The sequence below is a fragment of the Lepus europaeus genome, chromosome 1, assembly GCF_033115175.1.
Source record: "Lepus europaeus isolate LE1 chromosome 1, mLepTim1.pri, whole genome shotgun sequence".
In the NCBI taxonomy this organism is placed as follows: Eukaryota; Metazoa; Chordata; class Mammalia; order Lagomorpha; family Leporidae; genus Lepus; species Lepus europaeus.
This window is the reverse complement of record NC_084827.1, coordinates 77,433,309-78,586,741: the sequence shown is the minus strand read 5'-3', so window position 1 is coordinate 78,586,741 and position 1,153,433 is coordinate 77,433,309. Positions and strand designations below refer to the sequence as shown.

The window sequence follows — 1,153,433 nt, the reverse complement described above, 5'->3', positions numbered from 1 at the left end:
TTAATCATGCCTGGAATGAGTTTTGAAAGCCTGCTTGTAGAACAAAGGCCACTTATCTAAAGAACAAAGATTACCTGCATTGCTACGGTTATTTTCTTCCTAAATTTTTAAGCCGCTTGTTATCTGTGCATGTTGACCCATAGAATACTTGCTTACAAGACTAATACCAACAGCCTAATATAGCAACCATCCTTGGTACTTTGTTTCTCATTTTTATTAACTGGGAAAATAAAAATTAATAGCTCATGTAAGTTAATAATCCAATACTGACCTCTGGTGTGTAATAATGAAATTGCTTGCTGGATGAAGTAGTGGACACTTGGGAGAAAGTTTTCTAATTTTTTTTTATTTTTATTTATTTTTTATTTTTATTTTTTGACAGGCAGAGTGGACAATGTGGGAACATCTTTTTCCAAGCAAAGAAGTTTCATAAAAAAAAAATAATAACCAATGTGGACATTGGGAAATGTAAAACCAACTGGAGGGAATTCCTCTGTTATTTCCTTGTGTGGATAAGAAAGAGGAAAGGCCAGCGCCACAGTTCAATAGGCTAATCCTCCACCTGCAGCGCTGGCACACTGGGTTCTAGTCCCGGTCGGGGCGCCGGATTTGGTCCCGGTTACTCCTCTTCCAGGCCAGCTCTCTGCTATGGCCCGGGAAGGCAGTGGAGGATGGCCCAAGTGCTTGGGCCCTGCACCCACATGGGAGACCAGGAGAAGCTCCTGGCTCCTGGCTTCAGATCAGTGTGGTGCCCCAGTTGCAGCGTGCCGGCTGCAACGGCCACTGGGGGGTGAACCAATGGAAAAGGAGGACCTTTCTCTCTCTCTCTCTCACTGTTCACTCTGCCTGTCAAGAAAAAAAAAAAAAAAGAGAGAGAGAGAGAGAGAAAGAGGAAAAAAACAAAACAAAACAAAACAAAAAAAAAACACCACCAGCAGAGCAGCCCATCAGTGATGTTTTTACCCAGCTGAGTCAGCTGTTAAGCCACTGTAAATGATGGATTGAGAAAAGACCTACTCTCTGTCACTCCTCACTTCACTCCATATGAACTAGATTTTAAAAGTGTGTTGTGAATTTCTCCGTGTACCCTCCTTGGGTGTTATATATGTATTAATTGCCTGCTACTCCCCAGAAGGACTCTCTACTTATTTCAGAAACAAACCCCCAAATTTCCTTTTTTGAGTCTTCTTTGGTGTTCTTCAATATCCTGTAAAGTTATCCTTTATGCCTCGGGCATACTTCCTCTATAATTCAAAAGTCTAACATATGTTAGAGCGGTTCTTATTTTAGGTTCCTCATCCTGGTTCCTATTTTCAGTACGTGCCCTTCCCTCACACTCTATACTCAAGCACAGTTATCTACCTAGCGGTAGTACCCTCAGTTTGTCTCTTAGTAGAGCTAATGTGGATTGCATAGCTGGGGTTGCAGGTAAGTCAATCTTTTTGTAGATGAGGTGTATATCATGCAGATTGAGGCACCAACAGCCACTCGTGACTCCTCTGCTGGTCTACTGCCCTCTGTTAGCAGTGAAGTTCCTAGGACTTTAGAAACTCCCTTGCTGGGAGGTATCAATGGGCCAGTTGTCAGTGGACCCAGGTTTGAATTTAATTGATAGCGCTTCCACTATCACGCAACTCAGTCTAACTCCTGACTGCTAGACTTCTATTTCCTAATTTGTAAAAGAGGTGACTAGGCTATAATCTCTAACATCCTCGGTGGGACCTGTTGTGTAATTCTACAACTCTACAAATGTGCATTTAGGGAACCATTTAGAATGCTGATCCCCATTTCCTGTAGTACTCTTTCAGTTCCTTTTTCTCCCATCTTGTAGTTTGTTTAGGTGTTGATATTGTGTACTTCCCATGTATATTGAACCATTGTACTGACCACACTCTCCTGGATATGTTTGCCTGTCTCTTTTCCTTCATCTGCCAAGCTCTTACAAGCTAACTATTGAAGAAGTGAAAAAAAGAATAAATATCTCCTTTTCACCCTGTAAGTCTGCACCTGCCACTTCCTTAGAAGCTCCTGGGCACTGGAAGCATTGGAGTGAGTCTCAACCTTTTGTCCTGAATCCACAAACCAGATACTAGGAAAGAACTGTTGACTTCACTTTCTACTGTCAAATCTGTGAATGTGTTTTCTTCTGAATTCTTTCTCACTCGTGCCTTTCCACCAACATTTAACCTCGTAAAGCCATGCATCTCTTCAAAGCAAAGATGCAGAAACACAGAATATGTGCTTGTTGGAAATAAACCAGGAATTCTCTGAAACAATACATAAAGAGGACAGTTTGTTATAATGTAAACATGATCAGATATACATGTATGTAGGTTTCCACAACAGTGATATAAAAGTCTGGGCAGATTTTTATATAATTTACGTTGTAGAGCAGAAACAAGGATAACTTCTCATATCCTCAGGAAACCAGTGGTTAAATTTGATGAGAGTTACTTTGTAAAAGATTCTTGGGTTAATTTTAGAGGAATTTGTTTATAAGTCCAAGGTTCATGGGGGTGGCACTATGGCTTATCTATTTAAAAAGCTGAGAGAGAGAGAGGGAAAGGGAGAGGGAGAGGGAGAGGGAGAGGGAGAGGGAGAGGGAGAGGGAGAGGGAGAGGGAGAGGGAGAGGGAGAGAGGTCTTGCATCTGCTGGTTTACTCCCCAAATGGCCACAAAGGCCAGGGCTTGACCAGTCCAAAGCCAGGAGTTTCATCCACGTGGATGCAGGGCTCAAGCTCTTGAGCCATCCTCCTCTTCTTTCCTAGACACATTAGTAGGGAGCTGGATCAGAAGTGGAGCAGCTGGGACTCCAACTGGGACCCATATGGGATGTTGGTGCTGCAGACAGTGGCTTAACCTATGTCACAATGCTTGCCCAACAAATAATATTTTTTTGGAAACAGCTTACAACCCTTTAGTAAACATAGCAAATGGCACTTCACTGAATAGGATGCCAAAATGGCCAATAAACTTATGAAAAGTTCTCAACTTAATGAATAATCAGGCAATTTTAAAACAAAATAAAACCAACATGAGATTTTTCTGTTTCTTTTCTCATGCCTTCTCTTTTCTTCTTTCCTTCATTTCTCTTTGCTGTTTGAACTAGTCAAAGTTAAAATCACTTCTGGAACAGAATAAGAGTGGTGGATGGTGGTACCGAGCAAGTTGTGGAAGTCTAAACAGGGAGGCAGAGCATCCACCTAGGAAGACAGAAAGACAACAGGTGTGTTTTGAGCCAAGAGCTATGTAAGGGCTCCCATGCACGCAGGAAGCCCCACATGCAATGTCAGAATCAGGGTGACTACAGCATACAGATAGAAATATTTTCCAGTAACTGCAGTCTGAGTCCAAGAGGCTAGAGGGAAGAAGGCACCCATGCAGGGCCGTGGCACAGGGTGGGGTCTGTAAAAAGAAAGAGGGGATAAAAACAGTGTCCATGTTTGTCCAGGTTGGTGTGGGATTTCAGAGTCCAAGCACATGGAGGGCATCTCTTTAGGAGGACTGCAAGGTGCCAGGTACTATGGCCAAGCAACAGAAGGAATCCACCCAGAAATGGTGATAGTCCATCGAGGGATTTTCAGAGCCCAGATAAGTTGAAGAGGTTATCAGCATGGAGGGGTGGTGGCTTGACTCAAGTATCAGGGCCTAAAGAGAGGATGCTAAGCATCTCTTAATCCAGAAAAAGGGAGAAGTGTGTCTCTGTCACTGGGTGCTGACCTCTGGAGGGGATTAGAGGCTAAAGATGGCAACCAAGAATGAAGATGGCAAGCATTCGTTATTGGAACAGAGTAGATGGGTTGGGGTGGGGCAGTGCAGCATTGAATGGGGGCTAGGATTTCATGATAGCAGTGTATTAATAACAGTACAGTCAATGCTCATCATTGTTGTAGATATGCAGAAGTCCTTGTGAGAAATTCACCTCTTGGGGATGGTGCAGTGGTAGAGGGGGTTAAGCTGCTGCTTGGGAGGCTGGCATCACTTAGCAAAGTACCAGTTCCTGTTTTGAACATTGCTGCTCTGCTTCTGATTCAGCTCCCTGATAATGTGCATGGGAAAGCAGCAGCAGATGGCCCAAGTCCTTGGGACCCTGTCACCCATGTGGGGAGACCTGGTTGGAGTGCCAGGTTTTGGCCTGTGCCAAACCTGCCTGTTGCCACCATTTGGGGAGTGTACCAGAGGATGGAAGGTTCTCTCTCTCTCTCTCTCTCTCTCTCTCTCTCATCTGTGTGTGTTACTCAGTCTTTCAAATAAAAAAAGAAATATTAAAAAAAGAAATAAACCCCAAAGTATTCAAAGGTGATTCCCCATCAGGCCAGCAACTTACTCTCAAATGGCTCGAGAGGAGATTTCAGTACTTGAAAATAAAATAAACTTTTAAAAATGTTGTGCTGTGGTGTAGCAGGTTAAGCCACTGCCTGCCATGCCAGCATCCCATATGGGTGCCAGTTCAAGACCCAGTTGTTCTACTTCTGATCCAGCTCTCTGCTAATCCACCTGGGAGGTCACCAGAAAATGACCCAAGTACCTGGGTCCCTGCACTCATGGGTGGGACCTGGAAGAAGCTCCCAGCTCCTGGCTTCAGCCTGGCCCAGCCCTAGCCATTGCTCCATTTTGGGGTTGGACCAGCAGATGGAACACCTCTCTTTCTTTCTGTAACTCTGCCTTTTATTTAAAATAAATAAACTGTAAAAAAAAGGATGAACTGATAAACTGGTCTATTTCTACATGGGATACTATAGAATAATGAATAAAATGCTTAATTGTTATGTAAAATAATGTAGATTAATATCACAATTTACCAAGGGAGATTCAATTTACACAAAACTTAATAGTCAGGCAAAACCAGTCTTTTTGTATGTTCTTTTTTTTTCCAATGAGAAACTAGGATAATAGTAGTCTTTAGGAAAGAAGGAACAAATGCTTGGCATTGCATAAGAAACAGTAATACTTGTGGTTTAAATGTTCTTTCCCAACTTAATTGATAACCAAATAGCTGTATTACTTTGTACAAATTTAGCAAGCTTAAAATGTCTTTATATGTGCATAGGTGATATTTCAATAAAATTGGTTTTAAATTTTTATAAACGTACACACATATGCTCATATGCACATATACACTCAAAATTTATATCAGCTTTTTGGTATTTTAAAAGATATTTAACAATGCTCAGTGGCTAGTGAGCCACTGAGTTTTATTCTGTTATTTCAGTATTTCTCATTTTCCCAATTTATATTTTGATGATTCCTGTAAGTGGATATTGTGAGGCATGAATTTAATTTTCATGTTATTTTATTTTCCCTTCACATTATGCATATTTTATTTCTTTAAATATATTTTGAGATTGTAACCAACTGAGATGGATCTTCTAGATTATTAATTCAATACAAAGGCGTAGGATATTCATGCATAGATTAATATGTAGTTACTTTAAAAATGAGACAAATATTGGTCTTTCAATGTATAGATGCTATCAAGGTGAACATCAAGGTATGTATTTTAACATTTCTTTTATTTGAAAGGTACAGTTACAGAGAGGAAGAGAGAGAGATTTTCCATTAATGATTCCCTCCCCAAATGACCACAACAGCTAGGGTTGGATCAGGCCAAAGCCAGGAGGCAGGAACTCCATCTGGATCTCCCACATGGGTAGCAGGGGCACAAGTCCATACTTTCTGCTTCTCCAGGCAAACAGCAGAGAGCTGGATCAGAATGTAGCAGCCAGAACTCAGGACTCAAACTAGTGCTTGTGTGGGATACTCCCATTGTAGGAGGTCGCTTAGCTCATGGCACCACAATGCCGGCCCCTGTGGTCTATTTTTAAAATGAAAAATGATATAATGTATAAAAACTGCTCTGTGTGTATGTGTTAAAAAAGAGTGCAGAAAATTTATTTCCAGAAACATGTTTTATTACAGGTAACTCTTTTGTTGATTGTAACTGAATTGTGACTTAAATTATGAAGTCAATTTTTCTACCTAAGAAATCTTCCAGGAATGAAAGCTACCAAATTTCCTCTAACACCTCATCAGTGTCATAAAACACCAACCTTTGCTTTCATTTGCTCAGCTATCCATTTTATCTTATATAATTCTTCATAGTTATAGGCCATAGTCACAGCTCTAGTAATTGTCTTTAAACAATAAAAACTAAGAAAGAAAAAAAAATTCATATCATTTGCCATCATTTTCTCCAGAGGTCAGAATCTCACTAATAAGCTATCTTGCCTTTTGGTCTTTGTATTAGCTGGAACAAAGTCAAATATTCATTTCTAAATCAATCTCAAGCAGAAAGGGAGTCACAACAACACATATATTTGTCAACTTTGGCTGCAATAATGCTTAAGAAACAGGGCAATAAGTCAATGACCTATAAAAGCAAGTATTTGTTTCTTGCACATCAGTTACAGGAATTTGGGTATATTCCTGGGTCCTTCATTCTTGGACCCCGTTTGAAGGACAGAGACTACATGCATATATTATTTTCACAATGCTGGATAGGAATATGAGAAACATAATCACATGATTGGGTAAAACAACCACAAAACCAAGTCCAACATCAATGAAACAGGGAAATGTTCTTTCCTCTTGTTGAACCATGTCGAGGATAGGGAGCAAACAACGAATTACAAACAAATAATAAAAATCCACCATTTGGTTTGTTCATTATTCAGATTGGACAGATCCCAGATTGGGATAATTTGTATTCTGTGAACTTATGAAAAAATCAAACATGACCAATATGTGATTATCATAAACTAAGGAAATAATGGATTTTGAACCTTGAGTAGATGACCAATAATATCAGACTTGGTTTATATTAATTTTTTTAACTTTTATATAATGAATATAAATTTCCAAAGTACAGCTTATGGATTACAATGGCTCCCCCCATAACTTCTCTCCCAACCACAACCATGCCCTCTCCCGCTCCCTCTCCCCTTCCATTCACATCAAGATTTATTTTCAATTCTCTTCATATACAGAAGATCAATTTAGCATATATTTTTTTTTTTTAATTTTTTTTTTTTTTTTTTTTTGACAGGCAGAGTGGACAGTGAGAGAGAGACAGAGAGAAAGGTCTTCCTTTGCCGTTGGTTCACCCTCCAATGGCCGCCGCGGTAGCGCGCTGCGGCCGGCGCACCGCGCTGTTCCGATGGCAGGAGCCAGGTACTTATCCTGGTCTCCCATGGGGTGCAGAGCCCAAACACTTGGGCCATCCTCCACTGCACTCCCTGGCCACAGCAGAGGGCTGGCCTGGAAGAGGGGCAACCGGGACAGGATCGGTGCCCCGACCGGGACTAGAACCCGGTGTGCCGGCGCCGCAAGGCGGAGGATTAGCCTGTTGAGCCACGGCGCCGGCAATTTAGCATATATTAAGTAAAGCTTTCAACAGTTTGCACCCACACAAAAATACAAAGTGTAAAATATTGTCTGAGTACTAGTTATAGCATTAAATCACAATGTACAGCTCATTAAGGACAGAGATCCTACATGAGGAGTAAGTGCACAGTGACTCCTGTTGTTGACTTAACAAATTGACACTCTTGTTTATGGCGTCAGTAATCACCCTAGGCTCTTGTCATGAGTTGCCAAGGCTATGGATGCCTTTTGAGTTCGCTGACTCTGATCATATTTAGACAAGGTCATAGTCAAAGTAGAAGTTCTCTCCTCCCTTCAGAGAAAGGTACCTCCTACTTTGATGACCTGTTCTTTCCATTGGGATCTCACTTACGGAGATCTTTCATTTAGGTCATTTTTTTTTTTTTTGCCAGAGTGTCTTGGCTTTCCATGCCTAAAATACTCTCATGGGCTCTTCAGCCAGATCTGAATGCCTTAAGGGCTGATTCTGAGGCCAGAGTGCTGTTTAGGACATCTACCATTCTATGAGTCTGCTGTGTAATCCCTCTTCCCATGTTGGATCATTCTCTCCTTTTTTTATTCTATCGGTTAGTATTTGCAGACACTAATCTTGTTTATGTGATCCCTTTGACTCTTAGTCCTATCATTATGATCAATTGTGAACAGAAATTGATTACTTGGACTAGTGAGATGGCATTGGTACATGACACCTTGAAACTTACAAGTTTTTTCTTACTGGTAAAATATACCAACTTGGAAAAACGACTCAAATGTTAAAGAAAATAGCTCTGATTTATTTACTGGCTAAATCTTTCAAAAGAGATTTATTACCCTCCTGAAATTATTCTCCCTTATTTCAGGAAAGCTGAAAGTCATCTCTATGAAGTATTAACTTCACATTGTATCAGACTATTTCCTGATATCACAGGTGAAGAACTACCAACTGTGTAGTTGTGGAATAGAAATATTTATACTGTTTTAATTCTGCCCCATTCACTAGCACAGACTGTTTCCTGATGTTACTGCCATGGGCAAGTGATGCAGGAAGAGAAACATTGCTGATCTGTGAAATTGGACAATATATTATATCTGTCTTGGTATTTAAACTACAGTAAGTACCAAGTTTAATTGGGTTTATGAAATGACATCTTGTTCAGGGCAAGGATCAGTGTGGAAAAGAAGCTATAATGGATGTTCAATTAAATGCCTAAGTTAAAGCTAAATTACTACACACACGTCACTAATTTCAGAACTACGACTCTGTAATAAATCACAAATTGACCTCTTTGAGAAAAATATAGGAAATACCTGGTGTGACATTTTATGGTATTAATTTTAAAAGCTTAATCTGATTTTTTTCCAATTGTAAGTCCACAAAACTTCACTAGGAACTGTTATTTCTCAATATTTCTTGACATTTTTTCTTAATACTGAGTTAATGGATGTCTGCAAATATAATATTATGGAAAATGCAAGAGCTTGTCTAATGTTAATATCTGAATCTTAGGGCTTGGTTATCATAGCACACATTTTACCTTTCTCTGAAGGGAGGAGAGAACGTCCACTTTGATTATGGCCTTGTCTAAATAAGGTCGGAGTTTGTGGATTCAAGAGGCTTCCATAGCCTTGGCAGCTCATGACAAGAGCCTAGGTTGGTTACTGACATCAAAAATAAGAGCATTAATTGTTAAATCAACAACAGGAGTCACTGTGCACTTGCTCCCCATGTACAACCTCTGTCCTTAATGAGTTGTACTATGAGAATTAATGGTAAAACTTGTCTTCAAATAGTAGTTTATACTTTGTGTATCTGTGTGGGTGCAAACTATTGAAATCTTTACTTAGTTGAGTTGATCTGTATATAAAGATAATTAAAAATGAATCTTGATGAAGAATGGGATGGAAGAGGAAGTTAGGAGGTGGGATGGTTTGGGGGTGGGAAGGTGGGTATGGGGGAAAGAACCACTATAATCTAAAAGTTGTACTTTTGAAATTTATATTTATTAAATAAAAGCTTTCTATTAAAAAAATTTATTTATTTATTTGTTTGTTCGAAAGGCAGAGCGACAGTGAGAGAAAGAAGGAGAGACAGAGAGATCTTCTATCTTCTGGTTCACCCCTCAAATGGCCACAATGCCCAGAGATGTGCCAGTCCAAAGGCAGGAGCTAGGAACTTCTTCCAGATCTCCCAAATGGGTGCAGGGGCCCAGCTACCTGAGCTGTCTTCCACAGCTTTCTCAGGCACAGCAGATTGGAAGTGGAGGCAGCCAGGATTTAATCCTGTGCCCACGTGGGATGCTGGCACAGCAGGCAGCAGTTTTACCTACCAAGCCACAGCGCCAGCCCCTACCCCTGTAGCACATCTGAAGACACAAAGGTCACCTTCTCTGATTACCTGGAAGCTGTAGATATGCAAATACAGACCTCATGGCCTGTGGAAGTGCCCTACCAGGTCCAGTTTTCATAAAGAAATTTAAACAGCCATCTTCATTTGTAGAACAGACTGTGCACTCCTGGAATCTATGACTAATGAGCCACTTCTCAGAGAATTGCCTTTTCTAAATAAACAAGGTCTTTTGCACTGACCCAGGAATCTGAGTTGTAGCTGAAAGACTAATTGTGCCAATTCTAAAATGGGCACATCTACAATAATATGAAAGAATATTCTCTCCATCTCCAAAGTCAGATGCTCATTCAGATGACATCCAATTTATTTATCTGGCATATGTTTAATGTTTTCACTTTGCATTGTAAAGGAACAGAAAAACTCGACCTTTTAAGAGGTGAAATAGAAAAATCAGGTTTTTTTTTTACTCTCTCGTCAATATATATATATAAAAACTCCTTTATAAATGAATTCCAAAACTGAATTTCCCTCTTGGTAATTTGATTTGAAAGAAAATTAGAAGAAATCATTATAAGCAGAATGCTTTCAATTAAGACATAATTAATTAAATGTGCTATTCCAGAATACATTTGGATGTACAATTAGATGGCTGTTTATACTGAATATCTAATTTTACACCTAAATTGCCAGCCCCTCTCCTGGTCTTGAGCTATGTACTCACAAGTGGCAACAAGGCTGGCCTTACCTCAGGTGGACAAGAGTTCCGTGCAGCGATTCTGTGAACATGTCAGAGAATCTGTCTATACGCAGGTCAAAGGCAACAGGCATGAAGGGACTTCTAATTTTAACCAGAATTTTGTTTGATGTTAAATAAGTGATATTAAATCCTCTTTTGTATTTTTGCAATTAGTAACTCTTTTGTATTCATCTCTGAAGAAAAGCCAATAATCAAAATGTTAAATGTCTAGGGAAGTTATAGGATTTTGAATACTTTACTCAGGAATTATTTAATACTTAATTTCTAATTTTCTTTAAGTTATAGATACAAATGTCTGAGACTCATATTTTGCTATTGGTGTTTGTGGGTTAAATATATTCTCAAAGTAACCACAACAGTTTAATTTTATTGTTGCAGAGGTAGAAGAGTTGATTTAGCAAGTTTGTAGCTATGTGTTCATGTTGTTCTAAAATATGAAGGAATTCATTCATATAAGTAAGACAATTTACAGCTTTAGAGATTGGCTGCAGTCAATATTTCCCTTCTATGTGCAAGGTTGTTTTAGGTTTTCTAAATACTTGAAAAATTTGTAAAGCGATTTCAAGGATTCTAAAAAGTGTGTGGTTATTCATGAATGTGAGAAGCTTTTGTTGACTGCCTGCCATGTGCCAGAAGATGCACAGGTGTTCTCATGTGTTGTGTCTACAGCTGTCAGTCCTCAGCCAGTAACCTCTCAACTGCAATGCTGAGGCCAGAAATCCCCGAGGCAGCACACTGTTGTGTGAGTGCTGATGCACAGAGCATGATGGGAAAGCCCCTTGCCTGAGTTAGTTCCCCAGTCTGAACTACACCTGTTAGCATTTTAGCCCATTGAGTCAGCCCAATGTACATCAGAGGACACAGCAGTCACCTTTTGATTCCTGAAGTTTTACTATTAGTGAGTATGCTACCTAGTTTTCTTCAAGAATTGTGGATACTCTGTGTCAAAGGTAAAATAGGAGGCTAAAGCATATGCGGAAAAACAGATTCAATAAAGAGATTGTCAGTGATAAAATCCATTTCCTATTGCGAAAAACAGTGGCACACACTGAATAAGTTATAAAGAATAGTTTTTATTTTGCTCCATGATTCTGGTTCAAAGTGAAGGGGGCATCACATTGCCAGAGGTAGTAAGAGACTTTGCTGACCCACTCAAGATAACCCATTTATTTGACACTCTCAAGATAACCCATTTGCCTTTTAATCTATTCATGAGCACAGAGCCCTAATTACTCCTCCAAGTCCTACATGGTCCTACCTCATAATACTTCATAATGGGTATGAAATTTCAATGGGGATTTTGAAGTAGATAAGCCACAGCAACACCCCAGATGACTTAGGGATGGCTCGGTTTTCTTTTTCTAGTGCAATTCTCTGATCCAGTGTGCTATGACATTTCAAAGTTAACTGAAGCAAGAGAACTACTGGGGAAATTAGGTAATGAGAGCTCATTGTTAGCAATCTTTAACTAGGGAGCCCCAAAACATGATTCTCAACTTTGACTATTCCTTGGAAACACCTGGGAAATTTTTTAAAAATTTGATGCCTGGGCTCCAGATTATGCTGATTTAATAAAATTATTTACTTACTTATTTTCATTTTGCTTAAAAGGCAGAGCATCAAAAACAAAGAAACTGACAGCAAGATTTTCCACCTGCTGGTTTACTCCCCAAACGCCTACCAAGGGAGCATAAAACTCAATCTGGATCTCCAATATGGGTGACGGTGGCTCAAAAACTTAAGCCATCATCTGCTGCTTTTCAGGGTGTGCATTAGTAGGAATCTGGATTAGAAGCAGAAGAACCAGGACTCGAATACAAGCAGTCTGATATAGGATGCAGGCATCCCAAGCAGCAACTTAACTGCTATGCCAAATGCCCATCCCTATTCTGACACATTAATCACGGTTAACAGCCACTGCTCCAAAGAGTTCATACAATCAAATGAATGTTTGCCAAGTGCCCACAATATTTAGGAAGACCCAACACAGAGCAAAAGTGTAGGAAGCACAGTAACTTCCTGCTTCACCATTCAATTCCAACTCCACGAATTTTCTTACTTTCAGCACCCACCTTTCCCTCAAGCAACCTGTGCAGGAGCTCTTAGGTGAGCAACTGTTCATTGGCCATGTGAGGGCTGTGGTAAAGAGTAGAAAGTTTGAGACAGCAGAAAATCCTAATTTTAGTACAGAGGTACAAAGAAAAGCAGGTAGAGAAGTGATCCAAGGTCCTAGTAATTGGGCAGCTTTGCAGTGATACATTTGATACTCTGTAAAGATACACAGAAATAGATAAGACTAAAGGACAGAATATTACACGAGTTTTCTCAGCACCATATGCAATATTACAGAAAGCAGCCGGGGCCGGCGCCGCAGCTCACTAGGCTAATCCTCCGCCTGCGGTGCCAGCACCTCGGTTTCTAGTCCCGGTTGGTCCTCTTCCAGTCCAGCTCTCTGCTGTGGCCTGAGAAGGCAGTGGAAGATGGCCCAAGTGCTTGGGCCCTGCACCCGCATGGGAGACCAGGAGGAAGCACCTGGCTCCTGGCTTTGGATCAGCACAGCATGCTGGCCGTAGTGGCCATTTGGGGGGGTGAACCAACGGAAGGAAGACCTTTCTGTCTGTCTCTCTCACTGTCTAACTCTGCCTGTCAAAAAAAAAAAAAAAAAAAAAAGAAAGAAAGCAGCCAGGTCACTGAAGTAGATAGAATCACACAACCAAGGTGAGACAAGACAGGAAAAACAAGCACGAGATAAAGAATATGTAAACTGTGCTTATTTTTGAAGAATCAGTTCCCTCTAACTGCCCATGAGCCTGAAATCTCAACTTCATCTTTGTGTCTTTACAGGTCTCTTCCTGTGACATCTTGGGAAGAAGGGGTGTCGGGTTCCACCTAGAAGGTATTGGCTGAAATACTACCTAGGACGCTGCTCTGGGCAAATGCTTGTCAAATTTGAATACATGGTTAGCAACCCTGACATCCCTGTTTTAATACAAACTGCTGGGCCTCACCCCACACTTTCTGCTTCATCAGGTCTGAGCTGGGGCTTAATAATTTGCAGGTCTAGCAAACTGCCAGGTGATACTGATATTGCCGGCTACAGACCACACTTGGAATCATTACCTCAAGGTGTGGACAATGAAATCAGATATCAGCAATCTATCCTTAATGAGACTGCTGGAGGTGTTGCACTAGCAACTCTTTCACCATTATAATGATAAACATAAGAATCCTGTGAGTAAAATATTTTAAAAGAAAAATGTAGTTCAGCCCAGAATGTCTGAGAAGGATACATAATTCAGCAGTCCTGAGGAGGAAGAGGAAAGAGAGGATTAACAATAATGGAAAGACCGTGGGCCTCTGGGACAGGGGTAGCACCTGGATCTGAGATGATTAGGGAGCACCTGAATATTTGAGCCTAAAAGCAAAGCTCAAAGTTTGAAAGCCTAGCAAGTAGAGGGCAATGGTATTCATGCTAATTAAGCACTGAAAACTACATTTTCCTATTGGGCTGAAATGTGTGCAAGAGGTTTGTACATTGGCTCCCTTGTTTCTGATCATAAATCTTTAATAGATCCAGAAAGGGTCTGATGGTGTCAAGGGGACGATGAGTGGGGATTCCTTCTAAGTCTCTGTGGTTAATCAGTTTTAGCTGGTTACGACCAGTTAGACCATAACATTTAAATTTGCTGTTTCCTATACAAGTGCTACTGCAAATGAAAAATCTCCTTTTGATAAAAAAGAAAACCCAGAAGAGGCAATGAGAGTTATGTCTCAAAAGCAATGCTGGAACAGAAATTGACAAAGGATTGAGCAGAGCCCCCTGGCCTGGGAGATTTGTGATATAAGAAGTATTCTGAAATTAGAGATAGTGAGACCCTTGGGGGAATTGTTGATCACATCAGACTGACTTCAAGTGAAAGAAAATGCTGTGTGTCTAAAAGGAGAAATAAAGATATTTCTTCTGTGCAGAATTTAAAACCTGTGACTTCACTTGAAGGCATTGGTGTAGGTGATGACTTCTTGAATAAAACCCCAAAGCACAAGCAACAACAGCAAAACTAGACAAATGGGATTATGCCAAACTCAGAAACTGCACATCAAAGGAAACAGAGTGAAAAAATATCTGACACAATGGGAAAAATATTTGCAGGCTACTTATCCAACAAAGCATCAAAATTCAGAATATATCAGCAACTCAAAAAAACTCAACAACAAAAAACAACAGGACAGTTAAGAAATGGGCAAAAGACCTGAATGACAGTTCTCAAAAGAAGAAATACAAATGGCAAGCATTTATATGAAAAATGCTTAATATCACTAGCCATCAGGGAAATGCAAATCAAAGCCCAGAGATATCAGTCACCCCTGTCAGAATGGCTATTTCCCAAAAGACAGAGAGCAACAAATGCTAGCAAGGATGTGGAGAAGTGAGAATTTTTATACACTCTTGGTGGGCATGTTAATTAGTTTACCCAGTATGGAAATGTCTTTGAAAACTAGAAATAGTGTTGTTATATGATCAGCAATCTCACTACTGGGTATAAACCCAAAAGACATGAACATATTGTATCAAAAAGATACCTGCACCATTATATTTATAGCAGCACTGTTCACAGCAGCCAAAATGTGAGTAATTCAATATATCAATCATCAGATGGATAAAGAAAATACACACACACACACACACACACAGAGAGAGGAATATTATTCAGCTGTAAAGAAGGGTGAACTTCTATAAATTGCATCAAAATGATTGCAGCAGGGGACATCATGGTGAAGAAAATAAGACACAGAAAAAACAATTATCACATGTTCTCAATGTGGGAGTTTTTTTTAAATCAATGAAAAAGAAGAAAATACCTGCGTGTATCAGTTTTGCTGGAAATAGTATTCGTCAAACTTTATTTAAATTTTTTTGTCAAATAAATTGTGAAGAATCATATATTGTAGTTTGAATGATTTTGTGACTTTTAAGATAGTGAAGTGGAACATCTTTTCATTTGATTATTATTTATAAGTCTTGCCTCTTTTCCTATTTTCCTGCTGAACTCTGGTCTTTTTACTTTGTTGAACTCTATTTAGTGAAACCAATGAGACTTCAACTATAATGTAAATTAAAAATATGTAATCTCAAAAAAAAAAAAAAACCCAAACAAACAAAAACCTCTTCAGGTCTGTAGTTCTGCACCGGTGTGTTTGATTAAACAAGTTCCCAACTGTTGAGCATGCGCAACATCAGAGATGACACAGCCAATCAGAATCATTCCTAGCATGAGGGCAATCACTTGATGTTTTGCAGGTGCTGGGAGTCAGTTCTGAAGCTGCTTCATTTTCTTCAGGTCTGATCCTCCAGGCAGCAAGGAGTCCCGTCACCTCCCTGGTGCTCCGGCATCCTGAGATACCTCTGTCCTCTTGTGTGAGATCCTGTTATTCTTGTGACCTTGCACTCGCAATAACCGTCCTCACGTGAGTTACACCTTACCAAATGTTTCCAGGATTCTGGGCCTTTGGTTTTCTTCATATTCTTGGTTTATTTTTCAATTATATCTATTGCTTTTGAAAGTATACATTTGAAGATATTACGTAAATTAATCCTTCTTTCATTTTTTCTCAAAATATTTTGTTTCCTAGTCTGAATTTTGTCCTTTACAATTGTTTCCTATGTTTCTGGTACACAGTAACCCACTTGCTTGTGCACATTCTTCTTGTACCCAGTTGTTCGTATTCTCGGTTTGGATTTGGTTTTGGATTATGTTTTTTTTTATGTAATAATGTTACCCATGCATATTGAGAGTTTGTTGCTTGCTTAAAAGTTGAGGCTTATATGTAAATTGCCAGTTAGTTGTCTAATTTTCCTGCCTACACCTGCAGTAAAATGTTGACTAGAGAAGGTGAGATGAGGTAGCCTCACCTGTCTACTCAGGAAAGAAATTTTTTAATGTTCTGTGTTAATTATGCTGTATTTTATGGGCTCATTGTGGACCATCCAGCTAAATTATAATAAGGAAATTGATTTTTCACTAGTCTGCTAACAGCTTGTTTTTATGGCTAGATGCTGAATTTTATTAAATGTTTTTTTAACACTTAATCCAAAAATCAAAATAAAAGATGTGACTATAGGTTGGCAGGTATAATCACACACACAAAAATGATGGTTGTATCCCAAGTGAGTGGTGGATTTCAATGTAGCTAGAAAGGATAAATATTTGGGACCAGTGTTGTGGTGTAGGGGTTAAGCTGCTGACTGCAACACCAGCATTCCATATGGGTACCGGTTCATCTCCTGGCTGGTCCACTTCAGATCCAGCTCCCTGCAAATGTCCTGGGAAAGCAGCAGAAGATGGCCCAGGTGCTTGGGTGTGTGCTGACCACCTGGGGGACCCAGATGAAGCTCTAGCCTCTTGACTTTGGCCTTGGCCCAGCCCTGGCTGTTGCAGCCACTTGGGGTGTAACCCAGGGATGGAAGATGTGTCTCTCCTTCTCTATCTGTAACTCTGCCTTTCAAATAAATAAATCTCCAAAAAATAAGTACATGGAACTATGTTCAAGAAATTTTTGAGACACCTGATGTGATTTTTTACTTTTACATGTGCACCTGAAAGTGCACACACACAGTTATCCAGGAATTTTTCCACCTATATTCTTTTTTTTTTTTTTTTGACAGGCAGAGTTAGAGAAAGAGTCAGAGTTATAGACAGTGAGAAAGACAGATAGAAAGGTCTTCCTTCCATTGACTCACTCCCCAAATGGCCACTACGGCTGGCGCCGCGCTGATCCGAAGCCAGGAGCCAGGTGCTTCCTCCTAGCCTCCCGTGCGTGCAGGACCCAAGCACTTGGGCCATCCTCCACTGCCCTCCCGGGCCACAGCAGAGAGCTGGACTGGAAGAGGAGCAACCGGGACTAGTACCCGGAGCCCCAATCAGGACTAGAACCCAGGGTGCTGGCACTGCAGGCAGAGGATTAGCCAAGTGAGCCATGGCATCGGCCTCTACCTATATTCTATATGACTGTATAGAGGAACTCCATGGTTGAAGTTTCCAGGTCCTCAGATTCAGCTAACCACAGGTTGAAAATATTTTTAAAAACTGTGTTTGTACTGTTTGTACTGAACATGCATAGAATTTTTCTTGTTTTCATTCACTGAACAGTAAGTACATTGTATTCACAAAGCGTCTACATTTTGTTAGTATTGTAAACAATGCAGTGGGTTTAGCTGCAGTTTACACAGCCAGTATTGGGTATCTGCCGGTTTGAGTCCAGGTTGCTCCACTTCCAATGCTGCTAATGTGCTTGGAAAAGCAGTGGAAAATGGTTCAAACACTTGGGTCTCTGCCATCCACATGAGTGACCCAGATGGAGTTCCTGGCTCCTGGCTGTGGTCTGGTCCAGCCTCCAGGGTTAATGACATTTGGGGAGTGAACAAACTGATGGAGGATCTCTCTATCTGACTCTCTCTGTGTCACTCTGCCTTTCAGATAAGTAAGTCTTTAATAATGTGGAGGTGAGGAAAGTATAGAGGAGGAGGTTTATAGGTTATAGGTATATACTATTCCATTTAATATAAAGATTGCACAACTTTTGAACAACTATCCCCAGGGCATTCTGGAACTTAGCTCCAACAGGTATCAAGAGATGACTATATATATTTTTCCAACTTTATTCAATATTATATCCAGACTGTATGATTTTACCTGATTCCAAATTTTACAAACTATCTCAAAGGACCATCAAAAAATTCAAAGAAAGGGTAAAGGTAAGGGATCCTTTGGAGACACAGCATTTTTTAAACTTAGAAAAATTCTGGTGCATTTGATAAAGGAAACGATCTTTAGTAATTCTGAGCCTCCATATTTAAGCCATTATGAAATGTTTACAGGTATGCAAATACAGGAAAAAATGGGACCCAAAGATTCCATAGGCATCCAATATATATGAACTATGTAATCAAGGCCAGTAGCATTTCCCACAGGCAGTTCTGCAAGGTTAGCCTACATACCAAAGCCAATTTACCATGGAAATTTTTTAACTTAACGGAATTAATTTCTAGAGAAATTAAACAGTTTAAGATAACCAAATACTTTTCTATAAACTGAAAAATACAATGTGTTTTCATGAATTGCAAAAAAATAAGACAGAGTAGCCACTTCTAGTTGTGATGATAATAGTTTTATTACCTGTTAGACTCACAGGGGCCTCCTTGCTGATCCCTCTCTTGGGTTTTGAAAAAGGTTTCCGTGAGAAACACTGCATGAGGATGTGAGTGATTGTTCTACATCCTAAAGAGATTTATTTGAAAGTCAGTGTTACACAGAGAGAGGGAAAGATAGAGATCTTATATCTACTGGTTCATTCCCCAGATGGCTACAATGATCGGTGCTGGGCCAGGCCAAAGCCACAGCTTCTTCCAGGTCTCCCTGATGGGTGGCAGGGGCCCAAACACTTAGGCTGTCTTCCACTGCTTTTTCCAGGCCATTTGCAGGGAGCCGTATCAAAAGTAAAACAGCTGGGATGTGAACTGGTACAAATGTGGGAGCTGCTTTACCCACTACACCACAAAGGCCAGCCCAATATGTTGACTTTCTAGAAGGTGTCATGGTACAGACAGGGGTGGTCAAGACCTCCCTACCCACACAGCACAATAAAATCCCTTCTCTGCTGTTGTGGGCAATCATCTCACTTCTCCTTCATCCTTCATAGGCTCACTTGATTAACCTGTCAATAGTGTCCTGTTCCATTCAACTGTTTAGAAACTCTTACCATTTTGATCTCTTTAAATGGAGGCTTTGGGCACACAGATGCAAATGATAAAAAAGAAAGGAAGTCAACATATTTATACATATATACATTTATTGCACATTAAAAATGGTAAAATGGTAAACATTTTAAGTTACTCTGGGAAACAGTAAATAATGGTGGTCCACTTGTATTTTCTTCCAGAAATCTCTCCAGTTTGAGAGTACTATGTAATTATTTTCTTATTGAAATACATTATCGATCATCTATTACTTTGAATATATACTGAAGTATCTTTTCTACCACATTGATTGTTTGCCCTGTATTATATACATACAATATTGAATTAATGCTATAATTAGTACTGAAACAGTATTTTTACACCTTGTGTTTCTGTGTGGGTGCAAATTGTTGAAATCTTAGTATATACTGAATCGATCTTCTGTATATAAAGATAATTGAAAATTAAAAAAAAACCCTTGGTTTTAAATTGGAAATTGCATAGAAAATTAATCAACTGTTAAAAAAATACCATGTAGGATCTCTGTCCTTAATGTGCTATACATTGTGATTTAATGCTATAACTAGTACTCCAACAGTATTTTTCACTTGGTGTTGCTATGTGAGGGCAAACTGTTGAAATCTTTACTTAATATATACTAAACTGATCTTCTGTATATAAAGAGAATTGAAAATGAATCTTGATGTGAATGGAAGGGGAGAGGGAGCGAGAAAGGGAAGGGTTGCGGGTGGGAGGGAAGTTATGGTGGGGAGAAGCCATTGTAATTCATTAGCTGTACTTTGGAAATTTATATTCATTAAATAAAAGTTTTAAAAAAAAGATTTACTCATTTGAAGGGCAATGTTACACAGAGAGAGAGGAGGAGAGACAGAGGCCTGCTGGCTCAGTTCCTATATAGCTGCAATAGCTGGGGCTGGGGCTGGCCAAAGCCAGGAGCTAGGAGTTTGTTTTGGTTCTCCTACATGCAGGCAGGGGCCCAAGCACTCGGGCCATCTTCCACTGCTTTCCCATGTGCATTAGCAGGGAGCTGGATCTGAAGTGAAGCAGCCTGGAGAAGACCTGGTGCCCATAAAGGATGCAGACTATACATGCGGAGGCTTTAAACCCTGCTCTGCCAGAGTGCTGGTCCCTTACAATTTTCTAGTACCTGAGAAGTCATCATTTTTTTCTTGTCTAATCTTTGGTACTGATAACTGTTTTTAATATAACCCTTAAAATTGTTTCCTCTAACTAGAAAAGGCAATTGAGTTTTTGATTAAAACTTTATTAAATGTATACATTAATTGAGGTAAATAATAAATGTCATGAAACAGATTTCTCCACAGAGATTGTGCATTTTCTCCTCTTTGTTTAGATTTTGTTATATCTTTCAAGGTAATCTCATAATTTTCTTCATAAAGAATAGTGACTCTTGAACTCTAAAATACCTGAGAAATATTTACACGCTTTAAAAAATGCTGATGTCTGGGGTTCACACCCAGAAATTATTGTTTGTCCTAGGTACAATCTGAGAATCAGGACTTTTCAAACTCCAATATAATTTTATTATAAAGTCCAGCTTGAAAATGATACAGATCCTGTGTCACTTATGATAAATGTATCCTTAAGTATTTTACAGTTTTTTTCTTGGGTCCTTTTCCAATAATACGTGCTTAGTCACCTTTCAGATCTCTTCTACTGCATTTGATCTATCTATGTTTCACATTTTTAAAAAGTTTTTATTTACTTGAAAGAGTTACACACAGAGAGGAGAGGCAGAGAGAGAGGTCTTTCATTTGATAGTTGACTCCCCCATTGGCCGCAATGGCTGGAGCTGAGCTGATCCAAAGCCAGGAGCCAGGAGCTTCTTCCGGGTCTACCACCGGAAGTTGTAGGATTTGGGCCATCTTCTGCTGCTTTCCCAGGCCATAGCAGAGAGCTGGATCAGAATAGGAGCAGCTGGGACTAGAACCGGTGCCCATATGGGATGGCGGCACTTCAGGCCAGGGTGTTAACCCCCTGCGCCACTGCACCGGCCCCTCACATTTCTTGATTGGCAATTGGTGCTTTCTTAGAAATTCATTTATTCTATGTTTTAAACTTTCTTTTTGCAGAATTCTATATCCATTTGTGCATGTGTATGTCTCTGTGTTTTGCTCCAGGTCTCCCACAAGGGTAGCAGGGGCCCAAGTACTAGAACTGTTTTCTACTGCCTTCCAACGTACATTAGCATGAAACTGGATCCCAGATGTAGAATAGATAGGACTCAAACTGGCACATCAATATGGAATGTGTTGCTAGCAGTGGCTTAACCTGCTGTGCAACAACCTTGGCCCCAACTGGCATATATTCTGAATGTTCCTCTCTCCTGCTGCTGGTCCTAATTTTCAGTGTCATTTCACTGGAATTCATTTCTGTGTTGACTGATGTACAAGAGCACAACACAAAGAGATTTTGTTTCTTTAGGCTGCTTTGTCAGGCTTGCCAAGGTACCTGGAGGAAACCCCTTGGATTTTTAGATTTCAAGCACTCTCTGATGCAAATGCATGAAAATCCTCCACTTACACATTCAGCTCCTTCACTTTTGAGAGCTCAGGAAATCTTGTGCCTAGTAGAAGACCCATGTTGCCATTCTCTGTCTGATCAGAGCTTTGAGAGCCACCTTGATAGGATACTTTGTTAGTTGTCATCTCTGGTCTGTGGCATGATTTTCTTGTGCTCTGGTGCTTTGTCTACCCACAGAGGGGAAATCTTGCCTCTGTACTCTCTGTTGAAGCCTGAATGAAGCCATTAGTGACTTCTGCCCTGTTTTTTACAGTCCCCAAAGCTACTTGGCTCAGCTGAGCCACACGCTTTCAAGCTAGAATGAGGACACTAGTCATATTTTGGATATTATGCCCTCTCCAGGGTAGGGTAAGAATCCCTATGGATCATCCTCCACAGCACTTCATTGAATGTCACAACTTGTTTATCACAAGCGAATATTTAGCCTCATCCTTCCCTTATCTATTGTGTCCAAACTCACTCCACAGATATTCTCCCCAAATTTATAGGTATCTCTAGTAGGCTTCTCGGACTTTGCATCCTCAACTGAGTAGGTAATCTAGTATTTAAGGAAAGAAAGAAAACAGATTCAGTTATGCAAGAGATATATTTAAGAAATATGCTTAGTGTGCATTATACTGCATAAATTTAAGACTTCAAAAAATTTTTATTGTTGATGAAAAATCAGTGTCCCATGGGAGAATATTTTATATTTCCACATATTGAAGAGACATGATGAGGTTAATTGGGTAGCTCACTTAAATGCATATAGTACTGCCTTTGCTTTTTGGGTAGCTTATGACTGATATTAGATGGTTGAAACAATTATATGTAAGCTATGTTTTGGGACTTGCAAGATTTCTCATCTGGTGTTGGATTTCTTGTTTCTAAAGTTTATTTGCTAGAGGTGTGGAGCGGGGAGAGACAGATTTCCTATCTGCTAGATCACTCCCCAAATGTTCACAGCGCCTGTGGCAGGACAGTACTAAAGCCAGGAGCCAGGAATTTAATCCAGGCCTTAGACATGTCAGGGACCCCACCAGTGGAGCCATTACCTGCTGCCTTATTATGCATTACCAGGAAGCTACAAATCAAACTAGGCACTTTGATATGGGATGCTGGCTTCCTAACTAGAGGCTTAACCACTATACCAAATGCGTACCCTGGTATTAGATTTCTTGATGGAATTTGAATACCCTGAGCCAAGTACCAATAAGAACCAGAATTAAAAATGAAGTAGCAGTCAGGCTGTAAAGTATTCTTTTATCTAATATTTCTGCCCTGGCGTACAGACAAGTGGAATTTTACCTCTTAGACAACTCAAGAAATCAAAAGGAACAGCCACCTATTTTGTGAGACTTGGATTCATGTGTCTGAAAAACTGGATCACATTTTTAGTGGAGAGGGTAACTGGATCTCAAATAAGGAATGGCTTCTCCCAGGTCTTTAAAATCTAGTGTCTTTGCCTCTGCTCTGTCTAGACTCGCATACAGCATGCCCTTCTACTTATTTCCCTATATTACAAACCACTTGGAGGCAAAACCCAGAATTTTGAAGCTTCTTTGCCATTGTTTTGGGGAGTCCCATTTGTGCTGTCTTTACGGATTACCCTTCTTCATTTGCATATCCCATGTTGACCTCAGTTTCTAGAAACATTTCTAACTGAGGTAAAATAGGGACCTAGGGAGTCTTGAAACTTTTGATGTAATTAATACTTCATACCACCAGATGGAGGCTCAGGTTTATTTTCTATGTGTTAGACTGTAAAGGAAAGTAAATTTGGCTTATTGCTGCCCCAACCCCACCATTGTTAAGCTAGCTCATAACTATTTCTTAAAATCTTTCCAATGAAACACTGATTGCCATACATAGAGATGACATTGGACTTCATGCATGAAGCTCATTGCTAACTACATGACTACTTATATTCTAAAATTTTTATACTTTCTGGGTAAAGTCATCATACAGAAAGATGTGATTTCTCTTAAAAAGATTGAACTATTTGGGATTTAAAATCAAAACTGCTTTAATTGTCAAATGGTAAAAATGATTTTTCATAAACTTCTAACAGGATTCTTCATCAATGTATAAATAAAATGTGGCTTATACTTGTATAAACAATGGAAAATTATTATACAAAAGGATCATATTCTATCATTTGCAGCAAGATAGCTCAAACTGAAGTACATTACAATAAGTGAAACAAATTGGACACAAAAAGACAAATAGTGCCTATTCTTACATGCGGCAGCTAAGAAAGAAGTAAATTGGAGTATAAAATAGTGAATACTAGAGGTTGAAAAGATAGGAAGAGGGGTATAAAGGGAAATTGAACAGTGGACACCAAAATACAGTTAGAAAGATGGAATAAGTTCCAGTGATTCACAGCCAGTGAGGTGACTAAAGTGCATGGTAATCAATTACATAGTTCGGGAAGAGCTGGAAGAGAAACTCCAAACAAAGTAATAAAGAAATGGTTGGGCTGGCGCTGTGGTGTAGGATTTAAAGCCACCACTGCATCCTATGTGGGCACTGGTTTGAGTCTCAGCTGTTCCACTTCCAATCCAGTTCCTAGTAATGAACCTGAGAAAGTAGCAGCAGAAGATGGCCTTAGTGCTGTGCCCCTGCACCCGTGTGTGGGGGAAAAAAAAAAAAAACAAAAACGCTGTTCTTCAACAGTAGATACAAGGGCTGTAAATAATCATCGAAGCTCAAAATGTCAGTGTTGCTCATGTGCGTTATAATGTTTGTACTCTTAGTTACCACAGATCAGGAAAAATATACTTTTCTTTTTTGGGACTGGCTTATTTTACTAAGTATAATGGTTTCCAGTTGCATCCATTTTATTATGAAAAACAGGATTTCATTTTTTTTTTTTTTTTACAGCTGGGTATTATGCCATGGTGTGTATATACCACATTTTTTGTTTTTTAATCTAAAACCTCTTATTTAAGGAATACAAAATAAGTGCATTTCATATATAAAACTTAAGAAACAGTGATTTCTCCCACCCCACTTTCCCTCCCGCTTGCACTCCCACCCTTCTTCCTCATCACTCTCCTATTCCCATTCTTTTTTAACAAAGATCTATTTTCAATTAACTTTATACACATAAGAATAACCCTACAGTAAAAGTTCAACAAATAGCATGGAAAAAAAAGACCTTTACCTCAACAGTTGAGACAAAGGCTGTTCAAAGTCATTGCATCTTAAAGTGTCAACTTGACTTGCATAGATTTCCTTTTAGGTATTCTATTAGTTACCATAGATCAAGGAGAACATATGATATTTGTCTTTCTGGGTCTGGCTTATTTCACTAAGTGTGATGGTTTCCAGTTGCATTCATTTTGTTAAAGACAGGACTTCATAATTTTTATGGCTGAATAGTATTCTATGATGTATAGATAGATACCATAGTATCTTTATCCAGCCATCAAGTTATGGACATCTGGGATGATTTCATATCTTATCTATTATGAATTGAGCTGCAATAAACATGGGAGTACTAATTACTTTGTATATGCTGATTTCATTTCATCGGGTGAATTCCCAGGAGTGTGATGGCTGGATCGTAGGATCTTTTTTCAGCTTTCAAAGGAATCTCCGTATTCTACAATGACAGTACCAGTTTTCATTCCCACCAACAGTAGATTAGGGTACTTTTTACCCCACATCCTCACTCCATAAGCTTTTAAAAATCAACATTTTTAAAGATTTACTTTATTTGAATGACAGAGTCAGAGGTAGAGACAGAGATCCATATGCTGGTTGACTCCCCAAGTGGCTGCAATGTCTGGTGTTTAACCAATTCAAATCCAGGAGCCAAGGGCTTATTCTGGGTCTCCCACATGGGTGCAGGGACACAAGGACTTCAGTCATCCTCTGCTGCTTTACAAGGCACATTACCAGGGAGCTGGATTGGAAGGAAAGTAGCCAGGACTCAAACCAGCATGCATATGGGGTGCCAGTGCTGTAGGCTGGGGCTTCAACCCTCTGTGTCACAGCAATGGTCCTGCTCCATAGGTTTTGATATGTTGTGTTTTTATTTTCTTTGGATTTTTCTGTGACCCCTCCCCCCCCTTTTTTTTTCCTTTTTGATTTTTCTATGACCCACTGTTCTTTCGGGAACATGTTGTTCAGTTTCCATATGTCTGTATATTTTCTAGTTTTTCTTAATTTACAGTTTTATTTCATTTTTAGAAGAGATACATAATATTTTTTATTTTGTTGAGACATGTTTTGTGACCTAGTATGCAATACATCCTACAGAATGTTCCGTGCACCAATGAAAAGAGTGTGAATGTGTATTCTGCAGCTCTGGGGTGAAATGTTCCATAGATATCTATTAAGTCCACGTGGTCCTTAGTATAGATTATATAAAGTTTATTTTTTATTTTGGATCCGATTGTTGTCTCCTATTATAACTAATCCCATTCTTAAGGGACCTGGTCACCTCCCAAAGACCTACCATCTAACACTATCACTTTCCAGGTTGGTAATCAATATGAATTTGAGAGTGGGGACACACATCCAGTCCACAGCAACAGTGAACACTTTTGTCTTTCCATGCAGATGCCCTGAATACCTTTAACTCTCTCAACCTCTGACAGCTGCTTTGTGCTTTGCTTCTGAGGGCCTGCACCTGGGACTCTCTCTGAGGCTCTCTTCAGAGAGCTGGGTATTACAGGGAATTTAAGCCTTCCAGGAAGCTCTTAGGCAATGATTGGTCTGAGTTTCTGGAAGTCCACAGTTCCCTGTCCTTAAGGTAGATGGGACTGAAGCTGCGCTTGTTCTAAAATCACAGTCTTACCTAGCTTCATTCTCTTTTCCTCCTCTACTTTTCTCTTCATCTTTGCTGTTTCTCTCTGAGATGCCTTTCTTAAAAAAATTCAACATGAGTACTCTTATGATGAGCAGCTTGATGATATAAGATAAACATAAAGAGCTTTACAATAAAATAACTGCTTCTATGGGTTTATATTGCATAGCCCTTTATGGTGTAGACTTTGTGCAGATTTCATCTTAAACTAACAACAGTCTCATATGCTCAGAAATATTTGGGTAAGGTGATAGGAGAATGACTGACGCTGGGAACATCAATAGATATTATGACCGCATTTCTACCCACATGTTATGGGGCTGAAAGGAATGAGTGCAATCAGCCCTCAATATCTATCCATATGCAAAGGTTCTGATACTGTGTATTTAATTAGCCTTGAATTGAACTTATTCACAAAAATCCATCTAATAAACACGTACAGGATTTTTCTTATTGTTCATTAATATACAGTCTAGCTTTTATATTTGATTAGTTATATATGATCTGGTGAACATTTTAAGTTTATGAGAACATGTATATATGTGACATGAAAATACTGTGTCATTTTATAATCAGAACTTGAAAATCCACACATGCATAGGGATGTGTGTGGATCCTCAAAACCAGGACCCATGGATATCATAGGACAATAGTACTGCATGTTGAGTAGGTAATAAGGGACCAACGCAACAAAGAACAAAGTTGGAAATCTGCTTTATATATAAACTGACTGTAGTGCCAGAGCTCTGTTTTATGTATAAATTTGGAATGCAATACCAGAAAGTATCTCTATCACAGGTTTTCTCCAAGAGCCTCAGATGTCATAGGAACTTATTAATTGAGGGTACAGATTTTTCTGGGAGAACTGAGGCAAGGGAGCTTAGATGAATCTGGAAAAATCCAGAGAAGGGAGGAAGAGTTCTGCAATCAGGAAAAAATTAGCTGTTACAAATTATTGAGTTATGATAGAAGAAATGGAGAGGAATTTGCTTTTGATTATCTGCAACTTTCCTTATACTTGCAATTATCAAGTACAATATAAAATGTCTTATATGACACTGAAAAATATCATGAGATAATATTAACAAAGGATTCAAAAACCTTATTGTGAGGCATCTTAGAAAAGTTTGTGGAAAATGTCTATTCGGAAAAAAACATGCCTGGATTTTGAAATTTTCTTACACCAAATTTAACTTGAGCTAGCTTTGTGTAATTTCTGGATAAGGCAAAGTTTGAAATACCAGAAAGGAAAAAGGTACCAGCCTGAAAATGGCCTCTGTCAAACAAGCATGAATTCTTAATGAAGAAGGAATAACAAATTGATAGTGAAGCTTGAGTAGAAAAATACTGACATCATTGGCGTTTTACAAAAAGCTTATGCAGACAGTGCCCCTAAATAGTGATTTACAAGCAGATAATCATTTAAAGAAGTAGTGAAGGGGTAGGCGCTCTGTTGCAGTGAGTTAAAGCCGCCACCTGCAGTGCCAGCATCCCATATGGGCACCCATTTGAGTCCTAGCTGCACTACTTCTGATCCAGCTCTCTGCTATGGCCTGGGAAAGCAGTAGAAGATGGCCCAAGTCCTTGGGCCTCTGCATCTGTGTGGGAGACCCAGAAGAAGCTCCTGGCTCCTGACTTTGGATCGGCACAGCTCCAGGAATTGCAGCCATTTGGGGAGTGAACCAGTGGATGGGAGACCTCTCTCTCTCTCTCTCTCTCTCTCTCTCTCTCTCTCTCTCTCTCTGCAACTCTCCTTTCAAATAAGTATTTTTTTAAAAAGTAGTGAAATTTTGAACATGAAACCCATGGTGAAAGACTATCCACATCCATTTGATAGCAGAAATTAATCTTGCTAATGCCTTCCTGGAAGAGGAACTCATTAACACCAGAACCACAGCCAACATAATAGATTTTAATTAATTCATATTGGTTTATATAATTCTGACTAAAAAATGCAAGTGGGGAAATTTTTTTGCATGCTCAGTGCCAAAACTCTTGTGACCAGATCAGCTGCAGATAGTGTAGGTTTAGGGAAACTTTAAACAAGTGGGATCAAGATCTTGAAGCATTTCAAAGAACTGCAATAGGAAATGAAACATGATTTTCCCAGTATGATCCTAAAAATAAAACACAATCAAAGCAATGGCTAACAGGAAGTGGAAGTGGAAGTGGCCCAATAAAAACAAAAGCAGACCAACTTATCAAGATCAAAGGTAACAGTTTGTTGGAGTGCTCAAGATGCTTTGCTTGTTGGCTTTCTAGAAGCCAAAGAACACAGAATCTGCTTGTTGCAGTGTTCTGAGGGTTAGCCAGAGATTTAGCAGAGGAAAAACCTGGGACAGCTTCACCAGAGAAACCTTCTCCCCCAGGGCAATTTTGTTAGCGTTTTGATGGGAAATCAAAATTTGGCTGCGACCAACTTCCTTTGGCTTCCTAACCTTAGAAAACCTTTAAAAGGACACCCATTTTTCTTCTGCGAACTTTTAAAAGACTGCATGGAGATGGTTAAAATCCCAGGACCCTCACTTCTTTTGGAATGCATTAAATGGCTGGTGTCATTGCCTACAAAAGTGTCTTAAAATTGATGGAGTTTATCTTAAATAAATAAATTTTATATTTTAATTCCATTTTCCCACAAACTGAAGTTTCCTGGTATTATTTGGTATAATTTATATTGACACACAGAAAAGATGCAAAGTGATTTATACTGTTACAAATATCATGAGTTAATTTTCACTCATTGATGGTCTGGACATTTTTCTTAAGTATTCTGAATTTTTACAATTTGACTAAAATAAATCTTGAGGCAATTTGGAGGTGTGTGCTTAGATACTCCTAGGTCTAAAATGCTAACATCCTGAAGGTGTACTTCATTTCTGATCTAGGAATAATTAATTCTACCTAAAACCTCTGAGCCTACTTTTAAACAGCTCACATCGTTCAATGCTCGACTTTCCCATTTTCTTGTACACATTCATCTTCCTTTGAATGCCTGCCACGTCTTTGTCTTGGGATAGCTCAAGTTTATTTCCAGTAGTTTTCCTCGCATTCACATGAAAAAATGCACATCTGCTGATGCTGTGTGTGTTCTCCTACCTCGCTGAGAGTAGGTTAGCATTTTCTTGATGATTTATGGAAAGTAAATGTAGCTTCCCAGGGCTATTCACCCCATGTAAATTTCTAATGATCCCAAATGCGAGGGTATGGGTGACAATGATGACTTGGTAGAAAGCCAGCTGCTCTTTTCATTTGAGCAATAGTTTGATATTATTCAACTCACTAAGTGAGCCTATTTGTTTCAACATCTGTTGACTTTGTCTACCCCTCAAAGGGTGAAAAGCAAAATGATAAAAATAAAAGTTCCTCTTTGTATTCTGTGTCTGGAAACCTTTCGGCAGCACTCTTTGCTAGGTGGTAGACACCTTATCCATTATTAGAATCAGGTTTTTTGATACTGGAAAGAATCTAATAGATCTTGATTGCTACACACCTGCTGTGTGGAGCAGTTTTAGAATCATTAACCACTTTGTATCGAATATCAAAATTGAGGCTCAAGTACAGTTAGTTTACCAATGACCACAAATCTCACTGAGTGAGAATTTGAGTGTCTTTCTTTTCCCACACAGATGGAACTGGAAGAGCTCAAAAGCTTACAGAATTTATGGTCTAACAAATGACATGAGTCACCAAATAAGTCTATTGTTGGGCTTCTATGTTTGCATATTTACTTTCAGTTACAACATTCAAGCAAGCGACTTGCTTCAAGCCAGAGGACAGGGCTCCTTCTGCAGGCTCAGTGGACTCGGGGAACCTGCTAGTTCAAGTTCCTCAAGGGCATCAGCTCCAAGGTTCTGATTGCACATCTCAAAGTTCCCTTTCTGTCCTTACCAAGGTCCTCAGTAGGTCCTGGGCCTGGTCTTCAATACGCTGTTCTCTGAGTGTAGGAGAAGAGTCTGTCCAAAAGCCATCAAGGAGTTTTCTGACTTTCTTACCATGCCAGAAGTTGACAAACTAGATCCTGTGCTTTTCTCTGCTTAACTCACTAAGGAACCTGTACTCGGTCTTTGTAGTTTGCATTTACCTGCTCCATTCAAAACCCAAAGAGAATTGCACAATCCAGCATGCCCATCCTTTCAGAATGCCACCTGTATTAGTTTCCTAGGCCTTCCGTGGAGCTCACTTGGGTAGCTTAAAACACCAGAACGACTTTGACTCACAAGTCTGGAATGTAGGAGTCCAATATTGAAGTATCAGCAGGTTTGGGTCAGAGGAAGGTGAGGAAGAATGTATTCTGTGCCTTCCCCTAGCTTCTGCCAGCCTCAGGTGGTGCTTAGCTTAGAGATGTTGTCTTCTGTGTATCTTCAAACCACATTTCCCCTATGTATATATCTCTGGGCCTAAATCTCCCCTTCTCATAAGAAAAATAATCATGTTGGATTGGGGCCACCTTCATGAACTCCTTTGTGCTTGGTCATCTGCAAAGGCCCCATTTCCAAGGAACATCATCACAGATTCTGGTAGTTAGGTTTGCGACATCTTTTGGAAGTTACTTCAGTGGGTAACATCATCCTAGTCACTACAGGTAGAATGGTTGGTGCATGCAAAGCTCTGCTTCTGCAAGGTCCAGGTATGTCAGACTCACAGGGCTCTGCCACCATCTATTATAGGAGGACCCACCCCTTCACTTCTGATACTAAATGTCTCAGGTGAGCTATGCGGAAGCAGACCCACTTATTAAGGGCTGAGAGATGCCAACTAAGGGAGGAGGGCTCATGGATTTTGCTTTTTTCTTTTTCCCCAGAAACTTTTTATTTCAGAACACAAACCTCATGCATTTCATAAATACAACTTTAGGACAATAGTGATTCTCCCCATCCTATCCACCGTCCCACCCACACTCCCACCCTATTCCTCCTCCCTCTCCTATCCCCATTCCTATTTTTAGTAAGATCTCTTTTCCATGAACTTTGTACACACATGATTAACTCTATATAAAGAAAAGAGTTGAGGGGCCGGTGCCGTGACACACTATGTTAATCCCATATGGGTACCGGTTTTAGTCCCGGTTGCTCCTCTTCCAGTCCAGCTCTCTGCTGTGGCCCGGGAGGGCAGTGGAAGATGGCCTGAGTCCTTGGGCCCTGCACCCACATGGGAGACCAGGGGGAAGCACCTGGCTCCTGGCTTTGGATCCACGTAGCTCCAGCTGTAACGGCCATTTTGGGGGTGAACTAATGGAAAGAAAACCTTTTTCTCTGTCTCTCTCTCACTGACTATAACTCTGTCAAATAAACAAAATATTTTTTTTAAAAAAAGTTAACCAAATAGTATGAAAAAAAAAAAACTTGGTCAACAGTTGAGATAAGGGCTGTTCAAAGTTACTGCATCTCACAGTGTTAATTTCACTTCTGTATATTACCTTTTAGGGCTCTATTAGTTACCACAAATCAAGGAGAACATATGGTGTTTGTCACTTTGGGACTGGCTTATTTCACTTCTTTCCAGTTGCATCTGTTTTGGTGTAAAAGACAGGACTTCATTATTTTTTTACTGCTGTGTAGTATTCCAAGGTGTACATATCCCATAATTTCTTTATCCTGTCTTCAGTTAACAGACATTTGGGTTGATTCCATGTCTATTGTGAATTGAGCTGCAATAAACATGGGGGAATGGATAACTCTTTCATATGCTGATTTCATTTTCCTTGGGTAAATTCCCAGGAGTGGGATGGCTGGGTCATATGGTAGATCTATATTCAGAGTTCAGATATTAGCTCCATACTGTCTTCCACAGTGGCTGTACCAGTTTATATTCTCATCAACAATGCATTAGGGTACTTCTTCCCTATATTCCTGACATTATTTATTTGTTGATTTGTATGTGAAAGCCATTCTAACGGGGTAGGGTGAAACCTCTTTGTGGTTTTGATTTGCATTTCCCTCACAGCTAGTGATCCTGAATATTTTATCATGTGTCTGTTGGCCATTTGGGTTTCTTCTTATTGCCTGTTTCTCTGGTGTCTTTTCCAAGAACTCTTTGCCTATGCAATGTCTTCAGGATTTCCCCAATGTTCTCTAATAATGTGATGATATTGGATTGTAGATTTAGGTCTTTGATCCTTTTTGAGTGGATTTTTGTGTAAGGGGTAAGGTAGATGTCTTCATACTTCTGCATGTGGAGATCCAGTTTTCCCAGCACCATTTGTTGAAGAGACTGTCCTTGCTCCAGGGATTGATTTTAGCTTCTTTTTCAAAAATAAATTGGTTGTAGATGCATGGGTTGATTTGTGGAGTTTGTATTCTGTATCATTGGTCTATGCATCTGTTTTTGTGGGCACATGTTTTGACACATCACCAGCCTTGCCTTACTCTTTGGGAGCTATAGACCATAAACTATTCGAATTTACCCCACTTGGAGACCAGCAAGTCAGGCCTTCAGACTCAAAACCGACTGTACTGGTCAGTTGCTTCCACAGAGAGACATGAGCTACCAGGCACGGCAGGCTCTTTATCCATGGGGATGAGAGGCTTGAGGCCAGTCCTCTACTGAAGGTCACAGGGCAAGTGATTTGGAAGAAAGCACAGAGGAACTACTGGATCTCCAAGAAAGCTCATCTTCAATTTTCAAAACCCCTTTTAACCCAAGATGCTGTGGCTAAATAGTCAAAGGTAGGAGAAACATTTCCCACAGATAGCAATGCTGATGGTAGTTTGTCTAAGCAACTTTGTAAATGATGATTGTGTACTGGTGTTTGATAAAAATGAATCATACTCAGACACACACACAGAGATGAACAAAGATCTCCTGTCTCCCTGTCTACTCCCCAAATGCTCAAAACAGCATGGGCTCAGCCAAGCCAAAGACCAAAGCCAGCAACTGAGTCTGGCACTCTCCCTTGCTCTCTCTCTCTCTCTCCCCTTCAAATAAAGTAAATGAGTAAATAAATGTTAAGACACAGGTTTACTTTGGGACATTGAAGGACCAAGGGGATCACAAATGCTTTGAGATGGGATGCACCATGTTCTGTAGGCAGAACATAGAAGCCATTGGATGGGAGGAAGGGACCAGGCAGATGTCATTCTTCGTTCAATAGCAATTGCAGTGAAAAATTAGGTATAGAAACTTCCAGAAGCAGCCCTGCAAGGCCAACAGAACAGCACAGCTGCAGTGGGTCCTGACTGAGACCCTGTTTTTGAGATTTCTCTCAAACTTTCAGAGACAAATAAATGAGAAATGGCTTTGGTGAGTACTGTAGACCTCACAGGAACAGAGCTACAGGTACATGCAGGGAAGCTAATGCTTATTATCTTGAATGTGTCATGCTTCCTCTTTTTAATTTACATGGGAGTTGTGATCCTTTGTTAGAAAATTATTTCCTTTCTCAATAGTGTAGAAATATTCATAGAGCTCTTTAGAAAGATTGACCAGATGGGCTGGCGCCGTGGCTTAACAGGCTAATCCTCCGCCTTGCGGCACCGGCACACCGGGTTCTAGTCCCGGTTGGGGCGCCGGATTCTATCCCGGTTGCCCCTCTTCCAGGCCAGCTCTCTGCTATGTCCCGGGAAGGCAGTGGAGGATGGCCCAAGTCCTTGGGCCCTGCACCCACATGGGAGACCAGGAGAAGTGCCTGGCTTCTGGCTTCAGATGGGCACAATGCGCCGGCCGCAGCGGCCATTGGAGGGTGAACCAATGGCAAAAAGGAAGACCTTTCTCTCTGTCTCTCTCTCTCACTATCTACTCTGCCTGTCAAAAAAAAAAAAAAAAAAAAGATTGACCAGATGGAAGTTGATGTAAAGACAAAGAATATGTTGAAAAGGTAATGAAAAGTAGTCTGAAAGGGACAGAAAGAAGAAGGAATTTGCATGGTTTAGAAGCCAAATTCCAAGCCAAGGTGTGGGGCTACTTCAAAAAGTTCATTCGAGAAAGTGGAATTTCAGGGGGCTAGCACTGGGGCATAGCAGGTAAAGCTGTCGCCTGCAGTGCCAGCATCCCATATAGGCACCAGTTCAAGACCTAGCTGCTCCACTTATGATTAAGCTGTCTGCTAGAGCCTGGGAAAACAGTAGAAGATAGTCCAAGTCCTTGGGCCCCTGCACCCATGCGGGAGACCCGGAGGAAGCTCCTGGCTTCAGATTGGCCCCGCTCAGGTGGTTTTGGACATTTGGGGAGTGAACTACCAGATGGAAGACCTCTCTCTGCCTTTGCCTCCACTTCTCTGTAACTCCGCCTTTCAAATAAATAAGTAAATAAATAAATAAATCTTTAAATATGCATTTTACAGGCACTTTTTGAAGTATTCATGTATACAGGGAAAATATTACTTAAGTATGCTCTTTAAAAGTACAGTAAGCAGCAGGAAGGCCTCCTAAATGAAGTACCTTAATATAGAATCCTTTAAAAATGATTTATTTATTTGAAAATCAGTTTTATAGAGGAGAGACAGATTTTGCATCTACTGGTTCACTCCCCAGATGGCCCGAGCAGCCAGTTAACCAGGTTTTCCACATTGGCCGCAGGGGCCCAAGTACTTGCGCCATCCTCCACTGTTTTCCCAGACCATTAGCAGGGGCTGGGTGTAACCCATTTTTCACCAACACCATTTATGACACTACTTAGACCAATTGCCACTGGCGTTGTGCCTGTGGGAAATGTGCCTCCTGTCTCTGACCATGCAGCCACGGTGTATCTGGTTACAGTTTGTGACCACTGAAGAGGAGCTTTCTTGCAGACCTACTCAGGGTGAGGCTGTAACCCTGATGGGCACTTCCCCAATGTGTATTGAGGATTTCTCTAAGCTGTTGAAATGATGCCTATAGTGCTTTTTTATTTTTTATTTTTTTGAACACGTAGTAGAAATTTAACACCACCAAAGTCAAATATAATACACTCCAAGATGGAATGGTGAATCCACGGAGCAAGATTAGGTAATAACTGGGCTATGCCTCCTGATACCTTTACCAGGCTTGCTGGAGACTTTATCTGCTTGGGTGAGCGCGCCCTCTCGTGACCAGAGTGCATCGGCTCGGTAACAGCCTTAGGATAACTAGAAGTTGCACAAGAGCTGGCTGCCTGCTTTGTGGAAACTTCTGATGATGCCAGCGGCAAGGGCTCTTTCCTCTCTCTTCACACTCCAGCTGTCAGGGAAGTAAACGTTAAATTAGAGCGTAAGCCACATTGTGGGTTTCTATAGGCTATTTTACTCAGAGGACAGATTTCATTCCAATTTGACTAAGTAACTAAATACTTGGAATTAGAGTGTTACCCTGGACTTTGCTTCCAAAGCTGAACATAGCTTTCCTGGGACCATAACCTGAGCCTCACTTCAGGATAAGGACATCCCCTGGTCTCTGTCTCCAAGGAGAGAGCTCACTCCAGTCTGTGCCTTTCATCGCCTCTAAGAAGGTGTCCACCAAGTGTCCACGTGTGGAGAGTTCATCCTGCCTCCAGCTATTCAAGCCTTTCCGGTGAGGCGCAGTTACCCTGGGACACAGCTGCCCCCTAGAGGATGTATGTGTTCCGCGGTGGCTTTGCATTCAGTTAGGCAATGCGAGTAGTATTTATACTAAGGGTGCCAGGATCTCACGTTTGGTAGCCAGGCAGCCCCAGCCCCTCAGTGAGCTAGACCCTACTGGGAACTTGGCAGGGCAAAGCAGGGCTGTTCTGCATCAGTTTTTTGCGTAGACCAGAGAAGGCTGTTTTGTGCACACATCTTGCCACAGGAGCACATATGTGTTAGGAATTGCTGACAGTATGATAAATATAGATTGTACAGGGGAATGGGCCAGGATGGCAGACCAGTAGCAATAATTCCAGGAACATCCCCATTACTTGGTCCCACCCCTCATACTATCAGCCAGGTATGGAGAGTTTGGACTTGAGAACTCTGGAGCACTGGGACCACTATTGCGAATTCCTGTAATTTTGTTGTTGTCTGAGCATCTGTTTTGGGTATCGATTGGACGTTGTCCTACCAGAAGCAGTGCTCAGTCCCTCTTGACACAGTCTCTAGTTGTCCACCTTCCCCTTGGTTCTTCGTTGTAGTCCATCTAGATATGATCCTTACAGACCCAGCTTCTGGTGCCCAGCTTACCTGTAGGTAAGATACAGCCTACTGCACTGCACTACTAAACCCCACACTGACATGGATGGCACAGATAGGGCACAGCGACCCCTTCTCAGTGACCCAGGAAACTGGCCCAGCTTGCTCTTTCCCCACCAGTCAGAACCCCACCAAGGTGAGACCTGGGCCCCATGGATACCTCAGCCCACAGGTCCCTCGCTATGTCCCTTGGTCCCTCTTTGCCAGTGTGTTTTCTTGTCCTGCTTGGTTCCCTCCTCCCTGCTGGCCTTGGGAGGTGTGCTTCCCTCTTCTGAGAACTGCAGGTAATAAGATGGGATTTTAAAAAGCTCATGGACAATGGAGACTAAAGATTGGTTTATTTGGTGTCAAAATTTTAAAACCATGCATAGTATTTTGTTCATTTTTTTATTAAATTTTAAAGAAACACAAGGGTAGCCTATGATGTTTCAATACATATATGCATTATGGAATGAGAAATCAGGGCAAATATGTCTAACTCTTCAAACATTGAGCACTCCCTCATCGTAAAAACATCCCAAATCCTATCTTCCAATTTGTCTTAGAAATTTATGGTACCTTAACACTATAGATGTATAGTCACCCTACTGAGCACTGGACATCAAGACTTTGTAAATTTCTAGCTGTAATTTACTGCCTGTTAACCTCCTTTCCCATTCCATCCATCTCCCTTCACTCCACAGCATCTGGTTAGCACCAGTATACTTTCAACTCGTACATAATTGCCTTTCCTTGGTTTTTAGACTCCACATATGAATGAGATAATCTGATACTTGTCTTTCTGTGCTTGGTTTATTTCACTCAACGACTTCCAGTTGAAGGCATGTTGCCGTGACTGCCAAGGTCTTGCCATGGTACACAGTCTCTGTGAACTTTCTGAAGTTGCATGTGCACTGCATCTGTTATTGTGTATTTTGTGTGTGTGCTTCCTCCTCTGCCTTGCCTGATCACACACCTGGACCTCATAGCTTCTAGATGAGGGTTCTCATAGAGAGTGGCTGTCTGGGTGGGAAGAAATTGGACTTGGGTCAGACAAGAGGCACAAGGGTATCTGCCAATACAAGCAAGTTTCCAGTGAGAGGGACACTGGCCACATGTTGGACACTTAACCATTAAGCCATCCCTGGGGATGAAGTGCCCTAGGAAAGGCCCGTGTTAAGCATCTAGGACCCATTCCCCGGAGTTCCACCCCTGCAAGGCCACAGTTTATGGCTGCTCTAATCAGAAACGAAGACCAAATTAGACAGAAAATAGCAAGTGCAGGGGTTGCCTGCCATTTTCTCCCTGACCTGCCTCTGTGCTTTCCCTCTCCTCCCGGTAGGCAGCACCTTTGGGTCACCCCTGCAAAGGAAAGGCAGGTGCAGGAAAGAGCTGGGTAGAAAATCGGGGCCCGCTGCTGCTCATTTTTCACCCTCATTTGCATTTAGCCTGCAACTTTGCATCACACTCTATACTTATTAATTATTACTTAGAAATTTTGCACCTGAAAATATTGTGAACAATTTGATTTCCATTTGTCAGTCACATTAGGAGTCTCTTAAAATATATTTATTCATATCTGGCAACCATACAGGAAAGCGTGTGGTAAAGCTATGCCTATGGGTATTCAATGCCAGAGATAATTACTGTATTTCATTTCAACTTCAGTCCATGGCACAGGTCCTCTCCTGAAGGTGCATGTACAAAAATGATTATGTCCAATAGGCCCATAAGCATTAGAGTCCCTTCTTGTCACTACGACAGAGTATCACATTCTGTTCTCCCTCCAGAATTTTATAATTACTGTGGCTGAGAGAAAAATCAAATAATGGTAAATTTGCCAAATCAAAATCTTTGAAAACTTCACAGGTAAGATTGACCCCAAGACTTTTTTTTTTATAATGGTTCTTGTCATGGATTTAAAGAATTAGCTAAGGACTTGCTGTTTGAATATAAAATTATGCTATTCTCAAAGATCTTTCTATGATTAAATTTTATAATCATGTTATAACTTAGTTGTTTTAAAGACTTATTTATTTGAAAGTCAACATGAGGTAGGGAGGGGGGAGGGAGTCTTCTAGCCACTGGTTCACTCTCCAGTTGGCCAGGACAACTGAAGCTGCACTGATCCAAAGCCAGGAGCCAGGAGCTTCTTCTGCATCTCCCATGCAGTTGCAGGGGCCAAAGGACTTGGGCCATCCTCTACTGCTTTCCCAGGCCATAGCAGAGAGCTGGATCAGAAGTAGAGCAGCCCGAACTTGAACTGGCACCTATATGGGATGCCAGCTCTGCAGGCAGTGGCTTTACCTGCTATGCCACAGCACCAGCCCCTCTAATTTAGTTTTATTACCTGATATATATGTACATGATATATTTAATATGAATTTTCCCTACTCCATTTCCATGTTAAATTCTTAAGTGGTCTCACTAAAGGAAGTTTGAAAGTCCAACACATGGGGCTGGCACTGTGGAGCAATGGGATAAAACCCTGGCCTAAAGCTCCAGCATCCCATATGGGCACTGGTACTAGTCCTGGCTGCTCCTCTTCTGATCCAGCTCTATGCTATGGCCTGGGAAAGCAGTAGAAGATGGCCCAAATGCTTGGGCCCTGCACCCACATGGAAGACCTGGAAGAAGCTCCTGGCTCCTGGATTCGGATCGGTGCAGCTCCGGCCATTGCGGCCCTCTGGAGAATGAACCACTGGATAGAAAACCTCTCTGTCTCTACTTCTTTCTATAACTCTATCTTTCAACTAAAGAAAATCTTTTTTAAAAGATTTTATTTATTTGAGGGGTAGAGTTACAGAAAGTGAAACGAGAGCAGAGAGAAGGATCTTCTATCCGTGGTTCACTCCCCAGATGCCTGCAACAGCTGGAGCTGTGCTGATCTGAAGCCTGGAGCTTCTTCCCAGTCTCCCATGTGGATGCAGAGACTCAAGGACTTAGGCCATCTTGTACTGCTTTCCCAGGCCATAGCAGAGAGCTGGAATGGAAGAGGACAAGCTGGAACTAGAATTGGCACCCATATGGGATGCTGGCACTGCAGGCAGAGGATTAACCTGCACCACCATTCCGGCCCCCAATAAAATAAATTTTTAAAAAAAATGTCCAACACACATGAAGGGAACACGTCACTGAATTATCATTGTCAAAGTCATAAAGCACTTTTATTGAGCATTTACTAAGTACCAACCTTTGTGCTAAATGCTTTCCATTTGTTCTTTGATTTATTTCTCACACTACTCCCTGAGCAGGAATGGTGCCATGCTTGTTTTGTGAGTGGGGCACAGGCTGACTAATTGGGTCTGACTCCACATCTTGCCACCTTACTCCTCACCCTTTGCCACCTTGTGTGTTCCGTGTGAGTGGTGTGTTGACTGATGGACTTGGGCTCATGCCTTTGTTTTGCTTCTACACAGTTATATGCTCTCCTGTTTGTCTCCTACATAAACTTCACTTATCCATCCTGATTAGCCTTGTTTTCCAGAATATTGAGAGTTCTGTAAGTATACATTCTAGATGATTTTGTCCAGTGTCATAGTCTGAAATATTATCAAAAACTGGCTATTTCCAAATTAGCCATCCTATGTTGACCTCTGTCTTCTCTTTTAGGGTACTTAATAGGCATCCTGAACCCAACCTGTCCAAACAAAAATCCTGATTCCTTTCTGCCCAGATGGATGCTTCCCCTCACATGCAATTTGGCAGCAATATTGTCTTCAGCCAACCAGTTTTTCAGGTCTGATTCAGGAGCCAAACTGGATTGCCTGTGTCTCACACACCTGATACCTGTTCAGCTGCAGAAACTTTCAGCAGCATCTTCACGACCATCTACATCAAGTTCTACCCTCTGTTATAGCTACTATGCCAGCACATACTCTTCTTATTACTGCCGTAACTTGGGACTCATCTCCCTGATTCCACTGGTGTTTTTCACCACCCCAACCCCAGGCTACTTCTCAGAAAGGTTTTTTTCAGAAACATGTATCAGACCACACCATTTCTTGTTGAAATTCTACCATGGATTGCCATTCCATGTAAAATCATCAGCCACACCTGCCAGGCCCTGGGTGACCCTGGCCATGCTCATCGGCCAACTGTGTCACCTGGCACTTTTCTTGGGTCTAGCATGCTGTCTTACAGCCTCTGACCAACTAACTATTCATTTTTCGCTTGATAATGCTAAGGGGCTTTCAACATTTCTTCCACTACTGAGTCTTCTCTTGAGCTGAGATACTCCCCACCACCATCAGACTGTTATTCTGTATTGAATAGTGCCCCCCCCATAAGGCCTGTATCACAAACTAACACCACGCTGTATCTTTGCTGCTTGTTTACTGTCTTTTTTTTTTTTCCATTGGCATCGAAGCTCCTTAAGGGTATAAATTTTTGACTGTTTTGTTCATCCTTGTATCTTCTCTAAAAGAATGCATGATTTACAGTAGGTTGTAGTAAGAAGTATTGAATTAAAATTGTTTTTGAAGTCCTTTTCTAAAATCAGCTTTTACAGTCTCTGTTTTCTTGCATTATGTTGAGCACAGTTGCCTTTTCTCTAAGATTCACAACATTGATGGGAAATTCTAGTCATGCTACTCCATGAAAGCTACAAATATATATGGATCAGGATGCTAAGAGCATAGGAGGCTGAGCTGAAGACAGTCTTGGCCCTCAGGTTGAGCACCAATGTAGCAGCCAAGTGATAAAGGCTTCACTACCTTTTGTTAAGCTGTGATTATATTGCTCAGTCTATTTTTTTTTTTTTTGGAAACCCTTACATCCTATTTATAAAAAAGTTTCTTTCATTGGTGTTTCCTCCCCCTTATTCCTGTTAAATGCTTTTTTACATGTCAAGATGCAATTAAATTTTTACCCCCATCAGCACTTATACTTAGATATTTTCCCTTCTCTTTCACTATATAGCTGATTATATACACTTTTCCTATGGAATTTACTAGACTAATGCAAAAAAAGTGCCATATTGTTGCAGTTTGTCTACTGGCTGCCCTTGGTGGGATACAAGCAGAAAAATAGCTACTTGTTTTATCCTCCAAAATTAAAATTCAGGTTATTGTATCTTTTTTCCTCACTTGGAGGTTAGTTTGAGGAGATCAGAGGTTTTTTTTGTTTGTTTGTTTGTTTGTTTTGGTTTTTGTTATGTGTCTCATTTTCAGGTAAAAAAAATGGAGCTTTGGCTGAAGCTATTTTTAAAATATATTTCAAAATTTCATGGGTCTAATAGTCAAGATAGTTTTGTAGAATGAAGTTTAAAGATTCACATTAACAAATCTCAAAACATAAGACAAATCTAAACTAAAACAATATGGCATTAAAATCTGCATGGCAAAATAGAATAATACAATGGAACATAGCCTAGAGATAGATTTTCCAATATATAAAGGTACTTCAGAAAGTTTGTGGAAAATTGAATAAGATGTTATTTAGCTGCAATAAAAAAACTCTGAAATCCATAAAAATCGGGGTCTCCAAAAAGTTCATGGAAAAGAATATGAAAAACTGTTAATGGATTTCCCAAATTTTTGCAACCAAAACATAACTTTTAATTTTGCTTCATTTAAAGATTTATTTACTTATTTGAAGTCAGAGCCAGAGAGAGAGAGAGATTTTCTATTTGCTGGTTCATTCCCCAGATGGACCCAATGGCCAGTGCTAGGCCAGACCGAAGCTAGAAGCTTCATCTTGGTCTCCCATGTTGGTGCAGGGGGCCAAACACTTGGCTGGTCTTCTGCTGCTTTTCCCTGGCCACCAGCAGGGAGTTAGATCAGGAGTGGAGCACCCAGGACACAAAGCAGCACCCATGTGGAATGCTGACTTTCCAGGCAGCAGCTTTATCTGAGAGATCACAATGCCCACCCCATAATTTCATTTCTTAGAAACTTTTAAAGACATCTTCAGAGGCACCTGATTGTTGACAAAGGCAGCACTTTGTTTCAATGCATAGAGGGGTCCTTACAATAAAGCGTACAAGAACAATTTGATATCTGTGAGGGAAAGTTTATTTCAGCCTCCCCTGACAGCCACACACAAAGTAGCTTGTGATTTGCAAAAACAGATCAACTGGATCTGAGACCTCAGTTGCCTCTTGAAGACATCACAGGAAATTATTTTTGTGAGCTCGATATAGGTCAAGAATTTCTTAATCGAGGTCTTCTGTGTCTCCATATGAATTTCAGCATCATTTTTTCCAGATCTGAGAAGAATGTCTTCAGTATCTTGATTGGTATTGCATTGAATGTATAAATTGCTTTTGGGAGAATGGACATTTTGATGACATTGATTCTTCCAATCCATGAGCATGGAAGATTTCTCCATTTTTTGGTATCCTCTTCTATTTCTTTCTGTAAGGTTTTGTAGTTTTCATCGTAGAGATCTTTAACGTCTTTGGTTAAGTTTATTCCAAGGTATTTGATTGTTTTTGTAGCTATTGTGAATGGGATTGATCTTAGAAGTTCTTCCTCAGCTGTGGCATTGCCTGTGTATACAAAGGCTGTTGATTTTTGTGCATTGATTTTATATCCTGCTACTTTGCCAAACTCTTCAATGAGTTCCAGCAGTCTCTTAGTAGAGTTCTTTGGGTCCGCTAAGTAAAGAATCATATCATCTGCAAAGAGGGATAGTTTGAGTTCTTCCTTCCTGATTTGTATCCCTTTAATTTCTTTTTCTTGCCTAATACCTCTGGCCAAAACTTCCAGAACTATATTGAATAGCAGTGGTGAGAGTGGGCATCCCTGTCTGGTACCAGATCTCAGCGGAAATGCTTCCAACTTTTCCCCATTCAATAGGATGTTGGCCGTGGGTTTTTCATATATTGCTTCGATTGTATTGAGGAATGTTCCTTCCATACCCAGTTTGCTTATGGTTTTCATCATGAAAGGGTGTTGTATTTTATCAAATGCTTTCTCTGCATGTATTGAGAGAATCATATGGTTTTTCTTCTGCAGCCTGTTAATGTAGTGTATTACGTTGATTGTTTTGTGAATGTTGAACCATCCCTGCATACCAGGGATAAATCCCACTTGGTCTGGGTGGATGATCTTTCTGATGTGTTGTTGCATTCTATTGGCCAGAATTTTATTGAGTATTTTTGCATCTATGTTCATCAGGGATATTGGTCTGTAATTCTATTTCAATGTTGCATCTTTTTCTGGCTTAGGAATTAAGGTGATGGTGGCTTCATAGAAAGAATTTGGGAGCAAAGACAACTAGCCAATATTGAAAAATTATGTATTCTGGATCGGGACTGTGGCATAGTGGCCTGTAGCACTGGCATCACATAGGATGTGTTCCTTGTCCAAGGCAAATTCTTATCAAAAGACTGAGTACCTGAGACCAACATTCCCAAAACTGATAATGTTAGCTATTACTTTCTTTGATCCAGCAGTTGCACTCTGAGGCAATTTGTTAGGGAGAAACATGAACAAGACCTCTCCAAAAACTTCATGAAATTATGAGATATGAAAAATTGTGCATGGATTTCAAAATTTTTTGCACCAAAATAAACTTATCTTTTAATTCCATTTTCTATTAACTTTTCTATTTAGATTTGTTTATTTGAAAAATGGAGCTGCAGAGGCAGAGGCACCCAGAGAGGTCTTCCATCTGCTGCTTCTCTCCCAAGATGGCAGCAACCACTAGAGCTGGACCAATCCAAAACCAGGAACCTGGAGCTTCCTCCAGGTCTCCCACATAGGGGCCCAAGGACTTGGGCCATCTTCTACTGTTTTCCCACATCATAGCAGAGAGCTGGAGCAGAAGTGGAACAGCCGGTACTTGAACCAAGGCTCATATGGGATGCCGGCACCGCAGTCAGTGGCTTAATCACATAAGACCATAGTGCTGGTCCCTCCATTAACTTTTTTATGAACCATCATACAAATAAGTTTGTGGGAGCTTAATTTCTTTTTTTTTTAATTTATTTATTTGAAGGTCAGAGTTACACGGAGAGAAGGAGAGGCAGAGAGAGAGAGACAGAGAGACACACACACACAGAGACACACACACAGAGAGACACACACACAGAGAGACAGACAGACAGAGACAGACAGACACAGAGAGGTCTTCCATCTGCTGGTTCACTCCCCAATTGGTCAAAACAGCCGGAGCTGTGCCGATCCGAAGCCAGGAGCCTGAACCTTCTTCAGGGTCTCCCACGTGGGTGCAGGGTCCCAAGGACTTGGGCCATCTTCCACTGCTTTCCCTGGCCATAGCAGAGAGCTAGATCAGAGGAGAAGCAGCCGGGACTCAAACTGGCACCCATATGGGATGCAGACACTGAAGGTGGTGGCTTTACCCGCTGCACACAGCACCAGCCCCAGAAGATTAATTTCTGACAGTGAAAACATAAAAACAACCCACCCATCAATAGTGGAATGGATTAAAACAAGGATACATGCCTTCATTGAATATATATATGGCAATGAAAACATTGCCACACAACCACCTGATAACACTCATACATAATATTGAGGGAAAGAAGCGAGAAACACAAGCTTTTATAATGTATTACTCATTTTATGTGAATTTGAAGATTGATGTTGGGATAGTGACTGTTCATTCAGAAGATCTGGCTGCTGCTCACACATGAAGAAGTAGTTAAAAAGACATCTAACTGTACACTGAGAATTCTTCTCTTTGCATAATGCATGTTTTCAAAGGAAACAAAAAATGCATTATATTTCAATATGGAACTTTATCCCCAACTTTATCCCTTTTACTCATAGGCTTGATCTGAAATTCTTCCCACTGGTATAGAGGTAGGGAGAGTCATGGGCAGATTTCTGTTCTCTTCCTGTGTTTTCATTCGCAATTGCTCAGTCATTGTGCCGCTTTAAGTGTCAGACATAGTGAGAGGATTTGCAAAAATGGTCAAATCTTTATGGCCTGGGGCTTGTGTGGCCAATTTCCAAATTCCACCCCTTTAATTCTTGGGATGTTGGTTTGTGTGGACTGCCCTGCACCACACTGAGACTTTTTGGGAGAAGAGTGCCCCCTGGCAGGACACTTGCTGTGCAACCTGCACTAATGGCTCTAAGTCACCTTGCCCAGGCCATCAGCCTTCCGAGGTTTTATCTTAAGACATTGTCAATACCTCCCATGAAATGAACTCATACATGGAAATCCCACTCCTCTATCTTTCTAAACTCTAGAAGTGCAGACTTCTCCCATTGTAAGCGTATTTCAAATTGTTCATGGAAAAGTGCAATTAAGAGATGTTTACCAGGATGTAAAACTACTTTAAATCCATGCTCAACTTCTTCATAATGTGCATTTTCATGGAATTTTTCAAGACTTCTGGTATGTACATCAGTATATCAGTGTGTATTCAATGCATGTATTTTTGCACCCACATAATCTTTTATTCCACTTTCTATGAGCTTTTTCAAGTATCCTATAGATTCCATATCTGCAGTGCAATATACAATTCTTCAGCCACTTTCATTCACAGGGGATTTCTGGAAAGAGTAAGCAGTGGTTCTTATTTCTTCAGGCTCCAGGGCTTCGCACCAAGCTCCTTAAGCTGTTCTCTGAATGTAGGTTTCGCTCACCTTGAGGTGTTCGTAGCAGGATGTGAGAGAAAGGGAAGGAGCATAATGGCCAACGATTCTCTTTGAGGGAAACCTCAACCATCACTTAACGCCTGTTGTCCTTACTGTTGAATGTCAAAATATCAGACACGATTGATGAAAATGCTCTCAATGTCCTCTTACACAACATGTTCTAATCATTTCCTTTTCTTAAAATTACTTCTTCCTCTACCTCCTACTTTACCCTCGTGTTGAGAATGGAGAGTGGAATGTATTTATAACCAAAGTGCCTAGCTCAGACTTAACATGGCTTGATAGTTAACCAGTTTTGCTGAAAAATATGAGAATTACATAAGTTTCTGAATAATGTGCAAGCCTTGTAAACTAACTGTGATAGATTTGTTTAGTTATGCTACAATAGCAAGTTAAAGTCTTAGGCCTTTGTATTTGAAGTCTCTCATTTCTTGCTCCTGCTGTACGTGCCCTGCAAGGGGGTTTTACACATCATAGTGACCTTAGAGTTCCAGGCTGAGGGAAGCTCTGACTCCACATGTTTCCATGACCATAGACATAGGAAAAAGGAAAAATGTGAAGGACATATTTGGCCTTCAAGATTCTGCCTTGGAGACATTTGTCAATTTCCTGCACATTTGGTAGATCGAAGCAAGTTGTGAGCTGAGGACAGGTATTAGGAGACAGAGCTCTAATCCTCTTTTAGAGGAACAATGAATATTTGTGAATAATAAATCAAACTATTACAATGCCATGTTTTACAAACCAGAATTAACCAGTGTTTATATTTGCTTCTCGTGCTTTTCTTAAATTTATGAAATAATGATAGTATTAAATATCTATGGATTCATATATTCTAGCCACTGTGCTAAACATTCATATACATTAATTCTCAGAAAAAGCTATGAGGTTAGTAGAAATATGATCTGAATTTTAAAATGAGGGACTAGAAGCTTAGGGCAGTTAGGTAATTTACCCAGAACCACACAACTGGTGAAGAGGTATTCAAGCTCAACCTATCTGGCTATAGAGTCTGTACCCTTCATTCTATCTATCTGAAACACACTATATAATTACTATCTATAATAATATATAGCACCTGATTATATGTACATACAAATATATATATATATATATGTGTGTGAAATACACACCTTTTAAATTTATAGTATGTATGTAATTGCCTGGATTTCTGTCTTCATCTGGATCCTACCTTGTCCCAGTGTTATGAACTTGGTTCATGAACTTTCAACCTTAACATTTTCATAGTAAAAGCAACTATAAAAACATTACATTGTTTCTTATTTAAATTACATACTTGTCACTTGCTTCTCTGACTCAACATTGTACTTTTGAACTGTATTCTTGTCATGGACACAGAGCTGGTTAATTTCTCTTCAATTCTGTTGGCTCATTATTATCCTGTCACACGGCATAAGCGCTGGATCATATCCTTGATTTCACAAGTATCTAAGGGCCAAGAAATTTGTTATTACTGCACTAAATATCTATTAAACTACTAAAGAGATTTGACAAATGCCGAGAATGATGTATTTTCTGGTTTCTTTCTGTTTTATCAATGGCAGCATCAAGAGGAAAGAATTTTAGAGCAAGAGAGAACTGAGTATTATAAAGTTGAGGTATTATTACTTACTCTAACTTGAAAAAACAAAAAACTTGAAAATCCACATAGCACAGTGAATTTAGCCATTTGAAAGATACCTCATATCATGATACTCCAAAGACATCATGAAGACTAAATCCCTGAGTACATAGACAAGAATGTCAAGGATTCAAAAATATGCTGTTTTTTCAACAAATGTTTGAGTTTAAAATAGTGATCAATTCAAGCCTTCCTGTTTGAAAACAGATGATTACAATGAACTTTCAAAGGCACAATCAAATATATCTAAAATATCGTACACTAAAAGGTTTTTTATTTTTGACAGCTAGAGTTAGTGAGAGGGAGAGACAGAGAGAAAGGTCTTCCTTCTGTTGGTTCACCCCCAAAATGGCTGCCACAGCCGGAGCTACCCTGATCCAAAGCCAGGAGCCAGGTGCTTCTTCCTGGTCTCCCATGCGGGTGCAGGGCCCAAGCACTTGGGCCATCCTCCACTGCTTTCCTAGGCCATAGCAGAGAGCTGGACTGGAAGAGGAGCAACTGGGACTAGAACCCAGCGCCCATATGGGATGCCGGCAGCACAGGCAGAGGATTAACCAAGTGAGTCACGGCGCCAGCCCCTTACACTAAAAGTTTGAGACAGGACAATAAATACTTTGAGATTTATGTTTTCTTTTATAAAATAAGCAGTAAAACGTTTGTTCTTGACATGGAAACATTTGGCTTATTGAGACATATTTAGATTTGACATTTTTAAATGTCCTATTTAAATGAACTGATTTTAATTTGTTCAACTACATCACACATGTTTTACTGGTAAGTCAAAACCAATCAGATTTCTCATTCAGTTCCCATTGGTGATAAAGCATCTTTTGATGTGTAGAGGCTGCAGAAAATGGTAGTAGACTCATTGATAAGTATTTACTACATTTTCCCGACATATATTGCTAAAACAGTCTGCCTAATTAATGCAAACATTATTCCTTGGAAATACTGTTTTTCTTATTTTCATCTTACTATTCGGTAAAGAACCTCCTTATCTTTTGCAAAGAAAGTTGTTTCCTATGCCAACATATAGAAGGAAATTTCACTTCTAGCAATTTTTTAATAGAAAGCTTTTATTTAATAAATATAACTTTCACTGGTACAACTTTTGGATTATAGCGGTTCTTCCCCCCATACCTGCCCTCTCACCCCCAAATCATCCCATCTCCTACTCCCTCTCCCATCCCATTCTTCATTAAGATTCATTTTTAATTATCTTTATATACAGAAGAGCAACTCTATACTAAGTAAAGATTTCAACAGTTTGTATCCACACAGACACACAAAGGACAAAGTACTGTTTGAAGACTAGTTTTACATAGTAAACACATTAAGGACAGAGATCCTACATAAGGAATACGTACACAGTGACTCCTGTTGTTGATTTAACAATTGATGCTCTTATTTATGAAGTCAGTGATCACCCAAGGCTCCTGTCATGAGTTGCCAAGGCTATGGAAGCCTCTTGAGTTCACAAACACTGACCTTATTTTGGCTTTCCATGTTTGAAATGCTCTCATGGGATTTTTAGCCAGATTTGAATGCCTTAAGGGCCGATTCTGAGGTCAGAGTTCTGTTTAGGGCATTTGTTATTCTGTGAGTCTGCTAAGTGTCCTGCTTCCCATGTTGGATCATTCTCTTTAATTTTATCCTTTTTAATTCTATCAATTATTATTAACAGACACTTGGTCTTATTTATGTGGTCACTTTATTTTTTTTTATTTTATTAAACTTTTATTTAATGAATATAAATTTCCAAAGTATAGCTTATGGGTTACAATGGCTTCCCCCCTCCCATAACTTCCCTCCCGCCCGCAACCCTCCCCTTTCCCGCTCCCTTTCCCCTTCCATTCATGTAAAGATTCATTTTCAATTCTCTTTGTATACAGAAGATCAGTTTAGTATATATTAGGTAAAGATTTCAACATTTTGCCCATATAGCAACATAAAGTGAAAAAACTACCATTGGATTACTAATTATAGCATTAAATAGCAATGTACAGCACATTAAAGACAGAGATCCTACATAATTTTTTTTTCAAATTAATTAATTTTCTATGCCATTTCCATTTTAACACCAGGTTGTTTTTTTTCATTTCCAATTCTCTTTATATACGGAAGATCAATTCAGTATATAATTAGTAAAGACCTCATCAGTTTGTGCCCACACAGAAACGCAAAGTATAAAAATACTGTTTCAGTACTAGTTATAGCATCACTTGGCTTTAGACGACACATTAGGGACAGATCCCACATGGGGTGTAAGTACACAGTGACTCCTGTTGCTGATTTAACAATTTGACACTCCTGTTCATGGCGTCAGCAATCTCCCTAGGCTCTAGTCATGAGTTGCCAGGGCTATGGAAGCCTTTAGAGTTCGCTGACTTTGATCTTATTCCGATAGGGTCATAGTCAAAGTGGAAGTTCTCTCCTCCCTTCGGAGAAGGGTACCTCCTTCTTTGATGGCCCCGTTCTTTCCACTGGGATCTCACTCACAGAGATCATTCATTTAGGTCTTTTTTTTTTTTTCCATGATATCTTGGCTTTCCATGCCTGCTATACTCTCATGGGCTCTTCAGCCAGATCTGAATGCCTTGAGGGCTGATTCTGAGGCCAGAGTGTTGTTTAGGACATCTGCCATCCTATGAGTCTGCTGTGTATCCCACTTCCCATGTTGGATCATTCTCTCCCTTTTTGATTTTATCAGTTAGTATTAGCAGACACTAGTTTTGTTTGTGTGATCTCTTTGACTCTTAGACCTATCAGAGCTATCAATTGTGAGCTGAAATTGATTACTTGGACTAGTGCGATGGCATTGGTACATGCCATCTTGATGGGATTGTGTTGGAATCCCCTGGCACATTTCTAACTCCACCATTTGCGGCCAGTCCGATTGAGCATGTTCCAAATTGTTCATCTCCTCCCTCTCTTTTTCCACTCTTAGATTTAGCAGGGATCACTTTTCAGTTAAAATTTAAACACCTAAGAATAATTGTGTGTTACTTACTGAGTTCAACCAATAGTACTAGAACAACAACAACAACAAATACTAAAAAGGATAAAGTATTACATTGTACATCTAAAGTCAGGACAGGAGCTGATCAGTTCATTGTTGCTTATAGTGTCCATTTCACTTAACAGGTTTCCCCTTTGGGGCTCAGTTGTCACCGATCAGGGAAAACAAATGATATTTTTCTCTTTGGGACTGGCTTAATTCACTCAGCATGATGTTTTCCAGATTGCTCCATCTTGTTGCAAATGACTGGGTTTCGTTGTTTCTTACTGCTGTATAGTATTCTATGGAGTACATGTCCCATAATTTCTTTATCCAGTCTACTGTTGATGGGCATTTGGGTTGGTTCCAGGTCTTAGCTATTGTGAATTGAGCTGCAATAAATATTAATGTGCAGATGGCTTTTTTATTTGCCAAATTAATTTCCTTTGGGTAAATTCCAAGGAGTGGGATGGCTGGGTTGTATGGTAGGGTTATGTTCAGGTTTCTGAGGAATCTCCAGACAAACTTCCATAGCACAGTTAACCCTATCTTATGATCAGGTATGAACTTAAACTTATCACTTTAACTAGTAAGATGGCATTGGTACATGCCAACTAAATGGGATTTGGAATTCCATGGCAAGTTTTCGGCCTCAACCTCAGGGGTAAGTCTGAAGGAATGTTTGCCAAACTGTATGTCTCCTCCATCCTCTATTCCCACACTTACTTTTAACAGGGATCAATTTTCAATTGGATTTAAACACCTAAGAAAAATTCTGTGTTAAGTAAAAAGTTCAACCAATGGTATTAAGTAGAAAAATAAAATATTTAAAAGAAGAAAATAGTTAGCTGTTCCTTGACAGGACAAGGGCTAATCAAGTAAGTCATTGCTTCTCATAGTGTCAGTTTCATGTCTATAAGTTTCCTTTTAGGTGTTAGCTGTCACAGGTCAGGGAGAACATATATTTGTCCCTTTGGTACTGGCTTATTTCACTGAGCATGATATTTTCCAGATTCCTCCATTTTGTTGAAAATGACCAGATTTCATTTTTTTTTACCTGTGTAGTATTTTATAGAGTACATATCCCATAATTTCTTTATCCAGTCTTCTGCTGATGAGTATTTAGGTTGATTCCAAGTCTTAGCTATTGTGATTTGAGCTTCAGTAAACATGGAGGTGCAGATAGCTCTTTTATTTGCCAATTTAATTTCCCTTGGGTAAATTCCAAGGAAGGGGATAGCTGGGTCATATGGTAAGGCTATATTCAGATTTCTGAGGTGTCTCCAAACTGTCTTCCATAGTGGCTTTACCAGTTTGCATTCCCACCAACAGTGGATTAGTGTACCTTTTGCCCCACATCCTCACCAGCATCTGTTGTTAGTTGATTTCTGTAAGTAAGCCATTCTAACTGGGATGAGGTGAAACCACATGGTGGTTTTGATTTGCATTTCCCTGATGGCTAGTGATCCTGAACATTTTTTCATGTGTTTGGATTTCGTCTTTTGCAAAATGTCAGTTTAGGTCCTTGGCCTGTCTCTTAAATGGGTTTGTTTTTGTTGTATAAGATTGCTTTAACTATGCCTCCATATGAGTTTCAGCATTTTTTTCCAGAACTGAGAAGAATATCTTTGATAATTTGGTATCGCATTGACTCCGTAAATTGTTTTTGGAAGAATGGACATTTTGATGATATTGATTCTTCCAATCTATGAGCATGGAAGATTTTTCCATTTTTTGGTATCCTCTTCTATTTCTTTAAAGTTTTGTAATTCTCATCATAGAGATCTTTGACATTCTTGGTTAAGTTTATTCCAAGGTATTTGATTGTTTTTGTAGCTATTGTGAATGGGATTGATCTTAGCAGTTCTTTCTCAGCCATGGCATTGTCTGTGTATATAAAGGCTGTTGATTTTTGTGCTACTTTTCCAAACTCTTCTATGAGTTCCAATAGTCTCTTAGTGTAGTTCTTTGGATCCCCTAAAAAAAGAATCATATTGTCTACAAAGAGTTATAGTTTGACTTCTTCCTTCCTAATTTGTATCCCTTTAATTTTTTTTTTTTTTTTTTTTTTTTGCTCTGGCTAAAACTTTCAGTACTGTATTGAATAGCAATGGTGACAGTTGGGCATCCCTGTCTGGTACCAGATCCCAGTGGGAATGCTTCCAACTTTTCCCCATTCACTATGATGCTGGCCATGGGTTTGTCATAAATTGCCTTGATCATGTTGAATAATGTTCCTTCTATATACAATTTGCTTAAAGTTTTCATCATGAAAGGGTGTTGTGTTTTATCGAATGCTTTCTCTTCATCTATTGATATAATCATATGGTTTTACATTGCAGTTTGTTAATGTGGTGTATTGCATCTGATTGATTTGCAAATGTTGAACCATCATTGTATACCAGGGATAAATCCCACTTGGTCATGGTGGATGAACTTTCTGATATATTGTTGGATTCTATTGTCTAGAATTTTACTGAGGATTTTTGCGTCTATGTTCATCAGGGAAATTGGTCTGTAATTCTCTATCAATACTGCATCTTTTTCATGTTTAGGAATTGAGGTGATGCTGGCTTCATAAAAGAATTTGGGAGTATTCTCTCTTTCATTTATTTTGAATAGCTTGAGAAGAATTGGGTTGGTTCTTATTTAAATGTCTGATGGAATTCAGCAGTGAATCCCTCTGGTCCTGGGCTTTTCTTTGTTGGGAGGGCCTTTTATTACTGTTTTGCTTTCTGTCTTGGTTGTGGGTCTGGTTAGGTATTCTATGTCTTCATGGTTCAATTTAGGTAGGTTGTATGTATGCAGGAATCTATTTCTGCTAGATTTCCCATTTTGTTGGCATACAACTCTGTAGTAATTTCTGCTGACTTTTTATTTCTGTGGTATCTGTTGTTACATTCCCTTTTTCACCTCTAATTTTATTGACTTGGGTCTTTACTTTTTTTAGTTGGGTCAATGGTGTGTCAATTTTGTTTATTTTTTCAAAAAACCAGCTCTCCGTTTGGCTGATCTTTTGTAATATTTTTTTTTTATTCAATCCTGTTGATTTCTTGTCTGATTTTAATTATTTCTCTTCTCCTACTAGTTTTGGGTTTGGTTTGCTGTAGTTTTTCTAGATCCTTGAGATGCATTGAGAACTCATTTATTTGATGCCATTTCAATTTCTTGATGTAGGCACCTATTGCTATAAACTTTTTTCTTAACACTGCTTTTGCTGTATCCCATAAGTTTTGATGTGTTGTTATCTTCATTTGCTTCTGGAAAGTTTTTGGTTTCTTTTGATTTCTTCTATGACCCACTGTTCATTCAGGAGCATGTTGTTCAGTCTCAATTTGTTTGCATATGCTCTAGAGATTCCTGAGTTGCTGATTTCTAGCTTCATTCCATTGTGGCTTGAGAAGATGCATGGTATGATTTCATTTTTTTTTTAATTTGTTGAGACTTGCTTTACTACCTAGTATGTGGTCAATCCTAGAGAAAGTTCATGCACTGATGAGAAAAATGTGTATTTTGCAACTGTAGTATTAAAAAGTTCTGTAGATATCTGTTAGGTCCATTTGGTCTATAGTGTCAATTAAATCTGCTGTTTCCTTGTTGATTTTGTCTGGTTGATCTGTCTATTGTTGAAAGTGGAGTATTGAAATTCCCTAATACTGTTGTATTGGAGTCTAAGACTCCCTTTAAATCCTTAACATTTCTTTTAAATAGCCAGGTGCCCTGTAATTAGGTGAATATTTGTTTATAATAGTTACATCTTCCTGTTGAAATGACCCCTTAATCATTATATAGTGCCCTTCTTTGTCTCTTTTAACAGTTTTTGAGTTAAAATTCAGAGCTTATATGTATATAGATATAGATATCAATCTTGACTGGAAATATTTATTTTGTAAATGGTTATAAAATTTTTTCTCTTTTTCTTGGTATCTGCACCTCTTTATTTCTTTTTTTAAAAACTTTATTTAATGAATATAAATTTCCAAAGTACAGCTAATGGATTACAATGGCTTCCCCCCCCCATAACTTCCCTCCCACCCGCAACCCTCCCCTTTCCCGTTCCTCTCCCCTTCCATTCACATCAAGATTCATTTTCAATTCTCTTTATATACAAAAGATCAGTTTAGTATATACTGAGTAAAGATTTCAACAGTTTGCACCCACATAGTAACACAAAGTGAAAAATACTGTTGGAGTACTAGTTATACCATTAAATCATAATGTACAGCACATTAAGGACAGAGATCCTACATGATATTTTTTAAAAATTGATTAATTTTCTATGCAATTTCCAATTTAAAACCAAGGTTTTTTTTTTTCATTTTCAATTATCTTTATATATGGAAGATCGATTCAGTGTATACTAAGTAAAGATTTCATCAGTTTACACCCACACAGAAACACAAGGTATAAAAATACTGTCTGAGTACTAGTTATAGCATTACTTCACATTAGACAATACATTAAGGACAGATCTCATATGAGATGTAAGTACACAGTGACTCCTGTTGCTGACTTAACAATTTGACACTCTTGTTTATGGCGGCAGTAATCACCCTAGGCTCTAGTCATGAGTTGCCAAGGCTATGGAAGTCTTTAGGGTTCGCTGACTTCAATCTTATTCCAACAGGGTCATAGTCAAAGTGGAAGTTCTCTCTTCCCTTCAGAGAAAGGTGTCTCCTTCTTTGATGGCCCCTTCTTTCCACTGGGATCTCACTCGCAGAGATCTTTCATTTAGGTCTTTTTTTTTTTTTTTCTTTCCAGAGTGTCTTGGCTTTCCATGCCTACAATACTCTCATGGGCTCTTCAGCCAGATCTGAATGCCTTAAGGGCTGATTCTGAGGCCAGAGTGCTATTTAGGGCATCTGCCATTCTATGGTTCTGCTGTGTATCCTGCTTCCCATGTTGGATCGTTCTCTCCCTTTTTGATTCTATCAGTTAGTATTAGCAGACAATAGTTTTGATAAACTTTTTTTCTTTGAATTAATGACAATTTTCTATTTTGGAACAAGAATAGAACAAGTTATAAATAGTATTTCATTAAACCTAAAATCTACTAAATATAACCACTCCTCAGCCTCTTTCTTCTTTTTATTAGAGAAGTTAAAGCACGCATATGAAATGCTATTGTTTTTCCCTAACCTGTATAATATGAACTGGATTGATTATATTTTCTTTGTTATTCATAGACTATTCTATGTATTAAAATGTGTAGATTCATTTTTCATGTAAATAATGGATTCAAAATTTAATCAAACCCTTTTTGTCTTCTATAATGATTATTTTCATCACATATACTGATAGAATGAAAAAATGACGAATTGTTCTTGAAGTTTTAGAATATTCTGGTTGATCATGTTTTAGATTCATTCTAGAATCATTCTGAATTAATTTTCTAATAATTATACCTGGGAATTTCATAAAGTTTCTGGAAAATAGGGTTAAAAGTTTATTTTAGTGCATAAAACCTTTTATGTGAAAGCAGGCATGGATATGCAAATAACATGTAACTTGAAATTCCAGATAAATATCACAAAATGGGAAAATAAGGTTATATTGTTATATAGGAGTATAATTCAATAAAGATTAATTTTATAAATATTATATTTATATATTTCAAATTTCCCATTATTAGATAAAGCATGTGGTATTTCTCTTTCTGTGGCTGGCTTATTTCAATTCATATAATCTACATTTCTGTTCATTTTGTTGTAAATGCCAGAATCTTTCTATTTTGGGAGGGTTAATTTTCCATTGTGTTCATCTCACACATTTTTTCACCTGCATATATCTACATTAAATTCTATATCTTTGCTACTGTAAATAGTACTGCAATAAACATGGACATAGGTATCATTTTCAAATGCTGACTTCATTTCCTTTGGATAGATTCCTAGAAATAGGATATCTGGGTCATATGCTAGATCTCTTTTTTTGTTTTTTGGAGAACTTCCAAAGTGTTCTCCGTAGTGGTTGACCAATTTGCATTCTCATCATCAGTGTATTAGGGTTCCCTTGTCTCCATAGCCTCACCAGCAGTTGTTGATTTTTTGACTGATGGATATTAGCCATTCTAACTAGAGTGTGATTATATTACATTGTGGTTTTTATTTACATGTCCCTGGTGGCTAGAGGTCCTCAGCATTTTTTCACGTTTTTTATGTCTCAAGTGGATTGTTCTGTTGCTGCATATTTTTCTTAATATTTTGAATATTCATCCTTTATCAGATGCATGGTCATAGTTTGCAAATATTTTCTCCCATTTTGTAGGTTGTCTCTTCACTCTGTTGATTGTTTGCTATGTGGAAGCTTTGTTTTGATAAAATTTCATTTGTCAGTTTTTGCTTTTAGTGCCTGCTTTTGATATGTAAAAAGTTGTTGCCTATGAAAATGTCTTGGAAGATTTCCCTATATTTTTCTGTAGTAGTTTCATATCTTATATTTATATTTTTTTTATTTGACAGGTAGAGTTATAGACAGTGAGAAAGAGAGACAGAGAAAGGTCTTCCTTCTGTTGGTTCACTCCCCAAATGGCTGCTACGGCCAGCTCGCTGTGCCGATCGGAAGCCAGGAGCCAGGTGCTTCCTCCTGGTCTCCCATGCGGGTGCAGGGCCCAAGCACTTGGGCCATCCTCCACTGCTTTCCCAGGCCACAGCAGAGAGCTGGACTGGAAGAGGAGCAACCAGGACTAGAACTCAGCACCCATATGGGATGCCAGCATCACAAGGCAGAGGATTAACCAAGTGAGCCACGGCGCTGGCCCATATTTAGATCTTTGATCCACTTGGAGTTGATTTTTTTTTTGACAGGCAGAGTGGACAGAGAGAGAGACAGAGAGAAAGGTCTTCCTTTTTGCCGTTGGTTCACCCTCCAATGGCCGCTGCGGCCAGTGCATCTCGCTGATCCGATGGCAGGAGCCAGGTGCTTCTCCTGGTCTCCCATGTGGTGCAGGGCCCAAGGACTTGGGCCATCCTCCACTGCACTCCCTGGCCACAGCAGAGAGCTGGCTTGGAAGAGGGGCAACTGGGACAGAATCCGGAGGCCCAACTGGGACCAGAACTTGGTGTGCTAGCGCCGCAAGGCAGAGGATTAGCCTATTGAGCCAGGGCACCGGCTAGAGTTGATTTTTAAAATAAGGTGAAAGATAGTGGTCTTGTTTCAAATTTCCATATATGGAAATTCAGTTTCTCCAGCATAATTTATTGAGACTATCTTTCTAGGGACTGTTTTTAGCACAATCAATGTAAGATAGAAATGAGTTCCCTAGCTGATATTCTTTTTTTTTTTTTTTTTTTTTGGACAGGCAGAGTTAGAGACAAAGAGAAAGGTCTTCCTTCCGTTGGTTCACCCCCCAAATGGCTGCTACTGCCGGTGTGCTGCGCCAATCCAAAGCCAGGAGCCAGGTGCCTCCTCCTGTATTCTGTATTCCAACAAAGGAGAAAAACTGAAAAGGTTAATGCTTATTTCTCATCTCAACATTTTCCTCTGCATTTCGTGGCATTAGATTCTTCCAGGAATTCACTGCTCTTTGATTTCACCCTTGGTGTCCTAACTCTTGGTCGTTACTCCCTTATTCTAATCACCTGTACTATGTTTTACAAAGATTGCATAAAACTTCTAGCATTTGAATTCCCCTCTATCTGTTTCCAATGTGGTATAAACATTTTGCTATGGATTTAGGAAGCCTGGGAAGATAGGAAAAAAGTCAAATGTACAAAACCAATTAAAGTATATATTGAAGTATGTCAGTTAATTTAGACCATTTAATTACATCAATCTTTTAATGAATTGACTATATAATCACTGGAGGTGTTTAAAGACAAGATTAAGGATAAACCATACTATTAACAACATGTGATGCAATCTTGTGCAAACCATTTAATTGATCTTGGCTTTGGTCTTTTCACCTGAAATAGGAAATAAAAATGGTTCATCCCTAAAGTTCCTTTCACTTTTTTCATGACCATGATTTTAATAATGCATTTAATTGAATTGTTTTACTAAGATTTACTAAGATTGCATTCACCACTGTGTAAGGATTTAACCCTCACATGGATATAAAAATCTATTTCTAAAAAGAAGGCAAATGTCATTGCCTTTGCATTTTGAGTGGACTGCAGGAGTAATAAACAACTCATGTGTACCCATGTTGTTTATCTGTCACATGATAATTATTGACTTATAGTACTTGATGCTGTAAATATTTTAAGGACCATTTCTTTTTAATGTTCTTAATGAGAAATGTTTTGCTCCATTACTCAGCATGTAGTACTAATGACTTACTCTCAGCTTGTTGCCAGTCAGCTCCTGCATTTACTTCCAGAGCACTTAGGATGGCAAAAGTCATCTTTGGGATCATTATAAAGATATGAAGGTCAATAAAGGTTATGTTAACAAGTTCCTTGATCTATAATTCTTCAATAAAGTATTTAATCTGTATCTGGTAAGAAGGGGAGTGCCTGTTTGGAAGCTCTAGTTCACTAGGGAAATGACAAACCACTCCACTACCCATAAAAGGGAGACAGTTATTAGCTCATTCATTGCTGAATGCATTAATAAGTCATGCAAAATTATCAGGTACATGAAATGGTCTTTGGATTTGCATACAGGATGATATTAACTGTTAACTTAATTGATCAGTGAATTTATTCAATCATGTTAGTTATCCAATATTCAGAGTTTGATTTCTTTATTATTTAAAAGATGGTAAGTTTATTATTTATTTAAAACTTTCTGAGCTCATGCGCATAGCAACTATACCTTTTTTGTTTTCAGTCTTTTTAATTGATTTAATATATTACAAATTACATGCATTTCCTATATACAGATTTAGGAAAACAGTAAAAATCCCAACCTTCTTCCTTCTCTCTCTCCCCTTCTCACTCATACTTTTTAGAAAAATCAATTTTCAGATTACTTTATACTCATAAAACTAACTCTACACTAAGAGAAGAGTTCAACAAATCATATGAAGAAAAAAAAAGACTTTCTCAACAGAGGAGACATGGGCTATAAAAAAATCATCCAATCTCAAAATGTCAATTTCAATCCTATATGTTATATTTTAGATACTCTATTAATTACCACAGATCAGGGAAAATATATGGTGTATGTCTTTTTAGGACTGGAGTATTTTCCTAAGTATAATGGTTTCCAATTACATCTATTTTGTTGCAAAATACAGGATTTCATTTTTTTTAACCACTGAGTAGTATCCCATAGTGCATATATACCATAATTTATTGATTCAGTCATCAGTTGATGGACATCTGAGTGAACAGAGCAGCAATTAACATGGGGGTACAGGTAAATTTTTAATATGCTCATTTTATTTGGGTAAATTATGAGGAATGGAATCACTTGGTTATATGGTATGTCTATTTTCAGCTTTCCAAAGTACCTCCACACTGTCTTCCACAATGGCTGCATCAGTTTATAGTCCTACCAACAGTGGATTAGGGTACTTTTTCCCCACATTCTTCCCCGAATTTATTGTTAGTTGAAAGCCATTTTGTATGAGAGCCATTCTAAGTGGGGTGAGGTGAAACTGCATTATGGTTTTGATTTGCATTTCCCTGATGGTTACTGAACATTTTTTTATGTGACTGTTGGCCACTTGAATTTCCTCTTTTGAAAAATATCTGTAGTCCTTTACCTATATCTTGACTGGATTGTTTTGTTGTTGTTGAGTTTCTTGAGCTTTTTATATATTCTGGATTTAATGTGCTATCATTTGCAAAGGTTGCAAATATTTTCTCCTATTCTGAGGGTTGCCTCTTCACTTTGCTGAGTGTTTCCTTTGCAGTGTGGAAGCTTCTTAGCTTGAAGTAATCCCATTTGTCAATTTTGGTTTTGATTACCTATGCTTCTCAAGTCTTTCTCAAGAAGTCTTTGTCTATGCCAATGTCTTGCAGACTTTCCCCAATGTTCTGTAGTAATTTAATGGTATCAGAACATAGATTTATGTCCTTGATCTATTTTGAGGGGATTTTTGTGTAAGGTGTAAGGTAGGGTCCTTGTTTCACACTTCACTTCTGTGAAGATCCAGTATTTCAAGCGCCATTTGTTGAAGAGGCTATCCCTGCACCAGGGATTGATTTCTCCTCATTTGTCAAAGATAAATTGGAGATGTATGGATTGATTACTGGAGTTTCTACTCTGTTCTATTGATCTAAATATCTGTTTTTGTACCAGCACCAGGATGTTTTGATTATAACTGCTTTGTAGTATGTCTTGAAATCAGGTATTGTGATGCCCCTAGCTTTGTTTTTCTCTTTATGACTGCTTTTGCTATTCATGATCTCTATGTGTATCCATACGGATTTTAGAATCTTTTTCTAGATCTGAGGTGAATGGCATTGGTATTTTGATTGGGATTGAATTAAATATGTAAATTGTTTAGGCTAATGTATACATTTTGATTTCAATATCTCAATTTTATGTGAGGATTTTTCATTCATGTCATTCCTTTTACTTGTGCATTTGCTTCTCATTGCTTCTGAGTAATCCTTTGATCAATCTTTTGAATTCCATTTTGGGCTTTCATCAATCTCCTCTTCACATTCTAATGTTGCAGTGTTGCTATGTTCCTTTGGGGAGGGGTATTTTGTCTTCATTTTTCTTGTTTCTTGAATCTCTGTGTTTTAGTAAAAAATTTTGTTTTTTTCCTATGATGGCTTTTATCTTTGAACTAAACCTCTGTGGCTTAGTGGAGTGTGTGCTCTTTCAGTGAATACCAAGAGGTGTACACTGGCTGTGGCCAAGGAGCTCTGGTCAGTGCTTCAGGGTACAGGGAGTATCCAAGGTGACATCCAAGTTAGGCATGGTATATTCCCTTTTTAGCAGAAAGGAGGGTATAATCACACCCTCCCCTGCTCTCTTCTGAGGTGATCAGTGCCCAAGTGTTATTCTACATGGGTGTAATATTCATCTATGCTGCTGTATGAAACACACAAAGGACCTGTGCAGTCCTCAGTGTAAGCGCAGATCCATTGCAGTTACCTACATCAGGCAATCAGGGAGCTCTGAATCCACTCAGAATTATTGTCCTGAGACCCAGCTATACCCAGGCCCCTCAGTTAGTCACAGAATTCATACAGTCTCAGCACACAAGGCTCCTGCAGTCATAGGGTGTAGAGGATCTGCTCTGCCCCATTAGCCTGTCCCATCCACAGAGAGGAATAGATGTTCCCAGAGCCAGCTGCCTGTGGGTACTTCTCCGAGGTTGTTTGAGCCCCAGAACCTGTATTATGTCCAGAGGCTGGGGGCACCTCATAGCACCTTGTCAATCCTCCTAGCCTGGTTCAAAGTCAGTGGATTTTTCCCTCTGATGAAATCCCCTGGGTCACACTAGTGACCCAATGCATAAGAGCCACTAGCCACAGCCCCTGTTTGTTTCACAAGGTGCCTTCTCCCTGCCAGTTGCTGGGTACCTGCTAACGCTGCTGACAAGATGCTGTCTTGTACGAGCTAATTGCTGGTTGAGCAGACAAGATCTGCCGCAGTTGCTACTTATGTCCAAAATGGCACCCTCCCTCTCTCAGCTGGTTGCCTTGCACCATTGTAGTGGGGATGGGGAAAGATAAATGTGCTCCTTTTAGTCCACTAGTTTAACAGATACCCTATCCCCCTTAGGGCTGCAGGCTAGACTCAGGCCAAGCTCTCCCTCCAGCTATATCACCAGTGGCAAAGGCTGTTGGAGTCTGATCTCACCTCACTCTCCAAAGCTGGCACTATGTCTGGCTCTCAGCTCCTGGGGTCATGCATTGTGTCCACACCTGTGCTGCACATCAGCACCTTCCACACAGATCCAAGGCATCCCTCTCCCTTCTGTAGAATTTCCACTGCAGTTTTCTAACTCTTCCCTGAGGATGTAATTGCTCTACTTTTTTTGTTTGTTTGTTTGTTTTACTATTTTCCCCTAGCCTATAGAGCAGTATGCCCTCTCCCTATCTGCCAACATGTTAATAACCCGATAACCAAAGAGTTTATGGTTTCTATAGTACTTGAAATACATTTGACTATTAGAAAGGATCATAGGTGTTACTTGGAGCACACATTCCACCAATGCAATGGATCATTTTAAAACATCAGTTATAGAAGCAATATGGTTTATGTTAAATATGTTTTATTATATCTATTATTACCATAGGTATTTCTGTGAACAACTTTTTTAAAAATTAGACTCACTAATTTCCTCTTGGCTCTGCCATTTGCTCCTAAATTTTTCACCCACACCCTCATCACCAATCTCTTCCTCCACTTCTATACCTGTAAAAAGAAGTTTTCTTTCATTTATACATCAGTCATCTGGTAAGCCAGTTGCTATATGTAATAATATGCAGAATATGGTATGGTGTGTATGTGTAGGTGTTAGAGCCCATAGTAAGATACTAGAATAAAATATTAAAGTATAAATTAAAGTATGATTAATGTATAAATGACTATAGCTTTCAGAAAATAACAAGGACAAATGAATTACTTATTCCAATATATGGTCAGAGTTTCACATCTTTGAATGCAAATTTGGGAACTTATTTTATGTACAACTACCTTATATGTGTATGACCCTTCTTAAACACCTATCCAAGCAATTTTAACATTTTGTACTTATACAGTATTTAAATATGGAAAATGGCCTTATATCATTATAATACTTAATAGAATAATATTTAGAAACCATGATAATAAAGTGCTATATTAATAGTACTTTTAATGCATACTATTATTTTGAGCTCACATTTAAATATCAGGAGGCTACAATTCCTCCAAGTGACTCATTAAAAACCATAGAATTAGTGAGAAGAACTAGAATTAAGACCCTGTTCTCCAATGTGTAACCCTCTGCTAAGTATCAGCCATAGGAACAAAACTGTCTATTTTTATGATTTATTTATTTGAAAGAGTTACAGAGGGAGAGAGAAATTTTATCTGCTGGACCACTTCCCAAAAGGCCTTAATGGCCAGGAGTTTCATTCAGGTCTCTGGGTGGCAGGGGCCCAAGTTCTTGGGCTATCCTCATCTGACTTCCCAGGCATGTTAGAAGGGAACTGAATTGGAAGCAGAGCAGCTGAGACTGAAATGGTTGCCCATATGGGATGCTGGTATTGCACCACAATGCCAGCCCCAAAGCACTGGTTTTGCATAGGGAAGTATTTAGTATCTTTTTAAGTGTATAGCACTCAAGTGTTTAGTATCTTTTAAAGTGTGAAGCTAACCAAGACAAATGGCAAACAGCTGCAAAAGCGAAATGAACATTTAGGGAGGAGGACTTCATGTAGCTGCTTATTTAAAATAAGGATCTTCCTAAAATGTTTTTTAAGGATATATTTATTTGAAAGGCAGAGTTACAGGGGTGGAAGGTGAGGAGAGATAGATTGATCTTCCATCTGCTGGTTCACTCCCTAAGTGGCCACAAAGGCCAGAGCTGAGTAGGTCCGAAATCAGGAGCCAGCAGCTTCTTCTGGGTCTCCCATGTGAGTGCAGAGGCCCAAGCACTTGGACCATTCTCCGTTGCTCTCCCAGGCACATTAGCAGGGAGCTAGATCAGAGGTAGAGCAGTCAGGACTCAAACTGTCACCCATATGGGTTGCTGGTGCTGAGGCTTTACCTGCTATGCTGCAGCACTGGCCCCATTAAAATGGTTTAATTGACACTGAAGCAACAATAATATAGTGATAAGAATAGGTTATTTCAATTTTAGATCTGAATAATTTTTGAAATATTTGTAAGAAACAAAAGTACTTATATAAATGGTTCCGTGAAGAAGTATTAGCTATTCCACATTCTGTATTTTAGTGTTCTTTGGACTTTAGCCTGGCAGTTGAGTCTACTCTAAATAAACTTTAAAACCTGCTGTAAGATAAATACCAAGAAGCATCAAAGAACATTTGGACTTCATAACTCTGAAAATATTATATTGACTTATTTTGGGAGTGAGTGATATCAGGTGAACACACACTATCCTGAAACATTATTAATCAATGAGGAAAGTGCCAGTAAGCCCGTTAGTCCTGGGATATTTTGCTATTGTAAACTCTTCATCAAATTTTTTTTTCTGTTAATAAGTGCAAATGACTCAGAAGACTTTTCAGAATTTTATATAGTTAAGCATGGAACATTTGCTTAGAACCTCAGAAACAAAGGTGCTTAAGCCCTTCTTTCTTAAATGGATTTAACAACATACAGAATTCACATTGTGAAGGCTTAATTATTGTCATTTCTTTTTCTTAATTTTTTTTATTTATTTGACAGAGCTAGACAGTGAGAGAGACAGAGAGAAAGGTCTTCCTTCCATTGGTTCACCCCCCAAAATGGCCGCTATGGCCGGCACTGGGCCTATCCGAAGCCAGGAGCCAGGTGCTTCCTCACTGTATGTAACTCTAACTCTCAAATAAAATTAAAAAAAAATCTTAAAAAAAATCTGAGAACAGCAGTTTCATTCATGGGAGATACCAAATAATAAATAACTTATTGCCTTTACTGTTCATATGTTTCTAACTCTAAAAGCAGGGTGGGAAGAAGATGGAGCTGGTTGTGGTAGAGAAGAAAGGACTTCTGAGCCCTCATAAATATGATAAAATACATGGGAGTATGTGGTATAATATTCCTGCACCATAGGATGCTTAATGCAAATCACATTTTCAAGTACTCTAAGTGCTTAATTTTATGAAAATAATAAGTATACTCTTCCCTGAAAAACAGAAAATAAACTGTGGTTATAATTTTTCTTTATCCACAATCTACTAAGTAATTTTTTGATAGTTGAATGATAACTTACATTTCTGTTGACAGCAGAACAACATCCATATTGGAAAACAGAATTTTTACTGCATAATGACATACTTATTTGGTGTCATTGCACAATGATCAATAATGCTTGCTCAAGATCTATCAGCCTTATATTTATGAGTTAAAGAAAAATTAATATCAATTCAAGTTTCCTTTTATGTCTTACAATCATAATTTGATTATATACTCATAAATTGGTACTAATCCTCTTTCTTCCTCTGTGAGATTAATATGGCCTTTTAAATAAGAAGTCGTCTTATGAAAAACAGTATTTAAATTTAAAGAAAAAGACTAAACCAACGTGTTGATCATCTGTGAGGTGCCATAAGTTGATGAACTAGAGAGAGCATGTCAGTCTGAGGCACAGAAATGGACTTTTGCTTATATGAAATTCCTGGTGCATGTCATAACACAATCCCATGCACACATGGATTTAGTTGCTTTTCTCCACAAGAGTTGGATAAGATTTGAACTGCAAGTAAATGAAAACTCGAATACAAAAATCCAAATGAATCTGAGTGTGTTTTTCTTTTTTTTTTTTTTTCATTTTCTCTTTTATTTTTTTTTTGACTTTTATTTAATGAATATAAATTTCCAGTGTACAGCTTATGGATTACAATGGCTTCCCCCTCCCATAACTTCCCTCCCACCCGCAACCCTCCCCTCTCCCACTCCCTCTCGCCTTCCATTCACATCAAGATTCATTTTCAATTCTCTTTATATACAGAAGATCAATTTAGTATAAAGATTTCAACAGTTTGCACCCACATAGAAACACAAAGTGAAACATACTGTTTGAGTACTAGTTATAGCATTCAATCACAATGTACAGCACATTAAGGACAGAGATCCCACATGAGGAGCAAGTGCACAGTGGCTCCTGTTGTTGACCCAACAAATTGACACTCTAGTTTATGGCGCCAGTAACCACCCTAGGCTGTCATCATGAGTTGCCAAGGCTATGGAAGCCTTCCAAGTTTGCCGACTCTGATCATATTTAGACAAGGTCATAAAAGACAGAGTGAGGATAGTAACCAATGATCCTAAGAGTGGCATTTACCAGGTTTGAACAATTTTACAGCACTACGTGGGGAAGAGGACCATCAGTACACACAGGTTGGGAGTAGAGCCATTGGTGGTAGAGTAGAGGTTATGATTACAAAGGAATGAGGCCCAAGTGTGCTAGACAGGGTCTAGAACAAAGGACAGAGTCATTATTAGAGGAGCTAAGAAAGGTGCTGTCTAAGCTACAATTAAGTTTTCTGATTGAGAGGCAAATAGAACCTGATAGAAGGGGCTTGATAATAATCTGGTGGGCTTTAGGCCTTGTAAGTTAAGAGGCCCAGACCTATCTATCTCTTCACATGGGGTATATCCTAAGGGAGGTGTGAACCTCCTAGGGGAAGGCACTCTGTTGACTTTCATTACTTGGCTGGTCTGGGAGGAGAGCTGGCCAGGTAAAGGCAGGTGGCATCTCTAACAAGAAATTGACAGTTCTGGCTGCAATGTTGCTGACCCTGCTTGGCTGAACCCTCAGCTGCAGGGGTCACTTTGGAAGCTGGGCTGAGTGAAGGGCCTTTCAACTTACAGCCAATAAGATCTGTGGCTCTGACCTGGGCATCCTTCGACTCCAGGGCAGGTCCATTTCCAGTGATCCAACTCTTGGCAGAGCTGCCAGGGCTCTTCACAAGCTGACTTCTGCTGAAGCCCAGGCTTATCACTTTGAAAGCCACTGCAGTGGACTGGCCTGTTGGGTCTCCTTGAGGGCAGATCACTGTACAGATCAGCCATGAACAGGCCTGCCACCCATTGCTTCTGATGCCTAGCTTTCTTTCCCTCCTGGTTTGTGTTCAAGCAGACCAGAGGATGCAAGTCAAGGGAGTGCCCAAGTCCCATCTCTAATCTTCGGTGGCCTGAACTACAAGTCTATAGTCACAGGCATGTTCTGTAGTAGTTTTTCTAAGGTAGACAATGCCCATGAGGAAAATTATCTTCTCACTTTAAAACTTTCTTTCCCTTTGGTCTGAAAGAGAGGTTTTTTCTACTTACTGTATACTTCACTGATGGCGAAGTAAATCTAGATATGAGATTATTATTTAAGTTCTTATTTTGGCTATGCTATTACAGAAAAATGTTAGTCATCTCTTTTATAAGGTGTAAAGATTATATTGTGTGTCCTACAGATTCCTTCATAATAGAATTAGTTTCCTACCTTGAGGAGAATAGAGAAATGAAAGAACAAGTTGGGCTTAGAATAGAGAAATGAGGGAGCAAGTCCTAGATCGCTTGCTGACAATAGCAATATTACATGAATACTTAGCACACAGTTTCAACCATTAGATAACAACTTAAGCAAACATTTACCAGAAGGTGCAATGCCTTCTATAAATTTTAAGAATCATGTATTTGGAAACACCTCTTAAATATCTAACATGGTGTAGTTTGTTTAACCAGTAAACTTAAGCACAACCATCTAAAATGTTTTTAGTTTCTTTCTACCAACACGTTTAAAACATATGATACACAGATTCAGGTCACACAAATTAAAATGTATCTTTGATTGATTTTAGCAGCTTAAATTTATGGACAATCTTATCTATAAGCCAATTAAAATAAAACTCTTAATAAAATTTCCCCATGTGGACATACAATATGTACACACATATAACATAGCATAGTAGACCAATATAGCAATTTTAATAATAGCTTTTAAAATCTTTAGCTCTTTGTAGATTGCCAATTGATTTGAATTGCTTTTTGTTTTTAGTAACCTCAGTTAACCATACTTTCTCTCAGTTGGTACTGTTAATACATTATTGGCTTCATCTGTTTACAGATCCATCCCAAAATACTGAATACAATAGAATTGGTTGGAAAAAGTCCATAGGAACCTATAGGAGGACAGCTAAACACAGAACCAACAACACTTTAGTTTTATGAACAGCAAATCATATATAACTGTGGATGACAAAAGACTTTAAGTCACCATGTTTAAAATTATAAACTCATCAACCAACAAGAGGCACTTGCTTACTTCACAGTATTTTTGAAAGCACCTGTAGGATTTTACAAGTATTTAACCCTTTAGGCCTCTGGGCCTTTCTCATTAAGATAACTATCATGTCTAGTAACACAAGATCATTAGACTTTTTAATTCTCAAATATTTGTATTAATAGCATTTTCCATTATAGAAACTTAAAGTCTGGTACCACGTCACATCTTGACAGTCCTTCTAATATAATCCAAATAGCCTGATTAGTTGGTGTCTCTATAAGATGAGAGACATAGGTCCTTCGATTTTTTTCAGTTGGGCCCAAACTGGAAAAACCAAAGTCCAAGATTTACTGGAAATTTTAGAGTCCAGATTGTTTGGAACTTTGATTTTTTGAATGCCTGTCAAAAATGCCAAGAAGGTTCAAAATCCAAAATATCTGGTTGAAATAAGATTCCTTAAAATCATGACATAACATAGACCAAATTTGATCATTGTTACAAGGTGATTATTCAAATCTTTGAAAATAAGCACATATTTAAATAACCCATAGCTCTTAATAAAAATTCAGCTGTTTTTGAACAATTAGAATTTAACAGACATCAAGAGAACATAATAGATTACTTTAACACATTGATTTAACAGAGCATCAGAGTTTAATTCTATGTCAAAGAGAAATTGAGCTTCCTGTGATCTTTTGCTGTGAGGTTTCCTTCCTTTACCTTTCATATTGATGACCATGTTTCTGTGTAACACATCTTTAAGCATCTTTTGCAGGGCAGGATGAGTGGCAACAAATTCTTTCAATTTCTGTTTACTATGAAAAGTCTTAATTTCACCTTCATTCACAAATGAGAGCTTTGTAGGATACAATATTCTGGGCTGGCAGTTTTTCTCTCTTAGTACCTGGGCTATGTCTCGCCATTCCCTTCTAGCTTGTAGGGTTTCTGATGAGAAGTCTGCTGTGAGTCTAATTGGAGGTCCTCTGAGAGTAATCTGATGTTTCTCTGTTGCACCTTTTAGAATCTTTTCTTTATGTTTCACTGTGGTGAGTTTGATTACAACATGTCATGGTGAGGATTTCTTTTGGTCATGTTTATTAGGGGTTCTATAAGCTTCCTGTACTAAGATGCCTCTGTCCTTCTCCAAACCTGGGAAATTTTCTGCTAGTATCTCACTGAAAATGCCTTTTAACCCTTTCTCCCACTCTATGCCTTCAGGAACTCCTAGAACCCGAATGTGGGGTTTTTTAATAGTATCCTGTAGATTCCCGACAATATTTTTTAGATTTCTAATTTCTTCTTCTTTTCTTTGGTTTGCCTGTTTCCTTTCCTGTTCTCTGTCTTCTAAGTCTGATATTCTCTCTTCTGCTTCACGCATTCTGTTTTTAAGGCTCTCTAATGTGTTTGTCATTTGATCTATTGAATTCTTCATTTCATTATGATTTCTCATCACTATCACAGTTTCTTGTTCCACTAGTTGTTTCATTTCATTTTGATTCCTCCTTAATATTTCATTTTCACGAGAGAGATTTTCTATCTTGTCCATTAATGATTTCTGTAGTTCAAGAATTTGTTTTTGAGAACTTCTTAATGTTCTTATCAATTTTTTGAGATCTGCTTCTTGCATTTCTTCGATATCATCTTCATAATCTTGAATTGGGGTGTCTTTTTCATTTGGGGGCATCATAGTGTCTTTCTTGTTCTTGTTACCTCGGTTTTTGCTTTTGTTGTTTGGCATGTTGGAGATACTTGGTTTCTTCACTGTGGTGTTTTTTCTTGTTACACTATGGCTCTATATTAAGTGGACTGTCTGCTTTCAGTGGAGCCTTAGAGGCTTGAGATGAGTGTGGCCTGAGAGCTGTGTTTGGTTCCTCAGGGTTGAGGGTGTGTCAAAGATGATACTCTCAGGTTAGGCGTGGTAAATCAATCAATCTTTCTCTCTCTCTTTCTCTCTCTCTCTCTTCAAAAGGGAAGTAATTCCACACAGCTGAACGTAATTAGAGGTGGTTAGGCAAATGATATACCCACAGGAGCCAGAGATCAGAAGCTCTTTCCCAAGGACCACACAGGGAATCTGTGCTGCCCTCAGTGTGGGCTCCAATTCTCCTGCAGTCTCCCACTGGGTTGCCAAGTTAGATGCTAATCTCCTGTTATTTCACCCCTCCCCCCAGAGTCAGGTGTTTCTGCTAGGCTCAGGGCTGGTGCAAACTTAAGGTCACCCTGCTTATGACGTATGTCCAAAATGGTGCCTGCTCTTTGTCTTGCTAGCCTTTGAGGAGTGAGCGGAGAGAAACTCGTGTCCGTATCGGTCACTTTTTTTTTTTCCTCTCTCTCTTCTAGTTAGCCTGGTGAACTCTTCCCCACGGAGTTTCAAGCCTTGTTCCCTCTAGTCTCCTCTTTCCGCTTGCCCGCTGGTGTCTCAGGCTATTGAGGTTCGGCTCACCTCGCGTTCCAGTGCTGGTGTGTTGAGTCTGCCGCTGGTGTCCCAAACTTGGGCTCCCACGCTCTCCACGCAGGTCCACTGTGAATCACTAGTTCCGGAAGTGTTTCCTCTGCTGTTTCTTCCCCTACTCTTCCTTGACCCTGCAGTATCTCCACTTTTATTAACCTGTGTCTTCCCGAACTATCAGTGTGCTCCCTTCCTATTCCGCCATCTTGCCGCTCTCTCCCTGAGTGTGTTTTTCTTAAACAAACAAAAACATGAGGAAATCAACTTCTGGGAGGCAGTGCTGTGACACAGCAGGTTAAGCCATGGCCTGCAGTGCTGGCATCCCATATGAGTGCTGATTCAAGTCGGGCTGCTCTGCTTGCAATCTAACTACTGCTAATGCACCTGGGAAAGCACTGGAGGAAGGACCAAGTCCTTGAGCCCCTGCACCCATGTGGGAGATATGGAGGAGACTTCTGGCTCCTGGCGTCAGCCTGGTCTTTGTGGCCATTTGGAGAGTAAACCAGCAGCTGGGAGATCTCTGTGTCTCTCCTTCTCTGTAACTCTGCCTTTCAAACACATAAAATCAATCTTAAAGTAACTGCTGGTGCTTGTTTAACTACTTATTAAGGATAAAATCTTCAATTTTTTTGCCTTTCCTTCATCACTACCAGCCTGTGATTTGGGAAATCTACCCAAGCAAAGATATTCTGTCTCCATTCAATGCCAGAGTGAAAAGCGAGCAAACTGAGCCACATAGCCTACAATTTTTCAGGAAATCCAAAGTGTTTTTGTTTTAACTGCCAGGCTCCAATATAGGTATGTTAGCTGCAGGGAATCATGGCAAAGGGGACAGTGAGACTTTCCAGCCTGCCAGTGTAGAGGTGAATAAAAGACAGGGAACTTGATAATAAGTGTTGGGTTTGCAGATTCACAATATCTGCCATTAATGTTGAGTCTCAAACTTTATTGAACAAAAAATGCCAAAGAAGCTACCTGCTATAAGATTCTATAGACTGCCAATTCAGAGAAATAGTAGTTTGAATTAACAGTGTACCTTTAATGAGCATGATTGATTATATCTCTAGTACATACATTGGCTGAATTTATGACATTATCTATGTATCCATTACTTAGAAGTTTTTCCCTTCAATCAAATGATGCATTCTCAGTGAGCTCTTCTATGGCTACTCTGATTCAAAGAATAAAACTCTCCTGCTTAAAAAAAAATCTGTTGCTTCATTTTCTCCTACAGCAATTTTTACTAACTATATGTTTTATATATTTATCATTTTAAATGTTTGTCTCTTACAGTAGGAAATAAGAAAAATTAAGAAAAAGATGGGAGAAATTCCTTTTTCTCCATGTCTACTGTACACCTGGTACAGTGCCCATTGTATTGTCAGTAACCAATAAACACATGTTACAGAAACAAGTGAAAGGATGTCACTACTGAGTTCAGAGGGGGGAATTTTTTCATTACCCAATAGATTCATGTAAGCTAGGACTTTTTTTTTTGACAGGCAGAGTGGATAGTGAGAGAGAGAGAGACAGAGAGAAAGGTCTTCCTTTTGCTGATGGTTCACCCTCCAATGGCCGCCACAGCTGGTGCACTGTGGCAGGCGTACTGCGCTGATCTGATGGCAGGAGCCAGGTGCTTCTCCTGATCTCCCATGGGGTGCAGGACCCAAGCACTTGGGCCATCCTCCACTGCACTCCCGGGCCATAGCAGAGAGCTGGCCTGGAAGAGGGGCAGCCGGGACAGAATCTAGTGCCCCAACTGGGACTAGAACCCGGTGTGCTGGCGCTGCAGGTGGAGGATTAGCCTGTTGAGCTAATAAGATAAATAAGATTTGGTTGATTGATTGAAACAGAGAGAAGCAGTCTTGGAGGAGATACAGAGGGAGATCTTCCATCTGCTTATTTGCTCCTCAAAAGATTGTAATGACCCTGTTCAGGCCAGGCCAAAGCCAAGAGCCAAGCTTATGGACAGAGATGCGCATGCACTTGGGCCATCCTCTGGCACTTTCCCAGGTACATTAGCAGAGAGCTGGATCAGAAGTGGAGCAGCCTGGACTCAAAACCATGCCCATGTGGGATGTCAGCTCTGCAAGCAGTAGCTTAACCTGCTAGGCTACATTACTGGCCCCCAAACTAGTACTTTAATTCCATATTAATTGTTAAAAATGAAGTATAATTATTCATTTACTGCCATTACAGCATAAAATTGATCAAGCCAAGCTCATTATCTGATATCTTGCTACAGTCATGATAGCAGTGACTGATGCTCTTGAATACAAGTAGATTTCCTTTTTCAATAGAAGTTATGGAAAGTTCCTGTTGAACTCTTCATGATTCTAGGAAAACAAGGTTTTTTTTTGTTTTTTGCTTTTTTGTTCTGCTCAGTGAGGATTTACACTTTGAATAGGAAGAAAGATAATTTGATGTTGTTTGGATACATATGTTGAAAAAGATGTACATAAAACACAATTTATCAGAAATGTAGACTATTGTATAGAGCAAAATTAAAGTTCCTCTGACAATAGGTTTATGTGTATGTGCTTAACTTTTCAAAGCCCTGGGAAACTGTTCCCCTTTATAAGTTGTGTATTTCTAAGTACATTCATGCATGCCTCTATTATACCACTAATTCCAGACCTATATTTCCCAGGAACTCTAGTTGAAGGTAGGGACTGTGTTTATTATGCCATTTGGTTAAAAATAATTTTGTTAAATACCAGCACTCTGGCCTCAGAATCAGCCCTTAAGGCATTTGGATCCAGCTGAAAAGCTCAAGAGAGTATTTCAGGCATGGAAAGCCAAGACACTCTGGGAAAAAAATGACCTAAATGAAAGATCTCTGAGTGAGATCCCAGTGGAAAGAAGGGGCCATCAAAGAAGGAGGTACCTTTCTCTGAGGGAGGAGAGAACTTCCACTTTGACTATGACCTTGTCTAAATATGATCAGAGTCGGCGAACTCAAAAGGCATCCATAGCCTTGGCAACTCATGACAAGAGCCTCGGGGGATTACTGATGCCACAAACAAGAGTGTCAATTTGTTAAGTCAATAACAGGAATCACTGTGCACTTACTCCTCATGTAGGATCTCTGTACTTAATGTGCTGTACATTGTGATTTAATGCTATAACTAGTACTTAAACAGTATTTTTTACTTTGTGTTTCTGTGTGGGTGCAAACTGTTAATCTTTACTTTATATACAGAAGATCAATTTAGCATATATTAAGAGAATTGAAAATGAATCTTGATGTGAATAGAAGAGGAGAAGGAGCAGGAGAGGGGAGGGTTGCAGGTGGAAGGGAAGTTATGGGGGTGGAAAGCCATTGTAATCCATAAGCTGTACTTTGGAAATTTATATTCATTAAATAAAAGTTTAAAAAATTGTTAAATACAAGCAGTCTCCAACTTACGATGGATCCACTTAATATTTTAACTTCACGACCATGAGAGAAAGTAATATTAATTCAGGATAAACTGTACTCTGAATTTTGAATGTTTTTCTTTTCCCTGATAAGTGATGGGTTGTATGAGCCTTTTACACACTGTCAGGCAGCAGCAACAAACTGAAGCACCCAGTGAGTCAGTCCACCAAGAGGGTAGTTAAAGGCCAGGCTAGGAGCACAGCAGGTTAAGCCATGGCTTGCGATGCTGGTATCCCATATCACTTCCCATCCTATTTCCTACTAACGTGTCTTGGAAGACAGCAGAATATAGCCCAAGTACTTAGGCTGCTGCCAACCCTGTGGGAGAGCAAGATGACATTCCTGGCTTCTGGATTCAACCAGGGCCAGACCTGATAATTTTGAACCAGTGGATGCAGTGATGATGGATGCAGTGAACCAGTGGATGAACAATTCTTTCTCTCTCTCTCTTTTTCTCTCTCCCTTTCTGTCACTCATTCCCTTCCTTTAGATTAATGCTTTTTAAAAACAGATAAACAGTTGATACACTATATTGCTTGTATTGCTAATACTCATATTTCTAAAGGATAATGTACAATAGGTTAAGTGCATTAAATGCATGTTAATGTATTTTACAATTATGATTGATTTAATGAGATATTACCCTATTGTAAGTTAATGTGTGTGTGTCTGTGTGTCTGTGTGTCTGTGTGTGTGTGTGGGTGGGTGGGTGTGGGTGTGAGAGGGAGAGGGAAAGAAGTTCCAAAGAGGGGCTATTAATTGATTATTTCTTGGGCTATCGTGCAAATCTGACATTAAGAAAGCCAAATAAACATACTTAACTAAAAACTATAGATATAAATGTTATGAAATGTATTACCTATTCCAGTTTGTCAGTCACTAGATCTTTTGTTGAAGATCTAAAAAGGCGCCGGCGCCGCAGCTCAACAGGCTAATCATCCGCCTTGCAGCGCCGGCCCACTGGGTTCTAGTCCTGGTCGGGGCACTGGATTCTGTCCCAGTTGCCCCTCTTCCAGGCCAGCTCTCTGCTATGGCCTGGGAGTGCAGTGGAGGATGGCCCAAGTGCTTGGGCCCTGCACCCCATAGGAGACCAGGAGAAGCACCTGGCTCCTGCCATCGGATCAGTGCGGTGCGCCGGCCGCAGAGCGCTGGCCACGGCGGCCATTGGAGGGTGAACCAACGGCAAAGGAAGACCTTTCTCTCTGTCTCTCTCTCTCTCTGTCCACTCTGCCTGTCAAAAAATAAAATAAATAAATAAATAAATAAATAAATAAAAGGCTTAGCACAACATCAGGTAATTGGGATACTTTTTTTTTTTGATACTGCATATTCTTTATGCCTCCAAGAAACAGTTTTTGATATAACTTGACAAATGGACCATGTCCCCTGCCAAGAACTCAGAGGCCTATCTGCTCGTATACTAATGTGCTTCTTGGCTGGAAATGCTTTCATTTCTTAGTTCTAAATTTTATCTCATTTTGTTAATATTCCTGGTGTTTAATTGCATAATTCAGGAATGCCAGATTTAGTAACAACCTCAGATTTCAAGAAGATATAATTTCAAAGTCATTTTTAAGAACTCCTCAACTCAGTAGCCCAAGGATTTTCATCATAAAGATCAGAAAAACAACATACAATAGGTCAATATGTGGAAACAAGCTACTATGAAAAAGTATCAGCAGTTACAAAACAACTCTCACAGAATCAAATGTAATATTTTCCAAGAGATTGTCAGAAAGGAATGAAAATAATAGGCTTGAGAATTCTATCCCTAGATATGCTTGCAAAGTAGACTATTGGCTGGCTGGAAATTGATTACCAATGGGTTCCCACCACTCACTGATAAGAATAGCTCAATATGCCTCAACTGTTTGTGCAAACAGTGAGAGTGTTATTGAACATCTGCTTTCCTCCTGGAGTTTGGGAATCTTTGTTATATAGAGAATATCACATGATTAGCTGCCAATAAAAAACCCCAGGCATTACAGCAGGCACTGTGGTGTGTAGGTTAAGCTGTGATCTGCAGTGCTGGCATCCCATATGGGAGCTGGTTCTAGTCCTGGCTGTTCCATTTCTGATCCAGCTGTCTGCTAAGGCAACTGCGATAGCAGTGGAAAATGGCCTAAGATGGCCCCTGCACCTATGGGAGACCTTGAAGAAGCTCCTGGCTCCTGGTTTTGGCCTGGCCCAGCCTTGGCCATTTTGGCCATTTGAGGAGTGAACCAGTGTAAGGAAGACCTCTCCCTATCTCTCCAACTCTCTGTAATTCTGACTTTCAAATAAATCTTAAAACAAAAACCCTGGGCACTGATGTCTCTATGAGCTTTCTTGGTAGATGTGTTCATACTTATCACTATAAATATAAAACACTTCTTATGTGTATTGTAACTTACAAAATCTAATGTTTCCATGTTTAATCATGTATACATGTAGATGCATTTTTGTTTCAGTTTCATGAAATTACATAATTCCTTTGAATATCCATTAAATAAATTTGAAGATTTCAATCTTATATACTTTTTTAAACTTAATCTACTTTATCTGTATTAACTAGCTTATTACCAGGGGAATTAAGTACGTCCTGTATAGTTAAAATAACAAAAAGACTATTGAAAACTTACTCCTGGTTTTAGTTTCCAGACTTCAGGCCATGTACTTGTTTCCCTTGCTGATTTTGATCTGAGTCCTCTCATTGTAAGAAATTATAGCTGTGATTATGACTATGAAAATATCCTGGCTGGTGCCTTGGCTCACTAGGCTAATCCTCCGCCTGCAGCGCCAGCACCCCAGGTTCTAGTCCTGGTTGAGGCGCCGGTTCTATCCCGGTTGCTCCTCTTCCAGTCCAGCTCTCTGCTGTGGCCCGGAAAGGCAGTGGAGGATGGCCCAGGTCCTTGGGCCCTGCACATGCATGGGAGAACAGGAGGAAGCACCTGGCTCCTGGCTTTGGATTGGCGCAGCGCGCCGGCCATAGAGGCCATTTGAGGGGTGAACCAATGGAAGGAAGACCTTTCTCTCTGTCTTTCTCTCTCTCTAACTCTGCCTGTTAAAAAAATTTTTTTGCTAGTATTCTTTTGCTTGTGCTTTTTTATAAAAGTAATAGTTTAAATTTTCTCATAGAAAGAAAAAACACTAAAATATGCATCCCCCCAACACAAATTTCATCATTAAAACTTGATGAAGCTTTTTCATGAATCCACTAATCATCTCAAATATCAACTGCTTACTGCTGTTAGCTTTTTGGAAATAAAGCTAGTAGCACATTGCTGGATTTTTTGGAGACATGCCATTGAAAAGATTTTAATGATGTGTCACAACAGTGGCCTCCAAGGTCAGGTTTATGCTTACTTTCAAAATTTTTTCAGTGACAACAGTCTGCTCCCTGGGTCAGATAACTGATTAAAGTAAGTTTTCCCTTCTGGCCTATGTGTCTAGCAGGTTGCCACCAACTGAATTTCTATCATAATGAAACCCAAGGGTTTATATAAAACCCATGTGATAATGTCCTCTTAAACACATATTGGGCAACTTTTTAAAGATAGTGCTAAGCTTTGGAGACTAGTGTTCTGTTGATGGCCAGATACTTGACTCCATAGGCTCTTGCCAATGCAGTCTCCCTATGCCAGCTATTAAAAAGGTGTAGAATTCTTCCACTAGAGACATTAGAACTATCAGCATGATGATAACCTCCAATGAGTAATGGTACAGAAAGTATACGGTAATATTGTTTCATATATTAAGGGGTCCTAATATACTGTTGTGTGTTCAAATCTACAGTACTATCCAGATAGACAGAAAATGGCTGGTATTTCACAATTTGGATTTATGGGAACTGATTTCAAGGGTGTACTTAGGGCTGTTGTATTTGACACGTAAAGAACATGAAAACTCTTTGTAGTACAGTTCTAATACAGCCACTTAAGCCAAGTTTAGCCCCCAAGGACAGTAGATTGCCTTGAGGGCAGATCATCTGAAAAGAGGAAACAAGCCGAGGAGGGAAGCTCAGGGGTATCCAGCCTAGATGATGGGCTCTACTCACACATAGATTTGACCCTGAGCAACATATTGATGGACAATCTGTGGAATATAAGAAAATGTATGTTTCTATAATATGGATTAGCACAAATCAATTAATAAAATCAAAATGCCAGACAATGATTTATGTGTATTTGAGCTTACAGACACATGCTGTAGATCTTAACATTGAAACTATAAAGAGAAATACAAGGAACTTATATACATATCAGCTTTAGTTTCATGAAATAACTTTGTTTACTTTGAGCCAATGTACAACAAAACCAGGGAGATAAAGATAAAGACCAAGGCTAGCGCTTTCACAGTCACTTAGTTGTAAAGACTTTCATTTATTAAGTCTTAGTGTCACCATCACCACCCCAGAGATGGATGGTTAGAAATAGGACTTCAGTTTCACTATAGTTACTTATAAATGTTACATATAGCTTATTAAACACATCCAACTCCATGTATATATTTAGCCAACAATGTAGATTCAGCATTTTTAAAGTATTTATCAACAGATTATTTTATAAAGGCATTCTTATAGGATATTTTCTAGGCATCCTTCATTATGTAAATCAACTTAATGCTATTTTATCTAATTTGTTTGAGAGAGCAAGAGGAAGAGATTATACCGAGCTCCAAAGCAGTTTTAGCTATTGCTTAATCTTTGTCTCCTGTGGGAAATTGCATCTATTGTGAATTTTTACTATGTTTCAGGTAGGATTCAAGAATAAGAAAACTTAAGTATAAGCTGTGATCGGTCCCCCAAGAGTTCATATGTTGGGAACTTAGCCCTAGTGTGGAAATGTTAAGAGGTGATGAGATCTCCAGAAGGTGGATTTAATGAGAGTTTTAAGATTGGCCTTCCCTGCTGACCAGCTCCCTGTCCCCCATGGGATCCCTCCCTCTTCTACATGCTCCTGCCCTTTTGATGTCATACATCATGAGGTCCTCACCAGACCTCAGCCAAGGCTGGCACCATGAGCTTGAACTTCTAGAACTGTGAGCAAAATAAACTGTGCTGACCTTGGGTATTTCATTACAGTAATAAAAAACAGGTGAACAAATGATAGCTACATTAAAATTTCAACATGGTAGTGATTGAAATATAAAAGCTGATTTTTTTTTTTGATAGGCAGAGTTAAACAGTGAAAGAGAGAGAAAGGTCTTCCTTTTTCTGTTGGTTCACCCCCCAAGTGGCTGCTACGGCCAGCACGTTGCTGCCGGCGCATTGCACTGATCTGAAGCCAGGAGCCAGATGTTTCCTCCTGGTCTCCCATGCAGGTGCAGGGCCCAAGGACCTGGGCCATCCTCCACTGCACTCATGGACCACAGCAGAGAGCTGGACTGGAATAGGAACAACCAGGACAGAATCCGACGCACCAACCAGGACTAGAACCCTGAGTGCTGAAGAGTGCGATTGACTTAATATGAGGTTATTGAATTAATTGCTGCAAGCCCATGTATTTAGCTAGGATTACATCCAGAGGCCTGGATGTGTCATCTATATCCATACTGGTTTGGGCTGGCTATTGTTCAGTTTGGTATAAATACTGTGGGAATGGTTCTGTGTCTTGTGGTTTGTTGAGACTTCCTGGACCTTCGGAGGGATTCCAGCAAGTTCTCTATGTAAATTGATACATAGGGTTGTGTCTAGAGAACACTATGAATGCCCTAATTCCCCAGAGTCTCTCTGCCTAACAACACAATACATTTGCTAACTGTTTCTCTGCCAGACCTCATTTCCACTCTTCTTCCACCCCAACAGTTAATTGGAAGTATAGACTTCTCTGACACTTGATGAAGAATCGAAATAATCGTAGACTCTGTCATATAAAAACTGAGGTTGAGGAATGTTAACGTGAGTTTTAATATTTTGGTGTTTAAAATTAGTATTCAACTTTACCAACAGATATTTTCCCTTAACCATTTGAGTTCCCCTCACAATGTTTATTTTTTATTTTTCAGCTAATATTTAAATCAAAATGAGAGCAGTCTGCAGTCTGTTTTTTTTAAATTAATGATTGATTAACCCAAGCAGATAATATCTTCCAGCCCATGATTCCCACTTACAGTCTTGGTGAAGTAATTCTCCTAAGCACACTAAACTGAATGCATAAAGTTAACATATTTAGTTTTAAAATACAAGAAACCTTACCACTCCAATAAATAAATGAACAAGTCTGTAATCTGAGTTCCCATAAATACTCCAGTTTACAAACATAGTCATATTTTCTCATAGCTGAAAAAAATCACAGAACTAATACATCAAATTATTTAACATTACAAGCATCTTAAATATATATAAAATTTTCAAAATTATTTTTAAAAGGTCTATTTATTTGAAATGCAGATTTAAAGTGAGTAAAAGTGATAAATCTTCCACCTGCTGGTTCACTTCCCAAATGGTTACACCAACCAGGGCTGGGCCAGGCCAAAACTAGTAGACAGGAGCTTCCTCCACATTTCCCATGTGGGTGCAGGGGCCCAAGGGCTTGGGCCATCTTCTGCTTTTTCAGGCACATTATAGCAGGAAGCTAGATTGAAAGTGGAGCAACTGGGACTCAAACCAGTACCCACATGGGATGCTGCCCTCACAAGTGGCAGCTTAGCCCACAATGCCACAAAGCCGACACTGATTTTTCAAAACTTAATGTGACATATTAATGCTCTGGGTTTACTTAACTATTAGATATACAAATATTTCTTTGCCTGCCAGGTGCTCCAGAAAGTTTAAAAGAAATAATCCCATTTAAGTCTTCTCAATTATGTCTTCCTTGGCTGCTGCTTTTAAGACACTAGGCTTTTTTTTTTTTTTTTTTTTTGACAGAGTTACAGGCAATGATCGAGAAAGCGACAGAGAGAAAGGTCTTCCTTCCGTTGGTTCACCCTCCAAATGGCCACTACAGTCAGAACTGTGCCAATCCAAAGCCAGAAGCCAGGCATTCCTCCTGGTTTCCCATGCGGGTGCAGGGGCCCAAGCACCTGGGCCATCCTCCACTGCTCTCCTGGGCCACAGCAGAGAGCTGGACTGGAAGAGAAGCAACTGGGACTAGAACCCGGCACCCATATGGGATGCTGGTGCCACAGGCGGAAGACTAACCAAGTGAGCCACAGCACTAGCCCCAAGACACTAGTTTTAACTGAGGTCATATCATGGTGCTTATCAGTTTGAACTTGAATTAGGGCCATGATTTCTACCAGAAGTATTTTCACTGTCTGTCTGAGGGTCACAGTGTCAGGGTAAACTAAAGTCTATGCTTTTAACCTGGAATTTGGTTTTATATTCTCCAACCCTCATGAATCATCCCTAACCTTGTCCAAATATTAATGGTGATTGGGGCAAACATATTTTGTCCCCAGTCACAGGTTCTTGAATTTTCAATTTAATATCTGTCTCATTAGCAATAGTTCTTTTGTCATTGTAATGATGGCCTGTGGATTCTAACAGCACTTTCATGCTTTTCTTATTCTGCTCTTGATTGGAAATAATTGTGAAGACTCATAATCTTGCTGAATAAAATACTTGAATTATTTTTTGAATGAGACTAAAGAGGACATAATATCCATTTGATATAGTTCCATAATACATTCATTTAGTATTTTGATTCAATATGAATCACTTTGACACTAAATAAGCAATTACTCTCATATACTCAAATATCTGTAAATAAAGAGTGACAAAATATGGACAAGAACAAATTGTTGCTGTTTGAGATACATGAATAGAGACTGTTGTGGAGGGACCAGAAAAGACATCTGCCCTTTCTCTTCTCCTTTCTTCCCTCCTTCTATCCCTCCCTCCTGCTATATCTCACCCTTCCTTCCTATTTCTCACCCTTAAACTTCCTTGCTCCTCCCACGGATACTTATCAGATCCATCCAATTTAATAGCTAACTGCAGTGTCACAAAAGCACTTATTTCTTCCTAGTGAATATTACTTTTTACACATTATTGCCAAGCAATCAATATAGCTAGTTTATTTTTACTGCAAAGAAATGTGATTGGTGTTTTAACTCCTTGTATTTCTTTCAAGGGAGGAAATGTAGAACCATGGTAGTATATAATAATTTTTGTTGATGAGGATCAAAGAAATATATGTTAACATAAATTTCATAAATAAATAGATACATATATATACCTGCATCAGAAAATTTACCCAATAAGATTTTTTTCCTATTCATTTTTAAGGAATTTATTAGTACATTAGATTTGCAGGCTTACAGCTACTTATGATAATTAGTACAACACAATTCTCATCAATTCTCATACTAATATGGCATTAGAACACAGTCAATGTAGCTTATAGGTATAATTCTTTTAAATTTTTAAATTTTTTAATTTTTTTTAAAACTTTTATTTAATGAATATAAATTTCCAAAGTACAGCTTATGGATTACAATGGCTTCCCCCCCCATAACTTCCCTCCCACCCACAACCCTCCCCTTTCCCGTTCCTCTCCCCTTCCATTCACATCAAGATTCATTTTCAATTCTCTTTATATACAGAAGATCAGTTTAGTATATATTAAGTAAAGATTTCAACAGTTTGCCCCCATATAGCAACACAAAGTGAAAAAATACTGTTGGAGTACTAGTTATAGCAATAAATAACAGTGTACAGCACATTAGAGAAAGAGATCCTACATGATATATTTTTTATGAATTAATTTTCTATGCAGTTTCCAATTTAAAACCAAGTTTTTTTTTTCATTGTCAATTATCTTTATATACAGAAGATCGATTCATTATATACTAAGTAAAGATTTCATCAGTTTGCACCCACACAGAAACACAAAGTGTAAAAATACTGTTTTAGTACTAGTTATAGCATCACTTCACATTGGACAACACATTAAGGACAGATCCCACATGAGATGTAAGTACACAGTGACTCCTGTTGTTGACTTAACAATTTGACACTCTTGTTTATGGCGTCAGTAATCTCCCTAGGCTCTAGTCATGGGCTGCCAAGGCTATGGAAGCCTTTAGGTTCACCGACTTTGATCTTATTCCGACAGGGTCATAGTCAAAGTGGAAGTTCTGTCCTCCCTTCAGAGAAAGGTGTCTCCTTCTTTGATGGCCCCATTCTTTCCACTGGGATCTCACTCGCAGAGATCTTTCATTTAGGACTTTTTTTTTTTCTTTCCAGAGTGTCGTGGCTTTCCATGCCTAAAATAATCTCATAGGCTCTTCAGCCAGATCTGAATGCCTTAAGGGCTGATTCTGAGGCCAGAGTGCTATTTAGGACATCTGCCATTCTATGAGTCTGCTGTGTATCCTGCTTCCCATGTTGGATCGTTCTCTCCCTTTTTGATTCTATCAGTTAGTATTAGCAGACACTAGTCTTGTTTGTGTGTTCCCTTTGACTCTTAGACCTATCAGAGTCATCAATTGTGAACTGAAATTGATCACTTGGACTAGTGAGATGGCATTGGTACATGCCCCCTTGATGGGATTGTATTGGAATTCCCTGGCACATTTCTAACTCCACCATTTGGGGCAAGTCTGATTGTGCATGTCCCAAATTGTACATCTCCTCCCTCTCTTTTTCCCACTCTTATATTTAACAGGGATCACTTTTCAGTTAAAATTTAAACACCTAAGAATAATTGTGTGTTAATTACAGAGTTCAACCACTAATACTAGAACTACAACAACAACAACAAAAAATACTAAAAAGGATAAAGTATTACATTGTACATCAACAGTCAGGACAAGAGTTGATCAGGTAATTGTTTCTTATAGTGTCTATTTCACTCCAACAGGTATCCCCTTTGATGCTCAGTTAGTTGTCACTGATCAGGGAAAACAAATGATATTTGTCTCTTTGGGACTGGCTTAATTTACTCAGCATGATGTTTTCCAGATTCCTCCATCTTGTCGCAAATGACTGGGTTTCATTGTTTTTTTTTTACTGCTGTATAGTATTCTATGGAGTACATGTCCCATAATTTCTTTATCCAGTCTACTGTTGATGGGCATTTGGGTTGGATCCAGGTCTTAGCTATTGTGAATTGAGCTGCAATAAACATTAATGTGCAGATGGCTTTTTTGTTTGCCAAATTAATTTCCTTTGGGTAAATTCCAAGGAGTGGGATGGCTGGGTTGTATGGTAGGGTTATATTCAGGTTTCTGAGGAATCTCCAGACTGACTTCCATAGTGGCTTAATCAGTTTGCATTCCCACCAACAGTGGGTTAGTGTCCCTTTTTCCCCACATCCTCTCCAGCATCTTTTGTTGGTAGATTTCTGAATGTGAGCCATTATAACCGGGGTGAGGTGAAACCTCATTGTGGTTTTGATTTGCATTTCTAATAGCTAGTGATCTTGAACATTTTTTCAAGTGTCTGTTGGCCATTTGGATTTCCTCTTTCAAAAAATGTCTCTTGAGGTCCTTGGCCCATCTCTTAAGTGGGTTGTTTGTTTTGTTGTTGTGGAGTTTCTTGATTTCTTTGTAGATTCTGGTTATCAACCCTTTATCTGTAGTATAGTTTGCAAATATTTTTTCCCATTCTGTGGGTTGCCTCTTCACTTGCCTGACTGTTTCTTTTGAAGTACAGAAACTTCTCAATTTGATGCAATCCCAAATGTTAATTTTGGTGTTTACTGCCTGTGCTTCTGGGGTCTTTTCAAAGAAGTCTTTGCCTATACCTATATCTTGCAGGGTTTCTCCAATGTTCTCTAATAATTTGATGGTTTCGGGTTGTACATTTAAGTCTTTAATCCGTGTTGAGTGAATTTTTGTGTAAGGTGAAAGGTATGGGTCTTGCTTCAAGCTTCTGGATGTGGAAATCCAATTTCCTCAGCACTATTTATTGAATAGGCTGTCCTTATTCCAGGGATTGGTTTTGGATCTTTGGTCAAATATAAGTTGGCTATAGATGTTTGGATTGATTTCTGGTGTTTCTATTCTGTTCCATTGGTCTATCCATCTGTTTCTGTACCAGTACCATGCTGTTTTGATTACAACTGCCCTGTAGTATGTCCTGAAGTCTGGTATTATGATGGCTCTGGCTTCGTTTTTGTTGTACAAGATTGCTTTAGCTATTCAACGTCTCCTGTGTCTCCGTATAAATTTCAGCATCATTTTTTCCAGATCTGAGAAGAATGTCTTTGGTATCTTGATTGGTATTGCATTGAATGTATAAATTGCTTTTGGGAGAATAGACATTTTGATGATATTGATTCCTCCAATCCATGAGCATGGAAGATTTCTCCATTTTTTGGTATCCTCTTCTATTTCTTTCTGTAACGCTTTGTAGTTTTCATCGTAGAGATCTTTAAAGTCCTTGGTTAAGTTTATTCCAAGGTATTTGATTGTTTTTGTAGCTATTGTGAATGGGATTGATCTTAGAAGTTCTTCCTCAGCTGTGACATTGCCTGTGTATACAAAGGCTGTTTTTTTGTGCATTGATTTTATATCCTGCTACTTTGCCAAACTCTTCTATGAGTTCCAATAGTCTCTCAGTAGAGTTCTTTGGGTCCCCAAAATAAAGAATTATATCATCTGCAAAGAGGGACAGTTTGAGTTCTTCCTTCCCAATTTGTATCCCTTTAATTTCTTTTTCTTGCCTAACAGCTCTGGCTAAAACTTCCAGAATTATATTGAAGAGCAGTGGTGAGAGTGGGCATCCCTGTCTGGTACCAGATCTCAGTGGAAATGCTTCCAACTTTTCCCCATTCAATAGGATGCTGGCAATGGGTTTTTCATAAATTGCTTTGATTGTATTGAGGAATGTTCCTTCCATACCCAGTTTGCTTACGTTTTCACCATGAAAGGATGTTGAATTTCATCAAATGCTTTCTCTGCATCTATTGAGAGAATCATGTTTTTTTTCTGCAGTTTGTTAATGTTGTGTATCACATGATTGATTTGCATACATTGAACCATCCCTGCATACCAGGGATAAATCCCACTTGGTCTGGGTGGATGATCTTTCTGATGTGTTGTTGCATTCTATTGGCCAGAATTGTATTGAGGATTTTTGCATCTATGTTCATCAGGGATATTGGTCTGTAATTCTCTTTCAAAGCTGCATCTTTTTCTGGCTTAGGAATTAAGGTGATGCTGGTTTCATAGAAAGAATTTGGGAGGATTCCCTCTTTTTCGATTGTTCTGAATAGTTTGAGAAGAATTGGAGTTAGTTCCTTAAATGTGTGGTAGAATTCAGCAGTGAATCCATCTGGCCCTGGGCTTTTCTTTGTTGGGATGGCCTTTTATTACTGTTTCAATTTCTTTCTCAGTTATGGGCCTGTTTAGGTTTTCTATATCTGCCTGGCTCAATTTAGGTAGGTTTTATGTGTCCAGGAATCTATCCATTTCTGATAGATTTCCCTGTTTGCTGGCATACAAGTCCTTGTAGTAATTTCTGATGATTCTTTTTATTTCTGTGGTGTCTGTTGTTACGTGGTTTTATTTATTTGGGTCTTTTCTCCTCTTTTTTTAGTTAGTTGGGCCAATGGGGTGTCAATTTTCTTTATTTTTTCAAAAAACCAGCTCCTCGTTGGGCTGAATTTTTTAAAATTTTTTTTATTCAATCCTGTTGATTTCTTCCCTGATTTTAATTATTTCTCTTCTCCTACTGGGTTTGGGTTTCATTTGCTGAAGATTTTCTAGATCCTTGAGATGACTTGAAAGCTCATCTATTTGGTGCCTTTCCAATTTCTTGATGTAGGCACCTATTGATATAAACTTTCCTCTTAACAATGCTATTGTTGTATCCCATAGGTTTTGGTATGTTGTGCTTTTATCCTCATTTACTTCCAGAAAATTTTTGATTTCTCTTTTAATTTCTTCTATGACCCATTGTTCATCCAGGAACATGTTGTTCAATCTCCATGTGTTTGCATACTCTCTAGGGATTCCCGAGTTGCTAATTTCCAATTTCATTCCTTTGTGGTCTGAAAAGCTGCATGGTATGATTCTAATTCTTTTGAATTTGCTGAGACTTGCTTTATGGCCTAGTATGTGGTCAATCCTAGAGAAGGTTCCATGTACTGCTGAGAAGAATGTAAATGCTTTCTGTGTAGGATGAAAAGTTCTATAGATATCTGTTAGATCCATTTGGGCTATAGTGTCATTTAAATCTACTATCTCCTTGTTGATCTTCTATCCTGAAGATCTATTTCTGAGAGTGGAGTATTGAAGTCCCCCAGTACTATTGTATTGGGGTGTAAGTCTCCCTTTAAGTCCCTTAACAAGTCTTTTAAATAAGCTGGTGCCCTGTAATTAGGTGCATATACATTGATAATCGTTATATCTTCCTGTTGAATGGATCCCTTAATCATTAAATAGTGCCCCTCTTTGTCTCTCCTAACAGTTTTTGTGGTAAAGTTTATGTTGTCCAATATTAAGATGGCTAGGCCCTCTCTTTTTTCATTTCTGTTGGCATGGTATATCTTTTACCATCCTTTCACTTTCAGTCTCTATGCATCATTGTTGGAAAGATGTGTTTCTTGTAATCAGCAAAAAGATGGGTTTTGTTCCTTAACCCAATCAGCCAGTTGGTGTCTTAAACTGGACAGTTCAGGCTATTAACGTTCAATGTGACTATTGATAAGTAGTAACTTTGCCCTGTCATTTGCCAAAGATATTTTCTAATATCTGGTTTGAGATTCCTGTGATCTTTTGCTGTGAGGTTTCCTTCCTTTACCTTCTTTCATATTGGTGACTGTGTTTCTGTGTGTAACACATCTTTAAGCATCTTTTGCAGGGCTGGATGAGTGGCAACAAATTCTTTCAATTCCTGTTTGCTGTGAAAGGTCTTTATTTCACCTTCATTCACAAATGAGAGCTTTGCAGGATATAATATTCTGGGCTGGCAGCTTTTCTCTCTTAGTACCCGGGCTATATCTTGCCATTCCCTCCTCGCTTGTCGGGTTTCTGTTGAGAAGTCAGCTGTGAGTCTAATTGGAGATCCTCTGAGAGTAATCTGATGTTTCTCTCTTGCAAGTTTTAGGATCGTTTCTTTCTGTTTCATCGTGGTGAGTTTGATTACGACGTGTCGTGGTGAGGATCTCTTTTGGTCATGTTTATTAGTGGTTCTATGAGCTTCCTGTACTAGGATGCCTCTGTCCTTCTCCAAACCTGGGAAATTTTCTGCTAGTATCTCACTGAAAATGCCTTCTAACCCTTTCTCCCTCTCCATGCCTTCAGGAACTCCTAGAACCCGAATGTTGTGTTTTTTATAATATCCTGTAGATTCCCGACAATATTTTTTAGGTTTCTGATTTCCTCTTCTTTTCTTTGGTTTGACTGTTTCATTTCCTGTTCTCTGTCTTCTAAGTGTGATATTCTCTCTTCTGCTTCACCCATTCTGTTTTTAAGGCTCTCTAATGTGTTTGTCATTTGATCTATTGAGTTCTTCATTTCATTATTGTTTCTTATCACTATCACAGTTTCATGTTCTACTAGTTCTTTCATTTCATTTTGATTCCTCCTTAATATTTCATTTTCACGGGAGAGATTTTCTATCTTGTCCATTAATGATTTCTGTAGTTCAAGAATTTGTTTTTTAGAACTTCTTAATGTTCTTATCAACTTTTTGAGATCCACTTCTTGCATTTCCTCTATCTCTTCATCTTCATAATCTTGAATTGGTGTGTCCTGTTCATTTGGGGGCATCATAGTGACTTCCTTGCTCTTGTGACCTCGGTTTCTGCATTTGTTGTTTGGCAATTTGGAGATAATTTATTGTTTTTTTTTTTTTTGCTGTGATGTTTTTTTTCTCGTTATACTATGCCTCTAGATTAAGTGGGCTGTCTGCTTTGATGGATCCTTATAGGCTGTGATGGGTGTGGCCAGAGAGCTCTGTTTGATTCTTCGGGTTTAAGGGTGTGCCAAAGGCGACTCACCCAGATTGTTCTCTCTCTTGCTCGCTCTCTTTTTTTTTTTTTCTTTTTCTTTTTCTTTTTGACTCGGTTGGGAAGTAATTCCACACAGCTGAGTGGAATTGAGAGTAGTTGAAATCTGGCCTCTGTGGGTATTCGTTTGATCTACCCCTGGGACCACACAAAGAGTTTATGCAGCCCTCAATGTGTTCTCAAATTTCTCCACAGTCTCTCACTGGGTTGCCCAAGTTCTCTTGCCCCCCCCCCTCGGATTTTCACAGTCTGAAATCGTTAGCTCCACCTACTTTCACTAGATTCTAACCTCCTGTTATTTCTCCCGACCAGAGTCAAGTTTTTCTGCTTGGCTACTCACGGTTGCCGCTTTACATATATAAAATGGCGCCTGCTCTTTGTCTTGCTCGGCTTTGTGAGGTGAGTGGAGAGAGAGGCTAGTGTCTGTGCCGGTTCCCCTTATTTATTCGTTTTTTTTTTCTCTCCTCCAGTCAGCCTGGTGAACTTTCCCCAGTGGGGCCTCAGGCCTCGTTCTGCCTTTCCCCGCCAATGTCTCGGGTTTCTGAGGTTGTTTTCTTACCTCCCCTTTCTGTGCTGGCGAGATTCTGTGGCTCGGCTCCTGCAGCTTAGCTTCATCCACATGGTGGGCTCCCCGTAAGTCCTCTGTGTCACATCAACTAGATCCAGAAGCGTTTCCTCTGCAGTTTTTTTCTTGAGTCTTTTCCTGAGGCTACAGTAACTGCACTTTTATTAAACTATCTTTTTCGGACTATTGGTGTGCACCCTCACTATCCGCCATCTTGGCTCCGCCCCCTATTTTTATTTTTTTGACAGGCAGAGTGGACAGTGAGAGAGACAGAAACTTCTTCCTTTGCCATTGGTTCACCCTCCAATGGCTGCTGCGGCCAACGCGCTGTGGCTGGCACACCGCACTGATCTGATGGCAGGAGTCAGGTGCTTCTCCTGGTCTCCCGTAGGGTGCAGGGCTCAAGCACTTGGGCCATCCTCCACTGCCCTCCCTGGCCACAGCAGAGAGCTGGCCTGGAAGAGGGGCAACCGGGACAGAATCCGGAGGCCCGACGGGACTAGAACCCAGCGTGCCGGCACCACAAGGCAGAGGATTAGCCTATTGAGCCGTGGTGCAGGCTTATAGATATAATTCTAAGAATGTAATGATTCTTCCCTCCTTCCCTTCTTCCCTTTTTCTTGAAAGATTTGGGGATAACATCTTAATTTATATTATAGTCAAATACATAATCTTCTACTATATAAAGAGGTCAACAAGTAGAAAGTAATAAATGGGAATATAGGCAAGAGCTGTAAACTACAATAAAATGAAAAGATGGTCATTTCACTCGTATAAAGTAAATTTTAAAATAATCTCAGATTATCAAGACTATAGTAACATTTTTAACCATTGGGTTAACAGAGATATAAAGCAAAATTTGACAAAACTATTTGCAGCAATGCTGATACACAAAGGCATTTCTTTTGTTTTTTAAATTTGTTTTTCAATGTTAACTCCCATAAATAAGGGAGAACATTTAATATTTACCTTTCTATGTCTGGGCAATTTCACTCAACATGAGGTCCCACAGTTATATCCATTCTGATGCGAATAGTACAGTTGCATTCATTTTCTATAACTGAATAATCCACTATATGTAAAATAAATTATATATATATATACATATATATATATATATATATTATACCACATTTCCTTTATCCATTCATCTGATGATGGAAACTGTAGCGGATGCCATATTTTGACTATTGTGAATAGTGCTCCTATACATGGTGGTGTAAGTATCTCTGCAACAATGTGTTCATGTCTTTTGGGGATATACTCAGTAGACGGGTTGCTGGATCCTATGGCAGGTGTATTTCCAGTTTTTAAAGACATGTTCATAGTATTTTGCACAGTGACTGCAGTAATTAACATTACCAGCATCCGTGTATATGCGTTTCCCTTTCTCTGCATCCTACTAAGCATTTGCCAAACCCTGTCTTTTGGTTAATGGCCATTCTGACCGGGTTGAAGTGATATCTCTTTGTGTGTGTGTGTTTTTAAAATTTATTTATTTTATTTGAAAAGCAGGTTTACAGAGATACAGAAGACAAGACAGATCTTCTGTCCTCTGGTTCAATCCCCAGATGACCTCAATGGCCAGGGTTGGGCCAGGTGCTACTTCCAGGTCTCCTACATGGGCCATCTTCTACTGCCTTCCCAGGCACATTAGCAGAGAGCTGGATCAGAAGTGAACCGGGGAAAATATGGGATGCTGGCACTGTGTGCAGAGGCTTAATGAGCTGCAGCACAACATCAGGCCTCATTCTTTTTTAAAAAGATTTTATTTATTTATTTGAAAGGCAGAGTTACAGATGCAGAGAGAGGTCTTCTATGTGCTGCTTCTCTCCCTAAATGGCTTCAACAGCTGAAACTGGGCTGATCTGAAGCCAGGACCTCAAACTTCTTCCAGGTCTCCCACATGGGTGCAGGGGCCCAAGGACATGGGCCATCTTCCACTGCTTTCCCAGTCCATCAGCAAGAAGCTGGATCAGAAGCAGAGCAGCCAGGACTCAAACCAGTGCCCATTTGGGATGCTGTGCACTTGTGCCACTGGTTGGGGCCTAACCCACTATGCCACAGTGTCAGCTCTCATTTGTATTCTTTTGAGAACTGTCTACCAAAAGTTCTTTGCCCATTTCTGAACTGGATTGATTTGTTTTTCAGTTGCTGATGTACTTTGGATATTCCTTGTGAGATAGGTAGCCTGCAAACATTTTTCCCATCCTGTCAGATATTGCTTCGCTCTATCAGTTATATCCTTTGCTATGCAGAAACTTCTGAGTTTGATATAATCCCATGTGTCTAGTTTTGCTTTTGTTGCCTGTGCTTTGAGGGTCTTATTGAAGCCATCACCTATACCAATACCTTGAAGTGTTACCCCTGTGTTTCCTCTCAGCAACTTGCTAGTCATACAGACTCAGTAAACCATGTATTTTTTCTCAGTGCAGATTTGCAAGAGATTCAGCAAATTTGGAAATATTTGGCTTACAAACATTAAAACCATAGTTCCTTAAACCCATATCGTTTCCACAAAAAGGAAAATGTGATAGAATATGTAACAGATATATTCACATTTGGGCTTGCCCTAATGGTTTCTGAAAAGTATACTGAAACAGATTTTGATTCATTTGTATGCTGCCATTTAACTTATGGCTGTGGGAAAAGTGGAAGGAGAAAATAAAAATATACTATGGAAGAACATCTACAGTCTAAAATAGTCTTGTAAAAACCTCCTTTCATTGGGACAGGTGCAGTGGCATAGCAGATTAAGCTGCTGTCTGCAGTACCAGCATCCTATATGGGTGCCAGTTCAAGCCTGGCTTCTCCACTTCTGCTCCATCTCCCTGCTTATGCACCTGGGAAAGCAGCAGCAGATGACCCAAATACTTGGCCCCTGTGCCCATGTAGGAGACCTGGAAGAACCTCCTGGCTCCCGCCTGGGGGACAAGCCCAGCTCCAGCCCTTGTTCTCTCTCTCTCTCTCTCTTCTTTAACCCCTGCCCCCTTAACTCTGCCTTTCAAATAAATAAATAAATCCTAAAAAAATTTCCTCCCTTTAATTATAGCTAAGGTAACTTTACCATAGTAATATTAACTCAATTCTAAGCAAAATAAGATAATTTTGGTTAATGTTATTTTGAAAAATAGCCAATCAGCCAAATCTAGAGAACTAGTGAACATGTCATGGTTGCAAATCATTAAGATTGAAAATATTCTTGTTTAAACTACAGTATGTTAGGAAGTAACATTTTCAGGAGCACATGTGATATTAACATAATTTAAAAAACCTTACAACTTACATACTTTATTAAAACAGATAATTTGTGAGAAAGCCAAGGGTATACACATCCCCTTATATACACATAATGAATAATGTCTTTTTATTTATGCATAAAGATTTATTTACTTGAAACTCAGAGGGAGAGACAGATCTTTCATCCACTGGTTCACTTTCCTGATGACTGGAATGATCAGGGCTGGACCAGGCCTAAACCAGGAGCTAGGAGCTTCATCCCAGACTTCATATGGGTGACAGGGGCACAAACACTGAGCCATCTTTTACTTTTCCCAAGCAATTAGTAGGGAGATGGAGCATAGATGGGGCAGCTGTCATACAAACTGGCACCCAAAGCAAATGATGGTGTCATAGGCAATGGTTTTACCCATTATGCCACAATACCAGCCCTGCTTAGAATATTTTTTTACCCATAAACCTTTTACTTATGGTATATAAATTCATAAATATAACTTTAGGAACATAGTGATTCTAGTCATCCTACCTGCATTCTCAACTTTCTTCCTCCTCCCTCTCCTATTCTCATTCTTATTTCTTACTAAGATCTATTTTCAATTAACTATATACACATAAATTCAAGAGTTCAAACAAACAATATGTTAAAAAAAAAACTTTCTCAGCAGTTGAGACAAGCCCTTCAAAGTCATCAGATCTCAAAGTGTCAATTTCACTTCAATAGATTACCTTTGGGGTGCTCTATTAGTTACCACAGACAAGCGAGAACATACAGTATTTGTTCTTTTGGAACTGGCTTATTTCACTAAGTATAATTGTTTCTAGTTGCATCCATTTTGTTGTAAACAATGGTATTTCATTTTTTTTTACTACTGTGTAGTAGTCTATAGTTTATATATCCCATGATTTACTTATCCAGTCTTCAGATGATGGACATTTGGGTTGATTCCATATGTTAGCTATTGTGAATTGAGCTTCAGTAGACATGAGGGTACAGATAACTTTTCAACATGCTGATTTCATTTCCCTTGGGTAAATTCCAGGAGTGGGATGGCTGGGTCATATGGTAAGTCTATATTCAGATTTCTGAGTTATCTCCATATTGTCTTCCACAATGGCTAGACCAGTTTACATTCCCACTAACAGGTGGTTAGAGTACATTTTCCACGCATCCTTGCCAGAATTTGTTGTTTATTGATTTATGTATGAAAGCCATTCTAACTGTGGTGAGGTAAAGCCTCATTGTGGTTTTGATTTGCATTTCCCTGATGGCTAGTGATCCTGAGCATTTTTTCATGTGTCTGTTGGCCATTTGGATTTCCTCTAAGAATATTTAAGTTAATCCAGATGTGGTTTCAAAGAATGAGTCACATTGGATTAATGAATTAGAATAGTTACTATTTATTCAAAAAGTTAAATGTTCTGAAAATAATTGTGTAGATATGTTTACTTTTAAAATCAGAAGATACAAAGAATATTAATCACATTACTTAGCCCAATTGCACATAAATAACTAATACTGTTACCCATTTGGAGTAGATATCTGCAGGTATTTTTTTTCCTATGAGCATGGAAAGTGAGGAATCCAAGGCAGTTGTAGGGTTTTAGAATGTGGGAGAAAGAAGATAACTGGTTGTGGATGATGAATTGATACTCTCTGATGTTATGATAACTAGATTTTATGTGTCTCAATTAATTTGACCCTCAGATAATTTCTTTAAATGCAAATCCTCTTAGAGTTGGACTGCAGGGATTTCTGCAGTTATTTAGTTTACAGTAATATATTTATTCTATTCTAAATCATATTGCTAAAATATTTTAGTGTCAAAAATGTTACTCCACTAAACACAGAGATCAGTAGGTACAAAAAAATAGAAAGACCACTGTCTCTCAGGAGTATAGACAAAGGCTATAATGAGTAATCAGTGAATTCACTGGCATATATTACATTTTTTTATATAAGCTACCACAAATCAGAGAAAACATATTTGTCTTTTTGGGTACTGGTCATTTCACCTAGCATACTAGTCTCCAGCTGATCTATTTTTGTTGCAAAAGATAGGATTTCATTCTTTTTTATGGCTCAGTAGTATATCATCATGTACTTTCATCTTTAGTCATCATTTGATGTGCATCCGGATTGATTTCATAACTTATGTATCGTAAATTAAACTTCTCTAAACACGAGGCCCAGGTAACTCTTTTATATGCTGATTTCATTTCTTCTAAGCAAATTCCCAAGGTTGTGATAATTTGCTCAAATTATAAATCAGATTTCAGAAGACTCTCCATACTGTCTTCAATAACTGCTGTACCATTTAAGTTTCTCACCAATAGCAGATTATGATACTTTTTCTCCACATCCTCACCAGTATTTGTGGTTCTCTGAGTTCCAAATGATAGCAATTCCTTTTTATTCCCCAATGTTTTTATTTATACAAAGTGAACAAATTTCATGTATTTCATATATAGGATTTAGAAGCACAGTGATACTTCCAAACCTATCCTCTCTCTCACCCATGCCCCCACCCTCTCTCCTCTTTCCTTCCTTTCTTTTTCTTTTGATTTTTGCAATGATCTGTTTATTGTATATTCATAAGATTTAGCCTACACTAAGTACAGAATTCAACAAATAGAAGAAAAAACTGTTCCTCAATAGTAGAGACAAGGGCTACAAACAATCATCAAATATCAATCAATTTGGCTCATATACGTTATTTTTTGTACTCCATTAGTTTCCAAAGATCAGGGACACCATATGTTATTTGTCTGGGACTGGCATATTTCACTAATTATAGTGGTTTCTGGTTGTATTCACTTTGTTGTAAAAGACACAATTTCGTTCTTTTTTTTTCTTTTATAATTGAGTAGTATTCCATGCCATATAAATACCATATTTTCTTTATTCAATCATCAGTTAATGAACAGCTAGGTTGATTCCGGATCTTAGCTATTGTGAATTGAGCTGTAGTAAACATGGGGGTACAGATAACTATTTTGTGTACTGATTTCACTTCATTTGGGTAAATTCTCAGGAATGGGATAGATGAGTTAGATGGTAGATTTATTTTCAGATTTCTCAGGAATCTCCATACCACCTTCTATGATGGCTATACTAGATTACATTTACACCAACAGTACATTAGGGTACTTTCTACCCACATCCTCACCAGCATTTATTGTTTTTTGATATCTGCATGATAGCTTTTCTAACTGGTGTGAGGTGAAACCTCATTGTGGCTTTGATTGGTATTTCCCTGATGATTAGTCATCCTGAGCATATTCTCAAGTGTCTGTTTTCCATTTGGATTTCCTCTTTTGAAAAATGCCTGTTCAAGACCTTTGCTCATTTCTTAACTAGACTGTTTGTTTTGTTGTTGTTGAATATCTTGAGCTCTTAAGATTATGAATATTAACATTTTATCAGTTTCATAGTTGCAAGTATTTTCTCCCATTCTTGTGGTTGCCTCTTTGTTGGGTGTTTTCTTTGCAATGCAGAAGGCTTTTATCTTGATGTAATCTCATTTGTCTATTTTTGCTTTGATTGTATTTACTTCTGGGGTCTTTTTCAAGAAGTCTTTGCCTATGGCAATGTCTTTCATAGTTTCTCTGATCTCCTCTAGAACTTTGATGGTATCAGTTTGTAGATTGAGATCCTTGATCCATTTTGAGTTGATTTTTGTTTAAGTGTTAGGTAGAGATCCTGTGTGATGTTTTTGCATGTGGAGAGCCAATATTTCCAGAAACATTTGTTGAAGAGACTATCCTATCTCCAGGGATTGTTTCTTTGTCAAAGATTGGTTGTGGATACATGGATTGATTTCAGGAAATTCTATTCTGCTCCATTGATCTGTGTGTCAATTCTTTTATCAGCACCAGGCTGTTTTGATTATAATTTCTCAGTAGTATTTCTTGAAGCCTGGTGTTGTAATATTTCTGGCTTTGATTTGTTGTATAAGATTGATTTAGTCTCTTATATTTCCATATGAATTTTAGTGTATTTCTTTATAGATCTGAGAATGTCATTGGTGTGTTGATTAGGATCACAATTAATCTATCTGTAAATTGCTTTAGATACTATGGATATTTTGATAATACAATCTACAGATGTGGAATTTTTTTTTCCATTTTTTGGTATCTTCTTCCATTTCTTTCTTTAATGTTCTGTGATTTTAAATTAACAGGTCTTTCACCCCATTGATTAAATGTACTCCAAGGTATTGCAGCTAATTTTATTCAGATTACTCTTAAAAGTTCTTCTCAGCAGTGACATTATTGTGTATACAGAGGCTATTGATTTTTGTGTGTTAATTTTATATCCTGCAACTTTACTAAACTCTCTAATGAATTCAAAATGTTATTGTAGTCTTTTTGTTCCCTTTTATAAAGATTCATGTCATCTGTAAGTAGGGATGATTTGATTTTCTTAGTTTTAACTTGTATTTCTTTGATTTATTTTTCAAATGCTTTTTATTCAGTTTGTTAATATGGTGTATCAAATTTATTGATTTCAGTATGTTGAATCATTCCTGCACATCAGGGATAAGCCCTACTAGATATCTTTCTGATGTGTTGTTGGATTTCATTAGATAGTATTTTGTTGAGGAGTTTGGCATGCATGTTCACCAGTGATATTTGTCTATAGCTCTCTTACTTTGTTGTATCTTTTTTCTGGTTTTGGAACTAAGGTGATGCTGGACTCATAGAAGGGTTTTGATAGGTTTCTCTCCATTTCAATTATTTTGAATACTTTTAGAAGAATTGGAATTTGGCCTTCCTCAAAGGTTAGGTAGAATTCAGCTGTGAAGCCATTCAGTACTGGACATTTTTTGTTGTTGTTGTTGGGAAGGTCTTTAATACTGATTTAACCTCCATCTTGGTTATTGGTCTGTACAGGTTTTCTATATCTTCACGACTCAATTTTGCTAAATTGTATTTGTGTAGGATTCTATCCATTCCTTCTAGATTTTCCAATTTGTTAGCATATAACTGTTTGTAGTAACTCCTGATGATTCTTTTTATTTCTGTGGTAAATATTGTTACATTTCCTTTTACTTCTCTGATTTTATTCATCTGGGTCTTCTCCATTTTTTTTTTTGTTTGTTTAATAGGTCCAATGCTGTATCAATTTTATTTTTTAAACTCTCAATTTGCTTTATATTTTGTTTCAATTTTGCTTATTTCTTATATTTTTCTTTCCTCCTATTTTGGGGGCTTTTTTTTGGTAGGGTCTTGATGTATTTGTAAATTATTTATTTTGCATCTTTCCAATTCACAGGTGCTAATTGCTAAAATCTTCTCTGTTAACATTGCATTTGCCGTATCTTGTAAGTTTTGATATGTTGTATTATCATCTTCATTCATTTCTAGAAATTTTTTGATTTCCCCTTTTGATTTCTTCTATGACCCACTGTTCATTCAGGAGCATTTTGTTCAGTCTCTAAGTATTTGTATATGTTCTAGAGATTCTTCAATGGTTAATTACCAGCTTCATTCCATTGTGGTCAGAAAGGATGCATGGCATGATTTCAGTTTTTTTGAGTTTACTGATATTTACTTTATTGGCCTAGCATATTGTCTACCCTAGAGAAAATTCCATCTACTAATGGAAGGAATTTGTATTCTTCAACTGTGTGATGAAATGTTCTATAGATATTAGGTCCATTTGGCCCACAGTTTGTATTAGATCCATTGTTTTCTGTTGATTTTCTCTTTACTTGGTCTGTCCATTGATGAAAGTGAGGTATTGAAGTCACCCAATATGATTGTGTAAGAGTGTATGTCTCCCTTTAGATACATTAACAATAGTTTTAAATAGCCAGGCACCCTGGTATTTGTAGCATATATGTTTAGTCATATTTTTTGTTGAATTGATCCCTGAACCATTGCATAATGTCCTTCTTGGTCTCTTAAGTTCTTGTGTTAAAGTCTATTTATCTGATATTAGGATGACTATGGTTATTCATTTTTGGTTTCTTTTAGCATGGAATATCTTTCCATACTTTGACTTTCAGTCTATGTGTATCTTTGTTAGTTAGGTTTATTTCTTGTGGGCAGCAAATAGATGGGTCTTGCTTTTTAATCTATTTACCCAGTCTGTATCTTTCAATTGGAGAATTAAGGCCATTTACATTCAAGGTTATTATTGATAAGTAATGATTTGGTCCATTTTTCCATACATATTCTCATTGTTTCCTTTGGATTTTCTTTGTATTTTTACTAGACTTTCTGCCTCCACATTCTTTGCTATAGTTAAAGAAAACTATCTTTAAAGACAACTATCTTTCTGTGTTGCTCTGTGCAACAGATCCTTAAAAATCATTTATAAGGTTGCAAAGTGGTGGCGAATTTTTCAATTTCCCTTGTTTTGGAAGGTCTTCATTTCTCCTTCATTTATAAATGAGAGAATTTCAGAGTACAGTGTTCTAGGATTACAGTTTCTTTCTTTTAGGACTTGGTCTATGTCTGTGCATTCTCTCATAGCCTATAGGGTTTCTGATGAGAAATCAGCTGTTAGTCTAATTGGGATCCTCTGAACATAATCTGGCACTTTTCTCATGCATATTGTGTAATCTTTTGTGTTTTACCGTTGAAAGTTTTACTGTTGAAAGCAAAATGTGCTGTGGCGATGATATCTTCTGATCATATCTATTAGGAGTTTTGTGTTTTCTGTATTTGGATGTCACTTTCTCAAATTGGAAGTTTTCTGCTTTCATTTCACTAAATAGGTTTTTATTTTTTGACAGGCAGAGTTAGAGAGAAAGGTCTTCCTGCCCTTGGTTACCCCCCAAATGGCCGCTACTGCAGGCGCATTGTGCCAATCTGAAGCTGGGAGTCAGGTGCCTCTCCTGGTTTCCCATGAGGGTGCAGGGCCCAAGCACTTGGGCCATCCTCCACTGCCTTCCCAGGACACAGCAGAGAGCTGAACTGGAAGAGGAGCAATCAGGACAGAACCGGTGCCCAAACTGGGAATAGAACCCAGGGTGCTGGTGCCACAGGTGGAGGATTAGCCTAGTGAGCCAAGGCGCTGGCCTAAATAGGTTTTCTAATCCATTCTCCCTCCATATCTCCAGGAATTCCTAAGGCATGTATGTTTATCATTTCATAGTATCCCATAAAACTCAAACACTATTTTCAGTTTTTCTATTTTTAATTTTTTTTATTTCCAAGGATTTTCCTTTTAGCTCAGATATTCTTTCCTCTGCAACCCCAAGTCTATTATTGAGGCTTTCCATTATATATTCTATTTGACATAATGAATTCTTCATTTCTAATATTTGTTTGATTTCTGTTCAATATCTGTATCTTCCAGCAGAATTTTTCATTCATATCATGTATAGATTTCTTCATCTCATGAAATTTGTTTCTCTGTGTTTCTCTGTAATTTTGTTATATTTTGAATTCATTTTAAGGCATTTCATCATCAATTTCTTTGTCTTTACATTACAATATTGAAGTGGTGTTGTTCCTTTGGGGGAGTGATATTGTCTTCCTTGTTCTTGTTTCTTGCATGACTATGCTTATTTTTAGGCATTTGTGATTTTTCTCTTCTGATGGGCTTTATCTCTGAGCTATGTCCCTCTGACTTTGTGAAATGTCTGCTCCTTCAGTCAATACCCAGACGTGTGTACTACCCAGAGCAAGGAGCTCTGTTTAGTGCTCAAGGGTAGGGCAAGAATCCAGGCTGACACATAAGTTGACCATGGTTTATCTCCTCTATTGTCAGCAAGTGGGGGAGGAATGACAATAGGCATAATCACAACTTCAACTCCTTTCTTCTAAGGTAATCAATACCTGGGGTTAGCACACAATGGGTACACTCCCATCCATGCTGGTACATGAAAAACACAAAAAGAGTCGGCAGTTGTCAGTGTGAGTATGGAGCCTTGGTATAGACTCATCTCAGGCATTCCTGTATCTCTGAGCCTCTGGCACCAAAGTGATTGCTCAGAGACCCAGGCATACCCCACACCTATTGTGCATTCACAGAATTCCCATAGTCACAGTGCACAAGTTTCCCATAGCCACAGGTGCCAAGTATTCCATCCCAACTCTGTGAGACTTCCTCATTCACAGAGAGAGCAGAGATTTTCCCAGAGCTAGCTGCCTGTGAGTACTCCACCTTTGCAGTTCGAACCCTAGAGCTTGTGACAGGATGAGAGGAAGGGAGTACCTCATAGTCCAACATGGGTGCCCAACCCCATCAACCCTCTCAGCCAGACTCAGAGTCAGTGGGAACATGGATTTTTCCCTCCGGTAAATGCCCCTGGTCATATGTGTGTGTGAGCTGCTGCAGCCTCTACTGGTATCATGACGGCACCTTCTCCCTGCCAATTGCCAGGCACCCTTGCTCTCAGAAGATGGATGGACAATGGCTATTTTAACTGGGTGAGATAAACCCTCATTGTCATTTTCATTTGCATTTCCACTGTAGCTAGTGATCCTGGGCATTTTTCATGTGTCTATTGGTCATTTTCATTTGATTTTTTGAAAAATGCCTGTTGACAACCTTTGCCCTTTTCTTCACTGCATTGTTTATTTTGTTGTGGTTGACTTTCTTGAATTACTTATATATTCTGGATATGTATCCTTTATCAGTTTCATAGTTTGCAAATGTTTTCTGCCATTCTGTCAATTTCCTGTTCACTTTGTTGACAGTTTCCTTTGCTGTGTAGAAGCTTCTTAGGTCGATACAATTACATTTATATATTTTTGCCTTTATTACCTATGCTTCTGGGGTCTTATCCAGGAAGTCTTTGCCTAGTCCAATGTCTTGCAGTGTCTCCCCTATGTTTTCGTATAGGAATTTGATGGTTTCAGGTCTAAGGTTTACATCGTTGACCCACTATGAGCTTATTTTTGTAATGGTTATGATGAAGGGATCTTGTTCATAATTCTGCATGTGGATGTCCAATTTTCCCATCACCATTTGTTGAAGAGACTGTCCTTTCTCCAGGGTGTGATTTTAGCTCTCTGTCACAGATTAGTTGGTTATAATTGTATAGATTAAATTCAGGGTGTTTTGTTCTGTTCCATTGGTTCAAGTAACAGTTGGTTTTAAATAGTGCTATAGTGGTTTTTGAAATCTGGTATTGTGATGTCTCTAGTTTTGTTTTTTTATTTGTTTGATTCAGCTACTCGGGGTTTCCTGTGTTTGTATATGAATTTTAGGAATATTTTTCCAAGATCTTTGAAGAATGTGTAATTTTGATTGATCACATTGAATCTGTAAATTGCTTTGATAGTATGGATATTTTGGTGAAATTGATTTTTCCAATCCATGAACATGGAAGATTTTTCCCTTTTTTATGTCTTCTTCTATTTCATTCTTTAGTGCTTTGCTGTATTCCTTGTACAGGTCTTTCACATCCTTGGCTAAATTTATCCCAAATTATTTACATTTTTTGTACCTCTTGTTAATGGGACTGATGTTACAAGTTCTTTCTCAGACATGTCACATTGGTGTACAGAAATGGTATTGATTTTTGTGTTGATTTAATATTTTGCAACTTTGCCAAACTCTCATGAGGTCCAATTGTTTTAGTGGAGTCTTTGGTTCCTCTTCATATAAGATCAGGACTTCTGCAAACAGGGATAATATGATTTTCTGCTTTCTAATTTGTATCCATTTGATTTATTTTTCTTGTTAAATCACCTGGCTAAAATTTCTATAAATATAGTGAAAAGTAATGGTGAGAATAGGCATCATGGTCTGATTCTGATATTAGTGCAAATGCTCCCAAATTTTGCCCATTCAGTGTGAGGTTTTCTGTAGGTGTGTAATAATTTGCCATGATTTGTTATTTTGTTGAGATATGTTCCTTCTATACCCATAAAGTTTTCTTTATTTTATCATGAAAGAATGTTGTAGTTGATGAAATGCTTTTGTGCATCCATTGAGAAAATCATGTTTTTATCCCATTTATTGATCTAAGTTGAACCGTCTCAGCATCCTTGGGATGAATCTCAGTGGGTCCAAGTGGATGATATTTTGGATGTGTTGTTGGATTTGATTAGCTAGTATTTTGTTAAGGATTTTTGCACCTTTGTTTATCAGAGGTATTGGTCTACACTTCCCCTTTGTCGTATCTTGTTCTCATTTTGGAATTTGGGTGATTCTGGTCTCAAAGCAGGAGTTTGGGAGGTTTACCTCCCTTTAAATTGTTTTGAATAGTTTAAGAAGAATTGGTATTAATTCTTCTTTAAAGGTTTGGTAGAACTCAGAAGTGAAGCCACTCAGTACTGAGCTTTCCTTTATTGGGAGGGTCTTTATTACTAATTCAGTTTCCATCCTAGTTGTTGGTGTATTCAGGTTTTCTGTTTTGTGCCTCAGTTTGGTAAATTATGTCCAGAAATCTATCCATTTCTTCTAGATTTTTCAATTTGTTGACATATAGCTATTTGTAGTAATGAGCGATGATTCTTTTATTTGTGTGGTATCAGTTATACTATTTCATTTTCCACCTCTTGTTTTATTAAGTTGTCTTCCCTCCTCTTAGTTAATTGGATTATCAATGTTGTTTACTTTTCCAAAAACCAGTCAATTTTGCTTATTTATTCTCTATTTTCATGAATTATTTCTTCCTAATAATTTTGGGTTTGCTCTGTTCTTGTTTTTCTGGATCCTGGAGATGCATTGTTAGATCATTTATTTGATACTTTTTAATTTCTTGATGTAGGTACTGATTGCTATAAATAATTCTCTTAACACTGCTTTTGTTGAATCCCACAGGTTGGTTTGTTTACAATTTTTTAATTTATATAGGTGAATAAGGTTCATGTATTTCATATATAGAGATTTGGGAGCATAGTGATATACTTCCACCCCTGCCCTCCCTCCTCCTCCCTTATTTATGTTTACAATCACACACTGTATTTTATAATGTAAGCCTAAACCCCCACTAAGTAATTCAATTAGTAAGAAGAAAAACCTTTCCTCAACAGTAGAGACAAGGGCTACAAACAAATCAGAAAATGGCAATTTGGCTTACATACATTACTTTTTTGTAATTTATTAGTTACCACATATTGGGGAAAACATGACATTTTTCTTTTTGGGACTAGTTTATTTCACCAATATAATTGCTTCCAGTTACATCAGTTTTGTTGTCAAAGACACAATTTCATTCTTTTTTTGATTGATAGTATTCCACAATGTGTATATGCCACATTTTCTTTATTCAATCATCAGTTGATGGACATTTGGGTTGATTTCATACCTTAGCTATTGTAAGTTAAGCTGCAGTAAACATGGGGTTACAGATAACTATTACATGTGCTGATTTCTCTTCATTTGAGTAAAGTCTCAGAAGTGGGATGGCTAGCTCAGATGGTGGATCTAATTTCAGACTTCTGAGGAATCTCCATACTGTCCTCCACAGTGGCTATACTTGTTTGCATTCCCAGCAGTGGATTAGGATACCTTTATCCCCACATTCTCACCAGCATTTATTGATTGATTGATTGATGGCAGCCTTTCTAACTGGTATGAGGTGAAACCTCATGGTGGTTTTTGATTTGCATTTCCCTGATGGTTTGTCATCCTGAGCATTTTCTCAAGTGTCTGTTGGCCATTTGGATTCCCTCTTTTGAAAAATGCCTGTTCAAGACCTTTGTCAATTTCTTAACTGGATTGTTTTTGTTGTTGAGAGTCTTGAGCTCTTTAGATTGTGGATATTAATCCTTTATCAGTTTCATAATTGTAAATATTTTTTCCATTCTTTTGGTTGCCTTTTTAATTTGTCATGTGTTTTCTTTGCAATGCAGAAGGCTTTTAGCTTGATGTAATCCCATTTGTCTATTTTTGCTTTGATAGCAGGTGCTTCTGAGGTCTTTTCCAAGAAGTCTTCTCAGAGTTTCTCTGATGTTCTCCTCTAGAAATTTGATGGTACCAGTTTGTAGATTTAGATCCTTAATCCATTTTGAGTTGATTTTTGTGTAAGGTGTTAGGGGTCTTGTTTCATACATTTGCACACAGAATGCATCCCACAAATTTTGATATGATGCCTTGTATTTTCATTTTTTCAAAGAATTTCCATTTTTATTTCTTCTATGACCCATTGTTCATTCAGGATCATATTGTTCAGTCTCCATGTGTTTGTTTTCTAGAATTTCTTACATTGTTAATTTCTAACTTCATTGCATTGTGGTCAGAAAAGATATAGTATGATTTCAATGTTTTGAATTTCTTGAGGTTTATTTTAAGGCCTACTACATGGTCCTTCCTAGAGAATATTACATGCTGATGAGCAGAATGTGTATTCTGTAGCTGTGGGATGAAATGTTTTGTAGCTATCAATTAGATACATTTGGTCAATAGTGCAGATTAGCTCTTGTTTCTTTGTTGATTTTTTTTTGTTTAGTTGATCTTTCCATTGATTAAAGTTGGGTTGGGTGTTGAAGTCCCCCTTTAGTATTATTTTGGTACCTATATCTCTCTTTAGATATTAACATTTCTTGTGTAAAATGAGTCTCTAGTATTGCTACATATGTATTTATTATAGTCACATCTTCATATTGAATTAACCCGTTAATCTTTACATAATGACCTTCTTTGTTAGAAATTTTTTTTGGTAAAAACTATTTTGATACAAGATAGCTACTCCTGTTCTTTTATTTCCATTTGCATGGAATGTCTTTTTCCATTCTTTCATTTTGGATCTGAATTTATCTTTGTTGGTGAAGAGTGTTTATTGTAGGCATCATACTAATTCTTTGGTTTTTAAATTTTATTTATTGGAAAAGCAGAGTTCCGGTGTGGGGGAGACAGATTTACAGAGAGATCTTTGATCTGTTGGTTCATTTCCCAGATGATCTCTATGGCCAGGGCTTGCCAGGCTGAAGCCAGGAGCTTCTTCCAGGTCTACTACATGGATGAAGGGGCCCACGTGTGGCAGCCAAGATTTAAACCACTGTCAATATGGGATGCCAGTATTTAGGCAGCCTAATAAGTCAGTATGTACATTTTAATAAAGGTTATTATTGCTAAGTGATGTCTTGGTCCTCCCATTTTCCCCTAAATATTCTGAATTTTTGTGCTGGATCTCATTTGCACTTTTACTAGTAGGTTTTCTGCACTCGTGTTCTCTCATGATGCTGGCAATCTTTCAGTGTACAGCACATCATTAAGTATCATTTATAAGGATCATTTATAAGTTTTTGACTATATGTCTCTATTCTCTAAGCCTGCAGGGTTTCTGAGTAGAAAATTGTCAATTAGAAATTCTTTAAAGGTCCTCTGTGTTTAACCTCTGGCATATTTTGGGATATTTTCTCTATGCTTTAATGTGTTATGAAGAGCTTTTCTGATAATGCCTATTTGGTGTTCTATGCACTTTGATATTGGATGTCCATATCTTTCTTAAATTGGGGAAAATTTCTGCTACTATTTCACTGAATGTTTTCTAAGACACTCTTTTTTTTCATTTTTTTTTCCCGGAACTCCTATGACAAATATATTTGGGAATTTGATCCTTTCCCATGGATACTGAATGCTGTTTTCACTTTTGTTTTTTGTGCAACTGAGATATTTCAAAAGACTCATCTTCTAACTCATATTATTCAGCCTGAGTGTATCATTAAGTCTTTCCATTTTGACTTATTGAATTCCTCATTTCTAATATTTCAGTTTGACTTTTCCTTAATATCTCTATCTCCCTGCAGAATTTCTCATCCTTTTCAGGTGCTGATTTCCTTACTTCATCTAACTGCTTCTCTGTTTTGGGGTAATCTTATAATCATGCTTTTGAATATCTTTTTGGGCATTTTGTCAATTTCTATCTTCAGTCTAATATTGATATACTTGGGTTCCTTTTGGGGAGTCATTTCTTCTTCCTTGGGCATGTTGATTTTTTATGTATATGGGAAATTGCTTGGTTTCTCCTCTGAAGACTTTATACTTGGGGAAGTGTCTCTGTGGCTTGGTAGAATGCCTGCTGTTTATAGAGGTGTGTGACTGGTGGGGCCAGGAAGCTCTGGCCAGTGTTTATGGGTGGGACAAGCATTCAGAGTGACTCTTGTTTGATGTGGTAGATCTCTATTATCAGGAGGAGGGGATGATCATGCTGGCTGGTGTGTGTACCTCCTCAACCTTCTTTCTGCCAAAGTGAACCAACTGATTCACCTTAGGGTGAGCTCACAGTGCGTGAGCACACTACACATAGCATCTGTGAGCACTATGACCTCCCTGAGGTCTCTCCTCAGTGCTTAGAGTTCTGAGATTCCCAGTTACCTTGCTCTGGGAGTATGGCATTTACCCCACCAGTTGTTGGGCACTTTAGTGAGGATAGCAGAGGGAAGCTGCATGGCCTCCCTTTAGGGAGGTAAGTGGAAACTCTGCCCACTATCAGTTCTCCGGGATAGACTCAAGGGTGATCAGAGTTCTCCCTCAGACAAAATCCACCAATGGCATGCAGACCTCTGTAGCCTCCACTCATATTGCTCTGGGAAAATGGCTTTTCCCTCTACCAGCTGCTGAGTACTTTGGTGGAATGAGGGGAAGAAAGCAGCATGGCCTCCCTTCACACTGCTAATTAGATGCCTTGCCCTGTCCCAGCTTTCCAGACTGGGCTCAACATCAGTGGGGACCATGAGGTTCTCCCCCAGACAAAATCACCAGTGGTATAGTGGCCACTGCAGCCTCATTTTACCTTGCTCTGGGAAAATGCCATCTTCCCACCAGCTGCTGCCATGAGAGTTGCTGGAAGCATATTGCTAGTTGATATGTGTTTGTATGCTGGCCTTGTTGTCCATGGAGTCCCTGTGCTGTTTTATGGAAAATTTCTCTCCACGTCCACCAAGAATGTGGTCCCTCTTTTCTCTGGTATCTTCCCTTGGTTAAAATTAGTGTGCCTTTTCCCTATGCCTCATGATGGATCTCTAAAATTTCATTTTTTTCCAATTTCATTGCTTATTAATGTGATTGTACAGTAACTCAAAATTTTGATTTTGAAATGTGTACATTGTTAAATCAAGCTAATTAACGTACTCATTGCCTCACATGACTTACTTGCAGTGAGAACACTTAAAAATGTACTTTCAGCAATTTATAGATGTGCAATACATTTTACTAATAGTCACCAGGCTGTACAGTAGAGCTCTTCAACCTGTTAGCTTTTAAAAGCAAAGTAGGATGTATTCAAGTTGGAAACCTCCTTCCAGAGTGGCGGAGAGGTTTCCAGGAAAGGAAGATCCAAAGGGCTGGTGGTAATGAGGTTTTTAAGCACAATCTTGGGGGTGAAGCTGGCAATCAATACAAGGTGGGGACAAACCCAACAAAAGACCTGACTTACAAGCATTTATCCTGTCTGGCTTGCTTGTAATAAAAACAAAACAAAAATATCCAGAAGTGTGGGACAGGTAAAAGTTGCTTTCACAATAATCTTAGCTCAGGAGGATGGAATCACAACTCCCTTGCTATTCTCATGGTAAATTTGGGGATTCCTAAGGAAGGAGGGTGGGTACTTTTGATTTTGCTGAAGATCACCTTTTGGGGGGGAAAGCAAGCACTTTTCAATTTCAAATTTCCACCTGGAGATCACCCTGATCCCTATTAAACCATCTGACTCCTCACATCCCCCCACCCCGAGAAGAACAGACCCTAACTTCTGTTAGGGGAACTGGACTATGACCATTCAGGTTACTTCATGCTGAAGGGGCATCATTGGGGAAACAGCAGCAAAGTTTTCTGCGGTCCATCTAAGGGTCCCCGGCAGAATGCAGGTTTCCACAGAGGCGTCTTCTGAAGTACCACTTTGAGTTTGATGGCTTTCTAGTTGTTTAAGCCTGGATAACACAAAGCATATGATATAATATATATGGTACTAGCAAGAGTGAAACAAAGATGATACATATTGGTGCTAGAAAGTACAATAACTAAGATAGCCACTTTCAAAGAAATTTCCCAAGAAATCTTGTCACCATATGTATTTTATTTACTTCTTCATGCAGCCTGTCCATCTCCCTTTGAACTAGATTTGAATTACCAGTTAGATTAAAACAATGTATTCCTGGCAATTGATCATATCTTACTTGCATTTTTAGTCATAAGTTATCAATGGCAGCATGATTTGCAGAACTCTTTATTGAACCTGGCTCAGATCACCATTGAGATATGTTAAGGCAGTAACAATAGTGTTAGCTGTCTTTTCTAATATACAAGCCAATTCACGGATCTCTTTGTGCGCTTGTGCAACTAGTCCAGTAATTAGTATAATGAAAGCAGTTGCCGTGGGAGCCTCAGTTAAAGTGCACTGCATTAGAGTCTCATCACAGTCTGCAGGTATCTATCGGCTGTCACAAGAGATGAAAAGGGGGTACTACTCAACTCACAGAGCAAAGGCCAGAATATGACTTAGGAATTGTGAAGAGAAATGTTACTACAAACTAGACCCCAGCCATTGGCATTGTCACATCATTGAAGTAGTCTACATGAGTTAGATCACAAGAGACACAGTCATTAGATATAGTAAAGCAATGGCATATAGTTTGGTGGTGAGTCCTTAGCTATAAGCAAAGAAGATACATTTTGGTTAGTTATCTTTGAGAAGTATTTGAGGGATGTGCCTAGACCTACAAATTCTGTTGTAATAGTTCCATTGGTGAGGCTCCTTCATACATACAAAAGTATGTTTGGTTTAGCATGTTAGAAGCTAGATGAGCCCACAAGTTCCCAGTAGGTGTGAAAGAATCTGCTTTGGAAAGGACAGTTGCATGTTTACCTGTCATTAACTCACTGCCTGTGAATCCTGGGGCATTTTAGATGATCTACCTGTTATCAATAGCACTCAAGGTTGAGTGTGGGGTCCTTTATCATGACTGTGTCAGAGGTGGTTAGTAGGGCATTCAAGATAAAGACTGTAGTCGGGTTTTCATGAGTGGCATAGTGGAGACAGGAAACACAGAGGTCATCAGGAGCTGAGTTGAATTGTCTGAACTAAGAAATTACCTATCTGAAGGTGGAGATTTTATAAACAGCAGCCTGAGTCCTTGAGTGGCTTCACACGAGTAATTGTCTTCTTTGCCAGTGTTAGACCCAAAGTTGCCTTCTGCAGTTGAGTCTGTTGGGGCTTCAGAAGTCCAGACCTTTACTCTGGTGTGATGGACCCAGGCCTCGTGGCCTGAGACCTTTACTGCAGAGGGAGTGGACTAACGTACAGTGAAAGGGGCCCCCCAGACTCAGAGTGAGGGAGAGCGGCTGGGGAGGGTTTTTATTAATGCTAAATCTCTAGGATTGAATTCAGGAATTCCTATAGTCCTGGGCAGTTCTTCAGGTAATTGCTGAAGAGCTTGTAGGAATTTAGCCAACTCAGTTGGCTGACAGTTTCTTGGTCTGTCACTAGGTCATTAGTAAGAAATATCTCCCATATAATTTCAAAAGGGCTTAGGCCTAAATCTTAGAGTGTTCTTAATGTGCATTAAAACTATACAACCTGTTCTTTAACATCTCCCTAATAACAACCCACTCTCCAGTCCCTGGGACTACCACTATTCTACTATTTGCTTCTATGAGGTTATTTTGAGGTTCCAAATAAGTGAGATCATGAAATATTTGTCTTTATACTTCTTGCTTATTTGACTTAGATAGTCCTTCATGTTCATCCATAAAGTTAGAAATGAAATGATTTCCCCTTTACAAGGTTTAATAATTTATATTTGAATTCATTAGATTCTAAAATCAAGCAAATTTTCCATAGATTTTAGCCTCACTTGTATATGCCACATTTTTAGCCATTCATACTTATTTACATTGCTTCCCTATCTTGGCTACTGTGACTAATGCTGCAATCAATAGAGGTTGCAGATATGTCTAACATACTGATTTAATGTCCTTTAGATATTTACAGAGATGGGATTGCTGGATCATATGATACTCCTATTTTTAAACTTTTTGAAAGATTTCTATAAACTCCCACCTCCTACCAAGCCTACTCTGATCACTATGAAATATGGTAGCCTATGCCACTCCATTCCTTGTACACTCTACTTACTGTACTTTTTCCTTACAAAATGTCTTATCTAAGATATAGTATATACTACTTATTATTTTACAAGGTTTGCTTATATTTTCATACTCCATCTAAAATGTAATTTATTATTTGGGAACAGAAGCCTTGTCTAAATTCTCACTGTTAGATAATAACCCAAAACAGATTCCACTTAATTTCAACTACTGTTAAAATATTTTTAAATCTCTGAACAAGCTAGTGCAATTTTAATCAATGTTCTGTCCATGATTTCACTAGTCAATGGCTATTGTCTATTATGTCAGAACAAATGCTTGAAAAGATTATTCAAATTATTTTTTATGAACTCAATGGAAAAATGTATAGATTTGATTACATTCAACTGAACTGTCCTTTGGGGGATTTTATTTCAAATATTTCATGGATAGCAATGAGAATTCATACAGCCATCCTATTAAACAGAGGCAATTACCTAAGTTCCCAATGCAGTCAGTGCCTGTGAATGTGCATTTGTGACACTACTAGGTTTTATATTTGAAGTGGTGCTCATACATTTTTGAAGACTTAAAAGCCACTGAGTTGCACATAAAGTGTGAAACCATTACTCGTAATACCAGCATATTTTCATCATAAAAGAAACCTTATAACCATTAGTATTCTCCATTCCTTTCTTCCCCCAGTTAATCTACTTTCTATATTGTGAGAGTTAATCCACCATCTATATTGATTGCACATTTTCAGCATTCATACAAATTGAATCTTATAATGAATGTTCTTTTGTGTCTGACTCATTTTATCTAGCACAATGTTTTCAAGATTCATAAAATTGTTTTGTACTTCATCAACAATACAATCTTTTAACCTGATTTCTAATCACATAACAATTCATACATTTAAGGTCTAAAATTAATGACTGTACCAAATACCTGCCTTTAAGATTCCATGTGAGATTCCCAAATGCCGTATCAGAGTGCTTGTATTCAAGTTCCAGCTTCATTCCAGATCCCAGCTTCCTAATAATGCACATCATGGGAGGCAGCAGGCGATGGCAATTGAGTCCTTGCCATTCTCATAGGAGGCCTGGGTTGAGTGCCTGGCTCCTAGACATTTAGAGAGTGAACCAGTAGATGAGAAATCTCTGCTGCCTCTCTGCCTCACAATAAAATGAAAAAAAGTTTAAAAGTCAACTTAAAAAATGTATTCAGACTTCAGTATAAGCACAATAACTTCTAGAAAATTATCCCAAAAGAGATTGTCCTCCTTGGCCCAAAATACATAATCTTCCATCATTGCTATTTCTTCCCTTAACAACCACTAATGTACTTTTTGGTCTCTTGATTTGCATATTTTAGACATATCAATGAAAGAAACCAAATGATATGTCATCATTTTTGGTCTCTTTCACTGAGCTTGTTAGTACCATATCTTTCATGGCAGATGTCAGTGATTCATCCTCCCTATTACCAAGTAATATCCCATTGTCTGCAAATACCCCATTCTATCAATTCATCAGTTCATACACATTTGTGTTGTTACCACCTTGGGTTATCATGTATAATGCTGCTATGAAACATTCATGTGCAAATATTTGTGTGGATACGTGCTTTCATTTTCCTTAGCAGTATAGAAGGGTACTTCAGTTTATGGAAAAAATGGATAAAATAATTTTGGTACAAGAGAATCCATGCAGTTTTTTCCTATAATATGCATTTTCTGTGAAATTTTTGAAGCAACTCTACACCTACTACTGGGGTTATTAAGTCACATGGAAAATTTTTATTCATCAAATTGTTAAATGTAAGTTTCAAAGTCATCGGAACCATTTTACTTTTCCATGAGTAATGGATAAGTATTTCAATTTTTCCTCATCAACACTTGTCATTCTCTGCTTTTAGCTATAGGTTTATACTGTTAAATCATTGCAATTTTTATTTTCATCAAGGATATTGAACATTTATATTTATGCTTCTAAGGCCACTCATGTATTTTCATTAAAGAAATTTATGTGATTTTTTGTCCTGTTAGAAAAATTGGTATATATAGGTCTTTATTGTTCATTTATATTTTGGCACTAGACATTTTCAAATATTCTTGGAAAACATTATTCCATTCTACTTGATAGTGTCTGTCTTCATCAGCCAGGGCTCCTATAACATAAGATAAACATCTGCTGTTTAAGCCACTTATTTCTGAGTCCTAGGGGCTGTGAAGCCCAACAGGAAGCTGGTACATCGAGTTTTTAATGAGGACCCTATTTATTGTATGGCAGAAGGCCATCTTCTCACTCAGAGGAGGAAGAGATTCAGTATAAGTGCATTAATATCGTCATGATCTTAAACTCAATACACAGTAGAAAAAGGATTTTAATATAAATATGGTGGCATGTACACAAACATTCAATCTGTTTTGAAGCACAATATTAAATTTTATGAGAAGGCCACCTTTATTTCTAACTTGCTTATGATTTGGGTTACATATTTAAGAAATTGTCTAATTCAAGGTCATTTCTTTTGCATGTGGAATCTGTCTATCACTATTATAATTCCCTGTTAGGGTTGTTTGGGCACTGCGGTTGAAAACAATTGGCCATATATGTGTGGGTCTATTTCTATACAGTCATATCTGCTACATTCGTTGATATATCTGTCCTTACCTGGATACCACGTTATCTGCTTGTCATATCTTTGTAGTTAGTTGTGAAAAATGTGAAGTAAGCCCTACATTATTTTTTTAAAATTGCTTTGACTATTCTGGCTCTTTCAGTTTTAGGATCAGATCATCAATTTCTACTAAGAAGTCAGCAAGAATATTGATAAGGCTTACACTGAATCCATAGGTCAGTTTGTGAAATATTGTCATCTTAATGATTTCCAAACCTGCAAATCCATAATCAAGCTTTTACATTTATCTGAGTTATCTTTAACTTATTTTAATGTTTATTCCTTTCAGAGTATAGCTCTTGTCCTTTTTATTACATTTCTACCAGCTTAATTTTCAGATTGTTTATTGGTAGTGCTGTAGATATATTAGGATATTGATCCTAAAGTTTAGCAGTTTAATTTGATATTGTAAGTGATACCTGATAATGGTAATAAGTGACTATGCTACTGGTTGTATGTGTTCACTATACTTTGTATTGTTTTAGAGTGCAGTACTTATAGAAGTATGAAATAGCATGCCATGTTATACCAATAACAGCCTCATATCTTGTGTATACTTCGCTGGATTGTGTAACTTCTGATGCTAGAGTTAATCTCATGGTGTTTGGACTATCATGGCTCTAGAAACAATACACCATATCACAAATGCATATATGTGTGATAGAGCCTAGGTTTGAATAAGTTTGCACAACACAAAGTATGTTTCTTAAAATATACCCCCCATTTTTAGGGGCTGAGTATGCATTTGTCTTTGTCTAGAGCCTCCTGTACACTGTCCCATACAACTGGTAAGAGGAGACATCTTAGTTTTCCCCTAAAATCAAGAAATTTACCAAGTCTTTCAGCCTTGAATATGTGCACATGATGCTAACTGGATTATTCAGATGCCCATTATACTGAAAGGTTGAGTGTGTTGTACTATGAAAAGGAATTGGATATATGATTTATCCACTGTCAGTGATTTCTTTTGTTTGAGCATACTACAAACACCTATCATATCATCTTAACCCATCTAAGTTATAGATTCAAAATTAAATATGCAATGCTTTCCATGAATGATTTTTACTGGTTTCCTCAATTTCTTGGGTGGACAGTTTTATCAACTAGTAACTAGGTATTCTCAAAGAATACCTGAGAAAAATATTTGCAGTATTTATGGTTTGTACCTTTTCCACCCAAGAGCTTGATATTGAAAGGAAAACTGATAAGAATGTAAAATCAGTTCATAGATTTTTAACTGAATTCCTTGAAAACATTTCTATTATATTGCTTTCTAATTGTCTGAGGGAGCAATGTGATTTCAATCTAATTTTCTTTCATTTTATGTAGCTTGTTGTCTGAGGCCCAGCGGTTCTTAATTTTTAGAATCCAATAATCGGCCGGCACCGCAGCTCAATAGGCTAAACCTCCACCTGCGGCGCCAGGGCACCGGATTCTGTCCCGGTTGCCCCTTTTCCAGGTCAGCTCTCTGCTGTGGCCCGGGAGTACAGTGGAGGATGGCCCAAGTGCTTGGGCCCTGCACCCCATGGGAGACCAGGAGAAGCACCTGGCTCCTGCCTTCGGATCAGCGAGGTGCGGCGGCCATTGGAGGGTGAACCAACAGCAAAAAGACCTTTCTCTCTCACTGTCCACTCTGCTTGTCAAAAAAAAAAATCCAATAATCAAATTAGGAAAGCCCAGAAGATGACTTCAGATCTATTTGGCAACTCTTCCTGAACTAGGGCTTTAAGTAGTGGTTTAGCTTCTTTCTTGTTTAGAGACTTCAACTATACAGATATTAGTTCTTCTTTGCCCCCCCTTTATCACTTTTACTTGACTGTTTGCTATTTTTAATCTCTTTTTCTTCAAGATTGTAGCATTTATGCTTAAATTAAACTGGCTCTCGCACACGATCTACCTCATTACCTCGAATCTTGAAAGTTTTCTCCCCCAAAATTGACTCTGCTGATTAACTTTCTAGCCCTCTTCCTTTGAATTTCAGTAGTCAGAATTCTGTCATAACAGGTGTCATCATTCCCCATGTTTGCTTACTTAGTGTATCCCTTGTCATATGAACTATGCTGTTCTATAGGAACCTAATGAATTGCCTATCATTGATTACAGTTCATAGAAAACTTGCAGCAAATACAGGACTCTATATAACAAACTTTAACAGCTTGGCATGCTTATCTGCCCACTCCAATGTAACTTGAAGTATACTGTATTTTCTGTCAATGTACATTTAGGGAGACTTTAAAAAATACAGGTTAACTATAAAAATGACAAGATTCAAAATTTTTCATGAGGAATTTTTAAATCAATAAGACTTAGTTGTTTGTATGGTATTTATAACGAATTCTGAACTTGTGGAGACTAATGGGGCAGTATTTTTAACAATATGTAGAACCATATAGACAGTGCTTTAAGAAATGTTTTATTGTCATGATATGACCAAACTTCAGAAATAGCTTGTACAATTGATATACTTAGTGCCTTGGCCCATCAGGATTATAAAGTTTCAAAGAAAAAGACAGTAAATTACGCTATTCAGGGGAAATTTTTCTGTTGCAATGATTTTTTGCTATTTATTTTTTCTAAGTTCTATTTGGTTGAATAGATAAGTCATACTTTTGACCCTTCACAGTCTGCCCCTTTCATTTGTTTCTGCCACTCAAATCTTCTGAAAAAAGTATTCCATTCAATGGTTCACTCCCCAAATGGCTGCAATGACCGGAGCTGGGCTGCTCCAAAGCTAGGAACTTCCCCTGGGTCTACCATGCAAATACAGGGGCCCCAGCTATGGCAGAGAGCTAGAGCAGCTGAGACACAAACCAACACCCATATGGGATGCTGGCACTGCAAGCGGCAGCACCTCCCCACCCCATCATTTTATAAGATGTTCACATCTTTAAATATTGGCTAGTGCATCTTTAGTTATATAAATACCATGACAATCTTGGAGTAAATTATATTTATGATGTGGTAAGCATTACCCTTTCAACAGAAATTAAGTATCCATAATTCAAGAAATATGAATGAAAAATAGATGCTTTAGAGATTGGTACTGCTAATAGTGATCATTTTATTTCCCTTTATCATTACAGGAACAATGTAACTATTTTGAATTTTGTGTAAAAGAAGGTAGTAACCTACGATTTTGAAGTATATAACACCTGTTAAATCTATCAAATTAGCATGAACCTATACAAAGTATTTCAACTTCATCATGCTCTCTGGTGAGGCTTAATGTTGTTGGAGTCCGTGTGTTCTTGGTTATAAAGTACATTCGATCTTTATGCTTGCTGAAACACTAAGATTTAGGGCAGGCTTCTGGTACTGTGGTTAAGTTGCTCCTTTAAATGCCTGCATCTCATTGCAGAGTACCTGGTGCAAGTCTGTTTCCTCCACTTCCTGTGCAGCTTCTTACTAATGTGCATCATGGGAGACTTACTGGGTCCCAGTCCAGCCTGGCTACTGCAGCCCTTTGAGGAGTGAACCAACAGAAGAACTCTATCTGCCTTTCAAATAAATAAGTCATATATATAATAAATGATTTATATAATAAAGTCACTTATATATATAAAATATATATAAAATATATATAAAATATAGGTTTATATAAAATATAGGTTTCAGTTCAAGAAATGAGAAAGCTAGTTGCAGATGACCAAAGCAATAGTGCGTTCATGTCCACTTAAGTATAACATGATTGGAAAAATTATTTAATTCCAGGCCTCCCATTTTTTTTTTACATTTAACCCATTAGTTTCTAACCCTAAAAATGTGATTACCAACTTAATAAACCTGTAAATTTAGAGTAATCTATCATTATCAAGACACAAGTAACACATTTCATACTGTAGAAGTACATTTGTAAATGTTGAAAAATATCTAGAAAGTAAAAACCAGATCAACAGAATATATGTATAATATAAACATACTGAAATACTATGGTTTTTAAATAAGCACAAATGCATTAAATTTGTTATCTAAAAAAAGTTACAATCAATGTTATGATATCTATAAATATTTTTGTAATCAAATATTCCAAAAAGAATGGACTTCAAGTTTTTCCACTAACACAAACTTCCTTTTCATTCCAGTTTTTCAGAAACTTTTTGAAGTTCCTGGGATATGTATATACCTATATGTAAACATTTTATGTGCAATTATACATATACATGTATCATAAAAATAGGATTTGGGGGGGCTATGGTTTAGATATGGTCTGAGGATCCCCAAAGGATCCATTGTCATAGAAGCCCTGCACACTATTGGGAAGTAGCATCTAGTGAGTGGTTCTTAGGTAAGGGTATGAGGCATTTGTTTGGCCACTCTAGTATTTCTGAGAGTACTATATATAAGAAGCAAACCTGACCCTATTCTTTCTGTGCTCCTGGATCAAGATAAATCACTTGCTTGTTCCACCATCCACCACTTGCCACGAGGTCCACCCAGAACCAAAGTGAGTAGGCACCATGCCCTTGAACCCTCAAAGCTGGGAGCTGGTAAACCTCCTTTTCTTCCCAGCTAGCCCCATCCAATGTATTTTGTTATGACAATAAAAACTAATATAGGTATTTACCAGGAGATTAATTGCCAATATTATGATGTTTGACATCTTCAAAAAACCTTTCTGGCTGCCTCCTTCAAAGGTTAGGCAGTTCTTAAACATAGCAAAGGGTTCAGTTTGGATTATGCCTTTGACTTTTAAATTACCTGTACAAAAAGCAATCCCCTCTCTAGCTTTGATATGCCCCAAGAGCACATAGAACAGGAGATGAGTCAGGAGACTTATTTTGTATCTATTGAAAAAAATGTATTTTCTCAATCTTATTTAATACTCATGCTTGAGCTCAATAGCACCATTAGCATTCTAGAATCTCTACAGCTGATTTTGATGCCTCCCATCAAATGTTTGTGTCCCCTCAAAAAGATTGCAAGTATAGAAGGAGCATACTTGAACAGGATTGTCTATACAGGACAAATACACAGCCATACTGAATGGGCAGACCTAACAGCACCTCCTCTAAGATGTTGAACAAAATTAGAATTTAAGTTCTCCGTGTTCCTATTAAATTCTGGATGGGAAGGTTTAGCCACAGCAGTTAGACAAGGAAACAAAATAAAGGCACAGGAAATGAAGATTCCCAAGAACTCACCATGAAGCCATGTGGACACAAACTTTGCTTTCCTGGTCAAACATTCTGAGAAATAATTCAAAATAGCATATAGTTGTTCTCACTGTCTAGTTTGTGATGTTAGTAAAATATTTTCATTTTTTTGTGTTGATCACACTTAGTAGGGTTTTTACTCCATGTTCTCTTTAATAAAACCAATGTGAATTAAATGTTAAGTAATTCCAACCTTGCTATCTAGCATACACCATCCTAACAAATAGCCCAGCTTAGGTTAAATGCCCTGTGACAGAACTTCAGTTGGCTTAAATATCTTCTGAAGAACTCCTGTTGCAGCCATTCCTGTCACACTATTAACTCATTGGCAACTAAAATGTTTACCTGTCCTTATTTCTCCAATATAGCGCTGTCAGCCACACAATAAAATGTATAATTTTTACTCAAAAAAGGAAAGAAGTCTAACTACAGCTGCTATCTGCACAAGACTATACAGAGAAACAGACTCCAAAAGACTTTTAGACTTGATACATAAATCTAGTAACATTGCAGGGTAAAAAAAAAAAAATCAAGACTTAAAAATAGGTAGCATTTTATATGCCAATAAACTCAAATCACAAGAGAAACTTCATTTATAAAAGCTACAAGACTAAGGATGAAATGACCTCTACAATGAAATTATACTGTTGAGACAAATTGAAGGGGCTAGCACTGTAGTGTAGAAAGTTAAGCTTGCAGTGCTGGCATTGCATATGAGAGCATGGATTTGAGGCCCAGCTAATCCAATCTGGGTCCCTACTTACACATCTGTGAAAGCAGCAGCAGATGGACCAAGTATTTGGGCCCCTACTACTCGTGGTGGAGGTGTGTATCAAGTTCCAGAGGCACCTGGCTGACTCCTGGCTACTGGCCATCTCTACCTTTCAAATAACATAAATCCTAAAATTCACATGGAAGTGCAAAAGAGCCTGAGCAGCCAAAGCAATCTTGAATGACAAGAACAAAGCTGTAGATATGTCTTGAGGTCTGGTATTGTGATAACAGTGCTGTTGGAACCAAAACCATATAGCACAGGCATAAAAATAGACACATAGACCGAAGGAACAGAGCTATAGGTCCTGAGGGGAGGCAGGGGGCAAGAGATAGAGGTTTGGTGCCTTCCCTTCAAACCTGAACAATGCAGAAGATGAGGTGGGGAACAGCATAAGGTGTGAAACTATTTAGGTCTCTTTTAAAGAATGCAGGCATTAGGGATAAGTTCAGGGACTACAAAGGATGTAGGGGTAAATTGTAAATTCCAGGCAATGTGCTTATTCCATTAGTCCTGACAGATAGGGAGAAGCTTGGAAGAGAATACAAAACTGTGGATGACAGAAGACTTTATATATAAGACATGCTTAAAATCTTAAAACTGATTAACCAACAAGAAGAGGCACCTCTTTACTCCCTAAAGCATTTTAGAAAGCACCAGTAAGATTTTATAAAATCATTCATCCCTTTTAGGCCTCTAGGCCTTTTTCATTAAGATTACTATCATTTCTGATAGCAAGCTCATTAGACTTTTGTATCAGCATTTTATATTATCATAACTTAAAATTTAGCATAGTTCACATCTTGACAGTACCTGTAATATAATCCAAATAGCCTAATTAGTTGATGTCTCCCCAAGATAAGAGATATAATATCCTTTGACATTTCTGGGGCCCAACTGGAAATGTCAAAGTCCAAAGAATTTGGAACTTTGGATTTTTGAATGCCTTTCAAAGATGTCAGGAAGGCTTAAAATATCTGGTAGAAATAGGCTCCCCTAGCATCATCACTTAATATAGAAAAGATTTGATAGTGTTATAAAGCAGTCACTCAAATGTTTTAGAGTATACAAATAAACCATAACTCTTAAAGAAAAAAGGATTTTAATTATATCAAACCTGGCTGGCGCCGTGGCTTAACAGGCTAATCCTCCGAGGGGCACTGGATTCTATCCCAATTGCCCCTCTTCCAGGCCAGCTCTCTGCTATGGCCCGGGAAGGCAGTGGAGGATGGCCCAAGTCCTTGGGCCCTGCACCCGCGTGGGAGACCAGGAGAAGCACCTGGCTCCTGCCTTCGGATCAGCGTGGTGTGCAGGCCACAGTGGCCATTGGAGGGTGAACCAACGGCAAAGGAAGACCTTTGTCTCTGTCTCACTATCCACTCTGCCTGTCAAATAAAAAATAATAATAATAATCAGACCTGAGGAGAGTCAGAACTCCAAGATTACCCAATAGGATACAAAGTCGTTCTCTTTGATAAATGAAAACCTTGAATATAAGAGTTAGTACATGGAATCATCCCAAAACTTGGAGAAATATTAACAGAGTTAGAACTAGGGAAGAGAAGAGAACTTCCTCGAACTGGCTAGGAAACTGACAAAGATTGATCAATTAAGAACAGGAAATGCTCTTGTTTTAAAAAACAGGTTTCAGAGATTAAGACTGTTTTCAAATACTTCTGATTTCCTTGATTTACATTTTGAAATGATCCTTAAAAGACCTCCAAATTAAGATTTTCTAAATAAAAAACAGATTTTCAACCTTAATTTTAAACAGTCTTACATTATTTTTCATATGGACAGTTTATATAAACATTTGTTAACAAACCCTAATGTTTTATTCTTAGAATATGAGGTGCTTAGAGTAGTAAAGTTCACATCTAGATACATCCATCTCATTTACCTTTATCCAATTTACATTTAGCAATTACACACAGCTAACTTACAATGCTAATGTTATTTATCTGAACTAAGGTCAAAGTTATATTTATATAGAATTTGTCTTTTTATAAAACTAGTTAGAAATCAGGGGTGTTAACCAGACAGCAAAATCCACTTTAGGGGGCTACAAGAACTGATTGCACTTTGCTATTTCAGCTGGATCTATTAAACCAAGTTACAAAGCATCTTCCTAGATGCAAAAAGACATTCCTGTAAACCCAATGTCCAGTTACAGCTGAACCAAATTTTCATGCAGGAGATTGAAGAGATGTCTTTGGAAAGTAAAAAAATTTAAATTGAATTTCTTTCCCAAACACCTTAGGCCAACGAGATCTAGGCAACAGTCAGCTACTTGGAACTGTCTCTTGAACACATGTTCAGGCAGCTGCAAGACAGTTCCCACTGGAGATCGTTCACCATGTTAGGTTTAATGGGGGGGCATCCTTCAGAGCAGATGGGCATGCCCCTTGGAGAGATTCTGAAGGAGTAGAATCAAAGGTGACAGAATGAAGGACAATTATGGATAAATAGTGGGTGAGCCTCGGTCTCCATGAAATACTGGCCAAGAGATTTTAGCTGCCACTAGACAAGGGAAGAAGAGAAGGAAGGTAGGCATGGAGCATCCTTGGGAGTGAAGTTGCTGAGGACTCATTTTTTCTTTTTTTTTGCTAGTTTTGTCAAATCTATTAAAGGAAATTGCTGGAACTGCGGTTTTATCTTTGTGCAAGAGAATTTAGACAGGAGACAGTAGCAGTGTGAGATGCAGCTCCATTATGTAGGTATTAGGATTTTAGGGTTGGAAAAGGAGGGGATATGGATAAAGTAGAAAAGACTGGGGCAGGGGGGAGAATGAGGGGTGGAAAAGAGTTGAGCTGAGGCTGCCCTGACATGGGGTAGGGGTGTTGAACAAGCAGAGTTCGTTTTTAAGTTGCTTGTTGGGGGAGATAGGAAGTGCCACACAGACTGATAAAGTGGGGTGAAGATGTGAGAAAGACTCCTTGGTGAAGTTTGCAAACTGCCAAGACAATGTACTGTAATGCCCCAGGTCTGGGGGGAGAGGAGTGACTTTGAGAGCAGTAAACATTCTACTAGCCTTTACAGTATCTTTCTGGGCTTAGAGGGAGAGAACGCAGGATGGAGGAAGGGTCACAGAGAAGAGAGGTGGTTTTGGCTGCTGCTGAAGGGAAGGAGTAGAGAAGAGCTAGACAGGGGGACAGGGTGAGGAGAGGGTCGTGTTCCATAGGAAGCAGCAGCCCTGAGGGAAGAGGATGAGTGTAGGAAGGGGAAGTCCTGGGTTCAAGAGGAGGCTCTGAGCCTTTCTTCTGCCCTAGGGCTTGGAATGAGGAAAGTGACCTCTAAGGAGGACAAAAAGCATCTTATGTTGAATCCGTAATTCCAAATGTGGTAATAAGATGGGGTTTTGGAGGGGTAACAGGTTTAGAAGAGTTGATGAGAGAGGATTCATGAGATTAAAGCTCTTATAAGATCAGAAGAGTCAACAGAATGTCTTTTACTGTGTGAGGACGCAAGAAATAGGCATCCACCTGCTATCAAGGAAGAGGTAAGTCACCAAGTACTTAAACTTTCCATCCGCTGGAACTGTGAGAAATACAAATAATTGTATGCTGATTAAGCCAGTCATTCTATGGCATTATGACAGAGCAGCTAGAGTTAAGACACTGCCTTTCGTTTTCTGTGCAGCTACTATTTGATGGGACCTATGCTAGTACTGGGTGAAAAACTGCTGATCAGACAGGCATTTCATGCTGCACACATGAAGCTCATTGACTAGGAAAGGTTGATTTATGCTGTGCCAATAAAACGGCCTTGAAATAACAATTGCTTATAAAATAGACAACAATGAGAGGGTCAGCTCTAAGACACAAAGGAAAGCAGCAACCCTATGGGGATTGTTCTCTTCCAGAGAGATGTCAGCAGACTAAGTGAAAACTTGCAAAAACTGGCAAGGCTTCTTGAAGTCTCCTCTTTTTCACCAGGCATGAAAACCATGGTTCTCCCTGTGATCAATTATATCCCACATGGTTTGTAGTTTGCTCAGCTCATCCTCTGAATTATCTTTGTCTCTCTCTTGACTCTGACCTGGCAGTTTCTTTTACTTGGGCATTCATTGATTATTTGCAAAAGAAACTCAAGTTGAGAGCTATCCAACTCTCTACTCTTCAATATTCAGTTTCATATGTTTAGTCAATGAGGACGATTCTTGGATTAAATTTTCAAACATAAATCATTATGTTGATTAACTTTCCTCATATCCAGTGGAAATTACATCCATGTAAGGTCCTCCAGGCTGATATTTAGAATTCCTGAAGAGTAGTTATTGGCTGCTTCTTATGGGCATCATTTGAATTTCAAATCTAGCAATGTCTCAGTACAAATAAAAAATAAAGACTTACAAAATATAATGATGACCTACCTATTATCTTCTTTATCACAGGGAATAATGGGACAGCTGAAAATTATTTCAGCCTCATGACAAAAAGGAATCATTTTATGGTTTCTAATTACATGAGCAATAGCAGACATGTGCATTCTTCCTGAAATATTCTAGCTTTTATAGAGCTTTAGGCTTGCCATTTTTAAACACATTTCTATTATGTTTGCATAGTTAAGTGCACCTCATTTTGCATTCTATTGCCTGTGACATTTACATGACAAAGGCAAAGACAGACACAACCGGAATGGCAGAGCTGTAGAGTCCCAAACTCAGGCCATTGAAAAAGCACAAGCTACCACCAAATAGGCAGTAGAATTGGTCATCCATCATTCTGCCTTGATCCTTTGTCCTACTCTTATATCACTTACCTTTAGGATGTGGCCTAAAGGGAGGGTATTAGCCAGAGAAGTAAAAATTCTATACTTCTTAGGTTTCTTCTGTTTGGGATTCAGGTCAGCATAAGAGTGCTGCTTCATCTATAGCCACAGTTATTTGGGGGATCCCCTCTCTAACTGTAGTCGTTATAGGTTCTGGCAGCCACTTAACCACCCTCGCTCTGCTTCATTCTATCATACTTCATGCTTGGTTTTTTTCTTGCTGGTTCCATTAAATATGCCTCTGGTTTTCTGTATGTTTCCTTCATTAAACTCACGCAGTGCCTTTGGTTTCCTGTCTCTGAGGCACCATGTGCTACACAAGTTTTCAAATAAAGATATGAGAATATATTTGCTAACTGGCAACTGTATTCCAAATCTTTTTTTTTAAAGTTTAAAAAAATTTTTTTTGAACTTTTTTTTGACAGGCAGAGTGGATAGAGAGAGAGAGACAGAAAGGTCTTCCTTTTTGCCGTTGGTTCACCCTCCAATGGCCGCTGTGGCTGGCGCATTGCGCTGATCCGAAGCCAGGAGCTAGGTGCTTCTCCTGGTCTCCCATGTGGGTGCAGGGCCCAAGGACTTGGGCCATCCTCCACTGCCTTCCTGGGCCACAGCAGAGAGCTGGCCTGGAAGAGAGGCAACTGGGATAGAATCCGGCGCCCCGACTGGGACTAGAACCCAGTGTGCCAGCGCCGCAAGGCGGAGGATTAGCCTGGTAATCCACGGCGCCGGCCCCAAGTCATTTCTAGATTTGACCTGTGTGTGCCAAGAGCTGAGGCTGAGGGCAGTCTAACTCTGCCCTTTGATTCCTTGAGCCTGTTAGGACTCCATACCCACTGAAAGGAGCCAGGTACTCACCTACTTACTTGGGGTTTTAGTAGCTTGGGATGATGTATTTTGAGGCTTTTTGAAAAACCCAAGGGATTTTGCTATGTTTTCCTTTAAGAACAGTACTCTCCTTTATCAAATGGCATGATGAATAAATGAATATATTATTGCAGAAGATTCAAATGATATAAAGCACACAGAGTAGAACCTAAAGAGCTCTCTTGGTTACTTTCCAACTCTGTCCTAGACTCCAACAATTATTTGTTGACAACTAGCTAGGCCTCTGAGTCCCCGATACTTAATTATATACTATGTATATAGTTATATAAACATGTAACAATGAACAGTCTTACGTGCTTTGCTTTAATCATATGCAGGTTGTCTTACAAAAAGGTGATGTAATATATAATAATTTGTATTACTATATGTATAAAATTATCCTGAGCACAAACTGTTGAGAGGAAATGGTTCAAAGTCTACACGAACTTAATTATTACCTTGTAACCAGGCAGGACATATTCAGATGCTACATCAGTGGTTCTATTTCATCTGAAGAGATTATGATCGACTAATTGATAGACTATATGGGTGAAATGGTCATGTTTCCATTCAATTATTGTTTACAGCCATTGTTTATATTCCCACTAAACAAAGGTCTTTTTGCTTTCTACTTGCTAAACTTATTTGAAGTGTTTTTACTGTAATATAAACTCACAATATGTTATCTCAAAAACTAACAAACAGGTCGAAGGATGTAAAGTGGGAAGGAGCAAGGGAAATTTAAAAAGACATATTTCCTTACATGTCTATTCTTCCTATACATGCTTTGGAGCTCTTTCCACATCTGTACGCATTATCATTTGCTGCATAATACTCTATAATATTCAAAAAATAATTCTCATACATGTGTATTATAAAATTTTCTTTGAAAGTAGATTCCCAAGCCACAAAATATTTGTAATAATTGACAGGTACTATCAAACTGCCCTAGCCATTAATCTACTTTCTATCTTTATATACTTGCCTATTTCACATATTTAATATTAATGGAATTTTTTGTGACAGGCTTTTTTCAGCTAGCTTAACTGTTCCAATACTCATGTTTAGCACATGTTCCTACTTTATTCTTTATTGCTCATCAATAGTCCATTGTATGGATGTACTACATTTTGTTTTTCAGTCAATGGCTAGTTAGGTAGTTGATTTTGGCTATTGTAATACTATTATGAACATCCAAGTGTAAGATTGTGTGTGAATATGTGCTTTCATTTATCTTGGGCATATACAAGTGGAATTTCTGGGTCATACAGTAATGACAATGTAACATTGAGGGAATTTGAATAATTAGTTGGAATTGTATTGCTGACATTTTCTGTATATTTCAATCTAAGGTGGAAACATTTTATGAACAAAAGGACTTATCAAGAAATATTATAGTTGTGTTCAAATAGGTTAGCTCTTCCAATAATATTCATAGGAAATCAGAAATTTAGAAATAAAAATCATGTTTTAAATCATTTCTATTTAGATTATGGTCTAGATTGAATGATTAGAAATATTACATCTTATAAATCATATAGATATGTTATCTTACGTTTAAGAAAATGAGTAATTGTTTTTTCAAATATGAAAGAATTCAGGGTAGAAGCTGGGTCTTTATATGATTTATATTACCAAATCCACATATTTTAGTCATGAGTCACATTTTATATTGTATACTTGCTGGCATTTTCTTGGGAGTAACATGACCAAAACCAATAATCATGTCTAGTGGATAAGACATGGTTTATAATGCATATTTTTTCAATAAAGCTTTACCTGTTTGATGTAGATACAATATGTATAACATTTTGATAGAATGATTTTGATTTGAAATCTTAGCTTACATATATGTAAAAAATATCATCCATATAATACAATTCCTATACGCTAAGCACCAGGATAAGCACATTATAATTTTTGTTCTTTTCACAAGTATATGAACTTTAAGAGAACAAAACCATACCCAAACCAAAGAAGACAATAACCATTAAGAACTGTTGATAGGAATGAGGAGAGCGGCAAGATGGCGGAATAGGAAGAGAGCACACTGATAGTCCAGGAAGAGACAGTTTAATAAAAGTGGAGAGATACTGCAGGTTCAAGGAAGAGTAGGGGATGAAACAGCAGAGGAAACTCTTCTGGAACTAGTGATTCACAGTGAACCTGCATGGAAAACATGGGAGCCCATGGTTCGGGACACCAGCAGCAGAATCAACACCAGCGCTGGAATGCAAGCTGAGCAGAACCTCAATAGCCCGAGACACCAACGGGAAAGTGGGAAGAGGAGACTAGAGGGAACGAGGCTTGAAACCCCATGGGGAAAAAAGTTCACCAGGCTAACTAGAAGAGAGAGAGAGAAAAAAAAGTGACCGATATGGACACGAGTTTCTTTCTCTCCGCTCACCTCTCAAAGGCAAGCAAGACAAAGAGCAGGTGCCATTTTGGACATACGTCATAAACAGGGCAACCTCAGTTCTGCACCCACCCTCAGCCAAGCAGAAAAACCTATCTCTGAGGGGAGTGAAATAACAGGAGACTATGAAAAAAAAGATGGTGGGGGAGAGAACTCACAGAATTCACATGAGTACTCTCCAGAGATGCTACAATTTGGTAACCTTGGCAACCCAGTGGGACACTGCAGGAGAATTTGAGCACACACTAAGGGCAGCACAGATTCCCTGTGTGGTCCTTGGAAAAGAGCTTTCTGTCTCTGGCTCCTGTGGGTGTATCATTTGCCTGCTAACTACCTTCAATACTGCTCAGCTGTGTGGAATTACTTCTCTTCTGAATCAAAAAGAGAAAAAGAAAAAAAGAATTACCACGCCTAACCTGGGAGTGTCACCTTTGGCACACCCCTAACCCTGAGGAACCAAACAGAGCTCTCAGGCCACACCCATTCATCTCAAGCCTCTAAGGCTCCATCAAAAGCAGACAGTCCACTTAATCTAGACTCATAGTATAACAAGAAAAAAACCAGTGAGGGAAAAAGAATATCTCCACAATGGCAAGTAACAAACAAAAACAAGGAAAACATTATGACACCCCCAAATGAACAAGACACCCAAAGCCAAGATTATGAAGATGATGAGATGCAAGAAATGCAAGACAAGGATTTAAAAAAATTTATGATAACAATTAGAAGTTTTCAAAAACAAATGGTTGAGGTACGGAATTCCTTACTGGAGGATAGAGAATATCCTTCAAGAAAATGAAATCTTAAGGAGGAATCTAAATTAAACACAAAAACTAGAACAGGAGAGTGATATAGTGAAGAGAAATCAAAATGAAATGAAGAACTCAATAGATCAAATGACAAACACATTAGAGAGCCTTAAAAACAGAATGGGCGAAACAGAAGAGAATATTGGACTTAGAAGACAGACACAGGAAAGTATACAGTCAGACCAAAGAAAAGAGGAAATTAGAAATCTAAAAAATATTGTTGGAATCTACAGGATACTATGAAACAACAATTAATCCAACATTTGGATTCTAGGAGTTCCTGAAGGCATAGAGAGGGAGAAAGGATTAGAAGCCTCTTTAGTGAGATACTTGCAGAGAACTTCCCAGGTCTGGAGAAGGACAAAAACATCCTAACAGGAAGCTCATAGAACCCCTAATAAATATGACCGAAAAAGATCCTCACCACGACACGTTGTAATCAAACTCACCACAGTGAAACATAAAGATTCTAAAATGTGCAAGAGAGAAATGTCAGATTACTCTCAGAGGACCTCCAATTAGACTCACAGCTGACTTCTCATCAGAAACCCTACAAGCTAGAAGGGAATGGCGAGAAATAGCCCAGGTACCAAGAGAGAAAAACTGCCAGCCCAGAATATTATATCCTGCAAAGCACTCATCTGTGAATGAAGGTGAAACAAAGACCTTTCACAGCAAACAGGAATTGAAAGAATTTGTCACCACTTGTCCAGCCCTGCAAAAGATGCTTAAAGATGTGTTACACACAGAAACACAGAAACATGGTCATCAATATGAAAGAAGGTAAAGGAAGGAAACCTCACAGCAAAAGATCACAGGAAGTTCAGAGCATATATTAGAAAATATCTTTGGCAAATGGCAGGGCAAAGTTACTCCTTATCAATAGTCACATTGAATGCTAATGGCCTGAACTGTCCAGTTAAAAGACACAGATTGGCTGAAAGGATTAAGGAACAAAGCCCATCTTTTTGCTGCTTACAGGAAACACATCTTTCCAACAAGATGCATACAGACTAAAAGTGAAACGCAGGTAAAAGATATACCATGCCAACAGAAATAAGAGCGGGCATAGCCATCTTAATATCAGACAACATAAAGTTTAACACAAACTGTTGAGAGACAAAGAGGGGCACTATATAATGATTAAGGGATCCATTCAACAGGAAGATATAATGATTATCAATGTATATGCACCTAATCACAGGGCACCGATTTAAAAGATTTGTTAAGGGACTTAAAGAGAGACTTAGACCCCAGTACAATAGTACTGGGGGACTTCAATACTCTACTCTCAGACATAGACAGATCAACAGGACAGAAGATCAACAAGGAGACAGTAGATTTAAATGACACTATAGCCCAAATGGACCTAACAGATATCTACAGAACTTTTCAACCTACACATAAAGCATTTACATTCTTCTCAGCAGTACATGGAACCTTCTCTAGGATTGACCACATACTAGGCCAAAAAGCAAGTCTCAGCAAATTCAAAAGAATTAGAATCATACCATGCAGCTTCTCAGACTACAAAGGAATGAAGTTGGAAGTCAGCAACTCAGGAATCCCTATAGAGTATGCAAACACATGGAGATTGAACAACATGATCCTGAATGAACAATGGGTCATAGAAGAAATTAAAAGAGAAATAAAAAATTTTCTGGAAGTAAATGAGGATAACAGTACAACATACCAAAACTTATGAGATATGGCAAAAGCAGTGTTAAGAGGAAAGTATATATCAGTAGTTGCCTACATCAAGAAATTGGAAAGGCACCAAATAGATGAGCTTTCAATTCATCTCAAGGATCTAGAAAATCTGCAGCAAACCAGACCCAAAGCTAGTAGGAGAAGAGAAATAATTAAAATCAAAGAAGAAATCAACAGGATTGAATCCAAAAGAACATTACAAAAAATCAGCAAAATGTGGAGGTGTCTTTTTTAAAAATAAATTGACACCCCATTGGCCCAACTAACTAAAAAAAGAGAAAACACTCAAGTCAGTACAATCAGATGAAAGGAAACGTAACAACAGATACCAGAGAAATAAAAAGAATCAGAAAATACTACAGGGACTTGTATGCCAGCAAACAGGGAAACCTATCTAATGGACAGATTCTTGGACACATACAACCTAGCTAAATTAAGCCAGGAAGACATAGAAAACCTAAACAGACCCATAACTGAGACAGAAATTGAAACAGTCATAAAGGCCCTCCCAACAAAGCCCAGGACCAGATGAATTCAAAGAATTCTACAAGACATTTAAAGAAGAACTAACTCCAATTCTTCTCAAACTATTCAGAATAATCGAAAAAGAGGGAATCCTCCCAAATTCTTTCTATGAAGCCAGCATCACCTTAACTCCTAAGCCAGAAAAAGATGCAGCATTGAAAGAGAATTACAGACCAATATTTCTGATGAACATAGATGCAAAAATCCTCAATAAAGTTCTGGCCAATAGAATGCAACAACACATCAGAAAGATCATCCACCCAACCAAGTGGGATTTATCCCTGGTATGCAGGGATGGTTCAATGTTCACAAATCAATGGGATACACCACATTAACAGACTGCAGATGAAAAAAACATGATTCAATAGATGAAGAGAAAGCATTTCATAAAATACAACACCCTTTCATGATGAAAACCATAAGCAAACTGGGTATGGAAGGAACATTCCTCAATACAATCAAAGCAATATATGAAAAACCCACGGCCAACATCCTATTGAATGGGGAAAAGTTGGAAGCATTTCCACCGAGATCTGGTACCAGACGGGAATGCCCACTCTCACCACTACTATTCAATATAGTTCTTGAAATTTTAGCTAGAGCCATTAGGCAGGAAAAAGAAATCAAAGGGATACAAATTGGGAAGGAAGAACTCAAACTATCCCTCTTTGCAGATGATATGATTCTTTATTTAGGGGGCCCAAAGAACTCTAAGAGACTATTAGAACTCATCGAAGAGTTTGGCAAAGTAGCAGGATATAAAAATCATATAAAAATCATATAAAACATCATGCTGAGTGAATTAAGCCAGTCCCAAAGAGAAAAATATCATTTGTTTTCCCTGATCGGCGACAACTGAGCACCAAAGGGGAAACCTGTTGAAGTGAAATGGACACTATAAGAAACAATGACCTGATCAGCTCTTCTCCTGACTCTAGATGTACAATGTAATACTTTATCCTTTTTAGTATTTTTGTTGTTGTTGTTCTAGTACTAGTGGTTGAACTCTGTAATTAACACACAATTATTCTTAGGTGTTTAAATTTTAACTGAAAAGTGATCCCAGTTAAATATAAGAGTGGGAAAAAGAGGGAGGAGATGTACAATTTGGGACATGCTCAATCGGACTTGCCCCAAATGGTGGAGTTAGAAATGTGCCAGGGGGTTCCAATACAATCCCATCAAGGGGGCATGTACCAATGCCATCTCACTAGTCCAAGTGATCATCTTCAGTTCACAATTGATCATACTGACAGGTCTAAGTCAAAGGGATCACACAAACAAGAGTAGTGTCTGCCAATACTACCTGATCGAATCAAAAAGGGAGAGAACAATCCAACATGGGAAGCAGGAGACACAGCAGACCCACAGAATGGCAGATGTCCTAAACAGCACTCTGGCCTCAGAATCAGCCCTTAAGGCATTAGGATCTGGCTGAAGAGCCCATGAGAGTACTTTAGGCATGGAAAGCCAAGACACTCTGGGAAAAAAAAAAGACCTAACTGAAAGATCTCTGCGAGTGAGATCCCAGTGGAAAGAACAGGCCATCAAAGAAGGAGGTACCTTTCTCTGAAGGCAGGAGAGAACTTCCACTTTGACTATGACCCTGTTGGAATAAGATCTAAGTCGGTGAACCCTAAAGGCTTCCATAGCCTCAGGAACTCATGACTAGAGCCTAGGGAGATTACTGATGCCATAAACAAGAGTGTCAAATTGCTAAGTAAACAACAGGAGTCACTGTGTACTTACATCCCATGTGGGATCTGTCCTTAATGTGTTGTCAAATGTCAAGTAATGCTATAACTAGTACTCAAACAGTATTTTACACTTTGTGTTTCTGTGTGGGTGCAAACTAAGGAAATCTTTATATAAAGAAGATAAATTCAGTATATACTAAGATAATTGAAAATGAATCTTGATGTGAATGGAATGGGAGAGGGAGTGGGAGATGGGAGGGGTGCGAGTGGTAGGGAAATTATGGGGGGGGGGAAGCCATTGTAATCCATAAACCGTATTTTGTTTTTTTTACTCTTATTTAGTAAATATAAATTTCCAAAAAACTGTTGGTAGGAATGCACACTGGTAAAGCCACTATGGAAGACAGTTTGTAGATAGCTCAGAAATCTGATTATAGTCCTACCATATGACCCAGCCATGCCACTCTTTGCAAATTACCTAAGGGAAATTAAATCAGCAAATAAAAGTTATCTGCACATCTACGTTTATTGTAGCTCAATTCACAATAGCTAAGACATGGAATCAACCTAGAAGCCCATCAACAGAAGACTGGATAAAGAAATTATGAGATATGTACTCTATAGAATACTACATAGCAGTAAAACTAAAAATAAATCTGGCCATTTGCAACAAAATGGAAAAGTCTGGAAAACATCCTACTAAGTGAAATAAGCAAGTCCCAAAGGGACAAATGTCATATGTTTTCCCTGATCTGTGGTAACTGAGCACCTAAAAGGAAACCTGTAGAAGTGAAATTGACACTACAAGAAGTAATGACTTGAATAAGCCCTTGTCCTGTCAAGGAACAGCTTACTATTTTTACTATTTTCTTTTTCTACTTCATACCATTGGTTGAACTCAATACAGATTTACTCTTAGGTGTTTAAATCTAATTGAAAATTGATCCCTATTCAAATGAGAGGGGGGATAAGAATGAACAGATGTGCAGTTTGGCACACATTCCCTCGGACTTACCCCTGAGGGTAAAGCTAAAAACTTGCCACAGGACTCCAAATCCCAATAAGCTGGCAGGTGCCAATGCCATATTACTAGTTAAAGTGATCAGTTTAAGTTTATAACTGATCATTAAGATAGGATTAAGTGTCAAAGGGACCACATAAATAAGACCAGAGTCTGAAATAAAAAAGGAGAGACTGATGCAACATGGGATGCAGGCCACACAGCAGGCTCATAGAATGACAAATGCCCTAAAGAGCACTCTGGCCTCAGAATAGGCCCTTAAGGCATTCAGATCAGGCTCAAAAGCCCATGGGCATATCTTAGGCATGGAAAGCCAAGACATTGTAGCAAAAAAATGACCTACATGAAAGATCTGCGATCCCAGCGGAAAGAACGGGCCATCAAATAAGGAGGTACCTTTTTCTAAAGGGAGGAGAGAACTTCCACTTTCATTATGGCCCTAAGTAATGTCAGTTTGTGGACTCAAGAGACTTCCATAGCCTTGGCAGCTCATGACAAGAGCCTCATTGATGTCATAAATGTCAATTGTTAGATCAACAGGTGTCACGGCACTTACTCCACATGTAGGATCTGACTTAATGAGTTGCACTATGCAAATTAATGGTAAAACTAGTCTTTCAACAGTACTTTATTTTTGTGTATCTGTGGGTATAAACTGTTGAAATTTTTATGTAGTATAGAGTTGATCTTCTGTAAATAGTTAAAAATGAATCTTAATGAAGAGTGGTATGGGAGAGAGTAGGTGGGAGAGTGGGTATAGGGGGAAGAACCATTATAATCCAAAAGCTGTACCTATGAAAGTTATATTTATTAAATAAAAGCTTTCTGGAAAAAGATGCCCACAGCCATGAAGAATGGAACAAAGCATAAGAAATAAGGGCAACTCTGTACCATGTAGATGAATATCTGCCCTGGTGACTGAGGATTTGAAAGTTATCTTTCAAGTATCTGCTATCTTACCCCCTTTGTCACACTTCAACAGCAAATCTAGAACTACTAAGACCCCTAAAAATTAACTTGCGCGTCTACAGATGGCCAAGCATGTTTTAATGAGAATGTCCTTTAACACCCTGAAGTTTCCTCATGAAATCCCAATAACCAAAATAAGTAGGGTCTCTAACAAGTTTGCTGGGCCATCTAGACTGAGTTGTTAATGAAGGGTCAAAGACAATTACAGATTTCTAATTAACTACTTAATTACTATGAATTATTAAATCTCCTAGGTTGGGTAACTGTTACTTAGTTTTGTTGATAAAAACATACATTTCTCGGGGCTGGTGCTGTGACTCACTTGGTTAATCCTCCACCTGTGGTGCCAGCATCCCATATGGGCACTGGGTTCTAGTCCCAGTTGCTCCTCTTCCAGTCCAGCTCTCTGCTGTGGCCTGGGAGGGCAGTGGAGGATGGCCTAAGTTCTTGGGCACCTGCACCCACATGGGAGACCAGGAGGAAGCACCTGGCTCCTGGCTTCGGACTGGCATAGCTCCGGCCGTAGTGCCCGTTTGGGGGGTGAACCAACAGAAGGAAGACCTGTCTCTCTCTCTCTCTAACTCTGCCTTTCAAAAAAAATACATTCTCTTCAGCCTCTTATTCTTTTAGTGTAATTAACCATTTCCTTATATCACGGACCTTTTTAATAGGCATTTAGTTATTAATACTATGCTCTTATTTTCAATCATCTGAAAACAATGACTTTAGCAGCAACAGCTCCTTAACTTAGACCTGTGTCCCTGTAAATTATGCACTATTTCATCATATGACTTTGAGACTAATGTAACCTGTTTCTTACATAGAGGGGAAATCATCTGAAACTCTGATCAGGAAAGGCGAAGCGTTAGCCATGGTTTTGAGACACATTCTGGGCCTTGTGTGTTAAGTATATTTATCTTCATCATCACCTCCTCAATATAGGTGAGAAGTCTACCATAATGACATAATCGGGTTTCACTTCCAACCTAGGCCAGTTAAAGAGAAAACATTAAGAACCCACTTCACAATGATCTTTTTTTTATCATACTTATTCACAGCTGCTTCACACAAGACCCTTGACCCTGTTTTTCTTAGTGCAGAAAGACAATTTTAATTTAATAGATCAATGGAGAAAGGTTTGTCATAACATATCACTTGTAATAGAAAATATATAGTACTCCTCTTACTCCATCCTTGAGATCAGAGAAACAGCTCATTGACTCACTTTTTCCTAAATGGTTACTTTGAATAATTACTGCATCTACTTGCTCACCTGTTTATTATTTAATAGGCCTAAAATCACCTGGATGATCTAATTCAAAACAATGTACAAATAACAGTTCCTGGCCCATTCTGGATACCCCTGAGAATATCCCACTTACAGTTCAAATGTACCTCTCTAGGGGTCACTGTGTGTCTCTTCAGAGATGGATAGAGATGACTGACATCTGGAAAGGAGGCAAAGAATGTATCTGAGGGAAACATTAGTTGAATTGTTAGTGTAGTGGGCTAAGCTGCCATCTGAGATCCTGGCTTCCCCCATTTAAAGTTCCAGCTGCTCCATTTGAGCTCCCTGCCAGTGTGCCTGGGAAAGCAGAGAAGACAACCAAAGAGCTTGGGCCCCTGTACCCACGAAGAGACACAGAAGCAGCTTCTGACTCCTGGCTTCATTCTGGCCCAGCTCTGGTCACTGAGGCCATCCAGGCAGTGAACCAGCAAATGGAAAATCTGTGTCCTCTCTAACTCTGCCTTTCAGATGTTTCTGTTGGTTTTAAACATATCCTTAGGATTTGTTTTTATATGTATGTATATTGTGGTGTTCAACAGCATTGGGGTTCAAAGGGGTTAGTAACGCATGGCTGGCATCATTACTACCCTCAGGAGTAGTATAAAACGATCACTCTCCAATCTATGTAAACTCATTCCAGCCAGTTGACTTCTTTAGGTTTCACTAGCTACGAATTTCACCTTGGAGTGTGGTCCAGTACTTTAAGTAAATATGCATATATATATATATATATATGTCCTAGATCACTTTCCATTTATTAGGCACTAAATATTACTAACTAGTCTAATTCATCAGGGTTTGAAACACTAGCTTACCCCTGTTTAAAAGCTAATCTGTAGCCAATTTCAGTTTCCAAAAAGTTCTCAAGGGGGCAGAATCAAATCATGAAAGGTTCTTAAGTATATCCAAGGCATTCCCTAGGCAAAGCTCACTAATTCCAATATAGTGTGGGAATGTGGCCTTAGCCATCGCCTAACTCAACAGGGTCATAGCTCTTGTAACAGAGTTAGCACATTGGCCCTGGCATTTATTCTGAGCTGAGGATTGCTCAAATATAAAACCCTACAGCTCTCTCTGGGAGGTGCTTGGCATATTTCCAATGATGACACAACCATCTTTCTGAAAAACACCTGTGCACACACTGCCATGGACTTAGTGCCCCACCTATGACCACCTCCCCACCAAGTCAGCCTCAGCCATGTGACTTCAGGATAGAAGGCAGCTCTGTCAAGCTGCCCATGTAGTGACCCTGCTGAAGTTCCTGGAATATGCTGAACATTGAGTTAAGCTTGTACAAACCTGAGATGTGCAATTTTTGCATCAGGTTCTAGGTGTGCAAGTTCTCATAACAGGTCTTCATCGCCTGAGTTTCACTGAGACAAGCAGCGGAGCTGAGTCCACAGCCACGGTAGCCTTTGTGTTGGAAGGGTTGGCAGAAACCCAGCAAGGACTGGTTAAACCTTTCTGTCTGTTCTGGGAAGTCCTAGAGGGAAGTGGTCTGTGTTCTGATCCTGCTGGAAGAATATAAAAGACCATAGGGATAAGAATAGGACTTTGCTGGTACCGTGGCTCACTTGATCAATCTTTCATCTGCGGCACCAGCATCCCATATAGGAGCAGGGTTCTTGTCCCGTTGCGCCTCTTCCAGTCCAGCTCTCTGCTGTGGCCCGGGAAGGTAGTGGAGGATGGCCCAAGTCCTTGGGTCCCTGTACCCGCATGGGGGGCAGGAGGAAACACCTGGCTCCTGGCTTCGGACTGGCGTAGCTCTGGCTGTAGCGGCCATTTGGGGGGTGAACCAACAGAAGGAAGACCTTTCTCTTTCTCTAACTCTGTCAGGTAAAAAAAAATAGAACTTTGGGTTTTAGCATTTTTTACATTTTTAATGTGTAAAATAGGCTTGTACACCTTGTTTCTATACTGAAGTAGTTCATGCATGACTGAAGTTTTATACAATACTACATTATTGAATACTGCAAATTCAGAAAATGTTACAAGAATGATAAGAATATTTTCACAGGAGATGAAGCATTTTAAGTTATTACTGCAGCAAGATTATAGGGAACACATAGATTTAACCCACTAGAGGGTAAACTTTGTTCTAGTGCCTGCAGTACATTGGTTACATGTAATTCATAGCCAGTGAGACTATTAAGTGATTATATGTGTGTCACAGTTGGAGGGAGGCTGGGTCCAGGTGCTCATCTCTAATGCAGGAAGGAATTCAAGGGTGAGATGTAGGTAGTGGTCAACGGAAAAGCAAGATTTATTTACAGGTAAAGATGAAGTACATAGTCAAGGAGTGTAGACATGCTCAAGAAATATCAGCACTCAACAAGGTGGGGGTCCTTGCCTCTGTATGATCTAGTGGGATGGAGGGGTCGTATCTGAGGTGGGAGTTGATTGAATATTCAAGAGAGGTGGAGTTTGAAGTGGAGCTTCACTAATGCCTATTTTCTTGCAGTTCTGTAGAAATCTAAGAAGGTGCATCATGGGAGTGGGAGTGTCAGTCCTGGCAGTTTATCACAATGACTTTATAATTATCTAAAGGGCATGGCAGCCATGTTAGCTATTATCAGCCAGCATTAGTTCTAAGCAGTGAAGCCACAAAAGCTGTGGTTTCCTACTGCATTGAAAAGGGTTGGTTTGGGCAGTATACTTGGGGTCGTAGCATAGGCAAGGTTGCAGGGAGACAATGGCAACCTCAGCTCCTCTTGGTCACCTACCTCAATGCCTATATCCATACCAATGCCTATATGTGCTAGCTTTAGGGAACCAGTCAAAATCACCATTTTTATGTATAGTATACTATACTATACAGGTATTATATGTTGTTATATACTATATAGTTCGAGACATAGGTACACATGTTCCAGAAAATGAAAAAGGCATAAATGATTTTCTGTATATTGTTGAAATGCATCTGTATTTCAAGGTAGGTGACTGAGCCAATTCTATATCTATTTGTGTAAGGCACATGTAACCTTCATTCACCCACATCAGATGAGGAAGCACACAGTAAGACATGTTTTGTTTTCTATTTTTATGCAGACAATCTTATCACTGGCAGTTAACCCAGTGAGACTAGACAGTCTTTTCCTTGTTTCCCTGCAACTAGCACAGTGTTCAGTTTCTCTTTAAAGAAAGAATGGAAAAAATCTATCTTTGCAGAATTGTTCCTTCTGACAACCTGAAATCCTAATGTATGTCACAGGCTCTGCTAACTGCTCTTTGGGGACTATTATTTAAGCCTTACACCAATACGAGGAAGAAGCTATTATGTTCGTTTTTAAGGATAAAGAAACAGCTTACAAATGCTAACTAAGAGACTCAACTTCTCACACTTAAGGATAAATCTAGGATTTAAACTTAATTCTGGCTGAATCTATGCTCCAGTTTGCTATCACATGCAGCTTCCAACAAATGAAGGTAGAATCTAAGAGGTGTACCTACTGGGCAGTCTTATCCTGACAGCCAACTAGACCCAGGTATACTCTGGGACTATTAGTGCCATGGTCAGCTCTGTCATGGGCTTAGCATAGGCATTATCTTGGAGAGGCTAGAGATTGTGTTTGTGGGTATGATATTATATTTAAAAGCAAATCTATTCATCACTTTGTTTCATTTTCTCCCTAAAATTCTCATCCCATTAGCCCATGCCAAAGCCAAGTTTCCTAAGTGGTGAGTTAGGGAGTATCTAGTTCTGCTTTTGATTTTAACTATTGGACATTTGGGATCATTATCCTAGGCCTCTTTGTCTCCTCTGCTACACAAAAGACCAGATGGAATACATGCATGCAGAACAGGTGTACAAGAAGTGTACGTGTATATATGGAGGGTGGGATGGAAAGTTGATATGCATTTTGATATAATTTAGAAACAAAGCGTAAATACCAAAAACTAATAACTAGTATCCAAAGAAAAAATATCCACCTAGAAATGGTATCTCCTGCTATTAATTACGTTGCCACTAGATGGGAGCATAGTGTAAGTAAAGACAATCTATTCCTTTCACCTTTACACCTTTTGCTCCACAAGAAGATGCTTTCTTGATAGCCATCTCAGGAAGAAGGGAAGCAAAGCATTTCACGTTAACACAGTGAGCTGAGTGGGTGAGGACATTTTACTCGATTCAGGACTATGGGTTCCTAGAAAGAGCGTCTTACCTCCTGTAGTTCTACTTGTGAGATCCTGGCAGGTTGCTTAACGAAGTTCTCACTCTCCACATGTGATGAGTATGAATATTAAGCTCATACTGATGTTATAAAAAATGAGGTACTATAAAGACCTAGGATATAACAGACCATTATTTTTTCCCTTGCTTAGGAGACAAATGTAGTCATGTATTGCTTACAAAGGGGTATGTTTTGAGACATGTGTCACTGGGCACTATCAGGCAATTTTGTCATATGCACATCATAGTGTCACCTTATACAAGCTATGACAGGTAAAATGTCACAGGTGATAGGATCTTGCAGAATCAGCATCCTTGATGGGAACACTGTTGTACAGTGCATCACAGAATCTACAGGTATGCTGGGAACTACATGAAGAGTTTGAAAAGTAAGGAGAGAGGATTTTCTTTGTTTTGCATCAGTTTGGCTTTCAGTTTCCAAAACCTATTATCATAGAGTCTCTCCATATTGTAGAACATGCTTGTGTTCCACCCATGTCTCTAATACAGATTTCTATGAGGTCTGCAATGTTGCACAAACCCTCACAGCCTTGACCTAGGTAGATCACAATAGAGTTCAGGGCTCACCATCCCTTCTTTTCAAAAACTTATCTGCTTTATTTTATTTGAAAGGCATAGAGAGTTATTACATCCTCTGGTTCACTACCCTAAATGCCCACAACAGTGAGGGCTATGCCAGGTTGAAGCCAGAAAGCATGAATTCCATCCAGGTCTGCTGTATGGGTGGCTTCATTGCTGCCTCCCAGGCTGCACACTAGTAGGAAACTAGATAAGCACAGTACTCAGGACTGAAACCAGGCACTTAGGAGATGCAGGCATCCTGAGGGGCAGCTGCAGCCGCTGTGCTGAAGGCCCATCCCTTTCCCTTCTTATACCTGAAGGCAGGCTGGGCTTCTGTTTGTGGGTGTACAGGCTTGCCCAGAGGCCAGAACTGGATACTAGAGAGCACCAAATGGCGGGCCTCTCCCCAAATATACAGCCACCCAGGACCTGTGCATGTGGCTGTAGATGCAAAGGATCTTTGCAGATCTTCATTAAGTTAAGGATCCCAAGATGAGATCATCCTAGATTACACAGGTGGGCCCAAATCAAAGGACTAGTATCCTTAGAAAGGTCAAGGGTCACTAGAAACAGAGGAGAAAGCCATGTGAACAGAAGGCAGAGGTGGGAGGGATGCACTCATAAAACAAGGAATACCTTAAACCACCAGGATCTGGAAGAGACACAAAAGGCCCTTCTCCCTAAGACGCATGGGAAGTCAGACTTACAGCATGAAAATCCATGCCCCCAAATTTCCTGTTTCTAGAGATTCTATCCTGAGTCAATATATTCCCTGTGGACTCTTTATGAATAAAAATACAAAAGATGGCTTGGGAAAGAGAGCTTACTTTAGAGAATACATGTTTCACATTACAGCCTCTGTAAATGGCTGTCTTGGATCTGTAGCAAAGCACTAGAGACTTGAAAGCAATTCTGAAGAGGTGCAGGGAACTGCCTCCCAGAGACCAGCTTGACTTACAGGGCAACCCATTTGGCTTTGGGCCCCAGACTGCCTCTTCCTTTGATGGTCCTCAATGACAGAATCCAAGGTTTGGAGAAATTGTTAGCATAGCCGTTAGACCCTTCTGAGAAGTCCTCACTGTGGCTTCATTACAGCCGGTCCCTTGCCATGTGATGGACCCCTTCTAGGTCTTGATGCAGGTACTCACACTCTAGCTTCCTTACCCCAATGGCTGCTACACCCTTTTCCAAAGACCCTGAAGGCTTTTTTCTCTAGATCTAAGCCATCTCTTGTGTATTTAAATACATGATCAATGTGAATTTTCCTAGGCTCCATGATGGTGGAAATATGGGGTCCTCTGCAGCACTGCCTGGAGCCACCATACTCTGCATGAGGAATTTGATCATTCTGAACTCAAACATAGCTTCCCTGGGCTTCTTTAGTAGTGTGTTAGCTTGCTTATTAAATGCTTACATAAATGAATTGTGGGTCTTACACATGCATCCTTTTCCTGCACCCAGCAAACCCTAGGGGAAGCCAGGACTCGGATCTGCAGCACCTTAATAGCACTCTAAGACGGTGGAGTAGTGAACATCAGTCCATAAAAGGCAGGCCATAAAAACAGAATCACAGCACTGGAGGTACACACATGGGAGAAAGGACTTGGAAAGGGGTTGGTAGTAAAACTTAAGCATTGCACCAAGCGTGAGAATGACAGTCATATAGAAGCCAGAAACGGGATTCCCATTTCTGTTTTGTGGCCTGGGAAAAGATAGTTTGTGAATCAGTTTTAGAAAGTGTAAAATTGGGATTATTACACCTGTGACAAAGAGTTAGCATGAGAATGCAGGAAAATAGCATGTTTCCTCATTTAAAGGGATGCCTAAGTTGTAAATATGCTTTTAAATCCTGGAATCTGGTGGGATGGGCTTTGGGATGGGACACAGCACTCAAGACACAGGGACGTCTCAGGAAGTGAGAAAACTCTGGAATCCCAAGTTTTGTGTTGATGAGCACATATACACATGTATATATGTGTATGGCTGGAAATACGATGTGGAACACATCAGGGTGTGAGGAAGTGTTTTGAACACTCCTGAAGATAAGGAGCGCCTTATCTGGTCTATATACTTTGGACCCCAGGGTTGTACATTTGACTCTTCTGTATGATTTTGTTTGGGTTGGTTCAGCCCACCTATTTCTCTGACAAGATAGAGGAAGAATCATTCACAAAAAAAATTACATGTTTCAGTAGCAAAGACAGACTGAGAGCAAACACTCTCATCCACTGGCTCACTCCCCAAATGTCCACAATGGCCGAGGCTGGGCCTGGAAAAAGCCAAAAGCATGGAACTCTGTCCAAATCTCCCTCAAAGATATTAGGTATCCAATTATCTGAGCCGTCATCCCTGCCACACAGGGTCCACATTAGCAGGAAGCTGGAGTCAGGAGCTGGAGCTGAGAATCAGGCCCAGGAACTCAAAGATGGGACACAGGCATCTTCAGTGAAGATATTACTTGCTAGGTTACATGCCTACCCCAATTACTATGCATTTGCATTGAAAAGGTACTTTATGGAAAAGGATGAACTTCTTCAAAATGAAAATTATGTACAGTTTAATAAAGAGGCAATGTGAGAATCATTTTATAGTAAACTAAAAGGTGCAAATGACACATTCTGTGTTTATTCTGCTTACTAATTTCTGGTGAAATCCATGGTTGTTTGGAAATAACTTATGATTTGGCTCAGAATGCCTTCCTACTTTGTCCTCTGAATGGAACGTGTTAACTTCCTTTGAGGGATCAGAACCCTTCCCAGATTTAGGTCACTGACACTTCAGCTTTAGGTCATAAAGCCCCAGCCAGGCTTTTCCAAGGAAGATTTCCTCCTATCCTGCAGCCTGCCCATGGGCACTCTGTTGTCTGTGCATTATAAATGGGCCATGCTTGGGTCTGTGCCCTTGTCTGGCTTGGCCGTACACATTTGCTCTGTGTGCTGCCCAGTTGACTCCTTGTTCTTCTCCAAGCCATGGCATTTTTCTTTCCCCATTTGGCAGACAAAGAGGACCTTTCCAATTAGGTCATAGCTAAATATTGATTCTCCATTAAACGGAAACATAACTACCATTTCATTCCCTGTGTAACACCATTAAACATCCTTGCTGGCTCTAGCAGTCCAAGTTTTATGACTTGCTCTTTCTCACTGGGGGCCTCTAGGTGCTAACGCTCCCGGACAATGCCAGGCGAGGGTTCACCAGGCCAGATGACCACACCCTGGGGGCGAGTTCATCATTTAAGCCTGTTCTATAGGAGCCATCCTATATAAATCTTTCTTGGGAGTTTATCCATAGCTGGACTAAAGAGAGAATTGATGAGCGTGGGACGCTGGAAAAGGGGTTAACACGTTAAAGATCCAAGTAGAGACAAACATTTTGACATTGCAACCCTGGATGTTAAATGCAGCAGGGATCATGGTAAATTCTTGCTGGGAAGGTGGGACTCCTGCTGCAGCCCCTGCATAGCAGAGAATTGTTTGTAAACAGCGCTAGCGTGAAGGGTCAATCTCCACAGCAGCCAGGGCGGCCAGCACCGCCTCCAGCGCTGCCCATGCTGGCCTCCTTCCCTTCCCTGTCAGCTTCACATCCACCGACAGTTTCAGCCAACACAGGTAATGGGGAGGCAGCTTTTAGCTTAATATAAGGAAGACTTTTTCTAACAGAGCTGTCCAAAAATAGAATGAACTTTCTCCATAAGCAGCCATTCTCACCCGGAGCAATTCAGGACTTCCAGCCAAGACTTAATAACCTTCTGTAAGGTAATTGGAGAGAGGACTGAAACAATGTAACTGAGAAGATAGGCTTTGAAATAAAAAGAGACTGAACTTCAAAGGCTCTCTAAATAGAAGCTTTATTTGGAGCAGAGTGGTGGTTTCTGGAGCAGGAAGTCCTAGTTTCCCCGCGCCAGGTCTGCCACTTCCCAGCTGTGTAATTCTGGCATGGCCTCCCAGATCTCCTGGCCTTGGTGATCTCGTCTATAGAATGGGGACAACGGTAGTTGTCACAAATACCATCGTCAGGGAGGACTGAGGGAATCAATGTACTAGCGCCCTCAGAACACAACCTTGCATCCAGTAACCACTCACTTAATAACTGTTAATCCTTAACCCCCTCATCCTCTGTCACAGTAAATTACATCATGGGTTCCTTTGAAAATAAATTTAAGTATTATATTTAACATGGTCCTTGATATAATGTTTTGAGCTCTGTGATAAAGATTCCTTATTAACCTGAGGTTCTGTGATTGGCTCAATTTTCCCAGCATGCTCCCTGGAGACAGATACCTATAGTGTATACTTGTTGGGGGGAAGGGTGTTGCCATTAACTTAGTGATTGGGGGAGGGAGATAAAGGGGAATGGAAGAGGAAGAGACAGTAGACTAGTTCAAGCTTATTAAATCTAGGTGAAAACAAACCGTTGAATTAGACAACTAAAAAAAGCAGTTGGAGGGAGAGTTCATTTCCAACTCAAATGAGTTGGGAAACTGAGATGAGGAGGAAGTGGGATGGAAGAGGTTTAGAGGGAAGTGGAGAGGGAGAACCTGCAGCTTACAAATCCCATTCCCAGTCTTCCATGAGAACACATGGGCACTTTGGTAACAAAAGATACTGAAAAAGAATACTGCATTGACATCATATTCTTCCTGATAGGTAATGTATTTGTTCATCTTCCTCATCCTTTTATTTTTATTAAGTTTGAAAAATCTGCATTTTTCAGGTAGGACAGAAACTGATTCTAAAATCCCTATAATTTAGCTAAAATAAAAACTATAAATTTCTTCCAGTCTAGTCACCTGCACTGAACTGTCAGTATCAAGAAACATGTGAATTACTTTTCTCTGAATAGTATTTTTAGATGGTATGTCTTGACATTGAAGACTCAAATACATTGCTAAAATGCAACTTCTAAGTTCTCTCTTCTATTCTGGTATTACAATGTTAGAATACCAAGTATGGCTCTCATTTAGTTTCCCAACTTCTGTCAGTTGTAATTGAGCTCTTTAACTCCATTTACTTTACTTTTCCAGTTAAACTAGTTATACCTTGAATTAATACACTAATTATCTTCCTGCAGTGACTCCACAGAAGGTACCATAGAGGCAGAAGATCTCTTCCCAGAGGACTGGCACTGTGGTGTAGGAAGGTAAAGCCACCGTCTGCAGTGCCGGCATCTCATATGGGCGCTGGTTCGAGTCTCTGCTACTCGACTTCTGATCCAGCTCTCTGCTATGGCCTGTGAGAGCAGTAGAGGATGGCCCAAGTGCTTGGGCCCCTGCACCTGAGTGGGAGTCCTGGAGGAAGTTCCTGGCTTCAGATCGGCACAGCTCCGGCTGTTGCAGCCACTTGGGGAGTGAACCAGTGGATGAAAGTCCTCTGTCTTTCTCTGTAACCCTTTCAAATAAATAAATCTTGAAAAAAAAAAAAATCCTAGTCTTCCAGGTTCAAGTGGACAAAGAATAAAATTAAAAACATCGCGGCGGCCATTGGAGGGTGAACCAACGGCAAAAGGAAGACCTTTCTCTCTGTCTCTCTCACTGTCCACTCTGCCTGTCAAAAATAAAAAAAAAAAAAACACATCTAAAAATAGCACAAGCAGCTGGTTATAAGGTGGGTACCATCTGTTGTTTGGGTCTCAGACAATGCTGGTGAGATAATAGGGGTTTTCCTTCTTAAAGGGTGCTGCTGGCCAAAGCAAAAGCTGGCTCAGATTTCTGTGCCCTGTGGCAATGGGCAGGGTAATCATACAGTCTCTTTCCCCATCTGCGGAACTACCACCATGAGGCCTCCTCCATTGGAGACTACAACTAATTCAATATGTGCATAGTGAAAATAGTAACCAACTGTGCCCTTGTTACTTTATCACTGACATGCAATGCGGCTAGAGCTAAAGGGATAAGTAGAATTTAGAGACACTCAAGATTTTGAAATCTGAGTATGCATGACATGTTTAGGAGAAAAGTGTAAATAACAAAAGTTCCATGCAAACAGCGGCAAGAGGAGATGGAGAACTTTAGAAAAAAATGTGTGCAGTCCAGAAGGGAGGGACTTCAATTCGAAATTAGGAGATCTCTCAAAATATAAGCAAGGTGAATCTTTGTTGTTGCTATCATTGTTTGGGTACCCTCATAAACATGTTCATATAAAAATTAGATATTAGTGATTATTTTAATTTGTATTTGAAAGACAGCTCTTCCATCTACTGGACTGCAATAGCTGGGGCTAGGCTAGGCCAAAGTCAAGAGTCCACAACTTAATCTAGGTCTCCCACATGGAAGGCAGAGACCCAGTTACTAGAACTGTCACCTGCTAACTCCAAGGGTTTATTAAAAGGGAGCTGGATAGGAAGTGAAGGCAGGATTTGAACCAAAGAAGTCCTATACAGATATGAATGTTGCAAGCAGGATCTTAACTGCTGCATGAAGTGCCTACCCTGAATACTTATTTTAAATGAGGAAGTCACAACATATTACACATTTCTTCAAACTGATGTTTTAAAGCATTTCAAAATTCAGGAAGATAGCATAATATCACAATATGTCTGTGAACCACAAAGAATATATACCATTAAATCAAATTACAATTTATTGTTGACTAAAATTCCTGTTATATGGATACAAAATAGTTCCACTACACCATCTTCTGACCTAAGAAGGTATATGCAAAAGGACAAATCAAAGCAGAAAATAGGCAAGTCTGAAACAATTTGAGTTACTATATTTTACAGTAAAAACATATGTCAACACCATACTAGGGATCCCGTCAGTGAGTAGACCTCACCCTCAAATCCGATTGGCTTCGACAGATCCTCCTCTGCTTATAGACAGAGAAAAGCAGTGGACTTAGTCCTCAGGGCTATTGTTTTCTGAAGATGAATCTAGTTTGGTTGTAGCTAGAAAAGCAGTTGCATGTGGGGAGACCAACACTTCAAAATTAAGAAAGCAAGAGGCATCAGAGGAGGGGCTACGTTTACTGGATGACTTACACAGCATGAGCAGTGACAAAGAGGTGGCCATGTTGGCAGGGATGTTGTGCTCATGGGACTGAGAAAATACTCTTTTGGAGGCCATAGCAAGAAGATAGTGATTGTCTGAAAGAAATCTGCCCATGTCCTATTAGCCACGGCCTTCAGGGGATAAGTACATCAAGTGGTTGGGAAAGGGTAATGTCCCCTTTCCAGCCTGAATGACCATACTGTACATGCAGCAAGAATAACCCCAATGCTTAGGATAATTATAAATCATGAAGCGATTTGGATCTTCCTACCCATAGTAGCCAGAATTTAGGGATGCTGAGTGAGCATCCAAAATCAGAGGTAGCTGAGCAATGCCACGTAAATTCATACAAATAGAGATATCTGGCCAAACCCACCATGATCATACTAAGACACAGAAGAGAAGCAATAGTGGGGTTAGGGGGGCAGGGTTTGTATATACATATTCCCCGTCTTCTACAGGAAACAGGATTCAACCCACAATCATACTTGATACCCATCACCCTAAGTAATGATTCTAACTCCAACTGCAAATGTACTTTCTCATTTAACCATCATATTCTCTAAGGGACAAGCATTTTAATTTTACTTCCAAATTGAGCTATTATACTCCAAGTTTAGCTACCTTGTCTATGTGGCTATGCAGCAGCATTAATGATAGGTGACTTACTGTAAGTAGTTTAACTATGTTGCCACGAATACATCACTACAATCCAGAAGGTGCATGCTGTCATTATCTTCATTTCACGGGGCAGGCACCTGAGGCATGATGAAGTTGGAAGTCACAGCTTGTAGGAGGTGAGGCTGGGATTTGAATCATGGCAATAGGATTCCAGACATGTTATATTCAATATACACTGTTCTGCCCCAAAATCTCAAACTACAAATTGGATTCCACAGCATTCTGCCACATTCCCACCTCCCAGCAGAGAAAGGAGCATTCTATCCTACATATCAATAGGAAAATAGGGACAAAAAGACATTTAGAAGGTGGGTGATAAATCCATTTTTGGCAATGCAAAATAGAAATTTGTGAATACCCCTGAGAAGGGTCATCCAGGGATCTGTCATAGAAATGTAAATTTAAGAGTCAGCCAGCAGAAGCTAGTAGAGCTATGAGAATCTGTTCATGTTCAATTATGTAATTAAAGTAATGATAACTTCAAGTCATCTAGTACTTTATGGTTTTCAAAATACTTTCTTATATTTCACCACCTGTATATTTAAACCAAAGTAATGCTGAACCTGATGCTGAATGTAAAACTTTCTTGTGCTGTTACTCGAGATAAAAGATCAAGAAAACATAGCAGTCAGAAAAGAGGCATTTGCTGAACTCACATTCTATGCCAAGAAATGTACAAGATGTTTATGTAATTGTCTCACTTAGCAACAAATGTGTTAAAATAAACTGCATCATCACTTCACAGATAAGGAAATGAAGGCTCAGAGGTTATCTGAAAAGGCCAATAGAGCACAATCAACAAGTGTTTGGGCAATGTTCTCCCAGTCTATCTACAGAGCCCATTCCATTAATGGCACAGCACACATCATTCGCAGGGTCTTCCCAGTGTGCTTGGTCCTTTTCCATCATCCAGCATAGAATTCTGTCCCAGTACATTTCCAATAGGCCTGAATAATAGTGTCAAGTTTTATCTTTGAAAAAAAGTCATTCACGCATTCAAACATGAATATGGTGAAGATCACAAAAGCTCTGACAACCGAGCTCCTATTACCAAACTCCTCCTCCTGCTTCAGACACAGTTCATAGATTGCAGTTACTATGCATATGAACAGCCTTTGTTCTAGAGTTACACTTGATCCCCATCAATGTTCTTATTCTACATTTACCAAGCTTTCTTAATTAACACCTTTTCTCTGCCTTGTCTACCTCCCCTATATTTTCACCACCTGCCTCTAGGACATCTGTTGCCTAGGACACATTGATTTGGACACCAACACTTGCCATGTCCCCTAGGAGCTAGTTGCCAGATGACCAAACCTGGTTGTTTGCCACTTTTGCTAAGAGATTTGGGAGTCAGGAAGGTCATTAAAATAAGCACAATAGCACCCTCGATCTAAACAGGAGATCCACTTGATCTCCACTCTGAGCAAACTTAAGATCACATTAAGATACATTGCTGCTTCTCAAAGCATCTAGAAAAATGGGCGGCATACATGGGCAGTAACTAGGTTGGGATGAGCTTTGGTTTAGAGCCCGTACTTATTCCTAATTCAACACATAAGCCCAGACCCTGTATTTTAAAATATTTGAGGCTCATTTTCCATTTATAAAATTGAAGGAATAATATCTACCTAAGGGTTCTTACATGAATTAATGGATGTGAAACATTTTTTACCTATTGAGCACTCAATGAGGCTGCTGCTACTATTAAATACTTTTATTACTTAGAGTTGCAGGCTTAAGATTTTGGAAGATTTATCAGCCTGTTCAAAATGCCACTGCAGTTTCCTGGGAATCATTTATGATATAGACTTGTTCCCAAACTGTGCTGCATATTGGAACCACCTGGGGAACTCTTCCAAATTCAAATACACATCCACCCTACATGACTCAGGATGTGGGGGAGTGGCAGCCTTATTTCTCAACATCTCTCCAGGGGATTCCAAAATGCAGAAAATTGAGAACCACTGGTAGCATTGTCTTCAGTTTTTCCAACTCTTATGTCAAAATCTCATCTCTTCATGACCATCCCACTGCCCTACAGGGAAGAGCAGGAACTCCAGGTTCTGCCCTCTTCCAGGTCTGGTCTTCCTCTCCTTGGTACACAGACAACACCATCGGAAATTCTGATGAAAACCTCTTCAGTTAGATGGCAGTGACAGAAAAGTGTGGGTTACTAAGGAGGGCCAAGTAGGAGGCTGTAGGGGTCACAGGTTCAGAAAAGACTAAGGAGTAGAGATTTTTAGGCTCCAAACTGATAAGCACAGTTACTCGAATCTTTGTTGATCCTTGTCCAGATCAGAGTCCTTTCCCTAACTCCAGGTTGACCTTACGCCCACTTTGCTGCAGCTTCTGGACCAATATAGAATTCTTAGGAAAAGGGCTAAGCTTTTCAACCCAAGCTCACAGCTATGCCCCTTTTAAGGAATTAATAAATAGGTGAAAAAGATGCCAGAGAGCTGGTAACTCATTTACAAGCTTTCCTTTCCCCTGGTGCCAGCCGCTGCCTCAAAGTTGGGTAAGATTGAGGCTAACCCTCAGTGAACTATGCCTCAAGAAATACCAGAGGCTTGACTTGTAATTCAAGAGGCTGTTGAGGCTGACACTGGGACACCCTGTACTTTAGCACTGACTCACAATCCCTGTTCTTCTCCAGCATCCTGTGCTCTCAAATATGTAGCACCACTTGACCCTTCTGCTTTTTGGGGAAATATGCTGGAAACAAAGGAGCAGAAAGTCAAAGTGCTGCAGAAGCCCGATGCTGGCCTTCAGGAATTCACACTTGTCTGAAATCCAGCCCTCTGAAAGCCACAGAAGCTTCAGAGTAGCCACTGTGGGGTGGTTAGCCAGACCCTTCCTGGACTACAACTCACATTTCCTTTCACGATTCTGCCAGAAACAAAGATGCTCTATCCAGGCTATTCCATAACTACTAGTATAGAGCAAGATGAAAAGTGCTACCATCTAATAATGCCTTTAACATTTTACTGTGTGGTCAGCATACGAGTGATCTGCCCAGATCTTTGGCATGATGCTTGACCTAGACGCACTCTGTGGCATCACAGCTCCTCTACTCACTAGCTACATGATTTTGACCCATTAAAATTATAATTATTTATTATTATTTGAAAGGCAGAGAGGGATTTCCCATCCACAGGTTCACTCCCCTAAAATGCTTCCAACAGCTCTAACTGGGCCAGGAGCTGGGGCTCCAGTCTTCTCATGTGGGAAGTACAGACCCAACTACTTGAGCCATCACTCGCTGCCACCCAGGGTACACATTAGCAGCAAATATAAATTGACAGCAGAGTTGGGACTCAAACCTGGGCACTCTAGTATGGTACATGGACATCCCAAGAGGCACCAGTTTTTAATTTAATTAGTATTTTAATGGTGGAGTTACAGAAAGGGAGAGGCAGAGAAGTTTCCCATCTGTTGGTTCATTCCTCAAATGACCACAACAGCCAGGAGCTGTTGGAAGCAGGAGCCAAGAGCTTCATCCAGGTCTCCCATGTGGATGCAGAGGTACAACCCCTTGAGCCACCTTCCACTGCTTTCTCAGGCCATAAGCAGAGAGCTGGATTGGAAGAGCAGCATCCAGGACATGAACTGTCACATATATGGAGTCTGATGTTAAAAGCTTAACCCACTGCACCACAGCACCACTCCCCATGAGTGGAATCTTTACTATATTGTCAAATGGCTGCCTACACATTAACATTTTAGTGTATTTGAGAACACTTATTCATGTATTTGGCAACTCCATACTAGAAATGGTTCAGAGCTCCGAGCTCCAAAGGAGAAGGAATAGAAGCTTTTATAAGGTGGATGAAGGAACATAGTGAAGAAAGTATTTGATTGAAATTCAACCAAATGAGAAGCTTTCCTTGGCCTGTCCCTGAGGGACAGTCAAGGCAATCTCACTAATGCCTAGTTGCCTGCCTGTGACTGGCTGAGCTCAAGTTTAATTTTCTTTTGAATTCTTAAGGTTTGGCTTGCTCACCTAGGAACCCAAGGGCACTAGAGCCACCTCAGTCTAATTGCCTCTCATTAAGTCCACAAGGCATTGCTTGTTTGTGCATCAGCTTACACTCTAAAATGGAATAAACCTGTGATTATAGAATACATGTGAAGTCCTTATCATAGTCACTGATGAAGAACAAGTGTCTTCCACTTATTACACCAATGTTCCTAATTACCTTCCAGTTGTCATCCCCTCTGGCAACAATTGACATGTTGACTATAGGTTTTTATTCAACTTTTTCTCTTATGCACAGTTTTCTCTCATCTCGCCCCTTTCCCATGTTCCTATAGACCTTTCTATTTCCCCTTGTCCACTACACTCCTTCTCACTGGCGTGTTCACAGCTAACTTTCTCCTGATCTCTTTGTGTTCCCTTTGAGCAATTTCAGTTTGCTCCTGTGGCTTTGTCTCTCATGCCTGAATGGATGCCTCAAAGCCTCTATGCCCACCCTCAGAGAAGTCTTGACATCTGGACTTTGGTTGGAACTTCATTGGTGGAATTGTTGATCAGCTTTGACAGACTGCTTTTTCTGTTTGGCCTTTGCCCCTCGCTGGCTCAACGATGCACATGAGTTTTCCCTCATGCAGGTTTGCTTTATATGGTTTCAATTTCCTGTAGTCAAATTGTTAAATGGAAAATCCCAGAAGCAAAATGTTTCTATTTTAAATTATGCACACAATTTAAAATTGTGTGTCCAATTTATTCTCAATAGTGTGAGGAAATCTGGTACTGTTCTCCATCTCAGGACATGAATTATTTCTTTGTCCAGCAGATCCACATCATCAACACCACCCATCCATCAGTTACTGAGTAGTTGTCTCACTTATCAGACTGGCTATTACAGTATCACACTGAATGTGCACAAGTAGCAGTTATTTTACTTAACAATGGCTTCAAAGCTCAAGAGTGAGGCTGGTAATTCAGATATGCCAAAAAGAACCCCTAATGTGCTACCTTTATGGGAAAGTTAAAGTTCTGAACTACAAGAAGGAAACTGTATTCCGAGGCTGCTATGATCTATAGTGTAGTAAGGAAGAGCATAGCCAGCGCGCTCCCGCCCAGTCGCACTTTGGCGCAGGAGACCAAGTGGCCTGGGGTGTCCAGACCCTGGTGCCCGGCCCAGTTTGGCCAGGCCGAGGATCCGCGCGCTCGGAGAGGCGTCGCACCGTCGGGTGTAGCGCGCGCCATGGCCGGCTGCTGCGGTGTGTCCACGTAGGAGGAGGAGTCCCAGCGCATCAGCACCGAGATTGAGCGGCAGCTTCGTCGGGACCGGAAGGACGCACGCAGGAAGCTCAAGCTGCTATTGCTGGCTCAAATCTTCCCTGCACTGCGAAGCCGAAGCCGCCTGTCACTCCACTGCCCATTTTCAAATGCTTAAGGCTTTCCCACACAGCTGCCCATTGTTTTAAGGACTCGGAGCAGGAGATGGGGAGAAGCATCTCCCTGGACTGAGGGCAGCACAGCCCTGTAGCCTAAAACTGCATGGGCATCCAGCAGGCCCTCGCTAAGCCCATCCCATCAACCTCTTTATTGTGAAATGGCCCAGTACTGCCAGAAGGCCCTTCCTTGCTCAGTCTATTCCCTCTGAACTTGGCTGACTGCTTTGTTCACTTGTTCTGTCTTGTAGGAAAAATATCGTGTAGCAAGATGTTTTGAGGGGGAAATCACATTATAATTTCATTGCAATATTTTAGTTATAAGTTAACAAAATGGGGCAGTTATAAGTTAGTTTATTTTAGATATGTACATCCACAAAGAAGTCTAGAATAAATCAGGTGTGGTATAGTCTTTGGTTTCCAACATCCAACAGGGGTCTCAGAACATAAGAGCACTTTAACTAGTTCATTGGAGCAGATGGGGTTGGGGGGCTTTGACTAGAAAGACAAATTTTGGCAGAAGAAAAACTGAAGTGCAAGGCATGGTGTTTCATGATGCCTATTTTTTCCACAAATATTTTGAGGGTCCCCTCGTATGTGTAGATTAGAGGTTTTTCCACCAATAGACATCTTTTAATACCATTTTCCCACAGACTCTTTGAGGGACTCTCATAATTCAAGTGAATGCAGAAGAAACTACTGGAATTAAGGTACTGAATTTCTCCATGTTTGTTTTTCTAAGAAAATAGATACTATTAATAGTTCTTAGTTTATGGAGTAATTATAAGGATTACATTGATTTTTTTTCCCCACATAAAAATGCCTGATACAGTATGCTCTATGTGACAGATACTTCAATGGTTCTTTTTGAGCTCTTTAGACCAACATGTCCAAAATCCATACTTTGGGCCAACATTGTGATGCAGTAGGTTAAGATGCCACTGTTACAATGGCATCCCATATTAGAGTACAAGTTCAAGTCCCAGATACTCTGCTTTCGATTCAGTTCCCTGCTAATATGCCTATAAAGGCAGCTGAAGGAGGGAGTAAGATTGCAGAATAGGGATGGAGGTTACTGCTCCAACCTAGAAGACAGTTTAAAAAAAGAATAGTATCTCAGGGAAGAGTTAGGGTTAAAACGGCAGAGCAAACTCCACACAAATTAGAGGGACATTGTGGACCTACGAGGAGGGTATGAACACACAACTCAGGACCCCAGCGTGTGAAAACCTCAGCACCAGCTCTAGAGCCAGATGAGACTAGCCTGTAGGAGCCCAAGACATAAATGATGAAGCATCACGCAGAGCCTGGTGGGAATCTGGGTTGGAGCACTGTGGGAGAGTGTAAATGCCCAATTAGAGGAGGAGAAAAGGGGGGCACATTTCTCTCCCCGAATACCCTGCTCTAGCATCTTGTAACAAGTTCAGAGAGGCCAGGTGCCATTTTGGACATAAGTAACAGCTGTGCCACCCCATATCCACATACTCAGGTGAGCAGAAATGCCCATGTCTGGCTGGGAGAACTGACAGGGGGCTGGGTGCTCCTGACTATGGGAGGCTTGTGTGCCAGGACTGTGAAAACACTGTGGCTGAGTGGGAGGGTTCAGGGTGTGGCTGCAAATTTGACAAATCACTGTGGAAGGCTCCAAGATCAGGGTTTCCCGATTCTCAGGTGAGGGTCACTGCTGTGGAATCTGTGCTTACACCGAGGACTGCACAGATCCTTTGTGTGGTTCCTGTGGCAGCACAGATGAATATTATACCCAGTGGGGCTGGTGCCCAGGCATTGGTCTCCTTTGAGCAGAAAGCTGAGTGTGAGACTATGCCAACAGAGGAGAACAGACCTCTCCTCCGATTTTCTTTTAGAAGACTTACCACACCCAACCTACCCTTGAGCACTGACCAGAGCTCCCTGGCTACACTCACCACACACCTCTAGGGATTCAGTGACCAAGTGGACACTCCACTAATACAGAGGCATATTCCAAAGATAAAAGTCATCTCAGGAAGAAAAAGAAACCAATGAGTATCTCCACAAATGAAATGCCAAATAATAAATGCAGGAATTCAAGAAACAAGAATAAGGAAGGAAATATGTCCCCAAAAGACCACAACACTTCAATACTAAAGTGTGAAGATGAAGGAATTGAAGAAATGACAAATGGAATTAAAAATTGATCATAGGATTACTTTAAGTAATCAGAAGCAAGTCCAGGAACTAATGAAATCTGGACATTGAAGAAAATTTCTCCCATGAAATCGAGATCTTAGGAGAAATCAAAATGAAATCTTGGAAATGAAATCAATAGAATAAAAAGTGCAGTGGGAAGCCTTAACAGACTTGAAGCAGAAAAAAGAATCCGACTTAAAAGACAAAGCTCAAGAAATTACAGTCAGACAAAAACAAGAAATTATAAAAGTAAAAAGCACTGTTGGAGATCTACAGAATACTATCATAAGACCCAACATATAGGTTTTAGGAGTCCACAAAGTGGAAATATAAAGGATACAAAAGTCTTTAGTGAAATAACAGAAGACTTCCCTAAATTCGGGAAAGAAAGGGACATCCAGGTTAGGAGGCACATAGAACTCCTAAAGACATGACCAGAAATGACGGCCAACACTACACATTGTAGTCAAACTCTCCACAGTAACAAATATTCTAAAATGTGCATGAGAGAAATGCCAGGATTACTTTAGAGGATGTCCAATTAGACTCACAGCTGACTTTTCCTCAGAAACCCTAAAGGCTGAAAGGTAATGCAGAGATGGAGTTAATTCTTTAAAAAACAAAACAAAAAAACCTGCCAACACAATATTTTACCCTGCAAAGCTCTCATTTATGAAAGAAGAGCAAATAAAAACTTTCCATAGCCAATAGAAATGTAAAGAGTTTGTCCCCATTCAGCCTTAAGATGCTTAAGGATGTGCTACACACAGAAACACAGAAAGATAGCCATAATTATGAAAGAATGACAAGGCAGAAAACATGCCAGTAAATGTACAAAAGAAATCCAAAGTAAAAAAATAGGAGTACTTACAGTAAAATGGCAGGGCAAAGTTGTTACTTATCAGCAGACTCCTTGAACGTAGATGGCTTCAACTCTTCAGTTAAGACTGGCTGAATGGATTTAAAAACAACCCATCTACTTGCTGCCTACAAGTAATACATCTCACCAACAAAGATGCATGAAGACTGAAAGTCAAAGGATGGAAAAATATATTCCATACCAACAGAAACCAAGAGATAGATGGTGTAGCCATCCTAATATCAGACAAAATAGACTAACACAAAAATGTTGAGACAAAGGAGGACACTAAGTAATGATTAAAGGACTATAATAAATGTAAATACATGTATAAATGTATACACACCTAATTACAGGGTACCTGGCTATTTTAAAGTAATGTTAAAGGATCTAAAGGGGGATATAGACTGAAATATAGGGGACCTCAATACCCTTTTCAGCAATGTTCAACCAGACAGAAAAAATTAGCAAGGAATCAGCAGAGTTAATAGAACTATAGACCAAATGGACCTAACAGGTATCTATAGGACTTTCTAACCTACAGATGCATAGTACATATTCACCAGTGCACAGAACTTTCTCTAGATTGACCACATGCTATGCCATAAAGCAAGTCTGATAAAGAAAAAAAGCTGGAAATCAACAAGAATATCTAGAACATATGCCCACACATGGAAACAAAAACAGGCTCTTAATGAACAGTGGGTGACAGAAGTGAGAAAATAAATTTCTGGAAACAAATGAAGATGACAATATACAACATATTGCAACTTATGGGATAGAGCAAAACCAGTGGATGGAAGACCTCTCTATCTCTGTAACTCTGTCCAATAAATGAAATAAATTTTAAAGACTTAATATGCTGTTACTGACTTTCTCTCCAGCCACGTAAGTTAGGTCTTCCAGTTACCTTTCATTGTATCCTGGGGTACCCACATATTGAAATCACTACCTGTGGTTTGCCACCTCTATCCTTACTGTAAGTTCTCACCCTACTTTTACCTCCTCTTGAAAAAATCCTGCCTACCACCTTCTGCCATCTACTGAAGACTAATACTTCTAAAAGATCTTGTCTTCAATACAATTCAGATAACTTAAGTCTATTTTATGATACTTAATACACAATGATTTGTGTTAGTATTTGGACATGCTAAACATCTGTAGTGATAAACGTTTACATATATATACACAATTTAAGGACCAAAGTGACAACCTCCCTATAGAACAGTGATGCTCCTTATATCTTTACAAACTTTTAAAAATTTATATATTTGAGAGGCAGAAGGAAAGGTAGAGCTCTCATCTGCTGGTTCATTCTCCAGATGACCACAATGATCAGAGGCTGAAGCCAGGACCCAGGAACTTAATAAATGTCTCCCATGTGCACTTTAGCATGAAAGTGGAATCAGGAGCAGAGCTGTGATTCAACTCAGGCACTCCAACATGGGATACCAGCATCCCACCTGGGGACTTAACCACTAGGTCAAATGCCCTCACCTCCTTAATTGTTAAATCCTTTAAGAATTAACTATTGGCATTCATCATTTTATGTTCCAACAGCATGTATTGCTTGGCTTGTAGTATTTAATAAATGTGTGGTAAAATAGGACTTTGATTTTTCAACCAGACTTAGATTTTCTTAGTGTTAACCAGAAGAATCAAAGTTTATTCAGCCAAACTGAGGATTTAAATCCACAAACTGCCTATCCATTTTCTGAGTTGGCCGTTTTAAAACTGTTTAATTACAGGTTTTATAGTTTTCTTACAGAGTACATGTATTATGTCAGATTTTTAAAATAAATCTAGTGCTCGCTTCAGCAGCAAATATACTTTTAAAAAAGAAAACTACAGATATGTGTGGTTACCAATCATGTTGAAAACCGAGTAATAGCTCATTGAAAAATCAAACAATGCCTGGTAATAGCCGACAAACTTGATCATTGATTGTACAGGTACATTGCAATCATAGCCTCCCTCATTCCTTGAATTCATGTCACCCATAGGTAGGGAGAGGCAAACAATGGTGTTATGAATGGCTCCTCCTGCAATGGCTCTAAGGTGTAAAGCTCACTCCTTATGGTACAGTGTATGTTTCTTGACTCAGGACTGAGGTTTCCTTGGTCATGACTGAAGTTTGGTGAAAGGTTCTGTTACCATGGAAGCAGCTGCTGGCATCATCCCAGCCTCCTGGCTGACCTAGAGACCATGGCATCATATGAAAATGAGAATGGCCCACAGGAATTCCCAGGGCTTTCAAAACAAAGGATTCCTTGGTTTTCAAAGAAGGCACAAGGCAATGATTACTGAATGCAAACTTCAGTGACAGCCTTTCTGTTATTCTGACTCATCTTGGATGCATCTTACAAGTCTGAATGACTGGCAAGTACTCTGAAATGAGTTTTTCTTAGCTTCACATACTGAATAGTCCTGATGTTTTCATTTGATTGAGTTTGGTTCTCCAATTGTCCTGCAGCAATTTTCTCTGGGAAGTGGGCCTCCTTCAGTAGCCAGCCTCCCTTCATAAAAACCAACTGAATTCTACATGTGGACCACTGAAGACACAAGTTCTTGACTGTTTCACTAGCCTTTATAATCAAGTATCTCAAATCTGATTGAGTACTTCAGTAGAAATCTTCATCTTCATCTTATGTAAAAGAAGTCCTGTCAACAGGTTGTAAAACTTCTGGATGGAATGTCAAAGCAATCTAGACGTTAGATATAAGCCATACATCCTCCAATATTTGCCCTTTTTCTCCCTTCAAGATGCTTCGTATCCTTTACGATTTTAAATTGTTTTCTCTTTGGAATGATTTACTGTGGTTGAAAATAGGATTGAGCAAAGAAGTAAAGGTATTTACCCCCATGTTATACCAGCTTTTGTTTTTTTTCTGAACAAATCCAAGAGGACACAAAGTAACTTAAAAGAATATTTCTATTTCTAACTGGGAGTAACATGAAAAACAAACTAAAAACTAAGAAAAAACTGTATGACTCAGGGGACCACAGAGGGTGGCAAACAATGATCCTTGAGAGACCGTAAACATACATGAGGAGGCCTAGGAGAATCCCAACGTATTGAATGATGTGTGTTCAGGCAAAATTGTAGGGAAGATTTGTCAGAAATCCAGGGTTCTCCAAAGAAACAGAATATTACAGATAGAAACGTATCTGTTGAGAGGATTAACTTGTTATGGAAAATGGCTATGAATACAGAAACCAAGAAGTTCTTTCCCTGCCATTTGCAAGTCAAAGAACATGGGAAGCTGGTGGTATAGATGGTTTCATTCGTCTGAATTCAAATGCCCGAGAACCAAGGATAAACAATGACGTAAACCTCACTCCACATTTGAGGGCCTGAGAACCAGAATGTCTGTTGGTATAGGAGCTCCAGTCCAAAGGATCAATACGTAGGAGCTCTGGTGTCAGAAGGCAGGAACAGAGAGATCCCAGGTCAAGAAAGTACAACCCTACCTTTCCCTCAACCCTTCTGTTCCTTTGGGGATTCAATGGATTGTGTAACTTTCACCCACATTGGGGAGGATGCTCTTTACTCAGTTTACCAATTCAGTGCTCATCTCTTCTGAAAACACCTTCACAGAAATAAAAGAAATAACTTTTGCCAACTATATGGCCATCCTTATCTCAACTGACATAAAATTAGGCATATTGGCAGGGGGCAGGGGAAACTAAACTAACTTTGGGTTTCCCGAGTTGGCGAGACCAAGTTCAGAGGTAGGGAAGGCCAGGGTAACTACAACTTATGGGAAAAGAATACTAGGCTAGAACTTTATCAAGAGAAAGACAACTGCAAACATTTTCAGAAGGCTTCTTTGGGCCTTTCGCCGAGTACTGAGCAGTGCGTGTATTTGAATAAGCTGCAAAGAGGGAGCAAAGAACTGTGAGAAAGCAGCATGAAAAAATAATCAAGGCTAACACTTGGCCAGGAATAGTAACCGTTTTTACCAAATAGAATGGAAGTATATCCTTTATCAAGTGAAGTCTTCAAAAGTATACTATCTTGGAAGTAGTAAAAATTCAGTTACCCATAAAGGCTATTTGAAATAATTTTTAAAAGTCAACTCTCAAAAGGATAAAACAAATGACTTCCAATGTTCCAAATTATTTTTTAAAAATTAAAAAACAGCACTCAATATAAAATTCACAGTATCTTGCATCTCATCAGAAATCAGCCATGAGATGAGAATTTGGCTTAGTTACTAAGATGTCAGTTCAGACACCTGAATCCCATAGTTGAGAGCAGCAATTGGACCCCCAAATCCATCTCTCATTACTTATTCTAATTTCTTGCCAATGTGGACCCGGGCAGGTAGCTCTGATGCTTGAAGTACTTGGGTTCTTGACACTCACGAAAAGACCTAGAAAGAGATCCTGGTTGCCATATAGTTGGCAAAATTTATTTCTTAGGCCGGAGCCATGGCTCAACAGGCTAATCCTCCACCTTGAGGCGCCGGCACACTGGGTTCTAGTCCTGGTCGGGGCACTGGATTCTGTCCCGGTTACCCGTCTTCTAGGCCAGCTCTCTGTTATGGCCCGGGAGTGCAGTGGAGGATGGCCCAAGTCCTTGGGCCCTGCACCCCATGGGAGACCAGGAGAAGCACCTGGCTCCCGGCTTCGGATCAGCGTGACGCGCTGGCCACAGTGCGCCGGCTGCGGCGGCCATTGGAGGGTGAACCAACGGCAAAGGAAGACCTTTCTCTGTCTCACTGTCTACTGTCAAAAATTTAAAAAAAAAAAAAGTTATTTCTTGAATTTCTGTGAAGGTGTTTCCAGAAAAGATGAGCACTGAATTGGTTCACAGCTTTGACTGTGGTCCCACTCTAGCTGTTGTGGGCAGTTATAGAAATGAACCAGTGGATGGGAGAAGGGTTTGTCTCCCTCCCTATTTCCTCCATCCTTCCTTCCATGTCTCTGTATGTTTCTATGCCTCTCCAATTTTAAGATCACTAGCTATGAAAGCAGGAAAATATGACCCATAAAGAACAGAAAGTCACTCCACAGAAGTATGCTGTTCTCTTTCAGATGGGGAACCATCCCTCATTATCACGTATTCTCAAAAACTGATCACAGTCGGACATTTTGATTTAAAGACAGAATGGCTAATTTCTCTTTGTAACACCACCTGGTAACAATATAAATTAGTTGACCAGGAAGCCTGGTCAGAAAAATGGGAACTTTAAATTATAACACCATTTAACAGCTAGATCAATTCTGCTGTAGGCATAGTAAATGTACAGAAGTCCCTTATGTACAGGCCTTTATGGCACAAAGACAAAATTGTGAGTTCTGCAGCTGTACTCAGCTATGCTAACCTTACTTAATCTACCACCAAGAGCTCACTGTGAGGCAAGAATCAAAACTTCTGCCATAGATTAGTGTCCCTATGAACACCCAAAGTCCCTCTACCCTCCATCTTCTGACAAGTTGCTTTCCATTGCTTGGGGAAATCAGACCTCATTCACAAACACAGATGCCACTGCAATACACCTCCCTTCCAGGAGACAGTTGAACCAAAGGGCCCATCAGAACATGAGACCCCTTTACAAAGCAAGGCTTAAATTACATTAAAAACAAAGATGAGAAACTTCATGGAGGATGCTATTAAATGGTTAGAGGGATATGTAAGTTAACTAGGAAGTTTAGACTTACCTGAGGGACACCACTGTGGCAAAGTGGGTTAAGCCCCAGCCTACAATGCTGGCTACTCCGTATGAGAGCCAGTTTGAGTCCCAGCTGCTCCACTGCCAATCCAGATCCTTGCTAATGTGCCTGGGCAAGTAGCAGAAGATGGCCCAAGAAGTTAGATCCCTGCCACCCATGTGGGAGACCCAAGTTCCAGACTTCTAGCAATGACCTGGACCACCCATAGCTTCTGCAGCCATTTGGGAGAGAGAACCAGTGATGGAAGATCTTTGTCTCCCTAATTCTACATTTCAAGTAAATAAAGTAAATCTTAAGAAGCTAGACTCACTTGAAAGGATACAGTTTTCTTTCTAAGCACTGTGCTAACTCACAGGGAAAGACAGCATCAAAACATGCCTGCCACTATGGATTTCAAGTTCAGATACTCAAAAGTTTAAGAATTTTGGGAGGACTGAGCATATCCTTGGCTGACATCCTAAAGCCTGTTTCCAAGATCTAGTTTAAGAGTAGGATGAAGATCCAGCGAGACAGAAAAAGCAAGGGAAGGATAGGTGACAGGCCTGGCTGAAAGCTAATTTATGCTGTGATCTGCTATCAAAAAGACCCAACAAGGCCAATTCACTGTCAGACAGCATCTGTTGTTGATCTGAAAAGCTAGGGTATTGGGCAAGCAGCTATTGCCACAGCAGTTGGCCTCTTGGGAAGTCATGCCAGCTCTGCCCAAAGCCAGACCACTAGAATCAGAACTGTCCCAAGAATCAGAAGACTCCTAGGTCTGAAGTGCAAAGTCTATTGGCCCTAAGCCAGAAGAGCCCTTTACTCCGACTCCCAAGCTGATCATTGTTATTGATAGGACAGAGCCCAGGGTCATTGTTGACATAGGCCAGAAGAGGTAAAAAGGCCAAAGAAGGCCACGTTGGATATAGGATGTCAGGTGGGCATTTGGCTGAGTGGGGAAGATGCCAGTTAAGATGCCCGAGTACAAGGATTCCAGTCCTAGCTTGACTCCCAGTTCCCAGCTTCCTGCAGGCATGTGAAGACTCAACTATTTGGGTCCTTGCTACCTGGACTGAGTTCTGGCTCTCAGTTTCAGCCTGGCTTAGCCCCAAACACTGAGGGCATTTGAGAGGGAACCAGTGTATGGAATTCTCCCTGCAGCATCCCCTGCTCCTATTTTAAATAAAAACACCTTACAAAGTGAATTTGAAGCTATCCTTCCCAGCAGAAACTTCAGGTTCATTGTTAGAAGGGTAAAGTAAGAATGTTTGTAAAATAATAATTTGAGCATTTATTTAAACTAAGTATCATGTTTTACTTGAAATATACTTACATATACCACGAATCAAAAAGCAATGGAGTTCCCATCATAGCTAAAATTAAAAAATAACTTTGCAATGAATTGAACCTATGATTGCCAATACAGATATGAATGCCTAAGACTTAAGCACAGTTTTTCTCCAGCAAAGGAGAAACAAGATTTTCCTACTGATTGCCCCCGCCCCCCAACCTGTGCATCTTAACAAGAAACCTGAAACCCACCTTGCCATGTTTAGAAACTGTGGATTTGAAAGAACTGTTTGTTATCAGCACTTCAAGTTGGATTTTTGATTCGTTTGCTTTTGTTTATTTTAAAATAAAAACAAGATGTCAAAGTTTCAGGGAATGTTCACTCAGATCAAGAATCCAATTACTGGGCTGGCGCTGTGGTGCAGCGGGTTAATGCCTGGCCTGAAGCACCGGCATCTGATATGTGTGCCGGTTCTAGCCCCTGCCACTCCACTTCTGATCCAGCTCTCTGCTATAGCCTGGGATAGCAGTAGAAAATGGCCCGAGTCCTTGGGCCCCTGAACCCATGTGGGAGACCCAGAAGAAGCTCCTGACTCCTGGCTTTGGATGGTTGCATCTCTGGCTGTTGCAGCCAATTGGGGAGTGAACCAGTGGATGGAAGACCTCTTTCTCCTCTGTGTAACTCTGATTTTCTAATAAATAAAATCTTTTAAAGAAAGAAAATTAAAGCCCAACTGGACACTTGAGGTAACAACCAGCTTGACATAGAAGCACCAAAATTGACACAAAAGCCAACAGATAAGCAGCAAAAACACAGAAGTAATTCATTTACAAAGAAATTTTCATTCCTATTTACGAAGAGATTTGAAAAGCTATTTAACTTCATTGCAAAAAAAAAATACTGGAAAAGAGAATATTTAAGGTACAAAGAAGTTACTTGAACTGAAATAGAGTTTATAAAAAAAGTAAATCATATAGAACCTAGAGCCAATAGAATGAAACCTTATGACTTCAACAGTTCATTTAAACTATATTTAGCTTCCAAATAATTGAGTTAAAACAGAACAAAAGTTAGAAATATCAAGTTAGAAGATCTGTACTTAGTAAGAATCCTATCACTATGATTTAAAAGCTTAAAGAATTCCAATCAGACTAGGGAACATACGTTGAAAAACCTGAAGAAAAATTACTGGAACTCTAAAGAAAAAAAGCATTCTTTCCTGGAAGTATGAATGACATGAGACTGACACCTACCACACCCTAATGAAAGCTCAGAGCACTGAGGATAAAAAGAGCCTTAGATTTACCCAAGAAAATAAGATGTAAAAATACCAATTAGTACAGGCACAATAACTTTTTTTTTTTTAAAGATCGAGAGGTAGAGTTACAGACAGTGAGAGGAAGAGACAAAAAGGTCTTCCTTCCATCAGTTTACTCCCCAGATGGCCGCAATGGCCAGAGCTGCGCTCATCTGAAGCCAGGAGCTTCTTCTGGGTCTCCCACGTGGGTGCAGGGACCCAAGCACTTGGGCCATTTTCTACTGCTTTCCCAGGCCATAACAGAGAGCTGGATTGGAAGAACAGCAGCCAGGACTAGAACCAGCGGCCATATGGGATGCTGGCACCACAAGCCGAGGACTAACCTACTTTGCCATGGTACCAGCCCCACAATAACTAAATTTGTAAAAAGCTTTTCATCAGAACCATTGATGGAGTGTGTATGTGGAAGGACAGATGAAGCCGCTACTTGGGCTGCCAATGTGAGTCCTGGTTACTCTGCTTCTGATCCAGCTCCTTACTGGTAAACAGAAGCAGCTGAGGATGGTCCCAGTACTTGATTGTAATCATCTATGTGAAGACCCAGATGGAGTTCCTGGCTTTAGCCTGACCTATGATCAGATGTAGCCATATGGGGTGCAAACCAGTAGTTGGGAGATCTGTTTCTTTCTCTCCCTCCCCTCTGTTACTCTGCCTTTCTAGAAATTCATTTTTTTTGAAATTACTGAAGGCAGGACAGTAGCTTAAAGTCATGGAAAAAGTGGTTTGAACCCTACCTATCAAGCCTTTATCAATCAAAATAGACTCAGCAACGCTGAAGTAACCATTGACCCTATTTGACCCCTGTGGGTGGGCTGAGGCTCTGTCTCACTTGGTTTTCACCCCTGAATCCAGCTAACTTTTGGGCGTGGATGTCCTAGAAGTAGAGGCAAAGAGTACCAGGAAGAATGACGGAAAGGTTAAAGTGGCCCTGTTTGTCAAATACTAGGACTTAAATGCGCAGGACTTCATTATTGTCATGAAGAAAACAGTTTCCTAATCAAGTAAATAGATATTTAGAAACCTTCAGAACAGCTGTATAAGAAGGGGATGCTAAAAATACAAAACATAGTAAAATTAAGTTATGCTTTACAAAGTGATAAGGAAATCCAAAGATGATTGACATTCTGGGAGCATCCCCTCTTCATCAGCATGTTTTACCTGATACTGAATTGTATTATTTATGTGGATTAAAACACATGGTTCTAAGAAGAGTGGTATTTGGATAAGTATAAATGCTATTTATTGGCATTCCAGTTTTTAGAATCTTAAACTACTGAGTTATCTGAATGACTTAGTTTTATACCATCAATTTCACAAGTCTTGACATAGCAGGAAACAGGATAGGAAGTAGAGTTAATTTGCAATAGATGACACTTTTTCTCTACCGAGGACCAATTGGATATGTCTATCATTCACAGAACATACAAAATTATCAATTTAAAAATTAGTCCACTAAAAAGATAGCCTGCTATTGATTTATTGAATTTTGGGTTCTTCCTGTGATTGTCTTGGCATGATCAAAATCAAATTTTGTAGACTTTATGCAGTCTGTGGACCAGACATTCCCTACCCCTGATTTAGAGATGAATTTCCTTCTTGTTTTTAGTTTAAAATTGATGGAATAAAAATATTGGCTCCGACACAATACTCCCCCACTCCTACGCGTGTTTTTCTGCAACTTCAATTATCCATGGTCAACCGTGATCCAAAACCTTTAAATGGAAGAATTCCAAGTATAAACAATCCACAAGTTGTACACCATTCTAAAACGCATGATGTAATTTCATACAACCCAGGAGAATGATCCTTTGTTCAGGGTATGCAGACTGTACTGTTGCATTTTCCTTTGGTATCTCCTCAAGATTAGGGCTATCCATTGTAGACCAGATTTGACTTATTATGCCATAGGTACATATTTACTTTCATTCTCAATTTTGGAATATTTTATTGATTCTTTAAGGTTCCCTATAATGTAAATAAAAGACAATGCCCTCACCATTATATATACACCCAGTGGATATTAAAAACCCTATACAATGTATATTTTTCCTACACAAATTCACATATGCTAGGGGCTGGTCCTGAGACCCAATCATACAAGTTGCTACCAGAGCCTGCAAGGAGCTTACAGACTGTCAGGAAGGCGGCCACTCAGGACATTGTGATAGCTTCCTGGTCACAGCTAAGTGAATATGTTGGTCCATATAGATAGTTTCCCAAACTAGCCAAATTGAGCAAGAGGCACCCAAACTGAGAGATGTTGGAGTTGCTCTTGAGTGGACAGAAACTGGTAGCAAAAATAAAGAATGAAGTGCAGTTTTCCGGGCAGAAGTACAAGTCACAGAGGCATAATACTAGATGAGGATTCCAGGTAGCAAGTAGTTTGTGTGCCTAATGGAGAAACATCACGGAAACTGGAGAGGACCGAGAGTTGGAATTAGCTCTGTTGCAGCAGAGTATTCCGGAGCTACTGCTTCTTGAAATAACTGTATCCTACAGCCCAGAGAAAGGTTTGCAAAAGAAGTTGCATAGGGAACACTATTTGAAAAGCGGAGTGACAGTGAGAGAAAGAGATCTTCCATCTGCTGGCTCATTGTATCATGACAGCCAGTGGCAGGCCAACTCAAAACCTTGATCCAGGAACTCCACCCCAGGTCATCATTGTGGGTTGCAGGGGCCCAAGTACTCAGGCTATCTTCCACTGCTTTTCAGGTGCAGCAGCAGGAAGCAGTCAGAAGCACAGAAGCTGGTACTTATTCCTGGGATATGGGATGCTAGAGTCACAGGCAGTAGCTTAACCTGCTAAATTACAATGCCAACTGCTACTCAAGCTTTCCTAGGACACATATTCAGTCTTACTGATGTTGCCTTCATACTTCCAAGACTATAGTTTGAATAAGGTTTTGTGCTGTAACTCATACACACATTTAAACCCCACCAACCTTAAATTAACAGCACTAAGAAAGTAGAAACATAATCCAGTCATAGCATCTTGCTAGCAGGTGGGCAAAGTAGGAGGTCTATGGGCCATTGAGGTTGTGCCCTTGTAATTGTTGTCAAAGGCAGGTAAGCTGTTCTCCCTGCTTGCTGGCTCACCATATGATTCTCTACATATGTTCTGCCACTGGCATCCGCTAGCCTCATGACAGTTGTCCTATCAGGGGGGCTGCTAGCCTTGGAATGTGACCCTCCAAAACCATGAGCCGAAATAAACCTTCCTCCTCATATGTAGTGTTTTTCATCGTAATGACAAAGCTAACTAATAAACTGTACCACACATTTTTCTCTTAAGTGTCTACATTCCAGGAGGAAGAGATTGTACATTTCCCGTACACTAAATATGTTTGGTACATTAGAAGTTGAGGAACACATTTAATAACACAACATGATAGATTTGTGGGAGTCTGCTGCTTAAGATCTGAACAAAATGGATAAACAGTATCATTATGTAGATGTATTTATTTCTTCCCCATGAATTTTTGCACATCTGACCATAGAATTTTTCCCTTGTTGAGGTTGCTGAAATTGACTAATATAAATGAAGTGCTACAATATTTTCTTATTTGTCACTCAAGACATTCTTTAACTTCAAAATGGAAACGCTTTCATCAGAGTATACCTACATCTCAAAGAATATCACCATAAAAATGTTAAAGATTTTTTATTCTCTTCCCAGTCCAGACTGCCAAAGTACTGTGGCATTTTTAGCTAAGTCTATGTTCTCATTTTCCAATGAGGGCTTCATTTGTCTTCTAAATTCTTGGCTATGCATCAGACACCTCATTAAGGCCTTTATTTATTAGAATGGAGGAAATAGCACACATTACAGAAGCAACGCTGGGAGTTGCTATCAAAAAAAACTTGAATGACTTCAGAATAAGGAATACTAGTTAGCAAGATGCACTGTAGTAAAATAAGGAAAGTTATAAAATCCTGGAAAATATACAGCCAAATTATTTTGTATACCATCAGAAGAGAACTACAGGAAAATTAGCAGCTCTCTAAATATGATTCAATGAATTGTTTAAGATGAGAAAACATAAAAGTGATAAAGTAACTTATGTTTAATCACTTTTCTTATTGTAATAGAGACTTTTGGTTATTATGTACAATCTTTCTCCAATCCCATATATGCATCAGGCACATATTAATGGCTCAACTAAATGCCGGTTGAACAGAATTGAACCAGTGGTCCATCAATTAACACATACCTCAGGAAACCCAAGTCAGAATTACTTTAATAACCGATACCACCTTTGTGCTCTTTAAGTGAGCTTTGCATCAACATCTGCTGCCGTTTTTCAATGCCACATTGTGCATTGTGCTCACCCGATTTCCTAAGTTGAACTATAGTGTGGCTCTGACCATGTCCAACATTACCTGTGCCATCTCATTTTTCTCTGAAGAGGTAAATGCTACACAAGGAAACTATTTCAACTTCTGGCCCTGCAAGCCTCGCAACTCCGTCTTTTAATACATCAATTCTGCCTGGCACTTTAAGTTTTATTTGAAAGTGATAGAAGAGGAAGACAATGATAGAGTGGCAGGTGGAGTCAAGGGGATGATGAGACATCTTTCATCCCCTGGTTCACTCCCCAAATAGCTGCCTAGCCATGGCTAGGCCAGTCCAAAGCCAGAAGTCTAGAATCACAACTGGGTCTCCCAGGTGGGTGTCAGGGATTCAAGTACTTGAGCCATCATCTGCTGCTTTGCAGAACGCCTATTAACAGGAAGCTAGAATAGAAGACAACCGGGAATTGAATGCAAGCACTCTGAAATAGGATGGGAGACTTAAGCAGCAGTTAAACTCACTGCACAACCGTGCCCATCAATGCTGGCTCTTAAAGCACAGTCCTTTCTCCAGTCTAAGGCCAATCTTCCATCTGGTACTCTGGATCCCTCGTCAGAACTCTCATCATTTGGATTATATATTTTAAAAATTTATTTGAAAGTTAGAGTTACAGAGAGGCAGAGACTGAAAGAGACATCTTCCATCCACTGGTTCATTCCCTAAATGGCCACAAAGGCTGGAGCTGGCCTATTGGAAGCCAGGAGCTTCTTCCTGGTCTCCCATACGGGTGCAGGGGCCCATGGACATGGAACATCCTCTGCTGCTTTCCCAAGCACATTAGCAGGGAGCCAGAACTGAATAGAGCCTCAGGCTCCAGCACTGCAGGTGGCAGCTTTACTTGCTACAGCACAGAAACAGCCCCTATATTCTTTCAGAATGTCAACTTTCTTTATGCACACTAGTTTCACTATGTTTCAGCCTTTGTTTATAAACAAAATCAAAGCGATGTTAATCCCACTTTTAATTCCACTTTCACTCCTATCTATATTCCCTGTGCTCTTCTTCCTTAATCCTTCTTAAAGGATTTTCTACAATGCCTTCTGTTTAATGTTTGCCTATTCCTTGACCCACTGCAACTTAGCTTACCCTACCCTGAATGAAATTTCCTTCTATACTATTAAATAAATGCTTTGGTTTTCGCCAGCTTCAATTCTCATAACCAGTGTTTCACACTTGGACATTATACAGAAAAGTCTAAATAAAGCAGATAAAATGCTTACCCTTAGAAGGTCTGCTTCCAAGGTTGATTCTTGGCTGGCATCTGCAAACTTGGATTTGGGGATGGCCCCACAAATTCTCAAATCCGATCAGAAAAAAAAATGGCTTTGGAAAGATACCTGTACTCCCACATTAATTGCAGCACTATTAACAATAGCTGAGGGGCTGGCCCTGTGGCATAGGAGCAAGGCCTCCACCTAAAGTGCCAGCATCCCGTATGAGTGCCAGGACTGTTCCACTTTTGATCCAGCTCTCTGCTATGGCCTGGGAAAGCAGTGGAAGATGATCCAAGTCCTTGGGCCACTGCACCTGCATGGGAACCCAGAAGAAACTCCTGGCTTTGGATTCGCAGAGCTCTGGCTGTTGCAGCCATCTGGGGATTGAACCAGCAGATGTAAGACGTCTCTAACTCTGCCTTTCAAACAAATATTAAAAAGAGAGCCGAGAAATGAAAGCAAGCCAAATGTCCAACAATGAATGGATACAATGATTATATACATACAATGAAATTATTCAATCTTAAAAACAGTCTTCCTTTAGAGACAATATGGATGAATCTAGAGGATATGACTATGCCTTCTTGATGTATCTAAAGTAGTAGAGTTCAAGAACAGAAATTTAACCCAGTGGTTAAGCTGCCCATGTCCCATACCACAGTACCTGGGATGAACTGGCTCTACCTCCCTAACTCCAGCTTCCTGCAATGTGGAAACTGGGAGGCAGTGGTGATGCCTCAAGTAATAAAGTTCCTGCTAACCCTGTGTGAGAACTATTTGCATCCAACTTCTGGCTCTTGCCAAACCAACTGTTTAACATTTCAGGGAACCACCTAGGTGATGGGAGCCACCTTACAAATAAAAACTAAAATAAACTTAGAGAAACAGAATGGAATGATGGTTACCAGGGCCTGAAGGAGAAATGGGGAGTTGTTCAGTTGGCTAACAGTTAACAGTTATGCAAGATGAATTCGTTCCAGAGATCTGATGCACTAGAGTTCCTATAGGCAACAATATTGTACTATGCACTTAAATATTTAAGATGGTAGCTACCAACAATCATACGAAAATAAAATGACCATAAGGAAGTTTTGATAGGTGATAGCTATGTCTACTACCGATTAAACTGGTGGCTTTTAAGATGTATGAAAAAGTTCAAACTTAGAGTCCTATACATTTAGTATGTAAAGGCTTTATTATATATCGATGGTATCTCAATAAAGCTATTTAAAAATAAAATCATGGTTAAGTATACCTAAACATCCTGTTCAAGTAATGCATCTTATTTTGAAGATTTTATTTCCTTACAGAGAGTCCAGAATTTTCCCACATGCCAGCATTCAGTGGCTAGTTTAACAAGCTCCCAGTATGCACTGTGGACACTTGTAATAGTCCTTCTAGGCAACATTTCCCATATATTGTCACAGCATGTTGCTGAGAGCATCAAATGTGTCCTGTGTGACTGCTCCTCAAAGATGACACTGGGAAGCTTACACCTGCTTTTTCTGGATTTTACCCTTCTGCCTCCACCCTTGAGTGACTGTTTTATATGATTCTGAATAACCATAGGATAGGGAAGGATAAGTACAACTATATGCTGGGTCCTAGGAGTGCTCTTACAGAATCATTGAAACTGGGAGTGGTATTGGGGACCCTAGCACAAACACCTAAAAACTCTCCCCCATGACCATACATTTCCCTGGTTCTCTTCCTGCCTTGCTCTTATTTTTGCAGATGAATTTTTTAAAAAGTCTCTGAACTTGAACATTCAGCTATACTTGCTATACTCATACTTGGATTTCACCATTTTTTGCATCAAAATAAAATCTAATTTTCCATGAACTTTCTGAAACTCTTACATGATTTACTTTAGTGATATCTAACTCTGCAGTGTTGTAATAGTTTCCATGCCAAGGAATTACAGCAGTTGTTACTTCTATCCAGATCTTTCTTCTGAGTTCCATAATTTCATATTCAGTTAAACATCTCTACTTCAGTGTTTCATAAAATTTCCAGTACTACCCTTTTGCTTCCTTACTTCAAATCTTTGCTCCACAAAGCAGACCAATCCTATCCGTGTCAGCTTCCAAGCCCTCTTCAGATTTGAATGCTTCTTTCTACCACTCAATATTTTTTTAAAGGGCTTATTTTATTTGAAAGAGTTACAGAGAGGTAGAGAGAAGTCAGTCTTCTATCTATTGTTCTACTCACCAAATGGCCACAATGGCCGGAGCTGCACTGATCCGAAGCCAGGAGCCAGGAGCTTCCTCCAGGTCTCCCACATGGGTGCAGGGGCCCAAGGACTAGGGCCATCCTCTACTGCTATCCCAGGACACAGCAGAGAGCAGAAGAAGGGACAGCTGGGACTAGAACCGGCACTCATATGGGATGCCGACACCACAGGTAGAGGATTAATCTACTGTGCACGGCCCCGGCCCCTTTCTTCTAATCCATGAACACCGATTTTTTCATGTGTAATCACGATCCTAGCATACTTATGTTCCCATTTCTATTCTCCACCTCTACTCTTGTAGATGGAATTGAGTCTGCTTGAATTGGAATGTTGAATCCCTAACCAGTGTAACTGAACTTGGAGATATAACTTTTTAATGAGGCAATTAAAGTTAAATAAGGTCTCAAAGACAAAGTTCTGATAAGACTGGAGTCCTTAGAAGAACAGAAGAGGGACACAAGCGATGTCTCCATTTCATTGTGCACACAAAGACAGGCCATGTGAAGAATCTAAGATGGCCAACTGTTCACCACAGATAGAGACCTCCCTGGGACCCAATCCTTCTGGCACCATCATCTTGGAAATTACAGGCTCCAGGACTGTGAGAAAGTAAATGTCAGTCCTAACAGTCACTCAGGCTATGTTCTCTTATGAGACTGAGAATACAGTAAATCTGCTCTCTATAGCAATTAGAATACTTTATAAAACATGTTTATTAAGGTTTATACACAAAAGAGATGTCAATGGACTTTTTAGCTGGGATTTGGAGGAAACTTTCACTATAATAGCAATTGAAACCTACAACATGCAGGTTCATGTTCTAGGGGTCAGGGTACTCTGAACATTCAGCATCTTACTGTTGAAGCCCATCAGCTGATGTCTGAGCTATTCACATTGCCTATGAAGCCCTGGCATGACCTGGTCAGCTTTCAACCTCACCTTGAGACACTCTTCAGCTTTTCCTGCAATCACTACAGCTGTGCTGATTTTCTCAAACACCAAGACATTGTTCATCCTCAGGCCTTCACATACTGTTCTTCTGCCTAGAATCTTCTGTTCCTACTCATTAACTGCCTGCCATGTTAGCCTCTTTTTAACAATGTAACTTTTACTTGCTCAAAAAAACCTCTCAGATCACCTTCTGCAGGTAGGTTAACTGCTTTCACCCTACTTGACTTTATGAAGGCAGCTCCCTTCACTCTGTTAAGGGATGACAGACACACTTGTTCAACTTCCAGTCTTCTACTGTCTAAACTTCATAGACAGGACCTATGTCTATTTTGTAATAAGAAAATTCGCAATAGTATCTAACATAATAAAAACCAAATATTTGTTAAACAGTGGATAGTAGGTGGATGAGTGTATGGATGGCTATCTCAAGCAAACTTCACACACAGTCTACATTTCTTTCAACAATATGTAAGTTTCTCTGGCTGCTGGTGACCAATTCTAACAATAACGAGTGAATGACTATGGGGGCAGAGCCAAGATGGTGGAATAGTGAGGGCACGCACTGATAGTCCAGGAAAAGATAGTTTATTAAAAGTGGAGTTACTGTAGTCTCAGGAAAAGGCTCAGGGAAAAATTAGAGGAAACTCTTCCAGATCTAGTGGATGTGACACGGAGGACCTGTGGGGAGAGCAAGGACACCCACGGCACGGAAGCCCAGCTGCAGAGTCTGTGTGCCAATGCTGGAAGGGGAGGTGAGACAAAAACCTCGGTAACTGGAGACATTGGTGGGGAAAGACAGAAAGAGCCTAGAGGGAACAAGGCTTGAAGCCCCACTGGGGAAAGGTCACCTGGCTGACTGGAGGAGAGAAAAAAAACGAATAAATAAGGAGAACTGGCACGGACACTAGCCTCTCTCTCCACTCATCTTACAAAGCCAAGCAAGAGAAATAGCAGGCACCATTTCGGACATATGTAAAGTGGCGCCCACCATCAGGCAAGCAGAAAAACCTGACTCTGGTAGGGAGAAATAACAGGAGGTTAGGACCAAGTGAAAGTGTGGAGCTAACGAACTGAGACTGTGAAAATCTGAGGAGGGGCGAGAACTCACCGAGTACACAAACTCGGTACCTTGGCAACCCGGTGAGAGACTGCAGAGAAATTTGAGATTACACTAAGGGCTGCATAAACCCTTTGTGTGATCCCTGGGGTAGAGAAGATGAATACCCACAGGGGCCAGATTTCATACATCAACTGCCCTCAATTCCACTCAGCTGTGTGGCATTACAAGCCTTCTGAGTCAAAAGAGGGCATGCATGAGCCAGAGAGAGAACAACCTGGGTGAGTCACCTTTGGCACACCCGTAACCCTGAAGAACCAAACAGAGCTCTCTGGCCACACCCATCACAAGCCTCTAAGGATCCATCAAAAGCAGACAGTCTACTTAATCTAGAGTCATAGTATAAAAAGAAAAAACACCACAGCAAGGAAACCAAAGAATATCTCCACAATGCCAGAAACCAAGGTAACAAGAACATGGAAGACACTATGATGCCCCCAAATGAAAAAGACACCCCAATTCAAGATTATGAAGATGATGAGATAGAATAAATGCAAGAAGCGGATCTCAAAAAATAAGAACATTAAGAAGTTCTCAAAAACAAATTCTTGAACTACAGAAATCCTTAATGGACAAGATACAAAATCTCTCTCGTGAAAATGAAATATTGAGGAATCAAAATGAAATGAAGCAACTAGAACATGAAACCTATAGCGACGAGAAATCACAAGAGAATTCAGTAGATCAAATGACAAACACATTAGAGAGCCTTAAAAACAGAATGGGTGAAGCAGAAGAGAGAATATCGGACTTAGAAGACAGAACAGGAAAATATACAGTCAAAACAGAGAAAAGAGGAAATTAGAAATCTAAAAAAACATTGTTGGGAATCTATAGGATACTATTAAGAACCCAACATTCGGGTTCTAGCAGTTCCTGAAGGCATGGAGAGGGAGAAAGGATTAGAAGGCCTTTTTAGTGAGATACTAGCAGAGAACTTCCCGGGTTTGGAGAAGGAGACATACTGGTACAGGAAGCTCATAGAACCCCTAGTAAACATGACCAAAAGAGATCCTCACCATGACACGTTGTAATCAAACTCACTACAGCAAAACAGAAAAGATCCTAAAATGTGCAAGAGAAATGTCAGATTACTCTCAGAGGATCACCAATTAGACTCGTAGCTGACTTCTCATCAGAAACCCTACAATCTGGGAGGGAATGGTGAGATATAGCCCAGGTGCTAAGAGAAAAACTGCCAGCCCATTATATTATATCCTACAAAACTCTCATTTGTGAATGAAGGTGAAATAAAGACCTTTCGTAGCAAACAGAAATTGAAAGAATTTGTCACCACTCGTCCTGCCCTGCAAAAAAATGCTTAAAGATGTGCTACACACAGAAACACAGAAACACGGTCATCAGTATGAAAGAAGGTAAAGGAAGAAAACCTACTAGTAAAATATCATAGGAAGCTCAAGTCATATACTAGAAAATATCTTTGGGAAAATGGCAGGCCAAAGTCCCTACTTATCAATAGTCACATTGAACGTTAATGGACACAATTCTACAGTTAAAAGGCACAGACTGGCTGAATAGATTAAGGAACAAAACACATCTATTTGCTGCTTACGAGAAACACATCTTTCCAACAAAGATGCACGCAGACTGAAAGTGAAAGGCTGGAAAAAGATATTCCATGCCAAAAGGAACCAAAAAAAAAAAAAAAGCAGGTGTAGCCATATTAATATCAGACAACAAACTTTAATACAAAAACTGTTGAGAGACAAACAGGGACACTATATAATGATTAAGGGTTCAATTCAACAGGAAGATGTAACTATTATAAATGTATATGCACCTAATTACAGGGCACCAGCTTATTTAAAAGACTTGTTAAGGGACTTAAAGGGAGACTTAGACCCCAATAGTACTGAGGGACTTCAATACTCCACTCTCAGAAATAGACAGATCAACAGGACAGAAGATTAACAAGGAGACAGTAGATTTAATCGACACTATTGCCCAAATGGATCTAACGGATATCTACAGAACTTTCAATCCTACATTTAAAGATTTTATATTATTCTCAGCAGTACATGGAACCTTCTCTAGGATTGACCACACTCTAGGCCATAAAGCAAGTCTCAGCAAATTCAAAAGAATTAATCATACCATGCAGCTTCTCAGACCACAAAGGAATGAAGTTGGAAATTAGCAACTCGGGAATCCCTAGAGCATATGCAAACACATGGAAATTGAACAACATGATCCTGAATGAACAATGGGTCATAGAAGAAATCAGAAGAAGTCAAAAACTTTCTGGAAGTAAATGAGGATAGCAAAACATACCAAAATTTATGGGATACAGCAAAAGCAGTGTTAAGAGGAAAGTTTATATCAATAGGTGCCTATATCAAGAAATTGGAAAGGCACCAAATAGATGAGCTTTCAGTTCAACTCAAGGATCTAGAAAATCTGTAGCAAACCAAACCCAAACCCAGTAGAAGAGAAATGATTAAAATCAGAGAAGAAATCAACAGGATTGAAGCCAAAAAAAATTACAAAAAAAAAAAAAATCAGCCAAACAAGGAGCTGGTTTTTTGAAAAAAAAAAAAATAAACAAAATTGACACCCCATTGGCCCAACTAAAAAAAGAAAAGACCCAAATCAATAAAATCAGATGAAAATGGAAACGTATCAACAGACACCACAGAAATAAAAAGAATCAGAAGTTACTACAAGGGCTTGTATGCCACCAAACAGGGAAATCTATCAGAAATGGACAGATTCTTGGACACGTACAATCTACCTAAATTGAACCCATAACTGACACAAAAATTGAAACAGTCATAAAGGCCCTCCCAATGAAGAAAAGCCCAGGACCAGATGGATTCACTGCTGAATTCTACCGGACATTTAGAGAAGAACTAACTCCAATTCTTCTCAAACTATTCAGAACAATCGAAAAAGAGGGAATCCTCCCAAATTCTTTCTATGAAGCCAGCATCACATTAATCCCTAAGACTGACAAAGATGCAGCATTGAAAGAGAATTACAGACCAATATCCCTGATGAACATAGATGCAAAAATCCTCAATGAAATTCTGGCCAATAGAGTACAAATCAGAAAAGTCATCCACCCAGACCAAGTGGGATTTTTCCCTGGTATGCAGGGATGGTTCAATGTTCACAAATCAATGTGATACACCACATTAACAGACTGCAGAAGAAAAACCCATATGATTCTCTCAATAGATGCAGAGAAAGCATTTGATAAAATACAACACCCTTTCATGATGAAAACCCTAAGCAAACTGGGTATGGAAGGAACATTCCTCAATACCATCAAAGCAATTTATGAAAAACCCACGGCCAACATCCTATTGAATGGGGAAAAGTTGGAAGCATTTCCACTGAGATCTGGTACCAGACAGGGATGCCCACTCTCACCACTGCTATTCAATATAGTTTTGGAAGTATTAGCCAGAGCCATCAGGCAAGGAAGAGAAATTAAAGGGATACAAATTGGGAAGGAAGAAGTCAAACTATTCCTCTTTGCAGATGATATGATTCTTTATTTAGGGGACCCAAAGAACTCTACTAAGAGACTATTGGAACTCATACAAGAGTTTGGCAACGTAGCAGGATATAAAAATCAATGCACAAAAATCAATAGCCTTTGTATACACTGGCAATGCCATGGCTGAAAAAGAACTTCTAAGATCTATCCCATTCACAATAGCTACAAAAACAAATACCTTGGAATAAACTTAACCATGGACATTAAAAAGATCTCTATGATGAAAATTACAAAATCATGAAGAAATAGAAGAGGATACCAAAAAAAAAAAAAAAAGAAAAAAAAAAAAAGGAGAAATCTTCCATGCTCATGGATTGGAAGCATCAACATCAAAATGTCCATTCTCCCAAAAGCAATTTACAGATTCAATGCAATACCAATCAACATATCAAAGGCATTCTTCTCAGATGCAGAAAAAAATGATGCTGAAATTCATATGGAAACACAGGAGACCTCGAATAGATAAAGCAATCCTGTACAACAAAAACAAAGCCGGAGGCATCACAATACCAGATTTCAGGACTTACTACAGGGTAGTTGTAATCAAAAGAGCATGGTACTGGTACAGAAACAGATGGATAGACCAATGGAACAGAACAGAAACACCAGAAATCAACCCAAACATCAACATCCAACTTATATTTGATCAAGGATCTAAAACCAATTCCTGGAGCAAGGACAGTCTATTCAATAAATGGTGCTGGGAAAACTGGATTTCCACATGCTAAATCATGAAGCAAGACCCCTACCTTACACCTTACACAAAAATCCACTCAACATGGATTAAAGACCTAAGTCAGTGACCCGACACCGTCAAATTATTAGAGAGCATTGGAGAAACCCTGCAAGAAATTGGCACCGGCAAAGACTTCCTGGAGAGACCCTGGAGGCGCAGGAAGTCAAAGCCAATACTATTGGAATTGAATCAAATTGAGAAGTTTCTGTACTGCAAAAGAAACAGGAGTGAAGAGGCAACCTACAGAATGGGAAAAATATTTGCAAACTATACTACAGATAAAGGGTTAATAAACAGAACCTACAAAGAGATCAAGAAACTCCACAACATCAAAACAAACCACTTAAGAGATGGGCCAAGGACCTCAATTGACATTTTTCAAAAGAAGAAATCCAAATGGCCAACAGACACATTAAAAAAAAGGTTCAAGATCACTAGCAATCAGGGAAATGCAAATCAAAACCACAATGAGGTTCCACCTCACCCCATTGAGAATGGCTCACATTCAGAAATCCACCACCAACAGATGCTGGCGAGGATGTGGGGGAAAAGGGACACTAACCCACTGCTGGTGGGAATGCAATCTGGTTAAGCCACTATGGAAGTCAGTCTGGAGATTCCTCAGAAACCTGAATATAACCCTACCATACAACCCAGCCATCTCACTCCTTGCCAATTTAATTTCCTTTGGGTAAATTCCAAACAAAGAAGCGGTCTGCACCTTAATGTTTATTGCAGCTCAATTCACAATAGCTAAGACCTGGGATCAACCTAAATGCCCATCAACAGTAGACTGGATAAAGAAATCATGGGATATGTACTCTATAGATTACTATACAGCAGTCAAAAACAGTGAAATCCAGTCATTTGCAACAAGATGGAGGAATCTGGAAAACATTATGCTGAGTGAAATAAGCCAGTCCCAAAGGGACAAGTATATGTTCTCCCTGATCAGTGACAACTAACCGAGCACCAAAAAGGAAACCTGTTGAAGTGAAATGGACACTATGAGAAACGGTGACTTGATCAGCCCTTGCCCTGACTGTTGATGAACAACTTAATACGTTATCCCTCTTAGTATTTTTTTGTTTGTTTGTTCTAGTTAATACTATTGGTTGAATTCTGTAGTTAACAGTTATTCTTAAGTGTTGAAACTTAACTGAAATTTATCCCTGTTAAATATAAGAGTGGGAATACGAGAGGGAGGAGATGTACAATTTGGGACATGCTCAAGCTGACTTGCCCCAAACGGTAGAGTTAGAAACATACCAGGGGATTCCAATTCGAACCCATCAAGGTGGCATGTACCAATGCCATCACACTAGTCCATGTGATCAATTTCTGTTCACAATTGATCACACTGATAGGTGTAAGAGTTAAAGGGATCACACAAACAAGAGTTGTGTCTGCAAATACTAACTGATAGAATCAAAAAGGGAGAGAACGATCCAACATGGGAAGCGAGATACACAGCAGACTCAGAATGGCAGATGTCCTAAACAGCACTCTGGCCTCAGAATGAACCCTTTAGGCATTCGGATCTGGCTGAAGAGCCCAGGAGAGTATTTTAGGCATGGAAAGCCAAGATACCATGGAAAAGAAAAAAAGAAGAAGACCTAAATGAAAGATCTCTGGGAGTGAGATCCCAGTGGAAAGAACGGGCCATCAAAGAAGGATGTACCTTTCTCTGAAGGGAGGAGAGAACTTCCACTTTGTCTAAGACCTTGTCTAAATATGATCAGAATTGGTGAACTCAAAAGGCACCCATAGCCTTGGCAACTCATGACAAGAGCCTGGGGTGATAACGAATTGACACTCTTGTTTATGGCATCAGTAACGTCAACAATAGGAGTCACTGTGCACTTACTCCTCATGTAAGATCTCTATCCTTAATGTGCTGTACATTGTGATTTAATGCTATAACTAGTACTCCAACAGTATGTTTCACTTTGTGTTTCTATGTGGGTGCAAACTGTTGAAATCTTTACTTAATATATGCTAAACTGATCTTCTGTATGTAAAAGAGAATTGAAAATCAATCTTGATGTGAATGGAAGGGAAGAGGGAGTGGGAAAGGGGAGTGTTGCAGGTAGGAGGGAAATTATGGGGGGGAGCCATTATAATCCATAAGCTGTACTTTGGAAATTTATATTCATTAAATAAAGTTAAAAAGAACAAGTGAGAAGATCTTGGAGCTAGAAGTGGACTCTAAGAAAACACTGACAAGATCTTAGTCACATTAATTGATGGCATAATTTTGAGCACCTGCTCAGGCCAGCGCCATCTTCCTCCAGTCTACTTACCCTCCCCCCATAATGGACATTTTGTGTTCTCCCAACGTCAATGTTCATGTTCTCTTGCCTTGTACACACACACACACACACACACATACTCTTGCTGCCCAAAACCCTCTGTACAACTCCTTTCACTTGAATAATTCTATTATCCCCATGCTTTGGGCTTAAACACCAGTTTTTAAAGTCAGGCTTCCTGCTGTAATTTCCATTAGCTCCCCCAAACCTCCCTATTGTAACTCTTTCATCACATTGTCATTACTTGCATCACTATTCATTAGAATAGTGCCTTGGGGACATTATAGACCAATTTGTGCACCTCTATAGCTTTCAAAGCTAGCACAGTGACTAACAAAAAATACTGCAGGATCAGATTGTCATTCTCTATGATAGCAAATGTAAGATCCAAACTGTGGATCAATCATCTATGAACTAATGGTTTGACAGTTGTCACATTGAGCCAACTGTAGAACTTAGAGCTTAAAAAATTTTACTTTAAAAATGTCTTAATGTTTTGTGACAAAGGCAAATTTTATGTCAAGATACTATACTTCCTATCCTTCATTCAAACCTTCCCAGTGCGAATAGTTTTACTTCATAGACTGATCTTGCTAGCAGCCAGGAGATTTTATGTACGCTTATATGAACACACAATGTGATGATCCTCACTTTGCTAAGTGCCTTTAATTTATTGGCTCCTTATATAGGATTTAAGTTAGCCCAGTGCTTTCTTGAGAAATCACTTCTGCAAGCTCAATGTTTAGATATGTTTGCAGTATAAAATAAGACTGGTGTCTACCCCAATCCAAGAGTAAGTATCATGATAGTAAACTAAGACATGCATTGCATCTCTGAGGCTAACAGAAAGCAACATTCAGGAAATGTGTGCTTGGGGAGGGGGAGCTTTCTGAATGTGCTGCCAAATATGGCCTCAGCAAACCACCAACTGCCTCAAATTCTCAGTCTCTGGCAGAGTGATCTGGAATCAAGATGCCATGATCCTCAGCCACTCGCTTGTTTGCACTCCTGAGAGCTAAGGCCAGTGTGGTCTTCCTTCACCAGGAGATCTCCACTCCACTAACAAGTTTAATACATTTCTTTTTGCTGAGTCACTCCTTATGGCAGCAAGATTCTGGCCTTGGCCAGGCCAGAAACCAAAACCATCAGCCAGGATCTTTTTCCAGTTCTCACATTAGTAGTAGGTGGCCAAGAATTTGGACCATCTTCCGCTGTCTTCCTAGGCCATTAGCAGAGAAATGGATCAGAAGCAGGGCAGCCAGGACACGAACTGGTACCCATATGGGATGCCAACATTGCAGGCAGTCGCCCAACCTGCTATGGACACAAAACCTGCTTCTAGTGGTTTATTTTTTAAACAATCCCAAGTTAGAAGTAACCCCCCGCTTCAAATGATGTCTGCCTTTTGGACAAACTACAGTTGTTCAGTAAGACAGATATAATTGGTCAGATGTAGCATGTGCATCCTTTCCTATAGCCTGATGGAAATAGATTAGGAAGATAATTCTCTGGAGGGAATGAGGGAGACCAACAATGAGTAACCTACAAGAATACCAAGACAGCAATGAGCTTAGCCAATAAGTAGTAGCCAAATGGCTACCTTCCTTGTGTCAAAGTTTCCTCTTTATACTTCCCAACTAATAGCTTTATTGACATAAAGTATCATCAGTTAACAGACAAACTACTTGAATACATTGAGGCTGCTATCCATCATTAGGGCAATGGCTTCCTCCAGGTTTTAGTTATTGACTTGGCACTTCTTTTTTCCTCTTTATCATCTCAACCAGGCTTTGTTATGGTATCTGGGGTAATTTCACATCTGAGAAAACTACTTCAAAAAAGAAGTCAAGCTCTGTCATTACAGAAAGTTGCATCACACAGCCATTAAGCCCCAGCAGTCCTGGACAAGTGCCACTCCCTACAAGTCTCAAGATACTGCCAAGGATCTAGTCACCTGCTCTTGACTAGGTATTCTGCTGTGTGGCACCTGCCTTGTCAAATCACTTTGTCATGAGCTCGAGAATATCTCTGAATCCAGAATCAGACAAAGTATAGCATTCATCCTCCAAAGCCAGTGGTCCAAGATACCTAAAGATGACCTAAGTCTGATGTCACTGTCAAATGTCAAGTCAGAAAAACAAGGTGGTTGAGAGAACTTCTCAGAGCATGATTTGCGCCATGATAATTGCTTAACTAGGGATTCCTTAGAATATATCCCCATTGGTAAGCAACACATGGCTACACACGTTGGATTTGTTAACTCTTAATAATTCTTTCAGTTAGAAATCCTAAGAGAAAATGAATAGAGTTTTAGGGAGGAGTAAAACTTCCATTATTAAAATTCTACTAAAACTCAGAGCTTGATTTTTAGGTAGCAAGTAAGGAAGGGAGCTTACTGCTCTAGTCTAGAGGAAGATAGTTAAAAAGTTGGAAAGAATGCAATCTCAAGGAATAGTTATGCAGGAAACTGCAGTGTATACTCCAGTTAGAGAGATGCTACAGATCCATGTGGAGGTTGTAGATAAGCAGCATGAACAAGGACACAACACAGGACCCCAGTAGCCTAGAGCCTCAGCTGCAGCAGCCCAACCCACTGGCAGTAGATATGCAGAGAGCCTGGCATGAGTACTTCTTGGAGCCCTGTGGGGGACAGTGTAACTGCCAATCTAGAGGAAAATAAGGAACAAGTATCTCCGACCACCTGACAACAGCATCCTGTAGCTAGCTAAGAGAGGGTGGGCACCATTTTGGACATACAGAAGAGCTGCACAAGCTTTTATCCATGGGCATCTTCTCTCAGCTGATTGCTGGGCACAAGTCTGGCCGAGAGAATTGACAGAGGGCTGGGTGCCTGCCCCTAGCCTCCTAGCACATCACAGGCTCTGGTACTTCATCCGGGCGGTCTAAGCCCTAGACAACTGGCTCTGGGAACTTCTCAGCCTCTCAGACAGGATGGCATTTCAGGGAAGAGTAGATCCTTGGCACTTTATTACTTTGTGATCCTTGTGTGCTGGGACTGTGGAAACACTATGGCTATGTGGGAAAGGCACAGTGTGTGACTCGATCTCTGGGTAGTCACTGTGGGTGGCTCCACAGAAACAGGGCCCCGTATGTTCAGGACTCCCCGATTGCCTGGGGAGGGTGATTGCCACAGGATCCATGCTCACAATGACAACTGCACGGATACTTGCCCGACCCGGGAGCACTGACCAGAACTCCCTGGCCATACCAGCACACACTCCTGGGTATTCATTCATAGAGGAGTCATTCTACTAAGCCTCAGAGGTATAATTCAAAGATAAAAACCATCAGAGGGGGAAAAAAAAAGGACAAGCAAGTATCTCCACAAATGCCTAAAAATAAGTGCAAAAATTCAAGAGTAAGGAGGACAACCTGACATTCTCAAAGGAACACAGTAACACTTCAATACTAGAATGTGAAGATGAATTCAATTTCCTGCATTTAGTCAATCTCTTCAAGAAATTAATTATAGGATTACTTATAACTTCTAAGAAGAAAATACATGAATTAAAGAGATCTATGATATGAAAATTTTTCCCTGGAAATTGAGATTTTATAGGATAAATCAAAATGAGATTTTAGAACAATTCAATAGATGCAATAAAAATGTGGTTGAAAGCCGAAACAGGCTCAGTGAGGCAGAAGACAGGATAATTGTGAGTTCGAAGACAAATCTCTTGAAATTTTATAGTCAGACCAAAAAAAAAAATTAAAAATCCAACATCCAAGTCTTAGGAGTTCCTGAATGCTTGGAAAGAGAATGGATTAGAAGGTTTTTTCAGTGCAGTGATTATAGAAAACTTCCCCAATTTGGAGAAGGAAAGGGACATCCAATACAGGAAGCACACAGAACTCCTAGTAAACATGACTAGAAAAGATCTTCATGACACATTGTAGTCAAACTTTCCAGTGAAAAGATTCTAAAATGTGCATGAGATAAATCCAAGATTACTTTCCAAGGATCTCCAATTAGACTCACAGCTCATCAGAAACCCTACAAGCAAGAAGAGAATGGCAAGTGTTAAGCGGAAAAAAGCTGTCAACCCAGAATACTGTACCCTGCAAAGCTCTCATTTATGAATGAAGGTGAAAATAAAGACTTTCCTTAAACAAATTCAAAGAGTCTGTCACCGCTCATTCAGCTATACCGAAGATGCATAAGGATATGCTACACACAGTAACACAGAAACATGGTCATCAATATGAAAGAAGGTAAAGGCAGAAAAGCTCCCAGAAGTACAAAGGAAACCCAAAGTTTATTTACAAAAAAATGACAGAGCCAAGTCATTACTTATCGATAGTCACCTTGAATGTAAATAGTCTCAACTCTCCAGTTAAAAGACAGACTGGCTGAAAGCATTTAAGGATACACATACACACACACACACACGAAACCCATCTTTTTGCTGCCTACAAGAAACACTTCTCACTAAAGATACATGCAGACTCAAAGTCAAAGGATGGAAAAAGATATTCCATGCTAACAGAAACCTAGAAAGAGTTGGTGGGACCACCCTCATATTTGTCAAAATAGATTTTATGATATGACCTTGTCTAAATAAGATTGGAGTTGGCAAACTCAAAAGGCTTCCATAGCCTTGGCAACTCATGACAGGAGTGTAGGGCGATTACTTACGCTATAAACAAGAGTGTCAATTGTTAAGTCAACAACAGGAGTCACTGTGCACTTACTCCTCATGTAGGATCTGTACTAAATGTGCTGTACATTGTGATTTAATGCTATAACTAGTACTGTAACAGTATTTTACACTTTGTGTTTCTGTGTGGGTGCAAACTGTTGAAAGCTTTACTTTATATATTGAAGATCAATTTAGCATACATTAAGAGAATTGAAAATGAATCTCGATATGAGTGGAAGGGGAGAGGGAGCGGGGGAGAAGCCATTGTAATCCATAAGCTGTACTTTGGAAACTTATATTCGTTAAATAAAAGTGAAAAAAAAAAGAAATGGGGAAAGAACTTGAATAGGCATTTTACAAAAAAAGAAAATCTTAATGGCCAACACACACATGCAAATATGCTCAGGATCGCTAGCTATCAGCTAAATGAAGATCAAAGCCTCAATGAGGTTTCACCTCACCCTCATTAGAATGACTTTCATACAGCAATCAAGAAACAAATGCTGGTGAGGATGTGGTGGGGGGAAAGCACCCTAACCCACTGTTGGGAGTGTAAACTCATAGTCACTGTGGAAAACAATATGGAGATACCTCAGAAATCTGATTATAGATCCAGCCATCCTACTCCTGGTCACTTACCCAAAGGAAATGAAATCAGCATATTAGAGTTATCTGTACCTCATGTTCATTGCAGCTCAGTTCACAACAGCTAAGATAGGGAATCAACCTAGATGTCTGTAACTGAAGTGTGGATAAAGAGAATATGGGATATATACTACAGAATACAGCACAGCAGCAAAAATTAAAATGAAATCCCTGTTTGCAACAAAATAGATGCAACTGGACAACACTTGGTGAAATATGCCAGTCCCCAGAACATTAATACCATATGTTCTCTCTGATCTGCAGTAACTAAATACCTCAAGTGTAAGCTACAGAAGTGAAGTTGACACTTTTGAGATGCTATAAATGCAATGACTTTGACCAGCCCTTGTCTCGACTGTTTAACTCTATACTAAGAGAAAACTGTTCATCTTACATGTACAACGTTAATTGAAAATAGATCTTAGGGGAAAATAAGAAAGGGAACAGAAGAGGGAAGAGGAAGAAGGATGGGAGTCTGTGGAAGAGGGAGAGTATGGTGAGAAGATTGAATATGTTATTAAAGTTCTAATTATGAAATTCATTAAGTGTGCATATTTTTAAGAGACATTTATTTGAAAGGTAGAGAGAGAGGTCTTCCATTTGTTGGTTCACTCCACAAATGGCTGCAATGGCAGGAACTGAGCCAATTCGAAGCGAGGAGCCTGGAGCCTCCTCTGGGACTCTCCTATGGGGTTAGTTGCACAAGAACATGGGCCATTTTTTACTGCTTTCCCAGGTTATTGCAAAGAGCTGGATCAAAGAGGAACAGCTGGGACTTGAACCGGTGCCCCATGGGTTGCTTACACCATAGGCAGCAGCTTTACTGGCTATGCCACAGCCACAGCCACAGCCCCTAGGTTTGTAGATCTTAAATAAAAGGTTTTTAGGTTAAAAACAGAATAAGACTTTTATGAAGATTTTCTAAAACCTTGCTCATAGAATTCTACATCTATATAAAAGCTCACTAGATTGCTATGTTCCTCTATTCAATTACATGTGCTCCATCATTACTTGCTTGTGAAAACTCTAAAATTACCAAGCACACATTTAATTAAGCACCTTTCTAGTTATTTAGAATGAAGTTGTGAAAGTTCCAAGAGTGAAAGTCAGTCATTTGAGACTAATAGCAAAATCTATAATAGACCCACCTGTTCCAAATTGGCAGAATAAGATGAATGTCCAGAGTATTAAATATTCTGTGGATCATCTTCCACTTTATTGTTTTTGCAAAATGGCTTTTGAGTCATCATTAATGCTTTTGGTAATTAATGAACACCAGATGGAATATGAAAGATTGGGCCACATTCATCAGGGGGTGTTTTCCCAGAGTTAAATAGGCAGAGCTTAGAAAGTTTCACTTCCCTTAAAGAAGGGCCTTACATCCATTTCTGTGTATGTTATAGGAAGCCTGGATGATAGCTTGGCTTCTGTGATACCCTCATGAGAGTCACTTTTTTTTTTTAAAATAAACATAAAAGACTTGTCTAAAAGGTAAAGAGATTATCTGCACATGCCTCCAACATGTGGAGCTAGGTCAACCCAAAGCCAGGAACTCCATTTAGGTCTCCACAGGGGTGGCAGGAAATCAAGTACTTGGACCATCAATCAGTGACTTCTAGATATGTTAGCAGCAAGCTGGATCAGAAGCAGAGTAGCCAGGACTTGAATCCAGCACTCTAATAGGAGATGTGGATATCTCAAATCTGGTTTAACCCTCTATACCTTCAAATGTGGTTTAACCCTCTATACCACAACACCTGCCATGTCATCCATTTGAATTGATTAAATATCCTTGATTTTGCCTCAAAATTTCACATTTTTCTTCTCCAGGTAGCCAAATAATTTGGGGAATCTATAAAATGGTTTGGGTGGGGGGAAGAGGAGGAATAAACCTACCCATACTATTCCATGTGTGAAGTTAATGAAACTAAGTCAGACATTGCTCCACGGCTCTCTGCTTGGGATGTCAGGAATACATTCCTGCCTGAAGTACACTGCTGGGATTAGAACTTCCATAACTTAACAGATGTTTTGAGGTCCCCCAAGTTCTAGAAGAACAGGGAACCAAGGGCATAACCCAGGGAACTTACTTAGTGAAGATAAGAGGATGTGGGTTTAGGGAAGATGACGACATGACTGTGTTCCGAGTTAGAACAATGTAAAGAGTATTTAGAATTTACCAAAGGCCAAAGTACAACTAAAGCTTTGAGAACTCAAAGAGCATGGAATCAACTTAGTTGGTAGGATAATTTGAGAAGTTTCTATAGAAAGACTCAACTGAGAAGCAATAGAAGAGGATGGCTATAATCCAGGGGAGCCCCCCCAAAGTGTGAGTAGCACAACTGTGTACAGAAAGCTCACTCAATTATACTCCACATCTTGATTTTGTGCCTTCCTTAAATTGGTCAGCAAGTGGGGAATAGGGATTCTGCAATGTTAGGAAATGTCTATGAACCCTCCAATTCCTACATTGAAATCCTAACCTCAGATGATGGTGTGAAGAAATGGTGCCATTGAGAGGTAAATAATCATGAAAGTAGAGCTCTCTTGAATGAAATTGGTGTCCTTGTAAATGGTACCCTTGAGTGTTCACTCACCTCCTCCACAATGAGAGGATGCAGCAAGAACCTGGTCAGCTATTCATCAGGAATTGGGCCCCCACTGGACATTCAACCCCCAGTACTTGATCTTGGGCTTTCAAGCCTCCAGAAATGAAAATAAAAGTTTGCTGCTCAAACCCTGTTGTGTGTGGGATTGTTAAAGCAGCCCAAACTAACTCTTAAAAGTTAGAAGCTAAAAGCTTAACATTTGAAACCAAGCATATATAGAGTCAACTCCTTAACTTAGTACTACATTTGCTGTCAAATCTGGGCTACCATCATGGAGTCCCTGTTAACTGAATTTCAATTACTTGCTACCTCTGCCCTTTTATATACCTATTTGATAAGTGTTAAAGGCCCACCTAAATAGTCTAAGTCTTACTGCTATGTTCTGTAATAGTTGCTGTTATTTCACATGGATAATCTCATTTTGTATCAAACAGTAGGTTCCTCCAGTCAGCACTGTGACAGTTCTGTTTACTCATAGCTTGGACCCAGTAACAAGGACTTGTTTGAATTGGAACACATTTAAAACCTATATTAAAAATAACTCAACTGAAACCAAGTAAAGGAAACTCATTGTTCAAACACCTTTCAGAGTTACAGTGTCAAACCCGAGTAAAGAATTCTGACCCAGAGGCCAGCATTGTAGTACAGCAGGTTAAACTTCTATGCAATGCTAGCATCCCATATGAGCACAGGTTCAAGTAACAGCTGCTCCACTTCTTATACTGCTTCTTGCTAATGCACCTGGGAAGGCAGTGCAAGATGGTCTAAGTGCTTGGGCCTCTGCCACTCATGTGGGAGATCTGAATGAAGTTCTCCACTTCAGTGGCCCAGCCCCAGCTATTGTGGCAATCAGCAGAGTAAACCAGCAGATGGAAGATTGGTCTGTCTTTTCCCTCTGTAACCATATTTCCAATAAGTCAACTATAAAATAAAAATTCTGACCCAATCAAATGCTTTTTCATCACCACTTTCTTTGGGGGGTGGAGCATTGGAGGGTGAACCAATGGCAAAAGGAAGACCTTTCTCTGTCTCTCTCTCTCACTGTCCACTCTACCTGTCAAAAAAAAAAAAAAAAAGTAGAAGTTGGTAAACTAGAGTTTCTCTGTGAAGAACTTTTAACCCATTTTGTTATGGGCAAATAGCTTTGGATTTTCTAACCACTGCCTTCAGCTCTTTGATTCTTTCTGATCAGCAAGAAGAGCTAATGTCATTTCAGTAAGGCATTCTAATTCACTCTACTGTGAGGCCATTTTTCTGTCTCCTCTACCAGTTAGGGAAAAACTTTGTTGCTAAGTAGCAGTGGGGAAAGGTCTAGCTAGAACTCAAGACTTCAAAAACCTGCCTGTCCCTTCCAGCCACAGGTCACTTAGCATTTCCCCCACAGTAAGAGAAGATAGAAAAAGTCAGACCACCCCCCTCCAAAAATTAAAAAAAAAAAGCACTAGAGAAGTCTCTGGCAAAGCTTTTATTGCCTGGCCACCACTCCAAACCACAAAGTATACGACAGTTGTCAGTAAACACACATGGGTGTGAACCCCTGAAAATGCAGTGATGGAACTTCTAAACCTGATAGCTAAGATTAGCCTCAAGGACTTGAATGGAACAGCACAAATTGAGGATGGGGTAGAAGCTGTTCCTGAATTTGTATTTATGAAGTGCATGTGTGTATGCCTTAAATAAAGGGGTTTCTGGGGAAGCCTAATGGAAACAGCAACAGTAGAAACTTGTGCTTTTGCTGTGAGATTTATAATCAGATATTCCAGGGGCCCTGAACCAAGTAGCAGAGCCTTAATCTTAAAGGAATGTGGTTGACTAACCAACTATTCTTAGATTTGGAAACTCCAAAAGAAAATCATTACTTGATTTTCAAATTTGTTTCAGAACTGCAAGACTTCTCTCCTAGGCTAGGGAATCATCAGAATTGCCAAAAAATATTTTCACATTTGTCTTTTCAGATGCACTCACAGGGTTGCATTTCTCGACAGTGCCAATTTAATAGAGTCCATTCATATAGGTGTGAAAATACTAGGCTTTATTGTTTGACTATCTTGGGGGAAAATTGATACATTATTTGACAAAGGAAACTAGAAATAAGTTTAGGCTTATGCCATTTTGAAAGCTATTTCTTCAATTTATCTATGATTTTCTTATTTTGCCCGAGCTAAAATGATTCCTGAAACCAAGTGTTAAACTTACTAGGTCCCTTACATATGCCAATTATTAAATAATTTTCTACTGATCTATATATTAATGTGCTTATATCTATTTGCATGTATTTCTATACACAAATTTCCTATTTTTAGAACTTTAATTAGATTTAAAGACATTCTAAATTAACATTGAATCTTACTACCTAGAAATGTATCTTAAGTACATATTAGGCATATTTAACATCGATGGAAACATGGTTAGATGCATTCTTTGAGGTAGTAGACCTGTAACTATCAACTCAGTTCAGTAATTTTTGTCCCTTCTGCATCTCACAGTAGTCAAGGACATACTGCTTTTAATGCCCTATTAAAATACTGCAGAGTGCCTAATTTCCTGGGATGAACATTTAGATTTTCTCATGATGTTTAACATGGCACTTATTTCAAATCACTGAATTAATGATGTGATGAAGATTTAAGCACACTTGGTTTACTCCAGCTTTGTTGATGTAGTTCTGCTACTATCATTACTCAGCTTTTTAAGACTCTGCCATAAAACTTGGAAATTTTTCCTACTATCATTTAATATACAACCTTCAAAGGGAATGTACCTTCTCCCTTATATGTAAATTTTAGCATTGATCTGATACAACTCACTCCAAGTCACCGTTAATGTATTTTCCCAAACTTTGAATGTCATTGTACGAAGGATATTCAAGATGTTCAAGGAAAATTTCCATTAGGCTAAAATTATGCATGTATTTCAAATTATCTTTCCATCAAGATAATTCCACTGTTCCATGAATATTTTCAAGTAGCATCAAGCACTTACAGTCGATGCAACTTCGTTGTTGTAACTCAGGTTGAAAGGTGTGAGGCGCTGAGACACAAAATTTAGGGGCTATTTTCTCTCAGGGTCCACACTGTATTTAGTGTGACCCTCAGAACAAGTGCCTCTTAAATTTCACTCTAGCAGCTTCACTTACAGCTCCAGTCCCCAATTTCATATTGTGATCTGTGCTCTTTGCCAATCAATGGTTGGCCACACTTGAACCGAGTCTTGAACTGGGTCTAGACAACACTTTGTCTAGCATGACTCAGCCTCTTATTACTATTTCTGTTGTAATAAACACAGGCAACCTGTACATCTGACTAGATGTGTAAGCTGTTGGAATGAATCAAAGACACAACAGTGAATTTAATACCGTAACACCAACTTCACAGTGACTAGAATAAAGAAAGATCACAGCAAATTAACCGAAAGTATTTGGGATTCAGGGACATGCTTTGACATCTCAACGAGGGTTTCACTGCTTATAATTATGGATATGCAGTTATTCAAACTGTATTAGGTGGCCAGTGCTGTGGTGCAATGGGTTAAAGCCCTGGCCTGAAGCGCTGGCATCCCATTTGGGTGATGGTTCTAGTCCTGGCTGCTCCTCTTCCAATCCAGCTCTCTGCTATGGCCTGGGAAAGCAGTGGAAGATGGCCCAAGTCCTTGGGTCTCTGCGCCAATGTGGGAGACCTGGAGGAGTTTCTTGGCTCCTGGCTTCAGATTAGCACAGCTCCGGCCGTTGTCGCCATCTGGGGAGTGAACAAGCAGATGGAGGACCTCTCTCTCTCTCTCTCTCTCTCTGTACCTCTCTAATTGTCTCCCAAAATCTTTTTTTTTTAAATATCAGAACAAATTGTGCAGGACAGTATTTTAACTGCAGTAGATTTGAAAAGACCAGAAGGAAGGTCATCACCTTATGAAACTGGACACCATCTCTTCAAAGACTGGATTCTATAAACCCAACATAGCTGTCACTCTACTCTGTAGCACATCATTTAGTAAACACCCACCCTGTTCAAGATATTTTTCAAGGTATCCTGCATCTTATCTTAATGGTAATTATCACAGTAATGTGTATTAAAAACATAAAAATATTTGAAAAATAGCCAGAGAGAGAAATTCCATTAGCTGGCTTACTCCCCAAATGCCTACATCAGGAACTCCATTCTAATCTCCCATGAGGATGGCAGGAACTCAAGCACTTGAGACATCATCTGCTACTTCCTAGGTGTTTAAGCAGGCAGCTAGATCAGAAGTGGAATAGCCGAGTCTTGAATTGGCACTCAAGATATAATGTGCACATCCTAAGTGGTGGCTTAACTGGCTATACCACAATGTCTGTACCAGCAATTTGATGTATAGAAATTACTGAGCATCACTGATTAAAGGGACTGCTAGTCTCCAAGAAGTCAATACTTATCAAACCTGGATTTTCTGATGTTCATTGAAAATGAATACTTTTGGAATGTCAGATTTAGAAATACTTACTGTAATTAAGAAACTGGGATGATACTCTATAGTGTGATTAGTCTTAAGATTTTACTAACAGTTAAGCATCTCATCCCAAGACCAGATTGATCATCTCTCACTATTGGATATCTTGTCACTGAATTTCCCAGAAAAAAAACACTAATCTGCACTGCATTACACATGTTTTAACAGACTCAAGCAGAATCATTGTTTCAATGCAGTATACAGAATTACTAATTAGCTTTCCCCAGTGATTCTATTAGTTTACAAGTAATTCTCCCTGCCGACTTTTAGGGAAATAAACCAGTTCAACTAGAAGTGAAAACAATGTTGCAAGCAACCAAAATGATTAAAGTTTCTCCATTTTACACCATGAGTCATCAATAAGCAAACATTTGCCATTCCTATATTTGAGAAGTTGCTCTATCTTGAGTCTACAGGAGGTAACAAGCAGCTATTCCCTTTAAGAAAAAATATGTCTAGTCCCATAGTATCAAGAGGATTTTAGCTGGATTTGTTTTCTCATTTAGAAAATAAGTGATTCCATCTACTCTGATTGTGTTTACCCGAGGATTGTATGGTGCTATATGGAGGATGACACTGACAGTTGTTATAACTTCTGACATGTGAGAAATCATCTTTTCACTTTTTGAAAATGACTTAATTTATTTGAAATGCAGAGACATAGTCTCTCACGCAGACAGCCAGCCAGCCAGAGCGAGCGTGCAAGTGTTTGAGAGAGAGCCTCAGAGTGAGGGCCAGAGAGCTAGACGCAAGAGCGTGTGTGAGCGCCAGAGTGCGCATGCGACAGCGAGAGCCAGAACCAGCGCGCCAGCACCAGAGCGCGAGTGAAAATAAGAGCGCGCAAGAGTGAAAGAGCACGAAAGAGAGAGCGCGAGTTAAGAGAGCGCGCGAAACGGGAGACAGCCAGAGAAAGAGCCAGAGAGACAGCAAGAGCACCAGAGCGCCAAGAGCCAGAGAGCATCAGGGAGAGTGCCAGAGCCCGACGAAGAGCCCAACAGAGAGCCAGAGACCGACTGACAGAGAGCGAGCCAGAGAGCCAGCCAGCCAGAGAGAGTCATCTTCCATCTACTGGTTTACTTCTCAAATGGCCAAAATGACCATGGTTGGACTACATGCAGTTAGCCCGACTGCTGGCAGGTGGCAGGACCCTCAAGTATATTAATCCCCACCCCCCACCTTCTGCCAATCAGGTAAACTGCTCCCGGGTGTGGCCCAGGTCCACCTGGGAAGCTACCCTGGCTATGTGACCTTCAAGCTGATTGGAGAAGCATATTGGCACCAGTGTCGGTTCTGTCCTATAGTGTTCCCCTTATTTACATCCCTTCTCCCTGCCCTTTAGAAGTGTATGTAGCTGTGAATAAAGTCGGACATGTTCACCCAAACTTCTCTGGTGCTTCTTGAGGGAACAACACTATCACCCTGCTGTCCTCAACAGTGAGGCCTTGCAGGACAAGCCACACCACCTTGCACTGCTTTTCCAGGTGCATTAGCAGGGAGCTGGACAGAAAGCAGAGATGCCGGAACTGTAACTGGTGCTTTTAAGGGATGACAGTGTCACAGCAGCTTAACCAGCTGCACCATAATGCCTGCCCCAATTTCAGTATTTAAGGTTCTTCATTGAGTAGTCATGAAATCTTATAATACCTTTTTTGCCAGAGCTTTTCTGGTGACAAGCAGCAGAAATCCAAGTCAAATGGCTCAAGCAAAAAGGTGATTTATTAAGCAGACTCCTAACTATCGGAAATGCAGTGTGAGCTGGCTACAGACACAGGCAAACCTAGAGGCAAATCAGTGTCATCAGTGTAAACCTTACTCTCTCCAGCCCAGAGATTGACAAATTGTCCCATCCTGGTTCAGTTCTCTAGCAATTTCTCAAGTCATATTAGCAAAACAGCTGCCATCAATTCCTGGCTTATGACTGTATCTCATCTGTTCCAAATAAAGGAACTTTATACTTTCACTTGAGTACGAAGAATGAGTTCAACTTGACCACTGTAGTCCTATGACCAGCCATGAACAAAAAAAAAATTAGGTATCCAATTAATCAGATCTATGTTCTATAGCCTTGCACAGTGCCAAAACAGGAGAAATTCTGCTTGAAGCAACTGCAAGCAATTCTGCTTACATTTGGAGAGGGGTGGTTTCCCAGGAAAAATAAATCAAATTTTCAGAAATTCAAGAGTGGGATAAGCATAAAGTTACTAAATGAAATACACACACATAAAGTTGATTTTCAGATAGTAACATTTAAAATATATTCCAAATACTGAAAATAGTATAAATACCCTGTGCAAAATTTGCGGAGATACGACAAAGTATCCTGCTCATCAGTTCAAATCTAAAGTAGTGCAATCTATTTTTCTGGGCTACACCTGGCAACCCTAAATGTGCCAAACAGCCTAAATCCACTAGAGATGCTTTTGTTTATGTTTTGCCCATGACAATGGTACGGCCCAAAGGAATTTCATGATGAACCCCAAATCTCACCCATATTGTATATTTTAAAAGGAGATAAACTCATGGCCATCTGACTCACTCTCCTGCGCATTTCATGCCTACCCTTCCTCATCCCAGACCCGTGGAAGAGGCCTCATGTGCACCCTGGGAACCAAGGAGCAATCTACACTTAGTTGTGCTCAGCTAAAGTCAATTGAGTTGACTTCCTGACTCATCGCCATCAGCTGTAACACAATCACCCAACTTCTGCAGCTTCACATTACTTTAAGAACTGAAAGTATTCTGTAATCGTACCTGCACAGAGATGTTCCCTTCTGGTTTACCTGACCCATGGAGAGATGCAATCCAAGACTAAAGGAAAGATCAGGCAAGGGACTTAGAAAAATGATGCCGAGTTTTATCTCCATCCTACACAGCTTATCAATAAAGAAGTGAAGGGGGTTTGGTAGTGTGTGAATCCAGACTGTACAGTGACAAAAACTGACGACCAAGGTCCCATGGAACAACAGGGCTTTAAAAACCTCAGAGGATTCGAGTCTCATTTTATTGATGTGAGGAACAGGAGAGTAACAACATCTTAAGAATTCCTGTTTATCTTTGTTATTTCAGGAAAAAATCTGCAACTTTTCCATTGCATTTCCTGATACAGTGAATGCTAATGCTTTTTAATCACCTCACAAAGGCAAAAGCAAATGAGTCTATTAGGGTTAAATGAACCTTCTATTTTAATTACACATCTTCTCACTGTGCTTATAACCTTCTCGCTGAAGACAAACTACAGAGGACAAAGACACTGAGAGCATGTGCCGAAACCCATCAGCTTGCGCGGATGGATTAACCCCTATCACTTAAGTATACATCAGTCTAGGCGAGACCAGAACAGCCACTCAGACCAGAGGCAAAGCCATGACTCAAGCACTGGATTCGATTAGTCAGTGGTTATGTTATGTTCAGCACATGCACCACTGTGCCTATGGATTAACCATGGCCATTACAGCTTAACGTTTTCAGTAACTTAGCCAACCATTGGTACTAGCATATTTAAAACTTGGAATAATTACATAATATACCTTATCACCACCCTCATATCCATTCAGCTTCAAAATCATCGCCACTAACCACTGTACCATAGGGCCTCTCCAGACAGCAAAACCAATGTAAAATCGAGGTCTGAAAATTCTACTTTAAGAACACTTGAAAGCACATCCATGGACTCATGGGCTACTCACCTAACCAGTTTCAGCAGGAGACTGTTGTGCTTTGACAGCCGAGGTCCAAAAGCATTAGGGTGTAAGATTCAGTAATTCCAGGGAAAAAAAATCGCCTGAAAATCCAGTTCGGGGAGGCATGAACTTTACTTTCGCGAGTGACTGAAAAGGCCGGTCAGCAGTAACCCACACTGCCCTGCGACAGTACACAGCCGGTTAAATAGTAAATGAGCGCAATTGGTTCCACATGGCTCTCACCATCAGCCACACACAGCAGCTGCACCGGGGTTACCTTCAGCCTCCCCACCAGATTCCACTTAAGCGGCTCGCCCTGTGGGAATGCTCTTTTTCACGGGGGAGGGCAGCGTTGTGAGCCTTCCCTACAACCTCGAAGCTTCCTTTCAGGAAAAAAATCACCTCAGGCTTAACATCCTCCAAGGTAACCTGCCAAAACCGTGAGGCACGCTGCTCTTCCCTGCTCTCTGACTCAGGGCTCCTGTCGCGGTGCCCGACACCAAACGTCCTTCCCTGCTCGGTATCCAACAACCGTGTCGAATCTGCTCCGGCCTGGAATGGGCCCCGCAATTGCCACTGTGCGGTGATTCTCACGTGACCCTGAGGAGACCAGCTGAGGGCAAGGAGGCCTGATCCTCTCTACTCCCTGTGTCTTGGAATTTCAGCCGTACTGCTCCTCTCTGAATGATCCAGCAGCCAGTCACCTTCTAAAAGCACTGCTCTTCAGTATGCAATTAAGGAAATGTCAGTACATATGCTTTGGCAATAAGACCCATATAAAGGCTACTGTTCATTTTGTTTGATGGCCCACAATTCTCAACCTGTCCACCTAAGCCCTTCTCCTTGGTAAAGTAAATAACACCACCACGACTCAGCTGTTCAGTCTACAAATCCAGAAACATTGGCCAAGTAACAGATGATCTATGGGGCTTACAATCATAAGAAACAATCAGTATACTAAGCTGATCTTCTGTATATGAAGATAATTAAAAATGAATCTGAATGAAGAATGAGATGGGAGAGGGAGTAGGAGATGGGATGGTTTGTGGGTGGGAGGGTGGTTATTGGAGGAAAAAATGCTATAATCCAAAAGTTGTACTTTCTAAATGTATATTTATTAAATAAAAGTTTTTTAAAAAGGGAAGAAACAGTCAAACCCCATAAATCTACTTGAGGACCCCACTCGCTGTTAACTCATGTTTTGTGCATGGTGCTACCACTCAGATCAGCTGTGAGCACTTGAGCAAGGACTGGGTAGAGACACTCTCAACTCAGTCAAGTTAGTCTAGTATGTGGAAGTCCCAGCCCCCAGTGACAAGTGCAGGAAATTATACAAGGAGATATTTTTCATGCTTCAAATAATACCCTTACATGTTATGCCATTTTATGTACAAAGTCAACCCCAACAATGTGGACAAAAGAAAAAGCACCGAGCCAGAAACCAAATACCAGGGGCCTTGTTATAATATTGGCTGTTGTTAGGGTAGGGTTTTTTCCTTTGAAAGGCATTTAATGCCTTTAAGTTTGTTTACTGGAAGGTAGGAAACATCCAGTGTTCTATCTGGACTACTAGTATGATCCCATGTAATTCAGGGCAAGAGGAATCTTTTTCCCAGAAGCAGAGGAGTACTTTCTAACAATCATATTTAGTGTCCTCATTTGAAACTAGTTAAAACTGTTTGCGGATGTTTCTTTGCCAACATACACTCTGCAGACAGGGAGGTGTGCTGGGTTAACTCTTAAGCAGTAGTGCCTATTGAGCACTTTGCTCTCAAAACCTTGCTAGCACCTGTTCTAGTCTTGAAAGGAACACTTTAGACATTCCTGCCCCATCTTTGCAGGAAAGACAGCTAAAGCTCAGTGAGGTCTGTGACTTCTCTGAGGATAAAAAACTGATTACAGGAGGCAACAATGTGTAACTGTAACCAGTCAGACTGCCTCTGTTCATAGGCATTATCAAAAGATACAATTACAACAAATTGATAGAAATACTTGGCTTTTATCTGACATTCATGTATTGGGACAGCCTCTATCCTATTTTATAGAATGTAATCTACTGGATAATGGCAGAACAGGAACAAGGAAACATAGGGAAAAGAAATCCTGATTGGTTAATATGAAGTCTCTTTTCTATAAAGGTTAAAACAGAGGGGGCTTCCTTACTGCACTGACTGAGGTAGACTGGATTGTCCTGTTTTCAGAAAAAAAAAAAAAAATGTCTGCGTTGGGACTTTTGCTGCCTTAAAGTTTCACTTTGAATATGTTGCATTTATCATGAAAGACTCTATTTTGGTTTGGCTTAGTCTGTTGTGGCCCAGTATAATCACTCAGTCCAAAATCACAATCTCACATAATTTCGGTTCAACAGCTTCCTAGCCAACTGTTTCTCATGAAAAAGTCACCATAATGGCTCTTGCCCGTGTTGTCCTACTGCAGCCTGTGTCTCCTGACCAGGCCTGGGGTGTCCTTGCATGGTCCTGTATGGTCCAGCTTGCCCCTCCCCTGGGGAATTATGGATAGACATCACCTTTGCAATGGCAGTCTCTGCTGCTCTGTTGGCCTCTCCATATGTGAATAACAACAAATCTCCTCTTTAAAATATTTGGAAATTTATAGAACCCAAGTCCTTCTTTTTGGTAGAATTGAAATGGTAATGGTTACCTTCATCATCATACTGATCACACATAAATATGTGAGGATGGAGCGTGCAGGGCTTGGGCATGCCAGAAAGCAATACCAGAGAGCAGTGTCAAAATGATTTTCATGTAATTAGCATACTCAAGAGACAGGTTGCTTCCAGAGGGTGTGGCCAAATTCAGCTTGCCTCTGTAACTCAGTGCTGGCAGAGTGGGCACTCAAATGTGCTGGTTAAGTTTCCAGTAAATCGAGAACCTTATTCTTCTCAGAGACCCCTGTGACTAACATTAAATACCTAATTAAGCCAAGCTGTTTTCAGGATCAGAACAATGCATTATCAGCACCTTTGTAGAACGGTTGAGCAAAATCATTAGTTTTGGTTATACATGTTTTTAACTTGTTTCTTTTCTATGCAAATACATATATGAATATAATATAAATTCACACCAATAAAAGTGAGAAAATCACAAGGAAAATTCTTGAATGTGTACTTTTAATTTTGCTGTACAAATTCTTAAGAGTCGGAAGTTTTGCATATATCCTATGCCCAAAAAAAAGTGCATTCTTTTTAAAATGCTGTCAATAATAAATGTTCTTTCCCCAGAACATGATGTCTATAGGGACAAACAAATGACATATTAGGTGGAAACAGCAGGCATCCTCAATAAGCAGAGTTATTCTAAAATCTTAAATTTTTTATTCTAATTGTGAATTCCAGAGGAATGTCATTACAAGTAGTTCTGGGGATGGAAGCAGAGCCGCTCTTAGGGTGGCTCTGGACTCCAGTTACAATTAGAGAGTAATGAGATGTTCTGCGCTTTTGCCCCATATGTGCAGGCTTTGATCTGCCTCCAACATGGCTTTCTTTGGCTGTGTTGGGAAATGTTACCCAATGCTCCAAGGAGGGAACATTGGTGTTAAGAGCAAACACTATCATTTCTGGCAATAATTTCTTGGAATCTAAAGTTCTCTATAGTAATTCCAAAATTTATGGCAGCTATGGGAGAACAGGATGCAAGAGAGAAGAACTGTAGTGCTGAAGGAGTTTTCCAGATACGAGGAGGGCCGTTTCTGAAAGACCAGGTGATTACAAAGTAATGGACACAAAATTGCCCGGGGAGCACCACTTGTCTTTAATCTGACCTCTCATGGCCCATCTGGGTTGAAGCCCACTGGTTTAAGAAGCAAATTCAGTGCCCTTTTACAGATCGTAGAAGCTTGCCTTTTTTCTTAATGGTTGGTTTGTCTCATCTTTTGTACTGAAAAACGTATCCCTTATTTCAGGTATTAACAAAGGAAATAGCAAAGTTAGAATATCTGTGACATGTGCCTTCTTAATAATTGAGGATTTCTATGTCTTCTTTAAACCTACTGGTGTTATGTGGCCCAAATTGCTCCTATTTTTCCAACATGAACTAATTATTAATGTTGACCTTAAAAAATCCACAAATATTTTTAACATCATTATTGTGTGCCTACTGTGTGCTGGTCTCTGTGTGAAGTTTGCTATACTCATTGCTAGGGTACTTCAAACAGTTCATGGAAAAGTGGTTTTAGTAGATCATTTATTTGGATGCAAAAATTTTGAAACCCATGCTTACCTGTTTTCACAATACACATTTTGCCTAACCTTTTTTGAAGTCTACACCTTACAAAAATTCTTCAAGTTGTACATCTCTTTTTACAGATGAGAAAACCAAGACTTAGAAGTTAGATAGAACAGCAAGTGCATCAGATATAAGTAGTGGTTTATGAATCCTACAGCCCATACATTTTGCTACTAGTATACTTTTCTTTCTTTCTTTCTTTCTTTCTTTCTTTTTTTTTTTTTTTTTTTTTTTTGACAGGCAGAGTGGACAGTGAGAGAGAGAGAGAAAGAGGGACAGAGAGAAAAGTCTTCCTTTGCCGTTGGTTCACTCTTCAATGGCCGCTGCAGCCGGCGCGCTGTGGCTGGTGCACCGTGCTGATCCTAAGGCAGGAGCCAGGTGCTTAGCCTGGTCTCCCATGCGGGTGCGGGGCCCAAGCACCTGGGCCATCCTCCACTGCACTCCCAGGCCACAGCAGAGAGCTGGAATGGAAGAGGGGCAACTGGGACAGAATCCAGTGCCCCGACCAGGACTAGAACCCAGTGTGCCGGCGCTGCAAGGCAGAGGATTAGCCTATTGAGCCACGGCACCAGCCCACTTTTCTTTCTTTCTTTTTTTTTTAAAGATTTTTTTTTTTGGACAGGCAGAGTGGACAGTGAGAGAGAGAGACACAGAGAGAGGTCTTCCTTTGCCGTTGGTTCACCCTCCAGTGGCCACTGCGGCCTGCGCATCACGCTGATCCGAAGCCAGGAGCCAGGTGCTTCTCCTGGTCTCCCATGCGGGTGCAGGACCCAAGGACTTGGGCCATCCTCCACTGCCTTCCCGGGCCATAGCAGAGAGCTGGCTTGGAAGAGGGGCAACCGGGATAGAATCCGGTGCCCCAACTGGGACTAGAACCCGGTGTGCCGGCATCACAAGGCGGAGGATTAGCCTGTTAAGCCACAGCGCCGGCCCCACTTTTATTTCTAATTGCTCTCATTTTAAATGAATCCCTGAGATTCTGGAAAAAAAAAAAAAGTATCAAGGAGCAAACATTTAGCCTGTTAAGATACTGATCAGAATGCATGCCTACATCATACTACTTGGGTTCAATGCCTGACTCTAGCTTCCTGCCAGTGCAGACCCTGGCTCAAACACCTGGGCTCCTGCCACCCATGTGGAGATCTGGATTGAGTCCCTAGCTTGTGGCTCTGCTCCTGGGCCAGCCCTGGCTTTGTCATTCATGTGGGTCATGAACTAGTCAATGAGAGCCTCATCCCTCTGTTTGCCTCTCAAATAAATACAAATTATTTTTTTAATTTTGAAATTGAACATAGTTTTGAATTGAATTGAATTTCATTTGAATTGAAATAGTTTTGAAATTGAACATAGAAATTCACACTCTATCTGTCCTTGGGTACATTAAGAAACCAGAGGAAAAAATAAAAAGGCTTTCTTTTTTGGTTGTTTCAAATCAAGATGAGCCCACAGCATTTCTGAGAAAAGCTGATCTTTTCAACCTTGCTGGCCTCAAATTAAACATCTAACTTTAAGCTGTCTCCTTTCCTGTGAAAACATCTCTACTCAACTGTAAGAACCAGGCTCCCTCCTGATGTTGCAGCCCCCAACGCTGAGCTAGGAAGGCAGATGTTCTGTGATTTCATGAAGGCCTGAGCTTAGTATATGCTTTTGATGAGGCATTTAATTTGGGGTTTAGCATGCTTTCATGCAGCAGGCACTGCCTGGCTGTTGTTAACGCCTGAGGCCAAGGCCTTTAATCATGGGATGCTTGTTCTGTCTCGCTAAGGTGACTGCTCCAGCTTAGCATATAAAACACTAGAAACATCACACAGAAAGCTGCGAGGAAGTCAGTGAACAAGCACAGGACACACAATCTAACAAGTTCAGTGACAGTCCCCCTTTAAGCCTTAGCCTAAGGTTCAACTGCAAAAGGCCAGGGAGGAAAAGTCCACCTCCCTCTACTTCATTCCAGTCCCAGAGGATCAATAGGTGGTCAGCTCTTTGATGAGCTCCTTTCTTCAGCAGCCTACATTAACCAACTGCCACTGGGGTATATTTTATTTTTAAAAAGAAAAATATTTCTGTTAGAGATATATTTTTAAATCAGGGTTTTACAACCCCTCCCCACCATCTGATCCCAACATATTACAGCTGAGGAGTTGGCTATATTTCAGAACGCGTGCCCCTCCATGACCACAGCTGTAGAGCAGCCACTAACAGGCTCTACCGTACAGATTTAACATGAGGGTTTCACTTGCTAAAGACTTAGCTCCCCTTGTCACCCTATTATTTTTGCTGTTATTTATAGGTATTACAAAAAGATGAGCTTGGTGTAGGAAACAGAAAAGAGAATGATGGCAAATTGCAAAACAGAAGGAACCATTTTTCTAACAAAGCTTTGGTACAGTTCCAACAAAATGAAGCCAAGTCTCAGTAGACCTTGAAACAACACTGTCCCCACATCTCCTGTTATCCATGAGTGACATCAAAATGCCAGGGCACAGACTTATCTCTGTCCTAAAAGGCTCTGAGATGTGCTCGGGGTGGAGTCACAGCTGAGAAATGTAGGGTAAAATGAGTACGGTTGAGGCATATCCCTCAGCTGACACCAAGTAGCTTCTATCTGTTTCAAGTAGGCTAACTAAATTCATTCCAAACAATTTTCTTACTTTCTTGGAAATTTACAAACACAAAAAATACAAAAGAAAACATAGGATACGTTATGTTTCCTATTTCAAGTTAATCACTATTAAATTTCAGTACAACTTTGGGCCATTTTGTTTTTCCTCTAAACATTACTCAACATTACTCAATGATTTCATAAAATTAAAAAAATACTTTTACAGGATATTAAAAAATTCAAAGGGCCTATTAAAAGATACTCAACAGCCTATGCCATCAGAGAATTCTAGATTACAGCAATAAAGAGATACTGGGGCCAGTGCTGTGACATAATGAGTTAGGCCGCTGCCTGCAATTCTGGCATCCCACATAGGTGCCAATTCGAGTCTGAGCTGTTCCGATTCTGATCCAGCTCCCTGCTAATGCACCTGGGAAAGCAGTACAAGATGGCCTACATCCTTGGGCCCCTGCACCAGCATGGGAGACCTGGAAAAAACTCCTGCCTCCTGGCTTTTGATCGTAACCTAATTGCTATGTGATGGAATGAAGAGATGGGGCACTGGGAAGTGAGTGAGTCATGATGTTGGAGCCCTCATGGATGAGTTCAGCACCTTTAGAGAACCGACCTCAGAGAACTGCTTCAGCCTCTCCACAACAGAAGACACAGAGATTGTACCACCTATGAAACAGAAAGTGAGGCCTCTCCAGATATCAACTCTGCCAGTACCTTGATCCTGAGTGTCCCAGTCATCAGAACTGTGAAAAATACCAGTGTTGGATATTTTGTTATGATCAACTCAACTAACATTCATGTCATTACACATTATGTCAAAACTCACAGCATGCTCAACTCCAAGAAGGAGGCATAATGAATCTATGGACTTCTGATAATAAATAAATAAATAAATAAATAAAATCATTTAAAAACCATTTTGAAAAAAAGCATGAAAGTGGAGAAATCTTTTTAAGAAAGAAATGTAATTCTCAATTCCCATAACATAGCTGTTATTCACAGGATTGAATGTTATTTTCTAGATGTCCAGAGATCAATGGGTCTATAAACAGATGGATGATGATAAACAGATGTAAACATTTGTATAAAAATAATTTATAGGGGCCAGCACTGAGGCGTAGCAGGTAAGACTGGACCTGCAGTGCTAGCATCCCATATGGGTACCGGTTCTAGTCCCGGCTGCTCCACTTCCAATCCAGCTCTCTACTACAGCCTGGGAAAGCAGTGTAAGATAGCTCAAGTCCTTGGGCCCCTGCACTCATGTGGGAAACCTGAAGGAAGCTCCTGGCTCCTGGCTTCAGATTGACACAGCTCTAGCCATTGCAACCACTTGGGGAGTGGACCAGCTGATAGAAGGTCTCTCTCTCTCTGCCTCTGCCTCTCTGTAACTCTGCCTTTAAAATAAATAATCTTTTGAAAAAATTTAAGTATATGCTATGCTAAAAAAGGTCAATTTTAATTTTACTTGAAGCCAAAAAATTGAAAAATGGAAGCAAAGTTGTAAGACTTTGAACCCCATACTTTCATCACTAAAAGAATTATTCTGTCCTCAAAGAGTTGTATTATGAGAGTTAACTATAAAACTACTTTTCAAACAGTTTTTTTTGTGTGTATGCCTGAGTGTGTAAACTTTTGAAACCTCTACTTAGTACAGAGTTGATCTTTTGTGTACAAATTTAATTGAAAATGAATCTTAATGGACAATGGCACTGTCAAGCAGAGAGAAGGAGGAGGGGTTAGAGTGTGGGTGGGAGGGCAGGTATGCTGGGAAGAACAACTATATTCTTAAAGTTGTACTTGTGAAATTTGTATTCTTTAAAAAATAAATAAAAAAAATATTTCTTGTGGTGGATGTTTGGCACAGTATTTAAGACACCCTTTGAGATGCTAACTTGCCATATTAGAGTGTCAGGGTTCAAATTCCAGCTCTACTACTCTTCATTCCAACTTCTTGCTGATATGTATCTTGGAAGGTAGCTGATGATACTTAAAGCAGTCGGGTTCTTCATACCCATATGGGAGAACTGTATTGAGTTTCTAGCTTCTGGTTTGCCTGGCCCATCCTAAAATCTTGCTGGGAGTGAACCAACAGATGAGAGACCTTGCTGTCTCTCTGCCTTTCAAAATAAAATTTTAAAATGAATTTTAAAAATAAAGAACAATTGTTTCTTTCAAAAATCTTTTAAAAATAAGTAAACAAGTAATTTCCCTTGTCCAAAGCCAAAAAGAAAATCTAGGATTTCTTTAATTAAACAAATAAAGAATAACCCTGGATGGAACCTGTGATAGGGATGAATTTGTACCTCAAAACTCTTCTTATATCAAGATGAATAAAGTTATAAAGATGAAAACATTTATAGCAAATTCAATATAATAATGAGAAAATGGAAGTAACCTTATGTTCCCAGAGAAGCAGCTATGTAAACAATAGTGGTTGTCAATGATGTGATACTGAAACTTTAAAAATTCTGTTTAAGTGGTTTTAAATGACATACAGAACACCGTAATACGAGGTCCTGACCAACTGTTGGGTCTACACAACAATCTGATAGACAGTCTGTGGGATTCACCATTTTATCCCTAGGACTACTATAGTTTCTTGGGCAAGCTAATACGTTGAATGTATCAATAAATGCTAGGATGAATCTGCCTGCTCTCCTAAGGGAGAAGGGGATAATGCTATAGACACTCAAGTGCAACCAGTTTCCAGACACCAGTCCAATTACTGGCATGCATCTCAAAGATACCACTAACTAGGAAACTACACAAATAAAAATGTTTTTCTCCAAATCTAATGTGAAGTTTTTATGTCTTCATAATGAATTCAAGTATTTTAAAGATTTCAGAAGTAATGTTGAAATATTGAAAATCGACAAAGTTCTGAGCAGCCACATTCTTCTTTTTCACTCAGTTCCTAATTACTATGAATTTTGACAAGTAGTTCACACGTTAAAAAAAAAAAAATCTATATTGGGCATTTCACAGGTGCCCCTGATCTTTTAATCATCTCAGCACTGTCAGCTGTGTTAGCACAGTACCGGGAGGGTGGGCCACAGCCAATGAGGATTGCAAGAGCCGAAGCTTCCTCCTTTCAAGCCAGAGTTCCTGTGTCTTTTCAAAGCTCAACTGAAATTTAATAAAAGAGAAAGTTTTTGTTAAGCTAAAGAATCTTAGAAACCAAAAAGTTTGAGACATTTCACATTCAGAGGAGTCAAGGGACAGCAACTTTGAAGTCAAGGAATGTTTAGGATTTTGAATACCCATTTGCAAATTTTAAAAGGACTTACTCTGCAGATGTTTGTGTAAGATTACAAAAAGGGAGAACCCTCTGACACTTTTTGCTTCTCAGCATTTTATAGTTTATTCATCGAATCCTCACAATTTTATGAGTTGTCTGATTTTTCTCAAGAAGGTAATAACTCATGAGAGAGAGATTACTCATTCATCCAGTAAACAATTGTAGAGCTACTTTGTTGGATACATATTGTGGTTAAGCAGATAAATGACTAAGTCCAGTAAATAAAATTCTAACTATCAGGCAAAGATACACAGTGTGAGCCCTACTCATTCTGTACAGTAAAATAAAATTTAACAAAATATTCATGTTTTTTCAACTGAAATAGTATTGCGGACCCATCTTTTTAATTGTGGAAGCAGAAAAATATAATGAAGGAGGAAACACGCTATTATATGGAAATATTTTACCTACTTCTAGAATGTTGAGGGGCAGGACAGCAGAGAGTAGGTTAAGGGCATGAATCCTGGAGATCAACCACCTATGTTACACAAACTTGGTAAAATTTATTTCACTCCATATCCCTCTGTTTCATCATCCTGAAATTAAGCATTAATAGAGCTTAAAGGGTTCTGAACACTACACTAAATGAAGATATCTGAAGGACTTATATTGGTACCTAGACCCATAAGGCAGTATATTAAAGTTAATGAACAAATTTCAGTAGGCCTTAAAATCTCATTTTCCATGAACTTTTGGAATTTATTATTGTTAATGGTATGCAATTTCATACATTAAACAGATTGTGAACAAAACACATAGTACTATCACAGTAATGTAAAAATTGTATGTATTCATATATGTTTAAAACACAAAGAGAACTATTTCTGAATTACATATATTGAATGTTAAAAATAGTTAACCCTTGAGTGAAGAGTAGGAATATGGGAGATTCTTTTTAGTGAAGTATTTCAGACAGTTGGGAGCTAGAGTGAGAAGCAAAGAAAACAAATGTATTTAATATTAATGTGTCAGCTTATTACCATGATCCTAGTTCTGAGTTAAGATTCTAAACGGACTCAAGGCTGAATATAAGCTTATCATCCATCAATAAATCATGCCATTACAATAACTGACTAAAAGAATAGTGTAATATCAGATCAAATATTAATTATATCATAGATAATGAGTCTTAGCACCACACTAATGAATTTGCACTCTTTTCAAGCTGTTCCAAAGATATATGAAAACTGCCAATTTGTGTGTGTGTGGCTTTCCAGTTGTCCCAGAGTTACCCCTCCCTCAGTGAACTGTTTTAGCATTCTTGGTGAAAATCATTTGACCATAGACTCCTGGGCTCATTTTCTAGACTCTCAGTTATATTGCATTGATCCATGTAGCTGTCTATCCTTTTGCCAGTCCCATACTGTCTTGATTATTCAAGCTTTTTAGTAAGTTTGGAAATGAGAAGAGCAAGTTGTCATACTTTGTTTCTCTTTTCAAGACTTTTTGGCTACACTGAGTCCCTTGCCATTCCATGTGAATATTAGAATCAGCTTGACAATTTCTGAAAGAAATCATCTGGTATTCTGACAGAGATTACCTTTAATCTCTAGATTGATTTGGAAAATTTTGCCTTGAATGTCTTGCTAGAAAGCCATTACTATTTTATTCTGAACTATATTTTTAAGGAAGTGTGTAAAGAAAACAGCCTTGGAAGATAGTGTTTCCTTCCACAGCAAAGAGCAAGAATTACTATTAAACATAAAGAAAATAACATCTCCCTCTGCAGCAAAGGACAAGCCTGCTTAATACTTACTATAAAATACTAGGATTCTAAGCACAGAATTTCGTTCTTGTAACATATCCCACAGAATTTACCAGTGTTTTCTGGCCCTCTTGACAATATTAAGTCGCTCATCCATAGTCATGGAATATTTTTTCTCTTGCGTTTTCCTTTTAATGGTGTTTTGTAATTTTCAAAGTATGCACTTTGAGCTGGCGCTGCGGCTCACTAGGCTAATCCTCTGCCTGCTGTGCTGACACCCCAGGTTCTAGTCCCAGCTGGGGCGCCGGTTCTGTCCCGGTTGCTCCTCTTCCAGTCCAGCTCTCTGCTGTGGCCTGGTAAGGCAGTGGAGGATGGCTCAAGTGCTGGGGCCCTGCACCCGCATGGGAGACCAGGAGGAAGACCTGGCTCCTGGTTTCGGATTGGCGCAGCGCACCAGCCGTAGCAGCCATTTGAGGGGTGAACCAACAGAAGGAAGACCTTTCTCTCTGTCTGACTCTCTCTCACTGTCTAACTCTGCCTGTTTTAGAAAAATAAATAAATAAATAAATAAAGTATGCACTTTGCACTGTTTTATTAAGTTAATTACTAGGTATTTTATTCGTCTTGATATGATTGTGAGTGAAATTGGTTTTTAAAGGTTTTTTTTTAATTTTTCAATGCAAAAATATAGAGATGCAATTTTTTTGGTATTGACCTTGTGTCTTGGAAACTTGCTATGTTCATTTATTAGCTCTGATAGATTTTAGTGATATATACATAATTTATATACACAATTATGTCACCTGAAAACAGTTTTCTCCTCTTCCTTTCCAACCTGGTTGCTATTCATTTATTGATTCGTTTTACCAACTGAAACTCCAGTGAAACATTGAGAAGAGGTGGTGAGAATGGATATTCTTGTCTGGTTTCTGATCATGAGTTAAAAAGCTAGTCCTTCACCTTTCAGTATAATGTTAGATACACATTTTTCCCAGATGTCTGTTATCTGAGAAAGTTCCCTTCAATTCCTAATTTTCTGAGTGTGATCCTCAAGTGGGATTAGATTTCCACTTCATTGAGATGATCTTATTGTTTTTGTTTGTGGTTTTTTCTGTTGATATGGCATACCACATAAATGGATTTCACATGTTGATCCATTTTGGCACTTCTCATAAATACCTATAAAGAACTGTGTCTGACTCCATCATAATGTTTTCAAAATCCATCTGTTTTTCTGTTGATTTTATATCATTAAGCCAAGAACTATTTCTAGATTATAAGGAATAAACTCATTTTAACACAAAAGTTATTAAATAGGTCATGTGAAATTAAGTTTTTAAAAGTCCCACCTCGGTGAGAAGACCTGTGGGAAGCTCCTGGTTCCTGGCTTGGGATCAGCGCAACTCCAGCAGTTGCAGCTAATTGGGGAGTGAACAAGTGGATAGAAGACCTCTCTCTCTCTCTCTCTCTCTCTCTGCCTTTCTGCCTTTCCTTCTCTCTGTGTGTAACTCTGACTTTCAATAGTTGAACAGTTGGCCAATTCATGTGCCAGTATATAATTAAGCATCCAGTCTATGCTGAGTGTTGTGATATACATGGGAACTGATATCTACCACTTCCAAGATTAATCTTATTCATCATTCCAGAAACTATATTAGCTGCTTATGTCTAATGTTTCACCTGATCCTATTGTCAAGAACTGAAGATTCTGGGATTTTATTTCACTTTCAACTTAGCTTGGTACAGTTGCATAGATGCTAATAGACTAAATGAGACTCCTGGTTCACAAAAAAAAAAAAAAATGGACTAATAGTAATAGCAGTAGCTAGCGTATCAATAGTCTTTACAATGTGATTCCTGATCCCAGTTTTCATAAGACTGCATGAAGAGGGCCAGAAGGTACTTGCACATGCTATGGGCTATGTTACAGGGAAGGAACTATGGGTTTAGAATTCTAATATTTCATAATAAACAAGAACCAGATTGCTGCTACACTATGGGGGAAGTTGTTATCTTTGTCACATTTGATAAGAATTCTGTTCGTTGGTCTAGAAGAAAACATTATCTCTAACTTCCAAGGCTGTTCTCTATTCACACATCCTTAAAAATATAGTTCAGAATAAAAGGCAGTAGCTGCTTCCCGGCATGACATACAATAATATGAGATCCTAGAAGTACTGCCTACTAATAGTATCTGTTCCTCAATTATATGCTCTGTGCTCTTTTGAACTTTCCCATGAGTATGTCATTATGTTGGCCATCCTCATCAGTCTGAATAATATGACTTGAGGCAAAACCATCAATTCATTTCATATATCACTTAATTAATACTGTTATCATCAAGCCTACAGGAAGCAAGAGGTAGCCAATCTACAGTATTGTACATTCTCCCCAGCTGGAAACTACCTGCTAATTAAATGCCATCAGCCATCATGGTCTACTCCAGAAATCTAGGCGATTTTCTAAATTTCTGCTTTGGCCTTTCCACTTCGTTAAAAACTTTAATCCTGGTATAATAATTGGTATTAATGATTACAGACTGTACCATGTCTCACAAGGAGAAAATCTAGGAAATTATGTCATTCATTACAACTCTTGCAGTTGAATTATGGATGATCTGAATGTATTCCAGAACTGAAATAGTGTTATTGATCTTCACTTCAGCTAAGTTACTAACACATTTCAAACTGGATGAGCACCTGCCGACAGAGTATGCATAAATAATGAGTCGTTTGTCTCTCCAAAAATCTCCCAAGAAACTAAGAGTGGCCAAATTTTGTGGAGATTTCTACACTTATATGAAGGCTCTATGAATTACTTGTTTTCTTCAATCCTTGGAGGTCAGCATGTTTTCAAAAGGAAGAAGGTAAGAGGCAAATGTAATGAAACCATTGGTAATAATGGTCACTTATAATTGTTGGTGTTCTCCATTAGCACTTACATGGATGAGGCCTATAAGTAGATAGGGCTTTTAATGTACTCTCTTGTATGACCAGGAGACATTATGGTGTCTAATTCAGTTAAGATAATTGCTTTGGAAGACTTGGTTGAGGGTAGTCAGCCTATCTTTCCCTATTTGTCTATTGAACAAGGACTAAATGAATGGAATGTGGCATATGGCAAACCTCCAGTTGTACTGACAGATATTACATATCCGTATAGGAGATGATTTTTTCCAAATGATTTCTCAATAAAGTTAAGGAGGGTGGGGCTCAAATCATGATCACCAATATCTGGTGAGATATGGCCAATGAAATCTTCAGCTAAATTTAAAGTGCTTACAACATTTAGATAGAGCATAAGCTTTTTCCTTGCAAAAGCAGAATCAGGGGACAATTCTGTAACATAGAGATGATTATTGTGGCTCCTGCAATAATCTTTTCCCTCCCTGTATCTGAGGCTTTTTCCTTCCTAGTAAGAGGATGTTCACCACCACTACAGAATAGGTGGGCCTCATGTTAGCAACTGTAACTGCACCTTTCTTTTACAGTCACCTCCTGCTCACACCTAGACTTTTCATTTAAAAAGCTAGTTATGAGAGAAACAAGGGGGGTTTTTAAAAAATTACTGCAACTTATTATGTTCCCCAATTTAGCCTGAGTGGGCTCCTGTGAGGGGATTCAGTGAACAATAGAGTTAACCACAGTATCATTATCCTGTGACCAGAGACCATGCTGACCCAAGAAGAAAAGCTGATTGAGCATAAATTAAGTGTATATCCTTTGATCTTCCTTTTGGCTATCCAAAGAGTATACAGATCCAGATGCTCTGGGTTTGTCATTAGCGGAAAGTAATGAACTTTGTGCCCGGATATGTTCAGAGGGAATACTGGATTTTCAAATTAGTTCCATGAAACTTCTTTGTTCCACTTCTTTGATATTGATTATATCACCCAAGAAGTAGCCATGAGGACATGATCTTTCTCTGAGTACAGCAGTGTTTAGCACCTAGACTGCTGTATGTTGGTGTGGAACCAGAAGGAAGTGAGAAACATAGAATCAAAAATCATTTGAGGCAATTTTTGAGGAGGCTATCGTAATGTATGTGCAATAATATCTGTTGACTTTGGATGAACAGAGAATGGAAATTCATCACATACATTGGTAGTCAACAAATTATTACACAATTTTTATGACTAAAAGCACTTATGAGACTGAAAATGGTCTGAAAGTCCAAACACATGACATGAATTAGCTTCAAGGGCCTCACAGCAACAGAAAACTATATTGAAAAAAATGTGAATAGCAGGGAAGCATCACTATTAGCTCTGAGAGGGGATCAAAGTTTTTTCTAGTCAATCTACAAGAGTGGGTGAAAGCTATGCTCTAAAAATTTCATCTCCCAGGCTACAAGAAAAATGGACTAACTTTTATCATGGTTTGCAAGTTGGGAAAGGCAAACCATGTCAAAAAAGAGCCTTTTCTCGTGTGCCTAGCCTATGCTGGTGGATGTATCACCTTTTCAGGTGTGTTCAACTCTGCAAAGGTAATAATATGAACAGTGTGAGCTTTAACAGTCGGTGTCATTGAGAATTGTCCCTTACCATGGGCATTACATGAGCAACCATGGTAACTCAATTAACATGCCTAATTTGTTTTCACGGTTTGTGCCTTCAAAGTGAGTTGCCTTAATTTGCCAGTCTGTAGTATATCAAGTGGCAGACCAAAGAGATAGGCCATGGGCAGGAGATCATCGGCCAGTTACAATATTGGAAGTTTGATCAAAGAGATTATTACTCACTAAACAGAGCAAACAAATCCATTCTGGTTCTGCATAGTTGGTGCTGAGGTTGAACAGATACAGCAGTGCAGGGGGCACTGCTGGGATTCTTCCTGGCTGTGCTACCACTGCACTAGGCCCAGTCAATACACTGAGCGGACAGTCAAATCAGCAGATTTGCTTCATGTAGTAGAATAGAAATTCCATCAAAGGGATTGTTTCCAGGTTTAATCTAAAGCCAACATGCTATCTCTGGTCAGTTCAGACATACCAGTACCATTTGATGGTTGACTTGAGGAACTTTCCATATTCTGTTGGCCACCAAGTCTCAATTACCCTTGCCACAATGGGAATATCAGGCTGGAGAATAATAAGGCTAACATGAATCCAGTGTTCAGTTTCAACAAGAACTCAATTGCAATCTAATAGCTGTTATACAAAAGGAATATGCCCACTAGCCATGTCAAAGTGGTAGCAAGTCCAAAACCCAAAGGGGTTCCTTCATTTGGAAGTTGCCAGTCTTTGCTAGGGGATCCAATCAACATAATCATCAGCCACAGATTTACAGTAGTCATTAGAGAAATTCAACTAAGTCAAATTCAAAAGAAACCAGATCTCAGCACATTGTGGCCAATATGGTGGCATTCAGGGATAAAAAGAAAAATCTTTAACACAATAAATGAAAGGAAGCTACATTACATGAGGGATAGTCGTGATGATATCCCATTTATCATCAGAAACAAAAGGATTGATACAATTCCAAGATGGAGGATTAGGGAATGACATGTTTCACTAAGCTAGGCTAGGATAAACAGTTTTTTTTTTTTTTTTTTAAAAGTATATGAAGTGCACTCTCAGGGGAGAATTGGAGAGAAAACTGTACCAGAAATCCTACAAGAGGAAGAAGAATGCTGTGGACCTGTGTGGTGGGTGCGGACGCACAGTATGAACACAAACACAAGCACAGCTGCTGCAACTCAGAGCCTGAGTGGGCGGCAACTTGGGGATGGAGGTGAGACCAGATTGTGTAACTCATGGTGATACAGCCAGAGGTAGAGTATGGTGTGAGTCTGGATTGGAACCCTGGGGGCTGTGGTTGCTAGCAGATGCCTGCAGACCCAGTAGAAGTAGAGGAGGCATGTTTATCTTACCCCAACTTCCCCACAACAGTGCCTGCTGCCCAGCTAAGAAGGGGTGGGAATCCTTTCAGGTTTGGTGGGAGCTGAGGAAGACTATGTACATGCACAGAGAAACTGGCTGAGATAGGACACCATCTTCTCAGCACTACTGGCAGCAGTGGCAGGGAGAGAGCAACATTCAACCAGTGGCTCTTGTGTACACAAATGACCCAGAGATTCTAGAGGAGGGAACAATCTGCAGTCCCTACTGACTTTGACCCTCTTGTAAGGCAGATATTGAGGCATCTGCAGTTTCCCAGGAATAAGATACTATAAAGGAATCAAATATAGTTAATTGTATTTGATTTCCTTCCTCTTTTTTTAAATCATTTTGTCTCAGTTACTGATAAATGGGTTCTAAAATGGGCAGAGAGCTCCCAACTAAGGAACTAAATTCTAAGAAATAACCATAACTGAGGTTTCTCATGAGAGAAGAGAAACTGAGTTCATACCAATTTTGTTTAGAAAGTTCATTCTCTTATTTGTGAGCTAAATTACCACTACCAATACTATCAAAATGCCCTTGTCTATATCCCTGTGGAAGAGTGGCCTTTCTACTTTCCACTTGTTTCACACTATATTTAGTAGCGTATTAAGCCTGTGATCATAAAGTAAATTGAAAGTATATTATTGCAAAAATTAAAAGAAAAGAAAGAAGGAGGATGGAGGGAGGGGTATATCATTACACTGTTTGAATTGTATCTCTGAAATACATGAAATCTGTTCTATTTATGTTAACAAAAGATGAAAAATGCTCATATGGCTTTTCCTCCTTCCCAATCTTACTAATTCCTGCATGTGGTTTTGTATGCAATGGGAAAGCTTATCTTGCTGACAGAGCAAAACTCCAGATAAAAAATTTACTTACAATACAAAGAAGTACAGCATATTTGCCATCTCAGCTCTCCATACAGCTATACAGAGAAGTCATATTGTTTGTGATGATCTGGAGTCAATTCCACACATACGTACTCAAATTCAGTATCTCTAACTTGTGAAAAAAAAAAAAAAACAAGATCTAACATCAAAACTGCATTGGTTTTTCCATGAAATGAAAATGCTCATCCCACAATCACTCATTGAGTAGGACAGCCTGCTGTGATCACTACCTTTCTCCCCCCTTAAGTCTCATGGGGATGTTTCCTGAACAGATTTTTTCTTTGATGTCAATGGATAACTATGTTTAGATTGGCTTTATGAGATTATGGCAGCACATGCAATAGCCTTGTGCAGAAAAATAACTCTGCAAAGAAGACATTAATAAACCAAATAAATCCCAACTGTCCTGGGGAGATAAGATATAAAGAAATGAGCAGAAGGTGGAATGTAGATTAAACAAGAGCCATTAAGTACACAAAAGACGATTATAGGAAGGAAGCTACTTACTACTCTCCATTTGAATGAAATCTTAGACATTGATGTATTGATTTACTAAGGCAAACATTGCAGGTTGATTATTCTGAAAGCTCATAAGTCTAAAAATATAGATTGCATTATAAACCCAGTGAGAGTGCAACATGGAAATTCTACAAGTTTCTTCTCTTTTCAGTACTGCTGGGGAGTCCTCAGCCAAAATACAGAGACTTTATCTTTGATGGTAGATATATAATATCTTAGAAAGTAAATTTAATTCCTAAAGTTTAAAAAGTACAGTCTTGGGTGAAATACCTTTTACTTTGGACTAGTTCCTGATTTTGTTTGTTGGACTACTGTTTTGTATGGTTTTGTGTTCGTGAGGACAGAATGAAGCCTCACTATGACTGTACAGTGCTACAGATTCTATTACAAATTCATCAGGGCATGTGGCTTCTTACCTGATCATCCACTCTGGGCAGCTGCATCTTGACTCTGCTTTCCTTAGGTGGTTTCTCCTCATCCTGAAACAAAACATGGACAGCTCTTTAATCGGGAAATCTTTGAGAGGACATGTAACAACCTCTAATGCAGGTCTGTGATGTTGGATGTTTACCTGCAGCTCTTATTACTGTGGAGTTGATGGCAGCCTCTGAGCAGTGGGATGGAGGCTAGTGCTGACCATCCCTGAGCTAACCTGCTTGCTGAGCTCCATGGTCTGCTTTGGGTCCAGTGGCTTACTGTGTTTTTTCCTTTACTCATGAGAATGCATTTTGCAGATGCCTTCCACAGGAGCTGTATTTATTCCTTGGACTTTGCTCAATGATGGCTTCCTGCTTTTCACAGGATCCTAAGTAACTGCGGGGTCCTGCAAGCCTCGGGCTGAGCTCTCTGTGATCCGTGTGCCCTCTGTGAGTTCAGAATTAACCCAGTTGCTGTGGAGATAGCAAGGGCATTTCAAAACTTCTTCTGTGAGAAAAACCACTTTCTCCCCAGAGGCTTCATAAAAAACGCACTGCTGTAGGGCCTAGGTCAAGGCAATGTGATCATTCACCATCCTGAGATTCTTTTTGGGCTAGAGATAAGTTAGAGCTCTAGCTATCCTTCCATACAGTCTCACTCCCAGCAAGTTCTTCTATACACATTGACATCTGTTAATAAACATAAACAAAACAACCACAAACCATTTTCAGTAATATTGATTAAGTCTGTGGCCTCTGTCCATTTCCTTCTTCCAATATCACTTTACATGATCATAATCCTACAAGCACTATTCTAGAAGCAACATATTTCTAGAAGCACTATTCACTGAATGCCATAATTGGAGCACATGTTATAATTCTCAGGTGATTGTGATAGTTAATTTTATTCATTGTGGGTACCAACATATTTGGTCAAATGTTATTCTACATGTTTCTATGAGGGCATTTTTGTATGACTTTAATATTTAAATTGACAGAATGGGTAAAGCAGATTACATCCCCTAATGTAAGTGGGTTTCATGCATTTACTTGAAAGCCTGAATAGAACAAAAAGCTTACTTCTCCTGAAAGAGGATAATTCCTCTTATCTGTCTCTAGACTGGACACTGATATCTGATATTTTTTTCCTTCCTTAGAACTTGAAGTGAACTGAAGTACAGGCTGTTTTGTGTACCTGGCCTACCAATTGCTGGCCTCTGCAGTTTTTAGCTCTTTAATCTCAGCAGTCAACTCCTTGTGATAATTTTCTCTCTCTCTCTCTCACTCAACACACACACACTTACACACACACACACTTACACACACACACACCCTATTTGGTCTCACTCTATGTCTTTGGGGAACATGGATTCACATAATAGTGAAACACAGATCTCATTTCAGAACCTAAATCTAAAGCAGCATTGTGTAAGAGTGAGCCTACTGGGTTTGCTGATTTGTAGAAAGTTATCAGAGTGGGACATGTTGCCAGGAATGACAGCTCCCATCCACACCCTCTGAAACCCTGCTCAGTTTGTTGATCATCCAATACATTCATTATTAAGATCTCTAATGTTGGCTGGGGATACAGAGAGCTCAATCCTGTGGTATGTCCCTAGGCAATAATTTGTACATTTTTACTAACTTCCCCTAAGTTGTACAAGTAGATTAAAAATAACACACACACGTATTTTAAGTTGATTACAGAAAATGCAATGGAATGAGCTCCTTACCATAACTACCTGTACAGCAAAACCCTTCTACATTAGCGAGTAACTTGCCTTCCACAGCAGTAACTTGAGACCGTCCTTCCCCCTTCTTCTCTGTCCTTTGGTATGGGGCTATCCAAACAATAAAGCATTTCACACTTTGTGCAAGACCAAATCTTCAGATTCAGGCTCTATTTAATCATTTCAAAAGCATTTAGACACAGTGTCTTAATGTGACACTTTTTTTTTTTTTTTGATAGGCAGAGTTAGACAGTGAGAGAGAGAGACAGAGAGAAAGGTCTTCCTTTTTCCATTGGTTCACCCCCAAATGGCCGCTACGGCCAGTGCGCTGCGCCAATCCAAAGCCAGGAGCCAGGTGCTTCTCCTGGTTTCCCATGGGGTGCAGGGCCCAAGCAGTTGGGCCATCCTCCACTGCACTCCTGGGCGACAGCAGAGAGCTGGACTGGAAGAAGAGCAACTGGGATAGAATCCGGCACCCCGACCGGGACTAGAACCCGGTGTGCAGGCGCCGCAGGTGAAGGATTAGCCAATTGAGCCACGGCGCTGGCGAGTGTGACACATTCTTACAGGCTAGTACTCAGAGAATCTTTAGTTCCTAAGCTTTCCTGAAAATACACCATTCCATTACCCAAATATAAATGCATCTTGTGACATTTCATGGGAGCAAATCTCATGGCTTCTGGGTTCTTTTGTATATATGAATTCACAGACACAGAGCAGACATTCTCTGTATGTTATCCCAGGTTCTCAGCTGGATGGCTCTTTCCTTAAAATGAGTAGTAATGCTAGACACTCTCCTTCATACGCAAGCATGTATCTTTGAGAAAGGAAATAACAAAGTTACAAATGTTTAAAAATACTATAGATCGTGGGACTCCTGTTCACTACTCCTGTGAAACCATGGCATGTAAATGAGTTCTTCATGGGTCTGAAGACCCTCTTCAGGAATAGCCTTTGTGTTTCAACACGCCATTGCTGGCTCCTTTCAGCCTAGCAATGCCATCAAGACATTTAGCTTGATTATCATTCACCATGAACTAGGAGTATCAGCATATATCTTCAAACGCAGCAGCCCATTTAAGTTCCAAATAGACGAAAGTTCTTGTTTCAAGCTAAAGACCATATCCTCATGACCTAACCTGTGTGTGTGTGCTCTGGAGAAAGAGCAGGTTCCCCCTCCTAGCTCCTCCTGAAGTCAGGTCAGGCACTCAGAGAAGTGTCTACCCCTTGGTGAGTGTTAAGGACATAATAACAGTAGACTTCTTCTTCTTTTTTTTTTACAGGCAGAGTGGACAGTGAGAGAGAGAGACAGAGAGAGAAAGGTCTTCCTTTGCCTTTGGTTCATCCTCCAATGGCCGCCGCGGCCAGTGTGCTGCGGCTGGCGCACCGTGCTAATCCGAAGGCAGGAGCCAGGTGCTTCTCCTGGTCTCCCATGCAGGTGCAGGGCCCAAGCACTTGGGCCATCCTCCACTGCACTCCCGGGCCATAGCAGAGAGCTGGCCTGGAAGAGGGGCAACCGGGACTAGAATCCAGCGCCCATATGGGATGCTGGCACCGCAGGCAGAGGATTAACCAAGTGAGCCATGGCACTGGCCCCTGCAAAGAATTGTTTTTATAACTCCCTCTTACCTGGCTAACTAGCCAAAACAGTGGCCTACTTACTTGACTGAATCACCTTTATTTGATACAGTTTAGCAGTCTGTTTCATTGAAAACAAGTAGCATGAAGGTAATAAACTAAGTGAGACCAGTTAATTTGTTAAAAATCTCCTGGCAAACCTCTGTGGCCTAACTGGATCGATAACTAAAGCACTTTCTAGATTTGATGAGGCAACCAGTAGGAGAAGAAACCTAATGATTCTATTAGCCACTTGATTCTCATTTCTCCTTTCCCTCTTCAAAGTGCTCCTGGAAGTTCTTGCCAATCTAGAAAGAGGCTTATCAGGGCCAGGATTGCCAGACAGTTTCATTTTACAAGTTTCAGTTTTGCTCCATGGGTCTGAATGTCAGAAGGCGTGGAAGAAAAAGTGGTCTTTAGCAGATAAAGCATCATGATGCATGACTTTCAGGAGGGGAGGAAGAGGGCATAGTAGGTGCTTCTGAGGGTAAAAGGGGACAAACAAGAGTGGAGACAAAGAAGGCAATAATGTGGATCAGCTGTGTTACCCCAGTAACCCAAAATAGATGAGGCTGACTGGTCTGTACAGATCGGAGCTTCTACACTGGCATGTGGGAGTAGATGGGTGCAGTGCCTGTTTAATAATCAGACCAGTAGCTGCCTGTGGTCTGAGATAAGGAAATACAAATGCAACAGGGTTCAACTGGGGAGAATAAGGCACCATGTCTGCACCTGACAAGCTCTAATTGTCCTGTGGGGCCAGGAGAGGCTCAGCCTTCTAAGGAATGCACTGCTAAAAATACCAAGCAGAAACCTCAGGCCTTGCAGGCAATGCTCTTCCATTTAATGGAGCACTCAGCCTTGCAGCGGTCAGGCTGTGTAAAGTGACTGGGAAGGAGGAGCTGAATGAATGGGCATGTAACAGGCTGAACTTCCAGGTCAGCATTTAGCAAGGCATCGTTGAGACTGGATTTTTCCCCCTAAAGAACTACTGGCCATCACTAAGAAGAGAGTTCGAACACAGACTCAGAATCAGAATCTCACTTTGATAGCCACTATGTGACCCTGAGTGTGTGAGACTTGAGCCTGGATCAAGGTGCAACTATTTTAAATTAGGCCTCCATCTTGTAACTTGGGCCTGACCAGGCCCTGAACCCTAAGCCATAAGCTCCTAAAAGTAAATAAATGAACTCCCCTTGCGACAAACTCTCCTAGCAATAGCTGATTAGCAGATAACAGAGAAACACCTAGAGTTCCTGGTGTCTTCTCAGGGCAGATAAGGTCATTGATAGCTACCCAAGACCCTGCAGTTCGGCACGTACACCCCAGCAGCTCGGACCCTATGCTTCAGCCAATCAATTTAAAAGGCATCAAACCCAAAGCCATCCAACCACCTTTACTAGGTCCATTCCCGCCACTGGATGCACTAATCAGTTCTAAGAGATGTCCTTTGAATTTCCCGCGGGATGAGATGATTTGCTAAATGGTACCATGATGTATAGAATGTCTCTGAAAACCCTATAAAAACCCTGTTAACTGAAGGGTTGGGGCTCTCAATTCAGACCCGCTGCATCGGTGTTGATTGAGAGTCCAGGCCCGGACATATAATAAAACTCTTGTGTGCTTTACAGTGGTATCGGCTACTTGGTGGTCTTTGGGGACAACTGAACTGGGCATAACAAGTGTTTCCCTTAACTTCCCTGTGCCTTCACTTGCTCAGTGTGCTCAGTTAATACAAGCAGGGGAGTAGTACCGTTGTGAGGTATACAGCAGATGATGGGCATGAAGAGTTCATACCAGTGCTTGGCACAGGGTGATGCTCAGGATTCCCATGGCTTCCTCACCCTGGCATGGCTTGTGGCAAACAAAATGCCTTCAGACGTCTGTGCTTTCTCTTGACAAGGGGTTATGCAATGTGGTGCTGTCCCTTCATGTGTTCCTTATACATGAGGGGTTTGGGTGGTGCCAAGAGGTCAAGCTGACAAACAGACCTCTGGGAACGGCCTAACCAGAGGGGAATGACAGGCAGCTACATAGATTAGGAAGTTACTGCTGTTTTTGTCTTCTTTTCTTTCCATATTTAACTGAAGAAGCAAAGCTTCCTAAAGTCCACTCTTGGCATTTTCATGACATGCCTTTAGTTGGTTCCAGGTATCACAACAGGATAGCTTGGTGGTGCTGGCTTTTTCCAGAAAACCACAGTTAAATTGCTTTTATAGAAAAGAAGCCAACCAACTTATATTGCTAAACTATCTCAGATGTTGAATGAGGTCAACACCTTCTTCTAAGTTATGGAAGGATCAGCCTTCCACCAAGAGTTTACATCACTGTATCTGTCCAATTCACTTTCTTGACCATTTTTCTTTCCATCCCAGGGTTGGTGAACTGTTTCATTTGGGTTGAGGCCCCTGTTTTATATTCATTTAGCTACCTTGTGGCATTTTTATGTCAAGGCAATCATATTTGCTGTCATGAAAAAAACGAGGTAATAAACCATGAATTATTCTTAAAACCCAGTCAAAGATTTTGAAGTTATAAACAAGTAATAAAATAATTTCAGGCACTGTTTTTTCTCTACCAAATTTAACCTAAAGAGAATATTTTGTGGCAAGATAAATTTATTACACAAATCATTGTAGATAAAATGAATGGCTATTAGAATTTTCATTTACTTTACTTTCAAATTGTAAGAGAATTTGAGGTAGAAAGTATATGGAAAATCTCCAATATCAAGTTTACTGTGGAATTAAAGAATACATTTTAAAGTGAACAACCACTTTCAATACCTCGCATCATTATTAGTATAAGCATAGATATAGGGAAAGCTGCCTTAAATATGGTATGAAATAATATTTTTTAAAGATTTATTAATTTGAAAGGCAGATATATATATAGAGAAAAATCTTCCATCTGCTGGTTCACTCCACAGATGGCCACAATGGTCAGAGCTGTGCTGATCTGAAGCCAGGAGCCAGGAACTTCCCCCAGGTCTCCCATGTGGATGCAGAGGCCCAAGGACTTAGGCCATCTTCTGCTTCCCCAGGCCATAGCAGAGAGCTGGATCAGAAGTGGAGTAGCCAGGACTCAAAGCAATGCCCATATGGGATGTGAGCACTGCAGGCACTGCAGGCACTACACCACAGCTCTGGCCCCAAAATAAAAATTTTGAACTCATATATATGTACACACATTGACATTTTATACCAGCAACTAAAATGTCATGTTTGGAAATCATTGCAATTAAATATAATCCAAGATGACTTTTTCCTTTTCTTTTATTGGATGTGCTCTTATTCATCTTGTAACAAAAGCTCTCTCTAAAGAACACTGACATATACAGTATATGTATTTATATAATAAATCCACACACATGTATAGCCAGCTTACTGAGTTTATTATTCATTGTTTTCCAATAAACTGCCAAAATGTCTCCTCTTTATATTTTCTAAAAATTTCAGTAACTCTAGCATTTAGGTGGAGTGAAGGAGAGGAAGGGAGACAGGGAAGGAGAGAGAGAACAGATTTTTATCACTGTGATATATACCTTGTCATGCAGAAAATGGAAACACAGAAAAAAGAAGTGTGTAGGAAGAAAAAGTGATAGCATTGGGAAAAGAAAAAGTAGAGAAGAAGGAAAGTAATGAAGTACTTAAACAAATCAAAAATTAGGAACAGCAGCTAAAAAAGAAAGAGCAGAACCTTTAGTTTCTCAATTATCCATAAGTAAGAGGCTCAGCAATAGGGACACTATCTTTGCTGAAGAATGAGTGAAAAAGAAGAGAATGAAATGTCTGCTGCTTCTCCCGTGATGGAAGTGATAATGGGGAAATTAAATCTTACCAACCTTCTGCTCTTTCAGCTAAAAAAGCAGAAATCTTTCCCAAAAATAGTTTTGAAAAATCATCACCTCGTGTACTCTACCTCCTAAAGCACACATAATTCATCTCCTTTTTATTTATTTATTTTTCCCTGTGGTCTTGTAACTGTTAAGGATTGAATTTGTCTGCCTGACTGCCTGTAACTTAAACAAATTGAGGATTTATAGTCCACTCACACAATGGGAGGGCTTGAGGCAGGCACACACAGGCACTGGTCCTGATGCTCAGACACCCAAGTCCGCGTTTGTCTGGCTCTCATGGCTTTTCATGAATGGTCTTCAGATAGCTGCTACAGTACTAGATTTTTCACTCAGAGCAGAGATAGTAGGAAGAATGGACTCGGCAATGGCAAAGAAGACATGAATCGGTGCCGATTTCATTTAAAGGAGTATTTTCAGGAAGCTCTGTCAACGACTTCTCCTTGTACTCTGATGGCCAGATTTACAGCATTTATTTGAATGAAAGACAAGGTCACCTGGTTTTGTTTGTTTGTTTGTTTGCTTTTAGCTGAGCTATTTGTTGCTGTTCACAAGTTATATCAATTAAAGGGGAGATTGAGTATGGAAACACAGAAAAAAAGCCTATTTTAGATCACATACATGACGTTTACTGAAGTTATAATAACAGATGAGACTGTCATTATTATGGTTTCACTTATGATATAAAAGCGCTACAATTAAAAGTAAATACTTAGGCCTTATAAAAATAATTGATGGTAGAAATATGGCAAAAAGAGGAAGTCCTGGACCCTCCTACATCCAATAAACACAGCAAATAATCAACAATAATCTATGGACAAATTCCCTGTGTGAGAACTTAGAAACCACTTGAGAGGCTTCTGTAGGGAAATTCAAGACACCCTTATGTCAAAATCCCTACCCTGATCACACACCATATTACCAGAAGGAAACCCTTTGGCCTCTACATTCTTCTTGGGGATAATGAATTAGACCACACAACTAATGTGCCAGCTTGACTGGGTGCTTCCCAGTGGGCTGCCTTCTCCTTTGCTTGACTCAAACTGGGAACCAGAATATTCTAGCAACCTGGGGTCCAATGAGAACAAGAGAGTCATTGGTTTTAGCATGTAACTCATTCCCATACTTTACCCTGTCTCCAGCTATATGATGAGTGGTCATGGAAAAAAAAAATCCAGACATTAGTTTTTTTTTTTTTCTCTGAGATTTATTTAGTTAGTTAGTTAGTTAGTTTTAGATTTTATTTATTTATTTGAGAGGTAGAGTTACAGACAGTGAGAAGGAGAGACAGAGAGAAAGGTCTTCCTTCTGTTGGTTCACTCCCCAGATGGCTGGAGCTGCGCTGATCCGAAGCTAGGAGTCATGAGCTTCTTCCAGGTCTCCCACAGGGGTGCAGGGGCCCAAGGACTTGGGCCATCTTCTACTGCTATTCCAGGACATAGCAGAGAGCTGGATTGGAAGAAAGGCAGCCAGGACTAGAACTGGCACCCATATGGGATGCTGATTCCACAGGAGGAGGATTGACCTACTGCATCACAGAGCCAGCCCTTATTTATTTATTTTGATTTATTTATTTAATTTGAGAGGCAGAGTTACAGACAGAGAGAGGAAGAAATAGAGAAAGAGGTCTTCCATCTACTGGTTCACTCCCCAAATGGCCGCATTGGCCAGAGCTGAGCCAACCTGAAGCCAGGAGCCAGGAGCTTCTTCCGGGTCTCCCATATGGGTACAGGGACCCAAGCACTTGAGCCACCTTCCACTCCTTTCCCAGGTCATAAGCAGAGAGCTGGATTGCAAGAGGGGCAGCCAGGACATAAGCTAGTGCCATAGGCAGAGGTCAAACGTACTATGCACAGCACTGGCCTCTGGTGAGTGCCTTCTGATAAAGCTGATTTATGAAGACTGGGACAGGTGGCTTGTTTGTCTAGTGCATAGACAGCAGCATAGAAAGAGAAGGAAGAATCAGAGAAACAGAAAATAAGTCTCTAGAAACTACCACTGATGAAATGGACATATATGTTACCTAACAGAGAATTCAAAACTAAGTTATAAAGGTGCTAACAGAGATCAAGAGTGCAAGGCATGAACAAAATAAGTATTTCAACAAATATAAAATGCAATAGAGTATCAAATCATAGACCTGAGGAATATAATCATGGAACTGAAAATTTTATTCTAGAAGGGTTTAAAAGTAAGAGTATATCAAACAGAAATAAGGATCAGTGAACTTGAAGGTAGGCCATTGGGGATGATTCAATCAGAGAAACAAATGAGAAAAAGAGGGCAGAGCCAAGATGGTGGATAGTGAGGACGTGCGCCGATAGTTTGGGAAAATAAAATTTCATAAAAGTGGAATTACTGTAACCTCAGGAAAAGACTCAAGAAAAAAACTGCAGAGGAAATGCTTCCAGATCTACTGGATGTGACACAGAGGACCTACAGGGAGCCCACCGCGTGGAAACCCAACCGTGGGAGCCGAACCACAGAATCTCGCCAGCGCGGGAATGAACAGAAGGTAAGACAAAGACTTCAGAAAACCGAGACATTGGTGGGGAAAGGCAGAGGCCTCTCTCTTCACAGCAAAACAAAGAGCAGGTGCCATTTTACATATGTAAAGTGCCGCCAACGAGTACACAAACTCAGTAACTTTGGAACTTTGGTGAAACTTGAGAATATATGGAGGGCTGCATAAACTCTTTGTGTGGTCCCAGGGGTAGATCAAACGAATACTCACAGAGGCCAGATTTCAACTACCCTCAATTCCACTCACCTGTGCCAAATTACTTCCCAACTGATTCAAAAAGAGAGAGAGAGAGAGAGAGAGAGATCCAGCAAGGGAGAGAACAATCTGGGTAAGTCACTTTTTGCACAGCCTTAAACCTGAAAAATCAAGCAGAGCTCTCTGGCCACACCCATCACAGCCTCTAAGGATCCATCAAAGCAGACAGCCCACTTAGAGGCATAGTATAACGAGAAAAAAAACACCACAGCCAAAAAAAAAAAAAAAAACACATAAATTATCTCCAAGATGCCAAACAACAAACGTAGAAGCCGAGGTAACAAGAGCAAGGAAGACACTATGATGCCCCCAAATGAACAAAATACCCCAATCCAAGATTATAAAGATGAAGAGATAGAGCAAATGCAAGAAGAAGATCTCAAAAAATTGATAAGAACATTAAGAAGTTCTGAAAAACAAATTCTTGAACTACAGAAATCCTTAATAGACAAGATACAAAATCTCTCTCATGAAAATGAAATATTAAGGAGGAATCAAAATGAAATGAAACAACTAGTAGAACATGAAACTGTGATAGTGACAAAAAACGACAATGAAATGAAGAACTCAATAGATCAAATGACAAACACATTAGAGAGCCTTAAAAACAGAATGGGTGAAGCAGAAGAGAGAATATCGGAATTAGAAGACAGAGAACAGGAAAGGAAACAATCAAATCAAAGAAAAGAAGAAGAAATCAGAAATCTAAAAAATACTGTCAGGAATCTACAGGATATGATTAAAAAACCCAACATTCGGGTTCTAGGAGTTCCTGAAGGCATGGAGAGGGAGAAAGGATTAGAAGGCCTTTTTAGTGAGATACTAGCAGAAAATTTCCCAGGTTTGGAGAAGGACAGAGACATCCTAGCACAGGAAGCTCATAGAACCCCTAATAAACATGACCAAAAGAGATCCTCACCACGACACGTCGTAATCAAACTCACCACAGTGAAACACAAAGAAAAGATCGTAAAATGTGCAAGAGAGAAATGTCAGACCACTCTCAGAGGATCTCCAATTAGACTCACAGCTGACTTCTCTTCAGAAACCCTACAAGCTAGGAGAGAATGGCAAGACATAGCCCAGGTACTAAGAGAGAAAAACTGCCAGCCCAGAATATTATATCCTGCAAAGCTCTCATTTATGAATGAAGGTGAAATAAAGACCTTTCACAGCAAACAGAAATTGAAAGAATATGTCGCCACTCGTCCAGCCCTGCAAAAGATGCTTAAAGATGTGTTACATACAGAAACACAGAAACACGGTCACCAATATGAAAGAAGATAAAGGAAGGAAACCTCACAGCAAAAGATCACAGGAATCTCAAACCATATATTAGAAAATATCTTTGGCAAATGGCAGGCAAAGTTACTCCTTCTCAATAGTCACATTGAATGTTAATGGCTTGAACTGTCCAGTTAAAAGACACTGATTGGCTGATTGGGTTAAGGAAAAAAACCCATCTTTTTTTTTTTTTTTTTTTTTTTGACAGGCAGAGTGGATAGTGAGAGAGACAGAGAGAAAGGTCTTCCTTTTGCCATTGGTTCACCCTCCAATGGCCGCTGCGGCCGGCGCATCTCGCTGATGCGATGCCAGGAGCCAGGTGCTTCTCCTGGTCTCTCACGCGGGTGCAGGGCCCAAGGACTTGGGCCATCCTCCACTGCCTTCCCCGGCCATAGCAGAGAATTGGCCTGGAAGAGGGGCAACCGGAATAGAATCCAGCGCCCTAACTGGGACTAGAACCCGGTGTGCCGGCGCCGCAAGGCGGAGGATTAGCCTGTTAAGCCACGGCGCCGGCCAAAACCCATCTTTTTGCTGCTTACAAGAAACTCATCTTTCCAACAATGATCCATACAGGCTGAAAGTGTAAGGCTGGAAAAAGGTATACCATGCCAACAGAAATTTAAAAAAGAGCGGGCGTAGCCATCTTAATATCGGACAACATAAACTTTACCACAAAAACTGTTAGAGGAGACAAAGAGGGGTACTATTTAATGATCAAGGGATCCATTCAACAGGAAGATATAACGATTATCAATGTATATGCACCTAATTACAGGGCACCAGCTTATTTAAAAGACTTGTTAAGGGACTTAAAGGGAGACTTACACACCAGTACAATAGTACTGGGGGACTTCAATACTCCACTCTCAGAGATAGACAGATCAACAGGACAGAAGATCAACAAGGATCAACAAGCAGATTTAAATGACACTATAGCCCAAATGGATCTAACAGATATCTACAGAACATTTCATCCTACATCTAAGGACTTTACATTCTTCTCAGCAGTACATGGAACCTTCTCTAGGATTGACCACATACTAGGCCATAAAGCAAGTCTCAGCAAATTCAAAAGAATTAGAATCATACTATGCAGCTTCTCAGATCATAAAGGAATGAAATTGGAAATTAGCAACTCGGGAATCCCTAGAGCACGTGCAAACACATGGAGATTGAACAACATGCTCCTGAATGAACAATGGGTCATAGAAGAAATTAAAAGAGAAATCAAATATTTTCTGGAAGTAAATGAGGATAAAAGCACAACATACCAAAACCTATGGGATACAACAAAAGCAGTGTTAAGAGGAAAGTTTATATCAATAGGTGCCTGCATCAAGAAATTGGAAAGGCACCAAATAGATGAGCTTGCAAGTCATCTCAAGGATCTAGAAAATCTGCAGCAAACCAAACCCAAACCCAGTAGGAGAAGAGAAATAATTAAAATCAAAGAAGACATCAAGAGGATTGGATCCAAAAAAACATTACAAAAAATCAGCCAAACGAGGAGCTGGGTTTTTGAAAAAATAAACAAAATTGACACTCCATTGGCCCGACTAACTAAAAAAAGAAGAGAAAAGACCCAAATCAATAGGATCAGAGATGAAAAGGGAAACGTAACAACAGACACCACAGAAATAAAAAGAATCATCAGAAATTACTACTAGGACATTTATGCCAGCAAATAGGGAAATCTATCAGAAATGGACAGATTCTTGGACACATACAACCTACCTAAATTGAGCCAGGAAGACATAGAAAACCTAAACAGACCCATAACTGACACAGAAATTGAAACAGTAATAAAGGCCCTCCCAACAAAGAAAAGCCCAGGGCCAGATGGATTCACTGCTGAGTTCTACCAGACATTTAGAGAAGAACTAACTCCAATTCTTCTCAAACTATTCAGAGCAATCGAAAAAGAGGGAATCCTCCCAAATTCTTTCTATGAAGCCAGCATCACATTAATCCCTAAGCTGGAAAAAGATGCAGCATTGAAAGAGAATTACAGACCAATATCCCTGATGAACATAGATGCAAAAATACTCAATAAAATTCTGGCCAATAGAATGCAACAACACATCAGAAAGATCATCCAACCAGACCAAGTGGGATTTATCCCTGGTATGCAAGGATGGTTCAACATTCGCAAAACAATCAACGTAATACACTACATTAACAGACTGCAGAAGAAAAACCATATGATTCTCTCAATAGATACAGAGAAAGCATTTGATAAAATACAACACCCTTTTATGATGAAAACCCTAAGCAAACTGGGTATGGAAGGAACATTCCTCAATACAATCAAAGCAATATATGAAAAGCCCACGGCCAACATCCTATTGAATGGGGAAAAGTTGGAAGCATTTCCGCTGAGATCTGATACCAGACAGGGATGCCCACTCTCACCACTGCTCTTCAATATAGTTCTGGAAGTTTTGGCCAGAGCTATTAGGCAAGAAAAAGAAATTAAAGGGATACAAATCGGGAAGGAAGAACTCAAATTATCCCTCTTTGCAGATGATATGATTCTTTATTTAGGGGACCCAAAGAACTCTACTAAGAGACTGCTGGAACTCATCGAAGAGTTTGGCAAAGTAGCAGGATATAAAATCAATGCACCAAAATCAACAGCCTTTGTATACACAGGCAATGCCATGGCAGAGGAAGAACTTCTAAGATCAATCCAATTCACAATAGCTACAAAAACAATCAAATACCTTGGAATAAACTTAACCAAAGACGTTAAAGATCTCTACGATGAAAACTACAAAACCTTACAGAAAGAAATAGAAGTGGATACCAAAAAATGGAGAAGTCTTCCATGCTCATGGATTGGAAGAATCAATGTCATCAAAATGTCTATTCTCCCAAAAGCAATTTATACATTCAATGCAATACCAATCAGGATACCAAAGACATTCTTCTCAGATCTGGAAAAAATGATGCTGAAATTCATATGGAGACACAGAAGACCTTGAATAGCCAAAGCAATCTTGTACAACAAAAACAAAGCCGGAGGCATCACAATACCAGATTTCAGGACATACTACAGGGCAGTTGTTATCAAAACAGCATGGTACTGGTACAGAAACAGATGGATAGACCAATGGAACAGAATAGAAACACCAGAAATCAATCCTAACATCTACAGCCAACTTATATTTGACCAAAGATCCAAATCCAATCCCTGGAATAAGGACAGTCTATTCAATAAATGGTGCTGGGAAAATTGGATTTCCATGTGCCGAAGCGGGAAGCAAGACCCATACCTATCACCTTATACAAAAATTCACTCAACATGGATTAAAGACTTAAATCTACGACCTGAAACCATCAAATTATTAGAGAGCATTGGAGAAACCCTGCAAGATATAGGCACAGGCAAAGACTTCTTGGAAAAGACCCCAGGAGCAGAGGCAGTCAAAACCAAAATTAACATTTGGCATTGCATCAAATTGAGAAGTTTCTGTACTTCAAAAGAAACAGTCAGGAAAGTGAAGAGGCAACCCACAGAATGGGAAAAAATATTTGCAAACTATACTACAGATAAAGGGTTGATAACCAGAATCTACAAAGAAATCAAGAAACTCCACAACAACAAAACAAACAACCCACTTAAGAGATGGGCCAAGGACCTCAATAGACATTTTTCGAAAGAAGAAATCCAAATGGCCAACAGACACATGAAAAAATGTTCAAGATCACTAGCAATCAGAGAAATGCAAATCAAAACTACAATGAGGTTCCACCTCACCCCGGTGAGTATGGCTCACATTCAGAAATCTACTAACTACAGATGCTGGAGAGGATGTGGGGAAAAAGGGACACTAACCCACTGTTGGTGGGAATGCAAACTGGTTAAGCCACTATGGAAGTCAGTCTGGAGATTCCTCAGAAACCTGCACATAACCCTACCATACAACCCAGCCATCCCACTCCTTGGAATTTACCCAAAGGAAATTAATTTGGCAAACAAAAAAGCCATCTGCACCTTAATGTTTATTGCAGCTCAATTCACAATAGCTAAGACCTGCCTGGAGCCAACCCAAATGCCCATCAACAGTAAACTGGATAAAGAAATTATGGGACATGTACTCCATAGAATACTATACAGCAGTAAGGAACAATGAAACCCAGTCATTTGCAACAAGATGGAGGAATCTGGAAAACATCATGCTGAGAGAATTAAGCCAGTCCCAAAGAGACAAATATCATTTGTTTTCCCTGATCGGTGACAACTGAGCACCAAAGGGGATACCTGTTGAAGTGAAATGGACACTATAAGAAACAATGACCTGGTCAGCTCTTGTCCTGACTCTAGATGTACAATGTAATACTTTATCCTTTTTAGTATTTGTTGTTGTTGTTGTTGTTGTTGTTCTAGTACTAGTGGTTGAACTCTGTAATTAACACACAATTACTCTTAGGTGTTTAAATTTTAACTGAAAGGTGATCCCTGTTAAATTTAAGAGTGGAAAAAGAGGGAGGAGATGTACAATTTGGGACATGCACAGTCAGACTTGTCGCAAATGGTGGAGTTAAAAATATGCCAGGGGATTCCAATACAATCCCATCAAGGTGGCATGTACCAATGCCATCTCACTAGTCCAAGTGATCAATTTCAGTTCACATTCGATGGCTCTGATAGGTCTAAGAGTCAAAGGGATCACACAAACAAGACAAGTGTCTGCTAATACTAACTGATAGAATCAAAAAGGGAGAGAAAGATCCAACATGGGAAGTGGGATACACAGCAGACTCATAGAATGGCAGACGTCCTAAACAACACTCTGGCCTCAGAATCAGCCCTTAAGGCATTCGGATCTGGCTGAAGAGCCCATGAGAGTATTGTAGGCATGGAAAGCCAAGATACCATGGAAAAGAAAAAAAGAAGAAGACCTAAATGAAAGATCTCTGGGAGTGAGATCCCAGTGGAAAGAATGGGCCATCAAAGAAGGAGGTACCTTTCTCTGAAGGGAGGAGAGAACTTCCACTTTGACTATGACCCTATCGGAATAAGATCAAAGTCAGCGAACTCTAAAGGCTTCCATAGCCCTGGCAACTCATGACTAGAGCCTAGGGAGATTACTGATGCCATGAACAGGAGTTTCAAATTGTTAAGTCAGCAACAGGAGTCACTGTGTACTTACATCCCATGTGGGATCTGTCCCTAATGTGTTGTCTAATGTGCAGTGATGCTATAACTAGTACTGAAACAGTATTTTTATACTTTGTGTTTCTGCGTGGGTACAAACTGATGAGATCTTTACTAATTATATACTGAATCGATCTTCTGTATATAAAGATAATTGGAAATGAAAAAAAAAAAAACCTGGTGTTAAATTGGAAATGGCATAGAAAATTAATTAATTTTAAAAATATATATATTATGTAAGATCTCTGTCTTTAATGTACTGTACACTCTTATTTAATGCTATAACTAGTACTCCAACAGTATTTTTTTTCACTTTGTGTTACCATATGGGGGCAAACTGTTGAAATCGTTACCTAATATATACTAAACTGATCTTCTGTATATAAAGAGAATTGAAAATGAATCATGATGTGATGGGAAGGGGAGAGGGAGCGGGAAAGGGGAGGGTTGTGGGTGGGAGGGAAATTTTGGGAGGGGGAAGCCATTGTAACCCATAAGCTGTACTTTGGAAATTTATATTCATTAAATAAAAAAAAAGAAAAAAAGTTTCTGCATAGGAATGAAAACAATTAACATTGTTGAAAAACAACCTACATATTGGAATGATTTGCAAATTGTGTATCTCATAAAGAGGTAATTTTGAAAAGATATAAAGAACACTTAGAACTCAATAGCACTCCCCCTCAAAAATTTAAAATGTGCTGAAGACTTGAATAGATCTTTCTACAGACATACAAATAACTACCAAATATACGAAAAGATGCTTCTGCTATCACTAGGGAAACATGAATCAAAACTATAATGTGACATTGCTTTATTTGTGTTAGGATGTCTATTATCAAAAGGAAAAAAAAAGAAAGACAAGTAGTGTTGGAAAGGGTGTGGAGACTGGAATCTGCGTACTTTGTTGGTGGGAATGCAGCTACTAATAAAAGTAGTATGGAAGTTCCACAAAAGATAAACAGATGTACATATTCTAGCAATTTCTCCTTCATGTGTTTACCTAAAATCATTGAAATAAGGGTTTAAAAAAAATTTTTTTTTTATTTTTTGACAGGCAGAATTAGGCAGTGAGAGAGACAGAGTGAAAGATCTTCCTTCTGTTGGTTTACCCCCCAAATGGCCGCTACAGCTGGCGTGCTGTGCTGATCCGAAGCCGGGAGCCAGGTGTTTCTTCCTGGTCTCCCATGTGGGTGCAGGGCCCAAGCACTTGGGCCATCCTCCACTACCTTCCCAGGCCACAGCAGAGAGCTGGGATGGAAGAGGAGTAACCGGGATAGAATCCAGTGCCCCAACCGAAACTAGAACCCGGGGTGCCAGCGCCACAGGCAGAGGATTATCCTAGTGAGCTGCGGCGTCAGCCAAAATACAGGTTTTAAAGTTATTCACATTTTCATCTTCATTGTGGTACTATTCACAAGAGCCAAGTCTTGGAAACAACCTAAATGTCCATGAACAGATGAATGAATACAAAAAATGTGGCATACACATACAAGCATAGGTAATAAGTGGACATAGTAGTCAGCCTTAAAAAAAAAGGACATTCTAAAATAGACAACAACATGGATGAAATTGAAGGGCCTTATTCCAAATGAAATAAATAAATGAGTCACAAGATGAAGAATACTACGTACCCTGTAGGAGCACCTAAAATAGGCCAATTCATAGGAACTAAGAGTGGAATGGAAATTGCCAAGGCCTATAGGAAAGGAGGCGTGGGGAATTGATAATCAACAGGCATCAAGTCTTAGATATGCAAGATGAATTGTCTCTAGAGCTCTGCTATACAACATTATATCTTTAGTAAAAAATGAACATATTTTACACTTAAAAGTTATTAAGGGATTAGATTAAATTGACCTACCACAATAAAATTAAAACTTTAAAAATTAACCTCATTGTTTGTTTCTGTTATTGATTTTTCAAAAAAATTTTACCTCCCACGTGTAATGGAGAACATGTTGTATGTGTCTTTCTCTCACTTATTTCACTTAACATGATGTCTTCCATTTCTAACTATTTTGATGCAAATAATGGAATTTCACTGTAATGTAAATTAAAAATATGCTATATCAAGAAACAAAATGTTATGATTTATAAATCAAACATTAATCTCAGATATTAACTGAATGTTTACTAATGATTATTTTTTCTTGAGAGTCAGAGAGAGTGAGAAAGAGACTGAGAAAGCATACTCCTATTCCCTCCTTCACCTCCCAAATGCCCTCAACTGCACCAAAGCTGAGAAGTCAACCCAGGTCTCCCACGTGAGTGGCAGGAATGCAACCATTTGAACCACCAGTGCTAATTCCTAGGGTCTGCCTTAGCAGGAAGCTGGCATCAGTACCAGAGCTGGGTATCAAATCCAGGCATTCCGCAGAGGGCCACAACAGCCAGGGTTAGGCCAAGCAGAAACACGGAGCCAGGAGCTTTATCTGGGTCTCCCACATGGGTGCAGGGGCCCAAGCACTTGGGCCATCCTCTGCTGATTTTCCCAGGTCAATAGCAGGGAGCTGAATTGGAAGTGGAGCAGCCAGAAGATGAACTGGCACCATATGGGCTGCCAGAGTTGCAGGCAGCAGCTTTACCTACTATGCCACAATGCCAGCCCCTAAACAGATCTTAACTCCAAGACCAAATACCTGTACCTATTTTTCTTTTAATATACTCAGAATAGTCACAAGGAAAATGAAGAATAGGCTTAAATAGATAGAAATGGATGCATTATCTCCATAATTAAAATCAGTGTGAACAAAAGTTATGAAGGTAATTATAACAATGTCACACTATCCACAAATCTCTGTGAACACTGAGGAATTATTTATTATCAGAACTTGTTATTTTTAAAAATAATGAGAACAATAAGGTTTGGCAATTTATATATTCAAGATTAGTGTGGCTCTAGGGCCAGCACTGTGCCATATAGGTGCCAATTCAAGTCCCAGCTGCTCCACTGCCGATACAGCTTTCTGCTGTGGCTTGGAAAGCGGTGAAGGATGGCCCAAGTTCTTGACCCAGAAGAAGTTCCCGGCACCTGCCTTCAGATTGGTGTGGCTCTGGCTATTGCGGCTAATTGGAAAGTGAACCAGTGGATGGGAAATATCTCTCTCTCTCTCTGCCTCTCCTTCTCTCTGTGTGTAACTCTGACTTTCAAATAAATGATTAGTTTGGTTGCATAAAAAAGAAAAAAAAATAACAATGAGATAAAAACAGAAAATAGTCCAGGCTCAGATGATGATTTGATTAATTACAAAACCACCTAACTAGTAGTTTTCAACTCAGATATCTTCACTCTAGGGGCCGGTCTATGGCTTAGCAGGCTAAGCTTCCACCTGCATCACCAGCATCATATGGGCCCAGTTCCTGTCCCAGCTGCTCCTCCTCCAATCCAGCTCTCTGCTTACAGCCTGGGAAAGCAGCAGAAGGTGTTCAAGTGATTGAGCTCCTGCACCCACATAGGAGACCTGGAAGAAGCTTCTGGCTCCTGGCTTCAGATTGCCTCAGCTCCAGCCATTGCGGCCATTTGGGGAGTGAACCAGTGGAAGGAGACCTTTGTCTCTCTCCCTCTCTCTGTCTATAACTCTACCTCTGAAATAAATAAATAAAATATTTAAAACTAAATTCACTCATTGCTTGCATTTTCAAGGTTGCTTCATGGACAAAGATAGCTTCTGGAATCTATACTATCTTTTTTTTTTTAAGTAAGTTAATTTTATTTTTTTATACTATCTTATCTTCAAGTTGGGCAATAAGCATATAGAAGATTCAACGACACAGAGGCTGTGTAATTGAGACAATTCCCATTCAACCACTTTTCAGGAAAAGCCACCGAGCTCTTCTGCAAATATCGAGTTGACAGTGAAGTTCTCCCATGCCCACACCTTCCTGAAAGGAAGGGTTGTAAAACAGCTGGCAGCTAATCGCATCATCTCTCAATACAAAAATTTTGTACTATGTTTGCGGAAGTAAAGCGGTTATTGGAGGGCAATGAGCAGCACTTCCCATTGAAGATAAAATGATTCTGCCTTCAGGGGTAAGCAGTAAGCCTCCATAAATAGGGTGGGCCAGGCTGATGCTTGGGATGCCTGCATCCATATCAGTGTTTGGTCCAAGTCCTGGCTATTCTGCTTCCAGTTGAGCTTCCTGTTAATGCACTTGGGAAAGCAGAGAATGATAGCCTAAGTGGTTGAGTCCTTGCCACCCACATGGCTGGTGGAGTTCTGGGCTACTGGGTTTAGCCTGGTTCAGTCTTGAGTTTTGCAGGCATTTGTGGAGTGAACCAGAGGTGGAAGCTAGCTTTCGCTCTCTTGCTCTCTCTCTCTCATTCTCTCTGCTTTTCAAAAACAAAAACAAACAAAAAAAAACTTTATAGGGAAATAGCCTCAACCCAACTAACCATTAGGAAGAGCAGTTTTATAATATATATAACACGACAATAATAAGAAAAGCAAAAATATTTCAGTTACTGTAACCTATGTTCCTTTGCAGCCTCTGCTTTTCACTTACACTGACATTCAGGTAAAGCTTAGCATTTGGTAACCTCCTCCCACAACTGCAAACATCTGACCTTTAAAGATCAACTGAGTGATGAAGGCGTCCATGAGGCTTTCTTCAGGAATGGGATGATGACGTTGAATACAGTACAGGGCATGTCCATGTCCGGCACTTCCAACCACAAAGGCCTCCTGCAGAGGTGTTCTCCCTCAGGTCACCACAGCTTTCCCCCTCTCTAAGCCCTTCTTTGGAACTTTGTGGTGCTTTTCTGGTCAGGTCACACCTTCACTAAGATTCCTAAAACTTCTTATCCACCACAACACCAAGAGCAAGCCCAGGGATCCCCCAGTTGAAGACCATGAAATGTCTCTTAATTATTTGCATTCATATTGAACAAATATTAAATGTTTTCTAATAGACATAACTTTGGGATTCTCAGAAGGGAAAAAGTGCCTGTTAAGGATTGTTGCTAGGCTCCAGGCATTTGCACTTCCTTGTAATGTAGGATATGAACTCCTCACAGACAAAATCTTGTTCTGCTTGGTTAACAGTGCCTGCTACCAGCATCAGTGAGAAACATCAGAAGCAGGCTCACCTTTATTTCTGATGGAGCCCAACCTATCTTGTCTTCAGTTAGGTCTTATCTCCTTAGTGGCTTCTTTCGACAAAAGCTACTCTGTAATCTTTAGTGCTCACATTTTCCAAACTGCTTTTATAATGAACATTAGAAACAGAATTTGTCCGATGCTTTTTGGCAACAGTAGCAGAAACTGTGCTCCCCCAAGGCTAATAGAAATAGTTGCCATTTACTATACCACCCTGTGTGCCAAGCATGGTGCTTTTGCTTTCAGACATAATTTCATTTCAGCCCGTTTGTACACAGACCTTTGCTTTGATATGTTAGTGACAGCCTTGCTAAAGTGTTTGGAGGCAGAAAGGGGCCTCATGTATCTTGATTAAAACTGTGTATTATTTTAACTATTACATAACAAAGCCACAAATCATGTTTCATAAATTGCACAGATCATTTTTCTGCTTTTGACAGTTTTCTTACATTTTTGATGATTACAATATTTTCTGCCTGCAAATCTCTGGCCAGCACCTTTGAGGTTAAGACAAAGGCACCTGCCTCTAGCTTTGGTAACTGTGCCATGCATACCTTATTTAAGGTAATTATCGTATCTGTTAATTATTGCTGAAGAACCTGAAGCTTACAGGCTCTCAGCAACTTGCCCAGGAAGCAGGAAAGGATTTAGAGGTAGCTGTGATCAACCACAAAGCCTATTCTTCAAGTCGTGATATTTAGCCTTTCAGGTTCTTAGTATTAGAAGAGGTGTTCCCAATAAAGGAAAAAATGAAACTCTTCTGGGTCAAGCCTGGAATGACCACATTTATCATTTAAAAATGTTTCCTAGTTTAATGTTTAATGATGATAGGCTCGCCCCCACACACACACTCACACAGACACACACTAAAACAAAACAACAGCTCTAATTTATGACATCTTTGCCGATTTCTGTGGCATAAATACCCACTCCATGGCTGATTTCTCACACCAAAGTGATGGCAGTGAAGTGTGATTGGCAAGAGATATGAGCAAAAGGCTCTCATTAGCCGGTGTGAGTGACTGACTCCAGGATAATTAGTAGGAATGTCAGTGCTCTGTATTAGCAATTAATTATGCAGTTAATCAATTTGTGACTTCAATGAGGCTATTTGTGGTATGAGAAGGACTTGGTCTTTTCAGCCAGGATGATCAGAATGAAATCCCAGCCCTACTGCTAAATAGCTCCCATTACATGTGTAGTGGACAACTTTTTGAGCCTCATATACCTGCCTTAAATCTTAAATGGAGAAAACTGCACTTATCTTATGTGATCTGGTGAATATTTAATGAAATAACACAGGGGGCCGGCGCCATGACTCACTTGGTTAATCCTCTGCCTGCGGCACTGGCATCCCATATGGGCACTGCTTCTAGTTCTGGTTGCTCCTCTTCCAGTCCAGCTCTTTGCTGTGACCCAGGAGGGCAGTGGAGGATGGTCCAAGTGCTTGGGCCCTGCACCCGCATGGGAGACCAGGAGAAGCACCTGGCTCCTGGCTTCGGATCAGCACGATGCGCTGGCCGCAGCGGCCATTGGAGGGTGAACCAACGGCAAAAAGGAAGACCTTTCTCTCTGTCTCTGTCTCTCACTATCCACTCTGTCAAAAAGAAAAAAAAATGATTTGAGGACATTTGGTAGCCTTTAAGAAAAAGAAGCAGGAAAGATTGGTGCTTGACCAAGTTGTTAAGATGCTGGTTAAAATACCTGCATCCCAGAGACTGGCACTGTGGCACAGTGGGTTAAGCTACCATCTGGAATCCCATATACTGGTTCGAGTCCCCGCTGGTCTGCTTCCAATCCAACTCCCTGCCAATGGTGCCTGGGACAGCAACAAAAGATGAGTCAAGTGCTTGAGTCCCTACCTGGGTGGGGTTCTGACTCCTGGGTTAAGCCTGGCCCAGCCCTAGCTATTGCAGTCATTGGAGGGGGCGGAGCAGGGTTGAACCAGTGGATGGAGATTTCTCTCCCCCTCTCTCTCATTTTTGCTATCTGTGTGTATCAGTGTGTGTATATGTGTGTGTATGTGTGTGTCCCCTCTCTCTGTCACTCTGCCTTTCAAATGAATAAAATTAGTCTAAAAATATAGATGCTTGCATCCCCTTTTGGAGGACTTGGTTTCTATATTCACTTCTAGCACCTGACTCCAATTTCCTGCAATAGAGACCCTGGGAGCAAGAATGATGGCTCAAGTAGTTGGGTATCTGCCACCTGAATTGGAGATTGGAGATGTGGATTGAGTTCTTGGCTCCCAACATCTTTCTGGTACAAACATAGCCATTTGGGGAGTAAACCAGCTGTTGGGAGGTCTCTCTCTCTCTCTCTCTCTCTCTGTCTCTCTTTCAAAATTCAGTAAAATTTTTAAAAAGGAAAGGAAAGGGTAAAAGTCTGAGAATTTTTTTCCTATACAAGTTTCCTTACCAGGATGGAGTTGCCTTATCAAAAAATGTCTACATAAATTCATACATTTTTTGACAGGCAGAGTGGACACTGAGAGAGAGACAGAAAGAAAGGTCCTCCTTTTTCATTGGTTCACCCCCTAATGGCTGCTGCAGCTGGTGCGCTGCGGCTGGCATACTGCGCTGATCTGAAGCCAGGAGCCAGGTGCTTCTCCTGGTCTCCCAGGTGGGTGCAGGGTCCAAGCACTTGTGCCATCCTCCACTGCCTCCCCGGGCCACAGCAGAGAGCTGGACTAGAAGAGGAGCGACCAGGGACAGAATCCGGCGCCTTGACTGGGACTAGAACCCGGTGTGCCAGCGCCACAGGTTGAGGATTAACCTATTGAGCCGTGGAACCGGCCAAATTCATACATTTTTAAAAATGACCAACTTGAAACATCTAGAAAGGTCTACTGATTCAGTCATATAGATGAACTTCCTAGAAATCCCATTGCAATGTCTTTGTAATTTGGTGTAGCTTTGCTGTCTGAGGTAATATAAAAGAACTCTGCTTTTGAAGGATTCCTATGGTCTTTTTAAATAGAGCTTAATGGGTGGAGAAGGTGAAGAACACCAGTAAAGATGTACAGGTGGAAGGAAACCACACGAGGTATAGTCTCCAAGGTTTGGCACTGACTACATGAAGGCAGTTATCTGGAAGATTACAAGTGCCTTTGAACACAGCAGCCAAGTTGCTCAAAGCAGCTGGTGCCTAGAAAAAAAGAAACTTTCCTTCAGAAAGAAGACCAGAGCTAACAATCATTGAGAAATCATTACTGAAACCAGAAAGTAAATGGAATGATAGAAAGAATAAATTCTGAAGAAGACAATGATTCTGTCTCAGTGCCTTGGCTGATAGTGACGTGGAAGGAATGGGAAGAAAAAGAAAAGCTGATGGAAGTGACAGAGAAAAGGAAGTCATGATGGAAAAATAAGATGGGGAGCTAGTGCCGTGTCCAGGGAAACAGAGACGAGAGTTATGGGCAGTGGAGCACCCAAGTCATGATTCCGGAACAGTCCCTGGGCCTCATTCACTCTCTTACAAAGCAAAGAGGGTCTGAGGAGACAGCAGAAGAGCACAGTGAGTTATGTGCAGCTCTGAGGAATGCCCTGAACTGTAAGATGCAGAATAGGATCAGCCATGTAGAATTCAGACAGCAAAGCTACTCTGAATTACAATGAAATTGCCATGGGATTTTCGGGAAGTTTCTCTGTAGGACTGGATCAATAGGCCTTTCTGGATTTTTAAAGTTGGTCACTATTAGCAGAAATGCCTGGATTTATGTAGGCATATCTTGATAAGGTAACTTCCATTGATGTAAGAAAACTTGTATAGTTTATCAATAATGGTGTGACTGACACTTAGAACTAGATTTTTGAAGTGAGGATGCCCTGTGAATTCTAGGATATGTAGCAGCATCTCTAACTTCTACCTGCTATATTCTGATAACACACATCTCCACTTGTGACAGTTAAAAATATCCGGTCACCAAGTCCCTTTGGAGATGACTATCACCCACTTCCTCTTGCAATGAAAATCACTGCTGGAGTTTCATAGTAATCCAAATAAGGCGGTGTTGGTATTTTTGTTTGGTTTTGTTTTGTTTTTCTTACACAAGGGGAAAGATATGATAGGCAATGAAGTTCCTAGAGTAATAAAATTGTAGTTACCAGATTTGTGACATAAAAATGCCATATCTATAGATACATAAGAACATGCAATATATTTGCAGAAGAGAGGGAGAGTAAGTTATGTTTTCAAGTACCTAACAAGTAGAAGAGGCTGAAGTTATAAAACCAAAAAATAAATTAACCATTATATGTCAACCGATATGCCAGAGGGTAGTATTTTCATTTAGTGGCAAATACAATTAAACAGACATTCAGTTTGAAGCAAATAAAATCCTCCATATATCTGGTGGCATCTTTACACTGATATAAATTGCAGCAAGAAGCAATTTGTATAAATCAGTATTATTCCAGAGAGAGATATACAGACCAAGCAAATGTAATGTGACAGATGTTATAAACATTGTCATTATGGTTTTTCATTGCAATTCAAACAGTTCATAGACTGCCTCCACTGGCTGCATTAGCTAGGGGCTTGGAGCTTTTCCTGTCAGGAGACAACAGCTTTGTCACGCAGCCAATTTTGTCACTCAGGTGCACTTTCTGATTTTCACACAGATGAGACAGGCTTTATGGCACGGTACAAAAAATACATTCTTTGGATTAGGAATAAACTACGAATCTATCCTACATCACAAATTAAGACAAAACAAGGAAGAAATATAAAGAACACTTGGTCAGTATCTAAAATCAATAGATACCTATGCAAAATAATAATGAATTTTATACTTTTATATGAATGAACAAAATGCACAATAAGGGACCATGGCAGTGGTTTGAATATAAAGTCCAAATTCTCACAGGCAGAGGCTGTAATGACTGTCTTGTGGCAGAAGTTGGCAATTTCTTTTTATTCCCTCACATATAATGGAAGATGTTGGGTGGAATTTAGCTATCTGTATGTGTAAGGCTCCAAGGCTATTTTACAAGAAATATTATTTCCCCTTAAGGCTGCTCTTAAAATAGGTATATCGTGCTATCTATTGGGAGTGCACTGCCTACTTATTCTTAATAGCAAAATATAGGCAATTTTGAGATCCAGATAAGAATAGTAAGTCTTAAGCATATTATACCAATGATTTTTATTTATATGATCTTTAATATAAATATATATACACAAGTATATGTGTAGGTGTACATGTATAAAAGATGATAATCCAGCAACAACAAGGATCACTACTTTGAGGGGGAGTCATCTGGCCAATAGTCAAAGCACCACTTGTGATGCCTGCATCCTATATTTGAATGCTTAGGTTCAAGTCCAGTTCCACTTCTGATTTTACCTTCCTCCTTTATGCACCCTGGGAGGCAACAAGTTATAACTCAAGGACTTGCATTCCTGACACCATGTATGAGTCCCAGATTAAGTTCTGGATTCCTGGCTTTGACTTGGTCCAACCTTGGCTGTTGAAGGTATTTGGGTTGTGAACCAGAGGAATGAAAGATCCCTCTTTGTATCTCAGCCTTTCAAATGAATGATAACAGATAAATCTTCTAAATACTTGATGTATAATCTTTTGTTTATATATATATATATTATTTTTATGTATTTGAAAAGGAGAGCTACAAAGAGAGACACAGAGACAGAAAAAGAGAACTTCTATTCCACTGGTTTGTTCCTCAAATGTCCACAACAGCCAGGGGTTGGGTAGGCTGAAGCCAAAAGGCTAGAATTGCATCTGGGTCTCCCATGTAAGTGTCAAGGACCCAAGCACTTGAGTCATCACCTTCTATATCCCAGGGTACATATTAGCAGAAAGCTGGGTTGGGTCTTGAATTTACACCCTCTGATATGGGAAATGAAAGAGAGACAGAGACACTGTGAAGGTACTTATCTAAGTCAAGGAAGGATACCACAAGGAAATCATATCTACCAACATGTTGATCTGGTACTTCAAGCTTCCATAATTGTAAGAAAATAAGTTTCCATTGCTTAAAACCACTCATTTTGTGTTGTGGTATTTTCTTCTTGCAACTCTTGCAAATAAATACAACAGAGAAAGTTGCCTTTGGAGTTCCCCAAATCTATATGTTCATTTCTACCATCTTATAGTTACAAGAACATAGAGACTTTGGAAAAAAATGTATCTACAAGTATCTTCAAAACTCCCTACAAACACATGTCCCTATCCATAAATGAGAATTTAATAAGACTTGCTATTCTTTTCTGTTAGTGAACAAAGTTTGGGTGACTATCATCTTGGCCATTGCTTCACATTGATATTTGTTTAAAAATCTGCCACAGCTGCTGCTGCCTTGTAGTGCTAGTGTGGAAAATTCAGTGCTGTGATGATGGTCTAGATGACAGTTTTATGGAAAACAATGGTGTTGTTACCCCTAGCCTTGAAGTAGTTGCTACATGAAGATTTCAAAGCAACAGGAGAAAAGTCTCTAACCACATGCACTTTGTTTTCTATTGAGAAAAGAAAATACTACATAAATGATCTTATAATTACAATGAAGGCATTTTCACATAACTGTCATCATCTTACCAATTCTTGGCACTTGTAGAAGATTTCTCTGAAGGACCAAGTGTAAGGTAAAGGTCAATGTGAAGAGTAGGGTAGGACAGGAGGTCAACAAATGCAACACGGTGCTTGGAAACCACTCCTTGTATCTGGTGAAAATGAAAACAAACACAAAAAACAATCTACCTTGTAATGCTTGCATGTGATGAATTTTAAATAATAAAAAATAGTGAAGCAAGTGACCTTGATGTGATCATTTAGCATGTATATTAACAGTAATTGAGCAGTAAGTGAAGTGGATTCAATTGGGTGTGTGAGAATATTTCATTGGAGCTGCTGCTTATGTTGGGTCTGTTACTTGAAATGCATGCTAGTAGGAAGAAGCACAGTATTTGAATGGGACTGGCGAATATATTCGAAATATGTTAATCTGACTTTATATAGGCTTCTCCATTGGCCCAGGAATGAACGAGATTGTCTCTTAATTTGTTCCAGCCTGAATAGTCAGATGCCTGAAGAATTACAGCTCCTGAGAATCATTCTTGGCAAACCTGAGAGATGCCAGAGTTGAGGCTGCTTACACCTAACTCCACTGTCACATGCCAAGTCTGCAGAATGAAGGTGAAAGAGGAGTTTCCTCTGCTACGCTCCTTGCCTTAGGAAGTACTTAAACAAAAGGACTGTTTTTACTTGACTTGCATAGAGACACAGACATACACACACACACACACACACACAGAGAGAGAGAGAGAGAGAGAGAGAGATTGAGAGAGACAGAATGCTCCTATCTGCTGGTTCACTCACCGAATACCCACAATGGCACGACTGCCAGACTGAAGCTTGGAGCTTGGAGCTCAATTCTTGTCTCCACATTAGGAGACAGGGACCCGCCTACTTTGAGCTGTCATTGCTGCATCCCAGAGTCTACGCTGGCAAGAAGTTGGAATCAGAAGTCAGAGCTGGGAATCAAACTGAGGCACTCCAATATGCACTTACTTTAGTAAATATGCATTTACATTAAGTGACATCTTAATTTCTAGGGCAAACATGGATCCCCTGGAATTATATTCTTAACGATGGATCAGCAAAACTATTAAGTGTATTCCCAGTTCACGTTATTATTAGAGAACGATTTCTGCTTACTTTTTTCTTCTTTTTTTTCTCTTTGTTTTCTTTTTCTTTTCTTTTTTTTTTCTTTTCTGTTACAAACCCATGTGTCGAGGGCTGACTTTTTTTTTTTTTTTTTTTTTTTTTGACAGGCAGAGTTAGACAGTGAGAGAGAGACAGAAAGAAAGGTCTTCCTTCCGTTGCTTCACCACCACCCCCCAATGGCTGCTGTGGCAGGCGCCAGGAACCAGATGCTTCCTCCTGGTCTCCCATGCGGGTGCAGGGCCCAAGCACTTTGGGCCATCCTCCACTGCCTTCCTGGGCCACAGCAGAGATCTGTACTGGAAGAGGAGCAACCGGGACAGAATCTGGTGCTCCAACTGGGACTAGAACCTGGAGTACCGGCAACGCAGGCAGCGGATTAGCCTAGTGAGCCAAGGCGCCAGCCGAGGGCTGAGGGCTGACTTTCAATAGATCCCAGCCAGGGAGCTGCTCTGCTACAAAGGAAACCTGAAACCCGACTCAGAAACAGGTCATCTAGGAATGGTTTAGCTCCAGGTTTCCCAAGAACGAGTGGTGCCTGACCGGTGAGAGGGCTGCCCCCTTTCTGGCCGCGCCCCGTTTCCCAGGACGAAGGGCTCTCCGCACCGGAACCTGGTCCCAACGCGCGCCACCCAGGCGAACGCGAGGCGCAGGCCGCTGGTGCGGACAGCGTCTGCTTACTTTCAAAATCATTTCCAAGTCAAAGTAGCCCTTGAAAGTCTTAAACAGCTGGTGCCTCAGCCACAATCTATTGTAACCCAGCCTGATAATTTCAGCAAATGAGTCTTAAATGCAAATGGACCAACAATGATTTTAGACTATAATTTATTTCAAAGACACTTATTATTTTTTACCCTAGAGCTGCTAAAATTACTTAAATTAGTAAAATAGGAATGCCTTTGAAAATGAAAACTAAGTAATCAGGGATGGCCATCAAAATACCCTCAGGTAATCAGTGGATTTTTAAAGTAAAGATAATTGGTGAAATCAGGTTTTTTTAAATCTATATCAGTATTGAGTACTTGATAATGACTATAGCGAAGATTTGAACACTCTCGGGTACAAAGTTTTGATGTGCCCAACTTTTACTATCACTTACTCTTCATTCAATCCCCAGTGATATTAATAATTATTATTATAATAAATCTGATGTTTCTGGGCCACTATCTCATCACAGCCTTCAGTAACATATTAATTGAGCACTGGCTACATATTAGACATGCATCAGGTACCAACGAGGTACAATGGGTAAGACAAAAGTGAACAAAAGAGAGACATGTTTTTCTACAAGAGCAATACCATTAGTGGAAGAGAAAGTTTCATTAATAAATATAAATACCAATTCTTAACTTAAAGTGCTAAAAGCAAATATTCAGCAGTGCCAACAAACCAGAGGTTTGGTCTTAGATGGTCATGAAATAAGGAAAATGTAGAAAAATTTTGTCTAAACATATTTAATTGAGATAGAAATTTGGCTTAGGAGAGTAGAGTACTGCTTGGGTGGCATATCCCATATCAGAGAGTCTTTGTTCAAGTCTAGCTTCACTTCTGAATCCAGCTTACTGCTAATGCACCCAGTGGAAGGTAGCATGTCATGGGTCAAGTAGTTGAATTCCTGCTCCTCATGGGAAAGATCTGGATTGAGATCTTAGGCCTCTGTGTTGGCCTGGCACATCCCTGACTGGCCTAGGCATTTGGGAAGTTAACATGTGGATGAGAGACCTCTGTACTATTGTCTCCCAAATAAATAAAATAAAAATAAATAATCTATAGAAACTAAAACAAATATAATTAACTGAAGGAAATAAATTTAATTCTAAAATGAAGTTCCTTCTTGATATTTTGAGGTGAAGATCATACTTTTATTGTATTAAAAGATAGTGATACAGATGGGGAGGTAGGAAATTTTATGATGGATGAAGATTCTTTGTCACTTAATGGACAAGAAAATCTAAATATCTAAGATACACTGATTTTAGAGCCAATGAGGAACTAACTCAATATGTGAACATTTTGAATGTTTAAGCAAGTCTTCACGAAGGAGGTAACTTTGAGGTTGGCCGGGCTAGAATGATCTACACAGCTTTCTCTCTGATTTTGTTCTCTGCTGCACACAATTAATAACCAGCATATTGTAGATAAAAGAACAGACCTCAAGTGGATTGTTCTAGTCACAATAATATTTAAATAATATTGAAATATTTGTGCAAATCAAGAGATTTAACTCTCACACATATTACGTTAGTGAATAATCTGTTGAAATATATACAAATCAAATCATGGAAAAGCATAAACCCTAAATATAAGAATTCATGGATTTCCTCTAGAACTTAAAGGCAGAAATGTAATCACAGCTGGACCCTAACAAAAATAATGTAACTAGAGGCATGGTCACACTACTGCTTCTAAGTTCACATGTTACAGTTTAAGTTACCACAATTCTATATTCCCAAGAACTCATCTTTACTACACATAAAGCATTTATCTCTGCTCCATGTATTTATGAGAAATGGCACTCACACATCAGACACTATTTTAAAAGCAGTGCTATATTCATATTGCATTATTTAGTTGTATTGTATTAGTAGTACTGTATGTATTACTCAATCTACAAAGTTATTCAATTTGTTGGCATAGAGGTGCTTGTAATAATTCCTAATTATCCTTTGTTTTTCTGTGTTATCAGGTATAAGATCCCTTGTTTTATTAATTTAGATCATCTCTCCCCCTCTACTTTTTTTCATTAGATTGGTCAAAGGTTTATGGATTTTGTTTATTTTTTTCAGAAAACAGTACTTTATTTCACTGATCTTTTGTATGATTTTATTTATTTTGTTTATTTCTTCTCTGATTTTTATTATTTCTTCCTTCCTACTAATTTAGGGTTTGGTTTTTATTTTTCTAGGTCCTTGAGATGCCTTATAAGACCATTTATTTGATAGCTTTCTCATTTTTTTTATGTTGGTGCTTATTGCTAAAGAATTTCCTTTTACCATTGCTTTTGCTGTATCTCATAAATTTTGATATTTTATATTTTAAAACATCCTGGAACTGGCATAAAAATTGATATGTAGACCAGTGGAACAGAATACACACCCCAGAAATAAATCAACACATCTATAACCAATTCATCTTTGACAAACAAGCTTAAATCATGTCCTGGAGAAAGGACAGACTTTCCAACAAATGGTGTTGGTTTCCGCAAGCAGAAGTTAGGAAAGACCTCTATCTTACACTCTATGCAAAAATCAATTTACAGTGAGTCACAGATCTAAATCTAATACCTGAAACTATCATTTCATTAAAGAAAAGCATAGAAGAAACACTACAAGACATTGGACAAGGCAATGACTTCTTCGATATGACCCTGGAAGCAAAGACAATGAAATAAAATATAGAGAAATAGGATTACATCAAGCTAAGAAGCTTCTGTACAGCAAAGCAAGCACTCAACAAAGTGAAGAGGCAACAAAAAGAATTACAGTAAATATTTGCAAACTGTACATCTGATAAAAGAATAATATCCAGAATATATAAGTCTCAAGAAACTCAACAACAACAAAACAAACCATCCAGTTAAGAAATGGGCTAAGGAAATGAACAGGCATTTTTCAAGATAACACACAAAAGGAGATTCAGGATCTCTAGCCATCAGGGAAATGCAAATAAAAACCATAACATGGTTTCATTTCATCCAAAACCCCCCAAAAAATTAGTACACACTGGTGAGGATGTAGGGACAAAAAGATAGCCTAAGATGCTGTTGGTGGGAATGTAAACTAGGACAACCATTATGAAAGATAGTATGGAGATACCTCAAAAGTCTGAAAATAGATCTACCACAGGACCTACCTATTCTGCTCCTGGGAATGTATCCAAGGGAAATTAAATCAGAGTATGAAAGAGTTACCTATACTCCCATGTTTACAGCAGCTTAACTCACAATAGCTAAAATATGGAATCAACCTAGATGTCCACCAACTGATTACTGGATAAGGAAGATATAGGATATATACATAATAGAAGATTGTTCAGCCCTAAGACAGAATCAAATATCGAGCTTTCCAATAAAAATGGATGCAACTGGAGAACATTATGCTCAGTAAAACAAGCCAGGTCCAAAAAGACAAATAGCATGTTTTCTCTGATTTGTTGTAGTTAATACTAGAATATAAAAAGTGTGTGACTATCATATCATTCAGTATATAGTTATAAATAGTGCTTCACTGAATCACACCATGTAAATGACAACATATTCTTATTCCATACATTAAAGTAAAAAAATGGGGGATAGTGAGGATTATTGGGGTACTAGTAATGCTTTGTAGTTAATTTGGGTGTTTGTTTTGAGAGTGATCAGATAACAAAATATCCATTTATTTGTACACTTAGTTATATTTCTTGGTATGTATACTATATTTCAACAAAATGTTTAAAAATCTACCAAGCTATTCAGTAATAAGGTATTATAATTATCATCTTTAGCTTATAGATGAGCTAAACTGCAGTAAGGTTAAGATCCTTGCTCAAAAGGATACAACATTTAGGAAGAAGGCCTTATAGGTAAACTCATGGAATCTGGCTTTAGAACCAAAGCTTTATCATACATCACTCCTTGACTTTCAGGTCTATGGGCCAAATTTTAGTTCATATAAAAGCAAGATCACAGTGAACTGGAGAGAGTATAAAAAAACCCAAAAGCTCTACAGTTTTAGCCACTGAAATATGCCATCACCCAGCTGGCAAAGAGGGTTTTATTTTTCCCAAGAGTCAGAAATTGAAATGTAATATTTATAATATGCAATTAGGATCTGTGCTCAGATGCATCATGTTATTAAACATGCTCACATTTTTATGAACCTATACAAATATTAACTGACAGTGAGAAAATACTCAGGATTAAAATAAGGGTAAGATAATTATCATGATGATGAATTCTTTCCCACACAGATCACAATATCTTATAATTTTTAATAACAAAGCCTAAGGAGGAGAACCACTTAAGAGATTATAGTATGCTTATTTTAATAATATTGCTGTTTTTGAAAAAAATTTGCTTGGCTATATGCTTTTTGTACACCTGTTATAAATATGAACTCATCCTAAGTATCACTGTAAAAAAATAATATTCAAAATGATCTGGGACTGTGACAGCTAACTGAGCACCTAAAAGGAAACATGTAAAAGTGAAATGGACACTATGAGAAACAGTGACTTCATCAGCCCTTGTTCTGACTGTGGAGAAACAACTTACTATTTTATTCCTTTTAGTATTTTTTGTTCTACATAATACTATTAGGTGAACTCTTTAATTAACACACAATTATTCTTAGGCATTTAAATTTAACTGAAAACTGATCCCTGTTAAATATAAGAGTGGGAATAAGAGAAGGATGAGATGTGCATTTCGGCACATGCTCACTCGGACTTAACCTTAACGGTAGAGCTAGAAACGTGCCGGGGATTCCAATTCAATCCCATCAAGGTGGCATGTACCAATGCCATCTCACTAGTCAAAGTGATCAGTTTCAGTTCATAATTGATCATAATGATAGGATTAAGAGTCAAAGGGATCACATAAACAAGACTAGTGTCTGCTAATACTAACTGATAGAATTTAAAAGGGAGAGAACGATCCAACATGGGAAGTGGGATACACAGCAGACCCATAGAATGGCAGATGTCCTAAACAGCACTCTGGCCTCAGAATCAGCCCTTAAGGCATTCAGATCTGGCTAAAGAGCCCATGAGAGTATTTTAGGCATGGAAAGCCAAGACACTCTGGAAAAAAAAATGACCTAAATAAAAGATCTCTGTGAGTGAAATCCCAGTGGAAAGAACGGGCCATCAAAGAAGGAGGTACCTTTCTCTGAAGGGAGGAGAGAACTTCCACTTTGACTAGGGCCTTGTCTAAATAAGATCAGAGTTGGTGAACTCAAGAGGCTCCCATAGCCTTGGCAGCTCATGATAAGAGCCTCGGGTGATTACTGACGTCATGAATAAGAATGCTAATCGTTAAATCAACAACGGGAGTCACTGTGCACCTGCTCCTCATGTAGGATCTCTGTCCTTAATGTGTTGTACCATGTGAATAAATGCTATAACTAGTACTCAAACAGTACTTTATACTTTGTGTATCTGTGTCGGTGCAATCTGTTGAAATCTTTACTTAGTATATACTAAGTTGATCTTCTGTATATAAAGATAATTGAAAATCAATCTTGATGAAGAATCAGATGGGAGAGGGATTGGGAGATGGGATGGTTGCAGGTGGGAGGGAGGTTATGGGGGGAAAGCTGCTATAATTCAAAAGCTACACTTTGGAAATTTATATTTATTAAATAAAAGTTGGAAAATATGATCTAGGAAAATATAAATTGTTTTAAAATACAAATATATGTTCATGCAAAGATGTTGGCAGCATATTACTCTGATAAAGGAAAGAAATCTTAAAGAGTTGAGTTGGCCATGAGAAAATTATGATCTATCACAGTGTTTTGAATGAAAACCTGAAGATAAGTATATGATAAGCCAAGCATTTAAAGGTAGATTTTTGTAAATCTATATTATACAATATGGCTATGCATTTATATGTAAGGCAGAGTTACTGGAAAATAGTTGCAAAAAAAAGAGAAAGAAGAATATGGTGTTCAAGAAGATAAAAATCAAGATTAGAAAAGTCAAGGGTAAGAATTCTAATTACAGAAGTATATCTTTTAGGTTTTGAGGTGATTTTTTTTATTGAGAAGTTTAGCTGTAGCAGAACTGAAAATAAAATTCAACTGGTATCAGTAGATAAATGTTTTAATGCTAAATATGAAACACTTCTATCCTGAAAACAATGTTTTAGTAGATAGACTAAAAGATCTGAATAAATTTACATAGTATGAAACGTATACATAATAGTGTATGAGAGTTCAGCTTGTACCACACTCTTATCAACATCTGATACTGCCTTTTACATTTTACATATTCTTTTAATTTTAGCCATTTGGCACATGTGCAGTGCATTTTATTATGGTTTCAACTGTATTGGTCCATAATAATTATCATATATTCCAGATACATAATATATACACATATATAAAATGTATAAAATTTCTATACACATGAGGGGACTTCAGAAAGTACATAGAAAAGTTACATGGTCTTTTTGTTCCATTTTTCCAAGCACCTTTTGAAGTCATCCACACATACACACATACACACACACACACACACACATACAGAGTGTAACTTCCTCTCCTGCTTCTTGCTTTACCTTTTCCCTCTGTGATGGTACCTTTTGATGAACAGATATTTTAAATTTTGATGTAGTTCATCCATCAATCTTTTATTTCATGGTTTATGTTTTTATGTCTAGCATAAGAAATCTTTGCCAACACCAAGCTTATAAAGATACTGTAACATATTTCCTTCCAGAAGTTTTATTGCTTTATTTAATCACATTTAGATTTACAGTCCTTCTGGAATTGATTTTTGCATATGGTGTGAGGAATATGTCAAGATTAAATACTTTTCTATATGGATATCCAATTGACTCAGCATCAATTATTGAAAAGACCATTCTTTCCACATTGTATTACAGAGTCTTCTTTGACATAAATCAAGTGACCATATTTGTGCAGTCCTTTTTTTTGATTCTCAGTTCTGTCCCTTTTGATTTATTAATCTATCCTATAGCAATAACACAAGATTTAATTGGTACAACTTTATATAAAGTTTTGTTATATGGTAATAAAATGCCTCCAACTTTATTTTTCTTCTACAGATTTGTTTCATTTATTCTTAGCCTATTGTGTTTTATATGTATTTTTAAATGCTTATGAATGTATTTATGTACACTCATACTCTGGGATTTCCTTTTATTTAATAAATCAATTTGGAGATAATTAGCACCTTTACTTTTTTGAGTATTGCAATTCATAAAGCTTCATTCACTTTAGAAGGCTGTTTTTTTATTTCTTTTTTTTTATTAAACTTTTATTTAATGAATATAAATTTCCGAAGTATAGCTTATGGGTTACAATGGCTTCCCCCCTCCCATAACTTCCCTCCCGCCCACAACCCTCCCCTTTCCCGCTCCCTTTCCCCTTCCATTCATGTAAAGATTCATTTTCAATTCTCTTTGTATACAGAAGATCAGTTTAGTATATATTAGGTAAAGATTTCAACATTTTGCCCATATAGCAACATCAAGTGAAAAAACTACCATTGGATTACTAATTATAGCATTACATAGCAATGTACAGCACATTAAAGACAGAGATCCTACATAATTTTTTTTTAATTAATTAATTTTCTATGCCATTTCCATTTTAACACCAGGTTGTTGTTTTTTGTTTTTTCATTTCCAATTCTCTTTATATACAGAAGATCACTTCAGTATATAATTAGTAAAGACCTCATCAGTTTGTGCCCACACAGAAACGCAAAGTATAAAAATCCTGTTTCAGTACTAGTTATAGCATCACTTGGCTTTAGATGACACATTAGGGACAGATCCCACATGGGGTGTAAGTACACAGTGACTCCTGTTGCTGATTTAACAATTTGACACTCCTGTTCATGGCATCAGTAATCTCCCTAGGCTCTAGTCATGAGTTGCCAGGGCTATGGAAGCCTTTAGAGTTCGCTGACTTTGATCTTATTCCGATAGGGTCATAGTCAAAGTGGAAGATCTCTCCTCCCTTCGGAGAAGGGTGCCTCCTTCTTTGATGGCCCCGTTCTTTCCACTGGGATCTCACTCACCGAGATCATTCATTTAGGTCTTTTTTTTTTTTTCCATGATATCTTGGCTTTTCATGCCTGCTATACTCTCATGGGCTCTTCCGCCAGATCTGAATGCCTTGAGGGCTGATTCTGAGGCCAGAGTGTTGTTTAGGACATCTGCCATCCTATGAGTCTGCTGTGTATCCCACTTCCCATGTTGGATCTTTCTCTCCCTTTTTGATTCTATCAGTTAGTATTAGCAGATACTTGTCTTGTTTGTGTGATCTCTTTGACTCTTAGACCTATCAGAGCTATCAATTGTGAGCTGAAATTGATCACTTGGACTAGTGAGATGGCATTGGTACATGCCATCTTGATGGGATTGTGTTGGAATCCCCTGGCACATTTCTAACTCCACCATTTGCGGCCAGTCCGATTGAGCATGTTCCAAATTGTTCATCTCCTCCCTCTCTTTTTCCACTCTTAGATTTAACAGGGATCACTTTTCAGTTAAAATTTAAACACCTGAGAATAATTGTGTGTTAATTACTGAGTTCAACCAATAGTACTAGAACAACAACAACAACAACAAATACTAAAAAGGATAAAGTATTACATTGTACATCTAAAGTCAGGACAGGAGCTGATCAGTTCATTGTTGCTTATAGTGTCCATTTCACTTAACAGGTTTCCCCTTTGGCGCTCAGTTGTCACCGATCAGGGAAAACAAATGATATTTTTCTCTTTGGGACTGGCTTAATTCACTCAGCATGATGTTTTCCAGATTGCTCCATCTTGTTGCAAATGACTGGGTTTCGTTGTTTCTTACTGCTGTATAGTATTCTATGGAGTACATGTCCCATAATTTCTTTATCCAGTCTACTGTTGATGGGCATTTGGGTTGGTTCCAGGTCTTAGCTATTGTGAATTGAGCTGCAATAAACATTAATGTGCAGATGGCTTTTTTATTTGCCAAATTCATTTCCTTTGGGTAAATTCCAAGGAGTGGGATGGCTGGGTTGTATGGTAGGGTTATGTGCAGGTTTCTGAGGAATCTCCAGACTGACTTCCATAGTGGCCTAACCAGTTTGCATTCCCACCAACAGTGGGTTAGTGTCCCTTTTTCCCCACAGACAAAAGGCAGAGAGAAGTTGGGGTTTTTACTACTGCAAATAACTGAGAGGGATACTAACCAAGTCTCCACTGAGGAGTTTGAATGACTAAGCAATAGTTTTCCAAAATTAAAGATAGGTTGGAAAATGGAGAAGTTGCACAACCTGTCTTTCACCAGAACCCAAATCAACTACCAGTTACATTACAGATCAAAGCCCCTAGATGCATAACATAGGACAAGGTTCTTCTTTTGTAGAATAACTTATCCACTTACGTCTCTACTGCTATTTTAACCCTAAAGAACAGCACATAGCAAAATATTAGAAGACACGCAAAGTACATCAGGCATTGTGGTGCAGTGAGTTTAGTCACTGCATGGGATGCATGCACTCCATATCTCGGTGCCAGTTCAAGTCATAGCTATAGCATTTCTGATCCAGCTCCCCACTAATGTTCCTGATGTGCCTGGAAAGCAGCACAGATTCAAGTACCTGAGTCCCAGCCATCCTCATGAGAGATCCAGATAGGTGGCTTCTTTGGCTTTGTCCAGCTCTGGCTATTGCGGTCCTTTCAGGGAGTCAATCAGTAGATAGAAGACTCTCTCTCTCTCTCTCTCTCTCTCTCTCCTTCCCTCCTACTCTCCTCCCTCCCTCCCAGCAGACCCCCCCATCTATCATGCCATTTTCAAAATACTTAATTAAAAGACAAAATATGCAAAGTAGCATGACAACATGACTCATAAAATCAAATCACAAGAAGCATATCTATAGGTAACAAAAATACAGAAATTAGTAGACAAAACATTTAAAAACAAGTAATTTAGAGGAAGAAATAAATACAATAATATAAAGATGAATATTTTCAGAGGAAAACAAAGGATGAAAACTGGAAACTCTAGAACTGAATATTGTCATATTTAGAGTAATTCATTTGATTGGCTTAACAGTAGACTGAACACAGAAGGACAAAAGGTAATTAACTTCAAATAAGGTCATGTGAAATTTGAAAGGTCATTTGTAAAATAGAGGGGAAAATGTATAATAATTTAAGAATCAAGAATTAGAGTTTATTAGGAAAATGTCAAATATTCTTTTTTTCACTTATTAAACTTTTATTTAATGAATATAAATTTCCAAAGTACAGCTTATGGATTACAATGGCTTCCCCCTCCCAAAACTTCCCTCCCACCCGCAACCCTCCCCTTTCCCGCTCCCTCTCCCCTTCCGTTCACATCAAGATTCATTTTCAATTCTCTTTATATACAGAAGATTAGTTTAGTATATATTAGGTAACGATTTCAACAGTATGCCTCCATACAGCAACAGAAAATGAAAAAAATACTGTTAGAGTACTAGTTATAGCATTAAATAACAGTGTACAGCACATTAAAGACAGAGATCCTACATAATTTTTTTTAAAAAAATTAATTAATTTTCTATGCCATTTCCAATTTAACACCAGGGTTTTTTTTTTTTTCATTTCCAATTATCTTTATATACAGAAGACCGATTCAGTATATAATTAGTAAAGATTTCATCAGTTTGTACCCACACAGAAACACAAAGTATAAAAAATACTGTTTCAGTACTAGTTATAGCATCACTGCACATTAGACAACTCATTAAGGACAGATCCCACATGAGATATAAGTACACAGTGACTCCTGTTGCTGACTTAACAATTTGACACTCTTGTTTATGGCGTCAATAATCTCCCTAGGCTCTAGTCATGAGTTGCCAGGGCTATGGAAGCCTTTAGAGTTCGCTGACTTTGATCTTATTCCGATAGGGTCATAGTCAAAGTGGAAGTTCTCTCCTCCCTTCAGAGAAAGGTACCTCCTTCTTTGATGGCGCCATTCTTTCCACTGGGATCTCACTCACAGCGATCTTTCATTTACGTCTTCTTCTTTTTTTTTTTCTTTTCCATGGTATCTTGGCTTTCCATGCCTACAATACTCTCATGGGCTCTTCAGCCAGATCCGAATGCCTTAAGGGCTGATTCTGAGGCCAGAGTGTTGTTTAGGACATCTGCCGTTCTATGAGTCTGCTGTGTCTCCCTCTTCCCATGTTGGATCGTTCTCTCCCTTTTTGATTCTATCAGTTAGTATTAGCAGACACTAGTCTTGTTTGTGTGATCCTTTTGAGTCTTAGACCTGTCAGAGCCATAGATTGTGAACTGAAATTGATCACTTGGACTAGTGAGATGGCATTGGTACATGCCACCTTGATGGGATTGTATTGGAATCCCCTGGCACATTTCTAACTCCACCATTTGGGGCAAGTCCGATTGAGCATGTCCCAAATTGTGCATCTCCTCCCTCTCTTTTTCCACTCTTAAATTTAGCATGGATCACTTTTCAGTTAAAATTTAAACACCTAAGAATAATTGTGTGTTAATTACAGAGTTCAACCACTAGTACTAGAACAACAACAACAAGATGTCAAATATTCTAACATAAGTATAGTAATAAGTAATTGGAAAATAAAATTAGGAAGTGCCATCCATAGAAGCAGCAAAAATGGCATAAAATATGAGGATACTTCAAAACATTCATGAGAAAATGGAATTAAAAACAAGCAGATGGTGGCACAAAATTTTTGAAACCCATGCTTATATTTTTCATAATATGCACATTCCTTGAACTTTCTGAAGGGTTCTCATACTTAATAATTTTAAAGAACCATGTGTAAGACATCTAGATTGAAAATTGCTGAAATAAATTAATTCTATAAATGCAGAACAATATTATTCTCATAGATTGGAAGTCTCCTGAAATTAATCTATAGGTTTATAGCCATACCATTGCAAATGCTATCATGTTTTTCAGTGTTAGACCTGGAAAAGTTTATTCTGTAATTTATATGGAAAGACAGAGGAAGAAGAGTCAAAGTAATTCTTAAAACACAATGATAAAGATAAAAGACTCAGGATATGTCAAGACTTAGAAAAATACTATAATAATTAACCATTGAGATATTAACATAGATATATATATCAATGGACTCTAAAAAAGTGTAGAAATAGATACTTATATACAATTACTTGATAGTGACAGTCAGCAATACAGTTTAATGGGGTAAAGAATAGTTTTAATTTTAAAATGCAAATGTTTCTGGAGAAATTAAATTAAAAAAATCAAAAACTTCTGTAAAAATCCATTAACATTGACCACCTCCCTTATCCCTTACACCAAAATTAATTCAAAATACATCAAAAACCAAAATGTAAAGGCTAAAACTTTAAAGCTTTTAGAAGGAAGCAGACAAATCCCTGGTGTAGCAAATGTTTCTTAATTAGGACAAAAAGAGCACTAATCATTAAAAAATGTTGAAAAATTAAACTTAAAGTTAAAATACTCTGCATACTAAAAGATAAGTAAGAAAGTGAAAAGACAAGTTATACATTTGGAAAATATGTTCACAAACCATGTATCTGACAAAAAATCTATACACTGAAACATGCGAGAAATCACACATGTCAGTAGTAAAATGGCAACTTCATTATTTTCAATTAGCAAAAGATTTGGACAAACACTTCAGAAAAGTGAGTAATCCATATAAACAATAAGCATATGAGAAAGGTTCTACGTGTCCATGGCTAAAGCAAATTATATCCATATGAGATTCAAACCCAACCAAACCAAAACAACAAAATGATACATATCAGACCAACTAGTATTTAAAAAAAAAAAAAAGATGATGAAAAATCAACTACTGGTGAGTATGTAGAGCAACTGGAAGCTAAAATAAAGCTAAATATGTTGACCATACAGACCAACATTTCCACTCAACATATGACTGTGCATGTCTTTACTGAGCTATAAGGTGTCTAGCTGATTCAGGAATTAGTGTCATTTGGTGCTCCATCTTGGTTCTGTTAGTAGCAGGACTTGCACTCAACAATAGTGATAGGTTGTTTCCCCCTGCCCTAGAAATCTTTAATTTAAGGAATACAAACTTCATACATTTCATAATCACAACTTTAGGAACATGGTGATTCTTCCCATCGTGCCTGCCCTCCTACTCACTCTCCCACCCCTTTTCCTCCTCCCTCTCCTATTCTCATTTTTACTTTTCCCTAAGATCTATTTCCAATTAACTTTATACACATGATTATCTCTATGCTAAGTAAAAAGTTCAACAAATACTATTAAAAAAATTGTTCCTCAACAGTTGAGACAAGGACTGTTCAAAGTCATTATTTCTCAAAGTATCAATTTTACTTCTACAGACTGCCTTTTAGGTGACAGGTTGTTAAGCATTTGTGAGGACATTCCAGCTACATATAGCCTCCATTCCTGTCATGAGGCCCTTGTTTCACAGGTGCCTATCAAACAAATATAGTGAATTTGGGGAAAGAAGCAGGCTGCCATCAGAAAAAGAATCTTGTGTATCTAATTACTAAGTATTCAAAGCAATAGATATACTTCGGTTAGCATTTATGTGGAACACAAATATCTTTATACTCTGTGCCAAAATATTCATCAAACTACTTTATTATTGGACTTTATTGTCACCAGTGTTGGTGTTTTTAAATCATTGGCTAAGCAGCTAGCATATAAGCATTACCTATGAACAGCTGTTGATATTTTAGCACAGTCTCCATCTCATGTAAAATAAGCAACAAACCCTTTGAGAAGATACCCCTTTACTACCACCTTTCTCTTTTCTCCCTTTTCAGCCCATGTGAGATTGTTGAGCACATTCATTTATCATTCAAATGTGTCCTGATTCCTTTACCATTACCTGTTTTTAGGATATTTTCCATGAAGCTGTGAATGACATGAGTAAGATTGCAAAGCATTAGGAGTAGACACAGAAACTTGAACCACTCTGTAGAGCTCACCCATGTATCCTGAACCTGTTAGTGCTGGACTGCCCGTTATTTTCACGTTATATGGCAGTAGCTGCTGAAAGTGTTCTAATTTTACAATTTGATAAATTATATAATGCCAAGACTCTCAAACACAGTTTAAATCCCATAGATGCTTGGTGTTCCATATTCATGAATTTATAGAACTTAGAGTACTTGTCAGAGGAAAAAGGACCAATTCCGAAATCCTCCAGGTCTGCACTACGGATCTTCCTTTGGTGGTTTCTGGAGGTGTCATTCAACATCTCTGGATCTCAAATATTTCTGAAACAGGTAGGTCAATGCAGCACACATTGTAGCCTGTACTTGCTGCACACATGTTTTTGATCCAAAACCCCCCTCAAAGTCATGAGCCCTGCAGATGATCCAATAAATACCTTTAAATACCTTGAAATGACAAGTCCTGATTAAGTTATAATTATCCCCAAAGTTATAGATTACTGCTACTGGAAGTCTTTTTTCATTGATGAGCAGGGGATAATAAGGCAGCTTGTTTTTTTCGTTTTATGAATGTTACCTCAATAGGCGCAAAACAATGGAGCCAGAAACTTCACCAATGTGGCAGGCCTTTGAATTTTTATGGGTGTTTGCAGCTCACCCTGGGTACACATTTGTGGACCACAGTTGATTTTTAATTTATCTATTACTGGACCTCCATTAGTCTCCATTTTGACTTAAGAATCATGTTAATATTTTCAGAACCTAGGTATTAGCATCAGTTAATTCCAGTACCTAGCTATGTCCATAAGGTATTGTGTTTCCATTTATGTAGTGCAAACACATCACAGAAAATGACCACAGGTACCTCTGGGGCAGGTTTGCACATCATGGAATATGACCACAGGCACCTCTGGGGCAGGATTGAGCCATGATTTATTGCATACTACACAGCTCACACTGTGATAGCTCCTTCTCTGCTGAAGCCAAAGGTCAGCTGAGACCTGAGTATTGTGTAAAAGGTCACAATGCTTTAGTGTAGTGAGCCAGGTCTGTATTACCTGACCTCGACGTTTTCTTTCTGTAGCAAAACAATATCTTGGTAAACTTTCCACCTGCTTCATTTCCAGGGAACTTGGGATCAATTAACACTCACTACTGATATTACTATGAGAAAAAAATGTTCTGATTGTCATTCTGTTCCAAGAATTTTTATTGAATCTCTGTCTAATTTTAGTCATTTACATTTATATGTTGCAACCTGACCCTTCTCATATAGGATATTACCATTCTCATTTTTTTTTTAAAAAAAGGAAACACAGTTCCAGTACAGCATCCTCTACTATCAACTCAGATCTAAAGAAGTCATGTAGCTACCACAGAACCTACTACGGGAGCTAGGGCTATTTGGCTAATGAATTTCCCAATGCCTTGGTGAAGGCAATTGTCTTCTGAGTCTTTTTTGAGGCCCATGTTAATGCATGAGTGAACAGATTCAAAGAACTCCCATTCCAACACTGCCATCCCCTGGGTCCTTGGTCCTACTTTCTGGAGCACACCAAGTTCCTATGCAGTCTAGACTTAAACTAGCCAACTTCAGTGTAATTCATATGACTCCTAGATGCTCAAGGTAACATAGTAAGTCATGAATCCTATGAGATTCATGCAAACTGGGCTCATTAAAGTCTTAAAATTTCCTTCTACATTTAGTCCTGTGGATTTCATGCACATGGAAGTTCCACAGACTCTTGCCAAAACAAATATAGTGAGTGGCTTCACTTTCTGGACCAAGTCTTATACCCCTGTGATCAAATTCTTTTTATGAGCCCACATAAAGTATCAGTGGCAGTGGGGCCTGAAGAACACTGGCATCTCCTATGATGCAACGTGCTAAAGGGAGGTCAGTCTCCGCAAGGAGGGGAAGAAGAGGCACTGTTGTTGGCAGAGTTCCAAGGGTATTTGTTGTTTAAAGTTCACAGAATTCACTAAGTCTCATGGATCAATGGAACAGAATAGAGAGCCCAGAAATTAATCCATGTACATACAGCCAACTAATTTTTGACAAAAAGTGCCCAGACCAGACGTTAGTGTAAGGATAATCTCATCAATAAATTATTCTGGCAAAACTGCATGGAAGAATGAAATTAGATCCATACCTTTCACCATATACAAAAATCAACTCAATATAGATCAAATTAAAACCTGAGGTTTTAAACCTCATTTTTTTTTTTTTTAGCGGGAGGTAAAATAGCAAGGTTTATTAGGGAAGGGACATCTGTAAGGACGGATGGGCACCTCTCCAGACAGAGCCTGAGAGACTGGGGAGGAGGAAGGAGCGAGATTACATGTTGAGTGGAGATTACACCTGACCAGGCCAGGCGGGTGGCTCAGCAGAGACGCAGAGGGCTGAGCGCACAGTCCAGTTGAGGCTGGGGGTTTTTAAGGAGTTGGGTCTGGCTTCCCCACCTCTGCTCCTCTTGGAACAAAGGGCTTTTTGGATGTAAATAGAAAAACTTCTCTTGAAGGTCTGACACAAAGGATTTTATGGATGCAAATGTTATCAGACAGGAGGAAGGGAGCAGGGTGTTAAACCTCAATTTAAAACCTGAGCCTGAAGTTACTGCAAGAAAATGAAGGGTGAACACTCCAAGACTTTGGTATAGGTGATGGCTTCTTGGACAAGACTCCCCAAATGACAGGCAACAAAAGTAAAACTAAACAAATACTATAATATAAAATTCAGAATATTCTGCACAGCAAAGAAGACAAGAGACTGAAGAGACATCCAACAGAATGGGAAAAAATATTTGTAAGCTAGCTATCCATCAAAGAATTAATGTCCATAAAATATCAGCGACTCAAAAAATTCAACAACAACAACAACAAAACAAAAACCAATCCAGTTGAGAAATGGGCAAAAGACTTCAATAGATAGTGCTCAAAAGAAGAAATACAAATAACCAATTAAGTACATACAAATTAAAACTACAACTACGATGAGATATCTCACTCCTATCAGAATGGCTATTATCAAAAAGAGAGTAACATGATAATGAGGATGTGGACAAAGGGGAACATTTATACACTGTTGGTGGGAATGTAAATTAGTACAGCCACTGTGGAAAATAGTATGGAGATTTCTTAAAAACTAGAAATAGACTTGCCATATGATCCAGCAAACACACTACTGGGTATATGCCCAAAAGACATGAACACATTGTACCAGAGATACCTCTGCCACCGTGTTTTATAGCAGCACTGTTCACATTAGCCAAAATATGGAATCAACCAACGTGTCTATCATCAGATGAATGGAAAAAGAAAATTATAATACATATTCTATAAATAGGAATATTACTCAGCTATAAAAAAATTATATTCTGCCATTTAATTTACACTGAAATGGATGAAACTAGATGATATCAGGTTGAGTGAAATAAGCCAGACACAGAAAGATAAATATTGCTTGTTCTCTCTTCCTTATATGTGGAAGCTAAAATCAAAAGTAAAAAAAAATTCCTTTCTCTTGAGCAAGCCAGATAGGATAAAGGATTGTAAATCAGGCCTTTTTATGGGTTTTGTCTCTGCCTTGTAGCTGAATATCAATCTGATACAGTTTTTTTTTTTTTTTTCTGTTCAAAATTGTACTTAAAAACCCCAGTGCTACAAGGTTCTTTGGGTTTTTTCCTTTCATGGAAACCCCCCTCCATGCTGCTCTGGCTGGGGACCTTTGACTCTAATCAATCTTTTTAATCTCTAAAAAAAAGTTACAATCAAAGTGTGATGTTTTCCCTGGGTGTGTTAAATAAACTTATTTTATTTGGGGAAAAAAGAGTTAATTGTGTCTGTTTAAATTCCCTGCCCCCAAATCTCAGGGTTTTCACTTCTAGGCTGATAGCTTTATCTTAGTATAAGATTCCTGCAATCCTAGCTTGGGCTTAGATCACAACTAAGATTGCTCTGAAGCACCAGCCGTGATACAGGTATTCTGTTTTCACCCACGTTCTGAGTTGACAATCAAAGACTTCAATTTTTCCTTTTTGTTGTGATCTCCTATACTATTATAATCACTTTTGTCACCACAGCAATGAAGGATCCTAAGTGATCTCCCAATGTTTATCTCCTTATTTGCATCCCATGACGTTCCATCGCCAGTGTAATTCTGAGTAATTGTGAATCCATTACCCACCATCAGTCACTAGTGCAAGAAAGCCATCTGTACTCTCCTTAAGCATATGAGCAATGCAGAACTGGAGTCCCATTTCCTGGGGTCATGCCATTATTTTATCACTCAGAGCTTGAAAAGGAAAGAAGTGGCTTTGGGGTGATTGACCTGAATTTAGTAAAAGTATTTTTAAATAAATGAGAGGGAATAAGGGGAACCAAAAGTCATAAAAAAATCATTCTTTTGCCTAAAGGAGAAAAGAAAGGAAGAATCAATTACCGGAACCCAGAGGCACAATCTCTAGCGGGAAGTCACTTGATAGAAGCTGTGGCCTCCAGTAGAGGGAACGACCTAATCCTTAGTCACCTGCGGGGAAGCCGCTGGCTAACTGTTGTCTTTTTTGCTCTCTGCTCCCCCGTCAGTGATTCTCCTTGGCAGATGCCTGCCATAATCTAGAATTTAAGGGAGTCCATGGGTGAAGTTCCTACACTCACTCTTCTAGTGTTGGTGGAGAAGACTTGAGATGGGTTCAGGGGGAGAACAGAAAATAGAAAAATATACTAAACTCTCTTATCAATTTTAATAGTCTATCAATTCTTTTGGATTGTCTATTAAGATACCTTTTATCTAGAAATAATTTTAATATAGTTTTTCCCCTGATTTTACAATCTTTATAATTCCTCTCTCTCAGTTTATTGGACTGGTTAGCACTCCATACATGATACTGAAAACAAATGATGACATTGGAAATTATCATTATGTCTTTTATTCAAAGTGAAATTTTAAATATTATATTATGGTGTTTCAAAAGTGCTATAAGTTTTTATAAAAATATTTCATGAGGATTATTAGTTATCTAGTGTTACATAACAAGTTGCTTTAAAAATTAGTGATTTGGGGGGCAGGCATTTAGCCTTGTGTTAAGATGCCATTGTCCCATATCAGAGTGCCTAGGTCTGGTGATGGGCTCCACTGCTTGATTCTAATTTCCAGCCAGTGTAGATCCTGGTAGGCAGTGGTGATGACTTAAGTAGCCAGACCTCTGCCATTCACATAGGAGATCAGGTATCCATTTGTATCCCTGGCAATTTTGGACGTTTGGGGACTGAACCAGTGGGTGAAAACATTATCTATCTATCTATCATCTGTCATCTATCTATAAATCATCTACCTGTTTCTATCTATATCTGTTTCTCAAATAAAAAAATACAAGAAAATTAGTGGCTTGAAACAACAGTAAACAGTAACAGTCCACATTCTCTGGGCCATGAAACTGGGAGGGCTTTAGGTACATGATTGTGGTTTGTGTCTCTCATTAAGGTGTAGTAATAATATCAGCCAGGGCTGTAGTCACAAGGAACTGGAACACTGTGACTGGCAAGTTGACACTGGTGGTTGGAGGGAGGCTTCAGATCCTTTCCATACGGAGCTCTCCACAGGGTTGCTTGCTTCCTTCACAATGGTAGCTGAGTTCCCTCAAAGTGAGCAAAGCAGTGATGGCAAAGCAGATGCCAAAATGCTGTCATGACAGTTTTGACAGTCACATGTTGTTATTTCCTAATATCTTATTGGCTATGGAGCTCAGCCCAATAGAATGCAAAAGGTGTTATTTTTCACTCAGTCTCAACACTAGGCCCAATCAACCAGACCAAACCAGATTGTGACCCCTTTGTGCTAGGAGGCGGTGATCAAACTGATCACAAGTTTAAAACAGAAACGTGGAGATTTACGGTAACCATTCCAACGTGGCCAAGTCAACCTGAGCCAGTAGGATAAGGAAAACTCCTCTACTTTAAACCTATTAGATAGTAACTTTGAAACAAACAATCCACTTTTTGTTCCTTAGTTCTGTTTTCTTCACCCTTTCTTTGCCTATAAAACATACCTTGTGCTCAGCAGAGCAACTTCCTGTTCACAAATGGAATGCTACTTGACTCAGGATTCACGAATAAATGCTAACTAGAGGGGTCTGCGCCGTGGCTCACTTGGTTAATCCTCCAAATGCGGTGCCGGCATTCCATATGGGTGCCAGGTTCTAGTCCTGGTTGCTCCTCTCCCAGTGCAGCTCTCTGCTGTGGCCCGGGAAGGCAGTGGAGGATGCCCAAGTGCTTGGGCCCTTGCACCTGGTTCACTTGGTTAATCCTCCAAATGCGGTGCCGGCAATCCATATGGGTGCCAGGTTCTAGTCCTGGTTGCTCCTCTCCCAGTCCAGCTCTCTGCTGTGGCCCGGGAAGGCAGTGGAGGATGCCCAAGTGCTTGGGCCCTTGCACCTGGCTCACTTGGTTAATCCTCCACATGTGGTGCTGGCATTCCATATGGGTGCCGGGTTCTAGTCCTGGTTGTTCCTCTCCCAGTCCAGCTCTCTGCTGTGGCCCGGGAAGGCAGTGGAGGATGCCCAAGTGTTTGGGCCCTTGCACCTGGCTCCCGGCTTCAGATCGGCGCAGCGCAGGCCGTGGCGGCCATTTGGGGGTGAACCAAGGGAGGGAAGACCTTTCTCTTTCTCTTTCTCACTGTCTAATTCTACCTGTCAAATAAAAGTAAATAAATAAATAAATAAAGTAGTAATTAAAAAAAATGCTAACTAGATCTTTAAACTCAGTCTGTTTTGAAATTTTGCTCTTTAATAGAAGGAATTGTATAAGTACATATACCAGGAGATGGGGGATCATTATGGGCTATTTTAGATGCTAACTTCCATATCTAGCTAATATTTTTCTTCTATTCCTCATATTTTTTCAATTAATATCATTATACAAAATTGTTCCAATTTATCAAGTTGTTTTTCAGTATTTATTGAGATGATCACAAGATTTAATTGTTTTAATCTGCTAATGTGTTTAATTACTTTGATTACCTAATGATAAACCAACCTTATATTCTTGGGTATATTTGCATAGCCACTATATCTTTTGCTAGATTAAGTTTGTCAATATTTTCTTTGGTATTGCCTTACTGATTAGATATTAATCCTTTCTTGTGGTATTAGCATTTTGCTAGCCTGATTGAATGAGTTGGAACATGCCACCTCTTCTACAATTCTATGTTAAAGTTGGTGAATATGCAGAATTGTTTGTTGATTACTTGTTAGAGATTATTCTCAAAGCCATCTGGGCAAGTCATTTCTTGTGTATGCAGATATTTAATTTGTTTAATATTAAGAAGTATGTTTAGCTTTTTAATTTCTTCTTATTTTTCCTCTGAATTTTAGGTAGCTGTCACTTTTATTCTTATAAAGTTGATCACATTATTCCCATATTATCTCATTCTCTATACCATACAATATAATCCTTTTTTTATTTAAAATACTCTCTTATTCATAATTTCTATTTTTCTCTTGATCAGTCTTTCCAGAATATTATGTGTTTTGCAGGACTTTCAAACCAAACTTTGATTTTTTTGATTCTTTATTTTTTCTCCTAATTTTCCATTCTGTGTAATGTTTTAATTGTTTTTGTAATTTACTTATAATTTATGATCATATGTTATCTATGATTAAGTAAATGTATATTCTTTAATTGTTTGTTGTAGTCTCCCATAACTGAGAGTTCCAAAGTTGTATTTACAATTTTATTTATGTAGGTGACAATTTCTGAAAAAACGTATGTTAATCTTCCACTGTAATAATGAATTTTGTAATTTCTCCTTGTAGTTCAGCCAGCTTTAAATTGATATTTGAGGCTATAGTAAAATAGTCTAGTTAATGATACAGTTCTACATATACTTAAACTTTCATTTTTATATAAAAACTTTTTTATGTATACAGTCAATAAACGTGAAGGGGGAGAATGGTATCTTCAAACATGAAAAACCTCAAACATTTCTACTTCCACATAGTCTTCTAAGGAAATGATTGGAGGATGCTTTTCCAGTAAAATAATAGAGTAATCTTATAATAGGAAGTCAATCTTATAATAGGAAGTCATGGGATCTAAAAATAACAGAACCCCAAAGGCAAACAGTACAGGAAAGTCCTAGAGTGAGATCTACATAAAAAAGACTGAAAGTATGTGTGATCTGGATGGAGTAAGAAAATGAAGAAAGCTGAGAGTTTGATAAGTGGGTAAGAGAAAATTCAGAACACATAATCTAAGTTCATGAGGCTGAAGGAAATTAGGCTAAATTAAGACATGTAATAATACAAAGAAAAAAGTATCTAGATACTCCAATGGAATAAAATCAGATGAAAAACAATCTTACCAAATATGAACTCAAATGAAAAGCATATTTTTAAAGCAATTAATGAAAGAAAGAAACCTACTGGATTAGTGAAGAAAATATAATCCAACATGATACTGGGCCAATGAGAGTACAATATTTGTTTAATCAGTGTAGTTGTTTGTTCCCACCTACATTCATGTTGAACATGATCCTCCTTGAGAGATATTAAGCGGAGGGTCCTAGTAGATCTTTTAATTGGTCATTGGGTTACATGGAGAGTGGGTCTATTGAAAAAATTCATCTCTGTCTCCTATGAACCTCCTTTACCAGGTAATGTTCTGCACAGCCTTGGGTCTTAGCAAAGTATCCACCAGCAAGGAGGTCCTCATCAGATGTGATCCCTTGATCTTTGACCTCCCCCCATAAAATAAAACTTTATTCTTTATAAATTACTCAGCTTGTGGTAGTTAGTTACAGTAACAGAAAATGAACTAAGATCACTAATAAATATTACTGTGGCATATACATGAAGGAAGTGGAGAGAGATTATTAATTATAAAATATAAGCATGGGGCTGACGCTGTGGCGTAGCAGGTAAAGCTGCCACCTGCAGTGCCAGAATCACATATGGGCGCCAGTTCAATTCCCGGCTGCTCCACTTCTGATGCAGTTCTCTGCTATGGCCTGAGAAAGCAGTAGAAGATGGCCCAAGTACTTGGGCCCCTGCACCCGTGTGGGAGACCAGGAAGTAGCTCCTGACACCTGGCTTCAGATTGGAACAGCTCCAGCCGCTGCAGCCAATCAGGGGGTGAACCAGCGGATAGAGGACCTCTTGTGCCCTCTACATCTCCTTCTCTTTCTGTGTAACTCTTTCAAATAAATAAATAAATCTTTAAAAAAAAAACCATAAACAGTCAAAGATAATTGAAAATATAGAGGTTTGTACATGTTTTTACATTTACAATACAGATAATATCTAAAGTAACATAAATATGAAAAATTGGGAAGAAATTAAATACTCATCATTTATGTCATGAAAGCAATCACTATTTGCTAAAGATAAGAAAACAATAAATATGGGCAGCATTGTGGTACAGTGAGTGAAGCAGGCATTTTTGATGCCAATGTCCTATACTGAAGTGCTGGTCCAAGTCCCAGCTGTCTTGCTTCTGATCCAGTTCTCTGCTAATGTGCCTAGGAAAGCAGAGGATGATGACCCAAATATGTGGATCCCTGACATGCATATGGGAGACCTTGATGGAATTCTTAGTTCTTGGCTTCATCCTGGTGCAGCCTTGTCTGTTGTAGTCATATAGAGAATGAAACCGTGGATGGAAGATTCTCATTCTCTCTCTCTTTCTCTCTCTCTAATAAATAAATCTTTTAAAAAGCCAATAAATTTAGATAGAAGTATATTTTCTGAAGGTATGGAGTCAAATATTACCTATGTAAAGCTGATAAAACTACTCAAGAAAATGCATGTGTTCACAGTCTGATGTCACATCTCACATCGAATAGGACTTAACTCACCATCCTGTAAATAAAACTGAGTTACTTTGGAGCTTCACTGCATCCATGTGTTTTATCTCTAAGATGCACATTCTTGTCATGAACCTTTCTCTTCAAAAAAAGACTTAAATGGTCTGCCTGGATATTCGTTGTGGAGGAACCAGCAAGGTCATACTTTTCTTATGAGAAGTGTATGTTGACAATTCCAACTCAAAATGTTTGATGGATATCTGGGTGATGCATGCAAATGCTAGAATGAAAATGAACAACTAAGGAGAAAAAAAAAGAAACCTCAATATTTGGGACTTGGAACAATAATCAGATGAAAGACAAGTCTGAAGTTAGTGAACACATTCTAGAATGACTTTCTGAGACCCAGAGAGCTTTGATGAATTGCTTACGGGGCAGCCATTGCTTGCTGATTTTATTGAGTAGGCATAAAAGTATAGCAATAATTGGGGAATGCTAGTTTTTGTCTCTTGACCTATCAGCCCATGCTTTGATATTGTGAAGAATGGGGACAGAGTTTGAAAGTAGTTTTCAGCTCATATGGAAAAGCTAATTCTTTATGGTAATGTTAATCTATCAACCAAGGCTTGGCAGAGCTGTGAAAGCCCAGAGCCAGGGAATGCAATTGTACTGTATTGGGAATCAGCAACACGATACAATATTTGCTAGAAGCTATATTTTTGTGACATTAGGGCAGATAAGTTTATTGCTAAGAGTAAGATCTCTTATTTTAAAAAATGTATCATTGTTACAGGTCACTTCATATCATCTAGCAATACACAATCCTGCACTATTGCTCTTGAATTTCATTCCAGTGAGTGTCTTCCTTAAAAATAACCACATCAATATATCCTTTGCTCTTCAAACCCCTAGGAATAGTGTGCTTTAATTAACATATACAATACACAAATATCTGCTTATCTAGGTTTTCTACATGAAAGAGATTGAAATTTTTCCACTGAAGAAGTGAAATCAAGACACTCAGGGGTTGGGTGTGGATATATTAGCATTTCAGAGGCTCAAGTGTCATAACTGGTTTAACTAAACAAAGCTATAATGTATGTTTCAGAAAACTACCACGAAGGAAAATCAATTCTGTATTTGAACTGAATTCAAATAAATTCAGTACTGTGTATCTGTACTCTACATATCCCTGCTAGGAGTGAGTCTACAAATTATTTGCAATGGAAGTCTTACTTAAACTTGTTTACAGACAACCACAAATTTGCCATTGCTCTTAAACTGCAAGGTCTTAGAGATTTATGGAAATATTGTATGTGTGTGCTCAAAAGTAACTAACATTGACCTTTTATTTTTTCTTATTTCTGTGAAGCTGTATTATCAAAATTTGAAGCTTTAATTTTTACTTTATTCATTGTCTTTGGAACATAGAATAAGTGAACTGTAACTGGTATATAAATTGTACTACCAGAAAAATCAATGGCAATGAGGAAAGCACATCAAATATTGTGATGCGTACCCTCAGTGTTTATATAAATTGATAGAAGATTGTTCTTTAAGAAAAATCTATGTGCTAGGCATTGGCCTAGTGGTTAATGCACCAGTTAATGTGCCTACATCCTGTATCAGAGTGCCTGGGTTCGAGTCACAGCTCTGTTCCCAATTCCAGTTCACTGACAACGCACACAGACTCTGTGAGGCAGCAGGTGATGGCTCAAATGTTTGGGTCTCTGCCACCCAAAATGGAGACATGGATTGCATCCCTAGCTTCTGACATTTTCCTGACTGAAGGCATTTGAGGAATGAAGTAGCAATTGGGAGTTCTATCTCTGTTTCTTTATCTGTCTCACTCTACCTGTCAAGTGAAAAGAGGAGAAAAAAGACAAGAAAAGAAATGAAATAAAATCTGGGAAGTTAAGAAATTGAGATTACTGCCAGCTCTCTGCTATGGCCCGGGAAGGCAGTGGAGGATGGCCCAAGTCCTTGGGCCCTGCACCCGCATGGGAGACCAGGAGAAGCACCTGGCTCCTGGCTTCGGATCAGTGCGATGCGCTGGCTGCAGCAGCCATTGGAGGGTGAACCAATGGCAAAAAGGAAGACCTTTCTCTCTGTCTCTCTCTCTCTCACTATTCACTCTGCCTGTCAAAAAAAGAAGAAGAAGAAGAAGAAGAAGAAGAAGAAGAAGAAGAAGAAGAAGAAGAAGAAGAAGAAGAAATTGAGATTACTATGAGGTATTTAAAAACTTATTTTGTATCTTTTTTAAATCTTAGAGTGAGGCAAGATGCTGGTGTATAATATTTGCAATATTCAAAAGGCACAATAAAGAAGATGAGAAAATTAAGATCTTGTACTTACAATTATTTTCAGTGTAATGAACAGTATCAACAAAATATAATTTTGAGTGAAAAATAAATGTGTAGGACCTGAATTTTATTTCTCAAAGTGTTTGTTTATTTGGTGCTCTGGCTTCAGAATGCCATCTTATTCCTCATTTAAACGTAAAATATAAAATAATTCTCTTAGAAGATTTTGAAAAAGAGGAGTTCCAAACTGTCAAACAAACAGTACAGGTGATCAGGGCATCTGCATTATAAAGCCCCTGTTGGAAGCACTCCCATAGAAAAACTTGTGAATTGACAACTTCCATTGAGGTGTGACTGAGTGCTGGGCAGTTCTGTGGCCTCAGTGAGGACTGCAATAATTTCTTACGTTTCTTATCCTTTTGTGTATTGGATCAATACACAAAAATGGGGGGACTTGAAACTCTTCACTAGTTTTCTGATGCTCTCTAGAGTCAGGCTGTCTTCCCCTTCTGTCTTTCTCCTATTGACAAAGTTTTAAGCTGCCCGACTATCTTCTCCATCCCCCTGGAGCTGATTATCTGTATTGTCTTGTCTGGTTATTCTGTCAAGGCAAGAAGCAGTAGACATGCAGAGGAACTACAGTCTTACTCAGCTAAGTGGAAGAATGAGAATGCTAACTCTTAGGATTCTTCAGTGGTCCCGAAATCAAGTCCCTCTACAGTGTTTTTGATGATACTATATTCTTTAAGAACATGGTCTCCTACAGTTTCTCAGTTTCCCTTCCTTAGCTTAAAGTTTCTTTGCAAATCGACCTCTTATTAAAACCATCACAAAATTGAGGGACTGATTATTTATTTTTGTTCTCCATAGATACTACCAGATCTTAATTTCTCACTGTCTCTCAGGTTCCTCCCTGTGGCTTAAAGTTTTTTGCCCTGATTTTGTGATTGCAAAAGAAACTCTTACTAAAATGTATTCACTAAATTGAGGGCGTGTTGGAACTGACTAGTCCCACAGGGTTCTTGAACACACGATTTATGAGATCATTTGCTCCCCCTATAGATAATATTTTGAAGTTCAGTCTTGTATTAAAGGCTTTCTTCAGGTTCCCCAGAACCTAAGCAAGAAGGAACTACCTTCTGGCTGACTGAAGACCCTTCTGTCATCATCAAAATTCCCAAAAGCACACACTATTACTGACCACTCAAAGGAGGGTCACCGGCTCTGAAAACCTACCAGGGAATTGTACAAGAACTGAACATGCTTCACAACCCCAACTTCAGTCCATAAGAAAATTTCTCCCTAGCCTGGGAATGAAGAAGTAGCTTCCTGGCTCATTGCTCTGTACTTTGCATCACCTTCTTTCCTCCAACACCTTCATGTCAGGGATCAGCTTGCTGCCTATTGGGCAAGCGGACCCAGGTTTTGGGAGTTCTGTGACAGCCCCTGCATGGAGCATGTACATATCATCACTTGACATTATGAAAAAAAATTGCAAGAAAATTTTAATTTGCATTGTGATATGCAGTCATTCTTGGCCTTTGTTGGACTATAAGATTGCAGGCTACAGCCTATTTTTTGGTTAAAAAAGATTAATCCCCTAACCTTTTTTTTAAATGATGCAACTATTATTATTCCATAAGAGGCTCACTCTATTTTAATTTTTTAAATTTATTCATTTTCATTGATTTTTATGACAGAAGACGAGATCAGGAGAAACAGATATCTTTCATCTACTGGTTCATTCCCCAAATGCCTGCAGCTTCCAGTGTTAGGCAAGGCTGAAGCTAAAATCCAGGAACCTCATCTGGATCTCCAACTTGGGTGCAAGGATTCAAGTATTTGAGCCTTCTGCTTACTTGGAGCATTAGCAGAAAGCTGGATCAGAGGTAGAGGCAAGACCCAATCCCAGGCACTCTCATAAGGGATGTGTGTATCCCAATGGACAGCTTAACGAACTGCACCCAAATGCCCACCCCTGTAGGCTTATTCTAGTTCATCTGTTACAATTAACTGATAAAATCAGCTTCCTGAGTACATCTCTCATAAAATGGCGGTAATACTTTATTTCTTGCCTAATGTAGTGAGCTGGAATATATTGACTCTGGGGTTGTCTCAGATCTTCTCGTTAGTCTTGAAATTAGTTCCCCTGAGGAAATGCAAACAAACCACACACACAGACATATGCATGGGCACATATATATATATATATATATACACACACACACACACATATAAATATTTATAGTACACAGGTATACATATAGATGTTTATGTAACCTCAGATCTTTTACAATCATGCATAAAACTTTCATAGATTAATTTGTATGGAAACAATTTTAAATTCTTTTAATTTATGATGCACTTATTAGTAGTAGGTTGTCTCTCTATGGTTTATTTTCATTCCTTCAATTCCTCTGCAGCTTTGTGCCAACTCCTATTGGCTGTTCCAGCTGCATGTTTCCCTGTTATGTTTCTGTCATATGACAATATGGTTATGCTAAAAAGGTGTTAGTAAGAGTGTATGGACAAAGAGCCTAGTAAAAGAGAACCAGGGGGGAGGAAATATGTTACTCCATTTTGAAGAACCCCCTGGTAAAATAAAACCTGTACAAAATATATTTATCAAGGGTGAGTGCACTCTCTTTTCTCGCTTAGACACACACACACACACACAGCCCTTTGACTGTTCTCTGTGTGCTATTACATATGTAGCAAATCAATAATGCTTGATAGAGAGACATTTGGAGATTTGAGAAATAAATTGAAGCTGTATTTTTAGGACCCAAAACAAACAAACAAAAACTGAGGCTTTTGCAGTAATTCATCCCTGAAATGAAAAACATGTTCATGGAAAATTGACGTGGGTATCTAAAACCCTCACGTACTCGCGGCCATGCGCAAACACAATTCTGATTCTCTGTGTAACAAAGGTCTCTTTGGGATTACCACCAGATTTTAAATTTATGAGGGTAACACAACAAATCGTAGCATCTGTCAGACATGACATGAACGACTAGTTTGAGGTAGTTCATATTTCAACATTAGATCACACTACATTTCTTACAATGATGTCACATCTTTATGCGGCCAGGTTTTCATTGATTGTTGTAATAAAAATGAATAGTGCAAAAAAATCAATACTGAATAGAAAATGAGAGAGGCAGCAGTCATCTGATTCCAAGGTTTGAGAAGGAAGGGAAGCACACATCCACTTATTCTAGTGGACTACCTTTATGGTTATTTAAAAATGAAATTAAAATGTTATTTTCTTTTAATTTAATGTATTGTTTTCTCAGACTAAACTCTTAAGAAATAAATTCTGAAATTGTTTGCATTCCATTGCTTTATGAATAGAATGGTTAGATATTGCTTTTGTTGAGTGCTATTGAAAAATAATTGAATATTCCAATAAGGGTTCCTGTGATCCAAGGAATTTTAGAAACCTGTGAATCACAGTTTTTTAGTTTAACACCATGGAACAGCGTGAGTCTATTGACTTTTCTTTGAGAATGATCAAGAAAGGCCAAGGGACACTCTAGGAAGTTGTTTGAGGGCATGCATACACAAGTATGTATGAGTCCCAAACTCCGTGGCTGTTTCTCGGATCCCCAGTTTCTATCTGCCAATGAATTGAGGTGGGGTTTTCTTAATTAGGTAGGTGAGTATCATGTACTGTTTTCACAATTCCCATTTCTGCAATAAGATTGATGAAGCTTCCCCATGGTAGACACAGGATTCAAAACTCTTTAGCAGAGAGACTCCCAGGAATTTGGTTCTGATGAGCCCAATCATTAAGGAGGTGTACATAAATCATCATTTCGTGTTACTTCACAAAGACACTGAGGTATCGCAGTTTGCCATCTCATTCTTCAAATAACCCCAAAATGTGAAACTTATCCTCATCATGGTCCTCACCCCAAGGAATGAGAAATTTATCCTGAATCTCTGAAGCAGATATGTCCAGGCCATTTCACGGTTACCTTTCCCTCCATTCCTGCAAAAAAGCCTTCACTCAGGTATGCAGCTCCGGTTTTCATGTCTTCCAAAGTCCTTCCTTAGTTTGCTGTACATTCATTTACATCATTCCTTACTGCTCATATGCAGTTTTCCTCTAGTTTGTAAACTTATGAAAAAGAAGAATATTCTCAGGAAACCTTTGTCAAATTAAATTATCCTAATGAGACTCATAGTCTTAGGAGTATTTATGTATTTAATGATTCATTTCTCTTTTGGAAAACAGATATCATTAATAATTTATGATTGTTGCCTGTGTAATACATCTTAATTTATAGGATGCATAGAAAAGGTTACTAATCCAAGAGCATGCTAGGGTAAATGGATTAGGACATGACTGAGGCTGTCTGGATTTGGCCACTCTCACTGTGAACAGGAATCAGTATTTCAACATGCCTGAAATCCACTTCTGTACTCCAGCATAGAGACTGGTAAGCTGATTTTTTTTTATTAGTTACACCAACATCTGTGTATAAATTTCTTGGAAGAAAATTTACATAACTATTATGACAAATGTAATATATAAAGCTTTCAGAGTTCCCATAAAATCTCTGTCCCAAAATCATTGAGCTTGCTGTGTAATGTTATTAACAATAGCAGGGGAGGGTGTTGTGGTGCAGTGAGTTAAGCTGCAGCTTAGGAGACTTGCATCCCATATCAGAGTAAGTGTGAAGTAGTCCCACCTGAATTCCAATCCAGCTTCTTGCTAACACACCTAGGAGGCAGCAGATGATACTCCAAGTCCTTGAGCCCCTGCCACTCATGTGGAAGACCTGGTTGGAGACCCTGGCTCATGATTTTGGTCTGGCCCAGCTCTGGCTGTTGTGGGTATTTGGAAAGTCAATCAGTGGATGGAAGATCTGGCCCTTGCTGTCATTAAGCATTTCAAATAAATACAACTTAAAACAGCAGCAACAACAACAACTGTGCAAAGCTTTCCAATGAAGGCATTTATCTGATGCTTCTGTCCACAGGAAAATCTCCTGAAGAGTCACTGAATGGTCTTTTGAAGATTTCATTTCCATAAGCATTATCATTTATGGAGTATTTTATGGGCTAAGATCTGTAGCCCAGTGAATGGTCTTGATTAACACAGGGGAAAGTGTGTAGAAAGTAAAGGAACCAAAGTAGCCTAGATCACATCACATCATCCCACTGTTCAAAACACCCCTAAAGCTTTTAATAACACTTAGAATAAAACACAAATTCCTCACCATTGAATTGTTTATTGTTTATTTTTCTAACTTCATTCAACCACTCTAAAAATATTAAGTAGCTACCATATTCCAAACATTTGATGATACAATTGTCAATAAAAATTAAGAGCCTTACCCTGATGGTGTTAACATCTTCATGTGAGGAGAAGATAGACAATTAACCATCAAGTACATATGTAGGATAAATGGGGTATCATAGGCAATTGAGCTGTGACAAAGGAAAATTGAGGGAGGTTATAGGTGACTGAGAGTATCAGCAGCAGCCCGGTCAGCATTTTTTCTCCAGAAGGCCAGACAACGTTTTAGCCTTTGGAAGCTGTGGCATCTATGCAGCCACTACTCAACTGCCTTAGCAGTCCAAAGGCAACCCTAGACAATGCATTAATGAATGGGTGTAATTGTGCTTTAATAAAATGTTATTTATAAAACAGCAGGTCTGCTGTGGGTCAGAGTTAGCAATTTGAGACTCTTCAGTTGCAGTATTGAATCTTCACTAGGGACTGTGCCATTGAGAGAGTAGCTTTGAGGAAAGACTTGAAGCACACGTCATATTATGCACCCTGTGTTTCACATTGCTGTTTTTCCACTTGTCTTCATCATGCTTATTACAAGCTTGCTCTTTACCTTGGTCCTTTGTATTCGGGGGCTCCCCTTCTACCTGAAATATTCTACCCTGTGTTATTGGGCATTCCCTTCATACAGTTCTCAAACAAAATGTCATCCAATCAAATGAGCCTTTTTCAAGGACATTTTCCAACAACCCTGTCCAAAGCAGCATATGCTACTCAGAGTACTCTGTCCCGTTGTCCTTTCTGGTTCTGATCCTGGATTAGAGTTACCAGCATGTGAGCATGTTTTCTCTGTGTTTGCAAACTGTTTTTACCTCTCCCAGTGAGCAGATAAGTTGCATGCAGGCAGTGAATTAGTTCCTTTTTACGTGTCCAGTATAAACATAACATCTGGAGTAGTAACAGGTAAGAGATTCACTAAACATTTGCTAAACCAATGAGAGTGGATGTCATTTGTAAACAATGAAGCCAACATTCAGTCCCAGCAAACTGTTGCTGTGAAAGAGTGAGATATTTGTTACCAGATCTACATTTTTAAGAGAAGCTAAACATTTGCATATTTTTGTGAAATGTCTCAACTTTAAATCAATGTGACTAACTCAAAAATATAAAAACTATGTATGTCAAGCTAACTGTTTCGGTGATCTAGTTGTGTGCTCTAAGTTTTCATGGATGAAGCAGTATGTGTTTCTGAAGCTGTTTCCTCTATGTGCAGGATGAACTGTGACATAGATAGCTTATTAATGTCAAAATGGCTTGTTAGTAATAGTATTGGGTCATGAATGCGTTTCTTTTATCTTCCTTCCTTATTCTTGGCCTGTGGTAGGAGCAGGTATTTGGTGCAATGGCTCACTCACATTGCCACCTGGGATGCCTTTATGCCATATTGGAGTGCCTCATTCAAGTCAGGCTATTCTGCTTTCGATCCAGTTTCTGGTAATGTGCACTGTGAGAGGCAGTGGTGGTCTCAAGTATTTTGTTCCCTGCTTCTGGGTTGCACCTGGCCCATCTCTAGCTGTTGCAGGTGTTTGGGGCATGAACCAACAGACAGATCTCTGTCTGTCTCTCTGTCTTCCAAATAAATAAAAAAAGTCTTAAAAATGACTACACATATTTAAACCTTTCCCTACTGGCAATTCACTCTTCTAAGAGACAGGCTTTATGCATACAGTCTTCATGCATAAACTTTTTTTTTTTTTTTGACAGGCAGTTAGTGAGAGAGAGAGAGAGAGAGAGACAGAGAGAAAGGTCTTCTTTTTCCGTTGGTTCACCCCTCAAGTGGCTGCTACGGCCGGCGTGCTGTGCCGATCGGAAGCCAGGAGCCAGGTGCTTCCTCCTGGTCTCCCATGAAGGTGCAGGGCCCTAGGACCTGGGCCATCCTCCACTGCACTCCAGAGCCACAGCAGAGAGCTGGACTGGAAGAGGAGCAACCGGGATAGAATCCAGCACCCCAACCGGGACTAGAACCCGGGGTGCTGGCACCGCAGGAGGAGGATTAGCCTAGTGAACCATGGCGCCAGCCCTCATGCATAAACTTTTAGCACCTGTATCAGCTTTTGGAATTTTTAAAAATTTATCTTTACTTGCCTTTGCTCTGGAGGGATGAAGTTTCCAAATCTTTGGATCTGTGTGACATAATTTTCAAAGCAAAATTTGTAAGGGAGTATATTTCATTGATTCAAAGTGTGCCTCTGAGCACTGTGCCTAATTTATTGTAGATGTTTGACAAATATTTATTGGACAATGAATGAATGAAATCAATATTAATTATATTTGGAAAATGGATGTAACTGAAATTAAAAATATTTTGAGTGTCCATGTATTATCTGAGAAACATTTTACTCAAGCCATGAATGTTAAAATCTAATTTATTATACAAATTCAATATATGAATAAACGTTCAATCTGTAATAAATGAAAAAACTGCATGTCCTAAGGGTTTCAATTCTGAATGTGTTATATGAGTAACTGTAGATAACATTTACTGCAATTTTGATATGTGGTGAATATGAAGTATTTTACATTTTGTATTAATGTCTACCTTAAGAGAGAAATAATTTTTTATTATTTCTATTTTGTGCACCAAACAACTGAGGCACAGAAAAACTTATATCCCTTGCCTGGGTTCAGACAGGCAGGCCGTAAAGGGCATGGCCAGGATTTGATCTCCCAAGCTGGCTATTGTGAACTACTGTGAGAACTATTGAAGCTTTAGCTAAAGTGAACTGATAAAAACTTCACAAAACAAACAAATGAACAAAAAGAAGGAAAAACTAAGAGTTGTTTCCTTCATCACATTATTATTTTTAAGATGTATTTATTTGTTTGAAAGGCAGAGTGATATAGACAGGGAGAAAGAGATCTTACATCTGCTGATTCACACCCCAAATGGCTGCAACAGCTGGGACTGGATCAGGTGAATACAGGAGCTAGGAGCTCCACTGAGGTCTTCCATGTGGGTTCAGGGACACAAGGACTTGGGCCATCTTCTGCTGCTTCATTAGGAACAACATAAGCAGGATGGATAAGGAGCAGAGCAGCCAGGACTCAAATCAGCACTCTGATATGGAATACTAGCATCACAGGTGGTGGTTTAACCCAAGTATCAGAACACCAGTCCTTAGCCACACTGAAATAAGGTATTCTATTTTCTTTATTTTCTTTTTCCTTTAGAAACCTAGTGCTGTTGGACAAAAGCTATTAATTGAAGGGCTCACTTAACTATTCAATAGTTAACAGAGGTCACAGTGTAGACAAAGACATCCCACATCCTGCCAGTTGTATCCCATTTCTAATGTTCCTGATTTCTCACTCTCAGGTTGTTTGCATGTCAGTGTTTGCATTATTACACAGGCTTAGGGTTGTTCGAATATTATCTGAGCTGTAAATATTTTTTGAAAGATTTTCCACATCATTGTGATTGGTTTTATTTCATAGTACACGTGAGAATCGTTGAGAATCCAAGCTTCCCATTCTGTGTCAGTGACTTCAGCTGTCGAGCTCAAAACAGTAAAATATGAAAATGGATATTAGAACTGCTTTTGTCAAAACATGGGCATTCAGAAGAACATAAATGTAGAACAGCCAACATTGCATTCTCTTGAGCACTTTATTTGTTATAAATACAAGTCAATACCACAAGATGGCGCCTTCTTACTTTCAACACCTATGATTACAAACAATTATCTTCATAAAATGGTCTTAACTTTTTAATGTGTTGTTTTAGATAATATTGAAACCTTATAAAAGCAAGACTTGCTACAAACAGGATTGGTGTTCTATGTATATTAAATGAGGTCAGATAATTAAATTCAAAAAAATGTATAAATATTCAGATAAGAAAATTGAAATTACAAAAGCAGAGTTTGTTATCATTAAACTGAATAAGAACTGTGTGGGGTTAATGCTATATCTACACAGCTAAGATTCTGTTAAAATACGGTTTTGGTAATCAAATAATCTACCCCATTCTCCAATATAAGCATCTACCTCATTTGCACACCCTAACAATCAGTACACACTTCATTCAAAAACCCTTAGCTTTCACACCATCCAGCAGTTATGCACACTCCATTATCTTCAACAGAAGCAACCCACATAGTGCCATCACTCCCTGACTACAAAACAAAATAGAATATTTAAAGGTAAAAACTCAGAGAATTTCTGAAATGGTAACCCATTCACTTTGTGTTCATGAAAATAGGCAATCCAATTTGAAAGTCTTTGAACCAATGTAAACTCTAGAAAACTCAGTGTTGAAGCATGGGAAGAATAAAGACTTTGCACTAATATAGTGCATAACGATGCAATGTTACACTCCTCATTTACAGTAAATGCCTTGATTGGACTTCCTCTGGATTGTCATTATGCTGCTGAAGATCAAGTTTACTCAAGTCTGTGGGAATTCCATCATGTCTTCGTCCTCCCATTTCCAAACAGGAAGAGAAGGATTTTCAGGTCCCTTGGGAAAACCAAAAAAATAAAACACTCACACCCACAAACAACTTGAAAACAAAATGGCAGACTTAAAAATTCTTGACTCCATGTCCAAATGAAGTTGAGGCAATATTACTTTTGCAATATTTGTATTCTGCCCAATATATCACATCATGAGATTCCTCAAAAAACTGAGAAGTCTGAGAGCTACAAAAGAGAAAGCAGTTAAGGCAGTTGATGTCTACATTTGGATTTCTTTTTCAGATTACATGTCTAAGTCTCCATCGTAGGCTAAGGTCAGAGGCTTCTGTTGGGGAGGTGTGCTTTGATGTGGTTTTGGCTTCTTGCTGCAAAGGGAAAAGAATTCCTCAGATACACAATATACAGAGAGCTCTGTTTCATTTGCCAAGGACAAGTTTGAGGTACAAAAATGTAAGTGGTACATGACAAGATTCATTGAGCTGGACATTTTTTTTTTCAGCATTGTATACTTTAACCCTCTGTTTAGGAGACGTCATAATTTTCTCAAACTCTGAAGAATGGTTTGGTGGAACCATGGCACATGGTAGAAGGATTATTTTCCTTTTTCTTCTTGTTTATGCACAGTAACGTGGACATCTGCTGCACACTAATTCCGAAACCACTGTGACCTCTGCATCACAGATGTTTAGCAGCGTAAGCAGCTGGAGCAGCCAAGCTCCCGCGCCTCCCCCTGGTGTTGTTTTTGAGTAAACACGCTTCTGCTCTTGTCTGAACCCTGACATTTAGCTGCCAACTCACTAGCATCTGTCAGGAAAATTGCAGCAGTTCTACTCCATGCACAGCTCTCCTCACGTGGTCTCTGCTTTACCAGAGGTCAACTGCTGTATCAGGTATGGGAGCGTGCTTTTCCTTCTCACACACAGAGAAGCCGAAATGGAGTAACATTTCCAAATTTCACAAGGACACGCCAGAGCTGGGGCAAACGCCCTGCATTGCACTTCTTGTTTCTTAGTTACAGGTGCCTCTCAATTTATGTTAATAAACATGTATAGCTGCGGTTTTTCTACCTTTTCCTTGCTGAAGCCTTTATTTAGGGGAAGATTAAGCCTGTGATTGTAAGTAAATTAAAAATATGTTTATTGCAAAAAATAAGAAAGGAAAGAGGAGGCAGGGAGTGAGGGAAGAAGGGAAACATCACTATTTTCTTAGAATTGTCCCTATGAACTACAGGAAATCTGTTCTATATATATGAATAGAAAGTAAATAAATAAATACTGCTTGAAGTCTGCCTTGCAAGCCCCAACCCCCACCATACTCGCTGCTCCATTCTCAGTGCTTCCTTCTGCTTGGCCCTGCTCTCTGAAGAACCCAGCCCTCCTTGGGTTGTCTTCCCCAGCAGGGAACCATCTCTTTTGCTGTCTCCAAATGTCTATGCTATATATGTACATATAATTTATATATTTATATATTTATAAATTTATAAATTTATTTATATACTGTTTATAAAATAGTAGCAGCTATTACTTACTGGATACACACTAAATTTCAAGTTCTATGATGAACAGTTCATATCAAAGCTCTCAGCACATCCCAGAAGAACCCTGAAAGGGAGGCATTGGGATTGCTACTGCTGTTCAGAGAAAGACTGAAGTGGTCAGTGGCCTTTCTGTGGGTCACTGAATGATATGGGGCAAATCTTGGACTCACAGGACATCTCACACACAGACTGAGCCTTTAACTGCTTCACTATATTCTCCTTATCTCAGTGCCAGTCATGGGTAGCAATGCACTTTTTGTCCACATTTGGATTTTTATATGCTGAGTTAATTTATATTTAAAAGAAGCATTTTAATATGTACCATTCAGTGGCACTTCTTACAGTCACAATGTTGTATACCATCATCATTAGCTAAGTCAAGGTCATTTTCTTTGCCTCAAAGGCAGTGCTGTACCCATAAAAGAGTCTTTCTCCCTGTGTGCCTCTTCCCTGACAGCCAATAAGCAATTATTACCTCTATTGAGTTGTGTACTCTAGGTATATTAAGTAAATGCATCATACTACAGGCAAGACTTTTATGTCTCACTTTTCTCACTTACAGGCTAGAGCAATGAGCTTTATGTTGTATGAATTTTACTACAATTAAAACTTTTTGATAACATTAAAATAGTTGTAGTAAGAACCTCCTCAATTAAAATGCTCAAGGTCTAATTTAAGAAGCAAAAGTACAGGTGTTTTGGTTTGATCTTTGAAGCAAACCAAAACAGCTAATGACTAAAGAGATAAAAATAATTTCCAAAAAAATCACACATCGTTTCCGTGACCCATACACCAGCTCCTGGCATCAATGGGTGTTCGTGGAAGATTTGCTGAGTGCTGACCATGGCTAAGCAACTTCAAGCCAGAAAAGCAGAGTAGAAGCACAAACACGATTTAAGTCCTCTGCAAAGAAAACTTCAGCCTCCAATTTCCAGTTCTCAAAGGGGGAGAATTCATAATCTACTGACTAATATCCCATTTAAAGTCATTCATTTTGTTCTGTACATGTATTCTAGTGGCTCCATTTGTATTACTGGGCATAGGCTGTAACATAAACAATGATTCCAGCTTGAAACAGAGCCTGAAGCATGCCAACCTACAGTATAAACAAATCAGGTCAAGAGTTTGGGACAATGTGCAAGTGACAACTTGCATATCCACCCTAGTGGTGTTCTTCTGACCTGCCAGGAAATGCATTTGAAATAACAATAGGGGTTTCCTCTTCCCAGCTCTCCTGTTGTCTTTGTTTGAGGAAGATGGTGGCATCGGACAGGGAACAGAGAGGAAGAAATATTGGTGCTTCTAAACAAAGTGTTTGGCAATCCACCTTTAACTGGCATCTACTGTGGGCTACCAGGCAAGCAGAAGTGAGAGATCCAGGCCAGAGGCGTGGGGAGGGAGAACAGAGATGGCTGGATCTTCAGAAGGTGACAGCATTGCCAGGCAGACATCTCAGCTTGGTCAGCCTCTGTGAACTAGGCCTGGAAAATTCTGGTCCAAGTATATATGTAATCAGTTTTTCCCAGTTTCCACGGATGGAGCTGTGAACACCATGTCTATCTCTGCAAAGAAAAGGGAGCTCCTTACGTGTAGACCTTCAACCCCTGAAGGCACTTTGTGGTGTTATGGGCGTGCGTCATGGTGATTAAGACCTTATTTTTATGCATGTTTTCATATTATGTAACACCTCAACTGATAGGTACTGAAGTCACAGTTACAAATGTGAGACATGAGAAATCTGATAGCATTAAAGGAAATCAACATCCTCTCCAATGTTAATCTCTGAACCACCAAATATGATGGTGCTTTGCTGGATAGCTATGGCTTTACAAAGCTTCCTGGCTGCTGAAAAACAGCTAGACACCCAATAAGAGGAGCTGGGGACACAGCTGCCTGCAAGCCAAGACAACAAGTGGGAAACTGGTCTTTAGTGTCGTCAGCTCCCTTCCCATTTATGGAAATAATGTTTTTTTAAGAAACACATTTCTTTTTTTTTTTAATCCTTTTCCTCTTAATTCTGGTCTCAGGCTGGGCATGATAACCTTGCTCATTCACACTGAACCAGAATTCACAAGGGCCTGGCACATTGGCCACCACCCCCACCAGTCATCCTGTGCCCAATGGACATCTCTCTTCCATCACACTCTTCTCTCCTGTTGAGCTGCAGTGTAGCTCATTACTTTTCCTAATAGAGCACCTGTGACGACAACCACTGCTTGTAGAGCTGGCACAGCGATAAAACCATTTCGCAGTCCTGGCTGTGAGAGATCACTGGCTGACACATTTCAGAGTGGCCTTTTCCAGGGTCGTTTGCATTGTAGCAAAGGATGAAAAATACACGAAGCCAGAAAATTGAGCTCGTTGTGGATTGACAGGAAGTTGCTGTTCTGCGCACCCTTGAATTCAAGCCACAAGGGCACAACCCTAGGCCAGTGAAGATTAAATATTTTGATGAAAGCAGCAAAATGCCATTAATTCTGGCAGCTTCCTGTGAGAGGTAAGCCTCTAGAAGTGGGGCAGAACTCTCAAACTTGGAAAGAGAACTCCATTACCCAGCTGTGCTAGCAAAGGCAGGATGGATATAGTTATTCAGAGTAATTTCCAGGCACTTTGTGCAGGCTAACTACATGCTCACCCAGTGGTCATCCTCACTAAACTACCTCAATGATATTTATTGCCAGGGGAGCTGGGGGGCACCAGTACTATTTCTAAAGCTGAAAACACTAATGGCAGATGTTCAAATGGTTGTATCTCAGAGAAACAGACCATAAGAAGACTATTTTTCTATATTTTCTCAACAGCATCTCCTAGGTTTATTATGAATCACTTTCATCCAAAGTATCCTCCTAAGACCTGACATGACATAGCAGCTCTTTTGTCCTAAGTCTTTTATTTTGGAGAAAATATAGAATTCTCGGAAGTGCTATCTTCTAAATCCCTGAAGGCTATTTAACAGAATAAGATGCTGTGAAAATATCTCCTTGGGTTTCTTTAAGCAGTTCACATGTAGCAGTAAATAGTGTGTGTTTTGATATCTACAGGTCTGTTTTCAGGTCTGCAGCTTACTTAACCCATAAAAAAGGAAGCTCTACAAAAGGGAAAGCTGTAGACCTTACACTGGATCTAAGCAGTTTTTACCATTACTCAAGGGAAAAAGACTAGAAACGTAGAAAGACCAGTAGAAGAAGCATGTACTCTGAGGTTAGGCAAACCTGCAGTGGATTCTACATGGTTGGTGACCTTAGAAAAGCTATTTCATTTTCAGAAGATCAACTTCTTGTTCTCTAAAATGAGGATGATGGGGCAGGTACTTGGCCAGTAGCTAAGATGCCCACCTCCCATTTCTGAGTGCTTGGGTTCAAATCCAAGGTCTGCTTAATTCCAGTTTCCTGCTAATTCATATCATGGGACACAGCAGGTGGTGGCTCAGTCAGGTCCCTACTACCCACATATAAGACCCCAATTGAGTTCTTGGTCTCTAGCTTTTTCAAAGCAGCCAAGCTTCGGTTGTTGTGGGCATTTGGGGAGTGAACCAACAGATGGGGAATGAACAAACAGATGGGAACTAGCAGACCTACCCCACCTTCCCCTCACCTTCTGCCTATGCAAAGAAAAAAAAGAATCCATGAGGATGATAGAAGCAACACCTCAGCTTATTATGATTCAAAAAGGCAACATATGTAATGTTTGACAATAAGCATTAGATTTTTTCCTAGACATTTTTCTAGAAACCATGAATAATAAATCACTTGCCATTAATCTATTCAATGATTTCTCTACTTATTCATTTGCTCAGTAAATATTCATCGAATTTGTACCTTTAAAAAATCAACAAGAGTCATCATCTTCCCCCTCCCCAGAAGTCCTTGGGGTTTGGGAGAAAGATGCATATACAAATAACTACAACACCAACATAAAGTAAATGCCACAGTAAATGGACTTGTTGTACCAGATTGTTCAACAAGGAAAATGTTGATATTTGAATTATACTGGGAAGAACTAGTAGAATTTCAATAATTAGAGGGGAAAAGTTCACAAATGGGATATAGGTAATAAACCATGGAAGAAGACTCCTTCATAACCCCAAAGACTCTAATATAAGATGATTACTGCCAAAAATTATCCCACAAAAGAATATCTAGTCTTATGTTCAAACACTATAAAATATTTTTATATTATTAAGGGCCACCTTTATTGTACAAAATGCTGTTTTAAGAAATAGAGACCATAAATATACACACAGAGCAAATAAAACAGTCTGCAAATAAGTACTTAGGTATTACAATAAAATTTCAGAAACAGGAGCAAAAGCAGACCCAAAGCAATGCTGTTTTCTCAAACAACTTGAGTGGAAATGAATATTGTGAATGCGAAAAACTGACCTTGGCTATGGAAAGAGAGACTGAAGCAGTGACAAGATGACTGATGAAAGATAAATGCAAATGTTCAATAAAACCATGTTACAAACATGAAATGAGATGTAAATAATATTGTATAATGAAATATTAATCTATAATATAGATTATTGATGGAGCTGTATAATTAAGCAAATCAATTAAATATTAGAGTAGAAAATTTAATATTTCCTCTAAATCAAAAGGTTTACTGTGGCAGGCATTTGTTCTACTGGTTAAAACACTGCTTGGAATGCCTATAACCCATACTGGAGTCCCTGGGTTCAAGCCCCAGCTCTGCTCTCAATTCCAGCTTGCGCCAGTGCAAGTCCCTTCCACACATGTTGGAGACCCAGATTGAGTTGCTGTCTCCTACTTTTGGTCATGCACAACCCTTCCCCTTGCAGGCATTTGAACAGTGAACCAGTGTGTAGGAGCTCTCTGCCTGCCAGTCTGTCTCTCACTCTTATTTTATTTACTAAATTTAAAAAAAAAAAAAACTTCATTAATTTTATTTTCTTTTGGGTTTCTTACTTTGCTTGATGAAAAAAACAGGAAAGTTTAAATATATGAGCCTAAACAATACACTAGATTTGTCCAAGGTGCAGGGAATTTGTAAAAGTTGAAATTTAAAGAATAGTTGGGATTCTCATTGTGGAAGAATTTAGTTATCCAGGAGATGACTGGTTTTGCTGCCAGTGAGAAAGCGCCACTTATGTGTGAATAGGAGAGGGGCTAAGTTTTAGGAGGACTTATCTCACTTTAGAAGGCCATAGGGAGCATTTGTAACAGGCAATGATGGAGTTACTGCGGTACTCCCAAAGGAGAATTATTGAGGACAGCATGGGGCATGGAAAAAATAAATGCATATGGGAAACAATGTGCATATATATATATATATTCATGTAATTTAGTCACTAAAAATATGAGAAAATTCCATTGATATTTATATTTTAAACTTTTTTTAGAAAATTATATTTGTTATTAGAATTCAGTGATGTATCTAATAAATCCCCAGAGTCTAGAGTCAAAAATAAATATCTGTTAAAGCAATGTGCTAAAGTTAACACATTTTTAGATAGAAGGACATGGAGAAATACAGCTTATGTATTACTACATGTTAAGTTTTAGTCTGTTATATATTCAAGGAAAGAGGAAACCTCAGGTCTAACTTGAGGATGTGGTTCAGTTCCACCAGAATTAATAGAAGCCTTTACAGACCAATAAACTGATTATGTGGGATTGGCCCATTGCTTTGAGAGTAGTTTCCTATCTGCTAATCCTTCATATCCTCTGTTATAATTTCAGATCTTTTCACGTTTATCTAATCTTTTCTGGTGGTGAAAACTTCCTGTCACCTTGAACTTCATCCAAAACCTCTGACTTCACATTTATTCATTATGATTCAGTATAGTCAATACTTGTAAAACTTACCAATTTTAACATTAAAAAATCACTTGATAATTGAAGATACTTCTGTTTGCTACAAAACTATGAGAATGTTAGATGGCTTGAATTTCAATTTATATTAATTAAATTTATATCCCTGTAGGTGGCAGAAATGATTAATCTTATTTTCTTCACCAAATTTCACCGATCAGGAGAAAAGATTTAGAAGTCTGTGAAGTCCTGGAACTAGAACGTTGATGCTAAATATGCAGAAGCTGGATTTAAACAAGATTAAAATTTGGGTAAAAAGTCTCAAGGAAATAGTTTATGAGACAGATGTAGTTTATGAGACTGATGATAAATATAAGGATCTTTATGTGGAGAAAAAACGTGAAAAATTTAAAAATGCTTTGAAAACACTGCTTAGGCAGCTAGTAAAATATTCTTAACAGAGAACCACATTCAAATATATTTACTTGTATCTGCTTTCAAGAGCTCCTCATCAACTGAAATACACACTCTACAATAAGTTATCATTTTCTGAGGACACTAATGTTTCAAGAACGAGTCACATACAAAAGGGGGCTCCAAGAATGATCAGTCAAATTTTCTCTCACCACTGGTCAGTGTAAATACACACCTGGCTCTATTATTTAAAACATACCAGCAAATTGTTTGAACCAATTAGTTTAACCAAACTGATCAAAACAGTGAGTCTAAGAACACAATGAGTTTTCTAAATGTCCTTAGGCTTGGTTGCCATGGGAATTATGTTGGGAGTTTATAACATCCAGATGACTTGGACACACGTAAGGCTAATTACATCCAAATCTCTGGGGTTGAGGTATAAGCAGCAGTTTTCAGTATGTGCCAATAGGCAGTCAATTCCTGATCTAAATGAATAAAAAACTTAGAAGGTCCTGATTAAATGACTTTCCTTTTATATCTTGAAAACCAAGCAGAAGAGTGCTATTTCCAATGGGACGATAAAGATAATAATGTCCTGTTCCAACTCTTCAACCATTTCTATTGGGGATTATTTGTGTTCTCTATTATAATGGCCAATGATTCTGGTTTATGTGTTATGTTAGTTAACAGGTCACCCACAAAAATATGGAGTATAAAATTTGCACTAGTTGGTACTTACCAAATAAGATAGGACGTAAATACCAGGAAAATCATGATAAGAAAACCACCACCTGAAACGCCATAAACCCACATTTTTACTCGGCCATCTGTTTGAAACAGAGATAACATAACAAGATTAGCATATAAAAGTCTCCATCATTTCTCTGTGTGTGTGTATGTCTGTGTGTGTGTGTGTGTGTGTCTGTGTGAGAGAGAGAGAGAGAGAGGGAGAGGGAAAGAGAGAGAGAGAGAGGGAGAGAGAGAGAGAGGCTAAGAACCCAAAGATAAACACTAGTTTTGGACTTGACATAAACACCAACTGTAGCCAACTATGCACTGCACTGTAGAAGCTAGCACTGTTCTAACACACTCTAATTTGCTAGGTATAATTAGGAACTGACAGGTTCACTCTTGGAACATAATAAAAATATGGGTCCAGTATACTAGAAATATTATCTATGAAAAAAAACAATTTAAAAACTGTATTACTTGGTACTACTTTTTATGGATCTTTGCAGATATAAACAGCTTGCATTACTCTGTCTGATTTTTAGTAAATTAACCCTCAAAAATTAGGTTCTAACTGAATGGGACTAAAGTGTTTATTTTGCTGAATGTTTTATTTTTCACCTGAATCCCGTACATGCATAATCATAAGCATAAACGGACATACCCATGTGTGACAGCTATCAAATGTAAAAAAATTTAAAAAAACAAACAAGGGCAGACATTTAGTGCAGCAGTGAAATCGCCTCTTGGAACGCCTGTATCATATGTTGAAGTGATGGGTTTGAACCCTGGCACTGGATACAACTTCCCAAAGATAATGCATATCTTGAGAGGCAACAGATGAAAGGTGAGGTACTTGTGTCCCTACCACCCACTTGGGAGACCTGGATAGAGTTCTGCGCTCATGGCTTTGCCCTGGCCCACCCATAACTATTATGGGCATTTGGAGAATGAAACAGTGTATGTCTGTCTGTCTCTCTGATGTTCTCTATCTGTCTTTTGAATAACTAAAATTAAATGACTACATAGGCAAAAATGCAAAATACAAAAGAGTTAAATTTTATCACAATACCAAATAAACTCTCACAATCACAATCAAATCAATTAGCTGGCAATCTTGAATTTATTTGAAGGTGTTTATGGTTTTATACATGTAAAATGAAAACATTATAAAATATTTTTCACAACATAAAAAAGAACAAAAGAAGTTAGGGTTAAAACCAGATCTGCATGGATTTTAACTCTACATGCAAAGAAAACAACTATAATCATCTTTATGTCTTTTAACCCTGCATACAAGCAAAACTATATTATGATCTTTTCTAGTAGGTTTGCTTTCTAAATAAGGTTGGGTGAACACAACAAAAAAATGACCAAAGGAGTTGACCAATTGCCTAATTAATATAAAATTATGGCAACAAGTGTTAAAAAACACATTACTTTGAATTTGAGATCTACTAAAATTATGAAAAATAGATCAATCAATAGTCAAACCTACTGTGTGACTTCTATGTAAGACATAGAATGATACTTCAAAGAGTCCATGGAAAAATGAATAAAAAAGTAAATTTATGGGGCCGGCGCTGTGGCATAGTGGGTAAAGCTGATGCCTGCAGTGCCGGCAACCCATATAGACGCCGGTTTGAGACCCAGCTGCTTCACTTCCCATCCAGCTCTCTGCCATGGCCTGGAAAAGCAGTAGAAGATGGCCCAAGCCCTTGGGTCCCTGCATCTTCATGGGAGACCTGGAAAAAACTCCTGGCTCCTGGCTTTGGATCGACGCAACTCCGGCCCTTGCGGCCAATTGGGGAGTGAACCAGAGGATGGAAGACCTCTCTCTCTCTGCCTCTCCTTCACTCTCTGTGTAACTCTGACTTTCAAATAAAAAATAAATCTTTAAAGGAAAGTAAATTTATTTTTATGTAAAAAATTTAATTGGAAATCAATGCATACGAGGGGTTTCTAAAAAGTTCACGAAAATATGTATTATGAAAAACATGCCTAGGTTTCAAAATACTTTTGAACCAAGATATAAAATTGTAAATTCTGGCCAGCGCCGAGGCTCACTAGGCTAATCCTCCGCCTTGCGGCTCCAGCACACCGAGTTCTAGTCCCGGTCGGGGCACTGGATTCTGTTCCAGTTGCCCCTCTTCCAGGCCAGCTCTCTGCTGTGGCCAGGGAGTGCAGTGGAGGGTGGCCCAAGTGCTTGGGCCCTGCACCCCATGGGAGACCAGGAGAAGCACCTGGCTCCTTCCTTTGGATCAGCATGGTACGCCAGACGCAGCGCGCCAGCTGTGGCAGCCATTGGAGGGTGAACCAACGGCAAAGGAAGACCTTTCTCTCTCTCTCTCTCTCTCTTACTTTCCACTCTGCCTGTTAAAAAAAAAAAAAAAAAAAAAAAAAAAAAAAAAAAAAAAAAAAAAAAAAACCTGTAAATTCTATTTTTCCAAGTATTTTTTGAAATAAACCTCATATGATAGGAATTGTAACAGTTTTTGTCAGTTGCTCTATTTTATGAGAGTATATAGCTAACTAAGCCTAGAACTGGACTGACAAAGGTAATGCCTTAGCGTCCCAAAGAAATTACATTTCTTTTTGAAAGAAACACGGAGATTCATTACATTGCATAAATATAATTAATCGCAGGTCCAAAATATACAAATCAGCAGCTATCCTAAAATCTTCAATACATCAAAATGTATTATAAACAACAGTTGTTTTGAATAAAATCACAATTACTTTCAATTATGTTGTGACTACCTATTATAATTTCTGCTTATAGGGCACTTTCAAACCTCAATCAGATTTTAGAATGAAGTTCAATATGGTAATGATATTTTTCTATGGTTATAAAACTTTTAACAAAGCTTTGATTCTGATCTCTTTGAAATACTAATGATGAAATCATCTATTCTGAGTGAGAATGCTCCTTGTATCTCATTACCTACAAAACCTTATGGAATGGATGTATTGAGAGGAGCTACTGCTTTCAACTCCCCAGTTCAGAGGCACAATGTGGTTTGTAACCTTTATGTCAAGTTACTTTAAAAGAATACTTTTTATGGCCGGCGCCATGGCTCAACAGGCTAATCCTCTGCCTGTGGCACACCGGGTTCTAGTCCCGGCTGGGGTGCCGGATTCTGTCCCAGTTGCCCCTCTTCCAGGCCAGCTCTCTGCTATGGCCCAGGAGTGCAGTGGAGGATGGCCCAAGTGCTTGGGCCCTGCACCTGCATGGGAGACCAGAAGAAGCACCTGGCTTCTGCCTTCGGATCAGTGCGGTGGGCCTGCCACAGCAGCCATTGGAGGGTGAATCAATGGCAAAAGGAAGACCTTTCTCTCTGTCTCTCTCTCTCTCTCACTGTCCACTCTGCCTGTCAAAAAAAATACTTTTTATAACAACATAATATATAGATAAAAATTTAATAAAAAAGATATGTAGTGGAAACTAAGTCTTCCCACCACAATTTCTTAAGTTTTCTCTCCAGGAGCTATTACTGTTACCATTCCTTGTGAATCGTCCCAGTTTTTCTCTGCATATGTAAGCATTTGAGGACATAATATCCTCTTAAAGATACAAGTGGTATATACCCTGCACTTTGTTTTGTACATTTTCTTTCACTAAACAATATATGTATGGGTTTGTGCTGTGGTTTGGAAGTTAGTTGGGGTGTCCCCAAATGCCCATGTGTAAGGGCTTGGTCCCCATGGTGTGCTTTTGGGAGGTGATGGGGAGATGGAGTGTAGTGGGAAGTTCTTAGGTCTTTGGAGGGGTAACGTAGCAAGGTAGTTCACATCCGACCTCTTGCATTCTGAAAAAGCGTTGTCATGAAATGCTCTTTGGCCCTGGGCCTACCCACTCTCTGTGCTTCCTTACTATGTGATCTTCTCCCCATGGGCTCTGCCATTGCCACTGCCCCCTCACCAGGGACAATCTAAGGCATTTCATTAAGGTGACAAATAGTTGACTAATACAGTTGGAAATATTACCACGTTGGTTCATAAAAGCAACATCTACCTCTTTTTAGTGTGACCCCAGTATCCACATGATACCACCGCACAGTTGTACTATATTTTTGCTTTTCTATCATTCTGCTTATGAGCATTTAGGTTGTTCTTGCTCATTTGCTTTAGTAAGCAATCATGTAATGAATAAAAGTCACACACTCCTTTTAGTATAGGTGTTTACATCTGCATGATAAATTCTTAAAAGAGAGAAAAATTTAGAGAAACATTTTAAGTTGAATGTGTGAGAGATAAATATGAGAATAGCCTCACTGAGAGCTTGATCCCATTTATAATCTCAACATGAGAGCCTAGTGAAAGTTACAAACTCTCTCCAAGACTAAATATCTATTTATATGCATGCTTATATACAGCCATATGGACGTATATACAATATTGTATATATCAATATACATGTGTACATACATAGATATTCCTGAGTATATCCACAGTTACAGACACACACACACAGCTTATGTATATACAATATTGTATATATCAATATACATATGTGTACATACATAGATATTCCTGAGTATATCTACAGTTACAGACACACACACACAGTTTATGTATATACAATATTGTATATATCAATATACATATGTGTACATACATAGATATTCCTGAGTATATCCACAGTTACAGACACACACACACAGTTTATGTTGCTGGTTGTTTACTTAAAGGTTAAGCACCCGACTTGCAGACTTGATGACTCATTGTCCATACTTTGTTTCTGAGAGTGGGTTTACAGGTAAACTTGGCTACATTTCATATCACATTGCCCCTCAACTTTAAATTTACTTCTTTAGTCATAAATGCATGAAATGCTTTAAAACAGATTTGGCATTCCCAGATGTATGGGGAATCAAAGTTGAATAAGCTGTAGTGGTCATTCTTAAAATATTGTGGAAACTACAGCAACATATCATTCTTTTTTTTTTTTTTTTTTTTTTTTTTACAGGCAGAGTGGACAGTGAGAGAGAGAGACAGAGAGAAAGGCCTTCCTTTGCCGTTGGTTCACCCTCCAATGGCCGCCACGGCTGGCACGCTGCGGCCGGCATACCGCGCTGATCCGAAGGCAGGAGCCAGGTGCCCCTCCTGGTCTCCCATGGGGTGCAGGGCCCAAGCACTTGGGCCATCCTCCACTGCACTCCCTGGCCACAGCAGAGAGCTGGCCTGGAAGAGGGGCAACTGGGACAGGATTGGTGCCCCGACCGGGACTAGAACCTGGTGTGCCGGCGCCGCAAGGCGGAGGATTAGCCTATTGAGCCACGGCGCCGGCGCAACATATCATTCTTAAACATTAGTTTGACAAAGATATAAACAAAGTTTATAGTTTTAATGACCTGTGATTATGTTAAAATCTGCAAAAGAGTTAAATGGTCATATTTTCTTTTTTTAAAAAATATTTTTTTTAAGATTTATTTATTTATTTGAAAGTTAGAGTTACACAGAGAGAGGAGAGGCAGAGAGAGAAGGAGAGAGAAAGCGAGAGGTCTTCCATCCATTGGTTCACTCCCCAATTGGCCACAACGGCCAGAGCTGCACTGAGCCGAAGCCAGGAGAAGGGAGTTTCTTCTGTGTCTCCCACGTGGGTGCACTTGGGCCATCTCCTACTGGTTTCCCAGGCCATAGCAGAGAACTGGATGGGAAGTTGATCAGCCGGGACTCGAACCAGAGCCTATATGGAATGCTGGCACTGCAGGCAGCGGCTTTATCTGCTACACCACAGTGCCGGCACCAAAATGGCCATATTTTCATGTGATTATTGTTTCTAGCCCTTGCCTATATTTCCAATGAACTAGGGTCTTTTTAATTTTTGTTGAGCTCCTTATTTGAATTGGAACATTAAACCTTTGACTATAATGTAAATTAAAAATAATATCTCAAAAATTAGAAATAAACAAAGAAAGAACAAGAGAGGGGGGCAAGAGAAAGGGGGAGAGAGGAAGGGAGGGAAGAAGTGGGAGAGGGATGAAATGTCATCATATTCTTAGACTTGTATCTATAAACTATATGGAATCTGTTCTCTTTGTATTAATATTATATGAACATGAGAATTGAGGAGCATTGTGTTATAGTAATTATCATGCTTTTGCTAAGTCCTTAAGTCCTTAAAATAAATAAATAAAATAAATAATAAATAAAATTAGTTAAAAAAGAAATACATATTTTTTTAATTTGACAGATAAGATTCAGCAGTGAGTGAGAGAGACAGAGAGAAAGGTCTTCCTTCTGTTGGTTCACCCCCTAAATGGCTGCTACGGCTGGAGCTACACCAATCCGAAGCCAGGAGCCAGGTGCTTCCTCCTGTCTCCCATGTGGGTGCAGGGCCCAACACTTGGGCCATCCTCCACTGCCTTCCCAGGCCACAGCAGAGAGCTGGACTGGAAGAGGAGCAGCCGGGACTAGAACCAGGTGCCCATATGGGATGCTGGCACCGCAGGCGGAGGATTAACCAAGTGAGCCACGGCACCCACCCCAGGAAATAAATCTTTTAAAATTTTGGTTGAAGAGTGTAAATCCTCTGCCTCCTATTAGGTCCCAGGCATGATGCACCTGCGCTTTGTTCTATGCTTCATTTAAACACACCACCAAGTACTGGTGTGGGCATGACCTAGGATGTGCAAGGAAAGTTCCCAGGGTATTTGACTGGACTTTGCTTGTGTCTTCCCTCTCTTGCTCTCCATGTTATGTTGCCTTGTTCAGTCATTCACAGCTTTTTGTCTCCTAGAAGAGGTAAATAGGGTAGGCACAGATAAGAGATTCTTGTCACTCCATTTCACACTTCACAAACCAAAACAGCACTCCTGCCTCAGAATCAACCCTTGGGACATTTGGATCTGGCTAAAAGGTCCATGAGAGTCTCACAGGCATGGAAAGCCATGACACGGTGGCAAAAAACAATCTAAATGAAAGACCCTGGTGAACAAGACCCCAGCAGAAGGAACAGGCCATCAAGGAGAGAGGTGCCTTTCTCTGAAGGGAGGAAGGAACCTCCACTGTGACACGGCCTTGACTGAACAAGTTCAGAGTCGGTGAACTCAAGGGGCTTCCATAGCCTAGACAGCTCAGAGCAAGAGCCTCGGGTGATTGCTGACGTCATAAATAAGAGTGCCAATTGTTAAATCAACAACAGGAGTCACTGGGTACATGCTCCCCATGTAGGATCTCTGTCCTTAATGTGTTTTACTATGAAACGTAAAAACACTACTAGTCGAACAATACCCTATACCTTGTGCGGTTGTGTGAGTGCAGCCTGTTGAAATCCTTGCTTAGTGTATACTAAGTTGATCTTCAGTATATGAAGGTAATTGAAAATGAAACTCGATAAAGGGCGGGATGGGAAAGGGAGAGGGGAGGGCCACGGGAGGGAGGGAGGTTGGGGGGGGGGAGCCACAACAATACAAAAGTTGCACTTTGTAAATTCACATTTATGAAATAAAAAAAAAAAAAAAACAGAAAGCAAGCTCCAGAGGAATGTCGAAGCCTTGCTGACCTACCTTTAAAGTCTTCCTCTGTCACTTACTAGCAGTGTGTTCTGGGAAAAATTAAGTTTGCTATGCAGATTTCAGTTTCCTAGTCTTGCAACTGTGACTAAGGATATCTCATTAGTTTCCAGAAAAGGAATGAGGTGATTCAAGCCACGCCACAAGCCAGCGTAGAACCACAGGGTATACAGAAAGCAGTCAGTAAGTGCTCAATCCTGTCCTTCATAAATACCATTTTTAGAACACTATAATCCTGATACTTAACCTGAGCAAATATCCACAGCAACCCTGCAGGGCAGGTGTCATTAAACTGACTTTATAGAGGACAAAACTGAGCTGCAGGGAAGTTATGAAAATTAGAGCTAATCACAAAACAGGTAGCTTGTAGTCCATGCTGCCAGTAAGTTCCATCTGCTTTTGAAATCAGTGATCTTCACCATTTCACCGCTGTTTCTCAAGTGAGACAGGCTCTCTGGACATTTCCTGTAAGTTCCTGACTTTCCATTCTGGGGTTACTTTTATCTTCAATTATATATGAGATTCAGTTACAAAAGCAGACTCCTTTATAGAGGTGACTCACAGGTGAAGGATATTTGCAATGACCATATCTTGTGCAACTCATCATTTCTGAGACGAAGGTTCACAGAACTCTCTTGAACCGTCACGAAAACATTTTATACATACAGCATATCATGCATCACACAACACAGAATTTGAGAGAACCTGACTTAGACCATGTTGCCTAATTCTGCTCAATTTTCTTCTTCCCATCTTTTTCTCATGAGTAGTGAAGTGGTCAGACTATGAAGCACCCTACTTTGAAAAATCGGCATTTCTTATTCACGACAAAAACGCACCTGAATCAAGTGGCTGAAGAGACCATCCTTTAAAAATATCATGTATTTTGGAATTCACAGGTCTGTTTCTCCCAGAAAGGTTTTTCACATCAGCTTTTTTATCCTCTGAGCCTGGTACTTTCATACAGTAATCCAAGAAACCATTTGATCTCATTATCTCTGTATAGCCCTTCTCACAACCACAGACTCCACCCTGCAGCATAGAAAATATTTTTAAGATTATACAGTGAGTTGTGCAGATAAATAAAGAAATCATTTAAACGGTGAACTCACTTCATATTTGCACGATATGCCATAGCAATTTAGGGTTTTCAGCAGCTGACTTTCCAATGAGATGAAAATCAAATACATAGTTCCTTTCTGAATTCCAAAGTCAGCATTAAATAACTTGTCAGGTTTTTCTAATATGTTTACAATTCTGACACCTTCCAAATATGAAATGATGGTTCTTTGTGAAGAGAGTACATTCACTTTGCTCTCTCCTCTCTTTTGGAGATGTTGATAGCATTTAATCAAATTATCTTCCACTCTTCCCCAAGTTGTTACAGAGTCCTGGCCACTTACACAAGCCTGCCCTTTCTACTGAGAAGTAGAGCATCAGATACCACACTGTGTTCTTTGCATTACCTGCTCCTAAGAACAGTCATTACCCTGACTGTGGAGTGTCTCTAACACCAATGGAAAGGCTCACCAATGACCACAAACTTGTCCAAACAAGCTGTCTGCCTGTAGGCATGATTCTTTGCACAAGGAAGGCAGCCCAAGGAGAGAATGAGAGTCCACCAGAGGCACACATAGTCAAGAGAAGGATGCCACCTATATAACTTACTCCTTCCGTATAATGACTCAGGTGCCATACCACACCATAAGCATAGTTGGCATGGAGACAATGTGTCCTTCATGTTTGGGGATTCCTGAACATTTTCTACTACAGAGAATGTCTCCAAGAAGCTATGATAAAAGTCCACTCAGGAACTGAGCCTGAAAATAATTTATTTTTCCAGCAAACATACAGATAATAGGGAAGAATAGAAAGAAAATAAATGATATTAGGAATACCAGGGCAAGCATTTGACTTAGCAGTTGAAATGACAGTTGAGACATCCATGGCCTCCTACACTGGGGTTTCACATTTGGTTCCATCTCCAGCTTCCTTCCAATGCAGGTACCAGGATGTAGCAGTGGTTCAAAAATAGTTGGGTTCCAGTCACCCAGGTGTGAGAGCTGGATGGAGTTCCTGAATTGCAGTTTATCCTGCTCTAGCCCTGACCTTTGTAGCATTTGATGAGTAGATTGGAGCTATCTCCCTTGTTTCTTTATCTGCCCCTCAAATCAATCAATACAAATTTGCTTTTTTTTTTTTTATTTCACAGGTAGATTTATAGACAGTGAGAGAGAGATAGAGAGAAAAGTCTTCCTTCCATTGGTTCACTCCCCAAATGGCTGCTACAGCTAGAACTATGCTGATCTGAAGCCAGGATCCAGGTGCCTCCTCCTGGTCTCCCATGCCAGTGCAGGGCCCAAGTACTTGGGCCATCCTCCACTGCCTTCCTAGGCCACAGCAGAGAGCTGGACTCAAAGAGGAGCAACCAGGACTAGAACCCGGTGCCCTTTTGGGATGCTGGCGCCAAAGGCGGAGGATTAACCAAGTGAGCCATGGTGCTGGCCCCAATCAATACAAATTTGTAAAAGACAAAATTATGCATCCTCGTGTCTTTGATATCATATATCATGGCTTATTTGAAACTATTTATCTGGCATTTCTGAACAGATCCTGGTCTCATATAACCACTCTTGCCAGTCCTCATCAACCAGCCAACTCTACTGTTATTATACTTAGGTTATTAATTGTTGAACACATGCCACTGAGGAGTAACAAAAAACAAGAGTAAACAAGCATAACTGCTTCCTAAAAATGAAAAAGTTAAGAAAAGCATGTTATAATACCTGCACAGAGTTTATTACTGATTGCCATCACATATTAAAGACAATGACTGTAGTGTTTTTGTTGATTTTAGTGGAAGGTATCATCTGGTATTGAATTGAGAAATGTAATTAAGAAAATGTGCTCAGTTATTAAAGCCATCTGTTCAAGATGCATCTCTATTGTTGAGAGTAAAGCTTTAACCAATCACTCAAATATGTCATGGGTTCAAGAAAAAATAATTTACATTTAATGAAAGAGCCCATCAGACAATTGGTGAAAAGCTATAACTTCTATTTTGGAAACATTCTTAGCCCAAATGAAGCTATTCCCTATATAGTTTCTTTCTATTCTCTTCTGCAAGTTTAACCAATGTGTTTTCAATAGTAAAGGATTAACACACCTTAAAGTGGAAGAGTCATAAATTAAGATTCAGTGCTTCAGTCATTTTTTAATCAAAACATTTTTCAAATATGTACACTAAAAGAAGAAACCTAGTTCTTCAAGAAGTATACACAATTTTAAATTTTAAAATATTTTTATTTTATTTTTAAAATATTTATTTATTTATTTGAAAAGCAGAGTCACAGAGAGACAGGCAGAGACAGAGCAAGATCTTTCATCCACTAGTTCACTCCCCAAAGGGCCCCAACAGCTAAGGCTGGGCCAGGTCAAAGTCAGGAGTCAGGAGCTTCATCTGGGTCTTCCACAAGGGTGTAGGGGCCAAAGCACTTGGGCCATCTTCTGCAGCTTTCCTATATGCATTAGCAGTGAGCTGGATCAGAAGTGGAGCAGGTGCAACACAAACAGGTACCAGATGAGATGCCATAGTCACAGGCAGTGGCTTAATCTGCTACATCACAGCATAAGTCCTCAATATTAAAAAAAAATAATATAAAGGCAGAGTGACGGAGAGCAAGGGACAGAAAGAGAAACAGAGAATGATCCTCCACCTGCTTGTTCATTCCCCAAATGTTTGCAACCGCCAGGGTTAGGCCAGGCCAAAGCCAGGAGTCAGAACTCCATCTAAGGGTACCCCGTGGGTGCCAGGAACTTGGGTACTTTTCAGTCACGCTCTGCATCCCAGGCACATTAGCAGGAATCTGGAAGCTGGATCAGAAACACAGAGTAGCCAAGACTTGAAACAGGCACTCCAACAAAAAAATGTAGGCATCCCAGCAGCAGCTTAATCTATTGCTCCAAAACAGCTTCCTTATGTAAGCTATTTTTGTTTTTTAGATGGGATTTATAGGAGGACAAGGAAGAATAAGATTTTTGCTTAACTGCCTAGCTGCAGTTACATGCTCAACTTATTTTAAATGAACTAAAAACTTGCTCACACTGTAGTAATCCTAATGTAATAAATTTCACAATATAGCTATAGCAAATACAAATAACATTTATAATATCTTTCAAAATTGTTTAGGTGTATGAAAGGCTAAGAAGAGAAGACATAAATCAATCCAGAACACATATTGGCAAACAGAGCTAATATAAATTAGGTATCTGAAAGCAACGTTTGGGTTTGGACAGATTTCTAGAAAAAAGAGTGCTTTCCTTAACACATGGCCCTGTACTGCGCTTGCTCCTGGATGTGCCTCTAGATGGTATCGTGGGCTCATGGATCTGCTGTAGACGAAGTGTAACTCAGTCATCACGGTACTTGGGGAAGGTTCGAGTGTATGACTCACCTGTGTACAGTAGGAGAAAGGTTTTCTGCAGGCTGGAATACACTGCCGAATAGCAGCAGGGCGCGCCTGCGGGGAGCAGCCTCCTGCAAAGGAAATCCCAGCATCGTTTACAGATTTCTCTAGGGTATACATTTTACACTTGGGGGAGGGGTATACTTTCCTTCTGGCACCAGCCACTTGGTAACAATATTCTTTTTTAAAAAAAAATCCACTGGTCTCCTCCGTGTTCTAGTCTCACTTTACCGATTATCCCAGGATGTGTTGTTTGACCTGTGAGGATGTTTCCAGTAGAGTTTTCATACCTGTCTACTGGCAATGGGAGTCTATTGTGTGGCTAAGCTTGAGGGCACAGTCTGTGCGTGGCAGCACCAGCAGAAGAACTGATGACATCTTAGTGTTAACTTCAGGGGCAGACAAGAATTACATGGTAATCAAGACGTATTGAAAAACAGTTCAGGTGCAGACAACATATCTGCTTACTAATCAGTTCCTGGAGCTACAATATAAAGTGCTTTGATAACCTTTGCCAGCCAACCAGAATACACACACACACACACACACAGAGTCACATACAGATCCCCACACATAATCTTAAGAGCAAATGCAAAAAGCTGTAGGTGGAGTAATTGAAAATCAGACACAGCACTTGTAGGCACTCAGAAAATATTTCTGAGCAAATGAATAGGATAATTAATGTCTATAATCTGAAAATTATCTCCATACCAGTCTTGTCTTTGTGGATTTAAGGTAGCAAAGGAGATAAGGGGAAAGCCCAGGGATAATTAGACTAAGAAGTTGATTTATTATTCAAGAGCAGTATTTAAACTGTTATATAATAGCAATTGCATTTGTAAGTTCTTGACTTTGAATTACTGTAACTGTCAGGCATTTGAAGCTTATGATTATGGAGCCAGCTAGACTCTTTGGGCACAAAGGACCTACATAGGACTTATATGTTCCCTGAGGTGTAGGACCTATATTTTCCCTGAGAATGAGGTAGCTAAATTCTCATTGTGGCTGAAAAATAAAACAAAAATAAGAAAAGCAGAAGTTACAGGTCAGAGCTAGCAGCTAGATGTGAAATTGATAATTTCGGTGTTGGTGGCAATAGCCACATGGTCCTGCTGAGTCCGGTTGCTAACAGTTGTGTTTGGGAGTGTGGGCTTCCACTCTTTAAACCAGTCGTCAGAATTCCTCAGCAGGAGGAGATCTCTTGGGAATTAAGAAGAAAATAGTGCAGTGCACACAAGCTATAGAAGTCTTTTTTTCTAACTTTAAGAATGTGATTAAGCTCCAGGAATCTTTAAGAGGTGACCCGGGCAGCCTGAGCTTAGTTGTCAGACAGCCACGTGCTGTACAGTGTGCTGGAGGAACTCCACACCCAGACTTGAGCAGCACACCCTTCCTTGGCATGTCCACTCTCAGCACCCTGCAGAGTGTGAGACTTTCTGCGTCTCCAGCTAGGTTGACTTGGAGTACATTTAGCTTTAATGACAACAGCATGGACAAGTAGCGAAAAATAAATTACTGTATGGATAAACTATGGATTAGGAGGAATATCAATGATGCAAGAATAGGAAAACAAGAAAAAATAGGAGCTGATAATTCATCCGTCTGTTCTCACATGCTCCCAGAACTGTGTACGCTGTTCGTCAGCTGCAATACGAAGTAAAACCAATGACAATTTAATTTTCTATGATAATAAAGAATTAAATTCCTTAAAATTATTGAGAATACCATTTGTACCATCAAACTGTATTCAGTGTCACCAAGGAAAAACCTTTTCTTCTGTCTATATTTTTATATTAACTAATAACCAGGGTTTAGTGAAATATTTCAAATCTAAATTTTCCTGGCCATGAAAACAAGCATCTACAATTTATAACAATATTATATGTTTGTATCATCAATTCATATAATATTTAAATTTTGACTTTATCAACCCTTTTAATTCCAACCTCTAAGTGTGGTTGTTAGTGTGATATATAAGCAGACTAGTGTAGGATTGGAGGCTGTGATATGTCTTCAAGATTTTTTTACTGAGAATGTGCATGATGAAAACTTTTTGAGAGCATTATTTTAAATTTACAACTTTCTGCCTTTGTCTTGGGTGATGACATTTAAGGATATTTTATTATATTTTAGGGATTTTCTTTAGGTCATCTAATATATTATGGTGCTTCAAATAAAACTATTTGATTTCTCAGATGCGAAGGTCTAATGGAAATTTGCCCTGAAGATCATCTAAGCGACCAGCTCAGTGATCCTTTGCCTATAACTTTTAAGTTAGTTCTTCTCACAAACACTCAGAGATATTTTCGAAGTGCCCACATGTATCTTAGGCAGGAATACCTGTGACATTTATGCCATCCGAACGCTGGCACCATACAGTTCGTTCGTTATTGTTCCAAAGACTTGTTTTCCATGTGTAGTGATAGCATTTGCCTCCTGCAGGTAAATATAACATCAGTTCTATTATATCTTGTTGAAAATAGAACAAACATTAATCAATCAAGGCAAAAGGAATGAAAGGTGTACTTGGTACCTGTACAAGGGCGTGTTTCTAGAACTTGTTGGGGACAGCTGTCTTGATTCTCCAAAGACTGAATTATAAAAGTCCTTGACCTAGTTTGGCGACCTGTAGTCTCAAAGCTTCTTCCATCGATGCAGGCCAATTCACACTTGCTCCACTCTGACCATTCAGTTAAATGGCAGTCTCCTGGATGGTCGTGCAGGACAGGACAGGACAGGACGAAGGTGAGAGAATGAAAATGGCACTTGGCAACATTTATACAGATGGGGCTCATGCAGAGCATTTTGGTAATAGGGTAGTGATATGGGCAGGTTGTGGTTTTACGCAGGTACTACACAGTCTATTTTGATCAATTTCCCAATTGGAAAGTACTTAAAATGATGAAGCAAGTTGCAGTTAATTTAGTTTAACAAGAGGATCTCAAAAACTGGATTGCCATCACTCTGTTTCCCATCATATTTTTCCTATCCAGAGAATACTATGTGTCAGCTGGTGATAATAAAAAAAAAAAATTTAAGGGAGATGTAAAGATGTAAAGATTATAGGAACTGAGTTTGCAAAGATGAGTATAACATCATAAAATGGATGTTCATAGAAACCAGATAAAGCAGAGTAAGTAGGTCACTGAAATGAAATATCGACTTAACCTAAAGGGTATTTGATTTAATACTCACATATTTGTGTGTATACACACACACTTACTTATTACATATTGTGTCATAAAGAAATATTAAGCCACCATAAACTTATATCATACATCTGAGTTTTGTTATCAATTTTTTTTAAATATTTATTTTTATTTATTTGAAAGACAGAGCTACAGAGAGAGATAGAGACACAGAGAGAGGTCTTCCATTCTCTGGTTCTCTCCCTAGATGGCTGCAACGGCTGGACCTGAGCCGATCCAAAGCAGGAGCAGGAGCTTCTTTAAGGTCTCCCATGTGGGTGCAGGGGCCCAAAGACTTCGGCCACCTTTCACTGCTTACCCAGGCCATAGCAGGGAGCTGGATCGGAAGAGGAGCAGCTGGGACTAGAACTGGCACCCATACGGTATGCCAGCATTTCAGGCTAAGGCTTTAACCCGCTGTACCACAGCACCTGCCCCTCTTATCAATATTAAAATAAGCTCTGGCCAGCACCACGCTCACTAGGCTAATCCTCTGCCTGCGGCGCCGGTACTACGGGTTCTAGTCTCGGTTGGGGCGCCGGTCCTGTCCTGGTTGCTCCTCTTCCAGTCCAGCTCTCTGCTGTGGCCTGGGAAGGCAGTTGGAGGATGGCCCAAGTGCTTGGGTCCTGCACCGCATGAGAGAACAGGAGAAAGAACCTGGCTCCTGGCTTCAGATGGGCACAGCGCCTGCCGTGGCGGCCATTTAGGGGGTGAACCAATGGAAGGAAGACCTTTCTCTCTGTCTCTCTCTCTCACTAACTCTACCTATCAAAAAAAAAAAAAAAAAAAAAAACCAAAAACCTCATACATCTTAGGTCCCTAATAGTGACCTTCACATTTACACAGACCTTTACTGGCTAGAAAATTCTTTTGCAAATCTATAGCCTCATCTGTTCTCCACTATATTACCCAGGATTTATCTTCTCAGGGACTCCATCCATATTCTTGGAATGCTGGCCAACATGATAGCATTGGGCTAGCAATTACTACCACATTTTCCAGTGGAGGAAACCATTGCTCAAGGGGACTTGACTAATCTGCCCCAGGTAAAACACAGTGAACTGACAACGATAAGTGTTTAACTCCACTCTTGAAGTTCCGAATCTAGCACTTTCCCATCCTCTCTTGCCAACTTTGTCTCCATTAAAGTTCTAAATTCCAAATTGATAAAAAGAACAAAAAATAAAGTTAAACCAAAAATTTCCATTTTGATGAAAGAGATTCTCCAGAAAACTAACAGTAAAAATAAATAAACAAAAAGATCACCAGGAAAGAGGCTCTTAATTCTTAGAATTGCATACCTGGGCAAGGCACAGAACACAGCTGCTTCAGCAGGCTGGTTTGAAAGGGTATTTCTCCACACAGCACGTCCTCTACACGTGTAGCCCTGTGAGAGACTGAACCATTGTGGACCACGCAAGAATAGCCACGGACCTGGACTCCTTCCCCACAATCTCCACCCTGTGAGAAGAAAGGACAATTTCAGAATTACCCAAAAAATGAACAACTCAAAGTTTTGGCTCCAGCCACCATTTGCCTAAGAAAACCCTAGCTGAATTTCTTGGCAGCTTCCCTCTCTTGGGAGTTCTCTCTCCATTGTTAACAGTAAAGCATCACAGAGTAACACTTCTGGAGCTTATAGAGAAGCTGAAATAGAAATGCAAATGTATGCCACCAAATTTCTGTAGTCAGAATAGGAGAATTCACTTTGGAACTCAGCCAGGATTGACTAAAAAATAAAACAATACTTAATTTGTCTAGGTGTGTGTGATAAAATGGCCTAATCCATAATCACACCCCAAGAGAACATGTACAGCCACAGGGCACACATTTCTCTTTTATTTTTCTGATTTTTCTTTTGTACAGAAATCAGTGCTTTCTCAGATGGATTATGCTGGGGTTTCCAGTAAAACACTGTTTTTCTCTAGTACCATGAAAACTTGTTTTCCCAGCATGCCTTCTGTGCTGAATAATGTTCTTTGAAGATTATTTCACACCAATGCCACTCAGATGTTTTAAGCAATTAGAAAAATTGTGTGCAATGTTTCATGAAACAGAAGCTTAGAGTTGGAAGACTCATAGTGGTTTGCTGCCCCAGCCATCTGCCTGATGAAAGGTTTTGTACCATAAGATTTCTGGCAGACACTCAAGAGATGAGCATCTTCTCAGTTTTATTCAGGTGCTTATACTTAAAAAATCTGACACTGGGTATTTGGATAATTTCAATGGATAGCTCTGTTTTCATGCAGATCCCCTAGAAACCATAGCACAAGGTAAAACTTTCCAGGTTAGGTTGGCAAGGGTGAGAGTCTGAGAGAACTGAAACATTGAGAGAAAAGAGCAGCAAACAGAAGGTAGTGTGTTTCCAAGCTGGCCTCCACTTCACAAATCATCACAACTAAGTCTCAGTGACCAACACCTTCCAGAAAGCTCCTGTAGTATCACCACACCTCAGCAGCTTCCATGAGAAGAGAGGAAGGGGCAGGGGAGAGATTCAAATGGCAATATCTCCTTGGATCCAATTCTCATTGATAAACTATTGATTTTAGGAAGTATTAATTCCTGTGAACTTTCAAGTTGTGTTAATTAGCTTCCACTAATCCAGAAGTGAATGATAGGACTAGTTTTCTAGCTATTGTTACTGCTGCAGAAAGGGAGAAGGGAGAGGAGGAGAGATCTTATCCTAGGGGGCTTGGACCTGCAAGCTTCCCAGTCTGAATTTCTGTTGCTACAGTCATGCTACAACCCATTACTGGGTATTAATCTGGCAACTCTTAAAATGGAAAATGGGCTTAATCTCCTTACCCGTTCCCCTCTGCAGGACCCAGAAGATGTATTGCCTGGACCCTGAAGCTGATTTGGTTCTCACAGAGACTGGAATACAGGATACAGGAATCACAATAATGTTCCAGGACGAGGATCAGGTGGGTCCACAAACTAATGAGCCAGCCTGGCAGCAGTCAAACCAAGGCTCAGTGGCAATAGCTGATAGGCAACATGGGAAGTCCTGGCTAGGCTGTTAGGAGGTCAGAGTGGCATGCAATGGATGCTGAGAAAGATTTTTGGCATAGGAAGTTGTGAATCAAAGATACACAATAATTCCCTGTCCCAATTACTCTTGTTTTTGTTACTTGTTCAGTTCAGTTACCTGTGGTTTGAAAATATTAAGAAACAATATTCCAGAAACAAACAATTCATAAATTTTAAATTAAGCACTATTTCAAAAAGCATGATGAACTCCAACACCATCTGGCTCAATGCTGTCTAGGATGCCCCTTTGTGTGGTCCATCAATGCTGTTCACACCATTCATCCATTAGTCACTTACTTGCTGTCTTGACTACCAGACCAACTGTCAAGGCATTGTAGCACTTGTGTTATTTTATTTAATAGTGGCCCCAAAGAACAAGAATGATGGTGCTTGCAATTTCACTACACTATATTTTTGTAATTGTTCTACTTTGTTATTAGTTATCATTAATATCTTACAGAGCAAATTTATAAATTAAGCTTTATCACAGGTAGGTATGTATAGGGAAAAACATAGGCTATATAGGGCTCAGTGTTTTCTGTGGTTTTTACATCCATTAGGGATCCTGGAATGTAGATAAGGGAGGTCTACTATACTAGCCAAAAAGGCCAAGTACAACTTGGACTCCTCCTAATTGTATCAACTTAAAGTGTAAAGAATCTGAGAAGGCACATAAAGTTGGAGCATCATGCCCTCCTTTAGAGATGCCTTAACAAAAATTATGACTTGTTTATCGAAGATGATTTCTTAGTCTGCTATAACAAGATACCTTAGATTGTATAACTTTTAAACAAAGGAAACTTACTGCTTACAAGTTTGGAGGCAAAGTCCAGGTTTGGTGCCTGATAAAGGCCTGTTCCTCCGAGCTGGCGCCTTCCAGACATCCTCACATGGTCAAAGGGAAAAACAAGCTCCCTCTTTTAATAAGGGCCTGAATTCCATTCATAAGGTCAGAGCTCTCATGACCTAATTGTCCCCGTGGCCCCAAGTCTCACTTTTATCACACTTTCAACATAGGAAGTTAGAAGGGGCTCAAACACTTAGGCCACAACAAATGGCAGTTTCCACACTTGACCTCATAGTTGTTCTAATCATTTCTATGGCAGTTTTAAAACACTTTTTCTCAAAAACACCATAATTTTAAACCTAAATAAAAATTTTTAGAGGTAAATGGGGGTTCAAAACCAATTCAAAGTGGGTTCATTCAAAATAAATGTTTTATACTCTGACCTCAGAATCAACCCTTAAGGCTTCCTGGTCGGGCTGAAAGGCCTGTGAGAGCATTTCAGGCATGGAAAGACAAGACTCTGTGACAAAAAAATATCCTACATGGAGGATCTCTGTGAGACCTCAGAGGAAAGAAAGGGTCATCAAAGAAGGATACACTCTTCTCTGAAGGGAGGAGAGAACTTTCACTTTGCTCATGGCCGTGTTCAAATACCAATGGAGTCTATGTTCACTAAAGGCTTCCATAGCTTTGGCCCCCCATGACAAAAGTCTCGTATGATCATTGACATCATAAAAAAAGAGTGTTAATTGTTAAAGGAACAACAGTAGTCACTGTGACTTGCTCCCCATGTAGGACCTCTGTCTCTAATGAATTGTAATATGAGAATCGACTGCAAATTTTCTGCCCAAACTGTATTCTATATGTTGTATGTGTGTGTGGGGGGTGCAAATTGTTGAAGTCTATGCTTAGCATGGAGTTGGATCTCTGTATATAAAGTCAAACTAAAAATGAACCATAATGAAGAAGCAGATGGGAGAGTGAGAGGGAGGTGGGATGGGAGCTGGGGGGAGGGGGTATGGAGGAAAGAACCACTATATTCCTAAAGTTTTATTTATGAAAAATGCATTCATTAAATAAAATTTAAAGCAAAACAAAACAAAAAACAAAAAAAGCAAATGTTTTAGTAAATGTTTGCTCCTTAAAGTGGAAAATCAGGTGTAAAATAAATTTATTTTGGGGGAGGGGAGTTATTTTTAAATTGACAATTCAAGATACTGATCCATTGCAGAAGTATCTAGGTGTATGTTTCCCTACAAGGAATCAGATTCTGGGTACTTGGAAAGAAGAGTCTGTAGATTTCACAGCATTATGAAATTTTAAAATACTGATATCTGGAAACTTGGGCAACAGAAGATACAATTGAAATGTAGAGCTTTGTTTGGCATTCCATGAAACAGAATGTGAACAAATGACAGGAAGTGAGCCTACCCCTGGGATTACTTTAAAAACTAAAGTACACAACGATATGCTGATAGTATGTGCCTTGGGATCAGTCTATATTCAACCTTAATCCCTATACCTTTGACAACAATAGCAACAATTTGAAGAGAAATGAGCATCAGAATCATAATTTCATTCATAAAGCAAGCAAGCACTCATCTACTGTTAGGAGATTTATACACCAAAGCCCAAAAATAGAATTAAGTTACTTAGAGAAACATTATAAACTGCCAAGGATTCTCTCACCAACTGTCCACGGTCCAAATCATTAATGGATGTTTTATAGTCACTGAATTGGCAGCTCTTCCTGATGTGAATAGGCAGATGGGGTTAATAATTATCATCATAATATTTTTAAAGTGATAATAGCAACCATCACTTATTGGGCTCTTAGTTTATGTCAGGCACTGTGTTAAACATTTTATATGATTTATTCCCTATGAATAAATACAGCAAAATAGGTAGAGTCAGGCTGCCATATTCATAGGTTTCTAATCTGATTTCAAGCAACTACAAACCAAAAAGATTTGAAAATAGAATGTGCCTGTACTGATCATGTATAACTTTTTTCTTGTCATTATTTCCTAAAGAATAACAACTATTTATATAGCATTTCCACTGAATTAGGTATTATAAAGTTATGTAGAGAGATGATTTAAAGTAAAGGTGATTTAAAGGACAAAGCAGATTATATGTAAATATGAGAGTACTGACTGTAAAACATTCATGGAGAAAATGGCATTAAAAAGTGAGTTTATTTTGTTGCAAAATTTTTGAAATCCACATATAGATTTTTCATTACATGAATTTTCATTAACATTTTAAAGACCCCACCTACTGTACCATTTTACATCAGAGACTCAAGCATCTGTGCTCTTTGGTTATCTGTAGTGGTGGAGACAGGGGTCGTTCTGGAAATAATGGATTGCTACACCTTAGTGCAGATAAGAAACAAATGCTTGGAGAGTTGAAGGAATGGTCCAAAATGCAGAGTTAGGAATTGGCAGAATGATAATTAAAATTTTTGGCTGTCAGACTCCAGAGTATGAGATCCTGGAGCAGATTTATCAGCATATGTGTGGGTGAAGGCAGCTGAAGAAAGTGAGAAGAACTGGTGAGTTAAACAGTAAAAAAAAAAAAAAAATGATTATCTGAGGACAAATAGTTCCTCTTCCTACTCTCTCTCCACATAATGTAGTGGCAGAATTTACACATCCACTGTGCCATAGACAAGTTTCTCCAATGATGCTTGGATACTCTGAGACGGCAGGTGGTCACCTATGGATCATCCCCAGCCTCGGTGAATGATCCCCAACCTGCTGGGGCACACCAGGACATGGAGAAGCAGACAGAAGCCAGAGGGAGAAGCTCTTCTACCTTTGTGTACAAAGGCCCACGTGAAACTTCAAAAACCCAGCTTCCATAAAACCAGAAGAAGAAAAGTTAAGTGAAAGGATACTGTGTTGCGTCTCTGACAGAGGACTGACAAAATATTTAGGCTGCAGGAAAAGTCAGAATGCAGCTAGAACTCAGGAAGAACTAAGCAGCTGCCATCATGATTCCCTTTCTCTTTTTCTGCTTTTCTTAGCATCATCTTCTTTGTGCTTTGTTACATCTGAGTGACTATATTTATTTATTTATATTTTAAAGATTTATTTACTTATTTGAAAGGCAGAGCTACAGAGAGGCAGAGGCAGAAAGAGAGAGAGAAATCTTCTATCCACTGGTTCACTCCCCAGATGGCTGCAACAGCCGGAGCTGCACCAATCAGAAGCCAGGAGTCAGGAGCTTCTTCCAGGTCTCCCATGTAGGTGTAGGAGCCCAAGGACTTGAGCCATCTTCCACTGCCTTCCCAAGCCATAGCAGAGAGCTAGATCAGAAGAGGAGCAGCTAGGACTTGAACCGGCACCCATATGGGATGCCAGCACTGCAGGTGGCAGCTTTACCTGCAGTGCCACAGTGCTGGCCCCATGACTTTATTTTTTAAAAATTATTTATTTATTTGAAAGGCAGCACAACATAGAGAGAAGGCTATACAGAGAGAGAGAGAGAGAGAGAGAGAGAGAGAGAGAGAGGGAGGGAGGGAGAGATCTGTTGGTTCACTCTCCAAATGGCTGCAACAGCCAGATCTGGGCCAGACTGAAGCCAGGAGCCAGGAGCCAGGAATTCCATCCTGGTCTGCCATATGGGCAGCAAGATCCCAAATACTTGGCACCTTCCATTGCCTTCCCAGTTGCATTAACAGGAAGCTGGATCAGAAGCAGAACAGCAAGGACTTGAACCAGCACTTGGGAAAGGGATGTTGGCATTAGAGGTGGTGACTTAATCTGCTGTGCCACAACGGTGGCCCCTGGGTGATTAACTATAAATACAAAGTGGGAAAACACAGCAACTAAGAATTCATGATTATAGTATCTTTGAAAAAAAAATATTTATTCACTCGTTAGAGGGCGAGAGAACAAGCAAGTGACCTGCCATCCACTGATTCAATCCTCAAATGCTTGTAATGGCTGGGGCTAGGCCATGAGGAAGCTGGGAGGCAGGAACTCAATCCAGGTTGCCTGTTTGAGTGGCAGAAATCCAATCTCTGATGCCTCCCCGGACATGTACTTGCAGGATATAATCAGGAATAGAGCTGGCTACTGGTGTGGGATGTTGACATCTTAAGTGGCATCTCAGCTGCTATGTCAAATGCCCAGCCCTGATGACAGTATCTTCGGACACTTCAAATTCATCAGAAAACCACTAGCTCTGTTTGGGTAAGTACCCAGTCTGGAAATTATAGGCTAGTTTTTGATGACTCTGCCTGGATTAGATCTAAATCCAGAATTACTTCCTGACCAGAAGTCTTCTACCCCCATCTCAAAATCTAGAGAGCTCTGAAATTTCTTGAAGCAAAAGCTAATCACCCGGGCCGGTGCTATGGCATAGCGGACAAAGCCATCGCCTGCAGGGCCGGCATCCCATCGAATTCCAGCTGCTCCACTTCCAGTTCAGCTCTCTGCTATGGCCTGGGAAAGCAGTAGAAGATGGCCCAAGTCCTGAGAATGGTCACAACCCTAATTCTTGTCCCTGTGATCCATATTCCTGAGACAACTTGGCAGTCTTGTCTATTTACCAAACAGGAAGTGCAAGAGAACAAATACTGTTCTGTAGTCATTTTACGCCTGGTGGACATACAGTGGACTTTCTCAGTCCTCTGTTCCTCTATCCATCTCTCCATTCACTCTCATTGCATTCTTCTAATTTACTCCCCTCCACCCAGCTCCTTTCCCTGCAGTGCCTTCCTGAATTCTTCCAGCTTTTTCTTTATTCTCTGTTAAAATTATTGCAATTATAAGAAGAACCTTTCCTTCTATTTTCTTAATGGTAAATGACTCTAAGCAGCCCTTAAAAATTGCTGAAGACTTAGGAAAGAAAATGTTACACTGGCAGACAAAATATTAATATTTGAAGCTGCTAGTCTACTACTGAATGAGTTAATTAGCATGGTTACCTTATTTTCTATAAAAAAGAGAATGAACAAATGTAGCACACATTTTGGTTCCTCTGGGTCCTATTAAAATATATGGGCATTTAACTTCTGCAAGATAATAATGCTGTATGACAATGTCATCTTGATAGGAACGCTAACATTTCTGTGAGAACACTCTACAGATTTCTTAACGCACAATCAAAATTATTGTTACCTAATTAAAATATGCTTTGGAACATGAACTGAAGGGTAAGCTAATAAAAGAAGAAAATAGGGGAAAATCAATGTGCTTTTTTCCTGAGCAAGAAGCCAGAAAATGCAGTAAAGGATCTTTGCTGATGAAGCAAAAGCTCGAGGTATGTGATATATTATGATGTTTCTAAGCATTTATATTTCAGGCCAATAAAAAGTAATCACTGAGGAAAATGTAGTAACCTTGGTTCATGTAATAATGTTAAAATATAACTTTCAGACATTTTTGGTTTCCTGACCATACACAAGAATTTGTCTAAGCCTAAAAGTGCTTCTCTAAGAAATGCAATGTAAAGAAAGCTGAACATTTGCACAACATCAGGGTTTTGCCTAATTAAATAATACTTGATATTCCCAACAAGTCAAGAAAATAATAGAGAATTCTTGAGGATGCCAAAGAGCTAGAAAGTCCCATGAACTGTTCTACTATAATTAGTGCCTAACGAATGGCTATTTATTTTCGTTGCAAATGTCACTCGCATGAAGTTTAGTCACTCAATTGTATTTTCCCATGTTCTTCATTGTATTAAAAGTACATGGTGCCAGACCCCTGGTGAAATTTATTCCATCAGCACATAGGCTTGACCAGATAACTGCTTTGGACACACCAAAAAGCATTTCTCTAAGTGTCGTTGTATGACCTACCTCCAATTTGCATGCAGACCAGTTGCCAAGGACCCAGCTGTAGCAGGGGGTCACTGGGCAGGCTTTCTGCTGGGTAAGCTCTGTGGGGCATGGCCGTCCTTCTCCTTGGGTTGGCATAATGATAAATCGAGTCCGGCTCATTCGACCTAAAATGATAAGGGAGGTGTCAGCTTTTCCGTTAGCATTTGGCTTGGAAAGGGAATTGAAGGGCAGGGTGTTGCCTCACACATGCTAAGTCTTCATTACTACACACTGAATCTGCCCTGTCCCACTTTGGCTTTTCCCTGCCATTTTAATTTAGATTTCTACAGAGACACGAGTTATCTATGTAGGCTAAAAGGATATGAAATTGTCTGTTTTCTAGGTCCAACTTGTAAATCTAAACATTGTGTTGTTGCAAGTAGACTGATGGTGTGAACTTTAGCATAATGTTAATACATAGCATTCTTTCCTTAGTGGAGGGTTAAGCTTATGATTACAAATAAACTGAAAAGCATGTCATTGTAAAAATTTTAAAAGAGAATAAGAAACGAAGGAAGGGGGAGGTTGGCAATATGGTGGGAGAGAGGGTAGGATGGGACATATCTGTATATATGAAATACACGAAATTTGTTCACCATATATACACTCAAAACATAATATTAATATGTTGAAAAATATTTGTTTACCAGGCTGTAGTATTAGCAAAGCATCTAACTTTGTGCTAGATACAGTAATGGCATCATCAAAGGTATCTTCTGCCATCCCAGAATTTGTATTTTAGGTAAGCATCATAAATATTAAACCTTGGGGCTGGCAATGCAGCTGAACTGCTAAAGCCACTGCCTGAAAGTCTGGCATCCCTTGTGGGTTTCCAGTTTGAGACTTGGCTGCTCCACTTCTGATCCAGCACCATGCTAATACACCTTGTAAAGCAGCGGAGGATGGCCCGAGTCCTTGGGCCCCTGTACCCACGTGGGAGAATTAGCTGAAGCTCCTGGCTCCTGGCTTTGGACTGGACCAACTTCAGCTCTTGCAGCCTTTTGGTGACTGAACCAGCAGATGGAAGATTTCTCTCTTTCTCTCTCTCCCCATCTCTTTCTCCCTCATCCCCTCCTTCCCTCTCTATCTCTGTCTCCCTTTCTCTCTAGAGACTGTCTTTCAAATAAATAAATAAATAAATCTTTAAAAACTAAATATTAAACATTGTATTTTAGAGTAGGATTACAAATATCCAAGAAAAATAGTTTCATCTCTTTTGTCTGCTGAGTCCCATATTAGTAAGATAAGAACCGTACACATAATCTAAATGACCCTAAAAAAATTCCCTAGGAAGGTGACACCCCAAGGTTCCAATAATGATCGAGTTCTTTGTTCACTGAGCACAAATAGCTATTGGCTTGTGTGAAGGAACCATGGTGCTTGAAAAGCGATGTTCAAATACTAATATTCCATGCCACAACTGGGTCACAAGAATGGTTGATGGAAGAGCATGGCTCCCCATAATCTTATTCCCACCCCCAGGCATTAGGTTATAAGTTCATAAGTGGATAGTGCAACTCTCTTTCTCTCTCCTCTCCCCCCTCCACCTTCCCTCCCTCTTTCCTCCCTCTCTCCTGTCTCCCTTGCCCTCTCTCCTCCCCACATTCTCTTGCCCTAACTCTTTGTTACTGAAGGTACTAAGTACATTTAACTACTGTTGGTTATTGGATAGGAAACCCTGCCATTGTTGTCATTCAGTCAACTGTGCATGTGATCAACGTTAAGGGGGACACAGAAGGCTTCAGGGGAGCAGGTAATGGAGCAGCAGCCCATTCTGAGAAGGACTTAGAGACCATTCTCGGGAACAGCTGAACACAATGCAGACATCTGAAGACATATTAGCCCAACATGATGTGCAGAGAGAGGGTGCCGTGTGGAAGAACGAGAAGGTGAAGAGACCATGAGATTGAAGGGAGTGTGACATGTCTGAGGCCCTGACAGAAGTCAGTGTGGCTGGAAGCAGAGTGAGGCAGAGAAGAGCTTGAAACATCACTGTGAAAGCTACAAAATGCAGGGCTTTTAGTTGATGTCAAAGATTTTACATCTATGGCAGTACTTCACAAAGTTCATGGGAAATAAAACTAAAAGGTGTTTATTTTGGTGCAAAATAGTTGGAAATCATGTACATGAGTAGATTTAAAAAAAAAAACCATAGAAGCGTGTATTAAGAAAAATCATGCATGCATTTCAAAATGTCTTTGCAACTAAATACTTATCTTTTAATTAAATTTTTCCATAAACTTTTTGAAAACTCTTGTATATTCAAAGAGAAATAGAAAACAAATGATAGCATCACATTAAAAAACTCACTGAAAGTCCCAGACAGAAATAGTTGTCATTTGCCCTCAGGGGAAGTAAGGGTAATACCCAGCACCAGAACTTTTGCTGTTTACCAGAATACTCTCACTGATTGGATGATAAACTAATTATCTCTGGAAAAAAAAAAAAACAATAACACAAATAAAACTGGGAAGTTCTTTTTTTTTTTTTTTTTCTTTGACAGGCAGAGTGGACAGTGAGAGAGAGAGAGACAGAGAGAAAGGTCTTCCTTTTTGCCGTTGGTTCACCCTCCAATGGCCGCCACGGCTGGTGCGCTGTGGCCGGCGCACCGCACTGATCCAAAGCCAGGAGCCAGGTGCTTCCCCTGGTATCCCATGGGGTGCAGGGCCCAAGGACTTGGGCCATCTTCCACTGCTCTTCCGGGCCATAGCAGAGAGCAGGCCTGGAAGAGGGGCAACCGGGACAGAATCCAGCACCCCAACCGGGACTAGAACCCAGTGTGCCGGCACTGCAGACTGAGGATTAGCCTATTGAGCCGTGGCGCTGGCCAACTGGGAAGTTCTAATTGCTGGGTTCTAAATTCCTTGAGGTTTGAGTTTCTGTTCCTAGCACAATACTTCATACGCATTTAGCACCAAACTATTTATGCATATTATCATAAATCATCTACATGATTCATATTATCTGAACATACTGCAAAATGACATCAACATCTATTAAGATAATACTAATACTGCCATTCACTTGGTAATGTTCTACATACTTTATACTGCCTCATTTTTATCTATTTATTTATTTGAAAGGCAGAGTGACAGAGAGAGAGAGTGAGAAGGAGAGAGGATGAGAGAGAAAGAAAGAGAGACAGACAGAGAGAGAGATCGATCTTCCATTCTTTGGTTCTTTTCTCAAGTGCCCACAACTGCTAGGATTAGGCCAGGTTGAAGCTAGGAGCCAGGAACTCCATCCTGCACTCCTACTTGTCTGTCAGGAACTCAAATATTTTAGTCAGCATCTGCTGCCTCTCAGGTACATTCATAGCAAGTTGGATCAGAAGCAAAGTAGTAGAGCCTTTAATGCAGGTATCCCAAGTGGTGACTTAATCTGCATTAATTACATTGAAACACAGAAGCAAGAGAACAAGCAAGCTACCCAGCTGTGCCTTTTACAGGAGACATCAAAGAAACTTTCATTGTGGTAAAATTTGTGTCAATGATAATGTGGGTTTGGTAAAGGGCAGAATCTACCCAATCTCACATCCCAGGGCATTGGGCTCCTGTGGTGGGGGGAGGGGAGTGTATTATGCATTTGAATAGATGTTCTCAGCATCCCTCAAATCAAAGCACTCCAGGTTGGAATTCATTCATAAAAATGTTTTCCTTGCTTGATGAACAAATTTGGCTCAATATTTGTTTTAGAATTATTACCTATTTGAAAGGCAGAGTTACAGAGACTGGGAGAGAGGGAGGGAGGGAGGGAGGAGAGGAAAGAGAGAAGGAGGGGGAGGGAGAGGGAGGAGAGGAAGGGAGAGAGAGAGAAAGAGAGAGAGAGAGAAAGAGAGAGAGAGAGAGAGAGAGAGAGAGAGAGAGATCTTCCATTTGCTGATTCATACCCTAGAGGGCCTCAATTGCCAGAGTTTGGCCAGGCTGAAGCCAGGAGCAAGGAGCTTCCAATGGGCCTCCCACCTAGATGTCAGGGGCCCAAACAATTGGGCCATCTTCTGCTGCTTTCCCAAACACATTAGCAGGGAACTGGATCAGAAGTGGAGCTTCCAGGACAAGAACTGGTGCCCATATATGTTGTCAGTGTAACACGCAGCAGATTTACACATTATACCACAACATCAGCCCCTGGCTCAAAATTCTACATTAATTCTTGCTTAAATACTCTCTAGTTTTATAATAATTTCTTAGATTTATTCTCTTGACCTAAATACCTATTATCCTAATGTCATTATAACTTCATTATGTTCAATCCATGTTTGTGAAAATAATGATGATGTGGTGTCGCCTTTATCACAGCCAACGAGGCTGTATTCTGCTATAATCAAATAACTTCTAGTTTGTTCTTAGATTGATGGCATGCTGATGGTCAGTACTTTAGAATTATTTTATTTACTTCCATTAAAATGACGGATAGTTTCTGCTGGACATAGAGGTGGAAGAAATCTAATTAATTCAACAGGGAAAAATGATGCTATTAATTTTTGAAATAATGAAGCCTTAAGACAATTCATGGGAAGCCTAGCTATATGATTTCTGTGTTTTGCTATCCAAACAAAAAGATAAAATCTTCAAGCAATTCCTATTACAACCATGAATATTTTTAAAAGCCAAGGCATATATATAGAAAATATATATTTTAATATCATTGTTTTTAATTGATTTTATATGATGTCGACAAAATATATTGTTAACAAAGACAAGAACGTGAAAAAGAAAATTAATGAAACTTTCGGTGAGTTTCTTTCATTTTAGATTAAGTCAGGGAAATTCTGTTTATATAAAATAAATCACCAGAGAAAACAGTCTTCAAATTATATAATCTCACAAATTGGGAAGCTATGAATAAAAAAACAGCAATATAGAATGCAAATGCTATCAACAGAAGAAATGTTTCTTTCCACAATGGTGATTAAATATTACGTGGGATTCTGAAGCTTGGACTAGATGAAGTATTCAAAGAAGCAACTACTTTTCATCAATGATTTTTCTGATACAGACCCCAAGTAACAGGATCTTGAATAAATTGTTTTAGGGTAGTGAATTTTGATAGGAGAGGGAAAGAAGTGAAGGATACGGCCAAAGACACTTAAAATTATGATGTGTGGGATAATGATGTGTGAGTACCAGATAAGATGTTTCTTGGGATTCCCATATACTGTGTCAGAGCTCTAGTTTTAAATCCTGGCTTCTGGTTCCAGTTTCCTGTTAAAACCCCCTGGGCAATATCAAATGACAGCTGAAGCACTTTGGTCGCAGTCACCCATGTGGGAGACACAGCTTGAGTCTCAGTCTGGCCCAGACCTAGCTGTTGCTAGCATCTGGGAAATGAACCAATAGAGGGAAGATCTGTCTGTCTGTCTCTTTGTTTCAAATGCATAAAAATTTCAATAAATACATATATTAGCATAATTGACTAGAGTTTCCAAAAATACAATAAATTTGTGATGTAGATGGGATATGAGAAGAAGAGAATTTAAAAATAGCTGATGTGTGGTGAAAGGAACCAGGACTTGGCATTGAAAGTTTGTAGTTGGAAATGGTTCTCTCAAATTAACAGCTAGAAAAATGATGTGACTGATGAGAGTAATTTAATTCCTCTGAGAATGAATTCTCTCTTCTGTAAAATAAAGCCATGAATATAGAAGGTCCTTTTTACCTGAGCATAATTCATGTCAGGGAAAATACCACTAAAAAGTGAATCTATTCTATGTGGGAATTAAATTATTTTAAATAAATAACAAAAATATTTAAATGAGATTTTTGGAACAAAAACATCTATAGGTGTACTTATTTAATTGAATGTCAACTGCCATACAGATTAAAATTACAACTATGCATTCATTATTGGGTCAAAGAATAATAAATCATTATTGACATTTCTTAAATACTTTTATGATTACATTATTAAATATCCATTGTTTCATGTCTGACTTTCACTGCTAGATCATAAAATATTTGAGTTTTGAGTCACTTTCTGTCAAGTTTCCTATGAGTTTCCTGAAGTCTCTGGTGTGAAGGTCTCCCCATTTTGTATACCCTTTCTTGTGGGTTCACATCCCATTTGCAGCTAGAGATCAACCAGCCAATCTGCAACAACATAGTGTTAATGGAAAGAACTTGCTGGATGAGGTGTGGTTTCCTAAGTGATGTTCCCCATGACTATTTTGATGGGTTTTATTTCTTATGGGGATCCAGACAAAAAATTCTGAGATGAGAACTACATAATACACATGCCATATGTTATATGAATTTTTTTAAAAAGTGTAAAAAGCACCCTATAGCAAAGTACTTAAAATACAGTGAACACTTGTCAATTTTTTTTCTATTTTTAAACTTTTAATCTTTTTGTGTTTTTTATAAAGAGTGGACATTTATTTCTTACAGTTTTGGAGACTGGGAAGTCCAAGACCAAGGCCTGGCATTTGGTTTGATGCTGGGCTTTTTTTGTACCCTCATATGGTAGAAAGCAAAAGAGCAAGCTAGCAAGTTGGCAGGATGCTGCTTGGAGCTCTTTTATAAGGGCCTTTATCTCACTGATGAAGAACCAGCTCTCATGGCCCAATCACTTCTTAAAGGCCCTCCCTTTAAGTACTATCACATTGGCGAAGCCTGAATTTTGAGGGAGACCCACTCAAACAATAAGGGGCTAAGACAGCAAACTACATTCAAAAAATTATTCACTTAAAATAAGCTCATTTTCTTTATTACAAGATATTGCCGTATACATCTGTTATTTAATCTCAGATGACCCTTTTTTAAACTTTTATTTAATAAATATAAATTGCCAAAGTACAACTTTTGGATTACAGTGGCTTTTTCCCCCCCATAACTTCCCTCCCACCAGCAACCCTCCCATCTCCGGATCCCTCTCCCATCCCATTCACATCAAGATTCATTTTCAATTCTCTTTATATACAGAAGATCAATTTAGTATACACCAAGTAAAGATTTCAACAGTTTGCACCCACACAGAAACACAAAGTGTAAAGTACTGTTTGAGTACTAGTTTTACAATTGATTCACATAGTACAACACATTAAGAACAGAGATCCTACATAGGGAGAAAGTGCACAGTGACTCCTGTTGTTGATTTAACAATTAGCATTCTTATTTATGGCATCAGTAATCACCCGAGGCTCTTGTCATGAGTTGCCAAGGCTATGGAAGCATTTTGAGTTCAACAGCTCTGATCTTATTTAGACAAAGCCATTGTCAAATTGGAAGTTCTCTCCTCCCTTCAGAGAAAGGTACCTCCTTCTTTGATGGCCCGTTCTTTCCGCTGGGATCTCACTGACAGAGATCTTTCATCTAGGTCATTTTTTTTCTTTTTTTGCCAGAATGTCTTGGCTTCCCGTGCCTGAAATACTCTCATGGGCTTTTTAGCCAGATCTGAATGTTTTAAGTGCTGATTCTGAGGCCAGAGTGCTGTTTAGGACACCTGCCATTCTATGAGTCTGCTGTCTGTCACGCTTCCCAAGCTTCTCCTTTTTAATTCTATCAGTTAGTATTAGCAGAAACTAGTTTTGTTTATGTGATCCCTTTGACTATTAATCCTATCATTATGATCAATTATGAACTGAAACTGATTACTTTGACTAGTGAGATGGCATTGGTACATGCCACCTTGATGGGACTGAATTGGAGTCCCCAGGCACGTGTCTAACTCTACTGTTTGGGGCAAGTCCGATTGAGCATGTGCCAAACTGTACATCTCCTCCCTCTCTTATTTCCAATTATATTTAACAGGGTTCACTTTTCAGTTAAATTTAAACACCTAAGAATAATTGTGTGTTCATTAAAGAGTTCAACAAATAGTATTAAGCAGATAAATGTAATCAGAATCCACTGCTCTGAGATCCACAGAATTACCATAGAGAAGGTATTAGTTCGTTAATATTACTCATTCTTTAGCTTTAAAAATATATAAAGTACATATAAATGTATCTCTCTCTCTCTCTCTCTCTCTCTCTCTCTCTCTCTCTCTATATATATATATATATATATATATATATATATATATATAAAGTGTATGAATACAGGTAGTAAGTGTACTGCAAAGGGTAGATCCGCACACAGTTCCCAAACTTGTTCAGGTGACCTAAAAAATAGGCACAGCATCTGATGCCTGTGACATGAACCCAGTGAAATCCCTGAGAAGCATGTGCTTTTGGAGGAAGGCAAACCTTTGTTCCCATTGCTCTGACTGTGTGATTTTGCAAACACACAAGCAAAAAAGCAAAATGAACCACTTCTCTGAGCTGCAGTTTATCATGTATTAAATGAGAACAATGTGCCCAAAGAACAGCCGGAGTTTGGGGTTTTGTTGAAGTAATTTATTTGGTATGGTATAAGGAGCAGGCACAGAGGGAGTGGCACTCTCGGGGGAAGGAGAATGAAGAAAGCAGGATAAGAAACTTAAAATAACCGAGCAAAAACAGGCTGCATGAGAGCACATCACCTCTGTCATCTGTATGTTATATCAGAGCACACGGGACTCTCAGTAGGAAAGGGAACACTTGAAAGTGGTAACATTTAATTCGGACTTGATCTTCTTTTTTGTTTTTGCCAACATCAGGAAAGATCACCACCAACTTGAGTCTAGCAATATTTTATGCTTTCCTGTATGATGTTCAAGTTGGCCAACCTCTTTGTAGATGTTACATTCTGTATGACCATTCCCTGCCAATGATTGCACATATTTTGGAAATTAAACTCTTACTTTTTTAAAAAACATTCCCATATGGAAACCAAACCAGTAATATTTAAGTTTGAAAAACATGTTAAATGTTGAGAGTAACTTCACGTACTGCTGTTATGGCTTTGGCATATGTACATTTTATAGTAATGTTCATGCAAATTGCTTGGATATTTTATTTAATAAGCTTTTTGTTTGTAGTTAAATAGGTATCTTCTTTAATGCTCCCCCTATTATTCTTATATTTCTTTTTCAATTATTGCCTACATAAATGTTTTTGTGTTTTTTGCAATTTGTCCAGAGTTATCATAAACATAATTTTTAGTTAATTCAATGGCTATGTGTCAAGGCAAGATAATAATCATAAGGCTTTATATAGATATGACATTTAAAATTATTTACAACCTATATGATACATGATAAGGGAGTCCTTATCATGGCATATTCTTTCCTGAGTCCCCACAGTTGAAAATTCTGTAAATGACATGGTGGTTGGCTACTTGGATTATAAGTATGCAACTATTGCATACCCCATTTCTTTTTCTAAATAGAAATATACATTGTCATATTTCTGGCAAGTTTTCAGGTTTTTTAAATGCTTAGAACTTTCCACATTCCCTTTGTCATTAGAGCCTCAGCGTGAAGTCTGACTGCTGCTGAGCTCAGTTGGAATGTGAACTGGTGTGATATGTTTTAAATGTATATGTGAATACCAGTATTGGCCTCTGTCAGTTTTCATTTGTGCTTTTGTTTATAAAATTTGCATGCCATCTCACTGTTTTCTCGGATGGTCTTGCTGTGCAATCTTTTTCCTTTCATTGGAAATAATTATTGCTAATTTAAGAGTGAGCTCATTGTCATTGTTGCTTTTAATGAGGTCCCATCATACCCTCAGGGAGGAGAGGGACAGGCTCAGAGAAGAGAGAATTGCTAGCAAATAGAAAATTTACTATAATCTGGGTGTTTATTAAATTGGAGTCGTACATTGTAGGGAGTGCACAAACAGAGAAAAGTCAACCTCTCTTCCTTCATCTCACTGGTATTGCCCATTAGCATATTGTATGTATTTACCATTGAATTCAAGTTCCCAATGTATGTCTAATCCCATATCTTAGGCTTTTCTTGAGAAACATAAACCTAAGCAACAGAGGTCCAGGGTCCAGAGATTGTCCAAAGAAGTTCTTTTTTTTTTTTTTTTTTTTTTTGACAGGCAGAGTGGACAGTGAGAGAGAGAGACAAAGAGAAAGGTCTTCCTTTGCCATTGGTTCACCCTCCAATGGCCGCTGTGGCCGGCACGCTGTGGCTGGTGCATCGCACTGATCCGAAGCCAGGAGCCAGGTACTTCTCCTGGTCTCCCATGGGGTGCAGGGCCCAAGCACTTGGGCCATCCTCCACTGCATTCCCAGGCCATAGCAGAGAGCTGGCCTGGAAGAGGGGCAACCAGGACAGAATCCGGCACCCCGACCAGGACTAGAATCTGGTGTGCCGGCGCCGCAAGGTGGAGGATTAGGCTGTTGAGCCACGGCGCCGGCCCAAAGAAGTTCTTTCCACTCTCATTCTGGAAGCTTGAGGATCTCATCAACAGCAAGCTCTCTGCATACTCTGGCATACATCAAGTCTATGTGGAATATAAAGGATGTTGTGGGTTGGGGCTGGCCTGAATAATTATGTCTTTCACACTTCTATACATTCAATAGAATAAGCCCAGCATAATACATGAGGAAACAGACAGCATGCTTTATACAGAGGTACTCTAAAAATGTTAGTGGCGAACTGACTAAGAAGGTAAAGTTTATTTAATTATTTATTTATTTTTTGGTATACAACATTTTGAAATCCCTGCAGGTTTTTCTTTTTTAAGATTTATTTATTTATTTGAAAGTCAGAAGTACAGAGAGAGAGAGGAGAGGCAGAGAGAGGGAGGTCTTCCATCCAATGGTTCACTCACCAGATGGCCACAACTGCCGGAGCTGTGCTGATCTAAAGCCAGGAGCCAAGAGCTTCTTCCAGGTCTCCCATGCTGGTGCAGGGGCCCAAGGATTTGAGCCATCTTCTACTGCTTTCCCAGGCCATAGCACAGAGCTGGATTGGAAGAGGAGCAGCTGGGACTAGAACCAGCGCCCATAAGGGATGCCAGCACTTCAGGCCAGGGCGTTAACCCAGGGCCCCACAGCACTGGCCCCTGCAGTTTTCATAATATGTCATGTTAATGAATGTTTTGAATACTCCCAATTTACTCATTACAGGCTTACTTCAGGGTCAGTTTGGTAACTGATATGAAATCATGTTATAAGATTAAAAGTTAAAGGACTCTGGCCTCAGAATCAGCCCTTAAGACTTTCGGATCTGGCTAAAAAGCCCATGAGAGTATTTCAAGCACAGGAAGCCAAGACATTCTGGCAAAAAAAGAAAAAAAATGACCTAGATGAAAGATCTCTGCCAGTGAGATCCCAGTGGAAAGAATGGGCCATCAAAGAAGGAGGTACCTTTCTCTGAAGGGAGGAGAGAACTTCCAATTTGACTAGGGCCTTGTCTAAATAAGATCAGAGCTGTTGAACTCAAAATGCTTCCATAGCCTTGGCAACTCATGACAAGAGCCTCGGGTGATTACTGATGCCATAAATAAGAATGCTAATTGTTAAATCAACAACAGGAGTCACTGTGCACTTTCTCCCTATGTAGGATCTCTGTTCTTAATGTGTTGTACTATGTGAATCAATTGTAAAACTAGTACTCAAACAGTACTTTACACTTTGTGTTTCTGTGTGGGTGCAAACTGTTGAAATCTTTACTTGGTGTATACTAAATTGATCTTCTGTATATAAAGAGAATTGAAAATGAATCTTGATGTGAATGGGATGGGAGAGGGATCCGGAGATGGGAGGGTTGCTGGTGGGAGGGAAGTTATGGGGGGGAAAAGCCACTGTAATCCAAAAGTTGTACTTTGGCAATTTATATTTATTAAATAAAAGTTAAAAAAAATGCTCAGTGAACTTCATGCAGCTCTTTATGTTGAATAACTATTAAAATAGTTGAAACTGGACTTTTCACTTTTGTTAATATCATCTAAATATAATTTGTATTTATTTTAAGTGCAACACTTTTTTTTAGATTGACTTCTTTATTCATTTGAGAGGCAGAGTTATAGACAGAGGGAGAGACACAGAAAGAGAGAGAGAGGGAGAGAAGGAGAGGGAAAGTCTTCCATCTTCTGGTTCATTCTTCAAATGGCCGCAATGACCAGGTCTGGGCCAATCTGAAGCCAGGAGCCAAGAGCTTCTTCTGGGTCTCCCATGTTGGTGCAAGGCCACAAGTGCTTGGGTCATGCTCCTCTGCTTTCCCAGGCCATTAGCGAGGAGCTGGATCAGATGTGGAGCACCAAGACTCAAACTTGTGCCAATATAGGATGTTGGTACTGCAGGCAGAGGCTTAACTTACTATGCCACAGCACCAGCCCTGGAACATTTGTTCTAAACATTTACCCTAGATTTGAGAACAAGTTACGGTCCATTATAGCAGAATTGAGAACAACCATAGTCCTGACTAGTATAAAAACAGCTCTTCAAGGGTGGATGTTGAGGTATGGTGGGTTATGCTGCTATTTGGAATGACTGTATCGCACAGCTGAGTGCCTGGGATTGAGTCCCTCTCTTGCTTCCAATTCTGATTCAGCTTTTTGCTAATGCACTTGGGAGGTAGCGGAGATGGCTCAAGTACAGATTCTCTGCCACTTATGTGGGAGAATAGAATAGAGTTCCTAGTTTTCCTTGGCCCAGTTGTGGCCATTTGAGGAGTGAACAGAGGATGGATGAAATCTCCGTGTGTGGGCGGGGGGAGGGGAAGGGGGAGACTCTACCTTTCATGTGATATTGCTATTGTCAGCAAGCGATCTAGGACTTGCTCCCTCATTTCTCTATTCTAAGCCCAACTTGTTCTTTCATTTCTCTATTCTCTTCAAGGTAGGAAACTAATTCTATTATAAAGGAATCTGTAGGACGCACAATTTAATCTTTAGACCTTATAGAAGAGATGGCTAACATTTTTCTGTAATAGCATAGCCAAAATAAGAACTTAAATAATAATCTCATAGCTAGATTCACTTTGCCATCACTGAAGTATACAGTAAGTAGAAAAAACCTCCCTTTCAGACCAAAGGGAAAGAAAGTTTTAAAGTGAGAATATAATTTTCCTCATGGGCATTGTCTACCTTAGAAAAACTACTACAGAACATGCCTGTGACTATAGACTTGTAGTTCAGGCCACCGAAGATTAGAGATGGGACACGGGCACTCCCTTGACTTGCATCCTCTGATCTGCTTTAACACAAACTAGGAGGAAAAGAAAGCTCGGCATCAGAAGCAATGGGTGGCAGGCCTATTAATGGCTGATCTGTACAGTGATCTGCCCTCAAGGAGACCCAACAGGCCAGTCCACTGCAGTGGCTTTCAATGTGGTAAGCCTGGGCTTCAGCAGAAGTCAGCTTGTGAAGAGCCCTAGCAGCTCTGCCAAGAGTTGGATCACTGGAAATGGACCTGCCCTGGAGTCGAAGGATACCCAGGTCAGAGCCACAGATCTTATTGGCTCTAAGCTGAAAAGCCCTTCACTCAGCCCAACTTCCAAAGTGACCACTGCAGCTGAGGGGATGGTCAAGTAGGGTCAGCAACATTGCAGGCAGAACTGTAAATTTCTTGTTAGAGATGCCCCCTGCCGTTACCTGGCCAGCTCTCCTCCCAGGCCAGCCAAGTAATGAAAGTCAACAGAGTGCCTTCCCCTAGGAGGTTCACACCTCCCTTAGGATATACCCCATGGGAAGAGATAGATAGGTCTGGGCCTCTGAATTTACAAGGCCTAAAGCCCACCAGATTATTATCAAGCCCCTTCTATCAGGTTCTATTTGCCTCTCAATCAGAAAACTTAATTGTAGCTTAGACAGCACCTTTCTTAGCTCCTCTAATAATGACTCTGTCCTTTGTTCTAGGCCCTGTCTAGTGCACTTGGGCCTCATTCCTTTGTAATCATAACCTCTACTCTACCACCAATGGCTCTACTCCCAACCTGTGTGTACTGATGGTCCTCTTCCCCACTTAATGCTGTATACTTGTTCAAACCTGGTAAATGCCACTCTTAGGATCATTGGTTACTATCCTCACTCTGTCTTTTATGACCTTGTCTAAATATGATCAGAGTCGGCAAACTTGGAAGGCTTCCATAGCCTTGGCAACTCATGACGACAGCCTACGGTGGTTACTGGCGCCATAAACTAGAGTGTCAATTTGTTGGGTCAACAACAGGAGCCACTGTGCACTTGCTCCTCATGTGGGATCTCTGTCCTTAATGTGCTGTACATTTTGATTGAATGCTATAACTAGTACTCCAACAGTATGTTTCACTTTGTGTTTCTATGTGGGTGCAAACTGTTGAAATCTTTATACTTAATTGATCTTCTGTATATAAAGAGAATTGAAAATGAATCTTGATGCAAATGGAAGGGGAGAGGGAGCGGGAGAGGGGAGGGTTGCGGGTGGGAGGGAAGTTATGGGAGGGGGAAGCCATTGTAATCCATAAGCTGTACACTGGAAATTTATATTCATTAAATAAAAGTTAAAAAAAAGAATAAAAAAAATTTTAAAAAATGAATTTATTCACATTAATATATACAGTTCTTCAGCCTATGTTTGCCATTGTCAGAGATGAGGAAGATGTGGTGATGCTACTTTGTCAGAGCTACAGTTCATGGGTCTCTCCTATGCAGGGTTCTCCAGCTTATCTGAAAAGTGCTTCAGGTACCCAGAGAGAACATTCCATGTAGGCAAGATGGGATTCCATCCATTTGTCCGAGTAAAACAGACTCTGTTAAAAGCCAGGGTCATCTCTCTGGAAAAGAGGCCAGTAACTTAAGCAAGCAACAAGACAACAGCTACAGAGGCCAAAAGGGATTGTTGTATCATAGTAAGTACACTAGGTCTTTTAAAGGCAGGAGACTACATAACTTTAGCATTACTTGGATATAAAGAACCCCAGACTTTACGTGGATAGACTGCATACATGTCTTTGAACTGCTTACCCCAGTTTTATTCTCAATGTTTATATTTCAGTCTCCTTACAGATTAACTTGATGGAACACTGTGAATATCTACATACAGAAGAAATATCCCCAAATAGGAGGCACATAAGACACATCATGAGAAGTTTGATTTTGGCAAACTTGAATCTACTACTATGCCCATCTTTTCAGGGAAAAAAAATCAATTCAAACATTCCTTATGTATAAGATTGGGAGCTATATTCCTAAATAATGGACTAGCTATAATATAACATTATTGATTTTGAAACAAGTATATATATATTTAAGAGACTTAAAATTCAGAGGGACTTCTTAGCATATCAATATATTTCACTATTCTTTGTGTTCCAACCTAAGATACATTTTCTCTACTTTTTCTTAAATTATAAATCTATAAATTATAAAAATATGTATAAATTGATTTGTGTCATCCAGCCTAGGGCCATGTAGGTGACTATGGAATGCCCGATGCACAGAGGCCTAACAGAACACATAGGAACTCTGAAGACAACCAGGCATGTGTTCAAATATTTCCTTCACAACCAACTAGTTATGTGATCTTGCATAGGTGACTTATTTGTCTATCACCTTACCTATAAAATAAGGCCTACACTTCACAGTGCTATGGTGAAGAGTTAGTAACATACTCCTGGCATCAGTAACTGGACCTTGGCCAAGAGATATTAAAAAGCGAACACTACTGTTTCATCATTTTATAGAACAAAAATAGCACAAGTGAATTCAGCAAAGGATAAGTGAGCAGCTCAGAGTCCTGCAACTATCACTGCAAAAGTTAACTCTGAAATTCAGAGCTTATATGATATTCTCTAGTCTATGATTCTGTCCATTCTTCTAGCTTGCTTCTTGTTATCTTGCCATTGGAATGAATTGCTTGATAACAAATAGATTTGAATTGCTATAATTATCAGACTATGCCAGTCAAACATACTACACTGATGAGATTTTAAGCAGATGCCAAAGATAAAAATTACTGGCTTTCCCTTGAAGTTTAAAGAAAAAAATCTTTAAACCACAAAGTTGTTGTGCTTTCAAGTTAATACAAAATTATTTGTTTCATTATGGGATACAGTTGACAGAAAAATTTCATGTCATCTGGGAAAAACAAGAGGTAAACTGGATTCTACAGTATTGAAAAATATTATAAACTTATATAGATTGAATTAAAATATATAAAATCAGAAAATCATAGCCTAAAATTAATATCATTCCTAGAGTGGTATGAGTTAAATAATAATTAGGAATAATTCATGATATGCTAAATTTAGGAAGTTCTACATTCCACTGAACTGATGAAAATTCAATAGACAAAGAGCTTGACTAATCCAAATATAAGCTTTTCTATTATAAGCTTTGATCTTTGAAATCTATCCTCAAAGATCCCTTAGTGAAAGCTTAGAATCAGTCTCTCTAACCAGAAATAGATTGAATTCAAACTGTTCTGACCTTGAAATCTTTAACACAATTAGAAAGTATATGCCAAGCTTCACGTGTGTATTGAAGAGTCAATCCAGATACTTGGAAAATAAAGTAGTTCATTCAAATTTGCCCTGAGATCAATGTCATTCTGTGGGGTTGTTGGCTAAGTGTGGATCACAGGACACTTTCAGAACATTCAGCACATTATGTTGTGCTGAACAACCCAGTGATTTCACAAACAGAGATGATGAAGTGAACTTCGGCCTGTGATAAGGAAGTCTGCCTGTGACAAGGAAGAACAGTGGATGCTGAAGACTGACTCCCAGGTATCTCACTTGCCTACTTTCAATTGACCTTCTCTTCTTGGAGTCTCTGTCCCATTGCCATTGTCAATGGAGAAAAGGAATCTTCTCATCAAAAGGCAGCTGCTGGTGCACTGTGTGAGAAGAGCTGAGCCACAGATGCTCTCCAAGGATGATCTGCAATCTTATCAGTTCCATAATTCAGGCTCTTTTTTTTAAATTTTTTTTTTGACAGGCAGAGTGGATAGTGAGAGAGAGACAGAGAGAAAGGTCTTCCTTTGCCTTTGGTTCACCTTCCAATGGCCGCCGCGGCCGGCGCATCGCACTGGAAGAGGGGCAACCGGGATAGAATCCGGTGCCCCAACCGGGACTAGAACCCGGTGTGCCGGCGCCGCAAGGCGGAGGATTAGCTTGTTAAGCCACGGCGCCGGCCATAATTCAGGCTCTTTTAAGAAAGGAGTCTACCTGTCCCATACATTTCCGCTTTTGGTTACTGCTGGTAGTTTATTGTTTTCAAGTTGTGTGATATGAGGATGACGTATGGAATTTCTTTACTTTGTAAATATGACTATATACACCAGGGTGTATGGTCAGAGAATGATGCAGTAGACCAGAACCACTGGAAGACTAGATTGAGGGAGGGCTCTGGGGGTAGTCAGGTATAATATGATAGACCTGTAAAGGCTACCACAACACAGTCCTGAGGGATGTACTTAAAAACCCAAAGATCATGATGGGCCAGTATTGTGGCACAATGAGTTAAGCTGTCACTTACAATGCCAGCAGCCCATATTGGAGTGCCAGTTTGAGTCCCAGCTAATCCAGCTACAGCTCTCTGCTAATGTGCCTGCAAAAGCAGCAGATGATGGCCCAGGTACTTGGGTTCCTGCCACCATGTGCAAGACCCAGCTGAAGTGCCTGGCTCCTGGCTTTGACCTGGCAAAGCCAGGTTGTGAGCATTTGGGGAATAAACTTGCAGACAAAAGATGTTTCTTTCTCTCTCTATCTCTACCTCCCCTCTTCCCTCCCTCTTCCCTTCCACTTTGACTATGACCTTGTCTAAATAAGATCAGAGGTGGCAAACTCAAAATGCTTCCATAGCCTTGGCAACTCATGACAAGAGCCTCTGGTGATTACTGATGCCATAAACAAGAGTGCCAATTTGTTGGGTCAACAACAGGAGTCACTGTGTACTTTCTCCTTATGTAGGATCTCTGTCCTTAATGTGTTGTTCATTGTGAATTAATGCTATAATTAATATTCAAACTGTATTTTATACTTTGTGTTTCTGTGTGGGTGTAAACTGATGAAATCTTTACTTAATATATACTAAATTGATCTTCTGTATATAAAGAGAATTGAAAATGAATCTTGATGTGAATGGAATGGGAGCAGGAGTGGGAGATTGGAGGGTTGCCGGTGGGAGGGAAGTTATGGGGGGGAAAAGCCATTGTAATCCATAAACAGTACTTTGGAAATTGATATTTACTAAATAAAAGTTAAAAAAAAAAAGAAATCAACACAGAGTAAATGCTGACAAGGATGTTGGAAAAAGGTACCATAACACATATTGGTAGGAATGTAAATTAGAACAGCCGTTGTGGAAGACAGTACAGAGATTCCTTAGAAAGCTGAAAGTAGATCTATCATATGACACAGCCATGCCACACTTGGGAATTTACCCAAAAGAAATGAAATCAGCATATGGAATATTTATCTATATCTCCATACTTAAGCAAGCTCAATTCACAATAGCTAAGATATGGAATCAAGCAAGATGTCCATCAACTGATGACTGGATAAAGAAAATGTGGTAAGGGGCCAGTGCTGTGGCGCAGTGGGTTATGGCCTGGCCTGAAATGCTGGCATCCCATATGGGCACCGGTTCAGGTCCTGGCTGCTCCACTTCTGATCCAGCTCTCTGCTATGGCCTGGGAAAGCAGTTCAAGATGGTCCAAGTCCTTGGGCCCCTGCACCCGCGTGGGAGACCTGGAAGAAGCTCCTGGCAGTTCTGGTCATTGTGATCAATTGGGAAGTGAACCATGGGATGGAATACCTATCCCTCTCTCTCTCTCTCTCTCTTTGTGCCTCTCCTCTCCCTGGGTAACTCTGACTTTCAAATAAATAAATAAATAAATCTTTTTTTAAAAAAAAGAAAATGTGGTATGCATACACCATAGAATACTAATTAGATATAAAAAGTGTGGAATCCTGTCTTTTGCAACAAAATGGATGTAACTGGAAATCAATATGCTTAATGAAATAAGCCACTCAAAAAAGACAAATATCATAAATTTTCCCTGATCTGTGGTAACTACAAAAAAGGTAATGCACATGAGCAAAATTTACATTTTGAGATTTGATTATTGTTCATTGCTCCTGTCTCTACTGTTGAGGAACAGTGTTTTGTTTTTTTTTTTTCTTTTTCTTCTTACTCTTTGTTGAGTTCTTTTATTTATTTATTTTTTAAAGATTCACTTTATTAACTTGAATGACAGAGATACAGAGAGAGAAAATGAGAGGCAGAGACAGAGCTCTTCCAACTGCTGGTTCACTCCCAAAAAGGCCACAACTATTTGGCTGGGCCAGGTCAAAGCCAGGAGCCAGTAGCTTCTTCTGGGTGCTTCTTCTAGGTCTCCCACGTGGGTACAGGGGCCCAAGGTCTTGGGCCATACTCTATTGCTTTCTTAGGCACATTAACAAGCAGCTAGATCAGAAGTGCAGAAGCTGGGACTTGAACTGGTGCCCATATGGGATGCTGGTGCTTCAAAGCCATGGTTTTAACCGACTGCACCACAGCGGCAGCTCTGATGCGTTCTTTATTTAGTGGAAGTGTAAGCTTATGAATACAAAATAAACTGAAAGTATGTGATTATAAAAATTAAAAGGAAGAATAAGAAAGGAAGAGGGAAAGAGGGTAGGAGCATGGCAGGAGAGAGAGTAGGGTGGGAAGTATCAGTTTGCTCCTAAATCTGTATATATGAAATACATGAAATTTGTTTATGTATTGAACATATATTTCCATGCCTAAAAAATTGTTAAATAAAAATATTTAAAATGAGGAAGTAATAAGAAGAAATAATAAGAACAGAGCTAAACAGAAGAAATTACAACATTGTAGATCTGAAACCATAGGAGTGAGACGGAAAGAAGCAGAAGAGTCAGAATTTGGTGATTAATTAATTATGGAGAATAAAAAAGAATCATAGAAGCAATGTAATAATAATGTCAATAAAATAACTGTGACTTATTAATTGCATGCTAGAACATAAAGTCTAGTGGGCAGGATTTTGGTCTATATATTTAAATACTCAGCCCTAAGTTTCTAAAACTGTGTCTGACACATAGTAGGTACTCAATACATATTTCTTGGATGATAAAAAAGAGTGTTTCCACCACCTTGTCATTCAATTTTAACATAATATCACCTCCTTAGCAGCTCTTCTTCCCAAGAATTTCATTCTCTTACAAGATACTCATAATTGCCCATGATACATTCAGTTTTACTTTTAGCTAGAATTTAATGTTTGTTATTCTTTTATTCATGTGCTTGTTGATTTGTTTTATTTTTCAGCTTTGTCCTTACCTCCCAGCTTTTCACAAAATACTACTTTTTGGAAGCTATGGGACTGATTTGCCTGATATTTTATCTTTTGCATGTACAATACCGTTTCAGCACCTGGATAAATGTGTGATACTTAGAAAGCATTCAGTGAGTATTTGTGAAAGTATGAATTCATTTATGATATAGTACTGCCTTCAAGAATGGAACCCAAAATAGTAGGGTCACCATATAATTTATTTTCCACCCTGCCACTTTTGACAATGAAAGAAGACACTTTTAGATGCCAGGATAATAGTCATAAATTTTATAAATATTTGTCAAATGAAAAAAGGAACATCTGAATGCATGCACATTGGATATCAGGATCATACAATCTTTTTCAAATGCCATTATTGTATCTAATAGGTCATAAGATTAAGATATTTAAAGGGAAAGAAAGGACTCCCAATAAGTTAAACTACTAGATTCTTAAAAACTAGCTAGACGTGGTTTATAAGGAGTGTCGTATTTACATGCCAGTGGATGCTACTTAGATCATGTCCAGTGCTTTATGAATATTGGTTTTTCCAGCTTTTCTCTGTGTCTGGGTTCACTAAGACTTTTCTTATGAAATATTTGTTTTCTCTAGGGATTAGAGAAAGGTCATTTTTCGCTTAGGATCTAATTGCCTATATTCCTCCAATAGTGGGATTCAGATCTGGGAGGGGATTTTGTTTGTTACTCATAGTCAAAAGTTTCTGATGAGTCCACAGCACTAACAAAACTGCTTGGAAAATTAAAATGATAATCTTCTGATGTGGGGTATTATCTCTAAGGTGTTGTGTTGGAATAGCATGAAGTTCTGCTTTGTTTCAGTGATTTGGCACAGTGGCAGAATTTGGACTTCCACACAAAAGTAATAAAGAAACAAGTGAAGGGGAAGATGGCAGAATAGGGTTGGAGCTTACTTCTCTAGTCTAGGGGAGGATAGTTAAGAAATAATGGAGAGAGTACAATCTCAGGGAAACATTAGGGAGAAAACAGCAGCGGAAACTCCATGCAAACTGAAGGGATACTATGGACCCATGTGGAGGGTGTAGAAGTGCACAGCTCAGGATCCCAGAAGCTGAGAGCCTCAGCACCAGCTTTGGAGCAAGGTGAAACCAGATTGCAGCAGCTCAAGCCACTGGTGATAAATCTATGGGAAGAGCCTGGCGTGGGCCCATGGGGGACAGTGTACTTGCCAACCTAGAGGGAAAAAAGGTGGGCACATTTCACTCTCCCTGACCCCCTGTCACTGGCATCCTGTAAGTAGCCAAGAGGGGGAGGTCCCATTTTGGATAAACATGATAGTTCTCATCAGAAACCCTGCAGGCTAGGAGAGAATGGGGAGATACAGTCCAAATTTTAAGAGAAAAAAAATCAACCCAGTATAGTGTACCTTGCAAAGTTTTCATTTATGTGTGAAAATGAAATAAAGGCTTTCCATAACAAAGAAACTGAAAGAATTTGTCACCACCCGTCCAGCCTTACAAAAGATGCTTAAGGATGTACTTCACACAGAAACAGGAACATTACTATGAAAGAAGGTAAAGGCAGAAAATATCCCAGTGAAAGTACAAAGGAGCTCCAGAGTAAACAATAGGAGTATTTATGGGAAAATGTCAGCATCAAATAGTTACTTATCAACAGTCACCTTGAATGGAAATTGTCTCAACTGTCCAGTTAAAGGATATAGACTGCTGAATGGATTAAAACATACACTCATCTAATTGCTGCCTACAAGAAACACAACACACCAACAAAGACACATGAATACCAAATGTAAATGGTTGGAAAAGATATTCTATGCTAGCATAAACCAAAAAAGAACTGGTATAGCCATCCTAATATCAGACAAAATAGACTTTAACAGAAAAACTGTTAAAAGAGACAAATTAGGGCACTAGGCAATGATTAAGGGATCAATTCAACAGGAAGATGTGACTAATAAATGTATATGCACGTAATTACAGGGCACTTAGCTTATTAAAAGAAATGTTAATGGATCTAAAGGGGGACATACACTTCCACACAATAGTATTGGGGGACTTCAATACACCAGTTTCAGCATTGGACAGATCAACCAGACTGAAAATCCGAAAGGAAATGACAGAATTAATTGACACTATAGAGTAAATAGACCTAACAGATATACACAGAACTTTTCATTCTACAGATGCAGAATACACATTCTTCTCACAGTTCAGGGAACTTTCTCTAGCACTGATTACCTGCTAGGCCATAAAGCAAGTTTCAGCAAATTCAAAAAACTTCGAAACCATACCATGCATCTTCTCTGACAACAATGGAATGAAGCTTGAAATCAACAGCTCAAAAATCTCTAGGACACATGTATCCACATGGAGACTGAACAAAATGTGCCTGTATGAACAGTCGGTCATTGAAGAAATTGAGCGAGAAATAAAAAAAAAAAAACCTCTGGAAACAAACAACACTATATCATATCAAACTTATAGAATACAGCAAAAGCAGTGTAAAGAGAAAAGTATATAGCAATTGGTGCCTACATTAAGGAATTGCAAAGGCCCCAAGTAAATGAACTATTAATGCATCTCAATGACCTAGGAAAACAACAGCAAAATGAAACCCAAAACTAGTAGGAGAAAATAAATAATTAAAATTAGAGAATCAATGAAACTGAAACAAAAAACCGCAAAATATCAGTGGAAAAAAAAGCTGTTTTTTGAAAAAAATAAAGAAAATTGACACATCATTGGCTCAACTAACCCCCCAAAAAGAGGGAGAGATACAAATCAATAAAATTAGAGATAAAAAGGAAATGTAACAACAGACATCACAGAGATAAAAAGGGTCATCAGAAATTACTACAAAGAGTTGTATGTCAACATATTGGGAAACCTAGAAGAAAAGGATAGATTCCTTGACACAATCTAATTAAATTGAGCCAAGAAGGCAGAGAAAACCTAAAAAGATCCATAAACAAGATGGAAATTGAATGCCAACAAAAAGAAGCCCAGAACTGGATGGCTTCACTGCTGAATTCTACAAGCCGATTAAAGAACTAACTCCAATTCTTCTCAAGCTATTCAAAACAACTGAAAGAGAGGGAGTCCTCCCAAATTCTTTCTATGAATCCAGGATCATCTTGTCTGATGTCTCAATAGATTCAGAGAAAGCATTTGATAAAATATAACATTCTTTCATGATGAAAACTTTAAGCAAATTGGGTATAGAAGACTATTTCTCAAAACAATAAAGGTAATTTATGACAAACCCACAGGCAGCATTCTATTGAATGGGGAAAAGTTGGAAGCATTCCCACTGAGCTCCAGAACCAGACGAGGATGCCCACTCTCACCACTGCTATATAGTTCTGGAAGTTTTAGCCAGAGCCATTAGGCAAGAAAAAGAAATCAATGGGAAACAAATTGAGAAGGAAGTCAAACTATCTCTATTTGCAGATGACACAATTCTATATATAGGAGATAAAAAAGACTCCACTAAGAGACTATTGGAACTCATAGAAGAGTTTGGTAAAGTGGAAGGATATAAAATCAATACACAAAAATCAAAAGCCTTTGTATCAGAGAGAATGCCATGGCTGAGAAAGAAATTTTAAGATCAGTCCCATTCACAATAGCTCCAAAAAAATCAAATCCTTGGAATAAACTTAACAAAAGAAATCAAAGAGCACTATGAGAATTAAAAAAAAAAGAAAGAAAGAAGTAGAAGACACAAAAATGGAAAACTCTTCCATGTTCATGGATTGGAAGAATCAATATTAAAATGTCCATACTACCAAAAGTACTGTACACATTCAATGTGATACCAGTCAAAATACCAAGAACATTCTCAGATATGGAAAAAATGATGCTGAAATTCATATGGAAACACAGGAGACCCCGAATTGCTAAAGCAATCTTACACAACAAAAACAAAGCCAGAGGCATCACAATACTAGATTTCAAGACATACTACAGGGCTGTTATAATCCCAACAGGCTGGTACTGATACAAAAACAGATGGACAGACCAATGAAACAGGATTGAAACACTAGAAATCAATCCATTAATCTATAACCAACTTATATTTGACAAAGGAGCTAAATTCAATCCATGGAGCAAGGACCATCTCCTCAACAAATGGTGCTAGGAATACTGGATCTCCACATGCAGAAATCTGAAGCAAAACTCCTGCCTTATACCTTATACAAAAATCCACTCAAAATGGATTAAAGACCCAATTCTATGGGAGCCAATACCATCAAATAATTAGAGAACACTAGGGAACCCTGCAATACATTGGTATAGGCAAAGAGTTCTTGTAAAAGACCCCAAAGGCATGGGCAATCGAAGTCAATATGGACAAATGGAATTAGATCAAAATGAGTAGCTCCTGCACTGCAAAAGAAACAGCCAGCAAAGTGAAGGGGCAACTGACAGAATGTCCTCACTCGGAGGACAGTATGAAGTTACCTCAGAAATCTGAATTTACCCAAGGTAAGTGTAATCAGAATATGAAAGAATTATGTAGACCCCCGTGTTTATTGCAGCTCAATTCACAACAGCTAAGATAAGGGATCAACCCAAACTCCAGTCACTGTGTAATACTAAATGGCAGTAAAAAAAAAAATGTATATTGTCATTTGCAACAAAATTAATGCAATTAGAAAACATAGTACTTAGTGAAATAAGCCATTCCCAAAAGGATAAATACCATATCTTCTCCCTGATCTGTGATAACAGAGCACCTAGAAGGTAATCTATGGAAATGAAATTAACACCTTGAGATACAAAGATTTTGAACAGCCCTCGTCTTAAGTGTTGAAAAGCAGTTTTTTTCCATACAATTTGTTTAACTCTTTTCTTAGTATAGAGTTAATCACAGTGTATAAAGTTAATTGAAAATAGATCTAGCCGGCGCCACGGCTCTCTAGGCTAATCCTCTGCCTGCGGCACTGGTACTCCAGGTTCTAGTCCCAGCTGGGGCGCCGGATTCTGTCTCGGTTGCTCCTCTTCCAGTCCAGCTCTCTGCTGTGGCCAGGGAGAGCAGTGGAGGATGGCCTAAGTGCTTGGGCACCTGCACCTACATGGGAGACCAGGAAGAAACACCTGGCTCCTGGCTTCTGATCGGCACAGCTCCGGCAGTGGCGGCCATTTGGGGAGTGAACCAATGGAAGGAAGACCTTTCTCTCTGTCTCTCTCTCTCACTGTCTGTAACTCTACCTGTCAAATAAATAAATAAAAATCTTTTTTTAAAAAAAAGAAAAAAGAAAATAAATCTTAGTAAAAAATTACAATGGGAATAAGAGAGTGAGGAGGAAGAGGGGTGGGAGAGTGGGTATGCTGGAAAGAATGATTATATTCCTAAAGTTTTATTTATGAAATTCATGAGGTTTGTATTCCTCAAATAAAAGGTATCTGGGGAAAAAAAAAAAAAACTAGTGAAGGGGTCATTTTAACACAAACTCAGTATTTGTTTATCCACAATATAAGACTATAGAACACATTTGTATATGGGGCAATTATAAAAGACAGCTTTAATAAAAATCATAAGCAAACATAAAAAATGGTAATAAACAGATTTTCTGTCTCCTTGACAGAATAACTTCTTTGTTGATGGGCTCTAGGAACTTAATTATCTATGTAGAGAGGGAAAAGCGAGGAGCAAGAGCCGGCTGACTTTGAGCTCACAGCCTAGCCTGTAAGCTCTTTTCCTTTGAACTTTCCCCTGATAGTCCAGAACCACCTGGACAGCAGCAAATATTAGCTGAAATTCTTGCAATTCGGTAAGTACTGTGTTCATCAGAACTGGGGAGATGCACCCATGAGCAATTTTACAAGGGTTGCTGACTCCGTAGGAAGACAGATATTGTAATTAATTTAATTTATGTGTGATACAAGTCATAGGAGTCAGTAGAGGGGTAAACGTAGATGTTCTATGTAAGGAAAAATGCCAAGGTAGAATGAAGCATGATGCAATCAAGGGTGTGACTAGTACTGGTACTAGCTGGATCCCCCAGGGCAATAGAGGGTAATGGATATGGAGGGGCAGAAAGATTTTGAACTGGTAGATGAGGGTGACTGAGTGTATAGAAGAATCTTTAAAAGACCTTTGGAAGTCTGATAATCCTGTACACTCCAGATAGTTACAGAGATAGAATTGGAAATTAATATACACTACATGTCCAGGATGGCTCAATCCTAATGCCCTGTATCCTCCCATATTTTTATATCATTGACTTCTCAAACAAAAAATGAAGTCTTCAGCATGTGCATGAATTTTAATTTATAGATAACACCATGAGACTCGGAAAGATTAACTTTTACTTGATTAAATAACTGAAATTTGAACTCAAATTTATCCATCCATAGAGTGACAACTCCACTGGCATATATATCACACCACCTCTCAGAATAGACGAGGAACTATAGGTCAATCACTGAACTACAAGTCCTAAGATCTACCATTTACTTTTCTGAGGTTCATTGCTTTTATGTGTGCAGGATATGGCACATTATTAATAGATTTTGGATTCCTATGTTTTCCTTGTGAGCCATGCTTTTGCACAAGTAGGTGTCAATTTCCTATAGTCACATATTCCTAAATACACTTCCTGGCTACTACTTTTAGCTCTGCCCTCACTAGGCTTTTATGGGTGAATTCACAGATGAGCCTCTTTTCCATGTGCAGCCCTGCTTAGTTCTTCAAATAATTTTGATTAAGACTAAGAATTATTGGGCCCAACACTGTGGCGCAGCGGATTAACTCCCTGGCCTCAAGTACCGGCATCCCATATGGATGCTGGTTCAAGACCTGGCTGTTCCACTTTTGATCCAGATCTCTGCTATGGCCTAAAAGCAGTAGAAGATGGCCCAAATCCTTGGGCTTCTGCACCCACAAGGGAGACCCGGAAGAAACTCCTGGCTCCTGGCTTCTGATCAGCCAGCTCTGGCTGTTGCAGCCAATTGGGGAGTGAACCATCAGATGGAAGACCTTTCTCTCTCTCTCTGTGCCTCTCCTTTCTCTGTGTAACTCTGACATTCAAATAAATAAATAAATTTTTCTTTAAAAAAAGACCAAGAATTATCAGTGACCTCAGTGGACTCATTTGTGGGTAACTTAAAAACGAGTTCATACTCCTCTGGTCCAGTCTTGGGATTTCTAGAAAACTATTTCCAGGTCATTAGGTCCAGGTCTTTGTAACCCCTTTGACTATCTGAGTATTCCCATCTCCCTTGCTAATTGCCTACTCATATTCTATTATTTTGCACTAGGCTTATACACCAAATTCATGCCATTTATCTGGTGATAAACTGTAACTCTCTTTCAGATCACAGTTCTATCCTAACCAGCTCTAAGGCTTCCTGCTATGGTCTTATTGCTCTCCTTTAGACACATGTCTTGGTTCTTACTTGAGCCTTGCATTTGTCTGGAGTATCCACTGACTTTTGCATTCCTTGCTCCTGTGCATTTCTTCCCCAGTGGGATCCTGGGATCTTGTGGAAGTAACTGCTATCCGTTCACCAAAATGCCGTACTTCCTTTCCCACATCCTGTAACACTGTTGTAGAATAGTGGCCACCAAGAAATTAGACTTCCTTTCCTGCCACCTTGTACTGAGTTGGAGACATGGGAATAGATTTTGTCTAACAGAATGTATATGGGATAGGTGGATAGGTCCCACTTCCCACTCAGTCCATAGAAAAGCAAACATCTACAGAGGCAGCTGATTTCATCGTGCAGAGAAACTTAGTGATTCTAAAGTGTCAGATCTTCATCAGCCAGGGACCTCCATCGAATTTGAAGCAGAAACTATTCCCATCTTGACATGAATGAAAAACCCGTCTTTATACTACGTTCAGCCACTGTGCTTTGGGGACTTACTGTTAAAGTAGCTAGCATTACTTATATAAACATAGTCTCCGAATCACCAACATATTTTTTTAACCTGTTGGCTTATGGCCTTCTGAATAAACAGTTGCTCAGGCTCAGCAGCTCCTTTGAGTCCACAGTTGTTTTCAGGTCAGTCCTGGTCCTGCAGTCTCTGCTTACCTCTGCCTTTTTTCCCCTCCAGGTCAGTGTCTCGTTACTTTCAGTTGGCTACAGTGACTTATGCTATCCATGTATGAACCCGCTGGCACATTTAAAAAGGAATCTATTTACATAGAACAAACAGAAGGAACCCAAATACCTTCTTGGCCACAGGTCTGTGAACACTCTGTCCAAGCCGTCCACCCAGTTAGCTGGCAGTTAACCACACATTCCACCATGCAGGGAAGGCTCATCCTTTGAGGCTTCTCCAAATTACGCTGCAAATGGAAATGTAATCATATCACTATCAAATGAAATCATTATCCTTTGATTGGAAAGACTGCCCTTTACTCTACAATAATAACCTTGCCACATTTTGGTGGGTAAAATTTATAATTTCTTATATAAATCGATGGCAAACAATCATTGTCCTTACCTCACATGCAAAAAATTGTCAGCCCAAATTTCTTTTCATAAATTGTCAACCTTTAGAATAGACCTGTCATTAAGGTGTTTGGAAAACAAGTCACCTGCCTGAACCCTGTCCTGTTGCTCAGGTACCAAGGAACCAGGAAACCACCTCAGGGCCAACTGCATGCCTGCTGTGCTCCTAGAGAAGCCAGACATACAGAAAAAGCTCAAATCTATGATCTGGCTGAGCCAAGAAGTGAATAGCATAGGCATGAAAATAAAATCAATCATTTGAAGTGTATAAACAAAAGCAATGGGAATAAAAACACACTGGTCTTCATTTTGGGACGAGTTGACAATACATTATATTTTCCTCTTGTTCTCTGAAATGAGCATGTAGACAAAAGACAAATTCTCTAATGGTCAAGATGGAAGAGATCCTAGTGAAAGAGTAAGTCAGCTAAGAGTCAAACAGAATAATGAAATAATGTGTTATGGGAGTCACACTATAGGTATACTTAATTAGGGAAACTTTGGCATTCACAAGTGTTAAATATTAGCAGTATATCTACAACAATCAAAAATAAATGATTACAGTCTGCTGACTTGCCAAGTGGGTAAAATACTAATGACCACAATGGGATTTGTGATCTACATTTGATATGACCGTTCAGCTAGATTAACACTTTCATCACTTTTCTAGATCTCAGAAGAATGCCCTGGGTATTATTTTAAGACTTTTAAAACTGATACTCTTTATTTTTTAAAAGATATATTTATTTATTTGAAAGGTAGAGCCAGAGAGAGAGAGAGAGAGAGAGAGAGAGAGAGAGAGAGAAGACAAAGTCTTCCATCTGCTGGTATACTCCCCAAATGGCCGCAACGGGCAGAGTTGTGCTCATCCGAAGCCAGGAGCCAGGAGCTTCTTTTGGGTTTCCCACGGGGGTGTGGGGGTCCAAGGACTCAGGTCATTTACTGCTTTCCCAGGCCATAGCAGAGAGCTGGATCAGCAATGGAGCAGCTCAGACTTGAACTGGCACCCATATGGGATGCCAGCACTGCAGGCGGTGGCTTTACAGCAATCCCAAAATTGATACTCTTTAAATATGTGCTGGGCATATGCCAGGCAGAAACAGAGAAACTGATTTTCCATTAATGCATAATTTATATATTTGCTCATATCAGAGTAAAAGATTTACTATACACACTAAATATTTTTGGAGTTGTTCTTTCATATTTTTTGAATTTTTAAATTAATTTTAAGAGGAATTTGCTAATACATTAGATTCTCAAAGTCACAGAAAATGCATAATTACTAAAACACAATTCTCATCAAGTTTCACATTAATATGATATTAATACAAAGAGAACAAATGCCAGGTAGTTCATAGATATAATTTCCTATCTCCCTCCCTTTCTTACTTTCTTTCTTACTTTCTAAAGAGAAGGAAAGAAAGATGGAGTTATTCTTGACTGGTGATTAACTTTTTCCTGAGACAGACAACTTCTAAATGAAATCAGCATACAAAAGAGTCATCTGTAATTCCATGTTAAAGCAGTTCAACTCACAACAGCTAAGATAGGAATTCAACTCAGATGTCCATTAACTGATGATTGTATGTGTGTGTGTATATATATATATATATATATATATATATATATATATATATATACTACTCAGCCGTAAAAAATATGAGATCCTTTCTTGGGCAACAAAATACATGCAACCACAGACCATTACACTTAGTGAAATAAGCCAGTTCTAACAAGACAAATATCATATGTTTCCTCTGATTTGTGGTAATATACAGAGTACAAAAATGTAATGTATATGAATTATATTGATTTTTTGAGCTTTGATTAATTTTTACAGCCCTTGTCTATACTTCTGAGGAACAGTGGTTTTTCCGTTTACTACCTGTTGAATTTTTTATTTAGTGGTGGGTTAAGTTTGTGATTATAAAGTACACTGAAAATATGATGTCATAAAAATTAAAAGGAAAACTAAAAAGGAAAGGAGAAGGGAATGTGGGAAAAAGAGAGGAAGGGTAAGGTGAGAAGTATCATTATGCTCTTAAAACTGTATATATGAAATACATGAAATTTTCTCCTTTTTAAAAATAAAAAAGTTAAAAAAAGTAAAAATGTAATGTTAAAATGTGAAATCACTTAGCAGGCAGCACTCTGCTCTGTATTAGGCAGTTTCAAAATTTCACCAAATGAGACATCAGATTTCATATGGTTTGGTCCAGCGTTGGCATCCTAGTGGGTTACTCTACTGTTGGTCTAGAAAGCATGTTGAAACAAAAATAAGGGTTGAGACAGGGTAGGTGAGGAAGGTTTTGTTTTAATTTTCATTTATGTATTTCACCTATGTATGGAGAAATGAGACCAGAATTCATTTTGCTGGTTTGTTCAAGAATTTTCTGTGGAAATCTGGGTTAACTGGCCCTACATTTCCAATCAATTCTAAAAATAATTTCAGAGGTTCTTTCACTGCCACATTTTGTTTTTAATTTACACCTTGGGAAGGAAACGTGAACTTCTTTACAACAGGTTTACAAAAGCTTTCACCAAACTCCATATAACTTATCATGGGGAAAAAAAGAGAGGGCAGTAAGGTCACAAAAATTTGTAACTCACTAATTTGAAACTTGGTAGGGAGGCATTTTAACATACATTTAGAAGAAAAGTACAATTATTCTATTTATTCAACGATAATTTGTCAAGCAAGTTAGCAGAGTGTCAGTCCATCTCATATGGGATAAATCACATGTCCAATGAAAAAGTCATACTGCCATCTAAATAGCCAACTCATCAATGTTTGCAGTTTACTGGCAAGCAAGTGCATTTATATAAGTTGTTGGAAGTTGGAGAAACACGCTTTTTTAATGAACTCTTGTCCCAACAGGAAAATGGCCCTTCCCAGTCATTTTGATCAAATTTAAATAAGGTCCAGCAGGAGTCCATTTTATGCTATTTGAATCTACAGATCTAGGCTAAGATGAGAAGAAACCAGAGTCTCCATGGAACTTCATGGAGGCTGCAGATGCACAAGAACAACAACACCCGGGGTGTGACATCCCAGTATCAACAAGTTACCTGCTCACACTGGTCCATGTCCACCGTCTTGCCGTCACTGCGCACACAGCTTAGCAGGCGGGTCCTGACGCCTTGACCGCAGGTCGCGTTTTCACTCAGCTGGCACGTGCTCCACTCTGCAGGCAGAGAATCATACACAACGTTTCAAAAATAATGCCCAGGCAAGCAAAATACAACCAATCTTTGGTTATCTCCATTGCTACAGAAGGAGAGGCCACATATTATGTGGAAACTTTTTTTGAAGTGGTTCTGGAAAGCATCAGTCAATTCTATTGCAAAACAGCAAACAAAGAAAAAACTCAATAGACAAAGGAGCACGAGTAACCTGCCCTCATTTGCTTTCTAGAAGTAAAAAAAAACAAATGATTTGTTAGAAAACATCTCATAGCTGGCTGGGGTAGGTGAGAAAAGGCACTAACTAGAATGGTAAATGAAAGTAGCTTTGAATCAGCCACTTCTAAGGGATGATTGAGAGAGAAACTATGCATAGAAGATGTCAGCTGCTATGGTCTGATATTGCAATCCTAACTGGCAAGGTGGTGGTATTAGGAGGTGGGGCTTTGGGGTAGCAATTAGGATAGGTTCTGAGAGTGGATCTCTCCCGAATGTGGTTTACGGCATTGTAAAAGTGGCTTAATTACTCCTTCCAGCACTCGAGGACACAGTAAGAGGGTGCCTTCTGTGAGGACTGGGTCCTCAGCAGGTGTGCTGGTACCTCGATCTTAGACTTCCCAACCTTCCTCTGTCATTTTTAAAATTTTTATTTTAATTTTTAATTAATTTTAAGATTCAACGTGATTTATGGATACAGTTCTAAGAACATAATTATATTCCCCTCTTCCCCCCTTCTCTCGCTCCCTCTTTCTCTTTCTCACCCTTTTTCTTTCTCCCTTTTGTTCTTTTTTTTCTCTTTAGCTTTTGAGATAACATATTTTAAAATTACATTAAAGTAAAAAGGGTTAAAACTTCACCAAATAAGAAGTTTTAACAAGTAAAAAGCAAAAAAGTGGGAATATAGACAGCAACTAGAAACAATAACTGAATGGAAAAATGACCACTTCACACATATACAGTACAATTTAAAGTAATCATAGATCATTAAAACTAGAGTAGTATAACATTCTTAACCACTGGTCTGACATAGATATAAAACAGTTTTACAAAACTATATTTGTAGTGATAGTGATACACACAGACTCTAGAACTGCGAGAAATAAATTTCTATTGATTATGAACTATACATTCTAAGGTAATTTGTTATAGCAGCTGAAATGGACTGACACTAGCCTCTGATATAAAATTCAATATTTTCAAGCAATAAATCCAGTCATCTAACCATTCGGTACATTTGATAGAGGGCAGCTAAAATAAGTGACCCTGTCAGGAAGGAGGAAAATACATATAGAATTGTACAAGCTGATACAGAAACTCTCATTTTTTCAAGTTGTTCCGTAATGAGAAAAAGTTTTATAGGCTTGGCTCCTCATACTACACACTAGACAATGGATAGTTGGGATAAATTATCTTATAATTGATTTGATTCTTAAAATCTTATTGTTGGTGTTGGTAGACAGGAAGATACTGATTATGTATGATGGCACCTCAAAAAGTTCATGGAGAGATGGGCACTTGGTGTAGCAGTTAAGATGCCAGGAGGACATGTACATCTCATATCAGAGTATCTGGGTCCAAATCTTAGCTCATCTCCTAATTCTTGCTACCTGTTAATGTGTACCCTGCAAGGCAGCAGATGGTGGTTCAGGTAGTTGGGTCTGTGATACCCATGTGGGAGATCCAGCTCTCGCGTGTGCTCTCTGTCTTTCTCTCTCTGTTTCTTTCTCTCCTTCTTAAATAAAAAATTTTAAAAAGTTAACAGGAAATGTGTATTATGAAAGAACTATGCATAGATTGCAATTATTTAGTATCAAAATAAAGCTTTTTTTCTTTTTTTAAGAAAAAAAGGTTTACTTATTTGAAATGGTGAGTCAGGGAGAAAGGGGATGAGGGAGACAGGGATTTAGGGAGAGAGGGAGAAAGGGAAGGAAAGAGGGTCAGAGAGAGGCAGAGAGGTAGAGGGAGGGAGAAGGAGGAAGAGAGAGGAAGGGAGGGAGGGAGGAAGAGGGAGAGAGAAATATTTCATCGTTCACTCCTAAATGCCTGCCACCACAGCCAGGTCTAGGTCAGGCCAAAGCCAGGTGACAGGAACTCTGTCTGATTCTTACATATGTGTTGCAGAAAACCAAGTATCTGAGCCAGAATCTGCTGCCTACCATGCATATTTGCAAGAGTCTTGGGAAGTGGCTGAATAGATAAGCCAATGTGATTCCCAGAGCCTCTCAAAAATCACTGAAGGCTCAAGCCTACCATTCTTCCTTTTAGAGAAAGTGCACCATGGGTTCAAATTTCTGAAATAATCAACGCTGTGGAAGAGCCAAACTTTCTGACAGTCTAATCACATTTTCCTCTCACTGCTAACATCCTTCACAACTTACTTTTGTTGTTTCAGTTTATCATGGCTCAATTCCACATTATTCTGAAACTCTGCCAAATTGCTGTAAGCATCTTTGCCTACAGAGATTCCAGGTGGCCTTGCTGAATCTACATGAAAGACTGGGCATTTCTTTTCAGAAAGGACACTGGAAATACCAAGTCTTCAGCCTTTCACATCATTCACTCACACATTCGGCCTCTCTGTCCCAAGAGTGAAACACACAAAGATCTGGACATTCATCAGTGCTCAAGGGGCACAGTAAGGTCGTGGATTTCAACTGTACCTGTTAGATTGTACTGGAACTGGAAGCAATTCTCATTAAGGAGGCAGGGTTGGACCTGTGAGTCTTCAGCACAAGTCCTTGAATTCGGAGAGGGTCTCAGCAGATGACGGGTTCTTCTCTGTGTCGCGTGGGGGTCACATGACTAAGAAAACAAAAGAGCCAACACTTAGTCCCATAGCTACATGGTAGAGAATACACAATTATATGTTTAAAGTTATAAATATACATTTATATTTATATATTATATTTATATGTATTTATACATATATAAAAGTCCACAGAGAATGACTTGAGATCGTTAAAATATGATTTGCTGTGCTTTGTTCCCCCGACAACTTTGTTGAGCTGCATTATTTTGAAGACTGATTTTGAAGCCCCTTGTTGTAAGTAGGCACATGGAGACAATTTTTGATCAATTAAACTCACTCTGTACTCTTAAATAGGCTGCTACAAAGTTGATCAATACTTTAAATGTTTAAACAAATGAAAAACTATTGATATAAGTTATAATTGCAGTTTTTCAACAAATACCATTAAATATGTGGACAACACACAATTCCAGATGCCAACATCTTAAGATGCCCATATGCTCTTAAACCACAGGAGAAATAAAAGTCTCTGTATTCAGAACACTAAATCACTATTTGTATATCTGAAAGGACTCATTTATTTTATTTCCTTTACCTACTCAAATAACATAGTAAGAACACAATCAGTACACTGAATCTTGGCTAAGAATCAAAATGACGATGCTGGATGGTACTGAAATATGCACGAAAATATTCCATTCTCATAAATTTTAGAAGTTTAGCCCATCGAAACACATGTGCTATCCATGTGATTTAATACTTGGATAATCTGTCAATACTTGTAAAGTAATTTTACATTCAATTGTATCAAATTATCTCTAGATAATCATGATGGGTCAACAAAATCAAGCAATTATTCTTAATTATCTGCACATGAGTCCCATGCTAGATGTTTACCAATAATTTATTACTATTTTTAGCGAGTTAATTTGAATGTTTGCTCTAATTAGTAGGAATAATCACCTAGTGACTCATCAATAAAATAAAATGAGGCAATCTGGGTGCATACTCCTAAGTACTGTTATCCTGAATTTATATTTTATAAACTAGTCAATTGATGCCTAAAACAAGTGAATATGTGTGAGGCCCTGTATATACCTGCTTAATCTAAGTTTTCAAACAAAGATTAAAAAAAATACACAAAATCAAAGGAATATGTACTTTGAACAATCCTCTTACATACTCTCCCTTATTTGTCTGCACCTAGGTCAGAAAGGGATAAGGGTATAATCTGATGTAATTTAATAATTTCCTCCCTTAGAGCTTATGTTCTGTCTTTAAGTCTGCTGGGCATGGCTTCTCAATACCCTTTTGAACCTAATTCATCATTCATGCCTTGTAGAGTTTAGTAACTTGGAGGAAGCAATGTACTGAAAACCCAGCACTTAAACTCCTTCTCCTACAAATTCATTATCTATAGAAATAGATGAAGAGGAGAGCATAAGGTAACTGAAGTCCACAAACATAATCCAACCTAACCAGGCCATGTTTTCAAAGTGCACCTTATCAAAATTGGCCCAGGATTGCTAATGAGTGATAGATGACGGTTTCTCCTTATCTGTGTGAATTAACTGGTACAGGAAGTTCAACAATCATCTTTCTTCTTATTTCCTTCTATTGGTTATTTATTGGAAGTTCACAGAACAATGAATTGGCCACAAGGAAGACGGGGAGGGAGTATTGGATAAGAAAAAAAAGAAAGGAAAGCACAATTATAACTGGGTTATTTCTTTATTTGATCAAAACTCCTCAAACAAAACCTGGGTATCTTTTTCTCTAGAATATTTATATAAACATATATTATTAATGTCCTAACTATAGAAGTGAGAAAATGATGTGTGGATAACAAACCCAAAGTCAATCAATTTTGGACCATTTTCATGATGAAGATCAAGGTTATGTAGCTCAGGATTTGCTGGAGAAGGAGATGACCAATGCGAACAGGTTATTCTCTTGTACTTTTTTTATGAGAGTAGCCTTTCTAGTTGAGTACCTTGCTAAGTCTGCACTTCCATTAAAGATCAGTCCGTCCTTACAATAGCATGGCTCATCATCCTTTGTTCTCCCTAGCAGCAAGGCCTCTTGCCTGACCTGAATATTTGGATTCAGTCTTCAAAATGAGATCAAATCTCGCCTCTGAGAACCTCCACTGACTATTTCAGATCCATGATAAATGTTCACCTCTCTTAGTGAACATTTGCACTGCACATGTCCACATATTGATGTATATGCATTCTTTTCCAAGGGCTACTTGGAGAGACCATATCTTTTTTTTTTAATTTAGTAAATACAAATTTCCAAAGTACAGTTTATGGATTACAATGTCTCCCCCCTCCATAATTTCCCTCCAACTTGCACCCCTCCTATCTCCCACTCCCTCTCCCATTCCATTCACATCAAGATTCATTTTCAATTATCTTTATATACAGAAGATCGATTTAGTATATATTAAGTAAAGATTTCAACAGTTTGCACCCACACAGAAACACAAAGTATAAAATACGGTTTCAGTACTAGTTACAGCATTACTTTACATTGGACAACACATTAAGGACAGATCCCACATGAGAAGTAAGTACACAGTGACTCCTGTTGTTTACTTAACAATTTGACACTCTTGTTTATGGTGTCAGTAATCTCCCTAGGCTCTACTCATGAGTTGCCGAGGCTATGGAAGCCTTTTGAGTTCGCCGATTTCGATTTTATTCTGACAGGGTTTTGTTCCTTAACCCAATCAGCCAATCGGTGTCTTTTAACTGGACAGTTCAGGCCATTAATGTGACTATTGATAAGTAGTAACTTTGCCCTGCCATTTGCCAAAGATATTTTCTAATATATGCTTTGAAATCCCTGTGATCTTTTGCTGTGAGGTTTCCTTCCTTTACTTTCTTTCATATTGATGACCATGTTTCTGTGTTTCTGTGTGTAACACATCTTTAAGCATCTTTTGCAGGGCAGGATGAGTGGCAACAAATTCTTTCAGTTTCTGTTTGCTATGAAAAGTCTTTATTTCACCTTCATTCACAAATAAGAGCTTTGCAGGATATAATATTCTGGGCTGGCAGTTTTTCTCTCTTAGTACCTGGGCTATGTCTCGCCATTCCCTTCTAGCTTGTAGGGTTTCTGATGAGAAGTCTGCTGTGAGTCTAATTGGAGATCCTCTAAGAGTAATCTGACGTTTCTCTCTTGCACATTTTAGGATCTTTTCTTTGTGTTTCACTGTGGTGAGTTTGATTACAACATGTCGTGGTGAGGATCTCTTTTGGTCATGTTTATTAGGGGTTCTATGAGCTTCCTGTACTAAGATGCCTCTGTCCTTCTCCAAACCTGGGAAATTTTCTGCTAGTATCTCACTGAAAATGCCTTCTAATCCTTTCTCCCTCTCCATGCCTTCAGGAACTCCTAGAACTCGAATGTTGGGTTTTTTAATAGTATCCTGTAGATTCCCGACAATATTTTTTAGATTTCTAATTTCTTCTTCTTTTGTTTGGTTTGCCTGTTTCCTTTCCTGTTCTCTGTCTTCTAAGTCCGATATTCTCTCTTTTGCTTCACCCATTCTGTTTTTAAGGCTCTCTAATGTGTTTGTCATTTGATCTATTGAGTTCTTCATTTCATTATGATTTCTCGTCACTATCTCAGTTTCTTGTTCCACTAGTTGTTTCATTTCATTTTGATTCCTCCTTAATATTTCATTTTCACGAGAGAGATTTTCTATCTTTTCCATTAAGGATTTCTGTAGTTTAAGAATTTGTTTTTGAGAACTTCTTAATGTTCTTATCAATTTTTTGAGATCCACTTCTTGCATTTCTTCTATCTCATCATCTTCATAATCTTGCATTGGGGTGTCTTTTTCATTTGGGGGCGTCATAGTGTCTTCCTTGTTCTTGTTAGCTTGGTGTTTGCGTTTGTTGTTTGGCATGTTGGAGATATTTGGTTTCTTCACTGTGGTGTTTTTTCTTGTTACACTATGGCTCTATATTAAGTGGACTGTCTGCTTTTGGTGGAGCCTTAGAGGCTTGAGATGAGTGTGGACTGAGAGCTGTGTTTGGTTCCTCAGGTCTGAGGGTGTGTCAAAGATGACACTCCCAGGTTAGGCGTGGTAAATCTCTCTCTCTTTTTTTTTTTTTGATTCAAAAGGGAAGTAATTCCGCACAGCTGAACATAATTGTAGTTAGCAGGTGAATGATAAACCCACAGGAGCCAGAGATTGGAAGCTCTTTCCCAAGGACCACACAGGGAATCTGTGCTGCCCTCAGTGTGGGCTCAAATTCTCCTGCAGTCTCCCACTGGGTTGCCAGTGTTACCAAATTGAGTGTCTCTAGAGAGTACTCACGTGAATTCTGTGAGTTCTCTCCCCCACCGTCTCTTTTTTCACAGTCTCAGTTCATTAGCACCACACATTCATCAGGTCCTAATCTCCTGTTATTTCACCCCTCCCAGAGTCAGGTTTTTCTGCTAGGCTGAGGGCTGGTGTAGACCTGAGGTCGCCCTGCTTATGACGTATGTCCAAAATGGCGCCTGCTCTTTGTCTTGCTTGCCTTTGAGAGGTGAGCGGAGAGAGAGAAACTCGTGTCTGTATTGGTCACTTTTTTTTGTCCTCTCTCTTCTAGTTAGCCTGGTGAACTTTTTGCCACGGGGTTTCAAGTCTTGTTCCCTCTAGTCTCCTCTTTCTGCTTGCCCGCCGGTGTCTTGGGCTATTGAGGTTCGGCTCACCTTGCGTTCCAGCGCTGGTGTGTTGATTCTGCTGCTGGTGTCTCAAACTGTGGGCTCCCACAATCTCCACACAGGTCCACTGTGAATCACTAGTTCTGGAAGAGTTTCCTCTGCTGTTTCTTCCCCTACTGTTCCTTGAACCTGCAGTATCTCCACTTTTATTAAACTGTCTCTTCCCAGACTATCAGTGTGCTCCCTTCCTATTCCGCCATCTTGCCACTCTCCGAGAGACCATATCTTAATTTTCTTGGACATCCAGAACCTTCTACTGTGTCTGGCACAGAGCATGCAAATAATAAATGCAATGCAATAGAGTAATTTGGTTATTCCTGAGCAGGAAGACTGGATTTTTATAAACTGCCATAGCAGACAAATGGTCAACCCTGAATTAGGATGATGTTTCCTGAATGTGAGGATTTCCCAAAATAATTCAACCTCTAATTCTCATTCATTTCCTATAAAATCTTGATGGCATTCCTCAGAATATTATAATTCATTATTAAATCAATAAAACCTTTCAATAAATGAGTAATAATTTACTCACATAAAAGATAATACTTTAGCTATTTTAAATAAACTCAAATGAGCATAATTTGATTTTTTTCTCATTAACAGCAACTTTAAAAATCACAGTTGCATGAAATCTGAGAAAAATCCAGAAATTTGTGGATTTAAATCCCTAAGCAAAGTTTGTGTCTAGAGATAATCTTCAAGGCCTAGGCTAGTCAGCTCTCATCAGATACAGAAGCTCGGGGCCTTTATTCTGTTACAGGGTTGATCTGACCCTCTCTGAGATGAATTTTCCCATACTGGATCTATTAGCCTTATTGTCAGCAGCTCTTCTGTCTCTCTCTGCATCTTTGATGAGGTAAAATGTATATCTATTCCACGAACTTCATTTTTCTTATTTAGTAAAACAGAGTAAAGAGTTCACAAGAAAACCACTGCGATGCTTCATAAGAAGTTGTTTTATTTTGTTTTTTACAGGCAGAGTGGAAAGTGAGAGAGAGAGAGACAGAGAGAAAGGTCTTCCTTCTCCATTGGTTCACCCCACAATGGCCTCTGCAGCCGGCGCACCACACTGATCCAAAGCCAAGAGCCAGGTGCTTCTCCTGGTCTCCCATGCGGGTGCAGGGCCCAAGCACTTAGGCCATCTTCCACTGCACTCCTGGGCCACAGCAGAGAGCTGGACTAGAAGAGGGGCACTGGGACAGAATCTGGCGCCCTGATCAGGACTAGAACCTGGTGTGCTGGTGCCGCAGGCAGAGGATTAGCCTAGTGAGCTGTGGCGCCGGCCCATAAGAAGTTTTTAAAAGAAATTAAGTGCTGATTCTCAAAGGTTAGGAAAGAGTGACAAAACCTCTGGGGGAAAACACCTGGTGTTGCAGGATTGTTTCTCGTGCCTCAGATGTTTAAAAAACTCAGATTCTGAGGAGGTGGTTATAGAAGTAAAAAAAAAAAAAAAACCACTTTGTGCATCACAATGTAACAATACACAGAAGGGCTGGCATTGTGGTGCACAGGACTAAGCCACCACCTGCTTCATGGGCATCCAGATGGGAGCACCTGTGTCCCAGCTGATCTGCTTCTGATCAATTTCCCAGCTAATGTACCTGGGAAAACAGTGGAAGACAGCTCAAATGCTTGGGCTTTGTTCCCCAGTGTGGAAGACAGGGATGGGGTTCCTATGCCTGGCCCCTGGTTGTGACCTGGCTAACATCTGGTCATTGTGGCTATTTGAGGAGTGGACCAGTTGACTGAAGATTTCCTTCTGCTTCTCTCCCTCTTTGTTACTCTGCCTTTCAAATAAATAATCTTTTAGAAAAGCCACATAGACAATATGCTCGGTGCAACCAAGTGACAAGTTATCCGCACAAGTCCCAGTTATGAGAGGCAGGAACCAATGACAGAAGCTGTTAGAGGGCCTGTATGATATCAGCAATTGACAGGGAACAAAGGAAGGTAGAAATGGGGTAGCTGACTGCCCCGAGATCACCAAAATGGAAAATGACAGCTGAGATTTGGTTTTGCACACTCCGAACGCAGGTGGATATAGGGGTTCATGGAGTGGTCTTGGGAACTCACATTGCAGGGATCTAGTCAGCTCTCAACATCAACAAGGCAGAGTGCCCTTGCCAGGCAACCCCCTCCTTGGTTCCACTAAAGGGAAAACAGGTGACAAGGATTTCCAACCTAAGCAAATCAGGGAAAACAGCAATGAAATGAAGGAGCAAGTTAGCAAGAAGTGGAAGGAAAAGAGAACAAGTGAATATCACAAAGAACACTGCTTTACTTTTGAGGCTTCAAAAGAAACAAAGCCATGAGATAACATTTGGAAAAAAAATAGTTCACAAAAGCTGATTTAAATCAAGGCAAAATCAAAGAAAAATTTAAAATAAGGAAAAAGAGGAGAAAGGGCAGAATAATATCCCCATAAAGAAAAAAGCAATACAGAAAGACAGGCCTTGCAAAGCAGAAGAAAACTAATATTTTGAAGGAGTTAAAATCATTGTAAAGTGATAAAAGATACAAAACATGCATAAGAATTAGAGAAGCTCAGAAATTAGGTAATAGAACTTAGTAAATAATTAGAATGTTATTTCAGAAATGAAAGTGAGGGGCCGGCACTGTGGCGTAGCAGGTGAGGCCGCTGCCTGCAGTGCTGGCAGCTTCACTTCCAATCCAGCGCTATCTGGGATAGCAGTGGAGGATGGCCCAAGTCCTTGGGCCTCTGCACCTGCGTGGGAGACCTGGAGGAAGCTCCTGGCTCCTGGCTTCGGATCGGTGCAGCTCCAGCCGTTGTGGCCAACTGGGGAGTAAACCAGCGGATGGATGGCCGGCACCGCAGTGGTCGGGGCGCTGGATTCTGTCCCCGTTGCCCCTCTTCCAGGCTAGCTCTCTGCTATGGCCCAGGAGTGCAGTGGAGGATAGCCCAAGTGCTTGGGCCCTGCACCTGCATGGGAGACCAGGAGAAGCACCTGGCTCCTGGCTTTGGATCAGCACGGTGCGCCGGCCTCAGCAGCCATTGGAGGGTGAACCAACGGCAAAGGAAGACCTCTCTCTCTCTCTCTCTCTCTCTCTCCCTCTCTCCCTCTCTCTCTCTCCCTCCCTCCCTCTCTGCCTTCTCTATCTGCGTAACTCTTTCAAGTAAAATAAAATTTTGAAAAAAATGAAAGTGAAATTGGACAAAATACCAGAATAAAAATGTAATAATATCCTGAGAGAAACAAGAAATTGAAAGGGAAATTGGAAACTAAAATCTGAAATTAAAAAAGATAGTAAAAGAATTTCAGACAACTGGTAAGTAGAGAAGTGAGGCACAATGGACGCCACATGCGTATAATAGGATTTCACAAAAAAGCAAACCAAAGCACTTAATTAAGAAACTTAAGAAAAATTCAAGGAAACTTTCCAGTGAGAACATAACTTGAAACAACCTAGTGAGAGGGCACATTAGTGACCAGTGTTGTGGTGCAGGTTAAGCTACCACCTGCCATGCCAACATCCAATATGGCCACCAGTTTGCATCCCAGTTAGTACTAGCCACTCCACTTCTGATCCAACTCCCTGCTAATGTGCCAGGGAAAGCAGCAGAAGATGATACAAATACTTTGGTCATTGCACCACATGGGAGACCTAGATGGAGTTCTGGGCTCCTGGCTCTGTCCTGGCACAGGCCTGGCCATTGCGGCCATTTGGGACCCAGTAGATGGAAGATGAGAAGATGTCAATGTCTCTCTCGCTCTCATTTTCTCTCTCTCTCTCTCTGTAACTCTGCTTTCTAGTTAAATAAACAAATCTTTTAAAATGGCACATTACATTCACCAATACTGACATACATTCTAGTAAACTTTTTAAATAAATTATTTATTAATATAATAGGAAAGGTAAAGAAATAGATTTTTCCATCCTCTTGTTCACTCCCCAAATGCCTGCAATAGCCAGACCAGCAGAACCCAATCCAGGTCTCCCACATGGGTGTCACTGACTACTCGAGTCATCATCTGCTGTGTCCCATGGTGCATATTAGCAGGTAGCTGGATAAGAAGCAGAGCTGGACTTAAAACCAAGCATTCTCGTATGAGATTTGATCATACCATGCGGCATATTACCCACTATATAAGACACCTGCTGCAGCCTAGTATAATTTTTTATCTGTAAAGAAATAGAATAAATTTGAGTATTTAGTCAAGAATAACAAATGGTATAAAAAGAAAATAAAATCAGATTTATTGCCATAAGATTTTTTAAACCATTTATTTATTTATTATTTATTTGAAAGACTAAGCAACAGAGAAGGGAATGAGGGGTTCAGGGAGGAAGGGGGAGATAGAGAAATCTTCGGTCTGTTGGTTCACTCCTCAAATGACTACAATAACCTGGAATTAATCAGGCCAAAGTTAGGACTTTGCGACTCCATCTGAGTCTCCCACATGGATTACAGAGACCCATGTATGTGGTCCATCATCTGCTGTTTTCCTAGGCCCCTTAGTATGAGAGTTGTATTGGGAGTGGAACAACCAGGGCTTAAATAAAGTGTAATGATATGGGATGTCTGCATCACAGGCAGCAGCTTAACCAACTGTGCCATAATTTCAGGCTCTGTGATTAGACTTGTTGACAGGAAATTTTAGGCCAGAAAAAAGGTAGAGCAATAATGAATACATACAAAGAAAAAAAAATGATCCAAGGATATTGCATCCAGCAAATCTAACTTTCAATGGTAAAGACCATACATAAACTGCTACTAACAGGCAAGAACTCACAGTAGAGTCTCAGAAATTTATTGGTGACTGAGTCTTAGACATCCAAAATTACTAGGAAGGCATCCTCCCTGAAAATAGCATTAAAAATTTGCAATGAGCCAATTTCACAAGTAGCATTTATGTAAGGACTAAATGTCCTAAAGATGCAGATAACACACATTTGTAAAACAAATGGGAGGGGCCGACGCTGTGGCGCAGCGGGTTAACACCCTGGCCTGAAACGCCGCCATCTCATATGGATGCCGGTTCGAGACCTGGCTGCTCCATTTCAGATTCAGCTCTCTGCTATGGCCTGGGAAAGCAGTAGAGGATGGCCCAAGTCCTTGGGCTCCTGTACCCACGTGGGAGACCGGTAGGAAGCTCCTGGCTCCTGGCTTCAGCGCAGCTCTGGCTGTTGCAGCCAATTGGGGAGTAAACCAGTGGATGGAAGACCTCTCTCTGTGCCTCTCCTCTCTCTGTGTAACTCTTTCAAATAAATAAATAAATAAATCTTTTTAAAAAATGGGAAACCTTACATAAAAATTATTAATTTTTTAAGTACCGATGTTGGTGGTAGCATAGATATTGTTATTTGAGAATGTTTTCTCTGTTATGTGGAACGAAGTAAATGTTTAATTATGATATATTCCTTTTTTATTGTGCCCAGAGTCTTTGATAAGGCAGGAGTGAGATATGCATGTATAGTTAGCTGCAGCCACCTAAGGTAACTGAGTTCTGACAAACAGCAGGTCAAGTAGGAGGCCATGTGTGACACTTACACTCCAACCCTAAACCCCACATATCCTTCTCCACACTCTTCCCTCTCTTTGGGGAGCGGGACAGCAACATCCAGAATGACTCTGGGAGCCGACGCTGTGGCGTAGTGGGTAAAGTTGCTGCCTATCATGTTGGCATCCCATATGGGTGCTGGTTCAAGTCCCAGCTGGAACATCACTCTCCCTCTCCCTCTCCTCTCCTCTCCACCCCTCCCCTCCCCTCTCTTCTCCTCTGCTCTCCTTCCGTCTCTCTCTGCCTCTCTCTGTATCTCTGTAACTCTTACTTTCCAATAAATAAATAAATCTAAAAAAAAAGCCCCAGAATGACTCTGGCACTCCTGCTTGAAGATGGCAGGCCCACCACTGGCCTGGGCTCCACCATGACTGTGTGGAGCAGGGTCCTTTGCTCACTAGAACTGTCTATAGGTGACTGATAAAATTAGAGCACAGCTGACACTTCACAGTGTGGAGCTGTTTTTACAAATTATCTGTAACTTCTACATTGTACGTTGTGACTGCAACACATTTTGGATTACATATTTAAAAGACATTATGCAAATGTGAGTCTTTGAAAATGATGAAGTTATTAATCTATTATCTACATGAATCACTTGGAGTTCCTGAGAGCGCCTCTGTTAACGTTTTCAATCGCTTTAAACAAATAGCATTTGAGGATACATTAAATGGGAGACACTGCACCAATGAATAAAACATCATCTCAGGGAGGATTTTTCCTTTATAGTCTGGATTTGCAAGAGATCATACCTTGTTTCCCTCAAAGGCTCATGATTACATTTTAGAAGAACATATTAGGGACTTAAAAGAAAGGAGAGATATTGCATCCATCCTCCTTACAAAGGAAAAGCACTCACTGAATTTGCTTTGAGGCAATTAAGTTTAACTTACTAATTTCACACAGATTGCAAGGTAAGGTAACAGATTAGTTTAGATCATTCAAGAAAGGGTTACTTCAAACTCCAAGCCATTACCTATCATTGAGTTGTGAAAACAATATTAATACTTAATAATTTATAGTGCTTACTAAGTGTCAATCACCAGCTAATGTTCTTTTTTTAAAATTTTTATTTATTGGAAAGAGTTACAGAGAGAGGTAGAAACAGAGTGAAGTCTTCCATCTGATGGTACACTCCCCAGATGGCCGCAATGGCGGGAGCTGTGCCTATCTGAAGCCAAGAGCCAGGAGCTTCTTCTGGGTCTCCCACATGGGGACAGCGGCCCAAGGACCTGGGCCATCTTCTAATGCTTTCTCAGGCCATGGCAGAGAGCTGGATCGGAAGAGGAGCAACCAGGTCTCGAACTGGTGCCCATATGGGATGCCAGCACTTCAGGCCAGGGCTTTAACCCACTGTGCCACAGCGCTGGCCCCATAACTAATGTTCTTTAGATTACTTCAGCTACCTAACTGCCTTATGAGTTAAGAAACATTGTTATTCCCTGTTACTGATGGCACAGAGAGGTTAAGCAATTTCCAGACCAAACAGCCAGAAAAGGACAAGATCCCACCTCCATTAGTCTTATATGCATCCAGGTTTTTAACTAAACATCTCTGTTTTCAATGTAGTGGGTTAAAAACTGTAATTTTGGCAGGCGCCGCGGCTCAGTAGGCTAATCCTCCGCCTTGCGGCGCCGGCACACCGGGTTCTAGCCCCGGTCAGGGCACCGATCCTGCCCCGGTTGCCCCTCTTCCAGGCCAGCTCTCTGCTGTGGCCAGGGAGTGCAGTGGAGGATGGCCCAGGTCCTTGGGCCCTGCACCCCATGGGAGACCAGGATAAGCACCTGGCTCCTGCCATGGGAACAGCACGGTGTGCCGGCCGCAGTGCGCCTACCGCGGCGGCCATTGGAGGGTGAACCAACGGCAAAAAGGAAGACCTTTCTCTCTGTCTCCCTCTACTGTCCACTCTGCCTGTCAAAAATAAATAAATAAATAAATAAAACCTGTAATTTTAAAACTAATAGAGCATAGCATAAAAATATCTGTTACATATTTAGAATAAAATTTCATAAAATTTTGATTTGTGTTCTATATAAACATGTGCATAAAATACACACATATATATTTATATAACTTCTATAAGTAAACAATGATGTGTGTGTTTTGTTGTTATATAAACCATGTTTCTTATAGTAGCTCATGGTCAAATATATGTGTAAGTCACAAATCTAATAAGAACTTACCAAATAATTTCTATTAAATAGACTTTAGTGATCATTTTTACAAAATCATTTTCATTATGCTTTTTGTTTGACAAGCATAAGCTATAATTTCTTAAATGGATAGGTGTTCAATGTTGTTTTACTGTAGAGTAAAAATTACTTTCTTCTTTAAATACTAGCATTCACTTCAGAATTAATAAATTATCAAATTAAGTTTTTACCTGAAAAACCTCACCCTTATTCTCAATTACATGGCATCAAAACAAAAAATATGATTCTTAAGTGTAAACCTCTAAGATAAATTAATTTCTTAAGTATATCCTTCCTGTGTGACATGGGTATGGGGGAAGATTGGTGTTGCCATCCTATCTACATAAAGTTAACCAGAGAAGTGTCTGAATTAATGTCTCATGCACTGGAAAGTCATATTGAATATAGAGCAGTCCCTGAATTATGTTGGCTTGACTTACAATTTTATTTTTTTGTGTGTGTTACAATGGTGTGAAAGCAATACGCATTCCACAGAAACAGTACTTTGAATTTTGATCCCTCCCCAGGTTAGCAAGATGCAGTACAATACTCTCTTTTGATGCTGGGTAGCAGCAGTGAACGGTAGCTCCCAGTTAGCCATGAAATCATGACGGGGAAACAACAGCCCACAGTGTCCTGAGGTACTAAGCTGTGTTGTTCAGGAGATTCAGTTTATTAATGAATTTTGACTGATGATATTTTCAAGTTATGATGAACTTACTTGGCTAGAACCACATATTTAGTCAAGGATCATCTGTGTTCCCTTTCCCAGCACTCTCTGAGATAGAATATGACGCAGAGTCTAGACTCAAAAACTTCTGTCGATCATCTAGGCCTGGGCTAATATATGTCAATATTGTCCATCATTTTAAGTAAAACCAGAGGAAGAACTGCAGCAGTCAGGGCCCAGAAAGCATTCTAGCATTTATATTTTAACTTCTCTCTTCTCATCAGCTGAGCTTCTATGTCTTAGCTGTCTCTTCCATGGACACTCAGAATATCTTACCAGTCATTCTCCAAGTGTGGTCCTAGGACTGGAAGCACCAACAACATGTGGGAACTGGTTACAAACACAAATCACCGGGTCCCATCCCAGACCCACAGAATCAAAAACTCTGGGGACGATCAAAAACAAAAATCAAGCCCAGGGGTTGGATTCAGTAATCTGTGTTTTAATGATTCCTGCAGGTGATTCTAGTTGGAAAACGACTGCCTTCAAATCCCTGTTCCTGAAATGTATATGTATAATACCAAACTCCTGATTTCCCCATTGCCAGCATTCTCCTGTAGTCTTTCCTGTCGCTGTTAATAGCAACTCCAATGATCTGGATGCTCCGGTAAGAAATTCTGGAGCCATCTTCAAATGCTTGATTTTTTTAACACCAAACCATGAGCAAATCTTTTCTGTTACAATGCACGAGCCACTATTTCTCATCATTTGTACCATTCTTACTCTTGTCAAAGTCACTATGAATCTTTACTCACAATACATAATTAATCCCATAACTGATTCAGACCTCCCCATTCTACTGATGATCTTGAACTCCTTTTAAAATAATGCAAATACATTTAATGTATTCATTTTGTATAAATAAAATATTTAACAAATAATGCAAATCAGATCATGTAACTTCCCACCTCCATAACTTTAAATGATTTACCAACTTACTGAGAATAAAAGTTTTTCTGTCTACAAAGTCCTATGCAAATAGGTCCAGTACTACCTCTGAAGGCTCATGGTCCATGGGTCAGCTACTTACACATTCTGCCCCAGTCAGAACTCTGGCCTCCTTGATGTTATTGGAGAATTCCAAGAATTCTCTTCCCTCGAGCTTTTGCTACTGCTTTATTTCTTCTACCTGCAATGTTTTTCTTCCTGTACCTGCAGGATCTGCTTTTCAGGTCATTGCTCAAATTCTCTCCTATTTGCAAAGACTTTCTTTGATCATGCTATATAAAAAATACCAGCAAGCCTTCCATGTCATCCCTATCCTCCTACACATTTTTCTTTTCTATATAATTTATCACTGATTATGCTATTATATTAAGCTAGTGCTTTGTGGTATGTTTTGTTTATTTTTAATGATAAATTTTCCCTTTAGTAAGATGTAGGCTCCATGAGGACTAGGTCTTGTTTTTTGAGATTCCAAGTACTTGGAACATGCCTACACCAAAAAATATTTGATAAATAGATTTCAAAAGATAGTATGTCAATGAACGACAGCCCAGATTTGCAAGCACCCTCTATTCTTTCCATTCTTTCAAAAGAACTTTGGAGCACTTGATGGGTTTAATTAGGTTAATGAATGTAAGCATTTTGAGTTCCTGGGAGTTTAGGATTTCAGAAGTATAGCATTCTGTTTATTATTAGTGCCTTTTGCCCAGGTAAAAACATAGCACACAACAAAGGACTATATACCATGACATTATAGTAAGACTGATTAGAAATAAAAATAATGGGGGCCTGTACTGTGGCCTACAAGGTTAGGCATCTACACACAGTGCTTACATCCCATATGGGAACCTGTTCATGTCTGCACTGTTCCACTTTAGATCCAGCTCCCTGCTAATGTGCCTGGGAAAGCAGTGGAAGATTACCTGGGTACTTGGGCCCCTGCAACTTTGTGGGAGACCTGGAAGAAGCTCCTGGCTTGTGCCTTCAGTCTGGCCATTTGGGGCCATTTGGGGCCATTTGGGGAATGGAATAGAGGATAGAAGATCTCTTCTTTTTTTTTTTTTTTTTTTTTGACAGGCAGAGTAGATAGTGAGAGAAAGACAGAGAGAAAGGTCTTCCTTTTTGCCGTTGGTTCACCCTCCAATGGCCGCTGCGGCCAGCTCATCGCGCTGATCCGAAGCCAGGAGCCAGGTGCTTCTCCTGGTCTCCCATGCGGGTGCAGGGCCCAAGCACTTGGGCCATCCTCCACTGCCTTCCCGGGCCATAGCAGAGAGCTGGCCTGGAAGAGGGGCAACTGGGACAGAATCCAGCTCCCCAACCGGGACTAGAACCCGGTGTGCCGGCGCCGCAAGGTGGAGGATTAGCCTGTTAAGCCACGGCGCCGGCCAAGAAGATCTCTCTTCTAAACTCCTCTCTCTCCCTCTCCTTCTCCTTCACTCTGTATCTTTGCCTTTCAAATAAATCAATAAATAAATCTTTAAAAAATAAAAATAATGTAAATTAAGTAATTGGTCAATCAGGAAGAGCAGAAGTTTGGAATCTTAGTTCCTGTTGTGATGGGGTGCCTCTTCCATCTCTAAATACTTCAGATTTGGTGGTAGTGTTAAGGGAGTTCCTACAAAACAAATAAATTCATGTGTAAAAAATAAGCCTTTAAAACTTCTTTTTAGGAAGATAAAATGGATAATAATAATGGAGACTCACACTGCATCCTGGATGCTGTCCTATCTTCAAAATAGTAGCCACAGGAAACATTTTAGAGTACCATCACATGCGTAGGGATGTGCTGAAGGCGCATGTAATCTCACAAAATTCTTCAACCTCCCAATAAGCTAGGTATACTTACTTTTTTTCTATAGATGATAAAATTGTAGCTCAAAGAGTGAACAGCTTTATATTAGATACTCAATTCAAGGCTTGAATCTGTAAAGGCTAATTTACTCCTCGATATATTCAACTCCTATAATTTTAGTGCTCTTTTGGAATACACTGAGGTAGCACCAGTGGGGAAAATGGTACATCAAAAAGCAGTATTGTGATCGCTTTTATGAAAACTTCTACATATTTAATCTGGAAAGCATCTAATGTGAACAAGAGTAATTAGAGATGGAGAGGGAGAATAGAAATAATACAATAAGCTAGGCCAGAAAGCAAGAAAGATCAGGTTAAAGAATGGGAGAGTAAAGATAGGGATAGAACAATAAATGAGATCTTTGAGAAGGCTGCCATTCATAAAAGGTACTCACATTCTAAGGGCCTGGATTGTCATATTTAGAGAGCTCACTGGAAGAAGTGACAGATACATGACTCAGTATAATGGGACCAAGAAGAGCACATATAGAAGCTATGATACCATCAAGATGACATAACGCTCCTATTGAGGTTTTGCTGGTCTTTTGCTAAGAGGATGATGCATGAACATCAGATTTGTGCTTAGCTGTTTGGGTAAATATGTTATAAAGGCCAGGGATATCCTCACATGGTCTTCAAGGGTTGGTATTTTTTGACACAAAGGAGTTGTGAAGGCATGAATTTACCACACAATCTTAGAACAGATGACTGATATGCCATAGCCCATCACATAACTTGAGGTGTTCACCTGTGTAGGTCACTGTTGGAGGCTGGAAATACAGAAAGAAGAATCACTCACATACAGACCAAAATACTGGCCTGCTATTTTCAAAGATGTCAAAGGCATCTGACATTGGGAGAAAGACTGAGCAAATTAAAGATATGGCAGGAGGAGCCATTAAATGCAATACAGTTTGTAATCTCAGGACTACAAATACTGTAAAGAATATCAATATGGCCACTGAGAACATAAGAATATGGCGAGATCAGCTATCCATATCATTTCAATGTTATATCACCTGAATTTCTTAACTATGCAATGATTATGTCAGAGAATATCTCAACATTTAAAGTACAAAAAATTATCAATATTTAGGGGTAAAAGGAATGATGCCTGCAACAGATGTTGAACTGTGTGTATGTGCGTGCACATGTGTATGTGTTTGTATGTATGGGTGTTCTATGTAGAGATAGAGATAGAGACAGAGATAGAAGTAGAGAGAACAAAGCATATGTGATAAAGTTAAAAACTGGCATAAAAATTGTATCTAAGTGTGTTTAGAAATATTTTTTCAGTAAGAATCATAAATGGCACTGGAACACTATTGGAGACACTAGTGAATATCATAAGTGAAGCATACTCTTAACTAATATGTGCCACTCAGAAGGCCTTTGAGTGGTAGTAGTTATGAGAATTGAGGATGCCCAACACCACCTGAATTCCACTCATTTCACCTCTCTGCTCCTCCTCTTTCCTCTTTCCTGTCTTCCTCCACTCCCTCCTTCTTCCCAAGTTATGCTTATTTCCCTTTGTATTCTCTAACACCAACCACAAAGTCAAGCCTAAGTAGCCAATGAATTCTGGCCTGTGATGGGTCCCAGAATGCTGTTTGGAATGCAAATCCCAGGACAAAAATAGGGGTCTCTGGCAGCAGTTCTAGGAGTTTTGGATCTCCCTCTAGACTCCAACAAGGTAAAAGGGGTCCACTTCTGAAATATCTGGTATAATAATGGTGACCCTCCATTTCTTCTTCCCACCATACACTAAACGAGAAGGGCCAGATAATGCACCCAGAAAGTGTCCCTTCTTTACCTTTCCCCTTCCACCAAAAAACACTGGGCCCTTCTTCTCGGAATAATTTCATTGTCAGCTAGACATAATCACTTGGTCTGATTGTGGAAGAACTGTCACTCCGTTGTATACACGGAGATGACAAGATAGAGGCCCCCAACAGGGACTCTGTATGATCCATTCTTTCTGGTCACGACATTGCTCTGGGCTGTCACTCACACAGGATCTTCTCATTACCATATACTTAACCCAGTGCTCTGTCTTCTTTTTCCCCTCCTTCCTAATCAGTTCTCTGGTCACTTTGCCTAACCTATCCTTAGTCATCTCTCGGATTTGAGATGAATATTCTCTCCCTGAGAACTCCATTGAGCCTCTCAGAAATTAGGAAATACTCCAACATACGATGTCTTGAAACTGTTTCTTTCTTTTAATTTCTGCTCTGTAGAAATAGATTTGGAATTTTCTGTGTTCCTTATTAGACTCAGGTTTCTTTATGACTGTGCATCATTGTAGCTCCAACATGTAACTAAATAACTCACATCTAGGGTATGCCGGTTGTATACAGAATATTTATATCTTAGTTTTGTACTTATGTGCCAGACACGGTGCTATATTATTAAATATATTCATCCTCACATTACTTCTCTGCTGTACATTGTTATTCCAAATTTCCTGTCTTACTGAAGTTAAATAACCTGACAAAAGTGCCCCTGCGCAGGTGCCTGTATATGAAAGGGACAGAGGAGGAAAGAGAATGTAATACGTTTGGGCTGCTTCTAAATCTCACATTTAAGGACTGCTGTGATGTAACAGATTAAGTTGCCAGTTGTTACGCCGGCATCCCATATCAAAGTGCCATTTAGGAAGTGAACCAGCAGATAGAACATCTCATTCTCTACCTGTTGTTCTCTCTCTCTCTGTCATCCTCACTTTTGATTATATAAAAAATAAACAAATAAGTCTCACATTATAATAATACTTATATTTAAATAGAAGGCAAAAATACCATAGGATTTATATCTGTAATTTCAGATTATCATTCTGGGGCCAGCACTGAGGTGTAGCAGGTAAAGCCGGCTTCCCATATGGGCACTGGTTCAAGTCCTGGCTGCTCCTCTTCCAATCCATCTCTCTGCTATGACCTGGAATAGCAGTAGAAGATGGCCCAAGTGCTTGAGCCCCTGCACCTGCGTGGGAGACCCAGAAGAAACTCCTGGCTTCTGGCTTCGGATCGGCGCAGCTCTGGCCGTTGCGGCCAACTGGGGAGTAAACCAGTGGATGGAAGACTTCTCTCTCTCTCTCTCTGCCTCTCCTTCTCTCTCTATGTAACTCTGACTTTCAAGTAAATAAATAAATCTTTAAAAAAAAGAATTTTCATTCTTTTACAACCATATAATCAATGTGATAATTTAAATTTTTAATGATCCTACTGGTAAATATAGATAACTAAGGAATACTATTGAGATCATCTAATGGCAAAATATATTACATCATGCTTTAAGAAGCCATCACTCACTAAAATTATTCATAAATATTTTCATGGTAATTTGTATATATTAACACATAAAAGGAAAATGTCTTAATATTCAGAGATAAAAACACCACTTTGAAAAATTGAAGTGTGTAAAAACATCAAAGAGATGCCTGTGTCATTTATGACTTAACACAACATGCCATTTTATGAAGAGGTTCCCTGGCAACTGATGCTGTGAACTCCATGGTGGTAAATGCATTTTCACAATCTTTGGCCATACTTCCAACTCCTCAGAATGCTGTAATGGACTTGCAGGATAACCTTCATGTACTCTAAATGCATGTTTAAAATTCTAAGTGAAAATCTGGCCTTTTCTTCTTGAACATGAAACCTACATTTGAGAGGGAATCAAAATCACAAGTGAAGTGGAATATAGATCACACACCGCAGTTCAAAGCTGGTAACACACAGAAGTTTGATATTAAAGTTTTAATAACAGCCATCCTAATAAAATGTCATTGGCAGTGAGGACATATCTTACATAGATCACAGAGAGGAACTGAGTCACTTTAAAGAATCAAATCTTATATTGTCACTATTTTCAAAGATCGCACACTCTTCAACCTTCTTAAGGAAAACTTTGTATTTACTTTCATAGAGCTTTGAGAAATTAGAAATATTTATGATAAGTGAATTGGGGTTCTGAATTTTGTTTCTACATTTCAATATTGCTAATTTACGATGCATGTGTAATGATAAGCAAACAATATTTGATATTATAAAAAGTTATTATAATGCTTGTATAAACTAGTAAATTGATCTTCAAAGAGCATCAGTAGTCTGTCACATAGCATAACAAATACAACAGAGACCAGAATTTGATATGCTCTTTACTTCTTGTATGTCAATTACTGCATGAAATATTATCTCTACATGCTTGTTATATGAATATTAATGCAATAGCGAGAAGAATAATTTACTATTACTCATATTATAACAGTGCCTAACGAATCTTGTCTCTAAATTTTATGGGTGACTAAAATCTTCCAAGTATACTCTTCAATGATCCGAATGTTCCTATGTCAGAACTATCCTATAAAGAAAATTTGAAATGTAAAGAATCTATTTTTAACACAGTAAGATTATCAAAGAGGCATTAGCAGAAGTCCATTTCCTTAAAAAGTCACTGCCTGTAGAAATAAAAGTTACTTCTCCATTTCTTTGATCACACATTTGCTATATTTGAAAATAATTCACAACAATGTGAAGATAATGAAGTGAAATTACCTTGAAAGCACCTTGAAGAACAAAAAGCACTCTTCACATACAAAGTGGTACTGTCCATGTTGCACTTGTAGGGTACTCAGAGGAGGGGAGGAACTGCTGCTGGACTATACCAGGAGACAGCAATTCAGCAAAGCTTCATCTGAATGGAAACCAAGAGCCATCCAGTTCCACCTCATCTCCACTAGTACAAAGGTTGGGACCAAGTCACTCAAGTACCACAAGAAACAAATTGAAACTTGTTGGAGCACACAACGGATGACAAGCAGACCTTAGAGTGTGAGGTGGCATGCATGAGGAAGGCGGATGCTGGCTGCAGTTGAATCTTCGGAGATGGAAGACCCAGATCTGTGGCACAAGCGAGAGCTCCCCATTGCAAGGATTTTCTGCTCCTTATTGACGTAGCCCCAGAAATAAACAGTATTTTGAAGGTTAATTTGGATTGAAGTCCCACAAGAAGGTTAGTATGTTCTCTTAGCCTGGAGGCCCAAGCAACCAGAAAAAGATGAATGAATTCAATAGAGGTTAATGTAGGAGGGAATAGGCCACTGTACATATAGATCCTAAAGTGTAGATATTGGAGGTAACATTTCAGCACCCTCTATTAAATAAGCAGAACACATTTTCATCAGATTAAAATGACTTGCTACATTCTCACTGATTGGATGAAGCTGAAAGCTTGTGCATGCTGGCTTTTGAATTACAGTCAATTTCAAATTCTGACCCTGCAACCCCAAGTATTGTGAGTTTGATTAGCTAATTCACTTCTGTATCCTTTACCTTCCTTACAAGTAAAAAGAACCTAATAATGCTGTACTGTGTGTATTAAATAAGATACTACATACAAAATGCCTAGAATGGAGAAATACTGTTTGTATTTTACAATTCCCTCTATCTAGAAGATAGCTTTTAAGGATACATACTGATCTATACAATTGTATGTTGTTCCCAAAGCTGTATGCCCAGTTTGCTCTGGTATGTCTTAAGTTCTAATAAAATCAAACTGACAGGAATGGGTGCAGACAAAATGTGCCTGAATTACTTTCTATAATACATACACACACTCTTGTATGGGGTGGGAGATATGCTGCTTTTATGTATGGGAAGGGGATGGAAGGATGGAGAAAAGGAAGAGAATGGTTTAGAAGAGAGGACAAAGGAAGCTAGAAGCCAAAGGCATTGGAAAATTGTCACTCCCTGCCTACAGTCCCAAGCCTAGAGTGAATTCCCAAGTCATCCCAAAAGGATACTTTGGTAGAGAAAAGGGAAAAGGATACTTGAATGATGAACCAACTACATGCACTGAGAGTCATTCCATATGCTTTTAGTTGACTCTTTCTTGCTCTACAGTAATTCATAGTTTCTATTAAAAAGTAAAGCTTTATAAAAACATTCAAAATGAATTTATTTTAGCAAGATGTTTGTCACTCTCACAAAAGAAGAGAGGGAAAAAGAAAAGAAAAACCTCTCAGGTTGTCTTTACAGGGCTAGAAATCGCTGAATTATGAGTTGCACAGATATTTACAAGCTTGGCCTAGATAGAGTATACTAATCTATAAATGCTATTCCCGTGATGCATGGCACAGCTGCTGTAACACACTAACAATATCAGGAAATGTACTTAATTTATTCTCAGGGATGTACATTTACATTATTCACAACAAGCCATTTATAGGGAAATGTGCAGCCTTTAAACTAAAGTGAATGCTTCTCTAGCGGGTTTGGAACAATAACAACTGTTTGATAAATGCTTGTATCCTAACTTACTGTATAAGCCAAACCAATGTAAATGCTCACCAGCAACCATGTAATCACTTTATTTTATGAATTAGCAAATAGTTTAGAAATCATACCAGGATATGTGGACTGGGATCTAAATGATAGAGAACCAGAATAATAAAGAACCTACTTTTCTAGCTAAATTTTGCAGTAGCATAAAAAAGAAAGTCATATTTTATTCCTGATCCAAATTCCAGATTTGTCCAATGCAAATGTCTGATATATTTCTAGGTTCTGAGGATCTTTCATTATATTGGCTGCTTCAGGAAAATAAACCACGCAGCAGGTGCCCAAAGCATCGGTCTAATCTGCAGTATACCCGCAGCAGTGCAAAAACAATGTGTTCTGGCTTTTGTGGGCTTCATATTGGAAAGATACATATGTACTCAGTAAGGAGAGTGGGATGATGACAAAAGAAGAAAGAAAGGAAGTCAATTGGGCAAATAGGAAGAGGGATGAAAGAATGAAGGAATGGGAGAAGTAGGAGGTAGGCAAGGGAGCCCCTAGCAGAATCACTAGGGGCTTTTATTTACTCTACATTTTTCTGTCTAGGAACTCTATAAGGAATACTTTTAAATAAATATGTTATGGATATGCAAAGTGAAGACTACCTCTCCATATAGAAGAATTGGCTTCTAGTTTCCTCAAGTGTTTGATAGAAATAAGGTATCACTTGGTCAGTGGCCAAGAGACAGAGAACCTAAGAGGGGGTTTCAAATTTGATTTTAAATAAACTTTTTTTAAAGTACCCTCATTGTCAAAGCAACTGGAAGCATGCCCAAGAACAGAAGGTATGAGATTAGTGAAATGTATCACATTTCAAATACATATTAGAATTCCATTTCCAGCTGAGTTTTAGCAAAATGGAATTAAAATCTAACAGTCAATATTTTGCCAAGAAACAATATAGCCCCAATCAATTAAACAATAACCAACAAAGTTGTATAACCTATGCAATATTCCCTAAGGAAACTGCAATGCATACTGTATTATCTTTTTGTGCCAGTTCTTCCCATGACTCCCAGATACAGTTCCATTGTACAGATAAGACACAGAAAATAATACTCTTTTTTAAAAAAAGTTTTTTCTTCCTATTTTGCCCACTGGACACTCCTGCATTAGGAAATGACTCCGACGGCTAGCTCACATGTATGGACAGTGCATGCATTTTAAACAGAAATAAACCAGTTTCCAAGCACTAAAAGATCATACCCTCTGATCTGATGGGCATTGGAGACTTCTATGGCCTAAGATTGTTTGAAAGCCAAGGAATCATAGCCCAGTTATTCGGGTGTCTCATAATATAATCAGTAATTCCATCATTATAAATCTCATTGCATCCAGCAATGCTTTTTTATGTTTGATTCAATGGTTCATAAAAACATTAACTTGGCTTATCAATCACAATAACGCAAGCATATGAACCTCCATTCTGACCACACATTCTTAGAGCCTGGGCTATCATAAATGCTGGTTTAAAACCAGCTCTTTTTGGAAAAATACCAAACAAAAGGGTCTTAGATATTTATGAAACTGATGGGCAAATACTATTGTATCCTTATATTCCATAGTGATATGTATTCTCTAGCATCTCCTCAATTTACACATACTCATTTTGTTTCATTATCATATTTCAAACCTGTAAAAATAATTTAAGATATACAATAACAATGGATAAAATGTGCTGATCAGGCCGGCGCCGCGGCTCACTAGGCTAATCCTCCGCCTTGTGGTGCCGGCACACCGGGTTCTAGTCCCGGTTGGGGCACCGATCCTGTCCCGGTTGCCCCTCTTCCAGGCCAGCTCTCTGCTGTGGCCAGGGAGTGCAGTGGAGGACAGCCCAAGTGTTTGGGCCCTGCACCCCATGGGAGACCAGGATAAGCACCTGGCTCCTGCTATCGGATCAGCGCGGTGCGCCGGCCACAGCACGCCTACCGCGGCGGCCATTGGAGGGTGAACCAACGGCAAAAGGAAGACCTTTCTCTCTGTCTCTCTCTCACTGTCCACTCTGCCTGTCAAAAAATAAAATAAAATAAAATTTTTTAAAAATGTGCTGATCAATCCATTCTTGGACTGGACAATGGAACATAACCATATGGAACTGACAATACTAAAAAAGAAGGAGAAGAGGGAGAAAAAAGAGTGAGAAGAAAGAAAAGAAGATAAAGAATTCTCTTCATAGGAGGGTCTCAACACAATTCATACACTAAATTTGTACATGCTATGATGAATTTAATTTGACTCATTTTATTTCATGATAAGTTAAATACAAGGGGACACAACGTATAACTGATATATGATCAGAATATACTTAACCACAAGGACATGATTTTGGTTTCAGAAGCCTTATCTGCTATTTTGAGCAATCAGAAATTGAATATAATTAAACCAATATCATCAATAGAAGTTTTTAAGAAGAGAGATATATTTATGAAAAAACTATACATACAAAGTTCTCAAAATCATTTTGTACCAAAATAAATTTATCTTTTGATTACATTTTCCCACAAACTTTCAAAATATTCTCATAGATCTCTATACAGATATGTTTTTAAAATAAGATTCCTCACAAATAAGAACAAATAAGAACATAATTTTCTAATATTTAAAAAGTGAAAGTTGAGTATTTTCGAAACCAACTCAACATGGTAAATTTCAAATTAAACTTTATTGGATTCTTATTTGAAGAAATTTTCAGCTAAAAAAAAGTTGATCTGGAATGTACAACCAAGACCACTGAACTGTTAAGAACCTCAAAGCATTCTTACATGTTACCCTACCTCCATCTTTTTGAGATAGAGTTTATTTATTGTTTGTTATAGCACATCTGTTTCAGGGCTGCCTAGTTTGCCATGTATTATTAATATGTTGGGAAGCATATCAGGACTTGTGAAATCCTCAACAACAATATACTGACCTTACTCGCCATGAGCACATATGGCACTGAAAGGCAAAATCTCTGACAGACTAAAAAATAAAAGAAGCAGATACAGGATTTTCATCCCTTCTTCTAGGAAATATTGTCACTTTGAAATAGACAGAGAAATGTAGTAAACACAGCAAAGAGAAGGACTTGAATTTTTGATATATGAGGGAGTTTTAAAAAATTCATGGAAATGAAGTTAAAAGATCAGTTTATTTTTTGCAAAAATTTTTAAAATCCATGCATAATTTTTTCATTATACACAATTTTTATGAATTTTTGAGGACCCCATGTAGGCATATATCTCAGATTTTCAAATAACAGAAAATGAATTATCTTTTAATTATTTTTATCTCTAATTTTTAATTAAAGATGGAAGACCACATACTAATGCTTCCAAAATTGCCACTAACGTGACATTAGAGGAATTAAAATAAGAGTAAGGACATTTATTTCTAACAGTGTGCAAATAACAGCAATAAACAACAATGATGTAACAGTATTAAAATTGGGGAAGCTCAAAAATTCTTATGACGACTCACTTAGAGAAGAATTGAGAATACTGAATCCCAAACCAGTAATGGAAAACTGGAACACGATTTGGACCATAAATCTTGAAAAGATTAAGAATTTGAATATCATCTGAGAAACATCTAATTAATGTGGTGAAAGTGTTGTTCAAAACTGGAATATGAATCAAAAGTATGTTAAACTTCCTGTTTAAGTTAGAGTTCTCCAGAGAAAAAGAGCAATGATGCAAGTGTGGGTATGTATATATTTATAGGCATTAGTTTGTTTGTTTCTTATAAGGGTTGGTTTCATATGAGACTGACAGCTTCTGAGGTCAGCAGGCAGCAAGCTGGAGACCCAGCAAAGCTGATGGTATAGTTGCAGTCTACAGCCATGCTGGTTTGAGAGTCAGAGAAACTGTGCGGGTCTGAGTACAAAGGCACACAAGAGTGACATCCTAGCTCAAGGCAACCAGGATGACTTTCCTATTATTCTTGGGAAGACCAGCCTATTTGTTCTGTTCTGGCCTAATGTGATGGGGCCAAATCACATTAGGGAGGACCATCTGCTTTACTCAGTCTACTGATTCAAATGTCAATCTCATCCAGAAATATTCTCACAGACACACTCCGAATAATGCTGGACCAAATGTTTGAGTACCCTATAAGCCAGTCAAGTTGACCAATAAGATATATCATTACACCTTCATACAGAGACAACCCCTGCTCACTTGGTATAGCCAAATGCCTACCTCAATTTCAGCGGACAACTGGAATTGTAGTACTAGGAAAGGTAAAGCAGAGAATTTCTGCACTAGACACAACTGGGCATGGTGTTACCACTTCAAAAACAAAGGGTTCCAGGGGCCCCCGCTGTGGCACAGTAGGTTAAAGCCCTGACATAAAGCACCGGCATCCCATATGGCTGCCGGTTCAAGACCCGGCTGCTCCACTTCCGATTCAGCTCTGCTGTGGCCTGGGAGGACAGTGGAGGATGGTCCAAGTCCCTGAGTCCCTGAACCCGCATGGGAGACCCGGAAGGGGCTCTTGGCTCCTGGCTCCTGGCTTCGGATCAGCACAGCTCCAGCCGTTGCAGACAACTGAGGAGTGAACCAGCGGATAGAAGACCTTTCTCTCTCTCTCTCTCTCTCTCTGCCTCTCTTCTCTTTGTGTAACTCTGACTTTCAAATAAATAAAATCTTTAAACAACAACAACAAAAAAAAAAGCCGGCGCCGCGGCTCACTAGGCTAATCCTCCACCTTGCGGCGCCGGCACACCAGGTTCTAGTCCCGGTCGGGGCACCGATCCTGTCCCGGTTGCCCCTCTTCCAGGCCAGCTCTCTGCTGTGGCCAGGGAGTGCAGTGGAGGATGGCCCAAGTGCTTGGGCCCTGCACCCCATGGGAGACCAGGAGAAGCACTTGGCTCCTGCCATTGGATCAGCGCGGTGCGCCGGCCGCAGCGCGCCTACCGCGGCGGCCATTGGAGGGTGAACCAAGGGGAAAGGAAGACCTTTCTCTCTGTCTCTCTCTCTCACTGTCCACTCTGCCTGTCAAAAAGTAAAAAAAAAAAAAAAAAAAAAAAAAAGGGTTCCAATGGAAGACTGCCCTTGTATTAAATATTGAGATTTTCTGCCATTTCCTCCATTTGTTCTCATAAGATTGTCCACCAGTACTATCCAAATAGTAATATTTGAGGACTAAAATCATACAGCATCCTTAAAATATTTAGTATAGCAGTTTTTAAAATTCAAATTCTATTATCTCTGTTTTTTATGATTCTACATTTATTGACTGCTTTTCTTCTTCGTATGGGTCACATTTGTTACTAATTAGATATGATGTATAATACACAACAATGTCCATATTATAGGGATGAAGCTGAAAGACTTTTCACAATGTGGAAATACTGCAAAATCAGACCAGAGTTCAAGAAACAAAATTTAACTAGGAAGGAAGGAAGGGAGGGATGAATGAAGAAAGGGAATTAGGATGACAAGAAGGAAGAAAGAAAACCATTTCCAGAGTTATGCATGTCCTATCATGCCCTCACATTGATTATCTACACCAGATACTATGAAAGCTATTACATCATTGGATCTTGGAGAGTTTTGTTTGCATTTGAATGAATTGAAGTTTGTTTTGGGAGGTAGTGATGTTATTTGTGAACCTGTTTGAGCCTTTGGATTTTGTCTTTAAATCTCACTGGGAAAGCTCTGGAGCATTCTGAACACTGAGGCTAATGTATCCCTCCTTTTAAGGCAAAAGCCATGTAGGGTAGTCATCAGATTGCTTTAGCACTTGAAGAGTCTGCCTGGAGTAAAATTGTCTTCTAGATGATATTGGCTATGTTATGCTATGTAATGTATATATCATGCAGCTCCCCAAAAGTCACTCTGCCTGAACTCCATGTATGTGAGTGCAAACAAGTATTTAATTAAGGAGACTCATACAGATACCTAAATTTATTTCTTTATTTGCTTCTTTTCTTCAAATTTCAGTTTCCTCTACCTTTTGGATTCCGATCCTCGATCCATATCAGGGTCTCACTGGAATCTCATTCCTTGCTTCATCATCTCTATTGTACCTTCATTCAGAAAGTTTATCTCATTCAGTTTTCTTCCCTAAAAGTGATCCGACTCCTGTGATATGTGCTGGCCAAGGTCCTAAAATGTTGAGTTATGTAATTTTGCCATTTTATAAGCTTTTTACAATGAGAGCATAAATCCAATTCAATTATATATTTTCCCACTGGTAGCAGTGAAAATTCCTGTCCTCTCCAATTCTCTCTCTTTAAAAAAAGGCATTTATTTGAAAGGCTGAGTGAGAGGGGGAACAAGGGATGGAGGGAGGGAGAGACAAAGTGAGAGAACTCCCATCTACTGGTTTACTCCCCATGTGGCTGCAGTGACCAGGAGCCTGGAACTCCATCTGGAATTCCCAATTAGGTGGCATGGACCCAAGCACTTGGGCCATTTTTCACTTCTTTCTCAGTCACATTAGCATGGAGTTGGATTGGAAGCCCGGTAGCCTGCCTTCGAACTGGAGCTCTGATATTGGATACTGGTGTTGATAGCACAGGCTTAACTCACTGTACCACAATGCCAGCCACTCTATATTTCTCTTTGAATTATCTTTATAGTATTACTTGCATGAGAGGTGTAAAAAAGTATTGTGCTTAGGTTTAGCTGCTGTGATTAGTCATTATTTCTTAGGAAGCTTTACAAAGTATTTATGGAAGAAATAGTATGAAATGTGTGATTTCTTCAAGGTGTGCTTTCAGAAGAAGGGGAGGTAACTGAGGGAGTAGAAATCTGCTGAAGTGAGGTGACCAATGTGCAGGGCTTATTTTGTTATTTTTTAAAAAAACACGTATTTATCTGAAAAGTAAAATGAGAGCAGCAATGAGCAAGAGATACAGAGAGAGAAATCTTTCTCTAGTTCACGCCCCAAATGGCTGCAACAACCAAACAGTGTAATATGAGACCTATGTCATGGCACAACAGATTAAGCTGCTGCTTGCAATAAAATGCCAGCATCCCATTTCGGAGGGCCAGTAGGAGTCCCAACTAGTCCACTTCCAGGTCAGCTCCCTGCTAACGTGCCTGGAAAAGCAGTGGAAGACAGACCAAGCACTTGAGTCCCTGCCACCCATATGAGACATCTGGATGGAGTTTCTGGTTCCTGCCCTCAGCCTGTCCCAGATCTGACCACTGTGGCCATTCAGGGAATGAACCAGCAGGTGGATAATCTCTGAAACTGATTCTCCCTCTTTCTCTGTCACTGTACCTTTGAAATAAAGAAATCATGAACAATATTTAACTATAAAATAGAGATAAGGTAGACATAAAAAGGGAAACAGGGAGAAAAGGAAATAAAGGGGAAAAGGGAAGAAAAAGCAGAGAGAGTTGAGAGCAATAGAACCTTATTTTATTTTTAATTTTTATTAATATAAAGAGAATGGATTTCATGCATTTTATAGGTACAATTCTGAGATTAGAACCTTATTTTATACTTCAAATCAATGATATTGAGACTCAAATAATTCAGACCATGTAAGAAAGAATTATCTCAAGCATATTAAGTTCCAAAAACTTCAGTAACTCAGGCTGCTTTTATCAAATTGTCATTTGCTGTGCTGTTGCATGAAATTAAGCACCCTAGTCTAGCAGAGGCTCATGTGTTTCTGGAAACCAGAATGGCTATAAGTGATATTAAATCTCATTGTATAGGGGGAAAAATATTCCACAAGCCCTGGAATAATTAATTATCATCTTCTGATAAGACTCAATATCAATTTAGCAGAGGCAATCAGAATTTGTGGTCCAAATTATAAGAAACTATCATCATTGTCTTCCTCCGACTATTGTCTATGAACCAAAGAAAAGCACTGAGTAGCTTAAGGGTCTGGACCACTAGGATGTCCTCCAGAGACAAATGCAGCATTGTCACATGATCATTAAAGTCTGTTAGGAGAGATTGAGGGAGTACTTGAAGCTGAGCGCTAGCACTAAATGTTGGGGTAAATTGCTTCTTTGAAACACAACCTGCAGAGGTGCCGAGGTGATGAAAATGTTGAGTCATCAGTGATAACATATCACTGCTCACATCCTTTCCCAAAAATAACAGCGCAGTCCCATGAAAAAGGGTAATTTTCTTAACCTCAAATTCTTAATTATAGATAATTTGTCAGAAAGCTGGCATGCTTTTCTTTCTCTTTAAAAGCAGTGTATTTGCCTGTGAGAATAATGGCAGTGTTCTGCACAGTTCTCCCAGGTGTATCCTGCACACATAGAGAGTCAGAGAAAGGATGAAATACAGAAATAAAGTACATTTTGGAAGCACAATATTGAGACTATGACTGAGTAGATTGCAGTTTCATATAAGCCCTTTGTAGTTTCTTTGCAAAGTGTTCCTTTGTGATCCTTCTTCAGAGGGTGACCTGGTGACAATACAAAGATTTGAGTCATTGTTTGATCATGAGCTTTTGTTTGGACCACTGTTTAATGATCTCCAATTTTCACTGTCTGAGGGTGATGCCTGCTACAGTTCTAGCCATCCCTTGAGGAATTGAGCTGGAGGAGAATCAATTCAAGTTCAAATAGGTTTGCTAACCTAAGTCACCTTTTTGAGGAGGGTTTCTAAAGTCTTGCTTCTGCAAACTATGCATCAGTTTGGAAATTTATCTCCAAGACCCTCTTTGTTTTGTCCATCAATATTATTGTTTAAAAAACTCTGTTGGCAATCCTACAAGGAGACCCATAGAACAAAAAGTCAGTATTATACAATGGAAAACTTCTATAAGAATGGTAGCATAAATGAAGACAACTATATATTCATTCAGATACGTCAGGGATGCACAGGTTTAAATGTTCTAAAATATTTGAATCCAGTAACTTTGAAATGTCTCTTGAAGAATAAATGATTCTATGAATATCAAATAGCATAACTTTGAAATGTATAGTACCAGAATAAAAACTGGGGGCTAAGGAATGGGCATTTGGCCTACTGTGTAAAGCGTCAGGATGCCCTCATCTCATCTAAGCGTGACCCAGGGGTTTGAGTTGAGCTCTGCTCCCAATTCCAGCTTCCTGCTAATGCAGACTCTTGGAGGCGGCAGTGATGATAAAACAATTCAGTCCCTTCCACCCACTTTGGAGATAGAGATTGAGTACACAGCTCCCAGCAGCAGCCCGGCCCAATCCTGTCCATTGCAGTCACTTGCAGAATGAAATAGCAGATGAGAGCTCTCTCTCTCTCCCTATCTTAGCTTGTCAAATAAAAAGTTAAATATATTGGAAAATATTTAAGATATCAGGCAATAAATAATGAATTTTTAAAATGGGTATATACATTTATGTACATGTATATAAATATATGCCTTTATGTATATATTTATACACAGAAACACTTTTCAAAAGTAAACACTATTGGGAAAGTTTTTTACATATAATTCTATAAGTTTTTCAAATTAAAGCATTCTAGAAAAGCAAGCATGTTGAAAAAAATAATGATAGGTGTATGTGTTATGGGAACAAGAAAAAAAGAACATGAAATAAATAAAACACATGGTTTTCCATTTTCTTCAAATTACTCTTTGAATTGGGTTTGTTTTGCTTGATTCATTTACAGTCTCTAGTTCTTCTCAATAAGGCTTCAAATGATCCCAGCACAATTTTCAATGCTATTGTCTTGTTTGCTCTTCTGTCTGGTTTACAATGGGCAGCTGCTGTGAGGTCAGTAACCCGTTCATTTAGTTAGCTGTCTATTGACTTAATTTGAGGGACTACTATTAAACTAGACATAAGTTGTTTTTCAGTAAAGGAAGCTACATTATATTTCTGTAAGATCAAATAGTAACATATTGCTCAAGGGAAGGGGGAGGGATATTTCCAGTACAGCCTAGAGAATGTTCTGTTACCTGTCCCTTGAGTTTCCAACAACACTGTGAATAATGGGTGTAAGCCTTTGGCGTCCATTGCTTCCTCACCCTCTTACTCTTTCCTATCCTCCTCTGCTTCCCTAGATTGCTGTGGTAAGTAATATTCTGTGGTATTCACTTTATACAGCTTGTTTCTAGTTCTTACACAGTATGGGAAAATAGTTGTCATTGTTCCTATTTTCTGATAGGATCCTGTAACATGAGAGTATAAAGAACTTGCCACAATCAGACATAAAGATATATTCAACTTACATATATGTTTGGCTCTGAAGGGCCAAGGCAGGCGAAACCAAACAAATACCACAGTGAATTAATTCTATTAACAAATGTTATATTGCCGACCATCAAAGAATAACCTAGTACAATAATGGTAACTAGAATCCTTAAATCGGTACAGAGGTTGATTATGAAATAGCCGTGTCCTTTTTCTGAGGAAATGCATATTGGAGTGCTATTAAACACCAGGCACAATGATTCAGTTTGATTAAATTCCTGTGATACTGGGGCATTATGATAGGACCTTGTAATATATTAAAATTATGTGGTGTATGTAGATATGGGGACAGTAATCAGGTATGAGCCTGATTGACATTCTTTTTCCCGTGCCATCTGAGGGAGGAAATGGCCATTGCAGTCTGGCAGACCTAACTAAGCAAGGACGAGGGCTCTGCCATCACAGCCCAGTGTTATTGTGAAACTACACAGAGCTTCCAGCACAGCACCGGTTACACAAGACATGCTCAGGGGAAGTGGACACTGTTGTCATAGCTGTTATTCCTATTATGTATCAGCAGTTGAAGGAGTACCCGTCTCAATTCACCCTGAGCAGTAACTCTGTCATCTTCCAGACACAGAAAGAAGGTTAAAATATTTCCTTTTATCTTCAATTTCTAAGCCTTTCAACAATAGCATGATTGTATTTGGAAAGACAAACCCTACAGAAAATAGAAACTCCAAAGAACCAAAAGCAGAATGCTGCTGACCCATCACCACCCTATGCAATTTGCTCTTCCAAGAAACATTTGAGTCCAGTGGCCAGGTACTTTTGACTTAAGAGGGCAACATTTTCATGGCAAAATAATTACATTTGAATAGGATTTACTGAGAGTAAATCAGAAAATAAGTGAGGAGGAGCCTGACAACCATGTGTTATTAAAATTCTTCAGTTTGCTAATCCTCGTACAGGTTGATTAATAAACTGTGCTTTCTAACGTGTGAATACATGTATTCACTCATCAAGTCATCATATACACTGCTAAAACAACTTGCTTTGCTCTTAAATACTGTGCTTTAAAGAAAGGGAAGTACTGAGTCTCACTCTAATTGTAACTCTTCTAAAATCATTGAGTTAAGAATAAAAGACCAAAGGCTCTGGCTTCATCAGACAGAGTGAGGATCATTCGCGGTGCATCACCTGTGAAGTGTGGAATTCTGTGTAGTTTCCTCAGCTGAACAAAGGACTCACAATAATACCTGAGCGGAAGTGCGCCAAGTGTGCTAATTTTCATTATATTCAAGTTACACAGGAAATAAACAACCTAGTACTACAAGCATCCCATAACTGTAGGTTACTTTTTACTCTTCATTTTAATATTGTGTTGTCCTCTGAGCAACTCAACAAATATATAAAAGAAAAACAGTAACAGGGAAATCTCTTTCAAGAACAGTATTACAGAAATATCATCAGAGGTTAGATCATAATACTTAATAAAAATCAATAATCAAAAACCTCCAATGTAGGATATGAAGTGATTTCAAAAGTATGTTCCATTTCCATAACCTTTCCACAAAGTATCACTAGGGCAGCTGAAATCAAGATATACTAATTCTTGGGGCCAGCGCCATGGCTCACTTGGCTAATCCTCTGCCTGTGGTGCCAGCATCCCACATGGGTGCCAGGTTCTAGTCCCGGTTGCCCCTCTTCCAGTCCAGCTCTCTCCTGTGGCCCAGGAGGGCAGTGGAGGATGGCCTAAGTACTTGGGCCCCTGCACCCACATGGGAAACCAGGAAGAAGCACCCGGCTCCTGGCTGTGGATCGGCCCAGCGCTGGCCATGGCAGCCATTTGGGGGGTGAACCAATGGAAGGAAGACCTTTCTCTCTGTTTCTCTCTCTCTCACTGTCTATAACTCTACCTGTCAAATAAATAAATTTTAAAAAAGATATACTAATTCTTTGCTCCCTAATGTTTGAATCCATATAATATGTTTCTAATCAACGTTTTCTATTTTCCATCTTTATGGAGATATATAAGTTTAAAATATTACAATTTACTTTTAAGGACTGATAAGTTGAATTAGGCTACTGGAATATTTATCTTAACATTCTCATGCTGTGAGTCCATTTTTTTAGTGAAGAAAAATATAGTAAGTTCTTTATCGCTTTGTCAATTTGGGAAGAAGTAGAAACATAGTAAAACCACCTCTTCTTTTGGAAAACATTAAAAGGCAAAAAATGATTGCCACATATACAGAATAAACTATACATGTGGAGGTGAGATTCTAAGACACGATTGATTCTGCCAGGATGAAAATGGAACAGAACCAAGAGATTATAATGAGAATCATTTTCGTACTAAAGACCCCTTTAACAATGAGTGCTCAGCCAATCCCTAGTGTGATCATTACAGGCTCATTTTCCTCAATCCTGTCCTACAATAAAGGCTTAGGAGAAGCACAAGCATTTTAAAATGCTCACTTTGCTTACAGAAAATTCTTTATCTTTTCTCTCACTCTCTGGCTTTCTCAAGAGAGTTATTTCCCATGGAACAAGGAGAACAGTTTGGAGAGCAGAGCTGTTAACGTTTCGAGGACAGAGTGAAGCAGGCACTAGAGAATGAGAGTGTTGACAGCAGAAGAGAAGTTACCTTTGGGCACTTGCTCCACGCCCCCCACTCAGACATGACGCATTCACTGGGACACAAGAGAGAACAGGGCTGGGTGTCGGCGGGAATTTCATCCTGATCGCACAGGCTGCTATCCACTGTCCCACCTTCAGTATCTGCAGTATTCACACACCTGTAAGACAAGACCTCAGATAGCTAGCTTGCTTACATCAGTGGAGAGGAAATAAAACAGTCACAATTTCCACAGTTACTGAACTCCCAAAGACAGTAAATTTAAAATAAGAGCAGCAGAGAAGCTAGGGACAAAAAGAAACTCTCTTCTTCAGCCAGTGGGCCTTTAGAGTGATAACCCACTACACAGAACCCTTACTCAGCAGACCAAAAACAAACAAAACAGACTACAGACATCTGTAATACTTGAAGAACTCCCAGTATCTCTTCTCAGTTCCAGCACTGAGTGAATCTTCTTTTTATTGTAACAAATCTTGAAGACTCTCCTTTGAATAAACCCTTCCCCTTGTAATAGCTTGAGGCTCTATATTTCCCATGATTCTCTTAACATTTCCTAAACTTTTTTTCCAAACTTTCCTCCTCTCTGCACTCCCCATCGCCAACACACGATCATACAAAAAAACAACTGAATTTATGATTCTTTCAGGTAGTCTTTGCACTTAAGTAAGGCATTTCACTACTTATCAGAAACCAAAGGGTAAAGAGCACTCTGCATGCATGCACACACTACAGCTGCTCAGATTAACCTGTGCTAGGCTTTGGGAGACATGCACCTGCTGCTGAGATACATAATAATGGTCCAGTTAAGAATGATGGAGATTCAATCAAATTAAAGCCCAGGTGCACATAACTAAAAACCTGCACCGCTCCCCCGCCCCCCATGAATGGATTAAGTTAAATATTTGGAAAATACCGAGAGTTTTCAAGAAGGGAGTCAGAGTGACTTTTCAGACTCTGGTGTTTGGAGCATTAGCTGCATTGAAAACTGGTTGGCAGTGTCTGATAAGGCTCATTCATACACCATGTCACCTAAAAACTCCACTACTATTTACAAAGAAATGGTTTAAAATGTGCACCAAATATATATTTGCCTTTTGGGGACTGGTTTATTTCACTAAGCATAATGGTTTCCAGTTGCATCCATTTTGCCGCAAAAGATAGGATTTCATTCTCTTTTGTGGCTGGGTAGTATCATGTGTTTTCTCTGATAATGGCAGTTAATGTAGAATGCAAAAAAATTTTGAGTAATGAAACGGATATCTTGTGTTATGATTGTTGTTTTTAGCCCTTGTTTATACCCCCGTGGAACTGTGGCTTTCCTACTTTTTACTTGTTGAATACTATGGTTAATGGTGAATTAAGCCTCTGATTATAGAGTACATTGAAATTATGTATATGCAAAAATTAAAGAAAACAAAAAAAAGGAAGCAGGAGGATTGACGGAGGGAGGGGAAAGGATGGAAGTATGTTTATCTTCTTCGAAATGCACCTATGAAATACATGAAATCTGTTCTCTGTATATTACCAAAATTTTCAAAAAAAGTGCACCAAAACAAAACTGCCCCCAAAAGACTGAAAATGCTTATAGCAGCACTATTCTTAATCAAACAGGAAATAGTCTAAGTGTTCAGCAAAAGTACTATAGACAAATATACATTATTTTAAAAGCCATAAAGTGACAAGAAAATATGAACTATGATAGAGCATGTGTGACATAAACATAATGTTGCACAAAATACATAGACACAAAAGAGTACATTCTGTTTTACTCTATTCATTTAACATTAAAAGCAGGCAATACCAATCTATGACTTCAGAAGTAACAATAGTGGTCACCCCTGGGAAAAGGGGCTGAGGCAGTCTTGGTAATGTTTTGGTTCTAAATTCTTGACCCCTGGGCCTGGTTATCTAAGTGGGATTGCACTGTGTAATTTCATCAGAGGCATCTCTATGGTGTGGGCACTCCTCTGTCTTAATATTACACCTCAATTAGAAATTTATTTTAAAATTAGTTTTTCAACACTAGTTAATAAAGACAGGCTATGTGCAAGTCTCTTTTGCTAGGTGTTAGGGTACAAAGTTATTATTTATTACTAATGAATGATTCATATAGTGAATATTCTTGAAGGCTTAAAATGTATCAAGTCTGCCTTGCCTGGGTGCTATGATACAAAATTGAAAAACCGACCAACCAACCAGGCATGACCCTTATTGTTATGAGTGTTTTGTTCTTGTGAAAACAATAGTGAAGATAAAAATGACAATGATGTTTAGATCAATGGTGTCCTTTGATGATCTACTAATTTCAAATAGAATATATAGGTTAAGGAAGACATATTTTAAGAGCAGTGTGCTTGAGAGCTTTTAGAGAGTTTTTAGTGATCCCCATATCATGCTATTTCAATGGATTACCTTATACCTTAGGAGTTTCTTTTATACATATACCAAAACTAGAAAACAGGGACAGACATATGGTGTGCTGGATAGGATACTTCTTGGGATGCCCATAGTCCATATATGAGTACATGAGTCTGAGTCCTACTTCTATTTCCAATTTCAGCTTTCTGCTATTATGCACCCTGGGAACTAGCAGGCCATGGCTCAATTAGTTGGCTGTCTGTCACCCAAGTGGGAGACCCTGACTGATTTCCCAACTCCTAGATTTGGCTTGGCCCAACTCTGGCTGCTGCAGGCATTTGGGGAGTGAACCAGTGGGTAGGAGATCTCTCTCTGTCTCTATCTCTTTACCTTTTAAATAAAAGTCAATAAAATATAACAAAAATAATAAACAAAATTTAAAAAGAAAACACAAACTTCACAGAAAACCTTCAAAGGTTCCTATCACATTATAAAAAAAATAACCTTTATAATAAATTAAATGAAAAATAACTAAAATAACCTTTATAATCGGCTAATGAAAAACAAGTCACTGCATTGAGGGAGTTAGCAGGGAACAGTACATAGAGAGTAATACCTTCTAATCTATGGAAAGCTGTAGACTTTCATACCCATGGGATGGCTGACATGTCTATTCCCAGACACATTGAATACTGGAATTTGCTTTCACTTCTGCCTGTACACTCTTAGCTGATGTCCTGTTATTATTTTGCTAAGAACGGGTATGATTTCTTGTTAATGATGTACACTGAACATAAACATTAGTCTCTGTTCACTATCAATATACCACAAAAGCAATATTAAAGAAACTTGTTACCATACAACAATAATGTGGATGGAAGGCATTACTCTAGAAAGACAAAGAACATGGGAGAGGATGCCTGTAGCAAATGGAACATAAATGTACATGCATGTGTTAACCACACTCATCAACTTGAGGAAGCTGAATATTAAGTGGTCAAGGGACAATAACAAAAATAGCTCCATTTACACCACAGAATAGATACAACATTCTGGAATTTGTAGCACCAAGTATCTCCGAAAACGTGGATGAAAATGAGGCCAAAAATACTGAGCACTTATCAATAGTGTGTTCAAGGAGTTCTTAGGCCCTCAGATCCTCTCCCTAAATCAACACATCTAAGTGACTATCACACCTGCTCTTACAGGTAGTTGAAGGTTTATCATCTGGAGAGGGTTACAGAAGGGTCTGTGGTTTAGAGAACACACAGTATACTTAAGTATGGTGACATCATAATGAAAACGTGAGTTAAATAAAAGTTTACACACTGAAAAATAATAAAATCTGGTAGCTTAAACAATCTATTCTGTTACAATTTGGTAGAATAAAAATCCAAAATGGGTCTCACTGGGCTAACATTAAGGTGACAGGTGTCAGCAGAGCTACATTCCCAGGTGAGAATCTTTTCTTGCTATTTTCAGGTTCTAGAGGCCACTCCTATTCCTTGGGTGAATCCTTTCCTACACTTTCAATGCCGGCAGCATTGCTTCTCTCCATGCCTTGCCACTGTAGTCACATCTTCCTCTCTTTCTCATCTCCTCTTCCAATCTTACCAGCTACCCAGTTAGCACAGGAAAATCTTACATTAATCACATCTGCTAAGTTTCTTTTGCAATGTAAAGTTACCCATTTACAGATTCTAGAGTTTAGGACATAGACATCCACTACAAGGGACTTCTTTCAGGTTCCCAGAATACTGCTGTTAGAATTACTTGTTTCACATGATTCTCACATACCAAGGGTACAGACTTGAAAAGTAGAGTAGTCCCAGATGAACACTAGTCATCTTCTACATATCTCACATCACCAATTTCCTTGCCCATCTACCTTCATAGGACACTTCATTTCTACTGCAGTTCACTGCTAAACTAATCCAAAGCATTGTCCATATTGGCTATCTCCACTCCTTTTCCTCCCCTTCCCCACATTTTATTACCTCTTGGACTCAATTTAATGGTGTTTTATTACCATTCCAGAAAAATCCTTTATCAAGATTATCAACTGACACCCCATAGTCAAACTCTATGGTCAGTTCTTATCTCAGGAACACCAGAAGCATTTGAAAGGATTACTTTTATCTTGAAAAACTCTCTCTCTCTCTCTCTTGTTTGTTTTCTCATTTGCCTTACTCCTAAGTTTACTGACTTTTTCAAAGTCTCCTTTTAGTATCTTTCTCTTTGCTCTAATTTGTGAGTACCAGAGTTCTCTAGGGATCAATTTCCTATGCAGATAAAGAAAATATATAAGCTGATGATATCCAAATATATATTGTCAATCTCCCCTGAACTTCAGACTGCAATATTTAAATTGGAATGCTAATATCTCAAATCAAGCATGTTCAAGAGCTAACTTGTAATTTTCTCTCAAATATTTTTCTATTATTTCCTAACTCAACAAATAACATCTCCACCAGTGCTCAGGCCATCAAAACTAACAAACATCTTTGATGCCTCTGTTTCTCCCTTCTCTGTGATTACCTTAGCAACAGATCAACAGATATTTTGGCATTTACCTTCAACATATGTTTCAAATTTCAAACTCTTATAACTTTACTTTTATTAAATGCAGTCCAACCATCCACTTCTTTCATTTAGAATCCTGCAATGACTTCAAACATGCATCCCTGCTCCTGTTATACCTCAAAGTACCTTCTCTAAATCAGACAGTAAAGTCCTTTCAAAATATCAGCAGTAACATGGCATTCCTTCTACCTCCAACTTAAATCTTTCATAGCTTCTCATTGCAGTTAGAAAACAGTATAAAACAATATCCTAAGCTTTTACTATTCTTCTTTAACTTTTATTTAATGAATATAAATTTCCAAAGTACAGCTTAAAGATTACAGTGGCTTCCCCCCCATAACTTCCCTCCCACTCACAACCCTCTCCTTTCCCGCTCCCTCTCCCCTTCCATTCACATCAAGATTCATTTTCAATTCTCTTTATGTACAGAAGATCAGTTTAATATATATTAAGTAAATGTTTCAACAGTTTGCCCTCACATAGCAACACCAAGTGAAAAATACTGTTTAAGTACTAGTTATAGCATTAAATCACAATGTACAGCACATTAAGGACAGAGATCCTACATGAAGAGTAAGTGCACAGTGACTCCTGTTGTTGACTTAACGAATTGACACTCTTGTTTATGGCATCAGTAATCACCCTAGGCTCTTGTCATGAGTTGCCAAGGCTATGGAAGCCTTTTGAGTTCGCTGACTCTGATCATATTTAGACAAGGTCATAGTCAAAGTGGAAGTTCTCTCCTCCCTTCAGAGAAAGGTACCTCCTTCTTTGATGACCTGTTCTTTCTGCTGGGATCTCACTCGCAGAGATCTTTCATTTAGGTCACTTTTTTTTTTTTTTTTTGTCAGAATGTCTTGGCTTTCCATGCCTGAAATACTCTCATGGCCTTTTCAGCTGGATCCGTATGCCTTCAGAGCTGATTCTGAGGCCAGAGTGCTATTTAGGACATCTGCCATTCTATGAGTCTGTTGTGTATCTCGCTTCCCATGTTGGATCATTCTCTCCCTTTATTATTTTATCGGTTAGTATTTGCAGACACTAGTCTTGTTTATGTGATCCCTTTGACTCTTGGTTCTATCATTATGATCAATTGTGAACAGAAATTGATCACTTTGACTAGTGAGATGGCATTGGTACATGCCACCTTGATGGGATTGAATTGAAATCCCCTGGTATGTTTCTAACTAAGCTTTTACTATTAGAACACAAAACATGATTTGAATTACTGGTACTAGCCAAATGGGACATTTTTCATTCTTTCGACAAGCCAAAATGATTCCTTCTTTGGCTACTGTCTCCCCCTGGAATTCTCACTTTTTTCAGATTTCTGCTCAAATATTTTTCCAAACTCTTCAAAATAGTACCCCATATCACTCCAACCCAATTTTATTTTTCTCCTTTGTCATTTCATAGCAAAGACATTCTATTATGTTAATAGGTTTATTTTTTTCTCTGCTGTTTCATTGTAATTTTTTGGAGGAAAAAAACCCTTTTTGTTCACTATTTTATCTCCTGTGCCTAGAATGGTGTATGATACATAGAAGGCAAATATTCCTCAATAATTTTTTTCAAAGATTTATTTTATTTATAAGAAGTACAGAGTTACAGAGAGAAGGAGAGAGAGAGAGAGAGAGAGAGAGAGAGAGAGAGAGAAACAGGGAGAGAGAGAGAGACAGAGAGACAGAGAGAGTCAAAGACTGAGACTGAAGTCTTATATCTCCTGAGTCACTCCCCAAATATGGCCAGGTATGGGCCAGGCTGAAGCCAGGAGCCAAGAGCTTTATCTGGGTTTCCTATGTGGGTGGGGTGCAGAGGTCCAAGGTGCATTAGCAGGGAACTAGATTGGAAGTGGAGCAGCCGGAACTGGACCTGGCACCCTTACTGGATGCCGGTGTTGCAAGCAGCAGTTAACCCATTACGTCACAACATCAGCCCCTCATCGTTAGTTTTTCAATTCCCAAATGATTGTACTCATAGATGAGTCATGAAGAGCCTTCCAATCCAGAGGTTTTAAGAAAGAGAACAGAGAAGCTGTTTTATTCACTAATACTTGGGAATGCAAAGTGCCTAGGAGCTCTGTTTTACACATTTAGAAGTAGCCATGCACATAGAGCATGTTACTGAGTATGCATCAGTCTGCCGTGGCTGCTATAACAAAATACCACAGACCACGTGGCTTCAAAAACAAACACTAACTTTCTCCCTGGTCTGTAGGCTAGCAGTCTAAGATCAAGGTGTCGGCATAGTTGATTCTTCCAAGACCATCTTCCTTTATTTCTAAGTGGCTGACTTCTCACCAAGCCTTCACATGATTTTTCCTCTGTGTGTATCTATGTCCAAATCTCCTCTTCTGAGAAAGGCAGCACTCTGATTGGATTGGGACCCATGCCAATGATCTCATTTTACCTCAGCTTCTCCAAATATAGTGACATTCTGAGGTGCTTGAAGTAAGAATGTCAACACATGTATTTTGGAGGTAACACAATTCAACCCATTATAGACTAGCATTTGCTAGTTCCTTTTTTAATTGTATCAGATTCTGTGGGGTTTTGTTGAAAGGATATGGCTGAGAGATTCAGCTGAAATTACGCTTTTTCAAGTGCATAGTAGTCAATGAATCTGTCACAATTCTTTTGGTAGCAATGTGTTCTTTTAAAACTATTAATTTTGTCCTGATTTTCCTTTAACACTATTAAGAGGCCAGAATCAGATAAGACAAAGAGCCACCAGCTCATTTACATATTAATTTATAAGCTAAGCTTGTCAGTCATTTTTCAAAATCATGAGATTAAGATACAGAAAACAGAGGATTTCTTTAAGAAGATTTATCTATATATCTATCTCTATCTATTAATTTATTTGAAATTGATAATGACACAGAAAGAAGGAGAAACACAGAGTGGGAGATATTCTACCTGTTCATTTACTCCCCTAATGTCCATAACAGCCAGGGCTATGCCAAGCTGAAGTCTAGAGCCAGGAACTCCATCGTGGTCTTCTACATGGGTAGCATGAACCAAAAAGTACATGGGTGATCACCTGCTGCCTCTCAGTGGGTCTTTAGTTAGAAGTTGGACTGAAAGCAATGGAGATTAGACTCCAATCAGGCACCCTAATATAGGTTGCAGACATCCTAAGCAATGGCTTAACCCACTATGCCACCATGCCCAAACCAGATTTTTTTTTAAAAAAGAAGCAAACTCTCCATATTTGCAACAGCTTGAATGCAAGGGTCCCCAGGGGAAAAGGTAATGGGGAAAGGGAAAGAAAAACTGTCCTTACTTCCTGAATCCAGTCATTTGCTTGGGTTGGTGATGACAAGCACCTTTATGACTTTGTTGGCAGACATCTCTTCCTACATGCCTGCCAGTGATTTCAACATTGAAATATTAAAAAATTATGGGTATATACATAGTTACTGAATAAAATAAATCTCACTTATGTTGAATCATGATCAATGCACATAAATAGTCTGTGCTTTGGCAACTTTCTTCAACCTAGTAATTAACTCAATGGGGAGCTATCTGGCACAATGTTTTTAACAATATAGATCCTTATTTAATTTTTTAAAAAGCTATTGAAAGGCAGAGAGAGACACAGAGAAAGATCTTCCAACCTCTGGTTCACTATCCAAATGCCTACAACCATCAGGACTGGGCCCAGCTAAAGTCAAAAGCCAAGAACTCGATTTAGGCCTCACATGTGGATAGCAGGGACCCATCACCTGCTACCTCCCAGGAAGGACAATAGCAGGAAGTTGGAGCAGACAGTAAAGCCAGGACTCAAACCTAGGTCCTTTAATATTGGATGTGGGCATCCCAAGCAGTGGCTTAACTGCTAATGCCAAATGCCTGCCCCTGTATTCTTGCAATTGAATAGCTGACTCTACTGTGTTTTATTCCTTATTGTACATACTAATAATTGGGCATCAATATCTTAACTTTTGCTCGTTCAATCTCTAACAGTTATTACCAATACCCTTAGATGGTGATAAAATTTTGTTTTTTTTTTTCACAAATCATTTGTAAATAGATCTCTTGACAAATTTAAGCCATGAGTTGCCTTTGATTTTTATTGCTGTATGCATATTAACAAAGCAAAAGCTTTATAAGTGTTCTCTCATTAATAACATTATTCATTAATTTTTTCAGAGATATGTTCTTTTTATATTCAAATGTATAGGTACTATTCGTAGATATCTTTGAATGCTAGCTGCCAAGGTTATTAGTGGGAGTTAAATTGGAGCTTTTCAATGTAGTGACATCATGATACTGTCCTCAACTATACTAACCAGTGTGCAAAAAAGAGAACAGGCAACACATTCAAAATCTTCTAATCTATTAACAGTGACAGTCATGAGTCAGTGGAAGGACCAGGGTGCAGGAAATGGTAAGGATTATAGCTGTGTTGCAGAAGGATTTGCACTAAGTACATGCAGGTCATGGTACACAGGCATCCACAGAAGCTTCAAAGATAAAAAAAAATCCAGAGCTTTTGTGATGAAAATCAGCATCCTTGATAAGCAATTGTTTGTTTTTATTCAAGAAGTCTAAGTTCTACTGCCCCCCTCCCCCAGACCTCTCCATTTTCACACACCTGATTTTCCTAGATTGTGTTCCTCCTCCACAGCGCAGGGATCTCAGCTCACTGTTGATTTTGCATGGAGACCAGTGTTCTACAACCCAGGAATACTGATTGCACTCACTGTAACATGGGACTGCCTCGTGCACCTGTCAAGAATGGGAAAGGAAAAAAAAATTATATGGAACTATCTATGTTATAGAAAAATAGCCTACCTTTTAGTAATGCCTAATGAACATAAGCTGGGAAGCTGCACTTTGGCCCAAGAAGCCAAATTACATTCCAAAAAAACAAGATATATTTGGCTTCTCTGAATTTATTGACTTGCCTAAAGAAGCATACAGAGGAAATCAACTAAAATACAAAGGTGTAACTTCACAGAAGAGAACAAAGGACAGTCATTTCCTAGCACTGTGAATAGGAATTCCATTATCATTTCATTTCCTCAAAGAGCTCACACAGCCTCTATTAGGTGGCCAGCTCTCAATTATATGGTATACTGTATTCTCAGATGTACTTTAACATGTCAATTGAAACAAATGTATATAAGGAAAATTTACTCTTGATAAGGGGTTCTTAGAATGCATAAGAAAAGTGGTATTATTTGTACAGGAAATTTCTTCTTATGCCCCCAAATGATCAATGCTAACAGGCAATCACCTAGCCTCTTGGGCACTGTGGCTTCATACAAATTTAGCTATTTGTAAGATGTTTACAGAGCATAGCTAAGACAGAAACACACACAAACACACACAAATACACACACTATAAGAAAAAATACTGCTATTCACTGTTAGTGGCTTGGCATAATTACTACGGATATTTACTGTTTTATCATAAAAACAGTGAGTGTAATAAAATAACTCTTAAGTTACTTCCTTTGCATTTGCTCATGGTGACTTTTTCCCTGAAATTGTGTCCCAATGGGCAGCCAAATGAGGTTTGTCTGACTCTTTGAAACTGCATCTAAAAGGCATTGCTTCCCTATTTGAAGCACAGAGGTCTTTCCAGGAAATTACAAGGTGACTACTTCATTGCCCCCCAGAACACAAAGAGGGCTCTAGTACAGGCATGTTGATGAAGAGTGCCGCAACCTATTCTCAGTATAGCAATTAATGCTTTTTCTCTTAAATAAGATTTTGCCAGTCCTTTCCTCCTCTTGCTTTTCTAATTTCAGGAAATTGTAAATGATGACTAGGCAGTGCTACCCAAACACACCACTGTTTGTAAGTTTCCCCACTAAATGCAAGGGAAAGCACTGTGTAATGGGATAATCAGAAAACAAAATTGGAGCACTGTCAGCATGTTAGCTGGAAATCAAATGAGAAAAGGTGATTTGTGAGACTACTTTGCAGGAATCACAAGTAAGGTCAGAAACTATTTTTAACCACAGGGTTCTGTTTGGCTCTCTCACATGGAGTTCACAAAGAGAAGAGAAATCACAAAGTAATGAATCCATGAGGCTGAATCAAAGGAGAAGGGAAAATAGAGCTGGAAATGAGTGTGAGGAAAGTAAGGAGTTAAGTAATAAAAGAATCACATTTCATGCAGTGAATGCTGACAAGAATGGAGTGAAAGGGTCAGAAGCAGTTCCTACATTAGAATAAGGAGGTGATAACTAGTAACTGAGAAAAGTATGTAAAAAAAAATCCTGATCGAATACTTAGTGATAGGAGAAGAATCTGTAAAACTGAGAAGGCATGAGCCCAAGCGAACAGGTGCCAGGAACCCAAGCTGGTGATGGCCGAGGGTTCAGCTGACCCACAGCTACCATGAAAATGATGCTCTCACTGAACTTAAGGATTTATTCTATAAGATCTTCAAGTGTATCAGCGTACATAAAGTTAAAAGAAGCTTTTTGGTTTTCATATGGGATACAAGAAGGCATCTGCCAAATTACTTCATGTAAACAGAGGGTGGATAAAAAATAAGATTTCCCCCCACATTTCATGAATGAATTGATGAGCAAATAGAAGGGTTATCTTACCAGAATGGACCAATTTATTTTTTAAATTTTCAATATTCAGTAAAGCTTATGATTCTATGCTACCTTCCACATAAAGCCCCAAGGTCAGACTGAAAATGAAAAATCACTTAGTTGTATGCAACTAAAATGAATATATTTGACCACCTGATCACATATTGCTGTACTACTTTTCTTCATCATGTTCCAATGATGTGCAGCTGTTGCAAAGTCCCAGGAGAACCTACTAAATGTTAGGGGACAGATTCATATAGGAAGATGTCAAGCCAGCTTCTTGATTAACAGCATAGAGAACAGTGCCACTTATTGTGGATTTCTGGGGAAGAAAACACACTCCACAAACTCATCATTGTGACTTTCAGTTTCTTTTTTTTTTTTTTTAAATTTACTTATTTATTTGAAAGGCAGAGTTACAGAGAGAGGGAGGGGGAGAGAGAGAGAGAGGTTTTCCATCTGCTGGTTCACTCCTTAAATGGTTACAGTGGTCAGGCTGAGCCAGGAGCCAGGAGCTTCTCCTGGGTCTCCCACAACAATGCAGGGGTCCAAGCACTTGGGCCACCCTCTGCTGCTTTTCCAGGTGCATTAGCATTGAGCTGGATGGGAAATGGAGCAGCCAGGACTCTCACAAGCGCCCAGAAGGGATGCCAGTACTGCAGGCAGTGGCTTTACCTGCTAAGCCATAGCGCTGGCTCTCAATTAATTTCTTATCCTCTCCTTGCTTTAGATCTTATTCTCCTTATACACCTAATAATCATGTATACTTTTACCTTAAATAATACTGGAAGAATATGCTTAGAGAAGCATACCAGGTTCTTGCCACACTTAAATATGATTCTGCTCCTAATCAAAGTCGGGTCTGATTAAACATCTACTCGAAATAACTTACCGGTCTTAGGGAAGGAGCTCTGTTCACAACATCTACAGTTCATGAGATATAGATGAGGCTCTTAATAAGTATTTGGTGAATTAAAATTAATTTCTGTAGGGACCCATGTTGCTAAACGGCTCCCATATAATTCTCTAGAGAAAACAGGCCCACTCAATAGAACAAGTAAGGGGTATTTTACAAAGTAAAAAGGAAAATAAGAGGGAAGAAAATGAAAACCTTTTCTTTGCACTATTGAACTTGGGTAGAGAATAGCAAATCACAATAACATAAAAAGGCTCTGCTTGCTGATTTTGTAGGAAGGCAAGTCTATCCCTTAAGAACAGTGAGAACTGTTTCCTTAAAGCCCTTGTCCACCAGGCCAGGAATTTTATCGAGAATATCAAAAATACTCTCAAAAGGCAAAAAAGCAGCAAGGCACGAAAGCATAAAAATTAACTACCCAGGTGCCAATTTCTTCTCCTGTCAGTCTTTTATGTTCCAGCTATTTCATATTGCTGTTTAGTTGGTACTTATTATATTATTATAGTTTTATAATGGAAATGTGTTATAGCATGGACTGTATCAGGGAATCATATGAAAATGTTCTGAAGGAGAGAAATGAGCCATGGGAAAATTAAATGAAAATCATTTCTAAATGGCACAAATTAGGAAGAAAATTACAGGGTTTAATAGGGCCATGGATGCTAAAAAATGCCACAAAAATGTAAATCCTCTGAGAAAGGTAACATTTCATTCTCCTGGTACTGCATTCTATTTATTACTTTTTCATTGGGGAATTGTGTTTTTATACTTTTGCCAGTTCCAGAATCATATCACAAACTAATTCATTGAGTCTGTCCTCGAATATTTGTTAAATAAGCCTCTCCACTCACGTAATTCATCAATTTAATTAAGCACTGCTTTCTGATCGGCTTCTCCAGCTGCAGACTGACTTCCCAGGCATAATGTTGGAAGCAGAGTCTCACTAGGGCTCAGTGATTGTTATTATTGCAAATCAAAGTCCCTAGGGCTCATGGGCTCAGATAAAATAAATCCATACAAGGATGACCACAAAGCAACAAAAACAAAGAACTCTCACAGTTTCTGATTTTCAGTACCAATAAATCTTTGCCTCGGTGAACCTGCCAGTCAAGACCCAGAGACAAGTTTTCAGGCATGAGACCTCCATGGTGGGCATAGTCACGACTCTGTAAAACTTGGAAATCAGTTGGGAACCCATCCAGGAAGGAGACCCTGGCAAGGCAGAGGCAGGGTCTGTCCAATGGCAATGTAAGAAGAAACAGTCTCCAGAAGTGGTAAGATTAACAAAACACTTCGAGCTCCTGTCTCCAAAAACAAGTTTGTAGCCTACGTTGTACTAATTTGCATCTGAGCAGGTCCAGCATGTTCACCCCTCAATTCAAATAACTTCCCTTTAGCCTTCCTCTATGTCCATACTCTCATTCTTTATCCATGGCTCACAATTTCCCTCCAGAGAACTTTCCAGGACTGCACTCTTCCTCAGCTTACCAAATTCTGTCTCACAATGTCTTTTTTTTTTTTTTTAGAGAGAGGTCCATTAAAAAAAAAAAAAGATCTATTTATTTATTTATTTATTTAAAAGGCAGAGTTACAGAGAAGCAGATGTGGGGTGGGGGAGGGAGAGAGAGAGAGTCTCCATCTGCTGGTTCATTCCCCAATTGGCACACGCTCACTTGGACTTACTCCTAATGGTTGAGCTAGAAATGTGCCATGATCTTTACTTATAGATAAAAATAACTAAAACTGGAGATGCTAATGGGTGAGCTGAAGTTCAAACTGAGATTATCTGAGAATCCCACTCTGGGGATGCCAGTGATGCATGGACTCTGTTTAGCTTGATCAAGCATATTACCATAACTCTTCAAGGATGAGGGAAATGCTAATAAAGTCAGCTCACCACATCTGCAGGTTCTGCATTTCATATGGGCAGGCAGATAGGATTAAATTAATTAGATTTGTGTGCTGGAGACCACGCCCCCCCCCCCTTTGCCCCTGAGTGACCTTATGCCCCCTACATGATTCTACCTGTATATGATCAGACTACATAACCACTCTCGTTTTGGGAGCAAATAAAAGGAACGGGTTCCAGGGCCTCCCTGTTTTGCCCCCGAGCTATTTTGTGGTCATTCCTGCCCACCTTCGTAGCTCCAACCTGTGAGCTCTTACAGATGGGCCCTGATTTGCTCTCTGCTTGGTTTGGAAGTTCACCTTTCTGGACCTCCTCTTCTTTATTTATTTATTTATTTATTTAAATTTTTGACAGGCAGAGTGGACAGTAGAGAGAGAGACAGAGAGAAAGGTCTTCCTTTTTGCCGTTGGTTCACCCTCCAATGGCCGCCGCGGTAGGCGCGCTGCGGCCGGCGCACCGCGCTGTTCCGATGGCAGGAGCCAGGTGCTTATCCTGGTCTCCCATGGGGTGCAGGGCCCAAGAACTTGGGCCATCCTCCACTGCACTCCCTGGCCACAGCAGAGAGCTGGCCTGGAAGCTCCTCTTCTTTAAATAAAGCCCTTATGTTCCTGTGCGTTTCTCTTATTCTCTAAATAAATGTTAAACCTTACCATGGAACCTGCTTCATTTGAGCCTCTATTTAGAATTCTTGTCTAAATTGATGGCAAGGGCCCTTGATATATTAATTTTAAGATAATTAATAATTTTAAAATATGCTCCCAGATATCACATGCACAGATTCAATCAAATGTGGGTCAAAAATATGGCCAAAACATTTGTTTCTGTCCTGAATTTGTAGACTTTTCTTGTCATTCTTCTCAAAACTATTTCAGATAACTATTTAAATCACATTTATATTGTGCTATGTATTATAAATAATGTTGAGATGATTTAAAGTATGTATAAGATACACATAGATAATACTTAACTATTATGCTATTTTATTTAAGAGATTTTTGCATCTGCAGATTTTGATAAGCCTAGAGTATTTTGTAAGCGATCCCTTTCAAAAATCTAGGGAGAACTGCAGTCCTACTTTCCATAATAAAGGAAACAACAAACAGAATTTTTAGTGTTGCCATTAGTTAGATGATGCCAGTTTCTTTATGGAGAAAGAGATGTTGCACACGCCATTTGTCTTAGCCTTTGAGGTTGAAGATTTCTCTGACAATTTCAAAGAGTCCAAACGTCTCAGCAGACTTCCCAGTTTGCAGCAAGGGCAGGTCTGTGTCTTTGGATGGCTGCAATTCTTTGTGTGAAGATGTTGTGTAAAAAAATCCACAAATGGTTTTAAATTGGTACCTCAGAATAACTGCCATGTCTGTCTTTTTGTGCTATGGGTCACTCAAGGGAGCAAAAGTGGAGCCTGGTTTTTCTGGCGCTCCTGCATCCAGGGACTCAGGGAATTTGGTAGCTGTCAACTTGAGTTCAGATGTACAAGTCTGAGGCCCTGGCTGCCTTCTGTTACCAGGTGTTTTCACACCAGCTTCTTTGCTGCATAGCAACTGCAAAGATGTCCTCAGAATGCCCTGAGCTTCCCATCACTCCTAGCTGGCTAAGAATCATCATCAGTTTTATTTATTTATTTTCAAATTTATTTATTTATTTGAAAGGCAGAGTTACAGAGAGAGAGGAAGAGAGACAGTGAGAGAGAAAGAGATCTTCCATCTGTTGGTTCATTCCCCAAATGGCCACAACAGCAGGAATTAGTCCAGGCTCAAGCCATGAACCTATAGATTTTTCCTGGTCTCACAAGTGGGTTCAGGGACCGAAGCTTTTTGGCTGTCTTTTGCTGCTTCCCCAGGTGCATAGCAGGGAGCTGGATTGGAAGTGGAGAGGCCGGGACTCGAACCAGAGCCCATATGAGATGTCTGCATCACAGGGAGCAGCATTACCTGCTATGGGACAACACCAGCCCCACCTCATCAGTTTTAAATATGTATTTTTTATTTTCAATTGTGACATCAAAAATCATCAAATGAACCTAATTAACATGGAATAAGCTTTATTCACACAATTTACTGACAAATAAAATTTGAATTTTAAAACCAATAGGAAATGTATTCAAATAGTAGCTATGGCAGCTGTATTCCCCAGTTCCTAGAAAGTGTGGTTTCTAAACTGGATTACCTATCTGAGGACTGCAGCATTACTGCAAGGGGTCCATGAGTGCATTAACATGCCAAAGCATTGTTTGTCGTCTCAATGAGTAGCCTCATCTAAGGATGTTGCCATCACCTCTTCTTGTCCAATGCATGTAACACTATTGTGATTAATGACATTTTAATTTCATTTTGAAAGCAGTACTGAATTTGAATTAGCTGATGTCTCGTTAGGGATTTTCCTAATCCAGGATGCCAAAGAGCACAAGGTCCTCATATAAGGAACTCATGGAAATGCTGTATTGACATATGAAGAAGGGAAGACCTCTACTCATAGAGAGACTCTGCCTGAAAATAATATGGCTGTGATATTATTTTGATAAAACACATGCTTGAAAAACCACGCCTTCTTCTGAAAGTGAATAGTAAAGAATATTTTTTACTAAGAAGTTCTAAACTCTGGACCTTCTACTTACCATTTTCTGATTCTTTTCATTTCTGATGGTCCATAGCACTTAACACTTTCACTCTGAGCTGAATGTCACTGATGAGATTTTATGTATGGAGTCCTCAAAATCAAAGTCAACAGCAACACTAGTAAAACCATCTGTCATAGACATATCCCTCCCCATTTGATTACTGAGGCTGAATAAACACAGCCCTGAGCTATACATGTACTTTCCCCACTCCTCCCATGCTCCCTGCCTCCTCTAAAGATATCACACACAGTGTCCTATGCATTCCCCATCACAGAGGATATTTCAGAGAGGTAAAGTACAAAGCCCTCATCTAAAAGACCATGGGTAAACTCAGTTATTGGTGCTGATATAGTTTATATTATTTATTAATAATAAATTTTTGCAAAAATTGTTTGAAATTCATGCAGATAAAATGCATTTCATGTTTAGACTTGGGTGCAAATCCTGCAAAATTTTTAAAAAATCCAAAATTAACAATGTTTCTGATCCTAAATGTTTCTCATAAGTGATACTTTAGCTGTAAAACTATATTTCCACCTATAGCAGAATTATATCAGTGTATGTCATCTAAATGATGATAAAATTAAACCATGTCCTTAATGCCAACTACATAATAAGAATAAGGAGAAGTCAGTCACTATTATTATTGGCGTGCAAATCCTAAACATTTCATGACATTCTACAGGGAAATCACTAATACACATATGTGCACACAGGTGTGAGCCTGGATCATACTCCCTCTGTGTCTGGTATGCTTCGTGGAGCTGAGAGAGCATACTGAAATAGGCAACCTGAGTCATGTTGAACTGTAAAGCCCACATTCTGCAACACATACTAGGAAAACAATCACAACAAATGCATGCCAGCATTTGAGCTGCATTCTCCAAAAGTCTGGGAGATGCCTCCCACTGTCACATCAAGAAAGTAGATGAGATTTTGGGGTTTGTTTAAAGCAAGCCAGGGACTCTAGCTATGATGGCCTTTCTGATTTTCACAGCACAGTTATCAGTTACACACAAGTGAAAAAAGCAATACCATGCCAGTTATGACTGATAGTTTCAGAAAATACTGGAAGAACTGAATCCACAGCTCTTCAGACGAGGTTAGGGAACCTTGAGGACATTGTGGTAAGTGAAATATGCCAACACCAGAAGGAAAAGTGCAACAAGATTCTACTTACATGAAGAATCTAAAATAGTCAAATTCACAGAGACAAAGAAGAGACTCAGTGGTTACCAGGGGCTGAAGTAGAGAGAAAAAGGGAAGTTGCTTATCAATGTGTATAAAATTTCATTTATATAAGAGGAGTATGTTCCAGAGATCTGCTGCACAATATTGTGCCTATAGATGATAATATTATACTGTAATATTATATTATAATTTATTATATTATAAACTTTGAAATAGATTTCATTTGAGTGTTCTTACCATAATAAATTTTCTTAAGAAAATTAAACAGAGTTTATTTGTGTCAGAAGAGGTTAGACTGTGCCATGGAAATCTGATCAGAGGAGGAATTTTTCTGACCTTGTGTAGATACCGTGTAGAATTGTGTGCAACTGTCGGCAGAGAGAGAGTGAGTGGGAGATTCAGTCAGTCCATCACTGAGTATGGATTCCACGCTGGGACCATCAGAAATCAGATGAGAAAAGGAAAGATTCTTTCTCCGCTGCAATGCAAAAAGTGTCTAAAGAGAGACTACTCTGCATTCCGGATGGTAGCAAAGGTTTTATGTTATTACATAAGGTGGGATAATACAGAGATTCATTAACAGATCTTAGATCTCAGCTTTCAGAAACTAAAGTAAATCATTGAGTATTTGGTACTCTTTGGGGTTTATCAAAAGAAGAGAATGAGTCGAAACCTTAGGTGTTCAACTCTTTGTTATGTAAGAAATGAAACTTTGGGGTAAAGCCTTTACTTTTCTGTAGGTTTTTGTTGGGAGAGAGAAGTGTGTAACTCCTTCTTTACCTCAGTGGTTATCATCCTCCAGGATATGCCCCACTGTCTCCTGTCTCCACATGTGTAAGAAACCTAGGAAGCATCTCCAGCAGGTCAATATTATTTAGATTATAAAAATGTGCAAAGCATCAGAGTCATTTAAGGGACACCCTGTTTAGGCAGAGAAATCCCATCCTAGTATTGCTGGATTACCAAATAGAAACAGACAAGGCTGTGTAGCTCCAGTCAGGATTAATATAATGTGAAGTGTTTTAGAAGGGAAATTTGTCAAACAATCAAGCATAAAAACCAACACCAAAATATAATTTTCATGAACTGTGCACAAGGGCCACGGTGCATGGGGAATGAAGTCGGAGAGTACAGCAAGCTGGGGGATGCAATGAGGTGGAATGTTGTCTGTAGACCATTGGGGCCACTGAGGCTTCTGAGGTTTATACCAAGATATTCCAGGTAAAATTTGGAAAGGTCATCCTGAAATGTCACATCTTGAATGTGAGGGAAGCAAGAGTGAGGGAAAAGGCTGAAAGAGGAGGAAGTTGCCATGGTCTCAGTATGAGATTATGGCTTTGGAATAATGGTCATCACAGTTGCTGCTTTCACAAAATCTCTACTACATTACAAAGAAGAGGCATCAAAACTGCACAGCTGAAGTGGAACGTTGGTGGTCATTTTTTGAATCATTTAAGATGCATAGATTCTAGAATTTAGACACAAAAACTGCCACAGACAAAATCATGAGGAAAAGCACAAGGCATCAACATTCCACCTGCCCTGAATCCCAGGGAGTACTGTTGATGAGAAGAGCAGCAGAAATTCTTGGATGTTTGCCAAGAAAATGTCTTCAAAATATATTTACTATCTATGTCAGTTTACTTGGGATAAATCAGGTGCCACGAGTGACCCAAAAAGCAATCTGGCCTTTAAAGGTTTTGCTCAGAACTTACCAGTATTCACAGTAAGCAAGCACAAAACTAGACATGGCTGGAATTCCAGGAGTACCTCCAAAAGGAAGGTTCATCATTGGTAAGAAATGCTTTTCATATCTTCCTTATAATGCAATAAGAGCTCGGGGCCCACCCTGTTACAGTCTTGTAATAATTACCACAAACAAAACTTTTATATTCTGAAATGCATCAGAGCTCTTTTCTCTCATTTAGGTCGCAGTCCACCAGAAACACAAAGAGAATGGTCAAAAGAAAGAGCCACCAAAAATGGCCTTTTACTGATTAGAAAGACTAATGTAAAAGAGGGGAAATAAAGGAACTGTGGACCATAAACACCATCCCTCATTTGGCTTATTTCTAAGTGTTCTCACTACCATAATACAGAGTGAGAAAAGAATCACTGTATCTTTTCATCCAAGAGAAAAATGTATACATTTTTATTTCATTGTAGTTTAGGGAAAAAGACAAAAATGAAAATAATTATTATAAAATAGACTTAAGGAGACATTCTCTGCAGGTGCTATGTATTAGAAACATACACACACACATGCACACACACAAAGTAGGCGCTTTTTCTAAAAGAGTATAAAGGTATGAGGAAGCAATTTTAGGCCATATTGTGCTCTTATATGCTAAAAAAATAAGGCCAGGTACTGCACAACATGGCTTTGTAAAATATCAAATGTTAGTGTGAATTCTCCCATTACAAACCTGATATGTCTGGAATAAAGTTAAAGTGGAACACAGAGCCAGAAGTGGTGCTTTATAAGCAGGGATGGCACAGCCTGACCTTTGCAGAAATGAGAGGCAAGACTGAGTGGATAATGGAATCCCTGCCAGTCACTTACATGGTGATAAATTGGGATCTTGGCTCCGATTTCCAGCCTAATTTCATCAGCTGGAGACATTTATTAAAGACTAATTGAAAGCTGCTGCTTTATGGAATAAAGAGTATTTTGTTGCAAACATTCTTCCTCTGAGGCAGACAGTGAGGAAGTGGGAAAGATTGAATGAGAACTTTTTGGCTTTTCACAAAGTAAAAACAGAAGATGATTGCTGAAGAAAAATGATAATTTAAGGCCAGCTTGTACCTGACCTCCATTTTAGTAAACTTTATTTAGTTGACCAAGAGAAAGACATCCAATGGAAAAGGAGAAGCCACTTCTAACAAGATCAAATATTACTACATGTAACCTAAACAATCAAAGTCTTAAAGTGTGTTACAGAAACATTAACTCATTTATGTAAAGTAGACAAGTTTCTACAAACTTGGCCTTAATAATAATTTGAATCAGTAATATACATATATGTGTGCAACCAATAATAGACTTTCTGGGCTATTTACTGAGAACAAAGAATTTCAGAAATTTGGGGAAAGTAGGCATCTGGGATGCCTAATTATGGTGTCCGTGTCCCATATCAGAGCACCTGGGTCCAGTTCCTGATTCTGGCTCCTAACTCCAGCTTCCTGCTATTGCAGAACGTGGGAGGCAGTGATAATGGCTCAAGAGGTTGGGTTTCTCCCACCGTGTTGGGGACCTGGATTGAGATTTGTCCCTTTATCCTGATTCAGCCATGGTTGCTGAGGGCACTGGCAGAGTGAACCAGCCAGTGGATGGGGAATCTCTTTGTCCATCTGTCATTTTGTCTCTCAAATAAGTAATTAATATTTTTTTTTAAAAAAGAGGAAAAGAAGAATTCACAAAGCCCCTTCAAAAAGTATTTAAAAAATCACATAATAAAAAAAAATAGTGCATACATGGGAAAATTTTTGCATCAAAATAAAGTTATATTTGCATTTCTATTTTCCATTAACAATTTGAAATCCCTTATATTTTTTGGAAAAAAAAAATCTCCCACCCTACCAAAAAGAAATGAAGGAAGGGAAGAAGGAAGGTAGAAAAGAAGAGAAGGAGAGAGAAAGAGAGAGAGAAGCAAAGAAAAAAGGGACAGGAAAGAGGCAGGGAGAAAGCAAGGACAGACTGCAAACTCTTGTCCCAGGTTTATGCTTTGTGCTCAACAGGTACCTACTGATGTAAATAATCAATGAATGAATACAGAAATACTCTGAAAAATGCTTCCTGAAGACATATTAGACCCAACCATGATGCTGGTATCACCTGAAGCTAAAAGTTCTGCCCTCTTTTGTTATTAATATTATATGAATTTCTAGCACTCTGTATCAATAATTCAAATCTAATTACTCATAACTGTGATATAGTCCCTGGATTTGAGCAGTTCTAGAAAGTAGAAGTCCAAATAAATTCAGTCTTTCTTATGTTTATTAGATTTATATGAACTCAAAATTGTCCCATTTATGAATTCATTTCTGATTCATCTGAACAGAGATAATAGAACTTGGACAACATTACCCTTTGCTATCCCACTTAAGGATGCCTTGAATTAGTTAAGAAAAATATAAGCTTCTCAAAGGATTGGCCCTCCCCCCCGCACCTCCTCTGAAGGCAGACAGTAGACAGTCATGCCTAAATAGGGCAGTCCCTGCTGGTGTGAGGGAACCAGGCTCTCAGTGATGTGGGACCACATCTCACATATTCCTTATGTTGCATAAGGACATAAAGTGGACTCAAGAAAAGCTCATCATAAATGCATGTTCGCTGAACTCCAGGAAATAGAGACTTCTAGATATGAGGTGACAACTCACTGGGGGGTATCTGTTCAAATATTCCTTCTTGGCAGGAAATACACTACTTTAGATTGATGAAGTGGCATCTGTAGAGCAATTTAGGAGATGAGCAGTACCAAGTAGTTTACTTGTATTGGATTCCTGTCCTTCATTATTGGATTCCTTGGTTGGGTCCTATTAGATTGATAATGTGTTCCTCTTCAGGGGTGGCTTCATTTAAGTGATGGGTGGAGTGATCCTTTATACAGTGTGAAATATTATATGTGGTCTGGTGAACAAAGAAGTATGAAGGAAGCTGAGAGAAAGGGGTTTTGTTTCAGTTTCCGCCATTGATTTTCTGGCAGCTACTTCTGGGACTCTTAGGGTCTAGTTTTTCTCTTCATAACCCAACATTAATTCTTATCATTTTCAGGAGAAGTATACAAATAGTTTATGAATTTTAGAAACATTGAAAGATTTTATTATAAAAGTAAAGTTTGCTTTGAGCAATGTTAGCATTGAGGCATGAAGTTGAAGAAATTCCAGGGCTGGGGTTAAACTATGTGATCATTCATTTCAACTGTTTAATTTTCTTCATCAAAAATATACTTGTATTTTTATATAGACTAATCTAATAAATCTGGTAAACAGGCTAACATTGCTCCTCCAAGTCCTGGGAGAGGTGACTGAAAGAAACGCACACACACATACACACACATGCCTTAAAGTTTTATGCTTCCTCAATTTTCCATGGCACCTGGTGTAATAGTGAGAGTAAGAGAAGTCCAGTCAGTAACAGCTAAGACAGTAAAGACTCCTTAGACATCCTCAACATAACACTCTTATTTCTCATAAATATAAGTGGGGATATTTCCAATTCCATAATTATATTCATTTTTTATATTTCTATAGTGTATTAAATGGAAGAAAGGAAAAGTCTAATTTTATAGCTGGGAATATAAAAGTTGCCCTGTGCTGAAAAAAATATTAAAACCAAAACACTAATTATTTAAGGGTCATTTACTATATACAAGATAGAGTATTAGGTATTGATGAGGAATGTATGAACATCACACAAAAAATTACTCCCCATTAAAGGTAAATACCTGATAACAAGAGTTGCCGATTATACAGTTTCAACATTTGAAGCTAGCTCTCTTGTACTTCTTTATTTACTTATACATTAACTCAGCAGACTAATGCTCTACTAAGTAAAACTCAGAATTTCCTTGACACTGGATAAATACAGATGACATGATCCTTTTCTCTTGTGTAAGCATTGGCATATAATAGCCCATCAGTCAAATTTGCCCTACTGCCTATTTATTTTTTAAAATGAGATATAGCTCACATATCATGAAACTCTTTCCAAGTGTAAAATTTTATGCTTTTAAGTATTTATCTATACAGGTGACAAATGGATGGGGAGAGATAGATGGAGCAAGAGCAAACTAGTGAGCACCTATCCATTGGTTCTCTCATCAAATCCAAGCAATAGCCAGAAGGGCAAAGTTGGAAGCCAGGAACCCAATCCAGGTCTTCCACAAGGGTGGCAGGAAACCAACTACTTGAGTCATCATCTTTGTTTCCCAGGGTCTACAGTAGCAGGAAGCTGGAATCAGGAGGCAGAGCTGGGAACTGAACCCTGGGACTCAGATGTGGGACTCAGTCTTAACTGCTAGGTCAAATGCACATCCCTTGGTGATTTTAAAATATGAGTATATACACAAAATTATTTAACTGTAACCACTATCTTCAACTCCACATTTTGTCATTCTAAAAAGAATAACCATACTTGTTAGTGTTAGCGGTTATTGCCCATTCTCCTCCCTCTGCCCCTTTCAACCAATCACTGATCTACTTTCTTCCTCTATGGATTTGCCTATTATGGGCATTTCATAGAAACAGAATCATATCACATGTGGCCTTTTGTCTTTGGTTACTTTTACTTAATATAACATTGTTAAGGCTCATTCATGTTATAGCATGAATACAAGCTTCATTCTTTTTCATGGTTAAATACTACTAAACTGTATGCATGTAGTATATTTTGTTTATCCACTCTTGATTGACATTAGAGCTATTTGTGCCTTCCAGTTCTAATGAGTGATGCTGTTATGATAAGCATAAGCCAAGTTTTTGCATGGACATGTATTACCAATACACTTGGTTAGATGAATACCCTGAAGTGGATTTGCTGTGTTATGTGGACACTCTATGCTTATCTTTTTGAGGAACATCCAAACACTGTGACAAAGTAACTAACATTTGCATCAGCACCAACTAAGCATGATGTTTGTTTACAATCACGCTCCATCTTCACCCATACTTACTATTGTCTTCCTTTTTGACTGTAGGCATTGTAGTGGGTATGAAGTAGTATCTCAATTTGGTTCTTATATTTATTAATGACTAACCATTTGCATGTGAGCATATTTTTCATGTATTTGTTGGCTATTTGTGTATGTTTCCATGTCTTGTGCCCATTTATTAACTCAGTTATTTGTCTAATAGTTTAGTTGTGAGAGTTCTTTACAGATACTAAATACTAAACTCTTTTCAGATAATTGTTTGCAACTATTTTCTACCATTCTTTGATCTGTCTTCTCATTTTACCGATGGTATCATTTAAATTACAGAAGACTTTTATTTTGATGAAGTCAAATCTAACTCTTCTCTTTGGTTACTTGAGCTTTAGGTGTCACTGCATAATCTAAAATCATAAAGATTTAAAACCATATTTTCTTCTAAGAGTTTTATAATTTTGGTCTTTGATCCATTCTTAGCTCGTGTCTTTATATGACCTGAGGGAATGGTGCAAACTCATTCTTTGTATATGGATATGCACTCATCCAAGCACTGCTGTTTGAAAAGACAATTCTTTCTTCATTGAATTTCTTGGCACCTGTGTTAGGCTGAACAATAGTCTCACAAAGAGACCTACATCCTTGTCCTTGGGACCTGTGAATATCACTTTACATAGCAAAAGGGACTTTCCAGATATGCATAAGGATCTTTTATTACAGAGAGTATCAAAGGTTCTCCTGGTAACCCAGATGTCCTTATAAAAGGACCACAAACTATCAGATACAGGAGAAGGTGATGTGAAAATGAAGCAGAGATTAGAGGGATGTGGCTATGGATACTAGAATCCTTAGCAACTAGAAAAGACAATGGGTGGATTCTTCTCTGGAGCCTCCAGAAGAAAAAAAAAAAGCTGGTCAACACCTTAACTATTTATTTTGGACTCTCCATACCCAGAATAATAAGAACAATTCATATTATTTTAACCCACAAAATTGGTGATAATTTGTTACAGTAGCAGTAAGAAACTAATAAAGCATCATTATTAAAAATTAATTGATCATAAACGTATTCATTTATTTTCAGGCTTTCAGTACTATTGTATTGTGCTGTAGGCCTATTCTGATGTTGAAGTGTTAATAAAATAGTTTTTAAGAATCCTCTATGTGTATGTCCACAGGGTGGCCTTGTCAGTGAAGATTGATGACAGAGATGTACAGTTCCCTTGGGAGAATCGGCCCTTCTCCCCAGAGAAAGTGTGCTGTTGATAAAACAATTTTTGCCTGCATGTTCTCTGTCAGAAGCTGGCAGTTTCAACAAAGACCACCAGAACCAAGTTACATACAGACAAACATAAATAATTTTTAAAATGTCACTTTGATGTGAAAGTAGCATTCAAGTTCCCCCCAATTTCATGAAAGTTGGAATCTCATCTGCGAGGAGGACATGTCTTGTTGGAACTTTCCCAGCTGAACCCCAAATGCTGTGTTCAATATTCCCCAGCACTTCTCTTGGAGAGTTATTACTATCCCATATGGAGATGTAACTATCTCTTTAAGCCTTTCTTTGTTGTTTTTTATTGATAAATTGTTGTTTAATTTCTTTTCATGAAACATCTTTATTGTGTTGGAATTCAAACTTTTAAATTTATGGCCATATCATGTAACGCTCTGACATTATAGATGTCTGTAAAACATAGGTTTGGTTATTGTAGCTTTTTATTAAGTATTGAAATTAGAAGCATAAGTCTTCCAGCTTTGTTCTTCTTTTTTCCAGATTGTTTTGGCTATTCTATTTCCCTTGCATATTTAGTTTGATTTCAGTCTTTTGAAAGTTATTGTTATATGTCCATATGATCTATCCTGGATCTATTTTATAATAATTATTTTCATTTTTGTCTTTTTCCCTAAACTACAATGAAATAAAAATGTATACATTTTTCTCTTGGATGAAAAGATACAGTGATTCTTTTCTCACTCTGTATTATGGTAGTGCACAGTGCAATACAAAAGACTGTTTATTTTATTACTGTTGGGGGTGAGTTCTGTACTTGTGCAGTTACATGTTTCTGATATTCTGATGATCCTTTATTGAAACATTTTCATTTATATTTATCAATTAGCTGGGCATTCCACTGTGCCAGTGTTGATGTCATCAACACTGTCACAAGGGTGGCAGCCTTCAACACTGCAGCCCACAGACTAGGCAGTCTCCAAGATCTCCCTAATGGTTCCATAGAGTTCTTTATCTAAGAAATGGTGTTACACCTGTTGGGCAATGTTGACAATCTCATCAAAGTGATATATCCACTGTGCTGGTTGTTCTGTTTCTTGATAGTTTCTTGAGGGCTTTCAAAATGAGGATAGAAGCTGGAGCTACTACCTCAATCTGGGTCTGTTCTAAATGGTTAACTGTAATTTTCAGACCCTTACAGTCAACAGTTGCCTTTGTATGTCATCACCAACCTTTTTGAGAAATAGGCTTGGGTTGATTTTGGGGACCAAAGGCAGACCAACCTCCTCACCAGGGTGGTGATGATTTTGTTGGGGTCCAACTTAAGCAGTGGGATAGAGGTGGCTGGTGTTAGATGAACTTGGATTTGGGATGATTGGAGTAAACATTGCACCTTGGCCTCCTGGATGCTGAAAGCAGAAAGGGCTGTGGTTAGCTTTAGCTTTACTGGTGCTTTTTATGTAGATTTCAATTACTGTCTAGTGTCTTTGCTTTTCAGCCTGAAGGATTCCCTTTTGTAATTAGTGTAGGTCCATCAGCTAGTAATGCATTCTGTCAGTTTTAGTTTATTTGGAAGTTTGTTAATCTCATCTTCATTGCTGAAGAATGATTTAGATGAATACAGAACTTCTGGTTCATGGTCTTTCTGCACCTTGAGTATGTCTTGTGACTGCCTTCTGGCCTCCATGATTTCAGCTGTTAATCCAGATAATGATGGTTAATTGTACACAATAAGTCACTCCTCTTGGTTGGATTCAAGGTGCTTCCTTTGTGTTGGCTTTGACAGTTTTTATTATGATGTATGTAGATGCATACTTCTCTGAGTTTATCCTACCTAGAGATCAATCAGATAGGAGCCTGGAGTCTTGTTAGGACTTTCCTGAGAGTATACCAAGCCCCATATGTGTACATGCGCTTTTAATTCCATGAATATCCAGAACTTTTCCTTTTCTAAGATTTATTTCATTTCTTTGAAAAAAAAACACACACATACACACACACACACAGAGAGAGAGAGAGAGAGAGAGAGAAAGAGAGAGAAGAGAATGAGAATGAGAATCTATCTGCTGGTTCACTCCCCAGATGGCTGCAATGGCCAGGAAGCTTCATCTGGGCCTCCCATGTGAGTGCAGCATCCAATTACCCGGGCTATCTTCCGCTGCTTTCCCAGGAGCATGAGCAGGGGGCTGGATTGAAAGTGGAGCAGCAGAGACTTGAACTGGAGCCCATATGCAATACCAGCATAGCATATAGCGGTTTAATCCATTGCGCCATAATGCTGACCCCACCCAGAGCTTTTCAAACACCCTACAGACATCATCTTATCTAGTTTTTCCTTATAAACTATTTATTACCTTATGGCTTACCCCAACTGCTAGCTACAGTCCCAGGTAGTAGCAAAGTGAATGATTGCTTTAGTTTAATATCCCCAAAAGAGAAGTTGTTCAGAATGGACCAGTCTGTGTCTACTGAAAGATACTCTGAAAGTGAAATCTTCCAAGGATCCATTTGAAATTTCAAATGACAATTCTTTAAGAATTGGTCCCTGAAGGAGCTCCACTCCTTTCCTGCTCTTTCCAGTGGTTTCCAGACAGATATGTTATTGTTGCTGCTGTTTAGCTGTAATTGTAAGCAGCAACTCTCATTGCTACCCTAGAGGTGGGGCTTGATATCTGGAAACAGGGTGAGTTAAAATATAATAGCGCTTTCTGTCCTGTGAGCATTTGATTAATTTCCAGATTGCCAAGAAACTTGATTTTGACACGTTTTGGCAGTGTTTTTATTGCTTTCATGCAGAAAATCATTTGGGAAGATCTTTCCACCACCATTTTTGTTGACTTTGCCTGTTTCTAGAAATCAAATTTTATTGAGTCACAGCCATGATCATTCATGTATATTTTGTGGACAGCTGCTTTTGTGATCCTCTAGCATAGATGAGCAGTTGTTGACAAGTTTTTACTGCCTGCAGGTCATATTTACTCTACCTTGCAGCTTTAGCTATACTGAAATTTTTAAGTTTTTATTTTTTAATATTATGTGGTCAACTGCTTGAAAAAATTTCAAATGTGTGCTATTTTAGAATAAAGTCAAATAAGAATAACAGGTAGTAATCAATAGGATGAGGTGTTAGTTATGCAGAAAGTAATGTCATGAATTAGGAGTAAAATGCCCACCTTGTTGAAACTAAAAACAGAATGACATTAAATCAACATAAGGGGCCGGCGCCGTGGCTCAGTAGGCTAATCCTCCGCCTTGCGGCGCCGGCACACCGGGTTCTAGTCCCGGTCGGGGCACCGATCCTGTCCCGGTTGCCCCTCTTCCAGGCCAGCTCTCTGCTGTGGCCAGGGAGTGCAGTGGAGGATGGCCCAAGTCCTTGGGCCCTGCACCCCATGGGAGACCAGGATAAGCACCTGGCTCCTGCCATCGGATCAGCGCGGTGCGCCGGCCGCAGCATGCTACCGCGGCGGCCATTGGAGGGTGAACCAACGGCAAAAAACGAAGACCTTTATCTTTGTCTCTCTCTCACTGTCCACTCTGCCTGTCAAAAAAAAAAAAAAAATCAACATAAGGACACATTTTGGGTCCATAACTGAAAACAATTCAGTGAGTTGCATGTTTTATGTAGTATGTTACACAGCCCGCCCATGAAGGGTTATTATTCCTACTCAGAAAATTGAAGTTTCTATAGGGCGTTAAGTATTTGTCTTCACAAAGCACTGTAACAGTCTTGGAAGTTAAATATGAGAATATGAAATATATAGAAATGTTGGGAAATTCATTCCTCTACCTAAAGAAATGGGAGCTAGTCTTACGAATGTCATGCCATGATTTTATATACTCTATGACCAGGAATAGCCAACTTGAGCATTTAGATGAAACTTAGACACAACAGAAGGCATGATACCATAAAATTCTTGCATCAAAGTCTGCTACCCAGATACCAATCACCAGAAGGTATAGAGTAGTTCTTGAATTGTATATCTTAAACCCTCCCCAATACATAGGACCCAAATTACCAAGCCTTTTAATTTTCCCTTCTCAGTCTTTATAAAATATTGCACATGAAGAAAGTCTGGATTCTCCCGTGACTGACAAACTCACTTAAGCTGCACTTAGCCCTTGGCCACTAAGGCATCATAAACATCATTCCAGTTTACTACACATGTAGTCTCTGAAAACATTACTAATGTTTTTATTCCTTATATGACCAACAATATTTCAAACAAGAGTTTGGGTGGACAGAAATAGCATGGATTTATTAAAAACTATAAAAGTAAAGAACATGAGATTTATAAGCAGTATTGATGGCATCTTGAAAGTAGCTTAATGCTTTTAAAAATGAAAAAGCAATTGAGAAAGAGCAAGTGACAGCAAGAGCAAGGAAGAGAGAGCTCATCAATTTTCTGAATGCTATTTGCTAAGAATGTGGTGATCCTACAATCAGCATCTGCATAGGAAACCATGTATGGAATTCTCAACACTGTTTGTAATTATATTGGCCACGCACCATGCTATCTAATTCATTCTGAAAGTATAGAGCAGTCTTTTCAGAGCCTAGCATATTCTGTGGATTCTAAAAACTCAAAGCATTGTTTTCTTCCTATCATAAAATAAGCCAGGAATGGCAAATTTAAGCAGATACAAATCAATGTTCTGGGTTTCTGAAATGTCATTTTGCTCAAGTAAAGGAATTCATTCAACGGCAACATATAAGATGCTGCCTTTCCTATGGGAGGATTTTTTTCTTTTACGTGTGAACAATGTTTTGATCAGGATTTACAAGGGAAAAAAAAGCTGATTTGTGAAGGAAAACATCAAAGCTTCTTTCCACTAAATGAAAACAGTAGAGATCAAAACAGATTGCAACACCAACCTGAGCCTTTGTAGAAGTCCATGTTAGCAGTGCGTGATAAGCAAAAAGGAAAGAAAATTATATATGCATTAGTTGAGCTGCTATTATAATGCAAAACTGAAAAAAGCTGAAATTCTTTCCCCTGGTTATGTAAAATTAGTGGCTATATTGCAGCTAGAATTTCATTGTTACCCTCCCAGTTCTTAAGTGAAGTAACCCCTCTAAGTAGAAATCAAACGTGATTGTGTGGGAATGGAGGCTACACAGATCTTGGAAGGTTGGGCAGACTGTTTTCCAGCTGTTCTCTGGCAATAAGAATTGATTCCTAAGTTCATGGGCTTAAGGGGACAAAATAAATCTCTGAAGCTTAAGTCAGACTCCCTAAGAAGTACCATAGTCATAGCTATCAATCACGGCAAATGACCTAAGAAACATTTGTGAAGGATACAGAACACATATATCTGATGAACTCTTAAAATGTGGTCTATGACACTTGTTCCTACTGACCCATCTCTGGTACCATTTATGTTTCTTTTTCCATAACCTTACCACAACTTTAATTATGAACTTAACTTGAGTGACAGTTTACTTACTGTCATCTATAAAACTAGACTACATGCTCCTGGAGGGCAAAGCTGGTGTCATTTTTTATTTCCATCTTTGCATTCTTAGTACTTAATCAATGTATGGATTGGAGTAGATATTTCAAAAATGTATGTGGAAATAAGAATGAACATAGTTCCAAGACAATGTAAATTATAAATATTTGAAAAATTATAACCCAAATCCAAAACTCATTTTAATGTGAATCTGAGTTTTACCCTTTTATATAATAATTCATAAATCTTAACATAATAACATTTACAAAGTTAGGTGGGTCAATTAAATATCTATATACCTAGCACCCTTGAATGCTAAACATATTTGTATCAATACATCATCATTACCTTGTGTAAATAATGGTTTTTTACAACCAGAAGCCTTTGAGCCCACAGGGTTTCAGACATTTAGCAGGGAAGCAGACTTATGATTTCAAAAATGTTTTTAAAATTGATCAGTTTTCATTTATAAATTATATAAGCTAATAAAAATGAGGACACTTTTGGCTTTAGATAGAAGTATACAAACATTAAAAATATTTACGGGTAAGAACTCAGGAGAATTCCTGACACTAGTGAAATGTCTGCTTCATGGTATCTCAAAAATATAATTAACTCGAAGTTAAGTGATCAATGAACATTTTTCACATAATTATTTGATTGCATATTTAGGACCACATTTATGGAAATTATTTATGTACTATCTTACAATTATTATCAAATATCAATGACAGCTTTCCTATGGATTAAAATGTAAATCAATGATCATGGAGACTTGGATGTATCATTTGCTTCCCTTCCATTTTTGTAAGGCATCTCTGCTTTTTGGCCTGTCCACAACTTAGAGTTGGGAGGGATCCAGCAATGCAGCTCCTTAGAGTAAAGGTTATTGGAAAAATTTGTTTACTGAATTGTTGTTGGAAATATGTGTGGGGTAAAAAAAAAAGTGCCCTTTTTATGCTAAAAGTCAAGACTTCTGTCACTGAATAATAATGGGTAACTTCTTTGATATGTATAAATTTCCACAAGGCCTACAATGGGTGGCAGGCCTATTAATGGCTGATCTGTACAGTGATCTGCCCTCAAGGAGACCCAACAGGCCAGTCCACTGCAGTGGCTTTCAATGTGGTAAGCCTGGGCTTCAGCAGAAATCAGCTTGTGAAGAGCCCTGGCAGCTCTGCCAAGAGTTGGATCACTGGAAATGGACCTGCCCTGGAGTCGAAGGATGCCCAGGTCAGAGCCACAGATCTTATTGGCTCCAAGCTGAAAAGCCCTTCACTCAGCCCAACTTCCAAAGTGACCACTGCAGCTGAGGGGACAGCCAAGTAGGGTCAGCAACATTGCAGGCAGAACTGTAAATTTCTGTTAGAGATGCCCCCTGCCTTTACCTGGCCAGCTCTCCTCCCAGGCCAGCCAAGTAATGAAAGTCAACAGAGTGCCTTCCCCTAGGAGGTTCATACCTCCCTTAGGATATACCCCAAGTGAAGAGATAGATAGGTCTGGGCCTCTTAACTTACAAGGCCTAAAGCCCAACATATTATTTTCAAGCCCCTTCTATCAGGTTCTACTTGCCTCTCAATCAGAAAACTTAATTGTAGCTTAGACAGCACCTTTCTTAGCTCCTCTAATAATGACTCTGTCCTTTGTTCTAGACCCTGTCTAGTGCACTTGGGCCTCATTCCTTTGTAATCATAACCTCTACTCTACCACCAATGGCTCTACTCCCAACCTGTGTGTACTGATGGTCCTCTTCCCCACTTAATGCTGTTTAATTGTTCAGACCTGGTTAATGCCTCTCTTAGGATCATTGGTTACTATCCTTACCCTGTCTTTTATGACCTTGTCTAAATATGATCAGAGTCGGCAAACTTGGAAGGCTTCCATAGCCTTGGCAACTCATGATGACAGCCTAGGGTGGTTACTGGCACCATAAACTAGAGTGTCAATTTGTTGGGTTAACAACAGGAGTCACTGTGCACTTGCTCCTCATGTGGGATCTCTGTCCATAATGTGCTGTACATTTTGATTTAATGCTATAACTAGTTCTCAAACAGTATGTTTCACTTTGTGTTGCTATGTGGGTGCAAACTGTTGAAATCTTTATACTAAATTGATCTGTATATAAAGAGAATTGAAAATGAATCTTGATGTGAATGGAAGGGGAGAGGGAGCAGGAGAGGGGAGGGTTGTGGGTGGGAGGGAAGTTATGGGAGGGGGAAGCCATTGTAATCCATAAGCTGTACACTGGAAATTTATATTCATTAAATAAAAGTTAAAAAATAAATAAATAAATAAATCAAAATTACCTGTTTTTCATTCTTCTAGATGCATACTAAAGAGGTTTTCTAAGTCAGTAATAATCATACTAAATATGGGAATTTGAATATATCCTGACAAACTAAGAAGTTTTCCTGAAATTACATCTATTATTTTTCCTTTCTGTCTTGTTTTAAAATTTAGTATCATTTAATCTCTGTTTAAAACATAATTTCTGGGCTAGGTTCATCCTATATTGTTCTTGGCCAAAATTCTTTCAGATGTTTCAACTACTTTTACCGTTATATATGGTCTTAATCATTTTCCTTGACTTTAATCAAACTTCTTTTAGCTATTTCAACTGTGAAATATTGCTCTTATGACATCTTTAAAGTTCCTAATTTTTCCATAGGGCCAACTCCCTTTCCACATGTTGAAATATTGCTCTTTCTTTAAATCTCAGTTCATATCTTAATCTCTTACCCTAGGTTTCCCTGCATCTATAAGTATCCAGTAAGCCTGGACTCCAGGGACTCAAGATGATGCCACAGATTTGACTTTGGCACACATGTGTTAACATACTATATGGAATCTGAGTCTGTTTGGAGACTAGGATCCACAGCACTGCCTTCATCAGCAAGCTCATGCCAATTCTCTCTCCTCCCTGAAACCCTGTGGGGTGCCCGTTATCCCTGCGGTTCTTGTACTGGTGGCCCACTGATCCCGAAGTGACCCAATCCTTGCCTATTTCTCTAAAATTGTCTCTGAAATTCCCTTTGTGCCTTAACCTCTCCATCCACATTATCCTACTACTTTTCACCCTACCAATCAAGTACCTGCCTCTGAGCCTTCTCTCCCTCTAGAATATTCTTTCTGCCGGCCATCCTTCCTGGCTATGCTCTGATGGCACCATCTCAGGGAATTCTTCTCTAATCATTCTATCCTCTTACCCTGCTTCCTTTTCTTCACATTACCCATCTTTATCTGCAACTAATCATTTACATTTTTACTTCTTAGTCATCATTTTCCTTCATTAGAATACAAGCATCATCAAAGTAGTAGGTTTGACTGTCTTCTTAGTCGTATCCCTGCAAATGGTAGGTAGAATATTCTAAATAATTGTTTATTATATAAATAATTACCTTTTTATGTGTTAGCCACACAGTTTAATGTCTTAAGACTATGAGGATTGATAACTACTAAATAAGAAAATTTGGTCAAAAGATACTTGAAGCTATATTATACTACATGGAGTCTGTGTGATCATTGCACTTAAAAAACTGGATTAGGTGTTCAAATTCTATTTTCATTCAAAATGATTTATTCATTACCTGAAATTAAACATCACTGACAGTTAATATAAATGGTAATTAAGGTAGCTCTGGAGATATGAGCACCATTTTTTTTCCATGTGTATTCTAATGCACATCTCCTTTGCACTTCTACAAATAATGAGTTTTTAGCCAAGTGTATTAACATGAATGGATAGAAATGGTATAGACTTACATAAGTAATGAGTGCTTCTCTAGGGAAACATCAATCCAAAATAATAACTATAAGCAAAAATGAGCAGATGTGTTTTTAATTTATGTATTAAAAATTTCTATAGTATTCCCTGTATTCACAGCTTATAAAAGCACCAGATATTATCAAGTTAAGTAAAAATGATAAATACTTGAAATCTGTCAGAATAAATGGATAAATATCAGACTTTTAATAAGCATATAATTGAAGAGGATATCAATAGGTAAAATCAAATTTCAACTCCAGGAGAATATACAAAGTGAATATGTCCATTATTATATAGCTTTTATATAAAATTATTCTATATGATCATAAAAATATACTTTCCAGTTTCTTGTTTTAGAACTACACTATGATGTGCTAGTGATAAATATTTTCTCTATATATGTGCCTGTTTCCACATATCAAAATTTGGAGGAGAGCAAAATATGAAGTTCAGAAATGTTCCTTATAATTTAAACATTTGAGTTTATTGCATGCATGGAAGAACAAATTAGGTATTACACGCATTTGACAATTAAAGCAACGGAGACATTTAACAACACAGACACAAGTCAAGTATATTTCCTCTTTCCTTAAAATATGCTGTATTTTTCTGTCTCCTTAGAGATCAAATGAGAAAAAAACAGAATGCAAGGCTCAGGAATCTCATAAATAAAATCTTTCTTGAGTGCAAACTCTAGTTAGTCGCAAAATGCTATCCTATGCTCACAATGACATAAAAGAGATTGCTACACACTATTTAACAGCTACCAAAACTCTAAAAAATAGATGCACTGCTGTTAGTAACCTGGTTCTCATTAATCCTGTTAAACCCTCCATAAATAGGTAAGAAGACAGAAAAAGAGATGACTATTTCTATTTGATGGCACAGAAACTAAAGCTGGAGGATAAATCTGGAATGAAGGCAAAAGGAGAAGTGGAAGGATTATGAAACTAATGTCTTTTAAGCACTGTGGGAAATCAAAGCTGAAATAAAATAAGCTCCTTTCCCAACACATTAGTACTTTTATACTGTGCGAGTTTTTTGTGTGTAAATACACACCTGTGAGCATGAGCAGAGTTGCTTAATATTGAATGTTCTTTCAGGATATTAGCATAAACAAGAGCACTATTACAGAGAGAAAATTCTTAAGATGCAGTCACCAAATTAAGTATTTAGTTCAAGTTTATATTGTGCTCCCATGTAATAAGAGAAGGAACAATTCAATCAGGCAAACAAACATGAGCAGAGGTAAACTGCTGGTTCTTAGAGTCCTTTTAATCTATGCAACTCGCTGAAATCTCAATAATCTAGAAGGCCCAGACAGTGGCAGTTCAGGCTCAGTGTTCACACATTACACCTACATTAAGACAAGTGTAACTATTTATTTAGGAAATCATTATTTCCTTCTTTTGCAGAGAGCTATCTACATAAAATTTATAGTATACTGCTATTACACAGGTGTAATTCACTAACCAAAAGTTTAGGTTAGGGTTAGGGTGGAACAAGATTCTTACATGCATGTTATGGAGAAGTGGAAAATTCCTGATTTGGACAACTGAGTTAGGAGTAATTACTTCTGAAGAATTTAATGTAGCATTAGGGAGTCATTTTTACCCAAAGACAATTTGGAGATTTAAATTCTATGAAATATCACAGCTAGAGAGGTAGCAGGTAACAGGTCAATTACTGGAATCCCTGCCACCCAAATCAGAGACTCAGATTGAGTTCCTGGCTTCTGGCTTTGGCCTTGGCCTGGCCTGGCTGCTGTAGGCATTTGGGGATTCAACTAGTAGATGGGAATCTTTCTCTGCCTTTCAAAGTAATAAAATACATTTAGAAAAACAAAATATATTTTGTGTTCGCTAATATTTCTAAGCTACATTCAAGAAATTGCTATTTCATAATGTCCACCTATATCGTTATGTATTTATAAATAAATAATATTAAAACTCAGATCAACATATAGATATAGGTAAGATATAGATGTAAGAGTATTTCAACAATCTGTGGAAAATTGAGTGAAAAGCTAAGTTTACTTTGTTGTAAAACGGTTTTGAAATCTGCACATTTCTTTTATATATGTTTTCCATGTACCTTTTTTTTAAGACTTATTTGAAAGTCATACAATTATAGAGAGAAAGAGAAGGGGAGAGACAAAGGTCCTCAATCCATTGCTCCACTAACCAAATAGCCACAAAGGACAGGGTTGGGCCAGGCTGAAGCCAGAAACCAGGAGCTTCTTCTGGGTCTCTGTTGTGGGTACAGGGGCCCAAGCACTTGGGCTTCCCTCTGTTGCTTTCCCAGGGATATTAGCACAGAACTGGAACTTATGTAGAGCACCAGGATGCAAACTGGCTCCCATATGGGAATGCCATGCTGGCAGCGCCTTTACCCACTATGCCACAGCACCAGCTTTTCCATGAACTCTTTAAAGACCCGTTGTGTGTGTATGTGTGTGTGTGTACATAAACCTATATTTGCATATGTATACATATATATGTATACATACACATAGTTATGCATTGCTTAACTATGGGAATAAATTCTGAGAAATGTATGATTAGGTGATTCTGTGTGTGTATTTGTACATCATAAAAAACACACAAATTAAGATAGTATAAGTCAATTATTCATCATGGTCTCTTGATGCAGTCAAGAGACTCAATGAACATAAGATATTTGAGACTAATTACCGGTGTAACACAGCATTTTTTTAAAAAGATTTATTAATTTATTTAAAAGGCAGAGTTACAGAGAGCAAAGGCAAAGAGACAGAGAGAGGTCTTCCATCTGCTGGTTCACTCCCTAGATGGTCTCAACAGCTGGAGTTGTGCCATACTATAGCCAAGAGCCATGAGTTTACTCTGGGTTTCTCACATGGGTGCAGGGGCCCAAGGACTTGGGCCATTATCTACTGCCTTCCCAGGTCATATCAGAGAGCTGGATTGGAAGTGGAACAGCCGGAACTTGAACCAGCACCCATATGGGATGGTGGCACTGCAGGCAGTGGCTTTATATGCTACACCACAGCGCTGGCCCCAGCACATTGTTTTACAGTAAAGATTTTTTAAAATAGGAGTACACTCTAAAATAATAATAAAAAGTATAGTACAGTAAATACATAATCATCTAACAGTCATTTATTATCACTATCAAGTATTATGTTCTGCACATAATTGAGCATGCTAATCTTTTATATGACTAGCAATACAGTAGGTTTGTTTACATCAGCATCACCACAAACACAAGGAACACATTGTGTTCCAATGTTAGGACAGCTAAATGTGATGAGGTGACAATTTTGTTATACTCTTATGAGACAACCATCCTATATATTGTCATTTTACAAAATTCATTTCTAAGTGAGGGTACTTCAACAATTTTATGAAAAAAAAAGGAATAAAAATGAATTTATTTTGTTGTGAAATACCTTGAAATCCATGCAGGGTCATTTCATTTATGCATTTACCAATAACCTTCTGAAGACTCCTAGTGTGTGTGTGTGTGTGTGTATCAATTAGTTCAACTTACATAATCTGAGTGAAAAGTTAAAGTAAAGCAAACTGTCTATTCAACGGGTGCTAAAGCCATTGTGCCTAGATCAGCTCAGACAAGAACAGATAAGATATTCAATTATCTCTTCAATGAATTATAACATGAGATAAAACACGGCTTGACCAGTCCATCCCTGAAGTCAAAGCACAATCCAAGTGATGGCTTCCAGGAGACTGAAATGATCCAGTCAAATCAAAACCAGAATGCAAAGGTCATGGCAACTGCTTTTGGAATGCTCAAGACCTGTTGCTGGCTCGGCTTTTAATTCCAGCTTCCTGCTAATGTGTACCCTGGGACACAGCAGTTGGTAGCTCAAGTATTCTACCACCCACGTGGAAGAGTGGGATTGAATTATGGGCTCCTGGCTTTGGCTATTGCATGCATTTGAGGAATGAACCAGCAGATCGAAGATTCTCTTGCTCTCTCCCTTTCTGTGTATGCATTTGTCTGGTTTTTCCCTCTGACTGCCTTTCAAATAAACACAAATTTTACACATTTTTTATATTCTAAATTATGCATTATTTAAAAAACACAAGCATGATCATAAAACCCTGCAGATAATATTAGAGACAGTGCAAGAAAGAGAAACAAAGATAAAAGCATAAAGCCAAATGTACTCAGTACCTTGAGACAAACTCTGTGAGACCCAAACAGCACATTTTGTCTCAATTCCATGGCCAGATAGTTTAATTGTTTGTAGTAAATGGTTTAATTTCTGGCACTCCAGTAAGAAAATCTTATCTCAAATGTGTTAATTTCCCCCCAAGGGCTATGATCCCATCAAATTAAAACTAAATTTAATGTGTTTATGGGAATTTAGCAACTTAAAAAATACACAGAAAAAGAAAATTTTTAAATAATTATTTTTTCTCAATATAAATGTTTTACCTTTTCCATAATGAGATTACCTTCAGTGTTTTCAAAGATTAGTAATAATAAACATCAAAGTATTTCTCTTTTAGGAGCCAAGTCAATATCTATGTATATTTAGAAAAACATTATGCATAGGCACTCTGTATGCAGAATACCAAGAATAAATTTTTTGACCAAGATGGCTCAGTGACACCTCAATATGCAGATTCAAATTGGTCCTAAAAGTTTGGGAGCTGTGGCACAGCAGGTTAAGCCACTGCTTGGGACTCCTGCAACTTGTATTGGAGGGCAGGGATAGAGTTGTGCCTGGACTTCTAATCCAGCATTCTGATAATGAGCACCCCAGGAGGTAGCAGATTAGGATCAACTACTTGCATCCTTGCCACCAACATGGAAGACCCAGATGAAGTTCCTTGGTTCCTGGCTTCTGCCTGGCCCAACCTGGGCTGTTGTGGGCATTTGGGAAGCAGACCAGCAGACAGAAGATCTCTCTCCTTATGTCTCTCTCTGCCTTTGAAGTAATGTTTTAAAATGGTCTTAGTAATGTAAGGCTCATTCATTCATTCACTAAACATTTATTGATTTCCCATTGAGTTCTCAGTGTTATGTTAAGCAATTAACTTGATAAATCAGAACTCTTCACTTCTTTAAGATTCAACTCCAAAAAAAAAAACAATTCCGATGAGCTCTTCCATTCAAGAATACCTTGCACTGTCAAATATACTCTACATATTTTACAGAAATCTAATCATCTGCATTTGGTTATGAGCCCTGGATTTGGTCTCATTCCTCCTCCAGGAAAGCAGTACTTGAAATTCTGAGAGCAGAATGCTACAATACACCCAGAGTCTCTCTGTCACCCTACCAAGAATTAAAACACTGCTAAATGGAATATGAGGTACTAGGTAGGGGTACAAAGTACATGAATATTAGGTGAAATGCTCATAGGGATGTCTTTGTCTTAAGTTCACCTTTAGCCTTTGCAATTAAGTACAGGTATAAAAAAACTGAATCCATAAATAATTAGACCTGAAATTAACTAACTACAGGTGTAACTGGTCAGTTGTATCCTCCCCAAGGAGCCTTTGGCTAATTATGCCAATTATTAGATAATTACATGTATAATTATATTAATTTCCATGCAATTTTATTGCTCAAAAGGATTCTAGCACAGAAAATAGAATATGAACTTAAGCTTTCGTAAAAATTTCATTGAGAGGGCTGCTTGCTGCTTGCTGGGTTTCAAGGGCTTAAGAACTGAATTTCACATGAACAGTTCTCAGCTTGGATGCCTGCTTCTATACTCAATCATCATTTATTTGAATCATGCCCATACTTTGTCCAAAAAAGGGATGTATGTGGCAAGGGCATCTTTTTTAAGAGTACTGTCTTGAGTTCATTATTGTCTAAAGGTCATCTTTAATTGTAGGTAACATGATACTCTGATAACACTGCTTTACTGAACTCAGAGCCCTGGCAATGTAATTTTATACAGTTGAGTGCTATGCTTCAGAGGACAGCGAGATGTGTACTTTAAGGTCAGGCAGTTTTGCTTTGGGAGACAATGCACACTGTGAGAATGAATCTTCTCACTGTGATTTTGCTTTATTTTTTCATTGTGTAAACAATGGATTTTCAACCTTTTGAGACAACATGCAACAATTAGAGGATGCAGCCTGTAAAAATGCCTTGTACTGGTAGAAAATCTATCACAAAATGGAATTTTCGGATGCTTAAAAACTGGTAAATGGAGCTGTCTTTTCTCCGGCTGGTTGTATATCAAATTCAAGGCTCAGTGATGCCTGCATCCCTCTGTGCCCTGATTTCGGTAGCTCAGCTCTTGCCAGGTTTTTTTAGAATGAAGCCCCATCACTTACTGCAATTCCAGTAATTCACATTTGCTTTAGTATATTTCGTGCTTCACAGAACTCAATTTGCTCTTTGTAGGCCTTCCAGCATTCTGTGTCTACATCCTAGGCCCTATGACTTGAAAGCGTCCCCTTGAAAATTCCATGTGTGTTAGGAGGAGGGCCCTTTAAGAAAGGCAAAGCCATGAGTACTCCCCAAGGCTTCCTGCAGTGTTGGTTCTCTTGCCTCTACCTCTGCCTCTGCTTCTGCCACCTGACTGTACTGCATTCCTTCCTTCTGGAGGATAGGATCCTTACCACACCATGAAACCTGCCAGCACCTTCAGCTTAGACTTTCCAGCCTCTTGAACAGTTACAAAATGTATGGTTTTTATCAATTACCCAGTCTGTAATATTCTGTTAGAGCTGCATCAAATGGACTAAGACACTCTCCTTAGTGTTGTTGCTTTGGATCTCCAAATTTTGCTTGTAGAAGCATGCCATGATGATTCTTGTCTTAACCGAATGCTAAAACAGCACAGTTATCCAAGCAAGCCAATGACCAAGCTGACTTGAAGCTCTCCCTTGTTATCCCTGTAAGGGTCATTTTACAAATTCAGGAAGTATTATTCCTATTGTAGTTGAGTCGCAGACAACGCTGTGTATTCCAGAAACACTGTTGAGGCTTCACTATAGGTAGTGTATCTTGTCATTCAGAAACATAGTGGGCCTGGCAGACCATTTAGCTCTAACAATACCCCCAGAAATACCTCACAAGTGATTTAATAGGTTAGATTGCAGCATCTTTGTAGCCAAAGGAAAGGTTGTAAATCCATGAAATATTCAATTTTATAAAGATCTGTACTCAAATATATTTGTGAGACATTCCAATATATGACTTCTAGGATAAAAGAAACAGGTTTAAATTAGTTCAAATTCATATATTTCAAGCTTATTTTAGAATCAGATTTTTGGGAAGCAGAATATCTGAAAGGCTTTATACGAGGTACAGAACATGCTCTAGGAAACAGCCTTCACAGGTGCCAATTGTAAACACAGCTTGCTCCAGCTGGATCTCCAAAGTTTCACTATCAATTATTTTTTTATTTTTTATTTTTTTGACAGGCAGAGTGGATAGTGAGAGAGAGAGAGACAGAGAGAAAGATCTTCCTTTGCCGTAGGTTCACCCTCCAATGGCCGTCGCGGCCAGCGCGCAGCAGCCAACGCACCGCGCTGATCCAAAGGCAGGAGCCAGGTACTTATCCTGGTCTCCCATGGGGTGCAGGGCCCAAGCACGTGGGCCATCCTCCACTGCACTCCCGGGCCACAGCAGAGAGCTGGCCTGGAAGAAGGGCAACCAGGACAGAATCTGGCGCCCCGACCAGGACTAGAACCCGGTGTGCCGGCGCCACTAGGCAGAGGATTAGCCTGTTGAGCCACGGCGCTGGCCAAACTATCAATTATTTAATCAACAATTAACTATTACCAAGCATTGAGAGTGTACGCACATCTCCATACAGGACTAATGAACAGAAGCAGGGTGCTTATTGTCTTCTTTACACCTTCCTAGCTCTTAAATTTTAATGTTTCCAAATATATTACAGAACATAATATACTGCTTAGAGTAACTGTCAAATAAAAATTAATATTTAGAAGGATCAAGAAAAAAGTGGCTACTTTCCACGTAATTTTTCCCCAACTCTATATAAGAGATACTTTCCCTTGGGCTGGCGCTGTGGCACAGTGGGTTAACGTCCTAGCTTGAAACGCCAGCATCCCATATGGTTGCCGGTTCAAGACCCAGCTGCTCCACTTCTGATCCAGCTCTCTTGCTGTGGCCTGGGAAAGCAGTAGAAGATGGCCCAAGTCTTTAGGCCCCTGCACGGCATGGGAGTCCCGGAAGAAGCTCCTGGCTCCTGGCCTCAGATCGGCACAGCTCCAGCCATTGCAGCCATCTGGGGAGTGAACCATCAGATGAAAGACCTCTCCCTCTCTCTCTGCCTCTCCTCTCTCTGTGTAAGTTTCAAATAAATAAATAAATCTTAAAAAAGAGAGAGAGAGAGAGAGAGAGAGAGAGAGAGACACTTTCCCCACATTTAATGTTAATTGGATTATCATCCACTTGGTATTCAACTATAGTATGTGGTAGGATACTGTAAGCACCATTATGTAGTTAGGTGGTCACACTGCAAACCCACATGTCTCTTCTCTCATCTCAACCACAGCAGGAAAACTGAGTATAATATTTGAATAGTTTGATTATTCTTGTGATATTTTAACCATATTCTTCTTGTTCAAACTTTCAATGCAAATTCCTATTTTCTGAAGATTCCTATGGCCTATCAGAACATAAGTGCACTTTAGACAACCTCTCCTTTTTTAAATTCTCAAGAGAATGCTAAATTACTTAAAATATGCAATGTCTGTAAATATTCTATATTAAACTTGCCATTGCTAATACTTGCTTATACTTCTCCTTCAAGGCTTAACCCTTATCTCATGCTTTTGTGAGGCTTCCCCTACACATGTTGGAGCTAGTCAGTCTCTATGTTTTTGCACAATCACTAGTCTGTTAGTAAATTCAGGTATTATGCTTTAAAATTAATTTTATGTGATAAACCTAATTCCCCAACAGCATTGGCAATCCCTACTTCGTTTGCATGTCAGTGTATATCCAATGTCTATTATAATGAACAATTAATTATTTCATTCACTCATTTATTCAGGCTACATTTATACAGTACCTCATTCAATAATAATGCTACCATCTAGATTGCTCACTGTACTGTAGGGAATTTAGGGAGGAGAGACATTGATCATCAGGTAAAACAAACCATTCATGAAACAAAAGTATCTTAGAAAGGAAAAGGACAGCCGGCGCCGTGGCTCACTAGGCTAATCCTCTGCCTAGCGGCGCCGGCACACGGGGTTCTAGTCCCGGTCGGGGCACCGATCCTGTCCCGGTTGCCCCTCTTCCAGGCCAGCTCTCTGCTGTGACCAGGGAGTGCAGTGGAGGATGGCCCAAGTGCTTGGGCCCTGCACCCCATGGGAGACCAGGAGAAGCACCTGGCTCCTGCCATCGGATCAGCGCGGTGCGCCGGATGCAGCGCGTTACCGCGGCGGCCAATGGAGGGTGAACCAACGGCAAAAGGAAGACCTTTCTCTCTGTCTCTCTCTCTCTCACTGTCCACTCTGCCTGTCAAAAAAAAAAAAAAAAAAAAAGAAAAGAAAAGAAAGGAAAAGGACCATCTTAATGACAGTGGGATAATTCTGGAAGATTTAATGTAATTTCTATCAGTAGCAGTAAGTAGGATTTTGCTAAAAGTGAAGAGATATTTCAAGTTAAAATAAACACATTTATGTTATTGCTAAAGAGAATTGTGTGCTCCAAGAATGTGAGGAAATTTTGGTGTAGCTCAATGGTACGTGGTAGAAAAATAGTACATCCGACCCTGGAAACTGCCAGACTGTGTGCAATACATGTACTGGACCAATTAGTGTTATCTGTGTCCTATGCTCCAGGTCTAAAACACGGGCACATAACTCAGAAGTTTCTACGGATTATAGTGCATTGGGTCTACAGTGGAGTCTGAGAATTTGTACTTTTAACATCTTTGATGATTCAGATATAAGTTGTACTCAAATGAAATGGCATCTCTATGCAACAGGAGACCTAAGGAGGTTTTTCAATAGGCAATGTGGGGCATAGATTATACTGATGAGAGTTGTCAGCCTACTGATAGGAAATTTTGGCCCTAGACCAGGCAAAAGATGTGAGTTTCACTGATGACAGCCAACTTTGTTTATTTATTGGTTTATTTACTATTCTTTGATAAAACAAGACTGTACCTCAGCGATCTATAAGTAAACAGCATGAGTTTGACTCATAATATAGGAGCCTTGTTTTAAAACATATTGTCCTACTTAAGCCTCATAAAAATACTGTGATGTAGTCACTACTAGCTCTATGTAATAGATGAGAAAATCAATCCCAGAAACTTGAAATGATGTGCTCGGTGCTACACAGTGTATTTCTGACTGGAATGTTCAATGAAATGTAAGTTTATCTAATTCCTTTTCCTTCACAGTACCACCTTTCCAAATTGCTAGGATGTCATTTCCCAGATATGTAATGACATAGACACCTGTTTGCTCACAAAAAAAGTTGAATGTGAACTTCACATTACTGAAGGCTAAAAATGCAGGGGTCCAATCACTGTGTGTCAAGACTCTTTCTATTGCAAATGGAAAAACCCAAGCCCTACTGGCTTAAGTAGAAGGGGAATTTAATGATCCTTGTGGATGAGAAATTCCTGGTAGACTCTAGGACATTCAATTTATTCGGGGAGGCAAAAAACTGACGCTAGAAATCACTTTCTCCCTATCTTTTTATTGCCTTCTTTGTGTTGTCTCCATATTCAGTCACTTATTCTGGTAACACAGACTGCTCCAGGGCATTGGCCTATTGGTTAAAATGCCAAGTTTAGATGCCCATATCCCATATTAGTTACATGGGGCTATAGCCTTGGCTTCAATTCTATTTCTCTGAAAGACAGAGTTTTATTTTTCTTTGTTAAGGAATCACTGCAGTCCTTATTGGATCAGAAGTCCATCCCTGACGCAATTGCTATACCCAGGGAAACTCAATGCTCCATTTGTCCTGTGGGAACCTAATATTTACCTGTGAATCCAGCATGGAGTCAACACCACCCAAAATTCACAGACTATAAGGAGATAAATGATTTTCTTAGATAAACTGTGACTCATGACAAACATATAAAAAAGAGGAGCTCCAACTGGAGACTGGAAGAAGCAATACTAACAAAGATAGATCATGTCCAGGTAACACAACAACAAAAACAAGAAAACAAAATAAAGCAACAAATCTTGAGTTTTTATCATGATGTCAGAGTTAATTAAACTCAATGATGATTCAGCTAATACTTTTCTAAATTTATTTATTTCTTTAGGACATACCACCACCCAGATGAAACTTAATTTTAATGAGGAGTCTGTTTTTAGATGGTTTCTAATGGATATGCTCATGTGCATGGGGGCACACACACACATGCACACACAAACAAATACATCACAGTAATGTCTGCAAGATTCTTTTCTGGATGCAGATTAAATCTACTCCACTCCTAATATCTTGTAAACAACTGCCTGAATTCTGTTACTTCAAAAGTACCCATTATTCAATCAAATCTAAAAACTATTTTTAAAATATTTTTATTCGTTTATTTTTAAATATTTTATTTATTTGTTTGAGAGGTAGAGTTACAGAGAGAGGGAGAGACAGAGAGAAAGGTCTTCCATCTACTGGCTGTGATGGCCGTGCTGAGCCGATCCGAAGGTAGGAGCCAGGAGTCTCTTCTGAGTCTCCCACATGGGTGCAGGGGCCCAAGCACCTGGGCTATCTTCTACTGCTTTCCCAGGCCATTGCAGAGAGCTGGATCAGAAGAGGAGTGGCTGGGACTCAAACCAGCACCCATATGGAGTAGGTAGATATTAGCCTACTATACCACAGAGCAGGCCCAAAGTATTATTTTTTAACTTTAATTTTTATGTACCCAGAATCACAATCATTCTTCAGCCCAATACATTCATTCTTTCAGTCCTTTAATCTGTACTTGCTTCCAGCATTTCGTATATTTTTATTATTTTTCCAAAATCATGCGTGAATCTAAGACAGGAAGAGGGTTTCGCTGACTCATCTCTGCAAGGTGTCTGTCAAGTAACAAATCTTCCCAGGCAGACGAATCAATTAATTCACAAGCTTTTACTGGGATTCCACTCCCGGATGAGGTTCCCCGGTCCCAAGAGAGCGGGGCTGGGGGAAGTCGCGCGTCAGAGGTTGGGAGGGTTCCTTTTATAGATACAGGGGATGGGGGTTAAAGGTTGAGGCGCGTCTGATCCTCATTGGTTGACCTTTAGGCTCCCGTGGGGACCTTGACAAGGACTTTTCCCCGGAAGTGCGGGTAGGGACACTCCATTCCCGGAAGTGTAGGCCTTCCCTCCTTGCAGATCCCAAAGCTACCAATCTCTTTTCTGGTTTGCTACAGATTGGATAAGCAGGACAAAATTCCAGCAGGACAAAACAAATTTTTATGGTTGGTGATATTTGTATTTTCTTAGCTGTGTATGTTAATTTTCAACCTACTAAATCTTCAAAGCACAGTTCACAGCCCTAAGACTTCTCTCTTCAGGGCCAATAACCTGTTGTTTATCATAGTGTCTCACAATGAAAAATTACTAATACCATAATCATAAAATTAATTACACAGGTAAAAATTAATTAAACTTAAAAAATGGGTTTACTTCTCCATTCACCAAAAGTTCATTTGGTTACAGTTATGAACTCATAGTACCTAGCACAGTATCTTGCAAACACTAACGAATGATAACTGAATATATTAGATTTTCAAAAAGTTGCAGTGAATGCAGAGGTTAGGAAAGGGATGCATCTGGGACTGGTGCTGTGGGGTAATGGTAAAGCCACCACCTGCACTGCTGTCATCCCCTAGGGGCAATGGTTCAAGTCCCAGCTGCTCCACTTCTGATCCAGCTCTCTGCTGATGGCTTGGACAAGGTTCCAGAGGATTCCCCAACTGCTTGTGGCCCTGTACCTGTGTGGAAAACCTGGAAGAAGCTGCTGGCTCCTGGTTTGGGCCTGGCCCAGCCCTTGATATTGTGGCCATTTGGGGAGTAAACCAGAGGATGTCTCCTTCTCTCCCTCTCTCTCGGTAATTCTGACATCCAGATAAATAAATAAATCTTAAGAAAAGGAAGGAGGGTCCCAGTGCCATGGCTCACTTGGTTAATCCTCCACCTGCAGCGCCAGCATCCTATATGGGTGCCAGGTTCTAGTCCCGGTTGCTCCTCTTCCAGTCCAGCTCTCTGTTGTGGCCTGGGAGGGCAGTGGAAGATGGCCTATAGTCCTTCGGCCCTGCCACCTGCATGGGAGACCAGGAGGAAGCACCTGACTCCTGGCTTCAGACAGCATAGCTCCAGCCGTAGTGGCCATTTGGGGGGTGAACCAACGGAAGGAAGACTCTCTCTCTCTCTCTCTCTCTCTCTCTCACTGTCTAACTGTATCTGTCAAATAAAAAATTATAAAAAAAAGAAAAGGAAGGAAGGAAGGAGAGAGAGAGAAAGGGAGGGAGGGAGGGAGGGAGGAAGGAAGGAAGGAAGGGAGGAAGGGAGGAAGGAAGGGAGGAAGGAAGGAAAGAAAGACATCCAGGAGCCAGGTGTCCTATTTGAGCCTGCAAGGCACAGGGTAGTAAGGGACCCTGTGTCTCCCTTTCTCTGATGGTTGTTAGTTTAGTGAAACCAAGAGGAGGGGGGAAAGCGAGGCAAAGAAACAAACAAAAAAACTGCCAGTATGGGAGGGTCTGGTTAGGTGAAATACCTGGGACTGAAGTGTCATACTTGGGAACAAGCCCAGGCACAAAAGAGAGTTATTGACAAGGGAGGGAGAGGATTGGCTGGCATACCCACTGTGGCAGGAGCTAGGTAGAGCTGGCTTTCATGAGACTGCAAAAACAGGACGAAGGACTATATGAAGAGCTAGGAACACAGGTTACATAAACACTTACCCAGCCCCTCTGCCTTGTGAAACACTTAAAACTGTTAGGACTCACCTGCAGCTCTGTGCTCTCCTGCTTTCTTCCTATACTTGCTATACTTTCTGACTATAATATTTCCACTTCCAAGCATGGCACATTATGAAATATTAGAATTAATGATATTTAAATGAATTAAATCACACTATTATATTTGCAAAGTATGGCCCACATTGATCAACACAACAAATTGCAAACGTGAAATACTACTTAAGCTGCCTAATGGCAGCATATATTAAAACGTATCCCTGAGTGGCAGTTACACATTTCAAGAGAAGAGAGAATAAAGCATGGCTGGGAAATGCATAAATAAGTATGAGCAACGAGTTCTTGGGAAACAGCTCAGTTAAATGGATGCCCTACAGACCCGGTAACAAGCTGCCTGCCAAAGCAAGGACGTGTGCTGCTAACCAGGAGCTGACAGCTGCTACCTGCACTTCCACCTGGGGGAGTGGTTCTCCCTCGAGATGTTCACAGAGTAAACTGGGGTGGGTGGGGTAAGGAGAGGAAATGGTAGAAATTTGTTTGGCTTTTATTTTCTTGGCAGCAGCCGCACCATCCTTTGTGAATACACTGCTCATGGAAATACAACATTCACACATACCGCCTCTGCTGTTAACCCTGACGCCTTAACTAAACAACAAACACTTGCTAAGTACAAACTATTGAGCCAAGTATATGGGGAAAGTGAAACAAATGCAAACCATCTAAGGAAAAGGACACACCAACAAGGAGTGCGTAAGACATGGAGCTCTGACGTAGGGTCTCCCATCTACCTGTCAGCATATATGACAGAGCGTGAACCATAAAACGCAAACAATGCTGCCCATATGCAAGTGAATATAAATCCCAGAGCCAATGAACAACTGAATGGCTGGAATCCACCAATCACAAAAGACATCAAATAATCAGAGGGAGGAATGAATGATGAGCTAGACAGGTATAGCTCCACAAAATGTCCCTCCTAAGATGATGGCTTGCTCAAGTTAAGAAAACCCTTGGGAGCTTGGAAGTCTCCCCTCAGACCACTGCTCATCAATTTTCTGACCTTATGCAAACTTAAGACCTTTTTCCATAACTCACTATATATAAAACAGAATCAAAGTTTGGTGAGCACTAGGATGGTTTCTTGTTCAACACTTAATAGGTCCAAGATGACCCTGCAGCGTAAACAGGAATGCAGCAATCCCTATTAAAATCGCAGATGTTTCTGTTTCAGACTGTGGGGAGGAGCTGATGAGGCACCTTGTACTCCAAAATAGCGTAGACCCAAAAATAGCAATGAGCAGGAAAAAAGGAAGAAGAAACAGTGAGCTCTAACAAGCAGAGGGCTCCATGCTCTGCCAGCCAAGCAGCAAGTTCCACTGGCCCACAGCAGGGATGGCAAGGAGGCAGTTGCACATGAGAAACTTCCTTATGAGATGGAAAATGTCCCTTCGGCGAACTGCAAAGCCTCCTGGGCTGTCTTGGGATTTTCCTGTGGCTTATTGAATACCATATTAGTACCTCAAGGTATTCTGTTAAAATGAGGTTTTGATGCCAAATCTTTTGACATTTTGACAGGCTACAAAATTCAAAGCAGCAGGACTTTGCTTTGTTGCAGCTGCCTGGGTTTCAATAAGGTAAGCACATTCACTGAGTATTCTGGAAACAGAACTGGTTAAAATCCAGAAATTGATTGGTAGAGAACTCTAATGGAAAGAATTCATGAAAAACTATCTTTACATAACGTTAAATCCTCTCAATGTATATGTTAACCATGAGTCATAGACTGAGAACCTTTGTGTCCAGAATATGCTATATGGGTGCTTTTCTATCATGGCTTTACATTTAGAATCCTATAATGATGTTTCAATGAAATGAAGAGGCCTGAGATTCACGCCAGAGCTCAAAGAAATGAGTTTCCCCTAGAGATATAAAAGTAGGAATTGAAGAATGAGGCCCCAGGCTGATCAAAACAGAACTGTGGTGTAACCATGACTAGCTTAGACCCATCTTGATTAACTCAGTGGAGCTGGGCACTAAACACATTTGGGTTCTATAAGACAGAAAAGGAGAGGGAAGAATGACTATTGGGAAAGAATGACTATCTGGGCAGGCCCCAGACTATATATCTATATCTATATCTATATCTATATCTATATCTATATCTATATATGTAAGTATTTCAAATCATTCTTAAAGGTTTTAAGAATAAAGGGGGAAAATTACCAGAGCAGAGTTCTTTTGTTTTTTTTTTTAAAGTGATAGCATTTATTATGTCAGTTCTTCCAATACTCTTCCTAAGTTGTATGAATACACAAAAGTAACTGAAAATGTCTCAGGAAAATATGGGATTGGATTAAAAAATGCTTAAGCTTCTTTGTGCCTCTAAAAGTCCATTATTCAAAATACTATGGGAGGGTAAACAGTGTGGCACAGCAGGTTAAGCTGCTGCTTAAGGGGCCAGCACCTCACGCTGAGTGCCAGTTCGAGTCACAGTTACTTTGCTTGTGATCCAGCTCCCTGTTAATGCAACCTGAAAGTTGTGGATGATGACCCAATTGCTGTGCTCCTGCTTCACATGTGGGAGACCCAGATAGAGTTCCAGGATCCTGATTCAGCATGGCCCAGCCCTGGCTGTTGCAAGCATCTGAGGACTAAACCAGCAGATGGAAGAATGATTTCTCTCTCTGTCACTCTGCCTTTGGATGAAAATAAATAAACATTTTAAAAAGACACTGTGAAAAATCCCAAGTATGAGATGAAATAGAAGTTTCTGGCCTTTGAAAATATGATAATCCTATGGAAATTTATCAAGAACATCTGAGACAGCTGAAAGCATATAAGAAAGGAAAAAGTTATGTGGCAAACACTGAATTTTGAATTAATGATTATTAACAGAATAACACATGCAACCTATAATCAGAGCACTGAATATTTATATAGCCTGTTTGTACAGCTGAGAATCTAAAGTAATATTTATACCATCACATCGGTCTAAGAAAAGTACAACATACCTTATAGTATTTTCAGATTGTGGTATTTACAGTGTCAACAGTAATCCTCAAGCATATCCATTCAAAACACACAATTCTGCATTGCAGTCACTATGTGCGAACTCCTCCACATGCATTAGGGATATTTAAAGATGAATGAGATGCAATCCTTGCCATCAGACACATAAACAACTAGTTTGAATGCAATCACCCAGCACAAATGGTGGTAACTGGCAGAGTGTTACACGCAGAAATGATCTATCTGGCGTAAGTGTTTATTGTGTCATAACATGCAATTCCTAAGTGCTCCACGCTGCTCTGCAGAGAGATTTCTAATCAAAATCTGCTTTGCTTTCATTTAAGTAGAAGGTAGATTTGCTTTAAAAACTTTGCCCTCATGAAGCTGAATTTATAACAGTGTCAGTGAAGCACTGTAGACTGCGAATCCAGAGTGAAAAGAGGGACAAGCAAGGCTTCTCACAGCTGAGAAATCCCACAGTTGCCTCATCCTTATTCTGCCCTCTCCATTTACATAAAAGAAGGAACAGAAACAAAATCATACAGAATGACCACTTTCTTTCCCTCACCAGCACATCATTCAACAAATATCCGTCAAGACTTCTTTTGTGGCAAGAAATATGCTAAACACAAAGAAGAAAGACAGGTGCACAGAGCGGCTGCAACTCTGTAGAATTTCCAGGTTGTTATTCTAAGTTTTAGATGAATGAACTGAGACACGTTAATTGACTTGCTCATGTTACAAAAGAACAAGCCAAAGTGAGGAATTAAGCTTGTCTTCTAAAGCTCTGTGACATTTACATATGTAAATACACATTGACATATGCAGGGCACAGATGTCCACATGGGACCCTGGCAGTGCTCTCAAGACTACACACACAGAAAAACATCTAAAAGGTCACCCAGGGGCATCTTGTTTAATGCACCAACAGGGGTTTATCTGAGTTGACCCAAATCTCAGAAAAGGTTGACCCAGCTCTCAAGAGCTTTAGGCTGAGTTCAGAAGAAAGCGAGATTTGCGTCCATTTAGGAGTTTTTCCCCATTTATAAAGTTCAGGGCCAACCAACACTTCTCAGGCTTTTCCTTCATGTCATCTTCACAGGGAGAGATTCGAGTACTTGGTGTCTTGTGCTTGAAAAAAAAGCAGAACATGGAGTGAGGCTACGCAGCAGCTCAGGGGCGCACGGTGGAAGAGTCTGCCCTGTCACGTTGACTGTCTGCCCTGTGACTGACAGTCCCTCTGATGCTCTGCCCTGTGACACAATGGCCATATGGTAAGAAGCACTCAGGATCTATGGGGAGCCAGGCTGTCAGAGAAATCTCCAGAGCTAGGCAGATGCCAGCATCCCCTCCACCGTCCCTGATCTACCAGAAGTGGTCCTGCCAGCTGGCATGTCCATTTCTTTCAACCACATTCTGATTAATAGAAAACAAACAGAACACTAACAATTCTATTCCTCTGGGTCAGCGCAGGACTGCCAGCAAGAACTGATTTAATGGGCACGAGAAGGAGTCCAAAGAGAAGACAAAGAGGAATTCGGGAGAGTGTGAGCTTTACTTCTTCTGGACCTCTTTCTCCTAGCCAAGGGTGTGCTGTACTCTGTATAGTCTCATTTATAAACTGCTGTACCCAGTATAAGCATCTTGATGACAGTGATGGTCTCTTTGACTTAGAAGACACTGTTTATGGGGCTGGCGCTGTGGTATAATGGGCTAAGACTCCACTTGTAGCACCAGCATCCCATATGGGCACAGTTTGTGTCCCAGCTCTTTCTCTGCTGATCCAGGTCTCTGCTATGGCTTGGGAAAACAGTAGAAAATGGCCCAAGCAGGGGCCAGTGCTGTGGCATAGCAGGCAAAGCTGTCGCCTGTAGTGCCAGGATCCCACATGGGGGTCGGTTCGAGGCCTAGCTGCTCCACTTCCAATCCAGCTCTCTGCTATGGCCTGGGAAAGCACTAGAAGATGGCCCAAGTGCTTGGGCCTCTAACTGGTGTGGGAGACAGGGAAGAAGCTCCTGGCTCCTGGCTTCAGATCAGCTTGGCTCCAGCCATTGCAGCCATTTGGGGAGTAAACCAGCAGATAGATCTCTCTTGTTCTCTTTGCCTCTGCCTCTCTATAACTCTGCCTTTTAAATAAAAGGGAAGGGGAAGAGGAAGGAGAAGGGAGGAGAAGGGAAAGAGATGGAAAGAAAAGAAAATGGCCCAAGCCCTTGGGCCCCTGCACCCACGTGGGAGACCAGGAAGAAGCTCTTGGCTTTAGATTGGCTCAGCCTCAGCTGTTGCGGCCATTTGGGGAGTGAACCAGAGGATGGAAGACCTTTCTCTCTGTCTCTCCCACTCTCTGTAACTCTACCTCTCAAATAATAGGATCTTAAAAATAGACACTGTTTATTTCCAAATTTTAAATGTGCCAAGTGTGATTTCATAGTTAGAATAAAATCCACTGAACATTTTCGTAACATAATAAGTACATAAGTCATAAAATTAAATAATAAGGATATGTGAGCATAACCCTAACCCAGGTCAGAGAAATTGATTGGAAATGGCTGGGAGGTGGGGAAGGGGGTGGCAAGTACTTTACTTCTTTCTGACCAGAGTTCATCCACATCCGCTCACTAAACACATCTTTCAAGCAACTTTAAGAATCTGTTAAAAGTCCAAATGCCGATACTTTTTAAGCTCTAATCATGATTCATCCAGCATATTAAATTATGAAATGTAATTTGTAGAAATTTCATCACCCTCTAGCATTATGAAAGCAGTAATATATAATTGCAATTTAATATAAGGTATTGCTATGTTTATTGGTTTTCCAGTGCATGTACATGGGTATTCTAAAAAGTTAATGGAAAATGAGATTAAAAGATAAGTTTATTATGGTACAAAAAAATTTGAAATCCATGCATAGCTTTTTCATAATGCACATTGCTATGAGGTCTTTGAAGCCCCCCTCATAGTAAGCCACAAGGATGTTAAAATCAAATATCTCATTCCAGGAGCAGGTGTTGTGGTACAGTGGGTTAAGGGTGCTGCTTGGGATGCCTGCCTCCATTATTGATGTGCTGGTTTGAGTCCCAGCCCCTTCTTCTGTTCAAGCTTCCTGCAAACATGCTTAGGAAGGTGGCAGATGGTGACCCAAGTACTTGGGTTCCTGCCACCCATACTGAAAATGGATGGAGTTTCTAGTTCCTAGCTTTGGTCTGTTGTGGCCTTGGCTGTATGTGAGAATTTGGGGAGTGAATCAGCATATGGAAGACAAACCTTTCCACTTCCCTCCTCCTCATCCACTCCCTGACACTCTGACTTTCAGATTAATAAATATGAATAAACCAAACTTTTTTAAAAAGTAGTTCATCCCAAAGAACATCATGGGAAGGGCTGGAAAAAAAAATCAAGCAATAAATGAGCTTATTATTCTTCTAAGTACTCTGCTATGTTAGTACCTATTTAAGAAATTCTGGGCATAAAATATATCTAATCACAGGCATTATCTCTTATATGTTTAGTGCTTTTAACAGAAAATGGAGAATCAGTTTTAGTTCTGGTTTAAGCTACTCTCACCTGAGCAGAGAAACCAGTTCATTTACACCTAATTTTCTCTTCTGTCAAAAGGAGATGTTTTAAATACATTTACAATGGTTATCATTACACATAGAGAATGCTTATCCTAGTGCCTAACAGAGAGTTGGCATTCAATAAAAATTTGATTCAATTCATTATACAAGTCTCATAATCACCATCATTTAATGAAACAGAAAATAAAGCTAGGCGAAGTCTTCATAGAATTAACTAATCCAAGATTTACTTGTTTCTCCAGAGAAGAAGACCCCTCTCTGCTAGTGAATGTCATTGAACCAATTAGTGAGAAAAATAAAAACAGGAATGCATGCTAATTCTAAGTCTAGAGTACACTACCCAACCATTAAATGATATAAAATGTTCTAAGGTTATTAATGGCACTGGACAGTGTCAGAAATGGGAAGGTTCTATCTTTGAACATCTTACAATTTCCCTGTGACAGTGCTCCCCATCATCTGGTTAGCTCTGCTGTCAGTGTGTATTTATTTATTTTCCTATTTTTGAAAGGCTTACAGACACAGAGATACAGATAGAGAGAGATCTTCCATCTGCTGGGTCACCTCTCAAATACCTGCTAAAGCCTGGGCTGGGTGAGGCCAAAGTCCAAAGCCTAGAAATCAATTTGGATCTCCCACGTGGGTGTTAGGAACTCAAGTACTTGAGCCATCATTCACTGCCTCTTAGAGTGTGCGTTAGCAGAAAGCTGGAATCAGAAGTAGAGTCAGGACTTCGAACCCTGGCATTTCAATATGAGATATAGGTGTTCCAGTGGCATCTTAACTGCTGTATCAAACACCCTTCCTAGTTCTCTTTTAACGTCAGAAAAGAAACAGCAGGTGCCAGCACTGTAGTTTAGTGAGTAAAGCCACCACCTATGATGCCAGTATCCTATATGGATTCTAATTCATGTCCCAGCTGCTCCATTTCTGATTCAGGTCCCTGATAATGGCCTAGGAAAAGCAGCAGAGGATGGCTCAAGTGTTTGGGAGACCTGAATGAAGCTCCTGGCTCCTGGTATGGACTTAGCCCACCCTGGCCATTTTGGCCATCTGGGGAATGAACCAGTAGATGGAATATCTGTATCTCCCTTCTCTCTCTCTCCCTTCTCTCTGTAACTCTGACTTTCAAAATAAATAAATATTTTAAAATATATTAAAAATAAGCAATAGGTATTGAATATATTTGATCTTCATGCTAATACTCACTCATTCTTTGAGATACTTCTTTTAAAGTCACAGTGATCAAGCAAATCTATGTTCTTATATTTTAAATATCTATCAAGTGATTATAAAAAGGGTTTGAAAAAATACTAAGGCCTAGTATATGAAAATAGGACCATTAATAGTCATGCTTTATGACAGATGATTTATTTTTTGTTTCCTCTTAATATGTTAGACTTTTTTGGAGACTGATTCATTTATTTATTAGCGAACAGATTTTATCTATTTCTTATATACCGTTTTAAGAACATAGACGTTGAACTACTAGGCCTCAGCCACAAATGTGGCCTTCTGTAGCCACCTTCATGTTTCTAAGGCTGCACACTACAATTTGCAGTCTTCCTTGTTAGCATGTTTCTGGCTATATTCTCCTAATGAGATGTGCTCATGTCAAAGTGGACATCCATAAGGAGTCGGGCACTTGGCCAGTGGTGGATCCTCCTGAACTGGAAGAAGCCGTAGCAGCAAGATCCTTGGTTCTGCCAAACAAGCATTTAGGAATCAGCGGTCAGCAGTTTATCCCACAAAGAGAATAGCACTGCTGCTCCTGGCACACGCCAGGGCTCTGCCGGTGATGAAGATATTTGTTCCAACCACGGCAGTGAGAATAATTTTATGGGTATTGGCCCAGAGATAGTGGCTACCTCCTGACAGCTGGATAATGTCCACTTCACGCTTTTCTTCTCTAGCTTTTCCAACACCTTCACAAAGGTCCTATAATAAATACTTCTTTGATTGAAATACTGAAATTGGTATTGATTTCTTGACTAGACAATGACTGATAGGCACATTTAATTATCACAAATAACTCCTCAGTCAGATATTCTTATCTGTGCTTTATAGATAAGAAACACAGAAAAGTAATTCTTAGAAAAGTTAAGTGACTTGACCAGGTAATCTGATTAACAAAGAGAAATGTTAGTATTAGAATTATCACTCTATGGAACTCAGAAACCCTTATTATTAATGTTAAGAACTATCTATATAAGCATACTTATGAGATTTTTAAATGTATTTTTTCTAAATTAGAAATTATACATGGCAAATTTTAGGCATCTGGAAAAATGCAGGAAACAAACACTGTCTTTGATGTTTCCAAATGAATTAAGCATCATTCTTACCATTTCCTATATCTTTTGATTGATATTCAATATGGTACACATCAAATATACCATGATATTTATATCAAATATTTATATTAATGTAAACAGATGGTGCAAGGTCACTCTTGAGGCATCCATTAATTTTCAGTACATGTCTACTGCAAAAATGCTGTTAATAATGAAAAGAGATAGTCACAGAAAGGGTGAGAAAAGAAGTACACAGAGGGAGAGCAACTGTATTACCACTTCAAGACATGTAAATTTATGTCATACAAAGGTGGATATAACAGTACAAAGTACATGTGTCTGGCACAATTATAGTCCGCTGTCAGATCCTCTGGATATGGCCTGTTTCTTGATTCTCAGGTTTCGTTCACAGAGACTCCCAGCCTGGCATTGCTACCTCTCCGTACTCTGCAGATTTTCGGGCTCCTCCTAAAATTAAGTGTTGAATTTCAGAAAGGCCCTCACCCTGATTGCCTCAGGATCTGTTTTCTAGGGTATTCCAAGTAATACTGAAGGCAAAGAAAATCAAACTGAATGAAATGTTCACATATTTTAGTTATTTTTGGTTGGATTTATACTAGAAGATTTTTGTTACTTTTAACGTGACTGTTTAATAAGTCATTAAAAATTGAGATTATCAATACACATAATATATTTGTTCCTAGTCTATAATATTTGGATCATATTTTTCCTACCATCAATTATTGCAGGAGTTTATGTTCGCTTTGAAAAAGTACCATTGGCCATACCTAGATTTACACATTCCTAAATTCCGCTCTCTCCAACTCCTCCCCTTCCTAACAACATTTCCTGACTACAGCTGTGTCACAGAATGGTCAGCAATTCACAAAACGCCCTTGCAGATATGTCACGTGAGGCCAGCATGGTGGCAGGGTGAGCCCCCACTGCGACATCAGCTTCCCTATGGGTGCCAGTTCATGTCCTTACTGCTTCACTTCTGATTCAACTGCTTGCTAATGGCCTGGGAAATTAGCAGAAGATGCCCAAATGTTCGAGCCCTTGCTTCCCTCATAGGTGACCTAGATGGAGTTCCAGGCTCCTGGCTTTGGCCTGGCCCAGCCATAGCTGTTGTGGTCATTTCGATGGATGATGTCTGTCTCTGTCTGTCTGTCTGTCTGTCTCTCTCCCTTCCATAACTCTTTCAAATCAATTTTTTTTTTAAGCTATGTCTTGCTTGGGGCTCCTTCTGGAGAATTCCACAGGAGTCTCAAAAAGAGTCACGGATCACTGCTTACCTGAAAAGAGATGAACTGTGGAAACACAGTAAAACATTGAGTTAAGAAGTTACCACTAGCCACAAAATAAAAGTTAAGTGGAGTTATAAGTCAGGAGCTGAGGCAATGCCTAATGGCTGTGAGGGAGACACTCCTAATCACACCAAGCAGACATCTCTGGTCAGTCAGATAACAGTGCACTATGGGCAATACCCTCCTACCCACGCTGACTGGACAGTTCAAACATAAGTAAGGCGGGAACAGTATTGACTGGACCGTTCAAACATAAGTACGAACCAATAAAAATTGCACGAGGTGTATGATGGCAAATTGGAGGACTGCCAAAAAATGAGGATAAAAGGGGAGCCCTGGCGCTGCTCTCCATCCTTTCAGGGATCATGGCCTGGTGCGTGTAAACCACTGGAAGCGGAAGAAGGAAGCGTGGAGCTGAGCCGAGCTGTCACTGAAGACATCCTGACCCATTCCTGACCTGTTCCAGCCACAGCTCTCGGAGCTGCACCTGTTCCTGAGCGGCCTTAGCTGCATGAGCTGTCCTGTTCCGGTCTTGTTCCTGTCTAATAAAAGTTGCTGTAACACTTTCGGCCTTGCAGCTGAGTAAAGGGCCCAGTGTGTGTGAACCTCTGGATCCCCACACAACCGGAGCTGAAGAGGCAGCCCGCTACTCTGCATGGAAAAGGTAGCAGCACAAGCCGACCTGCAGAGCTGTCCCTGAGCTGTAATACCACACTGTGTGAGTGTGAGTGTGTGTGTGTGTGTGTGTGGCCCAGTGCGAGTGAACCTCTGGATCTCCTCGCACTTGGAGTCGAAGAGCCAGCCCGCTAGCTTTTGCTATGCGGCACAAGGCGACGACGGGATCGAGAGGCCATCTGGAGCTGCTGCATTGCTGTCCTGCCATCCTGTCTGACCAGCCAAGATGCCGTCTCACCGCTCTGCCTGGAGTCCTTATCAGCCTACTGCCAGACCTGACCACAAAGCTGGACCAGGCCTCTCAGCAGGGGACCTCTCCAACTTCTCACCTGGCCGTCCACCTGGGAACTTTGAGCCTACTGCCCAGAGTGATAACCTTCCCACGACTTTCTGCCTGTAAGTGACTGGTCTGAGTTCCACCCCTACTGGGACATTGAACTCTGGACACTGGACACTCCCTGCAGGAGAAACACATTCATGACAGTGATGCGAGCCTAGATATATAGCAAACCAATGCTGTGTATTGGATCTTTCGCTGTCCTTGTATTGTTCATTGTGATAGTACTTAAGATTATTTTAATAGTGTTTGCTGTGACTTGTGGTATAATAATATCGATTTCCTGGCAGATAAGTGATATTGTTAAGATTGGGTAGATGTATTAAGTGGTTAAGTAGTTAAATAGTTAAGTGGTTAAGTTAAGAAGTAGTTAAGTAGTTAAGAGGTTAAGTTAAATAAGTAGTTAAGTAAGTAGTTAAGAAGTTAAGTAGTTAAATAGTTAAGTCACATTAAATAGTAGTGTTAAGCTTATTGATAAATGTATTAAATAGTATAGATTGTGGCAGGTGCCACGGCTCAATAGGCTAATCCTCTGCCTGTGGCGCCGGCACACTGGGTTCTGGTCCTGGTCAGGGCGCCGGATTCTGTCCTGGTCGCTCATCTTCCAGTCCAGCTCTCTGCTGTGGCCCAGGAGGGCAGAGGAGGATGGCCCAAGTGCTTGGGCCCTGCACCCGCATGGGAGACTAGGAGAAGCTCCTGGCTCCTGGCTTCAGATCAGCATGGTGCACTGGCCACAGCGCGCTGGCTGCAGTGGCCATTGGAGAGTGAACCAATGGTAAAGGAAGACCTTTCTCTCTGTCTCTCTCTCTCACTGTCCACTCTTCCTGTCAAAAAAAAAAAAAAAGTATAGATTGATAAGTATATTGATACTGATAAGTGTATTGACCCCAATGAGCATGCTGATGAGTAGTGTGATATAAAACCCCTGGTGTGTCCCCAGTGTGTGAAGAATACAATTGGAAAAGGCAGTCTTGTGTCCTTGTGTTCCTTTCTTCCCCATGACTGACAAGTCATACCTCGCACTTGCTACTGTTGAGCTAAGTGACAGTAGGCACTCGCGACACTCCTATATCCCATATTAGAGGTTTTTGTACTTTGGATTCAGTTTCCTGTTAATGCATCCTGGGATGCAACAGATTATGGGTTAAGTCCCTGTCATTCACCTGAGAGACCCAAATGGAGTTTCTGGCTCCTAGCTTTGGCCTGGTCCAGCCTTGGCTCTTGCAGGCCTTTGGGGGATGACCCAGCAGATGGAGGATCTCTGTTTATATCTTTCACTGTGGTTCTGCCTTTCAAATAAATTTTAAAAAGAATAAACATTAAAATAGATATACCTTATCCCCCCAAAATTCATGACCGCATCACATTACGCAGAATCTAAGTGTAACCTGCTGCATATTATTCACTGGTTCACTTTTCTAAGAGTGTAGGATTAATTAGAGAAATAAATAGCATTGTTTAAAATCTGGCTTAAAGAGCCTTGCGTTCTTTAATGTGATGAAGCTTAAGGCAGACAGTGGAGAACCTCAGCACACATTCAAAGGCTTTCAGTGGTGGTGACTGGACATTTTTCTTTTCTCTTTTTCTCAGTATAAGTCAGTCAATGTCAGAAGGTGAACACAGTACTTGAGAACCTTTGATATTATCGTAAGTTTTCCTCTTTAATGGAGACAGATGAGGAACCGCACTTAGTCACTAACCCGGATTGCTCGGATTTGAATCCAGACTCTGTCATTGAGCAGCTAGGTGACATTGGGAGAGTCATTTATCAGAGCTGTACTTAGTTTTTTTGTTCTGGAAAATGAGAACATTAACAATAGTGCCTTATAAGGGTGCCATGGAGATAAAATGAATTTCCACATATAAATAATTCACAATTGTGCCTCCATAAGTTATTCTTTATATATGTGACATCTTTTATCATAGGCTTTTAAGGCCCTTTAAAGTACCTAATAATCATCAAAAGAAAGTTAGAAAAATGCTGATTCCATGAATGATTTTAAATGATTTATGAAAACACTTGAAAGGAATGAATTTGATTTTTAATAACATCATGGTGAGAAATCTGGGTGACTATGCTCTGTAGAAAACAAGTTTAAAACTGGTCAAAATTATTGAAAATAATCATTTTAGCACTTCAAAAAATGACTTGAGGTAGACAATGACTTGAGAATTGCTTATTTATGAAGCACAGCTAATTCACCAGATAGAGAAATGGTTTTGTAGCCCTATTTCTGAGATGCTGCCATTACTCCAGCTCAAGTGGACAAATCTCTTAGCTTTATACTTGGTGCTTGCAAACACCATGCAGGGCATGTGGCAAAACAGTAAGAAATTCAAATGGGATAATTGAAAGTGAGGGGGAATTAGAAAGCCTGAAATAATATACTTTCCATATATCCTTAAACTCCTCTGCAGGTGGGGCACAGCGAATTTTAATTATCTAAGGGTAATTGAAAGCCTAGGGAGAATTAAGGGTTTACTGTGACTTTGAACCATTTATCAACCAACACACAGCTCAGGTGGCAGACCATGCAAGCCTTACTGGATTGGGTATGTGCATATAACCTTCACATATGTCACTGGCTGACAATGGTGCTCTGTAGGGAGTCAGACACAGAATGGACACAGTCAGGACTATACACTGCAGAGCAGACAGATTCTGAAGCTTAAGTCCAAGAAATTTAATTGCCTAGTAAAACAAAAAAATGCAACAACTCTCAGTAGAAAAAAATGAAACTAACAAAAGTAACTGCAATAAATCATCTCCGTGGGCCAACTCCTCACAAAATAAATGGCCCAGTCATGCAAAAAAAAAAAAAAAAAAAAAGGACGTTATTAAGGCACAGGGCAAAAAGTCTATATAATGTTACTAGAAGTGAATTTAACAGATTTCAAAATAGCTGTTTTAAATATTCTCAAACTTAAGCAAAATATACCCAAATTACTGAAGAAAAATATATTAAACATAGTTTTTTTCATTTGGCAGGCAGAGTTTTAGAGAGAAAGACGTCTTCTACATGCTGGTTCACTCCCCATATAGCCACAATGGCTAGGGCTAGGCCAGGCTGAAGCCAAGAGCCAGGAGCTTCTTCTGGGTCTCCCACATGGATGCAAGGGCCCAAGCACCTGGGCCATCTTCTACTGCTTTTCCAGGTATGTTAGCAGGGAGCTGAATTGGAAGTGGTGCAGAAAGGACTTGAACCAGTTCCCACATGAGATGCCAGTATAGCAGGTGGTGGCTTAACCCACTGTAACACCCTGCTGGCCCCCTAAATAATTTCAGAACGATGAAAGAATCAATAAATTTAGGAGAAATCAGTATCTAATCCAAAAGGGGGGATGTTTAAATAAATGAACAGAGGCTTGTGGTATGCTATTAAAAATTCCAACATCATGTGATCAGAGTCCCAGATGATAAAAAAGGAAAAGTAGAAGAAAAATACTTTAACAAATAATGGACAAAAAAAATCCCAAGCTGGTGAAAAATATTAACTTATGACAGAAGCTCAACAAACCCCAAATAACATAAATACACAAGTGACTGTACCTAGGAAAACAAGAGTTTAAATCCTGATAACCAAGAGGAAAGAAGAAATCTTGAGATCAGCAAGAGGAAAGTGACACTTTACAATTATAGGCAGAATTCTCCTCAGAAACAAGGGAGTCAGAGGGGCTATCACAGTGACTTTCCAACCAGTAACAGAAAACAAATAAATAAACAAAGACTTTCATATCCAGCAAAATCATTCCTCTCGCCCTGTGCTCAGCAGGTTAACACCCTGGCCTGAAGCTCTGGCATTCCATTAGAGGCCTGTTCTAGTCCCAGCTGCTTCTCTTCCCATCCAGCTCTCAGCTGTGGCCTGGAATAACAGTAGAAGATGGCACAAGTCCTTGGGCCCCAGCACCTGCGTGGGAGACCCAGAAGAAGCTCCTGGCTCCTGGCTTTGGATAGGTGCAGCTCCAGCCGTTGCAGCCAGTTGGGGAATGAACCAGAGGATGGAAGACCTCTCTCTGCCTTTCCTCTCTCTGTGTGTAATTCTGACTTTCAAATAAATAAATAAATCTTAAAAAAAATCATTTCTTAAACTTGAAGGTGATATAAAACCCTTTCCAAATAAAGAAAAACAAAAATAATTGTTGCTAGGAAAATAAAATATAAATGCACTATAAAAAAACTATAAAATGCACTAAAAGAATTCTTTTAGACTGAAGGAAAATAACACAAAATGATACCTTATCTGCAATAGAAGAGATGGAAAGCACAAGAAATGATAAACATTGGTAAATGCATAACACACACACAAGCTATGGATTTCTCTTTGTTAAACTTTTTGAAGACCTAGAATTGTGTAAGGGAAATTACATGGTATTATAACACTTAGAATGCATAAGGATATGATAGACATGGCAACACGCAAAGCAGAGGAATAGTTAAACTCCTATAAAGTGTCTTCATTTTATCAGAAATCAGAACTATTTACATTAGATTACCATAAATTAACACTGTATATTGTAATCCCTAAGCACTTAAAAAATAAAGCAATATAGTTAAAAAATAGAGAGGGTGAAATGGCTATTAATATGCATGGGGAAGATTGAAAGGAAGAATAGAGATAAAAAACAAATGAGAGAAACAGAAAACTGCAGAAATTCCGTATGTGAATTTAACCACACACGGATTAACAGGCAGTAAGGTCAGTCCTGGTGGGACCGAGGAAAAGGGGAAGCTTGTCTAAGGGGTGAAAACGCTTGTGCTTTCGTAAGAAGAAAACATGAACCCATTCCTTGGGAGTTCCAGTTTTATCACTGGAATAGCAAGGTAGTTTTCAGTTTACCATAAAAACAGAAAGAGGATCCCACCCTTCTGATGGCTTTTTTGTCTTATTAGGAGCAAGCTAGATAGGACAGACAAGATTACAAATTTGGGCTTTTTGTTTTTTTAAATGTGTAAAAGCAAGATTTATTAGAGTCTGAGACCTCCAGCCAGAGTGAATTTAATGCGAATTCATTAAATACACCAAACAGCAGATATTCTTCTGACTATATTAAAAAAAAAAAAATCCCAACTGCATAATACATAATACTGAAAACACAACTCCAGTTCAAAGACATAATTAGGTTGAAAATAAATAGATGAAAACAATTAAAGGAACCAAACAATAAAGAGAGTTCAAATAGGTATAGTAACATCATACGAAACAGACTTAGAGAAGAAATATTACCAGAGAAATGGATTTCCTATCTAACCATAAAAGTACAAGCCATTGCCAAAGAAGTGATTACAGAGGGACATGCAGGAAATTTCTGAGGTAATGGAAGAATTCTGAACCTTCATTTGTCAAAATTCTTCACATTGTAATCTTAGAATGGTTGAATTTTCCTGTACATAAATAAAGCCTTGCAAAATAAATAGCACAAACAAAGAAAACATTCAGACAGAAAGACACCCATAAACTATACAAGGGCTGTCACAGGGTATGCAGGGCCCTGGAGCCGTAAGCAATTTGAGTCCCTCCAAATCAGTGCATTGGTATTCTGGTAGCCTGGTCTCCTGTGATCTTGTAAAGGTAACTGCTGCTTTGGTCCAGGATAATGAGTCACTTGCCAGACTGTCCTTTAGGAGCCAAGACTTGCCCTTGGTTTACCTAGCTGATCTTAGTAGTCATGGTTACTGAATTTCTTGGGAGTGCTGGTTAACTCTACATAGAACAGGTGGTGGGAGAGTACCTAACGTAGAAAACAAGGCAGAGCCATACTAAGTTCCAGCTGCATGTCCAGGCTCAAGACTGGCTATGCTGGATCATTCCAGATACAGAATAGTTTCTATCTAGAAGGACATTCTCAAATGTAAGGCTGCTTGGGAAGGGACAGAGCCCCACTTACCCTAGTCTAAAAGCAGTAGTCAAATTAAACTCATGCATTTAAAGACTTTTCGACTAATCCAGTTTAAAGTGGCATATTGCCTTTTTTGACATTTTGTTGAATACGGTATGCATATCAAGAAATGTACCTAAGTATACAAGTGAGGTATTTTTAGTTGCCTGATCATGCTCATAACCAACACCTACATCATTTTTTTTATTATTATTATTTGACAGGTAGAGTTATAGACAGTGAGAGAGACAGAGATTTTCCTTCCGTTGGTTCACTCCTCAAATGGCCACCACTGCTGGCTCACTGCGGTGATCCGAAGCCAGGAGCCAGGTACTTCCTCCTGGTCTCCCATGCGGGTGCAGGGCCCAAGCACTTGGGCTATTTCCACTGCCCTCCCGGGCCACAGCAGAGAGCTGGACTGGAAGAGGAGCAACTGGGACTAGAACACAGCGCCCATATGGGATGCCGGCGCCGCAGGTGGAGGATTAACCAAGTGAGCCATGGTGCCGGCCCCCACCAACACCTACATTAAGAACAAAGTCTTACTAGTACCCCAGAGTAAAACAAGTGCAATCTAAACTCAGTTTAGCTTAACTTGCTTTTTTTCAACTAATACTTTAGGGTGTCCAATGCAGCCAACACAGCAATTACTGTATGCCAGTCACTGCTTAGTTGTTTCGCAAATATTGACTTATTTCAATATTACAGCAACTTTGTGAGGTAGATACTATTGTGTTTCTCACATTTTAAAGATGAGGAGACTGATGCACAGAGAAGTTAAGTAACTTGCCTATGTTTACACAGCCACTTCGTAGAGACGAGATTATCTCAGGGAGCTGGTTGTTAACCATTACACTCCCTAAGTTAAAGCCTATATCTGCCTAAAATTCTCTGATTGGGTAATTTTGTTTGCCCAAATTATTGTATATATCCATCTCACACAACATAAGTGAAAATGAAGAAGGAAGGAAGGAATGGAGGAAGAGAGGATGGAAGGGTAAAAGAAAGGAAGGAAGAAATTGGTCTGAGCATAGCAACAAGGATTCCAGCTTGGAAATTAATCTCCTTTTTGAAGGGTAATTATAACCTCACAAGGAGCTTTATTCCCATGTATTACCCAATTCAGGCCATTTTTAAAGTTACAAGAGAGGGAGTAAAGATTGATGACTTCATGCGGTGCGGCCACCTGCTTGCGGTGGCAGAACTAGTGACAACAATTCTGAAGCTGAGTGTGGCTGAGCTTATTCCATCGCATCTCATTCCAAAACTTGCAAATCACCAAACTTCAAAGTTGGGGGAATTTTTTTCAGAGAGAGAAGGACAGTGGACTTTCTGGTACAACCTACAGTCTGAAGAATCCCAGGACCAGACTGCATGGTTGCATTTGCACTCCCTGGGGCGGGCAACCCTGCCTTTGTAGGAGGTGGCTCTATTTTCAGCATTTGGAAGAGCAGCCTGCAGGGAGGACTGTGCCTTTCTCCCATGGGAGGGGACCCATTTGTACTTTCCTCTCCCACTGCTGCCTGTTACTGTAAGACTACATTTGACAAACAGGTCAGATTTGTAGGAATGAGGACATTCTATTCCTAGAAGGGTTATCTTCCATTCAAGGATTAAACTCTGTACCGCACTGCCCTCACAAATATCTCCAAGCACCTGGAGTCTGCCAGTTGAGCTTGTATTGTTACACTGAAGTCAACACTTCTTTCTTGAGAAAACAGTAATCATGCAATTGTTGTTTCTTGCAGTCCTTTGGAGAAGAGTGCTCTGCTGAGTTTCACCTTAGTCGAAATTTACTGTGCAAGACTCCTTTCTGATTCAAATAGTTTTACTATTAGTTGCCAACAGAGACCAGGAGCTGGGTTGTTGGTAATAGCTTCCAAAACATTCCAAGACTATAAGGGCTCAGTCCATTGACACCACTCCATGTTTTCATCATGAAACTTGAAAGCCCCATAGAAAAGAGAATGTGAAAGAGAAGGATGTCCACTCCGAAGCACTTTGCAAGGTAAATGATAATGGCTAAGTCTGTTTGTGAGGTTTTTTTGAACCTCCCTCCTGAGTACATATGTAAGCTTTTCCATATCCGTTTTGCTTTCCACAAAACAACATTTGAGAGTCCTAATTATGGAATCAAAGTCAGGTAGATTCAAGGTACTTAGAGAAATCAAAGGGTTATTTTAACTGGCAGCTATTCATATATATATTATATATGATATATATCATATATAATATATATAATACATTATATATATAATATTCAAGCTTTTTTTAAAAAAATTTAGGAACAATAAAAATTATAATAGGAAGAAAGAAAATGCCCATTCTGGCTGCAAAATAGTTTTTGCAAAGGCATAACAAATCTCTAGAGGAAATCCCCTTAGGTGTAAATGATGATGCTAGGGCTTTTCAAACAGATACCAACCAATCCAGAGTCCACATCCCATCAGCCCAGAACCAGGTATAAGACAACTGAAGACAGCTCCGATGCCAATTATTCAAGATAGCCAATTTTAATCTCATTCATTCTGCCTAACCCATTCCTTCCCTGAGAAACTACATTAAAAGTCCTTGCCACAGTTCTCCCCACTCTGTGCTTCCTGTCAATTCTGGTGCTATCCCATAGCTATAGGCATCCTTCCTCTTGGGAACTGGGAGTATACAATACATAATTCAGTGGTAGTCATCTCCTGATTCTCTGGCCTTATAATACCTCCAAGTTTTTATTAATACACTATATTTGCAAACACTGGCTATTTGTCACTCAAGGCCATCATGCTTTGTACATTATCCAGCAAAGCTGATCACAGATTATTGGTCCAGGGATGGTCATGTGACACACAGCACTCATCCTTAAACAGGGCAGTGGGCAGTGGCCCATGAGTTGGGCAAGAACAAAAGTTCAGTGAATGAAGAATAACGGATCTACAAAACATGGATTAACAGCTCAGTGCTCCTGTCATTGCATTCCGAACTGTGGTCCTTAGACCAGGGGCATAAGGTGTTCCTGAAGCTTGATAACAATAGATTCTTAGGTCTTTCCCTACACTGAATGAATCATAATCTGCCTTTTAATAAAAATCCCAAGTGATCCTTATGCTCATGGTTACTTGTCATGAATTCAGCTCTTTCACTGCATGTGCAGCAGGAGGCCACACTTCTCATTGGCTGCTCCCAGCTGACAACTGACTGCAGCAGAGATGCAACAGGGCCTCCTGTCAGTACATGCGGCTTGGGCAAGCGTGTTTCAAGGGCTCTCCAGTGCCCTCATTGGCTTTTCTAAGATCTTTGTGCCATTCTTCCCCCTTTCCCTCTTTTCCTCACTGGAGATTAGACCTACATCAAGGTACAGGGCATCTCCCAGCACTGTTGTGTTTTCTCTCACTTGCATTTCCCTGAACACTTTGCTTATACCTTTAATCCTGACTTGCAGTCTGCCTATTGGATGACCTGGGTTAATAACACACAGCTCAACACAATTTTAAGGAGTAGTCTTTCCGATCTGCAGAAACTATAATGCTGATCCAAACAATGAAACTTGCTTGGGTTTCCATTACATGGTCAAGGGTATAGATGTATGCAGATATTTTGTGTCCCCAGCAAAGCATTAGTCTCATAAACCCCTGATGAATTTGTAATGTAAGACTATCAGGTAGGTAAGGGATCCAAGAGGACTACAGAGAAAAAACAAACAGTGGACAATCTTCTACCTTCTATAGGAATCTAAGTTTTCTTTGGTTAAGCTGTATTCATCTCTTATCAAGAGTCAATAGTTACCTTAGGTGACAATTGTAATAAGTCTCCTTGTTTAAAGGATAGGCATTTGAACTGTTGTTGCTGTTTTGGGCACATTTACAAAGAAAATTTGTCAGCCTACATGGATTAGTTGGGAAAGAACCCAACACCAGTCCTCGCAATAGCACAAAAAGACTTGAGGGAGAAGGAGTAGGCTTTAGTGTAGATGCAATAATGACTCCCATTTTCCCCCAAATACACAGGGAAATGAATTTTCATATTACATTGCCTTCTATGTATGACATAAATACTGTTCATGAACTTCTGCAGTGCTCCAAGAATGTTCCTGATTCATCAACCTACATGACCCATGGAGTCACAGATACTGTGTGGGGCTGAGACTGACCAGGAGTGATCTTCAGAGTAAAGGGAATTTAATGGAAATGTTATGTTCATCACCATAAAGGTGAAAATTATCACACAGGGCAAATCTTCCACAGGACCCCATTTGCTCTTTTCTATTCTTGTGAGTATCATTTCCACTTAAGAGAGGAGGGATCTAGAGGTCACAGATGTCTATACATAACTTGAATTGAAAAGTATGCATCAAAAAATAGGCAATCTAGAATGTGAAGGCTGGTCTGTCTTGTACTCACTCCTGTGTTATTTTTTTTTAACTTTTATTTAATGAATATAAATTTCCAGTGTACAGCTTATGGATTACAATGGCTTCCCCCTCCCATAACTTCCCTCCCACCTGCAACCCTCCCCTCTCCCGCTCCCTCTCCCCTTCCATTCACATCAAGATTCATTTTCAATTCTCTTTATATACAGAAGATCAATTTAGTATATATTAAGTAAAGATTTCAACAGTTTGCACCCACATAGAAACACAAAGTGAAACATACTGTTTGAGTACTAGTTATAGCATTAAATCACAATGTACAGCACATTAAGGACAGAGATCCCACATGAGGAGCTAGTGCACAGTGACTCCTGTGTTATTTTTATAACTGTACAACTGCATCACATTGTTCTTCCCAAGAGAAATATGTAAATATGAAATTATAGGGTCAACATGTACAGCAAAGTAAGATTTTCAGCATAGGTTCACTTGTCTCTGTCCTCCCACACATAGCATGGTGATCGGCATGGTGTAGGGGAACAAGTGTTAAATGAATTTTGAACCATGCCCTAAGTGGCTGAAAAGACATAATGAAGGTTTTTCTAGAGGAGTGGGTTGTATACATTGGAGTAAGAAAAATGTCCAGTGTTTTAACTGGTATTCTAGTTTCACAAGTGTATACATTTGTTACAACTCAGTGACACTTAGAATTGCATTTTGCTTTATAAAAGCAAATGTCAGTAGAGTTGATTTACAGAAGTTAAACAAAACTGCCCGAAGGTTAAAACAATGGTATGCTTGGTCATAGTTTTTTTTTGTTGTTGTTGTTGTTGTTTTCAAGCAGAGTTAGACAGTGAGAGAGAGAGACAGAGAGAAAGGTCTTCCTTCCGTTGGTTCACCCCCGCAATGGCCGCTACTGGCCGGTGCATGCCAATCCGAAGCCAGGAGACAGGTGCTTCCTCCTGGTCTCCCATGCGGGTGCAGGACCCAAGCACTTGGGCTATCCTCCACTGCCTTCCTGGGCCACAGCAGAGATCTGGACTGGAAGAGGAGCAACCAGGACAGAATCCGGCGCCCCGACCAGGACTAAAACCCGGGGTGCTGGCACTTCAGGTGGAGGATTAGCCTACTGAGCCGCGGCACTGGCCCAGTCATAGCTTATAATATATGTCCCTATGAATGCTCTGTAAACAGCAATGATAGAACAAAAGTTTTCCTTTAAAACATGTATTTTCCATGCTGCTTCTTTGGAAATATTTTGGTTGCTGCCAGCCTCCCATTATATAAGTAATATACAAAATATGTAATATATGACATATAATACACAAAAATGTATCTTAAAAGTTAAACAGGAAAGAATTTTTTTCACACCTATATTATATCCTATATATGAGTAAATACACCTTGCATTACTATCTGTGATAGCTTAGGAATATAATTAATATATCAACATGAAAATAAACATGTGACGATCCATAGAGTCAGAGATGCTGTATGAGTCTGATATTGAACAGAAGTGATCTTTAAATAGAGGATGAGGCTCGAATGTTGAGGAACAGTTTTTTTTCATACTATTTGTTTAACACTTTGCTTTAGTGTAGGGTTAATCTTATGAACATACAGTTAATTGAAAATAGATCTTTATAGAATTGAAAATGAATCTTGATGAGAGTGGAAGGGGAGAGGGAGCGGGAAAGGGGAGGGTTGTGGGTGGGAGGGAAGTTATGGGGGGGGGGGGAAGCCATTGTAATCCATAAGCTGTACTTTGGAAGTTTACATTCATTAAATAAAAGTTAGAAAAAAAAACAAAAAAAAATGACAAATAAAAAAAAAAGAAAGAAAATAGATCTTTGTAAAAATTAAAAATGAGAGGAGGGTTGCAGGTGGGAGGGAAGTTATGGGAGGAAAAAGCCACTGTAATCCATAAGCTGTACTTTGGAAATTTATATTTGTTAAATAAAAGTTTAAAAAATGTGAAAAAATTTAAAAATGGGAATAGGAGAGGGAAAAGGAAGAAGGGTTGGAGTGTGGGCAGGAGAGTAGGGTGGAAAGTATCACTACGCTCCTAAATTTGCATATACAAAATGCACGAAGTTTATATCCCTTAAATAAAAGGTTTCTAGGAAAAAAGTTTGAGGACAAAGTATATTCTACACTGGATTAATCAAAATGAGGAGTGTCTCAAGGATTAAAAGTTCCAACTCATTTAAATTTATCCAGCTAATAATTACTTCAGCCAGGATGAAAATTTGAGGTCCCCAGAATCAATTGGTTTCAGCATATTTTAGCTCGGATCCATAAGAAAGGTAGCTTGGTTCTAACCCATTTACTTACGTAGCACCAATGCTCAACTTCTGCAAGAAACTGGGATGTATCCACATTGCCCTGAGGTTTCATTAATGGAATCCATATACTCCACTTCAAATGTCAGAGCTGTTTGTAACATTTTCCTCATTCTCTTTTTGTTATTCTTCCCTGCCTCTACCTCTCCCTATTTCCCTTCTTTATACACACATGTCTAAGTGTGTGTGTATGCATACATACCATATATATGGTATATATGTATACCAAAAACGCATATATACATAGACATATATATGTGTGTGTGCGTGTCTGCATGTATCTTTCTATCATTAAGGGTTTATGTTGCATATGACTTAGTATCTGATTTAGTAAGAGAATTGCTGTTCAAGATCATTATGATGAAAGAATATTAATGTTGGAAGAACAATAAATCCAAACACTCTATCCTCAAAACACAGAATCTGACTTTATTACCATTGGTTTTATTATCTATTTTCGGGTTATGCTTTTTCCCTGTGCATCATTTATTGGATTATGAGTTTCTTATATTCAGGTTTAGGTTAAGTACTGAGAGCAGACAAATCAACACTTTTAGCGTTTGCACTGATCATCGGCGCCTATTAATCCTTTCCTGCTTAAATTGCTCAATTCATTAGCCAGACCACAACCACCAAGCACTTCCAGTAGCGTTCAGGGGAAGCTCAACCTCCTTCATTGGATGTAGCTGTGGTCACAATTAAGGGTTGAATTTAACTTAACTCTGCTTTTTGGCAGCTGCAGAGATGTTAATTTCCTTGCTAAGCCACATTTAGAGGAGTAAATCATAGGCAATTTTCTTCAGGAAATCTTGAACTAAATGCAAGTTATTAAGTGATTCCTATAAGTACATTGATATTGGTAATGCATCAATGATCCCTCTGAGGGAGGGGTTGTGCCTTCTCCTTCCTTCTGTTTAAAAGCAATTTTCCTATCTTTGCAGCAATCTGCAGAGACTTCAGTGGATATGAGCAAAACTAAAATGAATGGAGGGATGGATTCATTTTCATGATATGTAAAACTGAAAGTCAATAAAAAGTTTGGAGATTTTAAATTTGATTTCTTTAATGCCTTTACCAAAATTACTGATTATTTAAAAGGTGGATGAAAAACATTTCAATATAGTTTTAAAATGATCCTAATATTAGGAATGTATAAATTGAGCTTTCCATACATATTGGGCTTGCATTCATGGCAGGAGATACACCATATTTTACTGAAAGAGGCAATCTTGCTTGATTATGAGATTTTCTTTTTTTTATTTATTTGAGAGGCTGACTTACAGACAGTGAGAGGGAGAGACAGAGAGAAAGGTCTTCCATCTGGTGGTTCACTCCCTAAATGGCTGCAAGGGCCAGAGCTGAGCTGATCAGAAGCCAGGAGCCAGGAGCTTCCTCCAAGTCTTCCATGCGGGTGCAAGGGCCCTTGGGTCATCTTCCACTGCTTTCCCAGCCCACAGCAGAAAGCTGGAGGGAAGAGGAGCAGCTAGGACCAGAACCGGTGCCCATATGGGATGCTGATGCCTCAGGTGGAGGATTAACCTACTGTACCACAGTGCAGACCCCATGGAATTCTTTTCTCAACATTTGATTATTATTCAATGTTTATTAAAGAGATACATTTCATGTGTCAATGGAATCTAATGCCAAAAAGGAGTGGCTGTAGTGCTGAGATAAAGCAAGAAACTTGTGAAAGACTGTCCCTTTAAACTATACACATCTCAATTCATGGTTTCATGTTTCAAATGTTAACTGCACTTGCCATGCAGTTGATTTCCCCCTGTGTGAGGCACTGGGATGTTTAATTTTACAAATCTAACCAAAGCAGATTATTTTAATCCTATTTTTTTCTTTATGATATAAAACCCACAATATTTGAAAGATGCTAAGACTAAAGTTACAACAGATGCTTTCAACAATACATTCTTGTGCAATCACCAAGTTCTAGGCTCTGTGCAAGGACGCAGCAAAGCAGTGAATGATGACCCTAGTGGATATATGACATGAAATTAGGAGGTGTGCAACACTACTTACAGGCCCCCCAAATATTTTAAATGTATAAAAACAAAACAGAATCTACTGATGAGTGGTTATGGGATGCAGAATCATTTTTTTAAATATTCTCACATAGGTTTTCAGAAACACATATCAGTATGTCAGTTGTATCGATTTTTTTAAAAAACTACCTTCAGAGCATGCTAAATGGTTCTCAGGGTTGCATATGTTATAACTGATAAAGCTGGGAAGAAAACACAAGTGTGCCTGACCTATACCTTGGATCTTTCTAACTTGCCTCAGTTGTTGGCATGCAACTGTTAAAGAACAAACTGTGGCATGTGTTAAATTGAAATGAAGATTTGGCCATCAGCCTGTGTATGCGTATCTCAAATGTCTGGATCTTAGCCACTGAATGGAAAAGACATGTCTCTGGATGATCCAAATAATTGGTTTAATTTGCATTTCCTAAGGCAGGGCTAAACTTAGATTCAGTTTATACTTAGCTCCTGATGTTGTTATGATAGTCCATCTTATACAGTCAGATGGGTTTCATTATTCAATTCTTTAAGATTTCAGAGTGGATATTTCAATTAGGCCAGGAGTTTACTAGTGATGGCTTTATAATGGAAAGGGAGAACTTTTAATTAGAGTGACAATTCTTTTCTACATTCATTGCTTAAACAGTGGATGTTCTCAAATATACTAAATTATCAGGAATTAGATGCTGTTCTGTGTGAGTCCCTTTATAATCTGTATTTTATCTATTTAATTTATTGATGATACAAAGAGATGAGAGAGAGATTGATTTCCTACCTAATGGTTCACTCCAGAAACCTACAAACGCTCCTTATGGCCAGGGCTGGTCTGAGACCAAGCTGGAAGCCAGGAACTTAATCCATGTCTCTGACATGGGTGACAGGAACCCAATTACTTGAGCCACTACCACTGCCTGCAAGGGTTTGCATTAGCAGGAAGCCATGATCAGGAGCCAAAGTCAGGGAATGAGCGCTGGTACTCCAATAGGGCAAGCACCAATCTTAACTGCTGTCTTAACTACTAGGTAAAAACTCCACTCCTTGTATTCTTCAAGACTGTGGAGCATTAAAAAAAACAGAGTTATAAATAAGAGTGTCAATTGTTAAATCAACAACAGGAGTCACTGTGCACCTACTCCCCATGTAGGACCTCTGTCCTTAATGTGTTGTACTATGAAAATTAACAGTAAAACCAATCTTCAAACAGTACTTTATACTTTGTGTGTGTGTGTGTGTGGGTGCAACTATATACTTGGTATAGAGTTAATCTTCTGTATATAAAGACAATTAAAAATAAATCTTAATGAAAAATGGGATGGGAAAGGGAGTGGGAGATGGGATGGTTTGCGGGTGGGAGGGTGGTTACGGGGGGAGAACTGCTATAATCCAAAAGTTGTATCTTTGAAATTTATATTTATTAAATAAAAGTTTTCTATTAAAAAACAGCATTATATGTAAAACAATATTAGTTTACTCCTTTCAAGTTGAACACGTGGCCGGCGCCGTGGCTTAACAGGCTAATCTTCCACCTTGCGGCGCCGGCACACCGGGTTCTAGTCCCGGTTGGGGAGCTGGATTCTATCCTGGTTGCCCCTCTTCCAGTCCAGCTCTCTGCTATGGCCCAGGAGTGCAGTGGAGGATGGCCCAAGTCCTTGGGCCCTGCACCCGCATGGGAGACCAGGAGAAACACCTGGCTCCTGGCTTTGGATCAGCACAATGCGCTGGCCGCAGCGGCCATTGGAGGGTGAACCAATGGCAAAAAGGAAGACCCTTCTCTCTGTTTCTCTCTCTCACTATCCACTCTGCCTGTCCAAAAAAAAAGTTGAACACGTGTGACTTATCAGAGTGCCAGGTCAAGCGCTGGTTGCTCTGCTTGCAATCTAGATTCCTGCTAATATGCCTGAGTAGGCAGAAGATGGTCCAACTATTTAGGGTCCCTGACACCCGTATAGGAGACTGGATGAAGTTCCTGGTTCCTGGCTTTGGACTGGCCCAATGTCAGTTGTTGTGGTCATCTGGGGAGTGAACCGGCATATGGAAGATATTCTCTGTATCCCCCTCTCTCTGTCTCTCTTCTTTTTGGATGAATGAATGATTAAAAAAAGGCCTTCAAAAAATGGGAGCCAGTGAAGGAGCCATGAAACCTTCTTGCTGTTTATTAACACTTTTATTTCATCAGAATAATTTTGGTCAACAGACTTCAGCAGGTGGAAGGAAAAATCCTGTTATTCTGAATATTTTTTAAGGAGTAAAAATATTTTCTCCACATGCCAGATGAAATTCTTCACTGAAAAATAATCAATATTGTTGATATTGTATCATAGAAAGCATGCATGCAAAACTGGGATGCATGCTAGTAGATGCAACCTCAAAACAAGGTAGAGGAAATTTGTCTAAAATCATCATGGTGAATAGTACAGATTTCAGGGAACACCAGCTGCCAACAAGTTAAAAAATTAAGGGGACAGAGCTGTATGTAGCAGGTGAAGCCACCACCTGCAGTGCTGACATCCCATATGGATGCTGCTTTGAGTCCCAGCTGCTCCATTTCCGATCCAGCTCTCTGCTATGGCCTAGGAAAGCAGTGGAAGATGGCCCAAGTCCTTGGGCCCCTGCATCCATGTGAGAGACCCAAAAGAATCTCCTAGCTCCTGGCTTCTAATCAACTGAGCTCCAGACATGGTGGCTATTTGGGGAGTGAACCAGCAGATGGAAGAATTCTCTCTGTCTATGCCTCTGTATAGCTCTTCCTTTCAAATAAATAAATAAATCAAAAAGAAAAGTTAAGTACACAAAAAATGGCTTTAGAACCTAATATTCTGGCAGGCTCTGTGGCTCACTTGGCTAATCCTCCACCTGTGGTGCCAGCACCCCGGGTTCCAGTCCCAGTTGCTCCTCTTCCAGTCCAGCTCTCTGCTGTGGCCCAGGAGGGCAGTGGAGGATGGCCCAAATGCTTGGGCCCTGCACCCATATGGGAGACCAGGAGGAAGCACCTGACTCCTGGCTTTGGATTGGTGCATCGTGCCAGCCGCAGCGCACCGGCCATAGCGGCCATTTGGCGGGGGGGAGGGTGAACCAGCGGAAAGGAAGACCTTTCTCTCTGACTCTCTCTCACTGTCTAACTCTGCTTGTCAAAAAAAAAAAAAAAAAAAAAAATACCTAGTATTCTTTTTCCAGGTGGTGTTCAAAGAAAAACTAATTATATTAAAAGCTATTTTTACAATCAGTGTTAATCAAAAGACCTTTTTTTTTATTAAAAGTGTTCTAGTTTAACATTCTTTTTTTTTAAAAAAAAATATGTACTTTTATTTGAAAGAGTTACATAGAAAGGGACAGAGAGAGAAAGAGAGATCTTCCATTTGATGGTTCACTCCCTAGATGGCCACAATGGGCAGTCTAAGCCCAAAGCCAGGAGCCAGGAGCTTCATCCATGTCTCCTATGTGGGTGGCAGGGACCAAGGACTTGGGCCATCCTCTGCTGCTTTCCCTAGGGCATTATCAGAGAGCCAGATGGGAAGAGGAGCAGCCAGCACAGGAACTGGTGACCCTGTGGGATGCCTGCATTGCAGGCAGTGGCTTACCTTGCTGCATCACAATACTGGCCCTAAGCGTTGCCAACACTATATTTGCAGCAATACTAAAATATTTAGGCACTTTTATTTTTTAATAAGCAGAAAAAGAGAGTGGGGATGTGTGAGTGTGCCTGTAGTTTCATTCATAAGAACCTAAAAAAAAGCTTCGAAAATGTTTTGGAAGTCTTTACCTCTGTTATCCTTTGGAGAAGATTTTGCCTGAATTATAATTTATTAATCTTGTTTTAGATTACAAACCCTTGAGGACCAAATGATTATTCTCTATAGAAATAAAGGTTGAACATACAAATAGTCACATAAAATTTTGTTTCCCATTGTAGACAATTTGCTGACCCCAGGGGAAGCCAGAGGCTGGAAGATGGGAACTCCTCAAGGGTAAACTCTCTGCATATTAATTTCTATATCTCTAAGGTTAGGCACATATTAGGCACTCAGAAATCTGTGAATGAATCCAAAATTATCTTTATGAGAAAAATTAATGAGAAGTCACAACTCTATGAAAAAAAATTAAACTCATTTTGTAAATTGCTACTACTCGTAGTATTTACAATATAATGATAATCTTCCAAGTACATGAGTTTATCTTATAAATAAATGGATCAGGGTAATGCTGGCAAAAGAGATCGAATATCACCCACGATTTTTAAGCAGATTAGTTGAGGGAGAGAAATGATTGATGCAATGGTAATTGTAACTGGTAATAACTCGTAACTCAACATATAAAAGAAATTTGCTTATAATAAAAGTTGTTTTTTTTTTTTTATACACACACACACACATGCAAGTGTAAAAAAACACAAATCAAAGAGATAGAAAATAAGCCTACTGGTGGGAGAGGACACAATTTTGTTGAGATTCCTGATGAACATGTCTAGATTAAAGTTGATCTTTTAAAATATGCATGTGCTGGATTAGCTTTAGTGGAAAGTACATCAATTTGATTGTCAGAAGACCAGTTCCATGCCAAATCTGTCACTGATAGGAGACTTCAGGCAAGTCCCCAGAGAGTGCTCACTGTGGGATCCAAACATCAGTTGCAAATTGAAAACACTCATTCACTGAGTTTCAATGTCTTTGGTAGCTTTAAAATTTAAATTTTCTAGTTGGCAGAATCTCAAAAGATGGCTGAAACTATAATTCACCAAGTTCAAATTTTTTCTCTCTTAAATTTGTATCAATGATTTGGGGCACATAAAAATCTTTAAAAAAGGAGTAAAAAAGACAAAACTTAAACCTCAAATAATTGACTCCAAATAGAAATTTGATTCACTAGAAAGAAAATTATTTTTTATTTATTACTGGAAACCATATACTTAGTGAAATAAACCAGTACCAAAAAGACAGATACCATGTGTTTTCCCTGATCTGTGGTAACTACTGAGTTCCTAAAATGTAACGTGTAAAAGTGAAATTGACATTTTGAGATTCGATGATCATTTATAGCATTCTTCTCTACTGCTGAGGTACAGTGCTTTTTTTTTTTACACTATTTGTTGAACTCTTTACATAATGTAGGGTTACTCTTATGAGTAGTAAGTAAATTGAGGAACAGATCTTTGTAAAAATTAAGAGTAGGAATAGGAGAGGGAGGAAGAAGTGTGGGAGTGTGGGTTGGAGGGAGGGTAGGGTGGGAAGTATCACTATATTCCTAAATCTGTACATATAAAATACATGAAATTTGTGTATCATAAATAAAATTTAAAAAAAGAAGAAAGAAAGAACTCCCTTCTGCTAATTCAATCCCTATCCAAATGCACATGTAATCCAGGATTGGGGCAGAGAATACTAAATAATAAAAATCAAAATTGGCTAAAATACCCTTATGAATATATGAAACTTAGCCTGTGCTAAGGATTCTTCCCATTATATAGACAGACAGACATGGAATCACTAGGTGCACTATTGTAAGTGATCCATGATAGAGGCAACTCCAGCACTGAATCTAAATGCAAGAAAGCACTCAATGTGATTGGGATGAACACGGTAATCAGGGCAGCATTCTTGGAGGAGGTCACTCAAAATAAGGATATTAAACTAGACATAATAGGGGCCGGCCCTGTGGTGTAGTCGGTAAAGCCAATGACTGCAGTGCTGGCATCCCCTATGGGCCCCACTTTGAGTCCCAGCTGCTCCACCACCAATCTAGCTCTCTGAAATGGCCTGCAAAAGCAGTGGAAGATGGCCCAAGTCACTGGGCTCCTACACCCACATGGAAGACCCAGAAGAAGCTCTCGGCTCCTGGCATTGAATTGGCTCAGCTCCAGCCATTGCGGCCATCTGGGAAGTGAACCAGCGGATGGAAAACCTCTCTCTCCTCTGTCTCTCTGTAGAAATAAATAAATATTTTTTTTTTAAAGTACACATAAGAGATACAAGGGTAGAAGGAAGGGAAATGGATTGGCTGGACAAGATGAAAGTGTTTTTAAACAAAGTGAACTGCTTGTGGGAAAGAAAGGAGTTTCGAACAATTCTGCAAGACCAGAAAGGGTGTCTGCAGAAGCAAAGCACCAGATCATAAGAGGTCATGGTTACAAATGCAAGCAAGCTAAACCTTGTTTTGATGCAATAAACAACAGCTAACAAAAGGTATTATGGAAGAAAATTACAGCTTAAGACATTAAAAATATAAGATGATGAAAACATTAAGGAAGAGGTAGTTTCCATGGTCAAGTGATACTTAATAAATGGCTCCTAAGGAGAATGAGATGATTATTTTGTTTCTCCCTGCTCGCCCTGTGGCTTTTTTTTTTTTTTTTTTTTTTTTTGGACAGGCAGCGTGGACAGTGAGAGAGAGAGACAGACAGAAAGGTCTTCCTTTGCCGTTGGTTCACCCTCCAATAGCCGCCACGGCTGGCATGCTGTGGCTGGCACACCACGCTGATCCGAAGGCAGGAGCCAGGTGCTTCTCCTGGTCTCCCATGGGGTGCAGGGCCCAAGCACTTGGGCCATCCTCCACTGCACTCCCGGGCCACAGCAGAGAGCTGGCCTGGAAGAGGGGCAACCGGGACAGAATCCGGTGCCCCGACCGGGACTAGAACCCGGTGTGCCGGCGCCACAAGGCGCAGGATTAGCCTAGTGAGCCGCGGCGCCAGCCCTATTTCTCCCTGCTAACCCATGTCCCTTATCAAGCCAGGGAAATAAGAAGACAGAATATATTCTCTACGTATTACATGATCACAAGTTCATTTATAATAAGGGTACAAGGTATAACTAACTGCAATGCTCTTTTTTTGTACTTGGTTCATAGAAATAAGGAAGCATAAGAAAAATGGGAAATATCAATTGATTTTATTTTTAAAATGAGTAAATTCCAAGGAATATTTTACAATTGCTTCAGCCTCCTCTATCTTATGAATCTCCATTTGAAGTGATTAGGTATGAAAATTATGATATAAAGAGCACAGTCATAAGACAGTATTGCATTTATTTCATTCAGCATATCATGCTCTATTTAATAAGGCCATGAAGTAGACTAATGAATTTTAAGCTTTTTTTAATAGCAAAAATTAAATTAGTGACTTTACATTAACCACAGATTTAAGTTTTTAATAATGAATGCTCTCTCTCTCCATGCATCTTGATTAATCAAGAGGGAGGAAGACTAATTTCTCTTGGGAAAAGGATATGCTATTGTTCAATTTATTTACTACTAAAATATCATATTTAAAAATTGCATACATCAAATTAAATTACTAAGCAGATGATTCTATAAAAAATGAGGGACATACTACGAAATGTAAAGATTTAAGCATTAACAGTGTCATTTTCTGAAGGAGGCAGAGGGCAAGACCCTCACTGGTGGTTCCAATTTCTCGGTGGTGTGTGACTATCACTCCCTTTAAACTGCATCTGATTGAAATGAAGGAGTAGGAAGTTAAAAAAAAGGTAGTAGGAGCAGAGAAAACACACTTCCACTAGGCTACCATTTTCTCATGTACATTTTAGAAGATGTCAGACTTTAAATGTTGTCAGCATCCTGGCTCACTTTCATGTGGTTTTGTCTCTCTCCAATCCACAAACCAAAGTAGAATTGGACTCAGGAGGTGACCTTTACCACCAACCATTCTTTTCTTTGAAGATTTTGACGGACTTTCCTTACTGTGAAAGCTGTTAGCCTTGGGTGCCCTCTCTGATCCTCTTGTTCAAGTGGGAGAGGTGGCAATAGCAGGAAGAAAGCAAGAGCAAGGAGTGCTTAGCACAACAAAGACAAGACACAGCTGCCTGCTGGGGTACTAGCCTCAGGATGTTGTCTGATTACAATGTTAATCTCTTGCTGATTTGGAATCTGCATGCTTGTAACCAAAATAATAAAACCCACTCTCCAAATGGTTAGAGAAAGTAATTCTTAAAACTGTAAAGAAAAGGCTTCCTCTGTATCTGGCACCCATCTTCTTATAAATCTGTTTTCCTTGTAAAACAAGGGAAATTCAAAGAATATCATGAATGAAATCTAAGAACAATATTAAAAAACTACTGTCCAAAAATCCGTTCCTTAATTTACTTCCACAATACTTGAAATAATCCCTGTGTTATGAGTTGTGAATTAATGACAGATATTATATTGGGAACTTTAGATATATAATTTAATTCTGGCCTGATTCCTGGAATTGTAGGTTTTTACAGAGATGGAAACTGAGGAACAAATTGGGCAAAGAATGATGATCCAGCTCTTGACTCCAAAGCTCAAGCTTCAGCCAATAAGCCTTTTTCCCTTCTTTTTATAATCATTGAATTATAAACTTCTCTTCATCAAGGAAAACTGTCCTGGGCAGCTTAAAATACCAGGTAACCATTTCCCCACTTGGATTATAGTGTGACTTGCTGCAATTCAGATGACTTCTTCCCCAGGTAGGTCTAGCTGATGAAAGAGTAAGAATGCGGGTTTGATAAATCTAAATAGGAGAGGGATGGTAAGAGGCAAATTCATACAATAAGTACTTAGCAGAGAATGACGTTGCAGTTGGGAAAATAAATGTGAGATGGAAAGAAAAAAATTTTAAAAAATGTAGGTATTTATGATTCACAATGTGGTATTTTGATCCATAAATACATTATGAAATGATTACCATTCTAAATGATGTTGCAAATCATTCCTAATGATATCAAGATTCTATATCCTTTCATATATCATAATTAGGAGGTACCAAATACAATAATAAAAAATAAGAAACATTTATTGAATGTTATTCTATGTTAGGTTATTTGCTAAATATTTTATTTATTTTTCTAATTTGGTAGAAATTCAAAAGGAATCAAAAATAAAAACAGTAAGAGTATGAAATTCTAACATTCACTTTCAATTCTTCCCTGACTCAGCAGACTAATAATAATTATGTCTGTGGAGGTTTTGATAATATATTATTATATTTGTTCAAGTAGATATCCTTATAACTCTACATCCTAAATCTAAATACATCATTTTGCTGTTAGCTAGCTCTACCTAACTGGGGTTGGAATCTGTTCTGAAAGTGAGCCAATGAAGTCTCATTAACCTTTGTTTGCAGGACTGGGTATGCACTTGTATCCTGATGAAGCAGAAAAAAGAATTCAGGTTTAAATGAAAAACTGTAAAGAATGAATATAATTTGAGCTAATCAAGAAATTGCTCTTGTCTTCCTTATTGTGATGCAAAGATTAGTTCAAACCATGACAGATTAGAAGTTCTACTCCAAAAACAAAAAAGGATCAGAGGAAGAAAAAATTAGAACAGCTTTACTTTTTGCAAAGATAAAACACATCACTGATTGCTTAATAAAATCAGGTATAATCATGACATGTAGAATACTAAAAACAATTTAAAAACTGATAGCAATGTACATCAATTTTCTGGTAAGAATTTAACTCATTACTTTAAGAGTTTTCCCCCAGCTTGTCACTCTTAAATGACCTTTATTTCAATAGACCCCAAAAATACAGAAGAAAAAAGTTTCTTTAAAGGAAACTGGAATATAATTTCAACCACTGTACTCTCAAGTCATGGCTTGAAGTTGTGGCCAACTTAGCAAACTGGTTTCCAGCAGCACATGATGAAGAAGCTTACCAACAGCTAAGCCTTCTTGTCAATGCTATACCAAGACCTGTTGTTAGGAAACTGGGGCAGTTTTAGCCAGGTGGCCACATGGCCCAGCTACCTGAGCCAGGCTCCACCCCCATCCTAATGGGATTTGCTGCTCCTGCTTCCCTGCCCGACCTCGGGTAAAGTTTTAAAAGGACCTGTTCCTGAGCACTTGGCTCTCTTGGCTCTCCTCTCCTCCTTTCCTCCTCTCTTCTCCGCTCTATCTTCTCTCCTCACTAGCTCTTCTCCTCTGGCTCTCTCTCTTATACTTTCTCTCTCTTTCCCTTCACCGCCCCTTCACTCCAGTCTGTTGGGTGTTCCCCAATAAACCCTTTTCCTTACTCCGGTGTTTGGTGTATTTTGCAATGGCTACCATTAATATATAACACCTGTGGCCAGCGCCGCAGCTCAATTGGCTAATCCTCCACCTTGCGGCGCTGGCACACTGGTTTCTAGTCCTGGTCGGGGCGCCTGATTCTGTCCTGGTTGCCCCTCTTCCAGGCCAGCTCTCTGCTATGGCATGAGAGTGCAGTGGAGGATGGCCCAAGTGCTTGGGCCCTCACCCCATGGGAGACCAGGAGAAGCACCTGGCTCCTGCCTTCGGATCAGCGTGGTGTGCTGGCTGCAGCACGCCAGCTGCGGCGGCCATTGGAGGGTGAACCAACGGCACTCTCTGTCTCTCTCTCTCACTGTCCACTCTGCCTGTCAAAAAAATAAAAATTAAAAAATTAAAATATATAACACCTGTATCCTCTTGATGGCAAAATAATGATCAGGTAGTTAAAAATATTGAGAGGGGGCAGGTGTTGTGGTATAGAAGGTTAAGCTGTGACTTGAGATACCAAAATCCCCTATCACAGTAGCTAAGTTCAAGTCCTGATGCTGCTTCCAATACAGCTTCCAACTAATGCAACTAGGAAGCAGCAAATTATGGCTTAAGTACTTGGTTTCCTTCCACTCATGCAGGAGACCTCGATGGAATCTCTGGGTTCAGGGTTTGGCCTAGCCCAGCCCCAGATTTTGCAGGCATTTGGGGAGTGAACTACATAATGGAAGATAGATCTCTCTCTCTCTCTCTCTCTCTCCTCTCCCCTCCCTCCATCTCTCTTTTGGCCATTCTATATTTTAAATAAATAAATATATCTTTTAAAAATATGAGAATAGGTAGATTCGAGGATGGCATAATAGTGAAATGGTGGTCTACTCTAGATGAATGGATTAAAAAACAAGATCCATCTATTTATTGCCTATGAGAAACACACATCACCAAAAATGATGCACACAGATTGAAAGTGAAAGGATGTAAAAAGATATTCCTTGCTAATTTTATATTTTATGCTTTATGCAAAAAAAGCAGGTATAGCCATCATAATATCAGACAAAATAGACTTCAACACAAAAACTGTTAAAAGAGACAAAAAATAGACAAAAGTAGGGCACTATGTGGTGATTAAGGGATCAATTCAACAGGAAGATGTGCTAATAATAAATGTATGTGTTCTCAATTACAGGGCTATTTATAAGATATGTTCATGGGTCTAAAGGGAGACATATACTCCAATAGAATAGTAATGGGAGACTTCAATACCTCACTTACACCAATGGACATCAACCAGAAAAAAAAAAAAAAAAAAGAAAGAAACAACAGAGCTAATCAACATATGGACTAAATGTACTGAATTATATCTACAGAACTTTTCATCCCACAGTTGCAGAATACACATTCTTCTCATCAGTGGATGGAACTTTCTTTAGTATACAACACATGTTAGGCCATAAAACAAGTCTCAGTAAATTTGAAAATTTGAAATCATAGCATGCATCTTCTCTGGCCACAATGGAATGAAGCTGGACATCAAAAACTCAAGAATCTCTAGAACATGTGCAAATACATGGAAACTGAACAACATGCTCCTGAATAAACAATGGGCCATAATGAAATCAAAAGAGTAATCAAAAATTTCTAGAAATAAATGAAGACAACAATACAACATATCTAAACTTATGGGATACAGCAAAAGCAGTGTTAATAGGGAAGTTTATAGCAAGTGGTGCCTACATCAAGAAATTGGAAAGGTACCAAATAAATGGGCTATCAGTACAGCTCAAGGACCTAGAAAAACAATGAATCAAACTCAAATTAGTATAAGAAATAATTAAAATTAGAGAAGAAATTAACAAAATTATAACAAAAAATACAAAAGATCAGTTATAAGAGCTGCTTTTTGGAAAGAAAAAAAAAACTGATACACAATTGACCCAACTAATCAAAAAAGGAGGGAGAAGACCAAAATAATTAAAATCAGAGTTGAAAAAAGAAATATAACAACAGATATCACAGAAATAAAAAGAATAATCAGGAATTACTACAAAGAGCTATATGCCAACAAACTGGAACACTTAGACGAAATGGATAGGGGCCGGCCCTATGGCACAGTGGGTTAACACCCTGGCCTGAAGCGTCAGCATCCTATATGGGCATCAGTTCATGTCCTGGCTGCTCCTCTTCCAATCCAGCTTTCTGCTGTGGCCTGAGAAAGCGAGAAGATGGCCCAAGACTTTGGGCCTCTGTACCCACATGGGAGACCGGGAAGAAGCACCTGGCCCCTGGCTTCAGATTGGCACAGTTCTGGCAGTTGTGGCCATTGGGGATTGAACTAACAGATGGAAGACCTTTCTCTCTCTGTTTCTCCCTCTCACTGTTTGTAAGTCTACTTCCTCAAATAAATAAATAAAATATTTAAAAAAAGAAGAAGAAATGGATAGATTCCTAGATATGGACACATTCAATCTACCAAAGTTGAGTCACAAAGAAATAGAACACCTAAACAGACCAATAACCAAGACAGGGCATCACCTTATTTCCTAAGTTAAAAAGACACAACAGAGAAAGAGAACTATAGACCAATTTCCCTGATGAACATAGATGCAAAAATCCTCAATAAAATATTAGCTGACTGAATCAAATGCATCATTCACCAAGACCAAGTGGAATTTATCCAGCTATGCAGGCATGGTTCAAAATTTGCAAATCAATTAACAAAATGCAGAACAAAAATATATGATTATTTCAATAGATGCAGAGAAAAATAGAAGCAAATACAACATCCTTTCATGATGAAAACATTAAGCAAATTGGGTATAGAAGGAACATTCCTCAAAGTAGTCAAAGCAAATTATGACAAACTCATGCCAGCATTTTATTGAATAAAGAAAAGTTGGGAATATTTCCACTAGGATCTTGTACAAGACCAGGATACCCACTCTTACCGTTACTATTAAATATAGTCTTGGAAGGTTTAGCAAGAGCCATTAGGCAAGAAAAGGAAATCAATGGGGTACAAATTGGTAAGGAAGAAGTCAAACTACCCCTATTTGCTGATGAAATGATTCTACATAAAGGGGATCCAAAAGACTCCATTGAGAGACTATCGGAACTCATAAAAGAATTAGGTAAAGTGGCAGGATAGAAAATTAACATACAAGATCAATAGCTTTGGTATACACAGATAATGCCATGGCTGAGAGAGAACTTAAAAGATCAATCCCATTCACAATAGCTACAAAAATCTTAAATACCTTAAAATAAATTTAATCAAGCATGTCAAAGATCTCTACAATGAAAATTACAAAACACTAAAGAAAGAAATAGAACAAGACACAAAAAAATGGAAAAATCTTCCATGTTCATGGGTGGGAACAATCCATATCAACATATTGTCCATACCACTGAAAGCATTTTACAAATGCAATGTGATCCCAATCAGAATATGAATGACATTCTTCTCAATCTAGAAAAAAAAATGCTAAAATTCATCTGGAAACAAAACAGATCCTTGATAGCTAAAGCAATATTATAGAACAAAAACAAAGCTGGAGACATCACAATAACAGGTTTCAAGACCCAGTACATTGGCCGCCACCTTGGCTCACTTGGCTAATCCTCTGTCTGCGGTGCTGGCACCCCAGGTTCTAGTCCTGGTTGGGGCGCTGGATTCTGATTGCTCCTCTTCCAGTTCAGCTCTCTGCTGTGACCCAGGAAGGCAGTGGAGGATGGCCCAAGTGCTTGGCTCCCTGCACCAGCATGGGAGACCAGGAGGAAGTGCCTGGCTCCTGGCATCGGATTGGCGCAGCGCGCTGGCCGCAGCTTGCCGACTGTAGCGGCCATTTGGGAGGTGAACCAACAGGAAGGAAGACCTTTCTCTCTGTCTCTCTCACTGTCTAACTCTGCCTGTCAAAAAAAAAAAAAAAAAAGAAAAGAAAAGAAAAAAAGAAAAAGAAAAAGAAAGAAAGAAAGAAAGAAAAACCCCACTACGTGGCAATTATAGTCAAAACTGCCTGGTACTGGCACAAAAAGAAATGTGTAAACCAACGACAGAAGAGAAACTCTAAAAATAAGTCCATGAATCTACAACCAACTTATCTTTGACAAAGGAGCTATATTCAATCCCTGGAGCAAGGACAGTCTCTTCAACAAATGTGAAGATTGGAATTCCACATGCAGAAGTATGAAACAAGACCTCTACCTTACACCTTATACAAAAATCAACTCAAAATGGATCAAGGATTTAAATCTATAAGCTGATACCATCAAATTACTAGAGAGCATTGAGGAAACTCTTCAAGATATTGGCATAGACAAAAACTTCTTAAAAACACCCCCAAGCACAGACAATCAAAGCCAAAATTAAGAAATAAGTTTACACCAAGCTGAGAAACTTCTGTACTGCAAAAGAAACACTCAGCATAGTGAAGAGGCAACTGAGAATGGAAGAAAAGATTTTGCAAACTATGCAACTGGTAAAGCATTAATATTCAGGATCTATAAAAACCTCATGAAACTCAACAACAAAATGAACACTATGTTCAGAAATGGGCAAGGGACTCGAACAGGCATTTTTTCCAAAGAGAAAATTCAAATGGCATGTGGACACATGAAAGAATGTTCAGGATCACTAGCCATTGGGGAATGCAAATCAAAACCGCACTGAGGTTTCACCTCACCCCAGTTAGAATGCCTCTCACATAGAAATCAACAAACCACAAAAGCTTGTTAGTACATGAGGAAAAAGCTTAGAAGCTCAATGACTTAAGAGCATGTTGTGAAGTGATCTGTACCCCCATGTTTATTGCAGCTTAATTCACAACAGCTAAGATATGGAATCAACCCAGATGTCTATCACCTGAAGACTGGATAAAGAAATTATGCTACATATACATTATGGAATACTACACAGTGGTAAAAATAATGAAGTACCATCCTTTTCAACAACTGGAAAAATTACTTAGTGAAATAAGTCAGTCCTAAAAAGACAAATACCATATGTTCTTCCTGATACGTGACAACTAATACAGTACCTAAAAAGTAACCAATAGGAGTGAAATTGACACTTTAAGATGCAATGATTGTGCTATCAAATCTACTAACAGTTGAAATATTTTGCCTTTTTAGTTGTACCTCGTTTGGTCCTGTATTAAGCATTTTGCTGTGCTTCAGATCTAAATATCTAGCTACTGATTGGAAATCTGCAGCTAAATACCTTAAGGAACTTCAAACTGGGCAGATATAAATCTAATCACATCACCCTCAAGGTGTTCTTTATCCACTGACAGTATAGTATCCACCAGCCACCTAAGCATGAAAAATGATTCTTCCTTAGCTCTGTCTGCCTCACATTCCAATCCATCAACACTTCCTGTAAATTCTGTCTCTGAAGGGCTATAACCAGTCATATGGGACAATGCCCTGATACCTGCTTTCAAAAGGTTTGTGGGCATCTTTGCTTTCTCCTGTGCAGGAGGCCTTTCTTCCATTTTTTTCTTTGTTAGAGTCATCCAGAAGGTTTGGCCCAGTTATTTCCTCATTAATTCTTCAATGAAACCTTCCCTAACTTCACTGACCAGAATTAAATGTCCTCACCAGGGCACTTTTGAACATTCATCTATAATAAAATAAAATAAAAAGACAATAGCTAGAATTCAATATAGTGTCTTCAGGGTAAAGGTGAGACTATGGTCACTTCTGAATGAATTACTCCTGACACACTGTCCAACACTGTCAGTGAATATTAAATGATTCAGATCGAAGTAGGGGCTTCTGCCTCTTCAAATAAATGTAAGAATTTTGGAGACAAGTTCCCTTCAGTTTTATAAAATCCTACATCTATGACTTAAGAGCTATGCAACTTTAGGCAATTACATAAGTCACCCCTCCCTGAAAATCACTTTTCTTTCCTTTTTTTTGACAGGTAGAGTTAGAGACAGTGAGAGAGAGTCAGAGAGAAAGGTCTTCCTTCTGTTGGTTCACTCCCCTAATGGCCACCACGGCCAGCATTGCACTGATCCAAAGCCAGGAGCCAGGCGCTTCCTCCTGGTCTCTCATGCAGGTGCAGGGACCCAAGCACTTGGGCCATCCTCCACTGCCCTCCTGGGCCACAGCAGAGGCTGGACTGCAAGAGGAGCAACTAGGAATAGTACCCGGTGCCCCAACCGGGACTAGAACCTGGAGTGCCGCCGCTGCAGGCAGAGGATTAGCCAAGTGAGCCATGGTGCCAGCCAATCACTTTTCTTATCTAGACAAAAGCATGATAGTACTATCTTCCTCATAGGGTAATCTAAGAATTAAAGCAGATAACACAGGATAAAATTTTGGTCAGTAGTTTGAACTCTTGGTAGTTAATACTATAATTCCCTCAAACAGTACAGAACACAAAAATAAATGATAATTTGGGGCAGCAGAGAGCCAAGGATGATTGAGGAGTTTGGATCCCCATTCATTTTGTTGGAGACATATCTTAGATACAAGAGGTACAGCTTTTGTCCAGGACTTCCGTCATTTAATAACATCATTTCCCCCTTATTAACTTCTGCTAGAAACCATAACACCTTGCAACGCTTTTATGATCTAGGAATCTGAAGAGCAATTCATCTATAATTCAGAGAATACAGGCTATGTTGAGCAAACAAATCTATCACACCCTTCTTGCCTTTCTCTAACACTTGTCTGCTCTTTTCCCTGACACAATTCCAGGTGAGAAGTTGGACACTGATTAGGGTAGAAAAGGTGGTTCTGAGGAGCACAAGGTGGAAAGAGAAAAGCAGTAATAATAATAATCGCTAGGCGCTGGGTGAGCAAAAAGGATGGTTATTCTTTGGTGGCTGTGGAGCATTTTGAAGGGTGAGTGGCCGCTCATATTTACAAATTCTGTAGGCATACCCATGCTCAGGACTTCCTTTCATGAGTTAATTTCAAATTATGTTCCATGTAACTTCTGTGATTACTCAATAAAGTTTTATAAGTCAAAGAAGTTCAAGAAATATAACATACCATATTTACCTAGCCACTTGAAGATATACCTGTATAATAGTATACTCAATGTTTTATATAATTCTATAGTAATAAACAAATTCAATTCTGTTCAAGTCCAATTCCGTTCAAATCAGATTTGAGAATTTTTGCAATGACCTTAATGCTTTGAATATTAATGAACTTCTTGATGAACATACAAAACATAGTTGGAAAGCTAGACTACATTAATAAGTAATCAAAAGTTTTATTAACTTGAAGATTACATGTGGCTAAGCTCTTACAGAATAGCATTCCACCAACACAAAAGAACTGCATCATTCAGATTTATAGGCATTATTCCAGAGGCCACTTGGCCGTGTGGAGGGACAAGTAGGTTTATTATTTCACTGATGTGATATAGCGCTTTTAAAAGCTTTCCTACTCCAGATATTCTTAGAAAACTATTTATTGGGGAGGAGGGGACTGGGCAACAGAAAGCTAGAGCTCACAGAAAAAAATCCAATTCACTGTTTTTGTAAATAAAGTTTTATTGAAACATAGCTATGTCAATTTGTTGACTTACTGTTCATGGCTCCTTTTGTGATATAATAACAAAGCTAAGTAGTCATGACAAACATCACATAACCTGCAGGACCTAATTATTTCGTATCTGATCCTTTAGAGAAGCAGCTTGCTGACCTTGATTTGTAGGGTAATTTTTAAATAAATCAGCTGATAACTTTATGAAGTAATATTAGAGAATATATTATCTACCATAACCCAATTTTGAATGTGTCTACCTTATCCAAAACCAGGACAGAAGCTAAAAACAATCATAAATACAACACTGCAACCTCAAAACCTGATATTTTGTTATGAGCTGCAAATTCCTGGCATGCAGAAAGACTTGGGGTTTTGACAAATAACTAAGTTAGGGCATATGTCTCCATCTGTTTTATGCTTCTATAACAAAATATCTGAGGCTTGATGATTTATAAAAAACAAAAATGTGTTTTGCATAGTTTTAGATGCAGGGAAGTATAAGATCAAGGTACAATAGGCCGAGTGTCTGATGAGAGGTACTGCACTGCCAGGATAATGTGTATGATGCTGCCTCTTCCAGGGAGGACAAATGCTCTGTCCTCACAAGTTAGAAATGACAAAGAGTAACCACCCCTCCCAAATCCCATGATGCAACATTAATTATATCCATGAAAGCTTCACAATCATGGCCTAATCACCATGGAAAAGGCTCCAACTTTTAATGATGTTGCATTGGAGATTAAGTTCCAACATGAATTTTGGAGGGGGCATTTAAACCACACACATAGTATTTATAGGAGAAGTTAATTTTAAAAATTTTGAGGGACTGGCATGGTGGTATAGTGGGTTAAGCCACTGCTGCAATGCCAGCATTTCATATGGGAACTAGTTTGTGTCCTGGCTGCTCCACTACCAATCCACCTCCCTGCTAATGACCTGAGAAAAGCAGTGGAAGACAGCCCAAATATTTGAGACTCTGCACCCATGTAGGAGACCTGGAAGAAACTCCTGGCTCTTGGCTTCAGCCTGGCCCAGCCCTGGCAGTTGTAGCCATCTGGGGAATGAATAAACAGGAGATGGATTCGATTCTCTCTCTCTCTCTCTCTCTCTCTCTCTATATATATATATATATATATATATATGTATGTATATATATCTTCAAAAACTTTTGATTTGATTTTCAAAGCTTTACAAAGTTGTATTTATATAAAAAAACCCTAGAGATTTCCATAACCCTTCATATAGTTAAAATTTTAATCTTGTTAATTATTAATATGCTTAAATTTAGCCTCTTACATACACTAATGAAAAATCTCTATTTCAGTTATAATTAATTGGGTGATTCTTGAAACATGCAATTTAGTGTAATCAAAAGCGAAAATTCTCATCTTTTCTCAATAAAGATAGAACTTCAATGAAATTGCTCAAAATGCAGAACACTCTACATGTAAATTTAATAAAGCAAGCTAATACTTATAGCGAGCTCTATAAATTGGATTACAGATTTTGATAAGACCTACATGGGTATCTTGACACATCTTAAGTTGAAATTTTAAAATAGCATAAAAATCTTTAAATAAATACAAATATCTGTAACATGGCCAAAGACATTATGTAAACATTAAAATGACAGCCATGATTTTGAATTCTGATGAAAGTACGGGCTGAGTATTTTCCTTGTAGAATGGATAATACTGGTTTACTACATACAGTGTTCTTATCTCAAATGTTAAAAGGCATTGCACAGCTACTTTAAGAGTGCTAAGTCCCAAGACCCCAATATTTCAGGAATATTGAAGAACATGTGAATGAAGACTCCAGTATGACTGTTTATTAGAAATATACATTGGGAGCAAATGACATCACTCAAGCACATTAAGGGCTTTGACTTTCTGAGGACAGTCTGTTTCTTTCTGGTGGGCCATGAAAAGAATCCTTAGTCTTAGGGAAACTTGCATATGGACAGAATTACAAGAGTTAAGAGAATAAGTGAGTAGAAATGGAATATAAGCTTATTTAGAATCACTTATTAGCATTATACTAATGGCTGTCATGAAGAGTTATGTTATAGATTGGGGTGTGTAATTTTGTGCATTTAAAAATATAATGTAGGAAAAGCACTTGCGAAACTTTGTTTTATATCTTTGTCATTCCAATGGTTAAGAATGTTATAATTCTATAGTTTAATGATTTGTGATTTTTTTTGAAATTTACTGTATATGGGTTAAATGGTCATTTTTCCATTCCATTGTTATTTATAGCCATTACCTATATTCCCACTAGAGTCTTTTTGATTTTTGCTTGTTAAACTTCTTATTTGCTGGAGCACTAAGCCTTTCTACTGTACTGTAAATTTAAAATAGGTTATCACAAAAACTAGAGTCAGCCTGCTATTCATGTACAAGGTCAGGCACCTCTGCTTCCATGTTGGCATCTGCCTTACTTCAATTGTAAAAGCACAGTTGGGTGAACGGCTGTTTTTTCCTATTCAAACCACATGGCCTACTCTTGCTTGTAAAATCACTGGCATGTTGCTGGACCCTGATAATTCAGAACTTCTTCATTCGCCTGAGTCTCCAGAGTCTCTCCAATCTAAAGCTGATGAAGCTATCACTATACTACAAGCCAACCAAGCTAAAGAGGCTGCCTAGAAAGCAATGGACAGTGCCCCTGGTGTTCCAATTGTTTCGAATTAATCAGGGACCATGAAAAGAAACACATGCATCACCAAAGAAAAATATCAAACATTGAAAACTTAAATATTATGGAAAAACTGCAAAATAGAAAACAAATTTAAAAAGGAAAAGAAACTTTGAACCTTATGTAATGAGTAAATGCCAAAGCTGGCAAGCATATTGCTAGTCCTAGATTACAGATTGATTTTAAAACAACAAAAAAGCACAAAAATAGTAAAATATACAAATAATTGAGGGGCCGGCGCCATGGCTCAATTGGTTAATCCTCCACCTGAGGTGCTGGCATCCCTTATGGGCGCCGGATTCTAGTCCCGGTTGCTCCTCTTCCAGTCCAGGTCTCTGCTGTGGCCCGGGAAGGCACTGGAGGATGGCCCAAGTGCTTGGGCTCCTACACCTACATGGGAGACCAGGAAGAAGCACCTGGCTCCCGGCTTCAGATCAGCGCAGTGCTGGCTGTAGCAGCCATTTGGGGAGTGAACCAACGGAAGGAAGACCTTTCTCTCTATCTCTCTCACTGTTTATAACCCTATCTGTCAAATAAAAAAATAAATAAAAAATTGAATGTTTCATAGACCCTGGAAAGAAGAATTTTCAGAAAAGTATAAAAATTTAAAGCATTCTATTTTTTTTGATTTTGTAATCTTTGCTGTGCAATAGCTCAGAATCTCAGCTCTCTTCAATGACAGAAGCAAAGAAATGTAATTAAGATTATGAAATTCTTGCTTTAATAAAAATTCCTTGGATAGTGAAAAGGAGGAAGGAAGGAAGAGAGGGAAGGAGGAAGGAAGGAATGAAGGGACAAAGGAAAGAGGGAAGGAAGGCAGGAGAGAAGGAGAGAGTGAATATCATTATATTCTTAGAATTGCAACTATGACCTGCATTGAAACTGCTAAACACTAATAAAAATTTTTAAAAATACAAAAAGTTTGCAAGGCTGAAAAAGTATGTAACAGAGGTACCATCAATGATGAGACTGCTGGGATTCTGAGAGCTTAATCTTCCTGGAGATTCCAAAAATAAATCCATGACTAAGAATTTTAAGACACAAGTGCTGAACTTCAAACCTAGGCCCTTTTAACTTTGCCCTAAGACCATGATGGAGAAGCTCACTGCCTGGTGCAGATGAATACAAGGACTAAGGAAGGATAGTTAGTTAGTTCAGACCTGTGGATCAAAACACAGACATCTCAGGTGACAGTCCAGATTTTAAAAAAACTAGCACAAAGGTAATCAGGGGAAATAAACAAACATTTCCTGTCAAATATCTGGCACTCCCATACTTCCCAGTTAAGCTCAATTAACTACACGGCCTGTATCTTGGGAGGCTGGGTAAATAAAGTGCCATTTGGTGAAGTTAGGAAATACAGTAGAAAGAGGCAGACAACTAAAACCTCAAACCATGCCATTTGCTTCCTCCATATCTGAAGACTTCAATGTGAATAGGAATAGGCAGAAAAGAATCCGAGACGAAGGCTGATCAGTGGCACACAAAGTTTTTAGAAAGCTGAAGCTAACATAAAATTGAGGTGCATTTTTAGAGCAGTCTTTATATAAAAGAATTATAAGTGGCATGGCAAATATGTACAAACACATGGAGTTCAACTTCAGTAGAAAGGATTTTAGTAATGATTGAAAAGTAGCTTTCTGTAAATGAAGATCATATGAATTGCAGTCTCAGTACTCTATACTTTGTGTGTCTGTGTGCGTGCAAACTGTTGAAATCTTTACTTAGTAAATACTAAGTACATCTGTATTTAAAGATAATTGAAAATGAATCTTGATGAAGAATGGGATGGGAGAGAGAGTGGGAGATGGGATGGTTGCGGGTGGGAGTGAGGTTATGAGGGGGAAAAACCAGTATAATGCAAAAACTGTACTTTGGAAATTTATATTTATTAAATAAGAGTTAAAAAAAAAAAGAATTGCAGTCTTGACCAAAGGGATTAGGTAGGCTTTTAAACAAATACACTAAAGTTGTTTTAATAATGGATTTATTATACTAAAGAGTTAATATAAAAAGAAAAATCAGTTTCATTTCCTTTACTTCCCCTTCCTTGCAGGAGATTCTACACTTGTTCTTTTAAAATAGTAGTCTTCACAGGGTGATTTGTGAACATCTGGGGGATGAGACACTTTCAGAGGATCTATAGTTCAAAACTATTTTCATAATAAAAAGATGTCATTGGCTATTTCAAAATTTTTATTCTCATGACATTTCTACTGATGGTGCAAAAGCAATGCAGGGCATACTGCTTATACCTAAACTGACTCAAGAAGAGAAAACTATGATGGGAGTTGAAATTTGCTTCACCACCACATACTTGACACATCTGTATAACAATTTCCTCGACTTCTTCTAAAGTGAGCATTAAAGCAGTTTGCTGCACATTGAAGTCTGATGGATCTCTTGAGATAAGACACTCATAGGACAGACTTGCACACTCAACTAGCTTCTTTGACCACATAACATTATTTCACTTAAAAGAATAAAATAGGGGCCAACATTGGGGCACAGCAGGTTAAGCCACCACCTGAGATGCTAACATTCCATTTGGGCACTTGTTCAAGTCCTAGATGCTTCATTTTCAATCCAGTTCCCTGCTAATGTGCCTGGAAGAGCAATGCAGGATGGCCCATGTGCTTAGTTAGGCCCCTGCACCCACATGGGAGACCTGAATGTAGCTCCTGCCACTTGGCTTAAGCCTGGCCCAGCATTGGCCATCATGGCCATTTGGGGAGTGAACCAGTGGATGGAAGATCTCTCTTTCTTTATCTCTCTAACTCTGTCTTTCAAATAAATAAAACAAATAATTAAAAAAAGAAGAATATAGGGGCCAACATTGTAGCATGGAGTAAAGCCATTGTCTGTTACTCCAGCACTACATGTGGGCATTAATTCTTGTCCTGACTATTCCGCTTCTGATCCAGCTCCCTGTTAATGGAAAAGTAGAGAAAAGCTGTAGAAAATGGCCCAAGTGCTTGGATGACTGCATTCCCCTGAAAGACCCGGAAGAAGCTCCTGGCTTTGACCTGGCCCAGCTCTGGCCACTGTGGCCATCTGGGGATTGAATCAGAGGATGGAAAATTCTCTCTCTCTCTGTAACTCTTTTAAATAATGAAAGAAATCAAGAAATCTTTAAAAAAGAATATATAGAACAGCTGTGGTAATATATGTACATATTTAGCTAGCAATTTCTCTGAAAATGAATGAAATAAGTCTGGCACTTCAAGGAAAACAACAAAAAAAATAGTATTTATTTGCAATGCAAAAAATTTAAGCTTTCAAGTAAAATTCCAGTTTTGAAAAGCTTCTACCTGCCACCATCAGCTTGGAAGCTCTCTAGGACTTAATTTTTTTCTGATTATATCAGAGATGATAAATAAGAATTCTTGACACTTTATAGTAAAATATATTAACATTTCAGCAAAATTTTGAGGGCAAATATTTTCCAAATAACCAAAACATGATGTTAGAAAAGAATGTATAGATTAAAGATATATTCAAAGTGGTAAATAGCCCAGAGAATTTTAAAGTGAGTGAGTATGAAAGCTTCACTGTTATTGCAACTAAACTTTAGAAAACTATCATTTGTCAAGTTATGAAGCAGTATCAAAGACTACCTAAAGCTCTCTAAGGAGGTCTAGGAAAAATTGTATTATAAAAGAGAAAATGCAGAAGCAGATTTGAGAACTTAAGCTATCTTCTGGGAAGTCAGAAGTATCACAAAAATCTGCAAAGAGTAGCTGGCACCGTGGCATAGCTTATCTGCTATGGTAAGATACCTTACATCCCATATAGGTCTCAGCTGCTCCACTTTCAATCCAGCTCTCTGCTGTGGCCTGGGAAAGCAGTGAAAGATGGCCCAAATCATTGGGCCCCTGCATCTGCATGGGAGACCCAGAAGAAGCTCCTGGCTTCAAATTGGCCCAGCTCTGGCCATTGTGACCATATGGGGAGTAAACCAGCGGATGGAAGACCTCTTTCTCTCTGCTTCTGCCTCTACCTCTCTGTAACTCTGCCTTTCAAATAAAATAGATAAATCTTTAAAAAAATTGCAAAAATAAAAACACTGCTACTTTTTAAAACTTTTTTTTTGCCTTACAAAGTTGGATTACATAAAATTATTAGCATGTAGGGAATTTAATTTTAATTATTTAAAATAAGTTAATAAACATTTTTAAATTTCTCATTTTTTTTTTGACAGGCAGAGTTAGATAATGAGAGAGAGAGAGACAGAGAGAAAGGTCTTCCCTCTGTTGGTTCACCCCCCAAATGGCCGCTATGGCTGGCGCGCTGTGGCTAAATTTCTCATTTAAACTAGATTATAGTAAACATGGGTAGATATAAGCCATATAAATAAAACTTCTTTGAAACCTTAATTTTTAAGAATCCAAGGGCTCCTAAAAGAAGAAACATTGAGAACACTGCTTAAAGGGTACTTTCCTAAAAGGCATTCAGATGAAATCTTTCTAATTTATTTCCTATTTCTTCTGGAATAATTTAGTAAGTAGTCCATAAATCTCACAACCTGGCATTAAGACAAGCAATTAATATACATGAGAAGCCATTAAGCTCCATACACACAGGAGGATGCACACAGCACTACAATGTGGACAGGAGGAAGACAACTACGCAGAGGCCTTTGTACTCAAACACAGGCAGAGTCCTCGGATGCTACATAAATGAATAAAATGATCCTCATTTGCGAATTAAGTCCTTTTTTCCCCCCTGAAATTCTCTATAGTATTTTTTTTTATGTTATGTTAGCATTTTATAGATTTGGGGCCTAAGAATAATACTTTCGCCGGCGCTGTGGCTCAACAGGCTAATCCTCCGCCTTGCGGCACCGGCACCCAGGATTCTAGTCCCTGTCGGGGCGCCAGATTCTGTCCCGGTTGCCCCTCTTCCAGGCCAGCTCTCTGCTATGGCCTGGGAGTGCAGTGGAGGATGGCCCAAATGCTTGGGCCCTGCACCCCATAGGAGACCAGGAGAAGCACCTGGCTCCTGCCTTTGGATCAGCGCAGTGCACTGGCCGCGGCAGCCATTGGAGGGTGAACCAATGGCAAAGGAAGACCTTTCTCTCTGTCTCTCTCTCTCACTGTCCACTCTGCCTGTCCAAAAAAAAAAATAATAATAATAATAATAATACTTTCATTTTAAAGCTACCATAAGAAAACAACAGTACAAGTCTTGGATGAATGGTCTCTGACAAAGCAATCCTGTCTGGCGCTCCTCCAGCTCAGCGTCTTTCTAGGGGTGAACCATCTGTGGAGCCAAAGGGGTGTGCCTGCTTCCCGACGCCTTCCAGGATCTGTTAGACACACTTCATGAATGCTAGACTCCAGACTTGCCTGACAAATGGATTTGAGCTGCCCCTACATCTGTGTAAGCGTCTTCCCTAGACAGACTGCACCCTCTCTCCATGGAAGTATCACTGCACCTGAGAGGGGCGAAGGACTGCTTTCTTTTGCTTGGGTTCAGACCTGCACAAGTAGGGTGTCTGGCAGAGAAGGTCACAGAAACAATGGGGCACAAACCGCAGGCTTCTGACTTCCTCTCACAGCACCACCTACCATCCGAGAATATCAGGGTTCCCAAATTTGAACTTAGCATTCTGGGGTGTTATCAGAGAAGAATGATACAATGTATCTTTTAAAAGAGTTTGTTAAGTGGGTTTATAACTCAATTCCTGAAGCATATGAAGTATGGGTATCTGAAATTTCTCCCCCGATCACAATATTGCAGGACGAAACTACAGGGAAGCCTCAGTGGAAAGGGAAGAAAGGTGGCTATCATAAAGCTCTAAAGAGAACTGGCATTCATAGATTTTGCTAATATTTGCTAGACATTCTGATTTTTGAGGGAATATTGAAATCCAAATTTTAATGAAAAAATTCCTAATTTTAAAATCTTGACAACTAATTAAGAAAAATAGCATCTGGTCTCAAACATTGAAATCAAAATATTAACATCTGGTCCCAAACACAGTCCAAAAAATGTACTCTGTATCCTAGAGCAGGTCTAGGTCCTCTCAATTATAATTATCTGGGCTTAGGGAAAGTTTGTAACATCAAGGAGTTTCCAAAGCCCTTCTCCCAGTTTCCTGCACAGCAACACAATTAGTAATGATGTCATCATTAACAACTACCTGTTATTACACACCAGGCATTATATTAAGACTACTGAACACATTAGTTCAATACAATTCATACTCTCAATCTGTTTTTTTTTTTTCATTTATGAGAAATCCCTGGCACTCAAGCATCAGTTTTCACATGGTCCTCTTTGTAGTTAATTCTCATCAAGAAATCTGATTATGCTTCTGCTGAGCAACTTGACTATAGTAAGTACAAAGGATGTATATGTGAGTTAGAATAATTTACCTGTTCTGTGGAAGGAGTAGATCATAGCCAAGTTGAAGTGAAGTGAGTTAATCTGGTTCCCTTATTGATTCCAGACTTGTAATTCAGTAATAGGTTCTCAGCAAATGAAATTTGAACCCATCTGGGCATTGTGCATATTGGGCATGCTCTTTTGCTTCTATGCCAATAAAGTGTCAGCTCTTCTTTATGACTTCTTTTATAACCTTTCCGTAACTACTTCACATGCTCTTCTAGATGGGCTATAAAGTAGTTAATCAGAATAAATTAAAATTTGTACTTGGTGCTAAAATGTAGATTAATTATATGTTTTCTCCCAATCCTAACCATTTGAAACATCTGGTATATATATTTTAGTGCTTCACTCACCCTAATGGTGATAATTTTATCAAGTTGTTAAAACTATTTCTCACTTTCCTATCACAGTAGTCCAAAGGAAGCAGCTAATGTCTCAGCATCAAAACATCTCTAACAAACTCATTAGAGAAAAAAAACTTGTTCTCTTTGTTTCCTCATAAAGCAAAATAGAATAGAACGTAATCATCTGCCCACTGCCAACCCAGCAACGAAACTCTGGCCTTGCTAGGAAGAAAGTTCAACGTTTTCAGAATCAAGGGCATTAAGTACAGAAAATTAATCTTTGCACTGCCAAGTTCTATACTTTTGAATATCATTTTCCCCCAGCTGTGACAGTTTCTTTTGTAACATCTGTTGGAGAGGAGAAAGGATGCATAACAATTGTACTTAAGCACCACAATATTTTTTTGCTAATTAAAGGCAAAGAAGTACAGGGAATCCATGACTTGTAAATGCTACGAATTATGTAAAAACTGAAAATGTTCATAACTTACTTTTAATTAAGTAATAAGACAGAACAGATTTTTCAGTAGTTCTGAATAATGTGCATTTCAAATGACAGGCAATAAGTCATGCTAAGAGGATCATATATTGAGTTCACGATGCTCATATTTCACTTTTATATCACTGATTTCTCCCTTAGCTCTTGACTCTCCCTGCCATGTCACTAACTTGACCAATTTTTTCCCCAGAATTATTCACCATTTTACTCAATTATCTTTTCTCTGGACTTGATTAAACTTGTCATTTATTCCATATTTATACAAACATGGCCTCCAATAACTACATGGAAACCAACATTTTTTAAATAGAAAAAGTATACAGTTAGCAATTCAGTGGTCAGCAAAATTCCCCATTCTTTTTTTACCAAAAAGGAAGAATAAACCACACCAATATGTCAAAATGCATGAATTGAACTTTCCAATTCTTATTCTGTATCCCAGAGCTTGATTCTGCATTTCTAGGTTCTATCTCTGACAGATATACAGAGGTTAATGTAAACACCAAAAAGAAGTCATATGGGGAATAAATACAAGACTAAAAATAAAATATCTAAATTCACATGCCAACTCTATTCTCCAGTGACTCATAATTTACTCGCCATAAAGAATGTACTATGTCAAAACTTCATATGTTCCACCAACACACAAAGTCCATTTGCCTTTAAGTGTTTTCTTTTTCTTATCTTTTGTTATTGTTAGGAGGGCACACGGACTTTCACTGAAATGGTTGTGAGTTCCTGCCCTTGGGAGAACTACGATGGCAACTGAAGATAAGATATCCACCATCTAATAGCCTCGAATTTCGAGAAACAGTCAGGACAGGCATATGAAATATAGACCAATGTCAGCAGTTAATTACAAGGGCATGCGTACATTAAATTGAGCTTTTATGTACTTGATATGCCACTCTTTTGCATTTTCTAAAATTTTACCTTCACTTATTCTGAAAGTGTCATACCTCAGGGTTTTTTTTATTTTTAAAGTAACTATGTATCTAAACCTAAATATATATATATATATATATATATATATATATCTCCATAAATGAAAAAATTCCACTTGGATTTCTTTTACATAAATATGGTTTCTTTCAACATTTCCATACAAAATAACATATAGGTCCACTTACTACTGCCATCTGCTATAATGTGCTTGACTAAAGGATGTTGCATCTTTTAAATAGTATATAGAAAGTTTAACTTAGACTGGAATATTCTGGAGGATCAATCACTTCCTTCATTAGTATTTTGCATACTCACTCATAGTGCAAAGTATCAGCTTGCTTTGAAATCATTGACAAATAACCCAAAGCGGTATTGCATGACTAGAGATAGCAAGGAAAACCAAAGGAGAAAAATGTGGTGTATGAATGCATTGCTTCATTGATTTGAAGTTTGCTTATTTATCACAGAATGAAGCATTGGGAGGTTGATTAGCACTTGCCAACAAAGGAAGAGACATGGAAGAGCCCTGGTCCAGGCAAATCACAGCTTCACAGGAGAAGTCTTCACTAACACAAAAGAGACTTTTCCTATTTGATTATCAACATCACTTCATTTTTCCATCTCAGGGTAAGGCTCAAAATGCTAGTTAAAACTAATTAGACCATTATCAAAAAGAGACTAAAGTCAAGAACATATCCAATTCAGTTCACTCCTCAATATGCATTCCTCCCTGAAGCATTAGTCTGTGAGGGAGCTCCTGGAGAGGATATTCCTTAACATCTCAGGGTGGCCACTAGTTTCTAAGCATCTGCAGACTGGCAGCTCTGCCAGCATTTGGGAGCTTGTCACAATCACAGTCTACACCCTTGCCCCACTGATTGACTCAATTAGAGCCTGCATTTCAGCCACTTTCTCGCATGCACATGATCATTTAAGAAGCACTGCCTAACCACACTAGTATATCCCAAATGCATTCCAAGTGCGAGCAAGACAGTACTGTCATCACCTCATAGTTCCTGGAGTCTCAGAGCCTTTGATGCTGCCATCAATAGCTATGAATGTGTATCCCACTTTGTCATAAAAATATAGATTTCCCTAAGTGCCATGAAGTTGAAAAACTACAAAATTGGAAAGTATTTGTTTGAGCCAATCAAGTTCTTCCTTAGACTTTTTTTTTTTTTTTTCCCAGTGATCAGTTTAGGAAAAGGCATAAAATCCAACGTCAGTCAATGAAGTAGGAGGAAATATGTTCTGGGAAAGGCTGGAAAATTATTTTTTAGTCATTGCTGCTTCAAGAAGCCATACCAGGACCGAGTTAGGTCCTGTAAGCTCTTTTTGACTCTGTTAAATAGTTCTAAATTATGTGAACCCTTATGTTCAAGGTTTTTTATTTCTGGTTTATTCGACAACAAGAGATCTAGAATTCATGTTCTGCCAAAGTAATCTATTGTGTACTCTACTGTCTCTGTTAAGTTCAGATTGATGAAAAGCATTGTTAAGTATTATGATCAGATCTGGTTTAAAAGTGTAAAAATCACCCTGACTAATGAATGGCTATCATTTCAGGATGTTAAGGAATTCTATTTTGACCAGGTACTCTTAAGTTCTCTTGGCACCTTTAACAGACTTTCTGAAAATCAAAGTTCTAAATTATCCGGACTTTTGACATCCCCAGAGGGCCCCTGGAGATGTCAAAAGAGATATCTCTCATCTTGCAGAGATAATAACCAATCGGCTGTTTAGATTAAAAGTGGTGCCAATATGTGAACTGATGCTAAGCTATAAACGTGTTTCTTTCTAGCTGCTCCAGTCTCTGGCTCAGAAGCCAGATCCTTTAAAAAGGGACCGACGAAGTCTCCGTCCAGCTAACGCTGAACAACCAGGCATTGCTAGTTCAAATGTATTGCTAGTTTAAATGTGGATCAAACGGGAGGTCTAGCCAAAAGGGAGAAAGTGTTCCAAAAGAGACTTAGAGACGATGGGAGATGGTTATGCGGCAGGTGCTAGAGTACCAGGTTCCAGGAGCCCAAGAAAACTCTAGTGTCCACAGGCTACACGGTGAAAGCCCGGAAGCCCAAAAACTTATGGGTTACACGGTAAGACTAGTTAAACCCGGAAACCCAGGCCCATAGCCCACTGGCTACACGGTAAATAATCCGGAAGCCAAAGGATGGCAGAGACGTCTGCCACAATTTCTCCTCTAAGTCAGGCTATGCAGTAAGCACTGGTTAAACCGCCAGTTAAATTTGAAAGCCCAGGACTCAGTTGCCTCACTTCTCCTCTTTTCTCTTCCAGAAGGGAAATTACTACAGTTCTGCAGGACTCTCCACTGTGATGTACGGTTTGATCCCCAGACCTTATGTAAGGAATGGTTGACCTTCTCTGTAATAATGCCTGGCCAAACAGCATAGCCAAAATAAGAGGTTAAACTATAAAATAATGTGACAGCTAGATCAATTTTTCAGTGTACACGGTAAATGGGCAGAACTCCCCTTTTAAACCAAATTGAGGGATAAATAGAAAGTTGTACTGATGACCTCAAAGTATGCAAGCAGGTCACCACAGTTGATCTTACCTAAAAGGTCATAGTTCTCCTCATGGGCATGGTCTTAACTCGCAGAAAAATACTAAGTGTCAGAATTTGCCCATGACCGTAGTTTTTTTTAGCTCACCCTGATATTAAAGAAATCAGGGTTGGGTTGAGCACCCCCTTGACTGACAGAGGCTGCCTCCTTGGTCTACTTTATTAGAGACCAGGAGAACAAGGAGCAAGCTAGCAGCAGGAGCGATATAAGGATAGGCAACAGGCCAATCAATGGCTTTCTGCACGGTGATCTGCCGTCAAGGAGACCCAGCAAGGCCAGTGCACCCCAAGCAGCACCTGTTGCTGATATAAGGAGCCAGGGCATTGGGCAAGCAGCTGTCGTGACAGAAACTGCCTTCTGTCAGCTCTGCCAAGAGCATGGTCACTGGACACGGAACTGCCCTGGGTGTCGAAGGACTCCTGGTTCAGAACCGCAGGCCTTGTGGCCCCGAGCTAAAAAGCCTTTAGCTCTGCCCAGCCTCTGCCCAGCTTCTAGCTCCAGCCACTGCTATTGAGGGGATGGCCTAGGGTCAGTGAAACGCAAGTTGCCTATTTCTACCAGCCTCCTATTAAAGCTCTCCTCCTAGTCCAGCCAGGTAATGCAAGTCAACAGGGTGCCTCCCTTAAAGGAGATTCGCATCTCTTGCAATTCTCTTCCAGCACCCCCTGGATAGGTCTGGGCCTCACACACCCAGCCAGGCCTTAAACGTCTATCCAATAGTATTAAGCTTAGAGAAAGTCCTCCCTGCCAGTTCCTAAAAACAGGGCTTTTTTAGTAACAGCTAACTCACTCAGATAGTCCTGCACCTATTTGGACAGGTCCTCACTGAGGACTTAAAGGGCCTATCTCTTGAGGGGGGTGCACAATAATCCATAATGTAGATGATTAAATGTAAATGATTTGTAGTCTGTCTCCTTTCCCAGTCTGAGACTCTAGTCTAGAGTCTTAACTTCCTAGCAAAACTAGCTACTAGGTATCTGGAGGAAAACAAAGCATTGCTAGTCCATTAGAGTGTTAATTATTTAACCCTTATCCTCTCCCCTGGGGAGAGAAAACCAGCCCCAGAGAGGATATGGGCCATGCAGCAAATTCCTACTTCTGCAAACTTCAGGCAGTCCCAGCTTTTCTCTATCAGGTTACAGGTTCCTAGATACAGGGAAACAGCACAGTTCCTAAACCAGGCTCTTGACAGGCAGCCAAAGCAGAGCCCCCTATTTTGTGGGAAAGAGCAAACCACAGCCTTTGCTCAGCTAAAGGATGCTATGATAAAGCCCCTGTGCTAGGACTGCCAAGCCCAGAGAAACCCTCCCAGCTGTACATCACTGGGAGGCAGGGAGTCACCTTAGGAGGGTTAACTCAGGATCTGGGACCTGTTAAGCAACCAGTGGGCTACTTTTCTAAAACCTTAGACATGGTTACACAAGGATGGCCTCAGTGCCTAAAGACAATGGCAGCAGCTGCCTTGCTGACAGAGGAGGTATCTAGAATTACACTGGGGCAAGATATCGCCCTTTATACCTCACATCAAATAAATTCTCTATTAGAGCAAAAGGACTCTCACTGGCTCACAGATAGTAGAATACTAAAATATCAGGTCCTCCTTCTAGAAAACCCCCAGGTAAAAATAAGGCATTGCTCTACACTAAACCCAGTTACTTTAATGCCAGTTCCAGGGGAAAGTGGTCCCCTCCACTCCTGTACTGAGACTATAGATCAAGTCTATAGTCTTGATCTATGCCAGCAGAAGGGACCTAAAAGCCCCCTGACTAATGCAGATGAGGTTTGGTTCACAGACAGAAACAGTTTTGTCAGACAGGACCTGCTTCTTAGGGTATGCAACAGTTACAGCATGGCACGTTATTGAAATGTGCTCTGCCCCCAGGAACTTTTGCTCAGCTAGCAGAACTAATTGCCTTAACCAGAGCTCTAGATCACACAAGGGATTTTTAAGGCATCTTCACTCTGCATGGAGACCTTAGTCTTCTGGTAAGGTAGGAAGAGCCAACCAGGCTCTATGGAAAACATCAAGTATAGAAATGTGTGCTTGGTAAGAAAGGTTCAGAAGGAAAGAGTGTTGTTGGTAAGAAGGGTTAAAAAGGAAAGAGCTTTTTATATAAGGAAAGGACATGGTTTGTAAGAATGACTTTATCCTGATGGCTAGTTTACTTTAGACTGGAATGGAAATGGTGAAATGTTTAAAGTAAGTTGAAGAGGGTGTGTGGAAGTCACAAAAGGTTATAAGAAAAAGAAGTATTAAACATGCTAACTGCTGCTCCAGGGGGTATCTGTGCCATGCTCCAGGAAGAATGTTGTTTCTGGGTCAGACTGGACAGGTACAAACCCAAATTTGTACTTTTCCTGGACAATTCCAAACAGCTCCAGGACCAGGCCAAGCAGGGCTGGGATTTCTGGCCTAACATCTGGTCATGGAAATCTTGGCTATTTCCTCTCCTTGGCCCAATAACTTCTGTAATCTTGCTGCTTCTCTTTGGACCGTGTGTTTTTAATGCCCTTGTTCGTTTCGTCTCTAGCAGACTAAGAGCTGTTGAACTCCAAATGGTCGTCAGACAAGGCTTCCAGCCCATCCCACTGGACGACCTGAGCAGCCCCCTGGACCGAGCAGCACAGTCTTTCCAAGGCTACTGTCACACACCATAAGACAGATAGCAAGAGGAAATACCCAAATCTCCCTCGACTGCCCACATGTCAGCTTTGAAGAAGTTACAGAAGACGGAACTTCATCCATAATCCCAAAAAGAATTTTAGGTATTACCTCTTGAGGGGGGAATGTTAGGTAGGAAGTCAGTTATGAGCTTATGTGTGTGTGACAGGCCTAAACAGAAGACATCTATATGCATCTGCATCTCAAAGTCATCCTAACAATGTTTCAGGGGAAGCCCAGATTTCACATCCTGCCTGCCCTGCCCCCTTTTACCTGATAACCTGCCAGGTGGAGGCCCTCACCCCTCCTGCTTCCTGCCTGATAAATCTTCCACAATCTCCCAGGTGCAGCCCAGTATCTGCATCTCAAACACCCTGCTCCCTTCCTCAGGTCTGATAACATTTGCATCCATAAAGTCCTTTGTTTCAGACCTTCAAGAGAAGTTTTTCTATTTACATCCAAAAAGCCCTTTGTTCCAAGAGGAGCAGAGGTGGGGAAGCAAGACCCATCTCCTTAAAATCCCCAGCCTCAACTGGACTGCGCGCTCAGCTCTCTGCATCTTTGCTGAGTTGCCCGCCTGGCCTGGCCTGGCCTGGCCAGGTGTACTCTCCACTCACCCATGCAGCCCCCCCCCCCCCCAGTCTGAGGGACTGGGCACTCTCTCTCAGGTCCTGTCTGGAGAGGTGCCCATCCGTCCTTACAGATGTTCCTTCTTAAGAAACCTTGCTATTTTACCTCCCACAAAAAAAAAAAAAAAAAAAAAAAAAAAAGCCATACCAGAAATAGCTAAAGAACCTGAGGATGAAACCGACACTGAAGACAATACAGAAAACCTACAGAAACTATTCTTGATGGCATTGCTGAACCAATCCATATGGGAACCTACAATATCATTGAACTTTTTTTTTTAAGGATTTACTTATTTATTTGAAAGGCCCAGTGACAGAGATAGTGGAAGATACTAATAAACAGACCTTCCATCAGTTGGTTCATTCTCCAAATTACCAGGAAGCAAGAACTCCATTCTGGTCTCTCACATGGGGACCAAGCATACAGGCCATGTTCTGTTGATTTCCCAGGCACATTAGCAAAGAGATGATTGGAAGTGGAGAGGTCTGACTATCAGCCAGAGCTTTGATTTTGGATGCTAGCATCAGAGGCAGAGACTTACCTGCTGCACCACAACACAGGTGACACCACTGGACTTCTTGTCATAAAAGATAATGATTTTTCTTGTTGTCTAAGCCAGATTGGGTTGAGATTTCTGATAGTTTCAAATAATCTTGACACAGAAGAGGAAGGGGTATTTTATTGATGAAGTCCAAATTGGTTCCACATACTTCTGAAAAATGTAATGCAGTTCTGGTGCCATCATCACCTAGAGCAGTATTATATATATATTTAACCTATTCAACCACCTATTCAAGTTTCCAGGAGTGCAAGCTCCCAATGGAAACTCTTGGACAGTGGAGTTCAAATGAGCTTTGTCATGATCTTCTCTTGACACAGTAAATCAATAAGTAGTGGCTGAATGAATGAAAGAAGGAATGAATAATGGCACAAGTACAGTGAAATAAAGTTGCCTTCCAAAACACTTACACTTACCTTAAATCCTCTTCTCTTTTTGAAAACAACAAAGACTCATTCATAAATTATTGTCAAGAACTCCCCATCAACAACATACATTATTTTACCTATGTATGAAATACTTTTCTATGTCTCCTTCTAATGTTCTTAATTGTATAGCACTGGAATACAAATAAAATATTTAATAATGCAAAATAAAATATATTTAAGATCATATCATACCACCTCAAATCATGGACCATAGGATAACTTTTATTTTAGTTTCCCACATAGTCTCTCTCTCTCTCTCTCTCTCTCTCTCTCTCTCACACACACACACACATCTGACAGGTAAGTCCCCTCCCTACTTCAGAAATAGGCAGTTGGAAGCCATATGGTAGGAGCCACAGCTTCAGTTAAACCATTTCCCCAAAGAAAGTTTTAGCTTATGGTTAAAGCTACTCAACATTAGTAGTTCAGAGAGAATCATTTTCTGAAGAAGATACTGCAGGATGAAGTTAGAATATTCCTTCTTTGTTTCTTATGAAAGCAAGGATTAAGCAGTATACATTCAAGTCAATGGTTTCCTACTTCATTTGTGTTCATTTGGATGGAAAAAGTGCTCGAGGAGGGAAGGAACAGTAATGGACTGAAAGTCAGGATCCCTGTTCCAGTAGGTAATCAGCCATCAGGTTATGTCCCTGTACCTCATTAATGACAAGATGGAGTTGCATTCAACAGCAATGCTCAATCCTGACTGTGCATGAGACTCACCTGGGGTCTTAAAGGGTACAGATAGTTGGACTCTTCAACATACATTTTGTTATACTCGAAAGGGGGGCAGAGATGCAAATCTTTTTAAGTGAATTTCATGTGCAGCCATGATTTAGAATCAATTGATTACATATTTTCAAGTTTCTTCCCAACTGGAATTGTCCATTATTTTAGTATTTAGTTGTCTTCTTTAACTTCTCAGTCATATTCAATGAGACTCTCTCTCTCTCCCTCTCTCTCTCTCTCTCTCTCTCTCTCTCTGTCTCTCTCTCACTTTTTCAATGCATAGGGCATGTTGTCTAAGGTCATCACATTCCAGGACCACCTTCTTCTGCCTCTTATTTATAGCTGCGCAATTTGAGCCAAATAAAATTATACTTGATAGCTGAGATAGAGAAAAAAAGTCCATATACAACACAGTACCTAACGGCAAAAGGGAGAATAGAGAGTTGCACTGAAGCCTTTTGTATGTCCTTATTTGTATCTCATGACCTGGGGTATGCTTTGGTCTCTACATTCTGATGTATTCTTTCCCATCAGCTTAATCCACCATCCATGAAGGGCATGGAATCAGCTTCAAGAGTGATCACATGTCAGATTATACAGCCAGATTATAAATCTACTTTCCTCCAGATGCAAGCAACTTAGAATACACATCTCATGGACCACTGGGCTACAGGAAAACATATTTTTATTAGAAAAGACACACATTTCTGGTTTCTATGTGAATAGTACAGACAATACACTACCCCATTTAAAAATGGGCAACTCTGGGGCCAGCGGTGTGGCTCACTTGGTTAATCCTCTGCCTGCGGTGCCGACATCCCATATGGGCTCCGGGTTCTAGTCTCAGTTGCTCCTCTTTCAGTCCAGTTCTCTGCTGTAGCCTGGGAGGGCAGTTGGAGGATGGCCCAAGTGCTTGGGCTCCTGTACCCACATGGGAGACCAGGAAGAAGCGCCTGGCTCCTGGCTTTGGATAGGCACAGTTCCGGCCATGGCGGTCATTTGGGGAGTGAACCAATGGAAGGAAGACCTTTCTCTCTGTCTCTCTCTCTCTCTCACTGTCTATGATTCTACCTGTCAAATAAAAATAAAATGGACAACTCCAATGCTTCTAGATACTTTCAATCATACAGTGATAAAGCTAGTAGCAACTTTTTCACTGTTCTCTGGCCAAATTCCAAATGTCAGCACCTGTATTTCTATATCTAAGGACTTTTACCAGAACAAGAGAAGACTGCTTAGTCTTGAGTGCATAGACCTCACATGCCCTCAAGTAATGACTTTACAAACTTTTCTTTTCTTTTTATTTATTTGACAGATAGAGTTAGACAGAGAGAGAGAGACAGAGACAGAGAGAAAGGTCTTCCTTCCGTTGGTTCACCCCCTAAATGGCTGCCATGGCTGGAACTGTGCCGATCCAAAGGCAGGAGCCAGGTACTCCCTCCTGGTCTCCCATGCAGGTGCTGGAGCCTAAGCACTTGGGCCATTTCCACTGCCTTCCTGGGCCACAGCAGAGAGCTGGACCAGAAGAGGAGCAACCGGGACTAGAACCCGGAGCCCATATGGGATGCCAGCGCCACAGACGGAGGATTAACCAAGTGAGCCACGGCACCAGCCCCTCTACAAACTTTTCTTATGAACATCTCAGCTCCCTGTCCTTTCAGTGAGGATCAAGAGTTACCCACAGGCTTAGCCTTTGGTGGCCACCTCAGTAATTGGCTTAACAACATGCCTTTTGTTGGCTTCTCCCTACAATGTTTCTTACGCACCTTCCTAATCATGTTCACTGTACTTCAGAATAAAATTCTCATTTCTGAATCTTGTTTCTTGCTCTGCTTCTTTGAGAATCCAGCATAAGATAACACTGTCTGCAGCTTTGAAAAGGCTCATCAGAACTGGACAGAGAATATGTTTTTGGAGTGTGATAGCCAAAAATTAACCCCCCCCCACAAAAAAAGAGGAAATAAAAAATATAGGAAAAGAATAGCCAAAGAAGGATAAATGAAAGGGGCGTCCACAGGAGGGGGTTAGGCAAGAGGTTAAGTAAAGTAGTTGGTCAGATAAAACCCATTGCAAGTTGAATTAGAGCAAAGATTTAAAACACAAAAATACATAGATGCAAATATCAAATGTCCCTTTAAGTGAACAAAGTATAAAATTTTGGACCAACTGTAACTTCCGCATAGTTGTATCTCTTTGCTACAAAAACAGAGAAAAGCATCAGTTACTTCACTCTGGGTATCACAATTGCCTCCCTGGTTTATGACAGAATCCCTGCTGTTCCCTTAATTGACATAGAGTGCACTGGAGAGTCGCTTTAATTCAAACGTCTTCCCTATTATTTTCTGGTAAACTGATTGAGCTTCTGCTTTAAGGGTGCCAGGACTGCTGCCCATGACTGCGGAAAGCTGTGGACAGTCCTTCTATTGACTGAGAGTGTCCTTTAGAAGATGAGCTTCCCACTTGCTTTCAACATAGGTGATAAGCACATTATGCCTTTTCTTATCATCCAGGAAAAAGAGATGTCTCATCAGAAAAGGAAGCAACAACTTCAGTCCGCATAGGGCAGTTTATATGTAAATGACAGTGGAGCATGGTTTTATTTCAGTGTGGAAAGAACTTGATGAGTAGTTCTCGCAGAAAGGGCAATAGAGTAAATCCAAATATCTAATTTCATGGGACAATGTTTGGTAGCCTGTAAAGTAAATTGAAAGACAATTTCTGTTGGAACTTGCAACCATATTTGACATCAATCAGTTGATTTATACAATCAGTCTGTGAATGTGAAACTCTCACTCTTTATGAAAAAGCCCGAGCAAGGCTGATGAACAGACAGGGAGACAAAGTGCCCGCACTTCTTTCTGAATTCTGAATGCCTCTAGGCTCAGAGGAGTGTAGTTGGGGCCAAATAATAAAATGACCTATAAACTATACCATGTAGTTTGCGCTTCATCTGGAAAGTATCAAGAAACTTTGAAAGATTTTTAAGAACAATCTGATTTGGGATGTGAAAACTTCATTAAAACTGCTAGGTCAAGACATATAAGAAGGCAGGGAAGTGTATCAGCCAACAGAGAAACAAATGGGGATGCTGATGCCTGTTTTAGAGAGATGTGAGCATAGCCTGGCCAGGAGGTAGCACTCACGGCATTCTTTCTGTTTCCAAAGAGTTTCATGATAGCAGCAGGCAACAGTCACTGATTTGCTGTGAGAGACAAGGCACTAATATAAACATTCAATGTACCCATACAGCTTTTACCCTCTTTACATCATGTCAGGTCATATTTCAAGCCATCATCTAGAATTATACCTTATCTGTTTTTAGGAAGACCTGTGACAGCGTAAGAGATAAAATGAAATCTCAATTCTGATGAAGTCAAATATAAGCATATCCTATGACTGACTTTTAGGGATGTACTGGACAGAAATGCATACAAATCTGTACCAAAAAACATGGACAAGGATTGTCAGAGCAGTGTTATTTGTAACAGTCCCAAAATGGACAACACAGATACCCATTAATAATAAAAAGGATACAACATAGTATATTATATGAGACTGAACCCCTACAATGTAAGGGCAGGACACAGACTCTCAAATGCCTCCCTTAGTCCAATGTGCCCTTGCTTGTCCTCTCCCTTAGTCCAATGTGCCCTTGCTTGTCCTTTATCAAAGGAATTCACTAATATGAGGGAATAATGCAGCTGATCTGACAAGGTTCTGATCACTGGATTTCAAGGAGTCATTTGCTTCTCAAATACATAAGAAAGTGGATGGCCAGAACTGGCCTGGAATGATTTGTATAGAGGAATTCCCAGTCTGGGCGGAATGTAACTATCACTAGTGCATAACCCCCAGACCATCTGGTATCTACCAGGCCATCATGAATGCCCTAAAGAACACAGCATCACTGACCAAAGGAAGGTCGCAAGCACCACTGACCAAACCAAAACTTGGACACAAACTGATCATGTACCTCTCAGCCCCAAATTTAATCTGTAAGAAACTTCACACCTAACTCCTCATGGAAAAAATACATAATGCAGAATTCCATGTGTATAAAGTATTTTTAATGATAAAAGCAATCAATAGTGTTGCAGATGTAACAGTTCTATTTGGTAAGAGAAAGGTTGGACTGAGAAGTCTGTCCACAAAGGGGGCATCTAAGATGTTGATGACATATTAGTTCCTGACATCATTAGTGACTGGGTGGAAAAGTTTATTTATTTTTTTAGATTTATTTATTTACTTGAAAGTTAGAGTTACAGAGAAAGAGGAAAAGACAGAGAGATAGAAATCTTCCATCTGCAGGTTCATTACCCAAATAGTAACAACAGCCATGGCTCAGACAGGCTGAGGCCAAGAACAAGGAGCTTCATCCAAGTCTCCCAAGCAGGTGCCAGGGGCCTAAGCACTCTGCTGTCTTCCCAGGCTATTAGCATGGCGCTGCATCAGAAATGGCACAGTTGGGACACAAACGATACCCATCTGGGATGCCAGTGTTGCAGATGACTTAATCTACTGTGCCACAATGCCAGTCCTTGGAAAGTTCATTGTGTGAAATATCAGAGTTTGCCTTGAATGATTTGTGTACTCTCCCATATACACCCTATAATAAACTGTGTATATAAAAAGGTCAAAAAAACACAAATTAATAGAGACTGTTAATAATCCTGTAAAAGTTTTATTCCTCGTTGTCATTAGAAAAAAATACAAATAAGATTTACTTTAGAAATAAAATAAATCAAACCTCTCATATAGGAAGCAATGACAGCAGCTTTCAGTACACATCCAAGCTAAGTCCTTACCACTAATATATCTGACTCCAAATGCTCTAATAGCTAAGTGGAAAATGAAGAACAATTTGTATAACTTACTTCTAAAAGGCAATATGGCATAAGTGAAAGTAAACTGAATCAAAAATAAATTATGTACCAGACATCAAGGAAAAATGATGGCACATAATATTTATCACTATATGCCAAGCAATGATATAAAAAGTTCATCTTTCTAGTCAATTTCTCTTATTCAATCTTCTTTTAAAAAAGATTTATTTATTTATTTGAAAGGCAGAGTTACAGAGAGGCAGACACAGAGAAAGCGAGAGAGGTCTTCCATCCACTGTTCACTCCCCAAATGGACACAACAGCTGAAGCTGGGCTGATCAGAAGCCAGGAGCTAGGAGCTTCCTCGGGGTCTCCCACATGGGTGCAGGGGCCCAAAGACTTGGGCCATCTTCTACTGCTATCCCAGGCCACAGTTGAGAGCTGGATGGGAAGAGGAGCAGCCAGGTCTCCAACTGGCACCCATATGGGATGCTGGCACTGCAAGCAGTGGCTTTTATCCACTGTTCCACAGCACTGGCTCCTCATTTAATTTTATTGCGTGCTCACAGTAGGCTTATGAGGTAGATATCACAATTTTACCAATCAAAGCCATCATCAAGTTTCAACTCAGAGAGGTTCAATTTGACCCCAGATCTAATTAAGTGTTAACTCTTTCTATACACTGGTGAGTGACAATGGAAAAGGTATTACATTCCGCTACACCTTAGTTTTCTTTGCTGTGGAGCTTTGAATACAGTACCATGGAAATAGTAATGCTTACTTTCATCTCTTGAATTATGGGCTAAGACAATTGTAAAGAAAACATTTTCCAGGTTGGAATTAAACAGAAGTGGTGGGCTCAGTGAACAAGAATCTCAACCCTGGTAGTATCCATAGTCTGCTTGATTAGAAGAACCAAACGAACACACGTCAAGATCCACTCTAACTGCACTAAGCCACAGTGTCCAGAGCAGAGGCCTGTAAAACTGTTTTTATAGCAATCTCCTCATCATCTTAGTGATTTTTCTATTGTTTATGAGACAATAAATTACAAAATTCAAAAGACTAGGATATGCTTAAATCATGAGCCAATAAATGCTGTTTTGTGGGGACCTGCGATAGGAATGAGGTCACTTGTTTTTGGGTTATTTAACTCAATACTGAAATAAAAGTTGAACAAAAATCTAAAAACCCAGATAGTTACTCTGCCATTTAGAACCTTACTTTCCAGTAGGTCTTAAGAAAATTCATATTTTCTTTGCAATTTTTTTAGAAGGTACAGCTCTCCCATCAGTTTAGGTTTAATTTTCTAACAAGTATGCTTAGTGTAACAAATTCATACTCATAGTTAAAATCATATTCTTTCAGTGTTTGAGCTGCCCATTCTATATTTAAAGCTACTTAATAAATGGTCAGAAAACATTTAAGGGGCTGGCCTTGTGGCACAGCAGGTTGAGTCTATGATGCTGGTCTCCCATGTGAGTACCAATTACAGCCCTGGCTTCTCTGCCTCTGATTCAGTTCCTTGCTAATGCACTTGGGAAAACAGTGAAAGATGACCCAAGAAGTTGGGCCTGTGACATCCATGAGACAGACCCGGACAGAGTTCCAGGCACCTGGCTATGACCGTTGCAGACATTTGGGGAGTGAACCAGAGGATGGAACATCTCTTTCTTTGTCTCTCCATCCTTCCTTTTTTTGTTACTCTGAATTTCAAATAAACAAAAATTTTTTTAAAAAAGAAAATTTTTGAAAAGCAAGTTCTGTTAATTTTTTTAGCAAAGTACTTAGAACTTCCACTTTGCTTATGGCCTTGTCTAAATACTAACAGAGATTGTGGATTCAAAAGGCTTCTATAGCCTAGGCAGCTTATGTCAAGAGCCTCGAGCAGTCACTGATGTCATACATAAGAGTGTTAATTGTTAAATAAACAACAGGAGTCACTGTGCACTAACTTCCCATGTAGGAAATCTGTCCTCGATGAGTTGTATTATGAGCGTTAACTGTGATACTTGTTCTCAAACAGTTTTTTTTTTTTTTTGGTGTATGTGCGTGTGTGTGCAAAAGTTTGAAATCTTTACTTAGAGTTGGTCTTCTATGTACAAAGTTAATTGAAAATGAATCTTAATGGAGAATGGGACTGGGAAGGGGAGAAGGAAGAGGAGGAGAAGGTAAGGAGAGTGTGGGTGGGAGGGCAGGTATGGTGGGAAGAATAACTATATTCCTAAAGTTGTATTTATGAAATTTATATTCCTTAAAAATTAATTAATTAATTTAAAAATAGTTACAATATTTTAGGGCTTTTGGAGGGAAGGGTTATAGAGAAATGAGCTGTGGGAAGAAAATGAACAAATATCAAAGAGAAAATTTGCCAGATTTACAATTTTACACCTGACTTCAGGCAATCCTGAAACCTTGCCTCAGGGGTATTTGCCAAGTCTGCCTAGTGAAGAACATTCTAGAAGTAGACAGAAACATTTTGAATAACAAATAAAGATGTTTGGATGCATGCAGAGTAGCAACATCCAGTGTTAAAAGATCCTAATAAAGTGTCAGTTCCAGTGCACAACAAACAGGAAAACTGCCTCTCCTAAGTGACTCTGAAAGATCTCAAGAATAATGATCAAAGCTTCTTCTAAAGATTTTAACAAGCCTCAGGGCTCTTGGTTGAGAGGGTCAAGAATAGGGGCCATGTGAGTTAATGATGGAGAAGAGGAAACTCTTGAGAAGCGGCAGCCATTGTGTTTAGAGCTGGGCAAAAGCAGAAGCACTGAGTCCGCTCTGTGCTCCACTCAGCTCAATCAGTGAGTGCAATGCTACACTTAGGGAGCACAGATTTGGAACTGTCAAGCAGCATGAAGGAAACAAATGGAAGCACACCAGCCCGCAAAGGCCATTCCAGGTTGTCCCTTGGAAGGTGCAGTGTACCTGGAGTTTGCGTAATTACTATGTTGCCGAGAGAAGAAATGTTTTGGGAGTATCTGCCTCCATTAAGTCCTCCAAATAACCCTAAGGAACAAATCACCCAGTCACCCTTCATTCTATGACAGGTGATATATCATTCTTAACACAAGTTCTTACCTGTAGTACAGCCACCAACTATGCCTTCACATGCAAGAACAGTACACCTGAATGTAACTTAATCATAGGTCATTTTGGGCCTTTTTATATATCCATCTCTTGCTCGAGTTACAGTCTGGTGTTCCCATCAAAATACTAAGGCCAAAGTGAGCAGAGATCTTATGGGCATGATTTTGTTGGGCAGGATTAGTGGGAGTTGGGCTGGCTGAAAAAGAAGCCAGATGCCAAAACTGGTTACATCAAATTAAACCTTAAGTGTGGAGATATTTTTCTTGGTAAACAAATTATCCCACAGAAGGACAGCTAGGTTATTCCTGCATGTTAACATGATGCTAACAGTTAATGAAGCATAAGCTAGCTCCCCACAGAAAACTGTCCTCACCTGAAAGTCTCTTCTAAGGAAGAGATGATGTTAAAATGTTAAGAAATCTCTGACCTTAATGTGCTGTACATTGTGATTTAAAGCTATAACTAGTACTCAAACAGTATTTTTCACTTTGTGTTACTATGTGGGTGCAAACTGTTGAAATCTTTACATAATATATGCTAAACTGATCTTCTGTATAAAAGGGAATTGAAAATGAATCTTGATGTGAATGGAAGGGGAGACGGAGTGGTTGTGGGTGGGAGGGAAGTTATGGGTGGGGGGGAAGCCATTGTAATCCATAAGCTGTACTTTGGAAATTTATATTCATTAAATAAAAGTTAAAAAAATGAAAGCATTCTTAAAGACACTACCACCCTGCTATGAAAAGCAAAATGCATTACACTCATCATTTTGAAATTCCGATCACCTCTTTTTGAGGGGAAGATATGGCAAATGTTTCTAGAGGACACATTTATGCAATTTATGCACCGTCATTCAGTTGCAAACAAAATCACTGCACCTATAAAAATGTATTTAGAGAACAAATGTTTTATGTGGGGAGATACACAACGGAATATTACTCAGCCATTCAAAGGGTGGAATCCTGTTATTTGTGGAAAAATAAATATAACTGGAGGTCATTAAATAAAATGAGCCAGGCACAGAAAGGCTAATATCAAATGTTCCCCCTCATATGTGGAAACTAAAAAGTTTATCTCAAAGGAGAAGCCAGTAGAGTAGTGATTACTAGAAGCTGGGAAGTGTGGAAAGAGTGGGTACAGAGCAGGGGTTGGATAATGGGTACCAAAATACTGTGAAGTAAGAGGAATAATGTTCTGCATAGTAGCATAACTACGGTTTATAACCGTTAGTATATATTTTATAAGGAACTGCAAGACAGGAGACCAACAGTTCCAAACACAAAGAAATGATAAGGAGATAGAAATGCTAATTATCCTAATCTAATCATGCCACACTCGTTACACTCATGAAATTTATGATTATTATTTGTCAATACCACTCACCCAGAAAGAATGAGGCATCCAATGAATGTAATATGACAACCCACAAGATAGTGTAGTAGAACTGGAATGGGTTACAAAAGTAAAAAGACAGTCTTTACCCTTAAGAATTCCTTATGTTTTAAAGAGAATCAAAAGAGGAAAATTAGCACATGCAGGTAAATTAACATTTACATAAATATTCACCCAAGAAAGCCCAATGTTTTATGAATAGTATGGTAGACTAATCTTGATCATAATGTATCTTCCTCATGCTCAGGTACTAAAGACGTGTCTTTTTTAATGCTCTAATGTGCTTGCTTAAAAAAAAAACAAAACAAAACAAAACCAAAAAAACCCCCTCTTACTTATTGGTGAATAGGCAATAATATATTCCTCCCCCTCAAAAAAAATGGAAATGAACTGAAACCAAAGACTAGTTGAAAAGGAGACAGCTAAGTTCAAATCAGTAGTAAAACTAAACCTTACAAGAGTTTCATTGGCTTTACTGCTGTACCATATTTCTGATTTAGAGAAACAAACAGCATTACCTTATGAAGGAGAATTGCCATAAATTACAGAAGCTGAGGAATATTTCCTAAATTATGAAAAGCCCTGACAGCCCAATTTATTGTAAGATGGATTAAGAAAATATGAATCATTTCAAACAAAACTCTATAAAGAAAATTACACACACATACACACACACGTGGGATTCTACTATATATAAGAAGTAGTATATAATAAAGTCACCACAAGATTTTCCCCACAAATCTACTTACAGGAGCAAGTGTGCTTGCTTTGGAAACTTCTTTTTAAATTTAGGAGTTTTGACAACAGTATTTTCCCTTGCCATTTACAGATTTAGTAGTAAGAGGGAGGGTTATTAATTATTGCCCTGATCAATTAACTTATGTCAAGACATAAAGTATGTGTAGAGACAAAGGAGCCCTGTACACTGCTGGTGGGAATGTAAATAAATGCAGCCATTATGGAAAAACCATATGGAGGTTCTACAAAAAACTAAGAATAAAGTTATCATGTGATCCAGCAATTCTACTTCTGGATACATACTCCAAAGACTCGAAATCAGAATGTGGAAGGATACTGAACTCCCACGTTCTGCACAGCACTATTTACAACAGCCACAGTATGAACTCAATCTTAGTGTATATAGAAGATGAATGAATAAATAAAATGTGATGTATAAACACAATGGGAAACTATCTAACCTTAAAGAAGATAGAAATTCGGGAATTTGTGACAATACAGATGTCACTGGAAAGCGTTATGCTAAGTGAAATAAGGCTGGGACAGAAATTGAAATGTCACATGTTCTCATATGTGGAATTTAAAACAACTGACCATTCAAACAGAGAGTAGATGTTGTCTATCAGAAGATGAGAGGTAATGGGAACAGGGAAATGATGGTCAAAAGCTATAAAGCCTCAGGAGAAATGATTTCTTTTTAAAACCATAATCTATTGCACAGCATAATGAAAACAGTTAATAATACTATACCATATATTTCAAAGGTGTAGAGTAAATTTCAGATGCTCTCACTACTAAATAAGTATTTTGAGGTGATGTGCATGTTAATCAATTTGATTTAATTATTTGATATTGTAATCATAAGTCATGTCATTTTGTACCCCAAAAATGAAATCAGTTGTTTTTTTATAAAAATAAATTTTAAAAAGATATAGAGCATGGATTGGGGTCAAGTTTTTTGATTCAAGTTTAATTTAGCCACATGCATGTTAGCTATCTGACACATTTTTATTTTAGATTAGTGCCATACTAAATTCCATTTCTAATCAAACTCAGGATTCATTTCTGAGCATCACAAAAAATCAATTTTTATCAAGCTAGAATTCCCTTCTTGAACACAAAAATTAGAAACACCCCCTCCATACAGGCTTGCCTTCAATTAATTTTCACTTATTGAATGTATCTAAATCATTCAAGAACTTGGACTTAATTTCAAGCTTGTACCACTTCTCCAGGTTATAAACGTGATATCCCAATTAAATGTTTGGAACAAGACTTCTCTAAGTCATAACAGACATACAAGTGCTACGGCATTATTCACACTTTGAACCATTATACATTGGTTTCCTCTATACATTTGCCTTCATAAACTGAATGTCACCTTAAGGTCTTTGCCTAGATAATGTTCTTTTCATCCCTTGGTAATTTCCTAGTTCATAAAATTAGCATATTAAAATTAGCATGTAGCACTACAGTAAAAAGTAATTAGTTTTCACCGGTGGTTTTGAGGAAGATATGAGAATTACCATAAATTATTTGAACTGTAAGTGCTCAGTAGGTCTTTTCCATTATTAACACCAGGGAAATCCCCTAGGGATGGTCGAGCAGTCTGAAAACCTTTCCCCTAAAGCCCTCCTCCTGCCCACAAACCTGCACCCTTCATTTCTTGGAAAAGCTGATCCCCGCAGCCTATGCCTGCTTTGATGGCCTCCCTCTTCTTTTCATTAATCACATCTTGCTCTTCTCTTCACCAGACTCCTGCACTTGTGAGGCTTTTTCATAGCCTTTATCTTGATTGTATCATCCTGTGCTTTGTTTTCCCCAACGGGTTTCTCTCTTTTTTAAGGGAAGAAACTATGATCATTATTTTACCACATGACCTTCAAAGCTAAGGCTAGCACAGGAACTAAGCCTTGTCTTAGAACCCGATCATTTTTCATCTCAGTGAGTTTTATAAAAACTGGGGGAAAAAGTGGCTAGAGATACTGTTCTCAAACTCACATATGATATTTAAGTCCAAAAAAAAATTTCACACACTATTCAAACTAATTAAGAACAGATACACATGATTCCCCACTTGTCAGACAGCCTGTATGGTGTCTAATCAAAAAGAAAGTAAGAGAGGAGAAACTAATGGAATAGAATTAGTAATAGCTACATTTGCAGCTATTTGGTTAGAGGTTTCCAAATCACAAAGGTTTTACATCTCCACCTGAGACAAATTTCATCTTTACATGAATTAAGAACTTTTAGGTATCATCTTGTGCTCCATAAATTCAACTGATTAAAAAAAAAACCTGATATTTCAGTCCTAATCTAATAATCTGCATTCACTCATAGGATAAATAAATCCTTTATTATAATTCTTAACTAAATTTTAGACTTATTATATGAGTAAACAAAGTGAACTTTATTAGACATCTACATGAAATATATCTACTAGAGTTTTATTTATGAAAACATCTTTGACTTCAGGAAAAACAGTTGGAGAAATAGTCAAGAGACAATGAGAGTTTTGGAAGAATTGGTTAGATTGAGAATGAAAAATTCAGGACAGAGTCAGGTGAAATAAAAAATAAAACACCATTTCTGGCGTTGACAGAAAAGAGCACTAATTATGTCATAAATAACTTATATTCTCCCAATTGTATTACTATTACTTTCATAAATATGTAAATTCCATAATATCAGATTATAAGTCAATATCATCTAAAAATCAGATTTAAATTTGTAGATATTATCACAGCTAAGGATACCAGGATATTCTCAATGGTACTAGCAAGTGGGTAACTTCTTCTATTATTAATTATAAAATTTTATTTTCTGTCCTCTTTAACCCTCTTTGGACCTTACAGTAACATTTCATGAGCTACCTGTTAAAGAAAATGGCTTCAATTTCAACAGAAAATAATAATGGGTACAGCTGTAGTCTTTGTTTTTTGCTTCAAGCACTTTACCTGATTCTTGAGATCTAGTCTAGGACATGGTCGACCTCCATTATAAGGTTTCTCTTTCAGCCATTTGGATCGAATTCTCACTCCAATCCCACAGGATGAACTGCAGGAGCCCCAGCTAGACCAATCGCTTAACTTGCAATCAAATGGGCAGGGAACGACACACTCTTCTTGAATATAACCTGAAAGGAAAAAGATTTGAGAAGGGAGGGAAGACTGACGAACAGAGACTGATCAAATACACTTTCATTTCCATTACCACAGATCATGGTTTTCAACAATACTGCTACAGCAGCTTCAAGAATTTTTACTGCAGATAAAAAGGTCCAAGATTTAAGATACAAATAAATAACCTCAGCATTTAATTAAACTTGTGCCCTTCTGTTTACTGCATATACAAGTATGAGATGGAAGAAACAGGAAAAAGTACACAGTTGGTTTCACTTTCTGAAAAGGAGAATAGATGCAGTACAGGACTGAAGAAGGCACCACGTCCCCTCGTTGGGGTTGTGTTCCCCGTTCTACAGTTCCTGCAGTTCACATCTGCAACAGGGAATATAATAGAGTTAATACTTTATTTTTAAGGTTTATTTATTTATTTGAAAGGCATTACAAACAAGAAGAGGCAGAGAGAGAGAGAGAGAGAGAGGTCTTCCATCTGCTGGTTCCCTCCCCAAATCATTGCAACTGCCAATGACTGCCCCAGTGGAGTGGGCAGGAGATGGGCCCATCCAAAGCCAGGAGCCTGGAGCTTCTTCTGGGTGTCCCATGTGGATGCAGGGGCCAAGGACTTGGGCCATCTTCCACTGCTTTCCCAGGCCACAGCAGAGAGCTGGATAGTAAGTGGGGCAGCCAGGGCTCAAACTGGTGCCTACATGGGTTACTGGTACTGCAGGCAGTGGCTTTATCCGCTACACCACAGCACCAGCTCCTAGAGATAATATTTCTTCTAGGTCTGTGACCTGCATGGCTTTCACTAAGAAACATATTGATTCTCGCTTCCATTTAGTGTGGCTTGGTGGAGGAAATAGGAGGCCAGAAAGTGAATCACAAATTACAAAGATCAGGATATTATTGAAAGAAAAAATAGAGGAATAGTAAAAGAGTTGGCAATGGGAAACTGCACTGGAATCATGAGATAATGTGTTGAAATACAGCTCCAAAAGTTTTAGCTCTACATGACATTGCTCCTGTCCTTAGCCAATTTTTTTTTGTAAGGTTTCTTTCTTTATTTTGAAAGTCAGAGTTGCAGAGAGAGGGAGAGACAGAGAGAGAGAAAATCTTCCGTCCTCTGGTTACTCTCCAGATGGCTGCAGTGGGCAGTACTGGGATAGGCTAAGCCAGCTGCTTTGAACTCATCCAAGTTTCCCACTAGGTAGAACGGGCTCAAACACCTGGGCCATCTTCTGTTGTTTTTCCTGGGCTGTTACCAGGGAGCTGGATCAGAAGTGGAGCAGCTGAACATGAGCCAGAGCCCATATGGGATGCCAGCATGAAAGCTGGTGGCTTTTCCTGCTATATACAACACCAGCCCCAAGCCTATTTCTTAATATAATATTTCCCTGTATAATTTCAGTCTTTTAACTACTAGCTCTCTTGGGGCCAGCATTGTAGCACACTAGGTTGAGCCATATTTTGCAATGCTGACACCCTATATGAGTGCTAGTTTCAGAACTGGCTGCTCCACTTCTGATCCAGCTCCCTACTAATACATTTGAGAAAGCAGTGGAAAATGACCCAAGTACTTGGGCTCCTGCCACCCACATGGGAGATCCAGGAGGAGTTCCACACTCCTGGCTTTGGCGTGGCCCAGGACTGGCCTCTGTGGCCATTTGGGGATTGAACTAGCAGATGGAAGATTTCTCTCTCTCTCGCTGCAACTCTTCCTTTCAAATAAATGAATAATTTTTTAAAAAATTAATTACTACCTCTATGATAACTACAATAAATATCTCCAAGACTGATGTTCCTACTGAACTCTATACTACCTACTTAAAAACTATACTTGGATACCAAATTACCCCAAATTCACAAGATATCCATTTCTTCTAAAATATTCTAAGTCTCTTACATTCCTCACCTCAAGTAACTGCAACAGCATTTCATTACTGCACCCTGCTATACATGCATGTATAATCTCTTCTTTTTGAGTGTGGGTAGGCATTGTGAATGTGACAGGATGCCATTTTGGTAATCAGGTTATGGACAATGGCGAAAGTGAAGGGAACATAACAAATATAGTTAGTGTGTCAAATAAATGGATTAGTTTCTTTTTTTAAACATTTGTTTTATTTAGTTGAAAAACAGAGTTAGAGAGACAGAGACAGAGAGAAAGAGAGATTTTCCATTTGCTGTTTCACTCCCCAAATGACTACAGTGGCCAGAGCTGAGCCTATCCAAAGCAAGGAGCCAGGAGGTTCCTCCAGGTTTCCAACATGAGGGCAGGGGCCCAAGGACTTGGGCCATCATCTGCTGCTTTCCCAGGCCATAGCAGGGATCTGGATACACAGTGGAGCAGCGGGATGCTGGTGCTCAAGCCTGGGGCTTTAACCCACTCCACCACAATGCTAGCACCAAATTGATTAGTTTCAATGAAACAAAAAGGAGATCATTCTGGTGAGCCTGACAATCAGGTGAAAGGTCCATAAAAGTGGTACTGAGCCTTTTTAGAATCTTTAATTGGAAATTGAACTCTATACTTATAAGACAATGAATTTTACACACCAGAAATGGTATAAAAATTATGAATTACAAGGAAGATTGCAATATGAAATGGCCATAAATCACAGCTAAAATGGCCAAGCATTTTCTCTTTTCAGTTTATTAATGCTAGCTTAAATTTTGTCAAAGAAACAAATACTAGGTTTTAGGAGAATTCTAGGACCTTCGGTTAATTGAATTTCACAGCATAGTGTCCCAAATAAGGGAAAATAAGACAACTTCCCCCCACACACAAACCAAGTATAGCACATGGTAATTTCACTCTTGGAACTTTGCTTCAACCTCCTTCATAACAATTTTCAACAAATCCAAAGCAAAGGAGAATGGATCCAGAAGAGACAACAGAATAGGTGGTCCTCACAGAGAGGGAGAAAGATGATTCAGTTATGTGTGGTCAGGTAGCACCTCCAGGGCTCTTGTGAGTCCAGCTCAAGGCCAGAATCTGGAGCATCCCCTGTGTAAGCACAAACATGAAAGTCAAACTTGCTAACCCACACCCCAACTTAGGAATCTGACAAGTGCTTAAGTCAACAAGAAACTGAGACGGATCAAATAAGAAAGTAAAGAGACACTGACTAGGGTATTTTATCTTTTGGGTACCACATGAAGGCACACAACCCAGGTCAGAGCAGGAAAGATAATCAGGGTGCCACTGTAAAATGATGGAGAACAAGGGAAATTTCTCCCAGTTTCTCTAGAAATATCCTCTCCTGAAGATGTGAGATGAGAACTTCTGTTGGAAAGTTTCACTTCTCTCCTCATCTCTGTAACAATGAACTTTACAGCAGGTTCCCGTATAGGGTTCTATTTGTGGACAGATCGTCCTGCCATGCTATGAAATACAAATAAAGGGACCATGTGGTAGAGAATTAGGAGCAGCCACCAGGACTTGAGGGCAGCCACTGGGTGTCAGCCAGCAAGAAACAGGGACCTCAGTTCTCCAACTGCCTGGGAATGAATTCTGCCAAAGCTCAGAGGATGCCCAGAAGAGCTTTCCACAGTCAACCCTCTGCTGAGACCTCAGCCTTGGCCCACACCTGGATTATAGTCCTGCTATTTCTTCAGAGAATCTAGAAAAGCCGTGCCTGGACTCTTCACCCATGGAAGCTATAATACAATAAAGGTGGTTTTGGGCTGCAAAGGCTGTGGTGATTTATTGTGCAATGATTAACAACTAATAATTATCCAACATAAAAAAATCTCAATTCATCATAGATGCCCTCATCATTCTACATATGCATTAATACATTTCATAAATTCTTACATTGCAAAACCATAAATATGCCCCTTCACTTACAATTCTCTTGTCAGTCCCCTGTTTGGGAGCTCACCATATCTCACTCAGAATAATGCAATGTTCTCTCTACTGGTGTTTCTTTCTAATTATTCTCTTTGGTATCTATTAATCACTCTGAGTAAAATATTCTTTTCTAAAATACATGATAATTACATTACCCCTTTGTATAAAAATTTTACTAATGCCCCACTGCCTTGCAAATAAAATACCAACCAGCCCATTTTGCAAAACAAAAATCAAATTAATGATGAAAGTTCTAAGCAATGGCTGTAGACCGTGGCTGTAAAGTATAACTGCATTGCTGGACACAGATCATAAACTAATTAAGCCAGAATCTCAGAGGATGGGACCCTGACATCATTAGTTTGTAAAGAAACTCAGGTGATCCTAATGTACAATCTGGGCTGAGAACTACCTCCCTAATTTGTTTTTGCTTCCTTTTCCTGTATCTGAAATTATACCTACACAGACTAATTCACCTTCTCCAATAATAGGTATGCTTTTATTCTTTCAGAATAAGTCATTTTCCTAACCAATTGATGTCCCTGATTCGATACTGTAACTATTCTCTGACCAATATAGTTGAACTCCTTGTCCTAGTGCCCTTCTGCCATGCCACACTGTCAAAACATCAGCCCTGCATGAGACGAAATGTTCTCCTTCTCTCTGCTTAAACAGGACTACGGGAAGTAAATGAAGAAATCACTTATACCACACCGGCAATACTTTAGTGCATAGTTTCCATCTTCAACCATGTTCTCTCCCAGCCTGGCCATTCCTCTGTGCTTTCTTCTAATTCTCTTTCTGCATACCAGCTCCTTCAAACCTGCTCCACCTGCTTTTACACTCTTAAGATCTCAGTGCTTTCTCAATCAGAAAAATAGAAAGCAATGCATGAAGAGTCTTTCAGTTTCCTAGGAATATATTTGTGTGCATCCCCATTATTTTTCTTCTTATTTTATATTTAAATTGAAAAGGTACAGATAAAACCTTTATAAGGCAACCTCTTCACCTCTATCTGATACATTTCCAACTCTTTTCCAGGCTCTTTTCAAGTCTTCTCTTCTTGACATTCTCTCCCTCTCCCTGTCTCCCTCTCTCTCCCCCTCTCTCTGTCTTCCTCTCCCTCTCTCCTCTCTCTCTCTCTCTCCCTCTCTCCTTCTCTCTCTCTCTCCCTCTCTCTTCCTCTCTCCCCCTCTCCCTCTCTTCCTTTCTCCCTTCCTCTCTCTCTCTCCCTCTCCCCTTTACATTAATATTAGTGTACCTTTAAATTTCACAAATAATATTCATTGATAAGAATGCAGCAAATCCAGATCTTCTCAGAGTGGAAAAAATTGCTCTAATTGAGACTACTGAAAGACTAACTCTCTCTTGTTTAATTCTATAGCCATTGTGAAGGCACTCCGAGCTCCAGTTCAGTGCACAATAATAAAAGCTAAATAAAGGGCTACAGAAAATTCACAAGCCTTACTTAATATTACAGAGAAACTGAGTCACAAAATTATTTTATTTTTTGCTCACTGAAAAGAAGACTAGAAATTCAGAAATTCATGGCATGGGCATGCTTTAAATAGGAAAATCTGAAATCCAGAAGATGTAATATAAACAAACTTTACATATTTGAGCATCTATAGATGTTCTATTTTTAAAGAGATTTTGAAGTAGATGTTCTTTTAATCAAATGAGAGTTTAAATCATTTTCATTTATATTTGCATATTTAAGGATTTTAATTAGCAAGCCTCTAGCACTACATTTTTTCTCTTTCCACATGATAAGAAATAAACCCAAGGGATCCCTATGAACGCCAAGGTTATAAACTCAACGAGTATAAAATAATTTTGAAATTCAGCAGGACTAAGCAATAGAGATGCTTATTTTTCAGAGAAATTATTTTCATGCTAGTGTATACCCCAAAGGAAAGTCCATAGTGAGGAATATTAATAATTGCATATTCTTATACCTATCTCATAATTGAAAGGATTAGTTTTACCCACATACTTAATACTAACAGCTTTGGGGAGCTGAAATTTGACTGTCTACCTGGTTAACCTGTCATGAGATTTCCAGTTGCTAATTACAGAAACCTCACTAATGTTTTAGAAACTCCTTTCCATCAAACAGACCACAAAATAGCTGTTCCCATCTGGAAAACACTTCACTGGTACATTCATAAATCTAAACCCAACTGCTATGGAAAAAGCATTTTTTCTATCAAAAATTATTTCACACTGCATTTTATATGAGGAAAACACGGCTGTGTCATCACGTTACCTGGCACAGAGATGCTTTAGTGTTCTATTTTAGTTATCTGAGCACATAGGAAATTAGGTATGAAGTAGCCATGACAGAATTATCAGTGCAGCATATATGCAAAAAGGTAATTTTGTTAACTATAGACATTGCACATAATCAGTGCTCTAAATTAACTTATTATAGAAGAAGATGGACTGAATATGATCATTAGTGGTGACTGCATCCATGTTATGAGCAAAGGTATTTATTTAAAGACACACCAACTCTAGCTGAAGCCCAGGGCTCTATGGTAAAATGTCTTTTCAATCTGTATTACTAGTTCTCAAACGCTCACCTCCTTAGCTTAGCAAATGGATAAAGCTTTCTGCATAGATGATCCTATTAAAAAACTACTTCCCAGAATATTACCTCTGTGCTTTTCCTTCTCCATTATTCAGGCAGTAATTTTAATTTTTCCCAATATAAGATTTCATTTCGAAATTTGTAGAAGATGCAGATGCTGATCATATTAAACCTGAGAAAACAACCTAATTTACTAATATTATCCTACAGTGTAAAGTCTCAGGGAACATCTTTTGGACAGTCCATTTACTGCCATTGTACCTAAATGATGAAATTGCAGTACCAAAAATAAAACAGGGAAACATTTTTAAAAAATACTGAACAAGATCTGGGAAAATCTTGTGAGATAAAATGATAGCATATGTTCATTTTGCAATATTTAGAGTTCTATGATTTTAATTTATACATTGTAATAATTCTAGAAGGCATTTGTCAGTATACAAAGAACCTTCAGAATGTTCCTGGGAAATGTGTATGATGAGGAAAAACTACATGGATTCCCAAAACCGTTTGCACCAAGATAAATTATTTTTAAGACATATTTATGTCTTATTCATTTGAAATGCATAAAGACAGACACAGGGATATTTTCTATAATCTGTTTCACTCTCCAAATGCCCACCAGAGCCAGGGCATGGCCCAGCTGATGCAAGATCCGAGCACTCAGTCTGGGTCTTCCACGTGAGTAGCAGGATACAACTAGTTGAAATTTCCCCTGCTGTCTCACAGGGCATGCACTAGCAGTAATTTGGAATTGGAAGCGGAGGTGGGACTCAAACTCAGGGTGGCACCCCAAGCAGTGTCTTCACCAGAGCCAAACATCCTCCTATAAATTGATCTTTTTTTTAAAGATTTCATTTATTTGAAAGGCAGAGTGACTGAGAGAGTCTGAAATAGACTGAAAAAGAAATACAGAGATCCTTCATCTGTTGGGTCACAGTGACCTGGGCTGGGCCAGGACAAAGCCAGGAACCAGGAACTCTATAATCAGGTCTCCCACATGGGTAGGTGAGAGCAGGTATTCAGGTCATCACTGCTTTCTCTGGTTCGTTAGCAGGGAGCTAGATCAGAAGCACAGCTGTCAGGATTCAAACTGGCACTCGTCTAAAGGGCAGCATTACAAGTATCAGCTTAACTCTCTGTGCCATGATGTCAACCCCACTTATATTTTACTTTTATTTTCCATAAATCTTTTGAATACTCCAATTTTTTAGTGAAAATATACTATACTTAATAGTATGCAATATAGTATGCAATGACTTAAATCAGATTGTTTTAAAGATATATTTGTTTGGGAAAGAAGGGAAAAATTAGCAGACTTTTTTTTAAAGATTTATTTATTTTATTTGAAAGAGTTACACAGAGAGAGGAGAGAGAGAGAAAGAGAGAGGTCCCCTATCCGCTGGTTCACTCTCCACTGCAAGAGGCCAGGAGCCTCTTCCGGGTCTCCACGTGGGTACAGGGGCACAAGGACCTGGGACATCCTCTACTGCTTTCCCAGGCCACAGCAGAGAGCCAGAGAGGAAGTGGAGCAGCCAGGTCTCAAACGGGCGCCCACAGGTGATGCTGGCACCTCAGGCCAGGGCATTAACCTGCTGCGCCACAGTGCCGGCCCCCAGCAGACATTTTTTACATTATCCAAAAAAAGACAATTTGAGATGTTAGATCAATACTTTGCCATTGTTATTAAAGGAATAACTGATGGTGTAAATCCTTTATTTAAAATCTCAATCCATTAGTGTGTGAAAATGTAGATAAACCAATAGTATTGCCCACTTACTTTAAAGAATTTACATCTTGGCCTGGGAACACCATCATGGATAGTAATTGCCAATGATGGTTTTAAGGGTCAGTGTTGTGGCTCAGCAGTTAAGCCACCCCTTAGAACACCATCACCCGTATTGGAGTGCTTGGTTTCCAGTCCTGCCTCTGCTTCTGATCAAGCTTGGTGCTAATGCACACCTTGGGAGGCAGCAGGTGATGACTCAGGTACTTGGGTCCTTGTCAGCCTCATGGGAGACCCAGATGGAATGCAAGCCTCCTGGCTTCCATCTGGGCCAACTTCAGCTGTTTGGGCCATTTGGAAAGTAAACCTGTAGATTAAAGTGCTCCCATCCCTCCTCACGTCCCCGCCAGGGTTTCTCTGCTTGTCCCTCTGCATTTCCAATAAATGAATGATAAATTTTTAAAAGGTGGTTTCAATCATGTTTGTGTCTCAGAAGAAATGAAGAGGGAAGAGTTAAAAAGTATCTAAATTATTGCTATCTCTTCTTTTTTAAATTTTGAATTATTAAAAGGAAGATAATTGAAAATGATATTGTCTAGTAAATATTTTACATTATATAAAAGTCATCAATGCAGATAATATAATATTAGATATCATAAAATGATGCTAATGTATTGAAAGTAACAAGGAATTCTCTTTGGATATGTAACCTCATAAGCTATCAGAAAAATACTTGATTTAGAAGTTACACAGTTCAAATAATGCATTGAAAAATAAAAAGCTTTATTGGATTACTGAAAGCTCAAATCTTTTGTAGAGCAATGACATTGAATTTTATTGTATCTCTAAGAAAAACAGTCATTTAATTGTCTTTCAGCTTCCTTAATCAAAAACATAATTCATGGGGCTGGGGTTGTGGTGTAGTAAATTACGCTGCACCTCACATCAGAGTGATGTTTGGGTCCTGGCTGCCCCTTTCTGATCCAGCTCTATACTAATGTGCCTGGGAAGGTTGCAGAAAAGGTCCAAGTGCCCAGATCCCTGCCACCCATGTGGGAGACAAGAATGCAGTCCCAGGCTCTGGCCTTTGGCCTATCCCAGATATGTGACCATTTGAGGAATAACCAATGGATTTCTCTCTCTCTCTCTCTCTCTCTCTCTCTCTCTCTCTGTCTCTCCCTATCAGACAAATAAATCTTAAAAAAACCAAAATTCACTGCTACACTTACTTTAGATGTAAATGAGTCGTTCAAGTTCACCTAGGACAAAAGCTTCTTTTTACAGACTTAACAGAAGTAGGCAGGGAACTTGGGCGAGACTTGATGGAGACAGTCAGCTTCCATTAAGCAGGAAAAAAAAATCATTATTATCATTATTATGGCCTCAGAATACTGTCCTTTTTTTTTTTTTTTTTTGACAAGCAGAGTGGACAGTGAGAGAGAGAGACAGAGTGAAAGGTCTTCCTTTGCCGTTGGTTCACCCTCCAATGGCCGCCACGGTTGGCGCGCTGCGGCCGGCGCACCGCGCTGATCCGAAACCAGGAGCCAAGTGCTTATCCTGATCTCCCATGGGATGCAGGGCCCAAGCACTTGGGCCATCCTCCACTGCACTCCCAGGCCACAGCAGAGAGCTGGCCTGGAAGAGGGGCAACTGGGACAGGATCGGTGCCCCGACCGGGACTAGAACCCGGTGTGCCGGCGCCACAAGGCGGAGGATTAGCCTAGTGAGCCGCGGCGCTGGCCAGAATACTGTCTTTAGTGCTGGATAACAAGGTAGAGAATGAACCCTTCCCTTGAAGTCATTCATATTTTGGAATTTATCAGTCAACAGTCTGATATATAATCAAATACTTAGGTTTTACCACACACACACACACACACACATTTTTAATTTGAGGTATTATGAATAGATTTTGACTTCAATTTTCTAGGACATTCTAGTGAAAATAGATCTTTTAAACTGGTTTGAGGAATTTAATCAAGATGGTACCTCCAGTTGTTCGCATAGACACTTTTGTTTTTTTACTTTTATTTAAAGAATATAAATTTCCAAAGTACAGCTTATGGATTACAATGGCTTCCCCCCGACCTGCCCATAACTTCCCTCCCACCCACAACCCTCCCCTCTCCCAAATCCTCTCCTCTTCCATTCACATCAAGATTCATTTTCAATTCTCTTTATATACAGAAGATCAGTTTATAATATATATATTAAATAAAGATTTCAACAGTTTGCACCCACACAGAAACACAAAGTGTAAAGTACTGTTTGAGTACTAGTTATAGCATTAAATCACAATGTACAGCACATTAAGGACAGAGATCCTACATGAGGAGTAAGTACACAGTGACTACTGTTGTTGACTTAACAAATTGACACTCTTGTTTATGGCATCAGTAATCTCCCTAGGCTCTTGTCATGAGTTGCCAAGGTTATGGAAGCCTTTTGAGTTCGCCAACTCTGATCATATTTAGACAAGGTCATAGTCAAAGTGGAAGTTCTCTCCTCCCTTCCTCCCTTCGGAGAAAGGTACCTCCTTCTTTGATGGCCCGTTCTTTCTAGTGGGATCTCACTTGCAGAGATCTTTCATTTAGGTCATTTTTTTTTTCCCAGAGTGTCTTGGCTTTCCATGCCTAAAATACTCTCATGGGCTCTTCAGCCAGATCTGAATGCCTTAAGGGCTGTTTTTGAGGCCAGAGTGCTGTTTAGGACATCTGCCATTCTATGAGTCTGCTGTGTATCCTGCTTCCCATGTTGGATCGTTCTCTCCCTTTTTTTTTTTATTCTATCAGTTAGTATTTTCAGAAACTAGTCTTGTTTATGTGATCCCTTTGATTCTTAGTCCTATCATTATGGTCAATTGTGAACAGACACTTGTCTTGTTTGTGTGATCCCTTTGATTCTTAGACCTATCAGAGCCATCGGTTGTGAACTGAAATTGATCACTTGGACTAGTGAGATGGCATTGGTACATGCCACCTTGATGGGATTGAATTGGAATCCCCTGGTATGTTTCTAACTCTACCATTTGGGGCAAGTCCGATTGAGCATGTCCCAAATTGTACATCTCTTCCCTCTCTTATTCCCACTCTTATATTTAACAGGCATCACTTTTCAGTTAAGTTTCAACACTTAAGAATAACTGTGTATTAATTACAAACTTCAACCTTAACTACCTTGTGCAAGTTCCTCCAGGCAGACTAAAGAGATGCTCAGTTAGGACTATACATACGCAGGTGGCTTCTCTCCTTACTGCAAGTAGTATTGTTAAAACTAAAGTACCTGAAGCTTTAACTCATAATAAACTTAATATCTGTAACCTGCAAAGACACATATATTATTAACAAGTCAATATTACCAAATATTAGAAGAGAGGCTTCAATGGTCTATATGAGTTCCTTTCCTCAAATCTTACACTAGGAGAATTTCATCTTAAACTATACCACACACCATGTGCTTTACATTGCCTTTAAGGTTTCTGAGAGATGATCTTCAAGTTTGTCTTGTATTCATCTATGTATTCCCCAAATATTTCAGGTTCCATTCTTGGACATATGGTTAAATGTACTGGCCTGCTGCTTTAAGTTAGGTGTGACTTTTATAATTTGCTTTATCCAATGATGTGTGTCACCTCTATATAGGAGATTTAAGAGCTGAAGCACGATCTGTCATACATTTTTTTCTTGTTTTTTAAAATTTTATTTTTATTTATTTATCTGAGAGGTAGAGTTACAGACAGAAGAGGGAAAGACAGAGACAAAGATCTTCCATCCACTGGTTCACTCCCAAATGGTTACAACGGCCAGAGCTGAGCTAATGTGAAGCCAGGGGCCAGGAGCTTCTCCCAGGTCCCTCATGTGGGTGTAGGGGCCCCAGCACTTGGACCATCTTCCACTGCTTTCCCAGGCCATGGCAGAGAGCTGGATCAGAAGAAGACACAAACTGGAGCATCATGGGATGCTGGCACTGCAGGCGGAGGCTTAGCCTACTACACCACAGTGCAGGCCCCACACCTTTTCTTTATGTATGCTACAAAGGCCAGCAATGTTCCAGATATTAGCTGCTCCTCAGCCAATGTCTAGAGGGAAGATGACCTTGAGCAGAGCCTCCAGGTGACACAAGATGGACATGGATTGTGAGTGCTTCTCAACCATTGAGGTTTTTATCTGTTCTGTTTGTTCCTATCACCTATCCCCTTGATGGATCAACCTTGGCATAGCAAATGGTGTCTTCAGAGGTGAACTAACAAGCGCCATGGAGCAAATATTTAGACTATTTTGAGAATGAATACAGTGTCCTGAGAAAATAAAGTTAAGCTGTATCAGCAGTTAGCAGATTCTGAACAGAATGAACAGCACAATCAAATGAGAATGTGACTTTGTAAAAGTGGAGCCTCTGTATATATTTCAGGAACATTTATAATTTATTATTTTTTAAAAAAGCACGGGCAATATGGATTATAAGTCAAGGTCTAACCTTCTGTGATCTTGGATAAAATATTAAATCTCAATAGTTGTTTCCTCAAACAAAAGTAAGAATGGAGCAACACTTTTCCTTTCTAACTCTCAATAATGCCATAAGGGTCAAAAAATATAATAAGTAGAATTTTGTGGGAAAATATTAGCATACAATATAAATGACATACTAATATTTTAATGCAACTGAAATCTATATAGCAAAGTAAAAATGTTCTTTCCTTATCATGTTTTGGGGGCTAGTGATTGATAGAGAATATAATTCTGTAAAGATATTTCAACATAAAAATTATAGGGTAATAATTTTCAAATTTGGTTTCCACTCCAGATCATTTCCATGTAAATTTAAGGCTAGGATAACATTGACAAAAAGAGATTCTGTACTGGGGCAATAAATCGATTGTTCCTTGAGTCCATCTCCATCTTTCCAAGTCTGCTGCCACTGGTCAGACTAGGCACTCATTTTCTCCTCCTTGGACTATTAGAGTGGCCCCTTAACTGGACAATGGGTCTTCTGTTTCTGTCTTCTAATTCATTCCACGTCTCATCATTTACCATAAAAATATCTCCCATAGTAAAACTCTGTGTCATGACCTCACAAAAATAAATAACCATCACAGTAAGGCAGATTTTTGATAAACTGTTGGGAATTTATAAGGCAATCCAGGCAGGGGAGAGACCACAAATTAAATGAGGAAGACAGGAATTAACCCCAAATGGTCATAAGTAAACAGGGAAAATCTTCCATACAAAGGTATACGTTTGAAAAGCAAGACAAATTTGGCTAGGCTAGTATGGGGCCACACTGGGAGGTCATGCTGGAATGCTTAGATAAATGAGTAAGAATTCTTTTTTTTTTTATTATTATTTTTGACAGGCAGAGTGGACAGTGAGAGAGAGAGAGACAGAGAGAAAGGTCTTCCTTTTGCCGTTGGTTCACCCTCCAATGGCCGCCGCGGCCGGCGCACCGCGCTGATCCGATGGCAGGAGCCAGGTGCTTCTCCTGGTCTCCCATGGGGTGCAGGGCCCAAGCACTTGGGCCATCCTCCACTGCACTCCCGGGCCATAGCAGAGAGCTGGCCTGGAAGAGGGGCAACCGGGACAGGATCGGTGCCCCGACCGGGACTAGAACCCGGTGTGCCGGCGCCGCTAGGCAGAGGATTAGCCTATTGAGCCATGGCACTGGCTCGAATTCTGATAGTAATGTGGGTATGCTACTGGAGTGAAGAAGAGATAGCCTCGGATAAGGGCCCTTGATGAAGAGACTACTGGAAAACTCAGAAGTGAAATGACAATTGCCTCGGTTTTTTACTTTTAAAAGACCACAAAGCTGATAAAAATAGATATGCAGGTTGCTGAAGAGCAAGACAATAAAAGGATGATACAATACTACTAATGTTCAGCTAGTTTTGACATAGATGCATAAATAATATGCCATGTAAATGAAAATTACTATCTTCAAATTTACCAGTGAATCTGCTCTTTCAATGGAACTTCATTCCCTAATTAAGCTGGGTCTAATAGAGCACTCTCCAGTCTATGAGTACACAGATGCCTCCATGTATCCCATCAGATTCAGAAATATACATGCTGAGAACAAATGTGTTTCTGTTATTTTTTTCTTCATCTCTTGAATCTCTAAGGGAACTCTGACTTGAATCTAACCATTTTGTTAGGCCAAAAGGATGGATTTATCCCTGGGCTTATTTATATATTTTATACATTTTAAAAAATTTTAAAAATATTATATATTACATGAATGTGCTATTTATTTTATTTATATACACATTGCTTATTTGTTGGTGAATTTATATATTTATTTATTTGCAGGCTAAGAGTTAAAAACTGGGACTTGCATATGAAAAGAAGATTTTAACTTCTCATAAACATGCAGACAATCTGGGAATGCCTGGATTCTTCCAGCATCGCAACAGTCAGCTGGAACTGAAGGGCTGGGCCTCTTCTAATGAACTGTGCCCCTCAACTCAGGACCTTTGTGATTAAAACAATGACAAAGGCAACTCCTAAGTCCAATATGAAAGCCAATAACACTGGGGCTGCTGTTACTGTAGGAAACGGTAGAAGATACAGAAACCCACTTGTCAGGCTCAGCTTGCTGCTAATATGAGGGATCTGGAAATCTCCATCTGGTCTGTGGTCTCCAGGAGAAACCAGACTCTATGCTAGCAGCCAGTGTTGGAACAGGTGTGAGGGCTCTGAAGATTATAAGAGAGTACTTCAAACAGTTTATGGAAAATCAAATTTAAAGTTTTTATTTTTATTTTTTTACCTTTTAATTCTACGTTCCATGAACTTTATGAAGTTCCCAGGTATAATGATGTATTCTTAAAGAAAACAAAGTTATGAATGTCAATTCAGGTCTAATGATTTGCAAGAGGATCTAGCAACTGAAAGTTCCTGAAGCTTAAGCCTAACTAGATGAAATGAATTCTGCTGCATCAGTATCCCACATGTTGCTGCACCAGCATTTAAACACAATTGCTATAGGAGACAAGAGACATCAGGAAAACCTCTAATGGTAGAAACATCCAGAACGAGGTGGTTGTACACATTTTTCGTTCACAGTCAAGATCCTGCAAAGAGCTCAGTAGCACAGAAGAAAGTTTATAGCGTGATAAGATGTGCACACAACAATGAACTTCAGAGATGAGAGTCATTTTTTAATACGTTGGCCTGTTGGGACATCCAGCCAATGATTTGTATTCATGAACAGTGAAATAAGTTGCTATAAACTTTGAATTATGGGTTACATGATGAGGAAAATCTACCTCCAAAAGTTTGGTTTGGCCAAAGAATGGCATCTTTCAGTGAGCTAGCACAGAAATCAATGCAGTGGAATGAATTCACAGTACATTAACTCCTTGCAAGTTACTGTAAAAACCTTTACACTTTTGCCAAGGTGTAAAATTAAATATGAGTCCTACTCTTGATTTATACAGCAAGCTGGTAATTATGAATTTGTTTCACTTATTAATATATTTATTTCCTAATGCATTGTGTATTATCTAATCAAGAGATTTACATGTAGGCTTTTCTTTAATCAATAAACATTTTATGACTTTATTTAATAACATTTAATGAAATACCTGATAGTGGAAGAAAATAAGCTGAGAATTTAAATTTATTTATTTAAAATTTGATTAACTGTATTCTCAAATATTCAAATAACCAGTGATCTTCTAATTAGGAGTGTCAGGAGAGTAAGGAGAGAGAGCTTTTTAAGCCAGAAAAAGTCCCAAGAGCAACCAGAAATGTTTTGCTGAAGACAGAAAGAGAGTTTATTTATTAGGGCACTCATAACAAATTAGCAGCTTAAAACAAAAAAAATAGTAGTTTCAAACAGGGAAAAATTATTCTCTCATAGGTTTCTTATAATGTGCTGTGAATTCATTCTGGTGCATTCCAGAAACCTGAAATTAAAGTGTTGGCAGGGCTGTGCTCCCTCTGAGGCTTACTTGAGAAAATTTTTGCCTTTCCCAATTACTGGTGGTTTCTGTTGATCCTTGGCTTGTGACAACCACTTTCCTCGTTCATCATACAGCCACCTACTTTTCTGTGTTTCTCCGCCTCCACCTTGCTTTCTCTTTTTCCCCTTCTCCCATATCTCCGTTAAGGACACCCTAAACCCAGAATGATCTTGTCTCAAATTCCCTAACTTAATACATCTGCAAAAATGTATTTGCAAATAGGGTTCCATGTACATGCACTGGAATTTAGGACTTAAATATATCTTTGAGGGGTGCATAATTCAATCTACTATGAAAATTACAAGGAGGACAATGTGAATACCTGGTTAAGAACAAAGCTTATGACCTCAAGCTGATGTAGGCCTATATCCCATAGCCCACTTCAACATAAACTGCCTAAGTTCTTTAAGCTTTAACTAAATCATCAATAACAGTGGTTGAAAAGGTATGGCCTGCAGGTCAAGTCCTGCTTCTGCCTGTTTCTGTATATATAGTTTGTTGGGACAGAGCCACACCCAATTAAGACCCTGTCTATAGTGGCTCTCATATAGCCATGGGAGAGGTGACTAGTCGTGACAACAATAGATATCTTTGGATATTCATAGAAAATGATTGCAATCTCTGACCCAAGAAATGGGGACAAAAAAAGTACTTATTGCATAGAATTAGTATGAGTACCATTGAGAGCACCAACCAGGGCTAGATGCAATAAACACCCAATAAGAGATAATCAGATGTCTCTGTTAGAGATGATAATGCCATATTGGAAAATAGGATGGGCTTAGATATTGGAAAGACAAGTCCAAAATCAACCATATAACTAATTACTAGTGGCATTAATTTGTGCCTGTCGTAGAACTTGTTTCCATGCTTCAATTTTCTCACCTGTAAAATGGAGATAATTATTATGCCTTCAGTGAACTGCTCTGTAGATCAGAGGGTCTGGAGCAAGAGGTTAGGCTTTGCCATTACTGTTATTATTCTCCAACAAAGAGAATGTAACATTCAGTGTATGAGATGGGAGAAGGAAATAGGAGCACAGTTCCAGCTTGAAAAAATCTAATGCAGAAAAAAGATTCAACACCTAGTTATCTTAAGAAAGAGGTTTTTTTCTTCAAGGCTAAAACTTTTCTTCAAGGCAGGGGAAAGCAGAGTGCCTATGTGAATCTTTTGCTATTTGTTGATCAAGTAGAGCAGGAAATGATTAACATTTGGTAGACAGCAATCAATTCTTCCATGTTAATTAAAGCAGGGTTATTGAAAATATCGAACAGAGCCTGAAGGCCACTATGGGTGGGGATATGGCCACAAGATCTTAAGAAAATCATGTACATTGAACTCAGTATCATCCCTCCAACTCTGAGCAATGATACTCCTCTTACTGTGTTCCCTGAAGTCCAAGTTCTTTGAAGTGACTCACAGTAACTCTCATAATTTGTTTCTTCACTGTCTGTCCATTACTTTAAAGGTCCACAAAATTCTGTAATTCCAAAATGCTCAAATGTGGTAATAATTCTACAAAGTAGAGAGAGAATTCAGAAAGTGTTTAACATGGCTGCCCAATGTTCTTTACAATCTTAGCTTTATAGGATCCCTATACAATCATCATTTCCGTAGAGATAAATGTTAGGCAGGAATGGCACAGGCAAGACCACTTCCTTGTGTTGACTGTCTAAGCAGATCCTGTCTGCAATGGTTGGGGGTTAGGGCAATGTGATTAGAAAGGGTTTACATTTGATACGGTTTTTTAAAATTTTATTTTATTTTATTTATTTATTTTTTGACAGGCAGAGTGGACAATGAGAGAGAGAGACAAAGAGAAAGGTCTTCTTTTTTCCGTTGGTTCACCCCGCAGTGGCCGCTGTGGCTGGCGCACCGCGCTGATCCGAAGCCAGGAGCCAGGTGCTTCTCCTGGTCTCCCATGCGGGTGCAGGGCCCAAGCACTTGGGCCATCCTCCACTGCACTCCTGGGCCATAGCAGAGAGCTGGCCTGGAAGAGGGGCAACCAGGACAGAATCTGGTGCCCCGACCGGGACTATAACCCGGTGTGCCGGCGCCACAAGTGGAGGATTAACCTATTGAGCTGCGGCACCGGCCTAAAAATTTATTTTATTGTACTTGAAAGAGTTACAGAGAGAGAGAAAGAGAAGATCTTCCATCCTCTGGTTCATTCCCCAGAAAGCCGCAACAGCCAGGGCTAACCCAGGCAGAAGCCAAGTGCCAGCAGCTTGCTCCAGGTCTCACACATGGGTAGCTGGGACCCAAGCACTTGGGCCATCTTTTCTTTTCCCAGGCACAAGGGAAAGGATCAGAAGGGCTGGATCAGGAGTGTAGCAGCTACGACATGAACTGGCATCCGCATAGGATGCCAGCATCACAGGTGACAAAGCTTTACCCGTTATATGAGAACGCTGGTCCCTGACATGGTTTTTTTTTAAGCTGTCAAATTAAGACTTTAGGAGGATAAGGCCATAGCTGTATATAGCAGAAGTATAGATCTGGTTCAAGAAAGTGCTGAATTATTTCACCAAGGGCTTGAATGCAATTTGTATTCATCCTTCCAAGTCTAAAAAGATGATTCATGAAAAAAAAAAAAAAAAAGAAGATGAGATAAAATTTTCAAGTCTTTTCATTCAAGAAAATTGAGACAGTACAAAATTATGGTATTTTAGAGAACAAATTATTTTTTGCTCTGTAGTTGTTGGAAATAACCAAGTGAAACCAATCCAAAAAATTATGCAAAATTCAGGAAAAATGTATAAGCCACAGAAGTAAAAATCTGGCTCTGAATTGGATTTCATATATGAGACTCAAAATCTGAGTGTTTCTCAACAGTATAATTTGAAACAGAGATAGAAATAGAAAGGAAAAAGAGGAAACAGTTGTAGGAAGAAAACATTCTTATCAGCCCAAAGCTGTCCAATATTAACATTTTGGTATACATCTCCTTTTTGCTACTGTTCTTGATTTAATGTTGTTTGTTTTTAAATTGCATTCATACTGTCTTACTAATTATCCAGTGATCATACCACAGTTGAAGAAGGTCTACAGGACTACTCATAGCAGTTCATATATAGGACTACTCATAATATCTGTGTGGCCAAGAGCTGAATGAAACCTGTATAATTCATCGCCAGTGGAATGAATTGCAAAATACTGACTGCGCAAAAAAAGATAGAATACCATGTAATGTCCCCCAAAGAATAAACTAATTTACACACAGCAGAATTTATAAAGGCAGTCACTATATTGATAAAGAGGCAGGTTCTGAAACCAAATTACATGAGAAAACAAGCCCTGATCTTCCTGGTTGGACAACTTTCTGCAAACTACTTCACCTCTCTTTCCTTGATATTCTAATCTGTAACACAGGAATAATATCAAATGGATCTTATTAATAATTAAATTAGTAAATAAAGAGAGCATCTACAGAAAAGTATAGAATATTGTAAATGCTCATTAAATGTTGCTGTTATTTATCAGAAAAAATATGGACATATGAATGAATTTCAAAAAGTTCATGGAAAGTTGGATTAAAGGATATCTGCTTATGTGCAAAATTTTTAGAAATCCATGCATAGATTACTTTTAAAAGATTTATTTACATATCTGGAAGTCAGAGTTACAGAGAGAGAAAGAGAGACAAAGTGAGATCTTCCATCTGTTGTTTCACTCCCCAGATGGCCAGTATGGCCAGGTTGGGCCAGGCCTGAGACAGGAGCCAGGAGATTAATCCGGCTTTCCCACGTGGATGCAGGGGTCCGAGTACTTGGGCCATCTTCCTCTGCTTTTCCCAGACCATTAGCAGGGAGCTGGATTAGAAGTGGAGCAGTCAGGAGTTAAGCTGGTACTCATAGAGGCAGCAGCTTTATGTGCTATGCCACAATGCCAGCCACACCCCCACTCATAGATTTTTTTCATATGTGTTTCCATGAACTTTTTGCAGATCCACCATATATGATTAATGTAAATTAAGCCACTAACTAAACAATTATATATACCTATATTTATTTATATCTATATAGCAGAACTACACATACACTGGTATAAACAGTTGCAGAGTAGATTGGAAGGTTATAAATTAAACATGAGGACAAATCGGATTGGGGGTACAGAGTGAATGGGGAAATTTAGTGAAATGGGGAAACTGAATTTAAAATAAAGGGAAGAGGTGCAGGTGCTAGAGATGAGTATATGCAGCAATTCAGATACACTCTGAGTGAATTTTACATGTGAGACACAGAAAGGTTATAGAAACTGCGTAGGTGATGGAAAGCCAGGCTGTCAAGCAAAAACCGGGAGACCAAGAGACACAGAGTCAGGAAAAACGGAATGCTACAGGCTGAGTTGTAAGTAGAGGGCAGAACCGGGAGACATCATGCATGTTTCTTCTGAGACAGAAAGGTTTCCCTGTCACGTATCCCACCATGCGTCCAGCCACCGGCCTCAAAAAGGCTGCGGGGCCGGCACCATGGCTCACTTGGTTAATCTTCCATCTGCGGCGCCGGCATCCCATATGGGCACCGAGTTGTAGTCCTGGTTGCTCCTCTTCCAGTCCAGCTCTCTGGTGTGGCCCAGTAGGGCAGTGGAGGATGGACCAAGTGCTTGGGCCCTGCACCCCAGCGGAGTCCAGGAGGAGGCACCTGGCTCCTGGCTTCGGATTGGCACAGCTCTGGCCGTGGCAGACATTTTGGGAGTGAACCAATACAAGGAAGACCTTTCTCTCTGTCTCTCCCTCTGTCTATAATTCTACCTGTAAAAAAAGAAAAACCAAAAAACAAAAAAACTGAGGTTGCTTCACTGTGTCCTCATTCTCTGAAATTGAAAGCAGCCTAATAATACATCAGGTTGATGAGCTACTCCACAGAAAACACTGACCAGGAATATGATAAAGCCCTTTAGTTCTTCAGACATAAAACATAAGGACACAGAGAAGTATTATAATGACCTTCAAGATAACTATTGTCATTTTTCTCCTGCTCAGATCCCTAAAGCAGGTATTGAGTGAGGTCACCATTCAAAAAACAGTAGTCATCCCTCCATAAAGGATTAAGAACCTAGAAATCTATCCATAGTGAACAGATTTTTCCTTTATCCTGATTCCTTAACCTGCAAGTGTAACATCCATGTACACAGCATTTACACTGTTTTAAGACGTTTTAAGTCATAAAGAGATGATTTAAAGTACATTGCAAGATGTGCACACGTAAAATGTAAATTCCATGCAATATTATATATTTTGAGCATCTACACATGTTGGCATACACAGTGGATTCTGGAATACATCTCCCATAGACACGCAGGGAGGACTATGCATGATTATACCTGTTTCCATTATTATCGGAACAACAATCTGGAAAGATTTTACATATTTGAATTTGACAAATTTTCAAGACTGGGCTGGGTGAGGTCTGAGGCTTTATTCCTAGTAAATAGATATTATCCTCTAAAATAAGCAAAACCCAGGAGTGTCCAGCAAATTGTGCCTGCTCAAAGAGCTCACCTTCCTGAAGCGTAGCTCCAATAAGCAAGGAAATGCCTTCAAAACGTGCCAAATGAATCATATGCTGCTTATTTTGAATGTTGTAGGTGGGAAGGAAGATAACTGATGAGAAATCTGGAGCATGGCTCTTGAGATGCTATAATCTTAGACAGAAGGATAAGAAGCTTGGGGAGAAACAGGTGTTCAGTATTAACATGTTCCTATTTTTATCTAGGATCCTTTGAGAAAGAAAAAGGAAGAAGGGCTTTGAAAATAAATTATTTCAGTGCAGATCATACTGAATATTTCAGTTAAGTTTTTTTTTAGGGGAACAGATATAATGGGCTTCTTGGTAAATGGTTAAGTACATTTTAAAGGGAGAAAAAATGTTTTGTAGCTAACATGCACTATATCACTTTTAGTCAAACTCAAAGACGTGAGAGGACAAAAGGACAGGTGAAAGTATGAAACTGAGAACAACACCTAAACTAAGAAAGAGAAGGTTCAAATCATACTAAGAATATAGGGTATGGGGCCAACGCTGTGGCACAATGGGTTAACACTCCGGCCTGAAGTGCCGGCATCCCATATGGGCACTGGTTCGAGGCCTGGCTGCTCCACTTCTGATCCAACTCTCTGCTATGGCCTGGGAAAGCAGTAGAAGATGGCCCAAGTACTTGGGCCCCTGCACCCAAGTGGGAGACCTGGAAGAAGCTCCTGGCTCCTGGCTTCAGATGGGCGCAGTTCAGGCAGTTGCAGCCAACTGAGGAATGAACCATCAGTTGGAAGACCTCTCTCTCTCTCTGCCTCTCCTCTCTCTGTGTAACTCTGACTTTCAAATAAATAAATGAATCTTTTAAAAAAAGAATATAGGGTACAAATTAAGGAACAACAACTGTAGTCATCATTATCAGAAGATCAATGGACAAAATGCAGAAAAATAACACCATGAAGCAAATATAGAAATCAAATCAGTGTAGGAAATATATTCTGCAGTATATGCCTACCTTGTTAGATAGGCCTATTGAGTAGCATTACCACCTGAAATAAATATGAGCAGGTAAAAGTTTCATTGTCCTTGAATATAGTGTAACTTGGCCTGATGATGGGTCTAGCCGGAAGGCTATGCCACAGGAGAGTAACACACATTATGGTGTCTGATAATGACAAAAATCTATAAACATACTATTAAAGAACTTGTGTATATTTTAATAAATGGATACTAGGTGTCAGCATGGCTCACTTAGATCAGTTTAGAGCTAATTCCTGTCTGATGGATTTATCAGGCTGATAAAGAAGATGATGCCTTAGGCAGAAACGAATCTGACAAAAAACTCCCCTGTTACCCCAATAAGCAACTCTAAGTACCCGGACACATTTGTGTAGCTACTCATATGATGTAGATTAATGGATCAGCACTATCTTTAGAGACATCCCTTTGCAACTGAACACTGCGGGGGAAATGTTTTGTCCTATTTTATTCAACATTTTTATTAACAACTTGGATAAAGACACAGCTTGCTTTCCAAATTTTTGGGATAATCTAAAGCCAAGTAACAGCTAATCTGTTGGAAGTCACAGTTAAGATGCAGAGGCTGTTAACATGTTGAAATAATGAGATGCAACTCAGGATATGAAAGAGATGGCAGGTAAAAGCACAGATCTGCCTTACGGTACACAAAGGGCACCTAAAAATCTATATTCAGATAAAAATTTTATAGCAATTCCTCAAAAGCAAACTTCAGTGTATTTTTTATTGCAAAGAAAAATTGCATCAATAGTCACTATAGAAATTAAATTATGCATTTTATGCGTTTTAATGTAATGTCATCTACCAAGAAGTATTTAAGATGGTTTACAAGGAAAAACATTCACAAAGAGTATTAAAATGTTCCAAACAAGTCAGAAAATATAATATTGCAAACTGTAAACTCTTACTTATTAAAAAGATGCTATTCAAGCACCTACTCTGATTGAAAGAGTGTGTTTTTGTGTATTAAAATTTCAGTGAGCATCCTTCCCATTACTATATCAACGTACCCTGTTCCTTTTCCTAATAATACTAAGAGCATTTTGAAATGTTTCCAAACAGCAAAACACCCTTTCTTCCTTCTAAGACTCAGATTAAACGCCCCCTTCTCCTGATAGACTATTTCTGAAACAATTCCAGCATTAATCACTGTCTTAAAAACAGTTCATCTGGCTGGCACTGCGGCTCAATAGGCTAATCCTCCGCCTTGCAGCGCCGGCACACCGGGTTCTAGTCCCGGTCGGGGCACCGGTTTCTGTCCCGGTTGCCCCTCTTCCAGTCCAGCTGTCTGCTGTGGCCAGGGAGTGCAGTGGAGGATGGCCCAAGTGCTTGGGTCCTGCACCCGCATGGGAGACCAGGAGAAGCACCTGGCTCCTGGCTTCAGATCAGCGCGATGCGCTGGCCACAGCGTGCTGGCCGCAGCGGCCATTAGAGGGTGAACCAACAGCAAAAAGGAAGACCTTTCTCTCTGTCTCGCTCTCTCTCTCACTATCCACTCTGCCTGTCAAAAAAAAAAATAATTAAAAAAAAAAGGAAGACCTTTCTCTCTGTCTCTCTCTCTCTCACTGTCCACTCTGCCTGTCCAAAAAAAAAACAAAAAACAAAACAAAAAAAAAACCAGTTCATCCAATTTTCTCTTCTGGTAAGTTCCATGCTTAATTAATTTTATTGGTTTAGAAGTCTATTCCTATTATAATAGGTTCTTCATAAAAACCTCCAAATGAGTCAAAGTCTGCTGCTGTTTAAATATATTTTAAGAATAAATAATAAATAAGCAGACTTAAAAAAAGTCTCTAGTGCCAAAATTTCTGATATGTGTGAATCTATGTATGTGTGTATATGTTTACATGCACATGTATTATAACAGACATGCCATATATATTGTGTATTTAACTATTTTTGAATTATTTATTCAAAATTACTTATTCTAATTAGATCTTAAATTTTGACAGCTTCACTGAGATAGAGTTCACACACAGTTCAAATGCAAAATTATATGTAAAATTTTATGTTTCTTAGTATATTCACAGATACACCCATTACCACAAGCAATCTTAGAAAATTTTTGTCACTCCCAAAAGAAAACCCAAATCCGTTAGTAGTTCCTCATCATTCTGCCTCAGCTCTCTCTCTTCCCAGTATTAGACCACTACTAATCTATTTTATACTCCTATAGCTTACTCTTCTGGACATTTCATGGAAACAGAACCTTACATTACATGGTCTCATGCGACTTTTTTACTTAGTATAATGATGTCAAGATAAATCTATAGATATATGATAGCAGGAATCAATATGTCATTCTTTTACTTGCCAAATAATATTACATTGTATTACATATGTGCTATATTTTACTTATCCATTTGGGTGTTGATCAGAGTTGTGTTGTCCTGAGTTTCTTCAGAGATGTAGCTCAACATTCATGTACATACTTTTTATGGATGCTTAATTTCTCTTAAACATGTATTTCATTCTTCTTAGTCATTTACTAACTCTATGAGGAGGCTTTTGAGGAACTGCAAAAAGTTTCCCAAGCAGTAACATCATTTGCCTCTCCACAAGCAATGTATAAGGGTGAAAATTCCCTTACATTCTTGCCAACATTTATTTTTGCCATTTTAACTACAGCTATCTTAGCATCTATGCAATGGTATCTCATGGTTTTGGTTTGTATTTCCTTAAAATCTAATGGTGTTGAGTATTTTTTCATGTTTATTGGCCTTCTATCTATTGTCTCTGGAGATAAGTCAATTTAAATATTGTGATCATTCTGAGGTGGGTTATTTGAATTTTTGTTGTTGATAGGAAGGTTTCTTTTCTAAAACATTTCTTTCTTTGAAAGGTACAGGGAGAGAGACAAATATGTTTCATCTACTGGTTCATCTCCCAAATGTCTATAAAAGCAGAGGCTGGGACAGGCTCAAGTCAGGAGCCAGGAACTCCATCCAAGTCTCTCGCATGGGTAACAGGGTTTCAGGTACATGAATCATTATCTGCAGCTTCCCAGGCACATTATCAGGGAGCTGGACTGGAAGGAGAGTTGCCAAGACTGGAACTGGCATTCTGATATGGAATACAGACATTCTAAGAACTGTCTTAATCCACTACACCACAGTCCCCACCCTGACATCAGGTTTCTTAATATGTTCCGGATACAAATGTTGTTTAAGGCATGTCATTTGCAAATATTTTCTTCTGTTCTATCAGTTGTCTAGGTTTTTGGTGGTGTCCTTCACGGCACATAAATCTTCAATTTTGACAAAGTCTCATCTTTTTTCACTTGTTGCTAGTGCTTTATATGTCGAATAAAAGATCATTTTATCTAGCCTGATTCATAATGGTTACTCCTAGGCTTTTTGTCTGCAGTTTTCTAGGTTTGTCTTTATCGGAGGCAGAAAGAATATCCAATAAGAAAGGAAGATTGATGTGTGCCACGGAAGGAGATGCTCTGCTTCTTTGAAGACACAGGAAGTGGCCAGGACCCAAGAGATGCAAGGTATGCCTCAGCAGAACTCAGAGAAATTCAGAAAAAAAGCTTCTTTTCGGAAGCACTTGAGGAAACGTGGCCTGATTACACCTTCATTTTGAACCAGTGAAACTAATTCTGGCAATCTGACCTTTAGAACTGTGAACAAATAAATATGTGTTGCTTTAAGTCATCAAGTTTGCTGTGTTATTAGTAGCCACAGGGTATTAACACACATAGGCACATTGAAGTCATTCACACAGAACACAATTTAGATTGTGTGCTTTAACAGTTATTGAGTATACATGATATCCTGGCACTTGGCCATGTGCTAAGGATGATAGAATGATGGAGCGGACATGGTTACTCCTTTAAGGAGCACACAGTCTTCTGACGTGATGGACTAGGAATGAGGCAAGTAAGTGGAAGTGCTAGGGTCGGTGCCGCACAGATTGCTAAGGGGCATGAGACAGATATGTTCAGCTTCTCATAAGTTCTAGCGGTTGGGGAAAGGTTGCCTTACAGGACTGGCTGGGACTTTTTAGAAAGTGTGACATTTCTGATGGACGTCCAGAGGGTATTAGGAGTCAACTAGAGAATTAGGAAGCACAGGGGAAAGCTAAAGTTACATCAGGAGGGCAGTGTATCGGTTCAGATGGTAAAAGCCTCCTAGAAGTGAATGTTACATATTGTGGTAAGAAAGAACCCCCAAACTGCTAGAGTTCAGTAGGGAGGACACAGGATGAGCCTTCAGGGTCTAGGTCACGAAGGGCTTAGCATCCCATGCTAAGGGGTCTGAGCAGTGAATTACCATTGAAGGTTTAAAATCCACGAGAATGATAATCAGATTGGCTTTTGGAGACTATTCCTTTCATTACAATTTTGAGAAGGGTGGTAGGAGAAAGGACTGAGAAACGCTAGTGGATGGGCAACCACTGCTGCAAATCTTTAAGAAAGGCACAAGGGGCCGGTGCCATGGCTCATTTGGCTAATCTTCCACCTACGGTGCCAGCATCCCATATAGGTGCCGATTCTAGTCCAGTTGCTTCTCTTGCAATCCAGCTCTCTGCTATGGCCCGGGAGGGCAGTGGAGGATGGCCCAAGTGCTTGGGCTCCTGCACCCACATGGGAGACCGGGAGGGAGCACCTGGCTCCTGGCTTCGGATCAGCGTAGCTCCGGGCGTGACAGCCATTTGGGGGGGTGAACAAACGGAAGGAAGACCTTTCTCTCTGTTTCTCTCTCTCACTGTCTATAACTCTACCTGTCAAATAAAAAATTAAAAAAAAAAAAAGAAAGGCACAAACAGGGATGGAGAAAGATGGATACAGAGACAGACTTCTAAAGAAACAAATTTATATGAGTTGTATATCAACAGAAGCAACATCTAAATGGGAAAAACACAGAAACATATTCTTCATCTTGTCAGACTTAAATCTCTTTGGCCCAGGTTCTATTATCTTCCTTAAGTGGTATTTGAAGAGTCTTTCAATGTCTCAGGAAATATAAATTTGTTGAAGTTTTAGGAAACAGGTCTTTTGACTAAAATTGCAGATGACTAAATTGCCTTGTATTTTTTCTGCAAGAGAGGGTAGGGTATAATTCTTTTGTTTCTGTACAGCAAAGCAGAGGGCAGAGAGCTTGTCTGGTAGGACTTTATAAAATGCTATTTTTATCATCTTGCTTAATAAAGATGGAACTTTCAGTCTTTAAGCATGTTCCCCCAGCCTAGCCAAAATAAATCTGTGCATTATGATGTTTTAATACAAATATTTCAATTATATAAAGTTAAACACACACTCAGTTCCAATATAAACTTTCTCAATGTATTAACATTTAAATTCACATTTTCCAGTGGTAAGTATTCAAATAATATTATTATACAAGTATTCAAATAATCTGATTACTTAAATAATTGAAGGACTCTTTATATATTATTATTATAATTATTTTGCTTTGCTATCTGTACCTCCTTATATGTGACAGCAAATTAATGAAATTATAACAAGTTAAGTTGAAAGTGTTTGGTTTCTGAGTAAAACACTAATGTAGATAACTGTCTATCAAAATCAATCATAATTTACCTGGAATCAGATATAAAATATATATCCACTTTATCATTTGATGAATTAAAATTTCTTTATATGGTGATCAGTGGATCACTTTGAAAACTGTGGGTTTTTTTTTCTTCTTTCAAAAACATTCCTTGTTTATTGAAAGGAATGCAATTTAATTTCCTCTCAACCCAAACATATATTAAAGGCAAAATAGAGGCCGGCGCCGTGGCTCAACAGGTTAATCTTCCGCCTTGCGGCGCCAGCACACTGGGTTCTAGTCCCAGTCCAGGCGCCGGATTCTGTCCCAGTTGCCCCTCTTCCAGGCCAGCTCTCTGCTATGGCCTGGGAGTACAGTGGAGGATGGCCCAAGTGCTTGGGCCCTGCACCCCATGGGAGACCAGGACAGGCACCTGGCTCCTGCCATGGGATCGGCGCGGTGCGCCGGCTGCAGCGCACCAGCCGCAGCGGCCATTGGAGGGTGAACCAATGGCAAAAGGAAGACCTTTCTCTCTGTCTCTCTCTCTCACTGTCCACTCTGCCTGTCAAAAAAAAAAAAAAAAAGGCAAAATAGAGCCATGTTTTCCTGTTTGGTCATGTATTTCACTGATGACTTCTCTATGGATATACTTTTGTTACAGCTCTTCTACCAGGAAGGACTGTACACACACACACATACACACACACAGACCCAAGAACTTTTATACAGGCAAATATGTTGCCTCTTATTTAAACCAATCTTTTCATGCATATCCTAAGGCAACATATACTGAGAAACTATGAGGGACAAGACCCTGTGTTAAGCATTGAGGATGGAGAAATGAACACGATTTAGTTGTCATTTTCGATGAGCTCTCGGTTTAAGAATAGGAATAGAAATCTACATGGAGGATTTTTTTAAAAAAAATAAAGCTAAATGTAGGCAGCACCCGATTTCATCCCAAAGAATATGGGGGTCTCAGGAGATGAGGGGAAAGACCACCCTGGGCAGACTATGTACATATTCACCAGCATTCTGGAGGGTCCTGCTAATTATCTGCAAAGCAGAGATCAGGAAAGATGGAAGTTAGGTCAACAGCATGGTGTTATTTGTACTTTACTGTGATTGTTGATTGCTCTTGGCATGATAGCTATCACATAGATAATTGACAACAGAGCACTAGACATCTATTATAAGGGCAGTAGTAAGAACCAGAAAAGGGGAAGATTGAGAGATATTTAGAAGGTAAAATCATTGACACCTGGTGATGTAGTCCTGCCTTCAAAAATGTGTTTTGAATGCCTGCTACTTTCAGGCAGTATTCCAGGTGCTGTGGATATAGCAGGTAAAAAGCTGACATAAGGTAAAAATAAAAACCTCATTACCACTTTCTTGGAACATCACCATTTATTGGATGGATTGTGACAATAAGCAATAACTTTAGAAAAGTAAACGTATAACATGTAAGTTGGTGATTAAGTGCTATGAAAAAAAAAAGACATGGAAGAGGAATGGGAGATGATGAAATGGACTGGTCTGATATGAGGGGATACTGAACAGACTGGAATGAGGCATGAAAACACCACTAGGGAGTGGGACCAATATAGCATGGAAGGAGAAGGAATGCTTTTAGGTTTGGTTTTTGAAGAAAAGAAAACACTGGAGATAAGAGGCACAGTTGGAGGAACTCTCCTCTAATATCTTAATTTTGACATATATTATATTGTGGTCCAAATTGGAAAGTCCTGACCAACATTTGGCCCATTGTCATGGATGGGAAATAAGTCTTGCACTTTGACATTAGGCAGTGGTAGCAGTCATTAGGAACCAACAATGGCTGACAGGACATAGGCATACACCCCATTTTATAAAGTTTCTCTTTTTCCCCACAGTGATGTCTGCAAAGCCAAACAAACACTGTTGTGATTTCCTGTGGATTGAATCATTTGTGTGTGGAAACCATTAGAGTGGATCATTCACAACATGCTGTGTTGTGCTCCTGCAGCCAAGTGTACGGCGGGGAGTATGTAGGAAATCTTAGCAAAAAGAAGCATCTTCCTCAGGAGGAAGTTTCCCTGATGTCATCTTGGAAATGCAGATGGACCTCAACATTCAAGTAAGAGCTGACAAGGGTAAGGCATTTAGTGTTATCAGGAGAACCAGACTGGGTCATGAGTCTGCTTCCAGTTTGTCCATGATGAAAATAGGACTGTTATTATGAAGTGTCTTCAAAAAGTTCAGGGAAAATGCATACTATGAGAAAACTATGAATGGATTTCCATTATTTTTTACACCAAAATAAACATCTTTTAGTTTTGTTTTTCCATGAACATAGCATTTTGAAGTGTGTGTGTGTGTGTGTGTATGTGTGAGAGAGAGAGAAAGAAAGAGAGAGAGAGAGAGAGAGAGAGAGAGAGAGAGGGAGAAAGGGCTCCTCCTACCCCTTACATCCAAGCCACAGAGATTCCTTTGTTTATGCCATAGCATCTTGCCTAGCCTCCGTGCTCTGGATATCCCACAACTGAAATTGCCTTGTTATGGACTTTTACATGCTGCCTTCTTCTCAATCTTTACCCCTCAGATGTATGTCACTTCAGTGGGGATTTACCCTAAGTCTATCTAAAGATTTTCTATTAAGCATCCTTGGAGCTAATCAAGACTTGACATTCTTTTTGTTCATTTATTTTCTTTCTAACCTCACTGTATAATCAACTTCATGAGTTTTTGACTTCCCCATAACTGTACAAACAAAATCACAGATGACAGGTACATAGCAGATATTCATTGCATAGGTTTTGATAAAATAAAAGAAAAAATAGACCAATAAATACATCAAAATTGAAAAAATATGGTGATTAAAGATACCTAGCTTTGGCTTCCTTAAAACAGGTCAGTTATTTGCTTTGATTATATTTAATGTTTTCTGAAGTAAATTGCTTAAAACAATAATATAGACTAACCTACGAAGCAGGTCTAGAACAATGATGGCATTAATTAAAAAAATCATTAAACTTTAAATTACATTCATAGAATATTACATGCAGAACTTATAAAGATGAGCTAGCATACTAGCAACAAAGAACTACCATTTTTCTAACTTTTACATTAGAACTGAACTCAATTTGCTATTTCTTTTCCTATTGACAAAGCTTATTAGTACCAATCTTGATGACTAAGACCAAAATTTATCCATTCATCTTGAAGGTTTTTCACATATTAATTCTTTCCACAATCTTCTGTAAGATTCTTAGTTTTTAACTTTTTATAAAGATATAGGAGCCAGCATTTGTCACAGTGGTTAAGACACTGGTCAGGATGCCTGGCATCCCACTTTGGAGCACCTGGGTTCAATATTTATTTCTGGCTGATGACTCCAGCTTCCTGCTAATGCAGGCCCTAGGAGGCAGCTGTGATGGCTCAATTATTTGGGTTCTTTACACTCATATGAAACACTGGATTGAAATTCAGCCTTCCAGCCTTAGCCTTGGCCTTGGTCCAGCCTCTTTAGCAAGTAAACCAGCAGATGGGCCCTCTCTTACTCTGTCCCTCAATCTCTTTCATAGCTTTCTCTTCATGTCTGCATGCCTTTCCCCACCCCACCTCTCTGTCTCATATATTCATGAGCTACTCTCGATCCCTGCTTCTGGTTGACGTCTGTGCCCTGGGAGGCAGCAATGATGGCTCAAGTGCCTCCTATGTGAAAGATCTGGATTAAGTTCTTGGCTCCGGGCTTTGACCTTGCACAGCTAGGGCACTGCAAGCATTTTGGGGAGTGAGTCAGAGGATGGAAAATCTCTGTCTCTTTCTCTCAAATAAAATAAATTAAAAAACAAAAGCAGCACACGCATTTTAGAATGTAGTTAAAAAATGAAGCAGGAAATTCATAATCTCCATTAAAAAATAGGTTGTAGCCTGTTCCACCAGCTTTCTTTTTTTTTTAAAGATTTATTTATTTATTTGAAAGAGTTACCCAGAGAGAGGAGAGGCAGAGAGAGAGAGAGAGAGAGGTCTTCCATCCGATGGTTCACTCCCCAGATGGCCACAATGGCCGGAGCTGTACCAATCCAAAGCCAGGAGCTTCTTCCAGATCTCCCACGCAGGTGCAGGGGCCCAAGGACTTGGGCCATCTTCCAGTGCTTTCCCAGGCGATAGCAGAGAGCTGGATCGGAAGTGGAACAGCTGGGTCTCGAACCAGTGTGCATATGGGATGCTGGCACTTCAGGCCAGGGTGTTAATCTGCTGTGCAACAGTGCTGCTGGCCCCTCCACCAGTTTTCATTCAGCTATATTTAAGCTTCATTTCTATCTCCATTCATCCATATCTTTCTTTTTATTATTTTTTATTTCATAAATGTGAATTTACAAAGTGCAACTTTGGTATTGTTGTGGCTTCCCCCCTCCCCAACCTCCCTCCCTCCCGTGGCCCTCCCCTCTCCCTCTCCCATCCCACCCTTTATCGAGTTTCATTTTCAATTACCTTCATATACTGAAGATCAAATTAGTATATACTAAGCAAGGATTTCAACAGACTGTATTCACACAACCGCACAAGGTATAGGGTATTGTTCGACTAGTAGTGTTTTTAGGTTTCATAGTAAAACACATTAAGGACAGAGATCCTACGTGGGGAGCATGTACCCAGTGCATATCTTTCCAATTCTTCCACCAAGATTTTAGAAAGATAGTCATCTCTCCAAATAATGGCTTAGAAGCCTCTGCCAGATTTTTTCCTTTCATTTCTACTGTCTGTTTTGGTGTACTTTTACCACATATTGAAAAACATTCAAAATCAACTTTTTCATTAGTGTTCTATCAACTACTTTAGAAGAAATTTAAGGGCAGATGCCTTCTGCATATTTCATCAGGGTACCAAACAACACTGTAAAATATTTCATTTGGATTGGATTTTGGCCCCTTGGTAAAGTGAGTAACTGTGCTAACCATCAGTAAGTAAGTGGCCAACAAGCAAAGATGAAGTATAGAGCAAACGAATCAAAGATCCAAAATAATCATAGTCCAGGTCATCACTGAGCTATGAATGTGTGCATTAATTATGTTGATATTCATTGAGAGATGTGTTAATGAAAACAATTATTAAATTAAAAATCCACTAATTATAGGCCTTGACAAATCTCCTGAGCTTCGTGTCAGCATTCTCATCATTTATTTCACATCCAACTCCTTACCAGAGCTGTTGCAGTGGGAGGGATCAACAGGTCTTCCATTTTTATCAGAGCACACTACTGCTCGAAAGCGCACACCTTTCCCACATTCTTTGCTGTCTCCTTGTACCCGCAGTCCTCGCTGAGGCTCCATTCTGGCTTCTGGAAGAATGCAATCTGACCAATTTCCATGAGGTTGGGATATAAACACATCACAAGGACAGAGTTCCGTTTCCTCAAGCGGGTACAGTTCAGCATCCCGGCATTTCTCCTTCTTTCTGCTTTTTCCTGTGCCAACAAGAGACACTGATGTATTAATTTGGTATGTGTCATTTTATTAAAAGCCACTCACACATTTGCACTTACAAATTTTCCTTTTTTCACTTTTTTTAAAAAAAGTCTTATTTATTTACTTGAGAGGCAGAGTTACAGAGAGGGAGAGACACAGAGAGAGGTCTTTCATCTGCTGGTTTACTCCCCAGATGGCTCCAATAGGCAGAGCTGAGCAGATCTGATCTGAAGCCACGAACTTCTTTCAGGTCTTTCATATGGGTGCAGAGGCTCAAGCACTTGGGCTCTCCTTTATTGCTCTCCCAGGCTATCAGCAGAAAGTTGGATCTGAAGTAGAACAGCCAGGACAGGAAGCGGCACCCATATGGGATGCCGTTGCTGCAAGTGGATGCTTAACCTACTATACCACAGTGTTAGCGTCTCACTTTTTTTTTAAACGTGGAAGTAAATCCTAAATGGAAGTAAATCTTGTGAAGTTCAAACTAACTTGGAAAGAAATGGTTTTATGTGGATATTGTAAGAAAATCCTTAGAAAGTATTTTGTATAGTAGCTAAACAAGAAAATCTTGTCAAAATTATTTAATATTAATTTTCATGTACTTTGTTGTTAAAACTGACTACCTTGTCTACATTATCCTTGAAGCTAATGGTTGCCAAGGAAACCAATGAAAGGGTATACATAAAAACTCCTTCCCCTTTTCCTCATGTAACTTTGTTTCTTAAAGAGTTTATTTAGCCAAGAAGCAAGCTGTTCTCCCTTCCAGTGGCCCTAGAGTGAGGGTATGAGTCTTTGGCATGTGATGGACAAAGCTGAATTCATTCTGGCTCCTGCTATTAAGCAGCTCACAGTTCACAAGTGATGGACACAAACCATAAATTGAAATGAATGATCAAATAACGTCAACTAATGAAATCAGAGAAAAAGCTTTGACTACTATTTTTAGAGACTCTTTTAACTTAAGTATTCTAGAGTACTATTTATCTTACCAATTGCCTTTCAGGGACCTTTTAGCTGTGACCCCAACTTTAAGTAATGATGCAGTATCACTTCTCACAGCTGTGAATACTCAATAACATATTTAGTTGATTCTAGCCTTTGATTTGAGCCAACTTTTTTGCAAGCACACTTCTTTGAGATTATCAAATATTTTCCTATAATGTAATTCTACCTTTTGTTTCCTCATTACTGAATCATTAGCTGCTCATCGCTTGTTATAAAAATACAGGCAGCCTTATTGGTCTTTCTAGTCTTTGTGGCTGTTTTGGAAACACCTAATGCCAGCTGATGCCTGGTTATTTTCTCAATGTCAGATGTTTGCATCATACGCCAATTCTACAATTTTCTGCCATGATGCTTAGGGCTGCAAGAAGTAGGAAGCATCCCTGAAGGACCTGACATTGATGAGACCATAGCTTCAGACGCATCATTGTCACTTGGAGAGGATGCATTCATCTGCCAATACCATTAAAAACACTTAAAATGAGTTTGAGAAGCACACCACTCAGCATGACCATGAGAATTTGCTGTGGAGACATACATCTATCAGTGGGTAGTGATTGGTTCCTTCCTATCAACATTCTTCTCTTCCCAAACTCTCATAATCTAACGTTGAAACTTCCTGTCTATTTGTTCAATTTCTGCTCTCTTCTCAACTCACTTAATCCTGGATTCTGAGTCTTCCTATTTCTGTGATAAATCAACAGTAACAAGGGAAAAAGCCCTAGAATAGCTCTTACTTATTCAGACACGATCAAGTAGTGATAGTTTAGTGTGCTGACTACACTCTCATTTGTAAAATATCTTAAGTCCTATCATGCTCTATCTTTTCATCCCTCAGCTCCCTTGCCCCATGTCCCCATCATCCCTCAGGGCACAGTGCATCTATTTATTTGGTGAATGCTTTTCATCCTTTGGTTCTCTCTTAACTGCTGGAGCTCCTATGTTGTACTGTCTTCTGATCCAACAACTTTACCTAATTGATGAGTTAAATTACTACATATCATTTTTAAATTTCAAATTATTATCTTTATCCAAGATTTCTTTATGAAGCACCTAGGCCACACACTGGGTTCTGCACCTAAAGAACTCATTGAGTTCACTGTGGCAAAACCCAAACTAATACATTCTTCCCCCTATAATCTTTTTTTTTCTGTATATTTCCCAATTCTACCAACATGACCGACCCAAAAATTGGAATGCTATACTTAAATCATTCTAATGGAACATTTACATCTGATTAACGACCAAGAGTAATCAACTCAAATGCTTAAATATGTCTTGAATCAGTCCACTGTATTAAATTCTAACTGATACACCTACAAATCACACTTTAATAACTACTATAGCTTCCTGCAAGGTCTTGTTGCTACTGTACCTCACTCTTTTCGATCTTTTTCACTTACTGTAGTCAGAGATGGCTATCTAAGAGGTAAATGTGACAGCATCACTCTTGGTAGTCATCCATGCCCCATCACAGTTAACAGAATGAAGCCCAGACTCCTTATCATGGTTGTCAAGGCCTCAAAGGAACTGAGCCCTCTAGCATCCACCTTCTGCTTACACTGCACCACTCTACCTCCAGCACAATACACTCCGGTTCTACTGAGCACCTTCCAGTTCCTGGAAATTACTCACTTGGCTTTATGAAGTGTCAGTCCAGAAATTTCCATCAATTCTATCCTCCCCTTTTACTTTAAAGACTACTTGTTCTTCAGATTCAAAGTAACAGACTTCTTCCTCAAGAAATCTGTTCTTGGACACACTCTGCAACTCAGCTTAGAAGGAGAGGCTCTTTTAAACTGATATCTTGTGTAGGCAAAATAATAACCCTTCAAGGACATCCACATTTTAATACTTGAAACCTTCAATATGTTACAATATTTTGCAAAATAGACTTCGCAGACGTGACCAAAAGTATGGCCCTTGAGAGGTAGAGATAATTGTGGATTATCTGTTTAGATTCAACTAATCATAAGGCTCCTTAAGCTCAGGGAACTCTTCCGGGCTGAGTAGAGGATCTCAGGGAATTTAACTACAGAATACTGACCAGAGAGGTGCAATGTTACTGGCTTTGAAGATAGAGGAAGGGAGGAAGACCCTAAAGCAAAGAATGTTGGCAGCCTCTATGAGTTTGAAAACCAAAGGAAACAAACTGTCCCTGGAGTCTCAAGGAAGGAAGGAAGCCCTGTCAACATCTTGTCTTTAGCTCTCTGAAAGCCATGTCAGATTTCAGACTTATAAAACTGTAAAATAATAAATTTGTTATTTTAAGCTAGTTGTATGGTGATTTGTAATACATCTATAAGAAACAAATGCAGCACCCAATACAACAGCTACTATAGTAGATGCTATATTGTAATTGTCTGGAATTATCTATAGCAAAAATCTTGCCACATCAGCAATCATACTATAAACTGTTAAATTAGAATCATGTCTATCCATTCCCATGTGACAATGCTTAGGCATAAGACTTGTACATGGTAACCAATGAGAAAAGGAATTTGTAAAAAAAAAAAAAGGAGATACAGAAGAAAAATAAAAAAAATAAAGGATGGAATGAAGGAAAGAAAGGAGGAGGAGGAAAGGAGAGAGGAGAGGAGAAAGAGGTGAAGTGGGAGGGAAATGCAGGAAGAGTCTGGGATAAAAAGAAAGAAAATATTCATTTAAAAGAACCAGAACAAATACTTTATGCAAATACTTGTGTCTACATTTGTGAGAGTCTTCTTAATTACATGGCAGCACTGTTTGAACGAGGATTACAAGTTACTTACTGCAGAAACACTTCTCACAATAAGAAGCAAGCAATCATCAGCCTTTTATTGGGACTACATTATCATCAAAATTAGTAGCAATCTTTGGATTTCAAAACATCTAGTACTAAAAATTCAATTCCTAGTATAGGTCTAAAGACATTTTCCTCTTTAAATTAGAGTGTGTACTAATTATCTAGCTGTTTTAACATAAACCTACGTGTGTGTGTGTGTGTGTATAAAAATTTCAAGTTTACAAATAGGCAGATCTGGAATAAGCTGGACCCAGAAAGACACAAACCGCATAGCTCTCTTATATGTGGGAACTAACATTTTAAAAACAAACAAAAAATAAAAAAGAAAGAAATGTCTAAGTCTGTAAGCATTGCTGCAAATATAGTTTTGTAAAACTCATATATACCTTTGTCAAACCAATGGCTAAGAATGTTATACTACTACAGTTTTAATGATCTGTGATCACTTTAAAATTTATTGTATATGGGTTAGATGGTCATTTTTCCATTCAATTATGTTTATAATTTTTGTCTGTATTCCTACTAAACTAGGGTCTTTTTTCATTTTTACTTGTTAAAATTCCTATTTAGTGAAGTATTAAGCCTTTTTACCATAATGTAAATTTAAAATAGGTTGTCTCATAAACAAAAAAAGAAAAAAGAAAGAAAGCAAGGAAGCAAGGTAGGAGGAAGAGAGAGGAAGGGAAGGTGGAAGGGGAAGGGAACATCATTATGTTCTTAGAATTGTATGTGCAAATCACATTGAATTTGTTAAAAACTAATTAAAAATTAAAATTAAAAAAGGGGCAGACTTTTCTACCAAATGGCAGCCTTTCTGCATAATTAATTGAATATTTATAGTACTGTAAAAACACCTGCTTTAGTCACCACTCAGCCTACAACATCAGTCAAGAGAAGGTACAACAGTACAACACATGGTATACCCCCAAATAGTGAATTAAAGTTTCTGCTAAAAGAGAAAAATATACTCTAGAAGGCCCCATATTCAATCTCTCTCTCTCTCTCTCTCTCTCTCTCTCTCTCTCAATTCTGTGTGTATATGTGTGTGTGTGTGTGTTGGTGTGTGAAAGAGAGAAAGAATCACTTTGCTTTGGGGCCTGAATCCACGGCTTTTACTACTATTCATGCTTGAGGTTTTTTTTTCATTTGCTACCAAATTACAGAAGAGATATCAAAATACAAGTATTGATTTCACAACAAAAATAAACCCTGAAAAATATCAATATTTCAATTAACTGCTAGTTTTTCTTTCAACAGTGATACTAAATGATTCCTTTGAATGATTTCTTTAACTACTGTATTCCCATGAAAACACACAAAGATCAATTAGGCACAAAAAATCGCCTAAGATAGGAATTTCAAAAAGAAATTTTAGTCTTTTAGTATTAGAATTCTTAAGGTAGAGTATTCAAAAGAGTTTAACTATTTTTCAATATTTATATAAAAAGAGTGTATTATAAGTAAAACTCAAATTCATTGAAGTTTTAACACTTCAGAACACAAACCATGCTGGTTGTAAAATGAATAAATATCCTAGAATATTCCATATTTTTCATTATCCTTTTGCACCTGCAAAATATCATTAGCAAACCAGGAGAAAGAAAAGAATTGGCTTCAAATTAAGCTGATGTTTCCTTTAAAGCAAATTCTCTCTCAACTCAAAGATACAAAGATTTGTTCGGATAACGGCTTCTGGCACATTATCTATCTATCTGTCCATCTATCCATGCATCTATCTATACATATGTATTTTTTTTACAAAGTTTCACCACATTGGCCTTTGAACTTGGAGTTAAAAGGACATGCATAAGTTCCACAAGCTCTTTAAACTCTGTTCATATGCACACGTATTTGTGGAAGAGAGAGTGTTATCTTATTTGATGTTTCTATTTGTGATTATACATTTCTGCTAACTACACTTATAATTGAGCTCCCAGTTTGTGTGGATGAATGCTGTGAAGGGCTCTAGTCAATAAAATTAATCCAGGATAGTGAGTTAAACCCAAAATATGATCAGGTAAATAATGCATTCAAAGAGGCCTTGAAACCCAGAGAACCAGCACTTGAACTATTCAAGTCAACAAATGGCCTTCTATGCCTAATTCTTCAATGTCAACACCAATTTTATTATATCAATGATTACTGTGACATTTTTAGCTTAGTATTCTATTCCCTGAATTATGTTTTCTACATATACAAGTAAACATTCATTTAAGAGAAGTTGTAGTAGATTTTTCCAGAAAAGTAGTAAAGGAAACTAGTCTATCAATTATTTGTATATTGAAGGCAAAGATTTCTCTAGGACTTCAATTAAATTATCTGTTATTTTGAATTCTAATACTTTTTTTCAGAATCAAACAGAATCAATAATTAATAACATACCACTGAAATAGAATATATACATAAGTGTATACGCAATTATATACATGTAATGGATGTTTGCCTTACACTGATAAACTTTTATCATGTCCAACTGCCCACAAGGCAGTGGCAATAATATGGATTAGATCCGCCTTTGATATTCTTTCCAAATCAATGATTACTTTCAATCTTGCTGAGATCTTGGCCTGATAAAACACCAGAGACTTTGCCATTAACTACACGAAAGAAGCTGATGAACAAAGTGCATTTTATGACTACAGAGATTATAAATTAAACAGAGAAGAACTTTTTAACCATAAAATGGCTCATGTCTTTCCTTCATTTTCCAAGTTTTAACTTAAGTGTTGGAATAAGGCCATAAGCCCTGGGCATTTGAGGTTTCTGGTTATCCCTGCCTTCTTTCAAGAGCTCAGTTCCACCTCACATGTATATTGTTCCCCACCCCAGCCCCTGCATTCTTCCCCAGGTTTGGAAACCAGTGGGTCAAACCTGAAGAACCAGTATGGAGAAGCTCACCTCTGCCTGCTGCTCCCCCTCACTCCTAACCCACCTAAGATATAAAAGGGCCCAGCCTGTGGGGTGGAGTCCTCTTCCAAGTGTTCAGTCTATGACCATGATGGCAGTTCGTTGACTTATGTGGATTTATTTTCTCTGAATAAATTCAGTCTGGCTGCGAGTTCGTATTCTGCACCCCTTTTCCTGATATCTTGGTGCCCCATGTGAGGAGGCACAGATCTGTACTCTTTTCTTTACATCAAGGGCATATGATGTGCAAGGCAATGCACTAGTTATTGAGCATATGTATTGGGGAATGTGGGTAGAGGGAGAGACTTGACTCAAATTCCAGATTTTGGAGCTTATATTCTACCTACCAGATTCAGGCATGTGTAGCTGTTTGTAGCTAACGAATGACAGGTGCATCCTACCTGTGAGCTGTCGACGCCTACTTTGTGTGGCTTCGCAATTCAGGGAGCAGGGTGTAAACTTGGACCAAACAGTGAACGTGCAGTCTTCTCGACACGGGACGGTACATTCTTGGACAAGGGCAGGCATGCCATGTGTCTGCTTGAGGCATTTTGTCATTTCTGCAGGCTGGTTATCATCAGAGATGCATGAAACAGCTAAAAAAAACAAAACAAAAAAGGTACAAACTCTTTTTGTTATTATTTTGATGAAATCAGTCAGTTTCTAGTTCTTTGACAAAATAGCAGAACTCTCCTGTGTTTGAAAATTTGGTTTTTATTTTGATCGGATGTGGTGTTCTAAACAGCTAACCTTATTGCTCCCTGGAAATTATATTTTTATTGTTACCATTGGAGGAATTTGAGGATTTAATTTGGTTTCATTATTAATCCAAAACCTACATTGACAGCAATCAAAATAACGTCCAGTAGTTTAATTGCACTTCCTGCTTATGAGTATCTGATCTCTAGAGATGATATAAAACTACAAAGAGGCCGGCGCCGCGGCTCACTAGGCTAATCCTCCGCCTTGCGGCGCCGACACACCGGGTTCTAGTCCCAGTCGGGGCACCGATCCTGTCCCGGTTGCCCCTCTTCCAGGCCAGCTCTCTGCTGTGGCCAGGGAGTGCAGTGGAGGATGGCCCAAGTTCTTGGGCCCTGCAACCCATGGGAGACCAGGATAAGCACCTGGCTCCTGCCATCAGAACAGCGCGGTGCACCGGCCGCAGCGCGCTACCGCGGCGGCCATTGGAGGGTGAACCAACGGCAAAAAGGAAGACCTTTCTCTCTATCTCTCTCTCTCACTGTCCACTCTGCCTGTCAAAAATTAAAAAAAAAAAAACAAAAAAAAAAACTACAAAGAGAATCTACAAAAGTAGGCAAGATGAGGACAAAGTAAAAAGAACCTAAGTACCTAAAGAAATCTTACAGACTCTTCCTAAATTTGACAGTTTTTACTTGTTTACATAACACTTATGGAAGTACTTCTGTGTTTGCATTACAATCAATATTTAAAAAGAAATGTTCCATATCTATAAACTCTTTTGTCCTTCTTACTTTTTAAGGATCAATTAACTTTTTGAAATGATTTTGTTCATAAGGACAGGCATAATCCATCCAGGTAATTTCTGTTAGAAATATCCTGAGGGTTCTATAAGTTTTCAAGGTTTCTCTCACACACATTTTCTGCTGGGATATCTGTAATCATATCATAAAATATCTAATAATATCAAGGTTAAACATTTATGAATTTTGTCTTATTTATGCACTAGCTCTTGAGGATATGTATTTATTTATCAATGCCATTTATTTTATTTGATTATGAGTATATGATACTTTGGTACATTTTTTAATTCTCCTTGATTTCTTACAAACTCTCTAAGTTGCATCTCCATATTTTCTGGACCAACGTGTCTCAACCTAGGTACTACTGAAATGTTAGATAGGACAATTTTTGTGAGTGTGTCAGTGAGTCTTAGATATGTTAGGATAATTAATGGCATCGCTGACCTCTTACCCATATATGCCAGAAGTATGCACACCTTCATTGGTGTGACAAGAAAAAAAATGTTTCCAAATATTACAAAATATCCCTTGAAAAAAAGTCACACCCATTGAGAATCATTCTTTTAACTGATTCCTAACTTGATGTCTAAGAAAACACACAGACTTCCCTGCATCACTGCAGATCTCTGTATTTGCAACTGTGGGCAAGCATTACAGGAATATTTTTGCCTTCAAGCATTCTGTGGGACTCTGAGCCTGCATATTGACACCCATATTTGGCATGATTCCACTGGACTTGGTGTGTGTTAATAGATATTTGATGAGTTTATTATCCTAAAGTAACCTGTTTAGGATTATTTTTATTTCAATTCTTTAACATTCACCTTGTGACAAGAAATAAAATGAACATAGTAGAGGATGAGTATTAAGAACTTCTCACAGAAACCCCTTCAATACAGGCAAAGTGCACATGACATCTCCCTTTTGTTGCCCATTCTTCTTATATTCTGTATTTATTTCTTTATTTTGAGAACAGTGGAGAACAAGTGTATCTAAATAGCATAAATCTACCTTTTTTTTAGAAAATTCAGAGCTAAGGGATTAGCTAAGATGACAATGTGCACACACACAATACTTTCTAGTTTGTATATCTGCTCTGTGACAGGTGGAGCTATTCATCCATTTTGATTATTTATATATATATATTTTAAATCAACATCCTAGGAATGAAATCTATCACAAATCAAGCCAACATCACTTGCATTTTCTTTGTTGGGAATATTGCAGCCATTTGTGATTGAATACAGCAAACTGCATTATCTTAAGTAGGGTGCAAGAAAACGTTATTTGAATTGCATGTTTAGATAACTAATTTGGAGTCAATTTAGAGAACTTTTATCTTGCCAAGTATTTTTCCCCAAGATAACAGTGCAGTAAATAACATGTAATGGAATTATAAATACTTGTATAAAAGCATTACTCTTTCAAATTTAAACTTCTAAATATATACAGATGTATTTCAATAACAAATTACTTTTAAAATATTGCACTCATTTTCCATAATTTCTTTTGAATAAGTTTACAATTTGAAAGCTATGAAAACAAACAAGAAAATCAATGATAATCTTGAAGTTCTACAAACTCTCTAAATTAGAATAGATTTACAAAATCCATATTTGGCTTTTATGAATTAATGAAAGAAGCATAAGAAATTAAGAAAGAATATCTAGAGCACATGGTGGAATTCCCAGATATTATATCCAAATGGCAATCACTGCAAGTTACCACTGTATGGGGCTGGGGCTGTGGTGCAGTGGGTTAATCCTCAGCATGTGGCACCAGCATCCCACATGGGCGCTGGTTCTAAGTCCTGGCTGCTTCACTTTGATCCAGCTCTCCGCTATGTCCTGGAAAAGTAGTGGAAGATGGCCCAATTCATTGGGCCCCTACACCTGCGTGGGAGACTGGGAAGAAGCTCCTGGCTCCTGGCTTCAGATGGGTGCTGCTCCAGCAGTTGCAGCCATTTGGAGAGTGAACCAGTGGATGGAAGATCGTCCTCTCTACCTCTGCCTCTCACTGTCTGTAATTCTATTTCTCAAATAAATAAAATATTAAAAAAAATTCCAACTGTAAACATTGGTAATTACACAAACGAAAATATATCATATTAAAATGGGTATAATAAATAGCCGGCACTGTGGCACAGCGGGTTAACGCCTGGCCTGAAGTGCTGGCATCCCATATGCGCGCCAGTTCGAGACCTGGCTGCTCCACTTCTGATCCAGCTTTCTTTCTGCTATGGCCTGGGAAAGCAGTAAGAAGATGGCCCAGGTCCTTGGGCCGCTGCACCCAAGTGGGAGACCTGGAAGAAGCTCCTGGCTCCTGGCTCCTGGCTTTGGATCGCCACAGCTCTGGCTGTTGTGCCCAACTGGGGAGTGAACCAGAAGATGGAAGTCCTCTCTCTCTCTCTCTCTCTCTACTTCTGCTTCTCCTCTCTATGTGTAACTCTGACTTTCAAATAAATAAATAAATCTTTATTAAAATAAAATAAAATGGGTATAATACAATCACCTGTAACAGACTACTGAGAATTCTTAAAACAATGTTTTATATATGCTATGATTTACTAAATGTTCTCAGCCATATTATTGTTATTATTATTTCATTTTAAATGAAAGTTGATAATGATTCAAGCAAGTATGCACATGCACATTCTACTCCCATGATACATTTGTTCCTGGCCAACCTCAGTATCTGAAAGGAAAATCTTGGTTAAATTTTCACCTGATTCTGATGTTACATTTATAATCATTATTAGTCAACCAATAGATCAGATATGAACTAAACACATTCACTGCATTAACAAGCTGTGTAGAGCAAAAATCTATCAGTCCTGTACAAGGTGTTACAGTAGCATAATCTAGTAGAGACTTTCAAGGTCTCTCCAGGACACAGAATGAATGAAGAGTTGAAACATAAAATTTTATGACACTCGTAGTTGCCTGAGGATCACAGTACAACTATTGGTAATCCAAGGTTGAACAGCAACTAAAAAACTATGGGCTGTGCTCTCATTGGTTTAGAAAGGGAATTATGGCTTTTCAGATTCTTCAAGTTCAAGATTTTTTACTTCTTTTCACCTGTGAAAAGAAGAACTAGAAATGATAACATGAACAAATTAAATGAAATAATTTCTTTCTTGGAAGTGGTCTAGTATAAACGGAATCGTTTCTTTACTAAATATTTATTGAACAAGTGTGTATTGAGCTCTGCTAGAAGGTAGACAAATAAAGAAGAAAGAGCAAAGTATAAGGCTGCAGGACTGGAAAGTCATCAGAGGGAATAAAATATACAAAGAAAATTAAAACAGATTTTTTTATAGTAAATGTGGAGCAGAGTAGACAGGGGTATAGCACATTCCAGGGGTACCTTCCACTGAAGAACTCATGAGTGAAATATATTTTTCAATATGTTAGTTATACATAGTCTAGAATAGTTTTGTGACCAACATTAAAGGAATATGATCTCTTTCAATCAGAGAATCCTTGAGGAATAAAGCCAATGGAGTTGTATATACTGATAAAGTTATAGGCTTTCGTATCAAATAGAACTAAAGGTGATTCCCCATTCTTCACTATTACCTTGGAAAAATTATATACACGCTATTAAGATTCAAATAATCCATCCATAAAGTTGGACTAATAATATATACACTACCTGATAAATTGATGCAGAAATGCTTAGCACAAAACTAAGCACTTGGTGTGTTAACACATGAGCTCTGAGAGCTATGCATTATTATCGTGAATAAAGGCCTTTGGACATGCATGAAGTGGCATAAAGGAAGAGTCTATCATCCAGCTGTCTTTGTTATTGGCTCAGAATTTTCCATTCTTGCTCCCTCCCTTCTCCAAAGCCTCTGAACTCTAAGAAGTATGACTAGAATCTTCCTTGACTTACAAGATTGAGGTCAGTGGCCTCTTCCAAAACTGCCCAGTCCTCCCAAGGACACTGTCATAATATTTTCAGATTCTACTTCGCGTTCTTTACCGTGTCTATGAAGGTAAGGCTTATATGTAATCACATAAGATCATAACTCAAGGAAAAATCAGAAACTCAAGTCAAAGGTCTCTAAGGAATTCTTTCCAAAAGCACCAAGATCAAGATCCTTAACAATGATAAATAAAGAGTTTCAAGAGAGGGGAGTGAATATTCACACAAAAGAATGCCGGCCACATGGGCATCCTCACACCTCACTCCACCACTTAACCTAGCTGATGGGGCAGCAGAAACGGGGACTCTGCGTATCTCAGCTAAAGCTGGATTACTGACAGTTTCAGTATCAAAGAAAATTGAGGAGCATACTGCAAAGGATTTTGGACTACTAGAACAATTTAGACTTCATTACTGATCAGAAGACGGATAACTATAAACAGAAAAAAATAGCTTGTGCCCTAGGGTCAGGATAAATCCTATTAAGGTTGCTTTCTCTACCTCCACAGTGGCTCAGACATGAAAACTTGCTTTCATATCTGGACCATTATTATGTAGACCTGCCTTAACTGACCTAACTAAAACTTGTCCACCCATTCACCTACCCACTCATTTCACACAAAAAATATATATAAGAAACTAAGAACTACAAAAAAGTACTGTGTATATGCAGATACACATACACATAAAAATAATCTGTCTTCCAGGAGGGCACAGGAATGGCAGTGACAAGGAGGTAGAGAGAGATGGGAGTATAATAATGTAATTTTCCTAGTGGTGATAATCCAGGAAAACCTGGCTTAAGAGGGAGAAAGTAGTTACTTTACTCTGAAAAGAAAGGTGTAACGTGCAGGCAGGAAAAAATCAGCTCTTATACAGAACTTCCCTGGCAGACAGCCCTGCTTAGTTGAACTCTAAGTCCCGGATCCTTTGGATCATAGCAAATCACTTGTAATCCACAATTTGGAGAAAAGATTTCCCTTTTGGTGCTTTGAAGTGTTTCAAGTACTGTACTATATTAGTAGGAAAGATTTATCCATTAGGAAAGTGAGAGAACATTTATTTCTAACCCTTCCTGTCCTATATTTCTACCTGGACTGAACTGTCTGAGAGAAGTGACAATGCAATTCTTAATTATAATTTCATTTGTAAAACTTGGGATATTGTTGTTTTTTGCTAAAGGAAAATGGTGCTCCTAGGTAAAATTATGGCAAATAGCTCTAGGAGGGTCTCATTACTGGAAATTGTTTGAGTTAGCCATCTTCAGCTCTGGGCTGGAAGCTCTCAGAGCAGCTGCCAGGAGCAGCCGGGTATTCTTGTTAGAGAATGATGGACAAGCAGGTGCTTGAATCAAGCCACTCAGCAGCAGTCACCTGCCAAGTGGGTTATCTGAAACCCTTCAATAATCTTCTTGATGCCTGCCTGAGGTCACCTTTGCCTGCTTATACTACATAGCAAGGAACATATCATGCAGGATTAGTTCAGCTACTTCCTTTTTCTCTTAATTCCTATGCAGGTGAGCCTGGGAAGAAAGGTGCTGAAAGGGGAGGGTGGCACAGGAGAGGAGTTACTAATTGCTTCCCTTGTTATTTGATTCCTTTTCATTCTAGCAGCCTGAAAATGAATGCCCTGACATGAAATGTAAAATTATCTGCGAATTTAACAAAAGAAACAAAGCAGAATTCTGTGTCTCATAGTGAACTTTGTTAAAAGAACTACTGTTAAAATGGGGTGGTCAGGCAGCCCTCTTTGGCTTCAATGATGATTATTCACCATAAATACATGGCTATCACCTCTAAACTCTGACAGTCAGACATGTTGTGATAACTGTCTCTTCTTTAAAATTAGGATATGAAGAGGGCAGGAACTATTGGCCTTATAACAAATGATAATGTTCTCCCTGGGAGAACAAAGAAGGAAGGGGCCTGCCATGTCACATCTGCCCCTGCTCATCACCCTCACCAAGGACACCCACACCACATCCTTGAATTTGCGCTGACCAGAGTTCAGCTCTAATCATGAAAAGAGTAAAAAGAATTTCATTCAAGAGGACGTGATTTGCAGGAAATAGAGATGCTGAAAAACTATAAGGTTTGCTGTCCTGCGAGAGTGGGCTGTGTTGGGGACCAGTGTCTTTGTACAGGTTAAGCAACTGCTTGCAATGCCATCATCCCATATCAGAGCACAGGTTTGAGTCCAGGTTGCTCTGTTTCCGATCCAGCTTCCTGCTAATGCACCTGGGAAGGCAGTGCATGATGGGGCTTTGCTGTACTTGGCCCCTGACACCCACACAGTAGAACAAGACCGAGTTCTAGGCTCCCTCTTGGTTTCAGCGTGGCCCAGAACTGGATCCTGAGGGTATTTGGGTACTTGAAGAACGAACCCATGGATAGAGAATCTCTCTCTCTCTTTTTCTCTTTCTCTCTGTCTGTCTGTCACTGTACTTTTTTTTTTTTTTTTTTTTTGGACAGACAGAGTTAGACAGAGACAGAGACAGAGAAAAAGGTCTTCCTTCCTTTGGTTCACCCCCCAAATGGCTGCTACGGCTAGTGTGCAGCACGGATTTGAAGCCAGGAGCCAGGTGCTTCCTTCTGGTCTCCCATGCTGGTGCAGGGCCCAAGCATTTGGGCCATCCTTCACTGCCTTCCCGGGCCACAGCAGATTGCTGGACTGGAAGAGGAGCAACCGGGACAAGAAATAAATATACAAGTTTTTTTTTTTTTTTAAAGAGTGGGCTGCCACATTTCAGATGTATAGCACAATCTTTCAGCATAGCAAGGAGCTAAGAGGGTGGGAAGCGATTGCCCATTTCCAGAAACACTCATAGCATGTGTTCGATCTGTCAGGCCTACACTGGTACTCCAGGACACACAGATTGGAAAAAAAATGGCAATAAGATTTTACAAGACTAAGGGTACTTCGAGAGCACAGCACTGGGGCCTCAGGCATTGGGCAGTCAGAGGAATCTTTCTGGAAGGAACAACACATGAATTGTGAGTAGCACATGTCCAGTGAAAACAGCATGAGCGAGCTAGAGGCTTGTAACACTGGGGCACCTGTGCGGAGGAACAAGCAGTGTGATGGGCTTGCACTGGTTTTCTGCTCTTGCTACTTGTTACAGTAAGGCCTTTTTCTTTCTCTTCGCCAGGGATTATAACCTTCTTCTTCTTCTTTTTTTTTTTTTTTTTTTTTTTTTTTGGTAAGTCTACTTTATTTTCTATTTGTGCTATTTATTCTGTATTTCTTTTTCCTACCACTTTTGCTTTCTTTTTTATTTTCTTAAAGATTTATTTTTATTTATTTGAAAGACAGAGTTACAGAGAATGTAGAAACACAGAAAAAAGAGGTCTTCCATCTGCTGGTTCACTCCCCAAATGACCGCAATGGCCAGAGCTCATTGATCCAAAGCCAGGAGCCAGGAGCTTCTTCTGGGTCTCCCATGTGGGTACAAGGGCACAAAGACTTGGGCTATCTTCTACTGCTTTCCCAGGCCATAGCAGGGAGCTAGATCAGAAGTGGAACAGCCAGGAATCCAACCAGAGCCCACAGGGGATGCTAGCACTATAGGCTGGGACTTTACCCAGTGTGCCAAAGTGCAGGCCTCTGATTTCTAACACTTCTAACACTACCTGTGTGGTGAGGTCGCTAATTGAATGACTATGCTTGGCTACCCTCAAGTGTGGGGGCAAGGGTTAGAACACAAGAGGACATCGCAACCGCAAGTTCAAAGAATAAAAAGTTAGAACTGAAATTTTAAAATGTGTAATAAATCATTCTTATGTCAGCAGTCAAAAACAATGAAATCTGGTCATTTGCAACAAAATGAAGGAATCTGGAAAACATCATGCTGAGTGAATTAAGCCAGTCCCAAAGAGACAAATATCATTTGTTTTCCCTGATCAGTGACAACTAACTGAGCACTTAAAGGGGAAACCTGTGGAAGTGAAATGGGCACTATGAGAAACAGTGACTTGATCAGCCCTTGTCCGGACTGTTGATGTACAATTTAATACTTTATCTCTTTTAGTATTTTTTTTTGTTGTTCTAGTTAATACTATTGGTTGAACTTTGTAATTAACACACAATTATTCTTAGGTGTTTAAATGTAACTGAAAAGTGATCTCTGTTAAATATAAGAGTGGGAATAAGAGAGGGAAGAGATGTACAATTTGGGACATGCTCAATCGGACTTGCCCCAAATGGTGGAGTTAGAAATGTGCCCAGGGATTCCAATCCAATCCCATCAAGGTGGCATGTACCAATGCCATCTCACTAGTCCAAGTGATCAATTTCAGTTCACAATTGATCATACTGATAGGTCTAAGAGTCAAAGGGGTCACACAAACAAGACTAGTGTCTGCTAATACTAACTGATAGAATAAAAAGGGAGAGAACGATCCATCATGGGAAGCAGGATACACAGCAGACTCATAGAATGGCAGATGTCCTAAACAGCACTCTGGCCTCAGAATCAGCCCTTAAGGCATTCAGATCTGGCTGAAAAGCCCATGAGAGAGAGTATTTTAGGCATGGAAAGCCAAGACACTCTGGGAAAAAAAAAAAAAAAACTAAATGAAAGATCTCTAAGAAAGAATGGGCCATCAAAGAAGGAGGTACCTTTCTCTGAAGGGAGGAGAGAACTTCCACTTTGACTATGTCTCAACATATAAATATTCTTAATGACTTAAAAAGCCAGGTTGGGCAACTCTGACATTCAGGGTGGATTTTGGCACCAGGGATCTCATGCCTGCCACCTACCCTTTTCACACCCAGCCAGGTTTACTGCCGCAGGACAGGGGCCTTCTTAGACATGAGCAGGCACTACAGTCAGCCTCCTGATGCTTAGTTCACAAACTGGTTAGCCCTGGTCCACTTCTTGGGCCAGGGCATACACAAAGAAGAATGAGTTTCCCTCAGAGGACAGGCACAGAGAAAAGGCCATGGATAGAGATTCCAAGATACTGATAACTGGGAAGTAGGTAGAGAGGAGACAGCATGGAGGAACATATCCACTGTTGGGGCTCTTATCCACATTGAAGACCCAACATGGGTGGGAAGGATCACAGCTGGTGGAAGCTCAGAGCAGGCCCCAAAGGAATCAAGGTCATCCCACAGCTCCTCTTGGCAAGGATAATTCAGGGAAAATCTACCACTTGTTGATTTTATTTTAAAAGGGAGTGAGACATAGAGGCAGAGAGCCAGAGGCAAAGAGACAGAGAAGTCTTCCATCCACTGCTTTACTCCCTAAATGCCAGAATACAATCAAGGTCTCCCACATGGGTGTCAGGAATCCAAGCATTTGAGCTGTCATCTGCTGCCACCCACTGTTCCTATCAGCAGGAAACTGGATTGCAAGTGAACCCAAACAGGAAGGAAGCAGTTCAATATGCAATGCAGACACAACTAGTAGTGTTTTGATTTCTGTGCCAAACACCCACCCCCACTGTAATTATTTCATTATGGACTGACACAGTCTTCCTGAAGAGCTCCATTCTTGCTAGGCAATCAGGAAAGGTAAAACTGTTAATTAGTGCTATCTGAGTTCTGACCATTTTAATTCATTTTCCCTCTCTTTCAACTAGCTCTTTGCAAGTAAATGAAGAGTGTCTGTTTTGGCTATCTCTGCTTCTCCTCCCAGGATGGCATCTGGTCTGTGGAAGCCCACAGGGGCCTTGGAGTTGCTTGCAGCTTTTTAAGAAGCTATCACCTGGTGTGGCTTACCCTAGTGACACCCATAGTTAGAGTCTAAGTCTGAAGTGCTTATGATCAATTTCAGCTCAGGCTGGTGGGGAAATATCCTCCTCAAGTTGACAAGGTTGTACTCCATCTCCATGGCTGCCAAGACCATGTGATGAGTGGCCTCAAACTAGGATAGACTCTCCTGAGCCAGCTATACGTCCCTTGGGCAGGGCATGAGGCAAGTCTGGAAATGCTCTCCAGTTTAGGAAACTCGGGAGCTCCTGGGGAGGCAAGATGGCCCCTCTTCTTCCTAGTCAGATGCTATAGTTGGAATATGCTGTGGCTCCTGAACTCACACAGATGTTTAAACTCCAAAGTCTTATGATAATGGTACTAACTGTGTGGCAATGCAATCCAGTTACAGTGTGTAGAGCTAGGGTCTTTGGGAAGTGATTAGATTGTGTTGGTCCATTAGAATGGAGCCCCCATGATTAAATCCTGGTGCCTTTAAAGGAATCCATATATACATAGACATAGGCAGGCACAACCACAGATGTAGATGAGCACTCTCCTTATCTCATAAACTGTGAGGTTCTGCCAGCAAGAGGCCATCACCAGAGCCTGAATAAATAGGCTCTCTCTAGTTTTGGACTTGAATCTTTTTTCTTTATAGAGTCATTTGCCTCAAGTACTTCATTAGAGTGATGAAAAGTGACTATAGTCAGTGCCAGCTGTGGGCTGTCCTCTGCTGGGCCCATGCCACACTGAAGTGTAGCCCCCTAGGTGTCTTTGCCCAGAGTTATAAACAGGACATGTAGCACACATTCTTTTTTTTAATATATATATTTCCACTTTGGTTAAAAGGCAGAAACAGAAGTAGAGAAAAAGAGAAAGAAAGGAAGGGAGGTAGTGGAAGGGGAGGGTAGGGGAGGGAGGGAAGGAAGGAGAGAGAGAGGGGGAGAGAGAGAGAGAGAGAGAGAGAGAGAGAGGGAGAGGGAGAGGGAGAGGGAGAGGGAGAGGGAGAGGGAGAAGGAGAAGGAGAAGGAGAGAATGAATGAATATTTTCTATCTACTGGTTCACTTCCCAAATTCCCACAATAGCTAGGGCTGGATGAGTCAGGCCAAAGCCAGCAGTGCATAATTCAATCCAGGTCTCCCACATGAGCCACCACCTGGAGCCCTCCAGGATGAACATTAGCAGAAAACTAAATTGGAAGCAGAGTTGGGACTTGAAGCAGGCAGTCTCATATGAGATGCAAGCTCAGCCCTGAGCATTAAGCCTTTAGCACTTCTGCTTAATCAAACACCACCTCTAGAACACTCTGAAGTCAAGGAAAGTCAGGCTATGGCACATGTGCTTTCTGCTCTGTTTCTACATCCTTCAATCTCTTCTCATCACTCACCCCTGGTGGGACACTTTTCAGAGACTTCCCCTGAAAAACATCCCTCTCTCTTCTGAACTGTTATTTAGCCTATTCTTTTCCTTGAAGTCACAATGATGCACAAGATGCAGAGGACAGTCTGATTGAATTAGGAATATAAACTACGAAGTATTTTAAAAACCAGAAGTCCCCTATATGTATGCTTTACCACTAGATGCTCCCAGGAGAACTGAGCCTGTGACTGGCTCATGTACAGACTTGTCTTCTAGTAAGTGGCAGGGACTCATTAACTTCAACTTAGTAGAAAGGCTGGATTCTTTGAACCTCACCATGGAGTAAAAGGCAGGGACTATTGGGCTACCTGCCTGGAGGGAGAAGTTGAGTGTCAGGTGCTAAAGCACTTAGATGCTCTGCTGGACAGCTCCACACTACTGGTATTTTAATATAAGGAAAGCTCTGTGCAATTTTTTTTTAATGCCAGTTAGCTTCCTGTTACCAGTGTACCAGATAGCTCATAGATTTCACAGCAAAAATATGAGAACTCTTAACAGTTCTGTGGGTCATAAATCTAAAATCAGTGACAACAGGGCTGGTGCTCCTGGAGGTTCTAGGGAAGAATTTGTGCCCTTGCTCTGTCTAGCTTCCAGAGACTGCCTACATCCCTTGCTCATCACTCCTTCCTCCATCTTCAAATTCAGTGGCATATTCACATCTCTGTCCTTTGCTTTCCATAATACACCAAATGTCATAATTTTATTTGGACTATTGTGATCAAAGTTTACTTGAATAACCCAGGATAGTCACTTCAACACCCATCTTGAGAGGACGAGGGAGAGGGAGAGCGAGAGCACGTGCACAAGTACACTCCCATTTGCTGGTTTACGTCCCAAATGCCCTCAGCCACCAGGGCTGGACAGGGACAAATCCAGGAGCCTGGAACAAATCAGGCTCTCCCACATGGGTGGCAGGACCCCAGGTTCTGAACTATTACCACTGCTTTCAGGGTCTGCATTATCAGGAGTGTGGACTTGGGAAAAGAAGCAGGACTGCAATCCAGTCCTCTGATAGGGGAGGTGAGCGTCCCGAGAAGTGCTTGTAATTGCTTGGAAAATGCCTGCCCATCAAGATTTTTAATTTATTAAGAAAGTTTCATTTCTTTGAAAAGTTCACGGAAAACATGAAATACTGTGAATGCATTTAAAAATATTTCTGCATCAAAATACATTTACTTTGAATTTGATTTTTGCACAAAGGTTTTGAAGTCCTCTTGCATTTGATCTCTCCCTGTGCAGAGCACAGTGTGTGGGAGCACAGTATTTGGAGGCCCCATTCTTCAAAAGTACTGTTTGAGTAAAGTATGCATCAAATTACATGCTGGCTGACACATATGCAACTTTTGAGTGGGAACAGCATGTGTTGTGCAAATTGAATTAAACAATAAACCCATAATTGCTTGTTAGGGTGCTTTAATTGACTCATAAGTACCATATGTGAAGCTGCGTGGCTGCAGGAGCCCAATTATAAGCTTGCTTGTGGAAAGATACAACTCATTTTGCTTGCTGGAAACATATTCCCCAATTATTGTTGCCCTCTCAGAAAAGAATGACTTCCAAATACATAAGAAATGCTTAGTAAGCTAATAAGTATACTTAGTCCTTAGGTAACCATGAAGCACTTCATTTAAGTTCTAATTCATGATCAAAATTGTAGTTGAAAAATTCCCCTTCTCTTTCTCCCAAGGCATTTGCTGAAACCTCAAGCCCTCTGTGTTTCCAACTAACCAAAGAAGTGTACACAGATAATGCTTTTGGCTTTGATGCTTTTGACCCTACTCTAAAAACTACAGACAAAATAAACCTCTCAGAAAAAAAAATCACAAAATAAAATGACAAATGATTCACAAATTACATATATAGAATAAGAATAGCTGATACACCTGCAGGCCACAGAGGAGGAGGGGTGGAGATTTTCAACTACAGCTGCTGACCTGGAGTTGTCAATCCTGGAAGGTGTTGCTAGGAATTGTGTTCAAGTTCCCAAGCAACGTTGAAAGGAATGCAACCTGGACCATTGCTGGGTTTTGGAAAATGGTTAATGGGAATGGGAATCACCAAAGACCCAAGTTAACTTCCTAGTTAGGTCAGGAAATCGGGAGCTTCCTGACAAACAGATTGAAGACCACCAAAACCTGAATGGTGGAGGAGGAGTAGGGAATCCTAAATGCACAAATGGAAAAAAAAAATTGTCTTTTTCTAAGACAAAATGTGGCCCAAGGATGATGTTTACCCGCCAAATGGTCTTGGACCCTAACAGTCTCCATAAGCCATAAAGAAGCCACCCAAAATAAACAAGTCCCCAAAATAACTTGCTTATTTGAAAGACTTGTAAACCACTCCCTGCCCTAAATCTAGATGAAAAGAACAATCACCATGAACAGAAAGAGAAGATATGCTTCCAAACTCAGCTCCAAACTTAGTTTTATAACCATTCTTTCTTATATTCTTCTTTTATAACAATTCTTTCAGATTGCATCTCTAAGTCTTTCCTCTTGTGGCAGAAGATTCAAGCTGATCCTGAAAAAACCTATTATACATGCATGTACATCTTCACATTCAGCAAGACATTAAGCAGCAATCATTTTAAATTAAGACATGACAGTGAATATGAAGGAACTAGCATTGAAACTTTTATTTTAATAGAGCACTGCTTCCCTTTCTGGTTTTACAATACTTTAGAGTAGCTCCATTTATCTCAGTGGACTGTCTTCCATTAAAAATAACTCAATGGGGAACAGTTGCTAATGAGGATGCTGTTTCTTTTGGGGGTGATGAAAATGTTGTGAAATTGTGTAGTCGTGACGGTCGCACACTCTGTGGATAAACTTAAAACCACCAAATTGTACAAATTGTGGACTTTGTCTCTACAAAACTGCTGCATTATGAATCTTAAATAAACAGATATAACTTTAGAAAACTAACTCAGACCTCAAGTAATAAAATCATGTCAATTTAGATGCCACATTTCTAGAAATCCTGGGAATAAAAAGCATTTTTTTTTTAGCAAGTAAAGTGTTCTCCAAAAATTATGCTCAAAATCATTTGGATTAACTCTTAGAGTAGGCCCATAAATGAGAGATTAATAGTTTGTCATTAACATGATTATTTTTCCATGCTTCTGACCTACAAAGTTTTATTATTAAATCTTTTCATCAATTAAAGAAAAATGAAGACATTCACTTAGACTTTCTGTGGTGTCATATTACTACACTAGAATTCTACCGAACACTTTTTCTAGGATACAATGAGTTGAACCAGGACATGTAACAGTTATATAAACAGAATGTTTGCTTTAGGAGGACTCATAATCTACATACCCAACATCTACTATGTAGGAAAAAAAAACAATAAATCTCTAAAGATCTAAAAAATCAACTGGCTTCAAAGGTATTCAGAATAACTAAGTACTGAGTGCCATATAGACAATTTCTTACCATATTATAAAAATCTGTTAGGTAAGAAATCAGTTATATGTTGAAAGCTTTACTTAATATATGCTAAATTGATCTTCTGTATATAAAGATAATTGAAAATGAATCTTGATGTGAATGGAAGTGGAGAGGGAGCGGGAGAGGGGAGGGTTGCGGGTGGGAGGGAAGTTATGTGGGGGAAAAGCCATTGTAATCCATAAGCTGTACTTTGGAAATTTATATTCATTAAATAAAAGTTTAAAAAAAAGAAATCAGTAATAAAACTATGTTCTTTCCTTCTTTCTACACCACAGCTTCATTAGAGGAGTAAACCAATGAAGGTATTTCCAAGTCACTTTTCTCATAGTCACTAAAAAGACATCAGATCAGATTCCTACAGAAATGTCTCCTACAGTAAATTCTGTCTTATACTGAATAAAGTCCTCAATTCAAATTCTATGAAGGTTTTTGGCATTCCTTTATATATGTGGTAGCGGGGGAAAATCATACCCACTTCATTCTATAGACTATTGCCTATAACTATGCAATATGCTAGAAGCATTATGCACCTCAAATCCCTATTTTATGTATATGTACAAGAGAAATGCATATTTGGCAGGTATGAAAGAATAAAAATGCTAATTCACACACTGCATTATGGAAGGTGATTTATTCCATTTTTGAAGGAATATGGCAGTATTTACATAAGTTTCCCTTGTATCTCTGCAAACAGCTGTTGTGCAACTAACTTCCAAATCAAAAGAAAAAAATGGGCTTGGTAATTTTTAACAGTTGCTCTGGGTTTGACAGATGGATGGCGCTTTAGTCACCTGCTGCACTTCACATAAAGGCACAGGGACAAGTTGGGCCAAATCACTGCAGCAAGTAATTATGCACTTTAAAAGATGTGCTTATTCTTGGAGCACGAGTGCTAAGACTCTTAAAAAGCCTGTGTACAACTGAAATCCTAACTGTGTCTGCCATGAAATCAGCTATCTGGATAATGAATGCTGTATCATTTGTCAGGGAGCTAAACTTTGCATCATCTAATCATTCTAGTAAAACTAAGTAACAAATGAGATGTGAAACTCGGATTTAGAGATGATGAGGTGTTCTCTATTGAAAAACAACTGCAAAGACCCAAGATATTAATTATCCCGTTGCTACACAGAAGCAATAAATCAGCACAAGATCCGCATTTATTTTGCCCACTAACCAAAGTATGCTGCCTTGTAGATCTTGCTACTTAAAACATCTTGGAAGGAACTTTCCTTTCACTATAAATGATTTCCTCTTTGTGGATCACTGTACTCCCTATAAGTACTCAGGCTTTCTACAGAATCATAATCACCTTCATTACAAGATGCTGTCTATTATGTACAAAGCTGATGTCATATCAAGAAGGCATTTGTGTTCGTTTTGTTCGGTTTCCTCTTCCATGGTCTCTGCCAAGGTGCGGCTGAAATTATGTTTATTCATCTGCATATCCTTTTTGGTCCCTCTGGAGATGATGCATTTGCTGTATCCCCTATGAAAGGCAAATTGGCTCCACACTAATTCTGCTATATAATCTCAAACTTAATGAAACCGCTAAGTAAAAGTCTGAGTGGTGGTAGGTTCAGAGGATCATATTGTAGTCCTTATGGACTATATATACTCAGCAGTCACACAACTTAGTGTCTTGCACAAGAGTCTTTAATGAAGAACAACTAACTTCATAGAATATGTAGATGGATTCCCGAAAAGTTGTATGAAAGAAATGAATCCACTTTAATGCAATAGGAAAGCCTGCTATTGAAGGGCTTTTCATGCAATAGAATGGTATTTAAACGCAGAAATTCACTTTTCAATGCAAACAACTAACACTGTGCTCATTTGAAATTGAAATTGCTTCTGGTGGCATATATATTTATCAGAATCAATAGATTTTTTATTTCCTGTATGATTTTTTTACCCACTAAAATTAGATGAGTTACAACTAAAACAGCCTTCAAATGTGTCACTATTTACACATTCTTTGTCAGAAACTTGATTGATTTTTTCTACCTTTAAGCATTGAAAAAATGACTAGTGTAATTTACAATATTCAATCCAGCCACCTGACTATTTGCAGGTAGTACTAGCCACCTGTAGGATTCAAATTAGCACAGTTAGTTGGGCCTGGAAACAATTGCTCTGTTAATTCATTGTTTGGCACATTTGCTTCAAGCCTTTACAGACCCACATGGAACTTGATTTTTAGACAAAGTTTCATGTCAATGACCATTACCCAAGCACAACCTGCGGAGGCAATATTGCCGCCCAGAAAGCTGAGTATGGCTTTAGTTTTGTGATGGCTACATGACACACTGGGCTAAAGTCAGTGATACTGGAATATATTTAAATACAAAATGAAGGGGTTCAACCAGGCTGATCTGGGTTCTTTTCAGCTCTAATACTCCAGGCTACATTACAGGTACAAACATGTGCAGTTCATTTTATGTATATTGCTGCAATCTATGGTTCTACTGAGAATTTATTTTATTTATTTATTTATTTTTTATTTTTGACAGGCAGAGTGGACAGTAGAGAGAGACAGAGAGAAAGGTCTTCCTTTTTGCCGTTGGTTCACCCTCCAATGGCCGCCGTGGTAGGCGCGCTGCGGCCGGCGCACCGTGCTGTTCCGATGGCAGGAGCCAGGTGCTTCTCCTGGTCTCCCATGGGGTGCAGGGCCCAAGCACTTGGGCCATCCTCCACTGCACTCCCTGGCCACAGCAGAGAGCTGGCCTGGAAGAGGGGCAACCGGGACAGGATCGGTTCCCTGACCGGGACTAGAACCCGGTGTGCCGGCACCGCAAGGTGGAGGATTAGCCTATTGAGCCGCGGTGCCGGCCTCTACTGAGAATTTATAAGATTAGTAAACCAGCTGGTACTAAAGCAACCATTTATGTGTAATTATTTTATTTTTGTATCATTTAAAAACATGTTGAAAAGCGAAAGTATACTGATACACAACAGAAAAAGTTCTACAATTCCAGTTAAGATACATTTATATCTTAATTATAAAGGTGTTTTCATAACTAATTAAATTAGTTGGCCTTCCAGGACAACTAAATTGGGCAGAGTGTAAATTTGAATATACAATAATTCTTTAAAAATTCATGGCAAATGCATATTATGAAAAATCTATGCATGGATTAAATATTTTGGTACTAAAATTGACCTTTCCTGTAATTCCACTTTTTCCATGAACTTCCTGAAATCTCACTGTACTTCTACTTCCTTTTAAAAATTTCACTCTGGGACCAGTGCTATGGCATAGTGGATAAAGACACTGTCTGTGAAGCCAGCATCCCATATGGGTGCCAGTTCATGTCCCCGCTATCCCACTTCCAATCTAGCTCCCTGCTAATGCACCTGGGAAAGCAGCGAAAGATGGCACAAATGCTTAGGGCTTTGTAACCACATGGGAGACCTGGAAGAAGCTCTAAGCTCCTTGGCTTCAGCCAGGCACCGCCTTGGCTATTGCAGCCATTTGGGAAGTAAACCAGTGGATGGAAGATATCTCTCTGTCTCTCCCTCTCTCTCTCTGTAACTCTGACTTTCAAATAAATAAAAAATAAATCTTAAAAAAATTTCACTACAACTTCGTAAGTCCTTAACACAGTAAGGATAAAAATAATGGAAAAAAGAGAATAAATGTCATGATTTTTAGAAGCTGTAAATTAATGGAAAAGATGTAAAGGATTGAAAAAATAAAAAAAAAGATAAAAACAGCAAAGGGCAAAGGGAAGTCTAAATCATATCTCAGAATCTCTAGAAGCAGAGTTGAATGAGGGAAAGATATATGCTTAGTAAACCAGAAATACCTCACAGTGTGCTGACAAAACAGACAGATCCCTGGTTCTCTCTCTCTCTTCCCTCCCTCCCTTCCTCCTCCCTCCTCCTTCTCTCTTTCTCTTTCACTCACTCCCTATCTCCTGCCTCCCTGCTTTGTAGTGCTAATAGGTTGACTTCCCCTATCTCTGTGCTGCAGATTAAAAAGTATATACTAGAAGCTGCCTGGGCTGAGGGCCAAAGGCATAGTTGAAAGGATTGCTAGACCACAGTCATACTGAATGCTAAGACCCCTCACCTCCTCCCTTAACTCAGCACCCAGAACCCTGACAGCCAGATCTTTTTCCTCAGTCCACCAATTTAGGTCTTCTCTGAGACATCCAAGTATTTAAAATAGCAATGTCCCCACTATATTTACAAGAGAATTTTCCAATAGGGCAACCCAACAAGATCACCCTACTCTTAAACTAACACAGGCAGTCAAATTAGCCTTGGAGAGGACAATGCTGGCATAAAAATAAGTTGGGTTAAATCAAAATATTTGAAGTAGGAGAAAATTATGAAAAGATTATTAATAAAACCATTATTTTTTTTAAAAAAAGAGATCTCACCAGGATACCAGCATGAAATACTCTGAAAACAGACTACTTACCAAACAAATTTTAGAATTTAGGTAATTTCTAAGATGGCAGAATAGGGGAAAGGCATACAGCTTTAGACTAGAGGATAAAAGTAAAAAAAAAAAAAAGTGGAATAAGTACATTCTCAGGGGAGAGTTAGAAAGAAAACCGCAGTGGAAATTCTATGGAAGGAAACGTGATACCATGGATTAGTGTGGAAGGTGTGGATGCACAGCAAGAGGCATGGACACAACACATGACCCCAGCAGCCAAGAACTGGAGGAAGTGCCAGCTTTGGAGAGTGAGAGGAGGTCAGATTGCAGCAGCCCATGCCACTGGTGATAAAGCTGGAAGGAGAGCCTGGCCAACTACACTGACTTTGACTCTGGCCTAGAGCTCTAAGGCAGAGAGGCTACCTGCTAACACAGCAAATAAGGGGACACATTTCTCCCTCAACCCCACAACAGATCCGGCAACCAGCTGAGAGAGGGTGGATGCTGTTTTGGACATAAGCAGCAGCTCTTGTGCACACTTGTGATTGATACAAGAATTTTGCCAGAGGAAAAAATCCATGTTCCCCACTGACTTTGAGTCAGTCTATGAGGATTGACAAGAAATTGGGCACCCACAGAGGGCTGTGATGTGCCCCTAGCCTCTCAACATATCACAGGTCCTGGGGGCAAAACCACCTAGGCAGAGCCCTCACGGGCGGCTGGCTCTGGGAATGTCTCTGCCTCTCTGTGGACAGGACAGGCTAGTGGGGCAGAGAGGACCTTCTGAAACCCCTGAGTATGGGAGCTCTGTGTGCTGAGACTGTGGGGACTCTGTGACTGCATGTGAGGGTGTGGGGTATACCCGGGTCTCTGGTGAAAACATTGTGTGTGACTCCACAAGCACACAGCTCCCTGATTGTCTGGGGTGGGTCAGTGCAGCAGGATCAGTGCTCCTAGTGAGGACTGCAAAGTTCCTTTGTGAGATTCATGTGACTGTCACACCCACTGTGGGCTAACACCCAGGCATTGGTGACACCCGAAGAGAAGAGGTGAGGATATGATTACACCAGCAGAGGTGATCAAACCCTCCTTCCTGCTAACAAGAGGAGACCTACTGCACTCAACCTGGGGATCACCCTGGGTACTTGCTCCACCCTGGAGCACCGGCCAGAGCTCTCTGCCCCCAGATATTCACTGAAGGAGCATAAACTTCACTAGGCCACAGAAGCATAGCTCAAATATAAAAGGCATCAGAGTAAAAATAGAAAAAATATTTCCACAAATGCCTAAAAACAAATGCAGAAATTCTAGAAACAAAAATAAGGAACAACATGATACCCCTCCCCAAATGGAACACAACAACACTCCAATATTAAAATGTGAAGATGAAGAGATTGATGAAATGCCTGAAACAGAATTCAAAAGATTAACCACACAGCAAATCCACATGTTAGAGCAATGCATGCATAACATGGATGAATTTTTTCCTATGAAATTGAGATTCAGAAAAGAAATCAAACTGAAATATCAGAAATGAAGATTACACCAGATCACTTTCAGAGGATCTCCAGTTAGACTCACAGCTGACTTCTCATCAGAAACCCTACAGGCTAGGAGAGAATGAGAGACAAAATCCAAATCTTAACAGACAAAATCCACAAACCCAGAATACTGTACCCTGCAAAGCTATCATTTATGAATGTAGGTGGAAAAATATCTTCCATAATGAACAGAAATTAAAGAGCTTGTCACTACTCATCCAGCTTTACAAAAGATGTTTAAGGATATGCTATACTCAGAAACACAGAAAGAGTGTCATCATTATGAAAGAATGTGAAGGCAGAAAATCTCCAAATAAACACATAAAGAAAATCCAAAGCAAACAAAAGGAATATTTATGGAAAAACTGTTGGGCCTTGTTGTTACTTATCAATAGTAACCTTGAATGTTAACATTCTAAATTCTCCAATTAAAATATATAGGCTGGCTGAGTGGAATAAAAACTAGACCCATCTATTTGTTGCCTACAAGAAATATACTTCATGAACAAAAATATATACAGATGGAAAGTGAAAGGATGGAAAAAGATATTCCATGGTAACAGAAAGCAAAGATGAGTAGGCATCCTAATACTGGACAAAATAGACTTGAACACAGAAACTGTTAAAAGAAAAAGAAGGGCACTATGTAATGATCAAGGGATTGATTCAAAAGGAAGATGTGATTATAATAAATATATATGTACCCAATGCCAGGGCACCTAGCTATTTAAAACAGATGTTAATGGATCTAAAGGGAGACATAGACTCCATAAAATAGTAATGGGGGACTTCAACATCCCACCTTCATCAATGGACAGATCAACGAGGCAGAAAAGAAACAAGGAAACAACAGAGCTAGATAACCATATGGACAAAATGGACCTAACTGATATCTACAGAACCTTACATCCCACAATTGCAGAATATACCTTTTTTGTCATCAGAACATGATACATTCAATAGGAGAATAGATTGTCATCAGAACATGATACATTCAATAGAAGAAGCATTCAACATGAGAAAATATTTGCAAACTATGAAACTGAAAAGGATTAACGTCCAGAATCTATAATGAGATCAAAACTCAACAACCATAACACAACAACCCAGTTTAGAAATGAGCAAAGGGTCTGACAAGAAATGGTCAAAGGATCTAGCATTTTTTTTTCTTTCTTTTTTGCAAGCATCAGGAATGACTTCTTATTTTAAAAATTAATTTAAATTTGAAAAGTTAAAAGATGCCAGCGTATAAGCTGACTATGACAGATTGCCAAAGAGAAAAACCTGTGAGTTGCAATATCAAGCTAAAGAAATCTCCTAGAACATAATTAAGATTTTTAAAATGGGACATAGAAGCTAAGAGATGCAGAATATAAATGGGACTTTACTAGAATTAAAAACTTCAGCTCTTCAAAAGACACTGTTAAGAGTATGAAAATACAAACCTAAACTTGAAGAACATCTTCACAAAACATGTGGGATCTGTCCTTAATGTGTTGTCTAATGTGCAGTGATGCTATAACTAGTACTGAAACAGTATTTTTACACTTTGTGTTTCTGTGTGGGTACAAACTGATGAGATCTTTACTAATTATATACTGAATCAATCTTCTGTATATAAAGATAATTGGAAATGAAAAAAAACACCTGGTGTTAAATTGGAAATTGCATAGAAAATTAATTAATTTTTTAAAAAAATATTATGTAGGATCTCTGTCTTTAATGTGCTGTACACTCTTATTTAATGCTATAACTAGTACTCCAACAGTATTTTTTTTCACTTTGTGTTGCTATATGGGGGCAAACTGTTGAAATCTTTACCTAATATATACTAAACTGATCTTCTGTATATAAAGAGAATTGAAAATGAATCTTGATGTGAATGGAAGGGGAGAGGGAGCGGGAAAGGGAAGGGTTGCGGGTGGGAGGGAAGTTATGGGAGGGGGGAAGCCATTGTAACCCATAAGCTGTACTTTAGAAATTTATATTCATTAAATAAAAGTTTAATAAATGAAAAAAAAAAAGACTTGTATCCGTGGAACTGGTGTTGTGGTGTGGTGGTGGGTAAAGTCAAAACCTGCAGGGCCAGCATCCCATGTGGGTGTCAGTTTGAATCCTGGTTGCTCCACTTTATTTTATTTTATTTAACAAAGCTTTTATTTAATGAATACAAATTTCATAAGTACAGCCTTAGGAATATAGCGGTTCTTCCCACCCCCACTCCAGTCCCACCTCCTACTTCCTCTCCCACCCCTTTTTAAGATTAGTTTTTAATTAACTTTATATACAGAAGACAAACTCTATACTAAGTAAAGATTTCCACAATTTGCATCCACCCCCCACCACACACACACAAAGTATAAATTACTATTTGAAAATAAGCTTTACGTTAATTCTCATATTACAACTCATTAAGCACAGAAGTCCTACATGGAGAGTAAGTGCACAGTGACTCCTGTTGTCAATTTATGACAACAAGGCATTTTTCAAAAGAGGAGATTCATATGGCCAACAGACACATGAAAAGATGCTCAGGATCACTAACCATCAGGGAAATGCAAAACAAACAAACAAACAAACAAAAACCACAATGAGTCTTCATTTCACCCCAGTTAGAGTGGCACTTTTACAGAAGTCACAAACAATAAATGCTTGCAAGGATGTGGGGGAAAAGGTACACTAATGCACCGTTTGAGGGAATGTCAACTAGTATAGTCATTGAAGTATGGAGATAGCTCAGAAATCTGAAAATCGATCTTCCATATGACCCAGAAATTCCACTCCTGGGAATTTGCCCCCCCCAAAAAAAATGAAATCAGCAGATCAAAGAGTTATCTGTACTCCCATCATTGCAGCTGAATTCACAATAGCTAAGATATTGGAATCAAACCAGATGTCTATCAACTGAAGACTAGAGAAAGAAATTATGGGTATATATATATATATATATATATATATATATATACACATTATGGAATACTACTCAGTAATAAACCTAATGAAATCCTGTCTTTTGCAACAAAATGGATGCAACTGGAAATCATTATACATAGTGAAATAAGCCAGTCCCAACAAGACAAAAGTTCCGTATATTTTCCCTGATCTGTGGTAACTAATAGAGTAACTAAGATATAATGTATAGGCTTCAAATTGACATTTTGAGCTTCAATGATTGATTCCTGCCCTTGTCTCTGTTGTTGAGGAATAGTGTTTTTTCTTCATACTATGTGTTGAACTCTCCACTTTGTGTAGCTTTAATCTTGGGAATATAACATGAACTACAAATAGATCTTTGTAAAAATTAAGAGTGGGAATAGAACAGGTAGGAAGAAGTACGGGTAGGTTGACAGGAGGAGGGTAGAGTGGGAAGTATCACTATGTTACTAAATATATAAATATGAAATACATGAAATGTGTATAATTTAAATAAAATTGAAAAAAGAAAAAAGAAATTAAATCACAATCAATAACAAATGAAAAACTCAATGATAGGTTCATCAGATTAGATTAATATTTGAGAAGTAGAGCACAAGTAGAAATTGGTAGGAAAAAATAAAACCCATTAATGTCTAAAATCTGAATTATAGAAATTATTGAACTAGAGAAGAAAAACATGCAAGGGAACAAATCATTAAAAATATATCAAGGAAATTTCAAGAATGTACATGGTAAAATGAAATCATGGAATATCTATGGACCCATATAAGACTATATCTTAATTCAATTTCATAACAATGTAGGTATAGATTTCAAAGCTTCTGATTTTTGTAGCCCAGCTCAAATATAGAAGGAACTTATGTGTGGACTTCTGAAGAAAAATTGTGTTCAGCATAGAATTTTATGCCTCACCAAATTATCATTCAAGTGTGAGAACAGAATGAAAACATTTTCAGAAAATCCTGGCTCTATTATTTGGACATCATGTATGTCCTGCATGCTTCATGTTTTCAAATTTAGTAGCCATCATGAGATATTGGGAGGAGGGTGGATCCTTAATCAAACTGTGGTATTTAGAGGTAGGTTTTTGGGAAAGTGATTAGGAATAGATAAAGTCATCAGGGGGAGCCCTCTTGTTTGAATTCTGGTGGCTTCAGAAGAAGAGACCTGAAGAACCACATATACTTCCTGTCTCTTGCCACATGCTGTCCTGCACACCAGATGAAGCCTTTCAATTTTGGCCCTTCAGAGCTAACCTGCAAAACAAACCACATTTTCTTTAGAAAGTTACTCAGCTGCAGGTATTTAATTTTGCTAATGCAACTTGGGCTGATTTACATGGTTGTGGAAATTTTATCTCTATACTCTTTTTTTAAAAGATTTATTTTATTTATTTGAAAGACAGAGTTACAGAGAGAGGTAGAGACACAGAGAAAGATCTTCCATCTGCTGGTTCACTCCCAGTCGGCCACAACAGCCAGAGCTGCACTGATCTGAAGCCAGGAGCCAGGAGCTTCTTCCAGGCCTCCCATGAGGGTGCAGGGGCCCAAGGACTTGGGCCATCTTCCACTGCTTTCCCAGGCCATAGCAGAGAGCTGGATCAGAAGAGGAGCAGCCGGAACTAAAACTGGCGCCTATATGGGATGCCAGCGCTTCAGGCCAGGGCTTTAACCCACTGCACCACAACACCAGCCCCAACCTCCATATGCTTTCTTAGGAAACTACAAATGCAATAACTTCATGGAGAGGATACCATAAACCAGGAAAGAAGGAGACAGAATGGGAAGAGAGGATATGTTGAGGGGAAACCTCAGGATGATAAATATGCACTAAATATAGAAACTGACTCCTAAAGAAATAGGGCAGGACAGCCTCTGGCAATTTTTAGAAATATGCAACTGATGGGTCAGATGATCTTGAGAAAACATATACTCAGTCAACGTAGAGCATGTTTGCTTGTTTTTAGGGGCTGTGCAATGAAACAAGAAAAAAGCTAAATTACTACATGAAGTCCAATATAATAAAACATTACTATCATAGCTTACTTACACATTGTAATTGTTTTAAAAATACTTACTCATGCTAATTAAACAGTGAGCATATTGATTTAATAAAATGATAATACAATGGGGAAGTTGAAAAAGAATACATAGCAAGGGCAAGTAGGCCAACAGCTAAATCCTTATTATTCACAAAGGGGATGCAAAAATATTAATAAATCTGAAAGTATAAAAAAATGGCAAAACATTTTTTGAGGTACAGTACTAAAAACAACACACTCAGCTAAAATAATTGAAAGTTGTTGTGGCTGAAAAGGGACAGAAGGAGCCAAACATCAGAGAATTATTTTAATTTTTCACTGTTGTTATAGAATAATTTGATTCTTTAAATTATAGACACATTCACTTCCGATAAAAATAACTGAAATCACAGTGGGTGGGTGAGCAAATAAAGCAGATCAAATCTAACATCTTTAAAATATTTTCACAAATCTATAAAATAGTGTTTCAAATTGAGCACACAACATAATAGACTATGTATCATAAATGCATTCTTTATAGGAGAAAGGCTTTCCAATTTGCCACCTTTTGCCAATAAAACATAATGAAACATGAGTTCCTACATCAGTCCTCCAGGTACTCTACCTAATTATTTCTTATTTCTTAACAAAACTGACAAAACCAAAAACGGCAGATTTTTTTTCTTGCAATTTTTTGAGAATAACAGGGCTACTATCTATTTATTCATTTCATTTATTAATGGCTTGCAATGGCCCAGGTGCTCTATTACATGTTACAAAGCAAAAACACACAAAAAAGGAACCCAGTTCCTGGCTCTTGACAGCTCAAGTGATTAGTTGGGAAGGAGGTTATTAGATGGATGATAGAATTTATTTTTAGCCTCCTGAAGGAGAAATTAGACCAGGACGCAGGGACAATTCTGTTGATAACAAAGGTCAAAATGATGAAGATGGAATGCAATGGTTATTTGCTCATAATGAGAGAGGAACTAGCTAGAAACGCCAGGGTCTGCAGAAGAGTCACTGATGCTGAACTGTATGGAAAGGCACAAGCAGTGGGTTACATAGTACCTTTCCATTCTCTCTCCTCTCTGACCATTCTGCCCCACCAGGACACTCAGCCCTCAAAGAGTATCCTTTGTTTATCATTGTTTTTTTGATTTAAATTTAACACTCTGTTTTTCTCATCCATTCTTACATTAATATGATGCTAATACAAAGAGGACAGATTCCATGTGTTTCATAGACACAATTCTACAAATGAAGAAAACATTATAGTTCAGAAATCATACTATCTCAGATTTCATTTCCATGTTCCTCTTTCTCCATTTCTATGAGAAGAGCATTAATTTCTGTACCCCTTTGATTTTATAAATCACAAGGAAACAATCCTGTGCAGATTTAAAGCAGTAGGCATGAATTCTACTATTGAGGGCATTTCTATTCCTCCAAGCTGCTGCCTGCTAAATCAAATAATGCCAGAAAGCAATTTGAAGGACTGCTGATGGCAATTAACAAACCCAAGCCAAAATAATCTCATTTTACTTTCAGCCAAGATAAACTCATTAGTGACTGCGAGTTCTCTGCTTCCTTCCAAAACTGTGTAACCTTGTGGGAAAAGGAGATGCAAGTCTGCAATATTGTCTAAGTTTGTTTCAAAATAAAAAAAACAACAACAACAACAACAACAACACAGGACAGTGGCAAGTTTGAATCAAAACAACTAAGTAAATAGCTGGTAGCATAGATGTGGACCTCTAAAGATATTCTTTGTTTCAATGTATTTTAGATATCATAACACTGAAATCTCACAGTAGTATGTTTACTTGGAAAAGTTGAACTCATTGTTCAAATTTACACACACAAAGACTCAGCAACTGATATCAAAATGAGACCCTAGTCCAGGACATTCCAAACAGAGTTCTAAGAGTACCTTACTTAAATAAGATAGAAGACTCAGAAAACTGCAAGATGGCAACCTTTTAGTGTTCAGGATTGCAAATGCAAGAAACATAGTGAACACATATTCTGACTGGGGACAATTGGGAATTAAGTATAAGGATAAAGCCAAAACTCAACACACAATTTTCTATCCTAGGAGTGGAGGATGAAAATTACTGTTCTTTTAAATTTATTTACCAAATTATGAATGGTTAGACTGCATTTGTTTTTTTGTTTTGTTTTGTTTTGTTTTGTTTTTTGTTTTTTGTTTTTTGTTTTTTTTTTTTTTTTGACAAGCAGAGTTAGACAGTGACAGAGAGAGACAGAGAAAGGTCCTCCTTCTGTTGGTTCACCCCTCAAATGGCCACTATGGCCGGTGCTGTGCTGATTCGAAGCCAGGAGCCAGGTGCTTCCTCCTAGTCTCCCAAGCGGGTGGAGGGCCCAAGCACTTGAGCCATCCTCCACTGCCTTCCCGGGCCACAGCAGATTGCTGGACTGGAAGAGGAGCAACCAGGACAGAATTCGGCGCCCCAACTGGGACAAGAACCCAGGGTGCCGGCGCCACAGGCAGAGGATTAGCCTATTGAGCCGCGGGGCCGGCCATACTCTGTTCTTTAACATTGAAATTCTCTTTTTTTATTTTTTTAAAAATTTTTTGACAGGTAGAGTTAGACAGTGAGAGAGAGAGACAGAGAAAAAGGTCTTCCTTTGGTTCACCCCCCAAACGGCTGCTATGGCCGGTGCTGCACTGATCCGAAGCAGGAGCCAAGTGCTTCCTCCTGGTCTCCCATGTGAGTGCAGGGCCCAAGCACTTGGGCCATCCTCTACTGCTTTCCTGGGCCACAGCAGAGAGCTGGACTGGAAGAGGAACAACTGGGACAGAAGCCGGGGTTCCAGCGCTGCAGGTGGAGGATTAGCCAAGTGAGCCACAGCTCCAGCCATACATGTTTTCTTTAACATTGAAATTCTCTTGGGTCTATAATCTCCAATTCTGATTTTCTAAATTAGCACAATTAGAATTTGTCTGGAAAGGGATCCAAATACTTGAATATTAAATCACTGAAAAGAAGAGTTTAGGTCAAAGCAAAGTGAGTTGATACGTGATCTTTAAAAACAATTAAATTGAAGCTACCAGAGAAAAGCCAGAATTAATTGAGCTAATATGCTTCTTAGCAATGACATAATTTTTGTAAAGCTAGGAGAAATTGAAGTATTTGAATAAATGCCTAATATATATATTTTAATTTATTTTTTAACTTTTATTTAATGAATATAAATTTCCAATGTACAGCTTATGGATTACAATGGTTTCCCCCTCCCATAACTTCCCTCCCACCCGCAACCCTCCCCTCTCCCGCTCCCTCTCCCCTTCCATTCACATCAAGATTCATTTTCAATTTTCTTTATATACAGAAGATCAATTTAGTATATATTAAGTAAAGATTTCAACAGTTTGCACCCACATAGAAACACAAAGTGAAACATACTGTTTGAGTACTAGTTATAGCATTAAGTCACAATGAACAGCACATTAAGGACAGAGATCCCACATGAGGAGCAAGTGCACAGTGACTCCTGTTGTTGATTTAACAATTGACATTCTAGTTTATGGCGCCAATAACCACCCTAGGCTCTTATCATGAGTTGCCAAGGCTATGGAAGCCTTCCAAGTTCACCAACTCTGATCATATTTAGACAAGGTCATAAAAGACAGGGTGAGGATAGTAACCAATGATCCTAAGAGTGGCATTAACCATGTCTGAACAATTATACAGCATTAAGTGGGGAAGAGGACCATCAGTACACACAGGTTGAGAGTAGAGCCATTGGAGGTAGAGTAGAGGTTATGATTACAAAGGAATGAGGCCCAAGTGCACTAGACAGGGTCTAGAACAAAGGACAGAGTCATTATTAGAGGAGCTAAGAAAGGTGCTGTCTAAGCTACAATGAAGTTTTCTGATTGAGAGGCAAATAGAACCTGATAGAAGGGGCTTGATAATAATCTGTTGGGCTTTAGGCCTTGTAAGTTAAGAGGCCCAGACCTATCTATCTCTTCACATGGGGTACATCCTAAGGGAGGTGTGAACCTCCTAGGGGAAGGCACTCTGTTGACTTTCATTACTTAGCTGGCCTGGGAGGAGAGCTGGCCAGGTAAAGGCAGGTGGCATCTCTAACAAGAAATTTACAGTTCTGTCTTCAATGTTGCTGATCCTATGTGGCCGTCCCCTCAGCTGCAGGGGTCACTTTGGAAGCTGGGCTGAGTGAAGGGCTTTTCAGCTTAAAGCCAGTAAGATCTGTGGCTCTGACCTGGGCATCCTTCGACTCCAGGGCAAAATGCCTAATATATTGACTCACATTTTTAAGAGAAAAAAAAGGGGGGAGACAAAGAAAAATAGCTTAGACTCTTGTTAAGAAATTTCAAATAGATCTTAGTAAAAAAAAAAAAAAACGGAAATAGGAGAGGGAGGAGGAAGAATGTTGGGAGGGCAGATATGAGGGCAAGTAGGGTGGGAGGAATCACTATGTTCCTAAATTTGTATTGATGAAATGCATTTAGTTTGTATACCTTAAGTAAAAGGCTTCTGGGTTAAAAAAAAAAGAATTGTATTTATGAACTATATTCAATCTGCTAAAACTAATTCATAATTAAAATAAAAAAGCATTTTTTAAATTTTCACACTAAAATTTTATGAGTTTTTTAAAAAAAGATTTATTTTTATTTTCATAGTTAGAAATCGAGTGATAGACAAAGGTCTTCCATCTGCTGGTTCACTTCCCAGATAGCAACAACAGTCAGCTCTGGGCCAAGGCAAAGCCAGGAGCCAGTGGCTTCATTTGGTTCTCCCACTTAAGCCATCTTCTGCTCCTTTTCCCAGTCCATTATAAGAGAGCTGAGTTTGAAGTGGAGCAGCCAGGATACAAACCAGCACCCATACGGGATGCCAGCAGCTTCACCCGTTATACCACAACACTGACTCCAAAGTTTTAAGACCTTTTGAACCAAAAGTTTTAGGTTTAGTTTTTGAGAGGCAGTGAGGAAGGAGTGAGCAAGACAAAGAGAAAACTTCGATTTGATAGTTTACTCAACAAATGCCTGCAAAAACTAGAGTTGGGCCACACCATAGCCAAGAGTGAGGGACTCAATCCAAGTCTTTCACGTGTGTAGCAGGGATCCAACTACTTGAGCCATTACCAGTTGCCTCCCCAGTCTGTGACAGCAGGATACTGGAATCTAGAGTTGGAGCTGGGACTCAAACCCGGGTATGTACTCCACCATGGGCTGTAGGCCTCTTACCTGCTAGGCCAGATACTTGCTGCTGGGTTAATTTATAGATTTTTTTGGCATACCCTAAGTCTATCTTTCTTTAATTTTAGAAGGCAGTTCCTTTTTCTTCTAATAACAAAGACAGGAAAACGTAGGCCCACATTCTTTGCATAATCTTCATATACAGGAAGGATTTATTCTTCCTTGGCCAACCTCATTCAGGAAAATGGCCCTAACTCCTTGAGAGACTTCACTATAAAATCCACCCCTCAAGATATTTTCAGGAAGACAGACTTGAATGCATTATGTTAGATTTGAAAGTATCCCCCAAATTCATCTGTAGAAGCCTTAATTTCCAATGTCATGCTATTTGGAGATTGGATCCTTGGGATTCAATTAAGGTTTTGAGGAGGGAGCTCTCCTGAGGGGATTATAATGTTGTAAGAATCAGAGCTCTCCTATGAATCAGAATGTTGAAACTAAATTGTAATTCTGTCCTTTGACACCTGTCTGGTTTTCTACTGCACAGAAAAATTAATGGATATATTTGTTAGCTACCTCACCAGTATACAACAGGAGCAAAGAATCTGGCTACCTAAAACATCAAGACCAGAAAAGTTTTTCAAGCTATAAGAAAAAATATTGCCATTCACTTTAAATTTTACCTATCTGCCCAGATGGATTAATTGTGAAATAGACACACTAGTAACTTTCAAGATAAAAATAACTTTGGAAGTAAAGGAACAGACTGTAAAAAATCCTCACATTGTTTTCCCAGAAGTATTTCTAAGAATATATTTGTAGGGGTGGGTGTTCAGCACAGTGGTTAAGCTGCTGCTTAGGATGCCTGCAGCCAATACTTCAGTGTCTGGTTTATGTCCTGGCTCCTCTACTTAAAATCCAGCTCATTCTGGAAGGCAGCAGTTGGTGGCTCACATTCTTGACTCTCTGCCATTCATGTGGGAAACACAAATGGAGTTCTTGGATCTTGGCTTCAGCCTGGAGCAGATAGTGAACCAGCAAATAGAAGATATTACTCTGTCTATCTCTTTCTCCTTCTCCCTCCCTTTCCAACAAAATAAAGACATTTTTAAAAATTAAAAACATTTTTGAAAACAATGCCTAGTTTCTAAAATGTTCATCAGAGACAGAGAGTAAAAGAGAGAGCTTCCCCCTTTGGTTCACTCCCCACATGCCTGAAATGTCCACGCCTGGGCAAAAGCCGTAGCTGGGAGCCAGGAACTCAATCGGGGTCTCCCACATGCGTGGCAGAGAACAAACCACTTGAGCCATTATCTTTCGTCACCCACGGTCTGCGCTGGCAGGAAGCTAGGCTCAGGAGACAGAGGCGAGTACTGAACCCAGGTACTCTGATGTGGGATAACAGCTAGGTTAAATATAAACATTATAACTGCTAGGGTAAACACTCACCCCTATTTCTGTTAATATCAATGTCAGAAAGAATGTAATAAATTTTTGGAAGGGAAACAGTATTGGAAATTACAGCAAACAGAAAAACAGAAAAAGGAAAATATGGAAATGATATATTTTAGTATTATATGAGAGAAATGAGTCAATCCACCAAATGCCTGAATTTTAATCTAATTATAAGTCCCCAAGATGTACTAAAGAATTTTATTGCAATTAATATTCTAAATTTCCATTTTCATCCTCTTCTGTGTGCTGTATTTCTCCTTAGTAGATATTATTGATATGCAAAAAAAGGTGAGAAAAACTAAGCTATTGATATGCTTTCTTTCTTCCCTGGCAAATTTTCAAAGATCTGAAAAGGGCAAATGATCAAAGGATATTACCTACGTAATAGGAACTTGAACCCTTCTCACTACATGAGTACATCAGCAAAAATGCAATCTATCATTTGTGATACACATGATAATTTACCCAGAAATGTCCCTATTTTTCACTTGGTCTCTTTCCAAACTCTGTGTACCTATGAGTGGCAAGGATTTACTTCTTTTTAAGAGGAGAGGAAATTGAGGTTTAAAAATGCTAAACTTCTTGTCCAACAGTTGCTAGCCAAGAATTCTCTTTTTCTTGTAGCCTCTTGATCCCATATCTCACAGGTTAAGGGTAAATGTTTCTGAGGACATTGTTACATTCATTAACAAAGTTCATAGACTTCCAGTTACCATTGTTTGCCAAGTTAGTTTTTAGTATTGATTACCTATGCTTTAAAAAATGTAGGAGTTGCCAATTTAATGTGGCCCATTTAGATACAATTTAACTCCACTTTTCCTTATTACTTGATTTTTCATTAAAATTCGTATGTAACAAGTGAATCTCTTATTCATTGATTCACTCAGTTCAATAAAGATAATTTTAATATTGACTGCTTAGGGAGCTTGCATATGTTTATGATTGTAGAGGTGGAATTTGTGGAAAAGATAAAAGATGTTAGTGTGGTACAAACCTCATCATCTAGGGGCTGATGTTGTGGCACAGTGAGTCAGCTGCTGCTTGTGACGTTGGCATCCCAAACTGGAATGCTGGTTGAAGTCCAGGATGCTTTGCTTGCAATCTAGCTTCCTGTTAATATTTCTGGGAAGGCGATAGATGATGGCCCAACTAATTAGGCTTCTGACACCTACATGGGAGACCATGTAGGTTATGGCTCCTGAATTCTGACTTCAGCCTGGCCCATCTCTGACTGTTGTTGCAGTCATTTGGGGAGTGAACCAGCAGATGGAAGAATCTCTCTCTCTCTCTCTTACTCTTTCAGATAAAAAATAATCTTAAAAAAACTCGCCATCTAGACAAGACCTCATTGGAGATTGAGAAAGAGACAACATACACAACTAAATAGAGTACCCAATATGTGAAGTATTACCCTACAACTAACTCATGGTGCTCAGGAGGGGACTAAACATTACAGTAGTCTACAGATGTTCATTCTGCAAAATTCAGGTCAGGATCAAATGCAGATCAGGCAAAAAGCCAGGGACTTGTCTGCAGGATCATGCTGTTTCTGTTCTACTACCCTCCTCCAGAGAGGCTACCCTGAACCCACCTTTTTGTCTTCTTTGGTACGGTCATGGTTTAACTTCACTATGACCATGCTGGACTTCGTCTCTTCTTCCTTTCCTCCCATTCTCTGACACTGCGTCCCTTTTGGTTTAGTTTAGTTCTCATATCATTTTTTTCAGATAAAGCTATTTTGTACATGTCCTGGTGTTGATTCTCACCGGGCCTTCTTTTAAAATGCAACTTGGTCCACTGCCCACCCGTGGCTAACTTGACCTCCAAGCTGAGCAGAGGCTGAAATGCTCCCAACTGCAGTTCCTTCCCAGGGCCAGGAATGATGGTTCTGATTTTACCTGACAACAAGAAGAGAAAGGATACCCAAAGGAGGACTGCCTTGGTTCATAGTCCTCACTGGAACAAAATCAAATGTTTGTAAGGAAATAAGGCTATAAAGGTACATGCACATGAAACTGTACTTGGTCTTGAATGCCTTATTAAGGGCATCTATCTCTAGGGGTCGTGAGAATCTGTGGTATTTATTTCTCAGCAGAAGAATACATACTCTAGGATTTATGATAAATGTCCTTAAGTAAAGCATGCTTTGAAAATAGTTGTAGGCAACAAGAGAGCCTGCAAATCCTTACAATCACAACCAGGAATACTAACAGAAATCATTTAAGGGAGTGATAACTGGGAAACTAAAGTTCCTGGAATCATGGTTAAAAGTTACCTCCTGAAACAAGTACTTACTAGGCACCTTCTAAATGTGAGATGCTGTGTTTGGCACAGAAGGGAATCCAAAGCATTATATGCTGTCTGATTTTTGCACACTATTCAATTGCTTTTTTTTTAAATTTCCATGCGGTGACAACTGGCACCCACACTAGGATGCATGTAGTAACTGAAGTTACCAGTCGGGTTGCTTATCTGACAGACTTCCACAGAATGTGTCCCCTTTATTTCCTGGGATGCTATCTTACATAATTCAAGAACAGGTTGGAATCGCTTAAATTGTTTTGTCAAGTGAATTTGACATTTTCATAGCCAGTTTCAAACAAACATTTTTCTTGTATTCTGAATAGCTGTAATAAATTTACATCTAATTCATCTGTCTTTGAATTAAATCAGCCCTTAATCATAACCAAAAACGCTCTGTAGATGCTATTACATGAGATCGAAAGGTTAGCTGTATTTTCAATCAATTAATAAGCAAGAAGAGAAACAAATGTTTCTCATTAGACGCTTGGGCAGCAATTAAATATATATAAATATCTATTACATATATATTAGATACATTTTAAGATATATAAGCATCTTTTTATATAATATAAATCAATCTCTTTCCATATCTATACATTTTTGGGGGGAATATATCCATGAGGAAATGTGAGTAGGTATCTTAGAATTTCTTTTAGAAAAGTAAAAATGTTGGAGAGTCTTGTATCCTGCAAAAGAAACTCATCTTGCCTGGTTTCAGATATTTGAAAGAAGCAGCATCTTGAAATTGATGCCCGAGGGCACAAGTGTTCACTAAAGGGATAAAAAGAAAAAAAGAAGAAAATCCTCATTAAAGAAGGGAAAATGTCAGAGAAAGGCACAAGAGAGTAAGTGGAGAAATGTTTTCACTCTGAACAAATGACAAGATTAAAATGTACATTTAGAAGGCCACCATTTGAACTCTGGAAAAGCTCACTATGCATTTGAAATTTTCTAACAGATGTAAGAGTAAGCTACAGAATAAATTATCATTGTTCATTGTTACTGTTTCTAAGGTTATGATAACTGGCATGTTTTGATTTCATTGTTACTATTAGTTGTTTCAAACTATTCTTCTGTGGTTCAGTATCTTGGACTTTGAGAAGGGCAGAGGTACAGATCCTGTATTAGCACTCAAAAGGAAGATTCAAGTTGAACTATCCATGTTTTCCAATTTTTTTTTTCCATGGGGCTGGCACTGTAGCACAGTAGGCTAAGCCTCTGCCATCCCATATGGGCACTGGTTCATGACTCAGTTGCTCCATTGAGCTTTCTGCTGATCCAGCTTTCTGCTCTGGCCTGGGAAAACAGTGGAAATGGCCCAAGTGTTTGGGCCCCTGCACCCACATGGGAGACCCGGAAGAAGCTCCTGGCTTCAGATTGGCTTAATTCTGGTTGTTGTGGTCATTTGGGAAGTAAAACAGCAGATGGAAGACCTTTCTCTCTGTCTCCCTCTGTCTGCAACTCTACCTCTCAAATAAATAAATAAAAATCTTTAATAAAAAGTATTTTTCCAAAGAGCAACTCTTTTCAGTGAATTCATTTAAAATGTGCCTAGATGGCTACAAAACTGGCCAACTTGTAATGACAAGAAATGAAAACATCAAGCATATTCAACAACTGTGAAGATATTGAGGGTCCTACATTTGGTACACGGCTTCTAAGATCATAGCTTAGCACTTACTATAATCCTTTAAATGATATACTGTAGTTTTTAAGTGATATAATGTAATCTTTTGTTTGTAATCAGACAGTAAAGCTCAGACAAATCTATTCTTCAAAAACAAAGAACTAGCAAATGGAGGTTCCTATCCATGGATCTATGGCCACCAAACTTCATAGCCTTTGGTCAATGCAATACAGTTAATTGCTTCTAAAAAATACTCAAAAATGTTTAATTGCATTATCACCCTTTTTTTTTTCTTTAAACATATTCTCTCTAAGGTTGACTTCTCTTGGAATCCACAAAAGTCATTTCCTATTTATTTACTAAATTGTTGATTTAGTCAATCATATACACACAACGTTGTTACGTATTTTTGAAAGACAAAGTGGATGGCCAGCACTGTGGCTCAATAGGCTAATCCTCTACCTGTGGCGTGGGCACACTGGGTTCTAGTCCTGGTCCGGGCGCCGGATTCTGTCCTGGTTGCTCCTCTTCCAGTCCAGCTCTCTGCTGTGGCCTGGGAGTGCAGTGGAGGATGGCCCAAGTCTTTGGGCCCTGCACCTGCATGGGAGACCAGGAGAAATACCTGGCTCCTGGCTTCAGATAAGCACAGTGCGCCAGCCACAGTGCACCAGTGGCAGCAGCCATTGGGGGGTGAACCAACGGAAAAGGAAGACCTTTCTCTCTGTCTCTCTCTCTCTCACTGTCCACTCTGCCTGTCAGAAAGGAAGGAAGGAAGGAAGGAAGGAAGGAAGGAAGGAAGGAAGGAAGGAAGGAAGGAAGGAAGGAAGAAAGAAAGAAAGAAAGAAAGAAAGAAAGAAAGAAAGAAAGAGAGAGAGAGTGGTACAGAGAGAGACAGAGATACAGAATCATTATGACCTATTGAAGTGACAGTCTACTCAGGTGGCTTTCTGGGCTTAAAACCATGCTAGAGCAGCTTTGTCATTCAGGCTCCAAAGTGGATATTCTCAGACAGTTTCAGGCCAGCTCTCTGCTATGGCCCAGGAGTGCAGTGGAGGATGGCCCAAGTGCTTGGGCCCTGCACCCCATGGGAGACCAGGAGAAGCATCTGGCTCCTGCCTTCAGATCAGCGCGGTGCGCCGACTGCAGCGCGCTGGCCGTAGCAGCCATTGGAGGGTGAACCAATAGCAAAGGAAGACCTTTCTCTCTGTCTCTCTCTCTCTCTCACTGTCCACTCTGCCTGTCAAAAAAAAAAGTTTTAAGGGGGAAAGTCGTCTGTTTTAAAATATTTATTTATTTATTGCAAGTGCAGAATATATAGAGAAATAGAGTGAGAGATTGTAGGGAAGAGACAGAGAAAGATGGGCAGGGAGAGATCTTCCATCCAGTGCAGGTTTACTCCCCAGATGACCACAACATCTTTAGGGTTGGGCCAGGCAGAAATTAGGAGCCAGAGATTCCAGCTGGGGCTCCCATGTGGGTCCCAACCATTTGGGCTATTATTTGCTGCTTTCTCAGGTGCATTAGCAGGAATTTGGATTGGAAATGAAGCAGCTAGGACTTGAACTGGCACCTGGCATTGAATGCTAGTATCACAAGCATTAGTTTAACTCCCTATGCCAAAATGACAACTCCACATGTCTCATTTTTAAGGTATCTATCTTAAGAGAGAAGAGGTACAAAAATTCTAATATATGAGTTGCTGGACTATGAATCCATTCTAAAGGGGCATAAGTATAAGCCCTGAGATATGTATTTATATGAGAAATAAAATAACTGAGCATGAAGATATGCAACTTTGGTAAAGCACCATTTTGTACTTTTATCCCAAATTCCCACTAGCAAGTAAGTTCCTGTCTTCCCACACTGAAACTCATGGCCCAGTGATACTGCAGGGCCACTCAGCACACAACTTCAACAGCAGCGCCCTGCATTGAGGAGAAGCAGTGGCTGTGGTGGACTTCATGGATGCCTGCTTTCCCGATTAGATGAATGTAACGGACGACCATGACTATGGCTCGCAGAAAAGAATACCATTTTATGGAGAAGGAAAAAGAAGCAAAGAAAGATTAATTCACTTTCTAAATCCAACTAAGCTGTTATATGGCAGAGCTAGGACTCAAGGCCAGGCAGTCTGGCTCCAGGGCCCTAGTTCTGAATCCCTCATGACACTGCCTTTCAGGGAGATAGATTAATTAGAAAAGTAAATGGTGTGCTTATTGTGTCTCTTAGGAAAGCCCATGCTGATTTTGAAAGCACTCATTAACTAGGGATTGCCTACTATTGTGTCTTTTTTTTTTTTTGACAGGCAGAGTGGACAGTGAGAGAGAGACAGAGAGAAAGGTCTTCCTTTGCCGTTGGTTCACCCTCCAATGGCCACCGCGGTAGGCGTGCTGCGTCCGGCGCACCGCACTGATCCGATGGCAGGAGCCAGGTGCTTCTCCTGGTCTCCCATGGGGTGCAGGGCCCAAGCACTTGGGCCATCCTCCACTGCACTCCCTGGCCACAGCAGAGAGCTGGCCTGGAAGAGGGGCAACCTGGACAGGATCGGTGCCCCGACCGGGACTAGAACCCGGTGTGCCAGCGCCGCTAGGCGGAGGATTAGCCTATTGAGCTGCGACGCCGGCCTTACTATTGTGTCTTAATCTTAACCATATTCTGCCCGTTACCCAGATTTATGCAAACATGTAGATTTTTTTATTTTTCTTGACAGTGAATTGACATTTTTGAGATTTTTTGTTATGTACTAAGATACCTGTAGAGAATTTACAGGTGTTACAATGCATCTTCACAAAAGAAATCCTTTGTTCTTATTGAAATATTCCTACATATAAGTGTAGCATTTATTTCTTCATAAAATAAAAATCAATTATATGATATTACCTACTTTGTAACACAACTTCGATGGGTTATTCAACCCTTCCCACTTTGTGGTATTTAAGTGGCCATCCACATTTCAATGTTGAGTTGATGTTGACTGGTTTATTTCTATCGCTATAGCTCCTGCAAAAATAAAAACCTACATAGGGATACACAGCTCTTAAAAAGCTTTAAAGTTTGTGGTTCTTTTTGAAAAATCATAAATATTTGAAGTTTGAAATTCATTCAGAATTACTCTTTTAACAAGCCATCAAAACCCTGAACCATTCCAAATAAAGCTATTAAAGATACTCACAGCCATTACCTACTACATTTTGTTTTTATTTGGTTGTTTACTTTGCCATTTCCTTGCTCAGCTGCTGCAGACCCTTGTTTTTATTTTTGTTTAACAGTTATTTTCAATCTTTCATAACATCTGCTTGAAGACACACTGTTAATTTTGGGCAAAATGAAAATGCATTCAGAATATTCTCTTTTGATAAGATGATCAAGACTTAGAAAAAAATGACTGCTCAGATGCCCAGAGGGACCTACAATCCAAACTTCAATCAAAACAGGACTGAGTTTATGGACTGTTTTTAAAATAAAAATAGTCCTACCCTGATTGTAAATTTTATCACCACAGAAAAATATGTAAGACTGCTCTAAATTTTATAATAAAAATACATAACCATAAAAGCAACTGTACAATCCAAAGTAATGAATGTATATTCCCAACTGTTAACTTGAGCTTACTTTCTACATGCCAGGTGTAATCTACGGATACTCACAGGGAAAATTATATTATTAATATTATAATATTAGTATATTATTAGTAAACAATATATAATATTATTATAATATATAATGTAATAATCATAATATAAGTTTCTTATTAAATATAACATGCTATTATTAAATTTCTTAGGAAAGGATTTAAATAGATGAGTATTAAAGAAAAATCTATCAATTTTGTCAGTCTATGGATATAATTCTAAGTTTCTGTTCTTTTGAAGAGTATACCTATAGAGAATTTAGTCAGTTATCTTTCCTCTTGAACTTTCAGTAAGTAAAGTAGTAGATGTTGCACATTTATCAGAATTATAGTATATAAAGAACATTTTTCTGACTGCATTAATAATATTCATGAATTGACTATCCAAGATTATGAGGCAATTGAGGATGCAAAGCAAATAAGTTACCATTATAATCCTTACGACACCCTTAAAGAAGGAAAATACATGTATAAACATATAACTGCAATAATGAAATAACCTATTGATATAGATATGTACATTGTTACCAAAAGCAGAAGGAAGAGAAATACCAGTTCTGCCTGGAGAGCCAGTCATTTACTTACAGAAGGGTTAATGTAAGACAGGGAAGGATCAGATATCAGACCCAGCTGGGCGGCTAGACACTTTAAGTCATAGGGCTCTAACATTGACTTTCTCTAAATAAAGTGTGACATACAGGTTGACCTAAATGTACTCTTTATTTGCTTATAACTACAGCTTGCCAATTTTTCCAAAGCTTCCTTTAATTCTTTCCCAATCACACCTGGAATCTGTTGAAGTTTGTAAAGATTAGCAAAATATTCTGAAAGGCTTGTGTGGTTGAAGTTTCATCATACTTCACAGAACATGTATAACACAGTTCTTTTCTTAGATATTAACCTGGAAGTTCTTATAAAGAAAAACAAAAAGACTAAATCCACAAGAATTCTCAAATCTCAAGGACTTAGAATGCTAGACATGAAAAGAAACAAATTAATTCTACTAAGAACTCTAAAATGTCTGGACTAATGAACCCTCACTGCTTTTTCACTTTCTTATCTTTTAGAAAAATCCATATCAGTCATTGCCCCAGGATGTCATACAGATTCCACTGAGGTTGTAGGACACTTCAGGTTGTAAGGAAAACACATAGGTTTGGCTAGGGCAGTGAAAGTTGCAGAGGGAAGAGGGGATATTGTCCATCACTCTACAATAGCCTCATGGAGAGTTCAGACAAGGCTTAACCATCATTCAGAAGTGGGCAGCAATGGAACTGTTACAACAATACCTCAGGCCAGTGACACATTTTGCTAAACCTTCACACTGTGCTCTTTTTCTCCTTTAATTGTCAATTCTATCACCCATTTTTCTTACAATTCAGGTTTTCTTATTTCTTACTTCTACTTACTTCTGATTTTCTCACAACACTATCCTTCTGTCTTTCCAAAAATGAGAATCTGCTTGAGTCTATTAGTCACCGGCTAATACAGAACACCCCAATGAGGCAGAATTCCAGAGCTAGACCAATTAATAGGTGCCTGGTCTCCTAAAATTAATTTTGAATAAAATACTGACTAAATCAATATTTATACTACATTCCAGGGAACACTAACTCCAAAAGATGCTAAGCAGGGTTCATTCAGTCATGAAAAGAGCTAGACAAAATGCACACCAAATCTATATATTAAAAACTCCTGATAAAGAGACTGTGGAACATGGCAGAAGAGTGTATAACCATATTTACTAGAGCCACACTAGGAGAAAGAAAGAAAGAAAGAAAGAAAGAAAGAAAGAAAGAAAGAAAGGAAGGAAGGAAGGAAGGAAGGAAGGAAGGAAGGAAGGAAGGAAGGAAGGAAAAGAAACAGAACAGAACACAGAACACGTTTCCAGGGGTATGACTGAAAGATTCAGTGGAGAAGTGATAAGACAACAGACTCTGTGGGACAGAGAGGATATGTGGCACAGCCAGCTGCCTGCCCAGAGTCACCATCTTCTCAAGCAAAGGCAGGAAAAAAATTATAGAATGCCTTGCCATACCCAGCTTTAGCAGAGAAAGAATTTCACAGTCACCCACTGATTTTTACTGCAGCCGGGGGGGCTGACTGGGGTATGAGTAAGGGCTTGACTCTGAGGAGGGGAGCCTCATTGCCTCCCTCCCTTGCCCTACCCCCTGACAGAGCACTGGACTAAGCTATGCAAAGTCATGCAGTAGATACCTGTACTGCTGCTACCAGAATCAATCAGACCCAGAGTCAGGCAAGCTTGCAGGGCAGAAAACATTTGCCCTGCATCCTGAAACTGTGGGAGCTCTGTGGTATTAGTTGTGCTCACTCTGGCTGTATGATCCAGGTTTGGGGGGTTCCCCCTTAGCTTCTCAGGGCTAACATGACCAGCAGGCCATTAAACTCTATTCCTACCCTGGGAGATCTGGGTAATGACCCCACAGTACCCAATAACATCGTTACTGTAACAATAAGCTCTAACTTACTCAATCCCACTGGGTACTACCCAGTAGATCTAGGGAAGAACTTACTTGCATCCACCTCCATGGACTCATACTTACCACAGCAAAATCTCCTGGATATATTTAGTCTCCTTTTAGGACTGGAACATGGTTCAGTTCACATCTCTGAGTCCTAGAACTAGAGCTGTTGGTGTTATAAGCCGCAACAATTCGCAATTTTCTAGAAAGACCTCAGAAAGTGTCCAACCACATCACACAGTCCTATAAGCACAATTCATGTTGCAAGTCCCAGCATTACTCAGTCTTGCCAGTGGTACAAAGGGGCAGCCTCCTTAGTCCACTTCTACACCAACACAAAGCCCTGGCTAACACAATTCTCAAGGTGACCAAAAGCAAACACTGTAGACTAAAGATACACATACTAGGACACCCATGTTCATGTCAAAGTCACACTTCTAACTTACAAATGGCAGAAGACTAAATTATAGACACACTTATAGACACAACTGACATTGATTAAAGCAAAAAACAGCACTCAGAGACTACACTTTTGGGTTCAACTAGAAGCAAAGACAAAGCAACAGGCCAACTGATACCTTCCATTCCATCTAAACCATAAACTCCTTTCCAAGAGAAACTATTCCATATGGATGAACAGATGATTGCATTAAATGTCTAGGTATCAACATAGGGACACAGGAGATATGAAGATGCAAGGTAGCATGACACTTACAAAGTACATGACAGTTCTCCAGCATTATATCCTGAACTGAAGAACATTTATCAAATGTCATAAATAGAATTCAAAATAATGATAATAAGGAAATTCAGTGCAATGCAAGGGAGTACAAATACAAAGATTAAACAGATGAGTAGAGGCCGGCACTGTGGTATAGCGGGTAAAGCCACCACCTGCAGTGCCGGCATCCCATATGGGTGCTGGTTTGAGTCCAGGCTGTTCCACTTCTGATCCATCTCTCTGCTATGGCCTGGGAAAACAGCAGAAGATGGCCCAAGTCTTTGGGTCCCTGCACCCATGTGGGAAATCTGGAAGAAGCTCTTGGCTCCTGGCTTCGGATCAGTGCAGCTCCGGCCATTGCAGCTAATTGGGGAGTGAACCAGCGGATTCTCTCTCTCCTTCGCCACCCCCATCCCCGCCTCTCTGTGTAACTCTGACTTTCAAATAAATAAATAAATATTTAAAAAAAAAGAGATGAGTAAATCAATGTGTGATATGAATGAAAATACTACTAAGGAGATCATTAAGAAAAACCAAATAGAAATTTGGGGTGAAATCTTCAATCAATGAAATAAAAAATGCAATTGACAGTTTCATCAGAATAGACCAAGTGGAGTAAAGAATTTCTGAGCTCAAGGATAAAACTTGTAAAACAAATTAATCAGAGAAAAAGAGATAGAAACTAAAAGCAATGAAGAAAATCTCTGTGAAATATGGGATACCAATAAACAACTAAATATTCATGTTATAAGTATTCCTGAAGGAGAAGAGAAAGAGAAAGACATTGAGAACCTGATTAATGAATTAATAGGCAAAAAGTTCCCAGGTCTTAAAGAAACCTGGACATCAATATACAGGAAGCTCAAAGGACCTCAAGCAGACTCAACCAAAAGAGATAATCTCCAAGGTATAGTTTAGTGAAATTGTCCAAAGTAAAGGACAAGGAGAGAATCCAAAAGACAGGGGAAAGTATCAAGTTCCATATAAAGGAAAATCAATTAGATTAACATCAGACTTCCTAGCAGAAATCCTACAGGACAGAAGAGAGTGAGATGGCATATGCAAGGTCTTAGAAGAAAAAAAATAACAAACTTCCAACCAAGAAAATTATATCAAGTGAAGCTATCAATTAAAAGTGAATGAGAGGCCAGCACTTGGTTCAGCAGGTTAAGCTGCCCTCTGCCTTGCTATCATCCTATACAGGCACCATTTCAAGCCCCAATAGCTCCAGTTCCAATCCCAGCTCTCTGCAAATGTGCTAGGAATGTAGCTGAAGATGGCCCAAGTGCTTGGGCCCTTTCATCCTCAGAAGGCACCCTGAGGCCGGAGCTGTGGCTTAACAGGCTAATCCTCCGCCTTGCAGCGCCGGCACACCAGGTTCTAGTCCTGGTCGGGGCGCCGGATTCTATCCCAGTTGCCCCTCTTCCAGGCCAGCTCTCTGCTATGGCCCGGGAAGGCAGTGGAGGATGGCCCAAGTGCTTGGGCCCTGCACCCACATGGGAGACCAGGAGAAGCACCTGGCTCCTGGCTTCGGATCAGCGTGATGCGCCGGCCGCAGCGGCCATTGGAGGGTGAACCAACAGAAAACTAAGACCTTTCTCTCTGTCTCTCTCTCTCACTATCCACTCTGCCTGTCAAAAAAAAAAAAAAAAGAAGGCACCCTGAAGCAGCTTCTGCTTCTGGCTCCCGGCTTTGCCCTGGCCCAGCCCTGGTCATCGTGGTCTTTTGGGGATTGAACGAGCACATGGAAGCTCTCACTCCTCTATCTGTTTCTCCCTCTCTCGTTCTAACTGTAACTTTCAAATAAATATACAAATCATTTAAAAAAAAGTGAATGAGAAATAAGGTGTTTTCACCACCACTATACCAGCCTTACAAGTCATTCTCAAGAGATATCTGCATTAGATATAAACACCATGAAAACTTACGGCATCAACAAATTCACCAACAGAGCAGGTACAATCAGTATCCAATAAAAAATAACAGGCGTTAGCTCCTATTTATCAATACTATCTATCAATACTAACCTTGAAGGTAAATGGATTAAATCCTCAAACCAAAAGACTTAGGTTGGCTGAATGGATTAAAAAACCAACAGGAAACTCACTTCACAAACAAAAATACACACAGACTGTAAGCAAAGCACTGGAAAAAGATATAACAGGAAAAATGGAAACCAAAATGAGCATGGATAGCTATCCTCATATCAGATAAAACAGGCTTTAAATCAAAAACTGTAAAAAGAGACAAAGAAGATCATTATATTTTGATGGAAGGTTCTTTTCAACAAGAAGACATAATGGTCATAAATGTATATATACCCAACAAAAGACCACCCAGATACATACAACAAATACTAGTGGGCCTAAAGGGGGAGGTAGACTCCAATACAATAACAGTGGGTGACTTTAACATCCTCCTATCATCAATGTATAGAACAACCAGACAGAAAAATCAATAAAGATATTTGGAGTTGAAACATACTATGAAGTAAACGGACTTAACATATGTTGAGATTTCACTCAATAGCTACAGAATACACATTCTTCTCATTAGCACATGGAACACTTTTCTAGGAAAGACCACATATTGGGCCACGAATCAAGTATCAGTAAATTTAAAATATTGAAATCATACCATGCATCTTCTCAGACCACAAAGAAATAAAACTAGAAATCAACAACAAGAACAACAGAACACACAAAAATACATGGAAATTAAAATCATGATGATCAATTAAAATAAATTGATAAATGGTAAATAAATGATAAAGTAAAATCATGAATGATCAATTGAAGAAATTAAAGAAGAAATAAAAAAACTTTCTTGAAATAAAAGAAAATGAAAATAGACTATCAAAACATGTGATACAGCGAACACAGTATCACAAGGGGAATTTATTGCATTAAGTTCTTACAATAAGAAAAAAAAAGGAGAAATGTCTCAGTAAAAGATATAATGTTGCATCTCAAAGACTTAGAAAAACAAGAAGAAACAATCTAAAAAAGCAGGCACTGATAAATAATAAGGACTGGAGTAGAAATAAATGAAATTCAGACTGTAAAAATACTATAAAAGTTCAACAAAACAAAAGCTAGTTTCTTTTATTGTGAAGAGAAATAAAATAGACAAACTTTTATCCAGAAAAACAGAGCAAAATTGAGGAAAAATTCAAATAAATGCAATTAGAGATAAAAAAGAAGTTACAAGGAACATCACTGAAATACTGTGGGGAATCCCACAGGAGTCCCAAAGATGAGTCAAGGATCATCGCTTACCCAACAACTAATAGGAGGTGGACCATGGAGAAATTCATGGTCGTCCCAGATGTGTTACAGAGCACCGCTAACCACAAACACACTAAAATAAGAATAGGGGTTACTTACGCTAAGCTAGGAGCTGATGACATCACTTATGGTAAGTTTAGTGTTTGCCAAGAAAAACATCTCATCAGAGTGAACAGACGCTTCTGGACAGTCTGATAATGTGTATGCTATGGACAATAACCTCAAGTGTCCCCAATAACAGCACGGTGATTGATAGCACCAGATGCAGCTTATAACAAGAATCCCTAACTGCTGAAGACATTTCTCCTCAGATCTGGAACAAGACAAGTATGCCCACTTTCACCACTCTTATTCAATATAGTACTGGAAGCATTAGCAAGAACAATTAAAGAGGAGAAAGAAATAAAGGGTGTCAAAATTGGAAAAGAAAAGTCAAAATATCCATGTTTGCAGATGATATGTTGTTCATGGACAACCTAAACACTACAATAAAAAAGCTGTTAGAACTGATACACCAATTCAGTGAAGTTGCAGATTACAAAATAAACACCAAAAAGTAGCTTTTTTATACACTCATAATGAATTCACTGAAAGGAAAATCAAGAAAAAAAATCTCTTTTACAATAGCCACAAAAAAATCAAATATTTAGGAATAAATTTAACCAAAGAAATGAAAGATCTCTACAATGAAAATTAGAAAACACTGATGAAAGAAATCAGCAAGGGCACACAAAAAATGGAAAGATACTCCAATTAGAGCAGATCAGTAGATGGCGGAATAGGAAGGGAGAGACATTTTAATAAAAGTGGAGATACTGCAGGTTCAAGGAAGAGTAGGGGAAGAAACAGCAGAGGAAACTCTTCCGGAACTAGTGATTCACCGTGGACCTGCGTGGAGAGCGTGGGAGCCCAAGTTCGGGACACCAGCAGCAGAATCAACACACCAGCGCTGGAACGCGATGTGAGCCGAACCTCAATAGCACGAGACACCGGTGGGAAATCGGAATGAGGAGACTAGAAGGAACGAGGCTTGAAACCCCGTGGGGAAAAGTTCACCAGGCTAACTAGGAGAGAGAGAGAGAGAGAGAAAGTGACCGATACGGACACGAGTTTCTCTCTCTCCGCTCACCTCTCAAAGGCGAGCAAGACAAAGAGCAGGCGCCATTTTGGACATATGTCATAATCAGGGTGACCTCAGGGCTGCACCGGCCTTGAGCCTAGCAGAAAAACCTGGCTCTAGGGGTGTGTGTGTGAAATAACAGGAGATTAGGATCTAATGAATGTGTGGTGCTAATGAACTGAGACTGAGAAAAAAGAGACGGTGGGGGAGAGAACTCACGGAATTCACGTGAGTACTCTCCAGAGAGGCTACAATTCGGTAACACTGGCAACCCAGTGGGAGACTGCAGGACAATTTGAGCCCACACTGAGGGCAGCACAGATTCCTTGTGTAGTCCTTGGGAAAGAGCTTCTGATCTCTGGCTCCTGTGGGTATATCATTTGCCTGCTAATTACCTCCAATTCCATTCAGCTGTGCAGAATTACGTCTCTTTTGAATAAGAAAGAAAGAAAGAAAGAAAGAAAGAAAGAAAGAAAGAAAGAAAGAAAGAAAGAAAGAAAGAAAGAAAGAAAGAAAGAAAAAAAGAAAGAAAGAAATAGATTTATCACGCCTAACCTGGGAGTGTCAACTTTGGCACACCCTCAACCCTGAGGAACCAAACAGAGCTCTCAGGCCAAACCCATCTCAAGCCTCTAAGGCTCCACGGAAAGCAGACAGTACACTTAACCTAGAGCCATAGTATAACAAGAAAAAACACCACAGTGAAGAAATCAAAGAATATCTCCAATATGCCAAACAACAAATGCAAAAACCGAGGTAACAAGAACAAGGAAGACACTATGACGCCCCCAAATGAAAAAGACACCCCAATTCAAGATTATAAAGATGATGAGATAGAAGAAATGCAAGAAGCGGATCTCAAAAAAACTGATAAGAACATTAAGAAGTTCTCAAAAACAAATTCTTGAACTACAGAAATCCTTAATGGACAAGATAGAAAATCTCTCTCAAGAAAATGAAATATTAAGGAGGAATCAAAATGAAATGAAACAACTAGTAGAACAAGAAAATGTGTTAGTGACGAGAAATCATAATGAAATGAAGAATTCAATAGATCAAATGACAAATACATTAGAGAGCCTTAAAAACAGAATGGGTGAAGCAGAAGAGAGAATATCGGACTTGGAAGACAAAGCACAGGAAAGTATACAGTCAAACCAAAGAAAAGAAGAGGAAATTAGAAATCTAAAAAATATTGTTGGGAATCTACAGGATACTATTAAAAAACCCAACATTCGGGTTCTAGGAGTTCCTGAAGGCATGGAGAGAAAGTATTAGAAGGCCTTTTTAGTGAGATACTTGCAGAGAAATTCCCGGGTCTGGAGAAGGCCAGAGACATCCTAGTACAGGAAGCTCATAGAACCCCTAGTAAACATGACCAAAAGAGATCCTCACCATGACATGTTGTAATCAAACTTACCACAGTGAAACATAAAGAAAAGATTCTAAAATGTGCAAGAGAGAAACGCCAGGTTACTCTCAGAGGATCTCCAATTAGACTCACAGCTGACTTCTCAACAGAAACCCTACAAGTTAGAAGGGAATGGCGAGACATAGCCCAGGTATTAAGAGAGAAAAACTGCCAGCCCAGAATATTATATCCTGCAAAGCTCTCATTTGTGAATGAAGGTGAAATTAAGACTTTTCATAGCAAACAGGAATTGAAAGAATTTGTTGCCACTTGTCCTGCCCTGCAAAAGATGCTTAAAGATGTGTTACACACAGAAACACAGAAACATGGTCATCAATATGAAAGAAGGTAGAGGAAGGAACCTCACACACAGCAAAAGATCACAGGAAGCTCAATTTCTCTTTGACATAGAATTAAACTCTGATGCTCTGTTAAAGCAATGTGTCAAAGTAATCTATTATGTTCTCTTGATGTCTGTTAAATTCTAATTGTTCAAAAATAGCTGAATTTTTATTAAGAGCTATGGGTTATTTAAATTTGTGCTTATTTTCAAAGATTTGAATAATCACCTTGTAACAATGATCAAATTAGGTCTATGTTATGTCATGATTTTAAGGAATCTTATTTCAAGCAGATATTTTGGATTTTGAGCCTTCTTGGCATTCTTGACAGGCATTCAAAAAATCAAAGTTTAAAACAATCTGGACTCTAAAATTTCCAGTAAATCTTGGACTTTGGTTTTTCCACTTTGGGTCCAACTGAAAAAATGGAAGGACCTATGTCTCTCATCATATAGAGACACCAGCTAATCGGACTATTTGGATTATATTAGAAGTACTGTCAAGATGTGTTGTGGTACTAAATTTTAAGTTTCTATAATGGAAAATGCTATTAATACAAATGTTTGAGAATTAAAAAGTCTAATGATCTTGTGTTACTAGACATGATAGTTATCTTAATGAGAAAGCACCAGAGGCCTAAAGGGTTAAATACGTGTAAAATCCTACAGGTGCTTTCAAAAATACTGTGAAGTAAGCAAGTGCCTCTTGTTGGTTGATGAGTTTATAATTTTAAACATGGCAACTTAAAGTCTTTTGTCATCCACAGTTATACATGATTTGCTGCTCATAAAACTAAAGCATTGTTGGTTCTATGTTTAGCTGTCCTCCTATAGGTTCCTATGGCCTTTTTCCAGCCACTTCTATTGTATTCAGTACTTTGGGATGGCTCTGTAAACAGATGAAGCCAATAATGTATTAAGAGTACCAACTGAGAGAAAGTATGGTTAACTGCGGTTACTAAAAACAAAAAGCAATTCAAATCAATTGGCAATCTACAAAAAGAGTTAAAGATTTTAAAAGCTATTATTAAAATTGCTATATTGGTCTACTATGCTATGTTATATGTGTGTACATATTGTATGTCCACATGGGAAAATTTTATTAAGAATTTTATTTTAATTGGCCTATAGATAAGATTGTCTATAAATTTAAGCTGCTAAAATCAATCAAAGATACATTTTAATTCATGTGACCTGAATCTGTGTATCATATGTTTTAAACTTGTTGGTAGAAAGAAACTAAAATCATTTTAAATGGTTGTGCTTAAGTTTACTGGTTAAACAAACTACACCATGTTAGATATTTAAGAGGTGTTTCCAAATACAGGAATCTTAAAATTTATGGAAGGCATTGGAACTTCTGGTAAATGTTTTCTTAAGTTGTTATCTAATGGTTGAAACGGTTTGCTAAGTATTCATGTGATATTGCTATTATCAGCAAGGATCTAGGACTTGCTCCCTCATTTCTCTATTCTAAGCCCAACTTGTTCTTCCATTTCTCTATTCTCGTCAAGGTAGGAAACTAATTCTATTATGAAGGAATCTGTAGGACGCACAATTTAATCTTTAGACCTTATAAAAGAGATGGCTAACTTTTTTCTGTAATAGCATAGCCAAAATAAGAGCTTAAATTATAATCTCATAGCTAGATTTACTTCGCCATCAGCGAAGTAAACAGTAAGTAGAAAAATCCTCCCTTTCAGACCAAAGGGAAAGAAAGTTTTAAAGTGAGAATATAATTTTCCTCATGGGCATTGTCTACCTTAGAAAAACTACTACAGAACATGCCTGTGACTATAGACTTGTAGTTTAGGCCACCGAAGATTAGAGATGGGACTTGGGCACTCCCTTGACTTGCATCCTCTGGTCTGCTTGAACACAAACCAGGAGGAAAAGAAAGCTCGGCATCAGAAGCATTGGGTGGCAGGCCGATTAATCGCTGTTATGTACAGTGATCTGCCCTCAAGGAGACTCAACAGGCCAGTCCACTGCAGTGGCTTTCAATGTGGTAAGCCTGGGCTTCAGCAGAAGTCAGCTTGTGAAGAGCCCTGGCAGCTCTGCCAACAGTTGGATCACTGGAAATGGACCTGCCCTGGAGTCGAAGGATGCCCAGGTCAGAGCTACAGATCTTATTGGCTCTAAGCTGAAAAGCCCTTCACTCAGGCCATCTTCCAAAGTGACCACTGCAGCTGAGGGGATGGTCAAGTAGGGTCAGCAACATTGCAGGCAGAACTGTAAATTTCTTGTTAGAGATGCCACTTGCCTTTACCTGGCCAACTCTCCTCCCAGGCCAGCTAAGTAATGAAAGTCAACAGGGTGCCTTCTCCAGGAGGTTCACACCTCCTTTAGGATGTACCCCATGTGAAGAGATAGATAGTTCTGGGTCTCTTAACTTACAAGGGCTAAAGCCCAACAGATTACTACAAGGCCCCTTCTGTCAGGTTCTATTTGCCTCTCAATCAGAAAACTTAATTGTAGCTTAGACAGCACCTTTCTTAGCTCCTCTAATAATGACTCTGTCCTTTGTTCTAGACCCTGTCTAGCACACTTGGGCCTCATTCCTTTGTAATCATAACCTCTACTGTACCAACAATGGCTCTACTCCCAACCTGTGTGAACTGATGGTCCTCTTCCCCACTTTATGCTGTATAATTGTTCAGACCTGGTTAATGCCACTCTTAGGATCATTGGTTACTATCCTCACCCTGTCTTTTATGACCTTGTCTAAATATGATCAGAGTCGGCAAACTTGGTAGGCTTCCATAGCCTTGGCAACTCATGACGGGAGCCTAGGGTGGTTACTGGTGCCATAAACTAGAGTGTCAATTTGTTGGGTCAACAACAGGAGTCACTGCGCACTTGCTCCTCATGTGGGATCTCTGTCCTTAATGTGCTGTACATTTTGATTTAATGCTATAACTAGTACTCAAACAGTATGTTTCACTTTGTGTTTCTATGTGGGTGCAAACTGTTGAAATCTTTATTTAATATATACTAAATTGATCTTCTGTATATAAAGAGAATTGAAAATGAATCTTGATGCAAATGGAAGGAGAGAGAGAGCGGGAGAGGGGAGGGTTGCGGGTGGGAGGGAAATTATGGAAGGGGGAAGCCATTGTAATCCATAAGCTGTACATTGGAAATTTATATTCATTAAATAAAAGTAAAAAAGGAACCTATAAAAAAAAGAAAGAAAGATATTCCTTGCTCCTGAATTAGAAGAATCAATAATTTTATAATGTCCACACACAGGGGCTCGTGCTGTTGCATAGCAGGTAAAACCGCTGCCTGTAGTGTCGGCATCCCACATGAGTGCCATTTCAAATACCAGGTGCTCTATTTATGATCCACCTCTCTATTGTGGCCTAAGAAAGCAGTAGAAATGGCCCAAGTGCTTGGGCCCCTGCACCCACGTGGCAGACCTGGAAGAAGCTCCTGGCTCCCAATATCAGCTATATGCCGCTCTAGCCTTTGAGGTCATTTATGGAGTGAACCAGCAGATGCAAGACCTCTCTATCTCTCCCTTTCTGCCTCTGCCTCTTTGTAACTCTGGCTTTCAAATAAATAAATAAATAAAATCATTAGAATGTCCATACTACTTAAAGTAATCTACAGATTCAAACCCTCTTAAAATACCAGTGATATTTTTTACCACATTTGAAAAATGAATTCTAAAAGTCATGTGAAATCACATGTTTCAGAATATCCAGAGCGATCATGAAGGGTGAAAAAAATCAAACTGGTGCATCACATTATCAGACTTCAAAGTATACTACAAAGTTATAGTAGTTAAAACAGCATGATACTGGCATAAAAACCCTCACATCAGTCAATGGAACAGAAGAGAGCCCAGAAATGAATCCACATTAATACAGCCAACTGATTTCTGACAGAAGTATCCAGAGTAAGTACACTGGAGTAAGGATAATCTCTTCAACAAATAATGCTGGATGTATATATGTGGAAGAATGAAATTAGATAGATACCTTTCACCATATACAAAAATTAAATCATAGTGCATCAAAGAACTAAATTTAAAACCTTAGACTATGAAGTTGCTGGAAGAAGACACAGGGGAAACACTCCAAGACTTTAATGTAGGTGACAACTTCTTGGGTAAAACCCCCAAAGCACATGCAACAAACAAGTGGGATTACCCCAAACTGAAAAGCTTCTGCAATGCAAAGGAAACACTCAAGTGAAGAGACATCCAACAGAATGGAAAAAAAAATTGCAAGTTACATATCTGAAAAAGGATTAATATTCAGAATGGATTAGTAACTTCGAAAAACCTCAACAACAAACAATTCCATTAAGAAATGAGCAAAGAACCTGAACAGATAGTTCTCAGAAGAATAAATACAAAAGACCAGTATCACTAGCCATCAGGGAAAGGCACAACCCCTGCCAAAATGGCTACAATCCAGAAGACAGAGGATGCAGAGAAGGGAGAATGCTGTGTACAGATGGTGGGTATGGAAGTTAGTGTAGCTACTGTGAAAAATAGCATGGAGATTTCTTGAAAAACTAGAAATAGAAATGCCATATGACCCAGCAATCTCAATTCTGGGTATACCCAAAAGTCATGAACACATTGTACCAAAGAGATACCTGCACCATCATGTTCATAGCAGTACTGTTCACAATTGCGTAAATACTAAATCAACAAAAGTGTCCATCATCAGTTAAATGGATAAAGAAAATGTAGCATACATGCACAATGGGATATTATTCAGCTACAAAAAAGATTGGAATTGTACCATTTGTAACAAAATGCACCCAGTTTGGAAGGCCTCATGTTGAGGAAAATAAGAAATAAGCTGGACACAGCAAGACAAACATTGCATGTTCTCCCTTACTGTGAGAGGTAAAACTTAAAAATTAAAAAACAAAGAAAATGAAAACAAAAAAGAAATGCCTGTGTGGATCAGCATAGTTGCAAATACAATTTTGTCAAAGTTTGTTTTACACCTTTGTCAATCGAATACTTAAGAATGTTACACTACTAAAGCTTTAAAATTCATTGTATATGGATTAAGTGGTCATGTTCTCATTTATTATTGTTACAGCCCTCACTTATATTCTTGCTAAGCTAGGTTTTTTTACATACTGAACTCTTTATTTGGTGGAGTTTTAAGCCTTTGAGTATAACGTAAATAAAAAATATCCTATCTCAAAAATGAAAGGGGGGAGAGAGGGAGGGAGGGAAGATGGGAGTGTCGTTATATTCTTAGAATTATATTTATGAACCACTTCAATCTGTTAAGGACTAAAAAACCTAATTAATTAATTTAAATATCAAAAGAATTCATAATACATATTTCTGTATTAAAGTCTGTAAAATTTTCAAGGGAAAAAGACCACCTATTTAATGCTAACAAAGGATTTATTTTAAAGGTTGGAATTTTTTTCAAGTAATTTTTCTCCTACTGATTCTTTCTTAACTATTGTTTGCAAAGAGCTTCTACAGTTGTTTGTTGTTGTTGTTTTTAGATCTGTTTATATTTATTTGCAATTCAGAGTGAGAGGGAGAGAAGGAAACAGAAGGAGACAGAGTTCTTCCATTTGCAGGCTCACTCCCCACATACCATAAGAACTAGGGCTACATTAGGCCAAAACCAGGTATCAAAGACTCAATCCAGGTCTTCCAAGTGGATAGCAGGAATCCAAATACTTCTGTCTCTCAGATGTGCATTAGCAGAAGCCAGATTACAAGTGCAGATTAGCTGAAACTTGAACCAGGCATTCCAATATTGGATGCAGGCTCCCAAGTGGTGGCTTACATCTCTTCACCTCAATGCTCACCCCTCCAGCTGGTTTCAATCAGACCACTGCTTTCTGGGCCACTCTGTATGAAGTGCCAGGGACACATGATACTTAGGGAGTAATTTTCCCATGGGAACCACTGGCGAGCATCTCCCTCTGAAGAGGGCTGCAGTCAGGGCAGAAAATCTGAGTTCCATAGGTACTCCAGGTAAGCCCTATAAAACATCAGACAACAGCTTAAAAAAAAAGTCTGATGAAAGAGGTTTTACTAATGCCACGAGGACTGAGTTGCTCAACAAATGAGCCAGATTGGGTTACTGAAGGCCCAACAGAGATTGAAATGACGGAGATGTTTTATAGGCAGAGGAGAGCACATTGTTGTCCCTCCTTAAACAGAGACACAATAGGTCATGTGGAATTTCAGAAGTCACACCAGTTTGTCCCTTCTCAGCCATTTGTCCATTAACTTCCACTAGGATCGTGCAGGCAGAGAGAAGACGAAGGTTGAGTAGGATCTCGATTTTTGTCTTGTTCAGCGTGCAGACTTCATCCCTCCTTTATAATTAGGTAAAGTGTTGCTGTGAGGATTGAATAAATAATATAACCATGGGGGCTTTATTGTTTTGGGGAAGATTAAAAGGAAGCCACCAAGATTAGTAAAAGGCCATCCTTACACAAAATTTGCAGTTGGCAAAACATCTCCAAGATTTCCCCATTCCTAGTTGTTTTAGACACAGCTGAGTCCTCTGTCTGGCTCTCCTGCACTCAATATCTTCATGCTGTGAGCTACTTGGTGTCCCATGCTGGTGACCTCATACATGTTTATCCATCTCTCAAACTCCATCAAAACTCATCCATCCATTGCCTCATTCTATCAGAACTCTGTTTCCTATTTAGTTGGAAATTACCCCTTTTAGAAAAATCTACTACAGTGATAACCTACTCTACCGATTCATACACAGTTGGGTAGTTTTTGATTTTACCAACAGATAAATTGAAGCTATAGTGGCCATGACTTCTCTAAAATCAAAAAGGCTGTATGTGTCCTGCTGAAAATACAGGAATTCATTGATGGTGATAAAAAATTCAAAAGTATGACTTTAGTGTTACATGTTAAGCAGAATGTGCATATTACTTGCACAAGTTATTAAATAATGCATAAAACTCGTACCGTGCCATACCGCTTGAACTTTAAATGTTGGAGTTGCTCAGGGCCTGGTGTTAAGCCTTCATCTCATCTCACTAGACATCCTCCCTCTTTTTTAGACTGATGGCTCTCATCCATTCCCAGGGATTTAATTACCATCACCAATGACCAACGAATATGCCACCCAATCTTTTCCATGTGCCTCCAGTAAAATTGCCTTCAAGTAGCCTAAATAATTCTGATAGGCTATGTTTTCCAGGCTTTTCAAATTGACATATCCAAAGTTTAATTTATGGTCTTTGCATTCTGCTCTACTTTTATGGTGAACTACTAAATAGGCAGCATCATGTCAGTGCTGTTGTAACCTAGAAACCTGGGCTTTGTCTTGGCTTCTCTGCTTTTCAATCCAAAAAATCCAACTAATCCTCAGTAGTCTATTTTTCAAACATCTCTCCAGTACATCATTTTCTCCTCCTTTTCACTGGCATTTGGATAAGCCCTAATATTATCTTTTCTCAATTATGAAAATAACCTCTGGGGCTGGCATTGCAGAATGGTAGATTAAGCCTCCACCTGCAGTACCAGCATCCCATATTTGCACTGGATCAATTCCTGGCTGTTCCACTTCCAAGCCAGCTCTCTGATAACAGCCTGGGAAAGCCGTAGGAGATGGCCCAAGTACTTGGGCCCCTGCACTCATGTGGGAGCCATGGAAGAAGCTCCTGGCTCCTGGGTTCTAATCAGCCCAGTTCCAGCCATTATGGCCATGTGGGTAGTGAAACAGTGGATGGAAGACCTCTCTGTAACTCTGCCTCTCAAATAAGTAAATAACTTTTTTTTAAAGAAAATAACCTTTTCTCCATCCTCAACCTCCCTACTCACCTCTCCTCAATTCATTCTTTACATTTTTGCTAGAGTGATATCTTTATAACATAATCCATATCATGCCACCTTTCAACTTAACACACTGCAACAGGTCTGTTATTTTTATCATAAAAATCTAAATATACTAACATGGCCTGTGAACTCCTACAAAGGATCCCCATTTTTCTCTAATTATTTGTGTACCTTTACTTTATGCCACTGACTCTGTACATCATTGGCTATAATTTAGCCATAATACTTCTATTTCAATAATGCCAATGTACCAAACATCTTCCTTATGGTTAGATATACACCTAGTACTCCCTATATTGCAAATACCCTTTTTCCTCTATTTGACAAAAAAAATCCAGTCTTGGTTTAAATTATATTTCCTGAAGAAAATAGCAAAGAATTTCTTCACTATCTTGCATTCATTCATTTACTGTGTCCTTTTCCCTGAAATATCAGAAAAATAATTGATCATTTTATTTTTTAGACTTATTTACTTACATTAAAAACCAGAGTTAGAGAGAGAGTTGTTTGATTTGCTAGTTTACACCCCCAGATGGCCACAGTGGCCAGTGATGGGCCAGGCCAAATCCAGGAGCCAGAACCAGGAGCCAGGAACTTTATCCGGGTCTCCCATCTGGGTGGCAAAGGTCCGAACACTTGGGCCATCCATCATCTGTTGCTTTTCCCTGGTGATTAATAGGGAGCTGGATTGGAAGTGGAGTAGCCAAGATATGAACTGGCACCCATTTAGGATGCTGACATTGTGGATGGCCATTTTATCTATTACACCAATACATGGGCTCCAGTAACTGATTAATTTTACAAATATCTGTCAGTAGCTAATTTTAGAAAAGACCCATAAGTGTAGTATTGCAAATACTTTGTTCTCCTTTCTACTCCTAGTACCTTGGTAGCTAACAGGCGATCAAATAGTACCTATTTTGAACAAATTAATGAGAATTATCTAATAGTTGGAACCTCTTTTAATGATACTTGACAGCAGTATTACTGTAGTGTAGCCACTAACTATGTGCTCTAATATAGAAGGATGAGAAACTTATGCTAGCAAATCATGATGAACCATTGGCACACATTATGATTTACCTGGTATTTATTAAAAAAACAGATTATCTTTAAAGGGCATTTTCCTCTTAATCTCTGGTGGTCTTCTTGATGTTATGACTTAAGCATATTATATTGTCACTAGCTGATCACTGAGGAAAATTTTAGAAAAGTATAGGCTCATTTAAAAAATGAGAGAGAGAGAATAGAAATTTTAAATAGCTATCACAAGTAACCACCTAGGTATTCAAGAGTCAAAGAAAAATGGTCTCAGTAAAATGTTGAACACAGCAGGCAACAGCAGTAGCCTGCTTTGAAACTGTACTGGAAACAGTTTGCAATAGCTATAAGTGGGTCAGGCAGCTTTGCCCTCCTGGCGTAAGTTTTAAGGTAATTGAAAGGTTCATGAATTAAAGATAGACTTTTCTAAAATATTACACATCTATAGCTATCACCTGGCACATTATTTAACAAATTGCTGAGGATTTTTATGAACTTTGCACATGCCAGACATGATTCTTACAAACAGCACAGGGGTACTGTTTCTCAGCTGGCTTTAATCAGTTGAAATAGAATGCAATCAGCATCACAAATTAATAATATTCCTTTTCATGATCATTTTATTCCACAGTGAAGTGACAAATGGGTAAAAATGCTGTTAAAATCACAAAATAATGTTCCATATGGAACTTAAGTTAGTTTCACTTGAAGATGCCCGAGATTGCTTATACATGATTTCCCAAAGCAATAAGCTTGAATGAATGCTACTAAAGTCATTTTCCATTTGGATCACAGAGTCAGATAAAGGGTTTTTCCATAGGAGAAAATAGATCATCAGTCTTATTTAACTTTATTCAAGTGTGTGGAATTAGTTATACACACACAAACACACATCTGCATGTGCACATTTTATATTAAGGAATTCACCATTTTAAACTCTCAGAAAATATGATTTCACAACTGTTTTATGAAAATCTGATGTCTTAAAACTTTCATATTTATTGTCTTTTAAGACCTTAAAAAATAAAGAATAATATCTCATCATCCAGGGACATGCTATCTACATGCAAAAATTACCAATTAAGATGATAAGAATAGTAAATGCTAGATTTAGATTTCAACGCCATGACCTTGATTTCAATTTAAACTTTTGTGTCCTAAAATCAAACCTCCACAGTAAAACTAAAAATGAAAAAAAAAAAAAAAACTTGAAATTCTCAGAGATAGGATAAGGAATTATTCTATATAGCTTATGAAATACCACTACTATTTCAGAGAGACACTTTGATTTAATGTGCATTGGCAGACAATTCAAAAATTATGACTGAATCCTTATGTGACACACATACCCGCTACCAAACTTGAATTACTCATTTGTTTATCTCATAAAGCATGGGCTGGTGCAACATAAGGACATTTCTAGCACACTCCATGGAGACATAATCTGTAACTGTTTAAAATGATAAAAGGCTAACAAAATGGATTGAACACCGCATAGTGAGGGCATATGATTAAGAACACTCAGAAAATCAAAAACCCACAGAAAATGCCAAATAAGCGTGAATGTGAACATCTGGCCTTGTGGATATGGATACTCTCACTAGGCATTCAGTGATAAACAATTGCATTTAAGTTATTAAATCATGCTTGGCTTTTGACACCACCTTGTGTAACCTGACTCAACAGAGTCATTTGATGGCATTTTTAATCAGAACTGTTACTGAATGTCTACATCAATTAGATATCCATGAAATTTTGCATTTGGTTCTTTCATAATGTCTTTACAATGATGCATTTAAGATGGGTCAAATACCCCCATACGGACTGTTCCACATGGTTGAATTAACACAAACAAGATGATTAATGGTCTAATTTATTTGTAGTTACTGTGAAACCCTAGTATAAATGCATTCTAGTATTGCTACATTTCTTCAAAATGAAGCCCAAATTAGATTTAGGGTGTAGAACAATAGAATTCCATAATTTCTTCCTGTGATTTTTACGATTTTCTCTAATTCATGTCCTTTACAGATGGATATCTAAGCATTATAATCCTACAAGTGTAACATTAAGGACTATTTTTATGAAAACAACTTTTATTAAGTGACTGTAAGTTTTATAACTATTTTAAAACTGTTTTATAAGCCCAGTCTCAATCATAAAGACCAAGTTCAAGGGCTTTTACTAATGAAGAAACTAAGGAATAAGAAAACTGGTTCAAATTCACACAACTAGACCGTGGCCAAGCCAAGAGGGGAACATACACTCAGTGTTCCTTCTCTTTTGTCCTAATACTCCTCCTCTTTTTCTTTTCTAAACTGAATAGCAACACATTTAAACAAGTATAGTGAAAAGGAGCCACCCTCCTCCAGGGCTCTACACCATCAGTTTAACTTAAACTATTACTCTGTTTTGAAGTCATGTCTTTCATAAGCATATGGCAATATACTTATCCTGACATTGCATTCTTCATTGATGGAACACTGAAGACTTTCCACTATGATCCCATTTTACTCATACCCGACTTGCAGAAATCTTCCATTTCTTCAACCACTGACCTTCATTTCTTTTTCCTCCTAGCTCAGTTGCTACCCCCTGCAGTTTTACATTGTCCAAGGTGATAAATGTTTACATTTTGCTACTAATTTTTGTTCTCTAAGCAGTGGTTGAACATTCTTTTTTTTTTCTCTGTAGGATAGACAGTCTTTTAGACTTTTTGGAAAATTAGAAGGATGTGGAGAAATTGGAACGCATGTGCCTGTATGGTGGCAATGCAAAATAGTGCAATAGGTAGGACTGTGTAGAGGTTCAAAGAAAGTTAAAAATAGAACTACTGTATGACCGCTTCTGGGTATTTATACGAAAGAATTTAAAATCTGATCTTGAAGGGGTATTTGTGCAACTGTATTTGCTGCAGCATTATTCACAATAGTCAAGAGGTAGAAGCAAAATAAATTCCCTTCAACTTGTACATAGCTAAAGAAAGTAATGAAATATTACTCAGCCTAATCACAGAAGGAAATCTGGTAATATTTTAGAAAATAGATGAATTTTGGGGCTCCTTTGCTAAATGAAATAAACCAATCGCACAAACAATTACTGCATGGTTCCACTTAGGTGTCTAAAGTAGTCAAACTCTTAGACATATCAGGACTGTAGTAGGGGAAAGGAGGTCTATTCCATGGATGTACAGTGTCAGTTTTGCAAGATTAAAAAGTTATTGAGGGGGCCGGTGCCGTGGCATAGCAGGTAAAGCCACTGTCTACAGTGCTGGCATCCTATATGGGCACCGGTTCGAGTCCCGGCTGCTCCACTTCCTATCCAGCTCTCTGCTGTGGCCTGGGAAAGCAGTAGAAGATGGCCCAAGCCCTTGGGCTCATGCACCTACATGGGAGATCCAGAAGAAGCTCCTGGCTTCTGGCTTTGGATCAGCACAGCTCCAGCTGTTGCGGCCATCTGGGGAATGGGCCAGCAGATGGAAGACCTCTCTCTCTCTGCCTCTTCTCTCTCTTTGTAACTCTTTCAAGTAAATAAATAAATCTTAAAAAAAAAAAAAAGTTACCGAGATTTGTCGTCTAACAATGTGCATCTAGTTAACATTACTCTATGTGCCTTTTAAAATGGTTAAGATGGTAATTTTTTTTTTTTTGACAGGCAGAGTTAGACAGTGAGAGAGAGAGAGAGAGACAGAGAGAAAGGTCTTCCTTTTTCTGTTGGTTCACCCCCCAAGTAGCTGCTATGGCTGGCGCGCTGCACTGATCCGAATCCAGGAACCAGGTGCTTTCTCCTGGTCTCCCATGCAGGTGCAGGGCCCAAGGACCTGGGCCATCCCCATTACACTCCCAGGCCACAGCAGAGAGCTGGACTGGAAGAGGAACAACCAGGACAGAATCCGGCACCCCAACCGGGACTATAACCCGGGGTGCCGGCGCTGCAGGTGGAGGATTAGCCTAGTGAGCTGCGGCGCCGGCCTTAAGATGATAAATTTTATGAGTTTCATTTCCCACCATGAAGGCTCATAAAGTAAGAGTAGTGAAGGTACCTGAAGACACAGGAGGCTGAGAAGCAGCCACAGCACCACAACTTTCTAAACAAAAATAACAGGGCAGGTTACCTATCTCATACCTGCCAGCACACCAAGCAGCTCACACTTCATCAAGATGAAGTGAAGGTGTTTACTAAATTAAATATAGGAGAGAAACTCAAAATACTTAGGGAAAGTGTATTTTAACCTTTAATTCCCATTTAGATTTCAAATTCTTGTTTAGATTTCTTTTCCTATACCATTTCTTGTTTCTGTGACTTTCCATGTCTTCCATCTAGTAGTTGCTTGTATACTAAACTTATTTCCTAATCTCACATAGTACCTATTCCATGGAATCACTACATGTGCCCTTATTCCTTCTCCTCTAATATAGACTAGGTCTGATGTTCAGCTATTTACCTTTCTCTAATTATTTTTTCTTTGCTCACAGTCACTACTTCTTGAATCTTGCGTTCACTTCCACATCCCACCTCCTCTCATTTTGATTGAACACATCCTCTAGTAGCACTCTTTCTTTTTTCTCTTTCTATTAATATAAAGAGAACAGATTTCCTATGTTTCAGATATGATTCTATGAAGGTAACCATACATCCCTCCCTGCCCCCTTCCATCTCCCCTCCTTCATTTTTTTCACTTACTTTTTGCAATAACATACTCAAGTATTTCATTTAATTTTTTCTTCTTTCTGAAGCATACCCTCCCATCCTTACAGACAGGTCTATGTCTTGAAAGCTTTGCTTATTTCCATATGTCCAAATTTTTAAAAGCTTTTATCTTCCTCATGTGTAAGATAGTGTAGTTTTGCCACAATATTCTAAGTTGTCAGTTATTTTCTCTTATCTCTCTGAGGGTACTGTTCCATTATCTTTGTGCAACCAGAAAATCAATACCAAATCTGTTCTACCTTTAGTATGCTTCCTCATTTAACTCCTTTTCTTTGAAGTGGATTCTTTTGTTCGTCAAGTTTTCTTCCTTGCTTTGGTGATACCAGATCTTCTTAAATGTTGGATGGCTAATAATTATTTGTACCTGTTTATAGTCAAAATTTGCTATTAGACTGCTATTAGATATGTACTAAGTGTGGAGTTAGGGAAGGGCATAGGCACTTTCAGTTTGTAGTCAAACCTGTTTTCAGACATGGGGAGATGCTGGGTAGCTGAACATGTAACCAAAAATGATCTCAGGGTCAGTCCCTGCATAGGGTATTCCCTATTCCACTAGGGTATCACCAACTTAACTTTTCCTTGTAATCTACCAAACACCAGGCTCCCTCTGCTAACCAAACAGCATACCCTTATCACTGGTGCTCAACCCAGGTTCCAGTAGACAGGATGTACAGGGGCCAGACCATTTATGTCTGTTGTGTCAATGGTAACTACTCATCATTCTATTTGTCCTTAAATCCACCCTTTCCAGGCAGGGTGCACCCTTGCCTTTGTGGTAGTTCATTCCTACTCAGTACTGAGAGAAAGATGGTCCTTCTCAAATTGTGATGTTTTCTCCCCACGAAGGAAGCGGTACCGGCTGTGACATTAATGGCCTCTCCTCATTCATTCCTCTCTTGGCAAGGAGGAAACTGATTGGGGTACTGGGAATGATGTAACCATCCATAATGCAGCAGCTTCCTTTTCCTCTCATTAAAAGTAGGCCTGCGTGTGGAATCATGAAGTCTCTGCTCAGCCACATTATGAATGTGACGCAGGCAGCGACTATCTCTCTAACTGTGGGAAGGTCTGTGTCAGTCTGGTGTTGTGATGCTCATCGGGGAAATCTCACTTGCCCTCAGATGTAAGGGATTTCTGGTCTACCAATGTCTGAAGATATTATCAAAGAAGGAAGTTATGCATTAAATTATCTTTTCTGTCATTTCTAATGATGAATGTGTAGAAATTCTGTACCATAGCATGTGCTTAGCCTGACGTCTGGAATAAGCTCTCTTCTAAAACAAATACATACATTCTCTAGAGATTCTCAGCTGGGGTTAACAGTGCTCCCCTTGGTAAAATTTAAAAATTGGAAGCAGGGCTCTTGGGTATCAACTCACTGGTAGTTTCTGAGGACAAAGAGTCAAAGTATCTGTATAACATAGGGCATTCATGCATAGCAACAAGTCATCTTTCTCTAAATACCAGTAATTTTATGTTGAGAAGCCCTGTTCAGGCTCATTGTGACTTTAACACATTTTCCTTGACTTGCTTCTAAAACCTTTAAACCATTCATACATGAGTTTTCAGATACATTTCCTCTTAAGGTTGCATTTTTTAAAGCCAAGTCTAAAAGTTCCTTAAATTATATGTAATATGGAGACTACGTCTGAGATTTGACTCTATCTAATTAAAACAAAGTATTGAAAGTAAAAGCTCATTTCAAGATGAAATATCCTTGAAAGGGAAGAGATTTTCAGTTTACTGGTTATAAATCACAATGGTATTTCCATATGATGTGTGTCTCCTACATACCCAAGAACAAGAAAATTTCCACATCTAAACAATCTTATGAGGCAGTGATTAGAAGTTCACACCAGAGAAAAGAAAATTGGGGGTCGGCACATTAGACAACATGACAAGCATCATCCGGGTAGTAAATAAAGAGGCTGGGAATGAATCACAGGTCAATCTGGTTATTAAAAACAAATAAAACAGGTAAAAGCCCATTCTCTTTCCTCAACTCAATGTTTCTTCTATACATTGTTAGACAAAATGGCAATAAAGAAGTTTCTAAAAAGACATATTGGGAGTTGGGGGCTGTGTTGTGCTGCAGCAGGTTAAGCCATGGCCTGCAATGCCAGCACCCAATATGGATGCTCGTTCGTGTCCCAGCTACTCCACTTCTGATCCAGCTCCCTGCTAAATATGCCTGGGAAAACAGGCCCATGTGTTTGGGCCCCTGCCACTCACAGGGGGATCTGGAAGAAGCTCCTGACTGCTGACTTCTGCCTGGCTCAGCCCTGGTAATTGTGGTTATTTGGGGTCTAATCCAGCTAATAGAAGATTTCTCTCTCTCTCCCTCTCTCTCCCCCCTCCCGCTCTTTGTAACTTCGCCTTTCAGATAAATTAAAAAATATTTAAAAAGACAGACAGATGTATGGGTAGAAAAGGAAGATGCATGTCTGAAGCCCAAGCATGGTAGTGAAAAAAAAAATAGCAGCAATCCTTTTTCTGTTTGTCCCATATCTCACCCAATCATCTAAAAGAAGGGCTTAGAGTTGCTTCCTCACAGGGTTGGACCCTTGCCTAGGCTCACTTCAAGTTAATCGCATAAGTTCTCTTCTCCATTAACCTTATTGGAAGACCAATTTATCAACAATGACTTTATTATCAATTCACCAAAAACCTAAAATTATAAGTGATATACAATTCCTTTTACTATAATAATGATTCAACTTGGAATCTGAGATCCATTTAACCCCAGTTCCCAAGCCATCCCTTCAAACTACTGTGCTTTTCACTCTGCCTCATTCGTTCTCACATTCCCAAGTATGATTGGAAAGAATTTCTCTTAATATTCTATTACTTCCTCACCACTAGAACTCAGTCAAGCATTAAAGAACTTGTGCTCATTTGCTCTTCCCTAGTTATTTTTGCATCTACCACAAATGCACCCGCTCCAGTGCTTTCTGGATGCACGGGATGCTTGCCACCTGACAGGAACGGTTGTGTTGATGTGACTGAGCAGAAGGGCTGCTTTTCTAATGGCAAAAGACCCTGACTGATGACACAGCTCTTGGAAGAAAAGTACCAGGGATCAGATGTCTTTCATTTCCCATCAAAAGATATTTATTCAGAAAAAAATTGTACTTTATTAATTTTTTATTTCAAAAGTTCAAAAAGTTCTTTATGCTACAGAAAAAAAAAACGAATATCATTTCCTCGAGAGTGGGAGTCATTTGTCTTTTATATATGGTATTTAATGAGCACAGGCAAGAAGCCAGTTATAAGTTACAGAAAAGACAACTGTCAGTTGCCAAGGGACTTTAACAGAATTTTTAAAGATCAATTGACTTCCACAATCATGAGCTTTATCTCTCCTGCCTTGCTATCTCCAACCATCAACAGAAGTTTTCATGATGTGCAGCAAACACAGAAGTCTTTTAACTGACTGAAGAATGAGCTATTGATGTGTTAGATCCAAAACTTTCTCTACAACATTCAATACCACAAGGTAAACAGCATTATGGTTTCAATGAAGCAACATTAATTATCACATGAAATTAATATTGTTCATTAGAATATACACTCATAGGTTTTTTGAAGTTTTTCTTGTATTTAACTTGTATAACTTTCTATTTCAAAAGCATAGTAAATTAAAAAATATTTTCCTAGTTGTATGTATGTACATTATAAGACCACTAAAATTCCGTAGTGGCTTTACCAGTTTACATTCCCACCAACAGTGGATTAGTGTCCATTTTTCCCCACATCCTCGCCATGATCTGTTGTTGGTAGATTTCTGTATGTGAGCCATTCTCACCGGGGTGAGGTGAAACCTCATTGTGGCTTTGATTTGAATTTCCCTGATGGCTAGTGATCCTGAACATTTTTTCATGTGTCTGTTGGCCATTTGGATTTCCTCTTTTGAAAAATGTCTATTGAGGTCCTTGGCGCATCTCTTAAGTGGGTTGTTTGTTTTGTTGTTGGGGAGTTTCTTGATCTCTTTGTAGATTCTGGTTATTAATCCTTTACATGTTGCATAGTTTGCAAATATTTTTTCCCATTCTGTCGGTTGCCTCTTCACTTTCCTGACTGTTTCTTTTGCAGTACAGAAACTTCTCAAGTTCATGCAAACCCAATTGTTAATTTTGGCTTTGACTGCCTGTGTTTCTGGGGTTTTTTCCTTGAAGTCTTTGCCTGTGCTTATATCTTGCAGGGTTTCTCCAATGTTTTCTAATAAATTGATGGTGTTGGGTCATAGATTCAGATCTTTAATGCATGTTGAGTGAATTTTTGTGTAAGGTGTAAGGTAGGGTCTTGCTTCATGCTTCTGCATGTGGAAATCCAGTTTTCCCAGCATCATTTATTGAATAGACTGTCCTTGCTCCAGGAATTGGTTTTAGATCCTTGATCAAATATAAGTTGGCTGTAGATGTTTGGAATGATTTCTGGAATTTCTATTCTGTTCCATTGGTCTATCAATCTGTTTCTGTACCAGTACCATGCTGTTTTGGTTACAATTGCCCTGTAGTATGTCCTGAAATCTGGTATTGAGATGCCTGTGGCTTTGTTTTTGTTGTACAGGATTGCTTTAGCTATTTGAGGTCTAATGTGCCTCTATATGAATTTCAGCATCATTTTTTTTTCCAGATCTGAGAAGAATATCTTTGGTATTTTGATTGGTATCACATTGAATCTATAAATTGCATTTGGGAGAATGGACATTTTGATGATATTGATTCTTCCAATCCATGAGCATGGAAGATTTTTCCATTTTTTGATATCCTCTTCTATTTCTTTCTTTAAGATTTTGTAATTCTCATCATAGAGATCTTTAACGTCCTTGGTTAAGTTTATTCCAAGATATTTGATTGTTTTTGTATCTATTGTAAAAGGGATTGATCTTAGCAGTTCTTTCTTAGCCATGGCACTGCCTGTGTATACAAAGGCTGTTGATTTTTGTGCATTGATTTTATATCCTGCTATTCTGCCAAATTCTTCTGTGAGTTCCAATAGTCTCTTAGTAGAGTTCTTTGGATGCCCTAAATAAAGAATCATATCATCTGCAAAGAGGGATAGTTTAAGTTCTTCCTTCCCAATTTGTATCCCTTTAATTTCTTATTCTTGCCTAATGGCTCTGGCTAAAACTTCCAGAACCATATTGAATAGCAGGTGTGAGAGTGGGCATCCCTGTCTGGTAGCAGATCTCACTGGAAATGCTTCCAACTTTTCCCCATTCAACAGGATGCTGGCCATGGGTTTTTCATAAATTGCTTTGATTGTATTGAGGAATCTTCCTTCTATACCCAGTTTGCTTAGAGTTTTCATCATGAAAGGGTGTTGAATTTTATTGAATGCTTTCTCTGCATCTATTGAGATAATCATATGGTTTTTCTTCTGCAGTTTTTTAATGTGGTGTATCACATTGATTGATTTGTGAACATTGAACCATCCCTGCATACTGGGGATAAATTCCACTTGGTCTGGGTGGATGATCTTTCTGATGTGTTGTTGTATTCTATTGACGAGAATTTTATTGAGGATTTTTGTATCTATGTTCATCAGGGATATTGGTCTGTAATTCTCTTTCAATGCTGCATCTTTTTCCAGCTTAGGGATTAATGTGATGCTGGCTTCATAGAAAGAATTTGAGAGGATTCCCTCTTTTTCGATTGTTCTGAATAGTTTGAGAAGAATTGGAGTTATTTCTTCTTTAAATGTGTGGTAGAATTCAGCAGTGAATCCATCCAGTCCTAGACTTTTCTTTGTTGGGAGGGTCTTTATTACTGTTTTACTTTCTGTCGCAGTTATGGGTCTGTTTAGGTTTTCTATGTCTTCATTGTTCAGTTTAGATACGTTGCATGTGTCTAGGAATCTATCCATTTCTGATAGATTTCCCTGTTTGCTGGTGTGTAACTCTTTGTAGTAATTTCTGATGATTCTTTTTATTTCTGTGGTGTCTGTTGATACATTACCTTTTTCATCTCTGAGTTTATTGATTTGGATCTTTTCTTTTTTAGTTAGTTGGGCCAATGTGTGTCCATTTTGTTTATTTTTTCAGAAAACCAGCTCCTCGTTTGGCTTATCTTTTGTAATGTTGTTTTGGATTCAATTATGTTTATTTTTTTCCTAATTTTAATTATTTCTCTTCTACTAGTTTTGGGTCTCGTTTGCTGCAGTTTTTCTAGATCCTTGAGATGCATTGAAAGCTCATTTATTTGATGCCTTTTCAATTTCTTGATGTAGGCACCTATTGCTATAAACTTTCCTCTTAACATTGATTTTGCTGTATCCCATAAGTTTTGATATCTTGTGTTCTTATCCTCATTTACTTCCAGAAAGTTTTTGATTTCTCTTTTGATTTCTTCTATGGCCCAGTGTTCATTTAGGAGCATGTTGTTCAGTCTCCATGTGTTTGTGTATGCTCTAGGGATTCCTTAGTTGCTAATTTCTTGCTTCATTCCACTGTGGTCTGAGAAGCTGCATGGTATGATTCTAATTCTTTTGAATTTGCTGAGACTTGCTTTATGGCCTAGTATATGGTCATTCCTAGAGCAGGTTCCATGTACTGTTGAGAAGAATGTAAATTCTTTAAGTGTAGGATGGAAAGTTCTGTAAATATCTGTTAGATCCATTTGGGCTATAGTGTCGATGAAATCTGCTGTTTCCCTGTTGATCTTCTATCCTGTTGATCTATTTCTGAAAGTGGAGTACTGAAGTCCCCCAATGTTACTGTATTGGAGTCTAAGTCTCCCTTTAATTCCCTTAACATATCTTTTAGATAAACCAGTGCCCTATAATTAGGTGTGTATACATTTATAATAGTTACATCTTCCTGTTGAATTGATCCCTTAATCATTATATAGTGCCCCTTTTTGTCTCTCTTAACAGTTTTTGTGTTAAAGTTTATACTTTGTCTGATATTAAGATGGCTATGCCAGCTCTTTTTTCATTTCTGTTGGCATAGAATATCTTTTTCCAACCTTTAACTTTCAGTCTTTGTTAGAAAGATGTATTTCTTTTAAAGAGCAAATAGATGGGTTTTGTTCCTTAATCCATTCAGCCAGTCTGTGTCCTTTAACTGGAGAGTTGAGGCCATTAGCAAGCCACTATGAGAGTCAGTTTGAAGATTCCTCAGTAACCTGAATATAACCCTACCATACAACCTAGCCATCCCACTCCTTGGAATTTACCCAAAGGAAATTAAATTGGCAAACAAAAGAGCTATCTGTGCCTCAATGTTTATTGCAGCTCAATTCACAATAGCTAAGACCTGGAACCAACCCAAATGCCCATCAACAGTAGACTGGATAAAGAAATTATGGGACATGTACTCTACAGAATATTATACAGCAGTAAAAAAAAAAAAAGAAATCCGGTCATTTGCAACAAAATGGAGGAATCTGGAAAACATCATGCTGAATGAAATAAGGCAGTCCCAAAGGGAGAAATATCATATGTTCTCCCTGATCGGTGACAACTAACAGAGCACCAAAAAGGAAACCCGTTGAAGTGAAATGGACACTATGAGAAACAATGACTTGATCAGCCCTTGTCCTGACTGTCGAGGTTCAACTTAATACTTTATCTCTTTTAGTATTTTTTTGTTCTACTTAATACTATTGGTTGAACTCTGTAATTAACACACAATTATTCTTAGGTGTTTAAATTTAACTGAAAAGTGATCCCTGTTAAATATAAGAGTGGGAATAAGAAAGGGAAGAGATGTACAGCTCAGCACATGCTCACTTGGACTTACCCCTAATGGTGGAGATAGAAATGTGCCAGGGGATTCCAATTCAATCCCATCAAGATGGCATGTACAAGGCCATCTCACTAATCAAAGTGATCTGTTTCAGTTCATAACTGATCATAATGATAGGACTAAGAGTCAAAGGGATCACATAAACAAGACTAGTGTCTGCTAATACTAACTGACAAAATTAAAAAGGAGAGAGTGATCCAACACAGGAAGCGGGATATACAGCAGACTCATATAATGGCAGATGTCCTAAACAGCACTCTGGCCCCAGAATGAACCCTTAAGGCATTCAGATCTGGCTGAAGAGCCCATGAGAGTATTTTAGGCATGGAAAGCCAAGACACTCTGGAAAAAAAAAAAAAAAAAGACCTAAATGAAAGATCTCTGTGAGTGAGATCCCAGCAGAAAGTATGGGCCATCAAAGAAGGAGGTACCTTTCTCTGAAGGGAAGAGAGTACTTCCACTTTGACTATGACCTTGTCTAAATAAGATCGGAGTTGGTGAACTCAAGAGGCTTCCATAGCCTTGGCAACTCATGACAACAGCCTGAGGTGATTACTGACACCATAAACAAGAGTGTCAATTGTTAAGTCAACAATAGGAATCACTGTGCAGTTACTCCCCATGTAGGATTTCTGTCCTTAATGTGTTGTACGATGTGAATTAATGCTATAACTAGTACTCAAACAGTACTTTACACTTTGTGTTTCTGTGTGGGTGCAAACTGATGAAATCTTTACTTAGTATATACTAAATTGGTCTTCTGTGTATAAAGATAATTGAAAATGAATCTTGATGTGAATGGGAGAGGGAGCAGGAGATGGGAGGGTTGCAGGTGGGAGGGAGGTTTTGGGTGGGAAAAAGCCACTGTAACCCAAAGCTGTACCTTTGAACTTTATATTTATTAAATAAAAGTTATAAAAAAACACTAAAATTAAGGCAATTTACTTCAGCACTAAGCATTATGTAATATTGTGTCTTTCCAAGGTGACATCATCTATTTCTTTCCTCCTTGTGATACTTTCCTCTATTGAGAGTAGGAGGTCAGGCCCCCCACCTCCCTACTTTGAATCCACTGTGTGTTGTTAGTCTGAGCAACAGAATTTGGCAGAAAAATGATGCATTGTACAGGAGGCTTGGTCATCAGGAGCTTTGTGGCTACTATGTAGGTCCCTTCAAGTACTTGCCATGGAAGTAGCTTCCTACCTGTGAAACATTGACTATTCTGAGGTGGATCTGGCCTGAGGATTCCTAACTCGATATTTGGAGGCACTATATGTGGGAAGAAATACCTGACCTAGACCCCTCTCCCCCATCTATTATGATAATTCTAATCCAGGTTTCAAATACGTAACTAAAGAAGAAGCCTTCAGTTCAGCTCTAGAGCAACTATTTGAGGGTTACCAAGGGAGAATCATCAAGCTCAGACATCAAATCCCCAGAGGAATGAGAATTAACAATACCACGCTGTTCTTTGAAAATGTTTATTTACTCATTTGTAAAGCAGTGCAAGAGAGAGAGAGTGAGAGTGAGAGAGAGAGAGAGAGAGAGTGAGAGAGAGAGAGACACTATTTGCTAGTTTACTTCCCATATGCCCACAATAGCTGTGGCTACTTGAGGCCCAGGCCAGGAGCTAGGAACTCCATACAAGTATTTCACATGTGTGGTAGTGACTCCGGACTTGAGCCATCTGCTGCCTTCCAGGTTGCACATTAGCAGGAAGCTGGATTGGCAGCATAGGCCAAGGCAGAACTCAATCTCAGGCATCCCAATGTGGAATGTGGGCATCCCAGTGATGTAGCAACCTACTATACCATACCATGTATGCCAATATAGGGTTGTTTCAAGTCTCTAGGTTGTGAGGTTGTTACACAGCATTAAATGACTACAACAATGTCAGCAGGAATGTATCATTTTCCTCTTAAATAATTGGCCAAGGTGGTTTGAGTCCTAGTTGCTCCACTTCTGACCAGCTCCCTGATAAGGGTTTAGGAAAATCAGTGAAAACAGCCCAAATATTTGGGCCCCTACCACCCACAATACCCATCCCTGGCCAATGTGGCCATCTGGGAGTGAACCAATAGATATGATCTGTCTCTCTCTGTTTCCCTCTCCCTGCCTCCTTCCCTCTGTAACTCTGACTTCCAAAATAATAATAATAACAAAAAAAAAACCTTCAAGATTTCCAAGATGGCTGAATAGAGTGCGATGTACTGCTTTAGAGAAGAGTAAAATAGCAGAAAAACACAGAAAAAAGTGTATTCCCAGGGGAGAGTTAGACAGAAATTTGCAATGGAAACTCTACAGAAGGAAGAGGGGCACTGTGGACCAGCAAGCAAGGTGTGGACACACAACAATGTGGACATCACACATGGCATAAGCACCAAAGAGCTGTAGGATACTCCAGCTTTGGACAGCAAGATGAGTGGGGGCTGTGGCAGCCCGTGCTTCTGATGAAACTGCCAGAGGGAGAGCCTTGTGGACTACATTGTCTTGGAGCCAGGCATGAAGCCCCAATGGGTGGCAGGCTACTCCCCTAATCCAGTGAAAGAAAAGCACATTTCTTTCCCCCCATAACCCCAGAAGGACCTAGAAACTTGCAGGGAGAAGGCTCCATTTTAACATCACTAGCAGCTCTTACAACTCTTGTGTGTAAGTGTGATGCAGGGATTTTACAAAAGGGAAAAAAAAATCTACATTCTCCACCTACTTTGAGTGGTTGGCTTGGTTGACAGGGGGTTGGGCACCCTAGTAGGACTATTTAGTGTTCCCAGGCTCTCAACATATCACAGGCTCCAGAACTCAAACTGCTAAGGCAGAGCACCCACTAATGGTGAATTCTGGGAACCTCTCTGCTCTCTCCATATACTGTACAGGCTAGTATGGCAGAGCAGATCCTCTGCACCCCATGTCTGTGAAAGCCTTATAAGCTGTGACTGTGGAAATTCTTTGAACAATAGGGTGCAGGGTGTAGCTGGGTCAGTGGACAATCACTGTGTTTGGTGCCAGAGGCTCAGAGCTCCCGGATTGCCTGGGATGGGTCATCTCACAGGGATCAGTGTTCACACTAAGGACTGCAAAGATCCTCTGTGTGGTTCATGCAGCAGAGTAGGTGAGTTTTGTACCCAATGTGGGCTAACGCTGGGCATTGATCACCTTGGAAGAGAGAAGTGAGGGTGTTATTATGCCAGCAGAGGTGATTATGCCCTCCCTCTGCTGATAATAGATATCTATGATTCTGGACTCAGGTGTCAGTTTGGATACTTGCCCCACACTGGAGCATGGATCAGAGTTCCATGGCCACATGCGGTTCACAACTCTGGATATTCACTAAAAGAGCAGCAACCCATTTAAGCCACAGACAAAAGCTCAAAGACAAAATCCATCAGAGGAAATAAAAAACAACAAGTATTTCCACAAATGCCTAAATATAAACATAGAAATTCACCAAACAAGAATAAGAAAGACAACAGAAATTTCCCAAAAGAACACAACACTTCAAGTATTAGAATATGAAGATGAAGATATTGATGAAATGCCTAAAAAAGAATTCAAAAGAATGATCACAGGATTAATAAGAAGCAATCAGAAGAAAATCTCTGAGTTAAAGAAATCCATACATGACATGGAGGAAAAACTTTCCCATGAGATTGAGAATGAGATTTTGAAGAGAAAGAAAAAACAAAATGTTAGAAATGAAGAATTCAATATGTCCAATAAATTATACAGTGGAAAGCCTTAACAACAGACTTGATGGGGCAGAAGATAGAATGTTCAAACTAGAAAACAAATCTTTGGAAATGTCTCAGATAAAAAAAAGAAGAAATTAGAAAAATTAATAACAATCTCTGAGATTTAAGGGAGACTATCAAACAACCCAACACATTCATATTATGAATTCCTGAAGGTGTGCAAAGAAAGAATGGATTAGAAGGACTATTCAAGGAAATAATTACAGAAATCACCCCAATTTGGAGATAGAAACATATGTCCAAGTACATGAGGCACATAGAAGTCTAATAGATCTGACCAGAAAAATTTTGCTCACAGTACATTGTAGTCAAACTATCAACAGTAAGACATAAAGAAAAGATTCTGAAATATACATGAGAGAAACAACAGATTACTTTCAGAGGATCTCCACTTAGACTCACAACTGATTTCTCATCAGACATCCTATAGGCTAGGGAAGGATGGAGAGACAAACTGGAAATAATAAGAGAAAAAAAACTCAACCCAGAACACTGTACCCTGCAGTTCTCATTTATGAATAAAGGTGAAATAAAGATCTTCCTTAACAAACAGAAATTAAAGAATTTGTCATCATTCATTCAGCCTTACAAAAGATGCTTAAGGATGTGCTACACATAGAAACACAGAAAGATAGTCATCATTATGAAAGAATTTGAAGGCAGAAGATTTCCAAGTAAAAGTACAAAGGAAATCCAAAGCAAACAATAGGAATATTTATGGAAAAATGGTAGAACTCAGTCATTACTTATCAATAGTAACCTCAAATGTAAATGATCTAAATTATCCAGTGAAAGATACAGGATGGTTGAATGGACTAAAAAACAACACCCATCTATTTGCTGCCTACAAAAAACACACCTAACCAACAAAGATACACACAGTCTGAAAGGGAAAGGATGTGAAAAGATATTCCATGCTAATGGACAGCAAAATTGAATAGTTCTAGGTATCCTAATATGAAACAAAATAGACTTTAACACAAAAACTGTTAAGACAAAAAAAGGGTACGGTGTAATGATTAAGGAATTAACTAAACAGAAAAAGGTGACTATATTAAATATATATGTACTAAATGTCAAGACTCCTGGCTATTTAAAAGAAATGTTGCTGGATCTAAAGGGAGACATAGACTCCAATACAATAGCAATAGGGGTCTTTAACCCCACACTTTCATCAATGCAGAGATTGACTAAGCAGAAAATTGAAAAAGAAAGACCAGAAATAATCTACACTATGGATCTAAGCAACAGAACCTTGTATTCCCCAATGGCAGAATAATTTTCATTTGAATTTTCTCTAAGATAGACCATATGCTAGACAACTCTTAGCAAATTAAAAAAAAAATCAAAATCATCTAGTGTAACTTTTCTGTCACAATGGAATGAAGCTGGAAATTAACAACTTAAATATCCCTAGAAAATATGCAAACACATGGAGACTGAACAACATGCTCTTGAATGAATTGTGGATCATGAAGAAATCAAAAAAAATTCTGGAAGCAGATGAAAATGACAATGCAACATATCAAAACTTATGGGATACAGCAAAAGCAGTGCTTAAAAGGAAGATTATAGCAATTGGTACCTACATCAAGAAATTGGAAAGGCACCAAATAAATAAGATGTCAACAGATCTCAAATACCTAGAAAACATAACAAACCAAACCCAAAATAAGTAAAAGGAAATAAATAAATACTTAGAGAATAAGCAAAATTGGAACAAAAATATGAAAGATCAGTGAAATGAAGAGCCGATTTTGTGAAAAAAAAATAAAGAAAATTGATACACCATTGGCCAACTAACCAATAAAAAGAGGGAAAAGACACAAATCAATAAAACCAGAGATGAAAAAGGAAATGTAACAACAGATACCACAGAAATAAAAAGAACCATAAGGAATGATTATATAGCACTATATGCCAACAAATTGGAAAATCTAGAAGAAATGTATAGATTGTTGGACATATACAGTCTACTAAAATTGAGTCATGCAGACAAAGTCAACCTAAACAGACCAATAATCAAGATGGAGATTGATTCAGTAATAAAGTCCCTCTCAACAAAGAAAAGCCCAGGACCACTGGGTTCACTGCTGAATTCTACCAGACATTTAAAGAAGAATTAACTCCGATTCTTCTCAAGATATTCAAGACAACTGAAAGGGAGAGAATACCTGCAACTCTTTCTATGAGGCCAGCATCATCACAATTCCTAAACCAGAATAAAAAAAAATAGATAAAGAGAATTTTAGACCAATCTCTCTGATGAACATAGATGCAAAAATCCTCTGGAAAATACTAGCTAATCACATCTAAGAATACATCTGGAAGTTCATTCACCCAGACCTAGTGGGATTTATCCCTAGTATGCAGGGATGTTCAGCATTCACAAATCAAGAAATGTGGTATATCACGTTAACAAGTTAAACAATAGAAAACACATAAATATCTCAATAGATGCAGAGAAAGCATGTGGCAAAATGAAACATTCTTTCATGATGAAAACCTTAAGAAAATTGGGGATAGGAGGAACATTCCTTAAGATTATCAAGGCAATTTATGACAAACTCACAGCCAACATCTTACTGAATTGAGAAAATTTGGAAGCATACCCCAAAAGATATATAACAAGACAAAGGCACTCATTCTCAACATTGCTATTCAATATAGTCCTGGAAATTTTAGCCAGAGCCTTTAGCTAAGAAAAAAAGATCACAGGGATACGAATTGGCAAGGAGGAAGTAAAACTAACTCTATCTGCAAATGACATAATTCCATATAGGGGGGAACCAGAGGACTCCACCAAGAGGCTTTGGAATCCATAAAAGAGTTTGGTAAAGTGGCAGTATATAAAATTAACACAAAAATGCAATAGCCTTTCTATACAAGACAATGACATCGGGCCGGCACCATGGCTCAACGTACTAAACATGCTAATCCTCCACCTAGTGGCGCTGGCACACCGGGTTCTAGTCCCGGTCGGGGTGCCGGATTTTGCCCCGGTTGCCCCTCTTCCAGTCCAGCTCTCTGCTGTGGCCTGGGAGTGCAGTGGAGGATGGCCCAAGTGCTTGGGCCCTGCATCCCACGGGAGACCAGGAGAAGCACCTGGCTCCTGCCTTGGGATCAGCGCAGTACGCCAGTGGAGGGTGAACCAACGGCAAAAGGAAGACCTTTCTCTCTGTCTCTCTCTCTCACTGTCTACTCTGCCTGTCAAAAAATTAAAAATAAAAAAAAAAGACAATGACATGGCTAAGAAAGAACTTGCAAGATAAATCCCACTCAAAATAGCTACAAAAAGAACATAATACCTTGAAATAAATTTAACCAAGGAGGTCTTTATGATGAAAATTACAAAAATAAACAAATAAAAACAAAGTATGTTATCACAAAAATTAAAGGAAAAAAGAAAAGAAGAAAAGGGAAAGGAGGAAGGGAGGGAGGGGGAAAGTCTCAGTATATTATTGAGCCATATCTTTGAAATTCATCAGGCCGGTGCTGCAGCTCACTTGGCTAATCCTCTGCCTGCGGCGCTGGCACACCAGGTTCTAGTCCCGGTTGGGGCACCGGATTCTGTTCCGGTTGCTCCTCTTCCAGTCCAGCTCTCTCCTGTGGCCCAGGAAGGCAGTGGAGGATGGCCCAAGTCCTTGGGCCCTGCACCTGCATGGGAGACCTGCATTGGATTAAGCTCCATGCACCTGGCTCCTGGCTTCAGATTGGCGCAGCGTGCTGGCCGCAGCACGCCATCCGTAGCGGCCATTTCGGGGGTGAACCCATGGAAAGAAGACCTTTCTCTCTGTCTCTCTCTCTCTCACTGTCTAACTCTACCTGTCAAAAAAAATTCATAAAATCTGTTCTTTTTAAATTAATAAATAAAAAAATTTAAAGATCAGAGAACTTTTATTCTGATGCTTTTTCATGTTAATGTGACATTTATACAAACAGAACAGACACAATGTAGTTCTTAGATATAATTCTAAGAATATAATGATATTCCCTTCCTTTCCCTCCTTCCCTCCCTCCCTCACTCCCTCCTTCCTTTTCTTCCTTTCTTCCATTCATCCTTTTTTTTCAACTCACCATTCATTGCATACTCTGCTTAATAACACACAACTTCACCTTCAAGGACTAACAAGATAAACCACATGTATAAAAACAATTTCACGGAAACTTGTAGGAGAGAATAGTCATCTGGCAATGAGAGAAGATGGCACTAGAATTTGGAATGGATTATTTTACATAAACATAGATGTGGAAGCTTGAAAATGCAGCCAAACTAATGAACTCTTACTTTGTATAATAAACTGCACCCCTTCGTCATGCCCTCACTTCTCCTGATGGCCTCTAGTTCTGCTTTTGTCAGTTTATACTTGTACCTCTCAAGTCCCCTGCTTCTAAAACTCTTCATCACATGATCTGGGAGAATGCTGTAGCACACCTGTTCCAAGTGTGAAAGTCCAGCAATTTTACTCATTAAAATTCATACTAAAAATGGATACTTACATAATCTTAAGTTATTTGTTGTAACAGCATAAATATTTAAAACTTAAATGTGTGACAACAAGAAACTATTGGATAATTTTAAATCCATCTATAAGAAGAAATTGTCAACCTTCTTTTTTAATTTTTGAGATAGCATATCTTAAATTTACATTACAGTCAAGGGCCCAGGAACTTTTACACTTGTAATGCTGAAATTAAAAATTCAAAAAATATGCTAAAAGTTAATATGTAGGTCAAGGTTGATAAACTGTTGTGTGGACTTCTCTCCAAGAACACAATCTTGTAACTTAGATGCCTGTCCAATGTCGAACCACACTTCAGTGCTGTAGATCTTCATGTCTCAGTACAGCGGGTAAGGCCTTGTAAAGAATTGCTGCTATTGCAATTGATCTGGTGACAGTTCTGAACATGTAATTTTTTTTTTTTTTGGTCTGCTCTGATATGCCACCCATTCTGGAGGTAGAGGATGAGAAGGAAGGAGGTTTAAGGTCTCATGCACATGAGGATATTTGTCCATCACACTGATACTGCACAGTCCTGCCCTACTATTCATAGTTGGCTGAGCCAGGAGTTGAAAGGATGAAAACTAAACTTCTGTGGGTTGAAGTCGTTTCAGACAGATGCTTTCATCCAGTTTCAACACAACTCAGAATATAATAGTTAGGTAAGAGAAATCACCAGATTTTCCTGCATCAACACTACGTATTGCAGCACTGGCAGGTTGCTAATTTTCTTAAGATCAGACATAAATACTAAACTATAAATAGCTCCCAAATATGTAATATCAATATCACCTTGAATATTTTGATGATCTAATCTTCATGATTAACTGCTCTTCTGATGGCTTAGCATTGATCACAGAGAACATTCTTCTTCTACTGTCTCAAGAAAACAACCCTTAACTTTTAACTTTAATCAATAAAATTTTATACTTCTGCAATTAGCAAGCATCTGCTTTTTTGAAAATTAGCAGATAATTTTATTAATTTAATAATAAAGGATATTAAATAGTATTTATCTAGACTTCACAAGTGAAATATCTCATCACTAAAATGAAGCCATGACATAATTAAACATAGAAATAGGATAAATTGGGGCCAGTGTTGTGGTGCAGCAGGTTAAGCTCCATCTGCAATGCTGGCAGCCCATATGGGTGCCCGCTGAAGTCCCAGCTGCTGCTCTTTGGATTCAACTCCATGCTAATGCTCCTGGGAAAACACCGGAGAATGGCTCAGGAGCTTGGATCCCTGCACCTGCACGAAGACCGGGATGAAGCTCCTGGCTTCTGACTTCCAGCTGGCCCAGCCACGGTCATGGCAGACATTTGGGGAGTGAACTTGTGGACGGAATACATTTCTCTCTCTCTCTCTCTCTCTCTCTCTCTCTCTCTCTCTCTCTCTCTCTCTCTCTCTTCCCCTCCCTCCCTCCCTCCATTCCTCTCCCTCTCCCAGCCTTCTCCCTCTCTTCCTCCTCTCTCTGTAACTCTTTCAAATAAATACATAAATCTTTCAAAAATAAGGTGATAAAATACTAAAATCTAAAGAAAGAAAATAAAGAAAAATCACTTATTTCAAACCTGGGAGCATAGTATTCTTCACTTAGAACCTAAGAAACTTTCCACCTGAACATGCTATAGCCAGAATCTTAATCACTATTCTCTGTGCAAGGAAAATGCCTAAAATCAATATTCTGTTTTTCTTACACTGCTGCTATCTTTGAAACCAGCATTTGATCTATTTACTCAAAGTGCACAGAAGGACAATCACAACAACTCAAAATCACTGTACTACCCCTTCTGTTTTTACACTGGTTCCAATCCATCTAACGACTGTAATGCAGGCCAAACATTATTTTTCTCCCCAAACCAACATTATCACCAAGTGTTGCAGATTTATTTAGATTTTGCAAACATGGGCTATTAATTTTGGCAAGGAATTTCTATGTGGATGAGTAAAAAACTCCTTCCAAGAACAAGGAATAAAAGAAAGATTAAAAACAATCTTCTCCACGCACAGGTTGCTAATCTGTTCTATCTTTTCTTTAACATCCCTTCATGGAATCAGCAGAAAGAGGAAGATCATATACTCCTTACAGAACCCCTGAGGAACACTCTGCTCCCTGAGTGCTTCTAACTAACATTTCAGTCACTTTATCAGTGAGCACTCAAAAATCCCAACAGTAGGCAAATGCTGGCTTAAAAAGTATGAAGACGTAGTTTCTAACTCAATAAATAGAACATTCTTAAAGTTTATATACACAATTAACTCAATTTGAATATCTAAGTAACAAGTGTATTTTGCTATGGAAAAAAAAATGTTCCCGGAATAGGTTAGAGATCTAGTTAACCAAACTCTAATCACACTTATCTGTCCTTCTAAATAGAATCCATATAGGGGCAATACCTTAGAATGCCAGGTCTTCCCTATAGTTCTGATTGGCTTATAAATGGTACTGACTTTTGGGGGCAGAAGCCACAAGGGTATGAATTGGGGTAATGAAGAGGAGCAGAAATATTTTGAGTTATGTTAGGATAAAGGTTCAGGGGGAATTCGGTGCAAGATATGAGAAGGGGACCGGAAGGACTGAAGACCTGGGATGTGGAATCAGGGTGTGGACAACAAGACATGCAGCGCTTATTCACTCCTGTCTTATCACTGCCTTTTTCTCTTCCCATCTATCTCCCAACTCCTATGGAGCTGTTGTGGGCTGGGGTGAACTGAAGAGGGAAAGAAAGAAGAATGATAACAAGACCCTCTCCAACGATTCTCCTCTCTTTCATATATATATATATATATATATATACACACACACACACACACACACACACACATATATATATATTGCTAATAGAATTAATACAGAAAAACAATGATCTTGAACTGGGGTCAGCAAACTATACTCTGCAGGTCAAATCTGGCTTGTTGTATTTAAATATTGAGTCACAACCCCTTCCTCATATGTCTACGTATTATTTAGAATGTGATCGTTTGCAGAAAAAGCTTGCAGACTCTTGCTTTAGAACCATGCTGATCATACTAACAGAGAGAGCATTCACATCCAGCTTTCTTTTGCTTACCTCACCCCATCATCATTGTGCACTTTTTACTTTTCCTACCATGATGCTGAGGCATTAAGATGATGTAATAGGAGGAGCTAATAGAGAAGCATTCTAAGCACTGATTCAAAACACAGAACAAAGGACAGAGGGGGAAGATAAGGTACCTGGGAAATCAGAAAGAAATGGAGTACTGCTAGCTATCTAAGGAAAGGCAGCATTCTCACAAAAGAGCAAATAAAGACTCCCTTAGACTCTCTTGCTTGCTCTCTTTTCTACAGTCTTTTATGCTACAAAATGTTGTCTTGCATCTGCTGACATTTTTTAAAAAAATCCAGATGGAATTTATTTTCTCAACCAGGTAATAATTTCTTCACATGCTAGAACTGCAGATATGCATCACATAATAATGACTTAGTCAATGGTGGACCACATATGGGTCATATGTCATGTAATCCCATAAGATTATAATGGAGCTGAAAAAAATCCAATTGTCTAGTGATGTTATACCCACCAAAATGTAGTACAATGCATTACTCATGTGCTTGTGTTGTTACTGATATAGACAAAGCTGTGCTGCCAGTCCTGTAAAAGACTGGCACATGTAATCATGTAGAATATATAATACTTGATAATGATGACTATGTTAATGGTTTGTGTATTTATTATAATGTACTTATTATTTTACATTGTATTCATTATACTTCAAAAAAGTTGATAATCAACCAGTATGCTGTGTTTCACCCGTAACAGCCTCATACAACTCATGTCTGACCTAAACCATCTAGGCTCATATAAGTACATTCTATGGTGTTCATACAATGACAAAATTGCCTCATTTCACATAATGAAGAAAGATATAGCTGCATATATCTTATATGTATTCCATGATATCTGGCTCAGTTTAGGCAAATGTTAAGCAGCATAATTAAAGACTGATGGATGAATTAGGTGTAGAAACTCATATAAACACAGGTACACAGAAGTAAGAAAATACAAAATTTAATTTAGTTGGGTAAGTATCCCTGAGCATTCTAAGAATGTAATCAGGATGACTTTTTACAAATTTTCTTAAAATTTTTCTGAATTCCAAAAAATTTCAACTGACAAATACACATATTTTATTAATTTTTTCAAATTCATTATAGTACACTATTTTATGAGAAGGCTGAAACTGCATCTTTGTGTGTTGTCATGGAATACTGGCTCTCTGCTACGTGCTTGTTATACCATGACTCATGATGAAGAGAAGACACTGTGGAGGCATTCCAAAAAGAAATAATGCTCAATTACTCATCCCTGATGGCTCTTAAGAGCTGCAAAGAAACATTCCCCCAATAAGATACTGCTTTCTTAGCATCATACTAAATGTACATGCATTTGGCTTGCTTGCCATAAATCATCCTGAAAGGAAATTAGAATGTTGATTAAGGCAATATAAACATGAGTTAAATATCATAATAATGATATAACAATTTTATTAACAGATATTTTGAAATTTAATCTTTATATTCACAATATATTAGACATTGCTAACCCTGTTGGAAGCTGAATCTATAAAAGGTTATGAAATTTGACCAAGGTTACAGAGGTAATTACCAAGGATGATAAGATTGGAATTCCAATTGGTCTGACACTAAAACAGATTTCATTTCTTCTATTTTCTACTTCCCTCTCAGATTGGAAATTTATTTATTAATATATGCACAAAACAGAGTTCCTAAGAGTTACATTAGATACTGTGAAATTAGCAATAGGGACAAAATATAAGTTTATAATGTGGTTACTATGTAGTTAAGATGTTCTAATTACAGTAATTAAAGAGTAGATATTAACCAACTAACTACATAAGTTCCTATAAGGGGAATCACAGGAACAATAGCAGCTTGGGGAGCAGAAAAGTTGCCCATACCAAAGAATATTGCCAGTGAAGAGTGAAAGATGCAAAAGGCCCGATGCTGGAGACCAATGTGTGTTCTAGGGACTAAAGACAGATTGGTATGGCTTCACTGAGGGAAAACATGGATTCCCTGACCTGGAAAGAACACAGATGCGTACGACCTCGAAAATTCATGTAGGAATTTTCCCATTCTCCTATGAGTAAAAAAAAGAAAAAGAAAAAAATCATTGAAGGGTTTCAGGCAAGCAAATGATATCAATTGATGTCTGCATTTAAAGATTGTTTGGGCTGCAAAGTGGAGAACAGACTAAAAAGCCAGTTTGAATCATGGTGGTAGGTGGTGAAGATGAAGCCAAGTTGAGAGTCCTCAGAAGGCAAATATGTCAGAACCTGGTTCTGGACTGGAGATGAAGGGGTTCAGATGGCCAGGATGATTCTAAGCTCCCCATGTTCATTATTCTACCTCTCTACTTCCATGAATATTTCCTCTATCAGATAGAACTGCCCAAAATGGCTCCCTACAACTTACAGTGAATTGATGTACATGATTTCCTTAATTCTTGAGTACCTATAATTAGATACAACACAATCATTCAACACACTGCTGCTCGCTGGAACTTTCTACGTTACAAGGATTTAGGAAAATATGGTACAGAATAGTAAAATAAGTCAAGCATTACTGGCCAAAATCCCAGCCTGCTAATGTCCATCTGCAAACAAAGGAACATTACCTGTTCCTGGGATACATTCTGTTGCCACTAGCTCCTTGCTTGTATTTTAAGTTGAAAATAAAGTGATTTTGGGTTTGTTGGCTTGTCATAGTAAAATAAAACTAAGGGGATAATTATCAGTGACTTATTTGACATTCAAATGTTTTAAAGTGAATTTCTGAAGTATTCTTTATGTAATTCAATATAAATAAGCCTGAAAGTAAGAGAAAAATTGTTAGCCTATTGCTACTAGAAATGGGTGACCAAATTTGCTCATGAATGCTTTTAATCTAATTTTAGTAGCTAAACTAACCTTCTGGGGTAAAAGGAATTCAGTGAAGAAATTAGCTGTTTTTTTCATACTTATTTTTCAAATGATATATCATAATTATAAAATAATTTTCATGTTTATATAAGAGAAAATGTCAAACCTTATGGCGTCATATCTCCTTGGTAAGAAGTGAAAATGTCAATTATTTGTAGATCTCTGATTAGAAAACCAAAATCTTATCAATAAGGGAGAGAGAGATTGCAATAGTTTTACAATTTTTTGTCTCACTATTGTTTTGAAAATTCATTCAACTTAGGGAAAAACTGTCAACTTGTACTACCTGCCTTTTGAAATATCAGCATATCTTTCACAAAACACACCTTTGGGAGAACTTGGAAACTCCAAAGGCCATATCTGCAGACTTTGACAGCATTTTTTAAAACAAACAAACAAACAAACAAATAAATGACACTGTTTAGCTATTGTGCTAACAAAAAGTATATTACTGTGATAAGAAATGATAATTTCGTTTTTCTAAGAATTTTGAAATTGTTTCCTGACCTCTTTTTAAAGTTTTTATCAGTATAAAGAAAACATATTTTATATATTGCATAGATACAATTCTAAGAAGATAACCATGATGCCTTCCCTTCCTCCTTTAATTTTCACAATTACATAATTTTAGTTCACTCTATAATCACAGGCTTAAGGTTCTACTAACCATAGTATTCAACAGGTAAAAAATAGACCACAGTTCCACTGAATATAAAAAAGGGCTAAAAACAACAATCAAATCACAAGATGTCCATTTCTTTTTTATACATTTTTTTTCTATTCTGTGTTAACTACTATATATCAGAGAAAATCTATTATATTTGTCTTTTGGGGACAGGTTTATTCCACTAAGCATAATGGTTTCCAGTTGCATCCATTTTGCTACAAAAAAAAAAAGGACTGGATAAAGAAAAGGAGGAATGTATACTCTATGGAAGACCACTCAGCCATAAAAAAGAATGAAATCCTATCATTTGCATGATATATTTTTACTACACATAGCTTACACATTCCAAAGTCAGAACTACTTAAGATTATGTTGTAAAAATAATTATCTCACTCATTTTTTATACATTTACCTGTGAGAAGCTTTTTAATAAGTAATAACTGAGGCAGAAAAGTAGAGGAGAAAGGGAGAGAGATATGGAGTACAAAGGCGTAATGAAGTATAAAAGAAAGGGAGAGGGCAGGAGGATAGAGGAGCTGGAGGAGAGAGAAGGTACAGAAGAAGAGAAAATAATGAGAAATGAGAGAAGAGTGAATAGGAGGAAGAGGGGTAACATGCCATTGGAAATAAATCAGTCAGAAGTTGGATTAACTAATCATGGTAGCACTATTACTGTTTCCCCACTCCCTGGTATCATAAGTAAAAGCCACTATAGTAAGGTACCTCTATTATAAACAGTGACAAATCAAAGCTAGCCACTCATACCTTGAATACACAGAATGGTTGGTCTGAGCCAATGCACTTAGGTAAGATAAATCAGATCCACAGTGAACAGCAGACATCAGTGAATGACATGAATGACCCAGGCTTGAAAGTGGCCTGGCCTTGCCAGATATCCCTTAACTCCACTGCCCCAGCTGCTTTAACACAGGCCTGCTCTTTAAGTCAGGGAATTCAGTAGAAGAATATGCAAATATTGCAAAAAGCACATTCAGCTCTCATGCAGAGACGACAAATAACTACTCATCACTAAAGGAAGAATGACTTAGTCAAATAGAAATAAAACCATTACATATGTGGATAAATGTGTTTTCCAGAAAAGCATCAATAAGCTCAAGTGTTCTAGCATTGAGCCAAAGAGAGACTTTATACATTTATTATTTTCACACTTAACCATTTGTCACAAAACACATTTAAGCATGTCTGATGTGCCTATGAAATTGTTTTTCCATTTCATAGTCTTAGAAAGTCTTGCATTTTCAAAGAAATAGGACACATATAGACATATAGGTTAACAGATTGACAAATAGCCTTTTAAATGAGTATTTTTAGCTGCATTTATCAGGGGAAGAAGTGCATTTCTCTGGCATTTTATATGGATTTGTGCAGGTATACTTGTTATTTTGTAAGGACTCAAGTCATTTTCACTTGTATATATCCAATTTTGTCAATTGCATTTTAAGTTTCTAGAGAATGTTCACTCTAGTGTCTTCTATTTATTTCAATATCTACAAACGACTCTGTATTTGATTGGCCACAAATCAGTATGTTGTATTAACTAATGCTTTACTTACTAAGATGGACAATAAGAGGTAATTGACACATATGGGTAGAGGTGGATTCCATATATATATATATGTGTGTGTGTGTGTGTGTGTGTGTGTGTGTTTGCACACATGTTCCCTCTTTCATTCAGCATATCACTTTTAGATACATAAAACGGACTTGTTTAACCTACTATGATGCCTCTTTAATTAAGTTAAATTGCATTCAGATAAAGTTTTCATTTTTTGTATGTCTATAATAATATAAAATTATAGGCATGAGGCTGATATTGTGGTACATCTAGTTAAGTCACCACTCATGACGCTGATTTTCGACATCAGATTATGGGTTCGAGTCCTGGTTCCTCCACGTCTGATCCAGCTCCCTGTTAACGAGCTTGGGAAAGCAGCAGATGATGCCCCAAGTACTTTGGTTCTTGCCACCCACATAGACTCAGATAGAGTTACTGGTCCTGGCTTTGACCTTGGTCAGTCCTGGCCATTTTGTGAATGAATCAGTGGATGGGATGGAAGATTCTCATTCATTTTCTCTCTCACACACAATCTCTTTCTCTCCCTCGCTCCCACCCTCCTTCTCTGTCACTCTCACTCTGCCTTTTGAATAAATATATGTTTCTTAAAAATATGCAGGGAGCCTCAGTAAGGATGAGAGAACAAACAACAGATAGAAAGAAGTTAATGTATGCTCAGCATTATTTACATGCCAGGCAAATACCCAGGCATGTTCATGTGTTCTTATATCACTGGTTTTTATGCATTATTTCTTTGGGTCTCTGGCCCTCCTTTCTAATATCAAATGCCTCAATTGAGGCTAAGCCCATCACCAAAGCCAGAGGTTTGATGGGTCTAAAACTAATACTCCATAAAATATTCACTGGATTAAGAACTCATACCAAAGCCCATCAATGCCTGAGATTTCCTGGTTAATTAGATCAGTTCTGGAACGGGGTAGTGTCCATTTCAGGTCAATGATACACAAGGGGAGATTTTTGAGGACTTCCAGGAAGAAATGCTCCCTCACACTCAAGGGAGGGAACTGAGAAGGTATGTCTCTCCTCCTTTGGAAGTTTGCTATGTGAAATCCAGGGAAGGAAGGTGGTACAGGACATGACCAACAGAATCAGAAAATAAATGAGGGAGATACACAGTCTTGACTTCTGCATGGCAGAATGGTTTGAAGAGGGTTATTAATTATTTGTAGACAGAGGAATTTTCGAAATATGTTTATGTTGTCTCATTTAATCCCATGAAATGTGTGAAGACATATTCCCATTTTACAGCTATTGAACTTACCTAACATGTATTGAATGCAAGGTACAGTATTGTGTGTGTGTGTGTGTATCTTATTTAGCTTTCAAGACAACTGTCCCAGGATGTGAATAGTCTTGTCACTACACAGAGCAGATAAATAATTCTATCATTGTCAGGAAATGAATATATCTAAGAGTGCAGGTCTGGTGAACCCCACCACTAGTTTGTCTCTGATGTATCAGTTTGTTGAGCAAACACATTTTCAAGCTGCTGTCAAGAACACTGCTTGTTCTTTTCCAGGGGAAGCAAAAAATGGCAAATTTGAAAAGCTATGGTGGAAACGCAAGCCCAAGTGGAGGTCAACTGCTCGCATGCACTTTGGTTCAGTGTTTTCCTTTTTGCTGCCCCAGATGTGCAGCATCTGTACCAGGATTTTTAAAAAGAGGAAGTGTGGAAAAGAGCTAGAATTCACTGATGATTTCTTAATAATCCGCAGCCACCTGTCCAGTGACTTCTTTCTTCAGTAATAACATCTTCAGTAGACATACCACTTAATGCCAATGTCTTTGGCAAAACTATAGGCCACATTCTAAAAGAAACCATTGAATTTGAGAAAATCTGTCAAATCATATCATGGAAACCAAACAGCCAGTTGAACGCAATAATGTATGAAATGTAGTTTCCTGACCTCTATTCACAAGGGAGAGACTCACACTGATCAATTTGGACTCAAAGTCTTAGGCTTTTTTCCTCCTAGGAGAAAGCACTATGGAAAAGAGTCAGAAATATGGAGTTTTGATTTTGTTCAGCCTCATAATATTAATTTGTCTTTTTAGTCCTTATTTTTAACTTTTAGCTTTCCTATTATTTGATGCATATTTCACATGGTTTATATACAATATAATTTTAGCTTTTATTTCACTATAGAAATATTTTCATATACACTTTCCACCCATAAAATTTGCCTTTATGAAATCAAAGTGAGAAAGCAATCATTCTAAACAGTGTATCTGTTAATAACTATGTCATTTATATCCTCTTAACTATAATAATTTTGATGGTATGAACTAGAGTTTTTGGTTACCTCACATGTGCCTAGTAAAATTCAAAGCAATGAAAGAATGGGTTTTAAGATACATAATATTTTCTTATTGAATGAAATAAACATAACAAATATTGTGACTGATTACATGTTTCTTATTAGGAATATTAATTTGGGCATTTTAGATATTACCATGCCTACATAACCATTTTGGAAGAGCTCTAGTTTCATTAATCTATTTTTTTATCTGTAAATGGAACATATATTTATGGAGTGCCAACTATGTGCCCAACTACACTAGAGTCCATGGCTACATATGATGAAGGGCTTGGTCTCTAGTTCAAGGTAGTTAGTATACTGAGAAGTAATCAACACTTACAAAATAGAGTGACAATGAAATGAAAATTGCACTGTGTGTTAATGTCTCCATTGAACCTGTCACTTTTACCCCTGCAACTCATTACAGCTGGAAGTGATTTGACAGGAGGGGAAAAGATCATCAATGTCTCAAATGATGAAGACTTTTTTGTGGACCCTCATTGCTATGAACCTCAGAGGGCGATATATTTTCCTATTTAAAATTCACTTTCAACATGATTATGACTTAGGGAAAACATAGAAATAAATGAAAGGTATTGCTGCTGACAATAATGTGGTGTTTTGTATTAAAGAGTCAGTGCATTTATTCTTGTCAAATAGAATCTCATTCATCTTCCTAAATTTTCTCATATAAAATCATGAATATTCGGCTGTGAAATTTATGGAATTAATATCTTTCAAAATTACCAATTCACTGCAGTTTATTGCCAGTTTGGCTTGGAGACAAATTTGTCATCAGGTTTCCAGTCAAATTCATTCACATAAGTGAGAGACTAAACACTTACTGAATCCCTAGCACTTAATCAAAACAGCCTCCTCCGCTCACTCATAGCTAATCAGTGTCAGAGAAAAGGTTCAAGGCCAGACCTGTGGGCAGTCAAAATGCTCTCAAAGCCACAGGTCCTCCCTGCAAACTCAGTGAAGAGTACAGGCTGTCATTCATGCTTTTGACTGAAAATAAAAGAGAGTTACCTATGATACCTCAGTGGAGAATGGGCAAGTGGTGTAAGGCTATTTTGTAAGTCAATAAGGGGGAAGGAGCTCATAGGGATAAAAGAGGAGACATTGCACACCAAGCTTCTAGTGAGAGAAAGGCATGAGTCTTCATGCCAGCCAGAAGACCAGTCTACTGGTTCCTTTGCCCAAGGGCCGAATGGTGCCTCTCTCATGACACCTCTGCCTGTATCTTCATACTTGTCCTGGTACACTCTCCATCAACTGTGCTGGTTTTTGCCCTTTCACTTTGTAGACTCTTAAATTATATGATTTTACCTCACTTTTTTTTTATTCAAAATTTCAGACTGAACAAGAATCCATCACTGTCTCTTTGAATTCACTATCATCACATTTCTTGAGCTTCTACTGTGCTAATTGTTGGTTGGTTTGAGCCAGAAGGCTTGCCCAGGAGTTTGGAATGTGCAACCAAACAGCAACAATTGTAGCTATGTAAGGGCTGTCTTTTCAACAGGAGCTTTGGAATGACCTCCCTTTAAAAAAATCATGCAACTATCAGATGATATAATTTATGATATAATGATAGAAATAATGAAATACCCTCTGCTTAAACTAGATTTTTCTGAACTTATAAGGAAACTGGTGAGGCTCTGTGACAAACAGATGCCCCTAGTCTGGAAACTGAATGGATCAGAGGGGATTCTCAGGTGCCTATTACACCCTGCCCAAATTGCTCACCACTATAACTAAGGTTATGGTTAGCCAATGTATGACCCAATCTCAACTCAAGGCTGATTTCACATTAGGGACAGCTTTAGTCACAAATTTGTCAACTAACATTTACAGAAACAGACTAAATGGGCTTGAGTCCTGGTTTCACACTTTGAAGTGTGGACCTGGTGAAATTAATTTCTTATAGGTACACTCTCCTCATTCATCAAATGGGTATAACGATGCTATCCACCTCACAGAATTTCTTAGGATTAAATACAACAACCAGGGCAATGCTGTAGCACAGCTGGTTAAGTGGCAGCCTACAGTGCAGGCATCCCATGTGAACTCTGGTTCAAGTTTCAGCTGCTCCACTTCCCATCCAGCTCATGATAGTACACCCAGGAAAGCAGTCAGCCATTTGGGAGGCTTGGATGGAGTTCCTGGCTCATGGCTTTGGCCTGGTCCAGCCCCAGCCTTTGTGGCTATTTGGGCAATGAAACAGTGGGTGGAAGATCTGTGTTTCTCTCTCTCCCTCTCTGCCACTCTGCCTCTGTCATTTCCTCTCTGCCACTCTGCCTTTCAAATACATAAAATAAATTTTAAAAACAAATAATTAAGTAAATAAGACAATCCACACAGATAAGTAAGAACAAAGCCTGAAATGGAGTTGTCCCAAACTGCCATGTTGGTCTCCCTGTTAAGTGTCTACTCCTATAATTTCACTCTAATCATCATGTTGTCTCTGCTGGGAGATTGTTATTATCTGTCTTTGAGAACGAAGGTGGGAGATATGGGACCAGAATTAAAGTTTTCACGGGAACTTTCATTCCAGTGATTTGCAACTTTATAAAAGCTTCCACTCAAAGTAGAGATTAGAGGTTAAATTATGATCCCACACCAGGGAGGAAAAGGGAGCTGAGTTTTGGAATGAACAAATGACTTTTTAAGGTTTCAAAATTATATTCCCACAGTGGTATTAACACTTGACAACCGTAATGCTCTACAACCTTAAAACCCCGCTTAATTCAACATATGAGGAGTAATGGCAGTGCAAAAGCAGCCACAATGCAGAGTCTTGGAGTGCATAAAAAGCATCTGCTTCCCCATAATGTTTCAATGAATCATTATGACAAACAGAAATAAAGCCAATGCATCTCACCATATAGCTGATGCTGCTTTTCTGCTCACAAGGCACAGAAGTTAATTATTATGAACAGATGTGCTTAGATTGGACGTGAATTTATACTCCATGAAATTCAGCATGGACTAAAACAACACAATATGGTTACTATATTTGTATTTCTTCGGTGGTTGTTAAAATGGATGCACTGGTTACCGTCATAGAGTGCTCACTGGAAGGCCGTTGAGAGCCTCACTTTACTTTTGCCAACAGCTACACATACATTTCAGCCCAGGAAAATCCATTTTACATGTTGAGATCACCACATTGCCTCACTTCTTCAGAAACCTGTGGATGGGTTAGCTCCTCTGTTGAGGTGCCAGATGAACAGGGCTAGGATTGTGGGTACTTTTCCTAACTAGGGAATTTAACTTTATTTGATATTATGGTAAGGTATATTTTCATCCTTTCTGAATTATGTGACCAGATAAGAATACACAGACTCGTTAGCACAAATACAGTCTGCAGTAGCTCAGAGTACAAAGGCATCGTCTTCATGAACAAGGCACAGAAAGTAAATGAATATTAATTAATTTAAAAGATACCTATTGGGGCCTGCACTCTGGCACAGTAGGTTAATCTTCTGCCTGTGGCACTGGCATCCAATATGGAAGCCAGATCTAATCCTGGCTGCTCCTCTTCAGATCCAACTCTCTGCTATGGCCTGGAAAGCAGTGGAAGATTGTTCAAGTGCTTGTGCTCCTGCACTCACATGGGACACCTGAAAGAAGCTCCTGGCTTCAGATCGGCACAGCTCCGGCCGTTGCAGCCATTTAGGGAATGAACTACTAGATGGAGGACCTCTCTCTCTGTCTTGCCTTCTCACTGTAACTCTACCTCTCAAATGAATAAATAATTTTTTTAAAAAAGATACCTATTTTAAATTTATCCAGTATAGTAAATGAGTTAGCCACTCTTTAGGTTTATAGTATTCAAAAATGAGTAAGAAGTGTTTCTGCTCTCTACTGTGAAGCACATACCCTGTAAGAAACCAAATGCTATAAACAATAGCATATGTTCACTCTTAAAATAAAAAGAATAATTTCATAAAAATAATGAACATAATAGGATGATGAAAAATCTGTATGAGAAATAAATATGGTCTAAATTCTTTGAGATGACTTTTATAACTACTCTCACTGCTAGCTTATGGTATAGATATTATTATCATTACTATTTTAAAGATGAAAAAGTTCACGTGTAATGAAATTAAGTACTTTGTCTAGGGCATACCCAACTGCAAAGTCAAAAAGCCTCTATGTGATCCCTGGAGAAGAAAGGGAGTAATTTAGTGTTGGAATTAGGGAAGGGCCTAATTTCACAGAGAAAGGGCCATCTGATCTGGACTTTGAGGTTGAGTCAGATTTTATCAGGCAAAGAAGACGGAGAAGGGCATTCAAGGTAAAGAAATATATGGCCCAAAACCAGAGCAGAAAGGAATTAATAAAGACTTTTTAATTTGAACATACTTCCTTCCAGCAAACCTTTGTAAGCACTTTTTGACGGTTGGTGGGTTCAGAGTATAGCCTACGGACAAGAAATGAATAAAATTTATTCCTTCACTTAAATACAGAAAATAGAATCTTGGTCTGTAGCTATCATTACAACCTTGACATTATTCTGTACATTATAGTAATTTACTAATGGCCCAAATCAACAGAGATTAACCCAAAATTAATGAAATTTTATGAAGGAAACATTGTGCTGATTTTATTTTCTTAAGACTGATTTAAGTCTAATTTCAAAATGGTTATGCTTTCCAATAAGCTGGGATGATTATTTTCAAAGAAAAAGTTGCAAAATTTTTCTATAATACATATTACATAGTAGGCAGAAAAACAGTTAACATTGTGTTATATAATAAAATTCATTAAAACACAAACTAAATATACACATAAAATTAGAAAATATGAACTGAGCTAAAATGTGACATAATTATGATATCTTTATACATATGGAAGGTAATTTCCTACATATCAGCATTATAAGAAGAAAAATAAGGGAGAGCCTCTATGAGTTAGGAATTATATTCAACTCTTAAAAACAGAAATCCAACTATAGTGGCTTAAACAAATGAAATTTTCTATCACATTTATTATTCCTGATAAAGCAAATCCAGGGATAAGTTCTCCAAGGCAGATTGAGCACCTCCTACAGGCTCATTCCGTCTTTCTGCTCTGTAGTCCTTGAAGCAGGCTGTCTCTTTTCAGGAGCATAAACTGGCAGCTGCAGCCCCGGCAGTCTCATCCATGAACCTGGCAAATCAAGGCAGCCTCACTTAAAAATATTTCCCAAAGCTCTACCCAATAACTTTGGGTTGTAACTAATTCACCTCTGTCTTCAAGGAAATCTGGGAAACAACTCTTCAGTTAAGCATCCCTAATAAAGTTTCTGTTATAAGGGGGAAAGGTCAAAATTAAGATTGTGCAGGCGACTAGAAGCTTCCAACACTATGTTAACAAATCAGTTGAGCAGCTCTTATGAGAAAACAGCCGCAAGAGCCATGATAGTGTCTTTGTAGTTCTTTGCACATTAGAAAGTGCTTTGGTAGTCTATGTAATATTGAACATGGGATGATAAAAACAACAATAGCTCAGATGAAAGGGGCATTGGACATAAATTATGTCACACGAAAGTGTCACATTTCCAGTTCCTGAGGGATTACCAGCAAGAAGTTATTCTTTCTGCCAGGTGATGATGACAGACATAGATTGGACTGCAAGGCCACATTCAGTGTCACATGAAGAGAGCCAGCACCCTGTAGAACATACTGAAGGCAAGAAAATCAACAGATCAATACTTGGTTCCATAAGCTATTGACAGGTGCATTGTGAACACGTGGACTAAGAGGAAGGCAAGCTAGCATCTGACTGCAGAGATGAGGTGGACAACATGGTGCAGATCTCATAAGATGAGACACCAGACCATATGAGCGCCTGAAGATATGGAAGAAGAGCAGAAAACAGAGCAAGGAACTTCTGATACCACACAGGTATTGTGTGTGTGTGTGTGTTTTTTTTTTTTCCAGTGTGGGCAATTTTATTTATTCATTTCACGTTTGTACAAATGAAAACATATTGAAGTTACAGGAGGAAAAAAAATCTAAAAATCATAAAAGAATCCTTTTATGATAGCACCAGCCAAAGGAAAAATGCAAGAGACATTTGGGTCAGTTGGAGCCCAGGAAGGAAGCTGAGCAGCAAGGGAGCTACCCATAGGCTTCTCTGCCTTCTTGAACTTATTGCTGAACAGATCTTGACATAGAAAAGTGCCACCCACAACGCACAGCATCTAAGAAGGCTTTGACTACTGATGAAATTTAATTACATAATTTGGAGAGAGTGAGAGCAAGAGATTCCTAAGATATTTGAAAATCACCTCCAAGGAAACAACACAGCTGTAAGCATTTGAAAAGCATTTGGCGATGACAGTAATTGCTCATCTGTCCTTCTCACAATATAGCCTAGAAATGTTTCTTAGCAGCAACAAATCACCCAAGGAGAAATTAAGCACCCGCTACATCCCTGGCCCGGTATTTCCAGTAGTCCAATATTAAAGGGAAGCATGACAGGCTGTGTCTCTGTCCTCACAGAATTTCAGACCATGTTGTAAAGCCAACATATATTGACAGGAAAAAAGGCACAGGGGGACAGGCAGAGACCATGGCTGAAAACAAAGACATTGGACCCAACACACCAGACCACCAGGAGGTACACACTGTATCCACTAAAAGGGCTGAAAGCATGAGCTGGAACCCTGTAACATTGCTTGAGGGGTACAGCAAGAACCACTTGGGAGACCTGCTGGGCAGTTACTGATCCAGCTAAATGTAGGTCACATTTTGACCCAGCAAGTCCACTCTGATACACAAAAGAAGTAAAAATATTTGCCTATAAAAAGACAGGTATGATGATGGTTATAATGTCCTTACTCCTAGTATTTATTTTTTTTTCTGGTTTTGTTCTTCTATTTTTTTTTCAATTTTTATTAAACTTTTATTTAATGAATATAAATTTCCAAAGTATAGCTTATGGGTTACAATGGCTTCCCCCCTCCCATAACTTCCCTCCCGCCCGCAACCCTCCCCCCTCCCGCTCCCTTTCCCCTTCCATTCATGTAAAGATTCATTTTCAATTCTCTTTGTATACAGAAGATCAATTTAGTATATACTAGGTAAAGATTTCAACATTTTGCCCATATAGCAACATCAAGTGAAAAAACTACCATTGGATTACTAATTATAGCATTAAATAGCAATGTACAGCACATTAAAGACAGAGATCCTACATAATTTTTTTTTTCAAAATAATTAATTTTCTATGCCATTTCCATTTTAACACCAGGTTGTTTTGTTTTTTTTTTCATTTCCAATTCTCTTTATATACAGAAGATCACTTCAGTATATAATTAGCAAAGACCTCATCAGTCTGCGCCCACACAGAAACGCAAAGTATAAAAATACTGTTTCAGTACCAGTCATAGCATCACTTGGCTTTAGACGACACATTAGGGACAGATCCCACATGGGGTATAAGTACACAGTGACTCCTGTTGCTGACTTAACAATTTGACACTCCTGTTCATGGCGTCAGTCATCTCCCTAGGCTCTAGTCATGAGTTGCCAGGGCTATGGAAGCCTTTAGAGTTCGCTGACTTTGGTCTTATTCCGATAGGGTCATAGTCAAAGTGGAGGTTCTCTCCTCCCTTCGGAGAAGGGTACCTCCTTCTTTGATGGCCCCGTTCTTTCCACTGGGATCTCACTCACAGATATCATTCATTTAGGTCTTTTTTTTTTTTCCATGATATCTTGGCTTTCCATGCCTGCTATACTCTCATGGGCTCTTCAGCCAGATCTGAATGCCTTGAGGGCTGATTCTGAGGCTGGAGTGTTGTTTAGGACATCTGCCATCCTATGAGTCTGCTGTGTATCCCACTTCCCATGTTGGATCTTTCTCTCCCTTTTTGATTCTATCAGTTAGTATTAGCAGACACCTGTCTTGTTTGTGTGATCTCTTTGACTCTTAGACCTATCAGAGCTATCAATTGTGAGCTGAAATTGATCACTTGGACCAGTGCGATGGCATTGGTACATGCCATCTTGATGGGATTGTGTTGGAATCCCCTGCACATTTCTAACTCCACCATTTGCGGCCAGTCCGATTGAGCATGTTCCAAATTGTTCATCTCCTCCCTCTCTTTTTCCACTCTTAGATTTAACAGGGATCACTTTTCAGTCAAAATTTAAACACCTGAGAATAATTGTGTGTTAATTACTGAGTTCAACCAATAGTACTAGAACAACAACAACAACAACAAATACTAAAAAGGATAAAGTATTACATTGTACATCTAAAGTCAGGACAGGAGCTGATCAGTTCATTGTTGCTTATAGTGTCCATTTCACTTAACAGGTTTCCCCTTTGGCGCTCAGTTGTCATCGATCAGGGAAAACAAATGATATTTTTCTCTTTGGGACTGGCTTAATTCACTCAGCATGATGTTTTCCAGATTGCTCCATCTTGTTGCAAATGACCGGGTTTCATTGTTTCTTACTGCTGTATAGTATTCTATGGAGTACATGTCCCATAATTTCTTTATCCAGTCTACTGTTGATGGGCATTTGGGTTGGTTCCAGGTCTTAGCTATTGTGAATTGAGCTGCAATAAACATTAATGTGCAGATGGCTTTTTTATTTGCCAAATTAAATTCCTTTGGGTAAATTCCAAGGAGTGGGATGGCTGGGTTGTATGGTAGGGTTATGTTCAGGTTTCTGAGGAATCTCCAGACAGACTTCCATAGTGGCTTAACCAGTTTGCATTCCCACCAACAGTGGGTTAGTGTCCCTTTTTCCCCACATCCTCTCCAGCATCTGTTGTTGGTAGATTTCTGAATGTGAGCTATTCTCACCGGGGTGAGATGGAACCTCATTGTGGTTTTGATTTGCATTTCTCTGATTGCTAGTGATCTTGAACATTTTTTCATGTGTCTGTTGGCCATTTGGGTTTCCTCTTTCGAAAAATGTCTATTGAGGTCCTTGGCCCATCTCTTAAGTGGGTTGTTTGTTTTGTTGTTGTGGATTTTCTTGATTTCTTTGTAGATTCTGGTTATCAATCCTTTATCTGTAGTATAGTTTGCGAATATTTTTTCCCATTCTGTTGGTTGCCTCTTCACTTTCCTGACTGTTTCTTTTGAAGTACAGAAACTTCTCAATTTGATGCAATCCCAAATGTTAATTTTGGTTTTGACTGCCTGTGCTGTTGGAGTATTTTCCAGGAAGTCTTTGCCTGTGCCTATATCTTGCAGGGTTTCTCCAATGCTCTCTAATAATTTGATGGTTTCGGGTCGTAGATTTAAGTCTTTAATCCATGTTGAGTGAATCTTTGTGTAAGGTGATAGGTATGGGTCTTGCTTCAAGCTTCTGCATGTGGAAATCCAATTTTTCCAGCACCATTTATTGAATAGACTGTCCTTATTCCAGGGATTAGATTTGGATCTTTGGTCAAATATAAGTTGGCTGTAGATGTTTGGATTGATTTCTGGTGTTTCTATTCTGTTCCATTGGTCAATCCATCTGTTTCTGTACCAGTACCATGCTGTTTTGATAACAACTGCCCTGTAGTATGTCCTAAAATCAGGTATTGTGATGCCTCCGGCTTTGTTTTTGTTGTACAGGATTGCTTTGGCTATTCGAGGTCTTCTGTGTCTCCATATGAATTTCAGCATCATTTTTTCTAGATCTGAGAAGAAGGTCTTCGGGATCTTGATGGGTATTGCATTGAATGTATAAATTGCTTTTGGGAGGATAGACATTTTGATGATATTGATTCTTCCAATCCATGAGCATGGAAGATTTCTCCATTTTTTGGTATCCTCTTCTATTTCTTTCTGTAAGGTTTTGTAGTTTTCATCGTAGAGATCTTTAACGTCTTTGGTTAAGTTTATTCCAAGGTATTTGATTGTTTTTGTAGCTATTGTGAATGGGATTGATTTTAGAAGTTCTTCCTCAGCCGTGGCATTGCCTGTGTATACAAAGGCTGTTGATTTTTGTGCATTGATTTTATATCCTGCTACTTTGCCAAACTCTTCGATGAGTTCCAGCAGTCTCTTAGTAGAGTTCTTTGGGTCCCCTAAATAAAGAATCATATCATCTGCAAAGAGGGATAGTTTGAGTTCGTCCTTCCCGATTTGTATCCCTTTAATTTCTTTTTCTTGCCTAATAGCTCTGGCCAAAACTTCCAGAACTATATTGAATAGCAGTGGTGAGAGAGGGCATCCCTGTCTGGTACCAGATTTCAGTGGAAATGCTTCCAACTTTTCCCCATTCAATAGGATGTTGGCCGTGGGTTTTTCATATATTGCTTTGATTGTATTAAGGAATGTTCCTTCCATACCCAGTTTGCTTAGAGTTTTCATCATGAAAGGGTGTTGTATTTTATCAAATGCTTTCTCTGCGTCTATTGAGAGAATCATACGGTTTTTCTTCTGTAGTCTGTTAATGTAGTGTATTACGTTGATTGTTTTGCGAATGTTGAACCATCCCTGCATACCGGGGATGAATCCCACTTGGTCTGGGTGGATGATCTTTCTGATGTGTTGTTGCATTCTATTGGCCAGAATTTTATTGAGAATTTTTGCATCTATGTTCATCAGGGATATTGGTCTGTAATTCTCTTTCAATGTTGCGTCTCTTTCTGGCTTAGGAATTAAAGTGATGGTGGCTTCATAGAAAGAATTTGGGAGGATTCCCTCTTTTTCGATTGCTCTGAATAGTTTGAGAAGAATTGGAGTTAGTTCTTCTCTAAATGTCTGGTAGAACTCAGCAGTGAATCCATCTGGCTCTGGGCTTTTCTTTGTTGGGAGGGCCTTTATTACTGTTTCAATTTCTGTGTCAGTTATTGGTCTGTTTAGGTTTTCTATGTCTTCCTGGCTCAATTTAGGGAGGTTGTATGTGTCCAAGAATCTGTCCATTTCTGATAGATTTCCCTGTTTGCTGGCATACAAGTCCTTGTAGTAATTTCTGATGATTCTTTTTATTTCTGTGGCGTCTGTTGTTACGTTTCCCATTTCATCTCTGATCCTATTGATTTGGGTCTTTTCTCTTCTTTTTTTAGTTAGTTGGGCCAATGGGGTGTCAATTTTGTTTATTTTTCAAAAAACCAGCTCCTCGTTTGGCTGATTTTTTGTAATGTTTTTTTGGATTCGATCCTGTTGATTTCTTCTCTGATTTTAATTATTTCTCTTCTCCTACTGGGTTTGGGTTTGGTTTGCTGCAGATTTTCTAGATCCTTGAGATGACTTGAAAGCTCATCTATTTGGTGCCTTTCCAATTTCTTGATGTAGGCACCTATTGATATAAACTTTCCTCTTAACACTGCTTTTGTTGTATCCCATAGGTTTTGGTATGTTGTGCTGTTATCCTCATTTACTTCCAGAAAATTTTTGATTTCTCTTTTAATTTCTTCTATGACCCATTGTTCATTCAGGACCATGTTGTTCAATCTCCATGTGTTTACACGTGCTCTAGGGATTCCTGAGTTGCCAATTTCCAATTTCATTCCTTTGTGGTCTGAGAAGCTGCATGGTATGATTCTAATTCTTTTGAATTTGCTGAGACTTGCTTTATGGCCTAGTATGTGGTCAATCCTAGAGAGGGTTCCATGTACTGCTGAGAAGAATGTAAAGTCCTTAGATGTAGGATGAAATGTTCTGTAGATGTCTGTTAGGTCCATTTGGGCTATAGTGTCATTTAAATCTACTGTCTCCTTGTTGATCTTCTGTCCTGTTGATCTGTCTATCTCTGAGAGTGGAGTATTGAAGTCCCCCAGTACTACTGTATTGGGGTCTAAGTCTCCCTTTAAGTCCCTTAACAAGTCTTTTAAATAAGCCGGTGCCCTGTAATTAGGTGCATATACGTTGATAATCGTTATATCTTCCTGTTGAATGGATCCCTTAATCATTATATAGTGCCCCTCTTTGTCTCTCCTAACAGTTTTTGTGGTAAAGTTTATGTTGTCCGATATTAAGATGGCTACGCCCGCACTCTTTTCATTTCTGTTGGCGTGGTATATCTTTTTCCAGCCTTTCACTCTCAGCTTGTATGGATCATTGTTGGATAGATGGGTTTCTTGTAAGCAGCAAAAGGATGGGTTTTGTTCCTTAATCCAATCAGCCAATCGGTGTCTTTTAACTGGACAGTTCAAGCCATTAACATTCAATGTCACTATTGAGAAGGAGTAACTTTGCCCTGCCATTTGCCAAAGATATTTTCTAATATCTGGTTTGAGATTCCTGTGATCTTTTGCTTTGAGGTTTCCTTCCTTTACCTTCTTTCATATTGGTGACCGTGTTTCTGTGTTTCTGTATGTAAGACATCTTTAAGCATCTTTTGCAGGGCTGGACGAGTGGCGACAAATTCTTTCAATTTCTGTTTGCTGTGAAAGGTCTTAATTTCACCTTCATTCACAAATGAGAGCTTTGCAGGATATAATATTCTGGGCTGGCAGTTTTTCTCTCTTAGTACCTGGGCTATATCTCGCCATTCTCTCCTGGCTTGTAGGGTTTCTGATGAGAAATCAGCTGTAAGTCTAATTGGAGATCCTCTGAGAGTAATCTGGTGTTTCTCTCTTGAACATTTTAGGATCTTTTCTTTGTGTTTCACTGTGGTGAGTTTGATTACGACATGTCGTGGTGAGGATCTCTTTTGATCATGTTTATTAGGGGTTCTCTGAGCTTCCTGTACTAGGATGTCTCTGTCCTTCTCCAAACTTGGGAAATTTTCTGCTAGTATCTCACTAAAAAGGCCTTCTAATCCTTTCTCCCTTTCCATGCCTTCAGGAACTCCTAGAACCCGAATGTTGGGTTTTTTAATAGTATCCTGTAGATTCCTGACAGTATTTTTTTATATTTCTGATTTCTTCTTCTTTTCTTTGATTTGACTGTTTCCTTTCCTGTTCTCTGTCTTCTAATTCCGATATTCTCTCTTCTGCTTCATCCATTCTGTTTTTAAGGCTCTCTAATGTGTTTGTCATTTGATCTATTGAGTTCTTCATTTCATTGAGGTTTTTTTTCACTATCGCAGTTTCCTGTTCCACTAGTTGTTTCATTTCATTTTGATTCCTCCTTAATATTTCATTTTCACGGGAGAGATTTTCTATCTTGTCCATTAAGGATTTCTGTAGTTCAAGAATTTGTTTTTGAGAACTTCTTAATGTTCTTATGAATTTTTTGAAATCTGCTTCTTGCATTTGCTCTATCTCTTCATCTTCATAATCTTGCATTGGCGTGTCTTGTTCACTTGGGGGCGTCATAGTGCCTTCCTTGTTCTTGGTACCTCCGCTTCTATGTTTCTTGCTTGGCATGTTAGAGATAATTTGTGGTGTTTTTGTTTTTGTTTTTTTTCTCTCGTTATACTATGCCTCTAAGTGAGCTGTCTGTTTTGTTGGAGCCTTAGCGGCTGTGATGGGTGTGGCCAGAGAGCTATGCTTGTTTCTTGAGGTTTAAGGCTGTGTAAAGAGCGACTCTCCCAGATTATTTGCTCCTTGCTGGGACGCTCTCTCTCTCTCTCTCTCTCTCTCTTTTTTTTTTTTTTGACTCAGTTGGGAGTGGAGTTGAGGGTAGTTGAAATCTAGCCTCTGTGAGTATTCGTTTGATCTACCCCTGGGACCATACACAGAGTTTATGCAGCCCTCAATGTGTTCTCCAGTTTCGCTAAAGATACTGAGTTTGGCTGAGCTTTACATATGTAAAATCGCGGTGCTCTTTGTTTTGCTTGGTGAGTGAAGGGAGAGGCCTCTGTTCCCCCTCCCCCCAATGGCTCGGACTTCTCAGGTCTTTGTCTTTCTTACCCTCCTCCATTCCCGCGCTGGTGAGATTCTGTGGCTCTGGCTCCTCTCCCGCCGCTGCCGCTCGGCTCGTCTCGGTTGGTTTTCCACGCGGTGGGTTCCCTGTAAGTCCTCTGTGTCTCATCCACAAGATCCGGAAGCGTTTCCTCTGCAGTTTTTTTCTTGAGTCTTTTCCTGAGGCTACAGTAATTCCACTTTTATGAAAGTTTATTTTCCCAAACTAAGGCACACGTCCTCACTATCCGCCATCTTGGCTCCGCCCCCCGGTATTGTGTTTTTGCAAGTACGATAGTGAGGAGTTAACACCTAGCTCTACTCTGTGCGCTTCACAGACATGCACATATGTAGTATAGTCACTTACATCTCCCTTCCAATTATCTCTGTCTTCAAAAAGCCCCGAATTGAATACTGCATTCTTCATTGAGTTGCAGAGGGTATACAGAAATACAGTGTAAGTGGTATTACACTCTGAGCAGATTTTGGTTCAGAAATAGAAAGACAACTAAGCAATTTTCATGACAAAGTTATTTGAAAAGTCATCTCTAGATAGGGTACATATTGCACCTTTCCACTGTGATGCAATCAGTCTGCATAACCTCCTTTGAGAGGAGCTATTCCTTTTCTAAAGATGCCTCTGGAGGACAGACGTTAAAATGTTAAGATCAGGTCACATGGTTACTATGTATAGAGATAAAATTCAAAGTCGGGTAATAAAACTGCAAATCGTTTGGTGTTTCCGCAGTAAGTGTAGATCGATGTGAAGAATGTTGGATCATGGCTATCCAACATTATTATTGAATGACGTGTATGACCCTTGTCCTCTGCATCAGAACCATCATTTTTCCTTGGGGAGGGGCTGCTTTTACCCCACTCTCAGGAAAATGTTCTTGGAGAAAGATCGGCCCACATTATACCTCCCAGGGTGTATACCAGACTTAAGCCATGCCAGTGACCCTACTGATGGGTCCCAAATCAGGACATCAAGCTTCTCTTCAGACACTTTTGTAACCTTTGGAAAGGAAAGAGTTATCATGTTGTGCTCGTTAAGCCTGGAGCTGGACACACTTGCTCATCCCCAGTGCTGGCCAGAGAATGAAGTCAAATTCACAAGGAAGTCTAGCCAAAAAGAAAACTCAGGCCTTGACAACATCATTTGAGTCCTCAGACTGACTTACGCTTGAAGCCAAATCTAGACCGCTTATTTTTCAATGATGTGAGACACTAAGATCCCTCTTTTGATAATCAGCATAATTTGAGCCCGATTTTCTTTACCATATGAACACACTCTTGACTAATAAAGCTTATTCACATAAGATAAAAAGTATGATATTACTATACAATGCAATTAATGCTAAGTAAGAATTCAATCAGAGAAAAAACAGCACTTATATTTATGGAACTCAAGATTTATTAGCTAGTAAACTTTAATCTGGTAGAACTGGGGATTTTTGCCCTACCTCTGGGGATGTATTTGTGGATAAAGTATAAGAGCAATTGACTAGAATATTCTAGAGACTTTATATTCTTTTTGCACTGACATCATTTTATATTAAAATAAGTGACCAAATTACCATATTTTACTGGGCATTTCTAAGTGTTCACTAATTGCAAAACATACAGTCATACCATATCATTTTAGAAGTTTATGAGAAGTTGGTTCACTGCACAGCAAAATATACAAGATCTGAGCACCTAGCATTCTCAAAGAATATACTATCTTTGTACCTGATGGAAGTTAATTTCTTATAGAAGTCTTGAGAAAATAAAAATAGATCAGAAAAGTATAACATAGAAGAGTCCCATTCTACTGGTAAAAAGAAAAACTGATCAATAATCCACAAAAATAACAGAATAGAAAAAAAATCAAGATATACACAAAAATAATCAACATCACCTTGAAAAATACAAATACATTTAATAGGTCCATAAACAAATCAAGAAGATAAATATCTAACTGGGAACATATTTGCAAAATATGTAATTTTTTTAATTTCTATAGTATATCAAATAACTCAAGCTAAATAAAGATTGACAGAAATAATTAAAAATAGACAAAAAACTTGAGAAGCAATGCTTGAAAAGGAATATATTTGACTAAAAATTAGCAATCAGAGATACAAATACTGAAAGGAGAAGCATCAATTATATATTCCTGATAGATAAATATTAAAAATACTGACTAGCCCTAGTATTAAAGCACTGAAAAGCCAGACAGTCTATGCTATTGACAAAATGATATCATGCAGTGTGTTTCTATATGTCAATTCAGAAAAATCTTGTAAATAAAACCTGAAAGATACATGCTCTCTGCCAGAGCAAACCTACTCTCAGGATGAGGTCCTAAAGTTAATGGTGGACAGCACTGTAGTTATGAGACATTTCCAATGGAGTCACAGCTTCATTTCATTCACTAATAAATTAGTTACCATATAACATGGAACATTCCCATTATTTGTCACTTTGCACCAATAATAAAAGAACTCTCAGAAATGTCTGATAACTATCGAGAATGAAAAAGTAAGCATCTGTCTGTCGAAATACGTATTCTAAGACCTCTGGAATGTTGTTAACTAAAATGCAAACAAGCAATGGTTTTCTTAGGTTTGTAAAATTTCAGATAATTTTTACTATAACACCTTCTCACAGAATTATTTGTAACAACTGAATTGTTTTCAAAAGTATGTAATTCACAATACATTATATGTTTTATGGGTAACAGAAGGGAGATGCTTGAATATAGCAACCATAAAGCAATGAGAAGAAGAGGGAAGCATTATTTACCCTGTGTGATCAGTATACATAGTATGCATATACATAACTATCATACTGTACCAAATAAATATGTACAACTAGAATAATAAAAAATGTTTTAAAAAATAAATTGTTGTTTTGGAAGCCAGGAAATTATATAAGTATACAAAACCTGCACAGGAAATAATTGCTTGCTTGATACGAGTAACTTGACAGCTATGTGTTAATGTGTGCAAATGGACAACTATTTGTAATGACTCTGAATGAAGTCTAAAGCAGGCTTACTTAAATGTTTCCTATTATGTGTAATCATTTTCCATCACTTACAAAGCCCCAAACAACTTCAAAGCCTAGAATTGTTTCCACTAGATCTCTTACAGATGAAAGAAGAGTAAGCAGAAAACAAGCTGGTCTGGAACCTGAGAAGGAAGCTCAGAGCCAGGAAAAATGATCACACTCTTTAAAACATGTTTATTTGTATTTATTGGAAAGGCAGAGTGACAGGGGGTGAAGACTGAGATAGAGATAGAGATGGAGATGGAGATGGAGATGGAGATGGAGATGGAGAAGAGACTGAGGGGGAGGGGGAGGGGGAGAGGGAGAGGGGGGAGAGAGAGAGAGAGATGGGGAGGGGGATAGGGAGAGGTGAAGGGAGGGAGAAAGGAAGGGGGGAGGGAGGGATAGGGATAGGGATAGGGATAGGGATAGGGATAGGGATAGGGATAGGGATCATTCTTCCATCTACTGGTTAATTGCCCAAATACAACAATCAGAAGCCTGATACTCCACCAGGTGAACAAAAGGGTGGCAGGGACTCAATTACAATTGTAATTGTAATTGTACAATTAGCCATCACCTGCTACCTCCCACGATGCACATTACAGGAAGCTCATTCACAAACCAGGTATCCAGGACTCAGACCAGGCACTCTGATATGGGATACAGATATCTCAAGTGGAGTCTTAACGTGCTAAGCCACAATGCCCACCTGATCATATACTTTTTAAGCTGATGCCTGCTCTCTTATTCCTGGTGATCTTTTCTGCTTGGAACTCAAGTATAGTAGAACCATGGCTGAAACCATGGGGTTTAGGAATGAGCTTGTGAGTGCAAGTGGCCATGTGTACAATGTTTTGGGGTCCACTGGAGCATGAGCTAGAGATTAAAATTCAACTAAATGCCTGGAATAAAGGATATAACGGGCATCCTTAATTCATCCTTCCAAAGTGTATCACATACATTTGTATGATGAGGCAGCCTAGGTGGAGTGATATAGAACCTGTAGGATAGGTAATTATTGTCCTCTTTGCATCCCTGCCTCTCAGAGGAATTCTTACTTCCTGTCATGTGGTGACAGCTCCTATGTGTGAACTCAATTCTCAGAGTTTCCAGAAAGGGACAGCCCTATTGACAAGCTATTGTCATCAAAAACAAGAATAGTAGCCCTCAAATACAAGCTCATCTTAAAATTTATTCTGTAAGGATTATAACTTACAACCATACAATACAAATCCAACTTATACAATGTCCACACTGAACATAGAATAGAAAATGATTACCAGTGGTGTATGACCATTATTAACAATATTTTGTCCTTTCATGAAAATGTCTACAAGGCTTCTCAAAAGATGAAGCCCGATGGCAGTTTTCGGGAATCATTTTTCATTTGATTTTGCCATTTGCACACTCCAATAAATAATGTTCAAATTTATCCAAAGCATTCCATCACAATCCTAATGTATGCATTTTCATATGGTAAATGAATATCCTCTTTGGTCTGAGAATGAAATGGAAACTGATATGGATTTAGCAGTTTCTCCTATTCCTGGGTTATCATCATATCTTCATAGAAAGTTTGCATTTTCTTTTGTTCTTTCTCTGACTGTGATCATCTAATCTCCCTCCAAGAATGAGGGTTGTGGGAGGTACCCTGACGGAAGGTGGTCTGTGGTAGGAGGGCTGAAGGAGCCTGCACACACCTGCTGGTAAGATCCGCATTAAATGTGTTGGTAAGGTCAAAGGCCAATGTCATCTGCTTGCTTACTAGTAAGTAAGGTAGTAGAAGGCAAGGGTCTGCACACATTGTTAAACCTCAAGGATCCGATGGTCCCAGATGAATTCTTCCCTTTTAGGGATGTGCCTGCTGTGTACAGCTGCTGGGGTTGCAACTAGTGCTTATGGGTTCCATCCTTCTTGAAATACCCTCTTCCTAGTTGCCTGCCCTGAGGATGGCAAGCTTCAGCATCAAATGCAGAGCCAACAGCCTTGCACACACTGACTAAACATAACTTCCACAACTATGTGAGCAAGTCACTGTAACAGATTCATCTTTCACACTGGTTCTGTTCCTAGTTGATCTCAACTGATACAATGAGAACCTGAATGCCATAAGATTTTTGACTTGCCACATGTGGGAAAATTATTTTGAAGCCAGAATTCTGTACTCAAATTGTCATTTCACAAGATAAAAGCATATTTGAACACATAAGATTTCAGAAGATAGATCACCTCAGGACTCCTAAATATAACCCAGGCAAAATTAAATACAAAGCCAAGAAAAATGAACTAGAATTAAGTGTAAATTCAAGTTACATAATCATGAAGCAAGTCTAGAAAGCCCCGTGGATACATGTTCAGAAAGACAACACTCACACTTAGGCAGATTTTATCAGCAAAATCCAGAAACTATGATTATGATAGATAGTTGCTAAGAAAAGTACTTAGCTCATCCAAGGTTTGCATATCTTTATAATTTTTGTTAGTCTTTGAGAAGTTATAAAATGTAGGCACAGTCTATGTCATTACAGAGCTGCTGATTTAAAAAAAGTCCATTGTTACTTTAAAAAAGGAAAAAATACAATTACCTTCTGTCTAACAAAAAAGCAAACAAACAAACAAACAAAAAACTGTGGGAAAAGAAAAAAGGTGGTACATGGTTCATAGATGAAATAACAAAATGTGGTTTGATATGAACAGTTAACAGGACATCACAGAGTTTTCTGGAAAAACAATATATATATACCAGTGACAAAAATTTAGAGGTATAAGGTAGTTTGTTGAGAATATAAAGCCATGCATTACTTATAGCTTTATTTAATTTACACTGTATATTGAGTACAATAACTAATGTATGATGCAGTTTTCTAAAAAGCTCTTTTGTCATTTATAGAAATTTTGCCTTCAAATCAACCTTTCTCTATTATCATCTCTAAGACTAGATATATATCTGAAAATCTATTTTCAGATATCTATCAGATATTTAAAATATCTATCAGATATTTTCAGCACAATGAGGCAGGAGCTGTGTCTACATTATCAGTGATGCCATCTTCACTATCTATAATCATGCCCAGCACACAGTCAGTGCTACCTAGACACTTCTTGAATTAGTGAATTCAAAAATTCAAGAGAATACAATATGGTGTTTGGACATCAGTGATACATTCTGACTTTTAGCAGACAGCTCGTAAAGTGCTATTAATAAAAATAAACTTATGACTATTAAGAATAAACAATTAAAATATAAATCACAGAAACTTTATAATGTATCTCTCAATTTTTACTTGATAAATAATGCATTTGATTAATCCTTGATGACCAATTAATTTTATTTTTGAAAAACATATATAGTATTTGAAGTTCAATAACCCCCCATATACATTTCTGTTTCTTTGCAGTCTATAAAATCAATGTAAATAAAATATTTTAAAATAAAATTGACAATATTTATTTATGAGGAGTTGAGGAAAATATGTTTTATTCACATGGTATTTTTTTTTAAATTTCCAAATCTTTTCATGTATCAATTTTTATAATCAGAACAAATGCTTAAATACAATAAGGGACTTCAACATGTATATTGTTAATAATAAATAAAATTGTAAAGGTCATATACATTAGGAGCCTCTTTTTTATTTATTTGCATGCATTTAATAAACATAACTTTAGGAACATAGTGATTCTTCCCCCAGTACCCACCCTTCCACCCACTCTCCTACCCCTTTTCCTCTTACCTTTCCTGTTCTCAGTCTTATTTTTCACCAAGACCTATTTTCATTTAACTTTATATATAGAAGATTAACTCCATTCTAGATAAAGAGTTCAATGCTTTCTATGAGAAAAAAAAAAAAAAAGGAAAAACAAAAACTTTCCTCAACACTCCAAACAAGGGCTGCTCAAAGTCACTACATCTCGAAGGTAATTTTACTTTTTTTGTTTTTAGAAACTTAATTATCTTTAAGAAGAACCCAAGGATGATACATCTTTTTGTGAGCTCATAGACATAACTATAACTTATGAGGCACAAGAATATCCTCTACTTAATACACAAAATGAAATAATTCTTTGAGTACGAGTTTTACTATTAAGTCTCATAAGACAACTCTTTGAGGACAGAGGTCCTGCTTGGGAAATTAGTGCACAGTGACTCCTGTTGTTTATTTAGCAATTAACACTCTTAAGTATGACATCAGTGATCATCCAAGAGGAGCCCCTATTTTAAAAGTACCCCTCTGGGTGGACATCTTCACTTATGTTGTTGGGGAGACACACACCAATGTACATTTGAGTTCACTCGGGAAGTTGAGATTGTAGGTGGAAGAGTTAAGGGGAAAGGTGCATTTACTATATTTTTCTTTTCTTTTTTAATAGTTATAATTTTATTTTTAATACAGACTTTTTTCAATAAAACCCATCCATCTCTTGCCTTTAAGAACATCCTTCCTAATGGATATTCCTATTTTTATTCTCTCTTCTTTTCGCATCATGTGTACCTCTCTGAATGGAACTGGTCCCATCAGTTATTATTTTTCTAATATTAGAAACAAAGCCCCACATGAACAAAAAGCATGAACTAGACCCCACCTCCACCCCCACAGATTCTCCCCACCTGCTTCGCTCCCTTCACATTCAAACAGGTCACAATGGCTTGTCTTTTTTATTGTTATTATTATTATTATTTCCCAAGGTACTGTCTGTGATTCTCATGAACCCATTGCAATGCTCTCAGCCTTTACTCAGTTGTTCTTGTCAAAGACACCAACCATATCGAAGTGGCTACATCCTATGGGAAATTCTCCAGCTGTTTTTTTCATCCTTTAGCAAGATCAGGCAAGTTAGTGGTTTCCTCTTTCCTAGAAACATTTTCTTCTCATGGTGCCCAGATCCCCACACTCTCCTGGTTTTCTTCCTATGCCACTGGCTTCTCCTCAATGCCTGTTGCTCATTCTTTTTCAATTCTTCAATCTTTTAGCCTTGGCTCCATAGTTGGACTCTTCTCTAGGTACTTGAAAACCCTCAGTGATCTCTTTCGGTCTCCTGGTTTAAATATCAACTGTGAGCTAATGTCTCTCAAAATTTCATCTCCAGTTATTCCAGGACAATCTCTCTCATAATATTTGCCCATCCCACTAACCCTACTCTCAAATCATATTCAAAACCTAACCATTTCTTACCCCTAAGGATAATGGTAGCACTCTAGTCCACATCACCACCATCACACCTCTGAAGTGTTCTGGTAGCTTGTTTGGTGTCCTTGCTTAGAGTCTCCCACTGAAGGGCTATTATCCACTTAATAGTTGTGTAAATGGGGTCTGATCTGTGTAAAGCCATCCACAGCTGCTCATGCCACTTGGAGTAAAAACTCAAAGTCCTCACAAGCCTCTACAAAATTTTCTTTCTCTCCTCTACCTTGCTGGTCTCATCTCTCTTTTCTCCTCCTATGGGCATTTGCACAAGCTTCCATATCTTCTTCTATTCCTTGAATGCAACAGGCTCTTTACTGAGTACCTACATATTTCCCAGACATCAGCATCATTTATTACCCCATCTTCAAATCTTTATTCAAATGGCACTTTCTTAGCCAGAGCTTCTCTGATCAACATGATTAATATTGAACAACTATGCTCACCCTATTCTTGCCTTCCCCACTCCCCTTTTCTGATTCATCTTTGTCCATAGCACTCAGCACCATCAGCATCATGTACCATTCACTTATTTTGTTGATAATCTACTTCTCTCCACCTCAATATAAATTACAGGAGCTAAAGAATCATTGCTTTATAAGTGTATTTCAGTATCTTGAACTGGTGTTTATGATATAGTAGGTGCTCATTTAATATATGTTAAATTGATTAATACATCAGTGAAGAAATAATAAAACAATCATGCCAGAAAGACCCAGGAGCAGATATTGGATACTGAGGAGTTCTGACAATAAGGAAGAGAAAAGCTGGAGCAGAAGTCCAAGAGGAAGGGAAAGAAGAAGGGAGGAAAGTATGGTTATCTCCTCTTATACCTGTGAAATTTATAAAATCTATTGATTTTATATTCATAAAAATAAAAAATGGAATTTGGGTGTGGTTACATTAAAGCCCCCATGAACATCAATGTGTCAACAGGGATACTGTGCTGGGTGGACTGATTTTTTTTCAAGAAGCCTATGGGAAGGTTTTTATATTACTTTATGGAATCCAACACAATGTTACAAATTCTATTTTAAAATAATCTTGAAATCCTTTTGTTAGTGATAAGATTTGCAATAAAGAACTTCAAACCTAGCATAGGCACATACACTTCATTACCTACCTCCTCATCCCCATGGTTCTAGAGCTTTAGTCTCTGTGGGATCCTTGCTGTCTCTGCTCTCACTGCGCCAGCTTGTGTTCTATGCTCCCCAGTCACTCTGGAACCTCTCTCAGTTCTCCTCCCATACATGCTCATTCAGCCACTGTCTTCATTTTCTCACATTCTACTACCAAATCAATGACTCGTCTCCTCATGATCATCAGCACCAATGCTTTTCTTTAGCTGATGGCACTTTTTCAGTTTTCTAGCCTGTGCCTTCTGTTAGAGTAAACCCAACTTCTCATGAATTCTTACAGAAAGTCCATCTCCTGATTTTCAGGCAGAATCAATTACGTGTAGGAGACAACTTATTTCCCCTATTCCAGAGAGATCTGGTGATACATTTTAAAATTTTCATTTTTCACATGGTTATGTCTGAATGCACAATGGAAAACACAAACAGAAACTTAACCTAGACTCATTTGTGTTACTAAAATAGCAGAAGAATCAAATGTTGTATAAGATAATATTATCATTCAAAGGAAGGAGGGAGGAAAGAGGGAGAGGAAAAATGGAGGGAGGATGGAAGAAGGAAGGCAGACAGGCTTCAAAATTTTCATAACCTTTTGTAAATTACAAAATAACTGCCCCAGCTTCAGTTCTTCATTATAGCTGATTAAATGATATTTCTATAATAAGTATGGATGTTTTAGTAGGAATAAATTAACTTTTTTCTTTCTTTTGATTTAGAAGCTTGCAGGGGGCAGGGGCAAGTAGGAATAAGAAGCAATTAAAATAGCATTAAGTTTATAAATGCTAAGTATAATGAAATTCCTTCTTGATTTCCCTTAGCGCATGAAATGTAGAGGAACAATGCCATCCATGAAACAGACTTTTCAGAAATCATAATCAACCTTTATCTTTTCTATTCAGTCTATAAAGTAGATAACATATTTTCATCAAGCACATAATATGGAGACACAACAATGTTCCCGTAAAGAGTACTGTTAAATACTTTACTGCCCAATTGAGAGAACAGCTATAAAAGATTACATAAAATAACATGTGTTATAGGTTTAAAAAGGTTTGCCAAAAACACAAGTCTACATAGAGAGAAACTTTAAAAATCCTGTCTTTCACTTGCACCAAATCAATTTCCTACACTGAATAGAGAAAAACCCATAATACAATAGCAGCTATTCAAAGTAAAAAATGTGAATAATGTTTAACATCCAGGTAAGCCTAAAAGTTTAAATATTTTTGAAAGAGTGATAACAGTATATTGCTCTTTTTCAATAAAACATGTTCCTTCCAATCTTCCTATTTTTTTTATAAGAGCTTGATAGCCACATTCAATTTTTTTGTTATTTTCTAACTTTGCTCTCTGAGATTTTGTGATCTTAAAGACCTGAGGACAGCCTTTCAATAACAAAATAAAATCAATAGTACATCAAATATTTATTCATGTTTAAATAAGGACTACACCAAATTAGTTTAGTAAAATGGCCATAGGGAACTAGGCACTTTGGGCAGAGTCCAAGAGAATGAAAGAAGGAGGAAACAACATTCGATAGCAACTTCAAGGTTATGCAGTGAGTCATATGGAACATCGTTTTAAATATATAAATTGCATGTCCATGGATCACTACTGAGTGATCAATATGCTCTGTTTTTAGATATCTGAGTATTTCTTGCCTGTAATTTGTAAGTTTTAAGAGTTCTGAAATCTGCCCAAGCTGTACTCGGTACGTTTACCTTTTCTTTTTTTTTTATTATTATTATTATTTTTATTTTTGACAGGCAGAGTGGACAGTGAGAGATAGAGAGAGATAGAGAGAAAGGTCTTTCTATTGCCATTGGTTCACCCTCCAGTGGCCGCTACGGTTGGCACGCTGCGGCTGGCGCACCGTGCTGATCCGATGGCAGGAGCCAGGTGCTTCTCCTGGTCTCCCATGGGGTGCAGGGCCCAAGGACTCGGGCCATCCTCCACTGCACTCCCTGGCCACAGCAGAGAGCTGGCCTGGAAGAGGGGCAACCGGGACAGGATCGGTGCCCCGACCGGGACTAGAACCTGGTGTGCCGGCGCCGCAAGGCGGAGGATTAGCCGGCCAGTAGGTTTACCTTTTCTAAAAGGTCTGGGGAAGACCGGGTAAAGGATGGCAGGGCAGTGAGGATCATCCTATTATCAAATATGTCCTGAGATACTCTCCAACCCTTACTTCCATCATTTTGGAAAAGACAACAAATACAAGTATTGCACAAAATCAAATATTAAAACACACAAAATTTTTTAAAAAAATAGATCAATGAAGACAAGCTACAAAAAAGAAAAAGCAATAAACTACTAAAGTCAGTTCTGTCAATTATAGGAAACTCAGTTTTAAGAGGTGATTTTGGTTGAGAAGAAACTAAGTGTTAGAAAGGAACAACCGATGAGCAAGGTAGCTAAAACTTCCAGGAGTTTCTAGTCTCCACATCCTGCCCTCACAGACACCGTCACACAAAGCAGATGGAGGGTCATGTGATTAGACCTTAATGCTATACTCTACCTTTTTTTTTTTTTTTTTTTTTTTTTTGGACAGGCAGAGTGGACAGTGAGAGAGGGAGAGACAGAGAGAAAGGTCTTCCTTTGCCGTTAGTTCACCCTCCAGTGGCCGCCACGGTTGGCGCGCTGCGGCTGGCGCACCGCGCTGATCCAATGGCAGGAGCCAGGTGCTTCTCCTGGTCTCCCATGGGGTGCAGGGCCCAAGGACTCGGGCCATCCTCCACTGCACTCCCTGGCCACAGCAGAGAGCTGGCCTGGGAGAGGGGCAACCGGGACAGGATCGGTGCCCCGACCGGGACTAGAACCTGGTGTGCCGGCGCCGCAAGGCGGAGGATTAGCCTAGTGAGCCGTGGCGCCGGCCTATACTCTACCTTTCAACTCTACCCAATTACTGCTTGCAGTGACAATGATAAGTGAGTTGGACAGGTTCCTCATGGATCTACAATTTATCCGGCTCTACACGTGCAGAGTATTTAGTTGTAGAAACTGATATTACCATTCAATTTTAGTATTGGCTTAATGAACCAATATTAAAAATGAATTGCACAAAATTGTTGAAAATCCTATCTGGCATTATGAGTTTCAAGTCTGTCATAATTACATCATTCTCAGCCCTCACATCTGAAAGAAAGAAGGAATGCTTTCTACAGTATTCCTGGTAATTAGTACCCAGCTTGAATAGCCCTGCTAATGACCGGGGCCTTATTAACTCACATGTTAGCCTCTCACATTGATACCTCTGTTTTATGGAAAGTTCTGGCAGAGTTTTGGTATTAGATTGTGTTCCTCTAAATAGGAAAGTAACGCCAGATAACACAGAGAGAACATAAAACTGAAATGTATATAAGCAAAACTGACATTCTGAGCTTTTATTATTGTTTATAGCCCTTGTCCAGACTCCCAAGGAACAGTGCTTTACTACTTGTTGAATTCTTTATTTAGTGGAGGGTTAAGCTTGTAAAGTAAGTATAAAGTACATCATTGTAAAATTTAAAAGAAAAATAAGAAAGGATGCAGTAGAGAGAGAGGGAGGGTTGGGTGAAAAGTATTATATTCTCTCTTTTTTTAAAAGATTTTTATTTATTTATTTGAAAGGCAGAGCTACAGAGAAGCAGAGGTAGAGGCATAAAGAGAGAGAGGGAAAGAGTGGGAGAGAGAGGGAGAGAGAGGGAGAGAGAAAGAGAAGGAGAGGGAGAGAGGGAGAAAGAGAGAGGGAGAGAGGGAGAGAGTGTCTTCCATCCAATGGTTCACTCCCCAGAAGGCCCCAATGGCCAGAGCTGCACTGATCTGAAGGCAGGAGCCAGGAGCTTCTTCTGGGTCTCCCATGTGGCTGCAGGGGCCCAAGGGCTTGGGCCATCTTCTACTGCTTTCCCAGGCCGTAGCAGAGAGCTGGATGGAATGTGGAGCAGTCGGGACTAGAACCGGTGCCCATATAGGATGCCATCACTGCAGACGGTGGCTTTACCCACTAAGCTACAGTGCTAGGCCCTCATTATATTCTTAAAACTGTATTTATTTAATGAAGTTTGCTTCCTATATATAATTTTAAAAATCAAAAACATAAAGTTCTAGGGTTCTATTGTGTAGTAGGGTAACTGCAGATAATGTTAATATACTGTATATTTCTCCATTTAAGAACCTAGAAGACAGGATGTTTGATGCTTTCACTGTAAATAAATGTCAAATACTTGAAAGACAAAATGTATTCATGTAATAAAATATCATGTAATACCCCATAAGTATACATAAAAAAAGAAATAAGGGAAAGTAAATAAGATAACCCGTAAGCATATGAATGGCCCCATGAAGGGGCCGATGCTGTGGTACAGGAAGTTAATGCCCTGGCCTGCAGCACTGGGATCCCATACAGGCACAGATTAAGTCCTGGATGCTCCACTTCTGATCCAGTTCCCTGCTAAAGCACCTGGGAAAGCAGAAGATGACCCAGGTGCTTGAACCCGTGCACCCACATGGAAGACCCAGAAGAAGCTCCTGGCTGCTGGCTTTGGATCGGCTCAGCTCAGCTGCTACAGTCATTTGGGGAGTGAATCAGCTGATGGAATACCTCTCTCTCTCTCTCCCTCCCTCTCTCTCTCTCTCACTCTCCTTCTCTCTGTAACTCTATCATTCAAATAAATGAAATAAATCTTTTAAAAATAAGCCAGCAAAAACTCTACTTGAGAACTATACAAATTTGAAAACAACATATACCAGGAAATCCTTCATGGTCTTGGAGTTTATGAGTCAAAAATAAAGAAGCTTGTGATATGAAATATGTGAAAGCAAAGGGGATTTATTGGCTCAAATTCATTTTTTTTTTCACAGAGAATCTTGATCCAACTACAATAGAAGGAAAATGGATATTTGACTTTTGATCTTCTGGGTTAACCTGTTTTGCTATTACTTGGTGATAATCATAAAATACATACCATAAAAATTCCTCTGTTGGTGGAGAGATCAGATCATACAAGACTTGAATTTACAAAACTTAATCTATCTCAATCAAAAGAAGATAAAATACTTTGGGATCTCACGTATGAATGAAAACAAATTGTTCAGCATTTAAAGAAATATAAACAGGAAAATTCCACTAACTAAAAAAGACCTAATTTTGGTAGGACAAGATGTTGTCTTTCAGACAGATATGTTGTACTCTGTTTGACATATAGTAAAGTTCAAAATTCCTACAGGAATCACAGAGAGAGAGCTAGTCCAAAACAAACAAACAAACAAACAAAGAGCATTTTGTGTTATATAAATTTTAGAGGAAGAGCATAAAAATCTGTTACTCTAGTAACATACATAAACTACTTAAAACAAAAAATGAATGCTTTCTTAATTGGCAAGGTAAGCTGCTTACTTGCACTGTTTCCTTAGCATCTGTTGCTGTGACATTGCCAAGTGCTGTGCTGCATTGATTTCAGTGAGACAACCCCAAGGAAATGGAGCCCAAGAAACTATGTCTGAGATGTATGAGAAAAGGTCAGCACTATCACTGGGGACAGATGAAGGGAATGAATCGTGAAAGTAGTTGGTTAATAATGATTCAATATCAGTATATGTATAGGCACCTATATGAATTGTATGATTGAAACTTTCCATGGTGGAAACTAAGAAAAAAAAAAAAGCAACATCAATTAAAATTCTATGTATACAAGCAAACATAAGCCTCAAGGACTGGTGGTCCTGATATTCACTGAGTGCCTGGTATGTGCTAGATGTTATGTGTGGGGTATGCAAAGATGAACCAAACAACTTTCCTAACAGAGATTTTAAAGGCCAATGGGAGAGACAGGTAAATGAGCCAAAAACAACACAATACTAAATGAGCCTGAAAACTGAAACATGGAAGAACAGAAAAACTTTTATCCTGCAAAGACCATCATGAATTTTGGAGCACAGAAAGAGAGAAATTTTGGGGAAAGTTATGTATGAAGGTGAATTAGGTATTGGCAGGGCCAGGTGATATAAGAAATGAAAGTAGGGGTCAGATAATCAATCGCCCATATTTCAAGTTTTAGAACTGCACAGGGATGGACTAAAATATTAAACACATTGTGACATACTCAGATATGTCAGGCATAGCCTTGGAGAATGATTGTCCTGATGAGACGATGAAGTTTTGAACTAAATTCACAGCAATGAGAAGAGGAAAAGAGGTTTAGGATAGATTTTGGAGGGCCTCAGGGGATCATTAGTGAAGAACTGGGAAATTACCAAATTTCCCATAGATCTGGTTTTAGGGAATCTGGAAGTAAAAAGTCAGGAATAGTAATGTGTATCCATTAAGAGTAAAATTGCAAACAAGAGATTCAATTCCGGTTAGCTCGGCCAAAAAGATATGGGAGTATGAGAGAGAAAAGAGAAAGAGACAGAATATGAGGCATTTCATAGAACTTGAGGAACAATGAGTACATCAAGGACAAAAACCAGGGCAATTTTGGATCTGGGTAGCAAGGAGATTTGACTAAAAGCATCCTGTCGACTCACTGAACTTAATCAAATTCCAGGAACCTGAGATCTTAAGAGCTGACTGGGAAATCATGCTGTGTACTCATTGACACAAGCAGGACAAACATTTGATTCATGGTGCCACTAACAAAGAAGAAAACTCACTACTCAGACTGAGTTACTGGTAAAGACAGGGAGTAGTTGTGGAAAGAATTTAAACTAAACAACAAAATAACTGAAGAGCAACTAAGCTACCCTTAGAAAAACCCAAGTAGAGTGAGGTCATGATGGAGAAATGGCCTACAGTAACTAGAGATAATGGGATTAGAACATTGCTATTGGGAGTTAGAGAAGGGGTGGAGGTTCTTTAGTCTAACAAATGTGGGTAATTAGCATTTGGAAATGGCCAAAGAGAGAAAAATAAAAGTAGTAGATTATCACAAAATCATTGGGAACAAAATTATTTTTCTGGTATTATAAGGAAAGACTGTGTTGATTGTATATTGGATTGCTACAATAATACCAATAAAAATCAACCTTAGCAGGCTCTAAAATACAAACACAGAATAAATAGTGGAATATAATAACACCATATACATCACTGCAAAACCTAGACTTCTAAGTTTGCTGATAAGAATGCACAGTACTCAGCTGTTTAGGCTACACAGTGTTTCAGAATCTAATTCTGAGTATGCAGTTCTGCAGCTGTCATATTTCCATTCACCATCCAATTCTAAATTCTAAAGTGCCTCTGATCCACATGTTGAAACAAATTATTCCTTAGAAAGTGTTCAGCACCACTCAGATTAAAATGCATTGGTAATTAATTTACAGCTATACACACAGTTAACCAATTAATGTATGTTATTAACAACAAGAGCAAGTTGCAAGAAATATTAATTGTATGGGAAGCAATATGAGTACTTCTGCAAATGGAAACTGTTTTGTGTTGTTTTGTTTTCCAAATGAGATCTGTTCATTATGAGAAAGCGGAGCTAATGTTCCACTTCTGGTTCCAGAAGCTGGATTTCTCAGCCTTGTTCAATACTGATACCCAGAATCCTGAAGAGTGACACCTTCCGCTCCCCAGCTGTGACTATCAGAAACACCTCAGGATGTTAGCAAGTGTCTCCTGGGGTGCTGTAACCCACTCCTGGTTGAGCAGCACTGCCCTTAGGGCAAGGGAAGTAACACCTCTGGCCAACTCTGTTACAGGCTAGGAACAAAATCCTCTCACTCTCGGGTGGACTCACTCATTGGCATCTGAGAAGGTATTTAAGTTTAGTCCATGATCCCTGCAGCAGAGATTGTTTGGTCTTTTGTCGCCACCTCATTTTTCTCTCACTAGAATAAACATTTAAGGCAATTTATAAAATAAACACACTGTAAGCTGATACAGCCTCTACTCCTGGATATTAAACTCTCCTTAGCACCCTTCCTCATGATTTCAGGTAAGCACAGAAAACATGTTTATGATAGTGATTTTAATGTAGTGTATTTTCTGATCTTGACTCCAAATAAAATCATACATGTATTGCATGTATTTTTGTTCATTGTATTTTTGTGAAGGCTCTGAATTCCCTTTGCTGGCAAATAGATTACTATTTATTGGGCAAACTTTATTAAGAAACAATGTATTATGTAATATAGGGATATTTGTGAGCCCTAAGGATTTAAAGATGAATAAAGTACATTTTCTACATCTTGAGAGCTGAAAAATCTAATAAGAGAATATTTAAGATATAATATAACAGCAAAATATAAAGTATAAGTAGGGAGTATACATTGAGATATGCTTAAATGAAACTGGGAGAATGGAAATATTTGCAGAAGTAGGTAAGATCTGAGAAGGGACTATGATACAATTCCAACATGTGGAGGAAGGAAAGACTTGCTAGTTGAAAAAGCCCACAGTTCCTGAGGAGTTTTATAGATTGTGGGTAGTACCTACTCAATGATTAGTCAGTGAGGGTCTCTGTGAGGCCAAACTCAGAGAAGTGGACTATGCATTTAAAAAGCATCTGGGGCAGATGGTGATGACTGAATGGAAAAGAATGGAAATAGAATGGAAAATTCTGGAACCCATGAGTGAGATAATGATATGAGTGAGACTTCACAGGTGGCTTTAGCTTCAAAATTTAGGGTGGACACGTAAGAAATTCACTTGAGAAGGGGGAGTGATTAGAGGTTCCTACAATACCCAAGTGGTTGTTAAAGTTCTAGAAGAGATGGATGATTCTGTGGAGGTCTTACAAAGACAGATGTGATGGGATTTAAATGTGGACTCTGTTAAGGAATTCATGGGTGGTGATGCAACTCCTTAACGATAAAACTCAGAAAGAAAAGTCCAATTGTTGGTGGTAGAAAAATGATTATTCTTGCATACATAAGCATTTGTATATTTATGTTTCCACATTTTTGGTTAATTATGGCAACTTTTATGTCAGTGTTGTCCCATCCTCACTCGTCTACAACCACTTAGTCCTCTCAGTTCAATGCTATTAAGGGAATAAGTATTTAGCCTATAGGTTAAGAGGTTCACATCCCACTTTGGAATACCACAGTTCAAGCTGAATTGAGGGATGCCAAGCTCTGTCTCTGGGCATCAGCTTCCTGCCAATGTAGGCATTGGGAGGTTGCAGTTATAGTGCAAGTTAGAGTCCCAGACACCCCCATGAGAGACCTGGATTGCAATCCTTGATCTTGATTCTGTACCTGTCCTATCCTCAGCTCCAGCCATTCTGGACATTTGGGGAGTGAATAAGTAGATGAAATATTCATTCATTCACTCATACTCATTCATATTCATTCATTCATTTTCTTTCTTTCTCTCTCTCTCCTTCCTTTCCTCTGTCCTCAAATGAATAAAATGTTAGCTATTAAGTCCCACAGATATTTTTTTCCTAAAAAATGTTGCTATGTGTATTTTTTTCAAATTACTTCCCAATGTCACAACTCTAGTATAGGCTTTCCAAAACTTTCCTGGCATAATTACAAAGTCTCCATGAACCCCAAAGCTTCCCACTTGCAGCTCCTATTTTTCATATCCTGCTATGAAGCAAATCATCTTACGTACTTACTGAGTTTAATTGACTCTAGCAGGTTTTAATTTGCATTCCCCATACACCTAGGTTAAAAGATTGTTTTGTTATTGTTTTTCCCACCATGTGAATACTTCATAACATGGTTGGCTGGAAAAGGGCCTGTTTTTGTTTTCAACTTTTGTTTCTGTTTGAACTAAGAAGTGATGGAATGAAGTTTTGATGCTCTGCTCCTCAAGGTAAGTACTGGCTTCTTGCTCTCTTGCTGCCACCTGGAAGTAGTGTATTGTAAACAAAAATGCACAAACTCTCTCCTTATGACACAATACTGAAATAGTGCCTAGGCTAAATAGAAATGAATATCACAACCTTAGTAATTTGAATGCTAAGGGAAGCCAGTAGATACACATTTATTTGAAGAGAGGGAATGTAGGTTCAGTATAATCCCATTATATTTACACAGTTCGCAATAGACTTTGAAATTCATATTAGCATCACTGAAGGGAAGATAGTTCTGTAATTGGGAACTGTGTACCTAGAAGAGAAATTTCTTAACAATAGTCTTGCAAATGACTAGATTCATCAATTAAAAAAAAAAAAAAAAGAACACTATCTCCTACCATCTCCACCATCAACATAGATTTCATCAGTGAAATACCTGCTCTGGATGTGAGTAAGGTCGACTGCAGAAAAGGGTACTCTGTTCTTTGAATCACAGATACTATGTTGAAATGGAGAGGCTTTCACAAAACAACATCTCTAACTTTACATTGTGTGATTAAAGCATTGTGCCTTAGGCTGCTCATTTCCTTTAATATTTATTTTTAATTTATCACCAATTCTTAAAAATGTGCATAATCTACCTGCAGCAAGCATGAAATCCAGAGATAAGCCGACCATGACACATGGCAAGAAAATGAAAAATGCTTCCCAGAATCATTACACTTACATTAAAATGCAGTCTTTGCTCTGAATCCAGTACTTTACTTTAGAAAGCAATGCCTCCAGTGTTATAAAACCCATCCCTTTATTATAATCTGAGAACACTTTAGAGAGTTGCCCTATGCTGTCAATTGAATTTTCACATTCTAACCCTATTTCCATTATTTTCATAGCTTACATAATTATAATATTTAGGAGAAATGTTTTTAAAGTCGCTTATAATTTTTAAAATACATTATTTTGGTATCTGGAGACAATTAACAAATTGATGAAGTATTTCATGCCCTCCAATCTCTTCTGGTATTGATGTCAGAAATGGAGTTAGATGTTTTCCCAAGGTGATATTTACTACAAATAATATTGGGGTCAGATCACTTTTCTCTATGAGGTGAACAGTTATTAAAAGTGATCTCTAGCCGGCGCCGCGGCTCACTAGGCTAATCATCCGCCTAGCGGCGCCGGCACACCGGGTTCCAGTCCTGGTCGGGGTGCCTATCCTGTCCCGGTTACCCCTCTTCCAGGCCAGCTCTCTGCTGTGGCCAGGGAGTGCAGTGGAGGATGGTCCAAGTGCTTGGACCCTGCACCCCATGGGAGACCAGGAGAAGCACCTGGCTCCTGCCATCGGAACGGCGCGGTGCACCGGCCGCAGCGCGCCTACCACGGCGGCCATTGGAGGGTGAACCAACGGCAAAAAAGGAAGACCTTTTTCTCTGTCTCCCTCTACTGTCCACTCTGCCTGTCAAAAAATAAATAAATAAATAAAATAAATAAATAAAAGTGATCTCACAAAAGTTATTGTAAATAGTGTGTTTTCAAAATATTTTCTTGTTGCATAGATCAGAAATGCAATATATTGATTTGGGAAGTAGGGTCATGTCTTCCTTTCTTGAAATTCAAAGGGAAGACACTGCCCAATGGCTTTACTCATCTAAGAAAGTTGCATCTGTGGATATGGTCCTTGGATAGGTTACAGTTGCTCCCCATTCCTTACTGGGGATGTCCACATCCAAGTTTTCTAAGCAGAACCACCTCTATCCTACCTTCTTTTGTTGTTGTTTAAAAATAAAAACTATGATCATATTGGTTTATGGCTATTAGTCAAAGTTAAGACCTGTATATTTATTTTCCTACTGAGAAGACTTTTTAGTTGTGCTCTATGTATGGAATATGACAGAGAATAAATCTGTGCAAGTATAATATTACATGACTGTGGATATCTGTCTGGAGAATAAAAGTCCAATGATTACTATGTATTCTCTTCATATCTTAAAATAAAAGGATACTTGACACCAGGAATAAGAACATGATTAGATGATTGGCAGGTTCTATCTATCAATCAATGTATTTATCTATATATCTGGGAGATACATGGATAAGGTAAGCGGGGGGGAAGGAGAGAGAGAGAGGTTGGCCTTCTCTATTGGGGCGCTCTCCCAATGCCTCCAATGGCCCAAGTTGGGCCAAGGTGAAGCCAGGGTTTCAACTACCTGAGCCATCATGGCTGCCTACCAGAAACTACATTAGCAGGAAACTGGAATCAAGAGTGGTGCTGCAACTCAAACGCAGGTGCTCCAATGTGGGATCCAGGAGTCCCAACTTGCAGCTTAACCATAAGTCCAAACATCTACCTCTGATGGACTGTTTTCAAATTTTTATTGACGTAGCACTATGACTTCCTTATTTCTCAGGGTTTGTTTTTGCTGTCTTTCTAAGTGTTTTCTAAACAAAAGTTTTCTGTTGAGCTAATGCTAGGTTAGCATATTTATCTCTCTTTTCTCAACTAAGACAATGCAATTTGGGAAGAATTATTTTAATTCAGAAAATTAGAATACTCAGATGTACAACACAAACAGTTTTCTCTGGACATAGGTCATGTAACTTAATTTACTTGTTTTGTATCTGGATATATATTGATATAATTCATACAGTGTTGGAAAATTGCATAAACCAATCTTTAAAGATTAAATCATATATGTAAAGTCTTATAAATTAGATTATGAAAAGTGTTTGAAAAAAATCATGCCTTGCTTAATGGCAGACACATACAAGCGTATGTATTTTATAGGAATTTTCACTTTTGAATACCAGGCATTATTGCTATACTATTGACTTTAAGCAGCACTTTTCTTTAACTTCTTTTTACTAATTTTTAACTCCATACCTTTTTTAAAAATAAATAAATAAATAAAGGTAGCCCAGATCTTATTCAAGAGGGATTCTTTTCTTAGTTTTTTCTTTTTTAATGGAAAAGAACCTTTATTCTAAAAGATTCCTTGAATGCAAAGAAAGATAGATTCCAACAAAACTATTGTGTAATAAGACTGCCTCTCACTGTGACAAAAACTAATTAAGAAAGAACAAAAAGATTTGACAGAGATTAGACACCTGCCTCCTTTGGTCCACAAAAACATTATTTAGTGGAAATAAACCAGAAAAGAATGCAGGTACTTCAAAGAAGTCATGGGTATCTTGAACAAGACAATTTCGATCTCCATATCCACTCTGTAGCCATTACAGTGCCATAGATGTCAAGTCTGTTTGCTGATAGAATTCACTCACAAGCTGGTGAAGGAGAAGAAGGTAGTGTCTGGAAGGATAACACTGCAAAGCCCATTAAGCCAGTTTTAAAGCAGTCATTGTATACAGCAAAATAAGAATCAGCCCAGGGACAAAGCCGTTCTCCAAGGAATGCCAACATCTTTTCTTTTTCTCTTTATTTTTTGTTCTTCACTCTTACCCCTTAAAGGGCAGTCGTTAAAGTGTATTAGAACATTTAAGTTTCCTCCTTTTATGTTCCATGTAGAAGCTGAACTATCATTCTGTATATGGGTTAGGAACAAGACTCTGAGCAGAAAGAACATGAAGCACCCCTTGAACCATGAGTCTACTAGGACAATGGAACCCCGAATGCCTGACTCCTCAGAACTACGGCTATAATCCTAGTCTTCTTCTTTTTTAATTTTTTTCTTTCTTTTTCATTAGAAGAGTTTTCCAGAACTGTATTCTTAATTGTGAACCTATTAAACAAATCATCAATGTAACAGCAATGAACTAAAATAAGGAGATATTCCTGTTTCTAATGGTAAAAACACTTAAAAGTTTTAAAAGTTTCTTTTAAATGAAAAAGTTGCAAACACTGGACAACAGACGGCTTTTAATATATTGATGAAGAAGTCCAAAGACAGGCACTTACAGAGCCCCAAACAAATGAAAGCAGCAGACCCTGCAAAGCAAGCAGGAAACGCAACTTTAAACCTGAGGGTTTCTTACAAATCTTGGACACTGACATCTTCATAATGCATATGTGAGGCTGGGAGAAGACCAGCCATGGAGATGCTTATCAGAGCCCCACAATGACTAAAAGATTAGCCCACAGTGTTTAAGGGGGAACTACACAGAAATAAACTTACCAAGCAAAAGGTCTTCGCAAAGCCACTTGCAGTTCTACAATTTAGTACTGCATAGCAAGAGGAAAGGATCCCTCATGAGACTTTATAACCCCAGGCTGGCCTCCCCGTGACTTTACTGTCTGAGCTTAAGCTCCTTTAAACCCTCACAGAGGAAATTGAAGACTTTCCAGGTTGATAAAGCCTCCATTGGAGTGGACAAAACAAGCACAGAGAAACCCTTTCTCAGGCAACTGAAATATAGTTCCCAAAGCATTCTCATGGATAACATTCTGCAAGGGAATAGAGACCTTCATGAAATAACAGAGTAATAAAAATACTATACTTTCTTCTTCAAACTTCCTAATGTACTCCCACACACTTGTGTCTGAAAGCAGCAAAATGTTTGTTCTATCAGGAACTGGAGGCCACAAAATGAAAACTACATACCATAAGGTCCACATTCCCTCCAGAGATTTAGGGGTAGATCTGATCTCTAATCTTCCAGCTTCCATTGGAGCCGGACATTCCTTGACTTCCAGGTGCATCATTTAACAGTCTCTGCCTTCTTCTATATCTTGTAAGGACATTCATCATTGGATTTAGGAACCACCGGAAGAACAAAGATGATCTCACCTTGAGACTTTCTAATTAATTACATTTACAGAGCCACACACCCAAGTTATATGGATCAGGATATGGACATATGTTTTTGGAGTCCAATCTCTGGAATATGCACAGATAAAGGCTGTGTATGTGAAAACTAGCAAGAAAGGCTGACAGAAGAAATCTTTCCACACAGAAGAAAACAGGTTAGTTCTTTTTTCCCCTCTTTCTTCCTTCTCTGGACTATCTTTCCTTTCAGGGTCTAGTCTATACAGTTCTTTGTAGTGTATTCACTGATATAATCACTTACAACATTAAATAAATCATCCTCTTAACAAATTTTTCGGGCAGGTATTTGGCTTAGCAATGAAGTGGCTAGGTGAGATGCTGACATCCCATACTGGAGTGCCTGGATTTGAGTCCAAGCTCCAGTTCCCAGTCCCAGTTTCCTTCCAGTGTGCACCAAGGAAGGCATCAGGTGATATCTCAGGCTGTTAGTCCCTACCACTCACGTGGGAGTCAGGGATTCACTTCCCAACCCTCCGTTTTGGCCTGGGCTTGCTGTGGCTGTTGGTGGCATTTGGGGGGTGAACCAGGGAATGAGAGTCTCTGTCCATTTGTTTTTTAGGTCTATTTATTTATTTGAGAGTCAGAGTTACACAGAGAGGAGAGGCAGAGAGAAAGAGAGGTCTTCCATGTGCTGTTTCACTCCCCAGTAGGCCACAACGACCAGAGCTCAGCTGATCTGAAGCCAGGAGCTTCTTCCAGGTCTCCCACATGGGTGCAGGGGCCTAAGGACTTGGGCCATCTTCTACTGCTTTCCCAGGCCATAGCAGAGAGCTGGATCGGCGCCCATATGGGATGCCAGCACTGCAGATGCCAGCTTTACGTGCTATGCCACAACGCCAGTCCCTCTGCCCATTTTTTACTTCTCAAATAACACAATTTTTTAAATTTACAAGCTGTTTAATTTTAAAAATATTTTTAGCGAAGTAACAAATAAGGATATTGCAAACATTTAATAGAAAATGGAACTAGAGATAAGTTTATTTTGAGGCAAAAATAATTTTAAAATTACACTCATTTTTGTGACATGCCTTTTATACAATGTTTTTGAAGACACATACACAGCACTTAAATATGTGTACTAATAAAAAAGATACGGTTTGTGTTCACTCAATTATTTTTGGAATTTTATAGTTTTTGGGTGTGTGTATACTTCATTTCTAAAAAACACACATATGGGCCAATCAACCCATTGCTTAATGTTAGACATTTTCTACTGATGCCTTTTCTATTGATATCTTGCCTCTATTCTGCTTGTACCAGCATTATAGTCACAGTCAGGGCAACATGTGGGGCAAACAACAGATCCCTTGCATCCTGTAACTATGGGAGTTTTGGAGATTTCTCCTCCAAGCTCATGTACTCTATGTGAGCCAGGTGGGTTTGCCTTAGCTTCTGGGAGCTAACACCAGAAACAGCCCATTAAAAAAAAAAATCTGCCCCTAGTCTGGGAGATCTGGGTAATGATTCCACTATACCTTACAACATCAGGATTATAACAATTCAACCTAAATTTCTCTGTGACACTGGAATCTACTAGATGGGCATAGGGAAGAACCTACCTGCATCCCACCCCTCCAGAGTAAAATCTTATGTATACCTTGTAGTCACCCTGTAGGATTATTAAAGGGTTCAGTTTACATCTTCTAGTCCTAGGACTAGGACTGTTGGTATTATAAGCCAAAGTACCAATTGGACTCTCCTAGCAGGACCAGAGGAAGAGGCCATCCATATCACACAGTCCTGGTACCACAGCAATTGGTGCCACAAGCTCCAGCATCACTCAGGCTTGTCAGAGGACAAGGGGGCAGCTACCCATGTCTTTCATAGCATCAAGAAAAAGGCCCTGGTTAACACATTTGCCAGGGAGACTGACACTGAACTCTCTATGGACCAAACACACACACATCCAAAGAAACTCTTACTTATATCAAAACCACATCTTTATACCTATGAATAGCAGCAAACTAGATCACTGTGTCACTTATAGACACAGCTAACAATGATTAAAACAAATCAGCCAGAAGCTATACTCCTGGGCTTACCTAGAACCACAGCCAAAGGAACAAGTGAAGTGATATCTTGCATTTAAGAGAAACCATATAGTCTTTTAAAATAAAACCTACTCCAAAAAGAAGAAGGGATAAATACATCAGATGGACAGATGTCAAAGTAGGGATCCAAGAAAAATGAAGAAACAAGGAAGCATGACACCCACAAAATAACACAATAATACTCTAGAATTAGATTCTGAACTGAAGAAAATCTACAAAATGATGACAGATAAAGAATGCAAAATAATGATTGTAAGGAAACTCAATGAGATACAAGAGAGTGCAGATAGACAGATTAAAGAAATAAGGAAATCAATGAGTGACATGAATAAACATATTACCAAGGAGATAGAACTCATTAAGAAGAACCAAACAGAAATTTTGGAGATGAAACCTTCAATCAGTGAAATAAAAAATATATATGAGAGCTGTAACAGCAGAATAGATCAAGTGGAGGAAAGAATTTCTGATCTCAAGGGCAAGAATTTTGGAATTACCTAGTCAGACAAAAATAAAGAGAAAAGAATTTAAAAAGAATGAAGAAAAAGTCTATGCATAGTATGGGATATGGTAAGTGACCAAATATTGATATATAGGTATTCCTGAAGAAGAAAAGGCAAAAGGCATTGAGAACCTGCTAAACAAAATAATAGTTGAAAATTTGCTAGGTCTTGAAAGAGACATGGACATCCAAATACAAGAAGGTCTAAAACCCCAAGCAGACTCAACCCAAAGAAAGGTCTTTTCCAAAGCATATTATAGTAAACTGACAAAAGTTAAAGATTAGAAGAAAGTCTTTAAGATAGTAAGAGAAAAGCATCAAGTTACATATAAAGGAAAATCAATTAGAAACATCAGACTTCAGCAGAAACCCTATGGCCAAAGAGAGTGGGATGATAGATTCAAGGTCTTAATGAAAAAAACTCCCAACCGAAGTCAGTGTGGAGATTCTTCATAAACCTGAATATAACCCTACCATACAACCCAGCCATCCCACTTCTTGGAATTTACCCAAAGAAAATTAAATTGGCAAACAAAAAAGCCGTCTGCACCTCAATGTTTATTGCAGCTCAATTCACAATAGCTAAGACCTGGAACCAACCCAAATACCCATCAACAGTAGACTGGATAAAGAAATTATGGGACATGTACTCTATAGAATACTATACAGCAGTCAAAAACAATGAAATCCGGTCATCTGCAACAAGATGGAGAAATCTGGAAAACATCATGCTGAGTGAATTAAGCCAGTCCCAAAGAGACAAATATCATTTGTTTTCCCTGATCGGCGACAACTAACTGAGCACCAAAGGGGAAACCTGTGGAAGTGAAATGGGCACTATGAGAAACAGTGACTTGATCAGCTCTTGTCCTGACTGTTGATGTACAATGTAAATCTTTATCCATTTTAGTATTTTTTTTGTTCTAGTACTATTGGTTGAACTCTGTAATTAACACACAATTATTCTTAGGTGTTTAAATTTTAACTGAAAAGTGATCCCTGTTAAATATAAGAGTGGGAAAGAGAGGGGGAGAAGATGTACAATTTGGAACATGCTCAATCGGACTTGCCCCAAATGGTGGAGATAGAAACGTGCCAGGGGATTCCAATACAATCCCATCAAGGTGGCATCTACCAATGCCATCTCACTAGTCCAAGTGATCAATTTCAGTTCACAATTGATCACACTGATAGGTCTAAGAGTCAAAGGGATCACACAAACAAGACTAGTGTCTGCTAATACTAACTGATAGAACCAAAAAGGGAGAGAACAATCCAACATGGGAAGTGGGATACACAGCAGACTCATAGAATGGCAGGTGTCCTAAATAGCACTGTGGCCTCAGAATCAGCCCTTAAGGCATTTGGATCTGGCTGAAGAGCCCACGAGAGTATTTTAGGCATGGAAAGCCAAGACACTCTGGGAAAAAAAAAAATAAAAATAAGACCTAAATGAAAGATCTCTGCAAGTGAGATCCCAGTGGAAAGAATGGGGCCATCAAACAAGGAGGTACCTTTCTCTGAAGGGAAGAGAGAACTTCCACTTTGACTATGTCCCTGTTGGAATAAGATCGAAGTCGGCAAACCCTAATGGCTTCCATAGCCTTGGCAACTCATGACTACCTAGGGAGATTACTGATGCCATAAACAAGAGTGTCAAATTGTTAAATCAACAACAGGAGTCACTGTGTACTTACATCTCATGTGGGATCTGTCCTTAATGTGTTGTCCAATGTGAAGTGATGCTATAACTAGTACTGAAACAGTATTTTTACACCTTGTGTTTCTGTGTGGGTGCAAACTGATGAAATCCTTAGTATATACAGAATCGATCTTCTGTATATAAAGATAATTGAAAATGAAAAAAAAAAAACCTGGTGTTAAATTGGAAATGGCATAGAAAATTAATCAATTCTTAAAAAAAAAAAAAAAAGATCTGTCCTTAATGTGCTGTACATTGTGATTTAATGCTATAACTAGTACTCAAACAGTATTTTTTCACTTTGTGTTGCTAGGTGGGGGCAAACTGTTGAAATCTTTACTTAATATATACTAAACTGATCTTCTGTATATAAAGAGAACTGAAAATGAATCTTGATGTGAATGGAAGGGGAGAAGGAGCGGGAAAGGGGAGGGTTGCAGGTGGGAGGGAAGTTATGGTGAGGGGGAAACCATTGTAATCCATAAGCTGTACTTTGGAAATTTATATTCATTATATAAAAGTTAAAAAAAAAGAAAAAAGAAAAAAACTCCCAACCAAGAATGTTATATCCAGTGAAACTATCCTTTAAAAGTGAAGGAGAGCCGGCGCCGTGGCTCAATAGGCTAATCCTCTGCCTTGCGGTGCTGGCACACCAGGTTCTAGTCCCGGTCGGGACGCCAGATTCTGTTCTGGTTGCCCCTCTTCCAGGCCAGCTCTCTGCTGTGGCCCATGAGTGCAGTGGAGGATGGCCCAAGTGCTTGGGCCCTGCACCCGCATGGGAGACCAGGAGAAGCACCTGGCTCCTGGCTTCGGATCAGTGCGATGCTGATCTCTCACTATCCACTCTGCCTGTCAAAAATAAAAATAAAAATAAATAAATAAAAAATAAATAAAAATAAAAGTGAAGGAGAAATAAAGTATTTTCCAGATAAGCAAAAACTGGGCAAGTCCACTACCACATCAGCTTTATAAGAAATTCTGAAAGGAGTCCTGTCTTAAAGGTAACCATGAAACACAGATCATCACCAAGTTATCTAACTGAGTAGCTAGAACCATTATCCAATCAACAAATGGCAGGTCTTAGTTTATCTATCAATGGTGACCTTGAATGTAAATGAATTAAATACACCAACCAAAAGAGTTAGGATGGCTGAATGGATTTAAAAAAAAAATGACTCCACTACATTCTGCTTACAAGAAACTCACTTCACAAACAAAAGACATACAGACTGCAAGTGAAGGGCTCAAAAAAGTTATACCAGGCAAACGGAAACCAAAAGCAAGCAGGCATATCTATCCTGATATCAGAAAAATCAGACTTTAAATACAAAAAAAAAAAAAAAAAACCTGTAAAAAGAGATAAAGAGATAAATATATTGGCTGGCACCATGGCTCACTAGGCTAATCCTCTGCCTGCGGTGCCGGCACCTTGGGTTCTAGTCCCGGTTGGGGTGCCGTATTCTGTCCCGGTTACTCCTCTTCCAGTCCAGCTCTTTGCTGTGGCCCAGGAAAGCAGTGGAGGTGGGCCAAGTGCTTGAGCCCTGCACCCACATAGGAGACCAGGAGAAGGTACCTGGCTCCTGGCTTCGGATCGGCCGTGGCGGCCATTTGGGGGGTGAACCAACAGAAGGCAGACCTTTCTCTCTGTCTCTCTCTCTCTCTCACTGTCTAACTCTGCCTGTCAAAAAAAAAAAAAAAAAAAGAGAGAGAGAGAGAGAGAGATAAATATATTTTGATAAAAGGTTAAACTCAGGAAGAAGACATAACAATCATAAATATATTTGCATCCAACACAAGACCATCCAGATATATACAGCAAACACTAGTGGACCTAAAGGGAGAGGTAGACTCCAATATGATATTGTGTGTGATTTCAACACCTCTCTCTCATTAATGTACAGATCACCCAGACAGCAAATCAATAAAGTACATTGGAGTTGAAATGTACTTCTGAGCAAATGGACTAAACATATGTTTATAGGGCATTTCACTAAACAGCTACAGAATACACATTCTTCTCATCAGTACATAGAACATTTTTCTAGGACAGATCACATAGTAAGCCACAAATCAAGTCTCAGTAAATTTAAAAATATTGAAATTATACTTTGCATCTTCTCAAATCACAAAGAAATAAAACTAGAAATCAACAAGAATAAAAATAACATGCACAAATACATGGAAACTTATTTATATCAGGTGTTTATTAAACATCATGTTACTGAATGATCAACTGAAAAAATTAAAAAGTAAATAAAAAACTTTCATGAAATAAACGAAAATAAAAACACAACATATGAAAACTTTTGGGATACAGTAACAGGAGTATTACAAGGGAAGTTTATAGTGTTAAATGCTTACATTCAAAAAAAGGAGAAATGTCTAACATTAATGATATAGTGATGGATCTTGGAGACAGAAAAACAAGAATCCAAGGCCAAAATCATCAGGAGGTTATAAATTAGGATCAGAGTAGAAATAAATGAAATTGAAATAAAAATACAAAAGAACAAAAAACCAAAAGTTGGTTTTTGCAGAAGATAAACAAAATAGTTAACCATAAGACAGTCTAACAAAGAAAAAAAAGAGAAAATACTCAAAGAAATAAAATTAGAGACGAAAAAGGTAACATCAGAACCAATACCATTGAAATACAAAGGAGCATAAGAAACTCCTATGAAGAACTATATGTTAATAAACTGGAAAACCTCAAAGAAATGGATAAATTCTTTCATATAACCTACAGAGATTAAATCAAGAAGATATGGACAATCTAAACAGACCATGACAAGCAATGAGATTAAAGCAGTAATCAAGTCTTTCATAAAGGAAAAGGACAGGACCTGATGGCTTTCCTACTGAATTCTACAGAACTTTCAAAGAGGAAGTAAATTTAATACTCCTCAAACTATTCCAAAATATTGAACTGGAAGGAACTGCATCAAATTCTTTTTATGAGGCCAACATTACTTGGATACCAAAATCAAAGACACAATATAAAAAGAAAACTATAGGCCTATATCCTTAATGAACTTAGGTACAAAGATTCTCCACAAGACACTAGCAAATCTAATCTAAAATCATATCAAAAAGATCATACATCTCAATCAAGTGAGATTTATCCAAGAAGTGCAAGGGTGGTTAAATATTTGCAAATCAATAAAAATCATAAATCACATCAATAGAATAAAGAACAAAAATTTTATGGTCATCTCAACAGATGCAGAGAAAGCATTTGATAAGATTCATCACCCTTTTATGATAAAAATCTTCCAGAAATTAGGTATAATAGAAACATTCCTCTAAATTATGAAGGTGATATATCAAAACCAACAGCCAATATTATAATAAAAGGGGAAAAATGGAAAGTATTTACCTTCAGATTTGGAACAAAACAAAGATGTCCATTTTCACCAATCTTATTCAATTATAGTACTGGAAGATTTAGCAGAAGCAATTAGAGAGGTGAAAGAAATAAAGGGCATCAAAACAGGAAAAGAGGAAATCAAATTATCCATGTTTGCAGATGGCATAATGTACATGGAAAATCCTAAACACTCCACAAAAAAACTGTTAGAACTGGTAAAGCAATTCAGTAAAAGTTGCAGGTATCAAAATAAACATACAAAACAATAATTATTTTGTATGCTAATGGAAAACTCAAAGAAAGAGAAATCAAGGAAGGAATCCCATTCATAACAGCCACAAAAAAATCAAATATTTATAAATAAATGTAACCAAAGTAAGGAAAGATCTCTACAACAAAAATTTTTAAAAATCATTATGATTCAACTTTAGGAATGTATCGTTGTATTTCCTTCTACTTTCCAATGTTCATGTTGCAAAGTCCTATGATATTCTTATTTGAACCCTCTATATAGGAGATATACTATTCATTTTTCTAGAAGATTTAGGATGGTACCCTCACCCCAGTGTGAAATTTCACAATGATATGCCTTAATGTGAGTCAACCATTTTGACCTCTTACAACCCAGGGATTTATAACCTTCCATATTAGGAACTTCTTTACATTCCTTCTTGGATGGTACTCCTCCTTTATGTTCTGTTTTGTCTTATATCAACACTTGGCAGTTTGCAACTCAAATTTCTATACTGATTGTTTATCTCCCTCCAACTCTTTGCTTTCTTTCATACTAGACGTTTTACTAATATCAAGTGATTCACAGTTATCCACTGATATAATACTAAAGGACTAACAAGTGTATTGGTTTGCATTTGAATAGTGGCATGTTGTCTGATGAGCTATATAGCAAGAATATCAAACATTTTAGCTTTTATATTGTTGAACCCTAAATTTTATTATTTGTTAGACATTTTGTCTTTAGCAAAAAATGGCCCAATTTCTTGCCTGGGCACAAGGTGGGGAAGGGTGATAAAAGCTGAGCAGCCAGCATGCAGAAACTCATGGAAGAAGGAAACTGAGAGTCTCATAATCCCATAAACTGACTTTCCTGTGATCATTCGAACTTTGGTCTTGCCTTTCTTCTATACCCACTCCTGCCTAGTATCTGAAGAGCACAACCCTGCCAATTCTGTATTTCCAGAGAATAAACAGCCAGACTCCTACAAAAATAGGAAATGGTAGGAACCTGACTTTGCAGAGTGAAAGATAAGCAACTGGAGAAGATGGGCTCACAATTCTTTATCCAGACTTTAAAAAGCTCTTGTTTTGTATCCCCTTCCACCAACACAACCACAACCTTTCATACTTCTTTTTGCAGTATGTGCTGTTTTTCTGGACTTATCCAGAAAAATCAGTTTATTTCTCTTCAGCATCCACAAATTTAAACCTGCCAACATGTAGGCATAATCCTGTTTCACAACATACTTTACCATATCAACATTCACTTTCTAAATCCATGTACTGTAATTGAGGTTTCAGATGGCTCCTAATTTACTTGAAGCTAAGCATATTGTGCTCATTGGAAATGATTCTTTAAAGGGCTCATTGAAACACATTTGGTGATAATGTTTTATTCCCTCCTGTTTGCCTTCATGGTTTGGAAGTAATTTTAGAATAAATGTGGGTGAATAAATATTTTTCCTTCATTCTCTTAAAATTGTTGAATCATCCTGCTACTTAAAAATTGCAAATTGTCCACGAAACAAACATCATGAATTCCCTAATATTGGCTGTCTAATTTAGGGAAAACTCAAGGAGGTTACTTGCTTACTCTACCAGAGTATCTTGGATCCAGCTAGAAATCCATTCAAATTGGAATTCAAAGTAGAATCCTCCAAGGATAAGTGAAATAATTTGCCTTTTATGTGATAGAATTCTACATCATTTAAAAGCAACATTTCTTCAAAGTTTACTAAATAGTTTTTTAATGAGAACCGACCATTACGATACTCTACTAATGCCCAGGTCATATTTAGAGTTAAATTGTTCACTGTACACAGGTGACTTCTTCAAAGGGCTTAATTCCTAAGGTATATCTGAATATTTTAAAACAATTTGTGCAGCATAATATATGCAAAAGTCAGATAATTAAAGATCACATTTTTACAAAAATTTTGTGATGTATGAAAGTAAAATGTTTTAAGGAAGTAATTCTTGTAATTTATACAAAGTCTCTATAAAGCCTCATGGTAGTCCTAAGTAAAACTATTTGGACAGTCAAATTCATCTTTAAGTGTTTTGATAGGGATATAATTGCCAAAGTATGACCTATTCAACAGGAAGAGAAATTTAAGTATCTTCTAAAATAACACCAATTATAAAACCAATAAATGCAATTGGTATCCAAATGTCTTATTCTGCTACACATATTCCTTTAGAGAAAGGGTTTTATTTTAAGAATAAATCATGTCCTTGTCAAGCTTTGTATCTTTGGCACTTAGATTATGAATGAAAAAGAAAACTGAATAGTTTGTTGGTTTTCTAATTGCTTTTCAGAGATTTGTCACATTTCTAGATCTTCTGATATCCAGAAGCCTATTACCAATGTCTTCTAAAATTTTTCTTTCTAAAATTTCTATGACTGTAGAACAATTATGTATATCTTAATCATTAAGATTAGTTAATTCATTCAGTTATCTTTTCATTTATATATTAGCACGTAAAAAAGTGCAAACCTATACTTCTGGATCTTATTCCTGCCACATCCTCCCTTGCTTTGCTGACATCCAACATGATTTTGGAACATCATCATTGGGTTGTGCTATGACTGAGAACAGATATTTGCATACACTGCTTTAGTTCGTAAGTGCACTAACTGGTCATAAATAAAAGATGACCTCGCGCCTTGCGGCGCCGGCACACCGGGTTCTAGTCCCGGTTGGGGCACCGATCCTGTCCCGGCTGCCCCTCTTCCAGGCCAGCTCTCTGCTGTGGCTAGGGAGTGCAGTGGAGGATGGCCCAAGTCCTTGGGTCCTGCACCCCATGGGAGACCAGGATAAGCACCTGGCTCCTGCCATCGGAACAGCGCGGTGCGCCGGCCGCAGCGCGCTACCGCGGCAGCCATTGGAGGGTGAACCAACGGCAAAAGGAAGACGTTTCTCTCTGTCTCTCTCTCTCTCTCACTGTCCACTCTGCCTGTCAAAAAAAAAAAAAAAAAAAAAAAAAAAGATGACCTCGAACGATCCACATTAACTAATGCCAAACAAACTTAAACATTGATATAAGTAACTCAACTCAATAATATCACAACCTACTGAAATAAAAAAAGCAACACATGAGAAAAGAAACATGATGTAAATTTCATCTGAATAGAAAGGTTATTTACATATTCCCTTACCTCTTGTTTGCAGCCCCTTTCCACACGCTTCACTGGTGCCTGTTATACCCTGTCTGACAGACGCCGGCACTAAGATGCAGGGGCTCCATTTCTGTGGCTTCCATCTAAGATCATAAACAACAGAGAAACAGAATTTCATGATAACAAACACACAAAGGAAACACTTGAAATGGATGAATTTAAAAATTCAAAACATAAATATAGTAAAAATTCAAAATATAAATATAGTAAACATAAATATAGACTTGAAACCAATGTAATAAAATTAAACTTTGGTAAGCAGTAGGGAAGACAGAAATCTATTCCACCTGGAGAGAGAGAGGGAGAGGCTGAGACTCTCCCTCTCTCTCTCTCTCTCTCTCTCTCATGCACACACATGCATACATACATACAACACTAAAATGGTAAGGGGATTTAGTTCTATGCTTCAGCTATGACACTCACTGAGATTTCTTTTTCTTTTTCTTTTTTTTTTATTTGACAGAGTTAGTGAGAGAAAGACAGAGAGAAAGGTCTTCCTTCCATTGGATCACCCTCCCAAATGGCCGCTACGGCTGGCACACTGCGCCGATCCAAAACCAGGAGTCAAGTGCTTCCTCCTGGTTTCCCATGCAGATGCAGGCACCCAAGCACTTGGGCCATCCTCCACTGCCTTCCCAGGCCACAGTAGAGAGCTGGACTGGAAGAGGAGCAGCCAGACTAGAACCCGACGCCCATATGGGATGCTGGCGCCGCAGGCGGAGGATTAGCCAAGTGAGCCACGGTGCCAGCCCCCCCACCCCTTTTTTTTTTTTTAAAGCATTGATTTATTTATTTGAAAGACAGAGTTGCAGAGAGAGAGAGAGAGAGAGAGAGAGAGGGAAATCTTCCACTGCTAGTTCACACCTCAAATGTTTTTAATGGTCTGGGGAGGGACAGGCTGAAAACAGGAGCCTGGAACTCCATATGAGACTCCCACATGGGTGGCAGGAGCCCACATAGTTGGGCCATCTCCAGTTGCTGTCCCAGGTGCATTAGCAGGGAATTGGATCAGAAGCACAGCAGCCAGGGCTTAAATAGACACTCAAATGTGATGTCAGCACTGCAGGCGGTGACTTAATCTGCTGAGCCACAAAGCTATCCCCATTCGATTTCTTAAATGGAGGTTACATAAGCTTGCATGGCAAATTAAGACAAAATAATTAAACTTCTTTAGCTTGCTACCTAGACTGAAAAGAAAGGAAGGAATTTCTAAACTCCCTTGTGAAGCTCTCAGTTTGGGGCTGATAAACCTGGATTTAGAGAGGTTAAATGACATGTTGGAAATTGTATAGGTCAGGACAGGCCAGCTCTGTGTCTGAAGACTCCGGATGCTAAGCTCTGGACTCTGGGGTGTCCTTATTGCCAACTCTATACGGGGAAAATTGTTTCTATGGCATCATCCCTTTAACCTACTAATGTGATGCCTTGGGAGATACTTGACCTTACTGCTTAAAATTCAAAAAAGTTTTACTAAGAAAGAGAAGGTGTTTTTATTTGTTTTGTTTTTACTTGTTAAATTTCTCATTTGATGAAGCATTGAAATTTTTTACTATAATGTGAATTTAAAATATATTATCTCAAAAACTAAAAACAGAAAGAAAAGGAGAAGGAAGGAGAGGGGAAGGGAAGAAGGCAGCATCATATTTTTAGAATTATATCTATAAACTGTGTTGAATCTGTTAAAAACTCACTAAAAATTTAAAAACCAAAAATAGTAATAATAAATAAATAAGATTGACCATGCTGCCAACTTGGACCCATTTTAAACTAACACATCAAGGAATATGAAACAATGATACAATTCATACAAAGTGGATCTGATTTCTGGGGAAGGTGGCAGGGGGTCAATAATGGAAATTAGCTCCAGCCTGCATGGATAATTACCATATAACATGAGAGAAAAGAGAGTGGCCAAGGGAATGGAAGAGGCCTTGGAGGGTTTCTGAGATTTTATCTAATGATAATAGCCCTGGCATCAGAAAAATGTCTCCTAATATTTGATTTGGCTAATTTTTCACTTGGTTACTTTTCTTGAGAGCTCTTTGGCTAGTTCAGAAGCTTCAATATTTATACGCAGCACCAAAGGATGAATACTGACAGTGTTTCCACACTGGCCCTGCGGTTAATGAAGAAAAACAGGTAGTCTGCGCATGTTCCCAGTGTTTATTTACAAATTAGCCGTCAGATAGAAACAATGGGAATAAAGAATGATAAAATCAATAGTAATTTAGACTTCTCCAATGGTACCCTTAAATTTTACCTAAAAGGAACAGTCTTCTCTAAAAAACAAAAGAGCTTGTATTTTCCTGAAAGAATTAGCCCCTGAATCACACAGCTTTAAGGTACAGTTTTTCAAATAATCAGGAGAAACACTAGACATTTTTGCTAAAGGCAGTTTTGTGTATGCCAACAAAATTATTAATAATGGAATATAAACTTGTTCTTAATTATTGATCAAAGGGTTTAGCTTGGGGACAAGAGAATAAAGGCAAGCTAATTTCTGTGTATGTGCATGTATGTGCGCGTTTTGTGAGTGTGTGTTCATATATGTGTACTAGGGTACTTTAAAAAGTTTGCAAAAAAGTGCACATTGGAAAAAGGACTTCTGTTACAAAAAAATGATGCTGATATAATTGGATATCCACATGCAGAAAAAATCAAACTAGATATCTCTTCTTGGGTACAAAATCAACAAAAAACGTGAAAGAAAATAAGATGTGAAACATTGTATCCAACAAAAGAAAACACAGGAGACATTTCAGGACATTAGAACTGGCAACAATTTTTATGATCAGACTGCAAAAGCACAGGGACACAGAAGCAAAATAGGCAAATAGGTTCTCATCAAACAGTTTCTCTATAGTGCAGGAAACAATCCACAGAATGAAAAGACAACCTACAGAATGGTAGCAAATGTTTGCAAGTTATACATTTGACAAGGTGTTAATAACCAGAACATATAAGAAACTCAAACATCAATAGGAAATAAACAAATATTTCAATTAAAATAGGCAATATACTTAAACAGACATTTCTCAAGGAAAAACACAAATGGGCAACAGGTATCTGAAAAGATGCTCAATCTCACTAATCATCAGGAAAATGCAAATAAAAACCATAATGAGATATTCCCTAATTCTAGGTAGATTAGCTATCATCAAACAACAAAGGTTAACAAACTCTGTTGAGGATATGGAGAAAAGAGAAATTTTTCACACTATCGGAAGGAATACAAGTTATGATAACATTGTACAAAACAGTAAGGAGATTCCTCCAAAATTGAACAAAGAACTACCACATGATTTGGGAACCCCACTACTGAGTATATATCCAAGGAAAATGAATCAGTCTGTAAAAGCGGTATCTGCATCTTAATGTTCATTGCAGACCCTTTCATGAGAGCTGGGAAAGAGAAACAACTTAAGTTTCCACCAACTGATAAACTGATGAAGCAAATGTCTTACAACTGAAATAAGAGGATAAAATCTTGTCATCTGCAGCAACATGAATGAGACTGGGGGTCATCATGTCAAGTGAAATAAGCCAAAACCATAAAATCATGTATCACATGATATCACTAGTATGTGGCATCTAAAACAACAGGTGATCTTAACTGCTGATGTGAAGTGTAGAATGATGCTTACAGAAGCTGGGGAGAATGGGGGAGAGAGAGAGAAGTGTGGCATGGGGCAAGGTGAGTAATGACTACTAAGTTATAGTTACATAGGAGTAAGTCATTGTGATGGTCTATTACAAACTAAGGTAACTACAAATAATAGTAATGTACTCAGTATTTCTCGAAAAAAATCAAACTAGAAGAAATTTGAATGTTTTCACAATAAAGGAATGTTAAATATTTGATGAAAGAGACATAGTTACTGTGATTGGAAAACACATAATATAAATGTGTGTAGAAACATAACAAGATATCCCATAAACGTGTAATTTTTACATGTTTGTTAAAGATAATTTTTTAAAAATGTTTGTGAAAAAATAAATTAAAAGGGGCCAGCATTGTGGCATAATGGATTAAGTCACCTCCTGCAGTGCTGACATTCCATAACCAGCACTGGCTTCAAATCCTGACTGCTCCACTTCCAATCTAGGCTCCTTGCTAATGTGCCTGGGAAAGCTGCATAAGGTGGCTTAAGTTCTTGGGTCCCTGCACCCACATAGGAGACCTGGATGAAGCTCCTGTCTACTTACTCAAGGCTGGCCAAATTGCAGCCATTTAGGGAGTGAATCAGAAGATGGAAGATCTCTTTTTCTATCTTTCCCACTCTCTAACTCTGTCCTTCAAATAAATAAAATATTCTTTAAAAATGAATTAAAAGATAAGCTTATTTAGGTGCAAGAAAAGTTTCTCATAATGAATATTCACCATGAACTTTTATATATACATATCACATGTATACATATTTTCGAAAACTTTTTGCACCAAAATAATATTTTAAAAGATTTATTTATTTATTTGAAAGTCAGAATTACACAGAGAGAGGAGAGGCAGAGAGAGAGAGAGAGAGAGAGAGAGAGAGGTCTTCCATCTGCTGGTTCACTCCTCAGTTGACCACAATGGCCGAAGCTGCGCTATCTGAAGCCAGGAGCCAGGAGCTTCTTCCAGCTCTTCCACGCAGGTGCAGGGAACCAAGGACTCTAGGAAGTAGAGCAGCCAGGACTCAAACGGGCGCCCAAATGGGATGCTGGTACTGTAGGTGGCAGCTTTACCTGATACGCCACAGCACCATCTCCATAATCTTAGTTTTTAATTAACTGTTTTTACAAACATTTTGAAGTACTCATATGTATATATATTTATGAAACTCCCATCCCTAACTGGTAAAGACTTCATCCTGAATCTCTTTGGATCATGATTCTGAATGTTGACTGCCTGGGTGGCAGAAGTCCAGCAGCTCACGTACAGTGGAATTTATTTGTTTACTTTCTCTGTTAATTAGACTTTCATATCCTTTACTCCTTTTTAAAAACATTCAAGTTACCTGGAGAAAAACACTAATGCATTAGAATATATGCCATATTAAATCTTATTACTTTTCACTTAACGAACATATCTCAAATGAAGGAAAATAGGGTACTACTTATAATAAGGTCTAATGAAAATTTTAAAAATAACTAATTACCGATATATAGGGCACAAAGAGACATCTTCACATTCTCTCTCTTCAAACAAGGTATCTGGGCACTCTTGGCCTCCATTGGCTGCTTCTTGGATGATAATTCTGTATCGAGACTGTTTTATTGTAGCATTTCCTGAAGTAAAAGAAAAATGTTGATGCAGATCAAAAGTCAGAAAGCAATTGTAAAAATGAGGGGTAAAGTAAGTACACGTAGAAGACAACCTGAGAAATGGGTACAAGAGGAGGAAGGAGCAGGACTTAATGGTCAACTTCACTTTTGTGAGACAGACACACTGAATCCATTAATGGTGATTCCAAATATATATGTTCTAATATGCAAAGATCCTTTCTTACTGTCTAATGTGTTTTAAATGGATTAGAAACCACATTTTCAATGGCATGATCCGATGGCCCCAAATTCCCTCTTTAACCTCCAAATAACAGCTGAGGACCCTCGAGTTTTATTATTAGCAATTCATTTGCTCGAGTATGGCACTTCTCTGTAGGATACCTAATTATTTTAAAACTCTTATTTATTTATTTATTTAAAAGTTGGAGATACAGAGAAAGAGACAGACATGCAGAAACAGAGACAGACATAGAGTGTTTCTATCCACTGGTTCACTTACCAAAGGTCTGCAACAGCTTTGATTGGGCCAAGCTGAAGCCAAAGGTCAGATTCAATTCATGTCTCCCTAACTGCACTGGTGGGAAACTAGAGTCCAGAGTCAGAGCCAGGAATTTAAACCAGGCATGCTGATGTGGGATGGAGGTACCTGAACTACTAGACCAAAAGCTTGCTCCACAGACTTCTTTTTGTACCTATTTACTTATGGCTATTTGTCTACAAGATTAATTACATCACAAAACATTATAACCAACATTCATGTAACTAGAATTTATGGAAGGGGCACTAAAGTTAGAAAAGAATAAATTCTTGTTTACTTCATGGTTTGGTTGGGGAGTAGAAGTATTAATTGGCATCTCAATAAAAAGGGCAATGGATGTTCACTTTAATTTGCTGAAGCATTCATTTCACAATCTATAGATGTCTTTTTAATCAAAAATGGCTTTAAAATCCATTATTATCAATTACTGTTATACTGTTTAGCAACTATTTCAAATACTATATGCAAGATATACTGTACACTCATTATGCAGACAAAATATCTAATCTACAGAACTATTGATTAAGCAGGATTGGTGTAGATACCTACACAATTATTTACAAGATATTGTAAAGTGTGAGTAGTCCATGAAGAAGTATTTGTTCTGTACAGAATAAATAAAATTCATTTTCCCTCTCTGGAAACCATAGGTATCCCATGGATGAGGAAGATTTATTCTGGGTCTTGAAGTCAGAATACTATATGTTTATATATGATATATACTGAAATTATTTCAGAACAGTTTGAGGAGGAGTTTGAGAAAAGGCACTGAGCCACAAGAGCACAAAGAATTAACACAGAAAAATACGTCATGAAGAGTTGCATGCACGCACATGGGGATGCTAGGGCAGGAAACAGCAGTTATAAAGAAGGGAAGGAAGGGAAAGTACAGGAGAAAATGGAATCCATTAGTATAATTGTTGACAGGTAATGGACCCAACTATATGTTAAGAGATTTTTAGAAGGCCAGTAAACCAAATAAGAAAAACCAAAGAAGATAAAGGAGGATTTGTTGAAATAATATATGTATATTTTAATCATTAATTAATACAAGATAATTTACAAGGAGAAGTAAATGACCCACAACCCAACTCTCCTACTTCTTGTCTTCCTCCCCAGATAGAGCATTTAGAACTGTTTTCAGGATTTAGTTCTTTTGTGGTTAGCTTCCCATCTATAAATAATATGCTTATGTTATTACTTCTTGATTAGTGAAATTTAGACAAAACTTACTGACATTTTGCTATAATTGATGAGAAATTAGTATGTACTATTTTTTAATTTTTTATGATTTCATGGTTATTTTATGCCTCTATGAATTGCTTAAAGCATTTAAATAACCCATTTTTTTTCCAGCACATAGTCCTCACTTTGTCCTTTACCAGATGAGCCACGCTGACTCTTCAGAGTCCTCTTGGGTAGATGAGTTTTCTTCTACCGACACCACTTTAGTTAGTGACAATGAATTAGCTTGTTCAACTTCCTCTTCTATCATTTTGAATTAAATTTTAAAAAGTAAGAGAGACCAACACGTTTATACCTTTCATAACCTTGACCTGGCAGTGAATGAGATGCATTGAATCTTTTCCATTTGCTCCCTGGATCCTACTTTTTTTTTTTTTTTTTTTTACAGGCAGAGTGGACAGTGAGAGAGAGAGAGACAGAGAGAAAGGTCTTCCTTTGCCGTTGGTTCACACTCCAATGGCCGCCGCGGTAGCGCGCTGCGGCCGGCGCACCGCGCTGTTCCGATGGCAGGAGCCAGGTGCTTCTCCTGGTCTCCCATGGGGTGCAGAGCCCAAACACTTGGGCCATCCTCCACTGCACTCCCTGGCCACAGCAGAGAGCTGGCCTGGAAGAGGGGCAACCGGGACAGAATTCGGTGCCCCGACCGGGACTAGGATCCTCCTTTTGTACTTCTTTAACCTGCTCTATACTCAGGGAACTAGCCAGAGAAGGGCTGCGTCGGCAGGTAGTTTTTCCCATGGACATTTGATTAATTTTGGACAACAGGGGAATGGAGCACACAACGAAAGCAAAAAGTGTAGTGAAGTGGTCATGGTATTTGTTGGCTCCCTAGCTCTATCAAAGCTATAGTTCCTACAGCTATTTACTTGATAAATACTTATGCCTTTTATAATAAATATCTTCTCTCCAATTAATTCCAAATACAAGTTACTCTGAAAATTACTGGTTATCTTAGAATGTACATACAAACGTGGGTTTACGTGTCTACATATTTTGTCCAAATATGATCTTAGGAGACTGTAAATAAACATGGTGTTGTGGCGTAGTGGGTAAAGGCACTGCCTGTAGTGCTGGCATCCCATACAAGGGTTGATTTCAGTCCAGCTGTTCCACTTCTGAGCTAGCTCTCCGCTATGACCCGGAAAAGCAGTAGAAGATGGCCCAAGTGCTTGGGCCCCTGCACCCACATGGGAGACCCAGAAGAAGATCCTGGCTCCTAGCTTCAAATAGGCACTGCTCCAGCTGCTGCAGCCATCTGGGGAGTGAAACAGTGGATGGAAGACCTCTCTCTCTCTCCCCACCCCCTCTTTCTGCCTCTCTTTAACTCTGCCTTTCAAATAAATAAATCTTCAAAAAACAAACATTGAAGACAACAGAAAAAAAAATAAAAGAAATGCTTTCATCTCATATTGAAAGAGAAACTCGCAAAGGGAATAGGCTTAGAGCATGGTCCTCTGTACACACACACACATTCACTCGCACACACACACAGGGCTACTCTTTTAGTGTGAGTTCTTGTCGAACAATTCCTAGTTTAAGAAAAATTGTTGCACTGGTTTTCATGACCTTCCTATGCTCAGGCACAGGTTGGGAAGGATGGACTGTGTAGTAACAACAGACATTTAGAATAAAGATAAGATTTTCCAGAGAGGAAATGATTGTCACTGCACAGAAATGAAGAAAAATGTGACTGTCTTTAGAGGGAATTAAGTGAAGATCTTGAGATAGGGAAACAACAATAGAATGTGTGAGCCAGCTATTAAGAGATGTGTGTGTGTGTATGTGTGCTTCTTCCTTCCTTGAACTGTAGTATGGTCATATGCACTTTCAAAGGATGTTTAATCTCCCTACAATGTACATACCTCAAATTACAGTAAAATCTGTGGCAAAATTTGTCAGGCACATCGGATTTGATGTAGGTGAGCAGAGGCAAACTCAAAAGTAAGCAGCGTGTACACACCAGGTGTGTGTACTTCCTTCATCCTTACTTTGATGCCAGCATGAAGGTAGTGGTTTTGTACTGAGGGGAGGAAAAATAATTCCATATATCCAAACAGGAACTAACAACAAAAGAGCTGGATGCCTGAGGCAGCCCCCATATCATAGCTTGAACCAGGCAAGAGAAGATGAGCAAAAGGCCAAGTGGAGATTCAGGCTATCAAACAAAACCTCCCTTTACCAATGGATAAACACCAGAAAATGATTTCTGGAAAGTAAATGGAGGGAGAGGAAAAACCCATTTGGATTATGTTTGTGCAAAGCATATAAAGATTCCAGGAATTATCACCTTAATTTATGTGATGGTCCCTTCAGAATATTTTATGTGCTATCCTACCTTATTATTATAACACCTTATAAAGTTGGTATTATTATGATTCCCATTTTACAGATAATAAAATGTAAAGAAGAAGTAAATAATCTATACAACCCTGACTGACCGACTAAAGTGAAGAGAAAGGGTGGGGAATTCCAGGGGGAGGAAAATACAGCACAGTTCCTCTGTTGTTCTAAAGGGATCCTCTTCCTTTCTAAGTAATTTGTGGATAGCACCCTTTCGCAGATGGCTTCAGTGTCAATAAAAACACACTCTTGTAGCACTTTGTAAATGATGTCTGTAACTTCATTAGGTCTATGGAAATTAACAATAAACTAAACTGCTTGTTTGCAAACATAAATAATTGCTAAAGCAGCAATATGACTAATAAACAACTACTTTAAATTCAGTTTTTATCTAGGCATATTTTGTCATCACTAAGTCATCAGGTATAATTAAACATAGTTATTAATTACAGTTAGAAGAAGTAGCATTTAGAAGAGATATTGATTTAAAGATCAAGACCTGTATTTAACATAGAAAATACATGAGTAGATTGTAAATATTGTAGGATATGTGTAGTTCTTTGTGAAAATCTTTATTTATCTTACCTAAAAATATTATAGTGGGGTTGGTGTTGTGGTACACCACTTGCTACCATTTCAAGGCACTGGTTCAAGTCCCACCTGCTCTGCTTCTGACTCAGCTTCTTGCTAATGCGTCTGGAAAGGCAGTGGAAGATGACCCAAGTGTTTGGATCCCTGTTCTCTATGTGAGAGAGCAGAATGGAATTCCTGGTTGCTGACTTTGGCCTGATCAGACTTGAATGTTGAAGCCACTTGGGAAAGGAAACGGTGGATACAAAAATTGATAGATGGATCTCTCTCTCTCTCTCTCTCTCTCTCTGTGTGTGTGTGTGTGTGTGTATGTGACATTCTGACTCTTCTCTCCCTCTTTGTGTCACCATGCCTTTCAAATAAATAAATAAATCTTTTACTTTTTAAAAAAGAAAGGTGGTGGCAAAGGTGAAAAATAAGTACACCAACAGTACTTGTGTGTGATTTGCAGTAAACAGTAGCTCATCACACTGAATTGAGTGTCAGCCCTAATACAAGAGTTATTCAACCAATGATTTGAAATAATAAATTGAACTCTCTAAGCTTCAAACTGATGCAATTATGAGAGTAGGGCAAAGGGAAATGTGTGGTAGCATATCAGTGAACACAGGTACTGACTGATGCAGATACAGAAGGAGATGGACACATGGCCAGCAGGTGCTCCTAGGCAACTGAATGAGCACAGTAGATGCTAGAGGACTATGGATCAGCAACATGTGGCAGTTATTGCAATTCCAATCTGCAGAATACTGCCCAGAAATTTCCCACTGTGTCTTAAACATCCCCACTACTGATCAGACCTCAGTGACCCCCCCCACCATGCCTCACGGCATCAATATCCCTCAGCCTCATCTCCTTTCCAAATCTTGGTGCTATCCCTGGTTCTTTCCTTCCTCCTCCCTACTCATTCATTCAGTTCACCATTAAAAGAAACAAAATTAGAAATCTGCTGGCCATTTATTTGTAATGGATCCTGGAGCAAATGCATGACACCACAGGCACCTTAATATCTTTATTACATCAATACACATTACCGGGGTTGGATTACAACCCTAGTAGCTATTAGACTTCTAGCAATTCCTCTAACTTTCCTAAGTATCAGGTACCTTGAATAAAAAACTCCAAGCTTCCAGTTGTTATGAATGCTGCTCAGATTACAAGGGATAATTTTTTTTTGCATTTTTAAGCGTTTTATATACATCTGTAAGTGTACATATGATGAATTTTCTGTACATGGATTAAGTAGCTATTTAAGGCTAACATTAAGGACTTTAAAGCTTATTGTTATTACCGATTTCAGGGAAATTGTTCTAACATAATTTAAGTCCATGGAAGAGAGAAAGGGAGAAAAACTAAACATAAGAGAAGAAAAGTTGCAATAGTGGCCTCTCCTCTAATTTAACATTAGAAACATAAATTGACAAGAGTCTTCTATTCAGAGCTGAGTCTCATCCATATTCTATGCATGTAGGAGTAGATGCTGAGTGCCTTACAATCTTCCCATGTTACCAGTAAAGTAAATTCTAATTGCAAGGCCATTGGTACTCAAAATCACTTTCTCATATTTTTGAAGAGGAATAGACAGTGTGATAAAATGTGCTGATTGCTCAGGGAAGTCCTCGTTAATGTCTGCTGTGCTGACTTTAATAGCCTCTCCATTCACTTTCAAAAGTGTCTCAGTTTGTATGAAAAATTATATGGTTATCAAAACAAAGACCGTGACCTTCTTGCAAATGTAAGAAACAAGTGCATTTTGTTTCTTAACATATTGCAGGATTGTGTTTCAAACATATGGAAAAGGTAGATTGTACTGCCATTCTTAAGATTACCTATTCAATCTAATTTCTGGACCTTTTGATTTATTGCCACAGATTTCTACTTGAAATAGCAGTTCATGCACCTAGAGACAACATGTGTGCCAAGTACACTTGCTTATGAATCCTTAAATTAAAAATTAAAGAGAAAAAACGAATATAGGACTTATTTCAAAATAATTGGAGCTACTTTAGCATGTTATTATAATAGAAACATCACAAATAGATACAACGTAACTGCAGACAACTGGCATTTAATCAAAGTGGAGTATTAATATGAGGGGAAAACAACTTGCACTTTGCTCATTAGGAAGTCTGTTTCTAAGTCACTGCTACAGACAAACAAGATCTTGGTATGATGTTTGGTAGCCCTAGGTCTTTGAATTTTAACATCCTCCCCTCCCACAAAGTTATTATCTTATACTAACTAATTATGCCCAAGAGAACACTAGAAACTAGTTTCTTCATACACACTGTTGAGAGTCAAACAGACTCGATTTTCTTTTTAGGACAGGCGCAAAACCAGGGATTCACCACCAGCCCAACCGTCTCCCACTTAAATTTGGAGAAATAGATACTGTGACTCTGAATTCTAAGAAGGAACCATTAACCACATACAGTGTTGTCATCATTGATAAATATTTATCAGGTGTCTGCTCTATAGAGCCAACTCACCTAGGTACTGTGTGTTATACGGAAATGTACATACATGCATTATTAAATCTCCCCAGTGCAGCAGAAGCAAAACTTGACGGATGGATAATAATGAAAAAATTCTCCATGGTTTTATAAGCTTTCAGATATAGTAATATAAACTTTGTGTTTATTATCCAAAGGCCATCAATCCAGTATATTCTTTCTCTGTTCGAGGAGAAATAGAGGCTTAAGTGGAGAAAAATGCAATTCTCCAGAAAAAGCATGAGTAGGAAGCTTTTATATACTTTCTTCCTATTCATCTTGGTGTTCCACATATAGAGCTGATACATCAAAGGCAACCTCCTCCCCCAGAACTCCCTCCTAGCCTAAACCTTGAAACACTTCAAAATGAACACCGAGCTAAAGACAATATCTGTATATGGATGGAATTAAGCAAAATTACAAAGATTTCCTGCTAAACTTTCCAAGAATGCTGAAAATAGGCTCCAGGATATCCATGTATTTCTTTCATTTTAAATGTTGCCTGAAAATATGTATTCTATATCCTTACATTTTGATAATCATCATTCATTTTGCAACAGAAGCCAAATTCAATGGATCTGGCAATGGACAAGACCTCAAAGGCTCTGATTTCTAATCCCAGCTCATTACCAAATTGCTTTATGACCTTGAGCAATGCACTTAACCTTTCAGAGCTTCGATTTTCTTACTTGTCCTGTGTGGGTAGTAACACTGCAGAACCAATTCACAGGACAGCTGTTAGGAATGCCTAATTAAATGGAAGTTAAAGCATTCTCAGTTAAATATCAGTGAATATATATCAGTGAACTCAAAATTCTTTATATATGCAAGCCTTTAACATCTTTAACAAAGACTTCAGAGGGAGGATTTCACTTTATCTTTGCATAAACTATCCAGGATAAGAGTTCAGGCAAATAAACATTTTTTACTTATAGCAAGCACTGTATGTTAACAGAAGCCTGCACAAATAGTTCTAAACTTCCAAGGTCTTTCTCCAATTTCCTCTACTTTCCATCCTCCACTACTGCTGCTCTTACAAGATCTCTGATTCAATGTGTTAATCTTTTTTTTTTTTTTAGATTTTTATTTATTTATTTGACAGGTAGAGTTACAGACAGTGAGAGACAGAGACAGAGAGAGGTCTTCCTTCCGTTGGTTCACTCCCCAAATGGATGCTACAGCCGGAATTGCACAGGTCTGAAGCCAGGAGCCAGGTGCTTCCTCCCGATCTCCCATGCGGGTGCTGGGTTCCAAGCACTTGGGCCATCCTCCACTGCCCTCCTGGGCCAAAGCAGAGAGCTGCACTGCAAGAGGAGCAACCAGGACTGGAATCAGTGCCCATATAGGATGCTGGCACCGCAGGTGGAGGATTAACCTAGTGTGCCATGGCGCTGGCCTCTCAATGTGTTAATCTTATCAAATAGTGACTCTCTGTGGGTCTCATCATTCTCCTCACTGTCACAACTGAAGTCACACACATCTGATTTTATTGTCTACTCCACTCATTGTCTGCAACCCTAACTGCACATCAGAATTTTATTTTATTTATGTATTTAATTTTATTTAAAGGGCAGACAGAGTGAGAGAGCTCTCATCTATATTTTTTACTTCAAATGCCCACAACAGCCTGGGCTGGACCAGACTGAAGCCAACTGCTAACGCTCAATCTGGGTATTCCACATGGGTCTCAGGGACACAAACACTTAAGCTGTATCACCTGCTGCCTCCCATGGTGCACATTAGCAGGAAACTGGAACTGAAATGAAGCCAGGACACAAAACCTACACAGGGTGACCAAAGAGGTATCTTTACTACTATGCCAAATGTTGCCACTCGGAGGTTGCTTTTACAAACTCCTAATACCCAAGCCAATTAAATCAGACTCTCTAGTGAGTGTGGCTCAAGTATTAGTATGATTTTTTTTTAAATCCCTAGGGCAGAGAGCCACTGATTTTGCACAATTAAGGCAGTGTTTCTTATTCTTCCAATATGTATGACAGGAAAAAGATCATACAGCATGCTTAACCAAGCAACAGAAAACAAATGAGCACTAGCTAAATCACTACTGCTCTCAATACATTTAAAACATGCAACTTGCCCTCTAGCTAAGAATATCATAATGGGTATAATTGGTAATGTGGACTGTCATTGAGGAGGGTTAACAACATCATTTATAATGATGAGTTGCATTTGTCTTTTCTGGCCAATGTGTGCTGATGTGACAGGGATTTATTTTTTCCACATCCTGACCCCTTCTTGTTTTAGTAGATGAAATATCTAGTGGCTGTCTGTCACAGGGCTCCCTACTGTGCTGTGATCCATCCACATTAAGATTGAAGTACATCAGGCCCTGTGCTGTGGCACAGTGGGTTCAAGCCGCTGCCTGCAGTGCCAGCATCCTATATGGGTGCCAGTTTGAGTCCTCTGGCTGCTCCACTTCCAATCCAGCTCTCTGCTATGGCCTGGGAGCAGTAAAAGATGACCCAAGTCATTGGGCCCCTATACCCCACATGGGAGATCCAGAAGAAGATCCTGGCTTCAGATAGTCACAGCTCTAGCCATCGCAACCATTTGGGAACTGAACCAGTGAATGGAAGATCTCTCTTTCTCTGTCTGTCTACCTCTCTCTGTAACTCTGTCAAATAAATAAAATAAATCTTTTTAAAAATATTGAAGCACATTAAAACACTATATTATACTGTATACAGACAGGTTGGAGAGCGAGCACAAACATCAATTAAGACATAAGGTTTAGCTGTCATCATTACCAGGCATGAACTGTATAAAAATACTCTTTTTATAAAATATTTTATTTATTTATTCGAAAAGTAGATTACAGTGAGAGGGAGAGACAGAGAGAGATGTATTCCTTCAGCTGGTTCACTCCCCAAATGGCCACAACAGCTGTGGCACTATCCAAAGCCAGGAGCCAAGAGCTTCCTCCCGGTCTCCCAAGCAGGTGCAGGGGCTCAAGTGTCTGAGCCATCTTCCACTGCTTTCCCAGGCCACAGCAGAGAGCTGGATCAGAACAGGAGCAGCAGGAACTAGAACCAGCTTCCATAGGGATGCTGGCGCCACCGGTGGAGGATTAACCTACTGTGCCACGGCACTGGCCCCACAAATACTTTTTAATTACCATTTTTATGCATAAGGTATATGTTTTTGCCTCTCTTCATAATTTATGCCATCTCAACAAAGTCACTAGCTTTTAAAAACTGCTTTTGTGGCTTAATGTTGATCTTACAAAATAACTTTTCAGAATCAGTGGATCTGGAATCCTAGATCTGTGATCTTGGGAAAATCAATTTTCCCCAGGTCCTTGGGGAAAAATAACAGTACCTTATGGAACTCTGAAGAAAGAGCAGGCATAGGTTAAGCACCACTAATCCAAAAGTTCAAAAACCAAAGGATTACAAAATCTGAACTTTCTGATATCCAGCATGATAACACAAGTTGCAAATTTGAAACTATCAGACTTTATTCCATGAAAAATTATTTAAAATATTGTATAAAATTACTTTCAGACTATATGGATACCACATATATGGAAATTTTATGGTTTCCTTCATTTTTTCTTTTACAATTAAAAATTATTTCAGAATCCTTTTAAACTTGGAAAAAATGTGAGAGAGTAATACAAACAGTTCTTGTATATCCCTATTACTAAGATTTCATATTAGTTTATTTGTCATAATTATCGAACTACTCGTAGCTTCCTCTACTTTCTTTTTATCTAAATTCCTTTAGGACTTCCACACATCCCAGCCTTCCAGCCTCCCCAGCCTCCAGTAGTCATCATTCAATGTTCAGATTGAGTCTTTTTTTGTTTTTTAATTTTAGCTTCTACATTAAGGGAGATCATGTGGTATTTGTCTTTCTGTGTCTGGTTTATTTCATTCAACATGCTGTCCTTCAGTTACACCTATTTTGCTGCAAATGACAGGATTTAGTTCTTTTTTCATAGTTGACTAGTGCTCCATTAGGTATATGTACATATTCTTTATCCATTTGTCTGGTGATCAACTAGGTTGATTACACTTAAGTATCATTCTAAAGATTGCATTATATATATGAAAACATTTCAAAACATAAAAACAAACAAACAAATCCCCTTAAATCTGAAATGTTTCTGGCTCCCAGCATTTTGGTTAAGAGACACTGAACTTCAGGCCGGCACTGCGGCTCACTAGGCTAATCCTCCATCTGTGGCGCTGGCACAATGGGTTCTAGTCCCGGTTGGTGCTCCAGATTCTGTCCTGGTTGCCCCTCTTCCAGGCCAGCTCTCTGCTGTGGCCCGGGAGTGCAGAGGAGGATGGCCCAAGTGCTTGGGCCCTGCACCCACATGGGAAACCAGGAGGAAGCAACTGGCTCCTGGCTTCGGGTCAGCATAACCCGCCGGCCGTAGCGGCCATTTGATGGGGGTGAACCAATAGAAGGAAGACCTTTCTCCCTGTCTCTCTCTCACTAACACTGCCTGTTAGAAAAAAAAAAAAAAAGAGAGAGAGAGAGAGAGAGGCAACTTCAATGTAACATAAAGTAATTAGTTCAGCATTTGGCATCTACGTAAATGTGACAACGTTTGCTAGTATAGGTTAGTATGGGAATGGGTAACTTTTTTCTCCCTTTTTATCTATCCAACTCCTCAACTTCCTTTGAGATTGGGCAGGGTCACTTCTTGTAAGAAATCCTTTCCACCACGCTTCATCAGCTGGCCCCTTCCCACGGTCCTTGGCCTCTACAGAGCATGTTACATCCCATTGTTTTCTTGCCTCTGCTCTCCAACAGTGTACTTCTCCAGATCTTATAGTGGGGCTTAAACTTCACAGGCATTGAGTAACGAAATGATGTTTGAATGCATAAAAGGATGAATGGATGGAAATTATGACTGAATGAATCTATAGCCAACTATATTTTATTTCTCGTTTTGGGAGATCCAGGGATTTGTTTTTAACAATAGAACAAACTACATGTCTGGAGAAATCCTCCTGACACAAGGAAACTGGAATTTTGGAGATTATTTTTAATTCATTTTAGAATTTGTATCTTTATAACTTTGGAAATTTCCAAACATAGCAAATGAACACAACGTACGTGTCTGCCAGCCTTGATAGCTCTCAGTACCTGGCCACACTTGTTTCTTTCATACTCCCACACACTCACAGACACCCAAATTATTTCAACGAATACTCAGGAAATCCTATCATTTAAAAAGATGAAAATATTTTAGTATAGATTCATTTATGATAAGGGCTCTTTTTAAAGCACAGCCATAGTTACAATATGATAATATCATAGCAACATATCATACACTTAAATATCTGCTCTACCAAAACACAAATAATTATCTAATTGGGTTACATTGTAACTCAAATAATTATCTATTTGGGTTACAATCAGATGTCATGCCCTATAGGTTCCTCTCCCTTTTCTTTTTGCTTCTGTTGAGATTCAGAATATTTTATTGGTTTTATAAATGCATAGCTGAAAAGGCAAGGGGATAAGGAAAATCTTGAAGCACTGGCACTTGGCAAAATTTCTCTGTCACTGGTAATGACAGCCTGGTTTATAATGTGTGTGCTAAATCAGGAAACAAGAAACAAAAACTGGTCAAAATACAGGGGAGAATCTGAACACAGCCACTGTCACCTCTCCCCATATCACACACACATGCCTAAACATTGAATTCCTTGGCAGAAGGACTAGGAGAAATAAACTAGAAAAGTAGGAATACTTTTTTGTATAGGCCTTGACTCTAGGAGGAACAGAAAAACAGACATCACCCAGTTTGAATGTTTTTTTTTTTTTTATTCCTCCTGGAACAGAAAAACTGGATGACAATATATTTTGGGAATCATAATTCTATTTGGAAGAAGAAAAGGAGAGATGAAAACTGTTTATAAAGTAACTCTGAGTGATTCTGGGTGAAGAATATTTAAGTCACTTAAGGCAAGGATACTGTTCTAAAAATTAATAACACAGCAGAAATAAGAGAAAAAAATAAATTCTTGCCCTAAAAACCTTACATTCTCCACGAGGGAAAACGACAATTTGGAAATCAATAACTTAGAGCAGGAGTAGTGGTGCAGCAGGTAAGTCATTGCTTGGGACTACCACATCCCGTATCAGAGCACTGGCTCAAGTCTCAGCTACTCTGTGCTTCCAATCCAGCTTCCTGCTAACCTGCCTGGGAGGTAGCATATGACCCAAATACTTGTTTTCCTGTCACCCAAGTGGGAGACGCAGAGGGAGTTCCTGGCTCCTGGCTTTGGCCGGGCCCACTCCTGACTGTTGTGGGCAACTGAAGAGTGAGTCAGTAGATAGAAAGCCTCTGCCTCGCTCTCACTCTGGCTTTCAAATAAATCAATAAATCTTGAAAAAAAAAATAAACCAATTATGTTTAGTGTTTCACTTGCAAATTAAATGCTGTGCAAAAAAACAGTAGCAGTGGGGCCAGCTTTGTGGCATACCCCATAAAACCTCTCCCTGCAATGCCAGCATCCCCTGTGGGCACCAGCTCAAGTTTCAGCTGCTCCACCTCCAATCCAGTTCCCTCTTGGTGGCCTGGGAAGGGCAGTGGAGGGTGACCCAGGTGCTTGGGTCCCTATCTCCAATGTGGGAGACCTGGAAGAAGCTCCTAGCTCCTGGTTTTGTCCTGGCCCAGCCCCGGCTCTTGCAGCCAGCTGGGGAGTGAACCAGTAGATGGAAGATCTCTCTCTCTCCCTCTCTCTCTCTCTCTCTCTCACTCTCTCCCTAACTCTGATTTTCAAATAAATAAATCTTAACAAAAAATACAGTAGCAAGGAGTGCTGCTAGCGCTAGGAAACATGTGCCTGAGTGTCCGTGTTTATGAGTGTGTGTGCCTGCATGCACATGTGTTGGCATGTGTATTTGTGTACATGTGTGTGTTTGCATGCATGTGTATGTGTATTTGAATGCATGTGTGTATAAATGTGTGCACAGCTGGGAAGGCAGTATTGCAACTTTAAATTTTAATAGCTTCAATGAGAAGAGAATACAAGGGTGACTTCAAAAAGTTTGTGGAAAAATCAAATCAATGCACTTTTTCCATGGACTTACTGAAGACCTCTCCTTACTTCAACAAGAACTTAAAGGAGGTAGGAGTTCACCCGTGCAATATCCAGGGAAAGAAAAGTCCAGGCAGAGCCAATAGTACATACAAATACACAAAGACCTGTGATTAAATTCCAGCCAAAACACTCATTAGAGTGAGGAAAATAAGAGGTCAATTTTCCCACCTGGGAAAAGAAATTGGATTCCAACCTAATACCATGTATGGATATGAGTTATTAAAGACTTGGATGTAATAATTTAAGAAGACAAGGACTGGACAATAACTATAGTTTTTTGATAGGATAAGGTATCTTAAAATACAGAGATGAAAACCATAAAAGTTGATAAAAGTGAATTCCATTCACTAAATAACAGGCATCACCCTGAATAATGTTTGTACTACATGTAATAAAAAATGTTTACTCTGGGCAATACAATCCTCAAAACGGGAAGTCCCACACACCAGATAATTACCAGGTGCCTTGCCTGAGTCAATTCAATCCTCAGAAAGCTCTAATGCAGAGTCTTGTCATTTCCATTTTTCATGAATGTACAGAGAGGTCTGCACTCTATCCAATGGCCCAGTAAGTGAGAGAGGATTTGAAACCCAAGCAGTCTGGGTCCATACTGTGTGCTCTGGACTGCTCTGCTTTGTTGCCTGAAACCAAACCGTAACTTTCTCATCCTGTTCACCCTGATCCTCGGATGTTCTCAACCAAGTGCTAGAACTGTCATCAGGTAAGATATCCTGGATTAAAGTGTCATTCACCAGACCTGGCAACTCTTCCCAGGAATCAAAACTGAAAGTCAGCTAGGATCCCTGTTCCTAGAGCAAGTTGACAAGGGCTCAGCTAGATCCTGACCATGTGACCTAGGCAGCCTCATGGATGTGTAGCAGCAGTCTTGACATTCTTAACAAAGTTGGAACAAGAAACTCACATTTTCGTTGTGCACAGGCCCATGCAAAAAAATGTCACTGGTCCTGAGAAGAACATATGGGGATGTGGGAAGGAGTGAGCTCCTCTGGGTCATTGGGACCACTTTTCTCCTTGGAAGAAGACACTCAGGAGAGATGTCTGAGTAGAGTTTGCCAGCACTGGAGTTCTGACTGCTGCTTATTGTTGTTTCTCTTTTAGCACTTAAATCCCTTGAGCAGGAGAAACTGTTTACACAAATGTCCAGTTATGTGAACTCTGCAGGATGGGTGAGAAACCCAATACTCTCAGGGTCGTGAAGACACATCATGAAACAACACTGAATCCTGGCAATTCATATGCTTGCCAAAGATTCAGTTTTCTATTCAGAAAACACAGATTCTCTGGGTTTCTCGACAACATAATGGATTGGCTTCCTAATTGTCTCCCTAGTTTCCAGTGTTGTCTCATCTCATTATTTTCAGTGCTATTTTTTCTAAACACAAATGCTATTTTATCATGATGATTTTTTTAAGATTTATTTATTTATTTGAAAGGCAGAATTACAGAGAAGCAGAGGCAAAGAGAGAGAGAGAGAGTTTTCTTCCATCCACTGGCTCACTCCTCAGATGGCCCAATGGTTGGAGATGAGCCAATCTGAAGCCAGGAGCCAGGTGCTTCTTCCTGATCTCCCATGTGGGTTCGGGGTCCAAGCACTTTGGCCATCTTCTACTGCTTTCTCAGGTCATAACAGAGAGCTGGATTGGAAGCGAAGCATCTAGGAGTCGAACCGGTGCACATATAGGATGATGGCACTGCAGATGGCAGCTTTACCTGCTACGCCACAGTGCCGGCCCCAGGCTGATTTTTAAATTTTAAACTCTTCTACTACAATTGCTGATTATGTCCAAACTCTCTTCCTGACCTAGCTCCTGCGTATCTTTCTATTTCTTATTTCTCCTCCATATGGATTATGTACCTCCAGCGTCAGGAGTTGCCCCTAACTTATTCACTGACAACATATTCAGGACACCAAGCTTCTGCAAACATTCCCTCAGCTGCCAGCTATAGGTTAATGCCTACTTCAGATTTGTTTGGCAAATCCTGATCTACCCAATCTCCCCTTCTCTTCCAACCATTTAGTTAGAAGAAGACCCATTCCTTTCTGGCTCCCAAATTCCCTGTGCTTTTTTATGTTATAGGAAACATACATTTACAAGTCTGAAATGCTTTCTCATTTTAGTTTTCTTAGTTGGTATAAAACGTGGTATATACTGAGTGCCATAAAAAGGTTCTTGAATAAATGATATATCTATCCACTTGTTATCATGCATTCACTGAAGTTAAGAACTTCCTTTGTGGTAGCTTCTATTCCACATTACAGCAGTGAATCAGACACACTGTTTACATTTGAGGCAGGATAATGGTAAATGTGAGGTGAAAAATAAGATAGATTAGTACCAAGAATGTGAAGAGGGACAAAGAAATTTTTAAGTAAGGTAAGGCGTGGGGCAAGCATTGCAGGGCAATGGGTTAAGCCAACACTTGTGCTGCTGGCCTCCCATTTCAGAATGCTGATTGGAGTTCTGGTTGCTCTGTTTCTGATCCAGGTCCTTGTTAATGCACCTGGGGAGGCAACAGAAGATGGCCCAAGTAATTGCACCTCTGCCATCCATGAGGGAGACCAGGATGGAGTTACTGGCTCCTGGTTTCAACTTGGTAAACACCTGGCAGTTGCAGCCATTTAGGATGTGAACCAATAGATGGAAGCTCTCCCTCCCACCACCCTCCCCTGACTCTGCCTTTCAAATAAATGAATAAATAAATCTTAAAAATATGAGCTAGAGAAAGGATCTCTGAGGTCATGACACTTGAACTGAAAGTATAGTGCTGACCAAAAAGAACCCCTGCAAAGGGCTAAGAGAATAGCTTTCCAGGGAGAAGAAGCAGCAGGTGAAAGTCTGAATGAGAGAGAACATGTTTGGGCCAAAAGGAAGTCAATAGTGCTAGCATGAAGCAAAGGAGGCAGGGAAAGGTAGGACACAGGTCTCCAAACCACAGAGCACCAGACAGACAGCAAGGGGGGCCCTTCCTGAATACTAGATACACGTATCCACTGCCCTCCTTGTCTCTGGACTCTACTCCACCTCCCTCACCTTCTCTCTGTGAAGGCTGAGTGGCATCTAAAGCATGACTTTTGGAAAAAGAAAAGGACATACCTGGCTGCAACTCCTCTCTTCTCTTTTCTGGGATATACCTGCTCAAAAGACAGACATATCCTGCTCTGCTCTCAGCTGCGCTCACTTGGGAGATTTTTTTAGCTGTCCAGAATGTGCTGCAACCAGGCAGGGAAGGCCACCTAATTCTGGTTTGAGACTCTACTGATACTTTGATCTCCCCCTGCTTTGACAAACTCAGTTATTTCTGATTTTCAGCAGAGGGAAAGATGTGTGGGGACAGACATGAAGTCAAAGTTTAAGACTATATATGGCTTTTTTGGTCAAACATAATATTACTTCATGTTCTACAAAGTGTAACGACGTATATTTACTAAACTGCTATTATCGTTCTGCTATTAAAAACCCTGTCCATAAACATACACACACACACACACACTTCCAAGTACTGTCTATTTATAAAATTCTTGTTTGTGGCTTGAGCTGGAGTACTCATGGATCCTACAACTTAGGGATGACAACACGCAGGATGAAAGACAAGAAAGGAATTATTACACCTGAACAGCTATTGCTGGGCTAACCTCCTCACCTGGGGAAAGAGAACCCCAGGAAGTGAGTTGTCTTAAAGGTGTCATGTGTTCTATATATGTTACATGTTCTATATATGCTACAAATTTACAAACTGAATCTCCACGAGATTAAATTTTGAAACACATATCTCAGAAGTGCTAACACCAAAGACCACCACAAGTCTGTTGGGTTCTGTAGGTCGAAGGCAAGCTCCTTACACTGCATAGGAACACGGTAGAGAGATGGAGCTCAAGACAGAATACACTTAACTGCTAAACAGAATACAATAGAGCATCCATTCAAACAGCACTGTGGAATTCAGTAAAGGGAGAAGATATTGTTGCAAGTTAGAAATAAACAAACTTCCAATAGAACTTGTCATCATGTTCAGGTGATCCCTATTCCTACTTTGCTTACTTTTATTATTTATAAGGTCATAAATAATGTTTTGATAAGCATTTTAGGTATCAGCAAATTAAATTTAACTTGGAAATATCTCAGATGGCAGAGACTCTATCATTCCCAGCCTACTTATTTTTGGATATTCTTTATCATTGAAAACATGTCATTCAGTCAGTCAATCAGAACTATCTGTATGTAGCAACTTAATTTTGAAGCTACTTCAAGAGATTGGCAGAATATCCAGTGCTGACATTTCTGGTAGGGGACTCTTTAAAGTTATGTGTGTAAACCTCGAGCAATCTTCACTTTGAGCATGAATTTAATAAGTTCTTGTTTTGTTAAAATACATTAATTATTTGCTATTCATATAAACCTGCAGTTTCAAATTAACATATTAACACCCCAGTGTTTAACTCCACATCTAACTCCAGGCCTTGTTTTAGTAAAACAAATTAAACAGTTTATAAATCTTCCAGCATATTAGCTAATCCAGTGAGTTAAAAACCTCCAGAAATCACACGTGCATTTAGCATCATAATAAAATTGGACCAAAGCCAAGAAAGTGAAAAATAATTAATTTCTTCTTTAATTGCAGATTATTTAATAAGCTTAAAGTAACACCACAGCTAAATCAAAATTAGTTTATTATAGTTCTTCATAGGAAGCACAAGTACACAGAAAAATCTAAAAAAAAAAAAAAAACCTCCTAATTAAAACTGCTACTTTGGTTTCTAAAAGGCAACTAATTTACTTCTAAAGACAAATAAGGATCGCACTGTATTGTCTGTAGAGGATTCCAGAAATATGAGAATAAAACAAGCCAAAACTAAAATCATTTAAAAAAGAAAGCAGGGCTGGCACCGCAGCTCACTAGGCTAATCCTCCGCCTTGCGGCGCCAGCACACTGGGTTCTAGTCCCGGTCAGGGCACCAGATTCTGTCCCGGTTGCCCCTCTTCCAGGCCAGCTCTCTGCTATGGCCCGGGAGTGCAGTGGAGGATGGCCCAAGTGCTTGGGCCCTGCACCCCATGGGAGACCAGGAGAAGTACCTGGCTCCTGCCATTTGATCAGCGCGGTGCGCCAGTCGTAGCACGCCGGCCGCGGCGGCCATTGGAGGGTGAACCAATGGCAAAAGGAAGACCTTTCTCTCTGTCTCTCTCTCTCTCTCTCTCACTATCCACTCTGCCTGTCAAAAAAAAAAAAAAAAAAAAAGAAGAAAGAGCATTCACATGCAATGAAACATATTTTGCCACAGTCAGTGCTAACAATAAATCATTTTGAATATCCACGTGTGCCATTATTTATGGTAATGTAACTTGGCTACCAAATGAAGGAAATTAATAGTGCTTTAAAGTCACTATCAGATGCAAACTAAGGAGGCACAACATGGAGTTTCAGTGGTAAAGGACGAAACTCCATGCATCAAAGCTGCATTGCATCTTTCCCTTGATTTTCTATTTAGTTTTTGTTTGGTGTGTCAGTTTACTCTATAGAACAACCTGGACCACACTGTGTTATGATGCACTATTGATAGACATCACAGCTGAAGCTGTTAAATAAAAATTCAAGTACATGGAGACTGTAATTTGGCTTGAAGTAAAATATCTGGCCCAGGCCACGCTCATAGTGAGTGATTTGTCTCTCCTCCTAATTCCTATTCCGTGTGAAGGTGTTACCCTACTTTATTTATATTCTCTGGAGTTTCAGTTCACTTTTGTGTATTTCTAACTAATTTACAACAGCTCTCTTCCCCAACAGAACTGTGAAGGGAAAAGAGGGTGGTTTTTGCATTGGAAACACCAGTCTCCACTATAGCACTGGAAACACCAGTCTCCTCTATAGCACTGGAAACACCAGTCTCCACTATAGCATTGGAAACACCAGTCTCCTCTGTAGCTCAGCATTCAGATGGACAAGTGAAGACATCAGTCTCAGTTCCCTGTGAAGGGCTGAGCTTGAGGACTTTGTAGAGTTCCCACTACCTGCCTGAAGAACCAGTACAAAAGTACAAACTAGCCCAACTGATTCTCTTTCTTTCTTTTTTTTTAAAATTTTTTATTTGACAGGTAGAGTTATAGACAGTGAGAGAGAGAGACAGAGAGAAAGGTCTTCCTTCCGTTGGTTCACTCCCCATATGGCCGCCACGGCCGGCACTGCACCGATCCGAAGCCAGGAGCCAGGTGTTTCTCCTGGTCTCCCACGCAGATGCAGGGCCAAAGCACTTGGGCCATCCTCCACTGCCCTCCCATGCCACAGCAGAGAGCTGGACTGGAAGAGGAGCAACGGGGACTTGAACCTGGTGCCCATATAGGATGCCAGCGCCGCAGGTGGAGGTTTAACCAAGTGCACCAGCCCCCTGATTCTCTTTCTTTGTAAGCTGAATAAAGAGTCCAAAAAGAAATGTCTATCCATGATGAATTATTGGGTCTAAAAGTTCAGTAGAGGGGAGAGGGCAGTCATTCTGGGACTGTGTTCCTGCTGGTGCTGAGTGCAGAGAAGTAGAAACAAAGGAAACGCATTGGCCTGAGAGATAAAGGAAGAAGCTTTATCCACTTTCTGTTCCTGTAACCCCTAAACGGATCTTGTTTTTCTTATTTTTGGACATCTGTAAGAATCCCGTTATAACTTAACAATAGCTAATAGTGCTTAAAGACTTTTGATTCTTAAAAACCAAACTAACTTGATTACAACAATCTAGGAACTCATCAAACATTTCTTCAGTGATCTATGGGCTGATGATTAAATGTTTCTCTAACAGTAGTTTTTAATATTTTTTATTATTATTTTTGAAAGATAGTGAAAGAAAGAGAGAAAGGTCTTCCTTCCATTGGTTCACCACCAAAATAGCTGCTACGGCCAGAGCTACGCCGATCCAAAGCCAGGAGCCAGGTGCTTCCTCCTGGTCTCCCATGCAGGTGCAGGGCCCAAGCACTTGGGGCATACTCCACTGCCCTCCCGGGCCACAGCAGAGAGCTGGACTGGAAGAGGAGCAACTGGGACTAGAACCTGGTGCCCATATGGGATGCAGGTGCTGCAGGCAGAGGATTGACCAAGTGAGCCATGGCACTGGCCCCTCTAACAGTAGTTTTTAAATGCTGGTGTGTCTCAGAATCACTAAGGAAGTTCATGTGAAATGCAGATTTCGAGGCCCAAGTTCCAACTTAAAAGTCAAAGTCTCTTAGAGTGGTAACAAGCATGGTATGCAGCTTGAGCTGAAGGAGGCACAGCACTGAATTTCAGTTATTCTAAATTTCACCCTTGCATCATCGAGGTTACTTAAAGATTCCATATGTATGTAATTTTGCATTTCAACCTAAGCCTGATTGGATTTATACAATGTACACCTATAATGAAACATCACATAGAACCCCATAAGTATATAACTTTTGTATGCCCAGTAAAGTGTTTTCAAAAATAAAAATTCAAAAACATTGCTTAAAAAATGCCATGATCCTGTTTTGTATTTCCTGCAACCATAAAGCTCACAGCGGTAACCATTATGTAAATGGGTGACCTCGGTCCTGGCAGATGTTGAGATAGCACATGTGAATATAAATTCTGCTCTATAACATGCAAAAACTGCACCACAGGTACAAGGCTTCAAATCCTTGACTGGCTAATCAGCAGGCCAGATCAGCTGTGATTATGGACATGGGAAGTAACCGGTCATGCAATGAAAAGAAGAATCTAGAGTCTGGATTCCAATGTTGTTGTGATCCTAAAATAGTGTGGGTAACCTCAGAGAAGTGACATCATGTTTCCAAGGTTCCTCATTTGTCATTCATATAATATTAGACTCACCTTTGGTGAGTCAATGTAGCACATAAAGAAATATCTATCAGATGATACCAGGACTCCACGTCCTATAAATGCATATCAATCTCTGTTCCAGAAGGAGAGGGAGTGCCAGGGATTAGTGGATAGGAAGGCGTCTGGACTGAAAATATTTGCCTTATCAGATGTTTCTTGGATTAGCATTTGATTGAAGAATGGTTTACACCATGTAAGGGATTTCTTGTTCTAACTCAAGTGTTTCTGCATATGGTCATGGGACTCTGGTGGAGTGTTTTTGATTTGTTTTGTTTTCTACCAAATCAGATAACATCTTATACTGTGTTTCAATAGAACTGTCAGGACATACCATAATTTAATGGAAAATGAACAGGAAGAAAGAAGTTAAAACACTGTTTTATTGCAAATTTTATCCATTAAGTTGTTCACCTGTAAGAACTGGGAGAAGGTGCCTTTTATAAATTTTATCTATAGAACTCTTCCATTTGGTATGTGGATGACGGAGAACTGTAATCTCTTCAAATGCAAGTGTTTGTCATTCTTCCCATTAAATCATCGGGAATATTTATTGAGCATGGGGACCATGTAGTGATTCATGGACTTTAAATTATAGACTAAAGGGAGCAGGTCATACCCAGTGGCACCTGCAAAAACAAAGGCGCCTACCAGCACTCTGTTTTGGGGCTGGATGTTGAGGAGATGAACTTTGAAAGGTGAGTTTGCAAGTCCCCTTATCTCTGCGCTCTCATATCTCCATGCCTCTATGTTAACTGGTGTCATGGGAACTGACAGGCCCACCTGCTAGGCTAGTTGTGCACAAGTCTTTTGCGTAATGATTTCGCTCTGGGCCAGTTTTGTCAGTAAGTCTATAGAAGCTACTGGATTACATGACTAAGTGAATCTGCTTGTGGAAGGATGTGGACGTGCATATGCAGTGGATGCCGCAGTGTGTGGATGTGAGATGTATGTGCTTACGTGAAGCTGTATGTAGATGTCTCTATGCATGTGTTCGACCTGCCATCATGGACTGAGAGGGGGATATCACCTGTGGCCCCACTGCCATCCAGAGAAAGTGGCTGTTCCTTGTGCATTTCTCTTGCTACTGTGAGTAGAGCATATATAAATCCACAAATGGCTCCAAGTTGTTCTCTGACCTGGGGGAATCTGGATCTGCCTGTCCTGAGCCCCAGACCTCATGCTTACACTGGACTTGGAGACAAATACATGAGCTATACCTGTTATTTTATTAAATTTTAATAAACAAGCTTTGGGAAAGGTGGCACTCTATGAAATCTAGAGAGGAGATCACTGAGATTAGGGTTAAGTCAGGTCATCCAGGAAAAAAAAGATGTTAGATGGCTTTCTGGGTCAGTGCTCCAGGCTCAAAGCCTTAACTACTTTCATGATATGGGAATACGTTAGCACTCCATTGTCTACTGCCCAGGGAGACTAAGGTATGGCTGGGCCTCTAGAGAGGAGGGGGAATGCAAGGATTAAGTCAAGTGCTAGGATTGAGGAGGTACCTAGGTCTTGTATGCACTTACTGGGTGAAATTCTGAAGTCTCTGACAGGTTACTTTTAAACTCTGATATTCGGAATGACTTAATTGTCCTGGATCAGCTGAACATTTTGTTAATGCCATGGATTCATTTTTTTAAAAATGATTTACTTATTTATTTATCTGAAAGGCAGAATAACATAAGGTGGGGGGTGACAGAGGGAGGGACAGAGATCTCCCACTCACTGGTTCACTCCTCAAGCACCCACAGCAGCTGAGGCTGGGCCAGGCTGAACCTTGGATCCAGGAACTCCATCCGTCCTCCCAGATGGATGGCAGAATCCCTGAAGTACTTTGGTGATCATGCGCTGCCTCCTGGGTGCAATAGCCAGCAGCTGGGTAGTGGGTGCTGGTGGAACACAATACTAGGCATCCTAATATGAGATGAGGGCATTCCAAGCAGTGACTTACCCCACAACGCCACAGTGCCTACCCTATGGTTTCATTTATATACAGGAAAAATTTAAGAATTAGAACTGGGCAGGCATCATGGCATAGCACGTTGTTATTGCCTGTAACACCAGCATCACCATTTTGAATCCCGGCTGCTTCACTTCCAAATCCAGCTCCCTTGCTGATGTGCTTGGGAAAGCAGTGGAAGATGCCCGAGGCCTACGGACCCTACACTAACATGGGAGACCCAAATGGAGTTATGGCCGATTGGGAAGTGAACCACGAGTGTGTACTCACTCTCACTCTCTCTCACTCCCTGACTCTCCCTGTCTCTATCACTAAATTATATAAATTTTCGACTAAATGAAATAAATATTTTTAAAAAGAACTGATTGGATGAAAGATGTGGAGTTCATGTATTCATTTATTTGACAATAATCACTGAATGTTCATGTATGCTAAGCACTGAAATTTCATTAATGGACTTAAAGACTCCTGCACCCTAGAGTTTTTAGTCTGTCCTGGTAAAATACACACATGAAGATAAATGCTGTGATAGCAACATACAGAGGACTTGATCCTACAAGACACCAACATAATCAAGTCCCCTGATATTCTAGGAACTTTCATTGTGATCATCTAACAACAACAACAACAAGAATAGGCTTTATATTTGACATTATTCCATAGGTCTTATTTGCATTACCCACACAGTAAGTTCAGGGAACTTGAAACACTACAAATTTGAAATGATTTGTGTGATAAATGTAGGATTTGGACCCAAGAAATCTAACTTAAGAAACCATGCTCTTAATCATTTTGTCGTATTACCAATGAGTTTTCAAAAACATTACTGACAGTTTTTGATATTGAATGTTCTGATCAAAACTCCAGGTGGGTTAACACTGAAGGAAAAGGATACCAACAAATGAGATTCCCCACCAGCTTCCAGCAGCAATCTGCCCTTAGCCTTCCTGTTACCATGGCACTACTAAGCAGCTCACTGCTTAGAAATCAAAGTTAAAGGAATTCCCTCAGTCTTTAATTACGGAATCTGACTAATAATTAATTATTAGCTCCATGATTTCTAGGAATTTTTAGAAAAATTACTTTGATTATGCTGCATTTTATCTTCCAGTCTAACAACGTTAACTTCTCCATATTTTTCCTGCCCATGAAATAGTAAATACAGCTGAGAATTATTTTAGTTAGAAGGAGGAATAACTGATAATGTCAGAAAGGGGAATAACTGAAAATGTAAATAAGAACATCTATGAGCTGATAATCATTTTGTGTAACGATCACTGCACCAGAGTACATTGCATCAGTCATTAATATTTTATATTAACATTGTATTAGTTTATGTATAGCTGGAAATTTCACATACTAATTAAATATTAAAAACATAAGGTGAACCACTTGGTCAATTTATTGCACTGGGTTTAATTAACTTGCTTAATCACTTGGTTAATTTATTACAGGGACTTAAAAACTACAGAAGCCAGAACAGGGCCACAGTTGATAGAACTTTGGTTTGCACAGAAGAATGTGGAACTATCATTAATCCTTTAAGGACAGACTCAGGTGAGGAGGAATAAGAACACAAGAAGTATGGTTGGCTACTAGCTAGAAGCTGTTTGTGAATACCTGGGAGTCTCAAGAATTTAACGCAGGAACTATCAGAACCAAGCTCATCCTTCACTAAGGCACAAATCACTGCCAGTACTCTTAGTCCACTGGGACCTGCTTGTTTTCCTAAATGTTTAAAATGGATTTGATTTGGCAGTCACAAAATCCAGTGATTCCCTGGTCATAGCACAGTCTTTTAAATCTTTATGTGTGAGAGTAGAATCCAGATATCAGTATTTTTAGAAATCTCCAGAAGATTTCCATTGTACAGCCAAGTTTGAAGACCACAGATATAAACTTTTCTGAACTTTGATGGCCAAACCTAAAACCACATTTGCACAAAACCAATCTCCTCTGTCCTTATTAGTCAAGGTTACCATGTGTTCAGGCCCTTCCACTTCTGGAAACGTTTCTTGATCTCCCAGTTTAAGTTAAACTGATTTTTGTCACTCTACCTCCACACCATCTAGGTCCCCATGTACTAGTCTACCCATAATATATCCTTCTCACTCAGAAATTTCTAATGAATGCCCCTCCAATCCCACCACCACCACCACAGCTATGCCTGAATGTTTATAGAGAGTTGTAACGCTAGGCCCCATTGGGTCTACTTAATCAGAAACTGCATTTAATAAAATCCCCAGGCAACTTGTATGCATATTCAGGCTTCAGAAGTAGTGTCCAAGAGCACCATTTCCTGAAGTAGCTGTTGAAAGACATCTCAAGGACAGAAAACCCACTGCCTAGATTCGGAGCCACAACTTTCTATTTTTTATGGGACATTTGTAGATTCGAAAACTTCTTGAGTGACAGCTATTTGGTCAATACTATGCTGGATCAAGCAGCAAAGATGACAGAATTGATCTCTGCATTTGAGGACTTAACAGCCTAGTAGGGACAATATTAACAAGGAAAGATAAATACGGTATGCCCTTAAAGGGGATATGTAGGAATGCTGTAGGGTGGCTTACTTAATGGGATGCACAGGGGGCTGTCTCATGTGAAAGGGGAGATAAAGATGCATTCCTTGGGAAAAGCAGGTCTGTGGAGATGCACTGGCTGAACCCAGGAAGGAAGGTGTTGAACAGCCTCACGCACAGAAAGGGCAATGGCCCTTAACAACTACAAAGACTTTTGCCTATTGGACAATGTGTGCCAGGCAATGGTTTAAGTACTTTTCTTATAGACAGGTATGATCATTAACCTCATTGTAAAATTAAAGAAACTGAGGCAGAAAGAAAATAATAGATCTTTCACAGAACAATCCTAGCCATCTGGCTTCAGCATTATGCCCTTATACTCCAAGCTATACTCTTGAACTTGGAAAAAAAAAAAACACATTCAAGCAGCTGAGAGAAGGGCCATGTGTCCAGAGTTAAAGCAGCATTTGTTCATGGTCTATGCTCTTTATTCATCAGAACTGTGGAGAAGGGACCACTATTGAGTAGCTGGGGCTTCTTATAACTGCAAATTTATGCAACCCATCCCATAGGCATCAAATTAGAATTTCTAGCCATGAAGTTGGAAAACAGTATTTTAATAACATGTCTATGCAGTTCTGATGCAATGAAGTTTGAGAATGTAGGTTTAGAAGTACAATATCCTCCATAATTTTCCCCTCTTGTAATGCCTATTAATTAATGCATGGTTATTTAATAATATCTTGGTCCCAGGGTATAAAATAAACATGGGGGTTGATAGGATTGAAGTGGAAAGCTGGAAGAAATCTGCAAATTGAATCTTTGCTCCCCCAGGTCCCCCAGCTATGGGATTGTGAAAAGAATTATCTAGGCTTGAAAAGTTGGAGGCAAGAGAGACCACAGAGGCTTATAACTATTTTCATTATAATGCCAATCATTCAAACAATTAATTGAATCTCCAGAAATTTGAGTAAAATTTGAAGTTTCTTGAAGAGTAATTATTTTATATGCCCTGAGATTCTTCACTCTTAGCCAATGCTAGGAGGAGACACTTGGACAGCAGAGAAACTTTTCTTGAATGTAGAATACATGGAATGGCAGTGGCTGAACTAATGTCTCATCCTCAGAGTACGCAGGCTCAGAAAAATTCATCTGCTTCCTTAAGTATCAGGAGACTTTGAAGGCTCCAATATCAAGTTTTGGCTTCCATTGTTTTTAATTCAGTATTTTCCTTATTTATAATCATTCAACAGGGGTATTATGCTATTCTCTTATGAAGAAACTAAAAGAAATAGCTAAACTTCAATAAAATTCCATCATAGATCATATTATCCCCTTGCATTTTTCCAACGTTTATATTTGAGATCCTGAATTTTTTTCAGGTGCATTATGATTAACATTTCAAAAGTCAGCCGCCTAGATACCGACTTTGAAAGTTTCAGACTAGAGACAGAAACTTGTATTTTCCAGTCTGTCTGGAAACAACATTCCACTGGCTATCCAACAAACTGCTCATCTAGTTCATTCACTTTGGATCTCTGTCTATGAAAAATGTTTTGGAGAGTTTCTGGAAGACTGTTGTTTCCACTGCTCAAAAGAAAATATAAATATCCCATTGTACTTCCAAAGATCTCTATTATTCAATATAATTATTGTGTTTCCAAACAAGCAAAATTCCTTGGAGACAACTATATTATTATGAGACAAAGGATCATTAAGGGGATGAAATGAGACAGGTATAAAACTTTATACAGGTGCCTCACAAATGCAGTACAAGACATTGATGATAATAATCTACAACAGCTGTCATTATCCTTTTGCTGACCTCTAAGAAATGCTTTGGACAACTGTCAGATCTAGGTCAATGTTGGCCATAGTTTTCATGGTACTCTCATGGAGCAATGCTAGAGTTTTGAGTCAACAATCATTTGGAAGATCTTAAATGAATCGGGCTCAAATTTTTGTTTTAATTTTTTTAACTTGATATTCTTATTATTTTTGAGATAACATTTTAATTAATTATAACCTAAGGCTTAATGCTGCATTAAATTAACAGTCAACAAATTTTCTAGGGAAAAGTACTAGTACTATAAATTTTTGGCAGGTTTTGTCTGGAATCACATACTCCCATCTGCCCTCTTCTAAGAGGCTGGTGCACATCAGAGTGAGAGCCACAGCCTATTTGTGAGGACGTGATCTCTAAGAGAGGAGCGAGAATGAGCAGAGGAGACTCAGTCTACTCTGGGTTTTAAAACTAGCGTTCTTTCTGTGCTGCCTTTTCTGTGTTTCTCTTTCCTCACCATGGCAGTGCAATGATATCCAAGGCTGGTGTACAAGACGAGGAGAAAAGAATTGATTTATTAACTCCAAATTTGGAGGCACCATTACAGCTTTAAGATTAAGAATATTGTACCTCCTTTACATCGAGTAGTCTATTAGGGAATTGCAATAGGCACTGGGGAAATGATTCTCTGTTTAGAACAGGTCTTTTCCCCAGAGCTTAGTGTAATTCTCTAATGAACCAGTCCATGTGAAAGAGGTAAAATACTCATAGTCCTAAAGCTGTAATTGTGGCTCCAAATCTAGAGTTAATGCAGCCTTGTCTGTTCATTTAGGTATTAAGTATCCTAGTAACAACCTTAGGTGCATTTTCTACACACTTAGGTATATAAAGCTTCGCCATTGTGCATTTAAAAGTATAAATCCTTTGTTGCCAGTTTCTATAGTCATTTAGCACTCTAGTGTATCTGCTTTTGTCTCCTTACACGTATGTTTTCATAAGCAATGTAAGCATGGTACTTAAACTTTATATCCTCATGAAAGTGCCTGGAATCAGGCTCCAAGGATACTGGGGCCACACAGAAACTGCGATGGTGATGATTCTCTCTGAGAAATCTTGTTGGAGAAGATACCCAAAATGCCACAGTAAGTTTGGTAGAAGGTGAGTTTTCCTGCAGTATCTAACACTGAAATTATGAAATATAAGACCTAATATGTCTTCTTTTTAAGTTAGGATGCATCTGGAAACACGAAATTCCAATTACAAACTTTTACCAACTTTGTATCCAGGATGACATGCAAATGGAAAAGAAGAACTCTTACATTTCTAGCAGTGAGAAAACAGAGAGTTAGGAGAGAAAGCACTGGAAAATTGTATCCACCCACCTGATTGGCACAGCTTCGGGCAGGGTGTCCACTCGCTGAACGCAGTCACAATACAGTCTTTTTTGCATGGGAGAAAACAGGGGCGCACAGTTTCAGGGCGAGTAGAGTCTGGGCATCTGGAATGTGAACAGACCCCTACATAAATGCTTCCTTAAGTGTACATGGTTTATCATATACCTATAGGATGTTATATAGCAGGAAACATTAAATATTGAGGCCCTCATCTTTCTTTTATAGAGTGGGGAAGACAGATCCAGGGAGGTGAAGCTACTTGACAAGGTGCTCACAGCCAAAGCAGATTTAATCTTTCTTGATGTAGAAACAAAATACTTTTGCTTAGATCATGAAAAAACACTCCCTAGAACTAATGGGACAAGTGCCAGTCAAGTGTCGCACCATCAATACCAATTCAAATTAACAGCTGATGTTTTCCAGTAGGAACAAATCTGGCACTCTTTTAAAAATACTTTATTCAGAGAAATACATGAGCAAATTAATGTCCTGTAAAAGAAAGAGGAAAATACAAAGCAATATATGGATAGAATGGGAAACAAAAATCATCAAAGGCCACTGGAAATAGCAAGCTATTTATTTATTGACTGACTGATTGCCTGATTTGACTGTGGCAGAATAAGAGATATCTTTCTACTGGTTCACTACCAAATAGCCACAACAACCAGAACCAAGCCAGATGAAAGGATCACAGAATTCCATCTGGGTTTCCCACATTGGTGGCAGAGAACCAAATACTTAGTCTATCTTCCACTGCTTTCCCAGGCTCATTAGCAGGAAGCTGGACTACCAGTACTTGAGCTGGAACTTCAATATGAGATGCAGGCATTGCATGTGGCAGCTTAACCAGTTGTGCCACAATGGCAGTCCTGCACCTAGTATTTAGTTCCCTGAATCAGTTGTCTTCTGGAATTACATATTTCCTATTCTTTGACCTTCTTTCACATGTACCAGATACTTAATTGTAGCAAATCTGTGTATTAACAGAGTTCTAGAATAAGGGCAGTTCAAAAGCTTCCCAGAAAAGTAGAATAAAATGATAATTTTATTTAGGTGATGACTTTTTGAAATTTATGTATATGAGGATCCTCAAAAGTCCGTGAAAAATCATGTTATAAAAAAAACTGTCTGGATTTCAAATACTTTATGTCAAAATAAATATAACTTTTAATTGTACTTTCCATGAACTTTTTGAAGTAGGCTTCTATTTAAATAAGTACCAGATATCTCTACAGAATGTGAAATTGATGAGTTGGAGTTAGCAAGATATGACAAATTGAAAACAATGTATACTAACAACATTCACAAGAAAAACATATCAATTATGTCATTTTGCTGATGATTAATTAAATGCCCAGGCTCTGGAATACAGTAATATAGTCAATGGATTTATAATCACTTAGAAGGACTTAAGATTCAGAAAACAGTATACAATTGTTTTTTATGACCACAGAGAGCTACAAACAACATTTACTATCTTCAAAAACAATAATATTTGTATTTAGTATTTAAATTTATATTCTGTAAGTTTCTTAAGAAGAACAGAAATGCAGAGTATACAAAGCTTAATGGCATGATCTCTGTACCAAATAGCCAGTGCTCATATAATTGCATTACTTAAATTCATTCTTAAGAGCGGTGAAAGGCATTCTAATCTTCCTTTTCAGATAGTGAAATGAGGTGTTGAAATAATATATGAAAAATGGTAAGGGGTCCACTGCTGTAGTGCATTAGTTTAAGCCTCTACCTCCAGTGCAGGTATCCCATATTGGCACCATTTCAAGTCCTGGCTGCTGCACTTCTTGTCCAGCTCCCTACTAATGTTCCTGGGAAAAAAGTGGAAGATGGCTCAAGGGCTTGGGTCCCTGCATCCATGTGGGAGACCTGGAAGAAACTCCTGGCCTCTGACTATGGATTGGCACAGATACAGCTGTTGTAGCCATTTGGGGAGTGAGCCAGTGGGTGGAAGACCTCTCTCCATCTTTCCCTCTCTCTGTCTGTAACTCTGCCTCTCAAAAAAATTATATCTTTAAAAAACTGTAGAGCTAAATCATTATTTATCAATAATAACGTTGGATATAAATGGCCTAAATTATCCAGTTAAAAAATACAGGCTGGCTGGATGGATTAAAAAACAAGACCCATCTATTTGCTACCTACAGGAAACATACCCCATCAACAAATATAAACACAGACTGAAAATGAAAGGATAGAAAAAATATCCCATGATAATGGAAAGCAAAAATTTTCAGGTGTAGCCATCCTAATATTAGACCAAATAGACTTTAACATAAAATCTGTTAAAAGAGACCAAGAAGAACATTATGTAATAAGAGATCAATTCAATAGTAAGATGTAGCTATAATAAATATATATGCACCCAACACTAAGGCACCTGGTTATTTAAAACAAATGTTAATGGATATGAAGAGTGACAAAAACTCCAATACAATAGTAATGGGAAATATCAATACTCTACTTTCATCAGTGGACAGATCAAATCAGGCAGAAAAATCAACAAAGAAACAACAGAATCAATCTTAACTATGGACTAAATGGACTTAATTGAAATTTACAGATCATTTCATGCCACAGTTAAAAATACACTTTTTTAAATCAGTGCAAGGACTTTTCTCTAGGATAGAACTCATATAGGAGGCCATAAAGTCAGTTTCAGCAAACTCAAAAATATTGAATTCATATCATGTATCTTTTTTGAACACATAGAAAAAAGCTGAGAATTAATAACTTAAGAATTTCCATAAAAAAGAAAACACATGGAGACTGAACAATATGCTTTTACTGAACAGTGGTCATAGAAGAGATCAAAAGGGGAACCAAAAATTTCCTGCAATGAATGAATATGATAATACAACATATCAAAACTTATGGGATACAGCAAAAGCAGTATTAATAAGGAAATTTATGGTAATTAGTGCCTACATCAAGAAATTGGAAATGCATCAAATAAATGAGCTTTCAATGCATCTCAAATACCTAGCAAAATAATAACAAACCAAACTTAAAATTAATTTGAGTAAAGAAATAATTAAAATTAGAGAAGAAATAAAATAGAAACAAATACAAAAGGTAAGCAAAATTAAGCGCTATTTTTGAAACAATAAACAAAATTGATATACCAGTGGCCAAAATAACAAAAATAAAAAAGAGGGGGAGGCCAAAATCAATAATATAAGAGATGAAAAAGGAGATGTTAACAATGGATACCACAGAAATAAAAAAGAACCAACAGGTATTATAGCAAAGAGCAATATGCCAACAAATTAGAAGATATACAAGAAATAGGCAGATTCCTGGACACTTACAATTTACCAAAATTGAGTCATGAAGACATAGAACACCTAAGCAGACAAATAACCAAAATGGAGACTGAATCAGTAACAAAAATTGTCTAAACAAAGGAAAAACAGCATGGATGGCTGCCCTGCTGACTTCTAACAGTCATTTAAAGAACAAATTACTATTCTTCTCAAGATATTAAAAAAATGAAGTCACCATTACTTTAAATCAAACCAGAAAAAAGACACAGCAAAGAGATAAAACTACAGATCAATATCCTTGATGAACATAGAAAATATTAGCTAATTAAATCCAACAACACATCAGAAAGATCATTCACCTGGAACAAGAATGATTTATCCCTAGCATGCAGGGATGGCTCAACATACATAAATCAATAAATTTGATTTGAAAATTTGAAAAATTTGAATTTGAAATAAATTCAACCAAGGAGGTAAAAGAGCTCTGCAAAGAACACCACATTAACAAACTGGAGAATAAAAATCATATAATTATCTCAATAGATGCAGAGAAATCATTCAATAAAATACAACATCCTTTCAGGATAAAACTCTTAAGCAAATTGAGTTTAGAAGGAACATTTCTCAACATAATTACAGCAATATACAACAAACCCACAGCCAGCATCATACTGAATAGGGAAAAGTCAGAAGTACTTCCATTAAGATCTAGAACCAGACAGGATGCCCATTTTCACTACTGCTCTTCAATACAGTACTGGAAGCACTAGCCAGAGCCATTAGGCAATAGAAAAAAATTAAAGTGATACAAATTAGCAAGGAGGGAGTCCAATTATCCCTATTTGCAGATGACATGATTCTAGATATTGGGGAACCAAAAGATTCCACTAAGAGACTACTGGGACTCATGAGAGGATTTGGTAAAGTTTCAGGTTATAAAATCAACACACAAAAATCAATATCCTTTGTTATATAGACAATGCCATGGCTGATAAAGAACTTCTAATATCTGTCCCATTTGCAAATATGACAATAAATTTAGATATCTTGAAAAATACCATGAAGGTAAAAGTGCTATACAATTAAAATTTTAAAAATATTAAATAAAGAAATACTAGAAGACACCAAAAAATGGAAAATCTTCCAAGATCATGTATTGGAAGAATTAGTATCATTATTATGTCCATACTACCCAAATCAATTTATAGATTCAATGTGATACCAATTAAAACACCAATGACATTCTTCTCAGATCTAGAAAAAAATGATCAAAATTCATGTGGAAACATAAGAGACCCCAAATAGCTATAGCAGTATCATACAATAAAACAAAGCCAGAGACATCATAATACCAGATTTCAAAACATACTAAGGGGCAGTTATAATCAAAATAGCCAGGTGCTAGCAAAACATAGACATGTAGACCAATGGAACAGATAGAAACTGAAGAAATCAATCCATACATCTACAACCAACTCATCTTTGACAAAGGAGCTGAAATCAACCCTGAAGAAAGGATAGTATCTGCAACAAATGGCATTAGAAAAATTGAATCTCCAAGAGCAGAGGTATGAAACAAGATTTCTACCTTGCACTGTAGAGAAAAAAAATTGACTCAAAATGGATCAAGGATGTAAATCTACATCCTGATACCATCAAAATACTAGAGAGCACTGGGGAAACTCTATAAGACACTGGCATAGGGAACGACTTCTTAGAAAAGACCCTAGAAGAATGACAGAAGCATAGGCTATCAAAGCAAAATAGACAAATGGGATTGCATAAAGCTAAGAAGCTTCTATACTACAAAGGAAACACTCAACAAAGTGAGGCGGAAACTGACAGAAAGGGAGAATATTTGTAAACTATGAAACTGATAAAGGAGGATCAACATCCAAAATCTATAAAAAACTGAAAACTCAACAACACAACAAATAATCCAGTTAAAAATGGGCAAAGATTTGAAGAGGCATTTTACAAAAGAGGAAAATCAAATGTCCAACAGACACAGGAAAAAACGCTCAGGATCGCTAGCCATCAGGGAAATAAAAACCACAACGAGGTTTGACGAGAATGGCTCTCATACAGAAATCAAAAAAAACAATAAATGCTGGTGAGGATGTGGTGGTAGGGGAAGTACCCTTATCCACTATTGGTAGGAATGTAAACTAATAGATCCCTTATGGAAGACAGTAAGGTGATACTTCAGAAATCTGAAAATAGATCTACCATATGACCCAGCCATGTTTTTCCTGATCTGTGGTAACTAACCGAGTACCAAAAATGTAATGTATATGACTGAAATTGACATTTTGAGATATGATTATTGTTTTCAGCCCTTGTCTCTACTGTTGAGGAACCGTGTTTTTCTTTCTTCTTTTTATATTGAAATTTTTACTTAGTGGAGGGTTGTTTATTGTTATAAAATAAATGAAAGTATGTCATTGTAAAAATTAAAAGAAAAAAATAAGAAAGGAAGGAGGAGGGTGGCTGGGAATATGGGTGGCTTGGAGGGGAGAGTGGAAAGTATCACTATTCTCCCAAATCTGTATATATGAAACACATGAAATTCTTTCTCCTTAGATAAATAAAAGTGAAAAGAAAAAAAGAAAAAAAAGTTCTAAAAATTACATAGAAATCAATTTCTTCCCATTTAACAAATACATGGTGGTCTTCTAACCATAAAATATTTTTATATTCCATGAGTTGTTTTATCTTGGGTTTTTGAGCCAAATTATTATTTCAATAAAAGTATGTTACACGAAAAATAGAAATAATGTGTACTGGATCCAAAGCTACATGGAAAAACACAGCACTTGAAGAAAATTATGACAATGGAAAACCAGTCTAGCACTTTTAAGTTGACAATTATTTGACTTCCAGTTAGAGAGCACACAGAAAATGGAGAAGATAAAAATAAGGAAAGAAAGGATTAAAATGTCATGGAGCCAAAAAAGGGATGACAATCCAGGGTGAAGATTTCTCTATGCATATATAATATATTTAATATGCAAATGCAAGTATTGTCCAAATTTCAAACACAAAGAAACAGCAGGAGAAAAAATTAATAATGGCCATGACCAAAAGGAACTAGGTCATCTAAGAGTAAAAAGTCCAAGGGATATCAGACCCCATAAACACAGATAATTTTAAAAATGAAGGTATTTCAGAGTATGTAAGTCTAGCAATAATATATAGACAAAGCATGGAAGACTAATTTTGTTTTGGAAAGACTGCCCCAAATCTCATTCTTGCCACAGTAAATTAAAGATGTGGCAGACAGGGACTTGGAGATAAATGGGAAAAGGAAGAGAGTAGAGCTTGGATGCCCTCATCCCTCAGAACAAGTGCTCACAGAATCAATCTCAACAAAAGAGAAATAAGGAATGAGGTTTTACACTGGATGCCTTTCCCCTCAATTCATTTATCAAACCCTTTGTCCCCAATTATTGGCATTAGGAAATGAAAACTTTGGGAGGTGAGTTGGCCATGAGAGTGCAACCATTGTGAATGAGATTGGTGTCCTTATAAAAAGAGTCAGCAGAAACTGTGCCTCCTCTTTGGTCTCTAATGTGTGCAGACACAATGAGAAGACGGCCCTCTACAAACCTGAAAGAGGGCTCTCGGGAGAACTTGACCACAATGCCACCTGATCTTACTCTATAGCCTCCAAACCTGTGAACATTAAACTCTTGTTGGTTAAGCAACCCAGCTTCTGGTGATTTTTTAATGACAGCCTGAACAGACTAAGAGAAAAAGTCTAGAAATTTTGACCAAGTGGCAGAATTCCACATAATGGGCGTAGTCACAGAGGTGTTGCTTGAATGAGCTGAGGTCCATTGCTTTCATAGGGGTGAATCTAGGGAGGAACATTTTAAGCAAATAAATGAAAAGAGACCTGAATGATAGGTAGAAAATATATCATCTGGAGTTTAGAGGCAGACATCATAAAAAAAGAAGGATGAAAATATACATTACATTTGTTTATATAAACACAAAGACATACTGGAGGTAGATAATATACCTAATAATGTGCTATAAGTGGTAGGACAGAATGAAAGAAGTGATGGATGGGAGCAGGGGTGGCACTAGGCTTCCTCATTACTCACCTCTTACAGTGTTATGAATAGCACGCTATGCCAATCCACGCTCAACAGAGGTAGAGGGAGAGAGAGAGACAGAAAACAGCATAGTGGAGTAAGAGATGCTTGGAATGTGTAGCTTTCCATTCTCAGTCCATCTATTTTATTTTATTTTCACTATGGAGCATGAAATACTTTGAGAAAAGTAAAATGGAAAACATAAATACTCATAGAAAATTGCTCAATAAATACTTTTCTTAATTTTTTTTTAACTTAGTTGAAAGGCATGGCAACACAGATAAAGATAGAGAACTTCCATCTGCTGGTTCATTCCCCAAAGTGCAGCAACAGCCAGAATTTGGCCAGGCCAAAGCCAGGAGCCCATAATGCCATCCAGGTCTCCAACATGGGTGGCAGCAGCCCAAATGCTTGAGCCATTATCTGCTGCCTCCAAGGGTATTCACAAGCAGAAAGCTGTATACGAAGTAGAGAAGGTAGGACTCAAATTGGCACTCCAATATGGGATGCAGTCATCCCAAACAAAGGCTTAACCCACTGCCTCACAATAACACCCTGTCAATAAACTACATATTATTGCTACATTATTATTAATCATCTGAATATGGACATATACAAACACAAGCTGTCTACCAAATAGATAGATTTGATTAGCATAACAATAGAAAGAATATTTATGGGAAAGCAGTGTATTTTAAACAAGCTACTCTGGTAATGAAAATATATTATTAGAGATAGCAAGAACAAACAAAAAACTAAAGTCATCCCCAAGTCCTTTATTCATACTCTGAGATCTACTAGAATAAATTGAACTGTCATCTATCCTGAGCCCTGTCCAGCCCTTCCTGGAATATGACTGGAAGTGGAAGCACCACTTGAATAACTTGTATGCTTGGCAGGCCATCGGGGACCCCACAATGATCTACCCCACACTCCCTCATACATTCACAAAATAGCCTAGAAACAGTCAGAGTACTAGACTTCAATCTTTCTAGAGAGGGTTTCTTCTATAGCAAGGATCTCCTCATGTCAGTTAGCAGTGCCTGTTACTTTTTCTAGGGAATTGTTTATGACCTGCTTTACTGACCCACTGTTTGTATGGGTCACAGAACCAAGTTCCATAGAATAATGCCCAGTCTCCCAAGCATGGCCCCAATTCTCACTCCTCTTCTATTACATCCACAAGGGAGAAGGAGTATCATCCCTTATTGGCAAGGGTCAAGGTTAGGTTATGGTGCTTTTATGGAAGTAATGACATGAAGATCTTCCAGGAAATACAGATGACTGCTGGCCTGATCAAGGACATACCTGTCTTGCCAGTGAAGCTGTCTTGGTGCTCTTTCTTCTGCCAGGAAGGCTTATCGCCCCGAAAAAGATCAAGTTCCTTTTCAGAATCATCAGCATATTTTTAATATCCATAAATTCCCTCCTAGTTTTCAAAAATATCATCCTTGAACTACTAACAACTTCTCCTCCTCCTCCAGCAATAGTAAAGTATATTTTCTCCATCACTTCAGCCACAAAAGGATTTTGACATCTTTCTTGCAGTCTGTAGTGTGCATACGTGTGAATACATATGTGTACACACATGCAAATGTCATACACACATCAATTAGAGTTTTCTGATTGTCGAATTTCCCATCTTTAAACTGCTAGAACTTAGCACAGTGCCAATGTTTGGTAATAGTAGGGGAATGTCCTATTAGTACTGATGCTATTAAAGGCTGAAAACAGATTACCCCTCCCCCTTCCCCTGGGGGATATTAAGTTAATTGCTCCAGCCATTTCCAAAGCAAGGAAACATTTGAATTTATTTTTTAGTTGATAAAAAAGCTATGCCCCGGCCAGTGCAGTGGCTCACTAGGCTAATCCTCCGCCTGCAGCACCGGTACTCTGGGTTCTAGTCCCAGCTGGGGCGCCGGGTTCTAGTCTAGGTTGGTCCTCTTGCAGTCCAGCTCTCCACTGTGGCCTGGGAAGGCAGTGGAGGATGGCCCAAGTCCTTGGGCCCTGCACCTGCATGGGAGACCAGGAGGAAGCCTCTGGCTCCTGGCTTCAGATTGGTGCAGTGTGCTGCCCGTGGTGGTCATTTTGGGGGTGAACCAATGGAAGGAAGACCTTTCTCTCTGACTTTCTCTCTCACTGTCTAACTCTGCCTGTCAAAAAAAAAAAAAAAAAAAAAGCTATGCCCCTCCTTGTCGTACTTCTTGTCATAATTTATACTTCCTACTGTAATGGAAACACTGTGATTCTGGATTGGCAGTGTTCTCAACCAAAGGCAAATTTAATACATTTCAGTCAATATATTTTCCTGGACTTGCACTGGAATTTTCTATACCCATTGTCTCTTGGTCACCCAGGAGGCTTCAATCCTTATGAGCATTATAATGAAATGCATCATACTGAGCTACAAAGACCTTCTGTTTTTCAGCTATGCCTACACATTCAAGATGCAGACACAGAATGCTCAATCTGCTTGATCAATCACCTGACCAGGAACTAATCTAGTCATTTTATTCAGCTAGATGAAGCAAACTTGCCAACATTTTCTATATTAAATGTTTAAACGGAGCTATTTATTATTATATCTCAAAAAACTTCCAGGTATTTTCACATTAAAAGGAGAAAGTACCTTATCAGGAACCTAAGTAGGTTTTGAGTTGTGTGTTTTTAAACCTTATTATTATTTTCTTGTACATTGTCACTGAAAGAAAGTATTGAATAATGAAATAAAACCAAACAACACTGGAGAAATGCCGTAACAAGCTCTCACTTCAGGTTTAGCTGTGCCCTGCCTAGTTCTCATTTTCTGATATGATCAGTTCTATTACTCACACAATGGTAGCATTCTCTCCCATACAGTTACATGGAAACCAGAGCACCAACTGAGGGATGCAAGAATTGTAGGGTACTCTATGCCTCCTGAGTACAGGTGGGATCGAAATAAAACACAGTTTTTAGTCTATTCATTCCACGGGGACACACTTCTTCCTCTCTACCCGGAGGCTACTCTGGCGTTAGATATAGCCTTTTTCCTTCTTCTTTCTAACCCCATTTCCAGACCCAGGGGTTTCACAAGTGACAGGGAATCTATTTCCACTGTAATGTCTTTCACATGCAAATTAGCAATAAATAAATAAATAAAAAAGGCAGAGCAAAGGATGCATTCTATGGCTGACAATCACACTGGGTGCTTTACTGGATACTAGATATTATTTTCTTGGCTCAATTAATCTCATTAACCTCAAGAATTTTAATTAACTTTACTATCATCAATGCAGGTTGTACATGTTTAGCAGGATTGTTTGGAGATACAGTAAGAATTAAAACTCGGTTGTTAAGTCGCCAGTCCCAGTAAGAGTACAAAAAGTAATTAACAATATCTGTGTGTATGTGTGTGTGTGTGTGTGTGTGAGAACAGCTGTGCAACTGATGTTTCTGTATCAGTAAAATGCAGCAAAACTGGAAGTTAGTCACTGTAATAATATTTTAAATCACATTTATGTACGTTTTCAAATAAACCCATGTTAATTTATGAATTATGGTTTAAACTGCAAACTACTAACCCTGTGGGATTTCTTTCCTTTTTTTTTTTGCCAAAAAACATCTTTAAATTAACATTTGGGTAAACTGATGTGTTCAGAGGCATTCATGAATTCAAAGTAATTGTAAAATATGAAAGGAAATAGGGATATTTTAACACATAGCTCAATTTTTCCTGTCCAAGTATCCCTTTAAAGTGTCACAATAATTTATTCAGAGGTGTCAGTCTCAATCCTAATGCCGCTTTGCTAAGAAATAAACAAATTTCATTTCTGTCAAGTGGATTTTTCCCACAATATTCAGAGTGGGAAAATTCTAAAGACAGAATATTAGATTTCAGACATGCTAATCTTCCCATCATTACAAAGGAAAAAAAGTTTTCTTGCCTTTTATGTAGAGTTTACACCAACATCCATACCTAAGGAAAGTTTATATTAAGCCTGTTTCATGCTATTCTTAAATAGTTGGAAACTTAGGTCATAAAAATAAACATCATCAAGGTCTCAATGCATTTCAGATAAAAGAAGTTCTCATGGATGCATAATACCCTTATAAGGATTTTTAGGATTTCATGATGACCTCTTTGCACTCAATTATCACTTGAACCAAGTGATAGAAAAGTGATTACTGTCCAAGTTTGTCCATGACTCAATTTATCCATTGATCCAATCAACTCATGTGTTGCTATGACCACAGAGAAGTTGAAATAAGAATGAGACACAAGTAGATCTTCCTAAAAGCATCACAAGCAAGGTAGAGTTAGATGCTACAAGAGAAATATTTAAGAGTTCATGAGAGCAGTTCATGTATGTGTGACTTGCTCATTACTCTTCACAACTGTCCACTTACTAAAAATTTATTGTAGTAGATAAAACATTTTTTTGTTGAAACAAGGGATAAATATAAGCTTCTCTTGATTTTCTACTTTTCATATTCAATCCTAGTCACATATGTTCCATTCATTCATACATTCCAGATATGTTTACAGGAAACAAATAGTATGCGAGAAACTGTGAGGCTGGCACTGTGGCACAGTGGGTTTAAAGCCATTGTATGAAGCGCCAGCATCCCATATGGGCACTGGTTCTAGTCCCAGATGCTCCTCTTTTGGTCCAGTTCTCTGGTATGGCCTGAGATAGCAGTGGAAGATGGCCCAAGTCCTTGGGCCCCTGCACCCACATGAGAGACCCAGAAGAAGCTCCTGGCTCCTGGCTATGGATCGGCGCAACTCTGGCCACTGCAGCCATCTGGGGAGTGAACCAGCAGATGGAAGACCTCTCTCTGTCTCTATCTCTCTCTGTAACTCTATCTTTCAAATAAATAAATAAGTCTTAAAAAAAAAACAGTATGCCAGACACTGTGCTAAAGATTGGGATTTTGACAGTCAATAACACCCGGGCCCAGAGATATGAAAGCCACACATAGGGATAGAATGAAGCAAAGTGTCCCTGGCCACGCTTCACTTCTTTTTTTAATTTTTTTTTATTTAGTAAATATAAATTTCCAAAGTACAGTTTATGGATTACAAGGGCTTCCCCCCCCCCATAATTTCCCTCCCACTCGCACCCCTCCCATCTCCTGCTCCCTCTCCCATTCCATTCACATCAAGATTCATTTTCAATTATCTTTAATTACAGAAGATGGATTCTGTATATATTAAGTAAAGATTGCATCAGTTTGCACCCACACAGAAACACAAAGTGTAAAATACTGTTTCAGTACTAGTTATAGCATTACTTCACATTGGACAACGCATTAAGGACAGATCCCACATGAGATGTAAGTGCACAGTGACTCCTGTTGTTGACTTAACAATTTGACACTCTTGTTTATGGCGTAAATCTCCCTAGGCTCTAGTCTGAGTTGCCAAGGCAATGGAAGCCTTTTGAGTTCGCTGACTTTGATCTTATTCCGACAGGGTCATAGTCAAAGTGGACGTTCTCTCCTCCCTTCAGAGAAAGGTACCTCCTTCTTTGATGGTCCCATTCTTTCCACTGGGATCTTTCATTTAGGTCTTCTTCTTTTTTTTTTTTTCCAGAGTGTCTTGGCTTTCCATGCCTAAAATACTCTCATGGGCTCTTCAGCCAGATCCAAATGCCTTAAGCGCTGATTCTGAGGCCACAGTGCTATTTAGGACATCTGCCATTCTATGAGTCTGCTGTGTATCCCACTTCCCATGTTGGATCGTTCTCTCCCTTTTTGGTTCTATCAGTTAGTATTAGCAGACACTAGTTTTGTTTGTGTGCTCCCTTTGACTCTTAAATCTATCAGTGTGATCAATTGTGAACTGAAATTGATCACTTGGACTAGTGAGATGGCATTGGTACATGCCACCTTGATGGGATTGAATTGGAATTGGAATCCCCTGGCACATTTCTAACTCCACCATTTGGGGCAAGTCCGATTGAGCATGTCCCAAATTGTACATCTCCTCCTTCTCTCTTTCCCACTCTTATACTTAACAGGGATCACTTTTCAGTTTTCAGTTAATTTAAACACCTAAGAATAATTGTGTGTTAATTACAGAGTTCAACCAATAGTACTAGAACAAAACAAAACAAAACAAAAATACTAAAATGGATAAAGTATTACATTGTACATCAACAATCAGGACAAGAGCTGATCAAGTCACTGTTTCTCATAGTGCCCATTTCACTTCAACAGGTTTCCCCTTTGGGGCTCAGTTAGTTGTCACCAATCAGGGAAAACAAATGATATTTGTCCCTTTGGGACTGGCTTAATTCAATCAGCATAATGTTTTCCAAATTACTCCATCTTGTTGCAAATGACTGGATTTCATTTTTTTTGACTGCTATATAGTATTCTATAGAGTACGTGTCCCATAATTTCTTTATCCAGTCTACTGTTGATGGACATTTGGGTTGGTTCCAGGTCTTAGCTATTGTGAACTGAGCTGCAATAAACATTAATGTGCAGACAGCTTTTTTGTTTGCCAATTTAATTTCCTTTGGGTAAATTCCAAGGAGTGGTATGGCTGAGTTGTATGATAGGGTTATATTCAGGTTTCTGAGGAATCTCCAGACTGACTTCCATAGTGGCTTAACCAGTTTGCATTCTCACCAACAGTGGGCTAGTTTCCCTTTTTCCCCCACATCCTCTCCAGCATCTATTGTTGGTAGATTTCTGAATGTGAGCCATTCTCACCGGGGTGAGGTGAAACCTCATTGTGGTTTTTATTTGCATTTCCCTGATTGCTAGTGATCTTGAACATTTTTTCATGTGTCTGTTGGCCATTGGGATTTCCTCTTTGGAAAAATGTCTATTTAGGTCCTTGGCCCATCTCTTAAGTGGGTTGTTTGTTTTGATGTTGTGGAGTTTCTTGATTTCTTTGTAGATTCTGGTTATCAATCCTTTATCTGTTGCATAGTTTGCAAATATTTTTTCCCATTCTGTTGGTTGCCTCTTCACTCTCCTGACTGTTTCTTTTGCAGTACAGAAACTTCTCAATTTGATGCAAACACAATAGTTAATTTTGGCTTTGTCTTCCTGTGCCTCCAGGGTCTTTTCCAGGAAGTCTTTGCCTGTACCTATATATTGCAGGGTTACTCCAATGCTCTCTCTAATAATTTGATGGTGTCAGGTCATAGATTTAAGTCTTTAATCCATGTTGAGTATATTTTTGTGTAAGGTGTAAGGTAGGGGTCTTGCTTCATGCTTCTGCACGTGGAAATCCAGTTTTCCCAGCACCATTTATTGAATAGACTGTCCTTACTCCAGGGATTGGTTTTAGATCCTTGATCAAATATAAGTTGGCTGTAGATGTTTGGATTGATTTCTGGTGTTTCTATTCTGTTCCATTGGTCTATCCATCTGTTTCTGTACCAGTATCATGCTGTTTTGATAACAACTGCCCTGTAGTATGTCCTGAAATCTGGTATTGAGATGCCTCTGGCTTTGTTTTTGTTGTACAAGATTGCTATAGCTATTTGAGGTCTCCTGTGTCTCCATATGAATTTCAGCATCATTTTTTCAAGATCTGAGAAGAATGTCTTCGGTATTTTGATTGGTATTGCATTGAATCTGTAAATTGCTTTTGGGAGAATGGACATTTTGATGATATTGATTCTTCCAATCCATAAGCATGGAAAATTTTTCCATTTTTTGGTATCCTCTTCTATTTCTTTCTTCAAGGTTTTGTAATTTTCATCGTAGAGATCTTTAACATCCTTGGTTAAATTTATTCCAAGGTATTTGATTGTTTTTTAGCTATTGTGAATGGGATTGATCTTAGAAGTTCTTCCTCAGCCGTGGCATTGCCTGTGTATACAAAGGCTGTTGATTTTTGTGCATTGATTTTATATCCTGCTTTGCTGCCAAATTCTTCTGTGAGTTCAATAGTTTCTTAGTAGAGTTCTTTGGATGCCCTAAGTAAAGAATCATATCATCTGCAAAGAGGGATAGTTTGAATTCTTCCTTCCCAATTTGTATCCCTTTAATTTCTTTTTCTTGCCTAGTAGCTCTGGCTAAAACTTCCAGAACTATATTGAATAGCAGTGGTGAGAGTGGGCATCCCTGTCTGGTACCAGATCTCAGTGGAAATGCTTCTAACTTTTCCCCATTCACTAGAATGTTGGTCGTGGGTTTTTCATAAATTGCTTTGATTGTATTGAGGAATGTTCCTTTCATGCCCAGTTTTCTTAGAGTTTTCATCATGAAAGGGTGTTGTATTTTATCAAATGCTTTCTCTGTGTTTATTGAGATAATCATTTGGTTTTTCTTCTGCAGTCTGTTAATATTGTGTTTCACGTTGATTGTTTTGCCAACACTGGACCATCCCTGCATATGCTTCACTTCTGAGTCATAGTTATCTTCATGTGTATTTGCTCGGTCATGTGCTCATCAGACACTGCAATGCTTCTGGCATAAGCAGTGCATTTTCATTAACTGAGCTTCTGCACCTTCCTTAACACACAGCCAAAAAGGACTCCACGGCAGTGTAGAAGAACCCCAGAACCCTTCACTAGGGTGTCATACATGAAATTATTTGAGCATATGAATTCTCTTTGACAGAAACACAAATTGGACTAACTGAGGCAGATGAGCAAGCAAATCCATTTGCCTGTGTCGACAAAAAGAGGCAGACTTTCTTTAAGCATCATGGGACTAGGGCCAGATGCTCCCATCATTCATTCTGCCTCTGTTTCTTTCTCAGCACCCTTTTCACTTTCATATCCTCCTTTCTCCACCAAGCCTGGCTCTGGTTCTGGCAATGCTCATTTCCTTTGCTTAGAGTAGAAAGGAGAGAGCACTTTGTTTCCCTAGCTTTTAAATTTTGGGGGAATACTGTCTAGCTTTTAGGAACAGATCAAAGCATTCACCAGCTAAAGCTGATAATCTATCACCCCTTTGATGGGGCTGAGATCTCTAAATGTGGCCACTGAGCAATCTCCATATACTGAAAAAGTCCCTATATTTTCTTCTTTGTGAGCCTTCCCTCATGGACGCAAGTGACAGTCATGTCTACTATTTGGTATAGAGTTGAAACTCTTATTGCTAACCTCTTTCTCCTGCATCACTTGCAATTGTTCTTAACACTTTTTTGCTCTTGTGTAATAGTCCCAGTCCAAATTTTCCACTGCGTTTTGAATAATTCACATCTCTACATACAGATTATGTCATGCATCAGATTATATCCTACATGAGGATGTAAAGTAGTCTATCAAAATGGCTAGACAATCATCTGGAAATATGTGCGAAGTCAAAAGAGTAAGACACAGCCTTATCAAACTGCAGTAGCCAACTTCATCTTGACCTAGTCCCTATGTGATGTGAAAAGAGTCAAAACTTCAAGATCAGCTCTAGAAAACTTATCTGAGTATTCAGATCCAATAGTTTTGGACATAATTTATTTTTATCCATTAGTTAATATACATATTATAACTGTCTTAGTACTATGCATTGTAACTGTGATGATCTTTGAGGTATAGGTTTTAGTCTTTAAGAGCATAATACAAAAATCACAAAACCATCATTCTACTGTAGCACAGAAATAGGCATACTTGTTGCTTGATAAATGCTTTTTTTTTAACTTTTATTTAATGAATATAAATTTCCAGTGTACAGCTTATGGATTACAATGGCTTCCCCCTCCCATAACTTCCCTCCCACCCACAACCCTCCCCTCTCCCGCTCCCTCTCCCCTTCCATTTGCATCAAGATTCATTTTCAATTCTCTTTATATACAGAAGATCAATTTAGTATAAAGATTTCAACAGTTTGCACCCACATAGAAACACAAAGTGAAACATACTGTTTGAGTACTAGTTATAGCATTAAATCAAAATGTACAGTACATTAAGGACAGAGATCCCGCATGAGGAGCAACTGCACAGTGGCTCCTGTTGTTGACCCAACAAATTGACACTCTAGTTTATGGCGCCAGTAACCATCCTAGGCTGTCGTCATGAGTTGCCAAGGCTATGGAAGCCTTCCAAGTTTACCGACTCTGATCATATTTAGACAAGGTCATAAAAGACAGAGTGAGGATAGTAACCAAGGATCCTAAGAGTGGCATTTACCAGGTTTGAACAATTATACAGCATTAAGTGGGGAAGAGGACCATCAGTACACACAGGTTGGGAGTAGAGCCATTGGTGGTAGAGTAGAGGTTATGATTACAAAGGAATGAGGCCCAAGTGCACTAGACAGGGTCTAGAACAAAGGACAGAGTCATTATTAGAGGAGCTAAGAAAGGTGCTATCTAAGCTACAATTAAGTTTTCTGATTGAGAGGCAAATAGAACCTGATAGAAGGGGCTTGATAATAATCTGTTGGGCTTTAGGCCGTGTAAGTTAAGAGGCCCAGACCTATCTATCTCTTCACATGGGGTATATCCTAAGGGAGGTGTGAACCTCCTAGGGGAAGGCACTCTGTTGACTTTCATTACTTGGCTGGCCTGGGAGGAGAGATAAATGCTTTCAAATAAAATTTTCCACTATGCAATAATTACAAGCACTTTGAGGAACAGAGTGATAATACCTTTTGTTCATCACTTGTCCAACATGACTCTTGACACAGAAGACCTTCCGCATCTGAATGCCCACACCACACGTAGCTTCTCCATTCCAGCCAATGGTTGCATTCAGGGCAGTTACCAATGTGTTTTCAGAACAAGGGCCCCAGGGCATTGTCTCCCAGTGAAGTTGCATACAGGAATGGTCATGACATAAACGATGTTCTTGGAGGGCTTGACTAGGAGGGCATGGTTTTCCACCTGCAAAGTTAGAATAAAAGAGAATACACTGCTGTTGCTGTTATTACTGCTTTTGCTGTTTTTGCTGCTTCAACAGTCTAGAAAGACGGTCTTGTTGATACAGTCTTACAAAAGCCTGAGCCTCCACATTCTCATTCTGAGGACGGGGAATTTTGTCCAGAGGAAAAAAAAAAATCTGAGGACTACATATTGCAATCTTCTCTTCTAAATAACAAGCATTCATCCATCTCAATTAGACCATAAGATTAATTGGCTCTACTGTGCACCTCTAGGACAGGTATCTATGGGACAAATTCCAGAGAAATTTGCTTTCTTTAATAATACTCACCATACATGAAATAATCCATTAGAATAGCTCATGACCTTGAAGTGGTTTTAGGTTGAACATAGATGCACACACACACACATACACACCCTAGACATAGTCTCCCTTTCCTAAGTGTGGCATTGTTTTTCTTAGAAAGCCACACTACAATAGATATCCTCTAGCAAGCATGCATTTTACTGCAATTTGAGAAACCTAGAAATATCTGTGAAAGTTTGGCAGAAGAGAGCACATCCTTAAATTCTGAAATCACATTTGACAATGTACTATCCACTGGCAGAGAGACCAGAGAGATGTGTATCCTTACATTCTCGGGAAAGTCAGACAATCAAATTTCATTACTGTCTTCTCGTTCACATTTTTATATCCATGTTGTAAGTAGTATGCATCTGAAGTATTGATCCTTTCCTACTCTGCCACACTGTAATGTTTTATTCAGTGGGCTAAATGCCTAAGATTTGTGACCTTGGTTTAGTTATTCTTGTTTTCTTTTTCACATTAAGTAGTACTGTCATTTTTTTTTCCTTCCAAAAATGTAAAACATAAGAGAGGGCAGCACATGCACTTTAAGATTATGAAAATCTTCATTTATCTTGAACCTGGCCCCATTTCTCAGGAGCACGAAACAGAATCTTGTTTTAGAAGGAGTTCCTCACAGCCAGTGAGTACTCTAAGTCACTGTTCGAACAGCGTTGGTAGCACATAAAGCCAGAGGAGGGCATGACAGCACTGATGCATGTGTCTGAGAATAAAGACCATCGTTATAAATGGTAGGAACAACTGCTCCTATAATTTGTTCTGATGTCACTGTTCACATTCCCATGGCACTTTTTAGCTTTTTGAGTCATTTTCACAGCTTTCATGTTCCCTCCCTGCCCCCAGCATGTTAGCATGACAGAAAGAAAACCAGGGCATATGGCTCAGGTAGCTCACCAATGGGGGTCCCAGTGGAGATGCCATATCTCCTGGCATCTAATTTGGGTCTCATCTTATCAGAAGTATCCAATTATATTCCCAATCACATCATCTGTTGAAACTGGAGTACTTCAACCAAACTTTGTTTACTTGTATGCGAAGTAGAATACAAAATTAAATCCAACTGATGGTCATGGCCCATTCTAAATCATAGACTAAATCATTTCATGCATATATGAACCCATGACTGAGGAACTACAGAATTAAAGAGGGAAAATGTATGCATGGATATGTAGCTCCTAATCTCGAGATATCTATCACATACATACTACTATTGCTACGAAACAAACTTCTCAAGACCTATTGAGAAACATAACAATGGAATTACTAGAAAATAAAAAGGAATGCCCCTGTGTAACAATATTACTACAAATATAGTTTTGTCAAACTTTATTTTATATTTTTTAAACAAATTGTTAAGAATGATATAATACGATACTTTCAATTGAATCTGATTATTTTAAAATTTACTTTATATGAGTGAAATTGACAACTCTCCCTTTGATTACTGATTATAGCCCTTGTCTATATTGCTGCTGAATCATGGTCTTTTTACTTGTTTACCCCTTAATGTAATGGAGCATTAAACCTTTGACTACGATGTAAAATAAAAAATTTATATTAAGGAAATAAAAAAAGAGAGATGAAACCCCTTCTACTACTTACCCTCTCCAGCCAATGCCAGGATGGTTCTTGACCTCATCTGTTTCCCATCTGAGTTTTTATTTGAGCAAGACTGGGAACAGGATGACCACACTGTCCACTCACTCACCACACAGTCCATTCGGCAGGGAATGTTGCAGGTCATTCGCTCAGGAGGAGGGGGTGCTGGGCAGAGACTCCCTGGAACATCTTCTCCTGCAATCAACCAGATCAAGACAGATGCTGAGTAATGCCTACTGCAGGCCAGTCCAAGGAGCACTGTAGTTCATTCCATCCTCTATCATTTCAGTTGACTTCAGTCAAAATACTTCACCTCATATCTAAAGCAATAAGCTACAGAAGTGATGTTTTTCCCCAGTAATTCATAATATGTCAAGAAAAAAATGCCTAGAGATAATTTGGCATTTAGAAAGGCAGATACCATAAAAAAATGCCCATTTGTCATCCTTCATAGGAACAGCTCTGGCTTCTTTTAGGAATAATTTAGCCATGGATGGCTGGAGATAACTATGATTGACATGTTATTGACAACCATGTTGAATAAGTACATACTTTTCTTCAAAACGAAGGTCAGGCCTGAAAAACGAAAATCTATGTTGAACAGTCTAGTCAATCCGATAAAGAAAAAAAATTAGCATTCAAATTTGCTTTTGGGTGCTTTCACTTCCAAATATTTAAAGTGTTGAAGCTCAGTTATCATACAAGGACTTTGTCCTCTTTGTGCCTAATGGTAAGTAATTCAAAATCAAAATGGAAATTAACCTGTGGCTAAAATTATGTAATGCACTAACCCAGAAGTTGAAAGTCAATTTGAAGTTTGTCCTTACACATTTACTATTCCCCCTCTGAATGACATACTGAACTGATAAGCCAAAAATAACTATACTAAAAAATTTGCTACAGGAACCTGCAATGTGGTGCAGCAGGTTAAGCTACCAGTTGCAATACCAGCATCCCATATCAGAGGGCCAATCCTAGTCCCAGCTGCTCTACTCCCCAACCAGCTCCCTGCTAAAGTGACTGCAAAAGCAGTGGACAATGGAATGAGTACTTGTAGGAGTCGTGGATAAAGTTCCAGGCGCCTGGGTTCAACCTGGCCCAAGCCCAGGCAGTGTACCCATATGGGGAGTGAACAAGGGATGGAAGATACATCCCCCTCACCTCTCTCTCTCTCTCTTTTTCTTTCTCTTTGTATCACTCTGGGCTTCAAATAAATCAATAAATATTTTTTAAAAAGCAAAAAGTGGTTAAAAACCATAGTACAACAACACACCAATTATCAAGGATTCCCAATTTCACTACTGATGCAGTGTCTTTCTGTTAATGCTATTTACATCCTTCTGATATATCATAATACACTTTTTTTCTGAAGTTATAAGATAATGGGGATAGTGTTTTATAATTAACAGCTACTAACAGGAGCATTTCTATGCTTTGTTTTCTGTATCTCAAAGGAACAAATGATTTCCAAAAACCTATTCCAGGTTACTTACTTACTACTATAATTTAAATATTTCTCTTTATAAGTAATAATTTAATTCTTGCTATTCTTCCACTCACAGTCTTCTCATAAAAGCAGAGGACACAGAGAATAGAGACACCATTTATTGTTTGAAATAACAACATAAAACGTGCAATGGCAGCTATAAGAGAGAGGCCGTTTTGTCTGAGTGACTTTATGGCTTCGGAATTCTCCTGCCATGATCTGACACAAAAAAATAACTGCAGGAGGGACTGGTGTTCACGGAGTACCTGCTTTGTGCCAGGCACTGTGTTTTGCACATATTACTCAGCTTAACCTGTGGCAGGTGTCACTCCTGTCATCTCACAGATAAGGAATCTGACACCTGCAGAGGAAAATTCGCTCCTGGCCACACAGGCCTAAGCTGGAAATCAATGCAAACTGAGTCCAGAATTTCTGCTTTTACTACTGACCACAGGGTGTCTAATTCCAGGGATATGGGGATTCTTTTTGTGAGAAAGTAAGTAAAAGTAGCCGACAGTGAGCAAGGCTGCCTGAAGGAGATGATAGTGTAGTGCTAATAATCACATTCATATTTATAAATGAGGCCAGGCTCATTGCCCTTGAGGTACAAATAAAACTTTTCAAGCATATTATGAGAAGTAATAGAGATTCTAGCAGATAATCAAGCTGAAAGACTACTTCCAATCATTCTCTTTTCAGTCTCAATCTATTTTTAGTTCGTGCCCACACTCACTGTGCACACAAAGATACACGGGCATATGCATGCACACATGTGCAAACACAGACACCTCAACAGAGCCAAGGGTTGGCCCTTTTTCAAGTCTAAACACAGGCAGCCCCCACCCTGGGAATGATCAAACTACATCTAATCAAAATTGAATTTCCATATTTATGAATATTATTAGCGTAATGTTTACACAAAATAATTTAAAGCAATGTCTTACAAAGAACATTTTGAGAAGTAAGAGATACTCATAAAAGTATTAACAAAAAATAAAATCAGGAGAGAGTTGAAAACTATTGGGATAAAAAGAGACAGGAACTCCTAGGTCTCCCCAATGGGTAAGAGGGCCATTGTCTGCTCTCTCCCGGGTATGAATTAGCAGGAAGCTGGATCAGAGGCAGAAGTGGGACTTGATGCCAGACTCTCTGATGTGGCAATCAGGCATCCCATGTAGTGTCTTAACTCTCTGTACCACAATACCTGCCCTTAAAAACGCTTGATTAAATTTTGTAGGGAGGGCCGGCGCCGTGGCTTACCAGGCTAATCTTCCACCTTGCGGCACCGGCACACCGGGTTCTAGTCCCTGTTGGGGCGCCGGATTCTATCCCGGTTGCCCCTCTTCCAGGCCAGCTCTCTGCTATGGCCCGGGAGTGCAGTGGAGGACGGCCCAAGTCCTTGGGCCCTGCACTCGCATGGGAGACCAGGAGAAGCACCTGCCTCCTGGCTTCGGATCAGCGAGAAGCGCTGGCCGCAGCGGCCATTGGAGGGTGAACCAACGGCAAAAAGGAAGACCTTTCTCTCTGTCTCTCTCTCTCACTATCCACTCTGCCTGTCAATATATATATATATATATATATATATATACATATATATATATATAAAGCTTATATATATATATGTATATATATATATATATATATATAAAGCTTAAATTTTGTAGGGTACTATGCAATATTTCAACACATATTTACAATGCAAACTCATCAATCAAGGTAATAAGCAAGTCCATTACTTTATATTTCTTTTATGTTGGGAATCTACCGGTTCCTGGCTTCTTTTTTTGCACAGTATTTAATACATTATCATGAATGACAATTGTCCTGCTGTACTGTGGAACCACAGATCCCAATTTTTCAGTCTGTGTTTGATGCCTTTATTCAGAATCCCTCTATTCTCCCTCCCCACCCTTCCCAGCCTTTAGCGATCATTCATTCCATCATTTGTGAGGAGCATCTCACCTTCAGCAATGGCTATTTCTATAAATATACTTTAAGTAAACCTTTTCCTAGATAATTATAAAGGCATCAAGGCTATTAGATGAGCATGTACTACTTGTACATCCAAGATACACAGTGAGGTAAAAGTAGGTGAGGTTACCATTGTTTACCTCCCTGGAGTTCAGGATTCATAACAGAGATGAGATATGCATAGAAATAGAACCAAGTTTAGAAGTAAATGTCAAGTTGCCAAAGGGCAATTCAATCAGAAACTACTGTAGCAGTTCAGGGAAGAGGAGGATCTCTTGAGAAACAGCACAACCTTCAACACCAGCAAAGAGGAAAACTGAACATTGGTGGCAATGAGCAAGAGTACTTCAAGCAATAAAAGTGCCAACAAAAGTGTAGAGGAGGCAAACACAAGGTATTTAGCAGACAGTTAATAATGAAGCTGCATCAAAAGAAGAACAATCGAAGGTTGTAAGAGTTATTTGAGGAGCCCGCGCTGTGGCATAGCGGGTAAGGCTGCCACTTGCAGTGCCGGCATCCCATATGGGCATCAGTACAAGTCCCAGCTGCTCCACTTCCACTCTGAATTTTAATTAAATAAATAAATCTTTTTTTTAAAAAAAAGAGTTATTTGACATCAAATTCTGAGTGATCTAGACAAGACACAGATATTTTTTCTCTATATTTCTCCCTTCCTTAATTTCCAGTTGCTCTGGCCTCCCCTGACCTAATTTAATATCTTCACCAGCCATCAAACAGGCAGTGCCCTCAGTATTCAGTTCAGGTGCTTGAATCCTTTTTAAAACCTGAGCTTCCTATTCACTGAGATACCTACTTCCTCACTGCAGTTAAATGCCAATGCTCTCATCAACGTTTTTGATAGCTTGTCTATACAGGCTAATACAGATTTGTGAGCAAACAGATCTGGATTTGTTTAAGGAAGTTAAACTATGTCATAAGCAATCTCTACAATTCTTGCATAAGCTAGTAGATAGATAAGTATTCTTTTTAAAAAGATTCATTTATTTATTTCAAAAGCAGAGTTACAAAGAGAGAAGAGAGGCAGAGAAAGAGATTTTCCATACGCTGGTCCACTCCCCAAATGGCTGCATGTCCAGGGCTGGGCTAGGCTGCAGCCAGGAGCCAGGAGTTACCTCTGGCACCACCATCCTCCACTGCCTTCTGAGGTGCATTAGCTGGGAGCTGAATGGAAGTACAGCAGCCACGACTTGAACAGGCGCCCTTATGGGATGACGAGATGCTGGCATTGCAGGAGGAGGCTTAACCTTCTACACCACAGAGCCAGCCCCTATATAAGTATTCCTGCCAAAGAAAGGCAACACAATGGGATCCGGCCATGGCGTGTCGTAGCCACACATGGTGAAGTGTTTTAATCCTAGCCACCAACACTCACCCTCTGGAGGATATCAGGTAACTTCGTTGAGCCTCAGTTATCTCATTTTTTTTTTTTTTTTGGACAGGCAGAGTGGATAGTGAGAGAGAGAGAGAGAGACAGAGAGAAAGGTCTTCCTTTTTGCCGTTGGTTCACCCTCCAATGGCCGCCGCAGCCGGCGCACCACGCTGATCCAATGGCAGGAGCCAGGTGCTTCTCCTGGTCTCCCATGGGGTGCAGGGCCCAAGGACTTGGGCCGTCCTCCACTGCACTCCCGGGCCATAGCAGAGAGCTGGACTGGAAGAGGAGCAACCAGGACAGAATCCGGTGCCACAACCGGGATTAGACCCCGGTGTGCCAGCACCGCAAGGCGGAGGATTAGCCTGTTAAGCCACGGCGCTGGCCCAGTTATCTCATTTTTAATCATGCAATAACAACATTTACTCTTCAGGGATAGTCTTAGGATTAGGTATCATTTATGCAACATGTGTGTCAAGGCATGTAACATATGGTGAGCTCTAAATATACAGAAAACTTAAAAATACATTGTTTGCAAAGATGTCTACCTATCACAAAAAAACCTAGGATCTTCTTCGTCTGAAAAGTTCTAGGTATTTATTTCATAATAATGGAAAGTTCTTGCTTTACCATTCATATTTGTGTGCAAAAATATAAAGGATATTTATACTAATTCAGATCACTTTATTGAAATGATTAGCTAAAAGCATTTAAGAGACAAAAATAATCACTTGCCTCTGAACAACCTGATCTGCCCCTTTACATCGGTATAATTGTCTTCCCATTGTAAGGGAAAACCTATCTCAAAGGAGGAACAGTTATGCTTTCCTGTTTCATTTTCTGGAAAAGATCAATGAAACCAACCGAAATCTCCAGCAAGCCTGGAAAATAAAGCAGCACACAGGACAGAGGCTCAGCCATTAAAAGCGATTTTCACAAGCTCTGATAATCTAATGTGATCATAAAACAGAATATATTTAAGAGGGAAATTGAATTCATCTCTCAAGAAGACTTTATGAAATTACTCTCAGACCTCACCAGCCTCCCTGGGATCAATAATGACAAACCTTGTTCTTTCCCCATGGAGTAGACTTATTTAAAGTAGTAGTGACTCATGGAATACGCGATATGGTGCTGCGTTGACCTCATTGCTTAGTGTTTTGTTAAAAAGTTCTGTTGATAAAATTCACAAAACATTAACCCATCTCAACAGTTAAACAGCATTTAGCACACTCACAATGAAGCCTATATCCTTTTATCTCTTCCCATCAATACATGGAAACTACTCATTTACAGTCTACATCTATGGATCTATCCATTCTGAATATTTCATATAACCTGAAGCACATACTCTGAGTTTTTGTGTCTGGTTTCTTTCCGTTGCATAATGTTTTGGAAACTCATCCACATTTTCGCATGTTTTAGTACTTCATCCCATTTTATTAGATAACTTTCCATTATATGTGTATATTCCCAAAATTTGCTTGTTCATTCGTCTGCTGATGGACATGTGGTATGTTTTCAGGTTTTCAATATTGTGAACAGTGCTGCTATGATCACATAGGTATATGTACTTATTAAAGTAGCTGTTTTCAATGCTTTGGGGCTTATACTAACATAGAATTCTCGAGTCATATTCATCACTTGATTTTGTTTGCATGTGGATCTGGGGACTGTGGCACATTAGCCAGATTACTAGGCCCTGTAAACAACGCACATTAATGTTCAAATGCCTGCACATTAGCGACCAAAACTAAAAAGCATTTAAACAAGAGATCCTTGAATGTATGAATATACATATGATTTTTTTTTTTTTGACAGGCAGAGTTAGACAGTGAGAGAGAGAGAGAGAGAGACAGAGAGAAAGGTCTTCCTTCTGTTGGTTCACTCCCCAAATGGCCGCCGTGGCCAGCACTGCGCCAATCCGAAGCCAGGAGCCAGGTGCTTCCTCCTGGTCTCCCATGCGAGTGCAGGGCCCAAGCACTTAGGCCATCCTCCACTGCCTTCCTGGGCCACAGCAGAGAGCTGGAGTGGAAGAGGAGCAACCAGGACAGAATCTGGTGCTCCAACAGGGACTAGAACCCGGGGTGCCGTCGCCACAGGCAGAATTATTAGCCTAGTGAGCTCTGGTGCCCGCCTACATATGATTCTTAAACATCGTTCCTTTTTGGTTCAAATATATATGCTACCTAAGCTATAAATAGATCACAGCCAACTCTCTATGACTACTGGCTAAGAAACCACACAAATATAACCCTGATAGGATTATCAGAGTTTGGGTTTTATGCTTTTTATATCAAACTATTTGTTGTGTTCTGTTATAGTCTTTGCTTTGTGAAATTTAAGGAGCTAGAATTTGATATTATAAGCCACCAACTATTCTATCAACAATGCACAACCAACATAGTGGATATCTGTTGGATTCTGACTCTATAACACTAGTGTCCAAAAGGGAAAACAAAAAGAAAAAGTACAGATATGGACATAAAAAATAAAAAAAATCAGAATCCACATACCCATAAATCTATAGTATGATTAGAAAGGTGGACCAACAATTTTTAATTACACAAACTTCAAACTGCCTTACTCTTCCAAAAATAATTCACACTGGGAACTTTATTGTTAGTTGCTCTGGTATACTATTATGCTATCTGTAGAAAATAATAAAACAGTCATCAAAAATACTATACATGTCATAAAATTTTATGTCCTATTTAAACCTCAGAAAAGAATGTCAATACATTTTGATTAAATGCTTGCCAACAGCTGAATAAGATATCAACTGACAGTACACAGCAAATTTAGTGGAATTCACATGCATTTAATCCCATTTTTTAAATCTAAATATTATCTGCTCAAAAGAAAGTTGCCCCTGGCCACTTGTGGACTAATAAGCAAGGAAATGTTTATATTACAGACTAATAAAACAAAACAAAAGCTTAGGACAAAACAGAAGCTATTTGCAACATCTTAATAAAGCCAGCAACATAATTAATATTTCTACTTGCTAATTTTACAATAGAAAGCTTATATAATTTATACATATAGAAAAGAAAATAAATTTGATGTTAAGCATTATAATATTAATAACAACATCAAAACTGCAATAAAATAACAATGCCATGCGATCATTTGGGAAACATAGAGTGAACCAGACTCTAGCCAACCATATTAAATGTATTTTTATTGAATATTCTTGTGAATATCATTAGTTTGGCACTATTACTTTGCCAGAGACACTAGAGAGTTTTAAAAATTTGTTCAATATTTTTACTTACACAGACAGGTATTATCTGAGCTGAGACTGGAAAACGGGTTTGAAGATGTTATAAGCTGTATTTTCATCCAGCAGGTTGTAATGCTTTCCAGTTTGAATCTTATATATGTCTTTCTATTTACATTCTTTGAATTCTAAGCCATGAAGAAGGGATTTCACACAATTATTAATACTTTATCCGTAAATTCAACATTACAGGAAGTAAGCTCAAAGGACTGGGTACCACAATTGTCTGGAAATTGCACAAAGAAATCGAGTGGAATCTAGCTGGTTTTGGTTATGGATTGCCCATATCCCGTCTTTATGCCCAGTACTTCCAGAGAGACCTAAAGCTGTATTCCTTAGAGAGTTATGGGACAGATGCAGTGATCTACATTAAGGCTCTGTCCACAGAATCCATAGAAAGATTGCCTGTGTATAACAAGGCTGCCCGGAAGCATTACAACACCAACCTTGAAGCCGACGACTGGTGTGTCCCCAGCCGAGAGAGAGCCAAAGGACATGACAACATTCCGCAGTGCCTAGATGCGCTGGGGACAAACTGGTTTTTGTGTTAAATTTGGAAGGGATGGCATTCAGAACTACATTATACCAAATACTTCACATGTTGTTCTTGCAGTTAACTCTTTGGGTAGGACAAATGGAAGCTGAGTTCCACTTGTGCCTGGTAAACCTCCCAAAGGATGAATCTGTACCTGCCTTACACTTTCGCAGTCAATGGGATATAATTTTAAACACCTGTAGTTTTGGTCAGTTTTTTCTTTCCGTAGACTTCAGAAGTGTGCATGTCTGGGTTTCTATAGGAAGCTATGTGCGTTTTTTTTTTTTAAATAATTTTAATTTATGTTTGCTAGAAGCATTTTATAAATGCTGAGTATAGTTGTATAGTTATATCTTTCTGTGATTTGGAGGTATTCCTGCTATCCTTTATTGAGTAGTGACAACTGAAATAAGATGGTGACCAACTAAAAACATACCATATAAACCTAGGACCAGCTACCTTTCACTGCCTACATGCATTGCTTAGCTCTGAAATTAATTTATAATCTTAATTTTTTTTTTGTAAAAGATTGTGATGACTAGTTCCCTGTGGATTTAAGCCAAGATCATGGGGAATCTTTTTCAATGTGCTGGTGATCAATGCAAGGGAAAAATTTTATATTAAACATGAACTGGCACTTGCTAAAATTATAGAGAAGAAATTGAAGACAGAGCAGTGAATCCTGGAAACTGACCTAATCAGTTGACTGTTGGTGATTGCCTGGGTAGCTTTTAAGAAGTTTTTCCTGCTGCAGACTTGTTGGATCAGAAATTAGTGGGCAGGAGCCCAGAGATCTGTTTTTAAAACACGTCCTAGGTGAGTTAGATGCTAGTTTGGTTATGATACTACTTCTGTAGAGTGAATAGTGATGACATTGTAGTTGCCAGAGTAACAGCGATCTTTATGGTGGTTTCTGCCTATTTCAAAGTCAGATTTCTGGACTCCAGGAGAGAGAAACTGAGTCTAGGCCTGGTGCAACTAGAAGCATGATTAGAGACAGAACAGAGTGATTGTAAGAAAAGAGGTAACCAGAGTCAGAATTATAAATGCATTAAGTATTGACAAAGAATGCCTATTTTCTAAAATCCAATTTTTTTTTCTTTAACCAGGGGAAAGTCAACCTAGATTTATGACAATCCTTTGCATCCATGTGGTAATTTTAGTTTACAAATACTTTGATATATCATAGTCGCTCTGTTGGTCTTCAAGGCAGCTGGCAGGTGCACCACCCTCATTTTCACACGGAGCCTGCCCCAAAGTTGCATAGGATTAGAGCGAGAGCCGAAAGTAGGAGACTGTGTTGTTAGTTGTACCTTATCTTTTTTTAAGGCGATAGATACCTTGAAAATAAATTTTAAAGTAAAAATCTAAACATTTAAAGAACAGCACGCCACTTAAATGGGAGAACTGTATTTATCTGGAAAATGACATTGAGTTGAAACACTTTCTTTTGATCACACAAGGTTAACAATTTTTAAGTATAAAAGCTTTATACTTGGTTATTGTGGTAACGGACAGACAATTACATGCAAAGTATTCTGGTATACCTTTTACCAGTTGGTATCAAGCCATCTGAGCTACCTGAGAGGTTTTTCAAGATTCTTAGCTGTTTTGAGCACCAGGATTAATATGATGCAGTGTGGATATAAAATGTTTCAAAGGACAGAAAGTGGACACTCACTAATTTTTAGAACCTGAGTAATGTGCCAACATTTTTAACAAAGTGATAGAAAGAATATTCTGTGCTATACTTAAGTACTGGCTGGCTTTTGATGTCTTCATACTTAAAAGTGATCACTTTCTTGCACTGTGAAATTTTTACATGAAGATATTAAAGGGGACGTTAAAAAAATTTTAAAAAAATTAAAAAAAAGAAATCGGGTGGAATCTAGCAATGATTTTTTTAACTTTTATTTCATAAGTATAAATTTCCAAAGTACAGCTTTTGGATTACAGTGACTTTTTCCCCCCTATAACTTCCCTCTCACCAGCAACCCTCCCATCTCCCATTCCCTCTCCCATTCCATTCGCATCAAGATTCATTTTCAATTATCTTTATATACAGAAGATCAATTTAGTATATATTAAGTAAAGATTTCAACAGTTTGCGCCCACACTGAAACACAAAGTGTAAAGTACTGTTTGAGTACTAGTTATAGCATTTATTCACATTGTACAACACATTAAGGACAGAGATCCTACATGGGGAGTAAGTGCACAGTGACTCCTGTTGTTGACTTAACAATTGACACTCTTGTTTATGGCATCTGTAATCACCCTAGGCTCTTGTCATGAGCTTCCAAGGCTATGGAAGCCTCTTGAGTTCACCAACTCCAATCTTATTTAGACAAGGTCATAGTCAAAGTGGAAGTTCTCTCCTCCCTTCAGAGAAAGGTACCTCCTTTGATGGCCCATTCTTTCCGCTGGGATCTCACTCACAGAGATCTTTCATTTAGGTGTTGTTGTTGTTGTGTTTTTTTGTTTTTTTGTTTTTTTGTTTTTTTTTTACCAGAGTGTCTTGGCTTCCCATGCCTAAAATACTCTCATGGGCTCTTCAGCCAGATCTGAATGTCCTTATGGGTTGATTCTAAGGCCAGAGTGCTGTTTAGGACTTCTAGCAATGATTTTCAAAAATAAAAATATAAGCAGATGAAGCAGAGTGAAGAGACAGAAGGAACAGACAGAATTCAAAGACAAATAAGAAAAGTAAAGTAGGAAAAATCAGGAAAATAGTACAATAGATGAGGAGATAATGACATGGGTACAGGCAAAAATATAATACTGATACATGTTTGCTCATAAAATGAAACACAACCAAATACTAATCTCTAAGAAAAGAAAGAGAACATAAGGACAAAAGCTAGAATGAGCAGGGGAAGAAAGTCCAAGAGAAACTCTAAACAGAAAATACTTCCTGTAAGAAATAATAACAGCTGAGGGGCCAGTGCTGTGGCACAACGAGTTAACACCCAGGCCTGAACTGCTGGCATCCCATATGGGCGCCAGTTCGAGACCTGGCTGCTCCACTTCCCATCCAACTCTCTGCTATTGCCTGGGAAAGCAGTAGAATATGGCCCAGGTCCTTGGACCCCTGCACCCGCGTGGGACACCTGGAAGAAGCACCTGGCTCCTGGCTTTGGATTGGCGCAGCTCCAGCCATTGCAGCCAACTGGGGAGTGAATCAGCAGATGGAAGACCTCTCTCTCTTTCTCTCTCAGCCTCTTCTCTCTCTGTGTAACTCTGACTTTCAAATAAATAAATAAATCTTTTAAAAAAAATAACAACAGTTGGCCGGCGCCATGGCTCAACAGGCTAATCCTCCGCCTTGCGGCGCCGGCACACCGGGTTCTAGTCCCGGTCGGGGCACCGATCCTGTCCCGGTTGCCCCTCTTCCAGGCCAGCTCTCTGCTGTGGCCAGGGAGTGCAGTGGAGGATGGCCCAAGTGTTTGGGCCCTGCACCCCATGGGAGACCAGGAGAAGCACCTGGCTCCTGCCATCAGAACAGCGCGGTGCGCCGGCCGCAGCGCGCTACCGTGGCGGCCATTAGAGGGTGAACCAACGGCAAAGGAAGACCTTTCTCTCTGTCTCTCTCTCTCTCTCTCACTGTCCACTCTGCCTGTCAAAAATAAAAAAAAATAAAAAAAAATAACAACAGCTGAAAAAAGGAAAACGATATTTCTAAGAGAACAGATTTTACTAAGGCCAGGAGCTAGCTGCAATTGTATCTGCTGGGCAGGTAAGCTCTTTGTTACAGATGCTGTTCAATGGAGCAGCTACACCCTGTGCTGATCCTATATGTACCTAGCACAATCTGGTAGTATTTGTAACATAAGAAACTCATTTAACCCTCAGAACACTAATAACAGCAAATACATACATAGTATTTAATAGAGTTAATTACTGCTCCCAGTGAGTCAATTAAATTAAACTTCACAATGATCCTCTGAGACTCTTACTATAATCCCTTTGTAGGTAAAGACATTGAGTCCTGGATGAGTAAAGCAACGTCTGCACAAGCAAACATAAGTAAGAGCAGAGCTTTACTTGGACCTGGGGAACCTAGTCCTAGAGCCTGTTCTTCACCACAATGCCTTATTGTTGCGCTTGTCTTCTATTCTCTCTCTAGGTAATTTATTTACTTATGTACATAGGCTCAACCTGTAGAAAGCCAGTCAGCTCTAAGCTTATGAAACCTGTATATGTGAATATTGTACTAAGGACTTCTAAATGCGACAAATGTGAAAGAGCAGAAGCAGACTGATTTACAGGCAAACAGGTGCTCAAAAAATGCGCAGAAAAGTTCATAAAATGAATGTCTTATTTCCTTGAAATGTCTTATTTCCTTGGGTCCAGGCATATGTACAAGAGGGGACCTTTTTAAAAGATATATTATATTTATTTTAAAGGAAGAATAATGGGGTGGGGGTGGCATATATAGAGAAAAGAAGAGATCTTCAATCTACTGGTTCATTCCTCAAATGTCCACAACTGCTGGATCTGGTCCAGACTGAAACCAGGAGCCTGGAACTCCATTTGGGCTGCCACATGGATTGAAGGGGCCCACATATTTGAGCCATCTTCCAGTACTTTCCCAGGCACATCAGCAGGAAGCTGGATCAGACGCAGAGCAGCTAGGACTTGAACCAGCACTCAGAAATGGGATGCTAGCATCACAGGTAGAGGCTTATCCACCGCATCACAGCACTGTGTAAAATGTTTCCACAAGTACTCATATGACTTACTTGTGGGGAAAGTAACATTTTTTTTTTCCTGAAAATGATATCAACTTACCCACAAGCCTAAATAGGAGCAAGTGAGAGTGAGGTTAAGAAGGTATCCATTTGAAGTGCCTTTGTCACATGTGATAAATCTTTTTACAGTCAATTCAGTCTCAGATTTCTTTTTCTTTTTTTTTAATTTATTGACAGGCAGAGTGGACAGTGAGAGAGAGAGACAGAGAGAAAGGTCTTCCTTTTTGCCGTTGGTTCACCCTCCAATGGCCGCCGCGGTTGCCGTGCTGCAGCCGGCGCACCGCGCTGATCCGATGGCAGGAGCCAGGTGCTTCTCCTGATCTCCCGTGGGGTGCAAGGCCCAAGCACTTGGGCCATCCTCCACTGCACTCCCTGGCCACAGCAGAGAGCTGGCCTGGAAGAGAGGCAACCGAGACAGAATCCGGTGCCCTGACCGGTACTGGAACCCGGTGTGCCGGCGCCGCAAGGCGGAGGATTAGCCTAGTGAGCCGCGGCGCCGGCTCAGTCTCAGATTTCTAATGTTTCTCCCCTCCCTCCTTTTTTGCTCCTGGTGGCAGCCAAGTATCCAAGAGACATGTATGTATCAATGTTTCATACTCTTCTGTGAATTTTGTTAGTTCCCAGATTGAGTCATTTTCATTAGGCACAGCCTCTGGAATGCATGTGCATCTACAGCGAATTTCTAGGATCCCTGTCACGAGTTCTCATTTCCTGGTCCACATATTTTATATTCACCTAAACCTGACTCTAACAAAGTTCCAGTTTCCCAGGAAATCAAAATCTGTGCATCCGACACTGGGGCATGTGAGGGTTTGGAGACCAACGCTGTGTCATCCGTAAGCCTGGGGATGTGGCTACGTGGGTGGGGAGGAGTTAGCTCAACTCCACTCTAGATCAAAATGCATAGGGTCATTTCCTCTGCTCCACCTTCCTGTTTATCTGTCTGAAATTCCCAAGCTTTTCGCTTCCTCTGCACAATATTCCATCTGCAGAATGAGAGGGAGGCCACAGACTCAGGTATCTGTTGTCTTCTGCTCATCTTCCCCAGGTTCCTCCTTCTGATCTAGGAAATCGGCCAATGCAGATGCTGGTTTGTGCACACACAGCACATTCCAAGTACTTTGGCTTTCTGTTTTGATGTTTGAAGGGAGCTACTTGGAATCTACAAAACACTTTCCACACATAAGCCTAGCTTTTGCAAAAAGAGCCAGATTTTCTCTGAAACAAACTTCATGATTCCATGTTTTGGCACTGAATTTTCTGTTGTGTTTGCAGTTTGCTAACCCTAACTTTCTGGGCACAGTGGGTACCTCTGCAATAAAGAGGAAAAGCAGGGGTCTAGTACAATAAGGCACAGAAAAGCTTGTTGATTATATCTCAAAATACGATCTGATGGGGCCGGGGTTGTAACACAGCAGGTTAAGCTGCCACCTGCAATACCAGCATCCCACATCAGAGCACTGGTTCTAGTCCCAGCTGCTCTGCTTCTAACCTCTGCTAAGGCACTTGGGAGAGCATCAGATGATAACCTAAGCACTTGGAGCCCCGTCACCCATGTGGGAAATCAGGATGGAGTTCCATGCTCCTGGCTTCTGCCTGGCCCAATCACAACTGCTGCAGCCATTTCAAGAGTGAACAGCTGGATGAAAGATCCCTCCCACTACTTCCCTCCTCGTGTGTATGTGTGTCTCCCTCTCTCTCTGTAAATTAGCCTTTCAACTAAATAAAAAAAAAATCTTTGCAAATAAATGCCATCTGATGAAAATGCTTAATGCAGTAACCTTGTTTCTCATGAGGGTTTTATACAGAGATCCTGCATGATTTTAAAAAATGAATCAAGAACAGTAATCATGGAGAAAATTAGTAATTGTTATAATGTAGAAAGTGCTTCTTCTAAAGGGAAATTATCGAACAAATAAACAGTGCATAATTATCTAAAGCACATTTGATGAGAAGCTGTCACATCTGGATTTGCAATCTTTGACATCCACCAAATGTATGACCTTGGAAGATGCTAAGCTCCTTTTGGCTCCAGATGCCTGCACAGAATTGGATGGGCATAGGATCATCCCTGATTATATTATTGGGTCTGGTGATGGATCAGAAGCTAATGTAAAATAATTATTAGGAAATTCCAAAATACCATTTATATATGGCTTTTTTATTCTTGGTGAAGATGGGGATAAAGGACATTCCAAATAGAAAAATGATTTAGGCCAAAGACATTATCTCCTTTCTCCAATTCAATTTTATCTTAGATAGAAAAGTATAAATGAGACTGAAATTATTATAAGTCAGAAATAATATCACTCATTTCATCTAGGTAGCCAGTCAGTTAACAACGCAGAATAGGGTTTGGACAAACTTGAATATGAGGTACACCTTTAGAAAATACTTCAAGTTCCTTTAATTTTTTCTTAAATAACTGAAAAAATACTTTTAAGTTAGACAGCTAAGTCATTAGAATAAACTGACAACATATCAGTAAGGAACAATCATTTCTCTCTGTGATTAACCTTCAGAAATGTATTTTTTATGCTTGTACATGGTAAATACATCTTAATTGATTTAATTACCTCACTATAATTGCACAATTAAGATGTTTTCAATTTCTCGGCAATAAACAGCATGACAATACTATTTCTGACCATACTGTTGATCACTTTCCCAAGAAAAATTTTCTATAAATACAAAAACAAAGTCAAGGGGTATGAACCCCAGTAAGGTTCTTGTAAGAAAAAGTTACCTATTTGTTTTCCCCATTATTTACCATCTCCTATAGTTTTTAAGCGAACATACAATAAAACTCCCTTCGTGTTGTACAGTTCTAAGTTTTGGCCAAGGCATCATCTTGTAAACACCACAGAAACTGTGACACAGCACTATTCTATCACTGCCTCTGTACTTGTCCTTTGTATTCAGCTCCTCCCCCAAGTCCTAACCCTTGGTGATCATTGATCTGTTTTCTGTCCCTACAGAACTGCTTTATACTCAGAATGTCATATAAATAAAATTTCACAGTCTTTATCTTTTTATGCCTTACTTTTTTTCACCCAGCAATGTGCACTGGGAGGCACATTCATATTGCTGCACCTATCAAAAATTCATTCTTTTTTTGTCACTGAGTAGTCCTGCCTTGCACAGATGTAGCACATTTTGTTTGTCCATTCCCTTGCTGAAGGACATTTGGGTTGCATCCAGGTTTTGATGATTATGAGTAAAGCTGCTAAACAGGATTTTGTGTAAATATAAACATTCATTTATCTCGGGTAAATAATTAAGGGTGGGATTGTTGAGTCATATGGTAAATGAAGAAGGAAACCGTCAAGCTGTTTCCCCATTGTCTCCCCTATGTGCCTTGTACGATTTTACCTTCCCATGAGCAATGCACCAGGGTTCTAATTGTTGTGCACTTTTACAAGCACTTGGTATGGCCAGCTTTTTTTGTTATTTATTTTTCATCATTTTTTACAGGTGTGTAGTGATATTACACTGCAATGTTAATTTGCATTTTCCTAATGATTAATGATGTGATGTCTCTTTTCATGCACTTATTTGCCATCTAAATGTTTTCTGTGGGGGTGAAGGGTCATTTCAAAACCTTCACTTAGTTTTCAGTTGGGATGTTCACTTTCTTATTAATATTTAAGAGTTCTTATATACTCTTCATGGAAATTCATTGTCAGACATGCATTCTAGCAGCCTGACTTTCCATTTTCTTAACAATATCTTCTACATAACAAAAGTTTTAATTTTGCGAAGATCCAATTTCTTAACTTTTCCTCTATGTATTATGCTTCAGTGTAATATGCAGTTTTCTTTTACAAAAACTGAAATTTTAGGAAGCAACAGAAAACACTTATTTTTCTGCTGGGAGTGTTGGAAAGGAAAGGAAAAGTGAGTTGAAGCTTACACAGCAGACCCTAGAACTTTTGTATTTCAAATGGAGTAAATTCTTAAATGTGTGACTCTAGTGAATATGTAACACTAACACTAGTTTTTCAAATAGGATACCAATGTTTTCAGTGGCAAATATTTACTGATGTTAACTGAAAGGGCAGAATAATAGCAACCTGACATGCATGATCAATGAAAATTACTATCTGGCTCAAACACCATTCATAAAGTATAATATACTCTAATGTCCAATGTATGACAATGAGGCTTGTCCTTTACAACACTGGACCAAACATCTGGTACATTTGGCACACAATAGGTCTCAATGAATTCTGGATGAAGGAAAAATGACAAGTAAAGGAAATTATGTAGAGACTGCTTAAGCTATAAACTAACATGTTTTCATAGTATAGATGCTCCTTAAATTATGATGGGGCCACTTCCCAATGAAATCCTTGCAATTCAAAAATGTAATAAAATCTAAAACGTATTTACTGTCCCTACCAGACATGACAGTTTAACAACAGAGCATACTCGCTGGGTCACGGGTGTGGGAAGAGGAACATCTGGCGATGCACCACGTAACTTTTGCAAAACCATTTGGTCTGGCCCCACCAAGAAAACCATAGGCGGGACTCAAAACACAATAAATCTGTAGAAGCTAATTTTTCAACTGATAATTTTGTATGGCATGTAAATGATGTTTTAATATCCAAATGGTCCTTGGCAAAAAAAAAAAAAAAAAAAAAAAAAAAGATTCCATAATCTTTGCTCACTCTCCAAAATGTGTCTGAGTACTTCACTGCTGCTGCTCAGCATCATGAGAGAGTTCCATACCGCATAGCACCAGCCCAGGAAAAGACCAACATTCAAAGTACAAAGTGCAGGCCGGCGCCATGGCTTAACAGGCTAATCCTCCGCCTGCGGCACCGGCACACCACACCAGGTTCTAGTCCCGGTTGGGGCGCCGGATTCTGTCCCGGTTGCCCCTCTTCCAGGCCAGCACTCTGCTATGGCCCGGGAGTGCAGTGGAGGATGGCCCAAGTGCTTGGGCCCTGCACCCCATGGGAGACCAGGAGAAGCACCTGGCTCCTGCCTTCGGATCAGCCCGGTGCGCCGGCCGCGGCGGCCATTGGAGGGTGAACCAATGGCAAAGGAAGACCTTTCTCTCTGTCTCTGTCCCTCTCACTATCCACTCTGCCTGTCAAAAAAAAAAAAAAAAAATCAAAATACAAAGTGTGATTTCTACAGTATGTATATCACTCTCACATCATCATGAAGTTGAAAAATTGTGCAAACTATAATATAAGGGGACCATCTATGTTCACCTACTCCTATAGATTTCTAGCCCCAAAGTGTTTTTTAAGTTAAAAATGATTATATTTTAATGTCTGGTACCACTACCACAGGGCAGTTTGCGTAATGTAATGAGAAGAAAAATACAAAGCGAAAGCAGATAAAAGACCTCAGGAATGTATATTTAGCTGACGCTACACTGCATTCATCAGTAGCTGCACTGTTTGCAAACTGTGCCTATGACAGTCCTGAATAAGAAGAGTTTCCTGATTAAGATGCAGTTACTTTTCTGAGTAAGGATCATCATTCCTTCTGTGGCAGATTTTTGTAGTTACTCTAATGTCTTTGGGATGACTGTGTCAAAGCAACCTACAAGTTTCCTGACAAACTCCTCATTTTATCTCCTGCTAAGAACTGTCATCCATTATTTTGCTGTTTTTAGCACCTTCAGCTACAATATGCACCACTTCCACCACCATATCCATAACCACCAGCATAAAGGACTTCCCAAGCTTCTTCCACCAAAACTGCCCCCTTCCAGGAGTCCATAATTTGACTGCTGTTGTTCACTATAATTTCCAGATTCACTGTAGTCCCTACCACCACCATAGTTACCTCCACTATTTCCTCCCTCATTGTCACAATCATATCCTCTCCTCCAGCAAACCTAGACCTGATGTTCCCCATCCTGGTGGACTACCACCAAAGCCTCCTCTGTTACCGTCACCAGGACCACAACCATGATTGCCAACATCACCTCGAAAATGAATATATCTATGATTGCCTCCTCCATAACTTCCCCTGCTGCCACCAGCTCCACCATAACAGTCTCTTCTTCCACCAAAGATCTCAACACAGCCAAAATTACCTCCGAGACCTCCAAAGGCTCCTCCCTGACCCACAAAGTTGCCAGATCCACTTCCCCGGCTTCTTTGTGGTCCAGCAGCAGACTGTTATCTCGTTTAGAAAGGGCCTTTTTCACTTCACAACTATGTCCATTACTATTTGGTGTTTCTGAGCAAATTTTATCAACTGTATCACGATCATCACAAGTTACAAAAGCAAATCTTCTCAATTTCCTCCACCCTGTCTTCCTGAACTTCTAGGGTTTCAGTCTTGCCATTCTTCTTAGCATAGTTTCTCAAATTATATTCTTCCTTCTCTTCTTTAACACCACCACAAACAGTGACCTTCACTGTCAGAGGGGCACCGGCTTTACCAAATCTGCTCCAGAAACAGCTCTCTGTGGTTCCAAAACATATCCACTGACTTTGTGTCATGGAGCACACATTGCTGAATTCACCTCTTCAACACAAGTTACAAAACCCAAGTCCCTGGGACCTTCACTTCAGTCGGGGTGGGGGTGGGTTGCCTCATTACCACACAGTCTGTAAGTGTGCCCCATTCCTCACAATGTTCTCTCAAACTATCACCTGTAGTTTCAAAGCTCAGATCACCAATAAACAGTGTCCTCAACTGCTCCGGTTCCTTTGGACCATGGCCCTCTGCCTCTCAGTGATGGTGGTGATGGCAACAGCCAGGCTGGGGATGACTGGGCAGCAGTTTTACCTCCATTTTGAGACCATATTTGCCTCTTCCAACTCAATGTCTCTAACGCCTTTCAGGTTCAATGTCTATATTCCCAATGTTAACGGAGCGGTACTACAGTGTAATGGATCCTGGAATCAGACTGCACGACTTCAATCCTGCCTCTGTCACATTTGCTTATACTTCCCTGTGCCTCAGTGTCCCCATCTGTACTATGAAGACTTTCATTCCACACAAACATCTAACAATACTTGAGGAAGAAATATATAAGAACTGAAGATATTAAAGCAAGCAAGTGAGCTTGGTTCATGCAATACTTGCAGGATAACCAACAGTATGTTTTGGGGCCGGCACTGTGCCACAGTGGGTTAATGCCCTGGCCTGAAGCACCGGCATCCCATATGGGTGCCGGTTTGAGACCCGGCTGCTCCACTTCTGATCCAGCTCTCTGCTATGGCCTGAGAAAGCAGTAGAAGATGGCCCAAGTCCTTGGGCTCCTGCACCCTCATGGGAGACCCAAAAGAAGCTCCTGTCTCCTGGCTTCAGATCGGCACAGCTCTGGCCATTGCAGCCAATTGGGGAGTGAACTGTTGGATGGAAGACCTCTTTCTCTCTCTCTCTGCCTCTCCTTTCTCTGTGTAACTCTGACTATCAAATGAGTAAATAAATCTTAAAAAAAAAAGTATGTTTCTCTTTAAAAAGCAGTACTGATGTCTTTCCCCATGTCTAATCCCTTGGCTACCAATCTGTTCCTATTGAATTCTGCAGAACACAGTAGGGGTCTAATGAGTCCTTTTGGACTATGTTGAAGAAAGTAACAAAAATCAACCACACTAAATTGAAAGTCTGTGATGCTGAAATGGGACAGCATTGTGCTATATGATTTTCTCATCAAAATGTTACAAACAAGTTAAGACCCTAAAATGTTGATTGCATCTCATTTTCGCAGTCTCTTTCACATACTTTGTACAGATAGAAGATTAAAAGTATTTAGACCAGAGAACATGTAAACCAGTACCCAGAATATGTTTATTTCATTGTGAATCAGAGCTTTACTTCAAAACAGAAAAGAGATAGTTTTTAAAAGCTTATTTTCTATTGAAGCTAGACAAATGTAAAAATCAAATTTTCAAATGAAATTTAGGCAAATAATATTGAAGAATGTGAGGGATAATAAAAGAATAAACACTGAAGGCATAATTTTAATTTTTTTACAGCAAATAATTTTATAATCAATGAAGATAGTATTTCAAATGTTAGACTAAATTGTTAACATGTATGTAACTATATAGCTCATTTACATAGTCCAAATCACTATAAGGGGAAGCAAAAATAAGGTACACTTTGTTTTATTTATTTATTTTTTTTAACTTTTATTTAATGAATATAAATTTCCAATGTACAGCTTATGGATTACAATGGCTTCCCCCTCCCACCCGCAACCCTCCCCTCTCCCGCTCCCTCTCCCCTTCCATTCGCATCAAGATTCATTTTCAATTCTCTTTATATACAGAAGATCAATTTAGTATACATTAAGTAAAGATTTCAACAGTTTGTACCCACATAGAAACACAAAGTGAAACATACTGTTTGAGTACTAGTTATAGCATTAAATCACAATGCACAGCACATTAAGGACAGAGATCCCACATGAGAAGCAAGTGCACAGTGACTCCTGTTGTTGACCCAACAAATTGACACTCTAGTTTATGGATCCAGTAACCATCCTAGGCTGTCGTCATGAGTTTCCAAGGCTATGGAAGCCTTCCCAGTTCACCGACTCTGATCATATTTAGACAAGGTCATAAAAGACAGAGTGAGGATAGTAACCAATGATCCTAAGAGTGGCATTTACCAGGTTTGAACAATTATACAGCATTAAGTGGGGAAGAGGACCATCGGTACACACAGGTTGGGAGTAGAGCCATTGGTGGTAGAGTAGAGGTTATGATTACAAAGGAATGAGGCCCAAGTGCACTAAACAGGGTCTAGAACAAAGGACAGAGTCATTATTAGAGGAGCTAAGAAAGGTGCTATCTAAGCTACAATTAAGTTTTCTGATTGAGAGGCAAATAGAACCTGACAGAAGGGGTTTGATAATAATCTGGTGGGCTTTAGGCCTTGTAAGTTAAGAGGCCCAGACCTATCTATCTCTTCACATGGGGTATATCCTAAGGGAGGTGTGAACCTCCTAGGGGAAGGCACTCTGTTGACTTTCATTACTTGGCTGGCCTGGGAGGAGAGCTGGCCAGGTAAAGGCAGGGGGCATCTCTAACAAGAAATTTACAGTTCTGCCTGCAATGTTGCTGACCCTACTTGACCATCCCCTCAGCTGCAGTGGTCACTTTGGAATTTGGGCTGAGTGAAGGGCTTTTCAGCTTAGAGTCAATAAGATCTGTAGCTCTGACCTGGGCATCTTTCGACTCCAGGGCAGGTCCATTTCCAGTGATCCAACTCTTGGCAGAGCTGCCGGGGCTCTTCACAAGCTGACTTCTGCTGAAGCCCAGGCTTACCACATTGAAAGCCACTGCAGTGGACTGGCTTGTTGGGTCTCCTTGAGGGCAGATCACTGTACAGATCAGCCATTAATAGGCCTGCCACCCATTGCTTCTGATGCCGAGCTTTCTTTTCCTCCTGGTTTGTGTTCAAGCAGACCAGAGGATGCAAGTCAAGGGAGTGCCCAAGTCCTATCTCTAAGCTTTGGTAGCCTGAACTACAAGTCTATAGTCACAGGAATGTTCTGTAGTAGTTTTTCTAAGATAGACAATGCCCATGAGGAAAATTATATTCTCACTTTAAAACTTTCTTTCCCTTTGGTCTGAAAGGGAGGTTTTTTCTACTTACTGTTTACTTCGCTGATGGCAAAGTAAATCTAGCTATGAGATTATTATTTAAGCTCTTATTTTGGCTATGCTATTACAGAAAAATGTTAGCCATCTCTTTTATAAGGTCTAAAGATTAAATTGTGCGTCCTACAGATTCCTTTATAATAGAATTAGTTTCCTACCTTGAAGAGAATAGAGAAATGAAAGAACAAGTTGGGCTTAGAATAGAGAAATGAGGGAGCAAGTCCTAGATCGCTTGCTGACAATAGCAATATCACATGAATACTTAGCAAATAGTTTCAACCATTAGATAACAACTTAAGAAAACATTTACCTTAAGGTCAAATGCCTTCCATAAATTTTAAGATTCCTGTATTTGGAAACACCTCTTAAATATCTAATATGGTGTAGTTTGTTTAACCAGTAAACTTAAGCACAACCATCTAAAATGTTTTTAGTTTCTTTCTACCAACAAGTATAAAACATATGATGCAGAGATTCAGATCACACGAACTAAAATGTATCTTTGATTAATTTTAGCAGCTTAAATTTATGGACAATCTTATCTATAAGCCAATTAAAATAAAACTCTTACTGAAATTTTCCCATGTGGACATACAATATGTACACACATATAACATAATAGACCAATATAGCAATTTTAATAATGGCTTTTAAAATCTTTAACTCTTTTTGTAGATTGCCAATTGATTTGAATGGCTTTTTGTTTTTAGTAACCTCAGTTAACCATACTTTCTCTCACTTGGTACTATTAATACATTATTGGCTTCATCTGTTTACAGAGCCATCCCAAAGTACTGAATACAATAGAAGTGGCTGGAAAAAGTCCATAGGAACCTATAGGAGGACAGATAAACACAGAACCAACAACGCTTTAGTTTTATGAGCAGCAAATCATATATAACTGTCGATGACAAAAGACTTTAAGTTGCCATGTTTAAAATTATAAACTCATCAACCAACAAGAGGCACTTGCTTACTTCACAGTATTTTTGAAAGCACCTGTAGGATTTTACAAGTATTTAACCCTTTAGGCCTCTGGGGCTTTCTCATTAAGATAACTATCATGTCTAGTAACACTAGATCTTTAGACTTTTTAATTCTCAAATATTTGTATTAATAGCATTTTCCATAATAGAAACTTAAAATTTAGTAGCACGTCACATCTTGACAGTACTTCTAATATAATCCAAATAGCCTGATTAGTTGGTATCTCTATAAGATGAGAGACATAGGTCCTTCGATTTTTTTCAGTTGGGCCCAAACTGGAAAAACCAAAGTCCAAGATTTACTGGAAATTTTAGAGACCAGATTGTTTGAAACTTTGATTTTTTCAATGCCTGTCAAGAATGCCAAGAAGGCTCAAAATCCAAAATATCTGGTTGAAATAAGATTCCTTAAAATCATGACATAACATAGACCAAATTTGATCATTGTTACAAGGTGATTATTCAAGTCTTTGAAAATAAGCACATAGTTAAATAACCCATAGCTCTTAATAAAAATTCAGCTGTTTTTGAACAATTAGAATTTAACAGACATCAAGAGAACATAATAGATTACTTTAACACATTGTTTTAACAGAGAATCAGATTTTAATTCTATGTCAAAGAGAAACTGAGCTTCCTGTGATCTTTTGCTGTGAGGTTTCCTTCCTCTACCTTCTTTCATATTGATGACCGTGTTTCTGTGTTTCTGTGTGTAACACATCTTTAAGCATCTTTTGCAGGGCAGGACGAGTGGCAACAAATTCTTTCAGTTTCTGTTTGCTATGAAAAGTCTTTATTTCACCTTCATTCACAAATGAGAGCTTTGCAGGATATAGTATTCTGGGCTGGCAGTTTTTCTCTCTTAGTACCTGGGCTATGTCTCGCCATTCCCTTTTAGCATGTAGGGTTTCTGATGAGAAGTCTGCTGTGAGTCTAATTGGAGATCCTCTAAGAGTAATCTGACGTTTCTCTCTTGCACCTTTTAGGATCTTTTCTTTATGTTTCACTGTGGTGAGTTTGATTACAACATGTCGTAGTGAGGATCTCTTTTGGTCATGTTTATTAGGGGTTCTATAAGCTTCCTGTACTAAGATGCCTCTGTCCTCCAAACCTGGGAAATTTTCTGCTAGTATCTCACTGAAAATGCCTTCTAATCCTTTCTCCCTCTCCATGCCTTCAGGAACTCCCAGAACCCGAATGTTGGGTTTTTTAATAGTATCCTGTAGATTCCTGACAATATTTTTTAGATTTCTAATTTCCTCTTCTTTTCTTTGGTTTGCCTGTTTCCTTTCCTGTTCTCTGTCTTCTAATTCCGATATTCTCTCTTCTGCTTCACCCATTCTGTTTTTAAGGCTCTCTAATGTGTTTGTCATTTGATCTATTGAATTCTTCATTTCATTATGATTTCTTGTCACTATCACAGTTTCTTGTTGCACTAGTTGTTTCATTTCATTTTGATTCCTCCTTATTATTTCATTTTCACGAGAGAGATTTTCTATCTTGTCCTTTAAGGATTTCTGTAGTTCAAGAATTTGTTTTTGAGAACTTCTTAATGTTCTTATCAATTTTTTGAGATCCGCTTCTTGCATTTCTTCTATCTCATCATCTTCATAATCTTGAATTGGGGTGTCTTTTTCATTTGGGGGTGTCATAGTGTCTTCCTTGTTCTTGTTACCTCAGTTTTTGTGTTTGTTGTTTGGCATGTTGGAGATATTTGGTTTCTTCACTGTGTTGTTTTTTCTTGTTACACTATGGCTCTATATTAAGTGGACTGTCTGCTTTAAGTGGAGCCTTAGAGGCTTGAGATGAGTGTGGCCTGAAAGCTCTGTTTGGTTCCTCAGGGTTGAGGGTGTGCCAAAGGTGACACTCCTAGGTTAGGTGTGGTAAATCTCTCTTTCATTCTTTTTTTTTTTTTTTTTTGATTCAAAAGGGAACATATAGCTGAACGTAATTGGAGGTAGTTGACAGGCAAATGATATACCCACAGGAGCTAGAGATCAGAAACTCTTTCCCAAGGACCACACAGGGAATCTCTGCTGCCCTCAGTGTGGGCTCCAATTCTCCTGCAGTCTCCCACTGGGTTGTCAAGTTAGATCCTAATCTCCTGTTATTTCACCCCCCCAGAGTCAGGTTTTTCTGCTAGGCTCAGGGCTGGTGCAGACCTGAGGTCACCCTGCTTATGACGTATGTCCAAAATGGCGCCTGCTCTTTGTCTTGTTTGCCTTTGAGGGGTGAGCGGAGAGAGAGAAACTGGTGTCCGCATTGGTCACTTTTTTTTTCCCTCTCTCTCTTCTAGTTAGCCTGGTGAACTTTTCCCCATGGAGTTTCAAGCCTCATTCCCTCTAGTCTCCTCTTTCCGCTTTCCCGCTGGTGTCTCGGGCTATTTAGGTTCGGCTCAAAAGGTACAATTTTTTAAGATTAATTTATTTGAAAGTCTGAGTTACACAGAGATGGAGAGGCAGAGAGAGGTCTTCCATCTGCTGGTTCACTCCCCAGTTGGCCACAACAGCCAGAGCTGTGCTGAAGCCAGGAGCCAGGAGCTTCCTCCGGATACCCCAATGCCTTAGGGCATCAAGCACTTGGGCCATCTTCCACTGCCTTCCCAGGCCATAGCAGAGCTGGATCAGAAGTGGAGCAGCCAGGACTCAAACTGGCGCACAAGTGGGATGCTGGCACTGCAGGAGGCAGCCTTACCCGCTACACCGCAGTGCCGGCTCCAGGCATAAACTTGAAAGTACTGATTGAAGCCAACTAGCTATTATTTGGAAATTTGTGAAAATAAAAAAAAAGTTTTCAGCTAAATTAAATACATGGATGGTATAAGGTCCACGAATACATAGATTTCTACTATAATATTTTTATATAGTATAACTCACCAGTATTGTCTTAGCACTAATAGTGGTGCTTTTTTGATTTAATGAATTATAAAGTAGAATAAAGTATTTCTTTCTTTTCCAAACTGATCAACTAGTTATTAAAATAATTCAAGTTGTTATTATAATAACTTAAGTTGTTATTACAATAACTCAAGTTGTTATTACAACTCAAAAACTGCTACTTTCTAACCAATCTCAGGTAATTCAAGAAAAATTTCATGTCTTTAACATAAGAAGTTTGTAAAATATAAATAAGTGCTAAGATATCTCCAAATATAATTAATAAGCTTAAGTAAACATTCAGAAATCCAAACATCGCTTTATATATTTGCCAAATTGTACTCAACACTTCAGAACATTAATGGTGGCATTTAATTCAAGCCATAAGCTCTGTGCAATAAAAGATGAAAAATAGAGACATTTGAAATTGATACAGTCTTTTTCTCCTGAATTGAGACAAAAACAACATGTTCTTATATCATGAAATAAGTACTATTTTATTGGATGTCTGCTTTACTTAAGAGGTCAAATTCTGAATTAATTCATTAATACTTATGTTGACACTTACTGCCTGTGAGGCATGGTTTCTTTGCAAGCAATTTAAGGGCATCAGGGATTTCTGATCATTTATCTTCTTCTAAATGGCCCACTCTTATAAGAATAATTTTCTAATCTTTCTAGGCAGTTAAACTCACACTTAACAGGTTATTTGTACATAGATACTTCTTCCTGAGACATAAAAAATGGAGGCAAATATCTGCTCAACAAATTTAAGGTTGTACATTGCTTAAGTCCTTCTTCTACTATATTATATACTTGGTCAGAGAATAATTTGTCTTAAGTATTTCTGAATTGCCAGTGCCTAGAATAGTAATTTATTCATAGTAAATACTCAATAAATATTAATTAAATTGATAATGAATGGCTGAACAGATGTTTCAGCATCAGAGAGGTTTCTGGCATCCACAAAGGTAGCACCACCAGCAGAAACTTTAAGCTACTTCTAAATATACCAATATCAAATTATCTGATCAAGGTCCTGCTACTATGTGTATTGTTGAAAACACTGGTTTAGAAGTAGACAGATCTGGGATCTGGATCCTAACCTTTCCTTACATACTGTTGTCTCTGGGTAACTTATTTTCTCTCTCCAAATATTGGTTTCCTCATACTAACATGTGCATGATTTCCATTCACACATCATAGGAGTTACATCATGATTAAATGAGGTAAGATTAAAGTAACAAAAGGCAGAGGAAGAAAAGGCAGATTCCTGAGCTTGGTGGATATCTACATGAGGTCACGTCTGTAAGCCAACTGATACATCAGATGCTCAGGCTGCCAATGCCGGTGTTTGTATTTTGGGGCATGCTCAAAGAGTTCCATCCGAATTACCTCCTTCCAGAGCTTTGGGGCAAGCATCTGTTTCTAACCTACAAGTAACCATATAAAGTTTACCATGAGGCAATGACTGAAATTCCTATAATTTCATTTATATGAAATCTCACCAACATGGAAAGAAAAATCTTTTCTGTTTCCCTCATCTACCACTTTACCTAAAATCTAGTCTGCCAAAAGTAATTTTGGTCTACTATTTCAAATCAACATGCAGGAACAGAAGGAGAGCATACCGATACATTTGCCTTAAAATAGAGAATACTTCATTGTTAGCAAAAGCACTACTTTTTTCTCTCACTTAGGAAATATTCTTCAATTTTCTTGACTACTCAGTTATTATAAAGGGAGAGAATAACCTGAAAGCTGCTATTGGCAGAAGGTTTTGCATTGCACAAAGAAGTAAGTATGTAAACAGAGAAAAATATTAAGACTTTCAGTGTTAATCTATATTTCAAAACCCAAGCATATCTTGACAAACTTTCAAATGCAGAATGCATGAAATTCATAAAATATATATGAGCATGATTACATTACTGTTTCTAATTTATTCCTCCCTTCAACAAAATATTCCACCTTTGAATTGTTATTTATTATGCCTTTTATTCCACTAAGTATGCAGGCAGAAAATACAATAAAGTTCTGCTAATTTCATAAAATATTGAAACACTGACACCTCAAATAGAATTGCACTATCTTTATGTACTTCAGGGCCTATCTCGCACTTTAATCTAAAACCTATTTAAGGAATGCATAATTTTCTAGCCTCTTATTCATAGAAATTACCTTCAATATCTTAGAAGAGAAACATTCAAAATTCAGAAAAACCATTCCCACTTGTTCAAAAGTAGTCAAAGAGGTAATTCACAAAGATTAAGAGATTAAAGAAGACAATACCTGTGGCACAACCCTTCTAGACTGTGTCTCCTGCCCTCTTGCCAGCTGTATAAATGAGGTCAAGCAGTCTTGCAAGAAAACACACTACTTCTTTATAGAAATCTGTATTAGGTCCTCGTTTTGAAACTTCTCACTATGTCCTTCCCCCCCCTCCCCAGTCAGCAGAACGCCTCACTTGCTGAATGCAGATAGAGCTCTACAGGCCAATCTGCACTGTACTCTATATTCCAGAAGGCAAGCTTTATGTATTCATTTTTTTCAATTGATTGCTCCTCTTATAGGGACTCTATTGCTATAGTTTCATAAATCACATAATTTGTTGTGAAATTTGCAGCTTTTGTAGAAAAGGATGAAAAATTTCTGTTAAAATGCTTGTACCTCTCTTTATCTTCTATGCAAGGTATGATTGTTAAGATTCACCTATTTAGTACATGCCATGCTAGAGATACTCACTAGAGCTCATACTCTTATTTTAGTAGCTCCACTTTCATTTGTTCTGTGGCATCTGGTATCAGTAACTTTATGTTCTAATCACAGGTTAGATGGAAAACAGAGGACCATCCAGGTAAAAGTGCGCAAATAGGCATAGTGAAATGGATAATTGCTTTTTTTTTAAAGAATTATTTATTTATTTGGAAGGCAGAGACACAGAGAGAGAAGGAGAGAGACAGAGAGAGATCTTTCATTTGCCGGTTCACTCCCCAAATGGTCACTATGGCTGGGGCCAGGCCAGGCCAAAGCCAGGGTCTCCCATGTGGGTGTAGGGGCCCAAGAACCTGGGTCATCCTCCGCTGCTTTCCCAGGCACACCAACAGGGAGCTGGATCTGAAGAAGAGCAGCCTGGACTTGAACTGGTGCCATATGGGATGCCGGCACTGCAGACAGAGGCTTAACCTTCTTTGCCACAGTGCTGATCCCTAGGGATAATTGCTTCTTATTTCCCAGAAAGAACACCACCATATATGGCAAAGCATAAATGTTGCCATTAACATATAAAATCCATGAGCTGAAGTTATTAGCTAGGATCAGAGCTTTAAACATATTAGTTTATTTCTTATCTTCCCATATGAAACATGCTGACATGCAAATTCTATCTCATAAAAATTATTATCGTTATTACATGAAGAATCTAGATTTTAATACAAAAACATTAAAACACTTATCAAAGCACTTTGGTTTTTAATGTGAGATCAATGCTAATATTCTTCCTCATTTTTCTTTCTGTTATGCTAACCTGATCTCTTACACATTCTAGGAAGGAAAAATTATTGTTATATTAAAAACAAAGATTTAGGTCAGTCTCTAAAAGGAATGTATACAACATAATGTGTAGATGTATTCTTATACGTATATCTGATATATATATATTACATATGTAATATATATATATACATCTGTATCAGTAGCTATGCAAAAAAATATGTTCTTGGTGATGTGATATGTATACATCATGTGTTTAATTAACATACTTTGTATTGTTGGTAAATCTAAACAAATAAAAGTGGCAGAGGTATAGAGTTTGAATTTAGTCTTTCGTCCAGTGCTTCTTTATTTTTATTTTCTCATTTGAAAAGGAACCTTTTGTGTGTTTTTTTAGAAGATAAATATGCAATTGTTTAATTTTGAACAGCACTGTGTTGAATTCTATAGATCCTATTTTTGAAAATGCTGATCCCTGGATACTGAAACTATAAACAAGGGCTGGTACTGTAGTGCAATGGGTTAAGCTGTTGCCCACAATATCAGCATCCCATATTGGTGCCAATTCGATTACCAGTTACACCACTTCTGATCCAGCTCCACGCTAGAGTGCAGCAGAAGATGACCCAAGTATTTGGGCCCCTGCCACCCTTAAGGGAGACCCGGCTGAAAGCTCCTGGCTCCTGGCTTCAGCCAAGCCCTGGCTATTGTGGCCATTTGGGGAGTGAATCAGCTGAAAGAAGATCATATTCTCTTGCTTTCTCTGTAACTCTGCCTTTCAAACAAATAAAATAAATCTTCTAAAAAAAATTATCAGAACTGGGATTCATGATGTCAGAATATTAAGCTACAGTAAAACAAAATGAGTAGAATCCAAAGTTTTGAAGTGGATAGAATCACATCATTGTAAGGTTACCTGAATGGCTGGGGTAAGGCTGAGCAGCTCACTGGGTGGCCAGGGCTTGCTCTGTAACAAGATCTAGTAGCCAACTATCATTCTTCAGTGACCATTGTCTACTTTCCTATAACCGAGGATGGAATTTCAATTCCAGGTCTTAAGGCTGGCTGAAATCTCAAAGACTCGGAAAAGGATTTCAAAATGCATTCATTAGGGGCAGGGATTTGCCACCGTAGTTAAGGTGCACCTTGGGATGCCACATCCATGTCAGAGTGCCTGGTTTAAGTCCACTGCTGATCCAGCTTCTGGCTAATGTGGTACTAATCAGAACCTGATGCCACTAAGTTTCCTCCTGATTACCAGACAGATGTGCAAAACCATGTAGTATTGTGCTGTTACTAACACATTCTCATTAACTTAAAAATAAAACAAAAATTGGGGCAGGCATTTGGAAGCAGTTTTGACAATGCTTAAGGTATCCCTGCATCCTGAATCAGAGCCTAGCATTTGAGTTCCAGCTCCAAATCTTATTTAGCTTCCTGCCAATATACACCATATGAAGATTCAAGTATCTGGGTCAACAACTCCCCTGTGGGAGACCCAGATAAGTTCTGGGCTCCTGGCTTTGGTGTGGCCCACTCCTGGCTGTTGGGGGCATTAGAGGAGTGGACTAGTAAATAGAACTTTCTTTTTATGCCTCTCTGCCTTTCAAATAAAATGAATTTCTTTATATAAATAGATTAATTTACTAATTACAATAGATTCAGTGGTATCTGGCTTGGTAGCAAAGATTGATAGAGAATACTGGGAAATAAGAGGTCGACTCTCAGGGCTTGTGTTGTGGCACAGGGGATTAAAATTCTTCAACTCTGATGCCAGTGTCTCATATGAACACAGGTTCAAGTACTGACTGCTTCCCTTATGATCTGGTTCCCTGCTAATGTGCCTGGGAAAGCCAGGGGAGATAGCCCAGGTGCTTGGGTTCCTGCACCCACATGGGAGACCCAGATGGACTTCCAGACCTCTGGCTTTGCCCTGGCCAAGCCCAGGGTACTGAAGTCATTTGAGAAGTGAACCAGTAGATGGGAGATATCTGTCTCTCTCTCTGTCTCTCTCTCCCCCTCTCTCCCTCGCTCTGTAACTCTTTCAAATAGATTTTAAAAAGTGCTAAAAAAAAAAGAAGTAAAGTCTCTACCTTATCATTTAGATTTTTAAAAAAATTTTATTTATTTATTTGAGAGGCAGAGACACAGACAGAGAGGGAGAGACAGAAAGAGAGGTCTTCCATCTGCTGGGTCACTCTCCAAATGGCTGCAACAGCTGGAGATGGGCAGATCTGAAGCCAGGAGCCAGGAGCTTTTTCGGAGTCTCCCACATGGGTGCAAGGGCCCAAACACTTGGGCCATCTTCTACTGCTTTCCCAGCCATCAGCAGAGAGCTGGATTGGAAGAGGAGCAGCCAGGAGAACTGGTGCCCATATGGGTTGCTGGTGCCACAGGCAGAGGTTTAACCTAGTACACCATAGCACTGGCCCCTGGATTTTTTTTTACTATCAATAAATATATAAATATAATATAAAATTATACATGACTTTTATATTTAAATTATATATACTATTTAGAGCTACTAAAATGTTATAATAATATGTAGGATATATACAACTCAGTATTATCTTAATTTGACACAATATTTTATTACACATGTACTATAAATCTCAGAGTTAACTTAATACTAGTATTAAATATACTACAATGTATAATATATTGTAGTGTAGCATATAGAAGTAATCCAGTGTGTATTTATTAAACAGACTTCGTGTAACACATATAATAGTCTGTTACATGTAATGAACTGCTAATAGTAAAATATGCAAGTGGAGAAAGGAAGTGGGTACTATATAATACCAGATATATTAATGATGTGTCAGATATGTATTAACCTATCTATCTTTCCATCACCAGAATATAAATTTTAAAAGTAGAGAAAATTTTGAGGCCAAAGCACAGCTCTGTACCCCCAATATACTAATACCCTTCAGACTCCTCCAAGTTCAGGCTTTCGAATAAACATCATCCCTGATAGTGGTTTCTGTACCTTTTTATTCTTCAATGTACAAACATGGCATTTATAACCATTTTACCCAGACAAATGCCAGCAGTGCATGCCAGAATTGAACTACATTCCTATGCATGAACTTTTCTCTGGTATCAACTCTAAAGGTACTCTTCCAGCCCTTATTTTAGTTGATGAACTATGAATTTGCACCATTTGCTCTTCTTTCCTAGCTTTCTCATTGCAGCACCTTGGTTTTGTCCTTGGAGCCGTCTTCAAGACTCAGGAAATGTTTTTATATATGAAGCACACTCAGTACTCATCTCAAAAATGCTTATGTTCATGACTGACAATGGATTGCCTTAAGCAATGAAACTTTTGAGCCATAAGTCACAGGTCGAAAGTGACAACCTTTGTATCCTCAAGATAAAGTTTTCCCAGAATGAAGTCTACTTCAAGCCTTTTATATTCCCATATCAGCTTTATCAGCTTTCAATACCTTCCACTTTGAAAGCCACTTGGTTTCAATACAGACCATGGTTTAATTTGCTTTAAAAATGTTCCACTGGGGCCAGCACTGTGGTGAAGCTGGTAAAGCCACCGCCTAAAGTGCCAGCATCCCATATGGGCACTGGTTTAAGTCCACGCTGCTCCACTTCTGATCCAGCTTTTTGCTGTGCCTTGGGAAAGCAGTGGAAGATGGTCCAAGTCCTTGGGCCTCTGCACCTATGTGGGAGACCTGGAAGAAGCTCCTGGCTCCTGACTTCAGATCCGCACAGCTCAGGCCATTGCAGCCATCTGGGGAGTGAACCAGGGGATGGAATACCTCTCTCTCTCTTTCTCTGCCTCAGCCTCTCTGTAACTCTGCCTTTCAAATAAAATAAATCTTTAAAAAAATGTTCCATATCTTACTCATCTTAGAAACATTTTTTTTTTTTGACAGGCAGAGTGGATAGTGAGAGAGACAGAAACAGGATAGTGAGAGAGACAGAAACAGAGAGAAAGGTCTTCCTTTGCCGTTGGTTCACCCTCCAATGGCCGCTGCAGCCGGCACACCGCGCTGATCCAAAGGCAGGAGCCAGGTGCTTCTCCTGGTCTCCCATGTGGTGCAGGGCCCAAGGACTTGGGCCGTCCTCCACTGCACTCCCGGGCCATAGCAGAGAGCTGGCATGGAAGAGGGGCGACCAGGACAGAATCTGGCGCCCCGACCGGGACTATAACCCAGTGTGCCGGCGCCTCTAGGCGGAGGATTAGACTATTGAGCCACGGTGCTGACCTAAAACATTTTTAATTGCCCAGTTTGATAAAACTCTTGACAATCAAATTAGGCCTTGACAAATTTTAAGACATTCTGAAATCTCACCAATAATGGTAACATGTTTTCTTTTAAAGATTTTCATAGTTTTGAAAGAATAGCTGATTCTGTACTGTTGAAGAGGGCACTGAAATGCACGTGGAGACAAGGGCTTTGAGAGTAAAATGAATAAAGTTATCACAAAATAAAGAAAAAAAAAGTGCTACGTGCCCAAAACAAAAAAGGTGAAAATTGACCAAAATCAAAGAACAGGGAGTCCAGGATAACCTACTTTTTCCAAAATGTAGCATTTTAAGGATATTTAACAAAATAAACATTTAAGGAAATTAAATATATAATAAAACTGTTCTTGGCAAGAGCATGCTAGAGGACACTGTAAGGTCAAGTGTGGTTTTACACATACATGAATGTTCTTCGAATGTTACAACTCTTCCTTTATTAGGGCCAGCATGAGATTCTGCTCCTCTTTTTCTCATCATGATTTGTATCTTCACTCCCAACACTGAACCTGGCACAAAGCACGCATCTGATAAATATCTGTTGAATTCTTATATTTTTCTTTTGATAACCTAATAACAAGAAGATATTCATGTATATGCTATGAAAGACAATTTCAAGTAATCATAACTAACAATAAAATAACAAAAGACAAACTTGCAGAACACATATGTGTTTACCAAGCAACTTCACAATCCATGAAGCTATGCCTTAATGTAGAAATTATTTGTGAACTGCATACTAAAATTTCAGCTAAATTATTAAGATACAATGTAAAATATGTAGATTAAAAATGAAAACAAAAATGTATGTGTTTTCTAAATAATTCAATGATTCCTTTTTCACATAAAAATCATATTTAATGAGAAAACCTTGAGTTTGAGAGATTGCAAAAGCACAAATATTGCAAATCAATGTGTGTGTGTGTGTGTATAGCAGAAACAATCTGTGTGATGTAATAAACAGGCAATCTATGTTAATAGTTTTGAATGAGCTCTGTCACATAGCTCAATATCAATCTTTTTGGACAAATTATTTAAAGAATTAAAACACAGAGTACTCTTTCTAATGGCCAGTATCTATTTCTGTTTAAGTAAATATCACCTCTTGAGCGACCAGCACTTGGGTTCACTGTGACACCTCTGTAATATTGAAGGCCAGGAATATATATTCCAATAGTACCCTGTCAATGAATATTCACTTTAACAAGCTGTTACACCCCAGGAATAAAAGCTAAAAAGCATAACTAATAAAGAATAATTAATGTACTATGATCAACAGGATCAAAGTTTGGAGGAAACAACTATATTATGAATAAGTTCCCCTTTTTCTCTAAATGAATTATTCTAACAACCCTTCAGAATCAATAAAAAATAGATAGGGAGTTCAAAAGACATATGACATCTACAATTCCAATATATCTAGAGGGCTAAATTCCATCTTCTGAAATAACTTTCTTTAACTTTAACTAGAATATAATCTCATTAAGTGACATAATGCAAAAGTGAACATAAAAGTTGTGCAAGAGAAACGTTAAACACTTTCAGAAAGAATTAATGTTTATTGCTGTAGTCTTTGATACCCTCTCATCTCCACTTAAATGCAATTTAAATGTATTACAATACATCAAAGCAAGTCAGCACAGTAATTTCTTTTTTTTTTTTTTTTTGGGATTAAAATTTTTTTTTATTTTTTTTTTATTTTTTTTTAAACTTTTATTTAATGAATATAAATTTCCAGTGTACAGCTTATGGATTACAATGGCTCCCCCCCCCCATAACTTCCCTCCCACCCGCAACCCTCCCCTCTCCCGCTCCCTCTCCCCTTCCATTTGCATCAAGATTCATTTTCAATTCTCTTTATATACAGAAGATCAATTTAGTAGAAAGATTTCAACAGTTTGCACCCACATAGAAACACAAAATGAAACATACTGTTGGAGTACTAGTTATAGCATTAAATCACAATGTACAGCACATTAAGGACAGAGATCCCACATGAGGAGCAAGTGCACAGTGGCTCCTGTTGTTGACCCAACAAATTGACACTCTATGGCGCCAGTAACCATCCTAGGCTGTCGTCATGAGTTGCCAAGGCTATGGAAGCCTTCCAAGTTTGCCGACTCTGATCATATTTAGACAAGGTCATAAAAGACAGAGTGAGGATAGTAACCAATGATCCTAAGAGTGGCATTTACCAGGTTTGAACAAGTAATTTCTTATAAAATCCTCCCACACAAAGTTTATAAAGATTTGACAATGACTTATAGGTACTTTACAAAGAAATTTATCCTCAAATGTTTTGAAGGTTTCAACTTGAAAAGGAGAGGCTCCTATGTGACTGTAAGAGAAAATTCTGTAAATCAGCCTCAATAGATGATTTTAAATGAATGCATATATTTTAACATCATTTTTGTAGAGTACTTCTTTTCCTGATATGTCTCTCAACCACTTATGCAATTTTTCCAACTACCTGTGACAGAATGTTTAATATTGTATGCCTATATGCTTGGGCATGATCTACTTATGTTTATAATTACTTAGAAAAAATAGCTACTTAAATGCTAGAAAGCAAAAGCTCAACGCACTATGAAAAAGCTAGATGATGCGGCTTCAATGAGAAGGAAATTAATAACATGCTGTGTTAATCTTCTCAGAGTCCCATAATAAAATTCCCCAGATTGGGTGGCTTAAGCAACAGAAGTGCATTTCCTCACTGTTCTGGAAGCGGGAAGACCAGGCTCAGAATGTCCCTCTAAGCAGGTCTGGTTTCTACGGAGGCTTCTACCCTTTGTTTGCTAGTGATCACCTTCCTGTTATGTACCCATTGGTATGTCTCTGTGCACATGCCTTGTTCTTGGCTCTTGGTCTGTACAAACCTCTCTCTCCTCTCTCTCTCTCTATAATTCTGCATTTCAAATAAATAAATAAATCTTTAAAAAAAGAATTACTAATACTAACTGATAGAATCAAAAAGGGAGAGAAAGATCCAACATGGGAAGTGGGATACACAGCAGACTCATAGGATGGCAGATGTCCTAGACAACACTCTGGCCTCAGAATCGGCCCTCAGGGCATTCAGATCTGGCTGAAGAGCCCATGAGAGTATAGCAGGCATGGAAAGCCAAGATATCATGGAAAAAAAAAAAAAAAGACCTAAATGAATGATCTCTGTGAGGGAGATCCCAGTGGAAAGAACGGGGCCATCAAAGAAGGAGGTACCCTTCTCCGAAGGGAGGAGAGAACCTCCACTTTGACTATGACCCTATCGGAATAAGATCAAAGTCGGCGAACTCTAAAGGCTTCCATAGCCCTGGCAACTCATGACTAGAGCCTAGGGAGATTACTGACGCCATGAACAGGAGTGTCAAATTGTTAAATCAGCAACAGGAGTCACTGTGTACTTACACCCCATGTGGGATCTGTCCCTAATGTGTCGTCTAAAGCCAAGTGATGCTATGACTGGTACTGAAACGGTATTTTTATACTTTGCGTTTCTGTGTGGGCGCAGACTGATGAGGTCTTTGCTAATTATATACTGAAGTGATCTTCTGTATGTAAAGAGAATTGGAAATGAAAAAAAAAAAAACAACCTGGTGTTAAAATGGAAATGGCATAGAAAATTAATTAATTTGAAAAAAAAAATTCTGTAGGATCTCTGTCTTTAATGTGCTGTACATTGCTATTTAATGCTATAATTAGTAATCCAATGGTAGTTTTTTCACTTGATGTTGCTATATGGGCAAAAAGTTGAAATCTTTACCTAATATGTACTAAACTGATCTTCTGTGTACAAAGAGAATTGAAAATGAATCTTTACATGAATGGAAGGGGAGAGGGAGCGGGAGGGGGGAGGGTGGCGGGCGGGAGGGAAGTTGTGGGAGGGGGGAAGCCATTGTAACCCATAAGCTGTGCTTTGGAAATTTATATTCATTAAATAAAAGTTTAATTAAAAAAAAAAAGAATTACTACAAACAGCTATATGTCAACAAATTGGAAAATCTAGAAGAAGTGTGTACATTCTTGAATACATACACATCTACCAAAATTGAGTCATGAAGACAAAGAAAACCTAAAAAAGAGCAATAACCTAGATGTAAATAGAATCAGTAATACCAACCCTCCTAACAAAGTAAAACTCAGGGCTAGATTGCTTCACTGCTGAATTCAAATGAATTTTTAAAGAAGAATTAATTCCAATTCTCCTAAAACTGTTCAAAATAATGGAAAATGGGAGAATCCTTCAGTAAGGCCAGCATCGACTTAATTCCAAAACCAGAAAAAGATAACACAAAGAAAAGAACTATGGACCAATATCACTGATGATAAAAATCCTCAAGAAAACACTAGCTAACTAAATCCAACAACAGATCAGAAAGATCATCCATCCCTGCACCAAGTAGGATTTAGCCCTAGTATGCAGGGATAGTTCAACATACACAAATCAATAAATGTGATACATTACATTACCAAAATGATGAATAAAAACCCTATGATCATTCAAAATATGCAGAGAAAGCATTTAATAAGTATAACATATTTTTGTGATCAAAACCTTAAGTAAATTGGGTATAGAAGGAAAATTCCTTAACACACTCAAAGCAACATATGACAAATCCACAGCCAGCATGGGGAAAAGTTGGAAGCATTTTCAATAAGATCCAGAACCAGACAAGAATGCCCACTCTCACCACTGCTATGCAATATATTTCTGGAAGTTTTAGCAACAGCCTTTAGGCAAGAAAAAGAAATCAAAGGGATACAAATTGGAAAAGAGGAGTCAAACTATCCCTCTTTGCAGATAATGCAATATTACATAAAGGGGAATAAAAATACTCCACTCAGACTATTAGAGTTCATAACAGAATTTGGAAAGGTTGCAGGGTATAAATCAACACAGAAAACTCAACATCGTCTGTATACACAGACAATGCTATGGCTGAGAAAGAATTTGTAATGTAAGTACCATTCACAATATCTAAAAAATGTAAATGCCTTGGAATAAATTTAACTAAGGATATGAAAGATCTCTGCAATAAAAATCACAAAACATTTAACAATTTGACACTCTTGTTTATGTCTTCCATAGCCTTGGCAACTCATAACTAGAGCCTAGGGAGATTACTGATGCCATAAACAAGAGTGTCAAATTGTTAAATCAACAACAGGAGTCACTGTGTATTTATGTCTCATGTGGGATCTGTCCTTTATGTGTTGTCCAATGTGAAGTGATGCTATAAGTAGTACTGAAACAGTATTTTTACACCTTGTGTTTCTGTGTGGGTGCAAACTGATTAAATCTTTACTTAGTATATACTGAATCAATCTTCTGTATATAAAGATAATTGAAAATGAAAAAAAAAACTTGGTGTTAAATTGGAAATTGCATAGAAAATTAATCATTTTTTTAAAAAAATATTATGTAGGATCTCTGTCTTTAATGTGCTGTACACTGTTATTAAATGCTATAACTAGTACTCCAACTGTATTTTTTCACTTTGTGTTGCTATGTGGGGGCAAACTGTTGAAATCTTTACTTAATTTATACTAAACTGATCTTCTGTATATAAAGAGAATTGAAAATGAATCTTGATGTGAATGGAAGGGGAGAGGGAGCGGGAAAGGGGAGGGTTGTGGGTGGGAGGGAAGTTATGGGGGGGGGGAAGCCACTGTAATCCATAAGCTGTACTTTGGAAACTTATATTCATTAAATAAAAGTAAAAAAAAATCACAAAACATTAAAAAAGAAATAGAAGGTGGCATAAAAAAATGGAAGAAACTTACAGGTTTGTGGATTGAAAGAATAATTATCACCAAAATGCTCATAGTACCCAAAGCAATTTATAAATCAAAGTGATCCTCCCCAAAAATACCAAGGACATTCTCCTCAGATCTACAAAAAACAATGCTAAAATTCATAAGGAGACAAAAGAGACCCTGAATAGCTAAAGCAATTTTTTTTTATTTTTTAAAGATTTTATTTATTTATTTGAGAGGTAGAGTTACAGACAGTGAGAGGGAGAAACAGAGAGAAAGGTCTTCCTTCCGTTGGTTCACTCCCCAGATGGCTGCAACAGCCAGAGTTGGGCCGTTCCGAAGCCAGGAGCTAGGAGCTTCTTCCTGGTCTTCCATATGGGTTTAGGGGCCCAAGCACTTGGGCTATCTTCTACTGCTTTCCCAGGCCATCAGCAGAGAGCTGGATTGAAATTGGAGCAGCCAGCACTAGAACCGGGATGGGATGCCAGCACTGCAGACGGAGGATTAACCTACTGTGCCACGGTGCCGGTCCCGAAGCTAAAGCTATTTTTAAACAACAAAAATAAAGATGGAGGCATCACAATACCAGATATCAAGACATACTCAGAGACATTGTCATCAAAACTGTCTGGTATTGCCACAAAAATAGACATGTAGGCTCATAGTACATAATAGAAAATCCAGAAATTAATCCATGAAGCTACAACCAACTAATCTTTGACAAACAAGCTAAAATAAATCCCTGGAGGAAGGAAAGTCTCTTCAATAAACAGTGCTGTTAGAATTGAATTTATGTATGAAGTATAAAACAAGTGTACCTTATACTAAAATCAACTGCAAATGCATCAGAGATCTAAATACATCACATGATACCATCAAATTATTAGAAGAAAGCTCTATAATACATGGGCACAGGCAAAAACTTCTTGGATAAGACACCAGAAACATAGGTCATAAAAGAAAAACCTGACAAATGGGATCACAACAAGCTAAACTGCAAAGGAAAACACTGAACAAAGCAAAGTAGCTGATGGAATAGAAGAAAGTATCTGTAAACTATGTAACCAATATAGGATTAATATCCAGAATTTATAAAGATATTAAGAAACTCACAACAAACAAACAATCCAGTTAAGAAATGAGCAAAAGACATGGGCATTTTTCAAAGAGTGAAATGCTAATGGCAAACAGATATATGAAAAAATGCTCAGGGTCACTAGTCATCAGGGAAATGCAAATCAAAACCACAATGAGGTTTACCTCACCACAGTTAGAATAATTATCATCCAGAAGTCAAAAAAATAAAAAAAAAATGCTTGTGCGTATGTGGAGAAAAAGGTACCCTCATACCTTTGTTTGAGTGAATGTAAACTAGTACAACCATTATGGAAGATAGTATGGAGATCCCTCAGAAATGTGAAAATATATCTACCTTATGACTCAGCCATCCCACTCCTGGGAATTTACCCAAACCAAATGAAATCAGCATATCAAAGAGCTATCTGTACTCCCATGTTTATTGCAGCTCAACTCACAGTCACTAAGATGTGAATCAACCCTGATGTCCATCACTGATGACTGGACAAGGAAAATATGGTATCGGTACACTATGGAATACTATTCAGTCATAAAATGAATTAAGTCCTGTATTTTGCAAAAAAAAAAAAAAAAATTAGACACAATTGGAAACCATTATGCTTAGTGAAATAAGCCATTCCCCAAAATTCAAGTATCTTACATTTTCTTTGGTATGTAGTAGTTAATCTAGAACACAAAGAAGTATATGAAGGAAACCAACATCATGAAACTTGATTGTCAGGTTTAGCCCTTGTTTATACTACTGTGGCACTGTGGTCTTCCTTTTTTTTTAACTTGTTGAGTTAGTGGCAAACTAAGCCTGTGATTGGGGAGTGTATTGAAATTATGTTTTTGCAAAAATTTAGAAAAGAAAGGAAGGAAGGAGGGAGATTGAGAGTTGGGAAGAGAGGAAAGTATGGCTGTCTTCTTGGAACTATACTTATGAAATGCATGAGGTCTGTTCTGTTTAGACAAATTTTTTAAAAGAGACTGTCAAAGGATATTATAAAAATAAGTCTTTTATATTACAAAAAATAAAAACAAAAAAGAGAAACAGAAAAAGCCATGTTGATTTTAAAATTGTGTGTGTTGGGGGTTTGGATATTTGCTGTAAATATAAGCTGCTTTCTCTTCGGTATAAGCACAGATTGGTATTGTCAATTTACTCTAGTAATATAAAGAAATAAGTTAGTAGGCAGGATTAATATGTAGAAATACGCTGACAACAATCTACCACTGACATTATTCTTATTCTTAGCACAATGATAAATAATGTATTAGAAGAGCAAGTATTGTCTGAATTAATGCAAAGTATTATAAAATAAATGTACAGCTATTGTAGAACCATTTCTCTGGGATTTAAGATGTACATCATGTTAAAAGTGAAAAATATTTAAATTCAAAGATATGGCTCTCCAGGACCCTAGAATTTAAAATATGGAGCCATTTTTTTCAGTCTGCCTTTTAGTGGGAAGGAAAAAATTTCTAAAGTGGAAGGTGATGTTCAAAGTCATCTAAAATGATAAGCTTATAGAAGTATCACATTTCTTTAACTCAGTGAAAACAAAGACAAAATGACTGGTCTCCACCGTAACTGAAACAAAGAAACAAAAACTACATAATTAAATTAAAAGAGTGAGTCTAACCCTAATATTATTAATTTCTTCACACTATCTCCAGTAAGTGTTCTTTTGTTACTTGAACTTCTTCAGTGGCAATAAACTTAGATCTAATTATGCTGCCTGAAAGAACATCTTATAAATTCCATTGATTCATCATAGAATAATCTTTGAAATTCTCTAGATTCCCTTTGGGACCACACAGAACAAGTTTTAAAAAATGTTCTACATGACAGTTTCTGAAATACATGATGACAACTTTTCCAATAAGCAAGAATCTTGTTAAAAACCTAAGTTTTTCCCTCATCATTGACACTCTATTAAAACTGGCATTAAAAAAAAATGATATCCTGCTGCCTTCCTTCCACTGGAATGTAAGCAATGGCAGGATCTGGCCTGGGTTTACCCAGAGTCCACAAAGAGAAGGATCAAAGCTTTGTTCATTCACTTGGATGTACCCTAACCCGGTCTGTCACACAATAATCAGGTTTATATGCAGTTCTAGTACCTATGATGATGAATGTTTTTGGTATGCATTATTCCTTGACACCTTGTTCCTTGATTCCAACTTTTATTGTTTCACATTAAAATGACAATGTTTTAGTAATTTTCATTGCATAAAAATTACATTGTTCTTTAGCGATCTTTGCTTTTCAATAGGTTATTACTTGATCTATTAAAAATGATATATATTGGGGCCAGCGCTGTGGTACAGCAGGTTAACGCCCTGGCCTGAAGCGCCGGCATCCCATATGGGTGCCGGTTCAAGGCCTGGCTGCTCCCACTTCCGATCCAGCTTTCTGCTATGGCCTGGGAAAGCAGTAGAAGATGGCCCACGTCTTTGGGCCCCTGCACCCACATGGGAGACCCAGAAGAAGCTCCTGGCTCCTGGCTTCAGATTGGCGCAGCTCCGGCTGTTGTGGCCAATTGGGGAGTGAACCAGCGGATGGAAGACCTCTCTTTCTCTCTGCCTCTTCTCTCTGTGTAACTCTTTCAAATTAATAAATAATTTTTTAAAAAATGATACATATTACAATTAAGTATAATTTAAGATATTTAGTTGACCTGATTTCTTGATGAATATCATGTAAGTAGTGTACCTATACACAGTCACATATACATTAAGTCAATAAATTTGCATAAATATATATTATACATGTGTTTGTATGTGAAAATATCTCAATTCTGAAATGGTGTCCTTAAACAAAATCAATAACTTTATAATGTCAGCTAGAATTTCTCAAAACGTCTTAGCCTCTAATCTCAGATCTCAAACACACATAAACAACTGAACAGCAGATAAACTTATATGCAAATGATCCTCAACAAAAATTCATAACTTACAATGTAGCAAAGACAACAGGGAAATCTGAAGATAATAACATAAGGGAAAGTAAGAGACACTATGGTCTGCCTAAACAGAACTGGACATTCCAACTGGAAGCCACATAAAAGAGGTTAAACTCAGCTTTTCTCTCTTGTCCCTTCATTAGGAGTTTCATACATTCATTTCTTCATTTCTTAATTTAGAGGAACATTTAAATAACCTGTAGAATTTTCTTCTTTTTATTAATTTTTATTTATTTGAAAAGCACTCCTGGAATTTACCCAAAAGAAATGAAATCAGCATATGAAAGAGTTATCTGTGCCGCCATGATTATAGGAATTCTAAGATATGGAAGTAACCCAGACGTCCTCCCACAAATAAAGAAAATGCACATACACATGACAGAATGCTACTCAGACAAAAAAGAATAAAATATTGTGTTTTGTAACAAAATTATGGTTTGTTAAATAAAGCAGTACCAAAAATACAAATATATGTTTTCTTTGATTTGTATCTAACACATAGAATACAAAACATGTATGAGTGAAATTGCTATCTTAAGAGTTGATTATTTTTCATAGCCTTTGTCTATATTCCTGTGGAACAGCTGCCTTTCTATTTCCTAAAAAATAGGAAGCCACTAATATTAGAAGTGAATTTTTATTGGATAGTGATAAAAAATTAACTAACTCAGACTAAAAATATTAATAAAAGGTTAATAAGGAAAAAGAAAAAAGTTAAAGTTGTACAATGAACACCATTGTACCTTTGTTAATATTTCACCTATCTGTATCTGTATTTATCAATATCTGTCTAATGTATTATCTATTCATCTTTCCATTATCCATCTATCTAGCTATCATCTTGTTATCCAGTTATCATCTACATAATTATTTTGCCAAACCATTTGAAAGTATGTTATGGATCTTATGATACATGACCCTTAAGTATGTCAGCATGTGAACATACAAGTCAAGATACTATCTTATAAAATCAAAAGTGAGCCAGCACTGTGGCTTAACAGGCTAATCCTCCACCTTGCAGCGCCGGCACACCGGGTTCTAGTCCCGGTTGGGGCGGCGGATTCTATCCCGGTTGCCCCTCTTCCAGGCCAGCTCTCTGCTATGGCCCAGGAAGGCAATGGAGGATGGCCCAAGTGCTTGGGCCCTGCACTCGCATGGAAGACCAGGAGAAGCACCTGGCTCCTGGCTTCGGATCAGCGAGATGCACCGGCTGCAGTGGCCATTGGAGGGTGAACCAACGGCAAAAAGGAAGACCCTTCTCTCTGTCTCTCTCTCTCATTGTCCACTCTGCCTGTCAAAAAAATAATAATAATAAAATAAAATAAAATAAAAAGTGCCCATGATTTAATCAGTATTATTTAAGAAACGTCATTTATCAATATTTAAAATTAAATTATCTCTAAATTTTAGAGTAATTTTCAATTTTTAAATTTTTCTACACTCTTCTCAGTCGCCTTTTAAGATTTTTCTCTTAATTGTTGATTTTCAGCAATTGCATCATAATGTGATGCTATTTGGTTGTGTTTCTATGTTTTCTGATTTGACCCTATTGGGTCTGTGGACTTACATGTTTCATAAAATTGAAAATATTTTCAGCAATTATTTATTTAAAGTGTCTCTCTCTCTCTCTCTCTCTCTCTCTCTCTCTCTCTCCACACACACACAGAAACACACACACAGAGTACATAATATATACATTACTGCTTGTATAGGGTCACAGGGCTCTGGGGGACACATTGAGAAGGAGGGTTAAGCTTGTGATTATAAAGAAAATTGCAAGTTTATCCTTGTAAAATATAAAAGAAAAACAAGAAGGAAGAGAGGATTGGAGTGAGGGAGGTTGGTTGGTTAGGATGGGAAGCAATACGAAAAGCATGAATGTGAAAACAAGAATGCTACAATGCTGAGTTGATGAAACTGATAAGGAGCCACCTATCACCAAGATTATGAGATGCTGACATTATGAAGAATGCTGATACCAGGGCATGTGTTGTCGATTAAGCTGCTGCTTGTAACACCTGATCCCTTATTGGAGGTCCTGTTGAAGTCACAGCTGTTCTGCTTTTAATCCAACATCCTGGTACAGTGCCTAGAAAGGCAGAAGATGGTGATCCACATACTTGGGTCACTGCTACCCATTTTGAAGACCCTAATGGTGCACCTGACCTCTGCCTTCAGCCTGCTCCAGCCCTACCACTGTGGGCATTTGGGGAGTGAATCAATGGATGGGAGATTTTTCTCTATCTCACTCCCCATCACTCTGCCTTTCAAAGACATGAACCCTTTTTTATCTTATTAATAAATGAATGCTAATACCCTGAGAAAAAAAGGAAAAGAAAATAGAAAGGCATAAAGATAGAGACAAACAGATCTTCCTTCCACTGGCTCACCCAGCGAATACCTGCAACAACAGGTCTGGGTCAGGCTGAAACCAAGAGCCCAAAATTCAACACAGATTTCCAATATGGGTGGCAGGGATGCAGCTATTCAGCCATCTCCTGCTTGGTGATGCACTGACAGGGAGCTCAAATTGAAAGCAGAGCCCAGCCTCAACTCAGGCACTCCATGAGATGCAGGCATTCCTAGTGGCACCTGAACCACATGCAGGAAGCCAACATTTGTGGGGTTTTTGTTTTTAATAAAAATGTTATTCTAAATGAACATGTTTGGCAATTTACCTATTTAAATATTTGTTTGTAAGTCAGAGTTACAGATAGAAAATTGAGGGAAAGAAAAAGGAAGAGAGGGAGGGAGGGGAAGAAAGAGACAGAGACAGACAGACTCTTCCATCTACTGGTTCACTCCCCAGATGGTTACAATGTCCAGTGCTGGGCCAGGCCAAAGCCAGGTGCCAGGAGCTTCATCCAAATTTCCCTCATGCATGCAAGGGCCCAAACAATTGAGCCATTTTTCACTGCTTTCTCAGACAGATTAGCAGAGGGTTAGATTAGAAACAGAGCAGCCAGGACTCTAATCAGTGCTCACAGGGGATTCTGGCATTGCAGGCAGCAGCTTTACCCACTATACCACAATGCCTACCCACAGATTGGCAGTTTATTTCCATGGTGTCCATCCCAAGTCGTCTTCTAACAGCCCATCTTTCGCAGAGAAATGCCAAGACACAAAACAGTATACCTCTTGTCCATCATTCCATTCCAATTATCATCATATTACCAAACTGAGAAACATTTAATGTTAATTCTCTTGTAGTTGTAAACTGTTCTTTTAGATTGTCTTTGGTAATAGTTTCACATACTGATGTTTCTCAGTGAGCTATTTGCAAACTCACTCCTAACAAAAGAAAACTGACCTCTGAGGGAGCATGCTATATAATACCATTATGTCTCCAAGTTCTCGAGATTGCAGAATTCACGCAAAGATGTGCATGGGATGACAAAATTTTTAGGTTCATGTTCAATGTTTTAGTTTAATAAGCAGTAATCCAAATTGAGAAATAAGAATTCTATTTCTAGTAATTCAAAGATGGTACTTTTTCACTCTCTCTATTCTTGATAAGTTTTAATGCTCCCAATGACATTATCAGCCATTTCTTTTCTCAAATGCATTAACCAATCCTCATAGCTATAACTTAAAGTTTTAGGATTAACAAAACATTCAAAATTATTTTTCCTTATCTCTCAATGAAAAAGATGGAGTATCTAGTAAGATGCTAGAATCAGAAGCATGACCAAGGTCTAGGTCACCCATAAATAAATTAAGAAGTAAATAAAATTAGTTGCTTATTTTCTATTCTAGCATTGAGAAATACAGAAATATAATTCATCAGGTTTTTAATTAGCTGTTTTAACTCATTTACATCCAAGCTAATGGCATAAACGCTAATGCAAATATTATGGCCTTATCTAGGATAAAATGTATCAATAAGCAGCTTTATTTGAGGCATTTGAAATCCCAATAAATCAATAGGAGAGTTGTTGTTCTACTTACAACTTTGTATCCTGGGCCATGGAATACTTTGTCTAAGAATTAGAAACAATTCTGATTTCTCTTTGCAGACAATCAAGTAAACATAGAAAAACCATCAAGTAAAATAGAAATACAATCAAGTAAACATAGGAAAAAAATGGGTGAATTCTCAATTTAACCAAAATTCATATCACATCTTCTTGGGGCTACTAGCTTAAAAACAGCAACAATTCCACAGAAAACAACTAAAAAAGCCAAATAAAACACTATCTATCCATCTGTTTGTCCATTCACTTACTTAATACTTGTTATATATTTATCTATCTATCTATATGCTACCTGCCAGTCCGTCCATCCATCCATCTATCCAAAGCCATAGGAAAACTGCTGAGTAAAGCAGGAATCTAGAAGTCAAGATTTCAAAGAAATCAAATTGCAGTATTAACCACAATCTGCTGCTTCTCTGTCTTTACTGACTTTTCCTATTCTTCACGTGAATCTGGGCCAAACTCATGGAGCCACAAAGTTAAGAAACCATATGAAGACTCTATGCAGTTCCTAGGGCTGCTATAACAAATAACTAAAAACCTGGTGCTTAAAACTAGAGAAACCTACTCTGGTGTTCTGAGGCTGGAGGGCTGAAACCGAGATGTCGACATGCCTGTGCTCCCTACTGAGGTTTCAGGCAAGAATCTGTCCTACGCCTCTTCCAGCTTCTGTTGGCCTTTGGCATTCCCTGACTTGGTGTCACACCCTTGCTCTGATTCTGTTTGCATCACCTTCGCTTCTCTTTATCTTCTCCTCTGTCTTCTCTTTTATAAGGATACTGGGATGGCCATTAGGATCAATCCAAGGTTTATTTGCTTATTGCAAGGCTTTGACTGCATCACACCTACAAATAATCTTTTTCTCCAAATAAATAACATTGCCGGGCTCCTCAAAACTGATACAAATATCTTCAGGGAAATATTTTTTCAGTATACCACAACATTCAAAGATGATAATGAAATCATGCATAAGCTCACTAAAAATGTTGTCATCATTAAGCTAAGTTGTAATAAGCTTACTACATGAAAATGAAGAATTTCTCTCCAAAAAAGTGTTGTAAATGTAAAATTACAAAATATACAATGGGGGAAATATGTGAAGCAAAGAATCCAAATCCAGAATGTGTAAAGAACCAAATACTGCTATAGATCCACAAGAAAAAGCAGAGAGACCATCAGCAAAGTGAGTAAATATTCGAGCAGCAGCACCAGAGGACATATACAAAAGGCTGAATAGGTAGGAAAAGGGCTCACTCACTTTAGTTATCAGGAAAAAGCAAATTAAACCACGGATGAGAGACTGCAAATCACTTACCTGAGGAGCTAAAAAGAAAAGCCCAGAATAACCTAGGAGTTAATGCACCCCTTGAGATACCCACAGCCTATGTTACAATGCCAAAATGTAAGTTCCAATTCTGCTTTTGATGCATGCCTCCTAATAATGTACACTACAAGGAAGCAGCAAGTAATGTCTCAAACAGTTGGGTTCCTGCCAATCAGATGGGAGATCTGGATTGAGTCCCCAGCTTCCACCCTTGGGCTGGTCCAGCCATGCCTTTTGTAGGCGTCTGTAGAATAAACCAGTGGACAGGAGCTCTGTCTCTTTCTCTCTCACAAATAAATAAAATTTATAAAAACTTTTAATTTTTTTAAAAACCACTTACAAGACCAGGACAGAGAAGTGTGTGTAGCACGTGGTACTCTCATTCACTGTCACTGTGGTCTTAACTGATAAAGCCACTTTGGAGAATTGAGTGGCAGCTTCTACTTGAACTGAACATATGTATACTTATTGAGTAATACAGTAATTCAACACTACAGATTAATTTGGGTTTTGTATTTTATATGTATATATTTTGTATGTTGACATAATAATTCTATGTATTTATGGGATAAAATCGAATGTTTTATTATTTGTTACACTGTTGGTAGGAATGTAAATTAGTATAAACATTGAGCAAAACAGTATGGGGGTTCTTCAAAAACTCAAAGTAGAACTGCCTTGAGATCTAGCAACCTAACTTCTGCATATTTAGATACATAAAAATTGAAATCATTGTGTCACAGAGTTAGCTACATTCCCATGTTCCTTACAGCATTATTCACAGTAACAAAGATATGAAAGATACCCACAAGTCTAATAATGACCCAGTGGATAAGGAAAATGTCACACACACACACACACACACACACATACACACACATAGAATACTATACAGTCTTTTTTTTTTATTTTTTTATTTTTTGACAGGCAGAGTGGACAGTGAGAGAGAGAGAGAGACAAAGAGATAGGTCTTCCTTTGCTGTTGGTTCACCCTCCAATGGCCGCTGCGGCTGCCGCACCACGCTGACCCGAAGGCAGGAGCCAGGTGCTTCTCCTGGTCTCCCAAGGGATGCAGGGCCCAAGCACTTGGGCCATCCTCCACTGCACTCCCGGACCACAGCAGAGAGCTGGCCTGGAAGAGGGGCAACCGGGACAGAATCCGGCGCCCCAACCGGGACTAGAACCTGGTGTGCCAGCGCCGCAAGGAGGAGGATTAGCCCATTGAGCCGTGGCACCAGCCTCTATACAGTCTTAAAAAGAAGGAAATTCTGTCATTCTCATTGAGAATTAAATGCAATAAAGACCATAAAATTAAACTGATAACTCTACTATAGTCAAATGATGGAATGTTGCTTAGTCCTGACAAAGAATGAATGGCACATATATTCATCACTAATATTCACCACAGATGAATCTCAGAAAAACAACTGTGTGAGAAAATGGGTTTTATAATACATAAAGCTCCCAAACAGGAGAACTAGGTTAAGATGCCGGAAGTCACACTAGTGCTTGGAAGGTTTGTATAAACGCAACAGCACATAGGGAGAAATTTGAAGGAGTGAGAAATGTTGAATTTTATGAGAATTAGATACATGTGTGCTCACATTTTAAAGATTCATTCAGCGAATACATTATGCCAACATCTGCAAGTATTTTATGCTACATAAAACTCTCTTTAAAAATAAACAGGATAAATTCATTTTAAAAATTAGTTCTTGGCAAACCGAAAAGAAATCAAAACGTGAAGATTGGTTTGAAACAACTTAACCATCAGTTTAAAGTATTTACAGGGATTTCATTTGTATAATTTTGCAATAAACTAGGTTCAAAAAGAGATTTAAATATAAGTTGAAGATATCTTGCTCTCAGTGTTACAACAGGCAGAACTCACACATCCTACTCCCACTGTGTTGGGAACATGGCAAATAGACAGGAATAGACAAGCAGAACAGGGCACTTCTCTGTCCTTGAATAATTTATAGTCTTCACAGAAATATGTATATATATATATATGTTATATATATTCATATATATATTTGAAATATATGTGGGAGAATGCATTGATATAGATTTAAAGATCAGAGTGAAAGAAAAAAATCGCGAAAGTCTGCAAAATATGAAAGCTTCAATGCCCCTTGTTGAGTAAAAAAAACAATGTAATTATCTGAACATTCTACAAAAGACTAGTCAGATTCTGAGGCTATTTCTTCCCAAATTTCAGTTGTGTCCCAAGAAAGATTGGCCACCAACATTGTTTTCTCACTAATCATTCTAGCCACCTGGACTTTGGCAAATATTTGACATTAACTCCATATTTTTCATTTTTCTACTAAAAATCACTTTCAAGTAAACTTCAAAAGTGAAAGTCAAGAACCAGTACTTGCATACTTTCCTAGTTAAGAACACTGAATAATTTTAAAGGTATGTAATAGGAAAATAAAATCCGAACAACTTCTCAAAAGCATGTATGCATTATGGTATACCCATCAAAATTATTTTAGAGATATTTATCATAGTCTTATTTTTTCCCTACAGGAAAGAAGGATGGGAATTAGTTTGTACAATAATTTCAGTATGAACAACACCACAACCAAGTATCCTTGGAATCTGCTAAAAGGAGTAAGTTAAAATGACTACAATCTAGAACATATGTGAATGTATATTTACATGTACATGTGAAAAGATTTTAAAATATCAAATAGAATACCCATGCTGTTTCAATTATTGGAACTGTAAAGAGAAGGAAGATTTGAGAAGGGCACTTTATTTTACATAAATACTTAACTTATTCACAATGTACATAAATTTCTATATTATATACTTCCATATTTATAAGACTAGGAATATAATATCTTATTTAAATACATTTTCTAAAAAAGAAGAATGAAAATAAAATCAAAAGAAAAGCATTGTTCTTAAAACATCTTGTCTTAAAAAATGTTCACTAGTCAATGAAGAGCTAGAGATGGAAATTTATTTAATACAAGTCACTCAAAGGATCAGAAGGCAAAATCATTATTTATACAACTACACTGCAGAACACACATAAGGACTGTACTAGGGATGCTGTGTCCTTTAGCTCTGCCCCCTATTTTCATACTGTGTAACTCAGCCATGCCCTACCTTCATGGCAAAGGGCCTTAATGACATCCATTACTCATCAATTTTATATAAATAATGCAGACCCAGGAACTTAAAATATCTCTACTCAAAGGTCTTAGGGTAAACTATGACAATATCTCAAAAGTGTCATAATACTCAAATAGGAAGGATCAAATAATAATAATAGTAAGGTAACTTAAATTCCTGGTCTGAAAAAAAAAACACCAAAAATATTTTCACATGTAACTGATTACTTCCTAATTTACCCTGGAATAAAGGGCTGTGTTCAAAAATACCACCATCTGGCATGTACCAATGCCATCTCACCAGCCCAGGTGATCAATTTCAGTTCACAACTGATCACACTGAAAGGCCTAAGAGTCAAAGGAATCACACAAACAAGATTAATGTCTGCTAATACTAACTGATAAAAAAAAAAAGGGTGGGGGAGAGAAGGATCCAACATGGGAAGCAGGATACACAGCAGACTCATAGAATGACAGATGTCCTAAATAACACTCTGGCCTCAGAATCAGCCCTTAAGGCAATTGGATCTGGCTGAAGAGCCTATGAGAGTATTTTAGGCATGGAAAGCCAAGACACGCTGGGGAAAAAAAAAAAGATGAAGAAGAAGAAGAAGACCTAAATGAAGGATCTCAGCAAGTGTGATCCCAGTGGAAAGAACGGGGCCATCAAAGTAGGAGGTTACTTTCTCTGAAGGGAGGAGAGAACTTCCACTTTGACTATGGCCTTGTCGGAATAGGATCGAAGTCGACGAACCCTAAAGGCTTCCATAGCCTCGGCAACTCATGGCTAGAGCCTAGGGAGATTACTGATGCCATAAACAAGAGTGTTAAATTGTTAAATCAACATCAGGAGTCACTGTGTACTTGCGTTCCATGTGGGACCTGTCTTCAATAGGTTGTCAAAGGTGAAGTAATGATATAGCCAGTACTGAAACAGTATTTTTACACTTTGTGGTTATGTGTGGGTGCAAACTGATGAAATCTTTGCTTAGTATATACTGAAGCGATCTTCTGTATATAAAGATAATTGAAAATGAAAAAAAAAAAAAACCCTTGGTTTTAAATTGGAAATTACATAGAAAAATAATCAATCTTTTTTTAAAAAAATATCTTGCAGAATCTTGGTCATTAATGTGATGTACACTGCTGTTTAATGCTGTAACTAGTACTCCAACAGTATTTTCTCACTTTGTGTTTCTATGTGGGTGCAAACTGTTGAAATCTATATATATACTAAACTGATTTTCTATACATAAAGAGAATTGAAAATGAATCTTGATGGGAATGGAAGAGGAGAGCAAGTGGGAGGGGGGAGGGTTGCGGGTGGGGGGAAGTTTTGGGGGGGGAAGCCTTTGTAATCCATGAGCTGTACTTTGGAAATTTATATTCACTAAATAAAAAAATAAATAAATAAAGTTAAAGCCAAATCAAAAAAAAAAAAACAAATTAAAGAAAATAAACATTTAAGAATATTCTAAAAAAAAAATACCAGCATCTAACAAGAATTCAGAGTAATGAGAAGTTAATTAGGATACATACACAAGAGGGAAAGGGGGAGTAAGCATGAGCACTCCCACCCTCAGTCTTTTTCTAAACATACTTTTACCACTCAAAAAACATATACGGGGACAGGAATTTAGCGCAGAGGTTAAGATGTTGCTTGGGACACCTGTATCCCATATTCACGTGGCTTCGTTCAAATCCTGGCTATACTCCATTTTCCCTCCTCCACTGCAGATGATGGTTCAAGTATAAGTACCTGTCACCCACATGGTATACCAGGATTGAGTTCCTGGTTCCTGGGTTCAGCCTAGCCCAGTTCCAATTGCTATAGGGATTTGGGGAGTCAATCAAAGGAAGAAAGGAAAATCTCAATCTCTCTCTTTCTCCGTGCTGTTCAACTAAATTAAAAATAAATAAGCTTTATTTTTTTAATTTTAAAATTTAATAACTTTAACATGTTGCTATATTCATTTAAATTTAGACATTATAAACATATACAAATATATTATTTCTCCTTGAGAACAGAGCTATAAATAATGATGGACTCAGGACAATGATTATGGGGGAAGAAGGTATATTATCATGTATATAATATGATTCAGTGAAGAAATATTTATAACTATATACCAACTGATATGACATTTATGTTCTCTATACATTCTACAAATAAGAAAAAAACATGTTATGTGTGTCTTTGTGTGGCTCATTTCACTTAGCATAGTGACTTCCAGTTGCATCCAGTTTGTTGCAATGTCAAGGTTTCATTCTTTTTTATGGCTGAATAATATTATATTGTGCATAAATACATTTACTTCATCCAGTCACCTATGTTGATTCTATATCTTTGGTTTTATCAATTGACCTGCTATGAACACATGAGTTCAGGTATCTCTTTCATATGCTGATTTCTTTTTCTTTGGTATATTCTCAGGAGTGGGATGGCTGGATGTTATGGTTAATCTACTTGTGCTTTTTTGAGTAATGGCCATACTGTTTTCCATCATGACTGCATCAACTTGCATTCACATCAACTGTGTATTATGGCATGCTTTTCTCCATATTCTTGCCAGCATTTTTTAAAATTTTTTGAATAATAGCTATACTAAAAGGGGTAAGGTGATACCTCACTGTGGATTTTGTTTGCATTGCCCTGATGGCTGGTGATTCTGAGCGTTTTTTTTTTTTTAATCTGTCTGTTGGCCATTTGTATCTCATTCTTTGAAATGTCTAACATTGGGGCTGGTGATATGGCATAGAAGGTTAAACCTCCACCTGTAATGCAGGCATCTCATATAGGCGCTAGTTTGTGTGCTAGCTGCTCCCCTTCTAATCCAGCTCCCTGCTAATGTGCCTGGGAAAGCAGCATAAGACAGCCCAAGTACTTGGGCCCCTGCATTCACATGGAAGACCCAGAAGCAGCTCCTGGCTTCTGCTTGGCCCAGCTTCAAACATTTGGGTCATTTAGGGAGAGAACTAGCAGAGAAAGAGATCTCTTTTGCTCTTTTCCCTTCTCTCTCTCTCTCTTCTTCTCTCTAATATCTCTGCCTTTCAAATAAATAAATAAACCTTTTAAAAAAGAAAAAATGTCCAAAATCAACACACAAAAATCAATAACACACACAAAAACTTGGAAAAATCTTCTGTGTTCATGGATTAGAATAATTTATATCATCAAAATGTTCATACTACCCAATGCAGTTTCAAGATTCGATGCAATCCCCGTCAAAACAGCAAGGACAATCTTCTCATATCTAGGGGGAAAAATCTACAACTCACATGGAAATATTAAAAACCCTGAATAGTCAAATAATCTGAAACTATAAAAACAAAGCTGGAGGTACCACAATACCAGATTTCAAGATATACTGCAAGGCTATTATAATCAAAATAGCCTGGTACTGGCATAAAAATAGACATGCAGATCAATGAAACAGAATAGAAACCCAGAGATTAGCCCACACACCTACAACCAACATATCTTTGACAAATGAGCTAAAACCACTCTCTGGAGAAAGAACAATCTTTGCAAAAAATGGTTTTGGGAAAGTTGGATTTCCACATGCAGAAATGTGAAACAAGACACTTAACCTTACACCTTATATATAAAAAAAAAAAGCAATCAAAAATGGATTAAAGATCTAAACTTTAGACCTGAGATCATCAAACTACTAGAGGAAAACACAATTCAAGACTTGGTCTAGGCAAAAACTTCCTGAGTAATACCCCAAAAGCATATGCAATATAAGCAAAAACCAGACAAATATGATTATATCAAGCTGAGAAGCTGCTGCACAATAAAGGAATCAATTAACAAAGTGAACAGGCAACAAACAGAGTGAAAGAAAATATTTGCAAACTATAAATCTGATAAAGGTTTAATATCCAGAATAAATAAGCATTTTTTAAAACACATTATATAATGGAGGGGGAACAGTCTGATCTTCTTTCAGATGGTTGAAAACTAGCAGCTAAAATCCTGAGTCTCTTTTCCTCAGAAGGTTAGAAGGCTGAAAGTAGTAGCACAAGTGTCTTCCAAGCATAGCTTCTAAGCTGGGAAGGAATTGTGGAGGGAAATGTGAACTGAAGTGAAGTGTTTTTCCATTTGATTAAGATTTTAACCAAACATAAGTGATTCATCTGTAAGTTTCTTGATCTACCTTTTAGAGGGTTAGATATAATGTTGCATGTTATACCACAGAAAAATAAAGATAAAATAATGTTCTCATAGCCCTCTTTCCAAACTGAGGAGGGAGGCAGGTAGTAGAGAGAGGACAAAAGGAACTCAGTAATCTTATTGATCTCTGTACCCATAACACCACTAAAGAATTTTTGATAAATGACTTTATAGACTCATTAGTATTTCCAATTATTTTTTTCCCTTTCAGTTCAGGAGTAATGAAAGTTGGATCTAAGTAAATGAAGAGCCAGCAGGCAGAAAGGTGGACTTGAAATAGAGTCACAAAGGATGTATTTGCTAATCCTTGAAAATAAACACTGAATTCAAAGCCCTCTCACCAACACATATTGTGCAAATGCATACTTATGCCATAAGTGCATATTGAATAGGAGATAGCCCAGGTCATTTGACTGAACTGGGATTCAATTGGCCATCAGTGACCCTGATGATAATGTCTTATTAGCATAATAGACATTTCTTTGGCTCACTGAAATCATGAAGCTTCTGCTTTCACAAGCAATGTGTACTAAATTTTCTGAGTAAACGACTCATATCTTAAGATGATCAGAACAAAATATTGATGATATTTCAGATTCCTAAACATTTTAGGACTCAAGAACTGATTCTTATTGCCCCTCCAATGAGCATATTTCTGAGGTGCTAATTATTCTGCATGCTTCTCCCATTCATCTTCAAACAAATTACAACTTACTTTGGCATATATAAACCTTCTGATTTCAACACACCAACTTCTCTCTTTGAACTATTTCTCCAGCTGAATACTTTTTAACTGACACATCTGTTGGTGGTGACTTAGTCAGGTCATCTAGATTAATCTTTATTTTGTTTTTTGAAAAAATAATTAACATGATCTCAGATTTACAAGAAGGTTTCAGTAGTAAAACAAAATATCCATGGAGACATTCAACAAGATTGTCTGAAGTTTACATTTTATTGTTCATTAACCTAGGTTATTCATGCATCTCCTCCAGCCTTTTCCTCCCTTCCTTGCTCTCTTGTGTTATGTAAGTAATAAAAAGTAAAATAGGAAACAGTACAATCATCTCATTTGTAGACATTCTTCAGATTTTCTCAATCATACAAATCATGCCCTCTCTAGCAAACCATAAATCATGCATAGTACCTTGTAACCAGTTGTCAGGGCTTCTTTTCTTAAATCTCAAAGAGTCCCTCAGTCTTTCTGGGTATTTAAGGCTAACATATTTCAGGCCAGTACTCATATGGCACACTAGGATTGCAAGCAGTGGCTTAACCTGCTATGCCACAACACTGGTTCTTGATGTTTGATTATTAGTTATAGGTCTCTAATTCTTCCCTCTGTAACATTACCGTCCTATCCACTGTAATTAAAACATATCTTGTGGCCATATTTCTTCAGACTTAAACACATTCTTCCTCTTCAAACTTCCATCCATTACTGTCAACATCCACTGATGATTCTTACCTGATAATTATTATTGATGATGGCTGCAGATAGCTATCTCTAACTGACTTCCTACTTCAGGCTATTGCTTTCCCTTCTCCCAATTTATTTATTCATTCATTTACTCAAGAAGATGTATACTTTCCTTCATTGATTCCAATAGTTAAATAGTAAATATTTGAAACTCAAATTGTCCAAGATTTGGTCAATGGGAAACCTTTAATGTTTATCCCTCATCATTTTGCTGTATCTTCACCATTTTTCAAATATTCTCTTAAGTTTTGGAAGAAGTATACATCAAACTCATTTTAAACTGTTTCTTTTTTCTTAAAGATTTGTTTATTTGAAAAGAAGAGGCAGAGAGAGAGATAGAGAGAAAGAGAGAAATAGAGAGAGAAAGAGAGAGAAAGAGAGAAAGAGAGAGGGGTCTTCAATCCGCAGTTCACTCCCCAGTTAGCTGCAAGGGCTGGAGCTGGGCCAATCTGAAGCCAGGACCCAGGAGCCTCCTCGGAGTCAAACAAGGACTTGGGCCATCTTCCCCTGCTTTCCCAGGCCACAGCAGAGAGCTGGATTGAAACTGGACAGCCAGGATTCGAACTGGTGCCCATATGAGATGCCAGCACTGCAGACAGTGGCTCTAACTTATCCTTTTCCTAATCCATACCTGGAAGCAGCTTACTTGCCAAGGAGGCCAGGGTCATTTCAGTGGTGAATGACATTTAGAAACCAGTACCTCTGCATTAGTGTGGCCCAGCAGGTTAAGCTACTGTTTGTGATGTCAGCATCCCATATCAGAACGCTGGTTCAAGTCCCACACACTTTACTTCCAACCCAGCTCCCTAATCATGCACATGATAAGGTAGCAAAAGAAATCTCCAGTAGCTGGGTCTTTGCCACCCACATGGGAGACCCAGATGGATTTCCATGCTCCTGCCTTTAGTGTGGCCCATACCCAGAAGTTTGGGACCTTTGGGGAGTGAACCAGGGAATGAAAGACTTCTCTCTCTTTCTCACTCTCAACACCACTTCTCACCCTGCCTCATCGAAAACTAAAGGACCAATCACTGGGCTCTAAGGGAGCTTCATGCTTCTCAGCATTTTCAGGAAGTGCAAAATTGGAAAACAGACTCACACTTACACATATATAGATGTGTATGCAGACATAAGCACATACATACATACATACACCTCATTATGCAGTTTTGTTTTTTCAATTTTTTACTTATCTAAAAATGTCTAAATAATTTATTTTTATTTTATGTGAAAGGCAGTGACATATACTTAGATATTCCTCCTGCTGTTTTAATCCCCAGATGCCTACATGCAAAAGCTAGGGTTGGGCCAGGCTGAAGCCAGAAGCCAGGAACTCAATCTGGGTCTCCCGTACAGGTGTCAGGGACCCAAGTACTTGAGCCATCACCTAGTGCCTCTCAAGGTATGCATTCACTGCAAGCAGATCAAAAGCAGAGCCAGGACCCAAACAGAGGCATTAAAATATGTGAGGTGAGTGTTTCAAGTGTCATCTTCAGTGTTGCGACAAACTCACCTCCTAGGTTTTCTATCAAGGGATTATTATTATTATTACCAGTTATTATTATTATTTAGAAGAGTTTTAGATTTACAGGTAAATGAGAAAATATTAAGAGTTCCCAGGTACTCCATAACCAATTTCCTTATCTTATGCTGGTTTGGCATATTTGAACCCAGACTAACCCACTATTGTTAAATAATGACCGTATTTTCTCCAGATTTCCTTAGATATTTCCCAATGATTTTTCTGATTCATGATCCTATCCATGTTACTACATTACATTTATTCATTGTGCCTCCTTATGCTTCTCTTTGTTAAAACAGTTCTTAGATTTTCTGTGGAGTTCTAGGCAGCTGTGTTATAAACTATCCTCCAGTTTGGATATATCTGATATTTTCTTCATAGTTGACAGAGGTTATGGATTTTAGGGAAGATGACAGAGGTAATATGTCCTGCTCATCACTTCACATCAAATGCATACACAGTAGAGATGATCTGTTATTGTTGTCGGTAACCATGATCATTTATCTGAGGTAGCATTTGTCAGATTTCTCCACTGTAAAACTATTTTTGTCCCCCTTCCCAAACTCCAGAAGAAAGTCAGTATGTGCATCCCAGGCTTAAGGGATGGGAAGTTATATTCTACCACCCTGAGGCCAGAGTAATTAAGCAAACTATTTGTAATTCTTCTGCACAGGAGATTTGTCTATGTTCTCTTCTTATTTATTTATATACTTAATCACTTATTTATATTAGTATGAACACATCAGTATTTGTTTAATGTTGTTGTTAATAATTCATACTATTTGATGTATTTATTGCTCAAATCACCTTGGTCATGGATAGCCTTTTCGTTGAGCTTCTGTATCTCTATAACATACCCACAACAGACATAGGTTTGTGTGTGTGTGTATGTACGTATGTAAGAGAACATTTAGCACCTCCTTATTTTTTTCTGCATTACCAGTTGAACTGGGATGATCTAGGATGATCCTATATTCAGAGGTTTCAAAACTTCTTTGTAAAAATGGAATCCATCTTTAAATATAAAAATATAAAATTTATTTCTCAACATAAGCTCTCTCAAGTTCAAGACACTTTTATAGGTATTGGCACATCATTTAGTAGTCCCTAAAGAACTAAGGGTCTTGGAAATTTAATCATTCAATTACTTTTTTAAGGTTATTAACTGAAGGAACATGGGTGCCCTTTAAAGAACTGCTAAGATTTAGAAACAAAAAAGTCAACAGGAGACAAATCAACTGCAAGGTGGTTATCCAATTATTTACCATGGAAACTCTCTCAAAAGTGTCCTTTTTGAAGATAAAAAGGGGACAGAAGAATTGCCCTGGTGGCAAAGGACACTCTGGTAAATATTTCCTGGGCATATTTCTGCAAAACCTTTGGCTAATGTTAACAAAACACTCTCCTAATAAGCAGATGCTATCATTCTCTGGCCTTCCAGAAAGCCAACGGGCAAAATGCCTTGAATGTCCAAAGAAACTGTTGCCGTGACAAGTGCTGTGTATCAGTCAGTTTTTTGCGATCATGAGACCTCTTCTAATTCCATTCCGTTGACTGTGCTGTGTCTTCAGGCTGTACAAAAAAAGTCATGTTTCACATCCTCTTATAATTCCTTGAAGAAACACATCAGAATCTTAATCCGCTTTTTTAAGAATTTCCATTGAAAACCCCGCATTTGTCTTCAGATGATCCGTGTACAACAGTTAGTTATCCACTGAGCGGAAAGCTTGCTCTACTTTATTTTTTCAATCAGAAATATGTAAGCAAAGACAACTGAATTGGCTATGTCATTGGCCTTTATTTCTGCTGTTAATCATGGACCCTCTTTAATTAGGTCACAAACAAGATAGATTTTTTTTTCTCTCAAATTGATGTGAATGGTCTATCGCTGTTGGTTGTATCTTTTTATTTATTTATTTATTTTTCTATTTTTAATTTTTTGACAGGCAGAGTGGACAGTGAGAGAGAGAGACAGAGAGAAAGGTCTTCCTTTGCCATTGGTTCACCCTCCAATGGCCGCCGCGGCAGGCGCACCACGCTGATCCAAAGCCAGGAGCCAGGTGCTTCTCCTGGTCTCCCATGGGGTACAGGGCCCAAGCACTTGGGCCATCCTCCACTGCACTCCCAGGCCACAGCAGAGAGCTGGGCTGGAAGAGGGGCAACCAGGACAGAATCTGGTGCCCCAACCGGGACTAGAACCCGGTGTGCTGGTGCTGCAAGGCGGAGGATTAGCCTATTGAACCGCAGCGGCGGCCATGGGTTGTATCTTAACATCATCCAGTCTCTTAAACTGTCCAGTTGTAAACTGCTATTTTCCTAGGGTATTGTTCTCTTAAACTCTTTATAAAACACCCACGAGTTCTTCTATGCTAAGATCCTACACAATTAAATATAAATTTTCCCAATGACTTTACCCTTAATTTTGGTTTCCTGCAGTTTTAATATAAAATGCCTACACAGTTGTTTCCTTTTTTGATGTTGTTATTGTTTTTCATTTAATTGATTTTGGAGTTTATGCCAAAATATTCTTGAGTCCCCTACACTGCTCCATTTTTTTTTTTTTTTTTTTTTTACTTTACACACACACACCCAAAGACGAGTTCCTCATTGTCAGGCTAGTCCACACTCTGTCTTTAGAAATCAAAAATTATTATTTATTATCCTTACCAATCTATTGCTTCTTTTTTTTTCTACTTCTGCTATCTCAATTATGTGGATATTATGCCTTTTGAAATTGCTCAAATGTTCATGATTTTTCAGTACTGTTTTTTATTTTTCTCATTTCATTTTTTGGAATTTTCTATCGATCTGTTTTTAAGTTATATGATTTTTTCCTTGTCTGTGTTCAGTCTACCAACAGATCCATCAAAGGGCTCATTCTTCATTTCTGTTGTGGTGACTTTTTTTATACAACACCTTCTTTTCATTCTCTCTTTCATTATTCTTCTGTACTTGCATGCTGCCATCTTCCACTAGAGTCCTTAAAGTTTTAATCACTGTTATTTTAAATTGCTTAGTAATTCCAGTGTCTGTGTCATAGCTGAGTCTAGTTCTAACAGATGATAGCTTTTACTCTTCAGAGTGTGGGGTTTATTTTTGCTTTTGCCATGCCTTGTAATCTGACATTAATCTATATAAGATGGACTGTTTTAATTTTGGCTGTATAAACACAAAGGATTCAGACTCTTCTAGTGTCCTGGTTTTGGTCTCCCTTCTTGGGTTTCCCTATGGACTCTCTTCTTCAAAAAGACAGTCTGTGTCCACTGTTATAATATAGGAGCCCAGTGGGTTTATTCGTGAGGTCTGAGGGGGAAAAGAGTGTTCTATAATCTTATTATTAAATTTCGGTCTCTAAGAGGTCTTGTGTTTTGGGGCTGTAATATGCAACCACAACCCCTGACTCATATGCACTCTTCTCTGGTTTTAGCATTCTCAGTCTCTCTCCTTAAAGCCCTGACCTCTGTCAAAAACACGTTATGTTCACTTCTTCCATTAAGGTGAACAAGGGGACTGCAGTAGGGAGGAGTTCTTTCTATATGATTGGGTGGCAATGTCAGAATTAAACTCTGCTTAAGCATTTTTCTCATGGAACGGAAGCTTTGTGATGGGGACGACATGGAACATTTCACAACTGTTACTCTTCTTCACCTGCCAGGACCAGGCTAGGTCCTGGATGTCCAGGGATGTCTTCAGATCTTCACCATGAACTTAAAGGGAAATACCATAAGGTTCACACACACACACACACACACAAAGACAAGTCCCTCATTGTCAGGCTAGTCCACACTCTGTCTTTAGAAATCAAAAATTGGCCGGCGCTGCGGCTCACTAGGCTAATCCTCCGCCTTGTGGCACGGGCACACCGAGTTCTAGTCCCGGTCGGGGCACCAATCCCGTCCCGGTTGCCCCTCTTCCAGGCCAGCTCTCTGCTGTGGCCAGGGAGTGCAGTGGAGGATGGCCCAAGTCCTTGGGCCCTGCACCCCATGGGAGACCAGGAGAAGCACCTAGCTCCTGCCATCGGATCAGCGCGGTGCACCGGCAGCAGCGCGCTACCACGGTGGCCATTGGAGGGTGAACCAACGGCAAAAGGAAGACCTTTCTCTCTCTCTCTCTCTCACTGTCCACTCTGCCTGTCAAAAAAAAAAAATCAAAAATTATTATTTATGTATCCTTACCAATCTATTGCTTCAGTAGCTTCTGCCAAATGTATATAGATCTCAGTTGTGTATTTACCCTTCCTCCTGGTGTCAGAATGACAGTTTGATCTAAGACCTCAGTTCTCTGACAGGTCCATGAAAATTCATTCATTTCCAGTTTTTCTAGCTTTTTTGTTGTTGCTGTTGTTATAAATATAGGAGTTAAGGCTCCCAGGATCTTGACATGTTGGCAATAAAGCCAGAATTCTCTGTATGCATTTTTACTCGCCTATCTATCAGCAAGATTTCACAGATATTGTCAGTCTTAACCTAAAACCACACAGTTCATTCCGTGCTTTCCCCATTGTATATATATTTTTTCCAAACAGTGAAAAACTTGGCTCACAGAATGAATAAAAAGTATTTCAGAACAGTTGACCCATGACTCAGCAAAGAAGACTTATTAGAGAATCAGAATTTAGTATTTCTTCAAAGTTGGTTTGTTTATTTACATTTTGCTTACAAGAATACCATCCAAATACTTATGAAAAGTTATTTTGTTGAGTTCCTAACCCCCTACTACATTATCAATAGGTTTATTCATTTCAAATGCAGCTCACTTCATTTATTTTTGCTTTTGCTTTAACAGCCACACTACCATTCTGTTTGAAAACGTGAAACACTAGCAGCATCCTAAAAATCTAGCTTATAAAGTGGTACATACAGAAATTGATCATTCTCTAATTATGATCCCCACTCTCACCCCAGATCCATTTATCCTTTGCACTGAATTCCTATTGGCAAACTGTTGATATCCAATTTTAGTAATGTGTTAAGCCACCACTTAGGATACCAGCATCTCATCATATAGTGCCAGTTCAAATCCCGGTTATCTGCTTCCAATCTACTAAAGTACCTGAGAATGAGCAGATGGTGGCACATGTACTTAAGTTTTTGCCACCCACATGAGAGACTCAGAGGGGTTCTAGCCTCCTGGTTGCAGTCTGGCCCAAATCCAGCTATTGCAGTCATTCAGGGAGTGAATTGGCTAATGTAAGACTGACCTCCCCTTTGCTCTTTGTCTCTCTCTCTCTCTCTCCATCACTCTGCCTTTCAAACAAAAAAAAATAAGTCTTTAATAACATACTAATTTCTGTGTTTTCTTGCCATGTTTCTTAATATTTCTGTTACAAAAAGTAGTATAGTATAGTAACTTTTTTGCATTTTATACTTTTTGTTGAAAAATATTTCCTGAACATCCATCTGTGTGAGTTCATAGGGTCTTCCTCATTCCTTCTGCACAGCTGTAAATCACTTCATTGTGCAGATGCATCATAATTTGCCCAACAACTATCCTACAAGGGAGCATTCCATTGCCAATATTTGAAAATCACCAACAATGACACAATGAATAATGTGCTTATGTTCTTCTGTACTGTACAGAATCCCTCTTCTGAGAAAACATCTGTAAGTGGGGATGCCATACCAAATTGTAAAAGCACATACAGTTTCCATTGGATTTTTCAAAATTTCACTTCATAAGGGCCAGGATTCATATTTATTTCAATCATCAATGTGCAGGAATGCTGGCTTCTGTACAGTTTTCCTTCTTTATATAGTACAGGGATCAACTTTTTGATGCAAAATTAATAATGGTAAGGATTGTAATCTGAAAATGTTTTAAAAAATTGATACACCTCCATGTGTCTGAAAAAACTGAATCAGATAATTTCCTAGGGAAACACAGTTTAGCAATTTTAACTCAATCAGAAATAGATGATGTCAATAGATCACTTTTCTTAGCAGAAACAGAGAAAATGACCATGGAACCACATCCCAACACCAGGCCTAAACCGCTTCACAGAAGAATTCTGCCAAACCTTCAAAGACCAGACAGCTCCATGTTCTATAAACCTTCACAAAATAGAGCACTGACAAGTAAGCCTAATAAAGACTATTGAAAAAAATATGAAAAATATGTTCAAATGTTAATGGAAACATTCTGAATACAGTAGTTCCTACTTATCCTCAGGGGATTTGATGAACAACCTCTGTGGGTAGGACACAGAACCCTATACACTCATATACACTATGTTTTCTCTAATATATTCATACTGATGGTAACATTTAATCTGTAAACTAAGCACATTAAGAGATTAAAAACAATTTACACTATATCTCAGAATCCTCAGCATGTGATTATTCTTCTTTCCTTCTTAAATTGAGAATTTTCACCTTTTCTCTTAAAGGGAGTATTTTTCTGTTGCTAGTGTCACTATGCTTTCACTTGTGGCCATTGTTAAGTAGAAGAGTTACTTAGGCCGGCGCCGTGGCTCAACAGGCTAATCCTCCGCCTTGCGGCGCCGGCACACCGGGTTCTAGTCCCGGTCGGGGCACCGATCCTGTCCCGGTTGCCCCTCTTCCAGGCCAGCTCTCTGCTGTGGCCAGGGAGTGCAGTGGAGGATGGCCCAAGTCCTTGGGCCCTGCACCCCATGGGAGACCAGGAGAAGCACCTGGCTCCTGCCATCGGATCAGCGCGGTGCGCCGGCCGCAGCGCGCTACCGCGGCGGCCATTAGAGGGTGAACCAACGGCAAAGGAAGACCTTTCTCTCTGTCTCTCTCTCTCTCACTGTCCACTCTGCCTGTCAAAAAAAGAAAAAAAAAAAAGAAAAGAGTTACTTGAACACAAGCACTGTGCATCCCCAAGAGCTGATGTGATAGCCAAGACTGCAGCTAAGTGACAAACGAGTAGATAGTCAACTGGCCAAAGGGACGATTCACATCCTGGGTGAGATGGACTGGGGAGGTACTAGAGTTCCTCATGCTGCCCAGAACTGCTCACAACTTAAAACTTAAGAACTGTTTAATTCTGAAACTTCCCATTTAATATTTTTAGACCATATTTGACCACGGTAACTGAACGAACCCATGGGAAGCAAAATCACATTTATGCGAAGACTGCTGTATAGTATCAGTAAATAGAATTTACCCCCATATCAAGAATATCACACATCATGGCTAGGGAAACAAGGTTCGACCAGTATCAAGAAATTCATATATTTAATGTACAGTATTAATAATATAAACAGAAAATATAATTCTGTCAACATATTTTGAAAAAGCATATGCCAAAATTTTACATGCATTCCTACTTTTAAAAAATACAAAAAAAGGCATCAATGAATAGGCTATTATAATATATATATATATATATAACTTAGTCATAAAGCCAGAATTGTTCCTAATGAGGAAATATTAAAAGTGTCTCCTCTAAAATTATGTAAAGGCAAAATTTCCCATTGTTTCTACCACTATTAAACATATGCCACCCAATGTATTTAGAAAACAGAAATTAATTATCCAAATGAAAATTGAATAAGAAGTAGAACAAATTTTTATGTAGAGGATATGATTGTAGACCACAAAACCCCTAGAGAATCTATGATAAAATTAACTCAAATAATAAAAGAATCCCATAAATTAGAAAACTATAAAATTTATGTAAGAAATGAGTATTATTTATTTGAACAAACAGTAACTAATTAAAGAATACAAGGAGAGAAAATATCATTTACAATAGCAAGGAAAGGATAAAATATTCAGAAATAATTTTAATAAGAAATGTATAAAACCTAATTAAGAAAAATACATCCAAATAGTTCTGAAGACAGAAAGATTGATTTGAATATAGGTAAAGATACTCTCGCCTTTTTGTAGGAAGAATCCATACAATGGAGATGGGAATGCTTCCAAAGTTAATAATCTAATACATCCGAATAAAAACACTAACACACTTCTTCCTCCACATAGAGTGTGTATATCACATGGAGTGGTATCCTCCCAGGACAGTCTACTCAGATTGTCCTGAACTTTAATTTATTGCCCAAAAGGGAGTGTCCTAAACTGAATGATTTCAGTATTTTCACACACAAAGTGGTATTTTTCTTCCTTGTAGCATTTATGCTACTTTAAGATCTGCTGCTGGGGCTGGTGCTCTGGCATAGCAGGTAAAGCTGCCACCTGAGGCACCGGCATCCCTTATGGGTGCCAGTTTGATCTACTTCTGACCCAGCTCCCGTCTACTGTGCCTGGGGAGGCAGCTGAGAATGGCCCAAGTGCTTGGGCACTTGTACCCACATGGAGATCTCGGAAAACTCCTGACTACTGTCTTCAGACCAGCCCAGCTCTGGCTGTTGCAGCCATTTGAGGAGTAACCAGGGGCTAGAAGATCTCTCTCTCTCTCTCTCTCTCCAAATATATAATTCTGCCTTTCAAATAAATAAAACTTTTTTAAAAAAAATCTACTGGTAGGTCCTATTCTCTCTTTCCTAGAGCACAAATCGATCCCACAAATCCCAGCTACCCTGGCAACTCCAAAAGCAGAAGTGTAGGAGATGGCTCACTGTATCAGTGTTTACTTTTCTACTTAATGCAATCAGAAGTTGAGTCTTTTAGGTATGCTAAGTTTGTGGGGGGTTGTGCAGATCGATTTGTCTATGTCACATTTCTTTTTATTTTCCTTTTTTATGGAGAAGTTGGGGCTATCAACTAATAGAGCACCCAAAAGGTAATCTATAGAAGTGAAATTGACACTTTTGAGATGCAATGACTTTGAACAGCCTTGTCTTGACTGTTAAGAAACAGCTTTTAGATTTTTTTCATACTATTTGTTGAACTATTTACCTAGTACAGAGTTAATCTTATATGTATAAAGTTAATTTAAAAATAGGTCTTATTAAAAATAAGAATGGAAATAGGAGAGTGAAGAGGAAGAAGGCTGGGAGTAGGGGTGGGAGGGTGGGTAGGATAGGAAGAATCACTATGTTCCTAAAGTTGTATTTATGAAATGCATGAAATTTGTACACCTTAAATAAAAGATCTCTGGGAAGAAAATTTGGATGGCCAGAATTGCCTTTGCTATCTCTCATCTAATCTTTATATGAACCTTGTAATAGGAGACCACTAGAACAACTTCCAGATGACAAAAATAAGGCTAAAATTTCTCTTGTAAATAGTTTCACTTGGCATCATTTGATGTCAAATTGATGCTTCCAGACACACAGGTTAGAAGTTTTGTGTGCATCCCCTACCATCATGGGTTCTGGATTTTATATCCAAGTTTATAGGATAAACATTGCAACAACACATTCTTCGTTCTGTAGGCATCACCTCTGCTAATTGAAAGGCCAGTCATGTGGCCAGCTTTGTGGCATAGTAGGTTAAGCTACCAGCTCTGACATCAGCCTCCCATATGGGTGCAAGTTTGCATCTTGGCTGTCCCACTTCCAACCCAGCTCTCTGCCAATGTGCCTGAGAAAGCAACAGAAGACGACCCAAGTACTGGAGTCCCTGCACCCATATGGGAGTCCTGGATGAGGCTGCTGGCTTCAGCATGGCCCAGCCCAGGCAGCTGTGACCATCTAGGGATGAATCAGAGGATGAAAGGTCTCTCTCTTTGTCTAGCCTCCTCTCTCTGTAACTCTGCCTTCCAAATAAATATTTTTTTTTTAAAAAAAAGGCCAGTCACATGCTTACCACTAGGAATGTCACCAAGATGGGACACAAAAGATGTTAAAAGTGACTTTGGCCATTCTTTTCCTTTAAAATCTTAGTTTATTATTTAAAATGGCCCCTTATCAATTAGATTTGTCCTGCCACTTTTGTTTCTATCTTCACAGTGCTCTCAAAAATAACACACACTCACAACCTAGCTAACACACAAACACGAATGTACAGGGATGCTTGAATGTGTATGTGCACACACACACAAGTGTGATATTCCATATCTTTAACCATAGGTGTAGCACAGCAATTATCAAATTGCTAGATTGTAGCCAGGTCTAATAAGTCCTGGGAAAGGAGCTGGCTAGATTTTGGAAGAGTACTGGAAGCAGATGGGTGAGTGAACATTTACCAATCTATGATAAATTATTTCATTATTTCTATAATTAGTGCATGTCCTCTGAATATTAGCCACAGAAACACACAAACACAACCATACCCCATACATACTCACACACATACATATACACACAAGCTTTCCTTTTTAGCATATCAGAAAGTATATCAAGATAAAATTACAGATACCATGTCAAATAATTTAGCATACTTTAGAAATTTCACTTTACATTTTGTATGACTCTTTATTCATAGTTCTAGGTTTCCCAAAGGTGAAGTATAAACAAGGAAACAAATTCCCCCTCATGTAAACTAGCTATTATTGTGCATATATACATATAAATGTATATACATATACACATATAAAGCAGGAATAATAGTACGTAATCATGCAGTTATGGTAGGAAGTGTAAAGCTGGTATATAAATGATTGGAGTTCATTTTTTAAAACACTATTTCCTATTTATGTGGAAACTGGAAATACTCACTCTTCTATAACAATGCCCATTGCTTTCCTGTCTCCAAGCTTTGCTCTCTCAATTCTTTCCATCCCTCACCCCTCTTCTTCAGTGTACAAATCACACCTATGATTTGAGTTTTATTTCAAATACTGCTTATCAGAGTGCTCCCCCACCCTCAATCACTCTAGGTAGAGAAAATATTTATGATTGATCACAAATATTACTTTACTCTTTTCCCTGTTAGGTTCTTTGTTTATAGCACTTCTGAACACATCTCATTCACTTCTTACACTATAAATTTCTTAGAGTGCCATTTACGTATCTTCCTATATCCCAACACATATACTAATGCATTATCTTGTTAAGATCATGATGTGCATTAGCTTATAATTTACTAAAGACTGGTGATCAAGCTAGAACAAGAGGCTTTTCCTACTTGGTTCCTTTGTCTCACTCTACAGCTGGTTTCCAACTTCTTTCAGTGTCTCTATGAACAGCAGCCCCTCTCACAAGACTCATAAAATCTCTCCACAATCCGGTAACTTGATTAATCCTTGTGCCACAACACAACCATAGTTAAATATCTGGAACATTACACATTACACATTACACATTACACTCTTTTGTGATTATTTGTGTGTGCATGTATGCATGTGTATATGCATGTATGCATACACTCCTGCACATTCATGTCCATGTATAGGCTGGGTTGTACATGAATCTGTGATAACTCATTTTGAAAAGAATGTGAATATGCAAAAGTGGCCAGACAAATCTGATTAGTCCATAAAACACAAATGGTAACACCAGTAATTTCTCTTCTAACAGTTCTTCCTAAAAATGCATAAAGATTTCAGTTATGAACACATGCATGTTAGCACTAGGTGCAGTGGCTTAAAAAAAAAGTGGAATATCTCCAAAGGTCTGGCAAAAGGTGAATTTCTGAAATAAGTCAAGGTGCACATGCCCTATGACAGACAATGAAGCCATGAACAAACAATAGATAAGTGTGTAAATGATATGCAAAATGCTTTTAATCAAATGGCAGTGTTGATGCTTAATTCAGATCTGCATCATGGGAACTATGTAAGACTGGGCTCAGGCTGCAGTGGAAGATTTGAGGACCCTCAGACAAATGGGGGTCAGAGAGAGCTTCCTTGAGGAGACAACCTGGAAGTTGAGACGAGTGACTAAGGGCAGGTGAGCGGGCAGCACAAGGGCTGCAGTGCAGAGCCTGCTCCAGCCAGATGAGTCAGTGTGAGGTGAAGGGCCCTAGGCAGGAGGAAAATAAGTTCAGGGAACTGCTACTAAATAAAACACCCAGAAACCTGGTAAGAAAACCAGCAGAATAGAGCAAACACTGACTTCCCTACTCTCATGCTAGGCTGTGTCAAGGTAGAGAGAAAAGCCCTATCCAATCCCAAGCCCCACATTTAGTTCCCATCCACACCTTCAGGTTGTAGCAAGGGAACAAGTGAACATAAGCAATAATTAGGGAATCTACATAAACTTTCAAAAACAATATTGCCCACAAGATCTTCATAAACTTCAAGAAAACCACATTTTCTTTTAATTCCACTTTTTCCATGAACTGGATGTGTCCCTATAAACAGATTATAAAATGAGCACAGTGACATCATGCAATAGCAAACTTTCAAGGACAGGATGAAGTCAAGAAAGGAATCATGAATCCTACCATGAGTGGACAGGAAGTGTTTTGTTGGATAAATACTTGGGGAAGAGAAGGAGGACAACAGTGTCTGTGCCTGTCCACTGGCTTGAGCTGCTCAGGAAGAGTGATGTCCCCTTCAGGGTTTATCCTCAGCACCTCTGCAGAGTGAGCAGACCCTGCCAGAGGCCCTTGATGAGACACACGTCCCCTGAGCCCCTTTTGTGAGGGCAAAGGCACACTGCAGTGGGCAGCTGGGCTTGGAGGCTACCTGTCAGCAGGAGGGTGGCTGTGAAACTGCAGCATCTCTCAGCCCTGGCTGTGGCCCATGAGAAGTGGTCTACCCTAAGGAGACATCTAGCACTCTGCGGCAGGCAAGCAGCCACCAGGCTGTCAGTGGGCAGCCTCCTCCCAGACCAGGAGTGACAGCTGATGGGGGCGTGTCCTATCAACTCCCACATGAAGGAACAGCTACAATCCCCTAAAAATCCTGAAACATACATACACACACACACACACACAGGGATGTGATTAGGTGGCATAGCAAACTGCAGTCCATTGCTTCTCTGTATACAGTGGTAGGAATCCATATGTGCTTCACTCAGCTTCTGGGGATTCTTGCCCACACTCAGCACTGAAGTTGTCACTCTGACCCACATTAGCCCATGAAGGAGCATGCAGCGTAAATACCAAGGCCACAGACACCTGAGGATACTTTTTGTATTAACCATCACTAAGTGACTGGTGTGTCCCAAATTCACAATTCACATTACATGTATATTGCCTCATGAATTCCTCATCTCAAGTCACCAGAGTTTATGAAATCGCTTCCTTCCTGTAGCCCATGGGAAATACCTGAATCAATAATAAAGAGCAGAAATCCCTTTGTCAGTCAAACCCGGAAGTCTATAGCAAGCGGAACCTCCGGAGACTTACCTATGCTCCTCCAGTCCTACTAATCAATCATTTACCCCACAGGCAAGCTTGATTTCTGCAAATGGATGACCTTAGGCAAGTCACTGAAGATGTTTAAGGAAACAACTAGATAATGGATAAAATATTCTTGGATAACAGGAACTTCCTGGTTCATTGAATCCTTACAAGAAGCCAGGCATAGAAGGCAATTTAGAATTACTGATATTGTTTCTATTTTCAAGGAGCTTATTCCAGAAGAAAGAAGTTCAATTTAAAACACGCAGATGGGCAATTTAGTGTGAGGCTGTGTAGTAACAACCATAGCTGGAATAGAAAATAGAGAAAGGAACAGTCAGTTAGGGCAGCATGGCCAGAGTGGGCTCCACCTGCAATAGCAAGCAGTAAGGAAGGGAGTGAAGAGACGAAGTCAGTGAGAAGAATCCTGAAGATCCCATGGATGGAGCAGACTTGAGCCTGACCTCTGGAGGGTATAGACCATGGATGATGGTGGCTTTGTAGCCTCCTGTATAGTGAGCCCGCATGCACCTTAGCTTAAACATGATGGGGTTGACAAGCAGAGGTGGGAGCTGGGGACTGTGCTATAGGCCTATTTACAGAAAGGCTGTTGATTTTGGGGGGTTTTAAACATTCTGATCTTTTACCCCATAGGTTCTTAGCAGCAAGTAAGAAAATTCTTCAGCAGGGTGAAACCAGCTTCCTGTTAAGAATTTTAGATACTTCCTTCTGGTGAAAAGGCGCTTCCTCCCCTCTTCCCCGTGTCTCACACAACCACAGGGAGACTGCAGGAGAGGAAGGGGAGACTAACCATGGTGCAGACAAAGAGGAGGCAGCAGATGTGATGGGACCCAGCTGTCAAAGAAGAGAATGAGTTAAAGACAAACAGTGGCTAATGTGGTGGTGTTAGTCTTGGGAGAATGCTATATGTCTAAACCAGGACGTTCTGAGGTCAGAAAGGGGTAGCATTGATTATTACAGCAAGACAGTGGGATGGAACTGGGATCTCTAATCAAACCAGGTGAGGTATCATTCTAGGTAAAGCTCTTTGGGGTAGGGTTGGGGGGGGGGGGTGGCAGTATTGTGGCATAGCAGGTAAAGCTGCTGCCTGTGACTCCAGCATCCCATACAGGCACCGGTCCAAGTCCTGGCTGCTCCACTTCCAATCCAGGTCCCCGCTAATGTGCTTGGGAAAGCAGCAGAAGATGGCCCAAGGACTTGGGCCCCTGAACCCAAGTGGGAGACCTGAATGAAGTTCCTGGCTCCTGGCTTCAGTATGACCCAGCACTGCAACTGCAGTCATTTGCGGACTGAAATAGTAGGTGGAAATCAATCAATCAATCAATCAATCAATCTCTCGCTCTCTCGTTCTCTATTTCTTTCTCTCTGTAATTTTCCTTCAAATAAATAAAATAAATCTTAAAGAACTCTTCCTCCATCTTGACAATGAAAATTTTAGTACAATATTATGATGTTTGTCACAAGTGCCTGGGATACTTAATAGCATCACTTTAAATTTTTAAAATACCTATCTCTGCCTCCAAATCATTGTAGAACAGAACAGAAAGGTTGTTCTCAAGGACTCTAGATCATTGAGAAACACTTGGTCAATTGCAAAAGTTAGATGACAGAAACGTCCAAAATGTTATCCCCAGATACTGTTCTACAAAGTGTTAGCATGCATATTACAAAGTATTCAATGCACAATTTTAGAAACAGAGCAAACACAATTAAACATGCTTCTTTTTTATTATTTATTTTCATTTTATTTGAAAGGCACGGAGACAGAGACAGAAACAGTAAGATCTTCTACCTGCTGCTTCATTTCCCAAATGTCCACAACAGACTATGCTGAGCCAGGCAGAAACCAGAAGCTGGGAATGCAATAAGAAACTCCTATGTGGTGACAGGGCCCCAATCCAAGAACTTGAGCAGTCACCTGCTGCCACTCAGGATGTGCATTATCAGGAAGTTGGCATCAGAAAGGGAGCCAGGACTTGAACCCAGGACCTCTGATAAAGAATGCAAGCAGCCCAAGCAGCATCTTTACCATTACACCAATTGCCTTCCCCAATTAAGCAGATTTCCTTATGTTCTTCTTTGAGCTCTTTCTGTGCTAATGTGCACCATGAGTTTCCATAAGGGAGATAAATTATTCATCATTGTCTACTTTTATTTAACCAGAGAATCTATTTTTCCAAGTTATTCATTATGAAACCCTGGAACTAATGTCCCATGGAACATGATTTAGGAAATGCTCTGTTAAATAGATGGGTTAGATGATTTCCAGATGTAATATCTATTCACAAAGCTCCAATTCATAAAAACAGAAACATCAGGGGTAGCAGTACTCTGAAAAACGAAATATCCATTTGCTGATAGAGAGTGGTAGAAAGAGTACTTGACAACCTGCAAGGTGACTGGATTCTGGTCTCAGTGTGACTTATTTTTGAAAAATCAAACCGCTTTGAATCACAACAATGTAACAGGACTGAATTAAATGCCTAGAGTCTTTCAACTCTTAAATGTTAAGATTCCTAAATTGCGATTAGGAATAGTGGTTTGCTATTACTTTAACTCTTCAAACACATACTGAGTCCCTAATCTTGTCAGGTACTGTGCTACAGTTCAGGGATGCAGAATGAACAAAGGACCCTATCTTTTAGTGTCCACAATGGTATCTTTATGATTTGGTGATTCCTAATGGTAAGATTGTTTTTCAAATGTGTATTAAAATCTAATCTCAGTAATATGTGTGTGTGGAAGAGAGAGAGAAAGAGAGAGAGAGAGAAGTTGGCAGGGCATGTGGGTAGGTAAATATTTGAAAGAAAATAAAATACAATTACAATGAATTAACCAAATTAAGAAAATTAAACTATATATAGAACCACACAACTAAAGAAATACTGGTTGAATGAACATTCCACTCCAATCAATGCAAAATATTATCTAGCCACTCAAGGTAATGCAAAATAAACAATAACTTCTTGGGCTACAGCTTTGATTCCCTTTCTCAGGATTCTCCTACCTTTTCTGGGGTGGTAATAATGCTGACAGCGACTCCAGCATTCTTTTCAGGTCTCCTAAAACATATCTCAAAATCTGCAGTTTCTAGCTTCTTATAAACAGAGGGATCAGGAATACGTCTTCCTAAATCATGCCCCTTCTTATGAACTGGTCAATACATTAATCGAAGAGTACTAACATTGCTTCATTATAGAACTTGAGCCAAAAGATAGTAATTTAGAATTCAAAATAGTCCTTCTCTAAACCATAAAAAGAAAGTGCTGCTCCTGAGCTCTGCCTCACACTGGAACATCACAGTCTATTTCACGGGTCATGGTGCGGAGCACACAACTCTCGGGTTGTTCCTTCCGGACATTCAGTCGCACTCTGGTTGGTTCACGTGCCCAACATTCACTTTGCCCTGCAGAATCCATGCTTCAATTCTCCAGTACCTGCCACTATCTTCACAATGTAGTTCCTAAGAGAACAGCGTCAAAGGTTTGCCAATGATTCCAGCTACTCAGACATGAAACAGACTTCAAATATTATCTCTTAAAGAAAGAACAGAAAGCAAACATAGGGAGGCATGACTATTCTCTCTTTAGCCAGTCATTTAAGCTACCTGGCTTTTCTGAACTGAGCTTTTATTTAAAGGTTACAAAGATAAAACTTTATGCTCAACCCTGTGGCTAGAAAGTCCCTACATATTTTCATTTTAATAAATATAGAAATAAACACATACATGTTTATTTCATTGTAAGAAGGTTGCTGTTTTCTAGGTAGGTATCTGCCATTTCTAGGTGTCCATTTTTTTTATTAAACTTTTATTTAATGAATATAAATTTCCAAAGTATAGCTTATGGGTTACAATGGCTTCCCCCCTCCCATAACTTCCCTCCCGCCCGCAACCCTCCCCTTTCCCGCTCCCTTTCCCCTTCCATTCATGTAAAGATTCATTTTCAATTCTCTTTATATACAGAAGATCAGTTTAGTATATATTAGGTAAAGTTTTCAACATTTTGCCCATATAGCAATATAAAGTGAAAAAACTACCATTGGATTACTAATTATAGCATTAAATAGCAATGTACAGCACATTAAAGACAGAGATCCTACATAATTTTTTTTCAAATTAATTAATTTTCTATGCCATTTCTAGGTGTCCATTTTTGAGAGATAAAACATCTGACCAAACATGTCACTTTTGTCCTCCATAATAACCTTCTCCATAATAATCGTGGAAACATAGGAGCAAACAGGAGAGTGACAAAACCAAACCAAACAAAGAACCAAAAGTTGCTTATCTGTGCTGGTAACTATGATCAACTCTTGCCAATAATTTCATTTTGGGACAATGGAATGAAACTACATATCCCTAAACATTTCTCAATACTTCCGAATTTCAAATTAATTTTGGCCTATGTATCCCTTAAGAATAGGTTTCTACACCATGGGGAGTGCATTATGTTTCCCTTCGTTTGGATACCTGGCTCTCTTTCCTTCTCTTCTCTAGGACACTAATCTACACAATCAGACTTTTCAAAGCAGCTAGACACAGATATACACACACACAGAGACACAAACAGATATAGATAATGTATAAACACAGATCAATCCAGAGATGTAGACTTTGTCAAATTTTCTTTTAGGATACATGAAATATTTAAATATTAAATAATTTTAAATGGATATTATTTATTAGGGATGGTCTGAAGTTCATATTTCTTTTTATTTTATTTTTTTTTAATTTATTTGACAGATAGAGTTAAATAGTGAGAGAAACAGAGAGAAAGGTCTTCCTTCTGTTAGTTCACCCCCCAAAGGGCCACCACAGCCGGAGCTACGCCGATTCGAAGCCAGGAGCCAGGTACCACCTCCTGGTCTCCCATCCGGGTGCAGAGCCCCAAGCACTTGGGCCATCCTCCACTGCCTTCCTGGGCCACAGCAGAGAGCTGGACTGGAAGAGGAGCAACTGGGACTAGAACCCGGTGCCCATATGTGATGCCAGCGCTGAAGGCGGAGGATTAACCAAGTGAGCCATGGTGCCGGCCCCTGAAGTTCATATTTCTATACAGAATGCAAGAATGCAGTATCTATGACTTTGTAAGCAAACTTTTTCAGGGTATTGACAGCATAATTGCTTGCCTAGTGACTTCAGAAAAGTCACATAACCTCTCATCTTCAATATTTTCTGTTGTAAATACAGGAGAACTAACTGCTAGGGTTTGAATTGGTTCCCTCCAAAATTCATCATCTAAACTTAATAGATAATGGGATAGTATTCAAATGGGGGCTTTTAAGAAGTGATTAGGTCATGAGAGTTCCCACCTCATGAATGGTCTTAAGACCCTGATAAAAATGGCTTTGGCTCAAGAATTCAATTTTCTGCTCCCTTTTCACTCTTCTGCTTATGAGGACACAGCCCGGGTCTCTGTTGCAGGAAGCAACAACAAGGCACCCTCTTCGAAGTGGGTCCATTGCCAAATAACAAACCTCTGGATCACACAGTCTCCAGAGTGATGGGAACCACCAATCCTGACTACCATGCATGGCTGCTGTGAGGAATAAAACAGAATAACATAAGTGAAAATCAGTGTTTTGAAAATGTGAAGTAGTATGTAAACAGAAGGTCCCATTATCTTTTATCAAAATCATGAGAAAACACAAGTATTTTTCATTTTTATTGCACACCATAAACAAATTTGAACTCTAAAAATGAAATCAGCCCAAAGTAAAATGTTAGGGATGACAATGAGTCATTTTTCACAACAAGAAATTGATTTTTCCGTAGATGCTCTTTCCTGTTGTATGTAAAGGCCTGTATCCATCAATGCCTAGGTCCTCTGTTTTGACACTGGATGTAATTATAGATGATCTCATAGTGCCTTAGCTCATGATACCATCAGAGCCCGAGGCCACTAAGTTTCCTCCCTATTTCCAGAGAGATGTGCCAAAATATATAGTAAGTTGTACTGCTACTAAGGCATTTTTATTAATTAATTTAAAACATAAAGGTCAGGGCAGGCATTTGGTACAACAGTTAAGAAGCTGTGTAGGACACTTGCAGCCTATTTTGGAGGGTCTGGTTCCATTCCAGGTTCCACTTTCAATCCAGCTTCCTGCCAAAGCACACCCCAGGAAGGCAGCAGATTATGACTCAAGTACTTGGGCCCCTGCTACTCACATAGGAGACTCAGAAGATATTCTGGGCTCCTGGTTTCAGATTGCCAAATCCTGGCTATATCAGGCATTTTGGAGAGTGACCAGAAGATGAGAACAAGTGTATTCTCTCTCTCCTTTTCAAGTAGATTTTATAAGTATATAAAATTTTAAAAATTAAATTCATTTAAAAATGTGATCTAGGTTTAAGTTGGCAGTATACTTCCACCTTCAATTTCAAAAGTTCTATTTACAATTATGATTTGTAGGCGATGTTTACAAATCTCTAAATTGACTGAAGGTTACCAGCCACTCTCCTCTTTCAGACAACAGCAATTTCTGAATGTTTGAAGTAGTTGGCAACTATTCTATCTCCATTATGACTTGGTATTATTTTATTTAATCTTATAGACAAGCCATATTGTAAGAATGTTTATTTCTGTTTTTTCGTTATTGAACTATAGTTTTGCAGGATGTTAAAATTGGAGACCTGAATAATGTAAGGAAACTTTATACTATTTTGTTTATATTTTTGAGGTTTTAAAAATCATTTATTTATTTATTTGAGAAGCAGATATTCAGATATAGCACAGCAGAGAGGGAAGCCTTCTATCTTCTGGTCCATTCCCTAAATGCCTGCAACAGACAAGCATGGACCAGGCTGAAGCCCAAAGCCAGGAACTCCATCCATGTCTCCCATGTGGGTGGCAGGGACCCAGCTATTCAAGTCAGCACTGCTGCCTCCCAAGGTGCTCATTAGCATAAAGCTGCAATGGAGTGCAGACCTGGTGTGCAAACTCAGGCACTCTCATATGAGATGGGAGCATCTCAAGCAAGAGCTTAACTACTGTTAAGTTATAATTTTTACATACTGAACACATATGGCAAAATATTAACATTGGCTAAGTCTATATGTGTTTATTGAACTCTTCCTTATACTTTCTGTGTTATTTGAAGTGTTTTATAATAAAAGAATTGTTTAGACTTACAGAAGAGCATCTTTACAATCATGAGATTAAAAACTATACCTCTGAGACATTAGTCATTTGCTTAAAATCACTCATAATTCCCATTAATTTCTATCATTAATTCATTTTTATTAAATAATAAGTATTCATTATATTTACACACAATAAAGGATAATTACTACAAATATCTCAGATGCAACAGTAACCACAGGCCAGACACTGTCTTAAGAACATGACAGCACAAAGGGATCACATAAATAAGACCAAGTGTCTGCTAATAACAAAACAGAATTGAAAAGGAGAGAATGATCCAACATGGGAAGCAGGCCACATGGCAGACTCATAGAATGACAAATGCCCTAAACAGCACTCTGGCCTCAGAATCAGCCCTTAAGGCTGACTAAAAAATCAATGAGAGCATTTCAAACATGGAAAGCCAAGACACTGTAGCAAGAAAAAAAAAAAAAACAACTCTGTATGAAGGATCTCAGTGAGTGAGATCTAAGTGGAAAGAAGGGACCATTAAAGAAGGAGGTACCTTTTTCTGAAAGGAGGGGAGAACTCCACTTTGATTATGGCCTTGTCTAAATAATGTCTGAGTTTGTGAACCCAAAAGGCTTCCATAGCCTAGGCAGCTCATGACAAGTGCCTCGGCTGATCACTGACGTCATAAATAAGAGTGTCAATTGTTAAATCAGTAACAGGAGTCACTGTGCACTTGCTACCCATGTAGGATTTCTGTCCTTAATGAGTTGTATTATGAGAATTAATGGTAAAACAAGTCTTCAAACAGTACTTTATACTTTGTGTGTCTGTGTGGGTGCAAACTGTTGAAATCTTTACTTAGTATAGAGTTGAACTTCTGTATATAAAGATAATTACAAATGAATCTTAATTAATGGGATGGGAGAGGGAGTAGGAGGTGGGATGGGAGTGGGAGTGGGAGGGCAGGTATGGGGGGAAAGAACTCCTGTATTCCAAAATTTGAACGTATGAAATTTATATTTATTAAATAAAAGCTTTCTTTAAAAAAAAGAATGTGACAGCAGACTTATGATAATAGGTCTCATTCTAATTTGTTTCCTGTGAAAGCCACAATGCTATGGAGATCATTACCCTGCTCATTTTCATATGTATACACAAGAGGTGACATAAAGAAGATATGGAGAAAAAGATGACATTCAAATGGTAGGAAAAAGGCAGAACTAAGAAAGATACACAAAAGGAATCCACAAGAGAGGCAGCATAGGAATGAAGTTGGCAGTACAAATGTCAGGTGCATTCAACCCAAGCTGGCCATATCATTAGGAGATGGGCAAGGATACTTGATCTAAAGGTGACTAATGCTTCTCCCAGGACCTTCATGTAAGATATTGATACATCCAGCTTAAAAACCCTAACCCCATATCTTTGAGAAAATGACAATGGAATTCATGGGGAAGAAACTTACAACCTCACACACTACAGGCAGCTAACATCACAGCAGTAAACAATCTTGCAAGGATAACCATAGAGGTTGTTGATATTATAGTCCCCAGGCACACAACTATCTCTGATCTGACCAAATCCAGGGAAATACTGCCAAACATCAGACTAACATTGTTTATCTCAGTTTTATTTATGAGTCTGCCATAAATATCAGATGGAAATGATATTGTGATTGTGCCTTCTGCCAAGTTCCTAAAGCACAGGCTCCTATGTGCCTCACTAAGCAAACACCTACATGCCTTAAAAGTCTCCCAAAAACAAAGTCACACTTCACCTCTCATATCTCTCTCTTATGCCTCCAGGACACTTTATGAAGAAAGAAATTGTATTTATCACTCAAGATGGTGACTGACCCTCCAGGATAAGATGAGTTTCTGTTTCTTTGAGGTCTCAAATTCTAAACTACAGCATGAACTTAGGTTAGCTATTAACCACAGGACATTCAAAATATGCTGCAAATTCCCTAATCTTGGTTTTCACTTAGTGTTAAAATTAATCATTTAATTAAATAAAACCCATCCTGGATAACCCAGGATAAATCTCAGGATATCTCCTTGCCCATTTCTTTCTTTCAGGAGCAATATCCCTCCTCCTGGGGACAACTGAAAGTATGTGGGGCCATGTTGTCTGACATAATGATTAGGAGACAGGAGTGGAAACCCATAAAGGAAAACCAAAGATGTTAAATATCCTCAACTGCAGGAAAATCAACACTACAGAACTGTCCTGTTCAAAATGGCAATAGATAGTCCCCCAAACCACCCTCTCTTATAAAACAGTGAAGAGATTCCCACTAATAGTAACCCTTTGAGTTGGTCTCTAGCCTCCCTGAAAAATCCTTCAATAACATTGAGTTCACCGCTCATCATGGCTGCACAGATGCAATGGAATGTCAGTAAGGGGCTTTCAACAAGTTTGTAGGAAGGGCTGAAGTTGCAGCATTTGTGACACCAGAATACCATATGGGTAACTGGTTCAAGTTTTGGCTGCTCCACTTCTAGTGCAGTTCCCTGTTAATGAACAAGAGAAAGAAGCAGAATATGGCCCAAGTTCTTGGGCCTCTGCACTCATGGGGGACATCTGTATGGAGTTTCAGGCTCCTGGCTATATCCTGGCCCAGTCCTGGCCACTGCAGCCATTTGGGGAGTTAACCAGCAGATGGAAGATTGATTTCCCTGTCTCTGTCCCTGTCCCTGTCCCTCTCTCCTTCCACAGCTTTGACATTCTAATAAATGAATAAATCATTTAAATTTAAAATCCATGCAGACAAGGGGTCTTTAAAAAGTTCCTGAGAATATGTATTATGAAAAGTGCATGAATTTCCAAAAAAAAAATCTGTACCAAATTAAACATTTTAATTATATTTTCCAGAATTTCTTGAAATACCATCAAATTATCATATTAAGGTAGCATTTGTCATCTTTCAAATACTACCTGATTGCATTCTAGAACAACTCAGACTGTTTCCCCAGGTCAGTGAATAATTATTTATTTTAAGGAGTTAATGTCTAATATAAAGAGCCACTTTTTATACAGAATTGTGCTTGTGTTTTAGCACATTCCCTCCAGCATCACAATGATGGTGGTATTTGCAGTTCCGCTATCATTGCCTTCTTGAACACCTCTATCATGAAATATGAAAAACTGTTGGTCCCAAAATATCTACCTACCATGTTCTTTGTGATTTTGCATCTCTTTTTCCCCCACAGGGAATTTGCTTCCCTCAATACTTGCAATCTCATCTACTGAATAAATTCTATACTATTTAGCTTTCTGAACACAATCAAGATTAAACAGCAGTTGCCAGGGAAAACCAGATAACTAAGAACTCTAACTTGAATATACTTTGTGTCAGAAAGAACCATGTGGGGACCTAAGGTTTTATTGTACTGGGAGATCTCTCTCTTCCTCTTAGCACATTCTAGGAAAGACAGAAGAAATGTACTTAGTGACCAATTACAAAGAGGTTTCATGTGTCTATACCAGTAAGCTGGTATAATTTCCCTTAGTGCGCCACTGGAGAAAGTGAATCATGGAGTAATCCTGATTTAAAAAAAATACTAAATTAACAAATGAAAGTTATTATATGACTCTAAGACAAGGCTATGCAAATGCTGTTGCTACATGTAATTTTCATTTGCTGATACTGATAAATAAGCATTCGTTTGGGCTCCTTGGAGTAGATTTCAAACTTCTGCTGTAAGAAATTATTAGGTAGGTAATTAACAGGCTATCAATAGTACTGGTCTAAATTTTCTTCATAGTAAAATTGGAATAATAATAATTCCTAATTCAGCTGTTGTGCGCATCTACAGTACTAACTCTTGAATTCTATAAACACGTATTTAGTTTATCTTAACATAACAGAGAACCCTGGCATCACACCAAGAATAAAATGATGAATGAGTCAAGGACCCTGCCTTTGGAAGCTAAGAGTCAGATGGGAGAATCAGACAAGGGAGCAGGTAATTTCAACATAATGTAGTAAAGACACTGGTAACTGAATCACAAGGCCTTATGAGAACATAAAAGATGTGCACACTTTCAATTAAGGGAGATTTTGCAGTAGCTGATAGAAACACTCATTGAAGCTGACGTTAACAAGGAAATGTATTGCCTTATATTAATAGTTGGTGTTCAGACAGTTGATTCCAGGGTTCAACAATGCCCTCCAGCCCCTTGTCTTTGCATCTCTGCCCTACTTGTAGGCAGTACACCTCAACCGGAAGCCACACAATCTGCTAATCACGAGCTGGATAACAGCAGCCACAAAAGCTGCATGCTCCCTTATTCGGGTCCTTCTTTGCATGTCTTGCTTGCCCACACATTTATGTACCAATCAGTCTTACAGGAAATGGAATTATCACAAGCAGCTGGGACAAATAATCTGGGTCAGGCAGTAAGTATATTACTCACTTGAGATTCCTGACCTGAATTAAAGAGTTTGTATGGGAGTGGAAAAGTGGATTCCTGAAAGATACTAATCCAAGATTTTAAAGAGTGGGTAAGAATGACCCAAAGGAAGGAGAACAGCATAAGCTTCTCAGGCAGGGAACAACAGGATTGTGACTAAGAAGGCAAATTATCACAGAGGTAACAGAGGCAAGGGCAGCATTTATTGTGAGCTAGGGATCTTTCAGATGCTTGTCATTGATCACAATAGCACTATTTTAGCACAGTGTTCAGATATCCTTAAATCAACTTTTAACACTTTTTCCCCTTTAGTTCATGTTTTCTTGAAATAGAAAACATGTTTTCTAAAACATATTTTCATGTTTTCTTTAAGAATAAAATATTGAATTCTATCTCTTAGACATCTTTTCAAAGAACAGTATATTTGGGCATACCAGACAATTCAGTAAGCACAAATAAACTGTGTAAAGTGTTACAAATAGTGAATCCTTAATTTTAATTCATGTATTAGTAATGGTATTGGTATAGTAGTCCACCCTCTCTCAACTTATGCAAGGTTTCACTTCCCATAGTTACCTACAGTCAGCTTCAGTCTAAAATATTAAATGAGAGACAATGAGAGAGACAGAGGGAGGGAACATGCTCCCATTTGCTAGTTTACTCCCAAACTGCCTGCAGTGGCCAAGGCTGGGTGGAAACTAAAGCTGGGAATAGGACACAATCCAGGTCTCCCACGTGGGTAGAGGAACCCAATCATTTGAGCCAACACTGCTGTCCCCAAGGTCCTGCATTAGCAAGAATTTGGAGTCAGGAGCCAGAGCTGGAAATTTAAGCCAGAGCCTCTGATGTAGGATGGAACAATCTTGGTGTCTTAACTGCTGGTTTAAATGCCCATCCCAAAAATATTCAGTGAAAAATTACAGAAATAAAAAAATGCATACATTTGAAATTGTGTGACATTTTGAGCAGCACGGTAAAATGTCACACAGCACCTCTCCATCCCAACAAGGGAATAAATTATCATTGTCCAATATATCCACTTTGAGTATACTGCCCAACTGTTAGACAGTTACCAGCTCTCTTGATTATGGGATCAACTTGACTAGGCTTCTAGTCAAGTACCCCTTATGTAGAAGCCTCTTTAACACAAGGCCTATGTTGCTCACCTCATTTCATCTCACCCCATAGGCATCGTATCATCACAAGGGGAGGGTGAGTACAACACAACAAGGTATTTTGAGAGATTGAAAGACCACATTCACGTACCTTCATGACTTTTATTACAGTGTATTCTTCTCAATGTTTTATTTTGTTATTTTTATAATTTATTTTTCATCTACTTGAAGTAGGGGTAATGAGAAATTGATCTTCCATTCTTTTCATTCATTCCCCAAATGGTGACAAACAGTCAGGGTTATTCTAAGCTAAATCCAGGAGCCCAGAATTACATCAAGGTTCTCCCATATTGGGGCAAGAGCCCAAGTACTTGAGCCATCATGTGCTGCCTCAAGGACACATAGGCAGTAAGCTGGACGGGAAGTGAAGCAGCCAGGGCTCAACCCTGTGGCCACTTAGTCCACTGTGCCACAATGATCACCCCTTATCATTACTAATTGTTCTTAATCACTTTACTCCCTGTTTTGGTTGAAAAATAAAAATTGTTCATAAGAGTCACCATGTAATGTTTTTATACATGTAAACGCTGTTTCATTTATATCAATAAACATTTTTTAAAAGTGTTAATAGCCAAAGGTCATTTTAAAATACATTTCAGAAAGAGAAAAATTGTATCCCTGTGACTAAGGTTATAATTAGTCCCTGATACTAACACTATGGTAGAATATACAATAGGATAGGCTAATTTAGGAAGTGGGAACTAGAGACAAAAGTAACCAGCTCACAATAATTCCCACAGAAAGGCTGGGCTGACCATTTAATCATATGCAGTACTTTTGAAGAATCAGTACAAACTACAACTCACTCTGCTTCCTGAATCACATGGAATGGGAACCAAAGTTGATGGTCTAATAAGGAATTCAGAGGGGATAGAAAAAGAATACAGCCTCCCTGTGAGAGACTCAGGTACACCCTGGCATCAATTTGCTCCAACCTATTTTCAAATAGTAAACCATGGAAAAATCACAGGACATTTATTCTTATTGTAAAATACCGGTCGAATAGTGATAGGAACACAGTCATTTATTTAGGCACCTCAGTAAAAGAAAAAAAAAAAAAAGATGAAAGCTATCTTGAGATGTCTAGGTATGTAACAGAATGGAAAAAGGAAGTAATTCAAAATATAATACTTCTTTATCAACAGACACCATACAGTAAATACATTTAAACCTGCATTGCAGTTCCTCTCTCCTTAGCATTTAAATTGAGTCGCCAGTCTCTATCCACTCCCCACCTGCCAGCCACATGTGGATGGGGATACTTTGATTACAAGGAGTCTCAATTTTTCTCCTTTGGATCCCTTCATAGCCAAACATTATTTGAATTTCATCTTTAATTTTGCTGCAAATGAAAGAGAATGAGGAACTTGGCTATAGGAATTCTCAAATTTAATCTCCTTTGCAGTCTGATTCCTGTAGTGTGAATAGCACAGCCTGATCTTATTGGCTCTTTCAACTGCAATGTCAGGTTCATTTCAAAATTTAATACAACATATTTGTCATCACCGCACTTCCTTCAGTCAAGGCACTGATACCAAACTGCTACCAGTTGGTGGTCTGAAAAAGATAGCTTTCTGAAAATGAAAACTCTCTCCTCTAAGTCTAAATAACTCATCTCCAAAATTACGTATCTTCTGTTTTTGTAAGAGAACACTATTGCTTTCCACGATTTGTTCTTTTAGTAATCCATCTAGGTAACAATAGAGAAATAAAGGAATATTTACTCACTGCTTGCTTCTGGAAAGACAGTAATATATTTCATGGATTTCAAGAATAATATCCACAACAGGAAATAAGAAACAGATTAAAATCGATAGTATTGTAACTTATGACTAAATATAAGACATGTCTTGCACTGCTCCAGCCTACAGCTGCTATACACTAACATTATGTGGCTGCTGAATTGTCCCCTTTTGGGTCCAAAGAGTGTTTCTCAACATATGGTCCCTGGACTAGTACCATCAACATCACCTGGGAAGTTGTTAGAAGCAGGTTCTTGAAGCCAGCGCTGTGGCATTGCAGCTTAAGCCACTGCCTGCGATGCTAACATCCCATATGGCTTCAGTTCAATTCCGCCTTCTCCACTGCCTGACACCTGATAATGTGCCTGGGAAGGCAGGGGAAGATGGACTAAGTGCTTTGGCCCTGGCACCCATATGGGAGACCCAGAGGAAGTTCCTGGCTCCTGGCTTCAGCCTAGCCGAATTCCAGCCATTGTGGCCATTTGCAGGATGAACCAGCAGATGGAAGATCTCCCTCTCTGTTTCTCTTTCTTTTTCCCTTTCTCTCTGTAATTCTACCTTTCAGATAAAATAAATAAAATCTAAAAAAAAGAAAGAATTGCAGATTCTTAAATCCTGCCCAGATTTATTGAATCATAAACAGGGTTGGAGGTCAGACACGTGTGTATTCACAGCCTTCCAGGTGATTCTGATGTTTACCAGTTGTAGATCCACTGCTCTAGAACAAAACTGAGACAGACACGTGCAGCTTCAACACTTCAGATTCATTTGTCCTATGCAAATAAGCACTATGATGTCTAAAAATAGTTGCTTTTTCTTATTACTAATCAGAGACATTCCAATACCCTCTGGAATCCACGACAAAATGAAAATATGAGTAACTTAGTCATCCATCCACTAGAAGTTCATAAAATGATTCAGTTGTGAGAAACAAGACTCAAGAGGATGACATAAATCACCCAGATTGCCAAACTAGAAAGGAGCTGGGATTCAATAATACACTTAATGTTTTCAAAGGAAGGACAGAGGTAGTATATTGAAGCCCTCTGGATATTGCCAAATAATTGGTAAAATGTTGTTGAAAACAGTGAATGAGTTCTCTTGAGAGACTACTGTTTCTTTTGGTAGTTCTTTGAAAATTAATACCAATATTGTATCATTTGAATTGGATCTTTATCTCTTACAGTAGTGGATCTTACATCTTTCCAAACCTCCTTGTCTTTATTAGAGCTGCACCATAATGAAATTCTGCATGATTCTTTGGCATGTACTCATTCAACAGTGCCAAGGAGCCAGTAAAAACATGGGAATTGAAACAGGAAAAGGAAAGAAGCTAATAGGGAGCATGGAATCAAATAAGCCACCATCATGATAAGTGGTGCTTCATCTCACTGGGAGACTCTAGGAAACAGCGAAGGACATATACCTCAAGCTTACAACAACTGAGATGCAAGGAGCTGGTTGTTTGTATACTAACTCACAATCACTGTTTGAAGGCTGCTCCCTGAGATATTAACACCCTGGCAAGGCTCCTGTGGTCAGAGAAACTCCTCAGGCAAACAGATGCAGGTGATCTTAGTTGGAATTTTAGGCTGACACACACATCAGTCGCAAATGGCCAAGGGGAACTAGGCAGGCAACTACAGTGTGGGCCTAAATATGTCTATTATAAATGACCAGGAATCAGAAGTTGTGTTGTCCATATAAACTGCATGTTCATGTTTATTCTCGCCTTCTTTGATCTCTCAAAACATCTGGCAAGATAGGTTAATATTTCTGCACTTACACAAGATAAATGAACTTTCTTTTTACTCAAAATGGAAACAAAATAATTGATAGACACTTTATCTTTAAAAAAAATCCAGTGACTATTACCTTTTGCAAAATGCACATCCTAATCAACTTCATACTTATTTTAACCAAGGCACAAATGCTCAACATGTTTAGAAAGTTCATTATTGAAATTTTAGTACCCTTGTATCCTCAGTAGAGGTCCTAATTTTGTAATCTCTTTAATAGATTGATTCACTACAGGAATCTACTTGTGTGGTAAATGAATACTTGATAAACAAAATGTTTTGCTCTTTCTTCCAAGAAAATAAATATTGTGCAGAAGCAGAATTTAGAAAGTCTTGTAAGAGAAAAAAATGTATATAGAAAAGAGAAATAAAGCAACACTTACTGATGAACATGAGATACAACAAAATCAGAGTTCATAAAATAAAAACTTAACAATAGAAAAGGAGTTTTATTTAGAATTCTGCTGAATCACAAAAGAATTCCAATACATATTATCTGAACGGAATCTGACATCATTTTCACAGGTAAGACAAAGAACATATCTTGAGATCTAAAAATAATGCAAATACGGTGGGATGTTCTGTGCAACAGACAAGACACTGCTTGGAATGTTCCTATTCCATGTCCTAATGTCTGAGTTCAAGCTCACCTAATATACAGCCAGCGAGGCAACAGAGATGGCTCAGATACTGGAGTCCCTGCCGCCACATTTGGAGACTCAGAGTTCCTGGTTTATCTGGGGAGTAAACCTGCAGAAAATCAATCTCTCTCCCTCTCCCCCTATCACTAACACTCCCCTCTCTCTCTCTGTTTCCTCTCTCTCCTTTTTCTCTATCACTGTTCCTCTCTCTCTGCTTTTTGAATAAATATAAACAAATAAAAGAACAAAATACACAGATCATCCAACTCTAGTCTGAGAACTGGCTCCCATACGGGATGCTGGCTGCAGAGGCAGAGGCTTAGCTTTCTACAAAACAGTGCCAGCCCCATTTTTGTTTTTAAAGTTTTTATTTATTTAATTATTTATTTGAGAGGTAGAGTTATGGACAGAGATAAGGAGAAAAAAGACAAAGGAGTAGCTGGGTCTTGAAGCGGCACCCATGTGGGATGTTAGCATCACAAGCAGCATCTTAACCCACTGTGTCACAACGCTGGCCTTCAATTTTAAAATCTATAAAAATGCTTAATCCAACTCAGGTTAATGATTATTTTGGCACACTTTCCATCAATCAAGGGTATCCTTAAAAAGATACTTAACAGTCTTTGAACCCACAAATACATGCTAATTTAGCCAAGATGAAAAGCCACATTCTTGGATTGTTCAAGTTTAATGGCACAAGGCAAGGACTTATAGAAAAATATCCTTAAAATGAAAAATAGAGTAACATTAGTGATCGGAAATCATTCTTCATGCTTTCTTTGCAAATGTACACACCATTAAAGGAAAATATTTGCTCAGAGAAGGTCTAGCAGAAATATGAAAGTAAAATTTTGTATATAAGGAAGTGGGTATTGTGGCAACATTAGAGATCAATTCCTTGTAACTGTTGAAAAACGAACTTTTTTCTCCCTATCTATTACACTCCTCACCAGTGCAGGCATATGTTTTCGCCAAGAGCAGAGGATACACTGAATTATCTCTTTTCAAGACAGCCTCATTGCCAAGTTGTTGGGCAAAGCAGGTGATATATGACTGGGTTCCAACTGCTTCATGTTTATCCAATGGACCTCTGAATTCACCTGCCTGTTTCCATATGAAGACACAAAAGATGATAATAGCAGTCATTTCGTGACCTCACTTATTAGAATACTGGCCACTTTAACTGGCATCATGGGATTTTCACACCCTGCACTTTGAAGATGTCAAATAGTGGACAACTTTCATCAGTCACTAGTGAAACCTGACAATAATGAACTAGAGACATGTTTGCAATCAAGGGTAAAACACAGTGAACAAGCCAGGTAGACTAAGGGAGGACTGTGTTAGGCTTCATTTCCACATCATACTCCATGTGCATTTCAAATGCCTCCTTCAAAAATAGGGACACTAACATGCTAATGAGACAGGAGTGACCTATGTATATTCTACACTTAGTCAATTTCTACTGACCCACACAAATGAAAAGTTGGTGTGTGGAGGAGAGAAATCAAAGCTGCTCCACCAATCACAAAATTAGAAGTCAGATTTTGAATCAGAATATTCATTCATATAATTATTTATTTATTTATTTATTTTTGACAGGCAGAGTGGACAGTAGAGGGAGACAGAGAGAAAGGTCTTCCTTTTTGCCATTGGTTCACCCTCCAATGGCTGCCGCGGCTGGCGCACTGCGGCCGGCGCACCGCGCTGTTCCGATGGCAGGAGCCAGGTGCTTATCCTGGTCTCCCATGGGGTGCAGAGCCCAAGCACTTGGGCCATCCTCCACTGCCCTCCCTGGCCACAGCAGAGAGCTGGCCTGGAAGAGGGGCAACCGGGACAGGATCGGTGCCCCGAGCGGGATTAGAACCCGGTGTGCCGGCGCCGCAAGGTGGAGGATTAGCCTGTTAAGCCACGGCGCCGGCATTCATATAATCTTGTATGCAATTTTCTCCCAGGAAATATACATCACTGCCTAACAAATTGTTTTTTTTTCAATCACAGGATTGTGTAAAAAATAAAAATTTCAATCATATTGACTGGATGCTCTCAGTAAAAGATCACAACAGAGAATGGAAGAAAGAAGATACAACCGTAGAAATTCACAGATTCCTAATTGGATTTTAGCCAAAAGTAGGTTGCACTTTTAAAATAACCCACAAGATTTAGGCACATCAAAAGTTGCTATGCCTGGTTACTTTCTGTCTTCAGTATGACACAGACTGTGCACTTTCTAAGTTTTGAAGATAATGATGACCTGAAAAAAACTTCTGGAAAAATTTCTGGGGAACAGAATACATCTTCCTAGTGGCAAAAGGAACATATATCAAGAAACTATCCAGGGTCCTACAGAATCCTCAACTTGGCTCCACCATCTAATAGGACAGAGACATGATGTGAGGATGTCGAATGCTTCTTTCTATACCTACATGCAGGATGAGTCAATGTGGATGAGCCTAAAAGTGGGAGACAAGTTCAATCACTCTTCCAATTATAGTAGGCTTTAAATCTGATTAGATCTAATGTAAGTTGGTGGATTTTTCTAAAATCAAACTATGGTATTTATTTTGGTCTTATCCACTTAGATCTGAATAAGTCCTGAAGTAAAGGACTTTTATGAAACAATTGATAAGCCCAGGGTAATGAAAAGGAAAGGTATCAATGCTATAAGAAAAAAAAAGTCATGGCCATTGGGGGTGGGGGGGGTGAACCAACGGAGGGAAGACCTTTATCTCTCTCTCTCTCTCTCTCTCTCTCTCACTGTCTAACTCTATCTGTCAAATGAAAAAAAATGTCACAAAGAGTATCTCAACCCCCTTCCCCTGCACTTAGGCATTTAATGAGTGTCAACAATTCTGTCAATTCCTGTAGCAATGGGAAGACCCTGATAATGCGTACACAGTCAAACAGAGGCACCTCTCTGCCAAGCCTCTATCATCAAGCATCCAGAATCGCACAGAAGCTAAATCACGAGAAGAACAACCAGACCACATTTTCAATTTCCCACTGGACAAAAGACTGATTCAGCTATCAGAAGGCCAGAATGTTCCCCTAACCACAACCATGGCTTTTGCCCCAAAAAGGATGCTTTTAAAAAGTATTTAAAAAATGCAAAGGCTTCATGGAGTTGATATGAACAATTATTAATTTCTACTTTTCCCCCATGGAAATCAGGAGTATAAGTCAAAAGCTTAAAACTACTCATTTCACAGGAATAACTAATATACCTCTAAAACTCATAGGGCGGGCATCTGGCCTAATGGGAAAGGCATGGATTAAGATATGAGTGTTGGCAGGCGCTGCTGCTCACTAGGCTAATCCTCTGCCTGTGGCACCGGCACCCCGGGTTCTAGTCCCAGTCGGGGCGCCAGATTCTGTCCTGGTTGCTCCTCTTCCAGTCCAGCTCTCTGCTGTGGCCCAGGAGTACAGTGGAGGATGGCCCAAGTCCTTGGGCCCTGCACCCACATGGGAGACAAGGAGGAAGCACCTGGCTCCTGGCTTTGGATCAGTGCAGCGCGCCGGCCGCAAATGTGCTGGCCGTAGCAGCCACTTGGGGGATGAACCAACGGAAAAAGGAAGACCCTTCTCTCTGTCTCTCTGTCTCTCTGTCTCTCTGTCTCTCTGTCTCTCTCTCTCTCTCTCTCTCTCTCACTGTTTAACTCTGCTTGTCAAAAAAAAAAAAAAAGATATGAGTGTCCCACATCAGAGTACGTGGGTTCAAAAGCTAGCTCTGGCTCATGGTTCCAGCTTCCAACTACGCCAACCCTGAGAAGCAGTGGTTATAGCTCGCATAATTAGGTTGCTTCTCCCCATTTAGGAAATCTAGATAGAGTTCTGAGTTCTCAATCTTAGCCTGGCTGAGTACCAGCCATTGCAGACATCTGGGGAGTAAATCAGTGAATGGGAGCCTTGTCTATTGCTGTTTCCCTCTCTATCCCTGACTCTCTCTGGCACTCAAACAAAATTGAAATGAAACTAGTATAAAATGGTTAAGTTAGTATTTCTAAAGCTGTTATAGAAGGCACAGAATACACTGTTGAAAAAAGCCCCCAGCTTTGTGGACATGCGATATGATCACCCCACAATACCTGCTATGAGATGGCAGAACGTGAGAGTTACACCACTCAGCTTTCTTATGGCTTGAATGTCCCCACCAAAACACATGCGGAAATTTAATTCATATCATGAGGTCCTAATAGTGTGGAAACTTAACCCAACTACATTTTGCAGTGTGGCCCTCGTCTGAAGGGACTGTGGCTGTGTAAGAGATGGAACAGACACCTGAGCTAGGAATCCTGTCTCACCTTGTGATGCCTGTACCACTGTGGAGCTTCACAGAATCTCCTCCAGGAAGGAGAACCTCACTGGAAATAGCTACCCTATCTTGAACTTCTCAGCCTTTGAAACCATGAGTCAAGTAAATCATTCTTTTTTTATAAACTACTCAACCCATAAGATTCAGTTATAGCAACAGAAAATGGACTACATCAAACAAATGATCTTTTTGTTCCTCACTTAGAAGCTGGCAGAGGGAGAAGTATTTATTATTATTGTAGTCCTCATTATCATTTTCAAGTATAAAACAGTGTTCTATGCACAATTTCATCAGGATGAAGCACAATAATAAATGTTTATTTTAAATAAAAATAAGTACTTATTTTGAATGGTTATATGCCAGACACTTTACTAATCACATTAATACAATTAATTTAACTCCTACATCTTGGCACAGAGAGTAGCTTTTATTATCCCCACTTGGTAGGATAGGAAATACAGGCCAAGATAGGAAAGGGTGCTTCCACAATTAAATAAGTGTCCTGAAACCATCTATCAGGCGAGTTGCAGGGCTGAAATTCCAACCTGATTGACTCTGGAACCCAAATTATAAATCTTTACACTTTACTTTTGACACTTAGAACACTTCTGTGAACAGATGTGCAACAACACCAGTTGGCTCTTCCACATTTTAACTTAGTTCAGACACTACCTGTGTGGAGACAGTGTTAGATTTCACAGGTTAAGAGCTCAATCCCACAAGACTTCCTCCTATTCAGATGCCAATCACAAGTCCCAGGTTAAGCTATAAATCAGGATTCCCTACAACTCTCTCCTTGGGTGCCACAGTTTGTAGGACAACTCAGAGAACTCATCGAAAATTTGTATTTATGTTTATCGGTTGATCATAAAGGAAAGCACAAAGCGTAAAAATGAACAGCCAGATGGAATCCATGCATGAGCAAGATATGGTGACAGGGTCATGGAGCTGCCATGCCTGCTCTGCTCATGCCCGAGTATCTCCATGTGTTCAGCAACCTGAAAGTCCCCTGAGCCCTATAGTTCAAGGATTGTTAGAGAGGCTTTGTCACATAAGCATGATAGATGATCAACCCAATATCCAGCCCTTCTCTTCCCAGTGGATGGAGAAGCTAAAAGTTCCAAGCTTCCCATCGTGGTTTGCTGTTTCTGGTGACCAGCCCCAATCCAGGAGCTGAACAACAGTCATGTAAGTAGGAATAAAGACTCTGTTAGCATTTTGCATTTCTTAGTATAAGTCACAATATCTCAAAAAAAAATTACAAAGGTGATTTTATTTGCCTTTGCTAATAAATTTTCCATGTGGCCACATTTCAAAATCTATTTGGTAATATTAGAATATTACTTTTAAATATTAATTACCTTGTAACTTTAGAAAATTACTTTCAACTATTTACCATCACTAATATAATTTGTTGTATTTAATTAAACAACAATCCAGTTCCAGAGGTAACTAATTACATCATTTGATAAAATGCATATCTACCTAATTATGCTAATAATGAACAAGAAAAAAATGAAAGGACAAAAGGAAGGGAGGAGGTCAGAAATGCAGAGCAGGGAGAAAGAAAAAAAAATGAAAGGAAATGCTTTGCTGTAACCCTTTGTGGATACTGGTTCCATTCTGAATCTACTTTGTTAATTTCCTCTGATCTGTGGATTACTTTGCTCCATAAGTCAAAACATTTCATCCCACACACCGAGCGCATTATAAATGGGGCTTCTCACGGCAGAACTGATTAATAGACATACTCAATATTCTTCCAAGAGATGGAATTTTTTTAAGCTCTAGGAAAAAGGCTTTAAATGTCATTTTTCTCATTGCCATATGACTTACACAATTTCTAAATCACCCTTCATTTCAAACAACCATTGTACTAGAAGTCTGGGGATAAAGGAAAGGCATCATCATTAATAGTTTTGTAAATCTTGACAACTTATATTTTAAAATGGCTCTTTAGAATGTTAGCATTATGTGTAGAACAGATTCCAGTCTAACGTTATATGAATGAAAAGATCGCAGTTAGCATTTTCTATTTCTTTTCAATTTGGAGGGAGGTACAGTTCTGAACTCTTTACAAGCTAGTATTTGATAATAATCCATAAGGACATGTAATATATCAAGCACAAAACAGCAAATACAACTTGTTTTGTATTAATAAGTGGAAGAATATCCAGGAGATTTCTGTTTTCTATTTGTCTTGGCAAATTAAGAACTCCAGAGAAATCCCCAGGTTCACTCGATTGCCCTCAGGCATAAGCAGAGTGTTCTCATATTGTGGAGTACGTGGTCCCACATCAAGTTATGGCCGTCTTCATTGCAGCAATGTGTCATTTAACTTAACATAGCTATTCAAGGGTATGCAAGGCTGAGATTGTCGCCTTAAGGAAACTGACCTGGTAGAGAATGGGGCTGTGTTATGTGGTCAACATCACTGAGCACCTCTGGCGTATCATGGGGTCATACCTTGGGAATCCTGGCAGACAGCCTTCAGAATGCGATGCCCCAGGCCACATTTTCCATGATCAGGGATGCAGATCCCTTCTGACACTAGCCATCGATAGCACACTGGATCCTCACAGGGGACAGATTCCACCAAATGAGGACAGCGCCCCGCAGGGCCTGTGGATTCCATGAGGACGTGGCGCTGCCTCATTCTAAATCCTGAAAGGAGAAAGAGCAGAAGTCTCACAGGATTCCACTACTGTACCACAAAAAAAGCAAGTAGCTGCTGGGTGAGAAACCAGACATTTGAGTGCACATAGCTCTAAAGCATGTATTAGTTTGATATTTTTATTTCATGGGAAGTGGGGGAGATAAAAAGTAGAAAAAGAAAATGGAAAAGAACAAGATCAGGAAATACATCTTCCAAGAGTTTACCACCTAGAGTTGAAGAGGTCAGGCATAACCAATTGGCATAATGAGTAGCATATGTCTAGCAGTATTATTCAACCCATGAAAATAAATGAAAACTCACAGACATGGCATAAACACAGATAAATCCTCATTTCCTTTTGCTGTTGTTTCTCACATTCTAGTTACTTTGCATTCAGTTCAAACACATCTACACTTTGGGAAATCCCTGGTGCCTGACCATTTACAACTTTCTTCTCTGAAAATTCCCTGAATCACTTCACTAAAATTTCCAAAACAGTGTATCCTGTGATTTAAAAAAATAAAATAAAATAAACTCTCAGGATTTCAATCTTCATCTTGCTAGACATGGGTCCCTGGACTACTACTGGGTTTAAAAAACCATACTGTGGGAGAAAGGCCCAAAAGTCCAATCAGCCAAAGACTACAATAAGTACACAAATGGGTTTTATATTCTAGGGGCCTACAGAGCCACGCATTCACAATCAACAGGAGTGGAGCAGGGACACGGAGGGAAGCGGATCAACTCTCACACGAGGAAGTGATAAATGCGCTGGTAAATGGAGGATGTGGGCTCGCCCTAAAATGCTTGGCTACTTTTCAACTTCCACTGGCAGTTGTCACAAGAGAATATAGACTTCTAACTAATATTTCCATTTTTGTCTAAGAAATTATATACCCACGGTATGTTCGGTTTTTATATGAAATTTGTCTATTCTTTTTCTTTTACATACTTAATGGTTATATACCATTTATCAGCATCTTTTTTTTTATTAAACTTTTATTTAATGAATATAAATTTCCAAAGTATAGCTTATGGGTTACAATGGCTTCCCCCCTCCCATAACTTCCCTCCCGCCCGCAACCCTCCCCTTTCCCGCTCCCTTTCCCCTTCCATTCATGTAAAGATTCATTTTCAATTCTCTTTGTATACAGAAGACCAGTTTAGTATATATTAGGTAAAGATTTCAACATTTTGCCCATATAGCAACATCAAGTGAAAAAACTACCATTGGATTACTAATTATAGCATTAAATAGCAATGTACAGCACATTAAAGACAGAGATCCTACATAATTTTTTTAATAGGAACTCGGGTAGATGTTTGACACAATGGTTAAAAGGCTGCTTTGGATACCAACATTCCATATTCAGAGTGCCTAGGTTCAAGTGCCAGCTCTTGTCCAGATTCCAGCTTCCTGCTAATGTGGATCCAGGAAGGGGATGACCTCCCTGGACCTGGATCCCTGCCATCCATGTAGGAGACCTGGATCAAGTTCCTAGCTCTTGCTTTCTGCCTGACCCAGTCCTGACTGTTGAGGACATTTAATGTGAACCAGTATAAGGGAAATCCTGTCTCTGCCTTTCAAATTAATTAAAATTTTAAAACAGAAACTAATTCACATATAAAAAAGTGACCTATAGCACAGTGACTGAGAAGCCAATAAAATCTTTTAACCTGGGTGTTCATTCTCTGATTCTTATGACCTACCATTCCTAAAGTTATGTCTACCCATCATGAATCTCAAATCTTACCTTCCATTGTTTGTACTCAAAATTCAGTCAACTGATTTGATTCCTTTAATTCCTTTTAAGTAAAGCCAATCATTTTTGATGGTATAGTTTAAATTTTTTGAAGGTTTATTTATTTGACAGAACTACAGAAGAAAGAGAGAGAGAGAGAATGAGATCTCCCATCTACTGGTTCACTCCCCAAATGGCCATATTGGCCAGAACTGGCCAGGCCAAAGCCAGAAGCCAAAAGCTTCATTCGTGGTTCCCAAGTGGGTGCAGGGACCCAAGGACTTGGACCATCTTCTGCTGCTTTAGCAGGGAACTGGATTGGAATTGCAGCAGCTGGAACTCGAACTGGCACCCTCATGGGACGCTGGCACTACAGTGGTTTAACCCACTGCACCAAGTGCCAGTCCTGATGGCACACATCTTAAGGAATTATTATTTGTTTATTATTTGGAGTAAATAAATAAGAGACTTGGATAAAAAATGAAGCAAATTCAATTCTGAGAGTATCTGATACCTCAGCAACATTCCCACAGGGGAGTGGAAGACAAGTTAGAGGATATGAGAGGTACCAAAGCCAGGTACACCTCTTGCAAGACAAGATAAAGAGGTTACAAGTCTCAAGATGATGTTGGAGAAAGGGGGAAGGAAGAGAGAGGGACAGAGAGGGGCAGGGAGAAAGGAAGGCTTCTGCCTTCTTTTATAACTTCATGGCTATACCATTAACTAGCCAAAAACAAACAAACAAGAAACCAAACCTACAGAACGACTCAGATCCTTTGCTGGACATCTCAATAAGAAACAAAGGGAATATACAAGGCTCTGAACTACACTTGCTGAACATCAAAGTACAACGACCTCCATGTCTTGCTGCCATACAACCTGAAAAAACACTCTTCCTGCATATGATACCCATATGCCACTTACTGATTGTTTTACCTATTGCCTTGTGCTTGTTTAGTTTGAATATTTAAGCAAGACACAGCATGGATTCCCATGATTTATACTGTCAGACAACTAGCTCAGAACAGAACACAGAAACAACAATCTTTACAGAGGAATTCTGGCTGTCCCATTACTTGAAGCCTAATGCCACTGAGGCGCATGTTCAGTTTTCCTTGATAAATCAGGTGACACCCATCTTGCTATAAATCTATAGATTACATATCTTCTTAGTCAATACATTCTTTTGTGTTTCATTTGTGCTGCCTTTGTCTTGACTCTAACTAGGATCAAATCATACCCAAGCTCAGCATAAAACAAAAACCTTGGATTCTCATGTTACACTTAACTGCAATCACATGGTGTCATTCATGCCTACAGCACACAGCAGGCTTCCTCCAGGTGTTCTATTTTGAGAAATACTTAACAACTAAGCTGAAAGTGGCAGGGGCCAGTCAACCACTGACATTATTTACTGAATTCCATATAAACCTGATAGTATCATTCGGTCAACATTAATACAAGACCATCCCATACTGTGGGAAGCCACAGAAGGAGTGGAACACATATCTATTCTTCACAGAGCTTACAACCCAACAAAGGAAAAGGGCACATACATTAAATTAATATCTATTCAATAACAAAACTGAGACAGCCAATTAAATTACTCTAATTAACAAATCCTCATAACTTCAGCCATTTGAGGAATGAATCAGCTGATGGAAAAATCAATCTCTCTCTCTCTCTCTCTCTCTCTTCTCTGTCTCTCTGTCTGCCTGCCCTTCAAATAAATAAATCTAAAAAAAGAGGCCAAGTCACAGAAAAAAATTTTAAAAATAAAGTCTGCTCATGTGCATGCTTTGTTTTATCCTTTTTTTATAAAGTGAACTGGAAAGGTAGCAGAAGCCTGTTCTTTCAGGAGGGCAAATCAGATATGAAAATGTATGTCTTGGGGATGCAGGGGACAGTTATAATAAAAGTCACTTCTTCACCAATGATTCCCCCTTTCATGGAACTAATATTTGAAGAGTTTTATTTCTTTTTCTCTGACCCAAGAACAGTAAGGTAGCACATAATTCTACTGGTCATAATTAGAAAAGAGTGAATCGGGGCCGGCACCGTGGCTCACTTGGTTAATCCTCCACCTGCAGCACTGGCATCCCATATGGTCACCGGGTTCTAGTCCCGGTTGCTCCTCTTCCAGTCCAGCTCTCTGCTGTGGCCTGGGAAGGCAGTGGAGGATGGCCCAAGTGCTTGGGCACCTGCACCCACATGGGAGACCAGGAGGAAGCACCTGGCTCCTGGCTTCAGATCAGTGTGGTTCCGGCTGTAGTGGCCATTTGGGGGGTGAACCAATGTAAGGAGGACCTTTCTCTCTGTCTCTCTCTCTCACTAACTCTGTCAAATAAATAATAAATAAAATTAAAAAAAAAGAAAAGAGTGAATCATGGGTTGGGGAGAAAAAAGGGAAGAAGAGCAGGGCACACTTGGGGAAGGGGTCAGCGTCTTTTTTTAACTGAACCTACAGAAGTACTCAAGTTGGCTCAAAATGGTAAACCCAAGTTGAGGGCTGCATTTCATGGGTAATAGTGGACTTGAGTGTCGCTGTGAGCTTCCACAGAGCAATCCATGGGCTACACTGTTATCTCTACCTAACCCTCCAAGACATGGTCAAAGAAATCTCCATCAGGTTAAAGAAATTTGACAGAAGCTTGCTCCATCTTAAGTGTTCCATGTTCTCTTCACCTCTGGCAGCTCTGGACATTGGGTCATAATTCTAAGTCAAGAAACCCTAGATGCTAACTCTTAACCACCAGCCCCACAGGGGGAGCATTTTGTACTGTCACTATAAGTCTGCAGCCTTTTGTTAATACAGAAAAGCAGCAGCAAGAGAAAACTTAGTGCTCAGAATAAGAAGTAGGCAAGCCCACACCAGTCCCAACACTCATAGAAAAATGAACAAGAAACCAAAAACTGTCTCTTCGCATACACAGCTTTATCTGTCTCCAAGCAAACCTGATTGTATAGACTTTCCATTCAGTATAGAGCCTATCTAGCAGGCAAGGGCAGGAAATGGAAAATGTGCCTATTATTATGTAAGACATAAAACATGTCAATATTTTTGACATTAGTGTGTTCTCTGGATTTGTTTCAGAGCATGAGATGTCTTCCACAGTCACAGCTTCACAGCTGCATAATGTCCTTTGCAATGAGGAGTCTTGGGACCTAAGGTGCTATGATTCAGGCCACACTGTCTTGGAGGAGGGAAGGATCCTCAACATCCTGCCACACAAGCTGCTCACTACTGTGATACCACGGAGGGAAACCTCCATCAAATGGCTCTAGAGAACAAGTTCTGTGGATGGTGCTGCCTTTCTAGAACATTGCTGAAAGGCCAAGGGTGTCATATAAATATATGTCAATGCACTATGAAGAATTTTTTTCATGCATTGCATCTATGTATACAATTTACATACCAGGATCTCTTTCAGACCAGTTCTTTTTCAAATTTCTCTGATCATAACATCCTGGGAGTTAAAGCAATAAATGATGAAACCTGATCTGATCTAAATTCCTCTGTGAAGGCCGGCGCCGCGGCTCACTAGGCTAATCCTCCGCCTTGCGGCGCCGGCACACCGGGTTCTAGTCCCGGTCTGGGCACCGATCCTGTTCCGGTTGCCCCTCTTCCAGGCCAGCTCTCTGCTGTGGCCAGGGAGTGCAGTGGAGGATGGCCCAAGTCCTTGGGCCCTGCACCCCATGGGAGACCAGGAGAAACACCTGGCTCCTGCCTTCGGATCAGCACGGTGCACCGGCTGCAGCGCACCTACCGCGGCGGCCATTGGAGGGTGAACCAACGGCAAAAGGAAGACCTTTCTCTTTGTCTCTCTCTCACTGTCCACTCTCATCATCTTCATAATCTTGAATTGGGGTGTCTTGTTCATTTGGGGGCATCATAGTGTCTTCCTTGTTCTTGTTACCTCGGTTTTTGCGTTTGTTGTTTGGCATGTTGGAGATATTTGGTTTCTTCACTGCGGTGTTTTTTCTTGTTACACTATGGCTCTATATTAAGTGGACTGTCTGCTTTTGGTGGAGCCTTAGAGGCTTGAGATGAGTGTGGACTGAGAGCTGTGTTTGGTTCCTCAGGGTTGAGGGTGTGTCAAAGATGACACTCCCAGGTTAGGTGTGGTAAATCTCTTTCTTTTTTTGATTCAAAAGGGAAGTAATTCCGCACAGCTGAACATAATTGGAGGTAGTTAGCAGGCAAATGATATACCCACAGGAGCCAGAGATTGGAAGCTCTTTCCCAAGGACCACACAGGGAATCTGTGCTGCCCTCAGTGTGGGCTCCAATTCTCCTGCAGTCTCCCACTGGGTTGCCAAGTTAGATGCTAATCTCCTGTTATTTCACCCCTCCCCCCAGAGTCAGGTTTTTCTGCTAGGCTCAGGGCCGGTGCAGACCTGAGGTCGCCCTGCTTATGACGTATGTCCAAAATGGCACCTGCTCTTTGTCTTGCTCGCCTTTGAGAGGTGAGCGGAGAGAGAGAAACTCGTGTCCGTATCGGTCACTTTTTTTTTTTTCCCTCTCTCTCTTCTAGTTAGCCTGGTGAACTTTTCCCCATGGAGTTTCAAGCCTCGTTCCCTCTAGTCTCCTCTTTCTGCTTGCCCGCTGGTGTCTCGGGCTATTGAGGTTCGGCTCACCTCGCGTTCCAGCGCTGGTGTGTTGAGTCTGCCGCTGGTGTCCCGAACTTGGGCTCCCACGCTCTCCACGCAGGTCCACTGTGAATCACTAGTTCCAGAAGAGTTTCCTCTGCTGTTTCTTCCCCTACTCTTCCTTGACCCTGCAGTATCTCCACTTTTATTAACCTGTCTCTCCCCCGGACTAATAGTGTGCTCCCTTCCTATTCCGCCATCTTGCCACTCTCCCCGAGACTCACTGATTTCTAATGCACGCACTCTGAACAGCTGACAGCCACAAACCTTTGAGGATTCCCAATTGAAGGCTGCCTGAGTAACAATAACAGTCACAGGGGATATTTTTATAGTAACTAGTTTCTACTGTTTGTAATAAAAGATTTTCTACTTTATCATTTCTATCAATCATCTATCTATCCATCTATCTATCCACCATCCATCGATTCATTCATCCATCCATCAGTTCATCTCAGAACAAAAGGAATGTATCAAAGCAAGAACACAGTCATTGTGATTGGGAAAAAAGGCCAAAGAGAATGTCTTTGAAAACAAGTAATCATCTCCAACTTCCCACTTTTATTTTCTTGTCTATATATATAAATATAATATATATACAGAAAAATAAAATACCTAGAAAAGTATGAATCCCTAGATTTCTGTAAGTGGTTTCAATGCATTTCTTTAGAGCAAAGAATTCAAATATAAAGCTCACCACCCATTGAGATCTAGAGTTGTGCCATGTTTAATGCATTAAACTGAGTTCTGCCATCTCTGTGGAAGTCCAGCCTACATTGACTTTGTGCCAGTCAGTGATTCCGGCAAAACTCACAAAAGGATCATGGGACAGAATCCAGAGATGAGGAGGTCATAGCCCTCATGCTTGCAAGTTGGTAGAAATAACAAGACGATTGCTCAACATAATCATAGCACACGTGGACTACAGGTAGGCACAGAATCACTTCCCTAGAGGGAAACTCCATTCTCTTTTCTTCCTAAGGGGGATGAGAGGCAGGTGGTCCTGGTATATTTTTGCAAAAATCTTAAAAATCAAAATTCTCTCCACCCTAGGCAAGTTTTTGTTTTTATTATTAATAGCAAGCTCCCAAGCTGAATAGCCACGATAAACGTATACAGTTTATCATGTCTGTGTCATGTTGCTGAAGGCAGGTCTTAGCCTCAGTAGGGGGTCTATAAAACAGGCTAATTCCCATCAATCCCAACAGGCCCCTAAACTCTTCAGGACACAGTCACCTTCGGTGAGAGGGGCCCGATGCCTCCACCTCTTCTGTCAGTTTCAAAGGCTGAGCCTCCCTTTGTGATGTGGGGCAAAAAAAAAAACAAAAACAAAAACAAAAAAAACCACATGTACCTGGCTACCTGGTGCTCTCAAACTATTCCTGGCACCCTTCCTCCCTCCCACAGCAGACTCCTTTCTTCTAGTGACACTATACACTTGGTGCAAAGACCATCTCACAGCCTACTGCCTGAATCCTACAGCAGTCAAGGATGCACTCTCAAAGGAAGCGCTGACCCTGGCTACCGAGGTGCACAATAGGCAGACTTCCTAAGGGCTGGATTTGTGCCTTGATCCACACTTCTTAGAGCTTCTAGAAGAAATCAGTGATGGAAACCTAGTGTCTGGAAGGAAACTGGACTGAGGAAATGGAAACCCAGGTTCTTAGTGTCAGCTTGGCCATTATTAAATGACCAAGGGGTTTTAGACAATTGCTTCACTTCCTCACACTTTCTTGAGGAGATTTTATAAGCACTTTATCCTTGCTGAGCCTAAATACTGATGCCAAATTGGATGGTATGTTGGTCCCCTGAAGCCACTGTCACAAAATACGGTGGCTTATAAGAAGAGAAATACATTGTGTCATGACTGTGTTGGTTAAAATCCAGAAATCAGGCCGGCGCTGCAGCTCACTAGGCTAATCCTCCAACTGTGGCACCGGCACTCGGGTTCTAGTCGTGGTAGGAGCACTGGATTCTGTCCCGGTTGCTCCTCTTCCAGTCCAGCTCTCTGCTGTGTCAAGGGAAGGCAGTAGAAGATGGCCCAAGTGCTTGGGCCCTGCACCCGCATGGGAGACCAGGAGGAAGCCCCTGGCTCCTGGATTCAGAACAGTGCAGCGCGCTGGCCGTAGTGGCCATTTGGGGCATGAACCAACGGAAGGAAGACCTTTCTCTCTGTCTCTCTCTCTCACTGTCTAACTCTGCCTATCAAAAAAAAAAAAATCCAGAAATCAAGGTTCAAGTAGGGGCAGGCTCCCTCTGAGGGCTCTAGGGAAGGAGGGTTTCCATGCTTCTCCTAGGTCCTGATGGTTATCAGCAATACTTGGAATTATTTGGCTTATGGAAGCCTCTCTCACTATGTGTGTCTCCATTTTCATAGAGTATCCTTGTTTTGGGTTGCATGTTACTGTACTGTCATGGAGGACACTGTTGCCTCTGGACCCATCTAAGACCAAATTTCTCCCTTCTTATTATGACACCAGTCACTGAAATGCAATTTCCCTAATCTAGAACGGCTTCATCTTAACATGGTTTTATCTGCAATGACTCTGTTTCCATGTACTGTTTTATTACGATTTAAACACAACTTTTTGGAGGATACAATTCAATCTGCAGCAAGTGGTGTCCAGTGAACAATGCATCACAGTGCATTTGTAGGCACTGAACTATAGGACAGGAGAATTGGAGCCGAAGAAGAGCAAGTTTGGCACAAAGGCAGCTTGAGAGGATGGGGCAAATGAAGCTGTCAGGAGATTTTGAGTTCCCCAGCTGAGATTCAGGGACCTGTTCTGAGATACATGGAAAAGGATGATTCAAATCAAAGCTGTAAGAACAGTTTTTCACAAGAACTTTTGTGAAAATTTGGGCTCAAGAGACAAACAAAAATGCAATGCAAAGTAATTCAAAAGGAAGCGGCTGGCACTGCGGCTCACTAGGCTAATCCTCCGCCTTGCGGCGCCAGCACACCGGGTTCTAGTCCCGGTTGGGGCACCGATCCTGTCCCGGTTGCCCCTCTTCCAGGCCAGCTCTCTGCTGTGGCCAGGGAGTGCAGTGGAGGATGGTCCAAGTGCTTGGGCCCTGCACCCCATGGGAGACCAGGATAAGCACCTGGCTCCTGCCTTCAGATGAGCGCTGTATGCCGGCCGCAGCGCGCTACCGCGGCGGCCATTGGAGGGTGAACCAACGGCAAAAAGGAAGACCTTTCTCTTTGTCTCTCTCTCACCGTCCACTCTGCCTGTCAAAAAAAAAAAAAAAAAAATAGGGAAGCATTTTTTTGAATTGCCACATGGACCAAAAAAAAGGGAATGAACACATAACACCTATTCAACAATCATCTAATAAATCTGGCCCCAGCATTTCTACCTTTTTTAAAATATTGATTTATTTTGGAAATTCAGAGTTACAGAGAAAAAAGGAAAGAGAGAGAGAGAGAGAGAGAAAGTCTTCCATCCAATGGTTCACTCCCCAGAAGGCCACAATTGTCACTACTGAGCCACACAAAAGCCAGGAGTTTTATTTAGGTCTCCCAATGAGGTGTAGAGGTCCAAGCACTTGTGCCATCCTCAGCTGTTTTTCCCAGCCTATTGGCAGGAAGCTGGATTAGAAGTGTAGCAGCCGGGACACAAACCAGTGTCCATATGGGATGACGGCATTGCAGGCAGTGGCCTTACTGGCTACGCCACAGCACCAGCCCCCAGCATTGCTTCCACCTTCCTGTAGTGTCCTTGAGGAAGTCACCCACCATCTCCCATTCCCTATTCCCAGTCAGTCTTGAATGTGCCTCTGTGAACTTCAAGGATGGTCCCATTCCACTGCTGCTAACTAGCTACTTAGTCTTCAGATCCCTCAGAGTAAATGAGGGATGAGCATGTGACACAAAGCAGCTAAAGTTCAATGCTACACTTTTCTTGGAACTATTGTGGAAGACATTTCTTTCTGCTCCACTGATTACCTAAAATGAAAATTCATGCTTCTCTTTACTCTATAAGGAGGACCTGCTTTAAAAGGAATCCAATACACGGCAAACTAGAAATAATAGAAGAGTAGCTAATTATGGAAGAAGAAAGAATGAGAGGCAAAGACTGAGACCACCTCTGCATCCACATCTTTGTATGTCTTGATACAGCCCTGACTTCACTTCTTTTTCCAGCTATATTAGCTAATAAAATCTATTTTTGCTTAAATCAGTATGAATAGATTTTTGTCACCTACAGCCAAACTTGTCCCAAATTACAGAAAGGCCACTTGGCTTGTTATGGATTCTATAGCTTGAAAGTAGAAAAATGCCATACTCAAAGCAGGAAAAAAAATGGTTAGCCATGGATACAGTGGCTAGGGAAGCCTTGGTTCGACCGGATGTGATGTTTTTAGCTGGGAACCTTAAACAATGAGGCAGACCCTGATCATAAGACAAATGATCCTAAGAACATGTAACTCACCGGGGGCAGTCTCATGAGCAAACTACAAGGTCTGCTTATATGTTCAAGGACCACAGGCTTCGAATTATGCCCATTAGTGTTAAATAGAACTTATTTGTGTCCATTAACTGAAGAAGACTGGGACATTCTGGCTACATGTCAAATAAAGGAGTAGCATGACCCTCTCCAGGTTCCAGTGAGATTCAGATTCCTATAATCTGACCAAAGGATGAAAAATAGCTTCTTTTGGCACAAGACTCATCACACATCTCTTCTTCTGCATATATGTGTGTGTGTGTGTGTATGTGTGTATAATATATATGGATACATATACATATAATATATATATATGTATATATATATAATTTTCCTTTGCAAGAAAATAATCAAATAAGTGTAATCAAACTTCTTCAATGTACTTGGGTCTCACTTTTCTTGAGAAAGGGAATGCTTCCTCTTGCATTCCCATTTAAGGGAACAGAATATCAACAGAAACTATAAGGTCAATGAAAAAGAAGGCAAGACATTGCCAAAAATGAACTTTTGAAGGTCAAAGATGTGCATTTTAACTGCAAATTAAAGAAAATAAGGCTAGAGAGACCTACAGAATTAAATAGGCACATAAACTTTCAACATCAAAATGCAAACAAAACATGTAAAGCCCCTTGTAAAAATCTAAAATATAATACCAAATGTTAAATGTGGAAATCTAAAATCGACTAAAAAAATAACCAAAACAATTGGTTTCTAACAATTATAGATATTATATCCACTTTCCTCAGTATAATCACTATATATAAAATATATCATTTCATATAGATTGAGAAACAGTCACTTCATCAATTGTGATTGCAAGCAGAAGGTCAATAAAGAACAGATTCTGTGTTCCCTAGAAATGTCCCCAACTGCATCCTTTCACAACCAAATATTGTCAGGTTTGAGCTGATTATCTACATTTTTAAACAAATATTGTCTTTGGAAGGCTTAATCAGCTACTTAGCTGGCATAATAAATGCATGTACACTGGAAGAGAATGAGGCACACACAAACAAGGCACTCACCTTTTCTCCCCTGAGGATTGTGGCAATTTTCATGGATGCACAGGCCCCAGGCTGACCAGGAAGATACTATGCAGTCCGTAGAGCAAGGGATATTGCAGAGCTGAGAGACTGAAGGGGCAGGTCCCAAACATAATGTCTTTTCCACTGGTCTAGAGACTGAAGGACAAAAACATAACAGTCTGTGACATCCTCTGGACATCCCTAGTATGCTCCTATCTTCATGTGTTTGCTTTGTTCACATTAGCCTTAGGACTAAAAAGAGTAGATACAAACAAAATATTGTTCTCCAATGCCTTTTGCTGAGCCTCACATTATGAGCATTTTGGGTGAGATAAGGCAAAGAAGACAGAGACAAAGGGCATGCACTTGAGAGATTTGCTTCACAGAATATTCCCTGGGAATCCAAGGAGGACCGCAAATATCACAGATATGAATTATCTATGGAGTTATGATTTGTAAAAAAATTAAATGGCTTGGTGAAGCTTCAAGATGAGTCTATCTTGTCTATATAAATGACTTGGTTGCTGTGAAAAAATCAAAATCGAACCCCTAAGGTGAAGAATTTAGCATAACCAATCTTCTGCTGTGATTCCCCTGAGGGGTGGAGCTCCTGAAGACACAAGAAGAAAAATGGTTCCTAAAATAAGAAGAAAAATCGGGACCTGTAACTGCAGAACAGACCCCCAGAAACCAGTTTTATTAGTGAAGCTGTGTAGAGATGCAAGATGTTTTATCCTTCTATTGGGGAAGGATAAAACTATGAACTTCCAAATCTTTCTGGTATGTACCTGCCCCAGAAGAGGGCCAGAGCCAGGTCACTTCAGGATACAGCAACCATCTGTCCATCAATGGCACTTGCCAATTATCCTCTGTATGCAAACCCTTTGTGGGTATCATGAGAATACAGACAAAGGAGAAGATAGGATTATGCTCCCTGCGAAATTAATGAAATAAATGATCTAGGTTAGCAATATCTGAGAATGATGCCCTAAAAAACAGCCAAAGGAATGACTAATTATATTTGCACTGAGTGACCCATGCTAAGAAGGTTTTTGAAGCAATCCAGTGTTTGTGAGCAGTTTAAGCTTAAACGGTTTTATTAGCTTGTACAGTTGTCTATGTATTTCCTAGATGTTATTTCCAACCAGGGGAGCAAATGGCAGAAACCAGTGTTAGAGTGTTAGGTAGTGAGCCATACTTTTTCTTTGCTTCCTCATCCTTTCCCTGTGTCTAAGAGTCAAATCTGGAAGAGGTGACAATAAATCATAGCTCTGACCAGCAGAACTGCACACACAAACCAAAACAATAGCAAAACACAAGAAATACTGTCCTGAAAAATCTGCATTGCAAGGGGGGAAAAGTGTTCCTAATGAACAGTGAGGCAGCTTGAACTGCTTAGGAAGCGAAGGGGAAAAAGAGATTGCAAAGGAAAACAATGAAAATAATTTGTTTGCAATTAATTTCTTTCACAGTTTACCAAAAGGATTTTGGAAATAAAAGGCAAGGGCGAATCAAGATTGTGAATGTACATATAAAATATTGTCAATCAACTGGAAACATAGGGAAAGGAAAGCAGACTAGATATTACGAGAAAGTGAACGGAATCACTCAGGGAGACTGTGGAGAGGTAGTGATCAAACGAAGAGTATGCTGAAAATAGCAATGGGATGAGGAGACCGGAGTGACCACAACAGGGGGCATACCTATGAGTCTGATGGACCACAGGCACAAAACAAAGTGAGAGAAGACAGTGTCAATGATTTCTCACCCCAGGAGTAAGGAAAATAAAATACATGACACAATCATTCATTGAGAAAACGATGTACCTATTCTAAATCACAAAGCGTCCATTGGAATCAGTAACTCTGGGGTGGTGTTTGGTTTCACAGAGCTCTCAGTCTTAGCATAAAGGAGCATGTTTACACAGTTGATAGATATCATATAAATTGAAAACTGCACAGCTGAATATCTTAAGGTGGAAGTGAGCTTGGGTCTCAGGTGCATGTCAGCATGATCTCAGAAATTCAAACTTGGGTTCCAAAAACTAAACCTTGGTATGATGGAACAGGAAGCAGGGCTCTGTTCCAGTTCTCCCTTGACAGACATCAATACTATTGTCCCAATACCAGGTTGTCTCCAAGGTATAAACCCCAGGGTGGGACACATTCTGTGGTCCCTGTGTTCCACACATGTGCAGCATATACAGTCAAGAATCTCTGAACTTAGTGGGCTGACTCACAACAAATCCTATGCTTCTTTGGCCCTTTGCTGCTTGTCTTTAAGAAGTACACCTGCTTTTTCTAACTTGTGCATGAGTGTATTATCTCATTGGACTCAGACACAAGTTGGTAACCCACCCACAAGGACCCTGCTCAGCACCATGTGTTAACACTGTGTTAAGTGCTGAAGCCATAACAATAAGAAAAACACATAAGGTCCCTGCCTTCATGGAATTCACATTCCAATGTGAGTTGACACTAACCATGCAGAAGTCCATAAGCCCCAAGAAGACTGGAAAACTGTACCACTTCCCCTCTTTCTTTTGCCATGACTGTTTCTTCCCAAGAAACGTTAAATGCCCAATGATCAATAATAACAATACCTCAGACTTCCCAACTCTAAGACCCAGAAGCCAGCTGCTACCACAATGTCTGCACTTGAGGTTGGGCCCTAGACTACAGCAGCTCTTGGGCATATAACAGGTTCACATGAAATCTTATTTGAACCCCCCGGATGTCTGTGCAAGCAAAGCCTCCAAATATCATGCAGGCAGAAAGACTATAGAGCATGTCCCAAATCAAGAACACTGTATCTACCCAGGTATTGTGTTTAGTGAGATTATTTTTGAAGAGTTGTTGAAGATTGGGAGGTGGGGGCTTAGGGTTACATCTCAAGAAATTCCCTTTGATAAGTACTTGACTGTTGGTTAGGTGACTATTCAACATTAGAGCTAATGGGACTCCTAAGAAGAAAGGGGCATAGTATGCTACAAAAGAAAAGGCAGGACTTCCCTGTGGACTACTAAGTGACAGTATTATAGGACCAGGCTGAATTGAGACCATTAGTCACAGCAGTCACATCTGCTCAGCACACATTGCTTTGATGGACAGTGGATCTTAATCTGAACCAATAAATTCTTTCATTTCCTTGAGACATGCCCAAGACTGTGCATTTAGGCACTGAATCAATGTACTTGAGTCAACCTATCTCTATCACAGACCCCGTGCCCCCACCACAGGGTACATTTGCTCCAGAAATACATCATAAATAAGCCACAAAGCACTTAAAGCTTCAGAGCACTTACACAATAATCTTCCTGAGATAAGTGAACACATGGCATTTCTATACCTATTGGCTTTTAGCGCTAGAAGGGAGAGTTAGAGCTAATATGGCTTAATAGATAATTTTCACTGTAAAACTAAGCTTCAAGATTTGAGGTGATTTCTCCAATTCACTTAGCAAGTTCAGAGCAGAGCAAGGTCCGAGCCTTGTTCCTGATGGCTAACTCACCTCTACCTGTCCTTGGCTTTCCTGCCAGAGAATGAAGTTACCCAAAAGGACAGATGACGTAATCTGTACCAAGGATATTTTGTTTATGAGTCACAGTGACCACAAATGGAAGTAGCCAGTGACAAGAGAATTCACAGGCACTCATGAATCTTGCAAGTTTAAACTAACTCAAAAAGTCCAAATTGTTCTGCTCCTTCAGTGCTCCTGCAAAACTCTATCACTTACCTCCACTAAGGAAGAGGTCATGAAACTAACATGTGCTCCACTTCAAGTAGCTTCTACCTTCTTTGAATGTTTAGCCAGGTTGCAATACAGTTCTCTCAGAGGTCGAGTAGGGTGGGGACATTCTCCAGGCCACCTGTTGAACAGTTGGACTGTCTAATGCGAACTCTCATTTCCCCTTGGCCCAACTTCAGGTATGATTTCTGTGGTGACAATCGCTGTTTTGCCATTCACGTGCACTGCTTTCTCTGAAGCTACTTCCTGAAATGCATCAGTCCCCCTACTAACTCTGTCTTCTCTAAGGCAGTGAATCCCGCTCTACTCAACACACCTGTTCAGTGCATGTTTGTCTTTGCCCCACATTCTCCTTTGTGATCCCATCACCTTGAAGCCTTCCACCATTTCCTCCTGACCAGATAAATAATTATCCTAGTTTGTATAGCCTAGTTACACCAGAGGCAGCGGTGTCATTCCCCATAGAGACTTCTCATGGACCTAAAGAGTTAAACTACACAAATAACATACTTTGGACACCCCTGGACCTTTACGTAGCAGCATTATGTAAATACTAAAGAATACATTACATACATGCAAACAGTCATTTCATGTTCGGAGTATTTTGGTGCCTAACCTGGAATTTTTCATTTGCAATATCAAATTACTAAATTGATCTACCTTACAACAAATGTTGAAGCCTGCTGATGATTGCAAAGTTTCCTTCAATACTTAATTACTCCATGAACAGAACGGTAATTAGCACGAGGTGCGACATGTTGGATAGGGTTATTTTTGATGTTTAAAAAGTATTCCTAATCCAAGAAGTGAACAAAGTCCATGGTTTTCCTGAAGAATAAGGTGATTTCAGAGGAGCATAGAAATGCAGTCAAAATGAATTGCAATTAAGAAGAAAAATGTTTGTTGTGATCATTAGCACTTGACATTTAAAGAAAAAGGAGTACCTTCACATTTTATTCTTTGAAATTAAATCAAACTCTAATCTAAACTAGAATAAAAATTAGCACAGGAATAAATTAAGTCGCCAAAGAGTCAAAAATTGTATAGCATTTCACACCCCCCACTGAAGGCTACTTTGGAAGATTAGAATTAAAAGGCTTTTAAACACTGAAACAGGAAATTAAAATGAAATTACATAATAATATTTAATTAATTATAATTAACCTCTCTAGTTTATAAATAATGAGTCACATTTGCTTAATATAAAAAGTTATTATAGGAGTTAGTTTTGCTCTCTTATATTTTTTAAATACATCGATTACCAGTACTGGAGCACAAAAAATTATCTTGAACATAGTCAAAGATTTATGTTCAAGACAAAGAGTTTTAGAAATGTAAAAAAATAATAAATTTGGGGATACCCCAAATCTATATTATTTACATTTGTAGTAACCCTACACATAAACTGTTCTATCTTCAGTTGATTATAAATAATATGTTTGATTTCCAACATAACCCTGAACCCCACAAAGAAGTTGGAAAAAGAAGTTATACTTATTTCAATTTTCCAAATCAAATACAGGCTCTGTAAAACGTGAAAGGAATTTCTTGCTCAAGGACTTACCACTCCCTTGTTTCACGACATTGCCAATAAAAGAGCAATTGCTCAAATTTAATTCAAAACTAATGAAAGAGCCAACGTAGGTAAAAAGGCTGCTTTCTAAGTGATTTTTGAGAAACGATATTGCCCCTGACATATTCATTTAGGAAGTGGACTGACTTGCCAGAAACTCCATCCACCTACTGCTAAAATAAAGGGGCCTCTTCTATAGACTGAAGAGTCAAAAGGTTGAAGGGGAAACATAAATAATATTACAGTTTTAACTATAAAGCTGTTTTCCTTCAAGAAGCATCATGCATTATTTTGGTTGCCTTTTGCCACAGGGATTTGCAAAATAATGTATCATTCTCTCAACTTAGTGAATAGAATAAAAGCAAATTTGTCTTCTACTACTTAGAAGCAGCTTAAAGAATTAAATCACATCTCATCCTATTATACCTAATAAAGCTTAATTTTAGCCACATTGTGACTCTCTTGGCAAAGTACAATGTAACAATTTGGCAGGAGGATGCATGTGTATGTACAGTGGATTTAATATTGAAAAATAATTCCTGCAATTAGAAATAATTATGTGGAATTTGGCCACATTTCAAAAAGTTTTCCAAATTTTATTCATTTCATATAGCAAATTAGAAAATTCCTACCGATTAGTTATTTTCCTAGGGCTAGAGTAACAACACTATAGACAAAGAAGGAAAAAGAGTGTTCAGAATAAAAATGAAAGCAACATAAATGATGCATGAAATTTTAGAAACAACCAGAATCAATAGCCAACACTCACATAATTAAAGAACTATACTAGTGCAGAGCCCTAGGTTCATCTATCCCTCCCTCATATATTTTCTCCTCTGTTCTTTCAGAGTTGCTTTCTGGTTATTTCTTAGCTTTTTAGCTAACAGCTAAAAGGGAGTGAGGGTGGGAGGAGGTAATGTGGAGAGGATAAAAAGAACCAGACCTGACCTACATAGCATCTTTTACACTTTAAAAGTTAAAAATACCATTATTGATGAGAGAGAAGGGAAAGGAGACAAGTGAGAGATGGGGAAGTGGTCAGGCCATGGGAGAGAGAAAAGGCAGTTGAGCAGGTAAAAGAACAGTTATCTCTAGAGACATCAATGGCAGAAATGTGCACTGTCAGGGAAGTGCAGCTTTTAAAAGGGTCCAGGAGTCCTCTTCAGACTCAGCACTTTGCAAGCTAGAATTCATTTTTTCCCCTAGAAACAATGGCAAGAGCTAAGTGAGAGCAAGCCTTCCCAGGGAATGACCAAAACATCTATTTAACTGATTGATGTTAGTAATAACTGCTAATACACACTGATGACCTACTAGGTTCTAGGCACTGTTCTAAGGGCTTGAATGCAATTCCCATTTAATCATCACCACCACTCTTATGTAGGCATAATTATCATTTCCATTTTGTATTTAATAACTGAAGGCAAGTTATTTGTCTAAGATGGCAAGGCTAAAAATTCAACTCAGATCCAGAGATCTCTTTTTATATATGTAAACAAAACAGAGTCCCATGAAGGTAAGCATAAGTATTTAAAAAAAAACATATTTATTTATTTAAAGATACAGAGACTGAGGGAGACCTTCCATCCAAATGTCCAATTACTCCAAATGCTGGCAACAAGCAAGGTTGGGTCAGAACACAAAGCAAGGAGCCTAAAATGCAATATGTGTCTGCCCCAGGGGTGGCAGAGACCCAAGTACTTAAGAGCATGCATTAGCAGGAAGTTGGAATGGGAAGTGGAGCTGGGACTTGAATCCAGGCACTCCTATATAGGATTCAGTGTCCCAAGCAGAATCTATACTCTCCTCAACTAAATGCCTAGCTCTGACACAGGGCTGTCAATAGCCCAGGTACTTACATGCTATACTATGACTTTGCATTTGTAACAAAATGATGAGTAAAAACAGCAAAGGTCCCGGAGGACCCTGGGCAAGAAGTGGAAGAAGTACTGTGTTTAAACGTTTTTATACATAAAAACACTGTTGAGATAAGTAAGAAGAAACAGAGCTGTGTCCCCAGATTTCAGTACTTATAAAAATGGCCTGTTATCCCACCAAGGGATAACCAAGGAAAACAGATTTTACCTATATTATTTTCAATAGTAGATGTCCTACCATGAAAACACTCAAATGTTTTGATGATAACAAGAAGGAGAAATCCATATTCTTTAAAATAACACAGTCCTCCAAGAAGAACAGCACAAACTCCAAAGATTAAAGCTCTCTCTATGGGACAAAGACAAGGGTAGGGATTCATGGTGATTATTTTCGAGGACCAAGGAAGAACCATATGTCTCTAAAGTAAATGTGCACACTGTCTGTCTATGAAAGGAAGGGAAAACAAAGGCCTCCCTAACCCCCTGTCCTTGTTAGCACAATGTTACTTCCAACCAGCAAATTGTTTTAGACCGAACAAGCTAACTCAACTTCAAAGGAAGGTTCACAATATTCATCAGGTCCCTAAATAATAACAGGAACAAGACCTTGAGAAAAAAAAATTAAATGCAGATTAATTATTTGGTATGAGGAAGTACACAATAAATTTTAGAAGTAAACAAAAATTATAAACTGCAACCCCTGCGTTTTAAACCTGAATGAAAATTCCTTCCTTGGAAGTTCATTAATTTATCTCAAGTTCAAATTTGTAGAGCTCTCCACTGTGTCAAGGTCAAGATTCTAAATTACAGCTTTACAAATTACAGATTATACTATTCTAAATTAGACAGCCCCCACTCTGTTTAAACCAATGGAATATAACAAAAACCCAAATCAGAAGCATTGGGTCAGAATAAGGAATGAGTAGTAGACAGTACAAGAATTTATAATATATTGGGGCTGGCGCTGTGACATAGCAGGTAAAGCTGCCATCCTCAGTGCCAGTATCTCATATGGGCACTGGCTTGAGTCCTGGCTGCTCCATTTCTGATCCAGCTCTCTGCTAATGCCTGGGAAAGCAGTAGATAGCCGAAGTCCACATGGGAGACCCAGAGGAAGCTCCTGAATCCTGGCGCCTGGCTTCAGATCAGTGCAGCTTCGGCCATTGCGGCCAACTGGGGAATGAACCAGTGGATGGAAGATCTCTCTCTCTCTCTCTGTCTCTCCTTCTCTCTATGTGTAACTCTGACTTTCAAATAAATAATAAATAAATATTTAAAAAAAGAATTTATAGTATATAAAATCCTTATGATTGGCATGTTGGGGAGTCAAATTTCTGAAAACTACCTTAAGTATAATTTTGAAAACTAATTTCCAGGATATTATCCTTAAAACCCCGTTTGACTGAGATCCTACCACTACCTGGGCGAACTGGGCAAAGCTCTTAGCACTTGAACTTTAATAAAATAAACAGAGTAGATTATTCAGTGCTCTTCACCTTTGCTGCCTGATCTCCTCCTTAAGGAGTATTTACAAACATTTTCCTTAATTATCTTCTCTCCATGCCATGACATTTTCATATTACAAATATACTACACAAAATATGTGTGTGCTTTATATTTTTTTAAAAAGCACGTAATTTTATTTCACCCTAACAAATAAACTTTTTTGTCCCTTGAGGGTGCTATATCCCCATTGAAGATGCATGGATTAGAACAATGTTGAATATTTAGTGGGCTAAGCAATTTATGAGTATAGTTTAATTAGTAAAACTCTGAGGTTAAGTACCACTAGAATCCCCCATTACCAATATAACAAGTAAAGCTTACAACGATCTGTCCAAACTGCTACAACGAGAGAGCCAGGAATTGAACCCAGGAAGTGTGATGCCATTTTTATCTCTTTATAACTGTTAGATATTTCTAGGTTGCAGAACTGAAACACTTAGATTCAGCAAAGATTTCCATAGAAGTAGGCTAGAACTCCCTTTAAATTTGAGTGCATTGCTTATCCATACCGATATTGTGTTTAGAATTGAATTCTATATGCTGGTATTTTCACTGAAATAAGAAGGAGATAGTACATTAACCAAATAAATATGCTATTTCTGATAATTTTCTTTTTGCTTTAAAGATTTACTTATTGATTTTAAAGTCAGAGTTACAAGAGACAGACAGATCTTCCATCCACTGGTTCTCCCCAAATGGCCTCAACAGCATAAGCTGGGCCAGGCCAGAGCAAGGAGCCAGGGGCTTCTTTCAGTCTCACAGGGTCCCAAGTACTTGGACCATCTTCCACTGCTTTTCCCAGACCAGTAGTAGAGAGCTGAACCAGAAGTGGAGCAGTGGGGACACGAACTGGCACCCATGTGGGATGCTGGCATCGCAGCGGCAGCTTTACCACTATGCCACAATGCTGGTCCCTCTGGTGTAATTCTGATACATGCAAAGAATAAGGATAAAACAACTACTAAGCTATAGAATTTTATGAATTTTTTTGCATAAATAGCAGACCTATTATAAAACTTGGTTTTGAAAATTTGCAGTCTTTCATTTTTCACATATACATATATCATCAGAGAAAATGGGTAATAATTGGTAAATAATAAACATATAAATAAAGCAGAGAGGAGCCAGCATTGTGTTATAATAGGTTAAGCTGCTGCCTGCAAAGCTAGTATCCCACATGGGTACCAGTTCCATTTCTGGCAGCTCCACTTCTGATCCAGTTCCCTGTTAATGCAGCTAGGAAAGTAGTAGAGGATGGTCCAAGTTCTGGGGCCCTTGCACCCATGTAGGAAACCTGGAAGAAGCTCCTGGCTTCAGCTTGGACCAGCCTCAGCTGTTGCAGCCATTTGGGGAGTGAACCAATAGACAGAAGATCTCTTCTCTCCTCTCTTCCCCTCCCCTTTAAAAAACTACAGTGACATTATTTCACATAAAAGATCCATGGGCATACCTATAGATTTGTAATCACAAATAAATATTAATTCTAAAGTTATTTTTAACTATTTTTAAAAGATCAGATGATTTAAATTTTTCCAAATATTAGATGTTTTAAGATATGGCTATACTAACTGCTTTATCTTTTGGACACATATACTTTATAAGTTGAGATAACTAACAAATATTGTTTTGTTCAAATCAATGATGCTCAAAGACAAGACACAAGTGTCATGGTTAATGTTTGGATTGGTGGACATCTGAATGAATAGCAGACACGGATTTTCAGGCCTTTGGATGCTCAATGTCTTTACAGGGAGGAGCTCATCTTAGCACAAGAGTCAGGAAGCTTCCAGGGGCTCTCTGTGGTCATTACAGATACTGGTGACACACACCATCTGCAAATCATCAGCATTACCTATCCAGAACCACCATGCCTCCAGTCGGACCCAACATAGTGCAAGAACCACATGGATTCCCATTAGAACCTCTCTTGCTTCCTGACATAATTCTTACACTGACAACAAAGACTGGATCACATTCTGCAGGTCAGAAGCCCATAACAAATTTGGCCTCTGAATTTCACATTGGCAACTAATTACATGAGGTATCTTCCACCTATGATTACTTTATTATTTATGTGTAATTATTTTTAAAAAACTGAGAGTTGGGTGGAGCAAGATGGCAGCTGGGTACAGGTGATCATCTCCCCACAGACATGATTCTGAACAACCGTTTGTGAACCAAGACTCCTTCAAAAGAGCTTCAGAGGCCAGGTGAGAGTCCACAGTGCCTGGTTTTATTAGAATAATCAGAAAAAAATGCATTGAAGAAAGCACAGATGTTTCATATCTTTAGTATGAAAAATAAATAACAGAACAATTAGTATAATATCACTATTATTATATTATATATAACATTATATATTATATGTTTTTATATTATATTGTAATTTTATATTATTATATTATTATAAGTGGTATAAAACTTGTTATATGGGACATCAAAAATTCAAAATGTAAGTAGAAATGAACTTTCAGTATGTAATTCTTTATTAGTATTTCTTATCTTTTTCTTTTCCTATATTTGCAATCAGTCAAGTTGTTACCATTTCAAACTAGCTTGTTACAACCGGAAGATATTTTAAGTTCCGTAGTAGTCACAAATATATATATATATATATATATATATATATATATATATATATATACATATATATATATATATATATATAATATGTGAAAATCAATAAACAATTAATCCAAAGACAATAATAGAGAAAATCATCTATGAAGAAAAATTGTAAGGGAGAGATAAAGGAGAAAAGGAACTACAATAAAACTAGGAAACAACTAGCATTAAATTCTCCAGTTAAAAGTCATAGAGTGACCAAGTGGATTAAAAACAAAATTCAATTATATGCTGCTTATAGGACACACCCTTTACCTCCAAGGACACGTGCAGGCTTAAAGTGAAAGGATGGCATAAAGTACTTCATGCAAATAGAACTCAAAACCAAGCAGGAGCAGCCATATGTATCTAATATAAAATAGATTTTTAAATAAAGAAAACAAGAAAAAGGGAAGGCCATTATATATAATATAGGCTTTAATCCACCAGGATGAAATAATATCTGTAAATATATATGCATCCAACTTCCGCTCACCCAAATACAAGAAGCAAATGTCATTAGACCTAAATGGGGAAATAGGTTCCAATATAATTATAATTTAACTTCCTACTTTCCTTTTATTTTTTTTTCTTTTTAAAAGATTTATTTTAAAGAAATAAATTTACAGAAAGAAGGAGAGACAGATTGAGAAGGTGGGAGGGGAAGGGAGAGAGAGCAAGAGACAGAAAAACAGAGAATGAGAATCTTCCATCCCCTGGTTCACTCCCCAAATGGCTGCAACACGCAATTCTGAACGAGATCGAAGACTGAAGCAAGGAGTTTCGCTGGGTGTCCCACGTGGGTGGCAGGGACCCAAGCATGTGGAGCATTTTGCTTTTCCCAGGCCATTAGCAGTGAGCTGGAGCAGAAGTGGATCAGTTGGAACAAAACTGCTGGCCATATGGGGTGTTAGCAGCCCAGGTAGCAGGCGTAACCACTACATCATAATTCTGGCCTCAACATCTCAATTTCAGAAATGGTCAAATCCTCCAGATAGTAAGTCAACAAAGAAACGGCAGTTAAACTGCACCCTAGACCAGCTGGGACTAACAGATATCTATAGAACATGCCATTCAACAACTGAGGAATGTACATTCTTCTCAACAACATACAGAGCATTCTTGGTGATAGATCTTATGAGGGTAACAAAACAAGTTTCCACAAATTTTTAAAAACAGGAATCTTTTTGAGTATGTTTTCTGATGACAATACAATAAAACTAGAAATTGCTAACAAGAATAACAGTGGAAAGTACAGAAATACATGGAAATTTAAAAACTTAATCCTGCACAATTAACAGATCAAGGAAGAAATAAGAAAGAAATATTAGAGTTTCTTAAAATTAATGAAAATAGAAACAAAACATACCAAATTCTACCAGATACAGTAAAGGTAGTATTAAGAAGGAAGTTTATTATAATCAATATCTGCATCAAAAAACCAAAAGATCCCAAGTAAGCGACTGACCACTTAACTCAAGAGAAAATGAGAAACAAATCAAGCCCAAAATTACTAGAAGGGAAGAAGTTACAAAATTTAGAGCAGCAGTAGATGAAATAGAGACTAGAAAAGACTAAAATTCAAGGAAACAGAGCTAGTTCACTGAAAAGATAAACACAAGTTGGCAAACCCTTAGACTAAGAAAAAAGTAGAGAAGTTTCAAGTGAATGGAATCTGAAATAAAAAGGAAAACAATGCAACTGACACTACAGAATTACAAAGGATTTTTACAGATTATCAAGAATAATTATATGGCAAGAAATTTGAAAACCAAGGGGAAAATGAATAAGTTCCTGGACAAATACACCTTACAAAGTTTTAAATCATGAGGAAACAGAAAATAAATAGATCAATAATGAGCAGGGAAATTGAATCAGCAATAAATAGTCTCCCATCCAAAACAAACAAAAAAAAAAAGGCTAGGCTAGATAGCTCCACTTCTGAATTCTACTAAACATTTACAGAAGAATTAATACCAGTTATTTTAAATTATTCCAAAGAAAATAAAATAAAAGTGAAAGTCCCTCCAAACTCCTTTTACCAGGCCAGTAGTACCTCGATAACAAAACCAGACAAGGACACAGAAAAAGAGTAAGTAAGCTACAGTCCAATATCCTTGATGAATTCAGATGTAAAAATCCTCAATAAATTCTAGCAAACTAAATCAAATAGCATATTTTAAAAATTCATCACGTTCAAGTGGCATTTTTCCTAGAAATAAAAGGATGTTTCTACAAGTGAATCAGTAAATTTAATATATCACATCAATGGAAGGAAGGATAAAAACCAAATAATCATCTCAATAGATTTAGAAATGACATTTTATAAAAATCTAACCTTTATGATAAACATTCTGACCAAATTAGACACAGAAAGAACATATATAACAAGACAACAGCTAGTATTATATCGACTGGCGAAAAGCGGAAGGCTTTCTCTCTAAGATCTAGAACAAGAAAAGAATTTCCATTTCCAGCATTTTTATTCAACACAAGATTAGAAGTCTTAGCTGGAGCAATTAGACAGCAGAAAGAATTAAAGGCATCAAAACTGTAAAAGAAGAAGTCATGTTGTTGGTTTTCAGTTGGCATTATCTTACAGGTACAAAACCCAAAGATCCCATCAAAAAACTATTAGAACTAATAAATGAAATGAGCAAAGTTACAAGAAATAACGTCAATGTATACAAATCAATAGCATTGTTACACACAAATAATTATCTGTGAAAGAAATCAAGAAAGTAATCCCATTTCCAAAAATTACCAAAAAACTAAGTAATATGTTTCAACAGAGATGAAAGATCTCCACAGTTAAAACCAAAAGTCATTTATGAAAGATACTGAAGGAGGACACAGAAGTGTAAAGATATCCTGTGTTCATGGATTGGAAGAATGGATATCATTAAAGCAGCCATACTACCCAAAGCAATTTATAGATTCAATGCATTTTTAAATGTGGATTTAATTATTTATTTGAAAGCCAATGTGGTAGAGACAGAGAGAGGTCTTCCAGGTGCTGGTTTACCTTACAAATGTCTACAACAGCCCAACAACTAGTCTTGTGCTAGGCTGAAGCCAGGAGCCAGGAATTCCATCCTGGTCTCCCATATGGATGGCAGAGGCCATCATCTGCTGCCTTCCCAAGTGCATTAGCAGGAAGGTTGATTGGAAGTGGAGCAGCTGGGACTCAGACTAGCACACTAGCACACTAGCAGTTAAACCCGCTGCACCATACCACCAGTCCTGCGGTTTTCAGATTCAATCTAGTCCCCATCACTCTTGGTAGAATTGTAAATTAGCATAGCCTTTGTGGAAAACATTATGGATGTTCCTCAAAAACTAAAATCTCATCTACCAATAAGACCATCTACCAATCCCACTGCTGGGTACATATCCATGGGAAAGGAAATCTGTTAAAGAGACATCTATACTCCCATGTTTATTGCAGTACTATGCACATCAGCAAAGAAATGGAAACAACTTGTCCATCCAGTTAAGAAAAAGAAAATTCAGTACAATGGAATACTATTGAGTCAAAAAAGGATGGAATTTTGCCATTTACAACAACATTAATGGATGTGGAAATTATTATGTTGAATCAAATAAGTGCAGAAAGACAACTACTACAGAACCCGAAAACCTGATCTCATAAAAGTTAAGAGTATAAAGAAGGTTATCACAGGCTGGGTAGAACAGAGAGGCAGGAGGCGGGGGCAATGTTGATTAACAGGTGTTAAGTTAGAATTAGATGAGAGTAAGAAGGTCTAATGTTCCACTGCCCAGCAGGTAGACTACAGATAATGATATAAAGTACTGTGTACTTCTCTAATGAGAAGAAAGAATTGTGAATATTTTTACCATAAGGATATGTTAAGTATTTGAGGATACAGTTACATCTACCCTGATTAAACATAACACTATATATATGCATCAAAACATCACATGATATTCCATAAATAAGTCACTTCAAAAGTTTCCAAAAAACTGATACAGACTGCCACCTTTTTAGAGAAGAGAGAGTTTTTATCCTTTACTATACTGACACTTGCATGCTCTAAAAAGGCTTTACGTCTTGAGGGCCGGAGCTGTGGCATAGTAGGCTAAACCTCCGCCTGCAGTGCAGGCATCCCATGTGGACACTGGTTTGAGGCCTTGCTGCTCCTCTTCTGCTCCAGCTCTCTGCTATGACCTGGGAGAGCAGTGGAGGATGGCCCAAGTGCTTGGTCCCTGGCACCCACTGGGAGACCCAGAAGAAGCTCCTGGCTTCAGATTAGCTAAGCTTCAGTCATTGTGGCCATTTGGGGATTGAACTAGCGAATGCAAGACTTCTCTCTCTCTTTTTCCCTCTCTCTCTGTCTGTGACTCTGCCTCCCAATAAATAAGTAAATCTTAAAAAAAAAAAAAAAACTACATGTCTCAAAAAGTAGCCAGTAAATGAAATGAAATGCTAGACTACTTGGAACAATCTTTTTCCTTACAGATGTACTCCTACATGGAGTCTTGAAATGGAAGAGATAGCAATCGTTTGTTACACAACATTCTATTTTTAACCAATGAGAAAAATCAAGGCCTGGAGTGGCTATATGATCTGTTTTAGAGCAATAGTGTAAAAATCCACTTAAATTGCACTGTTCTAATGCTTCCTTCACTCATTTATACTTCCTCTAGTTTAAAAAAAGAAATAAAAAATAAATGATGAAAATTATTGATTGATTCTATCATGGTCAACTGCCTCCTATAATTCACAACCATTCAGGACCTATTTTATTCCACAGATGACAATGTTCTCCATGAAGTGGGTAGTTCTTCCCAGTCAGGTAGAAACACCCTGTTGACAGGCCTAGATCTTTCCATGACCAGAGAGAGAACCATCAAGACCAGATTCCTATGATCAAGAAAAAAGAAACTACAGGACCAGGACTATTCTTTCAGTGATTAGTTTGAAGTACATACCCTATCTATGATTAAAAGCTATGATTCTGCAGATACTTAAATAATATCATGTACACTGTGTTATATCACCCCTGTCACACACAGTCTAAAGGAGTAGGCACCCTATGTGTCCTGTTCACCATTTAAACTTCTGCCTTTCTAATATTGACAAGCAGATTGTCAGCATTCAACAAATACTGAATAAATACATAAAGCAATTGGTATGGCTACATGAATCGCATAACTCAGATACTACATAAAAAAAGAAAGTGTGGTAGCAAATACTTGATGCACATTTGAAAGAGTAGGAAGATGCCTGAAAATCCTGTTATAAAGTGTCCTACATGTAAGGGGACTTCAAAAAGTGCCTGGAAATTGAAATCAAAAGAATAGTTGATTCTGATGCAAATAATTCTGAACTCTATGCATAGTTTTTTTTTTTCCATATACCCAGTTCCAGAACATTTTGGAAGTAACCTTACATGACTGTGTACCTGCAGTCTGCAAAAGTTCACCTAGAAATAGAGCAAGCAGGAGGTGAATGGTAGCGCACTCTCCTCTTGATAAACTTTGCTCTCAAGCTTAAGGCCAGAAGAGCATCTCTTTCCCTAATACTTACACCCAGAGGAGTGAGTCTTTCTGTTTCATGTAATGGCCAAGTTTATTGGACCTATGGCCCTATCCATGCATGACCTTAAAGCATAAAGTACCTACAGTGGCAGCATGCTTTAAAAGTTCTCTCTGGGCATGGGCATTTGGCGCAGTGGTTAAGTTGCAGTTTGGGATGCCTGCATCCGGTATCACAGTCCCTGACACTGCCCCTGATCTTGCTTCCTGATAATGCACACCGTGGGAGGCAGCAGGGAGTGGATTCCTGCCAGGTATGTGAGGCGCCCAGATTGAATTGCAGGCTCCTTTCTTTGACCTGGCCCAGCCCTGGCTGATGCAGGCTTATTGGAACTAAACTAGCCAACAAAAGATTCATTTATTCTCTCCCTCCCCTTTCAAATAAATAAAATAAAAAGTTCCATATGGAAATTAGAAGGCATCCCTATAGTCACAAATTCTTATAAAGTTGTTTCAAAGTTAATTAAACATTAACATGGAATTCAGGTGACTAGTCAAAAATGATTCCACATTAATAAAAACAGAGTAGCTGAAAGAACTACTCAGTGACAGATTCTTGGATATGAGAACAACCAGGACAGTTTTTATTAGAAAGAAGATGCTAAGACACACATTGAAAAATGGCTGATGGAACTAACGGGAAGCTTAATAGGGCCATGTATCACAGGTCAGAATGATACATTTATTGGTTGATGATTTCAAAGTCCAAATATTTAAACAGAAACAGTGTGAAAGTGTGCAAATTAGGCCACTTGCCTTCAGTAACCCTCTTAGCAAACAACAGTGTAATTTTGATGAATACATTCCTCATCACAAATCTTCTGGAAGCATACAAAACTTCCTTGACACAGATCAGTATCACACAAGACATGCCAGGTGAGCTATAACGCAATAAAAATGGTGAACAACTAAATCTACCCACACTTTTCACTCCAATGTCTGCTTCCCTAAGGAAGAAGTTTTTATTAAAGACCAGCGCTTCCCCTAAGCATTGTTACAAAGTACCAGAGATGAAAGTGCATGAGCCTACATTGCAGTGAGCTTATCACTGGACTTAGGAATTAGGTTTACATACAGAAACTATAGACTTAGAAAACAGGTATGCGATCAGGCACCTGTGCACACCATATCCACTGTACGTGAAGGAGGAATTCACAGAGGAGAAGGATCATGGACGTGTTAAGGATTTCTACAAAAGCCTGGAGTAACCTCCTCATAACCATGAAAGTGGTCTGTAATTCTTTTGCTTTATAGTGGATCATGGCTTAGGGTCTCCTGCAGGTACGTAAGCTTTCCTTGATGCCTTTTGGCCCTATGCATAGCTTGGTAGGATGCAAATTTTCACCCATCCCCCCAAAAAATGCAAGGATGGGCACAGGTGCTGTGGTGTAGTGGGTAAAGCCACTGCCTGCAAGTGCTGGCATCCCATATGGGTGATGGTTCAGGTCCCGGCTGCTCCACCTCTGATCCAGCTTTCTGCTATGGCCTGGGAAAGCAGCAGAAGATGGCCCAAGTCTTTGGGCCTCTGCACCAGCATAGGAGACCCAGAAGAAGCTGTTGGCTCCTGGCTTCAGACTGGCACATCTCCAGCAATTATGACCATCTGGGCGAGTGAACCCGCAGATGGAAGATATCTCTCTCTCTCTCTCTCTCTCTCTCTGTGCCTTTCCTCTCTCTCTCTGTGCCTCTCCTTCTCTCTGTGTGTAATTCTGACTTTCAAGTAAATAAATAAATCTTTAAAAAATGCAAGGATGGTTCATGTAACTTACTGCACAAGCAGACTGAAAGAGGAAACCAAAATTTCATCATAGGAAAAGTGTGTGTGTGTGTGTGTGATACACAAGGGACACTCAAAAAGTTCAGAAAATGCATACTGAGAAAAAATATTCATGAGTTTCAAAAAGTTTTTATATCAAAATTAATCTCTTGATTCAGTTTCCATGAACATTCTTTAGTATCTTGTATAAGTATTTGGACATATGTGTATATATATTTCATATATACATATATATTCAAATACACATGTATATTCATATATACTATATATACATTCATGGATTCCATGGCTATTAATCAAACAGGCAAATATCCAAAACAAGGAAACAACTACCTCTATTTAATAAATGTCATCTGATATAAATAAATGTCATATAACATAAATCACAAGCAAATCCCATTTAAAAATGAAAATTCTAAATATTTAAGTCAGAAACAAGGTAGGGACAGCAGCTAACACTCCCTAACAGCATACTAGATTTTCTACCCAGTGCAATAGCATAAAAGAAGACATAAATGTTAAAATATTAACTGAGAAAAGATAAATGGTACTATTTATGTCTAATTGTTAACTAGATAATTAGGGAATATCAAATAAAACTGTAAGGATTTAAAAGACAGTATAACAGACAAGGTTTTATAGGTCATTGTTCATTTCTCAGTGTCTTCCTGTCAATGCTCTTACTCTCCAAACCTCGTGGAATTTTAATTGTTACTGTGGTAATGTTGGGGGGAGTGGCACCTTTAAGAAGTATCTGTGTAATGAATGCTTGGCACACATGTGTGGACTATGTATTATTCAGGGAGTTTCTCTTGTACATCTGCACATGCCCTCAGTCTCTCATTCTTGCTCTGCATTTCAATAGCTAAAAAATGAAATAAACTTAGAAAAGATTCTATGCCGGAAACAACCACCTATTTGGTTTACAGAACTAAAAATTTTATTTCAAGTAAAAGGATGATGTCTCACATGTTTAAAAAAAGGACTATGGAAAATTTTGACAATAGTTAAGTAATCTTATGTATATATAATTATGAAAACTGGAATTCGCTACATTTACTACTTAAGTGCTTAGGAGACAAAGGTGATAGCAAAACTGTGAAATGTAGATTTAGATCTCTAACAGTGAACATCTATGGGGGTGCATGGGGAAGGGGATTTTGGGCAGTGGGAGTGGTCTGCCTCAGGGATGAAGTATTTTACAGTTGATTTATTAATAGCTGCAAGTACACAGTTATAACTACCTTTTTATCCCTGCTTTTCGTTATGAAGTAATCATATAGTCACAGAAAGTTACAAAAGCAAGGAAAAGAGGGAGGAGAATGAGTAAGGGAGAAAGACCGAGACAGAAGACAGAACAAACCAGGGAGAGGGAGAGGGAGAGGAAAAAGTTGAGAGGGATGGGGGGAGGGGGAGGGGCAGGGGAATGAAAGGGAGGAGAGAACTTCCACTTTGACCATGGCCTTGTCTAAATAAGGTCGGAGTTTGTGAACTCAAGAGGCTTCCATAGCCTTGACAGCTCGTGACAAGAGCCTCGGATGATTACTGACGTCATAAATAAGAGTGTCAATTGTTAAATCAACAACAGGAGTCACTGTGCACTTACTCCCCATGTAGGACTCATATTAAAGTATTAGTTTCTGACATCTAAACAAAGGTATAGAAAGATATTCTCCAACATTATTGGAGGATAGTTAGATATTCTCCTACATGTTATATATTACTAGAAATGAAAACTAAATGCCCTTCTAAAGGGGAATGATAAAATTAAACAAGATTCTTCATACTGTAGACCTAAGTAATTTCTTTAACAAGGGATATACATACATAACAGGGGACTCCAAAACTTCTGGAAATTGAGTATTATGCCAAAGAACTATGCTAGATCTCAAAAGTATTCTGTGCCAAAATAAACTTATTTTAAATTTCCTTTTCTATCAGTTGTCTGAAGTACCTCCATACGTACCAGCATGGAAAAATCAAGTGACAAAGTCAAGTAGCTGAGAAATATATAATTTTTCTCCATGTAGGAAGGTAATTGGCTCCAGGTCACCCCACTGATACCAAAATTCAAAGATATTAAAGATGCTTATGTAAAATTATGCAGTGTTTGCATACAAGTTACATACATACATGCTCTCTTAAAGTCATGTCTGGATTATGACAAATACCTAATATGATGAAAATAATTGTCATACTGTATTGTTCAGGAAACAATGAAAAATTATCTGAAGTGAAATAATGCAAGCACAGGAAGAAAAGTATCACATGGTTTAATGCATATGTGGAGTTCTAAAAATAGGTGATTCACAGAATTTAAAAGTGTATTTGTGTAATTGTAGGTACAAGAGGCTGAGGAGGGGAATGTGGAGAGAGGGAAAGAGAAAGCCTGATTAACAAGGACTAGGTTATAGCTGGACAGGTGTATAAAGTACTAGGGTTCTATTCAACAGTGAATATAGATGGTTTTAATGTGCTATGTGTTTCTCTATTTTAAAAAAGAAGATGGGATTTTTGGATGCTTTCATTATAAAACAATGTTAAATTCTTGAACAGATAAGTATCTTACCCTGATTGGATAATATACACATGTAATGAAACACCATATTATAGCCCATAAAAATGTATAATTTCTGTAAGTCTGTTAAAATTTCAAAACACTTAAAGTCTGTACATGTTGAATAGAGATATAATTTTTCCCCTGTATTTTCAATCCACAGTTGGCTGAATCCATAGATGCAGAACCCCCGGTTTGGAGTACTAACTGTAGTATATATATTTTTAGAAACAAATGTGGTGGTGGGAGATACATATGCATGTAAGTACACCACAAAGTAGACCAATACATTTAGAATAACAACCCCTGAGACTACTGGGGTAAGCTCAAGGATTTTTTTAATTTTCAGCACTATGATTTATCTATAAAAATTTCCAGAACACACCTTTATTATAAATAAAATAAACTAAAATTAAAAATTAAACAAAATTCAGCCTCCTTGAATTATTTCAGATTAATATATCCCAGGCTTACAGTGTCAAAAGCTATTTGGCATATGGTATTATCTTTTCATCAGCTATTCTTGCTTTTAATTACAGTTTTTCATAAGCCTGAAGAATAAAATGATAATGGTACCATCTCAGAAATAATTTGTCTATTATGTAAAACTTCCTAGACAATCTCAAAATTCATCCTGAAGGTTTGTGCAAATCTGCAATAATCCAAGGAAAATCTGGAGGAATTTCTTATTCTCCTGCCACACAAAAATAATACTTCATTGGCATGAACACCATAATAGAATTCACATGATTGAAAATAAAGAAAATCTTCCTTAATTTTCACCACAACAGATGTGTATTTTGATTGGATCTGCTCTTGGTCAGTCAATGAATTTGCACATGTATCTTATTGGTTCAAGACTACATGCAAATTACCTCATAAATGTGATGTGTTCCTTTCGATACGGAATAGCAGATCCTAGCATCCACTTAATTTTTTCAGGCGTGATTTAATCAGAATAATTTTTCAGACGTTTTCTAGGAATATGGGGTTAAATAAGTGCAGTCTAGTTAAAATATCTTGAAACTAATTTCATGCACGTACCCTACTGACCCTCAGTCAACAATAACATGTCCGTAGGGTAGAGAGTGCACATTAACATGCAGTTGACACTCAACAATCAATAGCTGGGTATACTTTAAGCAGAACATGTAAGAAAATGAACAGAAAAGAAAAGTATGCATTTGCAAAATGAATAGATGGAAAACACAATGTTAGATAACAGAACAGAAAAAAGACAGTAGAGGATGTGCTTAGTAATATACAGATATAAATACTTGAGACAGTAGGGGAAATAACAATCACATGATCATACAGACTTAAACTAGATATAAAACAAAAGGATATTAAACAGATTAAACCCAAAACTTATGGGTTTGGAGTATGACTAATAATTGCCTTTAAAAAAAGCTAATTTCATACTAAAAAAGGAGTAGAATCCTACTCCAAATTTGTATAATTTTCAGGAAACAATAATTTCACATACATATATTTTTTTCAATAAATATCATAGCCATGTTTCCCGTCTTGGGACTCACTGAATCTAAATATGTAGTGTGTAGCTCAGGGGAAGCACAACAAAAAAGAGTTGTAGGAAGAGATGTAATCTTTGGAGGGAATTGTAACCCCACCTAGTCCACAGAGAACATTAAAAGTTCATTATTACTCCTAGTTTAAAATGCACCACAACCACAATGGAGTTAGAGGATCAACTTACAAAAGAAGATATACAACAAAGAAACAAACAAAAAAACTTAACATTGTTAGTCACTAGAAGATATCACCACATAACCATCAAAAAAGCCAAAAAAAAAAAAAGAAAAGAAAAAAAGAAAAAGAAAAAACACAGGATAAGAATATAAAGCAACAAAAACCTCATAATTATATATAGCTGTTAAGTATGTAAAATGGTACAATCTATTTGATATCTCATTTAACTATATTCACTCTATCATTCAGTTATTTGCCCAAAAAAGAACATATATTTTTTCACAAAAGCGCAGTTCAAGAATGTTCAAGTTGGGTTTATAAATAATAGTGAAAAAATCAGAAACAAAACCTAAAACCCCAATGTCTATCAACACAAGAATGGATGAACAAACTGTGCTATAAACATACAATGGAATATTATTCAGTAATAGACGGATAACATGAATGTAATTCAGAAACATTACCCTAAGTGAAAGACAATACTAAAAAGCACATAGTACAGCATACTTCAAAAAGTTTATGGAGCAGCCAGAGTTTTTGTGCAGCAGGATAGCCCTTGGCTGCAACACCAGCATCCCATATGGGTACCAGTTCAAGTCCCAGAAGCTCCATTTATGAACCAGATCCCTGCTAATGTACATGGGAAAGCAGCAGAAGATGGCCAAGCACTTGGGCCCCTGCCTCCCATGTGGGAGACACAGATGAAGTGCCTGGCTCCTGGCTTCAGCCTGCCCCAGTCCAGGTCATTATGACCCTTTGGGGATTTATTCAGTGGGTGGAAGATATCTCTCTCTCTTCCTCTAACTCTGCTTTACAAATGAATAAACGTTTTAAAATAACTTATGGAGAAAATGGAATTAAAGATAAATTGAGGGGTTGGAGTTAGGCTACAATGTGTTAACCTGTCACTTGGATCACCAGCATCCCATAAGGAGAGCCACCTGGAGTCCCAACCACCATGTTTCCAATCCAGTTCCCTGCTAACATATCTGGGAAGTAGCAGATGATGGTTCAAGTACCTAAGTTCCTGCCACCCATATGGAGACCTGCACAGAGTTCCTAGCTCCTGGTGCCAACCTGGCCCACCCCTGGCTACTGCAGTCATTTCAGGAATGAACCAGCAGATGGAGGAATTCTCCACACCCCCACCCCCACCTCCACATCACTCTGCTGTTCAAATAAATAATATGAACCTTTATTTTTAAAAACAGTTCATCTTGTAAATAATTTAAATCCATGTATAGTTTTCATGAAAATGTGTATTTACTATAAAGCTGCATGAGTTTTAAAAATTTTTACAGTAATATTAACCTATCTTTTCTGAGCAGGGCCTCCCCACTTACAAATGGCAATGGTGCATTTACCTTTTAAATGCCCACTGTTGCTATTACAAAGGAAATCTTGTTCTACACCTGAAAAGGGTAGAAATAACTTAGGTTAAGAGGGAATCAAAATCTGAAGTAGGCAATGAGGTCACACAGCTCTCCAAAACAAATACTGAGTGCAGGGCCAGGCAAAATCAAGCAACAAGGGACTTAATCCAGGTCTCCCATATGGGTGGCAGGGAAGACCACTTGGGCCCTCTCTTGCTGCTCCCCAGGGTGTGTATTAGCAGGAAGTTGGCAATGGAACCAAAGAAAGGACTTGAATCCAGGCACTCCAATATGGAATCCAATTTTCCCAAGTGGTATCTTAAGTGCTAGACCAAATACTAGCCACATCTTTTCACATGGTTTCATGTGGCAGCTGGAAACCTGAAAAGTAAACATGTGGTTCACATGTGTGACTCACATTAACTTTCTATTGGACAGTGCTGCTAAAAGGGCTGTCCTTGGAGCAACCACACAAGTACCTCCTAGGGGATAATCAGAAATGCACGGTCCTGACCTCACCACAGACCACTGGCTCAGGATCTGTATTGGTAAAGCTCCTCAGGTAATCTGCCTGCCTACAGCCAGTTAACCTACTACACCGACTACACTCTGTGCCTGGCAGATTAGGAATCTCTTTACTTTATAGCCTGGAGAAGCTTAGGTTCTACTTACAAAACTCCTTTCTTTTTCAGACTCTGAATAAGCAGAAACAAAGTCCATTAAAATCCCCATTCTCTAGCCTCACCCAAAGGAATTCTATCCCTTCAGGCTAATTTAAAGTAGATTATCTGGGGCCTCACTACATGAGGAACTTGGACAAAACAGTAGAGAGAGAAAAAATAAACCAATTTAGAACTGCTGTTCAAAGCCAGAGAGAAGATAGGCTGTGCAGTGCATTCAGTGTGATACTAATCCCAGGTAAAAAGCAGTGGTGTATTCTTAACTAGACAATAACCACACAGTAAGGAAATGATACTGCACTATGAGATGATGAGAGTTCATTAAACACCCTTCATCAAGAACAAATATGAAAACTCAACCCATGAGCAAAAAACTAATCACTGGGGGTGTTGGGTACACACAAAATTTGTACAGAGCACAATGCAGCTATCCTAAGACGTTCTTGAAGGGTTTTTACATGAAAAATAGGTTAATTTTATGTAGTTTATAAGCATATAACTAAGAGAAATGGAAGGGAATGAACAAGAGAGAATTATATATAAGCGAACAGTCTACAAACCACTTCCATATTTGTAGAGCTGTGGATTACTTATTACTGGCAAGCAACCTGAAACCACACTCCAGGATTCATCAAGAAGAAATTGCTGTGTCTGAGAGCTTTGCATTAGACAACCAGTCCATCAAATTGTAGGCATTATGATTCTACTGTCTCTGTATAGATAATGGTAATGCTCATAGCAACTGTGCTAAGGTTATACTTCAACTTCCAACCTTTACCAGCATGAAAATGAGCAGGGTTCCTTTGGAGTTGACAGACAGTCACATAAGATTAGACAGTTAATGACTACAGAGATATACTATGTAATATAAACACGTGTAAGCAAGGGTCCTTATCTTGCCAACAGAAAAGAACATGTTGTTATTCTTCTATTAGAAATAAATATTTCCAAAGACAAGCATGTACTTGGTTTCTTTTAAAAAGAAGATGAGATGGGCATTTAGCCTAGCAATTAAGAGCTGATTAAGATGCTTATGTCCCATGTTGGAGTGTCTGGGCCCCGGCTCCTGCTCCTGACTCTAGCTTCTTACCAATATAAGACTCTGGGCAGCAGCAGAGATGGTTCAAGTACTTGGGCTTCTTCCACTCATGTTGTAGGCTGGAACTGAATTCCCATCTCCCAGCTTTAATTCCACCCAATCCTGACCTTTGGGAACATCTGGGGAATGAACCAGCAGCAGATAAGTGGAATGAAAAAAAAAAAAAAAAAACAGGTGGGGCTGGGGAATTATAGTAATGATGAAAATTTAAGTAATATATAAGAATCCTTTAAACAAGGAGTGGTAGGGTTACATATATTATTAAAAGATATTACCAATTTAGCCAGGTACTCTGTGTCTTTTTAGTAACTGTCCACCTCAGGTCCTTTAAATTAACTGCACCTGCCCATATCCAAAACAAGTTAGGGAACAGCAACCATCTGCCAATTCTATGCCCCAACCCCTTGCTGCCTTTTTCCCTTGCCCCCCAATGCAAACTCCTCCCAATATGGTACCTTACATAAGTTCTAAAGGAATTCTGTTAAAATCATCTGGATAAACACCAACATTCATAGACACATCCTTGTATCTGGCTTCTAACAGCAAATATACTTGAATAAACATTTCTTCCAGCTTCTACAGTTTCTCTCAAAATGCTCCTCCATATTCTTGTTTGGAAATAATGTTGAGGTACTCTGAAATAGGACTACAAATGTACTTCCAAATGTTCATGGAAAATGAACTGATGCCAGGAAGGCAGCTGAGTAAGTGCCACCTCCCTGCAGACACCAGTGTGCAAAGCTATATACACACTGACTCAACAGCTATTGAAGGCAGGTGAGAGGGCCACAGTACCTTCACAAGAGCCAGAGGAGCCAGGTGACAGACCACAGTGTCTTATCACAATCACAAGAAAAGTCACATTGAACAAAGCAAGACAGAAAGTATTGCCTGTACCATTTTCTTCGCAGCTCCAAGGAATGCTATATGGAGGGACATCTTCCACATGGGAGAGGGAGAACAAAATAAATGTCAGTGCCAAGCCCACCGTGAAAAGGCCAGTAAGGCTGATCCCACTAGTCCTTACAACAGGCCTTCACCCATGGACTGAATATTTGGGGCTTCCACAAACTGATGGCTGGCACCATCCCTCTCCCAACAATCCACACATGGAAAACTCCAGCCATTTGGAAAGGCCAGAGGGGGAGCTTAGGACTGCATCTTGGAGAACAAAGCCTGGCCTATGATGCCAACACTAGGCACCTGATCAAACCCAGAGGCATCCACCACAGAGCTGATGCCCACAGACTGGACTTCTAGATTTACCCAGCATCAGGCAGACTCCTGTGCTCTGCTGGGGAAGACTTATTTTAGCAGGTGTCACTGCTACCCTTGCACAGGCCAGGAGGGCACCCCAAGAATTTTCAGGACACAGAAACTGTGAGATTCAGGTATGACCTGCCTTGTATAATCTAGTGGCAAGCAGACTGCCTTTATCACCCTCCTAAAACCATGAAAGGATAGCAAGTTTCTGTGTTCTTGCAATCAGTGCTAGACTAGTAAAATCCAACACTGAAAAGGACCTAATTGTTTCTCCCTCAAGGGCAGTGCTGCTGGGCAGAGTCTCTAGACTTGATCCCAGAGCAGATGGAGATGTGTACCCTGGTGAAATAGAACCACCAGCCTCTCATGGGCCTGCTGTGCACCTGCAAGATTGCATAGAACCTGGTGATTATGAGACCTGGGTCCACTAAAGGCCTGCCTGAGTAGTCAAAGGATTGCCTGATTCCCCAATCTCTGCCCAAACGTTACACAACAACAAAAAAGAAACTTGCAGGACAATATTTTTGTTGAATATAGATTAAAAAATTTTCAACTGAGGCTGGTGCTGTGACATAGCAGGTAAAGCTGCAACCTGTCAAGCTGGCATCCCATATGGGTGCCCCTTCCATCCAGGCTGATCTATTTCTGTTCTAGCTCCCTTTTAACACAACTTGGAAAGCAACAGAAGATGGCCCAAATCATTGGGCCCCTGTACCCAATGTGGGAGACCCAGAAGCAGCTCATAGCTCCTGGCTTCAGATCAGCCGGACCCTGACCCTTGCAGCCAATTGGGAAGTGAACCAGTGGATGGAAGTTTTCTTCTCTCTCTCTCTGCTTCTACCTCTCTGTCTGTAACTATACCTTTCAAATAAATAAATAAATAAATAATTTTAAAAATTCTAAACAAAATAGTAGCCACTCAAATCCAATGGTTCATTAAAAAGATAATTCACCATGATCAGGTGGGATGCAAGAAAGGTTCAACATATGCAAATCAATAAATGGGATATATCAGAACAACAGAATGAAGCATAAAATTATATGACCATCTCCATAGATGAAGAAAAGGCATTCGATAATCTTCAACATCAATTCATACTAAAAGCTCTAACCAAATTAGGTATAGAAAGAACATACTTCAACAAAATAAAGGCCAAATATAACAAGTCAACAGCTAACATCACAATGAAGGCTTCTCTCTAAGATCTGGAACAAGACAAGGTGACCATTTTCACCACCCCAGCCTGCAGCGCGAGCATCCCATATGGACACTGGTTCGAGTCTCTGCTGTTCTACTTCCAATCCAGCTCAATGCTATGGCCTGGGAAAGCAGTAGAATGTGCAACCTCATGGGAGACCAGAAAGAAGCACCTGGCTCCTGGCTTCAGATCGGCGCAGCTCTGACCTTTGCAGTCATTTGGGGAGTGAATCAGCATATGGAAGACCTCCCTCTCTCCCTCTCTCTCTCCCTCTTTCTCTTTCTCTGCTCTACCTCTCTCTGTAACTCTGACTTTAAAATAAATAAAATAAATCTTAAAAAAATCAGTAGCATTTTTTCACTAATAATAAATCATCTGACAAAGCCATCAATCCGATTTCCAGTGTTTACAAAAAATAATAAAATACCTGAGAATAAATTTAACCAAAGAGATGAAAGATCACCACAGTGAAAACTATAAATCACTGATGAAAGAATTGAAGGAGAACAAAAAGAAAGGTTAAGACATCTTGTGCTCATGGACTGCAAGAATATTATTAAATGTCCATACTATCCAAAACAATTTATAGATTCAATGCAATCTCTATTACAATCACAATTACATTTTTCACAGAAATAGAAAAAATTACTAAAATATGTCTGAAACTATCAAAGACCCTGAACAGCCAAAGTGATCTTGAACAAAAAACACAAAAGCAAGAGGCATTATACTACATGATCTTAAATTATACTACAAAGTTATAGTAAATAAAACAGCATGGGACTGGCACAAAAACACATCCATAGATTAATGTAAGAGAATAAAGAAGTTTCAAATAAACTCTTGAGTCTTCAGCCAACTGATCTTTGACAAAGATCCTAAGTACATGCAATAGAAAAAGCATATCCTTTTTAAACAACCAGTGCTGGGAAAACTTGTTATGTACATAGAAAAGAATAAAACTAGAGCCTCATCTCTCACCATTTACAAAAATCAGCTCAAAAATGGATGAAAGACCTACATTTAAGACCTGAAACTTTGATATTATTAGAAGAAAACACAGGGAAATCATTTTAGGACATTAGAATGGGCAAGGATTTTCTGGATCAGACTCCAGAAGCACAGAAAATGAAAGTAAAAACAGGCAAATGGATGTTCATCAAACTAGAGAGTTTTTGCATGGCAAAGAAAACAAACAACAGTGTAAAAAGACTGTATAGAATGGAAGAAAATATTTGCAGCTATGCATCTGACAAACAGTTAATATATAGAATATCTAAAATAAAATCTTAAATGACTCAATAACAATGGAAATGTTCTATTTAAAGCAGACAATATATCCAAACAGACATTTCTCAAAGTAATACATACCAGTGGCCAACAGGTATATGAAAAAATACTCAATACCACCAATCATCAGGAATAAGCAAATCAAAACCACCATGAGGTATTACTTTTCTCCATTGAGATTAACTGTTGTCATAAAGATAAAATGTTTATTTTATTTTATTGTAAGTGATGGTGAGGATGTGGAGAAAAGGAGCTATTCTATATCATTGTTGGCTATGTAAATAAGCACAGCTTCTGTACAAAACAGAATGCATGTGCCTCAAAATCCTAAAAATAAAACTACCATATGATTCAACAACTACAATTCTGGGTTTAGATCCAAGGAAAATGAAATATATTTGTCAAAGAGACATCTTTACTCCCATGTTTATTGCAGCACTGTTCACAATACCAGGAAATGGATACAACCTAAGTGTCTATCAACTAATGAATGTATAAAGAAAACGTGGTACACATTCACAATGGAATATAACTCTGTCATAAAAATGAATGAAACTTTGTCATCTGCAACAACACAGATGTCCATTATGTTAAATGAAAGAAGCCAAGAAGTCTCAAAACATAGGTGATCCTACAGAAGTTAAAAATTTCAGGGTGGTAACCAGAGGGTGGGTCGAATAGGAGAGAGAGGAGGGGGAAAGGTTGACTGACATATACTAGATTATTTATAGCTGGAAGGTAGGCTGAAGATAATGTTAGTTTATTGTGTATTTCTGTGTTAAAGAAAAAACCTAGAAAATAGGATTTGGGGGTTTTGCATTGTAAAGAAATATTAAATACTTAAACATAAAATACACTTATTCTGTTTGGACATTATACAATATGTAGATCCAGTGAAATATCACATAGTACCCCATAAATATTGACAATTTTTGTCAGTTAAATTTTTAAGTAAAATATTTTAACTTCACAGAAATGGAATCAAACAGATAAAATCCATATTCCATGAACCTTTTGAAGTACCCTTATATTACAAAGTCAGAATCCTCCCTATTCCATTACATAATGGTCAAAGTATAGATAAGGGTGCTCATAGTTATAAACAGTATAAGGAAAGTGCTGTGTAATCCTGAGCTTAGAAGAATTATGTGATGTTCAAAATGAGATTTGAAGAAAAAGAATACAAATCTCCTATAAGAAGTCTTACATCTTAGGCAAAAATAACAGTAAAACACAATGAACTGCAACAACATTGAATAAACTCTGTAGAGTTTCTTCTGCTACTAAACATAAAGGAGAAATCAAAAAGGAAACAATTTAAGCTTCAGGTTTTAAGAAGAGTAAGCAAATTGATGCCTGGTACATGACCACCACATCTTTTAAGCTTTAACTCCGACTCAAATGATTTGAAAACTGATAAAAACCTAATTATCTTCATCTCCATAAATGGTTAGAGATGGCCAATGATTTTGACATGGAATTATCACCATAGGTGTTTTTTGCAGGGTTGTGAAGAAGTCATGTGACTTATACAGAAGAGTATAGAGAAACAACAATTAACCAGGAATAAGAAATTTAGAAAGTCCTAATGAAACACACACGCACACACACACCAGAGCCAGCAAGTCATTAAAAGCTTGAATGTCATGGTTGGTAGTGTGCTGCCACAGTTCAACTGTCAGCAAATCACCTGAGTGCCTGACTTCGTGTCCTACCTCTGCTCCCAGCCCAGCTTCCTGCAAATGTGCACACTGGGAGCAGCAAGTGATGCCTCAAGTATGTAGGTGCCTGCCACGTGGAAGACCCAGTTGGAGTTCCTGGCCTGTGACTTTGGCATGGCCCAACCCCCATCGTTGTAGGCAACTGGGGAAAGAACATATATACAATTTGATACTTCTCCCTCTACCTCCTACCTCCTTCTTTTCTTTTTTTTCTTTTTAATTTTTGTGATAGCATACTTTCATTTTACTTTATCATCGTAGGCTTAATCCTCCACTAAATAAGGAATTCAACAAGTAGAAAGGAGACAGTGATTTTTCTATTTTCTACTTTTTTCTCTTAGGTGTTGATATCGAATGTGTTTATCAACAATATAGACAGTGTGCCACTGTACATGAAGGCACATATTCCTCTCACTAAAAAGGACTGAAACCAAGTTGGGGTATGCAGTCCATGTGGTAAAATACAGAGCTAGCAGACAATAGATATTAAATACAGAGCTAGCAGATACTAAATCCTGAATAATATAGAAAATAAATGCAATGGGTCCATAAGAGAAAGAAAAATTATAGGAAATTTATTGTTTGAACAAAATTTCCCCAGGGAAAAAGACAAAGCAAGAAAATGGTTTTAAAAGCATTTAGTAATAGAACATTATATTTTATTTCACTCAGCATTTTTATATTCTATAGTATTATGAAATAAAATTTTTAATTTCTTTTTTTTTTAGATTTTATTTATTTACTTGAGAGGTAGAGTTACAGACAATAAGAGGGAGAGACAGAGAGAAAGGTCTTCCTTTTGGTGGTTCAATCCCCAGTGGCTGCGCTGATCTGAAGCCAGGAGCCAGGTGCTTCTTCTGGGCTCCCACGCTGGTGCAGGGGCCCAAGGACTTGGGCCATCTTCCACTGCCCTCCCAGGCTGTAGCAGAGAACCAGATTGGAAGAGAAGCAGCTGGGACTAGAACCGACGCCCATATGGGATGCTGGCACCACAGGTGGAGTATTAACCTACTGCGCCATGGCGCCGGCCCAAAAATTTTTAATTTCTTAAGATAGCATGTTTCATTTAGTCCCTCTGTGTGTAATTCTCAGGAATTAAAAATAAATGTTTTGTCACCTTTAGGTCAATAGGAACCATTAATCTATAGATGCCAACTTTTATCTGTCTATAGAATTCCCAGTCACAGTGCACCGTCCAAAATTTGGGGCAGGATAATTTTGTTTCATATTTCAAGTTTCTTTAGCAGATACTTGTTACAGGTATGTTTTTGAATCCTAATAAACTCTCCCCAAGGCTCACTGCAGGAACATGTACAATACCTCAGTATCTCAACGGTTTAATTCAGGCAAATGTGACACACTTTCAAACAAAATGTTATCATTTTCTTAATAAAATTTGCTTGTATAATTTAACTATAAAAATTGCCTTCCCTGCATTAACACCATGAGGTGATACATCTAGAGTCTTTTACATGGCATACTGCTTTTGGTCAAAGATTTTGGAGAACGTAGGCATTTTATTGTTTCATATAGTGAATAGTTCTTGATTCTAGCTGGGACATTAGCAGATCACTCACTATACACAATTATTTCAGTTACCTTTCTCTTGGAAAAGATGTGTGTGTGTATGTGTGTGTGTACAGAGAGAGACACGGAGAGGAAGAAAGGGAAAGAGGGAGAGGGGGAGAGGAAGAGAGGGGGGGGAGGGAGGAGAGAGAGAGAGGGAGAAGGAGAGAGACATAGAGAGAGAATTCACTCATGGGTCTGTCATATTTTGGAACTTCTTGTGGTCAGAGATCCTAACAACATTTGTTCCAGATTATCTTTTCAAGGATATTTGTATAGAAAATAGGCGAGGAAGAAAGATAATGTCACACTTTGGGCCAAAGTTTGTACAGGTTTGCATTTAGTCTTCATTTAAGAGATGCAAGTTTCTGAAGTTCATTGTCATTTTCTTGTCATACAACCTGCTCAGTGTGTAGGCTTCTCACAGGACTCACTGGTTTTCACTGCTGGAAATGAGGCTCAAAACAAAACCTGGTATAAATGATACACTGACTACTGACGAACTAACAAACTGTCCCTGTCTCTGACCAAAGACCCTCATAACTTCTTCCAGTTTCTGTGAAACAGTGGCAGGCTAACTGCTAGCTCCCAAGTAGGGCAGTTTTTAGACCAGATGCAGCTCTTGATATGTGTGTATATTAGGTATTCACACTTGAATAACTGCTTGGATCTTGACAAATAGCCCTATGTACAATGGCTCTGTACATTCCTTTAGAATTGCCTGTTCCTCATTTCTCTATTTGTGTTCAAAGAAATCCCTGAGAGTCATCTTAGGGATATTTAATACAATTAATACACTTAGCCCTGGAAATTCTGTGAAAAAGTCTCATGTGTTTTTATTTCATCTGTTCCAAAATCTTTATCTCCACCATATTTTCTGTATCAAACTCTTGTAAGAGAATGCTTGGTAAGGTCTCATCTGTAGCTGTGGGCTTACTATATTAAAGTCAGCTGGGAAACTTAAGTACAAATCTATATTACAATACCAGTGTTGTTATCAATTGACACTGAGCCCACATCAGAGGTTGAGAATACATGGAGTGGTGTCTTCTCAGCAATTAATAAACTTAGATAGACATCAATGATACAGAGCTTAGGGAATGATTTCTCCTATACATCCCATTCTATGTGCAAGGCAGTCAAGTGCCTGGGTCATTCTTTGTTGGCTATTAAACATTTTTAATTTTACCTCTTCCCAGAGAGAACAGATCACATAATCTTATGGCTGAAAGAAACGTTCCTATTGAATCTTATTCTAACTTTCTAATTTTACACATGAGAAAGCTGGAGTATTTCCATTTAAACAGAAACTTTAAAGGACATGTTTCTTTCCTCTTCTAGGCTGCTTGCTGTTTAATCTTGCATTTAAAAATACTTCTTACACACCTGGAATATAACATTTATCATATTATACTCATGTAATTTATTTTTGTGTTTCTGTCTCCAAATTGACTTTGACCTCCTGATATTTAACTTCATTATTCTACCTCTAACACTGGGCATGGTGCCTAGACATGCGTACACAAAATGATGCTTTTAGTGCCTAACAAAGATAAAATCTGACATCATGTGCTTGCTGAGTACTGACTGTGTGTTAGGTACTGCACTATGATTTTTCACACCTTTAAGATTAAGAACAGGTTATCCTAATAAGTTTCTTGTTTTCCCCATTTTACAAATGATAAAACCAGAGGTTTGCAGGTGCTGGGTGCCTGCCTAATATCTCACAGCTCAAAATTAAGGAGCGGGTATACAAACATGACAGAGTCATAGGTTGTCACTACTAAACTAATTGGATCCTATACTCTTTTACATTCTGGCACATAACTGCTAATAGTTAGGAGGACTACTCTCTTGTTTAATAAATTCCAAGTATTTATTTTTCAGTAGGAAAAATGGGAGGGGTAGGCAGAATAATGGTCAGTGATGTCCAATCTTACTCCCTGAAACCTATGAGTATGTTGCGACATAACAGAGAGGAATGACCATTTCATATGGAGTTAATAAACTGACATTCATTCAAATGGGAAGATTATCCTAGCCTGAATTATCCAGGTGGGCCCAACGTAATTCCAATGGTCCATAAAAATGGAAGAGGGGGGCAGCAGAGCCTGAAAGGGACCTGAAGATGCTGTTATTGACTTTGAAGATAAATAAGTGATGAGCCAAAGGATATGGGCAATCTCTAAAAGTTGAAGACAAGGAAAGAGGGCAGCCCTGCCAACCTTGACTCCAGCCCAGTGAGATTTAGTCCCTGGTTTGAACTTCTGACCTCCATAAATCTAAGATGGTAAATTTGTATTCATTTAAGCCACATCTCTGTTAATTTCCTACAGCAGCAATAATTAACAGATATGAGGCTATGTTGAAAGGTATGCCTGTAGAACAGACAGCTAGCTACTCTCATTAATTCAAGCTTCCCTTTAAAGAGTGCAAAGAGTAGAGCTGTTGTTAGAATGTGGCTTTTGATCCAAGAGTCACATGTCCCAAAGACACCCTAGCCTCATGCCTCAGCATTGAGATTGGGCCATAGGAGAAGTCTCCTCAGCAAACTGTGGAAGTATGTCAGCTCTGAGTCATTCATGATCCACATGCTGCTGCTTGGATAATTCAATGCTAACTTCTAGCTACAAGATGCAAACTCCTGTAGAGCAAGGCTAACTAACTTGCCAGAGGTTGCAGAGTATAACTGAAGTAGAATGAGTAGAAGGGGGAGAGGAACAAATTGAGTCTGGAGAGGTGGGCAGGGGCCAGATCACACAGCACCTATGAGTGATGTTAAGAGATTTGAGGTCAGAGGAAGCCACTGAAATCCATTTGCATGGATGTGGTATACTCAAGTAAACTTTCTTGTCAATTACTTTGGCAGGAGAGTAGAGGAGAAAAATATGAATTACCTCTTGATAACATAGCACTCTGATGAGCTAGAGAGTACATTATGCACATTTTACAGATGCGGAAACTGACGATACAAAAGATGAATTAACTTCTTCAAGTTCACACAGCTTGTAGGTAACAGAGGGAGGAGGATCTGGTCAGAATTAAATCTGTCAATAGAGCCCACATGCTGAACTCACACACACACACACATACACACATGCACACACACATACACACACATCACATATATATAAATCATATTCTGTTTTATTGAGAAAGGGGCAAGAGTAGTAGGGAAATCAGTCAGGAAACTCATAGTCTATATGAGAAATAATGCTAGAAGTGAATAGAGACAGAAATAAATAATACATAGAACAAACAAATGTCTGGAAGTAGAATGAACAGAATTTGACAGACTGAGTGTGACAACAGGAATGAATGTCACTGAAATATCAGATATATTTGCTAGGTTTCTAGCAGGAACACTAGGCAGAGAGAGGAGCCTCAGAATTCTGGAACATGAGACAAGCTTCTGATAGGTCATGGAGAAGATGAGTGAATAATCCGATACAGAGAGCCCTGAATTTGAATTCTTATAGATTACTCAGATAGGAATAGCTATGTCAAAGATATGGGAAGAAGTGGGATAGCTTGGATAAAGTTCATCAAGTCAAAAATAGAGCTGTCTTAAAAATGCAGATGTTAGGAGGAATGAGTTCAAGATAGCTTTGTACATCATGCTGACTATAGTTATAACATATAATGCATCCAAGAATTGCTAAGAGATTTTAAGTGTTCTCACCACACAAAAATGAGTTTATTAGGCAATGTTCAGGTTAAATAGCTTGATTTAGTCATTCCACAAGGTACACATTTATTATGCATTTATGAAAGCATGTTGTACACCACAAACACATGCAATTTCATTGCTTAATAAGAATAAATATAAAAAGTAGATGTTAACATAATAACGTGAGCTACAATTATACATTCCACGTGAAGACATAGAATATTGGAATTAGAAGTGGCATCACAAAATTCAGCTGTGTTACTAGCTTTTCTTTTTCTTTTTAAAATATGTATTAATATAAAGAGAACAGATTTCATGTATTTCATAGGCACATACTTTCCTTCCTTATCTTTTCCACCCTCAATCCCCCCCTCCTTCTTTTTGTTCTTTAATCTTTGCAAAGACATAATTTCTGTCCACTCTATTGCCACAGGCTTAATGCACCACTAATATTCTAATAGCCATAATATTCAACAAGTAAAAAGTAGAAAGACCACAGCCCCATAGGAGCATAAACAAGGGCTAAAAATAGCAATTAAATCCTAAGACATCCATTTCATTCCTATATATTTTCTGTATTCTATATTAACTACTACATATTAGAAAAGAAATATGATATTTGTCTTTTTTGGGGACTGGCTTATTTCACTAAGCATAATGGTTTCCAGTTTCTCTCAATGTAGGAATCAGTTGCTTCCATGGTGTGCTCGAGAAAATGGCCCAAAACTTTAAGAAGTCATTTACCTATTCTTAAGCATGTGGAAATCTTACTTAATGACTATTCCCTCTTGAGAACAGAACTTATTGAGAACCTTAAACTAGAGCGTGGAAATGCAAAATGCTATAATAAGATGGTGAAAATGTTATGAAACTTTCCTGAAGAAAGCATTGGGCAGAAAGTGGATAATTCTGCTATATTCTACTTGCCAGGGTATTCATATATTCAACAAGGCTGGAGAAATGGATTTGGAAGCAGTAATTGTGTTTCAGAAATTACACTGCCAAGAGGAACCTCATTACCTCTTGGCTTGGCGTTCAGGAAAAATCCAGCGCAGCTGACAAAATGAGGTTGAGTGAGACACTCAGCTAAATATTATAAATGCAGTAGTCTCAGCATGGCTTCCCAAATGCATCTTCTACTCCGAAAAAGAGAACTGAACTGTTCATTAATGAAGTGCAGGTGTATGTATACAGAAGCAACAAAGAGAAGTTTTACCAAAGTGAAAAGAATTGCCTACAAATAAATGGTAAGTCCATGTGCAAGTATTGCATTCTTCTACTCAATAAATAGCTACTGAGTTCTCTTCTACCTTTGGTAAAACAATGTGATAACTTCCATAAAGTCTATCATAATGACTAACACTGTTCTTGCTTCAGTTTCTTAAAAATGGTATTTCCATCCTTCCTTTCAAAACATATTCATTGGATTTTCTTATCACTGATGTCCTCTAGAAAGCAGAGTCTACATGAGAATTTGGTGCTGATATGTTATTTGAGAAGTGCAAGCCCAGGAATAAGCAGCAGTGAGGAAATAGTGGGAGTAAAGCAAAGAAACTGTGAGGCAATGATGTATGATGTGTTATTGGGAGACAACCATTTAGCATTAAGCCACAAAGACATACAAAGTGTAATTATTCAAAGGATGTGTATTTTGCCATACAGGATTTCTTGGGAGCGGTTGCAAGAAAGGGAATATGCAAATCATCTACAGGTCCACTAAGAACAGGCTGGCTTCATTCCTAATCTTGTTCCTACTGGTCAAGGTTGAATACCCAGGGAGCCAAGTCCTCTACATTTCCAGGTTATACCTTCCACATTGCAATACCCCACCCTAGAGCTGCTGCTTGTGCTGCCACATGTGTGCTTCATCCAAGTCTGAAGGTAGACTGCCAACCTCTTTAATAGTCTAAGAGGGGAGAGGAGATGACTAAACCACAGCACACCAATGAAGGGAAACAACACAGGTGCTAACACAAATATGAGAAGGTACACAAAGCTTGAATTCAATACAAGTATCTTTTACGTACCAGATGCAGTGCCTGGTGCCAGGGAGACAATAGTGAATGGCACAGGCTGGCACAGCAGCCTGATGAAGCAAACACACAAACAAGCAAATACAATGCAGTGAGAAAAATAGCCATGGTGCCTGAGGAACAGAGATACCAATGTCATCTCACAGGACTCCCAGATGACTATTCAGAATAGACATTATTCAGGTGACAGGTCAGAGCCAGAGTGAGTGTCTTCGTGTGAGGGAAATGAGCAGGAGCTAAGATAGCAGCCAGTGGGTGGGCAGAGACTGGCTCTAAGAGCCTAGGCTGTGGAAGAAATTGTGCAGTATTGCAGGAGCTCAATGTGTTGGACAAGAATGGAGAGGGTCATAGTTCACCATTCACTTCCTCCTGGGTCACCACACGGTTTCAGACCATGGCCTACACTCCTCTCCACCCTCATTCCATAGTCCTTACCTTCATCTAGTCCATATTCATACCCGACTGGATTACTTGTTTCACTCTCAATATGTCTATGTCTTTCCACCTCTGTGTCTGTACTCACATGGTTTGTTTCACCCAAGGATTCTGTCTTCTTCACACAGATACCTGTATGAACCACGCCTTTCCCTTAAGGCCCAGGTAAAAGCTTTCTTCTTCATACATTGACCCTACATCCTTCCCACGCAGTGGTGTGATCTCTCCTCCCCTAATAGTCCCATTTTCCCTCAAAGTACCTATTTTACTTCTATACTTATTGAACTGCCTCATCTCTCCTCCTAGTATATTAAGAACACCACACAATATCACTGACAGAAATAAGTGATATTAACACACTTGTAGTTTTCATAATCTGTTTTTTATGCTGAGGAAAACATTTAAGTGTGGAAATTACTTGGAAACCAACTAGCAGGTCACAGACCAAGACCACAGGGCAAAGCTACCATATAAGGCCAAGTTAATCTCTCTGGCTCAGAGACTCTCCTTGTTTTCTTTCCTTGTATTTCTCCAGAGTCTTTCTCCATGGATCATTTCCAACATAATCCACATAGCTTCTATCTTGTCTGAGTCCACTCTAGACCTCCTAGGTCACTGATATTTGCACAAAATGTTCATATTGGGATACAAGATCATTCTAGTTACGCCTCTGATGAAAAAATTCCTTCCTCTCGGCTACCCTCAAAACAAGAATACTTCAACAAAACATATTATTCATTTATCTTGAGGAGATTTCCATGTGTTTGGCCTGATAGACATTGGCACTTGGGAATACAAAGTAGAGCTATAATTGTGCCTTAAAGAGTTTTCACAGGCAAATAAGTGACAAAAACCAATAATTAGAAATAACACCAATAATTAGAAACCAGGCAGAAAATTATATGTAATTGCAGGAATATAGCGTTAGTGGTATAATATTAGGAAAGCTGAAATATCACTGCTAAGAGCATTGGGGATAAATACAAACCCACATCTAGTTCTAGGTCCTTAACAATCTCCTTTCTATATGATGCCTTTGCTTTGGTTTCAGTAACATATAGAACTGAATTATCAACTTCACTATGTTAATTTCAAAGAAACACTTGTATGTAATGCATTGCACAAAAACTACTAACACTTGTATGTAATGCATTGCACAAAAACATTGCACAAAAATACCCATTTTCTTACTATTTAGAAAATCAAAGAAACAGTATCCACATAGCACCAAAAATGTCTATTTTTTTACATGCCATTTATTTATCTCAGGAGCAAGCACAACTCAAATCAAGGCTTTCTGTTCAAATATGTTGCCTTTCTGATCTATCCAGAATAGCTCTTTCCTACTCTCATTTAAATCATGCGAATTGGGGTGGGTGCCATAGTCCAGCAGGTTATGCACAAGCTGGGATGCTCACACCCCATACTGAAAAGTGCCTCGTTGAGTTCCAGCTGTGCTGCTTCTGATCTAGCTCTCTCTTAATGTAGCAGCTGCTGTCCCAAGAATTTGAGTTCTTGTCACTTGACTAGGGGACTGAACCAGTGGATGGAAGTTCTTTCTTTCTCTTCCCCTCCCACCTCACCCTCCAACCCCCTCTCCTTCTCCCTCTCCATCACTATGCCTTTTTAAATAAATAAATAAAGCTTGGAAAAAATCATGTGAATTATACTGTGAGCTAAATAAATTAGGAAAATTCGAATGTCAAGAAGAGCCTGATAATTTAATTAATGCTTAAAGTAGGAGCTCTTCAATATTGTTGCTAAGCACAGTAATCCAATAAACACTCTGCTATGTCACACTAAAGTAAGTTTGTTACACTTGATTAAAAAAATCACTAAACTTACATACAAATGCAATCAAACAGAACCAATAGAAACCAATCCCTTGCTGCTTCTAAGTATTAAATGCTACTATTCTTTTCTAAATGTTCCTCAGCTTTCACTCTTTGGAAGAGAAATTTAAATGATACTCATTCATACACACACACACACATACACACACACATCTGTCCATATTTGCCTCTGCAATTTCTGCGACTGAACAGGAATTATTAATGGAATACACACTGTTACCTCCGCAACTCTCCTACTTCTTTTCAAAGACAACGCTTTGGGAATAAGGTTGCCTACACCAAGTTTGTGACATGCCATAGTCTTAGAAACCTTCTCAAACAGGAAGGGGATGGTGTCAACAGCAGAGATGTGAAGTATCAATGGATTTATGAGCTTTTATCAATTACCTATGGGCAAATAGGCCCCTAACCATGTTCTAGACAGTTTGTGAGCTCAAAGTAAGAGTAGAGAGATAATGTAGCCTAATGGGGAAAAAAAGATTCCTGCAATTTGACATAAAAGTTGTCTCTCCTCCTCCCCCTTCATCTCTTCCTCCTTCTCCCTCCTCACTCCTCTCCCTCATTCTCCTTAAGACACAGATCCAACCACCTTCCTTCTTCCATCATGCACCTCCTCTCTCTCCCCCTTCCCATGCCCTTCCACCACCATCTGCTTCATCATGAAAAATCCAGGGATTTACTTGCTGATAATTACCTTCTGCTCCTCTTCGCTGACTTTCTGCTGTACCCATGCTCCCAGTCATTAAGGATGTTTCTAAGCTAGAAAGATTACAGGCCCAAGGCCTTATCTCTCTTGGCCTCATGTGAATAGCCATCAAATACCCTCCTGTTAATTAGCTTCTCTGTTATCATAAAGCAAGAGAAAATTCTATCACCCAGTTTAACCAGTCTCATTCCTCTCTTTAGGCCAACACCAAGGAATGTTCTTAGCACACAACTTTTCCGAGACCTAATTCTCACACTCAAATGAGTTAACTGACTTTAAAAAAACTACTAAAACCAGGGAAAGGATATTTTCATTCCCCCAAATGATGATGGACTATCTCCTCCAACTCCCCCTTAAGAAATTTGTTCAGAATGTAAACTAATTTTATTGCATATCTCAAACATTTACTAAAAAAGTAAAGTTTGCAGATAAAAAATCCTCACTCATGAGAATTCTTTTGCATACTGATATTTTTATATTCTTATACAATCAAGAATATGAGATTTCTTCTCTGCTTAAAAGTCTGGAGTTGTGGAGTAGGCATTCGGCATAGTCATAAAGTTGTACTTGGGACACTGAAAACCCTTATCAGAGTGCCTGGTTAGCATCTTGTCTCGTCCACTTACAATCTGGCTCCTTATTAATGTACATCCTGGTTATGGGGTAAAAAGGTGCTATAATCCAAAAGTTGTACTGTGGAAACTTATATTTATTAAATAAATGTTTAAAAATATCTAAAAAAATGTACATCCTGGGAGGCAGCCAATAATGGCTGAAGTGCTTGAGGCCCTGCCACTCATGTGGGAGACCCAGATTGAGCTTCAGGCGCCTGGCTTTGAGCTGGCCTACTCCCAGAGGTCAAGCATCACTTCCTCTGTAAAGATTGCCCACATCCTGACCCAGTGTTGCAGGCATTTGCAGAGTGAACCAGCAAATAGAAGATCTTTTTCTCTCTTTTCTTCCTTAAGTCTTTTAAATAAAATAATTTAAATACATAAATACATACATACCTGTGTGAGCGGGGAACAAAGGGTATAGTGGATGCCCATACTTTCAAAAATAGTCTTTTTTTAAACTTTTATTTAATAAGTATAAATTTCCAAAGTACAGCTTTTGGATTACAGTAGCTTTCCCCCCCCCCCATAACTTCCCTCCCACCCGCAACCCTCCCATCTCCCGTTCCCTCTCCCATTCCATTCACATCAAGATTCATTTTCAATTATCTTTATGTACAGAAGATCAATTTAGTATCCATTAAGAAAAGATTTCAATAGTTTGCACCCACAAAGAAACACAAAGTATAAAGTACTGTTTGAGTACTAGTTATAGCATTTATTCACATTGTACAACACATTAAGAACAGAGATCCTACATGGGGAGTAAATGCACAGTGACTCCTATTGTTGACTTAACAATTGACACTCTTGTTTATGGCATCAGTAATCACCCAAGGCTCTTGTCATGAGTTGCCAAGGCTATGGAAGACTTTTGAGTTCGACAACTCAGATCTTATTTAGGCAAGGTCATAGTCAAAGTGGAAGTTCTCTCCTCCCTTCAGAGAAAGGTATCTCCTTCTTTGATGGCCTGTTCTTTCCACTGGGATCTCACTCACAGAGATCTTTCATTTAGGTCTTTTTTTTTTCCCAGAGTGTCTTGGCTTTCCATGCCTGAAATACTCTCATGGGCTTTTTAGCCAGCTCCGAATGCCTTAAGGGCTGATTCTGAGGCCAGAGTGCTATTTAGGACATCGCCATGCTATGATTCTGCTGTGTATCCCACTTCCCATGTTGGATCATTCTCTCCCTTTTTGGTTCTTTCAGTTAGTATTAGCAGACACTAGTCTTGTTTATGTGATCCCTTTGACTCTTAGTCCTATCATTATGATCAATTGTGAACTGAAACTGATCACTTTGACTAGTGAGATGGCAAAGGTACATTCCACCTTGATGGTGTTGAATTGGAATCCCCTGGCACGTTTCTAACTCTACCATTTGGGGCAAGTCCGATTGAGTATGTCCCAAACTGTACATCTCCTCCCCCTCTTATTCCCACTCCCATATTTAACAGAGATCACTTTTCAGTTATATTTAAACACCTAAGAATAATTGTGTGTTAATTAAAGAGTTCAACCAATAGAATTAAGTAGAACAAAAAATATTTAAAAGGATAATACATCAATAGTCAGGACAAGGGCTGATCAAGTCACTGTGTCCATTTCACTTCAACAAGTTTCCTTTTTGGTGCTCAGTTAGTTGTCGCCAATCAGGGAGAACATATGATATTTGTCCATTTGGGACTGCCTTCTTTCATTCAGTATGATGTGTTCCAGATTCCTCCATTTTGTTGTAAATGACTTGATTTCATTGTTTTTGACTGCTATATAGTTTTCTGAAGAGTACATGTCCCATAATTCCTTTATCCAGTCTACTGTTGATGGGCATTTAGCTTAATTCCAGTCTTAGCTATTGTGAATTGAGCTGCAATAAACATTAATGTGCAGACAGCTTTTTTGTTTGCCAATTTAATTTCCTTTGGGTAAATTCCAAGGAGTGGGATTATTCAGGTTTCTGAGGAATCCCCAAACCGACTTCTATGGTGGCTTTACCAGTTTGCATTCCCACCAACAGTGGGTTAGTGTCCCTTTTTCCCTACATCCTCACCAGCATCTGTTGTTGGAAGATGTCTGTATGTGAGCCATTCTAACTGGGGTGAGGTGAAACCTCACTGTGGTTTTGATTTGCATTTCCCTGATGGCTACTGACCCTGAACATGTTTTCATGTGTCTGTTGGCCATTTTAATTTCCTCTTTTGAAAACTGTCAATTGAGGTCCTTGGCCTATCTCTTAAGTGGGTTGTTTGTTTTGTTGTTGTGGAGTTTCTTGATCTCTTTGTAGATTCTGGTTATTAATCCTTTACCTGTTGCATAGTTTGCAAATATTTTTTCCCATTCTGTTGGTTGCCTCTTCAGTTTCCTGACTGTTTCTTTTGTAGTACAGAAACTTCTCAATTTGATGCAATCCCACTTGTTAATTTTGGCTTTGACTGCCTGTGTCACCAGGGTCTTTTCCAAGAAGTCTTTGCCTGTGCCAATATCTTGCAGGGCTTCTCCAAAGCTCTCTAATAATTTGATGGTGTCGGGGCATAGATTTAGATCTTTAATGTATGTTGAGTGGATTTTTGTGTAAGGTGAAAGGTAGGGGTCTTGCTTCATGATTCTGCACGTGGAAATCCAATTTTCCCAGCACCATTTATTGAATAGACTGTCCGTGCTCCAGGAATTTGTTTTAGTTCCTTGATCAAATAAAGGTTGACTGTAGATGTTTGGGTTGATTTCTGGTGTTTCTATTCTGTTCCATTGATCTATCCATCTGTTTCTGTACTAGTACCATGCTGTTTTGATAACAACTGCCCTGTAGTATGTCCTGAAATCTCGTATTGTGATGCCTCCAGCTTTGTTTTTGTTGTACAAGATTGCTTTAGCTATTCGAGGTCTCCTCTGTCTCCATATGAATTTCAGCATCATTTTTTCTAGATCTGAGAAGAATGTCTTTTGTATTTTGATTGGTATCACATTGAACCTATAAATTGATTTTGGGAGAATGGACATTTTGATGATGTTCATTCTTCCAATCCATGAGCATGGAAGGTTTTTCCATGTTTTGGTATCCTCTTCTATTTCTTTCTTTAAGATTTTGTAATTTTCATCGTAGAGATCGTTAACATCCTTGGTTAAGTTTATTCCAAGGTATTTGATTTTTTTTTTTTTTTTTTTTTTTTTTTTTTTTTTTTTTTTTTTTTTTTTTGGCGATTGTGAATGGGATTGATCTTAGAAGTTCTCTCTCAGCCATGGCATTGTTTGTGTATACAAAGGCTGTTGATTTTTGTGCATTGATTTTATATCCTGCTACTTTGCCAAACTCTTCTATGAGTTCCAATAGTCTCTTAGTATAGTTCTTTGGACCCCCTAAATAAAGAATCCTATCATCTGCAAAGAGGGATAGTTTTACTTCTTCCTTCCCAATTTGTATCCCTTTAATTTCTTTTTCTTGCCTAATGGCTCTGGCTAAAACTTCCAGAACTATATTGAATAGCAGTGGTGAGAGTGGGCATCCCTGTCTGGTACCAGATCTCAGTGGAAATGCTTCCAATTTTTCCCCATTCAATAGGATGCTGGCCGTTGGTTTTTCATAAATTGCTTTGATCAAATATAGTCTTAACTCTGGGCTGGCACCGATGACTTATTTCCATTGCCATGTTGACCTCCTCATTCTCTGAGCTTTCCTTATACCCATGCACACTCCAGAACAGAACAGAAACATCTCCATCTTTATCCATGCGTTCTCCCCACATGTAGAACATGCTGCTCATCAAGCATTACTTTTTTTGTGAACATCATTCTCAGGCATCAGTAGAATCATAACCTCAGGCACGTTTTTCACCACTTCATATGTGCATTGATCACAAAACTAAAGATACTAAAGTATAATTGCTACTTGAATTGATGTCCACTTAAAATATTATAAATTACTGGGTAAATGGGTACCTTTATTACAGCAGTGCCTAATGCATACCCTAAAACACAGCTGGTATTTGTAAAGAAATATTTGTTGTTATTCACTTTTACTCACTGAATCAAAACAATATTTTAAATCAAATTAACAAGTTAGAAGATCAGTATAAATTTATGCAGTTTATCATAGTCTTTTCCAAGTCAGAATTAAAACTCAGAACTGCAAACATAATAAACCATGTATTCCTTAGAATACCAGGGTATGCTCCTATATGCACCTGCACTTCTTTAATATCAGCCCTGGGTCCTACATGACAAAGACAACCTAGCTGAGTTAGAGGAAGCAACTAATGCATTTGAAAATTTAAAGCTAAACTTGTCCCATTCTTAAAATAGTTATGTCTATTAAATGAGAAATAATGAATCTGAAATATATTCTAAAAACTTAGGCAATATTGTCCTTACATGCAACTCAATAAACACATTTTTCTGATTTTTTAAATGTAGTGTTTTTCTTTTGCTTCACCAGCACTATATGAATACTTCCTATTCTTATGCTATTTCTCCCCATATTTGTGGATATTCCAGTTTCTGGGCTACCTTGCCATAAATGGAATAAATTTTCTCTAGTCTTTATTAGATTTTGAAGGGTCATTCTTTGCTTCATGTCCCTACCTTATAAAAAATGACCCATAAATGCAGACTAAATGACTTTAATTTTATTTGAGAAAAGGGCAAGAAGAACATGGTATTAACAAATCCAAGGTTTTAGATTTAGGAGTAAGCATTAGTTTTGCTGATGCTTCTGAATTATAAAAGAGAAGCACAATTCTCTCCACAACAGCAAATGGCAAACAGTGGTAAACACTTCTCTACATTTTCATTCCCAATTCCATTGGCTTGACTAATATTACTGCTTAATACTTTCATATTGATTGCAAGAGCATTATTTTGACTGCATTTAAAACACCACAGGAAGCGAACTGGGTAAACATGTCATGGGTGTTACTAGTACTGTTTTTGTGAACACTGTTGAGTTTAAATGGGGAACGGGGCATGCTTGAAAATCAGTTGCTAGGATTATCACCAATGTTGGTGTCCACTTTCTGCATCCTGCACAGGCCATGTGATTTGGAGGTCACTGTGAGGAAATGAATATTTTTAAAATTATTCTGATAGCAGGGCTGGTGCTGTGGCATAGTAGGTTTAACATCTGCCTGCAGCACCAGCATCCCATATGGGCACTTGTTCAAGTCTCAGCTACTCCACTTCTCATCCAGCTCCCTGTTAGTGGCCTGGGAAAGCAATAGAAGATGGCCTTGGGCCCCTGCACCCATGTATGAGACCCAGAAGAACTCCTGGCTCCTGACTTCTGATTGACCCAACTCCCACCACTGCAACCCTTTGGGGAGTGAACAGCAAATAGAAGATCTCTGTTTCTCTCTCCCTCTCCCTCTTCCTCTCTCTCTCTCTCTCCCTCTCCCTCTCTCTCTCTCTCTCTGTAACTCTGAATCTCAAGAAAATAAATAAAAGTTTTAAAAAAGAGAGAAATAGAGTTGTTAAAAAATTATTTTGATACCTAGAAATTTGTTTGCAACATTCACATGAGGGGTTTATACATAGAGCTTGTTTTTAGCCCAAGATTATGGATTTCTCTCAGATTAGTTTCTTGGAATGCACAACAGCTCAGTCGGTAGACAATGGGGTTTCACAGGGAAGAGAATTCAAGTGATTAAACTCCAAAAAATGACAAGAGAGAGATACTATCCTTGAGTCTTGGAAAAATTAACCTTGTGCTGAAGTGAATTATGACTGAGAAAAAAGTTTCCAAAACCAAAACTACTAACATGCCTTCTCCCTCCAAAACCTAACAGCGTCATTTTCAAAGAGTTAATGGTCACAGAAACTGAAGTACAAGATGCCACCAATGTTGACCTTTTTCACTGCATTATCATTAACAGTTGGAAACATTTAAATTTTGCCTCCTTAAAGGGTGAACACTCACTAGTCCTTTATGATAGCAATTCAACTGTCGCTCTATGTTTCATTTGGGCCATGACAAAATTCTCATCTTGCCAGGTTTGCCAAGTAATATCTCTGAAGGATGACAGTAAGACATGAAAGCATTTATGAGAAAGGAAAGTAATGGGCGAACAATCCTGCGGATTCAAGTCCACACAACAGCAAAATGAAACATTCGACAAATACAAAGGTAAGTAGCAAGGTCTACTGTGCTTTGAATGTGGTTGTGTTATATTATCCAACATAGTTTTTATTCACTATAGTCAACTCTGGGGATACAAGCTCATATTTCATACCCATATGTTTACATGGAGGCCCCACACCCAGCCCCTACCTGAGAACTGAGATAACAAAGTTAGGACCTTTAAGTACTTTTTAGATCCATGTGAATGCATAAATTAACTGCAAGGAGTGCTTCAGCCTCAGATGTTTTTCCTTCCTTTTCTATGTTTGACACAGATTGTCCCGGAGCCTAATGGACTTCAAAATCCTGCAATTAAGGTCCCTTCTGCATGCCTTTGTCCTCCCTTATCATATAGCGTGGAAGTCGCAACTCTACAACACCTTTCCTCCACTTCCTTCTTAATTACAATCATCCTGCTCACTGTGTTTCCATTAATGAAGCAAGAAAGATTACAGTTGGAGGAACTTTGGAAACAGAAAATCCACAAGAAGCGCTATTTTTAATGAAAGAAATACCGAGGAGATGAAAATTTCATTAAAAGTGTGAAAGTGAAAGAAAATAGGTCAAAATCCTGCAATTCTACAAAATTTTTGTTTACATATTGGCCCTGAGGACCACAGAACTCTAAATAACAGTAAACAGGATTAGGAAAGGAGGTGGGATGGAAAGATAATCAAAGTTTGAAAGAGTAATTAAGAGCTTTCCTTATAAGTTCTGTTTCTCCAAATTCAGAGAATAGTCATATTATGTCACTAAGCAGAAGTGTATAAATTACTTCCTGCTAAAAGTGAAATTAGAGAAGGAAGAAGAGTTAACCATTAAATTTAAAAGTAACTCTAGGGCCGGTGCTGTGGCATAGCAGGTAAAGCAGCCATCTGCAGTGCCAGCATTTGATATGTGTGCTGGTTCAAGTCCCAGCTACTCCACTTCCAAACCAGGTCCCTGCTAATATGCCTGGGAAAGCAGCGGGGGGTGGCTCAAGGGCTTTGGCCCTTGTACTCACATGGGTGACCTGGAAGAAGCTCCTGGCTCCTGGCTTTGGATCTGCCCAGCTCCAGTCATTGTGGCCATTTGGGGAGTGAACCAGCAGATGGAAAATAACTCTCTCTCTCTCTTCCTCCCCCCCCCCACCTTTTTCTTTTATCTCTCTGTAACTCTATTTTTCAAATAAATAAATAAGTCTTTAAAAATAAATAACTCTAGCCCTATAAATGTGGTCCTTTAACTTTAATTGTTGAAGCACAAGGCTAAGAATTCTGTAAACACTGTTACATCTGGTGCACTATCCAAGGCCATGGTCATAGATGCCTACAACTCATAGAGGCCATATCATAAAAAAATAAACAAGTAGTGCTGCCTAGCACGAAAAACCTTTCAAAATAAAATGAATTTGTTACCATAACAGGAGAGATTGTGTCTTGTCTTACTAACTCAAGTGCACAGCACCAATGTGTACTCGCACTTGGGAAGTCCAAGGAAACATTCCCACATCCACCCCTTCTGTAAGATGTACTGCTTGTATTATCCAATGTGGCTGGGATGAGCCATATATTCCTTCAATGTTTATTTTAGTTTTCACCTACTTGAAAAGACGAATGGGGGTGGTATAGGTAGGAAGAGAGGCAGAGACAGAGAGAGAGATCAAGGTCTTCCATCCACCAGTTCACTCAAATTTCTGCTGTCGGGGCTGAGTCAGGCTGAAGCCAGGAGAATGGTTTTACATCCAGGTATCCTACAAGCATCTGAGCCATCATCTACTGCCTCCCTCCCCGGATGCAACAGCAAGAAGCTGGAGCAGCAGCAGAGTAGCAGGAATTTTAACTTGCATAACAATACGGCTGCAGGTATCACACGTGGCGGCTTTATCAGCTGCACCACAATGTCTGGCCCAGAATGCTTTCAGAGTAGATGTATTATTATCCACACTTGGTTTTTCAATCATAAATCTGAGAAAGTTCCCCAGTCCCCACACATTGTCACCACCCAAAATCTTTGCAACAAGTGGACTCATGCTGAGGTTGTGTCTGCATAATGGAGCTTAACATGGGAAAAACTATCGCTTTCCCTGCCTGCTCTGTCCTCAGCTAAACTAATATTTGGCAATAAGACTGGATCCTTGAAATGTGAAAGTGTATGTCTATAGAAATTCCACAATCACGAATTCAAAGAAAAAAAAATCACACTCACTGAGATTTAAAAAAAGGTACTATTCCTTCATTACTAACTGATTCACTCCAGCATGTCTGCCCTTAGCTTGTAACATTACTCTATGCTGCACACTTTAGGAACACGTGTTCATTTAACTTAGACAATGAGCCTTTGGAGAAATGTTTTTGTAATGACCACTATTTTCACTTTCCCAAGCTGTTATAACCAGAATTTATGGGTGGCTTGCAAACAGTAGACAAAACAAGTATTAAATCTGTGAATGCTGAGGGTCCATTGTATCAAGAAGAATCACAGGAGATGTTACTGGAAATGACTTCCCTTCCCACCTGCCTTCCTGGCTGCCTACCTTCCTTGGCCCTCTGTGCAGCAGCTGCTGGTATGCTCTGGGCACAATACACCTCCCGCGTCTGGATGCCCCCGCCGCAAACAGGTCCTGTCACAGGCCAGTGGGGGTCCTGCTGCTCCGGGAGGAGAGGGACTTGGCATTCTTTCCATTCAGAGGTTCTCCAGGAATACCTGTTTGGTTTGATGTGTTCAAAAGAAGAAGAAGAAGTAAGGAAAATATACAATTGTAAAGAAACCTTAAGTTATGACATCAAATGAGTGTGTGATAATCTCTCATTCTAGGTCCAACTCTGCCTGTGGAGAAAGAAGTCTACTGGCTGGGCATCATGAAATCCCTGTTCTTTCCTGGCGAGAACCACGGCAGTCCATCACGGTAACACATGGCAGAGGAAGAGGAGCATGAAGGGCGATAGCATGGGTGTGTTCCAGCTTTGAAACTAGAAGACAGTGAAGAGCTGGAAACCCACTGAGCCTAAATCTCATCAGCTGAAGTTTTCAAGCACTTCCAGATGACTGGGTCAAAGTTGGCCTTTCTTTTTTATTTAGTGGCATAGCATGTGAATGTGTGAAGATGTGGATAGACTAACTTAGCAGAGATGAATTCAAACATTCCAATCTTCTTAATATAGGAAACGACTATTCGTTTTAGCCTCCTGCCATCTGGATAAAGGGTTTCATATTAAAAGCGAGTTAACACGATGCCTCTTCACTTCACTGAGAAATGCTTTTGAACATATGCAGCTATGGTTTATTTAAACTGATTTAAAAATATATACCCTTGGTTTACAAGTGGTTAAGAAACATTCTAATATACACATACATACAAGGGAGAAAAACACATAGAATTTGTATAAAATGTATAGAAAATAAAACAACTATTACACCTTCAATTTGTACCTGGAGAATAATTTCAGAGACAGAGATTCCTGTTGTGAATTATTTCAGCTTTCCTGAAGCCCACGGTATTAATACACCCCGACAGCATTCTCATAAATACCAACAAACTCAACGGCTTCTGGAACACTAAACACAACCCAAGAATATCCTCATCTCTGCTGCCCCATTTTGGCTTTGATAAAAAGTTTCACAACTTTGTGATTGAAAAAAAGGGGTAAAATAAGCAACCAATGAAAATAGTCACAGTGTTGGGGTGCGATAGTTTAAACTGTCACTTGCAAAGTCAGAATCCCATATCGAAATGCTGGTTCAAGTCCCACCTGTGCTTGTTTAAGTCCTGACTGCTTGGCTTCCAATCTAGTTCCTTGCTAATGTGCCTTGGAAAGCAGCAGAAGATGGCCTGAGTGCTTGGGTGAGTATCTCCCATGTGAGAGACCCAGAGTTCCAGGCTGCTGGCTTCAGCCTGGCCCAGCCTCAGGCATTGTGCTCATTTAGAGAACAAGTCAGAAGGCGGAAGATCTCTTTTTTGCTCTGCCTCTTCCCCTCCCTCTCTTTCTGTCACTCTGCTTTTCAAAGAAATAAACCTTTTTAAAAATCATAGGTCTCCAAGTCCCTGGCCTTACAAACACGAGGGCAAAATTCAATTAAATTTATAGACATGAAAATAAGTAAGCAAATCTCAACCGTTGCAGCCATTTGGGGAATAAACATGAGGCTAGAAGACCTTTCTTTCTGTCTCTCCTTCTGTCTGTAACTCCACCTCTCAAATAAATAAATCTTAGAAACCTAACAGTGACCAAGTCCTCACAATGAATATCATCCTATAAAGGTTAAAAGCGGAGACTCATTGGTCTGCAGAAAGCCCTCTGGGGAAAAGCATTGGGACAATTCTTTGAGGTTTATTGTACCACAGTTTTTCTCCATCTGCTTCCTTGCTTCATGTCTACCTGCTTCCCCAGGTTTCAGGATTAGACTGTGGCCAGACAAGCATGTCCAGTGCAGAATGGAGGTCCCACCTAAGCCAGGGGAACACCAACAGTAAAATGTGTCTAATACCTGTGTGTGAGAGATGGCGAGAAGGTGAGTTCTCCCCAGAGATAGCCCACTCCCCTCACCCAGGGGCTGCATCCTATTCTCCATGGATACTTAAGCTGTGGGCTAGTCCTCCTGATCTCAAGTAGTTCCTCAGTCCAGGGCAAAATACGATGAGGTTGGGGTGTGTTGGGATGCATCCTTACAAAACTCTTATTTTCAACCCCTTGTTTTCCAAGAGTCACCTAAAAGAAGTGCCCTCTGGCTATTAAGGAGGGGTCAGATACAGCAGTTTTCTTGGAGGCTGCTTTGATAGATGTAACCAAGAAGATAGGAGGCAAAAAGAGGTAACGTGTTGTAGATGACACACCTGCTTTGTAGTTGAACAGACTAGGCTTCAATCTGAGCCTTTGCCATTTTCTGGTCAAATGGCTTTGATCTAGTTCTGTTTCTCCAGTTGTAAAATGAGGATGATAACACCAAACTTTGAACCTGACACAAACTCGGTATTCGGTAAAAGTTCATCTCATCTCGTGTCTTTCTACGTGTGTCAATTGCCACTGTCTAGTCAGAAAACACACACACACACACACACAGCATCAACATTCTATTTATGAGGACTTCACTGATGTCATTGAAAGTCCTACTGAAAAGATTTAGGATTGCCACCATCTAAGTTCCATCTAAAACCATGCTAGTTTCTCATTAACCAAAAGCACCCAACTCCCATTCACTGGCATGTGACAATTTCTCTAAAGAAATAGAAGGCATTTGTCACTATCACTATTGTTTACCACCTCAGAGAAAATACCAACCCAGCAAGAGATGGCGGCAAAAAGTACCTCTGAAAGAATGCTGGATTCCTTTTTATAAGTGTGGGTTTTTTCGTAGTCTTCACTCTACTTTAACCTTTTTTTTTTTTTTTTCTGAAGTCCTATCTATGTGTAGTCACAAATCATCTGGCAGCTTTGAAAACCGAACACCCTGAACTCTACCAACCTGAGAAAGCATTTCCAGGATCTGACAGAATAAGAAATCAAAGGAGTCTGCTAGGCTAAACGTTACTCCCTTTCTCCTTTAGAAGCTGTTACAGTGTTCGTCCTCCTGCCTCCATTAAACGTGCGGCCTGATGCCTGGGACACTCGCTTTCATGGCCAAACCTGTGTCACAGTCCAGGTCTTCTCAACCCCTTCACTACCAACTCCAGTACCTTTCGACACCTCCTCATTTTGTCCTCCTGCTTAGTAGAGAAATACAGGAACTCTCCAGGGCAGACTTCTACCTCGCATGGGTGAGCAGCACTATCACATTGGCTGTGGAAATGCCTCTAGTCCTGTTAGATGGACACGGGATGAAAGAATTAAGTCGATCGTCACAGCCGTTAGTGTGTAGGATCAATTTGCTGTTTACAAAAGCATAGGTGAACAGAATGGATAAGTCATTAATTCATTTAGGCTACTGGGGAATCATGAGAGATCCCCAAGTCAAAAAATCAACAGCCAACAGTTCTGCCTGCTTATTCTGTGACAGGCTATACTTGATGTATACATGATAAACTATTCAGTAGCTTATACGATGCTACTGAACTGAGGTGCATTTTGTCATATAATCCTCTCAGCAATCCTGTGAAGAAAATATTATTTCCCCTTTTACATAAGGGAGAACTGACTTTAAAAAGTAGCTCCTCCAAGGTCACATAAGTAAGTGAGAGACTAGGATTCAAAGTCAGGCTTATCTGATTCTAAAGCAGCCTTCCCAAGAAAATGACATTCTGGTAGATTAAAACAATGAATGACAAACCCATGAAACTCTATCAGCTTCAGAAAACAATAGGAAGCTACAAGCCTTGCCCTTACAAGGATACATAAGTGTTGGTCTAGGGCAGAGGCTGAAACAAAAGAATATCCTCTGTTGGCGCTCAGTGACCAGTAACATTTCATACCACCAAAATATTTTTCACCTAGTCTCAAACACAGTTGGAGAACATTTTCTAGCCGAACACTTGATAATTAGAGCACTATAGTCACATATAGAAGGAAATCTTAGCCATTTCATGATGTTACTTCAATTCAAAAAGAGAAATAAAGTTCTTTCATAAGCCAAGTTAAGGAATCCATAATTGTAAAAATTCAAATTCCCACAGATATATTCAGATGACAACTTTTTGAACAGAGATGGATTTCTAAGTCTCTGAAATCAAATTCCACATACAGTTCCCTGGAAATTCTGAACATTAGGTGACGGGGTCATCCTTTCACATAAAAACAACGCAGATGACCCCACTGTGGGAGAAAGCCTCCTGTCAGCCACTCTGAAATCACCAACCACTGAGTAGGGAAAGGTAAATAACAAACACTGAGTCCACAGAAAAGGCATCCCTAGTAGTTATTCAGTTTAGTTGAGACAAAGAATGTATAAAAGACTCAAGACAGAAACCAGTCAGCCAGTAGGCTCTACTGGTTAAAGCAATAAGGCTGTCCAAACAGTAAGGGAATCACTTCCTCATCCACACCCTCACTCATTGTTTTCAAGAAGTCATTCATGAGCTCCAACTATGTGCCAAGGATAATTTCATACGACAGAGGTACATAGAAGTGAACAAGACAAAGTGCTTGACCTGGGGAATATTACCTTCTAGTGTGACAGACAGACATAAGTGCACCAATACATAGCAAGGCATCAAACAACCTGTGGAGGAGAGAGATGGATGAGGAGAGCTATTTCAGTGTCATCACCAGGGAAGTTCTCAAAGTCCTGAATGAAATGAGAGAGTGAGTACAAGACCAGCTGGCCAGGGCTGGCGCCGCGGCTCACTAGGCTAATCCTCTGCCTTGCGGCGCCGGCACACCGGGTTCTAGTCCCGGTCCGGGCACCGGATTCTGTCCCGGTTGCCCCTCTTCCAGGCCAGCTCTCTGCTGTGGCCAGGGAGTGCAGTGGAGGATGGCCCAAGTGCTTGGGCCCTGCACCCCATGGGAGACCAGGAGAAGCTCCTGGCTCCTGCCATCGGATCAGCACGGTGCGCTGGCCGCAGCGCGCCAGCCGCGGCGGCCATTGGAGGGTGAACCAACGGCAAAGGAAGACCTTTCTCTCTGTCTCTCTCTCTCTCACTGTCCACTCTGCCTGTCAAAAACAAAACAAAAAAAAGACCAGCTGGCCAGAAAGGGTTCTAGGCAGAGCAATGAGCATGGGGAAGAGCCCCGGAAGGGAGAGGGCTTGCCTCTTTCCAGGAACAGCACAGAAGACAATGTGGTTCGGGCAAGTGGGCAGGGTGGAGTGGTAGGAATGGAGGCATACTCAAGAGTAGAGCTATACAGTGAGCCTTGTAAGCCAGAGTAACGAATGTGAGCATTATTCCAAAGGTACTGAAAATCACTGAAAAATGTTGGGAACAGCAATAAGATGACAAGATTGACATTTTTACAGGATCACCAGGAGTACAAAAACAGACTATGGGAAAAAAGAGCAAGACTAGTTTGGAGGCCTTTGCCAGTCTAGGATATGATGGTGAATTCACTTGGTCTGATCATAGGCAATGTGGTGAGAAGTTACAGATCCAGGATGCATTTTGAAGATGGAAACGATCTTCTTTTTATTTATTTATTTATTTATTTGACAGAATTAGTGAGAGAGAGAGAGAGACAAAGGTCTTCCTTCCATTGGTTCACCCCCTAAATGGCCGCTATGGCCGGAGCTACACCGATCCCAAGCCAGGAGCCAGGTGCTTCCTTCTGGTCTCCCATGCGAGTGCAGGCACCCAAGCACTTGGGCCGTCCTCTACTGCCTTCCCGGGCCACAGCAGAGACTGGAAGAGGTGCAACCGGAACTAGAACCCAGCGCCCATATGGGATGCCGGTGTCGCAGGTGGAAGATTAACCAAGTGAGCCATGCGCCGGCCCCAGAGACAATCTTCTAATGGATTAGACATTGGCCCACCTATGAGGGAGATTCAGATGAAGAGCTTGACTCCTGGCTTCTGCCTGGCCAGGAGAGAAACAGAGTGGTGATGATGGTTCCAAGCTTATTCTGCACCATGTATTAGCAGCACAATTTTTTGACACTAAACTCTGGGGTAAAACAGCCCATGAAAGGGAACAAATCCCAAATGAGCAACTAACTATACATTAGAACTGTGAAATTTGGTTTTTCTTCATGTACATCTGTTTTCTGAATTGTCTCTGCATCCTGGAAATTCATTGCTCAGTTTCTTCATATTTTCTCCATAATTTAAATCCATTCTTAGGAAATTGTCAGTAAGTGTATCCACATGAGGGACGAACAGCTTAGAGTTAATGCATTATTATTTTCCAGAGGCTTATGCAGGTTATAAGAAAAAATCAAATACAAAGGTAAGGAAATGGGAAGACTAGTTGTCTGGTCTGATCAACTCACGTCCTGTCTGTAGGTTTAACTACCACACTGTACTTCACCAAAATGTACAAGTATTACATGTTAATAAAATTAAACTAACATATTAAAAAAGAATAAACTGGGATTAAGCCAAAGAAATAAATTTATTTTTCCTCAAGAGATACCAGTGACAAGTTGTGATTTAGCAAATCCTACTTGAGTGATTGGAATTAACTGTTAACTCCAGGTAAGCAGCTTGGCTGACTGTAAGTTATGTTGTCCAACCTAAGCCATCCCATAATCAAACAATTCCCTCTATTGTGGGCAAGAGGTAGACAAAAGGAGTAGGGATTTCATTGCTGTGAGGCAGTAAGTAGAGACACCCTAAATCAGCGAAATCAGAGTTAGAATAGTAGGCACATTAGTATGTGTTCTTCAAAGACCTCCATCCTAGTAATGTGACGCAAAGTGATTCTAACAGCAGTAAGATGTCAGGACCATCACAGCTTCGCAGCAACCTCTGCCCTCTAGAATTCAAGCTTTGTCACTTTCAGAAAGCTCCGAATTGCTTACAGACTGCGGATTTCACTTCTCCTTCTTCTAAGGCTTAGATGTAAAACAAAGCAAGGTGGAATAGAATCTGAAGTGTTTTAATGAGGACAGATTGAAAGAACAGTTGCATTATTTAATGGTCATGTTTTGACTGAGCACATATAGATTCGCAAACACTCCTGCAATTGAAACCCTAGTGCAAGCTATTCAAATTAAAAGCTTGTGCATTATAAAATCAGTGTACTACAGCATGACTAATTTATGATAATGTCTGTTGTCCTTTTAAATTTGTGAATGCATTTAAAAAAGAATTAACTTGTCATTTTTACTGAACAGATGACCAAAATAAAGGGGTACTGATCACGCTTTATACATTTTATGCACTAGTAATTTTTTATTGGCTAGAGTGGAACTATTGATTATGGAAAGCTACTCTGAAGTGCAAAGCTCTTTGCTCTTCGGCAGATGGCTTTGCTAGCCAAACTCCACATATGTATTATTAATAGACTTCTATTGCTATGCACAGCACTTAACAGTACGTTAACTTTCTTACTCAAACTGGAGAACAAATCTTCCATCCAGGAGGACTTAAAGTGGCACAATGGGGACTCGTGAAACAATATGCACTAGAAATAGACAGACTTTATAAAAAGTAATCAGTCTCCTATTGAAACAATTTCCATATTCTTTGAAAACTGTTGTTTCTTTTTATAACAAATTTTTCCAAGGGTTTCAGGCCATGATTCCTCTCTTGCTCAGGTGTTACAGAAAAGTTGCTTTATTTAAACAATAAAATTTCCTTAAAAATCCATTAATTTATTCGGCATCCATTTATTCAGTTCCTACTATTGGTAGGTTAGGTCTATGGTAGGAAACCATGGAGAAAGTTCAGAAAATAACACAGGTGGTTCATCCAGAGAATAAAACTTTGCAAATCCATTTGGTGATTTCCTCCACACCCTTTTTGAAGCAACACACATAACCAATACCAACAGAGACTTCTTAGCTGGAAAACCATACACAGTATCATTAGGAACATGTAAGCCATGTTCCATGTGGAAATCTCCATGCATCCCTCTTGTCTTATGCAGATGTCCTTATTTGATCTACTTGATGGTGTCAATTTCATCTGCTCTTAATGTGAAAACCTGCTTTGTATTATGTACATATATCATATAATAAATCCTGTGAGCAAGAGGCCAGTGTTGTGGTACAGTGGCTTATGCCACTGCTTAGGACTCCCTCATTCCAATCAGAGTGTCTAGGATCAAATCTTGCCTCTGCTTTTTTTTATTTATTTTTAAGACTATTTATTTAGGTATCTGAAAGAGTTACAGAGAATGAGGGAGGGAGGGAAGGAAGCAGAGAGAGGGAGAGAGAGAGAGGGAGAGAGAGAGAGAGACCATCTATCCTCTGGTTCACTCCCTAAATGACTGCAACAAGCTACAGCTGGGCCAGACTGAAGCCAGGAGTCAAAAGCTTCATTTGGGTCTCCCACGTGAGTAGGCCCAAAGACTTGGGCCATCTCCTGTTGCTTTCCCAGCTGCTTTCGCAGCGAGTTGGATCAGAAGTGAAGTAGCCAGGACACAAACTAGCATCCGAATGGGATGACAGCAGCACAGGCAACAGCTTAACCCATTATGTCACAACACTGGGCCCCTTGAATCTACTTCCTGCTAATGAGCCTTGGAGGCAGCAGATGAAGGTCGAAGTACTGAGGCTATTGATAGAATCTGAGGAGTGAACTAGCAGATGGGAGATCTCTCTGTGTATGTCTTTCCTTCTTTCAAATAAATAAATAGTCAATTTTTAAAAGAATATTGAAGGGCCGGCACTGCAGCTAACTTGGCTAATCCTCCACCTGTGGCGTCGGCACACCGGATTCTAGTCCCGGTCAGGGTGTCGGATTCTGTCCTGGCTGCTCCTCTTCCAGTCCAGCTCTCTGCTGTGGCCCGGGAAGGCAGTGGAGGACGGCCCAGGTGCTTGGGCCCTGCACCTGCATGGGAGACCAGGAGAAGTACCTGGCTCCTGGCTTCGGATCAGCGCGGTGCTGGCTGCAGCAGCCATTGAGGGGTGAACCAATGGAAAAAGGAAGACCTTTCTCTCTGTCTCTCTCTCTCACTGTCTAACTCTGCCTGTCAAAAAAAAAAAAAAAAAGAATATTGAAGATATGGAAGAAAGTACTCTGTACATAATGTGGGTTTGGAAATTCTCTACATTTGAGCATTCACACATTCATGTATTCATCTAATGTTTACTGAGCATTTATTATGACCCAGAGACAAGACTCTGAAGATGAATAAACCATTGCACACTGTGGCTCAGTGGGTTAAGCCACCGCCTGTGTCTCCAGTAGCCCATGCATCCTGGTTCCCGTCCTAGCTAATCTACATCCAGCCCAGCTCCCTGCATATGTTCCTGGGAAGGCACTGGAAGATAAGTCTAGTGCCTGGGCCCCCGACACCCACAAGACAAAGACAGAGTTCTCTCTCCTGGTTTTGGCCTGCCCCAGTCCCAGACCACTGCAGCTGTTTGGGAATGAACCAGTGGATGGAAGACATCTCCTTGTCTTCCACTCTCTCTCTGTAATTCTGCCTTTCAAATAAACAAGTACATATTTTAAAAATTAAAAAAGTGAATACATACTGAAAGCTTTCAGTTTCATCAATTTCTGGTGATTAAATTACCAGCATGGCAACCCAGACGCAAGTGTTGAACAAGCATCTCCTCACAGCATATCCCTGAGTTTCAATAGGTAAAGGAAGCAAATACAGAAGCCCAGTGCTCAGCCACCATCCTTTTCCTTGGAACTCTGGATGTTACAGTCATCTGAACCCTCATCAACTAGTTTCCCGGAATTTTCTCAAAAGAAAAGAATTATATCAATAAACAAAAATTTTGGTTCAATTCCTCAAAAGGACATTCAGGAGACCCAGGTTGGACTTAGGGAGTTATTTTATGGACAAATCAATGTGGAAGGCCCCAGATCAAGGCTCCACATAGAATCTCTCAGCATGAATTTTCACAGACTGACTTCTTATGAAGCATTTCTACTTTACTCATACAAAAGATAAATTCATAAACAGCAGAAACAGGGAAAAATGGGTTACAAGAGCCCATCTTTTCACTGCCAGACTAGGGTATTGAAACAATATCTTACAAATGGCCATTTCTGTGTTGTAATGTCACACAGTCTATGTAATGCTATCAGCCATTCAGCTTCTACTTTGATGTTCCTTTAAAAGTTTTACTCTGCATTGGACACTATCATTCTTAATGGTACAGTCTTTTGTTCAATGTCAAACTCTAAAAGTTCACGGAAGAGGCAGAACAGCCATTTTCACAGGAAAACTGTTGTCTCTCAGCGGGGCGATAGAAGTTGCTGGTGGGTCATCTGAGGTGTCACTTCTAAATAAGATGTGTGCAGTGGGAATTTCCTCAATCTTCTGCATTACCGTGTCTTCAGCCATAATGGCAGCCTCTGCTTAGTCCCAAGGGATCTTGACTAGCTGATCCAGAATCAGATTTTGTCTCAGTTCTCTGAGTTGAAACATTTAATATTAATAGCGCAGACTCTGTGTCCCTTGTCTTTCTTTATCCTATCTAGTAAACAAGGTGGCCTCATCAGTTTTAATGTTAGAATGATTTTTCACATTTCCCTTAGTTAAGATAGTAGAAGCTCATACTTTGTGCATCTTATATAACTCATCTGTCTCAGTGTGTGAGGTCAGAGAATTCTTCCTAGGGTCACAATGCCCAACAAAAAGAGATAACCTTGCCATGAACGAAAGAGGCAAGAGGCAAGTAGACTTAGCCTATCTCTCCCCTGTTAATTCCCTACATAAGGCCGGTGCCGAGGCTCAATAGGCTAATCCTCCACCTTGTAGCCCCGGCACACCGGGTTCTAGTCCCGATTGGGGCACTGGATTCTTTCCCGGTTGCCCCTCTTCCAGGCCAGCTCTCTGCTGTGGCCAGGGAGTGAAGTGGAAGATGGCCCAAGTGCTTGGGCCCTGCACCCCATGGGAGACCAGGAGAAGCTCCTGGCTCCTGCCTTCGGATCGGCATAGTGCGCCAGCCGCAGTGCGCCGGCCGCAGAGGCCATTGGAGGGTGAATCAACGGCAAAGGAAGACCTTTCTCTCTGTCTCTCTCTCACTGTCCACTCTGCCTGTCCCAAAAAAAAAAAAAAAAAAAATTCCCTACATGCACCAGAGTGACTTGCAGGAGGTGGCCAGGGGGAGGTGAGTATATGAAATTACAAATAGACTATGAAATGTTAGACTAAGAGCTCTCTTATGGCCTGAATATACTGATCAAAACACATACCATTGAAGACACATTTAGGCTACGTAATACCTACACTCATTTCATTCTGAAACTTCCTGAGTCACCATAACATATACGTGTCTCTGTCTCCTTTCAAGCGGAGTTGCCCCAAGACGATTCCCAAAGTGTTTTGACCCAGGCGAGCTCCTCCTGGTTACAACTCCTTTCATGAAGCCATGACTCAGAGATTGACAGGCATGGTTTTCACAGTTAAAATGCTGGTCAGTGTAGCCCAACTGATGAGGAGTATCCCCCAACGCTATGCAACTGAAGAATATTAATATGCAAAGAGTAGAGCACCTCTCTCACTGCACTCTCATTCTCCAGTGTTTCTCCTCTAATTACCTAAATGGATAATTGCTAACTTCATTTAAGCACTGACCCCTCAAAGCTGCTTGTTCAAGTGAGGCTTTTCTAATGGCCCTGTTAAATTCTGTAGCTTGCACATACTCCATGTTCGAGAGTCCTTTATATTTACCTTACTCTAATGCTTATTTTTTCCCATGGGTCATATACCAAGTGCATAGCTTATTGTTTGTTTACCTGGTATATCTTGGCTAAAATTTCAGCTTTGTAGGCAGAGAGACCTTTGACTATTATACTCTCTGAGATATTCCAAATACTTAACACAGTGTTTGGTATATAGCAAGAGCTCAATGTGTATTTATTGAATAAATGAACACATCTCCCTTAGCAGAGATGGCATGAGAGAAAATGTCAAGCCACACACTCTAAGAGAGCTTACAAAAACACTATGAAGAGTTACAAAAATATACATTCTCCTGCTGGGTAGAAATACAGTGAATTAAATTGCTCAATGCATATGAATTGTTTATAACTTCTAGGAAAGGAGGAATATGCACTTTTGTTCCCTAATAGATTTTTGGCTCCAATCTCTTTGTTCACAATGAATTTTAAACATCAATGTCCAAATATAAATAAAAGTTAGGATAAAGCCCTCATGCTATATATCTTTCCTGTGAAAGCGGCCACAGCCCAGATTTCAGACCAATAAGAATACCAGGTGGTATTAATCTGTTGCTAATTTTTTTTTAATTCTCCTTCCCACAACCAAGTAGAATCCTTAGTTAACATTGAGTGGTATTTCTGTGAATTCTTCAAGACTCCTAGTTTCTAAAGATTCACCATTTTGAAAGGTTTATTTAAAATGTCAAGCTCAGAAACATTTTCAAAAAGTAGAACAAGAGGGCTGAGTTCATTGCCAATGAAATTTATCAGCCTCTATTTTTCAGACATTAAGGCATAATCAAAGGAAGATCAATATAGAAATTCACCTTGGATGCATCTTGAATTTTTGCCATTCCACATTGTTTTTGTGGAAAAAACATACTGCGTATTAATATATGTATATATATTTATGTATGTTGGTATATGTTTCTACTATGCCTGTCATGAGAATCAGTATGCTCTAATAGAAAGCACATCCACTTCAGAGACATTCTAACTTTAACTAAAATCTTAAAGCCAATTTTAACTCCTCTCACTCTTAAAAATATCTCACTTGGATGATAAAATCTGTGCTATCCAAAATACTCTTTATATTTAATTAATGTGTAACTCAGTTATAATTATTGGCCAGCAGTAAGTATTCATAAAAGGGAGGCATTATGTAACAAATGTAAATCCAGCTCGATTTTCTCATCATCATTAAGAAGGCACTAACCTGACTTCTAAGAGAACTGCAATAAGTATTAACAAAGAAAATTGAGGCCGGCGCCGCGGCTCACTAGGCTAATCCTCCGCCTTGTGGCGCCGGCACACCGGGTTCTAGTCCTGGTCGGGGCACCGATCCTGTCCCGGTTGCCCCTCTTCCAGGCCAGCTCTCTGCTGTGGCCAGGGAGTGCAGTGGAGGATGGCCCAAGTCCTTGGGCCCTGCACCCCATGGGAGACCAGGAGAAGCACCTGGCTCCTGCCATCGGATCAGCGCGGTGCGCCGGCCGCAGCGCGCTACCGCGGCGGCCATTGGAGGGTGAACCAACGGCAAAAGGAAGACCTTTCTCTCTGTCTCTCTCTCACTGTCCACTCTGCCTGTCAAAAAAAAAAAAAACAAAAAAAAATAAAATAAAATAAAAAAAAAAGAAAATAACGGGGAGAAATCACTAGTCATCCCATGAAAATAAAAAAAATATATATTAAGGTCATCATCAAACTCAGATTCTAGTCCTACTTGCTTCTCATTGAAAACTTTTCTGAATTATACTTCCATAGGGAAAAAGGGTTTCCAAATTGTCCAGAAGAAATAAATTTTCACCCCTTAAAATTATTACATATTATGCTGCCCAGTGAAATCAGGGATTTTTCTTCCTAGAGGAAATAAGCTCATTGGAAATAGCAACTCAACAATGATCCTTCCTACAGTGTCTCCTACGTGCTAGACATGTGGTTTGGTGTTTTACACACCTGATAATCATGGTTCTCATCCCAGCAACACAGGCAATGTTATTAGATTCTGTCTACTGAAAAGAGCAATGTCTGAGAGAAATCGTATAGCATGTTCAAAGTTACACAGCTGGGAACTGATGGAGGTACAACTTTAATCCATGTGTAGCCAACATCAAAGGGAACAGAGACCCAAGAGTTATGTCATTTTCAGGCCCCTGTTCTGCTCTAAAATTAGCATTTTGCAAGATGGACACAAATGTAAATACAATGTGAGGCTGTACATTAACATAGAAAAGATCACAAACTCCATCTACTTTCTCTTGAGATGAGAAATGATAAGGATGTAAGGAGTCATTTTTTGTAATTAAAAAAAATGATTGATGAGCATGCAAAGAGTTCGCTCAATCAACAGTGGTTCCAGTCATGATGTGAGGAAGGGAGTGCAGACTCTGACAACAGAAACTTGCCTTTCTCACACCCACTTTCAACAGCACTTGCTGGGCTTGTAACCCTACCTACCTTTCATACATCACCAAGTGATGAGTTCACACAAGAAAGCATTTTTTGACTCATTTTTATTTTTTATTTTTGGTTGTGGAAAGGAGTCTCAAATTTCAGAAGCTAAAAGAAACTATACAAGATGACGATCCTAAACAGATACAGACTTAACAGATACAGTTCAAGGCAGCTTTCCACCAGAAATGACCACAAATCCATATCTAACAGACATCTAGACAGCCAGCCTCAAATGACTCTGTCATTATCAGACTCTGACTACTGTCGTCCAACAGGCTAGACAAAAATACATTAGAGGCTTCTGCCAGGGCATAGTTAGACAGGCAAAATATAACCAACATCAAGATCATACAATACAGTTACTAGCAGATAATAACTCCTTTCCCACAATTCTCTGGTCCCCTGGGACTCTGGAATAAAAAACAATACTACAGCCAGCGGCCGTGGCTCAACAGGCTAATCCTCTGTCTAGCGGCGCCGGCACACTGGGTTCTAGTCCCGATCGGAGCACCAGATTCTGTCCCGGTTGCCCCTCTTCCAGGCCAGCTCTCTGCTATGGCCCGGGAGTGCAGTGGAGGATGGCCCAAGTGCTTGGGCCCTGCACCCCATGGGAGACCAGGAGAAGCACCTGGCTCCTGGTTTCGGATCATCGCGGTGCGCCAGCTGCAGAGGCCATTGGAGGGTGAACCAACGGCAAAGAAAGACCTTTCTCTCTCTCTCTCTCACTGTCCACTCTGCCTGTCAAAAATTTTTTAAAAATTTAAAAAAAAATACTACAGACTGGCAGTGAGATCAGAGACAAATGAGGGTTGGAATAAAAATGTGGACAATGATTAGCTATGAAACTTTAGGGATTACTTAATCTGTCTGAGTATTCATGGCTTCATTTACAAAACAAGAGTACTAGGTTGTTGCAAGAATTAGGTGTGTTAGGGCCAGGGATGTGGTGCAGCAGGTTAAGCCATTGCTTGTGCCACTGGCATATTGCATCAGAGCTCCAGTTCAAGTCTCAGCTGCCCAGCTTCTGCTGTGGCTCCCTGCTAATGCATCTGGAGAAACAGCAGAGGATGACCCAAATCTTTGAGTATCTGTCACCCATGTGGGACATCTGGATGCAGTTCCTGGCTCCTGGCTGTTGTGGGCATTTGAGCAGTAAACCGACAGATGAAAGATTCTTTGTTTCTGACTATCTCTGTCTCTCTGCCACTGTTTCACAAACATTTGAAAAATCCTCTAAAAATATTAGTTGGGGAATAATACCTAAGAATTACTATGTGACAAGCATTAGATAAAGTACTGCTTGTAGACAGATTAAGTCACTAAAATTAGGTAACTTGATGATATTCACATAATTAGGAAGTCACAGAAACAGTGTTTGAATGCAAGGGGTCCACATCAAAGCCCTGTGAACCCATTACATTGAATTGCCAAGTGTGGAACTCCTATACTCAGTGCAGACTCAACACATATGAGTTGTGGCTACTTTTATTATTGTTAACATCCCTGTCACAACATCAAATGACCTTATGCTCATAAATTGAAAAACTCACACCAAAGAATGCATAATACCTGGGACAGGGCTGCAGAAGTTCTCCTTCAACAATGCAGGCTTCTTTCTCAAGAAGTTCGGGGCATTCCTTTCCACCCCCGAGAGCGGTGTGCTTCACGTTTCGGCTCCTGCTCCTAAATCCTGGTGAGAGAGTCCCTGAACGGCAGGTCTTGGAGCAGGGGCTCCAGGGCGACCACTCGGTAGTCTCGCAGTCTTTCGGCATGATGCAGGACTGAACAGTCAAAGGAAAGGAGTCTTGTGTACAAAGGCTGGAAGAATAGATGTACAAAATGGAAAACCACAGATTAAATGGCTGCAACAAATGTCTGGAAACATCTACCATGAGAAACAAATGTGAAATCTAGTTTAAGCTTTACATGGGGAGATGAAAAAAAAAAAAAACTATTAGGAACATCAAGATAAACTATCACCCGACATCATGATTTAGGATTGTACATTCTATTTCACCTGAAAATGTGCGGCTGTTTCACTCTAGCAAGTCATGTGGATGAAGGAGGGTCTGCCTGGTCCCTTGCGCACAGGACTGTAAGCAGTGGTGGTCCTTCTAGAGGGCCATCATAAATGATTTTCAGCCTGCTATTATGATTTATGGACTGGTTCCCAGGACTCAACACTGTGCTGAACTATACAGATACTTCATCACAACAATCATACGAGCTCAATTTTAAATCTTCATTCTGTGAATAAGAAAACTCAGGCTCAAGGAAGTTAAAATATTCAACCAATGCTAAACAAAAATTTAAAAAAAGGTAAAATGAATCGTTAGGGTATTATTCTACCCACTCTTATAAATACTTGGCTATTAAAGATGTGATATTGATTATGTTTCCTCACACTGTTAGGCTCTGAGCATCAATTTCTTCATCTGCAAAACATAGGCATTCTCAAGTAAACAACAGCCTAATTGGTACATGGAAAAATAAAGAGATAACGTGAGGAACTCAACAGGAAAGCATTTAAGATGGTGAGAAACACAGATGAGACAGTGATGAACCACCCAGGAAGGCAAGGAGGTGCTCAGAGAGGATACCTGAGCTGCATTTTGTAAAAGATCAATGGGAGGGTCTTAAGCACAGTGGAAACACTATTTCTATTTTTATTCAAAAGAATAAAAAGCTAAAGCCTTGAGATAACACCTTGTGGGGATGGGAGACAGTAGAATGCTGGAGCCTATTATAATAGCACACAAGAGTCAACTTGTTAAAATTTCAGGGATCCTGCAAGCCACTTGACTTCATATAAATACCTTAGAAATGGCTGAGATGAGAATATTATTCCATAGAAATTGAAAACATTACAAATAAAGTCCTCTTTCCCCCCATGAACTGGTTGCTTTTTCCCCCCAGAAACCTTTTATTTAAGGTATACAAACCTCATGCATCTCATAAATACAAATTTAAGAGCATAGTGAATAGAGTACCTAAAATGTAATCTATAGAAGCAAAATTGACACTTTGAGATGAGATGACTTTGAACAGCCCTTGTCTCAACTGTTGAGGAAACAAAAACATTTTTTGATACTATTTGTTGAACTTTTTACTTAGTATAGGGTCAATCTTATGTGTATAAAGGGTGTGAGGAACTGGTTGTTAAATACTTATAGGTTTACCATTGGGGGAAAGCAAATGTCAACTTAAGTGTAAAGTACATGGAAGAAAGTAGATCTGCGGACAGGTGTCTGACACAGTGGTTGAGACATTTGTGAAGATGCTAGCAATCCGTATCAGAATGTTTGGATTGGACTATCAGCTCCAGCTCTCGATTCCAGCTTCCTGAGGATGCACATCCTGGAAGGCAGCCAGTGGTTGGTTCAAATGGTTGAATCCCTGCCACCCTGCAAGTGAGACTGGATTGAGTTCCCATCTCTTACCTGCAGCCTGGCACAGTCTTGTCTATTGTAGTTATATGGGGCATGAACCAGTGGAATGGATCATTCTATCTCATAAGGAAAAAAGTAGGACTCTCTCACTCATTCACTCTATCATAAAAAAATAGGTCTTGTTCCCTGTCTCATTAAAAAAATAGGTTCCCTATCATGGGCTTAATTGAGCATTAAGTGATTTTAAGTAAAATAAAATTAGTTATTTCTATAAGAAAATAATATTTCAAATATTAGTTTGCATTCTTTTATTCTGAAAACTTCATTTCATTATCCCTTCCCTTCTTCAAAAGTAACCATTACTTTGGAAACAAACAAGTAATTTAAATAGGGATGTTAACAAAAGAAAAATCAGTTATCTCAAAGATTTATTTATTTATTTGAAAGTCAGAGTCACAGAGATAGAAAGAGAGAGAGAGAGTCTCCCATCTTCGGGTTCACTCCCCAAGAGGCTGCAACAGCCAGGGCTGAACAAAGCCAAAGCCAGGAGCTTCATCTGGGTCTCCCACTTGCGTGGCTGGGACCCAAGCACTTGGGCCATGTTCTGCCAGTTTTCCCAGATCATTAACAGGGAACTGGATCAGAAATGAAGCAGCCACACCACTACAGCAGCCCAAGAAAAGGTCAAATCTAAGGTCCAAAGTTGAGCTGTTGAAAACTGGTGGAGGGCCGGTGCCGTGGCTCACTAAGTTAATCCTCTGCCTTGCGGTGCCGACATCCCATATGGGTGCTGGGTTCTAGTCCCAGTTGCACCTCTTCCAGTCCAGCTCTCTGCTGTGGCCTGGGAGTGCAGTGGAGGATGGCCCAAGTGCTTGGGCCCTGCACCCCATGGGAGACCAGGAAGAAGCACCTGGCTCCTGGCTTCAGATCGGCGCAGCACTGCACCAGCCATAGCAGCCATTTGGGAGGTGAATTAAAAGAAGGAAGACCTTTCTCTCTGTCTCTCTCTCTCTCTCACTGTTTATAACTCTACCTGTCAAATAAAAAAAAAAGAAAAGAAAACTGGTGGAATAATAGGGGCAATAGACAGGTTTATGGTAATGATTCCTCTGTACACAATCAAAAGGAGGGAGAAACCAAACTGTCTCTGAGTCTGATTCATGGAGAACATGTGGCTAGAGGGGCTGACAACTACTGAAGATTGTATGCAGTGGAAATCAAACATTCTTATATTTAGCCATGTTGATGAGTAATTTGTATTTACATTTCCACCATGATATTCCTCATGAAGCCACTGAAGTCAATGTGTCATTAATAGAGAAAGGGTAAAGTGATACAAGACAAACCTTGTATTTGATTTTTTATCTTAAAATGCATTATATATTTAAATGTTATTCCCTTCTAAATAAATAGGACAAGGTATACCTCATCATTATTTAATCCAATGTGCTGTTTCTGTGGCCTAGAATTACACTATAATAGGAAGAGGCTCTTCTGAAGGTACCCCGCCTATGTCACTGTGCTTGAACAGCATGATTGTTGGGGGCAGAAGAACACTTCTTTCTGTTCTGTGACACAGCAGAGAGCTGTTGATTAATAAGTTTCTGGCTCTTACTTTTCAGAAAGTTTTATAATTTGATGTGCAACCCCTAAATTTGGTATGCTGTTACAAAAGTTTTTAACCCTACATATAAGTGAGAACATGCAATATTTGCCTTCTGTGCTGGGCTTTTTTCACACAACATGATGTATTCCAGTTGCAACCATTTTGACACAAATGGTAGAATTTAATTCATTTTAACAGATGAATAATGTTACACTTTATACACACACACACACACACACATACCATATCTTCTTTATCTATTCATCTGATGATAGACAACTTGGCTAATTCCATATTTTGGCTACAGTGCACAACGCTGCTTATACACATGGTAGTACAGGTGTCTCTTTGATACAATGCCTCCATGTGTATTGGGTACATACCCAGTAGTTGGCTTACTAGATCATATGGCAAGTCTGTTTCTATTTGTAAAAGAAATCTCTATCTTGCTTTCCATAGTGGTTACATTAATTCACATTCCCAACATCAGTGTATAACAGTTCTTTCTCTACATCCTCACCAGCATTTGCTGCTCTTTGTCTTTTGGATAAGAGCCATTCTGACAGGGGTGAAGTGATATCTCACTGTGATATTTATTAATATTTCCCTCATGACTAATGATGGAGAGCATTTTTTCATATATTTGTTGGTCATTTACATTTCTTCTTTTGATAACTGTCTATTGAGGTCATTTGCCCATTTCTTCACTGGGCTGGCTGTTCTATTATTGTTGGAATTTTTTTAATTCAATGAATATAAATTTCCAAAGTACAGTTTATGGATTACAATGATTCCCCCCCAAAATTTCCCTCCCACTCACATCCCTCCCATCTCCCAATCCCTCTCCCATTCCATTCACATCAAGATTCATTTTCAATTATCTTTATATACAGAAGATTGATTTAGTATATATTAAGTAAAGATTTCATCAGTTTGCAACCACACAGAAACACAAAGTGTAAAATACTGTTTCAGTACTAGTTATAGCATTACTTCACATTGGACAACACATTAAGGACAGATCCCACATGAGAAGTAAGTACACAGTGACTCCTGTTGTTGACTTAACAATTTGACACTCTTGTTCATGGCGTCAGTAATCTCTCTAGGCTCTAGTCATGAGTAGCCAAGGCAATGAAAGCCTTTTGAGTTCACCGACTTTGATCTTATTCAGACAGGGTCATAGTCAAAGTGGAAGTTCTCTCCTCCCTTCAGAGAAAGATATCTCATTCTTTCATAGCCTGTTCTTTCCACTGGGATCTCACTTGCAGAGATCTTTCAGTTAGGTCTTTTTTTTTTTCCCCAGAGTGTCTTGGCTTTCCATGTCTAAAATAATCTCATGGGCTCTTCAGCCAGATCCAAATGCCTTAAGGGCTGATTCTCAGGCCAGAGTGCTATTTAGGACATCTTCCATTCTATGAGTCTGCTGTATATCCCGCTTCCCATGTTGGATCGTTCTCTCCCTTTTTGGTTCTATCAATCAGTATTAGCAGACACTAGTCTTGTTAGTGTGATCCCTTTGACTCTTAGACCTATCAGTGTGGTCAACTGTGAACTGAAATTGATCACTTGGACTAGTGAGATGGCAAAGGTACATGCCACCTTGATAGGTTTATATTGGAATCCCCTGGCATGTTTCTAACGCCACCATTTGGGGCAAGTCCGATTGAGCATGTCCCAAATTATAAATCTCCTCCCTCTCTCTTTCCCACTCTTATATTTAACAGGGATCAATTTTCAGTTAAAATTTAAACACCTAAGAATAATTGTGTGTTGATTACAGCGTTCAACCAATAGTACTAGAAAGAAACAAAACAAAAATATTAAAATGGATAAAGATTTACATTGTACATCAACAGTCAGGACAAGAGCTGATCAAGTCACTGTTTCTCATAGTGCCCATTTCACTTCAACAGGTTTCCCCTTTGATGCTCAGTTAGTTGTTAGCGATCGGGGAGAACATATGATATTTGTCCCTCTGGGACTGGCTTAATGCACTCAGCATAATGTTTTCCAAATTCCTCCATCTTGTTGCAAATGACCGGATTTCATTGTTTTTGACTGCTGTATAGTATTCTAGAGAGTACATGTCCCATAATTTCTTTATCCAGTCTACGGTTGATGGGCATTTAGCTTGATTCCAGGTGTTAGCTATTGTAAATTGAGCTGCAATAAACATTATTGTGCAGACAGCTTTTATTTTTGCCAGTTTAATTTCCTTTAGGTAAATTCCAAGGAGTGGGATGGCTGGGTTGGATGGTAGCGTTATATTCAGGTTTCTGAGGAATCTCCAGACTGACTTCCATAGTGGCTTAACCAGTTTGCATTCCCACCAACAGTGGGTTAGTGTCCCTTTTTCCCCACATCCTCTCCAGCATCTGTTGTTGGTAGATTTCTGAATGTGGGCCATTCTAACCGGGGTGAGGTGAAACCTCACTGTGGTTTTGATTTGCATTTCTCTTATGGCTAGTGATCTTGAACATGTTTTCATGTGTCTGTTGGCGAGTTGGATTTCCTCTTTTGAAAACTGTCAATTGAAGTCCTTAGCCCATCTCTTAAGTGGGTTGTTTGTTTTGTTGTTGTGGAGTTTCTTGATTTCTTTGTAGATTCTGGATATCAACCCTTTATCTGTAGCATAGTTTGCAAATATTTTTCCCATTCTGTTGGTTGCCTCTTCACTTTCCTGACTGTCCTTTTGCAGTACAGAAACTTCTCAATTTGATGCAATCCCAAATGTTAATTTTGGCTTTGACTGCCTATGCTTCTGGGGTCTTTTCCAAGAAGTCTTTGCCAGTACCTATATCTTGCAGGATTTCTCCAATGCTCTCTAATTATTTGATGGTGTCGGGGCATAGATTTAGATCTTTAATGCATGTTGAGTGGATTTTTGTGTAAGGTGTAAGGTAGGGATCTTGCTTCATGCGTCTGCACATGGAAATCCAATTTTCCCAGCACCATTTATTGAATAGACTGTCCGTGCTCCAGGAACTGGTTTTAGTTCCCTGATCAAACATAAGTTGGCTGTATGTGTGGATTGATTTCTGTTGTTTCTACTCTGTTCCATTGGTCTATCCATCTGTTTCTGTACCAGTACCATGCTGTTTTGATAACAACTGCCCTGTAGTGTGTCCTGAAATCTAGTATTGTGATGCCTCCAGCTTTGTTTTTGTTGTGCAAGATTGCTTTAGCTATTCGAGGTCTCCTCTGTCTCTGTATGAATTTTAGTATCATTTTTTCCAGATCTGAGAAGAATGTCTTCGGTAATTTGATTGGTATTGCATTGAATCTATAAATTGCTTTTGGGAGAATGGACATTTTGATGATGTTCATTCTTCCAATCCTTGAGCATGGAAGGTTTTTCCATGTTTTGGTATCCTCTTCTATTTCTTTCTTTAAGATTTTGTAATTTTCATCGTAGAGATCTTTAATATCCTTGGTTAAGTTTATTCCAAGGTATTTGATTGTTTTTGTAGCTATTGTGAATGGCATTGATTTTAGAAGTTCTTCCTCAGCCGTGGCATTGCCTGTGTATACAAAGGCTGTTGATTTTTGTGGATTGATTTTATATCCTGCTACTTTGCCAAACTCTTCGATGAGTTCCAGCAGTCTCTTAGTAGAGTTCTTTGGACCCCCTAAATAAAGAATCCTATCATCTGCAAAGAGGGATAGTTTTACTTCTTCCTTCCCAATTTGTATCCCTTTAATTTCTTTTTCTTGCCTAATGGCTCTGGCTAAAACTTCCAGAACTATATTGAATAGCAGTGGTGAGAGTGGGCATCCCTGTCTGGTACCAGATCTCAGTGGGAATGCTTCTAACTTTTCCCCATTCAATAGGATGTTGGCCGTGGGTTTTTCATAAATTGCTTTGTTTGTATTGAGGAATGTTCCTTCCATACCCAGTTTGCTTAGAGTTTTCATCATGAAAGGGTGTTGTATTTTATGAAATGCTTTCTCTGCATCTATTGAGAGAATCATATGGTTTTTCTTCTGCAGTCTGTTAATGTAGTGTATTACATTGATTGTTTTGTGAACGTTGAACCATCCCTGCATACCAGGGATAAATCCCACTTGGTCTGGGTGGATGATCTTTCTGATGTGTTGTTGCATTCTATTGGCCAGAATTTTATTGAGTATTTTTGCATCTATGTTCATCAGGGATATCGGTCTGTAATTCTCTTTCAATGCTGCATCTTTTTCCGGCTTAGGAATTAAGGTGATGCTGGCTTCATAGAAAGAATTTGGGAGGATTCCCTCTTTTTCGATTGTTCTGAATAGTTTGAGAAGAATTGGAGTTAGTTCTTCTCTAAATGTCTGGTAGAATTCAGCAGTGAATCCATCTGGTCCTGGGCTTTTCTTTGTTGGGAGGGCCTTTATCACTGTTTCAATTTCTGTCTCAGTTATGGGTCTGTTTATGTTTTCTATGTCTTCCTGGTTCAATTTAGGTAGGTTGCATGTGTCCAGGAATCTGTCCATTTCTGATAGATTTCCCTGTTTGATGGCACACAACTCTTTTTAGTAATTTCTGATGATTCTTTCTATTTCTGTGGTGTATGTTGTTACGTTTCCTTTTTCATCTCTGATTTTATTGATTTGTGTCTTTTCTCTTCTTGTTTTAGTTAATTGAGCCAATGGGGTGTCAATTTTGCTTATTTTTTCAAAAAACCAGCGCCTTGTTTGGTTGATTTTTTTGTAATTTTTTTTTATTCAATCCTGTTGATTTCTTCTCTGATTTTAATTATTTCTCTTCTTCTACTAGTTTTGGGTCTGGTTTGCTGCCGATTTTCTAGATCTTTGAGATGAACTGAAAGCTCATCTATTTGGTGCCTTTCCAATTTCTTGATGTGGGCACCTATGGATATAAACTTTCCTCCTAACACTGCTTTTGCTGTATCCCATAGGTTTTAGTATGTTGTGCTGTTATCCTCGTTTACTTCCAGAAAATTTTTGATTTCTCTTTTGATTTCTTCTGTGACCCATTGTTCATTCAGGAGCATGTTGTTCAATCTCCATGTGTTTGCATATACTCTAGGGATTCCTGAGTTGCTGATTTCCAACTTCATTCCTTTGTGGCCTGAGAAGCTGCATGGTATGATTCTAATTCTTTTGAATTTGCTGAGACTTGCTTTTTGGCCTAGTATGTGGTCAATCCTAGAGAAGGTTCCATGTACTGCTGAGAAGAATGTAAATGCTTTCTGTGTAGGATGAAAAGTTCTGTAGATATCTGTTAGATCCATTTGGGCTATAGTGTTGTTTAAATCTACTGTGTCCTTGTTGATCTTCTGTCCGGTTGGTCTGTCTATTTCTGAGAGTGGAGTATTGAAGTCCTCCAGTACTATCGTATTGGAGTCTAAGTCTCCCTTTAAGTCCCTTAACAGATCTTTTAAATAAACTGGTGCCCTGTAATTAGGTGCATATACATTGATAATCATTATATCTTCCTGTTGAATTGATCCCTTAATCATTATATAGTATCCCTCTTTGTCTCTCTTAACAGTTTTTGTGTTAAAGTTTATGTTGTTGTCCGATATTAATATGGCTACACCTGCTTTTTTTTCATTTCTGTTGGCATGTTATATCTTTTTCCAACCTTTCACTTTCAGTCTGTATGCATCTTTGTTGGAAAGATGTGTTTCTTGTAAGCAGCAAATATTGTTGGATTTTTTTAAAGATTCTATTTATTTATGTGAGAGAGATACTTACAGAGGGAGAGACAGAGAGAAAAGTCTTCCATCTGCTGGTTCACTCCCCAAATGGCTGCAACAGCTGAACCTGTGCCAATCCAAAGCCAGGATCCAGGAGCTTCCTCCAGGTCTCCCACACAGGTGAAAGGGCCCAAGCACTTGGGCCATCTTCCCCTGCTTTCCCAGACCATACCAGAGAGCTAGATCAGAAAGGGAGCAGCTAGGACATGAACTGGAGCTGGCATCACAGGTGGAGGCTTAGCTTACTAAGCCACAGTGCTGGCCCTATTGTTGAGTTTTTTTTAAGTTGCTGATCTATTCTGGATATTAAGCCTTTGTTGCTTATAAATATTTTTCTTACTCTGCTGGCTATCTCACCACTCTGTTGATTGTCTTCTTTGTTGTGTAGAAGCTTATGAGTATGATATAATCCTATTTATCTAGTTTTGTTTTTATTGCCTTGCGCTTTGTGAGTCTTATCAAAGAAGTCATCACCTACACCAATGTCTTGATGTGCTTTTCCTACATTTTCTCTGAGCAAAGCCATAGTCTCAGGTATTAAATTCAAAAAGAAAAAAAAAGTGAGAGAGAAAACCCTCTGAGTATCAGTATTGCTGCAAATATAGTTTTGTCAAACTTTGCTTCATATCTTTGTCAAACAAAAGGTTAAGAATGGTATACTAACAAGTTCTCAAACAGTTTGTGTGTGTGTTGTGTGTGTGTGTGCAAATTGTCGAAATGTTTACTTAGTATAGAGTTGGTTTTCTGTGTACAAAGTTAATTGAAAATGATTCTTAATGGACAATGGGACTTGCAGAGGGAAAAGGGGGGAGGTGTGAGTGTAGGTGCAAGGGCTGATATGGGGGGTAGAATAACTATTTTCCTAAAGTTGTACTTATGAAATTTGTATTCCTTAAAAAATAAATTAAAAGAAATTTAAAAAAGAATGGTGTACTACCATGGTTTTGATGATCTTGATTATTTTAAAACTTATTTCACGACCGGCGCCGTGGCTTAACAGGCTAATCCTCCGCCTTGCGGTGCCGGCACACCGGGTTCTAGTCCCGGTTGGGGCACCGGATTCTGTCCCGGTTGCCCCTCTTCCAGGCCAGCTCTCTGCTGTGGCCAGGGAGTGCAGTGGAGGATGGCCCAAGTGCTTGGGCCCTGCACCCCATGGGAGACCAGGAGAAGCTCCTGGCTCCTGCCATTGGATCAGTGGGGTGAGCCGGCTGCAGCGCGCCAACCGCGGCGGCCATTGGAAGGTGAACCAATGGCAAAGGAAGACCTTTCTCTCTGTCTCTCTCTCTCACTATCCACTCTGCCTGTCCAAAAAAAAATAATAGAAAAAAAAACTTATTTCACTAGCTTACCCTCTTGTTTAAAATAAAGCTAAGAGGTACCAAATTGCGAGGTAATTTGATGAATAAGATTCCCTTTTACTGAAATAGTGCTAGGAACACCAGGTAGATGCTGAACCATAAATATTTAGGTCCTGAATCTTGCATTGCAAAATAATAGCATGACCCTAATCCCTTAGGTGCTTAGATTCATCAAGCACAGAAGAAAGAAAAATAAAATGTGACCTCTTCATCCCCCAGAGTTGTGGTAGCCTGTGTGAGGGGAGTCACCTTATCAACTAAAGCCCAAAACAAAGAGTATTGTCCACACACAGAAATGGAAATCGATCCCTTCACAGAAGGTGATGCTCCTTTTTAATGAAACAGACACTGCTGACTTTTCTTTTAAAAAGGATATGCTATTATAATTATACCTCCTTGACATTTATAGAGCATGTTGTGATTTATAAACTGCTTCTCAAGTATTCCACTGGAAAGGCAATCTTTGAAACTCAAAAAATACTGCATAATTCTTATTCGTTCTGGACATACAAGGAAATCTCTCTACTTCCAAACCAGGGAAGGAAATCTGATCAAATGAAAACCAGCACTTCACTTACTTTTCAGTAACATTGAATGTCAGACATACAGAAAAGTAGAGTGATATAACAAATAACTCCATATGTGTCTAATAGAGATGAACACCATTTTGTTCTGATTTCCTTACATAAAGATTACCAATTCCAATAAAAGTCTCTGTGTCCTCTGCAGTCCCAGTACTATTATTCTCTCTCCAAGCACAATCTCTATCCTCAACATTATTAATCTTTTCATATTATTTGAAACTGTGTTTTCCTTTTAAATATATGTGTATTCATAGATAGCCCATAGCACTGTTGTGTATATTTTTCAATTTTTTAGTTAAATGTTGTTTTATCATACATATTATTCTGGAAAATGTTTTCCTTGCTTAATATTGTGATTTTGAGATTTACTTGTGCTGGTTAAAAGAAACATAGTTCATTCATTATTATTATTGCTGAGAGGTGTTCTAGTATATGAGTACACAAAAGTTCATTTATTCATTCTTCAACCAGGGAGTCCTTTTTGTTCAATTTCTTACATTTTCACTAGATGATACATTGAACGTCGTTATGTTTATCTCTCTGTGTTACACATGTAAGAGCAATTTCCCCTGGTATTGTTGCCTAGAGTTGGGGTATAAACATTTATGCAGTCAAATTTATCAGGAAATAGTTGAATTCCCGTTACCCACAAGTTATCAACTTTTCATATCATTAGGTTTATTTTTTCCAAAAAAACTGTTTTCTAGATTATCACTGACAATTTTTTTTGACAGGCAGAGTTAGTCAGTGACAGAGAGGCAGAGAGAAAGGTCTTCCTTCCATTGGTTCACTCTCCAAAAGGCCACCATGGCTAGCGCGGTGCACCGATCTGAAGCCAGGAGCCAGGTGCTTCTTCCTGGTCTCCCATGTGGGTGCAGGCGTCCAAGCACTTGGGCCATCCTCCACTGCACTCCCAGGGCAACAGCAGAGAGCTGGACTGGAAGAGGAGCAACCGGGACAGAATCCGGCGCCCCATCCGGGACTAGAACCCAGGGTGCCGGTGCTGCAGGTAGGGGATTAGCCTAGTGAGCAGTGGTGCCAGCCATCACTGACATTTTTAAAAAAGGTTTATTTATTTTAAAGGCAGAGTGACAGAAAGGGAAAGGCAGAGGCAGAGGCAGAGAGAGAGAGAGAGAGAGAGAGAGAGAGAGAGAAAGAGATAGAGAGAAACTTCTGTACACTGGTTCACTCCCCAGATGGCAGCAATAGCCAGGGCTGGGGCCTTCAGCCTGGCAAAAGACAGGATCCTGGAACTTCATCCGGGTCTCCCATGTTGAGTGGCTGGGCCCCAAACACTTGAGTCATCTTCTAGCAAGCATATTAACAGGGAGCATACTGTAAGCAGAGCAGCCAGGACTCAACTGGCAGTCCATTATAGGATGCAAGTAATGCAAGTGGTGGCTTATCTACTGTACCACAATGCCAGCTCAGTATCCTATTTTTATTTCATGACTACAGTACATAATTTTTTGTTTATGGCAATATTAATTAAATATATATGCATATATATATATATATATATTGACAGGCGGAGTGGACAGTGAGAGAGAGACAGATCTTCCTTTTCTGTTGGTTCACCCCCCAAGTGGCCACTGCGGTCGGTGCACTGCGGCCGGCGCAAGGCGCTGATCCAAAGCCAGGAGCTAGGTGCTTCTCCTGGTCTCCCATGCGGGTGCAGGGCCCAAGCACTTGGGCCATCCTCCACTGCACTTCCAGGCCACAGCAGACAGCTAGACTGGAAGAAGAGCAACCGGGACAGAATCTGGCACCCCGACCAGGACTAGAACCTGGGTGCCAGCGCCGCAGGTGAAGCATTAGCCTATTGAGCCATGGCGCCGGCTAACTAACTATATTTTAACTTTATTTTTTGCTCTCTAATCATTGCAGTTTACTCTGATTTCCTCATTGCTATTTATTGTGGTCTCACTGTTTCATATTGACCATAATTCAAATTTCTGGTGATCCTTTGCTATCAGAGGTTACAGTGGACTACCACAAACACAAATTGGAAGCTCTGTTATTGGACATGTGGCTTATCAAATAGTAAACATTACTATGGGCTATATGCAAAGACCTGCCTATTTGACTGGAGTACCTTGAATATTAACTTCTGCCTGTCTTTAATCTTTCGCCTACCTTTTCCAAAGAAAAGAATTCCCTATGTCTTGTTTCATGCACACAGAACTGTATATTAGCTCTGTGATAGCTGATAGGAGAAGGGAGTGGTATCACAGCATTCTTACAAGTTATATATATATTTTCACTTCACCTGTATCTTCCCAGTATGATACTTCTTTTTAAGATCTATTTATTTTGAAAGTCAGAGTTGCAGGGAGAGAAAAAAGGCAGAAAGAAAGATGTTCCAACTGCTGGTTCACTTCCCAGATGGCCACAATGGCCAGCGCTGGGCCAGGCTGAAGCCAGGAGCTCCATCTGGGTCTCCCACATGAGTGGCAGGGGCCCAAACACTTGAGCCATCCTCCTCCACTTTTCTCAGGCCATTAGCAGAGAGCTGGATCAGAAACGGAGCAGCCAGGACACAAACCAGCACCCATACGGGATGCCGGCATCACAGATGGCAGGTTATCCCACTAGGCCACAACGTCAGCCCTCACTCCCAGCATGGTATTTCACACACTATCTTCTGCATATAACTTACTACTTCCTGCCTAAAACACCTCAACCTTTCTTCTACCCAGGATTTTTTATTATTATTATTATTTATTTATTTGACAGAGAGAGAGAGAGGACAGAGAGAAAGGTCTTCCTTCCATTGGTTCACCCCCGAAATGGCCACTATGGCCGGCACTGTGCTGATCCGAAGCCAGGAGCCAGATGCTTCCTCCTGGTCTCCCACGTGAGTGCAGGGCCCAAGGACATGCAGGCCACAGCAAAGAGCTGGACTGGAAGAGGAGCAACGGGGACTAGAACCTGGTGCCCATATGGGATGCCAGCGCTGCAGGTGGAGGATTAGCTGAGAGCCACAGCGCCAGCCCATGCCCAGGAACTTAGCATAGGTTGTACTGCAGTAACAAATAAGCCCTGAATCTTCACTATCTTACCAAAGTAGATATTTTCTGTTATTTTTATCTCTCTTCTGTTTCTCCTATCACATAAAGTTTAATGCACAGGTTATTCAAGTTTCCTGGAGGGCACTACTCTAACAAAAAACGTAAGGATCCCAATTGCATCATCTTGTAGATTCATCATTTAAAAAACATGATTTCCATATTTTTTTTTGTTTAAAAGGAAAGGGAGAGCAAGAGGGTTACCAAGGATGATTTAAAACTTTAGCTAGAAGCAGCTTACATTACATCTTCCCACATGCCATTGGTCAGACCCTGCAAACGGCTGACATAACTGCAAAAAAGACAGGAAACACTCCCACGTGCCACCAAAGACGGCAAGACAGGAAGACGGGATACAGCTTAGACTGCACCAGGTAGAACTGGTTTCTTTTGTATCTTCTGAAAAAGAAAAGTTTTCTGCTCTCCCACTCTACAAGGAGAATCACTACCCATCTGTTTTTTAGCTTCCAAAATTTGCTGCCTTCCTTCTCAGCTGTCACATATGTTCTCATAATGTTTTTACTTGAGAATTTGTGCCCCTTTTATTCCTTTACTATCATTTAAAATGGTATTCCAAAACACAGCAGAAACAAATGGTTTTGTTCATTTTGCCATCTTTAGCTGGAAACCTGAAAAGTTATATGATCTAAACCTTTGCTTCAGCTACAAAATGATCCAATATATAAATGAATATGTTCCTGTGGAGCCACATCTATTCCCTATAGGGAAAAATACTGATTAGAATACATAAAAAATATATGAGAAAAGTCCCTAATTGTAAAAGTATTTCATTTCTATTAATCTTACTCTAAATTAAGCCATATGTGTATATAGAATTTGATAGCTCCAAAATACACTTTACAGAAAAAAAAATAATTTTTATAGAAGTGAAATTGCATTTTAGAAAGCACTCAGGAAACTCTTAATAAAAACACTAGGCCATTCAATAGCAGTTATTCCAATTATTTCACAACAGCACTGCTATCCATATGGCAGTGCCTTATCCCAACAGCACAGCAACAAGGGAACTGTTGCTTGTAGAGTTTACAAACTCTAATTCAGGGAATGTTTGCAAGATCACAGATGGAAACAGCACCAAGGAAGAAAACATGAATGGAAAAATGAAACAGAACTGGGGTAGGTTTAAAAGACAACAGATTTCAGAAAGCAGACTGAACTTACATCATTGGTTTTGTTGATTTTGACTCTGAAATGGTATTTTTTTTTCTCCTACCAATCAAACTAATAGGAACATTTGGGAAAAAAATTGGGTAGTGATATTGAAATAGAAATACATTCAAATTTCAAGTTTTATCTGAATCACTTACAAACCAGACTAAAAGTGAATAAGCATTGTTACCAAAAGCAATGCAAGATTCAGCACAAACGTATTTCAGTAAGAACAAATTTATAAATGTTTCCTGGAAGATCATTTTTAAAATGTTAACATTATATTAAATTATCAGTTAAAAATATTAGAGATTCCTGAGAAAGTTCAGCTGAATAGTATACGGGTTTCCATTTCAGTATAACCTCTTTTCTTGGCCACCTTAACCTGAGGTAACACGTCTCGTTTGACAAAAATGTTTACCTAAGGTTAGTATTTACAACTAATTGGGAAAATTGCTTGGCATATACTGCTTTTTTTCTATCTAATTCTCGATATAATAAAAGGGCAGTAATAAAATGCCTCTTCATTTCTCATTTGATTTATATAACTCTAAACTTTTCAGTAGGTAATAAACATAAAGTCATGCAGTAAAGCTAAAATAGCAATCTGAAATCTTGTTTTAAATACGCTGTTCAGTTTCTTCTGTGAAGAGAGATTGTTCTGAAGATATAGACATAAGCACACAGATATACTGAGATATTAAATTCCTGAGACGGAATATCCTTGAGTGTGATGCTATATCAAGACAGAATGTGTTTAGTATTATAATCATTTCCTGCCACCAGAAAACATTATTCAACAGAGATTTAAAATGCAATGAAGGTCTCAGAATAAAACAGGTTTTATCTTCTCCAAATTTCTTAGACAGAGTACTAAGAATGATATGCAGCTCCATATCTGTGGGCGTGCGTGTAACGGGTAAGAGGAAAGCAATACAAGCAATCATCTGAAGGGCGGGCTTACACTTTCATTTTATACAGGACAAAACTGAGGCCCAAAAAAGATAAGCGAAAAGTTGTGGAATGGACAAGATGCAAATTAAATCATCCTGCCTTGTAGCTGATGCTACATCTACAGTTAAAACATGTGGGAGCTCTGCACATTACAGAATCAAATCTGTATGTTGCCAGACTTACACTAGACATTCAAGGCCTATCTTCACTTCCATGACACTTGCATGGCTCTGTAATTCCCTTATCACTCCTAACCAAAAAGATATCAGCAGGGAGAGGAAACAGAGGCACACAAACTCCTTGTATTCCCCTTCCTGGAGACGAAAGGGAAACACATACACCTTCCAATCACATGTCAGCAGAAAAAATTCTAACAGATTTACCATTATGGACACAAGCCAGCAGGTACGGAAAGCAAAGAAGAGTCCAAAAGGATCCCAGGACAAGCACTAGAGATGAGCAGAATTCTTAGATAAAGCACAAACAAAATCACTTCCAGAAAACATCGAAATACATAATACACGTCAGAACTTAGCAGTTCTATCACCGAAAGCATACAGTCTTGAAAGCGTGTAGGACTCAGGGTTGGTGCTGTGGTACAGCAGTTTAGGCTGCTGCCTGCAGCACTGGCAGCCCATATGAGCACTCTTTTGGGGCTGGCTGCTCTGTTTCTGATCCAGCTCCTGGTTAATGTGGCTGGGTAATCAGCAAAGGATGGCCCTAGTGCTTGAGCCCCATGGAAGACCCATATGATTTTCCTGGCTCCTGGCTTCAGTCTAGCCTAGCCTTGGCCAATGCATTCATTTGGGATGTGAACCAGCTGGTAGAAGACCTCTCTCTTCTCTCCCCCTCTCTATCTGCCTCCTTGCCCCCCCCTCCATATAACTCTGACATTCAAATAAACAGTAAATCTTTAAAAATAAAATAATAAAAAGAAAGCATATGGAACTGTAAGTGGCTTTCTTGGTGAGTCATTCCACTAGGGGATAACAAGATATAAAAAGAAAAGCTACAGCTAGTAGTCTTTAAAGATGAGGCAGTGAATGAGGCAGTTTGAAGACAAAGACACACATAGAGAGAGAGAGACAGAGAGAGAGAAAGTGATATCATAAATAAAAGATCCTGCATAAGTAAAGGGGATACAAGACATACCTGCCTGTCCCAACCAATATCATTAACAACATCCATAAATGTAAATTCATAAAACAGAGCAGAACTAACCAAAGATGGTTTTGAATTGGGAAAATCATTGAAGAAATAAGAATTTTCAATAACAAAGACTACATCCATTAAGAAAAGGGAAAATGTGAAAGATTTTCTGCTAACAAAAAGTCTCTTCCAAATAGAAAAATACACATCAGCAGAAAATAAAAAAAAAAAAGAAAGAAAAGAAACCTGTTACAGCAACACAAGATGTCCAAAAGCAGATTCAAATGAAAGCATAATAGCATTGAAGGAAAGTAGGAGTGGAAGAGGGCACTGGGGAGAGCAAACATAAATAAGTTCAGGTGAAGAAAGAGTAAAGGTCAGAGGACTGGTGCTAAAGCGCAGGGGGTTAAAGCCCCGGCCTGCAGCTCCAGGAGTGCTGGTTTGAGTCCTGGCTACTCCACTTCCGATCCAGCTCCCTGCCAATGCACCTGGGAAAGCATCAGAGGATGTGGAAGACCTGGAAAAAGCTCCTGGCTCCTGGCTTCTGATTGGCCTAGCTTCGGCCATTGCAGACATTTGAGGAGTGAACCAGCGGATGGAAGACCTCTTTCTCTCTCTACCTCTCTGTGTAACTCTGTCTTTCAAATAAATAAAATAAATCTTAAAAAAAAAAAAAAGGTTAGAGAGAGTGTAGGAAATGGAAAATTGATAGGGCAGTCCAACAAATACAATGTCCCTGATAAAGAAGATCATTAATGGTTAAAATTATAATACCACAAATTTTCAAAAATTAAAGGAGACATGAACATATACATCAAAAGGCTATACCATGTAACACAGAAATCTGGAACACAGCATTCAGCTCTGAAAAATATAACAATTGGGGCCTGCACTGTAGTGCAGTGGGTTGGGCTGTCATCTGTGGTGCCGGGCTCCCCTATGAGTGTGGGTTCGAGTCCAAGTTGCTGCCCTATCTATCCAATCCCTGCAGAAAAATGGGCTGGATCCTCCAGCTTAGGAGAGAAGAATTACATGGGCCCCTGTACCCACATGGGAAACCTGGAAGAGGCTTCTGCCTGCCCCAGCCCTGGCCATTGTGGCCATCTGTGGAGTAAACCAGCAAATGAAGAATCTCTCTGTCTCTTCTGTAACTCTGACTTTCAAATAAATAAATATTTTTTAAAAATTTTAAAAAGATGTAACAGCTAAATTATTAAACTTTAAAAATCAAAGAAATAAATCATGTTTTCAGAAAAACCTAATACCTTGAAAGCAAAAAATAAGAAAACAATAACAGACTTCTCAAAAACAATATACAAATCAAAGCTGTGTTTAGTAGTATTTTCAAAGAGAATAAAGAAAAAATGTCAACCAAAAATTCAAAGATTTTGAATTTCCTAAATTCAGGATACATCAGGTATTGTTAATTTCCCCAGGAATCTACTGGAAGTTGAGCTTCATCCAACAAAATGTAATTTGGAAAGCTTTCGCAAAATGACCGAACTTAAGCATTTCAAATATATAATTGTAGAACTAAGACCCTAGTACAATGAAAGTGAGGTCATGAGTAGGAGAATAGTATGCAAATATTACAAGGTAGAAAGGATTCTCCTAAAATATGAAAGAAGAAGAGAAAATGGAGAAAGAAGAATCAAATTATAGGTAGTAAGTGGCAATCATTTAAAACTGACATAACAAACACTGATAAATTAGGTTAGAAATGGTAAGAGTGTTAGGTACTTTGTAAAGTGTTAAATATTAAGGTAACCCTGAAAAATAAATTCAAAAATTCCGAAGTAGTAAAAAATGTGCATTTGAAAAAGTCAAAAGTGGGGCAGGAAGTTGGCCTAGAAGTTAAGATGGCATTTGAGACATCTGCAAAGCATGGATCAGAGTGCCTGAGTTTAAGTCAGAACTCTTCTCCCAATCCCCAGCTTCCTGTTAATGCACATACTGGTAAGAAGTGATGGCTCAAGGACTTGGGACTATCTCACTCATGTGGGAGGCCTGAATTGAGTTAGGGGACTCTGGTTTGATTTGGCTCAGGCAGGGTTGTTGAGGACAGGTGCTGAGTATACCTGTAGATTGGAAATTCTCTGTTTCTGAAATAAATTACATAAATAATTTTAAAAGCTAAATTTTTTATAATAATAAAGATATCAGTAAATACAACATTATAGGATTCCAGTGTGGCTGAATAGGGAAAAGATATACTGCTTTAGACAACTATAAAATAGAAAAAAAGCAGAGAAAGTGCATTCCCAGGAGAGAATTGGAGAGAAATTTACAGCAGAAATTCTGCAAAAGGAAGAAGGATGCCTTGGAGTAGTGTGGAACAGCAACAACCACGGATACCACACATGATCCCTGTCTCTAGGAACTGGAAGACATGCCAACTTTTGGAGAGCAAGGTGAGAGCAGACTGTGGCAGGCTGTGCCACTGCTGATATTGCTGGAGGGAGAACCTTGTGGACTATACCATCTTTGAGTCCAGCCTGGAGGCCCAACATGTTGCAGAGTACCCACCTAATCCAAAGAAAAACATGTTTCTTTCTCCCCATCCCGCCACAAGGGGACCTGGCAACTGGCAGGCAGAATGTGCCATTTTGATACCAGTGGAGGTGGTGGTGGCTCTTGAGTGTGCATGTGATCAGAGCATTTTACCAGAGAGAAAAATCAGTGTTCTCTACTCTGAGTCTGGCTGGGAGGGTTACAGAAGGCTGGGCATCCACTTAGGACTGTGAGGTACTCCCAGGCACTCAACATATCACAGGCTCCAGGAAGGTCTGGACCTCAAACTACCCACAGGAGGCTGGCTCTGGGAGCATGTTTGCTCTCTTTGCAGAATGGACAGGCTAGCAGAACGGAGCAGATCATCTGGGCACTATGACTGTGAAAGCTTTCTCTGCTGTTACTATGGGAACTCTGTGTAAGGTGTAACTGTGTCTCTGAGCAATCACTGTATCTGGCACAAGAGGCTTAAACTCCCTAATTGCCTAGAGTAGGTCATTGCCAAGGGATCAGTGCTCACACCGAAGAAAGTGCAGATCCCTTGTGCAGTTCATGTGGCAGCACAATTGAGTGCTGCACCAACTGTGGGCTAACCCCAAGCACTGACCACCTTGGAAGAGAGGAGATGAGGCTGTAACTATGCCAACAGAGGTAATCAGTGCCTCCCTCTGATGACAATAGAGATCTAGTATGTCCAATTTGGGTGTCATCCTGGATACTCACCCCATACTGGAGCACTGCCCAGAACTCTCAGGTCACACCCAGAACAAACTTCTAGGCATTCATTGAAAGAGCAAACAGAAATCAAAATGGAATAAAAAAAACCTCCTGGAAACAAATGAAGATGACAAAAACCATATAAAAGCTTATGGGATACATCAAAAGCAGTGTTAGCAGGAAAGTTAATAGCAATTGGTGCCTACATCAAGAAATTGGAAAGGTACTAAATAAATGAGCTACCAATACATCTCAAGGATATAGAAAAACAACAAAGTCTACACAAAATTAGGAGTAAAGAAATAATTAAAATTAGAGAATAAACAAAATTGAAACCAAAATAATACAAAACATCAGTGAAATTAAGAGCTGTTTTTTGAATAAATTTTATACACCATTGGCCAAACTACCAAAAAAAAAGACAGAAAAGATCCAAATGAATAAAATCATATGTGAAAAAGGAGATGTGACAATGAATACCACAGAAATAATACAAAAAAAGAACTACCAGAAATTACTACAAACAGCTATATGCCAACAAACTAGAAAATCCAGAAGAAATGGAAAGATTCCTGAACACATAAAATCTACCAAAATTTACAAATGAGCTAAAAGCAATACCTGAATAACAACAAATGGTGTTCAACAACAAATACGTGTTCAACAAATGGTGCTGAGAAAATTGGATCTCTGCAAGCAGAAATATGAAACAGGACCCTTACCATACACCTTATAAAAAATTAACTTACAGTAGATAAAGGATGTAAATCTACAACCTGATACCATCAAATTACTAGAGGATATCATCAGTGAAACTCTGTAAAACATTGGCATAGGCAAAGACTTCTTAGAAAGAACCCAGAAACATTGAAAATAAAGACAAAAATAGACAAATGGGATTATATCAATTTGAGAGAAGCTTCAGCTCAGCAAAGGAAACACACAACAAAAAAGAGGTAACTGAAAGAATGGCTAAAAAGATTTGCAAAGTATGTAACTAATAAATGATTAATGTCCAGAATCTATAAAGAGTTCAAGAAACTCAACAACAACAAAACAAACAGTCCAGTTAAGAAATGGGCAAAGGACATGAACAGGCACTTTTCAACAGAGAAAACTCAAATTGTCAATAGACATGAAAAATTTTCAGGATCACTAGCCATTAGGGAAATGCAAATCAAAACTACAGTGAGGTTTCATCTCATCCAAGTTAGAATGCTAGTGAGGATGTGAGGGAAAAGGTACCCTAATCCACTGTGTTGGGAATGTAAATTAGTACAGCCATTGTGGAAGACAGTATGGAGATAAATCAGAAAGCTGAAAATGGATCTACCTTATCATCCAGCAATCCCACTCCTGGGAATTCACCCAAATGAAATGAAATAGTTATCTGTGCCCCCATGTTCACTAGAGTTCAATTCACAATAGCTATATATCTATATCTATATCTATATCTATATCTATATATACACACACGCATATATGAATACACACACGAACATATAGAGAGAGAGAATGAAACCCTAACTTTTGAAACAAAATGGGAGCAACTGGAAACTGTTATGCTTAGTGAAGTCAGTCAGGCTCAAAAAGACAGATAACATGTTTTCCCTGATCTGTGGTAACTAAAAGAGTACCAAAAAATGTAACGTATAGGAATAAAATTGACATTTAGAGATTCAATGACTATTTATAGCTCTTGTCTCTACTGTTGAGGAACAATGTTTTTCTTCTTACTATTTGTTGAACTCTAACTTAGTCGAGCATTATTCTTATGATTAAGTCAAAGTAGATAACTATAAAAATTGAGAGGGAACTGACAGGAAGGGAGAGGAAGGATCAGAGTGTGGGCGGGAGGGAGGGTAGGGTGGGGTGGGAAGTATCACTATATTCCTAAATCTGTATATATAAAATACATGAAATTTGAAAACTTTAAAAATTAATTAAAATACATTGTACACACTGTAAGCAGTAAATGCAACTTTATACACTTTGTAATTACTACGAGACAATTGAGCCTGAACTTAATAGCTGTATCAATCAATTTCAATAAGGCACTTCATTTATTAACAGAAATCTAATATTTGCATTGACTCATAAGCAAAACCCAACTCAGTGACAATGTTGAATAAAGGATGCATATCTAAAAAGCTAAACTTAAAGGAATGAAAAAAGATTCATCAGGAAAATTGGAATAGTAAGAGTACGTGTCTTGTAATTCTAGATTCAAAGTGAAATTCAAGACAAAAACAGAAGAGATGAATGAGGATACTTTAGAATGTTAAAATCAATACTTCACAATGAAGGGATAGCAGTTTTAGATATTTATATACCAAATAACAATAAAATCTGCAGGAGAAAAAAAAGCACAGTAAATAAAATCCACTAATAATAAAATAATTTAATAACCATTTTCAGTACGAAACAGATCAAGCAGAGAAAAAAGTACTGAAGAATACAAAAAAAAAAAACTAGAGTATAATCAATAAGATACATATAAATAAAAAAATTCACACCAATAAAAGAATGTATCTTCTCAAGTACACAAAGAATATTCACAGATACTGATCATAGATTAGAATATGAAGAAAACATCAGTGGGTTCTATAAAGTAGAATTGTTACAAACAACCCACAGATTACAATGCACTAAAACTGGAAATTAAAAATGAAATAAACAAAAATAATATAATTTTGTTCTACATGGAAATTAAAATAGGTGGCATTAAATAAACTGTGGATAAAAGAACTACCAAAAGAAACTACAGAAATTCTGAAAAAGAATTTTTTCAGTAAGGTAAAACACTACTTACCAGCATATACAGAATCATTTTAAAGCAGTAATCAGAGGAAAATGGAAAGTACTAAACACATACATCAGTGCTAATGAAAATAAATGAATTAAATTCCTTATTCTAAAAGATGAGGAAAGAGCAAAATCTATATAAAGGAAACATGAGTAACTCAAAACATGCAGAAATAAATGAGGTAAAGAACAGAAAAATAGTAAATTAATAAACCAAAGTCTTGTCCAAATTTAACAGGCAAACCACTATTGTAAACAAAAACTAAAGAGAGAAACAACACATGGGTAACAATAAGAAATGGTGCAAGTTAAAACTCCTGATAGCTAACAAAAATCACCAGAGTCTGCATCATGGCAGTAGCAGGTTACAAGATGTCATTCTGTAAGGGCACAGGATCAAGCCCCAGGTGCTCCACTTCTGACCCAGATCCCTGCTAATTTAACTGGGAAGGCAGCAGCAGATGGCCCAAGTGCTTACACCGCTTTCAAATGGGAGACACAGAAGTAGCTTCTGGCTTTGGCCTGGCCCAGGCTGGGCATTGTAGCCATTTTGTGAGTGAATCAATGGATGGAAGATCTCTTTTTTGTCTCTTTCTCTCTGAAGTTCTTTCAAATAAATAAATAAAATATTTGATTAAAAATGGATAGACATCACTGAAAGCGAAACTGAAAACCTAGATGAAATGTCATTTCTTATGTGAATATAGTCTATCAAAATTAACAGCAGCAGGGCCAGAGCTAAGGCATAGTAGGTTAAGCATCTGCCTGCAGCGCCAACATCCCATATAGGCACTGGTTAGTGTCCCACCTGCTCCACTTCTGATCTAGCTCTCTGCTATGGCCTGGGAAAGCAGTGGAAGACAGCCCAATTTCTTGGGCCTCTGCACCCATGTGGGAGACCCAGAGGCTTTGGATGGCCCCAGCCCCAATCGTTGCAGCCATTTGAGGAGTGAACCAGCAGATGGAAGACCTCTCTCTCTCTCTCTCTCTGCCTCTGTAAATGTGTCTTTCAAATAAATAAATCATCTTTTTTAAGAATAATGTGATTATCAACAGAGATAGTTTAAAAAATTCTTCAATTAAATTCAACATCTACTCATAATACAAGTCCTTAAAAAATATAAGAATTGATGTATATTTCCTTCAAATGATTAAATACACAAGTATTCTACCTACCTTATGGTAGGTAGAATAATACCCTCCCCATGGGATCTTTGCCTTAATCCTCACATTCTGTGAGTTATTTTAAATGCTACTTTTCAAATGTGACTAAATAAGGGTATTACAATGACACCATTCCTAGAAAGGAAATCTAGCCATATCTAACAAACTTATATACCTTAAATAATTTTTAAAATGAATTTTTAATACTCTCAAAATTTATTAAACATCAGATGCTTCTTTATAGGAAAAGCATGGTGTATTTAACTAAATAAAGTGGTCTGAGAATTTAAAGTATGTTTAACATGTATCAAATGTTAAAAGACTACATTATAAAGACTATATAATTAAAATTTTAAAAGTCTATATAATTAAAAGACTACAGCAAATGTTTTTTCTATACAAAAATAAAATGAAAACCCTTCCATCTGAATTTTATTCACACAAACAAAAAATATGAATCACTGTTTTACTCATGCAATCTGCCTAGACTTAAACTTTAATTCTTCAACTCAGATATACTTCTACTCTGAAAATAAAATAGAAACAATATGAAACAAAAACTAAATAGACAACTTAATTTTATAAGATATTGTAAAAAGTTAATAATAATACTATCACTGATATCTGAAAAAGAATGAATTAACAGGCAGTGTGACAGCTACTTAAAATCTAATAATGGAACTCTAAGGATATTTTTGTCAAAGCAGAAAAGAAAAATTAATATATGCAATGAAACAATCAAAAACAAGAAAATTTTTAACCCAATAGGCAAATCAATGATGAGGGTGCAGAGTAGCACCTCAAGTAATACAACTGCCTCCCACATTGCAAATTAACTGTCAAGGGCAAATAGCTTGAGGTGATTATCAAAAGTCACAGCAATCAATAAGGCAGCTAGTAAAGGGTATTAATTAAAGCTCTGTGGTGTCCTGGATTAGAAAGTGACTTTCAGCAAAACAAACACTGGGGATTACAGTAAGGAAGTAGGATACATTCTTCCATAGGCAGAACAGAGGCACAGAGACAACAGACTGTCGCTTGTTTCTAGACTACAAGAAGCCTACAGACCTGAAGTTCCAGTATAGAGTAAAAAGGAACTACACTTGAGGACAAACGGAAACAAAGTTCATTGCAGAATACAACAGAAGAATAAAGATACTAACATTTTCCTAAATACATCATCTAATCCATGAAAAGAAAAATGTAATTTTGAGAGATTGTTTTAAGCCTTTCTAGCTAAAATCCTAGAAGACTATGCCAAAACATTTCATCAACTTAGAAATGAGACAACATTGTCAACCACATGATCCATAGATATCAAAAGTAATGATCATTTTTGATGGTCAAAGATAGAAATAGAAAGGTCCTTACTTAACACCCTAGTTCCCTAATAGCCAAATCATTACATGATAGTACATGAATCATTTTATAATCTTTGATGAATAAAGGAAATGGATGTTATAGATTCAATTGAAGAGGAAATCAAGCTGCGACCAGAGACAAGGGAGAGAAACAAGACACCTAAGGAAGGCAAGTGTCCTAGTCTGTTATCTGTATCCCCATTCATACCCCATAGGTGTTGACAGGTCTGGGCAGAAGTCCCAATCTCTGTTCCTCACAGGTGTCAACATGTCAGGGCAGATGTGATAATCTCAATTTTATGTAAACCCCCGTTCAAGTTCCCCATAAGCATAATTTCAAGTTCCTCATAGGTGGTCCTAAATCAAGCAGGCTGCAATCAAACCCACCAATGCTGTCACCATTAAGGCTTGATGCCGACGACCCTATCAGTATTGTCAGAAACCTGGGTTGGACACTCAGTCTTGGGAGGCAATTCCACTGGGCCTGTGGAAGTTAATAAGCTGATCCTCTACTCAGCCTCTGGTGCCTGTTTGAACTAAGGGAACTTTCCCAATCCAGCTCTCTGTAATACCATGGCACAATGTAGAAAGGTGTTTAGGTTCAATGTGCCTTTTAGAATTCAAATGAGGCCATGATAGTGTCTGATTTCCATTTAACAAAAGGAAAATGAACTCTTCTGAGAGCCATTAGAAAATTTGATTCATAAGGCAAATTATTTCCCTAAAAATTGGAGAGACAAACAGGCAGAGACAGAGAATAACAATTTATAGGAGAAAAAAACAGGTGCTGAAATCAGCAACAGAGCCAGAACCAAAACTTAAACTGTGATTGACAAATTAGGGAGGGTTCAGTGTCAGCAAATTTGAGATCTAAAAACTCCAAGCATGCACAGTCCTACTATGGACTACACCTTCAATTTTACTTCTGATGAGCCCTGTCTCTTTCTCACAGAGAACAAGAGAAAATTACCTTTATATTTCCAGCAGGGAAAGGCAAAAGTTGATGCTTTTATTAAAATATATCCATAGAACTGTTTTTCTTCATATGGCCTGCCCTCACTGGAAACCATTTTATCATACCCTAACCAACTGAAATCTAACCAGATTTTAACTTGCATAAGAGAAGGAAAATTCCCAATTCCAGCCCTCTCTAGCTGTCTTGGCTTAACCTAGGTTGAATATGGGAAGAACAAAGAACCATTTATGAAGATCCCAGTACAGACACAGACTCAATAAAATATGAAGACCTAGTCAAAGAACCATAGAAATCATGTTATATTATATGGTTAAAGGGATTTTGCATTGAAAGTTAAAGCCTCTAATCAGTTGGCTTTGTGTTAACCAAAACAGGCTTTGTGGGTTTGATCTAATCAAGTGTGCCCCTTAAAAAGAAGGTTAAAGGGTCAGTGCTATGGCACACTAGGCTAAGCCTCCGTTTGCAGTGCTGTCATCCATCCTATATGGGCACCAGTTCATGTCTCAGCTGCTCCTCTTCCAATCCAGCTCTCTGCTATGGCCTAGGAAAGCAGTAAAAGATGGCAGAAGCACTTGGGCCCCTGCACCCACATAGGAGACTGGGAAGAAGCTTCTGGCTCTTGGCTTTGAATGGGTTCAACTCCGACGATTGCAGCCATCTGGGGGAGTAACCAGCAATTGGAAGACCTCTTTCTCTGTCTTTCCCTCTGTTTTTGCCTCTGTCTTTCAAATAAATAAATAAAATCCTAAAAATAAAAACAAAATTTTAAAGAAGCCTCTATGAAATTTCAAAAACAAAACACAAGAAAAATGCAGCAAGAGAAAAACAAAACAAACTCCAAGTATACCAGGTATACACTTAATACCTATTTACTTTAGCTCCTTTTGCCTAGCACATCATGCACAACTTTTTTTTCAAGAATTTAAAACAACAACAAAAGACAGTTTGGAAAAACAGAGTAAGCATTCAAAATAGACCCGTACATCCAAGATTTGGGGTGTCGTCCTGCTGGGAAACAACTATGATTAATACACTAAAGAAAAATGAGAATTGTACAAAATAGATGGGATATATGAGCAGAAGGATAGAAACCCAAAGACTCAAAAGGAGACGACAGAAATAAAAACCATTCTAACAGAAATACAAAATGTGTTTGATGTCCTCATGAATAGTCTAGATAGAGCCTAGGGGAATATCAGTGAGCTTGAAGAATGTCAATCAAAATTTTGAAGAAACATAGAGAAAAAAAGAATGAAAAATACAGTATCCATGAACTGTGTTACAATTAAAAATCATATGCCAGTCACATAATGGGAATATCAGTAGGAACATAAAGAGAGACAATAATGGAAGAAGTTTTCCAAGAAACAATGCACGAGAATTTACTGAAATTAATGAGACACTAAATTACAGGTCCAAGAAGCTAAGGAAACACCAAATAGCCTCAAAAACCAAAAACATATGTAATCATCTTACATTTAAACTACAGAAGATCAAAAACAAAGAAAAAAGTCTTGAAAGAAGCTGGATGGGTGTGGTATAGGGAGTCACTTTGCCTATAGATAATTAATGATCAGGTGTGAGACATCTCTTCAGAATCCATGCTAGCAAAAACAGAGTGTAGTATAAAAAGAAAAACCTGTAAACCTAAATTCTATAATCAATTAAATTAGCCTTCAGAGTGAAGAGAGTAGTAAAGGCTTTGTCAAACCAAAGTAGAGAGAATTAGTCATCATTAGTCTTGCTTTGCAAATAATGTTCAAAGAAGTTCCTTGGAGAGAAGAAAAATTATAAGATTTGCAACTTGTATCTTTAAAACTACAGATGGATCATTTGAGATAAAAATGTGTGTAATATAACAGTAAAAATAGATTTGGCAATTGTTGATAATGAATAAGTGAAACTCATGACATCCTTGTAGTAACATACGGGAAGGAGAGATTGGGAATACTCTATAATAAGATACTTATTTTCTCTGAAATGTGTAGTGTTATTTGAAAGTAGACTTTCACTAGTCATAAATATACATTTCCAACTCTAGGGAAACCACAGAAAAAGTTGTAAAAATGTATAAATGATGTACTAAGAGAGGAATGAAAAAGAAAAAAATTTACAATTAAAAACACAGAGGACAAAAGAAAAGAGTAAGACAAAAAACGAGCAAAGAACAAGGAAAAGGAATAGAAAATAGTACTATATAGGGAGATATTGATCCAGCTATACTAGTAATCAGTGAGTATTAATGGTCTGAACCCAGCCATTAGAAGACAGATTGGGGTCAGCACTGTGGTGCAGCAAATTAAAACACCACTTAGGACATTGGCATCCCATATTGGAGCAGCAATTCATGTCCTGGCTGCTCCACTTATGATCCAGCTTCCTGCTGATATGCCTGGAAAGGCTGATGATGGCAAAAGTACGTGGGTTCCTGCCACCCATGTGAGATACACAGATGGAATTGCTGGAACCTGGCTTTGCCGTGGACCAACTTTGGCTGGTACAGCCTTAGCAGACAGAAAATAAATCAGTCAGTCTCTCCTTATCCTCTCTCTGTCTCTACCTCTCTAATGCTCTGTATTTCCAATTAATAAAAATACTTTTCAAAAAAATCATTGTCGCAGGAAACAGGAAAATTTATATGGATAGTAAATGGATGGAGGAAGTAAAGAATGCTAACAACAATCAAAATAATGTTGGGCATTTATAATATTTCCAGACAATGGAAAATTTTCATCAAAGAAAATTATGAGGGATTAAGAATGGCATTTTTTTTTTAATTTTTGACAGGCAGAGTGGACAGTAGAGGGAGACAGAGAGAAAGGTCTGCATTTTTGCTGTTGGTTCACCCTCCAATGGCCGCCGCGGCTGGCGCGCGGCGGCCAGCGCACCACGCTGTTCCCATGGCAGGAGCCAGGTGCTTATCCTGGTCTCCCATGGGGTGCAGGGCCCAAGGACTTGGGCCATCCTCCACTGCACTCCCTGGCCACAGCAGAGAGCTGGCCTGGAAGAGGGGCAACCGGGACAGGATCGGTGCCCTGACCGGGACTAGAACCCGGTGTGCCGGCGCCGCAAGGCAGAGGATTAGCCTAGTGAAGAAGGGTATTATATAGTGATACAAACAGAATAATTGTCCAGGAAGATGCGATAATTCTTTTTTTGAAAAATTTTTTGACAGGCAGAGTTAGACAGTGAGAGAGAGAGAGAGAGAGAGAGAGAGAGAGACAAAGGTCTTCCTTCCATTGATTCACCCCCCAAATGGCGGCTACGGCCAGTGCTGCGCCAATCTGAAGCCAGGAGACAGGTGCTTCCTCCTGGTTCCCCATGTGGGTGCAGGGCCCAAGCACTTGGGCCATCCTCCACTGCCTTTCTGGGCCACAGCCGAGAGCGAGAGCTGGACTGGAAGAGGAGTAACCAGGACAGAACCAGTGCCCCAACCAGGACTAGAACCTGGGGTGCTAGCACCATAGGCAGAGGATTAGCCTAGTGAGCCATGGCACTGGCCAGATATGATAATTCTTAATACCTAACCACAGGGTATCAAAATACATGAGGCAAAACTTGATAAAACTGCAAAGAAAAACAAAAGAAGTCACTAACACAACCCCTCTCTATTAGTCATGGATGGATTAATCAGGCAGAAAAACAAAAATACAGTTGGACTAAACAGTTCCATCAGTTGGCTATAACCAACATTTATAGAATGCTGCATCCACCAACAACAGAATATACATGCTTCTCAGGCTCACATCAATAATCACCCAGAGAGATCACATTTCTAGGTCACCAAAATGCCTTAACTATCTAAAAGAAAAGACACCAAATAACAAATGTTCCTAGAATATAATAGAATTAAAGCAGACATCAATAACAGAAAGTTAAGTAGAAAACTCTAAAATAATTGGAGATTGAACAATATATACTAAATAACAAAAAGATCAAAGAAGAAATCTCGGCCGGCGCCGTGGCTTAACAGGCTAATCCTCCGCCTTGCGGCGCCGGCACACTGGGTTCTAGTCCCGGTTGGGGCGCCAGACTCTATCCCGGTTGCCCCTCTTCCAGGCCAGCTCTCTGCTATGGCCCAGGAAGGCAGTGGAGGATGGTCCAAGTCCTTGGGCCCTGCACCCACATGGGAGACCAGGAGAAGCACCTGCCTCCTGGCTTCAGATTGGCGAGATGCGCCGGCCGCAGCGGCCATTGGAGGGTGAACCAACGGCAAAAAGGAAGACCTTTCTCTCAGTCTCTCTCTCTCACTATCCACTCTGCCTGTCAAAAATAAAAATAAATAAATAAATAAATAAATAAAAATAAAAGCTTTAAAAAAAAAAGAAGAAATCTCATGAGAAGCAGAAAAAAATATTTTACTTACCAAACTTGTGGGATGCAGAGAAAACAGTGCTTATAGGGCAAGTCAGAGCTCTGAATATATATATTAGAAATTAAGAAAGACCTAAAATCAGTAATCTAAGCTTCCACCTTAGGTAACTAAAAAAAAAGATTATGAAATCCAAAGTAAACAGAAGAAAAACTGAATGAAATAGTAATAATAATATTTAATTTTATATTATGGTTGTTCCTAAATAACCCTTCAGGATGCTAAACTCTGGACAAGCTCAAGTCCCTTACATAAAATAGCATAGTATTTGCATATATATATATATATATATATATCCTCTTATTTCACATCTCTAGATTACTTAGAATACATAATACAATGTGCATGTTGTGTAAATAATTTCTACATTATGTTGTTAAGACCCATCACATCAAAAGCTAGAAAAGGAAAATCTTATAATCAGATCAATAGGTACAGAAGAAATATCATATAAAACACAATAACTATTCATGATTTTAAAAATCAGCAAATTAGAGCCGGCATTGTGTCGTAGTGGATTAAGCTGCTGCCTTCAGCATGGGCATCCACATAGGATGTTCTGAGTTAGAGTTCTGGCTGCTCCACTTTCAATCCAGCTTCCTGTTAATGTGCCTGGGAACTCAGTAGAAGATGGTCCAAGTGCCTGGGCACCTGCACCCATGTGGGAGATGCAGAAGAAGCTCCTGGCTCCTGGCTTTAGCCTGGTTCAACAGAGGCCATTGTAGTCATTTGGGGAGTAAACTAGAAGATATGGAAGGTTTCTCTCTTTCTTTCTCTTTCTCTCTCTCTCTCTGTAACTCTTTACAATAAACAAATCTTTTTAAAAAGTCAGTAAACTGTGAATAGAGACTTCCTTGAATTAACAAAGAACATCTACCAAAGAGGAGGAGGAAAAGAAAAACTACAGTTAACAATTTGCATAATACTCAGAGGCTAGATGCCAGTACAAGATAAGGATAGCCTCTCTCAGATCCTATTTAACAATGCATGCAAGTCCTAGCTAATGCAATAAGACAAAAAAATCAAGTTACACATATTCAGATAAGAAAGACAAATATACAACTGAGGGTTTCAGCAGATGACAGCTCTGTCTATGGAAACAATTCCAAAGAATCAGGAACAATAAAAATCCCTGGAACTTTGTAAGATAATGTAATCAGACAGCAGCATTAATTGCTAAACCAATTGTTTTCTTCTATATCAGCAGTGAACAAATGGAATATGAAATTAAAAAATTCCACTTATATTAGCACCAAAAAATCGGGTATATAATCTAACACAAGATGCCCAAGCCTCTTATGAAAAAAACCCCTCAAAACTCTGATAAAATATATCAAAGATCTAAATAAATAGAATTCCCATATACATAGACAGTAAGTCAATATTATCAACTTGCTACTTATTCCAAAATTGTCTATGCCAGTCTAAATCATATTATTTTTGTATATATCAACAAGCTGATTCAAAAGTATACATGGAAAGACAAAAGACCATGAAACCCAATGCATTATTGTAGAACACATTCAAAGTTGACACTAGTCTACTTCCAGACATTACAAAATCACATTGCTCAAAATACCATGCTATTGACAAAGAATAGATATACAGATCAATGAAATAAATAGGAGATATAGAGAAGAACTGGACTTGCCCAAGAAGTCAAGTACTATCTCTCAATAAACAGAATACACAGAAATAAACTTGCACATAGTCAACTGATCTTTGACAAAGAAACATAGGTAGAGCCAGTGCTGTGGTGTAGTAGGTTAAGCCTCCACCTGCGGCACCAGCATCCCATTTGGGTGCCAGTTTGAGTCCTGGCTGCTCCACTTCCAATCCAGCTCCTTGCTGATGGTCTGGGAAAGCATTTGAAAACGGCCGGAGTGCTTGGGTCCCTGCACCTGCGTGGGATACCCTGAAGAAGCCCCTGCTTCCTGGCTTCAGATTGGCTCAATTCTGGCCATTGCAGCCATTGGGGGAGTGAAGAGCTGATGGAAGACCTCTCGCTCTGTCTCTCCCTCTCTCTGTCTGTAACTCTGCCTCTCAAATAGATAAATAAATCCGTTTTTGAAAAAATATAAAATGTTAACAACTGAAAGGGCCTTGCAATGGCTTTAAAAACAGGATAGGTAATTGAATGAAGAAATTTTGGATTTTCAATAAATGATACTGGGAGAACTGGATATCTCATGTAAAACAAATACATAAACAAACAAACAAAAGAACATAGAGGCTGGCCTTGTGACACGGTGTATTAATCTGCCATCTGAAATACGAACACCCCAAACAGGCACCAGTTCATGTCCCAGTTGCTCCACTTCTGATCCAGCTCCCTGCTAATGTGCCTGGAAAAGCAGTGGAGGATGGGCAGAATATTTGGCCTGTGTAGCCACATGGGAGTCTTGGATGAAACTCCTGGTTCCCAGCTTCTGCCTGGCCCAGCCCTGGCAGTTGTGGCCATTTGGGAAGTGAACAGAAGATGGAAATTCTCTCTCTCTCTCTCTCTCTCTCTCCCACTTTCTCAGTAACTCTGCCTTTCTAATAAACAAATACATCTTTAAAAAAATAAGAAAATAATATAGGACCCAGCATTGCACTACCATCAGTTAAGTTACTGTGGGCAACAGCAGCATCCCTTATGAGCATTCTTTCAAGTCCTGGGTGCTCTATGTCTGACCCAGCTCCCTGCTAATGCACCTGGGAAAGCACCTGAAGATGGCCTGAGAGCTTCAGTTCCTGCCACCCACTTGGGAGACCTGGATGGAGTTCTGGGTTTCTGGGTACAGCCTGGATCAGCACTGGTTGTTGTAGTCATTTGGGGAGTAAACTGGCAGAGGGATAACGCCTCTCTCCCTTTCTCTCTCCTTCTCCCTCCCCCAGCCCACACAACTCTGCCTTTCAAATAAAAAAAAATTATCTTTTTTAAAAAGTGAGAACAGACCCTAACCTTACACCTTTCACAAAAAATAACTCAAAATGAAACATACACTTAAATATAAAACAAAGAACTATTAAAATCCTAGAAAACAACATAAGAGGAAAATCAGGTTTTCCTTTAGTTTTGTGATTTGTTTTATATGCAACACAAAAAGAATGATCCCTGAAATAAATATTGAGAACATAGACTTCATTAAAATTAATGACTTCTTCTTTGTGAAAGACATTGTTAAGAAAATGAAATGACAAACCATAGACTGGCAGAAAGTATTTATAGAAAACATACATGAAAAACAATTGTTATCTTAAATTTAAGAATCTACGATAACAATACAAATAATGCAAATAAAAGCAAGCAAATATCAAAACAGATACAACATCAGAGAAGATAAACAGATGACCAAACAAGCATATAAAAAGGTGCTCAACATCATGTATCATTCAGGAATTATAAATTAAAACAGTGAGCTATTGCTGCACACCTATTAAAATCACAAAAATCCAAAACACGGACAACAAATGCTGGCATTGTGTAACAGTAGGAACTCTATCTTTTTACTGGTGGAAACGCAAAATTATGTAGGTACTTTGGAAGATAATTTGCCTATTTTTTAAAAACTTAACAGACCCTTACCATACTGTGCATCAACTGTGCTTCTTGATATTTGCCCAAATGAGTTGAAAACTTATGTTTAGGGAAAAAAATCCGCACATGAATTTTTGTAGCAGCTTTATTCATAATCATCAAACTTGGAAGGAACCAAGATGTCCTCCATGAGGTTGAGTGAATAACAAACTGATATCCAACAATGAAGTAGTATTTAGTGACAAAAATAAATGAGCTATCAAGTCATAGGCAGACTTGGGGAAAATATGAGTTCATATTGCTAAGTAAAAGAAGTCAATCAGGAAATGTTACACATCATATAACTCCATATTGAAAATGCAAAACTATAGAGACAATCAGTAAAATGACCACTAGTTGTCAAGACTTTGGGGGCAGGGGTAAAGAGATCAACATATGGAGCACAAGAGACTTCAAGGACATGAAATTATTCTGTATGATAATGAAATGGTGGATGGTATGTCATCATATATTTGTCAAACCCAGAGAATATACAAACACAAATAGCAAACCTAAAGTAAACTACAGACTTCTGGTGATGACCATATCAATATGGCCTTATCAACTGTAGTAAAGGCACCTATGAATTGAAATTGTGCTTCTTTACAATTCAAATGTTGAAATGCTAACCCACAATGTAGAGGTGAGGGCCTTTGGAAGGTAATTAGATCATGAGGGTGGAGCTCTCATAAATAGATTCATGCACTAATAAGGAGAGACCTGAGGGAATGGACGCTTGGCCTCATGGCTGTCGAAAGTCAGGAAAATGTTATTTGTCTCTAACCCCAGCCTTCCAACCCCTCACAAAGTGAGGACATGGCAGGAAGATGTCACTTTAGAAGACAAGAGGAAAGCCCTTCTTAGGAACCAAATCAACCTTCACCTCGAATGTACACTTGCCAGCCTCTTTACCAGTGGAAATAAACTTCTGTTGTTTGAGCCCTACTCTACAGCGTTGTATGTGCATGTATGTATTTTATTTCATGGGGCTGTAATAGAGCACTGTAGACTGGGGTGTAGGCTGAAAGTCTGGGCTCAGAGCACCAGCACAATAAGATCTGTGTGAGATCTCTCTTAAGGGTTGTAGACTTCAATTCTCATTGTAACCTTACATGGCAAAAAGAAAGTTAGAACATGCTCTTATATCTCTTCTTATAAGAGTACTAATTCCATTTATTGGGCTTTTCCCCTATGGCCTCAGACCTTCCAAAGGCCCCACCTCTTAACACCTAAATGCAACAAAGGAATTCGAAAGAGACAGACATTCACAAGCTAAGACAGCAACACACTAACACAACATGTTACTAACAGGTGAACTGTGTTGGGGATGATGAAGAAGCATATGGGAACTCTATATACTTCTGCTCAATTTCTCAGGAAACCTAAAACTGATCTGCACAATAAATTCTATTTTAAAAGCAGAGAAACACAGATAAAACAAGCACACAGAATAAAACAGAATCTATGGAATGTGACTGCAGCAATACAGCATGGAATATTAACCAAGCAACGTTTTTACAGAATACCATATACACGTTCAATCATATCACCCTAATCATTTGCTTAATCTTTTGGGCTTCATAGAAGTAGGAAATAAAAACCTGCAAATCACTCTTCAATGTACTTGCCAATTGCTTCTGGCATAAATCAGAATGAAGCATCAAAGATAAAATATACTCATTTGTGAAGTCAAATGGAATAAAAAGCAATCATCATATTACTTTGTTCATAAACAGTTGAGGTAGTTTTCTGGGCACCCCGAGAAAGCAGCAACTGATAATAATGATTAATTATAGAGGCGAGCATTATGCTTTTTGGTACTAGTGATAGGCATATTCATTTGGAAAAAAAAACCCAGTAATATACTACTGTTCCAATTTAAGGCCTTCTGGAGGAAATTCAAACAAATATTATTTTCTTTGTTTTTCAGATTTAAGTATCTGAAAGGCAAAGTTACAGAGAGATTGGGAGAGACAGAAAGAGAGGGGTATTTCATCTGTTAGTTCATTCCCCCCAAACGACTGCAACTGAGAAGGCTTGACCAAGCTGAAGACAGGAGCCAGAAGCTCCATTTGAGTCTCCTACATTGGTGGCAGGAATCCAACCATTCAGCCACCCACCATTGCCTCCCCAGGCACACTAGCAGGGAGCTGTATCTGAAGTGGAGCAGCTGAGACTGAAATCAGCACTCACATGGGATTCCTGCCTTGTAGGCTGTAGTTTAACCATCTCACCAAAACAAATACTATTTTGAACACATTTCTATGAATTTATATCAGCCTGCTTTAGGCTACTGCTTTACATTATATATATATATATATATATATATATATATATATATACATAATATATATAATATAAAACATATATAAGTATGTAACATGTATGTCTATTAATAATTTTGAAAATTTATTGTTTTTAGGAGTTTCAATACATTCCCTTTACATATAGATAATGATACTATTGTTAGTTAATTTGTTTTATCAAAGCAATGCCAAAGAAAGCACTCTCGGATTAACTTTATATTACTACTAATAGAAAGCATCAATTATTCATATAAATAAGTCTTCACAAGGGTGAAAACAAAAATCAAGAGCATAACTAATCTTTAATAGCAAATGTTTCAAAGGACAGTAAATAGTGACATAATATATGCCCTTAATTTGAGAGTGAACTAGAGTATTTATCATAATATAGAACTGTTTAGTCTTCCATTACTATTGTAACAAAAGAGCTATTTTATAATTGCTGCTGTCTTGATAAAATACGGAAATATACAACTTACTTGTAAGACTGCACCAGTACTAATCCAAGAACTTAAGAGTACTACCCGTTCTAGACCACAAACTTTCTAATATTTCTAATGGAATCTGAAAAATTGCTGAAATTAAGCTTCTAAAAAGTTCAAACTAAAAACTTAATTAAAATGTTCCCCTTGCATAAAATCTCAAGATGCTTTATAAAATCACCCCATTTTAGGTGAGTTAAGAACACAAGCATTGATGTCCTCTTACCTCATCAGAGCATTTTTTCCATCACTCCTGGTACACCAAACTTGTCGGGTTTGATAACCTATCTCTATGTCCCAGGGCTGAGAATGGTGATGATGTGCTTTGTAACTCTGATGTCTGTAGGTGATTTGCTCATCTGAATCAGAGCTAAAATCCACAGCAGTTCTTCCCGTGAGGTTAATTTCTTTAAGATGAGGCAGTCTACATTTACTCCATGGTCCAACTTTAAGGCTATAGGTATATTCCTCTTCTCCAAGAGGACAGGAAGTGGGAACATCACAGACTCTTGACTCTGTCAGATTTGGACACTGCAGCCCACCATACAGTGGGGGAGCAATGGCCACACGAGTTCTGTGCTGCAGTTTCTTGCCACACCCCTTGCTACACTTGGACCACGGTGAGAACTCAGATACCACACAATCCCGGGGGCAAGGAATGAGGCAGGCTTGCTCTGTGGGGGGCTGAGGGGCAAAATGTTCACAAATTTCATTTGCAACCATGGTTCCGTTCAGCTTCTGAAGACAGCGCACTGTCCGGTGCTGCAGCCCGTGCTGAGCTGTCACACACTCTGCAGTCCGAGGCTTGACTTCTCCTTGGACAAAAGGGACGAGCACACAGTGGTGCCAATCAGATACCTCCCATCGGAAGAGTTCGCTGTGCCAGTCACAGACACGGAAACAGCTTCTCTCCTTTGGGGGCCGGCTGTTCTCATCACAGTTTGACAAGTGACTTGTCCACCCTTCAATGTGAAAACACCACACTGCACGGCTCTGCACTCCTCCAGGCCCACAGTCTCCTGTACACCTTCCCCAGGGACCTACAGATAGAAAAACAGGGGTGTCAGTTACTCAGAGTTTACATTCAGTAACCCAGACGAAAATAGAGGTCAATCAACACACCCAAAGCAGTAGGAAAGTACAAATTTTGGTGAGTTGGAGACATTGTAATTTACGGGTAAGAATGTGAACTCTGAATCAGTTTGCTTTTGTTGAAATTGCCATTCCATTTCTTGCCAGCAATGTAAACCTGGATCAATTTCAAAGTCTTACTTCCTTACCTGTATAATGTAAATGATTATAAAAGCACTGATTTGTAGAGTTGTCCTGAGGATCAATGATACATAACAAATAAATAACACATTTAATAATGACTGTACACTCTATAATTATGATGTTCCAAAGCCTACAACTTTAACCCAAGATTTATACTTTTTAGTTAGACAGTGTTTCATCTAAAAGAGAAGCCCTAAAGCCCAGATTTTAATAAAATAGGATTTTTCATGCTTCCATCCTTCAGTACCTATCTTGAGAAATTCAGAAGATAACCCTATTTTTTTGTCAGGCAGAGTGGACAGTGAGAAAGAGAGACAGAGAGAAAGAGATAACCATATTTTTTAAATAAAACTTGACAAATACCCTAAATATATTTTCATCTTGTAAATAAGTGTGCCCAGTCCGGGTTAGTTCTTGCAAAATGAATTGCATCAGAGAAAACCTCACCCAGGGAAAAAAAGTAAAGTAGTAAAAGAAGCCACAGCACAGAATTTACTGTGGAAATTCTGCCCTTAGGAACCCTGACATATAACCCCTGTGGTTACTGATTGGTACTGTATCCAGGTAAAGCTTCCAGTGTTAGCTTGTAAATGTCAATTCTTTGAATTAATTAGTTTTTGTTAAGTGTCCAAGTAATGGAGAGAGCCATTCATTGATTTTTATCATGTTTTGCATCTAACCTACAGACATACCAGCTGGTCTTACCCAAAAGGTTGATTATTTATCTTTTCACATGAACAAGTAATCACATTTTATGTCAATGGAAAAAATAAATTCTTCCCTTTTATTTTACTTAAATATGTGATCGGAATCTGAAGAGATTTTACCAATTTAACTAGATAACCTCTACCCCATGCAAAGACTGTGACCATCACAAAGGCACATCAGACCTGAGAAGCACATTCGTATACACAGCCAAGATAAACAAGATATATTTCTCTCTACCAAAACTGATCAGCTACCCTACATGCTAGTTAATCACTTCCTGGAAAAGATGTTCATGTGCATCCATTATATATGTAGGAACAACAAACACGTTCACCATCACATGCACTGGGGGAGACACGAATCTATCTCCAGGGAAACAGGTGTCTGCATTGGGACCACATGCTACCCTCTAGTGGATGTTCATTCCAGTTCTTCCTTTCATTACTGCTTTGACGTGTAAACCAGCGTCCGTGAGAGAGGTGGACATAGAAAAGGCTCTCCCCTTCCTTCAGTGCCTGCACACAACAGATTTCCGCTGCAACAGCGGATGGGCATCACTGGAGGTCAGCAGCTTTCACTCGAAGGAAGGCCTTCGGCTCTCCCAGTCACCTACCCTGGCCAGCTGCCCCAGCCTCAACTGCTCAAGGCACAGTGAACATATACAGAGAGTGGTATTCTCAGTATATACCTATCCAATCAACTGCCCTCAAATTTGGTCATTTGTCCCTCAGAAGCTTTTGTGTCGATTAAAGAATGTGAGGAAAGTCAAGTTATTTCTCACTAATCTTACAAGTTAGATAAGATCTTTTAAATGAGTTACATTGAATAGTAACTTACCAATGACCCCTGATCTTCCTTGGGAAATTCCTAATTATTATAATATTTTCTTATTTTAAGTTCTCTACTTTCAAACTAGTGAAGTTAGCTATTTTCTGTTGTTTGAAATCACTAATATTTTAAACCTATTCAGTTAGTATTTTTCTCTTAGCTCTCATACCCTCTGTCTACACAGAATTTTATCAAATGGCAAATTTTTCATAGAAAAAGAGAAAATATTGCACAAATATTAAGAAATTGAAATTACTACTATTATAGATTTATTAGTTTAGCCATTATCTCCTATTTTTAGTTAGTATTTCTTTGGATATGAGTAGAACAAGTAGGTGAGCAATGATTCCCTAGCCCACTTCTCCCCACTCCGCCCTCCAATCCCACTGTAGGCGTGGAATTGGAAGGCAGTAGTCCTTTCAAGGTAAGACACATGCGTGTTTGTAAACACTAGACAGTACATTTAGGAGGGCAGGGTCAATGAGAATTATAGTTCCTCTTCATGGTAAAGCAAATGTTGGGAACCAGCAAAAAACGTGAAAACAGCAGGCAAATGCAAAGTGAACTGTATATGCTTAGAATAAATGGAAAGCAAATTGTGAACAAGACATTTCAGATGGAGATGAGACCTCTCAGCAATTGACCTAAAACAATTTGCATTTCTCAGGCATGGACAGGAAACGTGTTCCATGATTTATTCAGCTGTATTTGACTGTGAACTTTCAATGCACACACAAGTGAAAATCACATAGCCCTAAGGGGTTTTGCCATTTCAAAAAATATGCATATTGAAGTACAATGTGACCTGCAGTTTGAGAAATCTTACAGCCCATGTGCAAATGCAGAAATAGAAGATTCAAAATTTGAGTACTTACAGAAAGAAAAATATCACCATATTAAATTTATCATAAATATAAACCTTGATTACATTCAGAATACACATCTGAGAAAAATGTTAATAAAAAAATCTGAAGAAATAATCTAAAGAAACACATATGAATCCTAGTTTTTCAAAATCAGTCATTTTATGTCTTAATGGGAAAATAGTAGCCATGTAATAACAATAAAACAAAATATAAAATATAACATCTGAAAGATAAAAAGTTTAATAATTAACATGATGTGGCTCTAACCTGAAACAGGCTGCATTGCATTCTTCAAAAATATGTCTATGATACAATCGGGCGGGATCTAATTCTGTGTACGTTTACCTGGGCCAACATTGCATAAAACTACCATCTATCTACAATTTATTATCCTTTCTGTGGGATTGCATTTTACTATCAAAATAAACTGCTAAGTATTTTAAGTCCCTTCAGTTTCAATCAACATGTTAAAATTTTGGCTGACAGGTGAGTTATTTGGACACGGAAGGGTAGCATTGATTAACTCTCATACCCATCCAAATGTAGGAATCTGATTCCTCCTCTTTTTCTGCCAGGGAGTGCAAATATGTGAACACTCTAATGTAATATTCCTCTAGAAGCAAAAAAGTGCTGGCACATTTGATTCTCTTAATTAAGTTACCCTTAACTGGATTAGTTTAGATGAATGTATCACGCCACCTAAATCATCACATTTCAGACAGTCTGCTGGATGCTGCATTTCAGGTGTGCTGTGCACTAAGACGCCTGCCACAGAGAATAAAGGCGGCTCTGGAGGACAGGGAGAAGACACATCCTCTCCACAGCTGTCGCACAGTACTCGCCACTGCTGGAAGCCACAGCCCTGATTTAGTACCATCCATGCAACAGGAAGAAATGTTTGCTTTATTATTCATTTTTTCCTAGCCGCAGCTTTTATGATCCTGCCATTGTTTTATTTTTAACTTGGGCAAGGAGGGGTAAAGAATGACATGAATGATAACACACGGCTTTAGCATCTTAAGTAAATTATTTGTGGGTAATTACTACACCAAAGCACTCATAAGCCTCAGAAATACAAAATCTGACATAAAGCAACATTGACTTACCTGTAAGATGCTTCACTTCCAAGAAAGAGCTCAAAATTTATGTAGGAACTTTCACTTTTCCAAAAAGCTTCTACACTGACTATAGAATAAATAAAGCAGCACCTCTCTTACACAGCAGACACATAACTAAGGAACTTCACTTTTGAAAACACACCTAAGAATCTCAGGAATCAGAAAAAAATGCCACCCATTCCTTAAAATAACATTTAGTTATTACCTACTACCTGACAGATACTGTATCAGCCTCTGGGAATGTAAAATGAGGAAGATATTAAATATCTCTTCCAAAATCTGTGCACAAAAGTAATGCAAATTTACTACTGAAAGATATTTGGTCCTTACACTTACTTTACAAACAATATTAACAATCTTAAGGCTTTGCTTTCCCAGAATTCATTAGATCCAAAATAGCAAACTGGTAGCTAGGAGGGAGCCCTGGAGGCAGGTACTCTAATGGAAATAAGAAGAGTTTCCAAATCTCTATTTCTAAGTCAATCATGACCATCAATTACCTTCACTATCAAATGAATGATGTACAAAGCCTCCCAATACTCACTAAACTCTTAAAGAAAACATTCTCCTTAGGTCTATCCATTAAAAACTTATGCATCAAATAGAAAGGAAACAGAAAATATAAACCACAGGGAAAAAATTCAAAGGAGCAGCTCTGTTTCATTTCATTTAACAAATTCCACTTCACTTTTTTACAACAACCAAAGGATCATTCATTAAGAGTAAAACAGCTTTCAAAAAAAATGTTCACAGGCTGAAAAATATGTGTGGCAAAGCAGCATTCTGATAATTCTTTTAAGAAATGTTTAGCAGCAAGTGTGAAGAGCTACTAAACAAACCTTCATTTTCATAGGTGTAAAGATTTACTTTTGAAGGTAGTTCTTGATTCCACTTGAGATTACCATAGAGCATTTGGATGGAATATTTGTATTTCAAATGAGGATAGGCACTGTTGCTAACATCCTTGGCTCTTTGTGATACAGTTGTGTTTCTGCTTGACAGTAATAACACATTGTAAATCTATTTCATCTTTGTGGACAGATGCCTGTGACTGAAAGCAAAGTGCTTCTGTTGCTTCTCATTTTGATTACAAATTATTAGTCACGATGGCTACAGCATCCATCCATTAAAAGTAGTTCGACAACAAAGCCGATTACAAATATATCTGAATGACTCAATTAGCTAATGCAAAAACCACAGTGCCAGAAAACTGCACTGGTAAAAATTGCTCATCAATATCTCTGGTTTTGAATTCTACTTTCTAAAAGTTCCAAAGCCTAAGAGATATGCAAACCTCATATATTTCCATAGCATTCTGATACAAGAGGGTCTTTTAGGATCACTGAAACAATATGCCCCAGTAATCTCTTAGAAATCAGGGGTGAAGGCCGGCGCCGTGGCTCACTAGGCTAATCCTCCTCCTTGCGGCGCCGGCACACCCGGTTCTAGTCCCTGTCAGGGCTCTGGATTCTGTCCCGGTTGCCCTTCTTCCAGGCCAGCTCTCTGCTGTGGCCAGGGAGTGCAGTGGAGGATGGCCCAAGTGCTTGGGCCCTGCACCCCATGGGAGACCAGGAGAAGCACCTGGCTCCTGCCATCAGATCAGTGGGGTGAGCCGGCCGCAGCGCGCCAACCGCGGCGGCCATTGGAAGGTGAACCAACGGCAAAGGAAGACCTTTCTCTCTGTCTCCCTCTCTCACTGTCCACTCTACCTGTCAAAAAAAAAAGTCAAAAAAAAAAAAGAAAAAGAAAAGAAATAAAGAAATCAGGGGTGAAAGGGAACCTTGTCACTCACAGCATTTGAAGGAGGAAATTAGGCCAAGACAAATTCAGTGACTTAGCCAAGATCATAACAGGATCATGGGAGCACCAAGGAGACTGATAATGACATTTCCAGACACTCAACCAGTGATCTTTCTACTGTATCACTCTGCTTCTATTTGAAAAGCCCTAAGGCTGCAAAGGGAAAATTAGGAATCCATAAATGATTATAAACTAAGGAGTAGAGAAAGGAAGGAGTGGGGAAATAAAAAAAAGCTAAAAGGAAATACATAAACACTCATAAAAAGAACCAACAAATTGTCTATTAATGCTCAGGTTTGCCGGACTCTTAGACTGTTAGCTGGAGCACATAGGTGCTTCCTTCATAAACTTGAGAACATGGGATAATACATGACGGCTCCAATATATCCAGCAAGTTCAAGGAGTTAGCCGAGGAAGGCGCTCTCACATGATAATCAGAAATTACATATCTCTGAAATAACTACAGCAATAATAATAGCAAGTGCCATTTTTAACACCTACTATGTTGCCCATTGATAATGTTCTGCTTTGCTAGGTAAGAGCATTACTGTACGAAATTAAAGAACTCAGTCCAGACGTGTGTTTTCAAAAGTGAGTACATGCCGTGTGAGGTGCCGAGGGACCTGCCACATCTCTCCTGCCCAAAGCCCCGTCTCTGTCCCAATTCAACAGCCTGGCTTGGGTGATGGCCTCAGAACCCCTGGGGCTTTGGTACCCATCAAGAGATATTTATTGAGCATTCTCATCCCATAAATATGGCTCCACTCAACTTTGACTTTACTCACAGTAAATGCCTCAGCTCAGCACTCTGGATTCCCTGCAGAGGCGGAAGAAATCATTTACTCGGCTGTTTCACATCAGTTAAGTGGAAAAGGCAGTGATGAGTAAGTCCAGAATAGAGCTGAATCCCACACACTGTTCTTCTGAAGGAATTGCCCTCAGCTTTGAGGAGGGTCAGAATACTGTGTCCTTGACAGCAAGCTGGAACCTGTGCTTGAGAGGTCGAAATGTTCAGGCTGTGTCCCTGCTCAAAATGGCAAACTAAATTTCTATCCACGCAGTAAATGATCAACAAATGCTGGATTTAATAAAGGAGACCTTCTTCTGTGATGCCTGCTAGAGGTTCAAGGACAGGCAGAAACACTGAGGTTGCATGTGCAGGCTTTCAAAACACAGAAAGGGTGGGATAATGTCTCTACATTTCAACTATCATTAAGCAACTCAGGAAGCAACTGTTCAAGTGCAGGCATTTGGCCTAGCAACGAATACACCGACATCCCATATTGGAATGCTCTATTTGAATATCTGACTCCACTCCTGATTCCATCTTCCTTCTGTTGCAGACCCTGGGAGGCAACAGTGATGACTCAAGTATTTGCGTTTCTATCACTTTCATAGGAGAGCCGAACTGAGGTCCTAGCTCAGTTTTGACTGAGCCAGGAAGCTTTGCAGATATTAGGAGAGTGAACCAGCAGATAGGATCTCTCTCAATCCTTCTCTGTCTCTGTGCACCTCTCTCTAGACCTCTGCCTCTCAAAGATTCTTCAAAAGGAATCACTATTTCCTAGGATAAAAATTGCATAAGAGCACAGGCAAGATAATAGTTCTCTTAGTAACTTCAAAAAACGCCACTGTAATAGTTACATGGAGTTTATCTTACTTCTGAACATATCTTTTTAGTAGCAGATATTTCTATGATGAGTAAGAGAACAAAATGCTAGTTACACTTTGGTGAACAGAACATTTAGTTCATCTCTTTTTTTTTTTTGCTCAAAAAGAATAACTGTTCCTTTTTCAAAACAGCAATTTTTTTTAACTTTTATTTAATGAATATAAATTTCCAGTGTACAGCTTATGGATTACAATGGCTTCCCCTTCCCATAATTTCCCTCCCACCTGCAACCCTCCCCTCTCCCGCTCCCTCTCCCCTTCCATTCACATTAAGATTCATTTTCAATTCTCTTTATATACAGAAGATCAATTTAGTACATTAAGTAAAGATTTCAACAGTTTGCACCCACATAGAAACACAAAGTGAAACATACTGTTTGAGTACTAGTTATAGCATTAAATCACAATGTACAGTACATTAAGGACAGAGATCCCACATCAGGAGCAAGCGCACAGTGGCTCCTGTTGTTGACCCAACAAATTGACACTCTAGTTTATGGCACCAGTAACCACCCTAGGCTGTCATCATGAGTTGCCAAGGCTATGGAAGCCTTCCAAGTTCCCTGACTCTGATCATATTTAGGCAAGGTCATAAAAGACAGGGTGAGGATAGTAACCAATGATCCTAAGAGTGGCATTTACCAGGTCTGAACAATTATACAGCATTAAGTGGGGAAGAGGACCATCAGTACACACATGTTGGGAGTAGAGCCATTGGTGGTAGAGTAGAGGTTATGATTACAAAGGAATGAGGCCCAAGTGCACTAGACAGGGTCTAGAACAAAGGACAGAGTCATTATTAGAGGAGCTAAGAAAGGTGCTGTCTAAGCTACAAGTAATTTTTCTGATTGAGAGGCAAATAGAACCTGATAGAAGGGGCTTGATAATAATCTGGTGGGCTTTAGGCCTTGTAAGTTAAGAGGCCCAGACCTATCTATCTCTTCACATGGGGTATATCCTAAGGGAGGTGTGAACCTCCTAGGGGAAGGCACTCTGTTGACTTTCATTACTTGGCTGGCCTGGGAGGAGAGCTGGCCAGGTAAAGGCAGGGGGCATCTCTAACAAGAAATTTACAGTTCTGCCTGCAATGTTGCTGACCCTACTTGACCATCCCCTCAGCTGCAGTGGTCACTTTGGAAGCTGGGATGAGTGAAGGGCTTTTCAGCTTGGAGCCAATAAGATCTGTGGCTCTGACCTGGGCATCCTTCGATTCCAGGGCAGGTCCATTTCCAGTGATCCAACTCTTGGCAGAGCTGCCAGGGCTCTTCACAAGCTGACTTCTGCTGAAGCCCAGGCTTACCACATTGAAAGCCACTGCAGTGGACTGGCCTGTTGGGTCTCCTTGAGGGCAGATCACCGTACAGATCAGCCATTAATAGGCCTGCCACCCATTGCTTCTGATGCCTAGCTTTCTTTTCCTCCTGGTTTGTGTTAAAGCAGACCAGAGGATGCAAGTCAAGGGAGTGCCCATGTCCCATCTCTAATCTTCGGTGGCCTGAACTACAAGTCTATAGTCACAGGCATGTTCTGTAGTAGTTTTTCTAAGGTAGACAATGCCCATGAGGAAAATTATATTCTCACTTTAAAACTTTCTTTCCCTTTGGTCTGAAAGGGAGGTTTTTTTTTTTTTTTTTTCTACTTACTGTTTACTTCGCTGTTGGCGATGTGAATCTAGCTATGAGATTATTATTTAAGCTCTTATTTTGGCTATGCTATTACAGAAAAATGTTAGCCATCTCTTATAAGGTCTAAAGATTAAATTGTGCGTCCTACAGATTTCTTCATAATAGAATTAGTTCCCTACCTTGAAGAGAATAGAGAAATGAAAGAACAAGTTGACCTTAGAATAGAGAAATGAGGGAGGAAGTCCTAGATCACTTGCTGTCAATAGCAATATTACATGAATACTTAGCAAACCGTTTCAACCCTTAGATAAGAACTTAATAAAACATTTACCAGAAGGTCCAATGCCTTCTATAAATTTTAAGAATCATGTATTTGAAAACACCTCTTAAATATCTAAGATGGTGTAGTTTGTTTAACCAGTAAACTTAAGCAAACTCTGCTCTTGCCCAGTAAACAATTTCCAAGATACTGTATTTAAAAAAATCTGAGAAACAGCAGCATAGTAGCGACATAGTGATAGTTACCTATCTAGAAACAATTATAAATACCTTTTGGCCTTATGTGCTCTATAGTGAACATGCTGCAGATTTAAGTGAAGATCTACAAAGATCAATTCCGATCACCTATCAGTTTCACCTTCTAACTTCCACTCTAACTTGTCCACGTCTTTTCATCATCACTGTCATCACCTGCTAATTTTTTGAATAGGACTTGTCACCCCCAAAATCATGCAAGATGTTTAAATTCTGATATCTTAATTGCTCATAGGTTAAGGGTGCACACTTGATTGAGTTGTGGCATCTGCCAGGTGAATCTGGTGGGAAGTGCAGAGGTCACTGAGGGCGTGCCTTTACAAGGTTGTCCTTGCCTGAAGGTCAGTCATTTTGAGTTCAAGTTTGGGCTAGTTTTTCTCTCTCTGCTTCCTGGTTCAACATATGCTTATTCCTCTATATCCACCAGGAACACCCTCCATAGACATGAGATGCCACCTAATTTGAATCAGAACCTTGAAACTGTTGACTAAGATAAATTTTTCATTTCCCTAGAAGCTCCTCTTAGTTATAACAAGTGACCTAATATACCACCTTTTTTTTTCTTTTTTTGACAGGCAGAGTGGACAGTGAGAGAGAGAGAGAGAGAGAGAGAGAGAGAGAGAAAGGTCTTCGTTTTGACATTGGTTCACCCTCCAATGGCCGCCGTGGCCGGCGCACCGCGCTGATCCAATGGCAGGAGCCAGGTGCTTATCTTGGTCTTCCATGGGGTGCAGGGCCCAAGGACTTGGGCCATCCTCCACTGTACTCTCTGGCCACAGCAGAGAGCTGGCCTGGAAGAGGGGCAACCGGGACAGAATCCGGTGCCCCGACCGGGACTAGAACCCGGTGTGCCGGCGCCGCAAGGAGGAGGATTAGCCTGTTGAGCCGCAGCGCCGGCTTTAACTTTTTTTGTTTGGACAGGCAGAGTGGACAGTGAGAGAGACAGAGAGAAAGGTCTTCCTTTGCCGTTGGTTCACCCTCCAATGGCCACCGCGGCCGGCGCGCTGCTGCCAGTGCACCGCGCTGATCTGAAGCCAGGAGCCAGAGGCTTCTCCTGGTCTCCCATGGGGTGCAGGGCCCAAGCATGTGGGCCATCCTCCACTGCACTCCTGGGCCACAGCAGAGAGCTGGCCTGGAAGAGGGGCAACCGGGACAGAATCCAGAGCCCCAACCGGGACTAGAACCAGGTGTGCCGGCACCGCAAAGAGGAGGATTAGCCTGTTGAGCCACGGCGCCGGCCAAATATACCACCTTAATACAAGCCATCACACTCTCAAGCATGGATGAGAAGGGTAGCTCCCTGAGGAATATACAAAATTTCCAGAATCTATTGTCCCATCCCACTTCTCCCCTATCCTCAATGTCATATCCATATAGCTTTTCAATTAAAATCTGTGCCACTTTGGATGTATACTATCTGGATGTCATTTCTATGACAAAAGTTCATCTACAGCTTCTGATTCTTCTTGGAGTAAAGAAAACCAGAATTCTTGAGGGCCAGCACAGTTGTAAAGCCAATGCCTGCAGTGCCGGCATCCCATATGGGCGCTGGTTTGAGACCCGGCTGTTCCTATTCCACCCAGCTCCCTGCTATGGCCTGGGAAAGCAGTGGAAGATGGCTCAGGTGCTTGGGCCCCTGCACCCTCATGAGAGACCCAAAGAAGCTCCTGGGTCCTGGCTTTGGCTCAGACTAGCTCCGACCATTAGGGCCATATGAGGAGTGAACCAGTGGATGGAGGAAATCTCTCTCTCTCTCTCTCTCTCTCTTTCTCTCTCTGCCTCTGCTTCTCTGTAACTCTACCTTTCAAAATAAATAAATCTTTTTTTTAAAAAGAGAAAAACGAAATTCTTAAATTACATACAAGTGCCTGCCTCACTGGATCCCATCCTGCTTTCTCGATAAACTGAATGACTAGACCACACCTGCTCCCAGCTCTCTCTCATACCTGAACAGCCACACCCACTGCCTCTTTGTGTCCAATAAAGTTTTTTAACTTTTTTTTATTTGAAAGGCAGAGTTACACACACACACACACAGACCGACAGCCAGAAGTTCCATCTGCTGGTTCACTCCCCAAATGGCTGCAAAAGCTGGAATGCTAAGTCATGCCAAAGCCAGGAGCTTCTTCTGGGTCTCCCATGTGAGTGCAGGGGCCCAAACTCTTGGGCCATTCTCCACTGCTTTCCTGGGTGCAATAGCAGGGAGCTGGATTGGAAGTGGAACAACCAGAACTCAAACCGGCGCCCATATAGGATGCTGGCACTGCAGGTGGCAGCTTAACCCACTAAGCCACAGCACCAGTTCAGAGCCCAATAAAGTTAATTCCTACTGATCTTTCATATGTTAACTCATTTCCTTAGGAAACTCTTCCCTAAGCTTTGATGGTATTTTATTCTTCTATAAGACAATTATTCCTCTTAAAATCACAAATCTAATCATATAATTACTGTTTAATCCTTGGTTAGAACATCTGACCGTAAGCTCCACGGTGGCAGAAACATGTTGATTTCGTTCACTACTCTATTTCCAGCATGAGCCCGGCATTTGCCACATAGCTGTCCAACAAATGCTGCACATAATGATGTTAGAACAAATTGTATTAGGGACAGAAAAATCATGTCACAACACAGGAGTAACACCATCATTAGAAACACCATGCCAAAATGAGAGGAAATGAGGCAAAAAGCCTCCTCTCTGTTTCGTTGCTTATGCTTTTTGGAATAATATTCCAATAATGACATCCAATACAATTTTTAAACATGGGTTTTCACAAGTCCATTCAGGAGGGCCATTGCTGTTCCCTCGAACACTGTGAACCCCTTCTTGCCAGTGTACATGACATTGGTGGAATTCAGGGTAGAGGTATCAATTACTCTCAGATTGATCTGCATGTTAATGTACAGAAGCACCCAGGTCTATAGAAACTTTTAATATAATTAGGCATAGTTCTATTCAGAATTATCAAGGAAACTGATTCAATGAGATGCTATTATCAGTTTTTCCCAAATATCCAAATAAATAAGAAATACATATCAGATCCTATCATCTCAGCTTATTTGTAGACCTAAAAAGTGATGAAGATGGAATTATGCCAGCAGTCACAAACTTATTATAATAGGAACAGCAAAGTACTAGACTTCCTATCAATGATTTATAGCAGTCACACCATGCAATCCTCAAAGCAGCCTTACCAAGTGGTCTTGATCATCTTATAAAAGCTTCTCCAGATACATTAAGTTTCCTGTATGTGTTCAGAAAAAATGGCAGCAGAAATGAACAGAAGGGGACTGTGATCCCATCAAAGACTGCGGACGTGATCACATTCTCAGATGTCTACGAAAACACCTAAGAAGGGAGGAGGGTGGAAAGCATGCTATGAAGCTGTGAGCGAGGACCACGTGTGTGCCTGAGGAGGAAGCACCAGAAGCCAGGGCAAACCGCAGCGAGACATCTGTCAACATGCAGACGCCCAGGTAGAACCTGGAAGATGGTACAGACGATGTCTTCATGCTCGCACCCTAGCAGGGCTTCCTAATTCTGAAGACTGGAGTTCTGGCTACAGATCTAATGCCCACAATCAGGGAGGGTTGAGGGATCAGAGAAACATGCTTAAGAAGTACATTTTATTTACAGAAACAAAAAGACATGAGAAGGTTTTGGGAAGACATTTTGAAATATTAATCCACACATTTTTTTCCTTCTTCCTGCTAGTTCTCTCCCCTTTTAGATGAATCATCAGTGGCCCAGGTTCATGTTCTCAGATTCGGAGAGCTAATAAAGAACTAAACATACCCTGATATGACTGCGTTGTTTTTTTAGTAGCCTGGTCTATGTAGGGATCCTCTATCTCACTCCTCATGGGAAAAAAAAGAAAAAGGCTTCCTTCATGCCCCTTCTTCTGCCAGAAGCAAAACTGATATGCTGATGTTAGTGAGAGAGGCCATGTACACCTTGCTTCCCCAGATGACAAATGGCTACCTGGAGGTTCAAGCGAGGCAGGGCAAAGCTAGTGAGTAGCTCCTGAAATACCAGAGACCAGCATGGTGGGAATGTTCTATAAAGGGTCAAGCACAGCACAAAAATTCTAGAGAAATTCTGCAGCCAGTCCATTAGCAGATAGGGTCCTCTTGGGAACTGACAGCTGAAAAAGCATGGATTTTCCAAAGAAAAAGTGAGGGACACTAGTGGTAAGAATAATCAAACTAAGTCAATAGAAATCATATTTCATTTCATAGCTTAGTTACCTACTAAAATATTCACTGCCACAAAAAAATAACTAGATGGAATCAACAAGGTAATAAACATATCCTCCACCAGCCTAAGAGCTGATAGCCACCTAGGATGTGCGAGCCTTCATTCAATAGTACACTGAGAAAAATCTATCCTCATTACCCTTTGCCCAACTGGATGAGCGCACAGCAGTGGCCTAGAGCCTGTGTCAACTCTGTTTAGGGAGTGCATGATTGGAATTTCCCAGAGTGCTTTGTGGAAACTCAGCTTCCTAAGAAAGTGAATTGAAGAAATGCCATTTGAATTATGGGGGCATTTTACATTTACATAATTAAAATAATAATTATTATAAGGGACCATTTATCACTTAATATATTTACTGTTAGGTCACAAACTGCTGAAAAGAAGATGCTGAGCTTTAATAGTTCCTGGAGAAGAGCTCGCGCTGTTGTGTAGTAGGCCGGTTCAAGTCCCGGCTGCTCCTCTTCCAAACCAGCTCTCTGCTATGGCCTGGGAAAGCAGCAGAAGATGGCCTAAGTGTATTAACCCCTGGACACAAGTGGGAGGCTCTGAAGAAGCTCCTGGCTCCTGGAGCTCAGCTCCAGCCATTGTGGCCATTTGGGGAGTGAACCAGAGCATTAAGACCTTTCTCACTGTCTCTCCCTATCTCTTTTGTAACTCTAACTCTCAAATAAACTTTTTAAATATCTTTGAAAAATATAAAAAAGTTTCTGGAGGCAATGGTATACTATGTAGCCCCTCTGCCTTTCCTGGGGTAACCACCTCATCTAATTGCAATTCAAGATATCACAGCATCATTCAGGAGTTCCCAAAATGCTTTCAATTGAATGAGGCCATCATCCAAGATAAGCATGCAAAGAGGGGCCATTTTGTTCATTAAATCTGGGAATAAGCAGGATTAAACAAAATTCAATTTTCTGTTTTTATAGACTCTAGGTTTTTTTAAATTGTTTAAATTTGTGTAATATTACAACAAATATATACAGCATGCATTGATCAAATCACGTGATTATTACTTCCACTTCCTTATCTTTTTTAGGTTTAGAAACTTTGAGCTCCTCTCTTCCAGTTCTTCATAAAATGTATAGTTTATTACTGTGAACTACTGTCACCCCCACTGTGCTATGAACACAGAACTTATGACTTGTACCTAAGTGTGCTTTGGTACTCATTGTACAACTTCCCTCTTCCCCAGTTCCCAGCCTGCCACTTTTCCTAGCCTCTAGCCATTACCATTCTGCATTCAGGTCAACTATTTTTAGTTTCCACATCTCAGAGAGAACAGGCCATGACTGTCTTTCTGGGTTAGGCTTATTTCATTTAACATTATGCCCTCCATGTCCATCTATTTCATTGCAAATGAAAGGATTTCATTCATTTTTGATGGCTAAATAATATTCTATTCTTCATGTATACTTTGTTTTCTTGATCCACTCATCTGTCAATTGATGTCTTGGTTGATACCACATCTTGGCAAGTCTGAACAATCCTTTGACAAATATGAGTGTATGGTGATTTCATTTATTTTAGATGTATAGCCAGAAGTGGAATAGATGGATCATACAGATCTGTTTTTAATTTTTTGAGAACATGCCACACTTTCTCCATAATGGTTATACTAAGTTACATTCCCACCAACAGTGCATTAGGGTTCCCTGTACTGCAAAGCCTTGCTAGCATTTGTTATTTTTTTTTTCACTTTGGGTGGTAATCATTCTAAGGGGCGAAATGATACTTCTATGTTGTTTGATTTCCATTTCCCTTATGTTTATTGTGCTAAGTAACTTTAAATATTTTTGGTCACTTGTACTTTTTAAAGAACAATCTGATTTGTTGTTGTTATTGTATTCTTTTAGGAGGATATTTTGAAATTTTTTTCAAGTTTCTTAAATATTTTGGATGTTAATCCTTTGCCAGATGCATAGCTTGAAAATATCTCCATTTTACAATTTGTCTCTTCACTATATTGGTTTTATTTTCCGTGCAGAAGTTTCTTATTTTGCTATTATTCCATTAGTCTAATTTTGATTTGTCTGTGTTTCCCATTTTATCTAAAAATCCATTGGCTTACATCTGTTTTGAAATATTTCCTCTGTTTCCTTATAGTAGTTTCAAGGCTTTGGGTCTTACATTTAGGTCTTTGGTTCATTTTGAGCTGACTTTTGTATAGGATGAGAGGTAGGGGTCAAATTTCGATCTTCTGCATGTGGATATGCAGTTTACTCAGCATAACTTATTTATTTAAGAGGTTGTCCTTTCTCCAAGGTGTGTTTTTGTCACTTTGTGGAGAATCAGCTGGTTGTAAACAGATCACTGTTCTGTTAACATTTACACCTGTTTCTATGCCATGTTTGTGCTTTTTTTTTTGTTTGTTTTGTTTTGTTTAAATATTTTATTTATTTACTTGAGACACAGAGTTGTAGATACAGAGAGGCAAAGACAGAAAGATCTTCCTTCCCTGGTTCACTCCCCAAATGGCTGCAACAGCCAGTGTTGAGCCAATCCACAGCCAAGAGCCAGAAGCCTCTTCTGGGTCTCCCACAAGGGTGCAGGGACCCAAGCATTTGGGTCATCTTCCACCACTTTCCCAGGCCATAGCGGAGAGCTGGATCCGAAGTGGAGCAGCTGGGACATGAACCGGGGTCCATATGGGATGCCGGCACTACAGGCAGAGGGCTAGCCTACTATGCCGCAGAGCCTGTCCCAGTCTGTGCTGTTTTGATTATGACAGCTATGTAGTTTATATCAGGTATTATCACACACACACACACACACACACACACACGGAGCTTTGTTCTTTTTGTTCAAGTTGCTTTGGATATTTAGGGACTATCGTACTTACATATTTTTTGTATATTTCTGTGAAGAATGTCACTGATGTCTGTATGGGAAACATTGAACCTGTAAATTGCTTTGGGTAATATGGACATTTAAAAATATCGATTCTTCTAATCCATGAACACAAAAATCTTTCCGTTTGTGTGTGTGTGTTCTTCATTTTTTTTTATAATTGTTTTATAATTCTCATTATAGATGTCTTTCACATTCTAGGTTAACTTTATTCCAAGGTAGTTTTTGCAGCTAATTTAAGTGGGGTTGTTTTCCTGGGTTCTTCCTCAGCAAGTTGGTTATTGGTATATAAAAATGCTACTGATTGTTATCTGTTGATCTTGCATTCTGCAACTTCACTAAATTTGTTTGTTCTGATAACCTTTCAGTGGAGTGCTTAGATGCTTTACATACAGATTCATAGCATATGCAAACAGGAATAATTTAAATACCTCCCTTTCTATTTGTGTGCCTTTTATTTGTTTCTCTAGTCTAGTTGCTCCAGCTAAAACATCCAGTACTATACAAATGCTGAATAAGAGTGCCTAAGAATGCCCATCCTTGCCCAGAGTGGTATCTTAAAGGGAAATGCTGTTTTTTCTATCAGTTTGATATTAGCTGTGGGCTCATCCCATGCAGTCTTTATTATGTTGAGGTATGTGCCTCCTACCCTAATCTCTTTAGAGATTTTACTGCTTAAGATGTTAAGATTTATTGAATGATCTTTCTGCCTCCATTGACATGATCATGATTTTTATCCTTCATTATATTGATATGATGAATTATGTGTATTGAGTTGCAGATGAATTGTGCTTCTGTCTTTGGAATAAATCCTACTTGGTCATGGGGAATGGAATTTTTGATGTGCTTTTGGATTCGATTTGTCAGTATTTTGTTTAGAATTTTTGCATTTATGTTCATCAGGAATACCAGTTCATAGTTTTCTTTTTTGTTGCTGATTCTTTTCTATCTCTTGAGTATTTGCTCTTCTTGTCTGGTTTCAGGGTAATTCTGGCTTTGCGGAACAAGTTTTCAATACTTTCTCTCTTTTCATGTTTTAGCATATTTTGAGAAGAGTTGGTATTAATTTTTCCCTAAAAGTTTGGTAGAATTCAGCAGTGGGGGCCGGTTTTGTGGTGTAGGAGGTAAAACTTCCTCCACCAATGCTGGTCCACTTCTGATCCAGCTCCAGGTTAATCTGCCTGGGAAAGCAGCAGAAGATGGCCAAGTGCTTGGGCCCCTGTACCCACATGGAGACCTGGAAGAATCTCCTGGCTCCTGTCTTCAGAGTGGCCAAGCTACAACTATTGCGGCTATTTGGGGAGTGAATCAGCAGATGGAAGATCTCTGTCTCTTCCTCTCTCTAACTCTGCCTTTCAAAAAAAAAAAAGAAAGAAAAAAAAAAGAATTCAGCAGTGAAGCCATCTTGTCTTGGGCTTTTCTATTTTTTTTTTATTTATTTAATGTATTTATTTGAAAGGCAGAAAGACAGACAAATACAGAACCCCTATTCACCAGTTTATTCCTCCAATGCCTGTAACAGTGAGGCCTGGATCAGGCAGTAGTCAGGAATTGGGAACTCAAACCAGGTCTTCCACATGGGTGGCAGGGAACCAACAACTGCTGTCTCCCTCCCAGGATAGACGTTAACTGAAAGCTGAATTTGAAAGCATAGCTGGCACTCAAACTTAGGCACTCCATTCTTGGATGCAGGCACACCAAGCAGCATCTAAACCATTGCAGCAAACATCAACCATTGTCCTTGGCTTTTCTTGGTTGGAAGACTTTGTACTACTGCTCCAATCTCATTAGAGATTGGTTGTTCAGTTTTCTGTCTTCATTGGTTAAATTTTGGTGTTATTTATACATATAAATTACGTTATATATAATATATATACTTACAAGATATATAAATAATATATATCTTATATATAAACATATATATTGTATATATACACATATCCATAAATGCATTTGTATCTTCCAGGTTTGCCTATTTGTAGGTGCAGAACTGTTGATAATAACCTCTAATGACTCATATCTGTGGTACAAATTGGAATATCTTCTTTTTCCTTCCCTGATTTTATTTATTGTAGTCTTCTCTTTTTTATCACTTAATCTTGCCCGTTTGTCAATTTTGCTTCTTTTAAAAATAAACTTTACCTCATTGAAATGTATTAAATACAAAATATACTCCTGAACCATCAAAAAAGATTAATTTACATTCACTGTCATTTTGAAGTGAATTGTATTCTGTAATAAGCCTATTCTCACAAAATCAATACTTTGTTCATGATACAGATATGAAAATTTAATGTTGAACATAACATTCTACTCCCTGGGCACCAACTTACAGTAACAAGCTATTAGAACTCTTTATTCCCTTTATGACTTCAGAGAATTAGTCTGAGCACCTCATAATTTCTATCCTGAAGAAACACATTTTCAAAGTGTATACCACTCTGAAGAAACTGCAGCCTATACTTCATCATCCACATCATGATTTACTTGAGTTTCGAGACAGATGAGGTCTCAGGGTTTCACTTCTTTACTTTTTAAAAACTGGCCACATAAACCATGGCAACTTTTGGGTGCCTAACCTATTGGCTTTAAAAAAAAAAATGCTACCTTCTTGTTCACCAAGAAGAAGACAAGAATCAAAATACGCTTTCAAACTCAGACTCGGAGAGCTGGTCATCCAACAGTTTCCATCTACCCTTCCATTGGCACATGTCTGTAGCACCTTCCAGCCCTCAAGGTTCTCAGTGAAGAGTGTCCTTGTAGGAAAACTATGCAATATTCTTATTTCACCTGCTTCTTTCTTGTTAAAACTACCAAAAAAAAAAAAAAAAGAAGAAGAAGAAGAAGAAGAAGCAGTGTATCACTTATAGTACTGCCAGATCTTTTGCTCTATAGTGATGGTGATGATTACAAATATGAATATTTTGTCATTGATCTAGAAGTCTGGCTTGAGTGTGCAGTACAGAATGGGCAGAGGTTTAACTGCAGCAGTCAGCTATAACCAGAAAAATCAACATTTTCCTATATGGGCATTGTAAATGAACAGGGACACAATAGAGTGGGCAAGCTCTGCTAACTATATCTCATAAATTAGGCATAAATATTTATATTGTTTTTCCAAATATCTAAAATGAAAGGTCAATGGCAATAAATACTGTAAAGTGAATAAAGCAAGTCTGTGGAAAGTGCTTTGGAATGATGTAGGCTTTAGTCCAAACCTTGATACTGCCATTCAGCACTATGTGACCTTGAGCAAGACACTCTGCCTTCATCTCTTTTTTTAAATTAGTTTTTAGCAGATTATGGTCCATATACACAATTCTAAACATATAATGATATTTCCTTCACCCTTCCCTTCCTCTCTCTCCATATGGATGGTAGAAACCCAAGTACCTGAGCCTCATCTGATGCTTCACAGGGTATGCAGTAGGAGAAAACTGGATCAGAAGTGGAGGTGGGATTCCAACTCAGGCACTCCAATACGGGACATGAGAGTCTCAAACATAGGCTTGACCCATTGTACCACAATGCCTGCCTTGGCTTTAGCTCTTTGAATAGTGTGACCTTCACACACCAGCCATGACAATGAAAAAAAAATGTATAGACATTACCTATCCCATGGGGAGCAAAACCATTTGAATTATAAACCACTGATCCACACTATATCATTTCATATTAAGGTTCCAAAAACCTTAAGAGGCAAGTGGTTTTCCATTCAACTCATCCAAAATCCCAGCAATAATAGGAAGAAGACCCCAAAGAGAGAGCCAATATCTTTTTCAAGACTTATTAATTTATTTGAAAGGCAGAGACAGAGAGACAGACGTCGAGAATTTCCATACACCGGTTCACTTACTCCAAATAACCACAGTAGCCAGGGCTGGACGAGGCCAAAGATAGGAACCACAAATTCCATCCTAGTCTGTCCGCAAGGACCCAAATACTTGGTCCACTATCTGCTGCCATGTGGGAGACAGGCAGATAGACCAAGAGAAAAAGAAAAACCACAAGAGCCAATATTGTGAACTCTGTCCATGTATTCAACATATTTAAAATGTGCCCTCTAAATGAGAATAACAGATATGCCACTGTTGTCTATTCAGTATGTTAAGCTCAACTTCTGGCTGCCCAATGCAATGTTTACATAATTGAGTGCCTCATCCATCCTCCATTTTAAGCAATCTTGAAATAAACAAATTTCCATTACCATTGTATCCATACACATCTGTGCTACCTCTAAAAGTCATAGTTCACCTTCTTCACCTCCTTCTCTAGGAAAAAAAGCTCCTAAACTTCAGAATCAGAAAGCCTGAATTTAAAGAGTGACTTGCCCACTTTGGAGATGTGTGACCCTGTGCAGATCACTGAATCTCACCTTTATATCCTATAGAAAGCAGATTAGACTTTGTCAGCTTCACAGGGGTGTTGACAAGCAGCTCCTTACTGCAGCCTGCTATGCAGAGCAGGGAGTGAAAGGCACAGATCTTAGCTGTGGCATGCAACCGTACGTCTTCAACCCTTTCTGCAAGACCATCTCCAAAGTCAATGGGACTCCTTCCTTCTGTTCAAAATGCTCTGTCTATACACAAAGTCTTAACACATAAATTAGAGTATTTCAGATTATCCTTCTCATACCTGATATGGCCAATACTTATTCCACTTATCTCTCATCCTTGATTAAGACATTCTCCTTATTGTCCTTACACTTAACTTTATTTTCCTCTGACTACCCTGTTTTCATACTTTCTCTGAGACATTCAGCTGACATAAACTACTCTATTTATAGCATCTTTTCCCACAATTGGAAACATATAGAAAAAAGCAATTCTAAAATATAACTAGGCAGAAAGCATCTTAGCCACTTAAATCCACATTTATCTTCTTCAGAGACAAAGAGGCAGGGATAAAAAAGCAGAATTGTAGCTTTTGTTCCCCATGTCAAGACCTATTGGGAAATTAAAATAAGACCTTTCCTCGGGCAGAGGTATGAAAATAAAAATAGTAGACCCTATTTACATCGAAAGCCAAACTGGATCCGTCAAGGCATGCCCTTTTTAACAAAATACGGTGTTCAGAGTGTGTTTTGCACACACATCTATTCAGTTTTTAAAAAGTGACCTCTACTTCCATATGGCTCTTCATAAGTTTAAGAATCTAGTATCTATTTATATTTAAATCATTTTGGTACCTAAACATAAAATATTCAGAGTTGGAACTGTTCATCTATGTATTCAATTCAGTATTAAGTACTCTAAATTCTGTGTAGAATATACTTCTCATACTTGATCTTAGCCAAAAGGCCGAAAAGCGATAGAATATACTTCTCATATATAAACTGAATTCACTCAGTTGATGTGTTGACAATAGATATCAGAAATGTAACAGAAAGTGATATTCAAGGTGCCATGTCTACACTCAGATTACTCAGAATCACCCAGGAAGAGACATCATCAAAAACAATGTTAACACAAAGAATTAAAGCAGCTATGACAACCAAAGTACATAGGTGTTAGAAACACTGAGTCAGAAAAATTGCTTCATCAGAAAATTTTATGTTTCATGGACAACTTTCATTTCAGTGGAAAAGATGACAATGAGATCATGTGAGCAATTTTTGAGTGAAGAGTAGTTAAACTAATTCATACCACATGACCTTGACCTTCTCAATAAAATGGGAGATAAACAGACAATGGTTCAGGCCAGTCACAGAGAAAATGGACAAGGAATGCAGGAGGAATGAGTAATTGTCTCCCTAAACCTGTTGCCTGGCATTACACTATGCAAATATTTAAAGGTTACCTTGCATCTGTGATAGAAATATTCATTGATAGATATTCTCTGCTTGGCAAAGTCCCTCGGGAAAAGAATTCACACACCATTTTGATTTAACATGTATAGAAGAATGTCCTTCTATGGGCAACATACAGCAATGGATGCATTTGAAAACAACCTTACTTAAGCAAGAGTCTACTCATGACAGATATTTTTATGTTTCTGAAACTTATATTTAGAAAATCATAATAGTTCCTCCAAGTGTACTCAAATGGGTAACTCCTTTCTGGCAACACAGGTAATGATAATGTATTTATTTCATTCACAGATAGTTACAAGTTTGACAGTTTACCTGCTGCAAAGAAATGAGTAGTTCTCTTAAAAAAACTGTCAGAATTATATTTGCCACGTGGATGGCATAAAACAAAGATGTAACAAAAAGATTATGCATGCTGACTTTTCATTAAAAGCTCCGTGGACATTTGTAAGTGACTATTAAGCAGAAGTATGAGGAAACAAAGATGATCATTCAAAGAAAGAAACTGTAAAGCTGTTCTATGGAACATTTTTATATTAATTGTGAATATTTCAAGGGAATTAGAGAAAACAACAAAAAATGCCAGCATTCATGATAATGTATTAAGAATGCTTGTGCTTCATATGAAAATACTCTGAATCATGTAATTTTTAAGCACCCAGTCATTTGTTTTAAGTGTTTGCACATTTTGAATATATGGAAGCACGTTTAATATACTTTAGAGTACTGCTGATGTAGTAGGTAGTATATCATCAAACTACTGCTGCAGCAATTCTAAGGTCAAAGCTATTGCTTTTGGATTTGATACATTTTGTACATGATTTATGGATTAATTTTATGGAAAATATGTAAGCTATATGTCCCAAAAAGCATTTTATGGTATTATAACAATAAAACATTATAGTTATAGGACGCCCTTCATCTAGGCATACCAAAACCCTTCCCTGGCATTAGTTAATCCTTGTAATACCCCCTCAGAGGCAAGAAAGTATTACCTGCACTGCAATTTTTAGAACACAGCAAGCACTGGGGATTTTTACAAGTCTACCCAGGTTTAAAGCTACTACAAATCATCAATGCATTTATTCACTCATTGAACCTAATATGAGTCCTAGATAAGGTGCTGCAAGCTGGAGATAGAAGGTAGGAAACCAAAGGAACAGGAACCCTGCTTTCTCTCTTGGAACTTTCTGTGCGAAGTGTGAGATGCTTTCATTGGGGGGGAATAAATCAATGTTGTAACTTTCTCTTGTTAAGAACCTCACTCTAGCTGTCTGGAAACACATTTCTCTATGATAAACTCTAGTAGCAAAATTTAGTTTTCTAAGCAACAGACAGCCCCACAGACAAGAGTTCCTGATGCCACAGGACTGAGAGCTATTTTCCACACATCCCTGCTGATGTTCGCCAGTGGTTTTCTAAGTAAATTAGTCAAAGGAAAATGAAAACCAAGAAGGAAGGTTATAATTAAAGGCCTTTTAAAAGTAGGCACATCAACAACAAAGATTCCCCCAATAGCCTACTAACAAGAACAGAAACACAAACCTCCACAAAAGGCAAGCAAAAGATCTCAAAGTTCACCGCAATCTGAGAACCACTGGGGTCAGGGGCTGGGGATGCTGAGGCCCATTCCTCCTTAATGATATTGTAGTACTGTGTTTGCAAGAGAAGTCCAGGGGCCTGCACTGTGACAGAGTAGGTGAAGGCTCTCTGGTTCACTGTGACAGAGTAGGTTAAGCTCCCGAAATGGGCACCAGTTCATGTCCCAGATGCTCATCCTCAGATGTAGCTCTCTGCCTGTGGCCAGGGAAAGCAGTGATAGATGGCCCATGTACTTGGGCTTCTGCACCCATGGAGGAGACCTGGAAGAAGCTCCTGGCTCCTGTATTCGAATTGACCCAACTCCGGCCTTTGCAGCCATTTGGATAGCAACCCAGTGTATCGAAGACCTTTAGGTCTCTCCCTGTATGTAACTCTCCATCTCAAATTAAAAAAAAAAAAAAAAAGCAGAGCTCTAAATATTAACTTCTAACCCCTGGAGCTACACACTTTTGCACGTGACTTTGTGTGGTAATTCCTTCAACATGAGGATTCTGCAGCTTTATGCCCTGAAACTAAGCTAGCCCTCTGGACTTCCTTGGCCAGAAGACACAGGACAAATTCAGAGTTTCAAGAGAGGCCTCAAGAGGTCTAGTACACTTCTGCTCCCTGACGTAAAAGGGAAAAAAGCTGAAGCCAGCCTGCTGGAGGGCAAGGGACTTCATGGAGCAGAGCTGAGTCACATGAGTGACAACCATCTAGAATTAGGCAGCTTCTAGAATACCCTCTAGCTGTCTTGTGATGGGAGAGCAAGTTCAGCCCTGATCAGTTGGGCCCAGCCCAAATCAAAACAAGCACCCAGCTGACACAAGCACACACTGTTTTAGGCCACTCTGTTTTGAAGGATTGTTACGATGTAATAACTAATTGATATAACTGAATTTTCAGGAAACATTAACTATTATATATAACAATAAACTTAAATCATGGGAAAGATAAAATTCTTCCCAGTATCCTCTGTTTAATAACACAAAGAAGCATCGAGATACTGCTATGCTAGGGATATTTGCAGCTGAAAAGGTCACTAAAATATATAAACAAAAAAATCCAAAACATCTGTAAAGTGTAGCTATCAAATGTGACTCCTTCCCAAGTATACTATATAATGTTAATTATGCTAGACCTGAAAATGAGAATTATGAAAAGGATGAATTAAAAATGAATTATAGAGTACCAGATATACATGATGTTTTATGCATGGCAAAGGTTCTGTTCAATAGGCTTTAAAGATCTTAGTTTAAAGATCTATTTATTTGAAAGACAGAGTTACAGAAAGACAGAGGCAGAGAGTGAGAGAAGTCTTCCATCTGCTGGTTCACTCCCCAGATGGCTGTAATGGCTAGAGCTGAGCTGATCCAGTGCCAGGAACCAGGAGCCAGGAGCTTCTTCCAGGTCTCCCACATGGGTATAGGGGCCCAAGGACATGGGCCATCTTCTACTGATTTCCCAGGCAATAGCAAAGAGCTGGATGAGAAGTAGAGCAGCCAGAACTTGAACCAATACCCACATGGGATACCAGCATGATTCTAATTTATAAACTATAATCTAATTTTTTAAATCTACATTTCAAGCATTTTTTTCAGCATATCAGTTATATAAGGAACAACTTGGGTCTATCATTATCAACACATAAGGTGAACCAGGCCCTGCCTAGAAGAACTTCTATACTAAATTGTGTGGCAAAGGTAATGGTACTGTCTTAACACATCAACAAGCTGTTCTAGGAGCATAAGCTACTTCTGAATATTTGTGAACATCTACTGGAGGCACCTTTTCCTTTTTGGAAAGGATCTGGGTTAGTACAGAATATTTTGGGTTATGTCTTCAAATTTCACTCTGTTTTCCTGGTACACAGGTGGTAGAGGCATAAATATGAATTATTAATATAATAACAGCAGTGGCAAGAATTACATCCTGGTGCTTATTGAGTATTAGTACTAAAAATACCTTATCACCAAGTCCTCACAATATACTGATTATCCTCGAATAGGCAGCCAAGCAAGGTTAAGGTATCTACTCAAGGTCATGCAGCTCCTGAGCTGTGGAGCTCATATTTATACCCACAACTTTTGGTCGCATAGCCCAGAGTATGCCCTGGTGATGCATATTCGGATCAATTTCTATCTATATTCTTTAATAAATGATATATTATTTCAAAATAATTTTAAATTTACCAAAAAAAGTGAGGTAATAATACAAACAGTTCTCATATACCCCTCACTCCATATCCCCTATTAACATCTCATATTAGAATCTTTGTCACAATGAACCACAGCCAGGAGAGAGAGAGAGAGAGAGAGAGAGAGATCCTTCATCCACTGGTTCACAGCCCAAATGGCTGCAACAGCCAGGACTGGGCCAGGCTGAGATCAGGAGCCGGGGACCCCATCAATATCTCCTACATTGGTGGCAGGAACCCAAATATTTGTCTAATATCTTGATGCTTTCCAAGGCACATAAGCAGAGAAGCAGACTGAGAGTGGTGCAGCCAGGCCTCAAACTGGTGCTCTGATAGAGTATGCAGCTTAATCCACTGCACCACAATGGAGGCACCTCAAACCTATATGCTTGATAAATCAAATCTAACATTCTCTAATGTTGAATATGAAGAGGTCCAAAGGAAGAATTCCTATGCCCGTGTACATTAAAACATCTCCCTAAGAGAGGGACACGATTTTTTTTAACTTTTATATAATATATATAAATTTCCAAAGTACAACTTTTGGATTATAGTGGCTCCCCCCGCCCCTAATCTCCCTCCTACCTGCAACCATCCCATCTCCCACACCCTCTCCCATCCCATTCTTCATCAAGATTCATTTTCAATTATCTTTATATGCAGAAGATCTACTTAATATTTACTAAGTAAAGATTTCAACAGTTTGCACCCACACAGACACACAAAGTATAGAGTACTCTTTGAGTAGTAGTTTTACCGTTAATTTGCATAGTACAACACATTAAGGATAGAGATCCTGCATGGGGAGTAAGTGCACAGTGACTCCCGTTGTTAATTTAACAATTGACACTCTTATTTATGACGTCAGTAATCACCCAAGGCTCTTGTCATGAGTTGCCAAGGCTATGGAAGCCTTTTGAGTTCACCAACTCCGATCTTATTTAGAGAAGGCCATAGTCAAAGTGGAAGACTCTCTCCTCCCTTCAGAGAAAGGTACCTCCTTCTTTGATGACCCATTCTCTCTGCTGGGATCTCACTCACAGAGATCTTTCATTTAGGTCATTTTTTTTTTTTTGACAGAATGTCTTGGCTTTCCATGCTTGAGAAACTCTCATGGGCTTTTCAGCCAGATCCAAATGCCTTAAGGACTGATTCTGAGGCCAGAGTGCTGTTTAGGACATCTGCCATTCTATGAGTCTGCTGTGTCTCCTGCTTCCCATGTTGGATCATTCTCTCCTTTTTAATTCTATCAGTTAGTATTCGCAGAAACTAGTCTTGTTTATGTGATCCCTTTGACTCTTAATCCTATCACTATGATCAATTGTGAACTTAAACTAATCACTTTAACAAGTAAGATGGCAATGGTACATGCCACCTTGATGGGATTGAATTGGAATCCCCTGGCACATTTCTAACTCTACCATTTGAGGCAAGTCCGATTGAGCATGTCCCAAACTGTACATCTCCTTCCTCTCTTATTCCCACTCTTATATCTAACAGAGATCACTTTTCGGATAAATTTAAACACCTAAGAATAATTGTGTGTTAATTAAAGAGTTCAACCAATAGTATTAAGTAGAACAAAAAATACTAAAAGGAATAAAATAGTAAGTTGTTCCTCAACAGTCAGGACAAGGGCTAATCAAGTCATTGTTTCTCATAGTGTCCATTTCACTCAACAGGTTTCCTTTTTGGTGCTCAGTTAGTTGTCACTGATCAGGGAGAACATATGATATTTGTCCATTTGGGACTGGCTTATTTCATTCAGCACAATGTTTTCCAAATTCCTCCTCACAAGCTCGTCTGCTACAGAATTTATTGTTATCAGTATACAATACCGACAAAGTCTACGTCTGTGTTTATGTCACCAACAGTTCTCTATGTACAGATAGTTACACATTCATATATGCACACACAAACACACACACACACACACTCTTCCTTGATATACTAGAAAACCTTTCTCATGAACCAACATGTTCCCCAGGGGTATAGTGCCATTTTACAGAGAGTAAATTACATAACCAATATGAGTTGAATAAAGGCACACTTCTTCAACTACAGTCATTCAACTAGCTATAGGCACCTCTGAATTATAACCAATAAAATATATTTCTAAAGTGGTATTCCATGGACTACTAATCAGGTGTTCTATATAAATAGGATACTGTGATCAAATAACTTTATGTATCAAACGTGGTGATACACCTCCTGTGTAACCGGTTAAAAATGCATGTTGACATGGGGGAAACTCTGAGAAATTCCACAACAAACTGTCTCAGTATTGACCAGGATTTTGAAGGATTCTTTTGTTCACATGACACAGAGGAACACTCAATGAGAAATCAATTTAAGGGAAAGTGCTCTAGAGAGACTATCAATATTGAAAGAGCCTACTTTTCCGGTTGTGGCAGATAGAGGAAATTAATTCTTAGTTAATTTTATTTTTCGGGCTATCACAGGTTTAGATTTTGCTTTATTATGACAAGAATGTCTACATATATTTTAATGTATTCAAAATAAAATATTAATTTCTGGTGATGTTTTAAAACATGAAAAAAAATAATCTAAGTACTGTGATGAAGCAAGAGTGGATTATCCTTAAGATGATATCATTTAAGCCCTAGAACAATGCTCACAAAGATAGTGAAAAATGCTTGTATTACACTAAGTAATAAAATATGAAAATATTCTATATTGAACTATTACAACTATATAACATATATAAAGAAATACAGGCATAAAATAAACTAGAATATCAATAGTGGTTCTTTGGTTGATAGGATGGGGAAAATTGAAATACTCAAATACATCTATATATTTTTCTCTGTATCTTCTGGTGTAATGATATAAAACAAATCAAAAATAAACTCTACATCATCACTACCAATATTTCAAGTGGATCTCAAGATAGCACTTTTTCTGGGAAACCATTCTGGAATCCCTAACCATGGTAGGATACTCTTCATAGTAACACATCAAGCTATGTTTGCTTCTATCACTTGGTATTCTAATTTCTCACTTGGTTGTTTATATATCTTCTAGACTACATCTTCTCTCTCTAGCTTATCACTGTAACTCCAATGCCTGGCAGAGTAAGTGAAACAGGGTAGGAGTTAAACAGACATTTACTTAATAACTGAAAGTTTCAATGCTTTTTCATTTAATAAATGTGTTACCTAAAATGTGGCAAAGATAATGAAATATCTGTGTTCTGGAATGGCAATGAAATTTCCCCTTAAATGACATATTTCATTAGGCAGTTGATTGATAAACTTGACAGTAATTTCTATTTTCTTTGAAATTTTGCCGACAGATAATTTCCTTCACATACAGTTTAAAGGTTAACAGGGATTCTTGCTACTTGGGATAGAATTTTATCAGCACGACTCCCTCAGCACTATAACATTATGTGTGTTCCAGTTTGAGTCCCTCAATTTTCTTCAGTTTAGAATACAATCCTCTAAACTTAGGAAACCAGAAGAGTGAACTGCTTTATCATCCTACTCCTACTGAGGTTCAAAACAACCATTTTAATATTGGAATATATGGAAATATTATAGTGAATTTATGGAAATGATAATAATATTAGCTAATGGTTACTAAATGCTTAATATGAACTGAGAACTACGCTAAGCAATTATCCTATTTAAAACCCATATTATGAGGTGGGTAACATGACTCTCCGCTTTGATGATGAAAAACTGAGACAAGGATCCTGAGTGTAGAAAGTCAACAAGTGCCACAGTCAAGGTCATAAACCCCAGAGTCTACCTTATTAATCTCATTTCCATTTATTCAACAATATTGAATTCCTACTCTAAGAAAGACATTGTTCTTGTCGTAAGAATATACAAGTGAACAAACAGAAAAGTCTCTGAGCTATTAACACTTAAACATGATAGACACTTAAGCACATGCATGCATTCAGACTGTGACGAAGATGGTTGAGTTTTTGTTACTGGGAAATGATTGTCCAAACAGGGATGAATGACTCAGCCACTCTTGTGTATGGATATGATATGGTCTACAGAACATGAGCTGAAGAGATCAGTGTTGCTTTTGGGCAAAGGCTTCAAGAACTGGCTGGTAAAGTGTAATTCATTCCCTTTCTCCTCTCCCTCTCCTTCTGTGAGCTGGCTTCAGATAAAAGTACTAAAAAATAGAAGCACCTCCACCTAGAAGATGCTGGAGTCTCCAAATCACTGCTCAGAGGACACACTCACGCTATTCAGGAAGATCTGCCCTGAAAAAATTTTATGAGTGAGAAACAGCCAACTATGGGTGCAGTACTTATAAAATGAGATCTATTTGTTTATTGTCTGAAACGATACCAACATGCGTGCCTTGGATCTACGCAACCATGAAAATAACCAAACTATGTTTCATATGCCAAGCCATGAGTAGTTTGGGACAGATATCATAGGCTGGAAATATTTAGAAATTACGGAGTACACAAATGTAACATTGTATTTAAAAAATATAATTGAGAACACTATTGCCTACAACAATGAGAAAGGCTGACCAAATGCCTACTGAGCCCAGGGCTCCAGGGAGTTTGAATTTTGAAAATTAGTTTGTGTTGGCTTATTGTTGTAGTTCTTTCCACTGTATTATAAAAACTGACAGGCTCAGGGGAAAGCTAACTGCATGGGAAACAGAAAGTCAGGAACTTGCTGAGATGGCAAAGCAAACAGTCAGTGAATCTAAATATCGGAAAATAAGGCTGAAAATTGAGGGCAAATGCTTACTAGAAATCATAATTTAAACAGATTCAACTGGAAACAAAATAACACAATGAAAGATTCTTTCCAACTCATACATGTTTTTTCAGATTGCTTTAAGATAGCCAGAAGCAGCTGTGGGTGAGAAGTATAGATTTCAGGAAGCAAGCGATATACCTTAAAATATTAATTATATATAACAAACCAGTGGCCAATATCATATTGATATCATATCAGATCTGGAACAAGAGAAGAATGTCTACTCTCTCCACTCTTGGTCAACATATCATGGGAAGTATTGGCAAAAGGAATTGTGTAAGAGAAAAAATAGAGAGCATGAAAATTAGAAAGTAGCAAATCAAAACACTCATGATTGCAGATGACATGGTTTTGTACATGAAAAACCTAACACTCCACCACAAAGCTGTTAGAACTGATGAAACAATTCAGGAAAGTCACAAGATACAAAAGCAACACATAAAAAACAGTAGCACTTTTATACACTAATAATGATCTCACTGAAAGAGAAATTAAGAAGGATATAGCATTCAAAATAGCTACAAAAGTATAATATTCAGGAATAAATCTAACCAAAGAAGTGAAAGAATTCTACAACAAAAATTCTAAGAGAGAAACCACCAAGAATGCATACACACACACACACAAATAGAAAAATGTTCTTTGTTCACAGATTGGAAAAATTAATGTTGCTAAAATGCCCATACTATCTAAAGCAATCTATAAATTAAAAGCAATCCTGGCCGGCGCCGCGGCTCACTAGGCTAATCCTCCGCCTTGCGGCGCCGGCACACCGGGTTCTGGCCCCGGTCGGGGCACCGGTCCTGTCCCGGTTGCCCCTCTTCCGGGCCAGCTCTCTGCTGTGGCCAGGGAGTGCAGTGGAGGATGGCCCAAGTGCTTGGGCCCTGCACCCCATGGGAGACCAGGAGAAGCGCCTGGCTCCTGCCATCTGATCAGCGCGGTGCGCCGGCCGCAGCGCACTACCGCGGCGGCCATTGGGGGGTGAACCAACGGCAAAAGGAAGACCTTTCTCTCTCTCTCTCTCACTGTCCACTCTGCCTGTCAAAAAAAAAAAAAAAATCCTTATCAAAATACCAATGACTTTCCTTACAGCAGTAGAAAAAAGAATCCCAAAATTCATATGAAAACATGAAAGACCCAGAAGAGCCAAATAGATCCTAAGTGGGAAAAATTAAACTTCTAGCTTCTAGCCTCACAATACCTGATTTCAAAGCATTCCACAAAGATATAGTAATTAAAACAGTATGCATGGGTCCGGCACTCTGGTGTAGCATGTATAACTGTGACCTGCAGTGTCAGCATCCCATATAGATACTGTCAAGTCTCAGACGCTCCACTTCCAATCCAGCTCCCTGCTAATGTGCCTGAGCCAGCTGCAGAAAATGACCCAAGTTCTTGGGACCCTGCACTCATGAGGGAGACCCAGATGAAACCCCTAGCTCCTGGCCACAAGGAGGAACAAACCAGTAGATGGAAGATCTCTTCCTCTGCTTTTCCCTCTCTCTGTAACTCTTTCAAATAACTGAATAAATCTTAAAAAAAAAAAAAAAACATACTAGCATACAAACCAACACATAGATCAATGGAACAGAATACAGGGCACAGCAACTAATTCCCATATATACAGCCAGCTGACGATGGGTATAGTTAATTCATTGTGACAACTATATCATGCTATTAGGAGATGTTAATAATTGGGGAAGCTGGGGATGGTGTTGTGACATGAGGTATAAAGCTGCTGCTTGTGACACTAGCATTCCATATCTGAGTGTCCTTCAAGTCCCAGCTGCTCTGGTCCAATCCAGTTCCCTGCCAATGTGCCTGGGAAGGCAGGAGATGATGTAGGAAATATCTGGGCCCCTGCCACACATGTGGGAGACTCAGATGGAGATCCTGGCTTTTGGCATGGGCCTAGCACAGCCCTGGATGTTCCAGTCATGTGGGAAGTAAACTATCAGATGGAAGTGTTCTCTTGTGGTCTTGTGCATTCATTCAAGGCCTCTCTCTCCCTCTCCTCCTCCCTCCCTTTCAAATAAATACATATTTAAAAAAAATTGGAGAATCTGGGTGAGGTTTCTACATTGTGACAAATATATCATACTAATATAAGATGCTAATAATAGGGGAAGCTGGGTGTGAGATATATGGGAACTGTTCACATTACTCCAAAACTTTTGTTTGGTAAATCTAAGAACTATTCTGAAACAAAAAGTTTTTTTTTTTTTTTTAAAGAAACAAAGAATATAGATACAAAAAAACCTGGAAGGGTGGTTCAGACACACAGCGCAGATTGGAAGTACATAGATCAAAAGACTAATAATTTTAGAGAAATGCACTGCCTATGAAACCATTAGCCTATCCTTAAAAAAACAAAGAAAAGCCTTTGGACTCAAATGCCTAAAGCAATCCTTGGTCTCCCAGAGTTTGACAGTAGAAAGAAAATAGCAAAACTTTCACAACCTCTATGAAAAACACCCTCCCAAAGCTCATTTCACTTGTGGCTTTGGACAAAGAGCTTCTTAGAGGGTAAAGCTAAGAATTACAGCGTACAATGGCAAAGAGAACGTCCCCCAGGTGGTCTAGGTTTTAACCAAGAATTTCCTCCAGTGGAAAAGCAGCAGTTTTCAGAATCCCTATCCCAACAATTCAACATTGCTCTGGACTGCTGACTGCCTTGTTTTGTCTCAATCTTTGCTTTTCTGAATGGAAACTGATGCAAATGCTTTCCCTCTTCTATCCTCTTCTGTTAGCAGGGGAAACTGATAGTTCACATTTTAATCAAACACAAGGAACCACATGCTGACCTGATGGGAAAAGTCAAGCAAAGCTCAGGTATGCTGGACTTGGAAATGGAAGCAGAATACAAATGGGAATTTTGGTTACTTTGCTTGGAGAGGAAGTGTGTACTCTCTGCGAGAAAAGGCTATGCACAGAAATTTGTGTCCAAAGGAGCAAATGCAGCAGAGATGGTTAATTTCCAACACAATCTGGTCATCTCCTTCCACGGCACATTATCATTGTATTGTTAGTTTGCAGCTCCCCAGTCGGGCACTCTATGTCCTATTATCACTACCTAAGTGTTTGAGGCTATTGGACAAATTATCACCAAATGAATCCAGGCAGGAAGTGATGCATACTAGTCCTGGGCCCAAGATTTTATTAGGTGAGTGTGTTTCCCACCTACTGAGAGTCTAGGACACAGTCAAGTCACAAGACATAAGGCCTGTGGTTTGCTGAACCCTCATACAGAGCAGAGCTCTCTGCCAACCAGGGAACATAGGCAATAAATAAACTTCCACGGCTGTAGAATTAGTATGTTACTGGGGATCTATTTGTTACCACCACTTAGCCTACCCTAAATAATCCACAGCCACACATGTAAGATCCAAAATAATGAAAACAGCAAAACATGAAAGGGTGAGGGAGACAGCCATAGCCTCAGTGAGCCTGAATTGTTCACTGAGATAGGAAGACCAGAGAAGTCTTCTCCAAAGAACTTACATTGGAAGAAGGAGTCTGGAAAAAATGTGAGACAAGCATCAGAGGCAAAAATTATAGCGCATATAAAGCTCTTAAGGTATAAAGCAATTTTATGCTTTTAAGGAAGAACAAAAAGGCACATGTAAAACAAGTGGAGTGAGAAAAGTGAGAGAAGAGGTCACTGGCATTTGGCTCCCATGGCTTGGGACATATTTTAACTCAGGAAATTCTCAGGGTTTAAGCAGAGCAGCATCCATGATTGGGCCCATCTTTCTGGCTGCAGTGTGAAAGCATGACTCTAGGCAGGCAAGACGGACAATGAAGACAGACACAAGGCTGCACTAGGTCTCTGGTGGTAAGGAAAAGGGAGCTAGTGGATGCTGATGGTGATATGTGATCAGATTCAGAAATATCTTACAGCTAGAGCTGAAAGGGTTTGCATGGGTGAGATAAGGCAGGTGAAGAAGAGATAGTGAGATACTTCTAAGCTTGACCTGAAAAGCTGAGTGGATGGAGACATTGTTTGTTGAAATTGGGGAATCCGAGGTTAAACTGACTACATGTAGAAAAGATAGACATTGTGGATGTGGATGTGCATGGGAGTGTGTGTGCATTTTTATCCGAGTACCTGAGATAGGCTATGTTTTATACATATATATATATATATGCTAATATAATTTCTGGAAGTTTTTGAGGAACCCAATAAATATATACACCACCTTTCTCTTACATTTGAAATCAACTAAGAAACAAATCCAAAAACTCAATCCTAAGGCAATCTAAATGCTACTTTCAAAATTGGTTATGTTGGTTAGATGACATGAATAGTCTTGCTAACACTGAACTGCAATCGACACCCTGTCATACACACTTTGAACTAAAGCATGCCTACACTGCCCTCGGGTCCTAAACGCAAAAATGAGAGCGTGTGCCGATCCATGCGTGCAGAGACGGACCTTCGAATGGCCTGGGTCAACATGCTTCAATGCTTTTCCAAAATTCATCCCCAATTAGTTAAATCTACTCCATTCTCCTTGGCGAAGAGTGAGGTCAAATATCCCAAGTTCAGGAATGTTACCTGCCCAGAAATATAAAGAAAAGTCTCTCTCTTAAAACAATTAAAATAAGTCAATGTTCAAGATGTCTGGAAAACTTCTATACAGGATAAAATGTGGAGCCAAGGAGGACATTTTCAATGATGGATGTCATTTCAGGTCCAAGAATGCTATTCCTTAACATCTTCCAAACAAGTTCTTGGAACTAAGCAATGAATTAAATCAAAACAGATTTCTACCTTATTTCAGATAGCAAAAGAAAAAAGAAAAAGTAGAATGGAAAAAGGAAATGTCTTGTCCATTAGCTGGTTTTGAAGTGAAATCCTGTTTCCCTATTTTCCAAACTTGTATTATATGGGTGGCTCATACTCAGAGAAAAATTGTCACAGGTCCTCCAGCTGCAAACTGCCACCTAACATTCCATCACTGCCATCACATCTCGAATGCTCCTGATGACTTACTGACAGGACCGCTAACTCCATCTGAGGACTCTGGTCCTTGGGCCTTTTATCTTATTATTTCTTGACTAAACCATTTTCCCTGGGGGATTAAACAGTAAAACTACAGGAAAAGGAATCTTCACAGAGGAAGGAGATAGGCTGTTCAAAATGCTTCTGCCCTTGGCCACCAGGCTAGGTCAAACGCCTTGCTTCTCTCTGATTCGAGGTTTTATCTGTTGACTGTGAAGATGTTGCCCCCCAGTCACTGCTTCCCAGGCTCTGCTCCAAACTGTAGGGAAATGTATTTCCCAGGTCCCATCCTAACACAGATTCACCTACTGCCAGGCTTTTACATGAGCTGGATGGGAAGTGGAGCAGCTAGGACAAGAACAAGTGCCTATATGGGATGCTAGAATCGCAGGCAGTGGCTTTACCCACTACACCACAATGCTCTACCCTTGAAATTTTCTAAGGCTGTCTTCCAGAGGTTTAGTTGGTCTCTGTGCTAAATACAATCTAGACTGGCACTATGCAATAGAAACACAGCATGAACTACCATGGAATATTCTACCTTCTAGCTATCACATAAAAAAAGAAAGAACAGGTAAAATCAATTGCAATAATGTATTTTATTTATGCCAATGTATCTTACATATCTTATAATCCTTTTGATCTTATTTAAAAAAAAAACAACTGAGGTATTTTTGTACATAATCTTCAAAAGTCCAGCTATATATTTAAAGCACATACTAAATGTTCATTACAAGTATTTTATTTCTATATAGATTTCATAAAACTTACACTTGATGAAACAGATTCATACTGCTTACCTAACAGGATTATAAAACAAAAACAACTGGCACAAATAACTTCAGGTAAAGATGCAGAGAAATTGGCACATTCATACATTATTGATGGAAACTCAAGATAGTAAAGCCACTCTAAAAACAAATTAAACAAGCAAATGCCATACAATGCAGTACTCATACTCTTAGCCATTTATCCAAGTTAGATAAAAACTTAGTTCATACTAAAACCTGTACATAAATATTCACTGCAGTTCAATCTCTTATAGCTCTCAATTGGAAAAATAAAGATTTCTTCGACATGTATAAAGTGTTGTTCAGCTATTCAAGGGAACAATTCCTCAGCAGTAATAAGGAACACACTACTGATACATGCAATAACATGAAGTCCCAAGTCTATTAAAGGAAAGAACTCTGACTCAAAAAGTCAAATAAGTCAATTTGTATAACGTTCATGAAATGGCAAAATTATAGAAATGGAGAGCTGATTAGTGGTTGGTGGTTGACAGGGGTCAGGGCTGGAAAGATGCATGTGTGACAATAAAAGGCCACTTAAAGTGGAGATGGAAATGCTCTGTATCTAATCACATCATTATCAGCATCTTGGTTGTAATACTACATGAGGGTGTTGCAAGATGTTATCAGAGAAACTGAGTAAAGGATACATGAATTTCTTATAACTGTATGTGCACTTATAAAATAGAAAGAAATTCAGACTCTAAACATAAACTAAAAACAAGCAGAGTGAAGAAAAAAATTACTCTGATTGGAATGCATCACATGCATTTATTATAATACCACACTGTACCCCGTGAGTACATACAATTATTGCATGACAGTCAAAAATATTCTAGACTGTTTAAGGAAGAAGAAATGCTAACTTATGTGATTTGATCATCAAATACTGCACACACGTTTCAAATTGTTGCACTATATCAAACAAATATGTATAATTAAAATAAAAAGGCCATTATATACAAACTACAACTATAACAAAGTGTTCTGACTGCAATATCTTTTAACTCTAAATTAATCCAGCCAAAATAAAATAAAAAAAATCAATTCCTTTGTTGCACTCATCACGTTTTAACTGACAGGAAATTGGTACCTACAGCCCTGGAAACTGTAGTCTCAGATCACCTTTTTGGGGCCCTACTGGCTTAAAATATAGCCAAAACTGAGGCACTAGACCAGAAGATGACCATAACAAAACTAGTCCCAGAAAGCACTCATCCTACCAAAAATACAAATTTGTGCTCTAAAAACTATGCCATTCCAAAAGCAGTAGCAAAGTCTCCACGGTCTTAAGAAGTGACCACTTGTGACACACAGCTTGGAGAGATGCACTGTTCTGTAGACAGTTCCTCAGCCAACTAACACGATGCTGTCTTCTGGAAAAGATGCAAGTGTCCTCCTAAAACTCTCTTCTTGAAAAAAAAGAACGACTAAAAGAAAAAGTGTTTTTTTAGCTCACGGTTTTTCCCACCAGTTCCTCTTTCTGCATCAGCAGTGGAGTTGGGCACGGTACTAAGCGGCGATGCCACACATTCCCAACAGCAAAGCTGATGACCTGCTCAGAAGCAGGCTCTCTGTCAAGTTGACAAATGAATTCGGAAGATGAGGCCGACAGTCCAGAGGCAAAGCAAAAAAACAACGTGGCTCCTCCTTGCACCAGGCTGCCCACCATGCAGAAGGGCCACCAGAGGCAGGCGGAGATGCTTTCTGTTACTGCAGCTCTGGGGAGGGATGTGCCAAGTGCAGGGGTTTCGCTCATTAAACCGACTGCAGTGAGCATCCCTGTGTTACAATGCAGTGTGCTGTGCTACTTCCCTATATGTTTCCATCAGTAGCTAGTGCTTCACTAAGGTATGCTTAGTAGGCAACTCAGGACAGGAGGAAATGAGCAGGAATCATTTTCCAAAGGAATTGCAGTAGTTTGGCAGGTCTGGAAGGGATTGAATAGCCCCTGAGTGGCGCATTCAAAGTTCTCCACCACCTGGGCCTTTCTGCCTGCTGGCTTTATCTGTCATGACACTCCACTCACGTTGGGCTACATGCTTCTTATTACCCTGTACTTTTACTTATGCCATTCCCTCTCTCTAGAATGAGGTCTTATCTTCTTTTTTTTTTTTTTGCGTCTTACAAAATCACAGCACCTAGAAGCCGAACCAAGATGTAAAGATTCAGACCTCCTGCTGGACTTCCACAGCTAATAATACTGACGACTGCTGCTCATTGGGTGACCACATGTTCCCAGCAATGAAGCTGGAATTTTCATGCCCCTGATTGAATACTCTTAAACCTTAGAGAAGAATTATTATCTCCATTTATAGACAAGTAAACTGAGGATCAGAACTACTGAGAAGCTAGACTAAGGTCATAGGTAACTACCAAAAACAATATTCAGACTAAGTCTTCTTCTGCTTCCAAAACCTGTGTGCTTATCCTTGCACTATTCTACCAGCTCAGACACACTCATTAAATCAAGTCATATTTACAGAGAATCTGATGGATTTCAGGCACTGAGCTAAACTATAAGGACACAATAAATAACAAATTATAGGTGTTCACCATAGAGCCACATAAGTGCATTTGGTAAAGATACGCATAAAGAATTGCAAGAATTCGGAACTGAAGATGGCGGAATAGGCAGGGAGCACACTATTAGTCCGGAGAGAGAGACAGGTTAATATAAGTGGAGATACTGCAGGGTCAAGGAAGAGTAGGGGATGAAACAGCATAGGAAACTCTTCCGGAACTAGAGATTCACAGTGTACCTGCGTGGAGAGCGTGGGAGCCCAAGTTCGGGACACCAGCAGCAGACTCAACGCACCAGCGCTGGAACGCGAGGTGAGCCGAACCACAATAGCCCGAGACACCAGCGGGCAAGCGGAAAGAGGAGGCTAGAGGGAACGAGGCTTGAAACTTCGTGGGGAAAAGTTCACCAGGCTAACTAGAAGAGAGAGAGGAAAAAATAAAAAAAAGCGACCGATACGGACACAAGTTTCTCTCTCTCTGCTCACCTCTCAAAGGCGAGCAAGACAGAGCAGGCGCCATTTTGGACATACGTCATAAGCAGGGCGACCTCAGGTCTGCACCAGCCCTGAGCCTAGCAGAAAAACCTGACTCTGGGGGGAGGGGTGAAATAACAGGAGATTAGCATCTAACTTGGCAACCCAGTGGGAGATTGCAGGAGAATTGGAGCCCACACTGAGGGCAGCAGAGATTCCCTGTGTGGTCCATGGGAAAGAGCTTCCGATCTCTGGTTCCTGTGGGTATATCATTTACCTGCTAACTACCTCCAATTACATTCAGCTGTGCGGAATTACATCCCTTTTGAATCAAAAAAGAGAGAGATTTACCACACCTAACCTGGGAGTGTCATCTTTGACACACCCTCAACACTGAGGAACCAAACACAGCTCTCAGTCCACACTCATCTCAAGCCTCTAAGGCACCACTGAAAGCAGACAGTCCACTTAATATAGAGCCATAGTGTAACAAGAAAAAACACCACAGTGAAGAAACCAAATATCTCCAACATGCCAAACAACAAACGCAAAAACCAAGCTAACAAGAACAAGGAAGACACTATGACGACCCCAAATGAAAAAGACACCCCAATTCAAGATTATGAAGATGAGGAGATTGAAGAAATACAAGAAGCAGATCTCAAAAAAATTGATAAGAACATTAAGAAGTTCTCAAAAACAAATTCTTGAACTACAGAAATCCTTCATGGACAAGATAGAAAATCTCTCTCGTGAAAATGAAATATTAAGGAGGAATCAAATTGAAATGAAACAACTAGTGGAACAAGAAATGGTGATAGTGATGAGAAATCATAATGAAATGAAGAATTCAATAGATCAAATGACAAACACATTAGAGAGTCATAAAAACAGAATGAACGAAGCAGAAGAGAGAATATCAGACTTAGAAGACAGAGAACAGGAAAGGAAACAATCAAATCAAAGAAAAGAAGAAGAAATCAGAAATCTAAAAAATACTGTCAGGAATCTACAGGATACTCTTAAAAAACCCAACATTCAGGTTCTAGGAGTACCTGAAGGCATGGAGAGAGAGAAAGGATTAGAAGGCCTTTTTAGTGAGATACTAGCAGAAAATTTCCCAGGTTTGGAGAAAGACAGAGACATCCTAATACAGGAAGCTCATAGAACCCCTAATAAACATGACCAAAAGAGATCCTCACCACCAATATCCCTGATGAACATAGATGCAAAAATCCTCAATAAAATTCTGGCCAATAGAATGCAACAACACATCAGAAAGATCATCCACCCAGACCAAGTGGGATTTATCCCTGGTATGCAGGGATGGTTCAATGTTCGCAAAACAATCAACGTAATACACTACATTAACAGACTGCAGAAGAAAAACCATATGATTCTCTCAATAGACGCAGAGAAAGCATTTGATAAAATACAACACCCTTTCATGATGAAAACTCTAAGCAAACTGGGTATGGAAGGAACATTCCTCAATACAAACAAAGCAATTTATGAAAAACCCACGGCCAACATCCTATTGAATGGGGAAAAGTTGGAAGCATTTCCACTGAAATCTGGTACCAGACAGGGATGCCCTCTCTCACCACTGCTATTCAATATAGTTCTGGAAGTTTTGGCCAGAGCTATTAGGCAAGAAAAAGAAATTAAAGGGATACAAATCGGGAAGGACGAACTCAAACTATCCCTCTTTGCAGATGATAGGATTCTTTATTTAGGGGACCCAAAGAACTCTACTAAGAGACTGCTGGAACTCATCGAAGAGTTTGGCAAAGTAGCAGGATATAAAATCAATGCACAAAAATCAACAGCCTTTGTATACACTGGCAATGCCACGGCTGAGGAAGAACTTCTAAAATCAATCCCATTCACAATAGCTACAAAAACAATCAAATACCTTGAAATAAACTTAACCAAAGACGTTAAAGATCTCTACGATGAAAACTACAAAACCTTACAGAAAGAAATAGAAGAGGATACCAAAAAATGGAGAAATCTTCCATGCTCATGGATTGGAAGAATCAATATCATCAAAATGTCTATTCTCCCAAAAGCAATTTATACATTCAATGCAATACCCATCAAGATCCCCAAGACCTTCTTCTCAGATCTGGAAAAAATGATGCTGAAATTCATATGGAGACACAGAAGACCTCGAATAGCCAAAGCAATCCTGTACAACAAAAACAAAGCCGGAGGCATCACAATACCTGATTTTAGGACATACTACAGGGCAGTTGTTATCAAAACAGCATGGTACTGGTACAGAAACAGATGGATAGACCAATGGAACAGAATAGAAACACCAGAAATCAATCCAAACATCTACAGCCAACTTATATTTGACCAAAGATCCAAATCTAATCCCTGGAATAAGGACAGTCTATTCAATAAATGGTGCTGGGAAAATTGGATTTCCACATGCAGAAGCTTGAAGCAAGACCCATACCTATCACCTTACACAAAAATTCACTCAACATGGATTAAAGACTTAAATCCACGACCCGAAACCATCAAATTATTAGAGAGCATTGGAGAAACCCTGCAAGATATAGGCACAGGCAAAGACTTCCTGGAAAATACTCCAACAGCACAGGCAGTCAAAACCAAAATTAACATTTGGGATTGCATCAAATTGAGAAGTTTCTGTACTTCAAAAGAAACAGTCAGGAAAGTGAAGAGGCAACCAACAGAATGGGAAAAAATATTCGCAAACTATACTACAGATAAAGGATTGATAACCAGAATCTACAAAGAAATCAAGAAAATCCACAACAACAAAACAAACAACCCACTGAAGAGATGGGCCAAGGACCTCAATAGACATTTTTCGAAAGAGGAAATCCAAATGGCCAACAGACACATGAAAAAATGTTCAAGATCACTAGCAATCAGAGAAATGCAAATCAAAACCACAATGAGGTTCCATCTCACCCCGGTGAGAATGGCTCACATTCAGAAATCTACCAACAACAGATGCTGGAGAGGATGTGGGGAAAAAGGGACACTAACCCACTGTTGGTGGGAATGCAAACTGGTTAAGCCACTATGGAAGTCTGTCTGGAGATTCCTCAGAAACCTGAACATAACCCTACCATACAACCCAGCCATCCCACTCCTTGGAATTTACCCAAAGGAAATTAATTTGGCAAATAAAAAAGCCATCTGCACATTAATGTTTATTGCAGCTCAATTCACAATAGCTAAGACCTGGAACCAACCCAAATGCCCATCAACAGTAGACTGGATAAAGAAATTGTGGGACATGTACTCCATAGAATACTATACAGCAGTAAGAAACAACGAAACCCAATCATTTGCAACAAGATGGAGCAATCTGGAAAACATCATGCTGAGTGAATTAAGCCAGTCCCAAAGAGAAAAATATCATTTGTTTTCCCTGATCGGTGACAACTGAGCGCCAAAGGGGAAACCTGTTAAGTGAAATGGACACTATAAGCAACAATGAACTGATCAGCTCCTGTCCTGACTTTAGATGTACAATGTAATACTTTATCCTTTTTAGTATTTGTTGTTGTTGTTGTTGTTCTAGTACTATTGGTTGAACTCAGTAATTAACACACAATTATTCTCAGGTGTTTAAATTTTAACTGAAAAGTGATCCCTGTTAAATCTAAGAGTGGAAAAAGAGAGGGAGGAGATGAACAATTTGGAACATGCTCAATCGGACTGGCCGCAAATGGTGGAGTTAGAAATGTGCCAGGGGATTCCAACACAATCCCATCAAGATGGCATGTACCAATGCCATCGCACTAGTCCAAGTGATCAATTTCAGCTCACAATTGATAGCTCTGATAGGTCTAAGAGTCAAAGAGATCACACAAACAAGACAAGTATCTGCTAATACTAACTGATAGAATCAAAAAGGGAGAGAAAGATCCAACATGGGAAGTGGGATACACAGCAGACTCATAGGATGGCAGATGTCCTAAACAACACTCTGGCCTCAGAATCAGCCCTCAAGGCATTCAGATCTGGCTGAAGAGCCCGTGAGAGTATAGCAGGCATGGAAAGCCAAGATATCATGGGAAAAAAAAAAAAAAAGACCTAAATGAATGATCTCGGTGAGTGAGATCCCAGTGGAATGAACGGGGCCATCAAAGAAGGAGGTACCCTTCTCCGAAGGGAGGAGAGAACTTCCACTTTGACTATGACCCTATCGGAATAAGATCAAAGTCAGCGAACTCTAAAGGCTTCCATAGCCCTGGCAACTCATGACTAGATCCTAGGGAGATTACTGACGCCATGAACAGGAGTGTCAAATTGTTAAATCAGCAACAGGAGTCACTGTGTACTTACACCCCATGTGGGATCTGTCCCTAATGTGTCGTCTAAAGCCAAGTGATGCTATAACTAGTACTGAAACAGTATTTTTATACTTTGCATTTCTGTGTGGGCACAAACTGATGAGGTCTTTACTAATTATATACTGAAGTGATCTTCTGTATATAAAGAGAATTGGAAATGAAAAAAAAAAAAACAACCTGGTGTTAAAATGGAAATGGCATAGAAAATTAATTTAAAAAAAAAATTATGTAGGATCTCTGTCTTTAATGTGCTGTACATTGCTATTTAATGCTATAATTAGTAATCCAATGGTAGTTTTTTCACTTGATGTTGCTATATGGGCAAAATGTTGAAATCTTTACCTAATATATACTAAACTGATCTTCTGTATACAAAGAGAATTGAAAATGAATCTTTACATGAATGGAAGGGGAAAGGGAGCGGGAAAGGGGAGGGTTGCGGGCGGGAGGGAAGTTATGGGAGGGGGGAAGCCATTGTAACCCATAAGCTATACTTTGGAAACTTATATTCATTAAATAAAAGTTTAATAAAAAAATAAATAAAAAAAATTAAAAAATTCAGATCATATAAAAAAAAAGAATTGCAAGAATTCACAAAAATGTGACATTTACAGTGAATTTGCAAGGTGTATGAAGGTTTACCACATAGAAAAGGCCTGGTCAAAAGCACAGAATGAGGATGTGGGAGTGTGCAATGACATATTCTAGACAGAGAAAACACATTGCAGAGGCACACTATATAAAAGTCCACAGTGTTCAAAATAGCTCAGCTGCATGCTAGAAGCATGGTCAAGGACAAGTTATGAGGCTTTGTTTCATCAAACACAGGAGCTGGAAGTTTCCCTGTGGGTAAATGAGAACCACAAAAGGATTTTTAAGTTGAAGATGGTCAAACCACATGAACACTTCTTTCAGGTATTCAAGAATATATTGGATACCAAGCATTGTGTTAAAACTGGGTACAAGAGTTGTCAATTCAATAGTGAAGAAATAAATGAGAACAGAAAAATATGGTAATCCTAGCAGGGTGCTATGGAGCACAGAGGAGAGTTAGAAAGGAGGGAGGTGGCCAGTATTGGGAGGGTGCAGGTATCCCTGGAGGAGATGCTGGAGGATAAACTGAAAGCAGGGGCTACATTGTAACTCTGAAGAGAATATATCTGAGAACTTATCTTAGAAATGACTAAAATATTTATTGATTTACTGGAATGGGGCTAGATATAAGGCAGAAACAGAGGGAAGCATCAGGGCTTGGCCTAAAATCTTTAGGCAACTGAGTTTATGACTGGAAACAAAAGCACAGGATATTTGCAGAGGAAGAAGTCTTACAGACCAAAAAGGGAACTACCAAACAATTCACAACCAAAACCAGAATTGAACAGAAAGAAAACAGCAAAACTGGAATAATAGCATGACAGACAATACCATCATGCTTTTGTACTTTTTTTATATTAATGATCAGATTACATAGCTAGTAATGGTCGATATTGCACCATCTCATTACTAAAATTACACATGTATGAGCTTACTAAAATAATAAATTCTATTTTGTTTGCTTTTGTACTCCACAGGTGTTTTGCACTGAGTTAATGGAATTCCCTGCAAATTTAAAACTTGGACTTGCAAGCGTATGATGAAGTTTTCCAGAAGCTATCGTATTATTTGATGATAGCATCATGCTGAAAATGATTAAATATTTGCTTGTGAATCCCTACATTTGTCCAGAATCCCCCAAGGTTCAAGGAGGGGATAAATATGTGTACTTCCAGAGGTTATCTTTGTTTTTCTTCAGTGTTTTTGAGCTGTTATTAAATTTCTTTGGTTTTTACCTGCTATCATCTTTGTAATCTCATTACCAACAAAAAATCACTGTGTTGAAATATTGTTTCCTTTTTTAAAACAAATATTCATTTGTTTATTTGATAGGCAGAGTTAACAGCAGGTGGGGATAATGTGATGTTCTACCTGCTGGTTGACTCCCCAGATGGCCACAGCATCCAGGACTGGACCACACAGGGTTGTCTTTAACACAGGCAGAAGGACCCAAGCTCTGGGACCATTACTACTTTCCCAGACACATTAGAAGGAAGCTATATCAGAAGTGGAGCTGCCAGGACTTCAACCAGTGCTCATACGGGATGCCAGCATTTCAGGAGGCAGCTTAACCTGCAGTGAGACAACACCCCTTAAAAATTTTTGTATGCCTATGTGAACACAATATAAAGGACAAAGTATACTTTATACTATTTCTCAACATTTTTAGTGTTTTCGAAATTGTCTTCTAAAGTTTGAAATTTTACCTATGTTCCATTCTTTATTTAGTATTTTATAATAAAATTAAAAATGTACACTATTTTCTTGTATTTGAAGTTAAACGATCAGCCCTTAAAAACATAGGATTGAATACTCACTTGCTCAACACACAGCAACAGCATTCTCCATTTAATGATGTTTAAACAAAAGTTATAAACACAAGGGAGGAATCTACTCCACAGACACTTAAAAATAAGAAAATATAGGTGTCTTTCCCTCAGACTCACAGATGCTAATGATTTTTGTCATCCTGTTATATAGGACAAAACCTTGGGAAATTTAACACCCCAAGCTAAGACACAGCATTAACTTTGAATCCATGCCCACAATTTAAAGGCAGAGAGATTAGATATTCCTTTTTGGTGAAATCCTTAAAAGTTAAAAATTATTTTCTACAAGTTTTCCAGCTAAAATTGAAAAGCCCACTGAGGCATCTCACTGTGTAAGAGATCATACATTATTGACTAGAGAGGAGCCCACAGTAACAGACGGACAAATGAAACCTTTATGAGTGACAGTCTAAGGAATGTCCTGACATGAAACATTTTGAATATATTCTTCAGGAATATATTCTTCAGGAATATATTCTTCAGCTACATCCTACATTCTGTTTGACAGTCTGTTTTACACATGTTCATTTATCATTTCTGAACCAAATACTGCCCTTGTGACACTGAGCAGATAATAATGGTCCCCCACAATGCCACAAAACCAGGTCATCACACCCCAGCTCCTAAGCCTGCCTCCTTCCCCCTGCACATGAGCCATGAGCCATCCTCTCCTCAGTATCAGCAGTCACTTCGCTCCTGGATTCTCAGAGATAATGGTTGGCTCCATCCTTCTTCCTCCCATAACTGTTCCTTTTATAAAAATAAAGAGAGCACAGGCAGAAGCTCCTTTTTTCAACCCCAGCTTTGTCTGAAGTTACTATTCTATTTTGTTGTTGTTTTGATTTCTTTCTGGTTAACAATAGTGGGCACCTATTTAATACAGTAGTTATAATCCTTTATCCACATACTAAAATGCAAAAAAAAAGCTCTAAAAATACCTACATATTTTATAATTCCTTTGAAGGCAAAATCTCATCAGTGAGTTTGGCAACAAAATTTCATGGAAATGGACACCTGGAGTGACTTCTTATATTCTGCAGTAGAAATATAACTATGATTGATTACAGCATGCTAGGGATGCTATGTAACATAAAGCACATATAAAATGCATTGCCTTTATTGCATTGACAAACTATCTGCATTTTGAGAAGCATCTGGCCCCAAGGATCATGGGCAAATATTGTAAATCAGCAGTATCTTTCATATGAATCTCAAGAGTTAGGAGCTCTTGCAAAAGTATTTACACTATATGCTTGATTAATAAGGAAGCTGATATGAGACATCAGTGGTTTCCTATTTAAGAACTCCATCTACAGAATTGTGGTCTAATTCATGCTAAGGCGATACACTGAGGTACATTAATGTGTCTAGACACAATATACCATTTAATATTTTCAGAGAATGTACCCTGGTCCAAGTATGGAGATTTGTCTTAATAAAATAAATTTTGAGTTCCGTGAGAATCCAACAACAAATAGAATGAGAAAATAACAACTGCTTGCCTCTCTCCCTACGAGGAGCTTTGTAGAGTGGCTGACACTGGAAGGTTTGGGCAGTGGCAAGCAGGTTTCACAGTCAGATGTCAGTGTTTGTCCAACTTACTGAGCAGGTGAGAAGGGATACATGCAGTCATTCCTAACTGAGGTCCAAGCTGCAGCTTCTACAAAATGTAGTGTGAGAGAGACAGTGACAGATGACGTCCATCAAAAATATCTTCCAAAGTTTACTAGATACTATTTTTATATGCCCTCAGACTCTCATATTGATTAAGTCTTTAGTTTAGAAAATAAAAATAGCCTATTATTATCCAAAAAGACACTGGCAAAAGTTCACTTGTATTATTTGCTAGGTTAGTAAAGCTCGTAAGGGGTCTCTTTTAACTACTCATTCATCCAACAGCAGCAGTGGCAGCAGTGAGATTGCTGCCTGGACCTCACACCAGCCAGACAGGGATCCTCACACGGGATCTTACCATGTGACTCCATACCCCTGAGTGCCCATTCCCTCATACATGAAAACATAACCTACTTCAAAGGGTTCTTATGAAGATGAAACATGTGTTTGACACATAGAAATCAATCAACAAGTGTTAATGGAGTAGATGAAAACTCAAGATCTTTTTGTTATGAAAATTCAATTATTCTGTTTGTGCTATCCATTGCTGCCTGAGAAAGAAACACAAATATTTCCATTTTTCTTTATCTCCTGGGAGGTTCCTATTCATTAAGCCCTCCACAGAACTGAATTCTGGATGCTACTAGTTCAGGTTATGGAATGTATAAGACATCCACATCTCCTTTTGCAGGACAAAGAGCATGGCTGGCATTTAGGAAAGAGATAAGGAGTGTGAGAACCAGGAGTTGGAGAGAGGTTTGCAGAGATAAGAAGAGGCTCTACAGTAGCTTAACTTTAACTCCAGCATGGTGAGGACTCAGCTTCCTCAACACTGGCTGCACCCAGGCAGTTATAAACCATCTTTAAGGGATGAAACTGGCTGAGTCAAGGCAACTAAAATTCATATATGGTTTCATTAAAAACAAACAACCATGAAACACTGTAGGTCAAGGGACATGGGTATAGAGGCCTTGAAGTGCCCATCCTCACTATTGATCTCCAGTTCTTTCTATGGCACTGATGGAGTGGCAAAGTGTACAATGGTGTCTTAACAGCTACCTCTGGTAACACCTGAGTGACAACTAGAAATGCCCAACACTGTGTCAAAAGTGTAATGAGGAGGGATCTCTCAAAGCTAGTTAAGTTGAATTTTAAAACAGTCCATCTGAATAAATAAGAGTCAAAAATAATATTGCCTCATAGTAATAAATAATGGCTCTATTTCTCAGATAAATGGTGCTTAGAGTGAAATCATACCTCCTTGGGTTATCATTATATATGACTATTTATGCTAGGCTCAGGATATACTACACTAAGCTAGAGATATGGCCATTTCCCCTGAGAGTTGATAGTTTAAGAAGGGAAAGGGACACTGCAGTATGATGCATATGTAGAACACAAAAGTGGATTCAAGAGAGCAAAACCAACCATAAGACCAACCTCTGAGACCTAAGATGCAAGAAGGAGGTAGGCAGGTAAGGACAGGGGAAAGTGTTCCAGGCTGTGAGATCAGCACACTCAAAGCTCCAGAGACAGGAGAGATCTCAATCATGCAATCATGCAGTGAAGAAAATAGAAAACAGCTAGTTGGACTGGTATACAGTGAGCAAGAAAGGAAGTTAATTGAGACAAGCAGAGGTCTGAATGCAGGTGAGCAGTATCTGAATAACTGGGATGAATGGATAGGTCAGCTCCTGATTAAGTCAGGGCAGCTGGTTACCATGACAATGAGTAACAACAACCCAAGGATTGATCAGACAAAAACCAGCAGATGCTAAGCATTCTGAACTGGGTGCTCTGGACTAAAGTATGCAAATTTTAATGGACAAAAGAAAAATACCCTGGGGTTGAGAATATTTGAAAACTCTAAGCTGAGAAAATGGTTTTAGGTAAATAGCAATGGCTCAGAGCTGCTGTGGGGAATCTGCAGAGAGCTGTGGACCCAGGCCTGCAGGGGAAGAAGCCGGTCCTGAGCAATGAGCCCAGCTCTAAGCCTACTCAGCAGCACCCAAGAGTGCTGAGCACAAGATCACCCGCAACACAGTCATCCTGCACCATTATTTTACAGTCACACTAAACTGTGCTGATGGAAACCACAACCTCTTGAGTCATCACAGAGACACAGAAGTATTGAGCACCCTGAACAAAACCACCAGCATATCTGAGCTGTACTCTTCAAACAGAAATAATTTTTTGTCAAGGCTCTGTTGGTAGCAGAAATGCAGTCAACTACCACAAGCCAAAGAGGATGTCATTAAGGATGCACATGGTGACATGGAACTTGCACACACAGTCAGGTGAGGAAGCCAAGCAGAAACTGGAAAGCCTGCAGAGCAATCTCTTTCTCACTGCCTGAGTCTCTCTGCCTCTACATTCTCTGCTTTCCCAACATGAACGTGGGAGACTGTGACTCCACACAAGTTCCAAGTTTACATTTCAATAGTTACTAGCAGAGAAGATGTCCTTCTTTGAGTTTTAATTCTGAACCCCCAAGACCACCTGGTTGGTCCAGTTCTGCCCAAGAGGAGGCAGGGGGAATATCTAAGCTGGCTCCTAGAACCAGGGAAGAAGTAGAGCATGGGAAAGGGGGCAGTGGATCTTAACAAGGGGATGTAGGTTGATAGGCACCCCAAAAAGGAATCCTCTACAGAGACATTTCACCAAAGGTTGTGTTTTGGATTCACTTGCTTCAAGTAGAGTACTAGTACATAAAATACTCCATATGTGTAATCTTTCTACCTTTACTGTGAATCTGATAAACACTCTATTCCATCCAGAATTATCCTAACTGCTACAGAGAATCTGGGTAGGTATGGAGATTGACGTATGAAGACCTCACCACATGGGCATTTCTCAGGTAAGTCTATGCCTCTGGGAGTATATATCCTATTGTCACATTTGGAAAGAATAAACTGATCTTTACTATTCAAAAGAGTTTAGTCTTTTAAAGTCTTTTAAATTTCTCACATTTGAGAAATTCCTAAGCAATCTGTAAAATGTGAAAATAAAACCAGGACAATTCTCTGTCCTAAGTTAAGTAAACTGGTAAACCTGAGGTGCTGGCACGTGACGTCAGGAAGTGGCGGTTGTCCTACACTTCTCGAATGTCATGAAAATGACCTTGAGTTGGTTCCCAAATGAGCAATAATTACTGAATGTGACATGAGAACCGAACTTACTAAGCAACCAGAAACACTCTGAATAACAAGTTGTGTTTTTGGACAGAAGAAGAATTGAATGTGTGGGCTTTCCTATTAACCTACTAACCTTCCCTTCAAGAGTTAAACCAATCCATCAACTTCTGGAAAAAACCACGTTTGATGTAGCTGAATGGATGTCCCTTTCTATACACTCCCCTCAGAAGACCTGCTTACCGAAACTATCAAGGTCAGGGTCCTAAGTCATTTTGTAACCATTTTCTGTGTGAGGAACTGGTAATGAGTTTGGTTCTCATAACTGTGAATCACCTTAGATTGATATTTTCTTTTAGAAAATGCAGCTCAAGCGGCAAGCATTGTGATATAGTAGGCAAAGTTACCGCCTGTGATGCCCACATCACATATGGGTTCCAGTTCATGTCCCAAATGCTCCACTTTCCATCCAGCTCCATGCTAATGGCTTGGGAAAGGAAATGAACTATTTGGGCTGCTGCCACCCTCATTGGAGACTCAGAAGAAGCTCCCGACTCCTCGCTTTGGCCTGGCCCAGTGCAGGCCATTGCAGTCATCAGGGGAGTGAACCAGTAGATGGAAGCTCACTCTCTCACTCCCTCTTTCGCTCTCCTCTGTCTCTCCTTCTCTCTCTGTAACTTCGGGTTACAGAATAAATCATTCTTTAAAAAAGGAAAAAGAAATAAAAGCAGCTCTGGGGACCAACATTGTTGCATAGCAGGTAGAGCCACCACTGTAACACCAGCATGCCATATGGGTTCCTGTTCTGTTCCACATCTGATCCAGTTCCCTACAAGTGGCCTGGAAAAAGCAGTGGAAGATGCTCCAAGCATTTGGGCCCCTGCCACCTGTGTGGGAGACCTGGAAGAAGCTTTGAGCTTTGGCCTGGTCACTGTGGCCATTTGGAGAATGAACCAACAAGATGCAAGATTATTCTCTACCTTTCTGTAACTCCAACTTTCAAATAAAGCAATCAGTCAAAAAGAAAAAGAAAAAGCTGATTTACATACTCAGCTCTACCAATATCACTGCTTGAGCCTCTATGGTACCCACAACACTTGAATTATTCACTAGGTTTATAAAAATAATTTTTAAAAAGTACTGATTTTATGAAGGTTGTATCGTTGTGTTACCTATCAGTTCTCTTGACTGAGGTTAGAGTTGTTAGTGAAATTTTTGTCAATAAAATTACTTATGCTTAATTCAAACCATTCAGATATGGGGGATTTTTTTTCTGTCAAGAGCAATTTGGATATTTATAATATTATTTGCAGGCCATAAGAAATTATCAACTTAAAAATTAGCCTGGGTGGGTTTGTTGAATTTCAAGTCCCACCTGCAGTTGCTTTGGCAGGGCCAGACCACGTCATCATATGGGCCACGGGTCAGATGCCCCTTATCCCTGCTAGTGAGTATTCTTATTCCAGGAATTTTTAGGTGCTCTATGAAGATACAAAGGTAAGTAAGGCATGGTCTCTCCCTTCAAGGAATTTATAATCTAGCCAAGGTAAAAATATGTAAGCCTCTCACTAACACCAGTGTGGTTGGCTGATAGATGAAAATGGCAGTGATGAAAGAGCAAAGGACGCAGTAAGAATTTAGAAGCAGATGAGGTGCAGTGAGAGAAAGGAGCATGTTTGTGGTGCTGTACAAGAAAATACAAGACGGGGTGGCAAAGCACTTGCAGGACATACCATGCCCAGCATTACAAAGACAGAGAAGACTCCTATAAGCAGTCATTGTCAGTCAGGGCCAGTTTTGCCCTGCAAGAGACACTTGGCAATGTCCATGGACATGTTTGAGTGTAACAACTAGAGAAAGGGTGCTCTTGGCATCACATGAGTTGAGGTCAGGGATGCTGCTGAACAGCCTAAAACACACAGACTGCCTCCCCCCCAAACAAGAATTACAGGACCCAAAATGTCAGAGGTCGACAAACTTTAAGAACAGCTTAACAAGAACTTGAAGTAGCTCACTAGTCACTTCCTTTATAACAAATGAGAGATACAAAAGGGGAAGGGGCTATTTAAACAACATCTGGTACAGAAAACGTGAGAGGTAAAGCCTCCTTATAGAAGTCCTTAAATGCACATTAAGGGTCTCAAACAGATTTAAGTCCACAGGTTTGACCCACGGTGTAGTAGTCCCTCCTCTTATTCCAGGTTTCACTTTCCAGGGATTCAGTTACTCATAGTAAAACACGATGGGAAAATAGTAAATGGGAGAGCCACTACTGTGGCATAGCAGGTAAAGCTGCTACCTATAATGCCTGCACCCCATAGAGGCACCAGTTCGTGTCCTGTCCACTCCACTTGAGATTCAGCTCCTTGCTAATGGCCCAGGAAAAGCAGGAGAAGATGGCCCAACTGTTAGGACCTCTGCCACTCACATTGGAGACCTGGATGAAGCTCCTGGCCCCTGGCTTCAGGCTGACACAGTGTTGATAGTTGCAGCCAACTGGGGAGTGAACCAGCAGAGGGAAGATTTCTCTGTCCCTCTCTATATATACCTCTTTGAAATGGATGACTCTTTAAAAAATTTATTAAGTGGAAAATTCCAGAAATAAATAATTCTTAAATTCTAAAGTTTGCAGCATTTTGAGTAGCGTGATAAAATCTGACATTGTCCCATTCCATCATGCTAGGAATGTGAACCAACCCTTCATCCAATGTGTCCACATTTTATATCCTACCATCTAGTAGCTGTCTTGGTTATCTGATCAACTGTCACAGTACTGCAGTACTTGTGTTCAAGTAACCCCTACCCAGGACCCTAATGCTACATAGCCTCTCTTTATCTCATCACGTAGGCAATACATCATCTCACAACATTACAAGAAGCGTGAATGGCATACAGGAAGATGTGTGAGAGAAAGACTTACTACAGCATATTACTTATTGTCTAATTAGTTATTGCTGTTAATCTCTCCTGTGCCTAATATATAAATTAAACTTTATCATAGATATGTATGTACAGGAAAAAATAGAAGAGTTCTAGCACTATCTACAGTTTCAGACATTCACTGGGGATCTTGGAAAATATCACTTCATGGGTAAGGGAAACTATCTTATTGTCAAAAGCTCCATTTAAAAGCACAACCTATAGTTCTGGGACATCTTATGCTTCCTATTATTGGTCTCAAGAAGAAATAGTTCAGACTGTGAACAATTCCATATCGGTACTAATGAAATGGCTAATGCACATCACCTTGATGATAATGATAAAATTATGATGTTATTTCATTTCTGAAAGGTCTTTTCTTGTCACTTTCCATTACTCACATTCTACTTTGCTACATTTTTGAAAGCACTTACTCGTAACTACTAACTAGAGTAGCTGTTAGTTATTATTCAAAAGTAATGAGAGACACAGACAGACAGATTGAGATTTCAAGTCCTATTGACCCATCCATTAGAAGACAAGCTACATGAAGCTAGGAACTTTGACTAATCTCTTTCTGCTGCATGCCTAGACATTGCCACAAAAGTTCAAGTAACCCTTACACAGAGGCCTTTGAAAAATAGGCATTGGGGCAGGCACTGTGGTAGAGCAGGTAAAGCTGCTGCATATAGTGCCAGCACCCCACATGGGTGCCACTTCGAGTCCCAGCTGTTCCACTTCCGATCCAACTCTGCTATGGCCTGGGAAAGCAGTGGAAGATGGCCCAGTCCTTGGGCCCCTGCACCCACATGGGAGATCCAGAAGAAGCTCCTGGCTCCTGGCTTTGGATCTGTGCAGCTCCGGCTGCAGCAGCCATCTGGGGAGTGAACCAGCAGATGGAAGACCTTCTTCTTCTCTCTCTCTGCCTCTCTGTAACTGCCTTTCAAATAAAATAAATAAATCTTTTTTTTTAAAGCAGGCATTCAGGTAACAGGTGTTTGGTGATGGCAGGTTAAGCTGCCGCCTGTGACACCGGCATCCCATATCTGAGTGTTAGTTTAAATCCCAGCTATTCTGCTAATGCACCTGGGAAAGCAGCAAATGACGGCTCAAGTACTTGGGTCCCTGCCAACCACATGAGAGACCCAGATGGAGTTTCAGGATCCTGGCTTCAGCCTGGCCCAGCCCCAGCTCTTGTGGCCATTTGGAAGTAAACCAGCAGGTGGATGGTGTCTCTCTGTGTGTCTCCATCTCTCACTCATTCTTTTATGTAAATGAATGCATCTTTTAAAAAAAGTTAGCATTCATTAAATATTTTTGAATGAATAAATGACAATAATCTTTATACAGGGTATGTGCTATGAAATACTTTTTCTTTTGATTTTGGAAGTAATAGATGCTGCCACTGGGTACAGGATATATGAGAGACAGATATAAGCATGCTCCTTACAGGCCAATAAGAGTGGCAGGTATGGGGAAAAACAGTTATAACGAGAGTGGTGAGTGCTGCAACATACATTGTTGAGAATAAGATGGAAGCACACTGCAGAGACCTGTAACTGTATCAGGAGAGGTAGATATTACGGTTACCTTACTTTTTATCACTAAGAAAACAGCAGGTTGTAGAACACAGGAAATTGTTCCATATCATCTAGTTGGGAGGTGGAAATGAGATTCTTCTAAGTACATATTGACCACTAAGATAGGAAGATTAATGTAGTGTTACTGAATGGAAGCAAACCCACACCTGAATTAGGAGCGCTAAGTTCACTCTAGCCCTTCTGCTGGATATGACGGTTTGCGTGCACAATTCTGCAGCTGACTTTAATGGATTACACATATCCTCAAATCAAAATGAGCTAAAGATGTTTACACAGGGAGATGACCTGGGTCAGAGGTTGGCCTGGGTTGCACAGTGTTACAAGTCTTGGGACTTGTAACAGAGGTGTGGGCAGGTTGGGAGAGGATGAGGCTGGATGGAAAAATGGGAAGTAGCTGAATGCATTCAGAATTACATAACAAAATTAGACTTGAGACATCAGTGCTGCCTGTCAAAAATATAACTCGAGGCCGGCGCCGTGGCTCAATAGGCTAATTCTCCACCTGCGGCACTGGCACACCAGTTTCTAGTCCCGGTCGGGGCGCCGGATTCTATCCTGGTTGCTCCTCTTCCTGTCCAGCTCTCTGCTCTGGCCTGAGAGTGCAGTGGAGGATGGCCCAAGTCCTTGGGCTCTGCACCCGCATGGGAGACCAGGAGAAGCACCTTGCTCCTGGCTTCGGATCAGAGCAGTGCGCCGGCCACAGCGGCCATTGGAGGGTGAACCAACGGAAAAAGTAAGACCTTCCTCTCTGTCTCTCTCTCTCTCACTGTCCACTCTGCCTGTCAAAAAGTAAAAATAAAAATAAATAAATAAACAAATAAATAAATAAACAAACATAACTCGATCCAGAGCAAAGGGTTGGCCTCCCCAGTAAAGGTGCTACTACTTTATGGTGCAGCAAAAACTGCACTGATTTCTTCAGAAAATATGCCAGCCATGTGCTAGACACTGAGCCGGTTCCCCAACAGACTTCTGGCCATGTTTGGAGACAATTTTGGTTAACATGAAAGGTGGAAGGAGAACGTTCAGTGTTTCCAGTGAGTACAGACTAGGCAGTGTGCTCAACATCCTACAACACATCTAGCTTCCCTCAACAAAGAAGCACCTGGTTCAAAGATTCAACAGTACTGAGGGTGGGGAACCCTGTCATGGACCTACAGATCACAAGAAGGAACACCTCTTCTCAAGGTCTCAGGGCAGGTAGTAGGGGGACAATTGAACATAAAAAGCATAGGAGGCCCTGTCTAATTGCCGTACAATCCCTCCCCGACCATGCCCCACCCGGGGTAGGGAGAGGAGGTCCCCCTATCCACTTTCCTGAGAAAGTCACTAGAGACAAAGATTGACTTCTACTCCTATTCTCCAACACTCAGTTATGCAGCCCTCATCATATTAATGATACTTTTTTAAATGTTTCTGCCACATATCACATAGACCCAAAGAGTTCACAAAATTTTCACCCAATAATTTGTAACTATGTTCTTTTCTGACTGCGGAAAAACAAGGAACCCCATGTGGCATGTTAGGTTTGGAGACTTTCAAAGCATTATGTCAACCTTTAGAGAACAAACCAAGCTGATGTTTCAAATAACAGAAATTACAGTGTATTTTGTGCATGTATGTGGAACAAAGGACTTTGTTCAAAAATGAAAGCATGAAAAGAAACCACTTTAAGGTCACTTACATCTCCAGCAGTTAACAACAAGCATAATTTATGAACTAGCACTCTCTTCTTAATAAACAAGGATATACTTCTTATCCTCTCCACATTTATATAAAACTAAAATGTTCCATAAATAGTTATATCCATGCAAATATAAGGATTCTATGAAATAAGCTTTTACATACATTCAGTTTTTTGGATTTTTATAGTGAACAGAAACACACAAACACACACACACACATACACGAGTGAAATCAGCCACATCAAACATAACAGTATCGCTGAATTTAATCTTATTCTTAGAGGCCTTTCTTCTCCTGGTTAACTAAAGAACTCTCCCCAGCACTTTGGGCTGACCATTAGTTCATAAATTCAATTTTCTTAGCAGCTAATGAAGACATTTTACAGGATGACATCTCAAGATATAAAGTACCCTTAGGGCTGTGTGATTTGTTTTATGGTTTCTCTTTTGTTAAAGTTGATTTCTTTCCTGTTTTCAAACTCTTCTTTTCCTAAAAGAAGCCTCTGTATGTGTTTCCCCATGTTCAACTCACTGTCTTCCCTAGGACATTCTCATTCCTCTATCTTTGCACCATTTAACAATGCACTACAAAGGTTGGAGAATTCACAAGCTTAAAGATGGACATTTTGGTCATAGAGTATTTTCCAGATACAGTCCAACCTAGATACAGTCCTTCTGATTATAGAACACCAATTCACGCCTTTGCTAGTAGACAATAGATTAGATATGAAACCATTAATTCCAGTAGCATTGACTTCACATAAAATTTGTCTGGATAGCTGAATCTTCCAACTAATTATTGCTGAAACCAAGCCAACTAATATCACTCATGCTCATAAAATTGGACCACATATCACATCCATTTATTAATGGTATTTTGCTTTACAAGTATTAACAAAACTAACCTGACCTGGAATTAAGGTGGTATTTAGGTGATTCACAGTTAAATATAAAGACTTGTGGCTTAATGAATTCTTCCAAGAGAGTTCTTTGTCCAAGATTCTTTTAATGCCAATGTGATCTCTGTAGTAATGTTACTGTTGCTATATGCCTAAATTTCTCTAAATAGAGAAATAAAAATTTATCACCAACATGGCACGATTTTCCCTCTTCTTACCTGCATTGTACATTTACAACTCTTAATAGTTCAAGTATAGAATTCAAAGTATGGTCATACTACAAATTTCTTTTTCTCTCTCATTCTTGCAAATTTTGCAAGCCATCTTCCATCAGCTTGTTGTTTCTTCATGAACTGCTTAATTTCCGATATGGAAATAGATTAAATTAGGCATATCTAGTCTTTTTCATAGAGCTCATGCCTTCATTTCTCCACTAGCAGTCATCCATCTCTATTAGAAGTTAATGTGATTCACTTCCACAGGAAACTTAATTGCTAAAATGCTTCATAGTATAATTTCAATAGTCCTATGATAATTACTGTACACTTTAGCCATCTAAATATTCTCAGGCATAATTTAAGCTGTACACAAAGTCCCTCCTTTAAAATGACAAATGCCTGATTTAACTGTAGCTTCATTCACCACTGCCCAATTTTACATGAATATTTACTACCTAGAACTCAGACTACTTACACATTTAGACTCAGGAATGCCTGTCTGCATGCAAATTTGCAGTATTAGTCATATGCAAAGATGTGACAAAGAAAAAAAATTGTTACCCTGATACATTTAAACATAATAGTTTCAGAACTAAAAGGACACTAAGATTAACTTGCTTATCATGTACATAACTAGGGATGAAGTATTTTAAACAATTACCAGTTGGAATAAATGTTACATTTTTATCATGGTAAAAATATCTTTAAACTTTTTATATTCAAGTTTTTAACCTAACAGTTTCATAGAGTCCAAATTAGTGATGGTTCAAAAATATTCAAATTCACAATAAAATGAGATGTATCTTAAAACTGTATCCCTATGGAGAATATTGGAGAATAGAAAATGCAAAATGTGTTCCACAGCATGGAACATACTTTCCATATGAAAGCACTTTGTCAAATGTTAAATGTTCAACAAACATGAAATAAGAGGCATACTATTCAGTTAATTCAAATGTGTTGCAGTGTTAAACTGGGCTGAGGTAAGTATTTAGTTATAAAATTATCTGAGGGAGGTGGCTACATTTTCTCGATCAGCTTGGCGGACAGATGAGCAGTAGAAAAGAAACTTGTCAAGCAAACCAGCAGAATGAGAATTACAAGAAAAGTTCGTCAACCATGTTCACACAGATTACAGGTCGTGTCACAGCCAATGTGCAGACTTCTCACAAATACCCCATATTTACTCACTAAACAGCTCAGATGAGGCTCCTACTGGCCTGCTCTTTGAGGTAGCTCTTACTGCTTTGGCATTTTTAAAAGTGCTGAGCTAGTTTTCTATTCAGCTTTGTCATTAGTTCAGATCATTCTGAATAATCTGCAACCATGTAATACAATTGGCCCTCCATGTCCATGGTTTCTACATTCATGGATTTAACCAAGTAGTCAAAGTATTTATTTAAAAAGTTGTTTCTGTATCCAGCAGGTACAGACATTTTCTCCTCATTATTTATCTCCTAAATAATATATAGCAATTATTTATATTAGCATTTGCATTATATCAGGCATTGTAGGTAATCTAGAGATGATCTAAAGTACATATACAGTATGTTATATACATATATTATATAATTTTATATAAGGGACTTGAGCTTCTACAGAATTAAGTGCAGTGAGGGGTCTGAAACCAATCCTCTGTAAATGCTGAGAGGTGACTGGCCTCATGATTTGCTGTAAATCTGATGTACACAAACATACATAGGCACACATACACATAGGATGCTTACTCTGGTAACACCCGAACCGTGTCATTTACTCAATGACTTATTCTTTTAAATTTAATTTTAAATTAGACACAGAAATGAAATCTTTAGAAGGTGAAACTTCAGTTAACAATACAACATGACTCTGCTATTTGAAATACATACAAAAGAATCTAGAAAAATAGGCTTTTCTTTCTCTCCTTTGTATAATTGAAAAGCCTAGATTTTAGGTTCATTTTTCTCTACAATAGATGCCAAATTAATTGGCTAACTTTTTAAATTCATGAAACTTGGCAACTGTAGAAGTAATTATGACACAGAGTAGCCAATGATACAAGTATACAATTATTTCTTTTAAGATAGCTCAATCTCTTCCTATAATAGTGCCAACACATGCAGCCTGATTCAAGCACTAGAACATCTCACAATTCCACTGATGGGAAAAGTCACAATGTGCCAGTCAAATACAGTAACGGATAGGCAGCTTCCCTGATGGAAAAGCAAAGCTCCTGCCCTGGGGAGAGAAGACAGCAGATGATATTTTCTGTTTCATTCTCTACCCTTCTTTTCTTTAGGGAATCCAAACGTAACACAACCGACATGCTTTGGCAGATTTCAGAACCTTTCAACTCTTCCAGCTGACTCGTTCATAAACACTTGATGGCTCAAGAGGAAAATTATTGGTAAAATAAGTTGACTGAGCACTGAAATCACATTTTCATTTAAAAGCCCTGACAACTTTCAAGCTCTCCTGGTTTACATCAAATAATGCTTTAAAGAACTGACAGAAGAGGATCTCTTCTGATATATAATACATATACATATTTCACTAAGACTCTTTGAGCAGTAACATATTTATTTAATATGATGATGTTTATTTTATAAAACTATTTTACAACAGGTGAGATAAGTGGTAAAATGTACTCAACATGATTAAATGGTTCCTCCAACGATAGCCAACTTCAAATTCAATAAAGCAATATAATGACAACAATTCATAGATATTGAGAAGTTATCTAAAGAAGCTGAAATATATTTTATGACAGAAATTCAGTGAATTCCTAAATATATTTCAAGCAATTACACAACCCTGCCAAAATGAAGACCACATATTGCTGAGAGCAAATATTCACAAGGAAATGGAAAACTTTAGTCAAATATTTGGGTCCAGTAAAACACTCACAAAGCTGGATGATTACTATAAAAGAATTTATGATGATAACATGGGGTGGACATCTGGCCTAGTGGTCAAGATACCAGTGTCTTGTATCCAACTGCCCAAGTGGACATCTGGCCTAGTGGTCAGGATACCAGTGTCTTGTATCCAACTGCCCAAGTGGACATCTGACCTAGTGGTCAGGATACCAGTGTCTTGTATCCAACTGCCCAAGTGGACATCTGGCCTAGTGGTCAGGATACCAGTGTCTTGTATCCAACTGCCCAAGTGGACATCTGGCCTAGTGGTCAGGATACCAGTGTCTTGTATCCAACTGCCCAAGTGGACATCTGGCCTAGTGGTCAGGATACCAGTGTCTTGTATCCAACTGCCCAAGTGGACATCTGGCCTAGTGGTCAGGATACCAGTGTCTTGTATCCAACTGCCCAAGTGGACATCTGGCCTAGTGGTCAGGATACCAGTGTCTTGTATCCAACTGCCCAAGTGGACATCTGGCCTAGTGGTCAGGATACCAGTGTCTTGTATCCAACTGCCCAAGTTCTACCCCAGCTCCGACTGCAGCTTCCTGCGAATGCAGACCCTAGGGGCAGTGGTGATGCTTGAGTAATTGGGTGCCTGCTACCACATGGAAGTCTGGCATTAAGTTCTCAGCTTCCAGATCTGGCATTGGCCCAGTCTTGGTCCCCGCAGGCATTTGACAAGTGAACCAGTATATGACCCTGCTCATTCACTAGCTTACTATCTTTCTCTGTCTGCCTCTCAAACCAAATTTTTAAGATTTTAATATGATAGCAACATTAGCATAATACTCCTCTGAACACAGAGAATGCTACAAGGATTTGAAAACTATATGTCTGCAAAGCTTGGTTTAGAATCATAATGTTCCAGAAAGACATATCATCTGAGTCAAAACAATTTTTCCTGTGAGTTAGCTTGTTCCTTTGTATTCTGTTTTTTTTTTTATTTAAACATAACATCCATCATAGGAAGCACACTGAAAGACATAAGTAACCCATATGAACCACAAGTAGTAAGCAATTGTTTCCTTAAGAACAAACAATGTGATTTGGAGAAGCATAGCTAGAGTCACATATCCTTAAAGTGCTTCTCCTTGGGGTTGGCGCCATGGCTCACTTGGTTAATCCTCCGCATGCGGTGCCGGCATCCCATATGGGCGCCAGGTTCTAGTCCCGGTTGCTCCTCTTCCAGTCCAGCTCTGTGCTGTGGCCCGGGAGGGCAGTGGAGGATGGCCCAGGTGCTTGGGCCCTGCACCTGCATGGGATACCAGGAGGAAGCACCTGGCTCCTGGCTTCGGATCGGCGCAGCACTGCACTGGCCGTAGCGGCCACTTGGGAGGAGAACCAATGGAAGGAAGACCTTTCTCTCTGTCTCTCTCTCTCTCACTGTCTATAAATCTTTGAATCTGCATCATCATGACATCTCCTTTTTTAGATATTGATAAAAGAAATAATTTCATACATAAATTACCAATTTATATGGGTTTTCTCACAAATTTTCCAGCTTTCCACAATAAGGACATTAAGGCAGAGTTGTAACATCGGCACCTAATGCTCATTTACTCTAGGGGAGGCAGTCGGGGTCAGGAGGTCAAGAGCAGTTCTTCAGAATCAAGGAAGAGGACGGAAAGGTTAGGGTTTTGTGTTAGAATCTCTAACATCTGTATTATTTTTAATCCAAGAATTAATGCATTTTAGAAAAAAAATTAAATGCAGTGAAATCATATATCATGGGTCCCACACTCACTGCTTAATATGGACATGTTACTTCAATGCTTTCTGACTCTGCTTTCTTCAACTGTAAGAAGGAACCAAAAGTGTTCATCTCAGAATTGGCTGTGATGACTGGCGAGCAGACAATGCACAGGAAGACCTAACCAGAGTGGGCACACAGTACACAGGTGCTCATCAGGAGTCTTTGCAGGTGAAGAAAGTCATCAGAGAAACTGACTTAAAGAGATCCACATGGAAGTCAGGGGCTGTCCTGCCCTGCAAAGAACCATTTCATTTAATGACTTTGCATCGCAACAGTTGTCTCACCTTGAACTTCCTCCATTTCAAATGAGAGATATTTAGTTGCTGGCTTCAAGACTTTGAGCAGGGGCCAGCATTGTGCTTTAGTATCCTATATCTGAGAGCCAGTCCAATTCCTAGCAGCTCTGCCTCTGATCCAGCATCCTACTGACGTGCTTAGGAATGCAGCAGAGGATGGCTCAACTACTTCAGCTCCTGCCACCTTTGCTTTTAAGAGGCCTAGATGGAGTTTCTGGCTAGTTTCAGCTTGGTCCAGACTCTCTCTCTCTCTCTCTCTCTCTCTCTCTCTCCCTCTCTGTCTCTCTCTCTCTCTCCTTCTGTCTTCGCCTTTCAAATAAATATAGCTTTATTAAAAAAAGGAAAGAAAAGAGAATTTGAGTAGCACTTCCATTGTTGGACTCCTTTTACCTCCATAACTGTCTCTCTAATTCTAGCTAAAGATTAGACAACATAGTATCCTGTTCTTCACCTCCTTCTGATCAGGAAATCATTCACACCTTTTCTCATTCCTGGAATGCTCTCCCCAATGCCAACTTTTGTAGCAAAACGTTCAACTACCTTTCCAGGTAGTTCTAAAGGAGCAGGAGTTCAAGACAATCAAGACAGGCATCTACGTCTTGCCTGGTATTCATCTTTAAATTTTCATCTTATTTGAAAGCTGGAGAGACACAAAGAGAGATCAATCTTCCATCTGCTGGTTCACTGCTCCAGTGGCCCATAATAACATGTGGGGCTAGGTCAGGTCAAAGCTGGGAGTCCAGAATTCAGTCTGGGTCTCTCTCATAGATGCAAGAACCCAAGTACTTGAACCATCACCTGTTGCTCCTCTACTCCAGTTTACATTAGCAGGAGGCTGGAATTGGAAGTAGAGCAAGGACTTGAACTCAGGCACCATGTCTTGCTGTGGGATGCAAGCATCCCAAGTGGCACCTTAGCCACTACACCAAATGCACACCCCGTTTAAAAGCAGTGTGTGGGCCCTCACAATCAACAGAAACTGCAACATAGACACTCTAATTCAACATATACATTGAAAATGATCACTATATGGCTGTTTACTGATTTACAAATCAATAAATATATTTCCCAGTAAAGCACCAAACCTTTGAGAAGTCCTTGAGGTAATGGCAGTCAAATGTATAAAAGGCTTGAGTTAGTACGCAAAGGGTTAATCTATTTGGATACTATCTAAATAAAACTCACTGTCTTCACCAATCATTGACACTCCTTTTGTAGATTTTAGTTATATTGCAAAACAAAAATAAAAGAAAGAGATGTTAAGTATTTTTTTCTAACAGAAATCATTATGATGTTGTTGGGACTTATGGAAAAAAATGATTCAAATTGTACTTTTGGCATGCTGAGCACTTTATTTTTTAATTAATTAATTAATTAATTAATTTTATTTGAAAGTCAGAGTTACACAGAAAGAGGAGAGGTAGAAAGAGAGAAAGAGAGGGAGAGAGAGAGAGATCTTCCACCCGCTGGTTCACTCCCCAGTTGGCCACAATGGCTGGAGCTGCACTGATCTGAAGCTAGAAGCCAGGAGCTTCTTCCAGGTTTCCCACATGGGTGCAGGGGCCCAAGGACTTGGGCCATCTTCTACTGCTTTCCCAGGCCATAGCAGAGAGCTGATCGGAAGTGGAGCAGCCAGGACTCGAACCAGCACCCATATGGGATGCCAGCACTGGAGGCAGTGGCTCTACCCCTATGCCACAGCACCGGCCCTGCTGAGCACTTTAAATTCAGGGAAATTGGAGGCCTTAGAAGCTGCTGAAGAATCAAGGTCTGTAACTTCCTAAGTGCAAGGAGAGGCTCTCCCTGAAGTTCCCTTGTCTGTTGGAAGCAAGTCCTTCCAAAAAAAAAAAAAAATGCAATTGGCTTGTACTCCCTCCCTGGAAAATCATTAACCAGGAAAGATCAACTCACTGACAAGAAAACTCAAAGGTCTCCACCTATTCATACTCAACTATACCATCTATTCTTCTGAGCATGCCAGCAGAGAGATTCTAGTTGCATAGCAGCACAGACTTTGATCATTATGTAACTCATATTTTCTGCTCTTTGGCTCCCCTAACTTATTGCCAATTCCCCCAAAGCTCACAGAATGTTTGCTTGGACTACTGTCTGTTCCTCAGGTTAATTCATCTTCCTCAAAAATCATTTACTCTTCCTCCCAAGCTGCCTTCATCTCCCACTTCCCTCTCCTCCATGAGAAGAGTATTTAAACATCAACCATTCGGGCCTACTATGCGTTTTGTACTTTGTATGGCTCCAAGCACATGCTCGAGTTAAATATGTATGAATTTTCTCCTGCTAATTGGCCTCTAAGTAGGTTAGTTCAGCACCCTAGAACCTTCAGAAAAGGAGAATTCCCTTTGCCCTATAATATGAGAAGTAGAAAGAAAAAAAAAATGGGAGCATAAAATGGAAAGGTAATGTCACATAGACAGTTAGGCATGAACAACTGGGGAGGGTCCACCAAACCCTAATCCAGAGGAGGAACCAGAAATCATGCTCTCTGCTGGGACCCGCCTAAGACTGCCCACTTCACACCTTAGTAAGTGCTTAAAGTGTCCTGATAAAATACAAACTCGGCTAAACTAGAAAAGTCGAGATTATAGCACACATGCAGCGAGAGCCAGTTTGACATTGGAACAATATTGCTGTATTATATGATCATTATAATATAATTAGCTTTGTAGTTTTGCCCCCTTGTCCTGGGCTTACTAGGCATTCCAACATATGACAGGAAACCACATGTACCAAGAGGGCTCAAGATATGTAATTTCCAGAAGACAATCAAAAATATCAATTGTGAGCATCATAGCCACATCACCACTCAACACCCTTCACACTTTAGGGAAAAATCCCCAAACTTCAGGAAAAGAGTACGACTCCTCCCTTGGCCCATTCCTCCCTTGGAACATATTGTAATAAACTATTGCTTTACTATCCCTACTTTTATCTCTATGAACTCTAATTCATTACTTCACCAGTGAAAAGGAATCGAGGCAAACTGGCCATCATTGTTGACATTTATATGATGCAGAGAAATGTAATTTCAAAAGTAATGGCAGGAGCAGAGCTTTGGCACTACAGGTTAAAGCCCTGGTCTTCAGCACCGGCATCCCATATGGGCGCCAGTTCAAGTCCTGGCTGCTCCACTTCTGATCTAGCTCTATGCTATGGCCTGGAAGAGCTGTAGAAAATGGCCCAAGTCCTTGAGCCCCTGCACCAGTGTGGGAGACCCAGAAGAAGCTCTTGGCTCCTGGTTTTGCATCAGTGCAGCTCTGGCTGTGTGGCCATGTGAGGAGTGAACCAGCAGATAGAAAACCTTTCTCTCTCTGCCTCTGCTTCTCTGTAACTCTACCTTTTAAATAAATAAATAAACCTTTTATTAAAGTAATAGCAAAAGAGGAAATAAAATTAAATCCAAAGAGAGGAAAGGAAGAAAAAAATAGGAACAATGATACAGAATCAAACAGAATCTTGAAAAGATTCATGTGAATTGCATATTGTGAAAAATCTATGCATATAGGTTCAGTTTTGGAAAATTAATTTATGTTTTTATTCTATTTTTCATGAGCATTTCAAAACACCTTTATCGGTATAAATTAGGTTATGAAAGAAAAAAGTAAAAATTCTATAATGAGGGCTGGCATTGTTATGTAGCAGGTAAGGCTGCCACCTGTGATGCTGACACCCCAAAAGGACACCAGTTCACGTGCCAGCTACTTCATGTCCAATCAAGTTTCCTGCTAATGGCCTAGGAAAAATCAGTGGAAGATAGTCCAAGCATTTGGGTCCCTGCCACACATGTGTGAGACCCAAATGAAGCTCTTGCCTCATGGCTTCAGCCTGGCTCAGTCCTGGTGATTGCAGCCATCTGGGGAATGAACCAGTGGATGGAAGATCTCTCTCCCTGTCTCTCCTCTGTTCTATGAGACTCTGACTTTCAAATAAATAAATAAATCTTTTTTTATTAAACTTTTATTATAAAATTCTACTGCGAGGTGGACAATAATATTTAACAACAGTTAGTGAAACCATGTTGAAAATTCAATTTGTGCTCCATGTCATAGAGGGCAATAGAAAACAAAGAATAAAAGTAAAGGGACGTGATCCCTATTGTTTGAAAACTGAGGAAATAATTGAGGGTGGGAGAAAGGCATATATGCAAAGAAAGTTTTTGAAAACTCTTAAGATACCAAAGGAGAAACAAACACAGATACAGCAGGGGCAAGGGACAACAACATGACACTTGGAAACACCCCGGGCTTGGTCCTCTATCCTTCTACCAAAAGTTTATCTGGTGACCCAGCCTCAACCTCAGCTTTCCCATCCATAGCATGGTGAAGTTCTTTACTGTATCTTCTCAATGACACTGAGTAGAAGGCCATGCTTCTAGTTCACTACAGAGACATACTCCAGATTCTGGATGTGAAAGATTGCAACAAAAAGGAATTCTAAGGCAAAACTTAAAAGATGGAAGGTGACTAGATTATAGATAAACTGTCAAAGAGGAGACTCCAGAGAATTAAGTTATGAGATGGGAAAGAAGTTAGAGTCTTGGGGGTCAGCAGCGATATTGAAGACAGGACAACAGCAAAAAATATGCAGGAATAACACAATGGAGGAGTAAGCAAAAAATCATTTTTAAGGTAAAAAGAAAAGTGTTGAACAAAAAAGAGAACAAAGGAAGTGCAATTAGAAATCAGAAAAGCAGAAAACAGTCCTTAGGTTGACAAACAGGAGAGAAAAGTAGGTGATTGTAAGAAAATAAATGCGGAGGTGGTAGAGAAAAAGTGGGCTGATGCGAAAGGCAGATAGCCACACTTGAGCTTTAGTTTTGAATTGAAGCCAGCTGTATGAACTGTATCGTAAAAGATGTTTGAGCATCACTGCATCAGTCAAGAAAGTTTGGCTTCTGCAGGTATTTTAGCTGCTGCACTCAAAACACAAGCAAGCAGCACAAGTGTAGAACAGGGAGTGAAAGTGTTGGAGAATTCTGGTGAAATGGTTTCTTCCATCAGAGCTCGAAACCAATGAATTGGTCTAAAACTGGACTTGGAGCAGTACCAATTGCAATGCAGTGTTCACAATAATTATTATCTTAGCTAACACTTATTGAATCCTCCCATGCATCAGGAATCAGGCTGCGTTTTAAAGGCACTGCCTGATCGAATGCTTCCTTTTCGAGGACAAAAAGAGATGTAGGTGGCCAGAAATTGTGATCCTATCATGTTTATCTTTTCTTCAGTTATGCCTTAAATTCAATGCTCCTAGTAAGCCACGACTGAGGGCAAAGAGTACTCTATATCAGCCATCACCACACCAGGGAAGTACAAAGAGAAGTATCATTATCACCTCACACAGGAGAGTCCAAATGAATCTACAGCATTAAAAAGAAATCAGGGAAATGTAAAACGTGAAAAGGACTGCAGTGCATAAAAGTTAAATGAGGCAATATAATAGAACACATGCTCTTAAAACCTTCAGCCTCTCGCTTTTATTCTATAATGTAAACATAATATTACTACCTGGAGGGTGCATGAGGAATAGCTGAAGACATTGAGTTCTCAAGGGGAGTAAAATAAGGAAACATCACTCAAATTTATAATTAACTAGATAGCTTTTGTTACCACTGTGGGAGGTACACTTTCAAAATGCAATGGTTGGTGGCAAGGCTTCTTTGCAGCAACTTAATATAAAAATAAAATAAAAACATCTGCATAGGTATGCCTGGTAGTTCTCTAATTAATGATCAAAAATCCATTTACTTTAGCATAATTTCATACTTTTGTGTGAAGTCTTATCTGATCATAATTAGTACAAACCACAGAACTTAATTAGGACTAATCATTCCTTAATGCAATCAGAATCCCAAAAGAACAATATAAACAGATTTTTATTGGTATTAGTGATGCAAACTTGTAAAATATAGAGCCAATTAACCTGTAACAATGCTTCCAAAATGTAAAATTAAAATAAATTATGGGTGCATTAACAAAGAGTTTCATGAGTACACTAGGAACATAATAAGAATGTTAATAATTAAACCCCACAGGATCAGTCTTCCTTCTTTAATGCTAAAGATAGCCATGCACTCACAATTAAAATGCATATTAAAGTATTAGCTACCTTAATGAGATTAAGATGTAAAAGACTTTTCAGGACACTGTAGGTTCTGTGATGTCAACACAGCTCCCCAGTTAAATTCAGAGTGATAAGAAATCTACCGAGTCTAGATCACATAATGAGATACAGTTACAGTGCCCTTACACTTTGAAAAATTAATCAAGGCCTCCTCGATCTAGAAAATAAGGGAGGGAGGAACTTCGTAAACACTGCTGCTCTGCAAATTTCAAGCGTAATAGCAACTATACTTTTCCTGTCCATTCTATCTTAACTCTATGTGAGTTTGCTCCTTCAGCTTCATGAACTAATTTAAGCCTGCCTGGAGAGAAACTGGTAACCAACAATTTCAATTACACATCTCTTTTGCCATTTAGGAAAATATAGTAAATTCAAGATGTCTTCAAGTAGAATTGTCTAATGAAATTTCTTCCCTGGGATTGGAATTTCCCCTTAAAGGTCTAGAATACTGGACACACTAAGGTCTGGAACTCCAACAGTTCTCCATCTATTTCCAGAAAGTGCCAAATCGAACATATTAGCACAAGATGGATTCTCTTGACTGCGCCTTGAATCAACACTTGAAAAAATACAAAGTGGTGTCCAACTTCTACTATACCAAATTACTTTCCAGCTGGTCTTTAGTCAGACATGAAGAGGAAGGTGCAATATTTGAAATATGTAATCTAAGCAGTATGCTCATGTTTCTTAAATCCTGTGAGTTTCTCCCCACAATGCTGCAGATTCATAGCAGCTTGTTGGTGAAGCAGATGCCAAAATCATATGCTAGGAAGATTAGGAAACAGACTTTTGGATTTGGGAAATTAATACTTTACCTACTACCATTACTTTTCAGTGTGGCTAGGATGAGTTCAGCCAAGCTCATACTGATGCACTAAAAGGATACATCAAAATCACCACCATATTGGAAAAAATTGCAACATGTGTGATTCCTGCACTACATTTACTCAAAACCGTCTTAGCTTTCTTTTTAAACATGAAGGAAGCCATGACTAGAGAGCTAATTAAAAGTATTCTCCAGAATTTCTAAAAGACTATGCTGTTTATTAGGGAAGAGTTCTGTGACTTTCAGTTCAGTTACCAAGTATTAGTTATCTCCTTTGCATCCAGAAGCGTAGATCAAGGTCAGAAGCAACAGGCTTATAACTTCTCCTGAGGAGCACTAAACTCTAATAAAAACTGTCGAGAACTCTGGACTCAAAAGACAATTAGTCTCTAAACAAGGAATACAGAAAACAAGTGTTGAAAGAAAGGAAAACACAGGAGCTCCCAGCTAAGGCTTCAAAAAGGAGGCAAATATTGACTAGATCTTCACTATAGCTTAAGACTTGGATAAAAAGAAAGCTGCCATGTGTTTGTGTGTTTGGGTGTATACGTATTGGGGATTATTTCAAAGAGCATAAAGTAATAGATGAGGATAAAATGAATGCCACTAATGACATCTTCCCCATCACCAAGTGTGCTATCAAACTTCCATTTCTACTTTGTGAGACATTTGTCTCAGAACTTGAGAACACTTGAGATCTTGGCTTCCTCTCTTAAAAGAAACAACCACCAGCAGAATCCTCAAGTGATTTAAGTAGTAAATGAAAGCAAGTTTCTTTTTAAAGATTTTTAAAGAGAGGTACAGTTACAGAGAGAGGTCTTCTATCTGCTGGTTCACTCCTCAAATGAACACATGGCTGGACTGGCCAATCCCAAGTGAGGTGTCAGGACTTTCTTCTGGGTTCCCCACATGAGTGCAGGGGGCCAAGCACTTGGTCCATCTTCTTACAGTGCCCGGGACTTAGCAGGACATAGCAGAGAGCAGGACATAGCAGAGAGCAGGATCAGAAGAGGAGCAGCTAGGACATAAACTGGAGCCCATGTGGGAAGCCAGCTCCGCAGGCAGAGGCTTAGCCTACTACGTCACAGCACCAACCACTGAAAGCAAGTTTTATATCTAAGCTAGGAAGTCATTCTCCATTCTACAGTCAGTCAACAGTTCATCTCACTGCCAGGAGAACGCATATGAATTCTAAAACTCCACAGAACTTGACACTGTGAAGCTTTATGCTTCAAATCTAATTCTCAGTAAAATTTATCAGATTGTGGGGCCGGCGCCATGGCGCACTAGGTTAATCTCTGCCTATGGCGCCAGCATCCCATATGGGCACTGGTTCTAGTCCCAGTTGCTCCTCTTCCAGTCCAGCTCTCTGCTGTAGCCTGGGAGGGCAGTGGAGTCCCTGCACCCACCTGGGTGACCAGGAAGAAGCTCCTGGCTCCTGGCTGTGGATCGGTGCAGCTCCGGCTGTTGCGATCATTTGGGGAGTGAACCAACGGAAGGAAGACCTTTCTCTCTGTCTCTTTCTCTCACTGTCTGTAACTCTACTTGTCAAATAAATAAAAAGTAAAAAGAATTTATCAGATTATATGGCCTCTGCCATTGTCCTCTCCATTACTTCTACAGAGGAGAAAAGGAGAAAGAAGTAACCATCTTTATTTCTGTGTGTTATGAGGGTAGGTATTTGCTCTAGCTAATACAACTCCAATTAAGATGTCGATGGCCCACATTACAGTGACTGGGTTTGATTCCTGACTTCAGTTGCCTGCTAATGCAGACCCTGGGAGGCAGGCTCAAGTGATTGGGTTCTTGCCACTCACCATTCACGTGGGAGAACTAGATTGAGTTCTGGGCTCCTGGCTTCAACCCAACCTCAACAGGACATTGCAGGCTGGGGTGTGAACCTCAACAGGACATTGCAGGCTGGGGTGTAGAGTACCATCTTTCTTTCTCTCCCTACCACTCAAATGAAAAAAAAAAAAATAAGAAATCTACGTGTTATACTCAAATGTGTAGAAAAACATGTTTCTACTCTACTGGAAAGCAAGAACAGACTGGAATAAACATAAAATTGCTAATACGGTACTTCCTTTGTCTTTCTTCTTCCTTTTTGTTTTTTTTTCTTTTAGTGTCTTTCCAAGTACAGGATTACTTTAAGAGATTTTTGGAGATAAAGTCTCTCTTGTAAGGATAAATTATAGGCTTTCAGTATTTCTAATGCTCCTCTCTTTCGAAATGGCATCCTAAGGGCATCAGAATGCATCTGTAATAACATGGCCATTAACTGGGCTCCTGATGTTTGTGTAGGTCTTTGGTCCATGTGTTTTGCTGGTCTAGACTTATGCTAAGCACTGTGCTCAGCTGTCTGCTAAGGAGAAACTGGTGCCTTCCTCGATTTTTCTCTTACTCAGTCCAGGTCAGGTTGTAAGCATGAGTAATCCCTGGGGTCTTAGCCATGTCCACCTGCTTGACTCTGCCATAAGCTAAGCACCCTGAAGCTTGGGGCAGTCCCAGGCTTTGAGCTCAGTATCCCCCTATATCCTCAAAGGTCACAGTAGAATCTATGAATCATTCCTATGATATAAAGCACACAGATTTGGCAAGAGATTTCTAACTACTGCAACTGGGGGTGGAGGTGTGAGGACCCAAGGGTCAATTGACTCCCTTCTACTACCTCTTTCACCTCTATTCTCCCACTGTCAGAAATTTACAGACCTTATCTCATCTTCTTCCAATGTCTGGTGCACCTATACACCTCCTTTCTGTTTTCCAAAATGGCTGATGTCAAGCATCAATGAAGTAAAGTAATTAAAAGATACACTTTTGACTTAATATTTTAAAGTATTTTCCATATTGATTCCAGGGTATGACAACATCCATTAAAAAAACTCAAGTGCATATGTATAAGATATTTTAGGCTTTAATCTCTAGTTAAATCTATCAAGCATGTGGATTTTGCTTTATATTTATACTCTAACTCTGGAAGAATAAAGTAAACGTCAATAAAACAATTTTGTCAATTTGATTTTGAATAATGAAGGAGGAGAAAAAGGGGGATAAACACAAATAAAGAGAAGGAAGAAAAGAGCAGCTGTTTACCACACCAGGGAATATTCTCAAGAGTCAAGACAACCTACTTTACTCTTCAACTTTAAAACAATTGTTGATGTTACTAGAACTAATTTGGTAAACCTGGAGGAAGATCCTGAATCCAAATATATATATAGATTATATTATTAGATGGCTTCAAAGGCTAAAAAGCACACAAAATAGCAGTACACTTTTTTTAAAATGTATTCATTTGAAAGGCAGAATGAGTGTGTGTGTGGAGAGAGCGAGTGAGTGAGTGAGCGAGAATCTTCCATCTGCTGGCACACTCCCCAATAGCTTCAATAGCTGGAACTGGGCTTGCCCGAAGCCAGGAACTTCCACCTCCCATGAAGGTGGCAGGGGCCCTGGTACTTGGGTCACCATCCTCTGCTTTCCCATGTGCATTAGCAAGGAGCTAGATAAGAAGTGGAGCAGCTGGGACTTGAACTGGTGCCCATATGGGATACCAGTGCCACAGGCAGTAGCTCTAGCTGCTACACCACAGCACCAGACCCAGAACTATAGATTTCTGACAATATGTTTTTAACTCAAAACAATTCTCATCAGAATTAGAAAAACATATTCAAGAAAGATAACCCAGGCAACAATTACTCTATGTAAGCTTAATTATAAATGCTTATGATTCAACCCAGTACCAGAAAGAGGTTAATATTTCATCAATGAAATTACAAAACAGCTCTCATTTATTCACCTTAGAATGCATCTGTTAGACATCTGTCTTGGGGCACCCAAAACGATATTTCCAAGGTCACCCTATGAATATTGATTGATTAACAATTAAATCATTTTCTTTAAAGTATCAATTTGTGTTTTCAGTGTTTATAAATCACATGTTACAAACACAGTCTGATTCAATTTTTAGTAAATTAAAATACCTTTCCATGTCTTTTCCAATTACTGGTTGAGTTGCGATGTAACTGCTCATTTGCTCGCCTGTGCACACAGACAGATGAGGGAAAACAGAAATTAATGCTAAAGAAGCATCTCTTTAGAGATGTCAACATGCACAGGATTAACACCTAAAAAATTAGCCGAACTGCAGTAGTGCTATGGCTTTAAGTTATATGTTGCTATTTAGAGATGCAAATTGTTACATGATAAGCCAAAAAACTTATTTCCTAAAAAATTTAGGAGATTGGGCTGGCACGATGGCATAGCGTTTAAAGCTGCCGCCTGCAGTGCCAGTACCCAATGTGGGTGCCAGTTAGAGTCCAGGCTGCTCCACTCTGACCCAACTCTCTGTTATGGCCTGGGAAAGCAGTAAAGGACAGTCCAGGTGCTTGGGCCCCTGCACCTGCATGTGAGACCCAGAAGAAGCTTCTGGCTCCTGACTTTGGATTGACGCAGCCTCAGCCATTGCCACCATCTGGAGAGTGTACCAGTAGATGGGAAACCTCTTGCTCGCTCTCTCTCGCTCTCTCTCTCTCTCTCTCTCTGCTTTTCTGTGCCTCTCTGTAATTCTGCCTTTCCAATTAATAAATAGATCTTAAAAAAATTTTTAGGCTAGCGCCACAGCTCACTCGGCTAATCCTCTGCCTGCGGCACCGGCACCCCAGGTTCTAGTCCTGGTTGGGGCGCCAGATTCTGTCCCGGTTGCTCCTCTTCCCGTTCAGCTCTGTCCTGTGGCCCGGGAGGGCAGTGGAGGATGACCCAAATGCTTGGGCCCTGCACCCACATGGGAGACCAGGAGGAAGCACCTGGCTCCTGGCTTTGGATCAGTACAGGCACTGGCCGTAGCGGCCATTTGAGGGGTGAACCAAGGGAAGGAAGACCTTTCTCTCTGTCTCTGTCTCTCTCAATGTCTAACTCTATCAAAAAAATATATATTTTTAGGAAATTTATAAGCTAGTGGATCAAATAGGGAGGACTGAAGGAAATCCTACTATAAGACACACTGCTATCAACTCTGACCTTAATCTTCACATATCCTCTGTCTGTGTTCCACCCATCCATAGAGGAAATGTTTCAAAGAAGTATACAGAATTCTACTTTTAATAGGCTTTCTCATTTTTCTCTATAATGAGAATGGCAAAGACTTTTTACTTAGGTGTGGATAAGATTTTTGCCTTCTTAAGATGTTGACATCTTGAGAAGTTATAATTTGGACATTTTATTCTTTTTACAAGATAAAAACTGTGCCTTCAATCTTGATTTTATTGACACTTCCCCAAGGAATGTCTCCTTAGATGGTATAATTCCATTTCAAGGAAAAGAAACATATTCAGACTAGTTCAAACTCAAAATAAATATTCATTAGAAAAAGTAGAGGCCAGTGTAGAGGCACACTGGCTTGGGCCACCGCATTACACAGACATTCCATATTGGAATGCTGGTTCAAGTTCTGGTTGCTCTGCTTCCAATCTGGCTTCCTGCTAATGTGCCTGGGAAGGCGGTAGATGATAGTCCAAGTATTTGAGTCCCTGCCACCCAAAAGGAGTCCATAGCTCCCAGCCTCAGCCTGGCCCAGACCTGGTTGTTGCAGCCATTTAGGGAGTGAACCAATAGGCTGAAGTTCAATCTTTCTCTCTCTCTCTCTCTCTCTCTCTCTGCCTTTCAAATAAATAAGTAATAAATAAATCTCCAGGATAAAAGAATTAGAACAGAATAGAAATACAGACAGAAAGAAAAGTGCGGTCTCGTGCTTGGGCCCTGCACCCCATGGGAGACCAGGATAAACACCTGGCTCCTGCCATCGGATCAGCGCGGTGCGCCGGCCGCAGCGCGCTACCGCGGCGGCCATTGGAGGGTGAACCAACGGCAAAAGGAAGACCTTTCTCTCTGTCTCTGTCTCTCACTGTCCACTCTGCCTGTCAAAAATAAAAATTAAAAAAAAAAAAAAAGAAGAAGAAAAGAAAAGTGCGGTCTCAGAGAAGCAAGAAGTGAGGGAGTGTTGTTACTCTGCATATCTCAGGAATGTGGGTTTGCTGGTCCCTGAGCCTATAAGCCTCATTTTTACTATGCTCATTCTGCATCATCCCTAAGCCCAAACTCCCACTCCATCTCAGCTTTTCTTGCTGAAATGGCTCATTCTATTCAACATTCACTGGCAAACCTCAATTCCCCACCATCCAGTCACAGCTCTCGGCATTGTTTGTGCTGAGACAGATATTCTGAGAGTTGGAGTTCTTAGTTGGGTAGAATCGATCCTTTCCCTCTACTCCAGGAGCCACCATTGAATTGCTTTTAGAAAAAGATAGATAATATTTATTGTTTAGAAAACTTAAGTGTTTTACACACACTTCAAGGAGTATGATCTGCATTTGTATCTTAATATAGACTCATATATAATATGGATTAAGTGCACATGAATATGTAGAAAGATATGTTTTTTTTTTCTCTTGTCTACAATGATTTCTTAACATAACACAATATTATTGTAGGGTCTGGTGCTGCATCAGCAGGTTAAGTTGGTGCCTGTAATGCCAGCCTACCATATCAAAGTGTCAGTTCAAGCCCCAGCTGCTCCACTTCTGATCCAGCTCCCTGTTAATACACCTGGAAAAGCTTACCAAGTATTGTGATCACTGTCTTCCACCTGGGAGACCAAGACAGAGTTCCTGGCTCCTGGCTTCAGCCTGGCTCCTCTCTAGCCATTGTGGCCCTTTGGGGATTGAACAAGCAGATGAAGAACTCTTTCCTTGTATCTCCCTCTGTCACTCTGCTTTTCAAATAAATATATCTCTTTAATAAAAATATTTTTGTAGAGATGAAATAATCTTAGCAAACTACCTATCTCAGGACTTGACAATAAGTAACTGCTTTTATTATATATTATATTCTTAAGATATAATTTTAAAACCTTATAAATCTTCCCATGTTTACTCTTATATTAAAAGCAGTCTAAATATCTTTATTTTTAATTAATGTATTTATTTTGAAAGAGTTATAGAAAGGAGGAAGAGAGAATGAGATCTTCCATCTGTAGCAACAGCTAGGGCTGGGCGATGCAGAAGCCAGGAGCTTCATCTGGGTCTCCATGTGGATGCAAGGACACAGACTCTTGGGCCATCCTCCACTGCTTTCCCAGGCCATTAGCAGGAAGCTGGATTGGAAGTGGAGCAGCAGGACTTGAACTGACACCCATATGATACGCAACCATTGCAGTCAACCTAACCCACTATGCCACATTGGCAGCCCCTAAATCTCTTACTTTATGCTAATCTTGTTCAACTATGTATTTTTCTCCAAACCCACCTACCCACCAAGTAAATCCCTTCTGCAACAATTTTTTTTTCTTATAAAGGCAAAGAGTCGGTGACATGGACAAGGCTGAGTCACCTTTGAAGAGGAAATGTGATCAAAATGGCACAGGTATATGGAAAAGAGTCATCTCTGGTACTGTCCCCACTCTTCATCTCAGAAAAGGTACTTAACTCTTTGTTATCCATAATAACACACACATAAGTGCATACATACAAATACATACATATAAGTGAGTCAAGTGACTCTCTTTCTCTCTCTTTGTCTCTGTCTCTCACACACACATTTCTTTTTTAAAAGATCTATTTACTTATTTGAAAGGCAGAGTTTCAGGGGTTTATTTATTTATTTATTTATTTGAAAGGCACAGTTATGGAGAGAGGAAGGGAGAGGCAGAAAGAGGGATCTTCCATATGCTGGTTCTCTCCCCAAATGGCCACAACAGCTGGAGCTGGGCACATCTGAAGCGAGGAGCCAGAAGCTTCTTCAGAATCTCTCATGTGTTTTCAGGGGCCCAACCCTCGGTTGCTTTCCCAGGAGCGTTAGCAGGGAGCTGGATTGGAAGTGGAACAGCTGGAACACAAACCTGAGCCCACAGCACCAGCACCACAGTCAGGATTCTTGATCTTGTTTGCCTCAGATGAACCTTCATGCACTTTAGGAATATTACCATGCTACCAATCTATACATACACATCCCATTTCTATAAGTCATCATGTTTAGAACTTTCACTTCTGGGCTGGCATTGTGAAATAAAGAGTAAATCCATGGCCTGCAGTGCCAGCATCCCATATGGACTCTTGTTGGAGTCCCAGCTGTTCCATTTCTAATCCAGCTCCTTGTTAAAATACCTGGCAGGGGCCGGCACTGTGGCATAGCGGGTAAAGCTGCAGCCTGCAGTGCCAGTATCCCATATGGGCACAAGTTCAAGTCCCAGCTGCTCCTGTTTCTGGGTCTCCCATGCCATCTTCTACTGCTTTCCCAAGTCATAGCAGAGAACTGGATTGGAAGTGGAGCATCCAGGACTCGAACTGGCACTCATATGGTGTAGGCTTTATCTGCTATTCCACAGCACCGGCCTCTCTCACACACACTTCTGTCATTGAAAGACATCTGAAATGCACATATCTCTTAGTATCAGAGGTCTCCAACCAAATTTTGTTCATACACTGTATCTGGTCAGCAAATGTGTCTCATTTGGCCTTAAAATATTTGGGCCACAGACTGTTGTATATGAGTGCATTAATTACTCATTTAAAACTCCTGATAATGTCACAGGAGTCTCCATCCATATGCCTGTTAAATAAAGTTTGAATGCTATTTAACCACTATGTTCTCATTCCATATGGTAGCCTGTCCACTTTAGCTGGAGCTCAACTTTATCATTTAACTAAAGGTTCTACCTCTTACTATTATATTCATGACCGCAAGGCTAAGTGTCACTTACTATTTGTCATATTGCACTTTGCTTGCATTCTCTTTCACTTTACTTTCAAAGCCCTTGTAGGCATTTCATTTTGTGCACTCTGGACTATGCTTTTAAGTCCATTTCAGTGTTTGCTTTGGACTTACAGATTCCAAGGGAAAAGGAACACACTGGTTTGACTTGCTTTTTATATTGCCTAAAAGTGTCATATTCAAATGGAGATGCCTGCTAAATGTGTGACATTAAGGAGGACATTCTACAAGCACTAGATGATTTGGCACGGTACACATCAGAAACATCTAAAGCACCCTCTTGGCAGCAAAGTCCTGAATGACAACCCTTGATTATTCATCATTTGCTTTTCAGGTTTATGAATCATTCAGGTAGCTTTGTTTCCCTTCATTTTGCCCACCACCTGATTGTGGAAGTATTTTCTCTAGTGCAAGAGGCTGAAGGCAAAGATGAAGGAACTAAAATCTCTTGATTAGACTACTGATGAGGGGAAAAGATAGAGGGAAAGGCTGAAAAAGACAGCAAAGGTTTCAGGATTTAGCTTTGTTCTGTTCCTCATTTCTTCAGATAATATGAAATCGGACAAACACCAAGCAGATGCTGTCCATGACCTTCAAAAGAGGTGGTAGCACTCTATGTGCTGGTGTTAGTCTGACTTACAGTTGCCACCAGCTGACCTTGGTCCTGGGCTGATGCAAGAGTAGCTATAAGGCTCTTTGGCACTGCATGACAGATATGTAAAGAACCCCCCGGGACAGGGAAGTTTTGAACCAATGTCTTGAGACTTCAGTGCACCACTGACTGACCTCCCTCACCCCTCAGTTGTGTGTTTCAGAAGGCCTTTTTAGTGAGATACTAGCAGAAAATTTCCCAGGTTTGGAGAAAGACAGAGACATCCTAATACAGGAAGCTCATAGAACCCCTAATAAACATGACCAAAAGAGATCCTCACCACCACACGTCGTAATCAAACTCACCACAGTGTTTCATACCTTTTCAAAGTATCTGTCCACTAGATCAAGCTCCAGGCACCCATGTTAAGACTGACTTAATGGTTCAGCCTTTACTGGCTACTTTCTCTTTCCTGTATCACATCCCCACTCCCTATGGGTTTCTCCTGCACTTTCCAAGTAAACTCCTTTCACTCAATTCTAGTCTTTTGATCTGCCACTAAGGGAACCCATAATAAGACATGCACATCTGAAACAGCAAGAGCTACCAAGAAGCAAATGACTAAATTGGCTCCCATGATTTCCACAAAAATGAAATGATACTTTAAAATAGAAATTCCTCCAGATCCATTATAGCCTCCAATCAGTACTAGTTTTGCAATGAGAACAAAATTTGTGTGCCATAGTCATTTTAGTAAGGTCTTGGTAACATGAGAACAATTATTGTGAAACAGACAGTTTAGTCAAGCTTTTTATCTGGGTTGATCTGAAATGTCTCTTTATTGCTATATCAATCAACTAAATTATTTTTTCCAAGTCTGAAATAAAATTATATATTGGTGTGTTGGGCAACAGAGACAATCAGGATAAAATTTTAATTTGCTTTCATGAATGTGACTTTGTAGATTATGTGACTGCTGAAGGGGCCTCTGTAAATTTTTATTATGGTAAAGTGACTAATGAGAAGCCAGAAACCAAATAAGAATTCACATTTGGGGCCAGACAAGCTTCTGAAAATTGCAAAAACCAAACAGTTTCAGTTTGAAATTCAAAGTTTATGGCCCTGAGTTATAAAATACTGTCGACAAATTTAATTTGGCCTTGGGGCAGTGGTGAGGAAAGAAGAGAAACTGAAGGAAAGAAGTAAAGCAGAAGAAAAATTAATGGAATGAAAGAACCGGCTATGAGGACAGAATGTAAACAATAAGGCTAAGCAGAATCCCTAATTTCTGCAGTCATAAAAAATCTACTGCAAGGAGAAAGCTTACAAACAAACTGACACAATGCACTCAGTTTTCCCATTTCTCCAGCCATTCAGATACACTGGGAATCACCTGGCGATCACTTAGTAGTGAGGCACTCTGGAGCAAAATGAGACAAGTCTGGAAGCCACGAGAGAAGATGGTCCCCTCTCTACTGTATACCCAGGTATTTCATGACTTCCAGCAACACAAAAGTAACCAAAACACAGACTCCCCCCCCCCAATCTTTCACTAAGCCAAAACTTCTTTCTCCAGATAATGGTTGGCCTTTATATGTTAATCTTTTAATGTCATTATGATCATAAAAGCTTAGGATTCATAGGACCAAGGCATTTTTTTTTTTACTTTCCTGCATAATAGCAGCTACATTATAATCACTTTTCATGTAGTTTCTCTGAATAAATCATAAGCTTTCTGATATCTGGGATCTTATCTTGTTCAATTTTGCATCACCAAAGCCCAGCACATAATTATTGCTTAGGAAAAAAATCTCTTGAGTTAAAATGCTTAATTATATACCTCACACTTTCTGATGAGGCAAAATGCAGCCTTTCTTTTGAATCTCATATTTATTCAGGTCTTCTTATTTAACATATAACTATTTTCTTTGTTGTTCATTTTGCAAGGGAAGGGCATTCAAGTGTGCTAAGAGAGCTTGTGGGACTACAGGGCAATTCCCATGTCTTTCTCACATCTCCTTCCCTGCTTTAGGTTCAAAATAACCTCCACTGTTTTGCTTGTGAAAATTTCACTTTGAAAGGGGATTTTAATTTGTGAATATGCTCAGTGCTTGCAAGAAGTGCCACTGGCCAGGCACTGTGTCATGACCTCATCAGCATCTCCATCTCAAACAAGGTATCAGAGAGGGGAAAGAGCAAACTGCAAATACTTCCCTGATTCCTCAGTGTACTGTATTTAATGTAGAAAGCTTTTGTGGACTTGTCTACTGGCTACAGCAAATGTCCTATGAAATCAGGTCATTTCCCCACATGTTTTGCAAAGCACCTCCATCAAGAGCAATTAGTGTCAACGACCGTGCTTCTCGCCCCATTTTCCAGCACAGCCCATCTGCTGACTGTCCCATAATGCCCGCAGATCCTCGCAGGTTCAACTGCTCCCTGCCTGGCGTCCTGCCCCCCAACAGTTCTGTCCATCTGCTGTCCTCATCCATCGCTCTGACCTTGTGAAGTTCTGCCGACTTCCTGACCCTGTCACCCCTGCAAAGGCACCTTGATTCCCTTGGGCTGCACAAAGATCTGCCCCCCTAGCTTGTTCCACCAACTGAAGCCTGTTTGCCCAATGACCAGTCTGTCTGGCAGGTTTTCTGTCCCTCGTGTTACAGAAGACAAAAACGAATACATTTTATGTGACTATCTATCAGGCAGGACATTAACAGAGGGAACAATCAATATAAAACCTGGAGTTGTGAGCTCTACTCTTGTCTCTGCCATTAACCAGACATACAAACTCAAAAATATCACTAATTTCCCTCTGACTCAGTTGACTCACTTTTTCCTTAGTTTTATGATTCTGTTTCTATTTATTTGAAAAGGAGAGAGACAGAGAGAGAGAGACAGACAGAGAGAGAGACAGACAGACAGAGAGAGAGAGAGAGAGAGGCAGAGACAGACTGAGGCTGACTTTCCATCTGCTGGTTCACTCCCGAAATGGCCTGGATCAGCCCAGGCCAAAGGCAGGAGCCTAGAGCTCCATTCTTGTCTCCCATGTGGGTGGCAGGGGCCCAAGTATTTGGGCCATCTCCTAATGCTTTTCCAGGCCACAAGTAGGGAGCTGGATCAGAAGTGGAGCAGCTGGGACTAAAAATAAAACTAAATTGAAATATAAGAGGACTGCATAATGAGCATTTCTTTTTTTTTCAGTACCAATAAGTCTTGATTTATTCATTTTATTTCCCCAGGGAAAGGAGAAGGGATGGGGAGAGTCAGCATTTGTGTTTCAAAGCAATTAGAAAATGGAAAAGGAAGTACCCAATACAGCAAAAATTACCCTCCAAATAAACACACCCCAGTGATGGGGTCACCAACCCCAAGGGGGCTTAGTCTCCTGCAGTTCAGGAATGAGGGGAAGGGATCAGTGCAAGAACAGACACAAACTTTCCTACCCTCCCTCCTTCCCTCCCATAAATTCAACATTTCATACAAAGCTTTGGTTTCTAACAATAAACATGGAGTTACATTCATCTGTCTTCTATCAAACAATCATGCAGTCACTTTAATATAAGTTTCTTGCACCTGCATAAAAGTTCCTGAGAGACTTGGATGTACATTCATAGTCACCTTCTTGGTCTCCAAACCCCACTTTCTACACAGAGTGTACCCAGTGGCTTCTCTTTTTAGGATACAAATTGAGGTTTGAGCCATCCAAATACATCAATGTTTTAAGTCTTTGGCATGATTCACATCAGGAAATGGTCCTGACTCAGGAGGTGGGGACCAAGGGGTGGAGGCTTCCTATTTTCTTCAGGATTTTTGTGTGAATCCTTTAGATGTGTGGAGACACCCCAGCAATCAAATGTTTACATATGGGTGTGCAGGTTTCCTTTGGTGGATGGGGGAATGGAGAAAATGGTAGAGGAGTCAAATTTTAAGGATAGAAGATCCAGAATAGGATAGGGGAAGGGGAACACAAAAGAAAAGGCAGTGTAAGATGCCCACTTCAAGAAGAGTTTCCCCAAACATGTTTCAGATCCTTTTGCCTGGTGCAGAACCTTCTATCAAAGATGCTTTGGCTTTTTTTTCTCAATACAAAAAGAAATTTGTAAACAATAAAACCCCAAAAGAACATGGAGAAAGACCAACACATTATATTTACACAAACTAGGCCACCTAGCAATCACCATCACAGAGACTCAGTGAAGTCCTACAAGGCCCAGACAAACACAATAACTAAAGGGGGGCAACTTTTGGGGGAGACAGGAACCCAGGACCAGACACACATCATCCAATGTGTTCTATTGCATTTGTCCCGTTTCAACACACTGAGCTAGGTTTGCTTCATCTCTCAGCATGTACATGAAACCCCCTTTTTCTCCTTCAGTTACCAAAACACAGTAATCACTACAGTCACAGGGCAGGACACTGGCTCGGGATCCCACTGAGGCCCTCACTTATGGGTCTCCCTGGAAGCCAAGAATTTGGAAAGGCTAAGGATTTTTTAGTCCTTGCTTCATCTATCTGTGCTGTCTATCCCTGGACGGCACAGAATGGGTACAAGGGTATTGGTCTTCAAACTCATCCTTATCAGCTCACATTTTTCACACACATGTGTGCACACATACACACACACTGTTGTGTATAGTGGGTCTCGCCTAAATGTGGTGAAGGATGGCTCTGTTAAGTAAAAGGATTGTGTCCTAGGATCAGGCAACCCTAACCATGGCTGCCTCTCTGGGCCTTTCACCTGGCGTGGCCTGTCTGAACTTCTCTGCACCACCTAGTCCTGTCCAGACTAATTTTCAATCTTCCAGGAGGGGGAGATCAAGCCATGGGGCAACCCCATTAACACTTCATCTCTCATGAAACATTTTCAAGGTGAAGGTTTCAAGAGGACACAATGGCAAAAAAGCCAGCTCTAACTGGCAAAATGAGGTAGTTCAATAGGCTGTGCACTCCAAAGAGTTGCTCTCCATTGCAATAAAAACAACAAGAAGTCTTCCTGCTGTGCAGACCTGGAGCTGCTGTGGATTTATCCCTGGGACTGCTCACCTACCTGAGAACACAGTGGAACACAGTGCAGGGATGAGGGCCTTTGACTAAAATATGCAAAAATACAAACCCAGACTATTTATATTAAAAAACAAGTTCAAATGCACAAGATACGTCGTTTGCACACAGTTAGTGCAATTGGCATCCTGGAGAAAGTGAGACCCAAGGTGCAGTTATCCAAGGGAGCAAATAAATAAATCCCATTGGCCCAGAAGGGGTCAGGAGTGAGCTCAGGAGCAGCGGGTCCGTGACTGTTCCCCTAGCCACTCTTTTTGCTGATGGTCACAACCCATTGATTGGGACAAGAGTTCCCAGCACCCTGTCCCAGGACTGAGTTAGGAGGAAACAAGATGTGGAAAACCCTGCCTTACTCCTGAGAGTCCCTCCCACTGGATGTAGTTGTTTGTGGGTTGGGTCCTATCATCTGGTTCCACAACCAATCTCACCCTGGCCAGGGAAGTATTATTCCATATCCTTCCTTCAAAGGAAAACTTCCCCATCCAGGCAAGTATCTAAAGTCAGAGATGTTGCACGCGGGGACTCAGATAAAGCATGCAGGCTGCGGGATGATATCCCCCAAACCCCTTATTTGCATTTATATACACATGGTTGGAATTCCTTGCTTCACTCCTTCCTCCCAGCAAGAGGGAAAAAGGGGTGATGCCATGAGCCCCAGCCTGGGATATATGGCAAAGCCAACTTTGCCATAGATTTGCAATCTGCAGTTGATGCTTGCTCCTTGAAATTTCCTGACAGAAAAAAAAAAAGCCCCCACCCACTGTGGCACCACTCTGGGCCTCAGGGAGCATGACAGGGCTGTGGATCTCTTCATCTTCCCAGAAGTAGGCTGGCTTCCCCTGGGAGGTGGGGCCTGCTGGGCCTTCAGGGGGCATGAGGCCACCATATGGCTGATGCTCTAGCAGAAGTGGGTGGGGGAAGCAGCTTGCACTCCTTGGCATGATGGTCTAGACCTGCACAGCTGTAGCGTCTGTCTGTCTCCTTTAGATCTGCGCTTTTGCACGCTCTTCCCTTTTGGCTGTCTCTCGCTCCCAATGCAGAACACCCCACCAGGCCCGGTGACACAGATGGACCCCAGGCCCTTGGCAGATTTCTGGAAGTGAATTTTACTGCTTCACCCTCCTTCAGGCTCCAAAAGCCCTCCATGTGCAGCTTACTCTAGTGCACAAAGATGTCCACCAAGAAGTCAAGCGCGACCCTGCGTGGGCAGTCTTGGACAGGAAGCTGAACCCCATGCACACCTTGAACCGCTTAGAGATGCAGGCCCCATGCTACAGCTGCCCGGTGCTGAAGCCGCGGCTCCTCTGCTGCCTGGCCCGTGTCCTACGGCGCCTTCCTGCCGCCCTGGTGCAGCCACCTGCAAACTGCCGGTTGGACACAGAGCCTGTGGTAGTCAGCCGGGCCCGCGGCCCAAAGCCCCTAGTCGGGCGACTGCTGGTCCCACGGAAGTCCCGAAGTAAAGGGGTGGTTCGGAGAAGAGGCAGCTACACCTTCTCCCGCACAACAGCGGCGGAAGAGCCCACGCCATAACGAGCATTTCTACTCGATTTAAAGTCTATATTCCTGTAAGTTAGCAAAGTCAACGGAGACTAATTTTTTTAAAGAAAGAAGGTAGAAGATAAGTCACGACTAGGAGAGATGCATAAGGAATGAGGAAAACAAACAAGAAGTTAACACACTTATGAAACCAGCAGAAGGCACCAAGACCCTAGTATCAGCCATGATCATTATCACCTCCAAGCAGATCACCCCACTTCTTCCCATGATACTGAGATTTTACATCCAGCTCTTAGAGTCTTCTGAATTCAATGCAAATTAGACCATATCATTACTACACACACACATATATACACATAATCCACGGAACTTAGACTAAATTTTCAGTGCCCTTCCATGGGACCCAGCGTCTCACTTCAGTTTGGAACACTCCTTCCTGAGTTGCAGCCACACTGACCTTGCGGTAGTCTTCCAAACACTCCAAGCTCATGGCCTTCGATCTCAGCCTTGGCACCTGCTCTGCCCTCCACTTGGAACACCCATCCAGAAAAGTCTTCATTCGGCTAACTTCCTTGTGTGGGACTCCAGCCAGAGTGGAAATGCCCATCTCCTCCGAGGGACTTTCTCTTAATCATCTATCTATATTATCCTCACTTAAAATTCCTAATCCCAACATCCCACTTTCATTTCTTCCCATCAATGACTTCCACCTGAATTTAATACAATTTCATTCTCCGCCTACTAAAACACAAACATGTCCAGTAATATGATCGTTGTTTTCTTATTCAAAACTGTATCCCTATCACTTCAGCAATGCTCAGTATGTGAGTGAGAAGGCAGCAAAATTACCAGGAGAGTGAAGCTTTCTTGGACATTTTAAATGAGAGACTTAGTCTTGAGTAGGAGCAGAATAGATTTTTTGGAGATTTTTGAGTAAGCATAAATAATAGGGCATCCTTGGTAGGAAAAACTCACATGTCAACAACTGGAAAACCATGAGAGTTTCCTCAAGGTGCTTAACCAGTTTCTTTTGGAAACAGGAAAGTTTTCATTGTGCCAGGGCCAAGTTCTGCAGTCTGTAGCCAGGTCAGTCTTCACTGGCCGCTCCTCACTCAGGAATGAATTTACTCACAAATCAGAGAAGGCCGATTTTCCCAAGTAAAGCCACCTGGGATCCCACACTAGCCATGGAGAGGAGTAAACAACCTCAACCTACATTTTAAATAAGATTCTCAACACTCTGGCAGATTTGGAAGTGAATTCAGATTAGGAACGATTTCTTTCACTGCCCAAGGACACCGACGTAAAATCAAATCTCTTCCACAAGACCTAAAGGCAAAAGACCTAGAAAACTCAGACTGAAGTACCAGGCTTCCCACTAAGCATCCCTATTCAACCTCCTCCGAGGGCAGAGACAAAAAATACAACCTGGGAAACTCCTAGCCCAACTTGCTTTTCTTAAAGCCGTTGGCAAATCTGCAGAAACCTTAAGTATTCTTGTTGTTGCCTGGGGCTGGTGTTGAGAAGGGGAATTAACCATAAAAAAAACCGGGGACCTCATTAGGGTGATGAATGTGTTTGTAAACTGGATGGTAGTGACAACTGAACAACTTAACAAGAAATTTATTATCATTAAACTTTATAGTTAAAATTGGTAAATTTTATGGGATGCAAGTTATATCTCAACAATTTTTGTTAATGAAATCTTTGGACTTAGTCGACTAACTTGCTCTGACCCTCAGTTTCTGGAAAATTCTGCATTAAAATGCATGTTTCCCCTCTCTTCTCATTTTAATCTAAGGATTGGAAGAAGTCTTGGCTTACTATCATCGCCAAAGTTTCTCAAAAGAGGAACTTTCCACTCCAAAACTACTGTGTCATTTCTTCTTTCATTGATTTTGTCTGACATAAAGTGACTTAATGTAATCTCTTAGGAACAGCCCATGTTTCACCAAATGCAAAAGGACACAATGCTAGGTTGTGTGGGATGCAGCTCCAATGACACTAGTCTGGAACTGCAGTGAGAAGTCTGCGGCACTGATGGCAACTCTGACGAGAAGGATATGCGCTTCCAGCAGTTTCCTGGCCTTTCTCAGTTCACCTGCTGCCCAACTGGACATTTTCAGTTTCTCTGGTTGCCACACCCCTCTCCTGTTGTCATGAAAATATGGCCAGTATGTACCATCTTTAACCCATCCTCACGGGATCCGCTTTTTTTTTTTTTTAAGATTTTATTTGCTTATTTGAAAGGCAGAGGCAGAGAGAGAGAGAGAGAGAGGTCTTCCATCTGCTGGTTCACTCCCCAGTTGGCCACAACGGCCAGAGCTGCGCTGATCTGAAGCCAGGAGCTTCTTCCGGGTCTCCCACATGGGTGCAGGGGTCCAAGCACTTGGGTCATCTTCTACTGCTTTCCCAGGGCATAGCAGAGAGCTGGATCAAAAGAGGAGCTGCCGGACTAGAACTGGATCTCATATGGGATGCCGGCACTGCAGGCAGAAACTTTACCCACCATGCCACATCACCGGCCCCAGGATGAGTTTCCTGTCTATGTTTGTCTTCTTCCTTTTATGGATCATTTTTGATTCAGTTTTCAAAGTTTTTACATTTTAAAATACATATTCATCAAAGTATCAAATCATCAAGTATTCCTAGTACTGCTACACCAATGAATGGCTACAGGTGTAACATACTTTCCAAAATAAGGCACATCAATATGTGAGTTCCTTGAGGGCAAAATGGCATCATGTCTATCTTGGTATCCTGAGAAATTCCCCATTGTATAGTGGTTCCCTGTGTTAACAGGGTGATGTGAGAGACAGTGAACAAGAAATCAAAGTCCTCCCCATCATAGGCTAACAAGAGTCAGGTAAGCCAATGATTAAACCATAGTGCCGAGTGCAACTACGTGGTACATCATGCAAACTTGAGTGGGTGAAAATGTCTCCTACCCCCACCCCCAGCCTGGAGGAGACAGACTAGGTTTTCCAGAGAAGTTGATGATGAATAGCAGATGTGGTCAGTGCACAAACAGAAGGCAGCCAACTGTGGTTCCCTACGCTGAGCTAAGCATGGGGCCTAGCAATGAAGACTCTAAACCTGAACCCAGGCCTCTGTAGGGCATACTACTGAGTGAGCTGTAACACCGCGCACCTCAGAGCTCCCCAGAGAGAGGACACAGAGCTGCCTCCAGGGAGAGATGCACAGTACAGAATTAAACTACAAAAAGAAGAAAGAACCAGGGTTAATAGTGAGACAAAATGAAAACCACAAAAAGAAGAGAGACGTAGGAATAATACCGAGGCAAAATGAAGGAAGTATTAATGTAGATTATTTAAATTGCCAAATACCGAGCTGGCGTCATGGCTTAACAGGCTAATCCTCCGCCTTGCGGCACCGGCACACAGAGTTCTACTCCCGGTCGGGGCACCGATCCTGTCCCGGTTGCCCCTCTTCCAGGCCAGCTCTCTGCTGTGGCCAGGGAGTGCAGTGGAGGATGGCCCAAGTGCTTGGGCCCTGCACCCCATGGGAGACCAGGAGAAGCACCTGGCTCCTGCCATCGGAACAGCGCGGTGCGCCGGCCGCAGTGCGCCTGCCGCGGCGGCCATTGGAGGGTGAACCAATGGCAAAAAGGAAGACCTTTCTCTCTGTCTCCCTCTACTGTCCACTCTGCCTGTCAAAAAAAAAAATTGCCAAATACTAATTGAAGGGAGAAAGCAAGCACACACGGCGGAACCCAGATGAACTTGTAGCACGGCCTTCCTCTAGTCCAGTGCTCTGCTCTGTCCTTGTCTCAGCATCCTGTGTGGGTCAGGGGTACTCAGAAGTGTTGACTGACACATACTAAGTAATAGATAGGAGTGAAAAACTCTGGTGCTCTCTTGCAGGACTGAGAGATAATAGTAATTTCCTTTATATTGCTCTAAGCAGAACTAGAAAAATGTAGTTTAAATAAAAAATATTAAAGGTTTGAGGACACAGATGTTTACTGTGGACATGACAACATTACATGTACACTTTTCTATGTGTCAGTAAAAGAGAAAAGAAAAAATGAGCCTCAGTATCTCATGTTCTCTAGTGAATTTTCCCTAAAAAAAGGTACGTTCACCTTTTTACATGTCCCTCAATATGAACTCTAACATATAATATTTTTAAAGAGGATAACTGTACATTTTAACATGAATAATAGCACTTTTGAATAATAAAAACTAAAATATTATATATGTAAAAATATGCAATGTTAGCAATAAACAATTATCATAAATAATATGAAAATAAACATCAGCCACTCAGATGAACATTCATTAAATTGTTATATAAACCATAATGAGAAAAACAGAAGAATCTAAATCATTACTTAATAACTTCCATTTAATCTAACTTTGAAATATGAGGTGATACAATACATTATATCATGATACTCGCGTTTTAAAACACTGGCTCTCAAACTAACAGAAGTCAATGAGGAATAAGATATCTGTCCTCTCAAAAGCCCACTTACTAATTTGTACTGTACAAAATGTCAAAGTTCAAAATCACCCAAATATTAAAACTCTAGGGGGGGGTCAGCACTGTGGCGCAATGAGTAAAGCCGTGACCCGCAGTTCTGGCATACCATATGGACGCTGGTCAAGTCCCGGCTGCTCTACATTCCATCCAGCTCTCTGCTACGGCCTGGGAAAGCAGTAGAAGATGGCCCAAGCCCTTGGGCCCCTGCAGCCACATGGGAGACCCAGAAGAAACTCCTGACTCCTGCCTTCAGATCAGCACAGCTCTGGCCATTGCAGCCATCTGGGGAGTGAAACAGCAGATGCAAGATCTCTCTCTCTCTCTCTCTCTCTCTCTCTCTGCCTCTGCCTCTCTGTAACTCTGCCTTCCAAATAAATAAATATTAAATTAAAAAAACTCAAGGGTGTTACTTCAATGAACTTAATTATGTAAAACACCAAATGCAAGAATGCACTAGAAAAATAGCAATGTGTAACAGATGGGTAATTGCAACAGCTTGCTACAGATGGCATAGCAGTACAATGTATTTTTCAAGTTTGGCTTTGATCAAAACAGTAAATTGAAAACACTCTTCTATTTTACAATAACAGGAAGGAATATGTTGAAGACCTAGGAATCCATTTTCACAAATAATTATTGCAAATGATGAATTTGCTTTTCCTATAATGACAAATACTAGTTTAAAATAAAATTCCATTATAAGAAAAAAAGTGCAGGAAGATATAAGCAGACATTTTGTCTTTAAATTTAACTTGTTTGCCAAAGTAGAAAGTAAAAGCAGGAACAGTCTTCCACATTAGAGAAGAGCCATTAGACAAAATGAAAGAACCTCAAACTCGTTAAGTACACCTGGACCAGATACTAACTACACCTTTGAACAGAATCCTAGGACAGTTTAGGAAGCATAACATTCACAGTGGACAGTACAGAAGAGAGATCCTCTGTTCCCATAGAAGAAGATTGCTTATGGTATAAAGAAAAGAAAAAAGAATCAGTATTCTCAACTATACCTTTGGCCTCCCTAAGATCCCTTGCCTTTAGGCACAGCACAGAGGTGGGAGTCTGAGAGGGAGCGGCAGGTGGAAATGAGATAACATGTGGCCAGCGCCACAGCTCGATAGGCTAATCCTCCACCTGTGGCGCCGGCACACCGGGTTCTAGTCCCAGTCGGGGTGCCACATCCTGTCCTGATTGCCCCTCTTCCAGGCCAACTCTCTGCTGTGGCCTGGGAGTGCAGTGGAGGATGGCCCAAGTGCTTGGGCCCTGCACCCGCATGGGAGACCAGGAGAGGCACCTGGCTCCTGGCTCCTGGCTTCGGATCAGCGCGGTGCGCTGGCCACAGCACACCGGCCGCGGCGGCCATTGGAGGGTGAACCAACGGCAAAATACCTTTCTCTCTGTCTCTCTCTCTCACTGTCCACTCTGCCTGTCAAAAAAAAAAAAAAAATGTGAAGAAGAAAAAATGTGAAGAAGAGAGTCATGGGCAGAAGAAATGATGTCATTTTAATTTCAATACAATTTATATCACAGACACATTCAATCTTCTTAAATAATGATTTTTTTTTATAATGTGGGTTGTGGGAGAAGAATTTATTTGCATTCAGTGAGTATCAAACTTTGACAGTCACCAGATCACTGCAAGTTTTCCAGATAAATATATGCTGGGGGCACTGTCTCCATCCCCCACCAAAGTTTTGATTTTGTTGGTTTGCTATGCAAAGACCTGGGAAGGCTTTGACAATAAATTGGATCTTATAAGATAGGAAGGACTTCAAGTTCAAATTGAATAGATAAAGAAGTGGAAGAGGGCTTGCAAAATCCAAAAATGCAAGACACAGAGACAAGGTAATCAGGCAGGGTCTTTAAAATGGCAAAGCAGACCTGTAGTTGGCACAGTAATCAAAGCTCGATAGATGAGGGAAAACTGGCAATTGGAGTCTAGGGTCACACAAGCAATAGCTTAATTTTTCAGGTGTAAATGTTAGAAGATGCTTTCTCCAGGTAACTGAACAACATTAGTATTTTTATGCTAGTTAGTTAATTTTATTGTGTGCCAGAGAACACCTTGCCTACTTTTCACAAACTATCCAATTTGTGTTTTAGGAATATGAAATTGGTTGCAAAGTTTTAAATAGGTGGGAGGAGAGAGAACACAGAGGTGAAGCCAAAAGAGTTAAAAGGCCACTGTTTTCTCCCTAACAGCATAAACAAAAATCAAAGATGGACTAAAGATTTAAATTTTAAAGGCTTTTAGAAAACAATACAGAAAAATAGCTGCATAACCTCAGGGTAGGAAAGGATTTCTTAAAAACAAGATTCTAAAAGCACTAACCATAAATTATTGATAAGCTTGTCTACATTAATTTAAGGACTTCTGTTTTTAAGAGATACCACTAAGAAAATGCAAATGCGGACATAGCAGGAAAATACATTTGCATCCTACATAACAAACAGAGGACTCTTCCCAGAAACATAGAAGGAACCCTACACATTAATAGAAAACAAAATAAACAGGCAAAATAATTTGAATAGGTATTTAACAAAAAGAAAATCCAACTGGCCAATAACCATAAGAAAAGATTTTCATTTCCCAGTAATTATAAAAATGCAAATCAAAATTTCAAAGATACATTTAAACAAAAGCAAAAAAATCAAAGCTGATGATAATGCATATAATTAAGATATATAGATATCCACATAATGTTAACAGCACTTTTGAAACAGCTTATCATTAATAGCAGATTGAAAATATACATGTCTTTTGAATTCATTTCAATATACAACTCTCACAAAAATATCATGCACATTCATGTGCTGATACATTCATAAATGCTCAGGACAATGATGTTTGTAATGGTGAAAGTGGAGGAAGAAATTCCAAGATGGCAGATCAGGGAACAGCATACTGTGCTGGGCTAAGGATAAATAGTTAAAAAAAAAAAAAAATGTAGGAAGATACTCAGAGAGAAAACTGCACTGGAAATTCTACAAGAGGAAAAGGAATGTTGTGAACTGTGTGGAAGGTGCAGATGCGCAGCACAAAGATACAACTGCAGCAGCTGAGAGCTGGAGTGGGAGGCAGCTTGGAGACAGAGGTGAGATCAGAGGTGAGACCACGGTAATATAGCTGGAGAGACAGTGTAGAGTGACTCTGTCCTGACTGGAGCCCTAAGGCTAGCGGTTACCAGCAGTTACCAGTGGAGCCAGTGGAAGTAAAAGGGGCACGTTTATCTCACTCCAACCTCCCCACAGCAGCAACTGCTGCCCAGCTGAGAAATGGCGGGTGCCATTTTGGGTTGGGGAGCAGCTACAGAAGACTCTGTGTGTGCACAGCAATTGGATGAGAGAGCACGCCATCTCCTATGCAGTGCTGATGGCAGTGGCAGGGATACAGAAACATTTGGCCAGTGGCTCTTGTGTATGAGTGTGACCCACAGATTCTATCAGAGGGAAAAATCCGCAGCTCCCACTGACTTTGAGTCTGGCTGGGAGGACTGACGGGTAGTTGGGCACTACATAGGACTGTAAGGTGCCCCTGCCTCTCTGCATAACAGATTTGAGGTTCAAGCCGCCTAGACAGAGCTGACTCAGGGAACATCTGCCTCTCTGTTGATGGGACAGGCTGGCAGGGCTGAGTGAAATATCAGCACCAAGCAACTGTAGAAGTCTTGTGTGCTGAGACCGTGGGGACTCATTGGCTATATAAGAGGGTAGAGGGTGTGGAAGGTGTCCGGTGCGTAACAGATCTTCACAGGCAGATGAATCGATTAGTTCACAGGCTTTTATTGGGGTTCCGCTCCCGGGCCAGGTTCCCCGGTCCCAACAGAGCAACAGAGCGGGGGCCAGGGAAGTTGCACATCAGAGATTGGGAGAGCTCCTTTTATAGATTCAGGGCATGGGAGTTAAAGGTTGAGGTGGGTCTGATCCTCATTGGTTGACCTTTAGGCACCCACAGGGACCTTGACAAGGACATTCTTCCCCGGAAGTAGGCCTCTCCATTCCCGGAAGTGTAGGCCTTCCTTCCATGCGGATCCCAAAGCTATCAGGGTGTAGCTGGGTCTCTGGGCATTCACTGGTTGTAGCTCCACATGCTCAGAGCTCCATGGTTGCCTGGGGTGGTTCACTGCAGTGGGAACCGTACTCACTGTGAGGATTGCACAGATTATTTATGTGGTTCATATGGCAGCATGGATAAGTGTTGAACCCACTGAGGGCTAACACAAGGCATTGCTCAGCGTGGAAGTGAGGGGGTGATCATATCAACAGAGGTGACCATTCCCACCTTTCGTTAACAAGAGGAGATCTACCACACCCAACTTTTGTGTTACCCAGTATATTCACCCACACTCAGCACACACCTCTTGGTATTCACTGAAAGTGCAGAAATTCCACTAAGCCACAGAGGCATAGCTCAAAGGTAAAAGCCATCAGAGGAAAAAAATTAACAAGCAACTCCACAAGTGCCTAAAAATAAATGAAGAAATTCAAGAAACAACACAAAGAAGCAACCATTTCAATATTAGAATGTGAAGATGAAGAGATTGTTGAAGTGTCAGAAATGGAATTCAAAAGATTAATCATAGGTTTACTCAAAAGCAATCAAAAACAAATCCATGAACTAAAGATAACCATATATGAATGAATGAAAAATTTTCCCATAAAATTGAGATTTTAAAGAGAAATCAAAATGACATATTAGAAATGAAAAATTCAATAGATCAAATTTAAAAAAAATGCAGTGGAAAGTCTTACCAACCAACTTGGTGAGGCAGAAGGAAGAATATCCTAGTGAGAAGGCAAATCTTTTCAATCAAACCAAAAAAAAAAAAAAAAAGAAAAGAAAAGAAAGAAAGAAAGAATAGAAAAAAAAAAAAAAAGAAAAACCAAGAAATTAAAAAAAAATTTTTAAAAGTGTTGGATATTTATGGAATACTATCAAATAACCCAACATAGGTCTTAAGAATTCATGAAGGTGTGGAAAGAGAGAATGGACTAGAAGTCCTATTTAGTGAATCAATTACAGTAAACTTCCCCAATTTGAAGAAAGGCATGTCCAAGTACAGGAAGCACATAGAACTCCTAAAAGACATGACCAGGAACGATCCTCACCACAATACTTTGTAGTCAAATTTCCACAATAAAAAAAAAAAATTCTAAAACATGTACTACAGAAATGCCAGATTACTTTCAGAGGATATCCAATTAGACTCACAGCTGGCTTCTCATCAGCAACTCTACAGGCTAAAAGAGAATGTCAAGACATAGGGCAAGTCTTAAGAGAAAGAAACTGTCAACCCAGAATCCTGTACCCTGCAATTTATGAATGAAGGTGAAATAAAGACCTTCCATACAAACAGAAATTGAAAGAATTTGTCACCACTCATCCAGCCTTATGAAAGATGCTTAAGGATATGCTACACACAGAAACACAGAAAGCTAGCTATCCTTATGAACGAATGCAAAGACAGAAAATCCCCCAGTAGAAGTACAAAGGAAATCCAAAGTAAACAATAGCAATATTTATGGAAAAATGTCAGGGCCAAGTTGTTACTTATCAATAGTCAACTTGAATGTAAATTGCTTCAACTCTCCCAATTAAAAGATACAGACTGGCTAAATGGATTAAAAAACAAGACCCATCTATTTGCTTCCTAAAATAAATACATCTCATCAACAAAAATACACGCAGACTTAAACTGAAAGAATGGAAAAAGATATTCTATGCTGCTGGAAAGCAAAAAAATAATGCAGGTATAACCATCATAATATCAGACAAAATAGACTTTTGCACAAAAACTGTTAAAAGAAATGAAGAAGGATACTGCATAATGATAAAGGGATCAATTCAACAGGAAAATGTGACTATAATAAATGTATATGCATCCAATTACAAAGAAGTGGGCTGTTTAAAAGAAATACTAATGTACCTAAAGGAAGATACAGACTCTGATACAATAGTAATGCAGGACTTCAACACCCCACTCTTATCAATGGACAGATCAACTAGACAGAAAATAAAAAAAGAAACAATAGAGCTAATTGAAAGTATGGACCAATGGACCTGATATCTACAGAACTTTTCACCCCACAGTTGCAAAATACACATTCTTCTCATCAGTGCATGGAACATTCTCCAGGATAAACAATATGCTAGGCCATTAATCAAGTCTCAGCAAATTAAAAAAAAAATCATACCATGCATTTTCTATGACCGCAATGGAGTGAACTGCAAATCCAACAATACAAGAATCTCTAGAACACATACAAATATATGGACACTGAATAACATGCTCCTGAATGAACAGTAGGTCATAGAAGAAATCAAAGGAGAAATAAGAAAGTTTCAGAAAAAAATGAAGATGAAAATACATCACATTAAACTTATGAGATACAGCAAAAGCAGTGTTAACGAAGTTTATAGCAATTGGCACTTACATGAAAAAATTGATAGTTACCAATTAAATGAGCTATAAATGTATCTCAAAGACCTAGAAAAAACAATAGCAAACTAAACTACAAATTAGTAGGAAGAAAGAAATAATTAAAATTAGAGAATCAGCAAAATTGAAACTAAAAAAAAAAAAACAGAAAAAATCAGAGAAATGAGGAGCTAGTTTTTGAAAAAATAAACAAAATTGACATACCATTCGTCCAACTAATCAAAAAAAAAAAAGAGGGAAAAGACCCAAATCAAAAAAATTAGATATGAAAAAAGAAATGTAACAACAGATACCACAGAAATAAAAAAAAAATCATCAGGAATTACTAAAAAAAAAAAGCTATATGCCAACAAATTTGGAAACTAGAAGAAATGGATAGATTCCTCGACATACACAATCTACCAAAATTGAGTCATGAACACATAGAAAACCTAGACAGAAATTGAATCAGTAATAAAGACATTCCCAGGCAAAAAAAAAAAAAAAATTCATCCCAGGACCAGACTGCTTCATTGCTGAATTCTACCAGATATTTAAAGAAGAACTAATTCCAATTCTTCCAATTCCTCTCAAGCTATTCAAAATAATTGAAAAGGAGAGAATACTCACAAACTCATTCAATGAAGCCTGCATCACCTTAAAAGAAAAAGAAAAAAGAATACAATAGAGAAAGAAAACTATAGGCCAATATTCCTGATGAACACAGGTGCAAAAATCAATTAGCTAACATTTTGTTAGCTAATTGAATCCCATAATAATTGGGATTTACCCATGCTATGCAGGGATGGTTCCACATTCAGAAATCAATTGATATGATACATCACATTAACAAATTGAAGAACAAATACCATATGATTATCTCAACAGATGCAGAGAAAGCATTTGATAAAATACAACATCTTTTATGATAAAAACCTTAAGCAAATTGGGTATAGAAGGAACATTCCTCAACACAATCAAGGCAATTTATGGCAAACCCATGGCCAGCATCCTACTGAATAAGGAAAAGCTGGAAGCATCCCCCCTAATATCTTGAACCTTTTAAGAAAGTTCACCCTCACCATTGCTATTTAATATAGTTCTGGAAGTTTTAGCCAGAGCCATTAGGAAAGAAAAAGAAATCAAAAGGATACAAATTAGAAAAGAGGAAGTGAACTACCCCTATTTGGAGATGACATGATTCTATATATAAGGGATCCAAGAGTTTCTACTGAGGGACTATTGGAACTCATAAAAGAGTTTGGTAAAGTGGCAGGGTATAAAATCAACACAGAAAGATCAATAGTCTTTGTATATACAGACAATGCCATTGTTAAGAAAGAAATTTTAAGATCAATTGCATTCACAATAGCTACAAAAATAATTAAATACATTGGAATAAATTTAACAAAGATCATCAAAGATGACTTTCTTCTCAGAGGAGATGAAAATTACAAAACGTTAAGAACAGAATGAAAAGGAAACATTAAAAAATGGAAAAATCTAGCATAATAGACCAATATAGCAATTTTAATAATAGCTTTTAAAATCTTTAACTCTTTTTGTAGATTGCCAATTGATTTGAATTGCTTTTTCTTTTTAGTAACCTCAGTTAACCATACTTTCTCTCAGTTCGTACTGTTAATACATTATTGGCTTCATCTGTTTACAGAGCCATCCCAAAGTACTGAATACAATAAAAGTGGCTGGAAAAAGTCCATAGGAACCTATAGGAGGACAGCTAAACACAGAACCAACAACGCTTTAGTTTTATGAGCAGCAAATCATATATAACTGTGGATGACAAAAGACTTTAAGTTGCCATGTTTAAAATTGTAAACTCATCAACCAACAAGAGGCACTCGCTTACTTCACAGTATTTTTGAAAGCACCTGTAGAATTTTACAAGCATTTAACCTTTCAGGCCTCTGGGGCTTTCTCATTAAGATAACTATCATGTCTAGTAACACAAGATCATAGACTTTTTAATTCTCAAACGTTTGTATTAATAGCATTTTCCATTATAGAAACTTAAAGTCTGGTACCACATCACATCTTCACAGTCCTTCTAATATACTCCAAATAGACTGATTAGTTGGTGTCTCTATAAGATGAGAGACATAGGTCCTTCGATTTTTTCCGTTGGACCCAAACTGGAAATCTAGCATAATAGACCAATATAGCAATTTTAATAATATTATATGTGTGTACATATTGTATGTCCACATGGGGAAATTTTATTAAGAGTTTTATTTTAAATGGCTTATAGATAAGATTGTCCATAAATTTAAGCTGCTAAAATCAATCAAAGATACATTTTAATTTGTGGGACCTGAATCTGTGTATCATATGTTTTAGACTTGTTGGTAGAAAGAAACTAAAAACATTTTAGATGGTTGTGCTTAAGTTTACTGGCTAAACAAACTACACCATGTTAGATATTTAAGAGGTGTTTTAAAATACATGATTCTTAAAATTTATAGAAGGCATTGGACCTTCTGGTAAATGTTTTCTTAAGTTGTTATCTAATGGTTGAAACGGTTTGCTAAGTATTCATGTGATATTGCTATTGTCAGCAAGCGATCTAGGACTTGCTCCCTCATTTCTCTATTCTAAGCCCAACTTCTTCTTTCATTTCTCTATTCTCTTCAAGGTAGGAAACTAATTCTATTATGAAGGAATCTGTAGGATGCACAATTTAATCTTTAGACCTTATAAAAGAGATGGCTAACATTTTTCTGCAATAGCATAGCCAAAATAAGAACTCAAATAATAATCTCATAGCTAGATTCACTTCGCCATCAGCGAAGTATACAGTAAGTAGAAAAAAACTCCCTTTCAGACAAAAGGGAAAGAAAGTTTTAAAGTGAGAATATAATTTTCCTCATGGGCATTGTCTACCTTAGAAAAACTACTACAGAACATGCCTGTGACTATAGATTTGTAGTTCAGGCCACCGAAGATTAGAGATGGGAAACGGGCACTCCCTTGACTTGCATCCTCTGGTCTGCTTTAACACAAACCAGGAGGAAAAGAAAGCTCGGCATCAGAAGCAATGGGTGGCAGGCCTATTAATGGCTGATCTGTACAGTGATCTGCCCTCAAGGAGACCCAACAGGCCAGTCCACTGCAGTGGCTTTCAATGTGGTAAGCCTGGGCTTCAGCAGAAGTCAGCTTGTGAAGAGCCCTGGCAGCTCTGCCAAGAGTTGGATCACTGGAAATGGACCTGCCCTGGAGTCGAAGGATGCCCAGGTCAGAGCCACAGATCTTATTGGCTTAAGCTGAAAAGCCCTTCACTCAGCCCAACTTCCAAAGTGACCACTGCAGCTGAGGGGATGGTCAAGTAGGGTCAGCAACATTGCAGGCAGAACTGTACATTTCTTGTTGGAGATGCCACCTGCCTTTACCTGGCCAGCTCTCCTCCCAGGCCAGCCAAGTAATGAAAGTCAACAGAGTGCCTTCCCCTAGGAGGTTCACACCTCCCCATGTGAAGAGATAGATAGGTCTGGGCCTCTTCACTTACAAGGCCTAAAGCCCACCAGATTATTATCAAGCCCCTTCTATCAGGTTCTATTTGCCTCTCAATCAGAAAACTTAATTGTAGCTTAGACAGCACCTTTCTTAGCTCCTCTAATAATGACTCTTCCCTTTGTTCTAGGCCCTGTCTAGTGCACTTGGGCCTCATTCCTTTGTAATCATAACCTCTACTCTACCACCAATGGCTCTACTCCCAACCTGTGTGTACTGATGGTCCTCTTCCCCACTTAATGCTGTATAATTGTTCAAACCTGGTAAATGCCACTCTTAGGATCATTGGTTACTATCCTCACTCTGTCTTTTATGACCTTGTCTAAATATGATCAGAGTCGGCAAACTTGGAAGGCTTCCATAGCCTTGGCAACTCATGACGACAGCCTAGGATGGTTACTGGCGCCATAAACTAGAGTGTCAATTTGTTGGGTCAACAACAGGAGCCACTGTGCACTTGCTCCTCATGTGGGATCTCTGTCCTTAATGTGCTGTACATTTTGATTTAATGCTATAACTAGTACTCAAACAGTATGTTTCACTTTGTGTTTCTATGTGGGTGCAAACTTGAAATCTTTATACTAAATTGATCTTCTGTATATAAAGAGAATTGAAAATGAATCATGATGCAAATGGAAGGGGAGAGGGAGCGGGAGAGGGGAGGGTTGCGGGTGGGAGGGAAGTTATGGGGGGGGGGGAGCCATTGTAATCCATAAGCTGTACACTGGAAATTTATATTCATTAAATAAAAGTTAAAAAAAAATGGAAAAATCTTCCATGTTCATAGACTGGAAGAATCAATATCATCCACATGGCAATACTACTGCAAAGAAATTTACAAATTCAGTGTGATCCCAATCATAATACCAATAAGATCCTTCACAGATCTAGAAAAAATGATGCTAAAATTCATATGGAAACACAAGAGACTCCGAATAGCTAAAGCACTCTTATACAACAAAAACAAACCCGGAGGAATCACCATTCCAGATTTCAAGACATGCCATGGGGCATTTATCATCCAAACAACCTTTTACCAGCACAAAAACAGACATGTAGACAAATGGAACAAACTAGAAGCTCCAAAAATCAATCCACACATCTACAACCAATTTATCTTTCTCAAAGGAGGTAAAATCAATCCATGGGAAAACCAGACCTCCACAAGCAGAAGTATGAAACTAGACCCCTACCATACACTTTACACAAAAATCTACTCAAAATGTATCACAGAGCTAAATCTATGACCCAATACCATCAAATTACTCCAGAACATTGAGGAAACTCTCCAAGACATTGGAATAGGCAAAGATTTCTTAGAAAAGACCCTAGAACAGAAAACCAAAGCCAAAAAATAACAATGGGATTACATCAAGTTGAGAAGTTTCTGCACTGCAAAAGAAACTCAGCAAAATGAAGAGACAATGGACAAAATGGGAGGAAATATTTGCAAACAATACAACTGATAAAGCATTGACATCCAGAATCTATAAAGAGTTCAAGAAAGGCAACAACCAAACCAACCACCCAGTTAAGAAAAGGGCAAAGGACTTGAACAGGCATATTTTGGAGAGAAAATTCAAATAGCCAGTAGATACTTGAAAAAATGCACAGGAACACTAGCCATTAGGGAAATTTAAATCAAAACCATAATGAGGATTTACCTCACTCCAGTTGGAATGGCTTGCAAACAGAAATCAACAAACAACAAATGCTGGCGAGGATGTGGGGAAAAAGTTACTGTAATCCATTTTTGTTGGGAATGTAAAATGGTACAGCCACTGTGGAACACAGTATGGAGATACCTCAGAAATCTGAAAATAGACCTACCATAGGATCCATCCATCCCACTCCTGGCAATCTCCTCAAACCAGAAAAAGTCAGTATATCAAAGAGTTATCTGTACCCCTACACTCATTGCAGCACAATTCACAACAGCTATGATATGGAATCAACCCAAATGTCCATCAACTGTTGACTGGATAAAGAAACTATGCTATACATACACCATAGAATACTACCAGCTATTTAAAAAAATGAAATCTTGTCTTTTGCAACAAAATGGATGCATCTAGAAACCACCACACTTAGTGAAATAAGTCAGTCCCAAAAAGACAGATACCATATATTTTCTCTGATTCAAGGTAACTAATAGAGTATCTAAAATGTAATGTATTGGAGTGAAATGGACATTTTGAAATTCTATGATTGTTTACAGTCCTTGTTTCTTCTATTGAAGAATAGTATTTTTTTCCTTCATACTATTTGTTGAACACTTTACTTAGTATAGGGTTAACTTTTTGATAATTAAGTAAAATGAAAGTAGATCTGTGTAAAAACTAAGAGTGGGAATGGGAAAGGGAAGGAGAAGAAGGTTTGGAGTGTGGGCAAGAAGGAGGGTAGGAGGGGAAGTATTACGATGTTCCTAAATCAGACATGAAATACATGAAACTTGTATAACTTAAATAAATATTTTTAGAAAGAAAAAAATAGTGAAAGTGGAAACAAGTGACATTTCTATTAACAATAAAATGTTTTAAACTGTAGAATAATCATTCAATTGAAAGTCATACAGCAATAGAAACATACCTCATGATAACATATGTATGAACCTCAGGAATATAATGTGGAGTGAAGGGAACCATTGAAAATCCATATAAACTAATTTACATGAAGTAAGAATAAATTCTAAAACTTTAAGATATTTTCCTTAGAGAAGTATCTATTAGCAATAAATCTAAAGAAAAAAATGAGAACATTGTAGCAAACATCTCTGGGTGATAGGGAATAGATTATGTAAGGAAGAGAAACATAGCAAGTGCAGGCAATCTTGTATTTCTAAACTTGGTGGGATATCAGGACACATTCTACAATTATTATTCAAGTTTGGCTTTTTGTGTATTTTTCCCAAGTATATCTACCAATATAAAATAAAATAAACACATATTTAAAATACCTGAACAAGGAAAAGAGTAGGAGAAAGTAAGATCCTCAAAACAGAAGAGACATCACAACAACAATCCAAGGGAAGGACCCTGTGGTCTTGAACAGTGATAGCACAGAGTGAGAGAATGGCACCACAGGAGAGGGAGAATCAACAGTATTTGGTGAATGATTAGATATACCAACAAGGAAAAACTAAAGAAATGAAGATTCTTGAAGACTGAATTCAAGTGAGAGGTAAGATAATGACATGAGGGAGAGCGGCAAGATGGCGGAATAGGCAGGGAACACACTATTAGTCCGGAGAGAGAGACACGTTAATATAAGTGGAGATACTGCAGGGTCAAGGAAGAGTAGGGGATGAAACAGCAGAGGAAACTCTTCCGGAACTAGTGATTCACAGTGTACCTGCGTGGAGAGCGTGGGAGCCCAAGTTCGGGACACCAGCGGCAGACTCGACACACCAGCGCTGGAACGCGAGGTGAGCCGAACCTCAATAGCCCGAGATACCAGCGGGCAAGTGGAAAGAGGAGACTACAGGGAACAAGGCTTGAAACTCCGTGGGGAAAAGTTCACCAGGCTAACTAGAAGAGAGAGAGGAAAAAAATAAAAAAAGTGACCGATACGGACACAAGTTTCTCTCCGCTCACCTCTCAAAGGCGAGCAAGACAGAGCAGGCGCCATTTTGGACATACGTCATAAGCAGGGCGACCTCAGGTCTGCACCAGCCCTGAGCCTAGCAGAAAAACCTGACTCTGGGGGGAGGGGTGAAATAACAGGAGATTAGGATCTAACTTGGCAAACCTGTGGGAGACTGCAGGAGAATTGGAGCCCACACTGAGGGCAGCAGAGTGTGGTCCTTGGGAAAGAGCTTCAGATCTCTGGCTCCTGTGGGTACATCATTTGCCTGCTAACTACCTCCAATTACATTCAGCTGTGCGGAATTACTTCCCTTTTGAATCAAAAAAAAAAAAGAGAGATTTACCACACCTAACCTAGGAGTGTCATCTTTGACACACCCTTAACCCTGAGGAACCAAACACAGCTCTCAGTCCACATTCATCTCAAGCCTCTAAGGCTCCACTGAAAGCAGACAGTCCACTTAATATAGAGCCATAGTGTAACAAGAAAAAACACCACAGTGAAGAAACCAAATATCTCCAACATGCCAAACAACAAACGCAAAAACCAAGCTAACAAGAACAAGGAAGACACTATGACGACCCCAAATGAAAAAGACACCCCAATTCAAGATTATGAAGATGATGAGATCGAAGAAATGCAAGAAGCGGATCTCAAAAAACTGATAAGAACATTAAGAAGTTCTCAAAAACAAATTCTTGAACTACAGAAGTCCTTAATGGAAAAGACAGAAAATCTCTCTCGTGAAAATGAAATATTAAGGAGGAATCAAAATGAAATGAAACAACTAGTGGAACAAGAAACTGATAGTGACGAGAAATCATAATGAAATGAAGAGTTCAATAGATCAAATGACAAACACATTAGAGAGCCTTAAAAACAGAATGGGCGAAGCAGAAGAGAGAATATCAGACTTAGAAGACAGAGAACAGGAAAGGAAACAGGCAAACCAAAGAAAAGAAGAAGAAATCAGAAATCTAAAAAATATTGTCGGAAATCGACAGGATACTATTAAAAAACCCAACATTCGGGTTCTAGGAGTTCCTGAAGGCATGGAGAGGGAGAAAGGATTAGAAGGCATTTTCAGTGAGATACTAGCAGAAAATTTCCCAGGTTTGGACAAGGACAGAGGCATCTTAGTACAGGAAGCTTATAGAACCCCTAATAAACATGACCAAAAGAGATCCTCACCAAGACATGTTGTAATCAAACTCTCCACAGTGAAACATAAAGAAAAGATTTTAAAATGTGCAAGAGAGAAACGTCAGATTACTCTCAGAGGATCTTCAATTAGACTCACAGCAGACTTCTCATCAGAAACACTACAAGCTAGAAGGGAATGGCGAGACATAGCCCAGGTACTAAGAGAGAAAAACTGCCAGCCCAGAATACTATATCCTGCAAAGCTCTCATTTGTGAATGAAGGTGAAATTAAGACTTTTCATAGCAAACAGAAACTGAAAGAATTTGTTGCCACTCATCCTGCCCTGCAAAAGATGCTTAAAGATGTGTTACACACAGAAACACAGAAACATGGTCACCAATATGAAAGAAGGTAAAGGAAGGAAACCTCACAGCAAAAGATCACAGGAAGCTCAATTTCTCTTTGACATAGAATTAAACTCTGATGCTCTGTTAAAGCAATGTGTTAAAGTAATCTATTATGTTCTCTTGATGTCTGTTAAATTCTAATTGTTCAAAAACAGCTGAATTTTTATTAAGAGCTATGGGTTATTGAAATATGTGCTTATTTTCAAAGATTTGAATAATCACCTTGTAACAATGATCAAATTAGGTCTATGTTATGTCATGATTTTAAGGAATCTTATTTCAACCAGATATTTTGGATTTTGAACCTTCTTGGCATTCTTGACAGGCATTCAAAAAATCAAAGTTTCAAACAATCTGGTCTCTAAAATTTCCAGTAAATCCTGGACTTTGGTTTTTCCAATTTGGGCCCAACTGAAAAAATCGAAGGACCTATGTCTCTCATCTTATAGAGACACCAACTAATCAGTCTATTTGGATTATATTAGAAGTACTGTCAAGATGTGATGTGGTACCAAACTTTAAGTTTCTATAATGGAAAATGCTATTAATACAAATGTTTGAGAATTAAAAAGTCTAATGATCTTGTGTTACTAGACATGATAGTTATCTTAATGAGAAAGCCCCAGAGGCCTAAAGGGTTAAATAATTGTAAAATCCTACAGGTGCTTTCAAAAATACTGTGAAGTAAGCAAGTAACTCTTGTTGGTTGATGAGTTTATAATTTTAAACATGGCGACTTAAAGTCTTTTGTCATCCATAGTTATATATGATGTGCTGCTCATTAAACTAAAGTGTTGTTGGTTCTGTGTTTAGCTGTCCTCCTATAGGTTCCTATGGACTTTTTCCAGCCACTTTTGTTGTATTCAGTACTTTGGGATGGCTCTGTAAACAGATGAAGCCAATAATGTATTAACAGTACGAACTGAGAGAAAGTATGGTTAACTGAGGTTACTAAAAAGAAAAAGCAATTCAAATCAATTGGCAATCTACAAAAAGAGTTAAAGATTTTAAAAGCTATTATTAAAATTGCTATATTGATCTATTATGCTATGTTATATGTGTGTACATATTGTATGTCCACATGGGGAAATTTTATTAAGAGTTTTATTTTAAATGGCTTATAGATAAGATTGTCCATAAATTTAAGCTGCTGAAATCAATCAAAGATATATTTTAATTTGTGTGACCTGAATCTGTGTATCATATGTTTTAAACGTGTTGGTAGAAAGAAACTAAAAACATTTTAGATGGTTGTGCGTAAGTTTACTGGCTAAACAAACTACACCATGTTAGATATTTAAGAGGTGTTTTCAAATACATGATTCTTAAAATTTATAGAAGGCACTGGACCTTCTGGTAAATGTTTTCTTAAGTTGTTATCTAATGGTTGAAATGGTTTGCTAAGTATTCATGTAATATTGCTATTGCCAGCAAGCGATCTAGGACTTGCTCCCTCATTTCTCTATTCTAAGCCCAACTTGTTCTTTCATTTCTCTATTCTCCTCAAGGTAGGAAACTAATTCTATTATAAAGGAATCTGTAGGATGCACAATTTAATCTTTAGACCTTATAAAAGAGATGGCTAACATTTTTCTGTAATAGCATAGCCAAAATAAGAACTTAAATAATAATCTCATAGCTAGATTCACTTCGCCATCAGCGAAGTATACAGTAAGTAGAAAAAACCTCCCTTTCAGACCAAAGGGAAAGAAAGTTTTAAAGTGAGAATATAATTTTCCTCATGGGCATTGTCTACCTTAGAAAAACTACTACAGAACATGCCTGTGACTATAGACTTGTAGTTCAGGCCACCAAAGATTAGAGATGGGAAACGGGCACTCCCTTGACTTGCATCCTCTGGTCTGCTTTAACACAAACCAGGAGGAAAAGAAAGCTCGGCATCAGAAGCAATGGGTGGCAGGCCTATTAATGGCTGATCTGTACAGTGATCTGCCCTCAAGGAGACCCAACAGGCCAGTCCACTGCAGTGGCTTTCAATGTGGTAAGCCTGGGCTTCAGCAGAAGTCAGCTTGTGAAGAGCCCTGGCAGCTCTGCCAAGAGTTGGATCACTGGAAATGGACCTGCCCTGGAGTCGAAGGATGCTCAGGTCAGAGCCACAGATCTTAGTAGCTCTAAGCTGAAAAGCCCTTCACTCAGCCCAACTTCCAAAGTGACCACTGCAGCTGAGGGGATGGTCAAGTAGGGTCAGCAACATTGCAGGCAGAACTGTAAATTTCTTGTTAGAGATGCCCCTGCCTTTACCTGGCCAGCTCTCTTCCCAGGCCAGCCAAGTAATGAAAGTCAACAGAGTGCCTTCCCCTAGGAGGTTCACACCTCCCTTAGGATACACCCCATGTGAAGAGATAGATAGGTCTGGGCCTCTTCACTTACAAGGCCTAAAGCCCACCAGATTATTATCAAGCCCCTTCTATCAGGTTCTATTTGCCTCTCAATCAGAAAACTTAATTGTAGCTTAGACAGCACCTTTCTTAGCTCCTCTAATAATGACTCTTCCCTTTGTTCTAGGCCCTGTCTAGTGCACTTGGGCCTCATTCCTTTGTAATCATAACCTCTACTCTACCACCAATGGCTCTACTCCCAACCTGTGTGTACTGATGGTCCTCTTCCCCACTTAATGCTGTATAATTGTTCAAACCTGGTAAATGCCACTCTTAGGATCATTGGTTACTATCCTCACTCTGTCTTTTATGACCTTGTCTAAATATGATCAGAGTCGGCAAACTTGGAAGGCTTCCATAGCCTTGGCAACTCATGACGACAGCCTAGGATGGTTACTGGCGCCATAAACTAGAGTGTCAATTTGTTGGGTCAACAACAGGAGCCACTGTGCACTTGCTCCTCATGTGGGATCTCTGTCCTTAATGTGCTGTACATTTTGATTTAATGCTATAACTAGTACTCAAACAGCATGTTTCACTTTGTGTTTCTATGTGGGTGCAAACTGTTGAAATCTTTATACTAAATTGATCTTCTGTATATAAAGAGAATTGAAAATGAATCTTGATGCAAATGGAAGGGGAGAGGGAGCGGGAGAGGGGAGGGTTGCGGGTGGGAGGGAAGTTATGGGAGGGGGAAGCCATTGTAATCCATAAGCTGTACACTGGAAATTTATATTCATTAAATAAAAGTTAAAAAAAAAAGATAATGACATGATGTAATAGAAGCAACAGAAGAAACTGAGCAAGTTTAGCAGTAGAAATGTGGGGAAGATGACAGGAATGGCTTGGCATTTGGGGTTTAACCCACAAGTGTGACAGAGTTATTCAACAGGCTTGCAGAGATCATTGGGAATTTATTTCATGGCAATCATTAATTACAAACAGCCAACCAAGAAATGCTTTCTACCTGAAAGGTAACATGCTGAGTACTATACATGGCACAATACAATAAAAGCAGCCTGCTCTCCTCCAGGAAGCTTACAATCTAGTGGAAGATACAGAATGCACATAAGTGGGAGGGTGGCTAAATAAAAGGCAAGATTAGAGAAGTTGTGGGGATTTAAATATCAGAGGGGTTATCAGGAGAGGGGCAAGAAGGATGGATGGATGGATGGATATGATAGACAGACAGATACATAGAGACAGATGAGAGAGTTATTTTCAACTAGTCTTTCCTATAATCTGCTTATTGAAAGATGCTTATTACTTAGAAAGAAGGAAAAAATCTATGCAGTCAGAGAAGGTGCTTGATAGTGTATTCAGAAAATAGGAAACAGATGAGTCTGCTAGAATAAGAGGAACAGCAAAGACAACACAAGAAGCATAGGACAGAGCTGATTTTTTTTTTCCCTCAGCTGGGTAAGAGCTAAGAAAATAGATGACTAAGAAAACAATGAAAAGCACAGCTTAGAGACCGTGCCATTACAGCATTCAAGACAAAAGGAGATAAACACCTGACCTGGAATATTGCGGTAGAAATGAAAATGCAGAAACTGATTCATGAAATGTTAAGAAGAAGAATCAACATTAAGTGTATGTGGACTGGGTTGGGGGGAGGAAAAACTAAGCCAATATTTGAGATTTCAAGTTTAGACAGCCAGATTGCTAAGGCCACTGTAGAATGAAGCCAGCCATGAGGGGAGACTTTGTACAGGGGCATGTGAGTTCAATTTTAAGCACTGGGAAGATAATGAGACAGAAGTTGATTAATCAAGCAAAAAACCCCAATATGGTCTTGGAAAACTAAAGCATTTATTCAGGAAAAAAAGTGCAGTCAGCAAAAGAACTAAGATCTATGCACAGAAAACTGGCAGCTGAATCTAGGGAAGTGAAAAAGATTTTCAAATAATTTATCAAAAAATCACCTATGGAGCACCTATCTCATGTACTACATGGTAACAGATACCTTGACTTAAAGAGATAGATAATTATATAGGGAAACTATAATACAGCACAGGTTTATAGGCAGGAAGAAATCAAAATCAGAAACAAAAGGAAAACCAAAGTATCTTAACTACAGAGTAAGACAAAATGGACAAAGAAAGACTAACAGATCCAGAGGCAATAGAAATTTCAAGGAGAAAAGAACAGAAAAAGGGCCATTGAAAGGCCACTGTCAATTCGAAAGTTATTTGTGAACTTTAGGGAAACAGTTTCACTGACACAAAATAGGTAGAAACCATGTTGGGAAGAGAGAGAAGTCCCCGTCCCCTCAAACCAGGACACTTTCCTCCTGGCTTGCTCCTTCCACTCTCCAAGACTTTGCTCAAATCTACCCAGTAAGTAGAGATCTCCTTAATCCCCTTATTTAAAATTGTGAACCCAGGGGCCAGCACTGTGGCATGGCAGTTAAGCCATCACCTGTGATGCCAGCATCTCATATGAGCACCAGTTCAAACCTTGGCTGCTCCACTTCCAAACCAGCTCCCTGGTAATGCACCTGGGAAAGCAGCACGAAGATGGCCCAAATACAGACTATCCATGTGGGAGACCTGGGTGCAGTTCCAGGCTCCTGGCTTTGGCTTGCCCAGCAACAACCAGTGGAGCAATTTGGGAAGTCAAACAATGAATGGAATCAATCTCTCTCTCTCTCTCTCTCCCTCTCTCTCTCTCTCTCTGTTTCTCCTTATTCCTCTACAATTCTGCCTCTCAAATAAATAAATAAATCTTTTAAACAAATTGCAATTCTTTTCCAACTTTATGACCACAACATTTTTCATTATATATATATATATATATATATATATATATATATAAATTAGTTGTATTTCTTATTAGCCTTAAATGTAAACTCCTTGAGAATAAGAATTTATGTCTAGCTTGTTCTCAGCGACAATGCCTACAACAGTACCTTTATAGACGATGTTCTTAAAACCAAGCAAGGAAGGTATGTTAACTGTGTTACATGAAAGGTAAGATAACACAAAGACAGAGAATTGAGAATCAGGTTTTGGAAGACGACCTTAACACAACTGCAAGTCAGTAGTATGAAAAAAAAAAGAGAGAGTGGGCAAAAGCGTTAATGGTTAGTGATAGACAATGGATAAAAGTATAGCCAGCCTTTCCAAGAAGATATGCTACAGGCAGAAGAAGATATATAGAATGATAGCAGGAGAGAATATCTGTTTCATTTTGAGATGGGAGATGTTATAAAATACTTGTACAGGGATAAAAATACCAAATTAAAGAGGAAAAATGTTGAAAATGGAAAATGAAAGGGATAATTTATAAAGTGATATCCTTAAGAAATAAAACTGGGGGTGGAAAGGAGGATGCATTGCAGTGCACAAGGTTGGGATGGCTGTAGGCAGAAGCAGAGATAATTTCTGCACTGTGAAAGACAGTGAAGCCTAGCAGAGATGCTAAAGAAAAAGCAAAGTTCTCTTGATTCCTCATAGTGAAAGGAAAACTGAGTTTGCTGAAGATTTAAGGAAACAAAATGTGAAACAGTCATCTTGTGCATGAAAACATTTACTAAGGAGGTGTTGTAAAATTTCAAGGTACCACAAAAAGTCTATGGAAATTCTGTACTACACAGTTTAAAATGAGAACATTGAGCAACAAAAAAAATCGTGTCGACTTCTCCCACTAAGTTCAGTGGCAAGGCTTTAACTGTAGGGTGAGAGAAGTGTTGGGTTTATCCACAAGATAGCAGGATCTTCCACCTGAGGATGACATACTACTGCTTATGGCTGTAACTCAGATACATAGCAGAGCTTCATGTGACCTAGTCTCAGTATTTTATCTTATTAACAAACCCACACACATTGTCTAATTATGTACCCACCAACATTCATGAAGATCCAATTCATAGTACACAAATACCACTTCCTCATTTTTCTTACTACCTCTCTGTCTCAGAGACAGAAACTTCTCATCACAATTTATTTACAACTGCCGCAGTCAAAACTCTACCCTGCTCTTTGCTTTGAGTAACCTCATTCTGATGTCTTTTCCTCCTACTTCCTTTGGGTAAACCATGGGCCTATCCAATGGGAACTTCCATTTATTCTTCTGTTTCTGCTAATTACTCTCATCTAAAAATAAGATGGGAGACTTGGGGAAGGGAAGAGGAGTGTTGGAGAGAGTTCAGTGGCAAACAGGCCAACCCAAAGATCTCCATAGACAAGAGGAACAGGCAAGAGATGGTGAATATCCATATTTCTGTCCTTGTTAAGTAGTTTTAACTGTTTAATTCTTAACCTCCCAAATGCAATACTTTGACCTGCTGTAAACATCTCTGGGGAATACTATTCATAAACAGTAATATAATCTGCATTTGCACTTCCATTTATCCCTCTTCTCTGATCCTCTTGTCTAAACAAATCAAGAAACACCATGATTTAAAAATAAATATTTCATGGTCAAGCTTGATGTATTATATTTTATTTTCCTTCTTTCAAACTGTATATATGATTTATAAGCAACAAAAAAGCCTTACAAACTTGTCATTCTCATAATAAAAGTAACAGATAAATTATCTTTATGAAATTCCTTAGCAAAATGCATATAATTTTCTATACTATTATAACATCATTTTACTGACAATTTTTCTGCAAACAATCTTTTATATATTTCTAAAATATAGCCTTAGAGTATGTACTCAAGTCATACATCCACCCCTGTTACCCCTTCCTTCTTTTCTCTGTTTATAGGAGCTAATGTGAGATACATGACTTTGAAGGCACTTCCTCGTTCCTGCCCACCCAGGACAGACTATGGAGTAGGATAATGCCATCCCAACTCTAGAAAACTTCATGGACTCACAAGGCAAGGTCTTCTTCAACTTTTAGAATATTTATTGCCAAATGCTGGGAAGATATAGATTTTTAGATACAGTAAGTTAGTTTCCTATAGCCTCTGCAATCTACTATCACAAACTTGTTGACATAGAACAACATAAATGTATTATCACATAGTCCCGGGGCTTAGTATTCAGAAATGGGTGTCAATGGGCTAAAATCAAGCTGTTAGGAAAATACCTGGGCTGCATTGCTTCCGGAGGCTCTAGGGTATAATCTGTTTCATGTTCTTTCCAGCTTCCAGACGGTATCTGTATTCTTAGGCTCATGACCCCTTTCCACATTCACAAACTGTTCAGCTTCTCCTCGTGCTGCATCATTCCAACATTTGTTCTTCTTCTGACCTTTCCTCCATAATGACACAGGTTCCTGTGCTGGGCCCATCTGGAAACTCCAGAACAAACTCCCCATGTTACGGTCAACTAATGAGCAATCTTAATTCCACCTATGCTAATGCGTGACCATGATTTGACACCTGAACTCAAGCGGGACTTCATACCGGAAAGTCACAAGTTAGTAGTGCTAAAGGGAGGAAACTCAAATCAATGATGACATTTAGAAGGTAGGCCCACTGGGAGCTCCTCAGTTCATGGTGGCCTGCACTCAGAGGGTAGTTCTCATTCCAGGGTCACTTCTAAAAGCCCAGTGGTCCCAGCCACTCTCTGCTTCCTGGCTCACCAAGTGATTCTTCCTTGTACATGTTCCACCATTGCCATTCACGACTTTTGTCACAGGGCATTAGGCATTAGGACATGTGTACCTTTTGTGGTGATGGGGAACATTAGTCTACCTATCATAGATGGGAATACTGTAAAATTTAAGACATCCTCTTATGTCCTTAAAGTAATAAAATTCTCTTACCAACAACACAAGGGAATTTTTCTCAAGGGTATCTTCTCAAGTCCATGTGTCAACCCCCATGTTGCCTCTCTCTTCTGTCAAACAATCTTAGAGACTTGATACAAGTAATTGAAAGCTGTACAAGATTTCCAATCTCTTTTGATTCCAGAATGGAGACCACATATTTCTATGCCTGCAGAGTCCACATGGACTCCCCTTTGCATAATAATTTGTCTGCCCTGGCCGGTGCCACAGCTCAACAGGCTAATTCTCCGCCTTGCGGCGCTGGCACACCGGGTTCTAGTCCCATTCGGGGCGCCGGATTGCCCCTCTTCCAGTCCAGCTCTCTGCTGTGGCCAGGGAGTGCAGTGGAGGATGGCCCAAGTGCTTGGGCCCTGCACCCCACGGGAGACCAGGATAAGCACCTGGCTCCTGCCTTCGGATCAGCGCGGTGTGTCGGTCGCAGCGTGCCAGCCGCGGCGGCCATTGGAGGGTGAACCAACGGCAAAGGAAAACCTTTCTCTCTGTCTCTCTCTCTCACTGTCCACTCTGCCTGTCAAAAAAAAAATTGTCTGCCTTAATCATAAAACTAAAGGAGCAATAAACCCAGAGTAAAAAGCCATATTTACTTATTCTCAGTAGGACATATCTATGAGGTCCTCTCTACTACAGGGTATAAAACCAACCAGGAATGATCTGTTTTAGGTATTCCTATTTGGTTTTACAATTTACATTGAAAAATAGACATGAATAATCCTGGTAAATTAATATGCATATGAAATCCTTCCATGTGGAATAGAAATGTTAATTTTTACCTGAGGACAGACTTTCTTTCTTTCTTTCTTTCTTTCTTTCTTTCTTTCTTTCTTTCTTTCTTTCTTTCTTTCTTATTTTTGACAGGCAGAGTTAGACAGAGAGAGAGAGAGAGAGAGAAAAGGTCTTCCTTTTTCCGTTGGTTCACCCCCCAAGTGGTCGCCACGGTTGGTGCACTGTGCCAATCCGAAGCCAGGAGCCAGGTGCTTCCTCCTGGTCTCCCATGTGCAGGGCTCAAGTACCTGGGCCATCCTCCAGGCCACAGCAGAGAGCTGGACTGGAAGAGGAGCAACCGGGACAGAATCCGGCACCCCAACCGGGCCTAGAACCCAGGATGCCGGTGCTGCAGGCGGAGGATTAGCCGAGTGAACCGTGGCACCATCCAACCTGAGGACTTTCTAAAACTTCCATGGCTCACATTATCAATCAAGCCACTGCTGTTCTTCTACTGTAAATCTCTGTTTCATTCACCACTCTTTTGTAGTAACATAAATGCCAGAGGAAGTTGCAAACATTCCCTAGGTAAGAGATTCAAGATGGGTATCTTCTGGGATAGGGAAGGGCTGACATGAGGCTATATGTTAAAGCAGTTTGAAAAGGGGGCTGCGTTGTGGTGTCATGAGTTAAGTTGCCGCCTCCAATGCCAGAATCCTATTTGGGCACCAGTTCAAGTTTTGGTTGTTTGCAATGGAGAAGGGACTAAGTCCGTTAGCTCCTATTCCCAAATGGGAAACCAGGGTTAAGTTCCTGTCTCCTGGCTTTTGCCTGGCCCAGCCACAGCCATTGTGGCCATCTGGGGAATGAACCAGCAGATGGAAGATCTCCTTTTCTGTCTCTCTTTCTCTCTCTCAAATAAATAAAATAAATCTTTTAAAAAGAAGAACAGAAAAGGAAAGGAAACAAATTTGAAGTGACCTATTTCATAGAAAGGAATGAATCTAAAGGAACTCATATGAAGAGTAAAGGCTTCCCTATATCATGGCTACTCCCAAGGATAGGCAAACACTATAGAAACTTTACATCATCATGTACTGCACAACAATATTTTGGCCAAAATGGACAGCATAACAGCTGTTGAATATATCACCTAGTGACATCCTAGCCATCTTAATTTGCATAACTACACTCTAGGATGCTTGCACAATGACAGCCACTTAGCACATTTTTCAGACAATATCCTAAGTCAGTAAATGACTGCGTGAGTAGTCTTTGACAAGTCCATGGAAAATGTATATTATCTTTTAATTCCATTTTCCATGAAGTTTTTGAAGCTCCTTCATACTTGGAAGAGACTTTAGAGAACATTCCAGTCTAGGTCTCAATCCATCACATGAATATTCTCAAGTACCAGAGAGATAGGTCATCTACCTGCTGCGACATCATTTCAAACACAAGGAAACAATCCAGAACGCATGACTCAAAATGCTCAGCAGTCCAGCTCTTCATTCTAATCCAGGTGCGCAAGCTAATTCTGAGTCAAGTATTCCTTTCTCCAGTCAGTCCTGGTTCTGTTTCAAACTTCAAACTTCGATAACTTTGCCTTAGAAGAATTTCTCTTTCTTGCCAGTTCTCAACTCTAGTTGAGATAAATATCAGTTATTTTAGTCAAATAAGCACAGAAAGTCCCCTCTCTTTTAAATATATTTACAGAAGTAGGTGAAAGGTACATAAACACCATCCACCCCTGCTTAACAACATACTTTATTTTAAGTCATTCAGAGTTTAGACTAAAAACTATTTGTCTAAGGAAGAATAATGTTTTAATAAACATTTTAAAAATATTTATTTATTTGAGAGGCAAAGTTACAGAGAGAGCTCTAGAAGGAAAGACAGAGAGATCTTCTAACCACTGGTTCACTCCCCAAATGGCTGCAGAGCTGGACCAATCCAAAGCCAGGAGCTCCTTCCAGGTCTCCTATATGGACACAGGGGCCCAAGGACTTGAGCCATCTTCTACTGCTTTCCCAGGCACATTATCAGAGAGCTGGATTGGACGTGGAGTAGCCAGAACATGAACCATTGCCCATATGGGATGTTGTACTGCAAGCTGCGGTTTTAACTCACTGAGCCACAGCACAGGCCCCACTTTAATAAACTTAAAATTCAGGCAACCCTGCTAAAAATCAACAAGGAAATTAAAAAGTGAGTGCTCTGAACAAGCCATATGTGCTGTTTGAAAAAGTTGAAGAAATAAGTTTTTTTACTATCTAGTAATTTTAAGAGAATATGGAAAGTAGCTGGTTCCTACAAAACCTGCATTTTGGAGCAAAAGAGAAACAGTAAACTCAGAGAATGAGAAGTTCTGCTACAAGAGGTATAAAGGGGGGCCAGTGCTGTGGCACAGCAAGTAAACTTGCTGCCTGTGATGCTGGCATCCCATATGGACGCTGGTTTGAGACCTGGCTGCTCCACTTCCGATTCAACTTCCTGCTAAGCCACAGAGGATAGCCCAAATGTTTGGACTCTTGCACCCATATGGGAGACCTGGAAGAAGATCCAGGCTCCTGGCTTCAGCCTGGCATAGCCCCAGACATTGTGGCCATTTGTGGAATGAACCAGCAGATAGAAGATCTCTTCCCATTACTCTGCCTTTCAAATAAATAAAAATAAATCTTTTTTTCATAGGAGTAGTAGAAAGGGCCTGAGTATAATTTCAATAACTCATGTCAACAAATGCTGTAAATTGGATAAAAAGGATCTCAAGCTCCTGTTCAACAGGAGAGAGCACCAGCTTGTGTGTGTAAATTTCCACTCCATAAGCCACCACGAGTGGGTGGTGGATCTTGGCAGGAGGCTGTAAGATTAGAAAGAGAAGGAATGAAGCACGAAAAAAGTCATCATGACCCAAGAAAAGGAGCTGAAACTATACTGCATCCAAGTAGTTCCTGGCTCCAGGATGTGCTTGTGTTCTGTAGACAGCGTTTAACCTCTGAATTAACTTTGTGTTTGGGCCTCTCAGACCACATGAAACCCATTACGCTTCTGAGATGTCCTCGAGTCCCAAGGTGCAGAGAACCCCAGCACTTCTGCCACATCACTGCACTCTCTGAAGCTCGTCTGCCTGACTCCCATCTGCCGCATCTCCACAGAGCACTTTCTCACCAAAGATGGAAAGGGGAACTCAGTGACCTGGAGCACCCACTGAGATGAAATCCAGCCCACTCTGGGGCAGTTCAGTTAGGCTGCCTGCCTAATAAGCTTGGTCTAGGAAGCTGAACTTGTCTCCCATAAATCGGGCCTACTTTTGCTCCAAATAAGGTTATTTACTCACCCAGATAAAGATCATTCTAATAGTCTTTCTTCCTCTCAAGCAAGTACCCCAGATCCCCTGAAATATTAGCAGATCCTCCTACCTTTGTTTGCCCTTTCCTCTGAACCTTACCCTTTTGCCAATAGTCTCAAGTACCGTGTCAAATGCAACCTGATTCTATGATGTGCCCCCATCATTCCAGAATGAAAAGTTACTACTGCCTCCTAATTTAGGATTCTGAACCTGGATTAAACTAGTTTTCATCTGAATCAATATGGGCTGGTTCAAGTCCTGTTTGCTTGCAATCAATGAAAAACCACTGAATTATTTCCCCAGTGTTGTTGATGAACCGCATCCAGCTCACATGTGCTGGAGTTCATTTGAAGCACACAACTACAGATCTTTAATTGTAAAAATCTTTAGAGTTACTTTTGTTTTTTTATTTTAAAAATTGGGTTTTTAATATCTGTATTCTGATGAACTTTAAAGTACCTTTCTTCTGTGTCCTTATTCATTACTTCTACATTTGAACTTGTGTCCTCAAAGTAATGAGGATGGAGATTTAATCTGTCTTGGTAAATGCAGTAAAAGTAGTGAAATTAAAAAGACAAACACTTTCAACAAATCTTACCAATGTGCACCGTTATAGAAAAAGTAGAATTATGGTAAATTCCATCTTGTTGCATACAAATAATTATTGTAGTTACTAGAGACACAACATATTAATCATCACATACAGCTCTGTGTCCAATTAATAAATAACCCCAATAGAAGCTAACTTGCTAAGAATAATACATATTTAGGCTACTAATAGACTTAACAATAAGTATCTGATTAACACTGCAACCTTAATCCTCACAATTTGACAACTGTCTTTCAATTAGTCAAGAGTCCTTCGAGCTGTGGACTATCATTTGTCTCAACTTCTTCACACTTTTATCCACAAAGCAATGAGCTATGACATCACATAAGTACTAAAATGTACATGACCACACTGTTCCTACTACCCTGTGCAGAGTGCTTTAATCCAGATACCACAGAACTCAGGAGGTTCTACTGAATACAACAAAGAAAGGAAATGCTTTAGTCACACCAGTGAAACTGTATTTGTCAGCAGCCATTCTGATACAAGTTCCCAAAAGGAAATATTAATAAGAATGATAAATGAACCACTTGAAGCAAAAGATAAAATAAATAAAGATCGTATTGACTCATATGACTGAAAAAGCAAATGTAGGATCTTGGGTTCCTAGTGCACCAGAAGGAGCCAGCCTCCTCCCTCCTTCAGCTATGTTCTCCTGCTGGTCTGCTCATTCTCTGACCTCACATGGTACAGCAAGATGGCTGAGAGCAGCTCCTACCCTACAGCTTCTTACAATCAATCCTTGATGGAAAAAGAACTAGCTTCTATCTTGTAGCACCAGCCCATGGCCCAGGAGCAACTACAGTTGTCCTTCAGTAGCCTAGGGTGATTGCTTCCAGGACTCACAATGCATAACACAATCTACGGGCTCAAGTCCCTTATATAAAATAATTGTTGATTTAACAATTGACACTCTTATTTATGACATATATATATATATATATATATATATATCAACCTGCTCATCCTGCCATTTACTTTCAATCATCTCTAGATTACTTATAATACCTGTGATAATGGGCATGCTGTGTAAATAGTTGCCACACTAATTGTTTAGGGAATAAAAACAAGAAAAAAGTCTGTACATATTTAGTAGATACAACTTTTTCCAATGAATATTTTTTACCTTTGTTGGAATAGATTCAAGCATAAATGAAAACCAAAAAAACAACCATATGATACCAGTTGGTCGGATCAGCCCATGCTCTCCTCTCTAGAACCAAAAGAGCACGCCTTCTAGAACACAAACTGAGGGAGGCAATGAATATTTGAGGTAACAGAGGAAGGGACAATGCATGTTGGGTGGACCAGAACCTTAGATGGCCACAAATAAAAGCCTAAAATATTATTTTTTTCATTTTTTAATTTGTATTTAATGAATGTATTTTTACATAGATACAACTTTAGGAATATAGTGGTTCTTTGCCACATACCCCATCCCTGCTCCCATCCCACCTCCCATTCCCTCTCCCATCTCCTTCTCCATTATGGATCATTTTTAGTTTGACTTTATATACAGAAGAGCAACTCCATACTAATCATAGACTTCAACAATTTGCCCCCACGCCCACACACAACATATAGAGTACAGTTTGTGATAGAATTTGCAGTCGATTCTCATATTACAATTCACTAGGGACAGAGGTCCTACCTGGGGATCAAGTGCACAGTGACAACTGTTGTTCCTTTAACAATTAACACTCTTTTTTTATGATGTCAGTGATCATCCAAGGCTCTTGTCATGGGCTGCCAAGGCTATAGAAGGAGAGAACTTCCACTTTGACCACGGCCTTGTCTAAATAAGATCGGAGTTGGCAAACTCAAGAGGCTTCCATAGCCTTGGCAGCTCACGACAAGAGCCTCGGGTGATTACTGATGTCATAAATAAGAGTGTCAATTGTTAAATCAACAACAGGAGTCACTGTGCACTTACTCCCCATGTAGGATCTCTGTCTTTACTGCATTGTACTATGTGAATTAACAGCATAACTAATACTCAAACAGTACTTTATACTTTGTGTTTCTGTGTGGGAGGGAGGTTATGGGGAGAAAAAGCCACTATAATCCAAAAGTTGTACTTTGGAAATTTATATTTATTAAATAAAATTTTAAAAAAATAAGTAGTCTGTATAAGATATTTTGTTATAGAAAATTCCAGAGGAGAACACTTTGCTAATTAAATTTGATTGATAAAGAGAGAGGTGGCACTGACAATCTGTAGCAAAACTTAAACTGTTTCCAGGCACAAAGAGGCTATTGCTGGCTCTAGGGTTTGTAAAAGATGTCAATGCATTTTCTATTTCAGCCAATATAAGACCCTTTCTCACTCAGAGCCAAACTGGCATTGTATTCTGCTAAATTGTTTACTTTGTTAACACCAAGCCAAAACTCAGCCATGTCTGCTTTGCAAAGTACCTTTGAGATCAAAGGTTTAGTTCAGGATTCATGTGGCTGGCTTCCTTACATATTTAAAGAATTTAGAGTAAATTTAATCTTACTCCACGCTTGATTTATTAAATTTCTACTGCCTGAGAGTATGAACCTTAATGTCTTTTATGCTCAAGAAAAAATGTAGTTTCTATATTCCTCTCTTCTATTACCTTCTATGGATGAAGTACCCTCACTTTTGCTCTACTTTAAATCCATACCCTTCATATACACCAATTTTTTTTAAAAGATTTGTTTATTTATTTGAAAGGCATAGTTACAGAGAGGAGAAAAATACACAACATTCTAAGAAACTTTTGGGCCAATTTAAAATCTACAAAATAAGAATAAAAATAAGAATATCCATACCCTAAATATAACTAATATTATTTTCTTAGAGCAAACTACAACTGTAAAGGAACTCTGATGACTGGGTCTGTGACGAGTTTCCTAGGATGGCATATCTGTCTCTCTTAACACTTTCTTTTTAAAGAGTATGCAAAGCTATACAAAATAGATTATGTTTGTCATATCAAATCCAATTCCCTTTTGGAGTGAGGCTAATTTAGCTAGGTGATTTTCTAAATTAAGTTTCAACGATTTGATGTGATGGACTGAAACTTACTCAGCTAAAGATCTGAGCAAACAATAGCTCTCCAAATTTCCATTTATACATCTGCTTTATCAAGGTGACCCAACATATCCAAGCCATCTGAAAATAACCTTAAATTGCACAGTTTTACCGTGGAGTGTTTGGTTGCCACCAAAGCTAAAGTTCCCCAACCTGTGACTCATTCCTACAACATCAATGACCGGTCTTTCTTTCACTCTCTGATTTAGTCTTTTAAGAACCTTCTGATAAAAATGAACCCAAATACATGGACATGAGGGACAAAAACAGTTAAGAAAGGGATATTAAAATCTATTATCACAAATTAAAATGGTTTAACTCCAAATGCTACTGAAAAACATAAGAATTATGACAGAAAACTATTATCCAAATGTTCACTCAAAATTGTTTATGAATACGTCTGGATGCTGTAGGTTGAAGTCTGGGAACCCAGAAATACACTCTTTTATAGTAGAGTACAGGAGTCAAGAGGAACAAGAAAATGAAAAGGGAGAATTTATATGATGTCTTAAAAACAGTGACACTAACTGGTACACAAATCAGACAAGCAGGAAAATCACGATGGGAGGAGCTGACCATATCAGATCTGCAAAAACACTTTACCTTTTTTCACCTGGCTACCCCTTGATGGCTTTCCTCAAATCTCAACTCAAACATCACCTCCATAGGGAGACTTCCTGACTCCCAAACCAGATGACCCCTACTCCCAGTAAACAAGAGCAGCCCAAATTCTCTTCAGGGCATGTTTCTCGATTGAGATGCCAAAACGAAGTGTGATGACTTTTAAAATATGTGTACTCTATTGCAACTTCAAGACTGTGGGAAGGCTGGCGCCACGGCTCACTAAGCTAACCCTCTGCCTGTGGCTCCAGCACCCTAGGTTCTAGTCCCGGATGGGGCGGTGGATTCTGTCCCGGTTGCTCCTCTTCCAGTCCAGCTCTTTGCTGTGGCCCAGGAAGGCAGTGGAGGATGGCCCAAGTGCTTGGGCCCTGTACCTGCATGGGAGACCAGGAGGAAGCACCTGGCTCCTGGCTTCGGATCGGCATGGCGCTGCGGCCGTAGTGGTCATTTGGAGGGTGAACCAATGGAAAGGAAGACCTTTCTCTTTGTCTCTCTCTCTCATTGTCTAACTCTGCCTGCCAAGAAAGAAAGGAAGAAAGGAAGAAAGGAAGAAGGAAGGAAGGAAGGAAGGACGGACGGACTCTTCCCCTCTCCGGGACAGACATGAAGTAAGGAATTCAGAAATGCTGGCAGGTGTCTGGAAGGCCATAGGAACCTTAAAAAAAAAAAAGACAGTGAGGATTCTGCCCATGTCCCCAGCACCTAGAAATGTCAACACATAATCCAATGAGTAATGTTTGAGTGAATGACTGAATGAACCATCTAACTGTGTTATTCCCTAGACTGTGACTCCACAATAAAAGTCTTGAGGCATATCACTATTCAGATGACTGGGTGAGGCACATTTGTCATTCAGTAAATCCCTTATACCTCTTCAATTTGAACTCTAAAAATGTGGGCAATTTTAAAGACTGTCAGTACCTTGGAGAGCAGTGAGCATGGTGAACAAGATAATGTCCAGGAGACTCTCAGAGGAGAATAAAAGGCTATTTAATGATTAGGAATTATTGGTGTTTTAGGACCAGATGCTTTATTTGCAGGCTTTGTATCTGCCTGTACTTTAGGGTTGATGAGATTAATTTACAAGGGATGTGACATTCAGTTAATGTGCGGAGATGGTGGAGTGGTTCACCAGGTCATTTCTCTTTCCATTGTGGTGCTCCATTTAAGCCTGACCCATGTGAACCCTTACTAACGACTTTCATACATTTATACATAAGTGGCATAATAATGAAATAACCCTAGAAATAATCTGTATGTGTAAAAGGAAAGCTTAAGTATAAGGATATACAATTCTTTTTGCTTCTCTGCTTGAGTCTCTTACTACTTGATTAGTAAATATTGTGGCCTAATACGAGGAAAAGTCTCCAAGGCTGAAAATAGTTGTTCTTCAAAATAGCTTAATGTGTTCTTTGAAACCAATAATCGGATTAAGCAGCAGTGTCTTCCAAGGAGTTCACTAGCCTTGAAGTCCAATAAAACAGGTTTATCTTCCCTACAAAATTAGTCAAAGAAAAAATTTTCATCTCTGCTGTCCAACACTGTGTTCCTCGAAGTTCAAGTTAGAAACGATGCACGGAAGACTTTGATCAGGTTTTAGCTATTTTCTGTTCATATTTTTCAATTTTAAAAATAGTTGCAATTTTGTATTAGATGAGCAACAAATGAAATCTCTTGTCATGTTACCAGCACAATTTACATATTTATTTTCTACCATAGTCTTCTTTTCTTGGCTTAATATCACATGAGTCACATATCATTGGGATAAAGTTATAAATTACCATAAACATTTGCTTTGGGAGAATCCAAATGAAACTGTAACTCTAAATGGTTTATAGAAAATATCAGATACACACAAGGGAGAAGGTAATCCACAATTACAATGTTCTTCGTATCTCTAGAGCTCCAAACATCAAAGGCTGTACAAGATCAAAGGTGAAATGGGCCCGGGGTCTTTACAGAGAACATGGTCAAGACAATGATCCAAGGAACAGCTTCTCTTTGTTACCAAACAATGAGTAATTTTAGGTTCTTTCAGAATCTCTTCAGTGGTACTGATAACAGAGATTACATTCTAATTCATAAGAAGTGAAAATACTAAAATAGGTTTAGGTTTCTTAATGATTTACTGTAACCAGTCCAACAATAAACCTTCCAGGGGCTGGTGTGGTAGCACAGTCAGTGAACTGCCTCTTGCAGCACCAGCATACCACAATGGAATGTTGGTTTAAGTCCTTGCTGCTAGCTTCTGATCTAGCTTTCCGCTACTGGACCTGGGAAGGCAGCAGATGATTGTGCAAGTACTTGGGACCACCTACGTGGGAGCATAGGAGTGAGTTCCTGGCTCCTGGCTCTGGCTTTGGCCTGGCCCAGCTCCCTGGCTCTTGTGGCCATTTGGGGACTGAGCCAACAGATGGAAGATCTGGTTTTCTCTGTCTATCCATCTCTGTTGCTTGGCCTTTCAAATAAATTTTACAAATCTTCCAAAGATTAGACCTCTGCTGCTATGCTTAAGCAATCTCAGATATTTCTAGGAAAGGAAACAACAACAAGAAAATAACACTTAGGCCTGAGAAAGTCTTCCACCCAGCCTATGTCTGTCACTGTATTTATATGGAAATGGGGAAATGGAAGCTTCAGTACATTACTCATATTTGGGTACAGGAAGAATCTCATTACAACAATTAGCTTGACAAACAACAATGAAAACTTCAGTTATGTTCATATCATGATTCCAGGAAATATGTTGGATTGATGTGACATCAGTTAGATTAAGGAAACTTTTTTTCTTTGTCAAATTCCTTTTCATTTAAAACACATTGCATATAAAAAGTTGCTGATTAATTACTTCTTTGTAGATGACAGAGACAGGCTGATTTATGATCCAGCTTGATATTTTGAGAATTCCTTTCTCTGACTACTGAGTAAAAATTATAATGTTCATGACTACCCTATATGAGGTATGTATTTTCAAACACTCATCAAAACTATTAAACCATACTTGTTAATACAACTCTACTCTGTGTCTCTTGGCAAAAGATGAAGGAAAAAAGTTAGTGAGGAAGTTGAGTAAATGATGTAACTCCCCTCCTTTTGGAGTATTGCCATTTTTTCTCTAGTTTATTCACCACAGAGTAAGCTAGACACGAAATGGCTTGTCCCATGTCTACTGGTTAAGAATGGAGTTTAGCTGTGCAAGTGAATTCTTATAGCATTTTAAATTGGGGAAAAATAGATGGCTCATTAGAGTTTGCTACATTAAAATGATTCTTATGTTTTGACCTAAATAAATTTATAGGGCATTTTAATAATCATCAGATTAAATGCAGCATGTGTGTGTGTGCACATGTGCACAGTTGTGTGTGTGTTTCTGCACGTGCACAGTTGAGTGTGTGTGTAGAGAAGTGGTGATAAGGAAATGAAGAGGACAGAGTATTTTATGTTGTCTCTCACTCTTATGACTAAGTAAACCTCACTCTCAAATGCACGCTTTATCTCCAGGTAGACTGATTCTCAATTGGGTTTCAGGATCTCTGCCACAATTAGTGATGCTGTGAGGCTCTCCCTCATCCTCTCGTGGCCCCCCCATGTCTGGAGGTAACAGCACTGTGAAGTGAATTAATAGCAGGAGCCTATCAATTATACAGTCAGGCAGTTTTCCATCTGTGGCCACTGAGTATGGGAGTCTACCAAAAGTACAACATATTTGTGTTTTTTCCCAACACAACATAATATTGTATTCTTTGTAAAAACAAAGGAAGGAGTCATTGATTTTTTTTTCCTTTCTTCATCATTAAGAGAGCACAAGGCCATACCATGGGCCAGAAATCTTTTTTTCAGTTTCCCTAAAAGGAAATGTAAAAGTATTGATGGACCACAGCATAACAGCAGCAGTGAACACTGCCATTTGTGCTTGATGATTGCATCCTCCTCAATCACTTTAGTCTAGAAATCCAATCATATTTTAATGGTGATGTTTGGGTGAAGGTAAGACACTGCAGGAATAAATTGCTGATTAATTTCATAATCCACACAAATTTGCTGATAATTCTAACATGAACCAAGATCAAAAACTCCTAGACTATTAGTGACTACATACAGTTCTTTGTATTTCACCACTATGCTGAGATTTTAATGAAAGTGGGAACACTACAGCAGCCAATAGGAAGACCATCAGCTATAGATCCCAATTTCACCAGTCAGGATAAGCTAGGATATGTTATGGCAACAAACAATACTCCAGGTCACGGTGGCTTAAAACAACAAATCTCAGCAGTTTAAGATTCATTTCATCTGGTGTTTTCTTTTATATCATTCTTTGAGAGAGAACTAAGCTGGGAGGGGTACTCCATCTCCATGTTTACATAAAGGCTGAAGCAGGAGAAGCAATGAATGTAGAGAATCACAACATCATTCCCAAGCTTTTAGCCAACCGATTCTTGCATATTGTGGAGAAGGCAAGTCTAAAAGTTGTAGTGGGTTTCTAATACACAAATAAGCAGGATTGTTTCATAGAAAGAAGGTGGAGTGGAGGCGATTCAGAAGTCTATGGTGATCAACACTAATGATAACCTCACTAGTACACCAGGCCACTTCTAGCTTCCAAATACACCAGTCAAACTTAAGAGAGGTAAAGTTTACAAAGCGCCTCAGAATTCCATATAGGGCAAATATGCTCACAACTACACATGCAGCCACATACATTGTGTCTTATGAAGGAATGGGACTCTACAACTAGTGCATGAGGCATAATTTATGTCTAACAAAAACAAATTCCGGAAACGAAACTTAAAAGCTCCATGGTGACACATTATTCAGACAATAGATCTCAGGAAAGTAGCTAGCTTTTCTTCCATGTTCAAAGTACATCTCCATTTCAACTGAGTAACATATGAAATAGTTGATTCCCAATGTAGATTCATGTAAAACAAAAATGCATTATATTTTAATGCAATGATCCCACCAAAGGAGTCAAAATGATGGAAAAAAAAAAAAAACAAAGATAACAGAATCAAATTTCCTATCTCAGGTTTAGTCCAGGATATATGACCAGTGAAGGGAAGGGTAAGCAGAGTTGTATATAACATTTAGGTCATTACTCTCCTTATAAAATTTTTGTCACTAAACTGTGTGGTTGAACTTGGGTAAGGCAAACTCACACATTTAGCAATTTCCTATATTCTACAATGCATGCGAGGTTGCATTCAGTTGTATTATATATGCAAGAAGTTGTATTCAGTTAATACCATAGTTCTGTGGCATTAATTAATTGCAGGAAGATGAGCTGTATAAATTAGAGAGTGCAGTAAGGTTTTATACTATTCAAAATATTGGAATTTTTAAGAGCCATACAAAAATTCATCAAAACAGTAATTTCTAAGTCAACAGAAACAGTCGATTACAAATCATATCTATATTACTACCACACAATAATAAGAATATCAAAGCTTCATAGGTTTTTTTTAAAGATTTTTATTTATTTGAAAGAGTTACAGAGAGAGAGAAAGAGAAAGACAGAAAGAGAGGTCGGTCTCCCATCTGCTGGTTTACTCCCCAGATGACACGGCCAGAGCTGAGCTGATCCGAAGCTAGGAGCCAGGAACTTTTCCAGATTTCCCACGCAGGTGCAAGGGTGGAACAACTTGGGCCAATTTCTGCTGCTTTCCCAGGACATAGCCAAGAGCTGGATCAGAAATTCAGCAGATAGGACTCGAACCAGCACCCATTTGGGATGCCAGTGCTGCAACCTGAGGCTTTAACCTGCTGCCCCACAGTGCCAGCCCCTATTCTTGAATTCTGTTTTTTTTTTTTTTTCTGTGATTCCAGATCAGGAAACTACCTCTCAACAAAATAAAACGTTGCCCTATGTTGCCTCTATTTTAGAACTGTTGTGAAGATTAACGAGAAAAATGGCTGTAAATCTCTTAATACTGTGTTTGACAGATAGTAAGGGCTCAATTAACTTTAGTTTTTAATTGTAGCTTGAATATATAACTATATATTAGGGTATTCCAAAGTGTTCGTGGAATAATGAGATTAAAATACAAATTCATTTTGCAGCAAAAATTTGAAATTTATGCACAACTTTTCATAACACACATTTTCCACAAACTTTTTGAAGTACTTTCATGCATATGTGTGTGTGCATATTATCTTATAAATGCAATTTCATATATCATACATGCAACATGAACAAAATGAATGCAGTATAGGGAACAGGTGTCATTTAGTCAACCAGGAGAAGCCAAGTTCATCTATTTGGAAAGTAATAGGATCTAAGAACACCATGATAGACTGATTATCGATTGTATGGACTTTAACCCCTAGGCAAAGTAATCTGTATTTTTTACAAAGGGGAATCACTGGAAGTTTGCAAGCAGAGACATGATATGAGCAACTTAAATTTTTAGGAAAGTCCATCAATGACAGTTGGGCGATAGTGATGCATTGCAGGTACTCAATAAGTAATTTATGATCCACACCCTGCTAGGTTACATTATTGACAAGAACACTGGGTCATCATCATGGTATAGCAGGGTGTCACAGATTGTGACTCCAGGGTCCCATATCAGAGTGCCAGATACTCTGCGTCTGATCCAACTGTGCTTGGAAAGGCAGATGACAGCCCAAGTACTTGGACCCCTATCACCCAGGTAGGAAATATGGATGGGGTTCCTGGCTCTGGGCTTTGCCCTGGTTCAGACCTAGCTGTTGGGACCATTTGGTTAGTAAACCAGCATATGGAAGATTTCTCTGTGTATATCTCGCCCTCTCTGCCACTCAGACTTCTGAATGAATGAATGAATGAATGAGTCAGCAAATAATTAAGTATAGGTAAGTAAGTAAACTGTTTTAAAGAGAGCCCTGTTGTGGAAGTAGAAGGCCAGGACTTAAGTGGGAAGACTTAGTTTACAAGGAGGAGAAATGTATTCATAGTAACACAGAGAGCTGGTAGTGTGACCACTGATGGGGAAGACACGATTTTCAGGGATGGGATGAAGGTGTAACAGCCATTTCAGACACACTATGAATTGTCTGGAGGACAGCACAAGGCAGAAAACCGGGAGATATCCACTCTGCATCTTGCAGCATGGCAGGGAGAGACATACCTGGGAATGATCTAAATTAGGGATGCTTCCAAATCTAAAGAGCACAAATAATAATGTTCACTTATTAAATGCAGAGGCAAAACCATATTAAGTGATATCCAGAAATCCACATGGTCTTGAGAAATGAAGAGTGATAGGTATGAGGATCAACAGCCCATGTAGGGTTCCCCTGTTGTGTGTGCTGGCCTACCACAGGAAGAAGAGCTTCTCAGGGAAGTGGCCAGAGGCAAGACAGGCAGAAGGAAAGACAGATAAACTAAAATAATGTGCAAACTGGATAATATCTGGTCAGTGTATTAAATTATCCCAAATCTTTAGATTTATGTTATCTGTCCAGAGGATTATGTCCATAAAAGAGTAACTTAATTGGTAACTCAACCCTTGACCGGCCTTTTGATAGGTGTTTCTTTGTAATGAAAACACCTCTCACCTCCTCCTTTTTACTTTTAAAAATAATGATAGTTGAAAACACAAATGATAAATTAAAAACAGCAACGTTTCAAATAGAAAACAGACTTTGCCTAGTAGAAAACAGACTTTGTCTTCACTGACCATAATCACTGACATTAAGATCATATTAAAAAGAAGTCAGTCATTGGTTAGTTGTGCAAGCTTTATTATTATACAGAAAGAAGGGCTTCCTGGCTAGGATAGTACTTTTGCATATTAAAAGTACTACCACTTGTTCACGAAAGGAAGAGCTCTGTGGTGCCATGGGTACTTCAGGACGAGATGATGGTCATCATGGTAGTGGGATGGGGGATATTAAATAAAAACTCTCTTGCCAAGAGATTCCTTATAACACATGATTCCCATTTGGAAGACAGATGGCAAGAGTTAGGAGTATAATTTATGCTTACAGAACCAAGAGAAAGGAACAAGTCTTTACAAGTAAGATGCATTTTTTAAAGACTTATTAGAAAGTCAGAGCTTGAGAGAGAGAGAGAGAGAGAGAGAGAGAGAGAGAGATAAAACCTTCCATTTACTGGTTTACTCCCCGGATGGCTGCAATCACCAGGGCTGAGCTAGGCCAAAGCCAGGAGCCAAGAGCTTCTTCCAGGTCTCCTACCTGTGTGGCAGGGACACCAACACTTGGGTCATCTTCCACTCTTTCTCCCAGGCCATTAGCAAGGAACTGGATCAGAAGTGCTGCAGCCAGGACACAAATTGGCCCCCACATGGGATGCCAGTGTCACATGTGGTGGCTTTCCCCACTATGCCACAATGTCGGTCCCCAAGTGAGATGCATTTTTAACACTAAGAGCTATAATAGGGAGTAAAGTGCATGCCTTGGTTCAAAAATGAGAAAAGAAGACTTCATGAAAAAGTCAAGAGTGAGTTGCAGCTCAGAGAACAGCTCCTGTCTGGGAATATGCACTCCATTCTCTTGGTAAAAAGAACAATTCAACCTGGCAGAATTGTATTTCAAAATCATGGGCTAAAATGTATGAAGTTGTAAATACCAGAACATTAGGTAGAAGTGAGAACTAACTACTAAAGATAGTAGGGAAAAATTATTTTACATTCCAGTAACATGATAATATAACAGCATCTGTGTTTTGTGGGAAATTAATCCATTGTCTTCCATCCCAGAATTGACTGGAGAAGGATATATCAAGAAAGCCAATAATATGAACTTGGAGACTATTGTTAGGGTGGTAGCAATGAGAGTACAAAAGGAACCTGAAGAAATTCCACACATAAAATAATGGCTAATTGGCCATTAGAAATGAATGAGGCAATGGCATAAAGGCTGGCTACAGGAATGAATGCACACCCAGGTAACAAGCCAAATTATTCAGCCAATGAGAGATGGATTTCTATTGAAATATCTATTGAAAAGAAGATATCTAGGACAGATGTCAAGGAATCCGGTCTTGCATGGCTGGGTGGGCTGGAAGCCAGGAGGGACTCAACAAACAGCAAAGGAGTTGTGTAAGATTCCTCCATCATTATTTTCCAACCACACAGTTGTGCCTTAATGTCTATAGCAGCATGGATTGTATTAGTCTCTTGTTCTCCTCCATTAATTCCCTGGTGATTAGAGACTGCAGGAAAACAAATATTCTATTTTGGCAGTCACCTCTGTGATACCACACAAAGTCGGATTGGTTTACTCATCAAATTACTCTATTACAGACATGGACACAACACGGGCTTCATCAATCAGGCCCTCATCTTATTTTTCCTTTCAAAAGCTGTGTCCACCTGCTGCAGCATCAAATACAACTTTCCCACTGATGAGCTATGGCAAGAAAAGAGATAATGTACTTCAATGCAAAGTCTAATCTCTGCCACAACAAAAGCAGAGAACACTGTAGTGTCTTTGAGAGCAAACTAAAGGAAAAGAAACCTTTTTTTTTTCTTTAGATACTTGTGCTACAAGTATCTGACAAAAAAGCCAAAAACATATAGAGATAAATAAATAAAAATATGTTTGGGGAGGAATGGTAACAGGACAATGCTAAGATTTTAGGGTATAGGAAGAAGCAAAGGAAGACACCTCTGGTTGCCTCTCCCTTGCAGGCTGATCTTTGAGGTCTTTCTCCCTCATTTCTAGGCTCTGGGTCCTTTCATTTCTGACCCCCACTGCCTTAGCATTCTTGGTTATTTGGTGACCAAGGCTTACTTTTCTTCCTTCCAACCCAGATTCCCTCAAAATCTTAAATTCTGCTGTTTGGAAAGGATGGGCCTTTGGGAGCACTGCTTTTCCAGACATGGGCTACAGATCACCTGCATCAGCACCCCTTCTGCACAGGTCAAGACACAGATCCCAGAGACAGTCCATGTCAAATTAAGTCCGTCTTCTCACCCATTTCTGCACCACATACTCTTTCAAGATGACTTTCAGCCAACTCTGGGCAACTGTATCAAGCAGGTCCATGGATAGACATGATAGTCATTATTAATTTATGCTGAGATAAATATCAACAAATATCTGATTACCTAGCACCACTATTTAAAGTACCATATTTTTATTCTGCAGAATACATGTGGCTCAAGCACCTTATAATTAATTTTGGAAACAATGTAAACCCTAAACAACTTTAAAAGGCTTCAGTTTTAAAAAGCAGAAGCTATTGTCAATTGGAGAAAACTATGTTCAGAGAAGACACATATCGATTCATCCTCCAACATCTACAAACATTTACAGAGATGAGGGGAGGTAAGGCAGGACTGAACGGGCATGCACAAGGGGATCAGGGAAGAGACAGGGATCCCAAATAAGGGGCGGGGAGCAGATGATTGACAGAAAGACAGGGATGGTAAAGCAAAAAACACGCACTGGAGAACTTGAGTGCCAAAGGAGCTAGAGGAGAAATTCAGAGGAGAGAGTCTTACAGGGGAAGGAAGAGACAGCAGATGAGTGGATATCTATTCACCTGGGACTCAGGAAGATAATAATATGAAGTTTCCTTTTTGGGTGATGAAGATTTTAAAATGAAAATATGGTCACACAATTCTGTGAATTTTATAAAAAACCAATGACATGAACATTTTAATTGGTAAATGTCATGGCATATAAATTATCGGTAAAGCTGTTAAAAATGTGAGATAAGAGGGCTTTGATTGTTATTGACACTGAGGTGACTTCGAACTTAACGTTTTGTAAAACTGTTCTAAAATCTGATAAATATCTCTGCACACTCCCCCAAATTCCCCAGCAATAGTATCCCTCTATTTTTGCTCCCAGCAGTCTTCAAAGAATATATTTCTTTCCTCCCACTATGTGCTTACCTATCTCCAAAGCATGTTACTGGGTTCAGACACTGGGTTCAGACAGTATCTGATTCTCAATATACTGTTGTCTTTTAACCCATGAAATTTTTTCATCAACTAACAAACATATGTCCCTACATCTTCCTATTCTGTTGATATACAAAAGGTATAAAGGAGTTAAGGTGGAACTTAGGATGCATCGTGTATATTCCATCCAGTTCTATCCCCCAGATTATGGGGAATAAAATGATACAATTGCAGTAGTTCTACTGCTCTGTCATTCGCATGTGCTCAACACTGACTCTCTTCAGTGAATCCGCACCATAATTGCATGTCGAAGGGGTAATAACCCCCATGATGCATAGATGAAAAAGGTGAGGCTCAGAAGAAAAGGGTAGGAATCTTCCCCACCACTGGGAAGTAATGAACTCAATGTTCAAACAGATCTGGCTGACTCCAAAGCCTATCAAAATAAGATTCAAAGGGGGAGAAAAAATAGGGCTCTACATACACACAAACACCCACTGAAGTTCAAAGAACAACAGCTTTACATCTGAATCATATCATCAGAGTCTTTGGATGCCTTTCAGTCTGAATATGAACCTCTAATTGCATTTCGATTCATGAGTGTATTTTCATGATCATATTGCTCATAAACACAGGCTGCAGTTTCACCTTGCAAGAATGTAAAAATCTTTCATATTCACTTTAATTTAAAATTTTTCTTGAATGTCCTAGAAATATTTAATTATACATTAGTATTAATCTGTCTATTCACTACTTAAAAGTCTGATGTGACTTTGAAATACAAATACAAATGACTTCACAATTGTACAGAACAAATCAGTAGAAATTTTGAGATAGGCTAAAATGATTAAAATTTTAAACAGTGGTCAGCATTGTGTCACAGTGGTTTAAGCCACTGCCTGCAATGCCGGAATCCCATATGAGCACTGTTTGAATCCCAAGTCCCAGCGGCTCCACTTCCAAGCCAGCTCCCTGATAATGTGCCTAGGAAAGCAGCAGAAGATGGCCTAAGCACCAGAGCCCCTGCACCCATGTGGGAAACCCAGATAGAATTCCAGGTTCCTAGCTTCAGCTTGGCTCAGCCCTGATCATTGCAGCCACCTGGAGAGTGAACCAGCATATGGAAGAACTCAATCTCTCTCACTTTCTCCTCTTCTCTCTCTCTGCAATTCTACATTTCAAATAAATAAATAAAAGGAAAAAAAATTTAATACAACCAAAAGGAGAGAAACGGTATACTAAAATTCTAAAATGACTTAAGTGTGCCTAATTTGTTATTGTTATACTATATTTATTTCCTAAAGTTGAGCTCACAATAGTATTTTTATGAAAAATGAATTTTTCCTACTGCCTATACAATTCTTGTGAATCTTCCCGTATGTAAGATGCTGAGCTTCCTATATCTTACCAGACAAATAAAAAATCTGTGGGTCTACAAATTCTTTTGGCAATAATTTGTTTATGCAATGATAAAGCAGTGAAGTTATCCATGTTTAAGTGTAAAACAATGGAAGACATAAATTTATTTTTATTGGAAATGAGAGACTGTTCCACAGCTCTGCACAATCCATTAACTACTATACCTAAACAAAATCTTTATAATGTTATGTTTCTCATTTCATGAATTTTTATAGCTAATGTGTTTTCATCCAAGAATAATGCGGTGATTAGAAGAGGGCTCAATAAGAATATGCGGCAATGCAATAAGTATAGAAGTTAATGAATTTCCCTATGACTAGAAAACAATTATTGATCACCAATTTTTAGAAAGCTTTAAATCAATTTTCATGTCATTTACTACAAAAAGTTTCTGAAACAAAAATCAAGAGGAGTTAGATAAAAGGTTTTGAAACTAATAAGATATTGATTTTTTCTAACTTTGTATGCTAATTTGTGGATTTAATAGCCCCTAATTTAATTAGACTAATGCCTTTGGTGTGTACAGAGTTCGTAGAGAAAGGCTGCCTGACAAAGTGTCTCCATTTCTGAATTGATGCATCTCTAAAGAGGGGGAAATTGATACACTTCTGCCCTGGGATCTCTGGTCAATAGCATAACCTCAAGCGCTGTGGATCTGGAGGAGTCTCGTGGTTTCACACTTCTCATTTTCCTCCATCGTTAGGTCACAAGAAGAGATTAGGAACCACTTGAAATTTCAATTAGGTTTTCCATCAATTACATTAACACAGTTCAGTATTAGAATATGAGGAGAAGAGCCGCATTGTGTTAGCAGGTAAAATTGCTGCCTGTGATGCCAGTGTGAGTTCCAGCTGCTCCACTTCAGATCCAGCTCTTTGCTAATGTGCCTGGGAGAGCAGAGGAAAATAGTCCAAATGTTTGGGCTCCTGCACCCATGTGGGAGACTCAGAAGAAGCTCCTGGCTCCTGGCTCCTGGCTTTGGCCTGGCCTCGCCCCAGCCGTTGTGGTCATTTGAGGAGTCAGTCAGCGATAGAAAACCTCTCCCTCTCTCTCTGTAACTCTGCCTTTCAAATAGATAAATAAATCTTTTTAAAAAGAATATGAAGAGAGAATAGACTCTTGATCTCTGTGACAGTGCTGAAGGGTGGAGGTACTGGGAGCAGAGAGAGAGAAGAGAGAGGAGACTAATTGTAGAATAGAGAGTTATGTGATTAAAATCTATTAATAATTTAAAAATCCACCAAGCAAGAATTTTCAATGGCAGGCACTAAGTGGTAATCATAATAGATCTGAACTTAATTTTCTGAATCCAACTTGAAAATATATTAAAGGACAATGATAGTCCAATAATGGCCAGAAAGTATAATTTATAAATGGAGAAATCAATCATTGAATAGAGTCTGATATAAAGATAGTATCTGAGTAACAGAAACCAGATTTACAAATGTCAACTTCCTTTTCTTGTAAGCACTCTCAGCACACCGATGCTTTATCCATACCCAAGTAGGCCCTACTGCCTCCAGTACCTGCCAAGCTTCTCTAGGACATTACCACCCCCTGGTGGCCAGAAGGGGGAATTATTGAGCCCCTTACATCCTCTTACCTTATTTCTCCCAGTCTACAAATTCACCTTTTCATTATTTTCTTATGTTCCTGCCCACATTTAAATATAATTCCACACTCAACGACCAATTTTCAGATTTATTCACAGATATAAACTACTCACCTTCTTTGATTCTTTTCTATCTCTTCCAACTTTCAGTTCTCTAGGAAGACAATATTCAACCTCTCTCTTTTTTTGTTCTTTTTTAATCTTTTTTTAAATTAAGATTTATTGATTTATTTGCAAGTCAGAGTTACACAGAGAGAGGAGAGGCAGAAAGAGAGAGATTGAGAGAAAGAGGGCTTCCATCAGCTGGCTCACTCCCCAACTGGCCGCAACGGCCGGAGCTGTGCTGATCTGAAGCCAGGAGCCAGGAGCTTCTTCCTGGTCTCCCATGCAGGTGCAGGGGCCCAAGGACTTGGACCATCTTCTACTGCTTTCCCAGGCCATAGCAGAGAGCTGCATTGGAAGTGGAGCAGCCAGTCTCTGACCGGTGCCCATATGGGATGCTGGCACTTCAGGCCAGGGTGTTAACATGCTGAGCCACAGTTCTGACCCTCTCCCCCTCTCTTGACCATCTTTCTACCTCACTCACTTTTTGATCTCTTTGGTGAACTACAAATAAACTACTGAGTTTAGGATTCAAGTTCATGCAAGTAATAGCTAATAAATATGCTATTTCTGGAGGTAGCTTAGAAAATGATACCAGAATTCTTAAATGGGATAAAACTATAGATGCTAACTTAGAATGGGGTTACACCCAGAAAAACTTTAGGTTAAATGTATTTCATACACCTATCCCACTGAATATCATAGCTCAGTCACACAGCACACAAGAACTCCAGTTGTTTGCTCTCACGATTGCATGGCTGGAGGGGAGCTGTGACTGTCATCTGCCAAGAGCATTTCACACCACACACAGCCAGCCCTGGAAAACAGAGACTTCAAAGTATGATTTCTACTGAATGTGTATCACTTGGTATATAAAGTGGCAAAATTTGAAGTAGAAGCACTGTAAATTAGGGACTATCTGTGTATCAAGAAAAAGGAGAGCAATGAATGTAATTGAAAAAAAATGAGAATCAGCAACATCTGCAATAAATGTAATTTGTAAAAATGTTAGTCAATCTACATTAAATGTAATTGAAAAATATCAGACTTATTACTGTCTACATTAAATTACTTGAAAAGTGTCCAATATATCATTTGAAATCTCCACAAGTGTTTCCTCCTGTCTATAACACCTTGTAGCCAAATGTGCCTATATACTAAGAGTGTCATAAATTAAAAACTAATCCTACTTTAATTTTACTGCTTTTTTGGTTTAGGCAACAATATAGTCTTTTCATTAACACATTGGTGATTAACACTGGTGATTTTTTAATTGACTACTCTTTCACTAAACAATTTATATTCTTTTCTAGAAAGAAAAGCTTTCTATATTTCACACAACTGAGAATCACATACACGGGGAGAGCAATAGTTCATCTTCCTAAGGTAGAGAGCAGAGCTACAGTGGCTGTAGTTTGCCAAGAATCCATGCTCCTAGAGTGAGAGAAAGATCAGGAGAGTACAGTTCATATAATCCGCATTAGCTCAAATATACAACAGGATGCTCTACTCCAGGAGGAAAAAATCCATCTCATAAAAAAAGAACTGAACTGTGATTCTTAACCTTCCTTGTATTACCTAAATTGCTAGACTTTCTGAGCAATGATTTCCTATCTGTAAAAAAGTGGCTTTATTTCCAGGGATGTTCTAATATATGAATGCATGAGTACATACACAGATACACACCCACACGCAGACTCATATAAGTATACATGCATTTCCCCCTGACCATTGATCTAATCGCTATATCCTCATACAATCTGACTTCATCCTTCCAGCCTTGTTAGCCCATGGAGCTGTTTAGTGTCAGGTAGATTTTTGTCTTACAGCTTTATAGCCTCATGATCAAAATGAAAATCAAGACTTTTCCTAACTCAAACAATCAAAAAAAATTCTGAGAAAGTACTCTTATTGGCCTACACTGAGTTGTGTAGTCAACAAACAACTCTGCCCTGGAGAATAGAGAGCTACACTGGACCAGTGTGAGACAACAATGAGGGGATATAGGTCTCAGCCTACTGAGGCTGGACAGGCAACCTGAGCAAACACAGAAACTGGCCTACATAAAGACCAGGGCAGCATCCCGGATTCCTCACTCTCGAAAGTTAATATACTCATATATCTCTTAAAGTTACAATTCATGACTCATTCCTCGGATAAATCTCTCAGCCTGGATGACAGCAGTCACTTTCTAGTTGATTCATGTTCCCACCACTCTCCTTTCACATTACTTTCAGGATCAAGAACAACGTGGCTGTGTGTGGCCTGTCAAAAGAGATCAAACCTCTGCCACTTAACCTAAAAGTTCCTTCAGAGTCCGTCCCTCCCTTACCCAGCCAACATTCTCTGCCACCATTCCTAAAGACGAACCATTCTTCCAGAACGCTTCCCATTCCCTGGTCATGTCACAGTCCTTCTCCTCCAGGCCTCCAACCGCGCTGCCATCATCCCCTAAAATGGTCTACTCTCCACATCTCAATCATTCATCACAATCTAATACTCTAATTCTGTCCTCTTTTTAGACACAAGTCATTCTGATCACTCCCTGCCGGGAATTCTTACAGCATCCAGGTAGAATCAGCCCTCGGATGATTTATTATCTCTTGCTGTTCTGCCCCTTCTCCATCTAGGAGCACTTGAAGAGAAGACGGGTCTTAGAGATGCCATCCTGATCACGCCAGGGATAATTCACAATCAACAGGAAAACACTTGATGTTCTTGCCCTCTGCAGACCAAGAACCATCTATCCCTACATCCTCAACAGTTAACCCAAAAAAAACAAGCAGATTTCTCTGTGTTTACACTCATATGTCTCATTTTTCTGTAGCTGTCATGGAAATGTTATGTCTCAGACTCAATACTTAAGTCCAGTTCTACTACTGAATAAAGGTCATCTTCATGTGGCCATGTGACACAGGCCATTATGACATGGGGTCATAAATGTGAAACTTGCACATGCTTACAAAATTTGTTAAAGATCCATTTACTTACTTAAAAGAATGAGAGAGAGAGAGAGAGAGAGAGAGAGAGAGAGAGAGAGCCTTCCACACATTGGTTCACTCCCCAAATGGCCACGATAGCCAGGAGCTTCTTCTGGATCTCCTACATGAGTGCAGGGGCCCAAGATCTTGGACCATCTTCCCTTGCTTTCCCAGGCACATTAGCAGGGAGCTGGATCAGAAATGGAACAGCAAGGACTTGAACCAGCGCCCATACAGAATGCTGGCATCACAGGCAGCGGCTTTACCTGCGATGCCACATTTCCAGCCATGTAACACTTGGTTTGCATGCATAACCCACAGGGGAAACCTGGTGCTCTGGCTCACAAACAGGTCAGGGTTTGTAGTTGTGAACAACAGCAGCTATCTCCTACAAACATCAGAAAACCTTAACTCCTGAATCTTAAGCAGACAATTTAGTGTTATATCAAACTGATACCAAAAAAACACCATTTCTTCACTCTTAACTAAGCTGATGTCAGGGGCTGCCTTTGCAAGCAGTGATGAAAATTTTTCAACTGAGTGATTCCTTAAGGTGTTATTTCCTTTTATTTCTGATGTATGAATTCACAGAATTTAAACCTCCTAACATGACACACAAAATGGGGGTATTCTGAATCAAATACATCGGCCCAATGACTGGAGAAAACAAGATGTACATACTTTAGTATTATTGATCTATTTGTGCATACAGCAGCAGAAATGGGAAGTCATGGTGGGCAGAGACAGGAGAGGGAACAATTACTGACAGAGAGTGATAAGTGTTTCAAAACTAAATTGAATGAACTAAAGCAACCATCTGCTTTACCAACTTAAATGATTAATTTTTAGAAAATCTTCTGATTGGGCACTATTTTTTGGCAGAGCATTAATTTATGAGAAACAGAGCAAACAGGCAATCCTGCACATTTCATAAAGGATAACTACATTTTCCAGTTATCCATCTGGGTCCTTTTCATTTCAGTGGTTTAATTAAAACTCAATGGTATTATCAATCTGTTACATTTTTCATGTTGATGGTTATTACATTTACAGTACAGCAGGAGTACAAATTAAAGTGAGAAGACGATAAATCTCATCTCTAAATTTCATTTCTGTTTCTCTAGTAACTAATACTCTGGTAATATTTTTTAGCTCACTCATGTTTATAGAGCAATTTTCATGATTTTTTATGATTAAAATACAAGAGAAAAAGAAAATCATGATTTTTCGGTAGTGTTTCCCCTTATTGCATATATTATGTTTTATGACTCTCCTATCAACCCACTTTGTATAAATATTTGAATTGGGTTCCTCAAAATCTGTAATAAACTTGTTTTTTATGACTTTCCCTTAAAAATATTTTTGTGGGGTCTGTGTTGTTGTGCAGTGGGTTAAGTCATCTCCTGCAATGCCAAAAATCTCACATTAGAGAGCCAATTCAAGACCCAGCTGTTCGATTTCAGATCCAGATCTTTGTTAATGTTCCTGAGAAGGCAGCAGATGATGGCCTAACTAATTTGGCCCATGACAATTACATGGGAGACCTGGATGGAGTTCCTGACTCCTGGCTGAAGCCTGACCCATCCTGAGCCATTGCAGCCACTTGGGAAGTGAGCAAATAGATGGAAGCTATGGAGATGCCATTCCCGTGCTCATTCTATCACTCTGCCTTTTGAATAAAGAATTTTTTAAAAATCAGTTGTATTATTTTCTTAGATTTCTTCAAACCAAAATAAGAAGCATATTAACTATGAATCTGGGCATTTTAATTTACATGTAAAATATAGTTATTTTCAGCATAACTCACTAGCTAAAGTAAATGATCACCTTTTCATATCATACTCACTATTCAATTGTAGGCCATTAATTATGTGTCCTATGGGGTTAGCCAGGGATACAGGCACATAATGTTAACATTTGAGTATACATTGTTATAATAATGTTAAACACAGGATACAGTGGGTTAAATTAGAAATACTTTTGAAATACTAAAAACTATGCAACTAAATCTAATTTGTAAAATATCAGATTGAAACTGACATTCAGAGGTAAATCATGTACAAAATACATGTCTTCCACTCTGTATCCACTACCCCTGACTTCCAGATATGTGAAGAACACTCAAGATAAGAATGGACACAACCATTCCATGGAAGACAATCAACGGGGTAACTTTGTGATCACCCGTTAAGAAGCAGAAACAACTGTGAAATAACTGATGTCAAAATCGAACAGGAAAAATTTCACTCCTGTCCCCATTGCTATACTCCTAAGCAAAGTTGCCCCCTATCAATGCCCACAGTCAGCTAATCTTCACTATTGCCCACTTGTTTGAATGAATAAAAGTGGACTTGATTCTTCAGAGGCAAAATTTACTTTGGTTCAAGCTAACTTTTCTTAGAAGGAAACACCAAATCCTCAGAAATGCTAACTAAATGTCCTGCAATTTGACAAACTTAAGCCCTTTGCTAGGTACACAGGTGACCTTATCTGTTCAACTCTGAACAAGAACTCCATCCCTGAAGCCAATTATTTAATAAGGATCCCACAACATTATCTAAATGTCAAAAGTTGTATGTTCTGGTGGAGCAGCAGTAGAAGAAAATTGTCTCATTAGTATTCCAGAAGTCAATCTATCTGAAAGCCTAACCACGTTTTAGACTGCAGAACACTTAAAAGGCAACTCCCCAGGAAGCCTGAAGACCTGGGTACCATCGGAGGCAAGACTCTTCCAAGACAAGTATGTGTCTTGGAAGATGGGTGATCAGGAAAGACCTCACAAATCAAGTGATACTTTAGCTGTTCTTAAAAGACTGAAGAAAGTTAACTACACAGAGGCAAGAGAGAAAGAAAAATGGGCAGGTGGGGAGGGGGTGGAGGGGGAAGGCTGGCATTTGGCCCAGTGGTTAAGATGCCACTTGAAAAGCTTGCATCCCAGGGCTGGCGCCATGACGCAATAGGTTAATCCTCCACCTGTGGCGCTGGCATCCCATATGGGCACAAGTTCTGGTCCCGGCTGCCCCTCTTCCCATCCAGCTCTCTGCTGTGACCTGGTAAAGCAGTAGAAGATGGCCCAAGTCCTTGGGCTCCTGCACCTGCATGGGAGATGGGAAGAAGCACCTGGCTCATGGCTTCAGATCGACATAGTTCCGGCCATTGCGGCCCATTGGGCAGTGAACCAACGGAAGGAAGACCTTTCTCTCTGTCTCTCTCTCTCTCACTGTCTATAACTCCACCTCTCAAATAAATAAATAAAATCTTAAAAAAAAAGAAAAAAGCTTGCATCCCACGTCAGATGTGAGTCCCCCTAGTTCCAGCGTCCTGTTAATGTGTGCCCTGAGAAGCAGCAGCTGATGACTCAGTAAACTCAGTCCCTGCCACCCACACAGAAGGTCTTAGTAGAGTTCCTGTCTCTCAGATGCAGCCTGGCTGATTTCTGACCAGTGCTGGCTCTTGGGGGATGAACCAGAAAATAGGAAAACACTCTCTCTTTGGTTACCACTCTAAGTATCAAATAAATAAATTTTAAAAAATTAAAACAGAAAGCAATGCCCTTTCCTGGAAGTACAAGTTGTTCCATTCTGCTAAAACTGCTGTGCAATGGAAGACAGACTATAAAGCTGAGTTACAAGTACATCATAAAGAGTATGTTGGGTGTAAAAAGCAATTCAGAGTCTATACTAAAACTTGTAGAGAATAACTAAAGGACTTTAAGCAGAGAAGAGTTAGAAACAGGTTAGTGCTTTATAAATGGAACTGAACCAATTCAAAAGTTGGATCCAGGGAGACCATTTAAGAACAACAGGAAAGCCATGAATTTGAGAATCAAGGATAGACTGCTGAATACTAAAGACATAGGCAAAGGAATGGAAATTAAAAAGTAGTGGGCTGGAGTAAAGAATTGGCTATTTAATCTGGTCGGCTTGACTATGGCGACATCCCAGCAATTCACAGCGAGTCAGGTGGACAAAATAAGTTGCTGGAGTTGTTGTTGAGCACCAGTTTGAATCAGTGAGTTAGAGATGACGCTATGGCATCCAGGGAAATCCACAGGCCACAGCAAGTATTGATTTCAAAAGAAATGTGGAAGCATGCACTTGTGAGTCTCCCATGCATAAATTATATATCCCAAATGAAGACTCAAAAATATAAATGAGCTTCTGAGTAGGGAAATTCAAGTGCAGTAGGTGCAAGAAGAAGAGGGTTAAAGTCAGATTTGGAGGAATAAACACACTGAAGGGTGGGGGAAGGAAGTGAACTTATCAAGAAGAAGGTAGTGGATGGATAAGCAGGAAAGAAAGCTTTGTGTTAAGTCTCCCACCATCACATAACAAGTGAGTGTTGGAGCAGTTTTGGATCCACATCATGTGAGTATCAAATTCAGATTTCTTTGTACCACAGCTTTCAACGGTTTGACTGCAAATATACCAGAAGGAAAATAGAGTAAATTAAGAATAAAAACATCAAAGCATTGCCTTAAGGGATTAAAAGAAAGTATAGATAGAGATACAACCAAGATAAGAAGAAAGTAGGACTGCATAATGGATAGAATTAATCAAGAAAAGATGAGATGGGATGAAGAGTCAGGAGGAAAGGATGAGACCAAAATGGTCACAGGATCCCTCTGCTCAAGACAGAAGAAACAGGTGAGAAGGATGTGTACACAGTTAAATGCACTGGCAAGGCAGAGAGACATCTGGCCATTTCATTTTTATTATTATTTTGGTGAGGTTGATCAAGAACTTATATGCAGAAAGGGAAAGAAAGCAACAGAATATAATATATATAATACATATAACATAATATAATATTTAACATAATAGTTTGAAGGGAGAAAACTTGCAACATTCTGCCTACTAGCTCTTGATTATTTTACAATTTTTCACTTTTTGATTAGTAGTATCACATACTTTCTTTCACCAATATTATCAGTAGCATGGATATGCGATATGTTGAGTAGAGAGAAAATCTAGTAAATGTGTTAGTGAATTAAACTATTGTTTAATTAGTAAGAAGACCGAGACAATAATCAAAATCACCCATAAAGAAAAGCCCATCACCAAATGGTTTCACCAGGGAATGTTATCAAATACTTCAGGAATGAACACTAATCTTCCTCAAACTCCTACAATGAATTGGAGAGGACAGAACAAATCCAAACTCGTTCTATGAGGTCAAATTGCTCTACTAACAAAATCAGGGAAAGGCACAAGAAAAGAGAAAGACAGATCAATAGTCTTGATGAATATTGATGCAAAAATGTTCAATGAAATACTAGCAAACTGAATTCAACAGAACAATTAAAATTATACACCATGACCAAGTGGGATTTACAATTAATTTGGTATATGAAGATCAATCAATGCAACAGATCACATTAACAGAATGAAGGACAAAATCCACATGCTCATTTCAATTGATTGAAAAAAAAAAAGAACTGTAAAGAATTCAACATTTTTCATCATATAAACATTCAATAAACTACATGAAAGGAAAGGAAAGTATCTCAACAGCTCTCTGCCGTGGCCCAGGAAGGCAGTGGAGGATGGCCCAAGTGCTTGGGCCCTGCACCCGCATGGGAGACCAGGAGAAGCACCTGGCTCCTGGCTTCAGATCGGCGCAATGTGCCTGCCATAGCAGCCATTTGGGGGGTGAACCAATGGAAAAGGAAGACCTTTCTCTCTCTTTCTCTCTCTCTCTCTCTCTCTCTCTCTCTCTCTCTCTCTCTCACTGTCTAACTCTGCCTGTCCAAAAAACAAAAAAAGTGACATATGATGGTGATGTTGTGGCACAGGTAAGCTACTGCCCACATCCTATCTTGGACTGCTTGGTTCAAGGTCATTCTATTCCACATTTCTGAACCAGCTTCCTGCTAATATATCTCAGAGGCACCAGAATATGACCCAACTATGTAGATTCTTGCCATCCGTGTGGGAATCAGGATGGAGTTCCAGGAGCCTGGATTTGTCTAGCCTAATCTTGGTATTGCATGCATTTGTGGAGTGAACCAATGAATAGAAGATATATTCCTCCTGCTCTCCCTGCCTTTCTCCCTTTCAAATAAATAAATAAATCTAAAAAAAAAAAAACCCCACATATGTTATTTTTAAAACCATATGTGAAAAATTCTCCACTAACATCTTACTCAATGGTGAAAGGCTGCAAGTTTTTTTTTGTTTGTTTTTCCCTTAAGGTCAGAAGAAATTAAGGAAGTTTACTTTAATCACTAATATTCACCACTGTACTTTAAATTCTAACCACGTAAATTAGACAAGAAAAAAAAGACATCCAAATTGGAAGAAAATATGTAAAATAACCTATTGCAGATGACATGATCTTATATACAGCAACTCTAAAGACTCATTAAATAAATAATCTGCTACAACTAATAAACAATTTCAGTAAAGCTGCAAGACACAAAATGAAAATGAAAAAATCAGATTTATTTCTAAACACTGACATTGTGAAAAGGAAATTAAGAAAACAACTCCATTTATTAAAGCACCAAAATGGGATAAACCTACTGAAGGATGTTAAAGACTAATACATTAAACACTACTAAAAATTGCCAAAAGAAATGAGACAAATGAATTGAAAGTAATCTTTTGTTCATTCATTGGAAGATGTAATACCATTAAAATGTCCCTACCACGCAAAGTGATGTACAGATGTAATGCAATCCTTATCAAAACCTCAATGGCATTTTGTTTTAAGAAATGAAAAATAAAATTGTAAAACTTGTAAAGTACCTCAAGGGACCCTGAATACTCAAAGCTATCTTAAAAAAGAAAAATTTGATTTCAAAATATATTACAAAGAAATAGTAATTAAAATAGTGAGGCACTGATATGAAGATACATAGCCTGGCTCCTCTATACAGAGAACCAAGAAATGAACCCTTGAAAGTATGGCCAAATGATTTTTGACATGATTCTAGGACTACACAATAGAGAAAGGATAGTCTCATCAACAAATGATGTCAGAAAACCTGGATATAAAATAAATGAGATAAGGATTAAGGACTTAGACATAAGACCTAAGACTTTAAAGCTTCTAGAAAAAAACATAGGGGAAAAGCTTCAGAACATTGGGTTTTTCATTGATTTTTTTGGATGTGACACGAAAAGGTCAGGAAATAAAAGCAAAAATATACATATAGAACTGTATCCAACTGAAACCTTCTTTATATCAAAAGACAGGAAAGATTTCTTTCACAAAAACAAATATGTGCAAAATATATACCTGATGAGAGAGTAATATCAAGAATGTATAAGGAATTTTTACCTATCAACAACAAAAAATTTAATTTAAAATGGGTCAAGGACTTGAACTGCAATTCTTCCAAGAAGAAGCAATCACATAAATGGCGAACAAGCACATGAAAAGCTGCTTGACTTCATTAATCATAAAATACACACCAAATTGACAATGATAAGCCACCTCACAGCCATTACATTGGCCACGATCAAAGCAATAGAAAATAACAACTTCTAGTGCATATGGGAAGAAGCTAGAACCTTTGCATACTGATTGTGGGAATGTAAAATGGCTCTAGCTTTATGTATATGTTAACTATGTGTGTTAAAATTCCACTGAAAATTAAAAATAGAATCACCATGTAACCTCTACTTTTGGTTATGTATCCAAAAGAAGTGAAAACAGAATCCCAAAAGGTATCAGCACATACATGTTTACACAGCATTATTCTTAGTAGCCAAGAGGAGGAAGCAATCCAGTTGTCTATCCACAGATAAATGAATAAAGCACATGTGATAGAGCCATACTGATAACTATAATAGAATATTATTCTGCCTTTAAAAAGGAAGAAAATTCTGTCATATTATAACATGAGAAATCCCAAGGACATGCTAAGCAAAATGAGCCTGTCACAACATGATATATATTATGTAAACCACCCATACAAAGTATCTAAAGTAGTCAAAATCATGGAAACAGAAAACAGAAAGACTACATGGAGGTTGGGTAAGGGAAACAGTGTTGGGTTAGTACAGAGTTTCAGTCTTGTCAGATGAAAAAAAATCTTACAGAATTGTCACATAGCAATGTAAAGATACTTACTACTCTTCAACAATATATTTAAAAATGGTTAATATTATAAATTTTGTGTTACACATATTTATAATAAAATGTTAGAAAATTGCATATCCATATGCACATGAATTATATGAACATACACAGAATGAGACTTAAGGATAAAGAAAGTGTTACAGACAACCAGTTGTCCTTGATGTGCAAATTAGAGCATTAAAAGTTTGGCTGTGTTATTTTAATGGAAAAGTGGGCTCTGGTTAAGTTGACAAACATAGAGGTTAGTCATGGAAAAAAGAGTTTTATTTTACTCTCTGGGGTTTTGTTTCAGAGAAATATATAAAGCCATCAAGATTATCTACTTTCAAAGTTAAATATAGCAAACAAGGCTTCATCAATCAAACATAACAAACAGAATATAGGCTTCATGTCTATGTTCCAGCCCCCTAGAAAAGCTAAAACTGGAAATATACAGAGAAGAGATGGGTTAGTGTACTTTCTTTTTTCGAGTAAAATTTGTGGCTGATAAACTGGAAATATTATCAGTTGGAAATGACATTACAGTCAACTAAGTGAGTTCTCCTCCAAAATAAGGGGGCTTAGTCAAACTCATCTCATTTCCTCTTTCTGCAGCCTTCAGAAATGGTAAGATTTCTGGCCATGAGAAATTAATGAATTGATTAAGCGGAAGATAGGATGGCCGGGAATGTTCTCTACAGGACCCAATAGACAAAGAAAGGACATCAATTATACTGTATGACTATATGACACAGTAGATACTGTTGGATAAATCCTCTCCAGCCAGAGAAAGTGGCTGCAGTAACCACGCATTCTGAGTTCCCACAGCGGTCCAGGTAGGCAAGAGGGAATGGAGTTAAAGTTGATGCTGGGCACAGTTCACTTGGACTTGGTTGCTCATGTCCCCCCAGAGGTGGGGGGCAGGTAGCAGAACTAAGGGGCCAGAGAGTGAGCAGGAAATAAAAGGACACTACAGGGAACACTAGGGATTTTTATTTCTTTGCTATTGGGTAGAAAAGCATACTTGAGATTAGACAGTAAAAAAATAAGAGAAATGAATTTACTGAAAAGCACAAAAGCAATTCTAGGCCCTATTTTCTCCAACCTATCTTTACAGCTTGGGAAGATTCTAAGGCAATTAGATGCCTCTGTGCAGAATGATAACCAGTCAGAAAGATAAGGGGCATCTGAGTTTGCACAATCGAGGAAGAGAGTGCAATTTGGCCCAATTGCTCTGTTGTCTGTAATTAAAACTCCAGTACTCTGTTTGGCAAATAATTATTTAGAAAAACAGAGCCTTTATGAATTCCACCATCTAATGATTTTTCTATAAACATGCTAATTTGTTCTATAATTAATGAACATGATAAGAATCTAATTTTTTTTCAAAAATAAAGAAAATGCTAAATTGAAATTAACATCCAAACTTAATGGCAGTGCTGTCAGCAGAAACACCTGGGACAAACACTCTACTTTTTCATGATCAAGCTGTGTTTTCCATGAACAGTCATAGATTTAGTCTTTTGGGTTAAGAGACTATACATTTAGAACAAACCTAGAAGAAAGTAAACATTCCTACAGAGCAGCAACTGGTATTACATGCAGTCATGACCGTAACACCATCTGGGTCATCAGACTGTGCAAGCTGCTCCTAAAAACAGACAGTGGCAAGGGGTGACAGGTGGACAAAAAAAGCAAAGGAAATTCGCCTGCTTGAGTATTGCCTGGGGCTAGTCTTAATCACCATAAAATAATCAAGAATATATTTTGGCAGGAGGTAAAACATACTCATGGTATTATTGTTTTGTGGTGGTTTTATCTGATTGCCGTCTTTAATCCAGAGCTTTAAGAGAGTAAAAAAAGGACTAAAAGTCTCGAATTCCCAATTATCTACTACAACCCTACACTGCATGCATTTTAAGAAATTCATCATTGGGAAACTGCTTTGCTTTGGAGTTTGAGAAACACCAAATTCAGGGACTACAATTAAGGTCACTTCTTAAAAGGAGTTCCAAACTGTTTGTGTAAAAAGGCACATGTTATAAATGTCTCCATAAAGAGAACACCAAGGTGGGAACTGGCATTGTGGCATAGCAGATTAAGCTAATACCTGTGCTATTGGCGTCCCATCTGCTCCAGTTCCAATCCAGTTGCATGCTAATACCCCTGGCAAAGCAGCAGAAGATGGCTGAAGTTCTTAGGTCCCTGACACCCACATGAAAGACCCAGAAAAAGCACAGCCCTGGATGCTGTGGTCATTTAGAGAGTGAACCAGTGTACAGACGATCTCTCTCTCTCTCTTTCTCTCTCTCCCTCCCTCTCTCCCTTTCTCTCTCTCTCTCTCTCTCGCACTTTGTCTTTCAAACAAACAAGTAAATTTAAAAAAAAAAAAGACCAACATGGTCTATATTTTTTAAAAAATGTCAAATAGTAGAAACTAACCTCTTTTACCTCTATTGATGAGGTCTAGATGTTTTTCTTTCTTTAAAAAAGTTGTTAATCTATTTACTTATTTGAGAGGCAGAGAGATAGTTTCCATTTGCTGGTTCATGCTTAAATGTCCACAATGGCCAGGGCTGGGCCAGGACTAAACTAAGAGCTGGAAACTCAATCAATTTTCCCTATAGGTGAAAGGGACCAAACTTCTTGAGCTGTCACCTTCTGTCTCTGAGGATGTATTTCATCAGAAAGCCAGGACTCAAATCCAGGCACTTCACTGTGGGACAAACACCTGCCCTTAGATATTTTTCTCAAATAGGATAGCCAAACACTATTTAGAGTACAAAACATGTAATATATAATTATTTGCATTGTAATCTGCATAAAATTATTCCTGTGCATAAACTTTTGAGGAAATGATTTAAAGTCTAAATGAACTGAATAATTATAGTATAATCACTCAGAAAATATTTAGATGTTACTTTATCATTTGTTCTATTTCATTGAAATAAATTACGAGTGACTAATTGACAAAAAAATCTTTATATGGGTGAAATGGCCATTTATATTTTCAATTATTGTTTATATTCCATATCTATCTTCCCACTAAACTAGGGCCTTTTGCTATTTAGTTGTTAAGCTTATTATTAGGTGAAGTAATTAGCCTTTTTACTATAATACAAATTTAAAATATGTCAACTCAAAAACAAATAAAAAAAGGTAGAAGGAATAAAGGTGGGAAAAAGAGGAAGGGAAGGAATATCATTCTGTTCTTAGCTTGTATCTACAAATCACATTGAATCTGTTAAAATTAATTATAAAATTAAAAAGCAAAACAAAATAGGGTAGCCAATTCAAGTCACACTTTAGGATGATCACAGAAGAGGCCAGGTTCCTTCCTCCCATAGGAAGATCCAGTCTGCAATTCAGAGCTCCTAATCACAAAGAATAACAAAGTTCTGGGTCCTTTCTGTTGTTATCTATTCTTCCAAGGGATGTGAGCTATAAACCCTTTTGGTAGCAAGGCTATAACTATCAGACCTTGAACTTCAGGGAGACAATCATTTGCCACTGTCCACCTTAACATTTCATTACACGCGTTCAGGAAAAGTAAGAAGAGAGGGCTCAAAAACAGGCCTTATCCAGGCAAGGACAAGAACAGACAGAAACAAGCAACTATATTTGGCAAAGTGATTCAACAATAGGACAGGGGAGATGGATTGAGTTCCTGTTCAACTTTCCCGTTTCCAAATCGTTGAAACCAGAGTAGAAAAAGGAAAATGAAAAAGATGTAGGCTTTGATTTTTCTTTTACTAAAATAGGATGATATGGTGGGAAATGAGGTAATTGAGAGCTTCCTCTATCAGAAGAAAGGTGAAGTAATGCTATAACTAGTACTGAAACAATATTTTACACTTTATGTTCTGTGTGGGTGCAAACTGATGAAATCTTTACTTAATATATACTAAATCGATCTTTTGTATATAAAGATAATTGAAAATGAATCTTGATGTGAATGGAAGGGGAGAGGGAGTGGGAGATGGGAGGGGTGCGAGTGGGAGGGAAATTATGGGGAGGGGGAAGCCTTTGTAATCCATAAACTGTACTTTGGGAATTTATATTTACTAAATAAAAAAAAATTAAAAAAAGAAGTAAGGTGACCTGTGTTCTGGCTCTCCCTGTGTGGCCTTTAAAATGTCAATTCACCTCAAGATCTAAAGTCCTTCACTTGCAAACTAAAGGGACTGTGCAAGGTATTCTCTTCAGTCTGTTATACATCCCTCATGCCAGATCCACAGCCAATGTTTTTATAACCAAACTAAATTCACAAATGGAAAAAGATAACATAAAATGTGAACACGAATGCTGCTTACAGATCCAAATTTCTTCAGATTACCAGTAGTCACACTGTTCTAGAACAGCCATTAGTGTACTAGAACTTTCTTCCACCTAACCCTAAACCATTATATTTCAGTGAAGGGATATTAAACTTTTGGATATCATGCTTGAGATTTTACGCTGAAGTAAAGAAATCGCTCAAGGTGCATTTGAATTTTTATGCCTCTAATGATGTCAGTTCACAAGATGGACTGTTTTCTTTAGAAAATAAAGAGCCCTCCAGTGTGACAGCACAGAGGGTGGGCCAACTTTCACTTATGGCTCAGGTTACATAGGCACTGCACCTTAAATAATTTACTTGATGTGATCATACGTGGGCCTCATCTGTGGGAACAGACTGAACTGAAACCAAATATGTCCCAATCTGTACACTAATCACTGTTCAATAGCAGAGACACGGTGGAGAGTCCATTAGGCCAGCCAGAGTCTGGAGGCGCACGCTACTTAAGCAGTGAGCAGATGCTCAACTCTGGTGAAAATGCCTGCTTCTACCCCACCCCCAGCTGCGAGCTCAATAAATGGAAGCTGACTCATTGACTCAATTAGACAAGAGCTGGTTCATGAGTCCATAGACAAAATCATGCAGCAATCAGCCCCATCCCTTCCTGTTTTAAGAATCCAGTAAAAGATGCTTTTTCAATAAACTCAACACTATCTACAAATACTACTGCCCTGTGACTATACTTCCATTTACTAACATTTAGGAACTAGGGGAATAGGAACAAAGGGAGAAGTAGCAACACCATTATTTCAAACAAAAGTTTCATACCAACTCAATAACAGATAGTTAAGTGGTAAAGTTTGAGATTGGATAATCTCATCATTTGTAAAAAAAAATCAGATGATAGTGGAAAATGTTCTTTGTGAAAGCAATTATTTGTCCAGAAAGTTTCCCCAGTGAGACTGATAAAGACCAGTGTCAATGTGAATTCTGTTTTTCTAGGCATTACAACAACCTTTTCTTTTCAGACCTTCATAGTAATGCTGTCTGCAACATAGGCTGGGGAACTCTAATTGTCCTTTTTAAAGACAGGGTCCCTAAAGTCTATTCAAAGAACTGCAATGCCATGACTAAAAACTGAAATCACTGACCTGTGACAGTCAGTGTCAGGATCCAGATTCTTTGCCATTGTAAACTTTGTCATTTGCCTCCTCTCTCTTCAGCTGTGAGTATGGATGCAAAGTCAGATGCAGTGGCAAAAGCTTGACCAATGCAGTGAACCACCTGCATCTAAAAGGGGCAGAAGACAAAAGACTCCCAAACCCTACACCAATGTGGGAGCTGCACTTTATGTTCAGATAGAAACAATGGGGGGGAACACTTACCTATACCACATACTTGAACCGCAACAAAAGGCTGCATGACATGATATGAACTGAGCAAGTGTCCCTGTCATCCAAGTTCAAAATTGAGCCCTGTTGTTCAAGGGGTTTGTGACTTGCAGCAAATTTCTTAATGTCTTTATTCCATGCTCTTCCCACCTGTAATACAGGATAACCACATCTCCTTTGCTGAGTTGTTGTAAGGAGATAAGTGAGTGAATGCTAACTATTCTACCTGGCATGACAGGTGTTCCATGAAGGCCAGTATCGTCACTATGTATGCTACACGCAGCCACCAAGTCCTTTCACTGCCACCAATTCAGTCTAAGCCAGTAAAAGTAGGTATTCCCATGGCCCCTCATGGCAGAGGTGCATGGTCTACCCAGCCAATGCTCCAGAAGCAGTAATCTTTACAACTCTCTCACATCTATCCAGGATAATTGAAGCATGCTCTCCCAGAACTTCATTTGGTAGCTGGAAGTGGATTCAAAAAATAAAAAAGCACTTGTAACTCTTCCCTCCAGCAAAGTTTAGAACAAAAAAAGAAGGTACGTAAGTAATCATTAGGGAAAGGCAGAGTGGCTCTTTCTCTCTCCTTTGATATCTGAAGGAAAAGGGAAGTAGGTTAGTTAGTTCTGAAATCGTTTATACAATAAACTTCAACTATACACACTTAACACAAACCTACAAGCCTGAAAATGAACTGAAAGGTGGAGCTGAAATTTCTTTGTTTGTTTGCTGTATTCAATGCTGGATTTTATTATAACCATCCAAAAATGCTAGCCACTTACTATACAGGGCACCGGCTTAGGACTCAGCCTGTGGAATCACAGTGGGTTTGAACCTTGACTCTGCCACTGGCTTGCTCTGACACAACATTTAACCTTTTGTGTGTCAGTCTCCTTATCTATAAGCCAAACCAATAGCACCAAACTCCTAACACATGTAAGGCAAATGAATATAGAAATTTAAATGCAAAGCATTTAAAATAGTGCCTGACTTATCACATCACCACATCTATGCCTGACACAAGAGGTGTACTAACTTACGACAAAACTCTGTCTCCATCTGTGGGTTGAGTACCCTGATTATCGTCACATGGTGAAAAATTAACCTTTCACCTGCCTTGGAAAATAGTTTTTTTTTTAAGTCCCTTAGCTCATTCTGGACCACAGTGTAGTCCTCATATGAATGATTCCTTAATATTGAAATGTCTTTTAAAAGATTATAAACTCACTCCGTTACTATGAGTATGATCCCATTCTACCTAAGATCCCATCCTACAGATAAAATCATATTCTGTTTGCAGCATTTCATTGCATAAACAGTCCGTCTCCTTTCTAAGATAACTCAGAAGTCATTTTGGGGTTCCTCCTAGCTGAAATGCAATTATTTTTATCTTGAATCACTCTAGCCTCAAATGGCATCTTAAAAGTTACATTGTGTGTATCTATCTCTTCATCTTTTTTCAATAGTATTACTAGTAATGTAGATCAAAATTATATAACTGTGTAGTGTCTATCATATGACAGACACTGATCAAAACACTACACTTAATACAGTTTAATTCTCACATTATTATGAAGTGGTAGCTATTATTTACAATCTTTTTACTGGTGATAAAACTGAGGTGCAGAGGCAGCTCCTGGCACAGTGGTTAAGATGCCGCTTGGGATGCCTGTGTTCGAGTCTCAGCTCTGCTTACAGCTTCACGTTCCTGATAATGCACACCCTGCAAGGTAGCAGATGCTGTATCAAGTACCTGGGTCTCTGCCTCCCATGTGGGAGACACACTGAGTGCCAGTCTCCTCCCTTCAGCCTGGCCCAACTCCGACCATCACAGACATTTGGGAAGTGAACCAGCATATAGTAGATTTCTCAGAGAGAGACAAAGGAAGAGAGAGATCTCTGTTCCTTTCAAACAAATAACTGAATGTTAAAAAAAATATATAAAACTTGGGCAGGGAGAGCTTGAATAAACTACCCAGGATCATACAGCTAGAAGTATAGGCACCACCATTTTGAACTCTGTAATTCCTCTCTGCTTTTCTTTTTCTCTCCCTTCTCTCCTGTCTCCCGCCATCAATATACCTATCCATTATTGCATCTATGCATCTACTACCAATCCACCAGCCCATTTATCCACCTGTACACCCACTATCTAGCCCAAGCAGTCGATGGGAAGGAAGAGGAAATTAAAGCATGTGCTTAGAGAGAAATTGGAAATTTAACTAATTCAAATATATCAGTAGGATTTGGTGGCTGTAAAGGGCTCACTGGTGGTAGGCTCAGCATGGTATGCTTTATTAAAGAAGCAGTGCCTTAAATGAGTGTCAATTTTTCAGAATGCAAAGACGAGCTCTATTCACAGAACTCAGCAGCTTTGAAGGGACACATACAATTTTGCTAAACAGCAGCCATCTTTCTAGGATATGAACAGTACACATAAAAGGAAAGATGCAATCAACGATTGTTCCCTTTCTTTCAGGAAGAAGGAAGAGGGAGGAACATATCTGAATTACCCTTCCTCCCTTAATGAAACTGCTATTGATTCTTAATCCTAGTGAATCATTGCTTGAAGCAATTTCTTTTAGCTGCAGGTTCTCACATTTAATTTGGATGTATGCTTAAGGGAGAGTTTATCAATAAAATCTCCAGAGGAACACCAAAGGGTTTTTACTAGAAGGAAACAGTGAAAGCGATTTTATCAATTTGGTTAAACACAAAGATGATCAAAGATTTATTAATGAATGTCATTTAAAGAGCAATTTTAATATGAATGTGGGTCATATCAACATAAACAGCACTCCTAATTTGTCCGTGGGCATAAACATTAAAGATTTCAAGAGCAAAGCATGAATTTGCCTTCCCTCAGAAGAAAAAGCAATAGTTACTTTGGCCAACAGCCAGGGTTAAAGCTGACTTTGTTATCCCTCCAAAATCATTCTCTTTCCAAGTCCTTTCACCATCACCCCTTATTACATGTAAATCAATACACACATAATAATCCACGTGTCATTTTATTTGATATTCAGAACTATCCAATAATTCAGCTTGACTGTATACAGAAAGAGTAAAGCTTACAGAGCTTAAGAGACTTGCCTCAAATTATATAAATACAAATGCCTGAAAAGTGATCCCTGTTACATATAAGAGTGGGAATAAGAGAAGGAAGAGATGTGCAATCTGGGACATGATCAAGCTGCCTTGCCCCAAACAGTAGAGTCAGAAACATACCAGGGGATTTCAATTCAATCCCATCAAGGTGGCATGTACCAATGCCATCTCACTAGTCCATTTGATCAATTTCTGTTCTCAATTGATCATAATGATAGAACTAAGAATCAAAGGGATCAAATAAACAAGACTAGTGTCTGAAAATACTAACCGATAGAACAAAAAAGGGAGAGAATGATCCAACATGGGAAGCGCGTTACACAGCAGACTCATAGAATGGCGGATGTCCTAAATAGCACTCTGGCCTCAGAATCAGCCCTTAAAGCATTCGGATCTGGCTGAAAAACCCATGAGAGTATTTCAGGCATGGGAAGCCAAGACACTCTGGCAAAAAAAAAAAATGACCTAAATGAAAGATCTCTGTGATCATGAGATCCCAGTGGAAAGAACAGGTCATCAAAGAAGGAGGTACCTTTCTCTGAAGGGAGGAGAGAACTTCCACTTTGACTATGACCTTGTCTAAATATGATTGGAGTTGGTGAACTCAAAAGGCTTCCATAGCTTTGGCAACTCATGACAAGAGCCTAGGGTGATTACTGATGCCATAAACAAGAGTGTCAATTTGTTAAGTCAACAACAGGAGTCACTGTGCACTTACTCCTCATGTAGGATCTCTGTCCTTAATGTGCTGTACATTGTGATTTAATGTTATAATTAGTACTCAAACAGTATTTTTCACTTTGTGTGTCTGTGTGGGTGCAAACTGTTGAAATATTTACTTAATATATACTAAACTGATCTGTATATAAAGAGAATTGAAAATGAATCTTAATGTGAATGGAAGGGGAGAGGGATCGGGAAAGGGGAGGGTTGCGGGTGGGAGGGAAGTTTTGGGAGGGGGAAGCCATTGTAATCCATAAGCTGTACATTGGAAATTTATATGCATTAAATAAAAGTTAAAAAAAAATACAAATGCCAAACTCAGTCTTTGAACTCATGGTTCAGAATCCCCAGTCATAACCTGAACTATTCATACAAGCATTGTGCCTTGATTCTCCTCCACATACAAAAGCACAGTGATCAGATCACCAGATGGGAAGCCTGTACCCAGTATCAGAGGGCCTGAGTTTGAAACCTGGCTCCGCTTCAAATTCCAGCTCCCTACTGGTGCACATCCTGGAAGGCAACAGGTGATGGAACAAGTACTTGAGCTCCTATCACGGATGTGGGAAACACAAATTGAGTTCAAAGTTTCTCTGGCTTCAGCCTGGCCCAGCCCTAGCTATTATGGGCATCTGGGGGAGTGAAGCAGCATATGAAAGATCTCTCTGTCTTTCTCTCTCTCTTTTTCCCTCCTTCTCTCTCTCACCTCTCTTTCTTTCTCTCTTCAATAAATAACTAAAATCAACTAATAAATTTTTTTTTTCTTTTTGACAGGCAGAGTGGACAGTGAGAGAGAGAGAGACAGAGAGAAAGGTCTTCCTTTGCCGTTGGTTCACCCTCTAATGGCCGCCGCGGTAGCGCGCTGCGGCCGGCGCACCACGCTGTTCCGATGGCAGGAGCCAGGTGCTTATCCTGGTCTCCCATGTGGTGCAGAGCCCAAACACTTGGGCCATCCTCCACTGCACTCCCTGGCCACAGCAGAGAGCTGGCCTGGAAGAGGGGCAACCGGGACAGGATCGGTGCCCCGACCGGGACTAGAACCCGGTGTGCCGGCGCCGCAAGGCGGAGGATTAGCCTGTTGAGCCATGGCGCCGGCCAACTAATAAATTTTAAACATTAATATGTGTATTGTCAATAACATTCTAGTCCAAATTCTGTCACTCATTGTGACTCACTTTCTTCAGATGTAATATGGAGGTAATATCAGAGTTTAATGCCAAGATTCAATGAGATAGAGCATGAAAAAGTTGTCAACGATCTGATAGCTGACTGATAAACATTATTAGTACTACTGCAATTATTTCTAGCATATTTTAAAGGAATTGCTTAATATTTGTCTTATCTGTTATTAATTTTGTGCATAATATAGTACCTTATATAGCTCTAAATATTTAAAATGAAGCAAATGTTGGCAGTCATACTCAACCTTTCTGTACAAAGAAAAATTAGAACTATTAAAAAGCATGAAGTATTTTAAATCAAAACTGTCAAATAAATTCCATAAAAAGATTAAATGAAAAGTGAATCACTCAGTTTTGAGAACTTTGAGTTACTAAATTATCAGGCAAATAATAAAAACTTCAGATGTTTTTTGATCTGTTCTAACTGCCTATGTCACACTTCCTCTACGATTAGTGTCATCACTATCACCTCAAATATTGCCCCAAAGGAGACATCCCACTGCTTAATGCTGGTGGCATTTATTTTTCAGCTTCAAAGTGAAAAACATAAACCTTTAAATTGAAATCTTTGCAGGCTAATGATACACAGTAGCTGCTTTTTCAGAAAAAGAAAAAGATCACCAGTATCTGAGACCATAATAATTGCTTTAGCTTCTCATAAACAAAATATCTAAGATTTTAAGAAGTAAATTGCTGAAAAAGTTAATGGAACTAAACTGATCACTTCCAGGAATAAAATTATTAAAGCAATTTTGATATTAAATGAATTAGTCATTCCATGGCTTTATCATTTTGTCATTTTCTTGCTAATTCTGCATTTTATCTCTTGGTTTTCAAATTTCTTTGATACAATGTGAGTAGATTGAAATACAGCCCTTTGTATAAATCTAAAAAATATATTGAAATATTTCTCACAGTTCTTATTGAGAAAACTTCTATAAAAATGATACCCTGAGTTATAAGGAAACTGTATACATCTGACTGACTTGTAAACAACAGATTGTTCAATTAGAATAATCTACAATGTCCAATAAAATTTTTCATATTTTATTTTCAATGTAGAATTAAATTAACAGTGCCACAGTTTATTTTTGTGAAGATTCCATAAAAAATAAAAGAAAGCCTTTTAAAATATTACTATGTGTGTCAAATTTATTCCTCTGTTCTATTCTATATACAAAGTCATCTTTCATTTATTTATTTCCTAAAAACAAAACAGCAAAGCACTCTGCAAAAGTCCCTAGAACTTCCAAGTCAAATACATCATTGCACTAAATTACTACTTTCATTTATCCACATTGTTGCTTTTATAGGATATAATCAACAAATCAAATTATAAACGTGACCCTCAAAATTTCATGTTTCTTATAGATAACCCCTGCCTCTTGCCCAGTAAAGCCTCTCCTTCTACTGCAGTAGACCCCCCAAAAATAATAATGGTGATGATGATGATGTGTACTCCCCTGTCACTTCATTCTCTCTTTATAGCTAGATAGTAACACAGTTGGATAAGCAGAGGAACCAACACAGACGCATACAGATACTTATACATACAGGCCACACATCCTTTTCTTTCTAAGCAATGTTCAGGATGCACTTTGGAAGGCTAGGTATTTAAAGTTAGGAAGCTGGCATGTATGGAGCTGAATACTAACAAGTTAATTGCAAAACTTTAATTCCCCTGAAAATCTATACAGAAATAGGATCAAAGAGGGAATACAGAATATTTCTTCCAATCTCTCTTATGAAATGCAGAAAATAGGGTTGCATCTTGGCACAGCAGGTAAAGACACCGCCTTTGGTGCGGTGCCAGCATCCCAAATGGACACCGGTTCGAGTCCTAGCTGCTCCACTTCTGATCCAAATCTCTGCTATGGCTTGGAAAAGCAGTGAAAGATGGCCCAAGTGCTTGGGCTGCTCCACCCATGTGGCTTTGGATTGGCCTAGCTTCTGCCATTGCAGCCATTTTGGGGGCTGAACCAGTGCATGGAAGACTTCTTTGTCTCTGCCACTCTACAACTCCGAATTTCGAGGAAATAAATAAATCTTTCAATAAAAAAGAAATGAAGGAAAAACAAAATGGGGATCACAGAAAGCAGATCAAAGGGTCTGAAAGGCAGGAAAGAGCAGAGGAAGTCTGCTGCAATGCTGAGACCGTGTCTTCCACCAGCAGCTGAGAATGCATCTACACTCACAGAGCTGACCAGACAAGCAAATTGCCAGAGCCTGATTCTGCTGTTAGCTGTGAGTATCCCCACCAAGCATTCATGGCTCAGAGCCAAGTGTGTGCCTCTTTCCCATCCTCAGCGTAAGAGGCTCCAGCACGAGCCCCAAATGTCTTCTTCCATCTGACTATTCCTGGAATTCTGCCTGTGCATGAGGCCACATGTGCCCTCAATTTTACATTATCTATAATGATCATTTGTCTCAATGCCTAACGATGTACTCATCTCAAATTGCATCCTTGATGCATTTGCCTATAATCAAAAATGATACACTATTCCTTATATGCAATATTGTATTAGATACCAGAACATTCTACCAAGGCTTAGTGCAGAGAATAAGAGATATCATGAATGTACTGAATGGCCATAAACCTGGCTATTAATTTAGGACCAATGGCATAGTCTTTGTAATACATAAACAGCATAATTCATGCAAAGCACTTATCATAGTTCTTGGTATACAGAACTATTACAGCTCTTTTCCACTGTTCAATAGTTCTCTCTTCTCTTTTTATCAATGTTCAGCTTTCTCAGTTTTCTTTGTCCAATATATTTCTTCTAAAATCTCTTCATAACAGGTTCCTAGAGCCAATCACTAAAGATTTTGAGAACCTGGAGGTTTCCAAAACACTCACTGCTTCTCCTTAACTAGGAAGCACCATCAATGCCTGAGCAGCAGCTGCCCCACCTGAATGTCCTATCGAGGTCAGAGATGGCCCTGACACAGAGTAGGAGGCCTCAGCCAGGCCCTAGCACCTCAATCCCCATCCTGGCACTCATAGCATTCTTTAGCCAATAACAGTCCAGCAGCCATGCCAGAGCATGCCCCGTTTCCTCCAGAGTTGGCTATGGAAGAGCTACTGACTGGGACTTCACTGACTGCACATCTACCTCTGCCCCACCAAGCTCGGTAATTGCTTCCATTTGCCTGCACCCACTGCCATCTCAAGGATCATAGACTCACCCACTCAGACCCATCCCCATCGCTCAGGCTTCCCCCAACTCGGGCTGTCTCCACCACACCAGAATGTCCCAAGCATGTGCTACCAGTAAACCACATCAACTCCATGGGGTTGCCTGATACTCTCATCCTACACCAAATAGTTTTGCTTGGGGGAACTGGAAATTTCTCCTCTCCCATAAGAACCTTATTCTTACTCTCTTCCCTCTTTAAGAAGTATCTGGGGACATAATTCTACTACAGGTTTGGTTACTGGCATTAAGGCTTCCAAAAAATCATTCTTTTTCCTCAGTTCAGAGACACCTACTTTCCCTAGGGAGATTCTGTTGAGTCTTGAAGATTCTTATTCCTTCTGCCATCTATTTGGAGACCCAAAAAGTGACCCTGGTGTAAGGTGGTGGTCCTACTCACTGAGCAGTGAGCCCAGGAAAACTTTACACCTTACTTATTTCTAAACTGATAAGAACAGATACTACACTTTATCTTAGCCAAAAGGCCAAGAAGCAATACACCTTACTTATTTCTAAGGAGTACAAGGTTTTCTTAACAAGTATGCCCAACCCCCCTGCAAACACCAGCCTAGCTCTCCTGGCCTGTGATATGAGCTGGGGGATGGGCTCCTTCCAATGTGCAACTCAGCATCAGTGATGTTTGTGGTAGGGGTGGGAGTGGGGGACATGAGCCCTCCTCATGCCTCTGTCATCCAAGATAGAAGACAGGGGAGGTGAAAGATCTCGATCCTGTCCATTCTCCAGTTGTGTAACATTATGTAACAGAAATGTACTTTAATGCTTTATTCTTTTTATTGATGAAAAATATTCTGAACACAAATATGTAAACAAAGATAAAAAATTACCTCCTAATATCAGGGAATGACTACCTTCAAAACCATGCTGTATCGTGTTTTTGCTCATTTCATGCCGGATTCTTTGTCACCTCCCTTGTTTTCCTCAGCCAGAAATTTGGTTTTCCTATACCAGCAGTTCAGCAGTGCTCCTCTGGAACACTTCATGAATGCCAAGTACTATGTTAAGTGTTTTAATATGTTTTCCAAATTCATATTTACCAAACAACATCAACAACAACTACACCTTCTGGGGTAGCTTTCAATAACCCTACTTTATATATAATTACTAAGCTATAATAAATGCTGCATTCATGTTTACCAAGTACATGGCAGGAAGCAAGACATGGGAGGAAATAGAACAGCGAGGCTTGAAAACGATGTTCAACTGGCCCAAACCCACAACTAATAAGGACAAAGCTGGATTCCAGTCAGTTCTATCCAATTTCAGAATCCCTGTACACTGCATTAACCTGTAATGTCAGCCATTGGTTTTAAATAAAGTGTCTTCTCATGCAAACATATGCAAGCGGCCAGTTCTCATCAGCTTGTAGAGCTGCCAACTCTTGTGCTGGCTCTCACATGGATCTATTTTGTCCAGTGAAGGGGCAGGTATCTCTGCTATATGTTTTCCCATGTATTTTCTCTTGACTGAGAACTCTCATCCGAATTACTGATTTTAGCTCTCATTGTTAATGGCCACCTCACTTTTTGGATAGTAAAAAGTGGAGTGTGTGCACTGAAAGTTCACCATCTACTCTGGCGCCCATGTAGAAGGAGACAATTAGCTGCACTTAAACTAGGGAGGGGAAGAGGCACTCAGCAAGCACTTGTCCCAGGTCTGTCTCCATTGCTCCAAGATAAATCACTGACCCTCACGTTGCTTCTAAGTTAATGAGGAGACTTAGTTTGCTGATCTCAGGGTCTCCTCTAGCTCGAACATTCAATGAGGCCACTGACATAAATACATGTTTCAAAATGATTCAAACAATTACAATAATCCTTAAAACTACTAAGAAATCAAAATTTTTTCAGACAATCCTCTTGTCAGTACTGACATCAGGGTTCACCCTGCTAATTTACTCACCCTAAAGCATGTTGCCTAGTCATCCTTTAAACTCAATACATCCTGCATTTGTCCTTTCCTTCACTCTCTAAGCTCCTCAATGGTTGCAAAGTTTCCATTATGCAACTTGAGTGTACTCTCCCCAGATTAAGTGGTACCATTAAATTCAACCCTTTGACATTTCTAGTTGAAGGCCTACAGGGAAATGCGCTATATGAGAGCAGCATGGGGGTATCAGGTGTCAGTGTTGTAAACTCCACATCTGTTGACCTATTCATTCTGAACACCATTTCAACATCCCTTCTAACCTGATTTTGGGCCTGAGATTCTGTAACAATTAAATCATTCATCTCTGAAAGCTGGCTCATCTATTTCTACATCAATCAAGGGCAAACAAATCAGTCTAAGAAAGATTAGCAAGAGATAGCAAAGCCTACCCTTTAAATGCATCACTGGCTTTAAAATTGAATACAAAACACTTTAAACTTTAAAAAAAAACTATCTGTGGTTTATAAAAATCCTGGTGAGAATACATAACTCCTTTCTTGAATGTTATAAATAAAACTCTCTGAAGGAATCTCTCTTTGTCAAAGATCACTCTAATGGAAATACTTCAAAATATCAAAAGGAATTAAAGAACTAAAGTCACTTCCCCCAACAAGTTTTAAAAATTTAACCTAAGAAGAAAACATTTTTCAATATCCATGAACTTGTTTTTAAACTTCCCTGTCCCCATCATTTCAGTACCATCCTTTAGTGATCTTAGTGTCTACCTCAGAATTTAAGTATTAGGAAGCACTTAGGCTTTCTAGATCATATTCTAGAGCTTAAAAAATATTAGAAATACTAAAGACAGGTATATTCTTAAGATGACAAATGTCTTACATGAGTACAATTTACAGGGAAATCCTTCTTGGTACTTTTTCAATCTGGGTCTTCATGGCCCATGACTTACTTATTCTACACATGGGTGAAGAAGTGGCAGCTCTTGCTCTGTAACACACCACCTGACACCTGAGCATGTGCCCAAGAATTATTTACTGCAAGAATAAAATCTTAAGACTTAAGAATAAGGCAGGGGGCTGGTGTTGTGATATAGTAGGATAAGCCTCTGCCTGTGGCAGCAGCTCAGGTTCTGTTTGCTCCTCTTCCCATCCAGTTCTCTGTTTATGGCCTGGGAAAGCAGTGGAAGGTGGTTCAAGTTTTTGGTTTTGGTGCCCACTTTGGAGACCTGGAAGAAGCTCCTGTCCTGGCTATGGACTGGCACAGCTTCTGCCATTGTGGCCATTTGGGTAGTGAACTAATGGATGGAAGATCTTTCTCTCTGTCTCTTCCTCTCTCTGTCTGTAACTCTACCTATCAAATAAGTAAATAAATAATCTTAAAAAAAAGAATATAAAGACAGGAAGAAAGAACGTAATGCCTTTCAGGTGAAAAGTTCACTTTTCTTTTAAAACAGTGAGAAACCCCAAGGAATGAGAGGTTATGATGATTATTTTTTTAAGTACCATGCACTTATGCAATCTTCTCACCTCAAGACTTACAATAGAGATTTCTACATAATAGACACTTCCAAATGGATGGTACCCCTGTTTTATTTATTTAGGAACATATACCCACCCACTCACTCATAGACTCCAGAGTAAAACTCATTACAGTCAAGCTCCCTGCTAAAATCACAGCAGTGCATCACTTTCTTTCTTTCATCAGAATGTGAGCCCATTATTTTTATGGATATTCATATTTTCTTTTAAAAGGAAATTTTGATCACTTGAAAATTCTCATAAAACATGTATTCCAAAGGTTACATAATCCTTGAACATGAAAGGAAAAGGTACATAAAAGACATATTTATGATTTAAAAATTTCCTTGGAAATATTAAATACCAAATCAATGTAAGCTGATAAAGCATAAAATAAAGAAAACATCTTTTTTATCTTTTACAAAACATAACAAAGGCTTCCTCTCTATGATCACACTATCATAATATTGAAAATGTTTTTTAAAGTAAAACATAGAAAGCTTGTGTTGTGTGGTACAGATGTCTGTTCTGTATGTATATGTAAGAGCATGTCGCAGTGAAGTCTAAGTTAATACATGTTTTAAATACAACCTTGGGGCTGGTGATCAATAACAATATGCAACTGACAGGCATTCCTAGAGTAAAGGAGTCAAATGAACTTTTCGAGCTGTCAAAAATAGATTATTACAAAGAGAAAGGCAGCAAACACACACACACACACACACTCAAACATGTGTACATTAGCCCTGGGCAAGACCCAGAGTTGCACAGAACAAGTGGCTCACTAACACTGGTTTAGAAATTCTACTCTCAGCCTCAGACACGACGTAAGGATGCAACTCTTGGCTGCAAAGATGTCAAATCCCCGTTCATGGCATTCCAACTGGATTCTCTTTGAACAGGTGCCCTTTCAAGTGAAATTAATCAATCTCTTTATCACTCTCACTGCATCTGGAGCCATAATCATTACCCAACTGCTGAGAAAGAAATGAAACCACTAATCGCACAGGGAGTAGAGCTTAGTGTTCAGAGCAAGAAAGTTTTTATTATATTCTAATTTGAAAAGTGATTTTTCATGACTAGACATACAAGACACGCTATCAGTAGGAAGCTGGACTACCAAAGCTGCCAGATAAGTATCCACTGGCATTTCATCCACTTGTTATCAACTATAGAACTTTGTTTAAATTATTTAAGGATTGAATCCTAAAATCAGTTTGTAATTCCTGACATAAGAGTCTATCAGAAAAACAAATGAAAAGACCTCCTATGTTCATGGATTGGAAAAACTAATATTATCAAAATGTCCACACTACCCAAAGCAATTTACAGATTCAGTGCAATTCCCATCAAAATACCAAAGACATTCTCCACAGGATTAAAAAAATAAAGGCAGAACCACCAATAGAAAACAAAGACAAAGGCATCACAATACCAGATTTCAAAGATTATTATATTTCAAGGACAGGAGTATTATAATCAAACAGCATGGGTATTAGCATAAAAACAGATAGGTGTACCAATAGAACCAGGTAGAAATCCCAGAAATACATCCATACATCTACAACCAATTTTGACAAATGTGCTAAAAACATTTCCTGGAGAACAGACAGTCTCTTCAACAAATGATGTTGGAAAAATCATGTTTCTGCACAGAGAAATTTGAAACAAGACCTCTACCTTAACCCCTACACAAAAATCAATTCAGGCCAGTGCCGCGGCTCAATAGGCTTCTAGTCCCGGTCGGGGTGCCAGATTCTGTCCCGGTTGCCCCTCTTCCAGGCCAGCTCTCCACTGTGGTCTAGGAGTGCAGTGAAGGATGGCCCAAGTACTTGGGTCCTGCACCCGCATGGAAGACCAGGAGAAGCATCTGGCTCCTGGCTTCGGATCAGAATGGTGCACCGGCCGCACCGTGCCGGCAGCAGTGGCCATTGGAGGGTAAACCAATGGCAAAGGAAGACCTTTCTTTCTCTCTCTCTCTCTCTCACTGTCCACTCTGTCAAAAAAGAAAAAAAAAATCAATTCAAAGGGGATGGAGGATCTAAACCAAAAACTAAAACTATGAAAGTACTACTAGAAAACAGAGGAAACACTCCAAGACACTGCCTATGCCAATTTCTGGATAGGACACCAAAAGAACAGACAATAAGAGCAAAAACAGACAAATGGTATTATATCAAACTATGAAGTTTCTCTACAGCAAAGGCAGCAATCAACAGAGTGAAGAGACAACCAAGAAGGGGTGAGCAATGTGCCTCACCAGGTTAAGCCACTACTTAAAATACCAGCATCCTAAATGGATGACAGTTCATGTACTGGCTGCTCTGTTTCAAATCTAGCTCCCTGGGAAAACAGCAGAAGATGACCCAAGTCCTTGGACACCTGCACCCATGTGGGAGACTAGATGGAGGTCCAGGCTCTTGGCTTTGGCTTGGCCCAGATATGGCTATTACAGGCATTTGGGGAGTGATTAAGGAAATGGGAACTAGCTCGGTCGCTCTCTCTCTCTCTCTCTCTCTCCCTCCCTCCCTCCCTCCCTCCCTCCCTCTCTCCTCCCTCCCTCCACCTCTCCTCCCACTTTGTAACTCTGTTTTTCATATAGATAAATAAAATATTATATAGAGGGGGAGAGATACAACTAAAAGAATAGAAGAAAATATTTACAAAGTATGAATTTGATAAAGAATATCCAGAAAATATAAGAAGCCCAATAAATTCAACAACAAAATAAACAATCCAGTTGAGAAATGGCCAAAGGATCTAAATAGACATTTTTCAAAAGAAGAAATACAAATGGCCAAGAAACACATGGGAAAAAATATCATTAGCATCAGGGAAATGCAAATAAAAACCACAATAAGGTATCACCTCACTCTAGTTATAATAGCTATTATTAAAAAGTAAAAAAAATAACAAATCCTGTTGAGATTATGGAGAAAAGGGAACCCTAACACTATTGGTGGGGATACAAAATTAGTACAGTCAATATGGGAAACAGTATGGAGATTACTCAAAAAACTGAGAACAGATCTACCCTAAGATGTAGCTATCCGACTTCTGGAAACACCATTGAAGGAAATAAAGTTGGCATATGAAAGAGATACCTGCACTCCCATGTTTACTGTAGGTGGATTCATAATAGCAATAATATGGAATTAATATAAATGTCTATCAACTGACAAACTGGACAAAGAAAATGTGGTGGGGTCAGCATTGTGTCAAGGTGGGTGAAGCTACATCCTGCAATGTCAGCATTCCATATGGTGCTGGTTTGAGTCCCGGTTGCTCCACTTTCAAACCAGGCCCCTACTAATACACCTGGGGAAGCAGTGGAAGACGGCCCGACTCCTTGGACCCCTGCATCCTGGTGGGAGAGACCGAAGAACCTCCTGGCTCCTGGTTTCAGATCAGCCTAGCTCCAGCCTTTGCAGCCATTTGGGGAGTGAACCAGCGAATGGAAGAACTCTCTCTCTCTGTCTGCAGGCTCCCCTCTATGTAAGTCTGCCTTTCAAATAAATAAATAAGCCTTTAAAACAAAAAAATAAAAGATGTGGTATACACAAAATGGGTTATTACTCAGCCATCAAAAAACGAAATCCTGACATTTGCAGCAAAATAATGGAACTGGAGATCATTATGCTAAGACGAGACACGGAAAGAAATTCTCTCATATGTGAAAGTTACATCATAAAAAAATGTGTGGATGCCCTATCAATCTTATATAGATCCTTATAAATGTTGTCTTCACATAAAAAAAGTTACTGTGTGAAAATACAGTTTGAAAATTACACTGACTCTTGAGGAACAGAGGTTTTTTTTCTTACCACTTCCTGAATTCTTTATTTAACTGAGGATTAAGCTGGTGTTTAAAAGTAAACTGAGATGGCTGGCGCCACAGCTCACTAGGCTAATACTCTGCCTGTGGTGCCAGCACCCCTGGTTCTAGTCCCGGTTGGGGCGCCGGATTCTGTCATGGTTGCTCCTCTTCCAGTCCAGCTCTCTGCTGTGGCCCGGGAAGGCAGTGGAGGATGGCCCAAGTGCTTGGGCCCTGTACCTGCATGGGAGACCAGGAGGAAGCACCTGGCTCCTGGCTTCGGAATGGCACAGCGTGCCAGCCATAGTGGCCATTTGAGGGGTGAACCAACGGTAGGAAGACCTTCCTCCCTGTCTCTCTCCGTCTCACTATCTAACTCTGCTTGTCAAAAAAAAAAGAGTAAACTGAGAGTATGTTATCACAAAAAGTAAAACAAAAATAAGAAAGGAACGAGGAAGGACTGAGGGAATGAGAGAGGGAATTATTATGTTCTTAAAACTGCATATATGAAGTACATGCAATCTGTTCCAAAGAATGCAATAAGCATTTATCATGCATCATGTAAGTGAAAGATAAATAATAGTTACCCAGCACCTGAGGTAATACACAATGCAAATAAATGTCAAAACAAAATAAGACACTTAAGTCCCAAGGGACTAGAATTTTAGATTCCTATTAGTAACCTTTAGGATCAGTCATGACACAGAGCTTTTAAGAAACAGAAACAACACAGACCTTCTTTCTTATTGGTATTCTCAACAACAGAGGTAAAAAGACACTGACCAGATACTATTGTCACTTAATAGCTACTCATTTAAATTAGGGTATTTTTCTAACATGGTTGGTACTTTAAGTTATATTTGTTTTAATGGTTAATTTGCTCGAAAGAAGACTTCCCATGATAAGGGTCTAGGAGTGGCCTTAGACATAATTAGAGAGAAAGCACTGCAAGTTTTACTCCTACATTTAGTATCCAGAAAGTCCAGAAAATTCCATACAGCTCCCAAATAGCATCATTATTTTAAAAGTTTATTTGTTTTTAATTATTTGAAACACAGATAGAAAGAGAGAGAGAAAGAGAGAAAAAGTATCAGCATGCAGGTTTTTCCCAAAATGTCTGTGACAGAGAGGTCTGGGCCAGGCCAAAGCCAGGAGCTGGAAATTTAATCCAGGTCTCCCAGCTGGGTGCAGGGACCCACATAGTTGAGCAATCATCGCTGCCTCCCAGCATGTGCATTAACAGGAAGCTGGATAAGAAGCAGAAATGGGACTTGATCCCAGGCACTCCAATATGGTACGTGCAGGTCCCAAGTGGCAGCTTAATCTATCATGCCACAATACCCATCCCATCATCAATTTTATTTTTATTTTTTTAAACATTTATTTATTTATTTGAAAGGCAGAGTTACAGAGAGGCCGGGGCAGAAAGATAGAAAGAGAGAGAGAGAGAGGGAGGGAGGGAGAGAGAGAGAGAGAGAGAGAGAGAGAGAGAGAGAATCTTCCACCCAGTGGTTCACTCCCTAGATGGCTACAATGGCCAGAGCTACATCGATCCAAAGGCAGGAGCCAGGAACTTCATCCAGGTCTCTCTCATGGGTGCAGGGGCCCAAGCACTTGGGCCATTTTCCACTGCTTTCCCAGGCCACAGCAGAGAGCCCGATCGGAAGTGAAGCAGCCTGGACTTTAACGGTGCCCATATGGTATGCCGGCTCTGCAGACAGCGGCTTTACCTGCTGCACCACAGTGCTGGCCCCCATTATCAATTTTTATTTTATTTTTTTATTTATTTTTTCAACAGGCAGAGTTAGACAGTGAGACAGAGGGACAGAGAGAAAGGTCTTCCTTCCGTTGGTTCACCCCTCAAATGGCTGCCACTGCAAGCGCGCTGCGCCAATCTGAAGCCAGAGCCAGGTGCTTCCTCCTGGTCTCCCATGCGGGTACAGGGCCCAAGCACTTGGGCCATCCTCCACTGCACTCCTGGGCCACAGCAGAGAGCTGGGCTGGAAGAGGAGCAACCAGGACAGAACCGGCGCCCCAAACGGGACTAGAACCCGGGGTGCAGGCAGAGGATTAGCCTAGTAAGCCGCGGCGCCGGATCCATTATCAATTTTTAATCAGAAAGAATCTTAATCACAAAATAATAAATTCAATGACCAGTCATGACAAGATACAAGCCCTATACATTATTTTAAACATCTATTGTATTTCTTTGTACCAGCGGTAAACAATCTTAAATAAAATTAAGACAACAACCCCACTCAAAATAACTAAAATACTTATGGCTAAATTTAACAAAAATGTATAACAATTATATATCAAAAATGATAAAACAGTGCTTGGATAAATTACTGAAATGCATAGATATTCTATGTTAATAGTTTGGGAGGCTCAATACTGTTAGGATAGTAATTCTAAGTTTCTCTATAAATTCAACACAAGCCCCATCAAAATTTTGTCAAGCTTTTAATATAGAAATTGACAAATTTATCTAAAAATTTAAATGGAAATATAAGACAATTATGAAATAAAATGACAAAGAAGATTTTGAAGTTTCCAGATTCAAAACTTTTTACAAAACTCCTCCAGTTATCAATACAATATAGCATAAGGCATAATACAGACAAATAGATCAATGGAGTATAACTGACAATTCGTAAATAAAGCTTTATATTTATCATCAAGTGATCTTCAACAATGATGGCAAGGCAATTCGATGAGGAAAATGCTTTTTTCAATAAATTATGCTGGTAAAATTAGATGCTCACATGCAAAATTATAAACTTCAGACCCTTATGTGTACTACAAAAAAAGTAATTGACAATAGACTGCAAACCTTCATATAAAAGCTAAAATTGTAGGAGAAAACACAAGAGAAAATCTTGAATAAAACAAAAATATCTTAAATATGGGACAATCCATAAATGTAAAAATTGGTATTTGGACTTCACAGAATGCAAAATTGCACTTCAAGAGGCACATTAAACACTGAAATGGCAACCTACATACTGAATGAAAAGCTTTGCAATCCTCACATCCAATATAAGACTTATATAGAGAACAAAAAAAATTCAAACTCATTAAGAAGATAAATAATCCAATTTAAGCAGGTAAAATATTGAATGCCTGTTCTTATAAGTTTACACTGTATCCATGTGTTTAAGTACTGTACTATGGGGCCGACACCGTGGTGCAGTAGGTCAATCCTCCGCCTGCGTCGTTGGCATCCCATATGGGCACCAGTTCTAGTCCCAGCTGCTCCTCTTCCAATCCAGCTCTCTGCTGGGACCTGGGAAAGCAGTAGAAGGTGGTCCAAGTACTTGGGCCCCTGCACCCGCGTGGGAGACCAGGAAGAAGCACCTGGCTTCTGGCTTTGGATTGGCACAACTCCAGCCATTGCAGCCATTTGGGGAGTGAACCAGCAGGGGGAAGACCTTTCTCTCTGTCTCTACCTCATTGTAACTCTCTCTCAAATAAATAAATAAAATCTCTAAAATAAATAAATAAATATTGTACTATGTACCATAAAATGTGTATTACTAGTTCTTCACAACTAAAAAATAAAGAAAAAATAGAGCAAGACTTGCATAGATATGGCCTACAAAATACAAATGACTAATAAATACTTGGAAAGATAACCTCATTGGTCATTAGTAAAATGAAAATCTAAACTACAATGAGATACTATTTTACACCCACTAACAGGATTATCATAAAAAGGTAGTAACAGAAAGAATTTGTAGAGAAACCCTTAAATATTGCTAATGGGAATGTACAATCACAAACCATGTTTAAAAAAGTTTCTAGTTCTAAAAAGTTAAACACATATTAACCATATGATACAATAATTCCACTCCTAAGACAAGTGAAAAAGCACAAAGAATCTTTGAAAAGCTAATCAAAAATGGATATTACTATTCATGAGTTTCAATATTTTTGTACCAAAACAAACTTTTCTTTTAATTTCATTTTTCATGAGCTTATTGAAGTCCTTTCATATGTCTATACCAGGAATTACACACTACATTTGTAACAGACTTATCCATATCTAAAAGGTACAAACAGGGGCCAGCATTCTGGTACAGAGGGTTAACCTGCCACTTATGACACCAGTATCCCATACTAGAGCAACAGATAAAGTTGTGACTGCTCCTTTTCTCATCCAACCCCTTGCTAATGTGTCTGGCAGTGCAGCAGAAGGTGGCCCAAGTACATGGGTTCATGACACCCATGTGGAAGACCTAGATGGAGTTTAGGGTTCCTGACTTTGGCCTCTCCCAGCTCCAGCTGTTGTGGCCATTTAGCGAGTGAACCAGTAAATGGAAAATCTCCTCTCTCTCTCTCTCTCTCTCTCTCTCGCACTCACCCTCTCTCCCTTTCTGCCCTTCAAATATGTAAAAATATGTAAAATAAACATTTTTGAAAAAGTAGAAATAATGTAAATGTCCATCAACTTGTGAATGATTTTTAAAATGTGTTATATCCACAAAAACGAGTACAACTCAACAATACAAAGGAACAAAGCATGAATCTACCAAGATATGCATGAAACTTAAAAACACTATGTGAAGTAAAAGAAGCCAATCACAAAAAATCTAATAATACTGAATGATTTTATGTATATTAAATATCCAGATAGGCCATAGATGGAAACAGGTTAGGAGGGGCTAACAGGCTGGGGGCAGGTACAGGTATTAAGCACATGTAGGATTTTACTGAGTATGATGAAAGTGAACTAAAATTAGATTGTGGTGTTGGCTGAATAATTTGGCAAATGTTCTAATAAAACTGAATTATATATTATAATTGTGTAAATTTGTTATAAAAATTATGCCTGAATAAAGTTTAAAAATAGCTCATCTATCATTCTAGTAATTACTAGTGTTGCAACAGTGTGGAACACTGCAAAAAAGAAGCCTTCATCTGGCATAAAATATCTGTTCATCTGGATCATCAGTCAGCCAAAATGGTAGCCAATTAATATGAAATCTAAGAAAATATAAAATGTAACGATGTTTGGGGTACAAGAGACTCTGCATGAATGGCAACATCATTATCAGTTCTAAGTTGAAAGTTTCAAAGAAGGAAAACCTAAGACCTTTTCATCATGAAATTTCAAATAAAGGCCACTGGTCTAGTTTTAGTTCTATTACATAGTATCTGTGTCATTCAAACTGATTTTCTCCCATAGGAAGATAAACTAGGATCTTAATTCTTCCTACAACATCCCAGGGCTGTTGTGAAGCCCATGTAAGATAAATAAATGACAAGATGCTGCAATATAATACTTTTGTGAACTTCTTACCATATATACAAGAGCCACTTATACTCCTGCTATTCCTGATTTAAGTCTGAAGATGGAAGGAGTCAGCTCTTTGCAATCATCTAAATGCAAACCCAATAATACAAAGCAGCATCATTGAAGTCCTTCATATGATTCTGAATGTAGAATATTTACTCTGAGAAAATTTAGTTTGAGTGTCAACTACAGGGTATGAACAAATTTTACATAGTTTTTCTCATTTCCATTTCATTGATGAGAAGGTAAAGGCATGAAGTTCAGCAATGTGCTCAAGGTCACACACAGCTTGGCTTGGAACCCCGTCTGACTTTAGTGTCCATACTCTGCCTAGGGTGCAGTGTAAGTCACTTTATTATTTGCAGGTTTCAGTACCTGAAAATAGTATAAAAGTTCTGTACATATGCACCTAAAGTCTCAAAATAATTGTCTTAAAAAGATTAAAAATGTAGCAGTCCTGGGGCTGGCACTGCGGTATAGCGGCTAAAACCACTATCTGCAGTGCTGGCATCCTATATGGGCGCCGGGTCGAGTCCCTGCTGCTCCACTTCTGGTCCAGCTCTCTGCTATGGCCTGGGAAAGCAGTAGAAGATGGCCCAAGTTTTTGGGCCCCTATTCCCATGTGCAAGACATGGAAGAAGCTCCTGGCTCCTGGCTTCAGATCGGCACAGCTCCGGCCACTGCGGCCAATTGGGGAGTGAACCAGTGGATGGAAGACCTCTCTGTCTCTCTGCCTCTCCTTCTTTCTCTGTGTAACTCTGACTTTCAAATAACTAAATAAATCTTTTAAAAAAATGTAAAAGGCACATTAATCCACTGTTGGTGGGAATGCAAACTGGTAAAGCCACTATGGAAGTCAGTTTGGAGATTCCTCAGAAACCTGAATATAGCCCTACCACATGACCCAGCCATCCCACTTCTTGGAATTAATTAAATTGGCAAATAAAAGAGCTCATATATGAGGTGCACTTCAATGTTTATTGCAGCTCAATTCACTATAGCTAAGACATGGAATTAACCTAAATGCCCATCAACAGAAGACTGGATAAAGAAATTATGGGATATGTACTCTATAGAATACTATACAGAAGTAGCCGGCGCCATGGCTTAACAGGCTAATCCTCCGCCTTGCGGCGCCAGCACACCAGGTTCTAGTCCCAGTCGGGGCACCGGATTCTATCCCGGTTGCCCCTCTTCCAGGCTAGCTCTCTGCTGTGGCCCGGGAAGGCAGTGGAGGATGGCCCAAGTCCCTGGGCCCTGCACCCGCATGAGAGACCAGGAGAAGCACCTGGCTCCTGGCTTTGGATCAGCGCAATGCGCCAGCCGCAGCGGCCATTGGAGGGTGAACCAACGGCAAAAAGGAAGACCTTTCTCTCTGTCTCTCTCTCTCTCACTATCCACTCTGCCTGTCAAAAAAAAAAAAAAAAAAAAAAAAAGAATACTATACAGAAGTAAAAAAAAAAAAAAAAAAAAGAAATCCGGTCATTTGCAACAAAATGGAGGAATCTGAAAAACATCATGCTGAGTGAAATAAGCCAGTCCCAAACAAATATCATATGTTCTCCCTGATCGGTGACAACTAACCGAGCACCAAAAAGGAAACCTGCAGAAGTGAAATAGACACTATGAGAAACAATGACTTGGCAGTCCTTTTTAACACTGTACACTTAGCAATAAAATTTTTAAGCAGCTGCATTCAATTAAAAATATTAACCCAGAGGAAAAATTCACAAAAAAACTCCTGTTATTCTTAACATTTGTTTTGTTACTTTTCTAGTGAAATATATCTGTGAATGATGTCCAACACTGATGAGATAAAACTGTTTTCACAAAAAAGTTTTTTAACTAATAGAGTTAAAAATAATGTAATGTTTACTAGCAAAATTGACATTATGAGATTTGATTATTGTTTATAGCCCTTGTCTATACTCTTGAGGAACAGTAGTTTTTCTGCTTTAAAAATTACACGTATTTGAAACACAGAGTGACAGAGTTGGAGGAAAAGGGATGGGGGGAGGAAAATAGAGGGAGAAGGAAAGATTGGTGGAGGGAGAGAGAGAGAGAAAGAAAGAGAGAGAGAGAGAGATTGAGAGAGAGAGAGAGAGAATCTCTCATCTACTGGTTCACTCTCCAAATGTTGGCACAACTGGGAATGAGTGAAACTCAATCTAGGCCTTCACATCACTGGCAGGGATCCAATTATCTGGGCCATCACCTCCTCGCAGGACGCTCAAAATCCCAAGCAGCATCTTAACCACTGCACGAAACACTCAATCCACAATGGCTTTTTATTTTACACTTTTGGTGGGGGGGGGGGGGGGAGAGTAATGATGAACGGGAGAAGATGACAGTTATCGCAAATTCCCTGTAAGATCCACAATTTGGTTCCATAGTAACTCCAAAGAGAGAAATAAAAGATGAGATGGTTAATTCATGCTCCTTCCTTTGCTAGCTAATGATAAAAAGCTTTAAGAGTACATATTTTTAAAAGAAAGTAGTAAATACAAGTGTTAAATGTGCCACCTCTTGAATGATTTCTCAGATTTCAATTGCAGCACTAATGTCTGTAGCACATATGTCACTCATGACTATAAGGTTCTGAAAACTTTGTTGAACCATCAAAGCAGGGAATTGCAAAGACAGGGTACAGCCTAAGGAACCCTCAAGCAGGCTGGCTTTCTATGCAATCTGATTCTAATCCGGGCAGACTGTGCTTTATACACTTACGGTCATTGCCATGAAGAGATTCACAAAGTAACCTTTCAAGGTTGCTTTATGAATTCATAAAACTGTCAGTAATCTTTAATCCATCCTTCAATCCCACTTTGGAAGATCTTACTTGTTTTGAACTTTGACTTTTATATTTTTTGCATAGAAAAACTATGTTTCCTACTTAATTATATTCAAATTTAAATTAAACACAAAAATTCTACCAAGAAAGAAAAAGTTAGAACTATTTCCAGGTGTTATCAAGGTCTTTGTCCACTGATAATCTGACCTGCAAGCTGAAATCCTTCCCATGTCAATCGTGAGTTCAATGGTACAAGTCAATCCCTCAAACACCCTCAATGAACATTTGCATTTGGTTTCCTTAAAACATTTCTTCTTGGACAAAGTTTGCTGGCCATTTAATTTAATTATAGATAGGTTTTGTATCAATGCTCAAAGAGAATTACTTGGTCAATCACCAAAAAATTAACCTAGTTCAGCACACTTTCTATTCCATAATAAATAGCCTGTGCTATGGTAGAAGTGATAAAATATAAATGAGGAGACTGTATTAATGTGAGAGACATGATGCACATATATTTTCACGCCCTCCCAGTACTCTGCTGAAATGACAATAAAGGCTTTAAAAGATGTAACCAGAGTCAAACATATCAAGATAAAAGTTGAGCATGGAAAGCAGTGACTTTGGGGTCAGAGGAGCTCACAATTTGTCAAGGTAAAGTAAGCAAAAGAATGGGTGACTATTGCAGGATATGGTGTCAACAACAAGAAGTAAGTTTATACTTGCAGAATTCTGGCAAAGTTTGGCGCCTGGAGACAGGAGGAAGGAGCAAAGTGTGTAGCTTGAGGAATAAGTAAAAGTCTATAAATGGAATTAATTACCTCCAGATCCTTTCCTATCCCTTCTTTAATCTCTGAAAGAAATAAGTAAGCAAAATTCAACTCCCTTGAAGGACATTGTTGAGAAGAGCAGACACCTTGGAACGCAAGGATGAGAAATCCTATCTAAAAGAGTACTTAAGTGGAAAGTTTGAAAATCAGTGTTGGGTTACCTCTATCCCAACTGCCTCCTGCCCTCTGCTCAGTAGTTCCACATGGGCAGTAGAGAAAGGGTTTGTTCAAGAGGCAATGCATAGCCCCTACAATGAACACTGTTTATCACAAATACATCTACGACCCCTGCTTTCATGGCTGCCCAAATACAGGTGACATCTCCCACCTTCCATGACCAAGAGTGACCATCCTCCTCAATGATGGAATATGAACAGAAATGATGGATCGTGGTAGTTTTAAATTATATCTGCAAATTTGCTGTCACTACTTCCACCAAGAGATGGAATCTGGGCTTCCTCTTCAGAGACTCTAGTAACCAATGAAGTGCAGCAGACACAGCCAGGCCCAATTCCCAGTCTAGGTTGTAACTGACCATGAAATTCCAGCCTGTACCTCCGTGGAAGCATGCCCTAAGAGTCCTCAACCACCATGGGATGGTAATGGCTACCCCAAAATCTCAATACACGCAGATCATGTAGATAGACCACAGAAACAGCAATAGACATCTGAAGATCCCCTGCTGTTCCAACCCTAACTGCTGAAGTCTTCATCATCCAGGTGACAGACATGTGAGTGAAGAAGTTTTTCAGGTGACCTGAGCACCTGCCACCATCCGACTGCAATGGTATAAGAGATCCTGAGTGAGAACACACAGGTGCACCCAATCATTTCCTCAATATGTGAACAAAATTAATTACTATTAATAATTTAGGCCATTATTTTGGGGTGGATTTTTTTTTTCAGACAGAGTGGATAGTGAGAGAGAAAGAGAGAGAGACAGAGAGAAAGGTCTTCCTTTTTGCCGTTGGTTCACCCTCCAATGGCCGCTGCGGCCGGCGCATCACACTGATCCGAAGCCAGGAGCCAGGTGCTTCTCCTGGTCTCCCATACGGGTGCAGGGCCCAAGCACTTGGGCCATCCTCCACTGCCTTCCCGGGCCATAGCAGAGAGCTGGCCTGGAAGAGGGACAACCGGGACTAGAACTCAGTGTGCCGGCGCCGCAAGGCAGAGGATTAGCCTGTTAAGCCACGGCGCCGGCCTGGGTGGATTTTTAAATAGAAATAAAGAGCTGAAAAATGTATAGAATTTCTGTCATTTGTTAAAAATTTCTTGCTTTAGACTTCACCTCAATGCTCTCTTTAGCAATAAAAACACGGATATACTTGTGACCCAGCTTGGATGGGCAGAGAAGAATTGTGATCTTCCATAAGATCAAAAAAGATACAACTCTGGGGCCAGTGCTGTGGCATGGTGGGCTAAAGCTTCAGCCTGCGGTGCTAGAATTCCTTATGGACACCGGTTCCTGTCCCAGCTGCTCCTCTTCTGATCCAGGCCTCTGCTATGGTATGGGAGGGTAGTGGAGGATGGTCCAAGTGCTTAGGCCCCTGCACCTGTGTGGCAGACCCAGAAGAAACAGCTGGCTCCTGACTTTGGATCGGCTCATCTCCAGCTGTTGCAGCCATCTTGGGATTAAACCAGCAGATGGAAGACTTCTCTCTCTCTCTCTCTCTCTCTCTCTGTAACTCTTGGTCTCAAATAAAGAGATAAAAAAAAATAAATAAGATGTACAGCTGAATGAACACAAGGAATAGAGATGTAGGCCAGTTTCTCTACATGAGACGTGTAATAGTTTCAACTTTTGAAATCACTGTATTTGGAGGTATCTTTGTTATAGCTGCTTAGACTACAGCATGAAAAGTACGGCCCTTTAGGTATTGATAGACATAGATTTTTGAGGAACCCATTTAACAGTAGCAAAGCTAGCTTACCATGCAAAAATCCCAACGTGGAGGCAAACAGGAGTCAGGTGCACAGAACACTCAATTTTAGTGCCTCACTCCTAATAATATGAGACACAAAATGATAACTAATAATCAATAAGCATGGAAGAAATCTCCCCATGTAAGAGACCATCATCAAATAAATAAAACAGGAAAAATTATCTAGAAGCAGCCTATGTGGTACAGAGAGTGAAAGGGAAAATTAACCTAACTTTCCTATTCTCCAAATGAAAAAGGTAAAACATCTATAAAATTAGATTACATCCCTTAGAAATCATGGAATAAGTAAAAAGATCACAGAAGTAAAATTATGGCAGCTGAAATTTAAAATAAAATTCAAGAGGATAGTTTGAAGATGAAGTGGAAAGAAATTTAGAAATTAAAATAAAATGCAAACAAAATAATAACAAGAGAAATATCTAAAAAAATTAAGGTGATTTAGAAATACCAAACACCTGTATGAAGAGTTTCAGAAGGAATATAAATACATGGAGGAAATGCTATAACAAATCTCAGAATTATAGGACAGAAGTCTCCCAATTGAAATGTTGTTTCACTAAAATGTGTAGAACAGGAAAAGGAATCACCTCAAACGATATAATCCTGAAATTCTGAGAACTTCATAGATAAAAGGAAAATTCTAGAAAGAAGAAAACAAGCAAAGAGATGAGACCAGAATGACATCAAATTTCTCAGTACCAACAACTGGAGGCTGTAACACAATAAAGACTTTCAAATTCTAAAAGAAACATGCTTTTTAACCTTGAATTTCATACCCAAGCTATCCATCATTATGTAAAAAAGACCCATTCAGAAATTAAAAGAGTTGGAAAAGCACTTCCCATACATACTACGTTGGCCATTGTGGGAAATAACGGCAATAGAGGTAAGGAAGGAGAACAATAGAGAACAAGGGATCCAGGATGAAGGCGAACAAAAGAAAGGGATGTTCCACAGGTGACGCTAGTGCCACAGCCCAACCTGAACTAGCAGACTGAACCAGAGAACTGGGAAAATACGCCTCCCAGTGAATTATGAGAGGGTGTTTAGAACTGAGCTTGCTTCAAAAAATGACTGCATGCGTCATATCACATGGAACATTTGGAGAAATGTGGTAGTCTCAAAGTAGATCAAGCAAAAGAAAAAACTTAGGTAACTAGTCATTTCTACGTAAAATAGAAAGCTAAGCAAGAAAGTGTGCAAAAGCATAGCACACTGCTTGACTCAGCAGAGAGTAATATCTATGCAGAAAAGAATGAGGCAGGCTGGAGGTGCTTAGCTCAGAAGTTAGGACCCACCTGGGATGCTTGCATCACACATCGGAGTGCCTAGGTTGAAGTCCTGGCCCGGCTTCCCAGTCAGCTTCCTGCTAATGTGCATCCTGGGAGGCAGCAGGAGCCACTGCTGCTTACATGGGAGACCCAGCCTGAGTTCCAAGCCCATGGCTTTGGTCTGGCCCAGCTCTGGTTGTTGTGGAAATTTGGAGAAAAGAGATTTCTCCCTTCCTGCCCTTCCATCTTAAATAAAACAAAAATAAATAATTTTTTTTACAAAAAGACTATATATTGATTTAACTATTCTGAAGGGTTACAGCAGAAGGGTAAAGAGATAAATCATCAACTAACATAACAGAAAATCAATAGGTATAGCTAATATTTCTAAATCAAGAAGTAGCAATAATGAGCATATTATTTAAACGTATGTTGGCAAGGATCAGAACAAATTGCAAAAAGAATTAAACCGGCTGCCTTCAAATAGCTGGGAGGTGGGAAATAATTATAACATCTCATCAGAGCAACTGGAGTCATATTCAAGTTTTTAACTACATGCACCTATTCTGTTTATGAAAATCAATCCCACCTCTTTTTCAGAGATGATTAGCAATGGTATTGGTGAAGAAAACTACTAACATCCCCTGTCCTCATGGAGTTCTCTTTTAGTGCCTTAAGGGAAAAAGCAGAGTAAGTTAGGTAATTGGGTAATCTGGGTAATTAAAGTTTTTCTGACCTATTGGAAGAATTACAAAATGAGTGTTTGCAATCCCTGAGAAGAAATAATTAGAATTATTTGTGGTAAAAGTCATGCCATGTATGTCTATGCTTTTTGATATCCCGAAAGTAAGAGCATTGAGAGTATATTACACATTGCCTTTAGATAAACTAATATTAACAGAAGAAATTAAAAACTACTTCAATTTAATCAAATCCTCAGAAGAAATATTTCTTGGACTTCTAGCAGATATTACAAAATACAGCTCTCTCTTGAGAACATTATATTTTCTCTAAGATTCCTAAACTTTAATATATACTAAATGTATAATATATGACTTAATGTTCTCTTAAACTACTTTCAACACTGAAAACAATATTATTTAAACTATAATGGAATATTGACATATGTAAGATCTTTTTTGTCCTAATACAAGGTCATTTTATCTTTAAAAATACTTATGTATTTGAGAGAGAGAGAGAGAGAAACAGATCTTCCATCTTCTGCTTCATTCCCCTAACATTCACATCAGCCAGGACCGGGTCAAGCCAAAGCCAGGGGTCAGGAACTCTACCTGGCTTTCCCACATGGGTGGCAAGAGCCAAAGTCATTGAGCTATCATCCACTGACTTCCCAGGCACATTAGCAGGCAACTGGATCAGAAACAGAGCAGAAACAGAGCAATGCTCTGATATGGGACATAAGCTTAAAACATCAGCTTTACCCAATGCATCACAACATCAGCCCTTGCAACGTCATTTTTATAACCTCTTTTCCTACGTAAAAGACTGATTCCTTGGGTCTGGTGCTGTGGTGTAGTAGGTAAAGCTGTCGCCTGCAGTGCCAACATCCCATATGGGCACAGGTTCAAGTCTCGGCTGCTCCACATCCACAGCTCTCTGCTATGGCCTGGGAAAGCAGTAGAAGATGGCCCAAGTCTTTGGGCTCTTGCACCCACATGGGAGACCCAGAGGAAGCTCCTGGCTCCTGGCTTTGGATCGGCACAGCTCCGACTGTTGAAGCCGTCTGAGGGGTGAACCAGCAGATGGAAGACTTCTCTCTCTCTGCCTCTGCCTCTCTGTAATTCTGTCTTTCAAATAAATAAATAACTCTTAACAAAAAAAGACTGATTCCAGTTTAGTTCCTGAACTATACATCATTATTCTGATTCTTTTTATCCACTGGACAGAAGCTACTGAAATTAAAACTTGCCAAAAGTCCATATCTAACTTAGGACCATTTATTAAAAAAGTACATAGAGCTGTCAATCTCCCCTCATTTGTGTGTGTCTAAAAAAGAAAAATATACACAAATTATATGATATAAATGTATTTCAAACATTAACTCATTGTAAAATTACAGAAATAATAGCTGTTTAATGAGTAGTCACCACACTTTAGGGATTTCAAAATATTTTTTAATCGTCTAAACAGTCTTAGAAAATATGAACATTATTCTCACTCTCAGATGGATAAACAATGCTCAGAGAGGTTGAATGACCTTCTTTCCTTAGGACACTCAGGATTTCAATTTGGGTCTGCCTATATATGAGGCTTTAGCTCTTTCTCCAGTACTACAGTCTTCTCTGGTGATAACATAAAGCTTTTAAACAGACCTGACAAAAAGAAACAAATACAGAAGGTTTTTTCTTTCCTATCTTATTATCCAAAACAAAATTTGTTTTCCATTTTATAAGCCTACTTGCAAAAACAATTTGAAATGATGAAATTGTTCTGAAACTAGATAATCATAATTGTTTCACCACATTGTGAATCATTAAATATTGTGGAATTTTATACTTTAAAATTGTTAAAATGCTACTGTTTACACAATATGTATTTACCCAAAACATTTTAATGTCATTTCACTTGTATAAGGAAGTACATTAGAATTTTATCCTGTACATATTGAGAATCACCCATTTCAAGTTCATCTGTTCATTTCTAAAGTTACACATTCAGTTCTGCCTCTTTGCTAATGGCTTCAGAAGTTCTATCTGTAGCATAATTTTTTCTCTTAAAATGGGACCCTACCTATCCAACTTCCTGGTCAGCACTTACCATGAATTAGCATTATTTAGCATGAATGTGCACATCCAGCACTGCACTCCTGACACTGCATTCCCTCCACAGTGGCCCTTTCACTGTCAGCGGATTGCAAATGATGGCAACTCCACTCTGCCAGCTGCTGAGGGCAAAGTCAGTACCTTCTCAAGTCTTTCTCTCCCACCCCATGTCATTAAATCCGGATGGCTTCCCCTTAAATCAGATCTTATCAACCAGGCACTACTGTCATTTGGAGTCCTGCTAATTCCTTGTTTGGGGGACGGGGTCCTGTGCATTTTAGGACGTTTAGTATCCCTGGCTTCTACTCAACAGATGCCAGTAGCAGCCCCAAGATGTGACAACCAGAAATATCTCCAGATATTGTCAAATGTCCCCTTGGCAAAATCACTACTGGACCTGGGCCCTACATATATATAGATATATGTAATTTATATATATATATATAAATTTATGTATTTATAAATATATATTTATATAATTTATAATATATATATATATATATATATAAACTCAACTTTGTCTCACTATGACCTTGGCTCACTGTCATTGCTACACCTCTTAATCTGCCACAGCTTTCCAGCTGGTCCCTCTGCTCTGCCCTTCACAACCGGCCACCCAGGATGGACTTATTCAAATCATGTTGGGAAAAATAAGTCAGATCCTATCACCACTTGTTATGTCACTCAGAGACAAGGTCAAGAGCTAGAGATTAAACCTGACTTGGGCCCTGTTCCCTTGCTGACCTCAGTTCCTCTCCCTCTTCCAACACGCTGGCTTCCTCTCCTCAGAACTTGGGTTGTATAGTCTCCTTCTTCTGGAATGTTCTTCACCACAATATCCAATGGCTTCAGGTATTTAATCATATCCACTTCCTCAGTGGCGCACCCCACAGACAACCTACTGAACATTTCAGTCTCTCCCAGACCCTGCACAGCCCTCTTCCTTGCCTGACCGTACCTCCTTAACACTTCTCACCATCTATATTCTCAGTTCATCAGGGTTGTTACCCTGTTTGCAAGTACAAAGGTCCTGTCAAGTCTCAATGTACCATCCAGGCTTATAGTAGTATTCCTGGTACATTAAGGACTCAACAAGTGTTTGAGGGAAGAGTGCCCTCCTGGAATGAATGATGAGGAATTTTTAGACTGCTGTTTACTACTGCTTCAGAGACTACCCTCTGCTCGTCTCCACAGAGCAGTCAAACTTAAAACAACAAGCAGTATTACTCCTGATCTGATAACTCTCGCTGAGATGATCGCCCTTTCCTGGCATTGTGACAGACTGCCTGGCACTAACACAGTTCAGAGGACCCATTCACAGCAATGACATGCATTCAACAGCCTTACAAACCCAGTGACCCCACGGCCTACAACTCATCAAGCTCTCCACAGAAATCCTCTGAAGCATAATATCACTCATCCATTGTTCATTGATCCAGGGTTCTTCCAAAGCCAGGGCTCTCCTACAAATGCTTCTAATTTGAATGCAGTTAACTAACATCTAACCTACTGATTCAGATGAGGAAACAACAGAGTCCAACAAATAGCTTAAGTGGTTGAAACAACCTAAACCAAGAGAAACGCTTCTAGGTTTATAATATATGGTGTATTGATCCAAGTCTCCATGGCGATCTGTCCAGGTTACACTGGGCATGAATTACTCTATTTGATAATGTACTGTAAAAGTACAGCTAATTTCAACTTCAAAACAGTTTTTAAAATTCAAGATGAAATATAAACTAAGGTAACAGATTATGAGATGCTGAGGTTGTCTTTGAAGGTGATGACGCAGAAGGGCTTGAGTCCATCAATCAATTTACCACTTACCTTTAAAATAAAATGTTTCATTCATGTCAGCAAAACATGAAAAACCACTGAAATGCCAAGCCACAGGAAAGAAAGGATAAAGAAATGAAGGCTAATGAAATACACTTTTGAATAAAAATAAAAGAGTACCATGCAACCAATAAAAAGATACAGTTGACCTATGTTCACTAACATGTATTATTCAATATCATTATATAAAAGTAAACTGCATAAATGGATACATGTTGAGCATATTCTGATTGTCTGAAAAATGTGTGTGTGAGGGTGTGTGTGTGTGTGTACACATATGCATGAATTAGGTGCTTTCATATCCATCATTCTCCACCATTCTTCACTCTGCTCCCTACCTAGAGGCTCATCTATATTGATGTATCAATAGGTTTCCGTGTGTTGTGGATTCAGCCAATGAAAGCCTAGGCAGGAAATGTGTTGGCAAGAGGAGAGTAAGCTAGGGACATTCATGTACTTAGCCCTCTTCCTATTTTTTACCATTGGTCATTTGGTTATTTCCCTATAAAGGCATCTATTAGCCATTTTCTGAACAAAGTTTTCTCTACATTCCAGGAACCCTTTTTTCTTCTTGTGCCTGAAAGTCTAGAAATTGTAAACTTACCACCTATATAATTTGAGGGGTGCTGCACAATCCTTTATTGCCATCCTATACCCTGTTCACACCAGCCCAATTCTGTAAAGAGTGTTCTACCAGTACCATTTCTATGCTGACAGAACCCTAAGTATCGATAATAGTAATACCATATGTGTGTGACATTATTTACTTATACAAATATGTATAATATATATTTATATGTGCAAAGGATGAAAAAGATACAAGGATACAAACTAGACTAAAGAGAAAAATAGATGGTCTGGATTTTTTCTTTTAATTTTGTACCTTTTAAATTTTTCTACCTTTAAAATTTTTGGTTCTATGCAAGTAATCTGGTTCGGAGTCCAAACAAATGTTTTTTTTTTAATTTTTTATTTTTTATTTTTTATTTCATAAATGTGAATTTACAAAGTGCAACTTTTGTATTGTTGTGGCTTCCCCCCCCCAACCTCCCTCGCTCCCGTGGCCCTCCCCTCTCCCTCTCCCATCCCACCCTTTATTTTCAATTACCTTCATATACTGAAGATCAACTTAGTATATACTAAGCAAGGATTTCAACAGGCTGCACTCACACAACTGCACAAAGTATAGGGTATTGTTCGACTAGTAGTGTTTTTAAGTTTCATAGTAAAACACATTAAGGACAGAGATCCTACGTGGGGAGCATGTACCCAGTGACTCCCGTTGTTGATTTAACAATTGGCACTCTTATTTATGACGTCAGCAATCACCCAAGACTCTTGCTATGAGCTGTCTAGGCTATGGAAGTCCCTTGAGTTCACCAACTCTGAACTTGTTTAGTCAAGGCCGTGTCACAGTGGAGGTTCCTTCCTCCCTTCGGAGAAAGGCGCCTCTCTCCTTGATGGCCTGTTCCTTCTGCTGGGGTCTTGTTCACCAGGGTCTTTCATTTAGATTGTTTTTTGCCACTGTGTCATGGCTTTCCATGCCTGTGAGCCTCTCATGGACCTTTTAGCCAGATCCGAACAAATAAATGGTTTTGTGACTTTTTCAGTGACACAGTAAGGATGGGCAGAAGCAATGAACACCAGGACAAATGGCCTAGATGTTCATTTTGAGCAGGCAATATGTTTGATGGAAAAGATCCTCATTTCTGATACTGCAGTTTGACATTTATTAAAGAATGCATCATCTGGAGAGTCTGTTCTGTGCCATCTTGCTATACCACTTCTAGTAAAGCAGACATTTTGAAAGTTTGCTTTAGAATAAGCCTATTAATGCAGCTCATTCATGTTTTAACTTTTGTTTGCCAGCTTCATTTCAATTTTTCGCAGAGTTAAGACAGAAGTATAGTCACATATTCTTATTTCAGTTTGATAAAACATTTTTTTTTATCATTAAAACAAAATATCCACATTCATGTAAAGGTAATATAATAACTTTTAGAACTACTTCCAAAGCATCTAAAACTAGCGTGAGGAAAAATGCAAATTACTAATGAGGGATTGGAGCCCACAATTAAATTAATTTATAGAGGCTTTAATACAATTATACTTCCTCCAGACTATCACTAATGGTTCTGGGGCTTTTTATTTAATATACTTTAAAGCATGATTCACTTGCATTTTTGCACTCATTTAATATTACAAATATCATCTTTATACACATTTCCATGGAGATACAACACATTTACAGTCTAGTTAATTCACAGATGATGAGACCAAAATGAAAACTGTTTGTGGGCCATAGATCTTCTGAAACAACATCACATTTTCCAATTCCAAGATATTAAGTGTATAAGTTATCTATTTTTGTTAAGAATGGACTCTTGAAACAGTTATAAATATTTTAAATGATCTGATTTTGAAACTGTAAGAAAATTAAAATCCAGAACAAAAGAAAAGTATTAGTGATACAAAGAGCCAAGATGTTGGGGGTTCATAATTTAAGTTAATAAATGATTAGGCTTGGAAACTAAATTTAACAAATCTTTTACATAGCCAAATTAAGAAAACATTTAGAGAAGAATAGAAGTTTCATAAAAGGTTCCAAACCACAAATCAACTTATTCATATACATCAGTGACAGCTAACAGTCTCAAAAAACAGGAGGTAAACATAAAGTCACAGCTTATGGGTAAAATTTGCTAGACTGATTTTTCATGATCTCAAAGCTAGATATGCAAGATCTATACTTAAAAACTGGCAAAGTATTTAATAATAAATACTTAACTAGTCTGAATCCTAAAAGAAGGAGGTGAACAGAACTGATGCGATGCATTTTTAACTGAGGATATTGGCTAAATTCAGATGTCATTTTCGTTACCAATCCTCAGCACAGTGGTGAAACATTTGACAAAGGAGAAGCAAATGCTACTCTGGAGATAATAAATTTAATTGACAACAACACAAAAATGAAGAAAAGCAAGCATCATAGATGGAGTGACAATTACGAAGGAACAGAAATCCTACACAAGCTGTATAACAAAGACAGCCTATTTTCCCTCTCTGAATATCTCCTACCGTTCCACAACTAAGAAGAACAAGGACAGAAAGATTCTTCTAATTAATGAAAATGAGACAAAGGCACAGCCAGGACATTCCTACCTGGTTTCCAGATGAACTGATTATCCTTTTTGCCTTCCAAATGAGCCACATGGGACAGCAAGAGAGAAAGTAACAGAAATAGCTTCTTCATGCTTCTCCATGTCCAGCAAGTGACAGCCAGATTATACTTTGGAAACATTCTTCAGACTTTTCAGCCCCTTGACTTGCCTATTCCTAAATGAAAAACCAAAAAAAGGAGAATCAGGTAAGTTTCTTCTGTATAGAAACAGACAAACTCACTTTGGGAGAATCTTCAGCATGATGGTATCACAAATTTTCCTTTACCACAAAAAAAGTACATTTAATATTAACTTTTGAAGATCAGCAGTTAATTAGCAACAGTTTCAATCCTTACTCACTGAAGACATCACCCCCATTCTGTGAAAGCAGGGTTGGCAGATGTAGTTTATTTCCTCGCTTTTACTCAGCCAAACTCCTTGAGTCGCTCACATGTTTGGGAGAGAGATGCATTCATAACCAAGTCAAAAATAGGATAAGGATTGCTCCAGTAATAGTAAAAATGGAACAAAAGGGCGAAGACAAGGCAAAGAGTTCTGTGCTGACAACAGAGAGAGAGAGAGAGAGAGAGAGGAAGGAAGGAAGGAAGGAAGGAAGAAAGGAAGGAAGGAAGGGAGGGAGAGAGGGGGGAGAGAGAGAGAGAGAGAAAGCTCACAGAAGATAAAATTTGAGAGGAGCCTTAGGGAAACATAAGGGCTTGAAGGAGTCAAGAAGGGCATCTCATGCAGAGAGAACAAGGTGCTGAAGCACATTTTGTGTCTGGGGCATGGTGATCATGCTGGTTATTGCTGTGAAGAATATGAAAGGGATGGAGAAATGGGTGGAGATGAGATTTAGAACACAGCTTGAGGCCCAAATATAAAGAGCCCTGAATACAATATGAGGGATTTGAACTTCATGCTATCAATAATAATAACAGGAACCATAGAAGAGCAAATGACTTTTAAGTAAATGGAATCAGTGCATATAATGGACTGTTAGTGTATGATGCTAGAGAAATTGAGGCTAGTTAGGAAACTAGCAAAATAGTCCAGGCACGTATGATGACTAGAAAGATCAGGAGAGATTTGAAAGATAGTACAGAGACTGATTTAAAAGAATTTGGTTAATAATCGCAAATTTAGATGACTGAACAATGATCCAAACTTCCCTTTTCTCAAAAAAGGGAATCTGGAAGAGTGGCAGGTTTAAAAGAGGGATAAAACAAACTTACTTTAAAATATATTACATATAATATATGTAATTACATAGAATATATATTAGAGAAAGGAAATCTAATATGCCTACCAGATATTCAGATACAGTTTTTCAGAGAATAATAAGAAAATTCTATCTGGAGTTATTTAGATAATACATGTACTACAAAAAAAAAAAAATCAAGAGGCATAGGTATGGGAGTGGACTGGTAAAACAACTGCAGGTGAAAGCCTGTCAATGGCAAAGACAATTGAACATAAACGTACACCTGCAAAACTGCTAAATGTGGGTTGAAAATCTGACTGAGCTTCCTAGTATCCAAAGAAAAGAAACAGCCACTGGAGTCATATGGCTCTCATATGCATAGGATTAAATTATAGCTCTTTTTTATTTCTAGGAAAAAGCATTGTTCTGTTCCTAAGTAGTGAAGGAATTCATCCCAGGAGTCCTCATAAATACACTTGATGTGCTAGGGATTGCACTAAACACACTACTTCATCAAAAAACCAGACAACAGCAAGTTGTACACAGTGGAATCTCTTGGCACTCCAAGGGTATAGTGGCAAAGGATAAATCAGTAAAATTATTCTACAAGGAGTCAAGCAATGAAGTTCAACTCTACAGCTCTCTACTGGCCTGCCTTTATCCAGGGATGAAGAGAATACTTTGGAAGGGAACCAGAAGCTTTTCTTCGAATTTCTATACTGTATAACAATTACAAGATGAGTAAAAACAGAAGTCTCCTGCTGAAATAAGATAAGGTTCACTTGCTTGGTCTCCATGAGTGGCCTTTTGGAATCTTTCACAGGACCCTGGGGACATCACCAGACACAATTCTAAAACTTCTGCTCTAGAGAACTGACCACATTGCCCACATTGCCACATTCAGGAATATGATTGATCACAACTGTGCTTTTGCTAAAGGTTGGGCAACATGGTTCTAAGCTATAGTGTATTCTAAGGCCTTTGCTGGCTCACGCAGCACTTTCAGAGGACCCAAAAAATTATCTCCTCCTCAAGCAAACAAACAAAACAGTAAGTTAGCTGTTTATCACAGAACACAAATTGTTCCAGTCATGATTCCTTTTCCAGAACCCTACAGGCTAGCAGCTCAGGCTGCTGCTCACATAAGCTCACCCTAGCCCCCTGGCACAGAGGACGATACGCTAATACACACATCAGTTCCAGGAAGTGTACTCTAAGGTCAACTTCTACCCCCACCAAGGTGAAGAGTCTGTGCTCCATTCAGAGTTGGAGCTGCAGCAGAGCAGGGGAGGAGCCTTGAGAGACCCCTGGAGAATGGCAGGGGCTGCAGTGCAGCCACAAGCATGCATTTTCCAGATAGTGCTGCCTCTGTCGAGCATAGGTTCAGGACTGGGTTTATGTAGGAGGGGGTTCCAACTTCCAGTTAGAAATCCTGGAATCTCAGTTCCTACCCAGGGATGTTAGCATTTACAATGTGGATTGTGACACCTGAGGTAAGACATCCCTGTGTGCACACACACACACACACACTACTATGGCTATTTCACATGGATAATAACAAACTCATATGTTTTAAGAAGCAACACAACCATTAATGGGTTAGAAGTTCTATCACAATATTTTAAAGTAGCCTGTCTGTTATCACAATGGGCAGTCACTCCACTTCTGCTGAAAGGCAGACTGAAGGCCAGGCTACTATTTTACTCAGAAAATAATACAGATTTTCTGCTCCCCACTCCAACAGACACACAAACTGGGTGGGTAGTTCTGCATAATGTAGACTTGATATATAGACTTTAATCTGGACATTTTTCAGAAGACTTCACTGTCAATTATTCCATTGAAGCAGTTGAAAAAAAAATCCAAATATTTCCCCCATAACAAATATAACTTCCTCACAAACCGTACAAAGCAAACAAGTCAAAAAATATAAACCTGGGAAAGCAAAGGAACCAGCATCTGGATAACAATGGACCTATGCCAATATGTATTAGAGAGCATTTGATAATTTGATTGCCTTTCAGGACAGTTGATCTTAAGCTATTGTGTCTAAAGTTAACAAAGTAATTAGCTAGTAGGATTTGCTCTTACTGAAATATAACATTACCAGAGTCCAGGGAATGACTTTGTCCATTCTCATTAGGAGGCATACATATAGCAAATCTCATATTTAAGTCATTAAAATGTAAATTGATGTGTATTCCTCAGACAAGGGAGCAATAGCCAGAATACAGAAGGGATTCAAACAACTCAGCAATAACAAAAAAAAAAAAATCACAAGTAACCCAATTTAAACATGGGCAAACAATCTGAATAGACATTTCTCAAAAGATGTACAAATGGCCAAAAAGTATATAAGTAAATACTCTATATCACTAACTATAAAAATTCAAATTTAGAATGGCTATTATCAAAAAGGCAAAAATAGCAATTGCTGGTGAGTATCCAGGGAAATGGGAAATCTCATGTACTACTGATAGGAATGCAACTCAGTATGGCCACTATGGAAAACAGTTTGGGTTCCTTTAAAAACTACATATCTACAATATGATCCAGAAATCCCACTAGTGGGTATAAATCCACAAGAAATGAAAATATTATACCAAAGAGAGCATCTGAACTCTCATTTTTATCACAGTACCATTCACAATAGCCAAGATATGGAATCAACTAAAGTGTCCATTAACAGAAGAACTAATAAAGAAAATGTAGTATATATACCCTATGAAATATTATTCAGTGAGAAAAAAGAATGAAATATTGTCATCTGCAGCAAACTGGATGGCATTAAAGGATGTCATGTTAAGTGAAGTACGTTAGACACAGAAAGACGAACACATGTTTTCTCTCATTTGTGGAAGCTACAAAAAACTTGATCTGAATATAGAACAGTAATTACTAGAGGCTCAGAAAGAGGACAAATGGAGGGTACAAGGGAAGTTGTACACTGATTAGCAAAACACAAGTAAATAGAAGGAATTCTTTCAAGTGTTGCACAGCACAGTGGCATACTATTGTTCACAAAAATCTATAGTTTATGAGAAAACAGAAGAGAGAAACTCAAAGGCTCCAAATACAAAGTAATGACAACAAGAAGGAAGAATTAATTAATTATCTTGATTTGATCAGAACACATTGCACACATTCACTGAAATACCACACTATACTCTATAAATACGTATAATGATAAAGTATAATTTAAAAAAGTTTTCAAAATATCTTGGAGCTGGAGGTGTGCACGGTGATACAGCAGATTTTAGAACACCCCTCGGGATGCCTGCATCAGGTATTGCAGTGCCTGGGATTGAATCCCACCTCTGCTTCTGCTCTAGCTTCTTGTTAATGAGCACCCTAGGAGACAATAGATGATGGCTCAAGTACTTGGTTCCCTGCCACCCACACGGGAGACTCGGATGGAGTTTGTGGCTCCAGGCTTCAGCCTGAACCAACCATAGCTGTTGCAGTCATTTGGAGAGTAGGCCAGAAGAAGGAAGGTAATTCTCTCTTCTCTTTCTATCCCTCACAATGTCTATCTGTCTGTCAACTAAGTTAAAAAATTAAAAAATAAAAATGCATGAGGAGATGAAAATGTTAACTAATCTGACTTTCACATATTGAATACACGTATTGAATTATTACAATATACCCCATAAATATGCACAATTAAAATAATAATTTTAACTAAAGTGGACCAAAAGCATATGAGGAGCCTTAAAAATATTTGCAGAAAATGTACATTATCTTTTAACTTCACTTTCTATGAAGTACCCTCATGTCTTTTTTTTAAAGTTTTTATTAAATGGAAGCATTTTTTCATAGGTACAACTTTAGGAATATAGTGGTTCTTTCCTCCATACCCATCCTCCCACTTGACTCCCATCCCTTGTCCCTCTCCCTCTCCTATCCACTTCTTCATTATGGTTCATTTTTAGTTCAATTTTATATACAGAGGACCAATTCCATGTTAAGCACAGACTTCAACAGTTTGCACCCCCCCACACACACACACAGAGTACAGTTTGAGAACCAGATTTGTGGTCAATTCTCATATTACAACTCATTAAGGATGGAGGTCCTACATGGTGAGTAAGTGCACAGTGACTTCTATTGTTCCTTTAACAATTAACACTCTTATTTATGTCATCAGTGACCACCTAAGGTTCTTGCCATGGGCTGTCAAGGCTGTGGAAGCCTTTTGTGTCCATATACTCTACTGGTATTTGGACACGGCCATAAGCAAAGTGGATGTTCTCTCCTCCCTTCAGAGAAGTACATCCTTCTTCGATGGCCCTTTCTTTCCACTGAGGTCTCACAGAGATCCTCCATGTAGGATATTTTTTGCCACAGAGTCTTGGCTTTCCATGCCTGAAATGCTCTCACATATCTTTCAGCCAGATCAGGAAGCCTTAAGTGTTGATTCTGAGGTCAGAGTGTTATTTAAAGTGAATGCCTGGGGCCGGCACCTTGGCTCACTTGGTTAATCCTCCACCTGCGGTGCCGGCATCCCATATGGGCCCCGGGTTCTAGTCCCGGTTGTTCATCTTCCAGTCCAGCTCTCTGCTGTGGCCCGGGAAGGCAGTGGAGGATGGTCCAAGTGCTTGGGCCCCTGCACCTGCACGGGAGGACAGAAGAAAGCACCTGGCTCCTGGCTTTGGATCGGCTCAGTGCCGGTCATAGCTGCCATTTGGGGAGTGAACCAATGGAAGGAAGACCTTTCTCTCTGTCTCTCTCTCTCTCTCTCTCTCTCACTGTCTATAACTCTACCTGTCAAAAATAAATAAATAAATAAATAAAGCGAATGTCATTCTAGGAGTTTGCTGTGTGGACTGCTTCCCATATTGGACTTTCCTTCCTTTTTAATTCTATTATTATTACCAGGCACTTGATGTTATTTATATGATCACTTTTACACTTAAACCTATCTATATGGTGACTTTAGCATTTACTATGATCATTTTAACAGTTAAGATGGCATTTATACCACCGATTTTAATGGGCTTGGAGTCCCATGACATCATGTCTTGTATGTACTCTATTTAAAATGGCTGTATGGAATGCCAAAAGATTTTAAAGGGTTACTAGTTCCATGGAGACCACACATGAGCCAGATTGATTAAATATGGATTCCTATAAAATATTTTGAATTTTTCATCAATCTTTAGATTTTAATTGCAGCCGGTGCCGTGGCTCACTAGGCTAATCATCCGCCTTGCGGCGCACGCACACCGGGTTCTAGTCCCAGTCAGGGCACCGGATTCTGTCCCGGTTGCCCCTCTTCCAGGCCAGCTCTCTGCTGTGGCCAGGGAGTGCAGTGGAGGATGACCCATGTGCTTGGGCCCTGCACCCCATGGGAGACCAGGATAAGCACCTGGCTCCTGCCATCGG

At 39.1% G+C, this 1,153,433-nt stretch overlaps 1 protein-coding gene and 2 pseudogenes across 1 annotated transcript; all 3 read right to left on the bottom strand.

Annotated features, from left to right (window-relative positions):
- Positions 1-282,956: 282,956 nt before the first annotated feature.
- Positions 282,957-1,146,987, bottom strand: THSD7B (thrombospondin type 1 domain containing 7B). Its single transcript, XM_062199372.1, has 27 exons — positions 1,146,849-1,146,987; positions 957,596-958,409; positions 919,703-919,951; positions 904,064-904,233; positions 853,035-853,190; positions 840,980-841,177; positions 744,191-744,382; positions 741,990-742,224; positions 724,058-724,173; positions 694,136-694,265; positions 688,977-689,080; positions 550,188-550,382; positions 542,828-543,091; positions 509,333-509,511; positions 394,992-395,125; positions 385,461-385,611; positions 350,343-350,484; positions 347,569-347,684; positions 344,216-344,333; positions 315,934-316,079; positions 307,603-307,762; positions 305,647-305,820; positions 305,454-305,549; positions 303,102-303,184; positions 299,487-299,679; positions 291,141-291,228; positions 282,957-283,038 (listed from the first exon to the last, which is right to left on the bottom strand). The coding sequence occupies exons 1-27, from the start codon at positions 1,146,985-1,146,987 to the stop codon at positions 282,957-282,959; spliced, it is 4,824 nt and encodes a 1,607-aa protein (XP_062055356.1).
- LOC133769866 (heterogeneous nuclear ribonucleoprotein A3-like) lies at positions 763,244-820,750 on the bottom strand (annotated as a pseudogene).
- On the bottom strand, positions 1,120,079-1,120,197 carry LOC133768798 (U2 spliceosomal RNA; annotated as a pseudogene).
- Positions 1,146,988-1,153,433: the final 6,446 nt, after the last annotated feature.

What these genes read in the sequence shown, in the direction of transcription:
- THSD7B (XM_062199372.1), bottom strand. Translation starts at nt 1,146,987, where the DNA reads ATGTTTCCAAAGTATAATCTGGCTGTCACTTGCTGGACATGGAGAAGC. An exon ending in GGAAAAAATGCTCTGATGAG is followed by an intron (nt 919,952 to 957,595) that starts GTAAGAGGACAT and finishes CTATTCTTCCAG; the next exon opens with CCTTTGTACACAAGACTCCT. An exon ending in CGTGGAGCAAGTGCCCAAAG is followed by an intron (nt 350,485 to 385,460) that starts GTAACTTCTCTT and finishes TTGTTTTCTTAG; the next exon opens with TCATGTGACCCCCACGCGAC.